This window comes from Lissotriton vulgaris, chromosome 8 (genome assembly GCF_964263255.1).
Source record: "Lissotriton vulgaris chromosome 8, aLisVul1.2, whole genome shotgun sequence".
Taxonomy (NCBI): domain Eukaryota; kingdom Metazoa; phylum Chordata; class Amphibia; order Caudata; family Salamandridae; genus Lissotriton; species Lissotriton vulgaris.
Window position 1 is genome coordinate 480,798,301 of NC_141696.1, and position 854,601 is coordinate 481,652,901.

At 46.9% G+C, this 854,601-nt stretch overlaps 2 protein-coding genes across 2 annotated transcripts; one reads left to right on the top strand and one right to left on the bottom strand.

The window, feature by feature from the left end:
- Positions 1-17,375: 17,375 nt before the first annotated feature.
- Positions 17,376-295,661, bottom strand: CCDC138 (coiled-coil domain containing 138). Its single transcript, XM_086934286.1, has 15 exons — positions 295,480-295,661; positions 267,335-267,398; positions 260,430-260,562; positions 256,059-256,219; positions 247,825-248,015; positions 239,282-239,440; positions 207,926-208,045; positions 142,264-142,341; positions 142,062-142,175; positions 111,812-111,973; positions 87,061-87,177; positions 79,719-79,911; positions 72,226-72,402; positions 44,891-45,029; positions 17,376-17,706 (listed from the first exon to the last, which is right to left on the bottom strand). Exons 1-15 carry the CDS (start codon positions 295,588-295,590, stop codon positions 17,559-17,561), a joined length of 2,067 nt encoding a protein of 688 aa, XP_086790412.1. The 5' UTR covers positions 295,591-295,661; the 3' UTR covers positions 17,376-17,558.
- A 35,906-nt stretch (positions 295,662-331,567) lies between these two features.
- LOC147697214 (E3 SUMO-protein ligase RanBP2-like) lies at positions 331,568-816,597 on the top strand. Its single transcript, XM_086934287.1, has 28 exons — positions 331,568-331,767; positions 365,134-365,201; positions 371,255-371,366; positions 395,628-395,780; positions 396,445-396,675; positions 411,706-411,851; positions 412,983-413,175; positions 413,401-413,491; positions 421,972-422,181; positions 436,332-436,510; positions 436,594-436,769; positions 471,021-471,144; positions 486,865-487,026; positions 487,352-487,489; positions 489,552-489,698; positions 505,583-505,762; positions 533,648-533,731; positions 551,992-552,127; positions 552,381-552,475; positions 597,297-603,228; positions 621,473-621,643; positions 640,837-640,926; positions 668,761-668,894; positions 710,661-710,853; positions 723,810-723,911; positions 750,557-750,702; positions 781,312-781,585; positions 816,194-816,597. Exons 1-28 carry the CDS (start codon positions 331,696-331,698, stop codon positions 816,313-816,315), a joined length of 9,861 nt encoding a protein of 3,286 aa, XP_086790413.1. The 5' UTR covers positions 331,568-331,695; the 3' UTR covers positions 816,316-816,597.
- Positions 816,598-854,601: the final 38,004 nt, after the last annotated feature.

Below are 854,601 nucleotides of genomic sequence, written 5' to 3' on the forward strand. Positions count from 1 at the left end.
GTCTATATAAATTGCAATTTATATATTACACACATACAAATACAAATATTGGCCAATCATATAAATCAAAAAGCCACAGTAAGTGTTACTAAACTACCTTACCAATCCAAGGCATCAAAAGCAACAGCAAGTGCCGCATAAAAACTCTTACCAATCACTTGGTGTCCAGGTTCCAACTGCTAAGTTCTCAAAATCGACCAAATGGTCACTGCACGGTGAATTAACAGAAGAGAACTCAGTCGAGGACCGGCACCACCTGGATGGTCAGATCAGAAAGAAAGGAAAAACGCTGTGGTTGCCAAGACTCGGGTCTCCTCGGGCAGCGATCGCATCCAAAGCGAGATTCCAAACCTTTGTTTCGACCAGTCCTTCGGGCATCCGAGTCGACGATGAGCCCTGCGTTGGGCACCAATTTGTGGTGGTGAGCCTCAGCAAGGCCTACCAGTGCTGGGGGTTCGCCCTTCTTTGCACAGAGTCCTCAGACCATAGAATATAAGTTGGCACAGAAACTGGAATGGAATATACAAGATTTATTAAACCTCATGAGGTGGAACTACATTCACACAGCACCCTTCAGTAATGTATGAAGTAGCACACTGAATGGAAGGAGCTTGGTCCTTTTATACCCACACATGGGCTCAAAAGAAGGCGGTACAAGTACAAGAAGAAGATTTTAGGTACATATTAGGTCATACAGAAAATGCACAGTTAACAAGTGGGAGGAGTTAACAGTTGCTAATTCTGGTGAACCCATCCTGACAGTTACAGACTAGTAACAGCTGCAAGGACAGCTGCAAGCTCAGCTGAGCAGGTGCGAAGCAGAAGAAGCTAAATATATCTGATCTCCAGGTAGATTTCAGAGGCGAAGAACAGCAAGGTAGGACAGAGCACATGGCACGCACATGGCAAACAAGAAAAGAAACGCCGACCAGTGTGGCAGTCGTGCGTCCTGTATGTTGCGCTCAGACCCGTGTATATTCGGTCTTTTCAAGGACGGAATATACACGGGTCTGAGCGCAACATACAGGACGCACCGACTGCCACACTGGTCGGCGTTTCTTTTCTATTATTACCTTCCTTGGCCCTTGATGGTAGATCCTCCTTAAAGGATAGACAGCAGTTATTCCTGTCTGCCTATCGTGACGCTCAAGTGAAGTACGCCCACAACATATATTTAAAAGTTCGCTGGCCTACTGGCTATCTCTCGAGTGACTTTGGACTAGCACCTATGAGCAGGTGAATTCGAGCTTGCCATAAACTCCACATTAGGATTGATAATTCAAGAACGAGGCTAATTCCATCCCTCTCCATCTTTATACTTCTTTCCGGACTTATAAGCTCCGAACAAGCCCTGACGAAGTTCCAAGTGAACGAAACGCATTGGCTGAGATTTTAAAGATTGAAAAAAATAAAGGAATTTTGGATAAATCCGAAGCCTTCTTTTACTTTATCTTTTGGTGCACCATCCTTTCTTTTGCAAACCTTTGTATCTGTGTCGCAGTGGAGCATCAGTGCGGCGAGCTCCGGATGTTTCTTGCACAAATTTTGGACTTATATTTGGTACTAGGATTTTGAAGTGCTTAACCTTGGTCAGCCGCATTGTGTATCTATTATAGACAGATATTTGTGTGAATTGTTCCATCCCTGAAGAAGTCCGCATGAGGACGAAGCACGTCACCGACCTCGAATTTTAAGAATTTGTCAATGGAAAAAAAATAAAGAATTTATTTACCTACAATCAAAATGTATCTGTCCTTTCTTCAATTGGGAAGATCTTGACTTATTGTGTTTTCCTTTTATATTGTGATTGTGGATAATAAGTAAGCTCCACTTATAAATAATTTACTTGCTTGAGTGCAGGGCCACCCCTTGTTCAATTTGTCCAAGTGGCATGCGTGCCATTTCTTTGGGACATATGGAGGTCATGTCCCAGGCCTCTTGCGCCAATCTATAAAACAATAAATACTACCTAGATAAGGTATTTTGACTGGTGCAGGATTTTTTAGCCTTGATCCTCCTTTTTTTTAGCTTTGATAAAAATGAAAGGCATTGTCATTTACAATGCCAATAGCCTAAACTCTCACAAATGCGAGACCTATTGCATTGCAAATGCTTGTCAGGAGATGGGTAGGGCAGGACGTGGGGTATGCGACATCCTACTCAGTATGTGTTGCAATTCTCATTAGACATGGGGTGAGATTCTTACTGCACTACTCAAATGTAGATGCACAAGGCTGCTACATTATAATGCATAGACTACTGAATGGGCAACATGTCACCACGGTCAATACCTTTACTCCCCACAAAGACAATCCTCACTTTTTAACGAAACGAGGGAAAAGGTACAGACACTAGACCCAAGGCCATTATTTGGGGTGGGGGAGACTTTATTACCCGGTCCGAACAACAACTACATAGATCATGCATAGGACCGAGAAGTCATACCAGGGCCCTACGGGCTCTGCACGGCATCATTACGAGCAATTACTTAGTAGCTGTTTGGAGAATGAGACACACAACCCTTAGAGAAGGGACGTACAACAATGTACCCAATATTATGTGGCCCAGACTGGAATATTGCCTAACCACTAAAGAGGTCAGCACTTGGACGAGCTGGGTGACCCCCTGGCACATACACTACCAGATCACGATACTGTGATTCTGCAGCTTAAAGTCCATTGGACATGGAAGCCGTGCATAGTGTGGTGCCTAACCCCAGGGTCATTGCTAGATAGCGCATTCGGAGAGTAAATATGTACAGAAATTGCCTACTACTTTGAGACTAATCATGGAACAGTGGAGACACAGGCCACACTGTGGGAGGCATTAAAGGTAGTGATAAGGGGTCACTGTATCGCCAAGCAGCATGGGTCTTGAAAAAGATGAGAACAATTGCTCAGATTAAACAAGGAAATCAAACAACTTGAAGCCGATATCATGATGCATGACTGCGACAGAACAATAAATAAACAAACATGGGAACAAATACAACACAAAGTGACGGAATACAATAAAAAAGCTAAAAAGGAAGCCAAATATCTAGGATAATACACTAGAGCTAGAGAATATGGCGAAGGCGAGAGACCTGGGAAAATTCTGACAAGCATGGTTAGAAAACAATGGGCCACTGGCAATATCATTGCTATCACTACACTATTAGGATGCACCCTTTAAGGGGCAACAGGCTTTATTAATGAATTGCTTAATATTAAAGCAAGTTATATGAAGTCTGCTGACAAACTTCCCCTGCTGGTATACACACACACCTCGATAACACCGCAATTGTACGGCTTGGAGTCGCACAAAGAGAGTTTCTGGCTCATCCAATGACACTGGAAGAATTCCGGGAGACCAATAGCACACTACAGAGTGGGAAAGCTCTGGGCTCAGTCAGGCTCCCACCTGGTTTTTGCAAGACTTATGCAGACCTATTAGCATCCTGATTACTATTGGTGTTTGAGGAGGCTATAACAAATGATTCCCCTATCGGAACGGTATACTTGATTAACATTGACACATATTGGAAGAATGCATACAGGGGGGCTCGGTGCATGCTAATTGTAATTTATCAGTAGTTAACTCATCTACAGACCCCCAGACCCCGGGCCCAGATCAGCGACTCCATCGCTGACCTCTCCAGCACCCACGAACTCACCTCCATGGACTACATCCTCCTCTGGGACATGAACTTCCACCTCGAGAACAACAACGCCAACTCCGCCACCCTGATCGCCAACCTCGGCCTCAGACAACTCGTCACCTCACCCACCCACGCCGCCGGCCACACGCTGGACCCCGTCTTCTCCACAGGCACACACGTCCCCTTTAACCACACCACTGAACTCCACTGGACTGACCATTGATGCATCCATTTCACCTTCAAGAAACCAACCACGCACCACCGCACCCAACAGCTGCCTCGCCGCTGCTGGAGCAAAGTCGCCAAAGACCGGCTGACCACCACCCTTGCCCAGAACCCACCCACCGACCCCACCAACCCAGACACCGCAGCTCACAACCTCAGACAGTGGATCAGACTTCAGACTGCGCCAACACCCTCGCCCCGCTCAAAAAACCATCCAACAACCACACCAGCAAGAGAGCCACCTGGTTCACCGACGAACTCCAGACCTCCAAACGCGCTTGCCGGAAACTGGAAAAAATATGGCTCCACGAACGCACACTGACCAACCACGCAGCCCACAAGGACACAACCCGAACACATCCCCACCTCATCAGATTAGCCAAGAGATCCTCCTTCCATGACCGCTTGGATAACAACACACACAACAGCAAAGAGCTCTTCAGCATCATAAGGGAACTCTCTAATCCCAGCGCCAACGCCAACGCCAACGCCATCCCACCCTCTCAAGATCTGTGCTACTCACTAGCCATCTTCTTCCACCGCAAGATCGCTGACATCCACGACAGCTTTAACACCACAGCCGCCCCGACTACGCCAGACCCCACCTCCCCTGTGAACAGCGCCATCTGCCTGACCTCCTGGTCCAACGTCAACGACGACGAGACACGCAAGGTCATGAACTCCATCCACTCAGGATCTCCGTCAGACCCGTTCCCACACCACGTATTCAACAAAGCAGACGCAGCCACCCCACCCCAACTACGGAAGGTCATCAACATCTCCTTCGAAACAGCGACATTCCCGGAAACCTGGAAACACGCCGAAATCAACGCCCTCCTCATGAAGCCCAAGGCAGACCCCAAGGACCTCAAGAACTTCCGGCCCATCTCCCTACTCCCGTTTATAGCAAAGGTCATCGAGAAAATCGTCAACAGACAGTTGGCCCGCCACCTGGAAGACAACAACATCTTGGACCCTTCCCAGTCCGGATTCAGACGAAACCACAGCACCAAGACAGCCCTCCTCACTGCCACAGACGACATCAGGCGCCAACTAGACAACAGCGAAACATAAGCCCTCACCCTCCTGGACCTCTCGGCCACCTTCGACGCGGTCTGCCATCGCACTCTAAAGACACGCCTCTTAGAAGCCAGAATCCAAGGGAAGGCCCTTGACTGGACCACGTCCTTCCTCTCCGGCAGAACCAAGAGCATCTGCCTCCCACCCTTCCGATCCGAAGCCACCAAAATCATCTGTGGCGTCCCCCAGGGCTCGTCCCTCAGCCCGACACTGTTCAACATCTACATGGCCCCCCTCACACAAGTGGCCCGCCATCACGACCTCAACATCATCTCTTACGCTGACGACACCCAGCTCATCCTCTCCCTCACCAAGGACCCACACACCACCAAAACCAAACTAAACGAGGGAATGAAGGCCATAGCCGACTGGATGACGAACAGCCGTCTGAAGCTGAACTCGGACAAGACGGAGGTACTCATCCTCGTACCCACCCACTCAGCCTGGGACGACTCCTGGTGGCCGACCACACTGGGCGCAGTACCAACACCCACCGACCATGCCCGCAACCTAGGATTCATCCTCGACTCCTCCCTTTCCATGGCTAAACAGGTCAACGCCATCTCCTCCTCCTGCTACAACACCCTCCGCATGCTCCGCAGGATCTACAAGTGGATCCCGACCGAAACAAGAAGAATGGTGACACAGGCCCTTGTCAGCAGCAGACTGGACTACGGCAACGTACTCTACCCAGGAATCCCAGCCAAACACCTACGACGACTACAACACATCCAGAACGCCTCCACCCGACTGATCGTCAACGTCACCCTCCGCAGCCACATCACCCCCCACCTGAGAGACCTACACTGGCTCCCCGTCGACAAGAGGATCCCCTTCAAGCTCCTCACCCACACACACAAAGCACTCCACAACGCTGGACCAGCCTACCTGAACAGCAGACTCAGCTTCTACACCCCCACCCGCCGGCTCCGCTCCGCCAGCCTCGCCTTCGCCGCTGTCCCGCGCATCCAACGAACGACCTCCGGCGGCAGATCCTTCTCCTCACTGGCCACAATGACCTGGAATACCCTCCGTACCCACATACGGCAGACCCAAGACCTACTCGCCTTCAGAAGACTCCTCAAGACCTGGCTCTTCGTGCAGTAGCAGCACCCCCCTCCTCTCAGCGCCTTGAGACCCTCATGGGTATGTAGCGCGCTCTACAAGTACTATGATTGATTGATAATACCGAGTCTGCAAATTGACATCTAAAATGGTACAATGATATGTTGATTCTCTGTATGTTCTATATTGAAAAAACAAATAAAAATCAATTAAGATGCCATTTCCCTGTCCGTGATAAGACCCCCTAAGGTCTGGTGAGCATAAGGGGCTCAAGGCCCAACGCCCTCACCAGACCCCACCACCCCCATGCACCCTCCTCTCACACGCTGAGGGCCATATTATCAAGAACGGCCTTCTAATTATCACCGCTTTAGCGTCAGGAAACTGCCGCTAAAGCGGTGATAATGGGCTTGATAATATGCCCTTGTGAATTCCCATCGAAGCCCACGTTCTGGTGTGAACCTGGGCTTCTATGGGAATTCACAAGGGCATACTATCAAGCCCATTATCGAAACTTTAGCAGCAGTTTCCTGCCGCTAAAGCGGCAATAATTTAACGCCGTTCTTGATAATATGACCCTGAATTATTTTTCAAAGTTGGAAGGTAGTTGCATATGGAAACGTACAACCTGTGTAATGCCACAGTCTGATTAAATATGTGAATATGTGTGTACTAAACATGCGTGGGCTGATGTACTACTGTAGACACTGTGCACGTGTTTGACATGGTTATATTGTAAAAGGGAAAACACGAAGATAGATAAAAATAGCAATATATATATATGAATATATCTCTCTAAAGTACTGGCATAATATCGTCAAATAAAAGCTGACATCCAATAAGCTACAGTTTTAAGCATTTGCGATGTATTTTCCATTTCAGTTTATGGAGACGAAAACTGGTCTAGGCCAGGGAGTTAACATTCGCTCCACTGGGAACACGTCGTGTTCCTTATTTATGGGCTCGTACTGACCTCTGCTGTTCATCAAGGAAATATACTCGCTTTCCTTTGCTGATATCGTCGTGACAGTGCGGTCTTTGCAGTGTTAAAAGCCGAATCCAGTAGAGTTTTATAGCTTATTGGTACATCAGGGCTCGAGGTCTTCTCATTTCATATGCGCACAGAAACTATGTGATTGAGGAGACCCCTGATATTTCATTCACTGACGCTCTCTGAATCAGTAAGTAGCGTAATTTAGACCCCTGCAGTCCCTGCTGCGCAATGTGCTACCCACACCCTGCAGGGTGGCCATTATCAGCTTGAGGCCTATGAATTTCTGTGAAATATGGGAGACTGGGGCTGTGCAGAATCTGTAAACAGGTACCCAAGCTCTGCTACTGCAGAGCTATTAGGCACACCAAGGCTGCGTAGTGTTGAATTCACATCACACCTCTTAAATCCCCACCAATCCTTTATCTCACTCCTGCAGGTTCCTGCTTTCTTCTTTTGTGCTCGTTTTTCCTTCTTTCTTTTACTCCTTCTTTCTCATGTTTTTGTGTTTTTCTCTTTTGCTCGAGGTTAATAAATAGCACTCACTGCCCAGGTGACCTGGTCAGTGTGACTGCTCTCCCCCCGCACAGTTCCACCACTGAGGGGTGCCCCCTGAGCTCACTCTTGCAGGGTGTTCGAAGCCCTCCACCAAGCGCAAGCTCCTGCCTGTACCTCATCCCTGGTGGTCCAGTGGAAGAGCACTCCGCTCGTTTACTGTTCTGCCTCTACCTCTCTTGCTTCTTTTTTTCGTGCCCTCTTGCCTCTTTTCTCTGTGCCCTCTTTCTTCTCCTCGCTCTGTCTTTTTCTTTTTTACAGGGTTTCTCCTCTTTTCTTTGAAGCGTTTTTCTCTCTTGCCTTTGCAGTCCTGGCTGCCCCTCCCCCCCAGTGTGTCCTTCCCACCTCCCAGCTGACCCGCCCTCCCCGATCCCTACTTAATGGCGGCCGCTGTTCAGCCGCACATAGTGGGCATACCAAAGGCAAGCCTGTCTTCGCCCACCTGCACCCGTCTGCGCCCCAACCGCGACCGGTGCAAGAGACCCTGGTCCTCCGACCAACCTACGCTACGACTCCAGCACCTTCCACTATCTCAACCCCGGACGCAACAACAACGGCCAGCACTCGATGCCGGAAAAAACACCCAAGGTTCTCTAGCCTGTCTACACTGCCGCCGCACCTTCACTCACCTCAGTACCCCAGCAGCACCCTCCAGCCTACCGGACTTCACTGCTCACAAACCACTCAACTGCATCTTCCTCAACATGCATTCCCTGCACAAACACGCCATAGAGATCTGGGGCCTCCTCAATACCTACTCGTCCGATGTCGCCTTCCTCAGACCAATGCCAACTCTGCACCCGACATCACCGCCATTTCAGACGGATACAAGTTCCTGTGCAAGGACCATGCCATCCACCCAGGAGGAGGCACCGCCATCAGTCACAAAGCTCCCTCCGCTTGACGACCACTGTCCTGGATGACACAACGACCCTCATGAAGCACCTCTACTTCCTGGTCCAAACCAACCCATAAACGACTCTCCGTGGAACTCCCAACTACTGGCCGCCCAGCCCCCAAGCTTCCTTTACAGATGCCATCACCAACCTCATCCCACCCCACGCCCTCACAGACTACATCCTACTCAGAGACCTAAATTTCCACTTGGACAACCACCACGACTCAAACACTGCCTCCCTCCTAGAGAACCTCGCCAACATAGGACTGAAGCAACTATTCAACCCCCCCAATGCAACAGCAGGACACACACTCAACCCCGTCTTCGCCGAAGGACACAGTATCTCCTACAGCCACACCACGGAACTCCTCTGGATAGATCACCACTGCATCCACTTCTCCTTCAGAAAACCACTGTACACAGCACGCTCACCGCTTCCCTGCAGAAGCTGGAACAAAATCACTAAAGACCAGCTCACCTTCGCCCACATCAGCGCCCCACCACCAACTATACCAGACGTAAACACCACAGCACACAACCTCTATCACTGGATGACAAACTGCGCCAACACACCCCGCTCAAGAAAGCCACAGGAAGACACATTAAGAATGCGAGCTGGTTCACCCCTGCACTCCAAGCATCCAGACGCTCCTGCAGGCGACTCAAAAAGACATGGAGGAACAAAACGCCAGAAACATGCGCAGCCTACAAAGCAGCCACCACCGCACAACACCACCTCATCAAATCCACAAGGAAGAAATCCCTCCAAGACATAATCCTCACCAATGCTCACAACACCAAAGAACTATTCTCCACCAAGGAATTCGCCAAACCTTGCTGCAACACAACAGACATCCTACCCTCCCAAGACCTCAGCAATAGACTCACCATCTTCTTCCACCACACTATTAAGATGATTTATGACAACTTTGACAACCAAAACCTCAGCACCACTCTAGCTCTCCCTCCATGCAACGCCACCCAACAAACCCTGCTCAAATGGACCCCACTCACGACAGAAGACCCCTTGAAGACCATGAAAAGCATCCACTCTGGCGCACCCTCAGACCCCTGCCCACATCACATCTTCTACAGAGCCGCCTCGGTCATTGCACCCGAACTGCGTCGGATGATCAACTGCTCCTTCGAGACGCCACCTTCCCTGTTGACTGGAAACACACCGAAGTCAACCCCCTCCTGAAAAAACCCTCTACAGACCCGACGCACCTCAAAAACTTAAGGCCTATCTCCCTGCTTCCATTCGCAGCAAAGGTCATCGAAAAGGCTGTCAATACCCAGCTAGCAAACTTCATCGAAGCTAACAACGTCCCGGATATCTTCTAATATGGATTATGCAGCAACACAGCACCGAGACCGCCCTACCGCTGCCACCTACGACATCTGCAACAGATTGACGCCATCTCCTCGACCTGCTTCAACACCCTCCGCATGCTTCGAAAGACCTTCAGATGGCTTCTGATGGATCCCAACAGAATCCAGATAAATGGTCACGCACGCTCTCATCAGCAGCAGACTGGACTACAGCAATACCCTTTATGCCGGAATCAACAAGAAACTCCTTCGCAAACTCCTGACTGTCCAGAACGCCGTAGCCAGACTTATCGTCGACATCCCCTGTCCCAGTCACATTGCCCAACACCTCTGCGATCTCCGCTGGCTCCCAGTTGAAAAAAAATAACCTTCAAACTCCTCACCCAAGCATACAAGGCTCTTCACAACATTGGACCAACATACCTGATCAACAGCCTCTCCTTCCACGCACCCAAAAGTCGCTCCGGTCAGCCGATCTCTCTCTGGCCACCGTCCCATGTATCTACAAGACCAAAACTGAAGAAAAGTCCTTCTCCTACCTCGCAGCTAAAGCCTGGAACACCCTCCCCCTCCACATCCGGCAATCTCCAACATTGCCCCAGTTCAGGAAGGACCGCAAGCCCTGGCTATTCGGATGACCTCAGCACAGTATGGAGCCACCCCCAACTTCCCCCCAGAGCCTTGAGACCCTCACAGGTGAGCTAGTTGCGCTTTACCAACCACAATTGATTGACTGATACCCCATTCGGCAGGGAGACCCAATGCAGAGAAGTCGCGCAAAATTATGCCCAGCCAATGTGAAGATGGGCCCCCTAGTCTATGTTCTCTCACATAGATTTATTGACCTTGGGCTTAATGGGGGGTCCCTTAAGGTTTATGGGACACAACAGATCGGGCCCTGTAGGGTCCGCCCTTGGGGCCTTCCCAAGTGACCCCGAGATATTGCCCGGTGGGCATTAAGTACTGGCCTTGTGGTGTAGACCGGCCACCCCGCCCTTGATTTTATTCAACCCGCACCAAACTATCACAACAGAAGACAGGGGCTTCCACCAGACAAAGCCGGCCTTTGCTAAGAGTGCGCCCTGGGCATGGGGGGAGAGAAACATGGCACCCTTGCTGATAGTAGTGAATTAAATGAGGCAGCAGAGGGTCCCTTTTGTGCTCACTGGTCAATACCTGGCTGAGCAGGTACTGGCCTCTGAACACAAACATCCACGGACCTCCTCCAGCTCACCTAAATCACTGATAGCCTAGCTGCCTCACGCAGGAGATGGTTTTGTTGATGTGGATCAGCAGGGGTCAGAGGGTGACGGGAGGACAAGGAAGAGCACTACAGGGGTGTTAAATACATCAAAGCCATATGATAATGAAGGACTAAAAACACTTTGACCTGGCAAATCAGACAGAAACGAACAGGCAGGGACACGGACAAGGCTGGAGCAAGATGAGAAGGGCACAGCCTTTATGCACACAGCTCCATGCACCCCTCAGAAAATTGGAGCCCTGGGCCTGGGCCCAGTTCGCCCATGGAAGAGGTCGGCCTTGCCACCGACACTACCCAAGCTAGTGGTATAGCCGCCCTCGCTTTATATTCCTCATGAACCATAACAAACCCAGTATCTTTCAACATCAGTGTGATCTCTCCATTGGCTACCTTAGTGGGTGTGGACATAAGGTTACTCTCATCATACCACGCAGTCTCCGAGTTGAATGGAGAGCGTAGGTTTGTCTCTCAATTGGTACCTGGTGCAACTGCTCCGTCTTTCACACAGCTCTCATGCCACGCATCATCCTCCATGGTCACAGTCCTCTTCACTCCTTCCGGTCTCCCTTCACTTGTGACCATGTTTGAAAAAGGAGATGTTCCTGATGATTTCCTCCCCTCCTAGTCGTGTAACCCTGAAAAACAAGCATTGGAAAAAGCCAATAGTTTGCACCTAATCAAGAGCTATTGTCTTTGCCAATGTACTATAGCCATGTTGTACACCAATGTGGCTGCTGCTGAGCATGGCCAACATTTTGTGAAAATGAGGAGAGTGGCTTAGAATACCGCAGAGTAGAGTAGCGAAGAGTGAAGTAGATTGTCAAAGAGTGAAGTAGATTGTCGCAGGTTGGAGAAGAGTGTCAAGGACTGGAGTGTCACGGAGTGAAGCAGAGTAGAGGAGTGGAGAGGCGTAGAGTGGAATAAAGTGTCAGAGTGGAGTGGTGTAGAGTGGCACAGAGTATAGTGTCACTGAGTGGTGCAGAGTGGAGTAGAGTCATAAAGTAGAGTGGAGTAGAGGCAAGTGGCACAGAGATGAGTCATAGAGAGGAGTGTACTGATTTGTTTTGATCATATTAAAACATATTTGGCTATCATAGTCAGATTGGAATGAGCCACACTGGCTTGTGCAGGCGGGGTGGAGGATGTGCATTGACATGCAGGGGCACAAAGGAAGAGAGCTATCTGGAAAGTATGCAACAGTTAAAAATGGCTACCTGTCATTTGGGAGCTTCACATAAACATGGGATAATTCAAGGTATAGTATCTCAATCCCTTTTGTACCCAGGCACACACACAAAACTCGACCCTCATACATACAGAAAGAGCGGCAGACAACATTGATTTACCAGGAAGTGGCAAACCTGGGGTATTGGTAAATAGGCTTGTACCAACCACTGGCTTCCACTAACCATCAATTGTGTCATGGCCTCAAAAGGGGGCGGCTGTCACTCATGCTAAAGGAGTTTTACTGTGGTGAACCCCCATCTCCAACAGAATCGGACACTCTGTTCAATGTCGTAACTACCATTGGTGCAGCAGGCGCAGTAGCACGGGGGACCATTGAACCCTGACAATTGCTGTAATACACTATAACAGTGGTCAAAGGGACCATATTCCTGGCTTGCACGAGGGACCATGGCACCCTTGATACGCTGCTGACTGCAGAGTAGCAGCTTGCGCAGAAACGTGTTGAGCACCTATGGGTATGGCGGGTGGGGGGGGGGCTGTGCTATCATCCTCTTGTGCATAGAAACATACCAGGTCCAGGGTAGTACAGTGTACCAGCAGTCTAATAGTGAAGTGCACCGGTAGTGCTGTTTTTACCTATGGGCTGTACAAGCTAGGAATGAGGCACATTGGCATAGCTGAGTGCCCACAAGGTATGAAGCAAGATCAGAATCGAGGTGCCCTAGAACATATCTGCATAATGCAAGCCATGGTTGGGATGCTTTGATGGAGCTTTGCGAGCTTAGGTTATCTGCAGAGTTGCAGTGAGTTAGTAGAGCTGTGTGTGCGTAATGTACATGCATAGGGTTGGAGGAGCACGTACAGAGTTGTGTGCGCACAGGGGTATGTTCAGATCATGTTTGAGATACATAGCCACCTGTGCACAGAGCCCCTGCAGGTCAGGGCTGGAGAGCACTGCCAGAGCTGTGCATGCATGTCATGCACATGTGAGACCGAGATTCAATGGAAGAGATATGTGTGCACAGATTATGGGCAGGTCAGGACCAAGGGACACTGGCAGAGAAGTTTGTGTACAGCATAGCAACATGTACAAGACTAAGGTGTATTATCCCTGCGGTTATGTTATGTTATGTTATGGGAGTTTTGTATAGCGCTCAGCTACTCGAACCGAGTGTCCCGGCGCTCAGAAACCTAGTCAGACTGAGAGAAGAGCCCAATATGCACAGGTGAGGAAAAAACTGCACAGGTAGAGTTTAATGCAGACAAGGTATGGACAGACCAAGAAAGAGGTGCATTGGGCATTGGAAGTTCAGCATAATTAGCCCGCTCGCACAATGCTGCTTAGTTAAGGGTCAAATATACTACTGACTCGATGCTACCAACACATTTACCAGAATATGGCAGGGCTATTCAATCAGTTTTTTTGTTTACTAGCGAGTTAAGCGAGTCCGAGTAAGCAGCCTGGTTCCATGTTGTGGAAGTGTGCGCTGGAAGAGGAAGGACAAGGTGTGATGGGGAGTTATTCTTCGGACAAACTGAGCGGTGCAATAGTGTCTCGCTTACTGTTTTCAGTAAACACCTCTTTGGTCACCAGAGCCTTTGTAAGGGCCACGTCATGCTTCCAATATTTTGAACTGTTACTTTCCATCTAAGCAGGGACCGGCCCTGGAAGCACTTGCAGTCGTCTGTTAAGGCTCGTGAGGAATCAGCCCATTGTTGGCGCCTCAACCACTCCACGGGGAGATTGATCTCCGTGGCATACCTGCCTGAAACCCAACCTGCCAGAAGCGTAATCACCATTTAAGCTGCCCGTTTAAATTGGGACCATCCGGTTCCTCCGCGGATAACGACTGCCCCCCACTCCCTGCCACCGGCCGGCACCCACTGTGTGTGCCTCGCCCAATGCGGCTATCATGGCTAGGAATGATTAGGCTTTACTCAGTCCTGATGATGATCCCTGTAACTATGTAATGGGATCGAAACACCGTCGACAACTTCTACACCATATACTCTGTTGTGTATCTGTTACTATATTTCAAGTAATGGTGTAAATGTGAATTCTGTTATTGGTATATGCACAGAAAACAATAGCTTTTGCCTAAAAACCTTTCTCTACCTTCTATCCACTCCGCTAACCATGACAATTTGTAAACGTCTGGGCACAGGCTTGTGCCCATCTCCAAGAAATTGTTGAAGGTATCTCCTAATATTGTGGTTCTAAATTAAATATTAGACCTCTGCCCGGCTGGGCAAGTCAATTTACAATATAGTTTCCATTGTGTCTATATTTACCTTTTGACTATATCCCTCCTTGCATAGGACCACTGTTGTCTTTACTCATATGTTCCCCGAGGTCCTGTGCTGACTCGATTGGGTGCCCTTGTTGTTTTTTATAATTTAAAAACACAGTAAGCCTAAAATCTGTGCTTCAACGTATATCCATTTTTGTATTTTTCTCAAGTGTTTATATATCACGTAAATATGTGATATATGCCATATAAACTTGAATAAGCACTCTTGAATATTCGTTTCTTTGACAGACTGCCCACAGTCAGGATACAGGTAAATTATATCCATATCTTAGCACTTTCAATAATTTTCGAAAAATTTCATGAATGATGAATTAAGGAATCTTTCCTTTTTCACTGATTCTTTAGATTGACCGTAAACAACGGCACACTTCATTCGATATTCATCGAATGAGCCTTCAATTTTGGTAAGGAATTTGTGAACCTCTAAATAACGTAGTTTAATAGCCTCCATGGCATCCTTAGTAATAGCGTTTCCTTTCTTTCTTTCTTCTTTTCAACAGACCCCCGACGAAGGGGTGCTAAACCCCGAAATGCATTGGGTTTTCAGAACAAACTGCTTTTTTGTGAAATATGTACACACGAAATAATTTTTTGATTGTTTTATTCTCAAAATGATTGTATAAATTGAATATATACTTCAGCATAAAAAATTTTGATGACATATTGATAAAAGTGTTTTTGTCAAACGTTCCATTGGAAAATCTCTCATTCATGTAGTGCGCGCTCGAGTCCTGGTCATCTAGTGATACCAGGCCACATACATTGTTACACACAGTTAGCAGGCACTGATCTGGCGCAGCACACTTACCAAACAAACTATTAAGTTACATTTAAACAAGAGTGCAATACCCTTATCTATACATTATTAAAATCTGTGCTTAGCATAGTGTGCCCCAAAGTGGTAGTTTGCTGCTTCATTGTATCCAGATATATAATACGGCAAGTAACATTACACCTACAACAAGCCAGATCCATTGGCTTTGTCAATGGTTGTTAGTTGCATAAGAGAAATCAGCAACACCTATGGCTTCGTTGTGTACAATACTGAAAATGCTTCAGTTCTGAAATGATGAGACTGAAAGAACTATAAAGAGACTCTTTGAAGTTACATCAAAGGCAGTGAAGGGTGGAACTGCTGCAGAGTTAAGGTTTGTTTTCGCCCTGAGGGTGAGGGCAGAAATGGAGAGCCTGATAGGGACCTATTTCAGCACCTGCTTTTTAGAACTGCCAGTGCTGAGCACTTGCAGGACCCGGCCCACTTAAAGCCCTGTGCCTTCCTCTACCTCTCTCTATCGCTCTATACTACACCTGTCTCTAACCCACCTCTACCTTATTTCTCTACATTCCATCTAACACCGCTACTGCACTACTCTCACTACCTAACCTCTCAATTTACCTCACCACTGGTTGCTGCCTCTTTTTCCTTTCCTCTTTTCTTTCTCTCCCTGTTCCCTGATTTTTACCCCTCACACTACCTCACTCCTTTCTAGCCACTCCTCGTTCCTTGACACTTTTATGCATCAGCAACTCCTCCCCAATTTCTCTGCACCTCCTTCTATTTCAACACACACTCTCTCATTATATGTCACTCAAGTCGCCAATCTGGATCTACGTCTCCCTCTGCTGCACTACTCTCTCTTTCATTTTATAATTCTGTATCAAACACTTGAGTCTTTTTCCACTTCAGCTGTATCTACTTCATGAGTTCTCTACTACTAATCTTTCTACCTTACACCCCACACCCTTCTACTTCTCTGTACATACCCTGTCTTTATATACCTCACTTCCTGTTTTGTTCATCTCTACTTCACCACTTTCTCTACCTTGCATCTCTCTGCACCAGTGGCGGCTGGTGACTTTTCATAGAAGTGAGGCGTAAATACTAGGGATGAGGTGGACTTAGAAAGGGAGTGATGAAAGCGTGCAACACTAATACAAGGAGGGTCCAAAGGGGTTCTGCCCCAAGAAAACTTTGAACAAAAGGGAGGAGCAAATGGTACATTTTAAAGATGTTTTTGATAAAGAGTTGGGTGAAAAAACGAATAAGGTGTATAAACTAATTCGGATGGTATAGTTGTGGATTAATTAAAAACATGCGAGTTGAGAGTTCAGGTGAAAAAGTGAGAATGACATATTTTGCAGTGTTAAATATTTTCAAGTGCTTTGCAGCAGGCACGTTATCTCTTTGCTGTTTTCAGACAAGTCAAAGATGTGACTGGACTGTACACAGATCTCGCCAGCAGGTGCACTAATCCCTATGGGTATTTCACTTCGAGTACTGGATGGAACTAACATGACGAGTACACAGTGTTCTCTTTAGCAGATGCCTTAATCCCACTTAATGTTTTAAAATGCATTGTGTGTCACCAACTAAGTAACCCAGCGTAGAATTACTATCATATTTGTTTGTAGAGTTACACAAATATTGTTGTTGCTAAACACTGCTTATTCAAGCTTTCGTTTGGTAGTTTCTTACTGAAGGATGCCAGCAATCTATGCTTTTGGCTATTTTAGGTGCTCCCATTTCTGAAAGTTTAACTTAACGTAAAATTCAACTTAATTTGGCATCATGGGGGCTATAAGTATATGAAAATGGGTAATAAATTCAATGTTGTTCCGAAATGCGGAGGCTCCAAGGTAGGTCTTTTCCAGGGGACCCAAACATTCTTAAGTTAGCATGTTCTGCAGCAACTGCTTTATCAGGAACTAAAGGTGGCTTGAAAAAGTCAAGAAAACCATTCGAATTCACATCAAAATGATGCTTGTTGATTTGGGATTCTTTTCTGGATCTTTTTAGACCAACATGAAGATGTAGGACAACGAACTTATGCAAAAACTGTTTATTTACACATTTATTACAATACACTCAACAATGTATGGTATCGCTGTATCAATACAACTAACCTCAATTTAAGTGACAATTATATAAAAATACTCAAATAGTTTAATAAAAAGATAAAAATACAGTAGCAAAATGAAACAAATGATTTACATGGTGGTATAACTTTCTATTGGTTGGTGGACTTTGTGCAGCCCAAGTTGAAAAGTATGGAATTGAGGTTTATGATGAGAAACGCCTGGTCCTGGCTTGCTGTCCTCTGCATTTCTTGAAGCGTTAAGTGAATTGTGTGGAGCTCAAACAACTTCTTATTGCTCCTGGAAAGGAATAAAGAACAAAAGTTGATGGATTCATGGGTTGGAAGAAATTGCTTTTCTATTCTCTAACTTTTTTACTCATGGGATCACTGATAACACTGCAAAAAAAAGCAATTAATCCAACAGACAACAGAAATAAAGGCTGAGTGAGTTGTGATGGTATTTATAAGCACAGCAACATATGCTAGGCTGCTTCTTGGTCCTAGGACTGCAGAGTTGCAAGACAGTGGGGGCGTCTGACTGAAGAACAATAGTTACTTACCTGTGGTTCTCCAGTATTGGTGTCTTTCATAGATTTACATGCCTGAATCATTCCCCGTCGTCGGAGTGAGAGTCCCACGGTACATAAAAAAGCAATAAAATGCCACAATAACATAGGAAAAAAACAGTAATTCCCAACCAGGAAGTAAAGTAGCCATATCTGCAGGAGAAAAAACTTCCACACTCATGACTATCCTAGTCATTTTGTATAGTCCAAACTACAGCCAATCAGGCGACAGCACCCACCAGAAGGTTCTTCCCAGAAGTTCAGGCTCTCAGATTTTCTCGCAAGGAGTTATGGTAAACCAATGTAGCCTAAGAGCCTCTGAGGGGAGGTGGGCGGGTTGCATGTGAATCTATGAAAGACACCAATACTGGAGAACCACAGATTACAGGTAAGTAACTATTGTTCTTCTCCAGTATTAGGGGTGTCTTTCATAGATTCACATGCCTGAATCAGAGTAGAAAGCAGTACATATCCGTGCTTGGCAGACGCTAATGGAGCATAAGCTTGTCAATATTAGAAGCACATAACAATGTAATATGTAAAAGAACATCAGTAAAAGCATAGTAAAACGCAATCACTTGATCATGTGCATAACAGAAACATAACAAGCGTCTGACAGCAGGAATGGGATACAGAGGCTCACCTTAGATGAAAAGATTTCGTAGAACTGCTCGACCCACTGAAGCATTGGTCACGCTGGCTGCATCCAAACAATAGTGTTTGGTGAAAGTATGGCGACTGGCCCAATGTTGCCGCTCTGCAGATGTACTGAAGAGGAACTCCAGCAAATAAGGCCATAGAAGAAGACACTGCTCTTGTAGATTGCGCTCTAGGAGCTGCTTGCAGAGGTCTTCCTGCTTGTGCGTGACAAAATGCAATAGCTGCAGATATCCATCTTGCAATTGTTTGTTTAGACACTGCCTGTCCCTTACGAATTGTCCCATAAGTGACAAATAGTTGATCAGACCTGCGCAATGTAGATGTTCTTTGCAAATAGAATTTTAGACATCTTTTAATGTCCAGGGTATGCAATGCCCTTCCGCAGGTGACTGAGGGTTAGGAAAAAATGTCTTTAAAACCACTGGTTCATACAGATGGAAATCCAAAGGTACTTTTGGAATGAATTTCGGATTGGTGCGGAGCACCACAGAGTCATTTGTGAACGGTAAGAGAGGATGAAGAACAGTAAAAGCCTGGATATCGCTGACTCTCCTAGAGGAGGTTAGGGCCAATAGAAGTGACACCTTCCACGTAAGAAAATTCAGATCTGCTCTGTGGATGGGTTCGAATGGGTGTCGCATGAGCTGTGCCAACACTACATTGAGATGCCACGATGGAGGTGGACGACGTACCGGAGGGAACAAACTAAAAAGGCCTTTAAAGAATTGCTGTATAATCCTCGCAGAGTAAAGAGAATTGGTCCCATCTTGTCGATATCTTGAAATCGCTGCCAGGAAAACTTTTAGGGTAGCATGAGATAATCCTGTTCGAGCCAGATGTAGGAAAAAAGGCAGGATCTCCTCTGGTTTAGCTGAAAAGGGGTGAATTCCAGCTGAACGACACGAGACAAAAAAAATCGTTTCCATTTAAGACTGTACATCTTTATGGTAGCAGGTGCCCTTGCCTTGGCCAGAACTTCCTTGCAATCCGCAGGGATGTTTAGATGGGCAACCTCACGGTACTCAGGCGCCAGGCCGCTAATTTCAGCGATGTTGGATCCGGATGGTAAACCTGGCTGTCCTGAATGGAGAGTACATCCGGAATTGGACTCAACTGGATCGGTTTGCACTCCGATAGGAGAAGGAGCTCTGTGAACCAGTACTGGCGAGGCCATCTGGGAGCAATTAGAATCAGCCAACATGGCTCCTTCTTCATCTTCCGCAGGACTCTGGGAACTAGCGGAATTGGTGGAAAAGCGTACGCCTATGTCAGAGACCAGTCGATCGAAAACGCATTTCCCTGAGAGTCCTTGTGGGGATGCCAGTTTGCGAAGAATCAGCATTTGCTGTTGGTCTTGGTTGCAAAGAGGTCTAGGTCTGGATGACCCCATAGTTGAAAGATCCGATCCACGGTCTGCTGATGAAGTTCCCACTCGTGAGTGGATACGGTTGTCCTGCTGAGTGCGTCTGCCAAGACGTTCTCCGTTCTAGGAACATGCACCGCTTGAAGATTGATGTTGTGTTGTATTGACCATGTCCATAGCCTTTGGGCTTCCTGAGAAAGGAGAAGAGATCTTGTTCCTCCCTGCTTGTTTACGTAATGCATGCTCGTTGTGTTGTCTGTGCGTACCAACACATTGGAATCCTGGATGATTGCACGAAATGCCTTGAGCGCAAGGAAAATGGCTCTCAGTTTTAGTCGGTTGATGTGCCAACGCCTTTGTTGAGGGTTCCACTTGCCGCTGATAGTTAGGCACTGAAGATAAGCTCCCCAGCCTTCGAGAGATGCATCCGTGGTGATTGTTAAGCTTGGCGCATCCTGGAGGAAAGTGCAACCTTGCTGCAGATGTTTTCTTTGCGTCCACCAGAGGAGGGACCTCCGAATGTCAGGTGTGATCTGGATGAGATCCTCGAAAGAGCAGGAAACCTGTAGCCATTGTAAGCTCAGTTCTTTCTGCAGAGGCCTCATCCTGAGTCGGCAATTTGGTATTAATGGAATGCAAGACGATACCATCCCCAGAAAAGACTTGTACTGTCGAACTGAAACTGACTTTTCTGAAAGTAGATTTCCGGTCATATTTCGTATCTTGACTTGTCTCTCGTCCGAGACGAAGGCTTGGAGCAACTGGGTGTCTAAGGTTGCTCCCAGGAAAGCCCGTCTTTGTGATGGTATCAACTGGGATTTGCTGAAGTTGATGGAGAGACCCAGGGACTGAAAAAGGTTCAGACACCGTTGTAGATGATGGTCTGTCTCCTCGTAAGAACTGGCCTTGATAAGGCAGTCGTCCAAATATGGAAATATTTGAATCCCCTCCAGCCGGAGGTGAGCAGCCACTGGGGCTAAGACCTTTGTAAACACCCTTGGCGCCGAGCGTAGACCGAAGGGAAGTACTTTGAACTGGTAATCCCTGCCAGCCACTCTGAATCGCAGGAATTTTCTGTGGCGAGGTAAGATGGGGATATGGAAATATGCATCTTGGAGATCCAGGGTGGCCATGTAGTCTCCCGCTGCTAGAAGATGCAGTATTTCCTGAAGTGACAACATCCTGAATGTTAACTTTTTCAAATATTTGTTTAGGGCACGGCGATCCAGAATCGGACGCCATTCTCCGGACTTTTTCTTTATTAGGAAAAATCTGGAGTAAAATCCCATTACCCTCATTTTTTGAGGTACTCTCTCGATTGCTCCTTTCTGTAGCATCAAATTGATCTGGGCAAATAGCTCCTCCAGGTGAGCTGGAGGTGGGCCTTTTGGGGGGACATTCGGAGGAAAATGGTCGAATTCTAAGGCATGGCCCTTGGCTACAATATCCAGGACCCATCTGTCTGATGTTATCGATAGCCAATTTGAGTAAAACTTTGATATCTGTCAACCAACTTTTTCTCGAGAGTGGGGTAGTAGTGGTGGCAGGAGACGGGTCTCATTGGCGCTTATCCTTTCCGCGGTAGGTAGTTTTTCCCCTGTTCTGGGAATAATTTGTTCTCTTCTGGCCGTAGGTTTGATAGCGCTGGGTCTGGTAGCGCTGATTTCCTTGTCTGAGGGAGGATTGTTGTGTGTATCCACCTCTGTTGGAGAAAGACCCACGTCCTCTCGCTCCTCGAAAGGGCGGTTTGCGAAATTGAAGTGTACCCAAGGATTTCGCAGTTTCTGTATCTTTCTTTATTGTTTGTAGGGCTTCTTCAACTTGCGGGCCAAACAGAAATTCACCATCATAAGGCATATCCAATACCTTAGATTGTACCTCCTGACGGAAAGAAGTAGATCGTAGCCCCCCCTGCCTACACAAGACAGCAGCACCAGCTAGCTGCCGGAAACCAGTTGAGGAACGTCAACCGCCGAATCAATAATCTCCTCTGAGATTCTTTGTCCTTCCTGTAAGATCTTCTGCGCTTCAGATTTAGAAGGCTCAGAAAGGAGGTCTATGTACGGAGCTATGTCTGACCACATCTGCCGGTCATACCTGCCCAGGATGGCCAAAGAATTAGCAGCCCGGACTGTGGTAGCTGCCATCGTTGAAACGCGTTTCCCAATGGCATCCATGCGCCTGCCATCTCTGTCCGGTGGGGCTGCAACTGGAGATGAAGGGTTTCTAGCTCTCTTTTGCGCCGCTTGGATGATAACTGAGTCCAGTTTCGGTTGTCCTGTAATGCATGCAGGTGACTTTCCAGGTGCCTTGTATTTCTTGTCAAACCGTGGCAAGACCGGAGGAATGGATGCTGGAGTAGACATGACCTTTATACCTTCCTTCCAGATAAAGTCAATAATCGGTATGGATTTGACTTGTTTTCTTGGATGGTCTTTAAAGTCATAGAGAAAACATTCTTGCTCCGTTTGCCCCATATCAATATGGAAACGCTTAGTAGCCCCTTCCATCAAGAGGTGGAAACCACCCACGTCTACTGGTGGTGAATCCGAGGTAGCCTGAGGTGATGGAGAGGGAGTTTGCACCTGATATTCATCTCACTCCGACATATCATCTACTTCGCCTTCCTCTCTCCGGTCTTCTTCATCTGAAAGCTGTTGATCCTCAGGCTGAGTGGACTGCTGAGGTGGAGGAGACTTTAGAGGTCGAAAGTCTGGTATAGATGCTTCCGTAGCAGGTGTAGGAGGCACCAAACCTGTAGATTCTGATGGCGGGAACCGTCTGTAATAGTCATCCAACATGCATTGGAGGTTGGTGAGCAATGCGATCGGCACCTGCGTGGCAGGGACACCTGTTACAGGGGACGGCATATGTTCAGGTGACTGCTGATCATCCTGTTCATCCTCTTGATACTTGATATTTAACTCGGACGGACTAGTAGCTGTGCCAAAGGTTTCCCCAATGTCTGAGTCTTATTCACTGTGTTCAGAATCCAGGAGTTTATCAGGCACCTGCAGGGGTATCTTTTGTGGAGAGATATGCAGGGGTGAGAGCTCCAAGGTCGACCCACGTCTCTGAAGCAAAGATTGTTTCGGCGTCGAAAAATCGTAGAAAGTGACCAGACCTGCAAAGCGGTACAAGAGGATAGTTGCGGCGTCGACATTAGATCCACTGAAGGATTCGTTGCAGTGAATTTTGCTTTAGTCGAGGTTGTCGTTGACGTGGACAATGAAGGGTCCGTCAACGGTGTTGGTGTCTTCGGCGATATAGACTTCGTCGACGGGCCAGGCTTTGTCGACGGAACAGACTTCGTCGACGGAACAGACCTAGTCGACGGAACAGACCTCGTCGACGGGACGGTCTTCGTCGACGGGATGGACTTCGTCGACGGAATTACTTTCGTCGACGATGGTATCGTCGTCGACGATGGTATCGTCGTCGACGGAGTGGAACTCGTCGACGAGCCCGCCGACAGTAGCTTCTTCGCCGACGGAAGAGAGGGCGTCGACGAAGAGGTCGTCGACACTCTCGTCGACGGGATTTTCTTCAGAGGAGTCGACGAAGATGCGCCGACGACGGCAGAAGATGAAAGCTGCGCCGTCGATGAGAGAGGTCTGACAGAAATATAGACCATAGTAGGCGAAGAAGCCGCCGTCGACATGATCATATGAGGCTTAGGAGATGAAAATGTTACCGTTGACTTATACGTAGCGTCGATGGAGATCCTTGTCGACGAAGGAGTTGAAGATGGCGCCGTCGACGACAGTGGTGGAACCTGAGGCAAATTCTTCTCAGATGTCAGAGGCAATTTTCTGGAAGATTTCTTTAGGGGGTGCAGATGGTCCCTCCTTCTCTTGACTGGGGGAGTAGCCTTGAGAGTATTTATTTATTTATTTATTTTGAAAGTTTTATATAGCGCGAACAGGATCTTTGCAGATATCAGAGCGCTTTACACGGCTGGGAATGCCAGCAAGAGAGTGGGGTTACACATAAGTAGTACAGCACATCAATAATACAAGTATAACAGTTAAATGTGTGCATAGATAGTCAGTAGCATCAATAATACAGGTAAGATACATATTCATAGAATTCGAACAGCGAGTTAAATGTGTGCGTAGATAGTTAGTAGCGACAATAATTCAGGTGAAATACATAGTCGCGGTGTTACTCCAACTCAAAATGGCTCAAGGTGAAATACATAGTCATAGAGTTCGAACAAAGTAATACAGGTCAGAGTAGGGTCTTTCCAAATCCAAGCTAATAGGTCAAGTGTATTTGGCCATAAAAATAGCTTTTACTTCTTTCTTAAAAAGTGTGAAGGAGGAGATGAGCCTGGTTTCAGAAGGGAGTGAGTTCCAAATCCTGGGTGCCATTCCTGAGAAAGAGCGTTTATAGGTTTTTACCTTCCGGAATCTTCGAGGTTTTAGCAGAAGATTGTCTGTGCCTCTAGTGTTTCTAGAGCCGCCAGAGATTGACAGCTTCTGAGTGAGGTATCCGGGAGAGCTCAGATGTAGAGCCTTGTGTGTCATGCAGGTGATTTTCAGATGTATTCTGGCTTCAAAAGGCAGCCAGTCCAGCGTTTTCAGATCAGGTGTGATGTGAGAGTGTTTTTTTGATCCAGTGATGAGTCTGGCTGCAGCGTTTAGAGAGGCTCTTAGGGGTGCAGTGCTGGTTAACGGGAGACCGCAGAGGGCGGTGCTGCCGTATTCAATTCGCGGGATTACTAAAGCTTGTACTGCAGTTTGGAAGTCTTTGGCTGGTAGGAAGGGTTTAAGTTTCCTCAGTGTATTGATTTGGAAGTTCGCTCCCTTAGTGGCCTTGCTGATATGCTGCTGCATGTTAAGGTTGGAGTCGAGGGTTATGCCTAAAGATTTCGCTGAGTCCACTATGATGGGTTGGACATTGAGTGCCGTTAACTGTTTAAGCCAGGTTTGCGTGATGGGGATCTTCGCGGGAGGTGCGATCAGCAGGAATTCTGTTTTCAGAGCATTGAGTTTGAGATGATTATCAGCAAGCCAGGATTGGGTGCTTCTAATCGTAGAGTTCAGTAGTAAAATGTCGTTGGGGGATTGTAATTTGAGATATAGTTGGGTGTCATCTGCGTACATGTGAAAAAGTACATTGGATGCTTGAAGCAAGGTGGTGAGAGGTTCCATAACTAGGTTGAACAGGGTTGGTGATAGGGAAGATCCTTGGGGGACGCCTAACGACACAGGTATTGGAGAGGACATCAGGTTGTTACTCTTGAATTTCTGCGACCTGTTGTGTAAAAAGGAGGTGAACCACTTGAGAACAGTCCCAGAAAGACCCATTCTTGTGCTCAGAAGATCGAGTAACTTCTCATGTTTGACAGTGTCGAATGCCGAAGAGAGATCAAGCAGGATGAGGAGGCAGGTATCACCTTGATCTAGGATTTGAAGGGCGTCGTCAATTATGTGAGTCATAGCAGTTTCAGTGCTGTGTCCTGCCCGGAAGCCTGATTGATGCGGGTTGAGGAGATCAAACAGGTCGATATGTTTAGTCAGTTGTAGTTGAACGCATTTTTCCAATAATTTGGCGAGAGTGGGAATATTGGTAATGGGACGGTAGTTGTTTAGGTCGGAAGGGTCGGCAGTAGGTTTCTTTAGCAAAGGTGTGACTTGTCCAACTTTGAGGGAGTCAGGGATGGTTCCTTCTTGGAGCGAGCTGTTGATGATTTTAGTCCAGAGAGGAAGGAGCAGTGGGATGAAATCTTTGACAGCGTTAGCAGGGAGGGGATCCGTGAGGTGATTGGAAGGTTTCAAGGTGTTGAGCAGTTTGCCTATTTCTTCTTCGGAGTAGTTCTCAAAGGTTGACCATGTTGCATTGTTTTTAGGTTCGGTGGGTGTTATGCAGTTGAGTGTGTTGTGGAGTCTTGCGTCAGCACGGAGATCATTCTTTATGTTGTCAGTTTTTTGGGTAAAGAAAGTGGCGAAGTCTTCACAGGAGGGTGCTTCGTGCAAGGTACTGAGAGGTTGGGGTTGTTCCTTGGCTTGTGTTCTGATTAACTCAAAGAGTTTTCTAGGGCGATTTTTTGCTTGGTCGAGCTGGAGGCTGAAGAAGTTTGCTTTTGAGCGCTTTATTTTACTGAAGTAGGCGTTTCTCTTTTTCTTCAGGGTTTTCAGGTGTAGTGCAGAGGGAGCTGTCCTCCAGGTGCGCTCTGCCAATCTCATGGTTCGTCTATCTTCATTGAGACTCCCGTCGTACCATGGGTTGGAGATTTTAGCGGAGACTCTTTTTAGCTGCATGGGAGCAGCCTCATTAATTATTGAGGTCACGGCGCTAAGATAGTGGTCAGTCAGGGATTGGACATCTGTAACGCCAGTAGGGGGGAGTAGGAGGTCGCGACTGTTCGGGGGTAAGGATGATGGGTTGAGTTTTTTCAGGTCTCTTTTCCAGACTTTAGTTCTGGTGGGTTGAACCGAATTGTGTTTGACTTTTTCATTGATGTGGAATGTAACAATATGATGGTCTGACCAGTCACAGGGTTGAATAGTCTCAAGTTGAGTAGCGCCCTCTTTGGCGATGATAAGGTCGAGGATAGAGCCTTTCTCGTGGGTCGGGCTGTTACATAATTGTGTGAGGTCCAGTGCGCTGAGGAAGCTTTTAAGACTATTTACCACCGCATCGTTAAGATCGTTCCAATGGAGGTTGAAGTCACCCAGGTATATTTGGGTGAGCTGTCGTCCTGCGTTGGTTGAAATCAGGTCCATCATTTGTTGTGCGAAGATGAGGTGGTCTCTGGGAGGGTGGTAAATGCCATGGAGAGAGCATATTGGTTTGCCATCACTGATGATACCGAGGCAGATGTATTCGTAGGAAGTTGGGGAGGGTAGGGGCGGCACGGAAACTGTCAGAACAGAAAGGCTGTTCCTGTATATGCATGCGATTCCGCCACCTATCTTGCCAGACCTGTCAAGCCTAATGATGTGGTAGTTAGGGGGAACCAGAATGTCCATTATAGGTGTAGAGGATTCGGTTAACCAGGTTTCAGTCAGGATGATAAGGTCAAGGTCCAATCTTAGGATGAGATCAGCGATGGCGGAGGAGTGTTTAGAGGCCGATCTGCAGTTTAGGAGAGTGCATTTGAGACGGGGTGTGTCTGGAGAGGATGAGGGTACTAGAGAGAGGGGGACTTTTCTAAGGTTATTTGGGACAGATGTTCCGTTGTTGAGAGTGGAGGATCTACGGGGATTTGAGTGTATTGTGGGGATGGGGAAGTGCGAGGCAGTTGTGAGGTTTGGGGGAGCTTGGTCGTAGGAGCGGAGGAGGGAGAGGGTGTCGAGGTCCGAGAGAGGGTTGCATGTACGAAGGGGGCGGTTGTTGCGATTGTGGGCGGGGGTCGCGGTCCAGTGAGTGCGGCGGTTGTGCTTGTTGCGATTGTGGGCATGGATCGCGGTCCGGTGTGAGGGACGTGGCTTAGGAGCGTCGTCGGGACGGGAGGGTAGCAGGTCGAGAGGGGGGGTGGTGGTGCGTGAGGCGAATCTAGGGGGTGTGGTGAGCAACTCTTTGATGGTGTGCATGTCTTCCTTGATGGTGTGAATTTCTTCTTTGAGTTGTAGGAGGAAGGACATAATCTTGTCTAGCGTGGGATGAGTATTAGTGCTGAGGGTGGAAGTCATGGTTGGGTGGATGACCTGGGACTTAGCGTGCAGGTGAGGGGGAGGGTTAGTGTTCATGCAGGGCTCCGTGTTGTCGTCGTGCGGGTTGGTGTTAGGGAGAGAGGGTACGGGGTCGATGGGAGTGGATGAAGAATGGAGGAGGTTGGAGGCGTGGAGGCGGGGATTCAAGGCAGGCGGAGAGAGCGGGGTGGAAGTGGAGTGTATGATGGTGGTGAAAGGGGAGCCTGAAGGGAAGTGAGGGCTGAGAGTGGGGGGGGAGTTGAGGTTGGAGATGGTCCTGTCGTGGGGCGGGGGAGTTAAGATAGTAGATGAGGTGTGCTCTGCATGATTAGTTAGCGTGTGGAAGTGGGGGCTGAGAGAGGGGGGGACAGGGTGTGGGATTTGTCACTATGTGTGTCGATCTGGTGCTGAACTAGGTTAGAGGGGTTGTGGGCGGGGTCTATGGAGTCTATGGTGTCAGGGGGGAGAGGATGGGTGGGAGTATTATGAGAGGGGGTCACCGGGGTGGGAGTGTGGGGTCGGCTGGTGTGTGATGGGAGGTTATTTATGTCTGTGATTTCGGAGTGTGGGGTGGTTGCAGCAGGTGGGTGAGTGACTGGTGTGTTGGGGGAGGAGGTGAGGTGCATGTCGTTCTGGTGCTGAGCTAAGTAATAAGAGTTGTCGGTGGGGGCTGTGAGGTCTGGGGTGATAATACTGGAGGGGATGTGAGTGGAGGTCCGATGGTTGGAGAGGTTCTCTTTGAAAGTGGGGAACAGGTTGTCTAGTAGTTCCAGGTTCCTGTCTGTGGATTGAATTAGGACAATCCCGTTATTGTAGATAGTAATAGTGGTTCTGCCTAGGAAGAGTTGAGAAGGTGTGATGGAGAGAGTTAAGCAGTGAGCGGATTTCCTGGTGGTGGAGACAGTGAGTAGGGAGAGGAACGTTTCTCTCCATTGAGCTCTGCGTGAGGTGTGGAAGATGATATCGATGTTAAGGGATCCATTGACTGGTGAGAAGTAGGTGTCAACAAAGGGGATTTCAGGGTGAGACCTCAGGAAGTTTTGTTTAAAGCGTTTAGCGGCTTTTTTGGTGAGTGCGGATGGGTAGTTGATTTTATATGTGTGCTTGCCGATGGGCTCCATGCTGGGATGGCGGTATATGTGTAGGTGAGTGTGGCGGTAAAAGTGGGTGTGGGAGGGTAGAACAGTGCAGACAGTAGGTTACATGGTACACAAGTGACCTTAGTGAGTAACAAAAATAGCCAACATATAGGGGTAACAATCTGAGTAAAGCACTATGTCGACAGTAAATTACGTGGTACACGAATGCCACTATTGAGTAACAAGATAGTCAAAATAATAAAGATAAAGAGGTAGCAATCTGTGCCAACCAAAGATAAACAGTGTGAATGGGTGTAGATTACACAGTGTACACTAATGTAAGTAGAAGGCTTGTCAGACTCCTTAGATGGCAGTTGTTTCCTAGCCACCTTAGCCACAGGAGATGTTATCACCTCAGTCGCAGGCCTCTTCCTAGAGGTTAAAGTAGAACCAGAGGCAATACTACCTACCACAGACACAGGATTATCAGAATCCTTGAGCTTTTATAGCCACAAAAGCAGGCGACCCTCTCTGTCCCTGAGGGTTTTTTGAGGGAAGGTTCTACACATTGTACAGTCCTTGACTTGGTGATCAGGATAAAGGCAATATATGCACTTTTTGTGGGGATCCTCTTTAAAAAGCCGGAGCTTACCACAAGAGTCACATGCTCTAAATAAAGATTTCTTAGAAGACATTATTGAAAAGTAGAATCCAACTGGAATAAAGAGAAGAAACTGAGCAGAGCTTAGGGAGACTCCCTTCACACGACGTGCAGTAGAAAATCTGAGAGCCTGAGCTTCTGGGGAGAACCTTCTGGTGGGTGCTGTCGCCTGATTGGCTGTAGTTTGGACTATACAAAATGACTAGGATAGTCATGAGTGTGAAAGTTTTTTCTCCTGTAGCTTTGGCTACTTCACTTCCTGGTTGGGAATTACTGTTTTTTTCCTATGTTATTATGGCATTTTATTGCTTTTTCATGTACTGTGGGACTCCCACTCCGACGACAGGGAAAGATTCAGGCATGTGAATCTATGAAAGACACCCCTAATACTGGAGAACTGATATAATCTCAAACCTTTACAAAACCATGATAACCTGTTGCCGGACAGTTAAAGGAAGCTTGTTCCACAGCTGGAGGGTAAGAACAGGGAAGCCTGATCACCGAAACAAAAGCATCTTGAAAGGGGGCAGACAACAGAAAGAACAAACCAGAATGGAGGGCATGAGATCTAACATATTTGAGAACTTCCAACAGAACGTCTTGAGACCTGCCCTATGGAAACCTCAATTAGCCAGACACATAGCATTAAATTAAATGTATTGTAGAACCAGGAGCCAATGAAGTGAGCGGCCAAACTAGCTATGTTCAAAACAAGTCTGACTGCTATTTTCTGAAAAGGTTGTCACCTAAAAATGTGGCCTAATGTCAGAGTGGGTAGCCATACAAATTTGAGTTTTCATCTCCCGAGGTTCAAGGAAACAAAAATATAAAAACAAACTCCCATTATCTCTTCGGTACACTGGTAACTCTTGCGCTACATGACAAGTAAGCTTGGAATTTTTATAGTTTGAGTGTACTCTCTTTAAATCCAGTACCCACCCTTCTAGTGTCCCTAAGGTTCTTTCACTGCTTATTCTGGTCCTTGGGCACGGTAGAGTAGAAAATTAATAGTAATAATGCCAGGCCTTTCCCACAAGGCTCATGGGGACTGTTTGGACTGAAGGACTTATGCTGCACATCGAGAGCAAAATTGAAAAACCTTGGATTTCATTTAAACCGTAAGAGGTAGCGCAGCAACACAACCACAAATCTGGATATCTTGGATGGAGGTACAAAACTAGGCATCTTGATGACCTTTCATGCACATACAATCTCCCTACTTCACAGCTCTCGGGAGCTGAACATCTTGATCATATCCTGATGTAGGATCTCACTGAATCTGCACATACCTAAAATTGTACCTTCTAAGTCATGTTTTAGCTGTTAAGTTTCAAAAGGCAAATAGTCTGCCCTGAGGGTCCCATGGAACACGTTCTATGTTTACTAGATGTCAAAATATATGCATTCGCAAAAGACATCCCAGATAAACTTCTTGGGATCCTGAAAGTTGTGCAGGAGAATATTGTGAAAGACATAGGCCCTCATTACAAGCTGGTCATATTTATGATAGGCTGATACTCGGGTCTGAATTAAAGAATGTATGGGGACAACTGTAACGGATACATACTGCTTCCGTATGTGGTTGGTCCTAGTACTGACCTCCTTTTCAGTTTTGTCATCTGGTCATAGAGCGTCTCCTAAGCCTTCCAGGGGCTGTATTACACAAGGTGCCCGAGGGGCGCAAAGGGCTTTTGCGCCCGCTTTGCGCGTCCTGGTTGACTTTGATATTATAGAAGGGCCCGCAGGCGCTTGTTCACCCCCTTCTGTAATATCGATATCACTGGCGTACATAAATCGCCAGCGCCAGTCTGCCGCCTGCACTTTGAAAACACAGAGCGGCTTTAAAGCAGCCGCTCCGTTTTTCACAGGAATGCGCTTCCCCCAGGTCAGCACGATTTCACGGCTGCCCTGGGAGCAGAATATTCCTCAAAGTCATTATACAGAGTATTTTCCTTCATTGCGCTGGGCGCACCATTTTAAAGGTGCATCCAGGGCAATGAAGGCAAATGCGCTGCACGTATAATGTGGCCCGAGGAATGTATGGTATAATCAAGATGCTTCCTTAGATGATCAGCAGTCTGCATTTGCATTCTATCCTCGTGTTCCTTGAAGATCACTTTGAGTGATGTAACAATGTAACACATTTCTCACACATTCTTTGAGAAGCAGGAGGAGCCTTTTTTGACTCTGTGAGACGTGCCTCTTCTTGATGTGCTCTTCCCCTTTTCCTCCATTTCCTGGGATCCTGAAAGATCGGCGATGAACGGGAGGATTCACCATCCCAACCTTCCGTCACTGAACTTGGCAGCATGGCTCCTGAGGTCATTCAGTACGGACATCTAGGGCTGCCAGAGGACTGCATGTCCATTCTGAGAGAAGCACAACGTCCTTCCACAAGACATTCTTATGCATGCAACTGGAAGAGGTTCTATATGTGGTGCATGCAGAATGGTCACAATCCGGTGAACATTATATAAGGAAATCTGCGTAATTTGTTGTTAGTTGCGTACTTTGTGATGCGCACACCTTACAGTGAACACATTTCAGCTTATGGAGCATATTCTTTGGTGATATGCACACCTATTTATATAGGAGACATTTCATATTCTGTCCTTGTGTTTCTTAAAGATCACTTTGACTGAAGTAACCAAATATTACATGTTTCTCACACATTCTTTGAGAAGTAGGAAGAGCCTCTTTTGCATTTGTGTGGTATCCGGGTTACCAGTTTCCTGGTAACGGGATACCACAGGTTCTTGAATATAGAATGGAGGGGTGGCAGTTGAATGGAGTTAAGCTGGTGGCTGCAAATACCTGTTTGCTCTCCGATAAAGTACCTACTTACTACCTATCTGTGTGGTATCTGTCCCTACAGAGTGGAAACGTCGGGATATAAGTTTAGCTGGGGTGCTGTTGTATAGGAATTATCAAAAAGCTTAGTGGGTTTTTGTGTGGAGAGCAAGCAGAGGAAGAGAGGAGGCCAGAGTGTTGGAGACAGGAGTCAAAGGTCTCCAAAGTCCCAGTGAGCAGGTTTTGCTGTAGAATATTTGTGTGGATTTTGGGAGCAAGACGGCGGTTGGGAGCCCAGCACGAGACCAGCTTGTGAAGGATGAGCGAGCAGTGTGCATGAAGAAAGCAGAAGTTACTGGCAAGTCAAGGCGTCCCTGGTTACCTGGCAACTTCGCAAGCGTCTTTCGAGCAACGTTGAGTACACCACTACGTGGAGTACGTTACGTGATGGCATTTTGGGAGGTCATCCTGTAATCTGACGCTAGTTAGCTGCCCTACTCATATTCGATCAGCGGTGAGGAGCTGTCAACGAGCATTTCGGTGATGCGCAAACCCGGGCACTGAAATCCTGTTGGAGGTATTTGTAACGTCCTACGTCCATTCCGGTGATGTGCAAACCTTACACCGGTAACATTATATAAGGAAATCTGCGTAATTTGTTGTTAGTTGCGTACTTTGTGATGCGCACACGTAACAGTAAACACATTTCAGCGTATGGAGCGTATTCTTTGGTGATATGCACACCTATTTATATAGGAGACATTTCATTAACTATTGAGGCTAATTTTGAATTAGTATTATTTATTAATAATTTGATGCTGCACATTTACCCTCATTCTTCTTAATCTCACTAGCAATTCATTGTTTTGTTCTGTTTCTTCAGAGCAGTGGTTTCTGCACAGTTAGTGTATTGTGATTGAACCAACATTTCAAGTAAATCTGTGTTTACAGATAACATGAGTTCACAAAGCTGTGGACACATAACAAGTTCCATTTTTACCTCATCCTGGCGAACCTGTGTTGAAGTGGCCAGATAGGAAGGATTATTTTTTTAAATTATTTTTCGGCTCTGGAAGAAGAGAATGAAGACGGTTTTACGCCTTCAAGAATAAAACCGATTATTTTCCATTGTCTTGGGCCTGAGTGTTTCTGCGTATATAATCAGATGGAGAAAAAAGCAAGACCAACAGATAATGCAAATGTGTTTTTAGAAGCGCTGGAGGATTTCGATATTCATTACAATCCTACTGTTTGTGTGTCCATTGACCAGTATTCTTTCTTCCAAAGGAAACATATAGAATGTGGTGGTGGCAGTTGAAGGGAGTTAAGCTTGTGGGTGCCCGTACCCGCTTGCTCTCCAATAAAGTACCTACTTACCACCTATATGTATGGTTTCCGTCCTTACACTTTGGAGCAGATTAGGATTGCGGTTTTTCCGCATCCTCCGGGCCGGCGGAAGCCACCGCCGGCCCGGAGGATATGGAAAAACCGCAGCGGACCCACCGCCACATTAGGATGGCTGGTGGGTCCTGGTTTCTGTCCGCAGCTTTTCCACCGCGGTTGGCTTACAACCACGGCGGAAAAGCCCTAATATGGTGGCAGTGTCTCTCAGACACCGCCAGCCATATTAGGATGCCCAAAAAGAAATGCTTTTCCACGGCGGGTTTTCCGCCGTGGAAAAGCATACGGAGCTTCACTGCGGGGGCCCGTTGCGGGCCACCAGGGTGAAGGGGGGGTGGGGGGTGCACATGGGGGGTACCTATGGTACCCCCCTGCATTTGTATGCAGTAATCGGCAGGCACTGCGTGGTGCCTGCCGCTTTCTGCATACAAATGCAATGCATGCATTTTTAACATTGCGGCGGGTGCAGCTTGAAGCCGCACCAGCCGCAATGGTAAAAATAGAGGATGTGACCGCCACGGTGGCGGTCACATCCTAATTGGACTGGAGAGAACTCCGCAGGCCATGCGGAGGTTCCCTCCTCCTCGATGGTCGCGGACTGACTCAAGTCCGTCCGCGATCATAATGAGCCCCTTTATGAGGCTTGACTCTTATTGTGTCCTTTCTCCTTTTTCTCCTCGTTTTCCCCCACTCTCTCTTGGACAGACATTTTTCCTTTTGTGTTTCTGCTATTTGAACCTCTCCACATCGTCATGCGCAAGTTATCCAGTTGTCATAGGCAGTTCCAGTTGAAATGTCAAATCTGATGTAGACGCTGATGTCAGCCGGGAAACAGTCAAAGCTGGTGTTATTGTTTTGTAGACACAATACTCAATCTGCAAAATTGGCAGTCTGTCCTCTCTATTTAGAGTCCGGCAAACCGTCATGTTTCTGCCGGCAGTGATCTTAATGGCTCCGCCAGGAGAAAACTTCCACCAGTGATCTGACAGACTTGGGGCTGATGGTGTAGGTAAATTAGACTGTCTGCCCTATTTGGTGCAGATGGTCTAATGTACATTATTTTTCTCTTCTAGACCGCCTGCAAAAAAAAAAAAAATAAATAAATAACCCTACAACTTGAAATAAAATTCTAGAATATCAGGGAATTTTTTTTCTTCTACAAACAAATTCTCACTTTTGAAGTTTGTTTTTGTAAAACAATATAGTTTTCTGAGCAACTGTGAGAAACATGATGGCTGCTCAGGCAAACTTTGAATGCCTTCATAGGAGCCTCAGTGGCAGAGGCTCCTCTGAAGGCACAGTGATCTATGTCGCACAGACTTAGACATCTTTGAATACCATGAGCAGTAGTCCGCCTGGGACACAGAGGTCAATACCTCCACTGCTGTGGCAGATCCTGGGCTGCCCTCCAAAGCCTAAATCAGCTTGCTCGATGTTAAGACCGATAGAAATAGAGGCATAAGCACAATGCAAGTGTCTCTATCTGAAGAGCTCAACCTCTTGGACCACGACACCAATATCAGTTTTGAGTTTTGTGCAGGAACACGGTGGACGTTGGGTGGTGCAGTTGAAAGACCTCTAGATTCAGTGGAGTACTTCGGGGAGTATCTGAGCAACAGCAGGATGATCCTGGTTTCCTCTTGTCGTAGCTTCACAGTATGAGTTGACTGTTGCAGATTGGAAGCTGAGATTTTGAAGAGAGTAACTTGTCTAGCAACCACTTTATTTTTCTTCTTGCACCTATTTGGAGCACGTTCAGATGAAAAATAGATCATTCTTGTTATTCACTTCTTTCTTGTTCTGAATAAGGAATCTGTGGAGATGTCACAGTTGTTCATATCCTGTCCTTGATCCAAAAAATAAAAACAATATACTAAGGAACATTTCTATAAAATATTCTTTAGACCACATTTGGCAAAAGCCTTCAAAAGAAGCTTTTTTATTTTCATTCCATACTGAAAGAACAGTTGGAAATGTTTAGCCTGGTATGGTAGCACTCAGCACTTTCACCAACGAGCCATTGCTTGCAGCCAGGAAAGCACTTCAGTTTTAGTAGCAAGAAACAAGAGCATAACCTTAGGAGGAATCCTATGCCCCAGCACGTGCTGTCAGAATCTGCTACAGGAAGGTGTTACTGTGTGGCAGTGAAGTACTGGTGAAAGAGAGCTAAACTGACTTTAGAAAAAAACCCCTTTCCAGGATTTTCTTTTAAAGACATAACATGGTACATGATTATTCTTCCTGGAGCATTCACAGCTTAATCCGCCCGAATGTTTGAGTAACATTTGAATCTATACAAAATCCAATGGTGGAGAAGAAATTAGTGACTTATCCTGTAACTCAGGTTCTGCGAAACTTATATCTTTTTTATTTTCATATGTTTGAATCGTCCTCCGCCATCAGGCTGGGAATCCCCGATACACTAACATAGTGGTATATAGTTATAGTGTAAAATATATAGCATACAACAATAAATCAATACAGTTCAAAAAAGGTAATAGGCCTGAAACAGCAAAGAATCTTTAGTAGCACATCAACCTCATTAGAAAGAACCCAAACTTCAGGCAATGAGGTGGAAGCTAGAGGCCACCACAGCTCAGATTTCAAAGCACAAGTGTGAAAATAAATATGATGAACTTCTGACCGAGGAGGAGGGAGGGTTGCATGTGAATATATTAAAGATACCAATGTTGGAGAACTGGAGTTGCAGGTAACTAATTTCTTCTCCAAAATTGAATCTTTTATATATTAACATGTTTGAATCATAATAGCAAGCAGTGCATCTTATAGAATACAACAAAGTTGGAAGCAGGCTCACATTTACTAAAACCGTTTTTTCAGGATTTCCTGTCCCACTGCTGCGTCAGCTTCTGTATCCACGTCTAGGCAGTAGTGCTACGTGAATGTATGCTTGCTCCTCCAGGTGGCTGCATGGTAGATGTCCTTCAAAGGCACCCCAGCATACAGTGCTGTAGAGGAAGCCATGCCTCTTGTGGAATGTGCCCTCAGTCTTCCCTGGAAAGGATGCTTGGTGCTGGCATGACAGAAAGCAATACCGGCTCAGAGCAAACAAACTATCTCCTGTTTGGACAAGGCTTGACCGTTTTGTTGTTTACCAAATGACACAAATAGATGGTCTGATGTGCGTATGCCTTTTGTCTTGTCTATATAGAACTTGAGATATCAATGCAAGTCTAAATAATGTAATGATCTTTCTGCTGTTGAAGATGGATTTGGAGCGAAGGATCTCAGAATGACAGGTTTATTTAGAAGAAAGGCAGTAGGAAACTTTGGAATGAATTTAGGATTAGTTCCGAGTATTACCATGTCCTTCTTGAACTGGCCTAAAGGTTCTCTATTGGGAATACTTGAATTTTTTCACTCTCCTATCAGGTTTCAGAGCCAGGAGTAGTGCTGTTTTCTATAAGACAAATTTTAAGTCTGTTCTATGTATAGGCTCAAAAGGAGGTAACATCCGCTGGCTGGGAACTATATCAAGTTTCCATGGAACCGGATGATGCCGACAATGTGCAAATGCCCTGAAAAGCCCTTTCATGAACTGTTTAATGATCCTCTGAGAAAAAAGCATTGACGTTGATGCATCAGTCCTTCTAAATCTCGAGACTGCCTCAAGATTGACCCAGACTGAAGAATATTTGAGACCACTCTTGGTCAAACTTTACAAATACGTCAGGACGTGAGTAGGATTTATTTGAAGTGAATGATGACCATAATTCCTGCACCAGACACAGACACATTTCCATTTGGTATTGTAAGTCTAATTGGTCACTGGGGCTCGAGCCTGCGCTAGAATCTGTTTATATTCCTGAGATAGATACAAATGGCCAAATTCTAGGTGGTCAGGCACCGTGTTGTCAAGTTCAGTTACTTGGGATCGTGGTGATGAATTTCTCCATGATGTTGGTAAAGCATCTTGGGATGCACCTTCAAAGGAATGGCTGGAGAGGCTGGCAGCTGCAGTAGCTCGCTGTACAAATACTGGAGTGGCCAACTTGGAGCAATGAAGATTAGAGCAGAACGGTCTATTTTAGCTTTTTTCAACAACCTGGGAATCAGGCGTAGGCAAACATCTTGAACCATCTGATCAAAAGAGCTTTGTCCATCGTCCCAGGATTCCAGAACCTGCTTGTGAAGCACAGGCATTTATTGTTGTTCGGAGTGGCAAACAAATCGATTGTGGGTTGACCGCACTAATTGAAAATATAATCCACCTGTTTCTGTTTTAGTTCCTACATGTGACAATCTGATATTTGCCAGCTGAGTGCATCCGCCTGATCATTCTGGCAGCCGGGCAGATATTCCACAGCAATGTCCATCCTTATGAGAAAAGGCCCAGTTAGACAGCAGTTACGTTTTTTCTGAAAACATCTTGGACCGTGGTCCTCCTACGTGACTATGTTGAACATGGATGTTGTGTTGTCTGTTCTGACTAGTTGAACTGCCAATCTGGGGAGGAACGCTTGGAAGCCTAGTTGCATGGCGCGGAGTTTCAACACATTAATGTTGAGCCTCTTCTCTGCATCTGACCAGAGGCCTCTGGTTGAAAGTTCTTGCAGGTAGTCTCCTCATTTGCCAATGGATGCATCCATAGTGGGTATTAACCTTTCTGTTACTGGTAGAGAAGAAAAACCTTAATTTAGGTTTGCTGGAGTCCTCTACCACATTAAAGTTTGCTTCAAGCACCTTGTGACACAGACCATATCTTCCCATGAGTCTTCTATCTGTTTCCATTGCAAATCCAGTTCTTTCTGAACGGGCCCCATATGGAGCCCGCAAAACAGAATGAGGCCTATACATGATGCCTGACAGGGACTTGTATTACCTCACTGTAATTGATTGTTTTCCAGCAATAGGATTTGCCATTATCTGCAACGTTCTCACCCTTTCCGCCGATGGAAAAGCTTTTCCCAACTGAGTGTCGAGTATCACTCCCAGAAGTTAGATCTTTGTCTGGGGTTCCAACAATTAATTTTGCCTGTTCAAAGTGAGACCTAATCTCCTGAAGAGATTGATGCAAGCATTTGCAAAGCTTTTGTTCTTTTCCTTGATGGCGTTTTGTCTAACCAATCGTCCAGGTATGGGAACACCTGGTGACCTTCTTGCCTGAGAAAAGCGGCAAGTGGAGCAAGACATTTGGTGAATTTGCAGCGCTGATGTGAGTTCAAAAGGGAGTGCCTTAATCTGGTAGTGCTGACCAGCTACAGAGAAACAAAGGTACTTTTAGTGTTTTCGATAAATGGGTATTTGGAAGTATGCATCTCAAAGTTCCAGGGCGGTTTGAAAATCCCCTACCTGCATCATCAGGAGGACTCCTTGCAAAGAAATTATCCAAAATGACTGTTTCTTTAGAAACTTGTTCAGCTCTCTCGGTTCCAGTATCGGTCTTCTTTTTGATTCAGAAGAACCTGGAATAAAAACATTGGTCCTTTGCGATTTGGGAACAACTTTTATGGCTTGTTTGAAGAGAAGTATGAGAATTTCCATGTGCAGCTCTTTCAAAAGATGATATTCCTTTCTTGGATAGACAAACTGGGGGGGTCTCTGGATGCATTTCAACGTATGGCCTGACTAGACAATTTGTCTCACCAATTTGTCTGAGCAAAAAGAGAAATTGCCCCCCCCACCCTTCCAAACTTCTGAGGACCAGACAGAAAAGGGACAATGAGCTGGGAGCCTAGGATTTTTCTAATTGTCATTGTTAAGTACTTGTGAAAAACTGGTCTTCCTTCCTAAAGACCTCCCATTAGACTGTATTGGGTTCCGATTGAAGGGGTATCCTTGATAGTATCCAGACTGTGTTTGAGGATAATATGGACGTCCCTGATCTCCATACTAACTAAATCCTGCCCTGAAATTTTGGGATCCTCATGAGACACGAAAAGTAGACGCCCAAATCAGCAATACTGCAAAAGTTCTAATAACTTATTGAAAGAATCCATTATCTGTAACAATGTTGATAAAAAGGACATTGCCACTTGGACCACATCTGGTTCTCTACAGGTGGTTTCTGCCTAATATCAAATGAAGTACTCTCAGACTTGTACTCCTGTTGGTAAACATTAGTTGCAGGACTCCTCGCCATCCATTGCGTCCTCTCATCAGTGGAGCATAACCACTATTCTCTTCTTTTTGATCTGACTGCAATATTTGAACAGGAGGTAAATCCGTCACAGTTAATAGTGAAAAAAACAATTCCTCCCATGTTTTCCATTGACTGTGTGGTTCTTAACGGTGCTGTCGACATCTTGTTCGTTGTCGACAGAATGCTCGACATCGGAGTGTCCTCGTCGTTAATGGAATGCTCGTCACCAATGGTATCTTCATCGTCAGTGATGGAGCTGGAGTCATCAACCGTCTTGTCGTCAATTAAATTTCCCTTGAAAATTAGCACTTTCAAAACCTCTTCTTTACAACAGGTGAATCTCTGCTCAGGAAACTGTACAAGTCTCCTTGTGTGAGCTGCCTTCATAAAAGTGCTTGGAGGGCCAGTTCTCATGGAATATCCCCCTAAAGGGGGCATCTCCTTTAGAAGGAAGAAAATTCTCTTTATTCATAAGAATTAATGCCAACCTCCTTTCTCTCTCCTTAAGCGTTTTAGCTGAGAAAGACTTACAAATCTTGAATTCTGCTGACATATTTAGGATAAAGGCAATAAATACAATAAGAGTGTGGGTCATCAGTGTAAATGTTCTTGTTGCCACAAGATGAACCAGGTTAAAAACAGACGTCTTCTCTTTATCAGCCATGATGACAGTTGATTGCCAGGCCAAATGATCTACCTGACCCAGAAACTGTTAACAATCTTCGCTAAAAACAACTCACAGAACAGTAGTGTTGTGGATAGGGCTGGTTCAAATCCAGGGCAGGCCAAAATAGAAACAATTTAAGGCTCACTGAAAGGTTAGAGCAGAACTCTGACAGGGGACTTGTTTACACACGAAGTGCGGTAGAAATCTGGGCTATGGTGGCCCCCAAGGCGAGTAGGAGAACTTAAGCTACCACCTCCTTGGCTGAAATGTGGGTTCTTTCTAATGAGGTGGATGTACTACTAAAGATTCTATGCTGTTTCAGGCCTATGGCCTTTTTTGAACTGAAAATAGTTGGCTTTGTATTTTATACTGTATACTGCTATGTTAGTGTACCTGGGATTCCCAACCTGATGACGGGGAATGATTCAAGCATGTAAATATATAAAAGATCCAATGTTGGAGAATACTTTGTATTTATTATAATCAAAGAGCCAATTCACAGGGTGGCAAGGAACAAAATAGAGTTCTTGATTAAGTAATTCATAAGAGCAAGATCGTTTCTTTCACAAGCAACTTCGTGGTAACTGGATTACATAGAATTGTTGCCTGCATCATAAACGTTCTCCTCAGGTGGGTCTTTAGCCTAACTGTATAGCCTACCAGCTGTTTAAGGGCCTGTTTAGGGTGTGGATTCTCGGATAGATATAAAGGGTACGTTTCATACAAGACAATATGGGGTAGGTACCCAGTGCTAAAGGCTGTTCTTTTGAGACTGTGGATGGTGTTGAGGAAGAGTTCTTATAGAGCCTCATTTACAGTTTAACCCCAAAATGCATGTAACATTGGACACACCGTGAGTTTTAACACTCAGTTCCACACTTTGCACAAAAAATTGAAGGCAAGGGTTGTAAACAAATTTTGCGCACCTTCTTTTAATGCATTTGGTTTTACCAAGAGGTTAACGCTGGTGGAAAAACAGATAACTGAATCTGAGCAAGTGAGCACAATCATTAGAGTAAAATAAGATTAATAATAAATTGTGCCCACTTTTTGGTCTGGCTTGACAGCACAGCTATCTGCTAGATATTACTGTTATCATTTCTTTAAAGTATACATTCAGAGCACATTTAAAACGTCTGGGACGAACGGTGTGCAGGCAAAATTTAGACCATAGCTGTTATTCTGTTGTGATTTTATTTATACATTCGGAGTGATTTGGCTCCACCCCCCAGAGCATTAGCCTCTCATCGCATATTATTGGCTATTTGGTGTATCACTGCGCGCTCCAAGAAGTGCTTCCATTCAAATGTATGAGGGCCTATTTCACATATGGAAAGCACACTAGGTCATCACAGTTTGTAACATTAACTATCTCCTATATGCATTCTACACGGAAAGCATCCTTTTGCTGCCTTTTCACTGCATTTGCAAAACCAATAAGGCATGCTGTAAATGGAAAACAGATTTGTGCAGTCAACACATATGAACTGCATTTGTGAATGCTGAGTTTACATGTGTTGTCATATTAAAGGCAGATGAACGGGCTTTGGCAATGCTTGTTACCACTATCAGTCCAGTCTAAATGAGGACTTGGCTTCTCATCCTTTGCACTGCTGCAAAAGACTACTGCAGTAGTGTTGTTTTGAGCGATTTCCAAATCTTTCAACAATGTAACAATTTTTCAGGAGTTGCCAAGGTCAACAGATTTGGCAACATTCTACTACAATGTTGCCGAGTACAGAAAGACAGCTGTCCATCCAGAAAATCGCATTTCCTGCAATTTTAAAATAGGATGTGTAGTCAAAATTATAATCTTTCTGAGAATTTAAAAACGTTTTAGCTATCCCAATAATTTTTTAATGAACTAAGGACTTGCCTTGTAAGGTTAATATGATGGTTCATATCACCCTGTCTGAGTTATGACACCCTGACAAACTCTTACTCTCCCTCAAATTGGACTTAGTGTGATTGGTTTACAATTATTCTGCTGGGCTTTAGATGAACGATGCCAAGTATTATTATAAGTGTTGTGGTTTCACCAAAATCTAAGCAAGCGACCATGGCTCCTTACATCACCCCATAAAGCGTCTGGGCCACTTGGAGTTCATGCAATAGGTACAGCCTCAAATAGCAAATAGGCTGAAGTCTTCCTACCTATTTGCCAGAAAGGAGTATTAGACATACATTGAGAATTAGTTTTATCCCAAGAAACAAATACAATATTGTTCAAGGTATTTTAAGGCCTACGGTTGAAAACATATTTTGGTAAATTTCCCACTAAGGCCAAGGTTATTCAGAGGGTAGGAGCTCTGCACATACATCACTCTAATATAATAGATTTAGAAATAGCATTAGGAAACTTTGGTCTAAATTTGCATACAGCACCACACCATAAGGCTTCGTAGATTGCCCATTCTAATACACAGGCTGCTGATTTATCTGGAGTTGTGACCTCAATACACTCTACAGTCTATGGGAAAGACCAAATTCACAATTATCAGGCAGTGGTCAATGGACCTAGGTGAGGACACGTGATTTGAGGTCTGATTTTAAAATGTGGGTTTCAATTGGAAGATATGCCACAGTTCTAGGATAAACATCATGCACTTTACATATACAATACACTAGCTGGACTGCACAAAAACATACAAAGAACTCAAAGAACTGCTGAAGATGAGGCTATGTTCTAGCTATTTTCTCAAACCATGGGACCCAAATGATTTCCTACAAGGTGGCATAGATGCTACGTTATTAGGACATGCCAGTTTCCTCACATTGGTTACCTTAATTACTCAAAAAAAGATGTTAGCTGTTTTGGAGGACAGAGTTCTATGTCTTCCTGAATTGATGATGATATATAATTTGTTACCACTGAAGAGTTTTTTGACTGGCGATTCTGATCAAGTGATGCGTGGCCACATTTTAACCTTCATAAATATGCAAAATGAGGTGAGGCCCTTTTCTCATCTTTTGAACATGTTACAAAAGATCAGTTTTTATCTATGGCAATGCACTGATGTACCCAACTACACCATCTCTTTTTGACTTGTGTATACTTTATATTATCTTTATGTTAGATATATATTCTGCTGAAGTTCTCATCGCAACATGAAGAGAATCATACTTGTTAAAATCACAAAGACTTAAAGAAACTGCCAAATGGACAGGGAAAATGGAGAACATACCAAAATACAAGTATCTGACTCCTCCCCTTTGGACCATCCCCTTATTTTCAGTGAACTTGAATCCTCAGTACTGTGAGTCTGTTGCTGATTATAGTTCCAGGTCCCAATATGCTTTCCTCAAAGCACAGATACTGACAGAGGTATTTCCCCCGATGCATTGAGTGTTATGTTGGATTGTGATTGCGTGTATGCTATTAGGTCTCGCCTGAGATAGCGCACCAGATATCGCTTGAAATGCATATCGCTTGCAAGGCATTTTGTTAACTAAAATGAGATGTGGAGCCCGCCCATTGCTCACCATTCATTGGCTAAATTTTCACTCTTATTTGATGGCTCCTCATTGGTCAGTGCACGTCATTTTCACTTACTCTTCGTTTGTTTCTCCCGTCGTGGAGCAGGGACCAAGTACTGACGTATTTTCTTGTGGTTAGTGTCCTTCCGCTGCCTGAGCTTGAACGTAGGTACTTTCTTTTCGTCTTTCCCCACGGATTGCCTGCCATTGCTTGCTCTTTTGTTGTTGCTTCCCTCTTCCTTTCCACGTTGTTTCTTGCCTGTTGTTTTTACTTGCCCATTCCAACACCTCATCCCTTTATTCTTGCTTGCCCATTGTTGCTAACACCATTCCTGTCCCTTCCCCATTCTCCCCTCTCACTGTTGCTGCTTGTCTCAGGACACCCACCACCACCACCCCTTTCCTAGGTGTTGATGCTTCCTCTGTCCCACCCGCATCACATCTGCCACAAACAGCTATTGACAAAGCCCAATAGCTCTTGCATACGCAAGACCTATTGGCTTCGCCAATGGTTGTTTTTAAAGAAAATGAGCCCGCTTTAACAGGGTAAAAAAACAACACATTTATATGTGCTGCAGTAGAACACTGCTCAAAAAATAAAAATAAAAACACTGACAAAGACAATAAATCTTGCAAAGGCATAACCTATTGGCTTTGCCAATGCTTGTTTTTAAAGTAGAAAACTGTGCTTCAACAGGCAACAAAACCAACACATTTAGATTCGGAGGGGCACTGGAAGTATATGTAGTTGGTCTTCTTTTTAACTGTTTTCTCGATCATGTAAACGAAAAAAAAGTCATTTCAACAACTACAACAATCCACTGAAGTATTGTAAAATCGTGAAAAAGATAGCTAGTAAGAGGATAAAAACCGTAAGAATGTCATTGTCAAAAAACAACCACATTGTTATGGAAATGCTGCACCTAAGCTGTGACTTCACCTTATCTACACGACGCATGAAGTTGATTAATTGGACTGAAAGAAAAATAGTTGGAAAGAAGAGGTGAAATAAGGAGCAAATGCTGCAGGAATTGTTTAGGCCTTTAAAAAGAAAGAAGTCACGTTAGGTATTTACTTGGTTCTAGAGAGTTTCTGAAGTAGAATGCTGAGTTTTTCCAATATGTGCCCATCAAGTTTAGGATGTCGGAGTAACACAGCGCAGGTACGAAAAAAAGATTCATTGCTGCAGGCCTCCAGGAAAGGCTTCAGATACCCTGTAGGATAAAAACAAATCAAATTAACTCTTTCTAATTGAACCGATCGTTTTACAATCTGCACCTTGAAAAATACTTTACCAACTGTCATCATCACAACGCGAGAACTTGACCACTTTATGTTAATGTACTTATGTCAAAGAAAACTATCACTCTGAACCATGCGAATAAAGAACTCGTACAGTTCACACTAACCTGGAAATGCGCGCCACATATAAAAAAGAGAATATTATCAAACACAAAAGTAGAATGGATGTATACTGGCAAAATCAAATATACCTTCTTTTTGCGCAGCAAAATAGGCCCCTGCTTTAAGTTTCATTTGAATGCTGAAAACTCGATTAAAGTTCAAGCAGCAGGCTGTCACCCCGCCGCTATCAAGATTTCAATGCTCTGATCTGCAGCCTCAGACTCCCCCTCAAGATATGGAATTTAATGCAGATAAGGGAGGGAGACAGGCAATAAACAGTACCTTCACTCATGAAAAAGCAGTTAACAGAACTATTTCTTTATAAGGTACTGGTCACGCGATAGAGCTCATTGTAATCCATCTTGGTATCTTCACAGAAGTGAACCTTGCAGTCACTTCGAACTGCCACAGTGGCCACCAGAACATGCCATCTTCCAACATTCTGTTCACCTTCCACACACACATCACCCCGCCCTTTTATGAAGAGACGCTCACTCCAACAAGAAATAGAAACAAGCATTTGTAATGCAAGTGGTCTCGCATTTACGAGAGTTTGCGCTATTGGCATTGTCTTTTATGTATGGGTTCTTTTTAAAACAGATAAATAAAAGGCATTGTCATTACAATGCCAATAGCTTAAACTATCGCAAATGTGAGAGCTATTCCGTTGCAAATGCACTCAACGCCCGTGCTATATAATTTTTTAAAAAGCATTAGGAGAGAGCGGCAACAGCAGCCAGGACAAAGCTTACTAAATAACAACATACGTAACCCGGGGTGTCGCCATAGGAGGTTGCAAAATGAGACTAGGTGGTACTAATGAGGGACTACTAAGCCTATTGGCCAATCAACAGCCACAGATTACAGTGGACAATGACACAAGCCAATGAAAAATATGGGCGGAAATTCGGCGGAGCTACAACTCCCTATCAGAATGCAGCATGCCTCGCAGACCAGCGCATGAGCTGCACAGGCTGGACCTAAAAAGAAGCACATAACAGTACCAGATTTACTATGACCGAGTACAAATCAACAATTCTGCAGTTACTCCTTTGTAGCTGTAACACTTCTAAAGCATTATACATATTAATTATAACCCTCATATCTTGCAAGGTGAAATATATAAAGCCAATCAACATTGCAAACAACGCCGACCGGGCATGAAATGCAGCATGCTGAATATGAACAGCAGAATAAAACATATTGGACACCAAAGACAAACAAACATAATGCACACAACATGTTCTCGCAGAAGAAACACAAGGCACAACTAACATGTATCACTTAAGGAAACGGAAAAGTTATACAGTGCAATACTATTGCGACATAGAACACTCTTCCGAAATAATAAAAGAACAATGTCTTTATCATACACCACTCGAACCATTTCAAAAACTCCAAGAGATGCAAAATATCCATAAAGTACATGACATAAATACAACACCTGTCATTCAAGCTGTACAACCCCACCAACAAACAGGTCCTAGATGTCCTAACACCAAAATGCGCAAGAACACCCATAGCTCAGCAGAATATTCTTAGATAAAATATTTTGCAAACTGATACGCAAAGAAGTCACTCACAGAGGAGACACAACCCTGCACCTCTCACAACCATACAGTGCCACATTCCAACATTCATTTGTAGGAATACAGAACCATAGGAGAATCAGACCAGCAATCTAATGATGGTTTGCAAGATGGACCGTACTCACAGAAATCAGTCTAGCCACAAGAATAATACAATGAAACTAGTCACACTGCAATGAAACAAAGAAAACACCCATGTTTACTCATCCTTGTGCGACAGTACAACCTTGCCCACTCACAGTGGTGCAATATACTCACCATCAATATGCCCATTCTTGGTGCAAGCAAAGGAAAGTATTCCTTCTTTTGTCCTTTGAAAATGAGACCAGACTTGGTTCAAGTGTAGAACAAACAAAAAAAATCCAATGTATAAAGTCGCTGTACATACTAAATGTTTGCGAAAGCTGCATACCCATGGGATACCCAATAGAACTGCCATTGGGCACTTAAAATGGAAGCTGCAAAATAATCTCATGCTCATTTAGGAATTTTCTTCAAACAGTAATAATATATAGACCACAATAAGGACTATATATATTTTGCCAGTGTCCAGCTGGACAGTGGATTTTAATCCAATGAATTTTCAAGAAAGAATTCAAGAAATATAAGTACACAAAATAATACACGGGCACAATCCTGTACCACACAGAGGAAAAAGGTGGGAGGAAAAACAAAATGGACTAGTGCACAAAACAAATTTTAGAAATAATCAGGCAAACAGTTCGGAGCACAAATAGGCTTGCCTATAGAATGTAATAACACAAGCTCTAAAAAACAATAATCCACATCAATCTCACTCAATGGCTAATATGTGGTATTGTTAAAAAACAGTTGACGTTTCGATCCCTAGCTCCTAGGTGATTGGGATCATCATCAGGACTAAATAGAATAACAATTTCCTGGTTAATCACGTTGAAGCCCAGGATCCACCGTAAAAATCTAATTAGCGGGTTTTTCAACAGGAGGTCCCGTAGGGCTTGCGGTTATCTGTTCCTCGTTATGCTGAACCGCATATGTAATACTTAGTTTTTGCTAATAGCGAGGATTAGGACGGCTCCGCTCGATGGCGGGAGTAACGCCGTTTGTGAGCTCTAATGAGTCTCGCAGGCACAGAATCAGTGGAACGTCCAAGACACAGTGGCAGAGCGTGCCTTGGACGTTCCACTGATTCTGTGCGATTTATACATTGTTTCAATCCTTTTTTCAGACTAAAGAACAATCTCTACTTCCATGTGACTAATGCACCTGGTTGATAGGGTGAGTACCTTGACTGCACCCGACACTAATAGAACCAGCATTATTAAAAGAACCCTCCCTGACCTTTCTTTTTACTTACTTTGTAGACTGTCGTGCCGCGCATATTATTGTCTTGATAAAGACCCGCTGCGACTGAAAACATTGGCGCTTTAAGGGTCGAAACGTCGACATCTATTCACAGGCCACATAAACTCGGAGCCCCCAACGAACTTGAAAGAAATTATAGGGTTCCTAGATTGTATTAGTTGATGGCCTTATGAAATAATATTTTGTACATACGTGTATAGTTTTTCTACATGAAAATTGGATATATTTTGTTGATCACAAGTTCACTATTCACTAATGACACTTGTTTTTGCACTATATGTGATATATTGACAGTTATTTTATATAATGTACAGAAATGACTTTTTGACTCAGAAAATGATATAAAGAGACTATAAAGTAATATTTAGGTTTTCCTTCTTTATTTATTATAAGGATTTGTTACAGTATTTCAGAGGTGTTCTGTTGGTTCTATTAGGAGCATTGTATAAAAAACTGTGTAGATAAATCATCTGTTGATTGAACCCGACAGAACCACTATTGTTCTCATCAGCAAAATATATGTTGTATCCTCGGTGGAGGCACCCAAGAAGAACCATAATGACACGGTGAATTAAACAACAGCAATACCTGGTTAAGTCGTCTATGTGGCAGAGCTCATTGTAATACATCTTTTTAGCTTGTATGTACCACAGACTGTTGTAGCATCCACCAGAACAGAGCCAGAACGTCACTCTCTTTTCTTTCACAGCTCCTGCTGTTCTTTTGCGACAGTTATGTTGGTATTAAAGCTTCAGACAGACACTTTTTAATCTCTTGTGTCTCAATCTTAAGGGAGGCTTTGTTTAAGGACAATTTTCTAATAGTCTTATATCATGCTACCACATGCTATACCAGCCATTAAAGCCCTGCTTCCTTCATTCTGGTCCTTGCTAAGGATGGGTGTGAATTTCCACTCCGATGCAGAGATTTTCACGCACCACGTAGAGCACGGAGTTCCAAAAAACTCAATGTAGCGGCGCAGAGCAGAGTTTTTCCTGTGCCGCTGCTCGCCAGCGGTAAGTTGGCGAGCACGAGTGAGGAAAATCTTACTCCAGACCATCTCCTGGCAAGGTATGTCAACACAGGTGGTCGCTACCGCTCGCGTTGAGAAACCTTCTGCTGGGGTTGAGGACGATGCCGCTGGAGTAGAACATCTACTCAGAAGGAAGGCTCCCTCTTGCGTGTTGCCATTTGCGCTAATTTTACAGCATGGGAGAAAGGCACAGCGTTAAAAATCAAAGCGAACAGTGCAACGTATCGCACTTGCAGAACTTCCCGAAGCGCAGTGGAGTTTTTTTGTCACTTTGCAGAGTTCTACATAGCGGAACTCTGCCCAGGCCTAGTCCTTGCCTTCAGATTGTTCCAAAAATGCTGAGGCAGAGCATTAATTGCTGGTAAAGTGCACTGCGGTTATAAGGCTAAAATAGAAAAATATAAAACGATGAAAAACGTAATCCCAGCCTTAAAACAGTTCTGACTCCATTTTCCTAACACTGGATTAGCAAGACACCTGTGATTTATCATTTATTTTCATATTGCATAAAAGCAGTTTTTAAAATAACAGTTTTATCAAAGGTTCTACACGACAATAGATTTATACGGCAGATGGGGAGCATGCACAAGAACAGTTTCAACAGAATGTTAAAAAAGTAACGGTTGGGGGGCGTGGCCAAGATGGCGGCGTGATCGGTCGCAGGTCCCGGAGGCTCCCTGCCCGATCCCGCCCGTTTGCACCGTATTGCGCAGCCAGATCTCCCCAGGGCTAACCCTGCACCAGCACTTACGGTCTACACTCCGCTCGAACCTCCGACACCCTGATTACTAACTTTGGAGCCAGGTGCGAGTCCACGGATGCTGTGATCCACGGAGGGCGGCGGAGAAATGGCGGCCGCCGCGGCCCTGTAGGAGTTGGTGGGCTCACTGTCCCTGGATTTTGAGGACCCGGCGGAGGCTTGGAGCGCCTACCTGCGCGGCCTTGCCGCACCTCCCGACTCGGCGACCCTGCCTTGACTGCACCGCCGCCCCTGAGACCCGACCAGCAGTGAGGTGCGCGCCGGCCGGGCGCCGTGCTACCCGACCCCCCGGCTTTGGGCCTTTTGGCACCGACCGACGGACGGGCCCGGCGGGGCCGAGAGAGACCTGCGTGGCGCCCTACGACAGCGCTGCTTGGCCGGCAACGCCGGAAAGATCACAAGCGCCCCCAACAGCTACGCTGCGCAACCAGAGCCGAAGACTTGCACCACCACGGCGCCCCACTGGCCGATGTGGAGCTGCGTTCTGGGCCTGACGGGTGCATGAGGCATTTTGGGCCCGGGCCGGATTCGGAGGCATCCCTGCATCGTCAATCCAGCGGCTGCCACCAGGTGAGGGGGGCTGAGGTGTGCCGAGCCGCAGCACTCGGGGGCGGAATCGAGCCCCCGGCGCGGGGACACACAGGGCTGACGCGGCAGTGGGGGCGCGCCTGCCTCAGAGCTAGACATCAACTGCCCGGTGCTGCCACGAGACCGGGCGGCACCTTGGGGCACCCGCCGGCAAGGCCTTACGACGCCCCCTGACTCTGCCTGGCTGGCACCGGCGCTCCTGGGGCCTCTCCACCGGCTGGACGCCACGCTACCTGTCCCCCCGGCTCTGGGCCCTCTAGCGCTCTCCAACTGATAGGTGGCGGCCTGGCCGGCGGCGTCGGGGAGCACACACGGGCCCAGCCGGCCGAGCGGCGCTGCTGAGGACATGGGCCTACATCACCACTGCGGCACCCCAGCGGCCTGAGCTCCAGACCTGCGTGTGGGGCTGATTGACCGCGACCTAACAGATCCACGAGGCACTGCAGGACTGCTGCCAGAACCTGAGACGCCCCAGCTTCCACGCTCTTTGCTGCCGCTTCCAGGTGAGAGGGGCTGAGGTGGGCCGCGCCGTGACTCTCGGGGGGCACTATCGAGGCTCCGGTGGGGGGACACCCAGTGCTGCCATCCCGCGCCCCCATTGCGACAGGAGGGGCGCGCCTGCATCAGCTCCAGCCTTTTGCTACCCGGCGTTGCCGCGTGGCCCAGCGGCCATACCCGCCTGTGCACGCCTGCGCCGCCTGCCTCCCGCATGGACCCTACCCCGGGCCGCTACCTACAGTGAACACCTGTGCACCCACCCCGCTGACCACCACTGGGGAGACCACCCGGCGCCATCAGTGAGCCGGAACAGGGGACGACCGGTCTCCCGGACTGTCCAATCTCGCCACTGCCTCTGCTTGGCGGCGCCCCAACCGACAAGCTCGGGTCCTGCCGGGCCCCGGCTAAGATATGGCGGGACAGCGATCAAAGAAGGGGTCGCAGACATTACCAGAACTACTGGCCAAGACCCAACCGAAATCGAACAAAGACCCACCCTCTCCAATACCCGCGAAATCATCGCCGAAACCAGCGGATGACGAATCGCCCATTACTAGGACTTTTTTGGAGACACTCTTTAATTCACTCAGGGATGACTTCAGATCCCTAAAACAGGAGGTGGCGGGTGAAGTCCGGGAACTCCGGCGGGATGTGGAGGGCCTGGGGGAATGGGTGGTCGCAGTGGAGGAGGCGGACCAGACCAGAAGCTTGGAAATCACACACCTCCAACAGGAAATAGTGCGACTCTCTGACCAACAGATGGACCTCCAGGCCCATACAGATGACCTTGAGAACCGCTCCCGGCGGAACAACATACGGGTCCGGGGAGTTCCTCAGAAAGCGGAGGGGTCTGACGTCACCGGCTACCTGCAAGCCTTATTCAGGACTGTTCTGGGCGAGCCGACCGACTTCGAGATACGCATTGACAGGGCGCATAGGGTCGGGCTGCCCAGGCGCTCCTCCACCTGACATATTGGCTTTTCTACCCGACTTTCCGTTGAAAGAGCGGATTCTCCGGGAAGCACGCCGGGCCCAACCTCTTCAGTTCCAAGGGCACTCGATAGCCTTGTACCAGGACCTTTCGGCCATCACCCTGCAAAAACGCAAAGAATTCAGGAAAGCCACAGACTTTCTTCGGCAACATGAGACTCCGTATTCCTGGGGAAACCCGTTTAGAAACAAAAAGAAACACGGGGGGAGGGTCTTCAGGGACAGTTTATGACCCCAAAATGCTACTGTCCCTTAGAACATTTACAACAAAAGGGTAGCACGGAGTCAAAAGAAACTAAGTAAAACCCTAAAGGTGCCTCAAAGAAACAACAAACATGAACTGCTAATGTATGAAAAGAAAACAACAATGGGACCACTCAGCTCTTTAGGAGAAAATTCCCATCAGTCACCATTCGATACTGCCCTTCATCATCTGGGAGTTATCACCATCAGAGACCAAAGGTACTCTCAGTGGACTGGTCAGATGTTAAGACCTAATCTCACCTGTATCGTACTATGATGAGGGGGGAAAATACTCAAAGAAAAGTAGTGTGGTGACTGAAAGCAGTGCTAGAACTAGTGAAGTGCAATGTGCAGGGGTGAAATGTGAAATGTAAAATTAGGTAGGGAAGTGAAAAAGGATTATTTATTAGAGAATCACTTCGCTCCTAAAAATAAAAACACGAGTGCGTAGGTGGTCTAAACAAATAACCACTGATGGAAAAAAGAGGTCGACATGTTTCTGCAGACTAACAAGATCAATCTAGTATCCAGCTGCTTCTTCAGGACCAAGAACGCTACTGCTTAAAAGACATACAAAAACATATATCATAGGAAGACAACAGATATCAACTGCGATCCAGTGATTCTATCCTTCTCCTGGCAATTGGGCAGGAGAGAAAATCCCACCTCACCTGGCATACAGCGCAGGTAAAACGGGGCACCGCTCTCTCCGTCGGTACCCCGGGCGTCCCTCTGGGCTGTCGTGGGACACCTCCCACGACAGCCCAGAGGGACGCCCGGGGTACCGACGGAGAGAGCGGTGCCCCGTTTTACCTGCGCTGTATGCCAGGTGAGGTGGGATTTTCTCTCCTGCCCAATTGCCAGGAAAAGGATAGAATCACTGGATCGCAGTTGATATCTGTTGTCTTCCTATGATATATGTTTTTGTATGTCTTTTAAGCAGTAGCGTTCTTGGTCCTGAAGAAGCAGCTGGATACTAGATTGATCTTGTTAGTCTGCAGAAACATGTCGACCTCTTTTTTCCATCAGTGGTTATTTGTTTAGACCACATACGCACTCGTGTTTTTATTTTTAGGAGCGAAGTGATTCTCTAATAAATAATCCTTTTTCACTTCCCTACCTAATTTTACATTTCACATTTCACCCCTGCACATTGCACTTCACTAGTTCTAGCACTGCTTTCAGTCACCACACTACTTTTCTTTGAGTCTTTTCCCCCCTCATCATAGTACGATACAGGTGGGATTAGGTCTTAACATCTGACCAGTCCACTGAGAGTACCTTTGGTCTCTGATGGTGATAACTCCCAGATGATGAAGGGCGGTATCGAATGGTGACTGATGGGAATTTTCTCCTAAAGAGCTGAGTGGTCCCATTGTTGTTTTCTTTTCATACATTAGCAGTTCATGTTTGTTGTTTCTTTGAGGCACCTTTAGGGTTTTACTTAGTTTCTTTTGACTCCGTGCTACCCTTTTGTTGTAACTGACACCCGTTTAGACTCATATTCAAATGGAACGGGAAATTGCACCAGCTACGCTCACTTGAGGACACCTGCACACTCCTAGGTATCGAGCACGACGATGACGACCTCACTCCCAGCTCGTCCCAGAGGCCCTCTGAGGGGGACTGGCAGACGGTGAAACGCAGGAGGTCGCCCTCACACCACCTGAAACCGGACGCCTCCATCATCACGCAGGAACGAGCGACAGCGGTGGCAGAAGTAGCCAAAGAAACCTCTCCTTCTGGGTGAACTCTGTAATGACGGGGAGATCACTCTTAGCTTCACTCATCTCCGAGAGAGGGGTGGGATTCGGGCGGGGGGCCGAAGCGACTGCCGCGGGACATGACCCACAAGAGGACCTTTAACCACAGCCCTGTGTAGACTAACAGGGCTGGGACTATTCCTATCTGCTTTTGGGTTTTGGGGCTTGGGTACCGGGTGGGGGTGGGGGGGGGGGGGGGGGTTGTTTGCAACAGTTTAATTTCATGGCCTTTGACTGTGAAGGATTGGGGTGTTTTGGGGGGACAGTTGGGGTTGGGACCGGGGTGGGAACCAGTGTGCCGGGGGGTCAGTGATTCTTATAGTGCAGCAGTGTTGTTTATACTCGCCTCAATGCTACACCTCCACCTGGGGGTGCACCTCCAGCCGTGCACAACTACACCTAGTACACGCACACACTCTCTATGCACCATGCCGGGAGCGGGGATCCTCTTGCCTTGTCCGACCCACTCCCCGGCTACTGGGTTGAGTGGCACCGCTCTACTGAACGCTGTCCGACCCACACCTTGTGGTACTGGCTGCCCCTAAACTGAAGTTATTGACGCTAAACGTCAAGGGCCTGAACAACCCCATTAAAGAAGGGCGATCATTTCTTATTTAGAACACTCTGGGGCCGACCTTTGTCTACTTCAGGAGACCCACCTGCTGCCCAAAGACTGGCACAGAATGTGCTCGTGTGCCTTCCCCCAACAATTCTTTTCCTCCCTTCCCACCAAGAAAGCCGGGGTGGCCATTTTGGTATCTAGACACTTCCGCAGGAGGGTGGGGGTCAAAGCGGGCGAGGATAAGGGCCGCCTACTCGCACAGACTTTCCAGCTAGACAGCATGAGACTTACAGTAGGGTCAGTTTATGCCCCCAACACGGGACAAGAAACGTTTTTGAAAGGCGCACTCTCTGAATCTCTCCAGACATCCAACACACTTCTGCTTATCGGGGGGGACCTCAACCTAGTCATGGACTCCAACAAAGACAGATCTGGACACCGCTATGGGGACACCGGGGCCCTCACTGGGACAGGGGTGGAGTGGCTGCGAGACAGGGTTTTGGGAGATTTATGGCGAATCGCACACCCGAACGCAACGCAATACACCTTCTATTCTCACGTCCATCGCACATACGCCAGACTAGACCACTTCATTGGATCTTTGGAGCTGATTTCAAACCTGGCTGGGATTGACATTGTGCCTGCAGCGCTCTCAGACCACGACGCAATAGAACTGACTATCACTGCTCCAACGCCCTCCCGCCCTCGCGGAGCATGGCGTCTCCGCGAAACCATGTTACAGCGGCCAGTAACCCGAGAACGCTTACACAAATGCATTGTTGATTATCTGGCTGTTAACGATACATCGGAGGTGCCGCTGACGGCGTTATGGGGGGCCTTAAAATCTGTAGTCCGCGGGGAATTGATCGCAATTGCTGCTCAGGAGGCTAAGATTCGGACAGAGAAGAGAACCGAGCTCACGACCCAGGTTGCTGAGCTGGAAAGGGTGCACAGTCGCACGGGCGCACCGCGGATATGGCGGCAATTGAAAACGGCCAGAGCCCAACTGGCTTCCCTTGACACAGACAGGGCTGAATTCGCTGCACTCCGCCTTAGCACACGTATTATGTTGGGGGCAATAGAACAGGGAGACTGCTGGCCAGTGCCCTTAAAGCTAAGACCCAACACGCAAAAATCACTGACCTTACGGACGACTCTGGAAACACTCTCACTGAGGAACCCCAGATCGCAAACGCGTTCTGAACCTATTACGCCTCCCTATATGGTGCTGACGTGCCATCCCGTAGGAATATTGAAACGTGTCTGTCCTCGGCGACGATCACGGAGCTCTCCCAACCCAGTACGACCACGCTGGACACTCCCATCCGCCTGGAAGAGGTCACAGCAGCTATATCTAGGCTTCGCCCCTTAAAATCCCCCGGACCGGATGGATTCTCGGCGGGGTTTTACAAAACATTCTGCCACCTTGTGGCTCCAGTCCTTACCCGGCTCTTTAATTCCTTTGGGGGCCCTGGCTCTATTCCCCCCAATATGCTAGCGGCCGAGGTGGTCGTCCTGCCCAAACCGGGCAAGAAACCGACACACTGCTCAGCATTCCGCCCGATCTCCTTGCTCAACATTGACCTAAAGCTCTTCACCGGAGTCCTGGCAGCCCGGCTGGGCCCACTCCTACCTGGCATCCTGGAGCCTGACCAGTCAGGCTTCGTGCCCAATCGCCAATGCAGCGATAACACCAAAAGAATGCTGCATCTCATAGATAAAGCACACTTCCAGGGCTCCGACGCTGTGCTTGTGGCCATAGACGCGGAAAAATCGTTTGACCGCGTCGACTGGACATACTTACAGCAGGTGTTGCTACGCTTTGGGCTTGGCGACCGCTTCCGTTCCTGAATCGCCAGCTGCTCCCACCATCCCCAAGCTCGAGTCCGGCTGGGAGGCGTGCGCTCTGACCCCTTTGACATCCAACGTGGTACGAGACAGGGCTGCCCCCTGTCCCCCCTTCTATTTGCCCTCTACATCGAACCCCTGGCGCAGAAAATCAGAGACAACCCAGACATTGCAGGCGTCACCTTCGGCGGCGAGCCACACACAATCAGCCTCTATGCGGACGACATCATAGTCGCTCTTGACCACTCTGCCCGCTCAATTCCGGCCTTTCTAGAGGAGCTGGACACGTTCGGCTCAGTCGCAGGCTTCAAAATCAACAGGGGGAAATCCCTAATATTACCGCTGGGGGGAAATGCTCGTCATCGCGACCCGACAGCCACGTATGGCTGTAATCTTCAAATAGTTACAGAACTCCCATACCTGGGAATCACCCTTACCTCCTCGACGGCATCAACCGTTGCTATTAACTATACCTCCCTCACCACTCAGATCTGTGCGGACCTAACACGCTGGTCCAAACAACCCCTGTCCCTCCTAGGCAGGATTGCAGCCGTGAAAATGTCAACCCTGCCCAAAATCCTGTACGTCTTCCAGACCCTACCGGTAACTCCTCCGAGCGGCACCATCTCGGCCCTCCAGGCAGCGCTACACCACTTTATCTGGGAGGGCAGTCAGGCGCGTCTAAATAAACAGCTGTCCCACAGGAGTATAGATGAGGGGGTCTTGGGGGTCCCCAACCTACTACAATACTTCCAAGCGGCACAACTCCGATACCTTGTGGAATGGTATAGACCCGAGTCAGAGAAAAGGTGGCTCTTTCAGGACAGGTCAATTTTGGAAAAGGTGATGGACAGAGTTTCTGAATGATGCAGAATACTCCTACCCAGTCAAGAGATCAGGGCTTGATCCATCACCGTTTTTTAGCTCACTGCACCATCCCAGCTCAGAACCTGGCTACATGCAAATTAGACTGTTCCTGTCCCAGTGCATGATGGGAACAGGGCAAACCAAACTACCAAGCCAATTCTTATACTGGGAAGGAGACAAGCTTCCGGGAACCGGTTTCTGGCATTTCAGCCGTCGTCGGCCCGGCTTGCCTGAATCCTGATGGTGCAATGAGCTAGGGACTCACGTCTGAGTATACCCTCCCACACTTAGTGTGGATAAAATCAATTTTGGAAAAGGTGATGGACAGAGTTTCTGAATGATGCAGAATACTCCTACCCAGTCAAGAGATCAGGGCTTGATCCATCACCGTTTTTTAGCTCACTGCACCATCCCAGCTCAGAACCTGGCTACATGCAAAATAGTCTGTTCCTGTCCCAGTGCATGATGGGAACAGGGCAAACCAAACTACCAAGCCAATTCTTATACTGGGAAGGAGACAAGCTTCCGGGGACCGGTTTCTGGCATTTCAGCCGTCATCACCTGTTGTGTTTGCATCTTTCAGGACAGGGCCATGGCCCAGAGATCCCTCTGGGACATTCCCTTTTTACCTAGACGGCACCGACCGACCTACCTCACCAATTCACCCATAATGCGCACCGTCACTACAGTCTGGGACACGGTTGCAGTCAAAAGAGGGCTGACCACCTTTCCCTCTCCATTCACCCCACTCTTAGCTAACCCAGACTTCCCACCGGGCAACGACCCCTGTGCCTTCACACAGTGGCGGGGTACTGCATGCAAATGCGCTGGGGACCTCTTCGATACACAGGGCTTTCTCACTCTCGCAGACATCAAAAACGGCTATGATATCACGGACCCTCATCTTTTTCAGTACTTTCAACTACGCCGTTGGCTGACCGACCCGGCGGAGGTCACCTTGGTGGGACGCCAGTTGACCCCCTTCGAGAAGTGGCTTCTGACCAAAAACAATGATCGACATCTAATATCTGATCTGTACAAGACGCTTACACCTCCTTTAGCGCCAGGCAAAACAGCGGGTCAAAAACGGTGGGAAGCTGAACTAGGTAGAACGCTTACGCCTAAAGAATGGGGCCAGGTGTACTATAGGGCATCGCACACTACACGTAACACTGCGGGCAGAGAAACGTCCGTAAAACTAGCGACATATTGGCACCTCACACCAGTCCGGCTTCACAAGGGTAATCCGTCCCGGAGCGACTTATGCTGGAGGGGGTGCGGGGAATGGGGCACTCTCACACACATCCTCTGGGACTGTAGAGAAACCCGCAGCTACTGGGACGCTGTATTAAGTGACATAGATGCGACCTTTGACACCGAAATCCCGAGATTTCCCGCATACACCATCTTGGGACTCCCAAACGCACTTACCTTCCCCTTGAAATCCATCAGGGGCCGCCAAATGGGCATTGCTGTACAGGCAGCCACACAACATATCATATCACTCTGGGGTACACCAACCAAACCCACACACACTGGATGGCTGCATAAACTTTGGCTCACGCTGGGCATGGAACGCATCCAGGCCACCCTAACACAAACTGCAGATACATTTCAAAAGGTCTGGCAGCCATTTATATCTCTCCTGTCTAAGGAGTTCAATGAAATAACATGTCCGAAATATCTCCGACTGCTTCGCCTCATGGCCACGAGTACTGGGGTCCAGGACCCTCAGGAGTAATCACGACTGCTCTTTTCTGACCAGAGACCAGATGGCTCTCCCACGTACGGCACACTGGACGGGGAGGGGGGAGGGGGGGATTCAGAGAGGGGGGGGAGCGGTGGGGGGTATGCGGGCGTTGTTTGTTCAAAATTGTTGGCCACTCTTGCCTTCCATTTGCCTAATGAGCATTGTATTGTTCTTATTTGGAAACCATAATTTCCGCCACATTGTACTGCGTGTTGACGCCACACCTGCATGCCGTTATCGAGTGGTTTCCCTATTACGAATACTATGTAATGTGATGCTTTACCATGCTTACTGGCTCAATAAAAACATCTTTGATTTTAAAAAAAAAGTAACCGTTGCATGAGGTTAAAAAGTGCAGTATGTGGCCATTTTTGTTTTTGTTGGTTAGCACATTCTTACTCAACAAAGGTGTCTGTCCAAAGCTCTTTTTAGATTTCATGCTAGGAGGTAGTGTGTAACCTGGCCAGATATGTGGGCAGTCCACTCAACTTTGTAATTAGAGTGACATCCGACATGGCCGCCCTCTTGTGGATGCTGGATAATTTATTATGCCCCCGGAACCCGATGAGGATGGTCTGTTACTTGACTCCTTCCACAGTGATACCTCCAAGGCTCCACTGTTCACTGATGCAGTTTCTCATGAAATCTGCATGCAGAGGCAGAGTGTTTGCTGTTTTGCCCAGTAGCAATCAGGTCTACTTTTGGGGTCCTTCACTGGCTTATTAGTTCATCCATCACCTGTTCCCTCTCTTACAAACCAGACTCCGACCTGCAGAGAACATCTGCCCCATCCTTTCTTATTCACAGAAGTTGTCATGCCTTCAGGAAATGTTCAAATTGGCACTCCACATTCAGATGTCTTGTCCCTATCTGGACAAGGTTAGCAAGCATTGCCTTGATTCGGAATGCAGAAGATTGCCTGGGTACTCTGTGTCATTCTCAGCACTGTAATTCCTGCGACTTGTCTACCTAATGCTCTCTGGGCACATATGAGCTCCAGCAATACCTGCACGTTGTTGGTCTGAACATTGTTTTCTCCTCAGAGCACAATCCCCTGGATGAAAATGATGTCACATGAGTTCCTCAACCTTCCAGGGAACCATCTGTAAAAACTATGACCTCCAGAGGCGGAGGGCAGAAAGCCATGGCACTCTCAGATACAGATGATGGATCATCCAGCCCGCAGCTTCTTATATAATGTCCATCAACTGAACCTTATCCAGCCAATCCTGTGCCACCTGTGTCCACCGTTGTGAAGCTCTTCCTGCAGGACTGGTATCCTAAGTATGCACAACAGTACTCTGATGATGCAGTATGGCATGAGGTACAGAGGGCTCATGCATGGCCAGGTTCACTCATTGGTTGATGCCCTAACTGCCACAGCTGTTTTCAGCAAAGATTGCACGGTGAGTTCTGTCATCCAGGTAGGGGAAGACATCAAAATTCCCTGCATCCAGCCTATGAAGATGAGCCACAATATGTGCCAGGTGTGAACATCCTTGGAGCTAACTGCAACCCAAAAGGGCAGAACTCTGAACCAGACAAAGCTACAATGTAGCTGGTGGATGGGGAAGTAGTGTCCTCTATGTGCTTGATGACGTCCAGCCTCCACATCCTAGATCGAGAATCACTTCTGCCAACATCAAACAGCAATCAAACCACACGTCCCACCCCAACCTGGCTTCCTTGACTCCGATTCCTAGTGGGGAGGACTTCACAGTGCCTTTCTCTGAAAAAACGAAAACATTCAATTGGTGTTGCAACCAAACACTCCCATGGTGCCACCTCTAATTTACACCACGTCATCAGGGGAGTTCAGGGTTCCCTCTGCACTCTCACTACCTTTGGGTTGTTCTCCCAAAAATAATGCCTCTTGGAATTCCTTTATCCTGCCAGATTGCACAGAACTACTTCACGCTATGACAACTCTTAAACCGGCCAACCACTTCAATGATCCTCTGCCGACAAAATGTTTGAAAACACCTCAACTCAGCCATTCTACCGCTTTGGTCGAGGAGCATTCATGAATCGCCCCTGCAAGGGAGCATCCCTGATTGTCTCAAAATTGGCCAAGTAACTCCCATCCCTAAGAAGCCCAACTCGGATCTATCTGATCCGAACTAACAATTTCCGACTGATCACAAACATCATGACACTAGCCAAACTCCTCGATAAAGGCGTCCACAAGCAGCTATGCAACCATATAGAGAAATTTCAACTACTTGACCTTTATCAATCCGGTTTCAGAGCAGGGCATAGTACCGAAACTGCTCTTACTCACATAGTGGATGACGCTTTAAAATCCCTAGATCAAAATGTCCCCTGTCTTCTGATCCTTCTGTACCGGTCTTCTGCATTCGATACCATCAAACATGAAAACTTGATTAATCTTCTTCAACTTAGGATGGGTATCTCGGGGCCGGTCCTAAAGTGGTCTGCCTCTTTCTTATATAACCGCACTCAAAGAATTAAACTCAACCAGTCCCTCGCATCTAGTACTGCGGTCAGGATTGGAGTTCCGCAAGGGTCTGCACTCTCGCCCACGCTCTTTAACCTCTATATGGAGCCTCTCACCGTCATTCCGAGCAATTCTCAAATTTATTATCACATGTACGCGGACCACACGCAACTGTACCTGAAGATTTCTTCTCTGGAGGACATTAAAACCTTAAATGAGGCTCTCACGCAAACTCAACAATGGTTAGCCCAGAACCATCTTTTGTTGAATACCCTCAAAACTGAATTTCTGCTGATTGCCCCACACAACCACTTTGCACCGATCCGCGAATGGCTAAAACAACTCACAGCCTTGAACTGCACCCCTCACGTGGTAGTTTCCGCTAAATCATTGGGAATTACCTTGGACAAATACCTTAACATGCAAACTCACATCAGCACCACCATTAGGGGTGCCAACTTTCATCTTAACATAATCAAGAAACTCAAGCCTTTCCTTCCGCCAGAAGACTTACAGCCTGCAGTACAATCCCTGGTAATATCTTGACTGGAATATGGCCTGGTGACCCTTGCAGGACTTCCTAAAGCGAGCTTGGCCCCTCTCAGAGCCACGCTCAATGCATCGGCCAGGCTCATCACAGGCTCCAAAAAACACAATCGCATCACACCTGACCTTTTGCAGCTCAACTGGTTGTCTATTGAAGCCAGGATCCGTTTCAAAATAGCTTGCCTCACACACAAAGCCCTGCATTTCAACACTCCGCCTATCTGGCGAACAAGCTTTTCTTTCTGGATCCGGTCGGAACTTAAGAAGTACATCCACACTACTCTTGAAACCTCCTATATTCAAAAAGAAAACTATGTACAAATGTGCTTTCTCCGGGATTGCACCTAGAATTTGGAACGCTCTTCCTACGGAGATGAGAACCAATCCCTCCACTGCCTATTTCAAGAAACAGGCCAAATGGCTTTTCCTGAGTGGACATTATGTGCATCTTAATGTACTATTTCTCTAGTCCCATTATTGACATATTTGACATTGTTTCCCAACGTATCTTTTGCTACGTAGTTTTGATTGGTTGTTAAACTGTTATTTTACTCTAGGGCCCTTTCAGAACTAAAATTCAAGATTACTTCATGGACCAATTACAGATGTGACATTTACTCAACTATGCTGTGAAGGGGTAGAGGTCCTTCTGGTTCCTCTGCAACACAGACTACCTACATTTAATACCAAGATTTTGTTCCAATGCCAGTACATATCCAATCGCAAACTGTAGTGGAGCATATGAGCCTCTGTGTGTGGCTTTTGAAGTAATTCCCTTGATTCCTCAGGGCCTTGGGGTGAATAGCAATGTTTTTTAGTGAATTCCAGCATGTAGTCAGACCCCAATACATCCATTTCCCGCTTGCTCAAAGTGATTTTGTCCCACATTATGGCTTTGTGGGAAATGTATCCTGCTCAGATGGGCATGGACATCATGTTGCCCTTGGATCCATCATGAGCCACTGATCTGGGACTCCCCCTCCCCTAGGACGCTGTGATGACCTGAAGCTTGCTGGCCCTTTTGATGTGAATATGGATGTGGCAGAGTCAAGGTCAATTGCTGCGAACTGAGCAGTGGAGAAGCTTTATAGAGGTCTCAATCAACCACTTGGCCCTCTAAATGATACTAAATCTTTTTACTAAAAAAAAAGAAACATCGAGAATTCTTCACAGAGGATGAAGAATTCCTAAGAAATGTGCTTTTGTCTGTCTTTGATGCAACGGGTAGTGAATGTTCCTAGTTAAATAGCAGAGTGGTTTTATGCCTCCTGGATCCAGTCATCAGGCTTTAGGCTAGCGGTGTAGTCATACACTAATGTCATAGGTTCTTCATTTTTATTTAGAGGATCATTCCTAAAATCTTCTTCCTGCTTACTATCACGCTGCTACTCCTTATCATCATCATCATCATCCTGCCTGCCGCCTTCCATTTTTTTTGGAGTAAAGGGGATATCCTGGATATGTTCATCCTCCTGAGGTCATAAAGGAAGGGGATGTTGTTTTTTCCTCCTGTACTTCTGAATCAAATTTATTTCTTCAATTAAGATCAATGAGATGACCTGCTTGATATTTGAAGGCCTGGCATTGCAGCTTCCAACAATGACCCCAAAGATAATCTAAGTACAGTAAGCTGGGGTGCGAATGACTACTAGTCAGGTGATAGCACTAAAGATGACACGGCAGGAGCTTCAACAGTGCTGATACAGACATCAACAGTGATAGAACTGAAAATATTTTCTTGACAATGGGAAGCTGACAAAGGATGTCCACGCTTTTTGTTCACTGGCCCCACACAGTGTCTTGAGGCTTGTGTGTATATGCCCTAAATTTAGCATCAGTTGCTTTATAACCCTGTGAGATGTAAGGATCCTAACTCACGTTGACTGAAGAAAACCTGTATTCTGAAGATGTCCTGGTAGAACGGGATATCAAAGTTAATTGTTTTTCCTCTTAGAGTGGAATCTGCCCTCAGGAGTATGAAAAGAAAAGACAAGAACTTCCTAGTTTTACCTTGGCATGCTCTGAATTTTGCTATTTAACACACCATGGAGAACCAAACAATAAGAATAATCTTCATGAGACACTTCCTTACAAATAATGTTCTGATTCAAATTCAACCAGGCCAAAAAGGATTTACATTTTTCCTACTTTTCCTAAGCTTTTCAAAGCAGAAAGACTTCTTGGCAAGAACTAGTCCTACTTCCCATTAATTACTAACTTTAAGAGCTTTGGAACCTTCTGAAGTCCAATGTTGTCCAGATTTTGAGATCAGTGAGCTTTTTGCAAAGGGGAATCTCCTGTAAAATCTTTGAATGAGCAGGAAATCAACATAAAGGTCACCCTCTTTTAGCATGAGACAGAAAAATAATATAGAATTAACTCAGGGTTGAAGGTAGAGACCGACTCGCTCAGCTGGATGGGCTGCTTGTCATCAGTTAAAAGTAGAAAAATAATATGTCAGAGAACCGCAGATTAACCTTGCACCCCTCATAGTGGAAATCATACGCTTTGGAAGTTTCTCAGGGCTGGTATAAACTGGCACAAGTCCACTATTTTTCCATTAAACTCGGGCACGACCCCATGGGAGGGTGAGTACCCCCTGAAGTGGTGCCAAGACTCGGTAAAATATCTGGGGATACACATTTTTCATGATACCACTCACATCATTCGTTTGAATTACGGACAGGCCATTCACAAACTGGAGGAACAGATCGACAAATGGCTGAAATTACCATTGTTGATAGCGGGTCGAGGTGCAATTCTGGAAATGGTGGTCCTTTCCCAAATTTTTATATCTTTTTAATAATATACCAATTGGAGTTACGGAAATTTTTTTTCCTCACACCGCGTCCCTCCTGGTCCGATTGGTGTGGGGAGGGAGACAACCACGTATTCGCTGGTCTATCCTAACACTACCGTACGACAGACGGGGGTACAGTGTCCTCGACTTCCAACTATATTATTTAATGGCACAATGTCGATATGCACACGCCTGGTATCACCCAGATGCATGCATTCCGTTTCTAAGACCAGAAGCAGACATGGGGCTTCCGGATAAACTGTCCGCAGTACTCCCTGGAGGTATCCTCGCGATAGATGCGACATACAGACAGTTTCTAACACCTCCTGGGCCTGGGGATAATTGAGGAAGATCACCGGCGCTGCACACCTATATTCCTCCTCTCTTCCCCTACCCAACGCTCGATGGCTTCCACTCACAGGCGAGGTCTTAGTACAGCGTACGCTTTCTACTCTTGACATTAGTAAAATAGGGGACCTTTTCCTGGAGGGACATGTTTTCTTATTAGACGAGGACGCCAGGTTGACAGATTGCAGTTTCATGATTCACTTCATTATGACCCGAGTCCGTTCAGCTCTTCGGGCCACAATTCCCACATTCCCACTAGAGCTGGAATCCTACCCCCCACTTTCACTAGTGATAGAGAATCCGGATGGGGCCTGACGAATTTCCAAAATGTACAAGGCTAGCATTAACATAAAACCAGTAAACGATACTAAACTTCGACAGACCTGGGAGGCAAAAAAGCATGTGCATGCCTGTGTCCTTGTTTAAGCAGTCATTTTTTGTGATTATGGTAGGACAAGTAAAGGAAGCTTGCAAACTTCAGGAGCAAATGTTGTAAGAAAAAGGCACAATGACTATTTAAAGGTCAAATAAAGGACATTTTGTTGAGAAATAAACAATAATACAGTGAAATGGGCCATTTTGTTAAAAAAAAAAACTTTTTGGGTCTAATGAAATGCTTGTAGGCAAAAAACACAAACATCGGGAAACCATGTGATGGACAGGAAGCAATAGTAGATTAGTAAAGGTCATATTGGAGACACAAGAAAAGTCTGGCACTCTGGGGTAGAATGATGGATAGAGTAAAAAGTAAAAAAATAAAATTTTGGTTGATGACAAAAGTATTTTGTGCACAACAAAAGAACATTTTTCTGTTAGAGAAAATTACTCTTGGACTCCTGAGATGCAAATTCTATAACACCAATAATTCTAAATGATCCTCATAACACAAAGAACCACTCTTATGACCTCATTACAATGTCGGTGGGACTGCCACATCCCACCGAAAGACAGCCCTGTGGTCTGACCGCTGCATTATCGGGGGCAGGAGAGGTGTTAGATCACCGACACCGATCCTGTCAAGGCGGTGGTCCGAATCATACCCCTTGAATAGTGTTGTTGTCGCCGTCGGGATTACAGTGTCTCTTTCCGACAGCCTTTTCATGGCGGTCCAAGAGTTAGAGTGACTTCTGACAAAACGCCAGACCTGGTGATTAAGCTCCAAGTTCTGGTTCTCGTCTGTTGTAATGCCTAAAGTGAACATGCCATGCACATTCTGTTATACATTGCACCAACAAATTTCATCCATAGAAGGTATTTGCATAGATCAATATATTCATCAATCAGGTAAATTTTTCTATTACCCATACAGCTTTTGTGCAAGCATAATATATATCCAGTGTGCGATTCTGTAATGTTAGGCTTATGGAAGCTCAAAGTTAAACATTCAGAGGAAAAACTATAGCGCAGGCATAGTCTAGCGGCTAAAGGCACCCTCTAGTCAAACCTGAAGTTTCTATTTTCTGATAGGCCTTGTCAATTGAAAAGGCAAATCTTTAACTTAAAACTATCAGATTATAAAGGCTTAGTTAGGAGTGTTTCAATGGCAGCCATTTTTTTTAGACCAACAGAATTTACTGATACGAGGGTCATCTATAACTCCAGGGAGATGGAGCTAACAGAGTACACCATCAGAGGTGAAATCATAAAAATAAGAGCGGCTATGAACAGAGACGCAAACAGTAACCTTGCACGCTTGGAACAAGAGATAACTACACTAGAAAAAAGATACATGTTAACCAGAGACCCCCTTGTCTTGAATGAATTAGGGAATAAAAAATATGAATACAGTAAGATAGTCAGTGTTGGAGTAGGGATATGGTTGAAAACTCAAAAGAATTTCAGACTATGTGAATCTAATAAAGCAGGTAAGAGCCTTGCCTCTTATCTAAAATTTAAGTTACAGCAATCAACGATTAAGAGCTTAACCGACCAGTCTGGTGTATCTCATTCTAATCCCGTTGAGATCGCAGATGTCTTTAAGGAATTTTACAATAGCTTATACAGCAAGAACAAAGATCTCGACAACTCTAAAATAGAACACTATCTAAATAAATTGTTCACTCCCCTCGCGATCGGCTCAAGACCAAACAGAACCTAATAGTTCGATCTCTGCCCCGGAAATTGAATGCGTAATTAAAACACTTAAATCAGGGAAAGCCCCCAGCCCATACGGGTTTAATGCAAAATTTTACAAATGCTTCACCCAACTTCTCACTTATTCTCTACTCGACCTATACCATGAATTTGACAATACCGGCCAAGTACGCAGCACCCCAGCTGAGGCTAATATAGCTGTGATTCCCAAGAAGGGTAAGGACCCGTCTTCTCCAAAAAGTTACAGGCCAATATCGCGAATTAACTTAGATTGTAAAATCTACGCAAGGATCCTTGCGAAACGTATCCAGAAATTCTTGCCTAAACGTATCCACCCTTCCCAAGTAGGATTTTTTTAAAATAGACTCTCCAGCTATAATACGCGCATCCTAGCACATATACTAGAGAAGGCTAAATCTATCGACTCCCCAACAGTTGCAATAACCCTAGACGCCGAAAAGGCCTTTAATAAGGTGGACTGGTCTTACTTGGAAGCAGCGCTACATAAATTCAAATTAGGAGAGACTTTCATTTGTATGGTGATGGCACTCTATTCCAACCCAACAGCTACAGTTAGAGCGAGTGGATACCTCTCATCCTCATTCAGCTTAGAGCAAGGCACGAGACAAGGCTGTCCCCTTTCCCCGTCGCTATTCCTGCTCGCTATTGAGCCCTTCCTCTACCACCTTAGGCATAATGATAGTATTAAAGGGATATGCTTTAGGGAATGCACGGTTAAAATTACAGCCTACGCTGACGATGTCCTGGTGATATCTGAAAACGCTGAGGCTGCTTTACCAGCCCTATTGTCCTCAATAGCGGACTTTTCCAGTGTGTCTGGTTATAAATTAAACAAGGATAAAACGGAAGTGAACCTCTTAAACAACATTGGTAACAAAGACATTATGGGTGACTCAGGCTTACTTTGGCAATGTAAATGCTTCAAGTATCTAGGACTGGAATTTGAGAAAAGACCTAATCAGCACCTTAAAAGCTAATGAAAATTCCCTTTATAAAAAAATATCCACCTTGTTGGACGGATGGTCCCAGAAATTTTTGTCATGGTGGGGCAGGGGGGAAACTTTGAAAATTATGAGAACACCACTGGTTCATTACCTGTTTGCATGCTACCAATGTTATTATCGAATGACTTTCTGAAAAGGGTTTATAACCTTTTCAGTACATTTCAGTGGCAGGGTAAGAAACCTAGAATCTCATTAAATAAACTTCAGCTACCCAAGGAAAAAGGTGGTATAGGCCTCCCGAACTTTAGAAACTACCAGACTGCATACTTATGTAAACAGGGGTCTAATTAGCTTCTCCCACAAGCGGACTATATCCCTGCATGGCTGGATATAGAAAGAACGATCTGCAATAACGTGCCTCTCCCAACCATCCTAACGGCTGATGTTTCTGCTTTCCCTCATTCCAGATACATTCTGCTCAATACCAAAAGAGCCTTGCTGAGTTAAGAACGGGTAACCAAAGCCAAGACCAAAATTAACAAATCCAACTCGGCCTCCTTATGGTAGAACCAGAGTCTAAAAGTTGATGGCAGGTCTCTCTATTGGGACCACTGGTCTGTTATGTTATGTTAATTTTATTTGTATAGAGCATGGCTACCCCAGCAACGGGGCGTCCCAGCGCTTGTGGAAATGTCAGAGGATGTAACAGCGAGGCCGATGGGAGTGAGTTAAATGGAAGAGACCAACCAGGTTTTGATCTGTTTCCGGAAGAGCATGTGGTTAGTGGTAGCCCAAGCCTTTAGGGGGATCGAATTCCATAGTTTCGGGGCCAGGTACCTGAAGGAGCGGCCACCAGCTCTACTCCTCCGGATCTTAATTGTGCTGGCAAGAGATAGATCCGCCGAGCGGCGGGCGCGCGTGGGGGCGTAGAGCACACAAAGTCCCTGCAGAATTTGTGGACCGGAGCCATACAAAATTCTATTGGTTATGCACAGAATTTTGAATTGGATGCACTGTTTAATTGGCAGCCAGTGCAGGCGTCTAAGAATCGGCGAGGTATGACAAGTTTTTGGCAATGCAAACAGAATACGGGCGGCAGCATTCTGAGCTCTTTGTACCCTATTTATCACTGTAAGGTTAGAGCCAAGCATAAGAGCATTACAATAGTCTAGATGGGATAAGACTAGAGCCTGGACTATAACCTGGCGAGTGAGAGGCTCAAAGAAGCCCAGAATGGGTTTAAGGGAGCGTAGGCGACCATAACAAGTGCCTGCCACTTTTTTGGCATGTGCCTCCAGAGAAAGTGAGTTGTCCAACATCACCCCTAGGTTTTTGACTACCTCCTTCGGAATGGGTGGAGGTCCTAATAAGGAGGGCCACCAATGACTGTCCCATCTCTGAGTTTCATTGCCTATTACAAGTACCTCCGTTTTGGAGGAATTTCGCTGAAGACAGTTCTGGGACAGCCAATTTGATATGGCCAGAATGTCTTCTTGGAATTTGTTTTGATCCAACTCGGTGTTTTTGGGGAAGGTGAAAATAAGCTGTGTATCGTCTGCGTACGATATTAGCCTAATCTCACGATCTCGAGCCAGCATAGCCAGGGAGCGGACATACACATTAAACAATGTGGGGTTGAGCGCAGAGCCATGCGGGACCCCACACTCCAGAGAGTGCCTGCTGGACGAGCACGGTGGAGCATGCACCTGGAAGGAACAGTCAGATAGAAAAGACACGAACCAGTCCAAGGCACTCCCTCTGACTCCGATCTCCCACAGTCGCTCAAGCAAGATCCTGTGGGAGACCGTGTCAAAGGCCGCACTCAAGTCCAGCAGAATCAGAAACGAGGTCTCGCCCTGGTCCTGCACCTCCCTTAGATGTCTCGTAACGGCCAATAAGGCAGATTCTGTGCTGTGTTTGGCACGGAAACCATTTTGGGACTCATCCAAAATTCCGTTAGATTCCAAGTAGGTGGTCAGAATGGAATTCACATGGACTTCCGCTACCTTAGCAAGGTAAGGTAGAAGGGAGATAGGTCTGTAGCTATCTGGCCTGGCGGGGTCCAGTGTTGGTTTTTTTAAGAGAGCGAACAACGGGATAAACCTAGTCAAAGATCTATCCTTCTCTGATTTACAGTCAAAACACGGGCTTAAACCGCTGGATTTTTATAAATTTCTAAAACTCAAATCACTCCTCTCCTCACGATCTATCAAGCCTCACGGCCCTTCCATTGCTGGGAAGCTTGATCAACTCGTAAAGGCTGGACACACTGTCTCCAAACTATATAAACTCCTCTCTCCTAACTCACAAAAATCGCATAGAAAGTGTGAAACGGCATGGGAAAATGAGACAAATTCCTCTCTGATCCCATTTGATTGGGGGAAGATTCACCTGACCCCTTTCTCAAACAAAATCTTGCCTATACTCTCACAAGCCAAAATAATGTTAATAAACAGAGCATACTGGACACCCGAAAAAAAAATTAAGCTTAAACTCAACGATAGGCCCGCTTGCTGGAACTGTAAATCTAATGTGGGTGATTTGGCACACATGCTCTTTTACTGCCCTACTTTACAAGCATATTGGGACAAGATCTATAACTACATACGCAGAACCTTTCACTATCGACCTCCAAGAGATTTCTCCTACATTCTATTGGGTGCTATAGACCCTCATCTTGTAAACATCCAGGATCGGCATCTTATGGATCTCATGCTTACTCAGGCATGTAAAGTCATTCTAAACAAATGGAAATGTGCTAGTGAAGTTGGCTTTAAAACATGGCAGTATTGGTTGTTCTCTTTGAGAGGTGCGGATAACGAGTCTCTCCATACTGCCCCATGGCGCAAATAGCACAGGAAATTGTGGAGCTCCCGCAACTCCTAGTATACATGTTACGACCCCCCATAAAATTGCATGTCCTGTTATCCCTAGGATGTTTCTTACTCCTTGTAACTCAAATGATACCTTGCTTTACCACACTGTGTGTATTGGTGTACTGTTACTTAGAACTATATGACCTGGATCTCCGATGTAGTCTCATGTAGCATTAGAGCACTTTCCAATCATTAATGTAATCATTATCACTATCTTACCACTGTCGTTATTACTTCTTTTATTGTGTCGTCATATTAGTTTTATTTTACTTATTATCATCCCTGTATAATGCTAATATTATTATCGTCAAGTTTTTGCTTTATTGGGATATGCAATATGTTCACTGCCATCACCTTTATTTCTTTTGTTGTACTGTACTGTTTGTCTTTTTTTTATTTTCAATAAAAACGATTTGAATTAAAAAGAGATTACATGTGGAATCCTGATGGGTCCCTTAGTAAAAAGGAATTACCAGGGGAATTGGTCATTCTAACCCCAATTCTAGTTACTCCGTAGTACTCCCCGGTACTTAAGCTTAAACTACACAAGATTGGCAGATTGACATCTTGTAATGCCAATGGGGCTGCTAACTGCAGTTAACAACCAGCCCTATTGGGATTACCGGGCACTTGTAATCCACCTCTAAGAGGCAAGCTCCATATCAACCAACAATTTTGTGGATTTTAAAAGAAATACTACAAAATCTCTTTACCAAGAAGCACACTTCTACCCCTTCAGCAGTCAATCTCAAGGTCATGTATATTTAATAAAGGTAGTGTTTCACAGAACCAGAGAGAAAGTTTGCCACAATAACCCTAACAAACACCTTGACACACTAGATGGATAAAAAGCTTCAATTGTGACATCTGTGTGTAGTAGTGTACAAGAACAGGGCTACTCACAGCGGCTGAACTAGCTCAGTTTGGTATATAGCTTAGGAACGTGCAAAGTCTACCAAATCCTAACATTTGCACTGATTGCATGCCATTCAAATTGTTCTCTTAAATAACAAGTGTTTTTGAGGCTTTTTAAGATCAATATAAGTAACCTTTTGAAAGTAGCTGTTTTGTATGACACACTCACTTGATTCTGAAGTCATCTGCAGTAAAACATCAAGAGCACTAGACAGCAACCCTTTGTTAGAAGGCCGAAGATGATTTGTAATGATTCCCACAGATGCATACTCCAAAAACAGGCTCTTTCCTTCATCGGCGTTCAAATCCATGCAAAGTGAATCAAAGGCTTGTGCGAGGTAATCAGCTAAAGTGAAAAAGTCAAAAGGGAGAAGTGTGATAGAATAATTTCCGATTTAAAAGTGACTTGCATTCAGTAACGTTTCTTCCAATGGATACTCAAATTATCCGGACGACTGAATGAAAATTTTAAATATCATGAGATGAGCACTAGGTGTCAGAGCAGCATGCGTGGACTGTAGAGCTACACAGATATCACTGCTGAAAGTGGCCTATTTACTTCATATAAACTGCACCTGCACTCACGATGCTCGTTCCGTCCTAATTTCCAAGTACAACAGAGACGGAAAAACACAAGCATTGCAAATACCAATATCCATGTCTTTTTTCATACATGAAAATTCTCCTGAGGTTTGGCAATGTCTGACTTAAACTTCTCTACAGTTACTTCTATGTGTCTTTGCGGGGGTGTTTCTTTTTCTATTTGTTATTCTTTTTTCCTTTTTAAGTACTTTCCTTTTACATATATTTCTAGGGGCGGCTCTCTGGAGGTGGTGGCTCTCGAAAAGCTGTCTGACCAGCAACAGCAATGAAGGAGATGATTCTTTTCCACAGACACTGGGTGGGTTGTGAGAGGGGTGGGGGTGGGTTTACGGTTAGGAAAAGCAAGGGGGATAAGAAAGTGGAAAAGCAAAAGGCTCTAAACAAAAAACAGTCTGTAGGAGTTCTTATAATAATAGGACATAACATCGTTAAGGAATATTTAGCGGACAGTTTTGTCTTTGGGGAAAGCCAGGGATATATGGTCAAACAATGAAATATTATGGCTCTACTTAAATGTTTATATTGGAATGTTCCTGGATTTAATGCTGGACGAAAGCGTCAACTGTCCGAGAAGAACTTGATAATATAAACCTCATCTTGTATTTTTAACAGAAACTCACACGGCATAGAAGGACTAACCCTGGGCGTAGTACTACGCTACGCTTGCGGAGCGTGCGTAGTTTGCGCGACTACGCACTACGCGATTTGCAGGTAGCACAGTGCAAAAAAGCTTAGCAGGCATTTTTTGCTTGCTTGCGGTCCTCAACGTCAAGTTGGCGACCACGAGCGAGCAAAATCAACATCCCGGCGAGACTTTTTCTTCGTTCCCGATCAGCAACATCAAGTTGCCTATCGGGAGCATGGAAAATAAACCTCCTGGAGAGATTCTCAATGCGGGGAGGTCAGGTTTCTCATTGCGAGTGGTCGCATATGCTCGAGACCGCTCGCGATGAGGAACTACCAGTCTGCATTGAGAAAGCTGCAGCTCGAGTACAAATATACTTGAGCGGCAGAAAACGATTGCTTGCACTGTGCAAGATGCCGTTTGCAATGATAGCACAGTGCGGACAAGCATCCGGCACTGTGCGAATTAGTGCGGACAGCATTTTCCCTGCTGCACTATGCGTAGCTACGTGTAGCATGCGTAGTGCAAAGTGCACTTAGCGTAGCTACGTGTAGAGCTACTACACAAACTACACCCAGGGTAAATAAAGACGTTTTTTTTTTTTAATTAGTTAAGATTTTAGACAATAGTATGTACCTCACAAAATGTATCGCTTAGAGGAACCGCTATTTTAGCTAGTAAAACGCTTGCATGCAAATCATATAAGATACTAGCTGATCACGGGGAGATGGGTAATTGCTTAGTTGGAAATTCATGGTACGTCTTAGTTGCTGTTTATGGGCCCAATGACGACGATCCTGAGGTTTTTAATTCTCGAATGTTAACACTATTAGAATGGCAGGGAGTCTTAATAATCAGGTGGGACTTTAACTGTGCGATGAACTACTCTATTGACTCTACTAGTCGACGAACCTCTATTAGGAGGCCGAAAGTACAGGCATCTGTTCTAAAATTATCACATCTGCATAGTATAAAAGACGTATGGAGAACTCTCCATCCTAACCTCTTGGGATATATATTATTCATGTCCTCACAGGCAATATTCTAGGATAGATTTTCCTGGGCTAGTGATACCATGCTCCAGCTGGGTACGATTGAGGTATGTCCAAAAATAACGTCGGACCATAATCCTATTATGTTTTGATTTCAAAAACAATTCGCAAATAAATCTAGGCGTTCATTTTCTTTCCCACGCTACTTATTGACAAACAGTAAATATATCTCACATATGGAGAAACTATTAACAGAGTTTATTCAGTTTAATCGTAACACGGCCCCCTCTGTTATCGTTTGGGATTCAATGAAGGCATATAATTAGACGTATAACACAACAATATATACTACAAGAGAATAAGGTTAGAGATACTACTTTTAAAGCCACCCGTTTAAAGCTTATTAATTTAGAAATATGCCATGCTGTAGCTATTAGACAAAATGACAAAAGACAAATACAGCTGTATGCTGATCTTATCGAAGTAAGCTTATCACTTGGGGGATATTACAGGAAATGGTTGCTGCTCACTATAATGGGAACCGTGCTGCTCAATAAGAATTTGGGGAGCAAGTGGGGAAGATACTTGCATATCACTGGGCTGAGCATGAAGCTAAAAATGTAATAAAGGCTGTTAAGGGCGCGGATAGTACATTATATACTGAACCTAAGATGATACTTGAACAATTTAAAGTATTTATTAAACTGTTTATGCGCAATTTGATTAAGTAAATTCAGAGAGGTTTGATAAGTATTTAGAGAAAACAATTCTCCCGCATTTACAAGAAGCTATTAGCCAGCTGTCTACTGAAGTTTCAGTGGAGGACATTTTTGCTGCATTGTCTTCGCTACTTTCAGGCAAGGCGTTGGGGGATGACTCAATTCCTAGTGAATTGTATAAAGTATTTAGAAGCATTATTGGGCCACTATTAGCTAGGGTTATATGGGATATCGGCGATACTGGGATAGCACCATTAACCTGGGATACTATAAATATTTGGGTTTTTTGCAAAAGAAGGTAAACCGCTTCTCTTATTAATGCTGATGCAAAAATATACGCCACGGTATTGGCTAATCGTTTGGCTTTATAACAGGCTGAGGTGCTACAGCACATACTAATGCTACTATAATGGCCTTTGATTATGCTCAACAAACAGGCAGTAACCTAGTTATGATACTTGTAGATGCGGAAAAGGTTTTCGATCGCGTGGTGTGGAGCTGTTTATTGGATACTCTTGCTTCATTTGGAATTATGGGTTGTTTTCTTATATGGATACAAGCCTTATATCGCACGCCGCAGGCTGAGCTATGTTATGCAGGTATTCAATCTATATTCTTTAGCATACATTGAGGTACTCGTCAGGGCTGCCCTCTTTCCTCACTTTTATTTGCACTTTATATTGAACCATTTATACCCAGAGAGTCCGCCTCCCCCCTTCAAATCAGAGGCCACCGAAGTAATCTGCGGCGTACCACAAGGATCATCACTCAGTCCCACCCTCTTCAACGTGTACATGAGTCCCCTCGCATCCATCGCACACCAACACAACCTCAACATCATCTCCTATGCTGATGATACCCAGCTAATCCCCTCCCTCACCAAAGACACTAACAACGCCAAAATCAACCTACACGAAGGAATGAAAGAAGTAGCCGAATGGATGAAGAACAGTCGTTTAAAACTAAACTCGGACAAAACGGAAGTCCTCATCTTAGGATCATCCCCCTCTGCATAGGACGACTCATGGTGGCCACCAGCTCTGGGCACAGCACCCACACCTACGGACCACGCATGTAACCTTGGCTTCATCCTGGATTTCTCCCTCTCGATGACCAGACAAGTCAACGCCGTCTCATCATCTTGCTTCAACATCCTACGCATGCTCAAAAAAATCTTCCGCTGGATTCCCACCGAAACAAGAAAGACAGTCACCCACGCACTAGCCACTAGCCGACTAGATTATGGAAACACCCTTTACGCCGGAACCACAGCCAAACTACAGAAAAAACTCCAACGCATTCAAAACGCCTCAGCCAGACTCATACTCGACATCCCCCGTCAAGCTCATATTTCCGGTCACCTGAAAGATCTCCACTGGCTTCCCGTCAACAAGAGAATAACGTTCCGTCTCCTCACCCACGCACACAAGGCCCTCTACGACCTAGGACCCGAATGCCTCAACAAACGACTGTCCTTCTACACACCCACCCGCCAACTACGCTCATCCAATCAAGCCCTCGCCGCAACTCCGCGCATCAACAAATCCACCATGGGAGGAAGATCTTTTTCCTACTTAGCGGCCAAAACCTGAAATTCTCTCCCCACTCACCTCCGCCTCACACAGAACCACCTCTCCTTCAGAAAGCAGCTGAAAACCTGGCTATTCGATAAGTAATGCACCCACCCTCCCTCAAGCGCCTTGAGACCCTCTGGGTGAGTAGTGCAATATACAAATTTATGAACTTGAACTTGAACTTACCAATCAATATATTCCACACTTAAGGTGGAAACTCATGACTTGGAAGTAACTGCTTGCACAGATGGCACTGCCATTTTTGCAACGGACCCTGCTGCATTCATTAGAAATAGTTTTGAGCGAAGCAAAAGCTTTTGGTTCTTTCTCTGGGCATAAGCTGAACCCCAGCAAAACTCAGGTGCTTTTGAATTTTGAACCAGGTAGGCCTATTGCTGGGGTATGCTCCGAGGAGACCTATCTGAGAATTCATACTACGCCCCAGGTTAAACATTACTACGGTTGAATTATGATACTCTGCTACAAGACGTTAGTAAGAAGCTAAGAAACTGACATACTACCTGTAACCATAATGGGCAAATGTAACATCATAAAGAGGACGATACTCCCTAAATTTCTTTATTTATTCCGATCAATCCCCTTAAGAGTTACTAACCTTTTTTTTTTTAAACTAGGAGGGGTAATAAGCAGTTTTATTTGGAGGTATAAACAGGCTCGCCACGCTATCAAATTTATGTAATAATCGTGTAGTCAGGGGGGCCTCCATCTTTCCGACTTTAAAAAATATTATTGGGCAGCCTTTATGGGTCGTCTACATAGCTTTCTTTCTAGCGAGGGTCAAGACTTTAGCCAACAGCTGCTACTAGGTCATGTTAGTAGTAGATTTCTCTACCGGATACACAACCTGAATTACTTCAAACGAGTCTGTTTCACACTTAGGGATTCGGCCAATATTAGGCAGGAAATTTGTCCCGGGTACTCTCTTCTAGTATATCATGACAAGTTCACCCTTTGGGATACTCTATTATTACCTGGGATTTTTGCAGGTAGTGTCCAAAGGGGTGGGCTAAAATGGGGATTGAAAGACTCTGGCATTTATATGACCGTAGTGGTTTTCAAACTTTTGAAAGTTTACAAGATGTGTTTGGATTCCCACGTCAATATTACTATAAGTATCTTCAAATTAGAGACTTCCTTGTGAGATCACAGGGGGTTAGCAACATATGATATACTAACCTGTCTCAAGGAGACACCTCAGAAGCATGCAATCCATATAGTATATCAGTATCTGTCCCAGGATAGAATTGGCCCATGTTTATATTTAGCCTCAAAATGGAGTAGGATGCTGGAGATAGAGGTTTCTCCTGCAGCGGTAACTGATGCACTCATAACACTAAAGGAGGCTGTATGCTCAATTATTTTAAAGCTCAAGCAGTTTCGGACTATTGGTATGTGGTATTATACACTGGAAAAAATAGCTAGCTGGGGAGTACAAGGTGAAAGAGGTTTTAGTAATAAGATGAACTGCCCAAAATGCCGATTGTATGCAGCTATTACACATATGTTTGCTACAAGTCTATTGTTGCTGGCGTTTTGGCAGGGAATTAAACACATCTGAAAAGTTCGCCTTGGTTTAGATATAGCATTTACTCCGCAAGATATTATGTTGGGGTACAAGGCCGATCCTAATCTTGCACGAAGAGCTTTGATGCTATTATCTTAGTTACTGCTAGGCTTGCTATCTCAACAGCCTGAATTTCTCCACCAGCGGAGTGGTGGGCTATTATGGTGGAGATCTTCGAGAGCGAAAAGGCCTTGGCAAAAACTAGAGTGATACAGTCATTGTTGAAGTTTAAGGCCGTTTGGCATTTAATGATCAAAGAAGGATATTACATTCAGTGTGGCTTTCTGTAAAAAAAATCTTTTTTCTTGTGTATACATCTTTAATTGATGGTGGAAATGTATCTTCGTGGATCTCAATTGGTTTATTAACACCTAGGATTTGCACTCCTATATGTCAAAATTGTAAAACCATAACAGCTGTTATTTACTAATGAAATACGTTGCTCTCCCTTGCATCAATAAGAAATTATTTTTAAAAAAAAGAAAAAAGAAAATTCTCCTTCATTGATTTGCGAGTTCCTGTGTGTGGTTATTTGGATGGGCGAAGGTATTCTGACTAACTGGTTGGATGAATGGATAAATAACTGAGTGCACACATGGATGAGTGGGTGAGTGACTGAGTACACGAGTGAAAAGATGAGTGAGTGAATGCATGGAAGAATGAATGACTGGATGAGTCAGTGCACATAAGGATGAACATCTGAGTGATTTATGGATGGCTGTTGGATGCAATGGTAAGAGCACAGATAGATGGATAAGTGAATGCATGGGTAGGGTCGAAAATTGGTAGCCATGTACCGTCCCAGACCTAGTATTTTTAAGGCACTGGTTACTCATGTCACAAGTCCCTTGGCACATGATCAACATGACTTTTGTGCTGCTCTCCCAACAGAGTCTCCTGGGCTGAAGAACTTCACCCGAAGTAGAACTCCTTTCAGCATAGGTGACTATCGTTCCCAAGCCCAGACCATGTTGGTGGCACCTAACTATTGCAGGGTACAAGACATTTTTAAAAAAGTGAGATCCATTACCCATCTACTTGCATCTATGCCTTATCCACCCACCTGTATGTGTGAAGTCCGGTATTCTGCATTTTTGTTGTCTATGTTGATACCTGTCTCTCTAGGAGTGCTTCTTATAGTTAAAATGATGTCTTTATGTTAATCTTTGTGTGCTGAAGGTTTTTTTTGTGTCCATATGTGTGACTATATGTCTGTTTGTCTGTGTACATTGATGCCTTGATATGGTGGTCTATGTCTGCATGAATGGCTTTTGCTGTTTTGCTCTGCCTCTACATGTGAATGTCAGTATGTGTCTGTATGCCTCACTGCCACCCTAAATTCTGAAATGGCATTTTTAAAACCAATGAGGCCTCAAAAACTGTATAAAGACTAAGGTATGTGGAACTATTCATATAAAATAAGAACTTTGTTGCTTTGATTTAGTGAATCTAGCACACATAATTTAAAAATAAATCATGGTTTCCTGTCCACTCTTAATCTTGTAATAGTCTACATATGTATTTTCAGGAGACACAATGTTTACAGCACTAATTGAAAACTCACCTTGATTAATTGTTTTGAGGACTATTAAGGTAGATACAAGTCTCAAGGGTAGGTTGGCACTCTTAAAGAAAGCAGCAGATTTTGTCTTGCTCTCAGCAGAAGGCTCTGGTGAACAACCCTGAGTAGCTCGGATTACAGTTCCTTTGAAGAGATCCTCCCCTATTCTCCTTAGAGTGGACATCATCGGAGATTGCTGTTGCAAACAGGAAAAAAACTCTTAAAATACATATACTCTAGGCAATTTAACAAAATACCACTTCTGCTAGTAATGGTGACCTCTCTCTAGCATTCTCAAAATCAACCCCAAGGGTGAAAGATGTTTCTTTAGGGTGATCCCCGACTTCTCTCTGGTGACAAACATGGGCACACTTGCACTGGGGAGATGCTGCTCTATATTAGGGTGTGTAGAAAGCTGCTAAGGAGAGTTTATGTTCATTTGGTGTCTGTGCTCAGAAGGTGAGTAGAACATATAAGAGCTCCTCTGATGTCTTGAAAAAATGTAAGTGATGAAAAAAGTTCTTAGAAAAAGTGACTTTCTTGAATTCTCTGAGGTGTGCATCCCAAACACCGTCCAGTAAAACAAATATATCCTATCTAAGAGGCCATTAACACAGTTTTGATATAAAAACCAACAACTGATGTAGTCAAAGACAACCTACCATCTATAAGAGAAAAAGGAGTCAAAGATTGATTTACATCACCCCGATAAGAGAGGCAGCAATATTTTCACCACCAGTTTTATACTGGTGCTTAACAACTGCAGCAAACTCAACAATAAGACAGCGACATTTGTGAACTCACATTGTCCTAAGGAGCCTAAAAATAATTGGAAAATGAACGGCCAACATGTGAGAATTGTTTTACATCAGTTTCTGGCCTGTTGTTACCCACTTCATGATGGATTCACTGAAAATACTGGTGTTTGGAATCAACGTCTTGTCATAATAAATCTGTACTGTTGCCAGTACTAGATGTATTATGACATGCACCCAGAGGACACCTTATAGGTGCCCCCTGAAAAACCTACAACTATCTAGTGTGGTGGTTGACTGGTTTTGGCCAGCGTGCCACAACAGACATATTTCTGACCCTCAGAAGCTCAGAGACCATGCTCTCGGAGGCCAGAAACACCTCCTTCAGCAGGATGGCTAGTGATTTTGCATTTCAAGGCCAGGGGCTTCAAAGTCATTGTCGCCTTTGATATGTGACCCTGGCTTCTCCCAGAACTGGTAGATGCCAACCCCTGCCCGGAGTCCCATTTGGCACCAGGATAAGCAGGCAATTAGCTATGAAACTAGGCGTGTTGCGCCACCAGGCTAATCAGACCCCTAAGGTGGGCTGCCAAATGTGCTCCACGAAAGAAGAACTCACCATCTTATTTTTGGTGAAATTAGGAACTCTGGGACTGGGTTATAATCACTCCCCACAAAAAGTGGTCATATAGGGGGTGAAGGGACCCCAAGGGTAAGTAGCCCATTGGCTACTACCCTTGTTCCCCTTAACGCCCCTAAATCTCAGTATTTAGGTGGTCCCCTGACAACAAATACTCAAATTTGATAGACTTAAAAAGGACTGTGCTGCAGAATTTTCAATCTCCCTTAGCACCGATCCCTTGGGCGAAGGAGTTCTTAAAGCCTTTGATAGTATTGCCCTTCATGTAGGAAAGATTTTACATGCCCCGGTGGGAAAAACCCTTTCCGGAGATCCTAAATGGTTCTGCCACAATTGCTCCAAAGCAGCTAGAGCCTTGAAGAAGGCCCTTAAAACAAATCCTAGGGATAGATCTATGATCCGTACACTTCGATCAACCTATAAAAGTGCGCTAGCTAATAGGAAAAAGGAGTTGAAAATTGCGCTTTGGCAGGAGCTTTTAGACCCATTGACCTTAGCAAGCAGCTCACGATTCTGGTCCACAATTAACTGTTCACCTTTACTAATGTCAGGGGTAAAAGAGGTGGGGTCAAATATTACTGAGGAGGATTGGGTGTCCCATTTTACCACAATCTTTAAGGATAGCGCTATATGTCCAGCCCAACCAAAAGGGGGGCAGGGGTTGGCCCCTGTGATGTTCTCAGTTGTGTAAATGACGGAGGGAATTAATAACCTCTCTAATAAGCAGGCCCCAGGTCCAGACAGCATCCCCCCTGAGTTATTAAATCTAGCCCTTTATTTTGGGCCCCAATTTTGACAGCAGTGGGAAATGCTGCAGCGGAAAAGGGCTGTCCAACCTCCTGGGGATTATCAACAATTGAACCCGTATTCAAGAAGGGAGATCAAAATAGCACCTTAAATTATAGGCCTATCTCCCTAATTGACTCTATTGTAAAAGTTTTAGGGGGTGTTATATTAAAAAGGCTGACTACCTGGGCGGAGGGGAAAGAGATAATTTCTGACATCTAGTAAGGGTTCCGCACAGAGCACTCAACCTTGGCCCAATGCCTAAACCTCTATCTGATTTTGGGTAAGTACACTTTATCACGTCCTGGAACTATCTACATGGCCTTCATGGACCTTTCCTCAGCCTTTGACTGTGTCAACCGGGGAAAGTTGTGGCAGTCCATGGAGGCCATGGGGGTAGAGCAACATCTGGTGAACTTCCTAAAAGATCTACATAGAGACACAAAGGCAAACGTTAGATACACCATGGACCTCAAGGTAACAAGAAATGTTAGTACCAGTCGGGGAGTCAGGCAAAGGTGCATCCTGGCCCCCTTTCTTTTTAATCTTTATATAAACTAGCTTGAGGAAACATTGGTTGACACAGGGGCGGATTATCCCTACGTGGGTCGCCGGCGACTGCCCGTCTTGCTGTATGCGGACGATGCTGTCCTTTTAGCCCGCACCCCGAAAGGGTTACAAACAATACTCGACACCTTTCACAGATTAAAGCATGTATCAAACAGTCCCTCACCGCACGAAAAATGATGGAAAGGCAGGAAAAGGATCTGTTGAAGCCCAATGTGCGTCACCATATGATGCTCAAAACCTCACCAGGTGAGGAACCATATCTACTTTGGCCAATACCAGCCTATGAGCGTTTTTTATTAACTAGGTTTAGGTTTAATTTGTTTCACTTTTTACTAGCAGTCCCAAGGGGGTGCCATAGAGAAACAGTGCTAGCACCCTGTGGCTGCGACAACCTGTCTCCACAGGACTTGCTGAACTTTATGTTCTTTTGTAAATATTATGAAATCCCCAGGGCTTTTTATCTTAAACCTATTTTAAAAAGATTGCAATTTGGACAGGCTCGATCTGCCCTACTGTATTTACAATTGTTAAAACCTGATTGTATACCCCATGTGATAGGCTTTTTAAAAAGCTCAATGAAGTATAGAAAATGTCTGGATACCTAGAACTGTATAAGTAATCCCCTAACGATGTTCGCCCTAATGTGCAATAGCTGGATTCTAACGTTATGAAAAGCCTGTTTTAAATTGTGTATGTTGTAACATGTATTTTAACTGAAAATTTGAAATATATTTAGTTTTATGAACTTTTATGGTTTTGTACAAAACAAAAACCGAATAAAGTACTTTTGAAATTGACATTGACAGTGCTCCTTCCCTAAATAGAAATCACTAATTGGTACTTCTGCCCCTGTAAGTCCCTAGTAAATGGTACTCTGAGTAGATGGGGCCTGGGAGCTGAAGAGGATCCATTGGCGCCCTCCTCACTGCGACCATGCTAGTACCCTTGCAGAGGGCATAACCCTGTGAGGGAGAAAAAGTCAACATGGCACCCTGCCTGGGTGCCATGCCAACCAGCACTGCCTGAAGGCATAGGCAAGTCACCCCTCTAGCAAGCCTAACCGCCCTAAGGCAGGGTGCACAATACCTTAGGCGAGGGCATATCCGTAGGAGCAGATATGCCCCTACGATGTTGGGATCCATTCCTTAATATTGTAAGTGGCAGGGAAGCCACAGAGGGTAGATGGGTTAGAAACTCAACAACTCGAGTTCCACAGCACCATGATGGCTTCACTGAACACAGGAGTGTTTGGTACCAAACTACTCCTTTCAATAAATCCACACTGATGCAAATGTGGGATTTATTGTACCATGTACCCATAGGGCACCTCAGAGGTGCCCCCTGAAAACCTGCCAACCCTGATGTGGTCTCTGACCGGCTGTAGGCAGCCTGCCACCACCAGACTTGTTTCTGGACCCCTGGGTACAGAGCCCCTGCTCTCTGGGACCAGAAACAAAACACATCCGGGCAAAGGTGTCACACCTCTTCCCGTAGGATGGGCCAGTTCTCGAAGAGGGAAGCTTCAAAGGCCTGCCGCCTTTGTAAGGCGACCCCCACCATCTGCTGCTAGCAGCAGATGGCAACCCCTGGTTTACACCCCCACTTTGGGTCGGAAAACTTATACTTCTGCCAACTCCACCACTAAGGTGCAGGACCCGAGGTGAAGCACACCTTTCATTCCCCGCCATCTTTAAGATAACGAGATCCCTCCAATCAGCGTGAGGTCTATACCCCCTCCAACAGGAGGGTGGCAAAATAGAGGGTGAAGTCACCCCAGGTAAGGTGCCTATTGCCCCTAACTGCTACTCCCCTAAAAGGCCCCTAACTCTAGTATTTAGGTGGCTCTCCCTGCCCTAGAAACCATATCTGCGATGACCAAATAAGAAAGAAGACGACCCTGCAGAGAAGACTGAAGACGACAACTGCCTTGGCCCCAGCCCTACCGGCCTGTCTCCAGCTTCTGCGAACCTGCGACCAAGTCTTGCAGTCCTCAGACCTCTGAAAACCCTGGGAGAACTTCGAAAAAGACTCCGATCTCCAGTGGCCAGTGGACCTGTCCAAGAAGAAGCAAGCTCCAAGGACCTCGGATACTGACGGATCCGCGTCTCCTGCCAACTTTGCATCCGATGCCCACAACCCGAGTCTGAGTGGCTCACCTGTGCAATGACATCTACCCAGCGATCCTGACCTCATGTCCAGCATTGGCTGACCTCTCCTGACCTCCACGACAGCACCAGCATTGTGAATCCTGAGGCTCCCCCAGACTGTGACATGCTCCCTTAAAAAGACTCCGACGTCGAAAGGCACCCCTGCATCCCTGGGCCTTGGTGCGCTGAACCGGCGGTGACCCGCGACCCCCTATATCTCTAGTTACCTCTGCTGTCATTGGTCTTCCTCCTGCAACCTCTGGTGCCATGCCTGCAGCCTCTTTGCCGAAAGAAGAATTCCCACTGGGAAGCATTGGGCGCCTGACTTCGAAATTGCACCCTGCTCTAGGCTGCCCCTGTGCTGCTGGTGATGTATGTTTGGTGCTGCTTTGTGGCCCCTCCTGTGCTGGTGCTAACCCACGAAGCCTGGCCCCTGCAACCGATTTACCTACCTGTAAGCAGTGAGGCTCCAGGCACCCCCAGTCTCCATTTAAAACATTGAGCCACACTCCGATTTTGACCTCTTCATCCGGCTGCCCTTGTCCATTAAGTGGTGGTGCAGATTTTGTACTCACCTGACCCTTGGGCCTTGCTGACTTTTGGCTCCAAAGACTGGAATTGTAAATGCATTACTTACCAGTTTAACCGCACTATTGTTTTCCCCATAGGATAACATTGGACTGTGTGGACTTTTTAAAAATGAAATCTATTTTTTAATTAAAAACGTACTTACCTTATTACAAAGATCTTGGTCTTAAAATAAAATACAGACAAAGTATATTTTTCTAAAATTGGTCTGGATCTCCTTGCGTCGTGTGTACATTAATGATCACTGTGGTGCAATAAATGTCTTACACTACTCTGTGTTAGGCCTAAGACTGCTCGCCTACACTACCACTAATAGAGCACTTTGGGTTTTACATTGAGCCCTGTACACTTCTGGGGAAACCCTGGACTCTGTGCACGGTATTACCACCTACTGGCAATATCATATACAGAGCCAGTTTCCTACAAGTTCTGGAAAGACTTGAAAAGTAATGCGGAAAAGTGGCAACCAATTGCATAATCCCGTAAATTAGGATAGTTACTTTAGATGCATATTTCCAACACTATATAAATTAGCTTCTAAACAGGTGCCAATTTTCTATCAAGATGTACTTATGTTTCCTTCTGTATGCTAACCATTTTACTGCTTACGAGAACAAGTTACTAATTGTTGTTTAAAGCTGTCCACATAACCAAGAATTCTACCGGTTGAAAGAGCAATTTTTTACCCAAGAGAACACAAATGTTTTTGTAGCATGTGCATCAATACTGAAAGGAGGGCATTGTGTTATTCAGGCAGCATTCGCAGATAGAAGACATAAGTGGCATTCGTAAAGTTACAGAAACAAGGCAGTAATTTGCTCTTGAAAGGTATAACTACGTTCAGCAAAAACATCTAACTGTTGTGAAATTCTCAAAGAATTCCAAGACTTCTCCACTTAAACTAGGACAGTCAAAGAATTTCAATAGAACTTGCACACAGGGAATAGTTACCAGCTGCCCAATTTTGTTTATGGGAAGTTGTCCCTAGTCTGCATTTCAACATTTAACTTACCTTTTGTTTCTCCTTGAAGAAATTGTTTACCTGTGGAGAAATACCTCCCTCTATGCAACCCTGAAATATGTAGGCACTCCCTCCCAAATCACTTCCCAAAAATGCCTTAAACATGACTTTGACAGGAGTAATTTTGCCTGTGGTTTGATGGTGGGGAAGTATAAGCAAAGTGGATGTCATTTGCATGAAACACATCTTTGGAAACTCACCTTTAGACTAAAAAATTTGCAAATATAGAAATTCCACCCCATTTGCAGACTTTCCTTATTCACAAATCTCATTTAGAACAGTAATATTCCACTCCTCTTTCTTCTCTGAATCAAGATTAGGACATTGCTTTCATCAAAAGGATTTTTTGCACATGTAATTTGAATTTAGGTACCTAAAAAGCTTACGGAATTTGGAGATCTAGAAATGTGCAGCTTATAAACCCACCACGGTCCCTGGGAAACTAAGCTATGCAATCAGCACACCAAAAAGAATTTCACATATCAAAGGTATAAACTGAACGGAAACGTAAATCCAGAAGGGCTTATTGTAAAAGTAGGATTAGAAAGGCTCACATTGCATGTACATATAAACTACAATTTGAAAAAGTGAGCCAATGATACAGTTCAAAGGAAAATGGTAACAGGAAATTTAAAAATCCTCATTTGAAAGTGCAAAATAGAGATCATGGTGCAAACAATGAGCACTAAATCAGTTATCATCTCCTTCAGTATCAATTCTTCATCAAAGTATGTTTTCAATTGGCAAATCAACTTCATAAATCAGTGGGTCAAATTATGTACTGTATAACGGAATTGATCTTAAACAGAAAGCTGTGTTAAATTAAATGTTTGTTTACCTGAGACCCACTTTCGAGCTGTCGCATGGCCCAATATGTGAACTTTATTAAAGGCAAATGCCATCTGGCATTAACAAGGGGCATCCACTGGAGTTGCTCAGCAACTACAGGTAAAAGCTGGAAGAGAAAACAACTTTTTTTTAATGTTTTGCTCCCATTGTCATTTTTTTAACCCCCCCCCAATGCATTAGATATAATAATAGGTAAAGGAAATATAGAAGGTATATATGTAACTCAATTACTTGTTAAAAGAGCAAGATTTTACTGCAGTCCTGGCAACAATGTCTACAAATACTAGTATTATGTATGTTCAATAATACATTTGGTAAACTATAAAAAGGAGACAGCTAGATATCAGCAGTCACTCAAAGAATGTACATGTAAAGTACAAATACGTGTGGCACAACAGACTGACTACTACTTTCACTGTTTTTAAGTCTGTGACTAAATACACCAGTAAAAAAAAAAAAAAGCATTAGCTCAGCCAATAGGTCTCGCCTTTGGGACCTTATAAGTGTTTAGCCATGCAACAGTTGATGTTGTTGCACCAAGGATATTGTGCTGCATAACTAAATACTTATAAGGTCCCAAAGAACAAGTTACTTACCTTCGGTAACTCTTTTTTTGGTGGATACAATATCTGCCTGTGGATTCCTCACCTTGTGAATATCCCCTGCACCAGCAACATTCGGAAACTTTTGTAGCTCTCCACACCGACGAGGACGTAGACGACGTCACAAAGGCACGACTCCGCTCGCGACCTCGCTGACGTCACTGGATCCATCAAAGAGCCTTGTCGGCGTGATGACGTCAGTACCGCCCTTTTTTCCGTGCCCCCGAGGCACACGGACGGACCAACATAAATATGTACAGTATACACAGTACACAGTATTCAAACTAACACACACAGTGTGAAATCAATGCAAAAAGCAAGACCAATTAAACATTTCCAATGAAAGATATAATCATAAAATAAACAGTTTGCAGGTATAGAAGAGTAGACAACGGGGAGGCGGTGGGTCAGTGAGGAATCCACAGGCAGATATTGTATCCACCAGAAAAAGCGTTACTGAAGGTAAGTAACTTGTTCTTCTGATGGATACATCTGCCAGTGGATTCCTCACCTTGTGAATAGAATACCACAGCAGTCCCACTCCCGGAGGAGGGTGTCCACTCTTCTATACCAAGAAATCCTGTAGAACAGAACACGCTAAGTGGCCATCCCTCCTCATCCTCGGAATCTAAGCAGTAATGCTTCGCGAAGGTGTGGAGGAAAGCCCAAGTTGCCGCTCTACAAATCTCCTCTACAGGAACACCCCTAGACAAAGCAGATGTTGATGACTTTGCTCTAGTAGAGTGAGCTCTAATACCCTCTGGAGGTTCCTTACCGGCCAAAGAGTAACAGATCTTGATGCACAAGATAATCCATCTGGAAAGTGTGCGCTTGTGCACCGTTCTGCCTTTTCTGCAGCCAGCAAAACCCACTAAGAGCTGGTCATCCACACGATAGGCTTTAGTTCTATCAAGGTAGAAGCTCATCGCCCTATCTGGGTCCAAGAGGTGAAGCCGCTCCTCCTCCTTGGAAGGGCGAGGGGAGGATAGAAGGAAGGAAGGGTAATGGACTGCCCCAGATGGAAGGGAGTTACCACCTTAGGCAGAAAAGCAACCCTGGTCCTAAGAACCATTCTTTCAGCATGAATGGTCAAGAATGGGGGTGTTGAACTCAGAGCTTGAAGCTCACTTACCCTCCTTGCCGAGGTAATAGCAACTAAAAAGACAGTTTTTAAAGATAACAGTCTCAAGGGACACTTGTGCAAGGGCTCAAAAGGAGAACCCATCAAGTAGGTTAAGACAAGATTTAAGTCCCATTGAGGCACAATAAATGGAATGGGAGGACATTTGTTGGTAAGGCCCTTAATAAAACATAACACAATAGGAGATTTAAATAATGACGGCTGATCCGGCAAACAAAGGAATGCAGACAAAGCCGACAAATAACCCTTCACAGTAGCCACTGCAAAGCCCTGCTGGGCTAAAGAAAGAGCAAACTGAAGGATGTTGGATTAACGGGCCCTCAAAGGGTCAATAGACTTCTCTCCACACCATGAAACAAATTTGGACCACCTATAGGAATAAATCGACTTGGTGGAAAGCCGCCTGGCCGAAAGAATAACATCCACCACGTCAGGCGGGAGAGAGAAAGAATTCAGATTTCCCAGTTCAATCTCCAGGCATGAAGGTGTAAGCTCTGGAGGTGGGGGTGTAGAATCTGCCCCTGCGACTGCGAGAGGAGATCTGCCCTGAAAGGGAGACGGAGCGGAGGGTACGGGAGAAGTGGAGAAGATCCGTGTACCACACACTTCTTGGCCAATCAGGGCGATCAATATGACTTGAGCCCGGTCTTGGTGAATCTTCCTCAGAACTCGAGGAATCAAGGGTATGGGAGGAAACGCGTAAAGGAGTTAAGAGCCCCAACTCAACTGAAACGCGTCCCCCAGCGCCCCCTGCATCGGATACTGGAGACTGCAGAATGACGGGCAGTGAGAGTTCTCGTGAGTGGCAAACAGGTCCACCCGAGGAGATCCTCACATCCGGAAGACGTGACAAACCACCTCCGGATGAAGCCTCCACTCGTGGTCGGCTGAGAACTGCCGACTGAGAATGTCTGCACGTACGTTTAGAACTCCGGCCAGATGATTTGCCATCAGACAAATCTGATGATCCCAAACCCAGGACCAGAGACGTAGAGCTTCTCTGCAGAGACAATGCGACCCTACTCCCCCCTGCTTGTTGACATACCACATCGCGGTAGTGTTGTCCGTTAGGACTTGAACTGACTGACCGCAAAGGGAAGGGAGAAAGGCATTGAGCGCCAAACCTATCGCCCGTAATTCCAGAAGGTTGATGTGAAGCAACCTTTCCTCTGGAGACCAAAGACCTTTGATCTCCAGATCCCCCTGATGAGCACCCCACTCTAGAGTGGATGCATCCGTTATCAATGTGGCCACTGACGGAGCGAGATGGAAGGGCTTTCCCTGAGTCAGATTGCCCTCCACACTCCACCAAGACAGATTTGCTGCAGCTTCTCTGGAGATCCTCACAGACTCCCTGAGATCTCCTTTGTGCTGATACCACTGCCTGCGGAGGCACCACTGGAGCGCCATCATGTGCCAGCGTGCATGGTTGACCAACAGAACGCAGGAAGCAAACAGACCGAGCAGGAGAAGGACCTTCAGGACTGGAACGACCGCAACATTGTAAAACAAGGTAATCATTTCCTGAATATCGAGAATCCTTTTAGGCGGAGGGAATGCTCAACAGACAGTAGTGTCCAGTACCGCCCCTATAAACAGGTTGCGCTGTGAGGGCACCAGGTGAGACTTGGGTACGTTTATCGAAAAACCCAATTTGTACAACAGCTGGGTTGTCACCTGCAGATGATGACACACCTCTGGCGACTCTGCTTTGATCAGCCAGTCGTCCTGATAGGGGAAAACTGGACTCCCCGATCTTCTAAGATGGACTGCCACCACTGCCATCACCTTGGTGAAGACTCGAGGTGCAGTAGTAAGTCCAAACGGGAGGACCGCAAACTGATAATGTTGCGACCCCACCGTGAAATGGAGATACTTCCTGTGCGACTTCAGGATCGGGATATGAAAATACGCGTCCTGCAAGTCGATCAACACCACCCAGTCCTCTTACTGCAGTGCTTGAAGAACCTGCGCTAGGGTGAGCATCTTGAAATTTTCCTGCTTCAGAAAAAGATTCAAGACCCTGAGATCCAGGATTGGACGTAACCTGTCATTCTTCTTGGGTATCAGGAAACACCGGGAGTAGCAACCCTGACCCCTTTCCTGCTCTGGAACCACCTCTATCGCACCTTTTCTTAACAAGGTTAGAGCTTCCTCCTGCAGGAGAAGAAGATGGTCCTCAGAGCAAGTTCCTTAGTAAGGAGGGTAATTTGGAGGGAATTCCCGAAAGGGAAGAGCATACCCATTTTCTACAAGATTGAGAACCCAACTGTCTGTAGTGACCAATTCCCAATCTTGTACAAAAGGAGTAAGCCGACCCCCCACAGGACCAACATGATCCAGAATGGGGGATCTAGGGCTGCTTTGCTGTGTTAAGAGGGAAAGAGGTAGAGGAAGAGGAGGAGGAGGGGGGTTATCGACCCCGTGCGCGACCTCTGTTCCTGCCCCTATATGACTTATATAGGGTGTTCTGCTGCTGCTGCTGAGGTTGCCTGTATGACCAAAAGGACGACCTTCCAAAGCCCCTGAACTTCCTATAAGAAGAGCCTCTAGGCTGTATCTGCAGACCCAGGGACTTGGCTGTAGCCTTGCTTTCTTTAAATCTTTCCAAAGCTGCATCTGCCTCTTTCCCAAAAGGTCCAGAACCATCAAATGGGAGGTCCATAAGAGTTGCCTGGAAATCCTGAGAAAATTCTGAAGACTTAAGCCAGGCACTCCTCCTAGATGCAATCAACAACCCCATTATCCTGGCTACAGAGTCCGCTGTATAAAGGCCACTCTGGATCACCTGCTTTGCAGCTGCCTGAGTGTCTGACAAGACCTCATCAAAGTTCTTTCTGTCCTCCTCCGATATCTTTGGGGCCAGTTGTCTAGCAGAATACATTAAAGCATGGATATACCTGCCCAAAAGGCAAGTGGCATTGGTGGACTTAAGAGCCATAGAAGCTGATGAAAACACCTATTTAGCAGCCTGATCCAGTCTCTTAGACTCCCTGTAACCTGGAGTCTGTGGAAAAGCTCCAGTCGATTTCTTTGAGCAGGAGGCTTGAATAACTAAACTCTCAGGTGCAGGATGAGAGGATAAAAACTCCGGATCTCCTGGATCTGTCCTATATCTTCTGGCAACTGACCTTGAAACTACAGGAGCCGAAAAAGGTTTTTGCCAAACTTCCATAATTGGCTCAGTGATAGCTTCATTAAATGGTTCAATTACTCCAGAAGGAGAATGAAGCACTTCTGTCAGAATATTAGATTTAAATTCCGTTGTCGGGAGTTGCAAATCCAAAAGATCAGTGGCCTAACGAATCACAGTGTGGTAAAGAACCACAGTGTGGTAAAGAACCACATCTTTGGAGGAGAGAATTGCCATTCTGGTGATAGTTCCAAACCACTTGCCTCTCCTAGGTCTTCTTGAAGTTCTCCTTCTTCCATCTCATCCTCCCTATAATGCTGCTCCTCCAGCAATCTTTGTGCCTCCCGCCTGGACCTTATCTTCGGAGCCAACGGAGTCATACACGGATCCAACGGAGTCGGAACCGGCGTCGAACCCGGCTCCAGGGGCACATTCGAAGTCGACCGAGGTCGAGCTGACGGCACCGGAGATGGAGTAATTGACGTTGGCGTTGACGTTCTCAGCGCTGGGAAATGCCAAGATGGGGCCGTAGGCATAAATGGCATGAAGGGAGCTGGAGCATACGCTTGAGGTACTCCCAAATTGAATGCCATGGGACCCGAAGTTGCACCAGAGGGGTACATTGCTCTCGCAAAAACACCGTACATCGCATTAAGATAATGCGTCGGGTCTTGCTCTGGACCAGGAAAAGGAGGGTACTCGCCTGGAATGCGGTCAGGCATAGGCGTCACCGGACTCAGGCCTGCCAGCGCCGACGGTGGATCCACTGGAGTCGATGGCCTTTCAGGTACTGGAACCTCTTCTTCCGGAGCCGGAGAATGCTCCGGAGAAGGAGTAGGATTCGGCGCCGGTGAAGCCACCGGAGAAGATACTCTCACCGGGGAAGGAGAAGGAGATACATAGTCCTTTCGATGTCAATGAGCTTTCAAAGCTGACGACTGAGCCTGCTCTTTATCCGAACGGCTTCGAGAACCATGCCTCTTCTTTTATTTATGCTTCTTGGATTTTGAAGCATGACCCGACGTTGACTTCGAGCCCGATCTCAACCTCGTCTTCGATCTCCACAGACCTCGCTTTTCTTTACACATCTTCGCCATAAACAGCTTGGCTTCCCTTTCTTGCAGAGCCTTCGGGTTAATTTTGCTGCAGGAAGAACACTCCTCGACATTAAGGTCCGATGATTAACACCATACGCAATCGTTGTGAGGATCTGTTATGGACATGTGTCCACCGCACTCCCTGCATGGCTTGAATCCTGATTTTCCCGACAACATCCTTGAAAAGAGTAAAAGATAGAACAGGATACAAAATGGAAAACACATAGTAACAAGCTACGGATAGTCCTAAAACCCTGTTGGAGTCGATGGCGCAGAAAAAAAGGGAACTGACGTCATCAAACGGACGAGGCTCTTTTATGGATCCAGTGACGGTCGCGAGCGGAGTCGTGCCTTTGTGACATCGTCTACGTCCTCGTGGAGAGCTACAAAAGTTTCCAAATGTTGCTGGCGCAGAGGATATTCACAAGGTGAGGAATCCACTGGCAGATGTAGCCATCAGAAGCAAGACCTATTGGCTATGCTGCGCTAGACTCGACCTAAAAAGGGGTATAGCAGAACAAGAAAAATATTTTTTACATTCTTGGTGTTGGACCCGGCCTCGTGGCGTGGTCCTCGCTGATCTCCGCAGCCCCAGATCTACGGGTGGAGCTGACTCCCGTCCACCCAGAACTGTATATGACACTCCTACACTGGACCTGAGACGATCCCCAGACCGCGTGCCTGCACCCGTGCACGTGACCATCAGACTCCATGTTTTGCCACACCGGCCGGCCGGCCGCCTTCTTCCCTTTCGGCAGCCCCTGGCCTCTCCTGGCTGCAGCTGAGTCTGCGCGTCCGGCGCGCCCAGATCTATCCGGGGGGTGAACGACTCCTCAAGTACCCGAAACCAAGACTTCCATCACACCTCCGGCCCCCTTCCAAGGAACTGGTTTCCCTCACACCTCTGAACTATCCCTGGGGGCTGGTTTCGATTGCACCTTGGGCCTCCTAGTGAGCTGGCTCCAGGCCCTGATGGGCGTCTGGGATTCCCTGGGCGCATGGTCCAAAGCATCAAAGAACCAACCGCCCAGACGATCAGGCGCCTGGCCCTCGGACCTCCGGCCCCCTGCCTCTGAGGGTCCGGACATCAAAGAGCTCCAGTACTATAAGACAGCCTGCCTTCCATCTAGCCGGCAGTTGTATCTTGGACAAGAAAGCCCTGCTGATCTGATCGCGGCTGACCTTGAGGAGAACAGACTCTGACCCACTGAGCCCTGCTGACGTCGTCGCAGCTCACCCTAGAATCTACGGAGCTGAACCATCGGAGCCCTGCTGACGCTGTCGCGGCCCACTCTTGAGAAACGAGACCTGAACCATCGGAGCCCTGCTGACGCTGTCGCGGCTCCAACTGCTACGAGTATGACAGAGTACTCCGGCCCAAGCCCTGCTGACCTCGTCGTGGCTTGACGAACTCTCTGGTCCGGCTGGACCATCGACGCTACCCTCACGATCATCTTGAACCAGAAGTGAGTAGGACAGCAAGTCCCATCGCCAGCCCCCGTACCCCCCAGTTCGAGGATTGAGAACTGTGCGCAGGGTGCGTGGCGTGCCAGCTGGTATCCTAAGACTGTCCCGCTTCCCCAATCCCTCGTTACGAGACTTTCGCGATCCCTCGATCGCTGTGTATTGCTCCCTACTTTTAATCTTGATAAAGTCTTTCTTGATAAAGAATCACGGTGTGGTGTCCGTTCATAAGTGTGGTGTGTCGACAGTGTGTACGATCAGTCCTCCCCGGCGGGGACTCCCCCTCGATAAGACTCGGCAGTAATTGTGGGAGAGGAGGTTCCAGGCGGTTAGGAGATTCCCCTTGACCCCTGGGGTCACCGCCTTCCAACATTGGTGGCAGCGGTGGGATACGAACCTACGTCTGAAGATCGTATCACTGATACACTACCTGAACACACACGCAGCAAACGCACAAGAAAAGAGCGACCATGACGACTACAGAATCTGGTGTAAAAACAACCTTCGACAAAGACCTCCTGGAAGATTACACACACAGAGAGCTGAAACAGTTCTGCAAAGAACTGAATATCCCGAGTACCGGACTAAGCACCAAGGATGATTTCCAGAAAGCGCTAACCGCGTGGGTAGAGTCCGGAGCACCCCTCTCCCCGACCGAAGACGACGAGGGAGGGAGGCCACGGACCGAACCCGGTACACCGACCGGTGAGAGAATCCAGCAACCGACCCGGAGCCCAGCAACCGGGAGAGAGCGGTCATCGGAGGAGATGGCCGATCGAGAACGTGACCGAAGCCATGAGCTCGAACTGGCGCGCCTCAAATTGGAGGGCGAACTCAAACTCGCAGAAAAGAAGTTGGCGGTGGAGCAGTTGCGACTCCAAGGAGAACTAGAGGAGAAGAAACTCCAGAGGGAGCATGAAGGACGGAAACTTCAGCTCGAGCACAAACGCAGCCTCAAGGAAATCGAATTAAAAGCCAGAAAAGAAGCAGCCGGATCACCGGGCCTTGGGGAGCAGGTGGTCCCCAAAGAAACGAAGGTACATATCCCCAAGGACGTTGTAAAGGAGTTCTACAAAGGAGACGACATCCAGCAATGGTTCAAAGCATACGAGGTGGCCATGTCCGCTCACCGGGTCCCGGAGAAGGACTGGGTGGCCGGCTTATGGAGCCGCTTCCTCAGCGAGGGGAGAGACACCCTGCTGGACCTACCAACGGCACACATGAACGCCTACCCACACATGAAAGACGCTCTCTTATTCCGCTACGGCCTAACGCCAGAAATGTATCGCCAGCGGTTTAGGGAGTGCAAGAAGATTCCTGGCACCACATGGGTGGACTATGTGAACTGCTACACCCGGGCCCTAGATGGGTGGATCAAGGGCAGCAATGTGACCACCTTCGAGGGTCTAGTCGACCTAGTAGCTTACGAGCACCTGTCCGCAAATTGCTTTGTGGAACTAAGACAGCATCTCCTGGACAGCAAGCTCGCCAACCCACGGAAACTGGCTGTGGAAGCCGATCGATGGGTGGCCACCCGAGTCCAGAAGGCGCCCGGGGGAGACCCCCCACGGAACGAACAAGGATCTTCCCGCCAGCGGGGTGGGGGAGGTCGGGGCAAGCAGCAGAATTCCCAGTCAGGGCCTCAGCGTAGTCCCCCCAGGAACCAGACCCCGCGCTCTCCTCCCGTGACGAGAGCCGCCCGAGTGCAGGACCCCCGGGGCTACGCCCCAGCTCCACGTGCTACAAGTGTCAGCAACCCGGGCACTATGCCGGTGACCCCCGATGTCCCCTGACCCCGAAATCCACCCCCACTGGGCCCTCCACTAGACAGATATCCTCAGTAGCCTTAGAAGAGGAGGAGATAGAAGAACAGGGAGAGTGGGAACCCGCAGCCATGGTCCTAGCTTCCCTGGGGAATAGTGAGATGATCCCCGGAGATTATCTGCCCGACAACACCGAAAAGTACCGCCAAACAGTGAAGGTTAACGGGCGCAGCATAGGAGCCCTTCGGGATACAGGAGCCAGCATCACGTCTGTTAGGTACACGCTAGTTCCTGAGTCCATGATCATCCCCCACACCTCCTGTCGGGTGATAGCAGCCGATAATTCTGTCCGCACCTGCAGGATAGCCCAGGTCCCGTTTGAGTGGGAGGGGGTCTCGGGGCGATCTGCGGGTCGCAGTCGGCACGGACATGCCTGTAGACTGCCTCCTGGGGAATGACCTAGAGAGTTCCCAGTGGAAAGAGGTAGAGAGAAGGACCCATTTAGCCATGTTAGGCCTGCCCCAATGGGCCTGTGTGAGCACCCGAGCCATGACCGCCAGAATGCCCAACCCTGAGAACGAAGAGCCTGAGTTCCCCAGTTCGGCCCCTGATGTCCCCGAGGGCGGCGAGCACCCTACGGTCCTTGACCAGCCCTCCCTCGAAGAAAACGCATCCGACGAAGGTCCCCTCGGACCCGCTGTCGAACCAGTCCGGACCCTAGCAGATCTCCCCGAGTTGGCCCAGTGGCGCCAAGAGGGAGGACCGTCCCGAGAGGAGTTCTGCCAGTAGCAGACCTCCTGCCCTGCCCTAGAGGGGCTCCGGCGACAGGCCGCAGCCCAGGCCGCTGGAGACCAGTCCGGCTCCCACTACCTTTACTGGGAAAAAGGCCTACTGTACAGTGAACAGAAGACCGCCGAACTAGGGTCAGCCCGTGTGCTGGTGGTACCCCTACGTTTCCGCGGACTCCTCCTCAACGTGGCCCACGATGTGCCCCTGGCGGGACATCTGGGCCAAGATAAGACCTTCCAACGCCTAGTGACCCATTTCTACTGGCCCCACATGCGGGCTGATGGGGAAAACCACTGCAAGTCCTGCCCCACGTGCCAGGCTAGCGGCTAAAGCGGAGGCAAGCGCAAGGCTCCCCTCCAGCCCTTTCCAGTTGTCAGTACCCCCTTTGAGAGGGTGGAGATCGACATCGTCGGACCTCTGGACCCCAGGACCTCCTTAGGCCACCGGTTCATTCTGGTTCTGGTCGACCACGCCACCCGATACCCCGAAGCCATCCCCCTCCGGACCGTGACGGCCCCAGTCGTGGGCCGGGCCCTCATGGGGATCTTCTCCCGGGTGGGATTCCCCTGAGAAGTGGTAAGCGATCTAGGCACAAACTTCATATCTCGGTACATGAAGTCCCTCAGGCAACAGTGTGGAGTGTCATACCGGTTCACCACCCCTTACCATCCCCAGGGCAACGGCCTGGTTGAGCGGTTCAACCGCACCCTGAAAGGGATGATTATGGGTCTGGAGGAGCCCTTGCGACGCAAGTGGGACGTCCTCCTACCCTGCCTCCTGTTCGCCTACCGAGAGGTACCCCAGAAATCCTTGGGGTTTAGCCCTTTCGAGCTGCTTTATGGGCACCCCGTCCGGGGTCCCCTCAGCTTGGTCAAGGAAGGCTGGGAGGCTGCCCCCCCGAGCACCCCCGACGTATTCTCCTACGTCCTGGCCCTCCGGAACCAGATGCGGAAGTTTCGTGAGCTGGCCGAGGCCAACCTGGAGGCCAGCCAAGAGGAGATGAAATGCTGGTACGACCAGAATGCCACTCTGATCGAGTTTCAACCAGGCCAACAGGTTTGGATCATGTCCCCAGTTAAACCTTGTGCCTTGCAGGGCAAGTGGACTGGACCCTTTAAGGTGATAGAGCGCAAGAGCCAGGTCACCTACCTCATTGATACGAAATCAGCCAGGAACGCCCTGAAAGTGTTACACGTAAACCGGCTCAAACCCCATTTTGTGCGGTCTGAGTTGGGGTTACTTCTTGCCACCGACGACGGAGAGGAAGAGGAAACGGACCCTCTACCCGACCTCCTGTGTGCAAAGGATCAAGATGGCTCCGTAGAGGGAGTGAGCCTCTCATCCTCCCTCATGCCCGTACAGCGTGAGGAATGTCGCCACTTGCTGGGACAATTCTCAGACCTCTTCTCCCTCACTCCCGGCGTCACCAGTTGGTGCGTCCACGACGTGGACACCGGGGACAGTCCTCCGGTACGGCACAGAGCCTACCGAGTCCCAGACCGAGTCCGAGCCTGCATCAAGGCTGAGGTCGACAAAATGTTAGACCTAGGAGTAGTGGAAGCCCCTGACAGCCCATGGGCTAGCCCCGTGGTCCTAGTTCCGAAGGCAGCCGCCCCCGGCACCGTCCCTGAGCTGAGGTTCTGCGTAGACTACCGCGGACTCAACGCAGTCACCCGAACCGACGCACACCCCATCCCCCGAGCCGACGAACTGATTGACCGCCTAGGGTCGGCTCAGTATCTTAGTATCTCACCAGTGGCTACTGGCAGATCGGCCTCACGGAGAGGGCCCAAGAAAGGTCTGCTTTCTCCACTCCGGATGGCCATTTCCACTTCCGAGTCATGCCCTTCGGCATGAAAAACGCCCCCGCCACCTTTCAGCGACTGGTCAATCAGGTCCAGGCTGGGTTGGAAGGGTTCAGTGCGGCCTACCTAGACGACATTGCGGTGTTCAGTGCTCACTGGCCACTGGCCCGAGCACCTACACCACCTCTGGGAGGTGTTGGACGCCCTGCGTCGAGCCGGGCTCACCATTAAAGCTAGTAAATGCCAAATAGGACAAAGCTCAGTGGTATACCTAGGGCACCAGGTCGGCAGCGGCCTCGTGGCCCCCCTCCAACCCAAGGTAGACGCCATCAATGCCTGGGAGACCCCCACGACCCAGACCGAGGTGCGGGCTTTCCTAGGGCTCACAGGGTACTACCGCAGATTCATCAAGGGGTACGGGAGTATTGTAGGCCCCCTCACCGAGTTGACAGGCAAGGCCAACCCCAAGAAGGTCACCTGGACCCCCACCTGTCAGAAGGCCTTTGAAGCACCAAAAGGGGCCATGTGCACCGCCCTAGTACCACAGGCCCCTGACTACTCCCGAGAGTTCGTGGTTCAGACCGACGCCTCCGAACATGGCATCGGGGCCGTGCTCTCTCAAGTGGACGACAAGGGGATTGATCATCCGGTGGCCTTCATCAGCCGGAGACTACTGCCCCGGGAGCAGAGATGGAGCACCATCGAACGAGAGGCCTTCGCAGTAGTCTGGGCCTTGAAGAAACTGAGGCCCTACCTGTTCGGGACCCACTTCCGGGTCCAGACCGACCACCGTCCTCTCCGGTGGCTCATGCAAATGAGAGGGGAGAACCCTAAACTGCTACGCTGGTCCATCTCCCTCCAAGGGATGGATTTTACTGTGGAACATAGGCCTGGTGCCGACCACGCCAACGCCGACGGCCTGTCCCGCTTCTTCCGCCTCAGCAAAGAGAACCCCCAAGAGGATGGGTAGTTCTCCTCGTCTTTCAGCTGGATGTTGGACCCGGCCTCGTGGCGTGGTCCTCGCTGATCTCCGCAGCCCCAGATCTACGGGTGGAGCTGACTCGCGTCCACCCAGAACTGTATATGACACTCCTACACTGGACCTGAGACGATCCCCAGACCGCGTGCCTGCACCCGTGCACGTGACCATCAGACTCCATGTTTTGCCACACCGGCCGGCCGGCCGCCTTCTTCCCTTTCGGCAGCCCCTGGCCTCTCCTGGCTGCAGCTGAGTCTGCGCGTCCGGCGCGCCCAGATCTATCCGGGGGGTGAACGACTCAAGTACCCGAAACCAAGACTTCCATCACACCTCCGGCCCCCTTCCAAGGAACTGGTTTCCCTCACACCTCTGAACTATCCCTGGGGGCTGGTTTCGATTGCACCTTGGGCCTCCTAGTGAGCTGGCTCCAGGCCCTGATGGGCGTCTGGGATTCCCTGGGCGCATGGTCCAAAGCATCAAAGAACCAACCGCCCAGACGATCAGGCGCCTGGCCCTCGGACCTCCGGCCCCCTGCCTCTGAGGGTCCGGACATCAAAGAGCTCCAGTACTATAAGACAGCCTGCCTTCCATCTAGCCGGCAGTTGTATCTTGGACAAGAAAGCCCTGCTGATCTGATCGCGGCTGACCTTGAGGAGAACAGACTCTGACCCACTGAGCCCTGCTGACGTCGTCGCTGCTCACCCTAGAATCTACGGAGCTGAACCATCGGAGCCCTGCTGACGCTGTCGCGGCCCACTCTTGAGAAACGAGACCTGAACCAGCGGAGCCCTGCTGACGCTGTCGCGGCTCCAACTGCTACGAGTACGACAGAGTACTCCGGCCCAAGCCCTGCTGACCTCGTCGCGGCTTGACGAACTCTCTGGTCCGGCTGGACCATCGACGCTACCCTCACGATCATCTTGAACCAGAAGTGAGTAGGACAGCAAGTCCCATCGCCAGCCCCCGTACCCCCCAATTCGAGGATTGAGAACTGTGCGCAGGGTGCGTGGCGTGCCAGCTGGTATCCTAAGACTGTCCCGCTTCCCCAATCCCTCGTTACGAGACTTTCGCGATCCCTCGATCGCTGTGTATTGCTCCCTACTTTTAATCTTGATAAAGTCTTTCTTGATAAAGAATCACGGTGTGGTGTCCGTTCATAAGTGTGGTGTGTCGACAGTGTGTACGATCAGTCCTCCCCGGCGGGGACTCCCCCTCGATAAGACTCGGCAGTAATTGTGGGAGAGGAGGTTCCAGGCGGTTAGGAGAGTCCCCTTGACCCCTGGGGTCACCGCCTTCCAACACTTGGAATTTAAGGATATTGCGCGTCAGGTTTAAGGTTTATTGGTAACGCAGTCATCACTTATTACAATATGAGGGTTGAGTCGATGGCGCAGAAAAAAAGGGAACTGACGTCATCAAACGGACGAGGCTCTTTTATGGATCCAGTGACGTCAGCGAGGTCGCGAGCGGAGTCGTGCCTTTGTGACATCGACTACGTCCTCGTGGAGAGCTACAAAAGATTCTGAATGTTGCTGGCGCAGAGGATATTCACAAGGTGAGGAATCCACTGGCAGATGTATCCATCAGAAGCAAGACCTATTGGCTATGCTGCGCTAGGCTCGACCTAAAAAGGGGTTTGGCAGAACAAGAAAAATATTTTTTAGATTCTTGGAATTTAAGGATATTGCGCGTCAGGTTTAAGGTTTATTGGTAACGCAGTCATCACTTATTACAATATGAGGGTTGAAGCATGTTTGCATTGTCCTGCATTGGCAGAGCACATGTGGGCAGAGACTCACAGGCACGAGAAGAGGTGATTTGCTAGAGCAGCTGGTGGTCATAGCATCTGAATAAAGAAGGGGTGCCTCACTGAGCAGAGAAGGGCACCGATGGAGCTGTGCGACGTGCAGCCCGAGGCAGGAGCGGCAGAGTGGAGGCTACGAGATGGAAAGGACAGAAACGTGCCCTGTACAAACTGTACAGCACACTGTGGTACGAGGCGGCCTTCTACTGCTAGGCTTGCAATAAACAGATTGATCCGACATCTACGCCAGGATACAATAGGGATCATAAACATTTATATGGCGTCGACAACGTAACTGTCCTGTGAAGCTTAATAATAGCTCTGATTAGCCAGCGCAGTGGCACGCTCTCTACACAGCACCGCGGGGAGGATCCAAACGTGTGACCTGCCTATTATACAAACCTCTGCAGGACTCGCAGAAGCACACATTGGCCATATGACCTTTATACAGGCTTTTTGATCAAATTATTTAAATCCCGTAAGGTACCACGGGTCATTGCCTCCGATCCAACACGCATAAAGATTAATGTGGAGGAAAATGCATCCAGGTCAAGCGATAAGAAGCGGGGTGGCACGTGGAAGAGCTCGCTCTCTCCGAGGAAGGCCTCGGCTCACAGGACGCTACCCTGGAGGAGAATCTCATCTGCCATCCCAGGGTTTGCCACCTGGACCCACGCAGCGCAAGTGCCCACCTACAGTGCTCGTAAATTACAGGCGGTGCCAAGCACGGCAGGTTGGACCCTCCTTGCGCTCAGGGGGGTTGCCCAAGTGGATAAACGCCTACATGTCAGAGGAGCGCGCATCAGGCACCGTAGTCCCCATCCCCAGAGTCTTCATTAGGATTCATGGCGAAAATAAAAACAACTCGCAGCCCAGCCCCGGCACAGAGAAATGTTTAATTTATAGAGAAAACTCGAAACTGGAGCACAGAACAGAGAGGAAAGTGTGAGCCTGAAAAGTGGGGAAGGAGGTTCAGGCAGGAGAAGGGAGAGTAAGGGAGGAACAGGTTTCAGCCGAGGAGGAGAAAGCTGTAGGTGGGAGATCTACTGAACGGCTGAGTCGGTGAAATGGAAAAGAACCTAACAGTGAAGACGTAAAGACAGCTCAAAGGAGCGAGATGTCAAAATGTAAAAGATGCGGTATGGAGAAGGGAGGAGGAGGAGATGTAGGAAGAAGAGAGCAATTGAGGGAAGGATAGGCTAAACAGGAGATGTAGCAAGAGTGGAGACGTGGATAACAAGTACTTTGCTGAGGAGCGGGTGAGAGGGGGGAATAGGCATTAAAGTTAAAAGAAAAAAGAAACACGGGGCCGCAAAAGTGAACGCCATCTGTTTCCAATTAACGCGACTACGAGAAAGGCAAATGTAAACCAGCGCTGGTGCGATAATTGTAAACAGATGGCCCTGCTGCTCACTCCAGAGACACATAAGCTATGGGAGGGGACATTTAAAGATAAGGCGGGACATATCCGAGCCTTTGGCCATTTGCGTGCTTTCTTTTGTGGAAGCATTACGCAATGGCCAATGAAATGCGTGGCAGTGAAAAACAAACAAGAGGAAAAGCTCTGGGAGTTGGACGTTCTTACAATAAGCCTCGCAGAGCAGCGCATGCACGCTGGGTCAGGCAACACCTAAAAATCAATAAATGAACTAATCCCAGTTTCAATTTGAGCAAGAAAAATAAGGGACTGAGCTCACCAAAGCTGTAAGTAGCGGCTTATGCCAAGGTCTACAGCTGAAAGGTTCATGGTGGCATCCAATGCACGGACCCAAACATTTGAATACTACTCAGGGAACTAGGGGTCTGTAGGAAAAAGGGTACCACACCCTTTGAAGTCATCTGCAGGTGTAGTTATGGTACCTTGGGCAATAATTGTGTGCCTCCACCTTTCTCCTTAACTGAAGACACAGCAGCTGAAAAAAGAGGAAGAGGCCAGTTGCAATCCAGCCACATCTGCTAATGGATTAGGTAAGTTAGGCTAGGTAGTCTCTGCAAAAATGGTTGTTGGACGCTGTCAGAGGGATGATATGGCTGTTCCGCTGTATAAGAACAATAGTTACTTACCTGTAATCTGTGGTTCTCCAGTATTGGTGTCTTTCATAGATTCACATGCCTGAATCATTCCCCGTCGTAGGAATGGGAGTCCCACGGTACATAAAAAAACAATAATATGCATATAATAACCTAAAAACCTTGGTAATAACCAACCAGGAAGTAAAGTAGCCCTAAGCTACAGGAGCAAAACTTCCACACTCATGACTATCCTAGTCATTATGTACAGACCAAATTGCAGCCAATCAGGCGCCAGCACCCACCTGAATGTTCTCCCCAGAGGCTCAGACTCAGTTTTTCTCACACAGGAGTGAAGCAATATAGTCGCCTGAGGAGCCTCTGAGGGGAGGTGGGCGGGTGCATGTGAATCTATGAAAGACACCAATACTGGAGAACCACAGATTACAGGTAAGTAACTATTGTTCTTCTCCAGTATTGGGGTGTCTTTCATAGATTCACATGCCTGAATCAGAGTAGATAGCAGTACAAACACAGCATGCTCATTAGATGCTCCTTGTATCACAGTATACATGTATGCTTTGCAAAGGAGAATAACATGTCACAATAAGCATCTTAAAAGAGCATAGAGGAGGAGGGAGAACAGAGCCTCACCTTATCTGAAAAGATTGCGAAGAACTGCTCTTCCCACCGAAGCATCTGCATCACTTGCATTGTCCAAACAGTAATGTTTGGTGAAGGTATGCCTGCTGGACCAAGTTGTTGCTCTTCAAATCTGATGGAGAGGCACACCAGCGAAGAGAGCAGTAGAAGAGGAGACCGCTCTTGTAGAATGCGCTCTTGGCAGAGATTGTAGAGTCATCCCGCCTGCTGGTGACACAGGCTAATCGCTGAAGACACCCATCGGGCTATAGTCTGTTTGGATACAGCATATCCTTGACGTAGTCTTCCGTATGCTACAAATAATTGATATGCCTTTCTCAAAGTAGCAGTTCGTTGGATGTAGAACTTGAGACATCTTCTGATGTCTAGTGAATGTAAGGCTCTTTCTGCTGGTGTTTGCGGATTTGGAAAGAATGTCTTTAAAATCACCGGTTCATTAAGATGAAAGTCAGCGGGAACCTTAGGCATGTAGGTCGGATTGGTACGCAGTACTACTGAATTTGAAATACATTGCAAAAAAAGGGGATTTAGTTGTGAACGCTTGAATGTCACTGACCCTCCTAGCTGACATTAGTGCCAAGAGTAAGGAAACTTTCCATGAAAGGAACTTGAGATCCACTTTATGAATAGGCTCAAAGGAGTGACGCATGAGCTGAGCGAGCACCACATTTAAGTACCAGGATGGAGGTGGACGTCGAACAGGAGGAAACATCCAAAATAGGCCTTTGAAAAATTGCTGAATTATTCTTGATGAATACAGGAAAGTAGTTCCGTCCTGACGGAACCTGGCGATGGCAGTCAACAAAACCTTTAGAGTGGAGTGAGAAAGACCCAATCTGGCCAGATGAAGGAAGAACGGCAAGATCTGTTCTGGCTCAGCTTGAATTGGATGAAGATTAGACGACTGACACCAGGCACAAAACTTTTTCCATTTGAGCTTGTAAGTTTTAACCGTGGCCGGCGCCCTAGCGTTGGCTAGAACCTCCTGACAATCCGCCGGAATGTCTAAATGGGCGAATTCAATGTGTTGAGGAGCCATGCTGCTAATTTCAAGGAGGCTGGGTCCGGATGGCAAATTTGACCCCCTTGTATGGTCAGTAGATTCGGTATTGGTGGCAACTGAATGGGATTGCACTCCGAGAGTAGGATATGTTCGGTGAACCAATACTGTCGAGGCCACCTGGGCGCAATGAGGATCAGGCGACATGGTTGCCTCTTCATCTTCCTGATGACTCTGGGAACCAACTGAATTGGAGGAAAAGCGTAAGCATATATCCGAGACCAGTTCATCGAAAGCATAACACTGCATGATTTATTGAGGGGAATCCAACTTGCAAAGTGAAGGCATTTGCGGTTCTGATTCATTGCAAACAAATCCAGGTCGGGGTGACCCCACTCCTGAAATACCCGATCTAGAGTCGGTTGGTGGATCTCCCACTCGTGATTGGATATTGCAGACCGACTGAGGGAGGCTGCTAACACGTTGGAAACCCCTGGAACGTGAACTGCTGACAGATTGAGGTTGTGATCCAGGGCCCAATCCCAAATCTCCTGCGCCTGCTGAGATAGTAGGGCCGACCTTGTACCTCCCTGTTTGTTCAAGTAATGCATACGTATTGTCTGTTCGAATCAGAACTGTGGATTTCTCCATGACTGCTCGGAAGGACTTTAAGGCTAGAAAAATGGCCCGCAGCTCTAGCAGATTTATATGCCACTTCCTCTGTTGTACACTTCATTTTCCGTTGACCGTCATTCCCTGAAGATGTGCGCCCCATCCTTCCAAGGAAGCATCTGTGGTGATGGTAAACCTTGGCACATCCGTCAGGAATTAACATCCTTTCCTTAGATTGTCTCTGTTCATCCACCATTGGAATGCCTCTTTCATTTGCGGAGTTATGTTGATAATGTCTTCGAATGAATCTGAGATTTGCACCCATTGGAGACCGAGTTCTTCTTGTAAAGGTCTCATTCTGAGACGGCAGTTCGGAATCAGAGGGATGCACGAAGAGATCATCCCTAGGAAAGACTTGAACAGCCGAACGGAAACACACTCTTTTTGCAGTAAAAGTGAAGCCAACTTGTAGATCTTGAGTTGCATTTCTTTTGAAACGAAAGCCTGAGTCATCTGAGTGTCTAATGTGGCTCCCAGGAAAGATTTTCTTTGAGCCGGAATTAGATGGGATTTCTCGAAGTTGACTAAAAGACCCAGAGACTGAAAAAGCGAAAGGCACTTTTGAACATGTGCTTTTGCTGTTCCAAGAGAACTGGCCTTGATAAGGCAGTCGTCCAAATATGGAAAAATTTGAATGCCTTCCAAACGAAGATGTGCTGCCACTGGAGCTAATATTTTTGTGAAAACTCGAGGAGCTGACCTTGAATTGAAAGTCCCTGCCAGCCTCTCTGAACCTTAAGAATTTCCTGTGCCTGGGAAGGATGGGCACATGGAAATAAGCATCCTGAAGGTCGAGGGGTTGCCATGTAATCCCCTTCCGAGAGAAACTGGAGAATTTCTTGAAGTGTCAACATCCGAAAAGATAGTTTTTTGAGGTATTTGTTGAGGGCACGCAGGTTGAGGATAGGGCGCCATTCTCCTGACTTCTTGCGTATGAGGAAAAATTTTGAATAAAAGCCTCTTCCTCTTTGAAGTTGAGGAACTTTTTCGATTGCTCCTTTCCGAATCATTACATGTATTTGGGAGAACAGCTCCTTTAGGTGAGCTGGAGGGGATTTGACGAATTCCAATGCGTGGCCCCTGGTCACTACATCCAGGACCCACTTGTCTGTAGCCATTTTTAACCAATTCAATAAGAAACAGGATATTTTTCCTCCAATTTTCGGCTTTGGGATGGGTAGAGATGGTGGCAGGATGTCCGTCTCATTTATTCTTGAGGAGTCTCTTCCTCGATAAGAAGACTTCCTTCTTGCTTGGGAATAATTGTTTCCTCGCTGACCATACTTTTGTTGCTTGTACGGGTGGTATCTCTGATTAATTTGAGAGGTTTGATACGTAGGTTGCTGAGAGTAACCCCCTCTGTTGGTAAAATTTCCACGTCCTCTTGCACCACGAAAGGACGACTAACGAAATTGCAGACTTCCCAGCGATCTTGCTGTCTCAGTGTCTTTCTTTATGGTCTGCAATGCTTTGTCCACATGTTGTCCAAAAGAGAAACTCTCCATCATAAGGCATGTTTATGATCTTTGACTGAACCTCTTGGCGGAAGGGTGTTGATTTCAGCCAACCTTGCCTTCTCAGCACTGCAGCCCCTGCCAGCTGCCTGAAACCAGTAGCTGCTACATCTACTGCAGCATCAATGATCTCTGCAGAAGTACATTCTCCTTCATGCAAGATCTTCTTTGCCTCAGATCTTTCGGGTTCCGGAAGCTTTTTGATGTATGGCGATATATCTGACCACATCTGCCTGTCGTATCTCCCTAATATCGCTAGGGAGTTGGCAGCACGCACAGTAGTTGCAGCTATAGTCGAAACCTTTTTTCCGATGGAATCCAGCCATCTGCCATCCCTGTCAGGTGGAGCAGTTATTTGTGAAGATGGATTCCTGGCGCGTCTCTGAGCCGCCTGGGCGACAACTGACTCCGTCTTTGACTGTTCTATAAGGCACGCTGGGGAAGTGAGGGGTGCCGTATACTTCTCATCTACCCGAGGCAACACTGCCGGAAGAGAATTCGGTGCTGACATTATCTTTAGGCCCTCTTTCCAGAAAAAGTCAATTATTGGAATTGTCTTAACCTGTTTCTGGGGTTGATCTTTAAAATCATACAGGAAACAGTCATCCTGTTTAGTTTCCATCGTAATTAAGAACCTTTTTGTCGCTCTTTCCATAATAAGATGGAATCCTCTGATATCAACAGGCGGAGAGTCCACAGCAGGTGGGTCTGTTGGTTAAGGGGTTTGTGTTAGATAATCGCCCCCCTCCGACAACACTGATTTATCATCCACCTCTCCTTCTTCTCTGTCGTCATCAGAAGTGACATCCCCCTGTGTGCGGTGAGATGGTATTGGAGAAGGAGGAACTGTAGGTAGTTTCTCTGAAGCTGGTACCGGGGAAGATTGCCTTGAAGGTCTAAAACTTGCCGTAGAAGCTTGAGGCATAGGTGTAGAAAGGTGTGATTCGCCTGATTCAGATGGTGGGAACCGGCGGTAATAGTCATTTAGCATATATTGTAAGTTGTTGAGGAGATCTAACGGCATCTGTGCCGAATGTCCAGAGGTAGGAGCCCGACCTTTAGGTTCAATGAACTGTTGCTCTTCTTCCTCTTCTTGGTCCTCATCTCGGTACTTTATAAGCAGCTCAGATGGACTCCAGGCTGCACGAAACCTCTCATCCTCCTCAGACTCTTCATCCTCCTCAGAGTCTAACAATTGTTCTGGTAACTTCAGCGGGGAAAGAACCGTTAAAGAAGAACCCCGTCTTTCCAATAAGGAAGCTGTCGTCGACGGTGATGGCAATGAAACTGCAGACGACGCAGCAGACCAGACTTGCAATTCCTTACATGATGAGAGTGGAGGCGTCGAAGGGACAACCGTCGGCGGTGCCATTGACGGAGAAGGTGCAACAATAGTGACCGTCGACGGGACAATAGCCTTTGTCGAAGGGACATTCATAGTCGACGATGTTTTCGACTATGTCTTCGCCGATGAGGCAATCTTTGTCGACGATGTTCTTGACGACGAGGTGGTCTTCGTCGACGATGTGGCCGTCGACGACGAGGTGGGCTTCGTCGATGATGTGGCCGTCGACGACGAGGTGGACTTCGACGATGATGTGGCCGTCGACGACGAGGTGGACTTCGTCGACGATGTGGCCGTCGACGACGATGTACTCATCGTCGACGATGGGACCGTTGACGGTAAGGTGGTCTTCTTCGACGAGGGTTCCGTCGACAGACTGACCTTCGTTGACGAGATGTGCTTTGTCGAGGTATGCTTCGGCGACGATGCACTCGTCAACGGGACCTTTAGAATCTCCGCCGATGATGGTGCGTCGGCGATCACTGGCATTACCTTCGTCGACAAGATAGGCCGAACTGCTACGTAGACCAGCGTCGACGGAGAAGAGGTTGAAGACATTACATTTTTGGCGATGAGTAGGTAATCGTCAACGCAGAAGATGCATCGCCGATGATACTCTTCGACGGAGAGGCCGTCGTCGACGCTGCCGTCAACGTTGTCATTTTCTGAGGTAAATGTTTTTGAGATAGTCTCTTAGAAGATGAAGATTTTCCAGACTTTCTCGGGGGCGTTCCTGGACCAGTTTTAGAAGGTGGAGATGCCCTTTTTGAAGTAGAAGCTGAAGGCACACCAGAACCCTTGGAGGATTGAGCTGTTCTCAACCCCTTTGCCCCAGGAGAAGTAATCTCAACCTCAGCTCTCCTCTTTCTAGAGGACATAGTAGATCCCGAAGCATTACTCCCTTCCTCAGAAAGAGGGTTATCCTGGTCCTTGATCTTCTGCAGCCACAGGAGAAGACGACCTTCTCTGTCTCTGAGGGTCTTCTGAGGAAAGGTTCTGCAGATCTTACACTCCTTTACCTCATGGCTTGGATATAGACAATAAATACATTTCTTGTTGGGGTCTTCCTTAAAAAGCCTAAGCTTTCCACAAGATTCACAAGGTCTGAAGAGGGATTTAGAAGACGACATCTTCAAGAAGGAAAAAACCAATCAAGTTGTGAAGAACTGAGCAGAGCTCAGGGAGAGTCCCTTCACACGACGTGCGGTAGAAAATCTGAGAGCCTGAGCCTCTGGGGAGAACATTCAAGGGGGGTGCTGGCGCCTGATTGGCTGCAATTTGGTCTGTACTTAATGACTAGGATAGTCATGAGTGTGGAAGTTTTGCTCCTGCAGCTTAGGGCTACTTTACTTCCTGGTTGGTTATTACCAAGGTTTTTTGGTTATTATATGCATATTATTGCTTTTTAAAGTACTGTGGGACTCCCACTCCGATGACGGGGAATGATTCAAGCATGTGAATCTATGAAAGACACCCCAATACTGGAGAAACAGCACTGCAAATGTTGATTATCTGACGCATGGGAAAGAAGAACAGGTTTAGAGAGTCACAGAAGATCCATTGTGTCCCTCTAGTCTTTTGGTGGCGGGGGGAGTGAACAGCTGTCTGGAGGGACAGAAAGTACCTCTCAGTTTCCTTCAGCCCTCATCAACTTCATCTGCAAAAAAAGAGTACTGTTCCACCGCCCATTCTGCTCCTTGAGGAATGGGAAGGATTGAAGTGTGACAGTGGAAAGCAGCAGTCACCTTGGTCTAGTTGGTGGAACTCTCAAAAAAGATAACAGATCAGGAAAATGTTGGGGCTCATTAGAGAGTAAACTACATAAAGGAATGACATCTGACGAAGCTCAGGAAAAAGTAGAATTGATAAGTCCATTAACAAGAACAATGATATAAAAAATGGAATCTATCCCAACTGCTGTCAAGCTATAGAACCATAAATAGAAAGTCTAACTGAGACAGTAGGAGGTATGTGCAGCTGCACACTCGATCTTCACTCAAAGGATGGAGGAATTAAAGACCTACATGACTAAATAAACATGGTGAAACTCAATTTTAAGATGAATATACTTGACAACCTACGGAGAAGTACCCAGGTGAGGGTTTTGGGCATCTGCCCTGGAGAGACCACAAAAGAAAAAGAAGTTCATTCTCCAGATCTTGTACTGCTGTCAGGATCCATCTGGACGCTTCCTGAAAATGTCAAGTTTACAGACTTTCTACAAGAAAGATGAAATGTGATACTAACTACATTGTGGGAGCACTGAAAGTAATTTTAATCAGTGGAAATAAGGGAGACGATTCGACAGGAAGCGACTAGATAGAAAGAGATGTAAATTGGTGATCAGTGTCTTTTTACTGTTTCCTGATTTGAGCCTAGAAATGTTGGCTCGTTGTCCTTTAACACTACAGAAAGTCCTGCACTCAACTGGTGTAATGGCAAATTAATCCAGCCTGTAAAGCTAAATGTGGAATATCCAGCTAAACAGTTTACTGTAATACAGAAGAAGAACTATCAGGCCATTTTGGAGGGTATCAGAGGTGCAGCAAACTCAGAATGGAATGGAAATGGCTAATAAGGGATCTTCTGGTGGTGTTGCGTAAAGTTGGTGAGGATATGAAAGCAAGAGGCCTTGCTCATGGAGTTGTAGGTAATATCTATTACTGACAAATTATGCTATTTGCTCGTCCCTGTATGTTTTTTTCCCTTCTCCCTTACCCCAAATCCACGCCATAAGACTATCGGGTAAAATGAGACAGAAATTCTGAATTTCACTGAGTAAAATCTACCATATGAAGAAAAAAAACATGAGAAAATGGCGGCATCTTAGGCGACAGGGCTAGCACAGAGATAGTGTTGTTATTTGAATTGCAAAGCGTTCTGTTACAGTCTCTTTTTGGTGAATCATTTTAATAAACAGATTTGAAATTAAAAAGCATATTTTGATAATTTCAAATACCACAGCACACTTCTCCCGTAGATCACTTTTGAAGGATGACTGCAGATCTAATAATGTGTCTGCTTTTGTTTCTTCTTCAGGGCACAACTTCCTAAGTTGGTGATCTGAAATCCATTCCGTGAGACCAGCTACAAGCTCGTAGACATGAACATTTGGAGGCACCTACAGTCAGTCCAGGGAGAGAAAAGACACAACAGAATAAACAAAATAGTAAAACAGTAGAGAAAGCAAAATAAAAGGAATAAGATAAGAAGAGGGCAGGGGCTACTCTGGGAGAAAGAAACAGATGGGAGGGGGGAAAGCCAGACTAGGAAACTAGTGTAGATAAAGTTAACACAATGGGAGGGATTATTATAGTATACAAAAAAAAAATAATATCACCACTATGTAATCTTTTCACTTATAAACGTAGTGTTTAATTTTTGCAATAAAGTAATTAAAAATATGTACCTCTTTTGACTTTATTTAGACAGGCTAAATTGATTTTGCACAGACCTTTCTATTGGTGCAAACCAATATCTTTAACCGTTAGCAGCGACAATAATAGAGAACATCTGAAGATGTTGCAATTTATAAGACAAAAGACTTCAATTGTTTTTTGCACTTCTAACTCCAGCACTCACAATTCTTGTGAGGAAAATATAATTATTAAGAAGCTGTGTCTCTCTCTATATACAGATCTCTCTCTCCGCCACATAAACTATGCGGAATGAATAGGTCTTCATAGTGTTGGTAAGCAATGAGTTATAACACACCATCTGTGGGAAGGCTACTGAGTTACGAGGGCTGGTTCCCCTCGTATGTTTAGTCATTTTAGGTTTAAAGCATTTTATTAAGACAAAAACATAGGGAGAGGGAACAGGAGGTTAGGGCCACATACATTAAAGCAAGGAAATAAGCATGGCGTTATGAGTGCGATCGTGAAATAGTCCGCTATGGAAAGGGAAGCAACAGCAAATGAAAAGGCGAAATACATGCTATATCTCCATTCTGAGCATAGTCAACACCACCAGTCTGAGCATAGGAAGTAATAAGTAATGACACAAAGAAGCCCAGCCCACCATCCCCTAGAACCCCCCCCAAAACTCCCCAACTCCCCCGCCAATCCCGTCCAATGTTCCGCCAATCCACTACCTGCCCCCCTGCCGCATCCCCCCCCCCTCCGAAACCCAGCCCCCCCACCCCTCCTAGTCTGCTGGAGTCACCGGTGGTGTCAGCCTTAGAAGCCCGAGGTACCTCGGACAGGTGAGTTCCCTAAATTCGGTAGTCAACAGCACACGAAAGGGTTGCCACAGCTCATCAAACTGGTCTATCTCCCCCGCTACCATGAGTGACAATTTTTCCATGCCCAGCACATGCCAGAGCCTGTGCAACCAGCCAGTGATGGAGGGGACCGTGGTAGTGCGCCAGTGGATAAGAATGTTCTGAACCGCTGAGCCCAGCGCAATCGCGATTTGCCTGCCCCTATGGGACTTCAGCGGATACATCAGGCCATTAGGAAGGCCCAGCAGTACATACGCCGGAAAGCGCGGTAACTCAATTTCAAAATGCGTGTCCACCTCATCAAGAACTTCCTTCCAATAAGCGGCCAACAAGGGACAATCCCAAAGAATATGTGAAAGGGTCCCCACCTGACCACAACCTCTCCAGCACCCCTTGTCAATGTGCCTGTTCATCTCGTGCAGTCTCTCCGGGGTGTAGTACCAGTACGTGGACAACTTAGTGAATGTTTCCGTGAGGCCAGTGTGATACGCTGAGTGTCTCGCCCGGTGTGCAATCTGGTCCCACTCCTTGTGACTAAGTGTCCTGCCCAGTTCCCTGTGCCATCGTTTCCTGCCCGGGTTATAATAGTGAAACGGAGGGGGCTGTAAGAACTTGTAAAGATCAGTGATCAATTTAGCGTCAGAAGCTCGGGTTACCAGCCACCGCTCATAGAGTGTTATCTGACGATCAGCGGTGTCCCGCACCTGGGGTTGAAGCGCCCAATGTCGGACCTGCATATAACGCAGTCTATCCAACTCCGTCAGGCAGAACTCCTGCCGAAGCTGCTGAAAGGGAACCACTCCCCCAGACCCATAGATCTGAAAGAGCGCTCGGCAGCCCGCCGTCCTCCAATGGGAGAAAGCGCCCGGCTCCATCCCCGGGGAGAAGTCAGGATTATCCACAATGGGCGTAAATGGCGAGGGGAACGTGGTGAGGTCCCTGACCTCGCAAACCGCGTCCCACACCCTCAAGGGAACCCTCGTAACAAAGGAGGTATAAAGGTTGGTGGGGCGGTGAGCGCGGCGCAAGAATGGAACTTCCTGGAGGGTACGCCCTGCAACCGCCTGGTCCTGAAAAAGCCAGTGCTTATCGGATTCCCACCTGCTCCACTCCACAAGGTATCGTAGCTGTGCCGCCTGAAAGTATTTACGGAGGTCCGGAATACCAAGGCCCCCCGCTTCCGGGGCAAGCGTGGAGAGAACTCTCTTCATCCGGGGCCTGCGGCCTTGCCAGACAAAGCGCGAGATGTCAGCTTGCGTCTGTCTGATCCAACCCACTGGAGGCTGGAGCGGCAAGGCTCGGAATAGATACAGGATCTGGGGCAGAACCGTCATCTTGACCGCCGCGATCCTGCCAAGCCAAGACAACAGGCCCTTACTCCAGCGGCCAAGCTCCTCCTTAATCTTCTTACTGAGAGAAGCGTAATTAGCAGTCACCATCGCTGGCAACGTCGGCGCCAACAGAATCCCCAAGTATGGCACCAGGGACGACGACCACTGCATGGGGAAGAGCCGCTGAAGGTCCCGCCTAGTGTCCGTAGCCAAGGACACATCTAAAGCCACCGATTTGCTCATATTCATTTTGAAACCGGCCACACGTGAGAAAGCATCCAACTCGTGGATGCAGGCGGGAAGGGACCTTCTGGGGTCATCCAGGGTCAGCAGGACATTGTCCGCATAGAGGCTGACCGTGTGAACATACTGCCCCATCTTGATCCCAATTGCATCCGGGTTGTGGCGGATCCTGTGGGCGAACGGCTCCATGTAAAGAGCTGCCTCGTACCGCGCTCGATTGCAAAACTGCGGGAGCTGCACCCATTGACCCTCACCGTCGCTGAAGGGTACCTATAGCAGTTGAAAACCATCGAGCAGAATTTATCACCGATACCCAGTTTCTTGAGCACCAGCTCGAGGTACGGCCAATGAACCCTGTCGAAGGCCTTCTCAGCATCCACCGCCAGCACAGCATCCGCTCGCCCGGGATCCGCGAAGCCTTCTCCAAAATGTGCGTCACTCGCTTAGTGTTGTCGACAGTTTGCCTGCCGGGTACAAAACCTGCCTGGTCAGCCTCAACCAGACCGGGGAGGTGCAGGGCCAGCCTGGACGCCAGAATCCCCGTGTACAGCTTGAGGTCGACATTCAGGAGCGAGATGGGCCTATACGAGCCACATAAGGCCCGATCCTTCCCAGGCTTCGGGATCACCGAAACCGTCGCACTTAGGAGATCTGGTGGGATGGCTCCCAGGTCGGAGAAGGAGTTAAACAGCCGAGCGAGGATAGGGGCCACGACAGGGCAAAAGGTTTTGTAAAACAGGGACGTGTAACCGTCCGGGCCAGGGGCTTTCCCGTGCTTAAGTCTGGCTATAGCGGAAATTACCTCCTCAACGTGGATATCGCGCTCAAGATATTCCGCCTGAGCGGGGTCTAGCGCCGGAAGAGGCACAGAGTCTAGATATTCCACGGCTTCCCGCGGTGAGGAGGGCTCCCCGGTGTACAGCGCCTCATAGAAACTGCAGAAGGTTTCCGCCACCTCCACATCCCCAGAGACGGCCACCCCATCTGCACCCAAGAGTTCCTTCACTACGTTACTCTGTTGCGCGACTCGGAGCCTATGCGCCAGGAGCTTGCCGCACCTATCTCCCCCTGTATAAAATGCATGCTTCAGACGTAACGCTGCGTATTCCGCCCTATCCATGTCCAGCGCCGACAGGAGCTTCCTAGCAGCCTTCAACTGCCGCCAAACCCTTGGAGCACCCGTACGGCGGTCGACCTGTTCGAGCTCCCGGACCTGGGTAGTCAGCTCCTCCCTCTTCCGCTGCCGCTCCCTGTTTTCTGACGAGGAGATGGAGATGAATTCCCCCCTGAGAACCGCCTTCAGCGCAGCCCACTGTGTCGCCAGTGAAGTGTCTGAATTACTATTATGTGCCTGGTAGTCCCGTATGGCCTCCTCAATATGCTTCACAACTGTTTTCTTGTGCAGAAGGGTGTCCCTAAGGCGCCACACCCCCCCGGGAGGGGGAGGTCGCCGGCCACGCAAACGCACCTACGACCGGCGCATGATCAGACAAAGTCAGGACCCCAATGTCCGCCGCCGTGGCAGCGGTGCGCATCGGCCCACTAACCAAAAGATAGTCCAACCGTGCGTAGGTCCGGTGCGCATGCGAATAATAGGAGTAGTCCCTGTCCGAAGGGTGGAGTGAGCGCCAGAGGTCGTGCAAATCCATGTCAGCGATTCGGGCCTTCCCGGCCTGGGAAAGTTCCCCAGTCTGCGGGAACCGCTGCGCCGACCTATCTAATGCCGAATCGAAGACTATATTGAGGTCACCCCCTAGAATAACATGACGATCGGGGGAGGCAGTGACATCTACCAGCACTGAATCCAAAAAGCGTTCCTGATGATCATTCGGGCTATATAAGGAGCCAATAGTAAACGATATGCCCCCCAGGCGGAGGCGGTATGCCAAAAGCCTCCCCTTCTGTTCAGCATATTTATACAACACCTCCCCTTTGAAAGAGCTCGCTATGAGAATGGCCACCCCCGCAGTTTTGGACGCCGCAGAGGAGAAAAACTGGGTGGGAAACCTAGCAGAGCGCATTCTATGACAGTCACGGGACAACAAGTGGGTCTCTTGCAAAAGGCAGATATCAGCTTGCGTCCCCTCAAGCAGAGACAAAATCGCCCTACGCTTAACAGGATTATTCAGGCCCTTAACATTAAGGGTCACCACCTTCAGGGACGACATATCTCCCAAAGACCGGAGACGCTATGCCACGGGCAGGTAACTGGAGGGGGAGGGGCGCAGGGCAGCAGCGCGGGACAGGGAAAAGTAGGCCAAGCGCGAACACAGGCAACATCGGACGGTTCTTTCCCAACCCCTGAACAACTCCCAACCCCACCCCAAACAAACCAATGGCAACTAGCCAAATACCAACTCAAACAACCCATTGTCCCAGTCAAGTCCTAAAACGGACAAGTCTGTAGAAGTAGTAAAAGTGGACGTCCGGCCACTCACTTCCCCCCGTTCCCCCCCGACCCTCCCTCCAGCCCCCGAACCTGGCATCAAAGAAGTTGTGTCCATCTCCCCCCGGAGTGAGTCTAAGCCGTCAAGGCCACACCGTTCGAGGCGGCCGAGTCCCTGGCCGCTTCTCTCAGGGCACTGGCCATGTCCGCTCTGATGGTGGGCGAGTCAGGCCGCCCAGCGCTCGCCGCCGATCGTCTTCTCGCCGACCTCCGCCGACCTCCTCTATCTGAGCGCCTCCAAGTCGGCGTTGCTCCATCCTCCTCCGTAGCCGTGAGCCCCAAGACACCGCAAACATCCTGCAAGGAGCGCAGCTGGTGAAGCACCCCGTTCCAACGAAATATCAAACGGAAGGGATGCCCCCAGGAGTACGGCGTCTCATTTTCATGCAGGAAATCGGTTGCAATCTTGAAGGACCTGCGCTTCTGCAATGTGATGGCGGACAGGTCCTGATACAGCGCCACGGGCCGCTCTCGGAAAGTTAGTGGTTGTTTCCTGCGGGCCTCGGACATGATACGCTCCTTCAGCGGGAAGTCAGGTAGGAAGGCTAAGATGTCTGGCGGGGGCGCCGCCGACTGACGCTGTCGGCCAACTCTGTGGGCCCTATCAATGCGGATAGGAAAGTCCGCGGCCTCTCCTAGAATCTCCCGGAACAAATCTTGCAGATAGCCCACCAGGTCCGTCCCCTCGTCTGCAGACGGTACACCCCGTACCCGTATATTATTCCGCCTCGACCTGTTCTCTAGGTCCTCGGTGTGGGCCTGGAGTTCAACACATTGCTCCCGGAGACGGAGAACGTCCTGTTGCAAGTGGACAATCTTGTCGTCCCGGCGTTGGGCCGCCGTCTCCACCGTCTCTATCCGCTCACCAAGGCCCTCCACCTCTCTGCGGACCTCGCGTACCTCACTGGCCACCTCCTGCTTCAGCGTCTGGAAGTCCTCCTTAAGCGAGCTGAACAGTTCTTCCATGAAGGATCTCGTGACAGGGGGCTCTCCCCCGGTCGCGTCCGCTGTGGCCCGGGAAGATCCCGGTGACGGTTGCGCCCTGTCCCGCTGTTGCTGGGCCCTGCTAAGCATGTCCGGCAGGGTACGGTCTCCCTTCCTCGATCCTCCTCTTCCGGACATCCTTGTCCCGTACACTGTCGCACTCAACTGAAGAAGGGGCACAGGCCTCGGTCACCTCGGGGAGTTTCCAACAACTAGCAGAGTCCCTCAATATGGAGCTCCCGGCCAGATAAGGGACCTGCGCCACAGATGACAAAATGGCGGGCCAGTCTAGTCACAGCGAGCCGTGGGCGCCCGACCAAGATAGCAACTGGGATCCCTACTGGGGGAACCCCGGCTGGCGCGTCCCACAGAAAAGGAGAGCTGTACAGAGGCAGGGGTGCAGGAGATGACTTCAAGCGACACTGAAGGAGGTCTGCGACTCCGTCTCCGTGAAGACAAGATGGCGTGTGGGTGGGGTCAAGTAGATCGTCCGAGCCCGGCGATGCCACCGGGGCCACCCCAGAAGCCAGGCAAATGGGGGAAATCTCCAACCAGGGCCGTCCGGCTAGAAAGGAGAAACAGTAGATCTGGCTCCGATCCCAAATCGATTGTCATCTGGCCCCGGGGCCGGGGTTCTCGCCACAGGAGATGCCACCAACGCGAGTTCAAGCACCACGACACTCACTCGGCAGGTCCCCCGTGCAGTGGATCACACAGCCGACAGCCCTCCGTCTATCCCCGTCGAGCACCGGGGCGGTCCCCACACCAAGTCGCTAGCCATCAGCACCAGGCCCAACCGAGGCGTCCGGACAGCGCTCCGATCTGCTCCGCCTCCAAGGCGCTCCGTCGTCCTGCGATCGGTCTTTTAAGGTGCTTCTACCGGAGCAATCGGGGCCAGAGTAGCATCAATGCGTGCTCCAGGGTCTCCGCCACACGCCTCTCAGCCGCTGAGCGTCAGCGGGGGGAGAGAAGCTGATGAAAAAGGGCTCGAGCCTAGTCGGGCCGGAGGAGCTACGGGAAGAAGCGTCCGCTCACCCCGCCATCTTGGCCACGCCCCCCTGTTTAGTCATTTTAGAACATATATATTACAGAGTAAGCAACAGCGACTTTAGTTATGGTTATATCAGCATCCCGTAGGAAATGCATTTTTTGGAATCTGTAATCATTTTTGTGAGATTTAACAAAACTGCACAAAACCTTGATTGTTTGATTCAACCACAGGTATTTTATCTCACTGAGTATTATGAAGATTCCTAAAACGAAATAGGGTAAAAGTTAAAGTCGGTCTCAAAAGAGCAAAACCCTACGATAATTCCTATTGATAAAAAACTATTTGATTAAAACTCGTTCAGCATTTTCTTGCAATAAAGCTAAGAAACTAGGGGTCATATGAAGTTCTAAATAGAGATTTTGTTACAGATGGAGTCAAAATATAGAATTTTAGAATTCGGTAGTATTCTTTTTTTTAATGGCATCTTTCAAAAAAGTATTGGGAAGTTTTGTCATTGTGCTGTCTAAACAACTTAATTCAAGAACAGTCATAAAGATTACGAGAAGATACAAGAACATTGCTTCTCATGTTCTGGTGCTAGCTGATGTTTCCCAGTATGCATTATACTAATTGTATCTTTTTCAAGTATTGTAATGCTTTCCCCTACACAGGGCTAAGATTCAGTATCGGCACTGCAAACAAACTCCATTTGCAGAGCTAAAGGCCGTGCAGAGCAGGTTATGTCCACAGGGGGTTAAGTGCAGGGCATGGGCACAGGCCTGGCATGCACCCAAATCCATGGACACAGCAATGTGAGTAGGGCCTGCCCAACCCCTCCTGCGCATGTCCGGATGTCGTACACTTGCTCATGTCCGGATGTCACACGCACAATGTTTTATGCTTATATGGGGCATAATGAAGGGGTGAAGTACTGAAAAAGAAACTGTTGAAGGGATGTAGTGGGCACATTTTATCATAAAAAATGTACGTTTTTTTATTACGATGTCAGAATGTCCTTACTATATGTAAAGTGATGTTATGGTTACAATCCAAAATCTGAAAACAAATTAAATTCCCCAGCTGTGGTAAGCTGTTCAAGCCATAACTCACACCCTTGCCATGCACTGCTCATAACCTCAAACGACGCGATTGATGAAATCCCATACATCAATTCGAATATAAGCAGTAACCACATCTAGGACGTAAAGTGGGCTGAAGGCCACTGCCTGAGCCCAGTCTCTACTGATCGATTTGGCTGTACACAGTGACCTCGGCGGACTTGTGACTTTGGGTGTTTGTGAGGAAAAAAAGAAATAGTGGGGCTGCTGCACATGTCCAAAAGATATTCAGAGCTATATCAAAAGTTGTACATCCCAAACCATGTGTGCACTGTCTGGGAGTACAGTTGTGGACACAGATTGTAGCAAAAGGCTGTGTGCAGTGAGCAGTGGGGCCTTGCAATTTTGCAGTTCCACCCCTTATCAGATACATTGCCTGCATATAGCGTTTGGTCACGTTCCTTTTTTTGTAGGTAGAGAATATGGTCTTCAACAATTCATGGTGCTCTCTTGCAAACATTCTGAATCACACATTATCATTGTACATACAGTGATGCCACTGATGATGAATTTCAGTGTTTTTAGTTATTGCTTCGCCAACACAACATCATTTGACATGTAACATGAAACATATTACAGCTGTGCAGTTGCAACTTAAGACTGACACCTCACTCTTTAGGAAATAAAATGTTTGCACCCGTAGTTATGCACTCCTTTGATCGATTTGAACCAAGCTTGGGGGGAAACATGTTCACACGTCAACCCTTCAGATATAAAAAAAAATCTGCAAATATTGGTCAAAAGGATCAAATGATATAAGGGGTAGATTTCCAAAACGTCAGACTTTCAAAGAACAGGGGTTTTACCATATCTGGCAACTATCTCCATGAATACATCCAAAATCGCTGAAAAAGGTCAAACAAATGTGAATGGCACATCAGCCTTTCTGTCATTCAGTGCTTTTTCTTGATTTAGCAAATTTCGTACAACCATTTTGGAGATATTCAAATAAAAATATGAACATTCAGCATTCATGTGCCCCTTGCTGAATATGCACTAACATTGTTTGTGAAGAAGATTAGTCAGAGATCTTTGTTACACGTAATTTTACAAAGTACACACAAGGTAAATAATTCAAATAAAACATCCTATAGAGATGACTTCGCACCACCGGGCAGACTACATACTGTACATGAAGATAGATCAAACAGCTGTTGGAAACATGTGGGCTCATGGGGACACCCGGAGATAGCAATAAACAAATTCAAGTTAATTTTAAGTTACAAAAATAAATTAAAACTAGAATCCTACTCAAAAATCATTGGCTTACAAGAGGCAGTAGTAAAACTGATATGATTAAAACTGGATATAATCCTACCAGCAAATCTGGAAAAAAGAATTTTGAGAAAACCTTAGGATTTGTCCTACCACATTCATTCATGTAGAGCGAAAACTATAACAAACTTACAAAGCAGTCAATCAATAAACGGCGGCACTGTAGGGACAGGAGAAATGTTCAACCACAGAGGTCAAGTTATATAGAATATAGAATTTATTAGAGATGGAAAGAATGCCAGCTTCATTAGCAGATAATAGAAGAGGATTTGAAGAGGCATAATGCTAAGGAAGGGGGGGGGGGCATATAATGCCACAATTTGATTGAACTCTGCTATAAACTGTGTACTTCATCTAATCATAGGGTTTGACCCTGTAAGGCCTCATTGGGCAGGAATTTAGAAATAACATGAAAGCACAGAGCCCCTCATTAGCCATAGATAAAACACTATTCAAAGTTTTGACGTCATGAGCATAAATCAAGTGTGCTAAATCATTTTCGAACAGGATCCAATGTTATTTCATTAGATTTTATGTAGCACTTCCAAAACATATTCTTAGAATAATGACTAAAAACAAATTAAACTCTTATACACACAGGTATCATGATTACATGCCACACATAATGTGCAATAAACAATGACCTGTACATTTCAAAGAAATTAAAAACTAATCAACATAAAAAACGCGAGGTTTAAAGTATCCTACAATTCTCTCGCTCTACATATATATTCCCAATGAGCCATGGGCATACTTAAAACAATGACAAACATATAAACTGGGCATATATCTAGCGATTTGTGATGTTAACAAATGTCCAGAATCTTAAATCACAAAGTGTAGGGTAACATCACAACTTATACTGCTTGTGTACCTAAACACTCAATGGTGTGGTGCCCCTTAGATGAGGAGGGGGGTGAATTCACAGTCCTGTTTCTACCTCAAGAAAATATTTTTCCATTCCTTTTCAGGGCTTCCTTAATGATTTATTTAACCCTTTCGATGCTGATGACGAGCTGGGCTCGTCATGGTGCACAGTGGTCGTGTGCTGATGACGAGCCCAGCTCGTCATAAAACAATGAAAATAGCAATTTCCAGCACAGGAGGGGAATTGCCTTAGCAGCGAAGGTGTTAAAGTTTTTCAAAAGCAGAAAGGCTCCTCCACGCTCCTCTCTTTAAATATCGCCAGCATGTTTCGATCCCAATGAGGGCGGTACCTAAAAGTTCTGGATGTCATCATCAGGACTTATCTCTATTTACTGTCTGGACGGATACCACATAAAATGAGGATGCTGCTACACATGTACTGTGAGGATCACGGGCATCTCACAACTGTACGAACATGTGTGCATTCGAACAATAGCTGTACTGAAGTATTGAAAATATACTCCCCTAGACTTATGCACAATGTATCATTTTGTCATTGTTTTAAGTAGTCATGTGACTTATTGAGAATATAAGGAGAGAAAATTGTAGCATACTCTAAATCTTGTGTTTATTATGCTGATTAGTTATTAATTGGCTTGAAATTTACTTGTCATTGTTTATTTTACATGTTGTGTGGCGTGTAAACATGATACCGGGGTGTATAAGAGTTTAATTTGTTTTTGTCCTTATACCAAGAAGATGTTTTGGAAGTGCTACGTAAAATATAATTCAATAACATTGGATCTGGTTTAAAAACATTTTTAGCACACATGATTTATGCTCATGTTGTGATTTTTTTTAATAGTGTTTTATATATCAATATTGGAGGGGCTTTGTGCTTTGAACAAACTCCGTAATAAGCGCTGGTAACTACAGTAAGAGGATGGGGTCAAAGGAATTGCTAATGGGGCAGGCTTGAGGTTTGGAAATGTATGAGATCCACAGATTTAAGATTGAGGTTCTTACTACTGATTTACATTGCAACAACAATAACAAGTATTGACAAAGCCAATAAGTCTTGCCTATGTGACAGCTATAGGCTTTGCAAATGTCTTTTAGACAGGTTGTACAACAGCATGGCTAAAAGTTAGAGCTGTGGAGTGGCGTGGCGTAGAGGAAGGTGGAGTGGAGTAAGGTGGCGTAGAGTGGGATGGAGTAGAGTGGCATGCACTGGAGTGCCGCAGAGTGGAATGCCACAGAGTGAAGCAGAGTAGGGTAGAGAAGCATAGTGGCATACAGTAGAGTGGTGTAGAGCAGAGTAGAGTGGCGAGGAATAGAGTTACATAGAGTGGAGTGAAGTGGCACATAGTAGAGTCCGAAGAATGGAGTGGAACAGCATAGATTAGAGTGGCGTAGAGTGGCATAGGGAAGAGTGGTGTTGAGTGGCATAAAGTAGAGTCGCGTGGAGTAGAGGGGTGTAGGGTGGCATGGCGGGCCATGGAATGGAATGGAGTGTTGTACAGTATAGCAGTAGCGGCTCAAGGAGGGAGTGCTGCGGGCGGTGGGGCGGGAGAGGGGCAGGGTGGGGGGTAGTATACTACGGCATGTGGCCGAACAGAGTTGAGTAAGCTAAATAAATAAATAAATTAAACAAATTATATGGCGCACACTGCATCACCATTTGCGATCCAGCGCGCGCAATGTAATTTGTTTTATTTATTTATTTAGTAACTTAACTCTGTTTGGCCGTATGCCGTATTTTACTAACCCCCACCCTGCCCCTCCCCCGCCCCACCTCACTGTCCCGTAGCACTCCCTCCCGGAGCCACTACTGCAGTATAGTGGCATAGAGTAGAGTGGCATAGAGTAGAGTGGAGTGGCGTAGAGTGGAGTCACCTGGGGTTGAATGGTGTAGAATAGATTAGAGTAGAGTGGCGCAGAGTAGAGTGGGGTGGAGTGGAGTAGAATAGAGTGGCCTGGCCTGGCCTAGAGTAGAACAGCATGGAGGAGAGTGCCTTAGAGTGAGGTACAGTGGGGAGGAGTTGCAAAGAATGGCGTGGAGTAGATTGGTAGGGAGTAGAGTAGAGTGGCGTAGAGTAGAGTGGCATAGAGTAGTGGCATAGAGTTGGGTGAAGAGTCGCACTGAGTGTGGTGTGGAGTGGCACAGAGTGGCATGAAGTGTAGTAGAGTACAAAGTATGTGTAACTTTCTCGTCCTGCGGGATGCGCCCTAGCATGGCCCGGGTGAAACCAGGCCAAGAGAGGGAACGTACGAGGCTGGGCCACCCTTCTTGATTCTGGTCTTCAATCTTGCATCCACCTACTGAGCTGTGAGCAAATAGGACACAATAACAAGGACAATGGATAAGAGAAAGTCAAGTGTGATCTTTGTATTGGTCAATGAGTGTTTAATGTCAGGCACCATCATTAATTATTTGACCACCGCAATGAGTGCCATAAACTCAGAGATTAAAAGTGTGGAGGAAAGACAGGAGTCTTCACCAATTTCTCCAATGATTTACAATTGTCCTGTCCTTTCAAGGATCTCTTATTAACATAGCAAATGCATGTCTTGTATGTTGCTACAATCTAATCACTGTCATAGTTTTGTATACATCTAATAGATTGTGTGACTTTTGCATAAATTAGAATCTAATTTATGGTGAAGACTCATGTCTGCATGATATGGTGTACATATTAATACACAGCCTGATTGAAGTTTTGAAGACCCGTCACTATTCCTATTTTTATTGTTGTTATGTAATTTATGAGTGTCAATATGATGTTTGGGCATGAACAAAGGAGTACATCATTGGTAGGTTGAAATGTTGAGGAAATATGTATTGGGTATGAGTTTTGATATACTGAACTAGCACACTTCTCATAGGTATGATCCAACTGAAACGATATTGTAATGTGCTTTTTATTGTTTGCACAATTTTGGAAAGAAATATAAGATGTCTATTGAATTTTCAATGTAATGTATGAATAATGTTATGAGGATAAACAATAAAGAATTAACATACTATATTGGATTACGTTGTGCTTTCCTGGCCGCATATGTACCGTATTTAGGGATTGTTGAATTGTTTAATTCAACGGATAGGTTGCTGGGGGGAGTTTTTCTAATTATACAAGTTGCTGTGCCCCAGAAACCATTACTCTAGGAGTAGGGGGTCCTTTTTAGGTCGAGCAGCGTAGTCTGCTCGAGACCTTTTGTTGCCCGTATCTGGGAATGTGGACAGCAATGTGCCACGCGCTTTTCCTTTCCAGTTTTCACCGCGGGAGCGCGCCTCTCAGACGCGCTTGCGCAGACACGCACACACAGCCCCTGCTTTCCATGCAAACACGGCGCACACACACACACAGCCAGCCCCCACCCCCTGCACACACACAGGCGCGCGCGCACATACACACGCTGCCGCCCCCCACCCCCCCTGCACACGCACATACACACACATACAAACACGCACACACAGACACGCACGCATACACCCGCCGGAGCCCCGGAACCCCCAACCCCCCCCTGCACACAGACACACACCCCGCCCCCCTTACAACTAAGCCCTACTCACCGCCACTCCTGACTTCGGCAGCCACCGCGGGGCTCTCCCTCAGGCATGGGAGCCCGGCCCGCGTCACCAATGCTGCTCTCTGGCACTCCGTGGATGCGGGCTTCACGCAGAAGGCGGAAGTCCCGCCCCACGACCGGCTTCATGCTGCCGAACTTCCGGTTGCGCTGAGCCTGTGTTTTTTTTGATCCATTTAACAGCGAGCAACTAAATCAAAACAACCGTGACGTCAGTGTGGGGCCAAGCGGAAACAATTCTATATCTAATGCTGCTTCCATCAGCTGGCCTCCATGAAGGATTGTCGCAGCAGCCGACGGGGTTGGTGATTGTCCCCTTGTTTTTTTTTAGTTTCATATAGCGCGAAGTACAGGAGCACCAGTTTTGTTACAGACAGACACATTAATTTAATAGGAAAATACCAGCACTTATCTGGCGGAAACAGGTATTCTATAGAGTGAGCACCTGCGCTTCTACATTTCCTTTTAAATCACTGCGAGTTGTGCACCATTGGCAACTTACTGGTGTGTGGGGGGTGGTGAGCGAGACAGACGAGTCTGCCACATTTCTCAGCTTCGTTCTACAACACTCCCGTAAAGTCTCCCACATTTCAGCAGCATTTTGCCGTCACACTGTCACCTCGCGATTCATTTCCAATGTTATTGCCATGCGAATTAAAATGTGTCTCACCAGTCCCACTCCTTTCTTCAACCTAAAATTTCTTTGGTTTAAAATGACCTGGCATGCATTTGTCACCAGCTATGCACAAGTGACTTTAATTTCACTAGTGAGCATTTAATTGAACTAGTGTAACATGAAAAGTGAAGCGACTAAGTGTGCTTCGCCTTCATGTGACATTATTTTCTCATCCACCACATTAGTCCCCAATCACCTCTGTGCATGGTACTCTTCGAGAGACACCTGCATAACATATCTCCGCTCCCTGATGACGCTGGTGTTGCCAGAGCTTTAAGTGGGCCGGGTGCCCTTTGGCGCTCTGTAAAGCAGGTGCTGAGACGGATCCCCTTCCCGCTTTCCATTTTTGCCCTCACACGCAAGAGTGAAAATAAAATCTCTGCCTTTGATGTAGCTTCAAAGAGACTCGTTTTCATTATTTCACAGTCAGCACAGAATTGAAGCATGTTCAATGTACTACTATACAACAAAGTCCTTGTTGTTACTTATTTATTTTATGCAACTAACAACCAATGTCAAAGCTTGTTTCAGGTGTAATGTCAGTTGTTGGATTGTATCTGGATGCGATAAAACAAAGAGGCAGCAAAATAGAAGTCTGATGACACACTATGCTAAGCACAGATATTTAGGTTAAGTGTTTAAGCAATGCCCTTAATTAGATAGGCCACGCCCGTTTTGAAGAACACTCCCCCCACACACGCACACACACTTTTTTAATCCTACTTAAAACACTCAGATGTACTATGTTTATTTGTATGTGAGGTAATGGGGAGGAGAAATTTACCTTTAAATTTGTTATTCTTATTTACTTACGCTGAAAAAGTAAAACTACAATGCCCACAATGCAAGATCTTGCACTGGCTGAAAAAAATCAAGAGTTTACTGAACGTGTCTCACATGACTTGAAGTCACTTAAAAGCTATGGCCAGTGGCGTAACATTATCCCCTACACCCCCTGCAGTGCAGGTGGGACCCGGGCTCCAGGTGCCCCCCTCTTGCACTCTGCACGAGAGGCGGGCCAAGGCCCTCACAACCCCACACCCTCACAACCCCACACCCTCACAACCCCTCACCCTCACACACCCCCTCACCCTCACACCCCCTCACCCTTACACCCTCACACCCCCTCACAACCTCACACCCCCTCACAACCTTACACCCCCTTACCCTCCCTCAATAACCCTCACCCTCACACACCCTCACACACCCTCACTCACCCTCACCAGCATAGCAGAGCATAACAGAACATATCATAGCATAACAAAACACAGCATAGCCTAAGAAAAAAAGCATAGGATAGCATAGCATAACAAAAAAAGAATAGGATAGCAAAACAACACATAGGATAGCAAAGCAAAACATAGCATAACAAAACATAGCATAGCAAAACACAACAAAGCATAGCATAGCAAAACAAAACACAACAAAACAGCATAGTATAACAAAACTTAGCATAACAAAACAAAAAACAGCATAACAAAACATAGCATAACAAAACAAAGCATAACAAAACAAAGCATAACATAACAAAGCATAGCAAAACAAAACATAACATAGCATAACAAAACACAACAAACATTGCATAGCAAAACATAGCATAGCATAACAAAACACAACAAAACATAGCAAAGCAAAACAAAACACAACATAGCAAAGCATAAAAAACAACATAGCATAACAAAGCATAGCATAACAAAACATAGCATAACAAAACATAGCATAACAGAACATAGCATAACAGAACATAGCATAACAGAACATAGCATAACAGAACATAGCATAAAAGAACATAGCATAAAAGAACATAGCATAACAGAACATAGCATAATAAAACACAACAAAAATTAGCTTAGCATAACAAAACATAGTATAGCATAACAAAGCATAGCAAAACACAACAAAACACAGCATAGCACAACAAAACACAACAAAGCATAGCATAACAAAACAAAGAATAGGATAGCAAAACAACACATAGGATAGCAAAGCAAAACATAGCATAACAAAACATAGCATAGCAAAACACAACAAAGCATAGCATAGCAAAACAAAACACAACAAAACATAGCATAGTATAACAACAACTTAGCATAACAAAACAAATCATAGCATAACAAAACATAGTATAACAAAACAAAGCCTAGCAAAAAAAGCATAACATAAAAAAGCATAGCAAAACAAAACATAACATAGCATAACAAAACACAACAAACATTGCATAACAAAACATAGAATAGAATAACAAAACACAACAAAACATAGCAAAGCATAACAAAACACAACATAGCAAAGCATAGCAAAACAAAACACAACAAAACATAGCATAGTATAACAAAACTTAGCATAACAAAAAAAAGCATAGCATAACAAAACATAGCATAACAGAACATAGCATAACAGAACATAGCATAAAAGAACATAGCATAACAGAACATACCATAATAAAACACAACAAAAATTAGCTTAGCATAACAAAACATAGTATAGCATAACAAAGCATAGCAAAACACAACAAAACACAGAATAGGACAACAAAACACAACAAAACATAGCATAGCATAACAAAACAAAGAATAGGATAGCAAAACTAAACATAGCATAACAAAACAAAGCATAGGATAGCAAAAGAAAACATAGCATAGCAAAACAAAACATAGCATAACAAAACATAGCATAGCATAAAAAACATCGCATAACATAACAAAACATAGCATAGCAAAACAAAACACATAATAGTATAGCAAAACATAGCATACCAAACAACATAGCATAGCAAAACATAGCATAGCGAAACAAATAGCATAATAAAACACAACAAAACATAGCATAGCATAACAACACATAGCATAACAGATCAAAGCATAGGATAGCAAAACATAGCATAGCATAACAAAACAAAACATAGGATAGCAAAACATAGCATAGCATACAGCTTCATTCAGCATCACGGCATCACTCAGGGGCAACACAACATCACTATGCTCAACCACAGCATCACTGAAAGCCACAGCATCACTCGTTCGCCATCACAACATCACCCAGCGCCACCACAGCATCAATCTGTGCAACCATTCAACAACACCTGGTTCAAATAGGTTTTCTCAATGTTTCAAGCTTTATTACAAATGTAACAAAAAGATGTTAATATTTCACTTCTGTTCTTGGATTTTCTTCAAAATAAAATACACTGAACATAATCTTCACAAAAGTTATTTACAAAAGTTTAAACTATTGCCATTATAAATTACAATACCTTTATTTAAGTAGTAATGTTTAACCAAAAATAAAAGCCATTGTTATTTGTAATATCAATACATGTAAGTCACGTAAATACAACACATATTGCATTACAAATGCTATAGGTGTCACATTTGCGAAAGTTATAACTATTGGCATTGTAAATGACAAAGGTATTAATTTCGCTATTTTCAAAAACAAAACATAAAAAAAAAAAATTACAGTACCAATAGCTCAAACTTTCCTAATGCGAGACCTATTGCATTGCAAATGCTTGTTTGCTATATATTGCCGGATAATCTAACAGATAGCACATTAGATGATAATAGGAATTTTAATGTGGAAGGTCTACCTGGCAACAAGTTCCAACTACAGAAAAAGGTGTAACCAATTCATGTAGTATTTTATTTTCTGTGTTGTATTTCTTTACGAACAGTTTAGAGAAGCTGCCTCATGACAGTAACAGTACAACGATAATAATATCTGCCACGCAGATGCAATGATTCAGAAAAAGGGGGTGGTGATGGACAGAGTGTCTGAATTAAACAGAACGCTCCTACCCAGTCAACAGATCAGGGCTTGATCCATCACAGTTTTTTAGCTCACTGCACCATCCCAGCTCAGAACCTGGCTACATGCAAATTAGTCTGTCCCTGGCCCAGTGCATCATGGGAACAAGGCAGACCAAACTACCAAGCCAATTCTTTCACTGGAAAGGAAACAAGCTTCCGGGAACCGGTTTCTGGCATTACAGCCGTCTTCGGCCCGGCTTCCTTGAATCCTGATGGTGCAGTGAGCAAGGGACTCACATCTTAGTATACGCTTCCACGCTTAGGATGGACAAAACGATTCAGAAAAAGGGGGTGGTGATGGACAGAGTGTCTGAATTAAACAGAACGCTCCTACCCAGTCAACAGATCAGGGCTTGATCCATCACCGTTTTTTAGCTCACTGCACCATCCCAGCTCAGAACCTGGCTACATGCAAATTAGTCTGTCCCTGGCCCAGTGCATCATGGGAACAGGGCAGACCAAACTACCCAGCCAATTCTTTCACTGGAAAGGAAACAAGCTTCCGGGGACCGGTTTCTGGCATCACAGCCGGCTTGCTTGAATCCTGATGGTGCAGTGAGCAAGGGACTCACATCTGAGTATACCCTTCCACGCTTAGGGTGGACAAAACGATTCAGAAAAAGGGGGTGGTGATGGACAGAGTGTCTGAATTAAACAGAACGCTCCTACCCAGTCAACAGATCAGGGCTTGATCCATCACCGTTTTTTAGCTCACTGCACCATCCCAGCTCAGAACCTGGCTACATGCAAATTAGTCTGTCCCTGGCCCAGTGCATCATGGGAACAGGGCAGACCAAACTACCAAACCAATTATTTCACTGGAAAGGAAACAAGCTTCCGGGGACCGGTTTCTGGAATTACAGCCGTCTTCGGCCCGGCTTGCTTGAATTCTGATGGTGCAGTGAGCAAGGGACTCACACCCAATTCTTTCACTGGAAAGGAAACAAGCTTCCGGGGACCACCATTTGTCCACCATAAGCGTGGAAGGGTATGCTCAGACATGAGTCCCTTGCTCATTGCACCATCAGGATTCAAGCAAGCCGGGCCGAAGACGGCTGTAATGCCAGAAACCGGTCCACGGAAGCTTGTTTCCTTCCCAGTTAAAGAATTGGCTTGGTAGTTTGGTCTGCCCTGTTCCCATGATGCACTGGGCCAGGGACAGACTAATTTGCATGTAGCCAGGTTCTGAGCTGGGATGGTGCAGTGAGCTAAAAAACGGTGATGGATCAAGCCCTGATCTCTTGACTGGGTACGAGTGTTCTGCTTAATTCAGATACTCTGTCCATCACCACCTCCTTTTCTGAATCGTTTTGTCCACCATAAGCGTGGAAGGGTATGCTCAGACATGAGTCTCTTGCTCATTGCACCATCAGGATTCAAGCAAGCCGGGCCGAAGACGGCCGTAATGCCAGAAACCGGTCCCCGGAAGCTTGTTTCCTTCCCAGTTAAAGAATTGGCTTGGTAGTTTGGTCTGCCTTGTTCCCATGATGCACTGGGCCAGGGACAGACTAATTTGCATGTAGCCAGGTTCTGAGCTGGGATGGTGCAGTGAGCTAAAAAACGGTGATGGATCAAGCCCTGATCTCTTGACTGGGTACGTGTGTTTTGCTTAATTCAGATACTCTGTCCATCACCACCCCCTTTTCTGAAACGCAGATGCAATGGGCATGAAAACACTTGAACAACAACTCGTGTGGCGTATGGTCCTTATAAACATTACTGTCGGAAGGTATATAATAAAAGGAATAGAATAAGATAAAGGAATGAGATAAAAGGGGAGGGTGATAGGGAGGGGATGTAGGGGGAGGAATGGGAGGTGGGGGTGACCGCATCGTGGGGGTCATGTAGTATTAAGATCAATCAGTTGGAGGCTGCCCTGTATTTGCGGCAAAAAAGGCCATAGATTTAGCATTGAAAGAACTTGCCACTCAATGTCTTTCTAAATACCTTGCTGGGCCTGCGAGCCCAGGGCCAACGCAATGTAATTGAAAGTGCAAGTGCAGCTCGGCAATCGGGGGTGGGGTGCACTAAGAAAACTTAAGCTGCCTTAACAAAACTCAACCACATCCACAGGGTGTGATGGAATGTGGCCTTCTCCCCCACGGTTCTGGGTCATGCACCTTCGAAAGACCACAAACCATATAAAGTGCAATCATCTCGTACCCATGTAACCTTGCAGTTTGCTCTGGCATTTACCCCTTTTGTGGTTGTCCTAAAAATTGTTACCTCGTAATGCCCATATAAATCGGAGCACAAACTGAAGAACAAAGTGACACATTGGCTAAGCACCTCTCTCACACGTCTTAGTTGTAATGCCCTCAACAGCACCATTATCGATGTCCGGAGAGTGTTTTGGATAGGTAACAGCCCCATAAGGGAGGAAGGGGACAGTGTGGTCTTCAGCTTTCGTGGCATCCAACTAGTGGCCCACATACTACATAGACTGTCCAACTATGAACATTCCAAGCACAATGAACAAGTTACTTATCTTCGGTAACATTATATCTGTAAGAGACATATATTAGTTATGGATTCCTCACCTTAGAATTACCCCCAGGAGTCAAACTGAATCCGGAGAATTTTTCTTCAACAGTACCGCTGCACGTCGGTAGGCGGCGTCGGTTGACTACGCATTTGTCATTGGCGTCGTGGTCGGCGGAATGACGTCGCAGTATCAGATGCCGCCGCTGCGCGCTGATGTCAGTACTTTACATGACATTCCACACCAAAAGTGCAGAGCCTTGCAAGACACTGACCACTGGTGCACAAATCTAGGACCCTGATAGGGAGTCCCTTGACCTAGAAGTCAATTCGCAGAAAGGGGAGGATCGTTGGGCGGTTAGGAATCCATAACTAATATATGTCTCTTACAGCTATATCATTAGCGAAGGTAAGTGACTTGTTGACCTGAAAGAGACTATTAGTTATGGATTTCTCACCTTAGAATAGATACCCCAGCAATACCAACCCCGGAGGGGGGTATGCAAACTAAGTTCATACCAGAAAGTCCTGGAGTACTGAACGGTCAAAGAAGCTGTCTTTTTAGACTTGGCTGTACAGGCAATAGTGTTTTGTAAACTTGTGTAATGAAGCCCACATAGGAGCCTGACAGATGTGATGAAGGGGTTCTGCACGTCCCAAAGCAGTAGTGGCTGCAGTCGCCGTGGTGGAATGGGCACACAACCCCACTGAGGTCCATTTTCGCTAAGGAATAGCAGATTTTGATGCAAAGAACGACCCATCGAGAGATGGTCCATTTTTGCATGGCCGACCTTTCTTGGTGCCCACATAGCCAACAAATAGCTAGCCATCCACTCGGAATTTCTTTGTGCGATCCAGATGAAATGAAAGCGCACATTTTGGATCCAGACGGTGGAGCCTCTCATCCTCCTTAGAAGGATGACGGGACGGGAAGAAGGTGGGCAAAGTGATGGTCTGTTCTATATGGAAAGAGGTAACTACTTTGGCAAGGAAAGAAGGCCTAGTGCGAAGAACGACTTTGTCCCGATGAACAGCCAGGAAAGGAGGTTTGGAAGAAAGAGCCTGAAGCTCACTCACCCTGCGAGCAGAGGTGATGGCAAACAAAAAGGCAGTTTTAAGTGTCAAAAGTCTGAGAAGACAGTTATGTAGTGGCTCAAAAGGAGCGCACATAAGATTGGTCAGAACCAGGTTCAAGTCCCACTGGGGTATTACAAAAGGAATTAAAAGAAACAAGTGAGTAATGCCCTTAAGGAAACGATTTACATTAGGTGACTTGAAAAGAGAAGGCTGGTCAGGAGCCGAAGAAAGGCCGAAGCAGCTGAAATATAGCCTTTTAGAGTGCCCAGAGCGGGGGCCTGCTCGGCCAAAAAAGGAATGAAGAGGAGAACCTCTAAAAGGGGGGCAGAAAGGGCATCCACAGCCTTTGCTGCGCACCATGCCACAAATGTGATCCATATACAGGCGTGTACTGTTTTGATGGAGAGACGCCTGGCTGCCAAGATAACGTTACAGACTCTGGGAGGAAGGTTGAAAGCTGTCAACTGTCGCCGCTCAATCGCCACGCAAGGTGGAGGCTGAACAGGTTCCGGTGGAGTACCATCCCTGCTGCTGCGACAGAAGATCCTCCCAAAGGGGCAGTCTGATCAGAGAATCAATGGCCATGTGCAAGAGCTTGGGATCCCAGACTCTTTGTGCCCAGTCCGGGGTCACAAGAATTACTTGGGCACGGTCGTGCTTGATCTTCTTGAGCACTCTAGGTAGAAGTGGTATAGGTGGAAAGGCGTATAGAAGACCGCAACTCTACTCGTGACGAAAAGCGTTGCCTAGCGAGTGCTGCCTTGGAAATTCCAACGCGCAGAATTGCTGACATTCTCTTCGGTGGCGAATAGATCTAACCAAGGCTCTTCCCATTGCCGAAAGAGGCCTTACACCGCCTCTGAGTGAAGACACCATTCGTGATCCATCATGCACCACAAGCTGAGTTTGTTTGACCTGGCATTCAAAGAACCTGCCAGGTGTTGAACAACCTGGGACATGCCCTGATGTTCCATCCACTTCCAGAGACGAAGGGCCTCCTGACATAGGGTCCACAACCCCATCCCGCTCTGTTTGTTGCAGTACCACATGGCGGTGGTGTTGTCCGTGAACACCTGCACTACTCTCCCTTTTACAGAAGGAAGGAATGTTTTCAGTGGAAGATGGATCACCCGAAGCTCCAGAAGGTTGATGTGGAGCCCGGACTCCGCTGGAGACCAGAGGCCTCTGATCTCTGCCTCTTCCATGTGGCCGCCCCACCCCAGAAGTAATGCATCTGTCACCACTGTGAACTCTGGCTGGGGAAGGGAGAGGGACCTGCTGTTGACCCAATCCTGGTTCATCAGTCACCACTGCAATTGATGTGCAGTGCCCTCTGAGATCTGGACGCAATAGAAAAGATTCCCCTGATGCTGCGCCCACTGGAACTTCAGGTTCCACTGCAGAGCCCGTAAATGCCACTGGGCATAGTCCACCAGCAGAATGCAGGAGGTCATGAGGTCCAGTAGCATCAGGGTCATTCTGACCGAAACCCGGGATAGAGGCTGAAAGATCGGAATCATAGCCCGAATATCCCGGACTCGCTGCTTGCGAGGATAAGCCCGAAACTGCGCAATCTCCAGAACCGCTCCAATGAAAAGGAGCTTCTGAGAGGGAATCGGGAGTGACTTTGGCACGTTGATGGTGAACCCCAGCGAATGCAGGAGGGTGGCCGTGGTCTGGAGGTGCGAGTCAACAGCCTGGGGCAAGCCCGCCTTCAACAGCCAGTCATCGAGATAGGAGAAGACTGGAACCCCTTATTTGCACAGATGGCATGTGACCACCACCATCACTTTCGTGAAACCCTGAGGGGCGCTGGTAAGGCCAAAGGGGAGAACGTAGGTAACGCCTGTGAGCTGGCAAGATGGGTATGTGAAAATAAGCGTCCTGCAAGTCCAACACTACCATCCAGTCTCCAGGGTCGAGGTCAGACATGACCTGAGCCAGTGTCAACATTTCGATCTTCTCCTTCCGGAGGAAGCGGTTGACGTTCCTGAGTTCCAAGACAGGACGCAGGCCTTTTATCCTTATTGGGCACCAGAAAGTAATGGAAATAACAACCACAACCTACTTCTGAGGCAGGAACTCGCTTGATGGTTCCCTTGGCCAAGAGAGCTGGGCCTCCGACTTGCAATAGAATTGAGGTGACATGGATGGAGGGGTAGTCTCGAAGGGGAGGGAGTAGCCCCTTCGGGCTATCTGTAAAACCCACCTGTCCGACGTGCTGGTAAGCCAGTAGGGGAGCTGATGGCGAAACCTGCCTCCCTCTGGCGAATGGTGGTCCTGAAAGGTCGGACTAGGATGGCTTGGAGGCTGCTGCAGAGGGGACGCTTATGGACTGGCCCACCCGCTGGCCCACAGACCCATGACGGTGGGTCCCACGTCCCCAGCCATGCAGAGGTTGGACAGCTTGCGCAGGCCTGTGGCTCTGGATGGAACGTGGTGGGGCACCTCTTCCGTAGCCACGAAAAGGGCTAAAAGCAGACTGCACGGGCGAGAGGTGGAAGCGAGGCCCAAGGACCTGGCCGTAGCCCTGGAGTCCTTAAAGCAATTGAGCACCTTGTCTGCTTTGTTGCCAAAAGGCATGTCCAAAAGTGTCGCTTGGACATCACCCGGAACGCCAGTGAACCTCAACTAGGCATAGCGTCTTAGAGCTACTGATGTTGAAATCATCCTGCCTAGGTAGTCAGTGGTGTCCTGCCCACACCGTATGGCAAACTTCGCTGTGTCTCTCCCTTCGGCAACTGCACGAAAGAGCATGACCCGGGCCTCCTCCGGGTACTGTGGCAGCACCTGTCTGACCGTGTCCCACACAGAATGGGAGTAACGGCTCAAGAGACATGCAGTGTTCACCGACCACAGTCCTAAGCTGGAGGAAGAATATATTTTCTTCCAGAGATGGTCCAGCTTCTTGGATTCCCTATCAGGTGGTGCGGTAGGGAATGCGCCCTTGAAAGTCAAGGCTTGGACCACCAAGCTCTCAGGCGTGGGGTGGGGTGTTGGGAGAGGAAAATGGGGTCACCCGGGGCCGGGCCGGGGCATTGGGCAATCATCCTATCCACAGGAGCCCCTGTGTTGAGCTTGGACCAAGTGCCCAAAAGGATGTCTGTGAGGGCCTCATTGAACAGCAGTAGGGGCTCCGAAGAGGCCACTGCCGGTTGAAGCACCTTGGTCAGTAGGTCAATCCTAACCACCACCGTGGGAAGCTCAAGATTTAAGACCTCTGCCGCCCTATGCAACACCACTGCATATGATGCACCCAACTCCGTAGCCACGGTAGGGGTGTAACCATGCCAAGGTCTGGAGAAGTGTCCAGACCACTGGCGTCACCCAACTCCTCTCTCCAGTCCTGTTCTTCCAACTGGTCCGCCAGAGGGTCCACAGACCCCCTCCCAGACCTCCTCATTCTCCTCTGGTAGCCACTCAGGGCAATAGGAAACACCAGGGGAGAACAGGGCTACAAAAGTACCGGTCTGCCCCGTTCCCAGCTTCTGTCTGGCTGGGGCCGACATTGGTTGGGGACACAACTGGCGGCGGACGTGTCGCCAATGAATTCGGCATTGGAGGAGGTGTCATGAGGTCGACCTGCGCCGTTCCAGATCCAGGTCTGGATCTCTTGGGGCCCTGTGATGCCCGAGCCGAAGCTGCCGGCATCGAAGGCCTAGAGCCCGCAGCCGAGTCTGCGGGCCCAAAGGTGCCCCAGCGGAGTCGGGCTGCCCAAAAATAGAGTGGAGGGCTTCTTAAAGACTACGAAGTTGGGCAGGGCTCGCTCCGGCTCCCGGAAAGGGAGGGGGCTCGGAGTCAACCCAACAGGCTCCGCGGGCAGAGCCGGACGACTACCATCCACATCGCATCGGCTGACGGATGGGGAGAACGCGAATAGAGACGGTGCTTCTTCGCCTTCTTTTTGTGCTTCGACTTACCCGAAGATGAAGGCTTCGATGAGGAGTGGTCGTGATGGCTCTGCAACCGGTCCCGCGACCTCCCTCTAGACTGGGATCTCGAGCAGCGCGGAGCCCACTCCGCGGAGCCCACTGCTGAAGTACGACTTCGGGTCGTGATCGCGCTCGAGGCACACAAGATGAGGGTCTGTCACCGACATCAGCTTGTGGCAGGAGCCACAAGGCTTGAAGCCGGTTATGCCGAGATGACATCCCTGTGCACCAGGAGTCGTGCCCACTCGAAAAGATTTTGACAAAAAGTCGCAAAAAGAGAACCAAAAAGTGACTTGAGGTACGGTCTCTCCAAATCTGCTCTGGCTGGCGCGGAAAAAGAAAGAAGTGATGTCAGCGCGCATGGGCGGCGGCTAAGTAGATACCGCAACTTCATTCCGGCGACCACGACGAATGCGGAGTCAACTGATGCCACCTACCAACGCGCAGGGGTACTGATGAAGAAAAGTTCCCCGAATCCAGTGTGACGCCAGGGAGTAATTCTAAGGTGGGGCATACATAATTAATAGTCTTTTTCAGATATACAGTTTGTTCCTCTGGGCTTTTTCTATAGGCCAATTCCACAAAAAAATAGATCAACCACGCTGCCCTGAGTTTCTTTTAGCCTCTAGGCCATTAATTATTCTCACGCAAAATCGATTTTCCATCTAGTCAGATGTTGATTGACTGGCCTGTAAAAACTGAAGCTGCGACTTCAGGCAAACAAAGTAATGGGATGAAATTGAGAACGATCGGCACATGTCAGTCCGATATAGGTTCCATCCCTTGGACTAGTTGGATGGTGTTGAAAGCTACTCCAAGGCAGAAGGATCAAGACTCTCTAATAATACCAAAAGTGCAGATTTGATGACTCCTGTCAATTGCTAGAATCAAAGGAGGCAGTGAGCAATGGGACATGTACCACCTCAGTTGCTCCTGATCTGAACCTTCTTTTCCAACAAAGTGGATGATGTCAACAGGGTTAATATGATTTCTGATTATTAGATTGTCTGTTTACAGGAGACAGGTTTGTGTTGTAACCTCTATGTTAATTGTTTTTTTTCTGTGACTACACCAGCCACCCCTTCAACATCTGGCCATCAAATTGGTGGCTCGGTAACTCTAATCAATGTGACTATGATGTGTAAGATCATTAGAATATTTTTATTTATTTATTTATTTATTTTTGAAGACCTTTATTGTACAATTCTGCAAGACACAGTATAAAGCCTACAACCCAGGGGCCGGCTACGTTATGTGGAATTTCTTGTTCAATACTATCGGAGTGACACAGCCCATCAGCCGACAACCCTGGGGTCCGGCGGCACGATGTAATAAAGTGTACACTGATCAGTCAGTTCGGTTTCCCGGATAACCTGTAGGTCTACGTTTTTTGTTGAACATTAAAACCATAACATGAACAATTAAACTTGGTAACAGTACAGTCAGTCAAAGTTAATGCAGCAATCCTAAACCACCTTCCTTCAGTGAACGAGATTCATCGTTCCTAGATTATCCCAAAACCTCCACGTTACAAGTGCCCCACTTCTGCATCAGTCCCCTGATGCATTAGAATATTTTAAACACAGCCTACTTTTACGTTATCGGTATATCACTTATCGTAACCCTGTGTATAGTACTGATTAACTTCTGTTGCAACTTCTGTTGCAATAATTTTGATTGCAGAAATGTCTAAATTGTGGAGTCTCTCGATCAAGCACTTACCACAGTTATAGATGGACTGAAAGGGGAAAATCTTATAGTTTGAGGTGGAGATTTTAATTATCAATTGTGTCCCATTTCTAACGACATTGTGTGTGTTAGAGGGAGCAAGGAGACTGAGGATCATTCTCATATTCACAATCAATGTGGTAACACACTAAATAGAATAATAATGACTAATAACCTTATCTTTAGGTGGATTTTGTACATTTGAACGTTTCCAAGCAGGCCGCATTCATGGGAGGGGTGATGGTAGTATAATAGATTATATTGCTTTATCAAACGTTTGGGACAGAAAAATTTCTAAATTCCCTATTGTCCAACTAGGACTAGCTGTGGACTTGGGGCTAAACCCTACCTGCCTGCTCTTGTCCCGACAACTTAAAAGACCAGACTCTTCCTGCACCTGTGCATCCTTCAAAAGCCTTGGAGGGCTGTCAGCACTTTGCCAACCAGCCAGCATCTCCCTAGAAATGGAGGTATCCCTTCCCTGCAGCATAGTACCAGATCCCCTGCAGCAGCCAAGGCTTGTTTAGTGTCCAGCCAGGACACCAACACTGCCAAGACAGGCCTATCGACATGGGACGTTAGCACCAGAGAGACCATCATAAAGGGTGGCCCAGTTGCCCTATTCTGTTCCCATCTCCAGGTCGACCCAAAAATTGAGAGCCTCCAACGCAAGTGATCCGCCGGACACCTGAGTCCCACAGCTATAGTCTGATCCCCGTTTCTCCAGAGGCTCTCTAGGGCTAGGCCTTTGGGTTCTGCTAGGCTGATCCACCAGTCCCCACGTGTACCATTTTCCCATGGACTTCAGCTGTAGCGTTTGAGGCTACCCTTGCAACCAACACCTCTGCATCCGGACACACAAGGGCACGTAAACCAAAACTGCTGGCGGTTCTCAGGACCTTGAGTATTGTAGATTATGACGAGGTGGTGTCCTATACATAGGGATGTTATATTGTGATCATTTTATAGTAGGATTTTAATGAATTTGTTCATAATTACCTTGTTAATATCCTTTTGTGGTTTTAAAGCAAATAAAGACTTTTTGACTGACTGGTAGAGTAGAGTGAACTAAAGTAGAATAACGTAGAGTGGAGAGACGCCGAGTGGAGTGACATGGAGTGACGCAGAGTGGAGTGAGAGTGGAGTGACGTAGAGTGGAGTGGTGTAGAGTGGCATAGAGTAGTGCAGATTGGAATGGAGTGGCATAAAGTAGAGTGGTATGAGTTGGGTAGAGTAGAGTGGTACAGCGTGAAGTGGCATAGAGTGAAGTGGCATGGAGTGGAGAGGCATAGAGCGGAGTAGCGTTGATTAGAGTGGTGTAGAGTAGCGTGGAGTGGTATAGAGTGACGCAGAGTGGCATTGTGTGTGGTGAAGTGACAAGGGGTGGAGTGGCATAGAGTAGAGCCTAGAGGCATAGAGTGGCATTAAGTAGCATAGAGGGGAGCTGCACAGAGTAGTACAGTTGTGGGTGTAAGTAACTACTGCTTCGATAGAGGCAGTGGCGTAAAACATCCGAGACGTGCAAATAAATGCAGTCATGAACAGATTAACTGTAAAGAAAATCTAATGTAAAATAAAAGCCCATCTTTTGAAAGCATTCTTTAACATAAAAGTGCTTCTTTTGAAACAATTCACATTGCACAAGCAGGAATAATCTCAAAATACTTTTTTTTTTTTATTGTGCTTTGCAAAAGACGAGAAAGAACACATGTACTTAGTCAATGTTCCAGAGAGGAGCTAACACAAGAAAAGAAGGGAAGCCTACGGGAGTTATGGAAACAAAAGATTGCAAGTAAGAGTGACATTGAAAACAACCAATGGTATACTGTGGGTGAGATCTAAGACAACTGAGTAGTAAACAATAATTTTGCAGCACAGCGCATGCGCTGTGTAGGCGAGGCATAAAAATGATGGAATACTAAAATAATGTCATCCCACAAGAGCAATTCATTAGATTTTGGTATTGTGAATATAGAGAACAAATATGCAAATTAGACTATGCCTGCACAAACATTAAAATTCAGCCTTTGCCAGGCACTGGATGAACATTTCAACACTGCTGGCATGCAAGGAGCGTACAACCGGAGATTGTGGACTAAGAGGGTAGTCCATATAATGACCTCCTGAGCCTCCACCAATCAATACTCCTTGAAGTGCAAGTGGATGTTTTATAAATGCATAATATATTTTCGTATAAAATGAGTTCAAGGTGAAAAGCAACATTTGCATGAATATATTGCGAACTCAACCACTGATGGATTATACCAAAGGCAAGGCATTATATCATAGCAAAATTGAATTAATACTGGCAGAAAGCACTATTTTCACAACGCTAGTCAGCAAGCTGAGCTCAGTTATGGAAGAGAACCATGTCAAGAAATAGAATTTAAGTGATCTGTTATGAAGGAGGGAAACAATGCAAATAACTGATTAGACCTCACCTTGGACATTTTAGAGGGTATCAATGTTTTTTCCATTTTAATAGGTTTAACCACTTGTGCGGCTTGTGAAGCATTGTCTTTACATTTTTGGATGCTCAAAAAAGTATGCTTCCTCTGAAAAGAGAGACATTACAAGTTATATGAAGGTGCCTTTGAAAAGAGTTGATATACAATGTAGATTCAAAAAAATCTAAATGCGTACTTGTAAATTTTCCAATCGAGCCTGGAGTTTTTTGGCTTGAATTTCAAGCTTCTTGTTCTGTTCGCTGACATCGTTTAGCTACAAAAAAAACAAGCGGCTGAGTATTAAAGATAATGTAAAAGGTGAATGAACCACTTATGAAACTAAAAACAGGCTCAAAGAATCTCCCACTTCCTTTTTAGAAAGAATTGTGGCAAAATAAATAAATGCCAGAGCCTTGTCTGCTTTCTTACTTTCCTGCATTTGTAATGGAGTTCAAAATCAGCTGCAAAGAAGTCTACTTGATTTTCACTTCAAGCACCTTTTAAACTACAACACTTATGTAAAAAATTTGAAAATTGGTTGGAACATTCTCAGACAAAAATACACTTTTGTTCAATACATATATGAAAATAGGGATAACTGTCTACAATCATCAACACCTTCACTTTACAAATACAGAAACATTTATATTAGAGAACAATTGGTGTAAATATGGGGGAGGGGGACAGGGAGTCTGTGCAATGCCCAAACACAAAAACCCGGTGAAGTTCATTAGCTAATTGTAACCATAAAACTCTTAATGAGTACAAACATCACTGAAATGTACCCTTTTCCTCCAACAAATAAAAACATAGTCTCTAGTTTATGATCACGTTTCTCATGTTTCCCTGCTTCAAACATATTTACAGAGCAGTTTTACACCAGATTCCCAGGGACCAAACACGTGGTACACCAATTATAAGAAAGGGGATAACAGTTATCCAGTGAATTATTGAATGACCACCATTTTGACTGTAAATATGTTGCCAAAGAGCTCCTGTAGGATAATAGGATAGGGCAGTGCTGTATCACCTGATACCTGATTCACAAAGAGTCTTAAGTATCTGTGTGTGATATCTGGTAATATTAGGGCTGTGGCAACCATTAATAAGCTGAGTTAACTTATGAGTGTTGTGAACTCTGCACCCATATTTAGCCAGCAACATGGCGCAGTGAGTTGGACAATCAAAGCTAACAAAATACAGTGATCTTGAATCATTAATTCGAATCCAGCCAATGCTAACTCTGTACTCCAGTATTCTATGGGAGGTAAATTGTGTTCCATAAATTGTGTAATAATGACATTGGTTATTCACAGCAGTTAAAAAAGCCAGGTGCAGCTACCTGATAGCTATAGAGGAGATGGGTTTGGGGCTTCCCCCCTCGACCGTCACCTACCCAGCCGGACTTTGGGCAGACTTTCCTTCGTCTTTTTGCCGGATCTCCCTTCCACCCCTTTACCCTTACCCCCTTCCTCTCAACACTTCACTTCACTTATCTCGTTCTCTATGCTCCTGTAATTGTTTGTCTAACAACTGATGTAATCTTGTAATTTTGTGGAACCTCCTGTAAAGCGCTCTGATACCTCCGGGTCTAGCCAGCACTATATAAAACTCTTCAATAATAATAAGAAATAATAATATAATGCTATTAGAACATTCTAAGCACTGAGGGTAGATTACTCTTAAACAAAAAAGGGAAAAACAGAAAGACAAACGTTGGAATGTTGGACCAGAAGGTTAGCAAGCTATTATTGGCCCAGATCCACATCTGGTCCCAATGGAGCTCTTGACATTCCAATGTTCTAAAACTATTTAAACTGAATTTGCCTAAACTTACACAAGTCTGTTTCTTCTTGACCATTGCAACGCCGTACCAGTAAAACTCCTAAAAAGGTACATCTGTCTTTATCTTCCAAATATTAGCAGGCAGGCCATCCGTTTATTGTGAGACAGAATGCACACATGGTCTGTAATACTGGCTTACTGACTCTCACTTATCTTGTGGACTAGACAGTTAAGCTGTTGTGCTTTATCAATTTATGAGGCGTCTGAAAATGTGCTTTGCAGGCGCCCTACAGAGACACTCCTTTGTATAGGGTGGTAACTGCTGCCTTCTTCTAGCGTTAGCTAATAGTCCCTGCACATGTCAAAGGAAGAATTCAACACAAATAGTAATCTACCTGAATATACCTGATTTCATGAGTACTTAGTAATTATTACTAACTCCAAAGGCCACATACCTTTAGTCTAAGTTTCTGCTTTTAGTTTTATCAATTTGGTGCAACATTGCTCATTCTGCCGCAAGAGTATAAAGAGCTCTCTCCCTGCGGCGGATGCGTAATTTGGAAAAAAAGGTAGGTCGGAAAAGTGTTAATATGGAACTCTTTAGGCCTTTTTGCAATAAATTCTACTTGTCCTCATGTTAGTTTAAATCTGAAAAAACAATTTTGTGTAGCTTTGTCTGGTTCTCACTTATAAACTGGGAAAATTCCGCCAATAGAGCTTTTTGGGTTGTAGTTAGAAAATTAATACTAGATGAGAAAGCGATATAAAAGGGTCTATCTTTGCACTAGATGCACACATTTTTCTTACAATTGGTGGCACTAAGCCTCCAACCCAGCCTTAGTTCTGGCAATTTCTGACAGACTGGATGTAGCCAGAAGCCCCAGGAAGGAAAGTGGATTTGCAGTAATATTTAAAGAATCCTTTCTGTTGTTACCTTTGGCCCACGTACCTACTTTGCAGCTGAATTGCTCGGTTTTCTACTTGAGCTGTTTGCTTTGTGTACATTTTAGGGCATTTTTATTTATTGCCCTCCTACTCCTAACTCTAATTGTAGCACTATTCCCCTAGAATGCTTATCACACTATTATTAGGAACTGCGAATTTATCATTTTAGGACACTTCATGGTTTAGCCAACAACCCAACTCATTTAAACATTAAAAGTTTCTCTGAGGCCTGTCAAACCATATGTCCAAGTCAGTTTGTAAATTGTTGTACCCTTGTTAAGAGCTACACTCAAACTTATCTTCTCCTCGCTCAGTAATGTAGAAACGGTCAATAGCAATCCCCTTCCCTAAATGGACCATTTTTTTGTTACAATTCACTGCGACCTTGGAAGTAATTTTAAAGGAACAGTATTGAAGGTGAAGGTTCAAGGATGAGACTGGTTTAAGGTTACGCAAAACACCTTTCACCCCGCTCAATATGCTTTTTCCCTTAGTTTTAATAAGGGTGATTGCTGCCTCTTTAAAGATAAGATAGAGGACTGGCCTCTAAAGCTGTGGACTCTTTAGGTCCTATGCAGATGTTTTCAACACATCTATAAGAATACGCCTCTTTTTGGAAAGAATCAGCCCCCATTTCTTTGGACCGACGCTGATGGTTTGTTGACTCTGTACACTGGGCACTGCTAAATAGGCACCAGTGTATGAGCTATGCCACCTAAATCATTTCAACTTTGACTACACTCATGAGCAGTATTTTAAACTTAGCTATACGTCTCTAGTGTATGGTACATAAGTGTACCCAGGGTTTGTAAGTTAAATGCCACTAGTGGACTGCAGCACATATTGTGCAACCATTAAAGTCACAATGTAAAGCATGTCTCCAGGCTTGTCCCTGCAGACTGGGTATGCAGTTTTAAAACTGCAAATTCAACAGGAAAATAAATGGTTACATTATAACAACTTACAATGCCTATCTACAGTTTAGGGGTAGCTAGAAACATGATTCAGGCACTCATTTTAATAGCCATTTAAAATCCAGCTTAATGGTCAAGCTGTAATTTATATCACGATTTTGAAAATGACACTTTTAGAAACTTGCCATTTTCCTGCCCGTGCTAAATGTGCCTTTCTGTCAGCGTTTACTGTCACCCAGGAGCTGAATGGGTCCTTAATTCGGTATAAAGTGGCTCCCAGGAGTTGAGACAAAGGGAGAGCTGTTGACATTCCCCAGACATGATAGCCATGTGGCAGCGCCTAGTAACTCAATTAACTTCAAAGGAGGCCTACCCTGCCACAGGCAGATGTTGTTCACATCTGGGCCTGCCCCCTCTATTGCCCTGCTAACCAATCCAGGCACCAATCCCAGTGGGAGAGAAGCTGCCCCCACAACTAATTTTTAATGACCACAGGTGAGTTTGTGCTATTTTCCCTGGCCACATCTATAGGGTAACTACAGGAACTCTGCACTGGGAAAGAAAGGTTCTGACATCTTGCTTTTAGGTAGAGAGAGGCACTGTGGGGTAGTTTACAAAAAAGCACACAGGGAGTGCTGTAAAAGTGGGTAGGGGCATGTTAGAAATGAGGTCTCTAGTTGGCAGAGGCATGCACCTTGTCCAAGTCTGGACCATTACTCTAGTCAGTGTAAGCAAGAGACACACTAGCTTGGAACAGAGCAGTCAGGCATTTCTAAAGAGGCAATGTGTAAATTATCTCTCTCCATACTGCTTTAGAACAATAGACAATTTTATAAATAATCAAGACCAAAACATCAAGAATCCAATAAGCAGAAGTTGAGTTAAGAATTTAAGAATAAAAAGAATTCTATGGCTTAGAAGCAATTAGAGCTAATGGGGGTTGTATTGTTGCACTGGTCCAGGGCAAAATCAATAGTTCGGGTCGAACGCGACGGAGAGCAGGCTGACTAAAGGACCAACGCAAGACCAGGTGAACAAAGTACCTTATCCTGGTCGCAAAAGTGAACTGCGGGCTCTGTCGAGTGATGTGCTGAGCGATGGTTCGACAATGCTCAGACTTTCTCCAGGCAGTGATGGCAATGCGTCAGTTCCGAAGGCGAAGCACCAAGATGTGTTGGTTCGGAAATGTGATTCGTTGGAGTTTTCCATCCAATTGAGGGGATAAGTCGATCACTCAACACTGTTGTGGCAGCGATGCAAGGTTCCTATGCACTGGGTTCTCTAGTGTTGGCTTAGGGAGTGAGGAAAGACGGCTGAGGAAAGGCGTCTTCCTGGGATGTCACGACAAAAAGTTTTACCAAGGAACAAGGGACATACTTACGTTAGAAGTACCCGGTGACCTTGTTGATACCGGAGCGGCGGGTATGACTGGCTAGGCTGTCTACTGTGCGTTACAGAACTAGTGTCCAAAAAATAAAGTGGCAGCATTTTGAGTGCAGCCCTGATGAAACTGCTTAACGCAACATAGCAGTGAAACATGTCGGCACTGGCAATAGGTAATGGTATGCATGATTAGCTACCAGCCTTTTTAATATTCAACAGCACACGATCACCGCCCTATGAATAAAATTGGTTAAGGGACTGGTGTGCTGTGTGTGTTTTAGGCACTCAGTTATATTTGTGTGTGTTTGTCACCAGCAGATTTTTCTGCACTTCACTATTTGTCACTTTATTTGTTGTTTGTTTTGGACACTTCTTTTATTTCTTCTTATTTTCTTTGAGAAGCAAGTGACTACCGATGATGAGACAGGGGTCTGTCTGGAAATTGCATACCAGTTACCCCGATGGTGGTGTTTCCGTGAGGGGTCATTTGCTTCTCGCACATTTTTTCCTCTATTAAGAGCAGGGTCCAATGTTTGGTGTGGACTTGTGTGACCAATTTTATCTTGGTTCACTTTGAGTTGGTGTTCTGTGGTGTTGCCCGGGAGAACAGGTTTTTTAAAGTGGGCGGAGTACAGTGCATTACCTCCTTATAAAGTGTATAAGAGAGTAGTGGGGAGCAGGACATTTGGACCCCCATGTGAGTCACTGATATATTTGTACGCCACTGGATTGGGTCTTTATTCGTATTGTAGTTAGGGAGTGATGCGCCAATTCTACTCTTGCAAAAGGGTTAATGCACCGGTTCTGCTCGATGCAGCATAGCAGTTCTTCTGACAGAGTCCAGTTGTAGATCCAGAAGTGTCTGACTTGGTGGGGTCAGAGACCCAGTACTTATACCAAAATGTGCCTTTGAAGTGGGGGTGACTTCAAAAAAAAGGATCTTTGAAAGTATCTTTTCTTCCTCTGCTCTGGCTCCAGACTATCTATCGGGGATAGTCAGCCCTTTGTGTGGGGTCAGGCCACTACCTAGTCAGATCTGAGTGTCAGCCCCTCGTTCCCTTTATATCCAGGAAAAGTCATCAGGATGCAGAGGAGCACTCAGACACGCCTAACCTTCCTGTGTTTTTGGCTGTAAAGAGGGAAAGCATAAAGTATAGCTGTCACCCACCCCAGACGTGTATTGGAGACATCATGCAGGCACACAGAGCAGTAAGAGCGGAGAAATGCCCACTTTCTAAAAAGTAGAATTTCTAAAAGAGTAATGGTAAATCTTACTTTACCAGAATGTTTACCATTACAATTCCGAATATATAAAACATGATACAGCTACATCTTGCTAATCAGGAATTACAGCTTAAAAGTGTATTAAGGAATTTCCAATGTTAACTTATGAGCGGAGTAGGCCTCACCGTAGTGAAAAATGAATTTGGGTATTAGTCACTACCAGGACATGCAATACATGTCCTACCTTTTACTTACACAACCCCCTGTCTTATGGGCTATTGAGGGACTACCTATGTGTAATAAAAGAGGAGTTTGAAGCTTGGAAAAGGGCTTCAAATGCCAATTCAAAGTGGCAGTAAACTGCACACACAGACCCTGCAATGGCATGTGTGAGATAGGTTTGAAAGGATACTTGTGTGGGTGGCACAATCAGTGCTGTAGGCCCACTAGAACCATTTAATTTATAGGCCCTGGGTATATGGTATGCTACTTTACAAGTGATTTATAAGTAAACTAAATATGCCAGTTGCGTCTACACCAATGTTACAATGTTTAGGGGAGAAGCACATGCACCTCAGCAGTGGTAAGTGCTCAGAGTTCTAAGGCCAACACAAAGAATCAGCAAAAACAGGAGATAAGCAGGTAAAAGGTTTGGGGCAAGACCACCTTAAGGATGACAGGTCAAACAGGGCACCTCTGGGAACTTTTACCCCACTGGTTAACCTATGTCCATGAGTTTCCCTCAGCCACAGGCTAGCACTGGGCATAAATGTGACGCCCTCAGGAACCTCCTCAGAACACTGCTGAACCACTGGAAGACAGAAGAAGGACTGCACCTACAGTTTTGATCTGTGAAGAGAACCCTAAGGGCAGGCACTGCTCCCACTTGCCCCAGAACTGAGAGGTGGACTCCAAGGATCTGTTGACTGACTTTCTGTTAATCTACAGGGACCCTAAAGCATCAAGAAGCCTACTTTCCAACAGAGCCCCGCTGACCAGTTCCAATTGGCCCTCCCCTAAGTCCTGCTGGTGGCTTCTTTTAGAGTGAGTCTTGACCTCTAAGGGGTGTCAATAAGTTCCTGGGGTGCTTAGATATGTATCAGAGTATGCTCCTCTTTCTTAACCCTAAAACCTGAGACAGAAGACTGGGACCAACCTGCCAAGCTGATCTGTCAAGGGTGTATTTCCAGTGGGTCAGACTTTATCACAGGTCCGCAGCTTCAAATTTGATTCAAAGCGTCAGCACAGAGTGGCATCCAATGACTTTGAAACCCCTCAGGCTGAAAGAATTCAGCTACCAAAAAACAGGTTATGTCCGAAGGTAGCAATCTTCGCCGGGTCTGACCATAAGTAGTATATGATCAATGTCAACAACTTCCTGAACACTAATTCTGGACTTTTCCCGCTCAGAGCTTTTCCCTCCATCTCCGCATCTGCAAATCTGATTCAGGGGGCAAGATGCTGAGTGCCATTAGATTATGTCAACCCCTTTCTGGCTGAAATAATTCAACTTTCAGAAAAGAGACCATAAGTAGGAATCTATGCAGGGTACGTAGGACTCTATCTTCTCTACAGTAGCAAATGTGATTCAGACGTCCAAACAGCGAGTGGCATTTGATGATGCCGAACCATCTCTGGCTGAAAGAATTCAACTTCTAGAAAAGAGACTAAGGGCCTGATTTAGACCTTGGTGGTACTACCGCCGTCCTGTGGCTGACCCAAGTAGTCCGTCAAGCTGACGACGACCCTCCTGCCGTATTTAGATGTTGCATCAATAGACAGTGGACCACACCGGTCTACTCTGCTGGCTAACAGTACTCCGTCGTTGAAGCCGAGCAGATTTAGATTTTATCTTTGCGCTGGCGGTGTATTGACAGAGTGAGGCCATGGTGGAGTGGAGACAGGTAAGTACAACTTATTATCAGAGCAATACACATATAGGTTGTGAATCTGCCAATATGTATATGTAGGTAATGTGCACTGCACATATTTTTACATATAGCATTGCAACAAACAACATACACACCATTGAATGTACACCCACAGCCACCACAAAACCCTACCTCAGATCCTGGAGACAACGGGGTGGCTGAGCCTCATGGTTAATTAGCAGCAGCACAAAATGAACCTGGACAATGGTGTTCAAGACAGAATTGATGTGGGACCCCGAAAAAGGTGGTTTTCACCTCTTTTTCTTCAATTACGCCAACCCGAGCTTGGAGGTTTACCCGCCCCAGTTGCCTTGACAGAAAGGCACATCGTAATTTGGACGGCGAGAATCTTGGTGGGACTCCCTCCGACAGCAGCTTCTGCCTCGGACACCGTCGACGCAGAGAAAGATTCTGGGGGGAACAGCGGGACTGTGGCAGTCGTCCCTCCAGTGATCAGCCAACATCTAAAATCAAGTGGGTGGACTGCCAAGGTGGCAGGCGGAAAGACCATCGAAAAAGCAACAGTGGGACCAGTCCCGCCAAGATCTAATTCAGGCTCTAAGTCCGAAGGTAGAAATCTTTACTAGGTTCGACCTCAAGTAGCATCCAATTGATGTAGACTACTTCCTGAGTGCAAATTCTAGACATTTCCCACTTGGAGCTTTTCCCGCCTTCGTTGATGGCTTCACCGAGAATGTCATTTGTCAAATCCTGCGGATCCAACCTTAAACCTTGCCCCACGGAGGACTCTATCTTCTAAGTAAATGTTTAAGTCCGAAGGAAACCCTTTGACAGGACCTGTCTAGTCCTTGGATCCAACTTGTGCTTCATCGGAGTGAGCCTTAAACCTTACCCATTTCGCTATCTAGCATGGCCAGTTACCCACCGATGGCACTTTGTGCAATTTTAATTGTAAAACTGAATCTGATCATTAGAATTCATATCTCGAGGTTCCTTTTATTGTATTTCTTCATTTTGTTGTTATTTTAAAAAAAAATATTCTCTATTTTATAAGTTGGTGTGGGATTTATATTGTAATTATATTGAACTAAGCAGCTGACCATGGTTATGCACTTCAATTTCTGAGTAAAAGTGTAAGTTCAAAGATTGTGCAAATCACGTCCGGAGCTCGCAGCAAAAATGCTCCACTGTCAGACAGATCCCGAAGCTTATGTAGAAAAGGACGGTTCACCAAGAAGCAAAGTACAAACAAGCTCAAGCTTTATCCAAAATTCTTTATTCTTTTCAATCTTTTTAAAAAACTTAGCCAACGCGTCTCGTTCGTTTGAATTTTGGCAGGGCTGAAAGAAGTACAGAATACAAAAACAAACTAAGTATACACATTCGAACGAGCTCCAGATGGGATTGGACTATCTATGAACTTACACTTTTACTCAGAAATTGAAGTGCATAACCATGGTCAGCTGCTCAGTTTATTAAAATTGGTTTATTGTTTGACTGTTTTGCACTCATTTCTATCTTGTTACTTTACTTAAAATGGATTTAATCTTGTACTTTAGTATTGAACAATGCCTAGATTTCAGGATGGCAATTGCAAACAAAACAGGTGATGGACCGAATGTGGATCAATGTCACACATTCACCCCAGTCCAAAGATCTGGGCCCAAATCCATCGTTTTTTTGCACTCCACACCACCCTGGGTTAGACAATGGCGATATGCAAATCAGCTCTGACCCTGTGCCCCATGGGAACAGTCCAGTCCGAACTACAAAAGCCATGTCCTTCCCAGAACGGAATCAAGCATCCGAGGACCGGACCTGTTTCGAGGTAACACCTCTCATCAGCCCGGCTAGCTTGACTCCAGTGGTGTGGAGTGCCTGGGACCCACGTCTAGGCATCCCCAGCGCACTTATGGCGGCAATTGCAAACAAAACAGGTGATGGACCGAATGTGGATCAATGTCACACATTCACCCCAGTCCAAGGATCTGGGCCCAAATCCATCGTTTTTTTGCACTCCACACCACCCTGGGTTAGACAATGGCGATATGCAAATCAGCTCTGACCCTGTGCCCCATGGGAACAGTCCAGTCCGAACTACAAAAGCCATGTCCTTCCCAGAACGGAATCAAGCATCCGAGGACCGGACCGGTTTCGAGGTAACACCTCTCATCAGCCCGGCTAGCTTGACTCCAGTGGTGTGGAGTGCCTGGGGCCCACGTCTGGGCATCCCCAGCGCACTTATGGCGGCAATTGCAAACAAAACAGGTGATGGACCGAATGTGGATCAATGTCACACATTCACCCCAGTCCAAAGATCTGGGCCCAAATCCATCGTTTTTTTGCACTCCACACCACCCTGGGTTAGACAATGGCGATATGCAAATCAGCTCTGACCCTGTGCCCCATGGGAACAGTCCAGTCCGAACTACAAAAGCCATATCCTTCCCAGAACGGAATCAAGCATCCGAGGACCGGACTCGAGGTAACACCTCTCATCAGCCCGGCTAGCTTGACTCCAGTGGTGTGGAGTGCCTGGGACCCACGTCTGGGCATCCCCAGCGCACTTATGGCGGCAATTGCAAACAAAACAGGTGATGGACCGAATGTGGATCAATGTCACACATTCACCCCAGTCCAAAGATCTGGGCACTCATTTCTATCTTGTTACTTTACTTAAAATGGATTTAATCTTGTACTTTAGTATTGAACAATGCCTAGATTTCAGGATGGGCATGAGGAATTGGCCGAAGATTTGTTTGGGGCCGGTAGTGTTAAGAATGTACCAAATCAAACAACTATGGTTGTGACTAGCCTTAAGACAATGTTTGTGAAACTTGAACGGCTACGTAAGCAAAAATTAAGTAGATGGTGGGACGGGTTGACTTTAGAGCAATATATGAAAAAATAAATAAAATTGGCGAGGACTGCGGATATTAATCGTTCCTACCTTTGAAGATTTAAGCAATGACCATTTGAAAGAATGGGAGTGTAATTTAGAGGGGGCATCTGTAATAATAATGCAAATACTAGTAAGACACGCAGCGGAAAAGGGTGAGAAGTTATTATTATTATTATTACATTTCTTATATAGCGCCAGAATCGACCCCCGAAGGGGTATCTCCGCGCTTGCCTTGGGAACCCGTCCTGGTTTTTACTTGTGAGATAGCCCCTACAGGGCATCCCCAAGGTGAAAGCCAGGCATCCCGCCGCGGGGGGGCCGTTGTGGAGATTAAGCAAGCTTAATGCCCAGAGTTGCAGAGTGTGAACCCATGATTAGGTCAGGCACCGAAGCGAGAATTATCGAGTCCGTGGACATTTGAGCTCAACACCCTGCTGCGTCGGGAATCGAACCCTGGTCCCGGGTCTGACCTCTGCTTCAGGGTCTGCCTGCTCTAACCAGTGAGCCACACTTCTCCACGCAAGCGGAAATTGAGATTCTTGAAAAAGAAACCAATGAAATGCCTCAAAAAGACCTGATTGAGAAGAACTATGCGATTCTGAAATCAGTGATGGAGAGCCATCAAGTTTATCTTAAGAACAAAAAACTAAGTAGGATAAAAAGAGACGACATAGACTACAGGGATGGCAGAGTGTATACTTTTGCTAAAAAAATTTATGGTATACAGGGAACTGAAGATGTAAACAAAAAAGACCTAGAGAGAATAGAGAGGAAAGTGAGGAAACTGGGTCTAATAGTAATGAAATGAAATGAAAATGGATTTCTTAAGCGCATGGCTGCCCAAGAGCGTCCCAGCGCTGGTACACACCGCAAGCTTCCATGATCCTCAGCGGACTCAGACTCCCCGCGGGAAAAGGAAGGTCTTTAAGGATTTCCGAAACTTCTGGAGACAGGGTTCCAGGCGAAGAGCGGCAGGGAGATCGTTCCAGATCTTGGCAACATTCACAGAGAATCTCCGGCCTCCGGAACGTGCTCTCCTCACTCTGGGGGTGGTCAGCAAGTTGCTCGCGTCAGAGCGAAGGGAACGCGAGGACTTGTAGGGGCATATAAGGTCCCTGAGAATAGGGGGGCCCATTCCCTGGAGAGACTTAAAGGCGATGGAAAGGGCCTTAAATTTGATTCTCTCCCGGATGGGGAGCCAATGGAGTGATCTGAGAGCAGGTATGGCCGAAGTTCTTTTCGCCGTGCCTGTCAGTACTCTGGCCGCCGCATTTTGTACTCGCTGAAGGGTATTAATGGCTGATTCAGGGGCACCGAGCAGCAAGGCGTTGCTGTAGTCCAACCTTGACAGTATTAGCCCCTGGATCAGAAGTTTCCTGGAGCTGAAAGGAAGAAGAGGCAACACCTTCCGGACAGAGCGTAACAGACCATAGCAGATACCTGCCACTTTCTTAGTTTGTACTCTGAACGTCAGGTCAGGCTCCAGCCATACCCCCAAGCTCTTAATCTCATTCTTGGGTTGGGGCGCCTCGCCCAGACAGGGGGGCCACATGGCTTTGGGAAGGGAGGTAGAAAGGTTACCCAACAGCATAAGTTCCGTTTCGGACCCGTTGAGTTTCAGCCGTGATTCTGTCATCCAGGCCATGATACCTGTCAGACAGCACCCAAATCTTTCAGCCGCATTTTCATGGTGGGATAGCGAGACGACAAGCTGGGTGTCGTCCGCATAGGTCACTATTTTCACCCCGAAGGGTGAAACCACATCCTCCAGTGGGGCCATGTAGATATTAAAGAGCGTCGGGCTCAACGAAGAGCCCTGGGGGACTCCACACTGGAGGGGGATCGACTCGGAGAGGGTCGTACCATCGCAGACCTGATAGGACCGACCATTCAGAAAGGAAGTCATCCAGCTTAAAGCCTGGCCGGATACTCCCACCCTAGTACGGCGCTGAATGAGGATACCATGGTCGACGGTATCAAATGCCGCGCTGAGGTCAAGCCTCTGGCTTCCTCCACTACTACAATAAGGGCAGAGTCAGTACCCTGCCCAGGGCGAATGCCTGTTTGCGAGTTCTTGAGCAAGTCATGACCTTCTAGAAACATGGACAGCTGGTGATTGACCACCTTTTCCGCAATTTTGCTCAGGCCCGGCAGCAAAGAAATTGGGCGGAAGTTCGCCAGATCGTCAGGGTCAAGTCCCGGCTTTTTGAGAAGAGCCTTAACCATCGCCTTCTTCCAGCTAGGGCGAAATTCCCCACCGCCGAAGGAGGCGTTCAAAAGGTCCGTGGCCCGCGGGGAGATGGTCTGTGCAATCCACTTAAGAATATGGATCGGCATGGGGTCCGTGGGGGAGCCACTTTTGAGATTGGCTAATTCTTTGTGGAAGTCTTCCTCAGTTATGGCAGTGATGACTTCCCACAAAGGGCTCACACCACTCTCGACCTGCATTGAGGACTCAGAGGGAGGGGTACTGAGAGGAAGACTTTGTAGGATTTTTCTGACCTTGTTGTCAAAGAAGTGTGCAAGTTCGTTGCACCTAGCTCTGCTCGTAGATTGCGGCAATGAAGGAGAGGGGGTTTTCAGGAGTTCCTTGACTATAATAAAAGTTTCTCTTGAGGAGTTGGAAGCAGTCCTGATTCTCTCTTCATAAAAGGCCGCTTTTGTGTGGTTACAGGCTAGCTTGTATGCCCTCATGGCTTCCTGACAAGGGATTTTACTATTGGTGGACCAGTCTTTGCGCCAGGCGCGTTCCAGTCGTTTGCAGACCTTTCTAAGGTCGCGAAGTTCAGCTGTGTACCAAGGGTTTTTAAACCCATTACTTTTCTTGGAACTACACTTCTTGGGAAGCACCACATCCAGTGCTCCTAGTAACCAGTTGTGGAAACTCCAGTCTGCTTCAAGAGGGTTCGAGAGGGGGGCAGGAGTAGATTGCTCAAGGGCAGTGGTTAAACCATCAAGGGACAGTTTAGACCAAGGTCTTTGTGAAGACCGGATAGTGCCCTTACAATCGGAACTTGATTCCGACATGAGGGTCAAACTAAAAGGAATAAGAAAGTGGTCTGACCAGGGGAGGGGGCATGGCGGGAAAGCCCTTAGGAGTGGAACGTTAGAAAATAAAGGGTCCAGTAGATGACCCTTCAGATGCGTGGGTTCATTATTGTGCAGCGTCAGATTACACGCTTTCAATTAAGCCAGCAGATCAGCAGCCACCTTATCTCCAGGGTCATCCAAATGGAGATTCAAGTCTCCTAGAAGAAGGAAGTTGGGGGCCGAGGCTGCCAGTGTCAATGTTGTTTCCAGCAGGGAACTGATGAACTGCTTGACCCCACCCAGAGGTCGATAGATCAGCAGCCCTGACAGCGAGTAATTGGGAGAGAGTTGGATGGAAAACCTTATGCTCTCTGCGTCAGAGATCCCACCATTTTCTATCCTGCAGGCTAGAGTGTCCCTGTAGATTATAGCTAGCCCTCCACCTATGCCGTGAGGCCTGTGAAGGCACTGTATCGCGTAGCCCTTGGGAAGAGAGTTGTTTTGTCGAACTCTGAGCTGTCAGAGAGCCACGTCTCTGTAAGAAACAGAACATCAGTTTTATTATCCTGGATCATGAGGTTTACTTCAACCGAGTTCTTAACCAGAGACCGGCAATTTAGTAGGGCAAAGGCCAGGGAGGAAGGCGTTGGCTCTCCCTTTTTAGAGCCATTTCCAAACTTAGGGCAGTAAGCACACCGTCTGTATGGTACGTCCGGGCTGACTGGGTACCTGCAGTGTTGGGTAGTGGCCGGATGGAGTGCTAACAGCTCATCCCTGGTATAAGGAGAGGGACCCAATTTACATGCAGACAGTAGGGTAAAATCGGGCAGAGGTTTTGGCCCTAGGTCCGTAGTGGCCCGGACGGGCCCAGACGGGCTTGCCTCCGGCGCGCCATTGGCGCGCCCGCTCGCTGCGCGGACGGGAAATGGCCGCCATAAGTGAAGTGCCGGGGCCGAGAATCGCCCAAGCACTAGAGCGCTGAGCCTCCGACTACCCCCAAGATGGCGCCTGAAAAGCTCGCGCCAGGGAGGACAGCGTGAGTCGACCGGGGCCCTAAATCGGCCCTTAGGATGCAAGTCGCCCCTTGAAAATCAAGTGTGTGGCAGTCCTAAGTGTGCAAAGTTGCAAGAAGTATTGCTAATATTGCAGGTAAAATCACATTAAGTACAACAAATAAAATCGGCAATTTTAAAAGACAGTTGTAAAATGTGGCGTGTAAATATTGCCTGCCTCCGAGTGAGTGCCAGGGAGCTAAGTGTGTAAACCGGAGGTTTAGCACAAGGGAAAATGTATAGTGCCGGGGCCGAGAATCGCCCGAGCACTAGAGCGCTGAGCCTCCGACTACCCCCAAGATGGCGCCTGAAAAGCTCGCGCCAGGGAGGACAGCGTGAGTCGACCGGGGCCCTAAATCGGCCCTTAGGATGCAAGTCGCCCCTTGAAAATCAAGTGTGTGGCAGTCCTAAGTGTGCAAAGTTGCAAGATGTATTGCTAATATTGCACATTAAGTACAACAAATAAAATCGGCAATTTTAAAAGACAGTTGTAAAATGTGGCGTGTAAATAATGCCTGCCTCCGAGTGAGTGCCAGGGAGCTAAGTGTGAGTAACATATCAATATCATCCTTGAGTAGACCTGCCTCAAATACCACAGTGCCAGATGTTCCTTTAGAGGAAGGGGCCTCTTCCTATTAAAAGGAATTGGCCAAGCTCAGAATAAGCAACCGCTTGCAATTAAAAAGAGACCAAACAAAACAAGGAGGGGTGGCAGGAGGTCAAAGGGTAGATACTAAAAGTGCCGTAAAAAACAAGTCGAATGTGGGGACAAAACCAAAGAAACAGCCATAGTGAGAACATATGATGCTGTTGATTCTTTGATTTGTGAAAATGTTAATACTGATTTAAAGATTATTAATTTTTCTAATAAAATTCTGGATGATGATGAAGTAAACATCTTGAGTAAGGGTCTCAATTTTTGTCCCACACAGGAAGGTGACTTTGCAAATACACATGTTGATCTCTTTAAATTTGTCAGGGTACTTAAAAGACTATTTTTCCAACAGACCACACGAGCCAGGGGGAACAACAGATACCCAGGGGGCTGGAACGCACACTATAAGTGAAGTCCTATTAACTCTGAATCAGGAAGAGGATATAGACATTCCCTCAGTCCTAAATGATTTGGATATTTTGCAAAATACTAATGTAGACAGTGGACTTCATCCCAAGTCTAAGTTCGTACAAACCCATTCTTACATCATAATATTAACATTTTCTATGACAAAGTCACAAAAGATCTGTATGACTTAGAAACCCCTAAGAGATTTTCCTCAAAAGCCACTCACAATATTACAGCAGCAGAAAGGTCGGCTTTGAAAAGACTTAACAATGATTCAAATGTAGTAGTGAGAGAAGCCGATAAGGGTGGAAATATTGTTGTTATGAACCATGCTGATTATATGCAGGAGATAACAAGACAACTTAACAATAAAATCCACTACCGGGAAGTCAAGAACAATCCCATTCCAAGTACTATGATCAATGCCAAATTGACCGAATGGAGAGAGACAGGACTGCTTGATGAAGATGAGTGTAGATTTCTGTGGGTGGAATGCCCGTCCTTCCCTTCTATTTATGTATTACCGAAGGTGCACAAGGGAGGGCAATTCCCGCCGGGCAGACCAATAATCTTTGGGGTGGGATCTCCAACTGAGAAGTTATCACAGTTCGTTGATCTTAAACTTCAGAAGTATGTTCCTAACTTACCTTCTTTTGTCAGGACAGCAAGGACATTTTGATGGAATTTCGGGACTTCAAATGGTCAGATGACTTGATGTGCGACACCCTTAATGTAGAAAGTCTCTACACCTGTATAGATAAAGTGTATGGGATTAGAGCAGTAAGGTCCTTTTTAGATAGAGACGATGCAGGACTGTATGATTACATTGAAATGGTCATCTCTATGATTGATATCATCCTCACCAATAACTTCTTTCTCACTGCAGCGATCCGCAAACATTGGAAGGGGGGATTGGAGGAGTCGCAGGTTTTCCTCCCTGGTCAATACGTGGTCACCTCTGCGGGGCGGATCAAGGCGGTCACGTGCCTGTATCGCAGACTGACACAGGGCTTGAGGACCCCACTAGACAGATTGCGCGCCAAGTGGGAGGTGGACCTCGGAACTCCCATTGAGCCTAAACCTTGGGAAATGCTGCTGGAAAGAGCATGGAAATGTTCCCGGAACCCCAGATTTCAACTCATCCAATTCTATGTGTTCCATCGGGCGTACCTCACTCCTTCGAAAATGAATGAGTTCTTTGACTCTCATGCTGCCTGTCCGCGATGCAGACTGGTGGATGCAGGATATATGCATATGTTCTGGGACTGCCCTATACTCCGGGGGTACTGGGGAGGGATAATGGCCAAACTGCCTGAGGTGACAGAGAGGGACCAACAAAGTACTCCAGCTGTTTGTCTGCTGCACTGGTTCCCCCACACTGCCCGCAACAAAACTACTAGCACGTTTTTAGATTTGGTTCTGGTTTTCGCCAAGCGCGAAATCACCAGTCACTGGAAAGCGGCCGCAGGCCCTAATGCTGGTCGCTGGCTCAGAGATTTTCTGAAGTGGGCGGGATACGAGGGGACCCTCCAACTTCAACTCGCTAGTAGAACTGACAATGACAAGCAATGGGACACAGCCAGAGCCTGGGTAGCACTGACAGATCTACTTAGGACCCGACTGAAGAAGAGGACTGATCTCCTGATCCTACGTGCCCGCTAGGTGGTGTGGAACCTCAGCTGTGATCAGGGTGCTGACCGCGTGGACAGGAGGTGAGAACGCCTGATTGGGTGCTTTCTCTCGGATGGTGATTAGTCCATTGTTAGAGGTTTTAATTGGAGTGTGCAGGATACATTATGAGCGGCACACGTGACATTGGTGAGGCGGCATGTCTGTGGGGTGGGGGGGTTAGGAGGGGGGACGGATTGCAGGGGGATGGGTGCGAGTCTGTTAGCGGGGAGGGTGGGAGGGAAGGGGAGTTGGATGTTTTGTTACCTGCTTTATTGAATGGAAGACGACTGTGTTTAGGAAGAACGTGAAGGCGACTGTGTTTAGGAAGAACATGTGTTAAATAGCATGAGTCCCGCAGCACTATGCTATTCGGCGACGGAATTAGGACACCTGACTCAAACAAGACTATGCACTGCGTGTTGATAGTGCAGGGGCTACCACTGCCTAGCCGAAAGATGATGTAATGTTCCATTGTATTTCCATATATGGCTCGAGCGGTATGAATGCATCGTGCATTTAATGGTGAAGTGAAACAACTGTATTACCTCTGAACGAAAATTCAATAAAATCTGTTTTGAAAAAAACCCAATAACTTCTTTCTCTTTGACAACCGTTGGTTCCAACAAGTACATGGAACTGCGATGGGCTAAAAGTTTGCTTCCTCATACGCCTGCCTCTTTATGGGGTGGTTCGAGAGGGAGCATGCTTGGGGGAGAGGTGCCTCCCCCTGGACTAATAACATCGTGTACTAGGGGAGGAGGTACATCGGTGATGTGATCTGTCTCCGGTCGGGATCTGTGGAACAGTTGGAACAATATGTGACTTTACTGAATGTAAATTCCTTTAATGTTAAATTCTCCATGACACACCACAAGGAATATATCAACTTCCTTGATATTCAGTTCTATGTAAATAAATGGTCAGATAAATAGCACTCTCTATAGGAAGGAGACCTCATGTAACGCGGTATTACACGCAATAAGTGCACATTCTCCGTCGGTAAAAAACAATACTCCGTTTGGTGAAATGATAAGAATCAGACGGAATTGCAGTGAGGAAGAAACATTCAATACCCACATTAGAGATACCATCAGCAGATTCACCGAAAGGGGATATGGAAAGGCTGTGTTGGAAAAAGCAAAACATAGAATTAGCAAAGTGAGTAGGAATGACAAACTACAAGAGAAAAGGACCAGTGAGGCAAACGCCTCAAAAGCAAGGTTCATAACACAATATATATCTCATAGTGGTGCCATTTTCAATATCTTCCGAAAACACTGGCACCTTTTGTTGGAGGTATCAGGATTAAAGGAGTCCATTGAGAATAGACCATCAATTACCTATAGGAGAGGTATGTCATTAAAAAATTCGGGAGGAGCTTCGCGAGCGAGCAAGATGGCCGCGTAAGCTCGGAGCTCCGCAGACCCTCCGACCCTCCGCAATAATCCTGCGCGAAATCCTGTTCCACGTAGGTGGATTCCGACTGCTGACGGGTCACTGATGTGGAGCCTGCCTCCCGCTTTCGAATCGGAGGTTCCTACGCTGAGCTACGTCGTGGTATGCCCCTCGCCAAGGAAGCGCCATTGTCTCCTGGGTCTCCGTCACTCCGCATGACTGGGATGCGTACTGCTGGGTGGTGATCCCCACTGGCGGAATTTCTGATACTGCTGTGTCTCCTATCCCTAGACTGTGCTCCACCTTTGTTCTACAACCTCGGCTCGGTGCAACTTGGGCTCGGAACTGTGTGTGGTGGCCCCACGCTCTCTTCGGACCCAACATGGCGGGCAAGGGCGACCCGGACAAGACGACGAACAAAGGATTTCGTGGCAAGTCCCAAGTGCAGCAGAACAGGATTGATAGATATGCCCAACTGCGCATCTCGCCTGCACCGGGGGCCTCCACTAAGGACATCTCCTCATCGGGCTCGCCAGAAGGGTCCGAGCCCACCCTCAGCGATATTATGGGGGCCATCTCGGGCATACGAGCCGAGATACAGAAACAGCACGAGGTTTTGACTCACAAAGTGGACACATTGGCGGTGGATCTCACCCTCATCAGAGCCGACCTGGGTAAAACCAACGATCGGGTGAAATCGCTGGACTTAAAAACTTCGAGCCTCACCACCGACGTCTCGGACCTGCAAACCGAGGTCCGGACCCTACGACTCGCCTCTGACCAATTCTCCAGGAGGCTGGACGACTATGAAGGTCGTGCCAGGTGACAGAATGTCCGCATCATTGGTGTTCCGGAAGGATCGGAAGAGGCATCGGCAGACCTGTTCGTTGAGGACCTGATACAGAACCATCTTACTCCCCCCGGGTTGAGCAAATTCTTCTCGGTGGAGCGAGCACATTGGGTACCAGGTGGCCCGCCAAAGTCTGGCGTGGCGCCTAGACCCATCATCGCCAGGTTCCTCAACTTCAGGGATCGGGACGCAATTTTACAGGCGTCCAGAAGGTACGGACCGTTACAGTACCAGAACTCTGAGGTGCACTTCTACCCTGACTTTACCAGGGCGGTACAGAGACAACGCCAGAGCTACGTGGGAGTGAAACGGCGACTAAGGGACATGGGACTCAAGTATTCGATGATGTTCCCGGCCAAGCTGCGGGTTGAGCACGAAGGCCGTGCACTGTTCTTTGACTTTCCGGACAACGTAAGCGAATGGCTCGACACTCTACCACAGCGTAGCGACGACCGGGAGAACAGTGAAGGGGGCGCTGCTGGTGGCGCTGATTTGTGAGAACTGGCTCTACTACGAGGACATTGGCGGTTGGTGGCCCTGCTATATGTGACACTCGTCCCTTTTCCAGTGTAATAGCAATTGGAGCTCCTGTCTTTTCATGGGGGGGGGCGGGAGGTGTCCGCGGGGAATCCTTACTCCTCTTGGGGCTTTTTGTAGACTAGTTAATGGAGCGACAGGCACACTGCTGGTTGGGGGGGCTTTTTAGTCTGATGCAGGGGTGCAGGGTGGGGGGTGTGTTGGGACAAGTTCGAATGTCTCTTAGTGTGCTTTTGTTTTCTTTCTTTTGGCAATGGGTGTTGTATATTGTTGCACTTTTGATTCTGCAGGGGTCTCACGGGCCGGGTAGGGGAGGGTGCCACGATGATGGGGGGTAGGAAACTAAAAGTGGTCAGTTGGAATGTCAATGGGTTGGGTGACCGAATCAAACGGGGGATTGTGCTTCAAATGCTCAGACGTCACATGCCTGATGTGGTTTTTCTGCAGGAAACATATCTGATTGGGAACTTGTGTAAGGCGCTCAATCGCAAAGGGTACAAGATGGTGGCACACTCAGGGTTCACTTCGGGCTCTCGGGGGGCGGGCGTTCTTGTCCGGGCCTCCCTTCCGCTGGAGATTGACGTCACTACGATAGATGATAGGGGACGCTACGCAGCGGTGGCTGGGCGGTGGGAGGGGAGGTCCCTTATCCTACTTTCGGTTTACGTCCCGCCTGGCCTACAGGCCAGCACGTTTCAGGACCTCGGTGGCGCCATTTTAGCTCTGCCTGACGGCTTACTTATTGTTGGGGGTGACTTCAACTCGGTCTGCTCTGGCACCTTGGACCGGCTACCGTCTAGAGACCTTCGCCAATCTCAATTATGGCTACCCTCGTTTATAGATTCGATAGGCCTTGTAGATAGTTGGAGACTCCTGCACCCCACACTTCGTCAGTACTCCTTCCTGTTCAGCGCACATGGCAGCTTGTCCCGTATAGACTATGTCCTTACCTTGGCAGCTCATGCTACGGCCGTGTCAGAGGCTCGTTTCCTAGCGCGAGGAGTTTCTGATCACTCGCCGCTTCTGGTCTCCTTTGACTTCGATATCGCCCTGTCGGTGCGACCGGCAACGGTCAATCCTTGGTACTTCCGTAACCCGAAGACCCGTGCCCTACTGGCCAAGGCCATAGACCTTTACTTCTCCGAGAATGAGGGTTCGGTTGGGTCGGCATCGACTCTGTGGGAGGCGTTCAAGACCGTCCTGAGAGGCGAGGCATTTGCTTTAATAGCGGAGGCCCGTCGGAACAGAGATGCCGACCTCCTTTGTATCGAGGAAGAGATCTTGGACCTCGAAGCCCAGCTGAATCCTGAACCTAACTCAGACCTCCTCCACGCGCTTTCCCTCAAGCAGTTGGAGTACCGGGATCTCGCTACGAATGCTGCCCAGACCTTGGCTAGGGAACAGCAGGGCCGTATTTACGACGTGGGAGACAAGGCTGGCAAGCTGTTGGCCTGGTTGGACAGGAGGGAGCTGGCAAGTCGGGTTGTACCCGAGATTCAGGGAGCGGATGGTACCCCTGTCACTGACCCTTCCGCCATTGCCGAGTCTTTTGCCGACTATTTCAGGGGTGTTTACACCTCCACTTCTGACCGCTCGGAGTTTGACTCGGCAGAACTTCTTTCGACCGTGGATCTTCCCTGTCTCTCTGAGGCGGATCGCGATGATTTGGACAGAGACATATCCTCTGACGAGATCGCCCTCGCGATCCGCTCCCTGAGAACTGGCAAGGCTCCGGGTCCTAACGGAATCCCGGCTGAGCTTTACAAGATACGGCCAGATGTGGTCTCCGCGTATCTCCGTACTATGTTCCTGGAGGCGCGAGACGCCGGCGTTCTCCCCCTGGACCAGAGGGTGGCCACTATTGTGGTCATCCACAAGGACGGTAAACCGAGGGATATGTGTCGTTCGTATCGGCCTATCTCCCTCCTGAACACCGAACCCAAGGTCCTCGCCAAATTGCTCGCCAACCGACTGGTTGGGGTCATTGGCGACTTGGTGCACCCGGACCAGTCGGGCTTTATTCCACACCGCAACACTGCCCTCAACTTGAGACGGCTTCACGGCGCCCTTGCTAGGGCGCACACTCTTACGGAGCCGGCGGTGCTGGCATCCCTCGATGCCACCATGGCGTTTGACTCCATCGAGTGGAATTACCTCTGGGCAGTGTTAGCTAAGCTCGGTTTTGGCCCGGTCTTTCTTAGCTGGGTGAAACTTCTTTATGCCAGCCCAATGGCTAATGTATCGGTGAATGGTCGCCTGTCGACGTCTTTTGTCCTTCACAGGGGTACCAGGCAGGGCTGCCCCCTGTCGCCTCTTCTTTTTGCCCTGGCTCTCGAGCCCTTGGCGGCAACACTGCGCTTCCACCCTGACCTCCATGGTATCACCTGGGCACCTGAATTCGAGGACCGTATCTCCCTGTACGCGGACGACATCCTTCTATACCTGACGTCCCCGTACAAGTCTCTCATTGTTGCCTGTGACGTGCTCAGACATTTTGGGAGATACTCTGGCCTGATCATCAACTGGGCCAAGTCCTCCCTATACGTATTGAAAGGGGACACGCCGCGCCTCCCCAGAGGCTGCAACATCCAGGTGGCCACACAGGGCTTCAAGTACCTAGGGATCTACATCTCTGGGAACCCGAAGGTTCGATACGACCAGAACTTGCTCCCCCCACTGCAGCGCCTTCGACGCGACGTGGAGGGCTGGCGTAAGCTCCCGCTCTCCCTGCTTGGCCGAGCGGCCCTGTTTAAAATGATGTCCTTGCCCAGATTCCTGTATGCCCTACAGAACACCCAAGACCCGGTACCGGCCCGTTATTTCCGGGAAGTTGAGAGTCTTCAGCGGGCCCTACTTTGGGATGGCCGCCCCCGGGTGGCGATCACGAAGCTCACGCTCCCATGGTACGATGGGGGCATAGCACTACCGGATGTTCGCAGGTATTATTGGGCCTCCCAGCTTGCTGCCCTCAATCACGGGTTTTACGGGCCGGTAAATAGTCCCGGCTACGCTATGGACAGGTGGCTCATGAGAGGTGGTAATTACTACCGAGCCCTTTACTCCAGATCTCTGGATAGGCGTATGTCTGGTCCCACGAGGACGGCAGTCTCTACTTGGCGTACGATTACTAAGGTGCAGGGGTGGCGGGGCAGATTGACCAGCTTCACTCCTCTGTATGAATCCGATATGTTGGGCAGACTATGGCACACCAAGGGCTTTGACAAATGGGACCTCATTGGCATCACTAGAGTGGGAGATGTGATTTCCAAAGGGACTATCAAGACCTTCCCCCAGCTACAGACTGAGTACCAGCTGGGTACCTCGGAGTTCTTCCGATATGCCCAGCTGAGGCATGCCTTGCTTTCTGCTATGACCCCTGGGGAGGATATCCCGGAGAGCTCACCGCTGGAGGACAGAGTGCTGGACGGCCATATGCCCGATAGCGCAATCTCACTGTCCTACAAAAAACTAATCAACGTCCGCACTGACCTTCTCCTTGGGTTACGTGACCAGTGGGTGGCGGATGGCCTGGAAATCGACGACGAGGACTGGCAGAGTGCAGTGTCCTCCCCTAAGGAGGTTGCCATCTCATCACGGTTCCGTCTGGTCCAATTTAAAATCCTGCACAGGGTGTACGTTACTGGCCCCCGCCTTATACACATGGGTTACTCGCCCGACGGCCTCTGTCGTCGAGGCTGTGGTGCCCTCGCCACCTTCTTACACATAATATGGGAATGTCCGGCCATAGCGTCTTACTGGAGGAGGGTTCACAGGGTCATGAGCGAAGTCTCGGGAGTGGGGATTGCGGCTGAAGCTCGTAGGTGCCTCCTCAACATTTGGGAACCGACGGATCACAGCACAGCTCAAACTCAGTGGGTGACCCTAGGCAATATGGTGGCCAAGAGAGATCGCTCAGAGGTGGGGGGCCAATACGGCTCCCCTCGTGGTACAATGGAAAGCCAACATGGATTGGTGTATGTTCCGGGAGAAGACTGTCTATGTTGCCAGGGGTAAACCTAACAAATGGAACAAGGTGTGGGGTGCCTGGAATTCTTACCGGGGAGATGTGTGTTTGCCACCCGAGCCTGTTTCATTGGATGAGCAACTGTCACTGTGACCTATGACACCGACTGTATACGATAACTGATTGATCCTGTTTTCCCCCCCCTCCTCTCATCCTTTATTCTTCTGTACTTCTGTACTGCTGGTTTCTTTCTCCTCCCGGCCTTCTATTCCTTGCTGTATTCTTCTCCCATTGCCACTCCTCGGCGCCACTTGGCGTCTTCTCCTTATAGTTATAAAATATAAAATAAACCTATGATCTCCTGCCGTATCTGATTTGCACTAATATGCTCTGCTTACTATGCTGCCTTGCCTCCGGGATGTTAGGCTGAATAGCTGTGTGCTCTCGTAAAATAAAGGTTTTCAAAATTTTTTTTTTAAAAAATTAAAAAAATAATTCCCTGTGCCCCAGTTACGTGACGAAGCCTACGCCTATGCAGACCTGGTTTCCCGCAAAACCAAAGGGCTTCTTTACGTGTGGGGCATGTAATGTCTGCCCTTTGGGAAGGAACAAAAATTTTGATTTCTGTTACAATACTGATAAGAGACATATGATTGGATATTTTATCAATTGTAATACCACACATGTGGTTTATGTGCTGGGCTGCCAGTGTGGAATCATTTACGTGGGCAGTACGATCCGCACTTAGACGTGCTATAAAAACAAGAGAACAAAATATCCTATTACCAATCATTATGTTAATGAACATTCAGAGGATCTCTCCTTTTGGTTTCATGCCATAGACCATGTCCCCATGCCAAAGAGGGGTGGCAATAGGGAATTGCTTTTGCGACAAAAGGAATCAAAGTGGATATGTCGCCTCAGGCCACCAGCCTGGGGTACAACACAGATGGAGAGATGCATTACTTTACATAATTGATTCTAAGATTAACTGTTTGAGTATGATGGGCTCAGCAATACTCTTGTGTAATCATTAAGAGTATGTTATCCAAACAAAACTATGTACTTGTGCTATGACTACATTTTCCCCTTTTCTCTCTTCTCATAAGCTTGTAAATTCTTCTCTTTGTTTATCTTATTCTTTTCTTGCAACTTGTTCCTTCTCTGTTCTCTTGTTCTTGTTCTTGTTCTGTTGCTTTTTTGTTATGTTTTGTCATACAGCGAACTGTAGCCTATATAAAATGAGATGGTACTGGGGCGGCCTTGCTAGCTGTCTTGTGTGGGCCGCTTTGTATCGTTATAATTGGACAAAGGTAATAATATAATGCCAGTTTTGGGCTAATGCTCACTAGTGTATGTTGTGACTGTAATTCTTTCAATTGCGTTTTGTGCAACCAATATGGCGTCACGTCTTGCCGTGCACCTCATTTGTACCGGGATTCACACTATGCAATGGCGATTTACGAGCTATGATCGTTTCTTCCCCTGGCGCCCTCCCCCTTATTTTTTTCCGGTTTACTGTGCCCATCTATGGCATTGTTGTGCACACATTTACTAAGATTGTGGAGTGAAATTTGAATGTTTGTATAACCGCTGCTATATCTCGGTATTAAAGTGAACAATTTATTTAGTATGCATACATAGTTTGCTTGATCTTATTTTCACGATGTGGATGCGTCAAGGTTCAGTAAATTAGAGAAACACCTTTGTTTATATTTGATATTCCATCCGTAAAGATGGGGGCATCCAGCGCTCGGTTACTGGGCGGTAAATACCTAGCATACACATGACCGGTTTTACGCTACATGGGAAATGACTTGCCTATTTAAACCCGGCAAACAACATGGCTCGGTTTCTTGGTCCGTCGATACGAAGATCTTCACATGATATAAGGTACAAAAATAGGGGGATTAGTTTTTTGTTTTTTTTAATTCAAATCATTTTTATTGAAAAAGAAAGAAAATCAAGAAAAAAGGAACAAGAAGAAAGGAAAAAGTACATCATACAATACCGTATAACACAATAGCTAATACATTAAATCATATACTGAGTTACACACACATATCATACGAAATCATTTCAAAATACAAAATAATACATAAATACATAAAATTATGCAGAACGGAATTCGGGCGCTACTGCCGTATTAACAAGTTCTACGTAAACATATACAGTTGCGGCTACAATATCTAATGATGTGCCACAGCTCAAGTTTTACTTGGTAGTGGTATTATTAAGGAGAAGATCAGCCTACAGACCTCAACAAAGTCTATGTTATATGGACATGGAGTGTAAGATGGCTAATGGACTATACCATCTAATCAGGCGCTTGTTTTACTTGCAATGCCTCACGGTGGGTCAAATGAGAAGGAGGAAGCGTCGAGAGCTTTCCATAATTTTTTGTGAGAGGTGCGCCATGGGGAGGAATGTAGGGCAGGGTTATCGGCTCCTCTTAAAAATGACAGCCATTCTCGCCACATCCTAACCCCTTCGATGCTTGTGACGGAACCATTTCGTCATCAGTCACGGTTGGGCTGTGCTGATGACGGAATGGTTCCGTCACAACCACACCCATTTCAATGAGGGGCAGCACAGGAGGGGAATTCCATTAGCAGCGATGAGGTTAAAGGACACCTCGGAAGCGTTCTTCCACTTACACAACACTACTTTACATGCCAGGGTAAGAAGAAAATCAAGGAGTTGGCGGTCATTATCATTGGCCAGCTTTGGGTCTAGCACACCTAGTAGGACATAAACAAATTCCCTTGCTGGCTTGACGTTAAAGATATGTTCAATGCAGTCAAATATTTTACCCCAATAGTTTCCCAGGGATGGACATTTAAAGAGCATATGGGCTAGGTTCCCTACCTCTGAATTACAGTTCCAACAGTTAGGGTTGTCTCGCAATTGGTATCTAAAAATCTTATCTGGCGTCCAGTATGCTCTGCTGATCAGCATATATTTGGTTTGTGATAATATCGGGGAGACTTTGTTTAAAAAGGCAGTAGTGTTAATTGTGTCCCACTCAAAAGTCAGACCCGTTGAGTTGGGTTCCGCTTCCCATCGTGATTCATTCCGTCTGTGATTTTTCCGGGGTAGAGGAAGGAGAAGCTTATATACTTTCGATACAAAATGTCCAACTGCCATGATTCAAGTTATATGGGGTTAAAGCCAAGGTTCGGAGGGTTTCAAAGAAGGGGTAGACAGGAGTGCCTTTAGTTTAAGGAAGTCATAAAAGTCTATCGGTGCAAGGCGGTGTGTTGCCTGAAGTGAGGAGAATGGTAATGGGTTCAGTCCATCATAGAGGTCACTCACCAGATTAATGCCTTTTTTTAGACCTATAATCCCATTGGAGGGGTTCCCCGTTAATTTTAAGTGTAGGATTACGCCATAGGGCTACATAGGTGGTACTTTTGAGTTTTAAACTGGTTTTGTGGGATTGATCGAGTTTCAAAAGGGCACGCCTTGTGTTCAGCAGGATGTATTTTGAATGGGGGAGGTGTGTGAGGTCCATGGTGAGCAGGGCCGGGAGGGGAACATTGCCAATAAGAGCTCTTTCGACCTCTAACCATAGCGGGGTGTATGCCGGATCTGTAACTAACCATTGGGCGCCTTGTTTACATAGGAACGCAGTTTGGTAATGCCTGCCACAAGAACATACCAAAAAGCTTATCAACTTTTTGCAGGAAGTCGTCCGAAAAAGTCATCGGTAGCATACTTGCCAAACTCACCAGTAGAGTTACTATCATTTTCAGGGTTTCAGCCCTACCCCACTATGATAGATATTTAGGAGACCAGCCATCAAGTAATTTAGAGATTTTCTTTAGGAGTATGTCTTCATTAACGCGTAACGTAGATCTTTATCAAAGTCCAGGCCCAAGTATTTGAAGCAGCCCGGCTGCCAAGTTAGGCCAGAGCCCCCTAGTATGTCTTTGTTCCCTTGATTGTTCAGTAGTTTGACTTCCGTTTTGTCCTTGTTTAATTTATACCCGGACACCTTCGAGAATGCCTCAATAGTGGACATTAGGGCCGGTATAGCCTCCTCTGCTTTCTCCGAGACAACTAAGATGTAATCTGCATAAGCCGTTAATTTTATCGTACAGTCGTTAAAGGGGATCCCGGATATGCCATTATTGCTCCTTATGTGGTAGAGGAAAGGTTTAATGGCTAATAGGAATAATGAAGGGGAAAGGGGGCACCCCTGTCTAGTTCCTTGGTGCAGGTGAAATGATGAAGAGAACGACCCTCCCGCTCTGACCCTAGCTGATGGGCAAAAATAAAGGGACATAATCATCTTCGTGAATGACGAACCCAGGTTGAATTTATGCAGTAAAGCCTCCAGGTATATCCAATCCACTTTATCGAACGCCTTTTCGGCATCGAGTGTGATTCGCTAGGGTCCTAGTGTTGTCACTGGATAACCTGTACTTCAGAAATCCCGCCTGTGAAGGGTGTACAAGTTTGGGAAGGACTCTCTGGAGACGGTTAGCCAAAATCGAGGCTAAAAGCTTACAATCCAAATTAATAAGTGATATGGGCCTATAATTCTTGGGGAGCGTTTGGTCTTTCCGATCTTTGGGCAAAACTGCGATAATGGCTTCCGATAAAGTGCCTTTTGTTTCCCCTGTTACGCTGATTTCTTGAAACAGATGGAGGAGCGGTTGTGATATCAAGGAGGAGAAGCACTTATAGAACTTGGCATTAAACCCGTCGGGTCCAGGGACCTTCCCACATTTTAACGATTTAATGGCCTTTTCAACCTCTTGAATCGTAATTGGGGCATTGAGGTCAGCTTGTTCTTCGGGGGAGAGGGACGGTAGCTCACATTCTCCTAAGTAGTCTTTAATCTTGTCACCCTCTACTTCCACGTTCTTAGCACAGAGACTTTCGTAAAAGTCCTTAAATATCTCCGCGCTTTTGGTAGGGTCGGAATGGGCCACCCCAGACTGATCTATCATGGAATTTAACGTATTTTTCTGTACTTTAAATTTGAGATAAGCTGCCAAACTTTTCCCAGCCTTATTCGACTCGCATAATTTAAACCGGTTTCTCCTATTCAGCCATACACCCGCTCTCTCACTCACTATTTTATTGTACTTATACTTTTTGTTGGCCAGTTTATTCAGTGTTTCCTCTTTCCTATCTAGCAGGTGTTTACTTTCCAAAGCAGGTCCCTCCTTTTCTAGGGCTTCTAGTGCCTTGTTGTGGTTTCTGTTCATGGCAGATCTAATTTTTACAGTGACCCCTCTGACAGTACTTTTTAGTGCTTGCCATCGGGTCAGCTTAGTAGTATCCCCCCTGTTGTTTAGTTCCAGATAGTCTTTAATAGCAGTTTCAATGATGGACCTATGTTGTTCCTTTTCAAGGACTTCTTCATTGAGACACCAAAGGGATTGGCGGGTAGACGGTTTCACATTTGATATAGAGAGTGTGATGCAGGAGTGGTCTGACAGAACTCTCGGTTCTATCGACGTCTCTTCTATCCTGGGATGGCATTTTTCGTGATGAATAAATAGTCAATTCGAGAGAACGAGTCGTGTGGGGAAGAATAACATTTGTAGTCCCTCCCATCTGGATTTTGCAGCCGCCATATATCTATTAAGTGAAATCGATCTCAAAGATTAGTGAAGGCCCTGTGTGCTCTGTTACTACGGAAGGCACATCGGGAGTCCCTGTCCAAAGTAGTGTCAAAAGGCAGGTTAAAATCTCCTGCAAGGATGTGTACAGCAGAGTCAGGGATAGTGTCAATTTGCACTGTGAGGTCCGACCAAAATATCAAGTCACATGTGTTTGGGACATAAACGTTTGTGACATAGAGTTCAGTATTATCTTTAAGTAGCTTGGTTGTGACCCACCTTCCTTTAGTGTCAGCTGTATAGGAGAGTAAGTCGATATTGGACTTTTTGGCTATCAGAGTTAAAACGCCATTCTTTTTCCCAATCGCTTCCGACCCTGCTATCTCAGTGTAGAATTTATTCCTGAGTGTGTTAAATTGCTTGGCATCTAGCTTGGATTCTTGCAACAAGACAATATCTCCTTTTGTCTGCGTAAGTAATCTAGGATCTTCTGGCACTTAACAGGCTGATTAAGGCCTTTAACATTAAAGGAAATTATTTTCACGTTTCCTACTTTTGTCACCCCCAGGGGTGTATTAATTGTGGGTGCTGACATGAGCGTGCAATGAAAGATCAGATACAATCAAGAAAATCAAGTAAGCCGAGCACCCGTGGTGGATACAACCCCTCCATACTAAGATGTGACAGTGTGTGCACATTGTAAGTGTGAGACGCGACAGCTGTGACAGGAAGGCCTGACTAACAGACCCGTTGCGGACAGTACATGTTGTGGAACAACGGGAAACAGCCGTTACATCGCAACTTTTACAACGCACTACCACTACATCGCAACTTTTACAACGCAGGATCTATTACAACGCATGCCTTTACATCGCATGACATTACATAGCAGATGCTTTTACAACGCATGCCATTACAACGTAAGTATAGGTAAGTATATAATTGTATTTTTTATTTTATTAAATTTTTTTAATTAATTTAATTAATATTTTAAATACATAAATATTTTAATTTATGTATTTTTATAAAATAAATTAAATATGTTAATTTAAGTAATTTTAAAAAATAAGTATGAGTATAGGAGTATATGTTTTGGGGTACTGAGGTATATGTTATGGGGTACAGGGGTATTTTTAGGGTTCTGGGCTAGGTTTGGGTTATGGGGTACAGGGGTATTTTTAGGGTTCAGGGCTAGGTTTGGGTTTTGGGGTACAGGGGTATTTTTAGGGTTCAGGGCTAGGTTTGGGTTATGGGGTACAGGGCTATTTTTAGGGTTCAGGGCTAAGTTTGGGTTATGGGGTACAGGGGTATTTTTAGGGTTCAGGGCTAGGTTTGGGTTATGGGGTACAGGGGTCTTTTTAGGGTTCAGGGCTAGGTTTGGATTATGGGGTACAGGGGTATTTTTAGGGTTCAGGGCTAGGTTTGGGTTATAGGGTACAGGGTATTTTTAGGGTTCAGGGCTAGGTTTGGCTTATGGGGTACAGGGGTATTTTTAGGGTTCAGGGCTAGGTTTGGGTTTTGGGGTACAGGGGTATTTTTAGGGTTCAGAGCTAGGTTTGGGTTATGGGGTACAGGGGTATTTTTAGGGTTCAGGGCTAGGTTTGGGTTTTGGGGTACAGGGGTATTTTTAGGGTTCAGGGCTAGGTTTGGGTTATGGGGTACAGGGGTATTTTTAGGGTTCAGGGCTAGGTTTTGGTTATGGGGTACAGGGGTATTTTTAGGGTTCAGGGCTAAGTTTGGGTTATGGGGTACAGGGGTATTTTTAGGGTTCAGGGCTAGGTTTGGGTTTTGGGGTACAGGGGTATTTTTAGGGTTCAGGGCTAGGTTTGGGTTTTGGGGTACAGGGGTATTTTTAGGGTTCAGGGCTAGGTTTGGGTTTTGGGGTACAGGGGTATTTTTAGGGTTCAGGGCTAGGTTTGGGTTTTGGGGTACAGGGGTATTTTTAGGGTTCAGGGCTAGGTTTGGGTTTTGGGGTACAGGGGTATTTTTAGGGTTCAGGGCTAGGTTTGGGTTTTGGGGTACAGGGGTATTTTAGGGTTCAGGGCTAGGTTTGGGTTTTGGGGTACAAGGGTATTTTTAGGGTTCAGGGCTAGGTATGGGTTTTGGGGTACAGGGTATTTTTAGGGTTCAGGGCTAGGTTTGGGTTATGGGGTACAGAGGTATTTTTAGTGTTCAGGGCTAAGTTTGGGTTATGGGGTGCAGGGGTATTTTTAGGGTTCAGGGCTAGGTTTGGGTTTTGGGGTACAGGGGTATTTTTAGGGTTCAGGGCTAGGTTTGGGTTATGGGGTACAGGGCTATTTTTAGGGTTCAGGGCTAAGTTTGGGTTATGGGGTACAGGGGTATTTTTAGGGTTCAGGGCTAGGTTTGGGTTATGGGGTACAGGGGTCTTTTTAGGGTTCAGGGCTAGGTTTGGATTATGGGGTACAGGGGTATTTTTAGGGTTCAGGGCTAGGTTTGGGTTATGGGGTACAGGGTATTTTTAGGGTTCAGGGCTAGGTTTGGCTTATGGGGTACAGGGGTATTTTTAGGGTTCAGGGTTAGGTTTGGGTTTTGGGGTACAGGGGTATTTTTAGGGTGACCTCCTGGGCGTTCACTACAGTTATAGTAGGCCTCTCTGTTTATCAAGTGTAAAGCAAGTGTATAAAAAGTATATAACACGTGTATAACAAATATATAACAAGTATATAAGGAGCAGAGCGAACACCACTATCTTCAGTTAGTGCATACCTGTTAGCGTCACAGGAGCCAGTGCAATGCATTATCAGCATACTAATAACATTTGAAAGTCAGCTGAGTCACTAAGACCAAGCAATTTGTTTGAATTCAGCTACAACAACGCTCACTGGGCATCTGTGTCTTAAAGCAATATGACCCAGCGGGATATTGTGATGTCAGTAAATAAGATAACAACCTAGAGCAATGTCATCACAGTATTTTGCGATCAATTGTGTAACAAGCAACACACCCCGTAATATTAGGAGTGTATAAAGCATACTAAAGCAACAAGAGATTCTGATATCACAATGCTATATAACTCTACACAGGAAAAGCATATTCATTTGTAGCCAGAGGCAGAAGCCGCTCCAGAGTCCACCACTGTTGTGTCCATAGTTATTTCTTCCTGGCCGTCTAGAAGCCTTTTGAGTCGTTGCGGGTCCGTGAAAACTTGAGGAGAACCTTGGATAAACACCCGGAATTTTGCTGGACCTATAAATCCGAATTGGTAACCTAGTGTTCGTAGTTGCGGGCGAAGAGCAAGAAAAGCCTTCCTTATATCCACAGTCTCCTTGCTATAATCCTACAAAATGTAAATCTTGTTCGATTTTCCACAGAATGTGGTTATTTTTCCCCACAAAGGCCAGTATTTGTTCCACATGCTGGTATCTCAGGGGTTTGCACATGATTGGCCTGGGGCCTTTTTGATTTTTTGTGATCCTGCCTGGAACTCTGTGTGCCCTGTCAAACTCTAGTGGTTGGTGGAATGTGAGGTTGGTGGCTTGCGCGAACCAGGACTCTAAAAGGGAAACACATGAGCCATGTGACCCAAAAATGCGGAGGTTCCCCCTCTTGTTCCAGTCTTCCAATTCTGACAGTCTCTTTGTTTTTTGATCTGAGGTAATAGCAAGGCGTTTGAGAGCTCCGCAGGTTTTGATCTCCGTGTCTTCTAAACCACTTATTCTTGATTCTGTTTCCGTAAGTCTCAAATTAGTGTCACGTATGTCTTGTCTGATGGCCACAACTTCTTCCTTTGTGGACTTTGCCAGATCTCGCACTTCCTCTAGCTTGCTTAGTATAATGTCCATAGTGTCGCTAGCATCCTTCCTACCCTTGATTGGCGACACTGAGTTCGGAGGCTCAGCCTTGGTTCTTTTGAGGTTCTTCGTTGTTTCTTTGTCCCCAATGTTGACGCTAGTCACAGGTATGCGTCGAGTGTATGTCGGACGGTGGGCCGGCTATGAAAGTGATGTGATGCTAGGCTTAGACAGTCGGTGAAGGACAGTCGTGTCAGTAGGTATCGTTTGTAGTGATATCTCGCTGTATTGTATCTGTGTCAGATAGTATATGTATGACTGCTGTGTTGAAGCCGTTTACCTTCCTGTGTTGATAATTGTGTTCGCTTGCAGTCTTAGTCATACATATACCTATTCATACATCCCAGCTGACCTTTTCCAGCTCAATAACCCTTTTTTATTGGTTTATAGGCTTATTACTCTGGTGCCTCTTCCTTTCTGGTTTCTCTAATGCCAAGTCACTTAATAACTACCATGTAATGTACCAATATCCATCGAGGCCAGCACGTATTTTGGAATTGCTTCACGCTGCGTTGATTGCAATGGCCTTTTAATTCACTTCAGCGCAAGTGTTCAGCACACTTCCCCACCCTTCCATGGGTGTATTGATCAGACTTCCGTTTACTGCGCACTCATTCCAGCAGACGCTATCTACAGCCATCCAAGCGCCAAAGCTTACTGTAGTTTGCTATGCCGTTGCATGTACTGAAAGCAGGCTTGGGTCAGCAGCGCCGTGATCTGTGTCCTTAGTCCCCTTTGTTCCACCTGTGGCTTTTGATTAGGTGCCCCAAGTAACCAGTGAAGCTTGTGTGTCTGCCCGCCATCTTGGAGACACAAATCCCTCCATTCGGAAAGTACTAGGGCCCCATGGGTAGCAAGGGCAGGTAGCGTTACTGCGATGACAGTGCTGTGTCGGGACGCTGGAGATAGATGTTGGCTTGGGACAACTCGTGTTTAGCGCTTTGCCGTTTGATATCCTTTAATGCAAGGTTTATTACAGCCGAAAAAAGAGGTTTATTGTAGTGATATTGCTAATGTCATTGCAGCAGGACAATTGCTGAGGTTTCTTGCATCAGCGCCTTACGGCAGTTCGTTGCAGTTTATTGCCGAATTATTGCAGCTTTTAATCTTTAATGCAGCAAGGAATCGTCGCGTCCGCCATTTTAAGCGCGCTGTGCCCGCAATGTGTAAGGACGTTATTGTGGCGATAGTGCTATGACCGAGTGCTGTATCAGGCCTTATCAGGATGCAGCAGCAGGATGCAGCAGCGGAGGTAGATATTGGTTTGGGGTAACTTGTGTTTATTATCTTTTGTCACTGCTTGCTGCTATTTCGTTTGTTAATTGCCACTGAGGACACTCGTGTCCGCCATTTTGTGTCGGACCCGGACTCCAGGATCTGAGGCTAGTATGCAGTTGTGCGCTGTGCGCAGTATGTCGCCCGTTTACTCAGGAGCCCGGTCTTGTGCAGCGAACTGTGGACGTTTTATTGTAGCTCCGGTCTCACTCTCAGGGTAGCCGCCGCGTCACTGCCCTCTTCTTAACTCCGGCCGCGATCGGAGATCCAAATTTGCATTTTTTGCCCCTTGGGAGCTTCGTCCCCGTCGGAGAGTCAGCCCCTCATATGAACCATGGTTCCGATCTTCGGATCCGTCGTCAGGTTCAAGATCGAACTGGTGCAAGGGTTTCCAAATCTGCATACAGTTTGTCACCACGGAAGGAGAGACGCTCTACGCCGCCATTTCTCACGGTGTCCAAACCTCGCCCACCCAAGGGGGATTAGTTTTGATGCAATATTGTGGTGTCCCTAAGTTAGAAGGGGACGCGGGTTGTTCCTGTTTAATGATGCCATTAGTCTGTTCTTTAATAATGGTATGGGTGTGTGCCTTGCATAATGGTTGATCGATTACACTTTTAGTCTTGTTTGATGGCATCTGGCGTTCAACCCACCAACAAGTTGGGGGCACAAGTAGACTCACCACAGTTGGTATATTTGACACGGGTTTGATAATAATTTGCGCATCTTCAGTCACTTTGAAATATGTCGGCTGTTATATTAGTCGATCGCCTGTGCATCATTGCTTGCGGTTATTGATGCCGCTTGTACACTTACGATTCAGAAAAGGGGGTGGTGATGAACAGAGTGTCTGAATTTAGTTTAGTCTGCCCTGTTCCCATGATGCACTGGGCCAGGGACAGACTAATTTGCATATAGCCAGGTTCTGAGCTGGGATGGTGCAGTGAGCTAAAAAACGGTGATGGATCAAGCCCTGATCTTTGGACTGGGTAAGAGTGGTCTGCTTAATTCAGACACTCTGTTCATCACCCCCCCCTTTTCTGAATCGTAAGTGTACAAGCGGCATCACCGATTCGAGCGTCTGCTGGTCGAGCTCCCACTCGTGGCAAAGTGAACGCTGCCTGCTTAGCGAGTCTGCCAGGGTGTTGTCTACTCCTGGGACATACTCTGCCCCATACATGTCGTGTTGTACCAGCCAGATCCAAATTTGCTGAGATTCTCGAGACAACGTCCTGGATCGAGTACCCCCCTGCTTGTTCAGGTAGTGCATTGTGGTGGTGTTGTCCGTCCTCACAAGCACTGGGGAGTTCCTGATTCGGGGCAGAAATGCTCGGAGTGCCAAGCGCACTGCTCTCAACTCTAGCAGATTGATGTGGAGTTGTTTTTCTGCCACTGACCATTGACCGTGTACTTGCAGTTCCTGCAGGAACGCCCCCCATCCTTCCAGTGAAGCGTCTGTGGTTATCACATGAGGAGAGACTGGGAGAAGAAAAGGGAGACCCTTGTTTAAGTTGTCGCCCAGAAGCCACCATCTCAGAGCTTTCTTCATGACCTGAGTGATCCTGATCCAGTCGTCGAAAGACCCTGTAGATTGGATCCACTGATTTGTTAAGGCTTCCTGTAGAGGCCGCATGTGTAGGCGACAGTGAGGAATGAGAAAAATGTTGGAAGACATCATTCCTAGCAACGACTTGAATAGTCGAACTTTGACTCTCTGTTTGGCCTGAATGCGGACAGCCAGGGTCTTCAGCTTGACCTGACGTTCTCTGGAAGGGAAGGCTTTCTCTTGTTGTGTATCCAACGTTGCTCCCAGGAAATTGAGACGTTGTGACGGTTGGAGAGTTGACTTTTCCTGGTTGAGTGTTAGGCCCAGATTTTTGAATAGATGAAGGCAGGCCGAAGAGGACTTGGCTACGCCTGTCCGAGTCGGAGCTTTGATGAGCCAGTCGTCTAGGTAGGGAAAGACTTGGTGATGATGCTGGCGAAGGTATGCCGCTACCGGTGACAGACACTTCGTGAAGATGCGTGGAGCTGACTTCAGGCCGAATGGTAAAACTCTGAACTGGTAGTGTCTGCCTGCCACTGCAAACCTCAGAAATTGTCGATGACTCTTGTGAATGAGGACATGAAAATAGGCATCCTGGAGGTCTAAGGATACCATATAGTCTTTTGGATTGAGTAGGTGTAATACCTCCTGGAGGGTAACCATACGGAAGGACTGCTTCTTGAGGTATATATTTAGGTTTCTCAGATCCAGTATTGGTCTCCATTGCTTCTTCTCCTTTTTTCTGACCAGGAAGAATCGGGAATAGAATCCTCTCCCCTTCTGACCTCGAGGAACTCTCTCCACTGCTCTTTTCTGGAGCATTAGAGAGAGCTCCTGTTGAAGTAGGTGTAGATTATTGTGCTGCATAGGACATGGTGGGTTCGGAGGAGGATGTTCCACAAACTCCAAAGTGTGTCCGAAGCGAAATAACTGCAACACCCAACGATCTGTTGTAATTTGCTTCCAATTGTGAAGGAAGTTGGTAATTTTTTCCTCCAACTGCGAATTGTGGAGAAGAGGTGGAGGCATGCTGGAGAAAGCAGTCATTGGCGTCTGTAATTATCTTTCTTTCCTCCTTTCCCTCGAAAGGACGACTTGTTGTAGGAAGCTCGTCCTTGTTGCTGCCTCTGTTGATATTGAGGCTTGTACTGCTGAGAAGAGTTATAAGCGGACTTGTAACCTTGATAGCTGCCTCGATTCTGTTGCCCTCTACCTCTGGATCCCCGAAAGGAATTAGTTTTGTATTGTAGGGTGCCTAGGGCTTTCGCCGTGTCGGTATCCTTCTTAATACCTTGCAGCATATCATCGATATGTTCACCGAAGAGCAGTTGTCCATCAAATGGCATGTCTAGAACTTTGGCTTGCACATCAGGTCGGAATGCTGTGGCTTTAAGCCAGCCCTGGCGTCTCAAAACCGCTGCTCCTGCCAGTTGACGAAATCCTGTGGAAGCGATATCCAAGGCCACATCGATCATTTCTGAGGCAGAGCGTTCGCCCTCCAGCAAAATTTTCTTAACCTCTTCTTTCTGGTCTTCTGGGATTGCCTCTAGATATGGGGCTATATCTGCCCATATCTGTCGATTGTAGCGACCTAGTAATGCCAGAGAATTTGCAGCCCTGACTGATAGGGCGGACATGGAAGAAAATCTTTTGCCAATGGCATCAAGTTTTCTCCCCTCTTTATCAGGAGGCGCTGTTATTGCCGCTGACGGGTTGCTAGACTTCTGCTGAGCGGCCTGTGATATAACTGAGTCCGGTTTAGTCTGGCCAGTTAAACATGCGGGCGCAGCGTCTGGGGCTTTGTACTTCCTTTCAAGTCTAGCCGGCACTGGAATGAGAGAGGAAGGATTTTTCATAATTTTAAGTCCTTGCTCCCATATATAATCGATTACTGGGATGGATCGAACAGATCTTTTGAAGGATTCCTTAAAATCATGGAGGAAACAGTCCTGCGTTTCCGAAGCTATTTGGATGTTGAATCTTGCAGCTGCTCTCCCTACTATATTATGGAATCCCCCTAAATCTTCAGGGGGTGAATCATCCTGTACTTGCTCTGGGGATGCCGGATCCAGGTTGGCGTTATCATCAGAATCCTCATCATGTATTTCACCTTCCTCATCTTGGACTTCATCATGTCTAATTTCTTCCTCATATTCATCCTCATCAGAAGAAATTTGAGGAGGCAGTTTCTCTTGCTCCTGATGCACAACCAGCGGAGGTGGTCGCTGGCGACGTTGAGGAGTTGGAGCTTCCTGCTGTGCTGGCACTCCTGAAGCAGGAGCAGAAGACGGAAATCTTTGCTTATAGTCTGAAATCAGAAACTGTAGGTCAGAGACAATTGACGCCGGAAGGCATACCATAGGCTGAACAGTGGTATGCTGTCAAACTTCTTCTTGAATTGTCATCTCTTCAAGATCTTCACAGTCTGAACTCTCATGAACCTTGATGTTTAGATGAGAGGGACTGGATGCTATGGGAAACATGTTCTCCACGTCAGGATCTTCTGCTTCTAGAAACTGCGTTGGCAGCAGTTGCTGGACTTTGCTAGGTGAAGTCATCTCTGGTGTCACCATGCATGATGACATCTTAAAATGGGTATAGGAATACTTCAGTGATGGAGAGCCCTTCGATTGTAGAGTCATTGTGGCGTCCGATGGAGCGTCTACAATTGTTGACATTTTATCATGCATCTTCATCGTCGACTGCATCGACGTCGATGATGTCCTCGTCGACGTCCGACGACAATGCCCTCGTCGTCGACGGCGGCGACACTGCAGAAGTCGACAACGATGGCTTCGTCGACGGTGTCGTCGTCGACGGGCTTGTCGTCGACGGTGTCCTCGTCGACGGTGTCGTCGACGACGGTGTAGTCCTCGTCGACGGTCTCGATGTCGACGGGTTTGTAGACGAAGGTGTCGACGTCGACGGTGTCCTCGTCGACGGTGTCTTCGACGACGATGAAGTCTTCGTCGACGATGAACTCGACGTCGACGATGGGATTTTCGTCGACGCTGGAAGCCTTGCCTTCGTCGACGAAGAAGCAGACGTCGACGGGAGCGTCGTCGACGGTTTTGTGAGAGGAATAACAGAAGGTATTGACCTACCCATCGTCGACGATGTTGTGGCAGTTGAAGCCATGGATAAAATAGACGCCGTGGATGTCGAAATGGATACTGTCGACATCGTCACAGGCAGGCCAGAAGATACCACAGCAGGCTTTTTGAAGGCTGTCATCTGAAGAGAAGGCTTGACCTTAGGATGACCCTCCATGGACTTTGGCTTCTTGTGAGGAGGCACAGCAGACTGACCTGGAGATGTCTGTCGAGGCCTTTTAGGAGAAGAGTGGAAACTTCTGAAGGAACACTCACTCTCACCTGAGGAGACTTGGTCTTTGTCCTTCAGTCTCTGGAGCCACAGAAGCAGTCGCCCTTCCCTGTCTTTCAATGTCTTGACCGGGAGAGTGCGACAAATCTTACATTCCTTGGCAGAATGCTGAGGATAGAGGCAGTACAAACATTCTTCATGCTTGTCCTCTATGTGTAGCCTCATTTTACTACATGAGGCACATGGCCTAAAAAGTCCTTTTTTAGGAGTAGTAGACATATTAAATATCAATACTCCTTTTCCAACCGAACCTGAAGAAGTAGTAGGCAAAAAACCAAAGATATAGGAAAAAAACCTGAGCAGAGCTCAGTGGAGACTCCTCTGCACGACGTGCGGTAGAAAATCTGAGGGACTAGGGCTCCTTCCAGGAAGGTGAGAAGGGTGATGGTAGCTGATTGGCTCCTGGCCAAAGTTTGGTCCTTTTTACATAAGGACCTAGATAGGCTACTAATGTGAGGCCTCTGGCCTAGTACTAAGTATATGTCTATGTGACATTACTATTGTTATTTACCGGGGACTCCTACCCCGACGACGGGGAATGATTCAGGCATGTGAATCTATGAAAGATACCCATAATACTGGATAAGCCTGGGTGCTTCCTGCTTCCTGTTCGCACAGAAGCCAGGAAGACGACGGAGGAAAGACAACGTGGGGCAGACGGCGTGCTGAGGTAAGTAAATTTAAATGTTTGCAAAGGTGCACCACAAAAAGTGAAACAATAAGTGCAAATACTGCTTATTGAAAATAAAGATTTAAAGAAGACCTTCAACATCTCTGAGAAATACTTCTTCATTGTGCTTAAACACCATTTGCACTTATTGTTTCACTTTTTGTGGTGCACCTTTGCGGTTGTTTCATTTGCATTAAAATTCCCTAGGGAATAGGCACAGTGATGATGGGTGCCATTCAGTGTGCACACAATCCCCTTGATTAACTTAAGGGTCAACGAACATCACGGGGAGAAAGCTAGTCAGGTGCTGACTTTAGGAAGGGTCCATCATTAAATTCTGTTTTTTACTAAATTTAAATGTTTCCTTATTTTTTTTTTTTGCTTCCTCCCCCATTCCCCTGCCCTACTACGTCCGTTCTGTACCAGCCGCCACTGCCAAGGTATTGCCAATTGAGGTACAATTGCACAGTTTTGGGAAAGAGATCTAAAACTGGGGACCTGGTTAGTAGGAACCTAGTGCACTTCCAGTCGAATCAGATAACAGGAAAAAAGTGGGGGGGACCATTTCAACAAGCATTGGCATAGCCAATAGGTCTCACCTTTGGGACATTATTAGTGTTTAGCCATGCAACAGTTGATTTTGCACCAAGGATCTTGTGCTGCATAATTAAATACTTATAAGGTTCCAAATGCGAGACCTATTGGGTATGCCAATGCTTGTTCCTCTTCCATTTCAACTGCCCCAGGCACAACTGTCAGCAGCCTAAGAACCAGGGCTCACACCGAGTGCTTATTTTACATCCAGCAGCATGCGGTCCCATCCCTCAGCTGAACGTCTACAGCCACCTCGCCTGCCAAGAGTTCACTCACCTGGTTGTCCATAGCTGGGTCCCCCCCTCACTGGTCTTCTGCTAGTGGCATTCAACGCCCCTTTGACGCTGGGCTAGGTCACGTAAGCCCCCTACGAAGGGACAGAGGGACAGTGACAGACACAACAAATCCATCCAGGCTCCTGCCCCAGCTTAGGCTCTATCTCTGCGCCCTCCATACACTGCAGCCACAGCCAGCGCGCAACCAATTTGCTTCCAAGGCGCCGGATAGTAAGGATCAAATTTGGCCAATCACAAATAAAAGAGAGAGTGACTTTATCCCCTTCAGGGTAGCCCTGTGGCCTTAGATACAGAAGTAGGACGTCAAATACAAGCCGCGTGAGCACGAGACGATGCTGTAAGTCTCACTCCTTAGGGAAGACTAGGATGAGGAAACGAATGGCCATCTTGACGTGTTTTACAGTTTATTTCACCAGGCGCAGAATGAGGGGAAAAGGGACCTACACATTTTTACCGTTTAATTTTATTAGTAAATCAATTTTAATCATTACAATTAGTGTAAAAATCCAACAAATTTTTGAGGGCCACTTCTTAGAACTCCGCAATGACATGTAATGTAGTTATCGTGTAGAATTCCCATTAGGATGAAACAAAAATGCAAAGGCTGCAAGCGGTCTAGTATCACTGCTACGTCACATATCACATGACAAAGGAATGCCCACTTTCTTGCTTCGATTTCTAAGTCTCAAAGTGCACGTCTGCACAGCAAAGAAAACTTTGTCAAATAATACATCTGCCAGTATGCTTAAAGGTGTTAAAGATATGCTTTAAACATGTTTAATCTGCTTATCACAAAGTGACAAGTGCCTATAAGATACACGTTCATGGGAAGTATACATTTGGGTAAATTTTTATTGAAATTTTTTTTTAAAGCATGTGAGTGGTGCGCACGCGCCACAGCAAGACATCTGTTTTGCATTATCGTGCACGCATCTGTGCACGATAATGGAAAACAGATGTGGCCCTTGCGGGTAACCACAAGCAATAGGCCATGGGCGGAGCAAAGGCGGGACATGCACCCGCCTTTGCCCAATTGCGTGCGGTCTTTCTTAGAAAGATGCACACAAAGCCCAGTAGCCAATTGAAAAACAAAAACACACGCACAAGCGTGTGGTGAGCTGCTATAGGCTCGACCTGAAAAGGTATTAAAATATTCAAATGGAGTCGGAACCCAATATACCCTTGCAGGTATGGGCAATAACGTTTTCAAAGAGAAGAGGTTTACCTACAAGGGATTTTGTTTATCTGAAGTTTTTGCAACTTTTTATAACAACTTTTTAAACTCTCACCCTGAACAGTGGTGGAAAATAGTATAAATCAAAATAAGTATACAAAATGATCACAATTTATCAAATGAAATCATGAATCATACACGGGCCAACACAAACAAGACAAACAGGACTACAGCCGCTCACAGAGATTTATGCAAACCTTCGTTTTGAGATACGGTCCATTGCTACGACTTAACCGGCAACTAAACATAAAAGAGTGGTGCCGCCAATTAATGGTTTGACCAACACGCAATATCTGTTCGAAGATACGCGACAGTTATTTATCCTTGGTCTTCAATAACAATTGCTCAACAATTACACCTGCTAAATTAACTCAACAGTTTACATTTCAACTGTAAAGCTTTGTGGAGCCACAGTCAACACTCTGTCCTGAAGATGGTCTGATGGTTTTATTCCTTTGACAGACCGAAACGTCGACTCCAACATCTATCTCTGTATTACATTCAGTGTTGAAATGACATAGAGAAGGTGTCAACATAGTTTTTTTGTATAGGTTATCTGACGTCACCTTACATGCTATGTTTTGTTGCTTTTCCCTGACAAATTTTAAAATACATATATATTAAATATATGAATGTTTTTTTTTAAATATATTCTGTTGCCCCGTGTATGATTCATGATTCATTTGATAAATTCCGACCTGAAAAGGGGCACTTTCCTACAGCAGGATAGGTTGCATTTACCTTGTACAAGCTTTTATATGCATCTCTGCACTGCCTCAACTCCCCGCTCCCCCAAATTTTCTTGAAGAGCAGCAGCTTCTTTACTACTGTTCCCATGGTTCCAACTTTTGCTCAAAAATACTGAAAAAGAATGTTAGATTCCATCTTCTATCATTCTAGTTTTTTTTATGGTATCAACAAGTTCTTTCATCTTCACTGTCTAATTAACAGCACCTCTTCGATATGTCTGGTTCCATTAAATATAACAATTAAAACTATGGGATCTTATGTTTTTGCTTTTTGGAAGAATGCAGGGTCCTTTCCTTAAATGTTCTTGTTCGCAAGGAGGAACATCCAGAAGCTTTTGCTGTCTTTTCAGAAGACATTCCTTCAATAATGAGTGTTCGAGAAAAACCTTGAGAGGTTACCTAGACATTATAAAAATGTGTTGGATGAAGACTGCAGAAGCAATGTTTAGGTGGTTTGTTAGAGTAAACCTTTTTTGCTCCACTAGATTTGCAACGCTTTTGAGCATTTCCTCCTCAGCCAAATTGCCTTAGTCAAAGTATTTATCTAAACTGTAAGGGTTCTTGAAAGCTCCTGACAAGAGCTACCGGTCTTATAATGTTCCTTCAGGAGCAGTAGATTAAAGGAGTACATCTTAAGACTCCCTTCAAAAATATCTGGTATTAAAAGTTGATGCTTTGAAGTGAGTTCCATCTCTGAAACGCTGATTTGTGCCTTATAATGTGTCTTATGAATAGAAATGTATATTTATTTAAGCATGTGCAGTAAGAAGCCTAAAAGACGCATCGGAGGGTGGAGTTTAGGCTAATCCACCTTAACTGGCTGGAGCTGTGAATAACTGAATGGGGTGAAGAGTGTTCTTTGTTAAGTACAATTCTTTTAAGTAAGTAAGTAAATCTTTCTTTATTCGATTTTCAAGTTAGATAAAAACCATAAAAGAATTTCTACAAGCAATTCTTTTAATACTGTTTGCAAAGTGTGTTGAAGGTTTCCACCTTCTCCACACAACCATCAAAGCAAGGGAATCTAAGACAGATGCACTATGCCAAAAGTGAATAATTAAATCCTGCAACGTGATCACTCCTTGAAGCCTGTATAATGAAAAAGTAGTAAGACAACAGAAAAAAGTTATGCAAAAACTTGAAAATAGTGAGGAGGAAGCCTTACCTCGGGTTTAGATATTTAAAAAAAGCCACAATTTTTAGCGGGAATTGATAGTCTATCGAGGGTGTGGAGTAGAGATTACCTTCTAAATTGTTTCTTGGCAGAGGAGAGGGATGACAGAAGGTAAAATGCCAAAAGTATCTGATAATTAGGAGAATTAGCTGTGGAGAAACGTGTTGTACATGAATAAAACACAAACTGAGATATGTTAAGCAGCCAATTGCTGTGTTTACATGTTATATGTCGAGCAATCGTAAATACAGAAAAAAAATGAGTTACAACATGACCTTTGGTCTCTGAGGACTCTCATATTGGGCAAAGGAAAAACTTGAAGGATTTTGCAACTTGATGGTCTTGGTCCTTTACAGAATTTTTATGCATGGAAAGAAAAGACCTACACACAGAGACACCGTTTTTCTATCTTGGCAAGGATGACCAATTCATCTAGTGCATTCAGAACACTAAAGAAAATAATCTCCTGATGACAATCGTCTATGTGTTAGATGAAAGTAAATACCGAGTGTCTGAGTGTTTCTTAGACTCGAATGGACTTGATTTGTCACACGCAATAAGTGTATTATTACTAGTTATCTTTCTTGAGAGACCAAGGGAACTTTAGAAACCTATCCAATCTGATATACCACAAAAAGAAGAAGGACCATTTGGGAGCTGCAGGATTAAAGGCCAGCAGAGCTCCCGCAGCAAAGGAGGGGCCGTTGTTTGCTGCTGAGGTGGGTGCGAACCACAAGCCCCAGTTAACTTCGCGGACGGAAGCCACAGTGATTGCATTGCACCAGGAGGGGCAGGATTAAAAAACAGTAGGGCTACTGCAGCGTGGGACGCGCCCAGGGCGCGTGCCCGGGCGAAGACTGGGCCAAGAGAGAGCCAGTCCGCAGCCGGATGAGGCTGGGCTGGGCCACCTCCCTTGGTCCTGTGATCGGTGTTAGATGGGATATAGCTTGAATATAGCTCCCTTAAAGTACTGTATTTACATGACTCTACATGGTTTTGTTAACCTAATATTTTATACTTCCTCATCCTCTCTTTTTGCTATTTCTGGTTGCCTTAAAGGGTAAATGTCACATTGCTGAGACAATTTTAGAGTCTACATGCCGATGCAGTCGCAAACACTTGGTTGCCGGCGAGAATGGGTAAGAGGAAGCAATGTGGACGAATCCGGGGGAGCCACAGCGACCACTTTGGATTCTTTTTAGGTCGAGCCTAGCGCAGCGTGCATGCGTTGCTCTGGCGAGACTTATAGTAAGGGGGTTTCAAAAAGCTCATCACACGCTCGTGCGTGGGGCCTATTGCTTGCGGTTACCCACACAGGTACCATCTGTTTTGAATTATCGTGCCCAGACATGGGCGCGATAATTGAAAACAGATGGGCTGCTCGCTCTCGCTTGCGTTCCCTCTTTTGTTTCCCTCTCGCGCGCGCACATCATTTTGCTTGCGTTCGGGCCCCTGTCATCCTAGCGGTGCCAGTGTGCCCTAGTCGAGAAACAAAGTTATGGTAATATAGCTCTTAATTTCTTACCGTTTTTGGTGAGATGCTACATTGAAATGATCAGTAAAAGTAGCCTGAGGCATGAACCTTGTCTAATGCATGCTCAAAAGAAGAATTAAACCATGGCTATTCATGGTTGACAATGAATAAACCGTTGTTGGCTATGCTTTGCTCATTAACGTAAAATAGAGTAGTGAATGTTTGATTACAATTATATACATAAGTAGGCTCTTCTAGTGCAGGGTGAGGTGTGTAAAGTTATTTCAGCTCACTGTATATAGGAGACAGTAGTATTTAAGATTACTAACAAAAGCGCATTTTGACACTGTATAGTGCCAAATACTATAAATCGATGTGTGCATGAAAGAAGGAACTCCATCTGGTGTCTCTCCACCCAGAAATGTGACCCTAATGAGCCTAAGCCCACACTCAATCTATTAGCGATAGTGCTGTACATAGCCGCCTGTCAGATCCTCCTAGCGAAGGAAATTCCATCAACTTCACAACTTTGTCATCTGCACCAGATTTTTTGCTTGGCACAAGTTCACTTCAAAACAAGATGTGTGGTTTACAAAGCCGTCCTCTCAAAGGAACCCAATTAGCAGACCACCAAAATTAATATTTCTACCATCACCCGTACATTCAGAATCGCCCTGACCAGTATATATACTATAAAGATTTGAGAGCCTTCTACTTGTATGGTCTAAAGACTGTGGAACGGGAAAATGGAACGATTTTAGAAGTAACATCTGTAACCCACCACCTGATAAATCGGCAAGAGATATTAGCGAATGAAGAAAGGCAAAATGAAGTTATGAACATACCTATATTACTATTGTAGTGCTTGTATAACTCCGTCAGACGAGGCGGTTTGTGCTATGTACCACATATGTATCCTTGTTTATCTATAACTAAACTGGTGTATGTTAACCAATACGTAATAAAAAAAGTTACAAAAATTAAAAGGACTGTGGAACGACTTCCCAGCACATCCTAGACTTGCTCCTCTATACTTGCATCCCAGGAGAAGTCTCAGATCTCACTTGCTCACTATGCTCCTTCCAGCCAAGGACCGATCCATCTCAAGCCTTCAGTTTGCAAGCCGTGCCTCATTCCTCGATAATCTTACATGTGGACAACTTTCCACCATTGCTGTGCAGTCTCCTCTACCCTCTGCTGCACGGTACATAGAACTAATACATGTCAGAAAATCGTGCACAGAGTGAGGGAGAGCGGATTCGGGTGAAAGGCAGAGAGTTTGGCAAAGAGAAGTAGGAAGGATTGAAAAAGTGAGAGCATGTGGGGAGGAATGACCAGTTTCAGATATCGAAATGCATTTTAGTAGACTGCAAATTAATGTATTAAAGCAAGTACAGATTTGTTGTTTGTTTCACAGTATTTCCACATACAATGGTTGTGCTTTTTATTAGTACTATTTTATTTAATTTTAAACTATGTGAATAGATTCTGCTTTGTGTGTGTAAATACAATTGTTGTACTTTTGTTAATACTTTTTAAAATTCAGATTCTTTAACCCCTCCCATGCTCGTGACGGAATCGTTCCGTCACGAGCCTCGGGTGGGCTGTGCTGGTGTCGGAACGGTTCCGTCACGGCCCGCTCGCCGCACCTGCGCGGCTCGTTCTATTAGGCGGGCGGGCGGGGCCGTGACGGAACCGTTCCGTCACAAGCACAGCCCACCCGAGGCTCGTGACGGAGCGGTTCCGTCACGAGCACGGGAGCGCCGCGCCGCCGCCCCTCCCCCTTAGCACTGCGGCGGAATAGCCGCCGCAGTGAAGGGGTTAAAGTGTGGCTCAAGCCAAAGTGGCTAAGAAATTGTCGTTATCAGAAATTGTTGAAGTGTAGCGAGTTTGGTGAGAGGTGAAAAAACCCCTCCCTGCCCTTCATGTGTGTGGAAGCCGCAGTGGAGTGGTTTACGCGTGGTGCAAATTGTACCCGACTCGTAAATAAGCGGATGGACTTTCTTATGCTTTATTGTGCTAAAATCTTTCTCGTGTCAGTTATTGAAGTTATTTCACACATCATCCTTTTCCCTTTGACTATGAAGTGGACCTCCCCGCCTCCTCCAGCTGGGAAGATTAAAGGCAGTTGAGCGGAGGCGGTTATTTTGGTGGCAGTTTTACTGAAAGTGAATTCTTTTATTTATGTGCTTTTTTAGTTCCGGCGAGCTTGTTTATAAAGCAAATGGGGAGGTGGTTGAGTAATTTTTCTTTTTTTTTTTTACAGATGTAGTGTCGGATTCCAAAATAGTATCATACAAAAGTAGTGCTTTTGTTGGAGAGGAAATGAGCTTGCACACTATGTGTAAACGTTCTGTCGAGATTCAAGGATTTGGCAGTCTTCACCAAGACTCCAATCCTAAAACAAGCATTGGCATAGCCAATAGGTCTCGCCTTTGGGACCTTATAAGTGTTCAGTTATCCAGCACAATATCCTTGGTGCAACAACAATAAGTATTGCATGGCTCAACACTTATATGGTCCCAAAGGCAAGACCTATTGGCTATGCCAATGCTTGTTTAACTAGGACTGCAAACATTCTATCAAAAGAAATAGCACTTACTGAGAAGAGAATGTCGATGGAATTTACAAATCATCCAGATGACCCTCCATCTGCTACTGATCCTTTGTTACCGGTGGACACAGTGGGCATACCACTGTCCACAAATCCTAATACAAATTTGGTAGAGAGGACTGATAATATTCTGCATAATGTCCTACTTCTCTCAGCACGACCAGTAAAAAAGAAGAGAGGTGGAGTAAAAAAACCTGATCAAAGAAGATTACCAGTCTGTTGACGACTGACCAGGAGAACTTGGCTGTGCATTCCCAAATTGTAATCTGCGTTACAATCACTCTTACTTCCTATCATATTACGGCTAGCAGGTGAAGCTGTCTATCAGTACCCTCCCTAAGAACTTTGAGGCTGTAATGTTGGTGGGAGGTGTGGGGCTCATTCACACATCCACATCTGCGGTACCCTCTAGAGAGGGCTGTGAGGCCATAGTGTGCAGTGATACCTCACAGCTTGTTCATGGAGATAAACGACCTGCACAGGGGGCGCCCCATTCCAGCAGGGGTCGGAGCTCATTGGAAATTGCATGAACAATGGGGGGTAGTAAGGACTCAGCGGCTTTGAGGCATCCCACGGACCAGAGGACAGATACTCATACTATGCCTCCACTTAGAGGAGCCATTGGTGAAAGGACTTACTTATTGGGGTCAGCCACAGTGTCTAAGGGAGAAAGGGCTACTTTAATTTTGCCAACTGATTTTGACCCTCTGGTGGCTATCTTGACAGGTGTCCCTCCCATTAAGCAAGGTAAAATGAAGTCTACGACAGACTTGTTGTAGAAGGTTACCCACTGGTGAAAAATACGATAGTAAATAGACAATATATATCTCCTTATACCATCATGGCCACAATAGTAAGCTGGGTTGGCTCTAATGTAAAAAAGGACAGGGAAGGCGACTGTATTATCTTCAATTTTAGGCACCCCATCCACACAAGGGTCATAGTTAATAGCCACTACAGGAAACGCTATGTTTAGCCCTGTGAGTCACCATAGTAATAGGGCGCTCCTCTCAGCAAGGATGTCACAGCACCCGTATTTAAGTCCAGTTATTCCTCTGACCAACAGATATGCACCACTGAAGGACCTAGACACTATAAATTGACAGCCAAGATCTCCTGGGTGTGGAAAAACCGTAGGATTTCCTGCACTGACAGTTGAATTAGCTAGGCCATTGCTGCAGACGGACTACACCTCCATCAGTCCTCCCATCATTAAAATAATGACCTGGAACATTGCTGGCCTGAGGGCCAAGAGAGATGAGGAGGGGTGGTTCGAAATAACAAGGTCCTGCCATGTGGTAGCATTGCAGGAAATGTGGGATACATCTGACTCTTTTGTTTTGGATGGTTTTATTTCATTTTTTAAACAGCTTCTCCCTCTATAGCATGTTGTGCTGAGGGCGGCCTGCTAACCCAGATATCCATTAAATTGCCTGCTCCATTAAGGTGGTGACTTGCTACTCTCCCCATATGCTAGAGGTGGAATTAACATTCAGTAAGCATCCTATCTTGTTGGTGATTAATTTCTGTAATTCTTTCACTAGAACTAGCGATATTGAACATATTGTCGCCCTAGAGGGCTTTTTAGAGTGGTAGATCATCCATTCTATGAGGTCATGATTTTGGGGGACTTTAATGTACACCTCTGTCAACACAAGTGTACTTTAGTGGAGGGACCTTGGGACGGCTCATTACCTTCAGCTCATTTGAGCATTCGTCCCAAGGTCTTTAGGGAGAGGGTCTTCTTGCAGCTAATAACATGTACTGCCTTGAAAAAACGGGGAAAGCAGATTCTGTACCAACATTTACTGGCAGTGGTCATTTTTTTACCACTGATTTCATTTTGGTCTCTGCTCCTTTGCTCCCCGATGTACTCAATCTATACTGATGTTGGACTAGTTTTAGTGATCACAAACCTCTATTCATAGAATTAAGAAGGGCTCAGATCCTTCATGGTGTGGAAGGAAAGAGCATAGCAAATGGGGAATCAAAAACAACAGACCAGGCACGTAGAATTAAAATGGGAAAAGATAACACCGGATGTGTTTTTTTAGATAATATTTACGCAGAAGGAGCGGACGACATTGAATTCCGTCTTGATAATTATACTCAGGAAATTGTGGTTTTAGATGCTTATAGCAAACTAGTTAAGAGGATATTCCCCAGCAGAAGCTTCCTGCCTCAGATTTCCATCCCCGAGTGAGACACATGGATAAATACCGAGAAACAGGTTCTGCCTGAGAAACGGGGAGGTGGGCGGGCGCATGTGAATCTATGAAAGATAATACTGGAGAAATATAGCGTACAGGTAAGTAACTAATTCCTTCTTCAGTATTACATCTTTCATAGATTCACAGGCTTGTATCAGAGTAGTAAGCAGTGCTCACAAAACCTGCAGCGTTTCCAGGATAGAACCCAGAAGGAAGTTCTGCAGGAAAACAACGTTAGAACATGATCTAAAATACACAAGTCAGATAGGAATAAAAACCAAATTCCCTTTAAAATATATTGTGTAAGTTCTAGAAAGAAAACATAATAGTACAATCTAACGATAGCATACTACATATATATATATATATATATCAATGTACTGAATAGAATAATAACATAATCAAATTATACCTTAATGAAATAGGCGTTTCAGAACAGCTTGTCCCACTGCCGTGTCTTCTTTCCACGCAGTGTCCAGACAGTAGTGCTTGGTAAATGAATGCACACTCTTCCACGTCACCGCTCTGCAGATGTCGGGCAGCGACACTCCTGCGAACAAGGCCATTGATGTCGCCATCTTCCTTGTGGAATGTGCATTCACTTTGGAAAAGAGCGGCTTTCCCGCCTTTTCATGACATTTCACGATAGCCGATGATATCCATCTGGCAATACTCAGTCTTGACAGAGGGAGGCCTCTCCTTGGTCCTTCAAATGCGATAAATAATTGTTTGGATTTGCGGAATGTCTTTGTTCGTTCAATGTAGAACTTCAAACATCTAGCAATGTCCAAAGAGTGCAAAGCTCTTTCTGCTTCAGATGAGGGATTGCTGAAAAAAGTAGGCAAAACAATTGGCTCGTTGAGGTGAAAAGACGTAGGGACTTTGGGTATAAACGTTGGATTTGTCCGTGATATAACCCTGTCCTGGCGAAATTGTAAGAAGGGCTCTTCCACTGAAAAGGCTTGAATTTCGCTAACCCTCCTCGCCGATGTAAGGGCGAGCAGCAGGGCTGTCTTCCACAAGAGGAACTGTAAGTCTGTCTTGTGTATAGGCTCGAAAGGCGGCCTTATAAGTTGCGCCAGAACTGTATTGAGGTGCCAGGGCACTGGCGGGCGCCGAATGGGCGGAAAAACTCTAAAAAGTCCTCTAATAAACTCCTTTATTAGCCTGGTAGACCAGAGAGATTGCTCATCTGGCTTTCTCCTGAAATGTGATATTGCCGCCAAATGCACCTTTATCGAGGCATGTGACAGACCTTCCTTAGATAACGACAACAGGTAAGGCAGAATACCTTCAGGGGGGGACCGTCAACGGGTGTAGGTTTTGACTAGCACACCAGTGGCAGAAACGAGTCCATTTTGCTGCGTATGTCTTGGTTGACATAGCTCTGGCTTGCGATAGAATATGTCTGCAGGCTTGTGGAATGCTCAAATCTTGGAATTCCCACTCACGAGGTTCCATGCGGACAATTTTAGCGATTGTAGGTCTGGATGCAGAATCTGACCGTCGCTCATGGAAATGAGGTTCTGGAATGTCGGGAGTTGTACTTTGTTGCCCCTCCACATCTGTAGCGAAAACCATGCCTGCCTCGGCCAGGCTGGTGCTATCAGAATGACATGACACGGTTCTAACCTCATTTTGCGAAGTACTCGCTGTATTAAGGGAATTGGAGGGAACGCGTAGGCAAACCTTCCCGTCCAGTCCATGTGAAATGCATTTCCCCTGGAATCTTGCTGAGGGTACCTGGACGCAAACTGGATGCATTTTGAATTGTCTCTGGTTGCGAACAAGTCTAATGTGGGAGTGCCCCACTTTTGAAACAGTTTGTGAAGCGGAGTGTCGTGCAGTTCCCACTCGTGCGTCACGCTCGCTGTGCGACTCAGGGCATCTGCCCGTGTGTTGAGGATGCCCTGTATATGTTGTACCTGAAGCGAAATGCCGTGATTTATCAGCCATTTCCAGATTCTTTGCGCCAACGCAGACAGTTGTTTGGATCTTGTTCCGCACTGCTTTAGAAGGTAAAACATAGTCGTGGTGCTGTCCGTTTGAATGAGCACCGACGAGTGCCGGATTCTGGGTAGGAAGGCTTGAAGTCCCAGAAACACCGCTTTGAGTTCCAACATATTTATGTGAAGCTTTGCTTCCCTGTCTGACCAGAGGCCCTGGATCTCCAGATCTTGAAGGTGCGCGCCCCATCCTTTCAACGAGGCGTCCGTTGTCATCACATAATCGTGATCCTGAGGTACAAAACTCAGACTCCGATTTAAGTTCTTGTGAACCTTCCACCATGACATGGCCACCTTCATACGGTGAGTGATGGTAATCCGATTCTCGAAGGTTCCTTTGGACTGAACCCAATGCTTGTTCAGTTGTTCCTGCAAAGGTCTCATTCGAAGATGGCAGTTTGGCACCAGTGGGATGCAGGAAGATATCATTCCCAACATGGATTAGTACATCCTCACAGAAGTGAATCCTTTTTGTTTGAAGGGTCGTTGCTAGACGCATTATCTTCTTCATCCGATCCTCGGAAGGATAAGCTTTCACTGCCTTGGTGCATATCCATGCTCCTAAAAAGTGGATGCCCTGAGCTGGTGTAAGTGAAGACTTCTCCAAGTTGGTCCTTAGTCCCAAGCGCTGAAGAGACCTTGTGGTTTCTCTGAATGATGGACCTGTCACCAGCCAGTCGTCCAGATATGGGTAAATGTAATGCCCTTGCAATCTTAAATGGGCCGCCACCGGGGCCATGCATTTGGTAAACACCCTCGGGCCGATTTGAGGCCGAATGGAAGGACCTTGAATTGAAAATGGCGACTCTCCACGATGAATCTTAAATATTTTCTGTGCTTCCGATGAATTGGAATATGGAAGTACGCATCCATGAGATCCAATGACGCCATGTAGTCCTTCTCTTTTAACATTTGAAGGATCTCTTGTAATGAGAGCATTCTGAAGGGAATCTTTTTTTGTATTGATTCAGATCCCTCAAATCCAATACCTGTCTCCATTTCAGAGTTTGTTTCTTTTTGATGAGGAAAAAATGCGAATAGAAGCCTTTCCCTCTGTGTTGTCGCGGCACTTCTTCTATAGCCCCCTTCTGCAACAGTGAATGGACTTCCTTCTGCAGCTCCTGACGATGTTGGTTGTGCCTGAGCACCGGGGGATGATCTGGTGGCATTTCTACAAACTGTAGGGTATGGCCTCTGCTTATTACATCCAAAACCCATTTGTCCGAAGTTATGGACATCCAGTTGTTGAAGTATTGAGACAGATAGTTGTCGTTTTCCGGGATCTGCTGTGTGGGGAACGCCGGCCTGAAATCATTGACGTCTGTTAGATTGTTGATTCTTCCCTCTATTGGAAGATTTGCCCCTAGACTGCTGCTGGTAAGAGGAGTTGGAAGGCCTGTACTGGTTGCTTGAATTGTATTGCCTATATCCCTGTTGGTTATAAGGCTGATATCTGTTGGTCTGATATGAAGGTCTCTGATTGAATTGACCTCTTGCACCTCTTTTACGAAAGGACTGGAACCGTCCTTGTTGAAGGGATCCCAGCGCTCTATCAGTATTCGTGTCAGATTTGATACCTTGTAGCGCTTCGTCTATATGTTTTCCAAATAAATTTTCGCCATCGAATGGCATATCTACAATCTTCGCCTGTACCTCCGGACTAAATGATGTTGCTTTAAGCCAACCCTGTCTTCGAAGCGAAACTGCTCCAGCCATCTGCCTGAAAGCCATAGAGGCAACGTCCATGGCAATGTCAATTGATTCAGCAGTTGACCTTGCTCCGTCTTTGAGGATAGCCGCTGCTTCTTCTTTCCTATCCTCCGGTAGTGCAGAAAGAATGGGTGGCATTAGACAGGCAGCAGCAGACTCTGGTGCTCTATACTTTTTTTCGATTCTTGGAACCGAAACCGCTATGGAAGCCGGTGTCTTTAAAATTTTTAGGCCCTCTTCCCAAATGTGAGGGATAATCGGGATTGAGCGAGTCGATTTCCTGGCGTCATCTTTGAATTCATACAAGACACATTCAGTTTCTTTAACTTCCATATTCAAATTAAATCTCTTAGCTGCCTTCTCCATAATGTCATAGAACCCTCCGATGTCTTGAGGAGGAGAAGTGGTTGGCAGTGGAGTAGGTGACGGGGCCGATGGCAAAATGTACTCATTCCATTCCTGCCCCGTAGCATCATGTACAAGCTCCCCTTCCTCAGGCTGATCATCCTCATCGGAATCCGTTAGATCATCCCGGATTGTTATCACTGGCGGTGATCTCACCACTTACTCCTGAGAGGTAGATTGGGTCTTTGGAGGTTGCGATGAAGCCACCTGCGTAGATGACTGAGGAGCAGGCGTGGCTTGAGCGCCGATGACGGAGGTCGCCTAGCGTCTCGGCTCCGCGGCCGAGCTCTCACTTATCCTGTTACCGGGGGGCCCCTGCGACACCTGCACCCCGGGAATAGTCCCCTGGAGACCCGGACACCACCCGCCTGTGAAAGGAGGTCCGTGGCGGCCTCAGAGCCGAGTGCGGACGGACGAAAAGCTCGGCGATACGGAGCCCAAGATGGCGCCTGCTCCTCTCTCGCCTCCTCGGAGCTGAGGACGGACGGGGAACCGGAGGAACCGAACGCCCTGACCCCCCGACGGACCAAGCGTTCTCCCCCTATTGGAGCGGCACCCTGCGACCTGACCCCCTGGTGACCCCTGAAGGTGACCAACGCCGCCCGCGCTCTTGGAGCGGAGTGGGGGAGGGGTGAGGATTCCTGGCTGCGACGACGGCCCGCAACACTGGTCCTGACAGCTTGGGGTGCATGAACTGCACCCTGGCAGCGCGGAGAGACATTGCAGACCACCCACGCGTTCCCCCAACGCGAAGAGACTGCAGCCTTTGACACCACGAGGCGAGGCTGTGCGGCGCCCCTTGGGAGAGACAGCGACTGCTGCGTGGAGCCCTGACCGGGGTGCGCCCACTGGGGTGGAAGAGCTGAGTGGAGTAGGGAGTGCCAGCTCGGGCGCTGCTGAGGGGGGAACTCGGTGTGGCGACCCGCCATTCCGGCGTTATCACCGGCCCCGTAGAGGGAGGAGTGGCTACTAAACTCTGTGGGACGACCCTGTCATTTTGCAGCTGCGGAACCTCCGGGAGGAGCCGGGGGACAAGTGAACGACCCAGGTGGGCTGTGGAGGCTGGACGGCCCGGTTCTACCGCCACGCCCGGACGTGCGGGGCTCCTGTCGACCGGCACTGCTCCTGGATTGGCCTACCGACGGACGCCCGTCCTGACCGCTGCTGGCCTCTGGGGGCCCCTGGGAGCCGCGGTGAAGCGACGGCGGTTCTGGGGGCCGCACCGCTGCGGTACCGGCCCTCGACTTGCTTGACCCCACCGCTGCTGAGGCCTAACTGGAGGCCCTGCCCACCATGGGGAAACCGAGAGGCGCTAAGGGAGGCACCCAACCCGCGTCTGACGCGGAGCCGCCGGACAATGAAGAGCGACTGCACGTGGAGGGGCCAGGGGGCCCGCAAATTCAGGAACAATTGGATAAAATCCTGCTGGCGATCACTGAAACTAGATCAGCCCTCCGAGAAGATATTGCTCAGGTCGCGATGGGCCTGGGACTGCTCCGAGCGGATCATAGCAAGTTATCCGACAGGGTGAAAGAGGTGGAGGGATCGGTGCGACAACTGGAACCAGCGCAAAAAACTTTGGAAGCCACAATGAAAGACGCTCTAACCCGCATAGACGCACTGGAGAAGCGGGCGGAGGATGCGGAAGGGCGCAACAGGAGAAATAACATCCGAATCGTTGGCCTTCCGGAAAAAAGTGAAGGTGGGGACATGGTGTCGTTCCTTGAAAATTGGCTGCGGACGACGGTGGCGCCAGAGGGGTTGTCCCCCTTCTATACATTGGAACGTGCGCACAGAGTGCCGGCCAAGCCGCCGCTACTGGGCCGACCGCCCCGTCCGGTGGTTGCGCGGCTGCTCCATTTTCGCGACAGAGACCTCCTGTTGCAAACGGCCAGACAGAACGGTCCTTACCAGGTGGACAACAGCCGAGTGAATATTTTCCCGGACTATACCTATGAGACACAGAGACGTCGTTCCTCCTTCCTGGCCGTCAAGAGGGAACTACGAGCCGAAGGCATCCAGTATTCCTTGCTGTTCCCGGCGCGCCTCCGCATCATCGTGGACGACTCCACCAAATTCTTTGATACCCCAGACGATGTGTGCAGCTGGCTTGAACTATACAGGGCGGGCGCAGATGGATTTGGAACCTCCTCTCAATCCACGAGGGAGGACATTCTGCAGCGGAAACCTAAGAGGTTCAGACATCGCAGAGGCAGGACTGCCCGCCCCTCCACGACGGAGACTGCGGCGGAACGAAGAGACGCGCTGGTCATGGTCTCATCCATGTCTGGTCCCCAGACCGGCAAGGGAAATGCTCAATCGGAACCTGGAGAGAGTGGAGGACAATCGGACACGGAGGGCTCTGAACTGGACAGTGTGAAGCTCCCGAAGGTCACCCCTGGGACAGCCGAAGATTTGCTTGACGAACAATGAAGCTATCGGGTGAGACAGTGCTGATTGCGGGGTTACGGGTTGAGGGAGGAAATGCGGGGAGGACTGGGCTCCTTAAGGGGAATTGTGTGTGCACTGATTCTAGAAGGGGTCGCAGGCGCTCTCTAGATGGATCTTGATACCATCGGGCTCGGCCGTGTTGCGGCTAGCAGTGGGACCCCGCGTCGTCGCTCGGGCCCCCACGTTGCCCTTAAGGCATGCCTACGGTGGCTACCGTTAGGTTCATAGGGGGGGAGGATATAGAGAACACAGTTTGGATGGGGACTGGATGGTACTGTTTGGAACCTATTCTGGAGGGGTTGGACAAGGGCTTATGTTTGCAAGTTGTTTTACAGTTGTTAAAGGGGGAACTCGTCATCGGTACCGATTTCAGTGGGTACTTCACCATAGCTGTAAGGGGCTCAGAGGGACAGGAGGATGTGGAATGGGACAATGGCTGACCTATCGAATCTGAAATGTGTTACTTGGAATGTCAGGGGACTGCACACTATGTCCAGACGTCATAAGGTCCATGCTTACTTAGTGCGCAGAGGAGTGCAGATCGCGCTGCTGCAGGAGACGCATCTCACCAAAACTGAGGGTATAGCGCTGCAGCGTAGATGGCGGGGACAGGTATACTGCACCACCTACTCAGCTTACGCAAGAGGCGCACTAATATGGATAAGGGCGGGGGTACCCATGCAGGTAGTTAGCCACACTATAGACCCGGAAGGAAGATATGTCGCATTAGCAGGGAAACTAGGGGGAAGGGATCTAAACATTTGCTGTCTTTACGCGCCCAACGTGGACCAAATCGCCTTTCTAAATGGGCTGTCAGGATCCTTGGCCCGATACCTCTCAGGTCCCATCCTACTAGGGGGCGACTTTAACTCAGTGCTGGACATTGGCCTTGATAGGTCTCATCCTCCCCTCCCAGACTCCCCGACACATAGGGTGGCCAAGGGTAGATTACACTGGCAGACTAGTTGGGGACTGACAGACATCTGGCGGGCGCACCACCCACACACTCGAGATTACTCCCACTTTTCGGGCATGCACGAACTACATGTGCGACTAGACGGCCTATTAGGATCGGGAGAGGTGGTTGCTTCGGCTGTGCGGTCTGAATATCTGTCGAGGACTCTCTCCGACCATAACCCTTTACTGATTGATCTCAGGTGGCTCCAATGTACACCGCAAGTACCTACCTGGAAGCTGCGGCCCGAGCTGCTAGAGGACCCGGTGTTCCGAGGGTCCCTAGAGGACAAGATCGCGGGGTACTTTGAGGTTAACGAAGGTACGACTGCAGAGAGGGCCACGGAATGGGACGCCTTTAAGGTGGTGATTAGAGGCTATTGTATCACGCAGAAAGTTGGAGTGCGCCGGGTGCTACTGGAGGACCTGGCCAAAGCTGATCGTGCCCTCCGTGCACTGGAACTTTCACGCCCTGGCCATCCAGAACTTCAACAACAAACTTTGGCGGCAAAGGAGGCGGTAGCTGTGGAGGTTGAGCGCCTGCGCAGTTATGACCACAAAGCTTACATGACCAGATCGCTGGCGGAGGGTGACAAGTCGAGTGCCCTGTTGGCCTGGCTTGCTAACCCTACGAGACGGACCTCGCCAATTGTGGCAATGAGGACAACAGGCAATGAGGAGGTCTACACCCAACCCGGAATCCTTAATTGCTTCTGGAGGTACTACGAGAGGCTATACCGCAGTCGGTTGCCGCCAGACACTCCCACGACAGACACCTTCTTGGAGGATCTGCCGATCCCCACGTTAGAGGAAGAACAGGCGAAAGACCTAGGTCGAGATGTAGAGCTGGGGGAGATCAGGAGCGCGAAAAAAAACATGGCACGTAATAAAACACCGGGCCTTGACGGACTACCTGTAGAGTTTTATTCCACATACATAGATATCCTGGCCCCCAGACTCGTGAGGGTTTACAAAGAGGCGAAGACCTTGGGTCGGCTACCGGGCTCGATGCGCGAGGCCCTGGTGGTTCCTTTACTTAAGCCAGATCGGGAGGGAGTGGAACCAGCGTCCTATAGACCGCTCTCAATGCTCACAGTCGATTATAAGATTCTGAGCAGCATATTGGCCACACGATTGCTTGACCACATGAGCTCGCTGGTGCATATCGATCAGGCGGGCTTTATCCCGAAACGCAACACCACGATGAACATCCGACGCTTATTTCGACTCCTGGAGGGCGATCACGCAGATGCTCCCGATCCTATGATTCTCTCGATAGACCTGGAGAAAGCCTTTGACAGCCTGGAATGGAGGTATCTTCACAGGGTCCTTGAGAAATTTGGTTTGGGAGAGGGATTCCTGAGATGGACCACGGTGTTGTACGCCTCGGCGGTGGCTCGGGTGAAATCGGGTCCGTTGATATCCCAGCAATACCCAGTGGAGCGAGGCACGAGACAAGGCTGCTCACTGTCCCCGCTGCTCTTCGCCCTAGCGGTGGAGCCGCTGGCTATCTCGATTCGTACGGGGGCCCACTACAGAGGGCTACAATCTCCAACGGGTTACCAACACATCTCCCTGTATGCTGACGACCTACTGCTTTTCCTCGAAGACGCTGGAACGGCCTTGACCGGAGCAGATACGGTACTCACGACTTTTGGTGAGGTATCGGGACTCCGGGTGAATTGGGCTAAAACCTGCCTATTTCCGCTCCGCAGGGGTTGCCCCCAGCCTGATACTCATAGGGAGATTAGATGGGAGCCGGCCTGTTTTAAATACCTGGGGGTGTATGTCTACCACCGCCCTGCTGATATACTAGAGGGTAACATCTCCAGGGCCATCCGGGCGCTCAGGGGTAGCATGTCCTTTTGGTCCACCCTCCCCTTATCGGTGGCGGGGCGGATAGCATTGTTAAAAATGGTGGCACTGCCCCGACTACTGTACTACTTCTGAACACTCCCGATATGGATCCCCCGATCCATCTTCCAAAGCCTGGATTCTATGATAGTGTCGTTTTTGTGGGGCTCGGGCCGCCGCAGAGTGGCGCTTAGGACCTTGATGAGGCCGAGAGCGGAGGGGGGATTAGCAGCGCCTGACTTCGAGAAGTACTTCTTGGCGGCCCAACTACAGTTCTACACCCAGGAGGTGGCGCGGGAGTTCCGAGGTCCGGAGGAATCCCGAGGCAATGGCATACCCAGACATGTCTTATCGTTCATTGCGATGCAACAAAAGCTCGAGCTGAGAGGCCTCACTCAGGAGGAAAGTACCATACGTTCGTGCTGGAACCGAGTGTACCGCAAATTGGGCAGACCGAGACCTTATGCCCCGGAGATTCCTCTGGGAATGCTCACTGCGTTGCCCCACGGCGGAGATTGGTCCCGGCTGGGGGTCTGGGAGGAAATGGGTGTGCAGACCATAGGCGACCTCTACGAAGAGGGAACACTACTGCCCTTCCAGGAGCTTCGAGATCGCTACGACGTCCCTAGTGGTGACTTTTTGCTCCACGCGGCGATCACGAGAGCACTCCAAGCACACTGGAGGACTGGGCATGAGGAACCACAGACATCGGTAACCTTCCAGTATACTATGATGTCTGCAGGGACAATCAAGGCAGTGTCGTGCTTGTACTCTAGAATGATCAATGAGGGACTAACCCCCCTAACGGCTCTTAAGACCCGATGGGAAGCGGATTTGGGGAAGGAAATTCCAGAGACCACGTGGCCCCAGCTATTGCAACGGGCATGGAAGGGAACGCGAAGCGCCCGGTTTCAACTGGTCCACTTCTATGTATTGCATAGAGCCTATCTGACCCCGGAGAAGCTGCAGAAATACTTCGGCCTGGAGACGGCAGATTGTCCTAGATGCAGGACAGCCACGGCGGACCTTTTCCACATGCTGTGGTCCTGTCCAAAGCTGACCCCATTTTGGTCAATTGTAGGAGATACACTGACAGAGGTGACCGACAGATCATTGCAGATAGATGCGGCAGCAGGGTTACTACACTGGTTCCCACACACCCCTAAAAACAAACTTACTAGCAAGTTCATCGATTTGGGTTTACTTTTGGCCAAACGAGAAATTACCAGAAACTGGAAGGCGCGAGTTGGTCCAACGGGCGCTAAATGGCGCAATGAACTTCTCAAGTGGGCGGGAAGCGAAAGCACATTGAGATTCCAGCAGGCGGGACGGCGACGAGATGAGCGGGCCTTAGAGGCGGCGCAGGCTTGGGAAACGATAGTGCAGGCCCTGCGCGACATTGACACACTCACCGATTCAGACAGCACTGATGGGGGGCAGCCTGATTCCCAACATGATGCTATTGCTGGAGAGCCCCCGACATAGACAATCACAGCTAACAGCACACAACATGCAACCTCGAGATAGACTACCGATGACGAGGGGGGAGGAGGGTGGGGGTTAGGGGGGGAGGAGCGACGATCACTTCCGTTAAACGTTGGAATCCTGTACCATGATGAAGGACACTTTTCTTCCTCTGGGGGGCAAGGCGATAGGAGGGAGGGGGGATATGTTGGGTTGGGGTGTTTGAAAAAGCAGAAGTGATTTATTCTATCACCTATGAAAACCGGCGAGGACAGAGACAAATAAACAACAGCAGAATGGCACACGCCGCCCGACCCCCGGGTTGTGGGCTGAATGGCCGTGTATAGGCGTAATGTTACTGTAACCAACACGAACCCGGATTACATTTCAGGTGCCAATGTTGTACTCATACGTGTTTCCTGCAATAAAAATATATTAAAAAAAAAAAAAAATGACTGAGGAGCATTTGCCTCCGGAAAACGGCGGTAATAATCGTTTATCATGAACCTGAGGTCAGAGACAAGAGACACATGTATGGAGACTGACTCCTCTCGCTCCTCCTCTCGTGACTCCTCTTGTTGCTCTTCATCCTCATTATAATCACATGTTTCCTGGAAAGACTCATATCTAGAAGATTGAGCTCTGTCTTTGAAGGAAAATACCTCTTCTTCGTCTGTGTCCTGGCTCTTTATTTTGAGTTGCGAGGGGCTGTAGGCAGCACCTGAGGACTCTTCTCCATCTGAATTTTGTTCCAATAAAGATGACGGAGGTAAAGGTGAAATCTGCGTCCACGACGTGAATTCTGCAGATTTGCTTATGGTCGCCGAACCCCTTGACGACTGAAATGATCGAATAGAAATCATAGTCTTCGACTGTGGCGATTTAAATGCCTTTGCCGTTGAAATTATGATCTTCGTTGACGGTGTCGTCGATGACATAGTCACCGTCGACAGAGCCGTCGGCACCAAAGCCAGCGTCGACGGTCTCTTCGTCGACAGGATTATCATACTCGTCAACGTTGTCGTCGTCGACGTTGTAGCCGTCGACGCTGCTTTAAAACCTGTCGTCGACGAAGCCGTCGTCGTCAAAACAGTCGTCGTCGACGGTGAAGTCGACGACGGAGCTGAAGATTTTTCCACAGATTTTGCAGTAGAAGCTAGGGAACTGGTCGACGGAGCAGACCCTGTCCCTTTCTGACCTGACAGCTTCTTGAGAGGAGTAATAGGGAGAAATGACGCTGTTTTCTCCCTTGATTTAAACTTTTTAGACTCCACTTTTTCCTCAGAATGAGAGGCCTTTCTCTTTTTAGGAGTCAGGTTAGAAGATTCCTCCCCAGAATCTGAGTATGATGCGGCCTTCTTCTTTTGAAGCCACAACAGCAATCGACCCTCTCTGTCTCTCAGGGTTTTAGCAGAGAAGGTTCTACAATATTTACAATCCTTGGCCACATGCTTAGGATTAAGACAATATAGGCAGTCCTTGTGAGGATCTTCAGAGAAAAGCCTGGCCTTTCCACAGGATCTGCAAGGCCTGAACAGCCTCTTTTTAGAGCTTTCAGCCATTATGAAGAAAATAGGTACACACAATACCTTAATCCAGAAGAAAAGACAGTAGAAGTAAAAGGTCAATAGTTCACTCAGGAACAGCAAACTGAGCAGAGCTCAGGGAGACTCCTTTCTCACACGAAGACGGTTGGAAATCTGAGGCAGGAAGCTTCTGCTGGGGAGTGTGAGGGCAGGGCAGCAATGCTGATTGGCTAACTTTTGGACCAAACAATGAGGAGATCTGGTTACCAAATACTTCAGTCCCTATGGGCTTTTCTATGCAGTTTTCTTCTCTATGATACTGCTTTGGTCATTCTGTTACCGTGAGACTCCCACCATGACGAAGGGGAAGATACAAGCATGTGAATCTATGAAAGATGTAATACTGGAGAAGTATATAAATTAGCACTCAAACAGAGGAAAGAAGCAATACAGGATCAGGCAGGGGATGACTTAAGTCAGGCCAGTGTATTATCTAATAGCTGTCAGTTGCCTGTAAAGACATTCCCAGAGCAGGCTCTAAACTGGCCCCAGCTTTGCTGTATGCAGATGATGCTGTGTTACTTGCCAGAACAACAGTGGGGTTGCAAAGTCCTGTAAATACTTTGGAGATTTTATGGTCTCACTTGACCTTTCTATTAATTTTTCTAAGCCACAAACAATGAGGGTAAGAAGAACAAAGCTCTCTAAATTCAAGCTTTAAGAGAGGTGATCTGACTAAAGTTTCTACATTTCCTTACTTAGGCATCCTGTTTGATGAAAGGGGGTCTTGGGTGGCACAGAGGGCACTCAAAAAAACTCATTGGCAAGAGCAGCTGGAGCCACCATGGATTTTTCTAAGATACTGGGGGTCAAACAGTTACCCGCCCTACTGAAGGTTTACAATGAGAAGTGTATACCCATGACCACTTATGGTAGTGATGTATGGGGTTACAACGATGTTAGTGAACTGCAGGCTGTTGAGAACAAACATCTCCGCAGACTCCTAGCAGTACCCCCCTGCCCCCCATCTTTTATGGTACATGAGAAACTTGGGCAGGGTTATATTTCTGATACTACTGCTATAGCGCTGTTGAAAATTTGGTCAAACCCTAGTCTCACGGGGAACCACCTTATGCTAGAGGACTGCATGAAGCTTGATAGAGCCCTTAATATCCTGTGGCTTGGTCACGTCTCAGAGCAGTTGAAGATCTTAGGCTGCCGGAGCTGTTCACGAATCATAGGCCGTTGCGCCCTGATGAGCTGAGAGATATAAAACCATTATTCCTAGCAAGAAGAATGGCAGAAAGGGAAAATAGGGAACTCACCACATCTACAGCAAGGCAATATGCAATAGTGAGCCTAGAGACCCTAGGACAACCTACCTGGACATATATTAAGAGCGAATATCATCGTTCTGTTTTAACCAGGTTTAGGTTTAACTTTATCCATTGGGATTTATCAATCCCTAGGGGCTTTACAAAGACAGGTGCTTTAATGCCCTGCTCTTGTGATTATTTCTCGGAACACGACCTCTTACGTTTTGTTTTCTCCAGTGATTTTTTTATTGTAATCTGCTAGAAAAATATATTCTCCCATTGCTAAGGCATTGTAAATGTGCACAAGTGAAACCAGCCCTGACATATTTGTAAATATTATCCTCCCCACTGATCTGTTTTGGAGTTGCCAGTTTTCTATCAGGTGCTTTAAGACATAGGAAAAAACTGACTGAAGCTTAAGGGTGTTATTGGCTTTTAGCATTGAGTTGTTTTAGCAGTTTTATCTGTATTATATTAATGGTTTTATATATATGTACTACACTATTCTTCACTTTACAGGGTGGTTTAAATTTTTATCCTAGGTGTTCTCCGAGCTACACACCATTCTATTGTCTGATACAGCCATATGAATTACAATTCTGTGTCTTTTTAACATATTGTATTGATTAGTTTTAGTATTTCTTCTGCTTTGTGTGACCAGCGTTTATGGCCCAAGATGGCCGAATAAAGTTTCTTTGACTGGCATAAATCAAATCGCAGATTACTGTCAGTGTCAACGTTGCGTACAACCGTCTCTCGCATGCAAGTGCACAATACATATTCTATTCTAATCCAAGTTGATGCAGTTCTAAACTATTATTGTAAGGAGTCCTGATAACATTTCACAAGAGCTAAAGCTATTAAGCGAGCAAGACAGTGACTTAATATCATGAACCCTTCTCCCTTTCACTATTCCAGCTAATCAGCAACTGAAGGTGAATAAACCTAAAATCATACCTGCTTTTTCATGCTGTCATTCATATCTTTTAAAGTGTCGAATGAGGACTTCAACCTTTTGTTCTCTTTTACTTTTTCTTTGAGAGTTTCTGACAGCTGTTTAACTTCTGCCTCATGTTGCTGTGATGAAGGAGATGAAATAAGAATTGTAGTAAGGGATTGCACTAAGGCTGCCAAACAGATAGATAATATGAGTAATGAAACATATCAGTGATGAGTATACTGCTCAGAAATCTTCAATGTAATCAAAAGAAATGCTACTTACATGTTGTGAGAAATTGGCCCGATATGCAGCGTTCGCTATTCTAGCTACCGCTATGTATCGTTCCAAACGACCCTTATGGTGATTGGTTGTAAGTCAACCTTAGACCAGCTATCCTAGTAGCGTGGATACGAGCAGTCTTCGGGCTAAACTCTAGAGGGCGTGTTAAGCCAGCTGTTATACCATCACATACCCCTTGAACCCCAAGTGAAAGGACACCACACAAGTGTTATGAAAATAAACAGAATATTTATTAAGAATCACAACAGCCCTGGACTCTTTATGAGGACAGGGTACTAAGCACAAACCAAAACTCTTAGGAAAATACTTCAAGTGCACAATTAAAACAAGTGTCCGAGGACACGGAAAGTTTAGTGGTCTCGGGCGGACCCGATAAGGCAAGTCGGAAGCGAGGGACTCGGGACCCTAGAGTAAGGAGGTCATGCAGGCACCGAAATGCCGAAGTTACCTAGCCACGAGGGCTGCGGCTGCACAAGTCTTACAGGCGTCGGGGTCTTCGCTGACGAGCCAGGAGCCGGAAGAAAAAGGAGTTGCTGGCCGGCGACCAGTGCTGAATAGTTCGTAGGGATCCAAGCCTGGATCAGAGATCGTTGATACCTGAAAGCAGAGGGGACCAAGTTCGTACTACTAGCCAGTAGTCAGAGGGTACCAGGAAGGCACCGGTTGGCCGTCACCTCGACTAGGTGAGTGGGCGACGCTAGGCTCTGCAGTCTCACGGACCAGGAGGCGTTGTCGGCTACCAGGATGGAGGTGCAAGCTGTCCCACGAAGGTTGATGCTGTCGGCGTCGCTGGGCCCAGGATTGGGCAACAAGCCTTGGCAGATTTCAGGGCCACGTGGTGGGCCTAAAATGGCGTCTTGAGTGGACCGGGAGGGTCCGGGATGCTTCTCTCAAAGATGGAAGCAAGGGCCAGTCTGGAGCAACCAGACCAGCAGCGTTGGTTGTCGGATGTCGTCAAAGAAGGGCACAAGCCAGCGGCTAGTGACCAGACAACGTGCTGAGCAGCGAGCAGAAGGGCCCCACGCAGATCGTGGAGATGCTGGGAGACTGCACTTCGGTGCTGGAGCTGCTCAGGGTCGGGGCTTCTCTGACCCCAGAGCACTCACCAGAGAATTACTTCGATGGTCGTGCTGATTAAGAAAGCGTGCAGGTTTTGATGATGGCCGGTCCCTCGAGGTCTCGTCGCACCCACAGATCACAGCTGAGCTGATGACGTGGGTAGAGGTCAGAGGTACCAGGGAAGCCGGTTCTCGTCGAGCTGGGCCGTCGGATTCCTGAGGAAGGACTTGCAGCAAACCGCAGAGTTCTTAGATGGTGCCTGCGGATGCAGGGTGACTACTCCTTAGTCACAAGGGAGAAATCTTGAGAAGAGTCTCGAATGTCCTTTCGTAGAAAGTAGTTCTTGATTCAAAGATGATCTAATTTGGAAGGGTCCCCGCTCCGGCCTTTATCCTAAAGAAAGGGGTGGGTACATGACTAGGTCCTGCCCTAAGGGTGGGACCAGGAAGGGGGGTAGTTACACCCCTCTCCCCTGCCGGACTTCCCCCGGCCAGGGGCTGGCGCCCCTGGAACTGGTTCTGACCGGCAGATGCGTAGTGAGCACCGGGGTGCCACTCCACAGTCACCTTCTCGCAAAGCCCTACCTACCCAGAATACACAAACCCTGTCTGGGACGGTGCGAACACCGCCCTTGACAGGAAACCCCTTGTCCAAGCTCTCCTCGCTGGAAGGACTCCCAGCAGCAGGAGGTCAGACTTGTGTCTGTGGTGGCAGCATCCATTTTGTGGAGCTGAGGCTTTAGTTAACTTTAACCGGGGTTCACAGTTACGTACATGTCGTGTCCCTCTAGAAGGGCGGAATGCTAACCTCGTCGCCAGTATTGGTGAGGGGGCAGTATCCCGATTCGTATGACACCTTACTCGACATGCCTTGATAACGCGATACCGAAGTTACCGATATGGTACGCGTTATCATGGAACAGCCATTGGGTCTTGGTTCCGCAAGCTGCAACCGGGCTCGGCTCGGGCGAGAACCCAATTCACACGATTCCAAGCACTCTGCCTTCAGGATTGTCAAGGCCTGCCATAGGAGTGACTGATAGGAACTCGGGTGCCCATTGTACGGTTAGATATAGGGCTACTATACCTAAAGCAACAAGCGGGTACGCTACGTTGCCCCAGCTGTCGTGCAGCCAGTTGTGTCAGATTTAGATGGCCATCCAGGGGTGGCATAATACATGCTTCAGCCCCTGGTAGGCCCTGGGTACACTGATGCCCTCAGTTACAGGGTCTGACAGGGTGGCCCAGTTCCAATTGGGTAATGCACCTAAGGTACACGCATCAATTTAGAGAGAGAACAGCTAGGCTGTGGGTCTGATTAGCAGGCCCACAGCCCGAGAAAGTCGTAAACCAGTGAAACAAAAGCAAAAAGTCCGGGTGATCATAGGATTGCAGACCCTACTCTCCTACACATGTAACAATAGTTTTTCAAGTTTGGTGTTCTTTGCAGATTGTGTTGTGAACCATCACCTCTGGATTCCATGAATGCCCCAGATGACCATAACAACAGTGGTGGTGCGTCCATTGGGGATTTGGCCACTAATGCTACAGACCCAAAATCGTTCTACTTCTGACGCTAATTGCAGCAATTGGGACTCTGAGTCCTGATTGGAATTAGCGCCAGAAGTAGAACACGGACGCTGAAGGGGGTGGGGCTGCGCAGCACTCTTGTTGAGTGACACTGACAGCGAAATAGTGCCCATGTTCGTTTTTGGGCTGATAATTTTTACGATCAGCCCGAACATGTGCACTAGCCTTCCCCTTAAGAGACGGAGGGTTGCTTCATGCGCAGCCCCGGGTCTCTTAATGGGCATGGAGTATCCCTGCCCTCAGCCAATCCTGGAGCAGCGTCTCTATTGTCTGAGAGGGGTTGCCAGCCGGCAGCCACTCACGCAGAAGATGTTGAAGGTGCCAACGCACCGGACTCCGGCCCAGGAGCAGACAGCAGAGGAGGCGCGGACCTGTCCGGTCAGGTAAGTTTAATTTTTTTTTTTACTTTATTTTTAACCCCCCCCCCCCACCCACGCGCGCCCCCCCCATCCCGAGTATTGCGAGCCGCAACTGTGTTTTTTGTGGATTATGTATTCTCTGTTCTTGCTCACTACTGAAAATCCCTACTGCGTGAAATGGAAAGAGGTCTCCGGTTTCTTCTGGGCACTGCGCTTTGTGTATATGTGAACTTTTCTGACCTTTACTGGTTGCACAGGCATGCTGTGTGTCTGGAATTCTGCAGTTAATTTATTGATGCCATTGAAATTCTCAACCTCGTGCAGTTTAGGTGACCTTGGGATTCTGGCAAGCATTAACACAACAACAATTGGGTACATAATTAGATTCACACAGAAATTATATTCCCAGAGTCTGTAGTTTTGCACCACAAACGGAAAAGTAATTCACGACTCGCCCTCCCTCAATGCGTGCTAAAGCTTTGCTGGGTGCATTCAGTTGCTCTACAAATATAACACTAGAGCTGGTTCTATCCATGTGCAGAGTGGGCGGTGGCACGGGGGGGGCACCAACTCAGTGGACCATAACGGGGAATGCCATCACCAGCTTCAACCAAAAAAGTCTGTCAGACTCCAGACTGGAAAAATAGAGTAGCGAAAGAGATGGCAGAAGCAAGGCAAAAGGGGGGAGGGGTTGGGGGGGTGTAGATGTGAGGCGAGTTCAAACAGGCAGAAGAAAGAGCGGATAGAAAAATGGGGGGCAAATGAACAAGATGTCAAGGAAAACTAAAAACACTAGAAAGAAAAGGGCAGTTGAGCAAGCAAATTAATAGGGAGAGCAGAGCCAAGGGTACCGCTCGGATCTTTGCTGCTGGCCGAGGCACCCACAAGGGGCCACTAGAGAGGTCAGCACTCTAGTGTCGCCTGGGTACCCCACACCCCCTTAAGGGGTAGGGACTCTGGTTGGAGTCCCCCCCCCCCGCCTGGTTGCGGCGCACGAAGGACGTCACTTCCTGGGCGCCCAGGACCTGGGGGAGGGTATATATCCCTCTCCCACCATTTTGGCGACCTCTTTTGATTGCCACACACGCCATCTCCCTCCCTATTGCTCACCCGGCATGGTGGTGGCAGAAGGGGGGCAGAGAATATTGTAATGTTTTCCTTATCTTGTTGCAGGCGGAGTTACAGGGCGATCTGGAAGCAAAGGGGTACAGAAGGGTACCTATGCGCGGCACCATAGTGGGTGCCAGAGCCAAATCCTAAGAGCCTCATGACTGATTCCTGGAAAACCGTGTCGGCGCCCGCTAGTCCTTAGGGCGGTTGTGGGCCTGAACAACCAGGGGGGTTTGCTATGCGATGCTCCGCCCTGAAAGGGGCGTGAGTAAGAAGGTCCCAACATTCACGTGATCCAGGCAGAGGATCACTAGTAAGGGCAGCGCAGGTGGGGTTCGCCCCAGTGCTGCCTGTCTCATCAGGCGGGCAGGCGGCCCAGTTGGTTGCCTGCCCTTGGATCGCCCGAAAGATAACCCACCTATTACATAGCGGTGTATGTAATAAACCTGCAGCAACTTTACCCAAACAAAAAATTGTGTTGTGTGTTTATTTATTGGGAAATGTATATTAGGTTGGAGGGGTGGAAAAGGATGCCAATGACGATACTAAGAGCCCATGCTTGAGCTGACCTGTAGAGGTGAGCTGTGGTTTGGCCATGTCGTGCTGTTCCAGAACTTTCCTGTGTAGCACTCTGTGCACAGTGAATGGAGACAGTGTTAGGAGGTAACTGCCTCTCAGTATTTAATGGTTTTGTAGATCAACAAACAAAATAAAACCTGGAGTGAGAGTTGGTTGAGGGGGAAGATGTCCGCGTGATTCCGAAAATGCACGAATCTGAAGGGGGCAGTGCTTTTTATAGGCGCTATCGTTCTGGGAGAGTGTCACATGTCAGATGAGCCCTGTTTGTTTAATAGTGAGAGCCTGAGCTTTAACGCTGTATTTGTATTTAAATAGCGCTTAATACCCCGGATGAGGATTCGAAGCATTTTCGGCGAGTAGCACTCTTCTTCGGAACCCAAGAACTCTTACGCAGCCCCAATGGGCTGGCTTTTTTTTCAGCAGCACCGGCCACCCAGGTTTGTGACTGACTGGCCCACTATCCTAGCGCAGCCCGCCTCTCTGCCATGTAACTCACTCACTAGCAACACACGTCTGTCTTAGGTGAGTGACTGACTCTCTCCCAGCCTTTTACAGCTACCAGCCTGTCCCGCATGTGACTGACTCTTTTCCAGCCCCACCCAGGTTGTAAAGCTTGTTTGACAAATGACAAACTCCTCAGCACCTTATGTTGCTGGATATCTATTTCCTCTCTTATATCCTCTGCAATGCATCTGCAATGCATCTCACGAGGCCGTGAGTCTTTTGTTTTAAACTCTGTGCCTGCTTCCTGCAGTTTCTGGTGAGGCTCCTTACACTGCTGATTTTGGCAATGCCGGGGTCTCTCCTCTTCTATGTGTGTTTCTTGTATTCTGTTTCACTCCTACTATGGCCAGTATTAGTTTTGCGTGGTGTCTCTCCTTTGTAGCTACTTCTTATGGCCTCTCATCCTATGAGGTGGCATTTCTAGTGGTTCACAGTATCTTTCAGCCCAAGGGTGGTTTTTGTCACACCTGGTGACATTCCCAAGTGGCTGTTTGTTTTGAATTCTTTAGTCTATCATCCTGTGATGATTTTTGGTGTCATGGTGTTGTCGATGTACTATGACGTAGGGGTTCCTCCTCCGTGGCTGCTTTTGTGGGGCTAGGTCCGTCTCTTGTCATGGATGGTTTTTGTGTACTTGGTGCCTCTCCCACAAGTCCGCTTCTTGTGCTGACTCTTATCACTGACATTCTGGATTAAATGTCATTTTGAAATCCCGCCACAATGCTGTGTGCATAATGGCATTGGCATTATACCTCGTCAATGCTCGTTTCTCCCGTTGCTTCTGGCGCGTTTTCTCTCCTTGGATCTCTTGCTTAGCTCGCCATAGAAAACACTCATTTAATTTTTCACACCGGACGGTGATATTTTTCTTTACAAAGAAAGGCATATCAAAATGTGTTTGTTTTCATTGAGTTCGTACGCATAGCAAGGAAACGGATGAATGATTTTGAACAGACACCTCGGGGTAAGTGCCGTACCAGGTGGTTTAATGTGCACATGTTTAGTATCTAACATTAAAGCATCGCAACCCTTTCAGCACGAAGTTGGGAGGGGGAAGAGAAGAGTGATGGATTAAAACACGTACAGCAAGCGTCTATATTTGATACCATCATGGGATCAAATCCTAGCTAATCAACTCAGGCCTCCATCCTCGCAAGGTCGATAACAATAAACATCTGCGGTTTCAGTGTCACAAAGCCCTTAGGGCCGATCATGGCTCTTAACAAATCCACCAAAAGAGCCACCTCCCTGCAGACATCATGGTTGGCGCTATGCAGACCTTGCCAGCTACCATTCCAGGACGCACTGACATCCAAAGCTTTGAGGCATGGTGCTGCTGATAGTGTAATCTCTCCTTGAGGAGTGGGGGAGGCCCTCTACCAGGTTGTGAAGGTAAACACCATGTAAACCAAGGCAGTCAATTAGCGTTCTACTCTGAGCTAATGCTAACACATGCATATGCAGTTTGTATCCAGTTTAAAACTACACATTCTTTCTAATGGTCCAAATACGTTTTCCTTAGTGCCAGTAAAATAAACTGCAGCATATTAGACAGGCAAGGCCAGCGATGTCAGAATGAAGCACTGTTAAGACCATGATACAATTTTGTATCTGAAATAGCATATATTTGACATGCTGATTTGAAACCAGCTGTCATGGTTCAGAAAGTCATGGATGGTGGCAGATATTCTAAGTGCTCGTATCGCTTTATTAACCTTCCTGCTTCCTCAAATTTGCTTGCAAAAGCACCATTAATCCACTCTTTTTTCAAAGTTTTCTCAAGAAGTGGGGGGGGGACCCCCCCGGAACCCCCGTAGGTTGTTCGGGCTCGCTCGCTGTGCTCGATGGCTGCGGTGCAGTACGGAAATAATTTTACGTCTCACCACTTTCAAATGTCACCAGCCACCACTGCATAACAAGTAAAACATTTGTAGACCCCAGTCCTTAATTTGTGAAAGATAGTGTGCCGGTGCCCGCCTGCTGAAAAGACGGCGGCCAGTGCTACTAAATGTCGGCAAGCTGAATACCAAGGCTGGTAGTCTTTTAATCCGCTTCCTCAAAGTGAAGCATACTTTGACACAAAGTGTCCACTTCACCACGGCGATTCATGAGGATGCTCATATGTACATTGTTTACTATGAGGTAGGTCTGCTATTCGACCTGAATAAGAAGGAGAGAGAGCAGTGAGGATTTAAAAAAGTGGGGACCTTGGGTTTGGGACAAATCTTTTTTCTTTGTTGGGCATTGATACCACTTTCGGCAGTGAGGTGTAGGCATCGGTGGGTGTAAAATTCAAACAGGAAAAAGAAATAAAGTTAACTGTAAATACAGAGTAAAAGAATGTCAGAAAGTATCATACAAGGGAAACATGACTGAGTGTTATGGACAACTTTTTGTCCATTAAAAATAGTAAAATGTTTGTCCACTGAGAAAAAAATGGATTTTAACAAACTCCCAACATGTGTTAAATGCTAAAATACATGACACATAGAGATCTTAGGTGCATGAGCAGGTATACTCCGGTGCTGGTCAGTCCTATTGCTGCCAGTGTAAGTGACTAGTTAAGTTATTTTAAACCATGTACTGGAGACTGGTGAAAAAGAGTTCCCCAGCTACATGATAGCTTTGTCGAAAAATAGGGATGTTTGGTACCAAACATTTCGTCTTGGTAAACGCTCAATGCTGCCAGTGTTGGATTTATCAATAGATGCACTAAGGGGGCACCTAGGGTGAGAGTCTTTCCTCTCTGGAGGCCCAGGACAGAGGCCTGTCAGGAAGAGGTCAACCAGATGAACCACAGGTTGGCCTGCTGATTTAGCCTCCTTGGACTGGTAAGCTTCAAAGGAGCCGCCGCCTTTGGAATACCAACCTGGCTCCCACCACAGGAGATAAACCCCCCACCCCCGTCCAGAGCACCCTTGCCACCTGGGAAAATTAGCTAGTCAGGTAGGCGTGCCACCCCAGGCTAGTATCACCCTACAAGTGGGCTAAATGTGAAGTGGACACAGTTTTACAGAGGTAGCCATCTAGATGAAGACTTATCTATGGAATTCTGGGACAGGGTTATGCCCACTTCCCACAGGAATGCAAGGTTTTGTTAAGTACTAAGATCATGCACAGGGCACCCCTTATCTCCTATCCGGGACTGCCATGGGGACTGGGAAAACTAGAGTTAGACGCACAGAAGAACCGGTAGTGTTGGTTTTCATAAAACTGCAACAGGCAGATATCCTGCCTTACAGGTGGATTTCAGCTTGAAAACAACACAATGCAGATGCAGGAGTTTTGTTTGGAGCAGGAGAACGCTATAAGGGAATGAAGTTCTTTTTCTCAATTCATCCACTTCTTTGAAGTTTCTTTTGAACAGGTCCACTGGTCACAGAAGTTCTTGGTCTTTATTGAAGGAAGCAGTCCTCTCAAGGTTGTGGAGGCACAACAGCAGCAGGATGAGACTTTTTGGCGCAGAGAACGGCAGAAAGGTCAGCTGGGCTGGGGCCAAGTCAGGATCTCTTCAGTCTATTATGCTTTCGCAGCTCTTTGTGTCCTTCTTCGTACGCCATCCTCTGGTGCCAGGGACTCCCCTAAATACTGTATTTATGAGCGTTAGGGGAGTATAGGGTAGTAGCCAATGGGCTACTGACCCTTGGGGTCACTATGCCCCCAATATGACAACATCCTTTGGAAAGTGGGCATAACCATGTCCCAGAATTTCTAGATATGCCATCACCAAGATGGCTACCTCTGAAAATTTGTGTCTGCTTCGTAGTCAACCCACTTTAGGGGTGGTACTAGCCTGGGGGTGGCACCCCTCACCGTCTAGCTAATTTTTCCGCCTGTCCAGGTGCCAAGTGGGTTCTTGATGGGGGAGGCTTCCTCTCCTGTGAGGGGAGCTCGATTCACATTCCACAGGCAACAACTCTTTTGAAGCTCACCAGCCCAAGAAGGCTGATCAGCTGGTCATCCTGTGGGAGGTGGTGTGACACCCTCTTCACAGACAGGTTTTTGTATTGGGTCTCCTGAGAGGAAAGACTCTCATCCTAGGAGGTCTGAACAGTGTCTCTGGTGGCAGGCTAGCAGAATCCAGTTAGCAAGCACGCCAGAGGCTGGTAGGTTTTCAGGGGGCACCTCAAAGGTGTCCACTGAGTGCATGTATTGATAAATCCAACACTGGCATCAATATGGGTTTATCAAGACAAGATGTTTGATAGCAAACATTCCTATTTTCAGTGAAGCCATCATATAGCTGGGGAATTCGCATTCACCAGTGTCCGGTACATGGTCTAAGATGGCTACCCTGGTAACTTGCACTGGCAGCAATAGGCTGACCAGCACAATGGCATATCTGTTCATGCAGATAAGCTCTTGCTTATAATATAAAACCTCCTGCCTTAGGGCTGTCAGGCCTGCTGTAGGGGTGACTTACAAATATCATATGCAGTGGTAGGGAACTTGGCACACAGGGATGAGTGACACATTGTGTTTTTACTTTTGTCTGCACCAAGACACGCAGCCTGCAATGGCAGCCTTGCATGTGCTTCGTGAGGGGTCTCTTAGGGTGGCACAATTCCTTCTACAGCCCTTAGGGACCATTTTATTACCTCACGCCCTAGGTACCAGGGTACCATTTACTAGGGACTTACAGAGGGTGCTAAAAGTTTTGCCAATTGGGGTAACAATTGAACAGTTTTGGGAAATAATTCTGGCACTGGTGACCTGGTTAGCAGGAACCCAGTGCACCTTCAGTCGAAATCCCATAATGTACCAGGCAAAAAGTGGGGGCAACCATATAAAAAAGATCCACTTTCTTGCAGTACCCTTGAAGCATACCAAACACAGAGCTATTACATGGCACTATACACACCTGCTACCAATGAAAGAAGGAGTACATTTCCAAAGCTCTGAATTAGCCCCGCATCCTCTCCATGATCTGTCACTAGACTATCTAAAGAAAACATCCAACTCTTGCAGCAGGGTAAACTCTTAAGGCGACATCCTAGAATCTGCTCTCCTTTAGAAAACCTAGGTAACCCATATGGCAGAAGATCCTAGCACACCAGAGGTTCTACGCTTTGGAATTCAGGTCGGAGTTTCCTCCACCATGAACTAGACCATATGAAGTTCAGAGGAGTCCTGAGACTCACCTGTTCCTCTTTGCATCAATTACCTTCATTTAAAGATCTCTCATCTGGCTATGTGTGTCAGCCCCTGTTTTTCATCCCAAATTACCTCCCTACCAGAATTTGCAAATGACTTGACAAGCAGTGATGAAGCCAAAGTTTCCAAAGATCAAACCTTTCTCCCGCAGCCATTATGTCAACTGTAAGAGGGTATTTGTGGGACTCTCCATAAAAGTGGCAGAAAGGCAAAACTTTGCAGTTTAACTTATCCTTGAATTCAGTTTTCTCAACCTGACCAGTTGATCAGACACGCAAGATTTCTTCTAGGAAACGGCAATCCTCCCAAAACACACTGTACACTGATAAAGAAGGAGCTCCCTAAATACTGTGGCGCACATTCTAGAATTGAAGACACTGCCTAAACTATTGGCCTTACCAATATGAATGTATTTTAACCATGTTGTCTCGCAGCCCATCTGTTGTTCCCAATGTCTGAAAGCCCAGAATCACAGGATGTCGAGCCGATGTGGAGTCTCTTTATCACCCATGTTGAGTTTATTGTCCTGTCTCTCCTAAAACAAAAAAGTGCTATGACGTGGCCTGTGCTGGTCACATTATAGGGCTTTTTTCAATGACTTTGAGTTGTGCTGAAAAAGTGCTGCTAGACAACATGGCTAAAAGACATTCACACTGACAAGGCCAATAGCTTGGGCATTTCCGAAATCTATTGGCTTTGCCAATGCTTGTTCTGAGTTGACAGGGTCTTGCTGAACAAATGTGGAAGTGATAGTGAGGAAAAGTTGAGCTTTGAAGTGAAGTGAGGATGTGGCGTAACAGCCAGATCAGCAGAGGGGAACTGGAGAACCAGGTTCGAATCTTGAGGTGAGCTGAACAATTTGTGATTCTGGGCAAATCACTTACGCGCCCCCCTATCTACAACATTGAAATTGTCATTGTGTAATGTACCAGGTGAGCACTTAAAGCGATCCAATACCATCAGTTGGTGTTAGCAGTGTGGTAAGATGGAGGCCAGAACAAGCACTCCAATACCATCAGATCGTGCAAAAAAATATAAACAAGTGCTGTTTGTGTATTAACGGCATTTTAAGAAATGCATTTGTTTATGTACAGACGCATGCATTTTAACCTCTTGGATTCTGCTGCTGGCCAACGGCCGTCGCGTGCACTACCTCGGTAGTGCTGCGCACGACCGTTGGCCGACATGGCCCCGCCCGCTCAATAGAACATTCCGCACTGGCGCGGAACGTTCAGGGCAGCCAACTATTAATGGTATCTGTGTATGTGTACAAGGGAGACAGTCTGAAAACACAAGTACTACTACAGAGAGCTTGAAAACAAAACAAAATCTAGCTCCGCAATCTGGGAGCAGTATAAGGAGACACGTACTTCGTCAATGCAATATGGGAGGGCCAAACACAAGACGAGAGCATGACTCCTGCATGGCATCAAAAACGCTGAAGTTTACCAATCGAAAAACAACTAAGGGTTGGCTCTAATCAGTATGGCTGAGCCAGTATCCAAAACAACAGGAAGAGATTGCCAGTACTGATAACAAGACGTAATTTACAAGTATTATAACACAGCACCTGAAAATATCATTCAAGACTGGGAGCTCGTTAATAGCTTTTATTATTCTTTTTAACTTTTGTCAGCAAAAAGGAGTTTGTTTCATAAAAAATGCTTTTTCAGAAAAACATAAGCAACTGATACATGCTAGGAACAGGACTTAGGAAATCATTCACCATATCAAACATATCACAGACATACAACAATCAGACATTCAAGAGTGGTAAGGAGTATAATGGCTATAAGGAACTACAAAAGTGCATATCATACAATATTTACAGTGAAGTTGAGAGAGCCAAAGTCTGCAAAACAATTAGAAAATGATGTCACTTAGAAGTTATTCAAACAAAAGGTACATTCCTCTGTCAGATTCGAATGTTCATAATATTTGTTAAGGTAGAAAGGTAATGTACACAGGACAGTGATAAGCGGCAGAGGAATTTGAGGATAAGCTTATCACCCATGCAGACTACGGTATGGCTGGGGCCTACGCGTTTCGAATCCCGCTGGTCTCGGGGGATTCTCTTCAGGGCCTTGGTCCTCTCTAGGAGAAAAGGAGAAATTGTAAAAAACTAGGCAGTGAGAAAAGTTTGCATTCAATTGATCAACATCAGATTCCTCCCTCAGGTGCCACCCTCTCCTCCACAGGCTTACCAAGAGACAGATATGCTACCGTGTGATGGAAACCTCAACGCCTTAGCTGGAAGGGGTAGGTCTAGAACTGAAACAGTCATGACAAACACTGATTTAGATGGAGGACTATTGGGGGTGGCTAAAGTGTAGAAATTTACAAGGCTAGATATTACCTACCTTATTAATCGACAAGAAAGCTTTACTTAAATTTGAGCCAGAACGTGAAGGCAGACAGACGTTTTACCTGTAGTGTAAGAAGCAAGCAAGTGGTCAGAATAGGTTCCCTCAAGATGGTAATAGAAAGGTTGTGAGTTATCGATCGAGAATCTTACCTAATATAATTAGACCATAGTTTCAAGGAACGCCGCCGTGGGAATATGGATACTCGCACGAGGTCTGTTTTAAAATGGTAAGGAAAAAGCTTCAGTATACGAAGGCAGCAAAAAATTGCGGAAGTAGCTGAGTGGAACTGTCAGCGTTTCTTACCAGAATCACTGGATGTCCAGTGTTGAAATTCAGTCAAACGATCGATTATCTTGGTTGCTTAGTTGGTCTGAAAATAAACCAGCGGGAGCCCATAAGATTAAATAAAATAAGAGCCGCCAGTTGTTTCAAAAATCAGTAAAAATAAACAGTGCGGCTTACCGAGAAAATTCGTGAAGGGCGTGGTCCGCGGTGAGCGGCTCGCTATTAGAAAAGGGAAATCAATGGACCTGAAACAACATAGAATTCCGAGTGTTAGGGGAATAGTGTCTTGAGAAGGGAGACTGATCACAAAAGGGGTTCTGGGCATCTTACCGTCATAGCGGTGATGCACGCTGTAAGCGTGTAAGAACTTAATTACTGAAACAAGAGAGCGCAGTAAAAGTTAGTTTCAAAGTGAAAACACGCAGCAGTTAATCACAGAGGGGAAATCAGCTTCGTAGTACGCACAGCAAATCCGCTAAACCAGGCCTTCGACCGACGGCGTTCGAACGGGCGCTGCACACTGACTCATGCGCATTGGCTGGCCAAAACCAGGCTGCTACGCCTATATATATACTGGTCAAACGAGGGAACACGCCCACACTAAGGCCAGGCAAACTGCCTGAAACCAAAACCAGGACTGGATTTACAGTCCGATTAATAGGTAAAACGGATGTTAGAAAGACACTTCACTAGGTTATAGCTTGAATATTTCGCTTAGTTCATTTAATCCAGATACTGCTGTGTCAAATTTGACTATAAGGAAAGCTTCTCGTTTTGATAATGCCAAATTTTGGTCGCCACCCCGAGGATTTCTTTCAACTTTGGAAATCACTGTCCATTTTAGGTCACTTACTAAATGTTGCATCCGCGTCCAGTGGAGCACCAAAGGGGCGTTTTCGACCTTCCTTTTCAATCTAGATTTATGTTGCGCGATCCGATGACGGATCTCCTGATTTGTTTTGCCTATGTATAGTAGATAGCAAGGGCATGTGATACCATAAACAACAAACTTGCTCTTACAATTACTAAAGGTATCATGCTTCCAGGATATACCGTTGTGTTGGAAAAGAGAACCCTCTACAGTAGATTCACAACAGAGGCACGTCCCACATTTGTGATGTCCAAGGATGGGAGGCATCCCCATCATTTGACGTAACGTCGCAGGTTTCGGAGCTGGCATAGCCGCTCGAACTATATGGTTGGCGATGTTATTCTCCTTTTTAAAGGCAAATAAAGGCACATTTACAAGGCTTTCATCTAGATCTTTTACTAGATGCCAGTTTTGTTTTATGACCTTTTTCAAGTGATTGGCGTTGGGGCAATATGTCGTGACACAAACCTGCCGTTTTAATTCAGGTTTGGTTTTGCGTTCCAGGAGTGTCTCGCGTGGGGTCCATTGAGCTCTCTTCATACAACTCTTAACGAGTTTTTTGGGGTACCCCCTATCACACAATTTAGTTGTTAGTTTTTCGGAGTGATGTTGGAAATCTTCTTTAAAAGTACAGTTCCTGCGAACTCGCAAGAACTGTCCATATGGGAGATTTTCTATGAGATTTCTAGGATGATTACTAGTAAACATCAAGGACTTATTTCGATCGGTTGGTTTGCTGTATAGGGTGGTAGCCAATTTTCCTTCAAATGGAAAGACCTCCACGTCCAGGAATGCAATCCTACTTGTTGAGTTAGAAATGCTGAATTTTATATCGGCAGTTCTGGCATTAAGCCATTGGTAGAATTGATTAAGGGTGTCACTGTCTCCCATCCAGGTCATGAAAACGTCATCAAGAAATCGGAGCCAAGCTCCGATGTATTGAGTGAATGGATTATTGTTATAAATGTACGCGTTCTCGTACATCGCCATGAATAGTACTGCCAATTCCGGTGCAAAGGGGCAGCCCATGGCTACCCCTTTGACCTGGTAGTAGTACTCACCGTTGAAGCAGAAATAATTCTTCTTTAGAGCAAATGCTGCTAAGTCAACAATGAATTTTGTAGGCACCCGCATTGGTCTAGGTCTGGAGTCAAGATAATGTGTAAGTACTGCTACAGCCTCATCTTGAGGGATCTGTGTATATAGAGCAGTTACATCTAAAGTAATAGATAGACTAGTTACTTTAGAAAAACTAACAACTAAATTGTGTGATAGGGGGTACCCCAAAAAACTCGTTAAGAGTTGTATGAAGAGAGCTCAATGGACCCCACGCGAGACACTCCTGGAACGCAAAACCAAACCTGAATTAAAACGGCAGGTTTGTGTCACGACATATTGCCCCAACGCCAATCACTTGAAAAAGGTCATAAAACAAAACTGGCATCTAGTAAAAGATCTAGATGAAAGCCTTGTAAATGTGCCTTTATTTGCCTTTAAAAAGGAGAATAACATCGCCAACCATATAGTTCGAGCGGCTATGCCAGCTCCGAAACCTGCGACGTTACGTCAAATGATGGGGATGCCTCCCATCCTTGGACATCACAAATGTGGGACGTGCCTCTGTTGTGAATCTACTGTAGAGGGTTCTCTTTTCCAACACAACGGTATATCCTGGAAGCATGATACCTCTAGTAATTGTAAGAGCAAGTTTGGTGTTTATGGTATCACATGCCCTTGCCATCTACTATACATAGGCAAAACAAATCAGGAGATCCGTCATCGGATCGCGCAACATAAATCTAGATTGAAAAGGAAGGTCGAAAACGCCCCTTTGGTGCTCCACTGGACGCGGATGCAACATTCAGTAAGTGACCTAAAATGGACAGTGATTTCCAAAGTTGAAAAAAATCCTCGGGGTGGCGACCAAAATTTGGCATTATCAAAACGAGAAGCTTTCCTTATAGTCAAATTTGACACAGTAGTATCTGGATTAAATGAACTAAGCGAAATATTCAAGCTATAACCTAGTGAAGTGTCTTTCTAACATCCGTTTTACCTATTAATCGGACTGTAAATCCAGTCCTGGTTTTGGTTTCAGGCAGTTTGCCTGGCCTTAGTGTGGGCGTGTTCCCTCGTTTGACCAGTATATATATAGGCGTAGCAGCCTGGTTTTGGCCAGCCAATGCGCATGAGTCAGTGTGCAGCGCCCGTTCGAACGCCGTCGGTCGAAGGCCTGGTTTAGCGAATTTGCTGTGAGTACTACGAAGCGGATTTCCCCTCTGTGATTAACTGCTGCGTGTTTTCACTTTGAAACTAACTTTTACTGCGCTCTCTTGTTTCAGTAATTAAGTTCTTACACGCTTACAGCGTGCATCACCGCTATGACGGTAAGATGCCCAGAACCCCTTTTGTGATCAGTCTCCCTTCTCAAGACACTATTCCCCTAACACTCGGAATTCTATGTTGTTTCAGGTCCATTGATTTCCCTTTTCTAATAGCGAGCCGCTCACCGCGGACCACGCCCTTCACGAATTTTCTCGGTAAGCCGCACTGTTTATTTTTACTGATTTGTGAAACAACTGGCGGCTCTTATTTTATTTAATCTTATGGGCTCCCGCTGGTTTATTTTCAGACCAACTAAGCAACCAAGATAATCGATCGTTTGACTGAATTTCAACACTGGACATCCAGTGATTCTGGTAAGAAACGCTGACAGTTCCACTCAGCTACTTCCGCAATTTTTTGCTGCCTTCGTATACTGAAGCTTTTTCCTTACCATTTTAAAACAGACCTCGTGCGAGTATCCATATTCCCACGGCGGCGTTCCTTGAAACTATGGTCTAATTATATTAGGTAAGATTCTCGATCGATAACTCACAACCTTTCTATTACCATCTTGAGGGAACCTATTCTGACCACTTGCTTGCTTCTTACACTACAGGTAAAACGTCTGTCTGCCTTCACGTTCTGGCTCAAATTTAAGTAAAGCTTTCTTGTCGATTAATAAGGTAGGTAATATCTAGCCTTGTAAATTTCTACACTTTAGCCACCCCCAATAGTCCTCCATCTAAATCAGTGTTTGTCATGACTGTTTCAGTTATAGACCTACCCCTTCCAGCTAAGGCGTTGAGGTTTCCATCACACGGTAGCATATCTGCCTCTTGGTAAGCCTGTGGAGGAGAGGGTGGCGCCTGAGGGAGGAATCTGATGTTGATCAATTGAATGCAAACTTTTCTCACTGCCTAGTTTTTTACAATTTCTCCTTTTCTCCTAGAGAGGACCAAGGCCCTGAAGAGAATCCCCCGAGACCAGCGGGATTCGAAACGCGTAGGCCCCAGCCATACCGTAGTCTGCATGGGTGATAAGCTTATCCTCAAATTCCTCTGCCGCTTATCACTGTCCTGTGTACATTACCTTTCTACCTTAACAAATATTATGAACATTCGAATCTGACAGAGGAATGTACCTTTTGTTTGAATAACTTCTAAGTTACATCATTTTCTAATTGTTTTGCAGACTTTGGCTCTCTCAACTTCACTGTAAATATTGTATGATATGCACTTTTGTAGTTCCTTATAGCCATTATACTCCTTACCACTCTTGAATGTCTGATTGTTGTATGTCTGTGATATGTTTGATATGGTGAATGATTTCCTAAGTCCTGTTCCTAGCATGTATCAGTTGCTTATGTTTTTCTGAAAAAGCATTTTTTATGAAACAAACTACTTTTTGCTGACAAAAGTTAAAAAGAATAATAAAAGCTATTAACGAGCTCCCAGTCTTGAATGATATTTTCAGGTGCTGTGTTATAATACTTGTAAATTACGTCTTGTTATCAGTACTGGCAATCTCTTCCTGTTGTTTTGAAGTTTACCAATGGCAGGAGATGGGTGGCTTATAAGCCCACAGATAGAAGCGCTGGGACACTCTTTTGAGTAGCCGAGCGCTATAAAAGACACAAAATAACATAACATAACATAACATAGAAGACAATATGTCTCTTCGAGACAGCACATGCGCTGTCTAGCTGAGACCTAAAAACAGTGTAAGGAAGACATACATGTACTAAGCAACAACCTTGAAAACAACAAAAAGTGACACCACTGGGCTGATGGGCCCAAGTTTATGAACTGGATTAGAGGGATTCTACTAAATCTCCATTGAGGAATAAAATCAGAACAGCTAGAGACCCCAAGGTCATTACTTTGAGGCAACTGATCAGGCTACATCAGGTTTACGAAATGACAGGGAAACAACTCACAGAATAGCGCTACTAATTTTTCAAGACGTTTCATAACATCACAAAGTCTTGTAGTGGGCCATGAAACAGGGGAGTGATCCACAGGGACCAAAGGATGCTATTTTTCCCCGATGTGTGCCACAGCTGCATCATAGCTTCTAAAAGGGGGGGAACTACACGTCCTCAGAGGGGAATTAATATATTGACTGTAAGCCTCAAGTAAATGAAGTCTACCTTGCTCACTTGAGAGTGATCCTATATATTATTACCAACATTATTATAGACAATATTCCACAGTGTCTATTTGGCACCTCCGTGACTCAATATGAAGAGGAGTTGTGTTATTGTAATGTTTTCTGTGTTTGACAAATACAATGCCTTCAGTTTAGCTACTCTTCACAAAGTTCCAGACAGGTGCGAGGTGTTCCCCTTATTGGTCTCTGTATGGTTTGTGTCAGGTCAATGTTTGTTGTAATGTTTCTTCACTAGCCTAAACTGTGCAATACTCCTTAGTATGGATTACGCCACATGATTACTGTTTTCAATACAAAAGCTAATAAAATATCATTGTTAAAAAACAGAACTGCTACACAATATACGTTAGGATCCTTTGGATGAAGAAGTCAAAAAGGAAGAAGACGACGAAAAGTAAGAAGAAGAAAACCAGGAAGAAGAAGAAAACCAGGAAGAGGATGTAGTGACCGGGTTTTTGGTTCTATTTCTGAGTGATGGTGACTTTAAGCTTGCTACCATACTAGATCCCTATTCTTAGCTTGTTTTGGTCCTTTTCAGGCCTCTTTCCAGACCTAGAAGCATAAACTAGAGGATAGCCGCTTTATATGATGATAGATCCCTTATTCCTGACTCTAATCCATCTATTGCCTATTGGCTTTGACATAATTATGTGTCCTTTCATCATTCTACCTATAGTAGAGGGTGGATCCTGTAGTTCTGATTTTATATTACCTATTGGTAGGGTTTGTGTATAGAGCTAAGTGTCTATTTCATCCTTTTCGGGCCCACAAGGCCCAGAACCAGAGAGACTCCATTTTGCTTTCCGCCTCTGCAGACTGAGATGCATGTAGGTCAAGTGTGATGTTTTAGTTATGAGGTGTTGTTCACTTGGAGAGAACCAGCCTGGGCCGGCCCTTATCAGTAGACTGTATTTTTCTTTGTGTCGAAGACACCACAAAAGGCCGGCCGGCTGGGTGTGTGTCCTTGGCGCGGAGTGGTGCAGGGATCTGATGGGCGGCGGCTGCTGACTAGAACTTTCCACTAGGGGAGAGCATTCCATACTAGCGAAGTGCAGAAGAGGCAGAGTGTTCAGTTGGTTTATGGAGTGGTCAGAAGCAGTTGTGTTCAGATGGTGTTTGGAGCTGAAGAGAGAAGTCAGATGGTGTTTGGAACTGAAGAGAGCAGTCAGATGATTTTTGGAGCTGAAGAAAGTAGTCAGAAGCAGTTACTTGTCAGAAGGAGTTGTGATCAGTTGGAGCAGGCAGTTAACAGCTGGAGTTTTGAGTGATACCTTTTGGAAGAGACTGAAGTTATATCGTGGATTAGTCTATGGGAGCAGCATGAGTGAGTTGGACATTGGAGCTGGAACAATCAGATAGAGTGAAGAAGCTAGTGGAGCGAACGGTTATCAGAGCGGCAGAAACTATATCATTAGACTGAAGTTGGAAGGTGAAGACAGTTCGTGGCAGAGAGGAATCCAGTGCAGAGTGATCGGCACAGATGTGTGTCCAAGAGTGCAGGGGAGAATCTGAGATGAGCCAAGGAACATACGAGAGAGGGACCCAGATGACAGCTAGAACAAGACTTCATAATAATCAGGTTATATCTGTCCTGTTATATTAGTGCCCATATATATATATATCAATCCAAGGTGCCTCGGATCTTTTAGAGACGCCACTCCAACAAGGTAATTGGTTTCAAACCCTTTATTTGCCAAGAGCTGCACATTACAACTGTTCCAAGAAAAAGTCCCGACGCGTTTCGCAGCTCACACTGCTCCTTCATGGGACGGCAATACCACGAGATGCCTGGAATCTGCAGCCATTATTTATCCACTAATGCATGCTATCTTCAGTGAAATGCATGCTGGTAGTTTGCAGTATGTTTCTTCCCCTTTGATGGGGTCTGACAATCGTTCTTCGAATTTTTTGCCTAATTAATGTTTCACAGCCCTCCAGTGGGCTACAGGCGTAATGATAAGCTCTGATTTAAGCTCCCTCATGCCGTATTTAAGTTGTCTGATGACAGCCCAGCAGACCCGCTTCCACATTTCACGGCGGGCGGCGCATCTCCCGTGGTTGAGGCGTACCCCGTACAACATCAATCCAAGGTGCCTCGGATCTTTTAGAGACCCCACTCCAACAAGGTAATTGGTTTCAAACCCTTTATTTGCCAAGAGCTGCGCATTACAACTGTTCCAAGAAAAAGTCCCGACGCGTTTCGCAGCTCATGCTGCTTCTTCATGGGACGGCAATACCACGAGATGCCTGGAATCTGCAGCCATTATTTATCCACTAATGCATGCTATCTTCAGTGAAATGCATGCTGGTAGTTGCAGTATGTTTCTTCCCCTTTGATGGGGTCCGACAATCGTTCTTCGAATTTTTTGCCTAATTAATGTTTCACAGCCCTCCAGTGAGCTGCGAAACGCGTCAGGACTTTTTCTTGGAACAGTTATAATGCGCAGCTCTTGGCAAATAAAGCGTTTGAAACCAATTACCTTGTTGGAGTGGCGTCTCTAAAACATCCGAGGCACCTTGGATTGATGTTGTACGCGGTACGCCTCAACCGCGGGAGATGCACCGCCCGCAGTGAAATGTGGAAGCGGGTCTGCTGGGCTGTCATCAGACAACTTAGATACAGCATGAGGGAGCTTAAATCAGAGCTGAACATCACGCCTGTAGCCCACTGGAGGGCTGTGAAACATTAATTAGTCAAAAAATGTGAAGAACGATTGTCGGACCCCATCAAAGGGGAAGAAACATACTGCAACTACCAGCATGCATTTCACTGAAGATAGCATGCATTAGTGGATAAATAATGGCTGCAGACTCCAGGCATCTCGTGGTATTGCCGTCCCATGAAGACGCAGCGTGAGCTGCGAAACGCGTCGGGACTTTTTCTTGGAACAGTTGTAATGCGCAGCTCTTGGCAAATAAAGGGTTTGAAACCAATTACCTTGTTGGAGTGGCGTCTCTAAAAGATCCGAGGCACCTTGGATTGATGTTGTACGTGGTACGCCTCAACCACGGGAGATGCACCGCCCGCCGTGAAATGTGGAAGCGGGTCTGCTGGGCTGTCATCAGACAACCTAGTTACGGCAAGAGGGAGCTTAAATCAGAGCTGAACATTACGCCTGTAGCCCACTGGAGGGCTGTGAAACATTAATTAGGCAAAAAATTCGAAGAACGATTGTCGGACCCCATCAAAGGGGAAGAAACATACTGCAACTACCAGCATGCATTTCACTGAAGATGGCATGCATTAGTGGATAAATAATGGCTGGAGACTCCAGGCATCTTGTGGTATTGCCGTCCCATGAAGAAGCAGCATGAGCTGCGAAACGCGTCGGGACTTTTTCTTGGAACAGTTGTAATGCGCAGCTCTTGGCAAATAAAGGGTTTGAAACCAATTACCTTGTTGGAGTGGCGTCTCTAAAAGATCCGAGGCACCTTTGATTGATGTTGTACGCGGTACGCCTCAACCACGGGAGATGCACCGCCTGCCGTGAAATGTGGAAGCGGGTCTGCTGGGCTGTCATCAGACAACCTAGATACGGCATGAGGGAGCTTAAATCAGAGCTGAACATTACGCCTGTAGCCCACTGGAGGGCTGTGAAACATTAATTAGGCAAAAAATTCGAAGAACGATTGTCGGACCCCATCAAAGGGGAAGAAACATACTGCAACTACCAGTATGCATTTCACTGAAGATAGCATGCATAAGTGGATAAATAATGGCTGCAGACTCCAGGCATCTTGTGGTATTGCCGTCCCATGAAGAAGCAGCGTGAGCTGCGAAACGCGTTGGGACTTTTTCTTGGAACAGTTGTAATGCGCAGCTCTTGGCAAATAAAGGGTTTGAAACCAATTACCTTGTTGGAGTGGCGTCTCTAAAAGGTCCGAGGCACCTTGGATTGATGTTGTACGCGGTACACCTCAACCGCGGGAGATGCACCACCCGCCGCGAAATGTGGAAGCGGGTCTGCTGGGCTGTCATCAGACAACCTAGATACGGCATGAGGGAGCTTAAATCAGAGCTGAACATTACGCCTGTAGCCCACTGGAGGGCTGTGAAACATTAATTAGGCAAAAAATTTGAAGAACGATTGTCGAACCCCATCAAAGGGGAAGAAACATACTGCAACTACCAGCAGGCACTTCACTGAAGATAGCATGCATTTGTGGATAAATAATGGCTGCAGTGTCCAGGCATCTCGTGGTATTGCCGTCCCATGAAGATGCAGCGTGAAATGAGAAACGCGTCGGGACTTTTTCTTGGAACAGTTGTAATGCGCAGCTCTTAGCAAATAAAGGGTCTGAAACCAATTACCTTGTTGGAGTGGCGTCTCTAAAAGATCAGAGGCACTTTGGATTGATGTTGTACGTGGTACGCCTCAACCGCGGGAGTTGCACGACCCGCCGTGAAATGTGGAAGCGGGTCTGCTGGGCTGTCATCAGACAACCTAGATACGGCATGAGGGAATTTAAATCAGAGCTGAACATTACGTCTGTAGCCCACTGGAGGGCTGTGAAACATTAATTAGGCAAAAAATTCGAAGAACGATTGTCGAACCCCATCAAAGGGGAAGAAACATACTGCAACTACCAGCATGCATTTCACTGAAGATAGCATGCATTAGTGGATAAATAATGGCTGCAGACTCCAGGCATCTCGTGGTATTGCCGTCCCATGAAGAAGCAGCGTGAGCTGCGAAACGCGTCAGGACTTTTTCTTGGAACAGTTGTAATGCGCAGCTCTTGGCAAATAAAGGGTTTGAAACCAATTACCTTGTTGGAGTGGCGTCTCTAAAAGATCCGAGGCACCTTGGATTGATGATGTACGCGGTACGCCTCAACCGCGGGAGATGCACCGCCCGCCGTGAAATGTGGAAGCGGGTCTGCTGGGCTGTCATCAGACAACCTAGATACGGCATGAGGGAGCCTAAATCAGAGCTGAACATTACGCCTGTAGCCCACTGGAGGGCTGTGAAACACTAATTAGGCAAACAATTCAAAGAACGATTGTCGGACCCCATCAAAGGGGAAGAAACATACTGCAACTACCAGCATGCATTTCACTGAAGATAGCATGCATTAGTGGATAAATAATGGCTGCAGACTCCAGGCATCTCGTGGTATTGCCGTCCCATGAAGAAGCAGCGTGAGCTGAGAAACGCGTCGGGACTTTTTCTTGGAACAGTTGTAATGCGCAGCTCTTGGCAAATAAAGGGTTTTAAACCAATTACCTTGTTGGAGTGGCGTCTCTAAAAGATCCGAGGCACCTTGGATTGATGTTGTACGCGGTACGCCTCAACCGCGGGAGTTGCACGACCCGCCGTGAAATGTGGAAGCGGGTCTGCTGGGCTGTCATCAGACAACCTAGATACGGCATGAGGGAGCTTAAATCAGAGCTGAACATTACGCCTGTAGCCCACTGGAGGGCTGTGAAACATTAATTAGGCAAAATATTTGAAGAACGATTGTCGAACCCCATCAAAGGGGAAGAAACATACTGCAACTACCAGCATGCATTTCACTGAAGATAGCATGCATTAGTGGATAAATAATGGCTGCAGACTCCAGGCATCTCGTGGTATTGCCGTCCCATGAAGAAGCAGGGTGAGCTGCAAAACGGGTCGGGACTTTTTCTTGGAACAGTTGTAATGCGCAGCTCTTGGCATATAAAGGGTTTGAAACCAATTACCTTGTTGGAGTGGCGTCTGTAAAAGATCCGAGGCACCTTGGATTGATGATGTACGCGGTACGCCTCAACCGCGGGAGATGCACCGCCCGCCGTGAAATGTGGAAGCGGGTCTGCTGGGCTGTCATCAGACAACCTAGATACGGCATGAGGGAGCTTAAATCAGAGCTGAACATTACGCCTGTAGCCCACTGGAGGGCTGTGAAACACTAATTAGGCAAAAAATTCAAAGAACTATTGTCGGACCCCATCAAAGGGGAAGAAACATACTGCAACTACCAGCATGCATTTCACTGAAGATAGCATGCATTAGTGGATAAATAATGGCTGCAGACTCCAGGCATCTCGTGGTATTGCCGTCCCATGAAGAAGCAGCGTGAGCTGCGAAACGCGTCGGGACTTTTTCTTGGAACAGTTGTAATGCGCAGCTCTTGGCAAATAAAGGGTCTGAAACCAATTACCTTGTTGGAGTGGCGGCTCTAAAAGATCCGAGGCACCTTGCATTGATGTTGTACGGGGTACGCCTCAACCGCGGGAGATGCACCGCCCGCCGTGAAATGTGGAAGAGGGTCTGCTGGGCTGTCATCAGACAACCTAGATACGACATGAGGGAGCTTAAATCAGAGCTGGACATTACGCCTGTAGCCCACTGGAGGGCTGTGAAACATTAATTAGGCAAAAAATGTGAAGAACGATTGTCGAACCCCATCAAAGGGGAAGAAACATACTGCAACTACCAGCATGCATTTCACTGAAGATAGCATGCATTAGTGGATAAATAATGGCTGCAGACTCCAGGCATCTCGTGGTATTGCCGTCCCATGAAGATGAAGCGTGAAATGCGAAACGCGTTGGAACTTTTTCTTGGAACAGTTGTAATGCGCAGCGCTTGGCAAATAAAGGGTTTGAAACCAATTACCTTGTTGGAGTGGCGTCTCTAAAAGATCCGAGGCACCTTGGATTGATGATGTACGCGGTACGCCTCAACCGCGGGAGATGCACCGCCCGCCGTGAAATGTGGAAGCGGGTCTGCTGGGCTGTCATCAGACAACCTAGATACGGCATGAGGGAGCCTAAATCAGAGCTGAACATTACGCCTGTAGCCCACTGGAGGGATGTGAAACACTAATTAGGCAAAAAATTCAAAGAACGATTGTCGGACCCCATCAAAGGGGAAGAAACACACTGCAACTACCAGCATGCATTTCACTGAAGATAGCATGCATTAGTGGATAAATAATGGCTGCAGACTCCAGGCATCTCGTGGTATTGCCGTCCCATGAAGAAGCAGCGTGAGCTGCGAAACGCGTCGGGACTTTTTCTTGGAACAGTTGTAATGCGCAGCTCTTGGCAAATAAAGGGTCTGAAACCAATTACCTTGTTGGAGTGGCGGCTCTAAAAGATCCGAGGCACCTTGCATTGATGTTGTACGGGGTACGCCTCAACCGCCGGAGATGCACCGCCCGCCGTGAAATGTGGAAGAGGGTCTGCTGGGCTGTCATCAGACAACCTAGATACGGCATGAGGGAGCTTAAATCAGAGCTGGACATTACGCCTGTAGCCCATTGGAGGGCTGTGAAACATTAATTAGGCAAAAAATTCGAAGAACGATTGTCGGACCCCATCAAAGGGGAAGAAACATACTGCAACTACCAGCATGCATTTCACTGAAGATAGCATGCATTAGTGGATAAATAATGGCTGCAGTTTCCAGGCATCTCGTGGTATTGCCGTCCCATGAAGATGCAGCGTGAAATGCGAAACGCGTTGGAACTTTTTCTTGGAACAGTTGTAATGCGCAGCGCTTGGCAAATAAAGGGTCTGAAACCAATTACCTTGTTGGAGTGGCGTCTCTAAAAGATCCGAGGCACTTTGGATTGATGTTGTACGCGGTACGCCTCAACCGCGGGAGATGCAGTGCCCGTCGTGAAATGTGGAAGCGGGTCTGCTGGGCTGTCATCAGACAACCTAGATACGGCATGAGGGAGCTTAAATCAGAGCTGAACATTACGCCTGTAGCCCACTGGAGGGCTGTGAAACATTAATTAGGCAAAACATTTGAAGAACGATTGTCGAACCCCATCAAAGGGGAAAAAACATACTGCAACTACCAGCATGCATTTCACTGAAGATAGCACGCATTAGTGGATAAATAATGGCTGCAGACTCCAGGCATCTTATGGTATTGCCGTCCCATGAAGAAGCAGCGTGAGCTGCGAAACGCGTCGGGACTTTTTCTTGGAACAGTTGTAATGCGCAGCTCTTGGCAAATAAAGGGTTTGAAACCAATTACCTTGTTGGAGTGGCGTCTCTAAAAGATCCGAGGCACCTTGGATTGATGTTGTACGCGGTACGCCTCAACCGCGGGAGATGCACCGCCCGCCGTGAAATGTGGAAGCGGGTCTGCTGGGCTGTCATCAGACAACCTAGATACGACATGAGGGAGCTTAAATCAGAGCTGAACATTACGCCTGTAGCCCACTGGAGGGCTGTGAAACATTAATTAGGCAAAAAATTCGAAGAACCATTCTCTGACCCTATCAAAGGGGAAGAAACATACTGCAACTACCAGCATGCATTTCACTGAAGATAGCATGCATTAGTGGATAAATAATGGCTGCAGACTCCAGGCTACTCGTGGTATTGCCGTCCCATGAAGAAGATGCGTGAGCTGCGAAACGCGTCGGGACTTTTTCTTGGAACAGTTGTAATGCACAGCTCTTGGCAAATAAAGGGTTTGAAACCAATTACCTTGTTGGAGTGGCGTCTCTAAAAGATCCGATGCACCTTGGATTGCTGTTGTATGCGGTACGCCACAACCACGGGAGATGCACCGCCCACTGTGAAATGTGGAAGCGGGTTTGCTGGGCTGTCATCAGACAACCTAGATACGGCATGAGGGAGCTTAAATCAGAGCTGAACATTACGCCTGTAGCCCACTGGAGGGCTGTGAAACATTAATTAGGCAAAAAATTTGAAGAACGATTGTCGGACTCCATCAAAGGGGAAGAAACATACTGCAACTACCAGCATGCATTTCACTGAAGATCGCATGCATTAGTGGATAAATAATGACTGCAGACTCCAGGCATCTCGTGGTATTGCCGTCCCATGAAGAAGCACCGTGAGCTGCGAAACGCGTCTGGACTTTTTCTTGGAACAGTTGTAATGCGCAGCTCTTGGCAAATAAAGGGTTTGAAACCAATTACCTTGTTGGAGTGGCGTTTCTAAAAGATCCGAGGCACCTTGGATTGATGTTGTACGCGGTACGCCTCAACCGCGGGAGATGCACCGCCAGCTGTGAAATGTGGAAGCGGGTCTGCTGGGATGTCATCAGACAACCTAGATACGGCATGAGGGAGCTTAAATCAGAGCTGAACATTACGCCTGTAGCCCACTGGAGGGCTGTGAAACATTAATTAGGCAAACAATTCGAAGAACCATTGTCGGACCCCATCAAAGGGGAAGAAACATACTGCAACTACCAGCTAGCATTTCACTGAAGATAACATGCATTAGTGGATAAATAATGGCTGCAGACTCCAGGCATCTCGTGGTATTGCCGTCCCATGAAGAAGCAGCGTGAGCTGCGAAACGCGTCTGGACTTTTTCTTGGAACAGTTGTAATGCGCAGCTCTTGGCAAATAAAGGGTTTGAAAACAATTACCTTGTTGGAGTGGCGTCTCTAAAAGATCCGAGGCACCTTGGATTGATATATATATATATATATATATATATATATATATATATATATATATATACACACATTAATCTTGTCCTTTATTTCCTAAGCTATATTCCCTACTGTATTGTTACACTGATTAATCCCTTTTCTTTCAGCGGTGTGCAGTCTGTTATAGTCCATTTCCCTTTTCAGCTATTTACAGTTCCTGTCAGCTATATGTGGATGTGCTAGTAATCTGAGCTTTCTTGTTAATAAAGAGACCCCGCAGATCTGTGTATTCCTTAGATGTACCTATTTCCCTTTTACTTTTCAGGCTATGTCTCGATTGCTAGTTATTGTGATGTTATAATTTGCTATTGTATAATAAAGGGACCCCAGTTCTTAGTGAACAATTGTGTAACTGTTGTTTTCTTAAGGTAAAGTTAACCTTTCTTCTAGTCCGATGCTGTTATGTGGACGGATGCGTTTCCCGTCCGGGTAAATGGTAACTGAACAAGGGAGCAGGGAGCACTTGAATCAGGAAATAACCTTTGCATATTGTGATTTGGCAATTCTTGTGTGAGAGGATTGAACTGTCTATCTACCACATAAAATATAACAATTGTGTACATCCCCAGTAGATATTAGATACATATAGAGAAACTTCCCAACAGACAGAGAGAGAGTTAAAGGTATCAATAGGACAGTGATCGTCGTTGTGTAGCGGCGTTAGTGAGAGCACTGGGAGAGCCCAGTGTGTATACCCACAGGATTGTGGCTTGTGTAAGAGAGTGAGAGCACTGGGAGAGTCCAGTGTGTATACCCACAGGATTGTGGCTTGTGCGAGAGAGTGAGAGCACTGGGAGAGCCCAGTGTGTATACCCACAGGATTGTGGCTTGTGTAAGAGAGTGAGAGCACTGGGAGAGTCCAGTGTGTATACCCACAGGATTGTGGCTTGTGCGAGAGAGCGAGAGCACTGGGAGAGCCCAGTGTGTATACCCACAGGATTGTGGCTTGTGCGAGAGAGTGAGAGCACTGGGAGAGCCCAGTGTGTATACCCACATGATTGTGGCTTGTGAGAGCACCGGAAGGATAAGGTGTGTAGTGAGATTGCTGCTAGAGAGAGTTTCAAAAAACACATTTGATGGACAGAATGCAGAACAATATCTTGCATTCACCCCAGTACAAGGATCTGGGCCTAAATCCATCGTTTTTTTGCACTCCACACCACCCTATTTCAGACAATGGCTATATGCAAATCAGCCTTGACCCTGTGCCTCATGGGAACAGTCCAGCCCGAACTACCAAGCCATGTCTTTCCTAGACCGGAATCAAGCATCCAAGGACCGGTTTCTGGCTATCAGCCTTCTTCAGCCTGGATAGCTTGACTCCAGTGATGTGGAGAGACTGGGACTCACGTCTGAGCATACCCATCCCACTCGGGGTGAAAATTGCAAAAAACACAGTTGATGGACAGAATGCAGAACAATATCTTGCATTCACCCCAGTACAAGGATCTGGGCCTAAATCCATCGTTTTTTTGCACTCCACACCACCCTAGGTCAGACAATGGGTATATGCAAATCAGCCTTGACCCTGTGCCTCATGGGAACAGTTCAGCCCGAACTACCAAGCCATGTCTTTCCTAGACCGGAATCAAGCATCCAAGGACCAGATTCTGGCTATCAGCCTTCTTCAGCCTGGATAGCTTGACTCCAGTGATGTGGAGAGCCTGGGACTCACGTCTGAGCATACCCAGCCCACTAGGGTTAAAATTGCAAAAAACACAGTTGATGGACAGAATGCAGAACAATATCTTGCATTCACCCCAGTACAAGGATCTGGGCCTAAATCCATTGGTTTATTTTTACTCCACACCACCCTAGGTCAGACAATGGCTATATGCAAATCAGCCTTGACCCTGTGCCTCATGGGAACAGTCCAGCCCGAACTACCAAGCCATGTCTTTAGTAGACCGGAATCAAGCATCCAAGGACCGGTTTCTGGCTATCAGCCTTCTTCAGCCTGGATAGCTTGACTCCAGTGATGTGGAGAGCCTGGGACTCACGTCTGAGCATACCCAGCCCACTCGGGGTGAAAATTGCAAAAAACACAGTTGATGGACAGAATGCAGAACAATATCTTGCATTCACCCCAGTACAAGGATCAGGGCCTAAATCCATCGTTTATTTTTTACTCCACACCACCCTAGGTCAGACAATGGCTATATGCAAATCAGCCTTGACCCTGTGCCTCATGGGAACAGTCCAGCCCGAACTACCAAGTCATGTCTTTCCTAGACCGGAATCAAGCATCAGTCCATCACCAACCCCTTTTGTACCACTAGAGAGAGTGGCATCAATGAGAACATTGATTGAGGTCAATGTGTATACCCACAGGATTGTGGCTTGAGTGAGCACGGATTGTGGTCAGTGTGTAATGGTAAGTAATCGGAACTGCCCCCTTCATTATGAGTAGGAGGGTAGCCTAGTCTGGGCCTGAGTTGCCGCGAGACTATAAGGTATGAGTGTGGTGTGGAATATGGACTTCCTTAGTAAATAGTGAGTATTCCTAGTAATCCTATAGATTTAGTGGTGTTTTTGATGATATGAGCTTGTATATTGCTAATTCCCCATCCTCAGGTAGGTACCCAGGTGCCTTGGTAAGTAGGTCCTGAGGGAGGTGGTTACGTTTCGGCTGGGTTGGTGATGTCTTGGTGAGCTGATTCTATCTGGTCCAAAAATCCGGTCGTTTCAGAGGAGAACCAGGAAGAGGAAGAACAGGTGGGAGTGTCGGCAGCTGCGATGGTGGTGGTGGTGTGTTGCTTCTATTAACTAATGTGAAACTGCTAAAAAATGCACTCTGTCCTCCATCATTACATACACCCAAATTTGTAGTAAACAAATTCACCCCACCCGGGTCAATTGCTGGTTATGCCATTTCTCTAGCACATAAGGAAGGAAAATGATACCTCATAAGGTACACAAAACTAAAGGCCCACATTCTCCGGATGGTCCTCCACCTGAAACCCACATTTATACCGCACTTTCTATGCTTATGAACAGCTCCCAATTTCACTGATCTCCACACAAGTCTTTATTTCAGCACCCTTTTCCCCTCCCCATTCTCCTACCATTGGAATCAGCTGGCTCTGAAATAGAAAGTAGTAGGCATGAATGTTAAAAAATCTTTTATAACATAAAATATCCCTCAACTAAAAATGTATCTTCAGTTATACAAGGCTCCCTCTCAAAAAGGATGCATAAAATACAATTTTAGATATATCCATAATGCCAAACATAGAACATTACATCAAAGTATTTCAAATGAGTGATGGATCAAAGAGAATGAGTACCTCCTTTATTATTCTAATTTTTGCATGAACTTCTTCTTCCACTCCTCTTATCTTGGTTACGGCTGTCTGATGTCTGAAGAGCAATGCTTCTTTTTCAGCTAAACATTGTTCTCTCTTTTTGAGTCGCAGTGAAAATTCATGTAGCGCTATGCTTTCTTTCTGTTTCAAAAACAAATAATAAGAAATAGCAGAAAAAACTTACACATATTCAAAGAAGAGTGTTTTGCTGTACTTTCAATTTATACTTTACAAACATGAGTGTATCATAAATGATTTCATTTAGGGATGTGCACCCTCCTGATCAATCTTATATTGGAAGCGCAGATAGATATGTTGTGACCGTGTTACAAAATTTAGTCAGAGTTTTGTTCCTCATATCTTCTCATAACTTGAGGTTTTTTGGGACATTGGTAATGAAGAATTTGCCGGCATCTTATATATTTCGTTTAGGGCACTGCCTAAGAGAACTGTTTCTTATGAGATTTACAACTAAGCATAGACTAGCTGGGGACTGACATTTGAGAGGTTAACATTATGGGTATTGACAGTGTAGGAGGCTGGCTTAGTATATGGTGCACACTTATTTAAGTGAAGCACCTTGCACTAATCCAGTCAATCCTTATGGTGATTTTAGTGGTCTTAGACAACCATAGAAAGCTCTCTAAGTGGTAGCTGTGAAGAGCAGCCTTCGAGCTTAGTCCAGAAGGAGTGTTAAGCAGCTTGTTTTACCAGAACTAATCATATAGTGTAGGTTAAACGAAAAAGAACCACAGAGTGTAGTTATAAAAAAATAGGTATATTTCTTATACACACTAACTAACACATTTATATATCCCCTACCCGGAGAGATCAACACAATACACACAAGACTTCAAATGTAAACAGGTAAGTAAGCACAAATATACAGTGGTCTCCAGGGGGAGACCAAACCATTTACAAAAGAAGTGGAATGCGAACTGTGACCGAAGTCGGGACTTGGACCAGAAGACTCAGAAGAGTTGGGGACACAAGGAACCACCCGAGGTAAGTACCCAGGAACCCCAAAGAGGCTGTGTGCAGTGTGAAACACAGCTGCATACTCAATGCAAGTCAATGGGAACGTCGCTGTTGCAGTTTTCAAGCAGGACTCTTCCTAGTGGACCCTTGGGAACCCCCCGTGGAAGACCGAATGTTGGAGAGTCAGCCCAACTGCGAATATCCCAGGAAACAGGATACCTACACCAGGGAAGCCGGTTGCATAGGTACGAAGTGACGTCGGAAACCGCCATAGACCACAATTGAGGACTTTAGGAAATGTGCAGCTGGCGAAGAAGGTGGAAGAGTCCATGGAATCCAAGGATGGATTCTGGAAGAGAAGAACCTGCAAGCAGAGGGGACAGAGTCTATGCGACTCAAAGGTAACCAGGATGCACAGGAGAGCAATGACCACCGATGACGGAAGATGAGGGAGCGATGATAGTGGCCTTGTCGCTGCAGCTGTGAGGACCAGGTGACGCTGTGAAAGACCAGGAGCTGTTTCCGAGCTGTCCCACGTTGGGAGTCAAGAACCAAGGGGTTAGTGTCCGGCGGGAGCACCAACAAGCCTTGGCAGAAGCAACAGATGTGGTGAACGAAAAAGGTGCAACGTTGGAACCAGCAATGTCCAAGGGACTCACCAAATACAGGAGAGTCAGAGCAGGCCACAAGCAAGCAGGGGAGCGCACTGGAGGAGCTCCCCTGTCAAGAGGACCTACAGGCCGAAGGCACAGGATTCGCAAGAGGTCCTCAAGCAGCTGACCAAAGATGAAGGCCCACGGTGCAGAGGATGGGGTGAGGACGAAGATCTTGGCAGAAAGAGATGCTGGAGACTCGAGCTTCTTGTAGCCCGAAGATCTCTGGAGGACAGAGCCAAAAAGTCATGCCAACGGCAAGTCGACGCAGTGCACAGGGGTTATGTTCCCACGGTACAAACGAGGGGTTCTGGCCTCAAACTTGTTGAGAGGACAGGTCAGGCTTCGAGGGAGTTGCAGAGCCACCATCTGGGTTGCTGAGTCACTTGGTGTCTGTGGGAGGTCAGGAGCAGCAGACCGGTCAACTTTGTTGTGGTGCATACAGATGCAGGGAAGTGACTCCTTCACTCCAAGGGAGATTCCTTTGAGTGTCTTTGATGCCCAGATGTCTGGAGAGGAACCTGGATGAAGCACAGGCACAGACGATGAGGAAGACTTGCAGCACAGCGAGAACAGATGCAGTAGGAGTCTTCCTTGGTGCAGTCTTGGTTCCAGGCAAAGTCCAGCAAAGTCCAAGGTGCCCAGACAGTTGAAGTTGAAGTGATTTCAACTTAGAATGTTGTCCCACGATGAATCTGAAGAGCCGCCCACAGGTAAGCCCATAAGTATCCTAGGGAAAGGGTTGGGACTATTCAATGGTCCCTCCCAGAGGAGGGGTTGGACAGAGGGGAGGATGCTCCCATGCCCTTTGTCCAGTTTCGCACCAGAGCGGCAGTCAAGGGCTCCCTGAACTGGCTCAGACTGGAGTATGCAAGGAGGGCTCCAAATGTGCCCTTCAAAGCAGTCTGATGGTGCTGGCAAGCGCTTCCACCCCAGCCCAATACACTAAGTCCTGTCTGGGAGGTGGTCTCTCTTCCCTGGGACAGGAAATCTATTGTCTTACCTACTCTTGCTCAAGCTCAGCTCAGCAGCAGGAGGACAGAATCGTGCCTGGGGTCAGCAGCAGCACTTGCTTGCTGGCAGACCCTGGAAGGCTATTACTAGGAGCACTGAGGGCCCTGGTGCATGGAATCATACCTCCAACACCAGTAACGGTTTTGGGATATGGTTCCAACATGTTTGATAACAAACATGTCCAGGTTCAGCACAGCCAATATACAGTTAGCCGTTGCATAATGACGCATGGCAACTATATGTATCAAAATGGCTGACCGCACTCCAGGGTTTTTATAGGTTGTACTGCTCTTGCAGGGCACACTCACACTTATAACCTAGCACACTGCCTTCAGGATTGAAAGGCCTACCAAAGGAGTGACTTACAGGTTTTAAGTGCAGTGACCTTAGATATAAGGAAACTTATATCTGTCGAAAGTGGTGCTAGCACCAGCTTGCACAGCCTGCAATGGCAGGCCTGTAGTCACAATTTAAGTGGACTCTCGTGGGTGGCGTAATACATGCTGCAGCTCATCGGAGACCCCTTGTGTACCCATGCCCTGGGTACCTTAGTACAGTATACTAGGGACTTAAATGGCTACACCAGTAGCCAATTGGGAGGGTACCAAGGTACTTACCACTGTCAAATTTAGAGAGGAAGCACAGTGACTGGGATTCTGATTAGCAGGATCCCAGCCAGACGAGTCAGAAAACACAATAACACCAGCAAAAGGCAGGGGTAAACATGAAAGCAGATCCTACTTTCCTGCAGACACCGCATGGAATAGGCTTGTGGCTGGTCTCAAATGTCTATATGCTCTCAACTCTTTTATTGATTATGCGCCTTTCAAGAGCATTACGGCACACCCTGGGACGGTGATGAGTTGAAGTTACAATTTTATGCAGTCATTTGAAACTGTTGGGTATTTCCTAACATTAGTAAATGGGGATCCTAGATTGGGTGGCAAGAAAATACATCCAGTACTCTTTGTTTCTTCGAGGCATAGAATTGTCAGAACAATCTCCGATGAACAATATATACTTGTTTCTTTCAAGAAGTTGGGTTACTTGTCTTTGTGGTTTTCTGCAATTCTTTTTGCAATTTCCTTTAAGTTTGGATTAGGATACTCACAAAGGCTTTTTTTTTTAAATAATTTTTTTATTGAGAACACAAAACCAAGCAGAGACATAGCGTTCTTATAGTTGCAGACATAGCACACATAAATAGGCATTGGAAGACAGGTCCAGAAAACCCAGGTGCCCCGTGTCAACATAATCACTCACTAGATCCAAGCAATAATCGTTACATTTCAATTCAATGGTGTACCCACTTAATACTTAATAGTGAAACTGCGGTCTAAGTAGAGGGTCTTTCAGCCAGGTCCCACCTTCCAGGTAGCTTCAAGCCATACACCCTGCAGCGTCCATGCCCTTATTATGCTCCAGGAGAGTCGATTCGATTCTTGCTGTTTGACTTAGTCGTCAAGTAAGCTTGGTAAAGCCCCCAGACGTATTTCGGACGACTGCGGGGAGGTAACAACTCACTGTAGTGCTCAGTTTGCGTACTGCCGTAAGTCATATCATGAGTCCAACCAGAGAGGGTGGGGGTCGGGCCACGTGACCAGCAAATCACAACTCTACGTCTTGCCATATGAAGCCCCATATCTATCAGACGCCTAAGTTTCTTAGGTACATGTTTGGAATAGCCTAACAGAGCAAGTGTAGGGTCCGGGTCAGTTGGAGTGTCCGTGATTTCGCCTAGGGTCTTCAAAATCAATATCCAGAAAGATGCTATCATAGGGCATTACCAGGCCAGGTGGTACAAGTCTGCCGGGTCCGCTCCACAGCGTTCACACACTCCGGAGTCCAGCAACCCATACTTTTGTAGTCTCTCTGGCATATAATATACCCTATTTTAAAACTTAAAGTGTATCAGCTGATGTCACCCATTTAAGGATACTCTCTTCGTGTTTTTACAACAATACTTCCAGGTGGAGTCATCTAGTACTCGGTTCAGATCTGTCTGCCAAGCAAGATGAGCCTTCGTGTAGTGGTTAGCTCTATAGCCCTGCGCTATGTTATATATTTTTGAGACTATGCTTACCGGCGAAGCTGCCTTGATCACATATGTGAGCGGCGCCACCTCCGGCGGTTCCTTCAGCTCTGGACCCAATATATCTCTAAGTGCATATCTCACCCTGTGGAATTGAAATTGGATTAGTGGAGTCTCCATACTACTCTCCAGGATCGCGTCTTCCCGCAATTTTGCTTTGCCTTCGTCAAATAACTCCACTATCGTGTGAATGTTTATCACTTTAATTGCCCGAACCACGCCTGTTTCCCTACATGGGGGCAACCAGTAACACCAGTCTAGCGGTGTCATAGGGGAATAGAGTACGGCGCCAGCTTGTAACTTCAGAAGGTTATACCAGGCATGGGTTGTTACGTTAATCGAGTCTAGAATCCCTGCTCTACGCTCCTGAGGCTTGAATAGAAGCGCCGGCAATGGAGTCGGGCCGCAACCACCTGTTCTATCTGAAAATACTGGGCGTCTGTGGGACCATGTATCCAGTGATGAGCATGAGCCCCCTGTGCAGCCCTATAACATAACTCTAGCTCCGGCGCTCCCAGTCCACCCATTCTGTATGGCAGTGTGAGTATGTCCCACCTGACTCTAGTGGTCTTCCCAGCGCAGGCTAAACGAACCATCAGAGATGTCAGCACCCAAAAGAAGGAAAGCGGCAGGACAAGAGGGATGTTCGTGAATAGGAAAATCGCTGTCCCGTAATTTTCTTTAAAAACCACCTCTGAACAGTGTGAACCTTGATGCCCAAGTACCGGACTGGGTCTGTCATCCAACCTAAGGGGTAGTCTGGTGCGAATTGGACTGTCTTAGCCGTGAGTGGGAAGATAAGTGATTTATTCTAATTCACCTTGAGACCTGACCTGGTCCAAAACAGAATTACCTTCAGTAACACCGTCAAGAGAATCTGATCGGGGTTTTGGATGTATAACAAAGTGTTGTCTGCATAGGTGGATATAATCAGATTGTATGTCGGAAATCGTATGCCCCTATAGCTATGATATTCCCTCATCGCACTAGCAAGGGGTTCGGCCACCAAGGCATATAACAATGGGGAGAGCGGGCACTCGTGTCTCGTACCTCTGGTGATATAAATAGGGTCCGTGACCAGATCCCCGATTTTTATTCTAGCTGTAGGCGAGTTATAAAGCACTCCCAGCATTTGTAAAAAGTCACTCCCTAGCCCCATTCTGGTCAATACATGCTTAATAAATTTCCACTCCACCAAGTCAAATGGTTTCTCCATGTCAAGGAAAACCGCCACAGCTTGGGTGTCCGGTCGAGTATGCTGTATAGCTCCAAATACGGTTCTAAGGTTGTAAGTGAGGTTTCTCCCAGGAACAAAGCCAACTTGTTCTGGAGATATCAGCAGGGGCACTAGAGGACATCATCCGTTTGCTAGAACCTTAGCATAAATGTAAGGGTCGACATTGAGGAGCAATAGTGGTCTATAGGAACTGCAAGCAGTAGGGGGGGGTCTCAGGATTTAGGATAGCAACGATCAGTGCTTCCCGCATAGTAGGAGGGAGTATGCCCGTTTTAATGCTTTCTCAAACAGGGTCTGAAGGTGTGGAATCAGCAGTTCCCTAAACTCTTTGTAGAATGCTACAGTAAGGCCATCTACCCCAGGAGCACTCTTCGGTTTAATTCCAGCCAAAGCTGAGGTTATTTCGTCCACTTCCAGCGTGCGCTTAAGATATTCCCAATGCCCATTCAATAGCCAAGGTGATTTAATATGCATGAGGTAATCTAAGATAGCTTCATCATCGCAACCGCCATACGAGCTATACAGGGATGGATAGTATTGCATAAATCTGTTGGCTATGTCGAGGGGATCCGTCAGTGATACCCCCTCAGCGTTGTGTAGAGTTGTATCATCACCTCCCCTTATACGCGAGCTGTCGCATATTTGCCGAGATGCCGTAACTCGGTGTCCGCCATCGAATTATACTCCTCCAGCGTACAGTGTAGGTCTTGTGTAACCCTTTGTTCCGCCCCCGCTAGTAATTGTTGCACCAGGGTGGTCAAAGTGGATATAAGGTCTGTGAGGCGCTGACGGATTGTGCGGTCACTAGGGCTTTTAGTTCTTAGGATAGATCAGGAGCAATGGAACACTTTTTAATTAAACCATTTTACTTTTTGAGACAGAATGCTGCTCAGTGCTATGCATGCCATGTTACATACTGCCATTTCTTCTACGGAAGTAGAGGGCTTTTCTGGTAAATAGTATTTGTATCCGATAGTAGGGAGTTGATTTAGTCTACTTTCAACTACTACTTTTCTTTATGTCGATTCTACACTTCCTTATGTACTTCCAGGCACTGTCTTTAGACTATAAATATTTTAAGGTATTTTTGCTCAATAGCATCTCTGCAAGATTTAGCTCACCCTAACTTTCAAGCTAAGGGGGCCAAGCAAGCTGAAGATCCTGTATATATATGACAACCTTCAGCATGGCATGCCTTTTGTCTCCCACGTTCCTTGTACCATCCATTCCCTCATCCCACTGCTCTAGTGATTGCTAGATGCTTTTCTACGAGGAACCACTTATTCCAGAAGGCCACAGACACATGGTCCTTGAATGAGAGCACAGCAGAGGCAGAATAACAGTGCAGAAATTATTATGCAATGCCTAAAATAAGGCACCATGTGCATTGTCACCACCTAATGTAGTATTTCTGTCACGTCAGCCTTAGCAATACCTGACACAGTGGGTGGCTATTCTGAATGAGAGTGGCCTGGGGAGCCACCGTTTTTTTTTTTATTAAAGTTTTTTGTAATGTTTTTATTTTTTTCTGCACATATATACATAAACAAAACACATATACATGAAACATATAGCTTTCACGGGTTATCTTTTTGATACAAGGCCCCCAGCCTCTGTTAGGTGGCTGCTTGAGGGTCAGTACATATTTATACATTACGTTACATTTATTTCCTTGTTTCTATCTGTTGTAACATATAACACTAAACATATAGAGTGTGGTGGTCATCATAGGATTAGATGATTTTTTTTCACCTCTGGTTCATGGGGGTTTGTATTGGTCTAGGGCTCTGTCCAGATTTCTCCACATCTCTCTGATGGGGTTCCTCCAAGGTGTGTTTCTTAGCGCTTGCATGTCAGCCCCTCTTAAGTATGTCACCCAGTTCATACAGCCTTCGAATGTGACTTTGGCTGTATCTTTCCAGTTTGAGAGTACCAGTTTCGAAGCTGCTGTTAGCAGGAAGTCAATGAGGTATTTTTCATGTTTTGATTTTACATTAGCTGTTATAATTGCCGTGGTGATTGTGGCGAACTCCTCTTTGAGTGTGCGTAATAAAACCTGTATCATTTTAGCTCTTCAACACCAGGTTCCTGGGGTTTGAAGAGAAGGTAAACTGCTGCCACAAGCTGGTTTAACACACCAAAAAAACAGGAACTCAGAGCAAGAAAGTCACTACACAGCACTATCAATGTGCCACCAACTCACTGATATTTCCTTATGTTGACCCTGCCTTAATTAAAGGCTGGAAAAAGCCTCCTGGGAATGGAACCTAGAGCCTGCAGGGTATACAAAGATCTCTGCAGTTGACACTCTGCGCCCATTAAGTTATTGCACAGGCACTATATGGATCATTTTCCAGCCTAGATCAAGACAGAAAAAACCCAGCTGTTCCTCAACCCTCTGTGGTCATACAGGCTATTTATTATTTATTTTTAGGCAATTATTCAGTGACAAAAGACTGCACATATATTCAAACGTAATTCTACATCGCATTACTCAAAAGTTATTTCAAATTAGACCAATCGTCATATAATAATGTACTATATTTCTTACCTGAAGTTTGTGATATATACCTAGGAGCTCATCATAAATCTGATTCACATGAGCGGGTAACAATCTTTCATCTTTTAACAAGCTTTTTCTTTGGCTGCTTTGTTTCTTCTTCCTGGGTGCATGACTTGACTCAAAAGAATGGTCTGTACATGTTGCAGTATTTGCCGCCAAGTAGGATGGTAAGGTGACATCTTTAAAACGGGACATAAAGAAATGTTTTCAAATGGTTAGTTCTCATATCGCTAATATGAAAGCAATAAGACATTAAGAATTAAAATCATCTGGAGAAAGATAGTGAAAGAGGCATCTGTCTGAGGTTTGTCTGTGATCTCGGCCTGGTTGGGTGGACCAAGCACACACTGGGGCTCCTCACCTCTTTAACATAGAATATGCTGCTCTATGCATACATGCTAACTGAAAGAGGTAAGCTATCAATGCAAGAGAGAGCAGTCATCGAACACCTTCTGGTGTTCCACCACTCCTTTCGACTGGTGCCCCTGGACTTTAAATTATTCCCAGAAGACCCCCACAAGAGTGTGTGCAGTCAAAGACAGCTCTGCCTTCACATGGAATTCCAGCTTCACATTTTAATGGGCAGGTGCACACCAGGCTTGTAAGAAAACACCAGCAGACTAATGAGATTGCTTTCTAGGATATGTCTATTTAAGTCTATATCAAATAGCAATAGAGCTGGGAGGAGGAGCTACGCGGGCATCCAAGATGGTCGCGTGAGCAGAGAGCTCCCGAGACCCGCGCCGCCCTCCCTGATCTATCCTGCACATATCCTGATTACTTCGACGGGCTTTTGGAGTACTGCTCTTACTGATGCTGTCGATCCTTTTTTGGTCGAAATCGGACCTTGGGGACCATTTTTCTACCGTCCTTAACTTTTCGGCCTATCCACCGAAGCAACCGGGGTCTCGCCTGCCTGTTATGGCCGAGCTGTAATGCAACAACAACGGCTGCCTGGCATCTGGCCCACCGGTGGTGTGCCACTTTCACTTTCGGTTTCCGGCCTCATCGTCTCTGTCTCCTCCTACTTTGTCTTCGCCTGCCACTCTCACAGTGCACGCTCTCCTTCCTCGGGCTACAAGGAGACCCGTGGCATTCTCTCTTACCACTACACCTCAGAGTTTTTTGGACTTATCATCGTCCCGCTGCACCTGGGTGTCTTCGGCCGTAGCTGAATGCAATATGGCGACAAAACCCGAGGCGGAGAAACGCAGGAAGGCTATGACTCGGGGTGGGTCGATCCAGTCCAATATGATCGAGCGCTATACCCAGCCAAGAGGCTCCCCTGGTGTCACTAGTGTTGGCTCTGAAGGCCCTCGAACGGACATGTCGTCTTCCACTGAGGTGTCACTCCAGGACCTTTTGGCCGCCATCTCTGGTCTTAAGGCCGATATGAGTCAGCAATACGAAGCCATCGTGTCCAAGATAGACACGGTGGCTGTGGATGTTACTCTTATTCGAGCCGATCTGGCCAAGACGAACGAGAGGGTGAAGGCACTGGATTTGAAGGCGTCGAGCTTGGTGACCTACATGGCGGAGGCACAATCCGAGATTGGGAACCTGCGCTCCTCACACGACCTACTGCTCAGACGCATGGAAGACTATGACAATAGGGCCAGGCAGAACAACATACGCCTGGTTGGAGTGCCGGAAAGTGATGGTGCTGCCTCGATCGATTTACTGGTCGAGGAACTTATTGTCGCTAAACTCGCTCCGGTTGGACTCAGCAAGTTCTTCGCCGTAGAGCGTGCCTATCGTTTCCCAGGAGGTCAAGTGAAGCCAGGTGGCCCGCCGAGGCCTATCATCGCGAGGTTGTTTCATTATCGGGACAGAGACGCTATCCTGCAGGCGGCTCGTAAACACGGCCCGTTGAAATACGACAATAACTATCTCCATCTATCCTGACTTCACTCCCCAAGTGCAAAGACAGCGGTCTGGGTTCCTTGGAGTGAAGCGTCATCTAAGGGACCGGGGACTGAAGTACGCCATGTTGTTTCCAGCTCGCCTGCGGATAGAGTTCAGAGAACGAGCTTATTTCTTTGATCAGCCGGACCGTTCTAATGACTGGTTGGACTCGTTGCCGACAGATGATACTGAGAGTGGAGGCCCTGGTGGTGCGGAAGGTGGCGCAACGGCCCAGGAGTAACGTGGGCCCCCGAAGGTCCGACCTGAGACTATGGACTCTATTGAGTAAATTCACTGTGTGCTCTATGTTTATGCCTGGGGCGGTGCGGGTGCGGGTGCGGGTGATTTCTCCCTTCCTCCTCGGGGGGTTCTTTGTGTAGACCAGATGGGGCGACAGGCACACTGCAGTTTGGGGTGGCTTTTCAGTCAGCAGGGGTGCAGGGTGGGGGGTGTTGTAACGGGTTCTTGGTTGGGGGATGGTTCTTGGGGTCTTGGTTGTGTTTCGTTCCGTTTGTTCTGTTCTCTTTTTCATGGTATTTCACTGATTGCAAATATTTCGACACTGGGGTTGTGGGAGGGGGTCGGGGCAGATTGTCTCTGCTGTGATGGGGGGGGGTGAGATGCAGGTTCTTTCTTGGAACGTCAACGGTTTGGGTGACAGAATCAAACGTGGAATTGTTTTACAGTTTTTGAGGCGCCATGCCCCTGATGTTGTGTTCCTTCAGGAGACCCACTTGATCGGTAATGCCTGTAAGGCTCTCGACCGTCGTGGCTACCGGTTGGTAGCTCACGCTGGTTTCACCTCTGGGTCCCGGGGAGTGGGTATCATGGTGAAATCCTCCCTAGCCCTTGCAATTGACGATGTTACATTGGACGATCGGGGGCGGTATGCTGCGGTCTCCGGGAGGTGGGAGGGTAAACCAATTGTGTTAGTGGTTGTATATATTCCCCCGGGGCTGCAGGCTACCACCTACGCCGACCTTGGCAAGACCCTTCTTGGTCTCCCAGATGGACTGTTGATCATGGGTGGGGACTTCAATTCTGTTATGTCCGGCGACTGTGATCGGCTGCCCTCAAGAGTTCTGCCGCCTTCCCAGATGTGGCTCAATGAGATGGCTGATACCTTTGGTCTGGTAGATGTCTGGCGTTCACTACACCCGTCCCTCCTACAGTATACCTTCCACTCTGGTGCGCATGGCAGCCTATCTCGTATAGATTATTTTTTTATGCTGGCTTCCACTCTGTCCACTGTCCGGGAGGTTCGCCATCTCCCCCGGGGTATCTCGGACCATTCCCCCTTGATGATTAGGGTTTCCGTGGGTGGTTTACTTTCTAACAGGATTCCCCCTGTCCCTCCCTGGCACCTCCGAAACCCCCGGCTCCGCTCAGATATGGTGAAGGCGATTGACTGTTACTTTGACGAAAATGTGGGCTCTGTCACCTCCCCTACTGTTCTGTGGGAAGCCTTTAAAACGGTTATCAGGGGTTCCGCATTATCTCTCATTGCTGCTGAACGAAGGACTAAGAGGGAGGCTGTTCAGGCCCTTGAGACTGAGATCACTGCGCTTGAAAGTGAGCTGGGTGGGGACGACACGCCTGCGCTGTTGCACACGCTGGAACTGAAACAGGCTGACTACAAGGCTTGTGTTACTGATGCTGCTAAATTGATGCGAGAGAATCAATTGGGCCGGCTTTATGATGTGGGTGACAAAGCTAGCAAACTCCTGGCATGGCTGGATAAGGCTGAACGAGCGAGTCGTGTTGTGCCTGTTATTGTTCGCAAATCTGGTGTGACTGTCTCCGACCCAGGCGAGATTGTTGATTGTTTTGTGGACCACTTCCGGAAGGTTTATACCCCGGTGAGTGACCGTGATGAGGCTGATTCCAGGCTGTTATTGCGTGATATAGCTCTCCCTACTGTCTCGGAAGAAGATGGCCTTGCTTTGGAGGCTCCCTTTACCGTGGACGAGATTGCCCTCGCCATCCGATCGTTACGCTCGGGTAAAGCGGTGGGCCCGAACGGGTTGCCCATTGAACTCTACAAACTCTGTCCGGACAAGATGGCCGCTCATATGCGTAACATGTTTCTCGATGCGCTTGAGGCAGGTAGCCTCCCACTTGAGCAGCGCCTAGCTACCATAGTGGTCATTTATAAGGATGGCAAACCTCGTGACCACTGCACCTCCTACCGTCCCATTTCTCTGCTAAACGCGGAACCCAAAATCCTGGCCAAGGTTCTGGCCAATCGGTTGCTGAAGGCGATTTGCGACTTGATCCATCCGGATCAATCCGGTTTCATCCCGCACAGGAACACGGCCCTTAACCTGCGTAGGCTTCATGGTGTTCTCGCGAGGGCTGCAACTCTCGCGGAGCCGGCAGTGGTGGCTTCCCTGGACGCCACTATGGCCTTCGACACCATCGAATGGCCCTATCTCTGGGCAGCCCTCGCTAAGTTCGGCTTTGGCCCTAACTTCATCGCGTGGGTCAAGCTCCTCTACGAACAACCACTTGCTCAAGTTGTGGTAAACGGTAGATGCTCTGACCCCTTCCCATTAGGCCGTGGCACTCGTCAGGGCTGTCCGCTTTCCCCGCTCCTATTCGCGCTGGCGCTTGAACCCCTTGCGGCGTGGCTTCGGTGGGAACCCTCGATTAAGGGGATTCGGTGGACGCCGGATCTCGAGGATCGCGTCTCATTGTATGCCGATGATATCCTCCTTTATCTCACTTCCCCTCAAAAGTCTCTTAATGTCCTCTTCGATGTTCTTACATCCTTCGGTAAGAACTCCGGGTTAGTTATCAATTGGACCAAGTACTGTGTCTACGCTATAGCCGGGACTCTACCACCTCTGCCTCGCAGGTTCCCCATCTTGGTGTCGACGGACGGCTTCAAATATTTGGGGATTTATGTCTCTACGGTCTCCTCAGTCCGCTATGAGCGGAACCTGTATGCTCCGCTCCGCCGACTCAAGCAGGATGTGAGAAGGTGGCGTGAATTACCCCTATCCCCATTGGGTCCAACGGCGCTCTTTAAAATGATGTCGCTCCCCCGCTTTCTCTACGCCCTGCAGAATTTTTTCGACCCTGTCCCTGCTCGCTACTTTCGCGAGGTCGAGAGTCTGCAGCGACAACTAATTTGGGACGGTCGCGCCCGTATTGCATTGTCCAAGCTCACCCTCTCTTGGTACGATGGGGGTATTGCTTTACCGGACATTAGACGCTATTACTGGGCCTCACATCTGAGCGCTATCAATCATGCGACGTACTCTTCGGACCCTGCTCCCGCCTTTGCTCTGGATAAAATGTTATTGCCCGGTGGCAACTTTAATAGGGCTTTGTATTCAAAATCACCCATCCGTCTCCTTACAGGTCCTACGAAGTGTGCGGTGCGGGCCTGGAGGGATGCTACTGTGGCCACGGGCTGGGGTGGTAGGCTGACGCGTATGACGCCGCTGTATGACTCGGATCGGCTGGGCAACCTGTGGAAGACGAAAGGGTTTGATAAGTGGGACATGATTGGGATTAGTAAGGTGGAGGATCTGTGGGCACGGGGCGCGGTGAAATCCTTCGCTCTTTTGAAACTGGAATACCGGCTCGATGACAGGGAGCACTTTCGGTATATGCAGATCCGACATGCCTTGTCCTCCGTCTTTCCCCCTGGTACTGATATTCCGCAGTCCTCCCCCTTGGAGGACCGTGTCTTGGACGGACATCTCCCCGATAGCACGATCTCCTTGATATATAAAAAGCTCATTAACAATAGGGCTGACCAACTGGAGAAACTTCGTGCTTCTTGGACGGCTGACGGGCTCGAACTCGACGACGAGGACTGGCAGTCCGCTGTGTCCTCCCCTAAGGAGGTGGCTATTCCGGCTCGGCTTCGTTTTGTCCAGCTGAAGACCCTCCACTGTGTGTATGTGACTGGAACGCGTCTGGTACGAATGGGTTTAGTTTCGGATGGACGATGCAGGCATGGGTGCGGTATGGAAGGTACCTTCCTTCATGTTTTGTGGGAATGCCCGATGGTTTCGGCCTTTTGGTCTAGAGTACATGATGTTATGGGTCGTGTTACCAGAATCCCCCTCCTTCCCGAAGCACGACGTTGCCTGCTTAATGTGTGGGAGCCTTCGGATTGCAATGCTGCTCAGACGCTCTGGGTCACCTTGGGCAATATGGTCGCGAAGAGAGATATAGCTCAGCTCTGAGGCTCCCCTAGACCACCATCGCTAAGTGCCTGGAAGGAGAACATGGACTGGTGCATGTTTCGATAAAAAACGGTGTATGAGGCACGTGGGCGTCCCAGGAAGTGGTCCAGGGTCTGGGCTCAGTGGAATTCGTACCGCGGAGATATCTGCTCCCCCCCACTTGACTATGAGGCTCCTCTCCCCTCTTCCCCATGATAGACGTTCCGTTTCTTGATTTCCGGTTTCTCTTTGCTTTTTTCGCCTTCGTGCTCGCCCCCCCTCACCAGCTGCGTATCTCTAATTGTTTGTTATAGCCCCCCTTTCCCCCCCCCTTCTACGACCCTTGCCAGTATGATACCATGTGTTTGTGTGTAGTTGTTCTTCTTGACAAAATCATAAAATTAAACCTTTCTTATCCTATTAGGTATGGTGCTATGTTCCACATGACAGTGTATGCTCAAGAGATTGCTTTAACGGCGTACTGTCTTCTAATTTCTCCTTATGTCCCTCCGTATGTGTCATAGCGGCCGGCCCCGCTGGGTTGTAGGCAGACGCTGTGTACTGTGCTTTTATAAATAAAGGTTTAAAAAATAAAAAAAATAGCAATAGAGCTGTCTTTTGCAAAACTGTTACTTCACACCCCAAGACATTTGAAGGGTCTTATATTACTTTAACAAAGCCTATTTGTCGTCTCTATTCCTAGTCCTTGCTGACTATTCGTAGGTTATTCATACACTTTATTACCATCTTGTGTTATCAGGTTTGAAGAGAAGGTAGTTAAATTGCTGATGCCTACTGGTAAGTTGCTGGGGACAATGACCAGGACATGAGCCAGAGAGGAGCCTCAGTGCATTGTGTCTTGTAAAGAGAAGAGTAGACTTTGCCACAGGGCCTAAGCACACATTCTAACAGTGGGGCACCTACCACACCTTCATGCCTAAAGGAACACCCCCAGTCTGCACTGAAAGGGGGCAAGTTACACATGACCCATGGGATGGGGTGCTGTCTCCAAGGTCACTCATTGAGGTTAGTGAGGACGAATCTCCAAAGTGTCTTCTAATTTTTGGGCAAGGTACACACGCACATGAATTCCTTCATCTGCACTGAGCCACACCAACCTGCTAAAGATGAACTGCCCTCTTCAGAAAGTACTCCCACTGCAAGTGGGTAGCACAGAAAGGCCTTATGGCCAAATCTACTATACCAATCAGTGCAGTGGCGTCACTAGGGTTGGTATCACCCAGTGCGGGTAACTCATGGTGTCACCCCCTCACAACTTAACCCATGGACCTCCTTTGTGACACAGAGCCAAGGCCGCCTCGTCCGGCACGCCTTCCCGGTGGTCATCCTGGCTCCTTCAGACCTCCCATTCGTCCACGTCCTTGGTCAGGGTGTCCCTTCTGGATCCGCCGGCCTCTGGTCGCGCTATTTGTTCTCCCACCGGTTTCTCCTCCGTAGCGTCCGCTACCGCGTCCTCCTTCGTAATGTCCTCCTCTGCTCTCCTGCTTTCACCTCCTTGCATCAGAGTTCCCCTACGCAGTTTCGGGCCATCGGAATATAAAGTCCCTCCTCCCCCTTGCACCGGAAGTATTAAACCGGCAACAGAAGAAGAGACCAGGAAGCAGGACTCCTTGGTGCCCCCGGGACTCTTGCCACAAGCTCCCCAAGGGCTTTTCCTTACAGTACTCCCCTACCAGGCTTGGCCGATCAGGCCAAGAGTCCCCCGGAGCGCGAGAGAGGAAGTCCAGATTGAAGCGACCCGGAAGGTAATACTGAAAGGACTGGAGGGCCCATTTAATGGCAGAGGCGAGGCTGCAAAGTTTGGCCAGCAGCCAACACAGCGTAACCTGATTGGTGTCACCCCATGTGCTGGTGTCACCCGGTGCGTTCTGCACCCTGCACCCCGCACCCCCCTAGTGACGCCACTGAATCAGTGCCCTTGCAGGGCAAACGGTATGCTCAGCCATCTGAACAAGCTCTTAAATTATTCAAAATAAACAGTCAAAATAATAATCTTCTATTACAAAACCGTGCAATCAGCATTTGTACAAATATAAATAGGAAATATAAATAGAGAAAAAAAATTCAAATGTTTGCAGTGTAAACATGTTAGTATTTTACTGACTGTTTCCGTACCAGTTTCTGTATAGATATGTGTAATGGAATCCTGAGCTTTGACTGAGTTAAGGTCATCATCTTCCTCGTCATCATCATAATCATCATCATGGTCGGTATGAAGCACTTCATTTCCTGATGTTCGATGAATGGAATCTTGATGACTCGCATCCTTTCCAATGCTGAAAAATATAATGCTCGTAATACCAGACTTACATAGCAACTAAGGCAAATAATGTGTAACTTAACAAACATTTTGTAATTTTTTTTTAATGATCTGGTTTACAACTCCCAAGGCTATATAGTTCTAGGGGTGATGAGGGGAGGTGTAGGAACAGTTCAAGTCATCCAAATTTTAAGGACTCGAAGGTAGATCCATGTTACTAATTAACACACCACTCACCACCCACCGTCCTGTTAGGTAACCCCCCTTCAAGCCATCAACTTCCAAAGATACTGTCCACTTCTCAGTAAAGATTCAAAACAATCTCATCATGGCACACTGCTCTGACACAAGGCCAGACACTGCAATATGCCAGCTTTCTCAATAGCTTCTTATCATGTAGCCCCAGTGGCAAGAACACACAGCCTCCCATCAGTCTGGATAAGACTAAACAAAATTGACCCTGAAAATAATGCCTATTAACACGTAGTACCCTAAATAACAAACAGACAAAATTGTCTTGAAGTGGCAAAATTATTTGGGAATACTCTTCTTTTTAAAGATGTGGCAATTTGAAAATGCCAATGTGCAATGTATGATGGATAGAGTTTAAGAATTGACGTAGATATGGTTGCCCAAAAATGTATCATGGTAAGGAAACAGTGAGACTTTAAAACATGCTTCCTATTGAAATTTCTGCGACTTTGGCATGGACTGGATAAATAAATTCCAAACTGACTCTACATTACAGAGATTTACATATTTTTCTGAGCAGCTATCGTTAAATGGCCATTCTCTTGTAGGTGATCCTAAGGAGGGGACTGTTATTGAGCTCTAACAATAGTACACTTGCAAGTCTTACATCATGATCGCCTCAGAATCAATACAGCATGTCCTGGCTATTTCTATCAACTTGCCCACATAGCCATCTGTGAAACAATATAAAGGGTAAGAAAAACACTCTTAAGATGTCATTTTTACCTGTACAAAGACACCACAATAGCACAACTTGCACCTGCACTCCCTTGATGGTATTAAAATCCAAAAGTCCCTCAACAGGGTGTGCAACAAGAGCCAGACTTAAGTTGGGTCTAGAGCATCTGCTCCTTGGATATCCCATCCCCATCAACATCCCATCCATCGCTTCCCCTTTAAATGAATGTAGCACCTCAACGAGGAAAAGTGAGCTACATTTTAATTCTTGTCAACATGTCAGACTGATCATTGGCTCGATCTACCGCCATTGGCTGCAGGCTTTCTAATGTGGTTTCCACTAACAGAATATTGTTGTCTATCTAAACTGGCAACACTTTAAGCAAGATCCAGTTTAGGCCACTGCATCTCCTTTTTAATTTTGCAAAGAAAGACCTACTGGGTTCCACACCTAGTCGAAGTTGGATCTCTTGCATCATCAATGAATGAACCAATGTGCTACTGAGTTTTCTTTCTTCTATTCTTGTGCATGTTTCTTTGCAGTCCCAGGAAAGTAGCAAGGGAGCTAAAGTGTTGTTGAGAAGTTCCAGCTACAGTAAAATCATCCTCTGTTAAGTGCTTTGCTGTACCTTGGAGCTTGAAGTGTGCTTCAAAAAATACCAAAAACAAGACCTCTGGCCAAGATGGCAACTTTGTAGGAACCTGAACCATGGTGCTCCTTTTCACGATTCCTTAAGTTTCAGAAATAATTGGAAATCTGTGGGTACATTTAATAATTTAATTTAATTTAATAATTTAATAATTTAATTTAATTTAATAATTGGAAACCTGTGGGTCTCTTTGGAACTCTTTGCCCCTCAAGATTCGCTCAGAGCCCAAGATCCTACCATTTAGGAAACTTCTTAAGACCTACCTGTTTCCACAGTAGTGTTTAGCTGTGTCTCTCCTTTCTGGTCTGTTGCGCCGGGATGCCCCCGGGTAAGCTGAGCGCATTATAAATTTCATATTATTATTATTATTATTATTATTACATTTACCAGGTGTTTGTAATTTACCATTGAGACTCTGATCAGCAGCTTTTGCTCTGGACATAACATGGTGTCAGCCGTACCCTTAAACAGCTACCGAGCATAGGATTGCAGGAGAGATGGGACTAAGTTTAAGGACCTAAACATCCAGTTATGAGACGCATGAGTGAAAGGTCATGGTAAACCTCAGAACAGAGGCCGCATTTGGTAGGCAAAGTAAAAAGAGACGGTGTCTGCAAGGATAAGAGGTTGTACTAACATGGCAGCCTCACCAGAGGAAAACCGACACTAAGGAGTCTACTGAAAATGGGTGGAGACAGGGTGAGAAATAAATAACAACTTAATTTGTAATTGGTCAGCATATTTTTCTCACGGGCAAATATATACATGTATATTCGCCAGACTATGCATGTAGAAAGTCGGCAAAATAGAGCCTTGCTAAATTCTAAACCCTTAGGGAATAGGAGCCCTGATATAAACAGAGTGGCTATTATCTGAGCCTAGACATCATGAGAACACGGTCATAATTTCTTATCTCACTGCACGGCTCCAAAAGAAACAGGACAAGGAGATTTCAGAACAATTTTATCCCTAGCGCAAATAGATATTTTACAAAACTCCACAACTGAACATGGTTAGATTAACGCAGAAATGTTATGAAAGCGGGGGGGACAGAAAAGGCAGTTTACTGACAAGTAGGTGGTGAATACAGCAGAACTTTTATCACAGAACTTAGATACAACTGAGCGACATTAGTTAAATGCAAACAGGGGAAGCTGAAAGCATTCAAGGAATGTTGTTAAAGGGTGTATTATATCAGTCCCAAAATGGCGATCTGTGCAGCGCACTTTGTCATTTTACAAATGGTTACCCTCTTGGGGTTCCAGAGACAGGGCCTACAGAAGCCAGTAGCTGAATAGGAGATGAAGGAGGCAATCAAAGCCTTGAATCCTAATATGGGACAGACCATGATGCTATACACCAAAATCCGTGAGTTAATCAAATGTGAACTTAGAGAACCACCATAGGATACTGGGAAAATAAACAGTAGGAATGTTACTATGTTCAAGAAACTACCTGCATCCAATCGATTTAATGATTGGAGCCTTGGTTCGGAAATTGTTTTCCCAATATCCTATGGGGGTTCTCTAAATTCACATATGATTAACTCGAGGTATAGATAGCATAGACAATGTCATTTAATCTGAAGGCTATCATTACTATATTATTTAATGCGGGGTCATCTTGATATTTCCAGTTAATTGTGGTGGTCCTGAGGATGGTCTCACGGACTAAGTCAATAGAGACCGAAACGTTGACACCAAGTCCAACTCTTCTCATATGAATTTACTGGATCTTCACTTATTAATTTTTAAATTCTTCATGGAGTAAAGACATTGACTTCAATTAGAGTGAACTCTACATACATTAACCTCCGATTTTGCCATGATGACATAGACTTTGATCTGGTTTAATAAGGTTAATGTTTTTTGGGAATTATGTGATTTGTACCACTTAATTGTATATATGTATATATCAAATACCAAGATTTGCTTAATTATATATATTAAATACAAAGATTTGCTTTCAATTCAATTATTGTGTAAGCCTGATCCATAGTAATAATTTCTACAGCAATTGAATGCAAGTTTCAATTACTGATTTTGTTTCAACTGTCACTTTTCAGACAGATATTTTATTCATATCGTTCCCAAATACTTTTCATTATAAATTAATCCCTTGTTGGCCATTTACCTTTATCATACTTGATACCCAAGCTCGCAGGGGATTATTGGGTTGCCCTTTTTTCAAATTATCTCTTAATTTCTGTCACTTGTCTCTATTCCTCTCTCTTGGTCTCGTCCGTCGTCATGTTTCTCTGTTTCTCTTCTAATATTCCCTGTTTTTTCTACCTCTTGCTCACACTTATCCTCATTCGGTTTCAATCTTCTTTTGCTCCGGATCTATCTCTGTCTTTGCAGACTGTTACAATTTAGCTATATCTGAAGGCTACTCTTTCACTGAACCTGTGCATGGGTGAATGTGGTAAGCCAGGAGAGGGGACTGATTTAGGGGGATCTTCTGAGAAATCATCAATCAAACGAATTCAACAATTTCAACTCTATGAAAAGGGGTTTTATTCTGTTGTAGCACCACAATTAAAGTCAAACATTCAGACATTGACAGCCATTTACACTGCCTCCTTTACTCTACACAGCCTCTTTACTGTTTATCTCTAGACAAACATTCAAAAAGCACATTGCTTACCTATCAACATTTTTCACTAGCTCAAACAATTCTAGAAGAGCTTTGCTGTAAGATTTCCGATCAGGGTGCACAGGAATGGATTCTGAAGACTGCAGCCACAGAGAAGAGATGTCCGTCAATTTGTGAACTCCAGCTACAACGTAGGTTTTAGAGGGATTCAATTTAGAAAAGAACGCACAAAACACTAAAAGAATAACTGACATTGCATTTTTTTTAGCGTTTACTATTCCTAATGAAGTGTTGACATTAGGATATCATAACCTGAATGGTGCTATAAAGCACTGACACTACTTTAGTGAGAGTTAGACATTCTAAACCCAACAAAACACTACAATTGCAAACAAGCAAATAGCATACTAAATCATAGATGGGCAGCTTTTTGCGTGTTACAATATTCTCAGGTTGCACACAGAATACTCAGTAAAGATAGAACACAGTGTAAAAAATAACCTGCCCTGTTACAACTAAAGGTTCACCTGGAGGATTAGCATTCACAAAGATAATGCACTTTAATGAATTTGAAATTAGACCTTCACTTGATACACCATTTCATGGTGGATTCATTGGAGTACCTCTGCCCATCCATCCTTTTAAATATGTAAGTGCAGCCTTTGGCTGTGCAAGTCAGACACTGTGTTTGAATTCGACGCCTGGGTTCATCAGAAGTCTAGGCAGTATCATAGCCATTAATGGATGGATGCAGCAAAACAGTTTTTAAACGAAACTCTTGCACAAACAAGGTAGTTATCCTTGAAAATGAATAGTGGTGGACCACATATTACACCCTCTGGCGCTTTTGTTAGAAATATGTGCATCCTGTTGGACGAGAATTGTCAATGACTCCTCAGCTTAGAACAGAGAACCTCAAAGTTTTCCATTTCACCCAGAGTCAATCTGTGTTGTGGTTTGGACCTCCGAAATTGTTTGCCCAAAATAAGGTGGCTGATTTGGCCTGGTACAGGCTGTGTTGGGCACCTCAGAGTCTTTTCCTGGTGTTTAGAAGGGTTTTTAGCTCCCCATTGTTGGTTGGAGTGTGCACAAGTAGGAGCTGTGCCACCCTAGAGGTAGATTCAGTGATTTAGCTAGTGCCGAGTCCTGCAAGTGAGAAACGCAGACATGTGAAATCTACTGATATTCACCTGACTTCCTACTTTGAAGAACTCAGAGCGTCCAAGCACTATAGCATCCACTGCCCGTTAAGTTACTGCAGGGTCACATGTGACAGGGGTCATCTTCTGTCTGCTTTTGGCATCATAGGTGTGGAGAGTTGAGAAACGAATGGAAACTTACTGAAAGGCAGAAGTAGTACTAGAGCTGTAAACTGAGACACGTGCATAAGTAAATCTGGTGAAGAGGGTCTTAGTAGAGAGCAATTTGGTACACCACCAGACCCTACTGATTTGACATTCCGATGGCAATACCTGAGTGTATGGTGCACCATTTTATAAGATAGGGAGAAGAAAGACAGGCAGAAGGGAACTATAAAAAGGCAGAATATAAAGGGCAGGATCAGAGCTGTCATGGCTGCAGATGCTAATATGAGTGGCCTTTGACAATCGCAGAATATGGTGTAACAGAAGGTTGAAGGAGAGGGCAGCAAATGAAGCAAAGCTAATGCCCGAAAGAGGTTTTTTTTTTAGGGGGGGGGGGGGGGGGGGGGGGGGGGCGTTTATATAGTGCGAACTCGCCCTGAAGGTATCAGAGCGCTTTACATGAGCACCAGTTGCATTACAGTGGGACACATTCATTTTGTTAGGCACAGGGAGATTAAGTGATTTGCCCCGAATCACAGGATGTTGAGCATCCCTGTCGTTACTTAAACCCAGTTCCCCAGCTTCAAGGTCGACCGCTCTAGCCGTTAGGCCACATCCTTTGCCCTCAGGCCTCTCCTGCTGAGCCTCAAGATCTACAAAAGGCATCCTGATGCCTCATAGTCCCAAGAGACTACTCAAGGAGGAGCATTTTGTAAGACTTATTTTTACACAGAAAGAACATGCGCTTGACAAAATTAATAAACAGTGGTCGAATTCTAGATTCCTGATAAACAAACTGAAACAACAAGCTATAGCTCAACAGATCAAAGATCTAGGGACAAATGATTATAGCAATTTTACCAACCAATTCCCGGAAATCAAACACAAATTACAAAGCAGCCAAGGGATTTAAAGTCGCACTGCCTGGAAAGTCACAATAGTTTCTAACAGAATCTAAGCACACCTCAATGGCCTGCTGCTTATAGAAAATACATAACGATGATATAAACGTAAGCAAAGAGGCAACAGTCTTAAGGAGAGTTTTAGGGCAAAAGCAAATCTTGAGCCTTCAAGGTTGAAGTCGAATCTTTCTTTATTGTGTCAGTTCGTACAAGCGCAACCAACTGGTTTCACCTTCAACAAGCATTTACAATGCAACAGTTTCGCCTTTGCAAAAGTTAGAGCTATTGGCATTATAAATGACAACATTTTTATTTATGTGTTGGTTTTGAAAACAGATAAATAAATGGCATTGTCATTTACAATGCCAATAGCTTAATCTCTCGCAAATGCCACACACACACACCCACAGAGAGCCCCCCACACAGAGCCCCCCACACACACACAGAGCCGCCCCACACACACACAGAGCCGCCCCACACACCCACACAGAGCCCCCCCCCACACACAGAGCCACACACACACACATAGCCACACACACACACACACACACATAGCCTGTAAGATCTGGAGAGCTAACACTGTTGCCTACGGTGAGATAGCCTGTACGAGCAGAAAGGACAGAGCTGTTAGCGATGGTGGAATCCTGTAAGAGTCGGTGCGCTTTGACTGCTGTATGATCTGGAGGGCTAGTGTTTGTTCTCCACAGCGAGAGAGCCTGTAAGAGCAGAGACGGTAGCTCTGCTGTCTGTAGTGAGAGCCTGTAAGGACTGGAGTGATTTCACTGCTATTTCAAGAGCCTGTGAGACCCGGAGGGATAGCACGGTTGTATTTGGTTATAGCTTGTAAGAGCAGGCATGTTTCTCAGTTCATCTTTAAAAAATCACTTAAAAATGAAGAAATATTTCTAAAAACGCAGTTATATTATCTGATATACTACGGCGAAACTTACGAGAATTAAAATATATATATATATATATATATATATATATATATATATATATATATATATATATATATATATATATTAATAAAGACACCTTATTAGTTTCTAGCACGTTTTTTGTTGCATGGTTTACATGCCATATATTTTAAGGCCTGGCTCGCTTGGTTCTGCTCCTCTCTCGCTGTTAATTTGCTGGCTCACCCATCTCTACATCTAGGCGCTAGGCTCCAGGTAGCACCCACTCAGGAGGACACTTGAACTAAAGAGGGGCCAAGGTCCTTTAAATCAAGCCTCTGCTTTGGGTGCAGCTGGAAGTCAAAATAACAGAGGCCCCTCAGGCAGACGGCTACAGGCGCTGTTGAACGAGTCTGGGTGTCAACAAATTACACCAGGACAGACTCAGCATATTTCCAGTCTTGATCAAGCTCAACAATAGCTGCCGGATCCGGGGTGCACCTGCACTGTGTGCAGTTTTATTATTCATAATTTTGAAAACACGAGGCTGGCTGTCTCTAGAGCAGACCTAATTAGTGAAGCGGCGCGCAGGATCTATTTAAACCCCACCAGCGCTTTTATCAATACCTGTAGGCTACAGGTATTGATAAAAGCGCTGGTGGGGTTTACAGGCTGTAGCGCCACATCCCCAACCACCCTATGCAGCGAAAAGATGCTTATTCCAGCTGCGCCGGATCCCGCCGGGCGGCTGGGGAGAAAGCGCGCTCGATTTAATTACCGCTTGGCGCTGCGAGGAATTGGTTGCAGGAACATTACCCCCGCACAGACGGCAAACTGTTCAGGCTCAAGGCAAAGCCTGTAATTCTCGGCTGCCTCTTGACTGGCACTGGCGGCCTGTCCGTCAGCGCGGCGCGGGGACGCGAGATCAGGTTCTCAGGCAGTAATGGAAGGTGCAGCTGGCCATGAAATTGGGCTTCGGCCCGACGGGATCCGAGAGGCAGGGGCCCTCTCCGATCCACGCGCATTTGTAGAGTACCACTGTCAAATGCTGACTCGCTCCTCCTTTCTCCGATTTCTTGGATAGGCATTACTTAAGGAACGCGTTAGGTAAGAATTGTTAAGGCTGGTAAATTACAGAAGTAAATTAATCTGTTTACTCACTCTACAAACAAGAAGAACGTGCACACAGACAGCGGGAGGGGGGACGGCTTTGTTATGCATGTATTTTATCTTGTACTATAGGGCTCACGGACAGCGGGAGGGGGGCGTGCACACGGACAGCGGGAGGGGGGCGGGTTAAAGGGCACACGGCGGACAGCGGGAAGGGGGCGGGTTAGCGGGCACACGGACAGTGGGGGGGGGGCACACGGACACCGGGAGGGGGGGGGGGGGCACACGGACACCGGGAGGGGGGGCGGGCACACGGACAGCGGAAGGGGGCGGGTTAACGGGCACACGGCGACAGCGGGAAGGGGGCGGGTTAACGGGCACACGGACAGTGGGGGGGGCGGGCACACGGACAGCGGGAGGGGGGGCGGGCACACGGACTGCGGGAGGGTGGTCAGGAAACAGCCAGCGGGACAGGGAACAAAGCGAACAATGAACACAAACATGGTGTAAAAAAAGAAAAAAAAAAGTACACGCCCACAGTCTTCATGACGTTGCCGAGAGGGAAAGAATCGGCGGAACGCCCACCAATCGCCTCGGGAAATTACGGACAGTTCTCTCTTCCAATGGCTAACCTCCATTTATGGAGCTAGCCAATGGAAGAGAGAGGCGGAACGAAGGCCACACTGTTCTAACATTAGATTTCGCCTGCGCCGAAAAGCTGCGTGGTGCGCAGCTTTCGACGAGGCGAAACCTAAAAAGGCTTCATCAAGGCCCTGGGAGACTCCATAAGTTTCCCGTCATACTCTTATTATCTCCTTTTAGGTAATGCGGACTTATAGATAGATAATCTTTATTCGGCATTGGTCGCAGCCATAAAAGAGACAACATTAAAATGGAAATAAAACATCAGCAACATGATCACTTATTGAGGGCATAACACCATGTGCAAAATTCGCAAATTGTCAATGTATACATTAGTCACTTCCCCCACCAATTAAATAACCCAATACATTATAAAAACCCCAGGCACTTTAGTTGTTGAACACAATTAGAACAAAGAAAGACCCTTTTAAAACCTATAAATTCTTCCGTTTCAGCTTGTAGCTTATATTGTACAGAAACAATCTCCAACATATTTATTCACCTCTAGAATGTCTAGACTTTAGAGCAGCTCTTAAAAACTTAACGTCCACACTACATTCTAGCCTAACACCGGCACAGTAGGTGTGGCTTTCTCTCTTAAAAGGTTTTCTCTATCTATAATTCCCAGAAATCTTTGTCACTACAGTTCATCCTATGGAGATGCCTTACATTTTAGTTGAGAGCTATACACCATTTGCCCTCCAAGCAGAAAAATCCAAACAGATGAATCGAAGGCATCGCCAATATTCTTGTTCTACACCAGAATAAAGAAACAATGAAAGTACAAGTCATTCTGTTGTTAAGAGAGTTTTTCTGCCGCCTTTTAGAGAATGTCTGCTCCCCTCTGCCTTTGCAACAAATAAAAGAAAAGGAGGCCCTCTCTTCTTGGGGAAAAAGAAAAGGAGGAGAAGAAGCATAGGGCCCCTGTATAGGGTATAATAGTTTTTCAGCTTAAATACAAAATGATTTACCTTTAATAAAGTATTTTATGACACATATAATCACTCTCAGAGAATAGTCATGAGCACTGATGCTTGTGAAGGGATTAAAATTAATATTCTTGGGGCAAAAAAACAATGGATTTAGGCCCAGATCTCTGTACTGGGGTGAATGTATGACATTGTTCTGCATTCTGTCCATCAACTGTTATTTTTACATTTGTCACCCCGAGTGGGATGGGTATGCTCAGACGTGAGTCCCATGCTCTCCACACCACTGGAGTCAAGCTATCCTGGCTGAAGACGGCTGATAGCCAGAAAACGGTCCTAGGATGCTTGATTCCGGTCCAGGAAAGACATGGCTTGGCAGTTCGGGCTGGACTATTCCCATGAGGCACAGGGTCAAGGCTGATTTGCATATGGCCTTGTCTGAACTGGGGTGGTGTGGAGTGCAAAAAAACAATGGATTTAGGCCCAGATCTCTGTACTGGGGTGAATGTGTGACATTGTTCTGCATTCTGTCCATCAACTGTTATTTTTGCATTTGTCACCCCGAGTTGGATGGGTATGCTCAGACGTGAGTCCCATGCTCTCCACACCACTGGAGTCAAGCTATCCTGGCTGAAGACAGCTGATAGCCAGAAAACGGTCCTAGGATGCTTGATTCCGGTCCAGGAAAGACATGGCTTGGCAGTTTGGGCTGGACTGTTCCCATGAGGCACAGGGTCAAGGCTGATTTGCATATGGCCATGTCTGCAAAAAAACGATGGATTTAGGCCCAGATCTCTGTACTGGGGTGAATGTATGACATTGTTCTGCATTCTGTCCATCAACTGTTATTTTTGCGGATGTTGTTTCAGCAACATTACAGTGGTAGTCAACATTTTGATCAAAACATTTTGTGGGAGTTTGCTGTAAGGGACTTTCAGTCTTGGCACTTCATTGACATGGCACTCTTTGCAAGGATCTGTAATTTCAGTAGCACAATGTCACCTTTTTTCCACATTCAACATATACATTCTAATATCCAACTACTGATATGCAAGAATCCAGCAACCGGCCAATGAAAAATCCAAAGTTTAATGAAGAGGCAATCACTGGTTTCCTATTTAGTAACCACTCATTTAACCCAATATTTAAACTAACTCTGTTTGACCTTACCAATTTGTGACTTTGATCTTCCTCGCTTTGCTTTGATCAGCAGTTCATCTGAAAGACAATTATCCTAGGAGAAAAAGAAAAACATATTAGCAATACGTTTTCTAATACGCAAACACTTACTCGGATGATTATCGATCATCACGACGTGTTAACTTTTTTTTTTAATAAACATAAATGTGATGTTACATGTGGTATGGGCCTTGCTGCATTTTAACTTGAGTATTGTTTTTGTACTGAAGGGCAAGACAGTAGTTTAGGGCCTAGAATAGAGACCTGGTAATACAAAGGTGGACTATGCAGAACAGAGATCTCTCAGCTTTAAAATTATGTATGCTCAAATGTCACTTTGTTTCTGTCATTTTCCTTAGCTCACGTCAACAAGGGTACATCTAAAAAAGTCAAGCATGAGCAGATCCATCTTCATAATAAAGAGGTACAAAATGTACCCATAACGGGGATGGGGCATGGCTAATGGGCTGAATTCTGAGCAGGTGCCGAGATCTGAATCTCAGTCCTCAGTCCTTCTGGAATAAAGGTATACCAGACTCAGGATAGCTATTCCAATACAAATTATGCTGAAATTCAGCCAGTTATAACATAGGTAAGAGATTAGACTAATTGGTTAGGGAGGTGTGATAAAAAATTATCACAGTGTATTACTCTTTTATTTATATTTGTTAGCTGTTACTAGGCCTCAAAATATTTACCCACCCACTCCCTATAGCGAGTCAGATTTGATCAGGTCGAGCTATTTTTAGGAGCTACTGGTTCGTTCTGGCGAGTGAACCTGACCTGGACAGGTGTTCTGTTCATTCAAGAACGTGAATGAGCAATACAGATGCCTTAAAATCATGTTTTTTAACTTGACACATTTGTTGTCTGTTCAAGGACAGAGGCCAAATGTAAGTTTGTCTTTTTACTTATTGCTGCTTATCTTGTCCTGGAAAATGGTGCTTACCTTTCTTTCTCTTACTGCAGTTAGAGGATATTGTAAAGTGAGTTGTCTGACAATAACTGTGAAAGCTGTAGGTTGTCAGGTTTTCTTTCTAACACACCACATTTAAATAGCTTGTAAAAAAATAGTACAAATATTTCAACGTATATCAGGAATTACGAAAGCAAATGTTTTTTGTAATTCAGAGTGTGATGCTATCAAAGATTGAAATAAAGGCAAAATAAATCAGAACACTTTACTTGGTGATGTGCAAATGACAAATATGTGCAGAAACTCGATTTCAAAACATTGTGTGTACACTATATAGTTTTATCGGTAAAACCATGTCACTTGCAAATTATGTGGCTATTTTAATGAAAAATGTGCTGATTGCAAAGGACAACCTGCTACCACTTTAGGCTTTAGTTACATATTTATTAAAAGTTTCAGTTTTTAAACATAATTTGAGAAACATTCCTGCCCCTGTCTTGGTGACAATGTTGTTAATGAACTAAGAGGCTAGTAAGGGCTCATGTGTATCCTATATGCGGCTAGATTTGCATTATATATCGAGCAAAACTTCAGTCTATCAAATCAAACAATAGAGTTTTTAGTACAGCAGACATGCGGAACAAACATATTGGACAGTGCTATAATTTGTGATAAGGAAGGAAATGGTGGCTCAGTGAATTAAAATGCTTGCCTAGGGTCACTTTATTAGAAACCAGTTAATTGGTCAAGAGCATTACAGTTAGGTCAAGTACAATATTTAAGTCACTAAACCAGCAGGTCTAGTAACTTTTGTATGATTGTTTGAGGCCTAGTTACTAATAATATTGTCAATAATTCTCAATAATATTATTTGTAGGAGAATAGTTTATAATGAAGTATTAAAGCCTGCTGCAACAGTTACTAAAGGCCCATACTTGAGTTACAAACTTAAGCAGAGGTCAAGGGCCTATAACAAAGGAGACATGCTTTATTTTACAATCAGTATAGCCCAAGCACGATGACCATAATCCAATAGAACATTCTACCCATGGGGCAAAAATATTCTAAAATAAAGAGGAAGAAACAGAAAGATAAGAATTGGAATTTTGGAGCAAGTTCGTACCAGCCATTATTGGCAAAGCCTCTTCAAATGTCTTCAGATACCAACATTACAATGTTCTAATAGATATTTTGGGGGGTAAAATACAAATACTAGTTTGTCTTCAGTTTAGAACAGGGCTCTGCATTTCACCTGTTGATTAGAGAGTCCCTCACGGGTTTGCCTTACTCTTAACACACCCCTCACTGGGTGGGCCGAGAGACACTAGACAGTTTTACTTTTCTCCAAAAGTATTACAGCTTCCTTTTGGGGCTTCGGAAATCTATAACATGTGACGTCATTAATTACTGGAACATGACATTCAGTGTATGTTTACCATACAGTACAAATAAAAACTCAAGCAAATTGAATTTGAAACAGTATCACAATTTTTTTAAATACATTGCCATGGTAATTTCAAAAGTTGAACTAACAATAACAGTATTATATTTTTCAAAACTATATTCAAGATGTTCTATGTAAATATTTACCATACTGTTCATGAATATATGACGTCTTCAACATACTGAGAGTGATCATTGATATCGGTAGTCTCCAAACATAAGTATTTGAATAAAAACTGCATATTGAAGACTTTTCGGATAGCAAAGAGCGTAGCTGTCACTGGAAGTCTTAAAGTCAACCAAAAAAATAAAAGGTGTGTCCAAGTTAAATAATCTTGTTCATTTAAACAGTTACTTGTCCATTCAGAAGCAAGACAATTGTTTTCTCAAAGCTTGGAAACACAACTGGAATGTTATAACTGATATTTTAAGAATTGAAATATCTGTTCCAGTCTATTTTAACCATATTCCATCATTTCTCATTTTTCCCCATTATGTAAAATAAAGTGTTTAATTGTATTAATGATTATAAAAAAACATCTTCTAAATAAATTGATGAATTAAAAAAGTGTGGTATTTAATATGCAAGTCACAGGTTCAGATTACAGCAAAAGAGCTCCATGGGTCACTGTACCTACTCCGGAGATCTGCATGTAATGCTCCTGTTATATGTCAAGACTGTGGACACTTGATGTTCACAGTACTACCACATCATCTTCTGCAGTGGAGCAGCTGGTTTGGTTATACAGATATTATGCAGAGGACACTAAAACCATAGCTGAGTTTGTGAAGGGATACCAATGCTGCAAAATCCTATCCTCTGCCCTTGTCACATGTGAAGGGGCGATTAACGAACTCTTCCTTAGTCAATGTCCGATTATAAATTAAATGGATGCTTATGTGTTCTTTCAAACTGCGACTGCAAGGTCCTCACTGATTACATTGTAGCAAGGGTAGATCAGCACTTTACAGAACACTTCACATGTGTCCAAAAACAGCATAGACATGGGCCTGGACGACTATCATTACGCTTCCATCAGAACTCTGATTCATACCAATACGCAACTGTACACAAACTGAACACTACACAAGCATTCCACAAAATGCAGACATGCCAGCCACATATTGAGACATAAAGGGGTTCCACAACACCACTTACCAGAAGAAAACAAGAACATAAGAGAATTAATATCAGTATACCATGCATTACCATGGAACCCCTGGATTTCAGTGAAACATCAAGAAAATATTCTCACTCTGTGAAAAGTGTCAGGTTGAAGATGTCTGATAAACTGACACTGAATTTACATCAAATGTATGATCCTGCAATATAACTTGATCAACACTTACTGCATTGCCTATTTCAAAACGTGATTAAAAATACATCCACTGAATGGAAGGATATTTCTCCATTACCTACTCTGGTAAGCAGACACTGGTTGCCTACTGCTGATCTCAGGAAATGTAGATTTAGTCTTAATGATGGGGATTTTGGTTCAGCTGTTGCCACTGCCTCAGCCCTAACTTGCAGATCAGAGATACTTTGCACTTTGTATTGGGCTCCCCACATGATACGCAAATCACAGACACCTTTACAAATCAGTATAGCACATGTTGCATTTATTGTTTCCAAAAGGTTTGTTGAATTATTTTGTTTACTATTGTGAGGCAGCTTGGCCCAAAAGAGTCTATTTGGAGTCTCCTGTCCTTCCACAGCTACTTCTTATACTGTTTTTTGGTTGTGGCGTGTGGAGGATGGGAGTTTCATTTAGGCGTATAATACTTGGTTTAATTTCTATTTTGCTTGTCTACAGGCAGGTGGGACTTTCTTCCAGCCTTGGATTTGATCTTCGTGCTGCTTATTATTAGTGCCTATTTTGTCTTTATTTTATAGTGTGATTGATTTTAAACAGAATACATCCCACAATGGTAACAGATTATTGTAGTTTGTCTCCCAATCACATATTAATATTCTGCTCTTGTGGTCTGCTTTATTGTTACATCTGTACATGTTTTAGCTTAAAATTCACTGTATACAGGGAGCCTATTTTTTTTATATCAAACGAATGTTTTGATACAGCTTGAAAAAATTCCATTATTTGGGGAAAATGATCCCTCTTAATAGTTGTATCGATTTAGAATTTTTTTTGCAAAGGAAGTATATTAAGTCAAGTAAGGGTATAATCGATGATGGATTGTGAGTTTGTTCCTCAGTGCGTAATGTGCGGTGGCATGTCATCAAGCATTCTGTCATTCAACGCCCTCATCCCTGTGTATTCCAGTTCGATTACTGGATGCTCACCTTTTTCGTTCCAGTGTTTCTTGTTCGATGGAGGTTGTGAGGTAATATCCCTTGCGCACTTTGGGCTGGAAGAAGATCGTCCTCTTCAGGTGTATGAAATAAGTTCATATTAAAGTCACCAGTTAAGAGGATCGCGGGTGTTGGAGTTCGGTTCATACATTCTTGTATGAGCGTCAGTAGTTTTATCGTTAGGTCTCTTTTAGCTGTTCAATCCGGGTGAATGTATACATTGATAGGCTGTATTACCTGGCTTCTCCCTGTTCTTAAATAGTAGTACTTGAATCCCATGATCTATTTCTGGCTGAGGTTCAACTTTGACACAGAGAGATAGAGATCCATACACTTCTAGACCACCGTTTGGTCTTCCTTATTTTTGTAGTTTAGTTGCTGGGAAACAAGAATGCGAATAGCCTGAGAACGGTACAGGGGTCATTGGCCAGGTTTGCTATAGTGCTACTAGTTCATTATTTTTCGACCCTGAAGGTGGATTACTTGCTATTTTTTTCAATTTAGGCCCTGCGATATTCCATGAACACATTTTTGGTTCCCTTTAGGCTTATGATTGAAATTGCTGGTTGATAATGTTCATGGTTTTAAATGGTTAGGCAGGGCAGATGAGAGCCTTCTAGTCACTGTGAGTTCCTAGGGATTTTGCTAGACATTTTATTGCTATATTTTCACTTTGCTCATGGTCAGGTTTAGTAGCTGTTTTACCAATTGCTACTCTAAAGATTGAGTAAACCTGAGGTTTAACTCTTGACGGCATAACAGCTAGTGCTTTTTCCACTAAATAGGGATATTGCTGGTGACCAAAAGAAGATATGTTTATTCTCCATTAGTCAAAGTGGTGCTTTTCTTTTAGTTCTCTTGCAGCTATTTCCGGGGTAGCCCATCTAACCAGTGTGGTGTCCTTTGAATTGCTCTTACTTGGTGCTAGAAAAAATTACTGATTGGCTCGAAGTCTTTGTCATTGATGGGGAATTTAAGCTGGGAACTATTGGAGTAATTAAATCAGATATACACGGAGTTGAATGCATTTTTGCTGTGCACAGTAGAGTACGAGGGTTTGTTCCTTGGTAGTATATGGGTACTACTGCTCATAGTTATATGGTTTGTTTGCATTTTGTTTCTGGGCGGGATGCTCACATTTTATCATTTGAGCATAAACCAATAAGCTGCATTGAGCATTGCCTTTTCCCCTTATCAAATTTTGTATGAAGCACAGGATTGCCTGCACTACTGGGACAATTCTGATTCTGCGTAATTGAAGCCAACTGCTGTAAGGTGTTCTCATGATTCCTATCTTCTGAATTACTATTATTATGATTCAGATTTTTTTTATTATTATTTCTGTATATTGAAAAATAGAACAAAGAGAATTGCAGTGACATTAAACAGTCCAAATCGTAATGTAAAAATACAGACCTATGCTGATGAATTCGAAACAGTTTGGTAATACTTTGACTCTCAGTAGTTCGAACAACAATACACAGATCAGCAGCGAGGTCCAGAGGAACATTGATATAAAGCATGATGATCTGTAACCACAATAGGCGTACATAGTTCTCACCGAGATGCATTCCACTTTAGTCCATTCACTCCAACAACCCCGTCCTTCATAAACCACCCTTTCGGCCTGCATGCACCAATCCATGTCCTTCTTCGAGTTTCTAAAGGTCGGGCTCAGTTCGGACCTCCACATACGAGCTATGTTCCGCTTAGGTCCCATCAAACCCAATGTATGCCAAACTCTGGCCATACAGATTAAGTCGGTTTCAGCCCATAATGATAGCAGGCATCATTTTGCTGACAATCCCAAGTCTCTTCCACAAACACTATTAAGACAAGCAAGCACCCCCTCACAGTGTTGCTGATGCACTGGGCAACTTCAAATTGTGTGGAAAAACGTGTCCTCCTGTCCACATTTTCTAGGATACATTGCGTTGTCTGCCTTACCCATTTTAACCAGTGTTCAAGCGTAATAACTTTGGTGGACGATTTTTTGTTGCACTTAATGAAATTGTGACCGTATGGCCACCTTCCTAGGGGATGCTAGAGCCATAGTCCATTTGTTGTCTTCCACAACCTCCAGATCTCAAGCACAACTCTCTCGCAAATGGGTCAAAGAATCATGGGAGTCATTCAGCAATTTACTATAAATAAGCGAGAGCGCCTTTTTCCGCATAGACTCATCCAGCAGTCTGTCCTCAAATGGGGAGGATTCAGAGACGCCCTGGGCCTCCCTCCTTGGGACCACCCTTTGTAGAGCATGCGAGATTAGCAAATAGTGGTAGGCCCTTAGTGGGTGCCAATTGGTAATCTCACTACAGCTCTATAAATGGAAGTATATCCCCCCCTGCCTCCAAAGGTCACCCACGCAGGACAGGCCAATTAAGTGCCATTTATCAAAGCCTCACTGTGTAGCCAGGGTGCCCAATTTCGACGCATCCCATAAGGGAGTGGCCTGTATAATCTTGTCTTTCCAACCCATGGCGTGTAAAGCTGTGTGCCAAAGGGCTAGTGTAGTCACGCTAGCGGTGGGGAAGGGTGCAGTCTGTGGTCCTCCATAAATGGCTCTAAGATAACCCCCAGGTCGCATGTTGTCCCTATGCATTCTGTATGCCGGCTCATCTTCTGGGAGATGGAGCCAATGATTAATAGCATTAAGTTATGCCGCCCAATAATACTTGCTTATAACGGGGAGAGTGATCCCACCATCAGAACAAACCCTTGTAAGTTTCTGAAGGGCTATTTGAGGAGGGCCCGACCCCAGAGAAGGGTACAGGTTTTGCTATTAACTGCCTGTAAGTAGGATAACGGGACAGGATAAGGTTTTTTGTGAAGAGCATACAAAAAATGGGGCAGGGCCATCATTTTGAAGAGGGCAGCTCTACAAAGGAGAGACAAAGCCAAGGCCTTCCAATGTTGAACATCTGCCCGCAATCTCATGAGCGCTGATTGATTCAGATATTCTTGATTTGAAACTGGAGTATTGGGATCAGGTGGACCTTGTGCTAGGATATATGAACGCTGGAGGCCTTGAGAAATGTGAATTTATTTGGATTATCCGTGTTTTGGGAGAACATTAGAGCAAAAGGGGAAATCAAAAAGTGATCATCTTGTGTTGTTTTCGACTTGGTGTGTCTGGTAGAAAGTTCCCGCTACTGCTTCCTCCTTCTGCAATCCTTTGTCGGAGGGAAAATATACCTGGTTTTTCCTGAACGTATTATCAACAGTGGTCAACAATTGGATTAAAAGAGCCCGATCTGTGGCCTGTGCCCAGGGTTGACCCTGGGCACTGTTAACTAGTGCCTTTAGGACTCACTGCTGCAGACTCTTCAGTGGGTAGGAATGTGCGTTTTATTGGAGCAAGAGAAATTTGGATGGCCAGAGTACACGTGGCTGGGGAGGGGTGTTCAGACTGCAGCTTTAGAAGTGCATGAACTCAGCTGTGAAATGTTTATGAAAGTTAAATCACCACTGTTATAGGCTGTCCACCACCAAACTTTAACTGCTAGTCTGGAATCCCTCCTCCATCTCACCTTGTGCAGCTCTAAATCACAAAAAAGCTGATTTAAGCAGCATCCATTCTCCGTAGTGACCTTGGCAGTGGTTAAAATATCAAATCAAGTTAGTCTTGTGGCTAGCGACTTGCACAGCTTTGAAACAATGGTTCATATACATGTCAATATTTGCTCACATCAAAACACTCACAATGCATTGGTGGAGGTTCCTCTTCTGTCAGACTAAATTTGAAGACTTAAAAAAAGCCGAATTATGTTTCTGTATTCTCTTTTGACAACTGAAAGACGTGACATTAAATCAGTGGTATTTTAAATCTAGGATTATTCTTCATATTTTGCAAATTTCTTGACTAATACATTTGCCCTTCTAAAAAATGTAATTTAAGAATATAACTAAGGAGGTATCTTCAGTGTTGCCATGACCAACATATACCACTAGTAGTTGGAAGAGATGAAAACGTCTAGTCTACAAACATTGATCTGCAAGGACACCCTGCTGATTGTTTTTTTTTAATTGTAAATCATTGATTACACTATACATTTTGGTTTTCTTAAATATACACAAGCGTTGCTTGAATTACTGATGGTTGGCATCTTGGAAGTATCTTTAATTATGTTTCCTGTAAATAAGTCACAATCCGATAGGAAACTGTACACCTATTTGTGCCTTAATGATCTGGGTTTTTCTGGCATTTGGCCCCATTTCTGGCCATTTTGTACTTTTAGGTCTTTACTTTTGCCCAGGCCATCTGTAGTTATGTGGGTAGATTCCTTATTTTTTTTTGACTGTTTGTGATCCAGTAAGTACTTTGTTGCCCACTTTTCACCTGGTACTTTACTGGGAAGAGGAGGCGGAGCCCAAACTATGGTGTTACAAAAGCACGCTTGCTTCCGCTGTGCGGAACGCCCTGCTGATTTTTTGTGGGACAGCAAGGACTTATTTGTCTTCTTTGCACCTGCCATGTTACTGGGAGGAGGTACAAAAGGGGGTGGTGATGGACGGAGCATCTGAATCAATCAAACACTCACACCAGTCAAAACATCGGGGTTTAATCCATCACCGTTCTTTAGCCCGCTCTGCCACCCCAGTTCAGACATGGCTATATGCAAATCAGTCTGACCCTGTGCCTCATGGGAACAGTCCAGCCCGAACTGCCAAGCCATGTCTTCCCTGGACCGGAAACAAGCTTCCGAGGACCGGTTTCTGGCATTCCAGCCGTCTTCAGCCCGGCTTGCTTGAATCCAGTGGCAAAGTGAGCAAGGGACTCATGTCTGAGCATACCCTGCCACACTTATGGCGGCCAAAAGAGGTACAAAAGGGGGTGGTGATGGACGGAGCATCTGAATCAATCAAACACTCACACCCAGTCAAAAGATCTGGGTTTAATCCATCACCGTTCTTTAGCCCACTCTGCCACCCCAGTTCAGACATGGCTATATTCAAATCAGGCTGACCCTGTGCCTCATGGGAACAGTCCAGTCCGAACTGCCAAGCCATGTCTTCCCTGGACCGGAAACAAGCTTCCGAGGACCGGTTTCTGGCATTCCAGCCGTCTTCAGCCCGGCTTGCTTGAATCCAGTGGCAAAGTGAGCAAGGGACTCACGTCTGAGCATACCCTGCCACACTTATGGCGGCCAAAAGCGGTACAAAAGGGGGTTGTGATGGACGGAGCATCTGAATCAATCAAACACTCACACCCAGTCAAAAGATCCGTCGACCACCACCCCCTTTTCTACAGCTTTTGGCCACCATAAGTGTGGCAGGGTATACTCAGACGTGAGTCCCTTGCTCACTTTGTCACTGGATTCAAGCAAGCCGGGCTGAAGACGGCTGGAATGCCAGAAACCGGTCCTCGGAAGCTTGTTTCCGGTCCAGGGAAGACATGGCTTGGCAGTTCGGGCTAGACTGTTCCCATGAGGCACACGGTCAGACTGATTTGCATATAGCCATGTCTGAACTGGGGTGGCAGAGTGGGCTAAAGAACGGTGATGGATTAAACCCAGATCTTTTGACTGGGTGTGAGTGTTTGATTGATTCAGATGCTCCGTCCATCACCACCCCCTTTTGTACCGCATGTTACTGGGAGGAGGCAGTGGAGTCCTTGTTTCCTTGTAAATTTGTGGTGTTTTGCTGACGTTTTCCTTCCTGTTTGCCCGCCTACCTCGACGCCCTCCGCTCTCCCTCCCCGCTTCTCGCCACCGCCGATTACCCCGCCCCTTTTTCTCTTCTGTACCCTCCCCGCTCCCGCCTCCCAGCTGCTCCGCCCACCCGCGTACTTCGCCTTATATGGAGACCGTGCGTACGCGCAGCGGTCACGCGCAGCGGGTGCGCCGATTGTGCGCCGAAGGCGCGCCAAAGGTAAGCCCGTCTGCGCCCGTCCGCGACCGGATCGCGACCAGCGCCAGGACCCCTGGTCCACGAAGACCCCGACCTACCCGCCTGACGTACTCCGCCGCCACCCTCATCGCACTCAACACCGGCCGACTCCCAGAATGCCACCAAGCCACACCACAACGCACCCACGGACCTTTCAGCTGCCACGCCTGAAAATTCACCTGCATCCGGACCTGCCTCGCACCAGCACCCGCCAAGTCGAACACCAGCAGCACCCACCTCAAGTGCATCCTGCTCAACACCCTGTGACGCGGGGGACCCCGACGAGGGCCCCCCTGGTATGCCTAGTAATGTGTCTACCTTTTCTTCCCAGCATACAGAGGCGTGGAACACCCCCGACGTCGTATCGAGACGACCTGAAGCAGTGCACCTACGGGACTACACCTTTAAGGGGGCGGAGTCGGATTGGCGCCACACCCTCCCTGACGACGTAAAGCCCATCCCGGAGTCCAGCCAGGTGTGCAAGACACCCGGAGGCGGAGTTGGAAGTTGGTGGAGCGAGTGGAGAGACAGCGGAGCGGAGTCGACGGAGGAGGAAGACGACGAGCGGAGGACGGAGGAAGATCGGAAGACGGAGGAAGATCGGAGGACGGAGGACGAGGAGGACGGAGAAAGTAGGACGGAGGTGGAGGAGGAACAGCACGGTCATCCCAGGCACGGCGGGGACAGCGGAGAGAGACCAGGAAGGTGGAGCCGGACGGAACCTGAGGCGAGGCCGAGCTACAGGACGACGCTAACAGCGAAGGCGGCGGCGGGACCAGACAACGAACCTGAGGTTGACTACCGCGGGAAGCCAGGGGGCTCTGCGGGACGCGCATCGCCCAGCCACACTAACACGGAAGTGTGGCTCACCCAGGTACGGTCCGATAACACAGCGTGGGGAGGTGGTAGACGAGGGAAGCCCTCATAACAAAAAGAACACCCCTGCACACCCTTGATGGTTTTCACAAGGGTTCACGTCCCACAGTCAGGGTTGAAGGTTGCACGTGTGATTCCCCTCACTCCCTTCCCTGAGAGACGTTTTGCCCAGCACCTTTACTGAGACGGACCTTTCTCTTTCCTTTTTCCCTGGTGTACCGGCGCAAAGAGACCAGCGAGACGGCGGGAAAAAGGCCTACGACTCCCAGGAGACCTTGGGACAAACGAGCAACAGGAGGAAGATCCAGGACGGAGGAGGCGGACCCGCCCCTACCTTTTTATAGAGTGCCTATTCGCAAACGTCGATTGTACAAAGCAATAAAACCTGCATTACCCAGACAGCCCGTGTGTGCGAATCTTTTCGAGAACCCCGCAGTACAGACACAACCCTCATCCGAAGTTTCACAAGTGGTGGAGAATGCGGGCAGTGTAACAGTGAGCAACATCGAGGACACAACGATGGATGCGATCCTGCAAGCCCTCGTGAAGGGACAAGAACAGCTGGCATGGGCAGTCGAACAGCAGCTCGCCGCAGCCCAATTGGACCGGGATACCTTCCGAAGTTCTGTAGTACAACAACTGGAAGGAATGAGGGTTACGGGAGATCCCGCCACTGTCACCATCCGTGAGACCAGGGCTCCTCCTACACCCGCGGGCATTTCCTTACAAAAATATGTCACGGGGGAAGACCCAGACGCCTTCCTAACGAATTTTGAAAGGGTGGCCCTAGCTTGTGGGTGGCCTATGGACAAGTGGCCGTTTTTCTTGGCACCATTGTTGAGTGGAGAGGCCCAGGCAGCCTATCAGGTAGCGAACAGCAATGGCACCACCCCTTATGCCCAGATAAAGACTGTGATTTTGGATCACCTCGGCTTAGATTCAGAAGCCTATAGGGGTCGGTTCCGCAAGGAGAGGGGACAAGCCGGAGATAACCCCAAAACCTTGTTCTTTAGACTAAAAACCGCAGCGGACAAGTGGCTTACGCCAACTACGAGCTCCAAAGACCAAATCATGGACAAAATATACCTCGAACAGTATCTGGAAGCCCTTCCCTATGGGACACAGCGGTGGCTACGCCAACATTCTAACCTGAACACGGCGCAGGCCATGGAGATGGCCACCACCTACGCCCGGGCCCAACCCCGTCTTCACAATGCGGAACCAGACAGACCAAGCAAGGGACCGCCAAGACCCGAACGCCGAGTGAGGGCTCAACCAGGACCCCTCCCTCCTCTTCCCCGTCCATCGGCTGTCGAACACCCCCCTTTTCGGGGCCCGCAGTGTTTCGACTGTGGACAGTGGGGCCACATAGCCCGTATGTGCCCCCAGAAAAGAACCCACGAAGAACCAATGGACGTTAATTATCTCCCAAAGGCGGTGTTATATTCGGCTGAACTAGGAGGCTCCTTCCATGTGAGTGTTACTGTTAATGGGGTGGTGGTCAGGGCCCTCCTTGATTCCGGCTGTAAGCAATCAGTCATCCAAGGGATTTATGTGACGCCAATACAGTTAGTACCGGAGAACAGTGTATATATTAAATGCATACACGGGGATGTGAAAGAGTACCCCGTGGCTAACATTCCCCTAGGTCTAGAGGGGATGGAAAAGATGGTAGTGAAAGTGGGAGTAATGGATACCCTACCCGAACCTTTGATCCTGGGCACCGATAATCCGAACTTCCTGAACCTCTTCAGAGGCCAGTTACGCCGAGACAGTGAACAGGGAGAAACAATAAACAACTTGTTATCCACGGGCCCATGGGAAGGAGATAGGTCCTTCCGATTCGCCCAGGCCAATGACGAGACGCTCATCAATGCCTGGGAACAGGCCCATGTCGGCTTAACCAATCCTAGTCCCACCTACCCCAGTTTCGTGATTAAGGATGAACTTTTGTATAGACTAGCCTCTAAGGATGAGCCGATGCAACTGTTGGTACCAGCCTGTTTTCGCGAACAAATTATGTACTATGCACATACCCACCTACTCGCGGGACACATTGGGAGTGAGAAAACGACCCAGAACGTCCTCAGGAACTTCTACTGGCCCGGTATCTATAGTGATATAAAAAAACATTGTCAAACCTGTGACCTTTGTCAACGGAAAAATGCCCAACGACCTGCGGCAGTACCCTTACAACCTCTGCCAGTCATCGGGACCCCTTTCGAGAGAGTGGGGATGGACCTGATAGGCCCCTTAACCACCACAAAAAAAGGGTTTAGATACGCTCTCGTCATTGTGGACTACGCCACTAGATTTCCTGAGGCATTTCCTTTAAAATCGCCCACCTCCAGGAACATTGCCGACAAATTTCTTGAGTTGTTTTCTCGAGTGGGGTTCCCTAAAGAGATCCTCACGGATCAGGGGACCCCATTCATGTCCAAGGTTATGCAGGAAGTTTGTCAATTGTTGGGTTTGCACCAGATTAAGACGTCCGTGTACCACCCTCAAACGGATGGGTTAGTCGAACGATACAACAGGACATTAAAAACGGTCCTGAAAAAAATGGTGGAGGTAAACCGCTCCGACTGGGACTCATTGTTGCCATTAGCCCTGTATGTGATAAGAGGCCAGCGACAAAGTAGCCTTGGGTGTTCATCTTTCGAGATGCTCTATGGGAGACAACCCAGGAGCTTGCTAGATATGACAAAAGATATGTGGGAAACGGAACAAGGTGGAGAAACCCGAACTCTTCTCGAATACAGTTCGACTTTGAGGAACAAATTAGGAAAGATCAGGGAACTCGCTTTTACCCACTTGGAGGACAGCCAGAAACATCAGCAGACCCACTACAATAAGGGAAAGAAGTGGAGGTCGCTAAAAATTGGTGACTGGGCCCTGGTATTACTGCCTTCAATGGCCAAAAAGTTCAGTAACGAGTGGCAAGGCCCCTATGAGGTTATCGAGACGATAGGCAAAACGACCTATCGGCTCCGTCTCACCTCCAGAAAGACCCAGATTTTTCACATAAATCTCTTAAAAAAATGGCTGGGAACGCCTCCGGTGGCAGCGAATCTGGTAACTAATCCCATGAAAACCCCCCCCTCCACGATGGATGACTTGGTTATCAGTGAGGAATTATATGACGGAGAGCAGGAGGGGCTCCGACAGGTTCTGAGGAAATACGCCCACATCTTTTCCGACCTTCCGGGTAAAACCACCTTGGCAGAGCACAGAATTGAGACGCCTCCTGGTACCGTGGTCAAGCAGCGACCGTATAGGATTCCAGAGGCTAAACGGGAAGCCATAGCGAAAGAGGTGGCAGAAATGCTCAGGTTAGGGGTAATACGGCCTTCTAGGAGTGAGTGGTCGTCCCCTATAGTTATGGTGCCTAAACCCGATGGCAGTAGCCGTTTCTGTATGGACTTCCGGGCATTAAACGAAGTATCAGCTTTCGATTCATACCCAATACCCCGGATCGATGAACTCATCGAGAAGCTCGGGGACGCCAAATATATTAGTACCCTGGACCTGACCAAGGGCTATTGGCAGGTGCCCCTGCGCGAGGAAGACAGGAGAAAAACAGCATTTGCTACTTCTGAGGGGCTGTTCGAATTTACGGTTCTGCCCTTCGGTCTACACGGGGCTCCCGCCACGTTCCAGAGACTTATGAATACGGTACTGCAGGGGCATCATCAATACTGCTCCGCATATCTTGATGACATCATCATTTTCAGTCCCTCCTGGGAGACTCACTTGCACCATCTGGATGCCGTGTTCAATTTACTCGCATCCGCGGGACTCCATGTCAACTCCAAGAAGTCCAGAATTGGGTACCACAAAGTCAAGTATTTGGGGTATCTTCTGGGCATGGCATAATTGAACCTCAGGTTGAAAAAGTGCGGGCTATCGCGGAAACCCCGTTTCCGAAAACTCTAAAGGACATGCGTGCCTTTTTAGGCCTGGTCGGGTACTACCGACGTTTCATTCCCTCCTTTTCGGAGGTCGCGACACCCCTGACCGATACCCTTAGGAAAACGAAGACCCGCCCGGACTTCCACAACCCTACGCCGGCCATGTGGACAGCCTTTCAGACTCTTAAAAGGGCCATCACCACCAGGCCGGTTCTTACGTCCCCTGATTTCAACAAGCCCTTTGTGTTGCACACGGATGCGTCTGACTTTGGTATCGGGGCGGTGTTGTCCCAGGACACCGGGGAGGGGGGCCTTCGGCCCGTTCTTTACATCAGCCGGAAGCTGTTTCCTCGGGAGGTCAGGTACCCGACTATTGAGAAGGAGTGCCTGGCCATCAGGTGGGCGGTGGACAAGCTACGCTACTACCTGGAAGGGCGGTCTTTCCTGCTATACACGGACCATGCCCCTCTCATATGGATGGCGAGGAACATTTCGAACAACCCCCGTGTCATGCGGTGGTTCCTGGCCTTGCAGCCCTTTCGGTTCCAGGTCCGGCACCAGAAGGGTGCCGAGAACGTCCATGCGGACTTTCTTTCTCGCTATCCTCTCCCCGATCGGGAGATTCCTAGGGGGGGGATGTGTGACGCGGGGGACCCCGACGAGGGCCCCCCTGGTATGCCTAGTAATGTGTCTACCTTTTCTTCCCAGCATACAGAGGCGTGGAACACCCCCGACGTCGTATCGAGACGACCTGAAGCAGTGCACCTACGGGACTACACCTTTAAGGGGGCGGAGTCGGATTGGCGCCACACCCTCCCTGACGACGTAAAGCCCATCCCGGAGTCCAGCCAGGTGTGCAAGACACCCGGAGGCGGAGTTGGAAGTTGGTGGAGCGAGTGGAGAGACAGCGGAGCGGAGTGGACGGAGGAGGAAGACGACGAGCGGAGGACGGAGGAAGATCGGAAGACGGAGGAAGATCGGAGGACGGAGGACGAGGAGGACGGAGAAAGTAGGACGGAGGTGGAGGAGGAACAGCACGGTCATCCCAGGCACGGCGGGGACAGCGGAGAGAGACCAGGAAGGTGGAGCCGGACGGAACCTGAGGCGAGGCCGAGCTACAGGACGACGCTAACAGCGAAGGCGGCGGCGGGACCAGACAACGAACCTGAGGTTGACTACCGCGGGAAGCCAGGGGGCTCTGCGGGACGCGCATCGCCCAGCCACACTAACACGGAAGTGTGGTTCACCCAGGTACGGTCCGATAACACAGCGTGGGGAGGTGGTAGACGAGGGAAGCCCTCATAACAAAAAGAACACCCCTGCACACCCTTGATGGTTTTCACAAGGGTTCACGTCCCACAGTCAGGGTTGAAGGTTGCACGTGTGATTCCCCTCACTCCCTTCCCTGAGAGACGTTTTGCCCAGCACCTTTACTGAGACGGACCTTTCTCTTTCCTTTTTCCCTGGTGTACCGGCGCAAAGAGACCAGCGAGACGGCGGGAAAAAGGCCTACGACTCCCAGGAGACCTTGGGACAAACGAGCAACAGGAGGAAGATCCAGGACGGAGGAGGCGGACCCGCCCCTACCTTTTTATAGAGTGCCTATTCGCAAACGTCGATTGTACAAAGCAATAAAACCTGCATTACCCAGACAGCCCGTGTGTGCGAATCTTTTCGAGAACCCCGCAGTACAGACACAACCCTCATCCGAAGTTTCACACACCCGCTCCGTCCACAGACACGCCATCGAACTCTGGAACCTCCTAGACGCCACAGCCCCTGACGTTGCCTTCCTCACGGAGACCTAGATGAACGCCTCTTCAGCTCCCGACATCGCCATCGCTATCCCAGAGGGCTACAAGATCGTCCGGAGGGACCGCAACGCCAACCAGATGGGAGGAGGCATCGCCATCATCCACAGGAACACCATCCGTCTCACGACCAGCACCGACGACACCCTGGCAACCGCCGAACACCTGCACTTCCAGATCCGCACCAACCCGAACACCACCCTCAGAGGCACCCTGATCTACCGACCCCCGGGACCACGCACACAATTCAGCGAGGACATCGCCGACTTTGTCAGCCCGCATGCCCTCCCTTCCGCTGACTACATCCTCCTGGGGGACCTCAACTTCCATCTGGAGAACAACAACGACCGCAACACCAGCACCCTGCTCGACAACCTCGCCAATCTTGGACTCAAGCAGCTGGTGTCCACCCCCACCCACCTCGCCGGACACACACTCGACGCAGTCTTCTCTTCCAGCACAGACATCGACTTCAGCCACGCCACAGAGCTTCAATGGACGGACCACAGCTGCGTCCACTTCACCTTCAAGAGAACGACGACCCACCACCACCAGCAACAGGCCGCCCGCAGAAGCTGGAACAAGATCACAGCAGACCAGCTCGCCACCTCCCTGAGCCAGCACCCTCCTGCCAGCTCAGCGAACCCCAGCCAGGCCGCCGACAACCTCACGAAGTGGATCAGCATCTGCGCGGACGAGCTCGCCCCGCTGAGGACCCCGCCCAGCAGACCCGGCAGCAAGAAAGCCCCGTGGTTCACCGACGAACTCAAGAGCTCCAAGAAGAACTGCCCAGCCCTCGAGAAAGTCTGGAGAAGGGAACCTACACCGGACAACAGGACCACCCTCAAGCTGGCCACTCGGAAGCACCACCAGCTGATCCACGCCGCCAAGAAAACTGCATTCAAGGACCGGCTGGACAACAACGCACACAACAGCAAGGAACTCTTCAACATCGTGAAAGAGCTATCCAACCCCAGCGCAGGAAACAACGACATCACCCCATCGCAAGACCTCTGCAACTCCCTCGCTTCATACTTCCACAACAAGATCGCGGACATACACAACAGCTTCAACAACCAACCAACGCACACCATGACCGAACAACCACCCCCCACCACCACCCTCCACGCCTGGACCCCGATCAGCACCGAAGACACCATCCGCACGATGAACTCCATCCACTCCGGATCACCGACCGACCCCTGCCCTCACCACATCTTCAACAAGGCCGACGCTGTCATCGCACCCCACCTGCGAGACATCATCAACACATCCTTCGACACCGCCACCTTCCCTGAGAGCTGGAAGCACGCCGAACTCAGCGCTCTACTCAAGAAACCAACAGTGGACCCCACCGAACTCAAGAACTACCGCCCCATCTCGCTCCTCCCGTTTCCAGCCAAAGTCATCGAGAAGACCGTCAACAAGCAGATGGCCGCCTTCCTCGAGACGAATGGATCCCTCGACCCCTCACAGTCCGGCTTCCGAGCCAATCACAGCACCGAGACCGCCCTCATCGCCGCCACCGATGACATCCGAGCCCTGATGGACAACGGAGAAACAGCGGCCCTCATCCTCCTAGACCTCTCCGCGGCATTCGACACTGTCTGCCACCGCACCCTAGTACAGCGCCTCAGCAACGTCGGAATCCAGGACAAGGCGCTGGAATGGATCATCTCCTTCCTCGACGGAAGAACACAGAGAGTCCGCCTACCACCGTACAAGTCAGAGGCCTCCGAAGTCATCTGCGGCGTCCCTCAAGGATCCTCTCTGAGCCCCACCCTCTTCAACGTCTACATGAGCCCCCTCGCGGCCATCGCACGCCAACACAACCTCAGCATAATCTCCTACGCCGACGACACCCAGCTGATCCTCTCCCTGACCAACGACCCCGCCACCGCCAGAGCCAACCTGCACGAAGGGATGAAAGAGGTAGCCGAGTGGATGACGACCAGCCGCCTGAAACTGAACTCTGACAAGACGGAGGTCCTCATCCTGGGCTCTTCACCCTCCGCCTGGGACGACTCCTGGTGGCCTCCCGCCCTGGGCACCGCACCCAAACCGACAGACCATGCACGCAACCTGGGCTTCATCCTGGACTCCTCCCTCTCCTTGACCAGGCAAGTCAACAATGTCTCCTCGGCGTGCTTCAACATCCTACGCATGCTACGGAAGATCTTCTGGTGGATCCCCACCGAGACCAGGAAGACCGTCACCCAGGCCCTCGTCACTAGCCGACTGGACTACGGCAACGCCCTCTACGCCGGTACCACCGCCAAGCTCCAGAAGAGACTCCAGCGGATCCAGAACGCCTCAGCCAGACTCATCCTCGACATCCCACGTACCAGCCACATCTCCGGACATCTGAGAGACCTTCACTGGCTCCCCGTCAACTAAAGAATCACCTTCTGCCTCCTCACCCACGCACACAAAGCCCTACACGACCAAGGCCCGAGCTACCTCAACAGCCGGATCAACTTCTACGCTCCCTAACGCCACCTCCGATCAGCCAACCACGCCCTCGCCGCCGTCCCCCGCATCCGAAGAGCGACTACAGGAGGAAGGTCCTTCTCCTACCTGGCCGCCAAGACCTGGAACTCCCTCCCGACCGACCTGCACCTGACCCAAGACCACCTCTCCTTCAGGAAGAAGCTGAAGACCTGGCTGTTCGAGCAGTAGCGGCACCCCCCCCCCTCCCCCAGCGCCTTGAGACCCTACGGGTATGTAGCGCGCTCTATAAGTGTCATTGATTGATTGATTGATTGAGTCCAATCTATGACACTACAAAAGGGTGCTAGGCTTGTGCTATGTGGGCCATGCCCAGACTCTGCACGGATGATGACTGGGTCAAGGGTGCGCCTGTCTGTACCTGTCAGAGCCCTGAAGAGGCTGGGCTGAGCGACCCCTCTTGGCCCCAGGAATCGAAAAGTAATCAGAAGTATAAGCAAGAGAAAGCTCATGTTCGCAGTCGTTGGAAAAATCAGGTATGCAAGGAAATACCTTTGCTGGGTTCTTCTCTGTAGCAATTGGGGCTATAAACAAAGAAATTACCAGCACCAAAGCACAATTTGAGGCAACAAATCAGACTATAAGTTCACCAGGAAGAAGCTTCGACACTGGAAGCCTTAGCTGTAATGTCCACAGGTTTAGAGCCCAACAGGGAGGCCTATGGGGGAGTAGGCTCTAGATGTGTAGGTGGATACCCTTGTGTGTTTAACAATCCTCGCTCCTATCCATTGAAACACAGGTCTAAAAGATCACTAAGTGGTCATCTGGAGAAGGTCAAAACCACAGTTGTAGCTTGTATGGATGCTGGAACATCTCAGATCCAAGGGAATTAACATCATTGTCTACTTGGACCACATCCTGATTATGGACCAATGCCCGAAAAATCTAGCACGTAATCTTCAAACGATGATCCACCTGTTAGAGGGCAGGGATTTACCATAAACGTTTTAAAATCTCTGTTGACCCTGTCACACACGATAATGTTCCTCAGATTGGTAATAGACTCTAAGGAGACCACCCCTAGTCTACCATGGAAGAAAATAGTCAAAAATCAGACATGAACTATGCAGAAACTTATCAAAAACACGGACATCTATTCGCAAGATTGCCCACCTTGCGGGTCTACTATTGTCAATAGTTGAAAGTCCATCACCTCCGTAAAAGGCTAACATACTTGGAATACAGTTCATCTGTCTCTAGAGGCCATGGAGAAAACAGAATGGTGGCTATCCCACATGGAATGGAAGAGCAATCTTTGGATCCAACCTGGAATTGATTATAGAATTCGACGCCAGATGCGGCTGGGCTGCCAGATGTGGAGCATTATCCACCAGCAGAAAATGGTCACAACAAGGATTACAACTACCTGGAACCCCTTGTTGGTTCTTTCGTGGCTAAACACCAAGGACCAAGCTCAATGCTGCTTCATGCTTAAGACAGTTAGCGTATCAGAACAGTGATATATCAACCGTGTGGAAGGAACAAAATTCAAAAGCTCTATTGGATGTAGCCAAATATTTCTGCCACTTCTGCCTAGAGAGCAAAATATTGGTGACAGTGGAATATTTTCCTAGCATATCAAACGAAGCAACATACTGCCACTCCAGGTATCTACAGGATTACTTGCAGTCTATGGAAACTGAATGCACAAATATTCAAGGAGATGAAAAACAGATAGGGCACCTTCTCAGAGTACCTTTTTGCCTCTTATTTAGACCACAAGTCCAAAGGTTCTTCAGCGGGAAACTGAATAACAGAGCAATAGCAACAGTTTAATTCTACAAGACTGGAGCAACACATCTGACTATGTGTTCCTCCCATTGTCAAGGAAAATGAGGATATAGGCTCAAGTGAGTCGACAATAGGCAGACACCGTCCTATTGACCCCCAACATGGACATCACTAATATGGTATCTAGTTCTGATGCAACTTTCTTGGAATACTCCAACCTGTCTTCTCCTGTTTCAAGAGATTCTGTTATACCTGATAGGGAGGCCTCACCATCTAGTAGTTTCCACACAGGGAAATCATCAGTCATACAATTGTATAATTGTTCAAATGTATACAAAATCACAGCTGGCAAAGAAAATACTATCTTTCCTAACAGAGCTTAACAAGAATTCTCACAGTGTAAATCTTCTATACACATGGTTTGTCAGATAGGGTAACCAACACATAAACACTTGCCAACTAAAGTGTTCTGTGAAATTCCATGTAACAAAATACCTATTTTGAGGCTTTAATATAGAGTAGTAAGAATCCACACCTAAATGCCACTTGACTTTCACATACGTTTTTCACAATTAATTCAACAGACCTAGTACCTTCATCATAACTTTCATAATAAACATATCAGGCCTTTAGCCAAAATCACCATCTTACCACCATAACAAACACAGTCTGCTCTATTTGGGTGTATGCTTTGATACAAGATAAAACAAGCATTGGAAATGCAATAGGTCTCGCATTAGAAAAGTTGGAGCTATTGGTCTTGTAAATGATAAATATTTTATTTATGTGTTGGTTTTTAAAATAGCTAAATGGATAGCTTTGTCATTTACAATGCCAATAGTTATAACTTTCGCGAATGTGACACCTATAGCATTTGGAATGCAACATGTTTTGTATTTACGTGACTTAGATGGCAGCTCTGGTCGTTAGGCCACATCTCTAGAGAGCACGAGAGTGCAGCAGGGGAGAGAAGCACAGAGAGGGAGCAGAGAGTGCAGCAAGGAAGAGAAGCACGGAGAGGGAGCCCAAGAGTGAAGCAAGGGTGAGATGCAGGGACAGGGAGCCTGAGAGTGCAGCAGGGGACAAAAGGATGGGCCCATGTCTCACACCCATCTGCGCTTCTGAACCCCTGCTCTGCTCAGGGACCTGGCCCTCAAAAGTTTGTGAGGTTGTCAACGTACGTACCCATGTCATGTGGAGAGTAGGCACAATTTTGCTTCACGCCACGAGAGATGAGACAGAGAGAGGATCGAAAGTGATGGATATAGAAATAGGCACAGACAGTGATAGAAAGAAGGGGAAAGTGAGATTGAAGTCAAGTAAGGTATGTTGGGTCTACTGAGATAGAAGTGAGGTAGACAAAGAGGAGGAAGAGTGTGATCAGAGAGAAAGAAGGAATTACATAAAGCGGTTTAGATAAAAAGGTTAAGACAGAGGCGTCATGTAGAGGCGTTGAAGTGAAGTAAGGAGAGAGAAATTACACAACAGTATTGTTTTTCAGTATAACTGCCACCAACTGCCAGAGGGTGTGAGGGTTAAAGCTGAGCATGCCAGACATGCTCACTATGGGGAACATTTATTTTAGTACAATGCAGGGTAGCAACCAAAGGTGCTATGTGGAGCTGCTCAAGGTGGAAAAAGCAACGCAGAGCCATATTTATCATAAATGGCCTGCTGCTGTCTACTGCCCCAGAGCTGGCACACATCTGTACACTATTGTGCAGAGGCGCGAGTGTCCTGTTTAGCCTAGGATTTGTACTGGAAGCTTCTCTCCAGTAAAAAATCCATGCCTATCTGAGCAGACTGGGCTTTGGATTTAAAAACTGTGGTCCTTGCTCTAATCTGCTCAAATTACATCAAAGTAATGCTCTTCTTGATGCAAAGTGGTGTGGTGCGGTGCGGTGCAGCTACTTACACTGTGTAAAGGGCACCTGGGGTTGGGACCACCGCTCCTTTAGACCGTTCATATTTGCATCGCTGGCTGTCAGGGAGTAGGTACAGACTAGCGCCGCACAGACCACCCCGGAGCAGCTGAGCACAGACCACCACAGAGGAGCCATGCACACAACACCAGAGAAGCTGCCCACTAACTGCCAGAAAGGGTCTGAGCACAGACTGCCACACACACAACAGATGTACAACTACAACAGACCAGCCCACTTTGAGTGGACACATATCGGTACTTACAGAGGACGGCCACCAACCCGCGCCTACAGGAAGTCAGAGAATCCCCATAGTCAAAGACAGCAGCTGTGTGGTCACAGAGCAGAACACGCACACATGTGCATCATACAGCGAATACATCAGGCATTGAAACAACTACTAGAATTAAAAAGACACAGATCAACCACACAGAAGTAGCTACAGAGCAGCCACACAAAGAGACACAGAAGTAGGAGCACCCGTGCAGGGAAACAGAATACAGTCAGACTGGGGGGTCACAGAACAGTCACACAGCAGCAGTGCACAAAGTGCCACAACCCACTGGCACACACGCACTCCGAGCACACTGGCATGCACAGTCCAACACGTGTGCACACAAGTTCTCACAGGGCAGTTATGCACATGCAGTCGGAGCAGCCATCGCCCATGTTTACCCTTCAGGTCACCTCATTAAGAAGTCACATGTGAGCCTTCTGCGGACTCTACAGTGATTACCTCAGACATTTTCTATCATCCGCTTCGCTTCACCTCATTTGCTGCCTGATCTTCCGTCATTTTGATGCGAAAGGACAATTCTTGCGCTCGGCTCCTCTTCAGCCGCCCGCGCTGAACAAGACATGAAAAGCTATGGCGCGCTGGCCATCACAGGGGCCGCTTGGAAGGACCAGCCGAGCAAGCAGTGACCAGACAGCGTCCTTTGAACTTACACATATTTTAGCGAGACTGTCAGGGTAAGCCGATCAGACGGGGCTCAGCAGGGCACGGGGAAGCACCAGGAAAACACAACAGAAAGCATAGTAAACTAGTGAGAAAAGGGGACGAACCTTACTCAGCCAGAATCCCGGTACAGACAGCTTAGGATAATGCCCAGCACCAACAGGGAGCAAAGCACGCACAGCAAGACGTCATCTATCAACATGAGCCAGAGCACATCAGCAGAGCAAGATCTGTAGCGTAAACTGGGACCAGAGAACGCACAGGCCAAGAATACCAGGAGCACGAACAGCGACCACCACACATCACCAAGGAGATCAGAGCACATCACCAAAGGATCAGAGCACATCACCACGGAGATCGGGGTGCACGGGCGGCAATAAAGAGATGGGACAACCGGCAGGCGGGAGTAAAGAGATAGCAGACAAGGGGTGCACGGGCGGGAGTATAGAGATGGGAAAACGGGCGGGAGTAAAGAGATAAAGAGATGGGGACAAGGGGTGCACAGGCGGGAGTGAAGAGATAGCGGACAAAGTTGTATGGAAAACAAGCGGAAGGGATAGCAGGCTTGTTCCCCTGGTTAGGTGTTGTCGCAACAGGCCTGCATTGCTGTGGGGAGGGAGGAGGAGAAATGCGACACGGCAGGCAGGGGAGGGGGCGGAGCGGGGGTGTGGGAGGAGGGAGAGCGGATTAAGGAGAGCGAAAGGAGGCAGCGAGTAGTTTAGCGAGCCAAGACGGAGGGCATTGCTGTGGGGAGGGGGGAGGAGAAATGCGACACGGCAGGCAGGGGGCGGAGCGGGGGTGTGGGAGGAGTGCGGCTGAGGGAACAGACGGCGATTTGGTGCTGTGCACCAAATCGCCAGTTAGTTAAAGTCTGTTTAAAGCCCTATAGTCTCGCTTCTCTCAATGCGCATGCGCATTGATAGGTCACGAGACCTAAAAATTGCAATATAAGCAGTCTTTTTAGTGGAAGCACAATAATTCTGCCCAATCAAATCCTATACTGAGGGAAACCAACATGTGGGTGGAGCTTAAACTCCTCTCTCAGCAGTATGCTGAAAGGTCTTCTGTGCTAATTACATATGGAAAGAAACATTTGCACACTCAAGCCAGACCTAAAAATCAATGAAGATTAGTGGTGCCCTGGGCATCCCGCACAGCTCTTAAATAGGCCTGGGTGGTGAACTCTGCTCCTTTCGCAGAGTATGCAGAGTTTTCTGCGCTCCAGCGAGCACGGGGAGTTTGGAAAACTGCGCTCCGCATAGCGGAGTATTTGCTTGCTGACTAACGTCAAGGCAGCGAGCACGAACGAGCAAAAGCCACCTCCCGGAAAGATTCCTCAACGACGGCATTCGGATTTGTCAATAAGGGCGGTCGGGATGGTCGTGACCACCCACGTTGAAAAACCTTCCGTTCGCGTTCAAAAAACTGCCACTCGAGTAGAAATTCTACCCGAGCAGCAAAAAAGAAGCAGCGCTCTCTTGCCCTGCTCAAGGTGCCATTCGCAATAACTTTACAACTCAGGATAAACAACCAAGCAATGAAAATCAATGTGAATGGTGTGACCAAATGCACTCCGCCGCTTGCGGAACTCCGCATAGCGTGGCTGAGTTTTTGGTACACTTCGCGGAGTTCCATTTAGCAGAACTCCGCCACAACTGAACTCCTCCGAAGCCTACTCTTAAATACAAAACTGCACTTTTAAGTCTAATTTTAATGACGGAAGGGCCAGGTGCTGAGACTGGAATACATTCCTCATAACTGCCCTCCTCCCATCTGTGCTGCTGTCAGAGAAAAACAAGCAAACATAAATGATTTAGTTATCCAAGATGCCTTAACAACATTTCAATGTCATGTGTGTGCTCCTCAAGGTTCAAGCTTAGGGAACCATACTACTGCTGGCTCTGGCAGCTGGATAAATAATCAAAAACATTCACAGCTGCATGAAGGGGGAATAATTTTCTTTTGTGAATGCACACAACCTCTGCCCAATCAGAACACGTATTAGTGGCTACCAACATGCGAGCAGAGAAAAAGGCCCTCTTTGCAGTACTCCGGAGAGCTATATTTTAGGTTGAGCATATTAAGTATTGCAACAGCTATGTTGTCAAACCAAACCTAAAAATGGTGACACAAGCAGAAGGTGAGGGATAAGAAGTTAAAAATAAGGACAAGAGAAAGAACAAAGATGCAGTACCGTTTTAAATGTATATGCGTCCATTCTGTTTATTTATTTTCAAACTGTATCTGTGAGGAACCCAGCAATGATTGTGCAGTGCTCTGAGTCGGATCATGACAGAGTATTGATTCTGTGTATTTGTTACAACAAATCAAGCATTGACAAAGCCAACAGGTTTTGCCTATGCGAAATCTATTGACTATGTAAATCTGTTTTTAGACATGTACAGCAACGTAGGCTGCTGTAAAATATGGCTCAAAGTTTTAAAAAGTGCTATAATGCAGCCAGCATTGACCGCGTCATAACTTTTTTCCCCCTTTAAGCTATGTCGCACAGCCGCCCACGCTGCTGTGCAATATGTCTAAAAAACATCAAAGTCAAATAACACTTGCGATAGGTATTTGGTTTTGTTTAAGGTTTTTGAGGGAGACGTGAGGGTTGAAGGGGACAGGCGAAACCTGTGGGTGGTCAGCAACACAACAGACAGGAAGAGGAGGATGGGTCAAGCAACACAATGTAGGTGTGGGGGACAAGGAAGAGATCAGTACAACAGAGGGTGAGGATAGTGCAGGGGTGGCAAGGAAAACGGTGGAGATGGGGGGAGAGAGAAATCAGCAACACAATGGAGAGTGGGAGTGGAGGTAATGGGGGGGTCTGGAGACACATGCACTCTATAGAGTGCATGGAGTGCATGTAAAATAATTTTTTAGAAGTATTGGAGGAACGTGCTGCCAGTGGAAGGTCACTGGCCGCAGACAGAAATCTATACTTGGTCCATGCTCCACGACTGAGACAAACACTGGAAGACCCAGCAGGAAACAGGAAGCAGTGACTAATAAGACGCAATAAAGCAAGAGTGACGTGGAAGCAAATCAAGGGTAAGTAACGGGCGAGCTCGAAGCCAGTTCTTAAACTTTTTTTGTGTTAAGAAAAGCTTTTGCAGACAGCGGTCTCAGGCGAAACTTGTAGTATCTTTATAATGAATTGAAGAAGAATAGTAGTAAAACAAAGTAGATTTATTCCAAGGAAAAGAGCACATCCATTCAGATCCTCTGCCAGCATCAACAGTGAGTAACTGCCTCACAGCGATTACATCGTGGAACTTAGAACACTAATGATGAAATGTATACAAGCAAGTTAAAGGGGAAATGCATAACATATAATGGAAACAAAACCAATTCACTAAAAAGCAGGATACTACAAAACCCAATAATGCATAAGCACGCTCAGCTGAACAACGTTCTGGTGATTGTTTAAATGCTGCTCTCTTTTATCACACTCTATTGGACCTGCCTCTATGCTGCAGATACATATGGGGCCAGCTTCTTCATAAGGCACAGAGATTAATAAAAGTACCCCAAACATACACATAGAAACTATTCATCCGCACCACTACTAAACAATAAAATAAAAAAGAATCCCATCTAACAACCCAAGATGTGAAAGGCAGTGAAGACGACAGCCGTGGCACAATCGTCACGACCGATAGAAACATGTTGAGTTACGGCCATTTTACTGTCAGGCAGAATGTCACAGCTCTGGGCAAATTCTGGCTCTGGCCTGACTTAAGAATGGCCGCCGCCGAGACACAGCCACGCCTCGCGTTTACTAGTTGGGAAGACGCTATGCTTACTGCAAATATGGCCCGAAATTTACCCTGCGAAAACGCACGCGTACAGACCTCATAATCTCCGCTACCGCGCAAGTATCGACGTTGCAGGCGCTCCAAAGTTAGATCTAAAGGGGGGAAGGCCGCTTCGGTCTGTGGTCGCCTCATGGCCCCGAATTCCATAAGGAGGCCTTCCAAGATCACTGCACGCGATGTGTGGCCAGGTTAACCGTCAGTACGCTTCACGTATTTCTGACACGGACGCCGCGTGCGTTTCCATGACAACGTGCTCAACATGGCCAGACTATCTGAGTATCAGGATAAGCACTGAAAACCGGACACAGCCTTAAATGTGTCAGAGTAACTAACGTTCAGTGCTATAGCCCTGCGGAGGGGAGTCTGGCGAAGGAGGAAACGCATGTCTTGTAATGAAAAGATAGGCCTCATGGAGCGGCAAAGGGCACAGCTAAATCGGTGCAAGAATTGGAAAAACGTTACTCCGGGAAACCAGAAATTTGGGATAAGGGTGTGGCAACAAAAAGTGGGTGGAGGCGCAGTCAGTCTGTACTATAAACAAGCATTTGCAATGCAATAGGTCTCGCATTAGGAAATTTTTAGCTATTGGTATTGTAAATGACAATTTTTATATTTCTGTGTTGGTTTTGAAAATAGCTAAATTAATAGCTTTGTCATTTACAATGCCAATAATTATAACTTTCACAATTGTGACACCTATAGCATTTGTAATGCAATATGTGTTGTATTTACGTGACTTAGATGTATTGCTATTACAAATAACAATGGTTTTTAATTTTTTTAAATAATTAATACTTAAATAAAAGTTATAGTAATTTATAATAGCAATAGCTAAAACTTTTGTAAATAACTTCTGTGAAGATTGTGTAAAGTGTATTTTATTTTGACGAAAATCCAAGAACAGAAGTGAAATATTAACATCTTTTTGTGACATTTGTAATAAAGTTTGAGACATTAAGAGAACATATTTGAACCAGTTGTTGTTGAATGGTTGCACAGATTGATGTTGGGGTGCCCCTGAGTGGTAGTGCTGAGTGAGTGCGATAGATAGAGTGAGTGCAATAGATAGAGTGAGGGCGATAGATAGAGTGAGGGAGATAGATAGATAGCTAGATAGATAGATAGATAGATAGATAGTGCCTATAAATAAACCCATCAATAACATAAACACATAATAAACAAAAATGCCTGATTATTGAAAAGGAATAGACCACAATATTAGATTTGTGCAAATACAATAAATAGAAGCAAGACAGTGAAGAGGCAGGAGAGAGTGAGACGCAAATAGAGGGAGAGTGGAGAGGCCAAGACAGTGAAGGGGCAGGAGAGAGTGAGACGGAAATAGAGGAAGAGTGGAGAGGCCAAGACAGTGAAGGGGCAGGAGAGAGTGAGACGGAAATAGAGGAAGGGTGGAGAGGCCAAGACAGTGAAGGGGCAGGAGAGAGTGAGACGGAAACTGAGGAAGAGTGGAGAAGCCAAGACAGTGAAGGGGCAGGAGAGAGTGAGACAGAAATAGAAGAAGAGTGGAGAGACCAAGACAGTGAAGGGGCAGGACAGAGTGAGACGGAAACAGAGGAAGAGTGGAGAGGCCAAGACAGGGAAGGGGCAGGAGAGAGTGAGACAGAAACAGAGGAAGAGTGGAGAGGCCAAGACAGTGAAGGGGCGGGAGAGAGTGAGACAGAAACAGAGGAAGAGTGGAAAGGCCAAGACAGTGAAGGGGCAGGAGAGAGTGAGATGGAAACTGAGGAAGAGTGGAGAGGCCAATACAGTGAAGGGGCAGGAGAGAGTGAAACAGAAATAGAGGAAGAGTGGAGAGGCCAAGACAGAGAAGGGGCAGGAGAGAGTGAGATGGAAACTGAGGAAGAGTGGAGAGGCCAATACAGTGAAGGGGCAGGAGGGAGTGAAACAGAAATAGAGGAAGAGTGGAGAGGCAAAGACAGTGAAGGGGCAGGAGAGAGTGAGACGGAAACAGAGGAAGAGTGGAGAGGCCAAGATAGGGAAGGGGCAGGAGAGAGTGAGACAGAAACAGAGGAAGAGTGGAGAGGCCAAGACAGTGAAGGGGCGGGAGAGAGTGAGACAGAAACAGAGGAAGAGTGGAAAGGCCAAGACAGTGAAGGGGCAGGAGAGAGTGAGATGGAAACAGAGGAAGAGTGGAGAGTCCAAGACAGTGAAGGGGCAGGAGAGAGTGAGACGGAAACAGAGGAAAAGTGTAGAGGCCAAGACAGTGAAGGGGCATGAGAGAGTGAGATAGAAATAGAGGCCACAGCAATGTTGCTAACATGGCCTACGTTTTCCAACTAATTTTAATTGCAAAAAAAGAACTCGCATTCCAACAATAACATCCTTTATGTACAACCATTACTTCACCAAAACCATTGGAGTAGTGTAGGTGACACCAACCGCCCCCCATACATGACATCACAGGAGGTGGCATCATTCAGTAATTGTTTCACAAGTGTGCTTTATGAAGTTTAACAAATCATTGCATACTTTAATTCAGGTTTATGTTGTTATACCAACGGTGACTGCTGCTCACACAACACAGTTCTGGACTTTACACAATAAAGAACAGTAAATGTTCTGGCACCCAGGATAATGTGCTGCAAGGCTAAATACTTACAAGGTCCCAAAGGCTATGCTTGATAGGTTACAACTTTGATAGATTGATAGGTTACAAACGTAGTGTTTTGTAGAGATCATACAGATGGATTAATGTAAAAGGAATAACCGCCTCGCTTTTGGGAATGCGTGATTCTTTGAAGCAGGAGGAGGCATCATTTTGTGTTTCGCCACTGCTGTGCACAGGCCTACCACCCTTAAACGTAGACCATGTGACCTATGCACAAGAAAAGTACCATCCTATACTCTGCACTACCCTCCAGTGCACCAGGGCAGCACTGCTTGGGTGAAGTGCCCTTCGGCTCACCACAGACTGGATGGCCTGTGCACAAGGACAGAATAGTCGATGCGTTGCTCCTATCACCAAATCCTCCACGGACTGCATGGTCTGTGCTCAGGAAAAGCACGGCCAGTAAATATGATCGGTATAGAACAATCCCTTTGTTTGTAGCCGTACAAGTGACTATTGAACCGTTTCTAAGATCGTCTGTCACCGCCTAGCAAAGTTTCAGTTGTTGCCGGGAGGCAGGTGAGTGGAGGGGGAGGGGGGCATCGCTGGGGCACATTTTCAAGCAAAACCACTGAAAGAGTATCCAGGGTTATCAGCAAAGCCATTCCTTCAAGGACAAGCAACTGCCAAAGGAGGATGAAGAGAGCGTGCAGTGCTGCAAACCGGAGAGGAGGAGCAGGCACTACACGGGGCACAACAGAGGTGGGCAGATTCATGTGGCAGAGGGTTACTCAGCCGACCTCGAGACAGAGGGGAACCTCCTCTACCGAACCCCTGCAGAGATAGACTAAGGGGGTCACAAGGAGCCTACACCACTTAAGAGGGGGGCATAAGTGGGCACAGAGCAACCCTGCCTACCAAGAGAGGAATGGGTTCCTTAAAGACGGGACAGGATGAATAATTGTGGGGAATTCACTGACCCTGAATAGGCAGATTAAAAATATCTAAACAAAAAACAAAAAACACAGAACACACCCAAGGAATTCGCCGACTCCAGCCATGATAGACACACTGAAGCGGCAGAGAAACCACCCCCTCCGACTCCTTAAGACGGGTGCACTAGCACATGGATGGGGGAGTAGGTAAAATGGTAGAGGGGGGGAGAGCACCAACCCCGATGCATTCGTATAGGTTTGAGTTCACTTGAATGGCAAAAACCTTGTAAGAAATTCTAAGAAGAAGAGCAGGGGGCCAGGAGCTAGGAGCCTTTATACAGAAGCGAGCAGGACTTGAGGCTCAGCCCAGCTCTGTCTGACATGTGCACTAAAGGGGGTTGCAAATTCCGACTAAGCTGCTGGGCCTGAGGACAGCAGCCCCGCCCAGCAGCAGTAATTATGTACTTTTGTTACAATCACAGCATTCGCACGGGTGATGCGATTGCAACAAAAGTAATGAAAACGAAAATATGTTTTCATTACTTTTTGTTACAATCAAGTCACCCGCGCGGGGTGCTGTGATTGCATCAAAAGTAAATAAATAGAAATCAATGTTCCCCCTATTTCTTTACTTTTGAAGCAATCGCGGCACCCACGTGGTTGACGCGATTGTAACCACAGTAACGAAAATGAAAATAAATAATGGGCGACCACTTTCAGCATGTACTGCCCCTCGCCTCAGCGTCTCTGCACGCGGACAAACCTACCTGGTGGTGTCCTTGCGCGCCCTCTTCTCAGGAGACGCGAAACTCAGGAGAAAAAAGAAAGTGAAAGCACGCACACCGTAGCAGGAGACAGTGCCTGGGGCTTCTGGCAGCCTGACGGGCGGCAGGAAATATGATTAATGAGCAAGGTATAATGATAAAAGGAACCTGATTAGCACCTCAAAAAGGTCATAGATCAAAGTAGCATGCATTTCATGAGTCCGCAATCACTGCATGAAATCTGTGGACTGGGAGAGGTAAACTGGAAGTCAGGAGGAACAAGACGTGCAGCCGCGAGACGCGCTCTGTGGTGGGGGAGTGGGTGAATGTTGAAGGCGACCAAGACTGAGAGGCGGATCTGTGTACACTGTCCCTTGAAGGTTCATAGGGAGCATGCAGCCTGAGCGAATGGTAGTCAATAAAGTTAAAACAAGCTGCCCGGCAGTGGCCGCAGGCTGCCAGTGGGAGGTAACAAGCGAGCATATGGCGAGCGGCGGGGGAGTCTGGTGCGAGGCGTGGGGGACGGGGGAGGGGGAGCAGGCATATGGGGTGTGAGTGAGGCCAAGCGCACGCCTGGGGAAGCTTTTACGCTCCAGTAAACAACATGCATTGTAGGAAATCCGGCTGGTTCAAGAGACTTTGGTTCAGATGTAATAGGTTTCGAGTAATTAAAATTACTCGACCTAAAAACAAATGTCCACAAAGGAATTGTCAACAAGGAGAAAGTCGCAGTAAATCTGTTATGGCTTAGTTCGTTGTGAAGAATTCATTTAAAACTAGCATATGGCATAGCCAATAGGTCTCGCCATTGGGACCTTGTAAGTATTTAGCTATGCAGCACATTATCCAGGGTGTTACAGCATCTAATGTTATTTCACATGTCACTGGTGAAAGGCCACACACACCCAAGGTTGGGCTTTTGTGCTATTTAATGAACATTGGAAATGCAATGTATGCCCTGAAAGGGCAAGCCTGCAATTTAAACGCTGAAAAAAAATGTCATTCAAATAATGCCTTCACTAACTGCACCAGTCGGTGATGCAATTTAAACAAACCTAAATTGATTATTGGCATGAGTGACATGATGCATGTCACTTGATTCTTGTAATTTGGCGTTGTGTTTAATAGTTATTACCCAGGTTTACTATATGTAGTGCTGAGATGGAGCCTAAAGGTGCTCTTTTTAACATATAGTGTGCCATGGAAGAGTACTTAACTAATTATTCAGACTACTCATTTCATCACACAACCTAAAATAATTAAATGAAATACAGTCTGATAATCATTAACTACCTTCCAGAGAAAGCCTGGAGCACGTAACTAGCTTGTGGCACACTCGAAAACAGCATCTGACATATCAGCTTAGTCTTTGAAAAGCAACCCAGATAGGTTTGGATTCGCACCAGAGCCGAGCCAAGGGTCTGGTTCGCTTCTTTGGGCCCATGCATGAGCTGAGCCCTGAAAATATTTGCCATTTTAAATCATACAACTAACTTGACATAAAATATCATAAAGTCTTTTCAAAATTCAAAAACATATTTATATAACATGGAAGCACTAATAGGCACATTATAGCACTGCATTGAGAAGTACTTATTCAAAGTGTCATTTTTGTACAATTGGTAGTCTGTACTCACATATCTGGAAGTGCTTTCATACGTGATAATGAAGAAAAAAAGAGTTTCAGGTACAGTGGTGTAGGGTGCATTGGTTTTAAGTAGAGGGGTGGAGAGTGAATTGGCATAGAGTGCAGTGGTTTAGAGTAAAGTGGCATAGCTGAGAGTGCAGTGGCGCAGTGTAGAGTGCAGTGGTGTAGAGTAGAGTGACGTAGAGTAGATTGTTTCAGAGTAGAGTGAAGTGGAGTGGTGCAGGGTAAAGTGCAGTGGCATAGAGTAGTGCTGTAAGGTGCAGTGGCGTAGAGCAGAGTGGAACTGAGTAGAGTGGCGTTGAGAAGAGTGGTGCAGCATTGATTGCAGTGGCGTAGAGTGGAGTTTCGCAAAGTGGAGTACAGTGGCATAAAGTGCAGTGGCATAGAGTGTAGTGGTGCATAGTAGAGTGGGGTAGAGTGCATTGGCATAGAGAAGAGTGGTGCAGAGTAGCAAGGTGTAGAGTGATATTGCATAGAGTTCAATGTCAGAGGCAGTGGTGCATAGTAGACTAGAGTGGCTTACCATGCAGAAGAGTGGAATAGAGTAGAGTAGAGTGCAGTGGCATAGTTCTGAACCCCTTTGGAGCTTTTGAACTGTGTGGGCCAAGACGTCAATATAGAGTATTGCTCGCTGTAATGCTGCAATCCTTACCTGGGGCATTGATTTTGTAGCCGCCACCTCCGAGCGTCACTAACACCATTACTGGGGGATTGTTTGATGAGGCGCCACCGCCGAGAGTCATTGGCGCCATCCCCGGGAGGTCGAACGCCAGGAGAGAGACAAACTACGCCTCCCGGCATCCCCTGCAGCGCGCACGCCGCTGACGCTACCATAGAGTGCAAGGAGGCGCTCAAAAGTACTGTCAGAGACCATTTGAGGCCGGGCTGGGCCACCCCTTTTAATTTTCAATCCCTGTATCATCTTGTGGAACTATAAGTAAGGCTCTGTGATATCTTAAATACTGTAGGTCCTGTACCATATCTATAGATTGATACTGATACCAGTTGATACTCACTGAGGCATGGATTGGAATCATAGTTGGTACCTTTTTCTTAGGACTCAGTCTACAAATTATTTTGGAATTAACAGATATTTCACATTTGCACTTTACCTGCACTCTCTTGTATGTGTTTGCTTGGTCCCCAGCAAGTTTAAAGGCATTGTTCCCAAGTCACACGTTTTTTAATTTGAACTGTTTCTAACCATTTATGGTAAACTACATTACACATCTGTGAGTTCATTACATTTTTAAGGGCATATATGCATTGCTGAATAGCGAATCAGTATATGTACAAGTTTTTTAGGATTATATTCTTGACTTTGATAGAGCTATGTACTGAGGTATTTTATTCAACATATCTTGTTTCTTGGATGCCTTTTTTTGCATTAGTCTTTTAGCGTATATTTGTACTTGTATTGTGGTATAGATTTTGTGTTTTCCATACCGCTCATTTTTATAGATTATAGATTAAAATGAGCAGACGGAAAGTAACTGCAGGGACAGGTGTGGTTGGAACCCTAGATGCTTTTTTATCTAGGGCTGAATCCGTCCTTAACAAAGAAATTATATTAACGGATAGCAGGGTATCGTTGGAGCCCTCTACCTCTCATGGCAGGCTTTCCCTTACCCCTGCTTTCTCAGATGTCCTGACTGTCCCCAATCACGTTATGCCCTCCCCAGAACAGCGGAGTCTACCACCGGAGGCAGATACCCCACAATTAACTTAAACCAGTTCTTCAGCGATCCAAGAGCAGGAACTTAGCCCAGCTAACCATAAATTATGGTTAAGGGCACAGAAACCACAAGTCAAATCTACCTGTCCCAAGAAAGCCAATGTTGTATCAAGGAAAAATCAGGGATCTAGGCAACCCGTGCAACCAGGATCAGGTAACCAGGGGGTGACCATGGTAGAAATACATGCCACGGGTGATGCCATGGAAAAAAAACGAACTAACCACAATCAGATCAATGTAGGGGCATTATCTGCTGGTTCTTCTGAGGTTTTTGTGGGGGGAAGACTAGAAACCATGCTGACTACCCTATTAGACCCTATCTTACAAAAAATATGTGGGGTAGAAGCAAGGTTATCCAATTTAGAATTGTTGGTGGCTAACCTTTCTCGGGACATTGTTACAGCGAACCTACAAAAGCCCAAAACTCAAGAGCTCAGTGCAAAAGGTAGAGTGGGCGGGACAGAGATGAGGAAGCTGATATTGTGATGTTAACAACTAACGGTAGGACACCGGACATAAGAGGCTCAAGTAGTCATAAGGTGGCTAACGTCGATAATGTAGATCTAAGACAGCCCACTACTACTAGAACAGGACCGCCTCTGCCGCAGAAAGATAAGAGGCCTGAGGATGGGTCTCTTTTACCATCAAGTTTACCAATCATTGATCTCCCACCTGAATCCACCCCATATGTAGTAATACTGGGCATGTCCCTGTCCTTCCCCCGGGCAAGAGTGAAAATGATGGGCAGTTGATAAACAAAATAACCCACTGGTTCTCTCATAATACAATAGCTGGACCCAATCTATCCAATAATATAAGAATGGCACGTAGGGTCAACTGGATCGGAAGCTCCAGCAAACAAGGGACTGGGGACTGTATTATGATTAACTTTGACAATCCCTATACTGTAGGCCGAATTTTCTCAAGGGGTTTTAGTCCCCCACCAATAACTGGTTCTGTAATCAGATTTTTTTACAGGCCGCCAAGTAACAGGGACTTGGCAAGAGCTGCTTATGGGGAACATCATCAGGGGGATGTTCAGACAAGATCTGGATCTATCTATTATCCTACTCCCTTGTTGAAATCACAGCTATTTATGAATAGGCAGTGTGATATTGAGTACAGCGTGCCATTAAACAATAGATTTGAAACCTTGTCAGGCATGGAGGACTGTGACTGACTGCGGGACCCAGAAACTTAAGGGGGGGGGGGGTAGGTTACACTACCGCAAGAAGCAGGGGCTGTTGGGGCTGAGTATTCAAGGTGGAGTCCGAATAACTTTATTTCTTGGAACATAGCGGGCTTGGCTGCTAAACTAAGGGACCCAAGATAGATAGCCTATGTGAAGCAATTCCTGATAATCTGCCTACAGGAAACTTGGCCAGTAGAATGTGACCTCTTCCTGGAAGGCTATAAGGCTTTCTTCGTTCCAGCTAAACCATCGATGCAGGGGAGACCAAGGGGGGGTTTGGCTATTTACATATCGGTAGCTGTTGCGTGCAAAGTGCACGTAGTGCCCTCCTCACATTCAGGTATCTTAGCATTAGTGGCACGCAAGTGGGCTCTCAGTTGGGGACTTGTTAATTTTTATAACATTATTTCTTTCCCGACTGATCCTAGTAATGTAATTGCCCTGAGTGAATTCATAAACCACTCCCTGAGCCATAGCCTACACAACCTGATGGTTACCGGTGATTTTAATGTACATCCATGAGGCAACCCGCTAAAGTCCTGTATTTTTGAGCTGGGCTGTTCCCGAATGCACGTCTTCCATTTTGAGCATACAGCTGAAGGAGAGCGGTTAAATGCCATGATTAATGATCTAGATCTGACACCCACCATGGTTATAACGGACCCCTGCACTAATTTCACAGTACCCACGTTCAAGGGACACGGGAATGGGTCTTTTATTGATTTTGTTTTAATATCATCCTCAATGAAATCCTTTGTAGGTACTTTCTCAATCACTGAGAGTGAATTCAGTGACCACAACCCTTTCTCATTTTACCTGACAGGTCCTCTGGTGGATAAAATAGGGTAAGCCCCTAAATTGGGATCACTGCGTCCAACTGATGGAATGCGCAGATTTAGATGGTCCATATTGACCCCAGATATACTTTTTAATATTATCAAAACTGCCTGTGCAGATGAATTAGCCCTTTGTACACGGGGAAGGCATTCGCCAGAGGTTCTAGGAGCCTTCAAGGCTATTACTGAAAAGGTGACGGGTTGCTATCCGTTCCAGTTAAGAATCAAACACGTGTGGGTCCTAGATGGTTTGATTGCCACTGCTCTAAAGCAGCAATGAGGCTGAGGGAAGTCCTGTCAAATAAACCCAGAATACAAGCCGATGTCTCCGCGTGTCACAGGGAATATAAGTCGGCCTTAGTTACAGGAAAGGGAGCATTGAGGGATGAAGCATGGGGGGAGTTGCTGGACCCCGGAACTCTTAGAAATAGTTCTAAGTTTTGGAGTGTGGTAAACAAACCACTATTTGATCAGATGGGGGGGGGGGCTTGAATGTTACATATCTAAGGAGGAGTGGGAATCCCACTATGAGCTATTGTTTGACTGTCTCCCTGAGCAGAATGATAAGATACAACCTGGCCGTATAGCCAGCGGAAATAAGATTCGAGAGGGGTGAAATACTGGAAGGTATTTCCGGTCTAACTGCTGGCAAAGCCCCCGGCCCTGACGGGATCCCACCTGATCTTTTTAAATCTGACCCCTCCTTTTGGGCGCCGATACTGGAGTCTGTTTTTAATGCCGCAGCACAGTACGGCTGCCCTCAGTCGTGGGCAACCTCCACTATAGATCCCGTCTTTAAAAAAGGTGACAAAAGTAGTCCCCATTGCTATAGACCCATATTGCTTTTAACTCTGTGGTAAAAGTGGTGGGGCGGGTCCTCCTGCAGAGACTTTCATTATGGGCAGAGGATAACAAGATTCGGTCTGAGGTCCAGTATTGGTTCTGTCGGGGACGATCTACCATTGCCCAGTGTCTTAATCTTTTTTTGATATTGAACAAGTACACTGTGGCTGGCCAGGGGACCATTCACCTTGCCCTCATGGACTTGTCTTCAGCTTTTGTCTGTGTCAACTGGAATAACCATTGAGGGCATTGGGAGTTGAAAATGGTGTTGTAAACACCTTAGAGGACCTACATTGGTTCACAAAAGCTAATGTCAGGTTTTCCCAGGATTTGAGCGTTACAAGGGATTTTAATATTAAAAAGGCAGTCCGACAAGGATGTATTTTGGCTCCCTTTTTGTTTAATCTTTATATTAATTAATTAGATAGCGTCTTGAGGGCGTTGGGGGCTGATTGCCCCAGAGTAGGTCGGCGAGGGATTCCCGTCCTGTTATGTGTGGACGATGCCGTCCTCTTATCCAGGACGGAAAGGGGACTACAAGCACTCTTAAGCGCTTTCTCTGCATTTATGTCACACAGGGATTTGACAATAAACAACCCCAAACCTTATGTTATGCAAGTGGGGCACCCTCCAAAAAAGAATTTCCCATTTAAGTTGGAGACCCAAAGATTCCCCTTACTAACACGTTTTCATATTTAGGGGTCCTCTTTGATAACAAGCTTAAATGGGGTCCCCATATATTAAAAACAAAAGGGGACGTTGCGAGGGTGAATGCAGCAATTTTTAACTTTGCCTCCCAATTGGGAAAGAAGCCCACTGGAGCTTTGCTGCAAGTTTACCCGGCTAAATCTTTGGCCACAGCATCCTATGGCAGTGAAATATGGGGACATAATGCGGGAGATTCTTTACAAATTGCGGAGAACGACTTTTTGAAACGTTTATTGTGTGTCCCGCGGGGCACATCAAATTTAGCTGTTCATGAGGAGCTGGGGGTCCAGTTTGTTAGAGATGTACTCTCCTTGCGACCCCGGACCTGTTGGTTAAAATTGTGGCTGAATCCAGACTTGATCCTAAAAGACTGCATGTCTATGGATAACTCGGCCGCAGTACCTTGGCTGAATTACATTATGAAAAGTCTTGCAAGTTTAGGGCGGGGGGAGTTATTTGTCAACCCTGAATGTATTAAAAACTGAGATGTGGAGGCAATCAAAACTGCCTTTCTATTAGAGAGGAAACTGATCAGGGAAGTTAAGGAGGTACAGAAACCTAGCGTGCGGACATATATCATGCTGAAAACAACCCCTAGAGCAGAGCCATATCTCATGGGTTCATTGTCTACGCACGAGAAATGTTTATTAACTAGGTTTTGCATGAACCTTTTTCACTATTTGCTTGCCAGATCCAAATGTTTTATTTATAATAAAGTGGCAGCTCCCCGCGGCTGCGACAGAAAGTCTCCGCAGGATATGCTACATTTTATGTTTTTATGTCGACTGTATGAATTGCCTCGTAAACGCTACCCTCTTTTAAAAAAACGTAACTTTGGACAGGTTCGACCTGCATTGATGTACCTACAATTACTGAAGGAGGATTGTCTGTTTTTTATTGTGGAATTTTTAAAAACAACTGTTAAGTCTAGGAAGTACATGGATCTGTAATGAATTTTCTTCAAGTCTTTTTTATATTTATTAATTGTATGCTGCTATGATATCGCTTTAACAATGCATTGTCACTTTTGATGCATCATAAGCTGTAACGAATTCTCTTCAAGTCTTTTTAATTATTTATTAATTGTATGCTGCTATGGATATCGCTTTAACAATGCACTGTCACTTTTGCTGTATCATAATGTGTAACTTTTATGGTTTACAATTTAAACTGAATAAAGTTTATTTGAATTGAATTGAATTGAGTATTTGTTCTAATTTAAGCATGCAGTTAAAGCTGCACGTATGAGAGCCTGGGTGCAAATGTGGTAGGGCTCCTCAACTGAGTCGTCCGTGGTAGAAAACACTCATGGTGAAAAACCTTTGCGGAAGGGCAGGGTGGTAATGCTTAGGTTGACAGTGAGTGCTGCACATAGATTTCACAGTTCTAATATGGGCTGAAGTGGGGAGGCCATAGGTGAAGACCGGCCTAAAAAAATGGCAGTGCTGCAATCAAAACCCAGATGTAGATTCTCTGTCAGAGGAATGGTAGGAAGTTATGTGAGCCATCCTCCCCAATAACCATAAAATAGGAAAAAGCAAGCAAAATTTTAATTTGTTGTGACTCCTCTCCAGCTACTCTGCAAAACAAGCAGTGGCAAAGCCAACAAACCACCACTTTGGAACCTTTTGCCTTTGCCAATGGTTTGAACAATGCTGCAAAGCAACCCTAATGCTGTGCAACATGGCTAGTAAAAAATAATAAAAAGCCTACCCAGCCAGCTGAATGATTTTGTAGGTGCACTCACTAAAAACATGATACCAGTGTTTTTAGGTCTCACCTGAGCCAGCGCATTCGCTGGTCTGGCGAGACATTTAGTAAGTGGCCTTTAGAAATCCGACCACACGCTTTTGCTTGTGGCCTAAAGCTTGCGGTTACGTGCAGAGACGCCATCCGGCTTTCGTACTCTCTCTCGTCATGGCTCATTAAGCTTCCTTTTAGCGCATGTGCGCACTCAACTCCCCGGGCTTGCTCCTCTCTCTTGTCATGGCTCATTAAGCTTCCTTTTAGCGTGCTTGTTCGAGAAGCTTTTTATTTTGGTCTTTTCACAGACTTCATCCTGCCCTGCTTTTAGACTTCATACTTTGGACAGCACAGTGCTAACAATGCTTGTTTTTTTTAGCAGACGTGCTGTCAGCTTCATGGTGTGTTTTGATTTTTTCCTTTCCATATTGGGCCATCCCTCACCCTCCCTTACTCCATCCACAGCACACACAGCGCTGCCTCTCTCCCGGTTGTAGTCAGGGCTCCTGCAGCTGCTCAACACCTGCCTTTAACACCTTCAGGCTCACAGCCCGGACATGAACGAGGGGGAGGAGGAAAAGCAAGGATCTGTGAACCTCCCTGAGGCACAGGTCAGAAGCAGGTCAAACTAAAAATTAGACACATGGAAGTCTTGCGTGCATATCAGTTATTTTTTATTTATATTTAATAAATTAACATTTTGGATCAAAAATATTTGATGATTTGAGGCTATTTCATAGGGTAAATATGCTTGGACACTCCCCACTCCCCCTTCACAGTTGCACAACTCTGAGAGAAGCGGGCTCTCTGCTAATTAAATAAATCTGCAGATGCTTCCACCGTTTTTTCCTCTCCGTGTATGTAGCCTGTTATTTTTTTGAAGCACAGTCTCTGAATGAGCAGTAGTTAAAACAATGAAGTGGCTCTTTGATGATGTGTTCCTAACATTTTTAGTAGAAGCGCGGTCACACTTATTTTATAAACGCGTTTAATTAACTTTCAACCCCTGTTGTCTTGAAGGAAATGCAGAAGCTACTCTGCTATATAACTCTGTGCTTCAAGCAAGTCCACGCAGTCTTGTTGTGCTGCAGAGTGGTGCTGTACAGTGGTGCTGCAGAGTGGTGCTGCAGAGTGGTGGTTTAGATTGGTGCTGTAAAGGGGTACTGTAGAGTAGTGCTGTAGAGTGGTGCTGTGTAGTGGTGCTATAGAGTGGTGCTTTAGAATGATGCTGTAAAGGGGTACTGTAGAGTAGTGCTGTAGAGTGGTGCTGTAGAGCTCTTCAACATAGCTTAAAAACATTGCAAAAGCCAATCACTGTGGCCAAAAACGTACAAAGGCCCCAAAGGCGAGACCTATTGGCTATGCCAATGCTTGTTATTTTTTGTTTACCAATCCTAGTTGGATCGTTAGACAAAAAGTAATTCAGTTGGGGTGAAGCAAGCATGGGGGCAACATGGAGGGCAGAATGACAGAGGGTAGGCAAGCAACCGGATGTAGGGGGAAGCAACAAGGAGGGAGTACGAAAGCAGAACAGTGTTGAGCTGAGGGAAGTAACACAGGAGTGTGGGAAGGGAAGCAAAGACAGATCAACAATAGAGAGCACAATGCTTAGGGCATCAAGAGATGGGGGCACCACAGAAAATTTCTATTGACTGATTTACCATGGACCATATGGTGCAAAATTGCAAATGGTGCAGCTGAATCTATAAAAAAAGTAAAAGTATTCAAAAATAAACATTTATTTTTCATTGTACTGTAAGTTTTGTTTCATTGCGAAACAAATATTTAATTTTACGGTTTGTTATTGTTTATATTTTGATTTTGATTTATATGGGGGCACCAAATTTTTTAAAGTTCTTAGGGCCTCTAAAGGTCTTAATAGCGCGACATTGGTTTGTTTGTAATTTACACTGTAAACGGTATCTGAATTCCTGAAAGCACGCCACAAACATGTTTTGGCTTCTACAATCAACAACATCGAGCACAGTAATCCCATTAAAAATTACACGTATTTATCAAAATACTGAAATCAATTTCGAGTTCACCAGAAATTACTTAAGTAGTCTGATAACACAGTGACAACCGACTCCTACTTGAGCATTTCAAGACCCTTTCACTGGCACAAATCCTTCTTGTATGAGCCAATGTCTGTTACAGGCAGCAATTGCAGCAGCTACACCCACCCTTAGAAACCATTAGTAAACACACACACAGGGCGGCTCATTTCCTGGTTTCAGACTGCATGAAACATTGATGCAAACTTAAATTTCCTTCAGGTCCTTCGAGAGGAAGACATAGATTGTTGGCTGTTGTACAAGCGTGTTCAGAATGAGGTATGGCTTTAAGTGGGTACTAAAACCTGGCCGTAATTAAAAACAGACATTGGAAGGGGCCCCTATCTGGCCCTGTATCAATGTCGCTAACTTTACAGGAAAAAACACTGATCAATAACTGTAAAAAACTGTTTGTGAGCGACGTGGTTCCTATTTACATTTCAGGTCTTTGACTTAATCTTGCTTTCCCTAAGAGTATTTGCTTTTTCCAGGATGTTGTTTTGTATTTTTTTTATGCAGCTTATTATTCCTGAATAGTGCCTACTTTGAACTGAGTCGCCTCTAGGCGCCTGTGTGATTGTTTATAAAGGGCCACGTTTGTGACCTCTGGAGCGGAATCTGAAAGTAGTGCTAGTTTCTCACAGTGCTTGCCAGGTGACCATACATATATTTAGATCACATGGTCATTCAATCCTTGGCCTTTCCGCAGTGTGCACAGAACAATTTACATGTTTGCCTCTTGCAATTGTGATTCTCTTTGAAAGTGTGCAAAGGAAGTACATAGCTGTCAAAATATTGACAAGCTGAAAGTAATCCGCAGTGCTTAGAGGTGAGTGGGTGAGCAGGGATGGTGAAGTGAAGAAAGAAACAAGGAAGTACAAGCAACATAAAGTGATAACAGGGAGTTGTAAAAAACAGAAGAGATGAGTGGAGGTTTCCAGCCCGGTCTGTTCTGCGGGTCTCTGGGGGACTGCAGAGATGCGGCACGGCCATCAGACTGCTCTTAGTGCTGGCACACCTCTGGGGCTTTTAGGCGCCACTGGGACCCCACACAACTTGTCTTCCCCATGGGGACAAAGAGGAAGCTGGCAGGTGACATTTCAAAGGCAGCCAGCGAGTCATTTGGCGCACTTTGTTCCAGCATTCTCATTTTTCTCTTTCTACAAAGAGCAGGGTTGGATCTGTTGAAGGCCAGGCACTGTTACATGAAAATCTTATGGGGTTGAGGCACTTACTGCAGAGAGTTTTTATGCCTGATAATGTCAGAGAATAATAATAATAATGGTAAGATAATTCTGGTGGCTAAAACACTTGCTGAAGAGATCTGTGTTTTGTCTAGTCCCAGTTTTGACTCATAAAGTAGCATGCTCGGTTAACAATTCTTCTGCAAAGCATATCTTTTAACATGCAGATGACATTTTTTTCTATGTAGATTGGTAAGTGGGTTATTGTTTTTGGCACAGAGATGATCCTTTTGTTACTTGTACTTCATAAGTTGCAAGTTGCTATGAACTGCATCAAGGGAATGCATTCAAACTACAAGAAATGGGTTTATCACCTTGTTTTTCTCAATATATTGTTATGATAGGGTTCCTAAAAAGGGTTTCTTTGGGTAGTAATAAAATATTATTAGTAGTCAACCCCAACAATCTTACGTTTTAAATCCTGACTTTGTCTCTCCCAACCATGTATTCTTAACATATTATATGATATGTAGTAGTATGTAACTCCTACACCATGTAACCCTTTGTTTTATGTAAAATTTTCTGTATATCGATTTACATATTTGTATGATTTTTATTGATGGATAATGCTTGCTAGTGTTGTAAAGCACTCTTAACACCCTACACTGGGACGAGTAGCACAATAAATGAATTCAATAAAAAATGTCAATTGTTATTTGTGTAAATACTTGTACAGACCGATACATCTGACATTCTTACAGTGCATGCATACAAAGACAAAAGCCTGCCTCTAATCGTAGTTTCTCTTAAGTACTTGTGAAGTAATACTTTAAAATTCTTAAAAGGAATAGCATTGTGATCAAGCAGCGTGCATGTTACTTTATTTTATGATAAAATATGATTAGGTAAAAGAACAAAGACTTGAAGCAAAAGAAAAGTAAGTGCAGAGTGCTTGTAGCGCAAAGTGACTTGCCGCCGTTGCATATGTCCTTTAAGACGTACTTACTGGGTGTATTCGTTATACAGACAAGTGCCGGTGTGGGGAAACAAGGGGGGGGGGGGGCTGTTCTCCTTAGTCTGAGTGAAGTTATTGAGACTGTTTATGTGCTTCCAAAAGTGGGCATGATTCATCTCTTCTACGTTGATAAAGGTCTTTAGCAGTTCCTCTTCATTTTTTGTTGTTGCCTTATGATCCACCTGTGAGCTGCTTTGTATGCTGAAATAGTTTGTCCAGAAAAGTTTTTATCACCTCATCCTTTGACTGCTAAGACCCTGAGGAGGTTGCACTTGCTTGTGGCCAGTTCCTTGGTTTGGTGAGGGGGCACGGTTGGTCGAGTGAGGAGATTTCTTCTTCGAGTGGGCCTCAGTCCGCTCCCCAGGGCTGTACAAAGATCTGCAACAAGTTCCTCCCACTGCACCAGAGGTGTGAGTGTGCTGGGTGAGTTAGTGGTGCAGAGTATGGTTGCATGGAGTTCAGTTGCAATGAGTGCAGTGCTGCAGAGTAGAGTATGAGAGTGCGTTCAGTGGTGTAGAGAGGCATAGAGTGCATTGGTGTAGAGTGCAGTGGTGTAGAGTGGTGCAGAGTAAAGTGACACAGTGCTGTGGTGTAAATTGCAGTGGTGGGGAGTAGATTGGAATAGAGTGCAGTGGCATAGAGTGTATTGATTTTGAGTAAAGTAGCTTAGAGTGCAATGACGCAGAATGGAGTGGTGCAGAGTGGCATAGACCTCAGTGGCATAGAGTAGAGAGAAATGGTGTAGATGCAGTGGTATAAAGTAGAGTGTCAAAGAGTGCAGTGGTGCAGAGTAGATTAGAGTGGATTGGCATAGAGTGCAGGGATGCAGCAGTGTCATAAAGTACAGTGGCAGAGACTGCAGTGTTGCATAGTATACTGTCATAGAGTGCAGTGGTATATAGTAGAGTGGGTTGGAGTGCATTGGCATATAGAGCAGTGGCGCAGAATAGAGTGGCATAGAGTGCAGTAGCTCAGAGTAGAGTGGTGTAGAGAGTAGTGACGCAGAGTAGAGAGCAGTGGCATAAAGTACAGTGGTGCCGAGTAGAATGCAATGGCTTAGAGGGTACTGACGCAGAGTAGGATCGAGTGGCACAGAGTTCAGTGACAGAGTACAATGGCGTGGAGTAGAGTGGCATAAAATGCAGTGGTGCAGAGCAGAATAGCCTAGATTGCTTTGGTTTTGAGTAAAGTGGTGTAGAGTGCATAGGCATAGTGTGCAGTGGCGTAAAATAGTGCAGAGTAGAGTGGAGTGGCGCTGAGTGCAGTGGCATAGAGTAGATTGTTCCAGAATAGAGTACAGTGGTGCAGAGTAGATTAGAGTGGATTAACATAGAGTGGAGTAGTCTACAGTGACGTGTTACAGAGTAGAGTGCAGTGGCATAGAACGCAGTATTGTAGAGTAGGGTGGCATAGAGTGGTGTGGTGCAGAGTTGAGTGGTGTAGAGTGCAGTGGCGAAGAGTCAGTTGTGCATAATAGAGTAGTGTGGGGTAGAGAACATTTGCATAGAGTAAAGTGGAGTGGTGTAGAGTAGAGAGGTGTAGAGTAAAGTGGTGCAGATAAGACTGCAGTGACAGTGTTGAGTGGAGTGGCATGGCGTAGTGTGGAGAGGTGCAAAGTAGAGTGCAGTGGTGTAGAGCGGAGTGGTGCAGAGTAGAGTGGAGTGGGGTAACGTGGAGTATGCATGGTATGGTAGCATACTTCCATTTTAGACAACACATCTTCATTTGAAATGACCATTACATTTGCTCTCACATACAGTTTTACTGATAAAAATATACATCGCACAAACGAGAATGCATGGAAATGTCATCACCTAAAGTATTGATTTGATCGTCAGCACAGTTCATTTATCGACATTTAGATGTTGTAGTGTGCTAGAAAAAAACATTAAACAGCCTTCCTGGAGCAGGCCCCCACATAAACCATCTCACTTTGAATTCAGAGAAAGAAAAATAAACACCAAGCTCCCTGGAAGACACAGCCTGACATTTGACCTCTGTCTTTGAATGTACATCAAATATGACCAGATAAGAACAAAATTTAAAGGCATGCCTACAGAAAGCGAGTTTGAGGATGTAGGAAGAGGGCTCTCTATATACTACACCAAAGTAAGGTATAGTGTGCACAGAGTCCAGGGAGTCCCCAGAGGTATAGCAGAGGCTAAATTAGATAAGTACTAACAGCTCTCTTTGAGGTAGTGTGGGCAAGCAGTTAGACCAATCAGGGGGGTGTGTTAAGCATTTATTGTATTTACTCAATCAAGGACTGATTTCACACACTCAGAAACAGAATCCAAACTAATTGGAGAAGTATAAAAAAGATATATGTATGCTTTATTTCTAGAACCAAGCAGAACTTGGTACAGGTAAGTAAAATGTGCTTGCAATTGTAACAAGCATTTACAATGCAACGGTTTCGCCTTTCTAAAAGTTTGAGCTATTGGCATTGTAAATGATAAATTTTGTATTTATGTGTTGGTTTTGAAAGCAGATAAATAAATGGCATTGTCATTTACAATGCCAACAGCTTAATCTCACAAATGCGAGACCTATTGCAGCTGCATCAGACCCCACTACACATCTATCCAGCACTACAACACACATGCAGCTGTGTCACCATTAAAGTGTTACAAAGCACCATAGACAACTGCACCAGCCATCGCACCCTGAAGGAGCCCCAGCAATGGATTATGCGCAATGGGACAGATAAAGAAAACACTATTAATTAAGCAATATTGACAGGAATGGGCCAAATTAAAAACACCATTAAAATATTGGCAGGCTGTGTTTCTCGGGAGATTCCCACGAGGGTTATTTTTCCACTTCACAGATTTCTTCATTGTTAGTTTATAGAATGGAGTCGTTCTTTGAACCCTGTGCTCTTCTGGCATGTGCACCCTCCTTGCCTATGACTTTCTGTCATGTACCCCCACTTCCGGGATTCTCACCCTGCCTCGGTAAGCCGTCAAGTGAGCGCATAGCACATTTGACATTCTATCGTACATGCCACTTGAGACCCACTTCCTGGCGGATGTGTCAACCCGCTGCAACATCTCACATCGTGCAAAGGTGACATCTCGTTTTGGATGTGAACAGTGCGCACATGTGAAGTGGTGGGAGTGAGGAGGAAGACGCTTGTAACTGAGCAGAGGTGGAAAGAGGGGTGGATATCATAACAGAAAGAAACTGGCTACAAATAGCTCACCTTCCCGCTTTTCTGAGAAAAAAATACCTAAGTGCACACTCTTTAAATAGAAAAAAACTATGTATTATCACTGTACCTTTACCAATGCCTTTTGGCAATTCTGTACAGCATGGCCAGATGAAGAAGAAAAAAACAAAACAGTGCGATGACACAGGTTCAGCAGCTGCATCAATTTGTAGGTGTGCAAATGCTTGATGACCTGTGCATGCACTATTTTGCATGTATGTGCCAACCAAATGATGCAGGCAGCATTTTTTTAATTAACCAATCAGAGATGGATCGGAGAATAAAAAAATTGGACTAAAGGCAGCGCAGTAGTGCTTTTATTAAATGCTGAACAAAAAGCTGTAATCTGCTTCCTGATCCATCTTTAAAAATAAATTGATTGAAAATAAAATATATATTTTTTTAAAGTGGTGGTATGATGCACGATCGCGAGGGTAAGCTATACTGGGGTTGGGAGTTGGTGGAGTCTGGTAGGGGAGAGAAGCACACGAAGGAGAGTTTGCAACACGAGGGAGACGGCAACCCAGAGTTCGGGGGGGGGGAAGCCCACGTGGGAGAGAGCTGGAAAACAAGTACTCATGGATTGTTTATGCAAAAAAGCGAGCAGTGAAAGGATACAAGTCGGCCAAGCCAAAGTATGGTAAGGAGGCAATGGCCCAGAGCAGAAACAAGCCCAGGATGATATAACATGTTTAAAGAAAGCCAGCAAACGAGAGCGACAAAGCCAGCCAGTGATAAGCAGAGGAGGGGCAGTAAGCCCACAATAGGTCTTCTCCATCCAGCTTACGGTGTCTGGTAGGCGAAACCTACAAATGGATAAAGAATGGAAAGGCTCTGGCACTGAGTCCCACTACTTTTGAGGAAGATGTGAAAGCACGTGCAGTAGAAAGAGCAATCTCACACATTGTTAAACAAGTGGAAGTCGGTATTAGCCTCCACTCCACCCCTCCTCTCCAGAATACGCCTTGGGTGTAAGAAGCTCCTAGCTGACGAGTCACTGCGGCGGTAATGTGAGCCACACACCTGGCAGGCAAGCAAACACCCGGCCAGACCTGCAGAGCTATCAAAGGGTGGGGAGGTGTCACTACATCAACCCCCTCCCTCCCATCTCTGGTTTAAAAAAATAAACATTGCCAGGCTATCTGGGTCATAAGAGGAGGCGGAGACGCATCACTACATCTACCCCCTCTCCCCTCCCCAGTTTAAACAGCTCATGCCCTGGCTATATCGGTTATCACAGAAGGGCGGGGAGGTGTCACTACCCACCCCCCAGCCAACTATAAACAACATATGCCCAGACTGCCTGGGTTATCACCACAGAGGGCGGGTAGGTATCTCTACATCTACCCCCTCACCAGGTTTACAATACACATTCCCAGACTGCCTGGGTTATCACAGAGGGCGGGGTGTATCTCTACATCCGGCCCCCCCCCCCCCCAAGTTCACACTAAACATGCCCAAGTTGTCTCGGTTGTCACAGGGGGCAGGGCGTACAACTACACCCCCACTCCTACAGGCACAGCACTGTCATCACAACAATATACCTGGGAAGTGAGGCCACGCCCACCCTGGTGCACCGGTGCGTGCAGGCCCGAATGGGACTGAGAACCACGTTCATTACAGCACAATGAAGCTTCACCGGCGTGACTAAGCACCCCCCATCACCACAGCTTGGGAGGGAGCCACCCTCCCCCACAAGCATACCTGTCGGAGAGGGAGGGCGGCCCAGGTAGACTGCACTGCGTGGTGCGGGTGGGCACAGAAGGAGGGGGAGGGGTGGTGTGTGTAAAGATGGGGGAGCAGGGAGTCAATAGGGAATACGCTATGGTGAAGAGAAAATTACTACAGTGGGGAAAGAAGGCAGTAGTAGGTGGTCAAGGGGGGCTGGCCGGGTAAGGGAAGGATTAAGAAAACAATTTAGGAATTATGAAAAGAAAGGCGACAGAATGAGAAAGCAGAAAGGGAGGGGCTAAGGAGTGTCTGAAAGAACTAAAAGCAGAAGCAGGAGACAGACAGAAGGGAGTAGTAAGGGAAAGTAAAAGGAAAGTGCATTTAGCAGACAGAGTAAAGGAGTGAGTCAGAGGAGACGGTTCGAGAAGGGGTAAAGGGGTGTAAGGATGGAGGGGATGGAGGAGGGGAAACATCACTTACAACGCATTTATTACAACGCACTACCATTACAACGCAACCATTACAACGCAAACCATTACAACGCATTGCGCTGGGGGGCGCTCTAGGATAGGGAATATATTTAATTTACTATCCAACACCTTCCCTACTATCCACTGGGACTGGAGTTGGAATAGTAAATTAAATAAATCACTATGCAGCGCTTAAAAGCACTATGCGTTGTAGTGGTATGCGATGTAAAAACCGCGTTGTAACAGCAGGCGTTGTAATAGCCTGCGTTGTAACGACACCAATCCATGGAGGAGAGGTCAGACATAGGTGTAGGAAGGTACAGGAGATATAAACTAAATGAGGGAGCAAGAGGCGGGTGTAACGTGTGCTTCATAATTTTACTGATTGATTGCTGGAGATAGAAAAGAAGCGTATAAAAGGACTGGGAGTAATGTTATAGGGGCAAAGAAGAGTAAACGTAACATTTGTAAAGCACATGTGTTCACCCCTGGGTATCCCAGCACCGCATAACAGATGTTTATTCAAATCCCACTCAACGGCAATCATTGTAAGAATGTATTTATATTTACTACAGCAAGGACATCGCTGCAGCGTTTCGAGGTGCTTTATATAGGCAGGTATGATAAAAACACCAGGTAGAAGTCAACCATTAGTTGACTTAAGACATAAAGCACATGTTTCCAATACATCGTGTTATACGAACCCACTGGATTTGAGTACAGTAATGTGTGTTGAGCAGTGGGGACGGTTAAGTGCATTGATGAATTATAGAGGATTTATCGACATTGGGAGGCGATGAACCGAGCGGGCCCGCACAGATTGGAGCCGGTGACCATGGGGTCTAACACAGATCCCCGCAGTCAGCACCACTGGAGGTAGAAGGAAGGAAAAGGGTGACTGGCTAATGGATCGAGAAGGGGGGTGCAGACGGCCTTGCAGAGGAAGGGGAGACTGGAGGGAGGTGAGAGCGGTTCTGCAGTGGAAGGAAGCACGGAGAGAGATAGTTATTATCCACGGAGGGAATGACGGAGCCAAGAGAAGGGGATGTGGGAAGTTACAGTAATGACTGAAGGTGAAGAGTGACTGCCCTGGCATCAGAGGGGCAGTGTTAACCCCAGTTCATGCCAAACCACCCAGGCTGCCCAGCATTCATTAAGCCCATGCTTCTTGCACAACGCAGTGCGTCACCTCACGAGCGCCTCACAGCCCTTTATTTCTATTCGTTTTGCTAGGGGTATTTATAGCGCCCAGAGGTACCACTTCTTGGAAGCATAGCAACGCCGGCGGATTCTTGGCGCTGTGCAAGAGATCTTCGAGTGGCTTTCAAAAGAGGAACAGAGGGGGAAACGATAGAGAAAGACTTAACAGCAGCCCCATCCATTTCTGAAAACGCAAGCCTTCTTCCTTTCTTGCATCACGCAGCTTTCCTAGTGCTGCCTGTAACGCCTCTCCGCACTGCGCTCAATATTATTTAATTGCACAGACATCTAACGCTAGCTCCCGAAAGCTGGGGCTAACCCCGTACTCCATTTAGGACAAAACCACGGTGCACCTGGGTACTCTTACCGATGGGCCCGGGGACTTTGCAGCCCCTCTGAAGGCTCCCGGCACTCACCTCTTTTACCGGTGGGAGGCTTCCGGGTGTTGTGAATACCTCTCTCCTGAAGGGAGCGTCCGTGATTCACTCTTAGCCCCGCCCAGTCCAATGCCGCCCGGTGCGGTGGACCTGCTCCGTTCACAGGGCAGGCGAGTGTGGGAGGAGCGCTCCGCGGAGAAAGGGTGCGAGTAGGGCAGAAACACGAGCGCAGGACAGTGCCGCCTCTGCCCCGGGCTCACGACCTGGAACGGACTCACAACCTGGGACGGGCCCGTCCCTCCCCCTTCCTGTCTCTGATTCAAATGAACTTTATTGCCACGACAAAACAAACGGGGTTGCCGAAGTTAACCGGAACGGCAAGTTAGCCCTTCCTTCAATATACAACATTAGTTCGGTGGTCAGGGCTGTGCATTTTACAAGTTAGACAAGCTGTGGCAAAGAAAATTTGTACAATAGGCAAACCACCTACATCTGTTGCCAGGCGATGCTGTGCATTTCTCCACACCTTATCGCTTCTGGCCCATGTGATGAGGAGACAAATGTTACACAAGTCAGGTCCCGGGCCGGCAGCCAATCACAGCGCGGCCCGGAATGACGTCAGGGGGATGTCCCGGGCTGGCAGCAAATGACAGCGCGGCCCGGGACAAAGGGGTGGGGCTTAAAAAAAGTCCCAGAAACGACCCCGAATCGCGTTTTTACCAGAAAGCGTGATTGACAGCCTCTGTCTCCCAATGGCTAGCCTCCATTTATGGAGCTAGCCAATGGAAGAAGGGGAGTGTTCAAGTCCCCCATAGTGTAAACAAAAGCTTTCGCCCTGGGCGTAGCACCTGCTTCGCAGGTGCTACAGCTAGGTCGAAACCTAAAAATCTACAAGGTAAAGCCAGGGAGAACGTTTTATTTGATTGCTATATCAAACAATCATAAAAGCACAATTAAAACAAAGAAATCATTACATAAAATACCAACTAGTCAAAAAATGTTATCCACAATTCAGTATAGAGTTTTAGACATAATAATAGAAATGATCACAGATTCCATTTTCCAAAACCAGGAAGTTAAAAAAGCATAAGTTTCCTGTGACTCAACACTCATTTAAAAAAAGTTACAATCCTAAAAACCCTGTGCTCATTATCCAAGAGTTGTAATGCAATGAGGGCAGGTCGACATTGACGAAGCCCTAACGATTTTAAAACTGATAATATACAAACTTCCCTCACATCAGCACAAAATCTACAAAAAAGAACAACATGTATAGTAGACTTTGCTGAATAGTTATTGCAAGGACACATTTGAAGTTCTTGAGCCCAATTATTCATATTCTGGAAGGTAACAAGTCTATGGAAGACCCCCAGCCTAAATCTGGTCAATAAAAACATGTCATAAACTACTGGTACAGAAGTTAAGTAGGGTTGAATATTAAAAGTTGTTAAAATCAGCTGATTTTGCTGGACAGTTGGTTTTATAACCTCTGATGACATTCTAATAGTGTCCATGTGAGGGAGACGGGGCGCGCATTCCCCATCATTGAGGGTAGAAACCCACAAACTACGGAGTGGATTCCTTACCCTAACGAAGACTACGAAACACCAGGACTGGCACAGCTAATAGCCGACTCTTCCCTCCTACCACAGAACGCTGGAAGTAACCCAGATGTAGTCTGGCAGCTGGAAGGCAGAACGGGAAACTTACTCGACCAATCTGGAGCCACGGTAGGAGGTCAAGAGCGGCAGAAGAAGGAAGGATCCGGAACAGCAGGCACGTCAGCAGGGGAGAATCCGGATGAAGATTGCCGAAGGACCCAGGAGCTGAAGAGGAGCAAAGCGGATGCCGGAGCGAGAGAAACCGAAGAAGAGAGCCCAGAGATGTGGACAGAAGAGTGGTGGATCCCGGAGGACAAATAAGACGCCACAACTCAGGAGAGTTGTGGCTCTTAGCGGTACGTGGCGGGCGAAGGGCCTTAGGGAGGGGGTGGGAAGGATAAACTGGCGCCGGGAGGCGATAGTAAATCAGGGGTGAGGCAGAATTCTTATAGCCCTCACAAATGCAACCATTTGGTTTTAAATCCCTGTGCACGCCCACCCCGATGTCTACCTGCCTTGACACTTCCCTCGGGACCTCCTAATAACCCCTGCATATTCCCAAGACTAAGACCGCACATACCTTACCTAACCCCCCCTCACATGGTTTGGTGACGGTACCCTTTTATAAAGAAGGACCAGGTTCTGACTGCTGCTTTCTTTTGTTTTTCGAGCCTACTTTGGGATCACAGCATAGCGGCGGAAACCCTTAATAGGTTTTGTGACTGCCCACGGAAAGAACGGCCATCAAATTCTACTAGGACCCTGAGAAAACTCCTACAGAACCCTGGTGCCAGCTGTTTAACAGACCTCCTTTCCAAACAACCAAACTTTTGATTTATCCGGACTATATCTTTACCACCCAGTGTTTTTTTTCTAAATAAAAACTCTCATTATTGACCCCATACAGCCTCCTCGATTCTGCTTCCGACCATCCCTCCGACAGTCCAATAACAAAAGGCCCTCTTTTTTTTAACTCCTTTCTCGTTATCATTTGAGCAGATCCTGGATTGGAAAAACATTCTATACAACCTAGATCTTGAAAAAAGTCTCACGCATATCTTACCCATGGGATCTTCCAATTTCAGACTATCTGTAAGAATATCTTTATTTAACTTTACTTCTTCTCCAGTCCAGAGCCTATGCTTTAAGAGAAAAGGTTCAAGCTTTATTAAGTCAAAAATGAAAGGTAAAGCAATTGGGAATGGATTTGTAATCATTACAGGTTTGTATACGATTTAAAAACAGTTTAATGACATAGAATTACTTTTGCATTACTTTTGGATTACATAGACTACTCTGTGGTATGCTTAAATACCGCACCGTGGATCCTACAATACAAGGTAAGTAAGACTTTTTCAGGTTTGCAATATAGTTACTTTTCTCTTATACAAAAAGTTCAAATCGATAGAACATTTTTAGGAACAAAACATAACAACGTTGGTACTTATGGGGAAAAGAAAGCTATAGATTTGCAGATAAGTAAACAACCTACAAGAATAGTTTTTGGGGATTAGAACCAAGTTTCAGGTAGGCACTCAATTTGCACAACCAGCGGCACTGGGGTGGCCGGTTGTAAAGTGCAGGGGCCCAATGTTAGCCATGGCTGGTAAGGGGGCCTTTGGTCAGGGACTGCTTATGAGCAGGCCCTTTGGCTGGGGGAGCAAAGCTCCTGGGGTTAGGATCAGCACTGCAGGGGCCAACAACCAGCACAGGAGCTGCAACACCAGCGGCACAGGGGCGGCCGGGTGCAGAGTGCCATGGCGACATCGGGGAATCTGTGGATTTCAATCGAGATCTCTTGTTTGGCAAAGATGCTGCTGGCTCAGCAGAGAGGCTTTCTGAAGGCGAGCAGCAGCTGGAGAGGTAAGTTGGGTTCTTGGTGGATGCCTGGACACCGTTAGTTTGGGCCACCTAAGGCTGTGGGGCTCCAGGTGCAGGGGTGTCTTTTGCCATCGTGTTCTTCTTACCAGCTCCGGTCGTGGTCAGGGGGATCCTTCAGGTTGAGGTTTCAGGCGTTGTCTTGAAGCTTTAGGGAGGTTGGAGAATCCAGGTCAGGATCGCTAGGAAAACCTCCTTGTGGTGTTGGGCTACTGGAACTCGGGCTGTGGGCGCAGGGTGCAAATTAGTGCAAAATCGTGTAGCCGCTGGGATCCGGATTCTACTTCTTTCTTCCTCGAATCTGAGGAGGCAAAGTTCAGGGTCGCCCCTAAAGACTAAATTTAGGGGAGTTAAAGGGGTGTGCAGGTCGGACCAATGGGCAACTTCCTCAGGGTGGTTACACCCCCTATTATGCCACCCTACAAAGGGAGGGGGGCATGACCCTCTTCTTAATTGGCTGGGTCCCCTCATCATCAAAATGGAGGGGACTGAGATGTGTGCTTCACCTCACCTCCCCATCTGAGGGGTGGGGTTGGCAAAGGTGAGCACACCTCTCCTAACGTGGTTTTCCTGATGATTCTCCTGGCCAAAGTGGGGGGCAGAATCAGTGGGAGCCATTTGCTCGGGGCAGCAAAAGGCAGGGACAGCTTGCAAAGGCGGCAGGCCTTTGAAACTTCCCCTTCGTGAACCCACCCCATCCTGGGGAAGGAGGCATGACGCCTCTGCCCAGGATGGGCTTTGTTTCTGGACCGAGAGAGTGGAGGTCCTCTACCCAGAGGTTCAGAAACCTGTCTGGTGGTGGCAAATGGCGGGCAGAAATTCTGGTTGTTTTTCAGGGGGCATCTCAAAGATGCCCTCTGAGTGCATTTTACAGTAAATCCCACACTGGCATCAAGGTGGGTTTAATGTGCTGAGACATTTTTTATCAAACTTCCCAAGTTTTATTAAAGCCATTATGGAGCTGTGGAGTTTGTACTGACCAACTCCCAGACCATATACTCTGTATGGCTTGAGTACATTTACAATGTCTAAGAATGGACTTAGACACTAAAATAGTACATGGCTCATGCCACTGTATCCACACCTGAGGGCTATTGCACCCTTCTAGAGGGGTGACTTACCATGCAGTTGGTTGCAGGCATGGCACACAGGGATGTTTGCCATGTCGACTTTTCGCTTTTCACTGCACTAAAACACGCAGCCTGCAATTGCAGTGTGTGTATTAAGGTGTAGAGCCTCTAAGGGTGGCACAATAGGTGCTGCAGCCCTTAGAGGCCTTCACTGGTCACAATGCCCTTGGTACCCATGGTACCTTTTAAAAGGGGCTTTACCTGGGCCACGGAGGGGCCACTTGTGGGTACAAAGGTACAACTTTGGGAAAGACTCCGGCAACTGGGAACCTAATTGGCAGGGACTCAGGGCACATCAAGTCAAAGTGTATAGTGTCAGGCAAAAAGTGGGGGATAACCATGCAAAAAAAGGGCACTTTCCTACATTGGAAGAGTAAAGTAAACAAGGTTTGGGCAACGGAAGGGACATACTCTCGCTCGACAGCCTAATGCAAAATTAAGTCAGCAAATAAAAAGCCATAAAATGTGAGTTACAAACCACAAAGTCAATGGTAAGCAACGGGTAGAATGCATTCTTAGGTCAACTTTCTGAATGTCCCCAAGATGTCTTTAGCAAATGGTAGGCTGCAACCTAAACAGGAGTACATTAGAGGGTGTCAGCAGGGGCATAGTGCACAAATATAATCCATAGATGGATTGGACACGTACAGTTGTGCGTAGGCTATGCCACGCTGAAATCATTCTTTAAAGTTTTAGTTGGAGGAAACTGCCAATACTACTTTGTTTATTCAGGAAACAAATGATGGGGTTATCAAACTAAACTTCAAAATTATGAACCTTATGGATAGGAGTGAGGGCGGAGTATGGGAAAACAACCGTAGGGCATCAGGAAGAGGTCCACAATTAGAATACCTCCTAAAATGAGGACTTTGTTTTGTATAATTCAGCTTTAATGTATTTTCTGTGTTCTTGGCTGGCACAGATAACATACATTTGGGAATGTGTTGTAAAGCCTGTCTCAGTTACACCATGCTCAATAATGAGATGATCTTTAATCGGCATAAGTGTAGAAACTAAGCCCATGAACTATAAATCTGGACCACCTGAGGGGTAACATATGTATTGAAGGGCTAGAGAGAGATGATCCTTGAAAGGTTCCACATTCCAATGATCTGTATATGGAACAATGCAGGCGGAGCCTAAAACCAGGGACTCAACACCCACTTTGAAGAGCCTGTGGATTATCCTTTGATGTTAGACAGTTTCAGAGCAGCAGCGAGCTCTAACAAAGACAACAGTGCTGTTACTTGCACCAGCCTTAATGCATCGGATGACATCCGAGAACCAATATGAGGTGTAGCCCTGTGGGCTCAGAGAATATGGACTGATACTCTAAATGTATCAAAAGAAGTTGGATATACAGGATGATACAGAACTCGCTGGCCAGACTGATCCTCAACCTGCCAAAACAAACCTGCATCACCCTACACCTGAGGAATCTTCACTAGTTCTCTGTCCAGAAAAGAGGCCAATTCAAGATACTGTCACACGTCTACAAAGCATTCCATGACCAAGGACCAGCATACATGAACCACCGCCTGCACTTCCATCAACCATCCAGAAAACTTTGCTCCGTCTCCCTCGCACAGACTCTGCGTATCCACCGTACCCTCAGCGGAGACTGCTCCTTTCCCCACCTTGCGCAAAGTCCTGGAACGCCCTCCCCCTCTGAATGTCACCCTCACTGACGGACTTCAGGAAGAGACTCAAGACCTGGCTTTTCGACTAAAGCCAACGCCTGGATACCCTCCTGGGTGATAAGCTCTGCTTTTCAAGTAGTGATCGAGTGATTACACTGTCAGCCATTGTAATGACCGACTTTTTCGGCCCTTTTTAGAGGGAGGATGATGGAAGATGACTCCAGCCTATTACCCTTATAGTATAGGGATTAGGACTATATGTAGGACCTATCCATGAGGCACAGTAGTGCATTTTCGTACCCTTTTCTTTAGATCAGGGCTTATAAACTTAAGCTAGGGGATAGATATATACGTATTAGTGATGATCCATCCTTTTGCAAGAGTGTTAGTATATTTTCTATGGAGTTATGCTTATTTCGGGCCTTGTAGGCCTCAAACGGGACAGACTCCATCTTGCCCTCTGCCTGGTAGCTTGAGAGGCTTTCTAGGTCAAGTGTAATGTTTTAGTTTCGAGGTGTTGTTCGCTTGGAGAGAACCGGCTCAGGCTGGCCCTTATCGAAAGACTGTATTTTTCTCCACTCCGAAGACACAACTCCAGGCCGGCCTGCTGGGAACGTGTCCTTGGTACGGGGAGGTACAAGAATTTGGTGGGCGGCAGGTTACTGGCCGTAACTTTCCATGAAGGGACAGGCTTTGATATTAGCGAAAGTGTTAGGCAATGAGTCAGTCAGTCTGTAGGCGGCAGCTAGCCGTTAGCATCTATGCTATTAATTATTTCCAGGCGGACAGTCGCCATTTTGAAGTCCGAGAAAGCTGAGACTCTCTGAGAAAGATTGAAGGAGAAGGAGAAGCAGTGCAGAGCGATCAGAGACAGAGAGAGATAGCAGCTAATAACGAGAGAGGTTCCAGTGCCTTGGAGGGAAGCAGAGGAGATTGAGCATAGCGGTGCAGACGTGTACCCGTGACTGCTAAGGTGTGATTCCGAGACGAGCCAAGACACAGACGAGAAGGGAACCTAGATGACTGCCGAACCCCGACTTCATATTAACCAGGTGACCTCCGCCCTTTCCCTTACAAAGCGCGCATTCTAACCTTTTACTTTTCTTTGCAGAATATATATATATACTATCATATAGTGTTGTGTGTGTGTTTATAATTATTGTAATAAAAAATACCCCAGTTCTTAGTGAACCGACATGTGCCTTGTATTCTTGTTCAATCAGGGTAACCTGGTCTTCTAGTCAGACATTGTTTGCATGAACGGATGCGACTCCCGATCAGGTAGGAAATGACTGAGCAATGAGGGAGAAAGGGGACGTTTGATGCCAAGAGCAGAAGGTACATATTTCAATTTGGAAAGCCGTACTGATTTCTATTACCGTAGTTTTATCCTGAGTAGACAATGAGAGATTTCTTCCATAAGTGTTCATAGGAAAGTGATCTTCGTTGGTACACGGCGTTAATGAGAGCACCGAAGATAGACGGTGTGTAGATCCGCCGGATTGTGGATCGTGTGTGAATGAGAGCACCGGAAGGACACGGTGCGTAGATCTGCCGGATTGTAGATCGTGTGTGAATGAGAGCACCGGAAGGACACAGTGCGTAGATCTGTCGGATTGTAGATCGTGTGTAAATGAGAGCACTGGGACTGCAGGCCCGTGTGTAGACACGCCGGATTGCGTGTCGAGTGAGACATAATCAGACCTGCCCTGGGGTAGATTAGTCTGGGCCTAAGTGGCCGCGAGACTAGTTGGTATGAATAGGATATTGTAGAAAACCTATGCATGTTTATTGCTATCTTCCCCGTCCTTAGGTACGAGATGTACATACATATATCCATACCCATTGTAAATACGTTCTGAGGAGGGAGGTGATTACGTTTCGGCTGGGTTAGAGGGGCTCCTAGGAGCTGATTCCATCTGGTCCGAAAATCCGGTCGTTACAGCCATTAATCCCAATTTTACCATATTTTCTTTTTCATGAGTGCTACTTTTGCAACTATTGCAGTTACCCTGTGTCTCTTACCTTTAACAGTATTCGATTGGAGATTGCACAGTAACTGTTTGGTGTGATATATTTAATTGTATCGTGCTAATCACTTTACTGTCATTCTTAAAATGCTTTGTGATCTAATATGGTGGGATAGGAACATGAGGTGGAGGTAGCATCTTAACAGGGACATTTCTTAACTTTACATTATTGTAAAGCCATGCCAAACATACTTTGTCAACCTAAATCCCTATTCTGCTATTAGCTTTTCAGGGATTTTCTTTCAAATGTATTTTATATGAAATATATTTTGTGAGTAAGTTGATGTTTTTTGTTATAGTTCATGTATTTTGTAAGTCTTATATTTTGTTTTAGTAATACTTACCTAATACCACACATATTCACTAAAGTTCTTCTATATCCCCCTCACACTTTTTACTTACCAGACACATTCCTTGTAATTATAATTAACAAAACTGGTGCTTATGTAAAGCGCTCCAATACCTTCGGGTCGAGTTCAAGCTATATACATCTGCAAAAAATAAAATAAAAAATTATCTGCATCAACCTTGCTTTTCTTCTTCCTGTCCTTGTGTAGCTTGGAACACTCTTTGATTCGGCTAGCTTTCCGCATACTTTCTTTGCATGCCCCATAAATCCTTTATATGCCCCTTCTTTCCTTTGTTGTCACAATATATTCCTTGCTGTATTTTCCCCTACACCAGTCCTTCAGTGTTCTGCCTTCATACTTTGACTAGCAGCCCGTCCCGACGTTGTCCGGGTATGAATTGCTGCCGGCCAGTAGTATATTGTTTAGTAGGATTTCGTTTTTATAGCATTTCTTATCTGTGACAGGCCAGTGAAACGCTCCGATTCACAGTGCACTGCTGATGCACTTAAGAGTGCGTGTTCAGTAGTGTTTGAACTCGAGTTTCCCTAATTTATTTTTCCTTGCAATATTATATAGCGCGAACTCGACAACATGGCATAAGCAATTTTTACATTACAGAAGAACACATTCATTTGTGGTAGGCACGGGGAGACAAAGCGATTTGCCTGGAATCACAGGATGTTGAGCTGATGCCGAGATTCGAACGTAGCTCCCCAGCTCTAAAGTTCGCAATTCTAGAACTTGTGGCGGGAGGTGTGTCTAAAAGTGTATGTAGGTGCTGGCCATCAATGAGAGAGACCTGTGCATTTTTCAAATGGGTGGTGAAAAAATATGAGTATGTTGCTGGAGATGTGGGCTGCCGTGCCACCAATGTACTTACCGGTGGAGGGTAAACACCCATTATTCCGCAACTTTCTTTCCGCATACCATCACTCCGCATACTTTCATTACGAAAGTACCATGACTCCGCAATGCCATTATAACGCATGGCATTACATTTTATATGCTTTTACCACGCATACATTTACAACGAAATTCGTTGTAAATGCATGAATGGTAAAAGCATGTTTTTTTTCTTATGTTTGGATAAGGTAAGTATGGGTATAGGGGTATATGTTTTGGGGTACTGAGGTATATGTTTTGGGGTGTTTGGGTATTTTAAGGGTTCAGATATAGTTTTGGGTTATGGGGTACAGGGGTAGTTTTAGGGTTCAGGGCTAGGTTTGGGTTTTGGGGTACAGGGGTATTTTAGGGTTCAGGGGTAGGTTTGGGTTTTGGGGTACAGGGGTATTTTTAGGGTTCTGGGCTAGGTTTGGGTTTTGGGGTATCGGGTATTTTTAGGGTTCAGGGGTAGGTTTGGGTTTTGGGGTACAGGGGTATTTTAACGGTTCAGGGCTAGGTTTGGGTTTTGGGGTACAGGGGTATTTTAGGGTTCAGGGGTAGGTTTGGGTTTTGGGGTACAGGGGTATTTTTAGGGTTCAGAGCTAGGTTTGGGTTTTGGGGTATAGGGGTATTTTTAGGGTTCAGGGCTAGGCTTGGGTTTTGGGGTACAGGGGTATTTTAGGGTTCAAGGGTAGGTTTGGGTTTTGGGGTACAGGGTTATTTTTTAGGATTCAGGGCTAGGTTTGGGGTACAGGGGTATTTTTAGGGTTCAGGGGTAAGTTTGGGTTTTGGGGTACAGGGGTATTTTAAAGGTTCAGGGCTAGGTTTGGGTTTTGGGGTACAGAGGTATTTTAGGGATCAGGGGTAGGTTTGGGTTTTGGGGTACAGTGGTATTTTTAGGGTTCAGGGGTAGGTTTGGGTTTTGGGGTACAGTGGTATTTTTAGGGTTCAGGGGTAAGTTTGGGTTTTGAGGTAAAGGGGAATTTATAGGGTTCAGGGCTAGGTTTGGGTTTTGGGGTACAGGGGTATTTTTAGGGTTTAGGGATAGGTTTGGGTTTTGGGGTACAGGGTATATTTATAGGGTTAAGATGGGATTAGTGTTTAAGGGTGTTGGGGTATTTTAAGGAGTAAGGGTGGGTTATGATAATGGGGTGCAGGGGTATTTAAAGGAAGCAGGTGGGATTAGCACACGGTATGAGACATGGTATTTATAGGGTTCAGGGCTAGGTTTGGGTTTTGGGGTACAGGGGTATTTTTAGGGTTTAGGGATAGGTTTGGGTTTTGGGGTACAGGGTATATTTATAGGGTTAAGATGGGATTAGTGTTTAAGGGTGTTGGGGTATTTTAAGGAGTAAGGGTGGGTTATGATAATGGGGTGCAGGGGTATTTAAAGGAAGCAGGGTGGGATTAGCACACGGTATGAGACATGGTATTTATAGGGTTCAGGGCTAGGTTTGGGTTTTGGGGTACAGGGGTATTTTTAGGGTTTAGGGATAGGTTTGGGTTTTGGGGTACAGGGTATATTTATAGGGTTAAGATGGGATTAGTGTTTAAGGGTGTTGGGGTATTTTAAGGAGTAAGGGTGGGTTATGATAATGGGGTGCAGGGGTATTTAAAGGAAGCAGGGTGGGATTAGCACACGGTATGAGACGTGGCATGAAGGGCGGAACGTACCACACGTCCCCAGCGTTTGTCAGGCTCCCAGCACACGCCCACAGCACAACACAGACACGCCCACAAGGGACTACTTTGCTAGCACGGTTCTTTTACATTTTAAATGTATATGGTGGGTGTCTGTATAGCCTATGTCCTTCTGCTGCAACTGCCCTTTCCAACGCTGTATTGGGTGTTGTGATTGGTGCTGTGGTTCCTGAGATTACCCGCCTCAAAGGTTTGGGCTCTCTCTTTATGGATTGAGTATGTGCATATTCATCAATATACATGTTGAAACTAGCATCGCCTCCTTGTAATATAACATTTGATAGATTTAAATAAACGTACTTTACTTATATGTGCAGTGTTTCTTTTGTAGCCTGTTAAACAAAGTCATATTTGTCTCCTATAAATATTTTTTCCACAGATTGAATAGTGTAATGCACTCCACGCTGTCAGTTTGAATGACTGAAGCAAAGACACAGCCCAGGCAGTTGCATTATATAACTATTTCCCACTCAAAGTGATAAAGACTCCGTAGTCGCTCCTTCAATTATCTTACTGTCAAAGTATAGAACGATGGGATTGTTTTCTGATGTCTGCTTGTTATTAATGAAGTGGTGGTTTATCGCTTTATGAACACACGTGTAATCTGATATCTACGTGTGTCAGTAGATTTACATTTTGATAGAGCAAGATGGCCGCCGCCTTAACCCCTTTGGTACACCAAACAGTAGTCTGCACCTGTGAAAGTCAGCGTCCTTTCTCTAGCTCCACTGTAAGGAAATCCCCTTCTTCCTCATTTGTTGACGCTGACATGTGACGTCAGGGAGCGCGCTTGTTTTGGAGTGTTCAAAGCAGAGAGAAGGGAAGGGAATAATAATATACGATAGAGTCACTACATCTACCCTTGATCTGGACACCCTGGTCGGCATGCGGCGCAGCAAAGCCGAGGTGGAGCGCTATATTGCTTCCGTGCAGAGTTCTGCGCCGTCCCCGCGAGAGGTGAGAAGTGAAGATGCTCCGCGCGCACAAATCTAGGGCCGGCTCTGCTCTTTGCCGGCAGGAACGCGGAACTCTGACGTTTTGGAACGTGATTGCTTAGTCACTTTTATGATTGCAGCATACTGGTGTGCTTGATGTTTATGTGGCTAGTTTAACACTTTGAGCGGCACTTCATTGTGAGTTGCTGAACTAGACCAACGGCGCGAATCTTTTCTTCAGGGGATCTGAAAATATGTATTTATATTGAGAATAGTAAAGTATATGCATGTATATGAATTAGGCGAGACTCTTTTAAGTACTCGAACATTGCTTGGATTAATCTGAGATCAATGAATTTGTGCCATCACTTGTCAGGCCCGAGATATGTCTTGTTTGGTGATCAAGTAAAGTATGAAAGGTGTTCAAAGTTCTTCGCGCAAGAAATCATTGTCCACATCTCTCTTTTAGGAGCAAAAAAGGCCACTTTATTTTAGGACAGGTGCATCATACTTTTCACGAAACACATTTCATTATTTATTTATTTACAAAATCCAACTCTACAATGATCTTACAAAACTGAATCCCAAAACCCAGAACGAAACTCCTACCTACTACCCCTAACCTACCCACGCTACCCTTCAGGATGGCCAACCCGCTCCAGGCTGCCCACCCCCACTACCAAAAACCCCGCCTCTAATTAGAACAAAGGCACCCATCCTAACTGTGGCAGGCTAAGAAAAGGAGCAGCACCTAGAGTGCCGCATAGGAAGAAAACACCCCCCACCCAAATGTAAAGAAAAAGGGGAGGGCGGGTGGGGCAAAACAAACCTCCCACCTAGCCACCCGCTACGCAGTTCCCAACCGCCAGGCTGACTCCCTTATATCTGTTCCCTAATCAGTCCCCACCTGATTTCCTGATTCTCGCGCGAACCTACCCAGGAAGAGACCGGCTCGCGCCTGGCTCTCCCTGGGTCCCCCCTCGCGCAAGAAATCATTGTCCACATCTCTCTTTTAGGAGCAAAAAAGGCCACTTTATTTTAGGACAGGTGCATCATACTTTTCACGAAACACATTTCATTATTTATTTATTTACAAAATCCAACTCTACAATGATCTTACAAAACTGAATCCCAAAACCCAGAACGAAACTCCTACCTACTACCCCTAACCTACCCACGCTACCCTTCAGGATGGCCAACCCGCTCCAGGCTGCCCACCCCCACTACCAAAAACCCCGCCACCCAGGAAAACCTTTAGTGTTTTCCTGCCCCACCAAAAGGACAGGAAGGGGCACACCATAATTGAACTTGAAGAACCTTACTAATCAAATCCCTGAGCTCTAAAAGGTAAAAGGAAATACCCAAAGCTGAGAGATGCACACCGTCCTCACAAAATAAATGATGTTCAGAGACCTGTAAATGATAATGATTCAAACAGTATATACCCAAATTATGACAAAAAGGTCGCATTGTCCTGTTCACTTTTCTCCTGGCCTTTTCAAGAGCGGAATGGTTCCTCGCTCCACGCCATTGCAGACGAGGCACAAATTCAGTCCATATCAACATGGTGTTCACCCATGTGGTTTTTATAATTTCCAGGTCTTGCTTCATGAGTTTCAACAAAGTCAACCCCGATAAAGTAACCAAGTCATTCTCCCCCAGATGTAGCACCAGGAGATCCGGAGGGCCCCCCAAACACTGGGAAACCAAAGCAGCCAAGGCGGGAAAAAGCCCACCCCAGCGCATGCCCCCTGTTCCATGCCAGGAGACTTCGTGTGACGTGCTGTTTAGACCCAGCGATCTCCCACAGAGCTGAGTGGCAGCGGCTAAAGCTGCACGTTTAATAAAAGAGTGCCCCAGTATCCACACCCTCCGTTTGCCTCCGGCGACCGACGGCCAAGGACCTAGGAGAGAAAGAGATGTTAGACAATCCAAAAATGCACTACTTTCTCACATATTTCTCACAACACTTGGAACGCCAACGCCCAATGCGTCGGATCTGGGACCAGTCCCACCCCAAACGAGCGGCCTCCGTTGCCGCACCAATTCTGAATGAATGTGTACCAAACTGAACCGGATCCTTCCCCAAGCGCAACAACACTTTGCGCAATACAGCCAACAATTGGGATGCCACAATGGGACTACCATCCACATGACAAAATATAGACCCCTGGAGAAAATGCGGAGAGGAGACAAACACTTCCCATTCCCCAACCGGGCAACATGCAGAAACACCACTCCTGCCAAGGAACACCCACTTACCCCTCCCCAACTGGTCAGTTTTGGATGCCCGTAGCCACAGCCGCACCCTGTCACTCTCCAACACTACCTCACTACTAGTCATGCCTACCCTACCCCGTAACCCCAACAATTCAGACGCCCGAAATGCCCCAAAGAACAACCAAATGAAACACAAACGAAATTTGGCACACTCAAAGGCATCATGACAACACACCTCCAACTCCGGTAACAACAACTGAAGCAACTCAAAAGTCACTGGCTGCCGGAGATTTGGACCACCAGCCCGAAGCCTAGCCAAACCTTTTAACATTTTACGAACCAACACCCCCCCAACCGGATCCCTTCCCCACCAAAGCTGCCCATAAAAAGAAATCCCAGCCAACTTGCCCGAAATGGTAGTGGGCGATAAACCTTTGTCAGCCAAATGCAACACAAACTGCAAGATGCCATGTTCATCAGACCAATCAGCCCCAGACGGTCCCACCCAATCCTTACCGAACTGCAGAAACTCACTCCAAGCCTTCACATACCCCCGCCTTGTGGAGGCAGCCACCGAATGTTCGACTAAGTGGTGAACCCTCAATCCCCCAGGTCCCATACGTACTGTGGGATCGCTGTTGGTTCCAGGTCCGCCCCAGGAGCTAACTTGCGGAACTCTGCCCACTGAAATCGAGACAAAGAGTCAGCGATGCAGTTAGAGGTACCAGGAACATGCCGTGCTTTAAACACAATATTCAATTGCAGACACCGCAGCATGAATGCGCGCAGTAAGCGCAACACCCTCAAATCACGAGCCTTCTGGTGATTGACAAGATGTACAACTGCCAAGTTGTCCACATGAAACAGAACTGATCGATTCCGAAACTCATCCCCCCACAGATACAAAGCAACCAGCAGTGGGAAGAGCTCCAGAAAGGCGATGCTACGGCCTTGTTCCTGCCAGTGCGCCGGCCATCCGGCCGCACACCACCTACCGTCCCAAAAGATCCCGAAGCCGTGAGCCCCAGAAGCATCAGTGAATAACTGTACCTGCCACACCATGTCCTCATCCGCAAAAAACAAGGACACGCCATTGAACTCCTGCAGAAAGCGAAGCCAGACTGTCAGATCGGCACGGACAGCGGCGGTAATGCGTACCCGATGATGGGGGAGGCTCGCCCCGGACATGGACAGACCCAGACGCCTGCAGAAAGTCCTACCCGCCCGCACAACCCTACAAGCAAAATTGAGGTACCCCAACAGCTTCTGGACAGTTTTCAAAACGACTTTCCGTTCCCCCAAAACCAGTTGTATGAAATCAGACATTTCCGTCACTTTAGCTGCAGGCAATCTCGCCATCATAGACAGCGTGTCAATTTCAATCCCCAAGAAAACCAGGGACGTACAGGGGCCCTCAGTTTTGTCCGGCGCCAAAGGAACACCCAATTCCTCCGCCAGGGCCTGAAAGCTGTTCAAAGCCGACTGACACTGCCCGGAGCGACCTTCCCCAATGAAAAGAAAATCATCCAGGTAATGACAGACCAGGATGTGGCCAGTAACAAAAGTGAATCTCCACTGCAGGAAGGTACTGAAGGTTTCAAAAAGGGAGCAGGACACGGAACAGCCCATGGGCAACACTCGATCCACGTAGAAACAACCATCAAACTGCATACCCAACAGACTGAAATCCCAAGGATGGATGGGCAGGAGCCGGAAAGCCGACTGAATGTCGCTCTTCGCCAGCAACGCCCCAACACCTGCCATGCGCACGAGCCGTAAGGCATCGTCCACCGAGGCATAAGTGACGGTTGAGTCGGCTGGATCGATGAAGTCATTAATGGACGTACCCTCTGGCCAGGACAGATGGTGGATAAGACGAAACTCCCCTGCCGCCTTCTTGGGCACCACGCCCAGGGGCGAAACAATCAAGTCGGGCAGAGGACAAGACACAAAAGGACCAGCAATCCTACCAGCCGCAAGCTCGGCATCCAGCTTCTTCCTCACAACCTTTGGACTCTCCTTCACAGACTTCAAATTGTCCGACCACCTGCCCACCCGGGGTCCCTGATACCCAATCCGAAAACCGATTTTGAAACCCCAAGACAAAATCTTAGCGGCTTCAAAGTCCGGATAATCCACGAGCCAGAGATCGAGAACCTTCTGCCTAATAGGAGTAGGAGCCCTTGTGAACAGACTGTTGTTGCTGTCCCCTACCCCCGAAACCTCGTCCCTGACCGCCCAATTGTTGTCCAGGAAAACAGTGGGTGAGGGGGTGCTTTCCTCCACACTGAGAACACTCATGCTTGTACCTACAAGCTGGCCTGTTACAGGAACCCCGGTTAAAGTGCCAGCAAGTGCCAGTGGCGGCTGATTGACCTCTGCCCCAAACCCCCGCCCCAGACTGAGCGGGGCGAGCTGAAAAGGGCCGATAATACACCGGCTGTCCGCTAGCCGTGTGGGTCGTAGCAGACGGATTAGCCGATGCCATCCACTGTAACCATAATTCAGAATCAACCTCGCCCCACGAACGCTCGGGGAAAGCGCTCATGCGGGCCCTGAATTCGTCATCATAGGACAACCAGGCAAAACCACCAAAATAACTGTGAGCCTTGCGGACACTATCAGCATATTTAAACATATCAATTGCCTTCTCGGGATGACGTTGACAATAAACACTGGCATAAATCAAAAAAGCCGAAGTCCAATTCTCTATAGACTTCGGAACACGAGGCCTCCGAGCCAGTTCTAACTCCTCCTCCTTCGACCCCTCTTTTGCCTGAACATCCCTATGGAGAAGTCGAAAAACATCCACAAAGGCCCCTGACCATATCAAATTCTTCGTTTTTTCGGACAAATGAGACCCCAAAGGCATCCCCACCCCAGAATAAGGTAACTTTTTCGGTAGGATACTATCCTCCGCAGCCTGTGGGGCAACCATTCCACCATTCCCTGTAGTAGAAACCTCTTTGGCAACTTGCCCCATAGGAACATTCGAAAATACCGGCCGCTCAAGCCTCGGTGCCAGAGCGACTCGCTCAACCACAACCCCATCCTCAGTAGAAACATTCGAAAATACAGGCCGCTCAAGCCTCGGAGCCAGAGCGACTCGCTCAACCACAACCCCATCCCCAGTAGAAACATTCGAAAATAAAGGCCGCTCAGGCCTCGGTGCCAGAGCGACTCGCTCAACCACACCATCTCCCGTACCAATAGATCTTGTACTCTTCACCGGGAGACTCTCCCTAGGTTGCCACACAGACCACCACCCATCCTTACCTTTTGGCAATTGCTCTGACTGCAGTGTGACAGCCCCACGATCCTTCTGCGAAGGTCCAGACCTCACTGCCCCTCGTACACCTGCATGGTCCGCTCGAGACTCCTGCAAAACACGAGAAACAGTGGGTTGCCCCATCCCACCCCCCTGGGCCCGTGCTGCCAAAAGCCCAACATTTGATTCTCTCAATTCCCCCTCCTCCAAATCCTCCCCACGAAAACTCCCACAGAAAGCTTCATCAGAAAAGAAAACTTGGTCACTGCCACTGGGCATAGCCCCATCACCAATACCCCCATCATAAAACTGCCAATCAATAGGCTGAAAGCTGTTTACATTGAAAACTGTAGAAGAGCTATCCGCTCCAGATAGCCCCCCGCGAAGCCCACCACTGGAAACAGCCGTGTGGACAGGTCCCGGGCCCGTAGAAGCAGCCGACAGCCGCCCAGCCGAAGGCGCCGCATGAAAACTGCGGCCGCTCAAGCCAGACAAAGAAGAGGACCCCGCAACCGGGTCCACGAAAACGCCATCTCCCCCCGAGGAACGAGCTACCGACGCCAAACCATGTTCGCCCACCGTCCCAGGCGCAGGGCCACCCAAACGGCCACCCGGCCGACCCCTGGGAACCGGAAAAAGGGTAGGACCCGTGCCTGTGGGCGCCCCCTTTTGCAACGAACCCCTCCCACTCGAAGCCAAGGGGGTGGAGGTGGCAGACCCCAGGCCAGACACACCGGTGTCCATGGACTGTGCAGCTGGGGGTGGCAGCCCAAAAGTGGCAGCACCCGCAGAAAGTACGACAGCAGCAGGGGGCGGGACGTCAGGGGGAGGGCAGTCCGGCAACTCGTCCGGCAGGGGGCGGACATCAGTCCCATCCCGGGGCGGGAAGCCAAAAGAGGGGTGGGGGGCAGTACCAGGCCCCGGTACAGCGGGGGAGAGCAGGAAACATTGCCCGTTTAGCCACAGGTAAGGCGAGGCCCCGTCCGACAATAGGGGAACCGCAGAGGGGGGAACAGGGGGCACCACTGCAGGGGAGGGGAATTGCACACGCCCAGGCACATCCAGGCTCCGCCCACGCTTGGGTCTAGGGCCCGCCTGAGGCTTCCCCGACTTCCCCCGGACCAGCCCGCTGGGGCTCGGCGCCTGTCGGCCCGCCGAACGGCCCCTCCTCCCCCCGGGCGCCCCACGTGTGCCAGCACTAAAAAATGGTAAACCACATACCTGCTGGGAGGCGCCCGGGGCATCCGGCGGGGGTTCCACATCAACGGCGGGCAACATTAGCCCAGGCCCGTCAGCCGGCATCGCCGCCTCTCCGTCTTCCTCCTCCTCCAGGCCCTGCGATAAGCAGGCTTCCACCGCCCTGGATACGCCCTCAGACGCCTTGCGAGGGGGGCGAGCCATGCCGACCCACGCCTCCGCCGGGACACCTGGCCGCAGCAGGTCTTCGCGCCCCGCCTCACACAGGATTTGCACCGCCCTCCGGACCTCAGCCGCCGCCTCCATGACCCAGGAAACAAGGTAAACCACGAGCGCCGCAAAACAAACCTCCCACCTAGCCACCCGCTACGCAGTTCCCAACCGCCAGGCTGACTCCCTTATATCTGTTCCCTAATCAGTCCCCACCTGATTTCCTGATTCTCGCGCGAACCTACCCAGGAAGAGACCGGCTCGCGCCTGGCTCTCCCTGGGTCCCCCCTAGGAATGGGTGACTTGGTGGCCTCCCAAAAAGTGACAATTAATGATCTTTGACGTAAAATATCTGAGGAATAGATGTTAGTGAAAAGATACACATTAGTTAATTTTTCACTACATAGTGCCTTGACTGTTTAAACGATATTACCTCTTAACATACAGAAATCCCCCTCATGCTAGTTATACAAGCAATAGTGGTCCAAGATGGTGCTTCCCAAATTTTTTGACAAACCTTCGCTAGCCAACTAGGTTTGATGGACATGAGGTGGGCGATTTATTTATTTTTTAATTTTTTTAACTTAATGTGACTAAAGCATCATGTGATAGCAAAATGCACATTGTACACACTTAGTGACCATTTTAATAGACAGACATAGTTTTATTGGCAAAACTATATTGCACAAGTGAAAATGCGTGGAAATCGCGCTTTATTGAATATTTATCATTTGTGCATCACCAAGTAAGATGTCTTGATTAGTTTGATCCTATTAAAATCATTGTTTCCATCTCACTTCAGAATTACAAAAAAGTGCTTCTTTTTTGCTTTCCAAACTACTTAATGTGCACAGTTCATTTACAGATATTTACATTTTGATGTGTATTACAAAACTAATTACATTCTACAGCCTTTCCTTTCTCACTCACTGTATCCCAGCAAGATTGTCACATAATTCACTTTACTTTCTCTGAATGCAAAGTGAGAGGAGCTTGTAAACCCTAATTCCCATGTCAAACAAAATAAGCAGCAGTTTGTTAGAACACATAGCTTGACGTTTGACCACTGTATTTGAAGCACAGCAAATGTGACAAGATAAATACAGAATTTAATGGCTTGTTTATTTATTACTTGGTCTTTCACAACCAACCTAGTTTAGCAAATGCTGGTCTAGGAGAGTATAGCTTCGTTGACTTCTAACCGTATATACTTTAGTGCCCCCTGTAAGTATAAGCTCAAATGACCCATTGCAGTGTATATGTATAACTGCTATAGATGATCATATTTTTCAATACCCCTACACAGCAGTTTGCATCCTAGAAATTATATGTGCCATGACAAGAGAATACTGAGCATCAATGGCCCTAGACAGTACTATGCGTCAATGACCTCAGACAGTTTATGCATCACTTAAGTAAAGAAAGCAGTGAGCATCTGTTGCCCAAACCACCCCTTTCATCGACACGAGAAATCTAAGAGCATTGATCGGTATGACCGTACATGTATCATTTGTCTACGCCGATGACTTAGTATTGATTAGTCAAACAAAGGTGGGTCTGCAGCGTCTTCTTGACATCATGTTCCAATACTCTGAGGCTAACGGTTTTACCATCAACCTGGAGAAAACCATGACAATTAAAAAGAACCTTAAGAAAATACCTGACTGGTTTTGGGATAAGATTCAAATAGATTCAATGTCAGAGTATAAATACTTGGGGGTGATCCATCCATACTAATATAATAAAGAGAGAGCCCAAACCTTTGAGGCGGGTAATCTCAGGAACCAAAGCACCAATCACAACACCCAATACAGCGTTGGATAGGGCAGTTGCAGCAGAAGGACATAGGCTATGCAGACGCCCACCATATACATTTATAAGGCAAAAGAACAGTGCCAGCAAAGTAGTCCCTTGTGGGCCTGTCTGCGTTGTGCTGGGGGCGTGACAAACGCTGGGGGCGTGTGGTACGTTCCGCCCTTCATGCCATGTCTCATACCGTGTGCTAATCCCACCCTGCTCCCTTTAAATACCCCTGCACCCCATTATCATAACCCACCCTTACTCCTTAAAATACCTCAACACCCTTAAACACTAACCCATCTTAACCCTATAAATATACCCTGTACCCCAAACCTATCCCTAAACCCTAAAAATACCCCTGTACCCCAAAACCCAAACCTAGCCCTGAACCCTAAAAATACCACTGTACCCCAAAACCCAAACCTACCCCTGAACCCTAAAAATACCACTGTACCCCAAAACCCAAACCTACCCCTGAACCCTAAAATACCCTGTACCCCAAAACCCAAACCTAGCCCTGAACCCTAAAAATACCCCTGTACCCCAAACCTAGCCCTGAACCCTTAAAATACCCCTTACCCCAAAACCTACCCCTGAACCCAAAAAATACCCCTGTACCCCAAAACCCAAACCTAGCCCTGAACCCTAAAAATACCCCTGAACCCCAAAACCCAAACCTAGCCCTGAACCCTTAAAATACCCCTGTACCCCAAAACCTACCCCTGAACCCAAAAAATACCCCTGTACCCCAAAACCCAAACCTAGCCCTGAACCCTAAAAATACCCCTGTGCCCTGAACCCTAAAACTACCCCTGTACCCCATAACCCAAAACTATATCTGAACCCTTAAAATACCCAAACACCCCAAAACATATACCTCAGTACCCCAAAACATATACCCCTATACCCATACTTACCTTATCCAAACATAGGGAAAAAAACATGCTTTTACCATTCATGCATTCACAACGAATTTCGTTGTAAATGTATGCGTGGTAAAAGCATATAAAATGTAATGCCATGCGTTATAATGGCATTGCGGAGTCATGGTACTTTCGTAATGAAAGTATGCGGAGTGATGGTATGCGGAAAGAAAGTTGCGGAATAATGGGTGTTTACCCTCCCCCGGTAAGTACATTGGTGGCTCGGCAGCCCACATCTCCAGCAACATACTCCATATTTTTTTCACCACCCATTTGAAAAATGCACAGGTCTCTCTCATTGATGGCCAGCACCGACATACACTTTTAGACACCCCTCCCGCCACAAGTTCCAGAATTGCGAACTTTAGAGCTGGGGAGCTACGTTCGAATCACGGCATCAGCTCAACATCCTGTGATTCCAGGCAAATCGCTTTGTCTTCCTGTGCCTACCACAAATGAATGTGTTCTTCTGTAATGTAAATTGTGCTCATGCCATGTTGTCGAGTTCGTGCTATATAATATTGCAAGGAAAAATAAAGTAGTGAAACTCGAGTTCACACACTACTGAATGCGCACTCTTAAGTGCATCAGCAGTGCACTGTAAATCGGAATGTTTCACAGGCCTGTCACAGATAAGAAATGCTATCAAAACGAAATCCTACTAAACAATATACTACTGGCCGGCAGCAATTCATACCCGGACAACGTCGGGACGGGCTGCTAGTACTTAATATAATAAAGAGAGAGCCCAAACCTTTGAGGCGGGTAATCTCAGGAACCAAAGCACCAATCGCAACACCCAATACAGCGTTGGAAAGGGCAGTTGCAGCATAAGGACATAGGCTATGCAGACGCCCACCATATACATTTAAAAGGTAAAAGAACAGTGCCAGCAAAGTAGTCCCTTGTGGGCGTGTCTGCGTTGTGCTGTGGGCATGTGCTGGGGGCGTGACAAACGCTGGGGGCGTGTGGTACGTTCCGCCCTTCATGCCATGTCTCATACCGTGTGCTAATCCCACCCTGGTCCCTTTAAATATCCCTGCACCCCATAATCATAATCCACCCTTACTCCTTAAAATACCCCAACACCCTTAAACACTAACCCATCTTAACCCTATAAATATACCCTGTACCCCAAAACCCAAACCTATCCCTAAACCCTAAAAATACCCCTGTACCCCAAAACCCAAACCTACCCCTGAACCCTAAAAATACCACTGTACCCCAAAACCCAAACCTATCCCTGATCCCTAAAATACCCTTGTACCCCAAAACCCAAACCTAGCCCTGAACCCTAAAAATAACCCTGTACCCAAAAACCCTAACCTAGCTCTGAACCCTAAAAATACCCCTGTACCCCAAAACCCAAACCTAGCCCTGAACCCTAAAACTACCCCTGTACCCCATAACCCAAAACTATATCTGAACCCTTAAAATACCCAAACACCCCAAAACATATACCTCAGTACCCCAAAACATATACCCCTATACCCATACTTACCGTATCCAAATATAAGAAAAAAACAAGCATTTACAATGCAACTGTCTCGCCTTTGCAAAAGTTAGAGCGATTGGCATTGTAAATGACAACATTTTTATTTGTGTTGGTTTTGAAAACATATAAATAAATGGCATTGTCATTTACAATGCCAATAGCTTAATCTCTTGCAAACACGAGACCTATTGCACTTGCACCCACACACACACACACACAGAGCCGCACACACACACAGAGCCGCACACACACACACACACACACACACACACACACACACACACACACACACACACACACACACACACACACACACACACACACACACACACACACACACACACACACACACACACACACACACACACACACACACACACACACACACACACACACACACACACACACACACACACACACACACACACACACAGCCACACACACACAGGTGATATATTACTCTTGGTGGTGCATAATTCGAATGGCGAGCCATCCAGGTGTTTGCAACAGCGTGCATGCGAGTTCTGGCTGGAGGCAGTGCGAGTTTCTCTCCGTGCCTGTCAGGGGCTATAAGATGCTCACATTACGTGCTCATCCAATCCTTGGCCTCTTTAGAAAGCGCACAGAACAATGATCTCGTATGCAAGTCGCAGTTGTGAGTCTATGCAAATGTGGGAGTACGGTGGCACTCTATTGGAATTTTAGCGTATATGTTTAAACCACGCCCATAATTATATAGGAGGTGATGGAACTCCAGGGCAGGAGGAGGAGTGGACTCCTGGGCAGGAGGAGGAGGGGGGGGTGGACTCCGGGGCAGGGGGGTGGACTCCGGAGCAGGAGGGGGAGGTGGGGTGGACTCCGGAGCAGGAGGGGGGGTCGACTCCGGAGCAGGAGGGGGGGTGGACTCCGGGGCAGGAAAAGGAGGGGGGTGGACTCCGGGGCAGGAGGAAGAGGGGGGTGGACTCCGGGGCTGGAGGAGGAAGGGGGATGGAGTCCGGGGCAGGAGGAGGAAGGGGGGGTGGACTCCGGGGCAGGAGGAGGAAGGGGGGGTGGACTCCGGGGCTGGAGGAGGAAGGGGGATGGAGTCCGGGGCAGGAGGAGGAAGGGGGGGTGGACTCCGGTGCTGGAGGAGGAGGGGGGGTTGACTCCGGGGCAGGAGGAGGAGGGGGGATGGACTCAGGAGCGGGGAGGGGTCGACTCAGGAGCGGGGGTGTACTCTGGAGGGGGGGTGGACTCGGGGATGGATGCAGGGGGGTGGGCTCAGGAGCAGGGGGGGACTCAGGAGCACGGGGGGTTGGACTCGGACAGGAGGCTTGTGTGCACGGAAGGGACAAATAATTACTCTGCGGCGCATTCACTTCACAGCTCAACGTGTTCTCCGGAGCAACCAGGTGAGGAAGGGTCACATGGGAGCGGCTGTTTACCGCCTCCCGCCCACAGTCGACCAGCCCCCCCATAACCCTCCCCAAACACCCACACGGGGGGCAGGATTGAAAGGTGTGACCCCCCAAAAGGCTGTAGTCTTCATTCAACAGGTCTGTCTGCTGCTCAGGAGGTTTAAGTTAAATGTGGTCTACATTAAATCTAAAAAACGCACAACACAAACGTACTGTGCCTTCTCCACGTTCGCTGCAATGCACACTCACTTTATGCGGTTTCCGCGGCCGCTGCAAGGCACGCACACTTTGTGCTGTCTCCACGGCCACTGTGTCATGTACACTTTATGCGGTCCCCAGCTTTACCTTCGTTTACCCTCTGCCCTCGTCTCCCGGTTCTGTTTTTAATCCGATCAGCACTTTCCTACCCCCGGTTTGTGGCTTGACTTGTTGCACTCACTCACTGCCCTTCTCCTGGACACTCTGGGATGCGCGTACACCTCCAGACCCCTCCCTCCCTCCCACCACCAAACTCCCCCACCACACACATCCTGCACATGCCAGCAGAGCTCCCGAACCCTCCTGCGTTATTGAGGCACTCGGGAAAAGCAAAACTACTAGTACCACAATGCAAAGCAAAAATAACAAGCATTAGAAATGCAATAGGTCTCGCAGCATTAGAGTTAGTGCTTTTAGAATTGTTTATGGTTTTTTTTGTAAATCTTTAGCATTTTTGTTTCCTGTAGCCAATGCTAAAGAATTAAAAAAAAAAAAGCCATAAACATTTCTAAAAGCTCTAACTCAAATTCTCCGAGACCTATTGCATTGGAAATGCAATAGGTCTTGCAGTAGGAAAGTTTGAGCTATAGGTGTTATTTATTTTTTTGTTTTTTATTTATGTGTTGTTTTTTCTAAATAGCTAAATTAATAGCTTTCTTCTTTACAAAGCCAATAGTTATAATTTTTGTAAATGTGACACCTCTAGCATTTGTAAAGCAACATGTTTTGTATTAACGGGACTTATATGTGACTTATATGTATTGATATTAAAAAAATCAATGGCTTTAAAAAACAATTAATAATTAATACGTAAATAAAATGGATTTTATTTTATATTGCCAATAGCTTAAAGTTTATTAAATATATTTAGTGAAGATGCTGTGGTTGCGCTGAGTGAGGGTGAGTGAGGGTGAGTGAGGGTGAGGGTGAGTGAGGGTGAGTGAGGGTGAGTGAGGGTGAGTGAGGGTGAGTGAGGGTGAGTGAGGGTGAGTGAGTGAGGGTGAGGGTGAGTGAGTGAGGGTGAGTGAGTGAGGGTGAGTGAGTGAGGGTGAGTGAGTGAGGGTGAGTGAGTGAGGGTGAGTGAGTGAGGGTGAGTGAGTGAGGGTGAGTGAGTGAGGGTGAGTGAGTGAGTGAGGGTGAGTGAGTGAGTGAGGGTGAGTGAGTGAGGGTGAGTGAGTGAGTGAGGGTGAGTGAGTGAGTGAGGGTGAGTGAGTGAGTGAGGGTGAGAGGGTGAGGGGTTGAGGGTGAGTGAGGGTGAGGGTGAGGGGGTGAGGGGTTGAGTGAGAGTGAGGGTGAGTGAGGGGTTGAGGGTGAGTGAGGGTGAGGGGTTGAGGGTGGGTGAGGGGTTGAGGGTGAGTGAGGGTGAGGGGTTGAGGGTGAGTGAGGGTGAGGGTGAGTGAGGGTGAAGGTGGGTGAGGGTGAGTGAGGGTGGGTGAGGGTGGGTGAGGGTGAGTGAGTGTGGGTGAGTGTGAGTGAGTGTGAGGGTGAGGGTGAGGGTGAGTGTGAGGGTGAGTGTGAGGGTGAGGGTGAGGGTGAGGGTGAGGGTGAGTGTGAGGGTGAGTGTGAGGGTGAGGGTGAGTGTGAGGGTGAGTGTGAGGGTGAGTGTGAGGGTGAGTGTGAGGGTGAGTGTGAGGGTGAGTGTGAGGGTGAGTGTGAGGGTGAGTGTGAGGGTGAGTGTGAGGGTGAGTGTGAGGGTGAGGGTGAGTGTGAGGGTGAGTGTGAGGGTGAGTGTGAGGGTGAGTGTGAGTGTGAGGGTGAGGGTGAGTGTGAGTGTGAGTGTGAGTGTGAGTGTGAGTGTGAGGGTGAGTGTGAGTGTGAGTGTGAGTGTGAGGGTGAGTGTGAGGGTGAGTGTGAGGGTGAGTGTGAGTGTGAGGGTGAGTGTGAGGGTGAGTGTGAGGGTGAGTGTGAGGGTGAGGGTGAGGGTGAGGGTGAGTGTGAGTGTGAGGGTGAGTGTGAGTGTGAGGGTGAGGGTGAGGGTGAGGGTGAGGGTGAGTGTGAGTGTGAGGGTGGGTGTGAGGGTGGGTGAGGGGTTGAGGGTGTGGGTGAGTGTGGGTGAGTGTGGGTGAGTGTGGGTGAGGGGTTGAGGGTGAGTGAGGGTGAGGGGTTGAGGGGTTGAGGGGTTGAGGGTGAGTGAGGGTGAGTGAGGGGTTGAGGGGTTGAGGGTGAGTGAGGGTGAGGGGTTGAGGGTGAGGGGGTGAGGGGTTGAGGGTGAGTGAGGGGTTGAGGGTGAGGGGGTGAGGGGTTGAGGGTGAGTGAGGGTGAGGGGTTGAGGGTGAGTGAGGGTGGGTGAAGGTGAGTGTGGGTGAGTGTGGGTGAGGGATTGAGGGTGAGTGAGGGTGAGTGAGGGTGAGTGAGGGTGAGGGTGAGTGAGGGTGAGTGAGGGTGAGGGTGAGTGAGGGTGAGAGGGTGAGGGTGAGTGAGCTACATCTAATGACTTCAGAGGACTGCTTATAAACTGTTTAAATTACAACCACTGTCGATAGTAAGTACTATTGACCCTGATAACACCCTAATATATGTCCAAAGTCACAGTTTGGTAGGACTGGGCCAGACCAATGTATATGTTTCTATAAGTGTAGTCAGGACCATACAAGGGTTAGTTGAATAGCCTTGGCGGAAAACCCTGCTTCATTTTTTCGTATGAAACGATCCAGAGCGCCGCCTCAAATTGACAGGCGAAAGTATGATCTAAACATTACTGACATCTCCATCCTGAGGCGTGGGGTCTATAGCGTGACAGCTCGGTCTACACTTCATGCCCTTGGACGAACGCGGATTGGCTGTTCCGTTCTATGTGTCAGGAGCTCAAGGCTGACAAAACTGATGCCGAACTCCTAAAGGAAGTTTTAGAAAAAATGCGCTTGAGATGAGTAGCAACCAAATCGAAGGCAGGCAGATTTCGCTTCATTTATATCCAGTATCGTTGTTGTCCTGAGCGGCACCCTCGGGGCAACAGAAGCCGCTGCCATTGCTAAATAAAACAATGCAAACAATAGTTTAAAATATGGCGCGCTGAAGGATCTTAAATACAGCCTTTAACCCCTTAATCCTCGCTAATTGTACAAAACACCCACTGTAACGCAAGAGTCGAAGAGCGTTCTGACGTACCTTGCCTCGTAGTTTTTGCAGATGCGTAAGAAGTAGACAGAGGACTAACGCTTCCCCAGGGTAGGGTAACGGGGCGGCCATTTCAGAAGAGAGCGTTTCCGGTCGAGAGGAATGGCAGCTTCTCGGATGGCCACCATACCCTGAAGATTTGCCGTTTGATGGAGAAAGTAAACACAAATTGAGACAGAACACTTTATTGGTCTAAATGGAGGGAGTCTCCCTTCCAATTAGAAAGCCTGCTTGTGCGTGAGCTTGAGGTCCTTTCTAAGCAAGTCTGGTGAAGATATAAAACACTTTATTTCATTTCGGGTTACGTTATTAAGTGGAGAGGTCATTGAGTCGGTACTTGTTTTTCTAGCCTCTCCAGTGCATGTTTTGTTTGCTTCTTTACTTTTGTAGCAGGTAGTAAGATCTGATAATGTACCCCGAAGGACGGCAATAAGAGACTATACAAAAATGCAAATTCAAACAAATCGCCCAGCAAAACGTGTGCTCAAAGTCCTGAAACGCAAATAGATTTTCTGCTTGTGACAGGCCAGCTGTTTCTGTAATTCTTACACTATTACGTGATTATGCATGGAGTAAAAGTTTTGAACGCGACATGGCAGGCAGGGGAGGGGGCGGAGCGGGGGTGTGGGAGGAGTGCGGGAACAGACGGGGAGGAGAGTAGGAGGAGGAGAGTAGAGGAGGCACAGCCTAGCGGCCGTGCAATCAAGAAGTGAGGGGGTGGAGCTGGGGGAGGCAGGAGAGTAGGAGGAGGTAAGAGGTCTCGTGCCGCACACGGGCAAGGACCGTGGACCAGGGGTTAAGGCTGTCGGGTTATCGCGGGGCTGCACAATTGTGATCCACCCCAGCTTCGCCCGGATGCCAGGGGGGAGAGCGTCGCAATTGTGTGACAAAGGTCTCGTAAAGAGTGACAGGATCAGGCGGGCACTCATTTGGGCGGCGGCGGGGGGCTCTGAGGGAGGCAGGGAGCTGCTGCAGGTCGCCTGAGAGGAAGGATTGCTGGGCTTGTGGATAGAGGACGGTTTGTGGTTTTCGGGTGTGCGGGGCATCATTGGCGGTTGAAGGGAAATACTGCGGGCTCTGAGAAAGCGATGCTCGGGTTGACAGGCATTGCAAGGATACCCGGGGTGCTGTTAGAGGCTGCCGGGTTGGTTGGTTGCTTAGAGTTGTGGTTGCTGTGTCCAGTGGCCGCTTACGGGTCTGCGGGTGAGAGTATTTGGGTTCCCGAGGGGGGGGAATGCGGGCGAGTGTAGCGGACCAGTTCCCCTAAGGGTTGTTGTTTGGGAGGCCCCCCACACTGCACAGCCCCCAGCGGACGGGCCCAGACGGGGGAGCGCTCCAGGGCCGCAGATGCGATGGGACACACTGAGCTTAGGTCTCCCCGCATGGGGGATATGTGATTGGTGCCTGGATGCCCAGCGTTTCTCCAGTGCATTGTGCATGTGGCTCTGTCGGCTCCTGTCCCTTTAAGAATGCACTGCTCCCCGCGGCGGTCCTTGTCAATCAGCGGCGGTGTGCTTTGAAGTCGAAGCCCAGACCCCTGTCCTCAGCAGCTCACACGTTCCGGCGCCCAGAGACTCCCAGCAGCAGAGCCGGATCAGGGAAACTTTGGAGCCAGCATAGAGCCCGGCTCTGGGGACACCTTAGACACCCCCCCCCCCGACCAGCACACCACCGAGAGAGGGAACAGCTCCCCCCCCTCAAAGATAAGCAGAGCCCAAGGCAGAGAGCGGGGAGAAGACCCCACCTGGAAACAGTAGAGGAGAGTCCGCACCTCTTCCCCCAAGAGCAAGGAAAAAACAACACGCTATTTCCCCCCCCCCCCCCCCCCCCCCCCCCCCCCCAGCCAGGCAAGATAACTACAACCGCAGGACAGAGCAGGGAACTCCCGAAGTAACGCATGAGCACATGTAGGGCTCCTGCCCCCACTAAGGATCTAGATCCCTTTATAGTGTCTACATTAGGGATGGTGCATCTCTGGTCCTCAGGGCTCCTCGCCCCTCGTAGTGTTTCCTGCTGTGAGCCCCCTGGCGGGGGCGATGTGGGGGGCTAGTTCCCGGCCCTGTGAGGGGCTGTACCTGTTGCGTCCGTGGCTCCTCTGCAGATGCAGCAGCCCTGGTTCCGCCTGTCCTCAGTCGCTTCCCTCAGCCCCTCTCCCCTGTGCAGGCAGAGGAGCAAGCAGGGGCTACTGGGCTCAGAGCGAACAGCCGAAGCCTCCGGCTCATAATCACTGTGGCGAGGGAAGGGGGGGGGGGCAGGCGAGAAGACGGGAGGGGGAGAGGGAAGAGAACGGCGGGGAGAGGAGAAGAGAAGGAAAGGGAGAGAGGAGGGTGAGGAGGAAGCGGGGAGATGAGACAGAACCGAGTGGATGAGGGAAAATGCAAACTAGAAGAGAGGAGGTCAAGAAAGAGGGAAAGGGGCTTTAAGAACCAGAATGAAGGAACGGAATAAGAACAAGCACTCACCAGAGGACGACTTCTTCCGGCGGCGGTCGGGGCAAATGACAAAATAAACGGCTGCAAAAAAAAAAAAAAGTAAACGCCCACCGCCGCATGACGTTTTAAAAGGGGCGGAGAGGGAAAAAATGTACGGAACGCCCACGAATTGCCTCGGACAATGACGGACAGATCTCTCTTCGATTGGCTAGCCTCCATTTATGGAGTCCGCCTATGGAAGAGAGAGGCGGGACAAAGCCACATACTGTAAAAACATAAGATTTCGCCTGCGCGAACGCTGCTGCGCAGCGGACGCCAGGCGAAACCTAAACATGCTTTTACCATTCATGCATTTACAACGAATTTCGTTGTAAATGTATTCGTGGTAAAAGCATATAAAATGTAATGCCATGAGTTATAATGGCATTGCGGAGTCATGGTACTTTCGTAATGAAAGTATGCGGAGTAATGGTATGCGGAAAGGAAGTTGCGGAATAATGGGTGTTTACCCTCCCCGGTAAGTACATTGGTGGCACGGCAGCCCACATCTCCAGCAACATATTCATATTTTTTCACCACCCATTTGAAAAATGCACAGGTCTCTCTCATTGAGGGCCAGCACCGACATACACTTTTAGACACACCTCCCGCCACAAGTTCTAGAATTGCGAACTTTAGAAATGGGGAGCTACGTTCGGATCTCGGCATCAGCTTAACATCCTGTGATTCCAGGCAAATCGCTTTGTCTCCCCGTGCCTACCACAAATGAATGTGTTCTTCTGTAATGTAAATTGTGCTCATGCCATGTTGTCTAGTTCGCGCTATATAATATTGCAAGGAAAAATAAAGTAGGCAAACTCGAGTTCACACACTACTGAACGCGCACTCTTAAGTGCATCAGCAGTGCACTGTGAATCGGAGCGTTTCACAGGCCTGTCACAGATAAGAAATGCTATCAAAACGAAATCCTACAAAACAATATACTACGTTGTAAATGCATGAATGGTAAAAGCATGTTTTTTCCTATGTTTGGATAAGGTAAGTATGGGTATAGGGGTATATGTTTTGGGGTACTGAGGTATATGTTTTGGGGTGTTTGGGTATTTTAAGGGTTCAGATATAGTTTTGGGTTATGGGGTACAGGGGTAGTTTTAGGGTTCAGAGCTAGGTTTGGGGGTACAGGGGTATTTTAGGGCTAGGTTTGGGTTTTGGGGTACAGGAGTATTTTTAGGGTTCAGGGCTAGGTTTGGGGTATAGGGGTATTTTTAGGGTTCAGGGCTAGGTTTGGGGTATAGGGGTATTTTTAGGGTTCAGGGCTAGGTTTGGGTTTTGGGGTACAGGGGTATTTTAAGGGTTCAGGGCTAGGTTTGGGGTTCAGGGGTATTTTTAGGGTTCAGGGCTAGGTTTTGGGGTACAGGGGTATTTGTAGGGTTCAGGGCTAGGTTTGGGGTACAGGGGTATTTTAAAGGTTCAGTGCTAGGTTTTGGGGTACAGGGGTATTTTAAATGTTCAGGGCTAGGTTTGGGTTTTGGGGTTCAGGGGTTGGTTTGGGTTTTGGGGTACAGTGGTATTTTTAGGGTTCAGGGGTAGATTTGGGTTTTGAGGTACAGGGGTATTGGGTTCAGGGCTAGGTTTGGGTTTTGGGGTACAGGGGTATTTTTAGGGTTTAGGGATAGGTTTGGCTTTTGGGGTACAGGGTATATTTATAGGGTTAAGATGGGTTAGTGTTTAAGGGTGTTGGGGTATTTTAAGGAGTAAGGGTGGGTTATGATTATGGGGTACAGGGGTATTGAAAGGGAGCAGGGTGGGATTAGCACACAGTATGAGACATGGCATGAAGGGCGGAACGTACCACACCCCCCCAGCGTCTGTCACGCCCCCAGCACACGCCCACAGCACAACGCAGACACGCTCACAAGGGACTACTTTGCTGGCACGGTTCTGTTACCTTTTAAATGTATATGGTGGGCGTCTGCATAGCCCATGTCCTTCTGCTGCAACTGCCCTTTCCAGCGCTGTATTGGGTGTTGTGATTGGTGCTGTAGTTCCTGAGATTACCCGCCTCAAAGGTTTGGGCTCTCTCTTTATTATATTAGTATGGATTTCGCTTGCTTTACTGCTATGAGGGTTCCTCCATTCCACAGCCACAGTTGGATGCTGCCCACTGCATAGTTATCTGCACCTTTTGTCAGATGACGAATGAAGCTTCAGGTAGTTACGCAGTGGTAGATAGCAATTATTACAGTCCCATAGCAGTGGATAGTTCTTCTCCTCTCACTTTTAAAATCGTCACCTATATGCTCCGTATGTGAGTTCTAGGGTCATGCTGCCAGGCATCAGCTTAGTTAGGGATGGGAACGTTTTTTTTGGACTGAACACGTGCACTCCAGAGTAACACCTTTTTTACATGCGCTTCTGCTAGTGCTGGGACATGGAAACATGTTGTGTCATACTAGAGGACATTACTTCTTCTATTTCCAGTAGTTTGGGGGACAAAGCAGATAGCTGCTGATCGAAGCAAATGCACAACGTCCAGTGTCTTAGTTTCTGCACACATAGGAGGCACATTAACTGGACAGGGGAGTTGTGTGCTTTATTGCATGTTAGTTGGAAGTATTCTGCGCTCTCAGATTTGCAGCTGGTACCTCAGAGAACATCTATTCCATTGATTGGGGGGGGAAGTAGACGTGGGATACGCAATCTAGCTGCTGTTAATCAATGGCAGGTACTTGTGAGGCACTTTGGTACTGCTGCCAGTCCATGTTCTTACTCTAGACTGGCTGAGTGTATCCAGAGTGAAGTCTCTGAGCCATTAAAAATGTAAAAGTCTAAACAATCATGCTGAGTGCTGACCATAGCTCATTTGGCAGGGAGCTCTTGGTCTTACACTGTTGTTAGAATTGTTCCAAACTGCATTATTGAAACACATCTCTATGTCCCTTGTCATCGCCCGTTCATTACTTCTGAGGTGGTTTCACCTCAGATATGAGGAAGAATGGGAAGTACCAAGTTAAATTATGCCCACCGTATGGGTGCTATAAGGTTAAGCCTCCCCTAAAACTCCTGTTTACTATCTTGTTTAATGAGTGAGACTAGGATAGTAAGTAGGGAACCTAGCACAAGTATGTCACACTTGGGGGTATGGATTGTTTGGCTCCCAAATTATACCTTGGCCTCATCATTTCTGTTATGTTTTTTCTCAAATTCCCTTAATCCTTTGACTGCTGTAAAGGGCTCAGCAGGAAGCAGCCGAGGTGATAGTAGTGTTGTTCTATTTATACTTTTGAAAAGTATTTCTGATTCAAGGACTGTAGTGAAGTCTGTAATGTCTTCCTGGGATCATTTCGTATTGAAAACTGTATGAAGGTGGTGTTTTGGTGGCAATGAAATTGGTTACTGTTTACTTAGGAAGGTCTAGTGTTTTTAGTAAATCAGATTTGTGACATTTGGTCTTTGGTCTAAATAGACAAGGGTACAATGAATCAAACATTTCTGTCAGCAGATGGATTTGCTGCTTTTATATGATTTATTTATTATCTAACATTCTGTTCTGGAAGGAATTCGATGGCGCTCAGCGAGTATTATTTCTGCTTCTTAGGCAGAGAATTAGGGGTCTAAATGAAAGAAATATGGAGAGCTGCTACTTGGTTTTTCTTCTCATACCTTTGTTAAGCACTACAGAATTAAGAGTGTTGTTGGTTTTGGGGAATGTTCTTTTGTTCACATTATCTTGAGTGCAGGATTAGCTAAGTAACTTGGTAAAAATTCAGTTTGTTTTGAGGAGAGTTAAACTTTTATTTTTAGGTCTCGTGGCGGTTAACCGCGGTCTCGCCAGAGACCTTTTTTATTTATGTATTTTATTTTATTTTAGGTTTTTATAGAGCGCGTAGTCACCCTCGAGTATCCCAGCGCTGAAACCTCGTACTCCTAAGGGGGGGGGGGGGGGAAACTTCAAGTGGATCAGGGGAAAAGGAGGGTTTTCAGGGACTTCCTAAATCTTAGGAGGTTTGGTTCCGCTCTGAGGTTCGGGGGAAGAGCGTTCCATTTTCTGGCCGTGTTTACCGAGAATCTGCGACCACCAAAGCGGGTTTTCTTCACCCTAGGGACAACGATGAGGTTTCCCTGTTCAGACCGGAGCGCTCTAGGTGGTCTGTATGGGGTGATCCACTTGCTCAGAATGGGGGGTCCAACGTTGTGCAGGGTCTTGTGGGCCAGGCAGAGGGCCTTGAATGCGACTCTTTCCCTCACGGGAAGCCAGTGAAGTTTTCTCAACGCCGGTTTGGCCGATGTTCTTGATGGGGTGTTTGTGAGCAGACGAGCTGCGGCATTTTGGGTTTTTTGTAAAATCTGGTAGGTGGCTTCCGGCGCTCCGAGGTAGATAGCGTTGCTGTAATCTAGCCTTGCTAGCACTAGACCTTGAATTAGCAGGAGGCGAGACTGGAATGGTAGCAGGGGAAGTACCTTTCTGCATGATCTAAGAAGCCCATAGCAGATGCCGGCTGTTTTCCTAGCCTGAGTCCTAAAGGTGAGATCTGTCTCTAGCCACATTCCTAGACTCTTTACCTCTGTTTTAGGGGAGGGGGGGTCACCCATACAGGCAGGCCAGATGTCAGGTGGGAGACTCGAGGATTTGTGGCCGAGGAGCAGGATCTCTGTTTTTGACCCGTTGAGCTTTAGGTCAGAGTCGCTCATCCATTGGTGGACGGTGGAGAGACAGTCATGCAGGTTGGAGGGCTTTAGCTTGGGGTGTGAGAGGGTCACCACCAGCTGGGTGTCGTCAGCATAGCTGACGATCGTGACTCCGAATGGGGCGACCAGCTCCTCCAGTGGGGCCATATACACGTTGAAAAGCGTGGGGCTCAGTGAGGAGCCCTGAGGCACTCCGCACCGGAGGGGGATTGAGGGGGAGCGGCTTTCTCCTTCCCAAACTTGGAAGGAGCGTTGGGAGAGGAAGGATGTAAGCCATCTCAGCGCACTGTCTTGTATGCCTGTGTTGACTAGGCGCTGGGCTAGGACCTGATGGTTGACAGTGTCGAATGCCGCGCTGAGGTCCAGGAGGACCACTGCCACTGATCCTCCTGTGTCAATGATTTGTCAGTGACACAGCTTTCCAGGAGACAGGAGCTGGCCACGCGCATCCCCAAATCGGCGATTGGAGCGGGCCGCGCACGCTGTGGCCATCTCCTGTCTCCTGGAAAGCTCCAACACACACACAGCCACACCTCCCCCTGCACGCATGCGCACACACAGAGACACACACACGAGCGCACATACACACACACACACACACATACAGAGACCCCCCCGCCGCCGCACACACACACACACACACACACACAGAGACACACACACACCAGTGCACCTACACACACGCACGCACACACACATACAGAGACCCCGCCGCACACACGCCGCCGCACACATACAAACACAAGCGCGCATAAACACACACAAGCGCAACCCCCCTCCCCCTCCAACTAAGCCCCACTTACTGGCATTGTGGACTTCTGCAGACTCCGCGGGGCTCTCCCTCGAGCATGGGAGCCCTGCGTCACCAGCACTGCTTTTCTTGCCATCGTGTGCGGGCTTCCGAAGACGGAAGTCCCGCACCACGGAAGGCTTCGGTTTCGTGTTATGGGAGCAGAGAAAAAATTATTGTAAGTACCTGTGTGTATTTTTACTGTTGTACCCGAATCATTAATATACTAAGAAACATCAATGTTGGGTAGTACGGGTAAGAAACATTAAGCATGATCTACCCCTAGCCTTCGCATCCTTTTGTTTGTAGAGGGTCGTGCCCAGGCTTGAATGCTGTCACCCATATATGATTGCGGCTATCGCAGTGTCATGTCCCAGTGTGCATTTGTGTCTCATGTCTCACATCATGTCTTGGTTACTGTGTTGGACTTAGTAATGATGCCAGTTTGTGTTTATTTTTATTGCTTTTAATTCTAACAGACGAGTGTTTCCGTCGCTATTGCTATATACCCCTCCCACTTCAAGGCCCGGATGTACACATACCTAAGAGTTTTAGAAGCTGGGCAGTTAGAGAAGGGTGCACGGATGATGTCTCTTGGCCTCTTGAATAGTAGATGGACCTGGCCCTCGTGAGGCTTGTTGAACGCACATGGCTCATATGTTTCCCCATCTCCTGCACGTCTGCTTATCCCGTATGTTGCATTAGCTGTCAGAGTTGTCATGTTGTTCAGGAATACAGATTTGAAGGCAGGAGTATAGCAGGATGTAACGTTGGGGCCTCGAGTACTTCGACGTCAGTGCAGGCTGTGTGTCTCGTCCTTCTGCCCTCCTGCCTCATGGCAGCTGCAGCACAGGCTCTGCGGTTCCTCGCGCAGGCCCTTGCCGCACCTTCAGGATTGTGGGACAGGAAGCCATTACCGCATTGTTTGCGGCTCTCCTTTCTCATGGTGGCAATGGTCCGATGTAAATGGTATTACTGGGTGAGACTTTACCACTGGGGATTATCCAAGCCACTAAAACCCGATGAGAAATTGAACACCTTAAAACAGGAAAAGAGATCAACAAGCGTAAAAGTGACAAAAAGACGAGGCTGGCTTCAAGAGAAAATTGTGTTTGGGAACAGCTTTGGCAGGAGGGGGGCGGGTCGTGCCCAGGCTTAAATGCTGTGACCCGTATATGACTGCGGCTATCGCAGTGTCTTGTCCCAGTGTGCATTTGTGTCTCTCGTCTTGTCTTGGTTACTGTGTTGAACTTTGTAATGATGCCAGTTTGTGTTTATTTTTGTTGCTTTTAATTCTAACAGACAAGTGTTTCCGTCGCTATTGCTATATATGAGTGTTTTGTCTGCAAAATTAAGGACATGCACACAGGGCCCGAGAGGACCCCGCCCATTTCAAGCCACGGATGTACACATACCTAAGAGTTTTAGAAGTGGGGCAGTTAGGAGAGGGTGCACGGATGATGTCTCTTGGCCTCTTGAATAGTAGATGGACCTGGCCCTCGTGAGGCTTGTTGAACGCACATGGCTCGTATGTTTCCCCATCTCCTGCACGTCTGCTTATCCCGTATGTGGCATTAGCTGTCAGAGATGTCATGTTGTTCAGGAATACAGATTTGAAGGCAGGAGTATAGCAGGATGTAACGTTGCGGCCTAGAGTACTTCGACGTCAGTGCAGGCTGTGTGTCTCGTCCTTCTGCCCCCCTGCCTCATGGCAGCAGCTTTGGCAGGAGGAGGGGGGGGGGTCGTACCCAGGCTTGAATGCTGTCACCAGTATATGCCCGTGGCTATCGCAGTGTCGTGTCCCAGTGTGCATTTGTGTCTCATGTCTTAGTGTGCATCATTGTCTTCCTGGCACTGTGTATTCTTTTCTCCTATCCCCGTGCCCTGTTGTCCTGTTCCTGTGTCTCCCTGTCAAAGTATGGTTAAGGGTCTCCCTTCTCCAGTGAGGGTATTGGTGCTTCCTTGTGCCATTGCCTGTCACTGTCCCTCTGTCTCCGCGTGCATTTCAGTGCCACCTGCCTCAGTGTACGTCTGTCTCTCCATGGTATTGGCATGCCCTGTGGCAGAAAGAACGGAGTCTTGGTCCCAAAGCGCGTCGGTGTTTAACAGTCACCGAGCATGTCTCCTCTCCAATTGAGCATGTTACTACTTCCCATTACCGTGCGCTGTCACTGTGCCCCTGTTCCAACCTCCCTGTGCGTATATCAGGGTGTCTTTGCGTCTGCCAGAGCATGTTGGTATATCAACACGAGTGTCCGTTAGCGTCTCCTGTGTCGCTATCTACGGTCTCTGAATGAGCCTATCTCGTTCTGCCCCAGTACAATTTCAGTGTTGCCTGTTAATACTTTGTCACACTGTTCTGTGCTCGTGCCTATTAAACGCCCTGTGACAGTGTCTCCTTCAGACAGTGCTGTCCTAGATACCCGTCATTGCACTGTCAGTGTCTCATTGCCCAGTTTCAGCTCGTTAGGACAAAAAGCATGAAATAGTCACAGCAGGGTCTCCCTGTAGTGTGCTGTCTCCCTGTAGTGTGCTGTCTCCCTGTAGTGTGCTGTCTCCCTGTACTGTCTCCCTATAGTGTGCTGTCTGCTCTCGTAGAGTGTAGTCAGTCTTGCGTGCCCAAGTGTAAGTGAATGTCGGCCACTTGACTCGATGCCTTGCCATCGTAATGCACATAAGTGTCTCCCTAATTGAACATGTCAGTGTCTCATCTCCATTCTGTCCGTTTCCAATGTCCCAGTGTACTGCATGCGACTCCTGTCCTAGCGGTCACCGTCTCTTGTTACAGTGTACAATGGTGTCTTATTCTCCAATGCTTGCATAAGCAACAGCTAACCATTCCCAAACAATGTCTATATACCAATTGCAAATTAAAGAAAAAAAATTAATGCAAAGCATTGTCATTTACAATGCCAGTAACTCAAACTTTAATGTTGCAAGACCTATTGCATTGCAAATGCTTGTTCTCTTCTTGGTTTCATAAAGTACAGTGAGCTTTGGTATACCTAAAAAGTAATGAACAGAATTAGGTAAATCTTGATAATGTCCCACTTATTTAGTGGTTAATCTTCAACACACCCTATGTTAATTTGTCCATTTTTTTAACAGCTTTAATTGTCCTCTCATGAATGTACTGTTTGTGCTTATTTGAGACTTGCTTTGAGAACAACATGTAGTGTTAACGGTGTCCTATCTGAGGACCTGCTACATGCAGCACAAGATATAATCCAGAATCAAACTGAGGTGGGTCTTCAAAGAAAGCTGAACACATTTAATGCACACTGTTCAGCAAAACAACTAACAGTAAACATGGACAAAACAAAAATCTTGTGCTTCGGGAAAAGGAATACAAAGTTTAAATGGTACTTGGGCCAAACCAAACTGGAAAGGAAATGAATACAAATACCTTGGAATATGGTTCACACACTCTTTGAAGTGGGGGTTGCATTTGGAGGCACAGAAAATAAAAGCTCATATGGCGGTATCTGGGCTGAAAAGATTTAACCAAAGTTATGGTGATCTGTCCCATAAACCATTATTGATGGCCTATAAAGCAATGATCCCCCCGCAACTCCAATATGGTTCAGAATTTTTTTGCATTGATGGTAAAAACTCCTGGGATAAGGAGGAAAGGAAATGTTCAAAATCTTTACTGTCCCTCCCAAGCTCGGCAATGGTCCAGGCATTAGATTTAGAACTAGGACTGACTGCGTGAAATGTTCTGGTGCAATTAAGTCTACTAAGATTTTGGAATCGTTTGGGCCCTGATGAGGTCACAAAGGTGTCGCAATGGTGTATGAAAGAAATTCAAGTTGTTTTTGGACTAGATTTATTGACTTTTTTCATTCTATGGAAGGAGTCGCCTGAGCCTGCAAAAATGTTTGCACAGAAACTAAAATGAAATTATCTTAACCTAACATTCACACATGTCTTTAGTAAAAATGAGGTACACTTTCAAGATCTAGTGTTTGTAGAAGGATACAGATTGCACACCAGGACATACAGAAAACCTACCTCTGGCAATTCTATACTACATGCCAGTAGCTTCCATGCAACAAAGCTCAAAAAGAGCTTCCCTTATGCAGAAAATGTGCGCATGAAACGTAACTGCAGTAGCGAGGGCACACTGAGGAAGGTTCAGAGTGATCTATCTAAATGACTCAAAATGCGAGGGTATAGCCAGGTGGTTCCTGATACAGCCAAAGAGAAGGTAAAAATACGTAAGAGAGTCTAACATCCAGGGTTGACGGGGATGACTCAGCATCGGGGGAGGGAGAGGAACAGGGGGGTGATGCGCGCTTGGACCCGGCCTGAATCCAGCAGGGACACCTTTAGATAGGCAGCGCAACCAGGCACTGTAGGAGTTACGCCATCCCCAGCACTGCAAGAGCACGGGAGCAGCCTCGTGCACTTTAGGATGTAAATAGCAGCACATGCCAGGTCACGCCATCAGATTACACGCTAATTCACATGGAGCACACAGACCAGGGACCAGTTATGGGGTGGTGGGGTTTGGGGAGTGGGGAACATGTTGGGAGAAAATGTTAAAATTTATATAGATATGTCAATATAAGCACAGTGCATGTCACATTATCGATAGTATCGGCCTACCGGAGACTTCCCGACTCTGCCTGTCTACCAGATTGTTTAGATGTTGGGGCTTATTCTATGTGGTTTCTATTTGACACGCTCCTGCCTCATTGATAAGACGACGTGGCCTAATGCCGGCCCGAGACGGGATGTGCTATTTTTTGATTAAAAAAAAAAAAAAAAAATACGTAAGAGAGAAGATCTGTCATTTGGTACGCACAAAAGAAAGAAACAACCCACTGATAGCCAGATTCGCCTGATTACGGGGTACTCCACCTATCATGCCAGATTCGCCTGATTACGGGGTACTCAACCTATCATGCCAGATTACGTAATATCTTGTACAGAAACTGGAAACTTCTTCAAAGCGATCCGGTCATAGGGCATGACATACTCCGAATCCCACTTATATCGTTTAGAAGGGCAAAATCTATGTGGAATGAATTAGTGCAGAGCCTCCTCCAGACTAGGAGGAGTTCTGAGTGGTTGAGAACAAGCAGGGGTTTCCAGAAATGCTCCAGCTGCAAAGCCTGCAAACATGGTTGTAACATGAAGACCGTTCAGTCACCCTTAAGAAAGAGACTCTTGACCATTTGGGGGATGTTCAATTTCAAGACCGAATTTGCAGTTTATGTGCTAGAGTGTACCGGTTCATGTTGAACAGCAAAATCCTGTATGGACTAAACTCAGAGGAAGAGTTACTATCGCATCTTTAGTTATAATCTACACCCGCTCTCGAATAGCCTTTAAGGTGCAGAGTAGTTTTAATTGAATTCATTTGCACATTTTGTCATGGGTAATAGGCATTGGATTTTTGATCTGACATTATGTCCCAATATTGTATTGTATTGTAATTGCATTTATATAGCGCTTACTACCCCTGACGAGGCGTCAAAGCGCTTTCTCGGTGAGTAGCACGCTACTCCGGGACCCATAGAGGATTAGTGTTGAATTAGTATAATGAAACATGCAAGTACATTTTAAGTAGTGGATAGGTTAGTCAGTTATTTGGATTTGGAATGATAGCAGAAGGATAGAGGAGGACAAAGGTTTGTATTTATATAGCGCTTGTTGACGCACGCTATTCAGGAAGCCTACAAAGGATTAGTGGTGAATTAATATGGTGAAATATGAAGTCATTTCAGTGGTGGATATTAGTCAGTTACTTGGAGTGAAAAGGATAGCGGAGGGATAAAAGGGGAAGAAAGATTTGCATTCATATAGCACTTTTTACCCCTGATGGGTGTTGAATCACTTTTTCTGGCGGGTAGCATGCCACTCCGGAACCCATAAAGGATTACTATTGAAAACTAGTATAGTAAAAAAAAAATGAAGTAATTTGAGTAGTGGATATGTTATTCAGTTATTTGGGTAGTATATTAGTATAGTTTAATATGGAATTTGAGAAGTGAACATGTCAGTCTGTTAATTTAATATACGCCGGCTCACAACCAACGGAGCCGGCGTAAGGGGCAGCGAAGAGGGTTTCTCCTTATGACTCGTAGCAAAGAAGCACGAGTAACCCCTACGTTAGTACGGTCTCATGGAGTAGGTAACTCCTAACAAAACAGTCAGCTAAATAGCGGTTGTTCAGTAGGTACATTACTATACCTGCACTTATAGGTTCCACTTTTTTAGTATATAACAAATCTAAAAAATAGAAAAACGTGAGTAAGGTGGGGATTTGTGTACCCCAGTCCTGAAGGTGTTTTTACACCGAAACATGTTGACACATACATAGGAGGTGGCGCACATAGGTTACGCCTATACCTCCTCCCTCACCTTTTACTAGTACCAGTCGGGGGCCAATTACAGTTTTTTTTTGCTACCCCACGAGCCAGGCACTTTTTAAACTCCACTCGCTATCAAACCCCACCACACCACTCACTTACAATTCCCTCACTTACACCACACATAGCCAACATAAGTGCTCCCACATAACTGTCAGTAGCAGCACGCCGCATCCCGTAGAGGGGTGCGAGGACCCCAATGATGAAGCATGACACCAAGGGGCCTGTTGGTGTGTGAGGGGTACCCAAAAACACCTAGTGTGTTCCCACCCACCGTAGGGACACCTTCATCCCACTTCCTAATAGATTCCTTTTGTTTATAAAACTAACTCTGGGAGAACGAATCCATTTCAAGGTAATTCTCTCTCTCCCCTTTTGTTAACATTTGTATTGTTTGATCTACTCTCATGGCATATGACATAGGGACAGTCTGGCGCTAGGAAATATTCTAGTAAGTCTGCTTGTAGTCAGGAAGATTCTGTATAGAATTTTGTATGTATTTAACCTAGCATTGCGGGCTACTTTGTTTTGGAAAGTTAATTCTCTTCCCCCCTTTTGTATTGAGAAATACTGTCCAGCTTCTGTATCTCATTTGTTTCTCAGCTTGTTCAGGTCTTCACCAGTATGGGACTGAATTACTTTACAGAGCCACATATCAATCTTCTGCCATCAACCATGGTGTACGTTGTTTAAAGTAAGGTATATGTCTAGCGTTCAGCAGCACTTCTTTCCTCATGTTCCTCAGTGTGAGGACCACATTTCTATGTGTTAGGAACCGGTCTCTAAGTAGGCTTTGTTGTTTCAACAGTGCCTCAAACGTGGCCAGAAAACATGCCTGAATGTCACCTAAAGTCAAAATTGCCACCTTCTCCTATTACTCTGAGCCCCCAATTTATCCACCTCACTGATGTCTGAGTTATCACTGGGGCATCAGGGGTGGCACTCTTGGTTATTGTTAAACTCTGATTTGTAACATACCAGAGGTATCCTCAGCAATTTTGAGGGTGAGAAGCACAAGAAATTAGGATTTTCTGTAATTTGGCCTCCTTGGGTTAAGTAGATTGGAAGCCTGTTTCTAGTAGTGCCAGTGGAACCCACTGTATTTGAGCAGCTAGATAAGTTTTTAAAATCTGGGGATTCTAGACCTCCCACTGCTCTCTTCTGCACTCCCTCCATCCCTTGCCCATTCTTTGAGAGCTTCAGTTTTCCAGGGAGACGTCTCAACTGTGTGTATTTCAGCATCTCACCCAGCATGCTATCCAAAATAAAAACAATTCTGGGCAATTGTAGGGGAAGATTAGAGAACTTCTACAGAAAGCGAGTTAGCACGATCATCTTTGCGAGGGTGTATGGATGAGGGTGAAAAAGAAAGCATCTTTCAGAAGGCTATCTGTGATCGAAGGACTTACACGGCATGTGTCAAATGACCATCTGTGTTGGTCCCAGTGGAACATTTGTATCCCCAAATAGTGAAAAGTTGACAACTCCATCTAATTGTTCCTCGGCCTTCAAAAATGCTGTGTGCTTGGGGCGTTCTTCTGGAAGACCGCAATCTACTCCCTTCTCTTTTACCCTGGTCACCCTTGGCTCTATTGCTAGAGTGAGAAACATGGGACCAGTGGGCACCACTGTCAAGTGCCCTTCTTTACCGGCAATGGTGCAGAAATCTGTTTCCATGTTGCGACTCTAGCATTCGGAAAGGTATAAAACAGTTTAACCCAGCAAATCATATTGACTCCCATACTAAATTTCCCAGGAAGGCAAACATATACTGGTAGTGTCAAGCTCTAATAAAACGCACGCAAAATGGGGCCAGGTAGAAGGGCCGGTATTCAAATTTATGAACAGCCGTCTAGTTTTCAGGTAGGAATTTCTGCCCTGGCCATTGGGGTAATACCTGACTCGACAGTGCACAACCAGAGATGCACACAACGTTTTACTAATACAATAGGAGTGTGCACAATAATGCAGCAGGGAACTCAGAGGAAGCTGGACAGCACTTTTAAGAGAACTAAGTGACCACAGGGAGCAAATGGAAGGGCCTCTTACAGACAACAGGTGAGAGGAATTCAGAGTGGACAAAATGCAGAGGCTCAAGTGGTTCCCCCTAGAGTGCTACAACAGTTACCTGGAACAACTAGTGCCAAGATTGACCACATTATATGATGCGAATGTAGAGAAAGGTGTGCTGTTCCACCTTGATGAAATAAGTCTTTATGTGTTCATTGCATAAACCTGGAAGGGATATCCTTGAAGTGTCATCCAACAGACCTCTTGCGGTTCTGAACATTGATGACGAAACACTGAGTAATGTATTGGCCAATTTACTCTCACAGAGACTATGCGGTCTGATCAGTGCAGATCAGCACAGCTTCAGCAAGGGCAGAAAAACCTCCATGGGAAACTCAAATGTTTCTACTGTACCTGCTCATTTCCTTCACTAGGTGCATTGTGGCTTGACCATGGTTCAGTAATAACTATCCCAAGCTTAGCGACTTAATAAAAGACAGTACTCTGCATAAGTAGCATGAGTATAGGTTCAAAGGATATTGGTTCTCATTCAATGTATTCTAGTTGAGGCTCCCTGATGAACAACAAATTAATGCTGTACAGTCTCCATAATAATACTGTCTTTACTGTCAGTGGTAGATTGAGTTTTAGATCCGACCCGGAAGCAGCTTTAGTATTTTGCTTCGTGTAAGAAAAAAGGACAGAAAAAATATGTTTAAGTGGTTTGGGGGTGAGACCGTTTAATCCATTAGTCTGTAGAACTGGCATTCACGTTTATCTTATGCCTGATACGTCATACCGCATGGGGCACTTAGCCATTGACTCTTTTACTGTGGGGGTGATGACACTTTTTCTCATCACATGTTCACTTAACTATCAGACCAACATGAAAAGGCTATGCCCATGACATTTAGCAATGCTTGTTTTTATTCCCGTTTCTCTTTTTTCAGCATTAATGCTCACACAGTAGCTGAAATATGGTTGAATAATGTTTTGCTCATTTACTAGGTTGTTGTTTATAAAAGTGAAAACATTTAAAAATTAAATTGTAGCAAATGTTGGAACAGTGGAGTGACAGTATTACTACTGTTCTGATGAACCATCATTTTTCAAAGTAACTTTATTACCTGCAGTGAAACAACATTTTTTACAGAGTCTTAAACACAGCTAAGTTGCTCAAATATCTTTTGTTTTTCTTTCAGAAATCAATGAAAGGATTCTTTTTTGCTAAACTGTACTACGAGGCAAAAGAATACGAACTAGCAAAAAGGTAAATGTGATAGACCTATCTGAGTTCTGATCTTGTAGATGGTACCAAGGCTTTTGAGAATGGAGTGTGTGTCAATTAGCTGAATGGTGTAGCCTATTGTGGGACACCCCCGCGCCGCACGGCCACCAGCTGCTGCGTGTGCCCCTTGCCTGCCCTCTGCCTCGCTGCTGCCTCGTCTGTGCCTCGTTCGCCGGCTGCCGCCGCTGCGAGCGCTTTTTCCCCTTGTTTTGTTTAGTTTTGTCAGGGATTTGTGCTTGTATTGCTGATCTGTGTTTATCTCTGTTTTTGTCCCGTTTTTTTCGCTATTTTGTGCCTGTTTAGATTTGTATCGTGTGTGCTCTCCTTCCTTGTTGTCCGCCTACCGCGCCGCCCCCCGCCCTCCCTTCCCGCCACCGCCGCTTGTCCCCGCCCCTTTTTCTTCTGTAACCCTCCCCGCTCCCGCCTCCCAGCTGCCCCGCCCACCCGCGCACTTCGCCTTAAATGGCGACCGTGCGAACGCGCAGCGGTCACGCGCAGCGGGCGCGCCGATTGTGCGCCGAAGGCGCGCCAAAGGTAAGCCCGTCTACGCCCGTCCGCGCCTGGACCGCGCCCAGTGCCAGGACCCCTGGCCCCCGAAGAGCCCGACCAACCCGCCTGACGTACTCAGCCGCCACCCTCATCGCTCTCAACACCGGCCGACTCCCAGAATGCCACCAAGCCACACCACGACGCACCCACGGACCGTTCAGCTGCCACGCCTGCAAGTTCTCCTGCAGCCGGACCAGCCCCGCACCAGCACCCGCCAAGTCGAATTCCAGCAGCACCCACCTCAAGTGCATCCTGCTCAACACCCGCTCCGTCCACAGACACGCCATCGAACTCTGGAACCTCCTCGACACCACAGCCCCTGACGTTGCCTTCCTCACGGAGACCTGGATGAACGCCTCATCAGCTCCCGACATCGCCATCGCTATCCCTGAGGGCTACAAGATCGTCCGGAGGGACCGAAACGCCAACCAGATGGGAGGAGGCATCGCCATCATCCACAGGAACACCATCCGCCTCACGACCAGCACCGACAACACCCTGACCAGCGCCGAACACCTGCATTTCCAGATCCACACCAACCCGAACACCACCCTCAGAGGCACCCTGATCTACCGACCCCCTGGACCACGCACGCAATTCAGCGAGGACATCGCCGACTTCGTCAGCCCGCATGCCCTCCCCTCCGCTGACTACATCCTCCTGGGAGACCTCAACTTCCATCTGGAGAACAACAACGACCACAACACCAGCACCCTGCTCGACAACCTCGCCAACCTGGGACTCAAGCAACTGGTGTCCACCCCCACCCACCTCGCCGGACACACACTCGACGCCGTCTTCTCATCCAGCACAGACATCGACTTCAGCCACGCCACAGAGCTTCAATGGACGGACCACAGCTGCGTCCACTTCACCTTCAAGAGAACAACGACCCACCAACACCAGCAACACACCGCCCGCAGAAGCTGGAACAAGATCACAGCAGACCAGCTCGCCACCTCCCTGAGCCAACACCCTCCTGCCAGCTCAGCGAACCCCAGCCAGGCCGCCGATAACATCACGAAGTGGATCAGCAACTGCGCGGACGAACTCGCCCCGCTGAGGACCCCGCCTAGCAGACCCGGCAGCAAGAAGGCCCCATGGTTCACCGACGAACTCAAGAGCTCCAAGAAGAACTGCCGAGCCCTCGAGAAAGTCTGGAAAAGGGATCCGACACCGGACAACAGGACCTCCTACAAACTTGCCACCCGGAAACACCACCAGCTGATCCGCGCCGCCAAGAGAACAGCATTCAAGGACCGGTTGGACAACAACGCACACAACAGCAAGGAACTCTTCAACATCGTGAAAGAGCTTTCCAACCCCAACGCAGGAAACAACGACATCACCCCATCGCAAGACCTCTGCAACTCCCTCGCCTCCTACTTCCACAACAAGATCACAGACATACACAGCAGTTTCAACAACCAACCAACGCACACCACGACCGACCAGCCACCCCCCCCCACCACCACCCTCCACGCCTGGACCCCGATCAGCACAGAAGACACCATCCGCACGATGAACTCAATCCACTCCGGATCACCAACCGACCCCTGCCCCCACCACATCTTCAACAAGGCCGACGCTGTCATCGCACCCCACCTGCGAGACATCATCAACACATCCTTCGACACCGCCATCTTCCCCGAGAGCTGGAAACACGCCGAACTCAGCGCTCTACTCAAGAAACCAACAGCGGACCCCACCGACCTCAAGAATTACCGCCCCATCTCGCTTCTCCCGTTTCCAGCCAAAGTCATCGAGAAGACCGTCAACAAGCAGATGGCCGCCTTCCTCGAGACGAACGGATCCCTCGACCCCTCACAGTCCGGCTTCCGAGCCAAACACAGCACCGAGACCGCCCTCATCGCCGCCACCGATGACATCCGAGCCCTGATGGACAATGGAGAAACAGCGGCCCTCATCCTCCTAGACCTCTCCGCGGCATTCGACACGGTCTGCCACCGCACCCTAATACGGCGCCTCAGCAACATCGGAATCCAGGACAAGGCGCTGGAATGGATCATCTCCTTCCTCGACGGAAGAACACAGCGAGTCCGCCTACCACCGTACAAGTCAGAGGCCTCCGAAGTCATCTGCGGCGTCCCCCAAGGATCATCCCTGAGCCCCACCCTCTTCAACGTCTACATGAGCCCCCTCGCGGCCATCGTACGCAAACACCACCTCAGCATCATCTCCTACGCCGACGACACCCAGCTGATCCTCTCCCTGACCAACAACCCCGCCGCCGCCAGAGCCAACCTACACGAAGGGATGAAAGAGGTAGCCGAGTGGATGACGACCAGCCGCCTGAAACTGAACTCGGACAAGACGGAGGTCCTCATCCTGGGCTCCTCTCCCTCCGCCTGGGACGACTCCTGGTGGCCTCCCGCCCTGGGCACCGCACCCGAACCGACAGACCATGCACGTAACCTGGGCTTCATCCTGGACTCCTCCCTCTCCATGACCAGGCAAGTCAACAGCGTCTCCTCGGCGTGCTTCAACATCCTACGCATGCTACGGAAGATCTTCTGGTGGATCCCCACAGAGACCAGGAAGACCGTCACCCAGGCCCTCGTCACCAGCCGACTGGACTACGGCAACGCCCTCTACGCCGGGACCACCGCCAAGCTCCAGAAGAGACTCCAGCGGATCCAAAACGCCTCAGCCAGACTCATCCTCGACATCCCACGATCCAGCCACATCTCCGGACATCTGAGAGACCTTCACTGGCTCCCCATCAACAAGAGAATCACCTTCCGCCTCCTCACCCACGCACACAAAGCCCTACACGACCAAGGCCCGAGCTACCTCAACAGCCGAGTCAACTTCTACGCTCCCAAACGCCACCTCCGATCAGCCAACCACGCCCTCGCCGCCGTCCCCCGCATCCGAAGAGCAACCACAGGAGGAAGGTCCTTCTCCTACCTGGCCGCCAAGACCTGGAACTCCCTCCCGTCCGACCTGCGCCTGACCCAAGACCACCTCTCCTTCAGGAAGAAGCTGAAGACCTGGCTGTTCGAGCAGTAGCGGCACCCCCCCCCCCCCCAGCGCCTTGAGACCCTACGGGTACGTAGCGCGCTTTATAAGTGTCACTGATTGATTGATTGATTGATTATTCAACCAAGTATGATTACAGATTCAACATCTAGTCCCCAGTCGTGAGTAGCTATATCCACTCAGAACCGAATGCCTGTCTATACTGTTGCATACATTTTTTAGATGTCTTAAATGTATTGCCATTTGTGTTTATTCATCAAAGTTTTGTTGAATAATTATTTCTGTATTTAAAGTACATGTGACTCTGGTATCTTCTATCTCCCCAATTGCCTGCTCCAGTACATGCCCTCTTCTTAAACCATGTCTTGACAATTTGTTTTGCCCCAAGGCAACCAGTGTGCATCACAGTACTTAATTTCCAAGCATGACCCTCATCTGCCATGGTTAAATGCCGACAGTGGAGTTCTCGCTTATTGACCTCTGATGTAGCTGGAGGTTAATGCTGTCTGACTACATTGAGCCTTTCTATTTAGGAAAAATCTTTGAAAAACACAAGTGCAGTAATCTGGTCTTTGAGAGATACATTCCAAGATGAGCAGCAGGTATTCTCCCTTCCTCTGCATCTCGTAGGCTCTTGCTGTCATCTGGTTACCTCTTGTATTTCTCTCTTTGTATGTTCAGATAACTTTACCTCAACACAGGAAATTACAGGTTACCTAGGACGAGCAATCCATTTTGTGTGATACTTGCTACACTCCCATCTTGTTAGTCACACAGCATACTATATTTAAGATTTATGTTCACTACAGGTATGGATACTATGTTTTGTTGTAAAATACAGCTTGTATTTTTCCGGATTCATTTAAGAGTGCAGTTAAATAATACACTCCGAGTACAGGTGAAAATCAAACTAGAGGCCTTAAGCGCTCTTTTTTCATTTCTTAAACATAAGAAATCTAGCTATTGAGATATGAGGTTGGTCAAACGCTCATTGAAGTACACTTATTCTGTTTGTTTAAGGAGTTCGGCCAAGCTCAATGTATAACCAAGTGAGAGGTGCTTGGAGTGCAGTAAGCTTCCTTTTTAATGCAATACTGTTAAAAGGTAAATCGCTTAAGGGCCAGATGAAGATGGATCTGTAGTAAAACTGTATGCATTAATCTCCATTGAAATGGTTCGAATTGAAAAAGTGCTACTTCTAATCAGAAAATATCTCCAAATCAAAATTGTCGTATTAAGCTGAAACAACGTTGTTTCTCCGAAAACCGCCTGAAAGTTAAAAAGTGAAACACCCTAAGTTTAATATGCTCATAACGGTGAGTTCTGGTCCTAAGCCAACCTAGATGAGTTTGAGAGATTAGCGAGCATTAAAGGCCTTGGCCACCACTAGGCAAGGTTACCTAGAGGCATACTCTGGATCTTTTGGGCCAGGTTCTCATCTTCATGATGCACATTCTATGAATTCTATAGTCGGGCTCCATGTCAACCTCCAGTAAATGCTGCACCTGCTAAGTATAGTTTGGGGGCCTTTGTTTTCTTGTGGTTAGAAAACAAATGTGTTTGAGCTGTTTCTTGAATTCATGTGGGTTTGCTTCATCAAGTCAGTGGCATGTAACACAGTTTAGTCTCCACTGGCTGCCAGCAGGAAAGTAAGTGATGCTAAATTACATGTCTTGATCTGCAGCATCCAATGCCTCCTATGTTTCATGCTAGCATTGTGCGCCTGGTTTCCTGCTCAGACTAATTAGATAATGACTTTAAAAAACACTACATCTAATGTCGCCTAGAGACTTTTTGCATGAGTTGGCAACTATTGCTTGTCCTCCAAGAAAGAGGTGCAGCAGGATTCCAAAGCCTCGTCTTTATAAGCTTCCATACATTTGGTCTTGTAGCATATGGTGTCTGAGGACTGCAAGCATTGATGAGCATCTCACTGTTGCCAAATAAAGTATGAGAACAAGAAATTGTGCGCTCTAGCACACAAGATACATCTTTGAGTCACGAGGTTGGATGCCTGAAAGTTACTGCTAATATGACATTTTTCAGGCCAGTTCATTTAGTGTAACTTGAAGTCCCATTCCTTTAGGATTCTCCCATTTACCACATAATGAGTACTAAAGGTCCGGGTTTTCTATCACAGTAGATAAAGCTGGTTGCAGACATGATTGAGGTGTCTTTGAAGCCCATCCAATATCATGTAACCGTGATTCAAGTACGTTCCTACAGAAAAATGACTATTTATCCCTGTTCTGGAATTATTTATCCTTATTAGACTAAGTACCCAATTTTTCCCATGGGGTTAATGAGGATTCCCTATCAGCAAGCATTTGCATTTTGTTTTTAATGCCTGACTTTCCGGACAGTCCTTTCTTTGCTGGTGCAGAGAGGGCGAGAAGTGGAGTCCACATGTGAAAAGATTATATAGACTTCCTTTTTATATAGTGTGCATTTTTAATTTTGATATTCATGTTGCTTTATTTCAGATACATCTCTTCGTACTTGAATGTACAAGAAAGGGATCCCAAAGCACTCAAATTTCTGGGGCATCTGTATGAAGTTGAAGGCCTTGTAGACAAGGCAGTTGGATGCTACAAAGTAAGAGTTTTAATATTTTTTGACCCTTATAATAACTTTTGATAGTATACAGTGGTCATTGGAATAGCCAATGGGTGTGCTTGTTAATCTTGTTGATTATTAGGAAAAGGAAATAAATGTTTTTTGTTTATGTTCCAAGTGTTGGCAGAAAAAGGCCAATAATGTGTATGCGCTCACACATAATCACACTGTGGTGTGATCACAGATACATGTGTGTGCAATACTATGTATATATCATGACACAACAGCAATTTTGTTTTTACTGTTCCAATGTATGTCGGATGCCTATTTTTGGGCCTGAAACTAAAGAGTACAATAAGTGTGTCCAAGGTATATTTTTCTTACAAAGGATCATTCCAGAAGAAGAAAGGTTAAATGGAGAACAAAATGGCAGAAGGTGGCGGGCAGGAATGGGAGAGCGGCTTGGGTTGCAGTGCGGAACTGGGCTGAGGAGTTAGGTTTAAAAAAAAGAAATGGGACAAGGAAAGGTGTAGAGAGCAATATATGTGATGGGGTGAGGGGCAGCAACAAGGATATTGTGTAGGAGTGGTGGTTTTAGCAGGGGGATTAGCATATATAAGGGAGAGAGAAAGAAAACATATGCACGTCTGTGTAGTTCTCAAAGGAAAAAAAATAAGTAGTTCTCTGAATGCCTGCAGTTGGAGAATACAAGTCATCCAATCAAAAGGATGGTAATAAAATTATACTCCAAGGTAGAGACAAACACAAGAAGAGGACGGAAATTCATTGAATAAGAGCCAATCATATGTAATTGACATGAAAGCCAACCAACAGTAAGCATTGGTCTCAAAGCAGGCAATAGATTTAAAGAATTGCTGGAGTCTGCCACTTGTGTACTTGTTGTATACCTATGTACACCTAGTGGCTTGTTGGTGAACTACTCCAAAACAAGCATCCACATATGTATATTAAAGGTTTCATTAAAGTACACAGAATGGGTACACTATGCCAAAGTATCTCTGGGTGGGCTCTAAATTTGCAGCCATCTTAAATTGTAGTTGTCTTAACTGTATGGTCCTAAATCTGAAAGCAAGAGGTATGTTTCCTTTAAAAACAACAGTGAAGGAGCAGGTGTTTTCTATATTCCCTTTAGCATGTCTTTGATAAGTTCTAATTCAACCCATGAGTTGGAAAGCTGGTTTTATTTCTTTGTTTATTCAATGTTCTAAAAATATGATAATCAGATTACCTGTTCTTGTAACTTATGTTACCTACATATTGATCAGCTTTAACATTAGTTGGGAGGGTGGTGGTATTGGTGGTCACGAAAGGGTGGGATGGTGTGGTGGTAAGTTGCTTGAGATTTCTTTTTTGGGGAGACTGAAGGAAAGCAGGCTAGGAGCAGCTAAAGATGACTCGCCAAACCATCCATCAGGGACACAAAAGGGATATGACCAGCATGTAGGAACTAGAGCCTTCAGTATGGCTTTGTGAATCTGTCCTGCCCTACCTGTGCACCTTTTTTTGACCGCTCTGTATTTTCCCTCTGTGAGTTTAACAGTCCTCGAAACCCACTGGACAAGTTACTTATGTTACACATTTTTGTTAATGCCAGAGATGTGTTTGGCAATCAGAGGGACGGCCAGATTGTACCCCATTTCTTAGGAGAGTTGTTACTAAATGGAGCTACCCATTGACTGTCAATTATCTTCCCCCAGTGAAAGAAAGTCTGGTCAGACCACTTAAATTGGATCTTTTGACTTCATCATGTCTGAGGCCTTTTTGAAGGATTATGCATTTGAGAATGCTTGCAAAAGGCCTGATAAGTACTGGCATCCACTGGATCCCTACATGTGTGTGCTGCACAAAATTGTGTTTTTTGTGTTGCTAGAATCTGCAGATGCGTTTTATCAGTTTCTCCCCTACTCTGAAACTGGTTTACCAGGTGGAAGTGAGAAATCTTAATCTAATTTTCCTTGTTCTACTCTCCCACTCAGTGTTCCCTCTCTTTTTCGGTACTTCCCTCTCCCCACTCTCCTGATCTCTCTGCTCCTTTTTCTTTCTTGGTGTCCCCGCTCTCCACTGTTCTCTCTCTGCCCCATTGCCTTTTATGCCTGCCCATCTTTTTCTCTCCTGCTCACTGCTCCTCTTTTTCTCTCCTACCCTCTGCCTCTCTTGCTGTCTCTCCTTTTCCCCTCCTCTGTCACCCCCTCCTCTGTCCCCTCCCTCTCCTATCTCTTTATACACTCTCTACCCCCTCTCTTTTAGCTCTCTGGTCCTATATCTTCTACCTCTCTGCTGCCCTCTCTTTGTTCTCTGTGCTCTCTTTTCTGTACCAGAGCTCTTCGGGCCCACCCTTGCACCTTTAAAGAGCATAAAGAACAGACTTCAGGCTAACTTTTGCCAGATGGGCCAGTGGCTATCTAGCCAGAAATTGTAGGCACCAGTACACTTTTATTCAAGTAATCTACACATCACAACACAATTAAAAGCAACATCACTTCGTGTCTCATGCAACAGCGACTCTTCTGCTGTGTTTTTTCTTTTTGGTATTATTTTGCAATCTGCACCTGTCAACTCATTTGTTGCTGGTCTGCTTGTTTGCGGCCAATCCATTCTCACTCAACATCCCCAACCCTGATGTTTCATTGTGCACTTTGTGGCAACCCCAGTTCAAATGCTGTTAGGGCCCCTCGCTCCTCTTGTGTTTTTTCCTGCTGCACCACCTCATTTGCACTCTCTCTGTAATGCATACCCTCCCTCCAATCCTCTCACCTCTCCCTCTTTTAAAAAACAAAAGGAATACCAGCAGTGACTTATGCACAAATTGTGCCAAATGAAGTCCTACGAGGAAAAAGTTCTTCTACCTTATTTTTTTATACAGTGCTCCCCTATAGCTCTTAGCATTGACAAAGCCTGTGGCCTGCGTGCCAACAAGTGGGGAAATGTGTTAGCTGCTCATCTTCGTAGGAAAGCGCCCTTTTTAGGTCTCTCCTCTCAATGCGCATGCGCATTGAGCAGAGCGAGACTATCGGCACTTAAACAGACTTTACCCGATTTGGTGCTATGCCCGTGCGCATTTAGGTCAATGCGCAAGCGCATTGACCTAAAATGCGCATGCTCAGTATCAAATGCCAGCCATCTGTTTCTGGGAGAAACGTATGCCTGGAAAAATGGATCACATGCGAAATGATTTGTTGCACGGTATTCAGTAAAGTGGGGTCTGCTGGGTAATATTGTGCTGTGCTCACATTGCATGCATTCAAACACTGATGCACATGTGAGAAGTTTATTGGAACAAAAATGACCATGAACATGCAAAGCACATTCTGTTTATCCACGCACTGTGCTAACTTTTCAAGCATTTGCTAGCAGGCACTCCTGCATTTCCCACAAAATTTACATTCGAAAGATCTAACTTGGTATTATATACACGGGACAACATCCAGTCAGCCTATTTTTTTACCCATTTGTATTAGTGTGACATTTATTTACTCTATAGAAAAAACATAGCTAATTTACTACAATTCTCCAGTTTTCCCTAACCTATTCTTCCACAATGGATTAATAGTGTGCCTTTAATCCAAATACGTGTTTGGGGTGTGAACGTTACAACGTGGGGTATACACATGACCATGAATAGGAAAGACCGCACACCGCCCTCAGATATTTCGAATATCCACATTCAACCCCTCATTATCAGGAGCTGAGAGAATGTGGGGTACTGTGGAAGCTTTAACCTATAGGGTTAAAGGAAATCTCGGCGTTCTCAAACCTCGTGAGGTAAAAGCCTTTTCTGTGGCGTTGCTCAGGCGTTTATTCGTCCACGTTGCTTCGGGTTTCTCACCTGAGGCTGGCTGTCCTTGCTATTCTTTCGCTTGCTCTGCTTCACGCAGGGCTTTGAGACCTTGTTGGGGTCAGCACACATTAGCAGCCTGCCATGTTTACATGTGATTGTACCTTTGAGGCGGCGCTGCACGCGCGTGTGCACACACAGCTAGCTGCGGAGTGTTTACTACTGCTTTGCATTTGCATTGTGACGTTGGCGAAAGCTGCTCGACACGGTGACTCAGCTTCCGGCTGACCCGCCTTCAAAGCCTCTCGCGCACTCCATCGCACCACTAGTTTGGAGCTGCAGTTCTTTTAGGCCTCTCGAAATGGGGTGGTTTCTGGAGATGAAAAGGATCCGTCTCGCTGGCATTTTTTTTTAATAGCTGCAAGCTGTGAATGAGATGTTGTGGGAGACCGATGTATAAGTTCACACATACATCAAACAGGCCAAGAAAGGAAAAGAACAGCAACTTCATACACAAATAAAATAAAAAAACAACAAAAAATAGTCCATCTTTGGCCTTGCCAGCTCATACAACCCAAATTACGTATGGTACATCAAGGTACGTACACAAAAAGGTTACTGGAATGCTCAGATCGGGTCTTTTTGCATTTTATTTGATAGATTTTCAAAAAATTTTATGGCTCCTACTATGTCGTCCATTCCACCTCACCTGCTGCATTTCTTTGATTCCTACATCTTGAGGGTGATTAGATTTTATTTCACAACAGCGCAACCACAGCACCACTCTGCGCAACCACAGCACCACTCGGCGCAACCACAGCACCACTCGGCGCAACCACAGCACCACTCGGCGCAACCACAGCACCACTCGGCGCAACCACAGCACCACTCGGCGCAACCACAGCACCACTTGGCGCAACCACAGCACCACTCGGCGCAACCACAGCACCACTCGGCGCAACCACAGCATCACTCGGCGCAACCACAGCATCACTGGTTCAAATATGTTCTCTCAATGTTTCAAGCTTTATTACAAATGTCACAAAAAGATGTTAATAATTCACTTCGGTTCTTGGATTTTCGTCACAATAAAATACACTGAACATATTCTTCACAAAAGTTATTTACAAAAGTTTAAGCTATTGCCATTATAAATTAAATAAATTTATTTAAGTATTAATGTATTAATTATTTTTAAAAATTGGGGGCGCTAGAGGGCGCACGGCAAGATGGCCGCACATCTGTGAGGCTCTGCCTGACTGAGCTGAATATCCGTTATTAATCTGCTTAATCTGGCTGTTGTCGCGCACTACCCCGGCGGGATATTGTGCATGGCCGCCCGTGGAGTGGTTTGACCCTGATTTTGGGATTGAACGCCTTGTTTTCCATATCGTTTCGGCCTTCATTGTGCCGCGACGGCCGAGACCGCATGAGAAGGGCGCAGGCCTGCCGGAACAGTGAGCGGAGAGGCGCCGGTGCTTTGGCTGGCCCTGCTGCTGCGAGTGGAGGTGCTTGAAGCGGAGGCACGGATACCACCTGTGTGTGCTGCGGAAGGCGGGGACGATTCTTGCTGTGGGAGAGCCTCCTACGAGCGACATCGAGACGGTGCGGAGCCGGGCAGCCGGAGGCCTGAGCCAGAGACGAAGATTGTGGACCCGGTGTGGCGCCGGGGGCCACGGGGCGCACCTACGAGAAGGTCCGGCTGGGAGAGGAGCTCTTTGCTGATGCTGTTCTGGTGGAGAGATGGCGTGATCGCCTAAGCTGGTAGCGGTGAGTGGGGCTGGGGCCTGGTGGTAGCGGGAGCAGCGGAGGCGGGCTTCTGCTGCCCCGGGTCTGGCCACGCGAGCTGTGCCTGGCGGGGGCGAGCCGCTGATAGGGACCGAGGGTTCCGAATAGTGCTGCGCCTGTGATCCCCTGTGGGCCCTGACTGCTAGCTGACGGGCGCGGGCGTGCTCCCCCGGCCTGCTGGAGAAGACACTCCGGAGGGTTGACAACCGCATGGTGGCAGCTCCTCGGGTCGATGGCGATGGACTAGGCTGTATCGGGGCACCTGATGCTTGAGGACTGTGAGAGATAGCCTCTCGTGGTTCTCCGGTCGCCTTGTTGGCTCCGGCGACTGTTCAAACCAGCGTGTGAGTGGCTGAGGTGTGGCCGCCCCGGAGCTTGCGCCTGGCCTGAGGGAGTGAATAGCAATTGCAGGGGCCATGGGCCGGCCTGAGAGAAATCAGCCCAAGCTGACTTTTGAAACGCGTAGGACAGGGACACCCTCGTCGCAGGGTCCACCGGATACCAAGGCGTCAGGGGGTGCAGGAGGCGCGCCAAACTTGGAGGCCACGTTAGTGGCCATGCAGTGAACACTTCAGTCCATAGAGGCAGTCAACCATGGACTGGACCACATGTCTGCACAATTTGAGCGACAAACTGAATGTATGGATGAGGTTGAGCAGAGGGTATCTGCAACGGAGGATGGCCTCACCACGGTGACTAATTAAGTTTTCAGTATGGAGCGAGTGTTGGCGGTAATACAAGCTAAGAACGAGGAGTTGGAAGGACGATCCCGACGCAATAACATACGTGTTACCGGGCTGCCAGAATCGACCAATGTGGGTAAAATGGAGGAGTACATGGAGAGACTTTTTGTGGATATCTTTGGTGCTGATCAGCTATCTAAACTATTCATAGTGGAGAGGGCGCACCGTTCCTTGGCCAAGCGTCCGGCTCCCGGGACACCTCCACGGCCCATTATTGCTCGAATTTTGAATGACAGGGATCGGGATACCCTGCTGCGCCTAGCAAGGGAAAAGGGCTCCATAGACTATCAGGGCAACAAATTGGAATTTTTCCCAGACTTCACTATGGCGGTACAGACGGCGCGAAAGGAATTTGCTAGAGTGAAGCAACTGCTTAGGGCAGAGGGAGTCCCCTATGCTATGCTGTATCCGGCGCGGCTGCGGATAAGAGCGCCGTCTGATAATAAGATCTTCAACTCGCCGAAAGCAGCCATGGACTATGCAAAGAAGCAAAAGAAGCGTAGAAAGGACGCTGCCAGAGATCAGGAGGGCGTCGATGACTTACCTGAGGAGAATTGATAGTGCCCTTATGCTCGGGAGCAGTGTAATTATATGTCGCTGAGCCTTTGAAGAGCTATTTACTGTCAGTGATTTACCTTTTCTGTGACATTAACTCTTCTTTTCACAGGTGTTACTCGATGTACTGCTATGATAGTTTCCCACTGTTGGGGATTATGTGCTCTGCTGCCTTGCGCAAATGGCGCTGTTATATGCCACGTACGGACTGAGCTAACTGTGCATTTCATGAGGTCAAGGGACCTGGGCACTGAACATTGGCACTCTATGGTGCCACACTGTGCTTTCGAGAACTGTGTATGTTGCTTGTATTGTGGCTCTTTATAAATGTATGGGTACGTACAGACCTGAGCAGTAGATAATGTGTTGTGCATTCGCAGTAATGTACCTACTTAGTTGCTGCTCCTCGTGGGGCGGGCATGGACCATTCCCCTTTTTCTATTCTACTGTTGACAATGCCGGGGTGGCTGTGAGACAACGGGGCTGGAATTGGAGTCCTGTAGCTTGGTCACCTCCTGCTTTCCTTGAGAGCGGGAGTTGTGGGCCTCTTCACCCCCACATATGGGAATACCCCACAATCTGTTGGCATGCTGGTTGAAGGGGGGGGTTGGGGGGTATGGGCTTGTTTTGGCTGGTTGGGGGGGTCGAAGTGGGTGGGGCGTGGGCGGGCAAGCAATTGGGTAGTTGGGGTACTTTGGGCATTATACATTGGTCTGTTTATATATCTATAATTGCACTGAATGGAATGACGCTACGGGATGAGGGGTCGGTCTAGGCACTTCGGGGCAGCTGAAGAGTGGTGGGAGACTGGGTGGAGGTGCGGTAGGGTTTCTTTAAAGGGGTTGACACATAAGGGAGACCACATAAATGTCTCGATACACTATGCTGGGGTTTGCTCTTGGTGGGGTATGGGAGCGAACGTACCTATCACTGTTTATTGGCCGGAAAGTACATTAGAGGCCAGATGGTTGGTTATATGCATTACATGTAATTATGACTAGTGGGGAAAACTGAATTGGATATCGTGGAATGTGCGGGGTCTTAATAGACCGCAAAAGTCCAGGCAGGTGATTGCATACTTGCATAGGCATGGGGTGCAAGTGGTCTTCCTGCAAGAGACGCATCTTAGCGGGCAGGCGGCTGGTGCGGTTGCTCGCCGTTGGGCTGGTACCAGAGTGGCAACTTCGTACTCTTCCTATGCCAGGGGCGTTATGATTCTAATTAAAAAGGATGTCCCATTTGTGAGTTTGCATGAAGAGATCGATAAGGAAGGTCGTTACACCATTTTGCATGGAAAACTGTGTGGTACACTGATCACATTGGTTAATATATATGGACCCAACGTCGATGATCCAGACTTCTATGTCACGTTGTGGAATAAGGTTTACCAGTTGCCTCCATCTGCGATTATTTGCGGGGGGGATCTGAATGTGACGCTGGATCGGGAATTGGATAAGAAAGATGTGCGCCAGACATCAATGAAGCGTGCCTGTGGGGCTGTACGAGATGGGATGGAAGTGTTGGGACTGGTAGATGTATGGCGTCTGGGACATCCAGGAGTGAAAGAGGGCACCTGCTATACGTCCGCTCATGATACCTGGTCACGCCTGGATTACTGGCTGGTAACGAAAGATGTAAGTGGCTGGGTGTCGAAGACGGCGCACTTGGCTCGCACACTATCTGATCATGCTCCTGTGCTGATGGAAGTTAAGCTCCCGACGCATGTGCATGTCCCGTTCACATGGAGGTTGCCTCCTGGGGTTTTGACGGACATGGTGCTACGAGAGGGTTTGCAAGACCAGATTGAAACGTTTTTCGATAAGAATGTTGGGTCAGTGTCAAGTGCGGGTGTGGTTTGGGAGGCGTTTAAAGTGACAGTGCGAGGTGCATGTATTGGTATGCAGGCTGGAGTACTTAAATCCCTTAGGGATTCTATGGTTCGTTTGGAGCGTGAATTGTTGAGTATGGAGCAACAATATGAGCAACAGCCCTCCTGTTGGCCGGAATACGCTTGAAGGTTTCTGAATACAATGAACTGGCGGATCAGGAAGTCAAATATCTGTCCAAACGCACTAGAGCGCAATACTATGGGGAGGGTGGTAGACCCGGGGGGGGGACTGGCGGATAGGATAAAGGACCCCTGGGCTAAACACTGCGCAGTGCAGGAGATCAGAGATGGTGATAGGACGGTGACGGAGGCGGAAGGCATTCTAGAGTGTTTTTACACAGTACTATACAAACATGTATGAATATAGGGACACGGCAGACGAGGAGGAAATTGCGGAATACCTAGAGGATATCGCATTGGTCTGGCTCTCGAAGGGGCAGCAGGATTTTTTAATGCACCATATCACTGAGGGGGAACTGAGAGATGCGATTGCGGCGTTGTCCAATGGCAAGGCTGCTGGTACCGATGGCCTGCCACCTGAATTCTATAAAGAATATGTGGATTTACTATTGCCACATTTGGCGATGCTGTTGGCGGAGGCCTTTGAGCAAGGACGACTACCGGCGACGATGAGGGAGGCTCTGCTGGTGGTTCTTCCGAAACCGGGTAAACCGCTAGACAGATGTGAGTCATATCGGCCTTTGTCCTTAATGAATACTGATGTTAAGATTATTGCCAAGGTGTTAGCTACACGATTATAACTGCTATTACCGGTAATGGTATTGCCGGACCAATCCGGCTTTGTGCCGATTCGCGCAACCACGCCTAACCTAAGGGCCCTTTTTGCTGTCCTTCACCTGCTCAAACCTGACTTGGTGGCGGTCCTTTTAGACGCTGCCAAAGCGTTCGATTCTGTGGCCTGGAAATACATGATGGCAGTGTTGCATCGCATGGGTGTGCCGTTCTTTTTCACGTCGCTGATCGCTTTGCTGTACACTGACCCGGTGGCCCGCGTGCGAGTCAATGGGCGCGTGTCGGCGCCGTTTGCAATACAGAGGGGCACGAGGCAAGGGTGTCCACTATCGCCCTTACTGTTCGCTATCATTTTAGAACCCTTAGCCTGTATTTTGCGGCAAAGACACGCGCCCTCGGCTCTATGTTTCCGTCTTCGCTCCTTGGCGGTATCCATGTACGCGGATGACATGGTGCTTTATATTCGGGAACCAGACAGGTACTTAGATGGGGTACTCAGGGAATATGTTAGGTTTGAACACTTCTCCGGCCTGTCGATAAACTGGGGGAAATCCATCTTGCTGCCATTGACTGACATTACGCGCCCATTTCCGTTAGAATTTCCCTTGGAATGGGCTGAGGAACCTGTCCGGTATTTAGGTATATGGATACACAGAGATACCCAAGAAATAATCTGTGCTAACTATGGTGTGGCCATTTCAAAGTTAGAAGACCAGGTCCCGCGCTGGATTCGTTTGCGGACCGTGTGGTCCTAATCAAAATGATAGTGCTTCCCAAATTTCTATATTACTTTGTGAACATTCCGCTCCATTTGACGTCTACTTTTTTTTACAACGTTGCAGTCCTTGCTCCTTACCTTGGCCTTGGGAGGGAAGAAACCGCAAGTTAAATGGGATACCCTGACCAAACCTTATGAGCGAGGTGGTTTTGCGGTGCCCGACTTGAAATTATACTATCTATGTGCACAGGCGCACTTTGCATTATATTGGATCTCGGCGCCACCATATAGACCGCACGTGGCGATAGAGGCGGCGGCGACACACCCTTTGCCCTTAAAGGCGATGATTGTGAATTCACTTTCCGTGTATGAGAGGGGCAAGGTGGACGCGGTGCAGAGCACAGTGAAGGCGTGGCGAGAATTAGGCAGGCGCGCTGGTTCTCTACCACTCTATGCACCAGCCATGCCCTTGCTATACCATGAGCACATCTCGGTGTCGAGTGAGATTGATACAGGATGTTGGTATACACACCATGGGGGATATATTCCCAGCGCGCCGATTCCTGCCCTTGCAGACGTTACTGGACCAAACAAACAATAGCACTATGGCTACCTTCACTTATGTCAGATTGCGTGCCGCGGTGCGTGATCACTATCCAACCTACCCGATGGAGCCGCCTGCGCTGGCCGCGCTGCAATTGATGTATACGGCGACATCTCGCATCAAAATGGTTTCGAGGCTGTACAAAACCTTGCAGGACGAGGAGTGTGGTGTGGATATAGTTGCTAAGGCTAGATGGGATGCCTGTCTGCTGGAGCCGCTCTTGGACGACGAGTGGGCGGAGTGCTGTGCCATGACTGGGAAGTTTGCTGTTAATGGGAACTTTAGGCTCCTGCACTATAAATTTCTACAACAATGGTATTATTCCCCAGAGCAACTTTTTAAAATTTGGTCTGCGTGATACGCCTGCGTGTGTACGTTGCGGGACTGCCGTGGCCAATTTCTTGCATCTGGCTTGATGTGTACGCGTGTGTCAAGGTTTTGGATTGCTGTGACTGAGACATTGTCTGTTATGACCTCAGTGACAATTGAAGCGACACCACGTGTATGTTTGTTCGGCATGGTGTCTGGTGTTCCGTTGAGTGTGAGGCGGTTGGTGGCGCTGGCGCTACAGCTGGCCAAGCGCAGAGTGGCAGCCTGCTGGGGAGGGAGGAGGGCCCCGGATGTGAAGACTTGGCTGCAAGAACTGGCATACTGTTGAGACCAGTTGACGTGCTATTATGAGGAATTGCCGGCTGGTTCACGCCCCCGAGATATTTGGGGACCGCATACCGCTTATATGCTGGCACAACTCTCTGATGATGACTAATCTAGCTCATGTCTCTGAGGGACGGAATATCCTGTCTGAGGGGCCGCCTGTTCAGATGGGGCAAGCTGTTGGTAGTTTGTGTTCCCTTGCTTAACTGTTTGGGATGCTGCCTTGGGTATATGTCTGTTGCCTGGCCAATAACATGTCACTGCCTGCGCTATTCCCACCTGTAGCTGTCCCCCTATGCCATTGCAATTCCTGGTTACTCTTAATGCATGCCTCGGAGGTTGTTCTGCAGTGAGTCTCCCCTGTGAAGTGAGGGATCCCACTCATCAAGTCTGTTGTCCCTTATGATATCCGAACAGCTAATGTACTGCGGCCCGGAGGTGGGGGTTGGGGGGGGGGGGTTCTGTTTGTTACTGCATTTTGACTGTTTTTGTACAAAAACAAAGCAAAAATGAGACCATAAGGAGATTTGTCATTGCTACTTCAAATTCGCTTCCATCTTTATACTGCTTGATGCTGCTTGATACGCCGCCGGGCCTTTGGCTGTTGGCAGTCTGGCTGTGTGCTGAGAATTATATTTGCTTCTGATTCAACCATTGCGGCCGGCCCGTTGGGTTGTAGGCCTGAAGCCGTGTATTTGCAACTGACGTAATAAAGGTCTTCCAAAAAAAAAATTTTATTTAAAAAAATGTAAAGCCTTTGTTATTTGTAATATCAATACATCTAAGTCACGTGAATACAAAACATGTTGCATTACAAATGCTATAGGTGTCACATTTGCAAAAGTTATAACTATTGGCATTGTAAATGACAAAGCTATTAATTTAGCTATTTTCAAAAACAACTCATAAATAAAAAAAAAATAATTTACAAGACCAATAGCTCCAACTTTTCTAATGCGAGACCTATTGCATTTCCAATGCTTGTTGACATTGTCATCCCCACGTTTTGCCTGGTACATACTATGATTTCGACTGGAAGTGTGCTGGGTTCCTGCTAACCAGGCTTCCAGTACCAGATCTCTTTCCCAAAACTTTACAATTGTTCCCTCAATTTGTATACCTTTAGCACATTCTACAAGTCCCTAGTAAATGATAACTAGGGCCTGAGGAACTAAAGAGGGTCCCCCAAAAGCTGCAGCACGAATTGTGCCACTGTAAGGGACCCCTGACCAAACTCAAGAAGGGTGCCATCACAGGCTGCTTGTTTTGGTGCTAGAGAAAAGTGAAAACGCAACCGGACACATCCCTGTGTTAATCACAATGGAGCCGCTCCCAGGGTGTGTATGGCGGATTATATAAATGCTTAGTGTTTCTAGTGCTTTGTCACAGATCCTAACCAATCTGTTTTTTAGGTCTTGTGACCTACAATGCGCGCAAGCGCATTGAGGGAACGAGAATTCAAGTGGCGAAAATAATCGTCAAACTAAGGGCTTTCAGCCCCGCGGTTTTCATGAAGTTCACGTGAACAAGCACGCGCATTCAGGGCCAGCCCAGCACATCAAAGGGCTTCTCCTCCCTTAATTATTCATGGCCGGCCGCAGGCCGGCCGTACTCTGTTTCCCAAGCCCGCCCCCATCCTCCACGCATCTCCTTTCACCATGCCTGCACTCTATACTTACCCACATCGCATCGCCTACAATAATGTCCTTTGAAATCTGCAGGCTGATTCATTCATCTGTTATTTGAGTCACATTTATTTTTACGATTTCGAATATTTTAATTAATTGTGTTAGACTTTTTGAAAAAGTAAAACGTTTTTGCAATTTTGCCACGAGAAATATATATTTTATGGTATAATTTATGGTGATGTCGTTTCTGCAAGCTTCATAAATAAAATTGCCCACTTTCCCACATTTGCAGAGTACAGCGTGTCCTTGCTCACAGAGCAGCATACTGCGTGAAACGAAATGCGTTGTCAATTAGACATTTTGGGAAGGAGATCTCTGTTAATCAGTTTCCAGTTTGCGTGTGCATGCTTGCTGATGCTGTGTGGTGGTGTGGTTTCACTAATGTTTCAAAAGTGACACTTCGTTCTAACTTTTCTATAGTTTGGGACTAATAATGGCCCCTTTACAAGTAAAAGAGAATAAATGAAAAACGTGAAATAGTGTAATATGCACGCGCATCGGCAGCATTTCTCCTGCACAAGGCTCGCAAAAGGCTCTCCTCCCTCCCCACATCAAAGGCATCAATCACCCTCCCACAGGCTTCCCCAGCGCTGCCCCGCCCCCTGCTTCACGGCCAGGCCATCTGTTCCCAGCAGCAGCATTTCTCCTGCGCCAGGCCACATCAAAGGCTCTGTGCCACTTTCACCCACACAGCACCACTTTCAGACACGCAACGCCACTCACACCCACACAAGCCCACTATCACCCATGCAACACCACACTCACCCACGCAACGCCACTCACCCAAGCAACACCACTCACACACGCAACGCAACTCATCCACGCAACGCAACTCATCCACGCAACGCAACTCATCCACGCAACCCCACTCATCCACGCAACGCAACTCATCCACGCAACCCCACTCATCCACGCAACCCCACTCATCCACGCAACGCCACTCACCCACGCAACGCCACTCACCCACGCAACGCCACTCACCCACGCAACGCCACTCACCCACGCAACGCCACTCACCCACGCAACGCCACTCACACATGCAACGCCACTCACCCACGCAACGCCACTCACCCACGCAACGCCACTCACCCACGCAACGCCACTCATCCACGCAACGCCACTCATCCACGCAACGCCACTCATCCACGCAACGCCACTCATCCACGCAACGCCACTCACCCACGCAACGCCACTCGCCCACGCAACACCACTCGCCCACGCAACGCCACTCGCCCACGCAACGCCACTCGCCCACGCAACGCCACTCGCCCACGCAACGCCACTCGCCCACGCTACGCCACTCGCCCACGCTACGCCACTCGCCCACGCTACGCCACTCGCCCACGCTACGCCACTCGCCCACGCTACGCCACTCGCCCACACTACGCCACTCACCCACACTACGCCACTCGCTCAAAGCCATTCACACCCACGCAGTGCCACTTTCACCCACACTGTGCAGTGCACAATAGGTCTCGCATTAGGAAAGTTGGAGCTATTGGTTTTGTAAATGACAAAGCCCTTTGTTTTTAAAAAGGCATTGTTATTTGCAATTGTAACAGCTCCAACTTCCCTACTGCGAGACTTATTGGCAACGCCAGTGCTTGTCTTTCAGGCTTTAGATACAGGCCAGATCACGGTGGAGTGTGATCATTATCACCCCACCCAGTGGAAATCCTCTCACCACAGTTTGCTAAGAGTGGAGCCCGCAGTTTACTTATTTGTTTAGGTCCTGATGAATGCCACTGATCCTACTGGGTAATGGGCAGAAACATGTCAACCTCATTGACATCGGTGGGGGTACAATAATATCCCCACTACACCAATCACTTTGTTTTAATTACCATATAGATGCCAGCAATATTAAAATTTGATTTGACATCTATAATGGTTTTTTAACCTCACTATTTTTTTATGGGCCCCCACTTAGCTTAGAAGTGCATCCCTGTCGTCCGGTGTATGCCCGCCCTCTATCAAACCAAGTTTTTAGAAAGCGAGGACTGGTCAATGATGAAGCATGACACCAGGTGGTGTGTGAGACCAGTCCTTCACTTTTTGTGAGATGCCTGCACTCAGAAATTGAATAGCACTAGCAACACTTCCCTGAGAGCGGCTCTATTGTGATTAACAGTTTCTGTTGGAGGCTGCTGACTCCCAGCACCCCGTGCCTCTGGTTCCCTCATCCCGGACTTAGTCTGGGTTTTGTGGTTACTCACATCCGTGTGTGCCATGTCCATTAACACGGCATGTAGTATTTGTAAGTAACCCCTACAGCAGGCCTTATAGCCCTTAGTCTGGGTTCTTAATAGTACCTGCATGAGCCTATATGCCCCAGCACTGGTCAGTTCCATTACTGCCAGCGTAAGTGAACAGGGAAGCCATTTCAGAACATTTGCTGGACACTGGTAAAAACGAGTGCGCCAGCTACATGTTGCCTTCACTGAAAATAGGGATGTTTGGTATTAAACATTTCATATTCACAAACCCACCCTGATTCCAGTGGTGGCTTTATGAATACATACACACACAGGACACCTTAGGTGTGTCCCCTTAAAACCTACCAGCCTCTGGTGTGTTGGCTGACTGGTCTCCGCCAGCCTGCCACCTGAGACAGATTTCTGACCTCCCAAGGTGAGGGCCTTTGCTCTCAGGAGATCCGAAACAATGCCTACGCGGGAAGAGGGTGTTCACACCGTGTCCCTCAGGATGACCTACTGATTAGTAGACCTAGGCCGGCAAGCTTCAAAGAAGCTCCCACCTTTGAAAAGCCAATCTGGCTCCCCTCACAGGAGAGGAGGCTGACCCCCTTTGTCAGATCACTTTGGCTCCTGGACAGGCAGGAAAATTAGCTAGTCAGGTAGCGCGCCCATTTTCAGGCTAGTACCACCCTAAGGTGGTCTAACCTGATGTGGGTACGACTTTTCAGAATTGGCCATCTTTGTGTTGGCACACTTAGGAACTCTGGGGCCGGGCTATGCCTGCTTCCCATGGGTAGTGGTTGTATAGGGTGCATAGTGACCACAAGGATCAGTAATCCATTGGCTATCACCCTACACTCCCTTAACACCCCGAAGTTGAATGTTTAGGGGAGCCTGGCACCAGGAAATCAGATCCTGCCGACCTGAAAGACTAAAGACGTGAAGAGTTAAAACCTACAGGAACTGAAGACCCAGCAACTGACCTGGCTGGCGCCAACCCTGCGAGCTGACTTCAACAGTTGCACCAAAAGACGACTTGTCCTGCAGCTGCTAAGTCCCCAAAGGCAGGGAGACCTGCCAGCACTTCACTTAGGAACCAAGACCTCCCAAGAAGTAGCAGACCTGCTTCCCTGCAAGCATCCAAAGACTCCTGTTAGGACTTCGTGACTGCAGAAACTTGACACCTGAAAACACCAGTCACTCCGCACCCAAGTTGAAGTGGGTCCACGGTATCTTCGTGGTCCCCCCAGTCCTCCAGAGACCAAGTTTACAATGGTTTTGCCTTCATGAGGTCTCTGACATCACCTGCAGCCTCGGCACACAGGCCTCCTCTACCGTGACTCCTCCCAGTAAGGAAAACCTGATGCCTAAAGACACGACAGCATCTGTCGCCCCTGAGCACTTGCGAAGAGGACCCGAGCATTGTGAGGCCTGACCCCCCCTCTGTTGGTTCAGCCTGCCTGACTTCCCAGTCCGAGTCCTCTCTACACTAAGAGCAATCACCATAGAGTAACATTGGGCACCAATGCTGTTTTGCACCCCTGCACCTGGCCAGACTAGTGACGCTCGTGGTGTTCTGCTGGTACTGCCTTGGACCTTGCCCACCCTCACCTTAACTCCTGGAGATTGCTCCCATAAGTTGATGTACTGTCCCTGAATGCCGCATTAACTTTTCCTCCCATAGGATAACATTGCAGCTTCCAAAAAATGCACTGTGTACTTTTTGAACAGAAAATAATTTGTATTTAACAACGTATTTACCTGAACTAATTGCTTCTGGTGCCCAAACAGATCTAAAGATACTTGTTATTTGTTATAAAATGGTGTGGATCCCCTTATTGTGACGTGTGTCTCATTTATTGACAAGTGTGTTTATTTTCAGATGTCTTGCCCTCCTCTAACTAAGATATGCCTAAGGCTGCTTGACCACACTACCCCCTAGAAGGGCACCTTTGAATTGCTAGAGCAAGCCAGTCTACTTGTGAGGGAAACACTGAACTCTTTTCACAAAATATCTTATTTTGATATATCCTATAATGAGCCAGCTTCCTACAATTTAAAACAAGGTTGCTTTTACTTAAATAAAAGAAATGAAAGCAATTCTGAAGGCTGCTCAAGAATGGAATCCAGTTCTCTTTTTATTAGCATAAGTTAAAATGTGATGAACTGTAAAATAAGAGTGAAATAGGTGTTTGTGTGTACAAGATGTTCAAAACCAACACATAAATAAAATAAATTGTCATTTACAAGACCAATAGCTCAAACTTTCCTAATGCGAGACCTATTGCATTGCAAATGCTTGTTTGACTGGGGGTACAATCACTCTGTTTGCTCCCTTGGAGCGAAGGGCCCTTCTGGGAACATACGCACCACCACAGCATCACTCAGCACCACCACAGCACCACTCAGCACCACCACAGCATCACTCAGCACCACCCCAGCATCACTCAGCGCCACCACTCAGCACCACCCCAGCATCACTCAGCGCCACCCCAGCATCACTCAGCACCACCCCAGCACCACCCCAGCACCACCCCAGCACCACTCCGCATCACTCAGCACCACTCAGAACTACCTCAGCACCACTCAGCACCACCTCAGCATCACTCGGCACCACCTCAGCATCACTCGGCACCACCTCAGCATCACTCAGCACCACCTCAGCATCACTTGGCACCACCACAGCATCACTCAGCACCACGACAGCATCACTCAGCACCACGACAGCACCACTCAGCACCACAACAGCACCACTCAGCACCACCCCAGCATCACTCAGCACCACCACAGCACCGCTCAGCACAACCACAGCACCACTCAGCACAACCACAGCATCAGTCAGCACCACCACAGCATCACTCAGCACCACCACAGCCTCACTCAGCACCACCACAGCCTCACTCAGCACCACCCCAGCCTCACTCAGCGCCACCCCAGCCTCACTCAGCGCCACCCCAGCATCACTCAGCGCCACCCCAGCATCACTCAGCGCCACCCCAGCATCACTCAGCGCCACCCCAGCATCACTCAGCGCCACCCCAGCATCACTCGGCGCCACCCCAGCATCACTCGGCGCCACCCCAGCATCACTCGGCGCCACCCCAGCATCACTCGGCGCCACCCCAGCATCACTCGGTGCCACCCCAGCATCACTCGGCGCCACCCCAGTTTCACTCGGCGCCACCCCAGTTTCACTCGGCGCCACCGCAGCATCACTCGGCGCCACCGCAGCATCACTCGGCGCCACCCCAGCATCACTCGGCGCCACCCCAGCATCACTCGGCGCCACCCCAGCATCACTCGGCGCCACTCAGCATGACCACAGCACCACTCAGCATGACCACAGCACCACTCAGCATGACCACAGCACCACTCAGCATGACCACAGCACCACTCAGCATCAATCGGCACCACCACAGCATCAATCGGCACCACCACAGCCTCACACAGCATCACTCAGCACCACCACAGCCTCACTCAGCGCCACCCCAGCATCACTCACCGCCACCCCATTATCACTCAGCGCCACTCAGCATGACCACAGCACCACTCCGCATGACCACAGCACCACTCCGCATGACCACAGCACCACTCAGCATGACCACAGCACCACTCAGCATGACCACAGCACCACTCAGCATGACCACAGCACCACTCAGCATGACCACAGCACCACTCGGCACCACCACAGCATCACTCAGCACCACCACAGCATCACTCAGCACCACCACAGCATCACTCAGCACCACCACAGCATCACTCAGCACCACCACAGCATCACTCAGCACCACCACAGCATCACTCAGCACCACCACAGCATCACTCAGCACCACCACAGCATCACTCAGCACCACCACAGCATCACTCAGCACCACCACATCACTCAGCACCACCACAGCATCACTCAGCACCACCACAGCATCACTCAGCACCACCACAGCATCAACACAGCATCACTCAGCGCCACCCCAGCATCACTCCGCGCCACTCAGCACCACCACAGCATCACTCAGCACCACCACAGCATCACTCAGCACCACTCAGCACCACTCAGCACCACCACAGCATCACTGAGCGCAACCCCAGGTTATAGGTGTCACATTTGCGAAAGTTAGAACTATTGGCATTGTAAATGACAAAGCTATTAATTTAGCTATTTTCAAAACCAACACATAAATAAAAAAATTGTCATTTACAAGACCAATAGCTCAAACTTTCCTAATGCGAGACCTATTGCATTGCAAATGCTTGTTTGACTGGGGGTACAATCACTCTGTTTGCTCCCTTGGAGCGAAGGGCCCTTCTGGGAACATACTATTGAAAACGCTGTTTCAGATATTCGGGCTGGCTCCCTGGAGGGCCTTAAATACAGTGCAAAGGGCTTTAAATTCAGTCTGTTGTTTGACTGGGAGCCAATGAAGCTGTTTTAGTTCTTTCTTAACTGAAACAAACTTGGGTGTCCCAGTCCGTAATCTGGCTGCCGCATTTTGCACAAGTTGGAGTCTGTTTAGGTGTTTTATTTAGATAAAGACTGTTGCAGTAATGCACCGTGACATAATGAGGGCCGTGACCACTGTCCTGAGACTGTCTGCTGGTATGAAGGACTTTATCTTCCTTATAATTCTGAGACGTAAAAAGCTCGCTGCGACAACCCCATTTACTTGGTCCCCGAAGGGGGGGGGGGGTCTGTTATCCATTGTAACCCCCAGGTTATTTGCTTTCTTAGTCGGCTCGGGGAGGGTTCCTAAATCCTCCGGCCACCAGCATGACGTCCAGAGATTCATGTAAAAGCCAAATATAATGACCTTTGTTTTGCTCGAAGTGAGTTTCAAGCAATTTGATGACATCCATGACCTGACTTTTCCTACAATCATGGAATCTCTTTTCTGTTTCAGCCTCTTGCCCATCCTGGAGTGACAACACTATTTGCATGTCATCTGCGTAGAATGTCAATTGGAACGCAAAGGATCTTATCAGGGCCACTAAAGGTGTCACATAAACATTCAAAAGTGTGGGACTGAGGGTTGAGCCCTGCGGTACTCCACATGGAAGGGAAAAAGGTTTAGAGCAGACTTTATCTAGGTCCTCCATTTGAACTCTTTCTGTGAGGAAAGATTTCAAGAGGTTCCTGGCCCTGCCTTGTACCCTCCCTTCTGACAACCGGTCCATCGGAACCTTATGATGGACCGTGTCAAAGGCTAACAAGAGATCAAACCTAATCCATACCGCATTCCCTCCTTGGTCCAGGGCCTCCCTTATTTCCTCTGTAGATTTTATTAAGGCCAGCGCTGTGCTATGCTCTATCCTAAATCCACATTGTGTTGGATCTAGTGTCTTATTTGTTTCGGAGTAACATGCTAAGTTGAGCATTCGTGGCTTTTTCGATCATTTTAGCCGGTAGGGGGTGATGAGATGGGTCTAGAATTATTAGGGTCCTTGGGATCAAAATTTTGTTTAAGCATCAGAAGGATGGATGCTATCTTCCATCTTTTGGGAAACTGACGAGATTTGAATATGGCATTGAACAATGGGGTGAGTGCCGCACAAATGAGCTCTGGGACTAATTTGATCACGGACACCGGGCAGGTGTCATGTGGAGATCCTGATCGAATGGAAGCCAGGAGTTTAATAGAGTCTTGCTCCTCCAGTGGTGAGAAACGGTCTAAAGTCGATGTAGACTTGGTTTCACTGGCCGTAAGCCCACCGTAAACCCCTGTGTCCTCTATCAGGGTGGGCGTAAATGAGGAATATATTGCTTCCACCTTCTGCTGAAAGAAGATGGCTAAGTTTTCACATAATTCAGGACTGCTTTGGTTTATGGAAGTAACGGGAGAAGTTAGTTTTGTAATTGCTTTAAAGAGTTCTTTAGAGGAAGATTTTGCCTGAGTAATTTGTTCAGTAAAAAACAGCCTTTTAGTATTAAGTAATAGTTTCTTATAAAGGATGAGGCTCAGCTTATAGGACTCATCAGCGGTGTTATACCCTCTTCTCCAGGCGCGCTCTAAGCATTTACAGGCGTGTTTTTGCTTTCTCAATTCTTCAGAGAACCAAGGGGCTGATGGCTGGGAGCGCTTTGGGGTCCATAATTTTGCCGGAGCTAATTTATTGCATGCAATTTCTATCCATTCAGTGTAGGCAGAGGTGGAATCCTCTACTATTGAGGGAAAAGGGCAAGCCGTTTTCTTAAGAAGATCTCCTAATTTTGCGCTTTTGATATCCTTCCATGCTCTGATTTCTATCTATCTCTTGTTTGGGCTCTGACATGTGTTGATTGAGGTTGGAGTATGTCAGTTCAAACTGAATGGCGATGTGGTCATCAGTTCAGGCAAGGAATACCGTCTCAGTGCAGGTCAAATTAGGGTTGTTGGTTTCACCAACAACCCATCTAAGATGTGCCCTGCTATATGGGTAAGGCCTCTACAAGTTTCCTAAGTCCCCCAAAATCCCCCCCCCCCCCCCAGGCTAATTGTGTCTGGCTCGGTGAGAGCTTCCAGATGGAAGTTAAAATCCCCCAAAACTGCAAATTAATCCGAACAAAGCCCATCCTCTAGTAGAGTTCTGACGGACTCTAAAAAACCACCTCTAGGGCCAGGAGGTTGATAGACGAGAATTCCTTTAAAATGGTTGTGATGAGAAGTAGGAAGACTGAACGAGAGTGCTTCACAGACCGTGATGGATGCTGTTTGTAAGGAGGGCTGCAGAGAGTCATGATAAATAACCGCCAATCCCCCCTCCTTTCTAAGCTGTCTATCTTGAGTGAAACACTGGAAACCCAGGGGTGTGGCTTTAACCAGGTCCGGTCCTGAGGCTTTATCTGACCACGACTCCATTAAAAAAGCCAATTTTATGTTATGTTCTTCAATAAGCAGTGCACACTCTGTGCTTAACCAGGGATCTAGCATTTAGCAGTAGACAACGTAGGGGATCTGATTCTGCTCTTTTTATTTTCACTCCTATCTTGCGTTCGGGTTGACTGATGGAATGATACATAATATGGGGGAGATTTAGATGGCGGTTAGTACAGATAGCTGCCTGCTCCTTAGGACTAGCCCTAAGTGTTATGCAGAGATATCTCGCTTTTGTGCCCGTTGGGTTCATAGCCAAAAGGGCATCCCTGAAGTAGACCCGTATTTCTAGCTTCACAGAACCAGGGGGAAAGGAACTGAGCCCGTTCCGAGCGCGGACGGGCGCAGACTGGCTTGCCTGTGGTGAGACTTTGACACGCCCGATGCGCGTGTCCGCTGCGCGGTCGCGTCAGCGTGCCCATTAAGTTGCGTGTGGCTAAAAGAACAACAAGCCCGCTAACTTAATATTAATTGGTGCCCTGTTCCCTTCCCCCAATTCCCTCCTAATCGGTGAAGTTTTAGGCAAGCAGAAACAGTAAATACAGCAGACAGCATGGTAAGTGCGATTTAAATCATACAGTGACTGAGAAGAAATGCGTTCAAAAATACATTAAAAGCATTAAAAACCTAGGCGAGCTCTAACTCAGCTCAACAACCAGGAAGGCAGTGCTGAAGTGGTTACCTGTTCCTCTTTGTGATGGAAATTGACTTGCTTTGGTTAGTTTAGTTCTATTAAATTTAAGTAGTACTTTGCACTGGCCAATGATTGCTTCAGGGCACGATGACCGTATGTACTGGCACTTTCGTGCCATTTAAGAGATGCTCTTTATTTGTGAAAGTAGTATGAAATGCCCCCACCCTTCAAAAATTCCTACTAACCACAAGGTTGCTCCCGGAAACTGTGACATGGAAGAAGCGCAAATGATCCAAAGGGAAATTGGGTGGGAGAAATTAAGAAATGAAAACAAGAGACTGCTAGCCGCTCTCTTCTATAGGAAGAAGACAAACCATCTGATGATGTTTCTCTTGGTGCTTTCCTGTGGTCTACTTCTGATGCTTACATACTTTATACGCACATAGTAGCTTTACATCGTTCCCACAAAATCTCTGAAATCTTGTGGGGCCTTCTCTCATCCTTCACAAGCAGTGGGATTTGATGAGAAGCTACTCTGTGCTTATAGTGTTGAATGTGCGTGGTTGTGCAAAGTACAGTAAGGATCTTACAGCTGTTGCAGACTTTACAAACCACAGCCAGCGTAAACCCCTGTTGATACCTGTGAATTTCCAGATATTTTCACTTTGAAGTATTTTTGGGACCAGAGTTACAAGAGTAACACCCCTTATGACAAAATAAAAACTGCAAACTAGGATAGTCCTCCTTACAGGCGGGTGTTACAGCCTTGAGCCAGTCGCACACCCAGCTTTGCTAATTACAGAAAGTTGATGTAAAGTAAGGCAATAAAATGTTTGAATTACAGATGATTTTATGTTTCTTCAAAAGAAATATTTAATTCCTCTTTTACCTGTCCCAAAGCTGCTAAAATCTTAACACGCTTCTCACTTTGCACTAGTAGACACTTCTCGTATAAATAAGTAGAACAAGTTATTACTTTATGATATGTGAAGCTTCTTTCTGTATCAGTTATACGCTAACACTTCTGCGATAAGGAGAGCGGAAAAGGGTCAGGAGGGTTGGGGGACCTTGGGTTGTGGAGGGGCATTTTTACGTTGTGCATTATCGGAGTAAATGCAAGGGTGGCATAATGAGGATCTAAATTTGTTACCAAGATGTCATGTGTACCGAGACTTTGCAGTGTATTGTATTGCACCCGGTGTTCATTTTAGAGTTGATGGGGACAGTTTTTTTTTTTTTACTGTATGTGATGCACAAAGACTTCTCTTAATTAGCTCAGAGGACTCGTCTGCTCCTAATGAAGTGTAGTTCAGAACTGTTATGCTCCAGTGTTCATCACATGTCACAATGCTTGCCTTGGCACTTTTCGAAGTATCTTGTGTGTCACTTATGCAGCTTTTGTACTAACTGTGTTTCACTGTTTTGGAAATATGCAGTCTTCCGTTGAGTTGAACCCAACCCAGAAGGACCTTGTCCTGAAAATTGCAGAATTACTCTGCGACAAGAACGTTGATGATGGAAGAGCAGAGTATTGGGTTGAAAGAGCATCTAAACTGTTTCCAGGAAGCCCTGCTGTTTATAAACTTAAAGTAAGTACAGTTCTTCTCCTCTGGCTTTGGGAAAAGATCATTTAGTATTTATTGAACTTCAGATTAGTTTACCATACTCTTATTTTTTTTTGTAAAATACCATACTCTTATTTTTAAGTAAAGTAAAAAGGATTTGCTAAAGGCATTTATGATTAGCTCTTAGTGCTTTTTTATGTATTAAATTCTTGCTATTTGTGTAAATTTGACCAATGTATTACTTCACCTTGTGTACCAAAAGACAACAATATTATCTTGTAAAGCATAGTGTGGACCCAAACTCGCAATTTCTTCTTACTTGGTACTCTTGATTAACTTTTATTCTCCTTGTAACTAATGGTTTCCCTTCTTGTTTACTCATTACAGTTTGATTTGTTTCTCTGTGTGAATATTTTCTTCTAAATTACCCTTCTGTAAATAAAGGTGTATCTTTTCATGCTTCCTTTCCTAAACTTATTCAGTTGTATTTCATTTCAGTAAAGGTGCTGCCTAGTGTCTCGCTTTAATACCATGCAATATGTGTACTCTAGAGTGAAACCAAAATGTGTCATTGATAACTATGAATTCCTATTAGTTTTAGAAACCATGAATCTGTTGAACAGTTGCAAGACACTCATAGTCAAACATTTTCTCTAATGCCTTCTACATTTACACATGTTTTTGATAGGAGAAGCTTCTGAATTTTAAAGGAGATGTAGGTTGGAATCAGTTGTTTGACTTAATACAGTCAGAGCTGTACACGCGGCCAGATGATGTCTACGTTAACATTCGACTAGTGGAGCTGTATCGGACAAATAAAAGGATGGAAGAAGCGGTCAATCATTGCCTCAATGCTGAGAAGAAAGGGGCCCTGCGCACCAGTTTGGAGTGGTGCACTTGTGTTGTGCATGTACTGAAGGTAAGGAATGATGTTGTAGATCTCTGTAGTTAGGGTCATCTGCTGAGCTGTCTTCCCTTCAATACCACCCCCCTTTAACTATCCGCTTTATCCTCAATAGTCAGCCAAATGGGGGAACCACCTCCTGGAACATGATGTATGGTGTAGTATATTATATGAACAATTCTAGTAGATAAACTCATTTCATGGCTGAAAAATGAAATCATTGAATAAATAAGTGAAATTAGACGTTGTGATATTGTAGATTCCTAGATTAACAGAATTACTTATAGTGTAAGATCTAGAAAATACTTTGCAGTTCCTATTGCTCAATGTATTGGCCATCTAAGATTGCTTGTTTCTAGTAAAATGTTTGTTCTAGCTGATTATCTCCAGTTTTCTGCCAAGATCTCAACTTCTCAGAAACGTTTCCCCAGTTCAGACTATAATTGCAGGATTGAAAGCTATATCCATTCAACATCATTTCTATTTGCAGATTGATATTGGTATATTATAATTTGCACTGCCAAAAGATGTTAGTAGTAAATGTGGTTCTCCAGTTTAGGATTTAGAGCTTTACCATGTTATATCCCTCAGTTGCTGAATAGGATCGTTGACACTATTTGAGAGACGCAAGTTAACCTAAACCGGGAAATAGTCTCTTTTTCTAGATTTCTAAATGTTGAATGATTGAGCCAAGCTGAATCACTGAGCACGTACTTGTTGTGCTCCCTTCACTATTCTACCTCCCTCCATACAGAAGAATATGTGGCATTCCTCGCTTTTGTCAATCTTCTCCCTGCCTGCTTTTGGCAATTTTCTTTTTTTAAATATCCTTTAGAGAATGTTTGTTTGCCAAGTGGTGCTTAAAGGTTTACACTCATTTGTCAAATGCTCTTTTAGGCTATGAAACTTAAGTTGTATGATTTATTAGAATTTGAGCTTCGGTGGGTAACCAGAGTGGCTACATGTCACAGGGGACACCAACCTGGTGTGGTCTTTAATGATCCAAAAATATATTCTCAGAGCGGTAATCATGGAACACATCGGGTGAGGCAAGCTCTGAATTTCACAGACTAGTCAAGAAAGTAAAAGGAACTACTTAAATCCTTTCTTTAGGAGTTGAGTAAAATGATTTGAAGAAGCTGTAGAGGTACTACTGCCAGCCAGGAGGCATGGGGACATTAATTACAAGAGAAATGTTAAGTCATTGCAAACTATGGAAAATTGTCTCAACAGACCCAGTTCATATTTCTACAGTCAGACCCACAAACACCGTCTTGTACCTTTTTTTTATTAAAGGTGATTCAACGATCAGTTTTTAGGTTAGGTAGGTCATGGAATAAAGTTCATGTTTTCAAGTGTGTGATCTCAAAAGCTCAAACACCTGGAATATAACATTTTCTATAAACAACACTGAGATGTAGGTTAGGCCATCTTTGTTCATTTTTCCCCCCAAAAGCCATCGGTAGTAACAAGCCAACCACATTCCCCATGAATCTCAGAAAATGTAATGTTAATGACAAAGAACCTATCTCTCTGCATATATTCCTCCAAGTGGTGTCTCTCTTTTTTTCTTCATGCGGCATTAGTCTCTCCATTTACATTCGTCCTCATTCCTGCGTCTTCTTTGTGCCTGAATCACAGAACACATCCTGTTAGGGATTTTAAAAAAATCTCTTCAAATTCTCATACAAATAGCACCCTCCAAATCAGATAAACGGTATTGCCTTAGAAGCAAATTTTGTAAACCCCTTGCTCAATTTTTAGGGAATAGCACTCAGGGTATTCATAAATAGAGCGATCATTCACTATGGTCATGTTTCTGTCTGGTGGGATAATCCTTGCCTTCGTGTCCTTGGGAAAACGGAAACTTTCCTTTGCAATAGCTACAACATTTTACATTCGTTGTCCGTACTGGAGGCGAGGACTAAACGAATTTAAAGCTTGCTTGCTTGCCACCAGTAAAGCCACATTCACTATTACTTGAAGGTGGAGTCGAACGACCAGTCCACTGCATTCATAATATTGGGAGTACCCAGAGTGGTGGTTTTAGAAGCCATTGCTCCTCTTGCTAAATTTGCCCAAAGCCTTTGTTGATGCCTGTTTCCTGTATTACCCAGCTTGCTATTGTGTATGATGCTGCTGCCAAAAAGTGCTTCCTCATGGAAATCAAAAGTTGTCACCGCCGTGGAGATTGAAACTCCTCTTGGCATGCTATCTCTCTGGCGTTAGACTTAGTACATCTAGTGATAGTCAGTGTATCCCAGTGTGGAGTAAACATCTTAACTGAAATGTTCAGGGCATGAGAATTTGATACAACTATGCACAGCACCAAACAAAGTAGCATAGCCAGTTCAACAGATGGCTTTTTTCTATTCAGATACTTATGTCTCTGCTATGAAAAGACTTTTATTTATATCCCATAGTGTAGAATTTGTCGGCTTGAGCGGTATCGAGAAACAGACTTCTCTCAACAATTGATCTACAAATGGGATGACCCCCACCCCACTGTAACACAATGCCCCAAACGTGCCCTGCCGATATGGCTGGTCAGAAGGTGTTCACTCACATGCAAGACTCTCCCTCTAAGGCCACTTCTCACAAGAAATTCAGTATATGGACAGGACAGACTCCATGGGATTCAGACCCCATTCCATACACCATCTTCTCCCAACTGACTTGTACCTCTTGACATTACTATAGGCCCAAGCTCTTCTGATGGGTTCTAAGCCTATACTGAAAGACCCAGAACTGTACAACATGTCCTGAAGCCTCTAGGCCATAAGTTGGATAGAACCGTCCTTTACAAGTCGATGGAAGGAACCTTGCAGGTTCCGAAGTATTTTCGAACTGTGGAAGAGAGTGACTAGTCAATTCCAGGAAAGTTCCATGAGTACTGTAAACCATACTTGCGATCTCCATATTGGGTTGATGAGAATCAAGTCTGTCCCTTGTCTCTGAACTTGTACCTCCATCCTTGTGGTCATGGTGAAGGGTGGGAATGCATATACGCTCTCTGTGCACCAATGTTGGAGAAAAGCATCTGTCGCCACAACACCCGTGTCTGGTCTCCAAATAAAAGATGTAGATTTAGATATTGTTTGTTTTTAGAGGATGAGTGTCCTCCAGTCTGGTTTTCCTTCCTTGGAGTGAGATTTGGGGACTAAGATCACCGGGCTGGCCGAGGGACTCTGAGGGTTCAATCACCCCTGGTTACAGCATCTTGCTGACTTCAACTCTGATGCTTTCTTTGACTTGGTAAGGCTGTCTGCATATTTTATTTTTGACAGGTAGGCGGTCGGTCACCAGTGTCCATATCATAAAAAAAAAATTAAACTCTGTTTATCGGTTTTTGTATACAAACAACATACATACATAATAATGACCGATCATATCTACATTAAGCATGGCATTACCAAGGTGTTGGAAGAATCATATGACACTTGACGTTACATTCAAGGTAGGATAACTGAAAAACGGACCCAGTTGTCAAGGATTCCCCTGTCATCATAGTAGTCCATAATAGCTTCAGGATAACTATGTAAAATCGTATATCTGTGCCGTAATGCCTTATTTAACAGGTCCATTTACATTCCCTCCCTCAACTCTCCCTCCCCCCACCCGCTCTCCCGCCGGAGCGTCAACTATAAGGCAGAGTGTAACAGAATGACAAATCATATCCATGGGATCCATACATTTCGTCATATTTACAGCAGTATCAAATATTATGACTATTGCGGAAGTGGGGAAACGCCCCCCCGCACTTTTTCTCATCGTTGTTTGGGGCAATCATTTTACGGGTCTTCATCTCCAGCTAGAGCACTCAACTCCGGGTAGGAATCTATATCTGCTGCCTTCAGCTCTGCGACCAGGGCTTCCCATGCTCGCGCCGCCTCGAACGCCTTGTCATTATGGTACCTTTGGGCCTGCTGCAGGCGAACTATGCTCTCGCTCTCTGCCCATACAAGTAGCGCAGCCTTCCATCTGGGGTAACTGGGCCCTTCTACGGCTTTCCAGTGGGATGTGATTTCCCTTTTGGCGAGCACTAATCCTAAGTCTAGGAATTTACTCGTCAATTTTGTTTTACTAGTATGTGGAAACCAATGTAGTAAACAGATCCCCTTGTCCGGAGTGATCTGTCGCTCTGTTATACTACAAAGTTAAATAATTATGTCCTCCCAGTATGTTCCCAGTTATGGACAATCCCACAGCATGTGCAATATGTCCACGTCCCTCAACCTACATCGGGGGCATTGTGCTGTATCTATATGGAAATATTGGTTGATGTTTGCTGGTGTTAGATACGCCCCTCTGCAGAGTATACAAATGGACCAATTGGAATCTGGCATTGCTAGTGCCCTTCCACGCCCTCTTAAGTATGTGCGACCAAGCCGAGTCGGGTATCTCTCTATCCAAATCCGCCGCCCATTGACTACGTAGCCTCTGCAGCGGTGATAACTCCTCTCCAAGCATACGTTTATATAAGCAGGTGGCCGCTTTATAGGTGCATGCTGCCATCACTACGTATTGGCACGCCTCACTCACCGGTTGCTCCAAAAGGCCGGTGCCCCAGTATTTTTGGATGACAGCAACTAGAGCTGCATGGAGTAAGAAGTGTCCCCTCGGGAGCCCAAAGCTCTCCTGTAGCGCACTATAGGGCAATATGACACCATCCCCATACAAGTCCCCCACACCTGTAACCCTAACGTCTCCCACTCCGCAAGGGCAGACCAATCTCCACCATGTGGGAGGGCCGTACACATGCCCAGTGGTATCTCTGGGGCATAAGGTCGCTGCACCCCAATTCTATTGTGGTATCGTTTCCAGCAATGCCTCAGAGTGCGTTCTTCAAAAGACAGCCCATCTGCCTGTAATTTTTGTTATAAAACCACAAATGACAACCGCTCCGGTCCTCTAAATTCCTGCGCCACTGCCTGGGTAAGGCCCTGGAACTGTGCAGCCAGGTAGTATAGCTCTAAATCAGGGACTGCAAGTCCCCCTCGGCTCTCGGGCGCATTAGTGTGTCCAATGCCACCCGGCGCCTCCCCTTCCCCCAGATAAAGCTGCCCACCATAGACCGGAGTTGCCGAAATAGTGCGACAGGTATCTGTATAGGCAATGTTTGGAAAAAGTATAGCAGCCGGGGAAGTGCCACCATTTTCAAAGGGGCCACCCGGCCCGCTACCGACAATGGCAAAGTTCCCCAGAACTGCATGCTACCCTTAAGTCCCCTCATTGCTCTGCCCATATTAATTTTGAGCAAATTGTCCTATGTGTGGTAAACATGCGTCCCCAAGTAAGGGAGGCAACTGGGCTCCCATGCAATGTCAGGCAGAGGCGCAGGTGGGTCGCACGCTCGGATTACTGGGAAGACGCAAGTCTTTGCCCAGTTGACTCTTAGACCAGAAATATCACCGAATCGGCAGAGTAGAGCACGCGCTCCCTCCAATGCCTCTCCGGCATCCTTCAAGAACAGCAAGAGGTCGTCTGCATACAGTGAGATATAATGCATCCGGCTGCAGAGTCTCAGGCCTTGAAATGCCCTCCCCAGTCTAGCCCGTATCGCTAGTGGTTCTATGGCAAGGGTGAATAGCAACTGGGAAAGCGGGCAGCCTTGCCTAGTGGCCTGTCCCACCGGATATGAGGAGGAGATGACCTTACCAACCCTCACCCTGGCGCTCGCAGAGGAATACAATATTTCAGTCCAGCGGCAATACCCCTCTCCAAGCCCGAAGGCTCTCATGACAAAAATCATATAAGGCCACTCCAAACTATCAAATGCTTTTGCAATGTCCACCGAGAGGACCATTGCCTGACTGTCCTCGCTGTGGTCCCCACCCAATATGCGTATCAGCCTGCTTACACTACTGGCGGTGTTGCGAGTAGGAATGAAGCCAGCCTGATCAGGATGAACCAGACGTGTCATATGGGGAAGGAGTTGAGTAGCCAGAACACGACTCGGAATTTTATAGTCAGTGGTGAGCATAGATAATGGCCGATACGCAGACGAGTCCGTAGGGGTTTTCCCCGGTTTAAGGAGGGGGATGATGATGGCTTCCCTAGTCGAAGTCGGCAGTACCCCCTGCTGTTTGGCCTCCCTGTACACCGCCAGTAACCTAGGAGCCAGGACATCAACATAAGCCGAATAAAACTCGATGGGTAGTCCATCAATTCCCGGAGTTTTGTTGCGCGCCAATTGTTTAATAGCGCATCGAATTTCAGCATTCGTGATATCCTGGCCGAGGGAATCCGCCTGCTCTGCATCCACGGTAGGCAGCTCCAAATCTTCCAAGAGCGCCTGCATTTCCGTTTCTTCGGCCTGCAAGTGGCTATTATATAGGTCAGCGTAAAAGGTACGAAATCAGGTATTTATCTGATGATGTGTGTGTTCTAATTACCCCGACGAGGAGGTCAGCGCCAAAATAGGAACACATTTAGGGAGGGGGTTGGCTAACCATGCCAGTAAGGTGCCTACCTTATCCCTCTCAGCATGTGCACAGGCCAGATAGGCTCTGTGGTCAAAGCACCTCAAATGCTCCACAGCCACTGCCACAGCCTCCCTCAAGTTCCGAACTGTGTCTTGCGCCTCAGAGTTAGTGGAGTGGGCCCGCTCGGCCTCCCTAAAGGCCTTCTCTGCAGCGTCCAATTCTTGCATTAGCAGCCTCCGCACTCCCACCCATTTAGTTATACAAAACCCACAGATCACCACTTTGAAGGCGTCCCACTCCAAGGCAGTCGTCGTAGCCGTGCCTTCGTTCTCATCAAAATACTGCTCTGTCCATGTTCCCTGCTAGGCGCGGAAGGCCGGGTCCTCCAGCAATTCCGGACGCAACCTCCAGGTCGGGACAGTAGGGCGCTCCAGAGCCCAGCAGTAACTCACCAACAGTGGATTGTGATCCGAGATGGTGCGCGATAAGTATTCACTACCAGCCACCATAGTGGCCAGACCAGGACTACACAAAACCGCGTCAAGCCGCACATGCAAATCATGAAAAGCCGAGAAGTAAGAATAATCTCGTTCAACAGGGTGTTGCGCTCGCCAGACATCCACAAAGCCCCAGTGTTCCTGCCATTGGGTTCTAACCTTTGATAATTTATGAATTGGGGCAGTAGGTAACGGTGGGTGGGATCTATCCATTGTCACATCAGTGATTGAGTTGAAATCCCCTCCCATTAGCACTGGGTTTGTGAAATTAACTGCCAGGGTGTCAGATAGGTGCGCAAAGAAGGGCGCCTGTTCTACATTAGGGGCATACACACTGAAGAGGGTTACATCCCACCCATGAAGGCGTCCCCTTACAGCAACATAGCGGCCCTCAGGGTCTATCAGTCATCTGGAAGGGGACCCCGGCTCTAACCCAAATCGACACTCCTCGCGCGAAAGCTGAATAAGTGGTGTAGTAGAGTTGCCCTCGCCATCTGCACTGCAGCGCCAACCCCTCTGCCCTAGTCAAATGTGTCTCCTGCAGAAATGCTATCTGCGCGCCCCTGTGTACTAAGTAGGAATGGACTTTATATCTGCGCTGCATAGAGTGTAATCCCCGCGCATTCCAAGTCACACACTTTACATCAGGTAATGGACCCATAGTACAAATGCAAAAAACACAGGATCTCTCTGTTCCTCCCTAGACGCGCCCGCGTGTGCCATCCCCCATTCAAGATATTCCCCTTCCCCAACAATCCCATCCCACCCTCAACATTGTCCCCACCCCTCCCCCAAGAACAGGCACTAACATAGTGAATCCCATCCAAACCAGCCCAACAATTGCCTCAATAGGTGCAAAGGCTGACTAACTGGGGACCATCCGATGGGGCCTGGATGGAGCCTAGCAATTAACGTACAATTATTCAAGACAGCATCCAGTTACCGCCCTGGGAACCCCACAGAAACATAACATTCCCTGTCCCCCCCCCCCCCCCCCCCCCGACCCCCCCATACTGAATTCCATACTCCTTAACTACCCGACCAGCATTATGTTGTGCCATTAGAGAGCCAGGCCCGGGGCCCAGCTTTCCTGTATTTCTAGGTAGCGTCATATTGAGCCAACAGCAATATCCACCTTTCCATATCTAGTCGCAACAAACCCCTCGCACCCTCATTTAATATAGATTCTACTCATCCAGCAGTCCATCCGCCGTTCCCGGTGTGACCAGTGGCAAATGCATACTATCCAATGCTGAAGAGTCCGCATCCGACTGTTCCTTGTCCTTCTCCAGATCAGAGTCTCTCGGCGAGGTCACCGGCAAATAACCAGAAATCGCCGACACCGCTTTCAGTGCTCCTCTGCGCTCCAACTTTGTTTGTGAAGTTGACGGTTTCCGCAATACCCGCCGCCGGCGCCTTATCCGTTGTGATTTACGGAGCTGAGGGTTTCCAGCAAGTTCCTGTGCTTCCTGTTCTAGACCATCTTTACCAGCTCTGTAAGATTCCAACCATGTCCATGCATCCTCCGGTATGTTCTGGAAGCAAGTTTTCCCATCCTGAATTATGCGCAGTTTGGCCGGAAATAACTGGGAGTACTGGATCCCCTCTGCCCGCAGTTCTTTTTTTGACTGATTGGAAGGACGCGCGGCGCCGCTGAGTTTCGAAGGTATAGTCTGGGAACAGAGTGACCTTACTATTTCCGACCTGGAATGGGCCATCTGTACGAGCCTTCTGAAGAAGCAAGTCTCGATCTCTGAAATGCAACAGGCGTGCCATCACCGGCCAGGGAGTGCGCCCCTGCTGCGGAGGTCTCGCAGGGACACGGTGCGCACGTTCTAGAGTGTAGAAGGTAGACAAGCCCTCAGGAGCCACCACCGTTCTCAGCCAGTCCTCCAAGTAGCGTACCATGTCTGGCCCCTCTGCTTTTTCAGGTAAACCCACCACGCAAATGTTGTTCCGTCTGTTTCTCCCTTCAGCATCCTCAGCACGCCTCTCCAGCGCTGCAATCCGATCCAGGGCATTTTTTTCATTGTTCCAGTCAATGCAGTCTGTGCAGGCGCCACCTCCTGGACTACCCCTTCCACGTACTTCACCCTGTCCGCCAACTTTGAGGCCAAGACCTGTCGCCACCTGTGCAATGTCTTGCTGCAGGGCAGTACGAGAGTCCGCGATGGCAGACAGGATTTTATTAAGTTGTTGTTGTAGCCCAGGTTCTTGAGACAGTTCACATGTGTCTTGTTCTGCTTGAGATGGGGACTCTACATCGGAGAGTGGGTGAGCCTCCTCCTTCTTCCCTTGTGGCTTGCCCATATTTACGTTTGCCAGAACACGCCTGGGGGACCTGCAGTGCTGGACCACCTGTTCTTTATTAGGTGGCTATGAGGGCCAATCACCAGGAAAGGAATCTCAAATAGCCAATCTATCAGCTGGTTTTATCTTCCGCCGCTGATATTGCCCCTATCAGTGCTGCAAGTTAGTACCTCTGGGCAACTGCGCCATCTGCATGGGCTTCTTCAGGGCAGGAGCAGCAGTAATGCCCAATCCAGTGTTCACATGATCATGAGATTCGCGCCTCTCCCTGCATCTCCAAATGCAGCGACGCATGGCTCCTCATCTAATTCCCACTGTCATGGTTGGTTCCAGTTCCAAGTCGGCGCAGTCCCGTCCAGCTGTGCCGCCTCAGCACCCAGTGGAGTTCTCCGTTCCTATGATGCGCTCTGAGCACAGTTCCTCTCATTTGGTTTATGCTCAGTCCCTCGTGGGAAACGGCCCCCCCCTCTGTCTCTACTCCAGGCCTCCCAGTGCGTCCTCACCTCCTCAGAGCTCGCTCCCAAGCACCTCCCCGTCAGTGTTAGCCTTGCTCGCCCCCCTCCGGGCGCCGGCAAAAATCCAAGGCCTCTAGCCTCTGTCCCCGCCCCGGTTCGCATACAGCGGTGCCCCAGGGCCACTCGTCCGCCTCTGCGGCCCGAGCTCCCACCGCTCTCCACTCACCAGAGCAGGGCCAGTCAACTCTCGTCCTCTGGGCCGCTCTCGGGCATCGACAGCTGCCCCAGCGTCCTCCGGTGTATTGTTCTGCTTCCAGGTGGGGGGTTAGGTCCTTCACTCCCTCCGTTCCAGCTCTCGTGCCCTCCGCGGCGCCAAATGAAGCCGCGACCGGCCCCAAAGCACCAGCCGACGTGGGCCGCCCCCTGTGCCGGAGCCGCTTCTCGTCCCGTCACCAGCCTCGCTCCACGGCCAGAGATGATCCGCTCTGCTGCACAGACCAAGACGGCAGTCCGCGGCTCCAGCTGCGCAGCTCGGGAGCCTCCCGCTAGCTCGGCCTCAAAGCTCCAGCCGATGCGGGTTGCCCCCTGCGCCGCGCCGCCCATTTCCTCCTGCCACCAGTGTTGCTTCACGCCCAGAGGTGATCCGCCTCACAGCACATTCCAAGACGGCAGACCGCGGCTCCAGCGGTGCAGCTCGGGAGCCTCCCGTTAGCTCGGCGCCGCCATTTTGAGGACTCCGTAAGCGACCAGCGCAGCCCAGAAAACCTCTCATAAATCCTAGGTTTCGCCGTCTTGTGAGGCGAAAATGCTCCGGCTCAGCTCCCCTCCGCCTTCCCGTCCCCGGTTGCTGCCAGGGGGGTCAAGGGATCAAAACTTCAAGATGTTTGCGGGGTTCCCTAGCGGAGCTCGGCGCTCACGCTGCCGACCGCATCGGCTTCCAAGCCACCACCAGCGTCCACATCATGTGTACACCAGGTTGTCTGACCAGGGGGTCGCGTCAAAGAAAAGATCCCAGCATACTGCCATAGGACTTGCCTGCAGTCAGTCTGCTGTGGACAGTGAGGGTCTCTGAAAAGATCTCCATCAACAGACCCATTTTGAGGGTTGTTGGAGAAGAAGTAAGGGAGAGGTTCACCCTCTTCTTCCTGATCCTCATCAGTGACTATCAGCACTGTCACATCAGCCCTGTCATGATGGAGTTTAAAGCGGTTCACATGAATAACCCTTGTGGGGCTCCTGGAAGTGCCACGGTCCACCAGATAGGTGAACTCCCCTTTTCTTTCTAGAATAGGGTAGGGTCTACTCTACTTGTCCTGGAGGGCCTAGGTGCCACAGGCTCCAATACCCATACCTTCTGCCTTGGTTGGAGTTCCACCAGTGCAACAATTTGGTCATACTGTTGCTTCTGGAGCTCCTGGCTTGCCTCAAGGTTTTTATTAGCTTTCTCCCTGCACTCTGCCATCCTGGAACGAAGGCCAAGCCCATAGTCTACTTTGTCCAGTTTGGGTTCTTTGAGAGGCTTCTCCCAGCCTTCCCTTACCAGACTTAGTTTACCTCTGACAGGATGGCCAGATATAAGATCAAAGGAAATAAAGCCGACTCCTGTCTGTGGCACCTCTCAGCAAGCAAAAAGCAGGCATGGCAAAAGCACATCCCATCTCCGGCGTTTTCAGGGAGTCCCATGATCATAACTTTCATAGTCTTGTTGAATCTCTCAACCAGACCATATGTTTGTGGGTGATATGGGGTGGAAACTTAGACGTCAACCCACACTCAAACAACATGGCTTTTAGGTAAGCAGACATGAAGTTAATACCTCTGTCTGAAACCCCCTTCTTAGGAAAGCCCACTTTAGTAAAAATACTTATGAGAGCCTTTGAAACTGCAGGAGCAGTGACGGTCCTAAGTGGAATTGTTTCAGAAGACCTTGTGGCATGATCCACTACCACCAGCATAAATCTATCTCCTTAGGCTGTTTGGAGGGCAAAGGGACCAACAATATCAATCCCCACCCACTCACAGGGTACCCCAACCACTGGTAGTGGGATTAAGGGGGCCTTCAGTTTGCTACCTGTCTTGTCACTGGCTTGAAAGGAAATACACGGGGCTGCAGAACTCCTTTACTTTCTGGGACATGCTTGGCCAGTGGAAGTTTGGTGACTAACCTTCTACAAGCCTTTGTCTGGCCAAGATGCCCAGCTAGGCGATTGTTGTTGAAACCAAGAACTCTCTGTACTGCTGAGGCACTACCACTCTCCTAATGGCACCACGTTTGGGGTCTCTGGCCTCAGTATACAGGAGTCCCTCCTCCCAATAGGTTTGGTGGGACCCACTGCCATCTCCCCTTTCCTGGTCTCTCACTGCTGTATCAGGCTCTCGAGTGGGACAGGTCCTCTTTCCCTGGCACGGATCTTCCCTAGAGGGTCCCCTAGGTCTAGAGGCTCTGCGTGGTAAAGCCCAAGTTCCTGGGGCTCAGTTCCCTCAAGGGCTGACCAGTCTTCTCCCTGAGCAGAAGGGACCTGAGCTTTTTTCTCCACATAAGTTAGTTTCCCAGCCTTCTTGCCTTTTATCTTGGAGGGTGGGCCATTATTCCAGGCTCCCACTCCTCTTTTTCACCCTGCATTTTGTACTGTGCTCTAGTTTTCATACACACCCATTCATGTATTCCCAACATGCCTGCATGGGGTCTTAGCTCTACCTTATCCCATGTTGAGGTCCCAGATCATTTCCTAGCAGACATTGTACTGGAATTGTAAAGGACACGACAACCTGCTTTTGGCCAGTAACCCCTTCCCATTCTAAGGTTACCATTGCAATGAGATGGACCTTAATATGGTTATCAGCATTGACTACTGCATTCGTTTGTCCAGTTAAGTACTGTTCTGGGGATATCAGTTTTTTAGTCACTATGGCAACACTTGCACATGTATCTCTCTGTGCTTCTACTTCAATCCCATTCATATATGGATTTTGTGAGTACTTCTCCAGGTTACTGAGCCAGACAGCCCATGTGGCTATATTCACCTCACCCTCAGAGACCAAAGTAGCTTTAGTGTGCCCCCTGACCTGGTCTGGGCACACCAAGGATCCCAAATGGGGACTTACCACCCCAATAGAGACTGGAGGTGCACTAGTGGAAACCTTTTTAGGACTGAAAGAATCCCCAGTTCGGTGTCCATTGGCTTTACAATTGAAACACCAAATCTTTTTTCGGATCCCAGTTTTTACCCTGGTACCCACCCTTTGATTGGGAATTGTCTCTGGGTCCTCCCTCCAGACCAGGTTTTGGGGGCCTTTAGAAGACTCTTTAGGTTTTTCCCCTTCGTGTCCTACATCTTTCTCCTGGGGGGGAGAATCAACCCCTTTCTTTTGGTCACCCCCTCCTTGGATCTTTCTGGGCATCCTTGTTTTGACCCAATGGTCAGCTTTCTTCCCCAGTTCTTGTGGAGAGACTAAACCTAGATTCACTAGGCACTGATGCAGTTTTTCTGATGTACAATTACTTAACAAGTGCTCCTTCATCAACACATTGTAAAGACCTCCATAATCTTGCACCTTACTGCCATTCAACCAGCCACCTAGTGTTTTGGTTGTATCTTGCGAATATTTGTATTGAAGCCTGAACTCTTTTAAAGCCACCGTCAAACTGATTTGTGTAATTCATGGGCAACCAGGTTAAGCCCTGTAACAGGAAGGATCTTAATTGGCTTCTAGTCCAACCCATCACATACGTACAATACATATCTTTTTTTCTCATTGTAATTGGGCCGCTGATGCCAACAAAAAATAGGGAGTTAAAGAAAACACAAAATTAATCCAAGCTTTCCTCTTGGATTTCCTTAGTGGTGTTTCACTTCAGAGACATCAGCATTTCCGCTTCAAAGACACTTCCTCTAGCTCTGTTGCTTTTTATTTTGAAGAGCTTGAATTCCAAATTATCAGTTGTTTAATTTAAATGTTTTCAAACTGCAAAAAGAGCAGGGGTCAAAGCAAAACATTGATTTAAAATCATATTGTTTCCGTTTGAAAATGTGCTGACCAGCAATGCAGCTACTTTTTTTTTTTTAACGCCTAACAAGCTTTATTTGTTTAGAGCTTCTACAAGTAGTTATTAAAATGCTTCCTTACAGGCACATTCATCATAGGAGCCAATGTGCCTAATCACGGAGGCATTTTTCCAGAGTATTTCTCATTGTATTCGTTCATCATTCAGAATAGTGCTAGAAAATGAAATTGAGGCATCTGTTCCTCCAAATATCAGAATCTGGAGTGTGAAATGCTGCCCCCTGACCAGAAAAGGAATACTTTTAATGATAAAGTGTCAAAGTAGGCACCATAACCATGGCTGACTGCATAAAGGTATGGGCTGCAGCAAAGAGTATAAAAAAAAAGAGTAGGTGTATAGAAGGGTGGATACATCTTGGGTATTGAGAGGGGACAGGAGGCCAGAGACCTCGGGTGAGCTGGACAGAGATGTCTGACAGTATTGAATGGGAGTGGACATAGAGAACATGGAGTTTTGGAAAGTCTCTAAGGATGCCTGGTTGGCACAACAGAATGAAGCACTACCCCTATGATTCTCTACATATTTATCTGTTTTTATTTTGTATTGCCGTTATGTTTTTGCTGATAAACACTGAACGTTTAACAATAAAGAGTAAAATACACAAGTATGAAAATATAAACTGCGGCAGAGCTCCTGCATTAAGCCAAAATAGCAGCAGAGTGTAACCCCTCTGAAGCCATACAGTTGTGTTTCAAGTGGTCGAAAGGGTTCTGATATTCCTGTGCCTAATATGCTATACATCGAGAGTTTTGATAAAGCATATTTTTTGTGTAATCTTTGTAAACGTTTAATTGCAAACAATTAACTTCTGGTTAGCTTGTTTCTCATGGTTGGTGATCTTTTAAGTTCCAAAGTCGTTTGTGTTTGAGCAAAAGGATGATGCTTGTTTAGGGCAAGAGGGGATTTGGAATTATTACTTAACCTTAGTTTAACAGTAGCTCATAGCTTGTTTATTCATAGTGGTGAAACAAGTGTTTTAAATGGGGGAAGGAATCACTTTTATAAGGTTGCGGTATTCATGGTTTCTACTTTTTACAGTTCACTGTCAACTTGTAACATATATTGCATAAACGTTTGATTCCAGAGTATTTTCTGCCATTCCAATTTGTGCCAGTGTCACCCTAGCTAGCTGCACTTATTAGCTCCAACTTTAAAATGGTAATGAAAGTGGGAACCCCCCCCCCCCGTTGCTACAGATCTTGCAATTGCATAAATACCTGGAAATAGAAATGTGACATATATTTTTATTCTGGTTTTTTTAAATGCTCACTTAAAGACTGTATTTGTTTCAGGAATACCTGAAATCCTTTCGAGGGACTGGGCCTGATAAAAGCATGTGGCGATTGCTCAATAAGGAGTTGCTTCTGGCTCACTGCAATCTCATGTTGCTGTCTCTTTCAAGTAAAGATGTGCAAGAATGCAGACAAGTGTTCCAGAGGTATGTGGCCACTTTTCCAATTGGTGTCCTTTTTAATTACCTTAATTGTCCAGTGACTTACCACTGCTGTGGCTTTCTTTAACACAGATGTGCCCTTACATTGCAGCAAGTGTAATAGAGGTAGTTTAGTCATTAGACGCTTCTAGAGGTGTGCCTGCTATTTACAGTGCAACCTTGTTGATAACAAATAATGTTCTGTTTGAGAGTGATCACAACATTTGCCCCTCCTTCAACTTCAACAAAATACACAGTTGTGGCAGATGTAAGTCTCCAGTTTGCTCATAGGAACATAGAGCCCCAGTCTTATCCATTAACTCCCCTAAATATGACCATAATCTGACAGATTAGGCAAAGCCATCCTCATTTTACAGACTGGGAACCTTGAGTTATTTCTATGTTGTTTAGCAGCGTCCGCAGCAGTTGCATTGGTAGAGAAGAATGATACCAAAATGGAACATTTTCAAACTGAGTGGAGAGAGTTTGGAAAAGAAATTGTGGAAAAGTATTTTCACAATGGGCTTATATTTAAACAAAAGCAATCCTTTTTGGAGACACTTAAAATAAAGTCTTTTTGATTAAAAAAATTAGGAGTCTCCCTCAAGAATTTGGTCTATTGCAACGTATACACTAATATGAATATGCTTGATACACAAACCTATTTATTACGGAATCTGGTGTTTGGGGGTTTTAAGTAGTACTAAATTGTTCACACTGCCTCTGGAATGCTGTGGTTGGTTCATCTAGTGAGGTTTAGAATATCTGTTTTATCGCCCCTTGATTGCCTATACTCTAAGCCTTCCTTGGTTCTTTAGATGAACAGAGCAGGGTCTTGAAGTGGACTGGGACAATGGCTAAGGAGTGTCTGCTTCTTAGGTTCACAGGATGGGTGACCTTGTGGATGCTGTTGATAATCTTGTTGCCCATGTGCTACTGGACATTAATGGATGGTACATGTCCTTTCCTCTCATTATGAAATCTTCCCCATTGCACAGGCCCATGATCATGCGGATAGGCTGTTACCAGCTCTTAACTTCAACAGAGGGGTAAATACATTGCATTTAGGTTATGATCTGTCCCCTGGAACACTTATCAGAACACTAAATGGTCTGACTCTCCTGCCTGTTTTTTCAGTTTTGATCAGACTATGCAAGCTTTGAAGCAGTATGCGACTGGCACTGATGATCTGTCAATTATGTTCATGGAAATGAGAGGTCAGTTCTACATGCACGCTGGAACATTACTGTTGAAAATGGCACAGAACAGTGAGGCACAGTGGAGAGCAGTGACTGAACCGGCTGCTTTATGCTATCTTATTGCTTTTCAGGTAAGATTTTATTTTGTCCTATATCCAATATGAAGTTTGTGACGGTTATGTGGTTGCTCTACTTATTGTTTGATTTTATATGATATTGTTTATTATTATATTAAGAGCTGTATCCCTGTTTGTCAACCTTGTTTTCTTAGGTCAACATTGTTGTTCTGTTTCAGCAGAAAATATCAGTTGTGTACATTAACCTGGTTGAATTCTAACTTTTGATCTCTATATTAGGTCCCAAAACCAAAAATGAAATCTATAAAAGGTTCTGAAAATGAGCAAGATTTGTTGGAAATACTAGCGTGTGATCGTCTAAGCCAGTCAGGTAAAAATAAGTGTTGATTTTCACAATGTACTTTGATGCCTTTCACGAAACTGCGGCTAACCATAGTTTTAGAAACTGCTGTACACGCAATTTAAGATAACAATTCTAGGTTTCTGAAGGTGTTGCCTTGCAATAAAAGTGTTGACAATTTACAAAGTGTCTTTGTTTCAGGAGGACGGAAAATGTTTTGAAAGAGGCTCAGACATATTTTTTAAGCTGCTGTTCAAGATTAATCTCGTCTCATAGGCTGTATGACAATAGCATGCATTACGAAGTTGTGCCTTTACCGCACAGACCTTTACCATGCATGCCTTTACAAGGCTAAGTAAGGAGCAGGCCCCCTTCCTGTTTCCCCTCCTTTTCGGCAAAGTAAGAATATATATAAGGTTAGCAAAACTATATATATATCAGGCAAACCAGGAGGCTGTGGTGTTCTTAGACATAAAACCATCATACTTTACTCCATAATTCCTGCTCAACACTTTACATCATTCACAGCACTCCAAGTAGAATTTTCTTCTGCATTTCGAGTAAGCCAAGATGCATTTTTATTCCCAGGCGGCCACTTGAGAATGAATTCATTGGTCACCTCCCTTCCACTCTAGTCACCAGCCTGGTTTTAGTCCTTGCTGTGCACTGAAAATGCCCCTTCAGTGCTAATGACCGAATCCTTTTGAAGGTTTACATGAAGATTATTATCCTACTAGATCTAATGCCAGCATTCTGTGGTGTGGAACATAAAATACTCTTGAACACTCTTTAGAACATGATGGACATTGATAAGACTGTATTAAAATGGTTCAGTACATACCTTTCCAAACCTACTCAACAAGTTAAATTAGAATATCCTGCTTGGAACATATATCTTTGTCTTTGGTATTTGTCAAAACTCCATACTTGCAATAAAAAAGAAAAACATTTTAGTTTTTTGTTTTCAGCAAATAATGCCATGTTTTATATTGGTTACATAATTCCAGTAGAAAGAATTAATAATCTTATGCACAGTTAGGAAAAGAAAATGGTATTACTTCACTATTGAACCTTGTTAAAACAATTATCTCTGGCAGATGCTTTCTGTTTGTGTTCCATTGCTAGACGCCGTGCAAAGTTGGTAGGTGGCTAATAACATCACTTTGAGGGCTCCAGTATCTGCATCCACCTGATAATAGCCCACTATGGCAAATAGTCACTAAGGGTGGTCAGATTGGTGTGACCGGTTCCTTCTTCTTGGCATACTAACTGTCTGAGGCAAGCACTCAGGGTCTAGAAATGTAGACATACGTGAGTCGGCAGAGTTCTCAGATTGTGGTGCACTGCTCGTTGAATCACAAATGGTGGTCTCTGAAAACTAACAGCCATGGGGGCAAAGCCACTTCCATCGCCATAGCTTCTGATGGATACTTATAACCGCAGAGTCCTCTTTCTTTAGAATATTCCCCAGGCACCAGACTGGAGGCTTTTGTCGTAGTACCCCCCCCCCCCCCCCCCCCACTTCTTGGCAGACTACTGATGCACTTCAACTTTATGTGCCCTGAGTCCCTGCCAATTGGGTTCCCAGGGCCTGTGTTCTTTCCCCAAAACTGTACCTTGTACCCCCAATTGCCACCTCTTTGGCCACATGGCAGTCCCTTGTAAAAGGTACCATAGGTGCCAAGGGCACTGTGGCCAGGGAAGGCCTCTAAGGACTGCAGCACTTATTGTGCCATACTTAGAGACGCTGTACAATTACACACAAACACTGCCCTTGCAGCCTGCGTGTTTTGGTGTAGAACAAAGTGAAGAGTCGACCTGGCACACATCCCTGTGTGCCATGCCTACAACACACTTCCCTGGCATAGATCAGTCACCCCCCCCTGCTGGGTGCACTATACCAGTGGTGAGGGTACAGGTGCATGAGCCCTGTACCCCATAAGTGTCTAAAGACATTGTAAGTGCAGTGCTTTCTTTAAGAGTATATGGGGCTGGGAGTTTGTCATTACGAACTCCACTGTACCATAATGGCTGCACTGAAAACTGAGAAGTTTGATCTCAATCTTCTCATCACATTAAACCCACACTGATGCCAGTGTGGGATTTAATGAAAAATGCGCTCGGAGGGCATCTTAGAGATGCCCCCTGAAAAACGACTAGCCTCTGGTGGGTTTCCTGACTGGTACACACCAGCCTGCCACCACGAGACCTTGGGTGGGAGCCTTCGCTCCCTGAGCCCACAAACCAAGCCTTTTCATGGCAAGGTTTTCACACCTCCCCCAGGCCAAGGAGAGCCATCTGTGGCAGGGGAGCTTCAACATATGCTTAACACTGTCCTCTGATAAGGCCTTACTGGTCGACCACACTACCACAAATAGAGAGTGAGGTACTATCTACTTTACCTCTCCCTACCTTTTGGGTTCCACTTGACTCTGTGAACACTTTACCTCACTTTGATGTAGTATATACAGAGGCAGCTTCCTACAGTCACTAAGTAGTGGCATAGAGTGCTACTCTGGAAGTGATTGAGTGGAGTTGCATATAAAAGCCTTCCCTGTGCGTGGACATCAATTTGTTTTTTTCCACGCCTACATACCTGGATCCGGCACTCTGCTTACTTTTTTCACTGGTTGATAAATTCCATCTAAAACCTTTCCCAGTGTACAAGGGAACAATATCCCTACTGAAGACTACAGGGTTCAACCTGTATTTTGACTATGACTATCGGAAACAGATGTTAGTGACTGACCCGCACAAGGTGTGCCTCTGTTTGAGTTTGGGGCATGACTTCAAGTCGTGCGACGACTGTGCTCTCAGGCACCCAAAGGGTAACCAGGATTGTGAAGCGAAACTATGTCACTGAAAGAAGCTACATAAGTTCCACTGCAAGTGGAGAGTTCTGACTCTTTTCTACTTTTGAATTCAATCCTACGACAGTTCCTCTTCGCGGTCGAAGTTGTCTGCTAAGCCTTAATCGACGCAAGACTCGACCCCATCCCGCCTCTGTCTATGCAAAGAAAAGTTGGGACGGCATCAAGGTTATCAATTGATCGCAGAGCTGATTCCTCAACTGTTCATAATGCACTCTGAATTTTCTGGGCCACCGGCAGCACCACAGCTGGTCGAGGCCTTTAAGGAGATCATGCTGGATACTTTTGGCAGTTGTCCAGTTCCTTCTAGTGGGGGCTCCAAGGATCTATATGGACCTCTTCTCCGGTTACCACTAGTGGTTTCCCCTCTACGCCATTTGTGCCCCTAGAACCTGCCATGGGTTCTGCACCAACTCTGATGCAGATTTCCATTGCTGCTCAAAGACCTGCGCTGTCCCCTTTCCCACCAAACTGGATCCTCATGGTGCCTGCCCCAGAGCTCAAACCTCTACCGACTACAGTGTATGACCTCGAGTCATATCTGCTTCAGCCCCAACTGAGGTCACGCCTTGACTCTACTCCAGCGCACCTGCATCTGATCCCTGCATGCGCAGATTCAGCCAAAGCACTTCCTCTTCCACGAGGGCCTCATCACCTTCTTGCCTCTAATTCTTATAAACCCAATGGTGATGATTTACCCCCACCCAATGATGATGATATCTGCATGGACATAAAAGTTGCCAGTGAGCTGCATACCTCCAGTGACACAGGGATGATTTTGTTACTTGGGCCTAGTGGAGCTCATCATTTAATGTAGTGAATAGACATGCAGCTGAAGTCCTGGAGATACAGCTGCCTTTATTTGAAGTTGAGACAAATGCCCGATCTGAAGCCCTACCTCTATTTAATGAAGCAGAGACTTCGGTGAAGCCTTGCCTTTGACTACCTGTGAACAAACAGGTGGCCACACTGATGTCCGGCAAGCTGGACTTTTCTTACGGAGCACCCCACTGCGGAGAGTTGTTTGATTCAAGCTTTCACCAGCACAGCCAGTCCTAATAGATTCCCTGTGACCCCTCAAGACAGAGCGTCAAAAAGGATTACATTTTCGTGAAGTGGATGTTCCCCTCCTCCTCCGGCTCGCCATTGAGGTCTGTCAGTGCGGACTGCATATTAGGTTATTATACGCACACCCCTTTGGACATGGCTAGCAAGATCTTGCCGGCAGTCCCGGATAAGTTTCAGCCCTCTGGCTCAAAACGTTCAGGTCAATCAGGATGCAGCAAAATGTCATTAGGGCTGGCTTAAACACTGCTGACTGCTAGGGGTGTGAGGTAAGCACTTGTGTGGTGCTCTGCCACCACGGGTGGATGCGATCCATTGGCTTTTCAGGGGATATGCAGCTGTGTCTAATGGATATGCCTTTTGATGGGTCCAACCTCTTTGGCAAAACGTCTGATTCGGTTCTTTAACACTTAAAGAAAGCAGAATCAGAGTGCGTTCCTTGTGTCTTTCCACCCCTGACAAAAAATTTCCCCAGCAGTTGCTACACTGCTCTAGAGGGCTGGCGTATAGCATCTTCCCCAACACAGCAGTCAGCCCAGTCCTTTCGAGCCAGGGCTAGGGATGAAGAAGATATCCTGCTGGTCAGCATGGACACCGTTCCACTCATCTGCCCCGCGTGTTAGTCTCCAAGACACTTTAGCTTGCCTTTGGCGGTTCATAGCCACCTAGTGTACTGAACAGGGTAGCCATTTTTTTCCAAGGTGACAGGCCATCACATCTCTCACATGGATCCTCCAGATTGCTAAGCCCTACCATTCTTTTCCGACCCTCAATGCCCTCCAAAATTAGAGTGACTTTCAAGGAGTACCTATCCATCTTGATGCTTCAGGTGCAGGCTCCACAGGTGTGCTGGCCTCTGAAGTAAAGGCAAGCTGTTATTCCTGCTGTTTCCTTGTGCCGAAGAAGGATGGAAGTCTTCATCCTGTTTTGTATCTTCACCCTCTGAATGCCTTCCTATGAAAGGACAAATTCAAATTGCTCAAGTTCTGGATGCAGGTGACTGGAAGGCTGCCTTTGACCTGTAGGATGCATACTTTCATGTGCCCTCCCTACAGTACCAAACCAAGGTCTGCTAGTAGCTTTTTCAGTTGGGTTTGCTCACTTTCAGCCATACCAGCACCATTCTACTGTTCTCGAAAGTGATGCCGGTGGTTGCCGCATATCTTCAGCGGTTAAGGATTCTGCTTTCCCACTATCTCGATGACTGGCTGTTGAAGGTGGGCTTGCCACACTTGGGCGTAGACTACCTCCAGATGATAGCAGACCTTTTGACATCTTTGTGGTGCTTGATCAATGAGCCAAAGTCTCATCTGGCTCCTCCTCCTCCTTCAGGAGCTCTTCTGGACGGATTTCAGTTCAGTGCCTTTCCTCCCCGTAACGAAACCAGGACATTCGGGCTATGATCCTGATGAGATTGTCAGGAATTGTGTGCAGTGGAGTTCCCAAGAACACTCTCTAGGAGATTCATTCAGGCTAGAGTAGGACACAGGACTTCTGTACGTCTTTCTACCACTCCTCTCCTGCCCACAGTTCTGAAGATGATCAGGAACATCTGGGCCCAAGTCATCCTAGTTGCCCCGGATTGGGCCATGAGAGTGTGGTACCTGGAACTTCTGGAGATGAGCATTTGTTCTCCTGTCAATAATGCTGCAGGAGGATCTTCTTTCACACCAGTAGAACAAGGTTCGGTACCTGAGCCTGCACAATTTTTACCTCCATGCATGGAGGCTTAGCTGCGGCAGCTGACTGTGTTTGATTATGCAACCTGAGGCTGTGGGCGTCAACCTCACATCCTTCTAAAAGGTCCAGCTAGACTGGGTGCTGGGACACATTTTTGGCCTGGTTTAGAGTCCACAACACTGACCCCTTACAAGCCAAACTGTTGGATGCATTATTGTTTTGTATTTGACCAAACAAGATATGGCAGTCGGCGCATTTGAAGGTTAATTGTCTGCCCTTTCGGCTTTGTTCTGTTTGCCAGACAAACCGTCTTTGTTCAAATCACCTGTTGTGATGAGTTTTATTAAAGGTTTGATACCCATATTCCCTCCCAAATCTGTTGTGATGTCAGTCTTAATTTGGTCCTAACTTTCCTTGTGTGTACCCTCTTTGAATCCAAACATAGCTGCTCACTACGTCTTCTCACAATCAAAACAGTCTTTCTCATTGCACTCACTTCAGTGAGCTTCAGGCTCTAGTGGTGCAGGCACTGTACAATGCTCTTTTCCCAGACAAGCTGGTGTTGTGGACCAAAGCAGCTTTTTTGCTGAAAATCGTGACTTCTTTTCATTTTGGTGATTCACTTTCCCCCTTGTTCTTTGTTACATCCTCTTGAAAGTGATACTTCATCACATGGAGGGTGAGAGAACTTTGAGTGTTTATATAGATCACACCATAGACCATTGGTTGGACGCTGAGCTCTTTGTGGAATGTTTCAGGGCAAAGAAAGGCAAGGCGGTGCAGAAAAGGACTCCGTCACAGTCCTCTGCATTAAGATTTTCTACTAGCTCAGAAACAAACACACACGAAAACACCATCAAGACTGAAGGCTCGTTACACCAGGGTCAAGGCTGCTACTACTGCTTTGGCACGTGAAGTGAGCTCTTTCAGGCCGAGACTTTGGTGTCTGTGTGCACATTCTTGAAGCACTACTGCCTTTACAGCCAGGTCTGACATGAGGACTGTTTTTTCAGCAGCCCATTTGGATGTGAGTCCACTCCACAGGCTCTCTACTTTGGGGACATGGGGTACTGCTTTGGTACTTATCCTAAATGTGAGGAATCTGCAGCTAGAAATATCCATCTTAAGAACAAATTACCGACCTTCAGTATCGCTCTTTCTGGTGGGTGCTTTATGTAATCCCAAGATCTTCAATGCCCTTCCACCTCCCTGTTCTGTGGAGTGACCTCATTTTACCATCTAAAAAGAACCAAAATTCGAGATCTGCACATTGGTACCTCCAGTTGTCTGTGCTGAGCAGAAAGAGTTAAGCAGGAAACAGACATAGGCGGTCAGGGGTGTTGCTTCTATGTGACTCTGCTTGTCACTTCTTGGGTTAAGAAAGTGAGTTTGGCGCTGCACTGCGCCTCAGAGTAGCGTGCAGGAACATTGCTGTGGAAACATCTGAACATGGGCTGACACCTGGATAATATTCTAAAAGGGAGGAAGCTGCAGTTAGAGTATCCAGAGGAAAGATGTTACCAAAGGTAAGTAAATTGTTCCTTTTTGCGCTTAGCAAGCAGCAATTATGTATAACCCGTCCTTATTTATATTAATCACCTAGAGAATGAGTTAAAGGACTTGGCATTTTTCTTCACCAATATGCAGTGATACCCAGTTATATCTCAAGCTTGACCCAACTGAGTCGGTTTTTACAGTAAATTCATGCCTGGATCATGAACAAAAATTGATGAATTGGATACAATTGAAATGCCTTAAAGACTGAATTTTGCCTCTTCCCCACTAATCCCAATAACGCCCTGAAATAAACTCTGACAAACGCCTTTAAAAAGTGATGTGATCGCCCCAAAAATGGACTAAATTGCTATCTGTTTTACTGAACGAAAGACTCCCCTTAATAAACATTCTGTCTAAATACTTCACGCTCAGTTCACTGAGTATATGAGCGAGATTTCACATCCACATAAGCAATACCCACTATAAAATTGCCAAAACAGTTGCACACCTGGGGTGAAAAACACCTTCACTTCATAGCTTAAAAATTTGGTTCCCTGTCCGTTCAATGTTTTTCGCATCCTTTCACCTTATCCGTAACACAAGCTATGTGTTCTGCTACTTCCTGATACTCACTTGCAACCTATCAAGTGTACATCTTCCGTAATAATGGCTTAATACTCCAACCACAATTTATTTCATTTCACAATTCTTGTTATACACTTTCTTCTACATATTCACATGCTTTCTGTATGTCCTGTATGTCTATTTACAAACCTTCCATGTTTACTTTTATCCCTACTCTGATATAAATGCACCACCTGTAACCCAGTTCCTTATAAGAAAACATTAAAAAAAGAAATCAAAAAAAAAAAAAAAAAAAATAAAATCTCCAAGCAACATGTCCTCTCCAATGAATGTACTGGATCTGTTTCTGCACTTTATTGTTCGAACTTTGCTGTCCATTGAAATAGAATTAGATGTGTGCGCATCTGCCATTCTTTATGTGCCCATCTTCAAGTCATGTTTCTTCTGTCATGGTGCTTGCAAGTAGCTGTGAGGGTGTGGATGTAAGTGATAACTCTTACGTCAGAGGAGTGGGCATTCCATTGAAATTGTTCCACAAGGGTAAATTATTGAAACTCATATGTGTTGTAAGGAGTTGTGAGGTGAAGGTGGCCTTGGACGCAGGTGGGTAGGAGGCAGGCTAGTTTGAAGACGGTGAAATACTTTTGATGCAATGTGAACTGATTGTGCCCTTTCTTCTCAGCTTGCCTTAATATAGGACACATTAATACATTGCCAGGATTGTATTTTCTTTAAATTGGAATACATTTGACTAGGATTGGACAAGTTGCAATAGTTAAGGTCTGAAATTCTACCAATTGTTATGTTCCACAGGACACATGCTGTGTAATCTAAGCCTCAACAAGGAAGGCTTCTTGAAAGGTGTTGTTGAAACCTTTGCAAACAAAAGTGGACGAAGTGTCTTGGTTGACGTTTTCTTTGAGAACAAAATGGCAATGGAACAATCCTTCCTGGGATCTGATGACATCTGTGATATTGATAGCACCAAACCCAAAACTGCAGAGCTGGCAAGATACGACAATGGTAAGAATTGTATTCTATAAATGCACATTTCATACTGATCCATCAAATACAGTCAGCCTGATATTGTTTGCTAGGTGCAGGTCATAAGTAAATTAGCGTCATTACATTTCTTAAATGTTAAATCAAGTGTAGTAGCGCATGGTAAACCATGCCACCTCAGTTTGGACCAAGCCATATGAAAATTAGTTTTGATCCTGCTCCAATTGCAACAGTTCAGTCTGAACTACTACTTTGAGCGATTGCCAAGTGTTAAACATATTGCAAGCATTCCTACCATCACCTTTTGTTTGTGTGGTGTCCAGCCACCCCCCCCCCCCCTCACCCTCCCCCACCCCAAGTGGCAAGGGTATGCCCAGATGTCGGTTTTGTGCTCACAGTGATATTGGAACCAAACTACACCCAGCTGAGAAGCTCCAATCAGGGCGAAACTGGTGTTGGGGTGTTTGCGTTCCTATTCAAGGATGACCTGGCCCGGCTGTTCGGGCTGTTCCTATTAGAGCAGGGTCACAGCTGATTTGCATATGACTGGGCGCAAATTGAGGTGGCATGCTGGGCTAAAGAAAGATGGGTTGAAATGCTACCATGAACGATTGCCAGTGACTGGACTAATTGCAAGCACGCCTCCCATCACCTTTTGTTTGTTTGATCAAGGAGTGAACAGCAACATTCTTTTAGAGCCCAGGCACTGGATAAAGGTCTAGCCTAACTGTGCCGTCCCTCGGAGTCCAAGTGATCACAAAGCAGAGTACAGGGGACCATACAGGCTCACTGTGTTAATCCTGTTCTAGGGGGTAGGTCATCTGAAGCTGTTCTTCTCCTGGACACCAGCATCTGCCATGGAGCTGTGTTTAATGGAAATTCCTTCAGATTCATGCTTGGTACCATCACTGTAACTGGAAGTTCAGAAATGTGTTCCTGACCTATTGAGCCCCCCGACGATGCTGACATTCTGTATGCAGAAGTCCCCTCAGGCTCACTCTAGTTCACTTGTTGATGCCAAGAAGCTTTTGGGCCGCTGTTCCAACAACCACTAGTTGTTCCATCCCAATTGCTGGTCTGCCATGCTTTGGTGCTCCTTGACTTGGATTCAGTACGAACCCTATAATTTTATTGGCTAGAAACCTTAGTCGTTGCTGCACCCGTATAGCCAGTTCCAACTTCGGATCCATTATATGATATTATGAATTTTCTGAAGATCATTCTTATCAGGTCCAAACGCATGGCGCACTGGTTGTTGAAAGAAGTGTGTTACAGGCCTATAACCTGTGGGGAGTACTGTGGCAAACGTGTGAAATATTTGCTCTTACTCTGATCCTATGCAAAAACAACAGTTGATGGACAGAATGCAGAACAATGTCATACATTCACCCCAGTACAGAAATCTGGGCCTAAATCCATCGTTGTTTTGCTCACCATGCCATTCCAGTTTAAACCTAGCCATATGCAAATCAGTCTTGACCCTGTGCCTCATGGGAACAGTCGAGCCCGAATGCCAATCCAGATCCTCCCTGGACTGGAAACAAGCATCCTAGGACCGGTTTTGGGGTTTCACCCCTCTTCAGGCAGGATAGCTTGATTCCAGTGGCATGGGGAGCACGGGACCCATGTCTGGGCATACCTGTCCCACTCGGGGTGACAAATGCAAAAACAACAGTTGATGAACAGAATGCAGAACAATGGCATACATTCACCCCAGTACAGTGATCTGGGCCTAAATCCATCGTTTTAAGGGTGGCGGGGTGGAGTAGTGGGCAAAAGAACGATGGATTTAACCTAGATCTTTTGACTGGTGGAGAATGTTTGCATTGTCAGCATTCCGTCCCATCATTTGTTTGCTGTAACGCTTTTCGTCCTAAGTAGGGTGGGTATGCCCAGACTTGGGTCCCTTGCTCACTGTGCCACTGGATTCAAGCTAGCCTGGCTGAAGAAGGGTGACATACCCTGAAACCGGTCCCAGGATACTTGTTTCCGGTCCAGGGGGAACCTGACCTGGCAGTTCAGTCTGGACTGTTCCCATGAGGCACAGGATCAAGACTGATTTGCATATGGCTGGCTCCAAACTGGGGTGGCCTATTGGACAAAAGAACGATGGATTTAACCCATATCTTTTGACTGGGGGAGAATGTTTGCATTGTCAGCATTCCGTCCATGATTTGTTTGCTGTAACACTTACTCTGATCCTATTCAGTGGTCAAATATTCTCTATCATGATGATGACCACTGTAGTGAGGCGGGCCACCTCCTTCCCAGGAGTACTTATAGAGGCGACTATCTGGCGCTAGAAAATGCCAATGGCCTGGACACTATTGTGAAGGTGGACTCAGACTGCCCTGTGGGGCCTCTGACAGAAGAAATTGCTTCACTTACAACAGTCCTTTACAAGGCAGGAAAGCCTTGAATTGTCTTTGCCTGTTGAGTAGAATAAGCTCATCTCCTCCGTAAGATTCTACAGCCATCCTTGTTTGCAACTCAACCTTTGTTTCCGTTCAGTAATGCCTTTCTGGGCCCTATTTGGTTTGTGGGACAAGCCAGCTTCTGCGCTAGCTGTTAATCATCAGATTACATTCCACTATCATCCTGCTCCTTAAGGACCAACGTTTTTGATTGCTCATCCCTTTCCAGAGAACCTAGTGGGCCAGACCTCCTCCTTGAATCTGGCCTCCTTAACACACCAGTTTCGTCTACAGTACTGCAAATTCAGAGAATACTCCTGCTGTGTTCTCTTCCAGAGGCGCCAGCTCTCTCAACCTTTGCAGCAACCATACAACTTCTTTCAGAAGTATAAAAGAGCATGCTGGTTCTAGGGCCACCTCAGCAGCAAGCTTCCTCCTTCTCTTTGCAGACGCTCCCAACTAGGCAACTGGCTGTTTATTACGATGGAACCTTTGGTCCTCTAGTTATTCAATGACACTGTGCACTTCCCTTCCAGGATTCTCCTCCCCAATCTCTCCCATCCACCTTGAACAACCATGCTTGCATTTTACAACAGGAGATCTTTGCACTCTCGAGCAAAGGGGCTGTGGAGCTTTTTCTGAAAGGTGTGGTAGTCTGTATTTTCTTGTTCCAAAGAAAGATGGTATCCCCCATCCCTTTCTGAATATCACATGCTGAACTCTTTCCTCCGCAAGTAGTAGTTCAAAATGTTGTGTCTGGCACACGCTCAGCTGACTTTGGAGATAGGTGACTGATTTGCAGGACGCATTATACCAAACCTGAAGTTGCACCCAAGTACTTTGTTTTGTTGTGGGCTCCACTAACTACCAATTTATGGTTCTACCTTACAGACTAATGTTCAATGTGTGATTCTGCTATTTTGGGTGGTAGCCCTTTTGACCCTAACAGTCTGCCCCATCTTGCTTGGTGGCACCCTGCAGTGGTACCTTTTTGTTTTCAATGAGCCCAGAACTGGCGAATCCTCAAGGATAGCATCCAGTTTTCCCAGGAGGTGGCTTGGGATCTGCAATGGTGGTTAGTGGCGGAACACTAATGTGCTGGAGATTACAGTCCTCTGTCGGCTGTAGTGACAGATGAATCCTCTCTTGCTTGGAGCAGTCTTCTAAATGTGCTTGAAATCAGATGCCCCTCGTCTCCTTCAGAGCAGTAATCCCATTTCTGCCTGCTCGAACTCTGGGTGATAACGCTCACCTTGAAGGAATTCCCTTTCTTAGTGTGTTCTGTGGAAGGTTAGGCTTGACGGAGCACATGCCATTGTGGTGGCTTTTATTTTAGGCTCAAAGGATCTGGTACTCCTGTCTAAACGTGAGCATTTGTCCTCAACTTTGGCTCCTCCTTCAGGAGGACCTTCTGTCCAGCAGCAAGGCAAGGTGTTTTATCTGAAACTCCATAATCTGCACATTTATGCATGGAGCTAGCACTCAATCAACATAAAGGGTTTGACCTTACAGCTAGACATCATTGTGGCCACTTGCTTACTTTTCACCATATCCTTAAACTAAGGTTGTTAGGCTCAATTTGCCTCATAGTGTGGGGAGAAGCATGGTAAATCTTTGTATACAAAGTTGTTAAATTGTTGTAAGAGAGTGCCTTCTTTTTGCATGGTTGCCCCCACTTTTTGCCAAACTGCTGATGTTCTTTGACTGAGTGTGCCCTGGGTTCCTGCCAATCAGGTGCCCAGGGCCTATGTTCTTTCCCTAAAACTGCATTGAGACAAAACCCAATTGGCACTCTTTGGCCACATGTCAATCCCTTGTAAATGGTACCACAGGTACTATGGGCACTGTGGCCAGGGAAGGTCTCTAAGGGCTGCAGCACTTATTGTGCCACCCTTAGAGGCCCTGTACCTTTGCACACTGCCATTGCATGCTGCGTGTTTTGGTGCAGAACAACGTTAAGAGTCTGCATGGCACACATCTCAGTGTGCCATGCCTACAACCCACTGCCCTGGCATAGGTCAGCTACCCCTATAGATGGGTGTACTATACCAGTGGTGAGTGTACAGGTGCATGAGCCCTATACCCCTACAGTGTCTAATCCAGTTCTTAGACATTGTTAGAGCAGTAATACCATGAAAAGTATATGGTGCTGGGAGTTTGTCATTATGAATTCCACAGCACCATAATGGCTTTACTGAAAACTGAGAAGCTTTCTTAGAGATGCCCCCTGAAAAACGACCTAACTTTAGTGTCCTTGCTGAGTGGCTGCTCGCCAGCTTCCACCACCAGAAAAGTTTCTGGACTCCTAGGCCGAGAGCCTGCTGCTCTCGGGGGTCTGGAACAATGCACATCCTGGGACGAGGTACCAACTGTGAGAAGTTGGCCTGGTATATGATGTCCACTATTCTAGTGGGCACCTTGCACCAGTCCAAACTACCCTTATTGATGGTAGGTTGTAAAGTCAACCTTATAGAAAGCTATCCTAGTGGTAGCTGTGGAGAGCAGTATTCAGGCTAAGACTTAGAGGCGAGTTAAGCTAGTTGTTTTACTAATTATAATCTCTTGAATGATCAAATGAAAGCACACCACACAAGGTATATATCAAATATATATGTATTTATTCTAAACACAAACCCTCTGACTAATTATGAGGTCAGAGGTAAAAGTACAATACAAGGAACTTAATTAGCATACGATAAGTTGCACAGTATACGTTCTGCCCTAGGGGCCTCACAAACCATACACTAAAATAGTGATATGAGAACCATGTGAGAGTTAGAAAGCAGGCCTAGGGCCTGTAGAACCACTGGGGCTATCTATAACCACCCAAGGTTAGGATACAGGAGGCCCACGGGGACGCGTGCAATGTCTAAACACAGCTGCGGATCACTATTGACTTTCTATGAGAACGAAAAAGTTACAATTTTAAAGATTAAGGGCACTTCTAGGTGAACTACGACGGAATTCTTTTAGACTAGGACACTTCGAGAGTGAAGACCATCGGGAGCACCCGAGTACTCGTGTTACCTCACCCAGGGAAGCCGGGTGCATAGGTGTCTTTTGGTGTCGGGTTTCGTCGTCGATTCCAATGGAGAGCTGCGAAGAAATGCTGCAGGCGACCAGAGGTAAAGTTTCAGGGTGGATCCAAGGGTGGATCGGAGATGTTAAGAACCAGAAAGTAGAGGGGACAGAGTCTGGGTCACTAGCCAGTGACCAGGATGTCGAGGAGAAGATGCCAGCCGATTTCAGGTGAAATAGGTGAAGCTTGACTCTTCAGCCACGAGGACCAGGAGGCATCGACGACGACCAGGAGCTGGATTCGAGCTCTCCCACGAAGGATCTAGTTGACTGCGGTGTCGGAAACCGGATTGGACCCAAAAAGCCTAGGCAACTGCAACCAACGCAAGATGACAAGATTGGCTTCGGTGCAGACCAGCAAGGTCTGAGGGACTCCTCCTTTGGAGAGGAGTGGGAGCATGTCTGGAGCAACCAGGAAAGCTCACTAAATCAAAGATGGCCCTTCGTGGGGGCTCGCTAGCCAACGGACTAGGAACCACGAAGGGGCCTCGAGCGGAAATGCACAAAGAGGGCCCACGGGACACTCGTGGAGTGTAGGCCTCTGAGCTTCGGTCCAAAAGGTGCTCGGGCTTCAAATACCCCAATGCACAACTTCAGGATACCTCAGGAAGTAGGTGCATTTGCAAAGATGCGGGTTATCCAGGAGTTCCGGTCCCACGTCTCATGTCCGCTACAGGTCTCGGCTTTGCTGGGAGCGTAGGTCAGCTTCCGAGATGTCTGGAAGTCCGTGTCCTGTGTCGCAGATTCTTCGGGATCCGGCGGGATCCTTGAAAATGCAGACTGGCAAAGATGCAGTTGGTGCCTGTTTGAACAGGGTGGTCACTCCTTGACCACAAGGGAGATTTCTTCCGTCTTCCAGTTGAAATGGAATGTCGACGGTCCAAGATATATATTGCTGAGTTTTGTTCAGGGTAATCTAAAGTCCTAGAGACTGGGGTTCTATACTTCAAGTAAGTTTAGGGGTTGGACTAACTCTAAGGTCCCTCCTATGGGTGGACCCGGGGAGGGGGTGGTGAGCACCCCAGGACCAGTTTGAACTGGGACATGCATGGAGCACCTTGTGTGCCCCAGGCAGTGTCTGAAAAGCATTCACTGAATGCACCACACTCTGCCCCAATTTCTCTAAAGCCTGTCTGGGGAGGTCATAGCACCTCCCTGGACAGGAAACTTATCGTCCACGCCTCCCCTGCCAGAGTTTCGTCCAGCAGCAGGAGTGCAGACTCGTGTCTGTGGCAGCAGCATCTATTTTGTGATGCTGGGGCTCTGTTTAACTTTAACAGGTTTACCAGTAACTACATGTCTTCTCCCTCTAGAAGGGTGGAATGCTACCCCCACCGCCAAAACTGGCGGGAGGGGGGGTGGTAGTATTCCAAAGTGTTTTGCACCTTACACGACATGTTTTGATAAAGCCAAACCAAAGTTAGCATTAACCGCGAGGATTATAATGCACTTGAGAGTATATGGTATAGCTATATCATAGAACAGCTATAAGGAGATGGATCCGAAAGCTGCAGAGGGGCTCAGCTCATGCTAGGCACCCTCTCACACAAAACCAAGCACTCTGCCTTCAGGATAGTCAAGGCCTGCCATAGGAGTGACTTATAGGTTACTATGTGTCTATATATATGGTAGATATTGGTATACTATATCTAAGTAAGGGGTGCTTACACCACCCTACCCAGGCTGTAAGTGCAGACCTGTGGTGTCAGTTTGGAAGGCTAACCAGGGGTGGCACAATACATGCTGCAGCCCCTGGTAGGCCTCTGGGGTCCCTATGCCCTGGCTACCTAAGATACCATATACAGGGGCTCACAAGGGTGCCTCAGTAACCAATCTGGTATGTACCTAAAGTACATGGTATCAATTTAGAAAGAGAACAGATAGGCTGTGAGCCTTATTAGCAGGACCACAGCCATACTAAAGTCGAAAAACCAGTGAAGCACAGCAAAAAGTGGGGGTAACCATAGGAAGCAGACCCTACTCTCCTACACCAACCCTCCGCCCCCAGGATGGTCATGGTACACAAAGGGGAAGCTTCAAAGGCGCGCCGCCTGTGTGAGCTACCCAAGCCGTTTGATGCTTCCAGCAACTGGCTCCCACTGGTTCTGACCCCTACTTTGGCTGGAGAATCGGTGGGAAAACCAAGTGAGGAAGGGAGGCGTGCCCACCTTTGCTAACCCCACCCTACAGTGGGAGAGGAGAGGTGAAGCACAACTCTCAGTCCCCGCCATCTTGCAGATGGGGGGACCCAATCAACCAGAGAGGCATATGCCCCTCTCCCACTAGATGGTGGCATTATAGGGGTTGTACCCACCTCAAGGAAGGGACCCATTGTTACTAACCTTTACTTACCTGTAACACCTCTAAATCTAGTATTTAGGGGCAACCCTGAATCTTTCCTCCTCAGACAAGAAATGACCAAGAAGAATAAAAGAAGGACCGAAGAGCCATGCTTGAAGCTAAGAAGAGAAGGTCGCACACCGATTTGGCCCTAACCCTACCGGCCTGTCCCCACCTCATACCTGCTCCTGCGAAATCCCGGTGTGTCCTGCAGCCAGCAACCTCAAGAACCCAGAGGCCCTGTCTTGCCTTCCAAGTCAAAGACTTTGTCTCCCCTGAGCACTGCTTTTGCTCACCCTCTGGCCAAAACCGCGAGTCTGCACCAGACGCCCACGGTCCGAGTTCGAGAGGCCCAACACCGTTCGGGTGGCCCAACACCATGAGGAGGTCTCCCTGGCGATCCTGACCTGAGACCTGGTGATCTCTGACCTGTCACGAATCTCCAAACAACGCCTGCAGTCTCTTTCGGGAGGATCTCCCCGACCGCGACCGGAGTTGGTAAGAAAAACCAGACTCCTAAAGACACCCCGGCACTCGACGCCCCATGGCCTTGGGTGGCCCAACCAACGGTGTCCCAGCATCCCCAGGCATCCCAACTTACCTCTCCAACCGGTGGTCACCTTCAGAAGATCTTCGTTCCCGAGCCTGCAGTCTTTGTTGCAACCTTAGAATTAACAGGGCACCCAAAGCCAAACCAGCACCCTGCACCCAGCCGCCCCTGCGCCGCTGTGGTTATACTTTGGGTGCAAACCTGGATCCCCCTTTGCTCTGAGCCTAAAACCAGGAGCTTTGCTCCCACATCCTTGTAGCCGGCTCGTAAGCAACCACCAACCGGAGGCCCCCTATCCCCCATTAGATAACATTGGGCCTCAGCACTCTGGACCTGGCTGCCCTAGTGCCATTGAGGATGTGCATCTTCGGCCCTGGGGGAACCCTGGTTCTAACTCCAGAATTCCAGCTCCCACAAACTTGTACTTACCTGTAAATCGATAACTCTATTTCCTTCAATAGGATTGCATTGGCTGCTTCTCTTGAAAATTGTTCTATGTGGAGTTGGTTTGTAAAAAACACTGAAAACTGCAAATGTACAACAAGCATTGGAAATGCAATAGGTCTCGCATTAGGAAAGTTTGAGCGATTGGTATTGTAAATGACACTTTTTTTATTTATGTGTTGGTTTTGAAAATAGCAAAATTAATAGCTTTGTCAGTTACAATGTCAATAGTTTTAACTTTCGCAAATGTGACACCTATTGCATTTGTAATGCAATGTGTGTTGTATTTACGTGACTTAGATGTATTGATATTACAAATAACAATGGCTTTTAATTTTGTAAATAATTAATACTTAAATAAAATGTATTGTAATTTATAATGGCAATAGCTTAAACGTTTGTAAATAACTTTTGTGAAGATTATGTTCAGTGTATTTTATTGTGACGAAAATTAAAGAACATTGCATTTGCACCTACACACACACAGAGACACATACACACACACACACACACACACACACACACACACACACACACACACACACACACACACACACACATAGATGTGGTGGATCTGGGGGATATGGTGGTGGTGGATGTGGTGATGGTGGATGTGGTGGTGATGGTGGTGGAGGTGGTGGAGGATGTGGTGGAGGTGGTGGATGTGGTGGAGGAGGTGGTGGAGGTGGTGGATATGGTGGTGGTGGTGATGGTGGTGGGAGTGATGGTGGGTGTGGTGGTGGATGAGGTGGTGGTGGATGTGGTGGTGGTGGATGCGGTGGTGGTGGATGCGGTGGTGGTGGATGTGGTGGTGGTGGATGTGGTGGTGGTGGATGTGGTGGTGGTGGATGTGGTGGTGGTGGATGTGGTGGTGGTGGATGCGGTGGTGGTGGTGGTGCATGCGGTGGTGGTGGTGGTGCATGCGGTGGTGGTGGAAGTGGTGGTGGATGTGTTGGATGTGGTGGTGGATGTGGTGGTGGTGGTGGTTGTGGTGGATGTGGTGGTGGGTGTGGTGGATGTGGTGGTGGATGCGGTGGTGGATGCGGTGGTGGATGCGGTGGTGGTGCATGTGGTGGATGTGGTGGCGGTGGATGTCATGGTGGATGTGGATGTCATGGTGGATGTGGAGGTGATGGATGTGGTGGTGGATGCAGTGGGTGTGGTGGTGGTGGATGCGGTGGATGTGGTGGTGGTGGATGTGGTGGTGGTCGATGTGGTGGTGGGTGTGGTGGATGCGGTGGTGGTGCATGTGGTGGATGTGGTGGATGTGGCGGTGGATGTCATGGTGGATGTGGAGGTGATGGTGGAGGTGATGGTGGATGTGGGGGTGGATGTGGTGGTGGATGCGGTGGAGGTGGATGCGGTGGAGGTGGATGCGGTGATGGTGGATGCAGTGGTGGTGGTGGATGCGGTGGTGGTGGTGGATGCGGTGGTGGATGGGGTGGTGGTGGTGGGTGGGGTGGTGGATGTAGTGGCGGTGGGTGTGGTGGATGCGGTGGTGGATGTGGTGGATGTGGTGGTGGATGTGGTGGATGTGGCGGTGGATGTGGCGGTGGATGTGGAGGTGATGGTGGATGTGGTGGTGGTGGTGGATGCGGTGGATGTGGTGGACGTAGTGGTGGTGGATGTGGTGGTGGTGGATGCGGTGGTGGTGGTGGTGATGGTGGATGCGGTGGTGGTGGTGGTAGGTGTGGTGGATGTAGTGGTGGTAGGTGTGGTGGATGTGGTGGCGGTGGATGTGGCGGTGGATGTGGCGGTGGATGTAATGGTGGATGTGGTGGTGGATGTGGAGGTGATGGTGGATGTGGTGGTGGATGTGGTGGATGCGGTGGATGTGGTGGACGTAGTGGTGGTGGACGTAGTGGTGGTGGACGTAGTGGTGGTGGACGTAGTGGTGGTGGACGTAGTGGTGGTGGATGCGGTGGATGCGGTGGATGTGGTGGTGGTGGACGTAGTGGTGGTGGACGTGGTGGTGATGGACACGGTGGTGGTTGTCGTGGACTTGTTGGTGGTGGATGTGGTGGCTACCTACTCTGTCAATAGCCTTCCCTTTGACCTGGTACAAAATATATTATTGTACTATGGTCTTGAGTATGTGCAGTTTTCTATCATATTACAAAGACAAAAATAATGGCGTTACTCTATATTTTGCACCAGTGCAATTATTTCTAATATGGCAATGGGCGCATACGTTATTAAACTACACGCTGCCAAAGTAATCGGGTGAATTTGATTGTATAAAAAGCAAATTGGATTTATGACGAGCAAAAATCTTGTAGAAAACATGTACGAGTAAAACACGGAGCATCAACTTGACCACCAGATGGCGCTACATCGTGCCCGGTTTTAAGAAACATTCGAGTCAAACAAACTAGTAGAAGAAACCAGCATTCCTCAGTAGCTGCGTGGTTGCAAAGCAAGCCCTGCAGATTGCAGGGATCTGGACAGACTAATAATGTCTATGTAAAAAAACAAAAAAAATACAAGACTATGCATGCAATTTATACCTGACCACAAGTTCATGCTCCCGTTGTAATGTATGGACCGTGCAACTACATGAGACATACTTGCATAACATACCTACACTCACTTTCCAAACTCCACCTCTGTAGAATGTAAGGAATGCATGCCAAGCTTATATGTGGCTGAATGTGCCTTCCTGTAATGTAACTGATGCTTATGTAAATCGCCCACCTCTGTATTGAGTTTATGCTAGATAAAACAGCAAAGGGAAACAAGACGGAGGGCATTGCTTGCTGTGGGGAGGAAAAATGCGACACGGCGGGCAGGGGAGGGGGCGGAGCGGGGAGAGCGGCATGAGGGTGTGAAGCAGCAGGGGCCTGAGACGCGGCCGCCTTTGATGTGGTAATGCAGGCAAGCGGCTGGTGGCATTGTGCAGACGCTTTCACATGCACTGCAAGAAATCGCCTGATCTCGGTAAGCTCTGTTTAAGCCGCTATATATCGAGCTCCCGCTCAATGCGCATGCGCATTGAGATAGGTCGCTCGACCTAAAAATTGATTTACTTACCTTTTTTCAAGGAAATGTCCGAATGTGATATCTAGGCCTATCACACTGAGTAGAAATGGTAACTTAAAAAGGAATCTAAAAAGTAACGTACAAAGTAGTCTGTAAAGTAACTGAAAAGTAATTTCGAAACATTAACTGTAATTCAATCAACTGCATTTGAACCTGCATTCTATTGTAAAACATTGCATAATATTTTGCAAAGCATTTATTTTACTTACCTGCACCAGGCTTGGCTTGATTCTAGAAATAAAATAACTTAATCGTGTTTTTGATACAAACAAATTGGTCTGAGTCCAGCCTTTGGGTGTGTGACATCATTTGCTGCCTGAGTGTGTACAACAAATGCTTAATACTACCCTCTGATAAAGCCTTACTGCTCGTCCACACTACCACAAATAGAGAGTAAGGTGCTATCTACTTTTACCTCTGCCTATCTTGTGGTTCCACTGAACTCTGTGCACACTATACCTCATTTTGCTATTGTATATACAGAACCAGCTTTCTACAATTGTATGTTTGTCTCTTCTTTGGCCTAGCCAGATTTTGGTTTGGGCACCTTTTAAAGATTACTTATCAGCCATCATTTATTATCCAATTGTGAGGTACTTCCTTAGAGGACTGTATCCTTTATTTCTCCTGGTTCCTTTATTGTGCTGCAGTGTGACTTCAATCTTGTACTGACCTTTGAGTTGCACTATAGTTGTACCCTGATATCTTACTGTGAAATGTGTATTCCTCATTGCAGTCAATTCTGTGCAGCATGTTAGTGAGCTTCACACTTAGTTGGTTCGTCCTCTGTATTTTTCCCTAACACACTGGTTCTTTGAACATGTGTATCCTTTTTTTATGCAAGTGGAATCACCCTTTTACAAGGTGTAGTCCATTACAATTCCCACGAGCTTCTGCACCCAACTTCCTTCTAAGGAGGAGGAGAGATTACACCAGATGAACCCACTACTTGCTCTTAGCTTCCATATTTATAGGGCTAAGGACTACCTTATTAGTAATCATTTGTTTCTTGGTTTCACCGATGTGATGAAGGGAAAGGCGATCTAGATGGTGAACCTTATACCTGTGGTTTGCCCTGTGCATTAAACTTTGTTATGGCTTGGCCAAAACATTCTTCCAGATGACCTTGGGGCTCATCCCATAACGGAAAAGTTTACGATTATGGCCGTAGCTCGGGGTGTTTCCATCTTGGACATCTGTCAAGCCCTACATGTGATGGCACTACTGTATTCTCTATAGAAAGGACCTTTTTCCCCTCTTGATTTTTCAGGATTTCCTGGTGTAAGTCCTTTCCTCGGAATCCTCTCCTTAGGGAGAATTGCTTTGGTGCTGATTCAATAGGTGAGTAATCTGCAGAGTGTACTGTCAGTGACAAGAATAAGTTGCTTACCTGTAGTCCTGCTCTTTCTGGTGGATACTCTATTTACCCGTATATTTGGCATTGCCTACTGCCCCATTCCTTAGAGTGGAATTTCAGCAAATAATAAATCCTATTACGTTAGAATAACTCACTGCCAGTTTGCTTAGCAATCTTGCGTCTCAGGTTTTTGTGCCCCAAGGTTCTTGAAAAAGAAGAAATCTGATGTCAGAATGTGGAGATGGTTCCTATAAGCGACTTCATATCAACATGTCTGGGATATGTCAGGTTAGTTGTGGAGGCCGCCATGCGCTAGCGAGCAGGTACTATTGGATGTTTCTCCGATACTCTCTTGGGGCTCGAAGGATTAAAGAAGTGAGGACTCTTCAGGTGGATAGAGTATCCATCAGAGCGAGAGTTCCTAAAGGGAAATTGACATATTCTTCTGAAGCAGAACCGGAATCTTGATTCTTAGCTTGAAGAGCACCACATTAAGCAGCCAGATTAAACTGGTTTGATATTTTTTTTTTAAAGGCAGAATCCTCTGCAAAAGCTGACAAAACATGGTGATGAAGTGGAGTTGACTGTTGTAGAATGGCTTTGATTTATTGAACGGCATGCTGAAAAAGTATCCTTTTATGTATATCAATTTGTGGAATTCCTTTGTGGCACTGCATGTTTCTTTAGTCCAGTAATATATTTATTTTCAATAAAATTCACTGAGGTGGCAAGAGCTTTTGCTGTCTTATAGCAGATCTAAAAAGAACAGTGACTTTTAACAAAGAAGGTGAGTCCTATTCCGACTAACTTTTATATTTGGAATCTTTTGGTTTCAGGTCAAAACTACTACTTTTATCATGGAATTTGTTCTGCATAATAGTTTTGCCTTTGTGTCTTGAAGCACTTTCTATGTTACATTCTGATAAGTGTGTATATTGTTGATTCTTAGGCTCAATTCGTTTGCATAATGGGAATCTCCACCACCTAGCTTGGCTTGGTCTACAGTATCACATGTCTTCTCCGCCTGAAATCCGCAAATGGTTGAAGCAGCTCTTCCCGCGCTTGCCCCAGGAAACCCCTAGACTCAACACCAATGCTCCAGAATCCATTTGTATTTTAGATCTTGAGGTTTGTACAACTTTAAAAGTACATTTTTCAGAGTATTAATTTGTATTGTTTTTAACTTGCTTTTATCTTCTTTCCAAATTTAGATATTTCTACTTGGAGTGATATTCACTAGTAACTTACAGTTGCAAAACCACTTTAATATTAACTACCACCCAAACCAGCCAAAATGCTTACCACTGCCTGTCTGCACGTCACTTAGCACAGAACGACAAAAGTCTTGGTGGGATGCTGTTTACAATTTAATTCACAAAAAAGCACAGTAAGTACTTTTGCTTTCCTTTTTCATTTTTTTTATTTGCCAATTAATCCATTGTTTCTTTGCAAAATGCTGAATTCCCTTTAGAGGCAGCCTGAATATACATTCAAAAACCCTTTACTGCATTTTTTTTTTTTTTTTTTTTTTTTTTTTGAAAACCTTTATTGATAATCCAAAGCACACAGCTATTCAGCCTTACATCCCTGAGGCTAGGCAGCAATATAAAGAGCGGAGAAAAGGTGTGCACAGCACAATTCAAGGAGCAATCAGGTTTAATTTTATAATATAAATAAGAACCTAAGAGAACAAGAAGAAAACCAGAAAGGGAAATAAGGAAAAAGGAGGGGAGGGGAAAAAGGTGGCAAGGCATAACATAAGAGCGGCAATGCACGATTCCAGGGGGCGAGTGGGACCTTTTAGCACTCTGAACTAACCATACCGAAAAAAGCGTACAATTGTGGGGGGCAAAAGAACCAGGAGTATGTTTAAGTAAAACATTGAGCGGAGGGAATGGCTAGGGAGAAAGACGAACCTCCGGCGGACCTGCATCGGGGGGCACACAAATGTCACCTCTGTATGCATTCCACGCCCCCCCAGACAACCCCCAGCATCTTGGGCTTACCCCTAGCTAAGTACACAGTTTTCTCACGGAGCATGCACCAGTCCATATTGGTTTTCCACAGTCCCACGGAGGGGGGGAGTCGGGGCGCCCCATTTTTGAGCAATATCTCGCTTGGCCACCATGTACCCTAACGTGACCCAGCGGGTTTGTGCATTAGTGTAATCAGTCGGACCCCACACGTTCAACAAGCAGCGGCGAGGTCCGCAGACAAATCCACACCAGTCACTTCACGCATAACCGCATGCACCCGTTCCCAATAGGAGGCAATGGCCTGGCATTCCCAAATGGTATGCATGAAGGTGGCCAGTGCACCGCATCCTCGCCTGCAAAGACCATCCAAAGAAAGCCCCATATGAATCAGCCTGGGGCCAGTGACATAAACCCTGTGGAGTATCTTCAACTGGACCAAGCGCAGCCTAGCCGAAATTGCTACTTCCTTGGGGGAGGACACCGCACACTGCCAATCCTCATCATCCAACTCAATCCCATCACGCACCCACTGATCACGCACATTCAACAACAAATCAGTCCGAACATTTATTAGCTTTTTATAAGTCAGGGAAATGGCGCTGTCTGGCATATGGCCGTCCAGTACCCTATCTTCTAGCGGGGACGACTCAGGGACCTTCTTGCCAACAGGCAGGGTAGACATAAGGGCATGTCTCAATTGTGCGTACCTAAAGTATTCCGTGGCACCCAGTTGGAATTCAGTCTGCAGAGTCTCAAGACTTAATTTCCCCCCTGGCCATCACATCAGCCACCTTGGAAATGCCAATGAGGTCCCACCGGTCAAACCCCTTTGAGTGCCACAACCTACCCAGCAAGTCGGAGTCATAGAGGGGAGTGGCCATAGTGAGCCTACCCTTCCACCCCAATGCTTTCGTAATGGCCCTCCATATATGCACAGCGGTCTTAGTGGGACCAGTCAGTTTTCCGTCCAGAGATCTAGAGTACAACGCTCTGTAATACATCCCGTCATTCACGAGCCAACTGTCCATGGCGTATCCCGGACCTTCCGCCGGTCCATAAAAGCCATGATTAAGAGCAGCCAATTGGGAGGCCCAATAGTACCGGCTGATGTCAGGCAAAGCTATACCGCCATCATACCATGGAATAGTCAATTTAACTACAGCTATGCGCGGCCTACCCTCCCACAAGAGGGTCCGCTGTAGACCTTCAATTTCCTTGAAGTACTTGGAAGGGACAGGGTCTTGCGTGTTCTGGAGCGCGTGCAAGAATCTCGGCAGGGACATCATCTTGAACAATGCCGCGCGGCCCAACAGGAACAGCGGCAGTCTTTTCCAACCCTCCACATCGCGCCTGAGGCGCGCAAGAGGGGGAAGCAAGTTGTTGGCGTATCGTGCCCGGGCATCCGTTGATATGTAGATACCCAGGTACTTGAATCCCTGCTGCGAGACCTGTATCGCGCAGCCCCTAGGAAGACGTGGGGTGTCTCCGCTAAGCACATAGAGATAGGACTTAGACCAGTTGATGACTAGGCCCGAGTACCCACCAAAAGTGCTCAATACGTCAAACATCACAATCAGGGACCGACAGGGGGAGGTAAGATAGAGCAGGATATCGTCCGCATACAGCGAGACTCGGTCCTCAAAGCCAGGTGACCACTTAATCCCACTGATATCAGGGTGGGTGCGGATCCAGGCAGCGAGCGGCTCGAGCGCCAGGGCAAAAAGGAGCGGCGACAGCGGACAACCCTGTCTAGTACCCCTGCGCAAGGTAAAGGAAGCCGACATCCGGCCGTTGACCGTTACATTGGCCAACGGGGAGGCATAGAGAAGCCTGACCCAACTAATGAAGTCGGGGCCAAACCCAAACTTAGACAACACCGCCCAGAGATAGTTCCATTCGAGGGAATCAAACGCCATTGTTGCGTCCAGTGAGGCCAGGACAGTCGGCTCGCAAAGTTTGTGCACCCGCGCCATGACAGCGTGAAGCCTCCGAAGATTAAGAGCAGTGTTGCGGTGCGGTATGAGGCCCGACTGGTCCGGATGGACCAAGTCTGCGATCACACCCACGATCCGATTAGCCAGTAACTTAGCCAAAATCTTGGGTTCGGCATTCAGCTGGGAGATCGGACGATACGATCTACAAAGGTCCCTGGGCTTCCCTTCATTATGAATGACCACAATAGTGGCCAAGCGCTGATCCAGCGGGAGTTCACCGGCCTCCCGGGCCTCCAAGAACATGTGCCGCAGGGGCGCTGCGACGGTGTCAGCTTTAATCTTGTACAGCTCCACCGGAAGACCATTGGGACCGGGAGCCTTGCCAGATCGCAGGGATCGGATCGCGAGCGCCAATTATTATCTATCTTGATGAGTTGTACAACTCCTCTTACGAGAAGGTCAACTCCAACCCTTATCAAGTATGTGCGTAGATGGATAAATGTTTTCACTTCATTAACATTTAGACAAAAGTATAAAAATGTTAATGTTGAGCATTTAACACATCTGCTTGCTGCTGTGTTAATGAGCCAAATATGACAATTTGGAGGGACTAACATTTTCTAAATTATTATTTTTGTTTTATATGAACATAACAATCGAGGCAGCGATACATACAGTTGGTGCATCATGTAGTGCGGTTATTGCGGGCACAGCTCAACTTTGTTCAATTTTAAGATACAATTAAAAAACAAGCGCATCAACACATCAACACTTCATCATTCCATTACAGCCAGAGTCCTCTAGTCTGAGTCAACCTCCTCCCCCTCAATGCGTGGCGGCTCGCAAATATAACCCGAAACTTGTTCCTATCCCCCCAGATTTTTCCCCATTTCCCTGGGCACCCACGGTGGATGAAGACAGCTTTCTCCGCCACCCCCGCCTCATCCAGGTCTCTACACCATTTTCTAAGTGTTGGCAGTACTGCTGAACCACATAACATGGCGATATTGCGCTACGCCATCATCATGCCCAACATTACCCAGTCCTGTTGCCAGTGGTTTAGATCATTGGGTTCCCACTCATTTAGTAAGCAACAACGAGGCTCCGGCAACAAGGAGATATCTATAGTTTGGGAAATTGGGCGCATTACCTCCGTCCAGTATGTTGCCATGTGTCTACAGTCCAAAATAGTGTGAAAGAACATTCCCTCCTACCCGCAGTTTCGTAGGCAGAATTTATGTGTAGCTTTCCCTATCTTGTGTAATGTTGTTCTAGTATAATACGTACGATGTAGTATTTTAAGTTGGACCAGTTTTAACCTAGAGGGAATTTCTGTTTCCCGGGGGAGGAGAGGGCCTCCTGCCATTCGGAGTCCTCGAAGGTGCCCACTTCCCTGGCCCAGTTCTGTTGTAATGTGGACGTCGTGTCTGGGAGGTTGTTAATGAGTTTCCTGTAAGTCAAAGATGTGGCTTTTTCCGGCACATGTTCTGTCAGAAGTCTATCTTCGAGAGGAGATGATTCCTGTAGGACAGTACCTGTCGGTATAGCCGACTGGAGTGCATGCTTAATTTGTAAGTATCTGAACTTCTCAGTCTGTGACATCTCGTATAGCGTTTGCAGATGGGAGAAATCTACCACTTTACCCTCCTTCCAGAGAACACCCACCACCGAGATGCCAATGGTGTCCCAAGTCTGCAATCCCTTACTGTTACCAGGAAAAAGCCTAACTTGCAGGAGTCCCACAGCGGTGTCATTTGCGTGATAGTCCCCGAACAGTGAAGACGCCTGTTGGCCTTGTACCAAAGCTGTACAGAGTATTGAGTCTGGCCAATCAAATCTGGAGGCAGGCGACGTCAGTAAATATTACCTAACAGCCCCTTGCCTTCCAAAGACTGTCTGTCAGCAAGGTATGCCGGCACGGTCTGTGGGGCGTGTAGCCAGAAGTTTATCTGTTTAAGGTGTGCTGCCCAGTAATATAGCTCGACATTTGGAAGTGCTATCCCCCCATCGTACCAGCTTCTAGTCCGCTTATCTTGTGCAATTCGGGCTGGCCTCCCGCCCCACAATAGGTGAGAGACTGTCGCAGCTATAGCTTTAAAATATGTTACAGGGACCAGAGACTGAGTGTTTTCAAGCATGTATAGAAAGCGCGGGAGCGCTATCATTTTATATAATGCCGCCTTGCCTAAAGGTGTGAGAGGGAGAGCCTGCCATACTTTAACGTCGCGTTTAAACCACTCCAGAAGGGGGCGGAGATATAAAGCGTAAAATTCGTTCGGGTCCGGCGTAATGTATATACCCAAGTATTTGAACGCCGTCGCCGTGGTTCTAAGGGGGCAGCTCACGGGTAAGACAGGTGGGGGGCCCGCGAGAACATAAAGGATGGACTTGGTCCAATTAATCCTATAACCTGACACCCTACCGAACTTCTCACAGCCGTTCAGTATTTCAAGAATAGATTTTTTTGGGGAGGTGAGCTATAAAAGGATATCATCTGCGTAAAAGGATATGCGATCCTCCCATACATCGGTCCAGTAGAGTCCTTTGATAGAGGGTTCCCATCTGATCCAGATCGCAAGTGGTTCTAAGATCAGCGCAAAAAGCAACGGAGACAGTGGACATCCGTGCCTCGGCCGAGAGTGAAGTCTCGTGAGATGTGCCCATTGGCGGCGACATGCGCCAGGGGCTTAGTGTATAACAAACTAATCCAGGCGCAGAATTTGGGACTAAACCCATATGTTGGAGCACTGCGAACAAGTAGGGCCATTCCACTGTATCGAACGCCATAGTAGCGTTGAGTGAGAGAATGACTGCAGGCTCCTTGATGTATGCTGTGCGCGCCAGGACCGCGTAGAGCCGACGGAGGTTGAGAGCCGTGCTCCGATGTGGCATGAATCCCGACCTGGTCCGGACTTACTAAGAACGAAAGGTGTGGAGTCATCCGCATCGCCAGCAGTTTGGCAAGAATCTTAGGCTCCGCATTTATGAGAGAGATTGGACGGTAGGAAGCGCAGTCCGTCTCCGGTCTGCCAGGCTTGTGGATTGCGATATTTGTGGCCAGCCGCTGATCTCTCAGCAGCTCCCCTGCCTCGAGGCGGTCAGATAACATGTTTAGGAAGAAGGGTGCCGTTGTTTGCACCGTCCTTTTATGCAGTTCAACTGGGAGCCCATTTGGCCCCAGCGCCTTGCCAGACGCAAGTAGTAGGTAGCTGCCTGTATTTTATCAGTGGTAATGTCCGCCTCCAACAGAAGCGCTGCTTCAGGGGAGAGCTTTGGAATCTTAAGATCCTTATTTTCTACTTTTAACATGAGCTTGGTGTTCTTTTATTGCAGGTTAGTGTCACATGTTACACCACAAAATTCTTTGTCTTGAGTCAAGACAAAGAACAACAAGCATTTGCAATGCAATAGGTCTCGCATTAGGAAAGTGTGAGCTATTGGTATTGTAAATTACAATTTTTTTTAAATGTGTTGGCTTTGAAAATATATAAATTAATAGCATTGTTATTCACAAAGCCAATAGCTTACACTTTCCTAATGCGAGTCCTATTGGCTATGGCAATGCTTGTTGGTAACAAGCAAGGACAGTGCTGTTGTGGTGCCGAGTGATGATGTGGTTAAGCTGAGTGATGATGTGGTTAAGCTGAGTGATGATGTGGTTGGGCTGAGTGATGATGTGGTTGGGCTGAGTGATGATGTGGTTTGGCTGAGTGATGATGTGGTTGGGCTGAGTGATGATGTGGTTGGGCTGAGTGATGATGTGGTTGGGCTGAGTGATGATGTGGTTGGGCTGAGTGATGATGTGGTTGGGCTGAGTGATGATGTGGTTGGGCTGAGTGATGATGTGGTTGGGCTGAGTGATGATGTGGTTGGGCTGAGTGATGATGTGGTTGGGCTGAGTGATGATGTGCTGTCCCAGAGTGATGATGTGCTGTCCCAGAGTGATGATGTGCTGTCCCAGAGTGATGATGTGGTGTCCCAGAGTGATGATGTGGTGTCCCAGAGTGATGTGGTGGTGTCCCAGAGTGATGTGGTGGTGTCCCAGAGTGATGTGGTGGTGTCCCAGAGTGATGTGGTGGTGTCCCAGAGTGATGTGGTGGTGTCCCAGAGTGATGTGGTGGTGTCCCAGAGTGATGTGGTGGTGTCCCAGAGTGATGTGGTGGTGTCCCAGAGTGATGTGGTGGTGTCCCAGAGTGATGTGGTGGTGTCCCAGAGTGATGTGGTGGTGTCCCAGAGTGATGTGGTGGTGACGCCAGAGTGATGTGGTGGTGACGCCAGAGTGATGTGGTGGTGACGCCAGAGTGATGTGGTGGTGACGCCAGAGTGATGTGGTGGTGACGCCAGAGTGATGTGGTGGTGACGCCAGAGTGATGTGGTGGTGACGCCAGAGTGATGTGGTGGTGACGCCAGAGTGATGTGGTGGTGACGCCAGAGTGATGTGGTGGTGACGCCAGAGTGATGTGGTGGTGTCCCAGAGTGATGTGGTGGTGTCCCAGAGTGATGTGGTGGTGTCCCAGAGTGATGTGGTGGTGTCCCAGAGTGATGTGGTGGTGTCCCAGAGTGATGTGGTGGTGTCCCAGAGTGATGTGGTGGTGACGCCAGAGTGATGTGGTGGTGACGCCAGAGTGATGTGGTGGTGACGCCAGAGTGATGTGGTGGTGACGCCAGAGTGATGTGGTGGTGACGCCAGAGTGATGTGGTGGTGACGCCAGAGTGATGTGGTGGTGACGCCAGAGTGATGTGGTGGTGACGCCAGAGTGATGTGGTGGTGTCCCAGAGTGATGTGGTGGTGTCCCAGAGTGATGTGGTGGTGTCCCAGAGTGATGTGGTGGTGTCCCAGAGTGATGTGGTGGTGTCCCAGAGTGATGTGGTGGTGTCCCAGAGTGATGTGGTGGTGTCCCAGAGTGATGTGGTGGTGTCCCAGAGTGATGTGGTGGTGTCCCAGAGTGATGTGGTGGTGTCCTATAGTGATGTGGTGGTGTCCCTGAGTGATGTGGTGGTGGTGTGTGGCGTTCAGCAGTGTGAGGCGTTCAGCAGTGTGAGGCGTGCAGCAGTGTGAGGCGTGCAGCAGTGTGAGGCGTGCAGCAGTGTGAGGCGTGCAGCAGTGTGAGGCGTGCAGCAGTGTGAGGCGTGCAGCAGTGTGAGGCGTGCAGCAGTGTGAGGCGTGCAGCAGTGTGAGGCGTGCAGCAGTGTGAGGCGTGTAGCAGTGTGAGGCGTGCAGCAGTGTGAGGCGTGCAGCAGTGTGAGGCGTGCAGCAGTGTGAGGCGTGCAGCAGTGTGAGGCGTGCAGCAGTGTGAGGCGTGCAGCAGTGTGCGGCGTGCAGCAGTGTGGCGTGCAGCAGTGTGAGTAATGCAGCAGCGTGCAGCTGTGTGTGGCGTGCAGCAGTGCGAGGCGTGCTGCAGTGTGCAGCATGCCGTAGTATGAGTAATGCGAGCATTAAGGAATTTGCTAACCCCCACGCAAATAATTGTGTAAAAAATTATTCAAAATAGCACAAACAAAGAAAATCTTCAGCTTGTGCAGGTATTTTATTTAAACCTGTTGAAATATTTTTATCAAATTCGTGTTTTCATGGAAGAGAAAGGTACTTCTGAACCACAATTGTACATATTTACAACATTTAAACAACAAACATATATACAAATATTACACAATCTTCTTTTACAAAAGCTGCGTATTCACAAATATTTACTCTTTGTGAAATATTTTGTTGCCTTTATGAAATATTTCTCACTCTTGATTACCAGAAATGGAAACGAAAGAAAGCAACCCATTCATTACAAGGGAATAAGTCAAAAACAATTGGTAATGCGATCAACAACAAATTTCTAATTTCTTCCTTTAAATGCCATTTAAAGGAAGAAATTAGAAATTTATTGTTGTTGATTTCTGGTAATCAAGAGTGAGAAATATTTCATAAAGGCAACGAAATATTTCACAAAGAGTAAATATTTGTGAATACGCAGCTTTTGTAAAAGAAGATTGTGTAATATTTGTATATATGTTTGTTGTTTAAATGTTGTAAATATGTACAATTGTGGTTCAGAAGTACCTTTCTCTTCCATGAAAACACGAATTTGATAAAAAGATTTCAACAGGTTTAAATAAAATACCTGCACAAGCTGAAGATTTTCTTTGTTTGTGCTATTTTGAATAATTTTTTACACAATTATTTGCGTGGGGGTTAGCAAATTCCTTAATGCTCACATTTAACCGGTCCAGCTTCCCCTGCATCCCAGGACCATACTCCTTTTCTTTACAAAGTAGTATGAGTAATGCAGCAGCATGCAGCAGTGTGAGGCGTGCAGCAGTATGTGGCGTGCAGCAGTGTGTGGCGTGCAGCAGTGTGCAGCATGCAGTAGTATGAGTAATGCAGCAGTGTGCAGCAGTGTGAGGCGTGCAGCAGTGTGAGGCATGAGGTGAGGGGGTAAGGGTATGATGGTGTGTGAGGTTGATGGGGTGTGAGGGGGTAAGGGTATTATGGTGTGTGGGTGAGGGGGTGTGTGGGTGAGAGGGTGTGTGAGGGTGAGAGGGTGTGTGAGGGTGAGAGGGTGTGTGAGGGTGAGAGGGTGTGTGAGGGTGAGGGTGTGTGAGGGTGAGGGTGTGTGAGGGTGAGGGTGTGTGAGGGTGAGGGTGAGGGGGTGTGAGGGTGAGGGTAAGGGGGTGTGAGTGAGGGAATGTGTGAGGGTGTGGTGGTCTGAGGGCGTGCAGCAGTGTGTGGCGTGCAGCAGTGTGTGGCGTGCAGCAGTGTGTGGCGTGCAGCAGTGTGCAGCATGCAGTAGTAGGAGTAATGCAGCAGTGTGCAGCAGTGTAAGGCGTGAGGTGAGGGGGTGAGGGTATGAGGGGGTGTGAGGTTGAGGGGGTGTGAGGGTGAGGGTGTGTGAGGGTAAGGGGGTGTGAGTGAGGGAATGTGTGAAGGTGTGGTGGTCTGAGGGTGTGTGGCGGTGTGAGGGATTGTGAGGGTGAGGGGGTGTGAGGGATTGTGAGGGTGAGGGGGTGTGAGGGTGGGTGAGGGTAAGGGTGGGTGAGGGGGTGTGTGAGGGGGTGTGTGAGGGGGTGTGTGAGGGTGTGTGTGTGAGGGGGTGTGTGTGAGGGGGTGTGTGTGAGGGGGTGTGTGTGAGGGGGTGTGTGAGGGTGGGGGTGTGAGGGTGGGGGGGTGTGAGGGTGAGGGGGGTGTGAGGGTGAGGGTTGTGTGAGGGTGAGGGTTGTGTGAGGGTGAGGGTTGTGTGAGGGGGTGTGAGGGTGAGGGGGTGTGAGGGTGAGGGGGTGTGAGGGTGAGGGGGTGTGAGGGTGAGGGGGTGTGAGGGGCTGTGAGGGTGAGGGGCTGTGAGGGTGAGGGGCTGTGAGGGTGAGGGGCTGTGAGGGTGAGGGGCTGTGAGTGTGAGGGGGTGTGTGAGGGTCTGAGGGTGTGTGGGGGGGTGAGGGGGTGAGGGATTGTGAGGGTGAGGGTGTTGGTGAGGGGGTGTGAGGGAGGATGAGGGTGGGTGAGAGGGTGAGTGTGGGTGAGAGGGTGAGGGTGGGTAAAAGGGTGTGTGAAGGTGAGAGGGTGTGTGAGGGTGAGAGGGTGTGTGAGGGTGTGAGGGTGAAAGGATGTGTGAGGGTGAAAGGGTGTGTGAGGGTGAAAGGATGTGTGAGGGTGAAAGGGTGTGTGAGGGTGAAAGGGTGTGTGAGGGTGAAAGGGTGTGTGAGGGTGAAGGGGTGTGTGAGGGTGAAGGGGGGGTGTGTGAGGGTGAAGGGGTGTGTGAGGGTGAAGGGGTGTGTGAGGGTGAAGGGGTGTGTGAGGGTGAAGGGGTGTGTGAGGGTGAGAGGGTGGGTAAGGGGGTGAGTGAGGGTGAGAGGGTGGGTAAGGGGGTGAGTGAGGGTGGGTAAGGGGGTGTGTGAGTGGGTATGTGAGGGTGGTTGAGGTGGGTGTGAGGGTGAAAGGGTGTGCGAGGGTGAAAGGGTGTGCGAGGGTGAAAGGGTGTGCGAGGGTGAAAGGGTGTGCGAGGGTGAAAGGGTGGGTGAGGGTGGGTAAAGGGGTGGGTGAGGGTGAGGTGAGTGACGGTGAGGAGGTGTGAGGGTGAGGGTCCGAAGTAAATTGTCGGCATTGCTGTGGCGGCGGGGGTGGGGGGTGGCAGGTGCGCATTCCTTTGAAGTCTGATGTGGGGGAGCGGCTTGGGAGCGGATTCCTTTTGAAGTCTGATGCCGAGGCTCAGACAAATGGTGGTGTGCGAGCGGCTTCCTTTGAAGCTGGTGTTTGATGTGCACACGCCTGCCTCACATGAACTGTACGCGATCCGCAGTTTGGTAGAGTTTTCGAACTACTTACTATAATCTCGCTTATTTATCCCTAACAGGATATAATAGGCGAGACCTAAAAAGTCTAGCTTTACGGATTTGGTTGACCTAAAACTGCTGCTTTAGGAACAAGTGTAGGAAAGTGCCTCTTATGACATGGTCACCCTTTACCTTTTGCCTGATATTTGATGCAATTTTGACTGAATATCACTGGATTCCTGCTAACCAGGCCGCCAGTGCTCTTTCACTAAATCAGGACAACTCTTCAATTGTTGCCCAATTGTCAAGATGTTTAGCACCTCTTTAAGTCCCTAGTAAATGGTACCTAGTGCAGGGTGCTAGAGAAGATTCATTAGGGCTGCAGCATGTATTATGCCACCCTAAGGTACCCTCCACCAAATGTATGCAGACTGCATGAAATGGTGCAAACAAATGTGAAAACATGACATTACACAAACCCTGTGTGCTGTTCCCGCACACACTGCATGCAATATATGTAAGTCATACCTACAGTCGGCCTTATTGCCCTAAAACAGGGTGCAGTATACTGCATGTGGGGACATATGTCCAAGAGCAGATATGCTACTGTGTTTTCTAGTTCAATTACTAGATAGGCACTTGTCATTACGAGTTCCTCAGCTACATGATGCCTTCACATATGGTGTTTGGTATCAAATACCTTGTCTTCATAAATCCATACTGATGCTAGTAGTGGATTTATTCAGATGTACACCCAGGGCACCTTAAAGGTACCCCATGAAAAACTTACAAGCTCTTAGTGTTCTAGCTAGCTGGTATCTGCCAGCCTGCCCCCACAGACATGTTTCTGACCTCCGGCAGATGAGTGCCCACGCTCTCTGAGGCCAGAGACAACTCCTGCTCCAGAGGAAAGTGTTCATACCTCCTACAGCAGGATGGTTATAGATTTAGCATATGAAGGCCAGGAGCTTCAACGCCCCCTGCCACCTTTGAATGCAACCCTGGTTTCCCCCAAGCCTGGGAGATTACACCCCCTGAGGCCCATTTGGTACCAGAACTAGTGGGATATTAGCTATGCAAAGAGGTGTGTTGCACTACCAGGCCAGTTATTCCTCTAACATGGGCTGCCTGATGTGCTCTGCGAAAGAAGGATTCCACCTTCTTGTTTTTGGTGGAGTTAGCACAGGTTTATGTACACTCCCCACAGGAAGTGGTCATATAGGGTGTGTAGTGACACCAAGGGTAAGTAACCCATTGGCTCCTACCCTTCATTTTCCTTAACACCCCTAAACTCAGTATTTAGGTGGCCCCCTGACACCAGCAAAAGAGGTCCACCTGATAAAAGAACAACAAAGAGCAGACAAAGTGAGAACTGTGGACTACCAGTGGACTTTGGTGCTAATCCATGCCTGCTTGTTCCTGTCCCTACATTCGCAACAACCCAGCTTGTCCTGCTGCTGAGCATCCTTCAAAGACCTTAGAGGGCCACCAGCACTTTGCCAAGCTGTCAGCATGTCCTTGAAGTGAAGGAGCCACTTCCTTGCATCCTTCAGGTGCCGGCAGCAAATTCTGGTTCAACGTTCTGCTGACCAACAGAACCACCGACCCAGCAGCCTCTCAGGAGGAAATCGCCATGGTCAGATCTGTCTTCCTACCAAGTTTGGAGATGGCAGGACTCCTGGGAGTCCCCCGCTGCAGTACTGACCAAGAATCAAGAGCGCCTTCAACAAACAGGAACTGCTGGCCAAAAGCCTCTGCACACAAGCTTCCCAACCCAGGTCCACAACACCGACCGTACGCCCCCCCCCCCACCACCCCCCTACTTCCAAGACCTTCATGAACTGAGTCCCCTGTTGGGAGCTCCTGGGCTTGTCCCCAAGTCTCCTCTCTGCAGCATCTTTCTTGGAGCCTCCAGTTTCCCCCCCTCCCTCATTTGCCTGAGGTGTAGCACGCAAGGCTACCAACCTGTCCAGCACCTCAACACTCCCAGGCAGGTAAACCCAAACTGTTGGTAGATCTTGTGACCGTAACCTCATAGCCCCTTAAGTCCTAAAGGGAACCCCTGAAACCCGATTTCAAATACCTGTATGTAGTATAGGTTACTTTCTCGATAGGAAAGCATTACTGCAAAAAAACACATTTTGATGACATTTTAGTTTAACTGTAAACATTGATAACTCAAAGTGCTTACCAAATTGCGGAGTTGTTGGTGTTAAAAATATATAAAAAATACCTGTCATGTTTCTAAATTAGTCTTGAGTTTTAGTCTAATTTATTGACTCTGTGTGTTCAACAAATGTTTAACACTACTCTCGGATAAGCCTAAACTGCTCGCCCACACTACCACAAAAGAGTGCATTTGGGATTAATATTTTAAGCTGTGTAAGCCAATAAGGTCATCTGGACTTTATATATAGTGCACCTTATTGTGGTTCACCACATAAAAAGCCTTCTTTCTACAAAAACCAGCTGTGGTAGTAAAGAAACATAATGGTGCCCAAGCCCAAAAGGGATCTGTGCACCCTTTTGTTGCTGAAATGGTGGTGTAAGAAAGTGGCTCTATATACACTGGACCAAAGAAAGGTACAGTGTGTATAGAGTCCCCAATCCCCAGAGGTATAACAGAGGCTAAAGTCAGATCTGACCTTACTCTCTAATGTGGTAGCTTGGTCGAGCAAAGTGTCAGAGGACAATGTAAGGCATTTGTTGTACACACTCAGTCAGCAAAACGTTTCACACACTCAAGAACTGGAATCTAGGCCAATTGTTTTTATATCAAAAGATGTAGTTATTTTATTTTAGAACCAACAGGTATCAAAATATACTTTGCTCAACATGAGTGACTTTGGGTAATTACTTTGCAGACAGGCAAAGTGACTTGGTAAGTACAATAGTTACTGGGGATGCAATAGGCAACACAATTCTAAACACAATTTAACATTGAGCTCAATGAGTTTTTTTCTATAAAAATGCAATTGATTACTTTCAGGATTACTTTGCTAACCACAGGACTGAGTCCTGGATTCAGTCCCGGGACCTAAGATGTACACAGTAAAAGCATTTTGGTTACAGTTGTAATCTTTAAAGGATATAAATGTATTTTCAAAGTTGACACTTAAAAACTTTTCAGAGAATAACTAGCAATGTTATCCTTTGGAAGGAAATTCAAGTCGCAGGTAGAGTAGGTTCTCATTACTTTTGTAATCCAGTACTGGACTCCTAGGTCCAGCACTGGGACCTCTACCTAAGACCGGTAAGTATTTTCGTTCCAGCAGTTGGTATGATTTTTAGGGAATATTTCTAATTTGCAAAAATCGACACTTAGAAGAAATTTCAGAGGAAAACAGTCAATGGTTTCCTATAGAAGAAATGCAGGTAACTGGTAAGTACAGTTAAGATTACTTTTGCGGTTCAGCACTGAACTAGAAAGTACAGCACTGGCTTCTCTCCTGAACCCAGGTGAGTATTTCAGAAATCGTTATTCGGCTGATTTTATAGGAATAATTTAAATTTTCAAAACTCCACACTTTAAAGAAATTTCTGTGAAAACCAGTCAATGTTAGCCTATGGAAGGAAAGTGAGTTATCTGCTTTCAGGTGAGTTCTCGACTGGTGAGGTTAAGGTTCTGGGCATAGACTCTGGGGTCTCCCAGGGTTGGAAAGGTACAGTTGTTACACCCTCAGTGGCACAGGGGCAACCGGGTGCAGAGAGAGTAGGCCCAATGCAATCCAATGGAGAATAGGGGGCCTCTGGTTGGTGGCTGCAAGCAGGCAGGCCACACGGCTGTGGAAGCTGAGCTCCTGGCCACTTACTCAGGGCAAGTGGGGAAGTAGAGTAGGGTAGTAGTTGCATTTCCAGCGGAACTCTGGCGGCTGGGTGCAGGGTGCTTTTGAGCCGTCGGGCGCTCAACGTTATCCAATGGGAAAGTTGCAAAATGAACAAAGGCTGCAGACTCCGGGGACGGAGGTTCTTCAGGTGTGACCACCACTTCGAGAGGTAAGCTGGGATCTTGGAGAAGAGGCAAGTACCCCAAAGGAGGGCACAAGGGACCGTGGGGCGCCGGGTGCAGGGGTGTCTTTGGGTGTCGGGAAATCTTACCCTCGGCTGGTCATGGTTGGAGGGGTCCCTGGTTCTGAGGCTGCAGGCATCATCTGGGTCGTCGAGAAGAGTCTTAGGGCACTGGACTTAGGGTCCCAGTCGCCGGGGGGACGTCCTCGTGGTCTTGGATTACTCGGGCAAGGGCAGGGCTCGACTGGTGCAGAGTGGGTTGGATCCGCGGTTCCTGGCTGGCACCAAGGGTATGGCTGTTCCAGTCTTTGAGAGGGCCAAGGCAGGCAGGTCCTCTGGGTTTCCAAGCTTGCTGTCCGCAGGAGTAGCCGGGATTGAGCAGGGTAGGTTCCAGGCTGGTAGGGCTCGGGTCAAGTCAGTTGGTGTCGTCCTGTTAGCAGCTGCACAGCGGGTCGTCTTCTTCTTGATCTTCTTTCTGGTTTTCTAATCGGGATCTGAGGAAGAAAGGTTCAGGGTGGCCCTAAATACTGAATTTAGGGGCATTACAGGTAGGGCATGGGCAGGGCCCAATAGGTCCCTGTCCTGGGGTGGGTACACCCACTAGTCTGCTACTCTCCTGTGGGAGGGGGGGCAGAAGCCTAGCTGTGATTGGGCAGGGCTCCCCATCTTCGAGATGGCGTGAGCCCGGGGTTGTGTTTTACCTCGCCTCTCCCACCGGAGGGGTGGGGTTGGCACAGGCTGGCACACCGCCCTTCCTGACGTAAGGTTTTCCGCCAGTCTTCCCGCCAGAGTGGGGGTCCGAACTGGTGGGGGCCAGTTGCTGAGTACAGCAAGTGGTCTGGAGAAGCTCACAAAGGCGGCAGGCCTTTGAAGCTTCTCCCTGCCCAGCCTGGGGGTGGAGACCTAGCACCTCGCCCAGGATGTGCATTGTGCATTGTTGCAGGCCCAGGAGAGCGGGGGGCTATCCACCCAGGGGTCCAGCAACATGTCTGCTGTGTGCCAGCCTAGGCAGCCTCTCAGTTTAGACGTGGATTGTAGGTTAGGTTTTCAGGGAGCATCTCTAAGATGCCCTCTGGTGCATTTTACATTAAATTCCACACTGGCTTCAGTGCCGGTATAATGTGCTGAGAAGTTTGATTTCAAACTTGTCAGTCTTCAGTGTAGCCATTATGGTGCTGTGGAGTTCGTAATAACAACCTCCCAGTACCATATACTCTTAATGGCATCACTGCACTTACAGTGCCCAGGAATGGCCCTGGGTACTGTAGGGGCACACCACTGGCATAGGGCACCTAGCTAGAGGGGTGACTGAGGTATGCCAGGGCAGTGGGTTTTGTGGGCATGGTTCACAGGGATGTGTGCCATGTAGACTCTGTTTATTTCTGCACGTAGACACTCAGCCTGCAAAGCCAGTGTGTGGGTGGCAGGGTAGAGGGCCCCTAAGGGTGGCACAATAAGTGCTGCAGCCCTTAGGGGTCTTCTGTGGTCACCATGCCCTGGGTACCTCAGCCACCATTCACTAGCGGCTGACAGGTGGCCAGAGATGCCAATTGGGTTTTGGTTTCAACACCGTTTTAGGGAAGGAACACTGGCCCTTGGCACCTGGTTGGCAGGAGCCCAGGGCACACTTAGTCAAAGCACATCAGCAGTTCAGCACAAAGTGGGGGCATACCAATGCAAGAAAGATGGCACTTTCTCACAGGTGGTGTCTGTAGTACAAACTAGGAAGCACAGAGCAGTGATTGCCTCTTCATTTTTCTACTATGTACAGCTTGCACACCAACTTGTGGATTTTCTCAGTATATGTGGTGTTTTAGGCAGCACAGTTTCAGTAAAAATGGCACACTGATCGTTCTGTGCCTGCGCATAAGCACTAAAGATGTTTGTGATCTGGTCCTTGATCCTGCATTCTGGTTTGGAAGCCGGGTACCCCCAAGCAATTTGTACAACTTAAATTTCTTTTTAAAAATGCAGATCATCGTAAACCATGGAATATATTCTTCCTAAGCTCCAAAACTTCAGTCTTTTCCGCCCTGGAAATAGATTTGGTTAGAAAACTGGAACACCACACCAAAGACATCCTGAAGTTCTTGCACTTTCACCTGAGATCAGATAGTAACCAGGATTTTATAAAAGCAGGGCAGCTTCTAAAACTGTCAACTGCTGACTTGGACATCTCAGCCAATCACCTACTAACACTGAATCTCCTCTATCCAAGTAAAACCCCGAAGGGTAAGCCGCAAAACAAATTCCTGATCATGTGGAACATCATCACTGTAGTAGTCCTTATAGGAAAAGTACGCTTTATATGATATCCAAAAAGCGCCACATATTCTTTTGGACCCATAAGTAGCTTAGAACATTATTGACAATGGCTTCTAACTCCAGACTGAGTGGACTGGAGTCACAGAAACAGTTTTGGCATGGATCCAAGTTAGGAAAGTGTCTACAGCCCTCACCAAAACGAAAGCCATGTGGTATGTACCTCATCTCTTTAACATTAGCCAACTGGCGCAACTAACTGAACATGGCAGAGAGAATAAAGCTGAAATCAAAATTAACTTCATCAAATGCTCAACCCTAGAGTATCACAAGATGAGGGACTTTTTTCAATGCCTCTGACACTAAAACTTGTTTTTAATGTTTTTAATATATTTCAAGATAAAAAGCAATGTGATCCCATTCTCCTTGATTTCAGACCAGGATAGAACCCCCCTCCCCAAATGACAGTAGATAAGTTTGAATGAAGGAGTCTGACATCTCACAAGATTAGGCGTTATAGATTGAAAAATTGGTACTTGTAAATTAAAAAGTTTGGGGGGAAACAGAAGCCTGAAAATACTTTGACAAAGGTAAAATACATTTAAATGAATGTGCTTGGTAAGATTAAGATTCACTCACAGCCACTCACCACCTTATACACACATAAAGCCACTCACACACCCATACGGACACTCAGACAGCCACTCACACACTGATACACACAGTCACACATCCACTCACATAGTATATGTTAGAAATAGTATCACTAATTAGTAGTACAGAAAGTATAATATTTTAATTGGTTAGTGCCTTGGTAAATGTGTTTAACATTCATAAACATTTAAAAAACACTCGCACTCACTGGATGATGTCATCAGTGATGTCACTGACAGTGTCAAGAGTGATGTAATATGTGAGGTCATAAGCAGTGCATTGTGGGGACATAAGTTATAGTTAGATAGCTAGAACTACTGAGTTTCGCTGGTTTTGTACGAGGGAAATGTAGGACTAACTATACGTTCCTGTAACCTGGATTTTTTTCAGTGAATTTCTAATGTTTTTTAAATGTAGTTTACTAACTATAGTGTCCCTGTACCTTTGTTTTTTTCAGTGAATTGCTAAGGTTTTTTAAATTTTGTTTCCTAACAGTAACCACTAGCCTTTGACAGTGAGTATGCGAGTGAGTGCATGAGTGTCTCAGTAGGTCTTTGAGTGGGTCTGTGAGTGAGTACATGAGTCTGAGTTGGTCTGTGACTGGATGCCTAAGTGGGTCTGTGAGTGGGTGCATGTGTGTCTGAAGGTCTGTGAGTGGAGAGAGAACTCGGAGTGGGTGGGTAAGTGAGTGGGTGCAGGATTGTCTGAGAGGGTGTGAGTCTCTGAGTGAGTCTGCGAAGTGGAACATGAGTGTCCGAGTGGGTCTGTGAATGAGTGTCTGAGTGGGACTGAGAGTGGATGTATGAGTGTGTGAGTGGACTTGTGAGTGAGTCTGAGTGGGTCCGTGTGTGCTTGCGAGTCTCTCAGCGGGTCTGCAAATGGGTGAATGAGTGCTTGAATGGATCTGTGAGTGGGTGCATGATTCTGATGGGTCTGTAAGTGGGTGCGTGAGTATGAGTCGGTCTCTCAGTAGATGCATAATAAAAAAGTAGGGGGCACACGGGAGCAGGTCCTTGTGCCAGCTCCCCCTGTGATGGTCCTCCTGTACAGCTTGCCTGCAGTCTGCTATCCTCTGCTGCCTTCCGTTTTGTGCCTCCTCCACTCATTTTCGCAAATCTTTATGCCTCTTCTCTCCTCGCTCCTCCCCTCTAATTTGCCTATATAGGTATATATAGATATAGATATATAGATATAGATCTAGATCTAGATCTCCCAGTAGGTTTAATTAGGATGTAGTTTCTATAGGAAGAGCATTTTTTCATTTGCCAATAACGTCATTTAACAAATCCTCATGATATTTTCAAGACTAGTTTGACACTCACTTCAGCTGCTATCTTGAAAAATTCGGGGTGATCCATCCAATTAGGGGCCGAGAGACAGGGGGTTCTCAAAACGCTTTTTCTCCATGTTGATTTCAATATGAAACTTTAGACACCGCTACAGCCCGAACTGCTGAGCGGAATTACACCAAATTTGGCAGAAAGGTAGCTCTTGGTCCAAAAAGCGCTCTTTTTGTTAAATGATGTAAATCTGTTCAGTAGTTGCTGAGAACTTAAAAGATCTACAGCTGAGGCTGCGGTAGATCTGTGACCCTGCCCGATGTCGTGTCTGTGAACGGATTTACTGCCAACACTTCAAACCAGGAAGTGTTGGCAGCCATCTTGTGACTCTGTTCATTCAAGTCACGAGAAAATAGTTAAGAAAAGGGGCCGGGGTAGAAACAGCCTGACCCCCTAGACAAGCGGCGTTATAGTTAGGCTCAGGTTTTACTACTAGAAAACCAGTGAAATTCACTTGTTGTAGTCAGCTGAGCTAACTATAACTCCCGCCCGCAATGCACTGCTAATGACCTTACATATTACATCACTCATAACATGGACAGTGACATCACGCATGACATCTCAAATGACTAATTTGTGGCATATTCTATGACATCCAGCTCATGGGTGTGTTTACAAAATGCTTGTTATAAATGTTTGCAATGAAGAGTAACCCAGTGCCCCTGCACCCCACCCCCCCCACCTCGAGCCTTGTTGTACACTGGGGACCCGATTTCCCCCAGTGCCATTTATTTTGATTAAAGGGGACGGAGATGCCCAGCCCTTCTCTCTGGGACTTTTTTTGCCCTGGGACCCTATCGCCCAGGGCCACTCATTTAAATAAAGGTGAGGAGGACCAGTGCCACCCCCTCCCGAACCATGTTAGCCTCTTGGGGCCTCAATCCCCGGGCCATTACTGAAGATAAATGGGAGCCGCTGTCATCCCCCTTCCCTGAGCCACTGATGGCCCCCTCCACATGCCGCTATCCGGCTCTGGGACCCCATCCCTTAGGGCCCGCATTTCTTAAAGGAGGGTGCCCTGGTGCTCACCCAGGACACCCACCATATTCTTGTTGTGGGGCTTAATGGGGAGCCCCGTGGCCCCAGCCAGCTCCCTACATGCAGCGGGAGACTGCATTGCTCCCTCTTGGACAGCTAGTAATGCTGCTCCCTCCAGGCGGGAGCACTATTTTGATGCGTTTTCCTCCCTGCATCACTGCGGGATGGCAAACAGATCAAAAGTCCGCTACTAGCAAGCAGGAGCATTTTTAATTCTCCTACCCGCTGGGAGTAGACTTGGTGTTTGTTCCGCTTGGTGAGAGATTCAAAAATACTCTCGCAGAGCGGGAGCAAACATAGGTTTGCCTGCCCACGCTGGTGCAGGCAGGAATACCGCTAAGTCCGGTGGGTGGGCTGCCTGGGACATAGCTAGTGAGTTTGCCCTGGGGGATGGATTCTTTTTGACCATTAATGGCTTGGGAAGTTGTCCATTCAGCCTCCCTCCCTTAAAGTAATTAACCCCGGGGTAGGCTTCCCGAGGCCTTTAATGACTCAGGAAAGGATTCCTCATGGCCCCTCTCCAATTTTAAGCACGTTCAGCCCCTGAGGTGTTCTCCCATGGGCCTTTAGAAGTTCGGGGAGGGGGCATTGTGGCCTCCTCCTCCTTTCACATTATACAAAATTTCTGCCCCGGGGGTTGGCTCCCTGGGGCCTCTTTTAACTTGGGGAGTGGAGACCACTGTCTCTCCAACAAATATATCCAATTTTTTACCCATGGATATGCTCCCCGGGGATTGTGAAAGCTAGGGTTGTGCGTCCCTCTTCCATTATTAAAACAAAGCAGCCCAGCTGCCTTTTCTTCCCTTTTTAGGTTTCGCCTGGGCCGGAGCACTAGCTCCTCCCAGGAAAAATCTTATGTTCCTACAGTTTGGGCTTAGTCCCGCCTCTGTCTTCCATTGGCTAGCTCCATAAATGGAGGCTAGCCATTGGAAGAGAGAGGCGTCCGTCTTTCAGCGAGGCGATTGGTGGGCGTTCCCGGCGATTTTTTTCTCATCCCACCCCTTTCCCTACATCATGCGGCGGTGGGCGGTGGTTTATTTTTTTTTTGTGTTTAGGTTTGTTTGGGCATTTCTTTGAAGATGGCGCCCGGTGGAGAGTGATTTCAGCCCCTGCTACAACACAAACAAGAGCTCCTCAGCTCGCGGGAGCCTCTAAGCGCTTTTCTTAAACCTATCCCGCCCCCCCTCCCGCTGTCCGTTCTGTCCCCCACACCCCCGCTGTCCGTGTCTCCGGCCGGTGGAAACCTCACGCACGTTCTTTCTGTGCCCGGCTATCGTTGGCTCCATACGGCTTGTGGCAGCTTTAGTTATCCACTGCTGTTCTTCCTGGTCTTTTTGCGGCTCGGAGTGTGCACTGACTCGGCATTTCCGCTGTGCCCGCCGCATTTTCCATGGCTTCAAAGAGGCCGTCGGACGGGGAGCAGAGGTGAGCACTCTCACTCTCTTTCCTACCGGCAGAAACAAGAAGCTCTCTTCTCGGGTGCCAAAGGCCGGACTTTCAAAAGCGCCCGTGGAAAGCAGGGCAGGAAGCGATACCTCTGGTGAAGCACATTCGACCGTGCAATCAGATGCCACGGGCTCCCCGGCTTTTACCGCACACCAAACAAAGTGTATTGTTTATTCGTCAACACAACGGCTACTGGAGGCTGGACCCCGCCTGCCTTCCCATACTCCGCAGCTGAATTACCAAGCCTGATGGTTAAAAACTCGCAAACAGGGCAGGGAGCGAGTCAACATCGGAGGCTGGCCGTAACTCTTTATGCTGAATTACCAAATCATGAAAAGGTTTCCTCCTCCTCATAGGCATCTGATATCTTTTTTAAGAGGGGATTTTCTGTGCTTTGATAAGGGTTGTTTTTTCACATTGGGTAAACTCATATTTCGGCCATCAAAGATGGGCTTAGAAGGCACATTTAAGGGATATTACCTCCCGCTGTCCGTGTGCCCGTCCCCCCTCCCGCTGTCGTGAGCCCGTCCCCCCTCCCGCTGTCCGTCCCTCCCACTGTCAGGTGATTCAGTTCACAAGTTTTTCTATGCAAGTCCCAGCGCCCCCTCAGCCCCCGACACGATTCTACTTGGATAATTTCTACAGCGCTGGCTGATCCGGAGTCAGTCACTCTGTCTCCAGCGCTGCAATTGTTTCCAGTCTCCTCTCTTCCATCTCCCATCTCAGCCCTCCTTACCCCCGTCCCCCTCCACCCTCCTTTTCTCCCATGGAATTTCGTATCTTCGTCTTGGCAGGCTGCCCCACCTTTATCTCTGATTCAAGGCGCTCCTCCCCCTCGTTTGTTTTGTCTGCACTTTCAGCTTTTAAGTGTTGTGCGAGACACGGCTGCTTGCACAGAGCTGGGTGAGGGATGGGCCTAAAGCACAGTGCGAGGAGCTTTGTATGGAGACGTTGGTGTCCTGATGAGCAGGGTGGTAGTGCAGGGTGGTAGTGCTGTGCGCCGCTGCCTTTGTACTCCTGTAAACTGCAACCGTGCACAGCGTGATTGTTTTAATGAGATTTCAGAACATTTGCTGTATTGTTTATGTGGAGAAAAGCCTTGTTAAGCTAAAAGTGTGCCAGAAGGAAACATGAAAAGTGCCGCTTGCAGCAGATATTGGCACGGCCTGGGCAGCATGGAGGAAAAGTGTGTTTGTGTAGCTCTGCTATCATATTCCAAAGCGCACCGTGTCCTTATGCGCCTGGATCCACTGTGCAGTTCATGACGACACACGTGGTGTTGCCTCAGGAATTTCAGGCACATAAGGGGATTTGGGAAAGGAAGCTAGCTGTGAGCGCAACGCAACGAGGATGCACTTTACATAAGAGGGGATTTTCTGTGCTTTGTTAAGGGTTGTTTTTTCACATTGGGTAAACTTATATTTCAGCCATCAAAGATGGCCTTAGAAGGTGCATTTAAGGGATATTACCTCCTGCTGTCCTTGTGCCCGTCCCCCCTCCCGCTGTCGTGAGCCCGTCCCCCCTCCCGCTGTCAGGTGATTCAGTTCACAAGTTTCTCTATGCAAGTCCCAGCGCCCCCTCAGCCCCCGACACGATTCTACTTGGATCATTTCTACAGCGCTGGCTGATCCGGAGTCAGTCGCTGCGATCGTTTCCAGTCTCCTCTCTTCCATCTCCCATCTCAGCCCTCCTTACCCCCGCCCCCTTCCACCCTCCTTTTCTCCCATGGAATCTCGTGTCTTCATCTTGGCAGGCTGCCCCACCTTCACCTCGTTTGTTTTGTCTGCACTTTCAGCTTTTAAGTGTTGTGTGAGACACGGCTGCTTGCACAGACCTGGGTGAGGGATGGGTCTACAGCACAGGGCGAGGAGCTGTGTATGGAGACGTTGGTGTCCTGATGAGCAGGGTGGTAGTGCTGTGTGCAGGAGTAATGCTGCAGGGAGGAATGTGGTGCTGTGTGAACCAAACTTTTTGTTATCATTTCGGTGGGTTCTGCTGGGTGGAAAACAGTAATGCTGAGGTGAGCACATCCCAGTGCTGTGAGGAGCAGTGATGCTGTTTTGAGGAGAGTGGATAGTGCTGTGTGTAACAGTTATTGTACAGGGAGCACATTGCTGAGCTGGGAGTGCACCGCTCAGTTCTTCCGTAAGTACGGTGTGTAGTGTCCTGTTGAGCCTTCATGCTGTAGTTCCAAAAGTACATGCTGATGTACAGCACTGCAAGTGGATACGGCAATGCCTGACGAGAGCATCCCATATTATCAAGCAATATGCTTTCTGGAGGGAGCCTTATTGGGCAAACTGAAATCAAGATAATCGTCAAATGAAGCTTGCTTCCCTGCCCCCTCGCTGTGCTTGCTTCCCTGCCCCCTCGCTGTGCTTGCTCTCCTGAGTGTGTGTGTGGCTCTGGGTGGGTGTGGGTGGCTCTGGGTGGGTGTGTGTGGCTCTGGGTGTGTGTGTGGGGCTCTGGGTGTGTGTGTGTGGGGCTCTGGGTGTGTGTGTGTGGGGCTCTGGGTGTGTGTGTGTGTGGGGCTCTGGGTGTGTGTGTGTGGGGCTCTGGGTGTATGTGGGGGGCGGCTCTGGGTGTGTGTGTGTGGCTCTGGGTGTGTGTGTGTGGCTCTGGGTGTGTGTGTGTGTTTGACTCTAGGTATGTGTGTGTAGCTCTGTGTGTGTGTGTGGATCTGAGTGTGTGTGGCTCAGGATGTCTGTGTGTGGCTCTAAGTGTATGTGGCTCTGTGTATGTATGTCTTTGTGTGGCTCTGGGTGTGTGTATGTGACTCTAAGTGTGTATGTGTGTGTGGCTCTGTATGTGTGTGTATATGTGCGTGTAACTCTGGGTGTATGTATAACTATGTGTGTGTGTAACTCTGGGTATGTATGTGTAGCTCTGTGTGTGTGTGTGCATCTGGGTGTGGCTCTGGGTGTGTTTGTAATCAGTGTGTATGTGTGTAGCTCTGGATATATATGTGTAGCTCAAAGTGTGAATGTGTGTGTGGCTCTGGGATGGTGTGTGTGTGGCTCTGGGGTGGTGTGTGTGTGGCTCTGGGGTGGTGTGTGTGTGGCTCTGGGGAGAGGTGTGTGTAGCTCTGGGAGGGGTGTGTGGCTCTGGGGGGAGTTGTGTGTGGCTCTAAGTCCATGTGTGACTAGGGAGTGCATAGTGACTAGGGAGTGCAGAGTGACTAGGGAGTGCAGAGTGACTAGGGAGTGCAGAGTGACTAGGGAGTGCAGAGTGACTAGAGAGTGCAGAGTGCTAGAGAGTTCAGAGTACTAGGGAGTGACTAAGGAGTGCTAGGAAATGACTAGGGAAGCTAGGGAGTGCACAGTGCTAGGGAGTGTAGATTAACTAGGGAGTGCTGTAGAGTTCTAGAGACTGCAAAGATTACGCTAATAACAATGTAAGTGACAATGCCATTTATTTATCTGTTTTCAAAACCAACACATAAATAAAAATTGTGTAATTAACAATGCCAATAGCTCAAACTTTTCCAAAGGCGAAACTATTGCATTGAAAATGCTTGTTTAATGATCCGCTGGAGCCCCGCGTAACTGCAGCAATTACTTTCAATTTATTTTCATTTTTGGCCCCAGCATGATTTCTCAGGGTCCCTACATGGGGCCTAGGGAGTCAGGGTATCCCTACCCTGCACCCTTATATATAAAGAAATACATTTTCTTTACACATGTTCAGGACGGGACTACGGGCCACATGTACAAAGGCTTTTTGTGGTCGCAATTGGGCCAATTCGCAGAATCTGGCCATTTGCCAACACTTAAAGGCTTTTTTACATGTACAAAGCCCTATTTGTGATTCGGTAACTTATTACCGAATCACGAATTGTGTTGCGATTTGGTATTAGGTGAGGTCTAGTTTAGGGCAGACCTTTCTCATACCGAATCATAGTGGTGTGTGAATGGTTTGCGACTAAAATATGGTCACAGGGCGTGGCCAAGATGGCGGTGTGAGCGGACGTGCTCTGCCGAGCTCCCGCCGCCGGCCGCCGTATTCTAGCATTAATATAGCACCTTTTCCGGCCCGAGTGGTTTCCTGGAGTGCCCAGAACCGACATTACTGCGGCAGTGGCACTAACAGTCGGCGCCGAAGACCGACGGCGCCCAATTCCCGCCGGGCCCACCGGGCACTGGAGAGAGCGGAGCGGCGAGAGCGAGGCCGTGGTGGGCAGAGCCCAGAGGCCGCCTCTGAGACACTCCAAGCAGGCGGCTGTGGTGACGGCGGGTCCGACCCGGCGGCGGTGCGCGAGGCCTCCCGCAACTCCCTAGCGGAGGCTTCTGCGGACCTGCTGTCACTCCCGGACAGCGGAGCTGCCCCGGCCCTGAGCGCTACCGAGGCTGCCGGTGACCACCAGCGGAGCGAGCAGCGGCGCCTGGAGAGACCGGCTGGCGGTCCGAGGTGAGGTGCAAGGGGTGGACAAACAGCCTCCCAGCGGCCAGCGGGACAGACCCGGCGGAGCGGGGACAGCGGGGAAGGAACAGTGGTAGCGCCGGACCCCCTCCCACGCTGCAGGGCGCCTACATTTACCCTCGGCCCCGGCAGTGATTGGAATTCACAGGAGGTCGCCATTTTGTAGGACTCAGCGCCACGACTTGGACAGCGCCTTATCCTGGCCCTTCGCTCCCCTCCTCTACAGCCCTGATACTACTGCACTGCGCCCGCTGAGGACAGGTGCGAGGCCATACACCGGTCCACACTGTGAAACAGGCGACGAGCAGCGGAGGCCCGACCTGCCCAGAGGTCAATAGCAGGTGGTTGGAGGCCGAATAGGGATCCCACGTGGGTGTTGTGATCGAGGGGACCCCTACGCCTAGAACTTCTTCTGCCCACTCAGTAACTCGCTGCCTCATGACCACCCGGGCTCCTCGGTGATAGTCTGCCATTTTGTGACTAGGTCCGGTCCTGCCCCTTGCCCTCCCATACGACTCACTAGTCTTTGGGCCGCCTGCGTGCTTGGCACTGTGGGACCTTGGCGCGCTCGAGGTTTTGGGACTCACAGGCCGCCGACACTAGTGGCGGCTGATCGGTGGGCTGGGGAGGGCCTAAAGGGGACATGTCCACCGGGAGAACCCGGAAAGATCGCACCATAAAGGAGCTCTTCACCCCTAGCACAATGGGGAAACGGACGGACACCACAACGACAGGCCACCGGGTAGGTACCGAGAAGAAGGCCTCAGACTCTCCGTCCTTGGGAAAGACGGATCCCGAGGGCCCTGTCACGCGGTCCTTTTTGGAGTCCCTCTTTACCGGTCTACGAGAGGACATCCACGCCCTAAAGAGGGAACTCCAGGAGGAAATAAAGGAGGTACGCCGCGATACCGTCGCCATTGGAGAGAGAGTGGCGGAATTGGAGACAAAAAGCGACGAGCGGGATGCGGAGCTGGAGGCACTGCGGCAAGAGTTAGTATGCATACATGACCAGCAGGTAGACCTTCAAACTCACGCTGAGGACTTGGAGAACCGCTCCCGGCGGCACAACATCAGGATTAGGGGAGTGAAGCAGTCCCCTGACACGGAAGATCTTTCAATTCACTCAGGGACTGTTCAACCACATTCTGGGCCGGCCGGCGGACTCCCCCTGAGACTGGACAGGGCCCATCGGACGGGCCCGCCTAGAGCTAATGCGGCCGACCCAGCGGACATTCTGGTCTGTGTGCAGGACTTTAGAACAAAAGAAGAGATCCTTAACAAGGCGCGCCAGATGGCACCGGTCACCTTTGGCACACATTCCCCGACTCTGTATCAAGACCTTGCGGCCCTTACCTTGGTGAAGCGACGCACCTTTCGGCCAGTCACGGCGGAATTGCGAAAGCGCAATATCTCCTACAGTTGGGGGCACCCCTTCCGCCTGGTGTTCAAGCTAGGCAACAACCTTCACCAACTGCGCTCCCTCAGGGAGGCCTGCAGCCTCCTGGGCATTGAGGAACCATCGGTGGACGAGGGCCCCACGGTGGAGGGTGCTGCCAGTGAGGACACGGCCGGGCGATGGAAGCAGCAACGACGTCGCCGCAGACCGAGGCGCCCGCAGCGACGGAGATCGAGGAAGGTCATCGAGCGGCAGTGGAAACCGTAGCACAGGGCTTGGTGAAACCGGACAATGGCTGACCTCCAGACTGATGGAGTTCTGGCCCAGATGGGTATGATGAGGCCGGGACCGTTTGAGCCGGCGGCGGGAGCGGAGGCTTTGGACTCCGCACACTTTCCCAGCTGAACCCTAACATTTCATCTACGACGGTAGATGGGGGAAAGATCTGTTCAACAACACCGTTGCCATTGCCTACACACCGAGGATATACCTTACCACGGGTCCAGTGGACTACTAACTGGACCTGGGACTATGTTTGATCGAAATCTTTTCATGGTTGGGACGAAGGGATGGGGGGCGGGCTGGGAGGGGGGAGTTGCGAATGTTTGGGTTGGGGGGGGAGTTGAGAGGGGGGAGGGAGGGGAGGGAGGGCTCTCCTTGTCCAGGGGGTTTTGACCTTACAGATGGGATCGGCGAACACACCTGCGCATAGCGAGGTATTGTCCTACAACTCACTCCCGCGGCCCAGGGGCTGGGCTTAGCTCCTTCCATACTGCGCCCGCCATGACACGCCACTTGACTATACTTTCACTTAATGTGCGGGGCCTCAACAACCCAGTCAAGCGCAAGGCGATACTGTCCTTCTTGGAACACTCGAAAGCTGACATTTGCCTCCTACAAGAGACACACCTCGTATCTAAAGACCAACACAGACTTAAGTCGCGCTCCTTCCCTTGGCAGTTTTTCTCCTCCACTCAGAAAAAGGTGGCCGGGGTAGCAATATTAGTAGCCAAGTCCTTTGATGGGAGGATCATACAGAAAGAGGCTGAGATCAAGGGGGCGGCTTCTCCTCCACAGTTTTCAGGTAGCGGGCCAAACATTACTGGTGGGCTCTGTTTACGCGCCGAACGAAGGCCAGGAAAGGTTCTTACACACAGCACTAGAGGCGGCCACGGCCACCGCGCACCCACACTTACTACTTGGTGGAGATCTCAACCCAGTGTTCCAGAACACAGCAGACCGCTCAGGTCAGAGGCTCGGACAGGTGGGGGCACTTTCGACATCAGGACACACACATATTGCAGATCTAGGCCTCACTGACCTATGGAGACACTCCCATCCACATACGACAGCTTACACATACTATTCAGCGGCCCGCAAGACCTACGCGAGGTTGGACTATTTTTTGGGCTCCTCCCAGCTGACTGCACAGGCTAAGGACGTGGAGATACTTCCGGCCTCACTGTCTGACCATTCACCAGTGGTGGCGACTTTTCAGGTGGCGCCCACGCCGACACCTCAGCGACACTGTGTAAATGTAAATGTGTAAATGTACACTGGAGGCTTCGGGACGGGCTTCTGCAGGTCCCAGACACACAAGACAGGCTCAAAGCCGCGATCACTCAATTCTTGACACACAATGCGAATGGAGACACGACTAAAACCACTCAGTGGGCGGCACTCAAGGCGGTCCTCCGCGGTGAAATCATATCAATCGCTGCCGCTAACAATAGGGAAAGAGCGCTGAAGAGAGCCGAACTCACCCAACGTGTGGCTGAACTGGAGCAGATGCACCAGCGGCGCGCGGGCATGGCGCCAGTTTTGCACCGAAAGAAAGATGCTGGCTGCCCTAGACCAAGATGTGGCTGAATACGCCGCCATGCGCCTCAAGCAAGCATACTACACCGGGGGTGACCACTGTGGGAAACTCTTAGCGAGTAGGTTACGGGCACAGACTCAGAGGCAGCAGGTACGCTCCCTCCAATCCGCTCGAGACACCCAGATCACGGAGGACGCGGACATAGCGGCGGCCTTCGGTAACTTTTACGCCACCCTCTATGATGCAGACTGCCGCGACCCGAAAGCCGGAATGGACTATCTGCGAGGCGCGGCGCTCCCCGCCCTAAACCAGGCGCAAGCAGACTTCCTGGATCGGCCCATAGGCCTAGAGGAGGTCATTTCGGCGATATCTCGCCTTAAAGTGGGGAAATCCCCAGGACCGGATGGCTATACAGCGGCCTTCTATAAGACATTTTGCCCCCAGGTTGCCCCTATCCTGCGTGACCTGTTCAACACCTTTGATCAGCCCGGCGCCATCTCTCCTGATTTGCTCGAGGCGGCCATCTCTGTGATCCCCAAGCCCGGACGTGACCCAACTAACTGCGGCTCCTACCGGCCTATCTCTCTGCTAAACATAGATCTGAAGCTTTACACCGGCATACTCGCAAGTCGCCTAGCGCCGTACATGTAGCAATTAGTAGAGCCTGACCAGTCGGGCTTCATCCCACAAAGGCAGACCAGCGACAACACCCGGCGGGTCCTCCACCTCATCGAGGCCGGTTCACGTACGAGTCCGGGCTGTATGCTTCTCACTATCGATGCAGAAAAAGCATTTGACAGGGTGCACTGGCCTTACCTTGACCAAGTACTGCGGCACTTCGGGTTCGGAGAAACCCTCCGACACCGCATATTTAATTGTTACCGCCGCCCCAGTGCAGCAGTGCAAGTTAATGGCCATACATCCCCGAGATTTGACATTGGCAGAGGCACCCGACAGGGCTGCCCACTCTCCCCCCTCCTGTTCGCACTCTATATGGAGCCGATGGCGCAGAGAGTGCGACACCACAAACTTATCTCCGGCATTTCCTTTGGCGGAGACACGCGCAAAATTAGTTTGTACGCGGACGATATCCTATTGTCCCTCACCAATCCGTTGCAGTCACTGCGAGCACTCTTTGCGGAACTCCATGCCTTCGCACTGGCGTCGGGCTTTAAAATTAATGAGGCGAAATCGGAGGCCCTGAATATCTCGTTGCTGCCAGAAACCCTGGAAGAGGTCAAAGCGGAGTTCAAAGTGCAGTGGTCTGACACCTCCATCTCCTATCTGGGCGTCCTCCTGACCCCGACGGTGCAGGACACCGCGAAGACCAACTACGAGACGCTCACGAAGAAACTCCGAGACCAGTTACGGCGTTGGAAACCCCTCACGCTGTCCTGGCTGTGTCGGATCGCGGCTGTTAAAATGACGTTGCTGCCCCAGATTCTATACTTGTTCCAGACGCTTCCCTTGAGGCCACCGACCGGGTGGCTTCAGAAAACCCAATCGGAGTTAACACGGTTTATCTGGAACAGCCGACGCCCGCGGTTTAAGCACGCTATTGCTACTCTGCCCCCTGATCACGGTGGGGTTGGTATACCCGATCTCAAGATATACTTTCAAGCGGCACAACTACGCACGCTAGTAGAGTGGCATCAACTAGAGTCGGGTAAACACTGGCTCTTTCAGGACCAGGCAGTGGCCGGTCGCCCACTGCAGGGTATCCCATTCCTCCCACGATGTCATAGACCCCCCAACCTCTATGCCTCTAAAATCACGAGCACAGTCCTCGAGGTGTGGGACAGGGTGGCCGTGGCTAAAGGACTGACCTCCTTTCCCTCGCCGATGACCCCGATATTCGATAACCCAGACTTCACGCCGGGCCTGGACACTAGGGCATACGCAGCATGGAGAGCGACTCAATGCAGAGATGTGGGTCACATGTTTGACCTCAAGGGTATCCTCCCGTTCCACAAAGTGAAAGAGGACTAAGGCATTGCCGAGACGGATCGCCTACAATACCTGCAAGTGCGACACTGGGTTCTTCACCCCTCAATCCAGCCGGGAGCCCAACGACACCTCACGCCTTATGAGAAGTGGCTGCTGACCCGCACATCAGACAAAAAACTAATCTCAGATCTCTACCAACAATTACTCCTCACTAACGTTCACACATACAACGCAGGAAGGGCTAGATGGAAGAGAGACCTAGGGCGACAACTCACATTGAAGGAGTGGGAAGGGGTTTATTACAGAGCCAGACATTGAGCACACCACACGGGTCTCACTGAGACATTGACCAAAGTCGCCACATACTGGTATCATACACCCGAGAGGTTGCATCGGTGGGATCCCCAGGTTAGCGACCGCTGTTGGAGGGGTTGCGGGGAACTGGGGACACTAGAACACTTGTTGTGGGGCTGTGACAGGCTCCGCTCATACTGGACTCCTCTTCTGGATCTAATAGACTCTCACCTGGACACGTAGATACCTCGATTCCCAGCCTACATCATACTGGGCCTCCCTAACGCTCTCATGTACCCCCTGAAATCATGGAGGGGGAAACTGATCGCACTGGCCCTGGGGGCGGCAGTTCAGAACATAGTAGCCCACTGGAGGGCCGTCCAAGCCCCGCAACAATTGGGTTGGTTGCATAGTCTCTGGGCAATCCTGGGTATGGAGAAGCTGTCGCTAGCCTCAGCAGGGAAAGGAGCGGACTCTGCAGCACTATGGCAGCCCTTCCTCACCCTGCTGACCGGGGAATTCAGGGAAGTGAGCTGCCCCCGTTATCTACGGCTGCTGCGCCTTGCAGAAACCCCACTCCCGGAGCCCAAGACACGCACTCACAAGCGCAGAGGCCCACACGTGCAGCGCCGACTGGCTCGTAGAGAGTCAGTGATGACCTACTGCCCCATGCTTAACTAATGGACAAGGAGAGGGGAGGGAGAGGGAGGGGGGGACCCCAGGGGTTGTTTTACGTCCTGAGTTGGGGATTCCTGTTCGTTCTCGCATTATTATTGGCTCCGCTTGCACCTCTATAGCACCTCTTTTGACGCGGCCGGCCCTGATGGGTTGTAGGCGGCTTGCTGTGTTAACTATGTAGACCCCGGTGGCGGCACGTTGGGTGCCAGCAGTGACTCTGCCCTAGGCCGCCTCCTATCGAGGCCGGCGCTGATGATGTTGAGAGGTGCATTGCGTTTATTTTCTGCTCAATAAAAAGATTTAATAAAATATGGTCACAAAACATTCCCGTTTTACCACCTACTTCAAGTAGGTGGCAACCCATTCACTAATGGGAAGGGGACCCCTAGAACTCTTTCCCTTTGTGACTCTTCGTAAAAACATTTTTACAGGAGGCAGTGGCCCTACGGGCCACTGCCCTTATTAAATTTTTTTAAAGAAAACGTTTCATTTTTTTTCTAAACTCATCCTATTTTCCTTTAAGGTATATGGGCTGCATTAACCACATCGCTGCTGTGGTTATTTTTCCCCTGTGCTGGAAATCGGAATTCTCATGTATTCATGACGAGCTCAGCTCGTCATCAGCACAGCTCAACTGTGCCTCATGACGAGCTGAGCTCGTCATGAGCATGGAAGGGGTTAAAAAAACAATGATTGCTTTATTTAAAAGAAATAGCAGACATTGTGGTCTGTTGTCCCCAGCCGGCCACCATCCCTGTGATATTAGCGATTCCCAATGGGTCGCAAACCGAGACCTACTACATTAATATTCATGAGGTAGGTCTATTTGAGACCCACTGGGAATCGCAAAGTGTGTCAAAGCCACATTTGTACATTGATGTTTCGATGACCAAATCGTGTATTGTAACAATTCGCTATTTAGTAATTGCAAACTATTACCTTTGTACAGGAGGCCCTTGAACCCCAAGTCCTGTAATGGCTGTAAGCAACATTTTTCTCATGTTGGTGGCATTTAGTCGGAGCACTCGCTCCAGCGGGAGTCTGACTCCTGCAGGAGCAAGATGGCCCCTGGGAAAGGAAGCTTCCTGGGCTAATCAGAATTCTCCATTTCTAAACTGGCGCACTTGATGTACTATTGCGGATCCAATCGCCCAGATATACAATTATTTTTACACCTTAATTTCTCAAAAATGTACTCTACGGATTTGTACCAAATCACAAAAAAGCACAATCTGCGGACCAAGATCCAGCTTCCTGACAAATTTGGTGTAATCCTGTCTTGTCTAAAGAAGTGTATGGAAAATGCATTGGGATTTTGCGTTTTGGGACCCCCATTTTTTCTTTGCCCCTGGTTGATCACCCTGAAACTTTCCATGCACAAACTAATAAAAAAAAGTAGCATCTATTTGGAAAGTTTTGTGGAGATTCTTAAACTGGTGCCACAGTAACTAGCAACACATAAATGTGTTTTCTATGGAACCACTGTCCTAACTAGAACTACCTAGTGGTGAATGGCACCAGATAATTAATGTAAATATACATATATTATTTTTTTTTTTTGGTCATGTACTATGTCTTTATATATTGTCAGTTTTGCATGATCGTGATAGTTTCATTTATCCACCAACTGATGAATTTCTGTCAATGACTACAAAGGAACCATTGTTCCTATACCATGGCCAGTTTACACTGATGAAACCATGGAAAGACTCATCATAGGAGATAAGACAGTTATACTAAGACTGTAATATTTTCCCTGTGCTGGTACTGACATGCATGCTACCACTTCTTTGTTTTCATTTTGTAGTTTTAAAACAAAGGATTGGAACCATTTGCAGAACTTTTCATGGGAGACATTGTGGTGCCATACAATTGTGGTGGCATACAATGTGTTTTTAGTTTGAACTTTTGTTTAGTGAAGATGTCAAACCTTAGTCTGTTTAATGTATTTTACTTATTTCATTGTGGTAAGTTGTCCTTGCATTAAATTCTATTTTTTAATTCTGTTGGTATTGTTGTGCAATGTACGTACTGATAACCTTATCGGCACTGATAAATCTCATTAAACCTGTTTATTTATTCTTTTATAATTGTTTTTAAATTTAAAGGGTAAAATAAGGCGAGCAGTACTGATCGCAAATTGAGTGTCTGTAATCTTTCTCTATTTTTAGGCCAGGGGCTTCAGCAAAACTGAGGCTACTGCTTCAACATGAACTAATTACTCTGAGAGCACTGGAAAAGCATGGGCTCCAACCTGCTGTCATCATACACTGGGCACGAAATCTTCATAAAACGGTCCGTGTGTATATGTCAATGTGTTTCCTTTTCTTTTCTTATAAGAAATAGTGTGTGTATATGTATGTACGTGTGTGTGTGTGTGTGTGTGTGTATATGTATATATGTATATATATATATATATATATATATATATATATATATATATTTATATTTTTTGCTGAGACTATGCCTCCATTAGGGTGCTTGGGCGGTGCCCCACCAATTAATTTGAGGCACTTTACTCGAGTTGAGTAACAAGGGTTGCCGTCAGTCTCTCACTCACATTTATTTAAAACCCAGGCCGCCGGAGGCCGTCGGCTTAAAAGGGGGCACAGCAGCAGGAGTTAAGTCCAAGTGTCTGTCATGAATCATCATCATGACATCGACAATATGTATCAGCCAGGTGCCGTTCGGGGGAGCGCACAGCAAGAGTGCACATGTTCTGTTTAGGGCTTAACCCTTTCGATGCTGATGACGAGCTGGGCTCGTCATGGTGCACAGTGGTCGTGTGCTGATGACGAGCCCAGCTCGTCATAGAATAAGGAAAATAGCAATTTCCAGCACAGGAGGGGAATTGCCTTAGCAGCGAAGGTGTTAAAGAATTTAGCACCAGCCCGAACATGCGCACTAGGCTGCTCATTAGAAGAGCGATGGTTGTTCCATGCCGCTCTTCTAATGAGCAGCCTAGTGCGCATATTCGGGCTGGTCGCAAAAAATTTTAAGCCCCAAACAGAACGTGCGCGCTACTACTGCTCAAGCCAATCCTGGCGCTGCTGGAGCAGCGTCTGGATTGGCTGAGACCGAGACCTGAAACAATGGCGCTGGCAGTGCCAGAAAGTCCTTGCTGCCCCAAGTTAGGTGCTTGCTCGCACTCACTCACTCACCCACTCATTACTTCTCCTCGGTGGTGGGGGCCCAGGGCGCCATGGTGACTGGATGGAGGTTCTCTCTCTACCCAGGATTTGGATGCACCAGTCCCCATGGAGCCTTCGGCCTTACTCTTCCTCTTCAGAGAGCTATGCAGTAAGACACACTGCTCGTACGGCACGCTCAGGCCTGAAGTGGAAACCTCTACTACACAGTTGGGTTAGTTAATTTTCCGTTCAAGGAGAGGAGGGTAATGAATTGTCTGATACTTGTGAGATAAATTCTTTTGTTTGTACGCTTGGATTTGACCTTTATTGAAAAACACACTTTCTATGATTTTATTTCCTCCTCAGTCCTGACTGTCCACAGCTCACTTTTTCTTAAACGGTTCTTAAAAAAGTTGCTCTCTGAACGCTACAAAAAAAGTTGACAGCTGTGTTAACTTTAACCATTTAACCAGGAGTAGCTTTTTTGTTTTGATTCAAATTCATACAAAGTTGCTGGAGGGCATACAAAGTTGCTGGAGGGCATTGTGAACTGCAGATAATTGTAACCAAAATATTTTCTTCAGCTGGTGTTAAAAATTGCATGTTTTAAAGCATGATGTGAATTTTATTTCTCCCTATTCTGTTACGTCAGCACCCTTTGTCTGTTTAATATTCAGAGCCTCGCTCTGCCCTCTGTGTATTTATTACTGGTTTTTTGTTCTGCTTGAATAGTGCTTGTTAGAAATGGGATTTCTGGTTGGCTAAGGCTTGGCCAAATCCAGGCAGAAACCACCACTCTAGTCCGGGCAAGGGAGTTACACGTCAAAGATAACCCCGGCTCACCCCCTTGCTAGCTTGGCACGAGCAGTCAGGCTTATCCCGGAGGCAATGTGTAAAGCGTTTGCGCAACACACTCACAGCAGCAACACACTAGGCACACCACAAAAAGGAACTCCACACAAGGTTATATATAAAAATAGGCTTTGTGTTACATTAGTTCATAATCGCACAGATACACTGTGCCAACTGGCACTGGGCAGTATTTACAGGGGATTATTTACACATGACAGGGCCACGTGGGCCACTGTCAGAATCAGCACTCAGTAGAAATAGCACTTCTAGAACATAGAATAATTGTAGCACAAAATAACAATTGTAGGACACAACCAGTAACCACTGGTTGTGGTTACTGGTTGTGAAGGTAGGAACATTCTACGCAATACTAGTCACCATAGGCATAGGTCACGCAGGTAAACAAACTCGCTAGCATAAACCCTCCTAGGCAAAACAACTTCCTAAGCATGAAAACACATTTTATAGGTATTGGACAAGCATAAAGGCATAACACATTGCGCAAAAATACACATGAGGCATAACCATGTGCCCTAAGCGAGGACACAACACCTAAAACTGTCCCCAGGCCAACTTGGCCTCAGGGGCTCAAACGCCCTTTGTCCAGCAGAGTCAGGGCTACAAGCTGCAAATGCAGCAATGCGCAGGGGCACCACTTAAACGTTGCAGCTGCCCACTAAGTGCTGGGCAGCTGGGGAAACCGAGCCTGGCACCAGCGTGCCTCCTGGCTCTCTTCTGGGGCTCCTAATAACCAGAATGAGGCAAACACGACATGGGAGCCACGTAGGCTCTGCCTTGAAAAACTGCCACCAACCACGTTGGAGCCCGTTGGGCTCTAAATTCTCATAAATGTCCCAATTACACGTTGGAGCCAAGGGGCTCTAAACAACCAAGAAATGCCCCCAAATACTTCTACTACGTTGGAGCCGCGGGGCTCTGAACACAGTAATGCCCTTGGGTGTGTGGGAGCCTTGTGGGCTCGAACTACCACACTGCCCCCGCCGTTGAAGCCTTGTGGGCTCTAAAATGAAGTATACCCCCACGTTGCAGTTGCCCGCTACGGCGGCGCAACTGAAGGCCAGAAAGGTACTGGTATGTTAGAGTCTGTGGTGCCGCTGTGAAACCCTCCCTCCTCTGGGAGTTCCATACTATGCCACTTTGCAGCCACTCCCCGGGTCTGTCAGCGGCCTCGTCTCCGCTCCCTCCGTGGCTTGGGCAGGACGGTTGGACTTCAGCAGGGAGCCTGCAAGGCTCCGGGCGTCCTGGGCTGCTCGCGGTGCTCCTCCCTGTGGCGGCCGGTGCCCTTCTCGCCGGTCCTCGGCTTTGGCTGCGGGGCTCTTCCTTTAAGACAGGAGCCCAGTGGCTCTGCAGCAGTCCTTCCCACACATTTCTCCGGCCACACGCAGGAGCGCGGGGTAGGCTCCCGCTGCTTCCTGCTGAAGCACTTCCGGGTCGTGCTAGGCATCGGCCCGTAGGGGATTCCACTCGTGGCTCGGGCCGCAGCGGTGAGACACAGGGTGGGCACCCGTGTAAGTCAATGCAGAAATGGGGGCAAAGTTGCAGGGTAGGCACCCGCGCAGGTCCAAGGTTGAAAACTAGCGGGTTGGGCACCCGCGATACACACCAACATTCAGCAGCAAAAAGCAGAGCAGGCTTCTGCCAAGGAAGACATGAATGCAAAGCCAGTGTGGCCATAATTCCGGGAGGGGGGGGCATCTGCTCAACCAGAACAGCCTAACAAGCGGCAATTCTGCGGGGTGGGCATCTGCTTGGAGTGCACAAAGGCAGGGGAATCCCTACGTCTGGATTCCCTCAAAATAGGCTGCCGCTTCGTGCTGCAGAGTCCCCGTGTTCCTCTCTCCTCCTGGAAACTTAAATACCAGCGCTCCTAGCACCAAAGTCCAGAGCTTTTCAGGCGCAGTCCCTAGTGGCGGTACCTCTTGGCGCCCAGCAGGAGCTGGCCCCCCTCAAGATGGGATCAGTGAGAACAACATCCATGGGGTCACAGCCCCTTTTTATATACACATTTCCTTTGTCTCCTAGCACAGGGTCAACGAAAACCAGATGCAACTAGTTTTGGAACACTTTGTTGTGCTCAGCCCCTCTCCCCATTCACAGGGCAGGCTAGGGACATCGTTCGCACCACAGGGGGCGGAGCCAGCATTGTGGAGGGAAGGCCCAGCCCTATTCAGGTCCCAGGTGCACTCCTCCCTCCCATCAACATGCAGATTTCCCCATTCACCACCGGGCAGACCCATCCTGACTCCTGGAGCCAGGCACACCAGTCAGCTCCAGCCAATCACAAGCCAGACAGTCAATTCACCTTCACTGACCAGACATGCCAACTTCTAAAAGTGGCACTTCCACACCAGACACATTGAATCTGCGCACACCATCGCGCAGCATTTAATCTCACGAGTTCGCACATACCAAACTCGCCCCTGCACTCCCCACACATCAGGAACTACCATGGACACACACATTCCCATGCATTCCTATGGGAGGGCAGGCCAATCTCACCACCCGCACTCAGATTGCGCACACACTTTACACTGTGACACAGGGTTAAAGTGCACAGAAGCCAAAAACAACTAGTATCAAGTCACATTTAAAAGCAAAAAGTTTAGGGGTGAACCTGCCAAAAGGGCCAAGTCCAACAGGGCATATGGTGGCTGTTGATTTAAGTCTTAATAGAGGTTGTCTCCAAACACAAAGCAATAGAGGAGGGAGAAATGTTAAGTGCGTGTAGGGCATTGCACTGTTTATTACAACATATGGCGTTTCTGGAGATTGTTAATAGCACTTAAAATCTGTGATGGATTTCATAATCTAGCACAGATAATTAGAATGTTGTCTAAATGAATATAGGTGCGGGGGAATCAAGGATATGGGTGATCGTGTCCCTGTTACGGTGCATTATGCACAAGTAGTTATGCTAATTTGAAAGCTGTGGTCATACCCGATTGGTCAATCAATCAATCAATCAATCAGTGGTCAAAAGAAACTTTATTCGGTCTTTTACAACCATAAAAATATACAAATTATTAACAATACTTTCACTAAAATAGATATATACAATTTTAAAATCAATTTTTAAAACTCCACTTAAAACTCACAGATTCATCTTAATCTCCTCAATGTGATGTGTTTCTATCCACATTGCTTCTTTTTTTTTTGTGGCTCATTCTCCTTGTAGTTAAGAAATGAAAGGAGGACCCCGCTCAGGTTAATTGGGGACTGGGGGGATAATAATTCTAAAACAAACTCGGGCGTCCCCTCAACAAAGAAAACACACAAGTTGAGTATTTTACCTTCTTCAGGACTGATTCTTAAATTAGGTAGGGCAAGTCGCCCACTGGACACAGTTTACTTCAATTCAGCACCTTGTAGCCTTCGGATTATTTGTATCTCCGGGGTATTAGTTCCCAGTGTTTGATGTACTGGTTTTCAAGGTCAATTAACTTGGTCTTGGACTGCCAGGAGGAGCCACCGTATTCCTAATTATGGGTTTCATCAATGACCCATTCAACATTGGGTAATTGGCGCAATATTCAGGATAAGTTGCTACCAAGTTCCTCCTTTCTGAATTCGAAGATCTCTTCAATATCAAGTTCGGCCTCCCTGCTCCTATCTCCTGGCAGTCAATCCACACGTCCTTCCACAGGTCTGATATGAGCCGTAGAAAACTGTGTCCAGTGGGCGACTTGCCCTACCTAATTTAAGAATCAGTCCTGAAGAAGGTAGAAATACAGAATACCGAAACGCCGCGTCGACTTGTGATTCTTGTTTTAATCTGCTTTTATGAAATGTATAATCATGTTTTTTAAGAATTTGTATACTGTATGAATATCAATTTTGTTTGGAATATGTAATAAATGTACAACAGAGGTTTACGAAATTCATGGTGTGGAAAATATCTTTTTAAATCACTCTAAATTGTTTTATCTGTGTTATTCGTTGTCGAAGAAACTAATGCTTATGTTTGAATTTTAAAATGCTTATGGTTAAAAAAAATTTTTACACACTTACATATGCCACTCATTAAAGACTTGGTCACTGCAGATACATAAGATTGTTGATCCATAGACCTTGCCTCCCCAGGTGAAGTACGCTCTTAGAGATTATGATTCAAAATCTTGTAACTTTACCTTTCCCGCCGAAATAACGGCAGGCTGTTTCTTGGGTAAAATACTCAACTTGTGTGTTTTCTTTGTTGAGGGGACGCCCGAGTTTGTTTTAGAATCATTCTCCTTGTACATATAACCCCTGATCATCTCAAATCTCAATGCCTTTAAGGGACTCTCTAACTCTTTTTAAATATATTCTCCCATGGCAAAAGCTATGTCTAGGTTACTCATTTCCACTAAATGGTTTACTGCTTGCATCCTGTTTTTAATATCATACTTTTTAAAAATCGGACATAAAAATTCTCTTTGGATTTCTAAAAATGTATGACAATCTACTAAACTATGTATACTATCACATTTTGTTTCTAGGGTGCAAGTGCATTTTCCTATATTATATATCATGGAACTTTTTACCCCTTTGTTCACGTGACATGGGTTTACTCCAATTCTCAGCCTTAACACCTCTCTCCTTAATGAGCAGCTAGGTAGACTGTCAATATAGGGGAAGTGTAATTCCTTTTGCCACGCTGTGGCTATATGGAGAACTGAGCTTTTCCTCTAGAGGTAATCTTGATCCTGTACTCGGTATGTTTATTTTTTTCCCAGGATCCTAAGTTCCCTCTTGTCTATCTTAAGATGAAGGGACTGGGGGCACAGCTTAAGCTTTAACTGCTTCCATGCTCATGACAGAGCCGCTCCGCCATGAGCCTCGGTTGAGCTGAGCTCATGACGGAGCGGTTCCGTCATGGCCCACCCGGCCCGCCTGCGCGGCGCGAATTCGGCTCCTGCGCTGGACGTTCCATTGAGCGGGCGGGGCCATGACGGAACCACTCCGTCATGAGCACAGCTCAACCGAGGCTCGTGACCGAGCGGCTCAGTCACGAGCATGTGAGCGCCGCTCGGCCCGCCCTCCCCCCTAGCGCTGCGGCGGAATTGCCGCCGCAGCGAAGGGGTTAACATAATACACCTTTCTTGACAGTGTCTCTGGTCTCTTTTGCCCAATTTAGCTCCCTGTTGACAATTTCTTTTCTACACCATTGGTAGAGTTTGTGTTCATCGCCCGATCCCAGACGTTGCCAAAAGCGTAGTAGTGCCATGCAAGCAGTTATGCCCCATGAGGTGTTTTCCAGTTCTAGCCTATCTGCCTGTACCATTGATGATTTAGGCAGAGAGAATAGATTTTTCAGAGAGAATAGATTTTTCAGGCTATTTCCCTCCTCCAAGTCCCACCGATTTTTGCCGCTCAAGTTAAGAACGTCTGCGCCATCCACAAATTGAGGTGGAACTATTGCAGAGTAGGCTTTTAGGACCGGGCTGTCAGACATTTCACCATACACACTATTAAATCTTTTTAAACTCTTCACTGAGGTCGCCCTCCTCAGTTTTAGTGCGTCGAGATGGGTGTGCCATTGCAAGCTTCTCTCAAACCACATCCCTAAATATCTGTATTCTGTTACTTTTTCCAGCTTTTCGGATCCGATTGCTTTATTAAAAGATGAAAGGTCACCTATGACGTTTTCTAAGAATTTACTGTCACTGCTTTTGATATTACCCTGTAAATAAAAATAAATCGAAGCATGGCTACCCATGGGAGAGAAATAAGTTGTCTTCGTTCAGAGAGTGTGAGACGTACATTTGCTTTGCAGCGTTTGCCTGTGATTCCTGCCCTTGGGTACATAATGTCATGCGCCTATTTCATAGCAGAAGAGGGATTGTAACTGTGGACAGTTTTGTAGATGGCATGAGGTTTGGGGATAAATGTCATTCATTACATTGTTATGCACTGTCATGATTACAGACTCGGTCAGAGGGACGACTTTCCATTTAAAGCAAAATCAAAGGAAAACTTTATATATAAATAAACCAAGCATATAAGATTAAGGGGCAAGCAGCTGAAATGATAATGGAAGAGGGTCTGGTGTGTACTGAGAGATGCTCGATGCAAGCAGGCCTGACACTACTGATGCCTGTAACCTTGCAAAATCTCAGCAGAGCACACAGTTGGGTTTTCCGTAACTTAGATTGCAGGTTTGATTGTATAGAAATTTGAGGAAGCTTTGTAAAGTTAATCTCTCTACTTTTAAATTTAACCCGTTGTGGACAGTGGGAGAATTTTCTTTATCTGTGTAATTTACATAGTGCCCCAAAGTACAGCTCAATATTGTAAACAATTTTATCAAATAGACCCAAAATTAATTTTTCAAATGGTGCTCTCTGAGGGCCGGATCACAAAGCATTTTCGACTGGCCCTGCTTCACGTCTTTGGTGGTAAATTAAGGCAGCCCTTGTTGCAAACCGTATAATAAACAGAGACTTCTAGAGTTGTTCATATGTGAAAAGAATATTTGTGCTACTTAGGTTATGTGGTCGTCGGTCATCTTCATGCTTTATCAAATTAGCTTGAAAATCCACCATTTGCACCCGCTTTTTTTGAGAATATTAGCTGCACAGCTACTGCCTTTGACTTGTCTACTTGCACCTTTCAGATATGTCATTTGTTAGGTTAAATTACAACAAAGGTAAAGCTGACATTCCTTGGCTCTGGCCGCATAAGGATATCTTTGGCATGCAAATGAACTCTGGCAGCCCTATGCCGAAACCTGTGCTTTTGCCTTTACAATGACAAGGCGTCCCTTGGGAGAGGGACTAAGGCTTTTTTTTTTGCAAGACCCAATTTAATACCTTTGGATATCTTACTAGTCTGAAAAATCATATCTCAGGTAGACCTCAATCAATAAAACGGGGTTCTTTCAATTTCTAACTGTATTCCTCTCTTGCTTCCTGGGTATCCCATCAACCAGAAATGCTCAGCGTCTGCAAGCGATGCTCTTCCAGTGTAGCTCGGGCTCTATCGCTGCATGCACACTGACCTTAACATTGTTGGTGTGGTGCCCTTCGTAGCCAGCACAACACTGAATAGACATTCTCCATATGTCCACAACCATTCACATGTGCTCCCTATCAGAGCTCACTTAGTCTATGGGTGCGTGCAGCAATTAGTCTCGTCTCCAAGTCACTGCCCATGTAGACAAAGCTGGAGGAAATAAACTTTCTTTGCTTGTGCTCTCGGGTGGGGATGGACTAGCTAGTATGAGCGGCAAGTTGTCCCAGCCCATTCCCTCCTAAATACGGCTGCTAGCAGCATAAGTTTGGGTGTTCCGGGGCTGGTGATGTATGTTCCACCTGGGTGTCTCCTCACAGAAGTGTCATCAGGAATACTGCTGTACACAGTTCCAAAAATGCTCAACACAGTAAAGCTATTGGAACACTGCCAAACTTTAGAAAGCTAGATGTTTGAAGCAAGTAATAACACTTGATGGTTTCCTCCACCGACTGGTGTCTAGAGCCTCAGAGCAACTCCGAGAAGTGAAAAAAAAGTTCTTACAAAATGCAACTTTCAGTTGGGATATCTCAAAAACCGTTATTCCAGTTCACTCGGATTTCCGCATGTTGCTCAGGAAGTCTCCACTAGCCACCAAGGAGGGCAGTGAGAGGCCTACTGGATCACAAAGTGGATTAGATACAGGCAATAAAGTGTCTCTCCTTTCCCTCAGCCCCATGTAGCTGAAGGACAATTTAATTCTCGGGGCCACTGCTGCTTTCGCCTAAAAATCGATTCAGAAAAGGGGGTGGTGATGAACAGAGTGTCTGAATTGAGCAGACTACTCTTACCCAGTCCAAAGATCAGGGCTTGATCCATCACCGTTATTTATTTCACTGCCCCATCCCAGCTCAGAACCTGGCTATATGCAAATCAGTCTGTCCCTGGCCCAGTGCATCATGGGAACAGGGCAGACTAAACTACCAAGCCAATTCTTCACCAGAAAGGAAACAAGCTACCGGGGACCGGTTTCTGGCATTTCAGCCGTCTTCGGCCCGGCTTGCTTGAATCCTGATGGAGCAGTGAGAAAGGGACTCATGTCTGAGTATACCCTGCCACACCTATAGTGGCCAAAATCGATTCAGAAAAGGGGGTGGTGATGAACAGAGTGTCTGAATTGAGCAGACCACTCTTACCCAGTCCAAAGATCAGGGCTTGATCCATCACCGTTATTTATCAGACTAATTTGCATACAGCCAGGTTCTGAAACTGGGATGGTGCAGTGAGCTAAAAAACGGTGTTGGATCTAGCCCTGATCTCTTGACTGGGTGAGAGCTTTCTGCTTAATTCAGAGACTCTGTCCCTCACCACCCCTTGTTGTAAATATTTTTGTCCACCCTAAGCGTGGAAGGGTATTCTCAGATGTGAGACCCTTGCTCATTGCACCATCAGGATTCAAGCAAACCGGGCCGAAGACGGCTGTAATGCCAGAAACCGGTCCCCGGGAGCTTGTTTCCTTCCCAGTGTAAGAATTGGCTTTTGTAGTTTGGTTTGCCCTGTTCCCATCATGCACTGGGACAGGAACAGACTAATTTGCATACAGCCAGGTTCTGAAACTGGGATGGTGCAGTGAGCTAAAAAACGGTGTTGGATCTAGCCCTGATCTCTTGACTGGGTGAGAGCTTTCTGCTTAATTCAGAGACTCTGTCCCTCACCACCCCTTGTTGTAAATATTTTCGCCTAAAAATGGCATCTCTTTTTGTCGGGCTGTGGGCCTGCCCAGCTATGATGCTCTTTTGACCTTGGGTGACTTCAACCCAACAGCAGCTCATCATGGGCCTTTGATAGCAGACCATGCTTTGTGCTGTCACTCTTTCGCCAGCTACCCAGATCAAAACAGACCCTTTTATGGATGGTAGTTCCACATGGTGCTCACACTGTCAGTGGTCCATCCAATATGCACCCCAGGGCATAACTGGTCCACACACCAAAAGACCAACATCACAAAACTTGGAAGAAGTCCAGTGATAGTCCAGAGATGCAAATCATGCGCAGGCATTTCCCAGGATTTGTGACTGGGGTCAAACAGCATAGCCGGCATTACCCTTTCTTCCAGTTCCAGTTATCCTGCTCAAACAGGTAAAAAGGGAGGTGAAGAATTGTGATAGATGAGTTCTAACCTAATATAATACTGCCAAATCATTCTCCCACTTAAATAGTTTATTATTATTATGGGTCAGTTAACTGACTGTTCTTTCTCTATGTCGCATACTGGGACATTTACAAATTTGCTCTAGCATATGTTCTGGTGAGCTCTGCTGTACTGATCTCTACCCCCAGATCATCTTCTTCCCAGTTTAACTTCAGATTGGCCTCTCGTGCACTGGAGACACGAGTAACCCTCTTTTTTTTTTTCTTTCCCCAAACTGAGGGAATCTGCTGACCTAATTCAAAGAAGGTGGAACTATCTGCCTGTGGAATTCCTAATTCCACCCTTACCTCCAGCAGCAGAAGAGAATTCATCCTGGAATGTGGCCTGTTGTCTCACCAGGCCTTTGATCTCTCAGCTGGGGCACATAATTAGCTGTACGCAACCAGGTCACATCAAGGGCCAGTGTAATTACTGGTATACTCTGTAAACAGAATTCACTCACGTGTATGTGAATGAATTCAGCTAGGGTGAAATAGACCTTGAATCAGAATTCTAGACCCATGCAAATATGTGCTAAATATTGTGCTGCATTTGCAATCAATGATATACGTTAATGCAAATTAGACTTAAAGTGTACACTGCAAATCTGCAGCTATTAACCTTTATTCAAATGGAATGCTGCCTCCCTTTGAAAACCAAATTGATTATAAGGCTGTATCATCACAATGTTATGACTACATGCAGGTTAGGCTTGCTGGTAGGTGTGACCAAGTCTAACTGTCCCTAGTGCACAGACACCTAAAACAGTCTTCCTCACTAAGCTTTCAGGTATACACACTTGAATACAAATGAACTCGTGCAGATGGCATGTAATGTCAGAATTCAACTGCAGTAATCTAATACACTGACACTGTAATTTTACAAATAGCCTATTGATATTAAAATATGCCCAAGAACAGGTCAGTATTCCATGCATCGTACATAGAATAATACCTACAATAGATCCAGCTGCCCTTCTCGCATTGACTATGTTTTATTAGCTGTTAGATTATGGGGAAATGACATTGACATGGTAGTGGGTAATACAACGGACAGTGACCATAACCCTCTTTGCGTGACCATGAAGATTCCATGGGCCCCCTCTTGCCCTCTAACACACACTAATAAGCTACTATTGGCTAAAGAGGTGGTCCCCTCAAATTGTAGAAGGTTCCTCAAATGGCCAAAGTTTGATGTACAAGACCTAAAAATAGATGGAATTAGGCAAGTATTAAGTAAGAAAGTTTTAGAGCTGCAGGAGGCAACGATGAGCTCTGACGGACTTATAAATGTCCCTAGAATTTATCTGAACACAATCGAACAGATTAGTGAATATTTCCAAGTGACTAGTAAACACACTAATCCTGGCGCTCGAGAAAAGAGCTGGCAGACATGGTTCACCAAGGAGTGTTGGATAAAAAGACAGGCACTGGCTTCAGCAATTAGAAGCAAGAACTGCCCCATAATCAAAATTGCAAGAAAATATTACGGAGCAGCCTTGCTTCAAGCAAAGCTGAAACAGGATGAGAATCGTTGGCAGGATCTAAAGGATGCTAGCACAGCAAGGGACACCAGTCTTCTCTGGAACCTTGTAAGACGGGCAGGCAAGGGGGAGCCAGATCATATTCCGAATCACATCTCACCCCAAGATTGGTTCGATCACTTTGGGAAACTTTACTCTGGACCCGATGATGATTACCTAGAAGAGCTGTGTATTCACCCCCATATACCCGCTGACGATGGTAACAGTGAACCCTTCACGTTGACAGAAATAGAAGCTGCAATAGGCAAGATAGTCCCGGCCAAAGCTCCAGGGCCAGATGGACTTCCTGGAGACTTGCTGCTGACAGACCCTCGAAACTGGGTATGCTATATCTCACTTTTAATTAATTCCATCTCTAACGGCTGCCCAGCACCAGAATCATGGAAGGAGGTGGTCCCGATCTATAAGAAGGGAGCTAGAGAGGACCCTGCCAACTACAGGCCAATCAGTTTGATTGACGCAATTCAGAAGGTAGTTGCAGGGCCCTGTTGCAGAGGATTCAATTTTGGGCTGAGGACGAAGACATCCTCTCCCAGTATCAGGTGGGATTTAGGGCCAACACAGGAACGGTGGATCAGGTCTTTAGGCGTCTCCTGATATACTGGAAAGTTGTTGAGATCATCAGAGGCAGTCTTTACCTTGCCTTTATAGACTTAAGCACTGCCTTTGACCTAGTCCCCAGGAAGAGGTTGTGGCAAACATTAGGAGACCTGGGCATCCCTCCATTAATCCTCAATGTATTGATCAGTCTCCATGAGGACAACTACACACAAGTGAGATGGGGGGTCCCAAGGAAACTTGATGGAAAGGATTCCAGTAAACATCGGAGTATGCCAGGACTGTGTGATGGCACCCACCCTGTTCTCCTTATACGTGAACGGGGTGGTCCGCTTCCTTCAAGAAGATCCAGCTGATCGCCCTGGCGGGTGGCAAGGTACATACTCTCCTGTTTGGGGACGATACACTGCTGATCTCTAAGACCCCAGCTGGGCTACAGAAATTGTTGAACAGGTTTCAATATTTAAGTAATTCCAGGGGGTTGGTTATAAATACTTCCAAGACCAAGTTTGACACTAAACACCCAAAAATCCTTTAAAAATTAATCTCACCTTAGATGGGTTACACCTGGAGAGAGTCAGCACGTTTGACTTTCTCGGTATCTGCTTACCGGAAAAAATGCAGTGGAGGTCCCATCTTGACAAAATTCTCCTGAGCCATAAACGTGCTGTCGGGGCGCTAAGCAAAGAACAACGCTCTTCACAAAGTAAGCCAATTGCCCTGGCTCTCATGGTTTATGATGCAAAGGCAGTTAGCTTGGCACTCTGTGGTGCCGAGCTATGGGGATTTGATAACTTTGATGAGATCTGCAGGTCAGAGCACAAGTTCCTGAGGGATTTGGCCATGTTACCCCAGAACGTCCCACTAATTTCCTTGATGTACGATTTTGGCAGACGCTCGTTAGGCGACATCGCTAAACTACGCCCATTGCTCTTTTGTGCCCACCTTAGGCGGACCATGGAACTCACGGCCTATGCAAAAGGATTTCCAGAAGTCATGAATCTAGATGTTAACCATGGGGTCAAGGGAATATCCAATGTTAAGAAACTAATGATAACCCTCGGCCTTAAGGACTGTTGGGACAATCAAAATCCCTCAAGTAAGGCTGAACTTAAACGTATCTACTGGGACTGGGTTGAGACAAGGGACCTTAGCAATCCAAATGTGGGAAAGCTAACTGAAGAATTTTTCCAACACAAATAATGTAGAAGCCTCGAACCATATTTGGACGTAATTCAGATACCAAGAGACAGGGCACTCTACTGTCAATTCAGATTTGGGTCGCTTCCTGTCCATGTGTTGACTGACAAATGGCGCCCCCGAAACAGACATCTGAAGATTGTCCTTGCTGTAGGGCGCCAAAGGAGAGCATTGCCCATCTTATGTTTGCTTGTCCGGCATACGAAAAGGTAAGGTCCAGATGGCCAACGCCAGTCTGCAAACAACTACACACTGTTGATCATCTCACTGCATTACGCATTCTAAAATCTGATGCGAGAACCCTCTTTGTATGCAAAGTGGCCAAATTCTTGAGTTGCGTCTGGATAGTCAGGCATAAAACCTTAGGAAGGACGATCTAACTGCACCTTACACGCCCCTTGGATAACTTACTATAGGACAAGATGTTCTACCAAATATTGCTTGAATTAACATCTATGCACTGTCACTTACATAATGTACATCGGATTTTTTAAACCATAAATTCTTTTAAATTATGTTTTTATCAAAATGGAATGTTTTATTACGATGAAATGATATGTTATTATGCTCCAATCTATCAAAGATTATGTACTTGATAAGATTTTCTATGGTATTTTTTAATTGTATATAGTTTATCGCAAAAGGCTTGTACGATGCTTTTATGATACTTATCGAAATAAAGGAATTTGACTGACTGACTGACATAGAATAAAGTACCTATAACTATGCATTAAAGGTTCTGTGAAGCTACAGGCACGTTCTTTGACACCCAAAGACAAGGTCGCCTTGCTACAATCCCATGCTCAAAATGTTTTAGGTATTTTTGGGAATGATGAAAATGACACAGGCCTTTTGTGTAAAGGGTTCTGTAACTGACTAGAGTCAAAATGTACTCTTTCGAGTTTTGCAATTACCTTCGCCCCTCTGCAGAGTGGTGGTGGGTGGTCCTGACAAACCTATAATTTAAAAAAACTGCCACGGAACACCACATTAATACTTGAAAGCAGGTGAATAGCTTATCACCTCTTTGCAAATCCTGCCAACAAGAGTTCTTTTAATCTGAATTATTTAGTTTAACTGTATAAACAGGATTTGGGACGGCTTTTATATTTTTTACATTATTTTGTACTACATTTTTGTTGCCAGCTCATCTTCTCTTTCTTTTAAAATAGCTGCATATTATTACTCTGCGTCTGATATGGACTTCTTTGACTTGAGATTTCAATAAAAACTGCTTTTTCAATGGCCTGCTTAATTATTTGTTCTACATTCACAAAGTGAGCAATGTGCTTCCGTTTTTGCTTTCAGTCCATACCTGTCTATTACAACATTTTAAATGTATCACTAATTCTTTGTCAGGCAGAAAGGTACATTGGTGATGGTGTTCTGATATTATAACAGTACTGACTGATAGTGTCATTTTGATAAAGGCCGATCTGTTTTCATGGGGTTACTATTGCATTCAGTGGAAGAATGTGGGTCGATGTGAGTCGATGGAGGAGTTACAGACGTGGACCTTTGCATTGTGCTACAGCCAATATTCTCATAAGATTAGAATGACATTACCACCCCTTTATCTTTATTATTTGTAGGGCAGCAATTTGAATTCGTATTATGACCAGAAGGACTACATGGTGCGCTGTGTCCATTACTGGAAGAAGATTTTGCCGCTATTAGATCACATCAAACAGAAGAAGAATATTCCGGAACCCATTGACCCATTGTTCAAGCACTTTCACAGCCAAGATATCCAGGTATTGTCTAAAATTAAATGTAGTGGCGACCCTTGTATTTCTACATATTGTGTGGACTGAAGTAAAGTGTTTAAAGAGCCCCTAAACGTTGAATGCTGCCCAGATGTTTTGTATGCTGTGCTTTCATAACTAAACTCTGAAAACGTTTCTATTTTATTTAAATAAATGTAGTTTTGTGACAAAGCAATCCATTTTTAATGACACAATATTAAGTGTATGTCTTTTACAGCTTTGAAAATTATGTGATGTACTGTACAAATGTTGCAGTACTGATCATCAGTCTGACTACTTTATTCATCTTAAATGTTTGTGTTTTTTATAATAGATTCATGAAGTTTCCAAATATGAAGAGGAGGCACGCATAGCATTTGCATCATTGGATGTGGTTGACGGCAGATTTGATGATGCAATAAGGACCTTTGATGAAATAAAGAATGTGGTGTCCTACTGGAATCTTGCACGTGTAAGCATGGATAAAATGTTGTTACTATTTTTGTACTATGTTGATTGATAGATCTGAAGTGAATGGTTTCATCATTGTATAGTTTTTATCAACTATGGCTAGCGGTCCCAAGAATGTAGCATTGTTGAGCTTCTATTTCTAATACTAGGCAAGCCATTGAGGTTGATTCAAATGTTATACTCTTTCTGTTCAAAACCATTGCGAACATGAGTTTCAGCCACAGTCTCTGAAATAATTATACCAATTCTAATACAGCTATTCATTGGGGTGTCCCTCTCAGCAATGTTTTCTTTCTCAGTGGCATGACGATCTAAGTCCATCTTGTTCAAGGCTCTCAACCCATCTGCGGTCCGATACTCTCCTATTAACAACTGTGTCCATTCCTAGAAGCATGTAAATGTGATTCATCCACTGCTGTGAATTCCTCTCTAACAGTATCCACACACTTTAGATTTTGATACTCTATATTGGGCTTATTTAAAATACAACACCAGATCCACATCAGATTTAAAGGTCACACAAATCTATTCTTACGCTAACATTTGAAATAACTTTACAAGGATAAATGTAGCTGATCTTGAGAGTACATGTTCCATACAGAAACCATGCTTGCATTCGGCTTGATCAGTGTTGAACTTAGCAGTGCTAATCAGGAATTCTTCACAGATAGCAATCTGTATAGAACACCATTAATCTGAATTCCCTTTCAGCTGATTTATAAACAGTGGAAGTTATTGTAATTCATTTAACTTAATGTTACACTGTTTTTATATTTACGGATTAAGGCTGAATGCGTCTTTTTAAAAATAGTAGAAGGTCTTGCATTCTAATGCTTGTAGGAGAGTATGTTCCATCCCATCAGTCAAACTTGTGAACTCTACATTGTGAGTTACTGAGGGAATAAAGCATACAATTACTGTCACATATGTTCTTCACAACCAGTGCTGTGGAGAAAAAACCTATAAGTACAGTTCTGTTTTTTTGAAAAGATAGTTAAGGTTTTCATGCAAAGCTCATGATGGAATGAATGGGGTAAAATGTTTTCTCTGCATACTGTTGTTATTAACATAACATAACAATCGCAACTTCTAAAGCGCACGGTCACCCGCTAATCGTAAAGTATGTCGCAGCAGGGTGACTATGCATATGCTTGCGCAAACAGCCAGGTCTTCAAAGCTTTCCTAAAACCCAGGAGATTGTCACAGCTCCTGCTTGTAAGGGGTAGGGAGTTCCAAAATTTAGGGGCAAGGTAGGAGAAACAGCAACCTCCTTGCCGCTTCCGTTTAAAGGAAGGGATGGTGAGCAAGTGGAGGTGGGCCGATCGGACACTTCGTACGGGAGTGATTACACAAAGACAAATGAAAATCACAGTAGATGGGCCTATCAGTGTGTATTTTTGATAGAAAGAAGGCTTCCCTGTTTAATGCGTATACCTTTCAGTCACACTGCAACCGTCTTTTCACTTATTTCTGAAACTGGTTGCATTGTGCTGTGGGTTTTGTTTGTCATATAACTCAGATCGTTGGGTGTTGTCAGTATTTGTTTTTATGTAGAGTTCCTGGATTAATCCATTTCAAACAATTAAATGTACCTTCCTATGAAACACATGCGGGTAACAAGTTACCAGCAGTTGTATGATAACTGGTTCTTGGTCTCCATAGTTAGTTCTGAACAGTGGGTATCAGACCATGTAGCTTAATTCCTATGGTGCCAGGTGATAACAACTTAAGAGGGATTTAGGTTATGATAGGCAGCAGTGGGGCACAGAGGACCCTTATATAGTTATTCCGTAGATCTTAGTGGGTGACAATCACCTGATATTTTAGTAGTTTTATTTAAAAAAAAACTTTTGTGAGCCCCAGAGCCACCAGAGTGCCTCTTGTTTATACTTTTAATACTACAGTATATGCACAATACTATTAGATAATGTATGTGGGTCACAGAATCACTTTGATGGGTCACTGCATCAAATTCCAGGATATTTCCACAAAGATAGTAATGGTCAAATGATGTAGTTGGGCAGTTTGCTTCTTTTTAAAAAAAAATGTTGCTTCCTTTACAGATCTTTCAGAGAAAAGCTGAAGACATTAAAAATGATGCAATCTCAGCAGAGGAGCAAGAGGAGTGTACAAACTGTTTGCAGAAAAGCAAGATGTATTTGTCTAAGATCATAGATGAAAGTTTTGCAGACTCCAGTGTTGCTGAGAAGGTGATGTTGAGACTATCTTAACTTTGTTTTTTATTTTTTTTAAATCTGTTTATTGCACAAATAAGCAATCCACTCTTACATACAGAAGAATCAAAAAAGTTCTCAAGAATCATCAGGTGGAACGTTAACCAATAATCAGATATTCTCATTGAGGGATTGCAGTCTGCTAGAATGACACATTGCAATAGTACGATTTTGTTTTTGATGAAACCATAAGTACAAAAATCATATAGGAACTGAAAATAAAATAAATAAATAAATAAATAAATAAACAACATACAGACAGCAAGTCATATCAATAAGTATGCGAGAATAGTAGAGCAGATCAATCAGCACAATTATAGCCTCAGTCTTTGTATGGCGTATCGAGAAATGTAAATATCTAGACATTCAGATACAGGCCAATTGTTCGTTTAACACCATATGAGTAGGAGTGGAGTTTTTACAGTGACACAGGTACTACTCAAGGCAGCCCATGGAGTTCCCTCGCTAACCACCGCTAACCAGCCGCTGCGTTGAACTCTCGTGCCCCACACGGAAATAGTGGTAGAAGCAGTCACAGCGCTGCAGTGGAGCCCACCCTAGCCCACTCCCAAAGGTACAATGGAGTTAATCGATTGGGATTGTGTTTCCTGAGCGAGCTTAGCAACATATTTCCGATATGGCCCCCAGATGTCAATTGGTCGGGAAGCAATCGGAATCTGTTCTGAATATTCAACACTGTTAACATTACAGTAGGCCATACTACGGAGCCAAGCGCGGACGGTTGGAGCGCGCCTAGCACACCAGAGCAGCGCTATCTCCCTCTTTGCCAAAAGAAAGCCAATGGATGCCAGTTTACGAAGAGGGCGTGGGAAGTTGGCAACATAGCCAAGCAACGCAATTTCAGGGGTGGGTTGCAGCTCCATGCCCAATATGTTCCCCAGGACCCGGTGCACCTTTAACCAGTAGTCATGCAAGCGCGGGCATGTCCAGGAAAGATGTGCGAAATCTGCCTGCGGGGCTCTGCATTTAGGGCAGTGGTGTGGCCTGCTAGAGTCAATTTTATGAGCAAGTGCGGGAGTGTGATATGTCCTCCTCAGGAACTTAAAGTGGATAAGTTTATGTCTACTGTTAATGGACACATCTCTAGTGGTAGCGCAACACGCCGCCCATTGGTCATCTGTAATATGGATGCCGAGGTCGCTCTCCCAAGCGGCGCGCACCGCTGCGTCTGAGGAAGGGATTGAAGCCAGACATATCTTGTATAGCTTAGAGACAACATGCGACCCTGTCTGGTTCTGAACTATAAATGTGAGTGCGGGGGCATCCTCAGGAGGGATCGGAAATGTGGGGAATTCAGCACGGAGCATGGAGTGAAGTCTAGTTAGTGTGAAAGAGTCCATAAATGTTCGGTCAGTGAAGCGGTGATCTTCCGTCAGGGAAAAAACGTGACCGTCCGGGAAGAGATCTCCGACTGTGTGTATTTGGTATTTGGATAATGTGCGCTGTACCACCGATTCGCCTGTGATGGGAAGCCAATGAGGGTTAGGCAACGGCAGAGCAGAAGAGTACAATTTCTCAATGTGTAGTAGGCGCCGTAGTTTATCCCAAGCCCAGCAAGTAGTGGACACTGGCTGTATCTCCTGTGAGTCCCGAGGGAGTCCTCTAGGGAGGATGGAATTAAGGGCCACAGGGAGCGCCATATCAGTCTCAGGCCTCAGATATGGAATTCTGGCATCCGGGTGAAACCAGGGATGCGCATATGAACTCTGTGCCACTAAATAATAAAGAAAAAAATCTGGTACTCCGAATCCTCCTCGTTCGTAAGGGAGCGTCAATGTGCGCCAGGCCACTCGTGGGTTTTTACCGCCCCACACCAAGCGCAACAGTAAGGAACGAAGTTGTGAAAAAAAAATCTTGGTGAGAGGGATCTGAATGTTATTGAATAAATACAGAAACCGTGGGAAGACAATCATTTTGATAATGGCAATCCGGCCAGCCATGGACAAGGGAAGGCGAAGCCAGCGCTCCGTGTGGTCTTCCAAGAAATCCAGGGCATGTCCGTAGTTCAAACGGATAATCAACACTGTGTCAAGATGGATATGGATTCCCAAATATTTCACGGAGTCGGTGCTCCATTCTAGAGGGAAAGCACAAGTCCATTGCGAGGTGGAGGGGGTAAGCGGAAAAATTACCGATTTATGCCAATTTATTCTGAGGCCTGAGTATTCGCCAAAGCGGGCAATCTCCGACAACAGCGGCTCCAAGTTGGACGGAGGAGTCCGAACATACAAGACAGTGTCGTCAGCATACAGCGAGACGAGTAGTGGCCCGGTGCGAAACTGAAGCCCTCTATGGAGGTGTTTCTCTTGAAAATGTCGCACCAAGGGGTCCATCGCGATGATGAACAGGAGCGGGGATAAGGGGCACCCCTGACGGGTGCCTCGGGAAAGCGAAAAGCTTTCAGTAATGGTGCCATTTAAACGTATCCGGGCGGTGGGAGCAGAGTACAATAACTCCATTGTCGCCACAAACATTGCGGGCATGCCCATTCGTCTCATTATCGACAAAAAGAAGGGCCACTCCAGGGTGTCGAACGCTTTCTCCGCGTCCAGGAACACCGCTGCAGCCGGGGTGGAGGGATCAATCCTGTGTAAAACAGAAAACAATGTCCGAAGATTGAGGGAGGTGGATCTATGTGGGACAAATCCGGACTGGGCCGGCGAAATGATGGTCTCCACGAGCAGCGCCAAGCGGATTGCAAGGACTTTGGCCAAAATCTTGTAGTCCAAGTTCAAGAGGGATAAGGGCCTATAGGAGCTACATAAAGAGGGGTCACGGCCCTGTTTGGGTAGTAAAACAATTACCGCTTCCCGGAGCGTGGGCGGGAGAACTCCCACCTCCAGTGCCTCCGCATATACCTCGGCAAGCCTAGGTACAAGTTCCTCTTTGTACTCTTTATAGAAGTCAGCCGAGTAACCATCCAGGCCCGGTGCAGATGAGCTCCTCAATGAATCAATGGCCTCAATTATAAAATCCGGCGTTATGGGCATGGCCAGAAACTCCTGCATATTTTTCTCCAGGTATACCATGGCAATCTCATTCAAGTAAGGCCCTGGGTTGCAATGCTCCCCTGTCAGTGTGGATGTGTAGAGAGTTTTGTAGTACGACAGAAAGGTGTTCGATATGTCGGGAGTGGAGTGATGTCGTTTGCCCTGCGCGTCAGTTATGTAAGCTGCCTGGTGTGGCGGGTGGAGCATTTGTGCCAGTATCTTGCCTGGCCTGTCACCCTCTCCGTATTGACGCGCTGTGTAGTGTTTGCCCAAGAACCGCAGTTCCCTGTCTGCCGCGTCACGAAATTCCAAGAGTAACTCAAGGCGCCTGGCTTCACGGTCAGTCGAGGGATCCTCAAGGATTTCTTTCTCTATCGCAGAGATGTCCGCCTCAATGCGAGTCAAGGTGGAGCGAACTTCACGCAAGGTCCCTACATGTTTGGCAATACAGACCCCTCGCAAGGTGGCCTTGAAGCCTTCCCATAACGTGGCCCAGGAGGCTGCAGAGCCGGTATTAATATCAAAATAGTAGTCGATGGTAGTGCGGATCTCCTCTTTAAAAACCGGATCCAGCAGGGCCCTACCTGGGAATCCCCACTGCCTCTCGTAGCCACCCAACCTGGGGATCGCTAAAGTTAACACAATGGGAGAATGATCCGACAGCGTGCGTGGAAGAGTGGAAAGGCCATCCACCCAGCCTGCAATGCCCGAGGAGAGGAGTCAATAGTCAATCCTAGTACTGGTATTGTGAAAACCAGAGCGATGCGTATAATCAGGTGCGTGTGGGTGCAGCTGAGCCTCTATGTCTATTAAAGAAAAGTGGGAGCAAATTTCCGCCATCACTGAGCGGGCCTGTGGTTTGCAGTCCGGAGAGGGAGATGTGCTGTCTCTGCCTGGGTTCATTAATAGATTAAAGTCACCTCCCATAACTAACAGATCTATGTCAGAGTGAAGCAGCGTCAGCTGTAGGTCATGAAAAAAAGCTGGGGAATCCACGTTGGGGCCGTTGACTCCCACCATTGCGATTTTATACCCAAACAGCACACCCGTTATGAGCACATATCTGCCCTCCCCATCAGCTTTACTACCAGTCAATACGAAGGGGATATGTTTGTGCACAAGAATCGCAACACCTCTTGCGTATCTGCTGTAATTTGAAAACACTCTGTGTGTTCCCCAACCTTTTGCCACGGAAATCGTGTCCGACTGAACTAAGGGAGTCTCCTGCAAAAAGAGGATATCCACCTTATGTCGTGCTGCATAGTTCAGTACCTGTTTGCGTTTCCTTGTGGTGTTTAAACCTCGAACGTTCCAAGACATCAAAGTGAGTCTGGATGGACCAGACTGTAGACCTACCCTGGCCATAACACCACATCAAAGACAACTGCCAGCAGGCGTGCATCCGTCAATCCACTCCCATGAGTCTCGCAATTGCTCACAAACATAAATGACCACATAAACAAAACACGTCCCACCCCCCACCCACCACCCACTACCCACCACCCCAATGTCCCCAGAGAGACAATCCCCAAACAAATGCTGACCAACAGTGCAAAATACAAAAAGTAGTAACCAGTCAATGAAACTGTATCGCTGCAAAAAAAATGTTAAAGCCCCAGAGAAGATAAACAATAAGGCATTCGCCATAGGGGGTAGCAACGCCACACCATGCGGGCGTCCCAACTAGCGACTCCTGAATTGGTGACCATTGAACAAACGCTGGAGAGTCCACATCCAATAGGCAACACAACGAGTAGGGCACAAAGATTAGGTAACATCGTACATTCAGCCCTGGCGAGTTTCAGCAAAAAGATCAGCACTGGACTGCGTGTCGCTGCGAGGCGGAGATCGCGGCGCGGAGATCGCGGCGCGGAGCCAGAAGCTGACGGTGAGCCCTGTTTCTTGTAGCCTTGACAGAAGTCTTGTGCTTCCGCGGGAGAGTCAAAAATGCGGAATCTGCCGTTCACATCCACCTTCAATCTGGCCGGGTACAGCATGCCGTATTTTAATCCAAGATTTCGGAGGGTGGACTTCACTCCATTATATTTGTGACGTGCCTCTTGGACCATTAGTGTGAAATCAGGGAAAAAGGACAATTTGCTGCCTTGCCACTGTACCTCACCGGCCTCACGTGCCGCACGAAGCGCGGCGTCACGGTCGCGGAAGTTCATGATTCTGGCGATAATAGGTCGCGGCGGCTGGCCAGGGCGAGGTTTAGGTCCCAGCGACCTGTGTGCTTGTTCGACAACAAAGCCAGCAGTGAAGATGTCCTTGCCGAATAGTTCAATTAGGAGGTTTTCAACAAAGGTGTCAAATCAGCCAGTGGCAGTTGTCTCCGCCACGCCAAGAATACGAATGTTGTTGCGCCGGCTACGCGCTTCTAAGTCTTCGTTTTTTATGGCCATGTCTTTTAAGGATTTTCTCAACACGTTCCAGTCGCTTAAGCGATTTCGAGGCGCCATCTTCGACATCCGATATCCTGGATTCCGCCATGTCGAGTCGGCTGTCATGGGCCTGTACCTTGGTGCCCATGTCGGCAAGTTTTTGTTCAAGGCTGTCAAAGCGGGTGTCAATCGCCTTAAAGCCAGCGCGCATTTCACCCATCATGGTGGCAACCATGGCTGCGGCGTCCCCCAAGTCAGCCGAAGTGGCAGCCCCAGCAGCCGAACCAGGTGGAGGGTCCGTAGCGAGGAAGGGGGTCTTATCAAAGCTGAGCTTCCTCTGATTCGTGTCCTGCTTTCCCATTGCTGTGGTAGTATGGAGGGTGCAGTTGCAATGTAAGAGAAACGTGGAGCCAACCTGCGAGGGGGGGAATGCAGTAGGGTAATGCAGAAGCACCAGGCAGCCCCACGACTAGGCAGGCCCCAGTGGTCGCTTCGCGATCGGGCCAAATGAGGTGAGTGAGAGTGAGGTCAGCCTCGGACGTGCAATTCACTGGCGGCAGGTAGCTTCAGCGGCCAAGGTCCAGATAGTTGCGTGGGCCGGAGTCCGTTTATGGAGAGCTCTCGCTGCGTTCAATGGAGTGGGGAGCGACCCTCTCCCGTCGTCTAGGGCAGGAGGGAGGGAGGGAATCAAAGGTCCCCCCTAGTGCGTCTGAGGCGGGGCCGCCGAATACCACTAAGGAGCGCCCCCCGGCTTCCCAACCACTGTATTCCCCCACCCCCGTCGTCCCCTAGCGAGCGCCCCTGCCCGCTGCCCAGCACCCGCCGCAGGCCCGCAAATCGAGGCCCCGGTCTCAGTACGCCCCCAGGCCAGCAGGCCGCGGTCGCGCCAAAGAACCAGGCGCCCCCACCCGGGAGCCAGCGAAGGGCGGGCAGCGCACGAGAAACCCCGCAGGAGACGCTCGAAAGGGCGAAAGGCTCGGCAGTCGAGCACCGCGCGGCACTCACCCAGCGATCCGGCGCAGATAGAGAAGATGGCACCGAGGTCCGGAGGCCTCGATTCTCCTCCGCCGTGCACACTTCTTTAGGACGCTCCCACGATCTCCCGGGTCACCCAGATGGTCGGGGCGGCAACAGCATTCAGATCCGCTAGGATGTGGAGAACAGGAGCAGCGGACTACATCTTAATCGTCGCCGTCGGGAGCCCGCATGGAGGAGCTTCACGGAAAGGCAGCCATTCCGATCGTCGCCGTGGCCACGCCCATCTTAACTTTATTTTGATCTGGATTTTTTCAGTAGACATGCAGTCCTAAAATCCTTCTGTCTGATTTGGGAAATTCTCAATGAAGCTGTCACTGCCATTAATTTAGTCTCCTTGTCACCTTTGTCTCCATGTTGCTTGTTTAAATCCATAACCTTGCAGCATATAGTATAATACACTCTCCGCCATGTCTAACGTTCACTTTTTCTTAACCATCTCCTAAGATGTTGTCAGAAATGTAACAGTAGCTGTGAGACAGTAAGGTATAAAATTATGAGGCCACAATAAATTCTAATGAAATGCAAGCCTGTTTAAGAATCAAATAGTAAATAGGACAGCAACTACTAACAGGGAGCACTGCAGAGGAAAAAAGGGTGCTGAAATGAAACTTGTCAGCAGACTGGTCTGATTTCTATGCTTTGCTGTCTCATTGGACAATGAGAAATTGAATGGCCTGGGGAGGCTTAAAAGGTGTAAAGCCATATTGAAATGCTTACCCAATACGAATAACTCAGTTTTAGGCATTAACACCTAAACCAGGATTCTGAGTTAAGTGTTGTTGCTGATACTTGCTGTGTTTTTGTGAAGTGAAAATGTAAGCTATGTGTCTGTATAGAAAATTAACAGGTTTTGTTTTAAAAAGTGTTGTTGTTGGAACACTTGAGAACAAGGTGCCAAATGTTACTCTTAGCAGTTGAATTCTTCCTCTTTCAGGGACTTGTCTTCCTTGAAGTTTTCACTTTGCCTATTTGTTCCTTTCTGCTAAAGTACATATTCAAGCATTGCAACTCCTATGTGGGGGTTATACAACGAAATGTACTTGTAGTCCTAGGTCCTCACCATGCGACAACTTCATAACTTTCAAGTAATCTTTATTATTCTGGTCCAGCACATCTTTTTAAAAAACAGTGTACTCCTAAAAACAGAAAGCCCAGTGTGTAGATCCATGATTCCTTATCCCTCATCTGCTCATCAACATTAAAGTGTTTGGCTTAAATCTTTATATATAACAATAAATATTGTTGTGTTCAGCAAGACATCCTCCGCATAACCTTAGAATGTTTCCAGGTCAAGTGGCCATTGAACTGTTTAAAAAACATTTTTAACCTCCACTTTTAAAAGTTGTATTGTTTTTTATAGATTTTTTTAACATGGACAGCATCATATGCTATGAAATGCATTTGGACAGCATGTTGTTCTTCCCCTTTCTCCCACCAAATTCGCTGGTATGGTTCACTTTAAGTCACCTGCCAGCAGTAATTTATATTCTGTATACTCCCATTCCCCTTAAAGTTAGCATGTATAGTGTCTTCATCGATCTCTATCAGATGGAGCACTCTCAATCTCCTGGGACATATAAAATCATTGCCAGAAAATTAAGTATTACCCCCAAATGTTTTTAATGGTTTTTCTTTTTCTACCATTTCATATGCCGTTTTTCCACTCTGAACGACACCAATATGCTTTTAGCAACCACATGTTATAATCAGATACTTTGGCTTTCTAGGTCAAGGTATTATTGTAATTCTCACCATAGATGAGGACCCCACTTTGGAAATCTAGATATGAGATCTGAGTTCACTGCGCAGGTCACGATACTAGCCTTTTTTTTTCTTCAAGCACTTCAAACCGAGTCAGGTCACTGCCAGGACTTGGAAGCTTCCCTGGCCAACCGTTCCATGGCTAAGGTAGGGACTCTCACGAGTGTCTGTAATGCCAACGATACCCTCAAGGCCACTAGGCTTCCTAGTCCTTTTCATATCAGTGGACACAGTTCTTATAGAGGAAGTGAGACTCCAAGCCAGTGTCGTGTAAAAATTCCCCTACTCCTCCAGCTACTGCAGCCTCCATGCCCCTTTAGCGTGCCCTCAACAATCCTGCTACTTTCTTGTGCCGAAAAAGGATGGAGGTTTTACCCTGTTCAAGAAGTTCGCTCTCATGTTTTCCTGTGAAAGGAGAAATTCAAAATGCTAAACCTGGCCCAGGTCTTGTCTGGCCTGGATCCCGGGGACTTGATGATAGCGTTGGATGTTCTGGACGTGTATTTCCCCATTCCCGTCCTGCTGGCCCACAGGCGTACCTGCAGTTAACAGTGGGCCATGCTCATTTTCATGTTGCTGTGCTCCCCTTTGGCCTCACCAGTGCCCCTGAGGTGTTCACTAAAGTGATGGCAATGGTTGCAGCACATCTACGTAGGCCAGGGTTTCACTCTTCTCATACCTTGATGACTGGATTCTGAAGGGGAGCTCACCACAGGCAGTCGTCACCCACCTCCAGACTTCGGCAAACATCCTTCATTCGTTGGGGTTCACTATTATCATGCAGAAGTCACGCCTAACTTTTGTGGACACTCCCTTTCATCTGAGCCATTGTGGACGCGGTGCAGTTCTGTGTCTACTCTTTGGTGCAGAGGTTAGGGGCACTCAGACTATGATTCCTGTGCTTCTGCCTCAGTCCTGGGTTTTGATGAGTGACTCTGAAGCTGCTGATTCTGATGGCCTCCTGCATATTGCTGATGAAGCACACCAGATGACATATGTGGGCTCTGCAATGGGATCTGAAGCACCAGTGGTCACTGCACCAGGCAAATCTCTCTGACCTAGTCCATATTTCGGAGGAGACTGCAAAAGATCTGCAGTGGTGGTTGCTGAATCGTGATTGGGTTAGCGGTAGACCCCTTTCCCTTCCCCCCCACCCAGAGCGGACAATGGAGACTGAAGCATCATTTCTGGCCTGGGGTGGTCACCTGGGGACTCTGGTCTCTGGCAGGGGAATAGCTTCTTTTCAACCTTCCGTAGCTGAGGGCATTGAAAGCCGTCCTAGCATCCATCAAGGGAAGACTGTTCGAGGTATTTACTGACAACACCACTGTCATGTTGTACTGCAACAAGCAGGGCAGAGTGGTATCGTGGACCCTGTGCCATAAAGCCCCACGCCTCTGTACATGGCTGGAGAACCAGAACATTATCCTGGGCGTACAACACCTGGCAGGATCACTGAATGCCTGGGTGGATAAACTTAGTCGTCCATGTTCTGCTAATCACGACTGATGTCTGCACCCTGAGGTGGCGCAAGGAATCTTCGAAGAATGAGGAGACACTTGGCTCAATCTATTTGCTACCTCCAAGAACGCACAATGTCAGCACTTCTGCACATCAGAGTTTCCAAAGTTTCTGTTACATGCAGCGCATTCAGTTTAGAATAAAAAACAGGACTCCCTGTACGCCTTTCTGCCAATACCCCATCTGCCCTGAATTCTCAAGAAGATCAGAAACGTCCTAGTGGCTCCAGACTGAATACAGAGGGTGTGGTACTCACAACCAAAAAAGGCACCCCCTAGTGCATACTTTTAGGCTCAGGAACCCGGGGGAAATAAACCATCAAACACGAAATCAACAATCCCCCTCACCCTATCTACAATAATAACTGGAGTTAATCCAACATAGTCGTTGACCCAGGAGCATTCCTTCAAATGTTTAATTTCATTCATATAATATTTTCATGTTTTTTTTTTTTTTTACATTTGTCCTCTGACTTGCAATAACATATTTTATTCATCCTTCTTTTCTTCATAATTATCTTAAAAAAGACCAACAATAAATTCTTTAATACAGCTAACAATACAACACAAAAAAATTATTAAAAAACCACCTTCCCTCTTGGATCACCATAACTCATCCTGAACCACACTCCTTCACACTCAAAACACACACTTCTCCCAGGACTCTCAAAAAGAAGTTTTTTCAATGGCCCAACATGAAGACCACTTCTCATTTAGTTTTCCGTTATTGTGTCTTGATTTGGGATCTCCAAATAATGTTGGTCAATACATTTTTTTGTGGATTTCAAGTTCTCTGATCCTGCTTCTTCAGGACCTAAGAACAGTAGATTTTCTCCTTTATCCAGGATAACAAGTGTAAATACACTATGTCTATATAGCTTACTTCCCAAAATACATGGGATTCAGATAAGGTCTAGGACAACATACAACTAATGGAGACTCATCCTGACAATAAGTAAGAGCTGTTGTCTCGCCTTCCCCAGTTAACCTATTTCTAACTGTGAAATATCTAAAGCGAGACTGATCAGAAGGAGAACGTAACTGAAAAACAGAATTGTGATCCTCTAGACATCCAAATGTACCTGCATCTATAAATGGGCCCCATCTACTTGGAGTTGAACCACAACTCCAATCTTCCACTTCAAGAGAGATGTCAGTGACCCACTGTCCATATGATTACCTCATTTAATCCCACTTCATTAGTTATAGAGAGAAAATCCAGAAAGTTTCTCTCTCCCTCTGTGTTTCTGCCTCGGATCGTCCTTGACGAGGTTTCACCTCCTCCAAGATTATCCACCTCATATCCCACTCAATGTGTTCTTCCTCCATACAGTGTTTGACTAATTGTTTAATGGCACTTTCTTCATCCGTATTGTACATTTTTCTTCTCCAAAACGGTTTCTAAACTCTCTCCACATTTTCTCTACATAGCCCAGACCAAATTGGCTTAGTGTTAAATATATAATGTGTGATTTCTGCAATTTGTCATATCCTTTAGCTATATCCTATAGCCATTATGTTCCAATGTGTCAGTCACTATGGCTGTCCCAAATGCATGGCATGTACCACAACGGTGGTTACCTTTCACTGTGGTCCCTCCTATGGATCTTTGATCCTGTCCAGACTTCTGCTTAAGACAAGTATGTACTCACATAGGGCGTGGTATACAGAACTCCTAGGAATGAACATGGTTCCTCCTTTCATGCTGCCCTTTCGAGAGGATATCCTGTCCTAGCAGGACAGGGTCTTGCACCCAATCCTGCGCACAGTCCACCTTCATATTTCGACACTGAGCAGCGGCAGATGAGTGTTTTCAGTCTTCCTTCCGAGATCTGCTGAGTTATTCTGATAGCCTCAACAAAAACAGTCTATGCCTGCTATTGGGACAGGTTTGTGGCTTGGTGCTCCCCAATGACAAGTTGATCCACTTTCTCCTGTCTGTCAGATGTGATTTTTTTTTGTAGTCTTTAGCCCTTCAGTGCCTTGCCTTGGGCAATGTTAAAGGTTATCACACAGAAAAAGGGGGCCACGGGTCTGGAATAAGAGGAGGTCGTCTGGCTGTCTGAATGTGCTCTGACCTGCAAAAACAGGGAGTTCCCCTTTTCAGGACGATTCCCCTCACACACCAGAGATGTCATGCTTCATCATAGGGGTGCCTCCTCACATGATAGACCTAGTCTGTTCGTGGGCAACAACCCCCTCTCTACGAGGAAGGAGCTCAGGGATGTTTTTAATAAGTCAGGTGGGATATACTAAACCCCTATGTAAAGCAGGTGTGTGTGTGTGTGTGTGTGTGTGTGTGTGTGTGTGTGTGTGTGTGAGAGAAAGTGCTGTGATGTGACAATTTAAAACTGGCTACAGGGTTAGCTATATGTAACTTTATTCGGCTACCCGGTGTCAGGATTAAAAACAGTGAAAAGATGATAACACAAAAGTTGCCATTAGAGACATTGTGTAGATCACTCGAACAACATGTTTTTTCAGCCAAAAAACCTAGATAGTGTCAAGGCCTTCTTCAGGGTCAGTTATTTAGCTACTGCAATAAATAAGTGCAAATATGTGAAAAAACATGTGAATAAATGAATAGTATAATACTGAACCAGTATAATTGACTGTTCAGTATGTACTGCATACAACCTATAATGGAGACAAAAAGGCATGATGTCACCGATTGCATATACTATGTACAGAAAGCCATAGTCAAACATACAGACTTGAGACCTCCTATGATAATTTTCTATGACACATGTACATATTTGATCAATGTGTAGTCATAAAGGACGTGTGACTCACCACTGTCGGTTGTCGAATTCACCACGTCTGTCCCGGTATATTAGCCATGTGGTACGTGCACCAAAACCTGCCAAGAGGAGGTATATGGTATTAAAAACAAGAGATGCCAAGGGAGGGATTCAAAGAGAGAGCGTGAGTGCGACTAGGATGTCGGATGGCAACAGTTATGACTGCGAAAGATATGGATGATAATTCGCTGTCAAGTGAAAAGTACTGGTGTGTACAAAGCTGAAGACCCCAGGCGTATGCCGTCCACGGACGAGATTCTACTGGTGACTGTTGGGCCTGACTTGCAAAGCCATGGCGTGAAAGGAGCATACGATGATGGCAGCCAGCGTGAGGTGGAACTACATATGGCTTAGAGGCTGTCACTGGTGTTAGGGCTGGAGGTTGCGTGAAAGTGTCTGGTTGGAGGCCCGCATGGTTGCCAAATTGCTGGTGAATCAAGACCAGTGGCGCTGCGGACAAGTTGGTGACTGATGGGCCTGGCTAGCAAAACAAGAGCGGGAGATAGACCTTAGATAATGGCTGCCAGCGCAAAGTTAGCCTGTATGAGGCTGGTGAACCACTTGTTTGAGGGCTGGAAGGGACGTGAAAGCATCCGGTTGGAGGCCAAGATGATCGCCATCTCGCTGGCAGATCATAGCTGGTTGTGCCAAAGACAAATGATGGGGACCGCGGCCAAGGGTGTGAGCTCGCGGCTTGAAAAAGGGCTCGCTCCTAAGGGGGCATGCATGCGCTAACCTCGGCGGCAGGGAGGCACTTAGTGAGGTACTGCTGCCTTGTGAAGCTGTGTGCCGCATGGCTAGGTTACGGGTGGAGGACCGGTGATGGCAAGTGAGGGGAGAGTGCACTCTGGTGTCTGGGAGGCATTTGTAGGTGAGGCATCGGGAGCCGGACGCAGCTTGGCTGGCAGCAGGCATGTATGACCCTTGGGGGGAGGTGTGTGTGGTGCCTGTGTTGAGGGCTAAATTAAAGTCTGGCATCGGGAGCCGGACACGGCGCGGCTGGCAGCAGAGGCATGTGTGGATGTCTGTATTAAAGGGCTTACAAGCCGAGACTAGCGCCAGGGTCGAGTGGTGGCATAGCTTTCTGCCGGCAATGTTAAAGGTTACCTTTCTGTGGTTGCTGGGTCAGCCCTCTCTGGTTAAGTCGCTGGTTGAGACACTCTTTCTTAAGGGCTTACAACAGCTGTTCCGACTTACCCCTTTTGTTATCGTCCTGTGGGCCCTTAATGTGGTCTTAACTTATCTTACTTATTCTCCATTCGGACCCATGCAAACCTGCCCTCTGAAACTTTTGACGCTTAAGACAGTCTTCTTACTGGCAATTACATTGGCTAGGAGTGTGAGCCAGCTTTAAACCTTTTCTATTAATCCTAGTAGACCAGCTTCTACCCAGACAAACTAGTGCCTACCCCAAAGGTGGTGACCCCGTTCCAAGCCAAACACAACAAGTGATGGACCGAATGTGGATCAATGTCACACACTCGCCCCAGTCCAAGGATCTGGGCCTAAATCCATCGTTATTTTGCACTCCACACCACCCTGGGTTAGACAATGGCGATATGCAAATCAGCTCTGACCCTGAGCCTCATGGGAACAGTCCAGTCCGAACTACAAAAGCCATGTCCTTCCCAGAACGGAATCAAGCATCCGAGGACCGGACCGGTTTCGAGGTAACACCTCTCATCAGCCCGGCTAGCTTGACTCCAGTGGTGTGGAGTGCCTGGGACCCACGTCTGGGCATCCCCAGCGCACTTATGGCGGAAATTGCAAACACAACAAGTGATGGACCGAATGTGGCTCAATGTCACACACTCGCCCCAGTCCAAGGATCTGGGCCTAAATCCATCGTTATTTTGCACTCCACACCACCCTGGGTTAGACAATGGCGATATGCAAATCAGCTCTGACCCTGAGCCTCATGGGAACAGTCCAGTCCGAACTACAAAAGCCATGTCCTTCCCAGAACGGAATCAAGCATCCGAGGACCGGACCGGTTTCGAGGTAACACCTCTCATCAGCCCGGCTAGCTTGACTCCAGTGGTGTGGAGTGCCTGGGACCCACGTCTGGGCATCCCCAGCGCACTTATGGCGGAAATTGCAAACACAACAAGTGATGGACCGAATGTGGATCAAGCCAGCCAAAGCCTCATACTGCCAACATTTTTTGCTCGACATCATCCTTCCAAGGAAGAGCGGAGGCTCCATCATTTGGACCCAAAAAAGAATCCTCTCCTCTTACATTGGTTGCACCATAGAACACTGGGTGGACCATCAGCTCTTCATTGGGTTCGCTGGAGCAAATAAAGTCAAGGGTGTGCAGAAACTGACCATCTCTCAATGGATTTTACTCTGCATCAAAATCTACTACGCACTAGCTAATAAGCAGCCTCCTGAAGGCTTGCAGGCTCATTCAACCAGAACCAAGGCCACTACTAATGTGTTAGCATGCAGAGTAACTGTCATGGACATCTGTCAGGCTGTCACGTGGGCATCATTGCACATGTTCACGAAATAATGCTGCCTGGACAGTCCGATCTGTCAGAATGACATTTTGCCCATTCAGTCTTCCAAAACTTTTTGGTTTAAGCCAGTTCGTAGACCCACCTTCAGGGAGGTATTGCTTTTGCATCTATTCTAAGGTGAGGAATCTGCAGTTAGAATTCTCTATCAGAAGAACAGTTACTTACCTTTTGTAATGCTTTTCCTTATAGACACTATCTAACTGCAGATTCCTCAACCACCCTCCCATACTCCCCATTCCATGACCAGGCTCCTCACCTATAAGATCCCATTAGACTCTGCACACTGGTCAGAAATAATTCTGACGTAGCTCAGCGTTTTAAGCATGGAAATAGTCATGAAAGAAACTGATGTCAACCCTCCTGAATGTCTCCTATATAGGCACCGCTCATGTCACTTCCAACGCAGGTGACGTTGACCCTGCCAACGCCACCTAATGGAACGGCTCAAGAATTTCCAGGTCCAGTCTGACCCTTTGGGAATATTCTAAAGGGAGGAATCTGGGGTTAGATGGAGTCCTCATCAGAAAAAGCGTTACTGAAGGCAAGTCATTTGTTAATTTTTCTTTTCCCAGACACAAGATTTGGTATTGTACATGTGCGACAGAATATACATTAAGTGATTAGTAACTGTTCATACATCATGTAAATGCATATTTTGTATCTGAAAATTGAGAAAAGGCATACTCTAAAATTCATTTTTATACTGTAGCTTATGTTAATGTGTTATGTTGATGTTCATAATGCATTATTGCTGCCTTTTAATTCGGGGACTATTCCAGATTCGACCCTGTGCATCGTGTTAAAATCATGTTGTCCTTTTCAGTTGCCGGTATCCCTGGAAACAGTCAAAAATATGCTAGATTCAGTGCTGAAGGAGCTTGGCGAGTATTGTGGAGAAGATAACTCTGTCTTGAAGGATGAAGCTTCCCAAATAGATGAAGAAATCAAACTCTCAACACAGACTCCAACAAAGTTCTCAATATCACCAAATAAAAGCTATAAGGTGTGTGCATATTTTCAATATGTCTTCTGTGTATAAGGCCTATTCAGTTAAATCACTAGCGAAAGAATAAAGTGAATGTCAACCTTCTTTTTTTTTTTTTTTTTAGCACTCAGTTCATTAATTCAGTCGAACTCCAACAAGTATATATCATGCTCCCAACTTTGATCATTATTGAGTTTCTGCTTAGCAATAACTTTTCATTTCACTCAATCAGCCTAAATTGATCTGGATGGTATGAAAAAAATGTGTATTCTCTACGAAAAAATGAGTGAAGTTTGGAAACAGATTGTGTGCCACATATATAGTGTTGTGCTTCTTTTTGATGTTTAAATCGTGTGAGTCTGCTACGTGCATCCTTTGTGATTTTTCTTTATCTGGTATGGCCAAGGTTGGATCTTGTGTGCAGTGTTTCTAAGACATCCATTCAGCAGCTTTCCTGTGAAAATAAACTCCCAGTAATGTCTTACTCATGTGCTGACGTTTTGATTTCTTCACAAACCTGAAATATCATCTGCAATACAATAGCAGACATTTCAGAAAAATCTTTGCAGAGGGCGGTCTGATGTCTGGCTTCTGTATCCTAAATGTATGGTCATTATTTAAATATTGTCTGAGGTTTCATCAGTGTATGCTCTACAACAGGGATTTTTTAAGATGTACATAGTAGTTTTTGTTTCACGTGCCACTTGATGTTGTAATATATTTTTAACATTTTGGGATGTTTTACTTTTGGACCTATGATTGCATTGTTAGAATTTTAACAACTTTGGCCCTCACAATAAGAGTGGCCATTTTATGATATTCTCCATATTCAACTAATTTGCAGTTAGATGCACATTTTTTATATAAGGGGAACAAGAAAGGAGACCAGAAAAACACGTTAAAAATAGAAAATTAGAGAGCCTATGCATATATAAGAAAAGCATGTTAGCTCAGTTAGCTTGAGTAATAACCATTCAAAAAGAAAGACATCCTAATAGATTCAAATAATTGAAGATAAATATAACACTAAAGCTTCTTCATGCCCCTACTCTGTTTCTGAGGCCAAGGACACATCTTTAGATGAATCTGAAAAGGGGACTAAATCTTAACTCATTGGCGCTGTGGTCGGGAGCCACAGATGCCTCTCTGGAAAGCCTAAAGTTCGGGAGTGGGGGAGCAGTGGGGCAGAGGAAATCTTCACCATCTCCCAGACATCTTTATCAGCATTGTGCAGTACAATGTATTCTGCAGCTGTCTACTAGGGAACAATTAAACTATTTTAGTATGGTTTTACATATGAGAGCTTGCTGGACTGGTATCCAGGCTAGCACAGATACTTGTGAAACATTCTGTGGCAATCTAGTCGACCCCTTTCCCGCCCCCCTCCTAAAAATGAAAACCCAGCAATGGTTGAAATGAAGTACGAACATGGTGTAGTGCTGAAAGTATATTACACATGGGAGAAAGCTGGCATCCAATAGTGCCTCACTGGGAGATGGTACTAGAGGACTTTCTAACAGGGCAAGCAGATACAAAAGTCTAAATTGCACCTATGCAGATATGGATGGGGGGGTCTTTGGACTGGGACTAGGTGGGCAGCATAAAGTTGGACAGAGGTGGATTGGGGTGCAGATGCATCATATATAGAAGAACAAGGGAACTGGCTGGTTATGCAAAAGTAGTACTCGAATCTCCTCAGTCATTACACTCCCCAGTTCTCTAGGTCCATATAAATTATTCCTTCCCAACCAACAGTCCGGTTGACACATAAACACTAGTTACTTAAAATAATAATAGACACCAAGCCCAAACAAGGCTGACAGTGATGTTTACTAGTTGATAGCACTGCATCATAATATGATATGATATTAACTACATGGTTACCATCTTGAATTATATGAAAATCATACAGCTTTGAGGTATTTGCAAAGAGGTGGCCTGTATTGCCTCAATAAATAAAATGTTGGTTTGTACTCCTAAAATGAGAGCCAGCGACTGCTTGCTCTCCTAAGTGTCAATTGTTAAGAGGTTGTGGAGGAAAACACTGACAAGATTAATATTCCGTGATAACTCCAGTGTGTTTTTTGAGAATCCTTGGAATGTGAAAGGAAACATCCTGCCTGGAAATAGTGGTGCGCTTATGCTAGTGTTACATGATTTGCATTAGAAATCAACCATTATGAAAAAATATCTGCAATCTAAAATGATTTGAGATTTGAACTTGATTGACTTTTGTTGCCTGATCTGAGCCCTGTAACCGTGTGTAAGAGGAAGGCATTGCAAGACCTAAGGAAGACTCTGCTGAGAGTGATCGTACAAGCTTAGGGCACCCACCTAGATAATCTACAAATTGACCAGAAAGGAAAGCTATTTAGCTAAATAGACCATTCTGTGCAGTTTGCAAGCAACAGAAGTGGAGTATGTTTTGCATAATTTATTTTCATGAATTTACTTTTCCTTCCTTATCTGCCTGCTTTATAGTTTTAAAACGGTGTTTTCCCCAGTGTGTTTCAAAGGTGTTGAAGCATGTTAAAGGGTTACATTTGCCTACTGTGTTAACAATAGTCCTTGCATGGTTAAGTAAGCTTAGTGCCACCTTTCCTCATTTTACCCAGTGGACTTGAACATTTCTGAACCAACTATGTATCATGTTTTAGAGACCTTTAACATTATCGTCTAGGGTACTGCACCCAGATTGTACCACTCAATAGCCTAGGATGACTACTACCCTTTATGATAAACTGTGGGGAAATTAAATGTATGGTGGCAACTGATTTGCATTCCGGGTCACAGGGCTTTTTGCCAGTATCAATGGTGGGGGCAGAGGAGCCTTCTGCCATCTCCTCCTAAATCCCTTCTGACCGCTATAACAATGGTCCTTAACCAAGCCATATTTACTCTTTAGAATGTGTTGTGCTTTGTGTGGCTTATTAAGGTTGTGGATATGGATGATGAACTGCTCTACACAGTCAAGTACAGGCTTACCGCAACCATTGACTGAATTTAAACCTACCCTCAGGATACTAGCACTACTCCTCACTAGCCCATGCCCATATCCGTCGCAGCTGGGGCCGCTCCTTCTCCCACATCGCCGCCAAGACCTGGAACGACCGCCCCCTCTATCTTCGAACAGCACCATCCTTGACGGACTTCAGAAAGAAACTCAAGACCTAGCTTTTCAACTGAGACGTCGCACCCACACGGCCCAGATATCCCCAGAGGTGATAGTGCTGCGCTATACAAATGATTGATTGATTGATTGACTGTTGGGTTGAGTGGTGCCTATTGATGACATGGTGGGTGCCTGCACAAAGTGGCCATGCCCGCTCCAGTTTGTCTTCAGACTTTCATGAGGACATAGGAAACTATATACAGAATCCAGCTGGGGCCCTGCTCCATAAACTCTGTGACATGGCTGGCGTGCAGGTGGGAAGAGATTTCCTCCCTGGTGAGCCAGTTTCTGTCTACCACAGAATCTCAGCTCCCCTGCCACCTTCCTCTGTTATGGATGATCTTGTCTGCCACATGAGTTCCTTGGTTGGGATCATCTGATATTCGTTGCATCTAACATACAGAGCCTGTCCTTGGGTTAATGTTTTATTGAGGCTGTTTTTTCTAATTCTGGGATTATTGGAATTTGTTTCTTGATCTTTTGTTTCTGGAGAGATTGCAGTTGAACTAGAGTCACTGGATGCTCTTAGCATCTTGACCACAACTGTCCTGTCCTCTAACGTGTGGGACTCCTGAGTTTGGTACCACAGTGTACTTACTAGACCTGTCATGGACCCTGTAGTCACCTCTGCAATGACTTAGGTTATGGCACTAGTTTGACCCGTAGGTGCTGTCTCCCCCTAAAGTGTGCCCAATGCCACTGATGTAAGGTTACTGGGTTCCCTGTAGCTCCGTTAACGAGACACTGAAATTGTGAACTGTCATATCAGAACCCAAGATTTCACATCGAATCTATGGTGCGGCGGTATGCTTGATTGTTATGCTGAATTCACTGGAAAGCCTGCTGCTTGAGCTAACTCTTTTGATTTGTTGAACGTGGCATCCTGAACGGCTGAGAAACCAGTAGCTAACTTTGACTTAACACCATGCGCGCTAGCGGAATTCCGCTAGCGCGCTGGGTTTTTCAAAAACGCACTTTGCGTGACGAGCTGGGCTCGTCATCAGCGTGCGAGGAGGCTACGCCATGACGAGCCCAGCTCGTCATGAGCGTCGAAGGGGTTAAGAGCCCCACATTAACTGGAATGTAGTGTCTTCTCTAGGAATTGCTAGTGAAGTCTTTTGGGGTGCGTATTGCAGTCCCAGTAGGTTCTAGAGCATTCTTGTTTTTCTGTATAGACTTTCTTTTAATAACCTTTAAAATTTTTTGAGATCCAGAAAATAAGCATACAGTCTTAATTTACAATGTAAAGGCGTCTAATCCTCGTGCTTCCAAATATTCAATAGAAGGTGAATAATTCAAACTGAAAAGGACAGCCTATACAAAACAATGTACATGAATGCATACCTGGTTCCTTTCACTCCTACTACACACTATATAGAGAATTAGTACCACTACTCCGTCCCTTGAGTTGTAGCACTCAAGCCCATGGCCTATTTAGACTTTCTGTCTAATACCAACAATGAAACACTTTAAAATAAGGGAATTCGAGCCTGGATTTGTGTAACAGTTTATCATATGTAGCTAGTTTTTCTTTCCACTCTTTGGGGGAGTATTCAGGGTGTTGTGTTTCATACAAAAAAACTTAAGAGATTGTTGGTACACGGGTGGAATGAAGATATTCCTTGATGCTCTACAGCCTAGAGACCGCCGTTTAAATTTCCCCATTTTCCTCTATGTATGTTGTGACTAGGGTGAATAATATGTTTATACTCTGCCCAATTTACTTTGTATTCCGTCTTCAATTTTGCGGCTACAATTTTGCGGTATCTCCAATACTGTTTTGAGATGATTATAATTGCCTTCCATGTTGATCTAATCCCTTATAGAATTGTTTACCATTAAATGGTCTTTTAGGCTCATACCAGCAGGTTTCCACATATTCCAAATTGTTGGGGATCCTCCAAATCTGACACCTACATTGTGTATAAAGGTGCTGATGCGTAAAACCATGGGTCAACTTTGAGGATTTGCCTGCCCCTGGTCTGGACTATCCAGCTAACTATTGGCCTGTCAATCAGATATTGTAGTGGAGATTGCCTGTGTAGGGCATCTATGCTTTGTTTGCAGTAGAGAATGGTGCATTATATTGCTAACCAAGGATGCGAGTTGGTTGTCATGTCAAAGTATAATAATTGTAAAAACTGATTGGCATGGTGATAAGAGCCTATGTGAGACATCTACAAATCTCCGCTTCTCTGTGTCTATACTTTACTCTGTTTCAAGTTTCCCCAGACTGAAAATTTGATGGTAGCGTCAGTGCAGATAAGTAGTGTTTTCTTTATTATTACCAATAATATCCTGAACACACTAACACATCTTGTGGCCACTGTAGGAAGCTAGCTCTTTATAGAGTGGACCAAAATAAAGTGCACTGTGTAAAGAGTCCATGCAAACCTCAAAAAAATTACAGAGGCACAAATGACGTCCCAAATGCTCTTTTTTTGTGGTCGTGTGGGCGGGCAGTTAGGCATATCAGGGAGTAGTGCTCATTTATTGCACTCACACAAAAGCAATAAGTGAGACACACAGTAAAGAAATCTGTCACTAATTCATAAAAATAACACATACTTTTATATGAATTTAGATACCAAGATCACCGGAATCAAGTAAGTACTTTTCGGATTATGAATTTTTACAGATTTCTAAAGTTTACATAGTGCAGTATTTGGGTGTGGTAATGATATCCTGTGGGGCAAAAACTTACTGCATTCCTAACTGCGACTTACGGGCTGTTCACCAGGACGTTAAGTGAGTTTGGGTCAAGGTCCAAGGCCACACTAACAAGTCACCTCTGGAGGCTCTGGAGCGTCTTGGTGCAGAGGTGTGTTATGGCGTCTGGCGTCCCATTCACTTCAATGGGGGATGGTCCGGTCAGAAAGAGGCTGCAAGCTAGGACTGAAGGGCCAGTCTCTGGAAACCCACAGGGCGGCTCGACCCTTGAGGTTCTTGGTCACGTAGGGAAATCCTTGGTCCACTTCTCCTCTGGATATGGGGCTCGGGTGCAGTGGTGTCTTTTGGTTTTGGGACTTGTGCTGTAGACACTCACGGTTGAAGGGGGCCTGCAGAAAGAGGCTGCAGGCGGAGACTAGAAGTCCAGTCTGGCCAGACCCAAGGATGGGTTCTGCTCTTGTGGCTCGGGAGAGCACATTGGCACCGTCACCTCCTCTAGACTCTGGCTGTGGTGTGTGGGTGCCAAGGTGCTTTGAGGCAAATTAAGCCAGTGGTTGAAGACTCACTTCTTTGTCTTTTTTCGGCAGAAAAGGGGCAAACAGGACAGCTGGGACACTCTTATTGCGGGTATCACTGTCCCTGAAGTACCTCGACGTGCAGGTTGGTTTTTCTCAGCGTTGGAGTCTGGACTGGTCACAACAAACCTTGATTGGTGTAAGGGGTCCAGTACTACAGGTATTGGTTTTGTGCAGCTCCGGTTGGTCCTGGCATCCCCACACTTGGAGGGAGGACAGATCTCCCTGTAAGAGCATTGCTATCGCTTCCTGGGTGGCTGGTACGTCGGTATTCCCCATAGGAGGCAGGTCATTGTATCTGGTGTTGCTTCTTTGGTGCCTGCGGCTGCAGGGGAGTAGCTCCTCTATCCCAAGGGAGGTTCTTAAGCAATTGATGAAGCACTGGCAAGGCTCCGGGTTTCTTGGAGTCTGCACAGTGGCAGGAAGACTTGGTTGCTCCACGTGGGTTGGATGCAGCAGGCAGGCTGGCAGGGTTGGCACCAAGTCAGTCATGCTCCTTAGTTCTTGGGTCGAAATCTGAAGTCCTGGTATCAGAACAGGGATCTCCTAAATACTCAAATTAGGGGTGTTAAAGAGGAATGAGGGATGGTAGCCAGTGGGCTACTTACCCCTGGGGTCATTACACCCCCTTGATGACCACAGCTTTTGATGGAGTGGGCATCCTCTTGTCCCAGAATTCCTAATTTCACCACCCCCAAGATGGTGGAATTTCTAAATTTGGGTTTACTTCAGGCTGGTCACCCTAGAGGTGTGTCCAGCCTGGCAGGGTAACATTCCTCCTGCAGAGCTAATCTTCTCGCCTGTCCTGGTGCCAGAGGGTCCCAGGGGTGGCATTTCCTCTCTCTGAAGAAGCCTCGGGTCGCATATCAAAGATGGCAGAGGTCTTTGAAACCTACTGCCTTGATAAACTGATGTACCAGCCTTCCTGAAGGAGGAAGTGATAACACCTCTCTCCAGAGCAGGCATTGTTTCTGTCCTTTGAGAGCAGGGCTTTCACCTCCTAGGAGGGGTCATAAACTCTTCTGTAGTGGCAGGCTGGACTGGACCAGTCAACCAGCGCACTAAAAGGCTAGTATGGTTCAGAGGGTACCTCTATGTTACCCTCAGTGTGCATGTCTTAATAAATACGTCACTGGAATCAGTGTGGGTTTATTAATACAAGGTGTTTGATACCAAACACCATTGGTTTCAGTGAAGCAATTATGTAGATTGGAAACTCGTTTTGACCAGAGCCCAGTACATACTTTAAAATGGCTTCTCTACTCACTTGTACTGTCATTAATTAAAGTGGGCAGCACAGGGGCATATCGGCTCAGTATCTATGTCCTCGCATGTAATATAAAGCACCCTGCCTTAGGGCTCTAAGTCATGCAGTAAGTGTGAAATTATTATTATTGTTGTTATTATTATTATGGATTTATAGAGCACATGGCTACCCTAAGGCTTCCCAGCGATAAGAGACGCGTAGCTGGTAGGAATCGGACCGGCCTTAAAGGTATTGCCTGAACAGTCATGTTTTAATTGCTCTGCGGAACTGTAGTTCTTTATGCATCATTCGATGTTTCAGTGGTAAAGAGTTCCAAAGTTTCGGGGCAAGGTGGGAGAAGGATCTTCCACACCATCTCTCCCTCCTGGCCTTTGTTGATTTTAGAAGTTCTTCCGTACTTGAGCATAAGTGCCTGTTTGGAATGTACGGGCATACTAGACTCTTGATTTTTCTGGGACCCCCATTATATAGAGCTCTGTGTGTTATGACCAGAATCTTGAATTTTATTCTGGCCTCTACTGGGAGCCAATGTAGCACTTTTAGGTGCTTTTTTACTTACTCTTGCACCAAAACATTGCACAGCAGCCTTGCAGCTGCGTTCTGGACCACCTGCATTCTGTGGGTAACATATTTAGGTGCCCCCAGGAATAGTGAGTTCCCACAATCTAACCGCGGGGTGTCCAACGAATAGACTACTGTCTTCCTAAGCATTGTAGAGCTCCTGTCTATGATTTTTATGAGACTAAGTAGTCCAAAACAGGTAGCTGCGATTTTCCTAGCCTGTCACATTGGAAAGATCTTTTTCTAGTCAGGAGCCTAGATTCTTTTTTTTGTAAATCTTTTTATTGTTATAAAAAACAAAAAACAATGAGAGCGTATCAAGTGCAATGCGGTCCAAAACATACAAGGAATCAAACAATTGAAAGGTCGCAATATCGGCAGCCGTTAAAGCAGGACACTGAGACTCTAACACACATTTGACGAATCAGGATTATAAAACTAGCTGAGTCAGCCTATATCAATGCGTGCTGCCCACAGGCCCCTCCACCCACAAAATCAGGATATCAAGGATCATTGCGCCCCTCGATACTAAAATCGTTAACAGGACAAAGTACAGACACTTGTATGCAAAAATGGACAAACCAGAATAATAGAGCTCGCTTTGGCACCTTAATACTGAAAACAGAGTCAGGATATCCAGTAACACCCCACCCCCCACCCTGCACCCCTGTATGTAGCTTACGCCTGACTCCAACTAGTAGTGTGCCTGTCGCCCCATCTAATCTACAAATACTAAAAGAAGTAAGTGGAGGAGGGCCATTCGTACAGGCTCCCGGCCTCTCCCCCCTCCCCCCGCTAGTTCTAAGTCTTCCCCTATTAAGGATATATTATCATTTCCCTATCAAGCGAAAATCGGGGGATACATTACTCGCCTACACTGCCTCCCGGTACCAACATCATAGAGTGAATCCCACACTTCCACCATTTGAATAAAAGTCCTGAAACGATAGGCCCTTCTCAGCCTTGACCCTCTCGATCAAGTACACAAATGTTCTTCAACCGAACAGCCGCCATCTTGAAAAATTCGAAAGAACAGTAGCGAGCCGGAAATAACTGGGCTTTCTCAATCTCATTGTCACTGGGTCCCATCTGTGTCGATAAGAACCATGGATGTTGTTTAAAGTCCAGGTGCACTGAGTTCGGAAAGGGAGAAAGGGCCGCCCTGTCGAGCCACTCCTGAGTCATCAGATACATTGCCTGGTGCGATCCATCCTCAGTCGATAATAATATTGTGAGCACTGATACGACCGGGACCTCCAATACACGGGCATTAGCTAATTTGCAATCCAGGGTCTCTCGCAACACTCGTTTTATGGGGTTGCTGGCTGCCATCAGTCCAGGTGGTGTGGATGTTGTTACTTCCGCAGTGTCTTTGAATTGAACAAAAGGTATGTCACTATTTCCCAGTCCAAAAGCCACGGCGTCCAATTTGTGCTCCAAGGCTTGGGCTTTCCAATTTAGGGAGAGATAAAGACCCTCGATCGCCGCCATTATAGCCCCAAGCGTAGGTTCAACCCTGGTCAGCACTAGTTGGTCCCCCTCGATAGGGAAATTCTGGTCCGGTCTCGGAGATCCCTTAGATAGGATATGTTGTCCCAGGTCATCCGCTCGAATTTTCCCAGACTTCTCGGAGGATCGGGTCCGATTCACACGAAGGCCGATATTGAGCGCCATTTCGCGCGTTTCGTTCGCGGTCTATCCTTGGGCCCTTCGGGATAGACCTAATAGAATCAGAAGCAAAGACACACGTTCCAACCCCTCTGTATACAAGGATATTGCGGAGCTGTCTTCAGGATATGTCCGAAACCATCGGGTCCCAATTTAGATACCATGCCGTTTATATTCCGGGCTCCGACAATTATTCAGCTCGCATCTGCAGTGTCATTGAGGTGTCCCACTTCGGCGCTAATCCATACGGATATTTGATGTTGAAATCGGACAAAATTTACTTCCATTCCGGTGGACCGGCTCCTTCCGAACTCTTATGGCCGATGTTATTCAACTAGAAGCCGGCTGCATTCTTACTCGAGGCCCCGGCTCCAATGCTGATGTAGGCAGCAAACTTCAAGACAACGTTTCTCCGTTCTCGAAGCAGATGGTACTTTTGGGGTCACTCGGTGTAACGTTATTTCGTTTCATCTACCCGGGAGAGTTGCATAGGCACAGGATAACTGGCAGGATCTTGTAGCAGGATGAGAAGGTCTGCGGAGCCGGGAGCCTAAGCGGCCATCTTGGTCGCCAGCTTGGCTCCTCCCCCGAATCCTAGATTCTTAATTATTTCTTTGGGAGTAGGTGGACTGCCTAGGGAAGTGGGCCAGCCTATGGTGGTCCTAGCTATTCCCTTACTTCTGAGGATCAGTAACTCTGTCTGGCCCCGTTTAATTTTAGACTGCTTTTTGTCATGCATTCCTTGACTTTTTCCATACAAGAAGATAATCTCTCTGCGTCCTATTGGTTTTTGGGTCTAGGGAGATCACCAGCTGAGTGTCATCAGCATAGGATGTCATAGAAATGTCAAACTCCAGGACAATCTTAGCAAGTGGTTCCATGTAGACATTAAATAGCTTGGGGCTTAATGAGAAACCCTGTGGTACCCCACACCTTAATGACATAGTTTTGTAAAGAGAATGTTCTCCAGTACTTAAAATGTTCTATCCCCAGGAATGATGTCAATCACTTGAGCATAGTGCCTTGCCCCCCTATGTCTGAGAGCATTCTACATAATATATGATGGTCTGCTGTATCGAAGGCGGGGCTCAGATCCTAAAGGAGCAAGGCAGCTGATTTTCCCTTTTCGAAGGATCTTCTGAGTTCCTCCACTACCACCAACAGAGCAGACTCCGTGCTGTGTTGTGCCCTGAAGCCCATCTGAGTGTGGTATAGGCATTGGTTGTTGTCTAGGAATTTCGACAGTGATCTGTTGACATGCGTTTCCAATAGCTTTCCCGCAAACGGCAGCAAGGAGATGGGGTGGTAATTACATAGTTGTGCTGTATATGCGTTTGCTTTTTTCATCAGGGGTTTAATAATCACGTGTTTCCAGGCGACTGGGACTATGCCCGTCTCCAGGGATTGGTTCATGGTCCTCATTAAGGTAGGAAGAATGACAGGTGTTACTGTTTTGAGGATATGTGGTGGGGCTGGATCTAAAGGCGAGCAAGACTTCACCTTGTCCATCAATGCTTCTACACCTTTCAATTCCATAGGCAGGAGCTCGGTAATAGTATGTTGTGGGGGAACTTTTTTCTGATCCTCTGCATATTCTGTGGTTGGTTCCCCATTCATTTTGAAGGAACTATAGATGTCAGTTACTTTCGAGAGAAAGTGGGCTGTTAAGTCATTGCACCTTTCCTCTGAGGTTTCTGATGGGTGGGGGGCAAGAGCTGGATTATTAAGACCCTTGATTACCACAAACAGTTCCCTTGAGGAATTCTGTGCTACATTGATTTTTTCCTCAAAGAACTTTGCTTGAGTTGTTTTGATATTATTATGATAGTTTCTGCTGGCTACTTTATACTCCATTTTGAGTTGAAGGTCATAATTCTTTCTCCAATCCCTTTATATTTTTTTGCAATTTTTCTTTAGCACTAGAAGTTGGAAACTAAACCATCCATCTGCTCTGGGTCGGGATTTTGGTTTGGAGGTGACCTTAGGGGCTACTGCATCCAAAGATTTAGTAATCCAGGATTCCCACCTAGAATATGCTTCCTCTGCAGTTCCTGGATTCTCAATATTAGAGACCGAAGTGTCTGTTAAGATGTCACCCCATGCCTCGGAGCTAAGGTTAGTCCAGCATATTTTCATTGTCTTGGCTTTGGGGCGTTTCCCTCTTACTCTCTTCCTATCTTTCCTACATTGAAGGGAATGATATGATGATCAGACCAGGGTACTGGTACTGGAGCTGCAAATGTAATATTGGGATCATTCGAGATTACCAGATCCAGGATGTGGCCCTTAACGTGAGTGGCAATCATTACCATCTGGGCAAGTGTCAGGCTTTCTAAGTTTAATAGCAGTCTTTTGACACTAGGGAGGTTCCTGTCCTTCATGTGCAAATTTAGGTCTCCTAAAACAGTGATATTATATTTCTTTAATAGTAGGCTGGCCAATGCTTCGGACAAGTTATCTAAGAAATCTCCATAGGGATCTGGGGGTCTATAGATTAGGAAGCCTGAGAGCGTTTACGTGGAAGTTAACAGGATTGAAAAGAGGAGACAATCCCATCCTTTGATGGCAAGGGCTTCGGTGGTACATTTGTACTCATTCTTCATAAGAATGGCCAGTCCACGCCCTGTCTGCCCTATTCTGTCCAACTGAGTATTTTATAATTTGGTGGCAAAGCCATTACTATATCTGTGGAGGAGCCATCTTTAAGCCAGCTTTCTGTTATAAACAGAGCATCTAATTTGCTGTCCTCTAACGGTAGTCGGATTTCAGTTGAATGTTTAGGCAAAGATCGGCAATGAATCTACCCTAATTTCCATGCCTGCGGCTCCTTTAGCTCATCAGTTTTGTTTGTCCCTGTCTTATGAGGTGCTTTCCACCCTAGTTTACAGTGTTGACAAACCTTCTCTAGTGATGTCACTCATGAGGTTCCAGCCCTTCTCATATGCCACTCCTCTGGGTATGTTAAAACTACATAGTTCGTCCCTAGAGTAAGAAATTCTGGAAATTTGTGCAGGATTCCTGGCCCCTGGGCCAGGTCGGGCTCGGATGGGCGCAGACGAGCTTGCCTTTGGCCCGCCTGCTAGCCTTGCTTCATTTGAAGGTGCAGGTTGAATTAACTCCTGTGAACTAGACTGCTAACCTGTGTTTGCCGCAAATATTACGTGCAGTGTTAGTACACACTTGTGTGCCATGTCCCCTTTGTTGTGTTTTCACTTTTTAGAGCACTTCGTCGCACAGCCTGTAGTCGCAACCTGTATGAGTTTTGTGCTGGGTTCCTTAGAGTGTCTCTCTGGTGGACCCTCTTTAGTACCTATGCCCTAGATACCTAAAGGCACTACTTTTTCTTTTCACTTAAAAACACACTCCCACACTGAGAGATGCAATAGGGGCTCATCACTCGAAGTCTGTTTCCGTCTTGGTTTACTGTCATTTTCTCAAGACTCTTTTTGGTAATACACCGAAGTATAGGCAACCCCTATGTCCCCCTTTGATTGAGAAATTTGCAGTACTTGCTTTAGTGGTATGGTGAGAGAATGGCATTGGTTTGCTTTTCCCCAGTTTATTGTATACCCTGAGAACTAGGAGAAGGAAATGAGTGCACATATGGCCGAAAGGAGATGAATGAAATGAGTGCAAATATGGACATTTGTAGTTTGGAAATCGACATGAGACTATTGACTTTATTTGGCCCCAAGAACAAAACAACTCCTCTTTCTTTCTCTTGCTCTCGATCAAACAAAATTCTGTTTGTAATTGTTTGTTCACATGCGCATAGTTCCTGGATGTGTTTTTTCCCAGCTATAGCTGGGTCGCACACAAGGAGGCCTTACCACCTTTCTTTATGTGCAGCCCAGATAATTTGGGCAGAGAAGACAAAAGTGGGCCTTCTGGTGCCTATATTTCGATACCTGCTTACGCCAAACTTGTTTAGGGGTATGATGTAACCTAGTGAGAAGTCTAGTACTACTGGGGCATTAATTAGTTACTCCCCTATAGCATTTCGGTGTAGGTTGTATTTAGAGTAGAGGTCACTTTATCAGAAAATTGTAGATACGGGACTGTGTCCTATAGGCCGGTTGGTGATCTGAAAGTTTAGTCCTTGTCCAGAGGGTAGGTAAATCTTCATAAATCAAGTAGGTTATAATCCTTCATGATGTTGCTCAGCACTGCCTTGGACCTTTTGTTACGTTTATATGTCAGTCCAGTCAAGGATCATATCAATCATTAGGTTTTCAGCCCCTACCAACAACAATCTGAGTCCTGACCAATTCAGTAAATAAGCTGGATAGCCATGCTAGGAACCTATTTCTGTTAGAATTAGCGGCCTAGTCCGACCCCATTATTATTATCTGACTTGGCTATTTTTTTTGTTGACAAGATACCAGCCTTCAGGATCTGACCAAGTAAACAGGATAGTGTATGAAAGGCGCTCTTTAATCAATATTGCTACTCTGCACTTCCAGGATAGCTTTTTGTTGTATTCTTGGACTGGTTCCTAAGCACGGATACATCTTCTCGGAAACGCCTTTCCAACGGACTTGTTGAAGTTTCATTTTGAGGGAAGTGAGTTTCCTGATAGTATGCTATGTCTATTTTCTTTTTATTTACATACTGCAAAATCTTCCTTTACTTTACATAGCTGGATAGGCCAATAACATCCAGTGAGAGATTGCACAATGACTTATTGATAGTTTGTCCAGGGGCATTGTCCAGGATTGCATTGTATGGTCTAGAGGATAATGTGCTTTTAGGATTTGTCAGAGATGGTATGTATGGATATGTAGGAGATAGGAAGCATCCAATATGAATCTACCTATAGTGTTAAGTATTTCTAAGGGTATAAAGGACCAGATATGGGTGCTGAATGTGGTTAGATGCTCTAAATTGTATTTTTGTCTTAGCCCCTTCGATGCTCATGACGAGCTCAGCTCGTCATGCAGTACACTTGTTGTGTGCTCATGACGAGCTCAGCTCGTCATGAACAATGAGAATAAATCATGAGTAGCACAGAGGGGGAATTGCTGCAGCACTGATGGTGTTAATAAGTGAGATGTGTTTAGCTGCAAGTGTTGAATTCTATTATACAGAAATCAAATACTTGGACCTTCTTTGAATTGTGGCCTAACTCCAGTTCCAGTTGGTAGAGGAAAGTCCACCAAAGATTATCAGGAACTGATATTAAATTAGGGGGAGGGGAAGTGCAATAGAGAATTGGTTTGAGGGGAGGGCTGGCAGAGAATATTGTCAATTAAGGTGATCTTGCACCCACTCACTTTTATGGAGGAATCTGTGTAGTCACCAAAGTATTGTTACTGCATGATTTGCTAGTCGTGGTGAACTTTCCGAAACCCCCTAAATCTGGTATGGAACATACTAATACTCTAAAATGTGTGATGTGGAGGTTTAGAGCGTGAAAAGGAAATTAAACATAATAAAGTGCCATTAAAACCTGCCTGATCGGTTATGGGTATGATCCTTCAGGGGCGAGTCGGAATTTTCTTTTTCAATTGCCAAGGATTCCACTACTTTGTTTAATCTTTCTAGGTCTGATCTCCAGTGATTTGTGTCATGTGTCACATATGAGGATCGGGCAGTCGTAGAGTGTTCTTTTCCTGTATTGTGTATTGTCGTCTTTAACAATTGCTGGTGGGGCTCCTCCTTCGACGCTGGCATGGCATTATCAAGGAATTCCGTTATCAGCAGTGCTTTACTTTTGGACTTCTCTGGACCCCCACTTGATCTCTACTTGAAACCCAGGGGGCCCCCATTGGGTTATTACTGGAAGAAAGTTGCTATCACCATAGAATTGTCAATAATTTGAAAAGCTAAACAAAACAGAGAAAATGCAGAAACTAGCATTCATCGAACAAATACGCAAATTATAAAATATTGTACTGAATTCACAAATAAATATAGAAAAGTCAACATTTAAATTTTAATGGGAAGGTTGTAGGCTTTCTAAATTCAATGGAGGCCACTCATTGTACATACTTGATTCTGTTTGATGCACATGCTCTGGTCCCACAAATCAAACCTAGGATGCAAACTTAATTTTTAGCCTCCAATTTCAAATTCCTGCACATTTACAGAACATTATTAATCTGTTAATCTTCTAACCACTCGTGGACCCTTTGAGTCGGCTTCAGGGAGACCCCCAGGGGTCCCCAGACCACTAGTTAAGAACCACTGAGTTAGGTCATCCGATTAACGGTAAAGCACCTGAATGTATGCAATGAGACTATCGTTACAACAGGATCAATTAGACCATGTGTGCCTGCTCCAGTTTAGGCCTAAGGGTTATAAACTTCTTTCTTTGATGTAGTTTCGTATGAGTAGTCTGCTGTTAGGCAGATATGTGTATCTTTGTACTAGAGAGTCCATTTTGTTGGGGGCGCCAAAGAATGGGTGCGTAAGATGGCTGCACTTATATGAGGCTCCGGTAGTCCTAGGACACAATCCGCATTATTCTGCCTCATCTGGCCATCCTAAGTCTCAACAAAAGGCAGGCTGCATTCCTGATAACTGTGGCGATATATATGTAGCCTTTCTGAACACTGGTGCCTGCATACATCCGACGGCCACCGCAAGATCTGACGAGGACTAGCGGCGAGGAGCCGCTGCCCTGACTACCTGACCGACAGAATCAGTTAGAGGTATGTGCAACCTACTACAGTGCAGTGGGAAAAGTGGTGTACCCCCCCAGGGCCTTTAGGGCTTCGCCCACAAGGCCGCCCCATCTACTGTAGGCCAAACTAACATAACCCTGGTTCAGCTTGGCTCCCGTTTAAAAAAAATAATAATCCAACACTATTACCTACACGAATGCGGGAGTGACCAAGGTAGGGGAAATCACTGTTGAAAGGAGTGCGCAAGGAAGAGGAGCTCTATAGGACAGTGTGGGCCGGCACTGAAATATCTGAGGACAGGTGTTGACTGTGCTAAGGGTATGGGGGGAGATGTGGACCTCCTAGGCTGCCTGTGACACCCGGAGGGTGACACTTGAAAGTGCAGCTGGATGTGACTGCTAGACCGGGCGCGCTGCCCTAACTGCACTGGACCTGAAGGGCCGCTGACACCGAGAAAATAGTTGATGAGCACGAGGTTCGGGCTTCTCTCCCCTGCCCGCTACGGTAACATCTGAATCAATTCTACTGCTGCATGTTAGAGGCAGCTTTGCCTGATATATTTTTCCATCCCATTGTGGCTGACCTTGTGTCAACGTTCTGACTTCGGTGCTGCGTGTAAAATCACCCCATTGCCACACAATACAAATGCATTGGCAGTTGCTACACGCACAAGAGTGCCAGGCTAGGGAGACTTGCTGTGGCCATTTAACGTGTTGCCTACAGGTTGGCTGTTGTTACCTTTCTTCGGTAGACTCCCTCGCCCCCATTACTACGGGCAAACTGGTATATTAGGGGATACAAGGAGTTGCTGCAGCTGGCTGACTTAATGTAAGGCGCTGGTGACCTAAGTCGGCTCATGATCCTCCCGTTGCAGATTGGCGTGGGTGAGGCGGGACTGGGACGCCAAGACACCCCAAGCGCACTTTCCATTGTGGCCACTAAAGCACTAATGCATGTTGGAGCTTAAGCAGAGATGACCAGATTCAACAATGCCACTGTTACTTGACACCAGAACCAAAGGCCATTGTAGGAGCAGACTGATACACCGGCCAAGCGTGAGGGCGATTACAGACCAACGCCGCTTTCCTCCTTGACATCCTGGATGCGCCCTGTTACAGCTTGACCTTCAGAAGCACCCACTGCCGCCTCCCATTGTCATACTCTGAGACCACAACCAGGTACTTTGACAAATACTGACAATATGGGCAAAACCAATGGCAGTCAGACCAGGCTATAGTTCGGCCTCGCCGCTCCAAACGTGTACCTAATGTGGACCCGACCAATTTGTCAACGATGACCCTCCAACAGAGATACCCGCAGATGCAGTTGACATGAAAACATTACTGATGGCAGTGCAAAACAACTTAACATCCATTGAAACCAAAATGGACACCATGTACTGTAGAATGGACTCCATTACACACAAGCTAGAGAAACACAATGCATGCCTCCAGGATGCAGAACAGTGCCTCTCCACAGTAGAAGACACAGTTGCAGCTTGTGGAGATTAGCTAGTCGGCATGGAAAAAGTCCTGAAGCCCATAGCATCAAAAAATGAGGACCTGGAATCAAGGTCTCGCCGCAACAATCTATGCATTTTGGGGGTGCCAGACGCCACTAACAAGGGCAAAATGGAGGAATACATTGAGCCACTCCTTCCTAACCTAGTTGGCGCAGACTCTTTCTCTAACTTACTCCTAATCGAGCATTCCCATCATGCGCTAGTGGCCTGTCCACACCCTAGAGCGTCTGCATCACCGATTATTGCTAGACTCTGTTATAGAGTTCTGAACACTGCTTTGCGTTTAGCAAGAGAAAAGCGCACTTTTCAATTTTAAGGCATCGAGGTGGCCATTTATCCGGATTTCTCCATCACGGTCCAAGAGGCAAGGAGAAAATTCATACCGGTCAAACAAGAACTGCGAAAAGTAGCCACCCCCTACGGGATGCTCTATCCAGCCCACCTTCTTGTTTCATTCAAGGGCAAAGACCACTTCTTCATGAGTCCTCAGCTGGTTGCTTACGGTTTGCGCTGACACTCAATCCAAGCCTCCCGGAAAAAGCCCCTTGCCACCCATCCAGGCCCTCCTCACCCACTTCAAGCATAGGCTGAGGCAGACAGACTTCACAATGTTCTCAATTTATTTGAAAGAGAACCGCAATCGATTACAGACCTAGTTATGTCAGCTCTGTTGCTGTACGTGTAAGACACAGCTCTTGCTTTTGTTCTTTTTGCTCCTACGCAGACTGAGCCAGATGAGAAGAAATTGGACCCCCTTGGACATTACTCGTACATATGAGGAGGACCCTGCCTGGCCCTGCGGATGGCCTTGACAGGGTACCCCTAAAAGACAGTTGATATTGTTGTTTTTTATATGCACCTTTCTTTTGTTTCTTCTATAACCGCACTGAGCACATTAACCGTGCTCTTGAAGGCTCGCCCACTGTTGCTCCCTCTATTTCCCTATTGATTCTCAATACTCTTGCTCTTTTTCTCTTTCTTTCCCTTCCACTGTGTTTTGTTGACATTCCCACCAAAACGCTGATATGATTTCAGCTATGTATGCAGTTTTGTAAGTTTGAAGAGGAGGGATATGTATACCTGGTGGGATTGGTCCCCCAGCATGGGTTGAGGGGGGTAATAGGGTTGTTGCACATGTTATGTTGTGCTCACGGATGCATCATGCTGATGCTGCACTGCTCACATCCTGCACTTTCCTGGCCCTCAAATCGATGCACTAATTCAGTTCATCAAAACCCACCTTAACAGGATGAGTAGGTCTGACACACTGATAACTTCTTCACGCGCAACATGTAAATTCCTCATGTGAAATGTCAGCGACCTTGATAACCTGTGAAAGCGCAGACTTATCTCAGCATAGTTGGACAGACATGATATTCACATAGCCCTACTACAAGAAACTCACTTATTTGAAGCTTCCAGTGTGCCTTGCTGCCCGCTGGGCCTCTCACAGACAATTTTCCACATATTCTGTTTGGGCAGGCGGTACTTTTCCACTCAAACGCAGAGGAGTATCCTCTATTCCACAGGGCACTCTGAACGATACTCAAGGCCAATACTCGATTATATTGGGTAGACTTAATTCATCTGCCACAGTACTAGTTAATTGCTGTAGCCCCAACACTGACAATTCCTGTCTTTGGAGATGAATTGACAATATAAGCTCAACCCTCATTATATAGGGGGTGATTTTAATGTCTCCTTAAACACAACCATAGACCATCTCTTGCCCAATCCACTTCCACTGTGCTGCTGCCAGACATGTAAGAGATATTATGGAAGATCATGATTTATTAGATGCTTGAAGAACATTTCACCCCACTGATAGGGAGTGCAAATTCTATTCAGGGGTGCATAATAGCTGTCCGCACTTAGAGGACTAGCTTGTGTCCAAGAGAGTATGATCATGGATCCATCAAGCCTCTCAGCTTGCACTTATTCCGATCACTCCCCTATTCTAATGGTGCTGCTCCTCCCCACTCGAGCTCCAGCTAGTATGACATGGCGACTCTCCCCATGGTGCTCCTCGATGCTCTAATTCGTGAGGAGATGCGATGCACCAGAGATCCTCCAAGCATTATCCCTATTATATAACTCCCTTTATATGTCTTGTAGATCAAAGACCACAGAGGCAGATGCCTGCCTGGATGACGTAGCTTTCGGTTGGTTGAGTGACGCTCTGTGAAATTTCCTTGTGGACGATGTTACAGACGACGATATTCGAGAGGCGATCAAGCAGTTGCAAACCAGCAAGCCCCAGGGCCTAATGGGCTACCGGCAGACTTTTATAAGGCATATGTTGGTCTACTAAAACTGATACTAAAATGTCGATCAGGAAGCAAAGACGAGTGGCCTACTACCCCATCTATGTGTGAAGTTATAATTATTGCTCTGTTTAAGTCTGGTGAGCCACCTGATACATGTGAATCTATTAGTTGTCTTTGATTAATTGTGATCTTAAAACCTTAGCAAAAAAAATACGTGCTAACTGGCTGACCCTACTTCTTCCTTTTTAAGTAAAATCTGACGAGTTAGGTTTCATACCCGGGCGATCCACGTCCCATAATCTACGGACAATATTTGCTCTGATGCAAGACCTAGGTCCCAACCTGGCAGCCTTCCTAGATGCCACCAAAGCCTTTTATTCCCTCAAGTGGGATTTCTTAAAGACTGTCCTTTGTCTAAATGAGCTCCCTCGTCCATCTCTTATCTGGCTAGTCCTACTATACTCACAGCCGGGAGCAAGAGTTAGAATCAATGGCTTGCTCTCCGCTCCTTCGCGCATTACTAGAGGCAGGGGTGCCACCTTTTGCCTTCTACTTTTTGCCCTAGCTATAGAGCCATTGTGGCCCATCTGAGCCAATGCCACAGAGATTATTCTCTCCACTACTCATCCAGGCATATTTTAGTTTCACTGCACATGGCAACATTACCATGTATTTGAGGGATCGACATGTTAGCCTTAATTGAGTCCTTGATTAATGTGTCTGGTTTGGAAGAATATCTGGAGTGCAGATGAACTGGGAAAAGTCCCACCTCTTTCCACTCACACCAGCTACGCAACCTTTCACCACAGATACGGGGGTGGTAATCTCGAGAGTCAAAGAGGAAATCATCAGTGTGAATTATGTCACCGCATTATCCAAAATCATGGATAGTATTACACTCTGGATTGCGCTGCCCCTGTCTCTAGCGGGCCGTATCGTGCTCCTCAAAATGGTCATACTGCACAAATTTTTATATTTATTCCTGAACATACCTATTCCTCTGGGGTATTCCTTTTTTCAAGCGCTTAAAACTCTGATGATCCGACTGGCATGGGCAGGCAAACAACCCTGTATTAAATGGGACATCCTCATGCTGCCATTCTCTAAGGTCGGATTTAAAGCGCCAGATATGGAACTGTACTATCTGTGCGCTCAAGCACACTATGCCATTCATTGGTACAGCCCCACTCTATTTCTTTCACATTTGCTGGTAGAGCAGGTATATATGGCCCCTGTCCCACCAGTCTCATACTTGGGGTTATTATCTGATTCAGCCACATTTAGCAGACTCCACAGTTGCATGCGCTGCCTAAGCTTGGTACAGGCTGGCCTGAAAACTAGGCAAACCGCTGCTATACTCCCCGCTGATTCTGCTCCGTTATCATCCACTGCTACCTGTCACACATGAAAACGCCTGCAGACAACTACACCAGAGACGCGGAGTTGCACATTGGGGAGAACCTTTATTTAGAGGGCTCCTTTATGACCCGAGCTGAGTTTTTGGATGGATAATTGCCATCTCCATTGGACATATTTGTATATATTCAACTCCAACACATTGTGAAAGCTGCCACCCAGGTTTTTCCTTATGAACCTCCTAGACTAGATACTCTCCATATTATACTTCAGGCTGAAAACCCACAACACTCGGTTTCCCTCTTATATACAACAGTGCAAAGTGAGTCTCCACCTAGTGGGGGACAGACGCTGTCCTAATGGGAGGTGGATATAGGGACCATCCTTACGGATAAGCAACAGCGATACTGCTGAGTACCAACAGGGAGGATTGCCTCTATCAGCAGACTCCGCATTATACACTATAAGTGTCTCCACAAAATATACTACACCCCCACCAGGCTACACTGATACTGGCTCCGGCCTGATGACAAGTGCAACTGGTGTGTAGTGGCTGGCACAGATTTCCTTCACCTTGCATGGACATGTAGATCCCTACAGCTTACTGTGAAAAGGTTTTCACAGCACTCGCTGACATGATAGGTCAGGCTATAAATATCACTCCACTCCTGGCTCTTTTGGAGCATATGAGGGACATTGAGGCGGGTTTCAGAAGGTTTGTAACACTGGTTCTTCTCCTGGCGCAGCAAAGAGTTGTCTCTCTTTGGGGGCGAGGAGAGTTCAGAAATCCAAGGAATGGATGTCTGGCCCAATTTATTGAAACGACCAGCTGTACCTATATGCTGAAATGTTACCATCTCGGTCGAGGCCCCTGGACATATGAGATCCGTTGCTTAACTATTTGTTAACCCATCCATAGAATACCGGACATGAGAGGGAATCATCATCTTTGGAATTGACTTGCTACCCAGGAACGCCTACTATACCTGGTACCTCATCATCATCATCAGCATAAACATACATGTATATAATTTGTTTACTGAATGCAAAACCTAGAGGAAATATTGATATGGGAGTTGTTCATTAATGGTCAAAATATTGTCCATTGCGAACGATATTATGATGCCAAACAGCATGGAGGGTATCTACCGTAGATCTGTGATACAAGTCTTTTCTCTACTTGCTTTGTACCCAAGAAAAGGAGTGTGGATAAGATGAAACGGTATGAGATTTTTATTACTTTGCTTACAATAATCTATAGGCGCAACAGGTCATGCACTTTGGCTTGTGCTGTTATTGTTGATTAACTTAAAATCAAAAAAAGAAATATTTAAAAGAAGAAAAAAAGAGGGTCTTTTGTTTCGCTGCCTAAACGATGGCATGTGTATCGATATAGGCTAATATTGAGTGTGGATTGTCTATTTTATGTGTTCAGTCGCAGTTATCTGTCACCTCACTGGAATTCCAAGAGTTCAAGACATTATTTATCTAGGAAGCGGGGAATAAAGGCCTTCAGGGAGGAAATCATGTCTCCTTTTGCAAACTTTAACAACAAAAAGAACCGGGGGTCTATAACGGAGCTTCAAGTACTCCGAGCTGCTGCAAAACTCCTACATAAGTGAGTTAGGCGCTAATAGAGCTATATAAGTCTCTATATCAGAATGTGTGCCAGGACAAACCTGTCGAAGGACCTACTGAGATTGTTGGTAAGACCCGTACAGAGATGTGTTGAATTCCCAACAAATAGGTATGTAGATCAAGTGTTCTCATTTGGTCATCCAAAAATGGGGTGGTATGTCTCTTGATCAATGAGACCCATCCATCGCCCTTACTCAATTGGGTCACACCATCAATCGCTAAGGTACCCATGAACAAATGATAAAGATGGGATCGAGTGCAGTGCAAAAATCAAAAGATGTGTGAGTTAAAAATAAGGGGTAAAAGGATCACTAGGCGCAAAACTCTAATGAAATTTGTCCTTTCCCTCAAACAAACAAGAACGATGCAGAGGAAGCAGTCTAAACATATAACTGCATTTACAAGGCCAACATGTTTCAGCCGGTAGGGACAAGATCCCATGGCTTTCTTCAGGGCCAGAGTTCTAAGCATTAGCTACTGCATACATAAAGTGAACGTAACAACAATCTGTAAAGGATATACATAAATAGTCCAAAATCGTGTTCCTCTGTACCAAACGGTGTCTCTTACATCTGTTAACAAGAAACAAGAAATAAATTGTAGTAAGTCCTATCAAAACAGGAAAGACCATGCACTGGCTTCTACTAAGTAAGCCAATTTATTTTACTAATGTTACTCACCTAAATACTACAGGGAGTGTACCTCACTTCTCCTGGAACCCAGCTCAGGAAAAAGGAGGCCCCGCTCTGTGAAGGCAAGGAAGGGGTAATGAACGGAAGGGTGGACAGTACTACTCTATCTCGCCCTCCAATACATAATATAGCCCCTATGTATTGGAGGGAGAGATAGAGTAGTACTGTCCACCCTTCCGTTCATTACCCCTTCCTTGCCTTCACAGAGCGGGGCCTCCTTTTTAACATTAGTAAAATAAATTGGCTTACTTAGTAGAAGCCAGTGCCAGGTCTTTCCTGTTTTGATAGGACTTACTACAATTTGTTTCTTGTTTCTTGTTAACAGATGTAAGAGACACCGTTTGGTACAGAGGAACACGATTTTGGACTATTTATGTATATCCTTTACAGATTGTCGTTACGTTCACTTTATGTATGCAGTAGCTAATGCTTAGAACTCTGGCCCTGAAGAAAGCCATGGGATCTTATCCCTACCGGCTGAAACATGTTGGCCTTGTAAATGCAGTTATATGTTTAGACTGCTTCCTCTGCATCGTTCTTGTTTGTTTGAGGGAAAGAACAAATTACATTAGAGTTTTTCGCCTAGTGATCCTTTTACCCCTTATTTTTAACTCACACATCTTTTGATTTTTGCACTGCACTCGATCCCATCTTTATTATTTGTTCATGGGTACCTTAGCGATTGATGGTGTGACCCAATTGAGTAAGGGCGATGGATGGGTCTCATTGATCAAGAGACATACCACCCCATTTTTGGATGACCAAATGAGAACACTTGATCTACATACCTATTTGATGGGAATCCAACACATCTCTGTACGGGTCTTACCAACAATCTCAGTAGGTCCTTCGACAGGTTTGTCCTGGCACACATTCTGATATAGAGACTTATATAGCTCTATTAGCGCCTAACTCACTTATGTAGGAGTTTTGCAGCAGCTCGGAGTACTTGAAGCTCCGTTATAGACCCCCGGTTCTTTTTGTTGTTAAAATTATAGTTAGGGGGATACGAACTGGGCAGGTCTTTAAATTTCCCTCAGACCCTTCTTCAATTGTTTGTGTTTTACTCCTTTTGCAAATTGCCCAAAAGCACTGTTAATGCAGATTGATCTTTCAGATCAGTCTTCTAAATATGTAACTTTATCTGAAATCCAAAAGTTCCATGCCCTAATATGTTTGCGTGTTCAGTTGTCTTTTGACCTCCTCCAGTTGCATGTTTAGGTCATTATGGTGTTAAATGTGCTCATCTTTATAAGGATGGTTGAAGTGTCTTTCATGATTGTGTCCTGCTTGGCCTCTGGCATCTTGGAAGGTTTTTTTTTGAGTCTTTTGGCGGCTTGTTTGCCACAAAGTAGGGCTTCAGAGAAAAGCAGCTGTCTTGCCGGTCTGGGGAGAGACATAGATGTGCAATGTCTTTAGAGGACTTTAGGAATGGCTATTCCTCATACGACTTCAGGACCAATTTGCTTGTTATTAATCGGTCTCTTAGCATATTGAGTTGAAGTTGTGATGTTTACAATATCTTGCCTTCTGTCTGTGCTTTGATGATGGGCTGGTTCAAGTGCATACATAGAAGGTTCTGTCCAGTAATGCAGAACATTATTATAGACCACAGATGATATTTTGTGTAGGTGTCCTTTAATGCTTCTTTGTTATACATCTCCAGAAATGCCATTAGTCAAAGACGTAAACAGGGTCCCGTTACTGTATGGCTCTCTTAAGTACTAGTAGACAATAAAGGCGAAACCCCTTCCCCCCCCCCTCCTGTTCAGGTGCCCAGCCAAGCTAGTCAGTGGACCGGGCAAAACGCCTCAGATGGCGGGAGTACAGAGGTGAGTGTTGCATGGTAATATTAGTAGGTGGCTACTCAGTATCCATATCTAATGAAATGAGACTGCATTGTCTCAGAATTCATGGCAGCAGATACACATGAAGTCTTACTTTATGAGTAGGGCAGTATTGTGTGCTCAGATTATCACAGGAATACATTTTCGTTGCCCATTTGCCTCGTGTCTATTGTGTATCCTTCATCTTTAACCCTGTGTTGGGTAACTAGCGGTGTGCTTGTTCAGCTCTCTCCCATACTCTTGGGCAGTGTGCGAATAATGTTTTCTTTAAGGTGTGCCCTATGATAGTATCCAGCCCCTCTTTATTGCTGCCAGCATACTGATCAGCTCGTCCTGCCCTACATCTCTATGGTTTCCTTGTTCTCAATGTCCCTGTTAGTTTAGCCACATTGACACCATGTTGTGGGCTATAATCCTCCTCGCCCGTGCTTTATTGGGAGAGGCAGCACAGAGGAGAATGGGGTTGCCATGCTTAGCAGTCTTCCTATGTTTTGTAGGAATAAGGCTCCTCTTGAATGCTGTACCCCTGGAGTTTATATAAGGGCCTCTGTTAATCTCCCCAACTGATGCAAAGAATCATAGACCAGCTATCCTGCTCTGTCGATGGTTCCACCACTTTTTAAATACCCTGCATTCCTCTGTGTAAATAAAGGCCTATTATTTTACAGCTATATAGCTACAATATCATTCAGAGTTGTTCTTTGAACTTTACGCTTACTTGGTTTCGAAGGGGAATAGAGAGCTCAGCAGATTTACTTAATTGACTCTAGTTTGTGTTGTTTCCAATGAGGTGGATGTGATAGTTATCAAAGCCTATTGGTGAGTCTGAGGTCATTTTCATTTTAGCACTTTCTCAGCCTGACAATGGGGAGTTATCCAAGTATGGAGAACTGAAGCTACGAGTAGGTAACTAAATGTGTATTTGACCCTAACACTGCTTTCTAGCCATCACATGAGCCAGAGAAAAGATCTTGCATCTACTCTGTTACCCAAGGCAGATTATAAGTGACAAGTTGCAGCTAAGTGTCAGCTGCTTCCGTGAAAATGGATTTTACTGCAGCCTTCTGCAGAGATACATGACTTGTACTTCATTTGATGCACTTAGCAAGGATCCTTCATGATTTGATGAGCATTTCCTATTGTAATGTTGTCCCTGTCAAATGTCTGCACTATTTTGTTGTTCCTTTTCTTCCTCTACCATTCAAAAATGTTAAAATGTATAATGTAAGAGTGCCAGACTCCGTAGTAGGAATACTGTCTCTGGTATGCATTATCAGATGTTGTAAACTTCCAAATCATTCCTTAGCCCAAATAATATCAAGTAGATCTCAATTCAAAATGGATTCCACTATGGTGACTGCAGACACTTTAGTGAAGTTTGAACAAGCGAGTTTCCCCTCCATCGTTTACCTCACAAAGATTAGATAACACAGACCGTAAGGTACAACAACCAGATGTACTAAAAAACACCAAGGTTTGTCAGGTATATCTTTCATTGATATAGAAAAGAAATGCGTCCACAGAGGACACAAAAATGCAGTACTACATATAGTACATCTGTGTCCTTGTACATTGAAAATTCATAGTTACCTGCGCAAACGTAAGTTCTCTTTGTGATGAGCACTAGTAGGGAAGATGTATGGAAGTGAATCCCTTTGTTTAAATGATCAAGATGCCTGGGACCCAACACAGATTCTCCTTCTAAAGAATTATTCAGTATTTTGGGTGTCTGTTGCATTCTCTAAGCAGCAGTGTTCCTGTAGCACACATACTTTTCATGTGTGTTTTATGTAGGGGGTTTGTGCTAATTAGTGGTTTTGCAGATGTGCACTAATTTGTTTTTCTTCTTCACTGTTGAATGTTGCAAGACTAGATATGTAAATGATTTTTACTCCTCTCCACAGTCTGCTCCGAGAAACCTTTGTTGCAAATGTTACATTAGCATAAAAGAGTATTGTTATGTAATTTTATTATGTAGTCAGTGCTTCACTGCTTTTCACAAATGGCCAATACAATTACCCTTCTATTGTTGTGTTTTGTAGTTGTCTCCAAAGACACCACCTGCCTGGGTAGAAGATCAGCGAGCCTTAATTCAAATGCTTTGTCACCAAGTGGAAGTACTAAATGTAAGTTGTTTGGATAAATGTAGCATTTTGTCAGATTTTTTGATTTTCCACTTTTGTATCTTTGATAGATTATAGTGCTATTTGAATATTACCCTTGTAAAGCTAGTAGTCAGCTATTAAAAATAAACCGATATGTTGTGTCTTCCAACAGCCTTGCATAGAGCCTTTTCTCTAAAGACGCTTTGTCGCATTTCTTCCTGTGCCTCCTTGCTGTGCAGTCTTATCCTGCTTTGCCACCTGCTTTTTTTTAATTCTTACCACACAAACTGGTGCATGGGAGTTCTAGTAGGGCTCTGCTCCGCTCTGGTAAGAGTTCTGTGAATCCTCCGTTCTTGGCTGGCTTAGAAATGATGCTGAGATGTGCAGACAGAAGAAGGAAGCAAGAAAAGACTAGCAGAAGAGAGACAAAATGATGCTAGCAAGTAAGGCCAAACATCTGGATGAAAAGGAGAGCGAAATTTCCAAGGAGCAGGCCCATTGCAGGCTTGGAAAGGGGCCCTCCTGCACTGCAGAATGTTGAAGAAATATATTACAGAGCATATCCTCCCGTCACAGACATACGACCCCGACCAGGGTCCATTTAATGCTGATAACTTAGGTGAGTACCCTGCTCAACCTTTGCAAGAGTGCTCTGGGAGCAGGAGTGTAGAAGGTGGCCCAAGGTGAAGGAATAAAGTGAAGAGGTATTGCCTAAAGAAAGTCGCAGGAGCCTGTGACGCAGATCCGCCCAACCCTGCTCTGCTGCTCTAGTCTCTAGGGTGAGGATTGCATCTGAAGGGTGAAATCCAGGAAGAAACGGCCAATCAAATTTTCATAATGAAAGTCTCCGTCATTCCAAGCCGCCTGTAGAATCAAATCTTGATCTCTGTAGTTGAACACCCAAGCTATGATTGTGCTTGGGGGGGTCCCCCTGGTGCGGCGGCCCCAGCGCCCGATGCGCCCTTTCTATCGAGAAATAGTTGGAAAGTCTTGGGACGGAGGGTGTTTAGGATGAGGTCTTCACAGAAAAGTTCCATGGACTACCCCTCCGCCCCTGCAGAGACCCACACCACGCGGCTGTTATTGCGTCCGGCCCTGCCGTCCTGGTTCTCAAAGCGAGCTGTGAGGTTAGTGTGTTGTTTCATGAGTTTGGCAACCTGTTCCTCCAGCCTTTTTGTTTTACACAGAAGACTCCAGATCTGCGTTTCGGCCTTGGCGACCTTATCTGCTGTTATGGAAGTCCATCCGCAGCCGATTGACATCCATGGTCACTGCATCAAGTTTGGGCTCGATTGTGCCTGAAGGTTCTTTAAGCCTGCCATGCTTTCCCTCAGGGACGGCTCTGGTGTGGAGTCACTCGCGTGCTGCGTCCCAGCCCGTTGCGCCCCCCGCCGCCACCATCGTAACGGTGTACTTGTCGATGCAATTGGATTGGCCATTCTGGGGGCCTTTGTTCCTCACCAGGTCGCCCAGGTCCTCTGTGAGGCGTAGGAGCGGGCGGGGTCCAATCTGATGTCTTCCCCGGGCAGCTGTGTCCTCTCTGGGCTCTGACAACCAGTGGCTCCACCGATGCGATTTAAAGCTATCCTCCCTTTCATGGTTGTTGGCTATGGGTATGCTCCAAGCATCTATGCCTTTTTTCTAGGCGATGTGCGGTGCTAGGAGTAGATGGTCACATCCAGTGGATCGTTTCACCCCCGGACATCATGGGCCAGCCTTGCTCTGCACAAATGTTTCCCAGCACCAGTCCCAGCATCTCTCAGCAGCTCTGCTCTTCCTGCACTGCTAGAACGCAGAGTCCCCCACCACTGAGGGGAAGACAAGGAGGCGATCCCCAAAGGCTGCGTCCAAGGGACTCCAAGGCAGCCTGCCCCCAGCCATATGGTTTCCGCACTGGTCTCTGCTCACCGAGGGGGTGCCGCTTCCAGGGCAGAAGGATCTGTGGCTTCCGCGTTATCCTAGCCTGAGTGGCACCCAACATGAGGAGGCCCCGGTCGCCGTACCCACCTCAGAGCCTACGTGCAGCCTCACAGAAGCGAAATCACCACAGCTGGTCCGTTCCGCCTCACCTCAGACCCTGGTCTTTGCAGACCGATCCAATCTGCTCCAGGGGACAGCAGGGCCAGGCTTGAATATGTCACTTTTTCATTTGAGTTTTGAGTTTCACTATAAATTTAAAATAATCATACTTTTAAAGATATAACCGTAATTTTGACTGAAGTCTAAATTGATTATCAGGCTGCGAATCCAGGTCCTCCTTCAGTCTAACCAGATTGATGTCATTAATCATAGTGATAAACCTTCTACTGCATGCTCTTTTCAACGTTGTTTGGGAGCAGGTTTGAAATGTTCGCTAAAGCCCACTAATGAGCTATTGCTTGTGGCCTAGGTTTCTTGGAAGCAGATTATATCATTATATATGATCTGTGGTTCAGTGCTTCTGAAGTTAAGGTGATTGTTGTAATACCCCTTATGTTTCATGAACAGATTATCATTAAGTGGTCTTGAAATGCTCTTTTGCTAGGAGTAGTGATTTGATTACAATAATTCCTAGCTCCATTCTTTATCTGGGTTTACACTTTTCTTTCGTGTTTTGGCCTTTTATATTTTACTATTCATTTTGTTTCAAAATTGCCATCACATTCCAGAGCTCAATTTAAAAGGGAGACCTTATTATTATTGGTTCGCAACTGCAGTAATTGTGGGGCCAGATTACATTCAGATAAATGAATATATCTGACCGGTTCCCAGAACAGGATCCTCCTTCCGCAATTAAGGGGAAGTTGTTTGTAATCCCAGGTGTGATTTAAAGTTTCGTTCCTTGCAAACGTTACGTTGGTGAGTTTGCTTTGTTCTCCAAACTTTAATGGTTTAACTCCTTCCGTGCGGCCGCGATTTTCCCCGTGTGCTGCAACCGGCAGAACACGGGCGGGCCATGACGAACCCCAGCCGTCATCAGCACACGAGCACTGTAGTGCATGACGGCTGGGGTTCGTCACCAGCATGGAAGGGGTTAAAAGTTATTGCCATGGTGTCTTTTAATTCCATACCTTCAAGTGCTAGCAAAACCGCTAGGCGCCCTATAATATTGCCATGATTCAGAATTTCGCTACCGAGATTTGTATTCTGGTTGAGAGAGCTGCTTAAAGTTTTCACTCATTATTTCTTCTCTATAGTGGCAAAGGGGGGAGTTTCATGCTTAATATGTCAAGAAGCCACAGCTGGGCTAAATTTAGAAGGATTCTGGTGCAATATGATATGTCATCAAAACTGTTGTATGTGTTTTAATGGAAGTGTTGAATATGGCCAAGTGTTGCATTTCGGTATCCGCTTTTTATTTATTTTGTCCCTGAATGTGCTTATTTAACTGATCAGTCTGTTCTGTTTGCAAGTACTTATTGATTGATTGTTCCTGCTCCAGGTCCGTTTTTGCTTTGTTCCACATATTTAGTAGATAATGAGTTAGTCATCAATGTTTTGTTTGAAATGGTTGCAGGGAGAGATTCCAGGTGATGCAATTTTGGTGAACCTGATCAAGAACCTTTTTAAGCTCATTGCAGAATTTTGTTTGTTTGTTTTCCATGCGTCAAAAATTAGGAATGTTTTTATAGCAGAAGATTGATTTCACTCCGCTAGCCATATTATTGATGGCTTTGTATTCTTATTTTATTTCTTAATCCTCTTTTTAAATTGTTTCTTTTTCCTTTTTTTAAACGGGTGCCTAAAGGTTACGGGGGGGGCGGTGAGGTTGTTGGGATAGAAAAGTCCTATTTGTGGTGTCATTGGCAAACACAGATTATGTGTGTATACCATGACATAGGCCTTCCTCACACATTGTGGTCTTGTTGGAATGGCCTCCAAAGCGCTACCCTCAGAGCGGTAGAACGCTTCTGCTTTCACCAAAAGCTAACCAGTACGAACGTGGTGGTTGTAGCATATCGTGTAGTGATCAATAGGAGTGAACAGGTCCTTTTCATCCAATGGCACTGGAGTGAGTCCTACAGGCTTGCCCCCTTTTAAAGTTCTGCTGCTGTTTGCTTCGCTAACCCTAAGACTACATTAATTAGATGTTAAGTGCTGCGCAACGCATGAATGGTGATTCTGCACTGGATGCCTGTGTGCATGGAAAGGGGACAGTACAGGAATAGGGCAGTGCTGGGGACTACATGCGTGGAGAGCAAGCGCACTGGGTGGATGTAAACCTGCAAGGGATACATGACATAAGCGAAGTAGTGCTGTGCAGTTTGTGCGCAGTAGAAGCATGTGATGGATGAATGTGTACTTGCGAGAAGTACAATACAGGAAGAGTAAAGTGCTGTGCAGTGCACACAAGATGACTGCGTGTGTTTGCGAGTTGAGCACCATGGCACAGTAGTGAAAGGCTACAGTACTGAGCAGTGTGCACAGGATGAATGTAAGGGCTGCATGTATGTGTCTGTGATGGTACAATGCATGGAGGTAACTGTCCTGGATAGTGTTTGTTCTATAGCCCTGCACAGAGTGCAAATGTGCCTCTAATGGTACATTACATAGATGACCCTGGGTTCCATTTTGAGAAGCCCAGGCTTGCCTGGTGAAGACATGAGGAGTAGACATCCTGCCCCCACACACACCTCAACAGATTTGTGTATTGCTGCATTCAAGTGCACTAGGTAGGGCACACCGAGGCAGATAGAGAGAGACTGCCCCTGTACACTTCAAAAGACTGCTCTTTGATTCAGTGATAGCTCACGAGGAAAGGGCCTGGACACATCTCAGGAAGGAAATGGGGATGATAAAAAAATCCGAAAGAGGAGAGCTTTAGCGAACATTTCTAACCTTTTGAAGCACATATCACTGTGGCTGAGAACCAGGTGTGCACTCTGTCCCTTCCATGGCATGTGTTGTGGGACAGTCCGCTTCGGAGTTTCTCCTGCTGTGACAGACAGGCTTTCATTTGGAAGACCCGAATTGGGGACCATGGCGTGTTAGTCTCCTTGCTGGGTGAGGGGATATCACCCAACTAAACCAAGACAACCTGGCCTGGAGCACCAGCACCTGCCTGCCTAGATCAGGATGCCCTTTGTGGAACAGAGGAGCTTTAGAAAGGGCGAGGTCCAGTGAGGGAGCCCTGGCGAGAGGACTTCCAGGGCGAGGTGTCAAAGACGGCTGTGCACCTAACAGATCATTGACGATGTGCAGGATTAAATCGGTGACCCCCGTATGTCAGAAGAGGGCCGCTGTGGACTGAGCTGTGCATTAATTGCTGTGCAGGGAGCACAAAGCCTGTACCGCCTTGTTGTGGTGACCCTGTATGCCATAGGGGTCACTGTAGAAGTGACTGAGCAAACAAAGTGCCATGGTTTGTGTGCACCTTAGTGGCAGCCCCCTGAATACAGAAAGGTCCGCTGTGGTATAGCTGGCTTCACCGGAGAGGTCTGTGCCTTGCCAAGAAGTGATGCTGCAACTCTGTATGCCAGGAGGGGGTGCTGGTACATAATATTGGCAAGGACGGGCCATTGCTTGGGAAAAACTGAAGCTGCGACCTGTTGGTCAAAATTGAGCATTGTGACCTGCACCCTGTACTGCTCCATGGACTCTGAAGGATGTTTAGAAGATCTTGCTCAGATGCTGAGACCTGGTTGGGAGCCTTAAGATCAACCCCCTCCTTCTGTGGGAGGAAAAGGTAAATTTACCACATCAAATGAATACTGGAGCACCTCCGATATCTGTTGAGTCAGGCTGTGCCACTCAGGAAAGAGCCTGCGCCTGCCGGATACTGCAGTGTCCCCTATTCAGACCGACTTGACAGACTAGGACTATAATTTTGCAAATGCTCATGGTTGGGGCACCTGCTTGAAACTCTGAACCCTTCTGCGTTGATGGATTGAGTAAGACCAATGACCACTCTCAGGCTCTGGTCCTCCCCGCCACTTCCTGCTAGAAACACCTCACATTGGGAGTGAACGCCTTTCCAGTTATTTAAACAGCTGGAATTCTATTTCTTCAGATTGTTTGGCATTGGAGATAATTCAACATGTTCAAACCCTAGAATATGTTCAAAAACCTCTTTGAAATCCAACCCTCAGGAGGTAACCTTTCTTTGTTGAAAAAGTAATTCTATTGCTCCTCCACAAGGAAACTATAGAGAAGGTCCCTTATGCTCATTGGCACACATGTTTCTATTCATTATCAATAAAAAAGCAGGCAATTGGAGGAAAGGATTGGATTTGAGACAAGTCAAAATATTCCAAGAGAGATAATCTTTCAGGATTGGGACGCTCATGGAGATACTCCAGTTGGTAAATCCAGGGGATTTCATGACCGCTCTAGATCACCTGGACACTTAGTTCCATTTTTCTATTCACATAAAACATCAGAAATACCGAACTTTCGAGAAGGCCATATGCCAGTATCCGTTCAAGGTTCTTACCTGTGACTTACACTTCCCACCTCCACATTATAATTTATTACTGCTTGCTATTTGGATTCAAGCATGTGAATTTATGGCTGATTCAATACTAGAGAAAAAACGAATTACTTATCTGTACACAGTGGTTCGCCTCCAGGATTGATATCTTTCATAGATTCACATGCAACCCTCCTTCCTCACCTATATGGGTGCACCGTATAGAATACGCCCTCCATATCGCGCCGAAGTCAAGCCAAAGTCCTGCCCGTCTGCACCCGTCCGCGACCATACGGGACATGGGGCCACTAACATTGTTACAACCAATAACACCCCCATTACCTACTCCAGAGAGACTCTTCTAGCATGTATTCCCCCTCAATGCTCACGAGACAAGGTCATAAATTGCATGTACACCCCTTCAACATGCACCGACTGCAATCTTTGTCTTCTTTCCTCTCCTTCCGCAATTAATTTGGAAACTGCCGACTTTCCGCCGGCACGGCACATAAAAACTCATACTCCACCCTTAAATGACCTCTCTTTCATCAGCCTGAATTGCAGGTCATTACCTAAACATAAAAGGGACATCTTTGATTTACTCACATCATCACAACCAGCTGCACTTTTCCTCACTGAGACCTGGCTGAACAATAGCTCGGGACCAGACATAGCAGCAGCCCTGCCCGCTAACTACAGCTACATTAGCAAAAATAGACTCCATAAAGAGGGAGGTGGAATCGCTATTATTTTTCAAAATATATACACATGTCAATGGATAGATCTTGACATCCCTAACTGTGAAGCTGGATCCTTCAAGCTCCTATTATCCCCAAACTTCACTTTATCTGGTGCTTTAATATATTGTGCTCCTGGCACAGCCAGCACCTGGGCATCCTCTTTTCCCACTAACTTTCTGATAGTCGGAGACCTAAACATCCATCTCAATGATACCTCCTGTCACACCAGTACTAACTTTATAGCAGATTTAACTGCTCTAAACCTCACCCTCTACAACGTGGGTCCTACCCATAAGGCCGGCAACTTACTTGATCCGATCTTCTTCAACCATGACAATATTGTATGTAAACCACCTATACCTATCCCATGGTCTGATCATTACCTGGTGGAATTTACTATAGCCGAGCCCGACCAGTTACCTCTCAGAAGGCCCCTTCCGGACCAAGGGTAATGAGAAATTGGAAAAAACTGGACACTATCCAGCTGAATGCACATCTTAACGACACCAGGCCCCTCACTAATATAACAAACATCGAGGAAGCTGCATCCATTCACAACTGGCTCAGTTCTGCCATTAATTTATGCCTTCCACAAAGAAATAAAAAATAAATCCCACTTCATCCCCCGGCCCCTTGGTTTACAGATGCACTCAAACTTGAAAAACGGCTTGTAAAAATCTAGAGCGTCGATGGCGCGCCCACTACAACCCTTCACTAAAGTTATTATATAAAGCAGCCCTATTGAAATATCATGCTAATTGTTCATCAGCTAGAGCTGAATATGCCAAAACAACTATTGAGAATGCTCAAAACCGGCCCAAAGTACTTTTCAAAATAGTGCAGGAACTCTCTGGCTCTTCCTGCCATCCGAAAGCCCACTGTCTGGACTCCGCACAGTGCAATGCTCTGGCAGAATTCTTCATAAACAAAATAGACAAAATCTATGATGACTTCAAAGATTCAACTTCTTCTCCAATGGTCCTGGATTCTCCTAAAATTACTTCCAATGGGGAAGATGTTAGACCAGACCCCTCATTAGGTGGCTCTCCTCAGCTTCTAGCTAACTGGGCCCGCTCAACCTGTCATCATTACAATGAAATCATCAAAACTATCAAATCTGGGTCCCCCCTTGACCCCTTTCCCCCACAAATCTTCCTTTCACTTGACACCCCTTCCCTCACACTCGTTCTGGAGCTCCTGAACTCTTCCTTAAGAGATGCTAAAGTCCCTAAGGCATGGAAACATGCCATGGTTTCACCACTACTGAAGAAAGCTAACGCAGATCCAGATGACCCCGCTAACTTCCGCCCAATTTCGCTTCTACCCCTATTCTCCAAAATCCTGGAGAAACATATTGTTACCCAACTTACTCACTTCACAGAAATCAATAGCCTCCTTCACACATCCCAGTCGGGATTTAGGGCAGGTGTTTCAACCGAATCAACCCTTCTAGGGGTTTCTGAAACTATACGCCGGCAAGTTGACAAGGGGGAGACCGTGGCACTTATCTTACTCGACCTTAGTGCCGCATTTGACACGGTCTCCCACACCATCCTCCGTAACACCTTGCAAACCTGTGGCATAACTGGACCTGCCCTGGCATGGCTAAAAAGTTTCCTCACAGATAGAACCTTTCAAGACTTCTCCTCTACATCCTCTTCTAAACCTCATAATTCACTGTTTGGGGTTCCCCAGGGTTCGACTCTCAGCCCCATCTTATTTAACTTGTACATCAGTCCCCTTGCTTCCTTGGCCGAAAAATCTGGGTTGACGATCTACTCATATGCTGACGACACCCAGATCATTTATTCACTCTCTGCGAACGCACATTCCAACCCGTCTTCCCTCTGTTCTGGTCTTAATAACATTGCAAAATGGATGTTTGATAACAGACTAAAACTCAACGGAGGAAAGACCGAACTGCCTCTGTTTGGGAAACACACTACCCTATGGGGCCCCCAACATTGGCCACCTCAGATGGGACCTACACCCACCCCCTCCAAAACCACTCGCAATCTGGGCATCATTTTTGATGAACATATGTCCATGAAACAACAAGCGGTCAGAGTGGCAGCCACTTGTTTTACCATCCTCAAGTGGCTTAAGAAAATCAGGTGGATGCTTCCCCAGAATACACTAAAAACCGTAGTCCAAGCTCTAATTACATCTAGATTGGACTACGGCAACATCTTATATCTGGGGGCATGTAAAGAAGTCACCAGGAAACTACTAACAGTGCAAAACGAAGCAGTTAGGTTGATATGCATGCTACCTAAAAGATCCCCAACTTCATCTGGTCTTCGGAGTCTTCACTGGCTCCGTATCGAACACCGCGCAAAATTTAAAGCTCTGTGTTTTATGCACAGAATCAAGGCAGGTAAAGCCCCCTCCTATCTGAGCACCCTTGTCCATCAATATTGCCCCCCAAGAACCTTACGTTCCTCTAGCCAACATAAGTTTCAGATACCCAGGATCAACCGAGTTAGACAGGGATGCCGTTCTTTTTCCTACCTGGCCCCCTCTCTCTGGAATTCTCTCCCAATTCTGCTTCGCACGGACGATTGCTACCTCCAATTCCGTAAGAACTTAAAAACATGGTTGTTTAACCAATAATTTCTTTTTCAATAGCCCTCTGTCCCCTTCTGTATTTTCGTTCTTTATGTCCTTAGCGCCGGGAAACCTCAGGGTAGCTGCGCGCTCTACAAAAATAAATATAATAATAATAATATTGCCTTTACATTCATCCTGAGAAATCTGAGTTGTGGCGAACCTTGAGATGAAGAGTTCTTCAGGCGTTGCTTCCTGATAGGTTGATGTTTAATTCTTATGAAAACGGTGTGAATTTGTTTTTAATGTAATCTTTAATGTACATTGTTTTCTTTGTACTACTATTATATGTGGGAATACCGCCTTAATGATAGGAAAGGTTCAAGCATGTAAATCTCTAAAAGATGTATATTCTGGAGAACAATAAAGGTACAGGTAACTTATTTTTTCTTGCTGTAGGCCCTATACCTTGGACAAAGGAGTGCTATTATTCAAAACATTAAAGTTGCTGGAAAGGTCTACCTCTGTGCTTGTTTATACAGTGATAAATGGTCAGCCATAATGCGGTTTCGGTATGATGTTGGATCCAAAGTAGGAGGAATGCTGGCACAAGTGGCTGTAATAGACTGCACAGGAGTTTCTGTGTGGTATTTTTATTGTTCCAGGTTAGGGGCATGCTTGTTGCTTATGATAATTGTTGGCAATAGCAGATTTGCGATCCTTTTGGGGTCACCGTTCAGTAGGATTGAAACTTCTCTGTTTTGAGAAGCTGGGAGGCTTTCTACTTTCTAAGGCTTAATTGCTGTATTGTCGAAGTACCTGACCTCCGATTTGTTTTGGGCTTCCTCTTTCTGTGTTCTTGATGAGGTTATTGATGACTCACTTATTTTAAATTGATCACATTTCTGGCAGCTGTGTGCACTTCATTACCCCCTTTAATATGTTAAGTTTTCATTTTGTAACTACAAGAAATATAATAAAGAAATAAGGAAAAATGCCAAAGCTCTCTTTCGCCTCCAGACTCATTATCACTGGGCAACATGTTTAAGCAAACAAAGTTTCTACATGTATTTTCTGAGATCCCTCTTCTGCAAAAGCTTGTGCGAAGCCACCGTGAGTACTAATTGGCTCATAATTCTAGTTGCTCTGAAGTGAGATTGACAGATGAGGTATCCGGAGCTACTGGTCCAAGACCTCTCTTCCCTTTATAACTACTAGCAACCCACATCAAACCAAACAGGGACCTGGTTTGCATATTCCCTCAGAAACCAGTGTCCTTCAGATTTTCAACATGGCTCCTACTCTCCTAGAATTTGGACATCTTGGTCTCTCCCAAGATTGTTTTCAGGTGTTGACTAATTCAAGGGCAGTGTCTACGAATGCCACTTATAAAAAGAATAGGAAGAGGATTTAAACATGGTGTTCGCAAAATGACATACAGCAGACATGGCGTGAACCATATTAGCTGTTGCCATAATATTTGTTAGGCAACTAGGCCGGATCTTCAACATGTTTCCATATATGTACACTGAGCAGCAATATTCTGTTAAGAGGATATGCTTGACGCCAACACAGTGTTACTATGATCTATTGTCAATGACAATAAAGGGACTTCATATTTATGTTCCAGTGCAGGGGGTGGTAACAGCATGACAGCACATTTGGTTCTCACCTCGAACGACCAAACTCTTTCAACCTATACTAACAGTGAGCTTTAATTTCTTGCATGCAAGACTCCCTTCCTGATAGCTGTTCCCTCTGCCCGGAGGTTAGGTGAAATTTTGGTGTTTAGATTGGAAGAGCTGTACATCACATGTCATCATGGCAAGTTTACTGCCAGAATACACCTGAGGTTCACGTTGAAGGTGAAATCAACCACATGGTGTCCTTAAGGGTATTATTAAAGAAATATACGCCAAAGGTGGAGCAAATCCTTCACACAATGTGCACGAAAAGAGTACACAACTACTATGTAGAGAGACCCTAGGCACTAAAAACTATACCACAACTATTCTCTGTCTCTTGTGAAAGCCTGTCTCCATGTCAACTTGTTGGACTTGCTGCCTATTTTCATAGTACTGAAAGTGCTTTCAAGGAGGAATGGGTGCAGTTTCTCACAGAACACAACTGATATGTGATACTGCAACAAAATGTAAGGCATAGAGTTGTTTGTAGATCATGTGCCGGGAGGCTTTTGTGCCTTTGGCAGTGGGTGAATCATCAGGGGAGCTTCTTAATCATACAAAACCTAGCAGGATCTCTAAACAGCAGGGGGGACAAACTCAGCCGACATTGCCTACAAGACCACAAATGGTTGCTACACTCTGATGTGGCACAGGGCACTTTCCAGCAATTGGTATATCCCTCGTTCTAATTTTTCGCCACGTAGAGAAATTGCTGTGTCAAAGCTTCTAGGCATTGGAGTTCCCAAGGCAGTTCTCGCTCAGAGACGCCTTTAACTTAAACTAGAGCTCAAAAGCTCCTGAACCCCTTCCCTGTGCTGCCTCTCATGCCCAGAGTTATGGAAAAGATCTGAAAAATCATCCTAGTGGCTTCAGACTGTTTGAGGATTGTAGTACTCGAAACTTCTGGCCATGAGCATCTGTTTTTCAATCCAGCTGCCTTTTCAGAATGATCTCCCATTGCAGTGCAGGGTCCTGCACACATACCTATACAACTTACACCCCCATGCCTGGAGACGGAGAGCTGATGGCTTTTAATCTTTCTCCTGATTACCACAGCTCGTCATGTGAATGAATTGCAGGCCCTCTTGGTCCAGCAGCCGTATACCAACTATTTTATGGACAAATTAGTTCTTCAGACAAAAGCTATCTTCCTGAAGGTTACCACGCCCTTCGATATAGGGCAGTCCATCACCTTACCATCTTTCTTCTCCCCTTCTCACACCTCGATGGAGATTGAACAACTCCATTGACTCAACCCCAAGAGGGCCCTGAGATTCTATATTGACTGCACCAGTGAATATTGGATGACCAATCAACCCTTTGTGGGGTAGGACGTGCAAAAGAAGAACTTCTCCAGGAGGATAGTCTTGTGCATCAAGATATGTTATGTGCTGGCAAATTAACATCTTCCGGAAGACTTAGACACTCATTCCACCATAGTGAAAGCTGCGACCACTACTCTGCAACAGGGGTTGCCAGTTTTGGCATCTGCCAGGATGCTTAGTGAGTGTCAGTCCACCTATTCACAAAACACTACTGCCTGGATTGTCTGGTCTTGCTGGAGGTGCATTTTGCCCAGTCTGTCCTGCAGGATTTCCTTCTCCGAGTCATTCCACAGACCCACGACCTGCAGAGGTACAGATTTGGTATCTTTTCAGATGGTAAGGACTCTTTGGTTAGAAACATCCACAAGGAGAAAGAGTTACTTACCTTCAGTAACCCTCTTTCTTGTGGGTACTCTAACTAGATTCTTCACTGACCCACCATCCTCCCCAGTCTGTGGAATGGACTCTTTCACTTCATATTAATAAGATTGCATACTGGCCAATCAGAGTTCTAAGGCTTCCACGTACGACTGCACCAACAGCGATTCAGAAAGAAACAGACGTCAGCACGCGAGGTTGTGACTATGGAGGTATAGGTTTCCTACATTCACTGCATCGTTTGAATCCTGCAGTCTTCGGTACATCATTCCCTGGCACACTGAAAAATTGATTTGAAAGGTACGGAAAGAAAGTAACTGTCATTTACGAGCAGGGATCGCATTTATATGCGGCTTGCTCCATTACTTATGGGACGGAAGAAACCCAACACGGAGCTGCATGGCGTCACTCAGTGGCGCCTGGGAGCACTGCTTTTAAAATTAATTTGCAGATGTAGTCTTTTGCCTGGGAAATATTCTAAAGGTAAGGAACCTGCAGTATGCCTGAGTAGCCACAAGAAAGCTTTACCGAAAATAAGTAATGTGTCTTTCACATCCAAATGAACACTAACTAAAAGCAGTACTACTGAAAAAGCTATGCAATTAAATAAATTATCATTACCTCAACATTGTTTAGACATACGAGACAATTAAGTTGATAACAGTGGATGAAAAACTAGAAAGCCCTAAGAAAGACCTCACAGTCATGAGGTCTATCAAAGTATCCACACGCTCTACAGTTAATTCAAGTAAATGAGAGAATTGACAAACTTCATACATTTTAATATAATTTTGTATGTCCAACCATTGATTGTTCAATTACACAGAGAACCAGCCTGAGATGTAAATTTAAAAGAGCTCACCAAGCAAGTTGGTACTCCTTAAGACAGTCTATAACCCTAGCTTATCCCCGTTGTACTTCAAGTAGGGATCGTAAGCTGCCTGTCCGAAACAACACCTAAGATACCAAGGTAATACATTGATCCATAAATGCACTTTAAGTATTGAAGGATGCTACCAGAAAATTGCGAACACCAAAAGACACTTGAAGACCGGAGTAACTCAAGATATATGAAAAGGGGATCTCCGTGTGTAACCACCCTGATTTTAAGATTGGAGAACTTTGTTTAAGCTCTTCAGGAAAAGAATAATAAAAAAGATGCGTTCAGGTTTGCTGGGAAATGTCACAGTGACACAATGTAGTGTCACTCTGGGTTTCCCAAAGTAAACAAAATCTTAATGAATGATGACAAATGCCAGATTTAGAGTGCATCGGAGAGTGTCTAACACAGAGCTTTCCCACAAAAGTAATTATTTGGGCAACATTTAGCTGTTCCATCACATTCCTCAGAGCTGGATACAAGCCGAAGACACAGCACATCCTTTATATAACACCCTAGGCCCACATACACTAGTGGGAAACAGCACTCCTGCATATGGTGTGAACATCTCACTAGTTCATCTGATCCAGGCTATAGGGCTTTGTCTTCTATCAGATCCTCGTGATCTTAAATCTCAGTAGGCCTCCCTGACGGTTCAACTACAGGAAAATCTTTAATTTATTAGAAGTAAATATGATGTAATCTTGTAAGTAAAGCAAATAAAACACAAACCGGAATATAGAATGATGACTGTTGAATAATTTTCCCAAGAATCATTTTACCTTCACCAGATTGATTTACCTCCACCAACACATTTGCGGGTGAACCTTAGCTTTGACTATATCGGTGGCTACTCTGTTACCACCTTAGCCAAACCTCTCAGACGGCGTAAGGGCTGTCTTTGAAATGGCTGTATGTCTTCCTTGACCTGACAATAAGACTGAAAGGGGGAGCACTCAGTACTTCTATGTACAGAAAGCCCACCGACCGTAATAGCTTGCTCCACTACACAAGCCACCACCCAAAAGCCCTACGTTCCAACCTCCCATTCGGACAATTTCTCAGGGTCCGGCGTAATTGCAGTGATCTAACTGATTACAAGCAAGAATCTGCAATCCTGTCCAGGAATCTATTGGACAGAGGTTACCCTAAGGGAGAGGTCACCAAAGCTCTCAAACGGGCCAGAAATAACCACAGAGAGGCCTTACTTGAACCACGGGAAGTGGTACCGATTGAGAACCAACCCATAACCTGTGTTACTACCTTCACCCCTGTGTCTACTAAGATCAAAAGTGTGATCAAACGACACTGGGACATTCTGAACACTGGCAACCTTAGCCTTGCAACACCAAGGTTTGCTTTCAAGAGATCCCAGAATATCAAAGACATCTTGATAAGCACAAGACCGAATGTACTAAAGAAGGGGGTCCAACAGACATTATGGAACTTACCTCCAGTCAAGGGTCACTACCCTTGTGGATCCTGTGGAGTGTGTGTCTACACAGCCATACATAAGACAATCCAACTAACTGATACCTTCAACTGGGAGATCAGGGGTCATACAAATTGCAACACCTCCCACTGTATCTACATGCTAACATGCCCATGTGGACTACAATACATTGGGATGACGACACGTCCAATAAAAACCTGCATCATTGAACATCGTAGCAATTTCCGCTGCAAGAAGACGCATACCAAAATGTGTAAGCACTACGTTGAGGCCAATCACACTGCAGACTCACTCAAATGGCTAGTGTTAGAATCCAGCCCTAACTGCCCTAAACAAGCCTTATTCCGGAAAGAACAAAGGTGGGTTCACCGATTAGCTTCTGATAGCAGAGGTCTCAATGAGGATATCCCTTGGCACTCCCTTTAATACAGACTATTGCTACAAACGATATTGTGACATTATATACTGATACCAAAAACTAGGACCCACACCTGGGGTATATTACATTTTAATCCTGAGATGCTTCCTTCTCACAATTGAACTATAATACACAATGGGGCTTTTTTGTTGCCATTCCACGCTCTAGTCATTGGTTGGACATACGAAAACACGGCAAATAGAAAACACGGCAGATAACATCTTTAAGGGTGGATGTTTGTAGTCTAGCAACCCAGATTCCCATGTGTTACATGCCATAACCCGTATTCCACTCTAAAATGGCCGCCGTGTCAACCTTTGGACCACCTGATCCATTCCCGACTTGCCTTCACAATGCGACCCATACGCAACACATCTACTCACACCTAGGTACTGATAGAATTCACATTTCCTATTCATCAGAATACTATTTTTACCATTCCTGTCATTAGCGTAGCTTTGTACACTAAATTGGGCTGCACGCTAAACCGAATTTACCCATTTTAAGATGGCGACCGCAATAACCAGGCGGATCACCTGCTCACAACGTCGGGGCGGGACCAGACGCCGTTGCCATGGGCACGCCTGACTAGATATGGCGCCCGCCGCCGAGCTCGTCCATCTATCCGAGCTCGGCGGGGATGGGTAGGTGATTACGCCGTAACACAGGAAGCTAGAGGTAAGACGGGCTCTGCTTGCACATTTGGGGTCTTTGTCCCCGCCCCCTTGTTCCCGTTAAAACTCTGCCGATTCCGGCCCCGCTGTACGCAAGGGGCTGAGACCAACCTGCTACATGCCTCTATCCTGACGCTGTATATGCCTCCTCTTCCCCCATCCATACCTATAGGTTCTTCCCTGATGTCAACAACCGCCGAACACTCATGTGGCACATAACTCCTGACCTTTAGGTGAGCTGGATGGGTGCCTGCTATGCCATTGTTTCATTTTTTCATATCGAGTGAGCACTTTTAACATTTAATGTGCACCGGAGAAAAAGTACTTCGAGTTTCTTGTAAGACTGCTGCTGCTGCTTTTAACCTGTAACTTCCATAACACTGATTTTATTATATAGCACCTTTTTTCTAGCACACTGTTTGGTGTGTTGTTCACACGGCACGCCGCTTTTAGGCGGCCATGGTTTAATGACGCTAGTTGGCAACTCACCATCACTAGCATGTCACACTGCGTGTATTACTGGCCCTGATCATTTTTGTGTTTTGGCTTATTCTCAATGCTATTAACCCTGTCTTATTATTCTTATTCCCAATTTAGGCTTAGGACAATATTACAGAGGTAACCAACACCCATAATATTGGTTTTTACACTTGACACTAGCATGTGGATGAATGAATGAATAGAATTTTTCTATAATTTCCACACCTGTGAGGTCCTGATGAATCGCGGGTAATATCCTGATGCGAGAAACATGTTGACCATATTTCTTTGCTAATCTCAACTAGGGCCAACATACCTAATTGGTTGGCACCCAGTGAGTTAGTTTCACGTTTTTAACCGTAGCGGGAGACCCCCAGAATAAAGTCGTTTTGGTACTCCCCACTACATTTTAATTCACCTTCGAGGCTATCTGCTCCATTACCCACATACCCGCACTTCACCATAAGGCAGTTGGATACAAAAGATCTCCGCCAAAGAGCCCCTCTTTGAGGTGAGCCCGTCGGGGATTGCACCGCCTCCCCGACGAGGAGCAACGCCAATGATGAAGCATGACACCCATTTGGGTGTGTGAGGCAAATACATCCAACAAAATGGATGCCCAAGGGTGTTATATCTACACCCCCGGTCACGCCAAATACACATAATTTCTTCACTCAGGAACGGTTCAGCTACACAATTTGTTTTTCTATGTATGTCCACCCACCCAGTCAGGATGGGCCAACATATAGCTATTTTTTACTGTCCGTCCCTGTTAGGAAAACCCTGGCTCAGAGGGACAGTAAAATGTAAATAATGGTATCCTTGCCTTGGGCGATGACTCATGGTGAGGGGAGCATTACTTTCTTTATTTTCAGCTAGAAAATCCTGTTTGAAGATTTTCTTTTTGAAAATAAAACTGTTTGGGCAGGGCTGTGTCATGCTGTCACAGCCTTGTACTAAACAGCGATGTACATTGACAGTAAGCACTGTGCCGGTGGTTCCTGTCAATGTTTATAAATGACCGCCTGCTTGGGCGTTATTTATAAATTTGGCGTGCGGTCCCACCGCCATGGAGACAGAGTTATTTACTCCGTCCCCATGGTGAAACTTCGGGCCGGCCTTCAAAATATAAATCCGTCCTGAAGTCCTGGAGCTATAACAATAAGTAACCTGTTATGATTCCTTGAAAGGACTAAATCTATCATTCGTACTTTGTATTAGTTTATATATCACAATATTTCCAGTACTGTACTTGCATATTGCCGTTGATTATTACGCCTACTGTTTTATGTTTTATTTATTTTATCCAATAGAATGAGGTTCGTGAATTGAAACTCAGTTACAGTGGCAATGCACACTCTGGCCGATGGCCTTCTGAGAGTTTTGGAACCGAGCTTATGCCAGATGGTTATCAAGGGACCCCAAGCTTTCATGGTACCCCCCTAACAGGTAAATGTATGTTAGTGTTTAAGAACATAAATTACTTAAATTAAACTTATTCACTTGTCACACTTTTTAAGCTGCACTAAGCTATAGATTGTTTATTTGTGATACAATACTACTTATTCTAATGAAACCAAGCCTGGTATCTACAAAGTTGTATAAACACTGTTTGGTTTTGTAGGAACTTGAAATATAATAATAATCATTTTCAATTACTTATGTCTGCAGTGTATTATTAACCCTTTTCCTATGTTTTCAGTTTCTACCCAGGCAGCAGCTGGGTATTACAATCAGGCACCAGCTTACAACTCCAAATACCTGCTTAGAACAGCAACCAGTGACACACCAGCAAAGGTAAAGTAAAAATAACTCCATATTGAATTGATTAGCTTCTAGCACATGCTAATGACTCCTGCTAGACTGAGAATTGTATACACCTATTTTTGCTTGGGTTGCCTGTCAATATGAGTCTCCCTTCATTTTCTTCTTGTTTCCCTTTTATATGAGCCTGAATTGTGCTCCGTAGGTCTCGGAAATGAAAGATGTTGAAGTCAGATCTGTGAGGAAAGCCTACCTTTCATGGAGGGAACTCTGGGTTAGACATAATTTGTCACCCAGAACCTCTGGATTGCCTGTTGGAATCAATATATAAGTAAAGGCAGATAGCAACTAAAGGACATGGGACTCCCAGCCATCAGGACAAAGAAGAAGTGAATGAGACATAAACAATCCCTTGGGTGAAGCTGATATTCTTCTGTTCTTATTTTTGTAGTGCTTAACATATTTAAGAAGCATTTCAGATACTGAATATTACAATTTCATTCCAGTTTCAACTTGGGCATTGATTGTATGCAGTTTGGCGTATGAATGCACTGTGCCCATCCGTATGGACTACATTTTTATACGTATTCTAACAGTTTTATTATTTTTAGTTGTTATTGTATACATATGGTAATTCTGCATTAGATGCTTGGAAGGTTTACCCCCTTGGCTGCCCAACTGACATGCTTTCTGCCATGGATGCAACAAGCCCAATCATGTACTATATACCATAGAAACCAACAATCTAAATACTCCGGTCCAGTTTTCTTGCACTCACGTACAAAAGCAGCAATACTCTTAGGACAAATGCATTCCAGCTACTTATTTCACCATCCTTTAATTACCATATACCTTGAAACCACGAGAAAAAGTAGTTATGGCCTAGGTTAAAAATTATATTTAAAGCCATGACAACTGTACCATCTCGACTGGATACTGACCAGGTGTGATATCACCCTGGAGATTTGGAGGCTGGACTGAGTATGTGGTGGTACTCATTGTTGAGCTACAAGCGTATACTAAAAGGGTTCACTTAATAGGGTTCACCTCTTTTCCCCTGCTAATGTCACACCTAAGAGAGCTAGAAGCCAGAAATGTTATTCTTTGGCTGCTCTTCTCTCAGCAAATCTATTATTCCACATTACCTTCTCTTATAGTAAACCTGCTGAAACCAAAAGAGCATATATATTTGCGGTGGATTTCCAGGGTGGACCAAACCTGACTAATCCAAATAATAGTAGTCTTCTGATTTACTTTTTTATCATTAGATCTTGGTTAACAGTGTATCTGTCTGGTTGGCCTATTGTTTCCAATCCTTGTAAATGGATGTATGACTGAATCACGCATACCTTTACAACACGTTTTGAACATGCATGCCTTTACCACAAACGTTTTTACCACACATATGCCTTTACCACAAAAATGTACTCTTTTTTAACATGCATGTATAAACACTTCATATGTGTGTGTGTATATAGATTATACTCTCACTTATTGTTGTCTGATAATATTGCCTGTGTCAGTATTGTAACAAGCTCTGATACCCTTGGGTCTTGTCAACGCTGGATACAACTCTCTATAAAAAAATATATATATATATAATTTTTAATAAATGTATATATCTGCCCAGAGAAGTGCACTCGCAACAAGTTCAAATTTGTTAGGCAGAAGAACAATTCTGGTAAATAACACTTGAAGGCAGTACAGTGCCTGTCACGTTTCTGACCTTTCGTCCTTTCTCAAAGACAGTAGGCATAGCCATGCAGTCTTACTTCCAATTTATTCCCAATTAAAACTTATGGTCCTCATGTGGGTCTCCCAGTGAGTTGCATCCCAGGATTGGAAGTCTCAATATGACCCTCGTGGGTTACCAAAAATAAACATGCTCAGTTTTTTTCTAAATAAATGCGTTTTAGACTGGGAGGTTCTAGTGGGCGAGGGTGCAAAATATATTTTACTGGTTGGAAATAAAGGAGATGGAGCTACAAATATTAAGACCCTTTTGCAAACAGGAGTAGCAGATGTGTGCAGTAGTCAATCATGATAGAAAATGATAGTAACAATCACCTTGTTCTGAGAAGACGTGAACAGACTGTTGGAGGTTTAAACCAAAGATATTCCAGAGTTGGAAATCAAGGAGCTGTATCAGGAGACTCTCAGACGTTGGGGGTAGAGGGGGGAGTGGAACGCAACACGGAAAAGGGGTGGGTGGGAAATGAAAGAAGCACTGCAAACAAGGGGCGGGAGGGGTGGAGGGGAACAAGAAATAGTACATCAATCACCAGGCAAGCAGTGGATGGACACCATTTAGGATGAATGAATCTGCTTGGCCAATGCTCCACAGAAGAAAAAAAGAAAAGGAAGTGATGCTCAGCACTCGCGGGCTAATTACGAGGCAGCAAAGAAAGTGACAATGATGCCAACGAATGGTAAGTAAGGGGTGGGCTCCAAGCCATTTAAAGTAAACAATATCCCTCCCTGTGGAAAGCCATGTGATGTTGGCAGGCGAAACCTAAGAAAAACACTGCAGCGTGTTATTTTAGGTTTTTTTAAACAATATCTCATAAATAATTCGGGAAGAGATTGCCGCGTGTGAGTTCTTAAGTTGCAAACAATAACTAAGCCCCATCTGTTTCAGAAGTAATGCACCAGACCTTTCGGTGAATATGAAACACATGCATCAGTAGCCCTGTGTGTGTTTTCCCTGTTCTGCTTGGAAATGCTAAAAGCCCCCCCTCATCACCTGGAAACTGTGCTGGGGCCTGGGTAGGCCTCGCCTCTCCCCGGTCAGCTCAGGCGCCCTCTGTTTCATGTAGTACTGTAAACCTGTGACTTTGACCTGCTCTTTGTGCAGAGGTCCACAAAATGGGAGTAGCGAACAATATATATCTGGGGCGAGGGAACAAGGGTATCCTCAAGACGCTAGTAAAAACCAATGTAGAGAGCCTCTGTCTCATTGCCTGAATCAGCAAGTTTGCATAAACATTTAGAGATCCAATATCACACGGATTCAAAGCAAAACTAAGAACGCTAGACTGTCTGGCTCAGACTGCTGATTCAACCTAAAACGGTAGGTAGACACTCCTGGCGGCTGAATACTATGAGAGTGTCTTTTAAGCATTCACAAGACCCATCCTGATAAATTGCTCACTGCTGACATCTTATGTTATTGAACTGACAATGCCAGGCAGGGATTGCAGAAACACAGAGGAGGCACATCTAGAGAAAGGGTATACTGCCAGAGCCTTCTAGCACTGAGAAGGCACATCTGGAGAATGGGCAGACTGCTGAAATCCTCTAGCTCTGAGAAAGCATGTCTAGAGGAAATTGTATTATTAGAACGTTAGGGACTTCTACAGTTCTATGTTTTCATTGTGTATTTATAAAAATAATAAAAAACTGTGACAATCCCTCACCGTCCAAATATCATGCTTTATCAGCAGGCCTCTCATCATCAGAGATTCCAGTTCTATTGTTGCTATGGGCGTTACCTGGGGATCTTTCAAGTTGTGTGTTTTTTAATATATTTAATTACCTGCTAATAGGTCAGGTAAGGTGGGACAGAAGAGAGTTAGAAATGTGACTGGAGAGGATAATAAGGTTTATTAATGCTTTCTAGTCACATCAGTAAAAACAAGCCCTGGCAAAGCCAATATGATTCGCCTATGCGAGATCTGTTGGCTTTGTCAATGTTTTTTTAGCCATATTGTTCAGCAGCGCTGGCTTCAGTGCATCATGGATGAAAGTTTTAAAAAAGCACTATGACGCAGACAACACAGGCTGTGGCATACAGCTTTTTTCTTTATTTTCATGCATGTTGCAACATGACTAAAACATTGGCATAACCAACAGATCTCACATAGGCGGACGTATTTGCTTTGCCAATGCTTGTTATAGATCGGCAATTTAGTATTTCTGTGTGTTTGGAAGGAGACCATTTCCTCTCGGGTGAATACACTTAAGTTCATGTCTGCAGCTCTAGACTTCCTCTTTCTCTTTGTTTTCACTAAATTTGAACCTCTGGAGGAGGTTGGTTCTTTGCCTGATTCTATGTGTGTGGTGGTACAGATTTCTTCTGTGAGGGATTGTCTTTGGTGCATACCATCATGTACATTGGTAGTAGGAAATGGAGTGATCAAAGTGTTCTCTGAACTTCGTCTTGAGAAGTGTTTTGCTTTTAATTCATGCCTGCTTCCATCTGGCTACCATCTGGCGTGGCTGTAACTGTTTCTCGCTCTGCTCAAAGATTTGTTCAATACTTTTTGGGAAGAATGCTAATGGAGACCATTTTAGTTTGTCGAAACCGGTTTATAAGCAGATAACCATTTTTTCTATCACTTGCTCTTTTCTCCCACCATCAAGCACCCTTGTCTTCCTTTTGCCATCCTCATTCTGCCTTTCGTTATGGAGCGCTGCAATCCGCATCTAGCACCTAAAAGTTACCTCGTACCCATCAAAACATAATTAGTAGCTTTCAGGGAAACCACTTGTCAGTTTTTACTTCAGTGTTTGTTGCTCATTTACTCCCATATTTGATATCATGGTTCGTAACTGCTACACTCCTAACCGAGCTTCTGTTGTAATATTAAAAATAATACTCTGTTTGTTCATAGGGCTTGCTGGAGTCTTCCAGCTTTAATGCACTGTAAATAAAATGTGTTACTGCTGCTGAATTCAGTAGTATTTCTGTTAACTCCACCTCATAAGCATGAAATTCTGCATCAGCATGTTTTACTTTGAATCTGGGATGCAGGTTACACATACATTTCTTTAACACATGCATTAGCCCTATTCAAAAGGTAGGATTAAACATGATCTTGCTTAGATTTACAAATGACTTTTCCACTTAAAGCACTCTGCCATTTCATGCAACAGTTTCAATGAATGTTGGCTGAAGCATTCAAATGCAAACCCTTAGACAGAATGTGCTGTACAATGCAAAAAAGGTTTTATTCAAATGAATCTTTTAGAATACTGTATAGGTTATTTTGACATTATCTGAATGAGACACGTTAGTGATAGATTCCTTACCATAGAATTACCCCCATGCGTCAGACTGGATCCGAAAAGATTTAGTCAGCAGTACACATGCGGGTCGGAAGGTGGCGTTGTGCAGCTCCGCGTCCCTCGTAGGTGTCTTGATCGACGGGATGGGGTTGCGGCAGCTACTTGGACACCACCCTTGCGCGCTGACGTCAGTTTATTCTTTTCCCGGGCCAGCAAGCGCAGATCCGGAGAGAGCTGTACACTCAGTCAATTTTTATTGTATTTTTTTAAACTTTATTTTCTGGTTTTTACACATAAGCGTTGCAACGATGGTACAATGCAGATTAGAACAACAATGGTGTCAGAATTCACATGTAGCAGATCAAGCATAAAACAGTCACATATGGCAATGGAATCAAGAAGTGAAGTACAGTCAAATATGGAACACATACAAAGCATAAGAGATCAAACAACACAGTAGTACAAAATAGAAGAAGATAGCATCGTCCACAGCAATGAAAACCAAACCTAGCAGCAGTGAGGCGAGAATGTCCATAAGCAATGACAAATAATACCCTCTACTCGTACCTAAAAATGGAACCTAACCCACCCCCTATGCCAGAAGCCGCCTGTGTGCCCTGTGTCGCCTTGTGCCGTACTATGTAGTCTCTGTATGGGCCCCAAATGTTCACGGGTCTGGAAGAACTAGGAATTAAAGTGGAAAACTCCTTACAATTGGCGTTGCAAATCACCAAGCTTCTGAGCCAGGTTTGCAGAGTGGGGATTCTACTGCTACCCCCACAATAACGCAATCTCACGCTTGGCCAATAGAAAGCCCAAGGCAGCCAGTTTTCCAACCTTCAGATGGAAGTTGGACACATAACCCAGCAGAGCAATCTCTGGAGTGGGCAAAAGCTGCATGGATAGTATGTCCCCCCAGTGTAGAGTGAACACGCGTCCAGTATTATTGATGTATTTTAGGACACGTCCAGGCAAGGCGAGCGAAGTCAGCAAAGGGAGACTAGCACCTCTGGCAGTGGGGTGGTCTGGTGTGGTCTATTCTATGGGAGCGTGCAGGAGTGTGGTACATCCTGAGGAGGAACTTAAAATGGAGTAGTTTGTGTCTGCTGTTCAATGATACCTCCCTGGTGGCCCTACAACACTGTTCCCACTGGTCGTCGGAAATAGGCTTACCGAAGTCTACTTCCCAGGCCGTCCGCACCCTGGTATCAGATACTGGCCGAATCTCACAACACTGTTTATATAATTTTGAAATCAAATGCGCACCAGCAGCGCAATGTATCAACAACGTCAATGGAGTGAATCGGCTATGGGGCAGAAGGAAAGGAAGGGAAAATGGCTCGAAATGCGGAGCGAACACGAGTCAGGACAAAGGTGTCCATAAAAGTGGGATCACTGAAGCGGGCTTCCTCCGATATCGAAAAGGCGTGACCATCCGGGAATAAATCTCCGAGTGTACGAACGTGAAATTTCTCCAGGGTGCGTTGGACCAAGGTTTCCCCCATTATTGGGAGCAGAGAAGGGTTAGGCAGAGGTAACTCAGGAGAGTATAACGATTCAAATCCCAACAACCTGCGTTGCTTGTCCCAAGCCCAACATGTGGTAGAGACCGTTTGAACATCTCGCGGATCACGGGGGAACCCCGTAGTTAGGATAGTATCGAGCTGGCGCGGGAGTTCCAAGTCTGCCTCCGGCTTTAAATATGGGACGCGTGCATCCGGGTGAAACAAAACATACGCGTAGCAGCATTGTTCATTCAGGTAGTATAAATAAAATTCTGGAACCTCGAACCCCCTTCTATCATATGGCAAAGTAAGAGTCTGCCAGCAGACTCGGGGCGTCTTGTCCCCCCCACACTAATCGCAATAGTAGCGTACGCAGTTGCATGAAAAAAGTCTTTGTGAGAGGGATAGGGATGTTTATAAAAAGATAGAGAAAGTGGGGCAGGACAACCATCTTAATTATAGCAATCCTACCTGCCATAGACAGCAGATGAGCTAGCCATTTCACGATCTGTGACTCCAACAAGCTAATCGCACTGCCATAGTTGAGTATAATCATTGTAGCGGTGTCGAGATGAATATGAACACCAAGGTACTTAACCGAGTCTCTGCACCCTTCCAGTGGGAATTCGCAAGGCCAGGCGGTGGTGCTAACAGTAAGAGGGAAAATAACGGACTTGTGCCAGTTAATACTGAGCCCTGAAAACTTGCAGAACTTAATGATTTCCAAAATCAAGGGCTCTAAATTAATATGGGGCATCCTAACATAGAGGAAAGTGTTATCCGCATACAATGAAATTAAAAGGGGACCCGTTCGAAATTGAAGGCCACGGTGTAAGTGGTTCTCCTGGAATTGGCGCACCAAAGGGTCCATGCCAAAATAAAAATGAGCGGGGATAAAGCGCATCCTTGTCTCGTACCACGAGACAGGGGGAAAGGGTCATAGAGAGTGCCGTTCAGGCGCAGCCTGGCTGTCGGACTGGTATATAACAGAGCCACCGCGGAGACAAAGCATTCCGGCATACCCATACGGCGCATGACGGATAGGAAAAAAGCCCATTAGAGGGAATCAAACGCTTTTTCAGCATCCAGAAGTATAGCAGCGGCGGGCTTGGAGGGGTCAATCCCGTGCAACACGGTATATAAGGTCCTTAAATTAAGAGAGGTGGATCTGTGTGGTACGAATCCCGACTGCGCCGGCGAAATGATAGATTCCATCAATAAAGACAATCTAATCGCAATGACCTTGGCCAATATTTTATAGTCTAGGTTCAACAACGACAGGCCGGTAAGAGCCACACAGTTTAGCATCCTTCCCTGGTTTGGGCAGGAGAATGATGACCGCTTCTCTGAACGTTGGGGGAAGGATACCGACCTCAAGCGCCTCCGCTTAGACCTCCACCAACCGCGGAACCTGGATGTCCTTATATGCCTTATAAAAATCGGCCAAAAACCAGTCAAGACCGGGAGCCGACGAGCCACGCAAGGCATCGATGGCCTCCACAATACTATCCGGAGTGATGGGGACTAACAGAAAGTCTTGCAGGTAACGTTTTAAATACACCAGAGCGACCTCTGATAGGTAATCCCCTTGGCCACGCAGATCACCAGTAAGCTTAGAGGTATAAAGCTCTTTATAATAGGAAAGAAAATGGCCACAAATATCCGGGGTAGAATACAGAGGAGTATCATTAGGGCCAGTCATTTCAGTGATGTAAGCAGAGTCACGCGGGGGTCGCAGAGTATAGGCCAACAATTTACCGGGACGCTCACCCTCGCCATAGCGCCGCGCAACGTGTTGCTTACTCAGGAACAACAGCTCCCTTTCTGCGGCCTCTCTAAACTCCAGTAGTAGCACTAAACACCTCGACTTCCCAGCCCCGGAAGGCGCAGCGAGCACCTCGTGGTCTAAAGCAGCGATGTCGCCTTCAATGCGATTCAAAGTGGAGCGGAGGTCACGTAGGACACCAGCGTGTTTGGCAATGCATACTCCTCTAATATAAGCCTTATAAGCCCTCCCAGAGAACCGCCCACATGTCCACCGACCCCGTGTTTATGTCTAAGTAATCCTCAATCGCCAGTCTGACCTCATTAAAAACCGTATCTAACCATGCACGGCCAGGAAATCGCCACTGCCTCTCATAACCCCCCTGTCTGGGAATATTCAACCGCAAGATCACTGGAGAATGGTCCGAAAGTGTGCGGGGGAGGGTAAGGACATCAGCCAACCAACCCGCCACCCCCGGGGAAACCAACCAATAGTCGATCCTGGTCCATGTGTTATGAAACCCTGAGTAATGGGTGAAATCCGGAAGGTGTGTGTGCAGTTGGAGCTCAACGTCCACCAAGGAAAACTGAGCACATATGTCCCTGAAGCCCTGTCGGGCACGGGGCTTAGTATCGGGGGAAGCGGAGTTGCTGTCCCTGGCGGGTCCAATAGGAGATTGAAATCACCCCCCCAATATCAATAGCCCCGGGTTGAGTGAAAGGAGCCGTACCTGCAAATCATGAAAAAAAAAACGGGGAGTCCTCATTAGGGCCATAAATCACAACCAAGGTAAACCTCTGTCCCATCAACGAGCCAGTAACAATCAGGGTACAGTCTTCGGGATCCTGGAACGTGTTATGAAGTGCAAACAGGACCCGTTTAAGTATGAAGATAGCAACCCCCCTAGCATAGCGACTGTAATTGGATAAGAACCTATGAGAACCCTATCTTGCCGCAACCGGAGCCCGATCCGATGCAGACAAATGTGTCTCTTCCATGAACACAATATCGACCTTGTGTCGTACTATGTAATTAAGGACCTGCCTACGCTTTCTAGTGTTATTTAGTCCTCTAACGTTCCACGTAATCAGTGCAAGCACGGAAGGACCAGGCAAATTCCTTAGCTGAACCATTGAAATACTGTCACAACAGATGCGACGCCATGCATGATCCAAGCCACATTGCAACCACTGAATCAAAAAAAACTGCAAAGACCATTAGAACTGCAGCAACACTCACCCCCCCCACCATCCAGCCTCCTACAAACCCCAAAGAGGCATACCCCAAAATAGCTATTTAAGTGCACTTGCAATGGAAATCTTATCATATCTGCGGGAGCAAATGAAGCACAATGCAAAGCTAGAACACTAGGAAAGGACACTACGGTATTCACCATAGGGCATGGCAACGCCACACCAGTTGGGTACCAGAGCAAATAACAACATTGCATGAAAGATAACGGGAATGAACAAATTAAGCATAGCAGGGCACATTAAAGAAGTATGAAAAATCCGTCAACCAGTCCCGGGTTGGGAGAAGAGCTCCATACTTGTCTGTGAGTCCCCTTGTGGCGGGGAAGCAGATCTCGGCACATCAGACGCCCCATCATGATCTTTCTTATATTCCCGGCAAAACTCCTGCGCACTCCGTTGGAGTGTCGAACACTCGAGATCTGCCATTTATGTCCACTTTTAGACCCAAGTTTTTCAAAGTTGCCTTGACCCTCTGAAACTTGCGCTTCGCCTCCTGTACCACGATGGTGAAGTCGGGGAAGAAAGCCAATTTGTTACCCTGCCACTGGACGTCCCCCCAAGTCACGAGCAGCACGAAGAGCGGCGTCTGTCTCGGAAACTCGTGAGCCTGTCAATGATAGGCCTTGGAGGCGGGCCTGGTCGGGGACGGGGGCCTAGCGATATATGCGCGCGCTCCACCACGAAGCCCTGCGTGAATGTTTCCCTGCCGAACAGGTCCGTCAGTAGTTGTTCCACGAACATGGCTATCCGACCGGTGGCTGTCGTCTCCGGAACACCAATAATTTCAATGTTATTTCGGCGACTGCTGGCCTCCAAATCCTCGTTCTTGATAGCCACATCTTTGAGTATCTTCTCAACTCTATCAAGCCGCTTCAAGGAGGATCCAGCATCGTCCTCGACATCCAGCCGCCGATCACGCACCTGAATTTTAGATCCCATATCAGCCAATTTCTTATCCAGGTCATCAAACCGGCCATCCAGCGCCTTGAAACCGGCCCTTATTTTAGCTAACATGGCTGTGGCAAGGGAGACTGGGCAATCAACGTCCTGCGGGCCAGAGGCCTCAGTAGATTGATCGGCGGGAGCATCCGACGCGGCACCCAGCGATTTGATCAAATTGCAGCTTACTCTGCTTTGGGTATTTCTTCACCATCGTGTTGAAAAAGAGAAGTGGGTCCAGACGAGAAGAGTGCAAGGCTATCACAACTGCACAGTCCGAACGACGAAGGGGGTATCGCCAAGTGAGTGGGGGATTCGCAGCCAAGCCCCCAGGCAGTGCCGCTCACACCAGACCAAAATCGTAGAACGACAGGAACCAGAGTTGCAGGAGCAATTGATAGGGAGAAGACGACTCCTAGGCTCAATGCGGAACCAACCATGTAGGACCAGCGTGGAGTCCGGGTGAGATGTGAGGATGCTTGCGTGCGATCACGGCAGCCGCGATGCGGCAACCCGCACCAGGCACCACGGTGTAGCACGCTGTAGTAGGCACAGGTCACGACGCAGCAGCAGGCACCCAATATGTCAAGGGGCCACAGGTGAGGATTGTATAAAAACAGGAAGTCAGGTCTGCGCCCAGTGACAGACCATGCACCAGAGACGGGCCTTTGGAGCAGCAATATGTGGCGCCGCCAACGATGCAGCCCCGCCCAAGTGGGGATCAACCAGCAGAGGCCCAGGCCACAGAGTCACAGCAAGCCCCCGATTGGAAAAGTTGCCGGAGGTGGTAGCCAACACGCAGCAGCAAGGCAGGAAGTCAGCCAGAGTCCGGTAATGCGACCACCTTCAGGGACCAAAGGCAGCCAGCGCCCCCAATAACGCCCCTACCAGACCGAGGCAGAGCCCACAACTCTGGTATAGCTTCCAGTGCAGGCCTCTACACCGCACCAGCCATGGAGCACGCTGGGGGGCCGAGGGGGGCAGCTAACACACCCCGCCCGATACGCCTACGCCCCGGGACTCCCCGCAGACCCACCCACACTCCCCGCCGAACCCGGCACCTCAGGCCCCGGTCTTGGAACGCCCACTAGGCCGCAACATCCCGCGAGCGCACCAGAGACCACGGGGCCCGCACAGAAGGTCGGCAGGGGAGGAGCGGGAAGTGAGAAGCCCGCTGGCCTGGCCGAAAGGAGCAGAAAGCAGCGCAAGGGCAGGTAACAGCCGCAGACTCACCGCCCCAGCAACGACGCTCTGCAGCTATGATGTAGGCCCCAACGCCGGCTCAGCTCCCAGCGCTGGCTCGCATCGATGTAGATCCAGAGCAAAGGGCGCACCACTCCGGGCGTCCGAATGGGCTCCCCATTGTCCAGGGCACTGTAGGATGGTGTCCCGCTGCCAAAACAAGCTCCTACATCGAGCTAATTGGAAGCTTTTGGGCCCGACCGGCGGATGCGGCCATCTTGGTCGCCTCCGTGGCCACGCCCTACCACCCCCAGTCAATTTTTGACTGAGGTTTTTTGGGGACTTTTGTGTCTGTCTTTTTTGAGTCTTTGATGCCTGGTGTATAGGGATGCCCGGTTTCAAGTCTTGCGAGGTTTGTCCCAGCATGATGTCTGTGACTGACCCGCACCGCACCGCAAGTGTCTCTACTGCCTGGGGCACGACCAAGACCCCAACCCCACATCATGCCCCCGACTGCCGGGCCATGGCTCCGAAAACTTTGCAGGAGCAGTCCCGAAAATTACTTGAGGCCTGGGAGTTAGCTCTGTGCCGTTCAATTTCCTGGTCCTGTGGGAGGTCGAGAGATCCGGTCGCGGAGCCGCCACCATCGTTCGACAAAGTCTTCTTACTCGGGGTCAGGTAAGATGCAGCAGAAGAAGTCAAAGAAGTGACGTCGCTCTTACCCTAGCCTGTTGCGCGACACAGCTCAGGGTGCCGGTGGTGCCTCCCCAGTGCCTCCGGCAGAGCCTACGCAGTCGCCATCAGCCTACCCCCCCTTCCTGGGTCCATCGGCGACTCCGGCCCAGCTGCAGGAATTTCTGTCAGCCATGGCCGCCTCTTTGCCCCTTCGGGCCCCGCAGGTCCGAATGGGGGTCCTGGCCCTTAGTTTGCGGCTCAGGCCCCTACATCGTCAATGGCTCCAGCCTCGGCACCGCAAGACCCCCTTGGATCCATGCATGGATCCCAGCCGATGTCGAATGACCTAGATCGACGTCTACGGCACCGCCGCTGGCTTTGACGGCTCCCCAGCTGATGTCGTCCCCTGCTTCCACCTTAACGTGGAGACGGTGTCGATCAACGCCGATGGGGAATGTTTATCCCTTTCTCCAGCCTCCTCCCTCTTTCCCACCTGCCCAGCAGGCTATGGAGGACGGGGAGGACTGGTAGGGGTCTGAAGACTCTTGCAGGCCAATGCGAGTTAGACTCCTGGGCGGAGGATTTGGGGGACGCCGGTGATCTGGATTTCTCGCCAGAACCTGGCGCACTGGCTCCTTCCACCGTGACTTGGAGGACCACTGGCTTTTCAGGGGATGTCCAGAACACACTGATGGACATGCCTTTTGATGGCACTCGCCTTTTTGGCGACAAGGCAGATAGTGCATTGATGCACTTTAAGGACTCTCAGGCTACGGCCAAGTCCTTGGGCCTTTCGCCCACCCGCACTCCTTTAGAATCTGCTTTTCGCTCTTTTTGTAGCCAAGGAAGGGGCGCCCAAACAGGTTTGTTTCAAAGCCACAGGCCTGTGCAGCAACAGTCTCAGTGCAGCCGCGGACATGGGACCCGCAGAGATGGGTCACGGGACCAGCGGGCGGGTTAGTCCAACACCTCCCCTGCCACCACTGCCTCCAAAACTTCCTATTGATATACAAAAAGGAGGGTCCCAGTGAACCATTATACATTTATCAAATGTATTCACAATATCATTAAGCACATAACTTCATCAGAGCGCACTGCTAATTAATCACAATGAGCTGACTCCACAGTACATTCGGAGACCATAATAGCATCATATTCTTCATAGTGCCCCAGGGAGAGGAAGGAAAGGGTAGCGTGATGTAGGGAAAAGGAATGTGCAAAGATAAATAATTAGTGCAACCACAAATCTGGAAGAGACACGTTAGTGATAGATTCCTTACCTTAGAATATCCCCAGGCGTCAGACTGGATCCGGAATTTTTTGCGTAGCAATACCCCTGCGCGTCTGTAGGCGTCGTCTGCGGCTCCGCGTCCGTCGGCGTAGTTAGCGCCGGAATGACGTCGGAGTACTTAGCCGCCGCCCATGCGCGCTGACGTCAGTACTTTTTTCCGCGCCAGCTAGCGCAGATCCGGAAGAAGCTCTACCCCCAGTCAATTTTTGACTGAACTTTTTGATCTTTTGATCACTCTTTTTTGTCGAGTCTTCGACTCTATCGGTGCCAGGGATGCCCGGGTTCAAGCCCTGCTCGAAGTGCGATCGACTCATGTCGGTCACGGACCCCCATCGCCGGTGCCTGAAGTGCTTAGGCCTTGACCATGACGATCAAACCTGCTCCGACTGCCGGGCTCTGACGTCGAAGGCTAGGCGGGAGCGGTCCCGGAAGCGACTCGAGCTGAGGCAGTCGGCCCCGCGTCGCTCCAGGTCCCGGTCCCGGTCCCACGGGAGGTCGAGGGACAGGTCGCGAGGTCGGAGTCATCGAAGCTCCGGGAGTGGACACTGGTCGTCTGGTTCCAAGTCCTCAGGGAAGAGGCAAGAGCAGTCGGAGTGATGTCATCGATCCTCCGACCCACCCCGACGCTCGCACGATGCGGCCGGGGGCTCGGGCGACACTGCCCACGCGGCTCCGCGGGAGTCGCTAGCGTCGCCGCCTGCCCCACACCTTCGGGTCCCTGGGCGCGGCGCGACGCCGGAGGAGGTCGAGAGGTACCTCATGGCCATGAGGGCCCTCCCTCCTCAGTCTGTTCCCGTGGCGCCTTCGGGCCCAACGGTTCCGTCTGGAGGTCCTAACGGGTCGGGCGCTTCGGCCCCGACGCCGTCGGGTGCTTCGGTCCCGACGCCGCCGGCGACTTCGGTCTCGGCGCCGCAGGACCTCGCCGGCTCCGGATCCGGGACGTCGCCGGTCGACCTTACGACCTCACCGGTGCCGTCCCCACGGGTGTCGCCCCCGGCGCCCACTGTGGTTGCCGCCCCCAATGTTTCCTGCGGTCCGACTCAGGCGCCGGAAGGGCGTTGCTGGGCGCCGATTCCGTCGGCCTTTGGGGATTTTTATCTCCACGAGGAGGCCCTGTCTACTAATCCTGGTTTGCAGGACACATGTGACGAGGAAGATTGGGAGGGGTCCGAGGACCCTCTGGCACTAGATTGCCAGTCTCAACAGGACTGGACATATGAGCTTGGGGAGGCCAGTGGTCTTGACACTTCGCCAGACACTGGATTTAGCTCACCTCCGACTGTGGCTTCGGAGGCGGGCTCTACATATAGTGTAGTGTTGACGAAGGCAGCTAATGCCTTAAACCTTAAGCTCCCCGTCGCGGCCGTGAGGACTTACCTCCTCACAGATGTCCTCAAACCGCAGTCAAGCTCCAGTGAGCCCCTGCTGCCGTTCAATGAGGCCTTGTGTGACGTTCTTGTGGGCACTTGGTCCAAGCCCGCCACAGGTCCGCCTGTGGATAGGAACTTGGCCAGGCGCTACCGCCCGGCCCCGGGCGACCCATGCTTTTTGTCCACCCACCCCACCCCCGAGAGTCTGGTCATCCAGGCCTCAAACTCCCAGACCGCATTCCCGTCGGCCCCGCCCGACAGGGAATCCAAGAGATACGAACAGTTCGGGAAGAATGTTTTCTCGTCTGTTAGCTTAGGGCTGCGGTCTGTGAATACCGCCTGTCTCTTGTGCCGCTACACCCACACTCTGTGGGACACGGTTGCGGAGGTGCTGCCACAATGCCCAGAGGAGGTCCAGGCTAAACTCGGCCAAGCCCTTGCGGAAGGCCGAGATGCAGCACGTTTTTCTATCCGGTGTGGGCTGGATACAACGGACTCACTGGGCAGGGCGATGGCAACGACAGTGGCGGTTCGACGCCACGCCTGGTTGAGGTCCGCCAACTTCTCGGCTGATGTCCAGGCCACGCTCCTGGACATGCCGTTTGATGGCCGTCGCCTCTTCGGCGACAAGGCAGACCATGCGCTGGAACGTTTCAAGGACTCCAGGGCTACGGCCAAGTCCTTGGGCCTCACGGCCCCACGCCAGCAATCGGGTGCCTTTCGCTCCTTTCGTGGCCACGGAAGGGGCGCCCCCCCACGTACTGCCAGCCACGCGCCGCAGAATGTCCAACAGCGCGGTGGCGGACGTGCAAACCGCCGTGGCGGCGGTCGGGGACCACGGCGAGGCCAGTCCACACCTCCCTCAGCAGCACCTGCCTCAAAACCTTCCTAGTCCGAGTTTTCAGGCCCATGTGACGCCTGTAGGAGGCAGGGTTCGTCATCACCTCTCCCACTGGCACACAGTCACTTCGGACAGGTGGGTGCTGCAGATTGTCCGAAGGGGCTACTCCCTCCCCTTCGAGGCATCCCCTCCATCCATGCCACCGCGTGTCGGGGGATCACTTGCAACTTCTGCAAGAGGAAGTCACGGCCCTCTTGGCCAAGAGGGCCATCGAGCGCGTTTCTGGGCCAGAAGTAGGGTGTGGATGTTACTCCCACTACTTTCTGGTGCCCAAGAAGGGCAAAGGGGGCCTACGCCCTATCTTGGACCTGCGGAACGTCAACGGCTTCCTCCGGAAGTAGAAGTTCAAGATGCTGACTTTGGCTCAGGTCCTGGCTGCCCTGGTCCCGGGAGACTGGATGGTAGCGTTGGACCTGCAGGACGCTTATTTCCACATCCCCGTCCTGCCGGCCCACCGGCGCTACCTGCGGTTCACGGTAGGCCAAGAGCACTTTCAGTTTACCGTGCTCCCCTTCGGCCTTACCAGCGCCCCACGGGTGTTCACGAAGGTGATGGCGGTGGTCGCAGCTCATCTGCGCAGGCAGGGGGTATCAGTCTTCCCCTACCTCGACGACTGGTTGTTGAAGGCGGGCTCGCCCCAGGTAGTCGTCACCCACCTCCAGACTACGGCCGACCTCCTGCACTTGCTGGGGTTCTCCATCAATGTGCTGAAGTCACACCTGTGTCCCTCTCAGAAGCTCCTCTTCATCGGAGCGACTCTGCGCAGTTTCAGGTTTACCCACCCGAACAGCGGGTTTGGGATATTCAGGCTCAGATTCCCATCTTCCAGCCGTTATCCCGAGTCTCGGTCGGGTTGACGCTGTGGCTTCTGGGGCTGATGGCCTCCTGCATCCTTCTGGTGCATCACGCCAGGTGGCGGATGCGGGCTCTGCAGTGGGACCTGATGTTTCAGTGGGCCCAGCATCAGGGCAACCTGTCCGATCATGTCTTGATCTCGGAGGGCGCTGCGAAACAACTGCAGTGGTGGCTCACGGACGGCGACTGGGTCAGTGGCAGATCCCTCTCCCTACCCCACCCGGAGCACGTAGTTGTGACGGACGCGTCCCTCCAGGGCTGGGGAGGCCATATGGGAGAGGCGGAGATCAGAGGCCTCTGGTCTCCGGCGGAGTCCCGGCTCCATATCAACATGTTGGAGCTGCGGGTAATTCGTCTAGCACTGAAGGCATTCCTCCCCTCTGTTCGGGGGAGTGTAGTGCAAGTGTTCACCGACAACACCACCGCCGTGTGGTACTGCAACAAACAAGGCGGAGTGGGGTCGTGGACCCTATGCCAGGAGGCTCTGCGCCTATGGCAATGGCTGGAACATCAGGGCATGACCCTGGTGGTTCAACACCTGGCAGGCTCTCTGAATGCCAGGACAGACAAACTCAGCCGTCGGTGCATGATGGATCACGAATGGTGTCTGAACTCGGACGTGGCGCAAGGTCTCTTTCAGCAATGGGGAGAGCCTTGGTTAGATCTATTCGCCACAGAAGAGAACGCGCAATGTCATCAGTTCTGCGCGTTGGAATTTCCAAGGCGGCACTCGCTCGGAGACGCTTTTCGTAGCGAGTGGAGTTGCGGTCTATTGTACGCCTTTCCGCCTATACCACTTCTGCCCAGAGTGCTGAAGAAGATCAGGCGCGACCGGGCCCAGGTTATCCTTGTGGCTCCAGACTGGGAACGAAGATACTGGTATCCCGAGCTACTCAGCATGTCAGTCGATCCCCCGATTCGTCTGCCTCTTCGGGAGGACCTTCTGTCGCAGCAGCAAGGGACGGTGCTGCACCGAACCTGTCCAGTCTCCACCTACAAGCTTGGAGATTGAGCGGCGACAGTTGAGGCCATTTGACTTGCCTTCTGAAGTCTGTGATATCATTCTGGCAGCCAGGCGTCCCTCCACAAAGTCGGTATACGCCTGCAGGTGGAACAGATTTGTGGCATGGTGTACAGCAAAGGCTGTGGATCCTCTCTCTGCACCCCTTTCGGAAGTGCTGCTCTTTCTTCCTTCCCTTGCCCAGCAGGGCTCTGCTCTGGGCACTCTTAAAGGGTACCTTTCTGCTCTTTCCGCCTTCTTAAGGCTACCTATCAGCCTTCTTTATTCAAGTCCCCCATTGTAAATAGATTTCTGAAGGGCATCACACACATGTTCCCTCCTGTTCCCTTTGTGATGCCCCAGTGGGACTTGAATCTTGTTCTCACTTATCTGATGTGTGCTCCCTTTGAGCCGCTCCATAACTGTCCTCTCCGTCTTCTCACATTGAAGACTGCTTTCCTGGTCGCCATCACCTCTGCCAGGAGGGTGAGTGAGCTCCAGGCTCTTTCTTCTACTCCACCTTTCCTATCTGTTCATCCTGACAAGGTGGTGTTGCGTACACGACCTTCCTTTCTGCCCAAGGTTGTCACGGCCTTCCACATCGGGCAGTCCATTACTTTGCCCACCTTCTTTCCACCTCCGCATCCCTCGAAAGAGGGAGAGGCTCCACCGGCTGGATCCAAAACGTGCGCTCTCCTATTACCTAGATCGCACACGCCAATTCCGGGTGGATGACTAACTCTTTGCTGGTTACGTGGGCGCGAAGAAGGGAAAGGCAGTACACAAGAGGACCATTTCGCGGTGGATCATCTTGTGTATCCAGGCATGTTACTCCATGGCGAAAAAGGAGCCCCCTGCTGGATTGCGGGCTCATTCCACTCGTGCCACGGCAACGACAACTGCCCTGGGTCGAGGAGTCCCCTTACAGGACATTTGCCAGGCAGCAACGTGGGCCTCGCTGCACACGTTCGCAAGACACTACTGCCTGGACAGTCAAGTCCGGAGGGATGGCTTCTTTGGCCGTTCCGTCCTCCAGGACTTTCTGGTGTGATATTGGTTCGCAGACCCACCACCGAGGTTGGTATTGCTGGGGTATCTATTCTAAGGTAAGGAATCTATCACTAACGTGTCTCTTTCAGATGCACAAGTTACTACTTGTGTAACGATATATCTGTAAGAGACATTAGTTAGTGATAGATTCCTTACCGACCCACCCATCCTCCCCGTTCTGCGAACCGATATCTAGGGTTAAGGTCATCCCCTTTCAGGGCCCTAGTTTCATGGCACCAGTGTTGGTTCTATCATGGCTCTGCGTATCTGGCGCGGAAAAGCTGTGTATCAGAAGTGACGTCAGCGCGCATGGGCGGCGTCTAAGTACTCCGACGACTTCATTCCGGCGCTAACGACGGCGACGACGGATGCGGAGCCGCAGACGACGCCTACCGACGCGCAGGGGTATTGCTACGCAAAAAGTTCCGGATCCAGTCTGACGCCTGGGGATATTCTAAGGTAAGGAATCTATCACTAACTAATGTCTCTTACAGATATATCGTTACACAAGTAGTAACTTGTGCATTATTTCAAATTTAACATACAAGAATAAATTGGCTTCAGATCCCTGAGCCAAACAATGGGATAATTAATTTCCAAAAAGTCCATCAGTAATCATGTATATGACGCTGATACTCAATATCCAAAATAGGGGTGGCGTCAACTGATGTAGAAGAAAGTAGCCAGTCATCAGTCATCAGTGATGTCATGAGTGATGTCACTGACCATGTCATGAGTGATGTAATATGGGACGTCATCAGCAGTGCATTGCAGGCGCGCAAGTTATAGTGAGTCCAACTAACCATAACGTGGGAATTTCAATGGTTTTATGTCAGTAAAATTTCCAGCTAACTATAACTGGTGTGAAACCTATGTTTTTTTCAGTGAATATATATGTATATGTTCGAGGCATGTGGGCTGCTGAATTCATATCTGTGCATAGATCGCCGCCTAGTGTTGGGTCCGGATGATTGCACATTGTTGTCCTGGAAGAGTCATCGAAGTATCACGAGATAGGTGGCTCCTCCCCTGGACTACAGTGCGCATGGGCATCGAATCCATCCTCAGATTGTTTTTTTCCGCCATTGGGTTCGGATGTCTTTAATTCCCTCTTGTTGGAATCGATAGAAAACTTTCTTGAGACCAAAAGGTCTTTAGTCTGTACGTCGGTATTGTCTTGCGTTCGGCATTACTTCTTCTAGCTCGGTTCCGAGCCGGATTCTCTACTCCCGCGTGCTCTCTGCGCGGAAGGCCCAGTCGACGCTCCAGACCTATCAACCGTCCATCATGGACCGAAGTCCATTCAAGAGATGTCCGGTCTGTAACTCGAAGTACCCCCACATCGACGTCCACCCGGTGTGCAACAAGTGTCTGTCGCCGGACCACGATGAGGACAAGTGTATGGCTTGTTCACGCTTCAGGTCCAAGAAGACGCTTAAGCTTCGACGAGCTGCGTGCCAGGAGGCCCAGCAATCTGCTCCGGCGCCTGTGGACATCTTCGATGCAGGGGAGGTCGAGGATGAATCTATCCAGGAGATTTCTGAATCAAACCCCGCGTCGGACGTCGAAGATGACTACGACGCAGATGCTGAGATGTTCGAGGGCGAAGAAGTCGTCGACGAGATAGGGGACGACGACGGGGCCCTCTGGGCCATGGAGGATAGCTCGGATGAGGAGCCTCCTCAAACTGACTCTGGGGCTGTGCCGATTTATAAGGCCCAGGTCGAGGGATCGCCTTCGGGCCTTACCCAAGATCTCGCTACGAGTTCCACAGCCCCGCCTTCGGGCTCGGCCACGGACATTGTTGCTGAGCCACTCCCTGGCAAAACGAAAGCGACACCTACGGTCTCGACGCCAGATACTGCGCAGGTGCCAGCCACGAAACCGAAAGTGCGCATCGCGTTGGTCGGCTCCAAGGCCTCGGAGGCTTCGGCGCCAAAGAAGCCGAAGGTGGCTGTCGAGCCGAAGGCTCAAGTCAAGGGCGTCGAGACGAAGTCTGCCGCGCCGAAGACTAAAGTGAAGGTGGTAGAGACGGGCGCGTCGGCGCCGAAGACGATCGACACCAGCTAAAGCCTCGGCGACCCGAAGAAGGCTGTCGGCGAGCCGAAGAAGACTCTCGGTGACCCGAAGAAGTGACTCGATGACCCAAACGTCCTCACGACCCCGCGTCCGCAGGACAAGGCCAAGGGCGCTGCGCCCCGAGGGTCGACTCCAAAAGTGGCCTCGAAGGATTCCATCGAACCGGTGCGCCCATCCGCCGCGTTCACCAAGAAGGTGACGGACTCCCTGCAGCGCATCCGTGAGGGCACCGCGTCGGTCGATCCGAAGGATCCTCCGCCTGCGAAACCTGTGGAGAAACCACTTAAGGCGTCCACGCCAATCCACTTCACGTTGCCGCCTAAGACGTCGCCGAAGGCTTTCGCTCCTAAGGCAGTGGCCGGCGTGCCCGAAAAGGTCTCCTCGGCGCCGAAGGCGTCATCGGTGGTCCACATCCCGCGACCTCGACAACCTTCGGGGGACGAGCGTCAGGAACACTTCATTGACGCCGAAACGGGCAGGCTTTCCCTCCTGAAGCGGAAAATCACCCCAGAACCCCAACTGGAGTCTTACAAGATCCCTCTCAAGAAAAAGAAGGACTCTGCTTGCTCTCCCGTCTTGGTGGAACCCCTTTCCCCACAGACTCATGATGTGTCGCCCACTTACTCAGATGTGGACGCTGGTGAGGGAGGTGATGAGGATGAATACAGTTATCCAGTCTATACAGACCCTGAGGATACCAATGAACCCTGGGCAGCTGGTGGTGACCCTGGGGATCCTCAATCAGGACAAGACCCTCAACTTTTTTCTGCTAAAACGTCCCCTACAGAAGACTCTACAGCTTTCAATGCCCTCATTGAGCGGGCAGCTAACAATCACAACGTCCAGCTACATGCTGACCCTGTGGATGTAGATTTCCTCTTTGACAACTTTTCAGTCTCAGAAAAAACTGTTAAAACTCTGCCTATGCTGAAAGGTGTTTTAAAGCATGCTGCTGAGATCTTTAAAGAACCTACCAGGGCAAGGGTGATAAACCCTAGGATTGACAAGAAATACAAGTCGGCGCCTACTGATCCTACCTACATCAAAGGACAGTTGCCTCTGGACTCCCTTGTCGTCTCGAATGCCCGGAAGAGGGCTAATTCTCAGACTACGGGTGATGCTCCTCCCCCAGACTAAGAATCCAAAGGTTTTGCCTTTCGGTGTCACCACGGCACCCAGGGTGTTCACAAAGTGCCTGGCGACAGTGGCGGCGCATCTCAGGAGACGGAACATCCACGTCTACCCTTATCTGGACGACTGGCTCATCCAAGCGAAGTCAGCCCAGCAGTGTGCCGCCCACATGTCCCACACCATTCACCTCCTGCACGATCTGGGATTCTCACTGAACTACCCAAAATCCCACCTCCAGCCCGCCCACGTACGGCAGTATCTGGGTGCGACCATAAACACTCTGGCGGCCACAGCACAGCCGAATTCAGTGAGGGTCAGCAGCATTCAATCGCTGATACAGAAATTCAGACCTCAACACTAGCTTCCAGCAAGAGTGTTCATGCAGTTGATGGGCATGATGGCCTCCTGCATTTCCATAGTCCCGCACGTGAGGCTACATATGCGTCCGCTTCAGGAGTGCTTAGCACGTCAGTGGACTCAGGCGCACGGGCAGTTGAAAGACCTAGTGTTGGTGAGCGGTCGGGCATTCAACTCTCTGCATTGGTGGAATCCACGAAACCTTTGCAAGGGCCGACCGTTCCAAGAGCCTGTGCCACCGATCATCCTGACAACGGACGCCTCTCTCCAGGGATAGGGAGCTCATATACTCCATTACACGGTGCAGGGACTATGGACGCAACAGCAACGGAAGATGCACATCAATGTTCTCGAACAGATGGCGATCTTCATGGCACTCAAAGCCTTCAAAGTACATCTGTGCAACAAGGTTGTGTTGATCCGGACGGACAACATGACAGCCATGTACTACATTCAAAAGCAGGGAGGAACACACTCTCCGCAGCTGTCTCATCTGGCTCAAAGCATGTGGAAGTGGGCCATTCAGAGGAACATCTTCCTCATGGCAGAACACCTCCCGGGCAAGGACAATCAGATGGCGGACCTGCTCAGCAGGCACAGCCACCAAATGCACGAGTGGGAGATACATCCATCAGTACTCCAACCGTACTTCCAAAGGTGGGGTCATCCAGAGATAGACCTGTTCGCCACAAGGGAGAACGCAAATGCCAAAGCTTCGCCGCCAGGTTCCCACACCCACAATCGCAGGGCAATGCGATATGGAAGAACTGGTCAGGCAAATTTGCGTACGCTTTTCCCCCAGCACCCCTGATACCGCTGGTGGCACGCAAGCTCAGGCAGCACTCAATGACTCTCATCCTGGTTGCTCCAACGTGGGCTCGCCAACCATGGTACACCACGTTTCTAGAACTGTCCGTGGTACCGCATCAGAGGCTACGTTTCACACCCAACCTTCTGACGCAGAGCCATGGCGACATTCAGCATCCACATCCGCAACAGCTCAACCTGGCGATCTGGCTCCTGAAGTCTTAGAGTTTGGCTACCTGCACTTACCTTCTGACTGTATGGACATCATTCGGGAGGCAAGGAAGCCCACCACCAGAGCATGCTATGCGGCGAAATGGAAGCGGTTTGTCATTTATTGTGCAGACCACAACATTAACCCGCTAGATGCTTCTATTCAGGATATCATCTGTTACCTTTTCCATCTGTACAAATGTAATCTGGCCTATGCTTCCATTCGCATACATCGATCTGCGATGGCCGCTTATCTCCAGAATAGGCAGCACCTCTCACTCTTCAGGGTGCCTGCCTTTAAGGCCTTTCTGGAAGGACTCTAACGAGTCATTCCTCCGCGGACTCCACCAGCTCCGGAGTGGAACATCGATGTGGTCCTCACCCGGCTGATGGGTCCTCCCTTTGAACCACTGCATTTCTGCGAGATTCAGTTTTTGACGTGGAAAGTGGCTTTCCTCATAGCGATTACATCGCTACGGCGAGTTAGTGAACTGCAAGCCCTCACTATCCAAGAGCCATTTATTCAAATTCAATCTAACAGGGTGGTGCTTCGCACTAACCCTAAATTCCTTCCTAAGGTTGTGTCTCAATTCCATATCAACCAGACCATTGAATTGCCTGTTTTCTTCCAAAATCCTGAGTCATTGGCGGAGAGAATGCTCCACACCCTTGACGTCAAAAGGGCCCTGATGTATTACATCGATAGGACCAAGGATTTTAGGAAGACTATACAACTTTTTGTCGCCTTTGCACCATACCACAAAGGTAACCCTATTTCCAAGGCTGGTATTGCTAGGTGGATCGTTAAATGTATCCAGATCTGCTATCTGAAAGCCAAGCGTACTCTCACCATTCCACCAAGGGCCCACTCCACCAGAAAGTTGGGGGCCTCTATGGCATTCCTTGGAAACATTCCTTTGGAAGACATATGTAGAGCAGCCACATGGTCTACCACACACACATTTACAAAGCATTATTGTGTTGATGTGCACTCCAAACAGCAGGCAGCTGTAGGGCAGGCTGTTCTCAAAACACTTTTCCAAACTGCTGCAGCTGGCACGGGCGGCCGCCGTTAATGGAGGGACTGCTATGTATTCTATGCACAGATATGAATTCAGCAGTCCACATGCCTCGAACCGAATATGCTACTTACCAGTATGCATCTGTTCTTGGCATTTAGGGCTGCTGACATTCATATCGCCCGCCCTCCTCCCCGGCGCCCTTTGCAGCTGCAGAATTCACACATACTTCTAGCATGGTCATCATTCACTTAGTTTCACTCCATCTTGGCCACAATGGCTAAAAACAATCTGAGGATGGAGTCGATGCCCATGCGCACTGTAGTCCAGAGGAGGAGCCACCTATCTCGTGATACTTCGAAGACTCTTCCAGGACAACAATGTGCAATCATCCGGACCCAACACTAGGCGGCGATCTATGCACAGATATGAATGTCAGCAGCCCTACATGCCAAGAACAGATGCATACTGGTAAGTGGCATATTCAATATATATATGTGTATATATGTGTGTGTGTATATATATATATATGTGTGTATATATGTGTATATATATATATATATATGTGTGTATATATGTGTATATATGTGTGTGTGTATATATATATATATATATGTGTGTATATATGTGTGTGTATATATATGTGTGTATATATTTATGTATATATATATATATTTATATACATGCATATATATGTATGTGTATGTATGTATATGTGTGTATGTATATGTTTATATGTATGCATATGTGTATATATATATATATATGTCAAGTCAATCAGCTTTATTTCGATAATAAAAATATCATAAAAGTATATGTATATGTGTATACATGTGTATGTGTGTGTGTATATATATATATATATATGTGTATGTATATGTGTATATGTATGTGTATGTATGTGTATGTGTATATATATGTATGTGTATATGTATCTATATGTTTATGTGTGTATATGTGTATATATGTGTATGTATATGTATATAGAATTCCACAATCCTGAAGTGTGTGCAACCAGCCTGCAACACAGACACAGGTACAGACCACAGCAAGGGATCGTAGGGATTTAAAGTGCTTTTATTCCATCGATGGGATCGGCAGCATGACGCGTTTCGTCCGGGAAACCCGGACTTGATCACATGTATGTATGTATGTATGTGTATGCATGTATGTATATGTATATATGTGTATATGTATATATATATATGTGTGTGTGTGTGTGTGTGTATAAAGAAGTAAAAGCAAAGCGAGGCAAAGGAAAGCAAAAGTAACTATGAAAAAGATGATGTCAATATCCAACAATATAGTAATAAACTTATCGAATAAGCAATTGTCGGATACACAACTAAGACTTTTAAATAGAGGCCTTTCATATTGCCCAACAAAATCCATAAATGTACCAAATGCTCGCGTTGATCTTTACAAATTCTGCCGAAAAGTAAAATTGAAAAAATATTTTGCAGAAAAGGAACATAGAAAATCATATGTCCCAAAAATAAGCAAAACAACATCAACTGTCGTGCAGAAAGATCTATCAGCAATGATAACACTTGCATCAATTAAGGAAATCCCCTCAACTAGCCAAGAGGACAATACAATATCTCTAGAAATGGAAATCGACTTCTGTAAGACTCTTGGAATAGCAACGAACTTAGGAGGTAATAGCGGATTGAAAAGAAACTCGAAATTCTGTCAGCAACTTCCACCAGGCAATAAAGTGGATTTATTTCAAGAACTTATGGTCGAAGAAATAACAAAGATTGCTGACAAATCAGCAAGAGATGGGAAGAAAAAACAAAATCTCTCTCCAGAAGAGTATAAAGCCATGACTGAATTGAAAAATGACACATCGATAATTATCATCTGATAAAGGTGGCAACCTCGTCATACAAAATGTTTCAAGTTACATTGAGGAAGCAAATAGACAATTAAAGGTTCAAGAACACTATGAGAAATTAACAAAAAATCCCATGGAAGAATGGACCTGTGAGTATCATTCCATGTTGTTGGACTGGAAAGACAGGGTTCTACTTGACTTTGACGAGTATTGCTACCTAAAAACTGACAATCCAATCATGGCAACTATATACTTTTTACCAAAAGTTCATAAGTCGCTTGAATGTCCACCAGGGAGACCGATTGTGAGTTCGATAGGATCACTATTGGAATCTACATCAAGATTTATAGACATTTTTCTTATGAACTATGTAACAAGCTTACCTTCTTTTCTGAGGGACACAATTGATTTCTTACACAAAATTTCTACATGTGAATGGAGACCAACCTATCTAATGGCAACCATTGATGTTGCATCGCTCTACACCTCAATCCGTCACGAGGATGGTGTTGGGGTGGTCAGGAAAACACTGGAAACACGCTCTGTGAACCTACTTGAACACACAACTATGTTACTTGATATGCTCCGTTACTGCCTGACCCATAACGTTTTTCTGTTTTTGGGGGGGGTATACCTCCAAAAACAGGGGACTGCAATGGGGACATCATTTGCACCCACCTATGCAAATCTTTTGATGGGGGCCTGGGAGAGCGAGGTAATGAGAAAAGACTAAGAGAACCCGGAGGGGCCGAAAATTAGACTTTGGTGTCGTTTCATAGACGACTGGTTCGTCATATGGGACGGAAATGAGAATTCACTAGAAACTTTTATTGGATCTCTAGACAACAATGAGTATAACTTAAAATTCACTTCAACAATCAGCTCTCATTCCCTGATCTTCCTAGATGTGTAAATATCTGTGAAAGACAACAAACTGTGTTCCAAAATCCACAGGAAACCGACTGCATGTAATAGCATTCTACATGCAAATAGTGGACATCCTGCGAGATTAAAATGGAGCATTCCATATGGCCAAATGCTGAGAGCGAAGAGAAACTGCTCCAAACAGGAAGATCTAATAGAAGAAATAAACAAAATGAGCACTAGGTTCCTAGAAAGGGGATACCCTGAGGAAATAATATCTTCTGCTAGAACCAGGATGCATCTAAAGAACAAAACTGATATACTGATTCCCAAAAAACAAAAGGCCTAAGATCAACTTGGAACATGAGACGAACCAAGGGAATGAGGTAACTAGACTCATTATAGACTTCAACGATCAGAGCACCAATATGAAAAAAGCCCTTCAAAAACATTGGCAAGTTCTACTTTTGGACGACACTTTAAAAGAGACCTTGACAAAACATCCAAGTATTACATATCGGAAGACCTCTTCCCTAAGGGACATCTTGACACAAAGTCATTTGGAACTACGGGAAGGGAGCAAACGAACGTGGTTAACCACACCAGGTTTTTGGAGATGCTATAAGTGCAAGGCCTGTGAGCATGGAACAAACATCAAAAACTGTAAACTGCAAAACGGCAGAACAGAAACAATTCAGGACCACATCACATGTGACTCGAAGTGTGTGGTCTATAGGCTACAATGTCCTTGTGGCAAGTTCTATATCGGAAGCACTGTAAATAAACTAAAACTAAGAATACTTTAACACCTGAGGGCCATTAAGAACAAGGACCCATACTACCCGATGGCCACACATTTTGCTAAATATCATCAGAGCAATCCCGCCCTATTAAAATACTCAGGGATCAAGCTGAGCAAAATCTCGGAAAGAGGCGGTGATCAAACTGTACAACTAAGACGACTTGAATCTAGGATGATATTAAGTATGGGAACTGAGGTGCCGTTTGGGCACAACCTGGATGCCGAACTACATGTACATCTGTAGATCTATATATTTGTAGATGGAAATTGATGGAACTATGGGTTTGAATTCTTCACTAGAGAGTTATGTGGACTAATGTACATAATGTATATAATAATGTGTAGGATATTGGATACAGCACATACTAGAAGCCAATATGAGTTTAATCAATCCCACCATTTTTTCTGAATGCAGGACATAATCTGGGAAGGTAAAAAGTAAAAAAAAAACACAATACACTGCGTAGGATGAACTAAGGGGTGTAGAACCGTTTGATATAGGTGCTTCACGGATATCATGTTTTCATACATCCCGAAAATCAAGCGCAGTTGGCCAAATGGTTGAAAATCGCTTGAATATGTACATAATTGTAAATAGAAGATTTGAATATCGGTTATAATTTGAAATGTTGTACACCTGTCTAGGAAACTTTCGATTTGGCTAAATATTGGAGAATTTGACAACAATGAATTAGAAATTTACTATCCCTGTTAGAAGATTAGTACTTTACTGAAATGAGTGAAAAATGTAATCAGGTCAAGTTTAAAAACATTACCACATGTATTACACTGTATATAGGAAAGGGTGGGAAAAAGAGTATCATGATGGGACGATTGTGTCATTATAAATACTTTATTTCTTTGGATGGTATGGTTAAAATGAGTACTTCACGATAATTGGAACTTACAAAATGGCCACGAGTATGTGCTGGCCAAAAATATACTGCGCAGGGTTGAAGGTCTAGATGACCATGAAAAGGGTAGAGGGTACTTATACACAGCACTGTATTTAAATTAGGTCCAGACCTAGGGACTTTATGGTCCAGTTGAAGGCAGGAAGCCGAAACGCGTAGACCGTCCATTTTGATGCACTTTTGCCTTGCACATGGTGTGTAAATAAAATAAGTGAGAAAGCTACCTGTTGCTGTGCCGTGTCTTAGTCTACGGGAATCGTGGGGAGAAGAAGCTGATGCAAAATATATATATATATATATATATATATATAACAGCTGCAGTCTCCCAGAGCTCCGTATGAGAAACGACCCAGGAAAACCACACGAATCCAGCGTAGATGAAGGCACAGAGTTTATTTAAAAGTTGAGCCTAACAAAATCTGACGCGTTTCGGGCATCCGCCCTTGCTCACAGACAGTCAGTAAGTAGGACAACCACAGTTAAATACTAGGTGCTTCAAAGTTTTTTTCAATTAACAATTTTTTCTTTTAACATTTTTTTCTCTTTCTCTAGCATTATACCATGTGATCATAGAAATGAAGGACATACTCCATTCTTAGTACATTGAAGTCTGTTTTCCAAAACGTTTTTACCATACTCTATTGTTCACTGTATTAAAGATTGGTTAAAATCCACATTTTTAAAAGAGAGATGAATCCATTGTTTGTAATAAAGTGCAACTAGTGACCAACAAAAAATAGATCAGACACTCAATGGGGTAGATCAGACAATATGACTGCATATAATGCTAAAGAAATCCAATTTGTAAAGCTATATTAAAATACATTAAAACACAATACAGTATTGTAAATGAAACCTTGTCAATGTGCAAATACGCAATAAAGTGCATCTTATAAATATCCTTATAAAGTGCAAATGCAAAGTGCAAATACCACAGTACTATATGTAGATAAATAAAGTGACAAATGCAATTGGTGCAAATTATGCAAACATTTAAACAGTTGGATAGAATCCAAAATGACAAGGTTCTCAATGTATTCAAATGTAATATAGCAACAACAAATATGAATGCCCAAAATGCAAATGGTCAAAAATGCCAAATTTGAAAGAATCTATTAGTAGTGGAAAAGGACCACTGTAGAGCGTTCTTAATACAGATTTAGATAAAAAACAGAAATTGACAGGTAGTACCCAGTGGCTATGTCCAAAAATATAAATGAAAAAAAGTGTTACCCAACTAATAATAAAAGAGGGAAAGCTTGTATGATAACAACCATGAAGCCATATGTGATGGAAAAACGGGGAAGTAAAAAAATATAAACGAAATTCTATATACAAGAAGTATTAAACGTGAGGGTGTATAGCAGCTGACCATTAGACTAACCAGAATAATAAGCAAAAAAGGTTACAGGAGAACATGTAAATCATCCGTAGTGTTGAGCCCATTTGGAAATCTGCTATCCAGTTCCAAAATAAATTGAGACTCAAGTCTCCTCAGCATCCTATCTCTGTCACCGCCCCTAAGAGGCTTGTTCACCTAGGCGATGACGAAATAAGTCAGGCATTGTAAATCATTTTTGTGATTGGTTTTAAAATGCCTGGCCATCGGATATGATGGATCATTGTTTACGATGGCACGAAGGTGCTGGAGGATCCTGACATGCACAGGCTGTTGTGTACTGCCGACATATCTAAGTCCACATGTGCATGTCAGGACATAGATGGCAAATTCAGTCTTGCAAGTAAACTTACCCTTGATGTTAACTGGGTCAGGACTGAAAGGTGTATAGTATTGGGTAGTTGATTTACCAAATTTGCACGCCCTGCAGGAGGTACAACGTTTGAACCCAAATCGAGATTTCATCCACTCTTGTTTTTTCCTAAGTTCAGGGAAATCATGACAAATGTGTGTCCTAAGGGAAGGGCCCTTCCGAAAGGTCACAGTGGGACCATCAGGCAGTCTAGGTTTTAACACCAAATCAGTTTGTAAAACTGCCCATCTTTGTTTTACAATCAATCTGATTTGTCTAGCTTGACTGCTATATGCAGTTATAAGTCTCGGTGCTGTCATCAGAAACACTGTCTGACTTGTTATTATTTGTTTGGTCAAGCAGGGAATCACAAGTTCTACTTTTAGCTTTCTGCATTGTCAATTTTAGGACAGATTCACGGTAACCCCTTTGTCTGAATCTATCCAGGGCTTCCATGGTGCAGACTTCAAGATCATTTTCTGTACTGCATATTCTTTTGATCCTGAGAAGCTTGCCTAAAGGAATGTTGTCTACTACACGTCGTGGATGTGCACTGCTGGCATGAAGGATACTGTTGCCTGCAGTGCTTTTTATATGTAGTTTGGTTGCCAAGTGTCCATTGTGTACAAATATTTTGACATCCAGAAACTCTGCTTCACAATTACTGATGGATTTAGAAAATTTCAGATTTTCATGATTGGTATTCAGACTTGTAACAAAGTTGTCTGCACTGATAACATCTCCACGCCATAAAACAAAAACATCATCAATATAACGAATCCACAACAAAACATGTTCATGAAAAATAATCGCATGTTGCTGCCTGAGGACCTGCTCCTCCCACCAGCCTACGTGTAAATACGCATAGCTGGGGGAAAAGCAGGCCCCCATACCAACTCCACGCTTCTGAACATAAATATCATTCCCAAATAAAAAGAAATTGTTATTAAGACACCAGGTGGTTAACTCCATCAATACTTTGTTGTGACAATAACAATTCATAGGTCTTTTACCAAGGAGGAAATCGAGCGCTTTAAGACCAGTTGTATGCTCTATGCTCGTGTAGAGCGACTCGATGTCCAAAGTAATCATTAACATATCATTGCTCCATGGGATGTTTTTGATTTTAGCAATGGAATCACCAGTGTCTCTAACATAAGTAGGTACATTTTTAACTAAGTCCTGCAGGAAATTGTCAATGTATTGTGTGACATGTTCTGCCACCCCCCCAATGGCCGAGATGATAGGCCGGCCAGGGACAGGTGTCACCTGCTTATGAATCTTTGGGAGTAGATATAACTTGGGCAATATTGGAAACTCAACATGAAGAAAGTCAAACTCCTGAGAGGAGATCATGCCATCTCTTTGGATTGATACAACAACTTTTTTAAAACGTCCTTAGCATCATTAAAGTGTTTGATGTTGGTTCTAGAATAGCAAGTTGGATCATTTAACTGTCTTTTCGCTTCTTCAATGTAAGCTTCTTGGGGCCAAATAACTACATTGCCCCCCTTGTCTGCAGTAGTAACAATAATATTGTGGTCATTGCCCAATTTTTTGATGAGCGAAAAATAGTCATTCTCATGCTTACTTTTGTAGCGTTTCTTGTGTTTAATTTTGTGATGTAATAGTTTAAGGTCCTCAACCACCACGTCCTGGAATACATCCATTGAATCCCTAGGCATGGTGGGATTGAATTTAGACTTAGGTTTAAATGGGCTGATGTTAGCTCCCACTTGCGGAATGGATGCCGCTCTCAATTCATCCTGAGTAGAGTTTATATCAGGAGATATTATATTGTCAGAGGCCAAATGATGCAGTGCCAACAAAGGTTTTGTGTATTTAGCAAGCAGTGTTACAGATACATTTGCAATCTCACTGTTGCCTGAACGCTCTTTTTCCTTTTCATTTAAGCCTTCCTTTATGTTAAAGAATTTTTGATTTTAAGTTTTCTAATGTATAGGTAAACATCAATTCGGGTTTTTGCATAATTAAAGTCAGATGCTGGACAATATGTTAACCCCAGGCTCAAAAGTTGTTTTTCTGCTTCAGTTAGGGTAACAGTAGACAAATTAATAACAGTATTATCACTTATCTTTTTTTGCGCCAATATTGTCGCTTTGTTTTTTTTGGCGATTTTCCGGCGCTTGCTCCTCCTTTTGTTGCATCTGGCTCGCTTAGCTGCTGTTGCTGCCCCTTTTGTTGGTGTTTGGTCCGAGGCGTTAATGTCTGCAATCGATCCGAAACTAAAAAATCCACTTCCTCCCCGAGATCAAGGATCAAAGAATTTGCATCCCACAGAGTGTTTCCATCCTCATCTGATGTAAGGCCACTCGCTAGCGAATCATTGTCGCTTATTTTTAGGTTGTTACTCATTGTAGATGGTGCCTGGGCCGAGGTGGAAGCTCCTGCTTGACTTGTATTTTTGCCCTGTTTGGCTTGCTGCGCTTGCTGAGCTTGTTGCGCCAATTTAGATCGTTTGGCGCTATCGAATTTACGTGCAAAAGTATAAATTCGGCCTTGGGCATAGTCCTCCTTATTCCTGGCGAACTTGTAAACTTTTCTTGCCTTAATTTTCTCCTCTTGTTTAAGCAATCTTTCATTGATTTCCTTGCGGGCCTTGGTAAAAATTTCGTGGGGTTCAAATTTTTGTAACAGTTCATTTATTTCCTCAATCTCCTTCATTAGTATTTCTCTGTCAATGGAAGCGTATTTTACCAGAATTTGTATTAGTTTGGTGGAGGATTCTAAGTTGGTTTGGCCCCATTCTTTTAGCATATTAGGATTAGGCTTGTCGTAACTGGGTGCTAATAGAATACGCAACCCACGTGGTACACGATTTTCTTCTAAATACATTGAAAGGGATTTGTGCTCCCACCATTTTGACATCTCTTGGTACATACATTTTTCCAATCTTTTGAGCGCCGCTCGTATTTGGCTCTCTGCTGAGTTGTCATTGACAGTTGGGTCCGCTTTGTTGCTTGCTCCCGAGTTTGGTGTTATTTTCGGCAGGTTAGGGTAAAGTGCGGCAGCCGCCACCTCTCTGCCACGTAGAATTTCAGCTGACATAGCGTTAGGCTCAAAGATCACTTTGAAGTGTATCCGCGTCCGACGACCCGAGCTAGTTAAGCTCCCAGGGTCACGCGCTGGTGCCAGATACTCCTCCCCACCGTGTTGAAAGATTTCTGAGCACTCACTGCAAAGGAAAGCTTCTCAGCGTCAGGCGCCGCCCGGTGTGTCTGAGACGCCGCTGATCCAATCCTTTGACTCGAGTAACTTGAGCTCAGTAAACACAGGGGCTGCAGTCGACGTAATTCCTTCCGGGAAAAAAAGTGAAACTGATTGCACACCGCAGCCGGCTTGAGGAGTGTGGATTCGTCTCAGAAGCAATCACCTTCCGAAATTTGCATATAACCGCTGCAGTCTCCCAGAGCTCCGTATGATAAATGACCCAGGAAAACCACTCGAATCCAGCGTAGATGAAGGCACAGAGTTTATTTAAAAGTTGAGCCTAACAAAATCTGACGCGTTTCGGGCATCCGCCCTTGCTCACAGACAGTCAGTAAGTAGGACAACCACAGTTAAATACTAGGTGCTTCAAAGTTTTTTTCAATTAACAATTTTTTCTTTTAACATTTTTTTCTCTTTCTCTAGCATTATACCATGTGATCATAGAAATGAAGGACATACTCCATTCTTAGTACTTTGAAGTCTGTTTTCCAAAACGTTTTTACCATACTCTATTGTTCACTGTATTAAAGATTGGTTAAAATCCACATTTTTAAAAGAGAGATGAATCCATTGTTTGTAATAAAGTGCAACTAGTGACCAACAAAAAATAGATCAGACACTCAATGGTGTAGATCAGACAATATGACTGCATATAATGCTAAAGAAATCCAATTTGTAAAGCTATATTAAAATACATTAAAACACAATACAGTATTGTAAATGAAACCTTGTCAATGTGCAAATACGCAATAAAGTGCATCTTATAAATATCCCTATAAAGTGCAAATGCAAAGTGCAAATACCACAGTTCTATATGTAGATAAATAAAGTGACAAATGCAATTGGTGCAAATTATGCAAAAATGTAAATGTATGTATGTATATGTGTATTTATGTGTGTATGTGTGTATGTATATGTTTATATGTATGTATATGTGTGTATATGTATATGTGTCAAGTCAAGTCAATCAGCTTTATTTCGATAATAAAAATATCATAAAAGCATACATATATGTTTATATATTTATATGTATATGTGTATGTATGTGTATGTATATGTGTATGTATGTGTATATATATGTATGTGTATGTATGTGTATATATATGTATGTGTATGTATGTGTATATATATGTATGTGTATGTATATGTGTATATGTATGTATATGTGTATATGTGTATATATGTGTATGTATATAGAATTCCACAATCCTGAAGTGTGTGCAACCAGCCGGCAACACAGAGACAGGTACAGGCCACAGCAAGGGATCGTAGGGATTTAAAGTGCTTTTATTCCATCGATGGGATCGGCAGCATGACGCGTTTCGTCCGGGAAACCCACACTTGATCACATGTATGTATGTGTATGCATGTATGTATATGTATATATATGTGTGTGTGTGTGTGTGTGTATATATATATATATATATATATATATATATATATATATATATATATATATATATATATATATATATATATATTACCTACTGGCGGTCGCCAGTAGGTATATATAGTTAGGATTTTTTCTCTATGGGATTTTTGAAAATTCTATGTCTAATAACTTTGGCGTTTGTGGACGGAATTGGCTGAAACTTTCAGGAAAATGGAACATTTTGTTTCTGAGCAGCCCCCGACAATTTGGGGGGGTTTCATCAAGGGGGGGCCGAGAAAAAAGGGGGGTCCCAAAACGCGTTTTTCCCATGTTAATTTCCATAGGGCGGTTGGCCTCACTTTTAGCTCGAACGGCTGAATGGATTTGCACGAAACTTGGCGAAATTGTAGGGACTGTTAGCCCGATGTGCCTTTGCTAGGTCTCAATATATGTGCTCCAGTGGATTTTGAGTAATTTAGGTTCAAAAAAAGATATATATCTGGGCGGAGCCTAACCACACATCTGATCTGATTGGCTGTCAGCACTTCATCCAAGAAGTGTTGGCAGCCATCTTGGGACCAATATACATGATAGCCCCTCATTAAAAAGCATTGTAGTTAATAGAGGGTTTTAGGACTTTAGTTACATTATAAATCATTTGTTGATGGTACCATACTCGTTTTAGGAATTGTGGTTGGTTCTAAGGTGATTTTACCATGTGAAAAAACCTTCTGCTGTGATATCATGAATATTGTTTGAAAGAAAACTAATATCTCATGATTTTCCCACAGTGGTTTGGAAGGGGATCTATAAGCTAAACTGAAAGCATATTTTCTGTAAATTCACATTATCTTTCTCAGTCATGTGAAAATGAAGTCTGACATTCTCAGTAAAACATGTACATCTAACAAGGGCAGAGCCTGTCAGTTGATTCCTTTGTGTTCTACTGCAGCCTCCTAGAGTGTTCTAAAGAACAACTAGAGCGCTAACAGTCCTACTTATTACAAAGGTATGGCACACCTGAAGCCATCTTGATTGGAATAAAGTGGTAACTCTTCAAACATTTAATTTAAAAAGAAACAACATGAGGGGGTATATTTTGCCATAGAAAGTATGATTAGTGCTGCAGAATGAAAAATTAGGGCACATTTTGAGTGACTTCTCAAATCTTTTTCTATTTCATTAAAACATTCTGACATGCAGTCTCCCAAAATGGCCACCAGAGACAAAAGAGCCCAAATGTAGCCCAAATATCACCCAGATGTAGCCCAAGTATAGCCCAATGACAGAATGTCCCAGAGTGTTCTAAAGAACAACTAGAGCGCTAACAGTCCTACTTATTACAAAGGTATGGCACACCTGAAGCCATCTTGATTGGAATAAAGTGGTAACTCTTAAAACATTTAATTTAAAAAGAAACAACATGAGGGGGTATATTTTGCCATAGAAAGTATGATTAGTGCTGCAGAATGAAAAATTAGGGAACATTTTGAGTGACTTCTCAAATCCTTTTCTATTTCATTAAAACATTCTGACATGCAGTCTCCCAAAATGGCCACCAGAGACAAAAGAGCCCAAATGTAGCCCAAATATCACCCAGATGTAGCCCAAGTATAGCCCAATGACAGAATGTCCCAGAGTGTTCTAAAGAACAACTAGAGCGCTAACAGTCCTACTTATTACAAAGGAATAGCACACCTGGAGCCATCGTGATGGGAATAAAGTGGTAACTCTTAAAACATTTAATTTAAAAAGGAACACAATGAGGGGGTATAGTATGCAATAGAAGGTATTATTAGTGCTGCAGAAAGAAAAATGAGGGCACATTTTGAGTGACTTTTCGAATCCTCTTCTATTTCATTAAAAAATTCTGACATGCAGTCTCCCAAAATGGCCACCAGAGACAAAAGAGCCCAAATGTAGCCCAAATATCACCCAGATGTAGCCCAAGTATAGCCCAATGACAGAATGTCCCAGAGTGTTCTAAAGAACAACTAGAGCGCTAACAGTCCTACTTATTACAAAGGTATGGCACACCTGAAGCCATCTTGATTGGAATAAAGTGGTAACTCTTAAAACATTTAATTTAAAAAGGAACAAAATGAGGGGGTATATTTTGCCATATGAATTATGATTAGTGCTGCAGAAAGAAAAATTAGGGCACATTTTGAGTGACTTCTCAACCCCTCTTCAATTTCATGAAAAAATTCTGACATACAGTCTCCCAAGATGGCCACCAGAGACAAAAGAGCCTAAATGTAGCCCAAATATCACCCAGATGTACCCCAAGTATAGCCCAATGACAGAATGTCCCAGAGTGTTCTAAAGAACAACTAGAGCGCTAACAGTCTTACTTATGACAAAAGTATGGCACACCAGAAGCCATCTTGATTGGAATGAAGTGGTAAGTCTGAAAACACTCAATTTAAAAAGGAACAACATGAGGGGGTTAATTTTGCCATAGAAAGTATGATTAGTGCTTCAGAAAGAAAAATTAGGGATCATTTTGAGTGACTTCTCAAATCCTCTTCTATTTCATTAAAAAAATTCTGACATGCAGACTGAAACATGTACTTTGAATACCAGCAGCAGACGTCCCTGGTGAGCAGTAGCTTTACTACAGTGATCTAATGTGCAACTAGAGTGCTAACATTCAGAATTTATGGCAAATGTGTGACACATCTGAATGCCTTCTTGATGGAACCAAAGTAAACAAGCATTGAAAATGCAATAGATCTCGCCCTCGTTTAAGTTAAAGCCATTCTGTTTGTAATGAGGTGGCTTTTTAGCTTTGCTTTTATTAGTGTTTTTTCAACTTTCATGTAAATAACATGCATCTGTATGCATATAAGTATATGTATGCATGCATTTATGTTTGTATTTATATAGATATACAGATGATATATGTTTATATATGTATGTATATATATATATTCACTGAAAAAACCATAGGCTATAGACCCTATATAGTTAGGAATTAGCATTTACAAAACCTTGAAAATTCACTGAAAAAACCATAGGTTATAGACCATATATAGTTAGGAATTCGCATTTACAAAACCTTATTTTACTCACACAAAACCATTGAAATTCCATATATAGTTAGTTGCACTAACTATATATCACGCACCCGCAATCCACTGCTGATGATGTCACATATTACATCATTCATGACATGGTCAGTGACATCACTGATGACATCACTGATGACATCTCAAATGACATCACTGATGACATCTCAAATGACATCACTGATGACATCACTGATGACATCTCATTTGACATTACTGATCACATCACTGATGATATCATTCATGTGATAATACGATGAACCTCTTCAGACTCTAATATAACCTTAGATACAATCAGTGTAAACAGACACTCACAGACTGTCACTCATCCATGGAGTTACTCACACACCTAGTCAGTCATGCAAAGAATCAATCACACCTCCATTTCCTCAACTATACAGTTATACAAACTTTACTTATTCAAACATATACTAACACATATTTACTCTCTTATCACCTTGGCTGCTAGGGGTTTTCCCGCTGGGTGCTGAAATACTCTGAATCGCACTTTACATGACAAAGCCAGCTCGTCATAAGCACAGGGCAGGTAACACCCATGACGAGCTGGCTTTGTCATCCGCACTGAAGGGGTTATACAATCCCTGATACAAGTTCACAATGATCCATACAGCCACTCACACATTCACTGGCTCTTATGCACAGTTATTTATATATGTCAACTCTCACATGTACTGTGTTTTACCTATGTACTTACTTTGACATGTAGCACTGAGATATCCATTCACTCGTCAATACACTCATGCACACAGTCAACCGCCCATACAGCTGTTTCCACATGCACTTTTGAAACCATACATCTAGTGAATCAACTGCTCACACATCTATGCACAGAGTCATACACCTCCCAGCCACCCACACACACACTCAGTCTCCCATACAAATACTTGGGCAACCAATCAATAACCCATATAGTTACTCATATAGCTACTTATCAACACATGCAACAGTTTACAGAACAACAGAAATAATGATGCACAAATTAAGACAGTTTAGTCACTAACCCATGCACTCAGTGAGACACATTTAATCATTCACTCATACAGTCAGTCATGCACCTACTAAATCCTTCATCCAGACACTTATACATCCACTCATTCTTCAATATGTAAGACATATTTTAACTTTACAGAAACATACAGTCACTGGATGTTGTCATCAGTGATGTCATCAGTGATGTCATTTGAGATGTCATCAGTGATGTCATCAGTGATGTCACTGACCATGTCATGAATGATGTAATATGTGACATCATCAGCAGTGGATGCGCGATATATAGTTAGTGCAACTAACTATATATGGAATTTCAATGGTTTTGTGTGAGTAAAATAAGGTTTTGTAAATGCGAATTCCTAACTATATATGGTCTATAACCTATGGTTTTTTCAGTGAATATATATATATATATACATAGTGTGTGTATGTATATGTCTCAACAAAAGCCCTCGAGCTTCGGAAGGGCACATGACTCTCTCTCATGCCAGAGGGGTGGCTATGGGGGCATGTTTTTCTCCGACCTACGCGGGTCTCCACGTGGGGTGGTGGGAGGAACATGTCCTCTAAGTTCAACATGCTGCATCTAGCTGGAGAAACCATGTCATAAGTTATTGGAGATACATCGATGATGTTTTTGTGATTTGGCGAGGCACTATGCAACAAGCCAGGGATTTTGTGAATGATATTAATGATAATCAATTGAATCTAAAATTCACGGTTAGCATCAGTGACCATGAGGCAACTTTTTTAGATGTGCAGATTAACATAGTGGACAATAAGATAACCACCAGCCTGTTCAGGAATCAACTGCAGGAAACACTATTCTGCACGCAAAAAGTTTTCACCCATAACATACCATCACGGCTATCCCCTATGGGGAATTTCTAAGGATCCACAGATCTTGCAGTACCCCTGAGCTTCGAAACAAACATCAACAAGAATGTAAAAGAAGGTTAATGGCCAGAGGTTACAATGAGAAAAGATTGGATGTGAGTATGGCTAAAGCCAACTGCATGAATCGCCAAGATCTGTTAGATGCTACTCGAACAAACCCATTGACACCAGCAGAAGGCAAAGATGATAATACCATACGCCTCATTACAGGGTATAGCCGCCAGGCACGCCAAATCACTAAATTGGTCAAGTAACAGTGGCCCATTATCCTCACAGACCACGTAGTAAAAGAAATCATGCCTAAAACCCCCACGGTCACATACAGACGTGCATATGCGATGCGTAATGATCTAGTGGTTAGCAGTCCAGAAACACTCAAAGGGGAGAATTGGCTGTCTCCACGTAAAGGTTTTTTTTCGTTGCAGCTCGTGTAGGGCGTGCAAGTTTGGGATAAATATGACCACCTATCCAATCCCATTTGATAACACGCCCGTCACTTTGAAGGCACATTATACTTGCCGCACCGAACTAGCGGTATATGTTCTAAAATGTAGCTGTGATCTCACTTACGTTGGCAGCACGAAATTACCCGTTCATTTACGCATCCTACAACACCTAAGGGCGATAGTAAATGCCAATCAAAGCTACCCAGTACCTCGGCATTTCCAGAATGTCCATAATCTGAACCATCTAAAGTATTTCGTTATCGATGCTGTCACCCCAAGCAAGAAAGGGGGAGACAATGAAAAACGTCTCAGACAGCTTGAATCTAAATACATTGTGCTTCTGAATAGTAAGACCCCGGGAGGTTTGAACATGTGTGAGGACCTTCATAATTTTTTATGATTAAATTTTCTAATAATTTGTTGAATTGGTCTGATAATAACGAATAAGGTATATCTTTTTACCCCCTGTTGACAGAAGTTCCGTATCTCAGTGTCAATTATAATGAAATACAACTTTTTTAACCAACCTTGACACTTTCAGGCAGATTAGAGCTGAAATATATAAAAAAACAATTTTTATATCACAAATATGAATTCAGTATGAATTCACTCATTCACTATTGAGCACTCTGCACTTATTCTTGGGGTTCTCGATGATGTTAACGAGTCTCCATATTTGCACCAATCACTTTAGAGCACCGTCAATTTGATAATACGCGAACACACTCACATGGCTATGTTGCATAAAATAGTGAAAAGGCATTAGGACATCCTGTCTTTAAAGCATTTGAGCCAAGCATTGTTCTTAATGCCCGTTGCAAACAGCTATCAGAATGAATTGTTATTATAGTTGTTATCAATGATGACACAAATGTATATGTTTAAATCGTTTTTATACGTACATGATTAAATCAACATGACGACTCCGATCATCATAGAATAAGAAATTGGACATTAGCATGAGGGGTTCACACTGAATGTGAATAGTTTTTGCAATGGAGCATTGAGGTGTACTTTATTCGAAGTTCAATAATGGTATTTGTACAGTTTATGAAATGTACCTTAATGCACCATATCTACCCATAATCCCGTATTCATGGATTGCTTGGTAGAGGGAATGACATCTCTGTGCTGGGTTTACTCCTAATTAATGAGCTGTTTACAGAAAGCAGGTGACAGCGAGGCGCGCAGTGCTAGATGGCATATGAGAGCGTTGTGTGCCCTTCCGAAGCTCGAGGGCTTTTGTTGAGACATATATATATATATATAAGTTTTAAAAGAAAGAAATGAATTATGTTTGATAAATAGATCTCCAATATAAAAAGAAGTTAAATAAACAACAATGATAAAATCAATTTTGTTAGTCTTGTTGATATGATTACATTGCTGTTGAGCCCATGCGGAATTTAGTCTTGTTGTGACAAAAGAAATATAGGTCTTGAGGGAGCACTTTATGGTATGTTTGGTTCTTCGCCTCTTCTCCCTGACCTTAAATTATTTTCCTTTAGAGGGGGGCCTCATTTTTGCATTATATTAAAAGTAACTACTCCTCCTGAATCCGTCACCATTGTGATAAGTCCAAGCCCGGCCGGCAGTGAATAAATTACCTGGGAGTGCGGGCAATGCAGGGCAGCCTTTTAATTGCACTGGCTGCGGTTTGACTATATTTTTGCCTCACATCTTGCACAATTTACACAAGATCGGAAAAGGTGTAATGCAGGACTAATCCATTTTAGAGCTGTGATGCCGATACCATCCCTAAAATGTGATAATTAAACCACTGATGCGTGGTACTTGGCAGGGCTGAGCATTCCATAATGTTTGCACTCTAGATGAGGGATTCAGAGCGTTTCTCTGTTTGTCGGCCACGACATTAGAGACAGACTGGAAGTCACACACTTGTCATGCTCTGCGTATTCCTCCTAAACGTTGACCTTTTATCATGTTTGGCAAGTGACCCTGTCCAGTATGATTCCTTTAGCATTATAGCCAAGAACACTTTTCATTCTGGAATTGTCAGCTCGTACTTATAATGTCAGCAAGCATTGGTAAAGCCAGTAGGTCTCGCCTATGTGAGAGCTGTTGGTTTTAACATGTGTGTTAGCCATGTTGTACACCACTGTGACTGCTGTTCCAGCATGGCGGAAAATTAATTGTGTGGGGGGTAGATTGATGTAGAGTGAATTGGGGGAGAGTGGGGTAGATTGCAGTGGGGAAGATTGAGGGAGAATCAAGTAGACTGTGTAGATTGTAGCAGAGTATAGTGGAGTTGAGTGGGGTAGATTGGGGTGGAGTGGGGTAGATTGGAGTGGTATAGATTAGCTTGAGGGGGTGGGATAGATTGAATTGGGTTAGACTGGAGTGGGGCAGATTGGGGAAGTTTAGAGTGGAGTAGGGTAGATTGGGGTAGTTTAGAATGGAGTAGGGTAGATTGGGGTAGATGGAGTGGAGTAGATTGGGTGTATGGAGTGAAGTAGATTGCAATAGATTGGAGTAGGGTTGATTGGAATGGTTTGAGGTAATTTGGAGTGGAGTGGGGTACATTGGGTTAGAGTGGGTAAATCAGTAGATAGTTGTAGATTTTAGTGGTGTAGATTAGGGTAGATTGAAATAGATTGGAGTGGGTTTGATTGGGGGGGGCAGAGTCTGGTAGATTGGGGTGTGGTAGATTGGGGTATGTTAAAGTGGGGTTGAGAGGACTGAAGTGGGGTGGAGTGGGGTAGATTGGGCTAAATTGGAGTGGAGTGGGGTAGATTAGGCTAGATTGGAGTGTGGTAGATTGTAATTGATTGGTGGGGTAGATTGTAATGGGGTATATTTTAGTGGGGTATGGTTGGGTAGAGTGGAATGGTGTAGATTGGAGTGTAGTGGGTTAGAGTGGAGTGGATTGGTATTAAGTGGAGTGGGGGTAGATTGTGGTAGATGGATTGGTGTAGATTGGAGTTGGAGTGGGTTAGATTGGGGTGGGTTAGATTGGGGTGGAGTGGGTTGGATTCCGATAGATTGTAGTTGAGTGGGGTTGATTGGGGTGGAGTGGTGTTGATTGGAGTGGAGTGAAATTGAGTAGATTGGAGTGGGGTATATGGTATTGGAGTGGGTTAAGTAGAGGGGAGTGGATTAGATCAGGATATATTTTTGTGAAGTGGGATATATTGGAGTGGAGGGGTATAGAGTGAAGTGACATGTCAGAACAATACTAATTGTGAAATATCAACACAGTTCATGTTTGTTGTGAGCTAGAAAAAACACACCCTACAGCCCCTCTTCACACATGGGTACCCAGCAGGATTGTCAAATCAATTCTCTGACTTTGCAGTCAGAGAATGAAAAGTAAACACCAATCTCCATCGGACAACAGAGCCTAACATTTGACCTGTATTTGAATGAGAAGCAACTATGAGAATATAAGAACAAGATTTAAAGGCTTGTTTACAGAAAGCGAGTACTTTGATGGGTACAGTGAACAGGGGATGCGCCATGGGAGGATCAAACTCAAGTGGACAGCCTAAAGCAAAATAAAGCCAGCAAAAGAAAGCAAGCGCCTGTGAGTTACAAACCATGAAGTCAATGCTAAGCAATGGGCGAAATGCATTCCCAGGGAAGCTTTCAGAATGCCCACAAGAAGTGCATACACATCATTGCAACAAAATGATACCCCTAAAACAAGCCAGACCTCTTGGCTTTGCCACTGCTTGTTTATACCTGCACTCCCTAGGTAAGCGTATATTTCATTTTATTTTAGTAAGAAGATTGCTCATGAAACTTACTGAAGTTGCACATTCAAGGATTCTGTGGAAAGGAATCACACTTTTCTCCATGTAGGATACTTGGTAATCATATCACAAAATCCATATCTTTAAAGTAAAGTTAAACAGTTAAATGAATTATAACAGAATCGTTTTCAGACACCTTTTCCTCCTCAACCACCCATTCCTTCACGTGCTTCCACCTCGGAACACCTTTGGTTGATTTTCTTCCAGTGAAAAGAGAGTAACATTTTTATTAAATGCAATCAATTTTTGCATTTAAAAAGTGCCATTCCTTTTACTGAGCTGGATTTGCTTTTCCAAACTTGCTTTAACAAGGCGTTTAGGGGTTATTTTGCACGTCCATACTTACAGCAATATTAACTTGTGAAAATAAATATCTTGTAAAAATAACTGATTATGAAAAGCTAAAGAAAGTAAACCATAGGCATTCTAACAAACTGTGTGTAAGGCTAGTCCAAGCTCGAACTGACTTTGTTTTTCTTTTTTTTTTAGGCCCCTCTCTATGGAGGCAATCAGCTTGCATCTCAACCCCACATGTATGCATATCAACAACCGATTCCTACTCCGCCTGTCCAGAGCGCATCCTCTAAATTTCCTCGTGAAGCCTTTGGTGCGTCTGTACACTATGGTTCACCAGGCCCTGGACTTTTGTCTCCTCGTAGTGAAGATTATTATAGCTACAGTGCTCCAAAGACCACAGCCAATCCACCATTGCCCGAACCAGGATATTTTACGAAGCCTACATTTTTATCTACAGGGTTGGATTCAAAGATTGAAGAGTTAGGAAAGGTGCACCTTACCCCACAGACTGATTCATTGAAAATACCACCCTTTATAAATTCATCACAAGATACACCGTCAGCCTTCAAGTTCACATCTAATTTTCAGTCGAATGATGGAGACTTCGGCTTTTCAACACCACAGTTCGTGCCACCCAACACAGCCTTTTCTGGCAGTGAAAGTCTTTTCAGTCTTTTGACTTCAGATACACTGTGTCTAGGTAGCCACACTGTCCAAAAAGCTTCTGTTGACAGTCAGGAATCTGTGCAAAAAAATCTGTTTAATTTTGGGCAGAAACATTTTTCAGGCCCTTCTCTTAATGAAAACGGATCCCAAAACCTAGATAAGACATACCCCACATTTAATCTGAAGGACACCAAAACGCTGGTGTTTGAAACTCGAACTGGAGATGCATCTAATGTAAGCCATGAATCGGATGGTGGTGTTCTGGAAGCTTCTGACGACGACGGTCCACATTTTGAACCGGTTATTCCTCTTCCCGATAAGGTTGACGTTAAGACTGGTGAGGAGGAGGAAGAAGAACTGTTCTCCAACAGAGCAAAGCTTTTCCGCTTTGATACAGATTTGAAGGAATGGAAGGAAAGGGGTGTTGGGATTGTGAAATTTTTAAGACATAAAAAATCGGACAAAGTACGACTTCTAATGAGGCGTGAGCAAATATTGAAAATTTGTGCCAATCACTATATTAGTCCAAATATGACACTGAAACTGAATGCGGGCTCTAATAAATCCTATGTCTGGCATGCATTGGATTATGCAGACGAAATGCCAAAGCCTGAGCAGTTTGCCATCCGATTCAAAACCCCAGGAGAAGCTCAACTGTTCAAGCAGAAATTTGAAGAGGTCCAAAAGCATTTGAAGGAATCAAGTACCGTGCGTTCTCCACCACAGCAAAGTGCTGAAGCTTCCCATCAACCTGTAAACAAGGTCAAGGGTATTGACAAGTCCTCATCTGCTGGTGCCACTTTTGAAAAACAGTCTAGTGGGAAATTATATGAGTGGATCTGCAATGGCTGTATGGTGAGAAACCCTGCCACAGCCCCAGTTTGTGTCAGTTGTCAGGCACCTCCTCTAAGCATGACCAATAAAGTAATAATGGCGCCCGTTAAAGATACTAAAACAGGCCCTGCTGCTGCACCTGGTGTGGCTGCACTTCCAACATTCAGCTTTGGTAAGGTAGCTGTAGACCCGTCTAGTGGAGCCGCATTTGGCGGGCAGTTTACCAAGAAACAGGGAGAGTGGGACTGTGATGTTTGTTTATTGAGGAATGCTGCCACCACCACCATATGTGTTGCCTGCCAGAGTTCTCACAGACATGCGGGTGGTGAGGCTGTGACTACATTGACTGCTTCTAGTTCTGCTACTTTAGCTAATGTGCAGCTACCACAATCATTCAGCTTTAGTAAAGAACCTTCTGCTCCTGCAATTGGGACCTGTAACCGTTCAAGAAAAAAGAAAGGCCCATGGGTTTGTCGGGCCTGCTCTGCATCCAATGAAGCAGGGGCTAAAATATGTGGAACCTGTGGGACAACTGTTGCAACTGTTCCACCCGGATCTGATCTGCAAGTGTCTGTAAATACTGTTGGATTGGGTGACAATTCAAGTTCTCTGAAAAGTGACTTTGGAGCTCGCTTTTCCAGAAAGCAAGGACAATGGGATTGCAGTGTGTGCATGGTGAGGAATGAAGCCTCTTCAGCCAGCTGTGCTTCTTGTCTCACCTGCAATCCGCAGGTGGCATCTGCCACTACAGTAGCACCTCCACCTGTTTTCAGTTTCAAGTTTGGTTCTAGCTCAGAAACAGGTGCTCTAAAACCAAGTGTCTTTGGGTCTGACTCTTCTAAAAAAGAAGGGCAGTGGAAGTGCAAAACATGTTTGGTCAAAAATGATGCTTCCTTGGGAAACTGTGCTGCCTGCCAAACACCCAACCCATGTGCTAAAAGTGGCCCTTCCTCCATTCCACCCTCATCTGCCTTATTTGGATTAAAGAGCAAGTTCTCTGAACTTACTGGTGTGACATCTGGAACAGAATCGAAGAGTGCCTCTTCAGAAAGTAGCTTTGCAGTTAGTGAACATTTAGGTAAAAAGAAAGGCGAGTGGCATTGTTCTGTGTGTTTAGTGGTAAATAAAGAAGCAACTAACATGTGTGCTGCATGCCAGACTCCATTTACAGCAAGCACTGCACCGAGATCTTCTCAGATGGCACCTTCAAAAAAATCTGAATCGGGGGGCACTTGTAGTTCTGTCAAAGTCGGCTTTGGAGCTCGTTTTTCCATAAAGGACGGTCAGTGGGACTGCAATATGTGTTTGGTGAGGAATGAAGCTTCTTCAGTGAGCTGTGTTTCCTGTCTCACCCCTAATCCACAGGCCACGCCCACTACTGCAGTGACAATACCACCTGCACCCAGCTTTAAGTTTGGCACTAGCACAGGGTTAAGTAGTCTAAAGCCAAGTCCTTTTGGGTCACAGTTCTCCAAAAGGGAAGGTCAGTGGGATTGCAGTGTGTGCCTGGTGAGAAATGAAGCCTTTTCAGTGAGCTGTGTTGCTTGTTTCACCCCTAATCCACAGGCCACACCCACTACTACAGTGACAAAAGCACCTGCACCTAGCTTCAAGTTTGGTTCTAGCACAGAGTCGAGCACTACAAAGCCAAGTAGCTTTTGTCAAACTCCTAATTCACAGGCCACGCTCAGTAATGCAGGCACCTTTCCACCTGATTCTAGCTACAAGTTTGGTTCTAGCACAGACTCAAGTACTATAAAGCCAAGTAGCTTTGGATCACAATTCTCCAAAAGAGATGGGCAGTGGGACTGTAATGTGTGCCTGGTGAGAAATGAAGCCTCTTCAGTGAGTTGTGCTTCTTGTCTCACCCCTAATCCTCAGGCCACACCCAACAATGCAGTGACATTTCCGCCTGCTTCTAGCTTCAAATTTGGTTCTAGCACAGAGTCGAGTACTATAAAGCCCAGTAGCTTTGGATCACAGTTCTCCAAAAAGGAAGGTCAGTGGGACTGTAATGTGTGCCTAGTGAGAAATGAAGCATCTTCATTGAGATGTGTTTCATGTCTCGCCATTGATCCCAAGGCTACGCCCTCCTCCACTACTCTGACATTTCCATCTGCTCCCAGCTTTACGTTTGGTTCTAGCACAGAGTCCAGTACCTTAAAATTAACTGGCTTTGGGTCACAGTTTTCTAAAACTGAAGGGCAGTGGGATTGCAATGTTTGTTTGGTCAGAAATAAACCTTCTGTAACAAATTGTTGTGCGTGCCAAGCCCCTAACCCGTCATCAGCCTCGACCTTTGGTTTAAAGAATGTAATCTTTGAACCTAAAGCTGTGCAGTCAGAAACTTTATCAAATAGTGCTTTTCCAGTAAGCAATTTTCAGTTTGGACTCTCTGAAGAGGAGAAGATTCCATCTTCTATATTGCAGATGCCTTCATTTAATAGTAAATCTGACCCTGTAAAAAAAGGCTTTGCTTTTTCCGTGCCATCTGGTGGATTTAAGTTCGGAATCCATGATCCTCCCAAAAATGACCAACATAACGGGCAGTCGAAGGAACTTACTGCAACTGTCCAAAAGGTTCCTGGAATTGAAGTAAATCAGAAACCCTCAGAAAGTGCAACTCTTGCTTCCCTTGCTGGAAGTATCAAACCTAATGACATTGACTTTGGGCAGAAAATCACCACCTTTGCTGATCTTGCAACTTCATCAGAGAGCCAAATTCAAAAAAACATCTTAAATTTCAAAGGTATTTCACAGACGAACACTCCGGTAGGTGGTGAGATCAACACCACTTCTGAGCAAGAGAAAGGTGATGAGCTATATCAAACTGAGGACCGTGACGATATCCATTTTGAACCTGTGGTGCAGTTGCCTGAAAAGGTTGAACTTGTAACTGGAGAAGAGGGTGAGAAAGAACTTTATTCAGAAAGGGTGAAACTGTTCAGGTTTGATGCAGACACAAGCCAGTGGAAAGAACGTGGGGTGGGGAGCTTGAAGATCCTCAGAAATGAAAGGACAGGTGCTCTTAGACTGCTCATGCGGCGTGATCAGGTGCTGAAGGTGTGTGCAAATCATTGGATTACAACCTCCATAAAGCTAAAACCATTATCTGGCTCTGACCGAGCCTGGATGTGGTTGGCCAGTGATTTCTCTGATGGCGATGTCAAGCTGGAGCAGCTGGCAGCCAAATTTAAAAATTCAGACCAGGCTCAAGATTTCAAATCCAAGTTTGAAGAGAGTCAGAAGCTGCTGTTAGATCAGCCTGTGCAGACCCCTGGTAGCCCTTCTAAGCAGGACAGCTCTAAAAAAGTTAACAAAGAAGGAAAAACTGCTATGTGTGACTTTATTACAGAACAACGAGGAAAGCATCATGAAAAAGACACCAAAAAAACTACCACAGTGATTGTTAGTCCTTCAATAGAGGTTAAGCCAGTGTCGGAGTGTTCTAAATCTAGAAATGACAATTTTGGGGGAAAAACTTCGCACATTAGCTTTGGTAATGTGGCTTCTCTTTCGCCTGTTTCTGATAGTGTTAAGAAAAGCCTCTTTTCTTTTGGTGATGCAGCGGCAGGTTTTAATTTTAGCTTTCAACCAGTCCTGAGTCCATCTAAGTCGCCAAACAAACTGAATCACAGTAGGGTGTCTGTGGGCACAGATGAGGAGTCTGATACTACTCAGGAAGAGGATAGAGATGGGCCATACTTTGAGCCAGTTGTACCATTACCTGATTTAGTTGAGGTCTCAAGTGGAGAGGAAAACGAGCATGTGCTGTTTAGAAATAGAGCAAAACTCTACAGATTTGATAAAGAAGCCAATCAGTGGAAAGAAAGAGGCATTGGAGATATTAAAATATTGCAAAATTCTGATACCAAAGCTGTTCGGGTTCTCATGAGAAGGGACCAAGTGCTTAAACTCTGCGCCAATCATAGGATTACATCAGACATGAATTTAAAACCCATGATTGGGATGGACAAAGCTTGGATATGGACTGCGCATGACTTTGCAGAAGGTGAGGGAAAGACTGAACTATTTGCGGTCCGTTTTAAACTTCAGGATGTAGCTGACTCGTTTTATCAGGCTTTTAGTGCGGCAAAACAAGCCCAAGAGGATGGGACCTTGCTCTCCCCATCGCCTTTAAATGGCAGTCCCCTAAAAGCAACTCTGTGTGGCAAACAGGCAGTGGCGGTGCTGGAAGAAACTACCAGAGAGCGAACTGATCTGAATCAAGAAGATAGCAGAACTGTAGCATCTCCAGTGAAATCTGAAGCCCTTGACAGATCTGAAAAGCAAATAAAAAACTTTATTTCTCCACCTAAGCTTGTATTTGGTTCGGATTCTGTAAAAAACATTTTTAGTTCTGAGAAAACAAAGTCATTTGCTTTTGGAAGTACCACACCTGCAGGGTCTCTATTTGGTTTCAGTTTTAATCCTTTGCCGAGTGGAGGTGAGAAAAATTCTTCAGTTACTCACAATATAACCGCAAAAAGGTTGGACTTCTCTAAAGGAGCTGAATCCAGCAAGGTTTCAACCATCAGTCACACGAATACACATATAAATCCTTTGAAGTCATCAGCACTGGAAGCTTCCTCAGAAAAAGAAACATTGCAGATGATCAAAAAAGGTAAGCGAAATGGTGTCCTGGAATGTATTGTTCATTGTGTTAAAGGCCTCTCTTTCTTTGCAGTGTAGCCGCATACCAATTATGTGGAAACGTCTTGCCAGGCCTCAGACTCTCTACAGTAGATGTTCTAAATTAAACCGTATGAGCTGCTACAGACCATGATTTAACTTTACCTTCACAATTCTCCACCTACATTGCATTTATAATAGTGCTAATAATCCATTTTCAGTGTTCGCCTTAACAAAAAAGTCTTTTTAAAGCACAGTGAGCATGTAACTACGAGAATGAAAAAAAAAAGGGAAAGTAAGTTTCAACTTCTATTATGGCAGTCACCAGAATACTGCTGTGATGTGGGGAGCAAGAAACTAAACACACATTGCACAGGTACCCTGCATTTGTGGAAACAAATGTGCATTTTTGTAGCATTTGATATGTTCTAGATTTCCATGATTTGCTTACGCTTGTAATATAATGGCTGGATAAATAGGAATTTTAGTATATTTTGGAAAAATCTGTCTGAAGATCTTTTGTAAAGATATGAACCCTATTAATACTGGGTAAACACCACTCCCAGTAATTGTCACCAACATTGGCACATTTTTCTTTAAGGGAAAAGGTAGTATTAACATTCATTACTAACAAGTAAGGAAGCTAAGCCTTACGACAATTGTTTCCTTGGTTCATATATATTTACTCCTCTTAAAGCAAATCACCAAGCCTCATTCTTTATCTTTCTTCCCACTCCACCCACCTCCTTCTACTCCTCTCCTTCTTTTATCAAAGTAAATGGATATCCACTACTTTAACCCTGTCTTTTTGTTCTCCTCCATTCCACCCCCTTTTGTTAATAACTACTCTTCTTTTATTAACCCCTGCTTATAACTGCCCATGCCACTTCACTTAATCATTGATTTCTCTTATTGTCGACAATCTATTCAGCCTCAGACTTCTCCTTATCTGTAAATAGATATTCATGTCTATAGTTGTTCTCTGTACAGCACATTGATATCTTCTATGGTAGTTACTCTTTATATAAATGGGTGATGAATGGGCCGGCGACATGGAGGACCCCCATTGAAATCTGGTGGATCCCCCCTGCAACACTCGGAACCCTGTAAAGGGCTGCCTCAGTCCTCGCCCCTTCTGAGGCTCCACCGGCATAAACCGGTATTGACTGACCACATGGTCTCAGGATCTAATGCTCGTTCGCTCTACTCCTGACGCCCTGCTACTCTGCGGCCTTCTTGTTTGTGCCCCAGAGTAGTAATCTTCTCTGCTAGTGCCCTGCAAATCTGCAGACCTCCTTGTTTGTGCCCCGGAGAGTGATCCTCACTGCTAGAGCCACTCCCTCAGCCTCCCTAAGCTCTCCCCTCACCCTAACAATACCCGTCTCTCTCCAGTATGGCAGGGCCTTGCCTGAATAAAAACAGAGGGCAACTTCAACACCGTCGTGTATCCTCCTAACCTCTCCAACACCGCTGCTAAAACCTTCAAACACTCCATTTTGAAAAGACACCCTGATCTCTGACCTGCACTGTAGCGCTGACAAGGACAGTCATTAATTACCTCATCTTCTACTCCAGAAAAAAATCCTAATGGCCCGCAACCATTTTGAACCTCCTTAACATACACAAATCCAGGAACATTCCGTATGGCACCAAGCTCACGATTGCGCCCTCCTTAAATTTGCGAGCTGACTTTACCATCACCTTATACAAAAACAATATTGTCCTGAACCAAGTGCCAAACAAAGACCTCAACAGATTTGCTGACCTTTGCACCACCCTCAAGAAAACCGTGCACATCCCTTATCCCTCCACGCTCCCCCAGCACGAGCTTTCGTCACCCAACACCCTCCTTCGCTCCGATGAACACAGCCAAAAGGGCGTGCGTAAAAGCCCCCGTTAAGCCCCACCAAAGATCCAAACACTCCCCCTTGCACCCCCCCTTCACCCTTTCCTATGGTGCAGACTAGACCAACTCAACCCATGCCATTTCCCACTTTGAACAGCTCTATAGGCAGTGTCACCCATATATCTGCTAGGGAATTACCCTCCACTCCCACACAACCTCCGCCACCTCCCAAGGAGACCATGCCGCCTCCCCCTTCCTCCAACCTGCGCTCCTCCCCCATACCCATAGTGACTAATACGCTAGACACCAGCTGGGCAGCGAACGCCCACCCCAATGATCCCTCGACCAGTCTGCCAAACGTGCCTAAGCCCCTCCTCTCAGGATCTGACCCAGGACGGTCTAGCCCCACAAAGACCTCAACAAATTCGCTGACCTTTTCACCACCCTCAAACACATGCACCTCATGGAAATCATTCCAGCCAAGGTTTCCCCCAATTCTAATGGCATTTTCCTCAGTGACTTCGATCTGCAATGGAATATCCTCAAGGACCCTCAGTTCAACGCCATCAAACACTTCCTGGCCGTCCAAGTCCTTACCCAAACCTGCACACTCACAACACACACAAAAGGCGCCACTCTAGATTGGATCATTGCTAAGGAATCAGCTGCCAAGCTTATCTCTATAGAACCATGCGACTGGTCTGATCATCACGCTATTACCTTCCTATTACCTGGCACCCACAAGACCAAGCTACCACAATCTGTGAATCCAAAACGTTGGATTAAAGACACAAAGAGCCTAGATCTCGTGAAACTGGCTGACTGCGAGATTGCCCGTGTTACAACTGGCTATTTCTGGTTGGCTAAGGCTGACGCCAAAGCTATGCAGAAACCACCATTCTAGTCAGGGCAAGGGAGTCACATGCCAAGATGACCCCTGCTCACCCCTTTGGTAGCTTGGCACGAGCATCAAACTATCAATGGGAGCACAGAGGGAATCAGACAGGGTCGCCCTCCACTCAAAACTAGACCTACAACAAAAGACCCTGTCGAACGGACGTCCAAATGTGTCAGTTACTCAGAAATAGAACAGTCTGAATGTACTGATAACTATTCCAATCCCTTATAGTTTATAAGGGGGTAATTCACTGCGCTGCGTCCCAATTTTTATGTTAAAAGAGGCCCAACTTCCTTGACAGAAACACAGAACAACGAATGCAACTTGTCTGACCCTTCATGGTCAGTACCAATTATCCACACCAACAATGTTGGACAAATATCTGTTTAGAAAAAATGTGTGAGAAACAAGTGACACCTCACGGAAACACCACCAACGGGGTAACTGGTATGTAAATTCCAGACAAGCCCCTGTCTCATCATCGGTAGTCACTTGATTCTCAAAGAAAATAGAAAAGAGAGTGTCCAAAACAAACAACCAAAGAAGTGTGACAAACAGTGGAAAGCAGAAGCATCTGCTAGTGACAAACACACAACATAAATCAGTGCACACAACGCAGCAACCAAATCCTTAACCCCTTCCATGCTCATGACAAGGTCAACTCGTCATGGGTGTTACCTGCGCTGTGCTTATGACGAGTTGACCTTGTCACACACAATGGTAAAATTGAAAGCTCGGCACAGTAGGGGAAAACCCCCTTGCAGCCAAGGTGTTAACCAATTTTATTCATAGGGAAAGAGGTGTGCTGTACCAATAAAAAGGCTGGTAGCTCTTCCTGCATACCAATACCTATTTAAAATGCCGACATGTTTCACTGCCACCATAGTTTTGGCAGTTTCATCAGGGCTGCACTATATGCTGCCACTCCACTCTTGGACACTTGTTCTGTGTTAACTGCCAAGGAAAAGGCACATGAAAACAATTAAAAGCATGTAAACATACTTAATGGTAGCCGTATATGCTTTGCCATATGAAACCATTATTTACCCAGAGTCAGCCTAGTTGATCATACCGGCCGCCCAGGGGTTGAAATGGATGGTGGAGTACTTCTAACGTGAGTCCTCGCCTTCACCTGGCTTTTTAGCTCTCTGATGGTGTAAACAGACCGGGTTTCCAATATTAGCAGATTAAAAGCTTATTTCGTTATTTGGAACATGAAAGAAAATACTATTTAACGCCCTCAAGGCCAACACACCCACACATATGGTCTTTCTTCATTAAGGAAAAAGAGCTGTTAAGCATCACGGCTGTTGAGAGATAGCGCACTGCCTCCCGGGGTTTTTTTACAAATGCTGTTTTTAGTATTACCCAGAACTTGTGGGGCTAAACATTCCCTCTTTTAAGGAACCTGCGTGCTCAATAGCACTGGTTGATGTTGTTTTTAATATCTCTTGGGTTATAAAAACAGCCTTCAACATTCACGCGTCTCCACTCATCTGTGGATCACAGAGTTCCAAATCATTCTTGCTCGTAGGGCCACCATAGATCGGAGTGCCATGCCATATACTTTAAACACAACCCGACCCTCTCACTGCCGAGTCGGCACACACGGGCTCAGAACGAAGATCACACAACACTCTCACATATCATATCCACTGATACATCTCACCGTGGTGTAGCATCAAATGCGCCTCATCTCGTTCACGGCGAGTGTTTGACGGACTAATATTGGAAACCCAGTCTGTTTACACCATCAGGGAGCTAAAAAGCTAGGTGAAGGCGAGGACTCCCGTTAGGAGTACTCCACCATCCGTTTCAACCGCTGGGCGGCCGGTATGATCAACTAGGCTGACTCTGGGTAAATAATGGTTTCATATGGCAAAGCATATACGGCTACCATTAAGTATGTTTACATGCTTTTAATTGTTTTCATGTGCCTTTTCCTTGGCAGTTAACACAGAACAAGTGTCCAAGAGTGGAGTGGCAGCATATAGTGCAGCCCTGATGAAACTGCCAAAACTATGGTGGCAGTGAAACATGTTGGCATTTTAAAGAGGTAATGGTATGCAGGAATAGCTACCAGCCTTTTTATTGGTACAGCACACCTCTTTCCCTATGAATACAATTGGTTAAGGGATTGGTTGCTGTGTTGTGTGCACTGATTTATGTTGTGTGTTTGTCACTAGCAGATGCTTCTGCTTTCCACTGTTTGTCACACTTCTTTGGTTGTTTGTTTTGGACACTCTCTTTTCTATTTTCTTTGAGAATCAAGTGACTACCGATGATGAGACAGGTGCTTGTCTGGAAATTACATACCAGTTACCCCGTTGGTGTTGTTTCCGTGAGGAGTCACTTGTTTCTCACACATTTTTTCTAAACAGATATTTGTCCAACATTGTTGCTGTGGATAATTGGTACTGACCTTGAAGGGTCAGACAAGTTGCATTTGTTGTTCTGTGTTTCTGTCAAGAAAGTTGGGCCTCTTTTAACATAAACATTGGGACGCAGCACAGTGAATTACCCGCTTATAAACTATAAGGGATTGGAATAGTTATCAGTACATTCAGACTGTTCTATTTCTGAGTAACTGACACATTTGGACGTCTGTTCGACAGGGTCTTTTGTTGTAGGTCTAGCTTGGCACGAGCAGACAGGCCTATCCCGGAGGCAATGTGTAAAGCATTGCGCAGGCACACAACAGCAACAACATCCTAGGCACACCACAAAAGGAACTCCACACAAGTTTATATAAAAATAACTTTTGTATTGTCAAAACACATCAGATAGTAATCACACAATATACATTGTGCCAACTGGCACGGGCAATATTCACAAGGGATTATTTACATCAGGACAGGGCCACGTGGGCCACTGTCAGAATCAGCACTTAGTAGAACTAGAAATACTGTTAGAAATAGCACTTTGAACATATAGCAATCAGAAGTTTCACACATGATGCATAGAGCATTCAGAGGTGCAGGAAAGACACATGATGTATAAACATACATTCAGCGGTGTAAGAACAAGGCACATGACTCATCAAAACACATTCAGAGGTACCGGAGAAACACATGAGGTCTAAAACATTCAGAGGTGTAAGGGAAGGAAAACACATGCTGCATAAAAACATTCAGAGGTGTAGGTAAGACACATAATGCATAAAACACATTCAAAGGTGTCACAGGAAAACACATGATGCATAATAACATTCAGAGGTGCCAGAACATAACTCAATAGCGCAAAAACACATGATGCCTAAAAACATTCAGAGGTGTAAGATCAAGGTGCGTAATCATATTAAATGCATTACATTTCCTAGCACCACATCACATTGCGCAAAAACTCACATTAGGCAATTACCATCATCACATAGCAGGTAACCACATTGCGCAAAATCACCTTTAGGGCCTTGCGCCCTATTCAACTATCAGCCCCCCAGGGCCAACTGGCCATTCAATAAAGGGACTAAAGAGCCCTGTGTCCAGAATGTCAGAGTGCACTGCCATGCAGCGCCAGTCAGGGGTGCGCCACTGGCGCAAAACCTAAACGTTGCAGGTGCCCACTACTTGCTGGGCACCTGGGAACATCACAGGGCCTAAATGTTGCAGCTGGCACTAAGTACTGCGCTGCTGTAAAAGGCCTGGCACCACTGTGCCATCTCTGTCCCACACAGGGACTCTCTCTCCAATTGCGCCTAAACGGTGCAGCTGCCCACTGGGCAGCTGGAGACAAAACTGCGACAGGGCTTTCACTAGCCCTCAGGACAAATCTGCGCTTCTGTTGGAGCCCCACAGGCTCTGACACTCTGCACACGTTGGAGCCACACAGGCTCTGACACCACACATGTGGGAGCCACACAGGCTCTGACACCACACATGCCCAAATGTTGGAGTCCCCCTCTGTGGACTCTGAATTCATAATGCCCCCTGAGCCCCTCGTGGACTCTGAAGAAGAAACGCCCTCACGAGCCTCTTTGGGCTCGCAACTTAAGGAAGGCCTGGAGCCTCTCTGAGCTCCGAGTAAAGAAATGCCCCCGTGGAGCCCTCATGGGCTTGAGAACAAGATGCCAAACACTGCCCCTGAGGCCCTCCGGGCTCGAGTGACCAAATGCCCCTTACACTGGAGAACCGTAGTAGCACTCACCGGGACTCCTGGGGCGGATGCTTCTCCTTGCGCTGCGTCTCCCGGCGGCCAGGGCGTCCTCTTTGCCGCAGGCTCTCCCTTCAGGTCCGCAGGCAGTCCGGGGCTCTTCCTTGTACTCGGGAGCCCCTAGACCGGACACGGTAGGCTGCTTCCGGCTTCCCCAGCACAGGAGCGCGGGTGGGCTCCCGTCCGCTTCCTGTTCCGCAAAATGGCCGCACTCCGGTTTCCGTCCAGCGGCCCCGCCCACAGTTAGGCGGGACGCGGCGGAGGCGGCAATCCTCGAACGCGGCTCGACCCGCGTGAATTTAAACAAACTTGCGGGCAAAGCCGCGGGGTGGGCACCCGTGCAAGTTTAAACAAGCACAGGCACCTCCATCACGCGTGGCAGCACCCGTGATTCCTCATAAATCCCAAGCCATAATGCAGGGTGGACACCTGCCTGGTACACAAACCGCGCTCAAGCGCTTAGGGGTAAAATCAAGCGCTCCCAGGCGCTAGTGAAGCATAAAGCGCTCTCCAGCACTAGGGGCCAAAAGGAAGCGCTCCCAATGCGCTAGAAGGACAGATAAAGCGCTCCCAGGCGCTATAACAGCAGAAAAAGCGCTTCCAGGCGCTGTAGGCTATAATAAGCCTTGGCAAAAGCAAGAAAAAGTTCCCAGGAGTCTGCAAGCAGGGGACCACAGGCAAAGGTCCCCTGGGAAAGTCCATCAGTCTCCAAGTCCATCAGGTATCCAGGGGCTGGGCAGGGCCCAGGGAGGCAAACCTTCCCCTGGGCCCAAGCAGCAGCACGCCCCTGGCAGGATTCAAGTCAGAAGCAAGAACATTTTGGAAGGGGACACAGCCCCTTTTTATACAGTGAATTCCTTTCTCTAAAGGTGCAGGGTGGGGGAAAAACCAGGCGCAGCTGGTTTGGGAGCCCTCTTGATGATCTCAGCCACCCCTCCCATTCACTTGTCAGGCTAGGATCATCAGTCGCACCACAGGGGGCGGAGCCAGCATTGTGTAGGGGAAAACCCAGCCCCATTCAGGAACCAGGTGCACTCCTCCCCTCACATCAGCATGTTAATCTCAACACTCACCACTGGGCAGACCCATCCAGACATCCTGGAGCCAGGCTCCAGCCAATCACGTGTCAGCACACTCACTACACACGCACATCCATCTCTAGAAGTGGCACTTCCACACTAGACACATTCATGCCGCATACATCATTACGCAGCATTCAATCTCACGAGTCCGCACATACCAAACTCGAGCCTGCGCTCCCCACACATCAGGAACTACCATGTCACACATATTCCCCATGCATTCCTATGGGAAGGCAGGTCACTCACCACACATACACAGAGAGCTCACGCACTTTACACTGTACCACAGTGAAAAAGTGCGCAGAGGCCTAAAATCATCAACACCAGGTTCCAGAAACAGGCTAGGAAAAAGCTAAATGTGTCTGGGTGAACCTGCAAAAAGGGCCAGGTCCAACACAACCCCCTTCCAGCCAAAACGCAGGGTAGACCAATCACTCCACTGATGAGTTTCCCTGCTTTGGGCGATAAAACACGGACTCTGGCTCGCACGGCAGGGACACCCTCCGGTTTTTCACCACTCTGAACCCACATGTATTTCTCTCAACAAGAGCTCTCTGGCACGACTAGGATACCCCTCTGGTACTCTCTAGTCATCCACGACCAGGACCAGGCCCTAGGCCATCCAAATGTCACAGGTCCTGACCAATCCACAGAGTGGGGGGCAGTAACCCCTGGCACACAATAGCCATTCTCCACTCTCCCTCTCAGGGTAGCTACAACTACCACTGATCCTTCAACCTAGGGACCATACCATCAGGCTGACCAGAGGTCACGGGCAAGAATGCCCCACCCTACCTCTAAATCTGGGGTTCTGCACCCTCCCAGGGAAGCACCCACCAGAATACAACTCTCCCACCAGATCAGGACCTCACTCCATCAACTGGTCTACCACCTGGGATTTACCTTCCGGCTACCGGGGTCAGAGGCGAGGATTCCCTCCCTCTGCACCCCCTTCCAGTTCCATGATCACAGGGTGAGTCCCAGTATGTCTCAGGCTAGACAGAGCACATGCCAGCGGCTTATCAGCGACACACTTTCCTCCAGAACTCCCTATCACAGGGTGATTCTCAGTATGTCCCAGCCTAGACAGAGCACACGCCAACGGCGTATCAGCGACACACTTTCCTCCCAACTGTTCAGGACCCTTATCACAGATGCTCTTCCCTCCAGGTCAGGCTACCTGAACCTGGCCTCCCCCCTCCTCGGGGAACGACCTCCAGAGGCCCCACAAATGGTCAAGCACTCTGGACGGTCAAATGTCCAGCAAACCAGGACTTCACGGGGAGCACGCATACCCCCCCCCCGAAGGTGACACATAACTACTGTGTCTTGTGACAGTCTGCCTGGCTCTAATCTCGCGACCTCCTGCCCACCTGACAGGGCGCAGAGATCCCCCAGGACAGAAGTGGCATCACCATGGTCACTCACTAGTGGCCCAGCCCTTCTGGCTGGCCCCTGACCCACTGGTTCCTCCACTGGGGACTCTTTCCCCCTCTCACTCCTCAACCAGGCCTTCTGCACCCTCCACTTAGTAGCGGTACTGCCCAATAATAGGACCGCCGGAGTTCTGGTTACAGAAACTCCTCATCCTCTAGACACAGGAAGATCCTCCTCAAATGACCTGTAAGTACAGCCTAGGCCCCTGACCTGGCGCTCCCTTAGGGAACCCTCCAGGCCCTGAGTCAGGGTTTGCCAGACATCCACCTTCTTGTCCAGTGCCTCTGCAGGACCTCCTGCACACCACCAGAGGTACACCTCATGTGCAAGCTCCTTTTTAAAAAAAAAACTCACACCAACTCCTCCAGTTCAACACACCACTCATCCACACACTCCCCCTCCAGACTGGTGAGACAGTTCCTCACTGCCCCTGACTCTCAACCTGTACCCCTCTTACTGAGCACCAGGCACCACACTCTGGGAACTGGGAATGGGACTTCATGCACTGGACACATTTTAGCTGCTGCCACTGGATCCTACCATACTGGGGAATCCAGACACACACACTACACTCAGGGGATAACCACCCTCCTGAGCAAGCCATTTCTCCTCCACACTCCCTCTCTTCCATCTACCCACACAGGGACAGGAACAGGGATTGGGTACTGGACCCAGCAAGGGATTCCTTATCTATGGGAACCTCTCCCTCTACTGGCGTCCCGCCCTGTAATTTTCTCTCATCTGCCACTAAACGTAAAAGCGCAGGAACACCATCTGAAAATGACACTCCTGAGGAGAAACAAAATCACAAACAATAATCCCAAACATGTGACTATCTAAAAAATGCAGAGTTTTGTAATGTAGCCAGCTGTCGCTGTGGCACTGCGCAAACACAAGTCCTAATCCTCACCGCTGTCCAACAATGTTTGAACTGGCTATTTCTGGTTGGCTAAGGCTGACGCCAAAGCTATGCAGAAAGCACCATTCTAGTCAGGGCAAGGGAGTCACACGCCAAGATAACCCCTGCTCACCCCCTTGGTAGCTTGGCTCGAGCAGACAGGCCTATCCTGGAGGCAATGTGTAAAGCATTTGCGCACACACACAACAGCAACAACATCCTAGGCACACCACAAAAGGAACTCCACACAAGGTTATATAAAAATAACTTTTGAATTGTCAAAACACATCGGATAGTAATCACACAATATACATTGCGCCAACTGGCACGGGCAATATTCACCAGGGATTATTTACATCAGGACAGGGCCACGTGGGCCACTGTCAGAATCCGCACTTAGTAGAACTAGAAATACTGTTAGAAATAGCACTTTGAACATATAACAATCAGAAGTTTCACACATGATGCATAGAACATTCAGAGGTGTAGGAAAGACACATGATGTATAAACATACATTCAGCGGTGTAAGAACAAGGCACATAACGCATCAAGACACATTCAGTGGTACCGGAGAAACACATGATGCCTAAAACATTCAGAGGTGTAAGGGAAGGAAAACACATGATGCATAAAAACATTCAGAGGTGTAGGTAACACACATAATGCATATAACACATTCAGAGGTGTCACAGGAAAACACATGATGCATAAAAACATTCAGAGGTGCCAGAACATAACTCAATAGCGCAAAAACACATGATGCCTAAAAACATTCAGAGGTGTAAGATCAAGGTGCGTAATCATATTAAATGCATTACATTTCCTAGCACCACATCACATCGCGCAAAAACTCACATTAGGCAATTACCATCATAACTTAGCAGGTAACCACATTGCGCAAAATCACCTTTAGTGCCTTGCGCCCTATTCACCTATCAGCACCCCCGGCCAACTAGCCATTCAATAAAGGGACTAAAAAGCCCTGTGTCCAGAATGTCGGGGCGCGCTGCCATGCAGGGCCAGTCAGGGGTGCGCCACTGGCGCAAAACCTAAACGTTGCAGGTGCCAACTATTTGCTGGGCGCCTGGGAACATCGCAGGGCCTAACCGTTGCAGCTGGAACTAAGTGCTGCGCAGCTGTAAAAGGCCTGGCACCACTGTGCCATCTCTTGCCCACACAGGGACTCTCTCTCCAATTGCGCCTAAACGGTGCAGCTGCCCACTATTTGCTGGGCAGCTGGAGACAAAACTGCGACAGGGCTCTCACTAGCCCTCAGGACACATCTGCGCTTCTGTTGGAGCCCCACAGGCTCTGACACTCTGCACACGTTGGAGCCACACAGGCTCTATGTGGGAGCCACACAGGCTCTGACACCACACATGTCCAAATGTTGGAGTCTCCCCTCTGGGGACTCGGAATACATAATGCCCCCTGAGCCCCTTGTGGGCTCTGAAGAAGAAACGCCCCCACGAGCCTCTCTGGGCTCGCAACTTAAGGATGGCCTGGAGCCTCTCTGGGCTCCGAGTAAAGAAATGCCCCCGTGGAGCCCTCATGGGCTTGAGAACAAGATGCCATCACTGCCCCTGAGCCCCTCCGGGCTCGAAATGACCAAATGCCCCTCACACTGGAGAACCGGAGCAGCACTCACCGGGACTCCTGGGGCGGATGCTTCTCCTCGCGCTGCGTCTCCCGGCGGCCAGGACGTCCTCTTTGCCGTGGGCTCTCCCTTCAGGTCAGCAGGCAGTCCGGGGCTCTCCCTTGTACTCGGGAGCCCCGGGGCCGGACACGGTAGGCTGCTTCCGGCTTCCCCAGCACAGGAGCGCGGGGTGGGCTCCCGTCCGCTTCCTGTTCCGCAAATAGACGCACTTCTGCTTCCGTCCAGCGGCCCCGCCCACCATCAGGCGGGCGGCGGACGCGGCAATCCTCGAACGCGACTCGACCCGCATGAATTTAAACTAGCTTGCGGGGTGGGCACCCGTGCAAGTTTAAACAAGCACAGGCACCTCCATCACGCGGGGCGGTACCCACGATTCCTCAAAAACCCCAAGCCATAATGCAGGGTGGACACCTGCCTGGAACACAAAGCGCTCTCAAGCGCTTAGGGGTAAAATCAAGCGCTCCCAGGCGCTAGTGAAGCATAAAGCGCTCTCCAGCACTAGGGGCCAAAAGGAAGCGCTCCCAAGGCGCTAGAAGGACAGATAAAGCGCTCCCGGGCGCTATAACAGCAGACGAAGCGCTTCCAGGCGCTGAAGGCTATAATAAGTCTTGGCAAAAGCAAGAAAAAGTTCCCAGGAGTCTGTAAGCAGGGGACCACAGGCAAAGGTCCCCAGGGAAAGTCCATCAGTCTCCAAGTCCATCAGGTATCCAGGGGCTGGGCAGGGCCCAGGGAGGCAAGCCTTCCCCTGGACCCAAGCAGCAGCACGCCCCTCGCAGGATTCAAGTCTGAAACAAGAACATTTTGGAAGGGGACACAGCCCCTTTTTATACAGTGAATTCCTTTGTCTAAAGGTGCAGGGTGGGGGAAAAACCAGGCGCAGCTGGTTTGGGAGCCCCCTTGATGATCTCAGCCACCCCTCCCATTCACTTGTCAGGCTAGGGTCATCAGTCGCACCACAGGGGGCGGAGCCAGTATTGTGTGGGGAAAACCCAGCCCCATTCAGGACCCAGGTGCACTCCTCCCCTCACATCAGCATGTTAATCTCAACACTCACCACTGGGCAGACCCATCCAGACATCCTGGAGCCAGGCTCCAGCCAATCACGTGTCAGCACACTCACTACACACGCACACCCATGTCTAGAAGTGGCACTTCCACACTAGACAAATTCATGCCGCATACATCATTACGCAGCATTCAATCTCACGAGTCCGCACATACCAAACTCGAGCCTGCGCTCCCCACACATCAGGAACTACCATGTCACACATATTCCCCATGCATTCCTATGGGAGGGCAGGTCACTCACCACACATACACAGAGAGCTCACGCACTTTACACTGTAGCACAGTGAAAAAGTGCGCGGAGGCCTAAAATCATCAACACCAGGTTCCAGAAACAGGCTAGGAAAAAGCAAAAAGTTTCGGGGTGAACCTGCCAAAAGGGCCAGGTCCAACAGCCCGCCTGTAGGTCCACCGCCACAAGACCTAAACAAAATTTGGAATGACTAGCAAAGAGAGGCACCTATTAAACAGCATATAATATGCAACCAAATGACAATGATATTTCTTTGGAGACTTGATGTTCAACATACTTGATGATCTTGCCCCGCTAAAGCTAAAAAGAACCCAAATCAAAGACAGAAACCCCTGGTTCAACGGATCCCTCAACAATGAAAGGAGAACCCTCCGGCCGACAGAAAGAAACTGGAGACAGCACCCCTCAGCCTCCCACTTAAAACTTCTCTGTCAGACCAGAAAGGCCTATAATAGGAACATCCCCAATACCAAAATTATAATTCTTCAGATCAGAACTGGAGAATAGCAAGAACAGACCCTGCAAGCTCTTTGAAATGGTCAAACACCAATCTAATAAACTGGCTAAAACCTACAAAGAAGCCCCTAAATCTCTAATAACATGTGAGGAACTGACAAAATGACTGCCTAGGAAACAAACTTAGATCCGCTACCTACTCCCAACCCCCTCCGGACCTGCCTCATCTCTCTGTGCTGCCTCCCCAGACATCACCAAAAAACAAAGCGCACTGTTCCAACTTCAAAGTATATGAGGACCATTCTGCCTCTGAAATTATATCCTCCTTAAACCCAACAACCACTTTAATGACCCACTCCCCTCCAACTGTTTGGCCGCTGTTTCCCAATCTATTATTCCTATTTGGACTGCAATAACCAACGCCTCCCTTCTACTGGGGATCGATACCTGACTCTCTAAAAGCCGGTCAAGTCATCCCCATCTTAAAAAAACCTACGCTGAATCTTGCCTCTCCAGACAACTTTAGACCTATATCCAATATCCCACACCTAGCGAAAGTTCTGGAGAAATGTGTACAACTTCAACTGAGCCAACACTTCACCAACTTCAGCCTACTAGACGATTTCCACTCTGGATTCAGGCCTGGGCACAGCACTGAAAACACCATTCTTCTTATCGTGGATGATGCTCTCCAAGTCCTTGACCAAGTCAAAACCTGTCTCCTAATCCTTTTAGATCTATTCTCCGATTTCGATAGGTCAGCCCAGAGAAACATCTCGAACGTCTCAAACTCAGGATGGGACTGGATGGCTCTGTGCTGGAAAGGTTAAGATCCTTCCTCCAGAACCGCTCCCAGAGATTCTTAATCAATGGTAATCTAGCCGCTCCCTCTCCGATTATGGTCGCAGTACCCCAAGGATCCACCATTTCCCCTACCCTCTTCCATCTTTCCCTCGAACCGCTAGCAGAAGTACTACGCATCTCCCACATGTATGCCGATGACACCCAGATCTATATCAAAATCTCTTCTCGGGAGGAGATCTTTTCCCTGAATGAGGCCGTGAAGTTGACTGTCCAATTGCTCACCTCCAACCAGCTCAAACTAAATGCACACAATACAGAATTCCTTCTATCCTCCCCACCCAACCCTGACATTCGGAAATGGTTTAAGTCAATAACAGCCCTAAACTGCCCAGCGACCATAGTGGACTCTGTCAAATCCCTTGGAATAACCCTGGATAGAAGCTTGAATATACGTGACCACATCAACTCGATGGCCAAAACCGCCAGGTTTTACCTGAGCTTTCTAAGAAAACTAAAACATTTCCTTGACACTCCCGACCTAAAAATGGCAGTCCAGGCACTAGTTATCACCAGACTCTAATATGGATGCTCTACCCTTTCTGGCCTACCCAAGATCTCCCTGGCCCCCCTAAAAACCTGCCTCAATGCCGCCGCCAGACTCCTAAATGGTTCTAAAAAATTTGACCACATCTGAAATCTCTGAACAGGCTTCCTCTTGAAGCCAGAATCCAACTTAAACTGGCATGTATCACCCACAAGGCTCTATACACGAAATTCCCTGCATTTCTCGCCCAGAAACTCGTGGTGTCTGGAGGAGCAAGAAACTCCAGGACTTCCAGAGACCTCTTGTTTCAGCCTCCGCGCTTTTGAAAGGAAAAAAACTATAGTCATGCGCTGTGGCCACACCAAGAATCTGGAACTCATTCCCGCCCGCCATTAGAAGAATTCTGTCTGTCACGTTTTAAAAAGGAAGCCAAAACTTTCCTAATGGGCAAATTTCTCTCATAATTTTTGCATTGCACTCATCTTCAGCAACCTTGTTTTTATTCGATTACTACTACACCTTGGACTGACCGAATGCTTTCCACCCGGGACCTCATGGCAATCCACCCTTATATTTGTGGACCTTCATTCTTGTAAAATGTGTGTACTTGTTTTTATCCTAAATGTTCCACCCCCCTACCTAAGTCTTATTTATATACAGCCTGTTAACCCTGTAAAGCGCTAACGGTTCAATTCTGCGCTCTATAAAACACTAATAAACTAAAGAACCCTCAACATTTTCTCAGCCATTAATGCTCTATGTACAGATGGTTGCACATTGCCCACACCAATAAAAGACTGGGCTCCAACCAACCTACAATTCAGCAGGTTCAACTAAAGCTATCTCTGAATACAACAAAATCTTCATCCAGCAGTGCCAGAGATCCTTCATATTTAGAACCCATCATCAAACTTTAGTGCTTGGGAAGAATAGCTTTAAAGGATTTAATATCTAAATTCGCAATCACGTAGCAAAGTAGTAGCCATCTCTACAATTACTAATGCCAGTACTTGTCTATGTGTGGAAACTGTAACCTTGCAGGCTCTGTATGGTGCTCTGCAGAGCCTTGATAGAGGTGACACCAGTTTAATGATTCTGCTGGACCTCTCATTGGTCTTTGATATTGTTCACCACATGATCCTGGACCTCAGGGATAGGTAAATCAATTCTGATCTTCCTCATCCTTCCTAAGCATAAAGTCCCATTCATTCAGATAAAGCACAGTGGTCTCGCCAGGTATCTCAAGGATTGTATGTCTCCCACATTTAAAAAAAAAATCTCATTTGAAACACTGATATCAGGAGATTGGGGATGACCATCAACGAGGATGAAATCCAGCTATACCATAAGTTAGTATCGTTGGACCACATGAACGTGCTAAAGTCTTTCTGAGAAAACTAGAAAATTATTCTGACTAAAGCCAAACGGAATGTTAATGCTTCACATACAAGCAGCCTCCCACACCATGCAGTGTGAAATTGCGGCTTAAAAAACAAACATTTATTTGGATGTTAGACCAGGCTTTGTACTGTTTGCCAGATCCTTATTTTTCATCAGTGTATCTTGTTTGAACAACCCTGCAAGTCCAGGTGCCAAAAATAACCTTAACTGCTTGTAACCAGTATCAACTATGTTGGGGGTGGGGAGATGGGGGGGTTGCTAAACATCACCTTCCACCAAGTTGTGCATCCTATGGCCCTCTTGCAATTTAAGATGTGAATACTTATGTGGCTGAAATTCTGCACTATGTGGCTTGACAGAGAATCAGAAGGAAAGAATGCAACCATATCTTTCATATTGAAGTTGGCATGCCTGGATTTTAACTCTAATTCCGACTATCATATGAAGGTACAGTGTAAGGTTCTACACCCTAATTGACCATCGTTCCTCCATGAAAAACTTGTTTGACCAGGTCGCACAAAAATACTTAAATAAATAAGTGATTCCGTTTTTTTATATAATGACCTATCCTTAGCACTAAAGAATTCATTGGCTACAGCCATGAGCTCCTTCGATTTCAGAGTACGATTTGAAATTGTGATTGGGTAAGCTTCTGTTCAAGAATACGTTGAATCCTTTGTGCTCATGGAATAGACTGAAATATTTATTTATGCAACCTGTTGCAGAAAAGGTCACGCTGGGGATGTTGCTGGAGGCTATGGCATAAGCTATGTTGCCAACGTTTGCTTCACCAGGTCTCTTTATAATTAGTCCCTTACTTACTCAATAATAGTCCGTTAGAAAAATAAGCTAGTAAAATTTTTAGATAAAGTATTAAGAGATTTAGGCCTAGTTTAGATTTCGGTGAACGGGTACTCCATCACAAACGTGAGCGATATTCCGTCCGCCCTATTATAAGTGCATTATATCATAATGCTCTTATAATACGGCTACGGGATATTGGTCACGTTCGTGATGGACCACCCTCCGCCAAACTCGAAATCAAGCTCTTCGTCTGTGAACAATGGTGTTCTATGTAGCAAGATTTATTTGTGTAGTGTATTTGGGGTTTGGGGACCTATAGCCATGTTTTGCAGTTTGTAAGAGTGTAAAGTGATTCGAAAAATGCACTAATTGTTCTCAAGACAAGTTCCCAATTATCATACTTAGTGTTGTGGAAGCAACAATAGCACATAGTGCTCCCAATTCCTGTAGAGTGATCACCGAGAGAGTGTGAAGGGATGCTAAAGAACTTGACATGTTAGAAGTTGTTCTAGCTGTTACCAAAAATTGCCTTAAAGTGAAGTCTTTATCTTACTGGTTACCCATTTTCTCTCATCGTTGTCCTTCCCTATTGTTCCTGGTCATTACTTGGACAAGGGGGTGGTAGAGTTCAAATATGTTATTTTAGATTGAGTTTAGATTTAACAATATCATATTACTCATAATAATATATTATAACAATGGTGGGGAGGCATTTTTTAGAATGGAGGCTACCCATGGGTGAATTGTAAAGCATTATAGTTTGTGACTATCGGCCAATAAAAAAATTCATTTTTTAAAAAAATTGTTCCTGTGAAGATGGGTGGCTTTCAGTGGATTTATTATTAAGGTTTCTGACCTATTCCTTTATATGCTGTTTACACTTCATTCCATCATAATTATACCCGCATTCTTGGTATTGTTTTGTTTTTGGTGCATCACAGACAAAAACAGGAAAGGAGAAGATGCACAATTGTTTTCTGATGATGTGGTCTTTTTGTATGAATTATCACCTACGCCTGAGCAAAGAGATTTAGCTGAAAGTCTTCAGCTGCCTCCCACTTTCTTCTGCTACAAGAGCAGACCGCATTATGAAAGTGACGACGATCACGATGGTAAGCTAACATTATCAGTTGTAAATCATTTAATTTCAATAGTTGTCTTGAAAGGAACAAACTCCTTTTGGCAAATTCTACTTCACCAGTGAGGAAAATGTTAAGATTATACATATCCTTTTTAATCTTCTGTCAGATTGCCACCATAATATTTTTAGCACTGTAAACTGTGTTCTAACTTAAATTGGAAAAAATGTCAGAAAGGATGCAGCCCCTCCTGCTAGGTAGCGTTGACTCCTAAGCAATAGTATCCATATCTCTTCCGTCCGTTATTTCTTTCCTCTTTATGTTGTGATTATTCTTTCATCGTTTTTGTTTCTCTGTTCTGCAGTGGCATTGTTTTTACTACGTCCTCATTGTTTGTAGTTTCATGTGATACTAATGTCACATGGAAGTATAGGCTTTTCCAGTCTCTATCAGTCTGCACAGCAAGCAAAGTTGTGACTGTGTTCAAAACATTTCAGTACAAGTGAAGAGTTGTGAAGCTCTTAGAGTCCCATTACTGCCTGGCATTCGTGCCCTTTCCATTTACTCCTCTACACCTAGAGTTTGTCATACGGGGGTACAGTAACTCTTGGGGACAGAGTTAATGGTGATTACGACTAGAATTCTGAGCAACTACTTGGAGAATCAGTAATTCTGGGTATTATTACCACAATAATTTCTCATTTTGCCCCACACTTTCACCTTGAGAAATTACTGGGTGAAAGTAAACTGATCTGCAGTGTTTTGCCCTGATCTTCTGATTGAGATCAAGCTGACAACTTATGTTACCTTCCACATCGGATATGCCTGGCCACTCATAATAAGGGCTTTAATTACCAGTCAAATGTATAAACTGTAGTTCTTTTGCAGGCATAGCAGTTCTCATATTGGATTCTTAAATGAGATAATTTTGAGTTTTACCGAACTTAGACTACAGAAACAGTCCAGAGACGCACAGCAAGGGCCTCCCTTCTGGTTCATATAGTCATGGATGCCCTCCTTGTTTGAGTAATAAAATATATATAGGTCTCGGGGAAATAATTTTTCCACACACCTGTTTAGCACATTGCCAGTTTTTGCACTAATAAAAACCCCAGTCTCCTTTCTATGTTTTTCTCTCTCACCCCATGAAAGGGCTTACGTTATTTTGGATTCACTGTCTATTATATTGAGCCACTCTTGGCCATGGACCATTTTTGCTTCTCATCAGGTTGAAGATTTAATTGATCAGTCCCAAAGTGACCCAGAAATATTCCTATAGAAGAAAAATAATAAAGATGCAACATTGAGACCATTAGTAACTGAAAAACTCCAAACACCGTTTTTTCCATATATGCGAGTGCTTAAACAGTGTAAAATCCAAGAGAAAGATCTTGCCTATGTCACAGCCTGTCACCTGACTGTTTGCATTTATACACAGCACACTCATACCAACACATACATACACAACACATGCTTTCTCCACACATATGCACTCCAACCACAACACTGCATGTCCACTGATACCACCCCTTTAAATCTACGTAGGTTAAGAAGGAAGACTGCTTGAGCACCCTGTAGGTCACTGTGTCTCTAATGAGTTGAGTCATGCTTATCATGGAGATGACTTACACTGATCCTGATGAAAGCAGGTTGAAGAAGAAACCCAGTGAATGAAAGTACCCAACGTTAATAGTGGTCTTCAAGGCGAACCTTTTTCTCACTAATGTGACTGTAATAATAAAGGTACTTACCATTCATAACAATATGTTTGCTGCATGTATTGGTATGAATAGACCTACACTGCATAATCCTGCCCTCTAGTGTTGGGCTCGGACTTGTACAACTTGTTTTTCTTCGAAAAAATTGTTAAAATCCCAAGTATAGTGACTCCTCCTATGACTGGTACTGCGTACGGACATCAGCTCCATTGTTACAGTGTTCTCTTCCGCCTTCGGGCATGTGTTGCTTGAAGCTCTGAGTTGAAGCCGCATGGCACTCCACATCGGGGCCTTCCAGTACTTCCACCCCAATTGGCAACAAACAATCACATTTGTTACTGTCTTTTCAACTCTGTCCTGGTTCCTTGCCCATGATATCTTTGATGCTTCATTCGGTGCCTCGGACACTTCTCCTCTGTCACCCTCTCGAGAATGTGCATGCCATAATGCAAAGGTCCCTTTTCCAGCACTGTTCAGAGTGTCACTTCAAGTACTCCTAGCAAGATCACCATTCGGTCTGTAAACTCTGCTTGTTCCCGAAGCATGGGGAGAGCTCCTGACCTGCCTTCCTTGTGTTCCAGTACAAGAAAACCTTTAGGAACCGACTCAATCGACGCCTCTCTCGATGCAAGATGGCACGTCGGTGAGATAAGAACACCCCCAACATCTTCGGAGAGGATGTTGAAGGGGAAATGGGTGCCTTTGCCAACCAACTAGCATCTGTAGTCCGGAGTAGAGTTCTCAACTGGGCTCCGATGCCGAAGATCAACCACTCCTACAGGACTTATGCCTGATCACGTCGGCCATGAGTACTATTACTGTATCCCACCGCCAAAAACAATCGGTCAACCATCTCCCCCTCAGGGGGTCGAGCATCAAGCACAATACTCGCTCAACATCCTTCTGGGCTGCCACTACATCCAAGCCATGATCATGCTGACTCTGATCAGAGCTCCAAAACAGCGCTTCAGACCCGACCTTCCTCAGTACCGGCTGCGCCCCTGACACTTTCCAATTCCTTGTTACTGGTGCAGTCTGCCTCTTCGAGAGCCAAAGAAACATTAATAGTGCATTCTCGTTTCGAAGCCAAAACAGCTAGCGACACTGACTCGTCAAACATGGTGCATTTCTCAGTGGGCTCCAAGGATACCAGCGCCCCCCCATTCTACAGTGCCTTCAGTGGAAGTTAGACTGTAGGCAGAAGAGACTATTCATTCATCCACACATGGACACAATTCCTGCCTAACCACTATTAAAGGTTCAGGACACTCTTCCTCGCAAATGGAAGCTTAATTTTTAGGAGCAGCTTGCATTGGAGCCACCACCACCTCCCAAGCTGAAGAAGCAGAGACTCTCTCATTCCTCCCCCTCTTTCCTCTCCTCCTCCTAGAATTCTTCCTCCACACAAAGAACCCACCCATCCACCTAAAGCCCATGGTCCCCCTCCACCTCACAGACGACCTCTGCCATCCTCACGAGAGGGGTCCCACATTCCTTTTATGAGGAGGGTAGTCTTCTAGATCCCACTGATCCATATGATGCCCTGTATGACCCATAACCCCAGGAGGATCCATGGGATGATTATGGTGTTGTCCAATCCCCCCCCCCCCCCCCCCCACCCCCAATGTAGCAGTGACCCTGACTTCTACACACCAAACGTTTTCCTCCAGATGATACTACCTCGTATCACAAGGTCCTTCACAGGGCAGCCACCTTTCACAAGGTGGATTTGCACACCATAACAGAGCAGGATGACTTCTTTCCAAGCTATGGAGTGTGATGAATACTGTGGGAGTTGAACAGGCACTTGTTGATTTATTTAAACCTTTGCAATGTAGCACTTCAATTAAAATATGCTATGATAGTAATGGGGAATGTACTGCTTTAATTAATTCCAAAAGAGGTGTAGGGCAAGTATGTATTCTGATGCCATTTTTATTCCTTCTTTACATTATTGGCATTGATCAGCACTTAATTGAAAGAGGGAAGTACATGCCTCAGATCCGTCTGCGATTGGTCGCCTGTCTTTTATATGTGTACGATGCGATACTCCTCACACAGACCGCTAATGGGCTTCAATTACTCTTGGAGTCATTTACGGCGTTTATGCTCAATTTAGATCTAACGGTCAATATTTCCAAATCCTTTATGATCATGAGTGTACCCAAAAGCGAAATCCGGGAGTCATGTGATTGGAGTGGTCAAGGTTCATAGAGTATCCGCTTTTAATTATTTGGAGATATCGTTTGATAGTTGTATAAGCTGGGCTTACCTACTCAACATTAAATCCCAGCAATGCCAAAGAGTAATTAAAGCAGTTTTCTGTTTCTTAACCAGGCTTGGCTCTAAGCCAGTAAAAGGATTCGCTCTTATTCCAAAGTAAATGTATTTGTATTTGTATTAGGGGAGACCTGCACCTGAATAGCGCTTGTGGTCTAGCGCCTACCTGGCAACTCTTCCTGTATTCCTGCATCCCTGTGTGGATCCCGCTTTGGAACTCGCCGCACCCGCTCCGCGGGTGCCGCTTCGTGCCTGGGCTCCAGCTGTGTCTGCCTGCTGCCGAGGGGAGTCCTGGTTTGTGTAAGCTTCAGGGCTGCGAGCGTGCAGGGACTACCTGACCCAGGTGTCCCTGCGAGACCGTGTCCATCTTCCGGTCCGCTCCCCCTGAAGCTCCGCCCCCCCGTCCATCGAAGGAGGCTAAAAGCAACAGGAACACTCCTTGACCCTTGGGAGACCTGCACCTGAATAGCGCTTGTGGTCTAGCGCCTACCTGGCAACTCTTCCTGTATTCCTGCATCCCTGTGTGGATCCCGCTTTGGAACTCGCTGCACCCGCTCCGCAGGTGCCGCTTCGTGCCTGGGCTCCAGCTGTGTCTGCCTGCTGCCGAGGGGAGTCCTGGTTTGTGTAAGCTTCAGGGCTGCGAGCGTGCAGGGACTACCTGACCCAGGTGTCCCTGCGAGACCGTGTCCATCTTCCGGTCCGCTCTCCCTGAAGCTCCGCCCCCCGTCCATCGAAGGAGGCTAAAAGCAACAGGAACACTCCTTGACCCTTGGGAGACCTGCACCTGAATAGCGCTTGTGGTCTAGCGCCTACCTGGCAACTCTTCCTGTATTCCTGCATCCCTGTGTGGATCCCGCTTTGGAACTCGCTGCACCCGCTCCGCAGGTGCCGCTTCGTGCCTGGGCTCCAGCTGTGTCTGCCTGCTGCCGAGGGGAGTCCTGGTTTGTGTAAGCTTCAGGGCTGCGAGCGTGCAGGGACTACCTGACCCAGGTGTCCCTGCGAGACCGTGTCCATCTTCCGGTCCGCTCTCCCTGAAGCTCCGCCCCCCGTCCATCGAAGGAGGCTAAAAGCAACAGGAACACTCCTTGACCCTTGGGAGACCTGCACCTGAATAGCGCTTGTGGTCTAGCGCCTACCTGGCAACTCTTCCTGTATTCCTGCATCCCTGTGTGGATCCCGCTTTGGAACTCGCCGCACCCGCTCCGCGGGTGCCGCTTCGTGCCTGGGCTCCAGCTGTGTCTGCCTGCTGCCGAGGGGAGTCCTGGTTTGTGTAAGCTTCAGGGCTGCGAGCGTGCAGGGACTACCTGACCCAGGTGTCCCTGCGAGACCGTGTCCATCTTCCGGTCCGCTCTCCCTGAAGCTCCGCCCCCGCCCTTTCCTCCTACTATAAACATTGTTCGAACTCCCGCAGCGCGGGACGCAGCCCCGGGGCAAAGAGCGGGCCGTTTGAGGCCGGAGAGGACTGGACTGGCCTATCCTTTTTCATCTGGTATTCCTGGACTCCATAGACTCACTTAGGGACTCAAGATCCACCCTCGCCACTGTGTTCCCATCGCTATGAATTCAATGGTTACTCGCAGCAAAACGTCTAAAGGTGGGTCACAGATTAGCGGCCCCATGGATGATTTTATTACCCGTACCAACATAGCTATTGACAAAGAGATATCCAAACTCCAAAACCGGGTCTCGTTAGAATTAGATGCTGCTAGACGATTGTCCCAAGTAATTGCACATTCCAAGAAATCCTCCTTAGGCCACATAGCTGCTTCTGTCACCCCTGAGCGCCCGGCCCTTCCACATTGTATAATTACTCAGGTCGATGTTCACCATTCCCCGACCCCGGCTACTTGCCAGGTGGCCCTAGGAAATAACGTCGAAATAATCCCACCAATACCATCTAGTGTGTCCAATCCAACCTCTATTGTTCCCTTTTCGATAAATTTACCTAATATTGCCCCAAGTGGCAAGCAACCAAAGAGGAAACGCAATTCTCGCTCTGCTTATTTCCGCAAAAAAGCGAAAATTGCTGTTCCCAAAGATCTGCCTTTAGCTAACACCACAGCACTTAGTGCTGGCGCAGAGCCTACTCTTAATGCACAGCCACCTAGTGGGGGACAGGAAAGGGTTCCACCCATTCCCTCCCCTATTATCCCAGCAGGTGCGGACCCCGAAGTAGATGGGTTAACTAAAAATAACAAGGAATTTATAGAGGTGGTATGGGAGACTCTCAAAAAATTGCTGTCACCCCTAGATTTAAGACTTTCTAGGATTGAAAACAACTTGCTAGAAATGGCGAAGAGCATTATTGCTTTGGCCACTCTGGGGTTGAAAAGTCTTGAAAACCAGGGTATTACTGTTGCTGACCCAACGCCACAACCCATTGCACCCCAAACCAACCAAACTTCCTCTAATGTACTACCCATAATAAAGCCTGTCCCCAAACCGAGGACTGTTACGGTGGAGCAAGCTCGTGAAAAACCAAAGGTCCCTCCACGGGACTCTTCACGCCATCTGCAAAATTCCAAGCATAATATACCCAACAGGTCGATTCCTACCGAATCCCAAGTCCCTCCAGTAAAAGACAACTTTAGAGGTGGCTATATTGACCTCCCCCCAGAGGCAAACGACTATGCGGTTGTTCTGACAGGTGTTCCCATGATAGGTGATGGTCAATCTGAAAATCACTGGTCGCTCAAAAATAAAATAATGCACTGGCTAAACGTAAACAGACCAATCCCCAATGGTCGAAGAAGTCGTGTATTAATGGTTCGCAGAACTCCCTGGGTAGGTCCATCGTTGAAATCCATCCCGGGAGACTGCGTAGTAGTGACCTTTGAAGATCCCCACACGGCACATCACATTTGCATGTGGCCAAACAATGATGACTCCCTAGTTACACCTAAACCAGTATCCTTTTTCTATCCTCCTCGACCAAGTCGAAATCAGGGGGAAAATTGGACACTGGTTCAGCAACATCCATGGCTGAATAAGTCCCGTGGCCAGAAGGAGACCCTACTACATTGGAACGGTCTCTCTACTTATAACAGATTTGGGACTCTAGAGGAGGTGGATTGACTCCCAGTGCATCCAGCTAACCAACCTCGAACGGAAATCTCACCACTGCAGGGGCATGATTCCAAGGATTGCACTGGTTCTGAGTTTGTAACAAATAAAGCGGCACGACCAAATAGCCCACGGTTTGTAGGGGAACCTTCCACATCTGATATAACTAAAACTCCCGGCAGGGAAGATTGGCGGTACCTACCCTATATGTCCCACTCTGTAGCTACCTCTATCGAACCATCAGGTCCTACCTCTTCTGGCTGCCTTGTGACCCCTAACCAGCAAATTGAGCTACCTGTGAGGTCTCCTAATCTTGAGAATACGTTTGTCTCTCCTAGGCCTATTGTTTTTACCAATGCTTCTCCACCCGGTGAGTCTGCCCTAAAAATCTTAAGTTGGAATGTGGCTGGTCTCGATCGCAATTTCGATAATCCTGAATGGAATGATTTCCTGGAACCATATCACATCTGTCTTCTCCAGGAAACCTGGTGCATGGAGCCAAGACACCGAGTGGGATTCTCAACTTTTTTCATCCCCGCTGCCCAGGAACAAGGTTCCAAAGGTCGTCCTTCAGGCGGCCTAATCATTTGGATCAATATTGCATTGGACTTCAGAGCGAAAGTAAGAAACATCCAGTCACCTGATCTCCAGTGGTTAACGATAACCCGCAAAGGGGGAAGAAGTTTGGAACTCTTTAATATCTACCTGAGGGGTGCCAAAGGTGGCGCATCCCATCTACCCTCTACAGGCCTAAACCACAATCTGGCCGCCTGCAGTGTGGACTCTTACGTAATGCTTGCAGGCGACTTCAACTGCTGTTTTGAACCCCTGGCCAGAGAAGACATCTTGGACACCTTTGAGGAGGATTCTAGGAGAGGCATTCCTATTCTTAGCCTTGACCCGATCCCTAAATGGTCGCAAAACGCCATTGAGATCAATGCTCTTTGCATGGAGCACAATTTGCGTGCAGCAAACGGGCGTTCCAAATCTGACCACACAGGTGCCCATACCTACAACAGACCAGGCCATACATCAAGGATCGATTTTGTGATGCTCAACTATAACCTCTGGCAATACCATCAAGATATGGAGGTTATAGTGTCAGGTGATAGTGATCACAACCCTCTATCACTAACTATCTCATCTCCTTGGCAGGGTGGAAACCAAGGCCCTCTCGGCCATAAGTGGAAATCTACCCACGAACTAGTCCCTACAAACTGTAGTAGGCGCCTGAAGTGGGCGAAAGTTTCAGCCGATGAAACAAGGATGGCCCAAGCCGGGACTATTTTGGAAGAAGTAGAGTCTCGGATGGACACCTCAGAGCTAACTGATACTAAGATTCTACCCCTATACACTGAGACTGTATTGGCATTGAGTAATTTATTCATTGTTCCCCAATCTACTCGTAGGGGCCCCTCGAAACAAACAGCTAAGTGGTTTACAGGCAAATGTCATGTAGCTAAGAGGGAACTTGTTGCCACATTAAAATCCAAAAATGCAGCTGATATCAGGGCCGCTAGGAAAACTTACAAAAAAACCTTATCTGTAGCCAAACAGGAATATGATTCAAATTTTTGGGGAGATCTAGTAGAGGCAAGCACCAGGAAGGACGCCAAGGGGTTCTGGGACCTTTTAAGATCTAGGGAAAAGCCGATTGACCAGCAACTCACTTGTAACATCCCAGGGGGCGTATGGTTTGACCACTTTCTGAAACTATATTCTGCCCCTTCAGGTGCATTCCAGTCGGGGGACCCATCCTTGGTCTCACTGCCTAATTCTATTTCTGCTCTCATGTGCCAGGACGAGCTATTTACCAGCTTGGATGTTGAAAGAGCAATCCAATGCATCGCCCCAAATAAAGCGGCAGGTCCTGATGGAATCCCAGGAGACCTAATCAAGAATTACCCATCTTCCTGGAGCAGATTAATTGCCTCCCTTTTGAACGAGGTATTACTGGGTGGTGCTTTTCCAGACTCCTGGAGGGGCGCTGAAGTTGTACCTATTTTTAAAAAAGGTTCTAGGGACGACCCAGCGAACTACCGGCCAATTAGCTTACTGGACTCTTCCCAAAAGGTGGCAGGAAAGGTGGTATTGGGCAGAATTATTCAGTGGGCCGATGAAAATAATATCCTGTCAGATCTTCAAGCGGGTTTCAGAACAGGAACAGGCACAATCGAGCAGCGCCTTCTGATGATCTATTGGAAAGTGGTGGTGCTGGGAGGGGGCAGTCTGTACTTGGTCTTCATTGACTTGCGGACTGCGTTCGACCTAGTACCACGAGCACTTTTATGGAACGTCCTCGATGGGTTAGGCCTCCCCCCCTACCTGCTCTCGCTCCTTATAAAATTTCATGACAGGAATTTTGCCCAAATTAGATGGGGTACACAGGGAGAGAAAACATCTCGTATACCCGTGGACAGGGGCGTTCGGCAAGGGTGTGTGCTTGCCCCCACTCTGTTTTCTTTTTATATCAACGGAGTGGTGGAGCACTTACTACAGCAACCATCAGACGCACCCACCCTGGCTGGAAGGAAAATCCCGACGCTCCTGTTCGCGGACGATACCCTCCTTATTTCGAAATCCCCAATGTGCATCCAATCGTTGCTCTCCAGCTTTAAGGCCTTTTGTGATGAAAGGGGTTTGGCCATAAATATAGGGAAAACCAAGTTTTTGGTTCTCAATCCGCCCAAAAAGTCTGTCTTTCCCCCGGTCCTAGATTCTGTTCCACTTGATCGCGTTAAAGAATTTGACTACCTGGGAATACGCATCAGTGACACCATGAGCTGGAAGGCACACCACCATAAAGTATTCTTGACGCACAAAAGGGTGGCAGGTGCCTTGCTCAAGGAGCAGCGAGCCTCATCATTAAAACCTATTGGGGCGCCCCTGGACATCTATAGGGCAAGGGTTGTGAGCGCGGCACTTTATGGTGCCGAACTGTGGGGCACACATAAAGTTGACACTCTGGCTCACCTTGAGAATAACTTTCACAAAGATCTAATGGGTTTGCCCCACAGCACACCAACCATCCCACTGCTGCTAGATGCAGGCACCCGGGCTATCTGCGATCAAGCGAAACTACGCCCACTCCTGTTATGGTCCAGAATCTGGAACGTGCAGGAGCTTCGAAGTTATGCAGAAGCCCTGAATGACATTATGTCACTACCGGGCTCGCATAAAATTATCTGGCTCAGAGAAGTCAAAAAGTTGTTGCATAAACTAGGATTAGGAGAGGCTTGGGCCAACAAATCTGCACCTCCGAAACAGCAGCTCAAGAAGGTCTATTGGGCATGGGTAGACAGTGAGAGGGTTCGCAGTACAAACCATTGCAAATCTGTATTGTTGTTCTTGTCGATTAAAGAGTTACCGTTAAGGGAACCTTATTTGGATATTATCCAGAGCTCATGGGACAGATCACTGTACATTAAGTTTAGGGTGGGGGTGCTCCCATTATGCGAGTTTACGTCCACTTGGAGACCGCCGGCCCAAACCGTACCTTACTGCCCTTTTTGTGACCTAAGGATAGAGTCTGTGTCCCACATGTTGTTTGAGTGCAATGTTTATGCAGCCCCGAGACGTAGGTGGTTGAAGCCCCTCTGCAGGTGTTTGGGAACTCGTTCTCATCTAGAAGCACTGCGCATTTTACGTACAGATGCTAGACCCTTCTTTTCTACCTGCATGGCAAAATTCTTGGGCTGGGCCTGGCGTCTTAGGGTTGCAAGGAAACTGTTAATCCAGTGACCGAGCCTTCACATCTAATATGCTGCTATGAAATGTTCTTATGCTGATGATTGCTGTTTTAATGTTTTAAAATGTATGAAATGCTTTTATGATATGATTTTTTTATCGAATAAAGCTTACTACAGTATTTATTAGGACTTTATGATGCTGGTGTCTGGGGCTATGTAAACGTTGAAGAGTTCCAGGCTATCAAAAATAGATTTGTGAACATCATCTTATCAAATCTGAACTCAGTATCTACGCTGATTGGTCATGCAGAACTGGATTCAAATTAATGCGGCTCAGCTTCCCCCATTATTGGTATGATTCAAGATTTGAAACTCTCTCTAGAAGCAGCCTTTACTAGATTAGTTGTGAAAGATTGCCTAGAATTGGACTGAATTAATAAGATTCCATGATTGAAATACATTAAGCAGACCTTGAGCAGTTGCGTATTATTGATTTTTATACCAACCCGTTATCAATTACTGCCCTGTCTAAGGAATTGGTTAACAATTATTTTTACTGATCATTCTTCTGAAGCCTGCACAAAATAAGGCTCCTAATATGCAAACAGTTATCACCCATTCTAAATTGATTACATCCACAGGGATGGACCAATAAACGTAAGAGGAGCCCTGAAATCTCAATGGGGAGGAAGAGAGCAGGGAGAAACACAGGTTAAATAACAGAATCTTCCTTCATAGGAATATACTATTGTGGGTGATTCATCCACACTATATATTAAGTTGTCCTGCAGAATATGGAGCATCACAACATTCTATAAATTCACATTTTATTAACATCAAAAATAGATAGGGTAATCACATAAATATACATTTAAAAATTGTTTTCCTTTCTGTAAACAGTGCAGACAATACATAAGCAGAGGCCCATAGTTGTAGCATAAGGCTAAATATACAACACTAACATAAAGTGAATAACAATAATTTAAACATAAAACAGTACACGCAATGCAATGGTACAATGTGGCGACAATACACCAAAAGAGACTAAACTGTAAAACGCCAACGCGTTTCGGAACACACAAACTTTTATACAGTTCCTTCTTCAGGACGAGAGTATGTTAACCGGTATTTGGGGGGGCCATCTGAATTCAATTGGAGCAACCGCCGGATATGTGGTGTAGCAAGCTCACAGAACATGAATTTGGTGTGCAAGAGGAAGATGCGCCAGAGTTTTCCTGTGGTCCATGGGTGCTAAATAGTCAATGATGGCTCCACTGCAATCAAGATGCATAGCAGTCGCAAGGTGGACACACAGTCCTAGTGGCCCACTGGCGACAATAGGCTGGAAAATGCCAACCCCCTATCCGTATATCAAAAAGGAGGCATATAAAAGCGTAGTAAACCTATCGAGGCAGGTGAGTCAAGATCACAAGATAAGGGCGGAGGGGGACAGGTCACAGCCTTGATCTAGGAAGGTAAATGCGTAATGGGGAGGGAGGGGAATACGTAGTCCTCCAAGCCAAAAACGCGACCCTGTGGCATTACAGGGTTAGGGGACAAGTACCCCAGGCCGGGGTTTGAAGGTTCCTCAGTGCGTAGTTCTGGTAGAAACAGGAGATAAGCAACGGTGACCTCTGTATTCCTCCGGGACCGGTTTTAACTGTATATTTGTGATTACCCTATCTGTTTTTGATATTAATAAGATGTGAATTTATAAAATGTTGTGATGCTCCATATTCTGCGGGACAACTTAATATATAGTGTGGATGAATCACCCACAATAGTATATTCCTGTGGAGGAAGATTCTGTTATTTAACCTGTGTTTTTCCCTGATCCACACGGATGAAGCCATATCTTATTTAATCCATAACCCTCAACACAGGTTTTATTCAATTCGGTTTAGAATGAGCACTATTCACTTTTTATGTGCCTTTCTCAAATAGAGGTCTTGGTTACGGTATCTTCCCAAATTTCCCTGCAATAATTTATCCTTGCAAAGTACGGTGCATTTTATATTTTTTTGCACGATATATGAATCTTTACATAAAATATTTCAACTCCCCATTTTAAAGGCTGCAAACAGACAACATTTGCTTGCTCTAGCTTTTTTACAGCAACTTGGTTCTGCTGAAAATTGTGCCGCAGTGCTGAACTATATTAGGAGTGCATTGCTACCTGATGGACAAGTTACTTACCTTTGGTAATGCCTTATCTGGAAGAGACCTGTTCTAGCAGCAGATTCCTTACCATTGAATTTCCCAAGCCTCAGACTGGATCTGGTAGATTTTTCTTCGAGCATTACCCTTGCACTGGTAGGTGGCATCTGTTGGCTCCACCTGGAGACGTCAGCTTCCTCTCCACTGCAGTAATGTCCGCGTCACCTAGATAGGCGCCACCTTGGCATGCTGATGTCAGTTCTTTTCGTTCCGTGCCACTTAGCACAGATCCGTGAATAGGGCTGCTCTCTTTTGTCACCAATTTTCAGGTGTGTAGAATGTTCAAGAAGGTTTCCGGATTCAAGCCATGCAGCACCTGTCACCGTGCCATGTTGGCAATGGATCCATACCTGGTGTGCCTTTAGTGCTACCACGATCCAAAGTCGTGCTCAGCACAATCCATACCCATGCTTAGGGGTTTCTTAAAATCCGCGTGGGACATCTTTAACAACCCTATTAATTTGCCTCAAACACCCCCCTCCCCACGACCACAGTACACCTGTTCGGAACGCTTGCAGCAGTTCTTCGTACAGTGGCAAAACATCACCTTAGTCCAATGGGTACTGCCCATTGTAGAACAGTGCTACTGCATGGTACTCAAGCCCAAACATCCCCTGCTCCCTTCACCCGTCACCCCCCAAAACCATTCCCCCTCTCTCTCACCTCAAACACTCCATCTCCACAGAACACTAGCGCCTTCTTCAAGAGGAAGTGGACGTGCTTTTACTCAGTGGTGCCATAGAGCGTATGCCATCAGACCACTGCGGAAAAGGGATGTCCTCCCTGTACTTTCTCATACCTAAGAAAGACCTGTCCCTCAAGCTCATACTAGACCCCAGGCCGCTCAACAAGTACATCCTGTTGGAGCACTTTTACATGGCCATGCTTCAGAATGTCATTCCTCTGCTGCAGCAAGGCAACTTCATCACCGATTTTGACCTGAATGACGTCCATTTCCCCATCCTGAACCAACCGGCTCATAACTGATACCTCAGGTTCATGGTAATTGGACAGCACTTTCAATTCAAGGTTCTAGCCTTTGGGGTAACTACAGCTCCCATAGTCTTTTCCAAATGCCTTGCAGTGATAGACGCCCATCTCAAAAGAAGCGGCATCTGCATTTCCTCATACTTCCATGACTGGCAGATCAAGAGTGCAAGCACACAGCAGTGCTTGGCCCACCCCCAGATCGTCCTAGATCTTCTCCATGATCATGGTCTCTCCATCAAGATGGGCAAGTCCCACCTCCAACACCTTCAGGTACAGCCCTTACATGGGACAATTCTAAATTCAGTCACTGAAAAGGCTTATCCCAGCCCTGCACGTGTTCAAGTTTTCCAGCTTCTGCTGCCTCTTTTCTAGACAGATCACCAGCTTGCAGCCAGGACAGTAATGTATCTCCGAGGCATGATGGCCTCATGCATTGGCACAGTTCCCCTACGCTCGCTTGCACATGCGTCCACTTTCAGAGTTCACGGTGGCACAATAGTCCCAAACAGAGGGTCTCTGGGAAGACATAGTAGATTTGGGCCAGCAGTTGTCGCTCTCTGTAATGGTGTAAAAGCAACACCCTATTTCCGGATAGTCCCTTCCTAGATTCGGTTCCCCAAATGACCATCAATATGGAAGCCTCTCATGAGGTAGGGGGTGCATTTCAAAGAGGGCATGTGGACACCCCTCCAACAGACCTTCCACATCAGATATATGGAACTACTGGCAGTCCAGCTGGCTCTCGTAGCTTCATTCTGCCACATCCATCACAAAACAGTTGTGGTCAAAACAGACAACATGACTGCCATGTAATACCTTTAGTAACAAGAGGCCGCACATTCTCCCCAGCTCTCATCGGTAGCGCTGATCATTTGGCATTTGGTGATCCACCATAAGGTACATCTGCTAATGAAATACCTTCTGGGGGCGGACAACGACTTTGCAGACCTGCTCAGCATACCTTCTTCATTGGGGGTTTCCCAAAGTAGATTTGTTTGCAACCGCTGAAAACGCCAAATGCCCAAGCTTCACCTCTAGATTTCCCCACCCACAATTTAAGGGCAATGCATTATGAATTAACTGGTCAGAGATATTTGCCTACAATTTTCTGCCTCCCCTACCTCTGCCATACATGGTCCGGAGGCCACAGCAGACGTCCACCATCTTCATGCTGGTGGCTCCCTCATGGGCCAGACAACCATGGTTCACAACCCTTCATCCTGGTGGTTCTCACGTTGGGAAGACAACTTTTCTTCGTAATCCTTCTAGATTTTTCTGTAGTCCCTCATGAAATGCTTCCCAACTGGCTAGATCATCTCAGGGCACACTTGACCCAATCCCAAGCAGCTCAACCTAGTGATTTGGCTCTTGAGATTCTAGAGTTTTGCGACCTCATTTTGTCCGCCTAGGGTATGTCCACCCTCAAAGAGGCTCACCGTCTCACTACTCGAGCCTGCTCTGCAGCAAGTGGAAAAGGTTTGTGCACTACTGGCTAACCAAACACATTGATCCCCTCAAGCAAGAAATGTAAGATATTGTCTGCTACCTGTTATGCTTGCAACGATCTGAAGTGGCTTACACTTTCATTTGTTTGCATTTGCCTGCAGTGGCAGTATACCTGCAGAACAGGGAACACTTGATTATTCATATTCTGCATTATTAAGGCCTTTATGGAGGGAGGTAAGAGGGTTATTCCCCACCAGGTTGTCCCCAGCCCTGTCCCGGAACTTCAGTGCAGTCCTTGCTCATGGGACCCCCTTTTGAGCCCCTTCGTACCTGTCATCTCCGATTCCTCTCTTGGAACGTAGTGTTTCTAGTCACAATCACTTCCCTCAGGCGTTTGAGTGAGATCCAAATTCTCATACTGGAAGATCCTTTTTTATTTTTAAGATCTGCTCTTCCAAAGTAGTAATTGGAACTAATCCAAAGTTTCTGCTCAAGGTGGTTTCTCCTTTCAACCTTAACCAGACAATTGAACTCTCATTGTTATTGACACAACCGTACTCGGTTGCAGAGAGAGCCCTTCACACATTAGATGTCAAAAGGGCCCTCATGTACTACATTGACAAGACAAAACCATTTTGTAAAACGCAAGTTATTTTTCGCCCACACTAAACCACACAAAGGCAGTGCCATTTCTAAAGCAGGGATGACTTGCTGGCTATTCAAGTGCATTCAGACCTGTTACGCCAAGGTCGAAAAATAGCCTCCTGTTACCCATAGGCTATTTTCCACATGCAATAAAGTGCTGCCATTGCCGTTTTGGGTAACATCCCATAAGCTGACATTAGTAAAGCAGCTACCAGGTCCACTATATGTTTACAAAACACTACTGTGTAGATGTACTAACATGTCAACAAGCTCAAGTGGGCCAGGCTGTACTATGTTTTCTTTTTCAGTCTTCTGCAACATCCTCTGTCTAACCACCGCTTAGAGGAGAACTGCTGGACAGTCTATGCAGAGCATGTGTATCTACAGCAACACATGCCACAAATGAAAAATGTTATGTACCCTGTAAGCATCTGATTGTAGCTTGTAGTGCTGTAAATCCATGTGTACCCATCCACTTCTCCAGAAGTCTTCGGTTGTTCCAGATGCTTTTATTTACTTTTCTTTTCAACGTTCACTTGCATGGTCATTTTCTGTCACTTCTGTGTTCCATCTCCTTCCTCACCCACTGGGAAGGAAAACAATCTAACAAAGGAGCCGATGCCCATTCGCATCACCAGACAAAGGAGGAGTCACTACAACTTGTGACTCTAAAGAATTCTTAGAAGAAAAACAAGTTGTACACATCCGAGACCAACACTGGACGACAGAGGTATGCAGATCATGTGAATATACAGCACTGCATGCCATGAACAGAGGCTTACAGGGTAACATTTTCCATCTGGTGGATACCCTTCCTACCTGCCAATAGATTTCTCTTCTGTTCAATACCCTCAGGCGCCACACTGGCTCTGGAAACTTTCATAGCTCTCTTGTACCGTAAAGGGACACTTGACTTCTTATCTGCACTGGAAACAGTGTTGTGATGACATTACTGGAGCCATAAAGTGCCCACCCTGGTGATTCAAAATCAATTAACTTTCCATTTGTCCTTGCCCCGACAGTCCAAGGTTAGGAAAAACATCAATAGAAACAGATCAATGCATCAATCTAATTGGAACCTCTTTACCAGGTCTAGACCTTGTTTCAAAGCGGGGAGGGGGGTATTATTAGTGAGAAATACGCCGACAGATCGAGTATTCTCGAGAAAGATTGTTAATGTGGGTAAATAAGTTTTTCTTTTGAGGAATACTTCTACATGCAGATTCCTCACCTTTTGAATAGATTCCAGGGCGGTGGGTTTAAAAACATAAATGAGTAAATTCTATAGCACCAAGCATGCGAAATGACTATCCCTGATCATCAATGAATGAAGACAGTAGTGCTTGGTGAAGGTGTGAAGAGAAGCCATGTCATGGCCTGAAAGATCTCAGAAGCAGGCACACCCCTGACTAATGCTAAAGTGGAACATTGTTTCCTAGTGGAATGGGCTCGGATTTCCTCTAATAGCTTCTTTTTTGCAAACGTGTAGCATATTGTTAGACACAAAATTATCAATCTGGCTAAGTCTTCTTTTGGACTGACTTTTCCATGCGCCCGTTTATAGAGCTAGTCATAAGACTGTATCTCTTTAGTGCAATTGATATAGTACCTCATTGATCTTCTGGGAGTCTGGTTGGTGTAGCCTCTCCTTCAGTGGGATGGGTGGTAAGTAAAAAGTGGGAAGGATAATATATCGCTCCAAAGGTAGAGTGGTCACCGCCTTGGGAAAGAAAGCTGTTTAGGTACGAGAACACCGTTTCTCAAATCCGCTAGCACTGCACAAGTCTTTGATGAGAAATCTTGTTGGAGCAGCCGTCTGAAGCTGAACTCGAACAAGACGGAGGTCCTCCTCCTCGGACCCACCCCCTCAGCCTGGGACAACTCCTGGTGGCCGACCACACTGGGAGCAGCACCAACACCCACCGACCATGCACGCAATCTAGGATTCATCCTCTACTCCTCCCTCTCCATGTCGAAGCAAGTCAAATCCGTCTCCTCCTCCTGCTATAACACACTCCACATGCTCCGCAGGATCTACAAGTGGATCCCCACCGAAACAAGAAGAACGGTGACACAGGCCCTCGTCCACAGCAGACTGGACTAGGGCAACGCACTCTACGCAGGAATCCCAGCCAAGCACCTACGACGACTACAGCGCATCCAAAACACCTCCGCCCGATCGATCGTCAACGTCCTCTGCCGCAGCCACATTATCCCCCCACCTGAGAGACCTACGCTGGCTCCCCATCGACAAGAGGATCACCTTCAAGCTCCTCACCCACGCACACAAAGCACTCCACAATGCCGGACCAGCCTACCTGAACAGCAGACTTAGCTTCCACACCCCCACCCGCCAGCTCCGCTCTGCCAGCCTCGCCCTCGCATCTGTCCCCCACATCCAAGGATCGACCTCCGGCGGCAGATCCTTTTCCTACCTCGCCGCCAAGACCTGGAACACCCTTCCTACCCACATACGGCAGACCCAAGACCTTCTCGCCTTCAGAAGGCTCATCAAGACCTGGCTCTTCGAGCAGTAGCAGCATCCCCCCTCCCCTCAGCGCCTTGGGACCCTCACGGGTAAGTAGCGCACTCTACAAGTACTCTGGTTGATTGATTGATTATGAACAAACTCTCTCAGAACGATGAGACGAAGCTCCAGATCTGTGTTTAAGGGTATGAGAAAAAGGTAACTGGAGTTGATGTGCCAGAGTAGCTTCTTTTTGGCTCCACGAATGTTACAAGGATGATGGTTCAGGCATCAAGATGAACTCAGGAGCTGCCTACCAGCGCAGGAGAGCGATGAATGTTTCAGGTTTCACCAGATGAGGACTCTGCTGGTAAATGAATCCATCAGAATTTTAAAATATCCCATCATGTTTATGCCACTGAGATGCAGCTACACCTTTCAGGGGAACTCCAACAACTGTGTCATGCAGCAGCAATGGTTATTAGCTTTGGAAAGCTGCCATTTCCAGTCCTGTACCCAGTATGCATAATTTAGGTAAAACAAAATTGGCATTGCCTTAAAGTGACACAGAGCAGCCCTACATCTATGCAATCCATAGGATTTTGGTGGCTGTTTGTATTCCTTCAGTAGGGAATTAGGAATGGATCTGAAGATTAAGTCATTTGTTTGTATGAATTACTGATTTCAATGAGTTTTACTTTTTCCCTAAAGATGAAGACTTTGAAACTGCTGTGAAGAAGCTAAATGGCCAGCTTTATCCAGAGTACTCTACCAGTATTTTCTCAAATGATCAAGTGAAAGGTAAATACTTTGTTGTTTCAACACTTCTTGAAAATGTGTGACTGAGGGGTACACAAAACAAAATTGTATTGATCCTGTAAATAATTTATTGTTCTGTTAGATTTCTTCATGCATAGAAAAGGGAAAATCTGTCAGAATGGAGGATTTTTTTAACAATCATATGAGTTAATATATTTTATTATTTCAAAATGTTCATACTACCACTTCTACCATTAGTATGGCACCGAAACACACTATGCAATCCCTTTGAAGTATTTCTGGGAATTTCCTTGATCATCTGTGTATGTTGTTTGGTGCCTGTTTGCACCTGGTTATGAAGTTATTAAATGTTTATTAATGTTTGTTTTGATTAATGCAAACAAAACTTCAATTTAAGCTAGGTACAGCTCTTTTGAGTATCTTATAGGATGCATGGGTATACTGAGTTTAGCTGAATGGTCAGTTGACAGTCATGTTCGGCTGATGTGTTTTCTAGACAAGCATCACTATGCAGAGAGATGCCTATGGTGCTGTTGAGGGAGTGGTATGTCTTTTGACTTTATCTGTGTGGTCCATTTGAGGGTTTAAGGAATCAGCCTAGCATTCCCTTTTTGAAAAAGATATATATAGATCAACAACGTTTAGTGCTATCCTGTTGGTGAAAAGTGCTGTTGCATACCTGATGTTAAAGAATATTGGAGGTATGTTAGGTGCATGTGGACGGATTTTCGAGACCAAAGTTTTACAATATCAGCTTTAACCTCTGGGCTGCATAATTTGCTTGTTTGCACTGACTCATTTCTCTGTTCATATCATTCACCTATTGAAAGTATGTTTTTTGAGTGGGCAAAATGGAAGCATTTGGCTATGTTTGGTATCTATTGATGTAATCAAACATTTTGGTTATTCATTGTGCTGAAGAGCCAAGGCCATTGTGTCCGTTTAACCACTTGGATGCTAGGCGTTTTCCCCCCCAGTGCTGGAAAATGCCATTTTAGTGGCACCATGACGAGCTCAGCTCGTCATCAGCACACAACCCCCGTGGGTGATGACGAGCTGAGCTCGTCATCAGCATCGAAGGGGTTAATAAGATAAAGAAGCAGGAAAATGCTAAAGACGTTTAAAGATGTCATGAACACAAGTTATAGAAAATGTGTTCTGCCCATTAATCTCCTGTTTTTTTGTTGCTTTTTGAGTACCTGTTTATTTTTCTTTTACTGTGACTGAGTCTCACTACTTGGGTCTCACTCAGTGAAATCTGTGAAGATGAACTGAGTGTGCTAACCGCCAGTGTCTGCCTTTTAAGATTAGACTCTGGGCTGGTTGCAAGTGTGCACATGCTTGTAGGCTGAGCATGTGAGACTGTCTAGCTCAGCCCCGATATCTGCACACAGGTAGCCTCTCACAGAAAAAACCCTTCAGGGATTGGTGCTGACCTTTTGTAGACCTAATAATGTGAGTGGACATTCACAGTGTAGGTCTGTAGTGCTTACTGAGAAGCTGTGTGCTCGCTCCATTATGACTTACGGGTGAAATCTGTGCCACTGCATAGTTTCACCATATTTAGGCCTAGAGAGCCTAAAAATACTGGTCCTGAAAACCTGCCCGCCGAGTGCAGATCCAGTGCCACTTTTGTAATAACTGTACTCTTTAGGGCACTCTGAGAATAGTCATATTTCCCTTGCTCAGCCATAATCTGATTCCAGGCCTTTGTCACCCCTTCTGAGCCAAGCTAACTACACTGTTGGCCACCAGGAGGATCAAATGCCTCCTACACAATAGGGGCATTAGCAGTTCTTGGCAATTAACTATTCACATTGCACCTGTCCCTGACCAGCCCAAGCCCACAGAAATGAGGAATTGTGCAGCTGTATCAGTTGGTGGGCTGAGGTGCCCAAGGAAGGACTTTTCATTGGCCACTTGAAATCTCCATGTCTAAATTTCCCTGAATGCTGGGCACAAGGGTTGGGGAATGGGTGGAGTGATGATATTGCACCCTCGAAGTGGGCAGAGGTGCCTACCTTACACAACTTCCATCTCCATTTCAACACCTCTGCACAAGGAAAAAACATTTGAGAAGACACTGGACCTGGAACTGTGATGTCAGAATAATGCTCAGTTAGAAGAAGACCCTGAACCTCTGCGAGGATGGACTTCGGGACTCCTAAACTTCAACTGGCACCCAGGACTAGGTTGGGTCTCTCCGGGGCCAGTGACTCTGGCCCCCTTATGCTTGCTGAGGGACAGTAGGGAGATTGGACCTGCAGGGAAACCCTGGAGGGTTTCCCAGGGACTTCTATAGACCTACCTCTGACACCAGTGAGAGACAGATGCCCTGCACGTAGCAAGGAGGCTGTGAGAACTGGGACATGCAGCCTGGAGGCTTTTCTGCTTATTGGCTGTGGAGGGGCTGTAGAAGATGCCCTCCAGTCCCCCATCCAAACAAGAGAAAGCATCAGGAGCCTCAGAGGAGGACTGGTCTGGTGATGGGAGCCCTAATGCATGTTATAAATCCCCCCGTGTGGGCCAGGACCTAGGGGGTGGGAACTGCCTTCTTCAGTGATTTATTTATTTTTAATGGGGAGGGGACATACACTGCAGGGACGACATCCCCTGGGCCTCGATCCCCTAGGGCGCAATGACAAATGTCTGGGGGAGGGGGGGGGGGTCACATCGTCCCGCAATAATATGGAAGACAGATGAGCAGCTCCGTGCTCCATCAGTAGGTAGCTCCTGGGGAGATCCAAGACCCTGAAGCATCACTTGGTGTCTGCTGCCCATGTCAGGATAGAAGCAGGAGACAGTGTGGCTCAGGGGTTAGAGGCGGCAGACCCGGAAGCTGAGATCGGCCCTGGACCAGGGTTCAATTCCCCGCCTCGGCGGGTCTTGGGCTAAAAAATTCCACGGACTCGATAATTCTCGCTCCGGTGCCTTCACGACTCACGGGTTCACACTCTGGGACTCTGGGCAATAGCTTGCTTAATCTCCACAACAGCCCCTCGCGGCGGGATGCCTGGCTTTCACCTTGTGGATAGCATGCCGGGGTTATCTCACAGGGGAATACCAGGACGGGTTCCCTAAGCAAGCGCTTAGATACCGACCTCGGTCAGTGATTTGCGCTATATAAATACATGTACATTTACATTTACAACCGGCACATTATCCCCTGAGTTTACACTGATCGTGGGAGGGAGAGCAGAGATTGCTTGTTCTCTCCACCAGTGGGAACCAAATTGCAGGCGCTGAGAAGGCGCAAGCTGGGTAGCACAGAGTGGGCTGGCTGTGCTGCCCTAACAAACAAGCATTTACAATGCAATGGTCTCAGCATTATTAAAGGTAGAGCTATTGGCATTGCTCATGACATTTTTCTTTAAATGATAAATAAATGGCATTGTCATTCACATTGGCAATAGCTTAATCGTTAAATAAATGGCATTGTCAATTACAATGCCAATAGCTTAATCGTTCGCAAATGCATGACCTATTGCATTTACACCCACACAGAGCCACACACACAAAGCCACCCACCCACACACAGCCACACATACACACAGAGCCACACACACACACAGAGCCAAGCACACACAGAGGCACGCACACTCAGACAGACAGAGCCACGCACACACAGACAGAGTCACGCACACACAGACACACACAGACAGACAGAGCCACAGTTTCACACATTAGAAATACTGATTTTCTAATTGCAATTCAGAGTTGATCGCAATTAGGAAATCAGCATTCCTAATGTTAGTACATGTGGCACCAAGTTGCTTAACGCTAGCACTGCATTTCACTTCTCCCCACAGTGGTTATGCTTGCGTGGTGGAAAATTGATCAAATCTCCTACTCCAGACAGAGCGACAGTATGGGTTATTACAGATCATTTGAAATGGTAGGTCGCTGATAAAAAAAGACAAGCAGATCCTGGAGCCGAGTTGTGAAAAGTACTGCCTGAATTTTACTTTTAAGGATATCGAAAAATCTGTATATCAGAAGAGAAATGAACGTTTGTGTATGTGTTTCCTCTGAGCTGCTACTCTAATCAAACCAACAATACAGCACGGCAACGGTAAACACAATGCAGCGCAATTCAAGCCACAATGCCAACTTTAAATTTTATCTCAGTCCTGTTTTGTGACCAATCATAATGGAACGGCCACTATTTAGCTGAAAATGTAACACAGTAACAATTATATGAACGTGTAAGAGGCGCAAACACAAAACAGGAACCTTTGATCACATTTCTACATCACAAATAACAACAAAAAAAAGAACTCTCTTTCATATAGACACGACAAAGACACTGGAAGCTGTAGTCGCCAAGTTAGAGCGCAACTGTGAATTAATCATTTTGTGAAAGTTTGTGGCGTGCTCCGTTTTTAAACCTGGTTTACCTTTCTCTCATGTGGGTGAGATAGGCCCGTGGGGAGCGCCGCCTGTTGAGCTCAGACTACACTACAACCTCCATGGCAGAGACGGGTGCTGTACCACGGGGCTGGCTCATCTGTTCATGCCTCAAAGGAGGATACTTTGATCATTACTGATTTAAGCAATGGAGCCAGAGGCGGGAAACAAAGCCCCACTGAAAGCCTGAGATTTTATAACTACGCTCCATCAGTTTCTTAGGGACAGTTGTCATTGGTTTAGACTGCTTTTAACATTTCACCTGCAGCGCGAACACAGGAGATGCGGAGGAATTAACAATGTGGAAAAGAAAAGTCAACAATTATCCCGATGTTGCAGGGGAAAAAAATACCAATGGCTCCAAAAAACTCTGCTCACGTTCAGCTGGTAGTCGAAAAGGAATGCAAGCGTACAACAGCTGGGACACAGTATGTCCTTCGCAAAACCAGAGGAGGAGCAGATAGATACCAGTGATGACAAAAATAAGGCACATTTTACACGCAATGACAAACAAACAGAGAAACGGCATGCTTTTTAGAGGCCGTGGGCCGGGTATCCCAGAGTTCTGGTATGCGATATACAAGTAGTTTGTCCATTGATGAGAAAAAAAGAGAAGATATCTAAAGCAGGCCAACACGTACTCACACCGACAATAGTGTGAATGGCTGTTTCACGCGCTGACAGGCCATTTGTACCGCCTCTTCCAGTGCCTAGACCTTGTATACGGACACAAGACACTTGCACAAAGCACTGGCATAGGGTGCAGCCTCAGCTATAATCCAGTGATAGTGTAAGGAGTGCAGATTGCGGGAACAGATTGGCATGTAGAGCCGGTTAAATGCAAACAGCAAGGACAATCCCTATAGGAGCACAAACATGAGCGGTCTGTAACCATATACAGATAAAACATACACTCTACATGACAGCACAGGAGGAGAAGTCTATCAAGGCACGTAGTGCTGAGGCACATGTATACTGCAAAAGAAATGTCTGCAGTGTACACTATCTATCCATACTACTATAATAAAGAGAGAGCGCAAACCTTTGAGGCGGGTAATCTCAGGAACCACAGCACCAATCACAACACCCACTACAGCGTTGGAAAGGGCAGTTGCAGCAGAAAGACATAGGCTATGCAGACGCCCACCATATACATTTAAAAGGTAAAAGATCCGTGCCAGCAAAGTAGTCCCTTGTGGGCATGTCTGCGTTGTGCTGTGGGCGTGTGCTGCGGGCGTGACAAACGCTGGGGGCGTATGGTACGTTCCGCCCTTAATGCCATGTCTCATATTGTGTGCTAATATATATAAACTACCTGTGTGTACACACACTTGATACGCACATGCAGCCTGTATTTATAATTCCCACAGAATCACCCCTAGCAGCATGTGAGCACAGAGAGTACATTTGCACACAATCTAAGATTAGTTACCTGTAGGGGTAGCGGGTACACGAGACACAGGCGAAGCCTTAACAAAAGATCTGCTCATGAGATCTACGCATATACACAATGTATAAGTAGTTAGCACATATACAGACTGAGCCTAAGGAGTGTAAGAGCAGAGAGAAAGTTATCTGTGCATGTTCAAGAAGAAGTAGCAAGCTGTACATATACAAACAGTTACAGTAATCGATACTTGCGCACTGTATCAAACATACGCAAAGCATGAGCAATCGGTGCGAGGCAAGTTTACATGCTAAAGGTGCTGTAATAGACCCTAATGGTCGGTCTCATTGTGACAGCCAAGGCCAACTGCACGCACTCTGCACTCTATCAGTACGAGACACACCGCGCTTTCAACAGCGCCTGCAGCCAGGAAGATGCCAGAGAGCCGCACAACACGGCTCCGGGACAAAGGCTGTGGCCTCGGGAAGCACAAAGAGTGAGGGGCTCCCTCCAGCTCTGAACTCGCCCGAAAGTTCCTGCGAGTGCTGTAAGGTGACACCACAGACGCGGGAAGGGGCTTCCACAGACATCTCCTTGTTGCGCCCTCAGGTCTAAACATAGCACCCAATTCCCGGGCCCGTAAACCGGACTCACTGCCAGCGAGCAGCAGCAGGCCGCAGCTCCCCGGCAGCAGCAGTGGGAGGAATGGCTCCATGGCCGCCTCAGGCCGGGGGCTCCATCAGGCTCCGCCAAGCTCTGTGGCCTTTCTTAGCTCAGTTCCTGGGACACGGGGCAGAGGGGGACAGGGCCGGGCTGCTGTGGCAAGAGCGACCCGCCCCTTACACTACGACACGCCCCCACTGCAAGAGCCCCTCACAACACAGGCCCCTTCTCTAGCGCCATCTCCACCCCTTCAGCGCCGCTTCCGTGCTAACCACACCCTTTAGGGTACGGAGGTCCCTGAAACCCGAACCCACCCACCATAACCCCCTGAAAGACAGCAACTCTCTCTATTTATCCACTTTGCTAGAGCGGGAACATGGTCTATGGGCCTCACAGTGCTTTGAAAAGTGATCTAAAGTCCTACAAAAGGTTGCAAAAGTGTGTAAACAAAAAAGTAGGGACAGCTGTGGCGCTAGGCTTAGCCTCTTAAACCTGCTGGATACTGGCCCAGACGCCGCTTTGGGTAAAAGCGCAGCCTACTCAAACTTTGCAGCTGTATTCGTAACTTTTTAAGTCGGCCAGTCCCCACCTCCCGGTTCTTACCACACCCACGTGCCCGCCTACATGCTGGGCCACGCCCACTGGAACCTGCAAAGTCGGCAGCTTGGGCAGTTATGCCCGTAGAAGCCCTGGCCTCTACGATGCTTACAATACAAGCAGGGCTCAAGTCCTAAAACAAGACGATCCTCACCGACAGACGGAAAAAAAATGGCGGCCGCAAAGCTCCGCAAATTTCGGATTCGGGGGTGTGTTTGGCCGTCCCCAAAAGGGGAGTGGCTAAAAAGTGGAAAGAACAGCACGAACATGCCCCCGAATCCGAAAGAGACGGAGCTTCTTTCGAGGGATGCCTCTCTCCTCCAATGGCTGGCCTCCGTTTAGGAAGCTAGCCAATGGAGGAGAGACTAGGAGAGAAAGACATTAATTCTCCGACTTCCGGCTGGTAAGCCAGCCGTCGGTCCTCGACCTAAAAAGGCATGTGTGGCCAGAATGGGACTTTGGATGCCCGTTACTATAATGTTAACGCAGTGCAAGGCCTCGTAGCACAATGAAAAACACGTGCACCAAAGCTGTTAGTTAAACATGCTCAGACGACTCAGCTGGCTGCACCATCATTTAAGGAAATGCCTCTGTTAGAGACTTGTAGTGTAGATAAACATACTGTTCTTAAATCCTCCATCTAGGGTTGGGCTCGGGTGATTACAAGTTGTTTTTTTCCGAAGAGGTTCGAGTCACAAGGTTGTGTGACTCCTGCTGTTGGAGATACTTTGCTTGGGCATCGACTCCATTGTTAGATTGTTTTTTTCTGCTGACTGGTTCTAATGTAATCTCTTGCGCTCCGGTTTTGAGATCCTTTCTGGCTCCCTTCGGTTCGCTAGTGGATCTTTCGAATCGACGGTATTGTCTTGATCGCGTATTACTCTTGTGTTCCGCGCAAACAACATATTTGCATGTCAGATTCGTCGTCTCATTTCCATGGCTTATGGTTGTACTTCAACAGAATTTTCATAGAATGAGCTGCTGATGGAACACACTCAGTTTTGTTTTTGTCCATAGTGCCATACCCTCACATTGACCCACATTCAGTTTGAAATCTATGCCACTGTAACCAATAGTAACCTTTCCATGGTTTAAGCACTCCTGGAGCTTTTGCACATAGGCTGTGGAGTGTGGTGATCCTCTTGGTGGGACCTCAAGGTGCAATGGCAGTAGTGTAAATGTAGAAATTGGACTCTGGTACACATTACTAAACTACTTTTTATTGATAATGGTGATGATTGACAATTCAGGTTGTTAATAGTACAGTGAATAACACTGAATGTTGGTAGTATCCCCCATAGATTTCAGTGACGTTACAATGGTTGATTATAACACATTTCTCCTTTTACTAATGTGGTGAGACACTGACGAAGCCAGTAGGCAGGCCTTATTGATAATGATGCCCCCTTATATTGTTTCTGGTATATGTGGGGGAGATTCTGATTACTAGTTAAGGGCTTGCTGGGGATGTAAACAGTTCCAGAGTGTGTCACCAAACGTATTTCCAACTGCCTATATGTTGGTATTTATAATTGTGCAGTATGTAGGTGAGTGTGTGGGGGGGTAAAGTACTTTTCCCTTTTAATAAGAAAAGTACTGACTGAACAATGATTTATTTTCGGAGTTGCAACCCGTGGGGTGGGGGTGGCGTTCTGGGTGGTTGGGGGCGGGGTCATCGAAGGTTCATTCTTTGCCATTATCCCTGCAGGACTTTCACATTCATGTCGTAGGACTTCTGGGGCTCTGAAACTGGGGTGTCAAGAAAGACTTAGTAATGCCAAAGCTACCTTGAAACTTGCTACCACAATTTTGAGATCTGAATGGAAGCTCTCCTTATTATTCAAGTTTCGAATTCAGTCATTTATTGGGTCTTGTACAGTACTTGTAGGAAACAACATGTAGAGAATAGCATATACAGCTCCAAGCAATGACTAGCTAATAGTGAAGGTAAGTTACAGCATAGTTACGGTATAGTTAAATGTTTGATGCGTAGATAAAATAATTCTGTGTCATTTTTGCTGGTTGTGCTTTACCCACGTATTGATTCTCCGCCTGTTAATTTCTGACACTGAACTCTTTCTCTTGTTTAATGAAGTATGACTTAATTTGAACCATGTACCAGTTCTGAATCTTACTCTTACTGTGTATCTCTCAGAATCGTCTCTGATATGCTGTGAAACTGCTCTCAGCCCTCACCAATGGCCATGCTGCAGTCTTAAATGTTTTTCTTACAGCATGATTTTAGAAGGAACCTTCCAAATGCGCAGTTATAGAGTAGGGAGATGCTAGTGGTGTGGTAAAAGTGCTGGAAGCTCTTTATTGGGTTGAACCATAAGGCTCCTTGCTATTGTTTTTTTCTTGTAATATTGCCCTATCTGAAAGAGACACGTTAGTGATAGATTCCTTACCTTAGAATATCCCCAGGCGTCAGACTGGATCCGGAAACTTTTGCGTAACCGTACCCTTGCGCGTCGGTAGGCGTCGTCTGCGGCTCCGCATCCGTCGTTGTGGGCGCCGTGATGACGTCATTGGAGTACTTAGACGCTGCCTCCTCGTGCTGACGTCAGTTCTTCTTTTTTCCGCACCAGCAAGCGCAGATCTGGAAAAAGCAGTAACTCTTAGTCAATTTTTGAATAACTTTTTTGGATCTTTTTGATCATTTCTCGGAGTCTTCACGACTCCGATCGGTGCCGTAGGGATGCCTGGTTTCAAGCACTGCGAGGATTGCGACCGCACGATGTCGGTCACGGATCCTCACCACCTGTGCCTAACTTGTCTAGGCGTCGACCACGACGACAAGGCCTGCTCCGACTGTCAGGCCCTCTCTTCGAAAGCCAGGTGGGAGCGGTCCCGCAGGCGACTCTAACTCCGGCAATCGGTCCCGCGCCGTGAGAGGTCCCGGTCCCACGGGAGGTCGAGGGACAGGTCGCGGGCTCGGAGCCACCACAGTTCCAAGAGTCGGCACCACTCCTCCGGGTCGTCAGGTAAGAAGCACAAGAAGTCGAAGAGGCGTCATCGCTCTTCTGACTCCCCACCCTGATGCTCGCGCGATGCGGCTGGGGGTTCGGGTGACACCGCCCACGCGGCTCCTTCGGGGGCTCGCGGGCGTCGCGTCCTGCTCCACACCCGCCGGTCCCTGGGCGAGACGCGACACCGGAGGAGATCGAGCGCTTCCTCATGGCCATGAGGTCCCTTTCTCCTCCGACGGGCTCCGCGGCGCCTACGGGCCCAGCAGACCCGTCTGGGGCCCCTAGATAGTCTACGGTGGACCTTACGACCCCCCCGGCGTCGGTCCGTCAGGTGTCGCCTCCGGCGCCGCCCCCGATGCCTCCCTCGCACTGGCTCCAACGTCGGAACGGGGCCGCTGGACGCCGCTTTCGACAGCGTTTGGAGATTTTCACTTCTATGAGTCAGCCCCATTGATTGAAACCCCTGAGTATCAGGAGATGGGTGATGAGGAGGATTGGGAGGGGTCTGAGGACCCTCTGACCCAAGCGTGTCAGTCTCAAGAGGACTGGACAGGGGAACTGACACCTCTCCAGACACTGGTTTTGTCTCCCCTCCTACCGTGGCCTCGGAGGAGGGGGCAACCTATAGTGTGGTGTTGATGAGGGCTGCCAAGGCCTTGGGCCTTGAGCTCCCCGTCGCGGCCGTGAGGACTAACCTTCTCACTGAGGTCCTTAAACCGCAGTCAAGCTCGGCCGAGCCTCTGCTGCCCTTTAATGAGGCCTTGACCGACGTGGTTTTGGGCACTTGGTACAGGCCCGCTATGGGTTCGCCCGTAGATAGGAACGTGGCCAGACGCCACCGCCTGGCCCCGGGCGACCCATGTTTCCTGTCCACCCACCCCACCCCGAGAGTCTGGTCATCCAGGCCTCCAATTCCCAGACCGCATTCCCGTTGGCTCTGCCTGATCGGGAATCCAAGAGGTATGGAGTTATGGAAAGAGTTTGGGACTGCGGTCCTCACACACCGCATGCCCCTTGGGCCGCTACACCCACTCTCTGTGGGAGACGGTTGCGGAAGTGCTGCCAGAGTGTCCGTTGGAGGTACGGGCCAAACTCTGCCAAGCCCTTGTGGAGGGTCAGGATGCAGCCAAATAATCTATCCGGTGTGGGCTGGATACCACCGACTCACTAGGTAGAGCGATGGCAACGACGGTGGCGGTTAGACGCCACGCCTGGTTTAGGTCCGCCAACTTTTCGGCAGATGTCCAAAACACTCTGATGGACATGCCGTTTGATGGCCGTCGCCTTTTTGGCGACAAGGCAGACCATGCGCTTGAGCGCTTTAAGGACTCCAGGGCCCCGCGCCAGCAATCGGGTGCCTTTCGCAGCCAAGGAAGGGGCGTCCCCACACGTGCTGCCAGCCACTCGCCGCAGACTAACTTCCAGCGCGGTGGCGGCCGTGGAAATCGCAGTGGAGGCGGTCGTGGACAACGGCGAGGCCAGTCCACACCTTCGCCCGCAGCATCCGCCTCTAAACCCTCCTAGTCCGTGCTTCTCGGCCCATGTGTCGCCAGTGGGGGGCAGGGTTCGCCATCACCACTCTCACTGGCGCACTGTCACTTCGGACAGGTGGGTGCTGCAGATCGTCCGGAGGGGCTACTCCCTCCCCTTCGAGATGACCCCTCAAGCCATGCCACCGCAACACCACCGTGTATCGGGGGATCACTTGCGGTTTCTGCAGGAGGAAGTTTCGGCCCTCTTGACCAAGGGGGCCATCGAGCGCGTTCCTGGGCCAGAAGTAGGACGTGGTTGCTACTCCCACTACTTTCTGGTACCCAAGAAGGGCAAAGGGGGCCTACGCCCTATCTTGGACCTACGGAACATCAACGGCTTCCTCCGGAAGGAGAAGTTCAAGATGCTGACTCTGGCTCAGGTCTTAGCTGCCCTGGACCCAGGAGACTGGATGGTAGTTTTGGACTTGCAGTACGCTTATTTCCACATCCCCGTCCTGCCGGCCCACCATCGTTACCTGCGGTTCACGGTAGGCCACGAGCACTTTCAGTTTGCCGTGCTCTCCTTCGGCCTTACCAGCGCCCCACGGGTGTTCACGAAGGTGATGGCGGTGGTCGCAGCTCATCTGCGCAGGTTAGGGATTTCAGTCTTCCCTTACCTCGACGACTGGTTGTTGAAGGCGGGCTCGCCCCAGACAGTCGTCAGCCACCTCCTCCAAACAACGGCAGACCTCTTGCACCAGCTGGGGTTCTCCATCAATGTGCCGAAGTCACACCTGTGCCCCTCTCAGAAGCTCCTTTTCATCGGAGCAGTTCTCGACTCAGCGCAGTTTCGGGTTTACCCACCCGAACAGTGGGTTCGGGATATACAGGCTCTGATTCCAATCTTCCAGCCTTTATCCCGGGTTTCGGTCAGGTTGACGCTGCGGCTTCTGGGGCTGATGGCTTCCTGCATCCTTCTGGTGCATCACGCCCGTTGGCGGATGCGGGCTCTGCAGTGGGACCTGAAGTTTCAGTGGGCCCAGCATCAGGGCAACCTGTCCGACCATGTCCTGATCTCGGAGGGCACTGCGAGACAGCTGCAGTGGTGGCTCACAGACCGCGATTGGGTCAGCGGCAGATCCCTCTCCCTTCCCCAACTGGAGCACGTAGTTGTGACGGACACGTCCCTCCAGGTCTGGGGAGGCCACATGGGAGAGGCGGAGATCAGAGGCCTCTGGTCTCCGGCGGAGTCCCGGCTCCATATCAACATTTTAGAGCTGCGGACGATTCGTCTAGCACTTAAGGCCGAGGGAGTGTAGTGCAGGTGTTCACGGACAACACCACCACCATGTGGTACCGCAACAAACACGGCGGGGTGGAGTCGTGGACCCTATGCCAGGAGGCTCTGCGCCTCTGGCAATGGCTGGAACATCAGGGCGTGACTCTGGTGGTTCAACACCTGGCAGGTTCTCTGAACGCCAGGGCGGACTAACTCAGCCGCCGGTGCATGATGGATCACGAATGGCGTCTGAACTCGGACGTGGCGCAAGGTCTCTTTCTGCAGTGGGGAGAGCCTTGGTTAGATCTATTCGCCACCAAAGAGAACGCACAATGTCATCAGTTCTGCGCGTTGGAATTTCCAAGGCGGCACTCGCTCGGAGACGCTTTTCGTCGCGAGTGGAGTTGCGGTCTGTTGTACGCCTTTCCCACTTCTGCCCAGAGTGCTGAAGAAGATCAGGCGCGACCGGGCACAAGTCATCCTTGTGGCTCCGGACTGGGCACGAAGGTACTGGTATCCCGAGCTACTCAGTATGTCAGTCGATCCCCCGGTTCGTCTGCCTCTTCAGGAGGACCTTCTGTCTCAACCACAGGGAAAGGTCCTCCACACGAACCTGTCCAGTCTCCACCTGAACCTGTCCAGTCTCCACGTCCATGCTTGGAGATTGAGCGGCGACAGTTGAGGCCATTTGACTTGCCTCCTGAAGTCTGTAACATCATTCTGGCAGCCAGGCATCCCTCCACAAAGTCGGTATACGCCTGCAGGTGGAACAGATTTGTGGCATGGTGCACAGCAAAGGCTGTGGATCCTCTCTCTGCCCCTCTTTCTGAGGTTCTTCTCTTCCTTCCTTCTCTTGCCCAGCAGGGCTCTGCTCTGGGCACTATCAAGGGCTATCTTTCTGCCCTTTCAGCCTTCTTAAGGCTGCCTGATCAACCATCTTTGTTCAAGTCCTCTGTTGTAAATCGATTCCTGAAAGGCATCACACACACACGTTTCCACCTGTTCCCTTTGTGATGCCTCAGTAAGACTTGAACTTGGTTCTTACATTTCTGATGTGCGCTCCCTTTGAGCCGCTCCACAACTGTCTTTTTCGCCTTCTTACTTTGAAGACTGCCTTCCTGGTAGCCATCACCTCTGCCAGGAAAGTGAGTGAGCTCCAGGCTCTATCCTGTAAACCTCATTTCCTTTCAGTCCATCTGACAAGGTTGTGTTGCGGACAAGGCCCTCTTTGCTACCCAAGGTAGTCACGGCCTTCCACATTGGGCAATCCATCACCTTGCCCACCTGCTTTCTGCCTCCGCATCCCTCGAGAGAGGAAAAGAGGCTCCACCGTCTGGACCCAAAACGTGCGCTCTCATTCTATCTGGATCGCACACGCCAGTTCCGGGTGGATGACCGACTCTTTGTTGGTTACGTGGGCGCTAAGAAGTGGAAAGCGGTGCACAAGTGGACCATCTCGCGGTGGATCGTCTTGTGTATCCAGGTGTGTTACTCCTTGGCAAAGAAGGAACCCCCTGTTGGGCTGAGGGCTCATTCCACTCGAGCCACAGCGACTGCAACTGCCTTGGGCCGAGGTGTGCCCTTGCAGGACATTTGCCAGGCAGCTACGTGGGCCTCGCTGCACACGTTTGCAAGACACTATTGCCTGAACAGCCAAGTCCGGAGGGGTGGCTTCTTTGGCCGTAGCGTCCTCCAGGACTTTCTGGTGTGATTATTGGTTCGCAGACCCACCACCGGGGTTGGTATTGCTGGGGTATCTATTCTAAGGTAAGGAATCTATCACTAACGTGTCTCTTTCAGATGCACAAGTTACTACTTGTGTAACGATATATATGTAAGAGACATTAGTTAGTGATAGATTCCTTACCGACCCACCCATCCTCCCCGTTCTGCGAACCGATATCCTTTCAGGGCCCTAGTTTCAAGGCACCAGTGTTGGTTTTTAGCATAGCTCTACGTTTCTGGCGCGGAAAAGCTGTGTCTAAGAACTGACGTCTAAGTACTCCGACGACGTCATCACGGCGCCATGATGGACGCGGAGCCGCAGACGACGCCTACCGACGCGCAAGGGTACTGCTACTCAAAAGTTTCCGGATCCAGTCTGACGCCTGGGGATATTCTAAGGTAAGGAATCTATCACTAACTAATGTCTCTTACAGATATATCGTTACACAAGTAGTAACTTGTGCGTTTTGGTGGAGCTAATGTTGATTTTGAAACAGAAGCAGGCATATACAGTCCTTGGCTCTTTGATGCCATTGTTCAAGTGTTGGGACGTAAATGTTCTATGCATGTTATATGGGCATGTTTGCCTGCCCTGACTGCCCAGCTGTATGTTAATCTGGTATACTGACTTCTAAAATTGACTATATTGTCACAATAATCTGCGTGTGTGCAGAGAGGCCTAGGCCTGTACCTGAATACATGAAGTGCTGGACCTGTCATGTGACCTGGAGGGGCACATCAAGTGAACCCAGCATGACACAGCTGAAAGTCTTGCACTCCACAACCTTTGACGCAGCCAGTCCTACCTGATTCTGATAGAACTCTGACTTTGCATTGAATGCACCTCTTTCCTTTTGCTTCAGATTCTGAACAGACTCTATATAGTGATAAAGATGAAAGGAATTTCACATTCCACATTTATGAGGGTGACAATCTTTTCATGGACCTTCAGACACTAGTGGGTTAACTCTGCTCCTGATCCTGGGTTGAAATCTCCCCCTAGCCTCTCCACAGAGGAACCGCCTTCTTTTGCTGTGGTGATTAGACGGCCTGCTGAAGTTTTTTACCTGCAACTTCCGTCTGTAAAAGTAAAGACTAATGTCCTGACAAAAGTCCTACAACGCAGGCAGGTTGCCACAGAACCACGTCTCCCTTTTAATGAAGCCCTGACAGACACACTGATGGTAGCTGGGCCAAATCTAGCTCTTGTCCGCCAACCTGAAAGCTTGGCGTTCCAGGTGCCTAGGAGTAGGCTCTTCTCTAACTCATTTCCTACAATGCCTCCTTATGAGAGATAAAACATATGGAGGCATTTGGGAAGAGGTTATATTCCTCAGCTAGTCTCGCTCTGTGCTCCGTGAAGGCCAGAAGCCTCCTTGGATGATGCTCCCATGCGTTTTGGGATATGATCAGTGAGATCTTGCTGACAGACCCTGAAGAACTCTATATTATTACTTTGTTTACAGTTTTATACACTTCAAGCTCTGACCAAGGTCATTGGAGCACACACATAGCACCATTTACGTTACACAAGTTCATTTATTTATTTTGAGTCAAGGGAATTAAATGATTTGACCAGAATCACAGGATGTTGAGTTGACACCAGGTTCCCCAGTTCTAAAGGCAGCAGTTCTGACTGTAATGCCACATTTTCTCCCAACCTTGCACGGATTATCCAAGATATTCAAGACGCAGCAAAGTACATCATCTGTTCTGGGCTGCACACCACTGACTGCTTGGGCAGGGCAGTCAGTACCAGCGTGGGCTTTCTGTGCCACTCATTGATGAGATGAACTGCTTCTTGAGTGACATTCGGGCATCACTGATGGACATGCTATTTAGTGGCACCTGTCTTTTCTGAGATAAGGCAGACTGCCTTGAAGCACTTCAAGGAAATCTGGGCTACAGTGCACGCTCTCTACTCTTCTGCGGACATGCAGCAGTATGGGCAACAGCTTAGCCCCTCTTTAGGCATAGAAAGGGGCTTGGGGCAAAGTAAATGCAAGGTCCTTCTTCACAGCAACAGAGCCCCTCTGTCCTTTTGGGTCCAGAGACGGGGATCCGACTGACCAATATCCAGCCGCTGCTGGGCAGTGCTCTGTTCCTTCCCAATGCCATGCAAGAAAAAACATTTTATCTTGCGCTCGTAGGCACACGAGCATACTTTTTGAGGCAGGATAAAGTATTACCTCCACAGGTGGCAGAGCATTACATCCAACTGGTGTGTGCTCAAAATAGCCCTGCTATGCTTACCCTAAGGTTCCTTTCAGACCTGTTGCACATTCCAGCAGTCAGAGGACCATTTGTCCATTTTGTGTGTTGTTTTTGTTTTGTTTATGCCACCTAAGGACAGAGGCCTCTGTCCGATTTTAAACCTTTGGCCTCTCAATTTCTTCCTGAAAAAGGACCATTTCAGGATGCACTCATTCGCCCAAGTTCTTTACCACAGGCTTCCGAAGACTGGGTGGTTATGGTGGACCTGCAGGATGCCTCTTTTTGCATTCTCATCCTAGAGTCCCACGGGTAGGGAAAGAGCTTTTCCATATTTCTGACCTCCCCTTCGGCTTTACCAGTGCCCCTCAGGTGTTCACGAAGGTGATGGCTGCAGTTGCAGCACATCATTGAAGGTTGGGGATGCCAGGCTTGCCCTACCTTGATAACCAGCTGAAGAAGGCAGATTCGCCACAGGTAGTTATTGACCATCTTCAGATGACTGCGAACCTCTTGACATCTTTGGGGTTCTCGATCAATGTGCCGAAGTAAGAGGCTTTTGTTAATCTGAGCAGTTCTCGATATGGAGCAAATTTGAGTCTTCCCTACAGATCAACAAGTCAAGAACATTAAGTTGCGAACCCAATGTTTCAGGCTTTGGCCGGAGTCTCAGTGAGAGTGGCTCTGAGACTTCTTGCCCTCTTGCTAGTGGACTGTGTCAGATGGCTCACTCACTGCAGTGGAATCTTAAGTCTCAGTGGGCTCAGCACCTAAAGACCTTAATAGTTTCCATCCAGGTTTTGAAAGAGACTATAAAGGACCTGTAATGGTGGTTGCTTAACAGCAAATAGACCAGCAGCAGATCCCGTTCCCTACTCCACCCAGAGCTGACAGTGGACACTGATACTTTGCCACTTCTCCCAGATGACCTCCCAACCCAACAGCAATCAGAGGACTCTGGTCTCCGCCAAAGACCTGCCTCCACATCAGTCTGTTGGAGTTGTGGGTCATTTCTGCCATCCATTAAAGGGAGGCTAATCTAGGTGCTCACGGATAACACCACCACCATACGATACTGCAACAAGAAGGTGGGGTTCTGAATCCTATGCCAGGATGCCCTGTGCCTCTGTAAATGGCTGAGTCGCCAGGGCATGTCCTGGTTATAAACCACCTGGCGGGACCTTTAAATGCCTTGGTGGACGAACTCAGTCGGGGACCACGAATGGCAACTGCGTCTGGACTGTGTAATGTTTCAGGAGATACTCCTTGATATTGTCCACAGTGACTGATGACAGGAATGCACTTGTGGCACGTGAAAGGTCCAACACTTTTGAAATTTCGTCTTGTCATGTGAGTGCATCCAACAGATTTTCAAATAGACATTACTGTGTTACATTATATCAAGATACCAGGCAATGTTTTAGTGTGCCTAAACCAGGCCCTTCACAATTTCATTTTAGAGCATCTGAAGTCTTTTTTGTGACTCTCAGCTCAAAACTGCTTACTGTAACCCAATGTGACTGCTAGCCAACCCTACAACTTCCTTCGTGGATGCTTGAATACTCCTTTTCTTGCTTGGACCTTGAAGAAACTTCTCTCAAAAAACCAAGTGGTGCCATCTTCTTTTCTGACGTAGTCATCGACCTCCCGAGTGCCAGGCTTTAAATCCCTCACTGGTAGCAGGGGAGTGACCTCTAGCAGGAGTAGCAACATGTCAAGCTAACTCGTATAGATATAGATAGATGTTTCCCTGCGACAACTAAGGAGCCTGACAACATTTATTGTCGGGTGGAAATGGTCATCTGGCTGAGTTACAGGTCAGTATTGGGGCTGATCCTGAAAGAGTAATCACCCTTGAATAAAGACATCCTGAATGAGTAGCATCTCAAGCCATCAATTTTTATTCAGAACTAAACATTTAGAATGTTTTGCAAACAAGCAAGGCCAAGTGTGGTGTGGTTTCAGTTGCCTTGTGCAGTTGGTAAGGGTCAATACCATCCTGCTTTACGGCATCAGACCGAAATTGCCTTATCTCTTGGAATGAGGAACAGATTTTTTTTGTGCCTACTTTGTGAAGATATGCAAATTTCTGAAAGAGTTTCCTGCGCAGAGCCTCACCTTCTGAATTTCTCCAGGGCCAGACTAGATCTGAAAGGTTTTCATATCAACTGTCCCGCACACCAGTAAGTGGCATTGTGTAACTCTGTGTCTGGCCTATCTGTTAGAAACTACTAGCAGCAGATTCCTTAACGTAGAATTATCCCCAGGCATGAGACTGGACCCGGAAAACATTTTGCCACAGCATCCCTACACGCTGGGGGGACGGCACCACGTGACTCCGCCCTGACGTCCTCCGCATCTGTGACGTCAGCGACGATACATAAGTCCCACCCCGGCGCACCTACATCATTTTTTCTCTTTTCTGCGTGCAACGCTCATCCAGATTGTGTCTTGGCCTGTTTTCGGGCCTTCTAGTCTATTGAACGCTTTGGCGTTAAGTGGAACAGTGTGCGAATGCCTTCGGGCTTTAAGACGTGTATCTCCTGTGCGCGTCCCATGTCAGCGACGGACCCTCACCCAATTTGCATGTGGTGCCTGGGAGACCACCACTTGGAGAGCTGCGACGCCTGCCAGCACCTTAAGCCTAAGTCACGGCGGGAACGCTGGATGAAGTTGCTGTCGGCGTGCTTGTCCAGGTCGGTGCATTCTCAGCGTCCGTCCCCTACCTCGGAAGCAAGGAACTGCTGGACATCGTCTTTCGCCGCGGCCCCAAGGGCGTGGCTCGCCAGCTGGTAGGTCCTTCAGCTTATCTCCGAGGCCTTGTCCTCCATTTGCGGTGGGCGCCTGCTCCCCCCAGGACATGCGCCCCCGCCTGTCGCCTACCTACCCGCCTTTTCCCGGCGTAGAGGCAACTAGGGCCCAAATGACAGCCCAAGCGGCTGCACTGCAGGCTTATTTGGCTTATTTTTCCCTTCCTCCACCTCCTGAGACGTCCGCGGATCCCTTACCTCGCCCGGGGTCTTCCATGGAGTTGCCGGCGGCTCCGGCAGCGGCGACAGAACTCCCGGCTCCAGGTCATAGGAGGGTGGTGTCCTCGAGGTGCTGTCCTTCGGGGCTCCCCTCTTTGGCGCCTGTCGTCCCTGCCTCGCCGCAAAGCCCTATGGGGCTCCCTGTGGCATTGCAGGAAACCGCTGGGACTCCGGGCTTGCCCCCGAGTCCCCCTTGGTCCTCTGAGCAGGCAGCTGCCTCACCAGAGGTCGAGCTGGCGCTGTTTTGGCGCCAGGGGCCTTCCTCTCCGGTGGAGACTGGGTCTTGGGGTACTTTTCTGAGTCCTACTCGGTGCGGGCTGCTGCCCCGTCTGAGGCCGAGCCGGTGCCTTTCGGCGCCGCTCCCTCGCCGTTCTGGCGTCGATCCCGGCCCATCCTCATGGTGAGCACTGGTGGCAGGAGTCGGGCTGGCGCCCACTCCAGCGCCGATTGATACCGATCAGGCGTCGTAGACGGACTCCACGGAGCCTCTCCGGCGTCGGGTTCTGTTTTCGTCCACTGAGGTCCCTTCTTCTACAGAGGTTGACCATCTGCTGGTGTGTTCTTCCCCAGAGACAGGGCGCCGTATTGCTGCTTTTTCACCGGCATATTCCAGGGTGGGCTCCTCGCCGTCCCCCCTGCCTAAATCCTCGAACCCTTCTTTCCGTGGCTCGCGGATGGCTTTCTCCCCTGCCTCTCCCCCTTCAGGGACTCCTCAGGTTCCTCATCCATCTGTGGATCTCCCACTGGCCGCTTCCCCCTGGACATGGTGACGGGCGGCTCAAACTGCGGCCTTTCCCCTCGAGGAATTACTTTTTCCTCTGCGGTGCCTTACAGAGGCTAGTGTTGCCTTTGTTCAGGCCATGTCCACAGCCACTGGTATTCTGTGGATGGGTGAGCCTGTCACTCAGTTTCCTACAGACAACCTTTTGGAAGTTCTCCACCAGGGCACTGGTGGATCGGAGTTGTTCCTTCCCTTTGAAGCGTCACTCCACAATTCTCTTATGGGGGCTTGGGGGCGCCCTGCCACGGGTGATCGTCACCGCCCTGCTCCCCAGGACCCTGTTTGTCTTTCTTTCCACTCTACTACTCAAGGCTCTCTTCTGCGGAATGCCTTTCCGTGTTTGCCTGTAGTGTTGTTTCCTCCGTCTCGGGAGGCCCAGTGGTTGGATTCATGGGGGCATAATGTCTTTGCCTCTTCTAGCGCTGCCTTGCGGGCGCTTAACACTTTGTGTGTATTGACCAGGTGTACTTCCAGCCTGTGGGACTCTGTGGCGTCCCTTCATTCTCATGTCTCTCTTGAGGGTGCCCATGCTGACCTACGGAGCCATGTGTTGGATGGTAGGGAGTTGGCTTGTGTGTATTGACCAGGGCTATTCCAGCCTGTGGGACTCTGTGGCGTCCTTTCGTTCTCATGCCTCTCATAAGGGTGCCCATGCTGACCTACAGAGCCATGTGTTGGATGGTAGGGAGTTGGCCGCATTTATTCTTTGTGCGGCCTTGGATGTTGCAGATGCTCTAGGCCATGATATGGCCACTTCTGTGGTTCTACGTCGCCATGCCTGGCTGCATGATGCTGTCTTTCCTGAAAATATCAGGGAACTTATCTACCCTTTGACGCGGTCCTCCATTCAACGTGTTCTTGCGGGGCTCCATCCTCCTCCTCCTCAGTAGGTGGTTTTGTTGATCCTCCGGGTCTTAGTGGGAGTTGTTATCCCGCTGCTGCTGGAATCTGGTGTATGGGTGAACGTTACACTTTCTGTGAAGGGATACTGTGCCCTCCCGGCCCTGAGTTGGCATATCTCTTCAGTTGGCTGCTGGTTCAGCCCCTTTTGGCAAAGAGTGTTCTTTTTGGCTACGTACTAAGTCTTCTGTGGTTTTTGTCGCAATGTTTCTAATTTGTTCTCTGATGCAGGATTTCTTCCCTAAGAGCGGTTCCCATACTTCTTGGGCTGTGTCCTACCCTACGTGGGGTATTTGTATCAATTGGATAGCCCTGTCTTATACTGGGAAGGTGTGGACTTTCACTTGCGGATTCCTTGCCATTCCTGGTGTTCCTGTATGCCGCTGGTGCGTTTTCTTGGGCAGCTGCGGCGTTGTGCTGCAGTGTTTTTGCCTTTAGTCTGCTGTTTGACCTGATCCTCTGTCTGGTGTCCAGAAGGGTTATTTTCCTGTGTTGACGACTTGGTTCGTCCTACTTGGTTTTCTGGCTGGTTGCTGGTTGGCACCCAGAGGCGCCCGCCGGATCTTCTGGTCCACGGCCAAGGGCCTCGGACTAGAAGCCTGGCGCCGAGTTACTTACCTTCGGTAACGATGTATCTGGTAGAGACGATTCTAGGCGCAGATTCCTTCACGACCCGCCCTACCTCCCCGTTCTGCGAGGGCCCTCTGGGTCTTCTGCACTGGCCTGCCTCCGGGTGGTTGACTTTTGCGAGTGTCTTTCTTACTCTCTCCTTCGGGGATGCTCGCCCTGTTGTTGTTCCATTCTTGATTTTATAGGCACTACTGCGCCCCTGCACCCTGATCTCCCGTGTGGGGTTCGCTCGTGTTTCTTCTTTCCTTTGTTGCTTGCACTTCTGCCTTTGGCAGTCCTTGGGGTTGAGGTCCCTTGGCTGGTCTTGACTTTGACGTTCAGGAGATTTTCTCCCTGCTGGTGTTGTCTGAGGTTGAATGGTCATTCCTCTCCGTTCTGACCTTGGTGTCCCTTTCTTTCCAGGTGGCGGCTGCGGACTTCTTGGTCTGCTGTGTTTTTTTCAAATGCTTCTGCCCCGTGGAGGCTGTTGTATTTGTTTGCAGGATTGCTTTCCAGTAGCTGTGCCCTGTTCTTTCATTCCAGATCTTAGTGCCTCAGTACCTGGCTCTATTCTGGATGGTTCTGTTCCTCACCATTGTTTCTTTCCCTTCTGTTTAGTGGGGCTTTTTTCGCACACTGCTCCGGTATTCTCACAGTTTTTTTGTTAGTGATGGCTCCGCGTTGTGACATGGAAAAGTGACGTAGGCGCGCCGGGGTGGGACTTGTATATCCTCGCTGACGTGAAGGACGTCAGGGCGGAGTCCCGTGGTGCCGTCACCCCGGCGCGCCGGGATGCTGTGGCAAAAAGTTTTCCAGGTCCAGTCTCACGCCTGGGGATAATTCTACTTCAAGGAATCTGCGGCTAAAATCGTCTCTACCAGATACATCGTTACTGAAGGTAAGTAACTCGTACGTCCACCCCAAATGTGACGTTGAGGCAACTATATCTGCAACATCTCTGCATGTGGATGTCAGTTCTTTTATTTCTGCACCTTCCAGCATTGGTCCAGATTGTTCCTTCAAGTCTTTTAAACTGCCACAAACAGATGTCAATGACAGACCCATATGAGTTCTATTTCTGGTGTCTGGGCTCCAAGCACTATTCAGCAACATGTAATAGTTGCACCAAGATGAACCTCCAAACCCATCTGTGAACGCGAAGCCAAGATGTACATTGCAGAAGACCGACTGAGGTCGAAAGGCCCATTTGCAGTCAAGGGGACGAATGCACTTCTGTTCCCAGGGCCGATTTTGCTATTAGTTGTCCGCAAAATCGAGATCTTCTAGTAAGTCCAAAGAGAGGAGAAAAAAAACACAAATTTCAAAAACTGCTCTCTCACGTCCCACCACTCATCACTTGAAGTAGTGAGATGCCACAGATACTGCAAGGCCACATAGTCTATCTCTGACCCTGAAACTGATTTCAACCTTCATTCCTTTCCGACCACATTTTCCAAGCACTGCAGTGATGCCAGAACAGCTGCGAGAATTTAAAGTTGCTATAAACCAAATGTTCTGGCCCAATTGGATGAATTTGGCACGTCTTTTGGTCCTGTTTCTGAGGTGACCTCTACTGCTGGTGATTCTGCCTCTGAGGCCAACTTTGCCTTTTGCCCCATCGTCACCCCGTTAGACACCAGTGCTTTTTACACCATTGTGGCCCTAAGTGTAAATGGCGGCACTGAAGCTGGAAGGAGAGCTGATTGCCTTTCTGACTTGGAGACTAAGCCAGTGCGACCACCACTGACTTCACCTCTATTCTCATTCTAACCCTGAATCATTTCCTCAACACCAACATAAATTTGGAGACGACAGTGATGATTATAGTAATGTTTACCATGACCAGAACTTTTTAATGGATTTGCAGGACACCAGTGGCCTTTATACCTCCCTGAGACTGGCCTCCACTTGCCTCTCCCAAATGTAGCTACAGAAGATTCTGAATCCTTTAACACAGTAAGAAGGAAGGTGGCAGAAGTCTTGGACTTCACAGGTAAAAACTAACGACGAAAGTGCTTCATCCCGCACAAATTAACTAGGAGCTTCTGTTGCCATTCAATGAAGCCCTTACGGACACCCTGTTGGGCACCTGGGCAAAACCAGGAACTTGTCATCTAGTCAATTGGCCGATTTCAAGGCAACACAGGACTGCTTCGGGTTACCCTGCCTTCCTCCTCAACCACCTATCACCAGAAAGTATAGGTGGTACTGGCCTCAACCAGCTGTTGAAATCCAATGCATTTCTGACTACCCAGCCAGACAAAGCTGAAATGCATTGAAGTATTCCCCAAAAGAATATTCTATTCAGCCAGCCATGCCTCAGGTCTGTTAATACCACGTGATACACTCACTCGTTATGGGACACAGTGGCAGATATTTTGACCACAGTCCCATATGTTGTAAACACAAGACTCCAGTGCCTTATTCAAGTTGGACAAGTAATCAATTTGATCGGGCCTAAACACAACTGACTGTCCGGATAGAGCAGTTGGCTCCAGGTACATGGTGATTTATGGCCACTCTTGGATTTGTTCCAAGGGATTCTCCAGTGATGTCCTGCAGTTGTCGATCGATATGCCCTTCAACAGGACCAGTCTCTTCGGAGACCAGGCACATTCAACTTTAGAGCAGTTTAAAGGCAGTGGCATGCTCCTTTGGGATTGCTCTTTTGGTGCACCAGTTTCCCCCAATAATGTTGCCCCTTTCTAGAGTTTTGGGGGAATATCAACAGAGATAATGCCGAAATGTGCCTTAAATATTATAGGCCTCTCAGTTCTTTTGTGCTAGAAGCAGGGGATCAGGCCGCCAATGTCCAAACCCATAGGGGCAACAATCTACAAAAGAAAAACGAACCCCCAACCCCCTGTCGCCCTTCCCTGCAGCGCCTCCCCCGCGCCAAACACTTTGTCACTCTCTGCAACATGCTATCGTCTGACCGGTCGTATCACCTTTCCTCTCCCTGGGTGGAGGAGCATCACATTTGACCAATAGGTGCTCCAGATTGTGGATCATAGTTACTCAATACACTTCCTTGGATTTACCACTAACCACACAACATCTAGAGGATCACAGGGGTGGGAGTGGGGGTTCAGGCAGTCTAGGCCGAGAGAGCCATAGAAAAGATGTTCGCTAAAAGGGGAACCAGGAGCTTTTTATAAATGGGTTCAGCACACTTGCCCCTTAATAGATACAAGGTAAGAGCGGAGCCGAAGTAGGCTTGATGGAGGACTCCAGTACGTGCCCGCGACGCTAATAAGCGCTGCAGTATGCCAGATCCTTGAGGGGTCAACAGTCACCCCATCTGGGTACTTCCTATCCAGGTCAAGTTGCAGTATATTGCCTATGTGACCTGGTTAATGACTGATTACCACAATCACATTGAAAAAACTCTGGAAACAAGTCGTCCAGTTGTGTAGTTTTCATCATAAGGTCCTGAAGAATCTGCTCCTATATGGAGTACTCCATCCATACTGGAGCACAGAAAAAATTCCCCTATCTTGTTCATCCTTTGAACCTTCAAGGAACTGCACACCCCCTTGTTCGCTTAGCCATAGAGAAGATGCCAGCATCAGAGATGGAAAAACTGGCTGTTATTCCCATTACTTTCTGGTGCCGAAAAAAGTCAGAGACCTCTCCCCAATCCTAGATATTTGGCCTCTGATCTTCTTTAGGAACGACACGTTCACAATGCTCGCTGTAACCCAAGTTCTGCCTGCCCTGAATTCAGGAGACTGGATGGTGGTGTTGGACTTGAGGGCGCCTATGTCCACACCCCCGTCTTGGAGTTTTACAAGTGTCTGTATTTTAGTAGTCCAAGAGCACTTTAAGTCCTTGGTGTTCCCCCTTTTGGCCTTATCAGTGCACCTCACTTGTTCACAAAAGTGAATGACAGTGGTCACAGCCCTCTGCTGAGGTTGTGAAGGCTATCTTCCCATAACTCGACGACTGGTTGCTGAAGATGGTCTCTCCTCAAAGTCATAAACCACCTCCAGACAATGGCCTACTAGTTGACATCAGGTGCTTTTCCATCAATATGTGGAAGTCACACCTGACTCCTTCTAAAGGGCTACCCTTCATCAGAGCCATTCCGGATTTGGCACTCTTCAGAGCCATCTCTCCGCATCAATGAGTCTAGGACATCAGGGTTGTGATCCAGAGGTTTCCAATTTCAACCCGGGTCTCAATGATAGCGGATCTAAAGCTTCTTGGGTTCCTGCATCCTTCTTGTGGACTATTGCTGGTGGTACATGCGTGCTCTGCAGTAGGATCTGAAGTCTTGGTGGATTCCGCACTCGATCCACCAGCATCATCAGACGGCTTCACCCCTTGACTCCGACCAACTGTTAGAATAGAAGTACTGCCCATCTGAGTAGTAATTTACTTGGGAACTGAAGGAAAAAGGCAAGGTGATGGGGACATAGAGGCGGATAAATTGTGCGTCTTGATCACCTTAAACTAGTTTTTGCACTCTTCTCGTTCTATGCAGTAAGTGTAGTACAACTTATACTTTCTCAAGTAAAACTGTGGGTTTGGTGCACAACTTAAATGTTGGACTGGTGCGAGACTGATTCTAAGTACCCAGCAGGATATGTTGGCCTATGGTTCTGCTAGCTCTCTGTGCACCATCTGTACCCCTAAACTTACAGGGTAACACATGGATGTGCAACCTCAGGACATGACTACCCTGATTCCCCCAAGGAAATCGTGGTAACGGATCTAGAGCTCTTTCGCTTTGCCACTTGTGCATACCCAAAGAAATACACAATGAAATGTTTCACTATTTATTGAAGCATTGTGATTCTTGAGTAAAATACTTACCCTGCAATGATTGATAGTAGGAATCAGAATAATTTGATTAGCATTAAGAGAATGGTGAAAAAGATGAAAAATTCAAAAATGTTGCTGTTTACAGAAAACTATATGCTTGAATACCAGTACTGTAATAGAGTGCACTCCTACCTAGCGCATTCTACTCTGTCATGTCTAAGGTGAGTGGATCTGGCAAATCCCTGTCAGTGGTCTAACTTCCCATTACCTGTGGGTGTTTGTCAGTAAGCTGCCAGTCTTGGTGTAGAGTTAGACAGAATCCCTCGCATGAGGTGACCGTAATCAACTGAGCTGGAATTCTGGCAAGGACCAACCTCTCAGTGCCAGCAAAATACTTCTCTGCATAAACAAAGCCTTGATGTCATATATATATATATATATATATATATATATATATAATATCCTCCATGTTACCATGTCGAACGCCCAGTCAGGCCGCTATTGTTTATTTTGTTGTGATTGCTCTGTCTCTGAGCGGCCAAAAACAAATAACATCTTGTGTGCTAAACATAGTCATTGCGCAGAGTGTTCAGTGTGTTCTGAGAGTGCCCTTTGAAGTGGTATTGTAAGCAAACTGAGTTCGAAGAATGTTATCCTGTGTGTGCACGCAAATGAATGTGTGTCAAGTGTCATCATGTTTAAGGGGAGAGAAGGCAACTTAAGTACGTGATCATGTAGAGATGGTATTTCTTAACCTGGCCAAAAACTTCCATGCGACTGTCACTGTGAGCCCATGTGTATTGGTAACAGTTTTATTATTAAAAAAGCATGGGCAGTTAGGACTGGTACAGAAGTTACCACTCAAGCAATTTTGTCATCTATTCTACACAGGCTGACAGAAATTGTATACAATTAATAAATCAAAATATGTTTTGTACATCTAGGTGTTTTGATTACACAATTGTTTGAACAATTATTTACTGCGAGCAGGCACAAGTAATCTGCAGCCTTTTTCCTGAATTGCATAAAGAGTTGTCTTTATCATTGGTGATATTCCAGGAGCAGACGCACAGGCAGATGTTTCTAAAGAACTGGTATCTGAAAGTCTGAAATCTCTTCATTTATCTTCCTTTGGTGTAACTCGTAAAGATACCTGCAGTCAAGAGCTCATTGTTACAGCTCGTGCCTTTGAAGTAAGTAAAAAGTATTCCAGTGGATTCATGTTGTATGTGTCTGCACTATCCAAGATACTTATTTGCTTTTCTTTTCTTTGAATTCAGCTTCTGCAATTATGTTAACGCAGATTTATATTGTGCTTTATTGCCATTAGTATGGCTCAGTTGCAATATATTTACAACCCCAAAAATCAGGCAACACCAAAGACTGTTCCAAAATTCTAGACGTAGTGCACAATTACCTGTATCCCCAGAGAATTCTGGGTGCTTTGTATTGAGGTCTTCAACTTCTATGTCCCCACGAAAGAGCCTTGCAATCCTGTACAAAAGGAATATACTTCGAGAAACATGTTCCAAAAGACATATTGGTGCTTAAAACTGTTTTAGAGGATTGTGTATTGGGAATGGTTCAGATGTGCTATACGTACTGATAACATTTGCCCACCTGGTCTGTTCTTCCGAGATCGGTACTGGGCCTCAGTCTGGATGGTGCTATATAGGATAGTCGAGATGAAGTAAAAGAGCCCCTGGAGGAAAAAACGAGGGAGGCCTGGTAAAAGAGCTACAAACTAAAGAACAAAAACCACCAGCCATATACATTTAAATCTGTATTTATGCAGTGATCTAGATTATTCACAGAATACACATTAAATTAAAAATTATGATAATCCAAAATTGTGTGTGTGTGTGTGTGTGTATATATATATATATATATATATATATATATATATGTTCGAGGCATGTGGGCTGCTGAATTCATATCTGTGCATAGTCCGCCACCTAGTGTTGGGTCCGGATGATTGCACATTGTTGTCCTGGAAGAGTCTTCGAAGTATCACGAGATAGGTGGCTCCTCCCCTGGACTACAGTGCGCATGGGCATCGCCTCCATCCCCAGATTGTTTTTTTCCGCCATTGGGTTCGGATGTGTTTCGGTTCCCTCTGTCGGAACCGATAGTTGTTCTAACTTTTACTCGAGACCAAAAGGTCTTTAGGCTGGGCGTCGGTATAGTTGCGTTCGGGTTTCTTACTGACTCTCAGCTCCTATCTCTCGCTGCCCTTCCACGTGCTTTCGACGCGGACGGGCCTACACTACACCCTTTACTATGGAGCGGACTCCGTTCAAAAAGTGTCCGCTGTGTCATTCTAAATATTCGCACCTCGACGTGCACCCCGTGTGCAATACATGCTTGTCACCGGATCACCGTGAAGACACCTGCATGGCGTGTTCGAAATTTAGAAGTAAGAAGACTTTGAAGATTCGCCGGGCTAATCGGCTCCAGGCGCAATTGTCGGCTTCGGCACCCCCACCCGATGACATCTTCCAGGAATCGGTCGAGGAAGAAGACGACGTACAAGGGTCGGACCCTGGCCCCGCGTCCGAGGAAGAAACCTACGACGCGGATGAGGAGGCCGGCGACGAAGCCTCCGACGAGGTAGGGGACGACGAACTGGTTTGTGCCGCGATGGGAGATAGCTCGGAGGAAGAGCATCCCCAACCGGACTCTGGGGTTACTCCCCATCATACGGCCCAGGTCGAGGGATCGCCTCCGGGCCTTACCCAAGATCTAACTATAAGTCCTACGTCCCCGCCTCCGGGCCCGGTCACGGACAATTCAAATAAGAAACCGAAAGTGAAGCCAACTGGTCACGCACCCTCGGATGCGAAACCGAAACCGAAAGTGGCGTTGGTGAAGAAGGTTCTGGAGGCGTCAACTTCCACGAAGCCCAAAATGGCCGACTTGAAGAGCCACGCCAAAATGGCCGACCACAAGAGCCGCGCCAAAATGGCCGACCCGAAGCCCTCGGGGTCGGCGCCGAAAGCAAGAGCGTCCGACGGCACCGAAAGGGGTCGCGGACCCGAAGACGGCTTCGAAGAAACGTCCCGCCGACGGTGCGTCAGGCCATGGGGCGTCGGCGCCGAAGAAGAAGCCTACCGGCAGCCGGGCTATCGGAGACGAAGAGTCGCTCGAGACGGTTCAGCCCTCGGCATCCCTTACAAAGAAGGTGGGAGAATCCTTAAGGCGGATCCAACAGTCCACTGTGGTTCCCAGCCAGGACACTGTGGTGCCTAGGCCCACGCCGAAGACTGCTAAAGAGCAACAGCCCATTCGTTTTACCCTTCCTCCCAAGTCGGCGCCGAAGGCTTTCGCGCCTAAGCAGAGCGGACACTCTCAGGAAGTATTGACGCCGAAGGCGGCCTTGGTGGTGTCGAAGCTTCGGCTCCAGCCGCTTGCGGTGGAGGAACGTCGTGAGGTGCTCATCGACGCCAACACCGGAAAATTGTCGCTCCTCAAACGAAAGATTACGTCGGAGCCGGCCTTGGAACCTTTTAGGATTCCGCTCAAGAACAAAAGGTACTCTGCGGAGTCTTCGGCTCTGATGGAACCTCTGTCTCCACAAGCCCTGGAACACTCGCCGGCCCATTCCCCCGTGCCTGATGTGGACGAGGAAGAAGCCGAGTACACCTATCCTGCGTACTCGGATCCGGACGAGGAGCATGTGCCCTGGACAGCAGGGGGCGACGCAGACGACCCGCAGTCGGGGCAGGACACTCAACTTTTCGCCGCTAAGACGTCCCCAACGGAGGACTCGGCGGCCTTCAATGCTTTAATAGAGAGAGCTGCAGCAAACCATGACGTAGAACTGCACTCAGACCCCGTGGATGCGGACTTCTTGGTCGACACCTTCTCGGTGGCCAAAAAGCAAGTCAAGACACTACCAATGCTTAAAGGGGTGCTGAAGCATGCGCAGGAGGTATTCAAAGAGCCCACCCGGGCGCGGGTGGTCAATCCTCGCATCGACAGAAAATATAAAGCGGCGCCCACGGATCCCACATATATTAAGGGACACCTGCCATTGGACTCCCTGGTGGTTTCCAACGCTCGAAAGAGGGCGAATTCGCAGACTACCGGTGACGCTCCTCCCCCTGACAAAGAGTCTAAGATCTTTGAGGCATCAGGCAAACGCATTGCTGCTCAGGCAGCAAACATCTGGAGGATCTCTAACACCCAAGCCCTGCTTGCACGTTATGATAGGGCCCATTATGACACATTAGAGGCCATCCTGCAACACTTGCCTGACCAATACAAGGAGGCGGGGGAGATGCTTATTCAGGAGGGTAAATTAATTACAAATGCATCCATCAAGTGCGCCCTAGATGTAGCAGACACTGCCTCCAGGGCTATCAATACCAGTGTGTTGCTTAGACGCCATGCCTGGCTTCGCATCTCAGGGTTCAAACCCGACATACAAACCACAATATTGGGTCAAACAGTGAATCCAGACCACCTGTTCGGACCTGAGGTGGATGCCTCCCTAGAAAAAATGAAAAAAGATACCGAAACTGCCAAATCTATGGGGGCGTTACAAAGTCAGCAGTTTCGGGGTGGTTCTTTTCGCCGCTCCAATTCAAGAGGCGCCTCAAGGGGGCAGGCATCCCAGTCCACTCAATACTTCAAGGGTAACACCCAGTCCTCGTACAACAACAACAAGGGCAGGGGTGGATACAGAGGCAACAATATCAAAGGCAGGGGACGTGGAAACAATGCATCCAGGTCCGCCGCCACCAACAAGCAGTGACGTCTTGTCACTCCCCCCCGATCACACGACACCTGTCGGGGGGAGACTCCAGCAGTTCCTGTCGGCGTGGAGGTCCATCACCACGGACAGGTGGGTGAGATCTCTTATCCAGTACGGGTACTGTCTAGAACTTACGTCCATTCCACCGGACATACCGCCAAGAAGCCGTGCTATGTCCAACGAGCACTTGACCTTGTTGCAGCAGGAGGTTCTGGTCATGCTGCAAAAAGGGGCAATAGAGCTCGTTCCATTGCAAGAACGGGGAAAGGGGGTTTACTCCCTATATTTTCTAATCCCCAAAAAGGACGGTTCACTCAGGCCGATCCTGGACCTCAGGCCCCTGAACTGGTACATCAATTCGGAGCACTTCCATATGCTCACATTGCAGCAGGTGCTTCCCCTGCTTCAGCAGGGGGACTTCCTAGCGACGCTGGATCTGAAGGATGCATATTTTCATATTCCCCTGCATCCTTCCCACAGAAAGTATCTCAGATTCACAATCTTGGACCAGCATTACCAGTTCAGAGTCCTGCCGTTCGGGGTCACCACGGCACCAAGAGTATTTACAAAATGCCTAGCGACTGTGGCGGCGCATCTCCGTCGCCAGCACGTCCATGTCTTTCCATACCTAGACGACTGGCTTATTCAGGCAAAGACGGAACAGCAGTGCGTAGACCACGTGTCCCGCACCATTCACCTCCTGCACGATCTGGGATTTTCTCTGAACTACCCAAAGTCCCATCTCCAGCCCGCCCATGTGCGACAGTATCTGGGCGCCACAATCGACACTCTGGCAGCCACTGCGCAGCCGAGTTCAGTGAGAATCGCCAGTATCCAGGCGCTGATCCAACGGTTCAGGCCCCAACACTCGCTTCCAGCAAGGGTGTTCATGCAGTTGATAGGCATGATGGCCTCCTGCATCTCCATTGTCCCGCACGCGAGACTACATATGCGTCCGCTTCAGGAGTGCCTGGCACGTCAGTGGACTCAGGCTCATGGGCAACTGACAGACCTAGTGTTGGTGAGCGGTCGGGCATACAACTCTCTGCATTGGTGGAATCCACAAAACCTTTGCAAGGGCCGACCATTCCAAGAGCCTGTTCCACAGATCATCCTGACGACGGACGCCTCTCTCCAGGGATGGGGAGCGCATGTACTCCACTACACTGTGCAGGGACTATGGACACTTCAGCAAAGGAAGATGCACATCAATGTGTTGGAACTGATGGCAATCTTCATGGCCTTAAAGGCGTTCAAAGTACATCTGTGCAACCAGGTCGTGTTGATCCGGACGGACAACATGACGGCCATGTACTACATCCAAAAGCAGGGAGGTACACACTCTCCACAGCTGTCTCATCTGGCTCAGAGCATGTGGAAGTGGGCCATTCAGAGGAACATCTTCCTCATGGCGGAGCATCTCCCGGGCAAGGACAATCAAATGGCGGATCTGCTCAGCAGACACAGCCATCAAATGCACGAGTGGGAGATACATCCATCAGTACTCCAACCGTACTTCCAAATGTGGGGTCATCCAGAGATAGACCTGTTCGCCACAAAGGAGAACGCAAAATGCCAAAGCTTCGCCGCCAGGTTCCCACACCCCCAATCACAGGGCAATGCGATGTGGATGAACTGGTCAGGCAGATTTGCGTACGCTTTTCCCCCAGCACCTCTGATACCGCTGGTGGCACGCAAGCTCAGGCAACACTCGATGACGCTCATCCTAGTTGCTCCAACGTGGGCTCGCCAACCATGGTACACCACGTTTCTGGAACTCTCCGTGGTACCGCATCAAAGGCTCCGTCTCACTCCCAGCCTTCTGACGCAGAGCCATGGCGACATTCAGCACCCAGATCCGCAACAGCTCAACCTGGCGATCTGGCTCCTGAAGTCCTAGAGTTTGGCTACCTCAATCTTCCTCCCGATTGCATGGACATCATTCGGGAGGCAAGGAAGCCCACTACTAGAGCTTGTTATGCGGCTAAATGGAAGAGGTTTGTCATCTACTGTGTGAACCACAACATTGACCCGCTAGATGCTTCCATTCAAAACATTATATGTTACCTTTTTCACCTCTATCAATGTAATCTAGCGTACTCTTCCATCCGCATTCACCTGTCTGCTATGGCAGCATACCTCCAGAATAGGCAGCACCTGTCACTCTTTAAGGTCCCTGCTATCAAGGCTTTTCTGGAAGGACTCAAAAGAGTCATTCCACCAAGGACCCCACCAGCTCCAGAATGGAACCTCAATGTGGTTCTTACAAGACTGATGGGTCCTCCCTTCGAGCCACTGCACTCTTGTGAGCTTCAATTTCTGACTTGGAAGGTTGCGTTCTTAGTAGCAATTACATCGCTACGGAGGGTTAGCGAGCTGCAGGCGCTCACCATCCAAGAACCTTTCTTCCAAGTGCATGCTAACAGGGTTGTGCTCCGCACTAACCCTAAATTCTTACCCAAAGTGGTCTCACAATTCCACATAAACCAAACAATCGAATTGCCGGTGTTTTTCCAAAACCCAGAGACGCTGGCGGAGCGCATGCTCCACACTCTTGATGTGAAAAGGGCCTTGATGTACTATGTGGACAGGACAAAAGATTTCCGCAAAACCAAACAACTCTTTGTTGCTTTTGCCACACAACACAAGGGAAACGCTATCTCCAAAGCAGGAATTGCTAGATGGATAGTAAAGTGCATTCAGATCTGTTACGCTAAAGCTAAGCGCACTCTCACTATCCCACCAAGGGCCCACTCCACTAGGAAGTTGGGGGCCTCTATGGCTTTCCTAGGTAACATTCCCTTAGAAGACATCTGTAGAGCAGCCACTTGGTCTACCACTCATACTTTCACTAAGCACTACTGTGTAGACGTGCATTCCAAACAGCAGGCAGCTGTTGGTCAGGCTGTTCTCAAAACACTTTTTCAGACTGCTGCAGCTGGCACGGGCGGCCGCCGCTAATGGAGGGACTGCTATGTATTCTATGCACAGATATGAATTCAGCAGCCCACATGCCTCGAACTGCAAATGCTACTTACCAGTATGCATCTGTTCTTGGCATGTAGGGCTGCTGATATTCATATCGCCCACCCTCCTCCCCGGCGCCTGTAGCAGCTGCAGTATTTATTCATATATACACATATGCTCATAGCATGGTCATCACTCACATTCTTCACTCCATCTCTGCCAATGGCTAAAAACAATCTGGGGATGGAGGCGATGCCCATGCGCACTGTAGTCCAGGGGAGGAGCCACCTATCTCGTGATACTTCGAAGACTCTTCCAGGACAACAATGTGCAATCATCCGGACCCAACACTAGGTGGCGGACTATGCACAGATATGAATATCAGCAGCCCTACATGCCAAGAACAGATGCATACTGGTAAGTAGCATTTGCAATATATATATAGATAGATAGATAGATAGATAGATAGATAGATAGATAGATAGATAGATAGATAGATAGATATATATATATATATATATATATATATATATATATATATAGATAGATAGATAGATAGATAGATAGATAGATAGATAGATAGATAGATAGATAGATAGATAGATATAGAGAGAGAGATAGATATATAATCACAATACTTTTGATTAGTCACTTTGTCTTTTGAATATATTTTTCTAACATCCACAAATTGGCTGCCCATGTGTGGAAGATAGTCTGAAGTCACAGCCTATAAATCACAGCATAGTCTTATTATATACAACAAGGATGAGTACAAATGTAAATCTATAGGATTGGTGTTTTTTGTTCTTTAGTTTGTAGCTATATAGGATAGTTACTATGGGTCAGATTCGGTCCTCTAGGGTTACATAGTGATTATGTGGGCTGTTCTTCAAAGAAGTCTGTCATTTCGACCAAAGGTCCACTATGGGATGTTTACGGAGTCCTCTGCATTCTTCAGTTTGGAGGGCTGTACCCTTGGCTTTCGTCCTTCTGCAGACCTCCTCTCTGCATTGGCAGTGAAGGGTCCATCAACAGATTTACAGTGCATCACTATGGCTTGTCAGGCCATAAGCAAACCGAGATCCATGAACCTAGCCTTCACCCTTCAGGGCTGAAGCCGGAGATAAAATGCCAGTAAATGAGGCTTCTATAGTTAACTTGTGTGGCCTTCCAGTTGCACTCTCCAGGTCTGTATTGGTCTCCCGCCAGAACCTGACCATGGTCATGCATGTCTGTCATGTGTATAAAGTCTTGGCACCTGATACACGCTTTATCTGTTGTCATAAAGATAGTGTTTAGCCTAACTCTGAGAGATGCATATAAATATGTATGTGTCTATTATACATTTTTATAATAAAGTCGAAAAAGAACGGTTGGGGGCCACAATGAAGATGCTTAGTGAAGATCTCAATAAACTAAAGGTAACCAGCAATACTGAAATGATTAGGATATGGGGAGGCGATTTTAATGTTGGGCTATGCCCATTAGCGAGGCTTGGAAAATGTGGACTAACATCACAGGAGGATGATCCTCTAATGCATTTCCTCCACTAAGACAGGGGGGAGATGTTTAATGAGCTCTTATTTACGTATGACCTTGGTTTTGCGAATTGTCTATGTACTCCCACAGTGGATTAGGCACACAATTATAGGAAGGAGATTAGAATCCACTTTATATTTTATAATTGCCCCAAATCGATATGCAAGTCACATTAAGAGCTATAAAATCCATAAAAACGTCATGAGTGAGTATCTGCTCTTAAGTATAGACATTATAATTACACTCCTTTAGAAAGGCAATATAACAATCAAGTGGTTTGGACCCAAAATGTACAAATAGGCAGGCTGAACGGATATTCGTTGCGTTGACCCAGTCACGACCCATCTGATTCTAATGAACAAATAGTAACCAATGCTTATGATTCGATTTTAATGTGTCTGGAGGAAGCCACCACCCATGAAAATATACTTCTAGCATTCTCTGAAATAACCTTAATTTTCCAAATCCTGCTTAGAGCAGAAATTCGGGAAAAACGCAACAGAAAGGGGTGGTTTGACTCAAACTGTACTAAATCATATAAAAACCTTGAAGAGTCCCTACAGAAAACAGAAAGAGATGTAGGGGATATTAGAATGTAGGAAACTATATAATCAGGCTAGAAGATAGAGGCAGAAGTAACGTAAGGAAAAATCTTGAGTCACTCTACAAGAAGCCTCTATAAGTAAAGACAGCTCTTCTTTCTGGCAGGCAGTAAATGCACACTTTTTTTACTAAGAATAACACACAGACGATAGAAGTGGCAGTTGATGAGAAAGTATGGGTGGATTTCTTTTCAAGTGTGTATACATTGCAATGGAGTATAGAAAATGAAATAGAAAGCGCAGAACAGCAGGAGGTTGGATCCCTTGCATCCTTCCCCATTGATCTCCAGATAACCCTCAATGATGTACCGGGGCAATAAAGGCTAGCAAGAGTGGTGAAGCACCCGGACCAGACGGGTTGCCTATCGATCTGTTTAAATCTAGTACATCTTCATGGACACCAATAATAACACGGGTCCTCCAAGCATGCTACCGACCGATATCTTTATTAGACTCCTTTATGAAGGTAGCAGGAAGGATCGTTTTAGATAGGCTCCAAACATGGTCGGAAGATAATAACATTTTAAGTGATGTACAATACGGTTTTAGAGCAGGCCTAGGGGTAAATGAGCAAGCTTGAAATCTTAGCATTTTAGTAGGAAAATACACTCAGACTAAACCCTGAATGTTCTACCTGGCATTTGTTGACCTCACAGCCGCTTTCGACTGTGTGGTCCATAGTAAATTATGGAACATCGTGGCAAATTTAAAGGTGGATACTGTCTTGGTACAGTTTCTACGACAGCTGTATACGGGGGCAACTGCGAAGGTCTGCTGTGGAACAAAAGAAGAGTGCACTGCAGCATTTAACGTAGAGAAGGGGTTGAGACAGGATTGTGCCTTGGCCCTATTCCTGTTCACCCTGTACACCAATGCATTGGAACAGGAGTTGGTGGCCAAGGCGAGAGATCCACCATATGTTAACAAACGTCCGATAGTCTCCCTCCTATACACAGATGATGCTGTGTTAATGGCACATACCTGGATAGGACTCCAGAAATCTCTTGCATCCTACAATGACTTTATGGAAGACTTAGGGATGAAGCTAAATGCAAAAAAAACATTTGTAATGACCTGTGGGCGAGGAAGACCAATACGTAGCAGCATTCAAGTTGGGAAAAACAGGATAGAATCTGCAAATATGTTTACATATCTTGGAGTCTTGTTTAATCGTTCTGGCACTTGGGTCAGGCTTTTAAGAGTAGGAGTCTTCTCTTCGCAAAATCAATTGCGGCCCTTATAAACTTTTCAAAGAAAATGGGCAGAAGACCACCGGAAATTCTTATAAAAATCTACCAAGCAAAATGCGTGAATGTGGCCGTTTTTGGGGCAGGAGTCTGGGGCTTTTATGAGCCTTCACCTATCTAATACATTGAAAATGCCTTTCTCTGATTTATGCTGGCTGTTCCAGCTAGCTCCCCTGTTTTTAAGTGCCACAGCGAGTTAGGGGTACCGTACATCTCAGATATCATTCGGGAGGACAACCAGTGCTTCTTTGGCATAGAGTCTGGACCTCCAGTAGTACAGGACTAAATCAAGGAATAATAAGGGACTCGATTAAACTGGACCATGCTACAAAGATAACATGTCTAAAGTACATAGAAAAACGTTCTGTATGACCTGACACATTTAGAGTATTATACTTCTCCAGAGTTATTGAATAGTATTAATCCTAAGGAGTTTAAAGTAATCTGCAAGGCCCACCTGGAAGCAAATAGGTTGACAATGGAGATTAATAAACCTGCGGTCATTCAACACCAATTGACCGTAAGTACATATGATATACAACCGTATATCCTACCCTGCCGGGGGGTATGACAGGTAGGTTTTAACCTGTTTTAGGTACGGGACCTTCCATCGCTTAACTAGTTACCCTGAAATGAACACATGATCCAGAGAATTATGCCTTTGTCCTTGCAATGGTCTCTCCCAACAATCAAAGTAATTTTATTCTGCAAACTACATGTAAAGGAAAGAAGCAGATGGATCTTGCCTCTGTTAAAATCAGGGGGATGGAGACAGTGTAGACCGGCCTTTATTTGCTTCCAACAGCTAGACAACGATTATTGTATTGGCGTTATGACTGGTTTCCTGAAAAATATATTGAGAGCTAGGAAAATGATCAATGCTTAACGCTGCCCGAAAATAGAAACAGAATTTTTTTTTTTAATAGTAGGACTGTTTTACTTAATGTATTATGCTAACAATACGCCCGATCAAGCCTAGATGCAAACAATGAATTACCAGGACCATGTATTTAAGTTCTCTTTTTAGACAATTTTTAGGAAATGATGATTTTTAAATATTGAAATTGTGTGTATTCAAATTTCTTAAGGATGATCATATGAAATGTTTGTATATGTTTTATCGGTTTGCTTTTGTGATTTTACAAGACTAAAATCGAATAAAGCTTCTTTTGATTTGATTTGCGTGTGTGTGTATATATATATATATATGTATGTATGTATACGTGTGTGTATATTCGTTGAGGCACTGGTGTTTATCCCAAATCAAATGGCAGCAATCAATCCTTATGCTTGATCACAGTTGAGCCAGAACAAACTGCCGTAATTCACGCATTTATGTCACACTATACATGTGATTGCAGTCAAATACTACCAGTCCATAATGCACCTGTTCTGTCCATATCTGTAAAGGACTGGAATGACAATATATATCTTGCTTAATAGCTTCTTTATATCATAGTCCCAAAATGCAAATGTTATCCAGGCGCACAGGATACTTTCAAAATCAAAGTCACCCATTTGAATTTGCATTTCCTTTTACTGCAGTTTTGCTCTTGATGAAAGATTAGACCACTGGAGGGTTTTTTAACTTATTTTCACTTATTGCATAGAGTTGGCAGACCCACTGGGGCTAGAAGGAATTGTGTGGGACTACCTTTACCAGCATTCACTAGTATAGTCACATGACAGCCCATCGGGGCAGGACTCTTATTAAAAAGGTATTCAGGTGCCTGCAATCATGCTGCTGCCTCTATGTGCTTTGCTTGTGATCAACTGCTCTGTCCGAAACGCGTTAGGCTGGTGGAATTTTAAGGCAATGGAAGTTCCTGCTTGTGCTGTGTTTCTAATAAAAGTACGCCTTTTGGGAATGCGTTTTCGTCGAGGGCACCTCTTTCTGTGCAAATGTTACGGCCAGTGCAGCCCTGGAGGCGCACCACCGCAGAAACCAGCGGGCCTAGTGACTTTGACTGTTAGTCACTTTTTAAGCAAATGGCTTGGAGGTCATTTCCAGCACAGCAAGGAATGGAATATTGTTTTAGCCCACTGGATGGTTTTTGAACTTATTTTCACTTATTGCATAGATTGGCATACCCACTGGGGTTTGAAGGCATTTTGTGGGACTACCTTTACCAGCATGCACTTGCATAGTCACATGACGGCCCATCAGGGCGGGACTCTATTATTTTTTTTTTTACAGATTTTATTATGTCAAAGGTCAAGTACAGTGCAGAGCTCCTTAACCCAGGAGACATCTGCCATTGTAAACATTTCATATCATTGTCATTGACAAGTAGTTTGTACATTATCGTTATCATAATTAAGTAGAATACAACATAAACGCATTAAAAGCCCCCCCCCCCGGCCAATGCACTATTACATTACTGCATCTCGTAAGCCACCACATCACCCACCCCAACAAATAGTGTCTACCCAAGAGGCCCACATAACAACATAGATATAGATGCATCCACAGGGCACTGGGTCTAAGTCGATACCTCTGTACTCTGCCCATCTTTTCCAGATCTTGGGGTGTTTTTGTGGGTAACCTTGGCCTTGAATATTGGAATCTCCAACCCGATCCAGAAGTCTAGCCCATTTGTTCATGCCGAGAGAGAAGGTGGGGCTGATGCCTTTCACAGCCTTGCTATGTCCCTTTTAGCCAGTGTCAGCCCCAACAGTGACAGGTGCCTCTTGTATATGTTACCTCCTATACACTCCATAATATGTAAAATAGCCAATCTTGGTGAGGAGGGGAACACCCACCCCAATACTTCTGCAAGACAGCCCAGAGCCCCTCACCAAAATCTCAGTGCTGTGCAATGCCAGATCGTATGTATCAAGGACCCCTCCTCCCAACCACACCGCAGGTATAACTGGGATGACACCAGGCCCGCCCTCCACAACCTGAGCCTTGTATAGTAAACCCAGTGAAGGTATTTGAATTAGATGAGATGCAGCCGCTTTGCTATCGCTGCTCCCCGAGGGAAGGCCAGTGCATCCATCCAATCTTCTCCATCTGTCGGGCCAAGATTGCCCCCCCATGCTTCTCTAAGCCTATCTAATGTCGTAGAACTATTGGTCACTAGTGACTGATACATTTTCGATATTTTATGGTCCTGCAGATCACCCATAAATACCTTGGCTTCTATCGGACTGAATTAGGTGAGAACCTCTAACCCCGAAATACTAGGACGGATGGCATGCCGGAATTGGAGCTATTTATAGAACTGTCCATGTCTGCTAGCAAGAGGGCGGCCTGCACTCCCCTTCCCTGGATGGTGGCTATGGCTGTTCGGGCTTATCAGATGTTATGACTCGTAGCCCTCTGGGGAATAAATTGGTTATATAGGTTTGGAGTCTGGTAGCCAATACATGGCCAAGATCTTGGCCTCAACATTCAACAGTGAAATGGAACGGTATGAAGCATGCTGGTTTGGTGGCCGGCCTGGATTATGGAATACACCTACTTCCGTGTGTCTCCAGTCTAGTGGCAGCAGCCCTCGGTCTCTCGCTTCGTCTACTACACGGAGAAAATGAGGCCCCGATTTAGAAAAGAACCTCTTAAAAAATTTGCATGGGAAGCCATTCGGACCTGGCGCCTTTCCAGAGTTCAAATCCCCCAGGACTGTGCAGATCTCCTCGGTGACCGGACTGTCAAGGTCCTCACATGCCTCATCTGGTAGAGCACGGGGCGGAAAGTCGGCTATAAAACAGAGTTTCAGGCCTTCCTGTAGCTGTTCCTTAGGGGTGTACAGCTCAGCAAAGTAGCTGGCGAAGCTCTCTGCAATGAGGGAGGGGTCACTAAGAGTCCTCCCACCCAAACCCGGTATAACAGGAAGAACCTGTGGATGTAAGGCCCCTTGACATAGTCTATGTTGTAGTTTACTGGACTTGTCGCCCCATTGGTAAGTTCTGCTGCTGGATGCTAGCCACGCCAGATGGGCCTCCTCTATCAAAGTGTCGGCATGGGACTGTCGGGCCAGCACCAGCTGTCAGCGCACCTTACTTACCCCCCCCCCCCCGATTCTCGCTCTAGTTCCATGATATGGGCCTCCGATCGCAGAAGCGACTCCCGCAGGGTTCGACGTGCTGCCACGCAGAAGGATATGTCTACCCCCTGTAGAGTGGGCTTCATGGCCTCTCACAGGGTTTCAGCCTCTGCTACTGTTCCCACATTTATATCGAGGTATTGCTCGATTGCCTGCCCCATGTGCTCCTGATATTTCTCACCCTGCAAATGCCATGGGTAGAGGCGACTGGGGAGAGATCGGATAAGCCTCTTGGTAGAATCTCAATTGCCCTCACCCTTCCAACGGCACCCCACCGGTACGAATAGATAATTAAGGTGGAAGTAATACTCATTTGTTGTCAAAATACATGTAGCCCTGCTCCGTGCCATGTAACCGCCGCCATGGGTCCACCCATCACCAGGGAGTTCAGCTGGGTACCCTGATGCACATTGGAATACCCCCCCAACTCCTCATCTGTCTATGCCAAGTTCATCACGTCGTTCCAGTCTCCCCGCGCTATCGCTATCCTTCCGGTATATCTGCCCATAGGGTCGCAAGGCGCTCAACCAGTGCCCATGAGACAGCGGCGGGGGGGGGGGGGGCATGGACACATCCCAGTACCACCTGTTATTCGTAAATGGTGCCCCTGATAAATACGTATCTCCCCTGGATGTCTGTCCATGTCTTGATGTGCTGGTATGGACCTCTACGACGAATTAAAATCGCGACCCCACGTGACCCCCTGGTAATGTCCGAGTGGTACACTTGAATATAACCATATCTAATGCGACACACTGCTTTGGTACCCTTTAGGTGCGTCTCCTGAAGCATCAGGACATCTGCTCTGTACCTTTTGGCCTGTTGGAGTATAGCTCTTCCTTTAATTTTATCCAGTGCTCCTCTGACGTGCCAAGTCACTACACAGAGGTCCCTCGTCTGGAGTTGTGCCCTATCTATAGGGACTGCCATCTAAGGGTCTCAGGACTTCGATATGTGGAACAACAATCATCCAGTGTGCGAGTAGTGGCCGTGTGTAACAGTGACACACTGCAAACACATAACATGAATACCCCAACTTCCCCCTATCCCCTCATACCTCAAAACTGCTGAAGTATCTGTTGTGGCGGAAGTGGCTTGTTTCCCAACGAGAGGCCCCGCCCGCCCCCGCAATTGTTTCCAAATAACTTGCCCATAGTCATTGGGCGTTCCCCTCGACTATTGAGAGTCTGAAAATGGTACTAGCCCCCCTTCATGCTTAGAGAGTCTAAACCAGAATCAGCAACAGTCCCCCATCCTGGAGAGTCCTGACACAGCTATGAGGCCGAAGTCCCCTCCCGGAGCACCGAGGTGGATCTGTTGGGATCACTGCAGGATTGTCTTCTAGACCTCGACCTCCTTGTCCCTTTGGTCTTGGGCTTGGGTGGCTTGCGAACGACATCGCTGGACGAGGAATCCGATTCCCTCCTGGGCGGCGTGCGGACCAATCGTCACTGTTTCATCCGTCCAGCGGAAAACATCTTCTGGCGATTCAAAGCATAGCGTGCGGGACTGGTATACCACCCTCAGCCTGGCTGGATACAGTAAAGCAATGAATGACTGACGAATGACTGTCGCTTCTGCTGGACTAGTCTCGTATAGTCAGGAAATAGGAGGATGAAGGTGTTTTCCATCAGCAAGTGTTCTTTAATTCTAGCTTGCTTTAACACCTTGCATGCTCATGACGAGCTCAGCTCCGGGGCACGCCCCCCTCCCCCCAGCACAGCGGGGGAATATGCCCCGCACGGAAGGGGTTAAGATGGTGTCCCTGTCATGGTAGTTTAAAATCTTTGCAATGACCAGCCTGGGTCGGGCTCCCATGGGCGTCTTCTGCATCAGGTCCCTGTGTGCCCTTTCAACTATAAAACTACAGGACGACGACTCTGGGGGATTCCAGCTCGCGAGCCACTTAGTGGAGAACTGTTCCACATCTCACCTTTCACATCTATCAGGAAATCCCACAAAGCGTAGGTTATTTCTCCTGGCCCTGCCCTCTTCATCTTCCTCCCGCGAGGCCAGACCCCTGGTGACCGTCTCCAAAGACGCAATTTTTTCTGCAGAGTGGTGATGACCGAATCCTCCACCCCGGAGATCCTGGTCTCAATCTTTGTAATGCACTCCACCCCATTCCGCAGATCCTGCCTTAGGAGCATGACATCGGAGCCCGCCTCACCAATCTTCGCCTCCAAGGCATCCCTGGACTATGTAATGACCGCCATGAGTGCAACATTATCCAGAATGCCTCCTTGTGCACCTCCTAGTCAGCTGTTAAGGCCCCTGTTCCGGTTTAGAGGTCCAGCGTGCTCTGTTTAGCAGCGGGGAGCGCACCGGGCGCGCCACGTGACTTGCGCACGGAAAGCTGATTGGCTCTCGGGTGTCTGTAAACATTCTAAACAGTCCGGAGCGGCCGCCATCTTGTGTCTCGGTAGGATCGAGACATGAGAGGAGGCCAAAACAAAGGGGGAAATGACCATAAGGGGGCAGAGTAGACACCCCCTGTCCCCCTAGGTTTAATGTGGGGGCCATTAAAGGGCCCCGCGGGGTCTCAAATTATTATTTTTTTTCGATTTTCGCGGGAGAAGCGCCCGGTACGCGCACCGGGGAGCGTACTATGGGAAAAAAATCACTTTAAAAAATTGTATGTTTATTAATTGTTTTTTTTGTTTTTTTTAATTTTATTTAAGTACCTACATGTAGGTACCAATGCAGAGACGTAAATTTAATGTACACCATCTCCTCTGTAGATATCTTGCATGTTGTTATCGAAGTTATTGTGGTATATGGAATCCATAACATAGCCTGTCAGGAAAGCAGAAACAGATCTTTTAAGCACTCCCTGAGAAGTCCTAGGGGATCATGGTTAGTCTATCCTGATCCCTTATGATGAAAAAGAGGTGTAAAATACACATAGGAGATAATATAGTGGGAGAAAGGTAGTAACTATGAGTAAACTTACTATGTAACAGAAAAAAAGTTGCACAGTATACTATAAGTCTCATTTTATAATATAATTATTTTGGTAATACTTCATGAATTACATATAAAAATGAATATTGTCTCAAACAATTTAAAATTATTAAATATAAATTTATTCCTCTGATTCTTTTTCATAATTTAATAAAACTTGTAACATAATATTGTCCGGTATTTCTTCATAATTGTAACTGACCATGTCATGAGTGATGTAATATGTGATGTCATCAGCAGTGCATTACACGCGCAAGTTATAGTGAGTCCAACTAACTATAACGTGGGAATTTCAATGGTTTTATGTCAGTAAAATTTCCAGCTAACTATAACTGGTGTGAAACCTATGGTTTTTTCAGTGAATTTCTTAGGTTTTTTAAATGCTAATTCCTAACTATAACTGGTGTGAAACCTCTGGTTTTTTCAGTGAATATATATATATATACACACACACCCACACCCCCGCCGGTCGCATGTAGGTACTTATATTTATGAAATTTGGAGAGAGAATTTAGCCTAACTGCTAGGGCGGTCGCTCTCAAATCTAGGGAACCGGGTTCGAGTCTTGACATTGGCGCTCGACATCCTGTGATTCTAGGCAAATCACTTAATCTCCCCGTGCCTAACAAAATGAATGTGTCCTTGTGTAACGGAACTGGTGCTCATGTAAAGCGCTCTGATACCCGATACCATTGGGTCAAGTTCGCACTATATAAAACGTTGAGGAAAAAAAAGATATATATATATTTACACACACACAAACACATGTTAAATTGACGTAAAAGTTAGGTGAATAATTGAGTGACAACATGAACGTTTGAGCTAAAAGAAACTGTTATTCACCAGTTATATTTAGTAGAGATAGCTACAACTTGCACCACTGCTATGCACTGCTTATGAAATCACATATTGCATCACTTATGACATATTCCATGACATGATTTATGACATCACTTATGACTTCTCAAATTACATAATTGATGACATTTCTTATGACATCACTGATGGCCCCATCCAATTAGTATGTTTGATTTATAGTTTACATAGTGGTGTGTATCTGCCATATTACTTTTCTAATTTTGTACAGTCTGTCATGGCCACCCCCAAGTTCTGCCTGGCACTGATACAGTTTTGACTGAAGGTGCACTGGGTTCCTGCTAACCAGGTCTCCAGTGCCAGTGCTGTTTCTCTAAAACAAGGCAACATTTTCAGTTGACACCATTTGGCAAGGACTTTAACCCCCCAAGGCATGGGTACTAAGGGTCCCTAAGGGCTGCAGCATGTATTGTGCCACCCTAAGGGACACACACACACACACATTCAGACTGCCATTGCAGGATGGGTGAAATGGTGCAAACCATTTTGAAAATACAACACAGCACTCACCCTGAGTGCCACGCCCACAGACTCGGCAGGCGTTACAGCCCTAAGGCAGGGTCCATTTTATATTACATGTGAGAACATATCTGCATGAGCAGATATTCCCTCGTGATATCTAGTCGATTCATAGACATTGCAAGTGAGTAGGGAAGCCATCTTAAGTACATGTACTGGGCACTGGTCATTATGAGCTACCCAGCTATATGATGGCTTCACTGAAACATATGGCGTTTGGTATCAAACACCTTGTCTTAATAAATCCATTTATTTAGACATGCACCCAGTGGGCACTGTAGAGGTGGCCCCTGAAATCTATTACTCATCTAATGTGTTGGCTGACTGGTATTGTTCAGCCAGTCATCACAAACTAGTATCTGAACCCCCGTAGGTGAAATCCTGCGCTCTCTGAAGAAACAAAGCCTGCTACAGAAAAGGTGTTATCACCTTCTCAAGCAGGATGGCTAGTAGGGATTTAGCATATCAATGTCAGAGACTTCAAAGCCCCAGCAACTTTTGATTTGTGACTCAAGCTTCCTCCAGACCTGGGAGATGCTACCCCCTGCTCTGAGTCTGATTTGGCATCATGACAGGGGGGGGAAATTAGCTATGCAAGTAGGCATGTTGCACCATCATGCTAGTCACACCCCTGTGGTGGGCTGTTTGATGTGTTCCACGAAAAACGGGTTCCACCTTCTTGTTTCTGGGCGAATTAGGAACAGGGTTATGCCTACTCCCCTCAGGAAGTGGTCATATAGGGGTTTTAGCGATACCAAAGGTGAGTAACCCATTAGCTGCTACCCTACACTCCGTTTAACACCCCTAAATTCAGTATTTAGGTGGCCCCTGACACCAGGAACTCTGATTCGACTGACTAAAGAAGGAGGACCAAGAAGAGCCGGGGCATGCAAAAACTGTGGACTTGGCGCCAAACCTTGCCTGCCAGCTGCTGTCGCAACAGTTGCAAAGACCTGACTCCTCCTTCACCTGTGTATCCTCCCAAAGCCTTGTAGGGCTGCCAGCACTTCGCCAACCAGACAGTATCTCCCTTGAAGTGAAGGAGCCACTTCCCTGCAGTTCAGATCACAATCTGCTGACCACCAGGTTCAGTGATGCAGCAGCCGCATAGGAGGAGGTGACAGAGTGTCCCGGAGGTCAGTCCCATCGATCCATCCAGTCTTTGAGATGCTGATCAACCCCAGAGGCTCCCTGCACCAATCGTCAGGGCACCAGAGTCTGGTGCAACCACCAAGGCTTGTTTGTGTCCAGTCCGAACACCACCGCTGCCAAAACCTACCTGCACGACAAGGGACTTCTACAGATGCCAGCTCCATGCCAGAAGTAGTCTTCCTGTGTTTTTTTCAGCCTTGTCTGCATGTGCACAGAGAATTGTGTGATCCTCAAACTTGCCGACCTGCCAGACAAAACACCTGTGCACCTGAGCCCCCCAGCCTGAGTCCATTGAATCTGAAGAAGAGGATGGATAAACTGAGAAGTTGGCCCTGCAATGGACTTACCCACAAAAGTCAGTTTATCCCGCTGACCAATGTTACATGAATTTAAATAAGGGGTACTGGGGATGATGAGAACAAAACTTCAAACAGCAGTGATTAGGACAGCAACAAATTGATTGATTTGAAATATTTGTATTCACTTATTTAAGCACGTAAACATAATGATCATACAAGGTTACAACAATCATGTCGCTGCTTTCATATTGGATAAAGAGGATGTTATGTGCTTGTATTTACACCCTGTGAGGTTTACAAGGGGCTTTTGCTCTTACAGCCATATTGAACCACATTCTCATGACTTGATTCTGGAACACATAGATGCGTGTATGAGATTTAAAATTAATATTTGTGAATCAGTTGTGGACCCACCTTGCATACATCACTTAAAAGATTTATATCATCACTGATACTTATTCCCTGGGTATATCGAAATCTATTCTAGTGTTGTGTCTATAGAACGAGCCCTGAAGAAGCGAAATTCCAGCGAAACGCATTGGCTATTTGTGATTTGATTTGTTGTACCTTTGTATGATCATAATGGCTATTTGTGACATGATTGTTGTAACCTGGTATGATCATCTTTATGTGCTTAAATAAGTAAATACAAATATTTCAAATCAATCCATTTATTGTTGTCCTAATTACTGTTGTTTGAAGTTTTGTTCCCATACTCCCCACTACCCCTTAATCAAATCCGTCCATTGAAAGTGATGGGGTCTCTGTTGTCCTGAGACCCTCAAGAACCGAGCCCCGCTTTGGTTTCTACTGGAGTGGTCCACAGTTGCAGCCTTTCTTTGCAGGTACTGTTCCCTCAGTTTCCCCTTGAAGCCCTTTCTAACAGGTACTTTTCTTTACTAACTTCAGCATGTAGCATTTGAGGCTACCACCGCTGAAAGCAGCTGAGCACCCAGACACCCCAGGGCAGGTAAACTTGACCTGTTGCTTCTTTCTTGGACCTTGCCCCCTACATACCTTGAGTTCAGAAAAACATTACTGTAAGGCATTTACAAGTGATCCTATGAATTGTATGTTTCTCCCATACGGTAACATTATGACATTTGAGGCTCATGCCGCAAATCTGACAGCTGTATTGTCTAAGTTTCTGAAAATTGCTAACACGGAAAGTACTTAACTGATCCCAAAGATCTTGGTGTCTAAAAAATATATAAAAATCTGTGTTTTTACAAATTGGTGTTGAATTCTCTTATTGAGTGTGCGTCTCATTTATTGACTTTGTGTGTGCAACAAGTGCCTAACACTCCCCGTTGATAAGCCTAAGCCTGCTCGCCCACACTACCACAAATAGAGCACCTTGGGATTGTTAAAGCAAGTGCACTAGTAAGGGATTCCTGGACTCTACACAGTGCACTTCATTTTGGTACACTATATAGAGGGCCACCTTCCTACAGTCAGTTTAATCTTTGGTTTGTGAGTGAATTTCTAAGGTTTTAATTAAAAATAATGTATATCTTTTATATCACACCAATATATAATGTTATTTTAAACTATTTTTTTTTTTTGCATTGACTTTCTACAGTTGTATTGACGTAAAATAACATATCTGAAAGAAACAGTTACATATTCCTTACCTTAGAAATACCCCCAAGCGTCAGACTGGATCCGGAGATTATAATTTTTTCTCCTCCGCAGTATCCCTGAGCGTCGGTCCATGTTAGACGGACCGGGAGGGTCGGCCGAGGATAAGGGGAGAGGTCTCCAGGGAGAGCCGTCTCCAGCGATCGTACAGACAAGTAACTTCCCCCCCACAGACGTACACCACACAAGGATAAGGTTCAACAATACTTTTATAAGCAATTCTTTAAGTACGGTAGGATGGTACAAGGAGGTCTGGACTCAGGGGTCCCCTCGATTCTGGTTTCTGGTCTGGGAAAAGGGTAGCGGGACAGTCTTGTTACCAATAGGTGAAATAGCTCTCAATCCTCGAGCTCGGCGTTTGTAGATGATCGGGCCGCGGCGGAGCCAGCAGGTCCCGAGATGGATGACGGAAGCGACGGTCCGCGGCGGAGCCAGCAGGTCCCGATGAAGATGGTAGTTACAAACGGTCCGCGGCCACGCCAGCAGGTCCCGACGACGATGAAGGTTTACGAAGGTTGCGGCAGCGCCAGCAGGCAGGACGATAGTTCGCAAGGCAGAGCTACGGCAGCGCCAGTAGCCCGTCAAGGATGAGTTCTTCTCTGCGTCTCTCGACTCCAGGATACAACTGCCTTCCTGCTCTGGAGCTGCCCCAGTTATAGGGCTGGTGCCCTTTGATGTCCGGACCCTCGCACTTGGAGGTCGGGAGGTCCGGGATGAGGGAGTCCAGACACCCAGCAGGGGGGTGGAGCCAGCGCCCGGGGAGGTTGTGGGCGAGCGGCACCTGGCGGGGGAGAGCCATCGACACCTCTTTCTCCCATTGACCTGCCAAGTAGTCCGCTCACCTCCTGGGTGGATGGGGGTGCCGGGATGTCTGAGGCCTGGCCAGGCCCAGGGTTGAGGTCGATCGGGGGCCATGCGGCCTCGTGGTGGAGTGTCCAAGATGGCGCCCAGGCTGGGCGCGTGGGCCAGTAATGGGTCGGGCCCACGAGGGCGATATGTTCAGAGGCAAGGGTCCCGGAGGGGACGGAAAACGTGGCGTGGTGGTGATGTGACACTTGAGGGACCGGGCTCGGGCCTGGTCGGGCAGAGGGGGAGCGGCCCTTCATGTGGCCTGTCCAACATGCGTCCCCCCCAGCTGAAGGCGGGGAGAGTCACCCATCCTCTTGGGGACTCTCCTCGTCGAGGCGGAAAAAGCGGGACAGGCCATCCGCGTTGGCATGATCTGGCCCAGGCCGGTGTTCAACAGTGAAGTCCATCCCTTGTAGGGAGATGGACCAACGTAGTAGCTTTGGATTCTCCCCCCGCATCTGCATCAGCCACTGCAGGGGTCGATGGTCGGTCTGCACCCGAAAGTGTGTGCCAAAGAGGTAGGGCCGGAGCTTTTTGAGGGCCCATACCACGGCGAAGGCCTCCCTCTCGATGGTGCTCCAGCGTTGTTCTCGAGGTAGGAGTCGCCTGCTGATGAAGGCCACTGGCTGGTCAAGGCCTTCGGTGTTCACTTGAGACAGGACCGCCCCAATGCCGTGGTCGGAGGCATCCGTCTGGACGACGAATTCCCGGCTGTAGTCGGGGGCCTGGAGCACAGGGTCGGAGCACATGGCGGCCTTCAGTTGTTCAAAGGCTGTTTGGCAATCTGGGGTCCAGTTGACCTTCTTGGGTTGATTTTTGGACGTGAGTTCTGTGAGGGGCCCCACTATGGTACCATAGTCTTTCACGAACCGTCTGTAATAGCCCGTGAGTCCCAGGAAGGCGCGTACCTCGGTCTGGGTGATGGGGGGCTGCCAGGACTGGATGGCGGAAATCTTGAGCTGCAGGGGGGCCACCAGGCCGCTTCCCACCTGGTGCCCAAGGTAGGTTACAGACCCTTGACCAATTTGACATTTGCTGGCCTTGATCGTGAGGCCAGCTCGCTGAAGGGCTTGTAGCACTGCTCGGAGGTGGTGAAGGTGGTCGGACCAATGGTGGCTGTACACAGCGATGTCGTCTAGGTAGGCGGCGCTGAATCCTTCGAGGCCGGCCAAGACCTGATTGACGAGTCGCTGAAATGTTGCTGGGGCATTCTTCATGCCGAAGGGCATGACCTTGAAATGATAATGGCCATCAGGAGTGGAGAATGCAGATCGTTCTTGGGCCCGGGATGTGAGGCCGATCTGCCAGTAGCCCGCCGTCAGGTCGAAAATACTGAGGTAGCGGGCAGCTCCCATGCGGTCAATTAGCTCGTCTGCCCGGGGGATGGGGTGTGCGTCCGTTCTGGTGACCGCATTCAAGCCCCGGTAGTCGCCGCAGAACCGGAGTTCCGGTGTGGCACCGGGAGCGGCTGTTTTGGGGACCAGTACTACTGGGCTGGCCCAGGGGCTGTCTGAGGGCTCGATGACCCCGAGCGTGAGCATTTTGGTTACTTCTTCCTGGATGCAGGCCTGTACCCGATCTGGCACGCGGTAGGCCCGGTGGCGGATAGGGCGGCTGTCCCCTGTGTCCACGTCGTGTACACACCAGGAAGTGACACCTGGGGTGAGGGAGAACAGGCTGGCGAACTGCAAGAGAAGGTCTCGACATTCTTGGCGTTGTTCCAGGGTGAGGGCCTCCGAGAGTCGGACCCCATCCACGGAGCCATCTTTCTCCCCAGTCCGTAGGAGGTCAGGGAGGGGTTCGGAGTCTTCCTCGGCTCCGTTGTCTGTGGCCATCAGGAGGCTGAGTTCTGAACGCACAAAGTGGGGTTTCAGTCTATTAGCGTGGAGGACCCGGAGAGGGGGTTCCGCGAAGATTCCATGTCGATGAGATAGGTGACAGGGCCCTTGCGCTCGACTACTTTGAAGGGCCCCGTCCATTTGTCCTGCAGGGCGCAGGGTTCGGTGGGGGACATCACCCATACCTGTTGTCCAGGTTCAAATTCGATGGAGGAGGCATTCTGGTCATACCACTTTTTCATGTCATCTTGACTGGCCTCCAAGTTTGCTTTTGCCAGCTCTCTGAACCGTCGGGTCTGGTTGCGGAGGGTTAGGAGGTATTTGAAGACATCTGGAGGGTTCTTTAGAGGGGGCATCTCCCAGCCTTCCTTGACTAGACTGAGAGGCCCCCGTACGGGATGTCCATACAATAATTCAAACGGGCTGAAGCCGAGGGACTTCTGGGGGACCTCCCGGTATGCGAAGAGGAGGCACGGCAGCAACACATCCCACTGGCGACGGAGGGGCTCTTCCAACCCCCCAATCATCCCTTTTAGCGTGCGGTTGAACCGCTCAACGAGTCCGTTTCCTTGAGGGTGATAGGGGGTCGTGAAGCGGTAGGTGACCCCACACTGTTGCCAGAGGGACTTCATATATTTGGAAATAAAGTTCGTGCCTCTGTCGCTGACGACCTCCCGGGGGAAGCCCACACGGGAGAAGATCCCCATCAGGGCCCGGCCGACTACCGGGGCTGTCACAGTTCGCAGGGGAACAGCCTCGGGGTAGCGGGTGGCGTGGTCCACCAGCACCAGGATGAACCGATGTCCTTGTCTTGTACGGGGGTCCAGGGGCCCCACAATGTCTATCCCGACCCTCTCGAACGGGGTGGTGACCACGGGAAATGGTTGCGGGGGGCTTTCAGTTTGCGGACGCTCTTTCCACTGGCTTGGCACGTGGGGCAAGATCGGCAATGCTGGAGTACATCATTCCTCATTTTGGGCCAGAAGAAGTGGGTCACTAAGCGGCTGTAGGTTTTATCTTGACCCAGGTGTCCAGCCAGGGGGACATCGTGGGCCAGGTTTAGCAAGAAGTCTCTAAAACGGAGGGGCACCACTAGCACTCGGCTGGCCCCCAACTCCGCGATCCTTTGTTCACTGTATAGCAGATCATTGTCCCAGTAGATCCAGTGTGTTCCGGAGGTATCCCCTGCGCTCTGGGCGAGGGCTTGTTGGCGGAGTCCCTCGAGGGAGGGACAGGTCTTCTGCTCTTGGCGAAACTGCTCCTGTGTGGGCCCCCCTTCCTGATGCCACTGGTCGAGGCCAGCGAGGTCCGGAGGTTGAGCTGGTTCTGGGGGGACGGCACGGTCGGTGTCTTCGACTGGGGCGACCGGAGGAGGGGGCGCCGGCCATTCGGGTTCCTCTGGTCGGGCGTTGGCGCGGGCGGCCATGGACCGGGTGGTGACACACGCCCAGTCCGGAACGCCTAACATCCCCAGGTGTTCTCTTCGTTCTACGGCTGCCCACTGTGAGCTTTCAAGGTCATTTCCCAGGAGGCAGTCTACGGGGGCATCATCCCGGACCGTCACTTTCAACATGCCGGAGACCCCTCCCCATTCGAAAGGGACGCAGGCCATTCGACACAAGCTTTCTGAGTTATCGGCTGAACGGACAGGGCAGAGAATGTTTGGTAGGTACTGTTCTGGGGTCACCAGGTGACAGCGGACGGCTGTTACACTGGCCCCGGTGTCACGAAGGGCTTCGGCCTGGCGTCCATTGATGCTCACCCATTGGCTGTACTTCTGGGTGTTAGCGGGTAGGGGGACCCGCGGGACCATGTCTCTCCCCCCTAAGCATGCTAAAGTCATGGCGGCTGGCTCCCATTCTTGATGCTCTTGCTCATATTCTTCCTGCTCCTCTGAGATCTGTTCTTCCCCTAGAGCAGCAGCGGCTACTTGGCGGGGTCTTGGGCTCTGGTACTGTGGGCAATTTGGGTCGTTTGCATAGTGGCCGACTCGTTGGCATCGATGACACGTGACATTGGCTCGGTATCCCGGTCGCGCCGGGGTGCTGCCCCGGTTGGCCGGGGGGGTGGTGCTGGTAGCGGGGGCGGCCGGAGTGTTGTCTCTTCCGCGTCCTTGGCCCCCTCCTCCTCCTCCTCGGGGACGGTGCTGACCGTTGTTGTTCCGGTTCTGTTCATATGATCCATGTCGGCCCACTCTGGTGATTTCCCACCGGTCAGCCTCGGCTGCGAGCTGCCGTGGATCAGTCAATTTGCTGTCGAGGAGGTGCTGGCGGAGCTCAATGAAGCAATTGTTCGATAGGTGCTCCCACACCATGAGATTGAAGAGTTGTTCGTAAGTTGTGACATTGCTTCCTTTGATCCAGCCCTCGAAGGCTCGGCTAAAATAGTTCACGTAGCCCACCCAAGTTGTACCCGGGATGCGGGTGCAGTCTCGGAACCTCTGACGGTACATCTCGGGTGTGAGCCCATAGCGGGTGAGGAGGGCAGCTTTCATGTGGTCATAGGAGGTCATCTGATGGTCCGGGAGCTGTAGCAGGGCATCGCGGCCCTCGTTGAGGAATCTCCCCCATAGACCGGCTCCCCAGTCGCTCCGATCGATCCGGTGGGCGGTCATAGCGATTTCGTAGGCCTTGAACCATTGCTGGATGTCGTCCTCACGGAAGTATTCTCGAACGACATCCTTGGGGATGTGTACCTTTTTCTCTGTTGCTCCTTGGGGGCGGGGTTGCTCGGGCACCCCTAATTCTTTGTTCTGTTTGCGTAGGTCTATCTCAGCTAATTTACGCTCGTGTTCATATGTCAGTCTCTTTTCCTCGAGCTCCCTTTGTCTCTGTTTTTCCTCTCTTTCTTCTCGGAGACGCAGGTGCTCTAAGCTCAGTTTCTGTTCGGCCAACTTAAGTTCAACATCCATTTTGAGCCGGGCCATTTCTAGTTCATGTAGTCGGGTTTTTTCTCGTTCCTGGATCTCGTCTTGCGAGAGACCCGTTCTTCGCTCTTCGGGGGCCGTGGTGTTTTTTTCTACTGCGGCGATGTTTTGGTCGGTGGTTCCGACGGCCCCGGTTTCTGCCCAGGACTCTAGGGCATGCTTGAAATCGTCCTTGGTACTTAGACCGGTGGTAGCGATACCTAGTTCGATGCAGAATTGTTTTAATTCACGATGGTTGTACTCGTCCAATTTCTCCATCTGAAATTTCTCGGTGGATCCGCTTTCTTTGGTCGTCATCGTGATTTCGTCGTGGGGTGAGCTACTTTCTGTACGATTATGCGGTGATTCGGATCGCGCCGCTGGCCACCAATGTTAGACGGACCGGGAGGGTCGGCCGAGGATAAGGGGAGAGGTCTCCAGGGAGAGCCGTCTCCAGCGATCGTACAGACAAGTAACTTCCCCCCCACAGACGTACACCACACAAGGATAAGGTTCAACGATACTTTTATAAGCAATTCTTTAAGTACGGTAGGATGGTACAAGGAGGTCTGGACTCAGGGGTCCCCTCGATTCTGGTTTCTGGTCTGGGAAAAGGGTAGCGGGACAGTCTTGTTACCAATAGGTGAAATAGCTCTCAATCCTCGAGCTCGGCGTTTGTAGATGATCGGGCCGCGGCGGAGCCAGCAGGTCCCGAGATGGATGACGGAAGCGACGGTCCGCGGCGGAGCCAGCAGGTCCCGATGAAGATGGTAGTTACAAACGGTCCGCGGCCACGCCAGCAGGTCCCGACGACGATGAAGGTTTACGAAGGTTGCGGCAGCGCCAGCAGGCAGGACGATAGTTCGCAAGGCAGAGCTACGGCAGCGCCAGTAGCCCGTCAAGGATGAGTTCTTCTCTGCGTCTCTCGACTCCAGGATACAACTGCCTTCCTGCTCTGGAGCTGCCCCAGTTATAGGGCTGGTGCCCTTTGATGTCCGGACCCTCGCACTTGGAGGTCGGGAGGTCCGGGATGAGGGAGTCCAGACACCCAGCAGGGGGGTGGAGCCAGCGCCCGGGGAGGTTGTGGGCGAGCGGCACCTGGCGGGGGAGAGCCATCGACACCTCTTTCTCCCATTGACCTGCCAAGTAGTCCGCTCACCTCCTGGGTGGATGGGGGTGCCGGGATGTCTGAGGCCTGGCCAGGCCCAGGGTTGAGGTCGATCGGGGGCCATGCGGCCTCGTGGTGGAGTGTCCAAGATGGCGCCCAGGCTGGGCGCGTGGGCCAGTAATGGGTCGGGCCCACGAGGGCGATATGTTCAGAGGCAAGGGTCCCGGAGGGGACGGAAAACGTGGCGTGGTGGTGATGTGACACTTGAGGGACCGGGCTCGGGCCTGGTCGGGCAGAGGGGGAGCGGCCCTTCATGTGGCCTGTCCAACAGTCCACTATGCGCCTGTCGTCGGCATCACGGTCGCCAGGATGAAGTCACGGTGCCTACTTAGACTCCCCAGCGCACCCTGACATCAGTTCTTTCTTTTTCTGCGCCAGCTTAGCGTTGATCCAGAGAGAGCTACTCCTTTAGTCACTTTTTGACAAAACTTTTTCGACGTTTTGGTGACTGTCAGGCTGATGTCTGTGACAGACCCGCACCTCGTGTGCCTTTGGTGTCTGGAGCGCAAGCCGAAGTTGTGCTTTGACTTTGGTCTATGAATCCAAAGTCTTTGCGGGAGCGGTCCTGAAAGTTCTTTGAAACCCGGCCGTCGGCTCCGCATAGGTCCCAGTCTAGTTTGAGAGGAAGGTCTTGAGGCCGCTTGCAGAGCCCTCACACTTTGTCCCATTCAAAGTCTTTGAAGTCCTCGGGTAAGTCAAAGCACAAGAAGGAGAAGAAACACAGCCTCTCTTCTCCTTCTCCCCATCGGTCGGCTGACGCTGTACCTGGAGCCTCGTCGCTCGAAGGCTCTGTCTCCAATCCCTCCTTCAGGGACAACTCTGCACCCCCCACATTTCCGGGAGCTGGATGGTCCCCTGCCCAACTTTGTACATTTTACTAAGCCCTCCAACATATCTTTGTACCTCCCAACTCCACAGGCGCGTCTTGGGATCCTCTGAGCCTGTTAAACACAAAGGAGGGGTGGACTTGGGGTGGGGGAGATGGGACTTTCAAAGTTTGTGTTCTAATGTACATGAGTGATTTTGACGCACGGAAATGTTTAATATGTCTCAGATTGATCGGTACTAATTCCACACCGCACACTTTATAAGCTCCTGCACTTACCTTAGAGATTCATGTCTAACAACGCAGGCACACAGTTAAACGTTCTCATGTGGAATGTCAGGGGGCTCGGAGACCCCAGGAAGAAAAGGCAAGTATTGGCATACCTAGACAGGCACCATACCCATATAGCGATGCTGCAGGAAACGCACTTCTCCCCTCTGAAGCCCGCCATCTTTGCGTCCCGATGGGCCGCGCATAGCGTCCTCTCCTCCTATTCCACTTATGCTAGGGGAACTGCAATATTAATCAAGAAACAAGTCCCCTTTCACTTAGTGGGGTCGTCTAGTGATGATCAGGGAAGATATTGCATGATCTGGGGACGCCTTGGCATGGAATCGGTTACACTAGTGTGTTGCTATGGGCCTAATGTGGATGCCCCGGAATTTTTCTCCTCCCTGTGGGAGGCGGTGCGACACATCGGGTCCACTCACATTATATGGGGGGGCGACTGCAATGTCACATATGCGCCAACCCTGGACAGATCGCATCCTGCCCCACATCATCGTACTAAGGCTAGCTTATTACTCAACGACATCATAATGGATAACCAATTATTGGATGCTTGGAGACACATGCATCCCTCGGACAGGGAAGGTACACATTTTACGGCATATGCCGCCACTTGGGCACAACTAGATTTTTGGCTTGTCTCTGGGGGTCTCGGCCCGCACTATGTCAGTCACGTCACTTGGCTAGGACATACTCTGACCACGCCCCTGTTTGGCTTGCTTTTTCATACGCCGACTTCAGCCCGTCGCGTAGGGCGTGGCGCCTTAATACGCGCATGCTCTCAGACATAGTCTTCCAAGAGGAGCTGCGTAGGGAAGTGCAGGACTTCTTCATGCGAAATAATGGATCCGTTCAAAGCGTAGAAACAATCTGTGAAGCCTTTAAGGTTACTATCAGAGGGTTCTGCATCTCTAAGGGTTCAGGGGTCCTTAAAGATATCCTTAACACATTGTCTAGATTAGAGCACGAACTGCAGACGCTGGAGGCTACACTGACACGCACACCGGATGGGGAAACACAAGAGAAATTTAGGTCCACGCTTAATGATTGCATGGAAGAGGCACACAGAGAAAGGCGCTTCAGGTTCAAGCATTGGCAGGCTCGCCGCTATGGTGGGGGGGGGGAGCGCCCTGGCAAAGCATTGGCGGACGTAATCCGGCATCCACGGCACTCTAACTATGTGTTGGAGATAGAGGGTCCGGACGGCACGCGCCACTGTGATACTGCGAGCATTCTTGGTGGCTTCACTAGCCACTATGAAGCTCTTTACACAACCTCTGGCTCCCAAAACTTAGACCTGGACGACTACCTGGGGGACATGTCACTTGAATGGCTAAGTGACGTGCATCGGGACTTTCTATGTGCGCCCTTTGAATTGGACGAAATGCGCAAGGCCATAATGGGCTGCCAATCGGGAAAGGCCACAGGGATGGATGGTATACCCGTTGAGTTTTATAAAACTTATATTGATTTGTTGGCCCCCATCCTCCGTGAAGTCTATGAGGAATCCTTGGACGTGGGATCTCTCCCTGCCTCTATGAGGGAAGCGCTTATTATTTCATTATTAAAGCCAGACAAACCTGCTCATTTATGTGGATTGTACCGGCCACTTTCCCTCCTTAACTATGACGCTAAGATTTTAGCCAAACTCATCACCAACCGAGTAAGCCTTTTGTTACAACACCTAATCTTACCGGACCAATCCTGATTTGTCCCTGGTAGATCTACCTCCCATAACTTGAGGACCCTCTTTACACTGCTGCATAATGGTGCCCCTGAATTACCCTTAGCAGTGATTTTTATGGACGCAACGAAAGCTTTTGACTCTCTCGAATGGCAATAACTTTTCGGAATAATGAAACGCATGGGCTTCCCCCCTTTGTTTTTATCCTGGATCCATCTTTTATATCATCAGCCTGGAGCGAAGGTGCTGATCAATGGACAGCTGTCCCGAAATTTTTTTTATCACCAGGGGCACATGTCAGGGGCGCCCATTGTCCCCACTTTTGTTTGCTCTCGCGACGGAACCATTGGTGGCGCGCATAAGACAGCGCCACAATGCTCTAGGCCTACAATGCAACATGAGACAGATGCTAATCTCCATGTTGCATTGTAATTGCATTGCTGATGACATTACCCTATATGTTCGAGATCCGCAGCACAATCTGAATACCCTTCTGAGGGAATTCATAACCGTTGGTCATCTGTCCGCCGTTCAAATTAATTGGGGAAAGTCCTGTTTATTCCCACTAACCTACGCAGTGAAGTGTTTTCCTCTGGACTATCCATTGGAGTGGTGGGAGGAGGAATTTCGATACTTGGGCATCAAGATCACCAGGGACAGGGAAGAACTCATGAGACTCAACTACGGAGTGGCTCTGCCTCGCATCACTGATAGGGTTGATCGCTGGATAACGCTACCGCTTTCTATGGCAGGGACAGCATCCTTGATTAAGAAGGTCATTCTACCCCAGCTACTCTATTTGTTTTTAAATATTCCGTACTCTCCTGGGAGGCATTTCTTAGCATTGCTGCGATCGGAAATGAGCAGGTTGGTGTGGGGAGCGAAATGAGCCAGATTGAAATGGTAAGTCCTCATTAGTCGGTACAAAAGGGGGTGGTGATGGACGGAGCATATGAATCCATCAAACACTCACACCCAGTCAAAAGATCTGGGTTTAATCCATCACCGTTCTTTAGCCCACTCTGCCACCCCAGTTCAGACATGACTATATGCAAATCAGTCTGACCCTGTGCCTCATGGGAACAGTCCAGCCCGAACTGCCAAGCCATGTCTTCCCTGGACCGGAAACAAGCTTCCGTGGACCGGTTTCTGGCATTCCAGCCGTCTTCAGCCCGGCTTGCTTGAATCCAGTGGCAAAGTGAGCAAGGGACTCACGTCTGAGTATACCCTGCCACACTTATGGCGGCTAAAAGCGGTACAAAAGGAGGTGGTGATGGACGGAGCATCTGAATCAATCAAACACTCACACCCAGTCAAAAGATCTGGGTTTAATTCATCACCGTTCTTTAGCCCACTCTGCCACCCCAGTTCAGACATGGCTATATGCAAATCAGTCTGACGCTGTGCCTCATGGGAACAGTCCAGCCCGAACTGCCAAGCCATGTCTTCCCTGGACCGGAAACAAGCTTCCGAGGACCGGTTTCTGGCATTCCAGCCGTCTTCAGCCCGGCTTGCTTGAATCCAGTGGCAAAGTGAGCAAGGGACTAACGTCTGAGTAAACCCTGCCACACTTATGGCGGCTAAAAGCGGTACAAAAGGGGGTGGTGATGGACGGAGCATCTGAATCAATCAAACACTCACACCCAGTCAAAAGATCTGGGTTTAATCCATCACCATTCTTTAGCCCACTCTGCCACCCCAGTTCAGACATGGCTATATGCAAATCAGTCTGACCCTGTGCCTCATGGGAACAGTCCAGCTCGAACTGCCAAGCCATGTCTTCCCTGAATCACTTTTACAAGAAGCCATCTTCCACAAGCTGCAGCGGCGTGCGTCTGTCACAACGTGGGGAACCCTGTACACTGATGGCAAATGACAGTTTTTTGTATATACGACTCAAGCAAGGCATGAGAGCACTTCACGCTGACTTTCCGGCTGAATCCCCAATGCTCCCCCCATTGCAAGCACTACTGCAGCGATCCTAACCTAGACGGCTGGTCTCAATCATTTATCGGATTACACACACCAGACCCACCGCAGTAGACTCACCGCCACGAACTAAATAGGAAGCAGAACTGGGAGCAGCCATAACAGAAGAGCAATGGGAGTATTGCTGCTCGCAAACTAAGCTTGTGTCTGCCAGTAGCCGGCTTCGGATAATACATTATAAATACTTGCATAGGCTGTACTGCACTCCAGCCAGCTTCACAGGCACCAGCTTACGTGATGCAGATAGATGCAATAGGTGTCATGCACCGCGGGCTGATTTTTTACATTTGTCCTCGGAATTTCCAGCCATACACGAATCCTGGGGACATGGCTTCTTGGCTCTCAACCAGATGACCAATATGCACATTGAGGCCACACCTTTGATCGCTTTGCTGAGCTATGTCAAACAAGTTCCGATAGCGCACCACAGATACATAGCACTTGCGTTGTTGATGGCTAAACGTCGCATAGCCTGCAGGTGGGGCAGGGGCAGGGCACCTAAATTTAAGGACTGGCTTACAGACATGATTGATTGCCAAAAGCAGTCCGCTCTTTGTGCTGAACTTCTGCCCAGCAGTTCTCGGCCCAGAGATATATGGGCGCCACTCACGTCTTATTTGTCGTCACACTCCGCGGCGGACGGCCACCCACATACCAATGCGTATATGACTGCATATTATTCCCATGCAACTGGGCTCGTTGAGCCCCCTCTCCTGCAGGCACTGTATGGCTGATGGTTTTTTATGTTTTGGTGTACCCCAGTGGGATGGTTCTGAACTGTCAGGGCTCCTAGACATACCTTTTTCATCCTCCCATGTTAGCCTTGACTGTATCTGTGTATACCATAGGATGTGGTCAAATGTGCTGAGATGAACCGACTATTATCTACTGAATGTAAGTTTTAAGATTGGGTTTTACAAAACATTTCCGTGTTCATCGCAATTTTTTCTTTGCATGTGTCCTATTATGCACACAGTTGTTTGCCATAAGGATATACGTTAAAACGCGGCCGGCCCGGAGTGGTTGTAGGCGGCGTGCTGTGTTAACATGTTCTGATTGCTATTTCTGTATACGAAACCCTTGAGCGCTGCCGGCCACGAAATGGTTGTAGGCATGTAGCTGTGTTGAAACTCTCCCCTTTTGCTGACTGAGTGTGTACAACAAATGCTTTACACTGTCCTCTGATATTGCCCGACCAAGCTACCACTATAGAGAGTAAGGTCAGATCTGACTTTGACCTCTTTTATACCTCTGTAGATTGGGGACTCCATAGAGCCACTTTCTTACAGTGTCCACCCATCACCTGCTTTTACTTGGACAAACTTGTCCTGAAGACTAAAGTGGCTTTCCTGCCCAAGATAGTGACCCCTTGCCAAATGGGGAAGTCCATTGCTATTACCACATTTCCCCCCCACCCCACATCTCAGCAAAGACGATAAATTACATCAGCAACCCCTGTACGGCAGTATATTTTGACATCAACTGGGCAAGAAAGGTCTGATGACCAGCTCTTTGTGGGGAGCATAGACTGCAAGAGGGGAAGCGGTTCATAAGAGGACTTTATCATGATGGATCGTTGTCTGCTTAAAATAGGTTATGCTCTTCAAGGTGTCACAGGGATTCTGCTGGGAACAAAGAATGTGCCTTGGGATGACAAGACATCAGATTGTAGGGACTGAGTTGCTCTACAACGTCAATATCTGTCAGCCCAAATCCTGGCTAGCTTACAGTGCCTTACCCGAACCTCTTACCTTCCCATAGTAGCAGGTGATTCTGGGGAACCTAGAAAATGACCCTCTAGTCCCCAAGGGAAACCTGGTAAGAGATTATCACCTTTCTGTCACTCATGCATGTCTTTAGTAAACAAAAGAAAGACACATAGACAGTTTACAATACATTTATTGAAACTATCATCATCTACTGTAGAGCAGATATGCTGCGATCACTAGGCAGATGAAACTAAACAAAGTAATTAGCATTACTAGCATGCTGTATAAAATAAACATCCCCACCATGGCAAAATATCTATCTGTCTATGCCTACTCTTACTGTGTAAGCACAGGCATATATAAGTGATCTCTTAGATTGTCGACAGACCCCATACCTCTGGATCATGAGTGAAAACTCAGTTTACGCAAGGCTGCATGACAGGCTCTGCGTGCATTAATTCCAGGACAGGTCTCTCTGCAGGAATACTCCTCTCTGTCCCCAGGGGTACAAGACACAATTTATATGATAAAACTACTGTGTTGGAAAGCTGCAGCTGTGCTACCGTGTTATGTCTAAAACGTATGAAGCTGTTGCTGACTGGGCAAAAGAAAACAGTACCCTATGTTATGCATTCCTAGCAGCCTTGTACAAAATGTGCACACTGACTCCTGAGAAGAATCACTGAATAATAAACAACATGTACAGCGTATTCCCAAAATAATGTCACAAAAACAAATGTGTTCTGTGTGGCTGTCCAAAGCAAAGGCAGCCTAAAACATCTAAAGCACTAAACTAAGGGAAAACCAATGTGGGCCTAGAAGGAACAGCTCTACAAAGGAATCACAAGAGGTAATCTGTGCTCATTCCACCAGAGTGAAGGCTTCAACCTCTGCACTCCTTGGAGGAGTTCCCATAGACTAGATTTATCACACAGTGGAATGGGCATGCCTTCAACATTTTTCAAATCACTATTGCTTTGAGTTGGAAGTGAGAAGGTCATTCACTTCTAGCACACAGCAAGATTTCCTAGTCTGACTGCTTCTTCACGCCCACCACCTGGGACAGTGTAATGCTATAGTTATCTACCCAAAAGTTGTGGAATCTGCAGATAAAAAATATAAATCAGAATGAAAGTTACTTTCAGTAGCAATATTTCTGGTGAATACTCTGCCTGGAGATTTCACACCATTCCTGCCCAGTCCGAAAGCTGGTCATACATCTTTGAAAAGTAATAACGTCCTAATTTAATTCTGAGGCACTGGGCATTGATGCTATCCTTGTTTATGCCCCTACGGGTTTGGATACATTGAATGAGGAACTGACATAAGGGCCCTGAAGTGGTACTATGTGGCTGCAATGATGTCTCACTTGTGCTGCAACCTTAGCCGAGATGGAACCAGCATCGCCAACTGGCACAGGAGAGCTGTTGCAAAGTGTCCAGCACTAGTCTGACTCCTGGCGATAGTCAAAAGGTGAGGAATCAGCAGGTAGATAGAGTATCCACCAGAAAGATCTTTACCAAAGGTAAACACCAAAGGTAAACTACTTTTTTCTTTGAGTAACCAGTATATGACATAAAATAAGAAGCAGGGTTGACAAGTGGATTTGGGATGCTTCTTGAGAAAATGCTCTTTCATAAGCCTTAGTGAGTTTCCATAGGAATGCCAAAATAAACATACTTTCAGTACAGTTCACAAATGTACTCATACAAAAAAACACAAATTGAGGCTGTTGCATATACTGCAACAGCGAAAGACACTTGAATGAATTGTTTCAGCACCCCCACCCTGCTCAGGTGAAAGACTATTTTTCTTTCTACAATAATGACAGAAATTTTGGCAAGCACTGTTTTAAGATGAACTAGTAAGTTTGAGTACTTCAGGTATATGTACCTGCAAAATGGATTACAATGAAATACCGTATGATGTGTGCTGTTGTGCAATTCCATTTATTTCACTGGTGATCTGAAAATCGAAGCCCTAAAAAATAACGTCAATCTTCAATGCACCTGAATGGGTGAGACCACCATAGTTGCCGCTCTTACTCGCCAAATCAGAAGATAGAGGATGGAGGGGAATGACCATCAGAGATGGCAACAGTACTTTTCACTTTAGGGCCACCCTACTGAACTTAGCAGATTGGCTCAAAGACAATAGCATTCAGCCATTGGAGTATTGCCCTCTCAGGGATATGGCTGTACTCTGAGCATTAAGAATGCCCCTCATCAGGAAGTGTTTTGCTATTTAGTGAAAGCTGTTTGTAGTATAGTAATGGAAAATGGAATATCTGCACAGGTTGCAAGATCTGATGGGTGAATTCAGTGTTGAGCTTGACAGCTAAGAGAAAATATTTGTTTTGCAAGGCTCCACTGCCTTAACTTTTCAGTTTCTCCACAGCCACCACCAGCTTGAGAAGACAAACATTGGCTTGTTATATTTGTATGGCGTGTGTTTGTGAGTCACCCATTGGATTTTTTGTTGCTGAGTAAAATGCTTTCTAATAGTCATGTTACCTCAAACAATCTGTAAAGATGTGATTTGATTTTTCAAGACAGGATTTCACATCAGACACCTCAGACAAACTGGTTTAAAAGTGACAGTCACAAGGTTGCAAAGTGGAAAGGTATCTGTTGTACAAGGTTGCAAAGTGGAAAGTGGAAGGTTATGAGGATTATTATTATTTTTTTTTTAATTTTTGAAACCTTTATTGCGCAGTATCAGCAAACAAATACGGGCCCACAACCATCCGGCCGGCCTCGACATCTTTTTAAGCAATTTAGCAAGCTATACGGCGACTCAGTAGCACCTCAGTACAAAATAACAATCAGCTTGGGTTACACTGGATATCATCGCACTACCGAGAAACAGGAGAATTTAAGGTTCATTTTTAAAAAAAATTTAAAGTATATTTTAAAGTATAGGAACTAAGAAGGATCAGAGTCCATGCAATCCACCGAAGACACGAGTGGGCAACGTCTACCAGAAGAAATCCAACAAGCAGAAAAACATAATCAGAATGGCGGCATAGGGATAATACAAAAGGATAAACAATCACAAATTATGTTGCATGCCAGTCGCTACCCCCTCACACCGAACCACCCTACTGACCCAAAGAAGAAACAGGAAAAGGAAAAGAGTTAAAGAATAAAGAGAAAAATAAGGCCCATAGAAACTGAAACGGACAAAATAACCCCCCCCCCCCTACCCCCCACCCTACACGCATGCAGAGGCTACGCCCTACCCCCCCCCCCCCCCCCCCCACCCCCCTAGCAGTGTGCCTGTCGCCCAAAAAAGAGTACCCGAAATACAGACGCAGAAAGAAAAGGAAGAAAAAAAGGAATCGTATAAAACCGGAGGAGGGCCAAACGTATGTGCTCAAGACAACCAACATGTGCATTCTCGGCCGCCCATCCCCGGATCCCCGAACCAATGTAAAACCAACGTTCAATTCCACTGTCTATCCTTCATCGTCCCAGCAGTGCGAGCAACAGCAATCCAAAAAAGGGAAACATCTTCAACCTTGCCCCCTGCGATCCGGTGTATCGACGTAGTCCAGCTGTACAGTAGCCATCTTGGATGGGATAAGCGGAAGGGATGACCACAACAGAGTAGGACGCTGTCCACCAAAGTCTGTCCGACTCAAAGCCATGTGTCAACAACGGTACAAAAAGAAGCAACGCATAGCAGCAATCCTCCAAGGTCGGCTGGCCAAAGCAGTAGCATCCGCTCCAGGATAAGATAGTGATTCACGCCAGTAGACCACAAAGAAGTTGCCGGACATGGCGTCCGGAGACGATTCCCCAGCCACTGCACAAGTCCACGAACACCAGACCTCTCCAAAACCATTACAGTCGGCACCTCGGCGGTATCAGGATCCCGCACCTCCAACGCCTCCGTGTACACCTGGGTAGGCAGTCCACAGTAGTCGGATACAGGGTGTGGCGCAGTGCCCCGCACTCGAGAGCAACCACGGCCAGTCGAGGGCGCGTCAGATGAAATGGCATCCAGTCGGTCCCCCAGATCCTGGGCATTATTACGTAGGGCAGCTCGCAAAGTACCTAGAGCGCCCAGAATATCACCAATCATCAATGGTGCCTCAGGAAGAAAGGATGCAGCAGTTCCCTGCACACGGGGCTCACGGACATGTAACAGTCCTCAAAACTGGCCGCCAACATCTCTTGCGAATAGCCGATCACCCCGCCGGCGCTCCGCATAGCACAACCAGGCCGGGGGCACAGGGGCAGCACACTCCATTCCGACACCACACACAGCGCCAATGCAGTGTCGACAGTCGTCCGTACCTTCAGTAGCAGCCCAGGGTCGTCAATTTCAAGTGCTGAGTGCTCGATCTCCAAAATGGCACCCACCACAGCGCTGGGAGAGACAAAAAAGCAAGCAGGGCCGTCTACGGGCTGGGGAGACGATACAATGTATCACTCGCAACTGCGGTTTTCCAAACTTGTAGATTAGCGGAGCAGAGTGGATCCCTGCAGCGGAAAACACAGTGCGGCAGCTACTCTCCGCCGGCCGGCTCCGCCCCGTCTTCAATGGCCGCTGTTGTTGTGTTCAGGGCCGGCCGTCCCCAAGGAACAAAGACCCGGTCACCGCCATGGAGCGCCAGGGAGAAGGCGAGGACGCCCCATCACTTCCACCGCAGGGAGCGTACAGGAGAACACACCGTTGGAATCGGATTCACCTCCCGGTTCCGATGACTCGGCTCAAACACAGGATTGCTGGCAGGATAAATCGGAATACAGGAGGAAAGCGAGAGGGTCGGCGGAGCCGAGGATTTAGGCGGCCATCATGGTTGCGGGCTAGGCTCCTCCCCTCTGGTTATGAGGATTATTGTGTAGGAAAGTGGGTTTCTGTTGTAGTAGCCCCGCCATCTTGCAGATAGGGGGGATTAAGCTAACCAGGGACAGGCTTATGCCCCCACTCCCCCATTCGTCCCTACGTTTTACCTACCTGTAATGCCCCTAAATCTAGTATTTAGGGGACCCCTGAGACTTGCTTCCTCAGACAAGAAGAAACTACAAGAAGAAGAAGGACCGAACAGCCGTGCAGAAACTAACAAGAGGAAGACGCCCACTGACTTGGCCCTAGCCCTACTGCCCTGTCTCCACCTCAAACCTGCTCCTGTGAAATTCCGGTGTGTCCTGCAGCCAGCAACCTCAAAAACCCTAGAGGACCTGCCTGCCTTTAACCCCAAAGACTTTGTCTCCGTGAACACTGGATTTGTTTATCTGCAATCTCTGGACCCAGCCGGAAACCACGAAACCGCACCACTCTGCACCAGCCGCCAACGGCCCGAGCTTGAGTTGGCAACCACCACGAGCCTGACCCGAGATCTAGTGAACCCTGACCTGCCTCAAGCATCCAGCCGACGTCTGCAGCCTAAATCCAGAAGGTTCCCCCTACCGCGACCAGGAGCTGGTAAGAAGATCCGACCCCAAAAGTCATCCCTGCACCCGACGCCCCTAGACCTTGGGTGGCCAAACAGACGGTGCCTTGCCAACCCCTAACTTCCCAACTTACCTTTCAAAGTGATGGTTGCACCCAGAAGACCTTCGTCCCCAAGCCTGCAGTGCTTTTGAAGACCGGAGATTCCCCATTGAAAGCTACAGGGCTTTCGACCCCAAAACAGCAGTCTGCACCCAGCCGCCCCAGTGCGGCTGAGGGTGCAACTTTTGTGCTGGCCTAAACCCCCATTTGCCTTGAGCTTAAGACAAGGAGCTTTGCTCCCACAACCCAGTGGCCTGCTCGTCAGCAGCCACCAACCGGTCGACCCCTATCCCCTATTGGATAACATTGGGCCTCAGTACTCGGCACCCAGCCGCCCTAGTGCCCCTGAGGGTGTAACTAGAGTGCATCCTTGACCCCAGGGGACCCCTGAGTCTACCCCCAGAACCATAACTCCCACTATCAAATACTTACCTCAAAACCAATAACACTATTTTCCTCCATAGGATAACATTGACTGTTTTTTCTGTGAAAAGTTTCTGTGTGGAGTTTGAAAACCTTAAGAAATTCTTTAAAATTGTACTGTTTAACCAAAACGATTTTACGTACCTGTTTACAGGAAATGTTTCAGAGTAGTATCCAGGTTTACTACTCTGTGTAAGAAAAGTAATCTCAAAAGTAACTTACCTGTAATCTTACTGAAAAGCCCATTAAAGTCTATGTACTGTACTTACAAAGTATTGCCTGTCTCTGAAACCATACTGTAAGTCAAAAGAAAGTGCATATACTATTATAAATCCAAACTGTATAACAACTGTATATTTACTGCAAAGTACTAATCACTTATCTGTGCCAGGCTTGCTTGGTTCTAGAAAATAAAATAACTAAAAGAATATTTTTATACATAAAACAATTGGTCTGAAGTTCAGTCTGAGTGTGTGAATTCATTTGCAATCTGAGTGTGTACAACACATGCCTAACACTGTCCTCTGATACTGCCTTACTGCTCGACCACACTACCACAAACAGAGAGTGAGGGGCTATCTAACCTTACCTCTGCCTACCTTTGGGGTTCCACTGGACTCTGTGCACACTAAACCTCAATTTGGTATAGTATGTACAGATTCAGCTTCCTACATATTGTATTGTACAACTTGATCACAAGCAAAAATGAAAAGCTACCAACCTGGTATCCCACATCAGAAATGTGAGTTTTTTAGGACAACTTTCAATACTATATAAATGCAATCAAAAAGATACGGTTTGAATCCAGTGGCGTTTCTTCAATTCTTTACTAGCCCACTAGTGGAAAAGTGTACAGTTAGTTACTTGGCATAACAAAAACACAGTAAAATTATTTCACTATTGAAATGGGTTATCTTAATACTGTATTCATAGCAGAGAGACTGTATAGTCATTCATGCTGTTAAGTGTACAGTGAGTAACTGTAAGAAATCTTACTTCCAAGAAGTTCTAGAAATGAACTTTCTGTGTGAAGACTTATAATGATTGATTCCTTAATTATGACATGGTATAGTTTATGCTCTGTACTGTGTTTACGTAATGAGAGTTATTGTTAGTTAATTTTTTTACTCAGAAATGTTGATGTATGTTTAATGTAAAATGTTTCAGGAGAGTCGGCAGGAAGAGGTTTCAAGTTCAACTGATACAACATACCCATTTAAATTAGAAGCACCAAAACCAACCATCTCATTTAAGGAGGAAGAAGATTCCAACACTGAAAGTTTACAAACGTTTCTCGGTGCAAATAATGCGCCTGAGGCTTTGTCGACCAAATTCCAGAATCCAGATTCCACGTTTAGAGGTATGCTGTAGGCTTGATATATGTATGTGTGTGAAATCTCAAATGTTGCAAGACCGAAGACCTACTTTTGACATGCTATGGTGTGAATGTTATTACTTAGCTATTGTCTTCCTAAATTATTTATGAAACATTGACTCTGCCTGTTAAGTTTCTTGTGAATCCACAGTGAACTCCACCTACTCTGTTGTGCTTTTTTTCCTCTCGTGCCAGTACTAATGTCCAGTTTACTATCAAAGCACTGCGTTAATCTTCCTTACACTGTCCCTTAATATGAATATTGTTTGCAGTTGCACTAGGACCAGTTCGTTTTCCACTTCTATTGGTGACAACAGAAGTCAGTTCCATTTGTGGGCCCAGTTGCTCCGCTGCTTTGTGTTTCAGTGCACTGAATGAGTCTGGAGACTTATTCTCTGCCTTTGAGGTCAATAAGCATTCAAGACCAAAGCAATGCACTATCTTGTGTACAGTGCTTGTTAATATAAATATTTCTTAATTTGCATATTGATTACTGTGGAGTTCTTCAGTAAGGTAACTGGTATGCCCTCCACTGAGGCTGTCATATAGGCACTAGATTTCTGTATAGCCTACTGGTTTTGGATGAATTTGTTTAGTCAACCGGAGTAAAAGTGTTTCTTTTTTCAAGTAAGTCAAGATTAGTTAAGGCTTTTAAGCAAACACATGTAGAAAAGAGGGTTAACAAGCTGGAGCCGATCACATTGTAACTGAGCCAACCAAAGAGTCTCCATATAAACACAACCCTTGCATGTCTCAATCATGCACTGGCGAGGGCCCTGTGGGATTGGAGGAGCCTCCCCCAAAGGGTTGCAGATGATTTATTTGGTAAAGACTTAAGTATTTGGTCTTGTGACTAGTGCTTGGTTCCACAATCTCTCATCCAAGAGCAAATCTGAAGACCAGTGTAGTTCAAGGGTTGTTGTCCACGAGTTAAGTCTTTCTGATTGCTACCTTTCTTCTGCGCTAAGAATGTGCCTGGACCAAGATCCAGGTGAGAATGCACCTGTGTCAGACCTTCGAGAAACATACCCTGCCTTCTTGTTGAAGATGGTGCTGTACTGCATCTTTCATGGGGAAAGACCATTTTCCAACCAATCTTAGAGAATGTGAAGGCAAGTGGAAGCCTTTGTTATATTATGCTCCTTCATATCGCCACAGCTGCTGTTGAGGAAATAGTCTAAGCATCCTCCATCTGCTCCTGCATTTAGCCATCCGGGCCTAGGGAAAGAGTTGTTGCTTGTTGCAGACATTAGAGTTGGGTTTCTTCATCCCTGACCACATCAGTGCTACCAGAGGCTTTTCATTGTTTTCAAAGGGTTTGATCATTCCCAACACTTCACTCCTTGATGCGGGGATTCTAATAATAACAGAGAGGGGGGACACCTTGAGTCCACAACAGTTGATATTACCCTTGTAGGAAATTGTGTTCCTGAGTTGTATGCATTTGCAACCCTCATTCACATCACAAAAGGTATCTTGTCTCCAGTTTTCCATGCTGTTGTTGATGGCCAGCACCGATACCAACAAGTCTGTTGGCACTCCTGCCATCAGGATTTCTTTTAACTTGTGAATCTCTAATTACAGCCCCTTCATGCCATAGTCAGTGAGCATTCTGGTGTGCTAACACCAGAAATGCCTGTTGGCCTACTAGAACTAGCCATAGACTAATTAGACTCCATTTAACAGTGCCTGACCACTGGACAGCATACTTGCACGTCAAAAAGGGCCCTTTTACCTGCCAGATTTGAGTGGGTACCTTGTTCTCGGGGTGGGGTTAGGGTAATGCTTTTTTAGTCCAAAGTATTTCAGTTGCATTGTAACCTATTAATGTGCTGTACCCAAAATTACTGCGTTTTTAAATGTGGCAACACAAACATTTGACTTTAAATTACAACTTCTATCATACTACCTTATCCCCATGAGAAAGTCTTGGAATGCTCTGCCTTATTGCCCTGACAGAGAAAAGGAGTACTTGTTTATGCAGTTTTAGGTAGACTAGCCTGGCAACACTCTTTAAGCACAGGACTCCAGTTGTTACATTTGGAACAAAGTAATCTCTGACTGCAGTGGGACACCGAACCAACTCTTCACAGTAACCCAGCAGCAAATTATAGAACGGCGAGAAATGTTGAAAGCCATAGATCAAGGAGTACAACTGCTCAGCTTTAAGTGTGTGTGGAGAATATTTACAAAATGCTTTGCCTCAGTAGGGGTCCACTTGTGCAGATCTGGAAAAGATGCACATTCCTACTTAGACAACTGTTTAATAAGATCACTTTACCGTTGAAGATTAAAGCCACCTGCAACTTCTGCATATTTTTAGACGGTGGTCCCAAACATAGGTCTAGGATGGCTAGATCCATGGCTGATTTTCAGGCTATGCCCATAACTTATATTCAATACAATACATGTGAATGGGCATTGTTTACATAGTCAGAGTAACTTAAAAATCTGGCACAGGTTCAGCCCTTCTTCACTTAGATTGGACAGATTTCCCTCAGACCTTTATGGTAAAGAAGAACAAATCTTCTCTTAATACCTTTCAAAAATTAGTTTCTAATGAAAGGGTTCAGAGTTCAGTAATACAATATATTGTGCTATGTCTGGCCTGGGCAACGTGCTTTGTGCATCTGATAGCTCATTGCTACCTGAAAATATCAGACCTGTTTAATTGCATTTTGACTTGAAATGAAAGCAAGGGTCTGGGCATCGGAAGATCAGGTTAGTCTTAGTTTTGTGGGGACATGGCCGGACGGCAATGATGGCGGATGCACTTTATCTCTGTGCTGATCCTGCCAAACTAAAAGCTTCAGCATTCTACCTTCAAGCAGGTTTAATTTGATGGTGGACTTCCTCCCAGGCTTCCGAGGTGTTCCTCTACCAAAGAGACAGGACAATGACACCATAGAACTGCTGGTGTTGGGGTGATGTTGTAACCTGATCTAGGCCACGGGCGGAACTGGGAGAGGATCTGGCGGAGTGCCTGCGAAAGGCGATTGAAGAGGCGGGTGACCACCAGCAGTGAGCGGAGTTACTCCTTTGGGCCACGAGGACCCTGCCCGAGTGCACCAGGGAAGGTGTGATTTCACTCTGTCTATGTGGAGGAAAGCACAGGTCTTCACATGGACCCCACATAACATTGGGAATACCTGGTTTCATCCCATCTGCCTTTGTGGCCCTCCTTTCAGTGTTGATAGACCAAGGCAAGGAGGCAGACATTGTTTCCCGGCCTCTGGCAGTGCTGTAATGAATCACTTAATCACTTAATCAGTGCTAAAGACCTCACTGCCTTTAACATTGCGTGCAAGGTATTGCCCCAAGGCATGTCCCTTTCTGTTATGGTGAGAGGGCCCTGCTGTAGGGTTGTGTGGAGGCCTTGTGGTGTAAGAGCAGCAAAGATATGTTAAAGAAAATAAAGAGATAGTCCTGTGGGCTGGATCTTTAAGCAGAGAACATGTGCTTTAATTCTTATCTGAAGAGCAACCCTTAACTGCCACGTGGACTCTTCAGCACCAGTTCCTGGAAACTTGCAGTGGGTCGAGGGGAAGTGTTGGGGGCTCTGAATCTTTTCAAATGGCTAGTTTTTTTTATTTTTTATAGTAACTGGGTTGGATCAATCTCATCAAACATTGTCGTGCTTCAATCCCCAGAACCATTTCGTAGATTGATGGTCTAACTGATTCATCCATGGCAAAGTCTTGAAAAATTAAAATTCCCATATATCTTAAAGAAACTGCCCTATAGTATAACCGAACATTTGGCAGCCCCCAGCCTCCCCTAATCCTAGGTTAGGTACACCATTTAAGAGATCTTCTAGCTCTCCGGTAGCCCCAGAGAAATCTAGAGACAATTCTATCTAGTTTGCTAAAAAAAAACCAGAAGGGAATAATAGAGGTATAGTGCGAAACAAGTAAAAAAAATTGGGGAATATCGTCATTTTCAGTACGTTAATGCGACCATACAGGGATAAATGCAAATTATTCAGTCTCTCCAGAGTCCTATTGACAGAATCTAACAAGGGGTCTGTATTAAGCCGTACGATATCCTCCACTTTGGCAGATATTGTTACACCAAGATACGAAGCTTCAGGCGAGATAGTCATGCCATCCAGTCTGCCCTCGGTGGAGTGAATCACCTGAGTTTTCGAAATGTTCAATTTATATCCTGAGGACCAAATTTAAAATTATGATTTCAGTGTTTCAAATCTGGAAACAGTTCAAAAAGAGATTTAACTGTTGCTTAGACCTAAATTACTATACACCTTTTTTAAATAATCTGGTCTTACCTGAAATTTTTAGATGTCTTATCATTCAGAGATGGCACTGTCATTAGTTGTGTCTATTAGGAGATCTATATCTGACGAGGCAATTTGCTCCATATTCTTATTTATAGCAAAAATATAATCTAACAAAAACAGATTTTTTTAAATATCTCCAAATTCGGAGTTTTTTGAAGTCAAAAAACGTATTAAACACTAACATGATGGCAAAAATAGATGTATTAGAAAGCTGCAGTAAAAGAAGTAAAATTGGTTTAATATACCAGATGATGATAAACCGAACCCAGGATAATTTAAATGTATATACAGAGAAATGGCAAAGAAATCTTGGAATCAGGAATGTTGCTTTATCTAGGTGAATTGAGCTGGCTAGTAGGGTATTATTTAATGGATCGCTCAAAAGCCAAACTTTTATGTCCGTTTTTGAATTATACTACACCCCGGCTAAGCTGGCGAAATGGAAAGCTAAAAGTAGAAATAAATGTAGCCGGTGTAACCATTTTGCCGCAGACTCTAACCATATGTTTTTTATTTGTCCCAAATTAATTCAATTTATTAATGATGTACAATGCTTTTTAAATAACATTTTTGGGACATCAACTCCATTATCCGCGGATTTAGTAATATTTGGAATGCAATCGTTCAAATTGGTAGAAAAACAACGGAAGAAGAAGGCCTTCTGTTTATATGCATGTCTGTATTTCGATACTGTAGATGTTGACCCACCAACCTTTCATCATTGGCAGTCCAAATTACTAAGCATTTATCAACTTGAAAAAGCGATTTATAAATTTAAGGGACAGAAACAAAGATCTTTGGTCAAAAACTCTGGGCTCCTATTTGTAATTGGATTTAATTATTTACTTTGTAAATTAATGTTATAGGCCTTTCTGCTCTCCGAATTTTTTGTACTCTCTGCATTTTCTTTCTTAAACTTTTCTTTTCTTCTCTTTTTTGCTCTACCCTTGAAATGATGTTATACCGGAATCGTTTTGTTCTCTCTTCTCTTTTTTATATTCATGTATTTATTATGTACTGCACTATGTATAACTATCCGCAGTCATAAAATCAATAAAAAAAAAAATCAAATGGCTCGAGTCGAGCTGTTTCCTCTCCCGCCGCCAATGCCTTGAAGATTTGAACGCATGGATGAATTGAACCGGGATTTCATCAGGTGGGGCAACCGAGAGCCGGCACAATAATCAACAAAAGGGCCCAGCGTACAACACAGCAATGCAAGATCGACAGATACATAAAGCCCATTCTCACACAGAATGACACACTGTGGAAGGGATAAGGCCCTTACCCACAGGGGGCTAGAGAGCCAGAGCAGAAACCCTACCAAGACCCGGGAAAATAGCACAGCCGCCGTAGCGTGCGTGCAAAAAATGCAATCGTCCCAGGAAATGGCACCTTAGGTCAAGAGGAGAGGCAAGGGGTGCAAAAGGTGCCAAACTGTGGAGAAATGGCGAAAAACACCAACAGCTAATGGGAGGCCTGGTGTACATTTGAATCTACCCCTGAGGGGGCTTGAACGGTATAAAAAGGGATGCTGTGGTCCGGACCACCCCTTTCATCAGGGCAGCCGTGCAGCGATGAGACCCACCCACGCCTAAAAAGGCGTGAGCACTGGAAATGTCACAGGCAGGGCTGAGCTGAAGAGGTGGGGAAAGGAACACAAGGATGATGGAGGAGGCCATACTCGACACAGCAGGGTGGCAGGACTACTTACAATACCAAAGGGAGCTAAGAGGAAAAGACGGGTACCAAAGGGATAGCCCTCCACTCAATACAATTCAATAACAAAAAATCCCTCTACCCTAGACATTAGTTAGCATTCGTCTGTTAGGCATGAGAACATAATGTGCTGGAATAATCTATCAAATAGTTCCAGACTCACCCCCTCTCAATTCTATGGTTGGGTGTGTATTCTCTAATGCCCTACTGTCCATACCAAACCACTGTTTGTAACTACTAGTAGGAAATTCCAGTGTGTATTCAACTCGACATATCCTATGATGTCTGCCCTACTAAGACAGTCCATCCACCCACACTTAAATAGTCAAAACAAAAAATGTGTGGCGGAGAGGGAGGCACCTCACGGGCGGACACCCTCTGGGAACTTGGCAGATGTTACCAATACTATGCCCCTTTCTCATCATTGGTTGCCATTCCTTTTCCAGGAGAAAATGGTGTCAAAACACAAAAAAGTGTAAAACAAGAAGTGTAAAACAAGAGGGTGCTAAACAAGGAGCTCCAGAGATAGCTCCCTGACATGACAAACAATGCAGAGTGAAAGTAAAATCAACAGACACACCAACTATACCACTTTATTACTGACTTAGGTGTGTACTGATGAGTTAAAAAGTCTGGTAGCTTACTGTCGCATACCACTACCTGTAACCAACATGTTTCACTGCCCAATACATTTTATGGCAGATTCATCAGGGTTCACCACTCTGTCACCGAACCAGTGTTGGACATCTTTTAATCCGGAAACTGTCGAGTTGAAAAACACATTTAAAACCAATTAAAACCAATTCTGGACCAGACATCTCTCCACATTTATCAAATCATAAGACGGAAAATTAAGGGGAACATTACCCTCAACCAGCCATGTCCTCTCATACCAGCCGGTCAGGCAATTATCCGCCCTACTGTAGATTGTAGTATCAATCTGCAAGTAATTCAAATGTGGTTAGAGAGAAATTTACCCAACCAAACAGTACCGCTGTAATGCAGTGTACTGATGTTTAAAAACATGCATCAGATGGTCATTACAGATCTGTCCCTCATAAGTTTCATCCAAGTTTCTTATTTCAAAACCCCATGAGAGACGTAACGCACTTCCGGCACGGGTTTTCATGTTAAAAATCATACCGTTTTGTTTCAAGGTATAGTTTCTAACCAGCTAAACAAGAAGCCCAGTTGCGCAAAGAAGTTTCAAATAATGCAGAACAGTTTATGACAAAACCAGTATCTACCAATGTTTGTTTGCACACCAAACACGCGTTCACAACACTGCATTTCGATGTTTGGCAGTAGCCTCTATTCAAAGCTATTTTCAAAGACTCTTTTATCAGCTAGTAACTTGCCACAAAGGTTAAGGCCATATATAACGTCCACTCAATAGTATTTCCTTCTACGCAAGTATAAATCTTTCTCGACGCCCCCCCCACTCCTTACCGTACAGTTATGGTAACGGGACCTTAAATCATCCCAGGAACGCCATAGGACACACGTCCTGCGCCTTTTAAAGTTGCACCAATGTTATTGCTCACGGACGTGGCCGGTCACGTGATCGTCGTACTGATAGAGCTTGCGACCTCCATGCAATAGTGCGGGCGTTATCTTAGAGTGGAGTTGTATTAAGAGACAGCCCACTATCTTATTATTCCAGATCTAGAGCCCCATCTAAACTTATATTCAGAACTGTTAAGATATCGAGTTTAGTTTAACGATGGACATTATTTTTCTAGATGACTATTTTGTAAAAACCACGCACCGTGCAAGAATTTATTTAAATTTTTTTGTTTATTTATAGTGCGCTAATCTCACATCATCCTAACCGTCAGAAACGATATAAGAGTGCCGGGTGGTGTAATACAGGGCGGAACATAGCCCTAAGGAGAGGATCCTCTGTTGACAATATCTACAATGTAAACCCTCCCATATTGACACCACGCCATGTGATTCCCTCAATCTATACAAGCCATTGGATTTCAATCGAATCAGTACCCTATGGCAACAGCACCCATCACTTAACGGGTTAGGCGTTATTCCATTATGTAAGAGTAGCCATTCTATCAAAGATTTAGTGTATTTTATATAACCATATACAATACACCCAAGAACCTAAGAAAAATTGGCGTATCTTCAATGCCATTTCAGATGTAGGGCCGCAGGTGAGGTACACAATTATGGGCCCTACAGCAGTTTAATCTAGGTGGACGGCAAGGGCACCAGTCAGAGAAATATTTATGGGAATGGAAAGACCAAACGGGGAGGTACTACTTAACTCTGCTCCATTCAATAATTTCTTTAGGCCCTGCCTGTCACTTCCCTCTCTAAAAATCCATCTGGCTTCTTTTGTGATTAACACAGACTCAATGTTGTTCGGGTTGCCCTTTACTGTCTCCAGGGCAGTCCATGTGAAGCAATTTTTTTCTTGGTGACAATGTTGAACCAGTTTAGTAGTGAGTTTCCCGGCCTTTATTGTACTGAGATGTTCTTGTATGCTAACCTTTATTTTCCTCGTGGTGAGGTCAATATATTGAAGGCCGCAGCTGCATAGTAATCTATAAACCACATTGGTGGTGTTGCAGTTGCTAAATTGGTTCAAAAACCATTCCTTTCCTGTGGACAACATAACGCTACTGCATTTCTTGGTCAGTGGGCAAACTGAGCACATCCCACACGGATAGTGCCCATTAGGTACGGTTGTAGATTCATTTCTAGGGGGCACCCGGTCCCGGGTGTGGACAAGCCTGTCCTTAAGATTACCCGACCGTTTAAAGGCAAATCTAGGTGGGGGCATAGAAAAATCTTTGTTGCTTAATAGATTCCAATGCTTTCTGATTGACTGCCTGATCTTGGTGGCCATGGGGTCAAATGTCATCACTACTGGTAAGCAATCTTTTCGTTCTTTGCTAGTATGTTCAAGGAGGGCACTGCGTGGGGTGTTAAGTGCCCTCTTCCTAGCGTTCTTGACAACCTTTCGAGGGTAGTTTCGCTGTTCAAGTTTCTTGGTTAGGTCACCAGACTGCTCCACAAACGTATCTGTGGCTGAGCAATTTCTCCGGTATCTGAGAAATTGACCCACCGGAAGGTTATCCAGAAGGGCCCTCGGATGGTATGAATTGTACAAAAGGAGGGAGTTCCTGTCAGTGAGTTTTTGATGGACCCGAGTGCTTAGACCTCCCTCTCCACCTGCCTCTATGTCAAGATCCAGATATGTAGCACTGGTACGGCTATACGAACAGGTGAACTTAATACTTTGATTGTGTGAATTTAGCCAGGTTAAGAACTCCAGCAAAGACTCCTCCGAGCCTGACCATATGCAGAGCACATCGTCTATATATCTCTTCCAGAGACAAATCTGACTCTGGAAGGGGTTGGTATCAGGATAGACAATGTGCTCCTCGAACTGGCCAACATATATACATGCCAGACTGGGGGCCATAGTGGCCCCCATAGAAGTTCCAGAGGTCTGCAGGTATAGTTGGTCTTTGTACATAAAGTAGTTACGGGTAAGGGCCAATTCAACACATTCCATGACAAAAGATTGTGGAACGTCATAGAACCATTCGAGATCCCCAGGGCGTGCGCTGCCGCCACCAGCGTTGCGTCCTGGGGAATACTTGTGTACAGGGACTCGACGTCAATTGTTACCAGCCACTGTACTTCTGGGTTATATGGGACATTCTCCAAGATGTTCAGGACATCAGTGATGTCCTTAACAAAGGACTGCTGGTTAACCACCGCTTCGCGGAGAAAATAATCCGCATATTGAGAGAGGGGCTCCAGAATTGACTGTATCCCCGAAACTATAGGTCTGCCGGGTGGGGGACGGGTTGGTTTATGTAACTTTGGTAAGATATAAAACGCAGGAGTCCTGGGGTATCATTTACAAGAAACTCCGCTTCTTTAACAGAAATCCATTTATTGGTCGTAGCTCTGCTCACCATTTCACGGATGGTCTTCAATAGATCCTGAACAGGATCCCTGTTGAGGGGTCTGTAATTTACACGTACATTTAGTAGGCGTTGTACCTCTGCGTCATAGTCCCGGGCATTCAGGACCACGACCGCACCCCCTTTATCCACTGACTTTATAGTCAGGGATCTGTTCTGCTCTAGTCCCTTGACTGCCTCCCAATCATCGGTGGTCATATTTGTGTATTTGCAATGTTCCTGGGCTTTCACAAAAATTTCAATATCATGGAGGACCTTCTCCTCAAACACTGCCACTTCTGGACCTACTGCTGCCGCAGGAGGACAGAATGTCGAAGTCTTTTTCTTTGTTCGCAAAGAATTTCTTCAATTTAATCTTTCGCATCGTTTCATGGAACTCAATGCGACACTTAAATGCATCATGTCTGGGAGTCGGAACAAAGCCCAATCCCTTGTTGAGAACTTTCTCCTCACTAGATGTTAAGGTATGATCTGACAGGTTAACAACTATACTCTCATTTAGTTCAATGTGCGGCCTCGGCTGCGGGTCACTCTGGGTGAGTAGGTCTGCCATTGGGGTGTTGTATTGCCTCTCCCTCTGCCTCTTCCTGGGGTCCCCTTCCCCTGTTGTGATTGGTTCTCTGACCCTGTCCTAAAAAAGAACGTAACAGAGCGCCCAGATCTTCGTTCTGGCGGTCCTGTTGGCTAAATCTCACCCTATTGCAGGACTACTTACCTTAGGATGCCGTATGGCAGGGTAAGACAGTCAATGGAGGAGCTATGTGAAACACAGCACTCTCAGCCCAGGTCTGCCGGAGGGCAGGACACAACGAACCATCAAAGGTAGGCGTACCGTCCCCCACAGACATACACGCAAGAGAAATGCCAACGCAAAGACTAGTTGATCACAAAATGTTGGATTGATTTATGATTGGCAGGTGGTGACAAGGCAATGAGGCAGAAGTGATTTATAAACTTTCCAATTTGGGGCATCATAAAAATTTCAAACTGATTTATGAAGATCTGTCGCAAATGATTTATGGCCTCGGCTGGGTCATAAAAATGTCACAATGATTTATGGTATGCATATCGAGGATGATTTATGGCCCCTAATAAAATATTGATATGGGGCAGGTGCTGTAAATCAAACTTTAAATAAACTGCTGCCAATATTTCCAACGTACCAAAAAATCTAAGTCTATCATTGTTTGGCAGTAGGCTGCATCCAGGGGTCTAAATCCCCGAATAGGGTATACCCGCCCTCTTGCCATGCTTTGAATGAGAAATTGTCTATCATTTATTTAATCCGCATCTGTATCCAAACCGGGAGTTCTCAGTGGAATGTGGCCTGTTTCAGTACTGTCTTGATGAAAAGTTGCCATATTATCATTGTCTGTTGGACTATGTATGGGACATCTTTTGAGATCCTCGCACTTTCCATTACAAAAATCCAGCAGTTGACCTGATTCCCCCTCCCAGTCATCAACCTCTTTTTCCAGTTTTCTTCCGCATCAGGCCAACGGACTAGGGTACCTGTTTAAGTTCATTCCAAAGTTACCATGCTTATTTATTGCTTCTTGTAATTGGAAGCTTTCAACTTTGGAAATAAAAGGTCATTGCCTCGTGTCTGTTCTCCAAATTTGATATCTTTTCAAAGATTTGTATTAACATTATATTTTGTGCACACTACACCTTGAGAATATGAGGTAGGCCTCAAGAAACAGAGCATAATCCTTTGCAGTTTGCAATCCCTAATCACAGTTGTAATTCTCATGTAAAACCTTTCCCACACGTGCATAACAATTACTCAAACTACAAACCTAACTACAGTGCTCAGCCTAAATTTATTTGAAGCCTTATCCATATACCTAACGATGAACATGACCCAGCCCTGAAAATAAAACATCCCCACACCCAAACTGTAATCTTAACCCAAATTCTTTGCGTACCGCTATACCCTAACCCAATTTTAGTTCTTACTCTTGCCCCAATAGTTTTTCAAAGTATACACTGTACATAACTAACAAAAGTAAAAGAATGTTAAAAAGGTTAATTTTTCCTCATTATTACCCAAGTCAAACAGGTATGTCTTTCAGTTTTCTTAGTTACTTACTGATAATGGGTTTCAACAGCATTGCTGCTTCATTTTCACTTTTGTTGCACATAACCCATTGCACAATGCACTTAATTCAGTCAAATGATTAATATTTGCTTCAGTGTCTCCCAGTGTCACTTCTATTTTTAGGTTTGACGTTCTTGCGCAATTTGTGGGGCGCCATTGTCTTCCCGACATTGCCTTCTTTTACTCCAGAACCACCAACCATTGCCTTGAGACCTTGACAGTCCTATCCTGGAAAGGTCTTTTATTCTCACTGTCTATTGGCTGTTTTTTTCTGTGTTTGCATCCTACTCTGTTGGAATGCATTACAATATTACATCTGAACTCAATCTGTAACACGTGGTAGATGGCTCTGACAAAAGCATCTGAATAATGGATGCTGCAGAAAAAAAGATTGCTTGATTTTCGATTGTATCCATATTCCATATGTTTATGTCCGTGACCGCCCCCAAATAGCATTGGTAGAACAAATATGTTTCATACCATACAGACGTCAACCCTATGGGCTTTGCTAATGCTTGTTCCTCCAGATTTCCAGCAGACCTCTGCATCTAAACTTTAGCCAAGGATTGCGTTCAAAGGGACTTCACCCATCAACAGGGCTCACTTTACAGCAGCCTACTCCTATCGTAGGCTTGTGGAGAAGATAGTTAAGGAAATACATTGCTATCTCCCAAGAATAAAATGATAACTATACTAGTTTTATATATATTGAACCCTGGAAATATCTGCATATAACTACAAAAGACAAACTTTTTTATTTTCAAATGAGTTGATCTAGGGTTGAATATGAGAATGTGAAATTATGTTTTCTATTCACAACCTTTTTGTGATATGTTTTCACGTTAATATTTTTTATTGTTATTTCTAGGTCTGGAAAACTTTGACCAGTATGGATTTAGTTCATCAACTGGTCAGTCATTTGCAGATTTGGCTTCGAGTAATTCTGGGAATTTTGCTTTTGGGAATACAGGTACAATTAAAATGTTTATTTCTGCACAAAAAAACAAAAAATAATATTTTAATTAATATGTACACAGGACTAATAACAAATGTACTTAGTTGTTTTTGATGCCAGTTCATATTCTATTTTATATGATTAGACCAATTTATTCACTGTCAAGCTAATACATTATACAATCTTTCCTTATTGTTGCTTTAAATATTTTAAGGTTTATGGTAACAAACAAGAGAATTCTTTTTTATTGATAAGTTTTTATATTGCGCGAACCTCAGCTCAGCAGGATTTTAAGTGCTGTATGTGACCTAGATTAGAAGTTCAGGGAATACGGTCTAGAGAATCTTGGCTGAAATGACGTATAGTGTAAGAAAAATGTACTCCCGATTGGAATAAAGATGGTTTATATTGTGGCATAAGAAGGATAACAAAGGGTTATATTGTAGTGTGATAAGAATAATTTGATTACAGTGTTTATATAGAACAAAATTGACTTTTATATGAAAGCATGGATCTAATAAAATCAATAGAAAACAACGTCTGTAGAAATTAAACATTGTGTCTAGGATCAAATGGCAAGTAGGTTATATTACTCAACAAAGAAAAGTGAGCACACTCCGTACGGAGCTCCAGAGGCTAGAAAGTAGGTACCCATACACCCTTAACGAATGTGCGACAACAGGGCTCGCCCCCTCAAAGCCTCCATGTTGTAAGAAATTACTGCATGTAAGAAGCTGGCTTTTTATGTAGTGCGCCAAAATGTTACACTATGTAGATTTCCAGATGACCCTTATTAGCTTACGAGGCTTAAATTAATAGTCCCAACTACTCTTTTTTGTGGTACTGTATGTGAGCAGTTTAGGCTTATCAGCATTTGTTGTACATACAGTCAATAAAGGAGAAATGCACTTAAAAAAACTCAAGAGCAATTCTAAACACCAATATCATCGGAATTGGGTAAGTACTTTAGACGTTATCAAATGTTGCAGTAAAAACAGTAGAAAATGGCAGCTGTCCGGTTTGAGGCGTAAGCCTCGAACACTGTACCGTTATCCTATGGGAGAAACATTCACTGCATAGACACACAGACAACTTACAGGACTGTTCTTCTGGACTTAAGGTAAGTAGGTGTCAAGGTCCAAGAAAGCGCCAACAGTTCAAGTTTACCTGCCCTGGGGTGTCTGGGTGCAAAGGTGCTTTCAGCGGTGGTAGCCTTGAACGCTACACGCTGAAGTCCGTAAGGAAAAGTACCTGTTAGAAAAGGCTTCAAGGGGAAACTGGTGGACCAGTCCGGCAGAACCCGGGAGGGGGGACTTGGGAGGTTGGGGGGACTTGGGAGGTTGGGGGGAGGTTGGGGTGTGGCTCAGCTCTTGAGGGTCTCTGGACCACAGTGACACCATTGGTTTACATGAGCCCAGGCTGGTGAGCTTGGGTGCAAAGGAGTTTTGTCCGGCGAGTCGGTGAGTTAAAGGATCTTAGGGTCTCAGGGTTCTCAGTGTTCTTAAAGTGGAGGGAAAAGAAACACAGCAGGGCCACTCTTGGTGTGGAGCTGGCCGCTTTTACTCTTTTAGGGCCTGATGTAGGTAATAGTGAAATACCGAATGTAACCGATTCGGTATTTAGAAATCGGTATTTCAGATGTAGGTAAAAATTCGGGGGAAAAATTCTGAATTCTTAATATTCGTTATTACCGAATGGGTAATTGAGATTCGGTAATAACTAATACCTACCCATTCATTCCTACGGGCTTGGAAGCCCATAGGAATGAATGTGATGACCGAAAAGGTAATACCGGGAGGTATTTCAAGGGTGCCAGGGTGTCCAAAGGACTCCCTGTTGCACCCCTGAAATGTGCATGTGTGCACATGTGGCACACATGCATGCCCTAAGGGCATGGATGTGTGCCACATGGCACATAAAAAAGTGCTTTTTTTTTTAAGGAATTCCGTAACTACCACCAAAATGAAGTTGGTGGTAATTACCGATTCCTGAAGGCCAAAAGCACTCTTTCATGTGCTTTCTACATTGCATTTAAGGAATTACTGATTCCTTAAATGCAACGCTAATTAGGAATCAGTATTAACCACATCGCTGCTTGGGATATTCCTCTGCTGTGCTGTGCATCCTTAAAAATGGGTGTGGTCATGACGAGCTCAAATCGTCATAAGCACACGAGCACTGTGCTGCATGACGAGCTGAGCTCGTCATGAGCATGGAAAGGGTTAAGGAATCTGTATTTACCGATTCTTTAATACTGAATCCTTCCCTACATCACGAATGCCTAAATAACGGTCGGTAACTGTGAAATTTACAGAATTTCACTGTTACCGATTGGTATTTGGGCCACCTACATCGGGCCCTTAGAGTCCTTCAATGTGCAGGTACGTATTAGTGGTAGAGGTGTTCCAACTGAACCTCAGACTCACGGATTCCTACCCCACCTTCAAGAAAAAACTAAAAACCGCACTATTCCCCAAATCAGAATAATCAATATGCTTCCTGGCTACTGCCTTGGTTTTACTGTTATTTCTTTCCAGCGCCGTGATATCCTTGCAGGATGAATGTTGCGCTTTACAAATACACCTAACAATAACAATAACAACAAACAAGCCTTGGTGCTTGCAACTGGCCCTGGTACTTTGGGTATTGGTGCAGGGCAGCTCCTGCAGTTCCTGACGTCTCCAAACTTGGCTGGGAGACTGATCCGACCTCCTGGAGCATGAATACCTTTTGCTGGGGTGCTGCTCCCTCGGTGGGCCTAGGGTCAACAGACCTGTGTACTGAGCAGCTGCATTTGTTGCCTGCAGGTGCAAGGGAGTGGCTCCTTCCACACCAGGGAAGATGCTGTGGGATTGAGGAAGTGCTGGGAAGCCCTCCAAGGGTTTGGGGAGGGTGTTCCGCTTCTGGACGAGTCAGGGTCGGTGATTGTCAGGATAGCAGCAGCCAGGCAGGCTTTTGCTCGAAGCTAGATGCTGGTCCACATTTCTCACTTCCTCAGCTCTTCTTTGTCCTTCATCTTCTTTAGGCAGACAAAGCTAAGTTCCTTGGTGCCAGGAGGCCACCTAAACACTAAATTTAGAGATGTTAAGGAGAGTGAAGGGTAGTAGCAATGGGGCTACTTACCCCTGGGGTCACTACACCTTTTATGTGACCACTTCCTCTGGGGAGTGGGCATAACCCTGTCCCAGAGTGAGTTCGTAATTCCACCAAAAACAAGGTGGTGGAATCCTTCTTTTTAATGGAGCACATCCGGTTGCGCACCTCAGGGGTGTCACAAGCCTGGTGGTGCACCACACCTACTTCCATAGCTGTTTTCACATCTGTCCTGATGCCAAATGGGCCTCAGGACGGGGTGAACAAAAGTAGCGTTATTCCAGTCGGGAATGACGTCCTCACATGCACACTGAAAGAATTTCCTTGGTAACTTTGTATTTTTCAAAAGAAAGTTTTATTGAAGCTTTTGTTTCAGTATTAATCTCATTTTTTTCATGATATTCATATTCGTCAAACGTTTTTAACACATGGCCCAATGCATTTCGGGCGATCTGCCCTTCCTCAGGGGCATTAGTAAAGTTGTAGAAAAAATAAACACGACTGTAATATATTCTTATGTGTGAACACAATGTTGCAAATAAAGAAACAATTACTTTGTTTGGAGACCTAGTATCCATATTGGTCATGCTGTGCAGCTTGATATTTATCAGATCAATAAATGAATACTAAACGATAAACAATACACAATGTATGTCAATACCCATAACATTGTATTGACAGAATCCTCGCACTCTATTTGTGTAGAATTTTAGATGCTAGTAAGTTAGATGTGTGTTGGTGCTGAATGAGATCTCCCTTCTGGGTTGTGGGAGCCAAGTAACAAATTACGATAGCGCTATTCCTGCAGGGAACGACGTCCTCATTGAGCACTCAAAAATGATATTCCTTAATGTTCAATTCCTTTCAATAAAGTTTTATTCAAAAGTTTCGTTTGTCAGTAAATCATACATTCTTCAACGTTATAATCATCTTTGCAAATCGAGATCGAACGCCCAATGCATTTCGGGCAATGTGCCCTTCTTCAGGGGCATAGTATTCTGTTGAGGACAAAGCACAACTGTAATACGATCATTAAAGCAAGTGTGTACAAAACAAGCTGTTTTTAAATCATTTGAAATCAAGTCTCTCACTTAGAGTACCTTATATCCCTTCCTGGTGCAATATGTACAATTCAAACACAATCTTTGTGGACCCATGAAAAAAGGTATTTTTAAACATCAGAGTTGGCGGGAAGAACATGTTAGTAAATAAACCAGTCATGTGGCACGGTCCACCTTAAGTCCATTGTTGTGTGTTATTTGTGTAAAACAAGCGGTATGTTAATTTTAATACCTGGATTGCCGCATCAATTAATGAAGTTTCAAGAATAGTCGGAAAAACAACATGTAAATAACCTGCAATACATACGTAACCACCGATCAGAGCTACAATGGTTAAAACATAACAAAGTCTTAAATTCCGGTTAAGAAACTTACGTACCGGTATCAAAAACCAGCTTGTGGAATATTTTTAAAGATTGGTCAAGTCGTTTTCCTAAAACACAAAGTAAGGCGGAGAGTTGGGTTGCGGTATATGAACGGCTATGGAACACACACCTAGCGTGTTGCTAGTCTTAGAAAATCTTACCGTAAAGTTAACGGATTTCAGAAGTGAAGGTACCGGTGTCCGAAAAGATTCCGAACAACGTTTGAAGACGCGGGTGAAGAAACACGCGGAACTGCCTTATTTAACCCGGAAGTTCCTGTCAACAAGCAAAGTCTTGTGCGTCATAAACATAAACAACGGACAGTTTCGTGGGAAAAAAGTATACCATCCCAAAATGGCGGAACTCAATTCGTGCAAAGTGTGGCGAAAATAAGGAGCCACATGTATATCAAAACTGTATAGTGGTTAATAAAAGTATTGATGACACGGGTCGATCTAAGTCGGATAAATTGTACTGGAAGAGTATAAACGCAATTATCTACCCTCAAAGACAATAGCCAATACGTCGTAAAAGTGTGTAAGAACTGTCAGAGTTTTTATGGAAGCACAACCTCAAAGTACAAAAAGTAAATATATACATTGGTGTTAACATGTATCATCTTTCTTAAATGAAGCAATTTAAATCCATACGATCATTAAGACCTTTCGGTTGACATGTGTTCAAATAAGATATCCAAAACACTTCTCTCCGCAAGAGGTGTTGTGAATTGTCTCGTCCTGGTACTACTGGAACTGTTTCCAAAATCAAAAAACGAAGCTGGCTTGGAGTGTGATTATTGTTGTTAAAGTGGCTTGCCAGTGGTGATTTGAGGTTTTTAGTTCGAATGCTGCTCTTGTGTTCAATTATGCGTGTCTTAATTTTTCGCTCAGTTTTTCCGACATATGCCAGACCACAAGGGCATTTGATGAGATATAAGACATTCCGACTGTCGCATGTTGCAGTTACACGTAAAGGGATGGTGGTGCTTTTACTCGAATGTTTCATTTCCTTTCCCTTGATTATGGCATTACAATTTCCACAATTTAGACAGGGAATTGTCCCCTTGAACGAATCTTGTCTTTCTGGTGTTTTTCTGTTCAAAATTTCTTTTATGTTTCGTGACCTTTGGTAAGCAAACCTCGGGGAATGTAGAAAAATGTTATTGAAATCATTCTCCATTGATAATAGAGGCCAGTTTCTCAATATTATTCGCTTGATTTTAGAGCTTTCGGTTGAATATTTCGAAACAAACACCATTCTGTCTTGGGTAGTTGATTTCGGTTGTGATTGTAATAGGACCCGTCGGTCTGTTTTATTCATTTTTAATGTTGCTTCCTCTAGAATGTCTCGAGGGTACCCTCGCTCACTGAATTTATCAATACATGTTTTCATACTCAAATTTAAAGATTCATCAGTGGAAGAAATCCGTTTTATTCTTAATAGTTGAGAATACGGCAAGTGTCTCTTGAGTGAGGGTTGGTGAAAGCTGTGGAAGTGCAACAAATTGTTGCGATCTGTGGCTTTTGTAAAAACACTGGTATCCAATTTTCCATCGTTTTTAGTGATTTGTACATCCAAAAATGATATTTGTCTGTTTTGTATGTTGTGTGTATATTTTATTCGATCATTCACCTGATTTAGACCTTCTATTGCTTGCAACAGTTCAGGTTGTGTGCCTTTCCAAAGGATAAATATATTGTCAATATATCTCCTGTAAAGTACAAGGTTCTCTATCCAGCACTCCTTATTCAAGATGTTATCCAGCTCAAACCGGTACATAAACAAATTTGCATATGCCGGTGCGGCACAATTGCCCATAGATGTTGCAGAGCTTTGAATAAAATATTGGTCTTGCCACGTGAAATAACTGTGGTATAGTATAAAGTTCAGTAGTTCCATAATGAATACTTTCAATCCTTCTTCCATGTCTGATGTCATTAAGAATGACGCCGTAGCATTCAATCCCAGATAATGGGAGATTGACGTGTATAAAGCTTGTACATCAATTGTGCATAAAAACATGTCATTAGTGAACTCTGACTTGTGGTTTTCCAAGATGGTAAGAAAGTGCGTGGTGTCCTTTATGTAAGTTGTCATAGATTGTACTAATGGTTGCAAGTGTTTGTCAATATAACGTCCAATGGGTTCATGAATAGAGTTTATTGTGGAAACAATGGGCCTGCATGGTGGGTGCGTTGGGTGTTTATGCACCTTGGGTAACATATATAAGTAAGGTATGGATGGATTGATTTTGATGAGATATTGTTTCTCTTTCTGTCCAATAACCCCCAGTTCTACAGTTTTATCAATGAGATTTGCCAGTATTTCCATGAATTGTTTGGTAGGATTTTGATCCACTTTGTAGTAGGTATTACTGTCATTTACATGTTCATTAATTCGCTCTTTGTAAAATTCAACATCCATGATCACAAGGGCGGATAGTAATTTCAGAATTGTTAGCCAAATTCTTGAGAATGTTTTGCTCGGTTTTCGATGAGTTATTAATCTTGGATTTGACATGTTTGTAAACTTTTTCACTTTCTTTATGGATTATTTTTTCAAAGGCGTCAAGCACCTTATGGCTTACCGGAGGAATGTATTTGCTTTAACTCCTGAGACCCATGAGCGTATCTTTAGGTGGTTCTTCAGTAATTGGGATAACGTTTGAAAAGAAATGTTGTAACCGTAATACCCTCATAAATTTGTGTATGCAGATTTGTGTGTCTAATAAGTTGGAATGGAAAGTAGACACAAAGGAAGTTCCTTTTTGTAATACGTTCATTTCCGCATGTGAAAGTGTTTTACTTGATAGGTTGATCACTAGGGTTTTTGACTCCTGGTGTTTTTGGCTATGGCATCCTCTGTTATTGGGCCTTTTGCCCCTCCTGGTTCGTCTGATGGTTTCTGGCCTCTCTCTAAAAAAACATTCCCAGTATTTTCACTCCCACCACATGTGGTTGGTTTCTTCTGAGATGGTGTAGTGGTAGTTGTTGGTTTAGGTCGTGGGGGCTGTTTTCTATATTGTGAGTCATCAGATGATGAAGTTTCGTCAGATGGTCTTCCCGAACTCGGTTTTTGCTGCCTTCTTCTGGCGTATATATTCGCCCAACTATAAACTTCTCCTAGCTTGTAATCAAGCGTGTCCCTTTTGAATTTCCTAATTTTACGGTCATTAATGTCTTTGGTATATGATTCCAGTTGTTTGTTAATATCATTTAACATTTCTTCCATTTCCTCCTTATTTAACATTCCATTAAGTTCTTCCTTATTAGATCTTTAATGAGTTGGTCCAATTCCTCAATAATTAAAAGAATCAGATCAAGTGAACATTTGTTGAGTATAGCTTGCCATCGTTGTGTGAATTTTGGATTATTTTTACAAAGTGTTGACTTGAGCGAGATACGGAACCCTCGAGGGATTCTTTGTACTTTGTGATACTTTATGAGAGTACTTGCATGTAATTTTTGATTAACTATTTTCTTAGATAATGTTACTTTGTTTGGACCCTGTTGATGGTAATGATGTTTCGCTTTCTTGAATCAGAGAGTAAATACGTTGTGTGTCCTCCTCTGAGAATCTGAGAGTATCTGCTTTTTCATTTGTCATCAGTAAAAGTAACATGTTGCTGGTAAATTGTGTTTCTTGTTCCTCAATGATAGTTGGAAACCCATTGGCAAATACATCGACAGGCACTTACAACCAATAGTACAATCAATGAGTACGTATATTAAGGACACCACCAACTTTCTAACTATCATTGAGGAACAAGAAACACAATTTACCAGCAACATGTTACTTTGTACCATTGATGTACAATCATTATATACTTCAATTCCTCACAACTTGGGATTAGACTCCACAGCTTCATTTCTTATGATATCCGACATGGAAGAAGGACTGAAAGTCTTTATAATGGAACTCTTGAACTTCACGTTATATCATAGGGAAAGATGCATATTGCATACAAAGCTCAGGTACTTCTATGGGCAATTGTGCCGCACCTGCCTATGCGAACCTGTTCATGTATCGATTTGAACTCGACAATATCCTCAGCCATGAACAATGGGCGAAAAACCTAACAACCTACAAGAGATATATCGATGATATATTTATTTTGTGGAAGGGAACACAGATGGAACTGGAACAAGCAATGGAAAATTTAAACCAGGTGAATGACCGGATTAAATTCACACACAACATTCAAACAGACCAACTATCATTTTTGGATGTACTAATTCAGAAAAAACAAAACAAATTAGAGACCAGTGTTTTTACTAAAAGCACAGATAGAAATAACTTGTTACACTTCACGAGTTTTCATCAACCCTCCCTAAAAAGACACCTACCTTACTCACAATTATTAAGAATGAAGAGGATCTCCTCCACAGAAGAATCATTGAAAACAAGCACCCAAACTTGCATCGAGAAATTTCAGGAGCGAGGGTACCCAACAGGAATCCTAGAGGAAGCCAAGTCTAAAATGATGAAAATCAACAGACGCTCACTATTACAATGTCAACCCAAAGAATCCAAGGAAGAAAGGTCGGTATTTGTTTCCAAATATTCAACAGAAAGCTTGAAAATCAAGAGCATTATATTGAAAAATTGGTCGCTATTGTCGTTGGAAGAAGATTTTAATAACATTTTCCAACACTCTCCTAGATTTGCTTATCAAAGATCTTTAAACATCAAGGAAATGTTGAATCGAAAAATGCAAACCGACACCGGAAAACATAAAGGCACTCTACCCTGCCACAACTGTGGAAATTGTAACGCCATAATAAAAGGAAACCAAATTAAACATCCAAGTCAAGGTGTCACCATCAAATTACGTGTTACTACAACCTGTGACAGTCGAAATGTAATTTACCTAATCAAATGCCCGTGTGGCTTAGCTTATGTTGGGAAAACTGAGCGGAAAATAAAGACTCGAATCATCGAGCACAAGAGTAACATTCGTACCAAAAATGTTAAATCTCCTCTGGCATCACATTTCAACAATCACAATCATTCTCCTAGCCAAGTACGATTTCTTGTCTTGGAAACTGTGCCTATTTTACCAGGAAGAGATAACACCCAACACCTACTACGTAGAGAAGTTTTCTGGATTACCCATCTGAATACCGCACAACCAAAAGGTCTCAATGACCGTATTGACCTTAATTGCTTTCTATAAACCATGCGAAATAGACTATTCTTCGCTTACAGTGGATCTAATGACTTGTAAATGATGACACCATTGAATAACAGTTGTACTTCTGCACAATTCATTCATACATTTTTGTAATTGAAAAACAGTTGTGTTTTCGCATTATCATGTTACTGAACCTGATTGATGGTATAATGTAGGATTAATTATGAATTTTGTGTTGATTAGATCTTGGATTGACTATTAGTATTCTGACATATAATATTTTTACAATTCGTTTATCATCTTCTGATATGTGATTTCCCGCATATCCCGCTATTCGTACACCATTTTCATCTTTTATTTTATAATAAAAACACACGATGTGTTTGTTTACTTTTATCTCTAACCCCGTACGCCAAACACGATTGTTAGTATTTTTTCCGTTGTATTTTTTCCGTCTCTATTCAATTCCGGAGCACTTCCGGGGTCAGAGTGTTCATACCCGGCGCCCGCGAAAAAACCTCGTATCTCCATTTCCCGCTACGGGTTAGCGTGGAACAAGCCGTCCGAATTAGGTGAGTGGGGCTCCACTGTATCACAACGTTTAACTGGGACGCATTGTTTGCCATATGTAGTTCTTACGAAAATATTGAATCACACCGGGGTTCCTCTTTTTCCTAGCACGCGGTTCGTGAACCCTGCTGACATCGCGTATAATTTCTGACCCACATGTTGACCTATGACAGGCGCTTGAAATAATTCAGGTACGATTTAAATCTATGTACCAGAACTTTATACGCAATTGATTACTTACTGATAAAATGAGGAGCAACAGGTTTTTCGGAAAAACGGAGTGAATATAAACATGTAATGTTTTGGTGATAACGTCTGGTTCTTTGATCGATCAAATGATTGTACTGTGAATAACACCGATTAAATAAGTAGGCAAAATTGAATACATGTGATGGTATGGGTATTCACATACATTATTGTTTATTGTTTATCGTTTAGTATTCATTTATTGATCTGATAAATATCAAGCTGCATAGCATGACCAATATGGATACTAGGTCTCCAAACAAAGTAATTGTTTCTTTATTTGCAACATTGTGTTCACACATAACAATATATTACAGTCGTGGGTTTTTTTTCTACAGCTTTACTAATGCCCCTGAGGAAGGGCAGATCGCCCGAAATGCATTGGGCAATGTGTTAAAAACTTTTGACAAATATGAATATCATGAAAAAAATGAGATTAATACTGAAACAAAAGCTTCAATAAAACTTTCTTTTGAAAAATACAAAGTTACCAAGGAAATTCTTTCAGTGTGCATGTGAGGACGTCATTCCCGACTGGAATAACGCTACTTTTGTTCACACAGCCACCTCCAAGACTCAGAAGGAGGTACTCACCTAGCACCTAACCACTGGTTACGAACTTGTTAAACATTTAACTCACACTGAGTGCGAAAGTTCTCCATTCAAATCCCTCAGGACGGGGTGGCATCTCACAGGTCTAGGGGAAGCCGGGGTTGCATATCCAAGGCGGTAGTGGCTTTGAAGCCCCTGGAGTTGATATGCTAAATCACTAGCCATCCTACTAGAGGAGGTGTGAACAACTTCCTCTGGAGCAGGCATTGTTTCTGGCCTCATAGAGTGTGGGCTCTCACCTGCAGGGGGTCAGAAACTCATCTGTGGTGGCAGGCTGGTCAATGTCAGTCAGCATACTAGATAGTGGAAGTTTTTTCAGGGGGCACCTCTAAGATGCCCTCTGGGTGCATGTCATAATAAAGCCTGTACTGGCAACAGTACAGATTTATTAAGACGAGGTGTTTGATACCCACCGGTAAGTCCCTCAGTCTGTCACCGAGGCCTTGTCCTCGCTCTGCGGAGGGCACAGATTCCTTCCCGGGACGTGAGCCCTCGCCAGTCGCCACCCTATCCGCCGTTTCCAGGCGTTGGGGTGACTAGTGCCCAAATGGAAGCCTATGCTACGGCTCTGCAGACTTCTTTGCCCCCCCTCCTCTTCCTGGGACGTCCGCGGACCTCTCACCGTGTGCAGAGCCTACCGCCGACTCGCCGGCGACGAGTTTGGCTTCAGGTCTTGGAGGTCTTCAACCCCCTGCCTCGCTGCAAAGCCCCGCGGGGTTCCTTGTGATGTCTCAGGAGGTCGCCGGGACTCACGGTTCGTCCTCGAGTACCTCTCGGTCCTCTGGGCAGGCGGCTGTCTTACCAGGGACCGAGCCAAGGCCTTTCCGGCGCCTCCCCGAATCCCTCTCGGCCCTCTACGCAGGTAGCTGCCTCCGGAGGTCGAGCAGGCGCCTTTTCGGCGCCGTTCATTAGCAGCTTCATCTCCGGCCCGCCCCTTTCCTGTGCAGCAGGTGGTGGCGGAGGTCGACACGGCACCTCTGGGCGCCGCTCAGGCGCCGATCAAGGACACACATGTATCCCTGGCGGACTCCACGCCGCTGTCCCGGCGTCTATTCGTTGACTCTTCTCCGGAGGTCGCTTCCTCTCCGGAAGTTTGTCATCTCCTTGTCTCCTCTTCACCAGAGACTGGACGCTTCGTTGTTGCTTTTTCCCCAGCGTCTTCCAGGACGGGCTCTACGCTATCTCTGCGGCCGCAGTCCCCGGACCCTATCTTCCGCACCTTGCTGGTTGCCCCACAGGGTTCTCCGCCTTTTCCGGAGACCTCTCAGGCTCCTCACTCGCCCATAGGTCTTCCATCTTACAGGGGCTAGCCGTTCCCTCTTCCAGCTGGACTCTGGGACGGGCGGAAAACTTTGCAGCCTTCTCCCACAGAAGAGTTGCTCTATCCCCAGTGACCCCCTACGGAGGCGGGCGTGGCTTTTGTCCGGGCCATTTCTACAGCTGCTGGTATTTTGCACATGGGCGCCCGGTCATTCCAATACCTACGGACCATTTGTTGAAGGTTCTCCACCAGGGCTCTGGTGGAGGGGAGCTGCTTCTCTCAACTCTCTTCTGGGGGCGTCCTGCTATGTGAGATCTGGTGCTTCAACCGCTTCGCCATCGTCCTGCTCCGAATGATTTAGTCTGCCTTTCTTCCCACCCTTCTGCCCAGGGCCCTGTCTTGCTGTCTGTTTTCCCTTCCTTGCCTTCGGTGTTGCTCCCTCTGTCATGTGAGGGCCAATGGTTGGGCTCATTGGGGCGTAACTTCTTCTCCACCACCAGTGCTGCTTTGTGCGCGCTCAACACTGTGTATGTTGGCCAGGGCTACCTCTGCCATGCGGCATGCTCCTCCCATGGAGGTGTCTGCACTGATCTGCGGCACCATGTGCTAGATGGGCTGGAGTTAGCTCCATTTATTCTCCATTCAGCCGTGGATGTTTCTGATTCTCTCTGCCGCACTATGGCGAGTTCTGTGGCTCTCCGCCGCCATGCTTGGTTGCGAGATTGTATCTTTCCAGAAAATGTTCAGGAGTTTCTTGTTGACCTGCCTTTTGATGGGATTCTTCTATTTAACACCCATGCGGACTCTGCCATTTAGCGACTCTTTGCAAGGCTCCGTCCCTTTCCCTCTCCGAAGGCTTTGGCTTGTCGGTCTTCAGGTGACTTATGGGAGGCGTTTATCCACCTTCTTTTGGGCCTAGTGTTTCGGTTGGCCCGTCTGTGTGTGTTCCGTGTGGCTTGGAGTCCCTGCAGTGTCCTTAAATTGGCATCTCTGTCTTGTTGGCTGCTGGTACAGCCCTTTGATGTTTGTGGGGGGTGTGTTTTCTGACAGTTAGTGGAGCCATATAGGTCCTCAAGTTGGACCATCCGTGTATTTTTTGGCTGATTGGTAAGCCTTCTGTGGTTCTACCCACAGGCCCTTTATGTTCTTGTTCTCTGCTCTGGGGTTTTCCCCTAAGAGGTGTTCCCATGTTTTGTTGGGACATGTCATACCCTAGGTGGGGTACTTGTTGGCTATTGTATGGCTCTGTACTAAGCTGGGTGGGTGTGGATACCCTTCGGTTCCTCGCTTCTCCGGCTTCACTGTATACCCCTTGGTGCGGTCCCCTTCTTTCTTCCGCCTCCATGCAGCTTGCGCTGCTTCAGGTCTTGTCCTTCTCAGTATCTGATGGTGTTTCTATCCTTCATCTACAGCGCTTCCCTGTAGTGCAATTTGCCCTTGCCCTGCAGGATGTCTGCTTCGTGGCCCTCTTCAGTCTTTGGAGCACCGGACCGGTTTGTTGTGCCACCTACGGCATTGTGTCGTGGTGTTTCCACCTGGTTATCCGGTGCTTCGGACTGGTCCTCTGCCTTGTGTTCTAGGGGATACTGGGATATTCCTGGTGTTATCCTGTGTTCTGGTTGATGGTGTTAGGCTTGTACTCCATATTTCTCTTCTTATCTTCTGGCCGGTCCCACTTCTTTTCGTCGGTCAGGTTGTGCCACTGGGACAGCCCCTACTGGGGCTTGTTCTGAAGTTCTCTTCCCTCTGTCTTGTATTGCGCTCGGCTTGTTCTGGGCACACTACTTCTTAGTATGTACCTGTTGCCTGCTGCGCATGTATCCTCGTTCTGGTCCACCTCCATGGGCCTCGGTGAGTACTTGTGTGCTCCTGTCCTGTGCTCTGCTGGGGCTTTGCGCAACTGGGTCTTCCTTCTCACGTCTGCGCTTCTCGGCTGTTGAGCCGTTCCTGCCTTGTCTGCCTCGGGGCTTGTGCCAGTTCCGCTGTCCCCTTCGCTGTATGCGTGTTCTCCTGCGGCGGGCTCTGCCTCCTTTTCCACCTCTGCTTCATGGACTTTGCAGGTGGTTCCTTCTTCCTTTGTACTCTCTTTTTGCCGTCGGTCCGTCCGGGGTTTCTGGCGGATGACCCTGCCCCTGGTGGGCTTGTGGTATCCTGGCCTTCCCTTCTCCTTGTTCTTGCTTATCTCAGCTTGGTGGGGGCTGGGCCATCCTCCCTGTCCATATGACACATCCCCTGTTGGGGCCCTGTGTTCTTCCAAGCTGGTGAGGTTCTCTCGCAGACCCTCCTCCCCTCTGGGTATGGCTATGGTATCTATTCTACGTTAAGGAATCTGCGGCTAGTAGTCTCTATCAGATGTACAAGTTACTTAATTCGGTAAGGACGTATCTGGTAGAGACTATCTAGCGCAGAGTCCTTCATGACCCGCCTTTCCTCCCCGTTCTGCGAGGACCTTCAGCTTGGTCTTCTGCACTCGCCTCCCTCGGGTGGCTTGTCTTCTGCAAGTGCCCTCTTTCACTTCCTCGCTGACAGTATGGCCCGGCAAGCAACTACCGGACCTGGAAGTACATTATAAGTAGCAGTAGGGCAAAAAAGCAGAGCAACAAGAAGTGGGCAAAGAGGTGTCCAACTGGATGAAAATAAATCAACACGCATCACAAATCAAACTACTTGTTCTACACAGTAAAGGAGCTTAAAGCACAGCTCTTCAAGGAACCCCAAGGCTCCTCGTGGCCCCAGGGCGAGCTCTGAAGAGGACTGCCCCCTTCCCACCCACCCTTCAGCTATGTACACGGTCTTGAATGAATTCCCATCACACTACCGTGTACAGTGCTTCATTTCTTCATGCCCAGGTTTGTGCTCCAGGCGCACTCACAAGAACTGTACATCAAAAGACAAGCCTCACGTTGATTAGATGCAAGGCCTGCCAGCCACCTCAAAAACAACAAAAAGACGAGTGAAGAAAGGCATCCTTTGAAAACTAAAATAACAAACGCAACAAGATATTAAAGACAAGAGAACTACACCTTCGGGTAAAGTTTGCGCTATACAAAATCACATTACATAAATAAAAATAAAAAAACAATCGCTATTGTAAAACAAGGTAAAACCCATACCAGATATGCGACCCCAAGGCGAGAGAGCGGAATGAGCGGAAGCAGGAATAGACATGCATGTGGACTGCCGAAACCTGCTGTGGGGCGGGACTTCCTTTTTCTTCTGGAAGCCCGCGCTCACGGAGTGCCCGGCCATAGGAGCAGTGGTGACGCGGGGCTCCCGTGCCCGAGGGAGAGCCCCGCGGTGGCGGCTGAAGTCCGGAGTTGCGCCGATGAGGTGAGTGAGGCTTAGTTGTAGTGGGGGGCAGGGGAGGGGGGGGGGGTCTCTGTGCGCTGGTGTGTGTGTGTGTGTGCGCTCGTGTGTGTGTGTGCGCGCGCTCTTGTGTGTGTGCGGGGGGTGGGTGGTGGTGTGTGTCTCTGTATGTGTGCGCTCGCGTGTATGTGCGCTAGTGTGTGTGTGCGTACTGGTATGTCTCCGCGTGTGTGACTGTGTGTGTGTGTGCGCGTGTCTCTGTGTGGGTGTGTCTGTGACCAGCCTTCCGGAATCGGAGCGCGTGGTTGTGGGCGCCACCCGCTCCGAACCTGGCAGATGCGCGCGGCCAGGTCTTGTCTCCTGGAAAGCTGAGCCAGTGACAATAGGTCTCTGGCGTTTGATCTAGCTCTGTAAAAGGCATAATTCCACCACATGAGAACACAGAATGAGAGCTTTTTATTTTTTGTCACTTACTGAAAAGGTGACCGAGCATTTACAATGTTTTCAAGCTCTTATGCTTCCAGCAGGGGATTTAAATACGGTGGTAAATTAAACCTTCCTTTGTACTTCTCAACACATCTTTGAAACCTTCTTACACAATATTGTTTTTTGTTACCACTTCTCCAGACAGATCAGTGTGTTTTTTATTTTCTAACCCACCATGCATAGCATCCAAATACAGTTTTCCTTAGCACTAATATCAATTCATGCATGAGTTTTTTTTGTTTTGTTTGACTCTATGGGCTCTCTTGGTGTGTTTCTCTTTGCCTCAAACTTCATTTAAGATTCGGTTGCGTTGATGGGGTTTGTTCAAAGACCAGTATGGCTCAATTCGAAAAGAAATGAAAGACCTAGAACCATTGCTGTTATTTATACTGTGCTATGAAGAAAATATTGCATTGGGCATTTTACAAATGAATTCACTTTTAAATTGGTTTTATATTGCCAAGCTAGTTTTCATGAAATTCCAGAGCATGTTTAGGAAATTATACATTAGAGCATATTCAGCAATATTCATTGTCTTGGCCGTCATCAGAAACAACCCTTTTAGTTAAACGATGCAGCACTGCTTCATGGACTACTGTGCATACATTTAAAAGTTACAAATCACTCTGTGGTTGCACAAGCAAAAGGTGGTGAGAAAAAGGTTTGTGTTAAATCTAACCTCTGACAATCACTCTGGGTGTTGCTTGGGCAGTACATCCTTCGGACTCCAGTATTTTCTACAAGTACCTCTGTAGTATTCGCCATCGCAATCTTAAAATACTGTTACAAATCTTAAGAGTAAGATCCTGAAGAGGAGTACGGTGGTGGGGGTGAACAAGACACTGATCCTCCTCAATTTGTAGTGGAGTCGTTCCCAGGCTTTTTAGAACCACAACCCACTTTTTAGAACTACAAACTTCCATGCCCCACCTACCTTTAATGCACAAGTGGTGGATTTTAAAGGTAACTAAAGCATTGTGTGGTAGTATGTTGTCACTTTTGGACAACCCATTTTCCATTGAAATGGCCCCTAACTTTGCATATACATACAGTTTTACTGACAAAAATATATAGCACCCAAACAATAATTTGTGGAAATCTGGATTATTTGAATATTTATCATTTGTGCATCACCAGGTGTCTTGATTTGTTTTTATCCTATTAAAATTTCTTTCCTAAATAATGAATGCATACAGATAATTTACAGGTATGTACATTGTGTTGTGTGTTGAAAAATAAAAATCCTACAGCCTTTCGTTTCACACTCCTTTACTACTTTGGTGTTAGAGAAAGAAAAGTAAACACTAATCCCATGTTAAAAGATTAAAGAACAATTTGTCAGAAGACGTAGCCTGACATTTGACTTTCGTGTTGAAGCAGTGGCAAATGGTACAAGATCAACACATAATTTAAAGTCATCTTTATCTATTACTCTGACTTTCCCAACCCACCAAAAAACAGTTCACGATCCACAGTTTTAGAAATGCGGTTGTAGTGCGTTTTGCCCTCCATGATATCCCTTTTGTGCTTAGAGATTCCTTAACCAACCAGGTGTGTCAGATTTGAGGAAAATGTTATTTGGTATTTACAAAGAAACATTGTTGCAGACCGTGGTGAAAGAATGTTCGAAACCCCGCTTTTTGAGCTCAAGGTGGAATGGAAATACTACCGATCTGAAAATGTCGCAGACTTAAGCGCCCATTAATGAACTTAAGCAGCATTCTTTTTTTTTATATATAACTTTTTTATTAATAAACATTGGCATATAAGCATTTTTTCAATTAGCTTAGTATCAATATATGCATGGCAATTTGAGGCAATACTACTACACATTTCAAGGAGGAATCAAATCTTCATGTCCAGTACTCTGGGGGGGAACGCAAATGTCTCCACGGTATGAGTTCCACGGTGACCATATGCGGGACCACTTTTTAGGACAGCCACGGGCAGTATACACAGTCTTTTCTCTAAACATACACCAGTTCATACTAGTCTACCATGCCTCCAGGGTGAGGGAAGTTGCTGCTCCCCAGGCCTGAGCAATATTTCTTTTGGCAAGCATGAAACCCAAAGTGGCCCATTGTGTTTGATGGATGTTAAGGTCGGTCGGTTCCCATATGTTTAGTAAGCATCTGCGTGCTTCAGGGTGAATGGTAACAGTAAGGACAGCCCTCATCACTGCCTGTATCTCCCTCCAATACATTTGAATGAGTGTGCATTCCCATATAATGTGCATAAAGGTGCGGACTTGGCCGCATCTTCTGCGACAGTCCCCTGTTTCAACTCTCCCCATCTGTACTAGCCGGGGACCGGTCATATATATCCTATGCTGGATTTTAAGCTGAACTAGCCTTAATCGAGCTGGAATGGCCACCACCCGAGGAGAAGAGATCGCCTCTTACCCCTCCTCATCATCCATTTCTATGCCATCCGACCCCAATTTCTGTCACATTAGTGCAAGAGGATCTTCCATGTTGTGAATTAATTTATTATAAATTAATGAGATGGTCTTATCCGGGATATGGCTATCCAGTATTCTGTCCTCTAACAGGGATGGTTCGGGAAGGGACGTGCCCCTTGGGATGAGGGAATGTAGTGCATGGCTAACCTGTCTGTAACGAAAGAACTCCGTGTCAGCTAGCTCGTGTTGGCTCTGGAGGGTGGCAAAGGGTTTCATCCCTCCCTTCTCCCATATATCTATAATTTGTGAGATGCCAAGCAAGTCCCACTTATCAAACCCCTTCGTGGTCCACAGATTACCCATTTGTGCAGAGTCCCACAGGGGGGTAGCTAGCGTAAGTTTACGTTCCCATCCGAGGGATCTGTTTGCAGAGTGCCATACACTGACTGAGTGTCCAGTGGGGCCTGTTAATCTGGGCCAGTTAGGTTTTGAATAAAGAGATCCATTGTAATTTCCTCCTGGGAGAAGCCACTTATCCATCCGGTAGCCTGGGTTGTCAAGGTCACACTATGTACCATGATTGATAGTTGCTGCCCAATAATATTTCTTTATGTCTGGTAGACTGATGCCACCATCGTACGATTTTAATGTAAGTTTACCCAAGGCTATTCGTGGCGATCCGTTCCACAACAGGTCTCTCTGGAGGTGTTCAATTTTTGTTTAAAATATTTCAGGGGGACAGAATCGAGCGAATTTTCAGGGCATAGTGAAAACTGGGAAGGGATACCATTTTAAAAGAGCTGCTTTGCCCAGAAGAGAGAGGGGAAGAGACTTCCAGCTGTCTATGTCCTGCTTTAAGCGAAGCATCGGAGGAAGGAGATTCTCAAATAGATGTCTAAGGACAGAAATATTCCCAAATATTTGAATCCCGTGGTACTGACCTGAATTGGACAATTGTGGAGCAGGGCGGGTAGACCTCCCTGAAGGACATATAAGTGGGATTTAGTCCAATTAATCCTAAACCCAGAATATCGACCGAACACTGCCAGTATGTCCAAGACTCCGATTAAGGACTTTTTGGGATCTGTTAAATAGAGTAAAATGTCATGCCGCATAGAGTGAAATGTGGTCTTCCAATTCAGGTGACCACAGCATACCTCGAATAACTGGATCACTGCTGATTCATGCTGCCAAGGGTTCCAATGCTAAAGCAAATAGGAGGGGGGGAGAGGGCATCCTTGGCAGGTGCCCCGGCTCAAGATAAGTGTCAGACTTTTTATTATTTACCACGACTTGTGCCATTGGCTTCGAGTATAGGAGTCGAGCCCATCGAATAAATTTCTGGCCGAATCCCTGCTTTCGGAGGACCGCTATAAAATAGGGCCATTCAATAGTATCAAACGCCATGGTGGTATCCAGGGAGTCCAGGACAGCCGGTTCTAGGATCATGCCCGCCCTACCTAGGCCCCCGTGGACTCGGCGCAGATTTAACGCTGTGTTCCGGTGTGGTATAAAACCGGATTGGTCTGGGTGTACCAGTTCTGAAATTATTTTATTTAGACAGTTAGCTAGGACTTTGGCAAGGATTTTAGGCTCAGCATTAAGGAGGGAGATCGACCTGTATGAAGTGCAATCCGTTTTGGGTTTGCCTTCCTTATGTATGGTTACTATGTTGGCTATACGTTGGTTCATTGGCAACTCACCTACTTCTCTGCTTTCCTCGAACATGTCCTTAAGATAAGGAGACAATTTATCAGGGTTGAGTTTATATAATTCAATTGGGATGCCGTTTGGGCCAAGGGCTTTCCCCGAGTTTAGTGATCTGATCGCCTGTGCTATCTCATCTGCCTTCAGGGGGCTATCTAATAGTCGCTGGTCCGCTAGGGAAAGAGTGGGGAGTGTAATGTCCTCCAACAACTCAGCAGATTCTTCCTTGGTGTAGGGTGCCACTGCGGTGTACACCAGGTCAAAATTTCTTGGGGGTCAGTTATGCAAACATTATGAATGTCATGCAGAACTGGAACCAATCTCTTCACCCACTTGCATCTATCAAGCCAAGCTATCAATTTTCCGGCTTTATTCCCTAGGTCATAAATCCTACCAAGTGTCTCTCTACCCAGCATTTTAGCTTTTTCTGTCACTAGTGCCCTGTATTCTTCCTGTTTAAGACGCAACAGGTGGAGCGAGTCAGGTGTGGTCGTTGATTCATCTCTCTCTCTAATTGGTAGATATCTTCCTCTATATTAAACACTTCCTTTTGTTCCTTCTTCTGTCCAGATATTAGGGACAGAGCTTCCCCCCTAATCACTGTTTTGAAAGCTTCCCAGAGTATCTGGGAGGAATCTACCGTACCCAAGTTTTCATTGAAATAAGTGTCCATCGTCTTAGTGAGTTCCCTACGAATTTCGGGGTTGCAAAGATACCAAGGGTTAATCTGCACCACCCTAACCTGATCAATGAGTATATGTACCCATAACGAAGAGTGGTCGGATATGCCCCTAGCTTAGGTGCCTGATTTCATGAATATGTGAGATTTGGGGGCTAGGAATCAAAATCTAATCTAATCTGGATAGGCTGCCGTGGGCCCCCTCAGTGGAAAGTGTGTTGTATACTCTATGGGTTGTAGGTGCGCCTGCTGCCCACCAATCCAATGGCCTCAAGAAAGTCTGGCAGCCATCTATGAGAAGGCCCCAACTCTCGCGTGAGTGGCGATCTAGTTTACCCGATCCCACAGAATCAAAATCACCTCCCAGTAACAACATCCCTTCAGGTAGTGAAAGGAGCGTGGTCCGCAGGTCCTGGTATGTAGTAGTTTGGAGGCCAGGTGGGACATAGACTGACACTAGTGTGATATTTCGTCCCTCCCAGGACCCAGTGATACCTACATAACAGCCCCTGTCATCCTTCCAAGTAGAATCCACGCTAAGGGGGAAAGTGTTTTTCAGCATTATACCCACTCCTCCTGAACTTGTTGTGAACCCAGCATGTGCCACCAGCTTATATCCCAACCTGCACATAGCTTTACATGAGCTTCCTATCAAATGTGTCTCCTGAAGCAGAACGATGCCCGGGCCTTGTTTCCTGATATATTGAAGGACTATACTGCGTTTAACCTTGTCCCCAAGTCCGTTAATGTTCCAGCTCCGAATTCTGGCTCTCTTATCCCACTGCGTATGCATTGAATCTAATGGAGATTTCAATAGGCTCAGTCATGCTAATTACAGTGCTTGCCGATGTAACAACGATAAAAAAAAACATAAATCCCCTTCCCAACAACCCCTTTCCCTGCTTCCCTGCCCAAACCATTTCCCAACACCCGCCACCCTGCTACCCTGCCCTCTAGGCGTAGAAGTGCCCAGTCCGAACTTGCAGAGTGCCTGTCGCCCCAGTGAAATAACTAAAAGTAGAAAAATGTAGGGGTGCCATTGCTCCATCTTCCTGTCCCCCCAACACATTTCTGAATCTTGTGTCTCTAACTGGAGTGTCTTTTAAGCACCCCAGGCCGATAATAGTGAGATTGAGTTCAACTATGGGTCCACTAGGACCCCTTTACCTGGGTAAGTTTGTATGAAGGATAATGGCACCCAGTGAATCTCATCCCCGAGCCTGTAAGTCTAAATCAGTCACCATCTCTCTCTCCGGACCTGTTGTCCACTCTGCTATCGAGCCAGTCTGAAGACACCTCAGGATTGTCAAAAGAACTATGCTTGTCCCTCCGCCTCCACGCGGATATGAGCCGGAAACATCATTGCGTATTTAAGTCCCCTCTCCCTGAGCTTCTTAATGGTCATGAAGGTTTGACGTGTCTTTGTACCAGTTGCGTAAAGTCCAGAAAAAATGTAATATCAGCATTTTCATAGCGTAGGGGTGCTACGGCCCAAGCATGCTGCAGAATTACATCTCTGTCCCGGAAGTTGAAGGCACGTGCTATTAACGGGCGCAGGGGTGCCCCTGGTTTGGGCCGCCCGCCGCGGATTCTAGGTGCCCGCTCAATAGTGAAGAATTTCCCCAGCCCATTAGGTTTAAGGTAGTTGAGGATAAGGTCTTCCACAAACAGATCTGGTGCTGGCCCCTCCGCTTTTTCCGGAACACCCAGGATGCTGACGTTGTTGCATCGCGTACGGCCTTCGCAATCATCCAGCTTGTGCTCAGCCATCTCGCTGAAGGATTTAAGATCTTGCACCTCTTTGGAGTAGGGATACATAGTCTGTTAGACTGGCTGTCTTAATATCCAGAGTTTTGACTTTCTCGTTCATTTTTGTGAAATCAGCCCGTATTAGATTCACGTCAATGGGGATAGTATCCATTTTATGCTCTAGGGAAGATTTGACTACATTGATGGCCGCCATACATCCTGAAGGGTTCAGTCTGGGGTGGCGCCCTCAAGGTCTTCAGTTGCCTTAGGTGTATGATGCATGTCCGCAGGTGAGCCTCCAGGAAGGGTGTAATGATCAAGCTTATTTGATTGAACCTGCTTAGTGCCTCTGGGAACACGCGCTGGGCCCTTCTCTGATTCATTTCCCCCTGCCATCGCGCACTAAAGTATCATGACTTGTTGTTCACACCTGGGCTGACAGTCACTCTGTGGGTGGGAGGTGGCAGGGGGCAGAAGGTGTGCACTCTGTTTATAGCGGCCAAGCCCTCACAGGTGCAAGGGACAAATGCAAATGGAAGAATGAACTGGCTGCCCCCTAGGTGTTTGTGACAAATTCCTCAACTAACTGCTTCGCACTCTTCCCCAGGTAGTTTACACCACCTCTGCCGCAGTCTCAGCACTGCCAAGGGCGAGTGTCATGCAGAGTACCTGCAACAGCATAGCTTGTGCAGTAGATGGCTGCAGGCAAAACGGCAAGGGTGCCTGTTAGCGCTTTTCAGCTCATTGCGGCAATGCAATGATATTCCTCATCACCAGCACCTGTCCCCACCCGAGACAGCACGGTTGGGTCCTAGGGCACAGCGAAGTCCCCTTTGCCAAGGCTGCGCTTGGCCCTTTCAGGCTGCTACAGGGGCCTCGACTGTAGTGTATCCAGCTGACGCGGGTCCAAAGGCACCCGTAGAAAGGAGCCCATCCACCTCCGTCGATGCTGGATTTTCTTCACCCTTGAGGTTCCTTGATGAAGACATCGCGCACACCTCTGTCCCTGAAAGTACCTTGCCGGCTAATGTCACTGGGCTTCTGGAGGAACGCGGCAGTTATTTTCACCATCCAGGTAGGGTAGATTGATGAGGCTGAGCACTTATCAGGCGAACGGGGCAGCCCCCAGGCTGAATCCGATTCAGATGCTATCGGATACATGCTAATCCAAACACTTCGGTGCCGGGCCTGGAGGACTGCACTTTATCTGCCCCTCGACCAAGGGCATCTGCATCTAAGCGCTGCGGAGGTAGCAAGCTCTCGAGTTTCCCGCTGACCGGCGACTTCCGGTCCGAGCGGCCGTCTTCGCTCCACACTTTTACGGCTGGCAGAGGTATGTCAGCCCCAGGCGTCAGACGTTCAACCAGGCCCAAAAAGATGGGACGCGTATCTCCAGTTCTAGACGTGCCACAGAGCTCAGGAGTGCACGGCTGGGCACCGCTCACCTTCGGCTACCTTTTGGGGAGTCTGAGAAGCAGGATCACTGACATGATATGCGCCGTAGAGACCGTCTTGACGGAGCTGAGGTCTTAAGCGGGCATCTTGCTTCGATGCTTGGCCACGTCCCCCTTAAGCAGCATTCTTGAAAGTGACTTAACTATCTTTTGATTGGAAAGCCATAAAGGAGAAGACTAATACTTGTGGTTTATTTTTTCAACCATACTGAGTAAATGTTGTGGACTGACAAAGACTTGGATGTCCTGAGAAATATAGAATTAGGTGAAAACTGTGGATAGGAAAGAAGAAAAAAAAGTACATTTTGAAGACAAACTCACACTTTTACGAAGCAGGCTCTGCAGAGTACAGGCTGAAGCTGTAGTTGCGAGTGGGGAATGACTGAGGATTTCTACTTGCATATTTATCCACCTCAGTTTGTTGATCATGTGTGTAAACCTGACTGAGAGCAGGTTATTGATTTACTTTCTCTTTCCACCCTTGGTATCATGAATGCCTAATGTCCGCTGACCTTTGGATTGGGGCGTGAGACAGTAGAGTGCCACTAGTTTAGGGATTGCTGCTTACACACTTTGACCAATGTTTCAGTCCAGTAAGTCCAGTGAAATGTGCCCTCTAGGTTGTATTCAAACAAGTACGCAAACATTCCCTTAACTACATGTGGTCTTTGGTAGCAGAAATTGACTTCATTGTGCATTAACCTATTTGCAAGATGCCTTCTAACAATTCTTTGTACATGGTTGGAGACTGGTTCCAATTCACAAGCAAAAGCATGATGCCATATCTGTCGAGTTATGCTCCCACAGGGCCCTAGTTTAAAACTTTTCTGGAATTCACAATGACCTCACCAGTTAGACTTAGGAAGATGCAACTTTCACAGTTTACAACATAATCCTGTGAAAGTTTTGTAAATGTTTTGGTTTTGTTTATTGATAAACTCTAGTTATTTAAAAATGTACAGTTGTATGCTGGATGCCAAATGCCAGCGACCTTGTGAATTCACAATTATCATCTTTTTTTTTTTATCTCCACCTCTGCAAAAGATGAAATCCATTTGGTTAAGCTAATGCATTAACTTGCTTTGTTTTACCATTTAGGACAATCAAGTTGCATTTGTTTCAGCCTTCCTTCGAATATATAGAAAATGTGTATATGCAGCATTTTTCTGAGATGCTTAAAAAATTATATATATATATATATTTATATATATATTATTCACAAAATTCCCAAAGCAATGAAGACGCACACAGCAGGCGATGTTAACCATACGGTTATATTTCTTAAAGCGGCAAACCGCATTCTCATTGCAGTGTTAAAAATGTAATCTTGCCTGACTCGTTTCGAGGTTAAAAACCTCTTATTCATAGGATGCTGGAAATGCGTGTCGGAGGCTCTAATTGGTTAATTAGTCCTTTTGTTCACACCCTCAGTGGGCCGCGTTTGTTGCGTGCATATTGAGACATATAGTCCTAGGTATTAGAGCATCGTATTACCCTTAGTGGGTTCCGCCACATTCCCTCATTAAAGCAATTGTTCACCCTCGTGGGCCTCTGAAGTGAGCTGCTGTCAAGTTTGAGCCACATCTCCTGTGCTGCATAGAGGGGGCGAAGACACAGTTCTTCACCACACAGCCTCGCTGATTTTCACGATGGTGCCGTCTTCCACGGCATGGCTGCCGTGTCCATAGATTATTCACCAAAAGCCCAAAGCAATGAAGACGCACACAGCAGGCGATGTTAACCATACGGTTATATTTCTTAAAGCGGCAAACAGCATTCTCATTGCAGTGTTAAAAATGTAATCTTGCGTGACGCGTTTCGAGGTTACAAACCTCTTATTCATAGGCTGCTGGAAATAAGTGTCGGAGGCTCTAATAGGTTAATCCCACTAAGGGTAATACGATGCTCTAATACCTAGGACTACATGTCCCAATATGCATGCAACAAACGCGGCCCACTGAGGGTGTGAACAAAAGGACTAATTAACCTATTAGAGTCTCCGACACGCATTTCCAGCACCCTGTGAATAAGAGGTTTGTAACCTCGAAACGCGTCAGGCAAGATTACATTTCTAACACTGCAATGAGAATGCTGTTTGCCGCTTTAAGAAATATAACCATATGGTTAACATCGCCTGCTGTGCGCGTCTTCATTGCTTTGGGCATTTGGTGAATAATCTATGGGCACAGCAGCCCTGACGTGGAAGACGGCACCATCGTGAAAATCAGCAAGGCTGTGTGGTGAGGAACTGTGTCTTCGCCCCCTCTATGCAGCACAGGAGATGTGGCTCAAACTTGACAAAGTCTGAGACTCCATCAGATGAAAGTGATGAGTGGTCAGGAAGGATCATCACTATATCCTTGCTCCCATAAGATATTGAATTCAGTCAAGGTCCATATTCTTGTAGCATATCGCACAAGTTTCATATATTTGAATCTAGACAAGAAGACTTAAGGTAGAGAAATAAAAGCATGGTTTGTGCTCTATAGCCAGGTTACTATCTGCTTTTTAAATAAGTGTTTCTTCACATTTTCAGATAAGAACTTCTCATGGCAGAACTCTGGAGCAGTTCTTTTTTCTTCACAAGCAGCCAGTAAAGATGGTGATAATGAAGACGATGATGGAGAGGATGCTGCACAAAACGAGGATGTACATTTTGAGCCAATCGTGTCCTTAGTTGAGGTAACACCAAGCTTGGTTCAACTTGCACACTTGACCTAATAGTCATTTTGTATTCGGTTTTATTTCAAGCCTAATGACCGAATGACCAAGAGTATACACTGAAGACGCAGGCGGCTTGGGTTTTAAAGCTTTCCAGTCATGACCTTCTCATACTTTTCTCCATTAGTCCATTTTAGCCAAAAGCGAACTGTGTTAAAGTATTCTAAACATTTGAAATACACATTTTCAATTTCTCACTTCCTACATCGGAAACTCATTTGAGTCACAGCTGTTGTGCATGGGAAAACTGCATATTTCTAGCTTTTCTAAATCGTTCTTAAAAAAAATTGATTTTCAAACTGTTAAGAGCACCGCTTGCAAAACCTGAAAATTGACTTAAGCTATGTAGTCTGTTATCATGTACATCAGCTGGATTCTTTTATTAGGTGGGTCTGCTGTGATGTATGTTTCAGGACAACACTGTGTTTTCCCTGTGGTGAGCTCCACAAACTTGTAAGCCCATTGAAGCTTCTATCTTTTGCTGTGTATTTTTGCCAACAGCTGTGCTGGGCTGTGATGCTGGGGCTACCCAAAGTGTACCCCTTTTTGTGAAGGTGGCTGCTGCTCATTCAGCCAAGGCTATGAGGTAAACTGCATGTGGTAGCAGTATGAATATAATCAAAATGCAGTCCTTTATATCTGTTCACCAATGGGAAAATGCTTATTCGCTATTAAACTCTAATTCCCCCCTCTAAAAATGGTGTACCTGGTGGGTGGGAGAGGTGACCACTCAGTCACTTTATTTTAGTCCAAGTATCCAGTACCAGAGAGAAAACACGGACTCCTGTCAACCAGGCACTGAATATGCTTTCTCACAACTGATACAAATACATACCAGGAGTAAACCATTTCATGGTTGTCTTTTCTTCTTCATATTTGGACTAAGAATGGGAAGTCTGCTGCCCCTTTGTGCTGTTTCACCTGAAAGAAATGGAAGCTCTGGATACCTGCACTAGTAGTTGCCCTGTACCTACAGAGAAGAAGTGAATGGATTTCAAGAAGACTGCACAAGCCCCCCATCGCTGTCAGGGATATTTCGAAGAACTGTGAGGTTGCCCCAAACTGCCTGATTAGGAGAAGTGTAGTCTGACACCAAACAAAGCTCAGGTGAATGCAGTCAGTTCCTCCTGCTTCAACACGCTACACATCCTTAAACATTGTAAAAAATCTTCAGATGGATTCTGTAGTGAGATGAAATGATGGTAAATAATCCAATAAATCCAGAGTAAGTGAAGGAGTATTTATTGGAGCCTCCACTCGGTAAGAGATCAGCAGTGCAACTGCCAACAATGTGATCCAGTTAACATGAACCAAAACAAGCACATTTAAAGATACACAAGTCATGTAAAGAATACTAGAAATGAACCATTCTAAAAGGAATTACAAGGAAAATTCTATCCAGAATTCTCATATATAAAACATTCTATAATGAGGACATAGATAACACCATACTACACATCCCCTCCCTTAATAAATAATGAAAGGAGAAAATACATACATTTTAATTAACGATAAATAATAAAATCATCAAATTTTTTTGGAATACGTTTTTGTCTTTTAGACACATAAAGATCATGAGAATTCATTTGTGCATGAGAAGAAACATTACAATCAACTAGTTCATGACCATTATTGATAGATTTTGACTCCTCGTTTGGAATTACAATATCATTGGCAAAAACTGGATCCTTAGAATTGTGTCCTTTAAAAATAAAAGGATCAACTTTAGCAATTCTAGAAATGTTCCGCCAAGATCCATTATCCAGAAGAACTGAAGTTTTGCCAATTTTACATATGACAAAAACGTCGGAAAACTTTGATTGACCTTTCTTTACAAACGTTGGTAATTTAATTTTGACTCTATCACCAATACATACCTTTGGTTTTATTGAAGGAACATCATTATTAAAATAACAAGCATTCTCTTTCGCTAATCTGTACAGCTCGTGGAGTACATAAATAAGACCAAACTAAATCAGCAACATGGATTTTAACATCAATATGAGATTTTAAAGCCAATTGTATACCTTCTACCAAAATCCTGTTAAACCTTTCCACAAGACCATTCATATTAGGAGAATACAATGCTGTTTTAATATGTTTGATATTAAGTTTTTTAAGAAAAACTTCAAACAAATGAGAAGTAAATTGAGTTCCATTATCTGACACAATAGTCAAAGGAAAACCTTCTCTTTTAAAAACCTCCTTAAGAAATTCAATAATAGAACAAGAATCAATCTGAGACAACCATTTGTATTCAACCCACTTGGAGAAATAATCGATGACAACTACAATGTATAACTTATAAGTTTGAATACCCTCATAAAGACCCAAAATATCAATAGCTAACTTTCTCCGAGGCTTATCAGGAATTTCAACTCTTACTGAATCAGAATGCAAAGGCTTTAATATCTTGTCTGAATTAGCACATAAGGAAAGATTTTTAGCAAAGTAAGCAATGTTCTCATCCATGTAAGGCCACCAAAATATTTCTCTAACTTTTTTGATTGTGCTAGACTGACCTAAATGACCCAGATGAGCAATAGAAATGATTTTTTGTCTGATAGAATTTGGCGGAACAAAAAAATCACCTTCTAAAATTAGGTTGTCATTATAAGTCAATTCATCTTTCACCTTCCCAAATACAGTAAGTTCTTTAGAAAGAGTTCTCTCAAGTGGCCAACCATCTATGATATATTTTTTTTTACCAAAGACAGATCTTCATCTAACTCCATAGCTTTAAACCATTCATCTTTTGAAATAAGATCAGATAAAGAAAGAACCACATCATCTACAGATGCTACTACACACTCATCAAAACATTCAGAATTATTTTCAAATTTGAGATCAGGCAACAATCTGAACAATCTGCTCTAGTGTTTTGTGAACCAGGAATATAAATTATTTCAAAATTATATTCATAAAGTTTTGCAAGAATACGTATTCATCTTGAAGAAGCTTTACCTACGCCATTATTAGACAGCAACGAAATCAAAGGTTTGTGATCAGTCTTTATTTTAAAAGACTTTCCCCAAGGATATGTTTTAAAATATTCAACAGTCATGAACAACCTACCGCCTCCCTTTCAATAGTGGAATAGTTAGCCTCAGCACTAGACAAAGGTCTGGACGCAAAAGCAATAGTTACTTCCTTGTCACCCCTGATTTGACCTACCACAGCACCAAGTCCAGTGGAACTAGCATCAACCGTAACTACACTCAAAGCAGTGGCAGAAAATGGAGAAAGAGGTTTACAATCAATACTAGCTGTCTTAATAGCAGTCACAGCAGAAGAATGTTCACTTAAACATATAAATTTACATCCTTTGTTAAGTAATAACCTTAAAGGTAAAACAATATCAGAAAAGTTTTTAACAAATCTTGAATAGTATTCGCATAAACCTAAGAACGATTTTAGTTGATCTTTGTCTTTGGGTTCCTTCATATTTTTAATGGAAGAAAGCAGATCTTTCTTAGGAAAAATACCTTTAGAACCAATAGTATGTCCTAAATACTCCACTTCTGAAGCAAAAAATTTGCACTTGTCAAAACGAATGGTCATTCCCTTACCATCTAAGATGGACAAAACTTCATCCAAGCTTTCCTTATGTTTTTCAACAGAATCAGAAAAGACTAAAATGTCATCTTGAAAAGCAATACCTTTTTCACTGTCTTTGAATAAGAAATTCATTAGCTTCTGAAAAACTGAAGCTGCTGAAGAGAGACCAAAAGGCATCCTAATGTATCTAAACGTACCATCAGGTGTGATAAAGGTAGTAACATCTCTAGAATCTTTAGTTAATTCCACCTGATGGTACGCAGATTTTAGATCTATTTTAAATCTATAGTACTAAAAACTTTTGCCCCCTCTAATTCAGCCAACAAATCTTGTATTTTAGGCAAAGGATGACATTCCATAACGATTTGTTTATTTACAGATCTCAAATCCGTGCACATTCTGAGCTCGCCATTTTTTTTTAACTAAAACAATGGGAGAAACCCATTCAGATGCATTGACAGGTTCAATAACACCTTCAGAACATAGTTTTTTTTATCATATCAGATAGTTCACTTCTAACTGATAAAGGAACATTCCTTAATTTATGTTTGGAGGGAACGGCATTCTTTTGTAACACAATTTTATGTGAAAAACCTTTAACTTTTCCAAGTTCGTTTTTAAATAAATTTTTGTGTTTTTTAAGCAGATCTGATGTCAAATTGTCAGTGTCCTTACATTCAACACTATTAACATGAACATCTTCAACAAAACACACTTGAGTTTTGGCATTTGGACGTAATGTAATGTCAAATTTCTGTTGATGTTTCCAGCCTAGTACCTGTAATCCGTCAATAGCTACATAAACTTTACCACAAATAGTCTTGTGTTTAAAAGAAATGTCAGACACAAAATAACCCAACATGTCCATTATCTTGCCTCCAAAACCAAACACACGAATATCATTAGGTTTTAATGATTTGTTATCCCAGGCTTTATAGAAGAAAGCATTAGAAATTATTGTATAAGGAGAGCCAGAATCAGCCATGACTTCAATATTCTTTCCTTCAACTGAAATGGTGCACATTGGAGGAATGTATGGCTCTGAATCAATATCCTCATCATCAACTACAACTTGACCTAATTTATGACTCTCAGTGATAGCAAGAATTTCATTTTCAAAAGGTTGTTCTATAGAAGTTTCTTCTTGTATCTCCATATCTGAAAGAATAGCTACTCTTCTATTGGATAGACAATAATTACCAAAATGGCCAATCTTTTGCATTTAAAGCATTCCTTACCTCTTGCTGGACATTGTCTAAATTGAAAGGAATGGGATTTTGACCCACAACGATTACAAAATACCTTCCTTTAATTATTTAGAGGTTTGTAATTCCTCTGTAAAGGGGGTCTTTTAATGAAGGCCTTGTTTTTAGGTAATACTTGAGCTCTAGAAGTAGAGTCTTTGACATTAATAGCAGCTATACCAGTAGTGATTTTATATACATTAATGGTATTAAAAGAGGTAATAAAACGTTCGAGGCATGTGGGCTGCTGAATTCATATCTGTGCATAGATCGCCGCCTAGTGTTGGGTCCGGATGATTGCACATTGTTGTCCTGGAAGAGTCTTCGAAGTATCACGAGATAGGTGGCTCCTCCCCTGGACTACAGTGCGCATGGGCATCGCCTCCATCCCCAGATAGTTTTTTTCCGCCATTGGGTTCGGATGTGTTTCGGTTCCCTCTGTCGGGACCGATAGTTGTTTAAGTTTCTACTTGAGACCAAAAGGTCTTTAGGCTGGGCGTCGGTATTGTTTTCGTTCGGGTTGTCTTCCTTCTCAGCTCCGAACGCTTCCTGCCCCTCCGCGTGCTGTCGGCGTGGACGGGCCTACTCGACGCTCCAAATTACTGAACATGGAACGGACTCTGTTCAAGAGGTGCCCGGTGTGCACCTCCAAGTATTCACACCTCGACGTGCACCCTGTGTGCAACAAGTGTTTATCTCCGGACCATGACGAGGCCAGGTGTATGGCCTGTTCAAAGTTCCGGTGCAAGAAGACCCTGAAGCATCGTCGGGCCTCTCGACTCCAGGCCCAGTTGTCGGCACCCCCGGCGCCCCCGCCGGACAACATCTTTGAAGAATTTGAAGGAGACGACAATGTCTTTCAGGTTTCGGACTCTAGCCTTGCGTCGGAGGGAGATGACTACGACGCGGGAGATGTTGAGTTTGATGAAGCCGGCGACGAGGTAGGGGACGACGATGGGGCCATTGCCACCGTGGGGGATAGCTCGGAGGAAGAGCACCCTCAAACTGACTCAGGGGTCAACCCCCAACATACGGCCCAGGTCGAGGGATCGCCTTCGGGCCTTACCCAAGACCTTGCTAATAGTCCAGCAGCCCCGCCTCTCGGCCCGGCCACGGACATTTCTGATGTGCCACTCCCGTTGAAGAAAACGAAAGTGAAGCCATCGGGATCCACACCATCGGTTTCGAAACCGAAAGTGAAAGCTCCACTGGTGGGACAGAAGGCTCTAGAGGCGTCAACATCTAAGAAATTCAAAATGGCCGACTTGAAGAGCCACGCCAAGATGGCCGACCCCGAGGCCTCGGGGTCGACGCCGAAGGCAAAGGCGGCCGACGCGGCTGCGTCGGCGCCGAAGATGGTCGAGGTCGATGACCCGAAAATGGCTCCGAAGAAGCGTCAAGGCGATTCCAAAGCTCCGGCTGCGCCGGCTCCGACCGTCGGGGCCAAGGATGGCACGGTGTCGGCTCCGAAGACGCTGCCTCCAGCGGACCCAGCTCCCAACTCGGGGAAATCGTTCGAGAGGGTCAAGCCCTCTCCAACCTTGACGAAAAAGGTCGCGGAGTCCCTGCAACGGATTCGGAAGGATGCTGTGGTTCCCGAACCGGAGGGCGTGAAGCCGAAGACCGCATGGAAGCCGGCAAAGGTGCAAACGCCTATCCGCTTTACCCTGCCGCCAAAGTCGACGCCGAAAGCCTTCGCTCCGAAGCAGGGGGCAGACGTGCCCTCGAAGGCGATGTCGACGTCCAAAGCGTCATTGGTGGTGTCGAAGCTTCGACTCCAGCCACTCACGGAGGAAGAGCGCCGAGAGGTCATCATCGACGCCAATACTGGAAAATTGTCCCTCCTCAAACGGAAAATCACCACGGAGCCGGTGTTGGAACATTTTCGGATTCCTCTTAAAAACAAGAAGGACTCGACGGGCGCTTCGGCCCCTATGGAGCCTTCGTCTCCCAAACACGTAGAGCGTTCTCCAACGCGTTCCAACGCGGGGGAGGGGGAAGAGGAGGTCGAGTACAACTATCCGGCGTACTCGGATCCGGAGGAGGAACATGAACCTTGGTCGGCCGGAGCCGACCCGGACGACCCACAATCGGGTCAGGAACCGCAGCTCTTTGCGGCAAAGACCTCACCGACGGAGGACTCTGCAGCCTTCAACGCCTTGATTGAGAGGGCCGCAGCTAACCATGATGTCGAGCTCCACTCAGATCCTGTGGATGTGGATTTTTTGTTTGACACTTTCTCGGTGGCCGAGAAGTCAGTCAAGACATTGCCAATGCTCAAAGGAGTGCTAAAGCACGCGCCGGAGGTCTTCAAGGAGCCCACTCGGGCGCGTGTCATCAATCCTCGAATTGACAAAAAGTATAAGGCAGCGCCCTCGGATCCAACATACATCAAGGGACACTTGCCACTGGACTCTTTGGTTGTATCCAACGCTCGGAAGAGGGCGAATTCACAGACCACTGGTGACGCTCCTCCCCCAGACAAAGAGTCGAAAATATTTGAGGCCTCAGGGAAAAGGATTGCTGCGCAGGCAGCTAACATTTGGCGCATTTCAAACACGCAGGCCCTACTTGCACGCTACGATAGGGCTCACTATGACACCCTAGAGACACTGTTGCAGCACTTACCTGACCAGTACAAGGAGGCTGGGGAGATGTTAATTCAGGAGGGCAAGCTAATCACTAACGCTTCCATCAAATGTGCGCTAGATGTGGCTGATACTGCCTCCAGGGCAATCAACACCAGTGTGTTGCTAAGAAGACATGCATGGCTTCCGATATCAGGCTTTAAACCAGATATACAAACAACCATACTGAACCAAACAGTTAATCCTGACCACCTGTTTGGCCCCGAGGTGGATGCGACACTTGAAAAGATGAAAAAAAGACACAGACACTGCCAAGTCTATGGGGGCCCTCCAATCTCAGCAGTTTCGGGGTGGTTCCTTTCGCCGCTCCAATACCAGAGGCACCTCAAGGGGTCAGGCATCGCAATCCACACAGTACTATAAGGGCAATACCCAGACCTCATACACCAACAAGGGTAGAGGTGGCTACAGAGGCAACAACGTCAAGGGCAGGGGACGTGGAAACAATAGCTCTAGGTCCACCACCGCCAACAACCAGTGACGTCTTGTCACTGCCCCCCGACCACACAACACCGGTCGGGGGGAGACTCCAGCAGTTCCTGCCCGTGTGGAAATCCATCACCACGGACAGGTGGGTCAGATCTCTTATCCAGTACGGTTACTGTCTGGAACTTACTTCCCCTCCACCAAACATACCTCCAAGAAGCCGTCCTATGTCCGGCGAGCATTTGCACTTGTTGCAGCAGGAGGTCACAGTCATGCTGCAAAAAGGGGCAATAGAGCTCGTTCCACTGCAAGAAAGAGGAACAGGGGTTTACTCCCTGTATTTTCTAATCCCCAAAAAGGAAGGATCCCTCAGGCCCATCCTGGACCTCAGGCCCCTCAACAGGTATACTCTCTCGGAGCACTTCCATATGCTCACGTTACAGCAGGTACTCCCTCTGCTTCAACAGGGGGACTTCCTGGCTACGTTGGATCTAAAAGATGCATACTTTCATATCCCCCTGCATCCTTCCCACAGGAAGTATCTCAGATTCACAATCCTAGACCAGCACTACCAGTTCAGGGTTCTGCCATTCGGGGTCACCACAGCGCCAAGAGTCTTTACAAAGTGCCTGGCGACTGTGGCGGCGCATCTACGACGCCAGAACGCCCACGTCTATCCTTATCTGGACGACTGGCTCATTCAGGCAAAAACAGAACAGCAGTGCGCCGACCACGTGTCCCGCACCATTCATCTCCTGCACGATCTGGGATTCTCGATGAACTATCCAAAATCCCATCTCCAACCCGCCCATGTACGGCAGTATCTGGGCGCGACAATAAACACACTGGCAGCCACTGCGCAGCCAAACTCAGTGAGAATCGCCAGTATCCAAACGCTGATCCAACGATTCAGACCTCAGCACTCGCTTCCAGCGAAGGTGTTCATGCAGTTGATAGGCATGATGGCCTCCTGCATCTCCATCGTCCCGCACGCGAGATTACATATGCGTCCGCTTCAGGAGTGCCTGGCACGTCAGTGGACTCAGGCTCATGGGCAACTGACAGACCTAGTGTTGGTGAGCGGTCGGGCGTTCAACTCTCTGCATTGGTGGAATCCACAAAACCTTTGCAAGGGCCGACCGTTCCAGGAGCCTGTGCCACAGATTATCCTGACAACGGACGCTTCTCTCCAGGGATGGGGAGCGCATGTACTCCATTACACGGTGCAGGGACTATGGACACTACAGCAGAGGAAGATGCACATCAACGTTCTGGAACTGATGGCAATCTTCATGGCCTTAAAGGCATTCAAAGTACATCTGTGCAACAAGGTCGTGTTGATCCGGACGGACAACATGACGGCCATGTACTACATTCAGAAGCAGGGAGGAACACACTCTCCGCAGCTGTCTCATCTGGCTCAGAGCATGTGGAAGTGGGCCATTCAGAGGAACATCTTCCTCATGGCGGAGCATCTCCCGGGCAAAGACAACCAGATGGCGGACCTGCTCAGCAGGCACAGCCACCAAATGCACGAGTGGGAGATACATCCATCAGTACTCCAACCGTACTTCCAAAGGTGGGGTCATCCAGAGATAGACCTGTTCGCCACAAAGGAGAACGCAAAATGCCAAAGCTTCGCCACCAGGTTCCCACACCCGCAATCGCAGGGCAATGCGATGTGGATGAACTGGTCAGGCAGATTTGCGTACGCTTTTCCCCCAGCACCTCTGATACCGCTGGTGGCACGCAAACTCAGGCAGCACTCGATGACTCTCATCCTGGTTGCTCCTACGTGGGCTCGCCAACCATGGTACACCACGTTTCTGGAACTCTCCGTGGTACCGCATCAAAGGCTTCATCTCACCCCCAGCCTTCTGACGCAGAGCCATGGCGACATTCAGCACCCAGATCCGCAACGGCTCAACCTGGCGATCTGGCTCCTGAAGTCCTAGAGTTTGGCTACCTCAATCTTCCCCCCGATTGCATGGACATCATTCGGGAGGCAAGGAAGCCCACTACTCGAGCTTGTTACGCGGCCAAATGGAAGCGGTTTGTCATGTACTGTGTAAACCACGATATTGACCCACTGGACGCTTCCATTCAAAACATTATTTGCTACCTGTTCCACCTTTACCAATGCAATTTGGCGTACTCTTCCATCCGCATTCATTTGTCTGCGATGGCAGCATACCTTCGGAATAGGCAACACCTATCGCTTTTTAAGGTCCCTGCTATCAAGGCTTTTCTGGAAGGACTCAAAAGAGTCATTCCACCACGGACACCACCAGCTCCGGAATGGAACCTCAGTGTGGTTCTTACAAGGCTGATGGGTCCTCCCTTTGAGCCACTGCACTCTTGTGAGCTTCAGTTTCTAACTTGGAAGATTGCTTTCTTAGTAGCAATTACATCGCTACGGAGGGTTAGCGAGTTGCAGGCGCTCACCATCCAAGAACCTTTCTTCCAAGTACACGCTAACAGGGTGGTGCTCCGCACTAACCCTAAATTCTTACCCAAGGTTGTATCTCAATTCCACATAAACCAGACAATTGAGTTGCCAGTGTTTTTTCAAAACCCAGAGTCACTGGCGGAGCGAATGCTCCACACCCTTGATGTTAAAAGAGCCTTGATGTACTACGTTGACAGGACTAAAGATTTTCGTAAGACCAAGCAACTCTTTGTTGCATTTGCCTCACACCACAAAGGAAACGCTATCTCCAAAGCTGGGATCGCTAGGTGGATCGTGAAATGCATTCAGATCTGTTACGCTAAAGCTAAACGCACTCTCACAATTCCACCAAGAGCCCACTCCACCAGAAAGATGGGGGCCTCTATGGCTTTCCTAGGTAACGTTCCCTTAGAAGATATTTGTAGAGCAGCTACATGGTCTACCACACATACTTTCACTAAACATTACTGTGTAGACGTGCACTCTAAACAGCAGGCAGCTGTTGGTCAGGCTGTTCTCAAAACACTTTTTCAAACTGCTGCAGCTGGCACGGGCGGCCGCCGCTAATGGGGGGACTGCTATGTATTCTATGCACAGATATGAATTCAGCAGCCCACATGCCTCGAACTGCAAATGCTACTTACCAGTATGCATCTGTTCTTGGCATGTAGGGCTGCTGACATTCATATCGCCCGCCCTCCTCCCCGGCGCCTGTAGCAGCTGCAGTATTCCTTTACATATATTTTCATGCTCTTAGCATGGGCATCACTCACATACTTCACTCCAACTCTGCCAATGGCTAAAACAATCTGGGGATGGAGGCGATGCCCATGCGCACTGTAGTCCAGGGGAGGAGCCACCTATCTCGTGATACTTCGAAGACTCTTCCAGGACAACAATGTGCAATCATCCGGACCCAACACTAGGCGGCGATCTATGCACAGATATGAATGTCAGCAGCCCTACATGCCAAGAACAGATGCATACTGGTAAGTAGCATTTGCAGTTCAACGCTCTTAGCAATGCGAATAGTTTCCTCCAAAGATGGATTGCGTTGTCTAAGTAATTGTTCCTGCACTTTTTTATTAGAACAACGAATAATTAACTGATCACGAATATATTTATCAATTTGATCTCCAAACTCACACTCTGCATCCAGAACCCTGAGACATTCAACATAAGTGTCGACAGGTTCATTAACTAATTGGTGTCTTGTATAAAAATTATATCATTCCATGACAATATGAGGTTGTTCAGTAAACCTCTTTTCAACCTGTCAACTGCTTCAGAGAAACAATCATAATCTCCTTGGTCCATACCAGAAGGAGTGGGAGATAATGGTAAATGAACAACAACATCTTCAGCATGACCACCTAAATTATTTAAAAGAATACAATACAACCGAAAGGACAGGTGAATGAGGGTAAATTGCGCTGGGAAGAAATTCTAGTAGTCCAATGCAATATCCGATAAGCTCAAAGGATAAGATTCTGGTCACCCAGCCAGAATCAAACAATGTGACTTGAAAACAGGCCACAAATGTAAAGTTACAAATATCAAGTCCAAGGCTTCAAAGTATCTTCATTGATCTTCATTTATTTTCATTTACAATTGAATCCAATCTTCACCAATAAAGAATTTATTAACCGCTGCCAGCCAGATATTTGTCTTTTGATATTGAAGAACTCTTAGCTCAGGATTTACTGTTTGTTTTATATATTTAAAAGAATAGCAAATTTTCTTGAAGGAGAAAAACTCCCACCATCAATAGCTAATAAATAATGGTCAAATAACCTGTACCATTTCTCCCATTTCATACATGGTTGACTAGGTCCTGAATAGAAAGGAGGTGGTGGAGTACCACATACAGTACTCATGGTGCAAAATTGCTTAAACTAATCTTTCATACACAATAACTATTATTAAATTATGTAAAACACATCACAAATTATGCGAAAATAATCGTTAATTAAATAACGTATTTCTTACTAATTCTTGACAAATACGCCCGAAAACTGTAAAGAGCGATAATACTGTGGTTGCCAAGAAACAGAAAGCAAACAAAATGGCCGCTAACGCGATGATGTCATCACGTAGTATAACATCATCGCGTACTACGTGGTAACAGACGTATTGGTGTGCGCATCACCGAGACACACAGAACGTTGCAGACAGTGATCCGCGCTGAAGTTCTGAAGCGTTGGCAGAGAAGTTCCAATGCCGCAGGTAATCTTCTTCATTTAAAAATCAATACGCTGCCTCTAAATGTAGATGACTGTATGCCAGGAATCCAAGTCAGATAATGAAATCTTTCCCCTCACGGAGATTCCAAAATGGTAGATTAGCCTCGAGTTTAAAACAAATACTCCACTCCAAAGTGCAATTTTCCTTATGCTTTCCAAGACTGCAACGCTCCAAAGCTTTCAAAGCTCTTTTCTCGCTGCAGTGGTTGATCACGAAGACAAAATGAGAAAATAAGCAGCAGTTTCAGACGTCTCCTCGCTTGAAATTCCTTCAGTTCAAAGTTAGGAAACTGCTTTCTTAAGAAAATCTTGTAAAAATAATTTTTCTTGATGAATCGAAGAATTGGTAGTTTGGCACAAGTAGTAATGAAGAGTACACCGCAGGGAATATAAATCAGGAGTCGAATCCCAATAGAAGAAGAAAAACAATCTTGACATAAAAATAATAAAAAATTCCCAAAATAATCTGTAGATGCTCCAAAACATTAATGAAGAATCCCATTCTCGTCGCCAATATGTAGTGAGATGAAATGATGGAAAATAATCCAAGAATTCCAGAGTAAGTAAAGGAGTATTTATTGGAGCATCCACTCGGTAAGAGATCAGCAGTGCAACTGCCAACAGTGTGATCCAGTTAACACATTTAAAGATACACAAGTCATGTAAAGAATACTAGAAATGAACCATTCTAAAAGGAATTACAAGGAGAATTCTATCCAGAACTCTCATATATAAAACATTCTAGAATGAGGACATAGATAACACCATACTACAGATTCCTAAGAGCATCAGACGTACCGTCACCTAAACTCTAATCACCAGCAGACTTGACTAAGTCAAGCCACTATCATGCCGGAATCCCCAATCACTGCCTCCACTATCTTCAGACCACCCAGAACACCGCCCCCAGACTAGTCCTGGACCTCCTCCTGTGTTCCACATCACGGCTCACTTCTGAGATCTACATTGCCTGCCAATACACAAATACTGCCAATTCACACTCCTCACACAAGCATGCAGGCACTGCAAAACATTGGACCCACATACCTCAACTCCCGCCACCACTTCCACCAGGCACCTATGCCCTGCCTCTCTCTCGTACTCCCACACACACACACACACACACAGAGACACACAAACACCCCCGCATTCGCAGAACAGAAGAGCTAGCCTTCTCATACCTTGCATCCAAAACATGGAAGGACCTCCTGCTACATCTAAGAACCTCCTCCTCACTTCCAGAATTCCGCAGGAAGCTAAAGATCTGACTCTTCAACTGAGACCTTGCAGACGACCTTCACACCTGCTGCAGCGCCTGGATACCCGTCAGGGGATTAGTTGGGCTTTACAGATCCTTATAACATTACAAGTAGCAGTCCATCTCCTTCAGATATTGAAGTTATTAAGTGTTAATAAGCCTTGACTGCTTGCCTTAGTTACATAGATAGTAAAGTGTCTAATACAAATCTTTTTGATATCCAGTTTGAAGTGCTTAGGTTTTGTCGTAGAACACGGTGGTATTTTACCTTACCTATTCCATGTAAAGCTCATCAACATCTGACAATCCATGACCATAAGAAAATACCTCACGCACGGTTTCTCTCAACCCTGTGAACTTCATCTTAGAAATATTTACTGTGTGTCTGTGACACCATTTGGCATGCAGCCTATGTCAAAAGTGGGATATTTCCGTCTGCAATCCCCTCCAGACTTGTAGTTGAATATAAATTCAAGTCATTCACCTCTTCCCCTTTTTGTGCTTCTGTTTCACCAATATAATCTGCCATTGTCTACCATTAAAGTTTTTCTGTATGATCAATACATTTTTATTTAATATTTTGGAAGCTGTCTTTTCAAAACATCTACTGCCCCTTAAAGCACCTGCCCTCTTAAACCGCTCTGTCCTCTATATCAGATTGAACTGTGCTTCACAAGTTGATTTCAATTTACATAAGCCATCTTCTTATGTCTGCTGTTTGGGTGATGGTCTCTTCTCTGAAGTTGGTTGGCTGATGCAGTGCTTTTATTGATTGGGTGCCGGGCCCCTTTTGTTGCATATGTTCATCACTCTCCTAAAGGGCATTCTGAATACTCCTCTCTATATGAATTCATCACTTTGCAAAACATCAGAATTTTGCAACTTACAATGAGTACAGGCTTAAGATGGGTGCGCTTATGGTTTCACTGGGTTGCTCTAGGGTTGGAGACTAGCAAACTCTTGAGTAATTCACGTGCTTCATATACAAGCCCACTTTGAGGTACCCCTGTGATGTGGAGTAACCTGGTCTCCATTCTGAGGTGGCCATCGTAGCCCAAGGCTTCTGGTCCTGATATTGGGTTGGCCGCTCTGCCCAGTTCTAACAGAATGTGCTTGTCTGAGGCATCCTCAAAGGCTAAGTCGAGCCGCCTTCCCCACAACTGTACCAGTGTGGTTTTCGAAGGTAATAGGACGACTGCTGATCTTGCTGCTTCAAACTTTGTTCCACATGTGTCCCCTTAAACATCATTGTATACTTAGGCACTATAAGAAAGACCATAAGATTAAAAAAACATACATTTGTCATTAGTTCTATGATTCTCCTTTGTCACATCTCCATTTCATCCAAGTGATGCTTATGCAGTTGTTCTGGAACAAATGCTTGACTAAGAAGAATCGGAAGGGAAAATGCTCATCAATGCTGATTCAAAAGCCACCTGGGATGAAAGAGAAATACTATGCGGCTCAGTTAGTTTAGGGCTTCATGAGGTATATCTGAGCGATAGAGACTCTGATCAAGGGTTTCCCAGAGATTTCCAGAATTAAGCTCACTACATACATTTTGAAAGGGACTCTTTCTTCCTGTGAGAATTTCACCCTCCGTAGTTACAAGTAATTAGTGTATTCAAGTATTAGTCAGTGGGCGTCATTCTGGCATTTCCTATTAATCACTAAGGACGATGAGATCCCAGGATCTCTGCAGATTCCCCATCCGTCTATACTTTTTAAAGGCCTCAGTAAGCAAATTATTCGCATTATTGTTCCTCAACTGCTCTTGGTGCAACTTTATCTTCCAGTGCACTTACCTGAGGTGGAGACTCCTTGGACCCTCTGGCTTTCACACCCAGGTCGTCTTCCTCCCCATTGGCAGAGAATGAGGATGGATTCAAAGTGGTCTGGAATTCTGAAGGCATGATGGTACTCTAGCAAGTGGTTTGTTACTTTCCTTAAGAAATTGTGGTGTCCCCTAATGGTCCTTGTTACCAATGAAGTAATGTTGCATGAATATCAGAACTTTTCCTGTTGAATAGCTGTAAAGAGGAGTTAATTACATATGACCTATAAGGATCCTACAAACTGTTCCCTCTTAACCAGCTCATCTGTAACCACCCCTGCTTGACCTACCCTCATATCATCAAAAGAACCTTTGGAAATTCAAGCAATACAATACTGTCAGCAGGTTACAAGCAGCCGCACTCAATGACCATATGAAGTACGTCCCTTCACACTTCAGATACCACAGCATATTATCTGTGAATTTTGTTGTTCCTTTAAGTTGGGTGAATTGTCAATTTAAGTTGATGATAAAGAGCATTATCATCTGATATTCAAAGTAAGACTTGCCCAGGTATCTTTAAGATTGTTGTCCAGGTCTGGATGAGCCATGCTCACACCCCAGTACAATTACCATTGTGATTTTTTAGGATGTGCTGCTGTGTCTCTCAAGCTATAAAAGGCAGCCTTTAGTGTTTCTTTCACTTACTGGTTGCCATGGAGGCAAGTTTGTATCAGCTCCTGTGAGGTCATCAGACCAGGGAATCCTTGCCTATGTGATGGGCGTGTGATCTAGAACCACTGGCACTTCACTTCTGTGTGATGTCCATTTGTTCTAGTACTCCCCATCCCTCTGATGCTCAGCTTGAAGATAAAGAAAGTGTGACTAACCAGCAAAAATGCCTTTGTATTAACATAATGCTTCAATGTGGTTTTCACCTGAAAGAAAGCCCTTGACAAACATCTAATAGCAAGGTTGGGATTGCAGTTATCTCACCCAGAATGACTGAGGCAGTGGTAAGTCCATGCTTTTATAATTGTCCAGGTTTACAGCATAGGGGATTCAATGGGGGGTTTAGTTGATGGTAATTCTAATTGTTTGTGTTACATCGCATTTGTTTTGCGGAAACATGTTCTGTGAAAACCTTGAGTTAGCTATATAATATATATATATATATATATATATATATATATATATATATATATATATATATATATATATATATATATATATATGTTTATTCGATGTAAATGTGAATGTACAGGAATTTATATAGCGCAAATCACCAACCGGTTTCTAAGGGCTTGCTTAGGGAACCCGTCCTGGTATTCCCCTGTGAGATAACCCCGGCAGGGTATCCGCAAGGTGAAAGCCAGGCATCCCGCAGCGAGGGGCCGTTGTGGAGATTAAGCAAGCTATTGCCCAGAGTCGCAGAGTGTGAACCCGTGAATCGAGTAGGCACCGGAGCGAGAATTGTCGAGTCCATGGACATTTTAGGACTCAAGACCCCGCCGAGCCGGGAATTGAACCCTAGTCCCGGGCTGACCTCTGCTTCCAGGTCTGCCTCCTCTAACCAGTGAGCCACACTTCTCCACTCATCATTATCATATACATACATAAAATCACAAGGCATACAATAATTCATGACTTTGTTAAAAATACAAAATCTTAAAATAGTATCAACTTCAAGTACCTATACATCAATTGTAAAAAGTTTATAAAATTTGTAGTTACATGTGGTGATAAAAAGATTTCTATTTTACCTAAAATCAGAGTTGAAGTAGCTCAGCTCTGTCATTACCCCACTGTCCCAGTAACTAGTCTAGAACCGGCTTACTTACATATTCAATAATCTATGACAAGATATTATTTTGCCACTTTAGATCTTAGCCACCAGGCGTGGAGCAGATATCTTGAAATTGTGAATACAAGCCACCTTGTAGTGTCAGACCTAAATATACGTAAGGTATCCAACGTCAAGAAAAAGAAAGCAGTTGACAGGCGGAAATAATTCCGGTTTACCTAAGATTTGGGTAGGCAGGATAGGAAAAGATCAAATGTTCTAGAGTCTCTGGAGTAGAATGACAAGACTGGCACAAAGAGTTTACAGAGACATTAGCCCAGTTACTTTTCATTATGTTCAGTGGGAGGACCCAATACCAAAATTGTATTTAAAGTGCACGTGCCTGCGGTTATTCAACATCATCCATTTACAGATCCAACTTAAAACAGCCCTTGACATTCAAAAAGCTGGTGTTTAAAGTGCTGAGTGTCCTGACATCAGTACAAGAATAATTAATTTACTTCCAATACCTTTTTTTAGCTCGGGTACCATTTTCTTTGTGATAGACTTTGCGTCCTCTCACATGAATCCCAAGCCCAGTCTGAAAAAACAATCCTTAACCTTATTAAACCAAACCAAACGCCCTGATTGTTTTTGTAGAATTAATAATTCCTCCATTGCGTCCTTAACCGGAATCTGGGTGCTACTGGTCCATAGTCCTACTCAAAACAGAAGCACTTTTAGAATAGCGAAATGGCTAATAGATTTGATACCAAGGTCAAGGCATAGAGGAAATAAGGGCGTGTTCATTGGGAGGTTGAGGATCGCCCTTGTTGTTTTAGGCACTCCAGACCCCGCCAGTTCCGCCCGGTCGCACCTAGCCCTTTTGCTCAATGTAATTCTAGGGTCGGAGAAATGAGGCGGAAAGCTGAACATTTTACCCTCTTCGCTATTGCACACTCCACATGTTGGAGTGTCAGTACACTCTTCTTAATTTGGGAGTTTTGACCTGCTCTAAAAATTGGGTGCCCAGCCTCACTTTACCCTTGGTAGATTTATAAGGATTAAAAGCCATGAATTTCGTTTTAGAACAGTTTATTTCTAGTACCCTATTTTTACATGCTCTTGTGAACTTGGTGAGGACGTTCTGGATGTCCATTGGCGTTTTCAATATGAGCAGCGTGTCATCTGCAAATAGCAAGGAGGGTACGGGGTTATCTGCTAATTTCGGCGGGTCGCCTCTGCAATCATAAAGATCGCTTATGAGCCCATTCATATACAAAGTGAACAGGGTTGGGGCGAGGCCGCAACCCTGGAGTACCCCCTCAGAGGCTGAAATGTTATTGGTAAGACTGCCATCAGAGTTCCACCTAACTTTGGCATAGTTATCTTGATGTAGGCAAACCAATAGTTTAAGTAAATCACTGGGGAGTCCTAGGTCCCTGAGGGCAGCCCAGAGTTTAGTGCAATCTATAGAGTCGAATACCATTTTAAGGTCGAAAAAAACGACATACAAATGGCCCCTCCTGATCGGCATTTCTTTCCAAATGAGCGGGAGAAATATAAATACCTGATCAAGGGTACTCGTAGACGCCCTAAATCCTGCCTGCAGATGGGAGAGTATATCGTTCTCTATCCAGCTTTGGAGACGTGTCAAGATAATTTTGCTGCAAACCTTCTGGGAAACATCTGAGGCTGATTGGCCTGTAATTCACCGGATCCCCCGTGTCTCCCTTTATAAAAATGAGGATTATTTCAGTACCTTTCCAGGTCGTGGGGTGGGCTCTGCTTTAAACAAATCTCCCTGGAGTCTGTCTAGCCCTGGAGCTTTCTTAGTCTGCAGAGAGCTAATAGCTGAAACTATTTCCTCAATGGTAAAACTAACTGATCATCCTGTACTGTGATAAATTAATAGCTAAAGCATTAGCAGTTTTTTTGCTCAAACAGCACTCAGTGAACCCTGACAAAACGGGGAGCAAGAATAAAGCCCATGGTTATCAATAGTGCAACCTTTCAGAACCCTAACCTTCACTAAAAGCTTTATACTACAAATAACGTCTTTCTGTTCAAATCTGTTAGGCAAATTAGGACATTGAGGCACCAAGGTGACTTGGATAGCATTTGGCTCAATAATTTCAGAGTTTAAATGATACGAAAGAACCACAGATGAGATTACCTGACTTATTGATTTAGTTAATGACCCTACTTGTTCACCTGCCCATCCCTATTAGACATTGTGTTTGACACTGAATACCCCGTCGTAACTAAATTTATCACTAAGTATCTGGTCTTTTCTCTAGAGTGCATTCAAGGAAAATATATTCCCTTAACAGTGGTATGATCTTCCTTTTACATGTCTCACGAAGCTAAGAACACTCCACGATGTTTTACAGACCATTTGGACAGATGATGGTGGTCATTTTTAAGCAATCTAGTCACGGCCAATTAATTTTCTGAACAGGGCCTTTGAAAAGATGGCATCAAAATGTATCACTTACACTGCAAATAGCTATAATGGAATGCTGGTGCTAGGTGGCATAGACATTTAATTTTCTCCATGGTATATTACATTTCTGTTACTTAGTAGTTACCTCCATTTTACAAATACAGCATATTGGATTTGCCTTGTTGCCTTTTATTCTACCTGAATTGGAGAGCTGCACTTTAAGACAAAACTTCCAATATAAAGCAACAAAGAACAATCTTAAATATAGTATAAAACAAAAGGATATATATATATATATATATATATATATATATATATATATATATATATATATATATATATCAAACAATGACAGTGAGGGCAAAACCAGGTATGCGGAAGGGTATATTAAAAAATTATCCACTTGAACAAAGTATAACTGCAGTGGCACTCTACTTCCTGTGGTTCGCCGTCCAAGCCACAAAATTGTCCACAAGTAAATCAAAAGAGAAGGAATGCCCAAATATTGAAAGAAGGTTTTTCCAATACTGTAGTCCGTGAATACTTTATTTTCAATATCCAATATTGTCCAACAAATCAAGATGTATCAGATCCAATGTAGAAAGTTCATGATCACAAATCCAATATTTCAAAAAGTTCAAAATGATACCGCCAATGACGCGTTTCGTCCTACTTGGACATCATCAGAGCTTCATTATTGTGCGATCCATAAAGCATGAATACATAAGTCATCAAAATATGCACGAGTTTTAAACACTTCCACCATAGAGTAGCTATGTCTCTTTCCAATGGCGTTAGTGTAATTAAAAAAACTTCCAATATGCGTCAATATCACTGCTTAACATAAAAACCATTGATTTTGTTAAGTTTAGTTCCCCAAAACGATCTTGCTTCACTATGGACCAGTCTTTCTCATTTTATATATATATATATATATATATATTCCTTAAGATATTTATTCAAAACCAAGTTGCCTGGTAATTATTGATTATTCTACCAAATTGACATCAGCCAGTGAATGCGGAGTGTGGGAAGTAATGAGACCACCCTGTCCCCCTTCCCTCAACATGACACAGTTAGTAGTATTTAGGCAGGTTTTTGACAGTGGATACCAAGGGTTATGTCACACATCTCAACAAAGATTGACTATATGGTTTCTGTGTAGGATCTTTACTTTTTGTAAGATGGTGGTAGTTTTTTGCAACTTTTCCCGAATTACTTTGTACCAATGTTTTGGTACCATAAGGTAGGCATACTAGATTGGTTCCTTTATTTGGACACCTTAGGTCAGTGAGAAGAGAGGCATGTATTGATTTAGCAATATCCATCTCATTGGAGGATATATGGTTCAGGGATAGGATTACAGGAAGGTAGGTATGATTTGTGGCTTTGAGACTGTCAATCAGTTTAGTTTGTGAATGGATCAAGCTATATAATGATGAGTCTGACAGTCCACCTTACAGTATTAAGACCTCTTTGTTACTAGTTTGAATTGATGTTCCATTATGTAGAGGTTTGTGTTGTGTTAGTTATTTGTGGGTGTCTTTTCATACTAGCATGACATGTTTAAGGAAAGCAGAATAAAGAACACCTATTTTCCCAGCATAACTATTATATCGGCATTAAAAATACCTGAATATTCCTGGCTACCACAACCATAGAGAATAGCATTTTATACAGTTCACAACAAAGGTTTGTTTACAGAAAAGATATGGAAGGGCACGTGATCAATGGTGGCATTCACTGTAAACCTACTGCTTGCTTTTATCGGGCAAATTGCAGAAAAAGAAGATTGAGCCTTTCAGTGAGAAAGATTTAAGTGGAACTCTAGATATTTAACATGGCAAATTGGTATCATGATATTGGTATTTCTATAGAACAGAATGTGCCATTCATATACCTTTTTTGTGCTGTCTGATTTCTAGGGCAGCCCTCCATGCCACTTCAATGTTTACACCTCACACTGGAGTCAATCCTTTATATTGTTTTTGATGTTCCATTCTGATCCTTTCATAGAACTGTGCACTGTAATATGCAGTTTTGCATTTGATCCCGGACAAGGGATCATCGTTTGTCCTGGTGGATGGCAGTTTTGCAATGCTGCTTTCATAGAGCATCGGATGCATGATTTTGGTGTTGCAGAAGTAAGGCCAGAGGCTTTAACAGACTGATTTTGCACTGCTTTAGGTCTCTAACCTGCCCTTTGCCAGTAATTAGTGATAGTCCGAGGGTGATATTTGTGTTTTGAAACTGTTAGAGCTGTTGGAAAGGTGTGCATTTTGGTATATAGTTTGAGTATGGGATGTTCTGTCTGACCTGCTTTTGTGCAATCCTATAGTCTCTAGTGCATTACACAGAAAGAGGATAGCTCTCTGGATTTGTGCCTGTGCATTTTCGTCCAGGACTTTTATGGATAGGAATGGCATGGACACAAAGACATCACTCACCAAGTGAACCCTCCAGTTCTGTACACAGTACAACAATCATGACAGGGAACAGCGTAGATATATCAAGGCAAGCAACTCTATTACGACCCACACTAAATTAAAGGTGGTCTCCTGCATAGGAATAAGTAAGCGCAGGTGATCTGCAGTGTAATAGCAGTTACTCCAGGTGAGTCATCTATAACTGGACATAACACTGACAACATGGAGAGACATCCCCTGTCAGTCGCAGGTCTGCACTGCCTCAAAGAAAGACTCTTGGGCAAAGGCAGTGTGTCTCCTACTTTCCAGCATCCCTTCAAGACATTTGAAGACCTGCAGGATGGGAGACAGTCCTCTGCCTTTTCACCGCCTCGATCAGATATCTGTAAACCCATTGCCGCAGAGGATTGCAGTCTGCTAGAGCATTTGAAAACAAAACTACTTTTCACTGCTTTACTGTCAGAGCAGTGAATAACTGCATTTCAAATATGATATGTTGCTGATGGCTTGCTACGGACATTTTCAGCTGACAAAACTGATATTGTATTGATACAAAGGAGAGGGCTTTTTCCCACCCTAGTTAGTGTCTTAGCTTTGTCACAAAATGTACTGCTTGGTTTCCATGCACAACATCTTAAAATTCACCTGTTCTACAGGGAGTATCTTAAATGAAAAACCTTGTTTTGTGACCGGATTGGCTAAGATGTAGCTTTATTTTATTAGGTGTCATTAAGGATCTGTAAAAGTTAACCTATAATACACTGTCTGAATCAATTCTGAAAATTATAAGTGCTTCGAACACTATTCGAAAACTCACCTTATAACTTGGATTGCCAGGTGAACTTACCTTGGAATTTGTGGTCTTTGCAAAAGATGTAATATTTACTGCCTTCCCTGATTAATCAGATTAATGCTGTGGCATTGCAGACCCATAGTCTGCCATTTATTGCTCAATACTATTTCTCCGTGACTTCTGTTTTGCAGAAGGCATGGTGTTTCAGTGCTCTGATTGACTCCAGTTCTTCCTAAACCACAAACTTCACAGCAGTCACACGAAAGGCATCCTCCTGCATTCCATATACCATCACCTTGCCTAATCTATTTGTGGTATCCTTTCATCATTTCCCTCATGCTGTTAAATTCTCTAGTAGTTCTGCTGCTACCACCATCTTGTATCTCTCTCCTCCTCGCCTTTCAAGTCTTCTTCAGTTTTTTGAAGTGTCTGGCTTTGTCATGTTTCAGCACTCTCATCTTGCTCAGAATGCAGGAGTAATATTTAGTTGGATTTCAGACAACTGACTTTATCTGTGCAATCTTCACTGGTTTATAGTAGAAGATTGTATCATTTTCAAATGATTGTGTCTGGTATTCAAAGTCGCTCACTTTTTGACATTCCCTTACATGACTGACTTTGTTAGCCCACTTCTGAAAAAATAAGTAAAACCAGCCAGTAAAGGCTTATGGAGACACACACCTGGCCGCCTTGGATATTCTTAGATGGAACTCTCTATGTAAGCGTCTTCAACAGGAAACCTTGTCCTCACGTCCATTCTGATTCTGCACCTTTTTTCGTCATAGCTCTTCCTTGACGGCTGCAGGTTGTAGGCGCCCCAGTGCCTAGAAAAGTGTTTGCCCAAGATAATGCTATGCAAGTGTTGTCTTTGTCATGTTTGCATATTAAGAGTTTTATGCGTAAAAGACCAAGTGCTTTGCAAATGACCTATGTTTCCCACTGCGGGTTCTCTACTACAAACTAGCCAGGCTGTGCTGTATTTCCAGACAACCCTGTTATTTTCCGGTTTTTTTTTTGACACAGCCGTGAAATGCTCATGTTCCATAACTGGATTGTCTTATCGATTTCAAACATTCTGTCCCAAGAAAGTGGCTACTGTACTACTGTGCATTGTAGAAATCTAAAAATGCCAAAACATATCACACATACTCAAGTTCTTAATTGATTGTAATATGTGCTATGCTGGCAGAGATTGTGAAGGGCTGATGAGAAAATTTGTCTTGTGAGCATTTGTTTTCTGTATTTAACCTGAGCGCTATTGGATGGACGACATCTTTCCATAACAAATAGGACTACAGGGTCTAATGTTGTTTCATGTATCTGGAGTCTGCAAAGTGATATTTGTTCATTCGATGTGGTGGCATGTATGCTGTCCTAAATCACATTTGCTGTAAATTTGATCATGAGGGACTTCTCCATTTTGACCGTCCCTCCTTCGCTCATCAATATTACATTTTTTACGGGATTGCCAAACTGAGGTAGTTGTTACGGGCTAGAAGTGGCAAACGCAAGAACATGTTGAACCATACACAAGAAGAAACTTACAAAATATTCAGATCTCAAATCTAGTCAACCATGCCATGATTATCAATACCGGGCAAAGATGGTAACTAAGAGCATAAGACATCTACTGTTTAGTATTTCTATCCCTACATCTTTGGTTGAACAAAATCTTTAACAAACAGTTTAACATGTTAAATGATACCTTTTGCAATCTTTGATATGTCGTGTGCATGACTATAACACCAAATCTACTGTCTCCTCACCAATTTGCATAAAGGGACATTTTTCTATTTTCTGTGTTAACACTGTTGGGTTTGGCTGAAAAATGAAACATTATTAAAGCTTCAGATTGTATTTTTAAATGAAAACTGCTGCCCCTTCCCTGCGGTTTGTGACTGGGACAAGGATGTGAAGTGTCTTGAAATTTTTCAGAAACTGGAATTGCTCTTTTGTTGCAACACAGTTATGATGTTTCATGGCATACACAGTCAGCACTATGACTGCAGTCCACTCCTCTATACTGCTTGCTAATTAGTAGTTTAAAATCTTAGTATCTTCAAATTATTCGGCAGAAGGCAAGGTACCCATGAAATCCCCCTCAGGCTTTTATCTCGCATCTATAAAGGTAACACTTGTTTTTGCTGAATTTTTCAGCATGTAACCAAGCATGCACGTTTAAATAGCTGGACACTGCTTTCTTGATTAGTCAAGCAAAGTAAATATTTGTGTAACTTATTTTACCACCAGTGAGTTCTGCTTTCAAACATATGGACACTTTTTTGTTTGCACAATTAGAACTGTGTTCATGCTTGATATTTCTTATTGTTCCTGCTCTACTTATCTGATGAGAAAACATCAATCATTCCACCATAACTACTTTTTTCCCTTCTTTTTTTTTTTGCGCGAGTTGCTCTTTTTACAGAGGAGTTTGCAAAAACAACAGGTGATGGACCGAATGAGGATCAATGTCACACATTCAACCCAGTCAAAAGATCTGGGTCCTAATCCATCGTTTTTTTGCACTCCACACCACCCTGGGTTAGACAATGGCGATATGCAAATCAGCTCTGACCCTGTGCCCCATGGGAACAGTCCAGTCCGAACTACAAAAGCCATGTCCTTCCCAGAACGGAATCAAGCATCCGAGGACCGGACCGGTTTCGAGGTAACACCTCTCATCAGCCCGGCTAGCTTGACTCCAGTGGTGTGGAGTGCCTGGGACCCACGTCTGGGCATCCCCAGTACACTTATAGCGAGTTTGCAAAAACAACAGGTGATGGACCGAATGAGGATCAATGTCACACATTCAACCCAGTCAAAAGATCTGTCCTAATCCATCGTTTTTTTGCACTCCACACCACCCTGGGTTAGACAATGGCGATATGCAAATCAGCTCTGACCCTGTGCCCCATGGGAACAGTCCAGTCCGAACTACAAAAGCCATGTCCTTCCCAGAACGGAATCAAGCATCCGAGGACCGGACCGGTTTCGAGGTAACACCTCTCATCAGCCCGGCTAGCTTGACTCCAGTGGTGTGGAGTGCCTGGGACCCACGTCTGGGCATCCCCAGTACACTTATAGCGAGTTTGCAAAAACAACAGGTGATGGACCGAATGAGGATCAATGTCACACATTCAACCCTGTCAAAAGATCTGGGTCCTAATCCATCGTTTTTTTGCACTCCACACCACCCTGGGTTAGACAATGGCGATATGCAAATCAGCTCTGACCCTGTGCCCCATGGGAACAGTCCAGTCCGAACTACAAAAGCCATGTCCTTCCCAGAACGGAATCAAGCATCCGAGGACCGGACCGGTTTCGAGGTAACACCTCTCATCAGCCCGGCTAGCTTGACTCCAGTGGTGTGGAGTGCCTGGGACCCACGTCTGGGCATCCCCAGTACACTTATAGCGAGTTTGCAAAAACAACAGGTGATGGACCGAATGTAATTTTCTCCCTGAGTGTACTGGGGTAGCTCAGACGTGGGTTCCCATGGGGCACAGGGTCAGAGCTGATTTGCATATCGCCATTGTCTAACCCAGGGTGGTGTGGAGTGCAAAAAAACAATGGATTAGGACCCAGATCTTTTGACTGGGTTGAATGTGTGACATTGATCCTCATTCGGTCCATCACCTGTTTTTGCAAACTCGCTATAAGTGTACTGGGGATGCCCAGACGTGGGTCCCAGGCACTCCACACCACTGGAGTCAAGCTAGCCGGGCTGATGAGAGGTGTTACCTCGAAACCGGTCCGGTCCTCGGATGCTTGATTCCGTTCTGGGAAGGACATGGCTTTTGTAGTTCGGACTGGACTGTTCCCATGGGGCACAGGGTCAGAGCTGATTTGCATATCGCCATTGTCTAACCCAGGGTGGTGTGGAGTGCAAAAAAACGATGGATTAGGACTCAGATCTTTTGACTGGGTTGAATGTGTGACATTGATCCTCATTCGGTCCATCACCTGTTGTTTTTGCAAACTCGCTATAAGTGTACTGGGGATGCCCAGACGTGGGTCCCAGAGCCTCCACACCACTGGAGTCAAGCTAGCCGGGCTGATGAGAGGTGTTACCTCGAAACCGGTCCGGTCCTCGGATGCTTGATTCCGGTCTGGGAAAGATATGGCTGTTGTAGTTCGGACTGGACTGTTCCCATGGGGCACAGGGTCAGAGCTGATTTGCATAAAGCCATTATCTGACCCAGGGTGGTGTGGAGTGCAAAAAACGATGGATTTAGGCCCAGATCCTTGTACTGGGGTGAATGTAAGACATTGATCTACATTCTGTCCATCAAATTGTTTTTTGTAATTTTCTCCCTGAGTGTACTGGGGTAGCTCAGACGTGGGTCCCAGAGCCTCCACACCACTGGAGTCAAGCTAGCCGGGCTGATGAGAGGTGTTACCTCGAAACCGGTCCGGTCCTCGGATGCTTGATTCCGGTCTGGGAAAGATATGGCTGTTGTAGTTCGGACTGGACTGTTCCCATGGGGCACAGGGTCAGAGCTGATTTGCATAAAGCCATTATCTGACCCAGGGTGGTGTGGAGTGCAAAAAACTATGGATTTAGGCCCAGATCCTTGTACTGGGGTGAATGTAAGACATTGATCTACATTCTGTCCATCAAATTGTTTTTTGTAATTTTCTTTTTACAGAGGAGGCGCTGCTCTCATGGCCTTCAGCCTGAGCCTGTATAGTTTCTCAGTATACTAATAACTCTTCAGGTAATAGTGCCCAGATGTTTGCATGCTATGTCGGTTACTCTACTGGGACAACAGGTTATATGTGCCATATGTGCTGAATGCCAATGTGAGAAATTCTATTTTCTCTTTGTCTACAGTGTGCCAGTAAGATGTGTGAGTGGCAGATGATTTTTTTTGTGGGGCACAGGGTCAGAGCTGATTTGCATATCGCCATTGTCTAACCCAGGGTGGTGTGGAGTGCAAAAAAACGATGGATTAGGACCCAGATCTTTTGACTGGGTTGAATGTGTGACATTGATCCTCATTCGGTCCATCACCTGTTGTTTTTGCAAACTCGCTATAAGTGTACTGGGGATGCCCAGACGTGGGTCCCAGGCACTCCACACCACTGGAGTCAAGCTAGCCGGGCTGATGAGAGGTGTTACCTCGAAACCGGTCCGGTCCTCGGATGCTTGATTCCGTTCTGGGAAGGACATGGCTTTTGTAGTTCGGACTGGACTGTTCCCATGGGGCACAGGGTCAGAGCTGATTTGCATATCGCCATTGTCTAACCCAGGGTGGTGTGGAGTGCAAAAAAACGATGGATTAGGACTCAGATCTTTTGACTGGGTTGAATGTGTGACATTGATCCTCATTCGGTCCATCACCTGTTGTTTTTGCAAACTCGCTATAAGTGTACTGGGGATGCCCAGACGTGGGTCCCAGAGCCTCCACACCACTGGAGTCAAGCTAGCCGGGCTGATGAGAGGTGTTACCTCGAAACCGGTCCGGTCCTCAGATGCTTGATTCCGGTCTGGGAAAGATATGGCTGTTGTAGTTCGGACTGGACTGTTCCCATGGGGCACAGGGTCAGAGCTGATTTGCATAAAGCCATTATCTGACCCAGGGTGGTGTGGAGTGCAAAAAACGATGGATTTAGGCCCAGATCCTTGTACTGGGGTGAATGTAAGACATTGATCTACATTCTGTCCATCAAATTGTTTTTTGTAATTTTCTCCCTGAGTGTACTGGGGTAGCTCAGACGTGGGTCCCAGAGCCTCCACACCACTGGAGTCAAGCTAGCCGGGCTGATGAGAGGTGTTACCTCGAAACCGGTCCGGTCCTCGGATGCTTGATTCCGGTCTGGGAAAGATATGGCTGTTGTAGTTCGGACTGGACTGTTCCCATGGGGCACAGGGTCAGAGCTGATTTGCATAAAGCCATTATCTGACCCAGGGTGGTGTGGAGTGCAAAAAACTATGGATTTAGGCCCAGATCCTTGTACTGGGGTGAATGTAAGACATTGATCTACATTCTGTCCATCAAATTGTTTTTTGTAATTTTCTTTTTACAGAGGAGGCGCTGCTCTCATGGCCTTCAGCCTGAGCCTGTATAGTTTCTCAGTATACTAATAACTCTTCAGGTAATAGTGCCCAGATGTTTGCATGCTATGTCGGTTACTCTACTGGGACAACAGGTTATATGTGCCATATGTGCTGAATGCCAATGTGAGAAATTCTATTTTCTCTTTGTCTACAGTGTGCCAGTAAGATGTGTGAGTGGCAGATGATTTTTTTTGTGTTTACCTAACGTCTGCAAGGAATGTCCCTGTCCACCTCCAGGTCACCATAGCCATGCACAGGCATCCTTTGAATTCTCTCCAGATTTCCAATTGGCCCTTTACAAACCAGGGCTGCCGCCTTAAAGACACAGAAAACAGCCAAGCCTTAAATTCTGAAATTGCACTGTGGGCTCAGTTGTGTTGTTTCCCGAATGCTTGCATTCCCTGATCTCCAGTTCTGGGCTTGGCTTAGCTGCTTGACCACAAAGGGTGAAAGGCATCTGTAACAGAGAAAATGTAGCAAACTAGACAGCGTCGGTGTATAATGTGGGCTAGACAGTTCACCCTTTCCGCAGGCTTCCCATTCCACTTGCTCCCATTATTCTTAGCATGCAACCTAGAGTTCCAAAGGGCACCAAGAGTTAAAAGATTGTGGATATTTCTAAATCGTGTGTCTTTGAGAATCATCTTTTCCTAGGTGCGATGAACTTTACATTTACTTTGGTGTTAGGATCTGTCTGCCAGACCGCTAAAGCACTTCTGGTTTTTGATGTTACTGGCAGGTCATAACTCCTCATATATAGACTCTCATAATGAAATGGAATGGAATTTTGTTTCCAGTTTGAAACCATACAGGTTATTAGCCTCACTATGTGTTGATTGTTCTTTTTTAGCCCAAATTGTATTTGACCATTTTCTCTATCTCATAAAAGTCCTGCATACCTTACCTTTGGCAGCCAGGAGCATTATCTAACAGTAATATGATGCAATGGTGCATCTACACATGTTGGATGCATGATTGAAGAGAATGAGCCACTTCCCTGAAGCTGTCTGAGACAGTGTGTATATATCTCCTTTAATAAACATAATGTTCCCTGTGTGCCCCAACATTATACTGAGGTGCGAGCCAGTTCCCTGCCTATCATATTGCTACTTTAAGAGGTGGTAGCATCTTTCCAGGTTTTTTGGGTGAGTATGTTTGTGTACTAAAGATCACTGGTGAGTGATTTTGATAAATCACAGATATGCCATGTAGTGAAAAAGTACAAGTAAGTAACATAACTCATGCCTTTACCTATTGTAAACCTACCTATTGTTATGGAGATCTTCATTGTAAGGTCATACCGAAAAATATACTTTCGGAATGACGTTAATTATCCTACTCATTGCACTGCCTTTGTGATATCTGTCTCATCGCAGACTTATTGTATGATTCCATCTGTTTTTTAAGGCGGCTGTAATGTCTGCATGTAATGCAATTGTTTATTGTCCTATGATTTTTTAGGTGGAAGTTAAATCTGGAGAAGAAGATGAAGAGGTTTTATTTAAAGAGCGAGCAAAGCTGTACAGATGGGACAGAGATGTCACTCAGTGGAAGGAGCGTGGTGAAGGAGAAATCAAGATCCTCTTTCATCCAGAAAAGAAATTCTACCGTGTTTTGATGAGAAGAGATCAGATTTTCAAAGTGTGTGCAAACCATGTTCTCTCCACGTCGATGGATATCCAGCCCTTGGCTTCATCGAATAACGCCTTGGTTTGGACAGCTGTGGATTATTCTGGTGAGTAGAACTCGCCATCACAACTTTATTTTCAATAGTTCTGTTGTTGTAGCACTGTTCTTCTTTTTCATCACTTTCGGGACCGATTCTCACTTGTGCAAGTGTAGCAGCTTCTGAAATGCTGAGCATTCAGAATCCTTATTCTTTTTTCAAACTTGAGAATGCTGTTTTTTAGCATAGCATGAAGACCGTATGCTTCTATTGTAAGAGGCACTAAAGTTTTTTACAAAAGTTTCTAAATATTGATATATAAGCTTTCTTTTACCGTACTGGTATTCGGACATGTTTTATTTCATAAATCCTTATACTATATTTCAATATTTTGATTGACTTATTCACCAATTTACTTCTAAAAGAAAATCCTTTTATAAGACAAATACAATTCAGGTTCATAATTGCAATGTTGATTCAGGTTTAAATCTCTTTACTGGAAATTCCATGAATCAAAAAGTACCAATATAGCTGCCTCGGATCTTACCTCCTGATCCTATTTGAATTTATTGTAAATCATAAACTTAAGTACAAGATGAAAAAAACTTGACTATCAACTCAAGTGTCCTGACGTAGAATGTAGGGAAAAGGAGAGCAGAGAAACAAAAGAAGATTTTCACACAAATAGGTCACCTATTAACTTCTCCCTCCACTCACTCTCAGCCACCCATTGCACCACTTTGTCATACTGCCACTCTCAAATTCATATCCATTAGCTACATTGATTTAACAGCTATAAAGTTATTTATTTTACTTTCTTGTATTTTATTTTAAAGGTTGTATATAGCGCTGGCTCGACCCGGAGGTATCGGAGCGCTTTAGATGAGCATCAGATCATAGTTACAGGTTACATCGTTACAAAGGTTACACAGTTATTAGAGCATGGCAACATAGTTACTTGTAAGGTCAAGATAAACAATAAGCACAAATACGTAAGGGGAAAAGCAGGCAAGATGAAAGATTCAGGGGAGGGGGGAAGGAGCTAGGGAAGTAGACAGGTAATGAAGGCGGGAAAGAGGTGGGGAGGGTGAAGGACATCGCAGGGGAAGGGCGACGGGGACACAAACCGGTATACGAGTCAAAGCAATGTCCAAAGTCCAGTAAGCGATCCCAGGGGAAGTGGTATCACTTCCCTATCTCTGTTGCGGGAGGCTCCCTTTACGCAGTGGACTCTCTCAGAGGGGTCTCTGAGACTCCAAGGCCTACATACTGGATCCTTCCCTAAAAAGGGGAAAGGGAGTGCTTTGGCAAGGGGTGCCATACCATACCTCAGCTGTGAGTGGCTCCCTTGGCGCAGTGGACTCTCTCAGCGGGTACACTGAGACTCCAGAGTATAAATATTGGATCTTTCCCCAACAAGGGGAGAAGAAGTGCTTAGCCAAAGGGCACAAAAGACAGGGGGCTAGGCAGACTAGCAGGCAAGGTGAGAGATTCAGGGGAGAGTGGATAGGAGCTAGGAGCTGGAGAGGTAGACAAAGGGAGAAAGAGTACTAAATGGGAACAGAATTAATTAATGAGTTATTATATAGCGCTGGCTAGACCTGATGGAATCAGAGCGCTTTACATGAGGGACAATAATGTTGCAAATTACATCAGTTAAAAATTACATAAGTATCAAGAAAAGCATTTAAAGAACATAGGGGACAGGGTGAATGGAGCAGGAAGGGTAAGGGGATAGGGTAAAGGGGTATGAGGAAGAGAGACGTAGAGACCAGGAGAAAATCTGCCCAAGGTCCTGCTGGGTAGGTGACGTCAGGGAGGGGGGAGTCCACAACCCATCTCCTCTTTAGCTATATGGTAGCTCTACCGGGCATCAGCCAAATCGCTAGGTCTCCATAGTCTGGGGTAAGTTCCGCAGGTTACAAGTCCTGATGTGTAGGCAAGTTAGGGGATAGGTTCAAGGTCTGGTCAATGTCCAATTGTTGTCCCAGGGAAGTCCAACAACGTGTAGGGGACCACTATGGAAGCCATCTTGGGGTCAGGCAGGAGACTGTACTGTACACTGGTACTCTGGTGGCCATCCTAAGGTTAGGCATCAGGCAGTTAAAGTCAATATCCAGGACAGCGGTCGCCAGAAAATAACACATCCAGCGTGCACACATCATCATACGCACAGACATGCACAAGCACACACCAATGTGAGCACACACTCTCAAATGCGCACTGACGCACACAGACAAGGACATAGCCAGAAACATCCAAGAACACAAACACACATAAAATCCCATGCTCTAATGCAAAAACACCCAAATACATGCACACGCAAACACCATCACATGCACAAGCACACACAAATGCGCTCACGCTCATATACACGCACAAACACACATACAGAAACTATCAAGAACACAAGCACACATACAATCACATGCTCCAGAGCAAAAATACCCAAGGACGTACACACAAATACATGCACACAAACACACCATCACATGTAAATGTAAATGTATTGGCATTTATATAGCGCACTACTTACCCGTAGGGTCCCAAGGCGCTTCGTCCGCTGCGAAACCCTTCCTGGCTTCCCTGAGAGATGGTCCCTTAATGGGTATCTCCAGGGTGAGACCAGGCATCCCCGGCGGTCTGGTGGGGCGGTTAGTGAAGATGAGGCAAGCTAATGCCCAGAGTTGCCGAGTGTGATCGCTGATCAGAGTGGGCACCGAGGCGAGAGAATTATCGAGTCCGCTGAGTCTGGTCCAGAAACCTGCCGCGCCGGGAATCGAACCCTGGTCCCGGGCCATCCTCTGCTCTCGGGTCTGCCGCCTCTATGCACAAGCACACAACAAATGTGCGCACACACTCTCATAATCGAACAGAGGGCGCACATACAGAAACATGCACACGCATACATACAATCCGATATTCTAATACAAAAACACTCAAATAAATGCACACACCATCACACGCACAGACATAAGCACACAAACACAAACATCTGCGCACACATAGAATCACATGCTCTAATACAAAAACACCCAAATACATGTCCACACCATCACACGCACAGACATGCACAAGCACACACAAATGTGAACATAGTCTTTCATACACGCACAGGCGCACACATGCGTCCGCACACACCCCCTCATGCATGCACAGACGCACACACAAAAGCACTCCCATGACACATTTCTCCAGGACTGCCGCAGCATTGATGGCATACAAAGGCAGACTCAGCAGTACCGATGTCCTGGGGGCGCCTTGGTGTAATGGAGCCTATCCCTCCTCTCAGCTGCCATCTTAGGGTCAGGCACTTCATGGTGCACAATCGTGGTTGAGCTAAGAACATAATGGCAACAAACATTGTCTTGCAAAAAGAGGGGGGACAGGCTGGTACAAGCCTTACAGAATGGACGATGTACCTTATGGGCAGGTTGGATTGAGTCTCTCTTCATCTGCCGCTTTGCAGGGTGAGGAAGCAATAGGCCTTTTACCAGGGAGGTCACACAAGGCGAGGAGGGCACCCCACAGCCCCAAGCATACCAGGTGGGAAGAGCCGGGTAATCCACAGGGGAGCCTTCGGCCCCAGTTAGCCGCGATAGGTAGGTAAGCGAGAGAGCCTGCAGCAGAACCAGCAGTAGTCCAGTAATAGACACATCAGCAGGGCCGCTGCGACATGAGAGAGCAGGCAACAGCAGGGCCGCTGCGACATGAGAGAGCAGGCAACAGCAGGGCCACTGCGACATGGGAGAGCAGGCAAAAACGTCAATGGTTCGTGGGAGGAGTTTTACCGCCTGGCGGGAGGCCTGGTCCGCGGTTCACTCCAGCCGCGAGGGGGTCGATGCAGGCATCAGGAACGGGACCGCTCTCGGAGAGCCTGCGGCATGAAGAACAGAATGAGGGAGGAAGAGTGGCCATCAGAGCCTCAGTTCGATCAGGGAGTGGTCATTTGATAAGGGTCCTGAGAGTGCTTAATAAAAAATTAAAGAGGTATGGTTTGAGTTTTGTCTTAAGAGTGGAAGAATAACCTTGAGTGGCTCCATTTTGAGGCTCGTTTGAAAAATGTAATAAGATCAGAGCCACGCAGTCTAAAGGGGGTCATTACCTCGTAGCTCCAAGTGAGCTGCTATTGTTGCAGGGAGGTTTTAGATAGCAAAGATACTTACCCTGTCAAGGTAGAAACCGGGTATAGGCGTCAATCCATTAGCACCCAGGCAATGGCAGCAAGAATGGATCAAGGCGGAGAAAAGCCTCTTTTAGTTACACAAAGAGGCATCAGTTGCAGGCAATTCGGCGCAGAATACTACAGAGGCAGCTGCAACAAAGTAGCCGGCCAGCTCGTCAATCCCCCCCAATTACTGCCGTATGTACACACTCCCAGCAGATTGGAAGTCAGATGGTTAAAACCCCTCAAAGAGAGTCTCCGGACGGATCGGAAGCAAGCCTGAGCAAAGCACTCTTAACAGGCAGCACATAAGGATGTCGTCACCTCAGCCCCGAGATCGATGCAATCATGAATCCGGGCCGCAAAAGGCAGCCCGATGCAGCAGTGAGGTCTTCGGCCACAACTTTGGGCTAGCCCGATCGAGGGCCCCGGCGGAGTCAAGCGGAAGCACCCACTTCCCTCCTCAACGCAGCTGTCGATGCCGGAGGCAGAGGAAGACGCCACTCTCTGGGTCATCCAGTTGCCCCTTTAGCTGTCTCAGTCCTGGTGTGCCCGGTCAGTAGAGGTGAGCTCATCAAGGCCGAAGAGGTCAGCTCCTCACTGTGTCGGTCCGCATCCACAACGCAGCTGCAGCCCTCCTAGGGCTCAGCGGGAGCGAATGTGACCGGTCAGCAGAGGCGAGATCCATCGTGGTTGTCGAGGTTGAAGCGGTCGTTTCCACTCAGGTGTCCTGCAGCCAGCTTGAAGTTGCATCCCTCTGTGGATGTCAAGGAGGAACTGGGGCGTGTACATTGATTCTGAAACAGCGGGCCTTCCAGCGGTCCCCACTTCAGGTAAGCGGCTCCAAATTAGAAAATCGTAGTTGTAGTTATCATTGTGGTATTATTGTTTGTTGATGCGGGTGGATGGCTGAATTAGCTAACCCCACAGTTCACCATATACTCTCTGGTGCTCATTCCCAAGGGTCTTTGTAGGAGCCTCAGCTGAAACCTCCAAGACCCTAATCTTTGAGTCTCTTCTCAGGCTATCTAAGAACCCCAATCTTTTCCTCCAAGGAGGCCATGGCACCCACAGCATTATCCTGAAAGGATCTTGCCTCAGTCAAATCCTGTATACAGTTCCTTTGCATCATCCTTCAGGACGTACACCTTGGTTTCATCACCCATTGCTCTTTGCTCCACAGTTAATACTGTGCTCTGTAGTACCTCCAATTTCATTTTCAACTCCTTCAAAGTTGACTTAAGGCTCATAGTTTCTTCTGCTATGTAGGGCAATTGTAGTTTTTTAACAGCAATTTCTAGCTCCATGATAGGGCAGCATTATCAACAAGCAGGGAGGTAACCACCTCTCTGCTTCTTTTCAGCTATGCTTTTTGTGGCTCAAAGCAGTCCTTCTATCCCATCTTCTGACTGTTGCCAAGTCTGGCAAGTTGTATGAACTCTGGGGTTCAGGTCAAGAGTTTTCGAATTCCCCAGCACTTTTCACGGAGGGGCCTCTAATTCTAACATCTCAGGAGACTTCAGGTGCAGCAGAGGATCTCAGACTTACTGCTTCAGGGAGGATGTCTGCGAGGAGCAAGCCCACTGCCCAGCGGCAAGCCGTATAACATTCACCCTTAGAGCAGGCGTCCAACTGCTGGGTGGCTATCACCCTGTTGGATCAGTGGCCTGTCCAAAGCTCTCGGTGAGCCAGTGACATGGCATGGCCCCTGTTATACCCCAACCTCTTGAGTGTTCTGCCAGCCAGCACTGACCCAGCAATCCTCTAGCGTCCTTGCGCTGGCTCTCCTTCTCTTACTCAGAGGCCAGCTGAAGTCTGAGAAGTTTTGCAACGCACGTATAGCTTCTGATGCATGTCATTTGGCCTCAATGAGGAGTGTGGTTGGCCTCCAGAACTGGTTTGTCAGACACCACAGGCCTCCATTTATTTGCTTGATGTAGGCACCAGACATTCCCAAAGCTGTTAAACTGTGATGACTCCAGAGGGCTACGGGCAAAGGAGAGGACCAGAAAGCTGGCTCTCAACACAATATTCCTATTGAGAGTGAGCATCTTGACACTTGTCAGGGTAGGCTTCCCTGCAGTGTTGATTTAGGCCATAAAATAAAGGTTCGTAAAACAATAGAATATTACCAAATTGCTGAAAATTCATGGGTGTAGGCAATTGATTCTTCGGTTCGGTTAATCTCTTGACCATCGCAACCAAGACTCTAGAAGACTAGCCAAGAAATTAGAACCTCTTCTATTCAAAATACCTGACTCGGCCCATACGGCTGCTGTACAGCAGCACATGCATCTAAAATGGGCAGAGGATTAATATATGAGCTATATGTCTCCTGCTTATGCTTCAGACCATGACCCTTGATGGGATAGGACCACTATTGATCCAAATTCCATATGGGATGCTGATAATGGGAAGAGGAATGAACCTGACCCTCTTAGAAAAAATAAGAATTGTTCGAGGTTACTGAATACTGCTTTACAGAAAAGAAAAACTCAGTTGAATCTTAAATAATAGTATGGGAATCCTACATATTCGGAGAGTACATTCAAGGGACACAATTCCTTGGAAGCATGTCACTTGTCAGTAGAAGTAACCGGGGAGAAACTGGGGAATGTGGCTGGTCACCACTTGTTTCCTCCTAAAAGTGACAACTTAAAACGCATTAATGACTACATATAGTATAGGAGCCATGTGTGGACACTGAAAGAAGAGACTACAAGATCCTGTGAGATATGCAATTCTCAAGTGCCATTTTTGTCCAAAAACTATATAAACCCCACCCTTAAAGACCACGCCTTGCTAGGCAATCAGAACACTGATCTGACAGCAGCCCCTCTGTCAGCCTTCCTCCAGGTAATGCCTTGATTCTGTCTTTTTCATCCAGATCCGCATCATGTTGAGAGGTCATGTGAGGACCCAAAAAGGAAAAGAAGATCAAAACAGATTATCATTGACATTTTCATTACACATACATGTAAAAGCAAAGGCAAGTGGGCCTTTGAGAAACACAAGTGCTGAAATATTAGTGACAAGTTTTGCCACTGAAAATCATATGGTGCAGGTACAGACTTGCCCTGGAACTAACCACAGAAAGGCAGTAATGGAAACAAACAATTTAGAAAGTATGTTCAGACAATTTGTTGTAAAACAGTATTCTGGAGGAGACTTCTAACCGCGGATTTCTTACCTTAGAATATTCATCAGCTGTCAGGCTGGATCCACAGAATCTTGAGCAGTACCTCTGCATGCCGGTAGGTGGCACGAAGTGATGTGTGCAAAGCCTCTATTAATGCCACCACTCCAGCACTCTGACATCTGTTCCTTTCTTTCTGTGCCAACAGTTGTGGATCCGGAGAACTACCTCGGTCACTTTTTGACCGCTTTTTCGTGACTTTTGTCAAGGTGTTTTTTTTAGGTCTCGCCTGAGCCAATGCTCTTGCTCATTGCTCCGGCAAGATTATAGTAAGGGTAAAAGAACAGTCTACCAAAACGGCGGATTAGACACATTTCATGTGATCTATGCTCGTGCACAAACCAGCCACGTCACACACCACCATTTGTCTGTGCTTCGCATCAGACTTCAAAGGCTGCCGCTCCCCCCCCCCCCCCCCCCCCCCCCCCCCCAATCAGACTTCAAAGGCTGCTGCTCCCCGGCCCCCGCATCAGACTTCAAAGGAAGGCGCTCCCGCTACCCCGCCCCTACCACAGCAATGCCGAGAGCTTGTTTTGCTTGTGTGCTTACATCTTCCTTCCTTGGCCCTGGGTGTTTTCCGTGTTCTCCCATTCAGTGCTATCTCGACCCCGTACTTGATTGCTGTCCAAGCCCCAGCTGCCTCTATCATTATACACTCTCCTTGTTTTCCTGTTTTCCCTTGCTTTTTCCCGGCTCCATCATTCTGGGCTTTGAAACAGAACGCGCTTTGTAGCACTCAACCCTGCGTGTTCTTAGCTTCAGTCTCTGTGCTGCTGCACCACATCACTCAGGGGCACCACCACATCACTCAGGGGCACCACCACATCTCTCAGGGGCACCACCACATCTCTCAGGGGCACCACCACATCACTCAGGGGCACCACCACATCTCTCAGGGGCACCACCACATCACTCAGGGGCACCACCACATCACTCAGGGGCACCACCACATCACTCAGGGGCACCACCACATCACTCAGGGGCACCACCACATCACTCAGGGGCACCACCACATCACTCAGGGGCACCACCACATCACTCAGGGGCACCACCACATCACTCAGGAGCACCACCACATCACTCAGGAGCACCACCACATCACTCGGGGACACCACCACATCACTCGGGGACACCACCACATCACTCGGGGACACCACCATATCACTCGGGGACACCACCACATCACTCAGGGGCACCACCACATGACTCGGGGACACCACTGTGTCACTCTGGGACACCACTGTGTCACTCTGGGACACCACTGTGTCACTCGGGGACACCACCGCATCACTCGGGGACACCACCGCATCACTCGGGGACACCACCGCATCACTCGGGGACACCACCGCATCACTCGGGGACACCACCGCATCACCCGCTACCCCGCCCCTACCACAGCAATGCCGAGAGCTTGTTTTGCTTGTGTGCTTACATCTTCCTTCCTTGGCCCTGGGTGTTTTCCGTGTTCTCCCATTCAGTGCTATCTCGACCCCGTACTTGATTGCTGTCCAAGCCCCAGCTGCCTCTATCATTATACACTCTCCTTGTTTTCCTGTTTTCCCTTGCTTTTTCCCGGCTCCATCATTCTGTGCTTTGAAACAGAACGCTCTTTGTAGCACTCAACCCTGCGTGTTCTTAGCTTCAGTCTCTGTGCTGCTGCACCACATCACTCAGGGGCACCACCACATCTCTCAGGGGCACCACCACATCACTCAGGGGCACCACCACATCACTCAGGGGCACCACCACATCACTCAGGGGCACCACCACATCACTCAGGGGCACCACCACATCACTCAGGGGCACCACCACATCACTCAGGGGCACCACCACATCACTCAGGGGCACCACCACATCACTCAGGAGCACCACCACATCACTCGGGGACACCACCACATCACTCGGGGACACCACCACATCACTCGGGGACACCACCACATCACTCGGGGACACCACCATATCACTCGGGGACACCACCACATCACTCGGGGACACCACCACATCACTCGGGGACACCACCACATCACTCGGGGACACCACCATATCACTCGGGGACACCACCACATCACTCAGGGGCACCACCACATCACTCAGGGGCACCACCACATCACTCAGGGGCACCACCACATCACTCAGGGGCACCACCACATCACTCAGGGGCACCACCACATCACTCAGGGGCACCACCACATCACTCAGGGGCACCACCACATCACTCGGGGGCACCACCACATCACTCGGGGGCACCACCACATCGCTCGGGGGCACCACCACATCGCTCGGGGGCACCACCACATCGCTCGGGGCACCACCACATCACTCGGGGCACCACCACATCACTCGGGGCACCACCACATCACTCGGGGCACCACCACATCACTCGGGGCACCACCACATGACTCTGGGACCCCACCACATGACTCGGGGACCCCACCACATGACTCGGGACACAACCACATGACTCGGGGACACCACTGTGTCACTCTGGGACACCACTGTGTCACTCTGGGACACCACTGTGTCACTCTGGGACACCACCGCGTCACTCGGGGACACCACCGCATCACTCGGGGACACCACCGCATCACTCGGGGACACCACCGCATCACTCGGGGACACCACCGCATCACTCGGGGACACCACCGCATCACTCGGGGACACCACCGCATCACTCGGGGACACCACCGCATCACTCGGGGACACCACCGCATCACTCGGGAACACCACCGCATCACTCGGGAACACCACCACCACACTCGGGGACACCACCACATCACTCAGCCCAACCACATCATCACTCAGCACCACAACAGCACTGTCCTTGCTTGCTACCAAGAAGCATTGCCATAGCCAATAAGACTCTTTGTGAATAACAATGCTATTAATTTATATATTTTCAATGCCAACACATATTTAAAAAAAATTGTCATTTACAATACCAATAGCTCGCACTTTCCTAATGCGAGACCTATTGCATTGCAAATGCTTGTTATTGTTTCCAATGTGCTAGGAACATGTCCCCTCTAAACCCTATGGGTTTTAAACTTTACGAGGAATGTCCTAGACGGATGCCTGTGACTGATCCCCATTTGGTCTGTCTTTGGTGCTTGGGGTCGTGCCACAACTCAGTCTATCTCCGACTGTTTGTTGATGCACTCTAAGGTGATTCGGAAGAAAGAGTTAAAGCTCATTGCGTCGGAGAACTGACATCTGGTAAGGGCCAGGATCTGACACTTATCAGATTGACAGAATGTCACCACAGACAAGTGGGTGTTGCAGATCGTTGGCGGAGTTACACCCTCCTATTTATCGCAACTCCGCTCATCGGCCGTCCAGCGGCTGTCTGAGGACCATCTGTCCTTGGTATGCCAGGAAATGCAGGCTCTTTTGGCCAAAGGAACCATCAGGCAGGTGCCAAAACCATATGTAGGTCATGGTTGCTACTTCCGGCTTTCTGGTGCTGAAAAAGAATGGAGGCCTTTATCCCTCACAACCCCTTCCTGCGTAAAGATTGATTCAAAATGCCCTATCTGCCCTAGATCCTGGAGGCTAGATTGTAGCATTGGTCCTGCATGACACTTAATTTCATATCCCCATCCCACAGACATTACCTGCGGGTCACGCGGGCTCAAAGCATTTCCAATTTGGATTGCTCCTTTTTGGCCTCATAGTGCACTCTGAGTGTTCACAAAAGTGATAGTGGTGGTTGAGGCTCATCTTCTGAGGTCGGGGACAGTTTTCCCCTACCTCGACAACTGTCTGCTAAAGACAGCCTAGCCCAAGGCAGTCATCACCCATCTCCAGACTAAGGCAACCCTTCTTCATTCATTGGGATTCACTATAAACATGATGAAGTCAAACCTAACTCCTTTTAAATGTTCCCTTTCATCTGAACTGTTCTGGACACTGTGAAGTTTTGTGCCTACTCAGCAGTTCAGAGAGTCTAGGACTTTCCGGCTATGATTGTGATGTTTCAGCCTTAGTCCTGGATCTTGCTGATACTTTAAGACTGCTGGGTCTGAAGGCCTCTTGCATCCAGCTGTTGAAGCACAAAAGGTGGCAAATGTGCGCTCTGCAGTGGGATCTGAAGTTCCAGTGGGCACAACACCAAGAGAATCTTTCCGATCATGTCCAGATTTTGGAGAAGACTGCACCAGAACCGCAATGGATACTAAACTGCAATCTGTTCAGTGGCACACCCATCTCACCTCCTGGAACTGACCATGGAAATTGCTACCTCACATCAGGGATGGGATATCCACCTGGGAGAAGTGGAGCTCAGAGGACTCTGGTCTCCGGTGGAGACCCGACACCATGACAATTTGTTGGAGTTGTGTGCCATCCGCTTAGCGTTTAAAGCCTTAACTCCATCCTTCAAGGGGAGGTTGGTTCAGGTGTTCACGGACAACACCAATGCCATGTGGTACTGCAACAAGCAGGGGGTGGTCGAGTCGTGAACTCTGTGATCGGAGGCCCTGCACCTTTGGAAGTGGCTGGAATGTCAGAACATCTTCGTGGTCATACTACACCTGGCGGGATTTCGGAAAACCAGGGCAAACTAACTGGCCGTCGACGCCTTGGGTGGTGCTGTCTCTTTTCCGCCAAAGGGGAGAACTATGGCTTGATCCATTTGCCACCACCAAGAACATGCAATGTCAGCACTTTTGCACGTTGGAGTTGACAAAGCGGCTCACACTCAGAGACTTGTTCCACTGTGGACTTCCGGACTACTGTGCACCTTTCCGTTGACATCAGCCCCACCCTGAGTCCTCAAAAAGAGTGCCCAAATCATCCTAGTGTCTCCGGATCGGGCACAGGAGTGTGGTATCTCTAACTCCTGGACATGAGCATTTGTCCTTCGATCCGGCTGGCCCTTCGGATGGATCGCCTGTCGCAGCAGCCCATCTTGCGCCCGCTCCATCTTCATACTTGTAGAATGAACAGTAACAGTTAAGCGTTTTCGACCTACTTTCCAAGGTTGTTGATGTTATTCTGGCAGCCATGTGTCCCTTGACGAAATTAGCATATGCCTGCCATTGGGACAAGTTTGTGGCTTGGTGTTCAGACAACCATTTTGACCCACTTCATGCCAAACTGTCTGAGGTGTTACTGTTAGTGCTATCGTTAGCCCAGCAAGGATTTTCTCTGGCCACTTTTAAAGGTTGCTTTTGGGCTATGTAGACGTTTCTGTGGTTCCTGGATCAGCCCAACCTATCTAAGTCACCTATGGTGACCAGTTTCTTGAAAGGTTTGCAGCACTTTTCTGTCTTTTCCCTTTATTATGCCCAGTGGTACGTAAATCTGGTTTGGGCCGGATATGTTCTACCTTTGAACCCATACATAATAGTTCTCTCAAGCTTTTGACTTTTAAAACTGTCTTATTGGTGGCCATTACATCGCCCCAGAGGGTGAGTGAGCTTCATGCCCTCTCTGTTCAATCACTATCTACTACCTTCTACCAGGACAAACCAGTTCTCTGAACCCGTTCGTCCTTTGCACTTAAGGTGGTGAACCCATTTTATGCCGGTCAGACGATCACCCTTCTGATGTTCTTTGCTCCGCCTTACCTGTCTGAAGAGGAGGAGAGGCTCCATTGTTTGGATCCAAAGAGGGTCCTTAGTTTTTTGCATGATCGTACCAAAGAACACCTACTGGACGATCAGCTTTTGATTGGATTCACTGGAGCGAAGAAGGAAAAGGCTGTGCAGAAGAGGACCAAGTGTCAATTGATTGGATTGTACTCTGCATTACAGTCTGCTATGCATTGGCGAAGAAGCAGCTCCCTGAAGACTTGAGGGTTGTCTCCCCCAGAGCCAAGGCTGCGACTACTGTATTAGCCTGCGGGGTACCTGTCCTAGACAGCTGCGTATGCATTGCTAAATACATTTAACAAAGCACTATTGTCTAGACAGTCAGATCCGTCAACAGAGGCATTTTTCCCGCTCGGTCCGGTAGGACCTTCTGGGTTGTCATTAAGCAGCCCCTCCTCTGAGTAGGGTTATTGCTATGGTATCTGTTCTAAGCTAAGGAATCTGCGGTTTGAAGTCTCTTCCAGAAGAACAAAATACTTAACCTTCAATTAAGCCTTTTCTTGTCACAGCCATTCTGACGTAGCTCCTAGTCTATGGGCGTGGAATGTGTCACAACAGAAACTGATTTCAGCTCACTCGGGTGGTGCCTATATAGGCACTGTGGACGACGTTGACACAAAGCCTTCGGTGCTACCTACCGGTGCACAGAGGTACTGCTCAAGATTTTCCAGATCCAGTGTGACGCCTGGGCAATATTCTAAGGTAAAGAATCTACAGTTAGATTGAGTCTTTACCAGAAAAGGCATTTCCTAAGGAAAGTAACTTGTTCATTGGGATGGTACACCACTCAAGGTAACATAAGACCTTTGCTGAATTCTAACAATCCCTTTATGCATCATCACCCCACCATGAACCGGGTATTCTCGACAGACATAAATATGCCCAGACAATGAACTGGAAAATTGAAAATCCTAGAAGCCAAAATACCTATAGAGGAAATTGCAACGTCCCTTCAAGAACTTCAGACGGGAAAAGCCTGGGCTACAAATAGAGCTCTATAAGCAACTGGCAAAAAGAAATTCCACCTATCTCCATGAAATGCTTATAGGTACAAGAAAAGAGGGTATCCTACCATACAACTTGCGCTTGGCTATGACACTACTTAAATGCAAACCAGGAACCAGTACTCCTTATATAGACACATCTTTATTATAAACCAATCTATTAGTACATATTATTATTATTACACCATCCCAAATTACGTATTTAATAAATTAGAGGCATAAGCGAAGCTACTATGAGCTAAGGAACCTCTAAGAACAGAACTCTGAAAACTAACCTTAGGGTGGATTATGTATGACGGAAGCATTGCTGTCCCAGATATTCATTAATATTAGTGGGCTGCCTAGTTAGTGGTGGAGAATGACTAGGCTTCCACCACTAGATGAGTTCTCAGTCAGGATAGATAGCCACGCCATTGGTCCCCAGCGCTACTCCTCTACCTTCTATAGGAGAGTAAGGCCAGGAGGGTTACCACTTTATACACTATCAGTTGCTAGAGCCTGGAGAAAAGCAACAACATGGATGGGATGGAAGAAACTTCTAACTAAAGAAACCCCACTTTGGAACAGCAACCTATTGAGAGAGAGGTCTGTAATATTTCAGGATTCCAAAGGTGAGTTGGCAATGGAAATGGGAAGCTGGAAGATGTGGGGGAGTAAAATGGACTGATTAGATTTAAATAAAATACAGTTGACCTGGCAATGAAACATAAATATTTTAAACACAGACGCACTTTATTGGTCCATATATGGGAGTGTAAAGACACTGAGTAGAGAATTGTTCCTCACTAGAAGACAGGCTCCTCACCAAACACCTCACAAAAACGTAATAACCCCGACATTAAAAGAAAAAAAAAGTTGACAACTGACGAATGAATGGAGTGCTAGTGAATGGAAAGAAGCACACCCAATTCCCTAGGGAAGCATCAGTTAAGGCTGGACTCTGACTAATACGGTTTCAAAATACTACATAGGATTTACTATTGTAGGATTCACGTGGCCAAAATAGGTGGGATCAAAACATAGTGATGCCAAGTTGGCTGCTTTAGCTACTTATTATGGCTATGTCCTTGTCTTACTGGGAGGAAACAAGGGGATGTTTGACCCTGATGTTGGATGTTCACTTAGACTGCAATACGAAACTGTTCCTTTTGGGAATTCAGAATGAAGATGCCAAAGGTAAATACTGCAAAATATTCTATAATCTGTTTCGGTTTTCTGCAAAACGGAACATTACCAAGGTATGTAGGGAAAGCGCCTCCCAGAAATAGAAGAATGAAAAAAAGATATGGAGTGGTGCATGAAGGCTAGAAAGGGAATCTAAGAAGGTAGGGGATGCCCACAAAAAGTTAAAAAATATAGTGTCAGTTGGAAATAATTCTTAGGAATATTGTAAACAGTTTCTTTGTAGGAGAAATGCAAAGATTGGGGAAATGCTGCCCATAACTAGACGACATTCCTCTTCTGGTCAATGGACTACTTGTATGAGAAGCAACCCAGATAACTGACGAAACTCTCATACAGTTGTAAATGGAACACCATTCTCTGAAGGAAATGTGGTACTGCATTAGTATTTATAACATGTTAACATTAATAAATAAGAGATAAAAAAAGCTTCTCCTGATGCAATATTTCCATTTTTTGTTATGGGTATCATTGCTGGGTACTCCAGACACATGCTTCAATTACTTGTTTTTCCAATGTCTGACAACAGTTTGTTTTGATCCATTTTCATCTGTTCATAGTTTTTGGATTTTTCACAAAAGATTTCAGGCCAGTCGGACTAAGGTAATTTGTTCATAGGACACCCAAGGTAGGGAATAGGTCACAGCTTGATAAGCTATTGCCTTGGCTAGCTGATATATTTAAGAAATACATATCTGTTGCAGCCATGAGAAATGTTGTTAACATAGCACCACAGTTTGGCGCAGCACAGTGCAACTTCTTGGGTTCTTGCACAATAGTATACTTAGGCAGCTGAAAGTTAGTGTTTCCTGTGTTTTTGTTCTGCACCTGGGGCTTTGCATTGGTGCTTGTGTAACACAGACCTCGAGAGCAGCATAGTAAGTTATAAGAAAAAAAACATATGATGTTGACCAGCGGAAGGAAGGAAAGGGATATTTACTTGACGATGAGTGTTCAGATTGATCTACCTGTCTTGGATATGGTGTTCAGGGTTTATAGTTTCTTTCTGAAATGGTGGAGTGAAGTGCCAGAGTGTATTTGTGGAGAGATTGCGGGGCAAGATGGCAGACGCAGCAGCGTCCGAGTGAGCAGCACTGAGCTCGGGGCTCTCGACCGGCTCACTTCTACAAACAACTGCTATTCATTGGATGTGAATCGCGCCTCGACTAAACTAAAAAGAAAGCCAAAGTAAACTTACTGGAGAACTGTTGAAATGCGACCGGTATGCGGCTAGATCTTTGGAGCTGTTACCGAGGGACGCTCCGTTTGGCGTGGGTGCGACCAAGTCTGTCTCCATCTACACTGCAATCACCTGATGAAAATCAAAAGACTGATTGCCGAGGGCAACGGGAGCAGTCAGAGCGGCGAACCCGAGCTGATTGTCAGGAAACAACGAAATCTGATCGTACAACTCGGGATAGACACCGGAGACGGAGGGGGGCTGCCTCGACTACAATGGCACCAAAAAACACGAACACTGGAGCGGTTTCTAAACCGCAGAAGCCGAAGACGAGAGCGGTAACCGCCGCAGCGCAGGACTCAGGTCAGAAAAAAGGGGGTGCGGCTGATAATGGGAATGTTTTAAACATTAGCACAGATGCTGCTGAGATTTCGCTCTCAGTCCCCCCTACGGTGCTTGCTATTGCTAGTTCTTCGTCTTCAGATAGTACAAGCCAAGTGAATTCTGGGACATGCAGGCTTGGTGCTATTGACCAAGATTCCTGGGATGTTTACAAAAAAGATTCCTGCCCCTGAAAAAATACCTTTAATACAATCTAAAAATCCAAATAATCAAAAGAACTTGCAGGACAAACAGATACAGAAAGTTACTAGCGTTAATAATGGATTAACTACAGTACCAACAACTCCAGTAACTGATACAATTTCAGGTTCTAACAATACAAATAAGGTATCAGAACTGCCAGTCTCATCAATCCCTACCGAAGACACAGAGTCTATTGATTCCGCCGGAAACTTCTACTCTATGACAGATCTATCTCAAGCCTTAGACTCTGATTGCGTAGAGGGAGAAAGAGAACTGAGCGATACCGAAAAATCTCTACCTGATTCCGGGCAAGACTTAAGAAACGCTGCTATTAGTGATGGCGAATCTGAGAATGAAGACTCATTGAGTAGACCAGAGTGGGGGGCCGATGAGAATTCAATGCTTACTATGCAAGCTAGTAACGGTCCCCCCTCTCTGTCAACATCTACATTTATATCACCAGTAAGATCAAAAGTAGCCTTAGAGGAATCAGAGACACCTGAAATTACTTTAGATGTTCTATATCAAGTTATGCTCCATCATAGAGAAGAAACCAGAACAGAGAATCTTCGGATACAAGGAGCAGTTGGAAAAGTGCAAAACAATCTAAGGAAAGTAATCAAGGCATCTAATGAAACTATTGCTAGAGTAACAGAGCTAGAAAACAGGATTTCAGTAATTGAAGACTCTATGGCTGAACAAAAGACTCAAATAGTGGCAATGGAAGGATTAAAAGAAGAGATTAATTGGAAACTCGTGGATTTAGAAAATATGTCACGTCGAAATAATCTTCGAATTTTAGGCATACCAGAACAGAGTGAGGGGACGAATGCTCGACAATTCGTGACAGAGTTATTTACAGAGGCCTTTCCAGAATTAAGTCAGTGGAAATGGGAAACCGAGCTTCAGAGAGCCCATAGATTCCCATTCCAAAGAAATGCTCGACAAGACTCAAATCATAAACCACGAGCGATTCTGATTTCTCTAAATAATTTTTTGGCTAGGGAGGCCCTTTATGATCTAGCACGGCCTAACAAGAAGCGCAAAGGGAAGGGCTTGGAATTTTTTGTACGCCCCGATTATTGCCATACTACTGTTCAAATGCGTTGGCAATTTCGCCAGTTTATACCTCTTTTTCAAGCTAAAGGTGCCCAAGCTTTTCTCTTGAATCCTGCTAAACTTAAAATAATACATAAAGAGCGCTCCTACTTCTTAACTTCTGAGAGGGCAGCAAAAGAGCTTTTGGCTTCTTTCTGAGATGATTATAATTATTAATCTAGAAAGCTATTGAAGCGGTTCAAGGGGCTTTAATTGTTTCATTGCTTTTCATGTTATGAGCAAGGATATTTCTCTACTCCTAGAACTTTTTCCTCTCTTTTTTTTTCTTTGCTCTATTATTATTATTATTAGACCAACCAGTGTTTTTGCTTGATGAGTTGCAGTCATATTCTTCTTTACATATGTACTGGTTGGTATACAACGAACAATAATGGTAGAAGTGAATCGAGAGACTCGAGCTGCTCAGCGCATCTCATGTCATCATTTTTAGGGACTAGAAAGTCCCTTTGTCCCGTTTGGGTGGGGTTAAAGGAGGGGGGGGCAGCTCAGCCAGAGCCTGGGGCGGTTTGGGGGAGGGGGGCTGCAAACAAAGTCAGAAAATGCAATAATTTGCTTTATTTGTTCACTTTTCTTATTTTTTTCTTTCGATTTCTTAAAATACAGAATATTTTGATGCATAACAACCAACTGTCTAAGCTCAGAGGTTTTAATATGTTGGGGGATGGTTATTTGAATGAAGATAAATGTAAAGAAGAGTATGCATATTATGAAGACAATTGATTAATTATCAAATAAGATGGAGAAATTACGAATATGTTCTTGGAATATCTGTGGCTTGAATAACAAAAAAAAAAGGGGGGATTGCTGCGCACATTATTCAAACTATGAAGATCGATATCCTTTGTATCCAAGAATCACATATTACGTGGAGTGATAGACAGATGTATAAGGATTTGGGAATGAATCTATTAACCTGTACACATCAGGGAACAACTACAAAAGGAGTGGTAATTCTAATAAGGAGAGGATTAGGATATTCTAAACGCAGTAAGGCTGATCAATACGGCAGATGGGTAATAGCTGAGATAAGTATTAATAATGGATTATGGACTATTTGTTCAATATATGCTCCAAATGTAGATAATCCAGGTATACTAAACTTTTTCAATTTAGAACTAGCCGATTGGTCACCTTCCTTAGTCATATGTGGAGACTTAAATCTCCATATTGAAGCTGATATGAATATATGTGGTATATCACCTTATCAAGGTGGCAAAAAAAAAAATCATATAAAGCAATCCGGTCCTTGTTATTGAATCATGGTTTACTTGATGTTGCCTATGAAAAAAATCCTTTATCGCCAGGGTTTACATTCTTTTCATCTCCACATAAAATATTTGTGCGTTTAGATTATTTTTTTATTAAATCTGCACTAATAAAAGATACTACTTTTGAGCTATATCCACATATAATTTCGGATCACAATCCAATAAAATAATGATTGAACTTAAAACAGATATGCTTTCCACATCTCAACTTAGAACTTGGACATTCGACCGGAAATTATTAGCAGACTCTGAATATTTGGAATTTATGGCAAAATGGATAAAATATTTTTTTTTAATTAACAGAGGAACTGCACTAGTTCAGAATGTCTGGGACGCTTTTAAAGCAGAGATGCGAGGTGAATCATTAACCTATGTTAATAAGAAACAAAAGATCATTCGGCAAAAAACAGATGTAAATTATAAGAATGTTTTGGAGTGGGAGAAGAAGCTAGCATCAGCAATCGCTCTTTCACAAGAAACAAGGGATATCGAAACTAATTTAGCTATTCATAAGGCACGATTATATGAAATGTTTGCGGCTAAATTAGCGGAGCAGATGGCAATCTTTCGCTCTCAGATATATGAAATGGGTGAGAATTCAGGAAGGATACTGGTGGGAAAAATCAGACAAAGAGAGGTTTATAATACCATAAACTCATTACAGGATGAGACAGGACAGTTACATAATAAATCTGAGTCAATCCTGGAACTTTTTTGTCGGTTTTATACTAAACTTTATCAAAATGATACTGTATCCTATTCGCCAGATATTTTTTTGAATTTTGGGAGGACACTCCACTTATCTTGTTTTTCTAATGCTCAAAAATTGGCTTTGGAATCAGAAATTACATGGGAGGAAATCGAAAAAGTTCAAGTTCAGAAATTTATATAGCGCACTACTCACCCAGAGGGTCTCAAGGCGCATGGGGGGGCGGGTGCTTTTACTTATCGAATATCCAAGTTTTTAGTTGCTTTCTGAAGGAGAGGTGGTTCTGAGTAAGGCGGAGGTGGGTGGGGAGAGAATTCCAGGTCTTGGCCGCTAAGTAGGAGAAGGATCTTCCCCCCATGGTGGATCTGTGGATGCGCGGAATTGCGGCGAGGGCTTGATTGGATGATCGTATTTGGCGGGTGGGGGTGTAAAAGGACAGTCGCGTGTTGAGGCATTCGGTTCCTAGGTCGTAGAGGGCTTTGTGTGTGTGGGTGAGGAGACGGAACGTTATTCTCTTGTTTTCAGGGAGCCAGTGGAGATCTTTCAGGTGACCGGAAATGTGAACTTGACGAAGGATGTCCAATATGAGTCTGGCTGAGGCGTTTTGGATGCGTTGAAGTTTTTTCTGTAGTTTGGCTGTGGTTCCGGCGTAAAGGGTGTTTCCGTAATCCAGTCGGCTGGTGACCAGTGCGTGGGTGACCGTCTTTCTTGTTTTGGTGGGGATCCAACGGAAGACTTTTTTGAGCATGCGTAGGATGTTGAAGCAGGATGATGAGACGGCATTGGCTTGTCTGGTCATCGAGAGGGAGGAGTCCAGGATGAAGCCCAGGTTACGTGGAGTGATCCGTAGGTATGGGTGCGGTTCCCAGGGCTGAGGGGTATGAGCCTAAGATGAGGACTTCCGTTTTCTCCGAGTTCAGTTTTAAACAGCTATTCTTCATCCACTCGGCTACTTCTTTCATTCCTTTGCGTAGGTTGGTTTTGGCGGTGTTTGAGTCTTTGGTGAGAGAGAGGATCAGCTGGGTGTCGTCTGCGTTGGAGATGATGTTGAGGTTGTGTTGGCGCGCGATGGATGCGAGGGGACTAATGTATACGTTGAAGAGGGTGGGACTGAGTGATGATCCTTGTGGTACGCTGCAGATGACTTCGGTGGCCTCTGATCTAAAAGGGGGAGGCAGACTCTCTGGGTTCCTCCGGTGGGGAACAAGATGATCCAGTCCAATGCTTTTCCTTGTATTCCGACGTTGCTGAGGCGTTGTATGAGGGTGCTATGACAGACTGTGTCGAAGGCTGCGGAGAGGTCAAGTAGGATGAGGGCAACTGTTTCTCCGTTATCCAGTAGTGTTCGAATGTCGTCTGTTGCTACGATGAGGGCGGTTTTGGTGCTGTGTTTGGCTCGGAAGCCGGACTGTGAGGGGTTGAGGAATTTGTTGGATTCAAGGAAGGCGGCGAGCTGGCTGTTGACGGCTTTCTCAATGACTTTGGCAGGGAATGGGAGGAGCGAGATGGGGCGGTAGTTCTTAAGTTCAGTAGGGTCTGCTGTGGGTTTCTTCAGAAGGGCGCTGAGTTCGGCATGTTTCCAGCTTTCCGGGAAGGTAGCGGAGTTAAAGGAACAGTTGATGACATCACGGAGATGGGGTGCGATGATCGAGTCTGCTTTGTTGAAAATGTGGTGGGGACATGGGTCGGTTGGCGATCCTGAGTGGATGGAGTTCATCAGGCGGATGGTGTCTTCGTGGTGATTGGGTTCCAGGCGTAAAGGTTGTTAGAGTGCGGTGTTGGTTCGGGGGTGGGTGAAGTGGGCTGGTCTTCGGACTGGTTTTTGTAGCTGTTATGTATGTCGGCGATTTTGTTGGGGAAGAATGAGGATAGAGAGTCGCAGAGGTCTTGGGAGGGAGTGATGTCGTTGGTGCCGGCGGTGGGGTTGGTAAATTCTTTGACGATGTTGAATAGTTCCTTGCTCTTTTGGACGTTATTGTCAAGTCGAGCCTTGAATGCTGATTTCTTGGTGGATCGGATCAGTTGGTGGTGTTTGCGGGTGGCATTCTTGAAGGAGGCCAGGTTGTCAGTGGTTGGGTTTTTTCTCCAGGCTTTCTCGAGGGTACGACAGAGCTTCTTGGATTTCTTAAGGTCGTCGTTGAACCATGGGGCTTTTTTGCTACCTTGCTTGATTTGATGGTTTTTCAAGGGTGCTAGTTCGTCGGCGCTGTGGGTGATCCATTGTGTGATGTTGGTGGCTGCTTGGTTTGGGTCCGATGATTTGGCAGGAGGGTTTTGGTGAAGCGATGTGAAGAGCTGGTCGGTGGTAATTTTGTTCCAGTTTCTTCGGGAAATAGGTTGTGGGGGGTTGTGGGTCGTGGTCTTTTTGTAGTTGAAGTGAACGCAGCTGTGGTCCGTCCAATGGAGAGCTGTGGTGTGATTGAAGGAGATGTGTTTGCTGGAGGTGAAGATAGGGTCGAGCGTGTGTTTGGCAAGGTGGGTGGGGGTGTCAACAAGTTGTTTGAGTCCAAGATTGGCCAGGTTGTCCAGAAGGGTGGTGGTGTTGCTGTCGTTTTTCTTTTCCAGGTGGAAGTTGAGGTCTCCCAGTAGGATGTAGTTCTCGGAGGGGAGGGCATGTGGGCTGATGAAGTCAGTGATGTCTTCGCTGAATTGTGTGTGGGGTCCTGGTGGTCTGTAGATGAGGGTGCCTCTGAGTGTGGTCTTGGGGTCGGTGTGGATCTGGAAGTGAAGGTGTTCGGCGGTAGCAAGGAAGTCGTCGGAATTGGTCGTGATGCGGATGGTGTTTTTATGGACGATGGCGATGCCTCCTCCTATAGGGAAAGCCAAGGGTCCTGATGGCATTCCGCTGGAATTCTACAAAATATTTAGGAATGTTATAAAACAAGATATTTTGATCACTTTTCTTGCGGCGCAGAGAGGGATACCGCCATCTTCTTGGGGCCAATCCATAATTATGACATTTCCCAAAAAGGATAAAGATCCTCTAAACCCGGCATCATATAGGCCAATTTCCCTAATAAATGCTGACCGCAAGGTATACTCAAAAATATTAGCCTCCAGAATATCTCAAATTATACCTACAATTGTATCACGCTGGCAGCACAGATTTATTCCGAATAGAGATACATCAGATCATATTCGGAGAATCATTGCTCTGATGGATTGGGCAGAAGGCACCAGTACACCAGCACAGTGGATGCTGAAAAAGCATTCGATAGGGTGGCCTGGCCCTATCTTTGGGATTTACTTTACATGAAGGGATTCGGTCCAGGAATAATATTAGCTTTGAAGGCTCTTTATCAAAATCCAACATCTTGTGTTAAACTGGGTGCTAATAAATCTGCCTCATTTCCTATCCAGCGTGGAACACGTCGGGGATGCCCATCCTCTCCACTTCTTTTTGCCATTTATATTGACACTTTTCTTAATAAATTAAATCAGGATGAAGAGATAACCCCAGTAGAGGTTGCAGGTGTCAGCTACAGGGCATTGTATATGCAGATGATGTGGTAGTCTTAACCAAAGACCTTGATAAGGCTTTTACCAGGATTGAGGAATTGGCGGCAACATTTGGGTCCTTCTCAGGATATATATTAAATTTATCCAAAACACAAATACTCTTCGTTGGTCAAAATCCTCCCCCCCCGAATTAATATAGTTTCTGAAGCGACATATTTGGGTATTAAGTTAACTACCCCAATTAATAATATCCCTAAAATTAATTACAATCCAGTATTGAAAAAGGCTAATACTACGCTAGAACGTATTGACCATCTACATTTATCTTTATATGGGAGGAACGTTTTAAAAATGCTAATCTTACTAAAAAATTCTTATATCTATTTAGAACAGTGCCACTTGAATTTCCGTTAGACTTTGTCAAACAAACAGAAAAAATGATAGGGAGATTCTTATGGGGCTATAAGGGCAATCGAAGAGCCTACAAAAAAAATTATCTTACCAAAGGCTAGAGGAGGATGGGCTACCCCACATCTTTTGTTTTATTATTTGGCAGCCGTATTACAATATATATCCCCTTTAATCGTTGGTAATAAACCCCTGATGTCATTTGCACACACCCCATCGATTTATGAATTTGCATTAGGAATCAAAGCTAGAGGTCATCTCTTAAAAATAATAGAACCTAGCTACTACAAAAAAACAAAATTTAAGATTGTAACTGCAGCATATAAAACGTGGAAAATTATTAGAAAACTTGTTGGGATCCCAAAACTATTGAGATATACTCCACCAAGTTCATCACAATGTTTTCCTCCTATATTTAGAGACCCTACCATGAATAGATGGAATAATCACGGTATTACTTATCTGGGTGATTTATGGACAGAGACTCGCATAATTTCATTCTCTGAACTTCAAACTAAATTTAAACTCACGAGATATGATTATTTTAAATATTTGCAGGTATATAGTTTTTTGAAATCAACATTGTCTCAAGATCGACAAGACCTCCAAAAGATCCCATTGATTGATAGTCTTTTCTCTAAAAGAAAAATAGGTTATTTTTATGATGTACTTAAGACTTTCCTTTCAGATGATTTATCTGTGATTCAACAGAAATGGTTAGTGAAATTGGGGAAAAATGTATTGCTAGAAGAATCAATTGAGTTACCTAATTCTATTTGTATTTACTGGTCGATCACGCACACAGCATTATATGATACTGTTTGATCTGTATTACACACCAGCTAAGGTCATGAAATGGGGCGCCACAGCTGGTATTTGCTGTATTCGGTGTACTTTGGTAGGAGCAGATACTATTCATATGTTCTCTTCTTGCCCCAAACTCACTATTTTACTTTCAGAAATTTATTCAGATTACATTAGGTTATACATTAAATCTAACCTCGGAACTGTTATTATTTGGACACTCATCAGATGCCCAAGGAAAAGAACAACAGTCTCTGATTTTTATTATGATGTCTGTATTTCGTGCATGTATCACACAAGAATGGATTAGTCCTGATCCACCTTCCTTTTCTATGTGGAGATCTCGCTTGTTAGCTAAATTTAATTTCGAACTTGCTATCTATGCAACAAAAGGACGAAAAAGAAAACAATTGGGAAAAAAAATTTGGGCGCCTATTCAACAATGGACTCAAGGACAAATGAATCGATAAATAAGACACCATACATTTTTTTCAACTTTAATTTTATTATCTCTAATGTAAAATATTTTTACTTTGATTCTGGACTTACTCTGCAAATGCTATGATTTATAATGTAAATTGTTCATAACGAGCATCTTAAAGCAAAAAGCTTCTTTTGTGCTTTTTATGGTGTTAATCTGACTTGTTTGCAATAAAAAAAACTGAGTGTATTTGTGGAGGGATGCTGTTAACCCTGTGAGCATAGCATGAGAAGGCTTCTTTTCTGGAATTGTTTTATTGCATCTGAGTTTCTACTCTGGAAAATCAAGGCTATATGTTACACTGACCATTTAAATTGCGGATTTGCTTCTGCCACATAAGCTGCTTTCTTGGATGTTGCTCCTGCCTTACTGTGGTATGTGCTGGGATGGAGATAGGGGCGGCGGAGGTTCTGTGCAGTTCGTACAGGGTGTTATGATATTTCTGCCTTAGTCCTTTTAGTCTAATTACTGAATACAAAATGCTTTTGGGTGGACTAGATGGGTGTGGGATGCTGACAAGCAAAACATTGTCCCGGTGCAGAAGATCCAGGGTTTGCCTTTTCTGCTTTACTTTTTCTGACTGCGCGAGCTTTTTTTATAGGTGTTGGCGATGAGGATAGCTCTGTTTAAGTTTGGCTCAGCTTTAGATGTCCACTTAACCTCCGGCGGCTGTATCATGATCCCATTTTAGCACATTTTTTTCCTCTCCAAAAAGGTTCCCAACTTAGTAAAAATAACAAGTACTAGAAACAGTACTCTAGAAGAGCTGGTACAGGTGGAGGAACTCAACCTCACACCTTACCTGTCTCTACCATTGAGACAGCTTAGAAGCGTGTGTAAAATGTATGGCCTCAAGCCTGGATCAAATACTACCAAATAACTGTGCAGGAGCTTTTGGAAGAGAATGACAAAGCGCATCCAGAGGATGACACTGATCTTGCAGAATACAGAAAATGGGAGTCATGATACAACACCCCCAGACAGAGAAGCACTTCCAGACGAAGAGCTTGTTCTGGAATGACTAGCCAGGAGGGCAGCTATAGGAGCTCAACTCCTAGCTATAGAGAAAGAGAGAAAACAGGTGGGCTTAGGGCCCATCTCTGGTGGCAGCACAATCACTTTTCTCCCAATTAATTATTATTTTGACCCTAAAACCCCCAAAGGGATTGTCCCAAAATTCTGTGAGGGTGATTCATCGCTTTTGAGAGGCCTTCCTTAGGAGACAGGTCCACAGGAAGCTGTGGTGTACTATCCTATGGGTAATGCTCTTAGGAAAGTGCAGGGATAGACTCCTAGAAAAACCAAAGGGGATGATGGACGGAGCGTTGACAATACAAACACTCACCCCCAGTCCACTGATCTGGGTTTAATCCATCACCGTTCTTTAGCTCACTCCGCCACCCCAGTTCAGACATGGCCATATGCAATTCAGTCTGACCCTGTGCCTCATGGGAACAGTCCAGCCCGAACTGCCAAGCCATGTCTTCCCTGGATTGAAATCAAGCTTTCCAGGACCGGGGCCCACGCGGCAAGGCCGTAACTGGGCCGCGGCCTGAGGCACATCCACGCACCCTGAGGGGAGAAGCAGCGCGGGCGACCGGAGGCTGCTGCCTGGGGCCAAGACACCGCGACAGGGAGCCCCATTGATGAAGAGAGGCCAATAGCGGTGAGTGGCCTGGGCCCCGACGCAAGCACTGAGCCGATTGGCTCGAACTATTAGGTGGCAGTACAGAGGTGCGGCCGGAAGGCAAGCCGGCCCAATTGAGACCCCGGCTTTGGGCCTAGGCTGACAGCGGAGAGGCCAAAGCACAGAGACCGGCGTCGGCGGCCACCCGAGCCACCCAAGTCAAGAAGGAGGGTGGCCAGGTGCGACATAGCAGGCAAGAAGCGGCAACAATCATCACCCGGCCGACGGGCCGTGCAAATCGAGGCTCCGGGCCTAGGCGGACGGCGGCGAGGCCGCGAAGGGGCTCCCAGAGGCGGCGTCCGGCCAGACGGCCCCCCGAAAGAGGAGAGAGACGCCGGGGGACAGGAGGGCACCAGCCCAAGAGGTGGTGCGGCCAGCAGGACAGGGTCCGGGGCCCACGTGGCAGGGCCGAACTAGGCCGCATACGGAGGTGCATCCACGCACCTCGAGGGGAGACACAGCGTGGGTTGCCGGAAGCTGCGGACCCAGGGCCGAGACACAGCAGCAGGGAGGCCCGTTGGTGCAGCGGGGCCAACAGTGGTGAGTGGCCGGTGCCCAGACGTGAGATCTGAGCTGGTGGGCCCGGGCCACGGCGTGGCGCGACCAGGGTGCAGCTGGATGACAAGCCGGCCAAATTGAGACCCCGGATTTGGGCCTCAACAGAGAGCCGAGAGGCCCAGGGGCGGAGGAAGGCGTTGGCGGCCACTCTGGCCACCACAGTCAAGAAGGAGGGCGGCCGGGAGACCGGTGAACGAGGAGCAGGCCTGGAGGCCGGAGACCCCAGATCAGGGAGGCGAACCGAGACAAGGAGAGGCCCGACGCCCGAGCCCACGATCGTGGCCGGCCGGTCGAAACGGCCAAAACAGGACACGTTGGAGTCCCGGCCTGTGACCTCAGCAGAAAGGATGGCAGAAGACGGGGAGAGTCGGAGGGAGCCCCGCTAACAGACACCGAGCCTGATAGCCCACTGACCACGTGCCACCCAGTGGCCCACTCCAGGCTTGGCGGAGTGGAACCGGACCGCACCGCTACAACGGACGGTCCAGCGCTCTTGAGTGCGGTGAGCCAGGTGGTGGCTGTCCAGGACCGGGAACCCAGGGGGGCCCCATTGTGGAAGACTGAGCTGGGCAGAGACAGGTGTAGGCGGACATTGTGGGCTGAGGCCGGGGAGGAAGAGGCCCCTGGGCTGGCCTAGTGACAAAAGTGGTGCGCCCAAGGAACCTACGGACAGACAGAAACGAAGACCTCCCAGGGCCCTAGGGGGGTACTCTGGGTCATAGCACGTCCCCAGGCTCGAGAGCAGCATGGCAAACGCAAGCCGCAGAGCGAATCGCACAATCACAGAAATGCTACACAAGCCTATGCCCAAGGGAGGGAAGACTCAGACACCCCCCCTACTCCAGCGAACCCCGAGGTGCAACAACAGGAGATACAAGAGGCGCCCATCACACGCACTTTCTTAGAATCGCTGTTCAACACTCTCAGAGACGATTTTCAGGCCCTCAAACAGGACATTGCCGGGGAGCAACGGGAGCTCCGCAGGGACATAGACAGTTTGAGGGAGAGAGTAGCCGCAGTGGAGGATGCCGGTCACGCCCGCAGCGAAGATCTGGTGCACCTGCAACAGGAGGTCCTCCATCTCCAGGAGCAGCACGTAGACTTACAGGCACATGCAGAAGACCTGGAGAACCGCTCTCGGAGAAACAATATACGGGTCAGAAATGTACCACAGGGAGCCGAGGGGAATAGGGTCCCAGGATACTTACAGGATCTTTTCCGGGAGATTCTGGGGGAACAAGAGGACTTCATCATACGCATAGACCGTGCACACAGAGTGGGCCTGCCGAGGCGTGCACCGGCCCCACCACCAGATATCCTGGCGTACCTCCCTGATTTTCCCGTGAAGGAACGGATCCTCCAGGACGCCCGGCGGAAACAGCCTCTGCAATTCAGGGGGGTTGTCATCGTTCTATATCAGGACCTGTCGGCCATCACGTTGCAAAAAAGACGTGATTTCAGGGCGGTAACAGCCTTCCTGCTCGAGAAGGAGGTGCCGTATTCATGGGGACATCCATTCCGGATTATTTTCAAATGGCAGGGGAAACTGCATCAACTTCGCTCTCTCAGCGACGCCTGTACCCTCCTAAACATCGACATGCCAGACCCTACGGACATAGAGGATGCCTCGCCCCAGGGGTCTCAAGACAGACTGACGCAGCGTAACCAAGATGGCTGGCAGAGGGTCAGAAGAAGACGCAGGCGAGGGACACGCCTGAGACCGAACCCAGTGACGATTGCCCAGGAACAAGCGGCAGCTGTCCAAGAAGTAGTTCGCAACACCACTGTTTCTCCATGAATAGCACAACGGGGGGTTGACCACCACACTTTGCTTTAATAATGGGGGGGGGGGGGCTGTGAAGGGACCACCACTGCCACGTTTCCCACTGAGACACTTCTGCGGACCTGAACTTCCAAACAGGGCCAAGACTATGGTTTGTTCTTTGGGGACTCAAGTTGGGGCATCGATGGGGGAGGGGGGAGGGGGTAGGGGGGAGGGGGGGTGGGGGAGGGCAGGGGGGGAGTTGACGGGATTTCCAGTTGGGGTTTGGGAAGGGGGAAGGGGGGCGGGGCCTCCTTGTCCACAGTCGCTGAGAAGTATAGGGTTTTTCCTTTTGAGCCACCAGCCCGCTTTCCATATGCACTTGCTCCTGTTCCACGCGCAGAATGACACGCCCATTGACAGTACTTTCCCTAAATGTGAGAGGGCTTAGCAGCCCAAACAAGCGCAAGGCGATTCTCTCCTTTCTAGATCGCTCACAGGCTGACATATGCCTTCTGCAAGAGACTCACCTATTGTCCAAAGATCACCATAGGCTGAAGTCCCGCTCCTTCCCGAAGCAGCTTTTCTCATCTGCGACCAAGAAAGTGACTGGGGTGGCAATCCTGGTGGCAAAATCTTTCAGGGGGCGGGTGTTGCAGAAGGAGGCAGAGGTGAAGGGTAGACTGCTGGTACATCGCTTTCTCGTGGCCGGGCAGACACTATTGATAGGCTCTATGTACGCACCCAATGAAGGACAGGAGAGGTACTTACACTCCGCACTGGAAGCAGCCACAGCCAACACACATCCACACCTATTGCTGGGGGGGGACCTCAACCTGGTGTTTCATAACACCGCGGACCGCTCCAATCAGAGGTTTGGCCAGGTGGGGGCGTTATCCGCAGAGGGGCATGCACACCTCGCAGACTTGGGACTAGTTGACCTGTGGAGACACTGCCATCCCCAAGCCACGGCCCACACTCACTACTCAGCAGCACATAAGTCTTATGCGCGACTAGATTACCTTTTGTGTTCCTCCCAACTGGCGACGCGCGCGCGCGAGATGTTGAGATCCTCCCAGTCTCACTGTCAGATCATTCCCCGTTAGTGGCATCCTTTCTGGCACCAGACACTCCTGGCCCGCAACGTCACTGGCGCCTGCGAGATGGTTTGATGCAGAGCCCCACCACTGTGGAGAAGATTAAGACTGCCATCAGCCACTTCCTCACGCACAACGGCGACACCACTAAAGCTACCCAATGGGCGACGCTTAAGGCGGTCCTCCGTGGCGAATTTATCTCAGTAGCCGCGGCCAATAATAGGGAGCGCACGCAGAAGAGGGCAGAACTCACACAATGGGTAGCGGAGCTGGAGCAACTACACCAACGCACGGGGGCAGCCAGGGCTTGGCGCCAGTTATGCAAAGAGCGAAAGATGTTAGCTGCCCTGGATCAAGACGTGGCGGAGTTCGCCGCTATGCGCCTGAAGCATTCCTATTACACCGGTGGGGACCGGTGCGGGAAACTGTTGGCTTGCAAACTACGAGAGCAGCGACAGCAGCAACATATTCATACTATCCAATCTACCCAGGGTGACTTGCTCACAGACGACGCCGACATCGCGGCAGCGTTTGGGTCTTTCTATGCAGACCTGTATGAAGCAGATGGACTAGACCTGCAGATCGGTAGCGACTACCTGGCGGGAGCAACCCTTCCATCCTTGAGTGAGGCGCAAGCACAGTTCCTCGATAGGCCCACAGGCTTGGAGGAAGTCGTTTCAGCGATCTCCCGCCTTAAGCTAGGGAAATCCCCGGGCCCGGACGGCTACACCGCGGCTTTTTATAAGAAGTTTTGCCAACAGGTGGCTCCTCTGCTGCGAGATCTATTTAACACCTTTGATCAGCCCGGAGCTATCTCTCCGGAGCTATTGGAGGCAGCGATTACGGTGATACCCAAAGCAGGTAGGGACCCCACTCGCTGCCGCTCCAACAGGCCGATATCTCTACTGAACGTTGACCTTAAGTTGTACACGGGCATCATTGCGAGCCGGCTGGCTCCCTATATGCAGCAGTTGGTTGAACCCGACCAGGCGGGCTTTATCCCCCAGCGGCAAACGAGCGATAACACCAGACGCGTCCTCCACCTCATTGAAGCCGGTTCGCGTACAAGACCGGGTTGAATGCTCCTCACTATAGACGCTGAGAAGGCGTTCGACCGGGTGCACTGGCCCTATCTAGAACAGGCGCTCCAGAGCTTTGGTTTCGGGGAGACTCTCCGCAATTGGATATTTAACTGCTACAGACAGCCTCACGCGTCGGTCCGAGTCAATGGCCATACCTCACCACGTTTCCCGCTAGGCACAGGGACCAGGCAGGGCTGCCCGCTCTCCCCCCTCCTGTTCGCGCTCTACATGGAGCCCCTGGTGCAGCGGGTAAGACAACACCAACGCATCAAGGGCATCCCTTTTGGGGGAGACACGCATAAGATCAGCCTAAATGCGGATGACATCCTGCTCTCCCTCATGGACCCTATGCAATCCCTGTGGGCGCTCCTCGTCGAGCTGCACTCCTTCGCCCCAAGCCTCGGGGTTTAAAATCAATGTGGAAAGTGCGTGGCGTTAAATGTGTCCCTACCCCCAGATATGTTGGCGGACGCCAAGGCCGAATTCAATCTGCAGTTGTCCACCTCTACAGTTCCGTACTTGGGGGTCTTACTGGCGCCGACAGTGCGAGGCACTGTGGAGGCCAACTATTCCAGGCTAAGTGCGCGCCTCAGTGAGACACTGAGGAAATGGAACAGTCTCATTCTTTCCTGGCTAGGACGTATAGCGTCAATCTAGATGACCCTGCTAACGCAGGCTCTCTACGTCTTCCAGACCCTCCCTCTGCGCCCGCCGTCGGGATGGCTTCAGAAAACGCAGGCGGATCTGGCGCGATTCGTATGGAACGGGCGCCGCCCCCTTCTTTAAGCATCAGATCGCAATACTCCCTCCGGCACACGGGGGAGTGGGCCTGCCCGACCTTAGCCTACATTTCCAAGCGGCACAGTTGCGCACACTGGTGGAATGGTACCAGCTCGAATCCAGCAAACACTTGCTCTTTCAGGACCAGGCAGTGGCTGGCCGGCCCCTCCAGGGTGTTCCCTTCTTGCCGCGGCGTCACAGGCCACCTAACCTCTATGCATCCTACATCACGAGCACGGTGCTGAGGGTGTGGGATCAGGTAGCTTTCCGGAAAGAGCTCACTTTGTTTCCCTCTCCGTTAACGCCGATATTCGGGACCCCGATTTCACCCCAGGCCTTGACCCACAGCTCTTTAAAACATGGAGGACTACGCCCTGTAGGGAAGCGGGCCATATGTTTAACCTCAAAGGCATCCTCTCCTTTCAGAAGGTGAAGGAGGACTATGGGGTACAAGAGGCAGATCGCCTGCCTTATTTACAGGTCCGGCACTGGGTTCCGCACCCGTCAATTAAGCCAGGAGCGCAGCGTTTCCTCACGGCATATGAGAAGTGGCTACTGACACGCACATCCAAGAAGAAATTGCTTTCTGATTTATACCAACATCTGCTTCTTACCAACATATACACATACAGCTCAGGGAAGACTAGGTGGGAGGAGGACCTTGGGAGGCAACTCACGCGCACGGAATGGGAAGGGATATTCCATAGAGCCCGGCACTCGGCCTATCACACTGGCCTCACGGAGACCCTGACTAAGGTAGCCACATACTGGTACCACACCCCAGAGCGCATACATCGCTGGGACCCCCGGGTTAGTGATCGCTGCTGGAGGGGGTGCGGGAAACTGGGAACACTTGACCATCTGCTATGGAGCTGTGAGCGACTGCAGCAATACTGGTCCACCATACTGGATCTAATAGACGCGCACTTAAATACCCAGCTCCCTAGATTCCCTGCCTATGTACTCCTTGGCCTGCCAAATGTGCTGATGTATCCCCTAAAATCCATGAGGGGGAGACTGATAGCTATCGCACTAGGGGCGGTGGTGCAGAACATAGTGGCCCGTTGGAGAGACCCGCAGCCACCCGTGCAACTTGGCTGGCTACACAGACTTTGGACGATCCTGGGGATGGAGAAGCTGTCGCTGACGGCGGCTGGAAGAGGTGAGGAGTTTGCAGACCTCTGGCGGCCATTTTTTACTTTACTCACCGGGGAGTTCAGGGAGCTGAGCTGTCCCCGTTATTTGAGATTGCTGCACCTTGAGGACACTCCACTCACTGTGCCCAAGGCAAAGGCTGGCAAACGGAAAGTCCAGATATGAAATGGTTCGAATGCTGCTACTTTTATTGATACAGGACTGGTTGGGATCTTATGGTTTACTCAGCGGACAATGAGGTGGGAGGAGGGTAGGCAGAGGGAGGGGGTTAGTTTGGGATTTTGTTCTATTGCACACGTGGCTACAGCTTCCGACTGGTTCTCTTGCTTTCAGACGCGGCCGGCCCGGCAGGGTTGTAGGCGGCTTGCTGTGTGTAACACATGGAGTATGGCACTTGTGCCTACTTTGGCGCTACTATTGCATTGTTGTCGTGTGGCCGGTGCCTTCACAAGCATGGGTCGGTGTTAAAGCTATGAATAAAAAAGATTAATACTAATTGTTACCAAGAGAAGTTACATTGGATCCAGTCTGATGCCAGTGGAAATTCGAAGGTAAGGAATATGCGGCTGGATATTTTCTCTAACAGATACGGCGTTACAGAAGGTAAGTAACTTGTTTCTATTGAATGTTACTGATTTGAATCACTATTGATCCTGATTTAGTTAGAGTTGGAGAGGTTGCTAAAGACCAGTCTTCAAAAGTGTTAATACCTTTCTGGGCAAGAATAGCCGGCAGACCCAACCCTCTCTTCAGTGTCCAAATAACAGAAACATTAAGACCTGTCCAATGTGTTATTTTTCTTATTCATTTTCTCATCTTTACAGTTAGCGTCTTGCGCAGTGTAGGTAGTATGGTAGTGGATGACCGTACTGGGGCCCGTTGTACTCCTTGTGGGCTCCTTGTGTTGTGATTGTCTTGGTATGTATCCTTTTCGGCCTGTCCCTAAGCGTGGTCCATTGTTGATACCTTTTAATGTAACTCTCTGGATTTGGCTCTGGCAGCCATTAAAAGATGGAAATTTAAGGTCTGTAATCCTTACAATTTGCATAACTTGCAATTTCTCAAAGATGCAGATTCTGCCAACTACTTAATGCCCCCAGCCCTTTCAGTGTGGTCCCTTGTTATGCTATATAGTTTATTTCCAAGTAACATAAAGATTAATAACTAGTTGGTGCTGGCTTTTCCACAATTCCCATTACCTTGCAATGTCTGTGAGGGGACTTTTCCACTGATATGTATTTGACCTGAGCCGTAGGATTCGAATTCCGATCTCCTTTGCCTCTCAGGATATTCCAGGATGTGAATATGTGCGAGTTGGCACCCGTACGCAATAATGAAACTACAAGCGATTTGTTCTATTTCATTATCTTGCATTAATAACTGTCTTTTCCTGTTTAATTTTTAGATGGTGAGGGAAGAGCTGAACAATTTGCCGTTCGGTTTAAAACTCAAGAGATGGCTGATTCCTTTAAGAAGACATTTCAGGAATGTCAGCAGAATTTGCAAGAGGTTACCGCTGCATCGTAGAAAGACCACAATCTGCCTTCTAGAGCTATTAACAATCTTTCTACCCTTTCTTTGGGTTATCCGACCAGCTCCTAATGTTAAGCAGAACTGTAAATACATCATTGTTGTGCCAGTCTGTCATGCAGAGAAGAATTCATTTCTCGTTCAATCTCTAGCCAGCATAATGTTTTCCTGGCAGATATAAGACCTAAAACAAGACTTTAGCAGTCGCTGTCCTTAAGAAATTCTCTATCGTTCTACCTACAGATCTTTTATTAAAGTGACTTGTATGCTGTAAATTAAGACAATATTTCTACAAATAATTCAAATACATTCCCATTAAATTTTGCCGATCCAGGCTGTATGGACACCCATCAAATTGTAACCATATTTGGTTATTAGATCACTACCAGTACCTTGGCCACCAAAGGTACAAACCTAATCATGTATGTAAATATGGTACATATTTAAATGTAAATGCCTTGTCTTTTTGTCTGTATGCTTACAGCCTGTGATAGAACCTGTTCTTAACACATTAACCTGTTCCGTTACTTTTAAATGTGGTTGGTGGGGGTGGGGGGGTGGGGGGGAGCAGCTTCTTTGTATACCGTTTTTTCAGCTTATTCAATATTATTAAATAACGTTTTAAAACTGTACCAAGCATTGTTATAGCTATTAACAGATAAACATATCATTTGTTCCTCAATCGCTCTTTTTATGAATTTTTCTAGAGATCTAGTTGGTAGATCAAGGAAATTTAGGGGTATTTAAAGACCTGTTTGTTCAAGTGAAGATTATATTGGCTTTGTAGTCAAGATTAGCTGTGCCATTGGCGTTCTATCTAAAAACATAACACAATCTTCTTTAAAACTCATTTAAGATAACAAAGTAAAATGTCCTAGAGTTGAGACCAGTGGATAAGTATTATAAAATGACCCTTTCCATCACCACCATCCCTGTTTCTGCACATGGCAGAGCCCTTTACGTCTCAAATCACATTTGGATGGTTCTAATGCAATCCTTTGACTTCAGCCTCAGTATTTCTTTTTATAAAACACGTCTTTACCAGACTGATGCAGCTCCTTCCTGCTCGATGACCCCGGCGCAGAGCATATTAAGCCTCGTTTGTAGATCTGGCTGAAAAGAGCAATCATAATGAGACCAAACAGAGTACAAGATTAGTTAGGCAGGCCAGTAACTTACCCCAAAGTACTCGAGTGAACACAAAGTAATGTACTTCAGGCAGGTCTGTTTGTGAGCCAGGTTATGTCCCCCACCCCTCTGGTGCTGGCCAGAACCTGGAATAACCTGACCCCACTTCAGTCTGAATTTGGACCCAAATTGCTACTTGGAGAATGTTAACACTCAGTAACAGTCTTCTGCATTTTTGATGTAGGCTTGTATCTTAAATCAACCTTTTGGTGTTTATTGCACATAAAAACGAATTTCCCCAAATCAGAGTCTTGTCTCTACTCAAGGGTTTATCTATACATGGTCATCTAAAGACACAAGACCTCCTGTAACTGAGAAAACCGATTCACTCAATGTTATCTTGATGTGACCATGTAAATACAGAGCATTGTTTAATTTAATATCCCATTTGGGATCGTCCACAAATGCAGTAATGAACTCTTGAATAATTTCCAAATGTTCTGTGTTTTTTTTTGTATGTTATGCAGCTTTTATGGCATTTATTTTTTGACATTTTCATCTGTATTATTCCATTTTTATTTTTTGTTCTTTTTTTTCTGTATTTATCCGTTTTTATTTTGTATTTAGTGTATAAATGAAGTTATAATGGGTATATTTCCACATTTATTTAACTGATAAACGTGTCACATTTGCATGCAGATTTTAGCTACATACAGTAGAGTTCAGGCACCTAAAACATTTGCATTGTGGAATAGTGTAATCAACTGTATATCTGCATTTGTGTAAGCTTCATTAGGGAAGATTTGTTTCTTTTTTTAGTCCCTTACCTGCCAATCTGCACACCTGCTGAGAGTAGTGACAATCATCCGAAGAAGACCTATTTTTTGTTTTTTTCTGTATTTAAAAATAAATACAGTCAGGAAAATGTCTAGTTTTTCTGTCTGTATTTATCTGTAAGAATCAGTAAAAACTGGAAGCCCTAGTTAGGTGTTACAGGTTTCAGCCTGCAATATCAAGGTGATGCTAAATTTACTAAATGTATCTAAATACCCAGCATGCGAAGAAGGGCTGTAATAAAACCGATCCCCGAGCGAACTCGCTAATTGACCGAGTGAAAATAAACATATGTAATACACGTAATTCTCAGTAAGTATAAGCCACATGGAGGTAACATCGAGTCAAATTCCATTAATTTATTTGTTATATCAAAAACACTGAAGTGCATGGAAGTAGGAGAGGGGTGCTGATGTTTTCTAAAGGGAATTTATACATTTTTGAGCAACGGGTGGTATTATGTTCTCTGGATCACTTTCCTGATTGGTTATCGTCAGGACCACTCGGGTGTCTGGATGAAAGTGGTCCCAATTTCAGGGCATCAGTCTTCCAGCAAGGCCGTTGATGTGTGCTCAAATTACTGCAACTGGCGCGGCAGCTATTCATTGAATCCTGTGTGTGATTACTTTCTCTCGCCTATTTTGGTAAGAGTATTGGGTGTGAACACAATACCCCCGTATTCGGTCTTGAAAAGCAAAAACATCCTTCATTGGTTAGAAAAACAAACTGCAACCAGTTTAATCGTTAGGGAGGTCATTGGAAGCAGATTTGTGAACATATGTAAAAATCAGTTGAGATACGTTCCCACCTTGCTCATCCCATCCCCACCTTTCTCATCCCATCACCCTTCCATGCTGTCACCTGTACCTCCCTCTGTGCGGAGATCTGTTGGTATTAGTGGTTCTGAAGTGATTGGTCCCCCTAGGCATCCTAACAAAGGGCCATATCAGCTAGGGGCAATAAGCCATGCAGAATATCTTAGAGAGAGAGTACCCCACTATCACCAGGGATCAGGGTACAATGACAACCAGTCTAGGAAAAATCCCTGGGTACACACTAACAAGGAAATTCACTCTATTTCCATACCTTATCAATCTAGGTATTCACACAGTCGTATTCCCACCAACACAACCCAATCAATCACAGTGATGGTAAATAGTCAATTTCCACACTAAAATTGAACGTTCACAGTCTTTTTAATAAAAAACATACAAGAATATATATACACATAAACAAATTTAAATTTCAAAGAGTAGTCTTTGAATCTATACATTAAAAGAACAGATATTCAAAAACAATTCAATATAAACATTGGACAAGCATAAATTCATGTATCGCAATTAATATATCAAAACATGTTAAAAAACAAATATAGCAGACAGAGATACTCTACGATCATAAGAAAACCCCCCTCTACAATGTGGCCTTTAGATTCCTTTGCCACTCTAATGTCTAGATCCAATGGTCTTCAATTAATTTGCACGTGGTGTAGTCAATAGTACCCTGGATAGGTTAGTATCTATTGCTTCCCAGACCCTACTTGGATTCTGTACACAAAAAAAAATGCGTCGAAGTGTTTCGGTGCTGTGGACACTTGATATTGTAGCACCTTCTTCAGGACTGCCGTTTCTTTGGGGTCATTGGCTTCAGGGATTACTACTTAACACCCTCCCCTGTGGGTATAGGTGGATTTCCCCTACAAGAGTTTATCTGGTCTACTGCATTGATTCGTGCCTTCTCACATGCAGTGAAATTCTTCCTCTTCGCTGGTATATGGCTGAAGAATAAAGGGAACTTTCCACTTCTTTGTAGATCTATGGGGAACCTTCCACTCTTCTTATTTGACTGTATGTGTCTCTTAAAAAATTTGTAAAATTGTTTCTGGACGGGCATATATCCACATATTTTTGCTGGGCAGCTTGATGTATTATTGTTTGCTCAGCGTTCGTGCTTCTGCCTCGTCCTTTTCCTCGTTCCGTCAGGCCTTGATTTTTCAATTTTAGGCACTGAAAATGCCCAGGGCAAGACAATACCCCTTCTCATGGTGGGCCGCCATTCACACCGCATTTACAACTCACTGCCTTCGCCTCATCCGTACATTACACGACAAACCATCTTCCCAGCAGCGCTTTCTCCTTGCATCCCACGGTTAGCTGCCCCTTCTCCCAGCAATCATCTTTACTATTGAGCAGCCAGGGCCCCATGGATAGACCACAATCCAATCAACAGTTGTGATGGAAAACGTTAATTTTCAAGATAAAGAATCATTACCATACCCACTGGCAATGAGAAACCGCTATAGTACTTGAATCAGTGCTGCAAATAACTGAGAACATTGTCCATAAGCTGGCCTCTCATATAGTCCTGTGTTCTATAAATCAAACCTACTTTGGAAAAATTAAACCTACCCGGAGAGTTGATTCATTTATTGAATAATTGCCATCAGAATGCTTCACAGTCTGTGTATATATAAGTTCAGGCAATCTTTTGCGTATCATCCTATATTAAACATCCATTCAAACCGCAGACAAATGTGAAAACATATTTTTAAAGGATGAAAGTTGTAGGGAACAAAAAAAATTAATGTTATAACAGTATGTACTAATGCTTGCCTTTTTTCCTCGTGTGTGTATTTACAATTCCACCTATGAATGCGGCTGTATCCACAATTGTATTTTCTAATCGATGAAGATATGATTACAGGGCGACTGAGCTTGAATTGCATTTGCAGTATTTGGTAATAGGTTGAGCAATGTTGCATTATGTATGAACCCTTTAGTGTTAAGTCGCAAGCATTGCAAGTACCACCGGCCCATGATTTGGAGTGGGTGGAGAGACCCCACTGGCTTCTGATAAAGTGGTTAGATTACTATTTGTGTTACAGGGTGGCCCGAATGCTCTTTGAAACAGTGACTCCTTTTGCATTAAAATGAGAGGGATTCAACCATTACATTTCCTGCACCTAAAATGTGACACTTGTATAGAATGGCCTTAACAATATGGCTGGCAGTGGAACAAAATATTTTGATGCATATCAGTTTGCTATTGTTTTGTGAGTTATTAATGTGCATTACATCAGCCTTGTATTATAGCTGTGTCTGGAAAAGATGTGCCCAGGTTAACCAGGCTGTCTTCAAAGAGGCCATTCTGCTAATGTCAATGTGGTTCTGCCAAGGAGCCCCTTAGACTCCCTTTATTAAATGTTTTGTTTTATTTAGATTTACCATACTAAAGTGGCCTTGACACCTCACTAGAGCTGTGTCTGGAGTTTCCTTGTGATCCTACCACAGAGGAGAGTATGTAATGTGTGATAGTGACTTTCAGAGCTGTAGAGGTTGTGAAACTTTATCTTCCACCAGCGGAGACTAAAGTCAAATTGCTTATTGAAATCCTCCAGCCTGACACATCTGCTTCTTAGCTTCTTTTACCTGTTAACGAGGCACTAGTTGATCATATTCTGACAGCTTAGACAAAGCCCTTTTCTGCTCTGACTGTTGAGCATCCTATTGCCAAGCTCCTGAAAACCCAATTTTTGTAATACACCATCCATCACCTGAGGGTTTGGTGATACAGGCTTCCCTTCTACTCCTCCAGATAGGATTCCAAATAGAATGATGCCTTGGGCTGAAAGGTATTTCCTTCATGCAGTGTGGCAATGTGCTCTCTCACTGATTCGTTCCTCTTAGCTCATTGATCCCATTCCCTTTAGACTGTTGCACAGGTGGTCCGGCCTGCTTTGCCAGAGGATCTATGTTGATGTTCACGGTCTTCAGAACAGAACACAAGTTTACTTGGCCATCTTGTGCTTTGGGAACTTTTGTTACCCAGGACATGAATGGATGCACACTACTGGATTTTCTGTAGTTGCCCAGTCTTCCCTAATAAACATGGCCTTTGTTTACGCCCAGCCATTTTTGAAAAGGCTGATTCTGCTCTGGAAAAGTTTAATATAAATTGCTCAATAGCATATTTGCTGGTGTTTGCATCCCAACCGTGCTAGTTTCACCAGACTTATGGGATGTTTTGGAGCTCCTCCAAGAACCCCCTTTTTGATCAACAACCGTTATGCAGAGGAGGTGGTAAAGATAGGAGGCGAAAACAGCAACAACCTTCCTCCTCCTCACCTGGCATTGCACCAGAATCTTTTTACTTCACTTGTGTGGGAACACAAGCATTCATAACGAAGCAGTCTTCCATTTTTTGCATCATTGGCGTTTGAGTACTTCAGACCAATGGTTCTTGGAGACTGTCCAAGTTGCTTATGCTCTGTGTTTCAGGATGCTCCTCCGCATATCTGTCTTATGGTGGCCTCCACAGATCATGCATAAATCCTTTCTAGAGGGATGTTGATCTTGCTTGCAATCTAATGCCTCAAATGGAATGAGGGCAAATGTGCCAGTATAGTTACTTGCTGGCCCCTAGTGGCCTATGGCATCTTCTGGACATCATTATGTTAAACTGATTTTTCTGGAGAGAGCCATTGAAAATGTTGATGTATGTGCAAGTCGTGTTGGCCTTGGACTGCAACGACTGGAGTGTGTCCTTGCACTTGCTGGGCACTTTCTTTAATGTGCCAGTCATACAGGAAATAGATGCATTTTGTTCTTGGTTTCTGTTGAGACGGAAATGTCCCTTTCATGTTGACAGATGTGTACTACTGCCCTGGGTACCCCAGCTGCAATGGTATCTGGGCCCCTGGTGCTGAATTTTGCTGCCTTGGGTGTACACCGATCATGCTTGTGCATCATGACAGGCCTGTCTCACAGATTGCGGTCTTGTTGGACCAGGAGGAACGCCCAAAGCACTACCCTCTTAGGGGTGAAAGGCTACTGCCTGTGACAGGAGTTAAGCAGCACAAGTGTGATAGTTGCAGCCTACCGTGTAGTGATCAGTAGACATGAACAGGTCTTTTTATCTGTGTCATTAGATTGAGGTCTAGCTCACTCATGTAAAGATCAGCTGCTCTGTTCAACTCACTCTTAACCTACATCAGGTTAGTATGTGGAATGCCCAGCGCTTGCATTTGCTGGGTGTATGTGTGCCTGTAAATGGTGTAATACATGAAGGACTCTGGATTCCATTTTGGGAGACCCGGGACTGACTGGAGGAGCTTGAGAAGGTATAGGAATGCCCCCAGACAGATTTGTGGATTTCTGCATCCTGTGAGCTGAGTGGGGCCAACATATTGGAGAAAAAAAGAGCCAGGCTCTTCAGTGCACTTTAACCACATGGCTGCTAGGCGTTTTCCCGTCCTGTGCTGAGATATGCAGGATGCCATTTTTCATGACGAGCTGGCCTTGTCATCCGCGCACGGCAGGTAAGCGCCATGACGAGCCCAGCTCGTCATTAGCTTCGAAGGGGTTAAACAGTGATCTTTGGTTCAGGGAGAGGTTACTAGAAAGGGGTCAGTACATTTCAGGCAGGAGATGGAGCTGATAAGAGAATCATAAAGAGTATAGCTGGGGTCCTGAGGTAACAGCAGTCCTTAATTAGAGCCTGTGGTTTCTGATGGCCGGCACTGGCACTTATAACAGTCTGCTACGTGGTGGTGCTGTCTAATTTACAGATAAGTACAAAAATAGTTGTATATTAAGTCAATATATATTAAAAATGGCTAATGCCTGCTGCCCAACCATTCTTATAGCGTTGGGGGCCTGAAATAGTCTGGATTGTGACACTTGTAGGAGTGGGGTGCTTTGTAGTTGTGATGGTACTGCCAACACAACTCTCTTATTAATTTGTGTGCTGGTTTCTTATGCAAGCACATTTTTATGCAAGTAATTCTGGACCATTCCTAATCCAATTTCCTTTTTCACATGTGCAGTGCCCAGCTAAGTATTATGTGAGTAACCTTTACACTTTCACTTCCTTGGGGTGCACGTCCTTCACTCTGACCCTCTACCTTCGCCTCAGGTACAGGCCGCCCCGTATGCTCCCTTTCAAGTAACGTTGGTACCATTAAGGCTGCACACTTATAGGTTCCATTTCTTTCCATTTTATATGTCCCTCCATTACTAGGTCCTGAAGAGACCCCTCATTACATACAGGGTGGAAACGCCGTAGACACAAACTAAAGCAAACCATTTATCAGCGCTTATTATTGTATAAAGACGCTGTTCTCATTACTTATCATTTATGATGATCGACTTTTAAAAAATATTGGAAGCCAAGTAAATATGTCACTAATGTTTTTAGTTCCATGTTCACTGGGGCACTATGCATTATAGATCTGTTGATTATTTTTGTAAATAATTTGCATTATTAGATATATAAATAATAATTGTTACTTCCAGAAATTAAGGTGTGTTTGGTTTCTTCTCATTTGGATACCAACCTAACCCTGTTCATTGCGGTTGTGCATACAAGTAGTATCATTATTTACTATACTATTCCACAGGAACTGTAGACTGGTTATTGAAGGCTGGCTCACTTCAGATAGTTTTGCAGAGCATGATGTTGCTTCTTTTCAACCTGCAATTCTCAATCAGTGAGTCAATGTCTCACATCTAGCACACAAAGATGCTACTTTTCTCTGTGACACTGTTGCCTTGAAGTCCTTCCTGCCTCTCACAGTGTCTCTAGAACATTTAACCTATGAAAATTATGTTTCAGGTAAAATCACTTCCAGCCATGGCAGTTTTGAGGCTAATGGCCTGTTAGCCTCTTGTCTCCAGTTGGTATGTTTCACATGGTGGTACCTTTGAGCTCCTCAGTAGAAGTTGTTTGCAGTGGGCCCAGAAATGGGGGTGCCTACTGGATAAGATACACTGAAGTATACAAAATGATATATAGAATGCTTGAATTAATCTCAGCTGCTGGTAATTACTTGGGCCCTTGTCCACTTCCATCGTAGCTGGTTGGTGAGCCCCAACTAGGGTGAAACCGGTTCAGGGTTGCTTGTGTTCTGGTACTGGGAATACCTGGCCAAACAGTTGAGGTTGAGCTGTTCCCATTGGAGCAGGGTGAAGACTGATTTGCTTATTGCTGGGTCCAAACTGAGGTGGCATGGTTCCAAAATAATGATGGACTACGATGTGGCATGAGTAAATACTGGTGATGGAGATTAATTCAAACACTCCAACCATCACTTTTTTATATACTTTTGTGTATTGGAAAAGATAGGCATTGTGGAGGAAACTTCTCTTGAAGACAGCAATCTGTCTTGTGGTAGGCCTTTTGATTCCCACTTGTCAGTATTTACAGTGATAACAATGGATCATCACATGGCAGGGGAGGTCACCTCAAACTGCGTGCTGTTACCCTGAAGGTGTTTCTGCTGAGAATTAGATGTTATTTGATTTAGGAACTTACTAGGAATGTGAATCCACTTTGTGGTACTGCAACAAGCAGGGTGCTCAGGCTTATGCTCTATGTGGAGGCTTGGAAGTGGTACTAGCTAGCATTCAGTGTAATCTTAGTTTCTGATTGAGATTTCTAACTGCAGACTCCTCATCTTGTGAATTTCTCCAGACTAGCCTAGAGCTGGAACCTTTACAGCAGCCCGCTCGTGTGTTTGTAGGTGGCATCATGCAGTTCCACATCGGCTCTGTCCTGCCGCAGATGTGACATTGGGGCCCCTTCTATATGTACCACCTTTGTGCACTGATGTCTGTTCCTTTCTTTCCGCGCCTTCCGACATTTATCAGGTGCTAGCAGTGCTGTCCCGGACAGACTGTTTTGCCCCCTCAAGAAAAACTTGAAATTCTATCTCTATTATGCATATTGGCCCTAAAAGCCCAGGTTTCAAGTGGTTTCATGGCGGTTATCAGCAGATGATGGACACCCTTGATGTCAGTCTCTGGTTGCTCAGCACCTCACGACACAAAGTAGTGTTCCTGCTGGGAGAAAATTAAGTGATTCGTGCTCATAAACCTAAGCTTACCTTCGCTGAACTCCAGAAGAAGACGCTGAAGTGTTCTCAGTCCTGATCGAATGCTCACACTTCAGGGGCGGTTCTTTGGTCAAGAAATCCAGGATTTCAGGTAGGTCTTATGAATCGCATATGAAGCACAAAAATGGGTCGCCAACATCCTGCCACTCGCATCTTTGGAGTGGTGCAACATCCTCGGGTACCTCTCGACTGCAGAGTGGACTCGCTAAGTGCTTTCGCATGATTATCATGCCTCAGTAAGCAGCCACAGCAGACAAAATGCAGCATCTGAAAGAACCCATAGCCATTATTTTTGGTACCCCACAGAAACCCACTGGAGTGCAGTTAGACCCCACGTATTTAAGGAGCCAGCCTGTCGGAGGATCCACCCCTGACACCAACCACATCACTTGACCTCCACCTGAGGTCACCCCGCCAATGAGCCCTGCTCTGCCAGTTCCAACATAACATCCGATGCTGCCCACAATGCCAAACCTTGATGCCAGCACTGATGTCACAGAGGCCAGATTTGGATCCAATAGTTTTATCAGATTCAGAAACTGAGCCCGAACGTCATTAGTTTCTCAGACCCAGTACAACAGTGCTATGAGGAGGAGGATGACCAGTATGAAGAAGCTAATACTTGCAAGAAGCCAGTGGGGCTGACTATTCCCCTGACATTAGCCTGAATTCGCTGAATCTTATGGCCACTGAATAAGCTGCCTCCTTTGCTACTGTCCTCAAGAGGGCAGTGGAAGGGCTTGATTTAGCGCTGCCATCCAAGAGGTCACAACCAACGTCTTGACCGAGGTCTTCAACCTTGCATCTACCACCCAGGAACTACTTCGCCCCTTTAACTAGTCTCACCGATATACTGGTGGGCACCTGGGCAAAACCAGGATCTCCCCCCCTCCGTGAACAGAGAGGTGGCAAGGCAGTACAGACCCGCCAACAGGACCACATTTCTTAATCCAGCACTGTACCCCGATAGTCTGATTCAGACATCATCCGTCCGCCTTAACCCAAACTCATTCCCTACCACTCCATGTGAAAAGGAATCCAAAAGAACAGAACATTTTGCGAAACAAGTTTTTTTTCCAGTGCCAGCCTTGCATTGCAATCTGTCAATACCTCCTGGAAATTATTCACACACCTTGTGGTGGATGTCTTGCCACCTGTCGCATAGAATTTGAGACAAACCCTCTGACGTCTGTTTCTTGGTGGCCAAGATTCTGTGAAATACACCACCCCTTCTGTCCTGAACAAAACTGGTTGCCTGGGTATGGCATCCGGGACCAGCATGCTGTGTTGGAACCACACTTGGATTTGCTCAACGAGCTTTATGTCAAGTGGCCAACAATCTTTATTGACATCCTGTTCGATGGCTCTCATCTCTTTAGAGTGAAGGCTGACTCGACCCTCAAGAAATTTAAAGCGAGCAAGGCCACCACTCACTCTCTAGGCTGAGCTCAGCCTGTTCAGTAGTACCCCCAACATCAATGCCTCTTTTGAGGCTTTGGTAGGGGAAACTTGCGGAGACAACACCAATACAGGCCTCAGAAGCAACAGGCCTCCAAGTCCTTTCAAGAGTGAGGCCAGTGGGATAGCTGACAACATTGAGGCCCCCAGGGGCAACGCACTACCCCAACCCCTCTGGCTGATGGAAAACCGTTTTATCTTGTATGTCGTGGCACACAGTCGCCCAGTGAGAGGTCAAGTTACCTTTCACATCCACGGATGCCTGAGCATCACATCAGACTAATGGGTGCACCTTTGTGTGCTAGACATGGTGCCTGCATCAGAGATAGGGATTGTTTGTAACTCCTGTTATTTTCTGGTGCTGAAAAAGAACAGATGCCTTTGTCCCATTCTGGAATTTCACCCCATTCTGGCGCTTTGCCCTCTGATCTTTTTCCTTTGCAAAGTCAAGTTCAAAATGATCCCCTTGGTCCAAGTTCTGTCTGCTCAAAATGAAAGAGATGGTTGACTGTACTTAATAATAATAATAATAATCTTTATTCGGTTTTTTAGCATTTGCAAAACCATAAAAGATATCACAGAATACAGAATTAATAATTGGAGTCATTTAAAAGGTACAATTTAAAATAGACATTTAAAAGAGTTACGTTTTCCAATATTGATACAAAATTAATCCACTGTTTTACAAGTTGTTGCGATGCCTCATAATACACTTTAGGAAGTTTAAAACATGATAGACAGTACACTCAGAGTCCAAGGTTTGGAGTGCCAGCATGGCCGGGCGACATTGTCTATGGCCCCATTTTTTAAGTAGAGGAATTAACCATATCTTCCGATGGGGATGATAAAACTTACAGAACAGTATCGTGTGTATGGTGGACTGTTGAGAAAGGTCGTCGCATGGACATGGGTCTATCTGTGCATTCCAGTTGTTTTTATCAGGGAAAGTCACTAACCTGAAAAAAAGGTTCATTCTAAATCTTGTTAAGAGCATTTTCTCATAGGCAGTTAGCTCCATGGTCAGATATAGCTGGATTTTCAGGGACTGCTGGATCATTATTGCGTGGGTAACAGATTTTTTTGTGATCTGCGTAGTCAGTCTCAGTGACTCCAAATGGCACAACGCAAGTCGTTTCAGTTCTTTTTTGGAGGTTTCTCTCAGGGTTTCTGGGGTGTAAAAGTACTTTTGTAGGCCCAGGTCCGTAAAAAAGTGTCTGACGTACGAGAGCCATGCGATTTTGTGGGCATGGTCCAGATCCATAACGTCCTGTAGGATACTTTTGGTCAGAGTGTTTTTTACCGAGAGCCAGGCTCGCCTCCAGAGCAGGAGAGGTTGGATTTTTATTAAATCTTCAATATGAGGGATTCCCAGCTCTAAATGTGAGGCGTAGGTGGAGGTACCTCTAGGAATTGCGAGAAGGAAACTGATGAAGATGTTCTCTTCTTTTTGTATTGAACTGGAGGAAACGTGGCCCCAAGTCCCTGCTCCATATAATGCAATAGATTGACATTTTGCAGCGTAGATCTGGAGCAGTTCTACTGGTGCTCTTTTTCCCAGTTTCTTGGAGAATTTTATCAGCGCCATGATTGCTCTTTTGAAGAGGAGCCTCCTGGACTCAACAGCCGCTTTCCAGTTTAAGGCATCATCAATCATGATGCCTAGATACGGGTATTGTGGGGTCTTTTCAATTTTTTCACCATTCAGAAAGATCGACTTGGTTGCTTTTCTTGATCCACCAGCTACCATAACGAACGTTTTTTTGATGTTGATACGCAGGTCCAAGGCCCCCATGAAGTCTGCGTATTTGGTTAGAGATTTTTGCAGTTCGTTAGGGGTGCGAGCCAGGATGACTGCGTCGTCCGCATATAGGAGCGCGGGGATCAACGACCTTTTACACTGGGGAGATCCCTCGCCCCTCGCAGCATGGACTCTTCTAGGCCGTTTGTATACAATGAAAAGAGAAAGGGAGCAAGGACACACCCTTGCCTTACTCCCCGCTCTACCCTGAATGGTGCCGTCAGTTCTCCGTTTGTTCCATATCTTACTCTCGCCGTGGCTTCACTGTACAATTCCCTCAGAAAGTTCAGAAGGGGAGGATCGACCCCCATTACGTTCAGCAGTGACCAGAGCTTCGCATGCGAAACGCAGTCGAATGCGGAGGACAAGTCCACATAGACCATGTAGATGGAGCCAGGTTTAGCATGGGTATATTTTGATGTTAACAGACTTAGGTTTAGGGCCTGTTCAACTGTCCCAAAGCCCTCCCTAAACCCGAACTGTAAGTCCGAGAGGATAGTTTTATCTTCTACCCATTGCTGTAATTTTTCAAGGAGGACTCTTCCAACTACTTTTCCCAGAGAATCTAGGAGCGATATCGGCCGATAGCACTTTGTGTCCTGACGGTCCCCCTTCTTGAAGATTGGGACCATTATTGAAGAGGACCATGAGTCTAACAGGCCAAGTTCCATTGTGGCTAGACATACTCTTGTCAATATTGGAACCCATAAGTCCGGCAGGTATTTGAACAAGTCAACCGGAACCCCGTCAGGGCCAGGAGCTTTCCCGCTTTTACTTGAAGACAGTGCCAGTGCTAGGTCCTGCATGTCAAGGTCCATGGTTATTGGAAAGGCAACTAGAGGAATATCGGAGTGATTTTCTTCGCTGGTTGATGTCAGTTTGAAGATTTCTGAAAAATGATTCACCCACGCGTCCTCGTCGATGGCCACATCTATTTTTGGACCGGTGGGGTCAGCTAGCGCGGGTGATTTAACAATCTTCCAGAAGGTCTTACTGTCTTTCAGGAGTGCGCTCTTATGTAGGGCGTTCCAGAGGGATTGTTTCAGTTCTTTTTTCCTCTCTTTTCTGGAGGAGATGTACACTTGTCGGAGAGCTTGGATCTCTGTTGCATCTCTGTTTGGTTTTCCGAGAGCTTTCCTTAATTTAGTTTGTGTTTTTCTGCAGTCTCGGTTAAACCAACCTGTGGAATTTATTTTAGTTTGTCAGGATGTTTTAGTCAGCTGTTTTTTGACTTGCTCTATTATTATGGTGAAGTTTTCCAAAATTTGTTTTGGCTCTGCATAAGGGTCAAGGCAGATCATGAAGCTGTTGTAGGAGGATTCTACTAGCCGTTTTGTTAGTATGTTTGGGTCCACCTTTTCCCATTTTATGGTGTAACCATTGTTCTTCCTCAGCTCCAGTCTGTTCTGCGCCAGCGTGTTTGCTATCGATGCCATCAGTGACCTTGGTTGATGGATATAGAAGCTCAGGTTTAAGGCAGAATGATCACTAAGATTATTTTCCAGAATTTTGAAATTTTTGGTATGATCTTTTAAGCCTTCTGTCACAAGTACAAAGTCTACAGTAGTTGCATGACCCCTTCCTCTATAGGTTGGTTCTAGTTTGCTATGGCACTGTTGTATAGGGTTCACAATTTGTAGGTCCAAATCGGCTAGTGTTCTGTTCATGACATTCCCCACTCCTGAGTGGGAAAAGTGTACCAGTGGGTTGTCATTTTCGTCCTTTATCCCACATGTGTCAATCAGGAGGCAGGGATGTATGTTAAAATCTCCTCCCCAGATTATCTGCGGTGTTTCCTTTTTCTGTTTGGCATGCCAGTGATCAGTTATTTTTGATTGGATTAGTAAAAGGACATTCAGAAAGAGGTCATCCTCTAAGTTGTTGTAGAGGTTTATTATTGTGAAGCAAAGCTTTTTCCCAATTGTAAGTGTGAGAATCTAAAAGTGTGGAGTTAGGTCTACCTTAGTAATCTTCAGTTCAGAAATTGTGTTAGCCAGGTATGTTACCAGACCCCCTTTCGGTCTACCTGCGCTGCTGGGAAGGGCGGGAGAAAAAAATGTCCTGTAGCCTGCAAGATGTGAAGGTGTCATTGTCCAAGTCTCTTGTAGACAAATGATTTGTGAGTCCTTCAGGAAACCAGCAGCCGAGCCATCCTCTATTTTGTTTCGGAGGCCTGCCACATTCCAGAAGATAATGGATAACGGTGCATAGTCTAAAGGTGGTTTTTCGACTTGGGGAGGTTCTATTGGAGGATTAATCGGGTCCTTAGTTGTAAATGCTGACTCCGTGGGAATGCTTCTTTGTCAATCGACCATTTCCAGGCCGCTGAAACGATTCATTAACGGTATTCCTTGCCAGTTTTGCCCGTTGGTGTGGTCTCTGTAGCTGGTGCCGTATGGATTCTGCAGTGGTCTCTCCCACTGCTCCCAATTTCTAGATCTGTTATGTGGGCCCATAATCTGCCATGGTGCTTCTCTTTGCGGGTGGATTTGGTTTGATGACCACCAAGGGTGGTCGGGCTCATTATATCGCGGCATTAGTTTTGGGCCCGCGATGTCTATCTCCCATGGCTGCAGTATTGGTTTCCTCCAAATGCTATCAATATCACGGGAATGATTATTGTTCTGATATCGTTTTGGGTAGAAATATGACAAGGGTCTGGTGGCAATTCCCCCAGAGGTATTAAACTCCCGGGAGCAGATGTATTCTGCTATGGTTGGATCCTCGAACGTGATTACTATACAGTCACCCCGGATAGTTTTTTTTCTGTGACCCACCCACGAGGTCCGGGAGACTGAGGCTATTGTGCTTTTCCAATGTTGGGGAACAGGGCGATTAGTGTTCAGCCAATACTGTACTTTATTCTTCAGTGACCAGTTTGGTTCAGCCCCCTCCCCAGTAAGTTCAGGGACCCCTGTCATGACCACAACGTATGGACATGCCGCGGGGGGCAGGTTTACAGAGGGTTTTTGGTCAGTAATCTCTCTCGGGGTACCTTTTGTTTTTGTTTGTTTTGTATTTGTTATGGCAGGAGTTATGGAAGCAGGGGGGTTTATCGTCGCGGGGGTTTTAGAGGAAGGGGTATTTATGCTTGAAGTATTTACTATTGGTGTCGGAAGTGGGGTAGGTGGTGGAGGGATGGTCGAGGACTTGGGAGTGATTTTTTGGACAGTAGAAGGATTTGGTGCTGTTGGAACTTTTACTGTAAGTTGTTTTTTGCTCTGTGGAGGAGGCAACAGTACCGATTTCTTGTTTGGGTGAGTTATGATCGGGGAATCTGAAGAAGGCTTTTGAGGGACATGTGAGGGTGTGATTTTGGGAGGACTGGAGATTTTTGAAATTAGACTCTCAATGTTGCTAAGTCTAGCTTCTAAAGGGCGAATATAAGAATTCAGCAGGGAGGCTATCTCCTTAATTAATCTGGCTGATTCTCTTTCTTTTCCTAGTAGTCGTGGGCTTTTTGGTTCCAGGATTGGGAAATCTTGAAGATCGTGTGGTAATTGATGCGTCATTGCTATATTACTGGGCGGGGGAACAGAGTGAAGGGGAAATACTGCAGTATTTGTGTCGCCTACCAAGACTATAAGGTCAGCCGTTTCAATGTTTTCGGTGTGGTCTGGTTTTTTGCTAGCATTTCTTTTTTTGATAGCTCCCTCCCTCCTCCCTCTTGTTTGCCTTACTTCTTCAGGGGTTGGGTCGGGGAAGATGTCTGGGGTTTTTTCGAGGTCACTATCCGAGAAAGCTACTGAGAGTTGGGTGGCAGAAAGATCTACGTTGTTTGGCAGACTGAGTCTGTTAGCAGATACAATCGTTGGAGTTGGCGTTGCCTGGGGATCTGGGGTTCTTGCAGTGGCTAGTAGTCCCATTGAGGATCGGCGAGCAATGGCGAGTTCAGTTGAAACTCTTCCCTCTATTAAGCTTATGCTTTGATCGATAAATGTATTTGCTTTGGCGAGGAAATCGTCCATTGGGCCAAGCAATTTATCTCCTATCCCATTTTTTTTGGCTTTTTTGTGTTTGTTAGATCGCGTGTTCATTTTCCAATGGGTGGAATTGGGAGGATCAGAGCGTTCTAAGTGCCTGTATGAAGATCGCCGTGATGGAGCAGTTAGGGGGGTGGGCCGGACCGGACTCTCTCGTACTCGAACGGCCTCAAACGGCCCGCTCTTTGCCCGGTCTTCGCCCCGGTAGTCGCCCCGCGCGCGTCCCGCGTCGCGGTGTGACCTGGATCCAGTAAAGAAGGAGGAGGTTGGGGGCGTGGCCGCCGGGGGAAGAGGCAGCAGCTGTGTACAGCTAAGGCTGCTGGACCTCGCAGTCCCCCGGTAGGCTCCAAACGCTATTACAGGCGTTAACCTCTACCTGGGAGCGCGTTGGTACACCACCGACTGTGGAGCCGCTCACACCAGGGAGGACGGGGCAGGCAGCAGTGAGCGGCACCCGCGAAGCGGGTGTCGCGAACGGTAGCAGAAAATGCAGGGAAAAACAGGTCCTCACAGGGCGAGTAACAGAGTCCCAAAGTGCAGGAAGCGCCCATTCAGCCAGATCCAGGGAAAGTTATTCACGGAGGCTGGGGGCGTGGCCGCCGGGGGAAGAGGCAGCAGCTGTGTACAGCTAAGGCTGCTGGACCTCGCAGTCCCCCGGTAGGCTCCAAACGCTATTACAGGCGTTAACCTCTACCTGGGAGCGCGTTGGTACACCACCGACTGTGGAGCCGCTCACACCAGGGAGGACGGGGCAGGCAGCAGTGAGCGGCACCCGCGAAGCGGGTGTCGCGAACGGTAGCAGAAAATGCAGGGAAAAACAGGTCCTCACAGGGCGAGTAACAGAGTCCCAAAGTGCAGGAAGCGCCCACTCAGCCAGATCCAGGGAAAGTTATTCACGGAGGCTGGGGGCGTGGCCGCCGGGGGAAGAGGCAGCAGCTGTGTACAGCTAAGGCTGCTGGACCTCGCAGTCCCCCGGTAGGCTCCAAACGCTATTACAGGCGTTAACCTCTACCTGGGAGCGCGTTGGTACACCACCGACTGTGGAGCCGCTCACACCAGGGAGGACGGGGCAGGCAGCAGTGAGCGGCACCCGCGAAGCGGGTGTCGCGAACGGTAGCAGAAAATGCAGGGAAAAACAGGTCCTCACAGGGCGAGTAACAGAGTCCCAAAGTGCAGGAAGCGCCCACTCAGCCAGATCCAGGGAAAGTTATTCACGGAGGCTGGGGGCGTGGCCACCGGGGGAAGAGGCAGCAGCTGTGTACAGCTAAGGCTGCTGGACCTCGCAGTCCCCCGGTAGGCTCCAAACGCTATTACAGGCGTTAACCTCTACCTGGGAGCGTGTTGGTACACCACCGACTGTGGAGCCGCTCACACCAGGGAGGACGGGGCAGGCAGCAGTGAGCGGCACCCGCGAAGCGGGTGTCGCGAACGGTAGCAGAAAATGCAGGGAAAAACAGGTCCTCACAGGGCGAGTAACAGAGTCCCAAAGTGCAGGAAGCCTGTACTTGCAGAGCGCATGCTTTCACATTCCCATCCTTCAGTCCTACAGGTGTTACCTACAATTTCAGCTCTCTGTGCTTCCCTGTGGCCTCACCTGTGTGCGTCAGGTATTCTTCAAAGTGATAGTGGTAGTTGCTGCTCATCTGCGGAGGTTGGGAACACTAGCATTCCCGTTCCTTGATGACTGGCCACTGAAACCGGGATCACCCCCAAACAGTCGCAAGCAATCTCCAGACAAAGGCGACCTGTTGACATTGTTGAGTTTCTCAGTCAATGTGGCAGAGTCATACCGGACTCCTTCACAAAGGCTTCACTTCACTGGAGCCATCCTGGACTTGATGCTTTTCCGGGCCATCTCTCCGCCTCAACTAGTCGAGGACATTCGGGCTGTGATTCTGATGTTTCAACCTCTGATCTGGGTCTCCGTGAGACAGGCTGAGAGGCTTCTGGGCCTCTTGACCTCTACACCCTACTTGTGCACCATGCTAGGTTGTACATGCAGGCTCAGCAGTGGGATCTGAAGTCCCAGTGGGCTCTCAACCAAGGCAACCAATCAGACTCCATCCAGGTGTTGAAGGAGACTGCAAACGATCTGCAGTGGTGGTTCCTCAACTACAATTGGATCAGTGTCAGAAGCCTCTCCCTACCCCTCCAGAGTTAATGGTAGTGATAGATGCACCATTGCTGGGTTGGGAAGGTCATCTAGGAGAGGTGGAGATCAGAGGACTCTGGTCTCCAGTGAAGGCTCGCCTCCACATGAACTTGCTCAAGTTGTGATTTGTTTGGCACTGAAAGCGCTCTTCCTGACCATCAAAGGGGAACTTGTTCAAGTACTCACGGGCAACACTACTGCCATATAGTATTGCAACAAGGTGTAGAGTTGTGGTTTCTGTGCGGAGATGCTCTGTGCCTAAAGAAGTGGCTGAATGCTCTGGGCATATCCATCATTACCCAGCAGGATCTTTAAACACCAGGGTAGACTAACTCATCTGACGTAGCTTAGTGAATCACAAATGGCTACTACATTCTGAGGTGAGCATGACTTCAGACAATAGATCTACATCTCCTGTCTCGAAAATAGTAGTGGGGCTGGGATCCAAAACATCTCATTAGTTAGTTCCAGATTCTTGTCCAGGGAAGGGGGTGCTCTGCAGAGTACTCAAGGAACTGCTGTGATCAAAACTGGTGTCTGAGGGACTTTTTATCACACCATATGGGAATGCCCCAGAATAGCGAATACTGGACACAAGTGTTAAGAACTATGTCTCAATTAGAGGGGGGTCTCACTGCTACCTGAACCCAGGCGTTGCTTACTAAATATATGGGAACCAAATGATCTTACTCGTTCAGGGCAGAGCTGGGCAACAATGGGTATGGTGGCTAAGAGAAATAAAGCGCAGAGGTGGGGCGGAGTAGAAAGACCTACACTAGCGGCATGGAGTAAAGACATGGATGCGCCTATGATAGCGGAAAGGACGGTGTTCAACAGCAGGGGCTGCCCCAAAAAGCTGAAGAAAATTTGGGGGGCATGGAATGACTACAGAGGTAATATTTGTGAGCCGCCATCGAATCATGATGATAGTAGTTCAAATTCGGAGTAGGTCCACGGACCCAACCCAAACATAACTGTGAAAAGTCTGCTCTCCAATGTTGGAAAAATGCATATTTGTGACTTTATAATAATTGAAAATGTTTCTGGTGATAAGATACTGTGCACAATTACATGTATATGATCCAAATGGTTTCACTGTACTAACAGGAAAAAATGAATAAAAATATACCACAAAAAAAAACTGGTGTCTGCATGTCAGCCAGTTTCCCATAGGTGACGGACATCACCTGAAGTCTGCACAACTTGCTAGAAAAGCTGTATGTGTGCGCCATGCTTAGAATCCAGCCTGCCTTCTCTGGTAGGGAAGGAGTGGTGGTGCAGGAGGAGATCCTATCCCATGCATGTACCTGGCGCATGGAGCACCCATAATAATCTGACCTGTGTTCTGGAGAGTGACTTGTACCAACCTGAAGTGTGGTTCATATAATAATGAACTGCATGAAGAGGTGACAATTCCCTAAGTACCAGCATCTTCACCCTGACCAGAGGGACTTGTTCTAATGACGTGCTATGGACAAAGTCCTAGCAGAGGGACCCTTTTCCAGTTTGAGGCATCACAGTATGACGGCCCCAGTCAAATGACCCTCCATGCACCATGGTTGTGGTCCAGTAGCTCCTGTCTTGCCCCTCTGCCCGCCCCTCCACCCCTCTTTCTGAAATTGGATTATCAAAAGCAAAATCTTTAGATATTGTAACGTGTAGAAATCTTTCCAAAATCCTAATTACCAGTAGGGGTCACATTGCGAGTCCTTTCTACTCGGAGCCATTACTATCGTGTCCTTCTTGTACACAAGACTCTGACACGGTTGATATGGTGAAGGAGCTTTATTCACTATCTCTATCCTCTATCACGTCCCTGCTCTAACTGCCTCGAGCCGGTTCCCTAGCTCCTCCCGTTCCTGTCCCTTCCCCAGCTCCACCCCTAAACACTAGACTGCATCACACGTTATTACATCTCCCCCTTTGTTAACAAAATAAACTTTGCGTCCAACATGTTTATAGTTCCTCAATCAGCCACACGGGTCTGTGGGTCGCCCGTTTAAGCTATGGAAACGCATCTCCTTTTCCATTATGTGTCTTTCCGTTGCCTTGACGAGAGCATCCTTGACTACAGGAGTGCATATTTGAAATTGCGAAATGTCTCGCGTGATCTTCTGGTTCTCGCGTGATCTTCTGGTTCTCAGATTCGTGGCGGTTTCCACTGAGCTCCTGGGTTATCCACTCATCTTCAGTTTCTGAGGCGATCATGAGTGCCCCTCGTGAGGTGACTGTGAAGGGCTTAGCTTGATGGCGGCAGTCTGTCTTCCTTTGTGGCTCTCGTTCGATTGACGCTCGATCTCCTTCATGAGTGGATGTTGTTCTGGTTCTCTTCCGAGCACCCGCATATACTTTTACTTCCTTTTGTCTTGTCCGGTTGAAGGCACCACTGTCCTCCTGTTCAGAGTCATGCACGCCAGACGGTAGGGCACTATCTGAAAGGGACATTCTAATTTGGTTTGGGGACTCATTTGCTGCCTCTGGTTCTCTCGCCCACTCGCGTTTGAGACTGGTGAATCCTTTGAGTATCTGGGCATGTGCCTGTTTCTCTCTCATCCGATGATGACCTGTTGCTGTCGCCACGTCCGTCCTTCCTTGCAGAGTGACTGGATAGTCTTTTCCCATCCAGTTGGTAAAGCCCTCGATCTCTGTTTTCCTTCTGTAGGCCCTTTGAGTCAGCCTTGCTGACCCCCTCAGGGGTGACGGTATATTATTGATGTCTTGATATACCTGCGACTGACATGACATGTTGTCTTGTGGGGTGATTGAGTATTCAGAGACTTTGGTGTGAGATATGTCGCTCTGGACGGGAGGAATGTCCTGTGGTTCTATGGTGTATTCAGGTGTTTGATGGCATGGCCATTGTCGGGACCATGACTCAGTCGACCCGAGAGATCGGACAGACATGCTTTCTGAATCGGAGGAGTCTTTTGTTGTTTTCTTTGGAGAATGTTCTTTTGAGTGTGTCTTGAATGGTAGATTTCTGAAACGGGTAGGCTGTGATGAGCTGCTCCTCAAGTCAGTTATCTTTGGGATATTTCTCCGGGTACCTTTCTTGACATGTCTTTGTTGTCATTTCGATGGAGAGGTTGTTTGATAACCACATGCTTATTTCTCGTGTTTGATCCCCGGGTACTTCGTCTCTGCCTCTCTCGTATTATGGTGCTGGCCTCCTCTCAATTTCCTCGTCGTCTCGGATGTCGTGGATGCGTTTGTCTTCCCTTTTCCGGTGTCTGAGTGTATCAGTCCGTCTTGTGCGGTTTGCTTCTTCTTCCCGCTTGTTTTGTGCACTGACATCTGTGTTATAGGTGTGATCGTGTGTCGATTTCCAGTGTTGACGTGACTGGTCCAGTCTTCTATAATTTGCCCTTCTTGCACCTTTGTTGGGCAGGCTGTCATCCGGTCCATTGGTGCGGTCTGTCCCACTTGACTCGTCATCTGCTTCAGAATCGTTTGCACCATATGTTGAATGACTCCTTGAGGTTGAATAAGTGAAGCTGTCGCAATCCTGGATTATCTCGGTCTTTTGTGTTGTTGACTCAGAGAATTTCATGTCACTTTGTCTCTCCCGTTGTCTTGACTCTGGTGTGCCTTCACCCTCCCCGTTTCTGGTTTTGTTTGTTTCTTGAGCTTTATTAGTGTCTTTGCGTCTTGCACTCGGGTACAGTTTATTGAATATTTTCCTTGCTTTGACCCGCTCTCCAACTTCGGCCTTCCTGATGATATCCTTTAGCGACCAATGCCCTTGAAGGATCTTGCGCTTCGTGTTAGAACTTGAACAGCCTTCGATTATCCGGAGTCTAACTGCTTCCTCATTTGTAAATGTGTTGAATGGCAGCATTGTACCAGATTTTGCAACCGGGTGATGAAGTTTGGCAGTGGTTCTCCTGGTTCCTGCCGTGCTGTGTTGAATGCAATGCGATCATGCTCCACGTCTGCCTGTGCGTTGAAATGGGCGCGTAGCTTTTCTTGGAGTCTTTCATAGGTCTCTGTGTCCTTTTCAGAGAATGTTCTGATTAAGCGTCGGCCCTCATGACCCACCAGTTGGAGGAGTAGCATCCGACATTTTCCATCTCTTCGCTCACCGATTGCGTCAAGAAAGTCATCTAGTGATTCCAGCCACCGGTTCCCTTTGGGACCCAAACTCTGAACATCAGTCTGTGTCACTGGGGGCGGCACTTCAATGCAGGGATTGGACCGTCGTGTTGCTTCTCCCACCGCCATGATCTGATACGGTCACAGAACTGTTCACTTTGCTACCCGTCTTCTTTGCTGGCTCTCTTCGGCCGAAATCCTTGATCTGGTTGTTTCCTTTTGAGGTTGGTAAGCTTCGCAACTATCTCTTCAGTGAGTGAGATTTGGATTTCTTGAGTTCGGAAGGGCCACCACTCGGCTACACCATGCGTGACTCGTGGCTCAGCGAACTCCCGCTTCCTTTAGAGTTGCATGCTAGCTGCAGGTGTTTTGTGGCTTGTTGTGTTTATTGACACTTTTGTTCTTTTCACTTCATGTTGCTTGTACTCGTGCTTGTTCATATTCAGTGCGATCTTCGCTTGTTGCTAACAGTCACTTTTGTTCATTCCACTTTTGTTGCTTGTATCAGTGTTTGTACGGTGACCTTTGCCAATGCTTGCTCTTTTGCACTTGCCAATGCTTGTTGTACTATTTCTCTTCTTGTCTTTACCAATGCTGGTTTGTAGTTGCTTTACCACTTACATTTGTCGCATTCGAGGTTTGTACTGGCTTGTAACAGTGTTTGATCGTGCTCAAGGTCGTCTTTGTTTGTTACTTGTGCTTGCCCGTGCTTGTTTCATTTATATTTCTTGCCATTACCAATGTTTGTTGCTTTACATGTGCCACTGCCTGCTCTTGTGCATTGACCAGTGCTGGTTCTTTACATTTACCAATGCTTGTCCCTTGAATTGTATTTGCCTGACTTCAAAATGGCCGCTTAATGCATTTGACAGGGGATGGGAGCAACTCTGCCTGACCCCAAAATGGCCGCCGCAGTGAGAATCTCGTTTTCGACGAGATTTCGGGCCTCCCTCACTTTCAGCTTCTCATTACCGGTGTTCACTCACCATACCGGCTGTCAGGCAGTGGGACTCTCACGGAGGTCAGGGCTGCTGCACCTCTCTGCTGGATCAGGTAGGACTGGGTTGGGCTCCCGGCGTCCTTTGACTTTTCGCCGCGTTACTTTGAGCGGCCCTGCGCACCCTCGTGCATCGGGGATGAGCACTTGCAGTTTTGGCGCGTGACGGCGCATACAGTCTTGCGCTTACCTGCGCTCCAAGGCAGGCTCTCCTTCAGGTTCTCTGGGCTCCAGAGATGCGTGGCTGGGTCATCAGATCGTCTGCATCGACTTTGCAGCAGTCCTATTGTTCGGGCCAGTTTGTCGCGGCAGCAACTTGGGGTCTACGCTTTGTGGGACGGGTTCTTCAGCTCCTAGATTTAACGTGGGTGGCACAATGTGACCATCCCACCCTCGTCGCCAGTGTCGTGTCCTTCATGTACACAAGACTCGGACACGGTTGATATGGTGAAGGAGCTTTATTCACTATCTCTATCCTCCATCCCGTCCCTGCTCTAACTGCCTCGAGCCTGTTCCCTAGCGCCTCCCGTTCCTGTTCCTTCCCCAGCTTCACCCCTAAACACTAGACTGCATCACACGTTATTACGTCTACCTGCGCACATTGCTGCATCCTTGCCAGCCACCGCCAGGAGAGTCATCTGGGCAGCCCACAGTTCCGGTTCCGGCTGTGAGCGGAGGTCGCCGGCCCGGGACAACGGGCCCCAGCATTCTTACCGGCGCGAATGCCACCCACGCATGCTGCAAAGCCCCAGGAGGCGCTTAAGAACTCTGCAGGGCTCCCGCAGCTCGGGACATGTGCAGGCTTGCCCGCTCGTGACCGGAGGAGACTGGGCTGGGCCACCCCTATGAATATGACATTACCGCAAGGTCAGTCTTCTAATAACTTATTGTGTGTTGCTGCCAAAGGTTGCTACTAATCAGGAAGCTTGCTTTAACCCCATATTCCATCTAAAGATGAACAAGCGAGAGGGAAAGGGGAGAAATGCGCCACCTAGCGGAAGTGTGGTGGCGACATTGGACCAAAATTCTAATTAGAGTTCCGTCCTCGCGCATTAGATAGCACTGACTGAGCGCCGCTTATTTCTTGAACCCCTTCAGTCTAAAAGATTACCTTTGGGTGGCCTGCTCTCTGCCTGCACCCCGACCGCAGTCTGGCCACAGCTACTGACCTTACTGATATGGCAAATGACACCATACAGTCTTAAAAAGGGCCACTGGAATCACCCCACACTCTGGAAACCATTATCACACACTCACCAGCTGAGTCTACACAAGAGTGCGCTGTAAGTAGCCCACTCCCACGAATTTCGATAAGGTCTGCACCCCCATCTAAAAATTGAATTCCTGTCTTAATTCCAAACCCTCCATCTAAGAGGAAACAGGGTGGTGGCCCACAGAGACAGAAAACTGCAAAAATTTCAAGAACAAATAGAAATGGAGAAGTGGCACCACTAATTGCAGCAACTATAGAAGAGCTTTTTCCAGCTGCTCCTGGAGTTTTAAACTTAGACCCAGGGGAAGATTCCTCTACCGAAGCTAATGAGGCGATGTGGAACAAACTAGGAAACTTAACTTCAATATCTTTAAATCCTATTATCCACAGACTAAGCAAAATTGAGGAAAGACTAACTAATTTTGAACAGCAGGTTAAGTCTAATCTCTGTGCTATAGAGGGCTTACTGGCTCAAATCAAGCCGCCTCCTGCGCCTATGTACAACAAGCCTAGTAACACTGTTTCATCTAACTCTAGACCTTCCAGGGGCTCTAGAGGGTGCACAAGTGGAATGGCCGCCATTCGGTGATGCTCCTGCTCCCCGGACCAAAAATCCTGCTTTTATCCTCATAAACTGGGACAAAAACAGGCTGCGTTGCGCTACAAGTGTTGATGCCACTGTGACCCGAGATCTGTGAAAGTTTCAAAGAGTCCCGAGGCTGTGGGACGGCTGGCGGAGGTCCTAAAGAATTGCCCAACTGTAGGGCTGGAGCTACGGAGGTGGCGCTGAGCGGCAACTGGGAGTAGGAAAGGCCGCGGCTTGCCACAAGTGCGGTAGGCCCTGTGGAGGCAGATGGGCTGCCGAGGAGAAACGCGGGCCTAGAAGTAACAACGGAAGCGCAAACCTCTTGGTGCCGTACTGGGACACAGGCAGATGGTATGCCCCCGAGCTCTGCTTCGGAAACAGCGATGAGGTCAGGTCTCACAGGCGAACTGGATTTTTAAAGAAGAAAATAAAATAAGTGAGAGGCGTGGCACCGAGGGTCGATGAGACGCGTCTGTGCTGGGAGTTACCCAGAACGGGGAACTGACAACTGCGCCGTTCCTGTCTCACGAGGTAAAGTGCTAAGCAGCGTAGATATAAGCGCTAGTGCCCCTGGGCTGACAAAATGCATGCACGTGAACTGAAAGCAATGTGAGCCACTTGTGGTGAAAAACGTGTGAGACAAAATACAGCGAGGCCTGCTGGCGAGTTGTGACTGGCCCTACAATGTCCCGAGTGTGGTGAATGGGGACCTGAGAGCCCCACAGTGGAATCGCACGAGCAGCCTGTTGCGGCTGTTGATATATGCTGAGGATATAAGGCGGCTGCCCAGCTCTACGCATGAGGCCACTGAAGCGGCTGATGCGGTAGCGAGGTGCCTCAAGTGAGCTATCTGAGACCGCGTGGGAACTGAGAGCAGAGCCTGGGAAGGAAAGCTGATGGCGGGATAGTGACAGGGAGGTGCATAGTGACAATCCGGAACAGTCTCCTCTAAACAACCTACCACTATTGAGTGTACCACTGACACGGAGCGTGGAACGGAGACAAGGAAGCCCCGTGGGTAGAGCTACGAAGATCAATGCAGGGGAGGCTGAGTTTATTGAAGACTTTGTACATCTGGAGGTAGTTTGAGCGCCCAGTGCCGTCCACCAAGACTGATCTCGAAAACCGAGCACGATAGGTAAGCCAGATACGCGACAGCCAAAGCTGACATTTGAAACGGCGAAGAAGGGGTCTAAACTGCCGGCTGGAGAGGGTGCTTTGGAAAATCCAGATATACAAGGTGGAAGCGAAGGTTCCTCGGAACTCGACATGCGACCAATCCTGCAGGAAATGCGGCAAGGCTTTGCCACTATTGTGGATAAGGTGGATCAGATGTCCTCCAGGATGGATGCCCTTGTCCACAAGGTGGACCAACATGACGACCGACTCAAAGAATCTCGGAGGCGGATGACACAACGGCTAGCCACTCCACGCAGTTGGCCAGGATGGACGGACTCCTGCGGGATATTGCCGCTAAGAATGAGAATTTGGAAGCCCGGGGGCGACACAATAACATCCGCGTCATGGGTATTCCCGAATCTACAGACACTGGGCGCATGGAGTACTTTATTGAGAAGCTTTTACTTACCTCTGTAGGTGCTGAAGCGTTCTCTACGCAGTTTATAGTGGAGAGAGCGCATCTATCCCTCAGCTCTAGACCAAAACCTGGAGCTCCTCCAAGGCCTATTATCGCACGCCTATTGAATAACAGAGGCCGCGATGTGGCGCTGCGGGATGCACGAACCAAACAGGAGCTAACATACAATGGGTGTCCTTTTCAATCTTTGCGTATTTCACACCAATGGTGCAAGAGCAACGTCGCAAATTCATTGAGGTTAAGAAAAAATTGCGTGGTGCACAAATTGATTACGCACTGTTGTACCCTGCCCGCCTTCGAGTGACGCACCAGGGGAAACAGCGCTTCTTTACGAACCCTCAACAGGTGGAAGACTATCTGCGCTCATTGCGGAGAGTGAACAGGGGCGGAACATCACAGGATGCTGCACAGCGAGAACGAGAACATGGCACGGACAATGAAGACTGATCTGCGATGATGGCCTATCAATGACATTTCTGACTGTATCTGACTCCCATGGCGGTTTCAGGTGATGGACTTTGCTTAAAATATCTGCATGTCGCAGAGACCAGCAGTCTTGCAGAAGTTCCAGTGGTAATGTATTCCGGGGACCGCTCTCCCTCCTTGATTGACGCCTAGTGGTGGATCTGAAAGAGACACGTTAGTGATAGATTCCTTACCTTAGAATATCCCCAGGCGTCAGACTGGATCCGGAAAGTTTTGCGTAGCAGTACCCTTGCGCGTCGGTAGGCGTCGTCTGCGGCTCCGCGTCCGTCGTCGGCGTCGTGGGTGCCGTGATGACGTCGTTGGAGTACTTAGACGCCGCCTTCGCGTGCTGACGTCAGTTCTTCTTTTTTCCGCGCCAGCCAGCGCAGATCTGGAAAGAGCAGTTCCCTAGTCACTTTTTGACTAAACTTTTTGTGATCTTTTGATCCATTTCGAAGTCTGTACGACTCCGACGGTGCCGTTAGGGATGCCCGGATTCAAGCATTGCCACGAGTGTGACCGTACCATGTCGGTCACCGATCCCCACCGCCTGTGCCTGATGTGTTTGGATGTCGACCATGACGACGAGGCCTGCCCCGACTGTCGGGCCCTTTCGAGGAAGACCAGGCGGGAGCGGTCCCGCAGGCGACTCGAAATCCGCCAGTCGGCCCCGCGCTGTGTGAGGTCCCGGTCCCACGGGAGGTCGAGGGACAGGTCGCGGGGACGGAGCCGTCACAGCTCCGGGAGTCGGCGCCACTCCTCCGGGTCCAAGTCGTCAGGTAAGAAGCATAAGAAGTCGAAGAGACATCATCGCTCTTCTGACTCCCCCCGACGCTCGCACGATGCGGCCGGGGGTTCGGGTGACACCGCCCACGCGGCTCCTCGGGAGTCGCGGGCGCCGCGTTCAGCCCCATACCCCCCGGTCCCTGGGCTGAACGCGACGCCGGAGGAGATCGAGCGTTTCCTCATGGCCATGAGGTCCCTTTCTCCTCCAACGGGTTCCGCGGCGCCTTCGGGCCCATCGAACCCGTCTGGGGGCCCTAGTGGGTCGGGGGCTACGACCCCGACGCCGTCGGGTGCTTCGGCCTCGACGCCGCCAGCGCCTTCGGGCCCGCCGCCGCAAGGCCCCAAGATCCCGACACCGCCGGTGTCCTCGGGCCCGGCGCCGCAGGGTACAGCGGCCCCGGCGTCGTCGGCGCCTTCGGGCCCGGCGCCGCAGGGCACCGCTGGACCCTCCTCGGGCGATGGATCGTCACCGGTGGACCTTACGACCCCCCCCGGCGTCGGTCCGTGTGGTGTCCCCTCCGGCGTCGTCCTCGGGCGGCGCCGTCCCCGATGCCTCCTCTCAATCGGTTCCGACGTCGGGACGACGCCTATCTGCGCCGATCTCGACGCCGTTTGGAGATTTTAGTTTCTATGAACCGCCTCATTCAATTACGACCCTGAATCTCAGGAGATGAGGGATGAGGAGGATTGGGAGGGGTCTGAGGACCCTCTGGCCAGAGAGTGCCAGTCTAACATGGACTGGACGGGAGACCTTGGGGAGGCCAGTGGCCTGGACACCTCTCCAGACACTGGATTTGTCTCTCGTCCTACCGTGGCTTCGGAGGAGGGTGCTACTTATGGTGTGGTGTTGATGAGGGCTGCCAAGGCCTTGGGCCTTGGGCCTTGAGCTCCCCGTCGCGGCCGTGAGGACTAACCTCCTCACTGAGGTCCTTAAGCCGCAGTCATGCTCCATGGAGCCTCTGCTGCCGTTTAATGAGGCCTTGACGGACGTTCTTTTGGGCACTTGGTCCAGGCCCGCTACAGGTTCGCCTGTAGATAGGAACGTGGCCAGACGCCACCGCCCGGCCCCGGGTGACCCATGTTTCCTGTCCACCCACCCCACCCCCGAGAGTCTGGTTATCCAGGCCTCTAACTCCCAGACCGCCTTCCCGGCGGCCCCGCCGGATAGGGAGTCCAAGAGGTACGAGAACTATGGTAAGAAGATCTTCTCGTCCCTTAGCTTGGGACTGCGGTCTTCCAACACCGCATGCCTCTTGGGCCGTTACACCCACTCTCTGTGGGAAACGGTGGCGGAAGTGCTGCTAGAGTGTCCGTTGGAGGTACGGGCCAAACTCGGCCAAGCCCTGGTGGAGGGCCGGGACGCAGCCAAGTATTCAATCAGGTGCAGACTGGATACTACTGACTCGCTGGGCAGAGCGATGGCTACGACGGTGGCGGTACGACGCCACGCCTGGCTGAGACCAATTTTTCGGCAAACGTCCAAAATACACTCATGGACATGCCGTTCGATGGCCGTCGCCTCTTTGGCGACAAGGCAGACCACGCGCTTGAGCGCTTTAAGGACTCCAGGGCTAGGCCAAGTCCTTGGGCCTCTCGGCCCGCGCCAGCAAATGGGTGCCTTTCGCTCCTTTCGTGGCCAAGGAAGGTGCGTCCCCACACGTGCCACCAGCTACTCGCCGCAAACTATCGTCCAGCGCGGCGGCGGCCATGGAAACTGCAGTGGAGGCGGTCGGGGGAAACAAGCGGAGTCAGTCCACACCTGCCCCTGCAGCATCCGCCTCTAAACCCTCCTAGTCCGTGCTTTTCGGCCCATGTGACGCCAGTGGGAGGCAGGGTTCGCCATCACCACTCTCACTGGCGCACAGTCACTTCGGACAGGTGGGTGCTGCAGATCGTCCGAAGGGGCTACTCCCTCCCCTTCGAGACGACCCCTCAAGCCATGCCACCACAACACCACCGCGTATCGGGGGATCATTTGCGGCTCCTGCAGGAGGAAGTTTCGGCCCTCTTGGCCAAGGGGGCCATCGAGCGCGTTCCTGGGTCAGAAGTAGGACGTGATTGCTACTCCCGCTACTTCCTGGTACCCAAGAAGGGCAAAGGGGGCCTACGCCCTATCTTGGATCTGAGGAACGTCAACTGCTTCCTCCGGAAGGAGAAGTTCAAAATGCTGACACTGGCTCAGGTCTTGACTGCCCTAGACCCAGGAGACTGGATGGTAGCGTTGGACTTGCAGGCCGCATATTTCCACATCCCCGTCCTGCCGGCCCACCGGCGTTACCTGCGGTTCACGGTAGGCCTCGAGCACTTTCAGTTTACGGTGCTCCCCTTCGGCCTTACCAGCGCCCCACGGGTGTTCACGAAAGTGATGGCGGTGGTCGCAGCTCATCTGCGCAGGTTGGGGGTCTCAGTCTTCCCCTACCTAGACGACTGGTTGTTGAAGGCGGGCTCGCCCCAGGCAGTCGTCAGCCACCTCCAGACTACGGCAGATCTCCTGCACCAGCTGGGATTTTCAATCAATGTGCCGAAGTCACACCTGTGCCCCTCTCAGAAGCTCCTTTCCATCGGAGCGGTTCTCGACTCGGCGCAGTTTCGGGTTTACCCGCCCGAACAGCGGGTTCGGGATATACAGGCTCTGATTCCGATCTTCGGGCCGTTATCCCGAGTTTCGATAAGGTTGACGCTGCGGCTGATGGCCTCCTGCATCCTTCTGGTGCATCACGCACGGTGGCGGATGCGGGCTCTGCAATGGGACCTGAAGTTTCAGTGGGCCCAGCACCGGGGCAACCTGTCCGACCATGTCCTGATCTCGGAGGGCACTTCGAGACAGCTGCAGTGGTGGCTCACGGACCGCGATTGGGTCAACGGCAGATTCCTCTCCCTTCCCCAACCGGAGCACGTAGTTGTGACGGAAGCGTCCCTCCAGGGGTGGGGAGACCACTTGGGAGAGGCGGAGATCAGAGGACTCTGGTCTCCGGCGGAGTCCCGGCTTATATCAATCTGTTGGAGCTGCGGGCGATTCGTCTGGCACTGAAGGCATTCCTCCCGTCTGTCCGAGGGAGTGCAGTGCAAGTGTTCACGGACAACACCACCGCCATGTGGTACTGCAACAAACAGGGCGGAGTGGGGTCGTGGACCCTTTGCCAGGAGGCTCTGCGTCTCTGGCAATGGCTGGAACATCAGGGCGTGACTCTGGTGGTTCAACACCTGGCAGGTTCTCTGAACGCCAGGGTTGACGAACTCAGCCGCCGGTGCTCGATGGATCACGAATGGCGTCTGCACTCGGACGTGGCGCAAGGCCTCTTTCTGCGATGGGGAGAGCCTTGGTTAGATCTATTCGCCACCGAAGAGAATGCGCAATGTCATCAGTTCTGCGTGTTGGAATTTCCAAGGCGGCACTCGCTCGGAGACTCTTTTCGTTGCGAGTGGAGCTGCGGTCTGTTTTACGCCTTTCCGCCTATACCACGTCTGCCCAGAGTGCTGAAGAAGATCAAGCGCGACCGGGCACAGGTCATCCTTGTGGCTCCGGACTGGGCACGAAGGTACTGGTATCCCGAGCTACTCAGTATGTCAATCGATCCCCCGGTTCGTCTGCCTCTTCAGGAGGACCTTCTGTCGCAGCAGCAGGGGACGGTCCTCCACCCGAACCTATCCAGTCTCCACCTCCATGCTTGGAGATTGAGCGGCGACAGTTGAGGCCATTTGACTTGCCTCCTGAAGTTTGCAACATCATTCTGGCAGCCAGGCGTCCCTCCACAAAGACGGTATACGCCTGCAGGTGGAACAGATTTGTGGCATGGTGCACAGCAAAGGCTGTGGATCCCCTCGATGCCCCTCTCTCTGAGGTTTTCCTCTTCCTTCTTTCTCTTGCCCAGCAGGGCTCTGCTCTGGGCACTGTCAAGGGCTATCTTTCGGCTCTTTCAGCCTTTTTGAGGCTGCCTGACCAACCTTCTTTGTTCAAGTCCCCTATCGTAAATCGTTTCCTGAAGGGCATCACTCATACCTTTCCTCCTGTTCCCTTCGTGATGCCTCAGTGGGACTTGAACCTGGTTCTAACGTTTCTGATGTGCGCTCCCTTTGAGCCTCTTGACAACTGTCCTCTTCGCCTTCTTTCTCTGAAGACTGCCTTCCTGGTGGCCATCACCTCTGCCAGGAGAGTGAGTGAGCTCCAGGCTCTATCTTGTAAGCCTCCTTTCCTTTCAGTCCATCCGGACAAGGTTGTTTTGAGGACTAGGCCCTCATTCTTGCATAGGTGGTCACGGCCTTCCACATCGGGCAGTCCATCACATTGCCCACCTTCTTCCCGCCTCCGCTCCCCTCGAAAGAGGAGGAGAGGCTCCACCGTCTGGACCCAAAACGTGCGCTCTCATTTTACCTGAATCGCACACAACAGTTCCGGGTGGATGATCAACTCTTTGTTGGGTACGCGGGCGCTAAGAAAGGGAAAGCGGTGCACAAGCGGACCATCTCCAGGTGGATTATCTTGTGCATCCAGGCGTGTTACTCCTTGGCTAAGAAGGAACCTTAGCTCATTCCACTCGAGCCACGGCCACTACAACTGCCTTGGGCCGAGGTGTGCCCTTGCAGGACATTTGCCAGGCAGCTACGTGGGCCTCGCTGCACACGTTTGCAAGACACTATTGCCTGGACAGTCAGGTTCGGAGGGACGGCTACTTTGGCCGTTCCGTCCTCCAGGACTTTCTGGTGTGATTATTGGTTCGCAGACCCACCACCACGGGGATGGTATTGCTGGGGTATCTATTCTAAGGTAAGGAATCTATCACTAACGTGTCTCTTTCAGATGCACAAGTTACTACTTGTGTAACGATATATCTGTAAGAGACATTAGTTAGTGATAGATTCCTTACCGACCCACCCATCCTCCCCGTTCTGCGAACCGATATCTAGGGTTAAGGTCATCCCCTTTCAGGGCCCTAGTTTCTTGGCACCAGTGTTGGTTTTTGTCATGGCTCTGCGCTTCTGGCGCGGAAAAGCTGTGGCTAAGAACTGACATCAGCACGTGGAGGTGGCATCTAAGTACTCCGACGACGTCATCACGGCGCCGACGACGGACGCGGAGCCGCAGACGACGCCTACCGACGCGCAAGGGTACTGCTACGCAAAACTTTCCGGATCCAGTCTGATGCCTGGGGATATTCTAAGGTAAGGAATCTATCACTAACTAATGTCTCTTACAGATATATCGTTACACAAGTAGTAACTTGTGCTACAGGTCTGAAGCCGTGAAGGGGGGGGGGGGGGGTCGTGCTGCTCTCTGGAGGTTCCCCCAGAGGGTGTTCCCCTACGGGGTATTCTGTTCCTTTTGACGATGTTGGGGTGGGGATCGGGAGGGGGGATGGTTTACACAAACTGGCGAGTTGGGGACGCATCAGTGGGAGGGGGTGGTATTCCATGGGATGCAGGGGGGGGGAAGGGAACGGTTGACCACCATGGTCGGGGCACTATACAGGCACAACACGAGATGGCAAAGAATGGTGGTGATGATGGGATGGTTCCATGTTTGATGCTATTGCTGATGTGGGGATCCAACCGTCATAATTGTTATTCCTGGTGATACTAGAAATAAGCTGTTGACGATACTATCATGGAATGTCAGGGGCCTTAATAATGCAAGAAAATGTAGACAGATATTGTCCTATTTAGATACACGAAGCACAGCTGGTGCTGTTACAGGAGACGCACATTTCCCCACAGACCACTCCCTCCTTCGCAAGCCGATGGGCAGGAGGCAGATACTTCTCTTCCTACTCCTCATACGCTCGAGGAGTTGCAATACTAATTAAGAGTAATGTTCCATTCCTGCTCCAGGGTAAGATAACTGATGCTGCAGGATGATATGTGATAGTCTGGGGTAGACTGAGAGAGTCCACGATCACAGTAGTGAATTGTTATGCTCCCAATATTGATGCACCTGAATTCTTTGTATTGTTGTGGGGTAAAATACTAGACATAGGATCTACGCATGTAATTTGGGGAGGGGATTTTAATGTGGCACTGTTCCCGACAGTGGATAGGGTGGATGGATTAGCACAATATCACCCTAAAGCAAGAGAGGTGCTGCAGGACATAATAGTGGAAGGTTTGCTGGTCGACAGCTGGAGACACCTACATCCCCAAACACTTGAGCGCACACACTTCACCTCTCATACGGGGACCTGGGCGCGGTTAGACTATTGTCTACTAACACATCACTTGGCGGGCACCGTGACAGCTGCAAAGCACCTGGCTTGCACGTATTCTGACCACTGCCCTGTGGTAGTTACCTTGAAGGTTCGGGCCTGGACTGCCCTAGACCGCATTGGCGCCTACAACCTACGGCGCTTCTAGACACGGTATTTAGGGAAGAACTGGGGGAGGACATTACTGACTTTTTTCCACGAAATCAGGGATCTGTTGAGAGTGTTGAGAATATATGGGAGGCCTTTAAGGTCACTGTACGTGGCTGGTGTATTGTGAAGGGGTTCGGGGTCTTGCTGGACATTCAGCGTACGATCAGTAGATTTGAAGGCGAGCTGAGAGATTTAGAATATCGCATGCAGCGGGGAGACAGTCAGGAAGCGCAAGCTGAGTTCAGAGTTAAACTAACGGAATATGAGAATGAAGCGGAGCGTGAAACACGATTCCGTAGTAAATATTGGAATGCTAGGCAGTATGGGGAGGGAGAAAGGCCTGGAAAGACACTGGCCACCATTATACAGAATGCCCGAGGTACCAACACTATCCTAGAGATCGTTGATTGCAACAGTGACACGCGGAGGGATAATGCTCAAATAGGGGAGGCCTTTACTAGCCACTATGCAGCGCTATATACCTCCCAAGCCACGAGTAATACAGACTTTGATTCATTTATGGGTGATGTGGCCCTCTGTTGGTTGAGCGATATACACAGAAAATTTCTGAGCGACCCTCTGGAAGTCGATGAAAGAAAAGATGCAATTATGTCCCTGAAAAATGGGAAAGCACCGGGATTGGATGGTATTCCGGCGGAATTTTAGAAGTGCTACATCGATATCATGGCCCCGGTACTACGCGAAGTCTTTGAGGAGTCACTAGAAGTGGGTATCCTGCCTCGATCCATGCGCGAGGTTGTCATTACTTCCCTCCTGAAGCCCAGTAAGGAGACATCATTGTGTGATTCCTACAGACCACTGTCACTTATCAACTGTGACGCGAAGATATTGGCTAAGGTTCTAGCCACCAGGCTATTGCTGCTCATGACTCAAATAGTACTCCCGGACCAATCTGGGTTCGGTCCATCAAGAGCTACAAGTCATAACCTTAGGACCCTATTCTCCCTTATCCATACAGTGGCACCGGAGTTCCCGTTGGCTGCCGTTTTTTTGGATGCTTCCAAAGTTTTCGATTCTGTAGAGTGGTGCTACCTATTCACTGTGTTACAAAAAATGGGCTTCCCCCCTGTCTTTATGGCATGGGTGAAACTATTGTACACTGCGCCCACTGCGCGGGTACTTGTAAACGGTCACCTGTCACATGCAATATCACTCACGAGGGGCACTCGACAGTGGTGCCCACTATCCCCTCTTTTGTTTGCCATCGCAATAGAACCATTGGCATGCAGGCTACGAGAGATGCATAAGGATATTGCCTTCCGCTGTTTTCAAATGCAGATATCTGTGTCGCTGTACGCAGAGCAGATGATGTCACACTCTACGTCACGGACTGACAAACACAACTGAATGCGATACTACATGAATTCCTGTTTTTTGGCAGAATATCGGGAGTAAATATAAACTGGTGTTAATCCCAATTCCTACCAATGACACCTGCTGTAACCAGGTTCCCATTGGATTATCCGATTGAATGATGTGACGCTGATTTAAAATACCTGGGGGTGCAGGTCTCAAGAGATAGGGAGGAAACATTGCGCATGAACTATGGCACAGCTGTTACGAAACTAAAAGACACCATTACACGCTGGATTGCGTTGCCCTTGTCCATGGCGGGACGCATCTCCTTGATCAAAATGGTAGTGCTCCCACGTTTCCTCTATTTTTTCCTAAACATCCCCTACTATCCGGGATTTTTATTTTTTTCAAAACTCTGAGATCAGACCGTATCAGACTGGTGTGGGGAGGGCGACAACCTAGACTTAAATGGAGTGTAATAGTGCAGCCATATGCTAAAGGAGGGTTTGATGTCCCCGATTTTGAGGCTTACTACCTCAATGCCCAGGCGCATTTTCTGTTCCACTGGCTACGACCCACTAAATATATGCCACAACTAGCGACAGAGGACTGGATAGCGCACCCGCTACCCCTAACTGGCATCGTTCATGGGCCGGCTGGCGTCTTGGACACGCCACCTACGACGGTTTCCTGTCTGATAGACACGTGGCATAGAATAATCCACAGATTGCAACTCCCCTTGCTGTATGCACCACGTATGCCTATGACATAACACCCACAACTGGCAGTGTTGCAGGAGACTGGTTTCCAACTCATGTGCAGACGACTGCAGAAGTCCACATGGTTAGACGTGTTTCTCAATGGAACATTCAGCACTAGGGAGCAATTCTTTGGTGATACAGACCACACTCCCCTTGAGATTTTTTATTACGTGCGGCTTCGAGAAGGGATGAAAAACCTTTTATCTGAGTAGCATAATGAACCTGAGATCGTCCCTCCGTTGGCCACGCTACTTAACAGCACCGACGGCACGCACCTAGTCTCTAGTATATATGGAAGTATTCGAGCACACACCTTAGAGGTGGGTGGAAGGGCGCGCAGTTACTGGGAAAAGGACATAGGGGAGGCTATCCCCTGATGAGACCTGGGAGTATTGTTGCGAATTGACAGGGCGCATAACGTCCAGTTGCAGATTTAAAATCATCCACAATAAATTTCTACATCGCATTTACTATACCCCTGCACGGAAATATCGGTTTCGCTTGACTGACTCTGACCGGTGTGAGAGATGTAAGCAACCAGGGGCCGATTTTTTCCACCTAGCTTGGCTTTGCCCACAGGTTACGGTCTATTGGGAACCGATACACGGTGCATTGGAGAGTATGTTATCTTTAGAACTGGCTAGGGATCCATTGCTCTTTTTACTGGGATACACACCGCACATACCCAGAACATACAGGAAATGTATTGATACAGCTGTTCTGTTGGCTAAACAGAGACTAGCGTGTCAATGGGGGAGGGGAAGAGCCCCGAAATTCAATGAATGGCTGCAAAATATGTTGCACAGTCAGGACCAATACAGTTTATATGCTGAAACACAAACCAGTAAAATCTAGACCAGCAGACATCTGGGGACCAC

Bases quoted from the DNA above. Each gene is read 5' to 3' on its own strand.
- CCDC138 (XM_086934286.1), bottom strand. From the start codon at position 295,590: ATGGAATTCGGGGCCATGAGGCGACCACAGACCGAAGCGGCCTTCCCC. The intron at 260,563-267,334 runs GTAAGGTCAAAC...CCTACGTTGTAG, and splicing joins AAGATCAAAGTCACAAATTG to CTGGAGTTCACAAATTGACG. The intron at 111,974-142,061 runs GTGAGGTCTAAT...GACTGACTGTAG, and splicing joins TACCCTCTAAAATGTCCAAG to GTGCCTCCAAATGTTCATGT.
- LOC147697214 (XM_086934287.1), top strand. From the start codon at position 331,696: ATGCGGCGCAGCAAAGCCGAGGTGGAGCGCTATATTGCTTCCGTGCAG. The intron at 487,027-487,351 runs GTATTGTCTAAA...TTTTTATAATAG, and splicing joins TTCACAGCCAAGATATCCAG to ATTCATGAAGTTTCCAAATA. The intron at 489,699-505,582 runs GTGATGTTGAGA...TGTCCTTTTCAG, and splicing joins ACTCCAGTGTTGCTGAGAAG to TTGCCGGTATCCCTGGAAAC.